Source organism: Carcharhinus amblyrhynchos, chromosome 3, assembly GCF_965287045.1.
Source record: "Carcharhinus amblyrhynchos chromosome 3, sCarAmb.v2.hapA, whole genome shotgun sequence".
In the NCBI taxonomy this organism is placed as follows: Eukaryota; Metazoa; Chordata; class Chondrichthyes; order Carcharhiniformes; family Carcharhinidae; genus Carcharhinus; species Carcharhinus amblyrhynchos.
The window spans coordinates 129592804-130746236 of record NC_137326.1 but is presented as its reverse complement, the minus strand read 5'-3'; the positions used below and the strand labels follow the sequence as shown (position 1 = coordinate 130746236).

The 1153433-nt window shown below is 44.8% G+C and overlaps 14 protein-coding genes and 6 pseudogenes across 17 annotated transcripts in view; 16 read left to right on the top strand and 4 right to left on the bottom strand.

Annotated features, from left to right (window-relative positions):
* The first annotated feature begins 12067 nt into the window (after window positions 1-12067).
* On the top strand, window positions 12068-26285 carry LOC145341555 (succinate receptor 1 pseudogene; annotated as a pseudogene). The gene is made up of 4 exons (XR_013886378.1): window positions 12068-12177; window positions 14167-14244; window positions 15887-16048; window positions 23819-26285. The product of XR_013886378.1 is annotated as a succinate receptor 1 pseudogene (transcript).
* Window positions 26286-74991: 48706 nt separating this feature from the next.
* Window positions 74992-83413, top strand: LOC145341132 (succinate receptor 1-like). The gene is made up of 2 exons (XM_080186006.1): window positions 74992-75074; window positions 79472-83413. Exons 1-2 carry the CDS (start codon window positions 75072-75074, stop codon window positions 80435-80437), a joined length of 969 nt encoding a protein of 322 aa, XP_080042132.1. The 5' UTR covers window positions 74992-75071; the 3' UTR covers window positions 80438-83413.
* A 54756-nt stretch (window positions 83414-138169) lies between these two features.
* On the top strand, window positions 138170-176431 carry LOC145341554 (cysteinyl leukotriene receptor 1-like). 2 transcript variants are annotated; one of them, XM_080186530.1, is made up of 3 exons: window positions 142729-142803; window positions 166129-166336; window positions 174991-176431. In XM_080186530.1, the coding sequence occupies exon 3, from the start codon at window positions 175001-175003 to the stop codon at window positions 176114-176116; it is 1116 nt and encodes a 371-aa protein (XP_080042656.1). In that variant the 5' UTR covers window positions 142729-142803; window positions 166129-166336; window positions 174991-175000; the 3' UTR covers window positions 176117-176431. The 2 variants fall into 2 exon arrangements, with proteins under 2 accessions (XP_080042657.1, XP_080042656.1); XM_080186531.1 differs by lacking the exons at window positions 142729-142803; window positions 166129-166336 and adding an exon at window positions 138170-138278.
* Window positions 176432-185078: 8647 nt separating this feature from the next.
* Window positions 185079-185197, top strand: LOC145341604 (5S ribosomal RNA; annotated as a pseudogene).
* A 15760-nt stretch (window positions 185198-200957) lies between these two features.
* Window positions 200958-248068, bottom strand: aadac (arylacetamide deacetylase). Its single transcript, XM_080186004.1, has 5 exons — window positions 247740-248068; window positions 217588-217810; window positions 208543-208612; window positions 204809-204980; window positions 200958-203840 (listed from the first exon to the last, which is right to left on the bottom strand). Exons 1-5 carry the CDS (start codon window positions 247875-247877, stop codon window positions 203232-203234), a joined length of 1212 nt encoding a protein of 403 aa, XP_080042130.1. The 5' UTR covers window positions 247878-248068; the 3' UTR covers window positions 200958-203231.
* A 220762-nt stretch (window positions 248069-468830) lies between these two features.
* igsf10 (immunoglobulin superfamily, member 10) lies at window positions 468831-504336 on the top strand. Its single transcript, XM_080186003.1, has 6 exons — window positions 468831-469119; window positions 469212-469341; window positions 470347-470737; window positions 478290-482609; window positions 483661-484564; window positions 500729-504336. The coding sequence occupies exons 1-6, from the start codon at window positions 468908-468910 to the stop codon at window positions 502635-502637; spliced, it is 7866 nt and encodes a 2621-aa protein (XP_080042129.1). The 5' UTR covers window positions 468831-468907; the 3' UTR covers window positions 502638-504336.
* An 18101-nt stretch (window positions 504337-522437) lies between these two features.
* On the bottom strand, window positions 522438-1087194 carry LOC145341129 (mediator of RNA polymerase II transcription subunit 12-like protein). Its single transcript, XM_080186002.1, is given in 45 exon segments — window positions 522438-523329; window positions 525193-525274; window positions 535028-535105; window positions 537526-537679; window positions 539372-539589; window positions 542750-542836; window positions 565097-565311; window positions 572084-572243; window positions 574557-574919; window positions 575886-576047; window positions 589366-589501; window positions 591329-591438; window positions 594498-594587; window positions 599428-599539; window positions 603141-603302; window positions 608235-608425; window positions 609785-609859; window positions 613151-613339; window positions 619667-619884; window positions 620767-620880; window positions 623367-623468; window positions 633752-633872; window positions 635789-635930; window positions 638565-638792; window positions 652765-652896; window positions 656397-656560; window positions 659796-659939; window positions 664340-664458; window positions 664581-664725; window positions 935855-936037; window positions 942611-942715; window positions 947698-947930; window positions 952791-952917; window positions 953684-953818; window positions 959055-959191; window positions 972372-972471; window positions 975362-975511; window positions 1005417-1005689; window positions 1012911-1013021; window positions 1029162-1029334; window positions 1042999-1043158; window positions 1044240-1044431; window positions 1063024-1063128; window positions 1087097-1087179; window positions 1087182-1087194. Coding segments are annotated over 45 exon segments (6546 nt in total). The 3' UTR covers window positions 522438-523276.
* LOC145341553 (small ribosomal subunit protein eS27 pseudogene) lies at window positions 670921-671288 on the bottom strand (annotated as a pseudogene).
* Window positions 691298-702386, top strand: LOC145341552 (P2Y purinoceptor 12-like). The gene is made up of 3 exons (XM_080186529.1): window positions 691298-691402; window positions 696709-696789; window positions 699494-702386. Exon 3 carries the CDS (start codon window positions 699496-699498, stop codon window positions 700513-700515), a length of 1020 nt encoding a protein of 339 aa, XP_080042655.1. The 5' UTR covers window positions 691298-691402; window positions 696709-696789; window positions 699494-699495; the 3' UTR covers window positions 700516-702386.
* Window positions 726927-747108, top strand: LOC145341550 (P2Y purinoceptor 13-like). Its single transcript, XM_080186527.1, has 2 exons — window positions 726927-726976; window positions 746050-747108. The coding sequence occupies exon 2, from the start codon at window positions 746059-746061 to the stop codon at window positions 747106-747108; it is 1050 nt and encodes a 349-aa protein (XP_080042653.1). The 5' UTR covers window positions 726927-726976; window positions 746050-746058.
* On the bottom strand, window positions 727883-728155 carry LOC145341551 (barrier-to-autointegration factor B pseudogene; annotated as a pseudogene).
* Window positions 783984-792132, top strand: LOC145341594 (P2Y purinoceptor 14-like; annotated as a pseudogene).
* Window positions 799522-807205, top strand: LOC145341549 (P2Y purinoceptor 14-like). The gene is made up of 2 exons (XM_080186526.1): window positions 799522-799545; window positions 805477-807205. Exon 2 carries the CDS (start codon window positions 805492-805494, stop codon window positions 806500-806502), a length of 1011 nt encoding a protein of 336 aa, XP_080042652.1. The 5' UTR covers window positions 799522-799545; window positions 805477-805491; the 3' UTR covers window positions 806503-807205.
* On the top strand, window positions 834760-836153 carry LOC145341548 (P2Y purinoceptor 14-like). The gene has a single exon (XM_080186525.1). The coding sequence runs from the start codon at window positions 834821-834823 to the stop codon at window positions 835850-835852; it is 1032 nt and encodes a 343-aa protein (XP_080042651.1). The 5' UTR covers window positions 834760-834820; the 3' UTR covers window positions 835853-836153.
* On the top strand, window positions 846150-850005 carry LOC145341128 (P2Y purinoceptor 14-like; annotated as a pseudogene). The gene is made up of 2 exons (XR_013886337.1): window positions 846150-846301; window positions 848900-850005. The product of XR_013886337.1 is annotated as a P2Y purinoceptor 14-like (transcript).
* On the top strand, window positions 850867-865083 carry LOC145341127 (P2Y purinoceptor 12-like). Its single transcript, XM_080186001.1, has 2 exons — window positions 850867-850965; window positions 860820-865083. The coding sequence occupies exons 1-2, from the start codon at window positions 850917-850919 to the stop codon at window positions 861860-861862; spliced, it is 1092 nt and encodes a 363-aa protein (XP_080042127.1). The 5' UTR covers window positions 850867-850916; the 3' UTR covers window positions 861863-865083.
* On the top strand, window positions 876550-877611 carry LOC145341547 (P2Y purinoceptor 14-like). Its single transcript, XM_080186524.1, has one exon. It carries the CDS (start codon window positions 876550-876552, stop codon window positions 877585-877587), a length of 1038 nt encoding a protein of 345 aa, XP_080042650.1. The 3' UTR covers window positions 877588-877611.
* On the top strand, window positions 898326-899778 carry LOC145341546 (P2Y purinoceptor 14-like). Its single transcript, XM_080186523.1, has one exon. It carries the CDS (start codon window positions 898326-898328, stop codon window positions 899454-899456), a length of 1131 nt encoding a protein of 376 aa, XP_080042649.1. The 3' UTR covers window positions 899457-899778.
* Window positions 920110-924372, top strand: LOC145341545 (G-protein coupled receptor 171-like). Its single transcript, XM_080186521.1, has 2 exons — window positions 920110-920199; window positions 923101-924372. The coding sequence occupies exon 2, from the start codon at window positions 923135-923137 to the stop codon at window positions 924128-924130; it is 996 nt and encodes a 331-aa protein (XP_080042647.1). The 5' UTR covers window positions 920110-920199; window positions 923101-923134; the 3' UTR covers window positions 924131-924372.
* Window positions 1087195-1142487: 55293 nt separating the features above from the next.
* clrn1 (clarin 1) overlaps window positions 1142488-1153433 on the top strand; it is a 28048-nt gene continuing 17102 nt past the window's right edge. The window contains exon 1 of the mRNA XM_080186520.1: window positions 1142488-1142740. Coding sequence (XP_080042646.1) covers window positions 1142488-1142740 — 253 coding nt within the window. The remainder of the gene's footprint in view (window positions 1142741-1153433) is intronic.

The window sequence follows — 1153433 nt, the reverse complement described above, 5'->3', positions numbered from 1 at the left end:
GTGACCTTAATGGGGTAAGAGTGGGACTTCTGCCCCTCAACATCAGCAAGTCATGCCCAAGACAGCTGCTGGCCCATCAGATTGGCCGGCAGCTCTCTTGCCCCAGCACCATCAGCAGAGACTTCTCAACTGCAGGAGCCTTCATGTTTTGAAAGGGAGAAGATTGCAGTTATTGGGAAGGAGCAGGGGTGTCAAATTGAATAGTTCTGTGAAACAGCCAAAATAATCACAATAGGCTAAATGTGTCCCTTCTGTACATTAAGACTCTAAGATTTTACAGTCCTTGGTTTGCTAACAATTACTCACGTGGAAAGATTCATCACTTACCAATGATGCTTTAGAAAGCCTCCGGTGATGGGCTATGTAGTCTGGGAAGGAAAGCTAATGTGACCACAATGTAACTTAAAGTTGGAGTACTTTTGCAATTTGAAGATCTCAGTTTGAAAATATTTTAGATGTAGAGTACATTTTAACTCAGTTACGTGCATGTTAATATGGCCTGAGAAACTGTCATGAAGCAAAATTTGAATAAACGATCACTTTGCTGTTTGGAGATGTGGCGTGTTATTTGTGACAGGGCGTATCTATTTTTGTTATTCTTTGTCCTTCATTTGGAGCTGTTGTATTTGGGGATCAGAAAAATCAATACATTCCTTCCAAAGTTGATGGGCCACATATTCGATGGAGAAGTCAACCTGATCCACCCTTGCTCGGGGCTACATAGCAGCACAGTGGTAGAACCGCTGCCTCACAGCACCAGGGATCCGGGTTCAATTCCCAGCTTGGTCACTGTCTGTGTGGAGTTTGCATATTCCCCCGGGTCTGTGTGGGTTTCCTCCAGGTACTCCAGTTTCCTCTCAGATGTGCAGGTTAGGTGAATTGGCCATGCTAAATTGTCCGCTACTGTCAGAGGTAAATGTATGGGGTTGTGGGGATGGGGTCTGGGTGGGGTCATTGTCGATGCAAGCTTGATGGGCTGAATGGCCTCCTTCTGCGCTGTAGGAATTCTATGAATTCCACATCATAAGAACATAAGAACTAGGAGTAGGAGTTGCCATCTGGCCCCTCGAGCTTGCTCCACCATTCAATAAGATCATGGCTGTTCTTTGCGTGGACTCATCCACTCACCTGCCGGCTCACCATAACCATTAATTCTTTTACCGTTCAAAAATGTATCTACCCTTGCCTTAAAAACATTCAATGAGGTTGCCTCAACTGCTTCACTGGGCAGGGAATTCCACAGATTCACAAGGCTTTATGTGAAGAAGTTCCTTCTCAACTCAGTCCTAAATCTGCTCCCCCTTATTTTGAAGTCATGCCCCCTAGTTCTAGTTTCACCCACCAAAGGAAATAACTTCCCTACTTCCATATTATCTATTCCCTTCATAGTCATGTATGTTTCTATAAGATCTCCCCTCATTCTTCTGAATGAGTTTGGTTCCAGTCTACTCAGTCTCTCCTCATAAGCCAACCCTCTCAACTCCAGAATCAACCTAGTGAAGCTCCTCTGCACTCTCGTCAGTGCCAGTTTATCCTTTTCAAGTAAGGGAACCAAAACTGTACACATTACTCCAGGTGTGGCCTCACCAGCACCTTATACATCTGCAACATAGCCTCACTGATTTTAAACTCCATCCCTCTAGCAATAAAGGACATAATCTCAGGCATGATTAGAGAATAGGAAAACACCAGCCAGGATTTTTATTGTGGGGGGTTTCCCGTCCTGCCATCCAAAGATTTGGTGAGGAACATATCTCCACCAACACTGTGGCACTGTGGGAGGAGGAAGTCACCATATAAATGCAAATTCTTTATTTCCTCTTGTTGTAGATCAGAACAAAAAGCTTGAGTGAGCCATATTCATTATTCTACAACAGATGTCAACATGGCAAAATTAAAATGAGTCAGTAATTAAGTGATGCATCAGATTAACTCATGCCTCCTGTTCAAAGATGGGCAGGTTAGGTGGATTGGCCAGGCTGAATTGCCCCCAGTGTCCCAAGATGTGTGTGTTCGGGACGATTAGCCAGATAAATACGTGGAGTTACGAGGATAGAACATGGGTATGTTCTGTGAGAGAGTGGCATGGTGGCACAGTGGCTAGCACTGCTACCTCACAGTGCCAGGGATCCAGGTTCAATTCCGACTCGGGTGACTGCGTGTGTGAAGTTTGCACGTTCTCCTAGTGTCTGCGTAGGTTTCTTCCAGGTGCCCTGATTTCCTTTCACCCTCCAAAGATGTACGGGTTAGATGGATTGGCTGTACTAAATTGACCCTTAGTGTCAGGGGATTAACAGGTAAATACACGGAGATAGGTGGATGGGATTGTAGTCGTTGCAGGCTCGATGGGATGAATGGCCTCCTTCTGCACTGTAGGGATTCTATGATTCTTCTATGACTCTCTGGGTGCAGATGGGACATTCCCCCCCCCCCCCCCATCCCCGGCCCCCAACCCCCACCCTGAAGGAGGTGCAGCCTCAGGGATTAGATTGAGCACCTTCCCCTAGTTATTGCAAATGCAGAAGCCACAGTGGATGTAAATTGGGATTGCAACCCATTCCCGAAGTCCTAATGCCCAGATTCCAGCAGGAGGTCCATTTTGAGCGTATCAGCATGAAAAAGGTCAGGGAGACATGGAGATGGGGGCAAGGTAGACAGTGGTGGATTGGAGTGTCGGGGGAGAGGCCAGGATTAGCTTGGTGGAGGGAGGTCTGATAGGAGTGGGGAGTGGAGGGGTGACGCCCCTAAGGGGGGTTCTGACAGAAGTGCCTCTACTTCTCCTCCAAGGCCTAAACCCAATTATTCTTGGCCATTCCCTATACCCAGAAACTCCTCCCGTCTGCTTTAAAAATTAAGGCTCTTAAATGGTCAACAATTGGCCACTTGGTGGCCTCCACTGGAGTAAGGATAGGCAGGCTACCCCAGGCCTCAGCCACCTCAGGAACCCAGTGGCAAGCCCACCCATAATATTTCACCTTGACCCTTTGTTTACAAATGTGCCAGCGAGGTCACTGCATTTCCATAGGACGGTGGGCAAATGGAAGAGATATTCAGAGAAGGCGATTGAATTGGGATCAGTTTGTATCTTTGAAAAGAGAACTAGCAGGCCAATTCCCCATGAAGAAATTGATAGCGATAGCAAGGACCCCACTTGTCTAAAATATTGAAGGTATTTCATGCACGTGGATGAGGTTTGGGATGGTTGCCATGGGCAACTGGAACAGTAGGGCAATTGCGAGTTTGGCATATTGGGTCAATGCACACACTCCTCCCAGCTGTGGGATCATCTTGTTCCAGTTAACTTAGAAACATACAAAATAGGCCCTTTGAGACTACTCCGCCATTCACCCTGACAATGGCTGATACTTGATCTCGACATCATGCTCCCATACTCTCCCCATATTCCTTGACACCTTTAAAATTCTAGAAATCTATCTATCATCTTCAAGTTTTTAGGTGTCCAAATCACCAACAACCTGCCCTGGTCCCCCCGGCGACACTATAGTTAAGAAAGCCTACCACTGCCTCTACTTTCTCAGAAGACGAAGTAAATTTGGTATATCAGCTACGACTCTCACCAACTTTTACAGAAGCACCATTAGAAAGCATCCTTTCTGGTTGTATCACAACTTGGGATGGCTCCTGCTCTTCCCAAGACTGCAAGGAATTACAAAAGGCTGTGAGTGTAGCCCAATCCCTCATGCAAACCAGCCTCCCATCCACTTACTCTGTCTACACTTCCCACTGCCTCGGTAAAGCAGCCAGCATAATTAAGTACCCCGTGCGCCTCAGACATTCTCTCTTCCACCTTCTTCCTTTTGGAAAAAGATTCAAAGGTCTGAGGCCACATACCAATCGACTAAAGAACAGCTTCTTCCCCGCTGCCGCCAGACTTTTGAATGGACTTACCTTGCATTAAGTTGCTCTTTCTCTACACCCTAGCTATGACTGTAACACTACATTCTGTACTCTCTCCTTTCTTTCTCTATGAACAATATGCTTTCTCTGTATAGCAAGCAAGAAATGAAACTTTTCACTGTATGTTAATACACGTGACAATAATAAATCAAATCAAATCTTAAGTGTATTCAGTGATTTGGCCAACACAGCCTTCTGAGGTTGGACATGTCAAAGGCTGCCTATCTTTGATAGCTGACCAATGTGGTTCTTGAAAATCCTGAGCAAGAATGGGCTCAATAGGGATACCAAAAAATGCAAGGCTCGCAAGGTCAGCAGAGGAACAGATAAACCAATGGTTGTATCTTTGGTCACTTTGCTGATCAATTGGCATGATTGGGGAAATAAGAATGGGGAGTCACCAAGGTAGGTTCCCAAAGGAGACGTAAGCCAAAGACACAACGCCAGTGACATCAGCTTTGGATGTGTTGGCCAGAGAACCAAGTTAGACCTGTTGGATCCAATAACACCAGGCACCAGGATTTTGCCTTTCTGGATCCCCAGACTGCACCACATTTGCGCATCAGGATCCAACACTATTAATCCCATCGTAGAAGGAATACTTTACTCCGGGAATATAAATGAACCTTGTTCTGGGAATCATAGTGTAGAAGGGGGCCATTTGGCCCATCAAATCTGCACACACTCTCTGACAGAACATACCCAGGCCCCATCCCCATTACACCACATATTTACTCCACTAATCCCCCCTAACCTACACTTCTTAGGACACTAGAGACAATTTAGCATGACCAATCCATTGAACCTCCACATCTTTGAATAGAAGGTCTGAGCTAATCTAACAAATAACTTAATTACTGACTCATTTCAATTTTGCCATGTTGACATCTGTTGCACAACAATGAATATGGCTCAGTCAAGCTTTTCATTCCGATCTACAATGAGAAGAGATAAAGAATTTGCATTCATATGGTGACTTTCTCAATGTCAAGACATCACAAAGATTTTTATATCCAACAAAGTACTTCTGAAGTGCAATTATTATTGTAATTTAGGACAATAGAGCAACCAAATATTTTAAAGCAATTATCGGGAGGAAGGGATGATGGCCATTTAGACAAACCCGAAGGATGGAGAGATAAATGAGTTTAGGGAGGGAAGATGACCACTGATGACAGAATCTAAGGTGGTGAATGGACAAGAGAGAAGAGTCAGATGTGGGCAGACTGAGGGTTGGGGTCAGGTTAAAATGTTGAGCAAGAAAGAAAGGGGCAAGTTGCAAATAGGGTTTGAACATGAGGATGGAGAGCAACCATCCTGAACCCATGTAAGACAACAAGGAGAGAGGTGATGAATGAGCAAGATTGTACATTGTGAGCTAAAACTTCCAAAGTTTGGAGAACAGGTCAGAAGTGAAATGGAATAACTACGTAGATGGAAAAAAATGGCTGCAACAATAATTTAATAACAATTATGGCAATAGTGGCTTTAAAATGGCTTTTCTGGCTGAGAGTTAAGCATGCTGGGATTTTTGGTCAATTTATAATTAAAACCAGATGCAGGTCATAAAGAGGATCTGGTCTGGGAGCTGTGATCTGGAAGTGCCTGTGTTGGCAAAAAAGAAGAAATTATTGACATTGGCCTAGACAGTGTGGTTTTGATTTATATGGCCATTATGTGTGGAGCACACAGTTTGAACTAAGCATAATGGTGTCGTCCACAAGTAATTTTATTGGATGTTAAAGCCATGTGATTGATTTCTGGTTATACAGTTGGCTGGATGGTAGAGAATCTTCCAAAAAGTAGAGGATTGTACATAAAAAGATATGTGCAGCCTTCATTTGCCAGCGAGCAATAACTTGGGAGAGACCAACCATCATAAGAAGACCTGTACCCTGAAGAATGCTTCTGAGTAGAAGAAGATAAATTCTACCTCGAGGATATTTCTTGACCAAGGTTTTCCTAAATTTGGTAGTACCTATTATCGGTTAAGCATTTAAAGTTGATGTTTAATTAAAATTGAAGTTTAGTTAAAGTGCAGTTTAAGAATTAAAGTTCAGTTTGAGTTAAAGTTCAGTAAAGAGTTAATGAGTTACAACTGTCTATGTTTGAGTTGGTAAGTATAAAATAAAGAAATTGTTGAAATACTGTCCTTGTTTCTCTCAGTAAACTGGAATGCTTAGAAAGTGTTTAAATTAAAAGCTGGGTAACAGCTATATTTGGAGGTGATAAAGGTATGGCTGAGAATTTCACTGGCAGATGGGCTGATGCAAAGGGGAAAGGTTCAGTGTTTGATGTGAGAAATGGGAGTATTTCATACAATTTTGATACAAGTAATATCACATGGAGAGTGACATTGGCCTCTCTCAACTCTTAAACATGCACATTTACAGATGCTTATCAGAAGAATCTCTGTGTCCTTACCCTGCTGCATCAGTCAAGTCACCCCTCACTCTTCTAAACTCCAGTGGAAACAAGCCCAGCTTGTCCAACCTTTCCCCGTAATACAACCCCACTCATTCACATCTCAATCTCATAAACATAGAAAATAAGAGCAGGAGGCGGCCATTCAGCCCTTTAAAAGCCTGCTCTGCCATCGATTATGATCATGGCTGATCATCCAATTTAATAGACTGATTTCTCCTTCTCACCAAAAACACATCGAAAAAGTTAAGTACATTCTTATATTGGAATTTTGCCATAATAATATCATACATTACCTGTGCTGCAGGACGCATCTAAACCCTATTTATTACAGAACATTAGGTTAGGGATTCTCACCATTTATTTAAACAGAAATGGATTCCTTTATTGCTTGAATGAGCTTGATTCAATAAATACTGATAGCCCTCTACTGAGAGATAGAGATGTCTATTTTTGATTCTTCAAGAACAAGAGATAAGGGGAACTTTAGTCCCCACAGCAGCCTGAAATCACAATGTATGAAGCAATGATGGAAGCCATTCAACCTATCTCCCGTGTTCCTTCTACTGAAACCTATGGTTCCCCCAGAACCACCACAACAACATTTAAGGGTGCATTTACCATGCAGGCTTCTTATCAGTATGAAGAGTTGTTGACTGTATTGTATACATCAGCTGGTAAGACCCAAACTGATCTTCCCCTGGAAGTCACAACGCACTTTGCCCCACAGTCAAGATCTGCCATTTGATTGTGGCTAAATCAACGATCCCACTGCAGCACCAGAACCAAATAAACTTGTACCAACGCTGCAGCAGTGGAATGCAAACAAAGCCTATCTCCAGTGATTTCCCCTTTGTTACTCCATGTGGAAATTCCCATCAACTATTAGTCACGCACTATGTACCAATCATGGTTCGGTTAGCACCACTATTTGATTTGTGTCACCAGAATGTGGGTTCACTTCCCAGCAGAGAGTTTGAGCACAGTGGTGAAAGCTGATACTCAGCTAAAGTTTAAAGTTTATATGTTAGTGTCACAAATAGGCTTATATTAACACTGCAATGAAGTTACCGTGAAATTTCCCCAGTCGCCACAATCTGGCGTCTGTTTGGATCAATGCACCTAACCAACACATCTTTCAAACTGTGGGAGGAAATTGGAGCGCCTGGAGGAAACCCACGCAGACCAGGGGAGAATGTGCAAACTCCACACAGACAGTGACCCAAGTCATGGGAATCGAACCCGGGTCCCTGGCACTGTGAGGCAGCAGTGCTAACCACTGTGCCACCGTGCCACCCAGGAGTGGAGCTAACTCTGCGATCGGATGACTGAGGACCTATCTGCTCTCATAGGTGGCCATAAAGGAGTCCACATCACTGCTTTTGAAGGGGGGACAAAAGAATCATCCCCTCGCCAATACTTCTGCCTTAACCAACATCATAAAACAAAATTATCTTGTTATTGCCATGTTGCTTTTTATGGGAGGCTACTGTGTTAAAAATAGCAGCCAGATTTCGAAAATGCAAAGGTGATACCATTCCAAAAGTACTTGATTGGTTGTCAAATGATTTGAGATGTTGGGTGGTTGTGAATGGTGCTATAAATGCAGGTCTTCTTTATATGACGAAACGCTTTGTGGTATTAATCCTGAGCTTAGCTATATTCAGCTTTTGCCTATGCTCCCTTGTCCCAGTATCAAAGCTCAACTGAAAACATCGCTTGGAATCAATTCTTCTGCTCAATTTAGTGTCTCCAGTACTTTGAGGCAGCCCATGTCCTTCACTTCCATTCAAGAATGAAGCTTCCGTGTATTTCCAGCCAAACCTTCCTTGTTTCAGTTCTTTGAACGTATGCAGGGAGACAGCTTAAGCTCAAAGTGGTTTTGAGGAAGAGTGTGATGGTGCAGAGTTGCAATAACTGAACGAGCAGAGACAATACCAAATGCAGTTGTGGGAATGGAGGGTCAGAACGACAAGAAGTGGAGCTGTTGAATATTGTCCAGAATAAAGATGAAGAAAAACGTAGAGGGTAATGAAAAAGGAACAGCGGCTTAATGTGCAGTTAGTAAACAGAGAATGGGACAAAAAAAGGAAAGAAAGAATAAAGAAAAGAAGGAAAGAGGGAAAGGAAGAAGGAAAGAAAGAAAAAAAAGAAAGAGAGGGAGAAAGAGAGAAAGAAAGAAAGAGAGAAGGAAAGAAACAAGAAGGAGAGTGACAGGGAGAGTGAGGGAGAAAGAACGGGAGAGGGAGTGTGTGTATGAAAGAGAAAAAGAGAGTGAAGGAGAAAGTAGGAGCGAGATAAAGGAGTGAGAAAAAAAGAGTTTAAGAGAGGTAAAGAGAAAGAAAGAGAGGAGAGAAAGCGAGAGTGAGAGAAAGTGAGAAAAAGGGAAAAAAGGGAAAAACACAGAAAGAGAAGGAAAGAGGGAGTGCGGCGAGAAAGAGGAAAAAGAAGTACAAGACTGAGGGAATAGGAGAGATGGGAGTCGGAGAGAAAGAGAGTGAGAACGAAAGAGAGAAATCTATTCTCAGAAGTTTGAATTTTGCATTTAAATCAAGCGTATTAAGAAAGTAAAATGACACGAATACTTACAGCGGGAATGAAATCAAATACCAGCTGAGATCAGTTCCTGCATCAGACCCAGTGGAACTGGCGGAAATATAGTTTCCTTCACATCTGACCTTCAAACTCCAGAATTCAGGAAATATTTGCAAATCTCAGATTAGGAGTCAATGTAAATAGCAACAGGCAATGTGGGAATCTCCCTGGACAGCATGGAATTTCCTCACCATTGCACACCTGGAATAACATGGAATATTTTCACTATTATACATTTGTACAATTCCAGGGAATGCTTAAAAAAATAAAGTCTCGACATTATATAGCACCTAGTGGCTGGCACAGTGGCTCAGAGGTTAGCATTGCTGTCTCACAGTACCGGGGACCCAGGTTCAATTCCGGCCTCGGGACACTGTCTGTGTGAAATTTGCACGTTCTCCCCATGTCTGCTGGGTTTCCTCTGGGGGCACCACTTTCCTCCTGCAGTCCAAAGATGTGCGGGTTAGGTTGATGGGCCGTGCTATATTGCCCCTTAGTGTCAGGGGGATTAGCAGAATAAATGTGTGGGGTTACAGGGATAGGGCCAGGGTGGAGTTGTTGTCAATGCTGGCTCGATGGGCCGAATAGCCTCCTTCAGCACTACAGGGTTCTATGATTGGCGTGCTGATGAATGCACAATGTTCACTTTCCTTCACAGTTCCTCGGATATTGAAGCAGTCTGTGTCAATATCCAACACGACCTGGGCACCATTCAGTCTGGGGCTGATATGTGATCACGAGCATTCAAGCCACACAAGATCCAGTCAGTTACCATCACCAACAAGGGAGAATTTGACCATCCACTCTTGACTTGCAATAGTATTCCTACACTGAATCCCCCTTTAATCAATATTCCGAGGGCTTACTACTGACCGAAAACTTAACTGGGTAGAATAGCCATGTAAAAACTGTAGCTACCAGAGCAGATCAGAAACTGGGAATTACGTGGTGAGTGACTCTACCCTGGCTCCACAAATCCTGTCCACCATCTACATGATGTGGGTATGCCGGCGTTGGACTGGCGTAAACACAGTAAAAAGTCTGACAACACCAGGTTTTAGTCCAACCTAAAACCTGGTGTTGTCAGACTTCTCACCATCTACAAGTCAGGAGTAATAGAATACTCTCCACTTTCCTGGATGGGTGCAGCTCCAGCAACACTCGAGAAGCTCAACACCATCCAGGATAAAGCAACCCCACTTGATTGGCACCCCATCCACCACCTTAAACATTCTCTCCCTCCATCACTGATGCACAGTGGATACAGGGTGCATCATGATCAAGCATACTGCACCAATTTACCAAAGCACCTTCAATAGCAAACCCAAGACCCCTAGCAGCTCAAAAGACAAGGATTGCAGACACACGAGAATACAATCACCCATATTCCCCTCCGAGCCACAAATAAGCCTGACTGGGAACTATATTGCCTTTCCTTCACTGTCACTGGTTCAAAATCTTGGAACTCCCTTCCTAAAAGCATTGTGGATGTACCTCCATAACACAGTTGGCAGCATTTCAAGAAGGTAACTCACCAACACCATCTCACTGCTGCATAGTGGCACAGTGGTTAGCACTGCTGCCTCAAAGCGCCAGGGATCTGGGTTCCATTTGGGCGACTGTCAGTGTGGAGTTCGCACATTCTCACTGTGTCTGCATGGGTTTCCTCAGGGGGGGGCTCCAATTTCCTTCCACAGTCCAAAAATTTGCAGGTTAGGTGGATTGGCCGCACTAAATTGCTCCTTCATGTCCCAAGATGTCAAGACTAGATGGATTGGCCATGGCAAATGTGTGGGGTTAGTGCAGGGGAAAGGGCCTTGGTAAGACACTCTGTCAGGGAATCGGTGGAGACCCAATGCGCCAAATGGCCTCCTTCTGCACTATAAGGATTCTACGTCATCTCCAGGCCAGTTAGGGATGGGCAATAAATGCTGGCCTGGCCAATGATGCCCACATTCCATGGAAACTGAATACATTGGGAGGTCTCAAAGTGTTGAGTTGCACAGGGCACCCATTTAATGTACCACCGCTCACCAACTTGATACTAATGGCCCAACACGTGAGATTCCTGGCTGTATTTTGCTATAGGTACACACAATCAACTGCGGACCTCTGCCAATCACAGGTAACAATCAAAACCAAGCTGGTGAAAAATGGGCTGTTTCTGAGCTGGGCACCAAATCCACATCAGTTTATTTACTAGTGTTACAAGTAGGCTTATATTAACACCGCAATAACGTTACTGTGAAAACCCCCTCATCACCACACTCCAGTGCCTGCTTGGGCACACAGAGAATTTAGCATGGCCGACCCACCTAACCAGCACATATTTCGGGCTATGAGAGGAAACCCATGCAGACATGGGGAGAATGTGCAAACTCCGCACAGGCTATCATCCAAGCTGGGAATTGAATCCAGTCCCTGATGCCGTGAGAGAGCACTGCTGACCACTGTGTTGCCCATCATGCCCATGTTCTGCCTACTGTGCCACCTACCACTCACTTTCCACGCCATCCACCTATTCCCCTTGACACTAAGGGGCAATTTAGCATCAACCTAACCCGCACACCTTTGGATCGTGGGAGGAAACTGGAGCACTCGGAGGAAACCCACACAGACACAGGGAGGATGTGAACAATCCACTCAAACAGTGACCTCAGCCGGGAATCGAACCTGGGTCCCTGAGGCTGCGAGGCAGCAGTGCTAACCACTGTGCCACCGTGCCGCTGGCTCAGCAGCTTCATGCTGACCAGGTAGCAATTTGAAAGTCCAGCCAGGGAGCACATTCAGATGTTGGAAACTCTCTGGTTGACATTACAGGTTCTGTGGTACTATTTTTGGGAAGAGTGGAGGAATTACTTGTACAGTGTGCCTGATGCAGGGAAAACGCTTTCCTTCTTCTGCTTGTTTGCATAAAAGTTGGCTATTGTTTCCTTGCTCTTTGATTCATAACAAAGGTTGCTGCGCTGCATTTATTTTATAAGAATTATTCGCGGAACTATAAACAATTCAGGAAACAAATGGACGGGAACTACACGGTGAGTGACACACCTTCATCAAAGGGAAAGTTTTGGTCCACAATACAATATGTTCCATATTGAACAGAGCAAGTGTGGTAACCAGCCAGTTTATGAATCAGTATCACACTGATCAGGAAATACCATTTCATTTTAAACCTGGACTGCTGCAGGTAGCATCACACAACAAAAGGGCTACAAATACCGACACATATCCTAAAGGGTAAGTGAGTGTCTCTCATTGTGAGAAAGTCATTAATTGTAATTTTGTCAACCGAAAGTATCAATAATTTTCATGCCCACATGCTTTAAGTGCTTATAGGGGACTGTGGCTTCTTTGTCAATGTGTTAAGCAGGTCGCATATGGGTGCTTTTGTGTTGTAAGTCTTCAGAGGATTGAAAAGGTGATGTTTGAAATATTTTGTTGTCATCTCTAATAAGGTGGTGCTGGGAATGGTATCTCATGGTGTGCAGAACAGTGGTTAGCACTGCTACCTTACAGCGCCAGGGACCTGGATTTGATTCCTGGCTCGGGTCACTGTCTGTGTGGAGTTGGCACGTTCTCCCTGTGTCTGTATGGGTTTCCTCTGGGCGCTCCAATTTCCTCCCACAGCCCTAAAGATGTGCTGGTTATGTGCATTGGCCATGCTAAATTCTCCCTCAGTGTACCCGAACAGGCGCCAGAGTGTGGAGACTAGGGGATTTTCACAGTAATTGCATTGCAATGTCCATGTAAGTCTACTTGGGACACTAATAAATAAACTTTAAACTTTAAGGTAGCAAAATGGTGCCCAATAAGGTTTTATTTCATCCAGGACATTATACAAATGTGGCACGGTAGCACAGTGGTTAGCTACTGCTGCTTCACAGCTCCAGGATCCTGGGTTCGATTCCCGGCTTGGGTCACTGGCTGTGTGGAGTTTGCACATTCTCCTTGTGTCTGTGTGTGTTTCCTCCCACAGTCCAAAGGTGTGTGGGTGAGGTTGATTGGCCATGCTAAGAAATTGCCCCTTAGTGAATCAGGGATGTGTAGATTTTTTAGAGTATAATATGTAGGGATACGGGGATTGGGACTGTGGTCGGTGCAGACTCGATGGGCTGAAGGGCCTCTTTCTGCACTGTATGGTTCTAAGTTGTTCTATACCCAGCTTCTAATTTTAGGGAGGGATTTTGACCCACTAACAGCGTAGGAACGGCAATAGATTTCCAAGTCAGGATGATGAATAGGTTGTTTCAAAGCTCAGCAAACTGACAAGAGTGTGGGGATATGAACGAGATTCTATTAGAGACAATTAAAACACTCACAGAAAATTACTACACACCTGTTATACTTGTCACCAAGTCATCGCGATCATGGTATACTTGCTGGGGAACGTGTTTCAGTGAGCCATGTCTAACCGTGTCCATACGAATAGTTTCCACATCGAGTTCTGATCAAACCTGTTTGCTGAATCACCTCTTTCTCTTTTAATTTCAATAATTACATGATTTATGTTCCAGCGAAATAAAAGTGCAGAGTATATTCTCCACACACCTTACGGATTCAGTGACTGTAACCTTAGGACATTGGCACAACTGCAAATTTAACAAAAAGCTATTAATAAAACCTGCGAACCTGACACCACACACAGACACGGATTCTCGCCCACCGCTAGTTACACTGATGTATTTCGTTATTGATTTCATCTGGCCTGCAATAGCATTGGCCGTGCTAAGTTCTCCCTCAGTGTACCCAAGCAGCCACTGGAGCGTGGCGACTAGGGGATTTTCACAGTAACTTCATTGCAGTGTTAATGTTAGCCAACATGTGGCTCATAAATAAACTTGAACCTTGCAAACTTGTACGGTGTTGCAGCACAGACAGGAAAAGATGGGTTTGCTCAACTAATTTCTTTGAGCGAATGATCTGAGAATCACAGAGGATCATAAGAGAATTTTACAGCGGAGAAGAAGGCCCTTCAGCCCATCATACTTGTGAAAGCTCTTAGACAGAACTGTCTAATTTCTCCAACTCTCCACCATTTCTCTAACCCATAGTACAGCATTTTCTTTTCCTTTTCATGTGTTTGAGTTTGGAAGTTATAGGTGAATATGCCTCCATTGACCTTTTGTGTTGCACATTCCGTATCATTGCACCTTGCTGCGTGACATTCTCTTTGTCCTCCTGTCACCTTTGTTTCCTTTGCGACTCACTTTAGCCCTTGGTTTGCAGGGTCTTCTGGCAGCGAAACCTCATTCTTCCTTTCAAGATTTTGAAGACTTCCTTCTAATCTTCTCCGCGGAGACTTGTGTAAGTAAAGCTTCTGGTCTTTCCGTTCCTATATCCCAGTGAAACAAATGTTGCATTTACTTTGCATCGCCTCTCTTCGTTCTTCCTAGAAAAATGAGTCACTTCACACGTCTCCGCGTTAAATTTCATTTGGCAAGCGTCAGCCAATTTCATCTGTCAGTTTGTATGTTGCTATCATTCTCATTGTTTACTACATAGTTTCGTAGCTTTGAAATGATTCCCCCTGGCCACGTTTAGATTTTTAACTGACATCAGATAGAGTGGTGGCCCGAGCTCCCTCCATACGGAACATAGCTCCACACGGCGGCACAGTGGTTAGCACTGCTGCCTCACAGTGCCAGGGACTTAGGTTCAATTCCTTGCTTGGGTAACTGTCTGTGTGGAGTCTGCATGTTCTCCCCGTATCTGCCTGGGTTTCCTCCGGGTGCTCCAGTTCCCTCCCACAGCCCAAAGATGTGTGGATTAGGTGGATTGGCCATGCTAAGTTGCCCCTTAGAATCTTAGAATACCTACCGTGCAGAAGGAGGCCATTCGGTCCATCAAGCCTGCACTGATAATAACCCCAACCAGACCCTTTCCTTGTAACTCCACACATTTACCCTGCTGGTTCCTCTGACACTAAGGGACAATTTAGTCTGACCAATCAATCTAACCTGCACATTTTTTGGACTGTGGGAGGAAACCAGAGCACCAGGAAGAAACCCACAACGACATCGGGAGAATGTGCAAATTCTATACAGGCAGCCAGTCAGGGGGACTAACGAGGGTACATGCATGGGGTTATGGGGATAGGGACTGGGTCAGTGCAGACTCGTTGAGTCTAATGGCCTCCTTCTGCACTGTATGATTCTACTTTGAATCTACTCTTAGAAATAACCTTTCATATCTGTGCTTTGCTTTCCGCCCCTTTGTCAACTTTAATTCTATGTCCTCACTGCCCATATTCAATTTTGTGTGGTACAGTCAGGCAACATACAAACACAGAATCCCTACAGTGCAGAAGGGGGCTATTTGGCCCATCAAGCCTGTCCTAACCCTCTCTCTCTGAACCACACTACTCTCACTCACTTCCCATTACTTTATCAAAGAACTTAATCAAGCCAAGCCAAATATTGCTTAACAAGTTCACACTGGATTTAACCCATTTACCAATATTTTTCCAAGCATCATTTCATTTTGTCTAAAACTAGTGCCTTAATAGATTTCCTCCACCATCCACAATGACGGACTTTTAATTACCAATTCATACATCTCCTTTTGTTCAAACAGAGATGTAACATTTACAAAATCATCCAATCCTTTGACACCACCCTGATAGCTTAGGGTATTTTGAAGATTGTGACCCAGTCCTCCGCAACTCCCACTTCCTTCAGCAATCCAGGAAGAAGTCTCACCACATCAGGTTAAAGTCCAACAACTTTATTTGGAATCATGAGCTTTCAGAGCACTGCTACTTCATCAGCTGAGTGCCTAAAGCTCGTGACTCCAAAAAAACCTGTTGGACTTTAACCTGGTGTTGTGAGACTTCTTACTGTGCCCACCCCCGGTCCAACACTGGCATTTCCACCGTATGTCCAGATCAAATGAATTTTCTAATCTGAGTAGCGACCTTTGAAGGACCTTCTTCTCATTCTTGTTGTAGAACGGGAGAGCGAAATCAGCCAGAGAGTGCTCGCTGCAAGAATTTCCAGCGGGAAAGTACAAAAGGTCCAGGAAATCTGATACAATCACTCCAACCAAAACACTGCAGCGCTGGGTTATTTTTCTCTTTCGCGTCTTTGTGAGATCAAGAGATTTTGATGAGGTAAGGATGTCAGATGGTTAACCGAGATGGTTAAATGCTTAGCCATGATCTGTGGGGGAGTGGGGGAATGTGCTCAATGTGCTGAATGGTCTCCTCCTGTTCCAATGTAAGTGAAGGTAAGCACTCTATATTGACCATTGTCAAGCTGGATTCTGACAACGTCTTTGATGGCTGATACAGCGTTCTGTGTTGGGCATGTGGCCAGAGCAATCGTGCAACGTAAGGACCTGGAGTGAGAATGGCTGATCATATTTCCTCTGAACCAGAAAATTGTTGGAGATGGAACTGAGGCATTGAAAGTGGCAGACACCATTTCGATCTGCAGGTGCTAATCCCTTGACAAGGGTTCCTTGGCAACTTGGCTTCTCGGCTGCATAAAATGTAGCTGATCCAGGTTAGAATCATAGGAGTCCTACAGTGCAGAAGGAGGCTATTTGGCCATTGAGTCTGTACCAACCACAATCCCACCCAGACCCTATCCCCATAACCCCACATACTTACCCTGCTAATCCCCCTGACACGAATGGTGAATTTACTATTGCCAATCCAACTAACTTGTACGTCTTCGGACTATGGGAGGTAACTGCAGCAGCCAGAGGAAACCCAGAGAATGTGCAAACTTCACACAGACAGTCACCCAAGGCTGGAGCTCTTTGCCACAGAAGGCTGTGGAGGCCAGGTCATTGAGTGTCTTTAAGACAGAAATAGATATGCTCTTGATTAATAAGGAGATCAGGGGATATGGAGAAAAGGCAGGAGAATGAGGATGAGAAAAATATCAGTCATAATTGAATGGCAGAGCAGAATCGATGGGCCAAGTGAACTGATTCTGTTCCTATTCCTTATAGTTTTATGACCTTATAATTGAACCCGGGTCCTGGTGCTGTGAGGCAGCATTGTTAACTGCTGTGCCACCAATGGGCTGACTACCATAGAAGCTGCCCAATTTTCATTAAGCCAATTGGAATGGAAACAGAGTGATTTTGCTAAGGCCAGCCAACAACACCCTGTTTCACACTCTGGAGAGTCAAGTTAAAAAACAGCCTTCAATCTTGTCAACATCAGTGTTGGAAGGTTGAGCCTTGACATGAATAGAATTTTCCTGGATTCTCAACAAAAAACAGTGCTTGATGCAAACGTCAGTTCATGATTTGCAAATTTGTCACTGGGTTACAGAATATAGGAAAGATGTGTGCTCCGAAGGAAAAGATTGGATCCTGGAATGAGAGGGTGGTCAGATAAGAGACAGAGTAAACCGGGATCTATATTCTCAGGACTGTCGACGAATGGGAGATGAGTTCAATAAATTGTGTAACATTCTTCCAGGGCTTGACAAGATGGGCACTAAGAAGTTACAGAGTCCAGAATGAGATTCAAGAATTTATTCTCAGAGAAAAGGGCTGGATATTTTAGCCTCCCATCACATATTTTCCACCAGTGGAGATGGCCCACATTAGCTGATGGGATCTTCCAGTCCTGACAACTTGTTCGGGTTTTGCGTGCTTTGCACCCCCACCTGCGGGGGAATGCACCGCAGGCCATTGGCAGGACTGGAAGATCTCACTGCTGAGGAGGGCTGGAAAATGTAATTTTAGTCCAATGTTTAGGACTGAGATATGGAGAATTTCCTTCACTCAGTGGACCTTTGGAATTCTCTTCCCCAGAGAAGTGGCTACTCCCTCACCATTCAAGTGTCTGTTCAAGTCAGAGTTCATTAGATATTTGGGAATTGAGGAAATTGAAGAGTAGGGCAGGAAGATAAAATTGAGTTGGAAATTCAGCCATGATCTTAAATGAAGAAAGAGCAAACTCAAAAGGCAGAATTCTCCCATATCCCCAGCAGTGGAATCAATGTCAGGTGATTTGACTTTAGATTTTATTTGATTTGATTTATTATTGTCACATATATGAGTATACAATGATAAGTACTGCTTCTTGCAAGCTATACAAAACATACCATTTATAGAGAAGGAAACGAGAAAGTGCAGAATGTAGTGTTACAGTTGTAGCTTGGGTGTACAGAAAGATCAACTTAATGCAAAGTAAGTCCATTCAAAAGTCTGACAGCAGCAGGGAAGAGGCTGTTCTTGAGTCAGTTGGTACATGACCTCAGATCTTTTTCCCAGTGGAAGAAGGTAGAAGAGAGAATGTCCAGGGTGCGTGGGGTCCTTTGCTGAGGCAGCGGGAAGTGTAGACAGGGTCAATGGCTGGAAGGTAAATTCAGCACTAGACCCAAAATTCAGTTTCACCCCGCTGTGAGATTACAGTGCAATCTTCCAGTGCTGATTGCCATGATCGATTAGGTTTGATTCCCAGCCTGGGTCACTGCCTGTGTGGAGTTTGCACATTCTCCTCGTGTCTGCATGGGTTTCCTCTGGGTGCTCCGGTTTCCTCCCACAGTCCAAAGATCTGCAGGTTAGGTTGCTTGGCCATGCTAAAATATCCCTTAGTGTCCTGAGACGCATAGATTAGAGGGATTAGCGGGTAAATGTGTGGGGATATGGGGGTAGGACCTGGGTGGGATTGTGATTGGTGCAGACTCGATGGGCCAAATGGCCTTCTGCACCATAACTATTAGAAATAAGAAGCAAGAGTAGGCCATTCTGCCCTTCTAGCCTGCTCTGCCATTAATTTTGATCATCAAATTCAACACCCTGATCTCCCCCCTTCCCCCCATATCCCTCAATCCCTTTAGCCCCAAGAGTTTTATCTAATTTCTTCTTGAAATCAGACAACATTTTGGCCTCAACTACATTCTCTGATTCTGTCACTTAATTGTCTACTATCTCAACATTCTCTAACCTTATTTGTCTGTCATGGAACACATTGATAATTTTTGGAAGTCCAGATATATTAGGTTTGCTGTGTTGCCATTGTCTGCTCTCTGTTACTTCTTCAGAACATGTCAATCAGCTCAGTCAGCGAGCTGTTCCCTTTTGAACAGCACTCTGAATAGTCATCGCTATATTTCTCGTTTCTAGATATTTTTCCATTTTCTCCATTTGCATTATTTGTCCTGACTTTAGTATTAAACTGACTGATATATAATCCCTGAACAAATTCTTAAATGTTGGGATTGCATTTGTTATCCATCAGTCTTCTGATGCTACACCTTTTGGCAATGAATTAGTAAATATATTTAGTAATTACTCTGCTACATCTTAGATTATTTTAAAATAGATGGATGCAATTATGCTGACCCCGCGGACTATATCCTCATTCACTTTATTTAGTTCCTATAGTACATCCTTTTAATTTTACTTTTAAATTCACTTATCTCATCTCATCATTCAATGTCGTGTCTACCTGCCATATCTCCCTGTTAAGTACCGAAGCTGAATAATTATTTTATATTTCTTCCATCTTTTTTTTGTTATCTGTGGCACAATCCTGTGCTTTTGTTGATGGTTCTATTCCCATCACAGCCTTCATGCTTTCATTAAAGCACCTGTAAAGTATTTTACTATTTTGATTTAGTTCCTATCTAATTTCCATAGCATAGTGTAGTAGTATTCTCACAGTACAGAATGAGGCCATTTGGTCCATTAAAGCTGCACAGACTCTCCGAATGAGCATCCCAGCCAACCCCATTCCCGTAACCCTACACATTTATCCCACTAATTCCCCGAATCTACACCTCTTTGGATACTAATTGGTAATTTAGCATGGCTGATCCACCTAATCCACATATCTTTGCACTGTGGGAGGAAACCAGAGTACCCAGATGAAACCCTTGCAGACACGGGTAGAATGTACAAACTCCGCACATTCACCCAAGACTGGGCTTGAACCCAGGTAGGTCCCTGTTGCTGTGAGGAATCAATGATAATCACTGTGCCACTGTGCCGCCCATAAAACGTAGACTCATACAATTCCCACTGTGCAGTTGGAGGCTGTTTGGCCTAACATGTTTGCACTGATTCTCTGACAGAGCATCTTACCCAGGCCCTAGCCCCTAAACCCAATATTAACCCAGTAATTACCCTACTTCTCACATCCTGGGGCACCCAGGGGAAACTTAACATGGCCTATCCACCTAACCTGCACTTCTTTGGACCATGGGAGGAAACTGGAGCACCTGGAAGAAACCCGCACAGACACAGGGAGAATGTGAAAACTCCAAACAGATAGTGACCCAAGGTGAAAATTGAACCCGGGTCCCTGGCATTGTGAAGCAGCAGTGCTAACCACTGTGCCGCTGTGCCATTCTTGCAGCATTTCTCTTTGCCTTTGATTTTGTTTTAGAGCCTTTCATGCCCTCAGGATGTCCCGGAGCGATCACAATCTCCAAACAAGAGCCTATGAGAAACCATGTGATATTGGGCAGGCAATCTTTTATTAGCGACGTTCATTGAGGAATAAATACTAGCTCATTTTATGTCTGGGGAGGCTTGCAAATGTAATCCGATTATGTGGAAGGGAAGTCCCTGGCAGGGATTTTGCAGATTAAGAGTTACTATTGTCTCCAACAAACTACCCTGCCAAGGCAGAGAGGATTATTTTGTGATCACCTGACTATCTGACTGCATCTCTGGGAGCAGAAATTGCGAGTTAATGCTTTTCGATGAATCTCCCGTTTTAAAACATTCCATTGTATTTGTTCCGAAACGGAATGCTGGAAAGAGCAGGAACGACATCAATGGCGCCTTTAATCAGCTGTTCTGTGAAATCCTTTAATCCTTTAATGGAGCTAATCTCTTGATCAGCTATTCAACCGCATTGAGAGAAAGTGTTTCCCTGCGTAGAACAAACAAGTAGATGGAGTGGCAGTGAGTAATTCCCGGAAGGGAAATGGCAGTGAGTGTTTCCCTCTTCCCTCTTTTTCTCAATTTTACCTCACTCTCATCCATCTCCCCTTTCCCCCCGCTTTTTCATCCATCACAATTTACCCTCTGGTTTCGGCTTCTCTGCCGTTTGACCATTCACACCCTCTATTCTCTCTACGGGCTGCCATTTGCACCTCTCAGCCTTTCCCCTTGCTTCTGTGGCTATGACTCATATTTCATTCCCTCATCCTGCAGTATAAATGTCTCCAATTTCTAAGCCTTTTAGCTTTGACAAAGGGTCATCTGGACTCGAAACATCAGCTCTCTTCTCTCCCTACTGCCAGACCTGCTGAGATTTTCCAGCATTTTCTCTTATAGAAGTAGATAAAATGATGTGAGAAGAAGTGGACAAAAATAGGGAATGAAACCATTTCTTTGGAAAGGCATTTCTATTCTCACTTTGCATCTCATCCCTTTCTTTAAAAAAATGGTAGAAAGGCAAATAATATAAAGAAAGGAAATAAATACCTTGATCAGGACTTTGGAAATTCAACAGAGATTCTAACCAAACAATCAGAGAAGGACAGAAAATGAGTCCTGAAATCCCTCACAAACCTTTCGTTTGTGTTATGAATGGATGGTTGTTGCATTATAACAGGGGTGGCACAGTGGCACATTGGTCCACACTGCAGCCTCACAGGGATCCGAGTTCAATTTCGGCCTTGGGTCACTGTCTGTGCAGAGTTTGCACATTCTCCTCATGTCTGAGTGGGTTTCCTCTGGGTGCTTTGGTTTCCTCCCAGATGTGTAAGTTAGGTTGATTGGCCATGCTACATTAACCCTAGTATCAGAAAGATTAGCACGGAATATATGAGGGGTTATGGGAATAGGGCCTGACTGGGATTGTGGTCGGTGCAGACTCGATGGGCCAAATGGCCCCCTTCTATGCTGTGGGGATTCTATGACTCTATGATAACAAACCCAGATATATAGGAACATATTTTGTATGAGGTTTGATATAACGACGAAAGACCACAAGTTTAGTGGAAGTAAACTTTGGACAAGTCAGGAGTGTGATGGCATACCCCACCCCCTCCCCCAACTTTCCTGGATGAGTGCAACTCCAACAACACTCAAGAAGCTTGACACCATCCAGGACAAAGCAGCCCCGCTTGATAGGCACCACATCTGCAAACATCAACTCACTCCACCACCATCGCTCAGTAGCAATGGTCATCTACAAGATGCACTGCAGCAATTCACCAAAGATCCTTAGACAGCTCTTTCTCATGACCACTTCCATCTAGAAGGACAAGGGCAGCAGATAAATGGGAACACCATCACCTGCAAGTTCCCCTCCAACCCACTCACCATCCTGATTTGGAAATCTATCACCATTCAGTCAAGGTCTCTGGGTCAAAATCCTGGAATTCCCTCCTTAATGGCATTGTGGGTCAACCCACAGAACAAGGACTGCAGTGCTTCAAGAAGGCAACTCACCACCAGCTTCCCAAGGGCAACTAGGTAAACCCTGCTGTTGTTTTATGGCCCTTACCGTTCCAGCTGTTAACCCCTCAAGTCAACAAGGCCTCAATCTTTAAAGGTTAATAGATGTCAAGTTGCTTTAGTTATATTCATCAATATTTCTACAGTGAAACTTTAATCTTCCCAGAACTAAACATTAGCTCTAAAATATTAACATGAAGATACTTGTCGCACTGGAGAATGTTATGAGTATAAGCGGTGTAATTTGTCTTGTTCAACGTGTTTTCCAAGGGTAGACAAAATAGGAAAATTTTAAAATAACGACTCTAGTCCCAAGGTGGAGATGCTGGTATTGGATTGGGGTGGGCACAGTCAGGAGTCTCACAACACCAGGCTAAAGTCCAACAGGTTTATTTGGAATCATGAGCTTTTGGAAAGCTGCCCCTTTATCAGATGGTTGGTGATGAAGGAGCAGAGCTCCAGAAGATTGTGATTCCAAATAAGCCTGGTGGACATTAACCTGGTGTTGTGAGAATTCCACCATCAACATAACAAACTCTTAAGGGAGCAAATCCTTCAAGTTTGTTTTAAGTTCTGTAAACGTGCAAGTTGTAAGTGTTTATCGGTACACCCACTTGCTACCTGTAATATAATGGTATTGTCACATCATAGCTATCTTAATGAGCCAGTAACCCCAAGCCTGACCTAATCATTCAGAAACAAGACTTTGGCCATGATTTTGCGCCCTAACCTTACATGGGCAGCGACAAAGGCACAAATCCCTTTGGGAGTCAAAGAAACGAGCTACAAGATGCACTGTAGGAACTCACCAAGGTTCCTAAGGCAGCACCTTTCAAACCTACATCCACTATCACCCTGAAGAACAAGGTTGGCAGATACCCGGAACAGTGCCACCTGGGAGGAGCCCCTTCAAATCACTCACCATCCTGACTTGGAAATATATCACCATTCCTTCGCTGTCGCTGGGTCCAAATCCTGGGGGCAAATTTTCCCTTTCGACCCCACCACAGGAATCGTAGCGGGCGAGGGGAGGACCATGGAAAGGTCTATTGACATCGGGCGGGATTTTCCGGTTTCAGGGCAAGCACAGTCGGAAAATCCCACCCCTGGAGTTCCCTCCCTAACAGCACTGTGGGTGCACCTAGACCTCAGGGACTGCAGCAGTTCAGGAGGACAGCTTTCTAGTAATTTTTCAAGGGCAAATAGGGACAGGCAATAGATACTGGCCTAGCCAGAGATGCCCAAATCCCATCAACGAACAATAAAAGAAAATTTAACTGCCTCCCAACTATCGTCTGAAATTGCCTAGCAAGCCAGTCAGATTTATTCAAGAAGATAGCTTTTCAAAGGCGATAAATTATAGACAATGTATTATAGTCTAGACAGTGCTACCCAGATCAGATAAATAAATGGAAAAATGTTGATAATTGTTTGTGTTAATAGTCCTAGGTTATGAATTTTGTTCTTACGTCTCAACTAACTTGGTTTTTATTTACAGGAAATGAATGAGTCTTGCTCGAAGGTCAATGAAATCTTGGACACCTATTACCTCACAACACTCTATTCCACTGAATTCATCTTAGGACTAATAGGTAACGCCATTGTGATAAGTGGCTACATATTCTGTCTGAAGGAATGGAAGTGCAGCAATATCTATCTCTTCAACCTTTCCATTTCGGATCTGGTCTTTATCTGTACGCTGCCAATGTTTGTGGCCTATTATGCCAATGGTAAAGAATGGATATTCGGCGAATTCCTCTGTAAGCTGAACCGATACATTCTCTACACGAACATGTACTTAAGCATGCTGTTCCTGGTCTGCATTAGCATTGATCGATATCTACTGGTGAGCAACCCAATGAGGATCCACATTTTTCAGAAGAAAAGGGTTGCCGTTGTCATCTGCATCGCCTTGTGGATCTTTGTTACTCTGGAAGTCGTGCCCATGTTAACGTTCATCGGTGCCACGGCTCACAATAACAACACCGTCATCAAGTGCGTCGATTACGCGAGCGCGGGAAACGCAGTCCACAACTTGATCTATAATGTGTGCCTCACCGTTGTCGGCTTTCTGCTGCCAATGGGCATCATGGGAGTCTTCTGCGTGAAAACCGCGCGCATGCTCAAGAAACTAAGTCAGGACCGAACTCGAAGTGTGACACTTGAGAAGCCCCTCACGCTGGTCATACTGGCAATTGTCATTTTCTCCACCTTTTTCACTCCTTACCACATCATGCGGAATGTCCGCATGGTATCCAGGCTGGAAAATATCAGCCTCTCGGATTGCACTGTCGAGGGTATAAAGGCCGCCTACACTATTTCAAGGCCCGTGGCTTTCCTCAGCATCATCACAAACTCTGTCTTCTACTTTCTCTCCGGAGATAAATTCAGGGAAATCATTACAAGCAGAATAAAGTCTCGCTGCTTGAGAAAGCCACGGTGCCCTGCAAAATAAGGCAGGGCTAATATCAACGGTACATCGTTTTGGGCAGGGGTAGGACTTTCCAGCTTTTAGTTTGGAGGGTGGAGTTCCCAAAGGCCAAAAAGCTTGAAGTTTCATTACACAGCCTCAGAGACTTGCTGGTGGCTAAGGATGCCTGTCTGACTTGATTCACCGGGAATACATTTCCAAACTCGTTACACCAGGTCTCAAGTTTGCTGGTCCCGTCGTCATGGGAACTGGCCCCAGCCACAAGGCAGTGAGCTCTGTCGTACGTCTAGTTTCTAGCCAGCGGCCCCAAATTGAGCTATGAGGAAAGAATGGGGAAACTAACGCCAGGAATTTCCTCGAACTTCATCCTCCTATCAGCGTGATAACTTTTTCGGTACAGAGGAAATCCTTTCTCAGAATTATGAAACCAATGTGCAGAGTGGGCAGGGCGAAACTGTAATCCATCTCCTGACTTCCTTCAAAAAACAATTCAAATTTGAACTGGATCCAATTCAGTTTCAGATGAGAAAGAATAGGCAAGATGCCAGTGTTTGCTAAATGCATCCAGCACCTGCTGATAACACAACTGAGAAAATAATATTTGTGGTTGATGTGAAGGATCCTCAGATTTATTTATAATGACATTAGACTTGTGTTATTTTGACATACATTGTGAATTCTTTTTCTCATTGTTCGATAAGGTATTGTCAAAGATAATTCTTTAACTTTACAGAGAAAATCAAACTGGCTTTGTTAGTTCATCGGGCAACATTTCAAGAGGTTCACACAGAACGTGTTTCCAATATCAAAGCCTTAGTTACTGATCGCTGCATCACTTGTGGCATGGTGGCACAGTGGTCAGCACTGCTGCCTCACAGTGCCAGGGACCCAGGCCCAATTCTTGGCTTGGGTCACTGTCTGTGTGGGTCTGTATGTCCTCCCCGTGTCTGCGTGGGTTTTCCTCCGGGTGCTCCAGTTTCCTCCCACAGTCTGAAAGAAGTGTTGGTTATTGCATTGGCCATACTAAATTCTCCCTCAGTGTCGCCAAACGGCACTGGAGTGTGGCCGCTAGGGGATTTTCACAGTAACTTCATTGTACTGTTAATGTAAGTCTACTTGTGACGACTAATAAATAAACTTCAAATATCAAGGAGAGATTGGGCAAACTGGGGTTGTTCTCCCTGGAAAGACTGAGAATGAGGGGAGACCTAATAGAGGCGTATAAAATTATGAGGGGTATGGATAGGGTGAACAGTGGGAAGCTTTTTCCCAGGTCGGAGGTGACAAACACGAGGGATCACAGGTTCAAGGTGAGAGGGGGCAAAATTTAACTCAGATATCAGAAGGACATATTTTACACAGAGGGTGGTGGGGGCCTGGAATGCACTGCCAAGCAGGGCGGTGGAGGCAGAGACACTGGGATTGTTTAAGACTTATCTGGATAGTCACATGAGCAGACTGGGTATGGAGAGATACAGGAGAATGGTCTTGTTGGACCAATGAGAGGAACAGGTTTGGAGGGCCGAAGGGCCTGTTTCCTGTGCTTTATTGTTCTTTGTTCTTTATTATTTAATTATCACTTTTATCAATTGTATGGATAGAAAATGTTTCTTCCCACTGAATTTATGTCTCGAGTTATATGTTGTTCTGTGTTTTGTCTGCAAATTTGCTTCTTGTTCTTGCCTATCTGGACCAATTGGTAGTTACAGGCTTTGCTGCCAGTCCTATCCACCCCCATGTAAATGGGGAGGCAACGGCCTAGTGGCATTATCGCTATACTATTAATCCCAAAACTCAGCTAATGTTCTGTGGGACCCGGGTTCAAATCCTGCCGTGGCAGATAGTAAAATTTGACTTCAATAAAACAAAAATCTGGAATTAAGAATTGCCTGGTGACCACAAAAGCATTGCTGATTATCGGAAAAACAAATCTAATTCACTAATTTCCTTGAGGGGAGGAAATCTGCCATCCTTAGCCCGTCTGGCCTACATGTGACTCCAGAGCCATAGTAATGTGGTTGACTCTCAACTGTCCTTGGGCAATAAATGCTGTAAAAAGTCTGACAACACCAGGAGGTGAATGGAGAGTCTCCATTCACCTGACGAAGGGGCTAACCCCGAAAGCTTGTGAGTATATTATCAAATAAATAGGTTGGACTAAAACCTGGTGTTGTCAGACTTTTTACTGTGTTTACGCCAGTCCAACGCCGGCATACCCACATAATAAATGCTGGCCAGCCATGTCCCACAAATGAATAAAGAAAAACACTTCCCTTTTGGTTAAGATCAAGTGTAGTATCAACATGCTGTACTTGGATGAAGTCATTAGGTTACATTTCAGCTTTATTTGAAGCAATTTTTTAAAGCGGCATCTCAGCCTTTTGACTAAGATGCAAATGAGATCAAGCCTTGGAGGAGGAGTTACACCTACTCCAATCAGCTTGGATCATGTAGATCAAACCCAAGACAGGAGGTGACAGCCCTGTCTTGTCAGCTTGGATTGGGAATGTCCCAACTTGTTGGGGCTCTGAATTGGATTTGATTTGATTGGATTGAATTGGAATAAAGCTTACAAAAAACATTTCCCCATCACCACCTGTAGGCAACGGATTGAAATGCCAAGGACTACTTAAGCCTGTTTCCTCCTCATTGCATAGACAGTTTCCAGCCTCAAGTGTTGAAATCTACTTTGGAGTTTGAAGTGTCTCATCGTGTGTGCACAGAGGGTAAACCCCAAAGGCTCAGGGGACAGTGTCGATACTCTCGGGGAAGGGTGTAACACACCTGAGCAAATCCAGTGGAGTGGTTTGCCTGGACTTTTCAGAGTGTAGTTAAGAGACAGCCTCATTGCTGTGAGTCTGGAGTCACAAGTAGGCCAGACTGGGGAAGAAAGACAGATACCTGTCCTTCCAAGGACATTAGTGAACAAATCGGATTTTCACGACAACCCAGGTTACTGATATGCCAACACATGGTTACCTATTCCAGACATTAACATTTTCTTCCAGAAAGGAAAATTGCAATGGATTTTAAGATCAACACAGAAGATTATTACGGTTATTTTGGGAGAAATTGGGTAGCCAGTGGTAATATGGATCCCTTAAAAGAGTATGTGCAATATAATGTGATGGAAAATAAGGAAATGGCAGGCCTGTTGAGCAAATGTGAGCGGTACAATGGCACAGTGGTTAGCCAGGACATACTATAGACACACTCGCTTCCACCTTCTTCCGCCTGATAAAAGATGCAAAAGTCTGAGGTCACGCAGCCGACTCAAGAACAGCTTCTTTCCTGCTGCCATCAGACTTTTGAATGGACCTACCTCACACTAAGTTGATCTTTCTCGACCCCCTAGCTATGATGTAACACTACATCCTGCCCTCTCTCCTTTCCTTCTCTATGAACAGTATGCTTTGCCTGCATAGCGTGCAAGGAACAGTACTTTTCACTGTATACTAAAACATGTGACAATAATAAATCAAATCAAAATCAAATCAATTCAAATCAAAGCACTGCTGCCTCACAGCTTCAGGAATCTGGGTTTGATTCCGGTCTTGGGTGATTGCCTATGGAATTTGTACACTCTCTCTGTGTCTGTGTGGGTTTCCTTCAGGTGTTCCGGTTTCCTCTAGTCCAAAGATGTGTGGACTGGTTGAATTGACTATACTAATTTGTCCCTTAGACCCTTAGTGTCTCAAGATGCGTAGGTTAAATCCCATGAGAAATGTGTTGAGTTATTGGGATAGGATGAGGAAGAGGGCCTGGGTAAGATACTCTGCCAGAGAGTCAGTACAGATTTAATGGGCCGAATAGCCTTTTCTGCATTGAAAGGATTCTATTATTCTATGAAATACTTTGTGTCAGTCTCCTCAGTTGGGGTAAAGGTTAATAAAACCCTATAGAACCCTACAGTGCAGAAAGAGGCCCTTCAGTCCATCGAGTCTACACAGAACACTATCCCACCCAGGCTCTATCCCCATATCCTACATATTATATACCCACTAATCCCTCTAACTTAATATGTCAAAATGCCTGACACTTTAGGACTACATAAAAACATAAGAAACTAGTAAGACCATTCAGCCCCTTGAACCTGACCAGCTATGGAATACTATCCTAGTTAATCATCTGCCTCAGCTCCTCTTTCTTGTTCATTCCCCATATTTTCTGAGAGATCGAAAATCTATCCATCCTAGCCAATATACTGAACAATGGAACACCAAAAACTCTCAGGGGAAGCGACTTTCAAGGATTCACCGCCATTTGAGTGAGGAAGTTGCTCCTTCCCTCAATCTGAAATGATCAGCTCCTAATCCTGAGGCTCTGTTGTTGATTTACCTCTCAGTGTTTACCCTGTCAAGCCCTTTCAGAATCTTCCTTGTTGCAAGAAGGTCCCCCCTCATTCTTCTAAGCCCCAGAGCACTTAGGCTCAATTTATTCAGCCTATCGTAAGACAATCCTCTGATTCCAGCCACCAATCCAGTGAACCTTCACTGTACTGTATCCAACACAATTTATCTCATCTAAAATCTCTGGATATCAAGATTTAAAAGCCTTCTGCTTTCATCAAAGTAGACTGCCGTTTTATGATTACTCTACTGTTACAATACACTTGGTTTGTATTTATGAGATGTACCTTGAAGCTAAAGTAAAATAAAACCAAGCTAGTTTTGCCAATTGGAAAAGGTCAGCTTTCCAATTGGCAGTAAGAAGAATACACTAAGCCTCTGGAGTTCTTGGTGAAGAAATGTGAGAGCTGCCGGGAAGGGACTGAAACCTTAAAGCAGTGTGAATAACTCCTGTATGCTAAAGACTTGAGGGATTGTACCAGAAGTGACCAGACCATGGACCATTGTGTTGTTGGTTGGTTATTGGAAAAGAACTCTGGAAAGCTATGGCATCTGAACCAATGGAGAGAGGGCTTATAGATGTGTTCCATGTCAGTGTTACTCATGCCTGCGGAACTAAGATGGAATAGAATTGGGTGCAAAAGGGACTCGAGGGCCAAATACAGTGAGTGGGAAAAGTGAGAGATCCCACGTATCCCCGGACACTAAGCTTGAAAGATTGTGAAATCACATGTGGTACCATACTTGTGCTAGGAGCATGCTTTACTGTTGTAGTGAAAATTTAAAGAGAGCTTTATCAATTCTACTCCTATTAAAAATATATTTTGTTCATTAATACATGTTTAATTTTACATTGATTTTGTGTTTGATAATTACTGTAAATGTTTTTAGAAATGAAACCTTGTCCATCAGTGTTGTGTGGGAATTCCTTTCTTTTCAGGTTATTGGTCTCTATGAGGGTCATAGCATTATCCTATTGAATATTCTTGCAATTACACTCTAATTGACACTTTGTTATCCACACACTTTACCTCGTTATCACTTTGCAGCCTTTTTGTATCCTCCTTACAGCTCACATTCCCAGCTTTGGATCATCAGCAACCTTGGATTCTACAATAACTCCAGAAGTCAGCTGTGAAGGAATTGTGCTTTTAATGCACAATATAAAAATGAACAATAACCACAACTCTGCGATATACACAACAGTCCCCAACCAGGACTGAAAGGTTTGTGGGCCCTCACAAGGTCTTGCTGTAGATAGGGCTTAATATATATGAGCCCCAGCTGGTTGGCTAGTTACCAATCCCCTGGGAGTTCGTATTCATCAAGCCCAACTGGGAGGTCAATTAGTGATTCCCCATGCAGATCATGGAGGTTATCGCAGATTCAGTATTCTTGGCTATTTTATCTAAGTCCTTAATATTTTTTGTCAATTGTTGAGGCTTATGGACTAACTCTTGTGGTGCTCCACTTTGGCCTCCCAATTTAAAAATGCTTCATTCACCCCTACTGTCTCCTTCCTGTCCGTGAACTAATCTATTCTGATATATTGTCCCAACATCATGAGCCCTTATCTTGTACATTACTTTTTTTGAGTGACACTTTATCAAATGTCTTTTGGAAATCCAGGTATACTACATCTACCGGCTTCCCTTTATCTACCTCTTCAGTTACATCCTTAAAAAGCTCGAACAAATTAGTCATACACAATTTCACTTTTGTGGGAGTGCAGAGGAGGTTTACTAGGCTGATACCGGAGTTGAGGGGGTTGAGCTATGAGGAGAGGCTGAATAAACTAGGCTTGTACTTGTTAGAGTTTAGAAGAATAAGGGGAGATCTCATTGAGACGTATAAGATGATGAATGGGATGGATAGGATAGAGGTGGAGAGACTCTTCCCGCTCAAAAAAGACAGTAGGACTAGGGGGCACAGCCTCAAGATAAAGGGGGGGCGGTTTAGAACGGAGTTGAGGAGGAACTTCTTCACTCAAAGGGTGGTGAATCTCTGGAATTCTCTGCCCGTTGAAGTGGTGGAGGCTGCCTCGCTAAATATTTTTAAGACGCGGGTTGATGGGTTTTTGATAAGAGAGGGGATTAAGGGTTATGGACAGAGGGCGGGAAAGTGGAACTGAGCCACAACAGATCAGCCATGATCTTATTGAACGGCGGGGCAGGCTCGAAGGGCTAGATGGCCTACTCCTGCTCCTATTTCTTATGTTCTTATGTTCTTATGTTATAACCAGGTTGACTTTGCCAGCTCATACAAAGGGCAGGATTTTCAATTCAACCCACCATGTGTTTCACAGTGATGGATGCTGACCGCCATTGGCCAGTGGTGGGATCTTCCAATCCCACCATTGTCAACAGGTTTCCCATGGAATGCTGTCCTTGCCACCGTGAGACCCACAACAAGGATACACCATTGGCTGGACCAGAAGATCCCACTGGCCTGAAAGGCCAGAAAGTTTTAGCTGGATTGGCCACATTAAATTGCCCCTCAATGTCAGGGTGATTAGTAGGGTAAATACTTGGCGTCATAGGGGTAGGGCCTGGGTGGGGTTGTTGTCGGTGCAGGCTCGATGGGCCAAATGGTCTCTTCCTGCACTGTCGGGGGGTTCAATGAAAATTGTAGCCACGACACCTCAACTGTCTTGCAACCTCCACACTGTCACATCCTGGGTCCCGAGGGATCTTGCTGGTTTTAAGCTGAAGGCCGTATTGTTGGTGTCAGCGATGGGCTCCCTTGGGAAGACTCTGAGTCACGAAGTTTGCGAGTAAAAATCGGACTTCACAGACTCGAACACAAAATCTAGGCCAGTGCGGCTCTATAGCTGCCTCTTGAATGGGCCGTTAAAATGGGGCCCCTGGCTTCTCAGGTGGGTGGAGCAGATCCCATGGTGACATCCTGACGACAGGTATGGAAGTTCTCCCTGATTAATCAGTTATTTATTGATCAGCCAATTTTACTAAAAAACACATGGGGGTGGGATTTTCTGCCTGCGCTCACTCAGAGGTCAAAAAATCCCACCCAAGGTCAATGGACCTTGGCACAATCCGTGTCCCACTCGCGATGATTCCCGTGATGGCGGGATGGGAAAATTCCACCTTAATCTTGAGAAGGTGACCAAAGAGGTGGATGGGGGCAAGGCAGTTTAGTAAGGCGTTCGATAAGGTTCACCATGGTAGGCTTCTGCAGAAAATGCAGATGTATGGGATTGTGGGTAATCTAGGAAGTTGGATCAGGAATTGGCTATCAGATAGGAGACAGAGGGTGGTGGTTGATGGTAAATATTCATCATGGAGTTCAGTTACGAGTGGTGTGCCTCAGGGATCTGTTTTGGGGCCACTGTTGTTTGTAATTTTTATTAATGATCTGGATGAGGGTATAGTTGGGTGGATTAGTAAATTTGCTGATGACACCAAAGTTGGAGGTGTGGTAGATTGTGAGGAAGGGTGTCATAGTCTGCAGCGAGACTTAGATAGGTTGCAGAGCTGGGCCGAGAGGTGGCAGATGGAGTTTAATGCGGAGAAGTGTGAGGTAATTCACTTTGGTAGGAGCAACAGATGTGTCGAGTATAGGGCTAACGGGAGGACTTTGAACAGTGTGGATGAACAGAGGGATCTAGGTGTATGTGTACATAGATCCCTGAAAGTTGGGAATCAAGTAGATAAGGTTGTTAAGAAGGCGTACGGTGTCTTGGCGTTTATTGGTAGGGGGATTGAATTTAGGAGTCGCAGCGTCATGTTGCAACTGTACACTACTCTAGTGCGGCCGCACTTGGAGTACTGTGTGCAGTTCTGGTCCCCGCATTACAAGAAGGATGTGGAGGCGTTGGAGAGGGTGCAGAGGAGGTTTACTAGGATGTTGCCTGGTATGGTGGGGAGGTCCTATGAGGAGAGACTGAGGGATCTAGGGTTGTTTTCGTTGGAAAGAAGGCGGCTAAGAGGGGATCTTATTGAAACATATAAGATGATTAGAGGTTTAGATAGGGTGGATAGTGATAGCCTTTTTCCTCGGATGGAGAAAGCTAGCACGAGGGGGCATGGCTTTAAATTAAGGGGGGGTAGCTACAGGACGGATGTCAGGGGTAGGTTCTTTACCCAGCAGGTGGTGAGGGATTGGAATGCCCTGCCTGCTGCAGTTGTAAATGCGTCTAGTTTGGGGGCGTTTAAGAGATCTCTGGATAGGTTTATGGACGAAAAGGGATTGGTATAGGCTAGTGGGTCATTGTTTTTGTAACTGGTCGGCGCAACATCGTGGGCCGAAGGGCCTGTTCTGCGCTGTAATGTTCTATGTTCTATGTTCTATGTTCTATGTCATATTGATATTGGTGGGATCTGCTGTGCGTTAAGTCTCTGAATTTATAAAATAGATCCTCATATTACACTAGACAACAACTCAAAAGCGCTTCATTGTCTATGGAGCCCTTGGGATGTCCTGAGGTTGTGAAAAGGTGCAATAAAAACACAATTCTTCAGGCACGATTCTCCAAAAGAATGAGTGTCACCCCCAGCGGTGCAACTCCAGCCGGGGGGGGGGGCGGGGGAGGCGCCTTGGGACAGGTGGGGGAGGGGGGATGGGGGGGAAGCAGGTCAGCACGATTCTGAGTGTATTCGTCCCCCACTTAGTCATTTTTTTTGGAGGGGGATGTGGTCTTTCTAGATTTTCAGAAGGCGTTTGACAAAGTACCTCACAAGAGGTTATTGCAGAAGGTCGAGGGACATGGAGTTGGGGGTAGGGTGTTAGCGTGGATAGAGGATTGGTTGTCAAATAGGAGGCAGAGAGTGGGGGTCAACGGGTGCTATTCGGATTGGTGGATGGTGACTAGTGGGGTGCCCCAGGGATCGGTGCTGGGGCCTCAGCTATTTACCATTTATATAGATGATCTGGAGGAGGGATGGATAGGATAGAGGTGGAGAGACTCTTCCCGCTCAAAAAAGACAGTAGGACTAGGGGGCACAGCCTCAAGATAAAAGGGGGGGCGGTTTAGAACGGAGTTGAGGAGGAACTTCTTCACTCAAAGGGTGGTGAATCTCTGGAATTCTCTGCCCGTTGAAGTGGTGGAGGCTGCCTCGCTAAATATTTTTAAGACGCGGGTTGATGGGTTTTTGATAAGAGAGGGGATTAAGGGTTATGGGGAGAGGGCGGGAAAATGGAAATGAGCAGCGACAGATCAGCCATGATCTTATTGAATGGCGGGGCAGGCTCGAAGGGCTAGATGGCCTACTCCTGCTCCTATTTCTTATGTTCTTATGTTCTTGCACCAGGAATGGGAAGGGAGGCGGCTAAAGTCCCCGGAAAGGCTTTATCCTCAAAGGTTGGGACGTCAATTTTAAAGGGCATCCTAATTATAGGCTAATCCTTAGCTCCTGCATTAAAGGTTGCACGCTGACCCCCCCCTCCACCGACACCCCCCCCCACCCTGCCAACCCCATCCCCCACCACCAACTGGCCCCTCGCGACATGTGCACACCCTACTATAACCAGTTTCTCCAAAAAAGATGTTGGAGCTTTCAAAGCGAGATGATGAGTACATGGGATTTAATGGGACTGAGGGTTATGGATAGGCCTGGTAGGTAGGGATATGATCGGCGCAACTTATGGGCCGAAGGGCCTGTTTGTGCTGTAGTGTTCTACATGCTATAGATTCGTTTATAGGCCACAGCCCCCTTTGGGCTCCACTTGTTTTAGCCTCCGCCCATTACACGGCACTGCCCAACCGTGTCCCTCATCACCCTGGGCTCCAATGACCTCTTATCAACGCCGCCCACCCACCCCCCCCACAACCCCTTCACCCCCACCCCCACCCCCACCTCCAGCATGTCCATCAGGCCTGATGTCCGTCTGTGGAGACCGGTAGTGATTCCCACTGGCTTCCCATTGCAGCAGCCCATCGATAAATACCGGGAGCCGGATGAATCCAGTTAAAACCCAGGAATGCAAATTTAAATGAAGATTTAAGTATGCTAATGAGGTTCACACCATCGCTTGACGGTTTCCTTAAAGGGAAGTCGTGTCTGACAAATTTACTGGAGTTCTATGAGGATGTGTCTAGGGCGGTGGATAGAGGAGAGCCGATGGATGTGGTCTTTCTGGATTTTCAGAAGGCGTTTGACAAGGTACCTCACAAGAGGTTATTGCAGAAGGTCAGGGGGCATGGAGTTGGGGGTAGGGTGTTAGCGTGGATAGAGGACTGGTTGTCAAATAGGAGGCAGAGAGTGGGGGTCAATGGGTGCTATTCGGATTGGCGGATGGTGACTAGTGGAGTGCCCCACGGGTCGGTGCTGGGGCCTCAGCTTTTTACCATTTATATAGATGATCTGGAGGAGGGAACCGAGTGCAGGGTGTCGAAATTTGCTGATAACACCAAAATTGGTGGAAAGGCAAATTGTGCGGAGGGTGGGGAGAGTCTACAGAAGGATCTAGATAGGCTGGGCGAATGGGCCAGGAAATGGCAAATGGAATTTAATGTTGGCAAGTGCGAGGTGGTCCACTTTGGTAGGAATAATGGTAGGAAGGATTATTACTTACGTGGAGAAAAACTGCATCAGGCAACGGTACAGAGGGACCTCGGGGTCCTTGTGCATGAGTCGCAAAAACCCAGCCTGCAGGTGCAGCAGGTGGTCAAGAAGGCGAATGGGATGCTGGCCTTCATCGCGAAGGGGATTGAATATAAAAGTAGGGAGGTCTTGCTGCGGCTGTATAGGGCATTGGTGAGGCTGCAGCTGGAGTACTGTGTGCAGTTTTGGGCACCGTACTTACGCAAGGATGTTTTGGCCTTGGAGGGAGTGCAGAGGAGGTTTACTAGGCTGATGCCAGAGTTGAGGGGGTTGAGCTATGAGGAGAGGCTGAATAAATTAGGCTGGTACTCGTTAGAGTTTAGAAGAATGAGGGGAGATCTCATTGAGATGTATAAGATGATGAATGGGATGGATAGGATAGAGGTGGAGAGACTCTTCCCGCTCAGAAAGGACAGTAGGACTAGGGGGCACAGCCTCAAGATAAAGGGGGGGCGGTTTAGAACTGAGTTGAGGAGGAACTTCTTCACTCAAAGGGTGGTGAATCTCTGGAATTCTCTGCCCATTGAAGTGGTGGAGGCTGCCTCGCTAAATATTTTTAAGACGCGGGTTGATGGGTTTTTGATAAGCGAGGGGATTAAGGGTTATGGGGAGAGGGCGGGAATGTGGAGCTAAGCCAAGACAGATCAGCCATGATCTTATTGAATGGCGGGGCAGGCTCGAAGGGCTAGTTGGCCTACTCCTGCTCCTATTTCTTATGTTCTTATGTGAACTCCAGAGGTGTGGGGGGAGGGTGTGGTGAAAAATCCCGAAAGGTGAGCTCCCCAGCGCAAATCGCGTTTGGCCCCTCTGGCACGATTCTCCAACAGTAACACAATTTGAGCTTAGTGGGTGAGGCTGGAGAATCACCCTCTTTATTTCATGATGTAGAGATGCCAGCGTTGGACTGGGGTGGGCACTGTAAGCAGTTTCACAACACTAGCATAAATTCCAATTTGTAAGCACGAGCTTTTGGAACGCTGCCCCTTTACCATTCACCTGATGAAGGAGCAGCACTCCGAAAGCTCGTGCTACCAAATAAACTTGTTGGATTTTAACCTGGTGTCGTGACACTACTTCCTGTGCCTCTTTATTTCCAAGATCTAGATGATATAATCAAGATGACCATTAGATGGCAGCCAAGCCAAACTTTTTGCACCATTGAAGCTTTTGAGGTTTATTGACTCATTTAGATCTTGAATTTGTTAATGATCATGGGTGAGAACAAAGAACAAAGAACAACCCAGCACGGGAAACAGGCCCTTCGGCCCAACGAGCCCACGCCGCCATTTCAACAAAGCATTTTCCTACACCTACCCTGCCCCGTGTATATGTGAACGGTACCCCCAATGTAGCCAGATTCAGGGGAGAATAGTGTAGGGTCAATTTGTTACACCAATCAGCCTAAGAGCACATCTTTGGGGTGTGGGAGGAAACCAGAGCACCCGGAGGAAACCCACGCAACCACAGGGAGAATCCTACAACTCCCACAGACACAGGCCCAAATCCATGTATCTGCACAGCAAACAGTGATAGTCACTGAGCTGTTGCGGTGCCCAACTGCTGGTCCAGGATTAAGCACACACAACAACACGAAGTACTAGGCCACTCTCGAAACCTCCAAGAGCAGCCCACGCACAACCCACCATGTGCATGCCCCTCGTTTGACAACAAGGTGGGCCGACACCTGTGGATTAAAAGAGACAAAAACATTAACATGTAATATTACATTTCCAGTGTCATCTCGAGGCTCTGACCCTTTTTAATACCATCTTCTATAACCCTCCATCCCTGTTTCACTCATGTGTCTATCTAAGTAAACCTTAAACAAGTCCAGTGTGCCTGCCTCCACCACCTTACTTGGTAGCGCATTCCATACCCCCACGACCCTCTGCGTGAAAAACCTTCCTCTAGTATCCAAATTATACTTCTCCCCCCTCACCGTTAGATCGTGACCTCTCGTAATAGTTGTCCCCAATCTAATGAGATTTAGGTACATCATTCCTCGTGGAACTATGCTCAGGCAGAATCTGGCAGGGGAGAGTCAACAATCAGGCAGGTTGATCTCTGATCCCTGTGATAGTTGTTTGCCCTGTCTGGGGTAGAGCGAAGGATCAGGGTAGCCAATGAGGCTCAATCGAGGCTTTACCTGACGCAATAGATAGGATGGAGCTTTAGATCACACGCGGGAGTAAGTGCAATGCCTCATCCTAACAGCTTGGATCCTGTTTGAACGAGCCCAAGGTGGGATGCAATGTCTTGTCAGCTTGGATCTGGCTTGTCCCTCATGTGGGGACCATAGAATCCCAACAGTGCAGAAGAAGGCCATTTAGCCCATCGAATCTGCATCCGTCACAATCCCATCCAAACCCTATCCACATAACCCCGTCTATTTACCCTGCTGATCTACTAACACTAATTTAGCAAGGCCAATCAAACTAACCCCCACATCTTTGGACTGTGAGAGAAGACTGGAGCACCCCAAGTAAAGATCAGCCATGATCTTACTGAATGGTGGAGAAAGCTCGAGGGGCCAAATGGCCATATTCCTGCTCCTAGTTCCTTAGGCAGCGAGCTGTGGAATTCATAGGGAGGGAATTCCAAAGCTTAGGACACAGTCAAATGAGAACATAAGAACATAAGAAATAGGAGCAGGAGTAGGCCATCTAGCCCCTCGAGCCTGCCCCGCCATTCAATAAGATCATGGCTGATCTGTCGTGGCTCAGTTCCACATTCCCGCCCTCTCCCCATAACCCTTAATCCCCTTGCCTATCAAAAACCCATCAACCCGCGTCTTAAAAATATTTAGTGAGGCAGCCTTCACCACTTCAACGGGCAGAGAATTCCAGAGATTCACCACCCTTTGAGTGAAGAAGTTCCTCCTCAACTCCGTTCTAAACCGCCTCCCCTTTATCTTGAGGCTGTGCCCCCTAGTCCTACTGTCTTTTTTGAGCGGGAAGAGTCTCTCCACCTCTATCCTATCCATCCCATTCATCATCTTATACGTCTCAATGAGATCTCCCCTCATTCTTCTAAACTCTAACAAGTACAAGCCTAGTTTATTCAGCCCCTCCTCATAGCTCAACTCCCTCAACTCCGGGAAGACACAACCACCTATGATTGAAATTGAGGAAGAGTATGGGACCAGAATTAGAGGAATACAGATGTCACGGAGGGGGTTGTAGGGGTCAAAGGTGATCACAGGGATAGGGAAGCCATGGGATTTTGAAGACAAGAGAAAGATTTTCCAAACCAGTTTCTCCAAAAAAGGTGCTGTAGCTTTCAAAGGAAGATGATGAGTACATGGGATTTAATGGGATTGAGGGTTATAGATAGGCCTGGTAGGTATGGATATGATCGGCGCAATTTATGGGCCAAAGGGCCTGTTTGTGCTGTAGTGTTCTATGTTCTATGTTCTATGTTCTAAGATTAATAAATCCTTGCTGGATTGGGAACATCAAGAGATTTGGAGCAAAGTTCAGAGGTGTGGGGGATGAAATTAAGTGAAGGGACACATTTAAATGGAATGGTCAAACATTGCTGAGAGGCTGAATGGCCTCCTCCCTGTTCCTTGTCCCGAGCCAATATGAAACCAGGCAAAGTCAACAGGCTCATTCTCAGCGGAGCTCTGACAGGGCACTGTGCAGCAATGTTCCAGCAATATGACACAAATCGTCACTCTCACAGAAACCTTACTCAGAGAAGCTGGTGAGGAAACGGGAGTTGCGGGAGGCGACAGACACTCTCTCTGGAGCCTGGGACAGAGTGCTGTGAATTTAGCGCCTTGATGCTTTCCTAACCCTGAGGACATGGCACTCGTGCTGGGTATAAATCAATTAGGATTCCAGCTCTGAATTGCAAACAAGTCTAGGTCCATGACAATGTGACTCTTAACCGCTCTCTGAAATGGCCTAGACATTCACATCAAATCAACTATTTAAAATCCAAAACAGAAAACAAACGTAAAACCAAACAGACCGCCGGGCATTAACTCAGGCTCCCGATACAAAAAAAACAACGGGTGGAATTTTCCCGCACCGCCTGCCCTTTTGCAATCTTTCTTAAAACTGCCCTCAACCACCAAAGCCGTATTGAGTTCACCTACAGTGTTTCAGGACACATCCACGGTCATTTTGCACTTGGCACGCTCGGTGTAGGTCACTGAGTCCCGGATGACATTTTCCAGGAACAACTTCAGGACCCCGCAGACCTCCGTGTAGATGAGGTCGGGGATGTGCTCGATGCCCCCGCGGTGAGCCAGTGGTGAATGGCCGGCTTGATGATGCCTTGAATCTTGTCATGGAGCACCTTGTTGTGCCGCTTGGTTCTGCCTGTGCCAACCAGTTTCTACCTTTGCTTTTACCTGGCATTATCTGCACTAAGAAACCAACAAATTCTGCCAAATTATACATCCCACCTGCAACGATTCCCATGGCAGGCGGGGCTGGAAGATTCAGGCCAACCTACTCAACCCTGTCAACCTTGGAAATTTCTCTTCTCTAACATCTGGAGAACTATTGGGAGAGCTTCCCCTCTCTAATGTGGTCAAGCAACAGCCTGATGTGGGTCTTACTCACCAAATAATATCTCATTGCCAATGTCCAAGATACTTCCCTTACCACTGTTGAGTGTCCTATCCCATGGACAGACTCACCAGAGCTGACAGCACAATGGTCTTCAATAGGGAGAGGGGACATGGCCCAGTGAGCTACCAATGTTGACTCCAAACCACATGAGGTTTCATGGCATTAAGTCGAAAGTGGGCAAGGGAACCACACTTGGCGCCTATGGTCACCCCTCAGCTGGTTGGTAAGCTGATGGAGAGGCTTCTGAGGGACAAGATTTACAAGCATTTGGAGAGGTTTGACATGATCAGAAATAGTCAGCATGGTTTTGTCAAGGGCAGGTCGTGCCTTACGAGCCTGGTTGAGTTCTTCGAAAATGTGACTGAACACATTGACGAAGGAAGTGCAGTGGACGTGGTGTACATGGACTTCAGTAAGGCGTTTGATAAGGTCCCCCATGCAAGACTTCTTGCGAAAGTGAGAGGGCATGGGATCCAAGGGCCTTTGGCCTCGTGGATCCAGAACTGGCTTGCCTACAGAAGGCAGAGAGTGGTTGTGATGGGTCTTTTTCGGCATGGAGGTCAGTCACCAGTGGAGTGCCCCAGGGATCTGTTCTAGGACCCTTGCTGTTTGTCATTTTCATAAATGACCTAGATGAGGAAGTGGAGGGATGGATAAGTAAGTTCGCTGATGACACGAAGGTCGGTGGTGTTGTGGATGGTCTGGAAGGATGTCAAAAGTTGCAGCAGGACATAAATAGGATGCAGGACTGGGCGGAGAAGTGGCAGATGGACTTCAACACAGATAAATGTGTAGTTATCCATTTTGGCAGAACCAATGGGATGAACAAGTACACTATCAAGGGCAGGAGTCTTAGTAGTGTTGAAGAGCAGAAGGATCTTGGGGTCCGGGTCCACAGGACTCTTAAATCTGCCTCGCAGGTGGAGGATGTGGTCATGAAGGCGTATGGTGTACTGGCCTTCATTAATCCAGGGATTGAGTTTAGGAATCGGGAGGTAATGCTGCAACTTTATAAGACCCTTGTCAGGCCTCATTTGGAGTACTGTGCGCAGTTCTGGTCGCCTCACTATAGGAAGGACGTAGAAGCTATTGAAAGGGTACAGAGGAGATTTACAAGGATGTTGCCTGGACTGGGAGGCATGCCTTATGAAGTTAGGTTGAGGGAGCTGGGACTCTTTTCCCTGGAGAGACGAAGGTTGAGAGGCGACCTGATAGAAGTTTATAAAATGTTGAGAGGAATGGATAGGGTGGATTCTCAGAGGCTATTTCCCCGGGTTGAAATGGTCGCTACGAGAGGACACAGATTGAAGGTGCGGGGAGGCAAGTACAGAAGTGATGTTAGGGGTAAGTTTTTCACTCAGAGGGTGGTGAGTGAATGGAATCGGCTGCCGTCAGTGGTGGTGGAGGCGAACTCGCTGGGGTCTTTTAAAAGACTTCTGGATGAGTATATGGAATTTAATGGGATTGGGGGTTATAGATAGGTCTATAGATTGGTAGGTGTTGATGCGATCGGTGCAACTCGTGGGCCGAAGGGCCTGTTTGTGCTGTAGTGTTCTATGTTCTATGTTCTATGTTCTAATGAATCCATACTCCTCCATGTTGAACCTCACTTGGAGAAAGCACTGAGAAGTGGGAAGGGCACAGGAGAGGCTAAGTAGGATTGTATTCATCGGAATTTAGAAGAGTGAGAGGGAATGCCATGAAAACTTATAAAATTCTAACAGGGTTAGATAGGATAGATTCAGAAGGAACGTTCCAATGGTGTGGGAGCCCAGAACTAGTCATAGTTTGAGAATAAGGGATAAACCATTTAGGAGTGGGGTGAGGAGAAATTTCTTCACTCAGAAGGTGGTGAATGTGTGGAATTCATTACCACGGAATGTAGTTGAGACCAAAACATTGTGTAGTTTGAGAAAGAAATTGGATATGGCTCTTGGGGCTAAAGGGATCAAGGGATATGGGAGGGAGAGGGGATCAGGATATTGAATTTGATGATCAGCCATGATCAAGATGATGATAGAGCAGGCTCGAAGGACTGAATGGCCTAGTCCTGCTTCCAGTTTCTACGTTTCTATGTTAGAATGTAGTGGGAGACTTCAACATCCATCAGCAAGCATGACACAATAGCCCCAGTAATGGCTGAACATGGCTGGTCCTGAAGGAGGTGTCTGTCAGACTGAGCCTGCAGCTGGTGATGAGTGATCAAACCAAAATTAGCATGAACTCGAGTCAATAGTAAAAACAGGAGCAAAGAATGACAAAACCATAGCAAGAGCTACAAAAAGAGAATATGGACTTGCAAGTGATATCAAAATCAACAAAAAGTAAATGATGTTGGGGGAATCGAGAAACCTGAAATCTGAAAATGATATTGCAAAAAAAGGAAATGTAGGCAAGTTGACCATTTCTTTCCACACACATTTACAGTAGAAGATAAGGTCATCAAGACATATATCCTGAGGAAACCAGATTAAATCAAGGTCAGATATCAGTCAATGTATCAGAGGACACATTCATTACTTCTATTTTTAACTATTAACTGAGACCAAAATGTTGTCTGGTTTCGAGAAGAAATTAGGTACAGCTCTTGAGGCTAAAGCGCTCAGGGAATATGGGAGGGAGAGGGGATCAGGATGTTGAATTTGATGATCAGCCGTGATCATAATGAATGGCAAAGCGGGCTCGAAGGGCCAAATGGCTGGCAACTGCTTCTGGAGGGCTAGCATGGTAGCACAGCGGTTAGCTGTCTCACAGCGTCAGGGATCCAGGTTCGATTTCCGGCTTGGATCACCCTCTGTGCGAAGTCTGCACATTCTCCCAGTGTCTGCATGGGTTTCCTTCGAGTGCTCTGCTTTCCTCCCACAGTCTGAAAAACGTGCTGGTTAGGTGCAATTGACCATACTAAATTCTCCCTTAGTGTACCTGAGCAGGTGCTGAAATGTGGCAACTAGAGGATTTTCGCGGTAACTTCATTGCAGTGTTAATGTAAGCCTACTTGTGACACTAATAACTTAACTAAACTAATTGTGCAGAGAGAAATTTCAGGCAAAGCATTCTTGTTAATGCAAGCCCACTGTGACAGTAATAAATAAACTTTAGTTTCTACATAATTGCTTTTATATTAATAATTGCCAAAGTGTTGTGTTGTGGTCCTGTGTAGAGAGATTGCCAGGTAGCGGAAGATGGAGCATTGAGGTGAAGGAAAAACAAAGATCAGAGATACACTGCAACTTGGGCACTTAGAAAGGCATGATGGGTAATATAGTCAAGACAAAGCCATACTCAACTTAAATATTGCAGAAGTGCCGACATCAGGGAAAAGATACAAGGCATACAAGGATTCTTCCAGGGATGAGAAACTTAATTTATGAGGATAGACTGGAGAAGTTGGGACTGTTCTCCTTGGAGAGAAGAAGGCGAAGAGGAGATTTGATGAAGACGTTCAAAATAGTGAGAAGTTAGGGAGGATCTGCTCCCGCTGGTAAAAGAATCAAGAACGAGATGGTGCAGGTTTAAAGTGATTTGGAAAGGACGAAATTGTGATGTGAGCAAAGTCTTTTTCAAACAGCGAGTGCATGGGGTCTGGAGTACTCTGCCTGGAAGTGTGGTGGAGACAGGTTCAATCAAGGCATTCAAGAGGGCGTTAAATGATTATTTGAACAGGAACAATGTTCAAGGGTACAGGGAAAAGGCAGGGGAATGGCACTAAGTCGTGATGCTCATTTGGAGAGCTGGTACAGGCACAAGGGGCTGAATGGCCTCCTTCTGTGCCATAGCACTTCCATGATTCACTTTGTTAAGGCTAATATTGAGATGAATCCACGTTACCACGGTTCCAATTGCAGGACAGTTTGCTCAGTGAAAATTTGGCCTTCCTGGGGAATTGCAGGGCTGATGAGGGGGCAGGAATTCCTTAGTGTCTCTTTGGGGTAACCCCCCCAACGCCACCCCCACCCCACCCCACCCATCAACACCCCACACACACACACACACACACACACACACACACACACACACACACACACACACACACACACACACACACACACACACCTCCTGGAAGCTTGGAGATTATGGGTCATTAACTTTGATTGCAGATACCTGAGACCCCAGCACTGCTCCTTCCAGTCCTCCATCACTCACTGCTTGCCCATTTGAAAATGCTGTCCCAGGCTCAATGAATGAATGGAAACTCAGTTTTGAGTATATTTAAATATATTATTCAGCCTCGCACCAGAAATGAGCGCAAGGCTGATCACGCCGGATATCTGGTGGTGGTAGGAAAGATGAAAAATCAGATGTGAACCTGATTTCTTGGCCCTCTCGCGATCTTACTGGCTTGCCACGCCCATCAGTTTGAGGAGCACCATGGTAAGATTGCCCCTAATGTGTTAAAGCATTTCACTTCAGTGTTGTGTATATGGTGTCAGTCTCTTTAAGACAGTGTCTGGCTTGAGGGATCAATGGGAATTACGAATGCGTGATCACACCAGAAAGCAAATGAGAGTCCTGTCCCAAGCATTTTACTTCTGGAACCATGGAGTAAGCAAGTACAAGTGGGCTTTGCCCCAGGACTTTCCACTGCATAAACCTCCTGTACCTAAGTCTCTCTATTCAATAAGAGGGGCAATTCTTTTACACAGAGGGTAGTGAGTGTCTGAATGAGCTGCCAGAGGTAGTAGTACAATTTTGTCTTTTGAGAAGCATTTAGATAGTTACATGGGTAAGATGGGTATAGAGGGATATGGGCCAAATGTGGGCAATTGGGACTAGCTTAGGGGGTTTAAAAAAAAGGCAGCATGGACAAGTTGAGCCAAGGGGCCTGTTTCCATGCTGTAAACCTCTATGACTCTATAAATACCTTTCATCCCTAACAAAGCTTGAAATATTTGGACAACGCTATAACAGCTGCAACATAACCCTCAGTTCACCTTTAATTCTTTTGCTGTGATGTGGAGATGCCAAAGTCAGACTGAGGTGAGCACAGACACACGACAACGCAGAATTGCCAAGCGGAAACTGATAGCCAAGTTCTGCATGCATGAGAACAGCCGCAACCAGGATCTAGGGTTCCTGGTACACTACATGTAACCCCCCCCCCACTCCCAACCATTTAGCCCCAACTTTCAAAATCTTAATAACTGTCTTGGCTTCAGACAATTCACCTCCCTTCAACCTGTGATTAACCCTCTCTCCACTCACACTATCTGTACCTGTAAAGACTTGATTACCTGTAAAGACTCACAGTCCAATGATTATCGTGCAATTGTGTCTTTGTCTGTATATGCCGTGTTTGTGACACCTACCTCTCCACTCACCTGATGAAGGAACAGCGCTCCGAAAGCTTGTGCTACCAAATAAACCTGTTGGAATTTAACCTGGTGTAGTGAGACTTCTTACGGAATTATTTTGTCGGTTACCTTGCCCTGGATTCTCTGATCTCACCCACAGCTCGGATTCTCCGCTCCCACTGCAATGAACGGAGATTGGGCTGGAACGCCAAATTCTCCATTCTCGCTGGCAGCGGGTGCGAGCAGCAGCAAAATCCCAGCATTTCTGCTTTTCGCTGTCAATTTAAAAAAAAAACAGGATTCAAACATTCCCCCTTCCCTGCTCTCTCTCCAAAAACTCTGTAAATAATAACAGTTCGAGCACATGTCCAATCCCCTATTGGAAGGTCCTCTATTTGTGTGGTCCTGGTGCTAATGACGCGGCATTAGTGCTAAGTTTCACACTTGCAACCAGTTATCTGCAAACAGTGAGTAACAGAATGGAGTGTTAGTAATGATTGTCAATAGGATGACTCTCTATCTTGTGTGCTGATGTCAATGATGAAGCCACAGCAACACTGACTCAGTGACACATGTGCAGTGTGGATGATAGTGTGAGCTTGGGTGACGCAGGTTTGGTCTAGTGCTGTATCTTGGTGCTGCAATATCAGTCCCAGTGGTTCACTGCTGCATAACATGAGTGCTCGTGTTAGACAGCTATCTAAAAAGGCCACCAAGAGAATTATTCCTCTGCACCACAGAGAATTATAGAACTACACAGCACAGGGAGAGGCCATTTGACCCAGCATGTTCATGCAAGCTGTATGAAAAAGCAACCCAATAAGTCCCACCCCATTGACTTTCCCCCAGAGCTTTACAGCTTCCTCCTCCTCAAGTATTTACCCATGTCTCTTCTGAAAGCTCTGACTGAATCTGCTTCTGCAATTCTTTTAGGTAACTTCTCAAAATTCATTCATGGGACATGGGCGTTGCTGGCTGGACCAGCATTTATTGCCCATCTCTAATTGTTCTTGAACTGGGTGACTTGTTGGGCCATTTCAGAGGGTATTTAGGAGTCAATCATATTGCCGTGGGTTTGGAGTCTCAAGTAGGCCAGACCGGGTAAAGGTGGCAGATTCCCTTCCATAAGGGACAATAGTGAATGGATATTTTTGTTGGAATAATCAAAGATAATTGTCGCGGTGTTCTCAAAACTAGCTTTTAATTCTAAAACTTCTATTAATTAGCAGATTCCGATTCCTCCTGCTGCTGTGAAGAGATTTGAACACACACCCTTGGGGAATTAGCCTGCATTGCTGAAGTAGCAGTGTGGTGACATTACCACCACAGCAAAGTATTATTAAAATGGAGAAAAACTGCAGAAAGTTGCAACAGGAAGGGACTTGGGGGGGTACTTGTGCACAAAACGCAGAAAGCCAGCGCACAGGTGCAGCAGGAAAGCGAATGGAATGGTGGCCTTTATTTCAAAGTGGTTGGAGTATAAGCAAAGGGAAGGCTTGCTGCAGCTGTACAAGGTACTGGTGAGACCGCATCTGCAGACTGTGAGCAGTTTTGGTCCCCTTATTAAAGGAAATATATTACTTCATTGGAAACAGTTGACAAAAGGTTCACTTGGATGATCCCCAGTGTGGAGGAATTGTCTTACTGGGAAAGCTTAAGCAGGTTGGGACTCTACTCATTAGAATTCAGAAGAATGAGAGGTGATCTCATTGAAACACGTGGGATTCTTAAGGGGTTTTGACATGGTAGAGGCTGAGAGGATGTTTCCCTTCATGGGAGAGTCTAGGAGCAGAGGGCAGAGTCTCAGAATAAAGGGGCCCCAATTTAACCCTGAGATGAGGAGGAATTGTTTTTCTCAAAGGGTTGTGAATCTTTGGAACTCATTGCCACAGAGGGCTTTGGGGCACAGACCTTGGCCGGAATTCTCCCATCCTGTCCGCCACTGGAATTTTAGCAGGCGGGTTGCAGAGAATGTGAATTACCATTGTCAGTTGGGCAGAAATTTCCAGCTTTTAGATCAATGCACGCGGAGAATTCTTCCTCTTTGCATATTTAAGGCGAAGATAGATAGATTTTTGATCAGTAAGGGAATCAAGGTTTAAGGGGAAAGGGCAGGAAAGTGGATGAGGCAGAACAGGTAAAATTATGTGTAATGTGTCTTGGTCCGGCTGTGCAATCTTCAAAATGTTGGGGCGGGAACTTTAGTGGAGATGAAAGAGCGATTTTAACTGCAATTGGATACAGTCAAGGTAGAAGGATTGAATAGGTGTAGATAGCATAAGGGGAACATCTAACAGCCTTTGCCAATCACTTTTGGATCCATTTTCAGAATATTTTTGGGGAATTACAGAGACTGCATTTAGATAAGGAGGACACTGCAAAATGGGTACAGACTTTGATATCAGATGTTACTGAGGGGAGATGGAAAGCTTTGTGTGCTTTTTGAACCAACTGATGTAACACATAATGAGGCAAGGGCTACAAGGCATATGACCCAAGCTTCGGAACAGGAATTACAGGATTTGGAAAAAGAGAAAAATAAAGCTGCAAAAGGTGGGGAAATGCTGCCAGTGAGAGCTTCTAATCCTGTCCCGTTTTGGGGACATGAAGATGGAGGGAGAGGTAATGGTGTTTACTCATGGGGAGCTCCACTATATGAGTCCAATAGTAGTTGTCAGTCTATGGGTGTAGTTAAGAAAGCCCACCAACACCTCTACTTTCTCAGAAGCCTAAGGAAATCTGGCATGTCAGCTCCGACTCTCAGCAACTTTTACAGATGCACCGTAGAAAGCATTCTTTCTGATTGTATCACAGCTTAGTATGGTTCCTGCTCTGTCCAAGACCGCAAGGAACTACAAAAGGTCATGAATGTAGCCCAATCCATCACGCAAACCAGTCTCCCATCCATTGAATCTGTCTACACTTCTTGCTGCCTCAGGAAAGCAGCCAGCATAATTAAGGACCCCACGTACCTTGGACATTCTCTCTTCCACCTTCTTCCTTCGGGAAAAAGATACAAAAGTCTGAGGTCATATACCAACTAACTCAAGTACAGCTTCTTCCCTGCTGCTGTCAGACTTTTGAATGGACCTACCTCGCGTTAAAGTGATCTTTCTCTTCACCCTGGCTATGACTTTAACACTATATTCTGCAGTCTCTCCTTTCCTTCTCTGTGAACAGTATGTTTTGTCTGTGCAGCACGCAAGAAACAATACTTTTCACTGTATGCTAATACATGTGACAATAATAAATCAAATCAAAGAAAAAAAAACTTTCTTTTGATCCAGTTAATTTTTGTATTTGGCAAATGGCTGATGGAGATGAAGCCACAACAGAAGTAGCTGTGGGGTCTTACACAGACAGAACTTGCACGATGGGTGAATTTTGGTTTAATCCCAAGACTATATCTGATGACCCCGATATGCAAAGGATTGTGTCAAACACAAGGCTGGGTTTGCGCAATACAAACACAATTGTGGAAGGATAGAGGGTGAAATCATGGCTGAAGATCGAGATCCAAAATCTCAAAGACCATATGCTTTCCCGAACCAGGCTGAAGGTGAGATTCCTAAGATGATAATCTGCTACAGAAGGGAGTGCTATGCCCAGTAGTTTCTATTAACAATTCTCTGATTTGGCCAGTATGATAACCAGTAGTCAAGAAGGCATACGACATGCTTGCCTTCATCGGCCAGTGCATGGAGTTGAACAATTGGCAAGTCATATTGCAGCTTTATAGAACCTTAGTTAGGCCGTACTTGGAATATAGTGTTCAAATCTGGTCACCACACTACCAGAAGGATATGGAGGTTTTGGAGACGGTACAGAAAAGATTTACCAGGATGTTGCCTGGTATGGAGAAGTTGGAGAAACTTGGTTTGGTCTCACTGGAATGATGGGGGTTGAGGGGCGACCTGACAAGATTATGAGGATCATGGACAGAGTGGATAGTCAGAAGCTTTTTCCAGGGTGGAAGAGTCAATTTCTAGGGAGCACAGGTTTAAGGTGCGTGGGACAAGGTTTGAAGGGGATGTTCGAGGCAGATTTTTTACACAGAGTGGTGGGTGCCAGCGGAAGTAGTAGAAGCGGATACAGTAGTGACTTTTAAGGGGCATCCTGACAAATACATGAATGGGATGGGAATAGAGGGATATGGTCCCTGGAAGAGTAAGGGGTTTTAGTTAAGTCGGGCAGCATGGTTGGTGCAGGGTTGGAAGACTGATGGGCCTGTCCCTGTGCTGTAATATTCTTTCTTCTTTGAAAGCCTGTTGGTTCTTGTTGTTTAACGATAGATTATTGAATGTTAAACAAGGTTACTCCATTAACAGCACCAGCTGTAGCCACTAGTCCAGCTACACTGTTAAAACAAATTCCACAGGCTAAATATTTTACTGTGTTGGATATAAGTAACGGGTTTTGTTCCAATCCATTAAATCAGTAGTGTCAGTCAGTATAAGTTTGCTTTCACTTTACCGGCCAACAATATTTTTGTTTATCTCAGGGATTTCATAATTCTCTATCTCTATTTCAGCATCGGTTGGCTACAGGATTAGAAGCATCTTCACAACCTGAATGTTTAGTTCAGTATGGTGATGATCTTTTGCTACAAACTGACACTAAATTGGAACATCTCCAGCTGTTGGATGAGTTGCTTACCCACCTTAATAACTTGGGTTGTAAAATTAACCCTAAGAAAGCTCACAAATCATGCAATCTTGTGTGGTTTATTTGGGTGCTGTTGTTACTCAAGGTAAACGGGAGACTGAACAAAAACAAACTGATTTTATCTTACAGTTGCCTCTTCCGAAGGATGTTGGTGCGCTTTGATCTTTCCTTGGTTTAGCGAGATGCTGCAGAGATCACATTGATGGGTTTGCAAGAAAAGCTGTTCCATCGTCAGGGCTACTGCGCAAAAATGTTCCGTGGCTGCGGACTGAGCAGCACACACAGGCAGTGTCTGGTTTAAAGCTTGCTCTGGCCTCAGCTCCAGCATTATTAATGCTGAGAAGTTATACGTATGAAGTAGTGGCATGATGGGAAAATTGGTCAAGTATTTGGTACAAAATAAGGAAAACTGACTCCGCATAACCTAAGACATGAATAAGACCAGAGAAGGTCAAGACCTGATAAGGCTGACTCCGCATAACATAGGGCTGTATGAGTGAGACAAGATAAGGGATGAAGGAGTCACCGACCTTCTTCTGTTCCATCAAAGGACAAGATAAAGGTATGACTGATGAGACAAAAAGTTCTAGGAGGTCTGCAGGTTGTACCATGGTTTATGACATTGCTTGTGACTCTATTACCGATCGAATTTCTCAGTAAGATCTGGTCATGCAAACTGATAATGTTTATGTATGAATACTGAATTGATTCTTTATGTAAGTGCAGATTGAGGAAGAATCAGCAAGTCGTAACGACGGCTCTCTGAACTCAAGTTTTTGCCAATACTGCATGCAGTCTTTCGGAAATAAAGACAAGTTATTTTGTTGGAACGAACTTTGTTGATTCTTTCTACCACAGTCAAGAAGCAGGAAAATTTCCACTTCAACAGTGCCACAACCTGATCTGCCATTTGCACTGGAAGTGGTGGCAACTGATCTAACTCTCTCAGCTGTCCTTTTACAGGAAAGACACAACAGACTGGGTGACACGGTGGGACAGTGGTTAGCACTTTTGCCTCACAGCTCCAGGGATCTGGGTTCAATTCCTGGCTCGGGTCACTGTCTGTGTGGAGTTTGCACGTTCTCCCTATGTCTGCGTGGGTTTCCTCCAACAGTCCAAAGATGTGCAGGTTAGGTTGATGGGTTATGCTAAATTGCCCCCTGGGATGTGTCTGGTAGAGACATTGCTAGGGTAAGTATGTAGGGTTTCAGGGGATAGGGCCTGGGTGGAATTGTGGTCAGTGAAAACTCGATGGGTTGAATGGCCTCCTTCTGCACTGTGCGGTTTCTATGGACTGGAACCTGTGGCTTACGCCTCTCAACTCCTCACTCCAGCAGAACAAGGGCTTACTATGTGTGTGAACACCATCTTTTATCGGTGTTTTGAGCAGTACAATTTTTCACCTGTAAAATTGGTTTTAACCCCTTCACAATTTTAACAGAACACACAACTTTACAACTTGTGTTAGGTGGCGAAGTCAAAGATGGTTCTGTTAGTCTATTTTATTTAGCACAGTGGACTCTTTAGCTCCAAGACAGGGATATCACGGTTAAACGTTCCAGAACGTCCACCTTTCTAACTGATAATCATCGTTATGGAGGCGAACCTCACGAATGCCAAGCAGTGGCAGCTCATGATCCCAAGGGAACATTTGTGCCAAAATAACAGGAGGGGATGACAGTTAGCCGTGCAGGAAGAGAACGAACAGCAATTACAACAAGTTTATGTTGATGGATCTTCAAGAGTAGAGGTTGGTGTCAGACAGACAGACTGAGGGATTTATGTAGAGGACCAGCAGGGGAATTTACTCGTGGAATTGCCTTTAAAATTGCCCAGTAACATGAGTGCTCAGATTGCGGAATTAGCAGCTATATAGTTAGCCATCCTGATATACTCCCATCGCCTGCGGACATTTACTCTGATAGCGGGTATGTTTGTAATCGCTTAACTGATCTTCTGCCACTATGGGAGGTTTGTGGTTTTGTGTCTGTGAGTGGAAAACCCTTACCTTCTGCAGGCTTTTTTTTAGAATTTATTCTCCAGAAGGCTGATGGTAGGATGTTTGGTATTGTTAAAGTTAAAGGCCACCATAAACCTTCACCAAGAGGTGATGTCAGGCCTGATGAATTGGCGAAGCAAAGGACTCACTCAGGAGATTTTTGGCAGCTTCCAATTGTGGATCAGGTTGAAGCGGTTACAATCAGGCAGGCTAATATTGAAGATTTAAAATTGGCTCAGAGTGGAGATACTAATTTAAAACAAATACAGCCAGGGAGATATCCAGCTCCCTGTGACAGACGGAAGGATAAATTACAACTGAAAGATGGGGTGATTCTGAAAGAGGGACAGTAATACCAATGCAGGGTAGGAATAAAATTATTTACCAATGTCATAATAGGCATGGTCACAGTGGAACGGATTAAGAGATTATATTGGTGGCCTTATCTCAGTGACGATGTGAGGCATTACATTGAAAACAGTTTGGTTTGTGCACAGAACAACCCCGATAGGTCTGCACAAAAGGGGATGTTGTGAAATACTCGGCCTGTAGAGGGACCTTGGACTAATCTTCAAATTGATTATATTGGTCCACACCACCATGCAAGGGGGGCTGGTTACACACACGCCCTGGTTGTCATTGACACCTATATAAAATGGGTTGAGGCATCTCCTGTGCGATCTAATACAGCTAAAGCCACTGCTCAAATTTTGGGACAGCAGGCCTTAACAAGACGGGGGTTGCCGCGGAGTATGGAATCACATTTTACTGGGAAAGTAATGCAAATTGTTATGAAAATGCTTGGAATTACTCAGAAATTCCACATAACACATCACCTCAGCCTAGTGGTAGAGTGGAACGAATGAACCGTACTTTAAAGAGTATGATTAAAGAAGATGATACATCAAAACAATTCTACCCCGGGACATAGTGTTGCCTATTGGTCTGATGATAATATGAAATACTGTCTGTAGTTCCACTGGGTGGACACCTCACATGCTAATGACTGGGTGTCCAATGAGAGGTGTTGACTATCTGTTGGGTTAGATGTCTCAGAATCGGTACTTACGGCTCTTAATCATGAAAAGATAGTGCAGCAACTGTTGGAGACTGTCCAGACTGCACATATAGCAGCAGCTGTCAAGATGGGATGGAAGGAACAACAGAGCAAGGCCTATTTTGATAGTAAGGTATATCCAGTTGAGTATGCTGCAGGGCAAAAGGTGATGCTTCATCTTTACAATCCTGGTACATTTTTCTCTCCTAGATGTTCAGATCCTTATGTCATAATTGGCAAAGCTATCCCATCTGTGTATAAAGTATTATTGGACACTGGGAAAATTGGTTGGTACCTTGTTAACCAGTTGAAATTCTATGAGGTACAAAAGTAATCATCAGTATCACAGGATGTTAGTAGCCTATGACATTGATGTGCCAGCTACTAATGACGATAATCAGGGGTCAGTGGTGGGTCAGTGCAAGGACTGGCACAGGGATGAACAGCAATGATTACTTAGACAGAATTCTTTTGATCAAATGCTGTTGAAGGTTGTGATAGGTACAAAGTGAGCTTCTAGGTAGACAGGATTTGATTTATTATTGTCATATATACTTACATACAGTGAAAAGTATTGTTTCTTGTGCCCTATACAGGCAAAACGTATCGTTCATAGAGAAGGAAACGAGAGAGTGCAAAATTAGTGTTACAGCCATAGCTAGGGTTTAGAGAAAGATCAACTTGATGCAAGGTAAGTCCACTCAAAAGTCTGACATCGGCAGGGAAGAAGATGTTCTTGTGTCTGTTGGTATGTGACCTCAGACTTTTGTATCTTTTTCCTGAAGGAAGAAGGTGGAAGAGAGAATATCTGGGGTGCGTGGGGTCCTTAATTATGCTGACTGCTTTGCCGAGGCAGCGGGAAGTGTTGACAGAGTCAATGGATGGGAGGATGGCTTGCGTGATGGATTGGGCTACATTCATGACTTTTTGTAGTTCCTTGTGGTCTTGGACAGAGCAGGAGCCATACCACACTGACACAGCCAGAAAGAATATTTTCTATGGTGCATCTGTAAAAGTTCAAATTAAGAAATGTGTGCCTCCAGATAAACCTAGTAAACTTCCTGTGCTTAAACAACTTCCCAAATGATGAAATGAATTTTAATTGTGTTCAAGGCCAATGTTTCTGAGGGCACTTGTTACCTGTTACACTATCTTGTAGATAGGACACAGTTCATCTTCACACTGTGTGTTCCTTATGTCATCCAGGTTTTCTCTAACTTTTCTTGGATGGATCCTCTCCAGTTTTGTCTTATCAATCATTTCCAACTGCTGCTTCCCACCAGAACTGGTTCCTTACCTTTTCATTATGGGACATTTTGTTATCCTCCAATAGGGATGATAAATGCTTTATAAATGCTCCTCGTGGTAAAACACATCATTTGAAGTAATTATCAATTTTCCAATGTAAAGGGTAGGGTTCTTTTCTATTTAAACTAAATTTGTTCCAACAGGAAGATAAACCCATTAGTTTCTAAATAAGAACAGGAGCTAATATAAACTGTACATAATCACAGGTATTACCTTGATCTGTTGCAGGGGAAATGACTTTTTCAGTGGAAATTGTTCTTCTGGTTTTGCTGGATGATGTGGAGTCATCACAATCTCACAACAGACATGGCAAAGGACAACTGGGAGATTTATGGTTTGCGCAGCACAGTGCGAAGATGGACATTTATGGGTGAATCCAGATGCAACGGTTATGTTTGGATGTCCATACATGTTTAAAAATGAGTTTGCTATACGATGGTATAATCAAAGCCATTGTGCCATGTTTCAGTTTATAAGAATTTAATTATGTCATGGTGTGTAACATCTTTTAGTGACAACTATGTGCTATTTACAGTGTTACATAGAACCTATATACCCCAAGATGAGATTGGTAAAATTGGAATTCCAGTACAAATTCCTGATGGGTATGAAGATGGTGTTTGCAAAGGGGTTCATTATGCAGCTATGGATCATCTTAAGTATCAAGTACGTTGGAGAGATGAACCTACCTTTTCAGTACCTTCTTTGGTACGTAGCGCACTTGAATTTAAATCTAAATTTTATTCAAATACATCATCTCCACCAATGTTATATTCTTGTCCTGTGAATATCCTTGGACCTTAAAATGGTTTAATAATGACAGATACAAACAGGATATTGTGTGACAATATTCATGATACCAGCTCTATTTGATTTCACTGAAATATGGGTGGCACAGTAGCTCAGTGGTTAGCACTGCTGCTTCACAGCTCCAGGGACCTGGGTTTGATTCCTGGCTTGCGTCGCTGTCTGTGTGGAGTTTGCACATTCTCCTTGTGTCTGCATGGGTTTCATCCAGGTGCTCCGGTTTCCTCCCACAGTCCAAAGATGTGCGGGTTAGCTTAGAGGGATTAGCAGGTAAATGTGTAGAGATATGGGGTATGGCCTAGCTGGGATTGTGGTCAGTGCAAACTTGTTGGGCCAGATGGCCTCTTTCTGCACTGTAGAGTTTCTGTGTTCTGTTTACCGGATTGGCTCCCTATGGGTTTGGGATTCACCCCCTCCCATCCCTGAGTGACCAGGAGGCAACGGTGCGGCATGTTGGGTCAGTTCCTTGTGTTCCATCCCTGGTGTTTGTGGGGGAGGGACACTTCTTTTTACCCTCGTAGTATTTTGTGCTCTTGGTTTCTACTGGGGAGGTGTTGGGAGGGATAAGTCTCCAGGTCTGGGTGCTTTATGTTCTTGTGTATGTTGTGAAAAGGGACGTGGGAGAGAGGAAAGCTGCTTCCTGGTTTTTCTGATAGATTTGGGGAGGTTATTTTCAGTGGGAGGGTCGAAGGTAGGTCAGACCAGGGAGGGAGAGAATGGTGTGGGGAGGAGAGAGAGAGGGAGAGAATGGTGCGGGGGGGAGAAAGGGAGGGAGAAGAAGGGAATGATTCAGAGAGGAGGGAGTGGTCCAGGGAGCACAAAAGGCCATTCTCTCCTGGACCATAAAGGGTGCCTTATGTTCCTGCGTATGTTGTGGAAAGGGGTGTGGGAGAGAGGAAAGCATCTTCCTGGTGTTTGTTATAGATTCGGGGAGGGGGCAGGGTTTCAATGGGAGTTTCGAGGGTGGGTCAGACTAGGGGCTGGAGTGAAGTGGGGGGGGTTGGTTTCAGTGGGAGGAAATGGAGTTTTAACTTTTAATACGCTGAAAGATCTTCAATCAAACAAACCTAACTTTTTGGTTAAAGCTGTTTTTTCACTCTGCTGGATTTTCCTTGTGGCCGGTGACCTGGAATTTGTCAAAGGACAGAAGGTGTCAGATTCAATAGCCTGTCCTTGGCAGGGGTGAGTTGTGAAGAGACTCTTGGAGCCAGTGTTCCTTAACTGGGTATATCAATAGGTCCAGGCAGTGGGCGATTGGGGGCGCCATCCATTTCGACTGTCTGCCCCTCTACTGCGGCTACGTTCATGGCCAGGTGTCCCTGGAGAGGGAGCATGCAGTGTCCACGGGCACAGTTGACGCCTTCCGTGCCCGCTGGGCACCGCAGGGGCTGGGGTGTATTATAGATTCCGACAATCACATTTTGATTTAATGTTTTAAGTTTCCTTCCAATTTTGGTTTTTGTTTGGGCCATCCCCCCTTCCTTTTTGGGAGGTTGCCCCTTTTAATTTGTCCTTAAATTAATTTGAGTTCATTTACTTGTTTGGTGCCTTAAAAGGGCAGCTTCTTAACTGGGTTTGGAATGTAAACAGTATGCACTTAGATGATGAGGCCTGAAGTGACCAATGATACTATGGTTGGACTTAATTGGACTAATTGAATGATGCCGTTGGGGTCCTGATCAATTCATTGGCTGATTACCAAGGGACTTTTGGAGTTTTAACTCTGCTAACAGCTTGTTCAGAAAGGTGGCGTGTGGAACCCAAGAACCAAGCTCAAGGAGAAACAACATCTGCAAGGAAGAAAGAAACGAAGAACTCATTCTACGTGACAACAAAATTCTGGCCAGGCGGAAATTAAGTTAAATAAAGTAACAGATAGCGAGTATTTGGTTTATGCATTGCAACTATTTACTGCTGCTTAAATAGCTGCAGAATAGAGGAAATTGTGTTTAAAGTTGACTGTGTGTCTTTATTTGCTGCAGAACTTTAAACGCACAGGTTTGGGCAACACTCCAAATGTGGTCTAACCAAAGACTTATACAGCTGCAATATGATTTTTCAATTCCTATACTCAACACCCTGACCGATGAAGGCCAGCATGCCATATTCCTTCTTGACCATCTTGCAGACCTGAGTTGCCACCTTCAAGGAACTGTGGATCTGCACGCCTAGATCCCTCTGTCTATTCTTTCTAAGGGTTCTTCTGTTTATTGTATAGGTTCAACTAACTTTAAGAACCTTTGTTAACACATATTCTGCAAACACATCAGATGAGGAAATGATCAGGTTTGACTGCAATAACCCAGAGGAAGATTAGTCACTGACACACGTGAACAGCCAACAAAGAAAATTATAGCACAAATACAGGCCCTTTGGCTTCTTGACTGAACTAAACCCTCCCCCCACCACCCTTTCTGGGGACTCTATCCCTCTATTCCCATCCTACTCATGTATTTGTCAAGACGTCCCTAAGAGTCACTATCTGCTTCCAATAACACCCTCGGGAGCAAGTTCCACACACCCACCACCCTCTGAGTTAAAAAAAAATCTTGCCTCGTACATCTCCTTTAAACCTTGTCCCTCCCTTGAGCCTGTTCCCCCCAGTAAATGACTCTTCCACCTTGGGGGAAAAAGCTTCTGACTATCCACTCTGTCCATGCCCCTCATAATCATGTAGACTTCTCTCAGCCGTTTGGGGAAGGAGTGAGAGTTTTATAGTTTCAGGCTCATAGTAGTTAAGAAATAGACACAGTGACAAGTCTGACAACACCAGGTTTCAGTCTGTTGTCAGACTTTTTACTGTGTTTGCCCCAGTCCAACGCCGGCATATCCACATCATGAGAAATAGACAAGCAGACCAATAGTACACAAGCACACTAATTACACACATTATATCAGTTATGATGGTGCAACACTAGTGATAGTCAATATTGATGGCTAGTAGCAATGGTCTAACATTAGTGATTGTGTCAAATCTAAATGTTTTTACAAACATTGCACACTCCACTGGATTTTATGCTATGGAGGGGGTGGGGGCATGCGTGGAGGCACCCCAAATTATGTTTGAGGGACAAGCCCACCGAACTTGGGCTATTTGAATTTTCTGAGTAATGGCCCATTAATTACCATGAGATGGAAGATCTGTCCAATTCCAGGAGGACGCCTGAAATGAGAACATCCCACCCCACTAGGCTGCTGGTAAATCAAAGGCCAATGGCTGTGCATATTGGCAGTGCCAAACATGGGCAGCACCCCCCACTGGCACTGCAGGTAGGCCAAGGAGGTGGATGTGGACATTCAGATCGGTCTGAGATCCTGCTGGAGTCAGGTTCCGAGGAGGTGAGAAGAGGGAAGGAATATTAGACAGGACATGTAGGGGTTTGGGATGAAGGGGAGGGAGTTGGACACTGGGAGAACCATGGGAGGGCACCCTCTGTTTGACATAGGGAGTAAGAAATCTCACAACACCAGATTAAAGTCCAACAGTTTTATTTGGTAGCACAAGCCACAAACTTTCGGAGCAGTGGGAGCTGTGTTCACAAACAGGGCACATAGACACAAACTCAATTTATGGGATGATGGTTGGAATGCGAGTCTTTACACATAGAAACTTGACAGCTGCGTCGATATGTATGGTGTTCTTGGTGGTCCTTTCCACTTGGAGCCAGCAGTTTGCATTGCCAATAGCAGCCATGATGTGGAGATGCCGGCGTTGGACTATAAATTGAGTTTGTGTCTACATGTGCTCTGTTTGTGAACACAAATCCCACTTACCTGATGAAGAGGCAGCGCTCTGAAAGCTTATGGCTTGTGCTACCAAATAAACCTGTTGGACTTTAACTTGGTGTTGTGAGACCTCTTACTGTGCCTACCCAAGTCCAACACCAGCATCTCCACATCATGACACAGGGACCCAGAAAGGAGGCATCCATGTTTTACTGGCAAGCAGTCCACAGATTTAATTGCTACACTTTGGGCTCAGGCCCCTCCTACCAGCAATCATATCGAATTTGGGGGATATGGCCCTTAATTGACATAGGATGGTGGGGGGGGGGGGTGACACTGTGATGGGGGAGGGGGAGACTGCCCCCAATTGTGTGTGTGGGGAGGGGTCAGAGCCCCCCATGATGGTGTGTGGGAGGGAGGGGAGAGAGCCCACAATGACTGTGTGTGTGTGTGTGTGTGTGTGTGTGTGTGTGTAGGGGGGGACGTGGGGAGGGAAGAGATCCCACAATAATGGTGTGTGGGGGGAGGGAAGAGAGCTCACATGATTGGGCAGGGGAAAGCGGAGAGAGGCCCCAATGGTTGTATGGGTTGGGGAGAGGGGAGAGAGTATCCAATGATTGGGCTGGGAGAGGGGAGAGAGCCCCCAGTGATTGAGTGCAGGGGGAGGAGGAGGGAGTCCTGATGAATGTTCAGGGGCAGGCTGGAGTGTGAGCCGAAATGAATTTGTGTGGTGCAGGGAGGTGCAGAGACCCCCTACTATTTCCATTTTGGGGTTGGGCGAGGTTGTGCATGTGGGAGGGGGGGGCTGGATGGGGGTGCGCAACAGAGTATTTGAACTTCAGCATTAATCAGGGTGCCCTTTCACGGTGTCACACTGATCTCTGTGGAACCAGCTTTGCAGCTCTCTCAAGCCCCACCCTCCAGAGTCAACCGCACCCACTCACTCCCTGTCTTCAGAGAGGCTTGAGATCTTGGCTGGACAGCTGGTTTTCAGTCAGAGCCTGACAACAAAACATGGGAAAATTCAGCCCTGTGTTTTTGTCAAGAGGAATATATTATTATAGAACATGGTGTCAGGGGGATTGGCAGGGTAATGGGGTTATGGGGATAGGGCCTGGGTGGGATTGTGGTGGGTGCAGGCTCAATGGGCTGAATGGCCTCCTTCTGCACTGTAGAGAATCTATGATCCTATGATTGGTATTGATATATAGATTCCATGATATACAATATATCATGGGGATACTAGAACTATGGGACACAGTTCAACAACTAAAGGCCTGTCCCCTTCTTCGATGCAGATTTTATTCTCCCTCGGGGGTCATTAGTCTGTGGAATTCTCGGTTGCATGGTGGTACAGTGGTGAGCACTGCTGCCTCACAGCGCCAGAGACCCAGGTTCGATCACTGGCTTGGGTCACTGTCTGTGTGGAGTCTGCATGTTCCCCCCATGTCTGCATGGGTTTCCAAATGGGTGCTCCAGTTTCCTCCCACAGTCCGAAAGACATGCCGGTTAGGTTTATTGGCCATGGTAAATTGCCCCTTAATGTCAGGGGGTAAATACATGGGACTAAAGGGATAGGGGCTAGGTGGGATTGTGGTCAGTGGAGATTCGATGGGCTGAATGGCTTCCTTCTACACTGTAAGGATTGTTAAAAAGAGACAATGGAGGTTGAGTCACTGAATTGATTCAAGGCGGAGTTAGGTGTTATTATGAACCTTAGATGCTATGGCTTTCTTCTGCTGTCAAACATATCCAAGGGTATACATCGTACACTGATGTTGTCAGGACTATCCGCTGAGTCCCGTGTATTCACCCTGCTAGTCCCCTTGACATTCAGGGGCAATTTACCATGGCCAATAAACCTAACCTGAGCGTCTTTCGGACTGTGGGGAGAAACGTGAGCACTTGGAGGAAACCCACGCAGACATCTCACCTTTTGGTGAAATGTGGCTCGAGCCCAGTTATGTTTGTTCGGGGTGAAGAAGGATTGAGATTCAAGAATCCTGCGAAGAGAAAAAATCTACAAGATCCCACACACTTTGAACAGGCAAAAAAATCTTTATTGTGCAAGGTCAGAAAGATAAAAGAATTTACAATACCTATCCCATTGATATGCTAATATTTAGGGAAAGTACGAGTTGAATGTGAATTAGCAGGCAACCTGTGATCGAGCGCACCGCATTGCACAATAAGTGACAGATGCAACCAAGACAGATTTCTCAACAACCCACCCAGACGTCAATAAACACGGTGATTCACGCAACCTTGTTCAATCTGCCTCTCTCATGATGGATTTCCTTCTTCACGTTCAAAGGTGAGTTTCTGTGGCTGCCCAGCTGTGTGTTCCACGCTGGCAGGGCGTGGTGTGTTGTTTGCTGGTGGCAGGATTCTCTGCTCCCACTGCTGTCAATGGGAATTCCCATTGATGTCACCCGTCCCCCAAGCCGGCAGGAAACCCATGGGTAGGGGTATGCTATTGGCAGGTCCCGACAATCCCTCTGGAGTGAACAGCCGCAGAATTCCAGCCCTTGTAATTCACTCCAAAGGTGGCTCCAGCTCAGATAGCATTGGTGAAGTCCTTCTTCATTGAGCTTCAATCTCGGCTGCTGAAGTTCTGTTCCCCTAGACTCCCCAGTAAGCACTCAAGCACCGACTCACAAGCACAATCTCAATTCCTCAGCTGTGCCAGGCAATAAGCTATTGAGCCGAAAGCGTATATTCAACTCCAGTGGCCCAGGGCACAGAAGTATCAAACTTCTGCTGCCTTCTTCGATCTTTGGGGCTTCCACTGAGCTTTCTTCATCTGCTAACTGCTGCCCATTTCCAGCTTAAAGCCTCTTTCAAAGTGCAGAAGGAGGCCATTCGGCCCATCGAGCCTGCACCGACCACAAACCTACCTAACTCCCATCTCCGTAACCCTACTCATTTACCCTGCTAATCCTTCTAACCTACACATCCTTGGACAATAAGGGGCAATTTAGCATGGCCAACCAACCTAATCCGCACATCTTTGGACTGTGGGAGGAAACCAGAGCACCCGGAGGAAACCCACGCAGGCACGGGGAGAATGTGCAAGCTCCACACAGACAGTGACCCAAGGCAGGTATTGAACCTAGGTCCCTGGCACTGTGAGGCCGTACTGCTAACCACAGTTCCACTAGGGCGTCCCTCTTTCTTTGCTCCACTCTTTTTAACTGAGGTGAGGTTTCTTCCAGTCTCTGTCCATTGACTTGGGGGATGTGTTAATGTCCCTTTCTCCTTTGCATTCTTTCTCTGTCCTCTCTCCCTGTCCTATACCTGGGGCATTTCAGTGGCGCTCACGTCCTGGTCTCTTGACTTGGGCTTTCGCTCCATTTTTCTTTATCCCCAGGCACGTTGGGACAATAGTCAGCCCAATGAACTTAAACCACAGAGTTACAGATGTGCAGTCTGCTTCCAGTCTGCACATGCACGGAAACTCTGAGGCTTATTGGGTTTATTTTTTACCTCCGTTGTGGTAAGTTGGGTTTCGGTAAGGATAGATTTTCGATAGACAGAGAATCAAGAGTTATGGGGGCCTGACAGGAAAGAGGAATTGAGACCATAACCAGATCAGACATGATTTTATTGAATGGCAGAGCAGGGATCTTTGGGCTAAATGGCCTATTCCCTCCTCTAAGTACTGAATTCCCACTGTCCAACCAAGACAGGCTGATTTAAGCAGAGTGGACCTGAATATGTCCCAAATAATTCTGGTAGCTCCAATTGGAGCAATTCTAAACTATTAATCGAAAAATTCAGCTAATGTTCTAGGGACCAGGGTTCAAATCTCGCCATGGCAAATGGTGGAATTTGAATTCAATAAAAATATTTGTAGTTAAGAATTTACTGATGACTATGAAACCATTGTCGATTGTCAGAAAAACCCATCTGTTTCATTAATGTCCTTTAGGCAAGGAAATCTGCCGTCCTTACCCGGTCTGGCCTACATGTGAATCTAGAGCCACATGACTCTCAACTGCCCTTTGAAATAGCCGAGCAACCCACTCAGTTCAAGGGCAACTAGGGATGGGCAATAAATGCTGGCCCATCCAACGATGCCAATATCCAACGAATGATTTTTTTTTAAATCTCATTAATCCTTCAATTTAGTTCCAAACAATGTGCAGGAAGGTGGCAGAGTGGTTAACATTGCTACCTCACAGTGCCAGAGACCCAGGTTCAATTCTAGCCTTGGGTGACTGTCTGTGTGGAATTTGCACATTCTCCCCGTGTCTGCATGGGTTTCCTCCGGGTGCTCCAGTTTCCTCCCACAGTCCAAAGATGTGCAGGTTAGGTGGATTGGCCATGCTAAATTGCCCCTTAGTGTCCCAGATATGTAGGTTTGATAGATTAGCCATGGTAAATGTGTGGGGTTATGGGAAATAGGGCTAGGGAGAGTGCCAAAGTAAGATGCTCTGTCAGCCAGTCAGTGCAGACTCAATGGGCCAAATGGTCTCCTTCTGCATCGTAAGGATTCCACAATTCTATAAAGATGTTGTACAGGAGGCTGTCTAGTTAATTTGAGGAATATATCAGGGGCTTTAACATTTTCATTGTCATACCAAGTTTAAAAATAGTCTGAGAATGTCTCAGCGGAATTGCAGTAAACGTGTGGGAACAACTGACTATTGAGACATGGTAAACCGAGCCAAACGCACAGTAAAATTAGGTTACAGGCAAGAAACACCTTCAAATCTTAGAGCTGGAAAACCACTTCCTTGTTTGGAGTTTGTAAATCTGACCATTTCATTTTTAACTTCTTGAAATTCAGGCTAGTTTCACACTGGCCTGATCACAAATCCAGGAAAGGTACACCTGCAGAAGTGGACACAGTTCAGACTTAGACATTTAAAATATATTGTGGAGTCCTTCAGAAGTAATGGTTTAGCCCGTCAGCCCAATCTTTCGTTGCTTGCACAAAATCGACGACCTGAAACCTAGGAAAAAGGAAGGTAACCCAGGCATTTAGCCTCAATACTGATGACTACCTGGTGTGTGGAACAAGGTTCATGTAAACCTGAAGTAAACCTCTGCCAAGTCGCACTTCCTGTCTTTCCTTCCCAGTTAACTTTTGTTCATCACCTGCTGATGTGTGGCTTCCTGAGTTGCACTCTCACCTCTCAGTCAGAAGGGTCATACGCTGGCGGCCAGCGCTCCAGTCAGACTGAGGGACTGCCGTACTGTCAGACATGCCATCTTTCGGACGAGACATTGAGCCGATGCCATGGCCATCTGCTGGAATTTTCAAGACCATTTGGTGATGAGCTACAAGGCCAGAGGGTTGATGGGGGGGGTGGGGGGGGGGGGGGGGGGGGGGGAGGGGTATGGGTGGGGGGGGGGGCATTAGGGAGGGTGACCTATACCTTCCTGCTGCCACGCCATGTGGCAGAAAAGTTGGTAGATTGGCTGCACATGAGGTGGCCAAGTGAGGGCCACTCCCCCCTCTCCGTGCTCACTTTGCCCATATCGGGAGGGCCCCGCATTGTATCCGGTGATGATCTGTTGAATCCTCCCAATGGGCTCTAGTCTGGAGGCCATCTTCCTAAGCACACCGGAGCCCATGCAAGCTTCTCTCCTCGTGGGTGCCAAAGATCCCATCAATGCTCCATGAAACCCGCCCCCAGCCCATTACCCCCACTCCCCTCGCCATCCCAATAGCTGGGGCCTGGCTGCGTAACCATCCAGCCCTGGCTTCCTCCAAACTAAGTGGCCTCTCTTTGAGGGTTTGAGGCTCTCTGCAGCTCAGCATTGATCATTGTGATGATAGTGTGCTATAGATATATGTTGTGTTAAAGGGTGTTTTAAAATTCAGGTTTTTTTTACAGGCAGTCAGTATGTCTGGTAGGAATGCAATTCAGATACTGGGAAAGCAGCATAATTATTCAATTTAGCCATGCAGCTTTTACTTAGAATAGAGCTAATGGATCTTTTTTATTGGTGAAGAATTCCTCTGGAATTTTTGATTCGGTTGATTGACAGGGTCATATGATAATGTGGTTAATAGGAGGAGCTAGGTTTGTAGCAGAGGACCACAGCTTTCAATTCAGGCTGGGGTTTGTTTAAGACAAAGCTCTGCAAGCTGCTCTGAAATTCAAAATCTCTCTAATGGCTTCAAGACTGCCGGCATCCCTTGTAACAAGTGTATTTTGTACATTTTGTATTAGACTATAATTCATCGGTGACATTATCCTCTTTGATTCCATGTTTTAATTTAAATATTGGATCACAGCATCTGGGTGTTCAACCATCTACAGCTTACAATTACACGCTAAAAAAAAGAGTGACACTCAGGCAGGAACTTGGGACAGAAATTTTTTGTCCCAATGTCACAGGTATCAAAGCAGGCAGGATTTTTCTTTTTAACTCATTCGTGGGACATGCATGTCGCTGGCTGGCCAGCATTTATTGCCCATCCCTGGTTGCCCTTGGAGGGCAGTTGAGAGTCAACAACATTGCTGTGGCTCTGGAGTCACATGTAGGCCAGACCAGATAAGGATGGCAGATTTCCCTCCCTGAAGAGCATTAGTGAAGCAGATGGCTTTTTTCCAAAAATTGACAGTGGTTTCATGGTCATCAGTAGATTCTTAATTTCAGATTTTTTTTATTGAATTACATTCTACAATTTCAGTGGTGTGACTTGAACCTGGGTCCCCTGAACATTAGCTGAGTTTCTGGATTAATAATCTAAAGTTTATACCACTAGGCCATTGCCTCTCCATAATGGGTAGATTTCCTCCGGGTGCTCCAGTTGCCTCCCACAGTCCAAAGATGTGCAAGTTAGGTGGATTGGCCATGCTAACTTGCCCCTTAGTGTCCAATGATGTGTGTGTTAGGTGGGTTGTCCATGGTAAATTGTTCCATGGTGTCCCAAGTTGTGTAGGTCAGGGCGATTAGTGGAATAAATTTGTGGGGTTACGGAGGAAGGTCCTGGGCGGGATGCTCTGTCAGAGACTTGGAGTAGACTTGATAACTGAATGGCCTCCTTCTGCACTGTAGGGATTCAATGACCTCATAAATTGAGAACATATTTAATTCAGACAAAATTATTCATCTTAAACTAAAAACTCATACAGACCATCTTTCCATGATCCTTTATTTGTCAAAAATTAGAATTTATTTATCCTCTTAAAATTTAGGCAACTTCTCCACTTTATGAGTTCTATTCAATGTACTCAATATTTTCAACCAATTAAATTTCAGAAACAGTGGTGTCTACAACTGGTGTGGAAGTTAAGTGTAACTAATCCCAAAACAATGTAATTTAAAAGGTCCATCATTTCGAGTCTGGCTGACCTTTCATCAGAGCAAGACAAAGGATCATCCAGACTTGAAATCTTGGCACTATTCTCTCTCCACAGATGCTGTCAGACATGCTGAGTTTTTCCAGCATCTTCTGTTTTTATTTCAGGTTCCAGCAGTATTTTGCTTTTAACTTAAAAGGGAGCAGAGAAGTCTGAATGAGATAAACATTTCTACAAAGATAAAGTCTACTTATTGACCACAGCTCAGCCTTCGACACTATTATTCCAGCGAGAGTCATCGCCAAACTCTGTGGCCTGGGCCTCGGCTCCTCCCTTTGTGATTGGCACCCAAACTTCCTAACCCATAGACCACAATCAGTAGGGATAGGAAACAACACCTACTCCACTATCATCCTCAACACCAGTGCCCCACAAGGCTGTGTTCTCAGCCCCCTATGATACTCCTCGTACACCTATGATGTGGCCAAATTCCATTCCAAGTTGATTTTCAAGTTTGCTGACAACACCATTGTAGTGGGTCGGATCTTGAATAATGAAGAGACAGAGGACAGGAATGAGATAGAGAATCTGGTGAACTGTGCAACGACATTAATCTCTCCCTCAATGTCAACAAAATGAAAGAGATTGTCATCGACTTCAGGAAGCGTAAAGGACAGCATGGTCCAATCTACATCAACAGGAACAAAGTAGAAAGGATTAAAAGCTTCAAGTTTTTAAGTATCCAGATCACCAAAAACCTGTTCTGGTCCTCCCATGCTGCCATTATTAAGAAAGCCAACCAACGCCTCAACTTTCTCAGGTGACTAAGGAAATTTGGCATGTCAGCTACGTCTCTCACCAACTTTTATAGATGCACCTTAGAAAGCATTCTTTCTGATTGTATCATAGCTTGATATGGCTCCTGCTCTGCTCAAAACTGCAAGAAACTACAAAAAAAATCATGAATGTAGTCCAATCCATCACGCAAACCAAGTTCCCATCCATTGACTCTGTCTACACTTTCCGCTGTCTCGGAAAAGCAGCCAGCATAAAGGACCCCTGGCACCCCGGACATTCTCTCTTCCACCTTCTTCCGTTGGGAAAAAGATACAGAAATCTGAGATCACCTACAAACCAAGTTAGGAACACTTTCTTCTCTGCTGCCATTAGACTTTTGAATGGACTTATCCTGCATTAAGCTGATCTTTCTCTGCACCTTAGCTATGACTGTAACACTACATTCTGCACTCATTCCCTTCTCTATGAACGATATGCCTGTATAGCGTGCAAGAAACAATACATTTCACTGTATGTTAATACATGTGAGAGTAATAAACCAAATTAAATCAATTCAAAGCCTTTAGCTCTTAATTATCACAGTGTTGTGATAAACAAGCTTGAAACTGCTAGACTTGCTTGTCATTTGTAATCCACGATCAACCTACTTTAAAAACAAAGCACAAAAAGGTACATTTGACTTGGAGCCAAATGAATTAATTTGGTCTAGAAATTTCTGTCAATTTAAAAACATTTCTTTACAAGATTTAAAGTTAATGGCTGGAATTTTGCAGTCCTGCCAGCCACGTGAATCGGAGTGGGCAATGGGCCGGACCACGGAAAGGTCTGTTGACCTCAGGCAGGATTTTCCACTTTCGGGATGAGCGATGGCTTAAATCTCGCCCACAATCTCCATTATACAAATACTCAATCAACCAATTAGGTGGAAACAGTGAAATCTCTGCCAATTGGATAAAGCAGAGGTGGAACAAAAGCTTTTGAATGCAATGATATTGCCACTTTTTTGTGTTATTCATTTGTGGGACATGGGCATCTCTCGCTGGCCACTATTTGTTGCCCATCTCTAGTTGCCCAATAAATGCTGGCCAGCCAGCGATGCTCATGTCCCACAAATAAATAATATATAAAGAATAAAATGAAATTAAGGATGAAGGAGAAAGCACATTGTCTCCTGCCAAGCTTTGAATCCTTTTTTTTCATAATTTGAGCCCAGGGTTACTCCAAGTTCAAATTGGTTATTTTTAAACTTGGCACACAGCCACAGGGACCCAGGTTCGATTCCTGATTCGGGTCACTGTCTGTGTAGAGCCTACACGTTCTCCCCGTGTCTGCGTGAGTTTCCTCTGGGCGCTCTGGTTTCCTCCCACAGACCAAAAGATGTGCTGGTTAGGTGCATTGGCCATGCTGAATTCTCAGTGTACCCAAACAGATTGGTGGAACACCAAGATTGGTGGAACGGCAAATTGTGCGGAGGGTGGGGAGAGTCTACAGAAGGATCTAGATAGGCTGGGCGAATGGGCCAGGAAATGGCAAATGGAATTTAATGTTGGCAAGTGTGAGGTGGTCCACTTTGGTAGGAATAATGGTAGGAAGGATTATTACTTATGTGGTGAAAAACTGCAGCAGGCGACGGTGCAGAGGGACCTCGGGGTCCTTGTGCATGAGTCGCAAAAACCCAGCTTGCAGGTGCAGCAGGTGGTCAGGAAGGCGAATGGGATGCTGGCCTTCATAGCGAGGGGGATTGAATATAAAAGTAGGGAGGTCTTGCTGCGGCTGTACAGAGCATTGGTGAGGCCGCAGCTGGAGTACTGTGTGCAGTTTTGGGTGCCGTACTTACGCAAGGATATTTTGGCCTTGGAGGGGGTGCAGAGGAGGTTTATTAGGCTGATGCCGGAGTTGAGGGGGTTGAGCTATGAGGAGAGACTGAATAAATTAGGCTTGTACTCATTAGAGTTTAGAAGAATGAGGGGAGATCTCATTGAGACATATAAGATGATGAATGGGATGGATAGGATAGAGGTGGAGAGAATCTTCCCGCTCAGAAAGGATAGTAGGACTAGGGGGCACAGCCTCAAGATAAAGGGGGGGCGGTTTAGAACGGAGTTGAGGAGGAACTTCTTCACTCAAAGGGTGGTGAATCTCTGGAATTCTCTGCCCGTTGAAGTGGTGGAGGCTACCTCGCTAAATATTTTTAAGATGCGGGTTGATGGGTTTTTGATAAGAGAGGGGATTAAGGGTTATGGGGAGAGGGCGGGAATGTGGAACTGAGCCACGACAGATCAGCCATGATCTTATTGAATGGCGGGGCAGGCTCGAAGGGCTAGTTGGCCTACTCCTGCTCCTATTTCTTATGTTCTTATGTTCTTAGATGCTAGAGTGTGGCAACTATGGGATTTTCACAGCAACTTCTTTGCAATGTTAATGTTAGTCTACTTGTAAACTTCATATACTTTGGTTTTACAGAAGTCTGAAACATATATCAACCAACTCAAGGACAGCTTCTTCTCTGCTGCCTTTCTACTGGACCTACCATATATTAAGCTAATCTTTCTCGACACCCTATCGATAACTGCAACACTATATTCTGCAAACTCCCCTTTCCATCTCACCTATGTAGTCTATGACTGATATATTTTGTCTGTGTTGCTCACAAGGAGCAATACTTTTCACCACATCCCGATGCGATTCATTTGTGTAGGACAAATTTGAATGCGGAATGCAGGGTCAATGGCAGGGTTCTGAGCAACGTGGAGGAACAGAGAGATCTTGGAGTTCATATCCACAGATCTCTGAAGGTTGCCACTCAAGTGGATAAAGCCACGAAGAAGCCCTATAGTGTGTTAGTATTTATTAACACGGGGTTTGAGTTTAAGAGTCGTGGGGTTATGCTGCAACTTGGTGAGACCACATTTGGAATACTGTGTGCAGTTCTGGTCACCTCGCTCTAAGAAGGAAATGGAAGCATTGGAGAGAGCACAAAGGAGATTTACCAGGATGCTGCCTGGTTTGGAGGGTAGGTCTTATGAGGAAAAGTTGAGAGAGCTGGAGCTTTTCTTTTTAGAATGGAGGAGAATGAGAGGCGACTTAATAGAGGTTTATAAGATGATGAGGGGGATAGATAGAGTGGACATGCAGAGATTATTTCCTCGGGTGGATGTAGCTGTTACTTGGGGGGCATAACTGTAAGGTTCATGGAGGGAGATATAGGAGGGTTGTCCGAGGTAGGTTCTTTACTCAGAGAGTGGTTGGGGTGTGGAATGGACTGCCTACTGTGATAGTGGAGTCGGCCACTTTAGGAACTTTCAAGTGGTTATTGGATAGGCACATGGAGCACACCAGAACGATAGGGAGCGGGATAGCTTGATCTTGGTTTCGGACATAGCTCGGCATGACATCGAGGGCCGAAGGGCCTGTACTGTTCTATGTTCTATATCCCATGCATGTGACAATTATAAATAAATAAATCGATCAATTTAAAATTTTCTATTTATTTTCTCAGAATTGCATTTAAAGGAATTTTCAAAATGTATATTCTATATCCTATGGGTGGGATCTTATGGCCTCACTCGAGTGAGACTGGAAATTCCCACCCGAAGTCAGTGGACAAGCCCTTCGCCCTGTTCAATTCCGTGATGGATGGGACAGTAGAATATCTTTTAAACTGTAACTGTGGCCAGCAATTAGACCCAAAATTAAGGATTGAGACATTTGCCTGGTTTCAAGTGACACTTAATTCAGTGCAAAGTTCCTGTTTGATTTCAAACTTAGTGTCTGAACTACTATTGCAAAATCACAAGTTGAAGGAAAAAGAATCAAGTCATTAAAGCCAGCATTACAACAAAGAAAATCCATGCAAATTCTTTATTAGATACACTCGCACATTCAACCATGGAAGCTTCCATATTCACACATCAGCTAAACTGACCCTAGTGCCAGGAGGATTATTAGGGTAAATGTGTGGAGCTACTGGAATAGTGCCTAGGTGGGATGTGGTCTGTTCAGACTCAACGGGCTGAATGGCCTCCTCTGCACTGTAGGGATTCAATGATCCTGTGGTCTCCACAGCATTTTGCTTTCGTTCAGTCTTAACAATTTAAAGTAAGTCTTCCAGCCACAATCTCCTTATCCAGCCGAGGGTAATCTCAGCGCCCTCCCAACTCCAGTGTCCGGTGCATCCTTAATTTTTATTATCCCAACACACCTTTAATTGTCTAGACTCTAAACTCTGGAATTCCTTGCCCCTCTCTCTTCTCTTTTTAGACAGTCCTTAAAACCTATACCTCTGATCTGATGTTTGCTCACCTGTCTTAACATTTCCTGTATGTGTTAAATTTTGTTCAGTAATAAACCATGGTGGTACAGTGGTTAGCACTGCTGCCTCACAGCTCCAGGGACCTGGGTTTGATCCCTGGCTTGGGTCACTGTCTGTGTGGCATTTGCATGTTTTGAGTGTAATGATATCATTTTGTTTTATTATTATTATTCATTCGTGGGATATGGGCGTCACAGCATTTATTGTCTGTCCCTAGTTGCCTAATAAACACTGGCCAGCCAGCGATGCCTCATGAATGAATAATATATAAAGAATAAAACAAAACTAAGGACAAGGGAGGGAGCATGTGGCCTCCTGCAAAGCTTTGAATCCATTATTTTTGATAATCTTTGTCCAAGATTAGTCCAAGTTCAAACTGGTTATTTTCAAATCTGGCACAGTAGTTGGCACAGCTCCAGGGACCTGGGTTCGATCCCTGGCTTGAGTCACTGTCTGTGTGGAGTTTGCACATGTGTCCTGCGTGAGTTTCCTCCGGGTGCTCCGGTTTCCTCTCACAGTCCAAAGAAGCCTGGGTTAGGTTGATTGGCCATGCCAAATGGCCCCTTAATGTCTCGGGATGCGTAGGTTAGAGGGATTAACAGGGTAAATATGTGGGGCGATGGAGATAGGGCCTGAGTGGGATTGTTATCAGCCCAGACTCAATGGGCCGAATGGCCTCCTTCTGCACTGTTGGGATCCTAATGCTCCTCTGAAACATCTTGGAGACATTTTTGTATGTTAAAGGCACCATTTGAATGGAACCTTCTATCGCTAGACTACACGTCATTGAAGTCTGGGTTTCCTTGGAGTTTGAAACATAATTGCATGTAGGTGTTGCCTGTCTTGTGAGGCCCAACTTTAACCTGTTTGCAGAGAAGAGAAATACATGGAATAAATCTTCCATTATTCTTTGAACTAGGCAGTAACTCTCTTCAACCTGTGTCTCCTCGCTGCTTAAACATGGAGGGTTACAATCCTTATTCCAAGTTCCTAATTAATATCATCAAGTAACATTGGATCTCGGGAAACTGAGTCACAAACATGTGGATCTAATTCAAAGCATCAAGCAGGAACAGACTTACAAAAGACTCGGAAAAAGAACCACCCATCTTTGGAATAAACTCTGAGAATCTGTGGAAAGGATTATGATGTTGAAATAATGAAAGAACTGAATGTTGTGGTTTCTTATTTTCCCTGGAGTGTTGATATGTTAGCAAATTACCAGACACCGCCAGAATCTGCGTTTCACAGAATAAACCAAAAGCCTATCAAAGACAGAGTACTTGTGATGCAGTGGGTAGTGTCATTGCCTCTGAACCAGAAGCTCACGCTTCACCTTGGTGGCACGGTGGCACAGTGGTCAGCACTGATGCTTCACAGCGCCAGCGGCCCGGGTTCAACTCCGGTTTCGGGTTACTCTCTGTGTGGAGTTTGCATGTTCTCCCCTTTCCCTTCAACCTCAGGCTGAAGGGATGGTCCTTTAAAACAGGGATGAGGAGGAATTTCTTCGACCAGACAGCAGTGAATCTGTGGAACTCTTTGCCGCAGAGGGCTGTGGAGGCCAGGTCATTGAGTGTCTTTAAGACAGAGATAGGTAGGTTCTTGATTAATAAGGGGATCAGGGGTTATGGGAAAAAGGGAGGAGAATGGGGTGAGAAAAATATCAGCCATGATTGAATGGCAGAGCAAACTTGATGGGCCAAGTGACCTAATTTTTCTCCTATGTATTACAGTCTGCGTGGTTTTCCTCTGGGTGCTCCAGTTTCCTCCCACAGTCCAAAATCTGTGGGTTAGGTTGATTGGCCATGCTAAATTAATCTTAGTGTCAGGGGAATTATCAGGGCAAGCATGGGGTTATGGGAATAGGGCCTGGTTGGGATTGTGGTTGGTGCAGACTCGATGGGCTGAATGATCTGTGGGGACTTTTAAAAAAAAATCCCACTCCAGAACATCATAGAATCATAGATTCTCTATGGTGCAGAAGGAGGCCATTTGGCCCATCAAATTTGCACCATATTTTACTCAGGCTTATCCCGTAACCCCATGTATTTATTCCTCTAATCCTCCTAACGTACATATTTTGGGGCACTAAGGAACATAAGAACATAAGAAATAGGATCAGGAGTAGGCCATCTAGCCCTTCGAGCCTGCCCCACCATTCAATAAGATCATGGCTGATCTGAAGTGGATCAGTTCCACTTACTTTCCATCTCCCCATAACCCTTAATTCCCCTGTCTATCAAAAACCTATCTACCTGTGACTTCAATATATTCAGCAAGGTAGCCTCCAGCACTTCAACGGGCAGAGAATTCCAGAGATTCACCACCCTTTGAGTGAAGACGTTCCTCCTCAACTCTGATCTATCTTGAGGCTGAGCCGTCTAGTCCTGCTATCCTTTCTAAGCGGGAAGAATCTCTCTACCTCTACCCTATCTATGCCCTTCATTATCTTATACATCTCTATAAGATCCCCCCTCAGCCTTCTAAACTCCAACAAGTACAGACCCAGTCTATTCAGTCTCTCTTCATAGGCCAACCCCCTCATCTCCAGTATCAGCCTGGTCAACCTTCTCTACACTCCCTCCAAGGCCAATATATCCTTCCGCAAGTGCGGCGACCAAAACTGCACACAGTACTCCAGCTGCAGCCTCACCAGCACTCTGTACAGTTGCAGCAAGACCTCCCTACTTTTATATTCTATCCCCCTCGCTATAAAGGCCAACATTCCATTCGCCTTCTTGATCACCTGCTGCACCTGCAGACTAGGTTTTTGCGATTCGTGCACAAGGACCCCCAGGTCCCTCTGCACCGTAGCATGCTGCAGCTTTTCGCCTTTTAAATAATAACCCCTCCTACTATTATTTCTACCAAAGTGGATAACCTCACATTGCTAGAACAAGTTAACATGGCCAATCCACCTAACCTGCATATCTTTGGAGTGTGAGAGGAAACCAGAACGCCTGGAGGAAACCCACGCAGACACTAGGAGAACGTGCAAACCCCCCACAGGCAGTCACCCAAGGTTGGGAATCGAAGCTGGGTTCCTGGCGCTGTGAGGCAGCAGTGTTAACCACTGTGCCACCATCCTGCCTTCAAGGAAAAAAGCACTGAAGGTCTTGCCCAGGACATCTTGGTGTGAAAACCCCAAGGCAAGATTCATCCCCTAGACCAAAGTGCCATTCCGCCCACGGTGCTTTTTAGAAGCAGCATGAGAACATGATAGCAAGGTGGAGTAGATGGGCTGAACGGCCTTCCCCAACCTGAAACTTTCACTGTGCTGCTATATATGTTCCACATATTTTAGTTCTCTTTTCTTTTAAGAGAAACATTCTAACCTTTCACTTCTTCCATTAGCTCCCAACCTCATATTGGAGGAGGGGCAACATAAAAGAGGGTGGGGACATTGATGGGTAAGAACCAGCACCAAATCAAAAGCCCTGACAGCAAGCGGGCGGAGGCTTGAAAATGCTTATGCAAAGTGGGTGTATCTGGGAAGCTCTGCATTGCACAGTAATCACAGAACTGTGTCAATCAAAGGAAGCATGTGTTAATCAGACAGACTTGCAAATATCCTGGTGGGCCACAAAGCTTCGAGTCACAGTTATGGTAAGTACATTCTTCTGTTTCCTCTTTTATGGGGTTCTGTGCTTTGTTGAGGCACCTGAGGAAAGGTAAATTTGAACTATTTTTCTGGGATTCAGGAGCAACAGACTGGACAACCCAGCGTCGCAGGTCCCAATTCCCATCTATTAATACCCACCAGTTGAATGGATCACCCCCATCAAGTGATTCAAGAACTATCTCCTTCTCAGCTGGAAAGGCTTAACATCTGTGCAGCAGCGTCACAAGCAGGCTTACATTAACAAAGTTACTGCGAAAATCCCCGAGTCGCCACACTCCGGCGCCTGTTCGGGTACATGGAGGGAGAATTTAGCATGCACCTAACCCGCACGTCTTTCGGACAGCGGGAAGAAACCGGAGCACCCGGAGGAAACCCACCTAGGCACACATGCAGACTCCACATGGGTAGTAACCCAAGCCAGGAATCAAATCCCCGTCCCTAGCACTATGAGGCAGCAGCACTAAGCACTGTGTCACGTTGCAACAGTTTGAAGCAGAATTAAGCAATTTTGCTGAAATAATTATTGGAGCACGTTTCATCGTCTAATTTTTCGTCCCAGGTACCTAGCATATTTTCCCCCTCATTTCCTCTGCTCCCAGATAAGTTATTTTTTAGAGAGGAATTGTTTGCAGAATATATCCATCCCCAGAACATGAGCATCATTCTAGATTCCCTGGCTGAACGCTTTTGCCATTTTTAATTTTTGAATTCGAAATCTTCCATGCCTAAATTTCATTTGCTGCCTGGGTGGCACTGCTGCCTCACAGCACCAGGGACCCGGGCCCAATTCCTGGCCTCAGGTCACTGCCTGGGAGGAGTTTGCATGCTCTTCCCGTGTCTGTGTGGGTCACCTCCAGGAGCTCCGGTTTCTTCCCACAGGGCTGGGTGGATTGCCCGTGCTAAATTACCCCTTAGTTTCGGGGAGATTAGCAGGGTAAATATGTGGGGTTCAGGAGATTGGGCCTGGGTGGGATTGTCGCCAGTGCAAACTCGATGGGCTGAATAGCTTCCTCCTGCACTGTAAGTATTCTATTATGAGTCCAGACCAATCTCGGTCTTGTTACAACAATCTCTGGCTTACAACTCACCTGATACTCAGAAGCAAAAGGTTCATCCTTCGTCAGAAATATATTTGATATTATTATAATACCGATGCAGAATAATGGTATTATATTATTGATCCAGAATTGTTACCTGCCCTATCTTGACCATCGTGCAGCTTCCATTAATTTAAACGGGAAGGCAAGATTCAGGAGAATGCACCGTCAAAAACTGAAACAGCACAGAAGGCTCTGAGGGAAGACAGGCTGATTTATTAGCCTGTTTTTGCGTCATTGCACTAAAACAAAGGTAAAATACTGCAGATGCCGGCAATCTGAATTAAAAACAGAGAGTGCTGGAAAAGACTCAGCAAGCCTGGGGGTCACCTGTGGAGAAAGAAACAGAGTTAGGGTTTCGATTCTGCGTGACTCTTAAGAGTTGCGACGAGAAAGTTATGCAGATCCTGAAACGTTAACTCTTCTCCGCCCACAGTTTAAAGATTTTTTTTTTAAAGTTTATTTGTTAGTGCCACAAGCAGGCTTACATTAACACCGCAATGAAGTTGCTGTGAAAAATCCCCTAGGCGCCTGTTCAGGTACACCAAGCAGGAATTTAATACGGCCAGTGCCATGCCTTCCAGACTGTGGGCAGATGTGGGGGAAACTCCGCACAGAAGCCTCTCCAAGCTGGGAATTGAACCTGGGTCCCTGGCGCTGTGAGGCAGAAGTGCTAACCACTGTGCCGCAGTTGCTGTCCAACTGCCAAGTTACCACAGCATCTTTTTTTTTTGTTTTTGTTGCATTGTTCCACGTTGAGTATTGCAGAGATTTCTAGCTTTCACAAGCTTTGCCATTTCTAAAGTCAAAAACTTAACTGGTTTTAAATAATTGTCCATGGAGATTTCAGTCCAGCAAACTCCATGAAGCGGAATGTTTCCATCATTTGCGAAACCGTGGGTGGAACTTTATCATCCCCGCCCGCCACGGGAATTGTAGTGGGCGGGTCCATTCAAAGATTCGTTGATCTCGGATGGAGATTCTCTGGTTTTGTGGTGAGCGGGTTGGACAATCCCACTCCATTTGTCTATATTGGTACTTTGAATAGATGGAGTACCAAATGCTGAGAGTTAACGTGGTCAACTAATCAGTGGAAATTCTATAACTCCAAAGGAAAATCTTTAGCGCAAATAAGTGGAGTTATAGAAATTGATTGTTTAGTTGTAAATGTCTTTAAGGTCACATGACTCATTAAGTGCCAAGAAAAGAGAAATAATTTGCCATTTTGTTCCACTCTTTCTATCTCAGGGTATCACAGAATAGAATCCCTACAGTGCAGAAGGAAGCCGTTCAGCCTATTAAGTCTGCACCGATAACAATCTCACCCTGGCCCTATTCCCGTGACCCCATATATTTATGTCACTAATCCCTCTAACCTTCACATACCGGGACACTAAAGGGCAATTTAGCAAGGCCAATGTACCTAACCCACGCATCTTTGGACTGTGGGAGGAAATTGGGGCACCCAGAGGAAATCCACACAGACAGCACCAGGGAGCCGGGTTCAATTCCAGCCCTGGGTGGCTGTCTATGTAGAGTTTGCACATTCTCCCCGTGTCTGCATGGGTTTCTTCCTAGTGTTCCAATTTCCTTCTACAATCCAAAGATATGCTGGTTAGGTGGATCGGCTATGCTGAATTGCTCCATAGTGTCCAAAGATGTTAGGAGGGTAAATATGTGGAGTTTATAAATTGGCCTTTATAAATCAAAGTATTCTGTATAAGAGTTGGAATGTTATGGTGAGGTTTACAAGATATTGATGAGGCCGAATTTGGAGTATTGTGTGCAGTTTTGGTCACCTAATTACAGGAAGGATATTAATAAGGTCGAAAGAGTGCAGAGAAGGTTTACGAGGATGTTGCCGGCACTTGAGAAACTGAGTTACAGAGAAAGGTTGAATAGGTTAGGCCTTTATTCCCTGGAGCGTAGAAGAATGAGGGGAGAATTGATAGAGGTGTATAAAATTATGATGGGTATAGATAGAGTGAATGCTGACAGGCTTTTTCCACTGAGGCTAGGGGAGAAGAAAAACTAGAGGACATGGGTTAAGGGTGAAGGGGGTAAAGTTTAAAGGGAATATTAGGGGAGGGAACTTCTTCACACAGAGAGTGGTGGGAGTGTGGAATGAGCTGCCAGATGAACTGGTAAATAAGGGGTTCTGATACATTAGCAACCCACCCAGGCACGCACCCATTGTCTCTCGAGAAACAGGGAAGCAAATGGCAAGGTGTGGAACTTGAACTGTAGGTCATGTTACGTACTGAGGATCAAAACTGAACCTGGAGACCATGTTGTCTGATATTTTAGCAACATTTGAATAAGTTTTAATTACTTTTGAATGTGACATTAAACAGAGGTTCCCTGTGGATGTAAAATATCTACATTGTTTCACAAGTTTATTTATTAGTGTCACAAGTAGATTTACATTAACACTGCAATGAAGTTACAGTGAAAATCCCCTGGTCGCTATGCTCCAGCGCCTGTTCGGGTACACTGAGGGAGAATTTAGCATGGCCAATGCATCTCACCAGCATGTCTTTCAGATAGTGGGAGGAAACAGGATCACCCGGAGGAAACCCACGCAGACATGGGGAGAATGTGCAAGTTCCACACTTTCAGTGAACAAGCCGGGAATCGAACCTGGGTCCCTGGCACTGTGAGGGTGCAGTGCTAACGCTATGCCACTGTTCCATCCAAACAATAGCAGAGGAGTTCTCCTTGTGTCCTTGCTAATACCTATTCCTCAGCCAACATAGTTAAAAATATTTTCTGACCATTATCATGCTGCAAATTAATAGGCCTTGCTACGTACAAATTGGCTGTCACCTTTTCCCACAGACATTCTCTCAGTGCGGGAGGAGTCTCAGACCAGATTACATGGATGCGATGGCACAGTGGTTAGCACATAGGTGCGATGCACAGTGGTTAGCACTGCTATCTCACAGTGCCACGGATCTGAGTGCAATTCCCGGCTTGGGTCACTGTCTGCGCATTCTCCCCACGTCTCTGCGGGTTTCCTCCCACAGTCCAAAGATGTGTGGGTTAGATGGATTATCCAACCTAAATTGCCCCTTAGCATCAGGGGGACTAGCTCGGGTAAATGCATGGTGTTATGGGGAAAGGGCCTGGTTGGGATTGTGGTTGGTGCAGACTCAATGGGCCAAATGGCCTTCTTCTGCACTATAGGATTCTATGATTCTATGCTAGCTACTCATTCAATCTATTTTAGTTGTGTGCATTTATGAATCTCTTTTAGCTAACTCTTACTTATTTCTACTTTGTAGGAACATACCGAGACTTGCATAGACATCAATTCTGATGTGGAGAAGTACTACCTCACAACAATGTACTCTATCGAGTTCACATTGGGACTTCTTGGGAACGTCACTGTGATAAGTGGTTACATCTTTTGCCTGAAGAAATGGAAGTGCAGTAACATCTATCTTTTCTTCCTCTCCATCACAGATCTCTTTTTCATTTGCACACTCCCAATGTTTGTGATCCAGTATGCCAATGGCAGTGAATGGTTCTACAGCGACCTGTGTTGTAAATTTAATCGGTATTTCCTCAACTGTAACCTTTACCTGAGCGTCCTCTATCTGACCTGTATCAGCGTCGATCGATATTTGCTGGTGAAGAACCCAACAAAGCTCCACTGGTTCCAAAAGAAGCGGACGGCTACCATCATCTGCTTCCTTTTGTGGATCTTTGTCACTGTGGAGCTGGTGCCCATGTTCACTTTCATCGGCCCCAAGAACATCACAGACAATGACGATCTCGCCAAAGTGTGCGTCGATTATGCCAGCTCTGGGAATCCCAGACACAGTCTGATTTATAGTATGTTCCTCACCGTTGTTGACTTTATCTTCCCTCTCTGCATCATGGGATTCTGCTCCATCAGAACAGCCCAGAGCTTAAGGCAGATAAGCGCCCAGCGCCAACGGAAAATGAACCTGGAAAAGCCTCACCGGCTGGTGATATTGGCCTTGGTCATTTTCTTGGTACTCTTTACTCCTTACCATATTATGCGCAACGTCCGCATTGCTTCCAGGATGGAGGGCTTAAGATCATCATGCACGATTCACAAGAACATTAAGGCTGGCTATGCTTTCACCAGGCCCATTGCCTACCTCAGCTCCTCCATTAACCCCATTTTCTACTTCATGCTGGGTGATCGATTCAGACAGACGCTCCTCAGCAAGCTGCCATTCATTGGCCCGAGGTTAATGTCGCAATCTTCATCCACCTAAACGGAAAGCCTTTCACTTGAGCAAAGAGACAACTGGTTCAGTGTGGTCTGCGGCCATTTTGTTTCCCTGCCATTTTCATTTTTTTGCTGCATGGCCGGTTTATAACTGAAAAGATTCTCAGTTTATGCCTCACATATTCTTCGAGTGTGCCGGACTCGCGTAGATCTCCTGCTTTCATTAAAGGCAGCTGTTTAGAAGCTTGAACCTGCTGCTGATCTCTACCACCATATTCCCACCCTTAATGCCAGCAACACCACTGGGTGCACTTGTCCATTTCAGAGCTCCAGAATTAGCCGTGTGGTCGGCCACTAACCCTGGACCAGTTGCTCCCTGGGGCTGTGTAGACCAAGCAAGGCACGGGTCCGAGCGTCAAGTCATTTGCGGTCTCCAGAGACACATCGGGACACATTGCAAGCAAAATCATCTTTCTGGATGGAATAAAAAGAGAAAACAATGGGGAAAGCTCAGTAGGTCTGGCAGCATCTGTGGAGAGAGAAACTGAGTTAATATTTGAGTTCCTATGACTCTCCAAAGTCATCTTCTGGATGGAATTGTTTGCCATGCTTTAGGGCTCATCCCAACACATGATAATATCTGAGGGGGAAAGGGGGAAATGTTGCATTGACTCAAAAAGCATGTTTTTCATTGCTCCATGCTATTATCCACTATGATATTTATTCCAATTTATGTGGAGATGCCGGTGTTGGACTGGGGTGGGCACAGTAAGAAGTCTCACAACACCAAGTTAAAGTCCTATAAGTTTATTGGGAATTGCGAGCTTTCATAAGAACATAAGAAATAGGAGCAGGAGTAGGCCATCTAGCCCTTCGAACCTGCTCGGAGCACTGCTCCTTTGTTAGGTGAGTGGAGGTTAGTTCACAAACACGGCATATATAGGCAATTGCAAGATAATTACAGAAGCTCGTGATTCCAAATACTTGTTGGACTTTAGCCTGGCATTGTAAGATTTCTTACTGTTCCAAATTAAGCAGTTTGGTGCAGCGACTGTAATTTTACTGCAAAAGGATTATTGACCATGTCAGGGTACACTAGACCAGATAGAATGAGAGAAAGAGCTTACATTTGCTCCTTATTTTCTACTGATCAGATCATCTGTCTTTTCTTGTCATTACTCACAACAAGAACTTCTATTTACTCCTTACAATGCAGGAGGAAGCCTTTGGGGCTATCGAGTCTGCACCGACCACAGCCTCACCCAGGCCCTATTCCCGGAACCCTACTTACTTACCCTGCTAATCCCCCTGACACTTGGGTCAATTTAGCACGGCTAATCAACGTAATCCACACATCTTTAGACTGTGGGAGGAAACCAGAGCCCCCAGAGGAAACCCACGCAGACTCAAGGGGAAACTCCACGCAGACTGCAACCCAGGCCTGGTATTGAACCCAGGCACCTGGCGCTGTGAAGCAACAGTGCTAACCACTGCGCCACCACTTGGTAAATTGTCAATAGGCAGTGACTAGTGATTGTAAGCATGAGGGGTGATGCGACTCGGTTTGACACAGGCGGCAAAGCTCAGAGTTTAAAGTTTCCATTAGTGAATAGCCAAGGAATAACACAGCAAGGGAGCAAACACCGTCCAGTCTTGGCATTTTCCAGGTTCCTCCATAATATCTTCGGCATACAAGGCACCCCTCCACTCTGAAAGGATGACAGTTTGACGCAAAGTCTAAAACTGATGGTTCTGAAGCCTGTTGCTTGGCTAGCCAACCTGAAATATCCCTGACTCAAAATAGAGGAATGAAAGAGTTGAATTCTGTTGACTGCACTGAGTTCCCTATCTCAGACCGCATACTCAGACTTTGTTCAGTGCAGCTGGATTTGAACACAAACATTTCACAATGTCTGGTTATCAATTGAGGAACAAAAGTCAGTTCCCATATCGCAAAGCCAGCAGCAGGGTGGGTTGGATACACCGGAGACAAAAAAGAGAAGTGCCAGGAAAATAATCACTGCACAATGTCAGATTTGGAACAGGAAGGAATGGCCGTGGGAAGTGAGGAATTGTACTGCTGCCCTGGAAGTGGAAAGGTGAGATTTTCCAACTGTGTTCGCTCCAAAGCCAGATATTCCCGCCGGAGATCAATGGAGCATTCCACAGTCCGCCCCTTGTCCGCTCCAATTCCCATGACGGGCAAGACGGAAAAATTTGCCCCAGTGAATTAGTAGGGCACAATGTAAATGATCTGTGATTTTTGAAAGGAAGGAAAAAAAAGGACAAAGACCACAGTGCAGAAGGAGGCCATTCAGCCCATCGAGCCTGCATCGATCACACTCCCACCCAGGCCCTACCTCCATAAGCCTACTTATTTACCCTACTAACCCCCGACATTGAGGGGCAATTTAGCACGGCCAATCCACCTAACCTGCACATCTTTGGAGTGTGGGAGGGAACCGGAGCACCCGGAGAAAACCCACGCAGACATGGGGAGAATGTGCAAACTCCGCACAGATAGTGACATAGGCCGGGAATCGAACCGGGGTCACGAGTGCGAACCCGTTGTGCCACCATGCCAACCATGCAGAATGGTTTAAAGAAAATTGAATTGGGCCAAGTAAGCAAGATAAAAGTCAGCAAAAGTTCATTATTGATTGACGAATATGATTTTAAAGCAAGTACTTGCTTGGTTAAACCAGAAAATATAATCTCGCCTTTCATCATAACCACAAGTATAAAATTAGGCAATAAATTATTTTGTTTACACTTGTCAATGTCTACATTTCACTCTTGTGATTTTGTCATGAGGGCAAGTCAGATGTAGTTACTTCAGCTTCATGTCTCAATAAGGATATCGCAACACTCACATCAACAACAGAACATCTTCTCACTTTTATTGCTTAGGTTTACATTATTATTATGTTATCATCGAGCTAACTTGATTGAAATAATCGTGCTAAATGCCATGTCACGTGAAAAAATTAGTGTGTTATACAAATATCAATATATCATGGTGAAGAACTTGTGTAAAAATTATTAAAAATTCTTTACTTCTCCATTGCTTCTGTGTGCATTTGATTGAAAACAGTGAGTGGGAATTATTCTATTCAGCCAGGGTTCTCCCAGAAAAGTTCTCAATGCCGAATTCAGATAAAAACTGGGGTAACTCTTGTTGGTTTTTTCAGTGGGAGTTTCAGAATGAATCTCCCACCCTCTTGTGCACTGCAGAGCTGCCCCCGCGAGATTCACACTGAAAATCTATCACCACTGCAGAGGTTGGCAGCATAGCGCCACTGCACATGCACCGAGAAGTCAGAGCGGAGATGGGTGCATGTACATTAACCCCGCACTGCCAGCCTCCCAATTGCTGGCCAGCCCCGTGACCCCCGCATCACTGCTTCCAGAGTCGCCCACCCCCCCGATCGCTGACCACCTGAATGGTTCCCGCAGACCAGCTCCCCCCGACCACCCACCACCACCCCCCCCCAGAGTCCCTCCTCCCCCTCCCCACCATCCCGAACAACCACTCTGCCCGTAGCTTCCCCAGTAGACACTCACCATCCCAATGGCCAGCCCCTTTGAGTACTTTCCCATCCTTTACCACTGATCCCGATGCAGAGTGGCAGCAGGAACCCCCGCCCTCACCAATCTCCCCCCACATAGGCCCCACACCAGGCCAATAGCCTCCACCCCCTCTGGCCCCACACCCTTGGCTCTGCCAGGTGAATGGTAGATAATGCCAACATGGCCCCTGGGCATTGCCACTTCACCCCTTGGACAGTGCCAGTGGGCCAGGCTGGCACTGCCGGGTTAACAATGCCCAGGGAGCACTCCCCATTACCCCTGACCTCCTGGGGTTGCCTCAGTGGCCTCCCTTCACTCCAGCAGGGTGGCACAGTGATTAGCTTTGCTGCCTCACAGATCCACATTAGTGGCGAGTTGTTGTAAAGCCCGCTGGAGTGAACCACTCCTGACGGGGGGAGGAGGAGAGGCTCACAGGCCTGGAAACTTCAGTCCCGGGCCCACTAATGAGATGGAAAATTGAATTTAAATATTTAAATCCGCCCCACGCACAGAGATGCGCAGAGGCCGAGGAACCCAGCGGGGAGCCTGTTAAACAGCCTCCGCTGATGTCTCCTGGGCTGGGAGAACCCCACCCTCCCCCCGGCCTCCTACATTTCTTTACTGAAACTCACAAACACCATAAAGAACTCTGGGCGGCATGGTGGCAGTGATTAGCACTGCTGCCTCACAGCGCCAGGGATCCGGGTTCAATTCCGGCCTTGGTTCACTGCCTGTGTGAAGTGCTCCAGTTTCCTCCCACACTCCAAAGATGTGTGGGTTCGGTTAACTGGCCGGGCTACATTGGCCCTAGTGTTAGGGGATTAACAGGGTAAATAAGTGGGCCTACGGGAATAGAGCCCGGGTGGGATTGCGGTCAGTGCAGACTTGATGGGCTGAATAGCCTCCTTCTGCACTGTAGGGGTTCTATGATTCTATGACCAATGCATAAGCGAACAGACAACACAGACATTCAAGCCCGCTCTGTTATTCAGTAAGATGATGGCTAATCTTTTGCCTCAACCCCAACTTCCCATATTCCCAATATGTCTTAATTTCCTCCGTATCCAAAAATCTGCTGTTCTTTGTCCAAAATGTCATCCACAGCTGAGCATCCAGAACTTTCTGTAGCAGAAAATCCCAAAGGTTTATTCAGCATTTCGTCAAGAAATTTCTCCCTACTTCAAATGGTCGTCCCATATTTGGAGGCTGTGACTCCAGTGTTTCCACTGGCGGGTGAAGCTAGAACTAGCAGGCATAGCCTCAAAACAAAAGGGAGCAGATTTAGGACTGAGTTGAGGGGGAACTTCGTCACACAAAGGGTTGTGAATCTGTGGAATTCCCTGCCTAGTAAAGCAGTTAAGGCTACCTCATTGAATGTTTTTAAGGCAAGGATTGACAAACTTTTGAACAGTAAAGGACTTAAGGGTTATGGTGAGTAGGCGGGTTTGCCAGAAGTCCAGTGTGATGGCTATGCAATATCTCCATGGAAACTCATAGCAACAATTTGTTTTTTGACCTCCTGTCCCAACAGACAGAAGGTCGCAGGCAGCAGCTTTGAGATGTTCCAATATACATGGTAGAGGAGTAACACTCCTTTCTTTCCCTTCCCTGATTCCTTCTACTCCCCATTCACGCTGAACCCCCTCTTCCAACCTCCGCTCCGAGAGCTAAATGCATTGGCCACCCTAAATTCTCCCTCAGTGTACCCAAACAGGTGGTGACGGGGGGATTTTCATAGTAACTTCACTGTGGTGTTAATGCAAGCCTACTTGTGACACTATTAAATAAACTTGAGCTTAAATCCCACGCACACCAATACACTTTATTTATTAGTTACAAGTAGGCTTACATTAAAACCCCCCAGTCAGCACATTCCAGCGCCTTTTCGGGCACTGAGGGAGAATTTAGCATGGTCAATGCACCTAACCAGCACATCTTTTAGACTGTGGGAGAAGACCGGAGCACCTAGAGGACACCCACACAGACAGAGGGAGAACGTGCAGACTCCACACAGACAGTGACCCAAGCCAGGAATCGAACCCAGGTCCCTGGCGCTGTGAGGCAGCAGTGCTAACCACTGGGCCACCCTGCCGCCCCAGTCCAACTCTTAAAGTCAGCACTCATACCTAACTTTTTAGCCTTTCCAAAGTCGCTGCTTCTCTGCTGCCAGGTTTCCTCAGTGAGGTTATGCAACACACATCACCGGAACTTATGGCTTGGCGTCCATTCAGTTGCTGTAATCCAGCTGTCACCTTGCACAACCGGTTGCTCAATACGTAAACCAGCTCAGGAAAGAAGGAACTAAACCAAGAAACAAGAACTCCTCGGTGCTGCCCCTGAGAGCTGTGGAGATCTGAATGGACAATCAAATCGTTGCCTAGACCCACTGCTCAGGCGTGAGGCCGGAGAAAGGGTATCGAATGGAAGGCCGGTCTTGATCTCAGCCAAAATTCATACACCATACTTTCCAGTACACGAGTTGCTTGTTAGAGCAGGAATACAAAGAACAAAGAAAATTACAGCACAGGAACAGGCCTTTTGGCCCTCCAAGCCTGCACCGACCATGCTGCCCGACTTAACTAAAACCCCCTACCCTTCCAGAGGCCATATCCCTCTATTCCCATCCTATCCATGTATTTGTCAAGACATCCCTTAAAAGTTACGATCACATCCACTTCCACTACCTCCCCCAGCAGTGAGTTCCAGGCACCCACTACTCTCTGTGTAAAAAATCTGCCTCACACATCTCCTTTAAACCTTGCCCCTCGCACCTTAAACCCATGTCCCCCTGATAATTGACTCTTCCACCCTGGGAACGTTGTGTTTCCCGACTTTACCATCTATTTCCCAGCTTTTATCCATCACTATTCAATTGCCTCTCCGACATTGCCAGCAATCTTCCCAGCCCCACCTTTCACTGCCATTCCTTTCCCTCTTTTTCCTTCTTACCCGTCGTCTTGTGAAGCTGAGGCATTGAACGTACCTCATCTCGGACGTGCCTGGTGAGGAACGGGATTATCCACAGAATCTGGTGCTGATTCTGGTTAGGATTGCAAGTACAGCTCAGGAATTTTTTAAAAAAATATTCATTTGTGGGACATGGGCATCGCTGGCTGGCTACTGGTTGCCCAGAGGGCAGTTGAGAGTCAACCATATTCCCATGGCCTGAATTCACATGTAGGCCAGACCAGGTAACGACAGCAGATTTAAGTAAAAGTTTACTCATTAGTCACAAGTAGGCTTACATTAACACTACAATGAAGTTACTGTGAAAATCCTCTAGTCAGCACATTCCGGCCCCTGTTTGCCTGAGGGAGAATTGAGCATGGCCAATACACCTAACCTGCACATCTTTGGACTGTGGGAGGAAACTGGAGGAAACCCACGCAGACTCAGGGAGAACGTGCAAACTCCTCATGGACAGTGACCCAAGCTGGGAATTGAACCCAGGTCCCTGGTGTGGTGAGGCAGCAGTGCTAACCACTGTGCCACCCATGCCACTTTCATTTCTTTCCCTAATAGTGATTAGTGAACCAGATGAATTTTTACAACAATTGACAATGGTCTCATAGTTATCAGTAGATTCTTAATTCCAGTTTTTTTTTATTGAATTCAAATTCCTCCATCTGCCATGGCTGGATTTGAACCCAGGTCTCCAGAACATTAACTGAGTTTCTGGATTAATAACCTAGCCGTAATGGGCCATCACCTCTCCTAATGTGTCAGAGTGAGTGCTCCTCCTTATTCAAACGTTACAAAAGTTACTACAGCGGACTCAATCCTTCCAGCTTTTCTTTCTGCCTTCTATTACTAAACCTTTGGAAGGACAATAAACTCTAACACATACCTCTGTCAGATTGGGCAGTAGCATCGAGGCAATGCCTTTGAAAGTTATAGTTCCAAGCGGACAGTGTTTTAATGCTATGTGGTTTAGCAGCAGTGGAAGGCGAGTATTTTTATCAGCCAGGTTTATGCTCTGTATAAAGCACTAAGATGTTGGAGTTTATCAGTCATTGGAACACGAAAGGTGGTGTAGTGGTATTGTCACTGAACTAGTAATCCAGCAGACCCAGGACAAGATCTGGGGACTGGGGTTCGAATCCCACCAAATCTGGAAGCCTAATGATGACCGTGGAAAGATTGGTGGGAAAACCCATCTGGTTCTCTAATGTCCTTTCGGGACATTAATCCTGAGCATTAATCCTGAAATTTCCTGGGTACAGGATCTCTTGCCCCACCCTGCATGCTGAATTTTCAGAGCCTTCCTACCGGTGGGATCTTCCAGCCCTGCCGAAGATTGGCCATCCCCAAAACCCCCGCTATGGGTTCTCTGGTGGCACAGCCTGTGAGCAACACAAATGGCCAATGGAAAACCAGCTACACCACCAGATAACCCATCACAGGTACAGGGAAAATCCTGGCCAAAGTTTTTCCATTAATATTTTGAAACCTTTGATCAAATCACCCCTTAAACTTTTAAATTTCAAGGAATATAACCTGGGAAGGTGGTGGCCTAATGGTACCATTGCCAGTCAATTAATCATGAAACTCAGCTAATGTTCTGGGGACTGGATTCGAATCCCACCACGGCCATGGTGGAATTTGAATTCAATGATAAAATCTGGAATTAAGAATGTACTAATGACCATGAAACCATTGCCAATTGCTGGAGAAATCCATCTGGTTCACTGATGTGCTTTAGGGAAGGAAATCTGCCGTCCTTACCTGGTCTGGCCTACATTGGATTCCAGAGCCACAGCAATGTGGTTGATGCTCCAGTGCCCTCTTATTCAAACTGACCTAGCAAGCCACTCAGTTCATGGGTAGCTAGGGATGGGCAATAAATGCTGCCTAGCCTGCGATGCCCATGTCCCATGAATGAGTAAAAATACACTCATCTCTTAATTTAAGTGGGGCACATAAGGAATATACATGGGTACAGCCCACCTTGCTTCTCTCTGGAAAGGAGAAGACAATCTATTCCCCGCTCTTTGCATGCAGTGTGTCAGTCGCCTCCCTAACACAGCAATGGATCGTGAATTGAGAGATATTCCCTGCTTCAGCCTGGAAGGATCAGAAAATGAGAAGGTTCATGGCCATGGCCAATAAGAACATAAGAACATAAGAAATAGGAGCAGGAGTAGGCCATCTAGTCCTTCGAGCCTGCCCCGCCATTCAATAAGATCATGGCTGATCTGTCGTGGCTCAGTTCCACTTTCCCGCCCTTTCCCCATAACCCTTAATCCCCTCGCTTATCAAAAACCTATCAACCCGCATCTTAAAAATATTTAGTGAGGCAGCCTCCACCACTTCAATGGGCAGAGAATTCCAGAGATTCATCACCCTTTGAGTGAAGGAGTTCCTCCTCAACTCCGTTCTAAACCGCCCCCTCTTTATCTTGCGGCTGTGCCCTCTAGTCCTACTGTCCTTTCTGAGCGGGAAGAGCTTCTCCACCTCTATCTTATCCATCCCATTCATCATCTTATATGTCTCAATGAAGGCCACCTTCAGAGCCTAATAATAATATTATTAGAGAGGTGGCAAAAGAAATTTTACATCTGCCCAGTTATATTGGTGATGGCAAACTATACTCTGAAAGTAGGGATGGTGTCTTAGCCTTTTCACAATTAGAGAGAGTAATCCCAATTGCAGTTGTCAAGAAGTTGTTTAATTATAAGACTAGTAAGGACTCGATAGTTCTGGCGTCACATGATTTAGACACACGACTTAACTAGTTGAGGAGTCTGGGGTCACCAGAGAAGTAGAGGATTTGGACCTGCGGAATATGATTTACCGATAAGCAGGAAACAAAGAGAGCCCAATTTTGGACTGGCGAAAATTTGAAGCCTGTAAACAGTCCAAGTTAAATTATCAAGGCATTAGCAATGCCATCCTCACCCTACTGTGAAGATGTGGCCAGCACTTATTGCTCATCCCTGACTGCCCTCCATTTCAGGGGGCTTTGAGTCAACCACATTGCTGGAGTCACATGTAGGCCGGACCAGGTAAAGACAGCAGATTTTCCTTCTCTAAAGGACATTAGTGAATCAGATGGGTCTTCACACCAATCATTCCATGGTCATCATTAGGCTTCCAGCTTTGGTGGGATTCGAACTCCCCAGTCCCCAGATCCTGTCCTGGATCTCTGGATTACTAGTTCAGTGACAATACCACTACACCACCACCTCCTTTTGTGTTCCAATGACTGATAAACTGCAAGGGATGGCAGGTTGCAGTGGGCACTTCCTGAGTCAAACACGGAGATTGCACCCACGGTTCCTCACTAGGTTGAAGTAAGAGAATTGCTCCCTCAAAATCCTGAATGGCTATGGGTTCCCGTCCTTTTGTTCGCAATACGAGGTTCAGAAGATTGGTGTCTATTTCGACTTTAAGATTACGTGAGGAGTGTAATGTGATGTGTTCTGAAATCTGCCTAGCAACAGGCCTTTGTAAAGTGGTCATTGCAGATTAAAGGGAGGTCCAGGTTATGCTGTTGAAAAGCAGAATGTTCATTCTTGGAAAGAATGGCAGCAGCATCTGTGCTTACAGTGTTTAGGCTGCTAGTCTCCAAATTGCTTGGAAGGTGTTTGAAATGTCAAGTTTCAAACGTTAATGTTTTGAACTGCCCAAAGACTTGCATGGCCAAATTCCCCTCCAATTCGATTTTCAAGTTTGCTGACAACACCACTGTAGTGGGTCGGATCTCAAACAATGATGAGACAAAGTACAGGATTGAGATAAAAAATTTGATGCGGCAGTAATAATCTCACCCTCAATGTCACAAAACAAAGGAGATTGTCATCGACTTCAGGAAATGTAAACATAAAGGGCCCGTTTACATCAACAGAGACAAAGTAGAAAGGGTTGAGAGTTTCAAGCTTATGGTGTCCAATCACCAACAACCTGTCTTGGTCCCCCCATAGCAATAGTATAGTTGAGAAAGCCCACCAACGCCTCTCAGAAGGCTAAGGAAATTTGGCATATCAGCTACGACTCTAACCAACTTTTACAGATGCACCATAGAAAGCATTCTTTCTGATTGTATCACAGTTTGGTATGGCTCCTGCTCTGCCCAAGACTGCAAGGAACTACAGAAGGCCATGAATGTAGCCCACTCCATCACTCAAACTAACTTCCCATCCGTTGACTCTTTCTACACTTCCTGTGGCTTCAGCAAAGCAGGCAGCATAACTAAGGACCCCAGGCACCCCGGACATTCTCTCTTCCACCTTCATTCGTTGGAAAAAAATACGAAAGTCTGAGGTTGAACCAACTCAAGAACAGCTTCTTCCCTGCTGCCATCATACTTTTGAATGGACCTAACTTGCATTAATTTGATTTTTCTCTACACCGTAGCTATGACTATAACACTACATCTGCACTCTCTTGTTTCCTTCTCTATGAACGTACGTTTTATCTGTACTGTGTGCAAGAAACAATACTTTTCACTGAATGTTATTATATGTGACAATAATAAATCAAATCAAATCAAAATACACTTCCTTCCAGATCAGGGTTTGGGGGTCTAAAGAATATTTACTCAACACGTCTACCTGGATACAAGGGCCATGTGATTCACGCTGCCAGGAAGATAGGTTTTGAGAGGGGTAAGATTCCTTTGGGTGTTATTGGAAGTTGGATTCTCAACTTTGCTGAAACATACCAAAAATCTCACAGTCTGAGATTTTGCCATCCTCCCCTCCCCCTTTGGTGTGTTTTCAGTGGCAGAACTGGCTCACCATTGGCTGCTGACAGGATTTTCTATTCATGATGAAGTCACGACATTTTGTATGTCTCAAACTCCCTGCCACCAGGTAACATGCCACAGGTGGGGGGAGGGGACATGGGGGAGAAATTGCCTTCCATGGGGCCGGAAGACCCTGCCCACAGGTTCTCAGTTTGCAAGGTTATGGCGAGAGAAGTCAATAAGAGGCAAGATTTTCTGTGGTTCATTTTGTTATTATTCAGGTCAGAAACTCCAAAATGTTTTATGAAGTGTGCCTAGATCATAACTTTTGCAATATGTATTTGACTAGGTTAAGCATGAGATGTTGTATCTCATGTATGATTCAAATGATTCACCAGGGAGCTTTTACCAAGCAAACTTTATTTCAGAGTACAATTAACATATAGCAATAACTTTTACCAATTACAAACATGAAAGAAAAACATGATATTTTATAAACCTTAACAACTATATGAAATGTTCCAACCAAACAATCTTCCTTATAAATATAAAAGCTGCCACTTGTTCATCACACAAAATATGAATGCTTACATGTTGTTGGAACTTAATCCTTTGGTTGGAGAATTGAAACCCTGGCTTGTAACTTCCAGCAGCCCTCCAGGTAGCGATAATGACACTGTTGGCTTTTAGTTTTTCCCAGCAAACCAGTGCAAGAGACAGAGATGCTTGCGTTATGAACTAGCAAACCACCATCAGCAGAATTTTCACTCCAGGAAGGTAAGAAGATCTGCTTCCAGCTAGCCAGCAGAATTTGCAATGCCTGGGGGAGATACACCGAAACACTACTTTTCAGTCTGATGTCCAAACATTTTCTAAACTAAAAAGCATCCCATCCACTAGCCCAAAACTGAAAGTAACACTTGAAAAAAAAAACATGCCCAAAAGGCATCTGACCATCATCATTCTTTCTCCAACAATTTAGGGTCATAAAAATCCCAAAAAGTGCCTGAGGCCCAGAGTAAAAATAAACAAAACCCCATTTAATCCGTTGAAGCAGGACTAAAAGGACTTAGAATCATAGAATACTTACAGTGCAGAAAGAGGCCATTTGGCCCACTGAGCCTGCACCAACAACAATCCCACCCAGGCCCTGCTCCATAACGGCATTTATTTACCTTGTTAACCCCTCTGACAATAAGGGGTAATTTAACATGGCCAATCTACCTAATCTGCACATTGTTGGAGTGTGGGAGGAGACTGGCACACCTGGAGGAAACCCGCTCAGACACGGGGAGAATGTGCAAATTCCACATACACAGTCATCCAAGGTCGGAATTGAACCTGGGCCCCTGGCACTGTGCAGCAGCAGTGCTAACCACTGTGACTTCAAGGAAAAAACAGCTTGGGGCCAGTTTATTACTGCAGAGAACATGATCAAAAATGCATTTCTTTAAAGTACAGGAGTCACATGGGGTAGGGATATATTGGGCAAGACTTCACAATTGGATTGATCAGACCAAATTCATGAAGGTTTAAAATAAAACTGGAATTTGAGTTAGCAGGGGAACTACCGAGAAAATCCTTTTCCAATTTTGGGATTAAAAATTCCCAGGCCGGCAAAGGAAAGGAATGGAAGTAGATTCTTGGGAATCGAGAATTACATTGGACTAGGTCCAAGAAAATCAAATGCCTATTTCAAAGACAGTGTAAAATATTCCTGAGATGTGGATTTATCGTAGCTGGATTTGGGAGTGGCATAGTGGCACAGTTGTTAGCACTGCTGCTGCCTCACAGCACCAGGGGCCCGGGTTCAATCCCCAGCTTGGGCCACTGTCTGCGTGGAGTTTGCATGTTCTCCCCATGTCTGCGTGGGTTTCCTCTGGGTGCTCCAGTTTCCTCCCACAGTCTGAAGGATGCACTGGTTAGGTGCACTGGCCCAGACAGGCACCGGAGTGTGGCGGCTAAGGGAATTTTATGGTAACGTCATTGCAATATTAATGTAAGCCTTACTTGTAACTAATAAATAAGCTTTAAACTTTATCAAATCAATAAGAAGCAAAAGAGGAACATTCTGTCCTATAATTTAAAGGAGAAGTTATCGATAATAGGTTTTTGGTCAGTGGTGTTTGTGGTCTTTTTGTGGCGGTAAAGATATGAAATCATGATGTGTCTTCCTTTCAGGTAAAATTTGGAAGCTCAGTTTTCTTGTTAGTGGTCACTGCGGGGATCATAATGCTTTCTGCCTCTCCTTTCCTTCCCTTTTTTGAGTAGCTTGTCCATCGCTGCATGACATCTGTTCACCTTTCCTACCAGGCCAAGGGGGATAGAAACATCTATTGCACGGAAAACATAATAAGAAGCTAAAAGTTTATTTATTATTGCCACAGTAGGCTTACATTAACACTGCAATGAAGTTGCTGTGAAAATCCCCTAGTTGCCACACTCCGGCGCCTGTTTTAGCACGGTCAATTCACTTAATCTGCACATCATAGAACGTAAAACATAGAACCCTACAGAACAGAAACAGGCCCTTCGGCCCATCGAGTCTGCACTGACCACAATCCCACCCAGGCCCTATTCCCATATAAGAACATAAGAACATAAGAAATAGGAGCAGGAGTAGGCCATCTAGCCCTTCGAGCCTGCCCCGCCATTCAATAAGATCATGGCTGATCTGTCGTGGCTCAGTTCCACTTTCCCGCCCTCTCCCCATAACCCTTAATCCCCTCGCTTATCAAAAACCCATCAACCCGCGTCTTAAAAATATTTGGCGAGATAGCCTCCACCACTTCAACGGGCAGAGAATTCCAGAGATTCACCACCCTTTGAGTGAAGAAGTTCTTCCTCAACTCCGTTCTAAACCGCCCCCCCCTTTATCTTGAGGCTGTGCCCCCTAGTCCTACTGTCCTTTCTGAGTGGGAAGAGTCTCTCCACCTCTATCCTATCCATCCCATTCATCATCTTATATGTCTCAATGAGATCTCCCCTCATTCTTCTAAACTCTAACGAGTACAAGCCCAGTTTATTCAGCCTCTCCTCATAGCTCAACCTCCTCAACTCCAGTATCAGCTTAGTAAACCTCCTCTGCACTCCCCCCAAGGCCAGAATATCCTTGCGTAAGTGCGGCGACCAAAACTGCACACAGTACTCCAGCTGCGGCCTCACCAATGCCCTATATAGCCGCAACAAGACCTCCCTACTTTTATATTCAATCCCCCTCGCTATGAAGGCCAGCATCCCATTCGCCTTCCTGACCACCTGCTGCACCTGCAAGCTGGGTTTTTGCGACTCATGCACAAGGACCCCGAGGTCCCTCTGCACCGTCGCCTGCTGCAGTTTTTCTCCACGTAAGTAATAATCCTTCCTACCATTATTCCTACCAAAGTGGACCACCTCGCACTTGCCAACATTAAATCCCATTTGCCAGTTCCTGGCCCATTCGCTCAGCCTATCTAGATCCTTCTGCAGACTCTCCACACCCTCCGCGCAATTTGCTGTTCCACCAAGCTTGGTGTCATCAGCAAATTTCGACACCATACACTCGGTTCCCTCCTCCAGATCATCTATATAAATGGTAAATAGCTGAGGCCCCAGCACCGACCCCTGGGGCACTCCACTAGTCACCAACCGCCAATCCGAATAGCACCCATTGACCCCCACTCTCTGCCTCCTATTTGACAACCAGTCCTCTATCCACGCTAACACCCTACCCCCAACTCCATGCCCCCTGACCTTCTGCAATAACCTCTTGAGAGGTACCTTGTCAAATGCCTTCTGAAAATCAAGAAAGACCACATCCACTGGCTCTCCTCTATCCACCGCCCTAGACACATCCTCATAGAACTCCAGTAAATTTGTCAGACACGACTTCCCCTTAACGAAACCGTGCTGCGTCTGCTCTATCAAGCAATTCCCCTCAAGATGCCTCGCTATTTCCTCCTTGATGACGGATTCTAACATTTTACCTACAACAGACGTTAAACTAACCGGCCTATAATTCCCCGCCTTTTGCCTGGCACCCTTCTTAAACAATGGCGTAACATTAGCCGCTTTCCAATCTTCCGGCACTTCCCCGGAATCCAGCGACGTCTGGAAAATAACCACCAAGGCATCCACTATCACCCCTGCCATTTCTTTCAGAACCCTCGGATGCATTCCATCCGGTCCTGGGAACTTGTCCACAATCAGCCCCTCCAGCCTGTCGAGCACTGCCTCTCTAGTAACAGTAATGTCATTGAGACCCTCCAGTCCTACCACCTTTCCATCTCTAACACCTGGCAAATTATTCACGTCCTCCTCCGTGAAGACCGAAACAAAAAAGTTATTCAAGACCTCAGCCATTTCCCCATCCCCTACCACTAAGTTCTCCTTCTCATTCTCTAAGGGTCCAACATTCACCCTAGCCAGCCTCTTCCTTTTTATATACTAATAAAAACTCTTGCTATCCTTTTTTATATTAAGCGCTAGCCCAGCTTCATAGTTTCTCCTACCCTTCTTTATCAATTTCTTTGTCAATCTTTGTTGACATTTAAACCTCTCCCAATCCTCTTCTCACCCACTACTCTTAGCTACTCTAAACGCCTCCGCTTTTAATTTAACACTTTCCTTCACCTCCTTCGTTATCCACGGCTTATTACCTCTCCTCCTATGGTCCTTTTTGACCGTCGGAATAAATTTCTGCTGAGCACCAAGAAAGATCTCCTTAAAGATCCTCCACTGCTCCTCAGCAGACCTACCTTCCAATGCGCTCCCCCAGTCCACATTCGCCAATTCTTCTCTCATCCTACCGTACTCCCCTCTGTTCAAACAAAGGACGCGTGTCCGGGAACCCACTTTGTCCTCCTCCATCTGCACCAGAAACTCCACCATACAATGATCACTCTCCCCAAGAGGATCCTTCACCACAAGGTCCCTAATTCTACCCGCCTCATTACATAACACCAGATCCAAGATAGCTCGCTCCCTCGTCGGCTCCAACACACCCTGTTCAAGGAAACTATCCCGGCAGCATTCCAAGAACTCCTCCTCGAGCCCACCTCATCCCTATACATTTACCCACTAATCCCTCTAACCTACACATCCCAGGACACTAAGGGGCAATTTTAGCATGGCCAATCAAACTTACCTGCACATCTTTGGACTGTGGGAGGAAACCAGAGCACCCGGAGGAAACCCACGCAGACACGAGGAGAACATGCAAACTCCACACAGACAGTGACCCAGGTCGGGAATCGAACCTGAATCCCTGGAGCTGTGCTAACCACTGTGCCGTAGATGATAATCAATTGAATTTTATAGCACATGGTGGTACCACAATGAGAGAAAATCAGTCGGGTCTCCAAATACTGTTCATCATTCAGTAACTATTTCTTGAAAGTGTGGTGAAGAGGAGGAAGCTCACACAGTTATATAAGGAATGCGTTGTAGTTACAACATCAGAAACAGGCCTCTTCAGCCGAACTAATCCATGCTAGCCTAGGGAACACATTGGAACCAATAGTTCTATCTTTAGTGTTCTAAGTGGCCAAACAGTGACACAATGGTTGGCATTGTTGCCTTACAGTTCCAGGGAACCAGGTTCAATTCCAGCTTTGGGTGACTATCGGTGTGGAGTTTGTGCTGGATTCCACTGGGTGATCCAGTTTTCTCCCACAGTCCAAAGATATGCAGGTTCAGTGGATTGACCAGGCTAAATTGTGACTTAGTCTCCCAATATCTGTAGGTTAGGTGGATTGACCAGGCTAAATTGTGACTTAGTCTCCCAATATCTGTAGGTTAGGTGGATTGACCAGGCTAAATTGTGACTTAGTCTCCCAATATCTGTAGGTTAGGTGGATTGACCAGGCTAAATTGCCCTTAAGGTTCAAAGATGTGCAGGTTAGATGGATTAGCAGGGTAAATATGTGGTGTTACGGGAATAGGGTGGGGGAGAGGACCTAGTGAAATACTTTGTCAGAGACAATTGGTACAGACCCGATGGGCTGAATGGCCTCCTTCTGGTAGGGTAGGTTCTTTACCCAGAGGGTGGTGAGGGATTAGAATGCCCTGCCTGCTGCAGTTGTAAATGTGCCTAGTTTGGGGGCGTTTAAGAGATCCGTGGATAGGTTTATGGGTGAAAAGGGATTGGTTTGGCTTAGAGGGTCATTGTTTTTTAACTGGTCGGCGCAACATCGTGGGCCGAAGGGCCTGTTCTGCGCTGTAATGTTCTATGTTCTATGTTCTATGTTCTGCACTGTAAGGATTCAATGATTTAGGAATGGCATTTATGGAACCATATGGCTGTGCATTGTTGAAAAACAAATCCCTTCAATTTCCTTTATTCTTCCTCTCTCACACAGTGCCTTTGAATAGTAGCAAATAACATTACCCCAAGGTTACTGCCAGTCATAAATGTTTAAATTTGCATTTACCTCATTGGAAATTTGTAGTTTGGTTGTTAATTTAAAGCAGGCTTTTGGATTTGTTGACAGTCAGTAGCAACTACGTGAATCTGGAATATATTTATGACAAAATCTGTGAAGTGATCAGTATTCCAGAGATTTTTGCACAATGGTAGGATTGACCACTGCTTCCCCTCTGACTCGAAACCTAGAATGATGTAGCTCAAAAGGAAGCCATTCAACCCATCATGTCTGTACCAGCTTTCTGAAAGTGCAACCCAATGAATCCAATTGGTACTTGATTGTCAATTTTATCATTGAGGTTAAGGCTATGAGTTGGAAGGAATTTTCCCCTTGTTTTCACAGGTCGGCATCACTAATTACGTCAGTATTTATTGCGCATGACTAATTGTCCACGATGAGGTGATGGTGAGCTGTCTTCCTGAACAGCTACACCCCGTGATGTAGGTTGCAAATGTTTCAGCCTTCTATTTTTCACTGATATGTTGGACTCTTCCTGCTGCCTCGGGAAAAGCAACCGGCGTAATTAAAGACCCCACGCACACTGGACACACTCTCTTCCATTGGGGAAAGAAATACAAAAGTCTGAGGACACGTACCAACTGAGTCAAGAACAGCTTCTTCCCTGCTGCTGTCAGACTTTTGAAGGACCTACCATATATTAAGCTGACCTTTCTCTACACCCTAGCTGTGACTGTAAACACTACATTCCTGCACCTTTCCTTTCCTTCTCTCCTATGTACTCACAGCGCCAGGGACCCAGGTTCAATTCCAGCCTTGGGTCACTGTCCATGTGGAGTCTGCACATTCTCCCCATGTCTGCATGGATTTCTCCCAGGTGCCCTGGTTTCCTCCCACAGTCCAAAGATATTCAAGTTAGGTGGATTGGCCATGTTAAATTGTCCCTTAGTTTCCCAATATCTGTAGGTTAGATGGATTGACCAGGCTAAATTTCCCTTCAGATCCAAAGATGTGCAAGTTAGATGGATTAGCAGGGTAATTATGTGGGGTTACGGGAATAGGGTGGGAGAGAGGGCATGGGTATGCTTTGTCTGTATAGTGTGCAAGAAACAATACTTTTCACTGTATACTAATGTAAGCACCAATAAAAATCAAATCACCCATCATTGAAGTTATTGATATTTGGAGAACCTTCCCCTGTTTGGGTTTAATTTGTCCACCACCACTGTTCATGGCTGGGCATGGCAGGACTGTAGGGCTTAGATCTGATCGGCTGGCAAGGTGCTCCACTGTTTGAAATGCAAGAGATATGATGTTATAGATTCACCAGGCTTACAGCTCATGTTTATGTGCTGTTCCTGGCAAGCCTTACTGCACTCTTCATTGAGGCAGGGTTGACCCTCCTGCTTGATGTTAATGAGCGAGTAGGGTACATGATGGGCCATGAGGTCACCAATTGTGGTCCTTTACAATTGTACTGTTGCTGGTAGCCCATGGCAATCTCATGGACACCCAGTTTTGAGTTGTTAGATCTGTTTAAAATCTATCCCATTTAGCAGGGTGACAGTGCCACACAACAAAGGGGTGGCACAGTGGCACAGTGGTTAGCACTGCTGCCTCACAGTGCCAGGGACCCGAGTTCAATTCCAGCCTTGGGTCACTGTCCATGTGGAGTTTGCACATTCTCTCCTTGTCTGTGTGGCTTTCCTCCAGGTGGTCTGGTTTCCTCCAGCAGCCCAAAGACATGCGGGTTAGGTTGATTGGCCATGCCAAATTGCCCTTGGTATCAGGCGGATTAGTAGACTAAATGTGTGGGTCTGCGGGAATAGGCCTGGGGTGAAATTGTGGCCAGTGTAGACTTGATGGGCTAAATGGCCTCTTTCTGTGCTATAGAGATTCTATAGTTCATTCTATGAACACAATGGAGGGTTCCCTCAATGCCAAGACAGGCATTTGTCTTCACAGGGACTGCATGGTCAATGCATCTACCAATATTGACATGGACAGTAGCATCTGTGAGAGATACATTGGTGAGGACAGGATTCTAGTAGGTTTTTCCATCTTATTGGTTCCCTCACCACCTGCCACAAACCTTGTCCAGCAGCTGTGCCCTTTAGGACTCAGCCAGCTCAGTCAGTGATGGTGCTACTGAACCGTTCTTGGTGATGGACAATGCAGACCCACACCTAGGGCACAGAGTACATTGTTGCCCTTTGCTACCCTCCATGCTTCCACCAATGCTGTTCAACACTGTTCAACATTGATTCATCACTTGAATGGGGAGGTGAGAGGGTGGGGGCAACAGGACGGCCAGAAGCCAGTTTCCAAAACCACATTTGGCCTGATGATGTTAGACCTTCTTGGGTTCAGAGTCAATGCTGAATACTCTCACCCTACCGTATACCATCGTGGCACCACCTCTGCTGGCTCTGTCCTGCTGGTGAGACAAGACATACCCAGGGGTGTGATTGTGGTGTCTGGGTCATAATCATACCCACAGAATCATTACCTTACAAATAATGTCAGGCTGTTGCTTGGCTTATCTGGAAGACAGCTCTCCCAATTTTGGCATTGGTCATGTTAGTTTGGGGGACTTTGCAAAGGGGGCTTGGTGCACTGGTGGGGAGGATAGGGCAATGCGGTAAACATTGACATTGTGATTTCTGGCACTTCAGTCAATGCTGGGTGGCCCTTTTAGACTTTGTAACAGTTTGGTACAACTGAATGGCTTGTTAGGCCAATTCACAGGCCATTTAAGGGCCAACTACATGATTCACATGTAGGCCAGGCCAGGTAAAGGTGGCAGATTCGCTTCCCTGAAGGGCAAGGATTTTTATGACAATCAACACCATTAGAAAGACTAGCTTTCAATGTTTTTTTTCATTCATTCATGGGATAGGGGTGTCCCTGCCTGGCCAGCATTTATTGCCCTAGTTGCCTTTGAGAAGGTGGTGGTGAGCTGCCTTCTTGAATCGCTGCAGTCCATATGCTGTGGGTTGACCCACAATGCCATTAGGGAGGGAATTCCAGGATTTTGACCCAGCGACTGCAAAGGAACAGAGATATATTTCCAAGACAGGATGGTGAGTGGCTTAGAGGGGAACTTGCAGGTGATGGTGTTCCCATGTCTCTTCTGACCTTGTCCTTCTAGATGGAAGTGGTTGTGGTTTTAGAAGGTGCTGTCTAAGGGTCTTTGGTGAATTGTTGCGGTGCATCTTAGCTGCTGTGATTGGATTTGAACCTGTGTCTTCAGAGCATCAACCTGGGAATCTGAATTACCAGTCCAATGATATTCGAACCATCCCACCATCACTCAACACTGTCCCCACAACTGAACACATAGAAAGAGAGACATTGTGGAAGTTAAATTTTTCAAATTGAAGTTTCACGCTTTCCCTGTACTGTAATGGAAAATATTTATTAGCTTACAGACCTTTGAATGGGGTCAGTGTCTGCTATTCCAGCAAGAACAGGCTAATCTTCATCTGCGAGAACCCCATAGCATTCTGTTTTTATGCTTTCACCAAAGGATAAGCAAGGCCCAAGCTTCCGTAACAAAACACAACGACGAGATATGGGGATATGCTATGCAAATGAAGGATTGGCAGAAAACAGTTTTTCATCAAATAAGAAAGGGCAAAAATCTAGGGTACAACTGGTGAACATGTAGCCAAATGAAGGATTTGGAAAACTGCTCGTTTCTGCTTTGTTGCAATTGACTACAATTGCCAAGTTGTTTGTTTGTAAGATCAGAAACCCTGGCAGAGGAGCTGCAAGTCTGTTTCTCCTCATACACAAGTAACTGAAGCCTGTAACATTGATTATGCATGGTGTCTCGCACTGTCTGGGCCCAAGTCAACTAATAGTGCCTAAAGTTGCTGGTATCCAGGATCTCCGACAACTTAGCCTGCTCCTGGGCCTGACACGGTGGCCATCAACAAGTCCAGGCCGCAAGCGGTTGAGGGTGTTGTTTGACTCAACTGTCTGCCTGTCTCCTGTGATCATCTCCAAGTGCCTAGATATCCTTGGAGAGGGAGCAGATGGTGTCTGCCGGTGTGCTTGAGGCCTTCCACCACTACTGGGCGCCAGAGAGGCTAAAGTGCGTCATCATCCCTGGCAGAAATATTTTAATGTAATAAGTTTTCTTTAGTGTTTTTGGATTTGTTATAGTAAAGTTTATAGTGCCCTTTTATAAAAGGGGGTTGTCCATTTATTTGCGTTAAACGGGTATTCCAAACAGAGAGACTTCTGACATTGGCTGTTTGTTACCAAGGAGGCAGAATTTTTAATTTGCATTTTGTAAATAAATTAAAATCCGATTTCGGAATAATTTGCCATGGCTCCCCTGTTCTCCCCAATAGCCATAGTATTTCCGCAAACTCCTTCTCAACATTAATGTTGGATCTGCTTCCACCACCCTTTAGCATTATATCCAGAGCACAACAACAGCAGTACAGTGGTTAGCATTGCTGCCTCACAGCACCAGGACCAAGGTTCAATTCCAGTTTTGGGTCACTGTCTGCGTGGAGCTTGCACATTCTCCCCGTGTCTGTGTGGGTTCTGTCTGGTTTCCCCCCACAGTCCAAAGATGTGCAGATTAGGTGGATTGGCCATGATAAATTGCCCCTTAGTATCCCAGCATGTGTAGCTAGGTGTAAATGGGTGGGATTACAGGGGTGGGCTGGACTTGAGAATGGTGCTCTGTCAGAGAGATGGTGCAGACTCGAAGAAATGAATGGCCTTTTTCTGCATTGCAGGGGTCTGATGATTCTAATACCTAAGAATCATAGAATCCTACAGTGAAGAAGGAGGCCATTTGGCCCATCAGGTCTGCACCGACCACAATTGCACCCAGGTCCTATCCCCATAACCCCTTGCATTTGTCCCAGCGAGTTCCCCTGACACTACGAAGCAATTTAGCATGGCCAATCCACCTAACCCTCACATCTTTGGAGGAAACCCGGAGGAAACCCACGCAGACATGGGGAGAATGTGCAAACTCCACACAATCAGTGACCCAAGCCAAGAGTCGAACCCGGGTCCCTGGCATTGTGAGGCAGCAGTGTTAACCACTGTGCCACCTTGCTGCCCATGTCCTTTCGTGTCACCTCTGGTTGTTTTGCCAATCACCTAAAGCTGTTTGGGTACTGACCCTTCTGCTGCCAAATGTAATTTCTCCTGACTCACTCCGACAGAAACTTTCATGATGTTCATCGCCTTCGTCAATCCTGCCACTGATCTTTCCAGCTGTTATGGGAGCAATGCCAGCTTCTCCGGTCTCTTCACATTAACCAAAAACCTTTCATCCAACTTCTGCACAGTCACCAAGGCCTTGACATCCTCCCTAAAGTGAGATGCCCAACAGAAGCCTAAACAATCTTTTCTAGACATTTTGACCATAACATTTTCGCTTTTATACTCTCTTTCAAGCCAAGGATTCTGGCTGTTTTTACAACGACCTGATCAACTTTTGCTGCCATCTTCAGGTCTTGGTAGCCTACGTCCTCGGGTCTCTGTGTTTTTTGAAATTGTGCTGATAAGTTTATTTTGCCTCTCCGTTTTCCTGTAAAAATGATTTGTTTCATTTTTTTATTGCATTAAACATTATCTGCCATGTTTCGACCCATTTCACAAGTCTCTCCAGGTGGGATTTTCAGCTGTGCTCGCCCGAAAACTGGTAAATCCCACCTGAGGTTGATGGATCTTTGCATAGCCCCCCTCCCCCGACCTGCTACAATTCCCGCGACGGACGGGACTGGAAAGCCCCTCCCTGTGTCCTCCTGTAATTTGTTACAATTTTCCTTAATCTTTACAACATTTTTGAGTATGGTGTCATTCCTATGTATCCAAATTCCAGATCATTAATGTAGGGCGGAAACAGCAGTGGTCCTGGGAAGTGTCACTGCACAACCTCCAACCTCAACCCTAGTCTAACATAACATAAGAAATAGGAGCAGGAGTAGGCCATCTAGCCCTTCGAGCCTGCCCCGCCATTCAATAAGATCATGGCTGATTTGAAGTGGATCAGTTCCACTTTCCCGCTCTCTCCCCATAACCCTTAATTCCCTTGTCTATCAGAAACCTATCTATCCGTGACTTAAATATATTTAGCGATGTAGCCTCCACCACTTCAACGGGCAGAGAATTCTAGAGATTCACCACCCTTTGAGTGAAGAAGTTCCTCCTCAACTCCGATCTAAACTGCACCCCCCTTATCTTGAGGCTGTGCCCTCTAGTTCTGCTATCCTTTCTAAGCGGGAAGAATCTCTCTACCTCTACCCTATCCATCCCCTTCATTATCTTATATGTCTCTATAAGATCCCCCCTCATCCTTCTAAACTCCAACGAGTACAGACCCAGTCTATTTAGTCTTTCCAACCCCCTCGTCTCCGGTATCAGCCTAGTGAACCTCCTCTGCACTCCCTCCAAGGCCAATATATCCTTCCTCAAGTGCGGCGACCAAAACTGCACACAGTTCTCCAGCTGCGGCCTCACCAGTACCCTGTACAGTTGCAGCAAGACCTCCTTGCTTTTATATTCTAACCCCCTCTCTATAAAGGCCAACATTCCATTCGCCTCCTTGATCACCTGCTGGACCTGCAGACTGGGTTTTTGCAACTCATGCACAAGGACCCCCAGGTCCCTCTGCACCATAGCATGCTGCAGCTTTTCGCCTTTTATATAATTATCCTAATAGTAATAATAACAGCATGAGAAACAACTGTTCATCACTCCTCCCGGCTTACTGTTCCTTAGCTAATTTTGTAGCCATGCTTTTAACCTCACAGATTTCAGTCTCGCTAACAGGTCTATTACGTGGTACTTTATCAAACAAATATTCTAAGCCAAGATTTACACCATTACCTGTATTACCCTCATCCATCCTTCCCTGTATTCAACAAAGAATTAGAAATACAAGCAGGTCTGTTTCTTGTTTATTCTTTTCTCGAATCCTTACAGCGCAGAAGGAGACCCGTCCGATGGTCAAGTCAACACCCACTTTCTGACAGAGCTTGTTACCCAAGCCCTATCCCCGTAACCCCTCAAATTTATCCCACACATCCTGGGACACTAAGAAGAAATTTAGCACGGCCAATTCACCTAACCCGCACGTCTTTGGATTGTGGGAGGAAACCGGAGCACCCAGAGGAAACCCACGCAGGCACGGAGAGAATGTACCAACTCCACACAGAGAGTGACCCAAAGCCGGAAAAGAACCCAAGTTCCTGGTGCTCCGCAGTCCTGATCACTGTGTCAACGTGCCATCCATGGGTTGTGGGTGTCACTGGCAAGGCCAGGCTTTATTGTCCATTATTAATTGCCCTTGAACTGAATGTCTTGTGAGGCCACTTCAGGGGTTACTTAACAGTCACCCACATTGGTGTGGTTCTGGAGCTACACGTAGGCCAGACCGGGTAAGGACAGCAGATTTCCTTCCCTAAAGGACATGAGTCAAGTAGATGGGTTTTTGCATCAATGATAGTTGCCATGACAACATGGTTTAAAATATCTGGGGGCTCCGTTGGTTGGATGCTCGGTTCATGATTTAGAGCATGGGTTCAATTCCCCTATTGGCTGAGGTTACTGAGGAAGACCCCATCTTCTCAAGCTTGCCCCTCACCGAGGTGCAGTGACCCTCAGGTTAGGTCATTCCAGTCAGCTCTCCCCCCCCATAAAAGAGGAGAAGGGCCTATGGTCACCTGGTACTGTGGTGATGTAACCTTTCATTCTCATGGTCACCATTGCTGAGACTAACTTTATATTCCAGATTTGTTGTTTGGGTTCTAGTTGTAGCAGTGGGATTTAAACCAGTATCCCCTGAATATCAGACTGGATCTCGGGATTTCTATTTGAGTGACACCATGTGGGTGGCACAGTGGTTAGCACTGCTGCCTCACAGTGCCAGGGATCTGGGTTCGATTCTCGGCTTGGGTCACTGCCTGTGCAGGATTTGCACATTCTCCCCGTGTCTGCGGGGGTTTCCTCCGGGTGCTCCGGTTTCCTCCCACAGTCCGAAATACGTGCTAGTTAGGTGCATTGGCCATGCTAAATTCTCCCCCGGCGTACCCGAACAGGCGCCAGAGTGTGGCAACTAGTAGATTTTCACAGTAACTTCAGTGCAGTGTTAATGTAAGCCTATTTGTGGCACTAATAAATAAACTTAACCTTTAAACCAAACATCTTAACCTTAACCTTTAAACATGAAAATTAGACCCCCCACCATCCCCCTCACCCCCCACTCCATGACAAGTCCCCCCAGGATCTCATAAATTCTATGAGATCAGCTTTCATTCTTCCAATTGGAAAAATGCCCAAACTGCTCATAAAATAATCTGTTTACACCAGGAATCAGTTTACTATTCTCTGAACTGCTTCTAAAATAATTATATCCTTTTTTTAAGAAACAAGACCAGAATTGCACATAGTGCCCCAGCTGTGTCCTCACGAGTTTCCTATTGAGGTCTTAATTACTCTGCAATTTTGTGAAAGAGTTATAATCTACACATCCCTGACGCTGAGGGAGAATTTAGCATGGCCAACGCAACTAACCGGCACATCTTTGGACTGTGGGAGGAACCCGGAGCATCCGGAGGAAACCCAGGCAGATATGGGAAGAATGTGCAGGTTCCACATAGACAGCGGCCCAAGCCAGGAATCGAACCCGGATCCCTGGCGCTGTGAGGCAACAGTATTGTGCCACTGTGCCACCCATTTCAAGCCTGGGTGACCTTTCATCGGAGCTGCCCTCCCTTCCAGACGTCCAGCCCAATCCTTTGGGGACGCGGGCTCAAATCCCACCATGGCAGCTTGTGGAATTTAAATTCAGTTAATAACAATCCGGAATATAAAACTAGCCTCAGTGATTGTGAAACGAAATGATCATTGATTGTGAGTGAAAACTCCTCTGGCTCATTATTGTCCCTCCGGGGAAGGAAATCTCCCATCCTTAGCCAAGCTGACTCTAGACCCACAACAATAGGGCTGACTCTTAACTGTCATCTGAAGTGGCCTAGCAAACCATGCAGATCAAACGCAATTAATGGAGGGCGACAAATGTTAGCCTTGCCAGTGGCACCCAAGGATTTTTTAAATTCATTTGTGGGACATGGGCATCGCTGACTGACCAGCATTTATTGCCCATCCCTAGTTGCCTTTGAGAAGCTGGTGGTGAGCTGCCTTCTTGAATCGCTGCTGTCCATGTTCTCTGGGTTGACCCACAATGCCGTTAGGGAGGGAATTCCAGGATTTTGACCCAGCCACTGCGAAGGAACGGCGATATATTTCCAAGTCAGCATGGTGAGTGGCTTGGAGGGGAATTTGCGGGCGATGGTTTTCCCATGTATCTGCTGCCCTTGTCCTTCTCGATGGAAATGGCCGTGGGTTTGGAAGGTGCTGTCTAAGGATCTTTGGTCAATTGCTGTAGTGCTTCTTGTAGATAGGACACACAATCGGTTTATACTTATAAAAATACAGTTGTCTTTAGGAGCAGACAGCTCAATAAGGGGAAGATTCCACAAACGTCCCCGCTCTGAATGATGTTTGATGGTACAAAGGCAAGGCTCGAACATTTGTAAGCACCTTCCGCCAGACTTGCTGAGTCGATTATTTTGAAGGTGGAGAGTGGCAGAGAAAGGCTGATGGCACAGGACGAGTCAAAGCGGGCTTCTGATGAAGCGTGAAGAGAAACTGAAGTTTATAAATGACAAGAGCAGAACCGTCAGCAGAACTGTCTGACTCCAAAACAGGATGATCTAATGTCTCGGCCCCTTACTCTTGTCCAGATGCTGGAACATGTCCGAGAATGGGGAGATAAATGTTCAATCCCGTTTTACAATGCGGCTAACTTAGAACGGAGTTGAGGAGGAACTTCTTCACTCAAAGGGTGGTGAATATCTGGAATTCTCTGCCCGTTGAAGTGGTGGAGGCTGCCTCGCTAAATATTTTTAAGAAGCGGGTTGATGGGTTTTTGATAAGAGAGGGGATTAAGGGTTATGGGGAGAGGGCGGGAATGTGGAACTGAGCCACGACAGATCAGCCATGATCTTATTGAATGGCGGGGCAGGCTCGAAGGGCCAGATGGCCTACTCCTGCTCCTATTTCTTATGTTCTTATGTTCTAACAGAACAAACATTGCAATGGTGGCTTTCAGAGACCACATAGCACATGATCAATGTGGGGAGCAAATTCCCGGATGGATCGGTATACCTGAAAAGCCTGGGAGAGTCAAAGAAATATTTGGAACAAGGGTGCCGAGAGATTACCTGTAGCTTTGATGAATGAGCTTCTTCATCCGCCATTGTCCTGTCTACATAGGTTTAATGCCAATGATTTCCACCAGAGGGCACAGAGGAGCTACTTGTGAGAAATGGAGAGTTGAGTGATAGAAAGAGCAGTATTATGTAGCCCTCTGCCAGTGGCTTTGCTGGCAGGAAGGCCTGGGCAATATGGCTTTCCTCCATTCCCCTCTGCCTGCCCCCTTTCCCAAATTTTATGGGTGAGCCAAGCAAGACCTGGACAGACCACCAACCCGCCCGACCCACCGACCACCATCCCTCTCTACCCTCCTCCCCAATCGATGCCATTCATTGAAACATTAAAGGCCATTTAAGAGCCACTTCCCACTCAGCCTCAATTCTGAAGTGGGTGGAAGAAGGTTAGGGGCAAGAGGGAAGCCCAACAGGTCACCCTGCTCAGGCCTGTGGGAGGAAACCGGAGCAAACACGCACAGAGAACGTGTGAACTCCACACAGACAGTGACCCAAGCTGGGAATCGAACCCGGGTCCCCAGAGCTATGAGGCAGCAGTGCTAACCACTGTGCCACTGTGCCGCCCTTAATTTGAGCCATGGCCTGGGCTGGAACACCCCAGCCCACATCTAAGACCTAAGGGAGTGCGCAACAAAGGTTCACCAGATTGATTAATGGAATGAAAGGACTTTGCTGTGAGCAGTGGTTTGAAGAGACTTGGCATGAACTCCCCAGAAGGTTAGAAAAGTGAGAGATGATCTCATTCAAAACATACACAATTTTCACAGAGTTTGGTCGGCTGGATGCTGGGAAGTGATTTCAACATTATAACATAAGAACTAGGAGCAGGAGTAGGCCATCTGGCCCCTCGAGCATGCTCCGTCATTCAATAAGATCATGGCTGATCTTTTCATGGGCTCAGCTCCACTCACCCGCCCGCTCACCCTAACCCTTAAGTCCTTTACTGTTCAAAAGTTTGTCAATCCTTGCCTTAAAAACATTCAATGAGGTAGCCTTAACTGCTTTACTAGGCAGGGAATTCCACAGATTCACAACCCTTTGTGTGACGAAGTTCCCCCTCAACTCAGTCCTAAATCTGCTCCCTTTTGTTTTGAGGCTATGCCTGCTAGTTCTAGCTTCACCCGCCAGTGGAAACACTGGAGTCACAGCCTCCAAATATGGGACGACCATTTGAAGTAGGGAGAAATTTCTTGATGAAATGCTGAATAAACTTTTGGGATTTTCTGCCGCAGAAAGTTCTGGATGCTCAGCTGTGGATGATATTTTGGACAAAGAACAGCAGATTTTTGGATACGGAGGAAATTAAGACATATTGGGAATATGGGAAGTTGGGGTTGAGGCAAAAGATTAGCCATCATCTTACTGAATAACAGAGCGGGCTTGAATGTCTGTGTTGTCTGTTCGTCATAGAATCATAGAACCCCTACAGTGCAGAAGGAGGCTATTCAGCCCATCAAGTCTGCACTGACCGCAATCCCACCCGGGCTCTATTCCCGTAGGCCCACTTATTTATCCTGTTAATCCCCTAACACTAGGGTCAATTTAGCCCGGCCAGTTAACCGAACCCACACATCTTTGGAGTGTGGGAGGAAACTGGAGCACTTCACACAGGAATTGAACCCGGATCCCTGGCGCTGTGAGGCAGCAGTGCTAATCATTGCCACCATGCCGCCCAGAGTTCTTTATGGTGTTTGTGAGTTTCAGTAAAGAAATGTAGGAGGCCGGGGGGGACAGTGGGGTTCTCCCAGCCCAGGAGACATCAGCGGAGGCTGTTTAACAGGCTCCCCGCTGGGTCCCTCGGCCTCTGCGCATCTCTGCGCGTGGGGCGGATTTAAATATTTAAATTCAATTTTCCATCTTATTAGTGGGCCCGGGACTGAAGTTTCCAGGCCTGTGAGCCTCTCCTCCTCCCCCCGTCAGGAGTGGTTCACTCCAGCGGGCTTTACAACAACTCGCCACTAATGTGGAGCTGTGAGGCAGCAAAGCTAATCACTGTGCCACCCTGCTGGAGTGAAGGGAGGCCACTGAGGCAACCCCAGGAGGTCAGGGGTAATGGGGAGTGCTCCCTAGGCATTGTTAACCTGGCAGTGCCAGCCTGGCCCACAGGCACTGTCCAAGAGGCGAAGTGGCAATGCCCAGGGGGCACGTTGGCATTATCTATCATTCACCTGGCAGAGCCAAGGGTGTGGGGCCGGAGGGGGTGGAGGCTATTGGCCTGGGGTGGGGCCTATGTGGGGGAGATTGGTGAGGGCGGGGGCTCCTGCTGCCACTCTGCATCGGGATCAGTGGTAAAGGATGGGAAAGTACTCAAAGGGGCTGGCCATTGGGATGGTGAGTGTCTACTGGGGAAGCTACGGGCAGAGTGGTTGTTCAGGTCATTGAGTGTCTTTAAGACAGAGATAGATAGGTTCTTAATTAATAAGGGGATCAGGGATTATAGGGAAAAAGTAGAAGAATGGGGATGAGAAAAATATCAGCCATGATTGAGTGGAGCAGCAGTTTCGATGGGCCGAGTGGCCTAATTCTTCTTCTATAGCCTATGGTCTTCTGGTCTAAGAGGCTTGATGGTCTAGAGATGGGGCAGTGGGCAAGGAACACAGTACCTGCAGGTCCAATGATCACTATAAAGGGAACTTGCCTCTAACCCTCCAACCTGTGATTTTTAAAAGTTCCTTTTTACTTCCCTACTGGAGACTTGCTGATTCCTGCCTCCCCCAGCAGTGGCCATGTGTCCTGGGGGCATTGCTAAGGCTTCAGAGTTCTAATTGAACCTGCAAAATGAGAAGCATCCTCACTATATTTCATTGGATGGAAGGTCTACAGGTAGTCAAGTAGGAGGCTGCTTGTGGTAGAATTGCTGACCTTGTTCCGCTGCTGACAAGTGTGGGCTCAGGGCCCACCTTACACCCTGACAACAGGATCCCAAAGTCCAGGATTCTAGAGTCCATGGTGAGATTCAAAGAACAAGGAAAGGTACAGCACAGATACTGGCCCTTCAGCCCTCCAAGCTCATGCCAACCATAATGCCTGAACTAAACTTAAAAAACCTCTGCCCTTCCTCGAAACAAATCCCTCTATTCCCTCCCTATTTTTGTCCCCATCCAGATGTCTCTTAAATGTTGCTAACATGCCTGCTTCCACCATTTCCTCTGGCAGCGCATTCCAGGCACCCTCCACTCTCTGCGTGGAAGATTTTCCCATACATTTCCCTTAAACTTCCCCCCTCCCTCACCTTGAACCTGCGCCCTTTTGTAATTGACACTTCCAGCCTGGGTAAAAGTCTCTGACTATCCATCCTGTCTACGCCTCTCATAACTTAACCTCTATCAGGTCTCCATTCTGCCTCCGTCTTTTCAATGAAAACAATCCTAGTTTATTCAACCTCTTGTCCCAGTCAACACCCTCGAGATCAGGCAACATCTGGGTGAACTTGCTTTGCACTCTCTATTCAGCCCAATATATCACATGAATTGTACATCAGAGACAGATACTGCAGTGCTTACAATGCCAAACAAAGTGGCAGGAGTCAGCACTCAAAATTCAGAACCCAGCTTAACAAAGAAAGAATTTTAGCTATGTACCTCTGTCCATCAATTCATAAAGTTCTTTACAGTCAATTAGGTATTTTGTAAATGTAATGACTGCTGCGATGTAAGAAACTCACCAGCCAATTAGTGCACAGCCTGGGAAACAGAGATAACTTTAAGTGATCTATATTGTTAAATATTAGAAATAAAATAGAATTTTAAGTGGGTTTAATTTAGTGTAGTTGTACAAGGAAGGACAAACTATAGTTAGATTCCTGCTAGACAAAGGTGTTTGCATCTGGGAACTTTTGTTTCAATTAAAACTCTTCTTCCGTTGTGCTTAGGGAGGTTTATGGTGTAAAAAGTAAATACAAATTTGGAGGAATATAAAGTCGTCGCTTAGTAACCAGGGGCTCCTCAAGGATAAGAAGGCCTTATGGATGTAGTTTTCACTGAATTCATTGGCAGTTGGTTTTAGAACATTAAAGAAGGAACATCTCTCTCAGTTTCACTAGAAGAAAAGCCATACCATGGAATAATGTGTAAGAAAACGAGTGCTGGAAACTTGAAGAACAGATGATTAAGGAAATTAAAGAAATGAAGAGAAGTTTCCAAGTTGTCTGAAATTGAAGGAACAAAGAGGAACTTGCCTTTAGAAACAGAATATTGTTTATGAAAGTTAAAGTCAGACCTGAGCAGATAAGAGCTGATGAGGTTGGCCATTTGGTTCAGAGGTGTTCTTTTTGAAAACTGTTTACACCTGTGAAGCTCAGAGGGAATAAAGAATTGCTACAGTCAAGGATTGTGGTCGGTGCAAACTCAGTGGGCCAAATGGCCTCCTTCTGCACTGTAAGGATTCTATGAAATGGTTTTATTCTGTTAAAACTGATTAGCATTCCTGTGACTCGGTCCCTTCATGCTTTCTAAAATAAAAGTTTCATCTTTTGAGCCAGTATTCCATTCCTGTCCACTTGTTTTCTTACACATTATTCCATGGTATGGCTTTTCTTCTAGTGAAACTGAGAGAGATGTTCCCTCTTTAATGTTCTAAAACCAACTGCCAATGAATTCGGTGAAAACTACATCCATAAGGCCTTCTTATAAGAACATAAGAACATAAGAAATAGGAGCAGGAGTAGGCCATCTGGCCCTTCGAGCCTGCCCCGCCATTCAATAAGATCATGGCTGATCTGTCGTGGCTCAGTTCCACTTTCCCGCCCTCTCCCCATAACCCTTAATCCCCTCTCTTATCAAAAACCCATCAACCCGCTTCTTAAAAATATTTAGCGAGGCAGCCTCCACCACTTCAACGGGCAGAGAATTCCAGAGATTCACCACCCTTTGAGTGAAGAAGTTCCTCCTCAACTCCGTTCTGAACCACCCCCCCTTTATCTTGAGGCTGTGCCCCCTAGTCCTACTGTCTTTTTTGAGCGGGAAGAGTCTTTCCACCTCTATCCTATCCATCCCATTCATCATCTTATACGTCTCAATGAGATCTCCCCTCATTCTTCTAAACTCTAACGAGTACAAGCCTAGTTTATTCAGCCTCTCCTCATAGCTCAACCCCCTCAACTCCGGTATCAGCCTAGTAAACCTCCTCTGCACTCCCTCCAGGGCCAAAATATCCTTGCGCAGGTGCGGCGCCCAAAACTGCACACAGTACTCCAGCTGCGGCCTCACCAATGCCCTATACAGCTGCAGCAAGACCTCCCTACTTTTATATTCAATCCCCCTCGCTATGAAGGCCAGCATCCCATTCGCCTTCCTGACCACCTGCTGCACTTGCAGGCTGGGTTTTTGCGACTCATGCACAAGGACCCTTGAAGTGCCCCTGATTACTAAGCAACGAATTTATATTCCTCCAAATTTTTATTTACTTTTTACACCACAAACCTCCCTAAGCACAACAGAAGAAGAGTTTTAATTGAAACAAAAGTTAATGTCAACTGGGATCATCATCACACAACACAGTCCCATCAGTAGCAAATAAAAGCAAATTACTGTGGATGCTGGAATCTGAAACCAAAAGAGAAAATGCTGGAAAATCTCAGCAGGTCTGGCAGCATCTGTAAGGAGAAAAAAGAGCCAATGTTCCGAGTCCAGATGACCTTTCGTAAGGAATTTGTCAAAGCATTTCACAGAGAACATTCCCTCTGGCATAATCTAGTTCACTCCTCCATTATACCCAACATCTTTCCCGTCACTCATGGCACCTTCCCTTGCAACCACAGAAGGTGTAACACCTTTCCCTTTGCCTCTTCTGTGCTAGGTTTGACAAAGGGTTATCTGGACTCAAAACGTCTTTCCTCTCCTTAGAGATGTTGCCAGACCCGCTGAGGTTTTCCAGCATTTTCTCTTTTTGTCCCATAAATAGCGGACCTTTTGATGATGGTTGAGAGATAAATATTGGCCAGGACACAAAGGAGAGCTCCACCTGCTCTTTTTTCAGGATGGCGCCATGGGATCTTATACACCTACCTGAGAGAGCAGACAGGGGTCTCAGTTTAATGCTTCAACCCAGTGGTGGCAGCTCATGCATTATAGTACCCTCACAGAATTGCCCCGAAATGTTACCAGGTGATTAAGTCTCTGGATTGGAGATCAGGTGATTGCCAGATCAGGTGAAGAACCTTGGACCCAAAATGAGTTTTTTGTTCTGTTAGAGGAGACAGAAAGAAAGATTCCATAACGTCAGTGCAACTGAAAAGAGGCAGAGCTCATTGTTACACTCATGTCAGCAACACTTATACAGAGCGTAACATCGCAAAATTTGCGGATGATACTAAAATAGGTGGCTAAGCAGGCAGGCAATGAAGAAGAGGTAAAGATTTTACAGACAGATATAGATAGGAGAATGGGCCAAAATTTGGCAGCTGGAGTTTAATGTGGATGAGTATGAGGTTATCCATTTTGGGCAGAAAAAAATAGAAAGGCAAATTATTATCTAATTGAAAGCAGATTTGAAATGGACCTGCGCAGAGGGATCTGGGTGTCTTTGTTCATGGATTGCAGGAAGTCGACACGCAGGTGCAGTACGTAATAAAAATGGCAAAGGGGATGTTGGCATTTATTGCAAAAGACCTGGAGCATAAACATAAGAGAACCATTGCTGCAAACGTATAGGATGTTGGTGAGACCACATCTGGAGTAATGTGTCCAGTTTTGGTCTCCCTATTTGAGGAAGGATTTGGAGGCAGTTCAGAGGAGATTCACCAGATTGATTCCAGGGATGTATAAGGAAAGATTAACCAGTTTGGGATTATATTCCCCGGAGTTTAGAAGGACGAGGGAGTAACTGATCGAGGTACATACAATACTAAAAGGGATTGATATAGTAAATGTAGACCAAATGTTTCCTATTATGGGACAATGTAGAACACGAGGGTATAGGCTGAGAGGCGGTAGATTTAAAACTGAGATGAGGGGGAATTACTTCTCGCAGAGGGTGGTGAATTTGTTGAGCTCACTGCCCCATAGCATGGTGGAGCCTGAATCATTGAATGGTTTCAAGAGGGAGAGAGACATATTTCCAGTGAAAAATGGGAATGAGGGATGTGGGGAATAGGTGGAGAGGTGGATTTGAGACAAGAGAGAGATCATACACGATCTGATTGAATGACGGAGCAGGCTCGAAGGGCTGAATTTGCATGTTTCTGCTCCTAATTCCTACGTTCCTCAAAGCTGCCCAACATTTAATTTCCTGCTTTTCAAACTCACCGTGAGAGCGATCACGTTCAAAGCGACCTTTCCAACAGCTCGTTACCTCAGTACGAGAAGAAGGCGCGTTACTGAGAGATTACATCACACCTTCCCCTCAATACTCCCCGCCCCCCCACCCCCACACACCCCAGCACCCCCACGGAATGCTGACTCCTCAGAATGAAAAGCAGTTCCTATTTTTCAGTCTGAGAGGTTTGATTTGCGGCACTTTGCCCGTTCTATTTTAAAGTGAGCTCAGTGTTTCACTTCTGCTCAAGGTCGCTGAGTAGCCTCGACGGAATCCCAAAGTGCTTCATCATTTCTCACATCGGAGAAAGGAGTCCCCGGAATTAACGGGGAAGTGCTCCGTGATGCTGAGGGAATGTACATAGCTGAGGCTCTAGCTTCTCTCCGACAGGAGCCCTGGTTCCCAGCCCACTTGAGCACTGCAATGGAGGGAGGGCCAGCGCTAAGCCCTTCACCTTGAAGATGGCTTCACTACTTCCCCATGCCAACACAAAACGGGTAGTGGTGCAATCAGTGCCAACCCTGGGGTCAGGAATAGGGAAACCAGGTGGGAGCCATGACGAAGGAGGGATGACTGGCGATTTTCTTTTTTCTCAACCAATTAATGGTTGAGTAATGAGTAAAAATGCTTTCCCTGCCTGTGGTTGCAATTTGCTTCAAGTTGAATGAAGCCCAATCCGTCACGCAACCAACCCTTGACTCTGCCTACACTTCCTGCTGCCTCAGAAAAGCAGCCAGCATAATTAAGGACCCCACACACCCAGGACATTCTCCCTTCCACCTTCTTCCATCAGGAAAAGGATACAAAAGATACTTAGCAAATGACTCAATACCAGCTTCTCCCCTGCTGCCTTTTGAATGCACTTGCATTGTTGATCTTTCTCTACACCCTAGCTGTGACTGTTACACTACATTCTGCACTCTCTCCTTTCCTTCTCTATGAACAGAATTCTTTGGCTATATAGTGCACAAGAAACAATACTTTTCGCTGTATACCAATATGTGTGACAAAAATAAAATCAAAATCAATGAATTGTCACAAGCCATCATGTTCCAAACCCATGACCACTTCCATCAAGAAGAACAAGGGGAGAAAATACATTGGAGCACCACCACATGCAAGTTCCCCTCCAAGCCACTCACCATCCTCTCCTGGAAATATGTCACCGTTCCTTCACAGTCGCTGGATCAAAATCCTGGAATTCCCTCCCTAATGGCATTATGGGTCAACTCACAGCATGCAGACTGCAATGGGTTCAAGAAGGCAGCTCACCACCACCTTCTCAAAGGCATCTAGGGATAGGCAATAAATGCTGGCCCAGCCAGTGAAGTCCCTGTCCCACAAATTAATTTTTAAAAAACTCATAATGTGGAGCATGTTCAGTTCTGGACACCAGACCTCAGGAGAGATACACTGACCTTGGAGAGGTTATAATGCAGGTTCATTAGAATGAGACTGAGGCGCAAACCAATAAATGAACATCAACTTGGCTTCTATTCTCTTAAGTTCAGAAGGTTGAAGAGTGATCTACTCCATGTCTGTGAGTGGATTCAATAGAGTAGATGTGGAGAAGCCATTTCCTCTTGTGGAAGATTCCAGAACAAGAAGGGAGAACCTTAATATCAGAGCTATGGCATTTTGGAGTGAAATAAGTGGCGGAATTGAATGCCCTCCTGTGAGATGGGTTTGGGGGGAAAGGGTAGAAATCCCATTGCCTTCCTGTCTCTGCCCTGATTAAGACTGGGGCAGGAAGACTACCCAACACAATGGAGGCCCTTGAGTGGGAAACTAATGCCCACTCAGCGTCTTATCAAGGAACCCAAGATCAAGAAGAGGAAAGTCCCAAAGAGCTACCTACCAGTAGCATTGGTTCAGAATCTACTCCAGAAGGGAGGCGGCTGTGTCTTCAGTACTGCAGCTGTGATACTGTTGGACTTCATAACCTTTTCTGTACTTGTGTTTGTAAACTAACTGTGTCTCTAGCTAAGCTGTTCCAGTACAACCACAACAGGGGCACCTAGCCACCAATGTGGAAAATTGTGCAGGTCTGCCCTGTGCATGAAAAGCAGGACAAAACCAATCTAGCCAATTCCCATCCCATTTAATTTATTTTGCCAGCCCATTTTAGCCATCTCTATCTTTATACCTTTTAATTGCCTTTATACGAGGCACTAGTTTCAGAACCAATTTTCTCACCCTCACACAGAGCATCAAATTCTAATCTGTAATGATTGGAGGAATGCATTGCTTTTCCTGTGCAGTTTCCTGTAAGTTGGTCAAACATAAAAATTGACAAAATGTCATGACTCAGAATGAATTGCAAGGTCAAAGGTCGTTTTAAATGATACAAAATTTGCGGGAATGCTACAAGCTGCATTTCACAGATAAGAGAGGCAAAGACACAAATGTGTTTCAACCCAAATGTGAGGCCCCTGGATGGATTGATTCATTTAAAAAATTAATTTATCGGCGTCGCTGGCTAGAACAGCCTTTCTTGCTCATCCCTGGTTTCCCCTTGAGAAGGTGATGGCGAACTGCCATCCTGAACTGCTGCAGTCCCTAAGGTGTAGGTATACCCACAGTGCTGTTAGGGAGGGAGTTTCAGCATTTTGACCCACCAACAGTGAAGGAACGGCTGATATATTTCCAAGTCAGGGCTGTGGGTGACTTGGAGGGGAACCTCCAAGTGGTGGTGTTCCCATGTGTCTGCTGCCCTTATTCCTCTAGATGGTACCAGTCATGGGTTTGGAAGGTGCTGCCTAAGGAACTTCCATGAATTGCTGCAGTGAATCCTGTGGATGCTGTTCTTGGCTAGTACTGTTCGGCAGTGTTGGAGGGATTTGTGGAAGGGGTAGCAATCAAACAGGCTGGGCGGCACGGTAGCACAGTGGTTAGCACTGCTGCTTCACAGCTCCAGGGACCTGGGTTCGATTCCCGGCTTGGGTCACTGTCTGTGTGGAGTTGGCACATTCTCCTCGTGTCTGCGTGGGTTTTCTCCAGGTGCTCCGGTTTCTTCTCACAGTCCAAAGATGTGCAGGTTAGGTTGATTGGCCGCGCTAAAATTGCCCCATATTGTCCTGAGATGCGTAGATTAGAGGGATTAGCAGGTAGATGTGGGTGTAGGGCTTGGGTGGGATTGTGGTCGATGCAGACTTGATGGGGTGAAGGGCCTCTTTCTGCACTGTACTGTCTCGAGACAGGACAGTAACTGAGGTTTTGCAAACCCAGGCAAGTCATGGGGGTTACAGATAGTGTGACATGAACCCAAGATCCCTGTTGAGGCTGTCCTCATGTGTGTGGAACTTGGCTATCAGTCTCTGCTCAGCGATTTTGCGCTGTTGTGTGTCCTTGGAGAACGCTTACCCGAAGATCAGAGGCCAAATGCAAGTAACATCTCACTTCCTGTTTTTTTTTGTTCTTTGTTCTTTGTCTGGAGACAATACACATCTCTTTAACCTACGCTTAATGCTATCTCCACTCACATTGTCTGCACCTTTAAGACTTGAATAGCAGGTTAGCTGTAAAGACTTGCATTGTAATCAGTATTCTGTAAACTGTGTGTGCCTTTTAACAGCGTTCCGAAAGCTTGTGGGTTTATTATCAAATAAACTTGTTGGACTTTAACCTGGTGTTGTGAGTCTTCTTACTGTGTTTACCCCAGTCCAACGCCGGCGCCTCCACATCATGACTACTCTTGTAGCCACAGATTTGTATGACTAATCCAGTTCAATTTCTGGTTAATGGTGCTAAGTGGCGCTTTAAGGGCATTCAAATGGTCAGTGGATAGGCATATGGATAACACTGGAATAGTTTAGGTTAGAGGGTCATTAGATTGGTTCCACTGGTCGGCGCAACATCGAGGGCCGAAGGGCCTGTACTGCGCTGTAATGTTCTATGTTCTAGTGGGACTACAGGAAGACTGGTCAAAATATAAAAGCAAAATACTATGGATGCTGGAATCAGAAACAAAAACAGAAAATGCTGGAAAATCTCAGCAGGTCTGACAGCATCTGTGGAGAGAGAATAGAGCTAAGTTTTGGATTACCCTTCGCCCGAGCTCATTGGATTGTTGGCCAATCTGATTGGACCATAGTCCTCTAAGGCATGACATCCCCCGCCATCTTGGGAGCATTATTTTCACCCTGAGCCAATGGAAATCCCCATCAACCATAAAATGGCCGCGGGACGCCCAGCGTTTTGGTGGGTGGGCTTCTTACTAACTTTCAGTTGGGATTTGGACGGCAGGGGTTGGGGGGCAAGACAGGCAACGTGATGGCCAATAAGATTCCACTAACTCATTCCACTGATCCCTGCTGAGAATTTCCAGCCTTTTTTTTTGCTTCTATTCCAAGCAGTGTTCTTCAGCTATAAAGCATGTTGGGTTAGTTTGAGATCATACAATAGTGCTATATATAGACAGGCTTCAGGCCCACAGTAATGTGATTGATTTTTAACTGTCCCCTCAATGTCAATTAGATTCGATTTGATTTATTATTGTCACATGTATTAGTATACAGTGAAATACATTGAACATAAGGGAACAGGTGTAATGAATTTAATCAGGCAATTAGGTGGGCCTGTTAGAATATGAGCTCCCTTATCAAGGGCCTAATTGGTGAGCCAGTCAGGGAGATCCTTCCTTTGTATTTAACCAAGATAGCCAGCCCCTCTGGGAATCCTAGTATAGACTGTGTACTGAAAACCCTCTTTATGCTATTGGCAGACTTGTAAATAAGGGATTTTGGTGAAGGGATTTTCAGGACTCATTATTACAGAAGGAAATGAGAGAGTGCAGAATGTAGTGTTACAGTCGTAGTTAGGGTGTAACTTAATGCAAGGCAAGTCCATTTGAAAATCTGACAGCAGCAGAGAAGAAGCTGCTCTTAAGTCGGTTGGCATGTGAGCTCAGACTTTTGTATCTTTTTCCTGATGGAAGAAGGTGGAAGAGAGAATGTCTGGGATACATAGGCTCGTTGATTATGCTGGCTGCCTCCTCAAGCCAGCTGGAAGTGTAGACGGAGTCAGTGGATGGGAGGCTGGTTTGCATGATGGGCTGGCTACATTTCGCAATCCTTTGTAGTCTCTTGCATCCTTGGTCAGAGAAGGAGACGTACCAAGCTGTAGTACATATGGAAAGGATGCTTTCTATGGTACATCTATGAAAATTGGTGAGAATTGTAGTGGACATGCCAAATTTCCTTGCTTGCTGAGAAAGTAGAGGTGTTTGTGGGCTTTCTTAACTATACCATTGGCTTGGAGGGACCAGAACAGACTGTTGGTGATCTGGACACCTAAAAACCTGAAGCTCTCAACCATTCCCACTCAATCCCCATTGATGTAGACAGGGGACCTGTCCTCTGCTATGCTTCCTGAAGTGTAGGCAATACATGTTGGCCCTGGCCAGAGTTGTCCACGTTTCATGAATGAATTTAAAAAAAAAACTTACATCTGATAGACAGGAGATTCTAATCTTTAGCATCTATGAGGCAGCATGTAAGAGGGGGGGGAAAAAAAGGGGCTCGGAAAAATACACAAATAGAGAAGAAAGAAACCTCAGAGATCTCTGCCTGCACCACCAATACAAACCACGACAATAGCGCATTTGCTCAACACAACATCCCTGCCCCTCCCCCTCCCTTCCTTCCTTTCCTCCATTATAGAGTGTGCTGGAGCTCAGAGAACAAAATTCTGGAATTCTTTGGACACTAACATGGTCACCGTGAATTACAAATGAGCAAATGTTACTGAAGCCAGAAGGGGGGTGAGGAAACAGGGAGCTGGATGATCATTACCCGGATATCAATCGTCAGGGAAGCACTGACATTTATTCAGGATGTGGTTACAGCGCACTTTGAAATCATAATATGACAGAGAGTCAGCATATGTTTGTGAAAGGGAACTGGTGCTTGAGAAATTTGTCGGAGATTGCACACAGTGGGGAGATAAAGTGGAACCAGTGAGTGTAATGTTTTGGATGCTCAAAGCACATTTACTAAGACGAGGATATAAAACCATGAGACGTAGGAGCAGAAATAGGCCACTCAGCCCATCAAGTCTGCTCCGCCATTCAATCGTAGCTGATTTTTCTTCTCATCCCCATTCTCCTGCCTTTTCTCCATAACCCCTGATCCCCTTATTAATCAAGAACCTGTCTATCTCTGTCTTAAAGACACTCAGTGACCTGAACTCCACAGCCTCCTGTGGCAAAGAGTTCCACTGAAGACACTGAGGAGTGTTACATCCAGGTTTGTTCATGACATAGGTGGGAGAGTGAGCTGTGAGGAGGACACAAAGAGGTTGCAAAGGGATACAAACAGAATAATTGGGTGGAGAAGAATGCAACAAATTAAATAGGACGTGGCAAAATGTAAAGATAACCCAGTTTTGAGGGACAAATGAAACAATTTCTGGGTGGCACAATGGTTAGCACTGCTGCCTCACAGCACCAGGGACCTGGATTCGATTCCCAGCTTGGGTCACCGTCTGCGTGGGATTTGCATATTCTCCCTGTGTCTGCGTGTCTTTCCTTCGGGTGCTCCAGTTTCCTCCCACACTCCAAAGATGTGCGGGCTAAGTGCATTGGCCATGCTGAATTGCCACTTAGTGTCCTGAGATAGGTTAGAGGGATTAGCGGGGTAATGATGTGCGGTTATAGGGATAGGACCTAGGTGGGATTGTGGTCGGTGCAGACTCGATGGGCTGAATGGTCTCCTTCTGCACTGTAGAGATTCTCTGATTCTAAAAATGTTTGTTACAATGTTGAGAGAATTGGGAAATGTTGGAATGCAGAGGAATTCCTTGTAAATAAATTACCAAAACCCAACATGCTAATGAGGATGGTGTGGTGTAGCTGGTAGTGTTTCTGACTCTGAAACAGAAGTTCTGGGTTCAAGTCCCAACCCCAGGACTTGATGGCTGAGAAAGGTGCATCAGAACACAAAATGAAACAGGTTGATTATCAACCTGAAAACCTCTCCAAGACACAGAGGCAGTAAGAGATTCCCGGCCAACCACACGATGAACATAAGCTTGAAGCTCTCCACCGACACTACCCACAATTCCAGGCTACAACACACATGGAAGAAGTGCACGTTGCCACAGCAACTTCCATTTCCTGAGTGAGCTGTAATGCAACCATCACCAACAATTTAGATGCAGGAAGCAGTTAGTAAAGCAAATGGTATAAACAGAGCAAATATTACAAGCTCTCCATGGGTCAGGCCACATCAACAGAGAGACAGACGCAGAGTCAATACACACTTCTACTTTCCTGTCTTCTCATTCCTCTTCTGCAGCATGTCACCTTTAATTAAACAGATCTGGTGGAGCAAAAATTGGCCTCTGGAATGATTGCCACCATTGTCCACCAGCTTGGGTTGGGAACCCGCGTTGGGGTGCTTGGCAACAAAACCTCTGCCAAGGTTTAAGGTCGAAAATCTTCCAATGGTATTTAAGCCTTTACTGTAAAGAGATTGGAATATAAGTAATGTAGTCTTACTGCAATTATATAAGGACTTGGAACAATGGAGGTTGAGGGGTGACATGACAGAGGTCTACAGGATAATGAGGGGCATGGAAAGAGTGGATAGTTAGAAGCTTTTTTCCCAGGTTGGGAGAGTCAATAATGAGAGGTGTAGGTTTAAAGTGCAAGGAGCAAGGTTTAAAGGAGATAGAACATAGAAAACTACAGCACAAACAGGCCCATCGGCCCACAATTTGCGCCAATCATATCCATACCTACCAGGCCTATCTATAACTCTCAATCCCATTAAATCCCACGTACTTGTCCAGAAGTCTCTTAAAAGACCCCAGCGAGTTTGCCTCTACCACCACTGACGGCAGCCGATTCCACTCACTCACCACCCCCTGAGTGAAAAACTTACCCCTGATATCTCCTCTGTACATGCTCCCCAGCACCTTAAACCTGTGTCCTCTCGTAGCGACCGTTTCAGCCCTGGGAAATAGCCTTCGAGAATCCACCCTATCTATACCTTTCAATATTTTATAAACCTCCATCAGGTCACCTCTCAATCTTTGTCTCTCCAGGGAGAAGAGACCTAGCTCCCTCAACCTATCTTCATAAGGCATGCCTCCCAATCCAGGCAACATCCTTGTAAATCTCCTCTGCACCCTCTCAATTGCTTCCACATCCTTCTTGTAGTGAGACGACCAGAACTGCGCACAGTTCTCCAAGTGGGGTCTGACAAGAGTCTTATAAAGTTGCAGCATTACCTCCCGGCTCCTAAGCTCAATCCCTCAATTAATGAAGGCCAGTACACCATACGCCTTCTTGACCGCATCCTCCACCTGCGAGAGACGTACGAGGCAAGTTCTTTACACCGAGAGTGGTTAGCGCCTGGAACTCGCTGAGGGAGAGGTAGTGGAATCAGATACAGTAGTGATTTTTAAGGGACATCTTTAAGGGGGCATCTTGACAAATACATGAATAGGATGGGAATAGAGGGAAATGGTCCCTGAAACCATAGGGGCTTTTAGTTCAGAGGGGCAGCATGGTCAGCACGGGCTTAGAACATAGAACATAGAACATTACAGCGCAGAACAGGCCCTTCGGCCCACGATGTTGCACCGACCAGTTAAAAAGCAATGACCCTCTAACCTAAACCAATCCCTTTCCATCCATAAACCTATCCACGGATCTCTTAAATGCCCCCAAACTAGGTGCATTTACAACTGCAGCAGGCAGGGCATTCCAATCCCTCACCACCCTCTGGGTAAAGAACCTACCCCTGACATCCGTCCTATAACTACCACCCCTTAATTTAAAGCTATGCCCCCTCGTGCTAGCTTTCTCCATCCGAGGAAAAAGGCTGTCACTGTCCACCCTATCTAAACCTCTAATCATCTTATATGTTTCAATAACGTCCCCTCTTAGCCGCCTTCTTTCTAACGAAAACAACCTCAAATCCCTCAGTCTCTCCTCAAAGGACCTCCCCTCCATACCAGGCAACATCCTGGTAAACCTCCTCTGCACCCTCTCCAAAGCCTCCACATCCTTCCTATAATGTGGGGACCAGAACTGCACACAATACTCCAAGTGCGGCCGCACCAGAGTTTTGTACAGTTGCAACATGACGCTGCGGCTCCTAAATTCAATCCCCCTACCAATAAACGCCAAGACACCGTATGCCTTCCTAACAACCCTATCTACTTGATTCCCAACTTTCAGGGATCTATGTACACATACACCTAGATCCCTCTGCTCCTCCACACTATTCAGAGTCCTACCGTTAGCCCTATACTCTACACATCTGTTATTCCTGCCAAAGTGAATTACCTCACACTTCTCCGCATTAAACTCCATCTGCCACCTCTCGGCCCAGCTCTGCAACTTGTCCAAGTCCCCCTGTAAACTAAGACACCCTTCCTCACTATCTACCACACCTCCGACTTTGGTGTCATCAGCAAATTTACTAATCCACCCAACTATACCCTCATCCAAATCATTTACAAAAATTACAAACAGCAGTGGCCCCAAAACAGATCCCTGAGGCACACCACTTGTAACTGAACTCCATGACGAATACTTACCATCAACCACCACCCTCTGTCTCCTATCCGCCAGCCAATTCCTGATCCAATTTCCTAAATCACCCTCAATCCCATACATCTGCATTTTCTGCAGAAGCCATTTGGCTTGGAAGGCCAAAAGGCCTGTTCCTGTGCTGTAATTTTCTTTGCTTTTTGATTTATTCTATAACGGCTGGAATACATTGGCTCTATTGTCTGTCCATAGATGTTGATTAACTCAATGAACTAGACTGATTCCTGGGGTGAGGAGAAGTCATTGAGTAGAAGTTGAGTGGAGATCTCATTGAAGGATGTGAAATTCTTCAAGTTCTTGTCAGCCAAAATGCTGGGAGGTTATTTCTTGTGGCTGGGGTGCCTGTAACATTGAGTCACGGTCTCAGGTTGCAGAATCAGTCATTTAGGTCTGAGATGACTGCAGTAGGTGACGGTGCAGAGGGACCTCGGGGTCCTTGTGCATGAGTCGCAAAAACCCAGCTTGCAGGTGCAGCAGGTGGTCAGGAAGGCTAATGGGATGCTGGCCTTCATAGCGAGGGGGATTGAATATAAAAGTAGGGCGGTCTTGCTGCGGCTGTATAGGGCATTGGTGAGGCCGCAGCTGGAGTACTGTGTGCAGTTTTGGGCGCCGTACTTACGCAAGGATATTTTGGCCTCGGAGGGAGTGCAGAGGAGGTTTACTAGGCTGATACCGGAGTTGAAGGGGTTGAGCTATGAGAAGAGGCTGAATAAACTAGGCTTGTACTCGTTAGAGTTTAGAAGAATGAGGGGAGATCTCATTGAGACGTATAAGATGATGAATGGGATGGATAGGATAGAGGTGGAGAGACTCTTCCCGCTCAGGAAGGACAGTAGGACTAGGGGGCACAGCCTCAAGATAAAGGGGGGGCGGTTTAGAACGGAGTTGAGGAGGAACTTCTTCACTCAAAGGGTGGTGAATCTCTGGAATTCTCTGCCCGTTGAAGTGGTGGAGGCTGCCTCGCTAAATATTTTTAAGACGCGGGTTGATGGGTTTTTGATAAGAGAGGGGATTAAGGGTTATGGCGAGAGGGTGGGAATGTGGAACTGAGACACGACAGATCAGCCATGATCTTAGTGAATGGCGGGGCAGGCTCGAAGGGCTAGATGACCTACTCCTGCTCCTATTTCTTATGTTCTTATGTTCTTATGAGGAGGAATTTCTTCACTTAGAGGGTTGTGAAATTCTCTTTCCCAGAGTGATGAAGCGGCCCAATCATTGATTGTGTTCAAGACAGAAGCTGGTAAAGCTTTAGATATTAGGAGGTGAGGGTATATGGGAATACTGTAAAAAGGTGGGGTTCAGTAGAAGATCATAATCTTGATGAATGGTGCAACAGGCTCCAAAGGCCAAATTTTCTCCTGCGGTTCTTATTTCTTAAGTTCTTATGAAACCTATGCAGCTGTATAAGGGGAGAAATCTGAATAGGTTAGTAAAGATTTTTAAATCATTGGACATTAAGACATTGACAGAACTACTAGCACTGAGTTAAATGACTTTAAAATAGACTAATAAGAAAGCAGTTTGCATACATATGAATTGCAGTATTTTATTTATTATTGTCACAAATAGGCTTACACTGCAATGAAGTTACTGTGATAATCCCCGAGCCACCACACTCTGATGCTTGCTCGGGTACACTGTGGGAGAATTTAACATGGCTAGTGCTAATGCCAATAACTAGCGCATCTTTCGGACTTTGGGAGGAAACCCACCCAGACATGGGGAGAATGTGCAAACTCCACACGGACAGTCACCCAAGCCAGGAATCGAACCTGAATCCCTGGCGCTGAGAGGCAGCAGTGCTAATCACCGTGCCGCCTCCAAATTATCATGTGGGAGCGTTGTACTTAATGTTGGAAACCACTTCTATACCATTCCTGTAGTATCATATCTTGTCCATTGTATCTTCTGGTTCTCCTTAGGACATTTACAAAACTAACAAGGTGTGAACACTGTCTACCTCCAGCTTTTCTGAGATGGTGACAGATCTTACCTCAGAACTATTATAGCCTTCATACACAGTGTTCAGGCTGTGGGATTTGGTGGGGAATTCCACAGTGATGGCTGAGCAATGATGACAGAATGATGATATATGCCCGAAACTGCCCGGCGGAATACAAACAGAAACTGCTGGAAATACTCTGCGGGTCAGGAGGCATCGGTGGGGAGAAACAAAATTAACAGCTGGGGTTTTACGACCTCGCTGGGGTGAGGCTCGTAAAATCCCGCCCAAGACCAACGCAGAATTCTGTTCTACGAGCCTCGCTTGCTCCGATCCCTGGGCAGGCGTGGTGATAAAATTTGGCAAACGTTTCAGGTCGATAACCATTGTGCTGTTTGATTTTGGAGGGCACTTGTTTTTAAAGCTATTGCTGCCCTTATCGTCCTCAGCAATCAGGTTAACAAGGGAGGAAATGTTATTAAACTAATCTGAGATGAGATTGGGCAGTGCATCCTGTAAATTGTAGCTCTTTTTCTGTTCTGTTTGCGTTCTGCGTCTTCTATCACTCTCTCATAATTGTAAATTACAATCTCTGTCTCACAAGTGCACCAAAATGTCTGACCTTTCCTAAATCTCACCCGAAGTAAAGTGGGGTAGTAATCAGTCAGCTTCAAGGTTCAATTTTTAATTAAACGCCAGCAAAAACCAAGGAAACTCTCTCATTTTCTTCTTCTTCTCCCCTCCTGTTGCTTACCCCTCTCTCGCTGCAGCTTCTCTCCTCAACCCCTTCCCTCCTTCTCTCCCTGTCAGCTGAATGTGTTTTCCCAAAGTTAGAGAATTAAGGATGAGATTTTATGGCCTCGCTCATTCTGAAACCACATAATCCCGCCTGAGATCAATGCACTCTTCCATGGTCCATCCCTAGCCCCTCTCCAAATCCCACGGCGGGAAAGGACGGTAAAATTCAGGTCTAAATCTGAAATGAGTATGTAATTAAAATGCTGCAATTTATTCTTCACACAGGGATTGACTTTCTAGAAATATTCAGCAGGTATTATTATTTCAATTCAGTTTTTAGAAATTTCTCCTTTTTTTTAACAATATGATTTTATGGGCAGTACGATGGTATTCTGCTGCCTCACATTTCCCGGGGCCTGGGTTCGATTCCAGCCTTGGGTGACAGTCTGTGTGGAGATTACACCTTCTCCTCAGTTTCTTCCAGGTGATATGGTTTCTTCCTACAGTCCAAAGATGTGCAGGTTAGGGGGATTGGCCCTGCTAAATTGCTCCTTAGTGTCCCATAATGTGTAGGTTAGATCGATTTTGCACGCTAAACACGTGGGGTTACAGGGATAAAGGCGGGGGTTCGGGTCTGGGTAAGAGCAGGTGGAGGCTCGAGGGGCTGAATGGCCTCTTCTGCATTGTAGAGGCTCCATGATGCTGTGCTGATTTGAAGAAAAGTTCCTTTGCAGCATGTTGAAGGTGCTGGCAGAGTAGGACTAAATGAAAAGTATTGATGTTTTCTGGGAAACAAAGTATGCTGCACTATCTCAGACTGCGCTCTCCCAATTCAACTCAGATCATCATGGGTCTGAATCAGCCCAGACTTAGGCCAGAATTTTCCAGCCCCAATGTGGTGGGACCCGCCAGCCGCTCAGCCAAAAACCCATTGACTTTCGGCGGGACTGGACAATCCTGGAGGTGGCCAGAGCTGGCAAAGTCTTGGGCCTTAGTGTCTGAGGAGAGGGTGATGCTTCAGTGAAAGTTTTCACAGAGGGATTGGCTAAAAGATATTCAAATAACTCTAGTTATTGTGAAATGTGTATTTTCTTGATCAAGAAGGTGAATGGGATTCTGGCCTTTATAGCGAGGGGGGATAGAATATAAAAGTACGGAGGTCTTGCTGCAACTGTACAGGTCACTAGTGAGGCCGCAGCTGGAGTACTGTGTGCAGTTTTGGTCGCCGCACTTGCGCAAGGATATTTTGGCCTTGGAGGGAGTGCAGAGGAGATTCACTAGGCTGATACCGGAGATGAGGGGTTAGACTATGAAGAGAGACTAAATTGACTGGGCCTGTACTCGTTGGAGTTTAGAAGGATGATGGTGGGATCTTATAGAGACATATAAGATAATGAAAGGGATGGATAGGGTAGAGGAAGAGAGATTCTTCCCGCTCAGAAAGGACAGCAGGACTAGAGGGCACAGCCTCAAGATAAGGGGGGTGCAGTTTAGGACGGAGTTGAGGAGGAACTTCTGCACTCAAAGGGTGGTGAATCTCTGGAATTCTCTGCCCGTTGAAGTGGTGGAGGCAACCTCGCTAAATATATTTAAGACACGGGTAGATAGGTTTTTGATAGACAAGGGAATTAAGGGTTATGGGAAGAAAGCGGAAAAGTGGAACTGAGCCACTTCAGATCAGCCATGATCTTATTGAATGGCGGGGCAGGCTCGAAGGGCTAGTTGGCCTACCCCTGCTCCTGTTTCCTATGTTCTTATGCTTATACTTGAACTTTAAGTTCAACAGCATTGAACCCTTCCACTATCTACATCTTGGGAGTCACCATTGACCAGAAACCAAACTGGACCAGTCATATAAATACAGTGGCTGCAATAGCAGGTCAGAGCTAGGGAATACTGCAATGAGTAACTCACTTCCTCACCTCCTCCCACCCCCCCCGCCCCAACATCAACCCCACCAACTCTCCAACCTCCACCCGCAAAGCCTGCCCACCAGAATGTGCTAGAATACTCTCCACTTTTGATTTGGTTTATTATTGCCACAAGCACAGGGATACAATGAAAAGTATTGGTTTTTGCATGCTATACAGACAAAGCATACCGTTCATAAAGTACTTAGGGGAAAAGGGTAAGATGCAGATGATGGTGTTGCAGGTACCGTGAAGAGAAAGATCGGCTTGCCTGGAGGAATGCTGTTTGGGCCACTCTCACAAAAGCTCATTACCACCCAGGACAAAGTGGCCTGCTCAACTGACAGCCCACCCTTCACCCTAAGGGTGGCATGGTGGCACAATGGTTTACACTGCTGCCTCACGGCACCAGCGACCCGGCATCAGGTCACTGTCCGCGTAGAGTTTGCTCATTCTCCCTGTGCCCGTGTGGCTTTCCTCCAGGTGCTCTGGTTTCCTTCCAAAGTTGTGCAGGTTAAAGCCATGATAAATTCTCCCTCAGTGTATCCAAATAGGCGGCAAGTGTGGCAACTTGGGCATTCTCACAGTAACTTCATTGTCGTATTAATGTGAGCCTACTTAATAAATAAACTTAACTTTATGTTGCATGGTGGCACAGTGTTTGGCACTGCTGCCTCACAATGCCTGTGACCTGGGTTCAATGCCAGCTTCAGAACACTGTCCGTGTGGATTGTGCACATTCTCCCCGTGTCTGAGTGGGTTTCATCCTGGCGCTCCAATTTTCCTCCCACAATCCAAAGATGCGCAGGTTAGGTTGATTGGCCATGTTAAATTTACTGGCAGTGTAAATTTGTGAGGTTACAAGAGTAGGGCCTGGGAGGGATTGTGGTCAGTGCAGACTTGATGGGCTGAATGGCCTCCTTCTGGGCTGTAGAGATTCTAAGGCTTACCCCCTTCACCAGTGGTGCTCTGTACCTGCAGTCTGTCTGGGTTTTAAAATGTAAGCAACACTAAGTCTCCTTCCTCGCTCGCCATACTCACGTGGTCTCGGCAATGAGGGAATGTCTGGGGGCATCACTCTGTTCAACAAAGACATTACACTGTAAGGACTGCACTTTGTGAACTAGTAACACATGGGGCCAGAACTGAAGGTGAGACTGAGTTTTAAATAGTCACAAGTGAAGCCACAGCTACTGTAAAAAGGTCATTGAAATGTTCCAAACCCTGCTGCAAAAAACACACACAGGCAAGGAAAATCTATCACGTGCTGAAGGCAGCAAGTAAAATACTGGGTGAGACAAAAAAGTCTGTAAAATGTCCACTTGTCAAAATGAAAGGAAATATGTGGCGAACAGGCAAAATTTCCACTTGCATTGGCAAAACTGCAAGATTGCAAACGATTTAATTAACAGTCTAGAGCCAAAATGAGTAGCAACATTTTAAACACGGCTACACGTTGCATTCTACCCTCAATCTCCATGAAAAACAGATAAATCAGACCACAGAAATTTTGAAAGCCTTGAAGGCCCTCTTTGAATCTTAAGTGCATGTAACTGATGAACGGTATATGCTCAATATTAGGGTTCAAGGTGAAAAAGAGGTTATTGATCACCAGCTTCCATCCACTGACTCTGTCTCTACTTCCCGCAGCCTTAGAACAGCAGTCAGCATAACTAAGGATCCCACACACCCCAGACATACTCTTTTGATTTCATTTGATTTGATTTATTCTTGTCATATGTCTAAGCATACAGTGAAAAGTATTGTTTCTTGCAGAAAAAAGTATACCATACATAGAAACAGGATGCAGAATGCAGTGTTACAGTCATAGCTTGGATGTAGAGAAAGGTCAACTTAACGCGAGGTAAGTCCATTCAAAAGCAGGGAAGAAGCTGTTCTTGAGTCGGTTGGTACGTGACATCAGACTTCTGTATCTTTTTCCCGATGGAAGAAAGTGGAGAAAAAATGTTCAGGGTGCGTGGGGTCCTTGATTATGCTGGCTGTTTTGCCAAGGCAGTGGGAAGTGTAGACAGAGTCAGTAGATGGGATGCTGGTTTGTGTGATAGACTGGGCGTTATTCATGACGCTTTGTGGTTTGTTTTGGTGTTTTGGGCAGAGCAGGAACTGTGATACGACTAGAAAGAATGCATCTGTAAAAGTTGGAGAGAGCTGTAACAGACATGCCAAATTTCCTTAGCCTTTGGAGAAAATACTGACTTTCTCAACTATAGTGTCAGCATGGAGGGAGCAGGAGGGATTGTTGGTGATCTGGACACCTAGAAACCTGAAGCTCTCGACCATTCCACTTTACCCCCATTGAAGTTATCAGAGGCATGTCCTCCACTACGCTTCCTGAAGTCGATGACAATCTCCTTTATTTTGTTGACGTTGGGGGAGAGATTATTGTCGTCGTACCAGTTCACTCGATTCTCTATCCTTTGCTCCTTTGCTCCGTCTCTTCCACTGAGAAAAAGATTTGAACCAAGGACCTCTTAAGTGGCAGTCAAATGCTCTACCAATGATCTATGTGCTGAAGTACTTGGAAAGCAGGGTCAAAGTCACCTCGCTGTAGCAGCAGATTCTGACCACAAGCCAATACAAACCATTTTTCTCAAATCACTTCTACTTGCTCCAAACCGTTGGCAAAGAATTTTTCTTTGTTTACAGGGATATTATCTGGGCACAAAATGCAAGTTAGGGAAACATATGTTTCTCATTGATATGATGTCATAAGAACATAAGAAATAGGAGCAGGAGTAGGCCATCTAGCCCTTCGAGCCTGTCCCGCCATTCAATAAGATCATGGCTGATCTGTCGCTGCTCAGTTCCACATTCCCGCCCTCTCCCCATAACCCTTAATCCCCTCTCTTATCAAAAACCCATCAACCCGCATCTTAAAAATATTTAGCGAGGCAGCCTCCACCACTTCAACGGGCAGAGAATTCCAGAGATTCACCACCCTTTGAGTGAAAAAGTTCCTCCTCAACTCCGTTCTAAACCACCCCCCCTTTATCTTGAGGCTGTGCCCCCTAGTCCTACTGTCTTTTTTGAGCGGGAAGAGTCTTTCCACCTCTATCCTATCCATCCCATTCATCATCTTATACGTCTCAATGAGATCTCCCCTCATTCTTCTAAACTCTAACGAGTACAAGCCTAGTTTATTCAGCCTCTCCTCATAGCTCAACCCCCTCAACTCCGGTATCAGCCTAGTAAACCTCCTCTGTACTCCCTCCAAGGCCAAAATATCTTTGCGCAGGTGCAGCGCCCAAAACTGCACAGTTACTCCAGCTGCGGCCTCACCAATGCTCTATACAGCTGCAGCAAGACCTCCCTACTTTTATATTCAATCCCCCTCGCTATGAAGGCCAGCATCCCATTCGCCTTCCTGACCACCTGCTGCACCTGCAAGCTGGGTTTTTGTGACTCATGCACAAGGACCCCGAGGTCCCTCTGCACCGTCGCCTGCTGCAGTTTTTCACCACGTAAGTAATAGTCCTTCCTACCATTATTCCTACCAAAGTGGACCACCTCACACTTGCCAACATTAAATTCCATTTGCCATTTCCTGGCCCATTCGCCCAGCCTATCTAGATCCTTCTGCAGACTCTCCACACCCTCCGCACAATTTGCCGTTCCCCCAATCTTGGTGTCATCAGCAAATTTCGACACCCTACACTCGGTTCCCTCCTCCAGATCATCTATATAAATGGTAAAAAGCTGAGGCCCCAGCACCGACCCCTGGGGCACTCCACTAGTCACCATCCGCCAATCCGAATAGCACCCGTTGACCCCCACTCTCTGCCTCCTATTTGACAACCAATCCTCTATCCACGCTAACACCCTACCCCCAACTCCATGTCCCTTGACCTTCTGCAATAACCTCTTGTGAGGTACTTTGTCAAACGCCTTCTGAAAATCCAGAAAGACCACATCCACCGGCTCTCCTCTATCCACCGCCCTAGACACATCCTCATAGAACTCCAGTAAATTTGTCAGACACGACTTCCCTTTAATGAAACCATGCTGCGTCTGCTCTATCAAGCAATTCCCTTCAAGATGCCTCGCAATTTCCTCCTTAATGACGGATTCTAACATTTTACCTACCACAGACGTTAAACTAACCGGCCCATAATTCCCCGCCTTTTGCCTGGCACCCTTCTTAAACAACGGCGTAACATTAGCCGTTTTCCAATCTTCTGGCACTTCGAGAGCAGATCTAAAGAAATTTGAAAATACTACAACAGAATGTGAAATCTTTCAGACGTAAGGCGGCACGGTGGCACAGTCCTTAGCACTGCTGCTTCACAGCTCCAGGAACCTGGGTTCGATTCCTGGCTTGGGTCACTGTCTGTGTGGAGTCTGCACATTCTCCCCGTGTCTGTGCGGGTTTCATCCAGATGCTCCAGTTTCCTCCCACAGTCCATAGATGTGAGGGTTAGGTTGATTGGCTATGCTAAATTGCGCCTTCGTGTCCCAGGATGTAGAGGGGTAGACAGGTTAAAGTGTTGGGTTGTGGGGATCGGTCCTGGGATAGGATCGTTGTGAGTGTAGGCATGATGGGTCAAATGGCCTCCTGCACTGTAGGGTCTCTATAAGACGTGGTCTTGACCTTACCGGCTACTCGCACCAGTGGGGGTGGAGTTAACTGGAAATTCCATTGACGACAGCAGGATTGAAATGTCCCCCACTGCTGGCCAATAATACGCCACCTCCCGCTGTGAGAAACACATCAGAGGGAGGCCAGAGAATCCCATCTACTCTCTGGAAGTCATCAACCCAACAGAGACATTAGCCTGACAGACAAGCACTTGCTCGAATCAAGTAAACGACCCATTTTCCATCATGCTGCAAGAAGTGGGTGGGTTACATGGCGGCACAGCGTTTAGCAAAACTACCTCCCCATGTCTGTGTGGGTTTCCTTCGGATGCTCCGGTTTCCTCCCACACTCCAAACTTGTGCAGGTTAAGTGGATTGGCCATGGTAAATTTCCCCTTAGTGCCCCAAGAAATGTAGGTTAAGGAGATTAGCAGAATAAATACATGGAGCGACAGGATAGCGAGGGGGAGATGTCCTGGGTAAGATACTCTATCAAAGAGTCAATGCAGGCTCAATGGGCCAAATGACCTCCTTCTATACTGTAAGGATTCTATGATTCTGTTCTAAGTAATAATGCAAGGATGGTCTGGTCACTGGGGTGGCTCAGGGTGGCATCTTGATCAAAAGAAATAGAATCATCTTCCCAAAGGAGATAAGGGGAGAGATGCTGAATTGTATGCCTGCAAGCCATTGAGGAATTAAATTGACTCTGAGAAAAGTAAGTGATGTGCTTTTCTGGTCAAACATGAGCTTAAAGACCACATTGGCCAATGCAGTGTTCTTAACAAGTAGCAAGCTAAACAAACTGGAGAACTGTTATGTTGAATATCATCCCAGACAGATCATGGATGTAACTGGGAGTGGACCAATTCACTATGGCAGGAACTAATTACCTTGTCATTTTGGACCACTGCGTGACAACTGGGAGATAGGTCAGCTAACTTCAACAATGACAGTCGAATGTTTGAAAGCACAATTTAATCATTTTAGCATTTGATGAGTGACAATGGCCCTCTATTCATGAGTGAAGAATCAGCCATTTCACAACGGATTGGGAAATTCAACACTATGCATCATCTCTGTGCTGTTCCCAGTCAAATGGAAAAACAGGTGGCAGTGAAAATTACTAAAGGAATCATCAGAAAATCAAGCAAACTCAGGACACAAGAACATTGAATACAGGAATTGGGACGTATGGTTAAAGTTATACAAGACAGTAGTAAGGCCACACTTGGAATACTGTGTACAGTTCTGGTCACCCTATTAAAGAAAGAATGTCATTAAACTAGAAAGGGTGCAGAAAAGATTTACTAGGATGCCACCAGGACTTGATGGTTTGAGTTATAAGGAGAGGTTGGATAGACTGGGACTTTCTTCCCTGGAGCATAGGAGGCTTAGGGGTGATCTTATATAGGTCTATAAAATAATGAGGGGCATAGATCAGCGAGATAGTCAATATCATTTCCCAAAGGTAGAAGAGTCAAAAACTAGAAGGCATGGGTTTAAGGTAGGAAGGGAGAGATGCAAAAGGGTCCGGAGGGGCGATATTTCCACACAGAAGGTGGTGAGTGTCGGGAACAAGTTGCCAGAGGCTGTAGTAGACGTAGGTACAATCTTGTCTTTTAAAAAGCATTTAGACAGTTACAAGGATAAGATGTGTATAGAGGGATTTGGGGCAAATGCGGGCAATTGAGATTAGCTCTGGGGTTTAAAAAAAAAAGCGGCATGGACAAGTTGGGACGAACGGCCTGTTTTCATAATGTAAGTCTCTATGACTCTGTGATACATGTCAGTCTGTGCAAAGTTTAATATTGTTTGTTATGGAAAGAGGGGAGTTTGTAATCATCGCTAAGTGTCCCACCTCGCTTGCCATAGTCATGTGAATTACATCAATAAAGAACGTCCTTGATTTGGTTTGATTTATTATTGTCACATGTATTGGGATACAATGAAAAATATTGTTTCTTGCGAGCTATACAAACAAAGCATACTGTTCATAGAGAAGGAAAGGAGAGGATGCAGAATATAGTGTTACATTCATAGCTAGGGGGTAGAGAGAAAGATCAACTTAGTGCGAGATAGGTCCATTCAAAAGTCTTTGGCAGCAGGGAAGAAAGTGTTCTTGACTTGATCTGTATGCGACCTCAGACTTTTGTATCTTTTTCCCAATGGAAGAAGGTGGAAGAGAGTATGTCCGAGATACGTGGGGCCCATAATTACGCTGGCTGCTTTTCCAAGGCAGCTGGAAGTATAGATAGAGTCAATGGATGGGAGGCTGGTTTGCGTGATAGTTCGGCTCTGTTCATGACTTTTTGTAGTTCCTTATGGTCTTAGATAGAGCAGGAGTCATACCAAGCTGTGATACAACCAGAAAGAATGCTTTCTATGATGTATCTGTAAAAGTTGGTGAGAGTTGTTGCTGGAGCGTAAGCCTCCTGCCCTCCATTCCAAATTTCCTTAGCCTTCTGAGAAAGTAGAGGCGTTGGTGGGTTTTCTTAACGATAGTGTCCGTACGGGCGGACCAGGGCAGGTTATTGGTGATCTGGACACTTAAAAACCTGAAGCTCTCGACCACTTCTACTTCATCCCTGTTGACGTAGACAGGGACATGTTCTCCTTTATGCTTCCTGAAGTCGATGACAATCTCCTTTGTTTGGTTGACATTGAGGGAGAGATTTTGTGTGAGGGCAGCAGTGTCACATTCAGTTCAGTAAAGGCACAACGCTGGAAAGTCTGTGGTCTTTGACCTCATAGCACAGTCTGTAGCATCTACCAGATGCACTGCAGCAATTTGTCGAGGCTAATTTGACAGCACTGGCCAAAGCCATAATTTTTAGGAAAGTAGGGGCAGTGGACAGAATAGAATGTCAGCATCTGCCAATTCTCTTCCAAGTTAAACACATGGCTTTACTTGGAAACACATTGCCATGTTCCTTCATTCCCGCTGGCTCAAAATCCCGGAACTCCCTCACTGCACTATAGCTTCACCCACATCACAGGGACTCTAGTGATTCAAGAAGACAGCTCACCACCAGCTTCTCAACAATTAGGCATCGTGTGATGTCCAAATAGAATCATAGAATCCCTACAGTACAGAAGGAGGCCATTCGGCCCATCAAGTCTGTACCGATCACAATCCCACCCTGGCACTATCGCCATAACCCGACGTATTTGCCCTGCTGATCACCTGACATCAGGGTCAATTTAGCACGGCTAATCAACCTAACCGCCACATTTTTCGGACTGAGCGTGGAAACCGGAGCACCCAGAGGAAACCCACGCAAACACAGAGAGAACATGCATACGTTCACCCGAGATCTGGACTGAACCCGGGTCCCTGGCGCTGTGAGGCAGCAGTGCTAACCACTGTGCCACCGTACATCCCATGAATGATTTCAGGAAGCTAGCTGGCAAATAGAGATGAATGAAATTTGGCTATTTCCTTCCAAAGTTATATTCCACGGGTCATTGTCCCGTTCTTTCGTCTATTTCCCACTGGGAGCAGTGGTATGTTACTGTCACTCTAATGTTACTGAGAAGCAGAAACTGCTTGCAATGGACTGGAAAGTGGCAGCATGACTGTAAACATGTCAAATCACAACAGAGACCACTTGTCAAAGCTGTTTTGTTATGTAAATAAATGAGAGTTTGGAGGGTAGGCAACGCTACTATTTCCTTTGGAGAATGAACTGCTCCACGACAATTATTCCAGCAAAACAAAATTCCATCTGGATCTATAATGCTGGATGATTTCCACGAGGAGGCGAACTTATTTCCTCTGGAAAATTTGAGGCACCCTGAAATTACACAATTATGAACTTAGTGAGTGTGTTTCACTGCTTAGACGAAAACAGTCATTTCTGAACTTTAGCAGACTCGAACATTAATTTGTATCCTCAGTGCAGAAGCGGAAATATTATTTCTACAAAACTGCTGTTCTGAAATGTAGAACTATCTCCTGATCTAGAAGATCTTGAACCTGCCTGCAATCTTTGGTAAGTACAATTTCGCTGCCAGTCGCTAGCTGTTTTACCTCGACTATTGAAACCACCATCTGGAACGCTTTAATAGTTCCTGTGTCATACCTCCACTTTTCTAACTACCACGAAAACGGTTTGATGTGTTGTGAAATAGTTTAAGATGTCTTTAGGGGGTGAGGAGCAGTTTGATGCACGAGAGACGAAGGTTGATGTTTCAGGAATGATGTTATGTTGCCCCAACACCCCCCCGGCAATCCACACTTTGGAGTAACCCAGAACTGGCTACACAATCCCAAAGCTGGAATGCGCATCTGTGAGTTCATTCACACTAACTGGACTTGACATCACCTCAGTGCAGCCAAGCCAGGATTAAAAAGGTTCTGATGGGGGGAAAAAAAAACTCAACAAAGCCAACTCTGACAAGGGCTCATGCAGATTCGAAACATTAGCTCTATTCTCTCATTACAGGTACTGTCAAACCCGCTGAGATCTGAGATCTGAGATCTCCCACGTCAGGGGAGGCAATGGAGTGGTGGTATTATCGCTGGGCTAGTAACGCAGAGACCCAGGGTAATGCTCTGGTATATTGTCATTGGACTAATAATGCAGAGACCCAGGAGCGATCTTACCGACCCTTCAGCCCTGCTATCGTGGGATTGGAGAATTTGGCAGCCAGCCAAATCTCCCTTCACTGCAGTGGGATGGGAATTCCTGCTGGCATGATTGGTGGTAAGATTCTGGCCCCAGGATATTGGTCCCAGGTTCGAGTCTCGTCATGGCAGATGGTTGAATTTGGATTCAACAAAAATCTGGAATTAAGGGTCTAAGGATGACCATGAAACCATTGCCGATTGTTGTAAAAACCCATCTGGTTCAGTAATGTCCTTTAGGGAAAGAAATCTGCTGTTCCTACCTGGTCTGGCCAACAGGTGATTCCAGGCCCACAGCAATGTGGTTGATTCTTAACTGACCTCTCAGACAATTAGGGATGGGCAATAAACGCTGGCCTAGCAAGCGATTCCCACCTCCCAGGAACTAATCAAAAAAACTCTGGCATTTTCTCTTTTTGTTTCAGATTCCTGAATCTCTGGTATTTTGCTTTTACAATAAAACCTGGAGATGGGTGGTACTGCTCTGAACTGAAATAATGGGATTGCGGTTGAGACCAGTACCAGTCATTTCTAAGTTTTGATGTTTTCTTTTTTCTGAGAGGGGCGTCTACAGAATATTGGATATTTACAAACTGAAAGGAGCTCCTTTTTCTCCAGGGGCGGCATGGTGGCACAGTGGTTAGCACTCACGGTGCCAGGCACCTGGGTTTGATTCCTGGCTCGGGTCACTGTCTATGTGGAGTCTGCACGTTCTCCCCGTGTCTGCGTGGGTTTCTTCCGGGTGCTCCGGTTTCCTCCCACAGTCCAAAGATGTGTGGGTTATGTGGATGGGCCATGCTAAGTTAATCCTAGCACCAGGGGGATTAGCAGGGTGAATATGAGGGGTTACGGGAATAGGGTCTGGGTGGGATTGTGGTTGGTGCAGACTTGGTGAGCTGAATGGCCTCCTTCTGAATTTTAGGGATCCTATGATTCTTTCCTTTGAAAGTTCTAAGTGTGCAGGCACTTTTTAACCTTTTTTTTGCTGGACTAAAAATATCACGGCCAGAATTCTCCCATCCTGTCCACCACTGGAATTCTAGTGGGTGCAGAGCATCTAAAGCTCCATTGAAATTGGACAGTCTGCTTCTGGATCTAACCTGCCTGAACTGCACCACTGGAATCAACATCTGAACTCTATTGAACTCTGTTCTTAGTGGGTTTCAACAAGTTCCAGATGTACCAGAAATGTTGGTTTCCAATCTCAATTTCAGTTATAGTCTCTTTGCAAACTGACCCTTCCAGGTTCTATTCTTCGTTTCCATTTTCAATTAGGGCCTGTCTCAAAAGTATGGAAGTTTTGAAACCGTGGATTCAGATGAGCACGGTTGGACAATCCTGCCCCACAAGTCCTATAAACAGGCTAAGGGGCCCTGAAGTGTGTGATTAGCCCCTGCCTGACTGAAGCGACGTGGACAACACTCCTCATTCCCATGTTTGTGCCTCATTGCGTGCGTGGCGAGCATCGATTAAAGTTCGCCTGCACTTCTGAAAGGGGATTCTGCCTGCTGCAGTACATTAACCTGACTGGGCAACACATGAGGCAAGTGGACGGAGGTCAGCCCAGGGAGAGGAAGGATTGCACAGGGGCCGTTTATGTAAGGTTGCAGGCGGGGTTTTGTGCCGAGCAACTGGATAGTCACTTCAGCGCTGCTGAAAGAGACAGACCATTGGGCACATGCGTAGGCCAGAATGCTCATCACTGGTGGAACATTAGGCGGGGAATGCGGGGGGGGGAGGGAGGGTGAAATTGTAGGGATGGGATTCTCTCTGGGTTCCTGCTCACCCCTACCCCGAGCTATTTTAGGCAGGCAAGACCTTGGACAGGAAGCCCGTCCTTGCGACGCGGGGATGATAGAGTGTGGAAATGAGGATCTGAGACTTGATCGTGAGAATACAATACTCACCGACAGTATAAAGGGAAGGTGGATGTACCAGCTTCCTCTGTCTCTTCTGCTTCCTCTCCCCGCCACCTCCTCTTTCTGCTTTTGTTTTCGTTGTGTCACCATCGCAGGCTGATAGCACGACCAACATAAGTTGGCAGGATATGGTTGAGTTATGGGCAGGAGAGGGCTTAATTTAACATAGCCCTGATTTCCGCACTCACTAGTCGCCCATAAAGGAAAAGGTGTTTTTGATCTGTGATTTCCCCTTTTATAAATGGGGATGTATTTTCCCCAAAACCTTCAGCTTTGGTGTGACCCAATCCTCTATTCATAACCAAAAGAGAAAATGCTTGAAAAGCTCCGCAGATCTGGTAGCGTCTGTAAGGAGAGAAAAGAGCTGACTTTTCGAGTCCAGATTACCCTTTGTCCATTAATAACCTCACTGATTATCACTGCTGCCTCACAGTGCCAGGGACCCGGGCTCAAATCCTGGCTTGGGTGACTGTGTGGACTCTGCAAGTTCTCCCTGTTTCTTCCGGGTGCTCTGGTTTCCTCCCACAGCCTGAAAGACGTGCTGGTTAGGTGCTTTGGACACACTAAACTCTCCCTCAGTGTACCCATACAGGCGCTGGAGTGTGGCAACTAGGAGATTTTCACCGTAACCTCATTGCAGCATTAATGTAAGCTGACTTTTGTCACTAATAAAGAAATTTAAACGTAAACAGCTCAAGCTGCAGTCATTTGATCAGGTCATTTTGGGTCGAGCTGTTCAGTTAATGGCACCCATTTGTTCAATCCCATTGGTCCGAAACTCCATCTCAAATCTCAATATAGGTAGATTTGCGCACCGCAACTGCACATCAGGACAACACAGAAGTCCCACCACATGGACATGCCAGCTGAAAACATGCCAAGTTTAAACCTCTGGTTCTGTTGTATAAAGCTGTCGGAGGAATGAAGCTCTGTGCGGAACTCCCTCGCTAACTCTGCTTCCTTACCCTAACGATAGATGACTATTTATGCTTATTTATTTGTGCACCTTTTCTGCTCTAGCTGCAGCAGGCTGGATTTTTATTTTGTGAAGATATTTAAAATATATGTAAGTGAAAGAATGATTTTTTTTGAATTAATTGTAAATTTAAAGCTTACATGCCGATGGTTTAAATGGATCGTAAGTATTGTTCACTTCACTTGCAAACTCTAAAACCTGCGCCGTCGCAATAAAAATTCCGGCACTTAAAACCTAAACTGAACCTGCATGAAGCAGTTGAGGCAAACAGCAAAGATGTATTCAAAGGGGCATCTAGATAACAATGGGAGGAAGAAATAGAAGGTTATACAGATAAGGTTTGATGAAATAGGATGGGCTGGGCCTGGTTTTTGTCGTAAATTTTAATGAGTGTGATAAAATCTATTTATTTTGGTTAAAGGCAACAATGCCACAATGTATAATGGTTGAAGTCAATAGTTCACAACCACACAGTCCGGGAACCCATCAGTTAACCGAAATGTACGCTAGAACATTTGTGACGCACTAACAAACATTATGAAAAGTGGCATTCATTGTCTAGATATAGAATAGATATGTACACGGACCCGGGATGCAGTTTGGCAATGAGCTGGTGGGAATGTTCACTTTGACCTCTATGATGAGCGCCTATAGTTACCTAGCAACCGGGAAGTGAGTTTAGACAAGATGGGAGTTAGCGTCCGGATTGAATGGACAAATGAGGTATCATTATGCTGGGCGGCAGATTGCAGTTGGCTGAAGGAGTTGACAGAGATTTATACTGATGCATATATACTAAACGTGATTGATTTAAGTTAATGTAAGGTGGGAACGATTGATAAGAAAATATATAATTGATCTGTTTTTGAAATGTACACGTGTAGGAAGGGAATAGAATGAGTCGAGCCTCGGAGACTGTGTCACACTTCAAGAAAAGTTTTTATTCCATGTGAATGAGGGAGAGATGGACTCCAGCCTGAAATCCCAGATTGCCTGTGAGTCCTCTCAGACCCTGATAGATTTGTATAGGTTATTGCACTTTTTTGTATATCAAAGGTTTACATTAGCATATTAATCCCTCAAATTGGATTCAAGATGGTTCTTCTAATCTCATTATGTAGACAGCATCGTTCAGTACAACTTCATTAGTCAGCTCTCTGGACAGTTTTGTTTACCTGATTAAAATGTCAAAGCAGTGTATTTGCCCAACCAATTTGCAATGATATGTTAATCATCCCCATCTCCTCCCGCCAGCCGCAACCCCCCCCCCCCCAATTAGGTGATGATGTTTTACAGAAGACATTAACCCTTTTCTTCCCTCTGGTGAGGCCTGGCTCTCTGGGCTTGCTCTATGTAGCCCTGCATTTATTACTGAAATTAAACAAAATATGGATGGACATATAAATTAAAATATAAAAGACAATATCCCTGATATTGCCCTACAACAATACATTAGATTCAGCGGTTTTGCTGCTTCATACCACAGCTATTTAACCCATCTTGGTGACGCTCTGAGCAGTGGCTTGCTTTTTTTATATCTTTAAAGTAAATGATTACATCTTTATACAGAGGTACCTGCCTTGTTAGTTTTGTATTGTCTGAGTTAAGACAGCACCAGCCACCTTGGTTTACCACACAACATACAGTTACAGTAAAATGTTCGATAAACATTAGTATCAAAGTTTTGTATTAATTATCTTAATTAAGATAATTAATACAATAATTAAGATAATTAAGGCAGCACAGGGCCACAGAGCCTCATAGCGCCATAGACCCAAGTTCAATTCCAGTCTTGGGTGACTGTCAGTGTGGAGTTGGTACGTTCTCCCTGTGTCTGTGTGGGTTTACCTCCAGGTGGGCTCCGGTTTCCTCCCACAGTCCAAAGATGTGCAGGTTAGGTGGATTGCTCAATGCTAAATTGTCTCTTAGTGTCAGGGTGATTAGCGGGGTAAATCTATGGGGTTACAGGGTTAGAGCCTGGGTGGGATTCTAGGCGGTGCAGACACAATGTGCCAAATTGCCTCAATTTGCACAGGGGATTACATAAGAACATAAGAACATAAGAAATAGGAGCAGGAGTAGGCCATCTAGCCCTTCGAGCCTGCCCCGCCATTCAATAAGATCATGGCTGATCTGAAGTGGATCAGTTCCACTCTCCCACTTTCTCCCCATAACCCTTAATTCCCTTGTTTATCAAAAACCTATCTACCCGTGACTTAAATATATTTAGCAAGGTAACCTCCGCCACTTCAACAGGCAGAGGATTCCAGAGATTCACCACCCTTTGAGTGAAGAAGTTCCTCCTCAACTCTGATCTAAACTGCCCGCCCTTATCTTGAGGCTGTGCCCTCTAGTCCTGCTATCCTTTCTAAGCGGGAAGAATCTCTCTGACTCTACCCTATCCATCCCCTTCATTATCTTATATGTCTCTATAAGATCGCCCCTCATCCTTCTAAACTCCAATGAGTGCAGACCCAGTCTATTCAGTCTCTCTTCATAGTCCAACCCTCTCATCTCCGATATCAGTCTAGTGAACCTCCTCTGCACTCCCTCCAAGGCCAATATATCCTTGCGCAAGTGCGGCGACCAAAACTGCACACAGTACTCCAGCTGCGGCCTCACCAGTGCCCTGTACAGTTGCAGCAAGACCTCCCTACTTTTATATTCTATCCCCCTCGCTATAAAGGCCAGCATCCCATTCGCCTTCTTGATCACCTGCTGCACCTGCAGACTGGGTTTTTGCGATTCACCCCCAGGTCCCTCTGCACCATAGCGTGCTGCAGCTTTTCGCCTTTTAAATAATAATCCCTCCTACTATTATTTCTACCAAAGTGGATAACCTCACACTTGCTAGCATTGTACTCCATCTGCCAGGTCCTCGCCCACTCGCTCAGCCTATCTAGATCTCTCTGCAGACTTTCCGCGCCCTCCACGCAATTTGCTTTTCCACTCATCTTTGTGTCATCAGCAAATTTCGTCACCCTACACACAGCCCCCTCCTCCAGATCATCTATATAAATGGTAAATAGTTGAGGCCCCAGCACCGATCCCTGCGGCACTCCACTAGTCACCAGCCGCCAACCAGAATAGCACCCGTTGACACCCATTGATGGATTCTGTGATTACCAGTCATGACCTGTTGAATTTTAATGGCAACTTAAAAGTAGAAATTATCTCAAGATTTCAAGTGACAGGGCTGTGATTGTTTCCTTTGTCAGCTTGTTCCTCTCTGGGCTTGTTTGTAGGCCGAAGTGTTGTGATGCATATCTCGGAATGAAATTCTCTTTGAACTTTGTGTGATAAGCTACCTCCTGTTTTCTCAGTGACTGATGCCATCAGGTAGATCATAGAATCCTACAGTGCAGAAGAAGACCATTCAGCCCATTGAGTCTGCACTGACTACAATTCCACCCAGGCCCTATTCCCATAACTCAATGCACTTACCCTAGCTAGTCCCCTGACACTAAGGGACAATTTAGCAAGGCCAATCCAACTCACCCCACATATCTTTTGGATTGTGGGAGGAAACCGGAGCACCCAGAGGAAACCCATGCAGACATGGGGAGAACGTGAAAACTCCACACAGACAGTGACCCAAGCTGGGAATTGAACCAGGGTGTTGTGAGGAAGCAGTGCTAACCACTGTGCCACCGCGCTGCTATCAATTCTCACCAGTCCATATTTTGTTGAACAAAGTCAGTCTATTTTTCTCACCCCTTCACTGCAATGATTCCCATTTCAAATCGTTGACCAAGGATCTAATATTGAGATAATAGTCAAAACCCATTTGGTGAAGACTGTACCCTATTGTTGTCAGGCTGTGGAAGACATAACAGGGACAATCATGATCTGGAAGACTCACTGTGATGATGTCTGAAGATCAGCCCTCAAATGGTTCAGGCAGCTGGTCCATTGCTTGAGGGCAAACCTGGTTACAGCATGGTTCTCACTGTAGGAGTCCTGTCCACATCATGTTGGGTGGTGAATTCTGAGCCACCTGTACACCAGGCAACCCTTGTTGTTGAGTTACCACACGCTTGCTGGGCACGGTGGCTCAAAGATGGTAAGGTGGAGGTATTGGATTTGCAGCCAGGATTGTAGGGAATCATCAACAGAATGGTCGGCATGTGGTCACACACCAACTACGCACTGAGCACATTACAATCCTTGCAGTTACGGTTACATCTCTCCATTGAGATGCCACATGCGCAAGGCCGCAGGCATGCATAGAAACATAGAAGCTAGAAGCAGGAGTAGGCCATTCAGCCCGTCGAGCCTGCTCCGCCATTCATTTTGATCATGGTTGATCATCAAATTCAATATCCTGATTTTCCCCCCCTTCCCTCCCATATCCCTTGATCCCTTTAGCCCCGAAAGCTATATCTAATTTTTTCTTGAAATCACATATTTTGGCCTCAACTACATTCTGTGGCAGTGAGTTCCACAGATTTTCCATCCTCTGGGTGAAGAAATTCCTCCTCACCTCAGTTCTAAAAGGTTTATCCCTTGTCCTCAAACTATGACCCCCTAGTTCTGGACTCCCCCACCATTGGGAACATTCTTTCTGAATCTACCCTGTCTAACCCTGTTAAATTTTATAAGTTTCTGTAAGTTTCCCCTCACTTTCCTAAACTCCAGTGAATACAATTCTAAGTGACTTAATCTCTCCTCCTATGACAGACCTGCCAACCCAGGAATCAACCTGGTAAACCTTTGCTGTACTCCGTCTATAACAAGGACATCCTTCCTCAAGTAAGGACACCATGGCTCCATAGAATACATGATGTGGGTATGCCGGCGTTGGACTGGCGTAAACACAGTAAAAAGTGTTGTCAGACTTTTTACTGTATTCCATAGAATACTCCAGGTGTGGCCTCACCAATGTCCGATATAATTGCAATAAAACATCCCAATCCCTATACTCAAATTGTCTCACGATGTAGGTCAACATGGTTCTCACTGTCTCACGATGCACCCGTACTTCCAGCTCAAAGCCACGTGCCTCATCTTCCTGCTCCCCTCTGCTCAGTGTGACCTCCCATTGCAACAGCAAATTGTGATAAGTTAGCTATGCCACTCGCTCCAGCCTGCGAAGATCTGCTGCGGCAGAAATTAAGGGTCACGGTCAAATTGACAACCACTGGTTGCAGAATTCTTATCTGCTTTGGGGGTTGCTGGTCTGGTTCAAGGAGGCAGCACATTACCACATCTGGAGTAAAGTGTAGCCACCACAGATACTGCTCTTTGCTGAGATGGTGGTTTTTAGAAGTGCTCTCTCAAGATGCGAGGTGGACATGTTCTCCAGCTGAGGGATTCCTCCTCCCTCCGTCTGTACAGTTTTGGTCACCTTTATTGGACGAAGGATGTAGTGGCAGTTCAGGGGGAAGTTCACTAGATTGATTCCAAAGGTTAAGGCTTTGTCTTATGAAGAGAGATTGAGCAGTTTAGGTCTGTGCACTCTGGAGTTTAGAAGAATGAGAGGAGATCTAAGTGAGGTGTATGAGATGATAAAAGCTATTGACAAATTAGACGTAGGGTTCCTCTTGTGGGGCAATTTTACCACAAATGGTCGCAGTTTTAGGATAAATTTAAAACAGAAATGAGGAGAAACTTCCTCTCTCAAAGGCAAATCTGTGGAAATCACTATCCTGGAGTGTGGCGGATGCTGGGGGTGTGGGGGAGTCACGGGTGGCACGGTGACACAGAGGTTAGCACTGCCGCCTCACAGCGCCACAACCTGGGATCGATTCCCGGCTTGGGTCACTGTCTGTGCGGAGTCTGCATGCTCTCCCCGTGCCTGCGTGAGTTTCCTCCGGGTGCTCCAGTTTCTTCCCACAGTCCAAAGATGTGCAGGTTAGCTTGATTGGCCATGCTAAAATTGCCCCTTAGGGTCAGCGGGACTAGCAGGGTAAACATACAGGGTTACAAGAATAGGGCCTGAATGGGATTGTGGTCGGTGCAGATTCGATGGGCCAAATGGCCTCCCCTCATTGTAGGGATTCTATGATTGTGTAGATAGATAAATTCTTGATCGGTGATGGGATCGGAGTTTATGAGGAAAAGGCGGGAGAATGGGGTTGAGAAACATGTCGGCCATGATGGAAGAGCGGAGCAGACTCGATGGGCCGAATGGCCTAATTCTGCTTAAACTAAACTATATCGATGGTCTTAATAAGCCACGCCCACCTACCAACCACATCCCCCGGCCTTTGGTTCTGCACTCTACCTCCCCACCAAAGGAAAGAATCTCTGTACTTCCTCTGACATGGGCTGGATGGATCTGTTGGGTTGGATTAGCTGGTCTTTGTCAGTTTTGAGCAAGTGTTCTTACTCTTGCAAACTGACAAACATGAGGGTTTTTCTCACCGACCTTGATTCAAGCACCAGGAGATAAGGATCAGTTACTGCAAAGAGTGAGACGTGATGTGCTGAGAGATTAGGATCAGTCCAATTGTTGAAAATGAAAATACTCAGAATTTGTTGATATGACCAAACAGGCAGGAAGCGGTGACAAAATGTATCCAAAAATGAGTGACTCGTTCGCCCTGCCACCTCATGTCTGCACAGAACTAAATTACTGCACCACGGCCAACAATTTAAAGTTGTTTTGGCCTGATTGTTGGGCTAGTTAGTGATCCGCATTGTGGTTCACTATACAAATATAGGGCGGCATCGTGGCACAGTGGTTCTCATTGCTGCCCTACAGTGCCAAGGACCTAGGTTTGACTCCCAGCTTGAGTCGCTGTCTATGTGGAGTCTGCTCGTACTCCCCATGTCTGCATGGGTTTCCTCTGGGTGCTCCGGTACCTTCTCACAGTGCAAAGATGTGCGGGTTAGGTGCATTGGCCATGCTGAATTGCTCCTAAGTGTCCTAGGACACACAGGTTAGAGGGATTAGTGGGGTAAATATAGAACGTAGAACATAAAGCACTACAGCACAAACAGGCTCTTCGGCCCACAAGTTGCGCCGATCATATCCATACCTACCAGGCCATAGAACTATCGGTAACTCCCACCCCATTAAATCCCATGTACTCATCCAGAAGTCTTTTAAAAGACCCCAGCGAGTTCGCCTCTACCACCACCGACGGCAGCCGATTCCACCCACTCACCACCCTCTGAGTGAAAAACTTACCCCTAACATCTCCTCTGTACTTGCTCCCCAGCACCTTAAACCTGTGTCCTCTCGTAGCGACCATTTCAGCCCTGGGAAATAGCTTCCAAGAATCCACCCTATCTATGCCTCTCAACATTTTATAAACCTCTATCCGATGACCTCTCAACCTTCATCTCTCCAGGGAGAAGAGACCTAGCTCCCTCAACCTATCTTCATAAGGTTACGGGGATAAGGCCTAGGTGGGATTACTGTCAGTGCAGACTTGATGGGCCAAATGGCCTCCTTCTGCACCATCGGGATTCTATGACTCTATGATTCTCAATCATCATTCACGTAGCTTCACATCAGTTTCATATCAAACCCTCTAGAAAAGATTGTAGCTTCCGTTACACGTTAAAAGTAGTTGTCAAAACTTTCAGACCTTCTTTAAACTCCTTAGATTTTTAATCAGTGAGGGAATCGAGGGTTATAGGGGTCAGGTGGGAAAGTGAATCTGAGAATTGTATCAGATCTTATGGTGTGGTAGAACAGACTTGATGGGCCAAATGGCCTACTTCTGTTCCTAATTCTTATGGAATATTTCTTGTGGATCATCCAGAGGGTGGTTTGATTCTACAGCAAACATCCTGCGGGGTAGGTTCGATCAGATTTTCCAAAAAGGGAACTGGATTTCAGCTTGGCCTGTCTCCTTCTCTGCCCAAGACCACAAGAAGCTACAAAGGGTTGTGAACGAAACCCAGTCCATCACTCAAACTAGCCTCCCACCCATTGACTCTGTCTACATTTCCTGTTGCCTAGGAAAAGCAGCCAGCATAATTAAGGACTTCACGCACCCCGGACATACTCTGTTCCATCTTCGTCCCTTGGGGGGAAAAAAGTACAAAAGTCTGAGGTGACGTACCAACCAACTCAAGAACAGCTTCTTCCCTGCTGCTATCAGGCTTTTGAATGGATTTACCTCGCATTAATCTAACCTTCTCTACACTCTAGTTCTGGCTGTAACATTACATTCTGCACTGTCTCCTTTCCTTCTCCATGAACGGTATGCTTTGTCTGTGTAGCACGCAAGAAACAATACTTTTCACTGCATATCAATGCATGTAACAATAATAAATCAAATCAAATGAAAAATGTGAAAAGAAAGGATATGTACGGGGAAAATGGGGGGGAGTGGGACGAGGTAGAATGCTCTTTCAGTGGGCTGGTGTGGACTTGATGGGCTGAATGGCCAGCTTCTGCACTGCAAAGGCTCTGTGATTCTGTGATGTTGGCTTGATAGCTAATCTCCAATCTGTTATTTTAATGAACGGAGGCGCAGAAATTGGGCCTCAATGCTTCCGTTTGCCAGGCTTCCTCCTCGAGAGGGCAAGCAAGAAGCATGTTTGCCAGCAGTCATATTGGGTAAAGATAGAACAGGGATCCCTTTCCCCATGCATGAAGCCTTTGGAAATACAGATAAGAGTTATGTTAGCGGCCCCCTTCTATGGGACTAATTTTCCCATTAGGAGTTAACCCTCAGTGAAACCAGCCTCTGAATTGATAGCCACAATAAAGTCAATAACTTAGCATCTTCCCCCAGTCCTGCACCAATCATAACTGTTCCTGATGCAATGATACTGTATTATTTTGATATATTTTACATTTAATGTAGGGTTGCTTTAAAAGGCAGTGTTGCGTTACAAGAGTCAAATTGTCTGGGAAAATGTGCAGCTCAGATGTTGAGAGCTGGATAATGACTGATATTAGCTAGGAATGTGTTACTTTGTCGCGTTAATAACCTTTTGCTTCCTTAGGTTCTCCTGGGATTTCAGATTAGATCTGCATAAGACCATAAGACATAGCAGCAGAATTAGGCCACTTGGCCCATCGAGTCTGCTCTGCCATTCAATCATGGCTGATATTTTTGTCATCTCCACTCTCCTGCCTGTTCCCCATAACCCCTGATCCCCTTATTAATCAATAACCTATCTATCTCTACCTTAAAGACACTCAATGACCTGGCCTCCGCAGCCTTCAGCGGCAAAGAGTTCCACAGATGCACCACTCTCTAGCTGAAGAATTTCCTCTCATCTCCGTTTCAGAGGATCATCCCTTTAGCCTGAGGTTGTGCCCTCTGGTTCTAGTTTTCCTTCAAGTCGAAACAACCTCTCCACGTCCACTTTATCCAGGCTTCGCAGTATCCTGTGAGTTTCAATAAGATCTCCCCTCATCCTTCTAAACTCCAATGAGTGCTGACCAAGAGTACTCAACTGTTCCTCATATGACAAGCTCTTCATTCCAGGGATCATTCTTGTGAACCTCCTCTGGACCCTTTCCAAAGCCAGCACATCCTTCCTTATATATGTGGCCCAAAACTGCTCACAATACTCCAATGGGGTCTGACCAGAGCCTTATACAGCCTCAGAAGTACATCCCTGCTCTTGTGTTCTAGCCCTCTTGACATGAATGCTAACATTGCATTTGTCTTCCTAGCTGCCGACTGAACCTGTCAGTTAACCTTAAAAGAACCTTGAATGAGAACTCCCAAGAGCCTTTGTGCTTCTGATTTCCTAACCGTTTCCCATTTAGAAAATAGTCTATGTCCCCATTCCTCCTTTCAAAGAGTGTAACCTCACACTTTTCCACATTGTATTCCATCTGCCAATTCTTTGCCCACTCTCCTATGCTGTCCCTTTACATAACTTTGTATCATCTGCAAACTTAGATACAGTGCCTTCAGTTCCTTCTTCCAAATTGTTAATGCATATTGTGAAAAGTTGTGGTCCCAGCACTGACCCCTGAGGCACACCACTAGCTGCTAGCTGCAGTCCTGAAAAAGACCCCTTTATCCCCACTTCTACCAGTCAACCAATCCTCTACCTACGCCAGGATCTTACCCTTAACAGCATGGGCTCTAACTTACTGAACAATCTCCTATGCGACACTTTGTCTGGAAATCTAAATAAATCATGACCACTGGTTCTCCTTTATCTAACTTCCTTGTTACCTCGTCAAAGAACTCCTAACAGACATGACCTCCCATTGATGAAGTTGTGCTGGCTTATTCCTATTTTATCATGCATTTCCAAGTACTGCACAACCTCATCTTTAATAACGGATTCTAAAATCTGGCCAATGATCAAAGTCATGTTAACCAGCCTATAATTTCGCATCTGCTGCCTCCTTCCCATCTTAAACATTAGCTACTTCCCAGTCACCTGGGACCCCCCTAGCCTCCTGTTCTTCCTGAAAGATCACCACCAATGTCTCCACAATTCCCTCAGCTATCTCTTTTAGAACGCTGGGGTGTAGTCCAACCAGTGCAGAGTAATGTGGTCAATGGCAGGAGCTAAGCCTGCAGGAAGAAATAGTTTCATTTTCATTTTATAATACAGAGGAATTGCTACCTGGAGTTGGTAGAAGAGAAAAGTATCCCTGGGTCTCTTCCATTCTGCAGAGGCTTTCTGACAGCACCAAGACTGTTAACCTATGTCAAAATAAGTATGTTTGTGTTTCACTAACTAATTAAATAGGGGTTTAAGTCTATAAGTGAAATATTGTTTGATTGGAATTAATAATGATAGGCTAGCAGTTAAGAATTGGATCTTGTCATGTTTAAGTATTGTTAAAGGTTAATTTAATTCATTTGTTATAGTAAAGCTGTTAAATAATTCTTTTTCACTGAAAGCTCCGTGGTTAGTCATAGAATCGAGTCTGGAACAAAATATCCTATCCGCGCATTAATACCAAAATAGAAAGATTGCTGGGGTGTAGCTCTGGCTTCATCGGGGCTCTGATCTGGTATCCCGTCACTGGTTCTCCACTTCCTCTCTCCCCTCAGTCCACATTGGCTTGCTGTATCCTCATGTCAAGTCGGAATCTATCACCAGAATTCTACTGGCTCGCCCGTCACGGAATCGGAACAAGCGATGTGCAGACAGTAGAAATGTCCACTAACTCTGAAGCTACGAGCAAGTTTAGTAGAATTGAGGTTCAATGTATTTTTCAGACGACACTACGAGACATCAGAGGCTGAATTCACAATAGGTTAAGGGACAAATTAGACCCTTTGATTCACTCATTTCCTTCCGTTCAGGATTATGTCTCAATGTTTCTTTCCAGGCACCCATTTTCTCTCACCTGGCACGCCCACACTGGACTCAAACCAAAACCAACATATCTTCCCTGAGATCCACAAGCTGATATCCCTTGGGAGTGCAGGCTTTGGAACCACTCCTCTGCCAGAGGCTGACGTTTATAACTGACTCCATCTGTTGTTCTGTTCATAGGGATGGTGAGAGAATCAGTGGTGACACATGTTGCCTTCTGCCTTCATCACTACCTCTGGCAGCTGGCAATTGTTTGGCATCAGTGAAGTGTCACCTGGTCGGTGCCAATAGAAGGGAAGGATATAACCCTCCATGCTACTTTTCTTTATTCATCTAGGGAATGCGGGCTAGCTCACCATTTGTTGCCCATCCCTAATTGCCCTAGAGAATTTGAGCCGCTCTTTCGACCCACTGCAATCCGTGAGGTGTATGTACACCCACAACGCTGCTAGGGATGACCTTCCAGGATTTTGATCCAGCCACAGTGAAGGAACGCCATATATTTCCAAGCCAGTATGGCAAGTGACTTGGAAGGGAAACTCAAAGTAGTGGTGTTCACATGTGTCTGCTGCCCTTGTCCTTATAGAGGGTAGCGGTTGTAGGTTTGGAGATGTGCTGTCCAAGGAGCCTTGGTGAGTTGCTGCAGTGCATCTTGTAGATGCCACACACTACTGCTTCCATCTGACAGTGGTGTAGGGAGTGAATGTTTGTGGAAGGGATAACAACCAAATTGGCTGCTTTGTCCTCTCTTCTCTGCAGGGGATATTCCACGCAGTCTATCTGGAACACATCCATCATTAAAATGAAGCAGAAAATCCTGGCCAATGTCCCAGTTACACACAGTTACCAACCTTCCATGTTTGCCCTGGAGTTTCCAGGAGTTAAAGATTCTGGGACATTAACTTCAGGCAAAACTCAGAACAAAAGAATCAATAGGGGAGTTTTGAAAAGCTGTTTGTCTTCATTTTCTTTGAACACTTGTTTATTAGAACATAGAACCCTACAGCGCAGAAACAGGCCCTTCAGCCCATCGAGTCTGCACCGACCACAATCCCACCCAGGCCCTATCCCCATATCCCTACACATTTACCCATTAATCCCTCTAACCTACACATCCCAGGACACTAAGGGGCAATTTTAGCATGGCCAATCAACCTGACCCACGCATCTTTGGACTGTGGGAGAAACCGGAGGAAACCCATGCAGACACGGGGAGAATGTGCAATCTCCACACAGACAGTGACCTGAGCCGGGAATCAAACCCAGGACCCTGGAGCTGTGAAGCAGCAGTGCTAACCACTGTGCCACCGTGCCGCCATTCTAACGTTTAGTTAGAAAAATGTTGGAAATGCACTGATAACAATCCTACCCAGGCCCTATCCCCATAACTTCACATATTTTCCCCGCTAATCCCGCTAATCTACACATTCCGGGATACTAAGGGGCAACTTAGCATGGCCAATCAAGATAGCGTACATCTTTGGACTGTGGGAGGAAACCAGAACACCCGGAGGAAACCCATGTAGTCGCTTCAAAGTTGCCCTGCAAGTCACACAGATTCCTGGCCTAGAAATATTTTGCTGTTCCGCCATTGTCAGTCGGTCAAAAGACAAGAATGGAAGAAATACGAGCAGGAGTAGAGTATGAGGCTCATTGTCTCTGCCCCACCATTCAATAATACAAGATAGCTGACCTTGGTCTTCAACTTCCTGGAGCTCTGTGGGAACACTTTCACCACACCTACTGCAATAGTTAATCCACTATCTCAAGGGGCAACAAGCGAAAAGCAATGAATGCCAACTTGCCATCCCCAGAATTAATCGAATTAAATCAGGGTATGGCATGTCCCTGAGCCATCTGGAAATAAACCTCTCATTATGTGACCTTAGATTGCTCTTGGAGATTCCCAAATGTAGCCTGGAGCACAGGCGCCCAACGTACCCCTGGACCTTCATTGCCTACATATCAGGGAAAAGCTTGCTCTTGCCACAGAGTTTCCTGCCCAAACAACTGGGATTATATTCCAATTTCCCAATACATGCTCTCAGCAGAAGAGGCCCTGCCCCAATAAAACTTTACATTTGATCCATCGATTATGAGCTCAGCCTATCAATTAATAGCCACTGCAAGACTAAATGAGACATTTGCTTTCCTACACACCATTCACAACATTGGGATAGCCCAACATGCTTTACAAAGTATTCTTGAAATGTTTTCACTGTTAGCATGGAAAACATGGCAGTCAATTTATGCACAGCAGGATCCCATAAACATCAGTAAGATCTTCTATCTTGAGACTGCTGAGAAGTCTTTAAAAAGTAAACGTTGACCAGATCACCATGGAGACACCCTTTGCTTTTTTTTCCAGAACGGTGCCATTGGAACATTTATGCATCTGTGAGAGCAAAGATGGCATTAGTTCAACACAAAAACAGAAAACGTCAGAAAATCTCAGCACGTCAGAGAGAATAGAGCCAATGTTTCGAGCCTGGTTGACCCTCTGTCAGAGTTAACGAAGTTTAGTTTAATAACCCTTTCAAACAATGCTACCTCCGACAGAGCAAATTGCTTCCATACTTCACCAGAGGCATCAGCAAGGTTCATGATCTCATTTTTTGGCAGTGAGACTTGATCTCACAATCTTCCGAGTCAGACGCAAGAGGGTTATTATTAAGCCACGCCTCAGTTCCTGGGCATGACTGTGCCATTTTGAAATCCCTGTTTGTAGCTAAGCTCGCAGCTTACTTTTTTATTCATTCATGGCACGTGGTTGTCCCTGGCTGACCAGCTTTTATTGCCCATCCTTTGTTGCCCTTGTCCAGAGGGTCGTTGAGAGTCAACCACATTGCTGTGGTCCTGGATTAACATGTAGACCGGACCAGGTAAGGATGATCGATTTCCTTCCCTAAAGGACATTCGTGAACCAGATGGGTTTTTCCAACAATGGATAATGGTTTCATGGTCATTAGTGAATCAGTAAATTCTTAATTCCAGAATGTTGCTGCATTTAAAAATTCTAACTAGCCACTGTATAAAACCATTTCCTCATGTCGCCTCCGCCAATTACCTTAAATCAGCATGTAAGGGGGTTGGAAAGTCCGGCCCACATCACAAATTGAATATTTTTGATTGCCCCAATTCCACCTTGAGACTCTGCTCCGGATACTTGTCACAGCATCCATGTTGAGCAACTGCTATAGCCCAAGAGTAGTTTCCTGCTGTTGTAGCATTCTTGTGTAACGTGGGCTTCAAGCTGGAATGGGGCAGCCCTCCTTCTTGAACATAAGAACATAAGAACATAAGAAATAGGAGCAGGAGTAGGCCATCTAGCCCTTTGAGCCTGCCCCGCCATTCAATAAGATCATGGCTGATCTGTCGCGGCTCAGTTCCACTTTCCCGCCCTCTCCCCATAACCCTTAATCCCCTCTCTTATCAAGAACCCATCAACCCGCTTCTTAAAAATATTTAGCGAGGTAGCCTCCACCACTTCAACGGGCAGAGAATTCCAGAGATTCACCACCCTTTGAGTGAAGAAGTTCCTCCTCAACTCCGTTCTAAACCGCCTCCCCCTTATCTTGAGGCTGTGCCCCCTAGTCCTACTGTCTTTTTTGAGCGGGAAGAGTCTTTCCACCTCTATCCTATCCATCCCATTCATCATCTTATACGTCTCAATGAGATCTCCCCTCATTCTTCTAAACTCTAACGAGTACAAGCCTAGTTTATTCAGCCTCTCCTCATAGCTCAATCCCCTCAACTCCGGTATCAGCCTAGTAAACCTCCTCTGCACTCCCTCCAGGGCCAAAATATCCTTGCGCAGGTGCGGCGCCCAAAACTGCACACAGTACTCCAGCTGCGGCCTCACCAATGCCCTATACAGCTGCAGCAAGACCTCCCTACTTTTATATTCAATCCCCCTCGCTATGAAGGCCAGCATCCCATTCGCCTTCCTGACCACCTGCTGCACCTGCAAGCTGGGTTTTTGCGACTCATGCACAAGGACCCCGAGGTCCCTCTGCACCGTCGCCTGCTGCAGTTTTTCGCCACGTAAGTAATAGTCCTTCCTACCATTCTTCCTACCAAAGTGGACCACCTCACACTTGCCAACATTAAATTCCATTTGCCATTTCCTGGCCCATTCGCCCAGCCTATCTAGATCCTTCTGCAGACTCTCCACACCCTCCGCACAATTTGCCTTTCCCCCAATCTTGGTGTCATCAGCAAATTTCGACACCCTGCACTCGGTTCCCTCCTCCAGATCATCTATATAAATGGTAAATAGCTGAGGCCCCAGCACCGACCCCTGGGGCACCCCACTAGTCACCAACCGCCAATCCGAATAGCACCCATTGACCCCCACTCTCTGCCTCCTATTTGACAACCAATCCTCTATCCACGCTAACACCCTACCCCCAACTCCATGTCCCCTGACCTTCTGCAATAACCTCTTGTGAGGTACCTTGTCAAACGCCTTCTGAAAATCCAGAAAGACCACATCCACCGGCTCTCCTCTATCCACTGCCCTAGACACACCCTCATAGAACTCCAGTAAATTTGAACCTTCATGTCTTTTCATTTCAGCAACATTGTCTTGGGATGTTCAGTCCACTGTGGGAACATCATGAGTCAGTGCCCTGGTCAGAAAGGAGAGCCAAATCCCATTGGGAAAAGGCAGTTGAGTCTGATTGATCACAGTACAATAAATATATTGCATTGTTTCAATAACTTTGGTTATACTGACGTATGTGTGAGGGTGTTGTACTTGGTGGTTTCACAATATCCTGTTCCGTGTCAAAATAAAAAATGAAGACAGTAATGAAACACTTTGAAATATCTTCATTGCTCTGAGAAGTGACACAGCAAAGTTAACAGTAACTCCTTAGGTTTCACCAGCCGGAAGTGGTGTGCCAGATCCTAACAGTGTACAGCCAAGCCACTTGTTTACACTGAAGCATCTCCAGAAGCCTTGTGGCGCACTGGGTAGCGTCCCTGCTCTGAGCCGGAGGTTTGAGTCCCGCTCTGGAACGCGATGGCCATGGAAGCCATGTTCGGAACGCGGCCAAACCAACTGTTTATCAAACTGCAAATCTACCCCACACACCCGTCTGTGGCAGGTGGACAGAGTGGGTGGATCTCCTGGTCAGTCAGAGGTTACAATGGCAAACTGCTGCACCAGTGGGGTTTGTTAACTTGCAGGTTGGCAAAGACACAGGACCCCAACACAGCCCGAGTCAAGAAAGCACAGAGCTCCCAGCCACCAGAGTACGATACATGTAGTAATATGACCATTTTCTTTAGATCTCTATCTCACCCATATTTTTCGAACCAGAATTCCTAAAAAAAAGAGACGGACGCATTCTTTGATTTGATTGTCACAATCAACTTACTAGGATGTTACCGGGACTTGATGATTGAGCTATGAGAGGTGGGATAGACTGGGACCTTTATCCCTGGAGCATAGGAGGCTGAGGGATGATCTTATAGAGATCTATAAAATAATGAGGGGTATAAATCAGTTAGGTAGTCAATATCTTTTCCCAAAGGTAGGGGAGTCCAAAACTAGAGAGTATAGTTTAAGGTGAGAGGGGAGAGACACAAAAGGGTGCAGAGTGATAATTTTTTCACACAGAAGGTGGTGAGCATCTGGAACAAGCTGCCAGAGCTAGTAGTAGAGATGGGTACAATTTTGTTTTTTGAGAAGCGTTTAGACAGTTACATTGGTAAGATGGGTATAGAGGGATATGGGCCAAATGTGGCCAATTGGGACTAGCTTAGTAGTTAAAAAAGGGCAGCATGGACAAGTTGGGCTGAAGGGCCTGTTTCCATGCTGAAAACCTTTACAATTCTTTGACTCCATGTCTTGGGATACAGTGAAAATTATTGTTTCTTGCACGCTGTACTGACAAAACATACCATTCATAGAGTACACATAAGGTAGAAAGAAGGAAGAGGGTGAAAAACATAACACTCATCATTAGAGAGCAGAGAAACATCAGCTTAATATATGGTATGTGCATTGAAAAGTCTGATGGCAGTAGGGAAGAAGCTGTTCTTGAGCCGGTTGGTACATGATCTCCAACTTTCGTATCATTTTCCCGACAGGAGAAGGTGGAAGAGAGAATGTCCTAGGTGTGTGGAGTCCTTCATTATGTTGGCTGCTTTGCTGAGGCAGCAGGAGGTATAGACGGAGTTAATGGATGGGGGGCTGATTTGTGTGATGGATTATGTTAACAACACTTTGTAGTTTCCTGCGGTCTTGGTCAGAGCAGGAGCCGTACCAAGCTGTGACACACCTGAAAAGAATGCTTTCTATGGTGCATCTGGAAAAGTTGGTGAGAGTCCCTGTGGACATGCCAAATTTCTTTAGTCTTCTGAGAAAGACGAGGCGTTTGTGGGCTTTCTTGACCATAGCCTCGGCGTGGAGGCACCGGGACAGGTTGTTGGTGATCTGGGCACCTAAAAACTTGAAGTTCTCAACCGTTTTTGTAAACAGTGTCCACACATCAAAATGCACTCTCAAGTGAACACGTGACCAAAGTAATAAACGTAGGGAATAAAAACTTCTTTACAAAGGCAGTCCAAGACGCATGTGTAGGAATCGCAGCAACAGAAGTGCAGATAGGACGGCCAAACACATTTCACATGAGTAAACTATCCTGTAGCAGGTGCCTTATCCCCTTTGTCCGAAGGACATCTGAGATGCCATCATCATCTCTGTCCAAGTTTGTAGCTATCTTACGAGCTTCAGTCAGGCAGAAGTTTACACTCGCTGAGCGAAAGTAATGTTGGCCTTTATAGCGAGAGGGATAGAATATAAAAGTAGGGAGGTCTTGCTGCAACTGTACAGGACACTGGTGAGGCCGCAATTGGAGTACTGTTTGCAGTTTTGGTCACCGCATTTGTGAAAGGATATATTGGCCATGGAGGGAGTGCAGAGAAGGTTCACTAGACTGATACCAGAGATGAGGGGGTTAGCCTATGAGGAGAGATTGAATAGACTGGGTCTGTACTCGTTAGAGTTTAGAAGGCTGAGGTGGGATCTTATAGAAACATACAAGATAATGAAGGGGCTAGATAGGGTAGAGGTAAGGAGATTCTTCCCGCTTAGAAAGGATAGCAGAACAAGAGGGCACAGCCTCAAAAAAAGGGGTGGGGGAGCAGTTTAGAACGGAGTTGAGGAGGAACTTCTTCACTCAAAGCGTGGTGAGTCTCTGGAATTCTCTGCCCATTGAAGTGGTGGAGGCTACCTTGCTGAATATATTTAAGTCACGGATAGATAGATTTCTCTTAGACAAGGGAATTAAGGGTTATGGGGAGAAAGTGGGAAAGTGGAACTGATCCACTTCAGATCAGCCATGATCTTGTTGAATGGCGGGGCAGGCTCGAAGGGCTAGATGGCCTACTCCTGCTCCTATTTCTTATGTTCTTATGTTCTTATGAATGGCCTTATCCAGCCTGGAATCAGTGCAGGAGATGTTCCCAGAACAGAAATCTCCTTTGGCCTCCGGTGGGATTTTATGATCTCACCCTAGCAAGGCTGAGAAATCCTGTCTACGATAATCATTGCGCTTAGTGGGGGGGAGGACCATGCAAAGGTCCATTGACCCCGGGTGGAATTTCCAGTCTTGGGAGAAGGGCAGACAGAAAATTCTGCCAATTGTTTACCTGACTGGCCAGCTTGCCGACATAATGGGCAAAATACCCGTGATGTGCGTGAAGGCGGGGACCGATGGTATCTTGGTCATGTTCGGTCAAGGTGAAATGTTCAGCACTCCTGGAAGGAGGAAGAGGCAGTGCAGGGAGCCTTGGCATCAGCAGATGTGTGAACCTCATCTCACAGTGAATCCAAGGCTAGATGGATACCAGGGTGCGTGACTTGTGCTCAGTGTTGTACCCCTTCTTCACTCATCAACAAGTGAGGCAGAGGTAAATGAGCTGTAGCCAATGAGGAAGCAATATGTTCTCCAGTGAAAGTGACATCTCGTCATGCTCATCAAGAGGTCAGCCTTGATGACTGAGGCCACCTTTCTGCTGGAGGTTGTCCTCAGAGAAAGACTTGATCAAACATCAAAGTCAACTTTCATCTGATTGCAAGCTAAAATCAGTCAGATCTCAGAGATGACTGAGTACCTATGGTCTGAAAACTAGAATGTGGGTGAATGCTCTGCTGATATGGGTGCTTTAACAATAGAGTAATTGGGGCAGTAATTTATCATCCATCCAAGAATCGGGTCCAATTTTAGGAACCAATTCAGGGTGAAGCGATGGCACCGTGCTAAAGTTACTGAGCTACTAATCCAATGACTCAGGGTAATGCTCTGGGACCTGGGTTCGATTCTCACCTTGGCAGATGGTGAAATATAAAAATTCAATAAAAATTGGGAATTAAAAGTCTAATGATGACCAACAGGAGGGTGATGGTCTCGTGGTATTATTGCTAGACTATTAATCCAGAAACTCAGCTAATGTTCTGGGGAACCGGGTTCAAATCCTGCCATAGCAGATGGTAGAATTTGAATTCAATGAAAATATTTGGAATCCACGAATGACCATGAAACCATTGATCGTTGGGAAAAAAAAATCTGTTCACAAATGTCGTGTAGGGAAGGAAATCTGCAGTCCTTACCTAGTCTGGCCTACATGTCAGTCCAAAGTCACAACAATGTGGTTAACTCTTAAATGCCCTCTGAAATGGTTCAAGGACAATTAGGCATGGACAATAATTGCTGGCCCTGCCAAAGATACCCCCACCCCATAAAAGAATAAGAAAGAAATCTGTTACACTGTGAGCACTGGAGACGTCACCTCACTTGCTGCTTGAAGTCATGATTTAGGACAGCCCAAGGATTTCTATAGGAATACGCTGCAGTGAGGTAACCTTTCGTTTTAGGTTTATCTGTATATTTCCTCATCGGCACACGCAGTTCACATCTTGAATTGGGACAACCTGAAAACAGACAGAGAGAGAAAGCTGCCATCAGTTAGATTGAAGCCTAGAGACAGCTTTGGGAGGGAGACAAAGAAATTTGCCAGAATCCGCAAACCAGTTACGAAAGGGTTATCAAAAATCAAGAGGGTTTTCTGATTTGGAGTGCTGGGCAAGAAAGCAATGAGACCCATGCTTGATCTGGGGTGTCCAGAATCATGAGATGCTGAAAGAGGGTTGATGTATCAACAAGCCAGGTGTTAGTTGAAGAACCCCAATAAATCTCTTAGCTCAGATAATATCAGGAGAACCATGGGAATTCAAAATGAATTCCTGAGAGCTGTGGCAGACTCAGGTTTTGTCCCAGAAGAAGTGGACAAACACTCAAGGCACTATAAAGTACAGGGGAACATTTGGGTGAAAACAATGTTAAAACAAGGAGTATGCTGCAGAGACTTTTGGACTTAAAGAATAAGTGTTTATTGTATGTACTATTAAGCTCAAAATACTTTGTTTAACACAGTAAAATATTTTGTAGAAATTGTGAAAATTTGTAGTATAATTCTTTCAGTTAATAACTGAGAGTTCATTATTTTTTAATATTCACTAATTTCCATTTACTAAGTTGATAAGTTTGTTTGCAATCAAGGAATCACATTGACATAGTTAATCACAACTTTCCACATACCTATATCTTTCCTTCTTATTGCAGTGTGGCTGGATTATATTACAGTGTATTAGCCCCAGTTCTCCTTTCCTGTCAACCTGTCCCAGAAAGCTATGACCTCCTCAACATGAAGACATATTCCCTAACATTGTCGAAAACTTTATCCTTTACAACTTTGTTCTGCTGCATTGAAATAGAATCATAGATTTCCTACAATGAAGCAGGAGGCTATTCTGCCCATTGTGTCTGCATTGACCCTTCGACAGAGCATTCTACCCAGGCTCGATCTCATAACCCCATATATTTACCTCACCAATCCACCTAATGGCACAATGGTTAGCACTGCTCCCTCACCACACCAGAGACCTGGATTCAATTCCAGGCTTGGGTGGAGTTTGCACGTTCTCCCTGTGTCTGTGTGGGCTTCCTCCGGATGCTCTGGTTTCCTCCCACAGTCTGAAAGCCGTGATTGACCTGAACAGGTGCCGAAATGTGGTAACTAGGGGAATTTCACAGTAACTTCATTGCAGTGATAATGTGAGTCTTACTTGTGACAAATAAAAAAACAACTTTAACCTGCACAATTTTGGAGTGTGGGAAGAAGCTGGAGCACCCGGAAGAAACCCTCGCAGACACGAGGAGAATGTGCAGACTCCATACAGACAGTCACTCGAGGCCGGAATTGAACCGGGTCCCTGACGCTGTGAGGCAACAGTGCTAATTATTGTGCCAGCCTTTAGACTTGGCAGAATGTACTAAGTATTTCTAATTTTTGGGATCTTAATTATACATGGAGTCGCAAATTTATTTCCAGTGCTACTAATGCACAGTTAACAAGTTCAACTAAAAGCCTTCTACTTCCTGTTAATACGAAGGAACTAAGTTGTTTAAAATAGATGTATTAACACTATGGAGGAGACAGGGGTTACATATGACTGTATTTAAAGAAAGACTTGCATTCATACAATAACTTTCCTGACCTCATGTTCAAAAGCACTTGTAGCTACAAGTCTGTCACACGAGGAGACATTAAATTGGTTCGGATTATATTCATTAGAATTTAGAAGAGTGAGAGGGTACCTCACATAGAGGGAGAGGAGAAACTTATAAAATTCTAACAGGGTTAGACAGAGTAGATTCAGGAAAAATGTTCCCAATGGTGGGGGAGTTCAGAACTAGGGGTCAAAGTTTGAGGATAAGGGGTAAACCTTTTGGGACTGAGCTAAGGAGCATTTTCTTCACTCAGAGGGTTGTGAGTGTGTGGAATGCACTACCACAGAATACCGCTGAGGCCAAAATGTTGTCTGATTTCTAGAAGAAGTTACACATAGCTCTTAGAACTAAAAGGACCAAAGGATCCACTACCGTTTGCCGATCACCACAACACTTCCACAGCAGATGCCATTTCCCTGGCCCTACACTCAACCCTGGAACACCTAGATAACAAGGACACCTATGTTAGACTCCTATTTATTGACTACAGTTCAGTCTTCAATACTATTGTTCCCACGAAACTCATCTCCAAACTCTGTGGCCTGAGGTTTGTCACTTCCCTCTGCGACTGGATCCTGAACTTCCTAACTCTCAGACCACAATCAATAAGGATGGGCAACAACACCTCCTCCACGATCATCCTCAACACCGGTGTCCCACAAAGTTATGTTCTCAGCCCCCTACTATACTCCTTATACTCCTATGACTGTGTGGCCAAATTCCCCTCCAATTTGATTTTCAAGTTTGCTGATGACACCACCATAGTGGGTCGGATCTCAAACAATGACAAGCAGAGTATAGAAATGAGATAGAGAATCTGGTGAACTGGTGTGGCAACGATAATCTCTCCCTCAATATCAACAAAATGAAGGAGATTGTCAGCAACTTCAGGAAGCGTAAAGGAGAGCATGCCCCTGTTTCCCTCAATGAGAATGATGTAGAAAGGGTCGAGAGTTTCAAGCTTTAGTTGTCCAGATCACCAACAACCTGTCCTGGTCCGCCCATGCCGACACTATAGTTAAGAAAGCCCACCAACACCTCTACTTTCTCAGAAGACTAAGGAAATATGGCATGTCAGCTACGACTCTTCACAGATGCACCCTAGAAGGCATTCTTTCTCGTTGTCTCACAGCTTGGTATGCCTCCTGCTTTGCTGAAGACTGCAAGAAACTACAAAAGGTCGTGAATGTAGCCCAATCCATCACGCAAACCAGCCTCCCATCCATTGACTGTCCACACTTCCTGCTGCCTCAGCAAAGTAGCCAGCATAATTAAGGACTCGCGCATTCCTGCCACCTCCTTCCTTCACGAAAAAGGTACAAAAGTCTGACATCATGTACCAACTAACTCAAGAGCAGCTTCTTTCCTGCTGCTGTCAGACTTTTGAATGGACTGACCTTGCATTAAGTTGATCTTTCTCTGCACCCTAGCTATGATTGTACCACTACATTCTACACCATCTCGTTTCCTTCTCTATGAATAGTATGTTTTGTCTGTATAGCGCGCAAGCAACAATACTTTTCACCCTGTGCTAATACAAGTGACAATAATAAGTCAAATCAAATCAAAATCAGGGAGGAAGCGGGGGTAGATCAGGATATTCAATTCGATGATCAGCCACGATCAAAATGAATGGCAGGGCAGGCTCGAAGAGCCAAATGGCCTCCTCCTGCTTTTAGTTTCTATGTTCCTATCGTTGGAATGAAAGATATTCAGCCACCAGTTTGTACACAGCAATGTCTCATTGTGTTAATGAGTTGACAAGCTGGTTTTTAGTGGATGTTGGTTAAGGATTATTGGTCAGCTAGAAGAACGCCCATGCTCTTTTTTGAGACAGAAGCTTGTATTTTTTTGCAGCAAACTGTTTATCTTATTATCTACAAGACACAGCACTCCCTTAGTATTGGCTGTTAGGGGGTGGGACGGAGCAGAATTCTGTGCTGAAATCTCGTGGAGTTAGGAATTCAACACAGTGAGTCATGTATAATATTTAAATCAAATGTGCCCCTCACTTCTCGTGCCAGGAATTCAATGCCTTTGTTTAAAAAAAAAGAGGAAAGGCAAAGGGAAATTAGAAAGCAGAACTTGAACGACGTACAGGAAAGCAGTGAGAATCATCACCATCTAACCTTCCTTATTTCAGTAAAAAAAGAATGAAAACAATTTTGAAAACATCGCGAAAAGAAAGACTGCACAGATGCAGCGATTGTGAAATCTACGCTGACTGTCCTCTTTGTCTGGAACCTCACCCCCTTTTTTATTTTGCTGATATCTTTTGGTCAAAATTAAGCTGCTTTTTTTTTTAATCGTGGCTTATGGGTTCTGAGGAAAAGCTTGCTTGATATCCAATGGAACAAAATAAAAATCTCAGTGACATATCTTTAATTTCTTTTGGAAGAGAAAATTATCTGTCTGGCTCACACTGGTTGTTCGGTTTATGCTTCTGGATGGAGGGGCAAGTTTTGCACACGTGTGTGTGTGTGTGTGTGTGGCTTTTTGTTAACAATCCATGCGTTTTTCTTGACTTCCCAGACCATATGGTACCCCTGATATGGTGTTGCCTGGAAACTGCGTGTTGTGGAAGCTGTGTGGGTGGAGACTGCACTGTTGACCACACTGATATTAGTCAGATAAATAGCAGTGCAACATGTTCTGACAGAGTTGTAATCGGGTTCAAGAAGGACAGATCATTAGCTAGCAGATGTCCAACATATTAATTCACCCGGAAACCACCTGAAATGTGAGTGCTAACTTCTATGTTGTTTTGGAAAGTACAATAATGTTTAATGGGACTGTTCTTGAACTATCATTTTAAGCCGAGATTGCTACTTAATTTGTTTGCCTGTCATTCAGGAGCTGATGTTTGATGCAGAATTTTAGAATAAATTAATCTTTCAGCATTGAAAGGGGGACATTTGACCTATTGTGCCTGTGCTAGCCCTTTGAAAGATCTGCCCAAGTAGTCCCATTTCTCCTACTCTTCCCCCATAATGCGGCTTGTGTTAACTGTTCAAATTTTGTAAGCTGCTGTTTAATTTGCTTCAGTCACCCTTTCAGGCAGCATATTCCAGCTCATTAGAAGTCACTGCGTAAAGAAAATTCTCCTCAGCTCTCGGTGGTTCTCTTGTCAATGATCTTAGATCCTGTCCTCCCAACAGTAGAAATAGTTTCTCACATTGAAACTCAGATGAACTGTCTAGCGTCACTGAAACTCAGTGTTTTGCACCATTCTAGAATGTGTCAGAATCCTGTATTTTGTCATGTTCTGACCTACCGGACAGTTATTAACATCACAATATGAGCAGCAAGAAATTTTAACCTGTATTATGTTGGATTTCATTTATTATTGTCACATGTATTAACATACAGTGAAAAGTATTATTTCTGGCACACTATATAGACAAAATATCCTGTACATAGGGGAGAAGGAAAGGAAAGGGTGCAGAGTACAATGTTACAGTTACAGTTAGCCTGTGGATCAGCTTAATATAAGATAGGCCCATTCAAAAGTCTGATGGCTGCAGGGAAGAAGCTGTTCTTGAGTGGGTTGGTGTGTGTCCTCAGGCTTTAGTATCTTTTTCCCAGTGTAAGGAGGTGGAAGAGAGAATGCCCAGGGTGCGTGGGGTCCTTGATTTATGCTGGCTGCTTTTCCCAAGACAGCAAAAGGCGTAGACAGAGTCAGTGGATGGTTTGAGTGATGAACTGGGCTTCGTTCGCAACCCTTTGTACTTTCTTGTATCGGAGCAGCAGCCATACCAAAATGTGATACATCCGGAAAGGCTTTCTATGGCGCATCTTTAAAAATTGGTGTGAGTCATAGCGGTCGTGCTGAATTTCTTTGGCTCCTAAGAAAGCAGAAGCATTGGTGGACTTACTTAACTATAGCATTGGCGTGGTGGGACCAGGGCAGGTTGTCCTGTGGAGCATTCTTGTCAGCTGTTGGAACCCAGTCATGTTCAATGGGCTAATTGTTTTGATAGATAAACAGAGCAAAGAATTCTTTACAGATGGCTTTGTCCACTGCTTAATATCAACCCGGTTCTGACATCAGCTCTTAGATCGCATTGTTGGAATTACCACCACTGCTTCCTATTGGTAAAACTAGTTAAAGACCATAAGCTGCAGTAGAAAGAGCTGGAGAAAGGAGAGGCGCAGGAGTAAGGATGGAAAGTCAGGAGATCCATGGTTAGTTGGCACCAATTTAGGCTTCTTAGGAACATGTTGGCTGAGGGAGGAAGAGAAGACAGAGAGAAACAGAAAGTTTCATACACCTGAGGTCCTGCTCAAGTATTAAAAAAGCAACTAGCACCTGCCAAACACATGACAAGGGCAACAGGCACATTGGAATAAGTTGGCATCAGAGATCTGAAGCACAAAGGGACTTGGGAGTCCTGCTTCAGGACTCTCAAGGTTAACATTGCAGGTTCAGTTGGCAGCTGGGGAAGCAAATTCCATGTTAGTGTTCATTTCTAGAGGGCTAGGATACAAGAGCATGGATTGTCTGACAAATTTATTGGAGTTCTATGAGGATGTGTCTAGGGCAGTGGATAGAGGAGAGCCGGTGGATGTGGTCTTTCTTGATTTTCAGAAGGCATTTGACAAGGTACCTCACAAGAGGTTATTGCAGAAGGTAAGGGGGCATGGAGTTGGGGGTAGGGTGTTAGCGTGGATAGAGGATTGGTTGTCAAATAGGAGGCAGAGAGTGGGGGTTAATGGGTGCTATTTGGATTGGCGGTTGGTGACTAGTGGAGTGCCCCAGGGGTCGGCGCTGGGGCCTAATTTACCATTTATATAGATGATCTGGAGGAGGGAAGCGAGTGTATGGTGTCGAAATTTGCTGATAACACCAAGATTGGTGGAACGGCAAATTGCGCGGAGGGTGTGGAGAGTCTGCAGAAGGATCTAGATAGGCTGGGCGAATGGGTCAGGAACTGGCAAATGGAATTTAATGTTGGCAAGTGTGAGGTGGTCCACTTTGGTAGGAATAATGGTAGGAAGGATTATTACTTACGTGGAGAAAAACTGCAGCAGGCGACGGTGCAGAGGGACCTCGGGGTCCTTGTGCATGAGTCGCAAAAACCCAGCTTGCAGGTGCAGCAGGTGGTCAGGAAGGCGAATGGGATGCTGGCCTTCATAGCGAGGGGGATTGAATATAAAAGTAGGGAGGTCTCGCTGCAGCTGTATAGGGCATTGGTGAGGCCGCAGCTGGAGTACTGTGTGCAGTTTTGGTCGCCGCACTTACGCAAGGATATTTTGGCCTTGGAGGGAGTGCAGAGGAGGTTTACTAGGCTGATACCGGAGTTGAGGGGGTTGAGCTATGAGGAGAGGCTGAATAAACTAGGCTTGTACTCGTTAGAGTTTAGAAGAATGAGGGGAGATCTCATTGAGACATATAAGATGATGAATGGGATGGATAGGATAGAGGTGGAGAGACTCGTCCCGCTCAGAAAGGACAGTAGGACTAGGGGGCACAGCCTCAAGATAAAGAGGGGGCAGTTTAGAACGGAGTTGAGGAGGAACTTCTTCACTCAAAGGGTGGTGAATCTCTGGAATTCTCTGCCCGTTGAAGTGATGGAGGCTGCCTCGCTAAATATATTTAAGACGCGGGTTGATGGGTTTTTGATAAGCGAGGGGATTAAGGGTTATGGGGAGAGGGCGGGAATGTGGAACTGAGCCACGACAGATCAGCCATGATCTTATTGAACGGCGGGGCAGGCTCGAAGGGCTAGATGGCCTATTCCTGCTCCTATTTCTTATGTTCTTATGTTCTTATGTACTGCTTAGACTGTATAAAAATCTGGTCAGATCCCATTTGGAATATTGTGAACAGTTTTGGGCCCCATACCTAAGGAAGGACGTGCTGACCTTGGAGGGGGTGCAGAGGAGATTCACGAGAATGATCTCAGGAATGAAGGGTTTGTCATGTGAGGAGCGGTTGAGGAGTCTGGGTCTGTATTCGATGGAGTTTAGCAGGATGAGGGGAGATCTAATTGAAGTTTACAGAATATTGAGAGGCTTAGAGTGGATGGGAGAGACAAGAACGCGAGGGCACAACCTCAGAGTGAAGGGCTGACGAATGCAGATGGAGTTTAATTTAGACAAATGCGATATGATGCATTTTGATAGATTGAACCAGGACAGGAGTTACTCAGTTGATGGTAGGGCATTGGGGAGAGTTACAGAAGAAAGAGATCTAGGGGTACATGTTCATAGCTCCTTGAAAGTGGAGTCAGAGGTGGACAGAGTGGTGAAGAAGGCATTCAGCATGCTTGGTTTCATCGGTCAGAATATTGATTACAGGAGTTGGAATGTCTTGTTGAAGTTGTACAAGACATTGGTAAGGCCACATTTGGAACACTGTGCAATTCCAGTCACCCTATTATAGAAAGGATATTACTAAGCTAGAAAGAGTGCAGAAAAGATTTACTAGGATGCTACTGGGACTTGATAGATTGAGTTATAAGGAGAGGCTGAATAGGCTGGGACCTTTTTGCTCTGGAGCGTAGGAGGCTGAGGGGTGATCTTACAGAGGTCTATAAAATGATGAGCAGTATAGACAAAATAGATAGTCAATACCTTTTCCCAAAAGTAGGGGAATCTAAAACTAGAGGGTATAGGTTTAAGGTGAGAAGGGAGAGATACAAAAGTGTCCAGAGGGGCAATGTTTTTAACAGAGGGTGGTGAGTGTCTGGAGCAAGCTGCCAGAGGTAGTAGTAGAAGCGGGTACAATTCTATCTTTTAAAAAGCATTTAGATAATTACATGGGTAAGATGCATATAGAGGGATATGGGACAAATGCGGGCAATTAGGATTAGCTTAGAGTTTTGAAAAAAAAGGGCAGCATGGACAAGTTGGGCCGAAGGGCCTGTTCCCGTGCTGTAAACCTCTATGACTCCTTTAAAACTGAGATAAGGAGGAATTTCTTCAGCCAGAGATTGCTGAATCTGTGGAATTCATTGCCACAGAGGACGTCGGAGGCCCGGTCATTGAGTGTCTTTAAGACAGGGATAGTTACATTCTTGATCAATAAGGGGTTATGGAGAGAAGGGAAGAGAATGGAGATGGGAACCGTATCAGCCATGATTGAATGGCAGAGCAGACCCAATAGGCTAAAAGGCCTAATTGTGCTCTTATGTCTTATAGTCTCATGGTGTAGCTTTTAGTGACTCATGAACAAGGCCACCCAGGTCCCTTTAAACATCAAAACTTCCCAACATCTCACTATTTCAGAAAGACTGTGCATCTCTGTCTTTTTCTATCAAAGTGGATAGCTTACATATTCCACCTGCCAAGTTTTTGCTTAAACGTTTAGTCTGTTCAAGTGCCCTTGTATCCTTATTAGAAATCAAACATTGGCACCTAATTTTGTGCATTCCATAAATTCTGGAAACATTACAGTTGGTTCCCACAAGTAAATTATTTATGTAGATCATGCGCCAGCACTGCTCCTTGTGGTACCCCTCTCGTAATGGCATACTTGGGATAAAGCGTGTTGTTACTACATAGTGAAGGAGGCTTCACGTTATCCCTTTTCTTGACCCTGTTTGATCCTGATATGGAATGCCTGAAATGTAAATAGTTCTGTTCGCCAGCACAAACCTTCCTTGCCGTGTTGTGTGCAGCTTTGTTCTTCAAATAAAATTAATTAAAATTAATTCATTGATATGCCTGAGAACACAAGTCTATCTTTCTTTAAAATATGAAACAAAATTAATAAGTTATGTTTGTATAGAATTTCATAGGCCATCCCAATCAGGCACCTTTAAAGTGCAGTCACTGTTGCAATGTATTGTTACATATTTGAAAGGGTTGCAAATTGCTTTAAGAACAAATCATGTGATTAGATGGTGATGTGATGGGAAGAGATAGGCATGAACCTCGGGTCAGCAATTTTAGCTGGGGTAAGGGCGATTATGAGGCTATCAGGAGTGAATTAGGAAGCATGGATTGGATTAGGGGATTACAGGGACTGGGAACGTCTGAAATGTGGAGTTTTTTCAAGGAGCAGCTACTGCGAGTCCTTGATAGGTATGTCCCTGTCAGGCATGGTGGATTTGGTAGATCTAGGGAACCGTGGTGCACTAAAAGAGTTGAGTCGATGGTTAAAAAGAAAAAGGAGGCTTATGTTAGGATGAGATTGGAGGGCTCAGATAGTGCACTAGAAAGCTTTAGATTGGCTAGGAGGGAGTTGAAGAGTGAGTTGAGAAGGGCTAAAAGAGGACATGAGAAGACTTTGGCTGATAGGATTAAGGAGAATCCTAAGGCGTTCTATAGGTATGTCAAGAACAGAAGGTTGGTCAGGGCAAGATTAGGGCCAGTTACAGACAGCAGGGGGAAGTTGTGTGTGGAACCGGAGGAGATTGGAGAAGTATTGAACCAATATTTCTCTTCGGTGTTCACGCAGGGGGACATGAATATAGCTGAGGAGGACATTGGGTTGCAGGGGTGTAAAATAGACAGTATTACGGTTGATAAAGAGGATGTGCTGGAAATTCTTGAGGGGCTGAAAATAGATAAGTCCCCTGGTCCGGATGGGATCTACCCTAGGATTCTCTGGGAGGCTAGAGAGGTGATTGCAGAGCCTCTGGCTCAGATCTTCAGGTCGTCATTGGTCTCTGGTGTAGTCCCGGAGGATTGGAGGATAGCGAATGTTGTCCCATTGTTTAAGAAGGGGAACAGAGACTTTGCCGGGAATTATAGACCGGTGAGTCTTACTTCTGTTGTGGGCAAGGTTTTAGAAAAAATTATTAGGGATAGGATTTATAGTTATTTGGAGTGTAATGAATTGATTAGAAATAGTCAACATGGTTTTGTAGCGGGTAGGTCGTGCCTTACTAACCTTATTGAGTTTTTTGAGAAGGTGACCAAAGAGGTGGATGGGGGTAAGGCAGTTGACGTGGTATACATGGATTTTAGTAAGGCGTTCGATAAGGTTCACCATGGTAGGCTTCTGCAGAAAATGCAGATGTATGGGATTGTGGGTAATCTAGGAAGTTGGATCAGGAATTGGCTATCAGATAGGAGACAGAGGGTGGTGGTGGATGGTAAATATTCATCATGGAGTACAGTTACGAGTGGTGTGCCTCAGGGATCTGTTTTGGGGCCACTGTTGTTTGTAATTTTTATTAATGATCTGGATGAGGGTATAGTTGGGTGGATTAGTAAATTTGCTGATGACACCAAAATTGGAGGTGTGGTAGATTGTGAGGAAGGGTGTCATAGTCTGCAGGGAGACTTAGATAGGTTGCAGAGCTGGGCCGAGAGGTGGCGGATGGAATTTAATGCGGAGAAGTGTGAGGTAATTCACTTTGGTAGGAGCAACAGATGTGTCGAGTATAGGGCTAACGGGAGGACTTTGAATAGTGTGGATGAACAGAGGGATCTAGGTGTGTGTGTACATAGATCCCTGAAAGTTGGGAATCAAGTAGATAAGGTTGTTAAGAAGGCGTACGGTGTCTTGGCGTTTATTGGTAGGGGGATTGAATTTAGGAGTCGCAGTGTAATGTTGCAACTGTACACTACTCTAGTGCGGCCGCACTTGGAGTACTGTGTGCAGTTCTGGTCCCCGCATTACAAGAAGGATGTGGAGGCGTTGGAGAGGGTGCAGAGGAGGTTTACTAGGATGGTGCCTGGTATGGTGGGGAGGTCCTATGAGGAGAGACTGAGGGATTTAGGGTTGTTTTCGTTGGAAAGAAGGCGGCTAAGAGGGGATCTTATTGAAACATATAAGATGATTAGAGGTTTAGATAGGGTGGATAGTGATAGCCTTTTTCCTCGGATGGAGAAAGCTAGCACGAGGGGGCATGGCTTTAAATTAAGGGGGGGTAGCTACAGGACGGATGTCAGGGGTAGGTTCTTTACCCAGCGGGTGGTGAAGGATTGGAATGCCCTGCCTGCTGCAGTTGTAAATGCGTCTAGTTTGGGGGCGTTTAAGAGATCTCTGGATAGGTTTATGGACGAAAAGGGATTGGTATAGGCTAGTGGGTCATTGTTTTTGTAACTGGTCGGCGCAACATCGTGGGCCGAAGGGCCTGTTCTGCGCTGTAATGTTCTATGTTCTATGTTCTATGTTCTATGATTAGGATGTTGCCACAGGCTGCTGTTATACTTTCAGTTTGTGATCTGCGCAGTGCAGAGAACAGTGTTTCAATAAATCTGCTCCTGTTATTTTGAATCTACGTGTGCTGACCATGTTCTTTTCTTTTTATTAAAACCCACAATTCCAATCAGAGTTGGGGCATTACATGTGGGAAATGTGATAACCGGATTGCACACAGCTAGGTCCCTCAAAAAGAAATGAAATAATGACAACATAATCTGATTTAGTGCAATTGTTTGTCAAACAAAATATGGCCAGGACATAGGTAGGAGGGAACTCCTGGCTTCTCCTGTTCAAAATAGTGCTGTGGGATCCTTTGTGCCCACCTGAGAAAGCAGAGGGGGCTCTTGGTTGAACACCTGTTCCAGAGAATGGCACATGGGCCAGCGCTGCACTCCCTCAGTGAAATGGCTGACCTGGATTAGGTGCTCATGCCTCCGGAGTTGATCCCAACACCATAAGCACAATTTCCACCCAAAAATCCTAAGTGCCCAACAGCAAGTCTTTCATGCCTATTATCTGAGCAAGCTAAGTTTTGATAGTTTTACGGCACTGTGTGCAACACAGACAAGGTCAGAGATTTACACCAGTGGGGGGGGTGGGGGGGAGGACCTTACCCACTGGAGAGGCTGACAATAGACTGCTCAGGTGGCCGTTTGAGTATGCGTCGATCTCCCACTATGTCAGGAAATCAGTTGACATATCCCTTCCCCTGATCACCAGCCTCCTGGTTGCTGGGCCCGACTCCTTCCCTCCCCCCCGCACCCCCCCACCCCAAACTTCGGACATCGCCAATCCCGACCACTGATGGTCAGCCCAGCCTCTGACCTCCAGCTCCACATCAACAAGCTTAGCGGGGTGGGAAAATCACGCCCCTTACTGATCTGACACCGAGACTGAACGTGGCTGACATGCACACACATACACACACGCGCACACACACACATATATATACATATATACATACATACACACACACATACACACACATACATACACACACATATACATACATATACATTCACACACACATACATACACACACATACACACACACATACATACATACACACACACATACACACACATACATACATACATACACACACACATACACACACATACATACATACACACACACATACACACACATACATACACACATACACACACATACACACACACATACATACATACACACACACATACATACACACATACACACACATATACATACACACACACACACACACACTGCTGCTGACTGACGATGTAACTCTTGATGTTTTTGACAGAGCGAAGAAGATGCTGACCACTGCAGTCCTCCACACAATTTCTCCAAGCGCCAACGAATCAAATCGAACACGCTGCCTGGATAATCACCAGTACAAATACATGGTCTACTCCATCGTGTATAGCTTTGTGTTTGTTGTCGGCTTCCTCTCCAATATATTGGCTCTGTTTGTGTTCCACCGCATCGCCAAGAGTGGGAACGCCAGCACCGTCTACCTCATGAACCTGGCTGTCGCCGACCTTCTCTTTGTCCTCAGCCTTCCCTTGCGGATCGTCTATTATCTGAGGGGGGGCGACTGGCCGTTCAGAGATTTCCTGTGCAGGGTCTCCACCTACACCTTCTACGTCAGCATGTACTGCAGCATTTTCTTCCTGACTTGTCTCAGCATATCGCGCTATTTGTCCATAGCACACTACATGAAGCATCAAAGGGTGTTCACTTTCCGACGGTGCATCATCGCGTGCATCGTCATCTGGCTGTTTGTGTGCGTGACTGCCGCCCCCTTCCTTTTGGCAGGGAGCCGATACTCTGAAGGTAAGATCAAATGCTTTGAGCCCATGTTGGCAGTTTCCTGGAGCCGCATCGCGAAGATGAACTACTTTGCATTGACTGTTGGGTTCCTCGCTCCCTTTGCGATCATTCTTGTCTGTTACTCGCTGATGATAAAGCACTTAATGCAAAGGGGCTGGCAGACACGGAGAGTCAAGAGGGATGTGGCCATGATTGTGCTGGTCCTGGGGGTGTTCCTCCTCTGCTTCCTACCTTATCACGTCCAGAGAACAGTACACTTGCATTTTCTGGTCCACCACCACACCGACTGCGACCTGGAATATATCCTCCGCAAGTCCGTCGTGGCCACCCTGTGTCTGGCAGTGGCCAACAGCTGTTTTGATCCCCTGCTTTACGTTTTTGTGGGTCAAGGGTTCCGGACGTTTGTCAAAATCTGGCTGAAGAAGAAGGAATCCAATGCCTCGTACAGCTCTACCAGCAGCAAGCTGTTCATCAGCGTGTCGTTCGTACAGCAGGGCCGGAAGCTGGAATCTGCATTCATGGAGCCCCTGAAGCCAGCCAAGACCTTGTTCCACACAGGAGACGAAGGCGAGCAGGATGGGACACGTGACGTGTGAAATGTGCTGCAAATCCAGCAAAGCTGCCCGCAGTGTCTTCTCAAATCCCCACCCATCAACCCTCCCATCACCCTCATTAGATTATAAGATTTTTATATAAGTTTATTTATTACTGTCACAAGTAAGCTCACCTTAACACTGCATTGAAGTTCCTGTGAAAGTCCACCAGTCGCCACACTCTGGCGCCTGTTCGGGTACACTGGGGGGGAGAATCTAGCATGGCTAATGCACCCTAACCAGCACATCTTTTGGACTGTGGGGGGAAGCTACAGCACCCAGAGACTACAGAGGCTACAGCACCCAGCACTACAGAGACTAAATAGACTGGGTCTGTACTCGTTGGAGTTTAGAAGGATGGGGGGCGGGGGGGATCTTATAGAGACGTATAAGATGATGAAAGGGATGGATAGGGTAGAGGTGGACAGATTCTTCCCGCTCAGAAAGGACAACAGGACTAGAGGGCACAGCCTCAAGATAAGGCGGGGTGGGGGGGTTGCAGTTTAGGACTGAGTTGAGGAGGAACTTCTTCACTCAAAGGGTGGTGAATCTCTGGAATTCTCTGCCCGTTGAAGTGGTGGAGGCTACCTCGCTAAATATATTTAAGACACGGGTAGATAGGTTTTTGGTAGGCAAGGGAATTACGGGTTATGGGGAGAAAGTGGGGAAGTGGAACTGAGCCACGACAGATCAGCCATGATCTTATTGAATGGCGGGGCAGGCGCGAAGGGCTAGATGGCCTACTCCTGCTCCTACTTCTTATGTTCTCATGTTCACCCGGAGGAAACCCACGCAGATACGGGGAGAACGTGTAAACTCCACACAGACAATGACCCAAGCTGGGAATCGAATCCAGGTCCCTGCACTGTGAGTTGCCAGTGTTAACCATTGTGCCACCGTGCAGCCCATTACGAGAGATTAGGAGAGGATTCTTCTCTTGGGCAGTTGGTTGACTAACCATTTTATTTACGTGCTTTGAATAGTAAATAGCAGAGTGGCAAGGTGTAGACAATTGGGAAAATGGGAATTTTCCCACCATTCATCATATTGTCAAGGGATCCACATTGCCTGCAATCCAAAAGTGTAGGGATGCAAGGGGGGAGATTAGAGGGTTGCCATCCCAATCAATTCTCCTTTTTTATTATTTGTTCACAGGATATGGCTAGGCCAGCATTTATTGCGCATTCCTAATTACCCTGCAGAAGATGCTGGTGAGCCACCTTCTTGAACCCCTGCAGTTGATGTGGTGTAGGTGCATCCATAGTGCTGTTAGGGAGGGAGTCCCAAGATGTTTGACCCAATGAAAGTGAAGGAATGGCAATATCCTTCCGAATCAGGATGGGGAATGACTTGGGGGGAACCTGTCAGTGGCAGTGGCCCCATTTGCCTCCTTCCCTTCTCCTTCCAGACAGGAGAGGTCACGGGTGTTATCAAAGGAATTGCTGCAGTGCAACCTCTAGAGGGGACACACTCCTGCATTGATCGTATAGCCACATTAGGAGAGGCCATGCAAGGGAGTGACTCTAAAAGGACAGAAGATAAAGAAATCTCCTTCATTAAATATGTTCAAAGATATATAAATCTGAAACAAAAACTGCCACATACGTACTTTTCTGTTATTTGTCTGGACATTTTTATGTTTCAGTTCTCCAAAGATATTTAATTATGTATCATTATTGACCTTTCACATACGAACATACATGTGAACATACAAGTTAGAAGCAGGGATAGGCCACTTGGCCTCTCGAGCCTGCTCTGCCGTTCAGTAAGATTGTAGCTGATCTGATTGTAACCTTACCCCCACATTCCTGCCTATCCCAATAACCTTTCACCCACCACCATCCACACCCCCCCCCATATTAATCATGAATCTATCTACCTCCGCCTTAACATATATTCAAAGATTCTGCTTCCACTGCCCTTTGAGGAAGACTCAGCACAGAAAAATGTTCTCCTCATCTCTATCTTCAATGAATGACCCCTTATTTTTTTAAACAGCGGTCTTCAGAAGATTCTGCGGGCCAATCTCACCATGTGCTTTGCCTTAAGCCCTACACAACCAAAGAAGGTCTTATGGCGCAGTTGGTAGTGACGCTGTCTCTGAGTCAGAAGTTCTGGGTTCAATTCCCACCCCGGGACTTGATGGCCAAGGAAGGTGCATTCATAGCGTGACCAAAGAGTTTGCATGTCGACCAAACATGCCAATGACTGGCAGTAAGAGTGAGAGAGACTCCTGATCGGTCATACTTGATGCGGAGCGGTGCCAATGGTGATGGACTAGTGACCTATTCCAGGAGTAACTAGCTGGGGAAACAGACAGAAGTCTACCTGAATGCACCGCGAGGAGTGGGAAGAGAATTGGATTTGGAATACACAACCAAAGTATTCTAGGTTGAAACTCTAGGCTGTGGTGATGCTTCTATTCACCACTAAGGAGATACATTTAGACCCTCAATGTCAGCATACATTTACTGGGCAGACTGGTCTGGTTCTGTGTCATATTATTTATGTAAATCTATGTGTTGGCATTGATAAGAAGTGTTACTAAGTACAAGATATTTGGGGGTTGGAGGGTGATGAATAATTTGCAGTTGAAGGATGAAGCAATCTCTAAATTATGTGAGCACTGCTGACGGCAGAGAGATTGTATGGAGGGATAAAGGAACCCAGATCCTCACATTAGATCTACCACAAGAGGGAGGAAGAAGCAATATGAAGGCATGTCTGTACATCACAGATCACCCCCATCTGCCGGACAGCAGTTGTGTGTGCCAATTAATTAATGCCTTATCATTGGCTTTATTTCTGAAATGCTTTACATATAACTGGAAGAAGTTTTATTTTTTGTGATTGTGTGTGTAACAATGATTTTAATAAATTGTTAATTTACAAAGCATAAAGCATTTTTTTCTAAATGTTCTTGTGATATTAAAGTGTTATTGAAACATACAGAAACACAAAAAATAGAAGCAGGAGTAGGCCATTCAGCCCTTCGAGCCTGCTCCACCATTCACCTTGATCATGGCTGATCATTAAACTGAGTATCCTGATTCCCCCGTTCCTCCCATATCCCTTGATCCCTTTAGCCCCCAGAGCCACATCTAATTTCTTCTTGAAACCAGACAATGTTTTGGCCTCAACTACATTCTCTGGTAGTGAATTCTACACATTCACCATCCTCAGTGAACAAATTTCTCCTCAACTTAGCTCTACAAGGTTTGCCCCTTACCTTCAGACTATGATTCCTAGTTCTGGACTCCCCCATCATTGGGAACATTCTTTCTGAAGCTACCCTGCCTAACCCTGTTAGAATTTTGTAAGTTTCTATGAGATCCCCTCTCACGCTTCTAAACTCTCGTGAATATAATCCTAACCGATTTAGTCTCTCCTCATATGAGAGATCTGCCATCCTAGGAATCAGCCTGGTAAATCTTCACTGTATTCCTTCGATAGCAAGGACATCCTTCCTCAAGCAAGGACACCAAAACTGCACACAATACTCTAGGTGTGAGTTCACCAACGCCCTAAACAATTCCAGTAAAACCTCCCGATCTCTATACTCAAATCCTCTCACTATAAAGGCCAACTTTTGCCTTCTTGCTGTACCTGCGCACTTACTTTCAGCAACTGATGCACGAGGACACCAAGGTCTCGCTGACTATCCCCCTCTCTCAATTTACAACCATTCAAGTAATAACCTGTCTTCCTATTATTGCTACTAAAGTGGATAACCTCATATTTATCCACATTATACTGCATCTGCCATGCAGATGGCCACATACTCGGCCTGTCCAAATCATGCTGAAGCATCTCTGCGTCCTCCTCACAGCTCATCCTCCCACCCAACTTTGTATCAACTGCAAATTTGGAGATAATACATTCAGCTCCTTCTTCCAAATCGTTAGTATATAATGTGAACAATTGGGTCCTATCCTAGAAAAGATTGATAATTATTGATAATTATGTTGTACGTTAAAAAAGACTTGCATTTATATAGTGCCTTTTTATGACCTCAAGGACAGATCCCTGTGGAACCCCACTAGTCATTGACTGGAAAATCAGAAAAAGACCCAGTTCTACACTTCTTTGCTTCCTATCTGCTAACCACTTTTCCACGCATCTCAAGATATTACCTGCAATCCCATGTGTTATGTATTCACTTTGTAAATGCAAAACCTTAAAAATTGTTGCTCTAATGTAATGCATTGGATATTTTTGTTTTATACACGATATTAAATTACAAAGGCATTTATCTTCCTTTGCCAGCTGTAGCATATTTGGCTTCTGTAGCAGAAGTTCATGATCTGTTCATTCTGAATCCTTTGAACATATAACAAAGGCTGACTCTTGATAGTGTAATACTGAGCAAGTTGCAGTCTTTTAAGATGGAAATAGAGAAACTAGAACCAGGAGTAGGTCATTCGGCCCTTCAAAGTCTGCTCCGCCATTCATTAGGATCATGACTGATCATCAAATCCAATATCCTGAGCCCCTTCCCCCTCTGTATCCCTTGAGCATTTTAGCCGGAGGGATGTTAGCTGTTAATCTGAGTTCTGCTTGCTAGCCAGTTCAGTGAGCCTAAAGATCCCTGGACAATATTGCAGAAAGATTATCCCGGTCAATATGTTTTCCCTCAACCGACAACTGGCTGTTATAAAATTGTTGTCTGCGGGATTTTGCTTTGCACATAATGTATTTCAGTGCATTACAGCAGTGCACACACAAAAAGAATTCAATTGGCTGTAAAGTGCCTTGGAATGTCCTTGAGGTCATAAAAGGCACTATATAAATGCAAGTTTTTTTTAACATACAACATACTTGTTAATCTTTTCTACATTAGCTTCAATTTCTGTACACTCTCGATAAATGCAGACATGGGAATTCTGCATTGGGAAAGGAAACAATGTGCTTACCAAAAGTGTGGCTCCCATACAGACAACACTCCTTGGCCGGTGGGGGGAGGGAGAGGGGGCGGGTGGTGTAAGCTATCATTAATGGAGCGACGCAGTGGGGCAGCAAAATATGTTTAAAGTTTATTTATTAGTGTCAGAAGAAGGCTTACATTAACATTGCAATGAAGTTACCATGAAAATACCCTGGTCGCCAGACTCTGGCTCCTGTTCAGGCAAACCACTATGCCACTGTGCTACTTTATGCACACAGCAAGCCCCCAAAAACAATTTGAGGAGATTTCTCGGAGGTTTTGTAGTGCAGTGGGTAGCGCCCCTGCCTCTGGGTTTGAGTCCAAACCCGGAACCTAATGACCAAGGAAGTTGTGTTCATAACATGGTCAAACATGCCAATGGCTGCTGGTAAGGATGGGAGAGACCCCTGGTCAGCTATACTTGCTGTCTAGTGGTGCCCCTTAAACTATAAGTCTCTGGCAACAGGCTAGCAGCCTGTTTTGGGAATTAGTAGTTATGGAAACAGATGCAAGTTTGCCACAGTGCACCATTGGGTGCGGAAAGAGAATTGGAATTGGAACTAGATTATGGGCAACACAGTGGTTAGCACTGCTGCCTCACAGCGCCAGGGACCCAGGTTCAATTCTGGTCTCAGGTCACTGTCTGTGTGGAGTTTGCATATTCTCCCCGTGTCTGTGTGGCTTTCCTCCGGGTTCTCCAGTTTCTTCCCAAAGGCCAAAGATGTGCGGGTTTCGGTGGATTGGCCATGCTAAATTGACCCTAGTGTCAGGGGTAAATATGTGGGGATAGGGCCTGGGTGGGATTGTGGCCGATGCCGACTCGATGGGCTGAATTGCCTCCTTCTGCACTGTAGGGATTCTATGACTCAGCAAGTCAGGCAGTCTCTGAAGAAAGTGACTGATTCAAGTTGATGTTCCCTCAGTGAAAGTTGAAAAATTGGTCCTGACACATCGAGACTGAAAAGGCTGACATTGGTAATGAGGGCCACTGGGTCTCAGATTTAATTAATGAAGGCCATCTCATGAAATTTCAGAGCATTGAGTTTCTCTTGACACAAAATGTCATGAGTGAATCTATCCTTCAGGGACTTTGAAAGTTCAATAATTGTTTAACAGAAGTAGAGGAAAGCAGGACAGAAGAAAGATCAGGAAAAATGAGAAAAAAGAGAGGAATTAAAATTAATTTCTTACTTCGGTCTTTTCCAGCTGGGGGGATGAAATCTTGGGAAGTTAAGGGATACTTTGATAATGGAATAGGGGAGGGGTGCCAGTGACCATGAGAGTGGGGGGTAGTTTTGGGGGGTGGGGATTAGCACTGGAGCAGATGGTCATAATGGGCAACCAAAGGCCAGGGTATGAATGTTCATGAAGAAAATCAATGAGACAAAGCAAAGAGAAGCCCCACAAGCATCTCCGAGAAATAAAGGACAAAAGGAATCCCTGAAAGGATTTTAATATGGTGTGATATATTATTGTCACATGTATTAACATACAGTGAAAAGTATTGTTTCTTGTGCACTATACAGACAAAGCATACAGTTCATAGAGAAGGAAAGGAGAGAGTGCAAAATATTGTGTGTTACAGTCATAGCTAGGGTGTAGAGAAAGATCAACTTAATACAAGGTAAGTTCATTCGAAAGTCTGATGGCAGCAGGGAAGAAGCTGTTCTTGAGTTAGTTGGTATGTGACCTCAGACTTTCTCCTGACGGAATAAGGTGGAAGAGAGAATGTGCATGGGGTCCTTAATTATGCTGGTTGCTTTGCCGAGGCAGCGGGAAGTGTAGACAGAGTCAATGGATGGGAGGCTGGTTTGCATGATGGACTGCACTTCGTTTATGACCCTTTGTAGTCTCTTGCTGTCTTGAATAGAGCAGGAGCCATACCAATGCAGATATAGGACAGTCAAAGTAAAGGACCTTCCTTTAAATATGGGACAATTGATCAATCTGCTTTTAGTTCACTATATGCCTGCCAGCAGGTCTGGCCTAACACAGATGTCTTGTTGATGTCTCCCAACCCTAGGATCCTGACCAAAATGATAGGTTGGGTCATGATACCACAATGGTGGCCTGATCCCGGGAGGATGCGATCAATACTCCAAGTGGAAAAATATGCGGAACAATAGGGAAAGAGCAGAGGGACTTTGGTAGATCTAATGCAGGAGGGGTGGGGGGGAGCTATACAATAAGAGGCAGGACCATCAAGAGTATAGACTCACAGAGGGATCTGGGTGTGCAAGTTCACAGATCCTTAAAGTTGGCAGCACAGGTGGAAAAGGCAATGAAGAAGGCATGTGGCATGCTGGTCTTTATTGGACGGGGCACTGAGTATAAAAATTGGCATATGATGTTGCAGTTACATAGAACGTTAGTTAGGCCACATTTGGAATACTGTGTCCAGTTCTGGTCGCCACACTACCAGAAGGACGTGGAGGCTTTGGAGAGAGTGCAGAAAAGGTTTACCAGGATGTTGCCTGGTATGGGCAGTATTAGCTATGAGGTGAGATTGAGTAAACTAGGGTTGAGTAAACGAGGGACGGAGGTTGAGGGGTGACTGATAGAAGTTTATAAAATTATGAAGGGCATAGATAGGATGAACAGTTGGAAGCTTTTTCCCAGGTCAGAAATGACCAACACAAGGGATCACAAGTTCAAGGTTCAATACAGGAACATATTTTACTAAGAGGGTAGTGGGGGTCTGGAATGCACTACCAAGCAAGATGGTTGAGGCAGACATGCTAGGATCATTTAAGACTTATTTAGATTGCCACATGCACAGACTGGGAATAGACGGATACAAACAGATGGTCTAGTTAGGAACATATAATCGGTGCAGGCTTGGAGAGCCGAAGGGCCTGTTCCTGTGCTGTATTGTTCTTTGTTCTTTGGATTAGGGCTAATGGAATATCTCTGCCTGTGAGCCAATACAAATACAATGGGTCAAAAGGCTCTATGATCCTTGGCTTCTAAGACACTGCAATATTTCTGTGGATGTCTTGCTCAACACTGGCAGTTTAATCAGAAAGGTCCTCATTGTGTCCATCATTAGGAGACTGGGAATTCAAATCAGGAGCCTCAAATCTTATTTATCTTCTGTCCATAGAGATTGGAAGATTTATACAGGCATTGTTGTTATACACAGGAGTATAATTTAACTGGTGCAAAAATTGTAACTGTTAGCATTAGAGCAATAAAACTTTAAGATGTTAAATATTATGAACAATTTTGATAGAGTAAATCAAGAGAAACATTAATGATGCAAGGAGACGTTGGTTTTCAATAACCTAGTAATAATATCACTAATAGCTTTGTGGAGTTGAAGGCTGAGTGGTATTATCACTATTTATCCAGAAACTCAGCTAATGTTCTAGAGGCCTAGGTTCGAATCCCACCATTGCAGCTGGTGGAATTTGAATTCAATAAAAAATATCTAGAATTAAGAATCTACTGATGACCACGAAACCATTGTCGATTGTCGGAAAAACCCATCTGGTTCACTAATGTTTTTCAGGGAAGGGAATCTGCTGGCCTTCCCCGGTCTGGCTTACATGTGACTCCAGAGTCATAGAAATGTAGTTGCCTCTTAACTACCCTTGGACAACCAGGGATGGATAATAAATGCTGGCCAGCCAGTAAAGCCCATAGTATCATGAACGAATAAAAAAAACACAATGGGCAGAATTTTCCAGTTGCACTCATTCTAAAATTGGAAAATCCCACCGGAGATCAACAAACCTTTGCATGTCTGCCACTGCCCATTACAATTCCCATAGCGGGCTGGGAAAACTCCCCAATGAGTAATTTTGATTTGGAATGCACTGCAAAAAAAGGAAGCAGATCAAGTAATTACTTTCACAAGTAATTGGATAGATTAACGGAAGAGAAAGAATTTACAGGAATAAAGAGCAGCAGGGCGGAATAAATGGGAAAACTTATTCCGAGCTATCGGAAGAGCCATCACAAGCATGATTGGCCAAGCAATGTTTTATATGAGTTGTTGATCGTACTTGCAGCTAGAATGCAACATTTTGACAACTTTGCAACTACGGCTATGCTCGTCTGAAAATATCCAATCTCATCTGATCTCGGAAGCTAAGCAGACTCAGACCTGGTTAGTATTTAGATGGGAGACCACCCTGAAAAACCAGGTGCAGTAGGAATATGGCAGCACAGTGGTTACCACTGCAGCGCCAGGGACCCGGGTTCAATTCTGGCCTCGGCTGACTGTCTGTGTGGAGCTTGTACATTCTCCTTGCAACTGGGTGGGTTTCCTTCACATACTCCGGTTTCCTCCCACAGTCCAAAAGATATGTGGGTTAGATTGATTGGCCATGCTAAACTGCCCCATAATGTCAGGGGGATTAGCAGGGTACATGCATGGAGAAAAGGGATAGAGCCTGGGTCGGATTGTGGTCAGTGCAGAATTGATGGGCCGAATGGCTTCCTTCTGCACTGCAAGGATTTGATTTTGAAGTTTTCACTGCATGGTGGTGATAGCTTATAAATATTTAACATGCCATATAAATGTTCCTTGGCCTCTACTTTGATAGAGGCATTAATCTGCTGTAAATATTTGTCAAGCTACTCCTTAAGTGTTGACCATGGAAATCACATTTCAACAGCAAGCTGCACGTTTCAGGAATTACAACACTGGCTCCCCACATTGCACGTTGAACAACTCATTCTTATGTCTATAAAATGCCCTGATCTCTAAATCTCATGTCTGTGCTGGTCACCCATTCACGATATAGTTGTATATCTTTGCCAGTATGAGTTATTCTACCAATGTCGTCCACTGTGACTGGCAACTCACCTACACATGAAAATAAAAATAGACTTCCTTGTTGGGCTCCTGCTGTAAGGGGGTAGTAATCTGGGCTTGGGCGTTACAATCATTTTCCCACCATCTGTAATAACATTATGCAGATAAGCAGACAAAAGCAATCCCCTCCCTGAATTTAGGCTGCAGCGACTGTAAGTCTTTGGCTTTAAAATAGTCATCAGTGGTCTGTTTTGATTGTGGAACTATGACCGTAGATGTATTCATATAATTGCCTGACCTCAAAAATCAAAGCCAGCGTTCCATCTGGACATAATTTCACTCCAGTAAATTTGGTGATGACTCCAACAAGAAGCTCCTCCTTAGCTTATGAGGAGAGATTGGGCCTGTACTCATTGAAGTTTAGAAGGCTGAGGGGGTGATCTTATAGAGACGTGTAAAATAATGACGGGGCTAGGTAGGGTAGAGGCAGAGAGATTCTTTCCACTTAGAAAGGAAAACAAGAACTAGAGGACACAGCCTCAAAATAAGGTGGGCGGGGGGGGGGGGTCAGTTTAGAACGGAGTTGAGGAGCAACTCCTTCTCTCAGAGGGTGGTGAATCTCTGGAATTCTCTGCCCATTGAAGCGGTGGAGGCTACCCCGTTGAATATAGGTAGATAGATTTCTGATCAATAAAGGAATTAAGGGCTATGGGGAGCAGGCGGGTAAGTGGGACTGAACCACTTTCAGATTAGCCATGATCTTATTGAATGGCAGGGCAGGCTTGAGGGGTCTACTCCTGCTCCTATTTCTTATGTTCTCATGTTTATTAAACGAGTATTATGTATAAGGATCTGACAGAAACACTTGCACATTCAACTCTCTCCTCCCTGGATCCAACCGAGGGTCTGCTCGATCCCAGAATGCACTCCCTTGCTCCCGATTGGCCAGGCTTCCTGCATGACCACTCCATAGAGGCCAGCCCGACCATGTGGCCCGCAGATGATCACCCTTCAAAGGGGCCAAGTTACCACACTCTCATTGGCACTGAGGGTGTGTGAGGCAAAGGCAATCAATCTTTGCTGACCTTTATCCGACACATGAGAGATCACAGCTCCTACTCCATGTGGTAGAGGCACCCCATGCTAGCTTAATTTTGCTGCACACATTGAAAGGTACAATCATTGTACCGTTTGTTAATTTACAATTACACAGCTGGAATGCTTTGTCACGCATCTCTATCCAATTTCATGGAAAACACTTCCTCAGGAGTTTGTTCAACAGATGGAATAAAGTTGCCGAATTTGGCTTGAAGTTACTGTAGCAATTCAGTAAGCCTGAAAAGATCTGAGCTCAGACATATTCTGAGGGTGAGGCACATTTTTGATCATACAAACATATAAAGCGAGATTTTACAGCCTCGCTCATCCTGAAATTGTGAAATCCCATCCTAAATCAATGGTCCTTTCCACGGTCCACCTCTCACCCGGTCCGATTCCCAAGGTGGGTGGGATGGTAAAATTCCGGCCATAAAATAGGAGCAGAAGTAGGCCATTCAGCCCCTTAAGCCTGTTCCATCATTAAATAGATTCAAGGCTGACCTGTTTGTGTTTCAGGTTGCTCATTCCCACCTATAGCTGATAATCTTTCATTCCCTTGCCTAACAAGTATCTATCTACCTCAGCCTTAAAAATGTTCAATAACCCCGCTTCTACCACCTTCTGAGGCAGAGTTCCAAAGTCGCATCGCCCTCTGAGAGAAAAAAATATCTCCTCATCTCTGTCTGAAAAGGATGAAGGGCAACCGCCTAATTTTGAAACAATGCCCCTGAATCCTAGACTCACCCACAAGAGGAAACATCGTTTCCACATCCAGTTTATCAGGATCTTATAGACTTCAATCAAGTCACTCCCCACTCTACCAAACTCCAGTGTAAACAGCCCCAATCTGCCTAGCCTTTCCTCATCAGATAACCCACACATTCCAGGTATCAATCCAGTAAATTGCCTGAATTTACCTGAATTGCATGCTTTTTCAAATACTGGAGTGTCTTACTCAGCCAGTCAGCTTGGGTTTAGAACTGAGAGACAAACCAGAGAGAGCAAGATTTTACCCGCAAGCAGCAGGCGTACCTAGCCGACATTCTTCAACTATAACCCTCACAGTGCACAATATCACTCGTTCAGCTCTGCGTCTGGTCAATGGCAACTCCCAGGATGTTGATGATTGAGTGATTCAGCGATGGTACTGCCATGGGATGTCACAGGGTCTTCGGATCAGTAGCCTGCTAATATTACCACTAAACCACTGTCTCACCCAATGCCTCTTGATCTTTACACTCATATTAGACAGCAGAGTTTCAGTTTGACACCTGACCAGGAAGTCAACAGTTGTGAAGTTAGTGTTCAAATTTCTAGGGTGAGACATGAACCCATATTTATGTTAAAGTTCATTTATTAGTGTCACAAGTAGACTTACATTAACACTGCAATGAAGTTACTGTGAAAGTCCCCCAGTCGCCACACTCTGGCGCCTGTTCAGGTACACTCTGGGAGAATTTAGCACGGCCAATGCACCCTAACTGCACGTCTTTCGGACTGTGGGAGTGAACCAGAGCCCCTGAAGGAAACCCACGCAGGCATGGGGAGTATGTGCAGACTCTGCACAGACAGTGACCCAAGCTGGGAATCAAACCCAGGTCCCTGGCGCTGTCAGGCAGCAGTGCTAACCACTGTGCCACCATGCATTTATGACTCAGAGGTGGAAGTGCTGCCAACTGCGCCATGGCGGACATTCTTAAGGTGGTGCCAATGTAAAGTTAAAGTTAAAAGAAAAATTGCTGCCTACACTTTTGCATACAAACCATTGTCTCAGCGTTTGATGCGGTCAGTTAGAATGAGGAGCTGGAGAAGGCGAGGGGAAGCAGCACTCAAGAAGGCGCTGTCCTTACTTTTGTATTCTTTCATGGCGTGTGAGAATCGCTGTAGGCCAGTGTTTATTGCCCTTCTCTAAATTCCCTTGCAAAGCTGCCTTCCTGAATTGCTGCAATCTATGTGGTGTAGGTACAGCACCTACAGTGCCGTTAGGGTGGGAGTTCCAGGGCTTTGAGGAGAACGTGCAGAGGATATAGCACATTATGTCTGGTTTAAGAAGGAAGACAAACCAAATGTTATGTGTTATTCTCAACACAGCGACATCACGCAGTGGCACATAGAAGGAAGCCATTAGACAGGAAACCAATGTGCACAAACCTGTTTATCACATGACAGTCTTTAAGTAGCAATGTACCCTATTGCCACCTCTTGAAAAACATAAACACCCAGTGGTTATCAGACCTTAACAGAGAATTCAACACTTGTTTCTAAACTTCAACACATTTACTATAGCTGTGAATTCTTAAACACTATTTGCTCCTGTACATGCTTCAGTGAAAGACAACTTGCTTTCATTTTTATTTTTGTGTATGTTCATCAACATTAAGGATAAGAAAGTCCATAGCCTGGTGGTAGTATCGCTAGACTATTAATCCAGAAACTCAGCTAATGTTTTGGGGACCCAAGTTCAAATCCGCCACAGCAGATGGTGGAATTTGAATTTAATAAAACAAAATATTTGGAATTAAGAATCTACTGATGACCATGAAATCATTGTTGATTATCAGAAAAACCCATCTGATTCATTAATGTTCTTTAGCGAAAGAAATCTGCCGTCCTTACCTGGTCTGGCCTACATGTGATCCAAAGCCACAGAATGTGGCTGACTCTCAACAGCCCTCGGGCAACTAGGGATGGGCAATAAATGCTCAATCATAGAATCAACACAGAAGGAGGCCATATAGCCCATCGGGTCTGCATCGACCACAATGCCCTATCACCATAACCCCTCATATTTATCCTGCTAAACTTTCTGACACTGGGAGACAATTTAGTGTGGCCAATCCACCTAAGCCACACATCTTTGGACTGCGGGAGGAAACCTGAGCACCAGGAGGAAACCCACGCAGGCATGGGGAAAAGATGCAGATTCTGCACAGACAGTGACCCAAGCAAGAATTTAACCCAGGTCCTTGGTACTGTAAGGCAGCTGTGCTAACTACTGTGCCACCGTGCCATCACTGCTGGTCAGCCAGGGGTGCTCTTGTCCCACAAATTAATAAAAATGAATAATAATAAAAAAATGATGTTAAATCTCACTACTGTAGTTCTTCACTGGCAGTGCCAAGCACAGTAAAAAGTCTGACAACACCAGGTTTTAGTCTAACCGATCAGTTGGACTAAAACCTGGTGTTGTCAGACTTTTTACTGTATTTATCCCAGTCCAACACCGGCACACCCACATCAGTGCCAAGCACCACCAGATGCAACAATAGAAGATCTTCAACTTTTCCCGTTCGAGACCCTTCAGCACCAATCTCAGACCAACACACACCACACTTCCTGGTGCTTTAACCAAGTGGCATAACCCCTTTGCGTGAGTGGTGTTTTGGTATTTGACTATGAAATGTATCGCATTTCCCCCCAACCCCCCGCCCACCACCTGAAACCACATGCACACTTTCAGCTCAGCAAAGCAGAGCAGGAGTCCTCGGTTTACTTTCCTCCCCACTTTAACCCCGGAATAACGAGGCCCATTGTATGATCTCTCTGAACAGAACAGTTCGGAGAGTCTCGGGCAAGACGATGTAACTTTCAAATCAGACCCAGGCCATTCAGGGGGGTAGTTTGGCCAAACTTTCAATGCTGGTAGAAAGCCTGGGACTCTCTTCCACAATAGTGATAGCACAATTTCTGAACTTAAACCAGTGTTGGGTCCATTCATTCATGTGAACAGACAAGGGAACAGCACTGAGTCGAGTTTAGAAAATGGTTTATTTTATTGATCAGACCTTAAAAGGATTAACATTCTAGAACATAGAACATTACAGGCCCTTCAGCCCTCAATGTTGTGCTGAGCTTTGTCCAAAACCAAGATCAAACCATCCCATTCCCTATCATTATAGAACATAAATGACAGAAACAAAAAGAAAAGAAAAAGGATACAGGCTTTTACTGCCAGTTCCTGTACTGAACTTGAACTCACTAAACTGGATCTTGAAAACACACACATTAAAATCTAAACGATATGTCAACCCTTATCTCTTTATTGGAAATGTTCTTCGTACTCTGTCTCCACCTTTGAACAACAATCCTTGCAGCTGCTGTTATGAAATATTTGTTTGCCTGAATTGTGTACCCTTCAGGAATGCAGTCAATTTCGAACTAACCTTTCGCCTGCCGATTCTACATGTAATCATCTGATGAAGGAGCAGCGCTCCAATAGCTCGTGATACCAAATAAACCTATTGGGCTTTAACCTGGTGTTGGGAAACCATAAAACCCATACAGTATAAGAACATAAGAAATAGGAGCAGGGGTAGGCCATCTAGCCCTTCGAGCCTGCCCTGCCATTCAATAAGATCATGGCTGATCTGTCGCTGCTCAGTTCCACTTTCCCGCTTTCTCTCCATAACCCTTAATCCCCTCTCTTATCAAAAACCCATCAACCCGCGTCTTAAAAATATTTAGCGAGGCAGCCTCCACCACTTCAACGGGCAGAGAATTCCAGAGATTCACCACCCTTTGAGTGAAGAAGTTCCTCCTCAACTCCGTTCTGAACCGCCCCCCTTTTATCTTGAGGCTGTGCCCCCTAGTCCTACTGTCTTTTTTGAGCCGGAAGAGTCTCTCCACCTCTATCCTATCCATCCCATTCATCATCTTATACGTCTAGAAGGAGGTCTTTTGGCCCATTGAGTCTGCACTGACCACAACACCACCCAGGCCCTATTCCTGTAACATCATATATTTACCCTGCTAATCCCCCTGACATTAGGAGTAATTAAGTCTGGCCAATCAACCTAACCCACACATCTGTGGGAGAAAACCAGAGCACTCAGAGGAAACATACACAGACACAGGAAGAATGTGCAAACTCCACGCAGACAGTGACCCAAGGCCAGAATTGAACCCCGTTCCCTGGTGCTCTGAGGGAGCAATGTAACTGCTGTGTCGCTATGCCAAACCAAGTAGTCAAGTTAGCAGTCAATTTTTCCAGTTTAGCACAGGCATAGGCAGAAATATTTTAAAATGAAGTCTTTCCATAGACAGAAGCAAACAGGGTTAAAGATACATAGGATCTCTCAACAAAGATCAAAAGGTGCATTGACCCGAACAGGTGCCGGACTGTGGTGACTAGGGGAGTTTCACAGTAACTTCATTACAGTGTCAATGTAAGCCTTACTAGTGACTAATAAATAAACTTTTTACTTTAGATGTTTGCTTGTCAGAGGTTTGAAAGAATATATCTCTAAAACTGGAGGGCATGCACTTAGGGAGATCAAAGGAGAGGTGAAAAGCAAGTTTATTACAGAGAGTGGTAGGTGTCTGGCACATGTTGCCAGGGGTGGCAGTGCAGGCAGATAGGGTAGGGACATTTAAGCGGCTTTTACATAAGCATATGAATATGCAAGAAATAGAGGGATATGTACCAAGGGCAGGCAGAAGGGATTAGTTTAATTTGGCCTCATGATCGGCACAACATCATGGGGCAAAGGGCCTGTTCCTGTTCTACGTTCTATGTTGTAATATGGAGCAAAGGTGCCACAATCTTATTGAAAAAGGGCAGTTTTCAGAGTGAATAATCTACTCCTGCACCTACACCCCCATCAGTTAATGCTGCTTGTTCAGAGCAATGGAAGCCTAGTAGCTACATCATGAGATTAGTAAGCAAGGTCCAGACAAATGAATCAAAGACATGGACACAGATAAGAAGAAACCCCGGAATAGACGGATCTGTAGCCATGGGGCATAGATTTAAGGTAAGAGGAAGGAGTTTAAAGGGGATTTGAGGAAAATCCTTTTCACCCAGAGGATGGTGAGAATCTAGAACTCACTGCCTGTATGAATCACTTGTAAAGGGGTCAGTTAGAATCATTGGATAATAAGGAGTACTAGTCCATCCGACCTGGCAACCCTTGACCTAGAAACAGTCCCAATAGCAAGGAACTTAAGACATGGAGGCCGACAAAAGAATTAAGGAAAGGACAGAGCTGGACTGAAGTGTCAAAGCAGGAGGCTGAGCCAGGGGGCTGGATTCCTGAACACTAGCGAAACAAGCTTAGGACTCATGCTGGTAAAAATAGAAAGTGCTGGAAAATCTCAGCATGTCTGACAGCATCTGTGGAGAGAGAACCAGAGTTAATGCTTCAAACCCGTATGACTTAAGAACAAAGAACAAAAACACAGCACGGGAAACAGGCCCTTCGGCCCAACGAGCCCATGCCGCCATTTTAACATTGTGAGTTCCCTCTTCCACCTGTGACCCTTGTCTACGCTTATGGCACTCCACATTCTTCAGACTAAGGAGCATCTGTGGTACTTTATTTTTATTGCATGTCTGCTACAGTCATTTCTTTCACCTTCCAGCGAATGAACTGCGAATTGGCTACATTGTGCAAAAGAAATGTAGATGTTGGTGGACCTGTGCTGCCACTTCTGGCAGGAGCTGGGAGCTGAGAAGGTTCCAGAAACAAGTGTGCCATTGTGTAGAAGATTGTACGAGCAGCACTCTGTTAGAAATCTGGAAGATGGCTATGATAAATAGGCCATGCAACTTTGAGCGATCGGCCAAAATTTTACTGCCATGCTTGCCCCGGGCAAGGCTCGCAGGACGGCATTCTCCATTGACCTCAGGCAGGATCTTACCAGCCTCAGGTGGGTGAGGTGGTAAAATTCCAGCAATAGTCTTTGTGCTATTTGGCATTCCATGTATATTGATCAGGGTTTGCCTATTAATTTGTCTAATTTACACAGGTTTTAAATAATTTTAAAGTTACAAAATGTCAAATCTTGTTCGGCAAATGTCTTCATCTCAGGGTAAACATAGAAGATAGGAGCAGGGCCATTTGGCCCTTTGATCCTGCTCTGCTATTCATCGCGATCATGGCTGATCATCCAACTCAATAGCCTAATCCTGCTTTCTCCCCATAACCTTTGATCCCATTCACCCCAAGTGTTATATCCTTTTGAATGCATTCAGTGTTTTGGCATCACTTACTTCCTGTGGTAATGAATTCCACAAGTTCACCACTCTTTGGGTGAAGAAATGTCTCCTCACCTCCGTCCTAAATGGTCTACCCTGAATCCTCAGACTGTGAGCCCTGGTTCTGGACACCCCCACTATTGGGAACATCCTCCCTGCATCTATCCTGTCTAGAAAAGTTAGAATTTTATAACTCTATAGGTGTTTATAAGGGTAGTTTATTAAATTAGGTTCATTTGATTTATCCCTCGCATGGACAGTGTAACATTTTGTTATTTAGTTTTGCCAATTAGATCATGTACTCTGCATACTCCCTCTCCTGGGCAATGCATCACATAAATCCAAGTTCAGGCCAGCAAGAGGGACTTGTTTCATCTCAATTAGCCCTGGCTTAACAGAATAGTCCATAAAGTCATATCCATGGTTACTCTGCTTCCATTCCCATTGTCTGTATAACCATTAGAATTGTCGAATATCTTTCCCAATGTGTGACATTAGTGCTCCAATGAGTACTTTTTTAAGACAAGGAGGAGCTGTACTGAGCATTGGATAGGCCGCAACTGGAGTACTGTGTGCAGTTCTAATCACCTCACTTAAGGAAAGATATGATTGCACTAGAGGGTTTACAGAGGAGATTCACCAGGGTGTTGCCTGGAATGGAGCATTTGAGCTACAAGGAGAGACTGGATAGGCTTGGATTGTTTTCTGTAGAGCAGAGAAGGCTAAGGGGTGGGGGACATGATTGAGATGATTATGAGGGTTATGGACAGGGGTGAATAGGCAGCAGATTTTCCCCTTTCCCAAGGGGTCAATTAGGAGAGGACATAGTTTCAGTGTATGGAGTCGGAGATTCAGAGGGGATTTGGGAAAAAAAACAGTCGTTCAGTAAATCAGAACTTTGGCAATTGCTTGGAGTAAATCCAACCATGTTAAAGATAAACACCGGAATTCCAACACTCTGCCTGCCATGCAATCAGAGGGGCAGACAACAGAAATATTTGTTGACCTTGGGTGGGAATTTCCAGTCTCTCTCGAGCGAGGATCCCACCCAAATTGTTCAGTTAGCCCACACAAGACATTTGGTAGAAATCTCGGCTATCTGTTCACTCTGCTCACTATCTGAAGTTGAATAGGAAAATCTTTAGCTTTCAGTGTCAGGTCTGTGCCCTCGGGTCCAGTCAGTGCGTTAGGCTAGCTGGTTACTTGGCAACAATGCAGTTGCCTAGTTCGGGCATTGAAGCTTCCACTGGCAATAAACATAGTTCCAATTATGAGGCATCGCGTCTCGCAATCAAAATGACCTCAAAGAGGCATTACTTCCAAACCTCGAAGAGGATAGTCACAAGTAACATAACTCATTTTGTAGTCCATGATCAAAACACAATGTTGAAAAATCCCTTTCGCAACCTTGGATTCCACTCAGGGCTTTGCTCATTTAATTTTTCTAGCCAAAACCCACTTGAGATCATTTTCAGTCAAGCCACAAACCACAACTTCTACAAATAGCGTAAATAAAGCAATTGCTTCATATTTCGTTTATGCACTCTGGATTAATGCCATTTTAATGTTGCCCTTGGGCTGAAAGGAAACTTGTATTCTCTTGCACTTGGGTCCTTTTGTGCTGTTGGTGCTTTTAATGCAAGTTTCCACGATCTTTTCAATAATATAAATCTTATGCCTATCAAAGCCCATTGCAGAACATCTCCAGGCTTGCCCTTTAAAGTACACCAAATCTCCTCCTTTAACTCCTTTCCTGCTATAATGGCCCAAGAGGCTGATCTCTTAGAGTATAAGCTCCCTGATTAGGCACGCAAACATGACCTCAATCAAAGAGTCTCACTTGTCTGCATATTCATAGCATCCCTACAGTGCAAAAGGAGGCCATTTGGCCCATCGAGCCTGCACTGGCAACAATCTCATCCAGGCCCTATCCCAGTAAACCCCACGTACCTGTTAATTCCCCTGGCACTAAGGAGCAGTTTAGCACGGACAATCAACCCAACCCACAGATCTTCGGAGTACGGGAAGAAACCGGAGCACCAGGAGGAAACCCATGCAGACATGGGGAGAATGTGCAAACTCCGCAGACAATGATCTGAGGTTGACATCGAATCCAGGTCCCTGGCACCTATGAGGCAGCAATGCTAACCGGTGTGCCACCGCACTGCCAATATATTGAGGCATGTCAGGTGTACTAGCACTCTGTATTCTGATTTATACCTAAAGCATTGTTCGGAGTGGAGATAAGTGTGTAAACAAAGGGAATCTGGTGAAGGGACACTGGCTTCTATTTCACCTACAATAGGTGCATCCTTACCCAGTAGCTTCAACTGTAAGTGCGGAATTAAGAAGACAGCACAGGAACAGGCCCTTCGGCCCAACAACCCTGCACTGACACATGACACCTTTCTAAACTAAAGACCTTTTGTTTCTACGTGGTCCATATCCCTCTATTCCCTGACTGTATCCGTCAGGATACCTGTTAAACATTGCTATTGCATCTGCTTCTACCACCTCCGCTGGCAGAGCATCCCAGGCACTTACCACCCTCTGTGTAAAAACTTACCTCTCACATCTCCTTTAAACTCCCCCCCCCTCCCTTTTTACCTTAAACCTGTGTCCCCTAGTAATTGACATTTCTACCCTGGGAAAAAGGACTATCCATTCTATCCATGCCCCTCATAATTTTGTCAACCTCTATTAGGTCACCCCTCAGCCTCTGACGTTCAAGTGAAAACAAGACATGTTTTTCCAATTGCTCCTCAAAGCCAGCATCCTCCAAACCGGGCAACATCCTGTTAAACCTTTTCTGTACCCTTTCTGGAGGTGAGCTGAAGAGAGCACCAAGTTGGCTGATTGTAGTCTCCCCATGAATGTTTTTTGATCCCTTTCTTCGTATTGTTTTGACACCTGCATTTCACTTTAATGTAGTGTCTTCCCCATCCAAATTGTAGGATGTGCCCAAACCTCACACCCGAACATAGAACATCGAACACTACAGCACAAACAGGCCCTTCGGCCCACAAGTTGCGCCGATCATATCCATCCTACCAGGCCTATCTATAACTCTCAATCCCATTAAGTCCCATATACTCATCCAGAAGTCTTTTAAAAGACCCCAGCGAGTTCGCCTCCACCACCACTGACGGCAGCCGATTCCACTCACTCACCACCTTCTGAGTGAAAAACTTACCCCTGACATCTCCTCTGTACTTGCTCCCCAGCACCTTAAACCTGTGTCCTCTCGTAGCGACCATTTCTGCCCTGGGAACTAGCCTCCGAGAATCCACCCTATCTATACCTCTCAACATTTTGTAAGTCTCTGTCAGGTCACCTCTCAATCTTCGTCTCTCCAGGGAGAAAAGACCGAGCTCCCTCAACCTATCCTCATAAGGCATGCCTCCCAATCCAAGCAACATCCTTGTAAACATAGAGCCAGGTTGAGTTTGTAAAGGGGGTGTCTTTCCCGCATGGGTGCACCAGGCTCTGTTGTCCAAGGCTAGAAGCAGACAGCAAGGCCAAAGATTTCCATCCTCATCCGTGGCTGAGATTTTCCAGTGCCGCTGACAGTAGTGGCGTTGTAGGAGGGAAATAAAATGAGTCGCGCCTTGGAGACCATGTCAAATAATACTCCAGGCCAACAATGTTCACCCCGCTCCCACTGTCCGCCTCCCCCCGCCCTCCCACTCAACCCCCTTCCACACCCCTCACTCCCAAATTCCAACCTCTTCTCCAGCCAATGTCAGGAGAATGGCAGTCAGTGGTCGGATTGCCGTTCTGTAGTGACTTACCTTCATTGGAATTCCAAAGCCCAACACATTCCTCGTTCAGGCCAGGTGAGGCAAGGGCAGAGAATCATCTCCAGGACTCAATTAACGAGTTGGCAATGGAGCCCCTTTCTACAGCATTAGCTACCATAGAGTTTAAAGGAGCCATTGAAAGGGGAAAGGTAAGTTTCAACTGTTAGTGTGGGGGTTTGGACATTGGCAGAGAGGTGGGGTGGGGAGGCAGGAGGGAGGCTCTTGAGTCAGGTTGGAGGGTCAGTCTGGGCATTCAGGTCGGGGGGGGGTGCGGTGCAGTTTGGAGGGTGACCACAGCTACAGAATCATAGAATTCCTACAATGCAGAAAGAGGCCATTCAGCCCATCAAGTCTGTGCAATCCCACCCAGGCACTATTCCCATAACCCCAAATAGTTACCCTACTGATCCCCTAACACTAGAATCAATTTAGCATAGTCAATTAACCTAACCGGCGCATCTTTGGACTGTGGGAGGAAAGCTGGAGCACCCGAGGACAGCCACACAGACGTGGAGAGGGTGGGCAAACTCCTCGCGGACAATGACCTGAGGGTGGAATTGAACCCGGGTCCCTGGCTCTGTGAGGCAGCCGTGCTAACCACCGTGCCACCATGCCGCCCTCTGGGGTTAGAAGTGTTTTTTTATTCTTCTAACTTTTTCAGAGCAACTGTGAGTCCAAAACTGGTAGAACTTACCCAAAGTTAGTGACTTAAATCGCTTTGTCAGATGGTTTGCAGCCCAGTGCAATTATCCAGGGGAAAGTTAGTCTTTACAGACAATTGCCAGGTACAGCCTTATATGGGAAATTCCAAAAGGAATTCCCCAGCGCATCATTGAAATACCCCCTCAATGCCACACTACTGCTAGGGGTAGGGATGGGGTTGGGAGGGAAATGTTGAACACGGTTTATGATAACAACTCCATTTAAAACAATGCTAGTCAATGAACTGAAGACGTATTAAGCGGTGGGCAGTGGTGGGGGGGTGGGGGGCAGAACCTTCAATATAAAGGGGTTTGGTTTCACTGGAGTTACACTCGATAGTTGGCCACCCAATTCTTCATCCCTGCGTTGCTGCTGGGGTCAGCGTCGGAAGATGCAAAGGCTCTTGGGTAAAATGGTAAGTGGGCAGATTAAAGTGTCAACTCAAAGTTGGCCGTACCCTCTCCAAAGCTGAACAGAAGACTTGGGACACGGTCAGTATCATACTGAGGGAACCCAGCTTTTTCCAAATCACCTTTCCTACATTACAGCAGGGACCACACCTTAATATACTTCCCTGGTTTGAAGCACTGGGAAAGGTCCTGAGGTCAAGAAAGGCCTTTCGTGAATGCAAGTATTTCTGTTTTCTCTTTCCAAGAGTCAGTATTAAAATTGATGTGATTGCATTGGAAGGGGTGCAGGGAAGGTTGACCAGGATGTTACCTGGGATGGGGCATTTTACGTTATGAGAAGAAGTTGGATAGGATTGGGTGGATGGAGCACGGAGAAAATGTTTTCTTTAGTGGGAGAGACTAGGGTCCAAGGGCACAGAGTAAAGGGACGACCCTTTAGAACCGAGATAAGGAGGAATTTCTTCAGCCAGAGGGTGATGAAACTATAGAACTCATTGCCACAGAAGGCTGGGAGGCCAAGTTATTGAGTGTATTTAAGACAGGTTTTTGATTGGTGAGGGGATCGAAGCTTACGGGGAAAAGGCGGGAGAATGGGGTTGAGGAGCATGTTAACCATGATCAAATAGCTGAGCAAACTTGATGAGCCAAATGTCTAATTTTGCCCCTATAGCTTATGGTCTTATGACCTTGTGAGTTGCTTTTGTTGGAACAGAGGAGGCTGTGGGGCGACCTGATCGAGGTGTACGAGATTATAAGGGACATGGACAGAGTGGAGAAGGAGCAGCTGTTCCCCTTAAAGGGTCAACCATAAGGGTACATAGGTGAGGGGGGCAAGAGGATTGGGGAAAAGTGAAAAGAAATGCTTTTATTCAGAGGGTGGTGATGATCTGGAATGCACTGCCTGGGAGAGTGATGGAGGTGGGATGCTTCACATCCTTTAAAAAGTATTTGGATGAGCACTTGGCACATTCAAGGCTTTGGACCAGGTGCGCGTAAATGGGATAGGGTAAGTTGGAAGTTTCTCATGTGTCAGTGCAGATTTGATGGGCTGAAGGGTCTCTTTTGCACTGTGTGATTCTGCGAATGTAAACGCTAATGATTTCCTCCCCATAGTTCAGGAGAGGTATGGCCAATGGTCGCTGCTCTGACCCAAATCAGTTGCACCAAGAGGAGAACAGGAATCAACCCTGGGTTCCCCTCGAGTTGCAGATCCATGTGCAACAACGTACAGTTCGGGGCTCGATCATGAACAGGACAGAGGGGGTTTATAGTGGACAATGCCTGTCCAGTCTTTGAAGGATTCAGGTAGTATGTTGTAACTATCAGAAATCACTCCAAACAATCTGCAACACTTACTTTATTGCAGTGAGCCTATCAGTAACAACAACGTGCATTTATGTAGTGCCTGGGAGTGTTTCAAAACAGTGAGGGTTAAGGAAACCTAGGTGTTGAGCTGAGGGCAGCACGCTGGCACACAGGTTAGCACTGCTGACCCATGTTCAATTCCCAACTTGGTTTACTGTGCGTGGAGTTTGCATGTTCGAACCTTATCTGCGTGGATTTCCTCCGGGTGCTCCAGTTTTCTCCCACAGTCTGAAAGATGTACTGGTTAGGTGCAATGGCCATGCTAAATTCTCCCTCAGTGTAGGTGCAGGAGTGTAGCAACTAGGGGATTTCACAGTAACTTAATTGCGGTGTTAATGTAAGCCTACTTGTCACCAGTAAATAAATTTCTAAATAGAATCCCGATAGTGCAGAATGAGGCCATTTGGCCCATCGAACCTGCACCAACACCCAGCTCCTGTCCTTGTAACTCCATGTATTTACCCTGCTAATCCCCCTGTCACTAAGGGAGAATTTAGCATGGTCAGTCAACCTAACCTGCACAGGATTGTGGGAGGAAACCCCACGCAGACACGGAGAGAATGTGCAAACTCCACACAGTCATTCAAGGCCAGAATTGAACCCGGGTCCCTGGTGCTGTGAGGCAGCAGTGCTAACCACTGTGCCACTGTACTGCCCAGGAAGAGAAGTTAGATGGAGTGCGAGAAACCTTGGTCAAAACAGCAGGATTTAACAAGGATCTTGAAGCAAGGGAGGGAAGTCAGGAGGCAAAAGGACTTTCAGAGCACAACATCACACTCAAGACAATTTGAAAAGAGAGGTTTTTTTTTACACAAAATTTTAATCTTTATGTAGGGTTACAAATTGAACAAGTGAACACATATTATGTGTTTATACACAGTCAGCACGTAAACAGAGAACAAGGTTAATACACAACATGGCACTTGATTATTATCCACTATGTTACAGGTACACCAAGAGCACAGTGACAGTGCTGGGACAGCTAGGATAAAAACAGAACGAGGCAATAATGGTTAGGGTAAGGATGAGAGGCGAGCACAAAGTTTGTGCTAATAGGAGCTATCCGACTGGGTTTAGGGATCAGTAATTCTGGTGCTAAGGGTAATAGTCAGAAATGAAACAATGAAGATAACATTTTAGAAATAACTTCACATTGCAGCTCCGCTGATATGTTAGTTGATCTGTTCAGTGTCTGGTCACTGCATCATTGAATGGGTACGTTGGCCATGGAGCAGATGCACTGGAATCAATCCAAGCTTTCAAGGGTTAAACAATGAGGACACACTGCATAGAAGAGGCTTCTACCCCTTTACAAGAAAAGGTCGAATTAATTAAGCTGATTACAGTATTTAACAGAGAAACCATTTCCTCTTGTTGGGGGGGGAGTCCAGAATAAGAGGGTCAAAAGCTTTAAATGAGAGCCAGTCTGCTCAGAGGGGGGGAATACCTGAAGCACTGCCTCACACAAGAGTACAACAATATAATTCCAAGTCAGGATGGTGAGTGACTTGGAAGGGAATCTCCAGATGGTGGTGTTCCCAGTTAGCTTCTGCCCTTGTCCTTCTAGGGTTTGGAAATGAAGAAGAGTGTGGCCTCCTTCAAAAGCAAGTCTTATGTCATATGAAATAGGAGGGGAAGGAGTAGCTCATTCGCCCCCTTGGATCTGCTCAGACACTCAATAAGATCATGGCCGATCTGTTTGTGTAGTGTTCCACATTCCCATCTACTCCCTTTGATTTCCTTGCCCAATAAGAATCTATCACCTCCACCTTAAAAATATTGAATTTTCAGGCAGGGCTTGGAGGGCTGAAGGGCCTGTTCCTATGCTGTAGTTTTCTTTGTTCTTTGTTGATCCAGCTTCCACCACCTTCGAAGGCAGAGAGTTCCAAAGTCCCACAACCCTCAAAGAGTAAAAAACTCTCCTCAACTCTGTTCCAAAAGGGTGACCCCTTAATTTTAAAACAGTGTCCCCTCGTTCTGGACTCACCCACAAGAGGAAACATCCTTTCCACAGCCACCTTGTCAAGACCGTTCAGGATCTTATAGATTTGAATCAAGACACCCCTCACTCTTCTAAACTCCAGTGGCAACCAGCACACTCTGCCTAATTTTTCCTCAAGTAACAACTCTTTTATTCCGGGTATCAATCTGGTAAATCTCCTCCAACCACCCCATTGCATTTACATTCTTTCTGAAATAAGGAGACAAAAACTGCACACAGTATCCAAGATGTGGTCTCACCAATGGCCTGTATAACTGAGGAAGAATTCTCACAACACCAGGTTAAAGTCCAACAGGTTTATTCGGTCGTAAACACCACTAGCTTTTGGAGCCCCGAGAGCTCATGGCGTTTACTACCAAATAAATCTTCTGGACTTTAACCTGGTGTTGTGAGACTTCTTACTGTGTTTACCCCAGTCCAACACCGACATCTCCACATCCTGTATAACTGAAGCATAACATTCTTACTTTGATGGTCAATTCCTCTCATAATAAAGGGCAGCATTCCATTAGCCTTCTTAATTTCACCCGGCAGGAAGGAGATACAAGGAGAGGAAATCCAACGCCAGTAGTTTGTCCAAAACTCAATCATCGGCAGAAAAACCTTTGGGGCGTGGATCAGCCTTAGAAGTCACCTATGTTACCCTACCGGAACCTCTCCAAATACCCCAGGTGATGGACGCGGCCATTTTCACCTCTTAAAGATGAATAACATTCAGCAAGCTTGTGGATGGAGGTCAGCAAGGTTTAATTGATAGAATAGGCTTGAGGGGCCAAATGGTTCTCTTCCTTCGGGGATTGGATCGGGCAAATGGTCACGAGAACAAGATCAAGTTCCCCATATATTGGTTCCAAGTAATGGCAACCAACCCCCTCCTTACTCAGTGATTGATTTTAAGTCTCCCATTTAAAATGATAAGCCCTGATCAAATGTGTTTGAATAAAGTTTACAGTTAAATACAATGATAACTGGGAGAGGTCAACATTAAAAAAATACTTCCAACAACTCACAGGTATGGAAGTACTGTGGGTACTTGAGCGGGATGTCTAGGGGAGGAGGGGGGAGTATTAAAAATCGATTTACAAGTTCTTTCTCAGCCAGTCAATATAATGGCTCACCATTTTCTGGCCAATTGCAAAATCAGTTGGCCACGTGATGAACATGAATGCACCGTGGAAGGAGTCCTCAAAATGCTCGTGCGTGACCAGGACGCCCGCCTTCTTCAGTCTCGTGGCGTACATGGCCCCGTCGTCCCGCAGGACGTCAAACTCGCAGGTCGCGATGTAGGCCCGGGGCAGGGCCTTGAGCTTCTCGTCCCCCACCAGGAGCGGGGCGGCCCTGGGATCGAAGACCCCGGGAATCCTCACGGAAGAGTCGGCGTTCCCGCCACCCGGGAGGGTGTACTTGTAGTCCTTCCTGAACCTCTCCGGCAGGTGGACGCTCCAGTTGACAAAGTTACTCAAGCCCCTCGATTCGAGGGTGGTGTGGCTGTTAGCCATCATGTCCTTCAGCAGCAACTTGTCGCAGCTGAAGTATTCACTCCAAAACCTGACCATTAGCGTCTTGGGCAGGATCGGCATGTTTTCATTTTGCTGGTACGAAGGGGTGTTAAAGTCAATGGTCTGAAGTGCCGGGTAGATTAACGCCTGAATCTTGATCTCAACTTCAACCTCCGGGTCTTCCTGGATCTGCAAATGTAAAACAGATTTAAATCAGAGTCCACTTGCCCACCAATCACCATGCCTTTCCCATGCAACATAAAAGTTGTTGTTCCCCCTGATATTGATATTCTTGTGATGGGCCTGATGAGTGCACAGTGAAAAGTTTTGACAAAATGTATTATTTTCAGTAATACTCATTTCAAATTTCACGGCACCAACTTGGTTATAGTCAAAGATACTCGAGTCACTGGTGTGTTAAGGGTAATATGGTGCATGTTAGCCCTTCTGTTCCCACATAACTGACCTCCCACCTCAGGCTATTTACTGCTATCAGGACCTTTCGGCTAAGTAAACAAGTCCTAATTACCCAAACCATGTCCCGGAGAGACAGCAGAGCAATGCAGGAGGAGCACAATCGAGAGGACCACTAGGTGAGCAGCAGCACCCCTTTGCTTCCAGACTCACTTAAATTCTAGAGAGTTTGAGTGGCACAGTGGTTAGCACTGCTGCCTCACAGTGCCAGGGACCCAGGTTCGATTCCCAGCTTGGATCACTATCTATGTGGAGTTTTGCATACTCTCCCCATGTCTGCGTGGGTTTCCTCCAGGTGCTCCCGGTTTCCTCCCACAGTCCAAAGATGTGCAGGTTAGGCGGATTGGCCACAGTCAATGCGTGGGATTAGGGGGATAGGGCGGAGCAAAGTGCCTGAGTGGGTTGCTCTTTCAGAGAGATGGTGCAGATCCGATGGGCCGAAAGGCCTCCTTTTGCACTGTGGGGATTCTATGGTTCTCTGACATGGCCTCGTTCTGTGCTGTGTGATTCTGTGCCAAGTAAAGAAGGGGCCCCAATTCTGCAAGAGCCCAGAGGGAAAAATATGTAAGTGGTCCCTTCAGGGTGAACGAACAGGCATTTCAAAAGCATCAATCGCTCCAGTAAGTCGGAAACGTGCAGGGCGAAGAACTGTCATGAGCTAACAGTGATACTTGCAACTGTACCTGCTGGGCTACTGCAGCAGCCAAGTTCCCGCCGGCACTATCTCCTGACACGGCAACTCTACCTGGATCCACGGAGTACTGAGCCAGCACACCCCGCTGTAAGAAGTACTTCACCACAGTGTAAACATCGAGGTACTGGTCAGGGAAATGGTACTCCGGCGCTAGGCGGTATCTGGAAAATTAAATGGGTGTAAGGACATGGCTGATGGACTCTGATAAATGATACATGCTGGCTCTCGAGGGAACTTCACTGTGATCTCACAACAACTTACCACCTATCTATATATAAAAAAACAATTTGGGCGTTATAGAATTTAACTGCCTCAGTCCTAAACTCTTGAATCTCTTTAACTCCCTCTGTTTCTTTTTCCCTCTGATAGGTTTGATAGTTATACAGGGCCTTAGCGAGGCCACACCTTGGGTACCGTGTGCAGTTTTGGTCTCCGAGTTGGTAACTACACAGGATTGGTTGTCCGACACATGACCCTGACAGCGTTTTACCAAACTTGGGTTCATGTCACACAATCCGTAACCCCCCTGACTTGCCTGAACTTGCAACATCTCACTTACTGTCCTGTCTGGAGACAATACTCATCTCTTTAACCTGTGCTTAATGCTATCTCCACACACATTGTCTGCACCTTTAAGACTTGAATAGCAGATTAGCTGTAAAGACTCGCATTCTAATCAGTATTCTGTAAACTGAGTGTGCCCCGTTTTGATTCAGAACTTTCCAGTCTCCTGATAAAGGAACAGTGTTTCCGAAAGCTTGCGGGTTTCTATCAAATAAACTTGTTGGACTTTAACCTGGTGTTGTGAGGCTTCTTACAGCATTTTACCAAAGGCAAGAATGGAAGCTGATCCCTCAGAGGAGGGGGGCAGCTGATTTACCTAATTAAAGGTCCAACTGGGCATCTTTATTAACAGGGCCAACTAAATGGAGACAGTCTTGCAGCAGCAACCCAGCAGAAAGGTCTCTTGGATCCCAAGATGATGGCCCTGGGGGCAGAACCCCAACCATTTCCAGAAAATTCATCCCAGAATATTAATGGTTGCATTGTCTTTATCTACCCACAGAGCGAATAGGAGTGAACCAATTAGCTTGTGGAATGCAAATGAAATTCATTGACATTACCATGCTGAATTTCCCCAACTGTCAACATCCTGGGGAGATTACTATTGACCAAAAACTAAACTGGATTAGTCACATAAATACCGTGGAAATCAGAGCAGGAATCCTGTGGTGAGTAACTCACCTCCTGACTCCCCAAAGTCTGTCCACTATCTACAAGGCACAAGTCAGAAGGAACACTTCCCACTTGCTCTAGGTGGCATGGTAGCATGGTGGTTAGCACTGTAGCCTCACAGCACCAGGGACCCGGGTTCAATTCCTGGTTTGGGTGACTTGTCTGTGTCTGTGTGGGTTTCCTCCGGGTGCTCCAGTTTCCTCCCACAGTCCAAAAGACGTGCTGGTTGGGTGCATTGGCCATGCTAAATCCTCCCATAGTGTAATCCCAACAGGCGCCGGAGGGGGTTTTCACAGTAACTTCATTGCAGTGTTCAGGTAAGCCTACTTGTGGCGCTAATAAATAAACTTTAAAACCAACAACACACAAGAAGCTCAATATCATCCAGGACAAAGCAGCCAGATTGATTGCTATCCCTTTCATAAATATTCACTCACTCCACCACTGATGAACAGTGGAAGCAGTGTGCGCCATCTACAAGATGCACTGCAGGAACTCACCCAAGTTCTTTAGACAGCATCTCCCTAATGAATAACCACTACCGTATAGAACAAGGCTAGCATATACCTGGAAACAGTGCCACCTGGAGGTTACCCTTCAAACGACACACCACCCTGACGTGGAAATAAATGCGATGTGGATATGCCGGCGTTGGACTGGGGTAAACACAGTAAAAAGTCTGACAACATGAGGTTTCAGTCAACCCAAAAGCTAGTGAATTTACCATCAAATAAATCGGTTGGACTGAAACCTGGTGTTGTTAGACTTTTTACTTGGAAATAAATGGCCATACTTTCACTGTTAATTCCTGGAGCTCCCTCCCTAACAGCACTGTGAGTGTACCTACATCACATGGACTGTAGTGGTTCAAGAAAGCAGCTCCCCACCACCCTCTCGAGGGCAATTAGGGATGTGTAATAAATGCTGGCCTAGCCAACGACACCCACATCCCAAAGATGAATAAATAATATGGTAAGGTCTCCGAACTAAAGTGATTACTCAAGGTCTTTAAGTTTATGGAGGGACTCAATAGAATAGATGCAGAGAAGATGTTTTCACAGGAGGAGCCCAAAGCACATAAATATAAAATGGTTACAAATAAATCCAGTGACAAAAAAATTCAGAAGAAACTTCTTTCCCCCCAAGCTGTAGTTGAGAAGTGAACAGCATTTGTCGATACCCTCAAGGTGACGCTCGATAATTTGGTAAGGCAGAAAGTAACAGAAGGACATGTTGATGAATTAAAACAGGAGGCAATTAAATACTGGAACAGACCAGTTGGGCTGAATGGCCTGATTCTGACAGTTCTGTAGATTCTATGTAAAAATTGCACTGTGTCAATGTGCAAAAGTCAAGGGAAATGTTGGTTCTTCATAGAATCAGAGTCCTTACAGTGAAAGAAAGCCATTCAGCCCATCGAGTCTGGGCCAACTCTCTGACAGAACATCTCACCCAGGCCCTATCTCCATAACCCCACATATTAACCCCAGTAATCCTCCTACACACCTTGAAACACTAAGGACCAAGTTAGCACAGTCAATCCACCTAACCTACACATCTTGAGACATTAAGGGGCAAGTTAGCATGGTCAATCCACCTAACCTGAACATCTTTGGACACTAAGGGGCAATTTGGCATGGCCAATCCGCCTAACCTGTACATCTTTAGATACTCAGGGGCAATTTAGCATGGCCCTTCCACCTAACCTGCAGATCTTTAGACACTTGGGCAATTTGGCATGGCCAATCCACCTAACCTGCAGATCTTTAGACATTCAGGGGCAATTTGGCATGGCCAATCCACCTAACCTGCACATCTTTAGACACTCAGGGGCAACTTAGCACGACCAATCGACCTAACCTGCACATCTTTGACCTGTGGGAGGAGACCCGGGGAGCACCCTGAGGAAACCCACGCAGACACAGGGAGAACGTGCAAACTCCACACAGTCACCCAAGGCCAGAATTGAACTTGTTTCCCTGGCGCTGTGAAGCAACAGCGCTAATCACTGTGCCACCATGCCACACATTTTTGGAAAGGATAGGGGAGAGATGGGTGGGTGGGGAGGATAGCAATGAGTGGCTCGATGGACCAAATGGCCTCTTCTGCATGGTAGGGATTCTTTGGTTGAGCAATCAGATTCCTTTTCTTTACTGCAGCTGCTATTTCCACTTTTGAAGAACTGGTCTTTGTGTTTAAATTGTTTTTTCAATTCCCTGATTCACGTGTGCTACATTGTTACGGACAGTCAGTCAGAAACGTCCAGAGCAATTACAATAAAATCAAATCATCCTTCGCAATCTTCATAAAGCTATCAAAATTGTGCTTTATTGTCTTTCGGTCCTATTTAAATTGCGCTTGGCAATCCCGGGAATCACTTAACAAGTGCGTTTTGAATACTTTGTGTGGTCATAGGGTCCAAAGGCATTTGACCGCCCGCTCCCCACCACTGTCCCATTACGAGAACAAAGTACAACAGGTTCTTACTCAACAGAAACAATGACTGCGTTCAGTTCGGTCGCACTCTTTCTCGACAGGAGATCGTACGGCTGCATTTCTGAAAAAGAGATGGAGAGGTTACATCAGCCACACTATCAAAACCATTTCAACTTCCCATGCCGACACCATAGTTAAGAAACCCCACCAATGCCTCTACTTTCTCAGAAGACTGAGGAAATTTGGCATGTCCGCCACAACCTCTCACCAACTTTTACGGATGCACCATAGAAAGCATTCCTTCTGGTTGTAACCTGGTGGGGCTGAGACCATAATGAGAAATAAATAACCAGACATCCTGTAATATCTTTCGCTGCCACTAACCAGCGCTGTTGCACTTCATCAGGACTGCAATAAACAGTTTGTGGAAGCAATGTGCAGACATCTGGCAACAGATAGCCATCGGTATGCAAGGAATTATTCACGGCAAAAAGCTACCAGATCAAATGAGATGGATGCTTCTCAATAAATGGAGTGGATTCAAGGGCAATTTGGCAAATCAAATACAAAATTAGCTTAGTAGCAGAGGGTGATGGTCCAAAGATGTTTTTTTGTGGCTGGCAGCTCATGTCCAGTAGTGTACCACAGGGATCACAACTGGATCGCTTGCTGTTTGGAGTGTACACTACTGATTGAGATGTGAATGTGGGCAGTATGATCATCGATTTTGCAGATGACACAAAAACTGGTGGTTTGGTAAATAGCGAGGAGGAAAGACTTAGATTATAGGATGGTATTGATGGGATGGTCAGATGGGCAGAACAGTGGCCAAACGGAATTTAACCCTGAAAAGTTTGAGGTGATGTATTTTGGAAGGCAAGGGAATATACAATCAGTGCTAGGAAGTACAGAGGTACTTCCTCTGGGGCTGCATGCCCAAAGATCCCTAAGGGCAACAGGACAGGTAGGTAAGGTGGTTAAGAAGGCCACGGGATACTTGCCTTTCGTAGCATAGGATATAAAAGCGGGGAGGTTATGAAGGAGCTGTATCAAACGCTTGTTAGACCACAGCTAGAATACCGTGCGCAATCCTGCTCGCCACAGCATATAGAAGGACGTGATTACACTATAGCGGGTGGAGAGGAAATTCACCAAGATGTTGCCTGGGCTGCAGCTTTTTAGCTATGAAGAGGGGCTGGACAGGCTGGGGTTGTTTCCCTTCGAGCAGAGAAGGCTGAGGGGGAATGGGAGGTGCACAAAATCATGACAAACATCGATAGAGTAGACAAGGAGGAAGTTTTCCCCTTGGCAGAGTGATGAATAACCAAGGGTCATAGATTTAAGATTAGAGGCAGGAGATTTAGGGGGGATTTAAGGAAAATTTTTTGCACCCAGAGGGTGGTGGGAATCTGGAACTCACTGCCTGAAAGAGAGGTAGAGGCGGGAACCCTCACAATATTTAAGTAGCATTTAGATGCGTACTTGAAACACCATATTACAAGGCTGTGGACCAAGTGCTGGAAAATGGAATTAGAATAGATAAATGCTCGATGGTTGGCGCAGACATGAAGGTCCCCTTTCTCTGCGGTAAAACTCTACGACTCTATGGCTCAATGGAAGTTATGTTTATTCAATGAAGAAGATATTATTCAACCTGTCATTTGCCCAGGAGGATGGCTGATCAGTTTGTGGCTGGACAGCTGTGAGAATAATGGGGCTGAAGCCTGAGAGCAGACGCGGGGCTCGAGAGGGTCACAGTCTGGATTTCAGGCTGACTGAGCCCAGCACGTGCGCTCCTGGGGATATCTGACTCCCAGGCAATGGGACTTCACAGACACAAGTTGTCCTAATGAAGATATCCCCATAATGCTGACAGGGAGGGAGTTTAGGATTTTGACCCAGTGACCATGAAGGAACAGCGAAACACGTCCAAGTCAAGTGGGAACTTAGAGGTGGAATCATAGAATCCCTCCAGTGCAGAAGGAGGCCATTCAGCCCATCGAGTCTGCACCGACCACCATCCCACCCAGGACCTATTCCCAGAGCGCCATGTATTTACTTGCTAGTCTCCGTGGCAATTTAGCATGTCCAATCAACCGCACATCTTTGGACTGTGGGAAGAAACTGGAGAGCCCGGACGAAACCCACGCAGATATGGGAAGAACATGCGAACACACAGTGACCTAAAGCCTATGCCTGGTTCAACAGTGGAATTGAACCCGGGTCCCTGGCGCTGTGAGGCAGCAGTGCTAACCACAATGCCACCACGCTATCACTAACGGTCACGGTGTTTCTAAGAGCTCGTTACCTTTGTTTGTGGTGTAGGTGCTACCGAGGAGTTGCTCGGACTTACAAGCAGTCAGCCATTCAGTCCTTCAAGCTTTCCCCGCCATTTAACATTATCATGGTTGATCTGCGATCATGACTCCACCTTCCTGTTTGCCCCATGCAGTTATGGTGTGTCAGTGCTGGCGTGACTGGGTTAAGGCTGTGGGTGTATCGATCGATACATCGCCTGCTTTGTCCTGGATGGTGTGAAGCTTCTAGGATACTACCGAACCCACCCAGGCAAGTGAGCTGTGTTCGAGCAGACCTGGCACAAACGTGCAATAAATGTCAAAACCAGCTGTTTTACAGGCATGTTTCTGTTCATCTCTAGAACTAGCTGTAAAGAGTCATTAAAGATGCAATAACTGTTCTGGGGTGTCCGCTGTAATGGCTTCAATGAGGCCGATGAGATTGGACTCTTCGAGTATGAGCTCCCTGATTGAGGTAATGACTGCCTCAGGTACCCTCACCTGTGTATAAATATGGGACTGTCAGGTCTACTGACACTCCGGATTCTGACTTTGTACCTGAAGCAGTCTCAGAATGGAATAGAGTTTGTAAATAACAGGAATCTGGTGAAGGGACGCCAGCCTCTAAGGAGTTATTTCATCCACTAAATTCTGAAGTATATAAAACCTCCTTTTACTTCTAAGGGAACAGGAGACAGGAAGGAACTGCAAAGTCCCTGAATATAATTAACTTCTTTGTCTGGTTAAACAATGGTGAGATGGCACAATGGCACAGCGGTTAGCACTGCTGCCTCACAGCACCAGGGACCCGGGTTCGATCCCCAGCTTGGGTCACTGTCTGTGTGCAGTCTGTACGTTCTCCCTTTTTATGGGTGGGTTTCCTCCGGGTGCTATAGTTTCCTACCACAGTCCAAAAGATGTGTTGGTTAAGTGTATTGGCCGTGCTAAATTCTCCCTCAATGTACCCGAACAGGCGCCGGAATGTGACAACTAAGGGATTTTCACAGTAACTTCACTGCTGTGTTAATGTAAGCCTACTTATAACTAATAAATAAACTTTACTCTAACATGATTTATCAAAATTAACTTAACAGGGACTTGATAAATTCCAAATAAGAGTAGCTATTTTGTGTGCACATCTCCAGAAAGAACGCAGAGGAACAAATTCACAACTTCTTGTCTGAGGAAGGAGGTATTAAAAGATTTACTATTGTTTTGTGAAAGAATCCAAGCAATCTACAAGTGCCATAACCGTAGACTTAGTGAGGAACAGGAAAGCTTCTCTCTCTCTCTCTCTCTCCCAAAAACCTGTTGAACCGATCCGAAAAGGCAAAGTGCTGATTATTCAAAGCAGCTGCTAATCTGAATCTCAAGTTTCAACTCCTTCAGTTTGGGGAAAAAAGGAATTCAAGTGACACGCCCACAACAATGCCTCACAGGGATCGATTTGAAATCTAGGGTGGGGTTTACCGCCTCGCTCATCCCGAAACCATAAAATCCCACCCAAGGTAAACGGATCTTCCCGCTGTCCGCCTCTCGCCCACTTCGATTCTCGTGATGGGCGGCACGGTAAAACTTCAGCCCTAATCTTCTTATCTTTTATCTCCTTTTTACCTTTGTATCTGCAGTTGAAAACTTTATCACCGATTTAAATAACACGCACACCCACACGCTGTCTTGGCTGACGGCCGCTTTAGGTGGAGAATTCCGTGTGCCCAGCCATCTGTACCAATAGCCATGGTGTTTAGATGAGTTTCTGGTTAATGGTGACTCCAGCATGAGGATAGTGGGGATTTGACAAAGGTTAATGTTGTTAATGTCTGTCTGAGTCCATATTGTGTGGAGAACACTTGGACCACATGTTGTCTGAAGGTTAAGTGATTCTTATCTGTATTGAAAGGTTGAGATTATTACTGGAGCTCTGATACTCTCTCGGCAGTGAAACACCCTTTAGAATGAGGGGCGGGAGGGGCACGATGACATAGTGGTCAGTGGTCAGCACTGCTGTCTCGCAGCGCCAGGGACCCGGGTTCGATTCCCAGCTTGGGTCACTGTCTGTGTAGAGTTTGCACATTCTCCCCATGTCTGTGTGGGGGTTTCCTCTGGGTGCTCCGGTTTCCTTCCACAATTCGAAAGGCGTGCTGGTTAGGTGCATCCCTCAGTGGCAATCAGGGGATTTGTCACAGCAACTTCATTGCAGTGTTAATGTGAGCCTACTCATGTCACTAATAAATAAATTTATTCAGCGGCTTGATCCCAAAATCATTTTGTTTAATTTCAGACAGTGAACAATTGAGAACAAAAATTGCTGGAAAATCTCCGCAGGTCTGATAGCGTCTGTGGAGCGAGAACGGAGCCAATGTTTCGAATCTGGATGATCCTACGTCAGAGCTGTGAGACCGGCTGAGATTTCCCAGCATTTTCTGTTTCAGATTCCAGCATCGTCAGTATTCTGCTGTTTCCTTATTGTAATAGGTCCTCAGAGGCAGAAGTTCCCTTCACCATTATCCCTTTATTTACAAGTCTGACAACAGCAACCAAAGTGCTTTCAGTTTAGAGCCTACACTCAGAGTGCCAGAGGAACTGACACACCTGGTTACGTACAAAGCAAGAGGCTCCCTGACTGGCCCTTCAATTTAGCCCTAAATCAGGGAGTTCATATTCTAAGAGGCCCACCTCTATTGGCTGATTAAAGTCATTACATTTATTAAACACCAACTCATCCATTTTAGCTTGTACATCATGCAGTAAAATTAGAGTTTTGTTTTCTTTCTCTCCATCAGTAAGCGTGCTTCCTCAAGCTCGCTTCTATTTTCTCAGAAGACCAAGGAAATTTGGCTTGTCCTCTACGACTCTCACCAACTTTTACAGATGCACCACAGAAAGCATTCTTTCTGGTGGTATCACAGCTTGGTATGGGCTCCTGCTCTGCCCAAGACCGCAAGGAAATACAAAGGGTTGTAAATGAAGTCCAGTCCATCACGCAAACCAGCCTCCCATCCATTGACTCTGTCTACACTTCCCGATGCCTCGGCAAAGCAGCCAGCATAATCAAGGACCCCACGCACCCCGGACATTCTCTCTTCCACCTTCTTTTGTCGGGAAAAAGATACAAAAATCTGAGGTCATGTACCAACCGCCTCAAGAACAGCTTCTTCCCTGCTGCCATCAGACTTCTGAATGGACCTACCTCGCATTAAGTTGATCTTTCTCTGCATCCAAGCTATGACTGCAACACTATATTTTGCAGTCTCTCTTGTCTTCTCTATGAGCAGTATTCTTTGTCTGTATAGCACTCAAGAAACTATACTTTTTACTATATATGTGACAATAATAAATCAAATCAAATCAAAAATCAAATCAGAATTCTCTTCAGCAACGCACTCAGTCATCGCGACCCGACCCTCGAAACTCGGTGTTCAATTCACCTTCTGTGTGGCAGTGTGGGGACGTTTAGCCATGTTGATGGTGTTATGAGAGGCTGACTTGTAAAAGTAATACACATTCCAATTGTCCCACACAACCTGCACAGAAAATGTTAGACATGATGGGGAGATGCTGGCGTTGGACTGGGGTGGGGCACGGTAAGAAGCCTCACACCCCCAAGTTAAAGTCCAACAGGTTTATTCAGAACCACGAGCTTTTGGAGCGCTGCTCCTTCATCAGGTCCACTCACCTGATGAAGGGGCAGCGCTCCAAAAGCTTGTGATTCCAAATAAAGCTGTTGGACTTTTTAACCTGGGGTTGTGAGACTCCTTAGAAATGTTAGAGACACGCCAAAAAAAATCTACCACTGAGGCAGCAAAGAATAAATTGCAGTGACAATGGGGCAAATGCTTTGGTCAATTACACAGGGTGCCTCACCCCCTGGATTTACCACGAGTGGAGACACACCTACCCACCACTGCACCAATAATGCCACACTCACACTGCCAGCTGCGAAAGTAACGCCACATTCACCCTGCCAGTTATGCAACACATAGGGTGCTGACCCCCATATTTTGTATGTTCCAACGGACATTATTCTTCCACACCATCCAAATCGGTACAAAGGTAAACTGTGTGTTGAGCCCCACAGCACAGAAAGGGTAAAGTAACATCCATTACAGAAGCAAGTAGATATTGTTGAGTGAAAAACACGCCCCCCCCCCATTATCAAATTATAAAACCACTGGGCACATGTCCAGCTTGCTGTGATCGTTAACCGTTTCATTTCAAAATGTGATCCATTACGCACTTCACTGTAATGCAACCTGAAAAAATGTATCCCAGCTAATGGAATCAAATGCTGACACTTAACTTGGTAATAGCCCATGCGAATGTGCAAAATCTTTCAGCCCATTATACCCCAGACATTAATTAACCTGTTTGAAATAACATTAAAAAGAAAGGCCTCCATTAAAATAGGGATGGAATTTCACAAACAATGCCTCGAGTGTTTTACATAGTAAGTAGTCTCACAACACCAGGTTAAAGTCTACTCACCTGATGAAGGGGCAACGCTCTGAAAGCTCGTGCTACCAAATGAGCCTGTTGGATTTTAATTTGTTGTTCTGAGGCTTCTTACTGTGCCCACCCCAATCCAACGCCAGCAACTCCATCTCAGTGTTTTACATGTTAGTTGGCAATCCTGACCCCCTAACACCAACACAGGCTGACTGGTCATTTACAGCACCCAGTACATGTGGGATCTTCCTGTGCAGGAACGGGCGCGAAAGCGTCCCCAAGTTGGAGAGAGCGCAGAGGAGATTTACCAGGATGCTGCCTGGTTTGGAGGGTAGGTCTTATGAGGAAAGTTTGAGGGAGCTGGGGCTCTTCTCTTTGGAGCGGAGGAGGGTGAGAGGCAACTTAGTAGAAGTTTATAAGATGATGAGGGAGATAGATAGAGTGGACGTTCAGAAACTATTTCCTCGGGTGGATGTAGCTGTTACTAGGGGGCATAACTATAAGTTTCATGATGGGAGATATAGGAGGGATGTCCAAGGTAGATTCTTTACTCAAGAGAGTGGTTGGGGTGTGGAATGGACTGCCTGCTGTGATAGTGGAGTCGGACACTTGAGGAACTTTCAAGCCGTTATTGGATAGGCACATGGAGCACACCAGAATGATAGGGAGTGGGATAACTTGATCTTGGGTTCGGACATAGCTCGGCACAGCATCGAGGGCTGAAGGGCCTGTACTGTGCTGTACTGTTCTATGTTAAGATCTTTCTTCCCTCTTTCAGACTGAGCCATCTCTTCACCGTCTGTTTACTTTGACCAAGTGGAGCTCGGAATGCAGGTGGGTTCTGAGCCTCTGCCTATGCTCGCAGAGCTTGCTGCTTTCTGTGAGAGTGGCACACCCACTCCTTCCAATGTTTCTCCCTCATTTCGTCACTCATCAGTTCCTCAGATGAGTTTGACGGAGAGCAGACAGTCAATGGTGGAGTGGCGGAAGTGGCCGGGTGAGGGGCGGGGGGGTCGGTTTGTGGCACTGGGGGAGGAGAAGTGGTGGGGGGTGCTGGGGCAACCTGCAGAATTTGATCTTCTCCCACAGTTATCGCTTAACAGTTTCACAGTTCAGTGGATAGCATATTCACATTTGGGTCACAAGGCCACAGGTTAGAGGCAGCATGGTGGCACAATGTTTAGCCTCAGGGACCCAGGTTTGATTCCTCACTTGGGTCACTGTCTGTGCGGAGCCTGCAAGTTCTCCCCATGACTGCGTGGGCTCCCTCTGGGTGCTCCGCTTTCCTTCCACAGTCTGAAAGGCATGCTGGTTAGGATGCGTTGACCATGCTAAATTCTCCCTCTGTACCCGATCAGGTGCCGGAGTGTGGCGACTAGTGTATTTTCACAGTAACTTCATTGCAGTGTTAATGCAAGCCTACTTGTGACTCATAAATAAAAACTAAAATAAAGATTGAAGTTCTACTCCACAGGATTTTTATTTATTCTTTCATGGGATGCGCATCCAGCAAACTCCCACAATCAGCAGTAAGATAAACAAAGTGATAATCATTAGATACTGTCAGGCTATTGATCCAGAAGGTCAGCTAATGTTCCGGGGACCCGGATTCGAATCCCACCAGGGCAGGTGGTGGAATTTTAATTTAAAAAACCTGGAATTAAAATTCTACTGGGATTGTAGGTGGTTTCTGAGCCTCTGATAATACTCACGGAATTTGCTGCTTACTGTGAGGGTGGCACACTCACCTTGGACTTCTACCAATACTTTCTCTCAGTTCTTCTCTCAGCACTTCCTCAGACGGGTTTGATGGAGATCAGGGGTTCAGTGGTGAAGGTGGGGGGGGAGGGAGGGGATCATTTATTGCCCAACGCTAATTGCCCTTGAACTGTGGGGCTTGATCGGTCATTTCAGAGGGTATTTAAGAGTCATCCACATTGCTGTGGCTCTGGAGTCACATGTAGACCAGACTGGGTAAGAACGACAGATTTCCTTCCCTGAAGGGCATCAGTGAACCAGATGGGTTTTCCCGAAAATCAACAATGGTTTCATGGTCATCCGCAGATTCTTAATTCCTGATAGATTTTATTCAAATTCCACTGTCTGCTGTGGCGGGATTCGAGCCTGGGTCCCCAGAACATTAGCTGAGTTTCTGGATTAATAGTTTGATGATTATCGCTTTATCTCACGGCTAATTGTGGGAGTTTGTTGCGTGCGAATTAGCTACCACGGTTCCCGCATCATTAGACTGAATACGCTTCAAAAGCTCTTGCAAGTGCTTTGGGACACGGTGGATGGGCACACAAATGCAAATCTTTCTGTCATTCTTCCAAAGGTAATTTTTACAACTTACTTGCACTTCCTAAACACCATCCGCCACCGTGCATATAAATCACAGCTCGCCTCAGTCCCGGCCGCTGGCTGCTCGGCTCGTAAACCCGAACCGGGACCTTGTTAAACGTGGTGTCCGTCACGTTGACATTTTCATCGGACGAAGGAGCCACGGACTCAGCCACAGTGAGGACCATCATCATTTCCATGTAATGCTTGAACCCAATGAGTTCAGTCAGTTCTGCCTAGATACGGACAAAGAGAAACAGTTATGCAGGTTACCCTGACATTCAGAACTGGTGCATTAGTTTCCTCCGGGATCTTCCTGCTCCTCCAATTTTGGGCCCCCGATTTCCCTGGTTCCATTACTGTCTGTGATGGCTTCAGTGCCAAGGCTTTAAACTCTGGAATTCTCTAAACCTCTCAAACCCTTCATATCTCTCTCTCCTCCTCTAAGTCTCACAGTATCAAAGAATCCCTACAGCGCAGAAGGAGACCATCCCACCCAGGCCCTATCCCCATTTCCCCTAGCTAGTCCCTCTCGCGTAAGAACCAACCACTTTGACCACGTTTTTAATCTTTGATTTGATTTACTATTGTCCCATCTTTTAAGCGGCGCAGTGACACACTTGTTGGCACTGCTGCCTCCCAGGTTCAGTTCCCGGCTTGGGTCACTGTCTTGCGGAGTTTGCACGGTCTCCCCATGTCTGCGTGGGTTTCCTCCGGATGCTCTAGTTTCCTCCCACAGTCCAAAAATGTGCGGGTTAGGTAGATTGGCCATGCTAAATCGCCCGGTAATGTCAGAGGGACTAGCTAAGATAAATGCATGGGCTTATGGGGATAGGGCCAGAATGGGATTGTGGTCGGTGTAGACTCAATGGGCCAAATGGTCTTCTTCTGCACCATTGGACTCAATGTATTGGTATACAATGAAAAGTATTGTTTCTTATGCACTATACAGACGCCTATTCTATTACTGAACCATAGAATCCTACAGTGCAGAAAGAGGCCCTTTGGCCCATCGAGTCTGCACCAAATACAATCCCACCCAGGCCCTACCCTCATATCCCTACATATGATACCCACTAATCCCTCTAATCTCCGCTACCCAGGACACTAAGGGACAATTTCTTAGCATGACCAATCAACCTAACCCGCACATCTTTGGACTGTGGGAGGAAACCGGAGCACCCAGAGGAAACCCATGCAGACACGAGGAGAATGTGCAAACTCCACACAGACAGTGACCCGAGCTGGGAATCGAACCCAGGGCCCTGGAGCTGTGAAGCAGCAGTGCTAACCACTGTGCTACCGTGCCACCCACTCCTTTTATCTCCATATGCATCTCGTGGTCAAATTGTGTTTGTCAGTACTCCTATAAAGAATCTTGGACCATTTTATTCTAATAATACAGGGTGTTGTTGACATGACCTTTGTTAAAACCACAGACAGCAACAGTATGGGTGGGATTTTATGTCCTTGCTCATCCCAAAATCATAAAATTCCGCCTGAGGTCAATGGATCTTCCCATTGTCCATCCCTCGCCCGCTCCGATTCCTGTGATGAGGGCGATAAAATTCTGGCCTATGATTTACTTTTCATCTGATTTCGATTTCCACTATGGTATCTCGTAGGCTTCTAATTTAATCATTTCCATTTTGCAAGCCAAGGCCCCATTTTATGCCCACTGCCCTACTTACCATAGAATTGCAAGTAACAATGCAATGAAGTTACTGTGAAAATCCTCCAGTCGGCACACTCCAGCGACTGTTCGGATACAACGGGGAAAAATTTAGCATGGCCAATGCACCTAATCAGCACGTCTTTCGGACTGTGGGGGGAGCACCCAGAGGAAACCCATGCAGACACGGGGAGAGAACATGCAGACTCCACACAGACAGCAACCCAAATCGGGAATCGAACCTGGGTCCCTGATGCTGTGAAGCAGCAGTGCTAACCACTGAGCTACCATGCTGCCCACAGAGAAAGGAATAAATGGATATATGATAAGACAAATTGAACCTCAAGTGGAACATAAACACAAGCATCGATGAGTTGAAAGGCCTATGCGTGTGTGCATGCGTGCGTGCATGTGTGTGTGTATGTGTGTGTGAGTATGTGCATGGGTGCATGCGTGTGTACGTGCGTGAGTGTGTTTGTGCGCGTGCGTGTGTGTGAGATAAAATGCCATACAATTTTACATTAATTAACGGGTGTTTTCCCTTTTTCTTTCTCTTCCAGTGTTAAATATAGTTATTATAAAATGACATTTAAAACTAAATTATGGGTAGAAATCTGATCCAGGCAGCTAAGTGCCAAAAGGTGCAATTTTCTTTGAAAAGTCACTACTATTCTTGGTCTATAAGCTGCCATTTCAACCCAAACTGTGTATGCAACTGAGGGGTTGCCCACCTTCCAATCCAGTTAATACAATGCCCTGTGGCACCCTGACCCAGCAGGCAGGAAAGTACATCTGTACCACTCAACAACTCCATGCCTTGACTGTCCCCAAGCCCCGTCACGCAGTCAGGCTCACTTGCCATCACAATGTAGTGTGTGTGCAATGCAGTGTATGCTTTACAATGTACCATACCTGTGGGAGCATAAAAACAATGCCAGAAAAGGTTCACTGTTATATCAATCCCAAATCAGATAACACATGAAGCCTGACACTAGAATCATAGGGCAGGATTTTCCCATCCCGTCCGCTGGGGGAATTGTAACAGGCGGGACACGGACCATGCAAAGGTCCATTGACTTTGAGTGGGATTTTCCGGACTCGGGGGTCGGGGGCGGGGAGACGCAGCCAGGACGTCCTGCCCATAGAATGCCTACATTGCAAAAGGAGGTCAATTGGCCCATCGAGCCTGTGCCAACAACAATACCACCCAGGCCCTATTCCCATAAAACCAAGTATATATCCTGCTCAATTCAATATCCTGATCCTCCCTTCCCACCCATATCTCTTGATCCTTTTAGCCCAAAGAGCTATATCTAATTTATTCTTGAAATCCTACAATGTTTAGTGCTCAACTACTCTCTGTGGTAGTGAATTCCACATATTCACCACTCTCTGGGTGAAGAAATTCCTCCTCACCTCAGTTCTAAATTCTCAAACTATGACCCCTGGTTCTGAACTCCCCCACCATTAGGAACATTCTTTTTGAATCTACCCTGTCTATGACTATAATTTAACTTATTAATTTGTTCAACTTGGCTAATTAGTTCACTTCACTGTGTCGTACATCAGTTCTCCTTGTGGCTTAGTAGATAACATCCGTCCTGTTAGTTTCACTCACCTCGCTCTGACCAATGTAGCACGAAGATGTACAAACAGGGAAAGTTCTAGATTCCCAATTTGCACTGGGTCAAGGGGACAACCTTCAATTGGCCTCAGCACCACTGGGGCATAACTCAGGCTAAAGGATGATCCTTTAAAACAGAGATGAGGAGGAACTTCTTCGCCAGAAAGTGGTGAATCTGGAACTCTTTGCCACAGAAGGTTGTGGAGGTCAGGTCATTGAGTGTCTTTAAGACAGAGACGGATAGGTTCTTGATTAATAAGGGGATCAGGGGCTGTGGGGAAAAGGCAGGAGAATAAGGATGAGAAAAATATCAGCCATGGTTGAACGGTCGAAAAACTCGATGGGCCGAGTGGCCTAATTCTGCTCCTATGTCTTATGGTCTTATGATTCAGGGGCATGGAAAACTTGAAAGCTTTCCTGGATCAGATAACATGAACAACCCAACTGGAAAGGATGCCCAAGTGGACTTCAGGTGGAGCTAGAGCTACTCCGTTTTCAATATCCTCCACAATTGAATAAATAAATTTATCCTCCAACAGTAATTTCTGGCTTCTTGGTCACAGGGTTCTTGCATGAAAAGTCAGCACTTGCCTAAGGTTTCTGAAGACCTTGTGCCACCCAAAACCTTTGGCAAAGGAAGGGTAACAACCCCTCTCAGAGTTTTGTATCTATTTCCCAATGGAAGAAGGTGGAAGAGAGAATGTCCGAGGGGCATTGATTATGCTGGCTGTTTTTGCAAGGCAATGGAAAGTAGAGACAGAGTCAATGGATGAGAGGTTGGTTTGTGTGATGAACTGGACTACGTTCGCAACTTTTTATAATTGCTTGCCGTCTTGGGCAGAGCAGAAGCCATACCAAACTTTGAAACACCCAGAAAGGATGCTTTCTATGGTGCATCTGTGTAAGGTGGTGAGAGTTGCAGCAGACATGCCGAGTTTCCTCGGTCTCCTGAGAGAGTAGAGACATTGGTGGAGCACCTAACCCAGACCCATCAACTGCCCTATCTTCAGAACCTGTGCATTTTCCATGACTAAACCCCCTAAGCTACAGATCTTGGGACACTGAGGCACAATTTAGCATGGCCATTCCATCTAACCTGCACATCTTTGGACTGCGGGAGGAAACTGGAGCACCCAGAGGAAACCCACACAGACATGGGGAGAATGTGCAGACACCGCACAGACAGTGACCCAAGCCGGAAATTGAACCCGGGTACCTGGCGCCGTAAGGCAACGGTGCTAACCATGGTGTCACCGTGCCAGCATATTAAATGGCCCTCAGCATAACAAAGACATGGTTCCAAATTCCAAACTCAAACTGAAAAAGTATTTAAGAAATCAACAAATCTTCCCCTTGCATTGAAATATATGGAAAAAAAAGGGGGATAACCAAGTTATAAAAAGAAAGCCAATGCAGATTGAACTTTGATATCATTTCTGCATGGCAGATTGCTTACTCCATTCAATACAGCTGTTCCTAGAGTTAACCAACGTGAGATTTAACCTCAGCAATGAGATACATGTTTATTTACACCAGCACGGTCACACTCAATTTAGAACACAACATGGGAACTGGAGCTCACTCAACTTCAGTTGCAAAAAGATGTAAATGCTGGCAAGATCTAATCTTGCAAATTACATATAAATAAAGACGAATGTTTCTTCATAAATAAGGTGGGAGCATCTTCTCCAGAAAAGGGAGGACTGAGAGATGGCCTGACAAGAGGTATTTAAAATGATGAAGGGGCTCAGTAGATTAGATGTAACACAAATGTCCCCCATTGTGTGGGCAGTCCAATACTAGGCACCAGAAAAATAACAGCCGTCAAGAAACCCAATAGGAATTCAGGAGAAATTAGATTAGAATGTCGACCTCATCACCATATGGAGTAGTTAAGATGAATACATTCAAGGAGAAGCTAAATAAACATGAGAACAGAGGAGAGGGGTATGCTGATCGAGTGGGAGTTTGTGTGGAAAATAAACACCACATAAATCAGTGCAGCAAGCTGTCTGATGCTTAAGATTTCTGTTTTTTTTAATCCATACGTGAGATCTGGACACCACTGGCAGCTATTTTGTCCGTCCCTAATTGCATGCGATTTACAAAGCCAGTGTGCAAAGTGAACAGGGCAAACCTTAATCCATCTCATTGCTTGATCCAAAAATCCAATTCAAATTAAAATGTAATCAAAATTTGTATCAAATCTGGCCCTCTCTGAGGAAGGAATGTAGGAACATTGGAATTCAGAGCAGGTTCAGCCCTTTGACTCTGCTCTGCCATTCAAACAGATCATGACTGATCTGTTCCTGGCCTCAATATCTACCTTCCCATATGTTCCCCATATCACTTTACCTGTTTTTTATTAGTTATATATCTCTCTCCTTCTTGAAACCGTTCAATGATTCAGGTTCCACCGCGCTATGGGGCAGCAAGTTCCACAAATTCACCATCCTCAGCAAGAAGTAGTTCCTCCTCATCTCACTGTTAGATCTACCGCCTCAGAACCTATATCTATGATCTCTTGTTCTAGATTGACCAAATGTTCCCCTTTATGGGGCAATGTTTACTCTATCAATCCCTTTTATATACCTCAATTAGATCCCCTCTCGTCCTTCTAAATTCCAGTGAAAACAAGCCCAAACTGTTTAATGTCTCCTCATGTGTCAACCCTTTCATCCCCGGAATCAATCTGGGCAGCAGAGTATAACAGTGGTTGGCACTGCTGCTTCACAGCACCAGGGAGCTGGGTTCGATTCCCAGCTCGGGTTACTGTCTGTGGGGAGTTTGCACATTCTCCTCGTGTCTGCGTGGGTTTCCTCCAGGTGCTCTGGTTTCCTCCCACAGTCCAAAGATGTGCAGGTTAGGTTGATTGGCCATGCTGAAATTGCCCCTTAGTGTACTAGGATGCTTAGGTTAGAGGGATTAGCAGGTAAAATATGTCGGGATATGGGGGTAGGTCCTGAGTGGGATTGTGTTCAGTGCAAATTTGATGGGCCGAAGGGCCTCTTTCTGCACTATGAGGTTCTATGATTCTATGAACCTCCTCTGAACTGCTTCCAATGCCACCACATCCTTCCTCAAATAAGGAGACCAAAACTGGACACAATGCTCCAGATGTGGTCTCACCAACACCTGACAAAGAATTATTCTCAGGTGGGGATCCAAATCCGAGCCTCAGTAGTGAGAAAATGTCCTAACCAGCTAGACTACTAGTGAGGGTGTTGATGAGCTGTGTCATCTTCTCGAAGCAATTTTGAAAGGGTTTGCGATGTCAGTTCAGTGGAAAATCAAGGGCCAACAACATTGCTATGGGTCTAGTGTCAATGTAGGCCAGACTGAGCAATGATAGGGCGGCACAGTGGTTAGCACTGCTGCCTCACAGTGCCAGGGATCTGAGTTCGATTTCCAGCTTGGGTCACTGTCTGTGTGAAGTTTGCATGTTCTCCCCATATCCACGTGGGTTTCCTCCTGGTGCTCTGGCTTCCAATCACAGTCTGAACAACGTTAGATACATTGACCCGAACAGGCACCGGAATGTGGCAACCAGGGCAATTTCACAGTAACTTCATTGCTAATGTAAGTCTACTTGTGATTAATAAACAAACTTTCCTTTACTTTGGGTGTGCTGGTTAGGTTCACTGGCCATGCTAAATTCTCCCTCAGTGTACCCGAACAGGCGCCAGAGTGCGGCAACTCGGAGATTTTCACAGTAACTTCATTACAGTATTAACGTAAGCCTACTTGTGACACTAACGAATGAAGAAAACTTTCAGGGCAACATGGTGGCACAGCGCTTAGCACTGCTGCCCCACAGTGCCAGGGACCTGGGTTCAATTTCAGCCTCGGGTGACTCTCTGTGTGGAGTCTGCACATTCTCCCCATGTCTGCATGGGTTTCCTCTGGGTGCTCCAGTTTCCTCTCACAGTCCAAAAGATGTACTGGTTAGGTGCATTGGTCATGCTAAATTCTCCCTCAGTGTATCTGAATAGGCATGATGTGGATGTGCCGGCGTTGGACTGGGGTAAACACAGTAATAAGTCTGACAACACCAGGTTTTAGTCCAACCGATTTATTTGATAGTAAACGCACAAGCTTTCGAGGTTTCCCTCTTCACCTGACTAAGAGGGAAACCTCGAAAGCTTGTGCGTTTACTATCAAATAAATCGGTTGGACTAAAACCTGGTGTTGTCAGACTTTTTACTATCTGAATAGGCGCCAGAGTGTGGTGACAGGGGGATTCCCACAATCACTTCATTGCAGTGTTAATGTAAACCTACTTGTGACACTAATAAATAAACTTTAAACTTTAATTTTATTTTCCATTGGGCATTAGTGAATCAGATGGATCTCTACAAGAATCCAGCAATTTCCTAATTGAAGTGTTTTTTTCAGATTTAACTAGTTTACCATATTTAAATTCTACAGCAGCCATGGTGGGATTTGAAACTTATGTCTTTGGATCATTAATTCAGGCCCCGAGATTACTAGCCCAGTTGTAAAAGCGACAAGGAAGAGGAATGAGAGGGGCCTTGCCCACCAGTTGAAGCCCAGTGTCACCACATTCGTTGGGGTAGGACCGCTGGCACTTTAGCAGCCAATGGTGGGCCTTCCCTAGGATTTTGGGACCTGAGGATGGAAATTTTTCCCCCTCCACCCTCCACCACCACACACACCGCTCCCCCCCCGCCCCCCCACCAACCCCAACCCTTGCCGGAGGTGCTAGCCTATCAGAAACCAACAACCCTCCACTGCCCATCAGTACCACCAGCTAACAATGAACCCATCAGAGGCTGAGAATTGTCAAGGGAGCCTGGACATAGATGGGTGAGGGGGTCATACAGTAGGAAAGGGGAGAATCACTGATGAGTGAACTCCAAAGATGTGCCGGTTTGGTTGACTGGCCTTGTCAAATTGACCCTTAGTGTCAGGGGGCTAGCAGGGTAAATTCATAGGGTTACGGGGATAGGACCTGGGTGGGATGTTGTTGGTGCAGGCTTGATGGGCTGAATGGCCTCCTTCTGCACTGTAGGGATTCTATTCTATGATTCAAGGAAAATGGAGGGGATCAGAAGGCATTGACTGGTTTCCAGAGGGAGACAGACATATTTCCAATAAAGAAAAAGGGAAGAGGGTTATGGGTAATAGGCGGGGAGTTGGATCTGAGACCAGGGAGAGATCAGCCATGATCTGATTGAGTGGCAGAGCAGGCTCAAAGGGCTGAATTTGCCTACTTCTGCTTTGAATTCCAATGTTCCTTTGTTCCAAAGGGCCAGGGAATGGCTTTGGACATTGACTCCACTTCCTGATCATAAGGCCTTTGGTTAGACACTGAGAACCTTTAAATGAGGCACACCATTACCACAACACCCACTCCCCACAGAACCCACTCCCCAGAAGCAAACAGGACTCTCGGGTATCCCGCGACAACGCCGACTCAAGGGCCTCAATTAGCAACGAGGTGGGAACGCCAGGAGGGGCTCGGAAGGGACTGAATAGGTTTCAAGAGCGAGACAGACATATTTCTATTCAAAACAAAAATGGAAGGGGGATATGGGGAAGAGGTGGATGTGAGACCAGGGAGAGATCAGCTATGATCTGATTGAACGACGGAGGAGGCTCGAAGGGCTAAATTTACCTCCTACTGCTCCAAATTCCTACGATCCTATGTTCCTATGTTTCTACAGGTCAGAGACAGGAAAGTGACAGGGTGCCCACTAATACCCCCCACCACACATGGCCCCCCCAAATCCCGGCCTAGTTAAATGCTCCTCCACTGCCTCACAACTCACTGCTGGGAAGGCATTAAATTCTTTCCAGAAAGTGCAAAACAAGCCTTGCAAAAAGCAGAGCGGAGCAATCCATCCCCAGTTTGACTTGTGCATCAACTCAGCAAACACTCAAACTGATCTCAGCCATGCTTCCTACTTTTGATTCCTGTCCAGCCATCACTGCTGGAAAGGATATGTGTCTGGACATTGATTAAGCGCCAGAGAGGCCTGCCAAAAGCTCACTTGTCAAGTCATGAATGCCCAGCACCTCCCCCCGCAGGGCCATATGTGACCTCCATAGCTGCTGAAATTGCAGAATATTGAACTAAATGTAATAAATAGCTTCAAAGGAGCTGGCAACTCAGGGAGGAGAACAATATGTGACCACAACTCCAATCTGAATCAAACCATTTTTGAAGGCCAACGTTTCAAAGCAACTGACAACATGAATCTCCTTTCCCTGGCACTGAGTTTCCAGTTTTGAGAGCTCACATTCCATCCTTCGAACTCTTTTTCTATCACAACTCCGAACCACGGAATTGTTACATTGCAGAATCCATTGAATCTCCACACAGTAGAAGGCGGCCATTCAGCCTAACAAGTCGGAACCCTCTCTCCAATATTTTAAAGCATAAGATCCCTACAGTACAGAAGGAGGATAAACAGCCCATCGCGTTTGTACCCACCACCATCTCACCCAGGCCCTACTCCTGTAACGCCACGCATTCACCCTGCTAGTCCCCCAACACTCGGCTCAATTTAGCCTGGCCAATCAACCTAACCTGCACATCTTTGGACTGTGGAGGAAACCGGAGCACCCGGAGGAAACCCACGCAGACCTGGGGAGAATGTGCAAACTCCTCACAGCCAGTGACCTGAGGCCAGGATTGAACCCAGGTCCCTGGTGCTGTGAGGCAGTAGTGCTAACCACTGTGCCACTGCGCTGCCCAGGCCCCTATCCCTGTAACTCCAAATGTTTACCCCACTAATTCCCCTAACCTAACCTATATATTTTGCAATTGAACGCCAATGGTGGAGGGATGGAAATTGAGATTCTCAAGAGGCCAGAATTAGGGGCACTAAGGGGCAATTTAGCATGGCCAATCTGCCTAACCTGAGCATCCTGAGGAAACGCACACAGAAGTGGAGAAAATGTGCAAACTCCACACTGTCACCCAAGGTTGGAACTGAACCCAGGTCCCTGGCGCTGTGAAGCAGGAGTGCTAACCATGGTACCACCATCTCAAGATGGGGTGCAGAAAATGGCCATTTGGTCCACTGCCACCGCACTGGCTTTCCAAACATGTATCACGGTTTAGTGCCGCTCGCCTTTGCCCAGTGCCCCGACACACTGGGTGATTGTCCGAATGGAAACAATGCCCTCCTGAACGGAACATGTCACCGCCACGTTTCCAGGCAGTGCATTCCAGACCCCAACCACTTGCTGAGTGAAAACCTTTCTCGCCTATCATGTTTGCTTCTTTTGCAAATCACTTTAAATCTGTGCCCTCTCATTTTCGTTCAAACCAAATCGCCCATGCACGCCATATGCAGATAAGTAGTTACACCGGCAATGCCACAGGTCATGAACTTACCCTGACATCAGCTGCATCTATAGTAATCACTCAAACCAGCTGTAGCTTAGAGGGGATACAGGGGTAAACAGGGGAATAAAAAAACACATGCAGTGATGGATTATAGACAGAAAGTGAGTTCTGATTGTGAAAAATTTATTTTGTGGTTTTTGGCGGGGGTGTCACAAGTAGACTTACATTAACACTGCAATGAAGCTACTGTGAAATCCCTTAGTTCCGGTACACTGAGGGAGAATTTAGCATGGCCAATGCACCTAACCAGGAAACTGGAGCACCCGGAAGAAACTCACGCAGATACGGGGAGAATGTGCAGACCCTGCACAGACAGTTACCCAAGCCAGGAATCAAACCTGTGCCCCTGGTGCTGTGAAGCAGCAGTGCTAACCCACTGTGCAACCGTGCCACCCTACAGGCATGGCACCCAGCAGAGAATGTTGATTACTGATGCTTTTTGGTGCATTTCTGCAGTATTTAGAACTGTACGGTGATTTTTGATTTGATTTATTATTGTCATGTATTCGCATACAGTGAAAAGTATTGCTTCTTGTGTGCTATACAGACAAAGCATACAGTTCATAAAGGAAAGGAGAGAGTGCAAAATGTAGTGTTACAGTCATAGCTAGGGTGTAGAGAAAGATCAACTTAGGTAGGTCCATTCAGAAGTCTGACAGCAGCAGGGAAGAAGCTGCTCTTGAGTCGGTTGGTACGCGTTCTCAGATTTGTCATTATTTCATTAGGAATGGCTTAATCAAAATAACACTAGCTAGTTTATGGCTCATGAATTTTGCACAGACAGTACTGCTCTGTGAGCAAGCCTATGTAATTACTGCTATCGTAGCTGAATGAGAAAAGATGAAAAAGAATGCCTAACTTAGCAACAACAGCTTATATTCACCTTCAAAGTAATAAAGCATCCAAAAAACACTTCACAGAAGCATTATAAATCATAGCAAGGAGATACTAGATCAGGTGGCTTGAAATTAGATTTTAAGGGGTGCCTTCAAGAAGGGTAAAGGGGTGCTAGAAATGGAGATGTGTAGGAAGGGGATTCCAAATCTGAAGGTTGATGCAACTGCACGCCAATGGTGGAGGGATGGAAATTGGGATTCTCAAGAGACCAGAATTAGACCAAAGGTGATTGGGTGACACAGTGCTTAGCACAGTGGCTATCTCACAGCACCAGGGTGCCAGGTTCAATTCTGATCTCGGGTCAGTGTCTGTGTGGAGGTTGCATATTCTTCCTATGTCTACATGGGTTTCCTCCGGGTGCTCAGGTTTCCTCCCACAATCCAACGATAGGCGGGCGGATTGGCCATGCTAAATTGCCACTTAGTGTCAGGGGGACTCACAGGGTAAAGAGGTGGGATTATAGGGACAGACCCTGGGTGGGGTCGGTGCAGGCTCGATGGGCTGAATGGTCTACTCCTACACTGTAGGGATTCTACGACTCTATGACCTCAGAGCACATGGGCTTGAGAGTGGAAGGACAGACATGGAGGGACATGGCCATGGGGGGATTTGAAAATGAGGATAAATCATGATGACGGGGTCTTAGCAAGGTGGATGTGGAGAGGATGATTCCTCTTGTGAGGGGGTTTAGAAGTAGGGGATCATTGTTTGAAAATAAGAGGCCCATCATTTAAAATGAAGTTGAGGTGAATTTCTTTTCTCTCAGACAGCTGTGTGTCTTTGGAACTCTTTTTGTGAGTTCCATGATGGAAGCAGAGTCTTTGAATAGTTTTAAAGCAGAGGTGGTTTGATTCTTGATAGGTAAGGAGGTGAAAGGTTATGGGGGTAATCGAGACGCAGGTTTGAGGTTACTGTCAGATCAGCCCAGGATCTTATTAAATGGCAGAGCAAAGCTGAATGGCCTCTTCCTTCCTGCTCCTTCATATGACCAGGAGTCAATGTGGGTCGGCAAGCATGGGGTGACGGGGGGTACGCATACGAAATGGGCAGCAGAGTTTTGGATGATCTCAGGTTTACGGAGGGTAGAATGTGGGATACCAGCCAGGAGTACATTGGAACAGTCAAGTGCAGATGTAACAAAAGCATAAATGAGGGTTTTGGCAGCAGATGAACTGAGAAAACAACACAGTCAGGAGGTGTTACTTACATCATAAAATTATTGAAAAGGCTTAAATAGATGAATACTGGTACAGTGAACAGTACACATATGGGCTGGAAATATTGTCATCTTCATTGTGTGCCATCTATTGTTCTCTATTAAACCTCCACTATCGTGCATTTGCAAATCTTCTCCGCTGGTTGATTTGCTTATTCAAACGCCAGACACTATCTCACGGAAGCATCTTGAAACAATCCCAACTGGCTACAAGTAGATAAGACTCACATTTGTCTCACATTCAGTACTTGTGCTGCCAGAATTCAGCTGAAACCACTGAAGAGCCACAGAGTCATAGAGATTGAAAGCATGGAAACAGGCCCTTCCACAAAACGTGTCCATGCCGCCCCTATTTTTTAACCACAAAACTAGTCACGGTTGCCCGTGTTTGGCCCATATCCCTCTATACCCATCTTACCCATGGAACTGTCTAAACACTTCTTAAAAGATAAAATTGTACCCGCCTCTACTACTACCTCTGGCAGTTCATTCCAGACAATCAACACCCTCTGTGTGAAAAAAATTGCCCCTCTGGACCTTCTTGTATCGCTCCCCTCTCATCTTAAACCTATGCCCTCTAGTTTTAGACTCCCCTACCTTTAGGAAAAGATATTGACTACCCAGCTGATCTACGCCCCTCATTATTTTACAAACCTCTCTAAGATTACTCCTAAGACTCCTACGCTCCCCAGAAAAAAGTCCCAGTCTGTCCAGCCTCTCCTTAGAACTCAAACAATCAAGTCCTGGTAGCATCCTAGTAAATCTTTTCTGCACTCTTTCTAGTTTAATAATATCCTTTCTATAATAGGGTGACCAGAACTGTACACAGTATTCCAAGTGAAGGTTGTGGATTTATGACCTACTCCATAATGGTCGACTCCAATTAATATGTAAGAATTCACTGGACGAAAACAATCTGCACCTGAGCCAGTCCCAAGCAAAGAGCCTTTGCATTAAGCTAATGGTAAATCTTCACTGGTTTAAGTAGCTGTAAAGATATTGCTGGGTAAAGGCATTCTGGGAAATTGACTCATCTTAACATCTGTATTGAAATCTTTCCAACCTTTTTTTGGCTGGCGTAGTATACTTGGTTTTTGTGTTTTAATAAATATTTTAATTTTTTGTGTTAAAGGTTCACTCGTAGACTCCTGTGAATTTGTTCAGTAACTATCCTCCATGGTTTCTAACAAAAGGTAGGATCTATCAACAGTAAAAAGTCTGACAACACTGGGTTTTAGTCCAACCTATTTATTTGATAATATACTCACAAGCTTTCGGGGTTAGCCCCTTCGTCAGGTGAATGGAGAGTTCTGGCCTCAGACAGAGCATGTAAAGCACAGACAGTTTAGAGATTACTGATTAGAATGTGAATCCTTACACCTAACCTGCTGTTCAAGACCTGAAGTGGCTGATAATGTGAGTGGAAGGAGCACTTATCATTATCAATATCAGCCACTTCAGGTCTTGAACAGCAGGTTAGGTGTAAGGATTCGCGTTCTAATCAGTAATCTCTAAACTGTCTGTGCTTTATATGCTCTGTCTGAGGCCAGAACTCTCCATTCACCTGACGAAGGGGCTAACCCCGAAAGCTTGTGAGTATATTATCAAATAAATAGGTTGGACTAAAACCCGGTGTTGTCAGACTTTTTACTGTGTTTACGCCAGTCCAACGCCGGCATACCCACATCAGGATCTATCAAGCCAGGTTTCATTCTAGGGTCTGATTCATCCAGTATTATCAGCTGGGATCATCACAAATGGAACATAAAAAAGTTTTGGTACAATTGTGTAGCTTGTTTAGGAGAATACCTATGGGGTACTGTGTGCAGTTTTGGTGTCCTTATTTAAGAAAGGATGTAACTGTGTTGGAAGCAGTTCAGAAAAAGCTCATTTGACTGATACCTGGGAGGGGCAGGTGTTATGAGTAAACACAGGTTAAGCACGTATGTGCTGCAGTTCAGAAGGAGAAGTGATCTTATTGAAACACACAAGATCCTGAAGGATTTTAAGCACGATGCAGTATAAACCATAACAGCCAGCTAAGTATAATGTTCCAAGTCAAACAACATCCTATAAGCATACACCCCTTCTCAGACTTGGCACAAAAAAATTAGTATGCTCACATAACACTGGATTTTGTAGCTTTTCAACACCTGCTATGATATATTGGATTACAACAGAGGCTTCCCAGCCCTGGAACTCTCAGCATGCCTCAAGCGAGAGAGAGAGAGACATAGACATTGTTTGTCTCCAGCTTCTAGTTAGCAATCCACAGACAGCGGGATTTCCAACATCAGGGAGAGAAACAAGAAACAATACATCCTGTCTCAAGTCCAAACAACCTCTCAGCCAAGATAATACTAAAACTTGGACTTTCCTGTACAAAAGAAGCTGTCCCTCAGGCATCCCCTGACCTGTCAATTGTTCACCATCAGCAATTCAAAAGGGTCATTGAAACCTCAGGACACAGAATTAGGCCAGATTAAAAATAAACATTGTTTCAATTATCCTGCTCCAGCAACAATAAAAGATACCGGTTACAGATAACATGGTGTCAAAACAAAAATGCCAAACCTGCTTGAAAAAAGCCCTGCAAAAAACATGATTAAAGTACATTTTTAAAGGCACAGTATTGTTAAAACATCTACAGGTTCCCCCTTATTCACATCACTTGTTACTTTCTTTAAAAATATCTAATAAATTAGGCAAACGTGATTTCACAGTAGTTAAGGAAATTGAAAAATATGGTTCGGGATTCACACCCGCGCGAATCTCTGGCCATTCACACTGGCGGGATTCTCTGGCCATTCACGTCGGTGGGATTCTCTGACTATTCACGCTGAGGGGAGTCTCTGGATCTGCTGCTACGAACGGAGATGTGGATGAACACCAAATTCTCCATGCTCATTTGCAGCGGCAATGGGGCGTGAACGGCTGTCGATGTGCCCTCAAATGCCCTCAGTGATGGACAATAAATGCTAGCCCAGCCAGCGATGCTCACATCCCATGTACAAATAAAAACAAACTGAATTAACAGAGGCCTCCCTCCACCTTTTGTTAACTTCTTCTCCTCCCTAAATGTCGCATACCCATCAATATTCAGGGCCCCAATCTATGAGATCCTGTAGCCATATCTCTGTGTTGGCTATCAAATCGTACTTAATTTCTATTTGTGCTCAATTCAACTGTTTTGTTTAGAATGCTACGTGTATTTAAATACAATTGGGGAATCAAATATTACATTAGCCTTTATTGCAGAAGGGTGAAGAGTATAGGTTAAGGAAGTTTGTTGCAATTATCTCAGACCTTGGTGAGACCTCACTTGGACTATAGTTTTGGTCTCCTTACCCAAGGAAGGATATGGGTGCTTTGGACAGAGTGAAACAAAGGCTTGTTGCACTAGTTGCCCTATGAGGAGGAACTGAATAGAATTGGCCTACATTCTCTGGAATTTAGAAAAATTCTAAATACATGTAAGATTCTTATTAAAAAGCTTTTCTGAAAGGCTTTTCCTGTGGTTAAGTCATTGTTTAGGAGCGGCGCACTGACACAGTGGTTAGCACTGCTGCCTCACTGCTCTGAGAACCTGGGTTCGACGCTGGGGTTACTGTCCGTGTGGTGTTTGTACATTCTCCCTCTGTCTGCGTGGGTTTCCTCCGGATGCTCTGGTTTCCTCCCACAGTCCAAAGATGTGCAGGTTAGGTTGATTGGCCATCGCTCCTTAGTGTCCTGGGGTGTGTAGGTTGGAGGGATAAATGTGTCAGGTGGTGGGGATGAGGCCTAAGTGGGATTGTTGTTGGCGCAGACCCGATGGGCTGAATGGCCTCCTTCTGCACTGTAAGGTTTCTATGATTTCACTTCTATAAACAAGGGATTGGCCATTCTAGATCTGAGGAGAGGTTGCTTCATCCAGACGCTCATGAATTTGTACGATTATTGATGTATATCAGTGTAGATTTTTGGACACGAGAGAATGAAAAGATAAGGCAGAAAATGAAGCTGAGGTAGAAGTTCGATGGGCTGTATGGCCCATTCCTATTTATCACATTCTTTATAGAGCAAACTAGCTCCTTTAAAATCTTAAAGTGCTCCAGTTCAGCATTAAAAGGCATCCCTGTAAAAAAACTGACTCATTAACTTTACAGTTTGATTTGGTCTCAGACAGTGTGTACTGATTTATGCTGACAATCGAACAATGCCAGAAGCCAACAGCTTAGCCCCGGCTTGTTATTTTGATCATATGACCACAGCAAGCTCCCCACTAACAGCAGTACGACAACGACCAAATCATCTACTTCAGTCAGGTTAGACAACGGGGGAAAGTGCCCTATTCATCTCTGACATAATCCTAGAATCATCTACCCAATACATCCCGGACATTCTCTCTTCCACCTTCTTCCGTCAGGAAAATGATACTAAAATCTGATATCAGGTAGCAACCAACTCAAGAACAGCTTCTTCCCTGCTGCTGTCAGACTTTTGAATGGACCTACCTCATATTAAGCTGATCTTTCTCTGCTAGCTATGACTGTAACACTACATTCTGCACTCTCCCCTTACTTTCTCCATGTAAAGTTTATTTATTTATTAGTCACAAGTTGGCTTACATTCACATTGCCATGAAGTTACTGTGAAAATCCCCTGGTCCCCACACTCTGGCACCTGTCTGGGGACACTGAGGGAGAATTCAGCATGGCCAACGCATCAAACCAGCACATCTTTCGGACTGTGAGAGAAAACTAGAGCACCAGGAAGAAACCCATGCAGACTCTGCACTGTCAGTGCAGAGCCAGGGGTCAAAACGGGATCTCTGGCACTTGAGACAGCAATGCTAACCACTGTGCTACTGTCCTTTCTCCCCTGCTGCCATCAGACATTTGAATGGACATACCTCATATTAAATTGATCTTTCTCAACACCCTAGCTATGACTGTAACACTACATTTTGAACCCTCTCCTTTCTTTCTCTATGTACTGTGTGCTTTGTCTGTATAGCATGGAAGGAAACAATAACTTTCACTGTATAATAACACATGTGACAATAATAAATCCAATCAAATCAAATCATTCACTAGACTTGAGATGGCCTTCAGCATATTTTATCTCAATCTTACAGGAACAACTAGATTACATGGACTAATTAAAAAATATAGTTGAGGAGCTGTGATAAAATAAATATCGGTCTGGGATCAGTATTTGTTAGAAAAATGTGCCATTGGCAAATTCTTTTTTTGGAAACGGACATGGTAGTGTAATGATTCCATATAATGAAGAGAACATGAGCTTGCATATCAGCCTTTTGGCTAAGATTTAGCCTCAGATCAAGGCCAACATGTGGTGCGATGCCATATCTTGTCAGCTTGGATCTTGTTTGTCTCTCTTGTGGGGACTGTGAATTAGATTCAATTTGAATTTGGTTTTCGGAGAAAGCGAGGAATGGATTTGGACCTGCCCGGTCCGTTCTGAGTGTTGGCCTTCTAACTTTAAGAACGGTGTAAAAATTGTAACCCTGAGTTCAGCTCCTGCTACTGTTTGAAACAGTGATCTCAAGTTTATGAAAATCAGATGCTGAGATCAGTAGAACACAGCAAGGCGTTACTGGAAGGATATAAAAATCCATTGGCTCACTACTATCCTCTAGAGAAGGCAACTTGCCGAGCTTACCCGGTCTGGGTCTTTGTATGACACCACGTCCATACCAACTTAGCTGACTTGGAGCTGCCTGAGCTGGGAATTTATTTATCGGGACAAGATCCCACCAGAGGGTAACTAGGAATGGGCAATAAATGTGACCTTGCCAGTTAAACTTCCCTGACTCCAGCCAGGGATAATAAAGCCAAAAGGCATTTGAATCACCACTGACTTTTACGTGCTGCAAAAAGCTGATGAAATTGGGACTAAATCGGGCAGCGTGGTGGCACGGTAGTTAGCACGGCTGCTTCACAGCACCACGGACTCAGGTTCAATTCCAGCCTCGAGCCACTGTCTGTGTGGAGTCTGCATGTTCTCCCCGTGTCTATGTGGGTTTCCTCGGGGTGCTCCGGTTTCCTCCCACAGCTCAAAGATGTGCGTGTTAGGTTAATTGGCCATGCTAAACTGACCATGGTGTCAGGGGGATTAGTGGGGTAAATGTGTGGGGTTACGGGAAAAGGGCCTGTGTAGGATTGTGGTTGGCACAGACTTGATGGGCCGAATGGCCTCCTTCTGCACTGTTGGGTTTCAATGATTCTAAGATAGATAAAACATACTTCCAATAATGCAAAGTTGATGCTGTTTTGATGAATATATGGTGACAACATGTGGCAAACACAGACTGCCATTTGCAAAGATAGACAAACAGGTCTCATTAGTTTCACTTTTTTAGCTTCAGTAGTATCTGCCACCTTTCAGGTACAATTGACGCTATGTTGGCGGGATGTAAACCAAACTTCCAGCAAAGAAGAAAAGCTTATCAAAGAGTTCTTCATAAGGCTAATGCTCAGATTACAATGTTTACATCTGCTTTCGGAGCGATGTGCTACTTTTAGCTGCGAGTATTGGATTAGAGTCTTATGAAATCCTTGTGTCTAATTCTAGCCCTGGGAAGCCTTGCCAGTCTATCCCATGACATTGCAGCCTGCTCCCCTCTTCTCTTGCTGTCGTAAGGCTGTATTGTAGAGGTCAGGTGGGAAATAAAACTGGCTGAGATTCAGCCTCAGAAATGCAGAGTACGTTGGCAATTTATGAATTTTCAATTATAAAACAATGCATAAAGAGCTCAATCATTGAGATGTTCTCCAGGGACTGGTTTGAACGCATTTTGAGTACATAATGCTGATCAAAAAGAAACATAAAGAACAGTGATAAGATAGCGCACTACTGGTTTATTTGAGTAACCCTTTCATTACTCTTACACCAGTATGGTGCTAGGAAGGAGTGTTGTGCTGTCGGAGGTGCATGCTGTCTCTCAGATGATACGTTAAACAGAAGGCGGAATTTTACCAGCACAACCGCCCAAGGTTCGTACAATCCCGCCTGAGGCCAACAGAGAATGCCATTCTCCGAGCCTTGCCCGCACCAGGGCGGGCACGCCGCTAAAATTTTCTGATTAAGTTGTTGTGAAACAATCCCACGCCATCATCACAAAAACATTAGGAGCAAAAATATTCCAGTGTCAGAAGTTAGAGTAAAGTTCATTTATTAGTCACAAGTAAGGCTTACATTAACACTGCAATGAAGTTACTGTGAAATTCCCTCAGTCCGTTGCCCGTTCAAGTACACTGAGGAAGAATTTAGCATGACCAATGCACCTAACCAGCACGTCTTTCAGAATGTGGCAGGGAACCAGAGCACCAAGAGGAAACTCATGCAGACACGGGGAGAACATACAAACTCCATACAGACTATGACCCAAAACAGGAATCAAACCCAGGTCCCCGGCCCTGTGAAATAGCAGTGCTAACCATTGTGCCACCATGCCACCCAGTTGAGTACAGCTTCAATAATTTGGAATTCACCTGCAAAGCAATCTCAATATCAGTTTTACTTCCAAAAGATATCCCTCATGGATATTCTTTATGTTTTGTTTTATTCATTGATTTATGGGATGTGGGTGTTGCTGGGATGAGAGCCCAGCACTTATTGCCCACCCCTAACTGCACTCTATTTCAGAGATCTTTTTGAAAATCCATCACACTGTTATGCATCTGGAGTCACATAGAGGCCAGACCTGCTAAGGATGGCAGATTTCCTCCCCTAAAGGATATTAGTGATCCGGATGGGTTTTTATGACAATCTACAATGGTTTTATGGTCATCAGCAGATTTTTAATTCCAGATTTTCACTGAAATCAAATATTACAATCTGCTGTGGTGGGATTCGAACCTGGGTCCCCAGAGTGTTACCCTGGGTCTCTGGGCTACCAGTCCTGAAACAATAGCACTCCAGCACTGCCTCTCCATATACTGGACACAATGGCGGAGGATTGTTTTATGTATTCTGTCTTGCCTTGCAAACAAATGCCGATTCGCTAATTCAGAGAAGATGAATGGGAATCTCTGCCAATGCCACGGCTCCAAGAACATTGGTACTACAGGAAGCAGATTTGAGGAATTTATCCCCCCAACATGGAGTGTCATCCATTTGAGCATGAATTTGTGTTTGTGAAGGTCAGTGTGAGTTCCACTGACCCAGTGAACACCCAAGTTCAGATTCCTGATGTATGCATCCGTAGGTTAACTCTGATTGGACACACCCTCAGATGTTTCACTGCAGGACCTCCTGTCTCCAGCTATTCTGTCCCCACATTCTCTCTCCAGGTCACCAAATATCAATTGGGAAATAAACAGTCCTCCTTATTTAACTGTGGGACCTGGATGTCACTGGCTTACCAGCATTTATTGCCCAGTTCCCAAGAGTCAACCACAAATGCTCACATGTAGGCCAGACCGGGCAAGGACAGCAGATGTGCCAAAAGGACATTTGTGAACCAGATAGGTTTTTCCCAACAATTGACAATGGCTTCTTGGTCATCAGTAGATTCTTTAAATACAGATTTTTTTTTAATTGAATTCAAATTCCACCAGCTGCTGTGGCAGGACTCGAACCCAGGTCCCCAGAACTTTAGCTGAGTTTCTGGATTAATAGTCAGGCGTAATACCACTAGACCATCGCCTCCCCTTGATTGGAAGACTCCTGATTCTGAATCACACAGCCCTTCAACCCTGTCTCTTAATACTGTTCGAATTAATAAGCAGCAAAATGCTCAAAGGAAATGAATCTTTTTGTTTTCATTCTTCAATGATTTTTCTCCCAGCTTGTTCACAGCGGTGTCCTGGAGATTAATCTTCAATGACTGAAATTCTGAAAGGCTGGCAATCCCAGCATTTCTTTCAGGAAAAAATGTTGCAGCAGGATCACATGAATCATATTTATCCCCCAGTGCTGATTTAACACGATGTTTTGAACATGAAAGTGGCAGAACTGGAGTATAATCTCACCAAGTTTGTGCTCAACTTGAGGAATAACCTCCATCAATGCTGGCTGCTCACGTCCCATGAAAGAGTAAGAAAAAGATTGGACTCCTTCCATCCTCCAACTCACCAGCCAGCCTATTTTGTCCTATGAGGAATGGTTGAGGAGTCTGAGTCCATACTCGATGGAGTTTCGAAGGATGAGGGGGAGATCTAATTGAAACTTACGAAATACTGAGAGGCCTAGATAGATTGGACGTGGAGAGGATGTTTCTACTAGTGGGAGAGGCTAAAACTCAAGGGTGCAACCTCAGAGTGAAGCAACGCTCCTTTAAAACTGAGATAAGGTGGAATTTCTTCAGCCAGAGGATGGTGAATCTGTGGATCTCATTGCTACAGAGAGCTATGGAGACCACATCATTAAGTGTCTTTAAGACAGAAATAGATAGGTTCTTGATCAATAAGGAGGTCAAAGGTTATGGGGAGAAGGCAGAAGAATGGGGATGAGAACCATGTCAGCCAGGATTGAATAGTGGAGCAGCTTTGATGGGCCGAATGGCCTAATTCTGCTCCTATATTTTATGATCTTATGGTTCCCATAAACTTAATTTTGTCCAAAACACTGTTCCAAAGGAAGTCATTTCTATAAAACTTTCGTTAGTCCACATTTAGAGTATAGTGTTTAATTCTGGTCACCACATTACAGGAAGGATGTGGAGGCTTTGGAGAGAATGAAGAAGATATTGATCAGGATGCTGCCTGGATTAGAGGAAGTGAGCTATAAGGAGAGGCTGGACAAAGTAGGGCTGTTTTCTCTGGAGCGGTGGATGCTGAGAGGAGACCTGATAGAAGTCTATAAAATTATGAGAGGCATAGATAGGGTTGACAGTCAGAATCTTTTTCCAGGGTTGAAATGTCTAATCCTAGGGGGGGCCATACACTTAAGGTGAGAAGGGAAAGTTCAAAGGAGATGCGAGGGGCAAGTTTTTTTACACAGAGAGAAGGAGATGTCTAGAAGGTGCTGCCAAGGGTGGTGGTGGAGGCAGATGCGGTAGGGGCATTTAAGGGGCTTTTAGATAAGCACATGAATACACAAGGAATAGAGGGATATGGATCAAGGGCAGGCAAACGGGATTAGTTTAATGTGGCATCATGTTCCGCACAACATCGTGGGACAAAAGGCCTGTTCCTGTGCTGTACAGTTCTACATTCTACGTAAGTGCAGTTCACTCATCATCACTTTGTTCACTGTCTTACTAGTTGGTCTCATTCTTTTTAGACAAGACCAGCAAATGCACATATTTATTTCTATAGTACCTTTGAGGTAGGAAAATGTCCCAAAGTAAGACACAGAGGCATTAATAAACAACATATAGCTCCAAGCTACAGAAAGGAATATTAAGTCAGGTGATCAAAAGCTTCGCAGAGTTCAGAGATTTTAAGTGAGTGCCTTAAAGGAGGAAAATAACATTGGAAACCACAGAGGTTTAGGAAGGGAATTCCAGTGCTTAGGGACCAGGTATCTTGAAGGCACAGCTATCAACAGTGAGGCAATTGAAACTAAGATGCTCAGAAGAAAATGACTAGAGGAGCGCAAATATCTCAGAGGCCTGTGAGCCTGGGGGAGGTTACAGAGCTAAAAGTAAAGTAAAATTTATTTATTAGTCACAAAGAGGCTTACATTAACTCAGGTGCCTGTTCGGGTACACTGAGGGAGAATTTAGCATGGGCAGTCCACCTAACCAGCACATCTTTCGGACTGTGAGAGGAAACCAGAGCACCCGGAGGAGACCCACGCAGACATGGGGAGAATGTGCAAACTTTACACTGACAGTGACCCAATCTAGGAGTTGAACCGGGGTCCTTGGTGCTGCGAGGCATGGGCAGCAATTTTGGATGATGTCAACCTTATGAAGAAGAGAATGTTAAGAACATTGAGTTAAGATGCCCCCTACACTCTCACTCTTCCCATTTCAGAAACCTCCAGCCCTTCTGCTCTCTGCAATCTCAGCGTTCCTCCAATTCAGATTTCCTGTGCATTCACAATATTTATTCCCAACAGTGACAGGCATGCCTCCCACTAGCGAGGCACTAAACTCCAAAATTTCCTTCATTCCACGCCTTTATACTCCCTAAACCCAACTCCCCGAATATCTTCTTATATTACTCAGTGTCATTTTTTTCTCATATGCTGTCGTGAGGCACCTTTTCACATTAAATTGGAGTCTGCACATTCTCCCTGTGTCTGCGTGGGTTTCCCGCGTGGTGCTCCGGTTTCCTCCTACAGTCTGAAGATGTGCAGGTCAGATGGATTGGCCATGCTAAATTGCCCAGTAGTGTTAGGGGGATTAGCGAGGTAAATACTTGGGGAACAGGTCTGGGTGGGTCTTCCTCTTCATATCGGGGGGGGGGGATTACATGGGGTTACAAGGATAGGGCTCGAGTGGGATTGTCGTTGGTGCAGACTCAATGGGCCGAATGGCCTCCTTCTGCATTGTAGGACTCAATGAATCTATAAAATTATTTTTTTCGTTCCTGGTTTCCTGTTTTGTTGCTTGTTTGTCTGGACATACAGGGCCACCTGAACTCAAAGGGGGTAATGTGAAACCTTTCAACAATAAAAGTGAAAGCAGTTCACTACTGATTACTTTGCCAATGTGAGAAATGTTGCCGTCACGCAGAAGCAGATAGGCTACGATGAGAATACGAGTGCGGAGCTCCACTCTCTCTTCAAGTGATGCACATCTTTGTCAGAGTGCAGAAATTCATTGGAATCCTTTCAAAGTAACTTTGGCAGCATTTTTATGTGGCTCTTGCTGACTGAGTCAGAAGGTCAGGGGTTCAAACCACACTCCAGGGACTGGAGTGCATAATCTGTGATGACACTGCCCATCCAACACCAGCACAGCTTAACCAGTCACTGTCCAGATTGCTGTTTGTCAGACCTTGCCTTTCACAAGTTGGTGGCTCTGTTTCTCTGCAGAATAAAAAGGAAAGGCCTTGCAATTCTACGAGAGCCTTTCACAATGCCTGGACCAAAACATTTTTGCAGGACTGAAATACTTTTGAATTGTGGTCTCTGTGACTTTTGTAAGAAAAGGATATAAACAGCACTACACAAGTTCAAGTCCTTGGGGTGACACAGTGGTTAACACTGCTGCCCTCACACTGCCAAAGACCTGGATTCAATTCCCAGATTCGGATCTCTGTCTGTGTGGCAGTTGCACTTTCTCCCTGTGTCTGGGTTTCCTCCGTGCATTCCGGTTTCCTACCACAGCCCAAAGATGTGCAGGTCAGGTAGATTGGCCATGTGTGGGGTTATGGGGATAGAGTGTTAGGGGGATTAGCCGGGTCAATACATGGGATTACTGGGATAGGGCCTGGGGTAGAAACATAGGAGGAGGCCATTTGGCCCTTTGAGCCTGCTCTGCCATTCATTACGATCGTGGTTGAAAAATCCTGCTCTTTCCTTTGATCCCACTCATCCCAAGTGCTACATCCAGCTGCCTCTTGAATACATTCAATATTTTGGCATCAACTACTTCCTGTGGTAATGAATTCCACAGGGTCACCACTCTTTGGCTGAAGAAATGTCTCCTCATCTCCGTCCTAAATGGTCTACCCTGAATCCTCAGACTGTGACCCCTGGTTCTGGACTCCCCCACCATCAGGAACATCCTCCCTGTACCGACCCTGTCCAGTCCTATTAGAATTTTATAAGTATCTATGAGATCCCCCGCCCCCTCATTCGTTTGAACTCCAGTGAAAACAATCCTAACCTAGTCATTCTCTCCCCATACATCAGTCCCACTATCCCCAGAATCAGCCTGGTAAACCTTCGTTGCATTCCCTCAAGAGCAAGAACATCCTCCCTCAGAAAAGATGTGATTGTTGCCAGTGCAGGCTCGACGGGCTGAATGGTCTTTTTCTGCACTATAGGGATTCTATGATTCTAGGGTGGGGGAGAGTGGGCCTAAGAACAGTGCTCCTTCAAGGGTTGGTGCTGATTTGATGGACTGAATGGCCTCTTTCTGCTCTGTAGGGATTCTAAGGATCTACAACAAAGATACCAGTTGACCTCACAGTGAGACCTGTATCCCTCATATCCCCAAAGGCTCAAGTGTGACACATCACCAGAATGCTTAACAACAAAGGGTTACATTTTTAACCTTTCATGAACATGGGATATATCAAGGTGCTTTGTGGTAAATGGACGGCCTTTTCCCGAGAAGTAGCTTTTAAAAATTATTTTAAGGGATATGGATGTCACCCACGCATTTTTTGCCCTCGAGAAGGTGGTGGTGAGCTGCCTTCTTTAACTGCTGCAGTCCCTGAGGTGTAAGTACAGCCACAATGCTGTTAGCAAGGGAGTTCCAGGATGTGGACCCAGCGACAGTGAAGGGACGGTGATATATTTGCAAGTCCAGATGGTGAGCGACTTGGAGGAGAACGTACAGGTGCTCCCATACGCCTGCTGCCCTTGTCCTTCTAGCTGGTAAAGGTTGCAGGTTTGGAAGGTGCTGCAGTACATCTTGAACATGTGCAGCAGTGATGGAGGGCTTCAAGGTTTAAGGTGATGGATGGAGTGTCCTGGGATTGTGTTGAGTTTCTTAAGTGTTGCTGGATCTGCGTTCATCCAGGCAAGTGGGGGGTATTCCATCACACTCCTGGCTTGTGCCTTGCAAATGGTGGACAGGATTTGGGAGTCAGGAGGTGAGCTACTCATCACAGGCTTTCCCAGCCTTTGACCTGCTTCTATATTCTCAGCATTTATTAGTCTAGTCTAATTCATAGAATCCCTACAGTGCAAAAGGAGGCCATTCAGTCCATCTAGTCTGCATCACAATCCTACCCAGGCCCTACTCCCGTAACTCCACGTATTTACCCTGACACTAGGGTCAATTTAGCATGGCTAATCAACCTTAACCACATATCTTTGCACTGTGGGAGGAAACCGGAACACCCGGAGGAAACCCACGCAGACACGGGGAAAATGTGCAAACTCCACACGGACAGTGACCCGAGGCTGGAATTGATCTCGGGTCCCTGGCGCTAAAAAATAGCAGTGCTAACCACTGTGCCACCCACAAGTACCACTGTGCCACCCACAACAGTGCCACCACTCTGCCCACCTCTGTGCCACCGTGACACCCAGTTTCTGGTCAACTGTAACCCCTATGATTTTGATATTACAACAGCACAGGAAACACAGCAGCCAATTTACACACATGTTCCCACAAACAACGATGTGATAATGACCACATCTGTTTATGTGTGATGTACCACAGTTTGGTATGGGTCCTGCTCTGACCAAGACCATCAGAAACTACAAAGGGTCATGAATGTTGCCCAGTCCATCACACAAACCAGCCTCCCATCCGCTGACACCGTCTACACTTCCCACTGCCTCAGAAAAGCAGCCAGCATAATCAAGGATCCCACGCACCCCGGACATTCTCTCTTCCACCTCCTTCTGTCAGAAAAAAGATACTAAAGTCTGAAGTCATGTACCAACTGATTCAAGAACAGCTTCTTCCCTGCTGCTGTCAGACTTTTGAAAGGACCTACCATAAATTAAACTGATCTTTCCCAACACCCTCTCCATGACTGTAACACTATGGACAGTATTTTTCCATCCCGCCCGCCATGGGAATTGTAGTGGATGGGACAGGACCTGAGGGGGGATTTTCCGGTTTGGGGGCGAGCGCAGCTGGAAAATCCTGCCAAATATTCTGCACTTCCTCCTTTTCTTTTCCCCTATGTACTCAATGCATGGTATGCTTTGTCTGTATAGCATGCAAGAAACGATACTTTTCATTGTATCCCAATACAGGTGACAATAAGTCAAGTCAAATTGCTTCAGACCTGGAGTCACATCAGATCGGGTAGGGCAACAGATTTCCTTCCCTAAAGGCATTAGTGAAACAGATTGGTTTTAACGACAATGGTTTCACGGTCATCATCATTAGATATTTAACTTTATTGAATTCAAATTTCACCATCTGCCATGGTGGGATTTGAACCCTGGTGCATTATCCTGGGTGACTCGACAACTAGTCACTGACAATGCCACTATGCCACTGCCTCCCTCCCAAGCTCTCTCCGCTCACCTGACGAAGGAGCAGCGCTCCGAAAGCTTGTGGCGTTTACTATCAAATAAACCTGTTGGACTTTAACCTGGTGTTGTGAGACTTCTTACTGTGTTTACCCCAGTCCAACACCGGCATCTCCACATCTTCCCTCCCAAGCCAGCAACCTCAGGAGCCAGAGAGTCGTATTGGGAAACGTTGAGGGGAGTGTTCCCATTCCGCCCGCTGCGGAAATCGGAGCGGACGAGGGTCGGACCACGGGAAGGTCCGTTGGTCTCGGGTGGGATTTTCCAGTTTCAGGGTGAGCGTGACCGGAAAATCCCGCCTGCAAACTCTGTGTTTCTCTCCACAGATGCCACCAGACCTGCTGAATATTTCCAGATGTGGGTATGCCGGCGTTGGACTGGTGTAAACACAGTAAAAAGTCTGACAACACCAGGTTTTAATCCAACCAATTTATTTGATAGTAAACGCACAAGCTTTCGGGGTTAGTCCCTTCGTCAGGTGAATGGAGAGTTCTGGCCTCAGACAGAGCATATAAAGCACAGACTGTTTAGAGATTACTGATTAGAATGCGAATCCTTACACCTAACCTGCTGTTCGAGACCTGAAGTGGTTGACAATGTGAGTGGAAGGAGCACTGATCACAGGTTAAAGAGATGTGTATTGTCTCCAGACAGTACAGTAAGTGAGGTTTTGCAAACCCAGGCAAGTCACGGGGGTTACAGATAGTGCAGGTTAGGTGTAAGGATTCGCATTCTAATCAGTAATCTCTAAACAGTCTGTGCTTTATATGCTCTGTCTGAGGCCAGAACTCTCCATTCACCTGACGAAGGGACTAACCCCGAAAGCTTGTGCGTTTACTATCAAATAAATCGATTGGATTAAAACCTGGTGCTGTCAGACTTTTTACTGAATATTTCCAGCCCAGTTTGTGTTTTTGCTCCCTCTTTAAAACTGAGACCTGCATTGTTGGATCAATTGCAAGCCAACCTGAATGTGAGAGCGAGTAAAAGCTACTGCCAAAATGATGGAAGAGGGAGGTGGGTGGTGTGAGATAGAGGATGTTTAGCACTGCATGCCTCCCAACTTTCCAGCCAAGCAAACTCACGTGCAGGTTTCTAATAGAACACAAATTTCACCATCTGCATGGTGGATTCAAACCCAGCTCTTCCCAGAGCAATACCCTGGGTCTCTGGATACTGCTACTCCAGTGACGATATCACTACACCTCAAAGAAATTTGGTCTCAAATAAGCAGGTCGGTGAAAGTCAATGAAGCAGATAATTTGCTGCAAACAAGTCTGGAGAAAGTGCAACCATCCTTAGGGGGCAATCTAACACTGACAGGTGTTAGGCACATCTGGAGAGCATTCCTTTGCCTGCTAATGAAACTGTACGCATTTGAAATTTAATAACCCATCCCTGAAGACTGGAGGGTAGATTTATCCAGTCACTTTCAGCAAAGCAGCCATATTCAGGGAAATTCTTAGAATTATCACAGAATACAGTGCAGAAGGAGGCCATTCAGCCCATCGAGTTTGCACCCACCACAGTCCCACCCTGGCCCTATTCCCCACGTATTTACCTTGCCAATCCCTCCGACACTAAGGAGCAATTTAGCAATCAACCTCACTCGCACACCTTTGGACTGTGAGAGGAAACCGGAGCACCCGGAGGAAACCCACGCAGACACGGGGAGAATGTGCAAACTCCACACAAACAGTGACCCGAGGCTGGAATCGAACCCGGGTCCCTGGCACTGTGAGGCAGCAGTGCTAACCACTGTGGCACCTAGAGGTACCATTCCCCCACCATTGGCAGGCAAACATATATATATATAAATAAATGATGATCTATTAAACTTATTTAAAATAAAAGCATCACACCAGCAAATATCCCCGGTATTTTACATGATTTAAAATATTAGATTGCAGTTTTAAGATTAAATTAAAGGGACATCACAGTTTAGGGAGCAGCACCAATTTATAAAGAGTTAACGTGGTATTCCACTGTAGGAATTCTGAAAAAGGCTAAAAGTCTTTCCAGTCTGGCATTCAGGAATATTGTCCACTCACTACCCCGTGCTGTGACAATATCTCTCTTAGTTGTCATCTCCAGCTAAGTGTTAATCCATCTGAACTGCCTTTTATCTCGGAGTTAACCTGGGTATCCTTGCAAAAACTGGAGAGGACCTCAGCAATGAGTGGGGCTGGAGATCACCGGCAGTGCTTTTTTTTTAAACAGAGGGGGGAAGGAAAAAAAGGCAAGCAGGAATATTGCATGTACATTGGGTTGATAATGAGGAGGTGGGGGGGGGGGGGGTTCTTGGCACCTACCAGGTGTTCCAAACTTCGAAAACAAGCATCCACCACCATCAACTTCCACCTCTCGTCCATAGCCTCCGGGAGTGGGATGTACACATAATACGCCAGCAGCACACTGACTATGGTGAGCGCAACCAGCTTGCTTCCCATCTCCGCCGGAGGGCTGGCTGCCTCTGCTCCTCGCCTTCCGCGCCGGGCGACTCGCCTTTTGGCTCTCGGTCCCAGATAAAAGCGAGAGGATGCAACTGGAGTCACAAACTCCTTCTGTCTGTGGGATTTCTGCCTGACCGAGGCGGCCCCGCAAGACGTGACAAAGTTTCAGGTCGATGTGTGTGCGTGTGTGTGTGTGTGGTGTATGTTTTTTTTGCCAAACTGATATTACAACACGTGTTAATATCAGCTGATTTGTTCAGCCCTCCCGGGCGATCAGTTTTATTATCATTTCATATCGCCTTTCTCAGCCTCTTCCCAGTAAGGCAGAGACAGGTGGGGGTCCCCAGCTTCTGAGCCCATCACAACAAACATACCACGCCTTCAGGCACCCGCTTTATCCAGCAAGGTGATCATTGTGCAAAGATCAAAATCCACTGACATAAACAAAGCATTTCATCTTCCAGCAATCCACAACATTCAAACTACTTCAACATTCATTTTTTCAAATGTTCTCTCTTAAAGTTTTCTTACTGACTTTTCCTTTCGGAATAACCCACCCCCAAACAAGTCTTTTTTCCCCTTCTCTCCCCGTCGCTTTTCTGAGAAAATAATTAGACTATTTAGCATTTTATCATTATCATCAGCACAGTGGTTTGCACTGCTGCTGCACAGTGCCAGGGACCCAGATTCCATTCCCAGCTCGGGTCACTGTCTGTGAGGAGTTTGCACACTCTCCCCGTGTCTGTGTGGGTTTCCTGCAAATGCTCTGGTTTCCTCCCACAGTCCAAAGGTCACGGATTATAGAATCCTACAGCACAGATGGAGGCCAATGCACCAACCACAGACCCAATCAGGCCCTATCCCCACAATCACATACATTTACCCTAGCTAGTCCTCCTGGCACTAAGGGGCAATTTATCATGGCCAATCCACCTAACCTGCACATCTTTGGACTGTGGGAGGAAACCAGAGCCACTGGAGGAAACCCATGCAGACATGGAGAGCATGTGCAAATTCCGCACAGACAGTGACCCAAGCCAGGAATTGAACTTGGATCCCTGGCGCTGTGAGCAGCAATGCTAACCACTGTGCCACTGTGCCGCGGGTCAGGTGCATTAGCCATGCTAAATTGCCCCTTAGTGTCCTGGGATGCATAGGTTAGAGAGATTGGGGGGTAAATATGTAGGATTATGGGGATAGGGCCTGGGTGGGATTGTTGTTGGTGCAAACTCGATGGGCCAAATGGCCTCCTTCTTACTGTATGGTTTCTATGATCCTCAGCATATTCAAACAGGTGCCTGAGTGTGGGATTTTCACAGTAACTTCATTGCAGTGTTGGTGCAAATCTACCTGTGACACCAATAAATAAAAAAATCTACATTTTAAATTTGTATTTTTTTAAAAACTTTTAGCCTTTTCTCCCATGTTTATTTTCTAATGTATGGAGCAATGGAATAAGTTAAGTAAAAATAAACTTCCTGGTTTAGTACTGGCTGGGGTCTGCCAAAACTAACAATAATGTGATTGTATACTTCAAAAATGTTTCCCATAATAAAGTGATAAATGCAATGTCAGTAAAAAATTGATGTTATCAAAGTCATAAATTACATTGAATGTAGACTGTGAATATTGCATGTGTCACAACTGGGAGGCCATGGGAGTCACTAGACTATTAATCAGGAAACTCAGCTAATGTTCTGGGAACCTGGGTTCGAATCCCATTAAATTCAATTTAAAAAAAATCTGGAATTAAGAATCCACTCATGACCATGAAACTATTGCCGATTGTCGGATAAACCCCATCTGGTTCACTAATGTCCTTTAGGGAAGAAAATCTGTCATCCTTATCTGTTCTGGTGTCCCTGTGACTCCAGAGCCACAGCAATGTGGTTGACTCAACTGCCCCCTGAACAAGGGCAGCTAGAGATGGGCAATAAATGCTGGCCAGCCAGCGATGCCCAATTCCCACAAATGAGAGAAAGAAGCTGGAACACCTTAGAGTGCAACTTGATCCATTAAAAAAACTTAACTACCTTTGCACCATTCGTAATGACTGTTTTGAAATGCCTGTAAAGTGTTAAACTAAAAGCGGAGGAATTTAGACTAGCTAAGAGTAGTGGGCGAGAAGAGGATTGGGAGAGGTTTAAATGTCAACAAAGATTGACAAAGAAGTTGATAAGGAAGGGTAGGAGAAACTATGAAGCTGGGCTAGCGCTTAATATAAAAAAGGATAGCAAGAGTTTTTATAAATATATAAAAAGGAAGAGGCTGGCTAGGGTGAATGTTGGTCCTTTAGAGGATGCGAAAGGGGACCTAGTGGTAGGGGATGGGGATATGGCTAAGGTATTGAATAATTTTTTTGTTTCTGTCTTCACGGAGGAGGACGTGAATAATTTGCCGGGTGTTGGCGATAGAAAGGTGGTAGGACTGGAGGGTCTTAATGACATTACTGTTACTAGAAAGGCGGTGCTCGACAGACTGGAGGGGCTGATTGTGGACAAGTCCCCAGGACCGGATGGAATGCATTCGAGGGTTCTGAAAGAAATGGCGGAGGTGATAGTGGATGCCTTGGTGGTTATTTTCCAAACGTCGCTGGATTCCGGGGAAGTGCCGGATGATTGGAAAACGGCTAATGTTACGCCGTTGTTTAAGAAGGGTGCCAGGCAAAAGGCGGGGAATTATAGGCCGGTTAGTTTAACATCTGTGGTAGGTAAAATGTTAGAATCTGTCATCAAGGAGGAAATTGCGAGGCATCTTGAAGGGAATTGCTTGATAGAGCAGACGCAGCACGGTTTCATTAAAGGGAAGTCGTGTCTGACAAATTTACTGGAGTTCTATGAGGATGTGTCTAGGGCAGTGGATAGAGGAGAGCCGGTGGATGTGGTCTTTCTAGATTTTCAGAAAGCATTTGACAAAGTGCCTCACAAGAGGTTATTGCAGAAGGTCGAGGGACATGGAGTTGGGGGTAAGGTGTTAGCGTGGATAGAAGATTGGTTGTCAAATAGGAGGCAGAGAGTGGGGGTCAACGGGTGCTATTCGGATTGGCGGATGGTGACTAGTGGAGTGCCCCAGGGGTCGGTGCTGGGGCCTCAGCTTTTTACCATTTATATAGATGATCTGGAGGAGGGAACCGAGTGTAGAGTGTCGAAATTTGCTGATGACACCAAGATTGGGGGAACGGCAAATTGTGCGGAGGGTGTGGAGAGTCTGCAGAAGGATCTAGATAGGCTGGGCGAATGGGCCAGGAAATGGCAAATGGAATTTAATGTTGGCAAGTGTGAGGTGGTCCACTTTGGTAGGAAAAATGGTAGGAAGGACTATTACTTACGAGGCGAAAAACTGCAGCAGGCGACGGTGCAGAGGGACCTCGGGGTCCTTGTGCATGAGTCGCAAAAACCCAGCTTGCAGGTGCAGCAGGTGGTCAGGAAGGCGAATGGGATGCTGGCCTTCATAGCGAAGGGGATTGAATATAAAAGTAGGGAGGTCTTGCTGCAGCTGTATAGGGCATTGGTGAGGCCGCAACTGGAGTACTGTGTGCATTTTTGGGCGCCGCACCTGCGCAAAGATATTTTGGCCTTGGAGGGAGTGCAGAGGAGGTTTACTAGGCTGATACCGGAGTTGAGGGGGTTGAGCTATGAGGAGAGGCTGAATAAACTGGGCTTGTACTCGTTAGAGTTTAGAAGAATGAGAGGAGATCTCATTGAGACGTATAAGATGATGAATGGGATGGATAGGATAGAGGTGGAAAGACTCTTCCCGCTCAAAAAAGACAATAGGACTAGGGGGCACAGCCTCAAGATAAAAGGGGGGCGGTTTAGAACAGAGTTGAGGAGGAACTTCTTCACTCAAAGGGTGGTGAATCTCTGGAATTCTCTGCCCGTTGAAGTGGTGGAGGCTGCCTCGCTAAATATTTTTAAGACACGGGTTGATGGGTTTTTGATAGGAGAGGGGATTAAGGGTTATGGGGAGAGGGCGGGAAAGTGGAACTGAGCAGCGACAGATCAGCCATGATCTTATTGAATGGCGGGGCAGGCTCGAAGGGCTGGATGGCCTACTCCTGCTCCTATTTCTTATGTTCTTATGTTCTTATGTTCTTCTGTGTTTCTTAAGTGGCTGAGTAACTTGGGCTTGTACTCTCTTGGAGTTCAAACAATGAGGGAGAGTGGGATCTGATTGAGGCATACAAAATACTGAAGAGGATTGATAAGGTGGACATTGAACAGATGTTCCCCTTCTGGGACCAGTCTAGAACAAGAGATCTTGGATGTAGCGTGAGAGGAGGTGGAATCAAAACTGAGATGAGGAGAAACTATATCACTCAGAGGGTTGTGAATCTGTGGAACTCACTGCCCCAGAGTGCAGTGGAGGCAGAATCAATCAACAGGTTCAAGAAAGAGATAGATATGTTTCTGTTGAAAAGCAGGATAAAGGACTAGGGGGGAGCAGGCAGAGAAGTAGAGTTCAGACCAGGATAAGATCAGTCATCATGGTGGAATGGACTCAAAGGGTTGAAATGTCTATTTCCGCTCCTAACTCCTATGTTCCTGTGTTCTTTGACTGCATTGAGCTACCTCAGAATGCAACATGCTGTATGCACAGAGCCTGAATATTATTGCGCTTTGTGCAAAGGCTATTTTGAAATGTTTGCAATGTCCTTTCTGATATTTTATGATGAAAGTATATATTTTCAAAAAAAGTGACATCCTATTGACTGCGACAAAGGCAACCCTTCCTTCTTCGTCCTTTTAGACCTGCCTGTAGCCACTGGCACGTTTGACCACACAAGAAGTGGACCCACAAAAGAAAGTTAAAATGTTCTCATCGTAACCTTCAAGTTCACAGCCAAGAATGCAACAGCTGAATCCTGGACTGACACAAACAACTTGCCTTTGACTTGTGAAATTTTAATTATGTTTGTTTATCATGTCACGTTACAACGTCATTTTAATTTTTAAAATGCACCAGTGGAATGATAGCGGGGAAGAACTGATATTTCAGGTTTTACAACATCAGGTACAGCCTGAATTCTGCTCAGTGCTTTGACAAAATGCCTATGCTTTTACTGGCAAATCTTTTTCCACGTCAGTCACGGGGTGAATTAAGTCACCTTCCCACTCCAAATGTGACCATGTTACAATGAAGTTTTGTTTGAAATTATTTGACGTGAATTAGAAGTAGTGTTGCCACCATGTGAGGGAGGGTGGAGAGACTGCCTGTCATTTTAATGAGGAGATGATGGCCTAGTGGTATTATCACTAGACTATTGATCCAGAGACTCAACTAATTTCTGGGGACCTCGGTTCGAATCCCACCACAGCAGGTGGTGAAATTTGAATTCAATTAAAGAAACTGGAATTAAGAATCTACTGACGACCATGAAACCATTGTTGATTGTTGGAAAAACCCATCTGGTTCACTAATGTCCTTTAGGGAAGGAAATCTACTAACCTTCCTTGGTCTGGCCTCCGTGTGACTCCAGAGCCACAGCAATGTGGTTGACTCCCAATTGCCCTCCAAGGGCAACCAGGGATGGGCAATAAATGCTGGCCAGCCAGTGACACCTATGTCCCATGAATGATCAAGAAAATTATATGACCTTAATTCTGCAATTGCATGATCCAACCAAACAGTTTAATGCAGAAAATATTTTCACCTCTGTTAATGAAAGCAGGTTTTTCATGATATTTGAAAGGGTGATTTGCTATTTTAACCTTGTGTCAGGGGTTAGCAGAGTATGTGGGGTGACAGGGATAGGGCCTGGGTGGGATTGTGTTCGGTGCAGACTCGATGGGTCAAATGGCCTCCTTCTGCACTGTAGGGGTTCGATGGGTGTAGATAGAGGATTGGTTGTCAAATAGGAGGCAGAGAGTGGGGGTCAATGGGTGCTATTCGGATTGGCGGTTGGTGACTAGTGGGGTGCCCCAGGGGTCGGTGCTGGGGCCTCAGCTATTTACCATTTATATAGATGATCTGGAGGAGGGAACCGAGTGCAGGGTGTCGAAATTTGCTGATGACACCAAGATTGGGGGAAAGGCAAATTGTGCGGAGGGTGTGGAGAGTCTGCAGAAGGATCTAGATAGGCTGGGCGAATGGGCCAGGAAATGGCAAATGGAATTTAATGTTGACAAGTGTGAGGTGGTCCACTTTGGTAGGAAGAATGGTAGGAAGGACTATTACTTACGTGGCGAAAAACTGCAGCAGGCGACGGTGCAGAGGGACCTCGGGGTCCTTGTGCATGAGTCGCAAAAACCCAGCTTGCAGGTGCAGCAGGTGGTCAGGAAGGCGAATGGGATGCTGGCCTTCATAGCGAGGGGGATTGAATATAAAAGTAGGGAGGTCTTGCTGCAGCTGTATAGGGCATTGGTGAGGCCGCAGCTGGAGTACTGTGTGCAGTTTTGGGCGCCGCACCTGCGCAAGGATATTTTGGCCCTGGAGGGAGTGCAGAGGAGGTTTACTAGGCTGATACCGGAGTTGAGGGGATTGAGCTATGAGGAGAGGCTGAATAAACTAGGCTTGTACTCGTTAGAGTTTAGAAGAATGAGGGGAGATCTCATTGAGACGTATAAGATGATGAATGGGATGGATAGGATAGAGGTGGAGAGACTCTTCCCGCTCAGAAAGGACAGTAGGACTAGGGGGCACAGCCTCAAGATAAAGGGGAGGCGGTTTAGAACGGAGTTGAGGAGGAACTTCTTCACTCAAAGGGTGGTGAATCTCTGGAATTCTCTGCCCGTTGAAGTGGTGGAGGCTGCCTCGCTAAATATTTTTAAGAAGCGGGTTGATGGGTTCTTGATAAGAGAGGGGATTAAGGGTTATGGGGAGAGGGCGGGAAAGTGGAACTGAGCCACAACAGATCAGCCATGATCTTATTGAATGGCGGGGCAGGCTCGAAGGGCTAGATGGCCTACTCCTGCTCCTATTTCTTATGTTCTTTAGAGGGATATGGGTCAAATGCGGACAATTAGGACTAGGTTAGTGGTTAAAAAAAGGGGTGGCAAGTTGGACCAAAGGGCCTGTTTCCATGCTGTAAACCTCCATGATTCTATAAGTGGCTGGAGGACAGGTAGAGTTGGTGGGGAAACCCTGCCATTTGAAATACCCTGGCTCTTGTCTTCGGCTGCCAAGACTGCAAGTTTCAGAATTCCCTCCCTATACCTCTCTGGCTCTTCAACATCCTCTCTTCAAAACCTGCATGTTGGTCACCCTTCCTGATAATTTCCTTTGAGTTTGGTGCCAATTTGTGTCTGGTAATAAGGCCACTGGAGACAGTTTACTCCATTAAAGGCGCTATCTAAATGCAAGTCGTTGGCAGCACAGTCACGCTCACTCAGCTGCCGATGAGCTCATGAATTCAAGCTGTTGACATAACTGAGAAAAGATCAAGATCCCCAATATTGATTCCTGGGGCCCCACGTTCAATATATCCCTCCTTATTCCATTTTGGAATACTTCTGAACCTTCCACAAGTTTCTTATCTGTTCCCAAATTGCTCAAATTGCAGAGAGATCCAAGGTCTTAATAAATAAACTTGTTCCAATGTCAGAGATCACAACAGACGCCGCTCCTGATCCCCTGACGGAGTGTCAGACAGCTTCCAACCAGAACCAGAAATAGCACAGGATTAATTACGAAAGTGAGCTGCCAGAGTGAATCTTACTCTACCATATCAGAAACACTTTGCTCATTTTACAAGACTTGTCTATTGCTGGAGGGCAAGCCAAACATGAAATGTTTATGAGTGCATCTTGGCTCTTACCCATCCCCGAGAGCATTTATTACTACAGGTACAGCCTTGCTGATCACAAACATTTTGCCAAAGCAAAATACTGCACATGTTGGAAATCTGAAATCAAAATGGAAAATTCCGCGAGTACTCAGCAGGTCAGGTAGCAACTGTGGAGAGAAAAACAGAGTTAACAACCTAGGTCATCCATTCCCCCCCATCCAGCTACTTGCTAGGTATCCCAGAAGAAGGCGATGGCCTAGTGGTATTATTGCTAGATTATTAAACCAGAGACTCAGCTAATGTTCTGGGGACCTGGGTTCGAATCCCACCATGGCAGATGGTGAAATTTGAATTCAATAAAAGCAATCTGGAATTAAGAATATAGTGATGACCATGAAAGCATTGTCAATTATCAAGAAAACCCATGTTGTTCACTGATGTCCTTTAGAAGGAGAAATTTCTTCGGCCAGAGAGTGGTGAATCTGTCGAACTCTTTGCCACAAAAGGCTGTGGAGGCCAGGTCATTGAGTGTCTTTAAGACAGAGATAGATAGGTCCTTGATTAATAAGGGAATCGGAGTTATAGGGGAAAAAGCAGGAGAAAGGGGATGAATAGGTCGTGAATGAAGCCCAGTCCATCACACAAACCAGCCTCCTATCCATTGACCCTGTCTACACTTCCCACTGCCTTAGCAAAGCAGCCAGCACAATTAAGGACCCCACGCAACCCGGACATTCTCTCTTCCACCTTCTTTCTTTGGGAATAAAATAGTCTAAGGTCACGTTCCAACCAACTCAAGAACAGCTTCTTCCCTGCTGTTGTCAGACTTTTGAATGGACCTACCTTGCACTAAGTTGATCTTTCACCACACCCTAGCCATGACCGTAATAGTACATTCTCCACTCTCTCGTTTCCTTCTCTACGAACGGTGTGTTCTGTCGGTATAGCGTGTAAGAAACAATACCTTTCACTGTATGTTAATATATGTGAAATAATAAATCAAATCAAAGAAAAATATGAGCCATGATTGAATGGTGGAGCAGACTCGATGGGCTGAGTGGCCTAATTCTGCTCCTATGTCTTATGGTCTAACTGCTGGGTACCTATGGTGCTGAACACTTAAGTACCCATTAACCCCTGGTTAACTCTCCAACCACCTGACTTCCCCTCCTCCGCTCTAACCATTCCACCGACCCTACCACAACCCCACCAGTGAGTGATTAATTGCCATTCTATGGAATATCTTGCCAAACATTTCAGGTTTGTGACCTTGACTTTTTTTGATCGCACACCTGAAAATCTCGCAAAGAATTTACGATTCGTTTTTATCGACTCCGAGTTGAATTCCAATTTTTGTTTTGATGTTGCACTTGAACATAAATTCTGACTAAATTTTAGAATTGTTTATTTGTGAGTTGTGGGCATTGCTGGCACAGGCCAACAGCAATTGCCCATCTCTAACTGTCCTTTCTCATAGAGTGATTAAGACTGGAAGACCGAACAGCCTACTCCTTCTCCTATTTAGTATGAGTAATCACATTGCTGTGACTTTGTAGTCACATGTAGGCCAGACCAGCAGATTTCCTTCCCTAAAGGAAGTTAGTGAAACAACTACGACGATCGACAAAGGTTTCAAGGCAATCAGTAGACCTTCTAATTCCAGATTTTTGTTGAACTCAAATTTCACATCTGCCTTGGTGGGATTTGAACCCGGATCCCTGGATCTTGTCCTGCTCTCTGGATTATGAGTCCAATGACAATACTGTTACCATGCTGTCATTGTGAAAAGGATGTGAAAAATGACTGGTTTGATCCACTATTGCCCATTTTCAAGACATAAGTATGAAAAAGTCACCAAAAATTCATTAAGGAAATCTGAAGAAATGCCTTTCCTTGGAAAGTAAAGAATGTGGAACCGACTGTTGCAACAAATGATTGAGTTTGATACTTGAAGATGAATTTTAGAGGAAGTTAGATAAGTACATGGGGGAAAGGAGAGTAGAAGAATGTACTGATAAGGTTAGATAGAATCCCGACAGTGCAGAAGGTGGCCATTCGGCCCATTGAACCTCCACAATCCTAACCCTAACCCTAATACAGACCCTATCTTCTTAGCCCCATGCATTTACCCTGCTAGTCCATTGACACTAAGGGGAGATTTAACATGGCTAAACAACCTAACCCCACATCTTTGAAGTGTAGGAAGAAACCGGAGCACCTGGAAGAAACCCAACACAGACACGATGAGAAAGTGGGTACATAAAGTAGAGTTGGAGCAGATGTGTGGAACATGAGTATCGGCATCGAGAACTGTCTGTGTGATAAATTTCATGTATAATTTTCATGCAAGATGAATAATGTGGCTATCAACATTGTAATATATCTGCCTCCCCCGCTGTCTCAGGCAATGCATTGCAGATTCGAACCACTTTCTATCTAAAAATGTTTTTTCTGCATGTTGCCATTTCTCGTTTTCCCATCACCTATCACGTCTGGTCCTCGATGCTTTTGTCAGGGTGGCTATATCTTCTAGAATAACACAGTATAGTTTTGTCAGCGACAATCCAATTTCAGTCTCATTACTGCTGAAGTCACCACTTCCTAACCATCTCATTATGATTTAGATTTAAGTGTACAGCCACATTTTCAAAATCTGCAAATGACTCAAAATTTGGAAATGTCATGGATTGTGAAGCTCATTGACAAGCTGATGGAATGGGAGCACACATTTAATGTGGAGAAACGTGATGTGATTCTGTTTAAAGAATGAGGGAAATAATATCAGGTAAAGGGTACAAGTCAAAAAGGAGCAGATAGACATGAGGGTATTAGTGCACAAAGACAAGCTGAGAAAGTGATTAATAAAGCATTCAGTATTCTGATGTTAAGTACAAAAGCAAGTAAGATATGGTCAATCTGTATGAGGGAGGTGTTGGCACAGAGGTATTGTTGCAGGACTGGACATCTTGAGATCAAGGGTAATACCCTGGGGACCCTGGATCATAATCCCACCACAGCCGATAATGGAATTTAATTCAATAAAAATATCTGGAATTAAAAGTCAACCTTGCAATGATTACCCTTTGGGGAAGGATATCTGCCATTGTTACCTGGTCTGGTCTACATGTAAAGTTAATTTATCAGTCACAAGTAAGGCTTACATTAACATTGTAATGAAGTTACTGTGAAATTCCTCTAGTTGCCGCTCTCCAGCGCCTGTACGGGTCAATGCACCTAATCAGAGCGTCTTTCAGAATGTGGGAGGAAACCGGAGCTCCCGGAGGAAACGCACACTGACACAGCGAGAACGTGCAAACTCCACACAGCCAGTCACCAAGCCGGGAATTGAACCCAGATTCCTGGTGCTGTGAAGCAGCAGTGCTAACCACTCCACAGCCATGTGGTTGACTCCGGAATGGCCTGCCAAGCCACTCAGTTATATACAACCACTACAAAGCAAACACAAAACAAAATCAGAGACACCATCCAGCAGTGACCTGACACCAAAAATGACAACGTCAAACCCCACCCCATGGGCCCCGCAAAGTCCTTCTGACTAAAATCGGTTAGTTGCACCAAAATTGGGAGAGCTGTTCTGCAGACTAGTTAAGGAACAGCCTGACGCAGTGCAGTTGAGAACTCTGATTAATTCGAAATACCACTGTGAAGATAATTAGCAGCTAATGTTTGATATGCGGTTTGAGAATAATACAAAATAAGTAACATCTTAATAATGTCTCTAAGAAATGAATTTGTAACATGCCAGTAAAATGGAAGATGTATTCGTGAAAGATCAGTCAGGCACAAATTTTGCAACAAAGTAAATTACCCAGGCCGGGTGATAATACCAAAAGATAAAAGTGTCTTTTGGTATTAGAGCTAGTTTAAACTGGGTTGGAGAAATGTTGAATCATAAGAAGCCATTTTTGGAAGAGACCTTCCATTAAGTGGACAGACAAATGACAGATCAATATTTGATAGTGTCAAAATATGATTAAAGAACAAAGAACAATACAGCAGAGGAATCAGGCCCTTTGGCCCTCCAAGCCTGTGCCACTCATTGGTCCAACTAGGCCATTTGTTTGTACCCCTCCATTCCCAGTCTGTTCATGTGACTATCCAGATAAGTCTTAAACGATCCCAGCGTGTCCGCCTCCACCATCCTGCTCGGCAGTGCATTCCAGGCCCCCACCACCCTCTGTGTAAAAAATGTCCCTCTGATATCTGAGTTAAACCTCGCCCCCTCCACCTTGAACCTGTGACCCCTTGTGATCGTCACCTCCGACCTGGGAAAAAGCTTCTGTTCACGCTATCTATGCCCTTCATAATTTTATACACCTCTATTAGGTCTCCCCTCATTCTCCATCTTTCCAGGGAGAACAATCCCAGTTTACCCAATCTCTCCTCATAGCTAAGACCCACCATACCAGGCAACATCCTGGTAAACCTTCTCTGCACTCTCTCCAAAGCCTCCACGTTCTTCTGGTAGTGTGGCAACCAGAACTGGACTCAGTACTCCAAATGTGGCCTAACCAACGTTTTATACAGCTGCAACATCACGTGCCAATTTTTATAGTCTATAAATTAATTGATGGACGTGCCATTGTTAGATTGACAGAATGGTGAATGAATGGAATTGCTTTTAATTAAGTGCTGGGCTGATTAATCTGATAACGAAAACTATAACCATTCTGCTCTTTTGCCTGAAATCTGAGATCTTTGTGAAAGCCTGTTTGCACATTAGTCGTGTTGCATTGGTCTCCCATTTTGACCAAAATGAGATTTGTCTTGTCCTAATATTGTTAAATTGTAATGTTTTTAATTCTAACATTTCAATGTTTTCATAAAAACTTGTTTAACTGAAGAATTTCATTGAACTGAATAAATTTGTTTTTGCCTTTGAGAAATGAAATGTTTAATAGAAAATAGAACCATAGAAAATTACAGCTCAGAAACAGGCCTGTTGGCCCTTCTTGTCTGTGCCGAACCATTTTTTGCCTAGTCCCACTGACCTGCACTTGGACCAAATCCCTCCACACCCCTCTCATCCATGAACCTGTCCAAGTTTTTCTTAAATGTTAAAAGTGACCCAGCATTTACCACTTCATCCAGCAGCTTATTCCACACTCCCACCACTCTCCGCGAGAAAAAGCCCCCCCAATATTCCCTTTAAACTTTTCTCCTTTCTCCCTTAACCCATGCCCTCTGGGTTTTTTTCTCCCCTAGCCTCAGTGGAAAAAGATTTACTCTTTAAGCTAATCAGGCCACCTACAAGAATTTCCCACAACATATAGTCATACTCAGAGTCACACCTTGTAGATAATGCCCAGGAACAGCCGTTATCATTGCCAGGAATGTCCTGGTAGGACAGATTGAGCAGAGAGGGTGGCATGGTGGCATCCAGTCAGAAAAACATCGATTTTGGATCCCGCAAAGTCAATAAATTTCAAAGTCTGTCACCAAGAGCGGTTTGGTAGATCCACCACAGACCAAGCTGACCAGGTCCTCATGGCCACAGCTGCTAGACTGGGACTGCGACAGGTAATGAGGGTTGCAGGGCATTAAGTGGCATGGGGGTATGACCAGGACCTTGTGAGCTCACCTTTTAAAAGATCCCCCATGCAGACTGGATCACATTTCCTCTGAGGGACCATGAACGTTGAGTCTTAAAAAACCTGACCCGGCAACATGAGAATTGCAAAGGGTTAGGAAATGCCAATCTCCGCAATGGGAATGGCCAGATTGGGAGTGCCGGATGTGGGTTTTTAACTCAAACCAGCCCACGTCCTTCAACTGCACTCCCAAAAATCAGAGAGCCACGGAATTAAATCTGGAAACCTGTAATCGGGATCTGTCTGACATATTTAAATATCTCACTCAGAGGGTGGTGGGTGAGTGGAATTGGCTGCCATCGATGGTGGTGGATGCGAACTCGTTGGGGTCTTTTAAGAGACTTCTGGACCAGTACATGGGATTTAATGGGATTGAGGGTTATAGGTAGGACTAGTAGGTACGGATATGATTAGCGCAACTTGTGGGCTGAAGGGCCTGTTTGTGCTGTAGTTTTCTATGTTCTATGTTCTATCTCCTCAGTCACCCAGCTGCCTGTATCAAATTCTGGGTACCACACTTCAGGAAAGGTGTGAGGATATTAGGGAGGGTGCAGAGAAGTTTCATAAGAATGGTATCAGAATGATTAACTTCAGTAATGTGAATCGTTGGGAGAAGTTCTCCTTGGAGCATAGACAATTAAGTAGAGACTTAATAGATGGGTAGAAATAATGAGGGGCCTTGACAAAGTCGACAGAGACAAAATGCTCCTCTTGGCAGAGACATGGAGAACCAGAGGGCACCGATGATGGGGAAATGATGGGGAAAGGAGGCAATGGTGACCAGCGATGATCCTTTTCCAGCAACTGATTAGGATGTGGATCACACTACCTGGAGTTCTGGTGGAAGCAGATTTAATCGTGACCCTCACAAGGGAATTGGATAGTTACCTGAAGAGAGGGCGGCATAGTGGCACAGCGGTTAGCACTGCTGCCTCACTGCACCAGGGACCCAGGTTTGATTCCTAGCCTGGGTGACTGTCTCTGCGGAGTCCGTACGTTCTCCCTCTTGTCTGCATGGGTTTCCTCCGGGTGCTCTGGTTTCCTCCCACAGCCCTAAGGATGTGCGGGTTAGATGGATTGGCCATGCCAAATTCTCCCTCATTGTAACCCAAACAGGTGCCGGAGTGTGGCGACTAGGGGATTTTCACAGTAACTTCATTTCGGTGTTAATGTAAGCCTACTTGTGGCTCTAATAAGTAAACTTATCAAACCTTCTGTGCAGTAACTTTTCCATGCTTGTATAATGTTATGATTCTGAAAGCTTGCTTCCTGACAATCATCCAAACACATTGCGGTTTAGCAGTACAAAGCACATCTCTATAATATTATCTGTACTCAATGAAAACCCGTCATGGATAAAATAAACAGTGAAGCTGCCTGGTTTCCATATGCAAGGTAATTAAATGATAAAAGATTGAGTGCTGGCTTTGATTTTAGGGCTTGTCACTCAATGGTTTTCATTACTGGTGAGCTCATTCCTTGACCTTTAATCTCCGAGATAGATTCACATTTGGTGCTGCAGAGTATAAACAAATGTTGCAACTGGCAGCGACTGTCCAGATTACAGTCTCTCTGCCCTGCAGAGGATCAGACACACCCTTTAATCTGCACATGACTGCCTGCATTATTCTATTCTATCTGAACCCTTCCCTCAGTATTTAGCACCACCACCACCAGAGCTAAAAGCCAAAGTTCAAGTCCAGTAACACCTCCGAGTGTGCTGGCTCTCATACATACAGTGTATTGAAAAGTGCAGTGTGTATTTTGTCCGCTTTCAGTTTCCATACGCACATGTGCGAGCAAAAGGGAGCTTGCTAGAAAGGACCATTAACAAATCCAAGTTTGAGATCTAAGTGTCTCTTGCGAAATCTGTTTCAAGAACTTTGCAGAGAGCGCAGTGAGAGCACCCATTTCCTTTCCTCAACACATACAATCATAGAATTCCTACAGTGAATAATGTGCTGACAGGGTGAGATAAAGAGTGTGGGCAGGGGCTAGTCTGAAGCAAGAACATTGGGCCAAAAGGTCTGTCCCTTTGATATAAGTTGCTTTAAATTCAGTGTAAACAGTTCAAAAACGAACGGCAGAGAGTAATCTCCTATAGTGTGAGTATTCTCTGAGAAAAAAAATCTCGCCTTTTGAGCTGATTTCCATTTTCACTTCCTGTTCCGACATTTTGAGATTGGCCTGTACCAAATCACTTTGGTCACCTTGGCCCTCAACGCTCAGGACAATTGAGAAGATGCATCACCTGCCCTTGTAGAAATCGCTAAGGAAAACTGTGAAGGTTTTTGGAAGAGTGAGAAATCCATTCTGCTCGATCTTGAGTACAAAAGTTGGGAAATCGTGTTGCAGCAATTCAAAATCACATTTGGAGGAGTGTGTGCGGTCCTACCCGACCAGAAGGACATAGAAACCTTGGAGAGAGTGCAAAGAAGGTTAACCAGAATGATGCCTGGTCTTGAGGGTATTGGCTATGAGGAGAGGTTGAATAAACTAGGATTGATCCCAGGACTGAAGGGTTTGTCATATGAGGAGCAGCTGAGGAATCTGGGCCTAAACCCGATGGAGGTTAGAAGGATGTGTGGGGATCTAATTGAAACTTACAGAATACTGAGAGGCCGAGATAGAATGGATATGGAGAGGATGCTTCCACTCATGGGAGAGACTAGAATTCGAGGGCACAACCTCAGAGTGAAGGGATGCTCCTTCAAAACTGAAATGAGGAGGAATTTCTTCAGCCAGAGGGAGGTAAATCTGTGGAACTCATTGCCACAGAGGACTGTGGAGACCAGGTCATTGAGTGTCTTTAAGACAGAGATAGATAGGTTTGTGATCAGTTAGGGCTTCAAGGGTACGGGGAGAAGGCAGGAGATTGGGGATGAGAATCATATCAGCCATAATTGAATGGTGGAGCAATACCGATGGGCCAATTGGCCTAATTTTACTCCTCTACCTTATGGTCTTAATCCATTCTGCTAAATCTTGAGTACAAGAGTTGGGAAATCATGTTGCAGCTATATAAAACCTTAGTTAGGTCGCATTTGCAGCATTGTGTGCAATTCTGCTCACCACACTATCAGAAGGACATGGAAGCTTTGGAGAGAGTACAAAGAAGGCTCACCAGGATGTCGCCTGGTCATGAAGAGAGGCTAAATAAACAAGGATTGTTTTCACTGGAAAGACAGAGGCTGAGGGGTGACCTGATGGAGGTCTACAAAATTATGAGAGTTGTAGACAAGGTGGATAGTCAGAGGCTTTTTCCCAGGGTGGAAGCGTCCATTACAAGGGGGCACAGATTCAAGGTGAGAGGGGTAAAGTTTAAAGGGAGTTGTGCAGGGGAAGATTTTCATGCAGAGAGTGGTGGGTGCCTGGAACGCGCTGCCAAAGGAGCTGGTGGAAGCAGGCACATTAGCAACATTTAAGTGGCATCTGGATGGGCTCATGAATGGGGGGCGGGAATAGAGAGATATGGTCCGAGTAAAGGCAGAAGGTTTTTTTTTCAGTTTAGTTAGGGCAGCATGATTAGCACGGACTTGGAGGGCAGAAGGGCCTGTTCCTGTGCTGTTCGTTTCTTTGTTCTTTGTTTTTTTGGATCCTTTAGTGCCCTATCCCAACAAAAACCTATCAGTTGCAGTATTGAAACGTTAGTTGGCTTAGTCTCAATAGCTTTTTAGGGGATAGATTTATTGCAGAGAAACAATAGCCTCCAGTGGGGGAGTCAAGAACAAACAAGCGGAATCTTAATATTTGAGTCAAGCCATCTGGGAGTAAAAGCAAGAATGCTCTCATTCATAAAAAGTGTGGTGGAAATCTGTAACTCTCTCCTTTAAAAGGCTATGAATGTCAGGGCAATTGGAGTTCACAAGGCTGAGATCACTTGACGTTTTGTTCGAATATCAAGGGATTTAAGAGGGAAGAATGGACTTGAGGCACAGTAATCGAACTGAATGCCAGAGCAAGGCTGGAGGGACAGAAAAGCCAATTCATATTGCTACGCTCCTCGGGCCAGGAGATAATACTTAAAACCTGTCTCATTCAATCACTGCATCCCAGTGGACCTGCTTGTGATTAAATATAGAATGGTAAAACCAAGAGGATAAACATTGTTAACTGCGGAAAGCAAAAGATTTCCGAAGCCTCACTTTTCCCAGTGTTATGAAAGCCAGGAATGCAGCTGGACATTACAGTGTAAAACAAATGGGTGGAACACTGTGGGGAGGATGCCAATGAGTTGCCGATGTGTGGTTCCAAGTGTTGAGGCTCCCCACTGAGAGATCAATTCCATAAAACATCCCCGAGGGGTAAAGCCAATGCTTGCTTTCTGAAAGGACATAAATTCGAAATGCCCATTTTGCTTAACTGTTTCATGTCATCGGAAATACTTAAAATGACATTCTAACAACCTCATAAAGGTTGCAACATTTTAAATGTATTCGTCGGTGCTTAGAACATCTTCCGGGGCTCTTGGAGAGACCAATACCATCTGGAAGGACAAGGAGCAGCAGATATCTGAGAACAACACCAACTGGGTGTTCCCATCCAAGCCACTCACCACCCTCATAGAATCATAGAATCTTGCAGAAGGAGGCCATTCAATCTGCACCAACCATAATCCCACCCAGGCTCTATCCCCAAAACCTCATGCATTTACCCGAGCTATTTTCCTTGACAATCAGGGGCAATTTAGCATGGCCAATCCACCTAACTTGCACACCTTTGGACTGTGGAGTTTAGAAGGCTGAGGGGGAGATCTTATAGAGACTTACAAGATAATGAAGGGGCTAGATAGGGTAGAAGTAGAGAGATTCTTTCCACTTAGAAAGGAAACCAGAACTAGAGGGCACAGCCTCAAAATAAAGGGGGGTGGGGGGGTGCAGTTTAGAATAGAGTTGAGGAGGAACTTCTTCCCTCAGGGGGTGGTGAATCTCTGGAATTCTGTGCCCATTGAACGGTGGAGGCTACCTTGTTGAATATGTTTAAGTCACGGTTAGATAGATTTCTGATCGATAAGGGAATTAAAAGTTATGGGGAGCAGGCGGGTAAGTGGAACTGATCCACTTCAGATCAGCCATGATTTTATTGAATGGCGGGACAGGCTCGAAGGGCTAGATGGCCTACTCCTGCTCCTATCTCTTACGTTCTTATGAAACCAGAGCACCCAAGGAACCCATGCAGACACGGGGAGAATGTGCAAACTCCACACAGACAGAGACCCGAGCCAGGAATTGAATCCAAATCCCTGGCGCTGTGAGGCAGCAGTGCTAGCCACTGTGCCACTTTGTCACCCTGACTTGGAAATTTTTGCCGTCTCTTCAGTGCTTCTGGGTCAAAGTCCTGTAACTCCCTCCCTAGGTAGTCCTCTCAGTGTGGACAAAGGTCATGGCTACGAGCTCGCTGCAAAAACCTGAGCACAGTGACATTTCAGCATATACTTCTGGAGATCCATCCTGTTCCATTAAGTATTATTTTCTTTGCCTTTTTTATAATCACTCAGAGTTGTTAATGCCATTGGCTAGGGCAGCATTTAATTGCCCTTGAAAAGGTGGTGATGAGCTGCCTCCTTGAAGCACTGTAGTCCATGCGGTCTGGGTACACCTGCAGTGCTGTTAGGGAGGGAGTTACAATAAGCCTTACTTGTGACACTCATAAATTAACTTTAACTTTAGAGAGCCATGGGCTGACCGGGGGCCGACATTCTCCTTTGGCCTCGGACAGGATCGTATGAACCTTGGACGGACATGCAGGTAAAATTCCACTCATGATCACTGACATGGTAAACTATGGCAGTGGAAGGTGATGATTCTCGAAATCTTCAGGTTCTGTTTGCTTTCAGAAATCTTCTTTCTTTTCTCAGCAATGTTACTGACCATCAACACTTATGGAAAATTATCTATTCATTGGGATCTTGCCAGCTCCTGCAAGCACCATGTGGTTTCGCCGCTGAAGTGACTCAACCAGGACTTGTGACGTTGATGTTTCTTCTATTGTCTCTGGAAATGTGAGATAAGGTTCACTCACCGCAATGGCGTTGCTGAGTTTTGTCATGGGACCTGGCAGAGTCCACAACAAGTTCACTTGTATCATTTCACTCGTTCATTCCTTCTCAGCCTCTCCTTTGGATAATTCATGGGTGCGCATGCTACAGAGGGAGTTTCTTCCTGAAAGATTATCCAGCACCAACTGGCTGTAAAGAAAGCAAACTGAAAATCCAATCCATTGACGCTTTTCTAACAACCCAAAGACTTACATTGGAATTCTACTGCCTTGTCCACCATGGAATCGGAGCAGTGAGGGGCAGACAGTGGAGTTTTCAGTCTTGCTCAGGTGAGGTTGTAAAATCCCGCCTTTAGAGCCATAGTGTCATAGAGATATACAGCAGAGAAACACCTCCTTCGGCCCAACTTGTCTATGCTAACCCAGTTTCCTCAACCAAACTAGTCCCCTTTAGAATCCTAGGCCAATATTTTACAGCCTTGCTCGGGCGAGGCTCGTAAAATCCCGCCTGAGGCCAACGGAGAATTCCGCTCTGCAAGCCGAGCCCATCCCAATTCTGGGGCTGCCGTGGCAGTAAGATTCCAACAATGGTGTCATAGAGGTTTGCAGCATGGAAACAGGCCATTCAGCCCAGCTTGTCCACATTGCCCAGTTTTTAGCCATTAAGCGACTCCCAATTGCCTGTTTGGCCCTTATCCCTCGATACCAATCTTATCTAAGTAACTGCCTAAATGCTTTTTAAGAACATAATAAGAACATAAGAAATAGGAACAGGAGTAGGCCATCTAGCCCTTCGAGCCTGCCCCGCCATTCAATAAGATCATGGCTGATCTGTCGTGGCTCAGTTCCACATTCCCGCCCTCTCCCCATAACCCTTAATCCCCTCGCTTATCAAAAACCCATCAACCCGCGTCTTAAAAATATTTAGCGAGGCAGCCTCCACCACTTCAACGGGCAGAGAATTCCAGAGATTCACCACCCTTTGAGTGAAGAAGTTCCTCCTCAACTCCGTTCTAAACTACCCCCCCTTTATCTTGAGGCTATGCCCCCTAGTCCTACTGTCTTTTTTGAGCGGGAAGAGTCTCTCCACCTCTATCCTATCCATCCCACTCATCATCTTATACGTCTCAATGAGATCTCCCCTCATTCTTCTAAATTCTAACGAGTACAAGCCCAGTTTATTCAGCCTCTCCTCATAGCTCAACCCCCTCAACTCCGGTATCAGCCTAGTAAACCAAATATGTAAAAAGGAAAAGGAAGAGTTGAGGAGGAACTTCTTCACTCAAAGGGTGGTGAATCTCTGGAATTCTCTGCCCGTTGAAGTGGTGGAGGCTGCCTCGCTAAATATTTTTAAGACGCGGGTTGATGGGTTTTTGATAAGAGAGGGGATTAAGGGTTATGGGGAGAGGGCGGGAAAGTGGAACTGAGCAGCAACAGATCAACCATGATCTTATTGAATGGCGGGGCAGGCTCGAAGGGCTAGATGGCCTACTCCTGCTCCTATTTCTTATGTTCTTATGTTCTTATCACTCGCCCCAAGAGGACCCTTCACCGCAAGGTCCCTAATTCTACCCATCTCATTACATAACACCAGATCCAAGATAGCTCGCTCCCTCATCGGCTCCAACACACACTGTTCAAGGAAACTATCCCGGCAGCATTCCAAGAACTCCTCCTCGAGCCCACCGCGTCCAACATTAAAAGATAAAATCTACCACATCCTCTGGCAGCCTATTCCATTCACGCATCATCCTCTGAGTGGAAAGATTGCCCTGAGGCCCCTTTTAAATTTTTCCCCTTAAACCGATGCCCTCTAGTATTGGACTCCCCTACCCTGGGGAAAAGACCTTGGCTATTCACCTTATCTATGCCCCTGATGATTTTATAGACCTCTATAAGATTGCCCCTCATGCTCCCACACTCCATGGGAAAAAGGTCTCAGCCTATCCAGCCTCTCCGTTTAATTCAAACATTCCAGTCCCGGTAAATCTTTTTTTTGCACCCTTTCCAGTTTAATAACAGCCTTGCTTGTGTGAGTTCAAATCTGATCACCGTTCGTTCTGGAAGTGAATTCAATTAAAAATAAAATCAATTTACTTTTATATATTGCACCTTTCAAACCTCTAGGACATTCCAAAGCACTTTATATTGATGTAGGTATCGTTTCAAGTGTACCCACTGTTGTAATGTAACGATTTTGCGCACAGCATGATCCCACCAACAATAATGGAATAATGTTCAAGTCAGCTGTTTTCGCGAGATAAGAGCAGAAAATGCTGGGAGCGCTCAGCGGGTCTGGCAGTGACCTTGGTGAGAGAAACAGAGTTAACGTTTTAGCTCTGTGAACTCTCAATCTGAATTATTTTTGTTACTCTTGACACAGACGCTGTCCAATTGATTAAGGACTTGCAGCATTCTTTATTTTTCATTGCAGATTTTCAGCATTTGCAGTGTTCGGTTTTTGTACCAAAGAGTCATAGAATCCCTACTGTGCAGAAAGAGGCCATTCGGCCCATCGAGTGTGCACTGACCACAATCCCACCCCCATAACGCCACATGTTTACAGTCCTAATCCTCCTAACATTAAGGGGTAATTTAGCACTGCCAATCAACCTAACCCGTGCATCTTTAGACAGTGGGAGGAAACCCCACGCAGATATGGGGAGAATGTGCAAACTCCACACAATCACCCAAGGCCGGAATTAAACCCACATTTCAGGCACTGTGAGGCAGCGGCGCTAGCCTGTCTTGGTGATATTGATTTAAAAAAGTGTCACTCAGATCATCAGCAAAACAAACTCTGTGCTTCTTTGATTCAACATGTTGTCATGGGATGTTTTACATAGAAGCAAAGGGAAAAGGAGCAGAAGTGGGTCACTTTTTTTCATGTCACAAGTAGGCTTGCATTAACGCTGCGATGAAGTTACTGTGAAAGTCCCCTAGTAGCCACACTCCGACACCTGTTCAGGTGCACTGAGGGACAATTTAGCATGGCCAATGCAGCTAACCAGCATGTCTTTCGGACTGAGGTGGGACATGGGAGCACCCGGAGGGAACCCAAGCAGACACGGGGAGAACGTGCAGACTCCGCACAGAAATTGACTCAAGCCGGGAATCGAATCCAGGTTCCTGGCGGTGTGAAGAATCAGTGCTAACCATTGTGTCACCAAGCCACCCTATTGCTTCTCTATTCAAGAACAACATGGCTGATACGATTGTTACCTTAATTCCATTTTCCTGCCTGCCATGTAGAATAAAACCCCTACAGTGCTGAAGAGGTCATTTAGCCCATTGAGTCTCTAACACTCGACTCTCGACAGGTCTTGGCCAACAGATCTCCAGCCCTTCCAGCACAGTGCTGTGGTGGCCAGATGAGGCACTGCAGCATTGTGTCTGACTGAGATTTAAGTGTCAGGACATGGAGGCCTGTGGAAGGAGATTAGGGAACTCATGGGGAGGTCATGACGGGGGGTGTCTTCGGGTGTCAGTGGGTAGAATGGAGCAGGAGGGGCATACGGAGGGGAATGTGGAACTTGAGGGGAGGTGCCCCTGGTTAGATGGGGGCTTCTGATGAATGCGTCCCCCCCAACTTCCCGCCTAAGATCTTCTAGATGGAAATGGTCGTGGATTTGGAAGGTGCTGCCTAAGGATCTTTGATGAATTGCTGCAGTGTATCTTGTAACACTGCTGCTACTGAGCAGTATCTCCCCACACTTTCATTGATCTAGAATCGAAACCTTTCTATTTCCCACCCTGGTCTATCTGCTCTCTTAATTGGGCAAGTGTGAGTTTCCCGTCTGAAGCCCTGCCCATCCCACCATAAAATCCCAACTAATTCGGGGTGACACGATCTCGGAGGGAATCCCATCAATGCAGTTAAATTCCCTCTCCAACACCAAAAATCTAATGGGGGGAATGCAGTACCCAGACCCAAGTCTAAAATCTAATTCACAATGTTTTCCTCATTTTCTCATAGGCTTGGTTATAGAATCAGGTTTTGGATGGTTAAGTTTCAGTTCAGGACTCACAGAAGGCCTTGGGTGGAATTTTCCAGTGGGGGGGGCAGGGCTGGAAAATGCGATGGGCCATTCATTAGTCCGTGGAGGGACGAGAAGATCTTGCCAGTCGGTGAGGCTGGAAAACTCTTGCTCTGTTTCTTATTTTTCTGAATACCTGCTGTGCTTGCTTTCTTGTGAACCACTTTGATATCTTGGCAGTTAATGATCTCAAATAATTTATGAACAACCTGTGCTTGCCATGCATATTGCTAGTTAATTATCCTTCCTGTAATTAGTTCTTATATTGTTGAATGCTTCCTCCCTTAATTGGTTCCGTTCCAATTTTTTTTTATTCATTCGTGGGACGTGGGACATGGCTGGCTGGCCAGCATTTATTGCCCATTCCTAGTTGCCCTTGAGAAGGTGGTGGTGAGCTGCCTTCTTGAATCACTGCTATCCAAGTTCTGTGGGTTGACCCATGATGCCATTAGGGAGGGAATTCCAGGATTTTGACCCAGCAACAGCGAAGGAACAGCCGATATTTTCTCAAGTCAGAATGGTGAGTGGCTTGGAGGGCTTGAAGATTTAAATATCAGTACATTTAAGTTTTCATTTAAATAGCATGGTGAGTGGTTTGGAGGGGGACTTGCAGGGTGTGGTGCTCCCGTGTATCTGCTGCCCTTGTCCTTCTCGATGGAAGTGGTCGTGGATTTGGAAGGTGCTGTCTAAGGATCTTTGGTGAGTTGCTGCAGTGCCTCTTATGGATGGTACACACTGCTGCTACTGAGCATTGGTGGCAGAGGGAGTGGATGTTGGTGGATGTGGTGCCAATTAAGCAGGGCTGCTTTGACCTGGATGGTGTCAAGCTTCTTGAGTGTTGTTGGAGCTACACCCATCCAGGTAAGTGGGAAAATATAATCATGCTTCTGACTTGTGCCTTGTAGAAGGTAGACAGGCTTTGGGCAAGTGAGGAGGTGAGTTATTCGACACAGTATTCCTAGTAACCTTTGAAATCCTTTCTTTTCCTCGATGACAAGATCTATCTGCACTCTTTGACATGATCCACCATGGTTTCAAAAGAGTGTTTGGTTGCTTATAGCTGGAATCTTGGCAAACTGTTGATTTGTTATCTCCCTACACTACTCATCGATTCTGGATCACTGCCTGAACAAGGCCAAAAAGCAAAGCTTCGGGCTATGGATCTCATGGTGGTATGTTCAGCATGGCATTTTGCCAAAATCTTTGTCTCTTGAAATACTCACAACTCTGTGACCCTGCTTGATGCAGGCCGGTTCACATGGCAACTTATTCAGTCCATTGTGTAGCATTCTCAGTTCCTTGTTTGTACAACTGTAAACTCAACGTTTCGACTTGTGGGCTCTTGCTTTAAAAACAGTTTTCTTCTGGAGTTTCAGGTGCAATTTCAGATGCAATGACTCGAGACTCCTCGCAAACGTCACTCTTGAGTGAAGCTAGGTAGTCAACATCTTTTCCCAAAGGTAGGGGAGTCTAAAACTAGAGGGCAGACGTTTAATGTGAGGGGGTAGAGATCAAAAGTGTCCAGAGGGACAATTTTTTCACACAGAGGGTGGTGAGTATCTGGAACGAGCAGCCAAAGGTGGTAGTAGAGGTGGGTACAAATTTAAAAGCATTTAGTCAGTTACATGGGTAAGATGGGTATAGAGGGACCTGGGCCAAATGTGGGCAATTGAGACTAGCTTTGGGGTTTTAAAAAAAGGGCAGCATGGACAAGTTGGGCCAAAAGGCCTGTTTCCATGCTGTAAACCTCTATGACCCTAAGATGACTGCAGCTTCACACCCACTTTTGAATTCTCATGCGGGAGACACCCGAGTGCATCAGCTTTGAACTACAATATTCGTCTTTAGACTGGGATTTTCAGTGTCGTAATCGTACTGAATGAACTAGAGCCCATCACTGCATCCTTCACACTGCCAGCCCCAGTATTGCAGATACCTATTATAATCAGAAACTGGTGTATTTTTTCTATGCATTCCTCAAACATCCAATCCCTCCACCACCGACAAGCAATGGCAGCTGTGTACCATCTCCAAGATGTACTGCAGGAACTCACTGAGGTTCCTCAGGCAACAACTGGTTTCTGGATAGAAATGTTTCAGAACCCATAGTGGTGAGGGAAGTAAAACTTGATAACTAATGTGAATGACACACCTTTGAATTTGTTGGGAGCAATTTGTTAGCATGTCATATAACCTGGGATAATTGTGATGCTATTGTGCTTTTAAGAAATGTACTTTAATCATGTTCTCTGCAGTTTTTTCAAGCAGGCTTGGCTTTTTCATTGTGGCACCGTGCTGTCTGCACCGATATCTTTTATTTTTGCTGAAGCAGGATAATTGAAGCAATTTTAGCTTTAATTTGGCCTAATGCGGTGTCCTGGAGTTTTCTGACCCTTTTTGAAGTGTTGGATGGAGCCTTATTGACAAGTCATGTAGTATGTTGGGACAATTTTTTTTTACAAGGGTTTTAGTTTCAGTTTGTTAGAAGCCATTTAGACTGAAGACTGAGAGCAATGTTTCTTGCCTCCCTCTCTGAAGTAAAAATTCTATGGTCGTTGGTTTGCTAACTGGAAGCTAGAGGCTCTATCTCTACCTCGAGGTGTACTGGGAGCTCTAGGACTAGGAAGTCAGAATTTCAACTCTCCATCCAAAGGACTAACTCTGCAAAGCTGCATACTTGGAAGAGCGTACTTGCTTTCTGTGCTAAGCCTAGAACGGGGGTATATATTTGTAAGGATGTTTGGTTGGAGCTGTATATTTAGCTGTTAGGGTTTATACAATTTCATGTTTTTTTCCTTGTTTGTAATTGAACAAAGATCAACGAACGTTACAGCACAGGATCAGGCCCTTCGGCCGTCCAAGTCTGCACTGACCATGCTGCCCAACTGAACTAAAACCCCCTACCCTTCCGGGGACCATATCCCTCTATTCCCATCCTATTCATTGCTTGTCCAGATGCCCCTTAAAAGTCACGACAGTATCTGCCTCCACTACCTCCCCCGGCTGAACTGAAAGATCCAGTCAGTGGGAAGGACTGGAAAATCCCACCCCCAACTTGATGCAAAGTGGCCCTCCTGTTTTTATTCCTTTTTGACTTTTCTGTGCAGTTTAGTTGCTTGCTGAGCCGTTTCAGTGGGCAGGTGAGAGCCAGCCACATTACTGTGGCTCTGGAGCCACATGTGGGCAAGACCAGGTAAGGAAGGCAGATTTCCTTCCCTAAAGGACATCAGTGAACTAGGTCGTTTCTTTATAAAAAAAACCAACAACACTTCCATGGCACCATTACAGCAACTAGTGTTTCAGTCCAGTTTTTTCTTTAACTAATCAAATTTATTAATTGAACTTATATTCCACCAACTGCCCTGGTGGGATTTGAATCCATGCCCCCTGGCATTAGACTGGTCCTTGGGATTATTAATGCAGTGGCATTGCCATCTTTGTCCTGACATATAACGGATTATAGCAATGAAATGGGGTTACATTTTTCTTTTATTCATTTTTTTAAATTCATTTCTGGGGCATGGGCATCACTGGCTATTTTGTCCATCCCTGGTTGCCTGAGGGCAGTTGGGTGTCAACCATTGCCATGGCTCTGGAGTCAAATTTTGGCCAGACCACCTAAGGACAGCAGATTTCCTTCCTAAAAGGACATTAGTGAACCAGATAGGTCTTTTCTGACAATGGTTTCATGGTCATCACCATTTCTTATTTCTAGATTTTATTTTATTGAATTCAAATTCCACCAGCTGCCTTGGCGGGATTCGAACATTAGCTGGGTTTCTGGATTAATAGTCTGGCGATAATACCATTATGCCATCGCCTCCTCATATATTGCAAAATCGCTTGTCAGCAAGGGTGGCAGGGTCCGTGATGATGAAAGTAAGTGAAGCCCCAGTGACCTCCTTCTGGACTGGTGAAAAATTTTGTTAATAGGTTGCATCTAGTCTCATTGTTTCTGAAAACCTGTGTCTGCGTTCAGCTGAATAGGCTGCCACAGGGTCTGAGTGTCCATCTGATTCAGCTATGAGCTCGATGGCTTTGGTGAGTTTGTTCTTGTTAGGCTGACTTAGCTTCTTTAAAGTTTTAAAGTTTATTTATTAGTGTCACAAGTTGGCTTATAGTAACACTGCAATAAAGTTACTGTGAAAATCCCCCAGTCGCCACACTCCCGAGCCTCTTTGGGTCACTGAGGGAGAATTTTGCATGACCAATGCACCTAACCAGCAGGTCTTTCAGACTGTGGGAGTTCTGATATTCTCTCAGCAATGAAACACCCTTTATAATGGGTGGCCTGGTGACACAGTGGTTAGCACTGCTGCCTCACAGCAACAGGGACCTGGCTTGTGGAGTTTGCATGTTCTCCCCATGTCTGCGTGGGTTTCCTCCAGGTGCTTTGCTTTCCTCCCACAGTCTAAAAGACGTACCAGTCAATGCATTGGCCATGCTAAATTTTCCCTCAGTGTACCTGAACAGGTGCTGGAGTGTGACTAGGGGATTTTCACAATAATTTCATTGCAGTATTAATGTAAGCCAACTTGTGGAATAAACTTTTTTAGTTGAAAAACAGTTTAGTTTATTAACGAAACTGTTCCAAAACAATTCACAGGAACATCAATCAAACAAAATGTGACACTGAGTCATATAAGACAACATTATAACTGAGTGCCAAATGATTGGTCAGAGGGGTAGGCTTTGAGAAGAGCTTTAAGAGGAGAGAGGGGTAGAGAGATTAAATGTTTCAGGGGAATTCCAGAGCTTAGGGCCTTTAGGCTGAAGGGACTGTGGGAATCTTGTCCTGTAGAGTTAGACATCTCAAACCTTACAAGATGGTTATATTTACAAATATTTAAAAACCATGACACTTGTTATCTCTGATGTGGAGATGCTGGCGTTGGACTGGGGTAAACACAGTAAGAAGTCTGACAACACCAGGTTTAAGTCCAACCAATTTATTTGATAGTAAACTCACAAGCTTTTGGGGTTTGCCCCTTCTGCAGGTGAATGGAGAGTTCTGGCCTCAGACAGAGCAGAGAACAGTACGCACAGTTTACGGATTACTCCGTAAATTAATCTGTAAACTGTGTGTGCTGTTATATGCCCTGTCTGAGGCCAGAACTCTCCATTCACCTGATGAAGGGGCAAACCCCGAAAGCTTGTGAGTTTACTATCAAATAAATTGGTTGGACTTTAACCTGGTGTTGTCAGACTTCTCACTGTTGTTCTCACCAGGGCAGAGAAGACTGAGGGGCAACCTAATCGAGGTGTACAGGATTATGAGAGATATGGACAGAGTGGGTAAGCAGCAGCTGTTCCCATTCTTTGAAGGGTCAATCACAATAGCACATAGGTTCAAGGTGAGGGGCAGGAGGTTTAGGGGACATGTGAGGCAAAACCTTTTTACCCAGAGAGTGGCGATGGTCTGGAAGGGTGGTAGAGGTGGGAATTGCCTCACAAAATGTACTTCATTCACACACCATAACATTCAAGGCTATGGCTAGTAAACGGGATTAGGTGTGACGTCAGGTTTTTCTCACATGCTGGTGCAGACTCAATGGGCTGAAGGGCCTCTTCTGCATTGTATGCTTCTATGATAAGAGGGGACAAAGAGGCTATCACTTATTTAGATTTTTCTAACTGTTCAATGTTTAAATGTACCACTTGTTTTGATACAAGCTTTCAAGATAGCAAGTTAGTATTATATATTCTCCAGGACTGGGGAAAAGCAATGCCTGGTGGTAACGTAAAGCACTTTGCAGGATCAAACAGGACTTGACAACGAACCACATAACAAACTATTGGGACAGATGCCAAAAGTTGGGTTAAAAGGGTCAGTTTCAAAAAGTGCCTTAAAACGAGAACAGAGAGACTGGAGGCTTCGGGAGGGAGTTCCAGAGCTTAGAATCTCGGCAGCTGAAGGCACAACGGAATACTGACAACCTGTGGCAATGCAGTTGTAAATCCTTACACTATGATTGTATCTACAACCCAAGACAATTGTTATCCCTCCCAGGAACTACTAAACATACGTGCTAAAGAGACAGCTTACTAGGCTGGAAATTTTGAGAGGATTGAATTCAAATTCCACCACGGCAGTTAGTGAATTTCATTTCATTTTGAAGTGTAATTAAATGAAAAGTTGCTATCAGGCCATGAAGCAATTGGCTTGATGTAACAATGTGCAACTGCCTCACTTAAGTTCTTGCCCTTCCTGGACTAGATATAACTTCATTTCTTCACTAATCTGATTCACTTTCACCTGACCTCTGAAGTGACACAACAAGACGTTCAGTTGTATCAAACCTGCATTGGTACAAGGCTCACGTTGGGGCTTTATCTGCTTAGGGCAACTGGGAGTCTGGGTGTGAGCCTACTAGAACCATAAGGCTCATACACAAGGGACCTGGAAGAAGGTGGCTTAGTGGTATTATTGCGAGACTATAAATCCAGAAACTCAGCTAATGTTCTGGGGACCATGGGTTTGAATGATGAAATTTGAATTCAATGAAAAAAGAATATTGGAATTAAGAATCTACTGATGACCATGAGACTATGAATAGGAATGGAATAGAGGGATATGGTTCCCAGAAGAGTAAGGGTTTTAGTTCAGTCAGGCAATATGGTTGGTGCAGGCTTGAAGGGCCTGTTCCTATGCTGTAGTTTTCTTCATTCTTTTTCAAATACAAGGCTACAAAAAAATCTAATAACATAAGACCTATATCAACATTTTGGCAACAACAATGGACTTGGAAATAGTTTTAAAGAATGTTTATGTAGCATTTTAACATTGTTATTCAAAACTTATGAGAAAAGAATGGCATGGGAAGTGAATATATATGGAAGGAATATGGGAAGAATTTTTAGAAAGTTGATATGAAACTCTTTCCCAACTTTCAGAAGCACACCGCTATTTCTTCCATTGGATGCTCAGTTGAGATGTGATAAGCAGTGGGCAGGTCCTCTGTCCATCCTTAGAAGGAAATCCTTCCTTGTCAGCCAATCTGATTGGACAACAATTCTGCAACTCAACCAGGCATAGCGTTACATTGACCAGCTGAGTCAGTGCTTTGCCTGGAACTAGGGCCTAGGACTTTGTTAAGGGTAAGTCCCAGTGGTACCAGGGGCAGGAAGGTAAGGAATGCTGCAGCAGGTTGTGGAGGGGACAATTATGGTGTCATTGGGTAACCCAGGTGGGGGAGGGAGGTCCAAACCTTCCAGGTCCCAGAGGAGAAGGTGCCCCAAATCTGAAAAGGGGTTGAAAGGCCCCCACCCTCTACTCCCTCGCCCAAGATGGAGAATTGTTTCTTTCTTAGTTTGCCACCCTGCTCCAACCTGTTCCTACCAAACTGAAAATTGAAGCTGGGTGGACTAAAGTCCTTAGGTAGCCATTAAATAGCCACTTATGAGCCTTAGTAGGGGAGAGGGCAGGTTTTCTACCCCAAGCCTGGATTAGGTCAGGATCCTGGAGTGAATCCAACCCTCTCCCCTCCGCACCTCAGACCCCACCTGGGGGCGGGGGGGGGAATAAATTTCTGCCTTTAGTGTTAAATGATTTACAGCATGATGTACCATTCTGCTGAGGCACCGTGTGTATGTCCCTTTAACGACAGCCCATCACACAAACCAGCCTCCCGTTCATTGGCACTTTCTGCTGCCTTGGAAAAGCAACCAGTATGATCAAAGACCCCATACACCCCGGACATTCTCTTTTCCACCTTCTTCCGTCGGAAAAATGGTACAAAACTCTGAGATCACGCACCAACTGACTCAAAACCCGCTTTTTCCCTGCTGCCAACAGGCTTTTGAATGGACCTACCTTGCACTAAGTTGAACTTTCTCTACACCCTAGCTATGACTGTAATACTACATTCTGCACTTTCTCCTTTCCTTCTCTATGAACAGTATGCTTTTCTGTATAGCGCACCAGAAACAGTACTTTTCACTGTATCCCAATACATGTGTCAATAATAAATCAAATCAAAAGTTTCAGATTTCAAAACCAATTAAAATCCAAATTCCTCTTGTATACTGCGTGAAATCATTATTCTTTCTCTTCCCTACAGATAGCCAAGTGCAGGAAATTTCTTTATTTTTCAAATTTATTCATCATTTCAAGTTGTTTTGTATCTATAACAAACATCTGGCACATGAAAGCTGCAGTGTAACATATTCAAAGCTTTTACATACACACTTCCTGTGATATATGCTTATACTAAATTGGACGACTTTTTAAAAATTCTTTATTCCATTCTTGAAGTTACAAAGCCAATGCTCAGGGTGGGCTGGATAAGCCCGAATCCATCTCCTTATTTGGTCCAAAAACCAAATTCAAATTAAATCCAATTCACGTTCCCCACAAGAGAGACAAACAAGATCCAAGCTGACAAGATAGATCATTGCACCCCATCTTGGGCCTGATCCGATGCTTGATCTTAGCCAAAAGGTTGGATGATGTGGAGGTGGCATGGTGGCACAGTGGTTAGCACCGCTGCTTCACAGCACCAGGGGGTCAGGTTCAAATCCAGCCTTGGGTGACCGTGTGGAATCTCCACATTCTCCCTGTGTCTACGTGGGTTTCCTCTGGGTGCTCCAGTTTCCTCTGACAGTCTAAACGATGTGCTGCTTAGGGTGCATTGGCCAGGCTAAATTCTCCCTTGGTGTATGCAAACGGGCACTGGGGTGTGGCAACTCGGGGAATCTCATAGTAACTTCATTGCAGGGTTAATGTAAGCCTACTTGTGACTTGTGCCATGATAAACTTTAACGGTTAAACTTTATAATGGCAACCCATAGCATAGATTGTACCTTCCTGTTGCTAAGGTGGCAGCTATGTTGACTTCGATCTGTCCCTTTCAGATCACAGGGCCGAACGTAAACTAGCCATGTATTAGTGTTGATTACCAGTGAGTTGCAGTTGGTGAGGAATGCCTGTGATTTTAGTTTCGAAACCAAGCACGTGGCCTATCCAAACTGCGCAAACAGCCTGGGAACAGAAAATCCATTCTGTGTTTACAAATCATCAACAGGCAACACAGGTATGTGCAGTCTTCCATTATTTACAACATCTGCTTTCTCTCTCTTTTTGCAGTTAAGTTCTTATCTGGGATTCCAATCTCAATTTAATCAACCATATGTGAAAAATGATCAAGGGCTGCCAAAGTAAATATTTTGCATTGAGCACTCCAGGATCAGTTTTTGTGCCAACTCATTCCACAAAGTGCAAACAATTTTAAAGTAGACTTGAAAATATGTGGGTAGATTTGGAAGGGACGGCGACTCAGAGGCAAAGGGACCCGGGCAGCATTCTTGCCAAGTTCTGTCTGCGAGGCCAACACTGGAAAGGGCAGCACGGTGGCACAGTTGTTAGCACTGCTGCCTCACAGCGCTAGGGATCCGGGTTCGATTCCCGACTTGGGTCACTATCTGTGTGGAGTCTGTACATTTTGTGCATGGGTTTCCTTCCACAGCCCAAAGTGATGTGCTGGTAAGGTGCATTGGCCGTGTTAAGTTCTCCCTCAGTGTACCCAAATAAGCGCTGGAGTGTGGCAACTAGGGGATTTTCATAGTAACTTCATTGCAGTGTTAATACAAGCCTCGTGACACTAATGAATAAACTTTAAACTCGCATTACAGGATCCGGGTGAGATTAATTCAACTGGGTGCACAGCGCATTGGCTTGTTAAAGCTGTCATGGCACAGGATGCTGGGTCACACCCTGATCTCAGTTTAGCTTTCGAGGACTATTAATCCAGAAACTCAACTAATGTTCTGGGGCCTGGGTTCAAATCCAGCCACGACAGATGGTGGAATTTGAACTCAGTAAAAAATATCTGGAATTTACAATCTGCTGGTGACCATGAAACCATTGTTGATTGTCGGAAAAACCCATCCAGTTCACTAATGTCTGTTCGAGAAGAAAATTTGCTGCGTAACACGGTGGCACAGTGGTTAGTACTGCTGCCTCACAGCACCAGGGACCCACGTTCAATCCCCAGCTTGAATCTGTACAGAGTCTGCACTTTATCCCCGAGCCTGTGTAGGTTTCCTCCTACAACCTGAAAGATGTGCTGATTAAGTGCATTAGCCATGCAAAATTCTCTCTCAGTGTATCCAAACAGGCGCAGAATGTAGTGACTAGGAGATTTTCACAGTAAAGTCATTGCAGTGTTAATGTAAGCCTACTTGTGACACTCATAAATAAATAAACACTAAAATTTGAAACTTTAATGTCCTTTAGGGAAGGAAATCTGCCGTCCTTACCTGGTCTGGCCTACAAGTGACTCCAGAGTCACATCAATGTGGTTGACTCTCAACTGCCTTCGGGCAACTAGGGATGGGCAATAAATGCTGGCCAGCCAGCGATGCCCATGTCCCGTGAATGAATAAACAAAACTTCAAGTCCTCATTGTAATAGAACCGCACAGCCCAGAATGAGGCCATTCAGCTCTGCACCAGCTCTTTGGAAGGGTAACCCAACTCAGTTCCATTACCTAAACATTTTTCCCATAATTCTGCAAATTAGTCCTCTTCAAGTTGAATCCAAAATACCTTTCAAGGTATTTCAAGGTATTTCATACAATGAGGGAAGAGGGTGACTGTGAAGGCAAAGAGGGAATTTTCCTGTCCCATCCACTATGAAAATCATAGTGACGGGGAGGGTGGGGGACCATGTAAAAGTCCATTGACCTCAAGGATGAAGTAGAAGAAGTAGAAATGGTCGAAAGCTTCAAGTTTTTAGGTGTCCAGATCACCAACAACCTATCCCGATCCCCATACGACACAATGGTTAAGAAAGTCCACCAACGTCAGTACTTTCTCAGAAGACTAAGGAAATTTGGCATGTTGGCTATGACTGTCACCAACTTTCACAGATGTGCCATTGAAAACATACTTTCTGGTTGTGCCACAACTTGGTATGGTTCCTGCTCTGCCCAAGACTGCAAGAAAGAAGTTTCACAACACCAGGTTAAAGTCCAATAGGTTTATTGGGTGGCACAAGCTTCCAGAGCACTGCCCCTTCATCAGAGTCGGGTTCACAAATATGGCATACATAGATACAGACTCAATTGCAAGATAATGGTTGGAATGTGAGTCTTAACAGGTAATCAAGTCTTTACAGGTACAGACAATGCGAGTGGAGAGAGGGTAAGCATACGTTAAAGGGATGTGAATTGTCTCAAACCGGGACAGTTAGCAAGATTTTGCAAGTCTAGGAAAATCATGGGGTTACAGGTGGTGTGACATGAACCCAAGGTCCCAGTTGAAGCTGTCTTCATGCGTGCGGAACTTGGTTATCGGTTTCTGCTCGGCGATTCTGCGTTGTCGTGAAGGCCGCCTTGGAGAACGCTTACCTGAAGATCAGAGGCGGAGTGCTCTGATTGCTGAAGTGTTCCCAGACAGGAAGTAAACACTCCTGCCTGGTGATTGTCAAGCGGTGTCCATTCATCCATTGTCGTAGCACCCGCATGGTCTCACCAATGTACCATGCCTCGGGACGTCTTTTCCTACAGTGTATCAGGTGGACCACGTTGCATACGATGATCAGTGACAGAGGGAACGTGAGAAATCTGGGGTTGTTGGTAAATGGAGAGTTCTCCTATGTCCTCCTCTTCCTCCTTCCCATTCCTGGGTGTCCTTTGTGCAAATTGTAGATCAGACACCACATCTCTAGATGAAAAACAAATCAAGAGAAGGCGATTCCTATCTTATGGAGCAAACTCTTCCCGTGTGTTTCTGATGATGATCATAGTTGTAAACAAGGGAAGCCATAGATTATGTTACAGTGGACAGCCCCACAGTGTCTCTTTAAAAACTTTAACATATGTTCAGTACTCCATTTAAAGAGTGGATCACATTGTGTGAGGTGAAACCATTGCCGGTACACAGAGTGGAAAACATAGCATGGATTTGGGATGCATAATCACAATGACGATAGGTGTGCAGTAAATTTGGGTATGATGTATCAGGAACTAGATCAAAAGGGTGTAACCATGGGCAGCACAGTGGTTAGCACTGCTGTCTCACAGCACCAGGGACCCAGGTTCAATTCCAGCCTTGGGTAACTGTCTGTGTGGAGTTTGCACATTCTCCCCGTGTCTGCGTGGGTTTCCTCCGGGTGCTCTGGTTTCCTCCCACAGTCCAAAGATATGGGGGTTAGGTGGATTGGCCATACTAAATTGCCCCTCAGTGTAAATGCATGGACGTCTTGAGAGGTGATGACCGTGTGGTATTATCGCTAGACAGCTAATCCAGAAACTCAGCGAATGTTCTGGGGACCCGGGTGTGAATCCCACCACGACAGATAGTGGAATTTAAATCCAATAAAAAACATCTAGGAATGAAGAATCTACTAATGACCATGAAACCATTGTCGATTGTCAGAAAAATCTATCTGTTCATTAATGTCTGTTAATCATTAATCTGTTCATTAAGGACTCTTAAATCGGCCTCACAGGTGGAGGATGTGGTCAAGAAGGCGTATGGTGTACTGGCCTTCATTAATCGAGGGATTGAGTTTAGGAGTCAGGAGGTAATGCTGCAACTTTATAAGTCCCTTGTCAGGCCCCACTTGGAGTACTGTGCGCAGTTCTGGTCGCCTCACTAGAGGAAGGACGTAGAAGCTATTGAAAGGGTACAGAGGAGATTTACAAGGATGTTGCCTGGATTGGGAGGCATGCCTTATGAAGATAGGTTGAGGGAGCTGGGACTCTTCTCCCTGGAGAGGCGTAGGTTGAGAGGCGACCTGATAGAGGTTTATAAAATGTTGAGAGGAATAGATACGGTGGATTCTCAGAGGGTATTTCCCCGGGTTGAAATGGTTGCTACGAAAGGACACAGATTTAAGGTGCAGGGAAGCAAGTACAGAGGTGATGTTAGGGGTAAGTTTTTCACTCAGAGGGTGGTGAGTGAATGGAATCGGCTGTCGTCAGTGGTGGTGGAAGCGAGCTCTCTGGGGTCCTTTAAAAGACTTCTGGATGAGTGTGTGGGATTTAATGGGATTGGGGGTTATAGATAGGTCTATGGATTGGTAGGTATTGATGTGATTGGCGCAATTTGTGGGCCGAAGGGCCTGATTGTGCTGTAGTGTTCTATGTTCTATGTTCTATGTTCTAATGTCCTTTAGGGAAGGAAATCAGCTGTTCTTACCTGGTCTGGCCTACATGTGACACCAGAGCCGCAGCAATGTGGTTGACTTTCGATTGCCCTCTGAAATGGCCAAGCAAGCCATTCAGTTTCAAGGGTAATTAGGAATGGACTATAAATGCTGGCCAGCCAGTGACACGCATGTCCAATGAATAAAAAATAATGGGGATAGGGCCCGAGTGGGATTGTGGTCGGTGCAGATTCGATGGGCTGAATGGCCTCCTTCTGTACTGTAGGATCCTACAATTCTAACAGACGGAGAGAACTGATTGTGATTCTGTCCGAGATAAAAGGTCACTCTGAAGAAACACGAGGGTTTAATCTGACGCCAGTAAATCGCTCCATGGAGATTATTAGACCTGATTAAAGCCAACACAAGCTGCACAGGTAGGAGGAGCAGAAAACCGTTGCCATCATAGAAATGGAATCTGATTACGGAAATGAAACTCTGTCATGTTCTTGGAAAAAACCTTCTGTTTCACCCCAGAGGCGCCTGTCAGAACTGTTGACAGAAAACTAATGAATATTCATAGTATCACAGAAGTAAATGTGAAAGATCAAAAGAAAGGACAATTAAGGGAGTACGTGGAAAGGTTGTAAGGCCCCACAGCTGCTCAAACAACTGTGAGAATTAAGAGAGAGTAACCTGCTCAATCCCAGAATGTGTATTTCCTCTTCCAGCAACATAACAAGTATATTAATAAAAAGATCGATATTACCAAGTGGGAGGGTTATGGAACTGGGGCATGGATTCATCAAGAATGCGTTGCATGTCTTAATCTTTGTTCAATTTCTGATAAATCTATCTCAGCTAGTCCATTTAAATTTGGCACGTCTACTGCGACTCTCATCAATTTTTACAGATGCACCATAGAAAGCATTATTTTTGGTTGTATCACAGCTTGGGATGGCCCCTGCTCCGACCAAGACGACAAGAGACTATAAAGGGTTGTGAATGAAGCCCTCTCCATCATGCAAACCAGCCTTTTATCCATTGACTCCATCTACACTTCCTGCTGCCTCAGAAAAGCAGCCAGCATAGTCAAGGAACCCACGCACCCCAGACAGACTCTCTTCCAACATCTTCCATGGGGAAAAAGACACAAAAGTCTGAGGTCACGAACCAACTCACTCAAAAACAGCTCCTTCCCTGCTGCCATCGGACTTTTGAATGGACCTACGTTATATTAAGTTGATCTTTCTCCACACCCTGGCAATGACTGTAACACGACATTCTGCACTCTCTCCTTTCCTTCTCCCCTATGTACTCCTTGAACAGTATGCTTTGTCTATATAGCGTGCAAGAAACAATGCTTTTCGCTGTGTCCCAATATATGTTTGAGACAACAATAAATCGAATCAAATCATATCAAATACAATAATGCAAAACTAAAATGTATCAATGACTGACCTCATGGAAAACTGAATTTGAATCGTGGCATTTACTAGTACATAAGAACATAAGAAATAGGAGCAGGAGTAGGCCAACTAGCCCTTCGAGCCTGCCCCGCCATTCAATAAGATCATGGCTGATCTGTCGTGGCTCAGTTCCACATTCCCGCCCTCTCCCCATAACCCTTAATCCCCTCTCTCATCAAAACCCATCAACCCACGTCTTAAAAATATTTAGCGAGGCAGCCTCCACCACTTCAACGGGCAGAGAATTCCAGAGATTCACCACCCTTTGAGTGAAGAAGTTCCTCTTCAACTCCGTTCTAAACCGCCCCCCCTTTATCTTGAGGCTATGCCCCCTAGTCCTACTATCCTTTCTGAGCAGGAAGAGCCTCTCCACCTCTATCCTATCCATCCCATTCATCATCTTATACGTCTCAATGAGATCTCCCCTCATTCTTCTAAACTTTAACGAGTACAAGCCTAGTTTATTCAGCCTCTCCTCATAGCTCAACCCCCTCAACTCCGGTATCAGCCTAGTAAACCTCCTCTGCACTAATTCTCCCATTAGATAACTCGCAAAAATTAGTTATCCTGACTGTAAAATCCCGCTGAAATTTGTATTTTCATGAGGAAGGCCTGAGGTTTGCCGTCTGAGGGTGTAGAGGCCTGAGCCACTAGATTTTACAATTTTATGTTTTGCATTTTACGTTTTCTTTGCTCTCAATTTCAAGGGAATCTGTATTGAGCCTGTTACTTAAATATATAAAAGTTACTTTGATAGTTGAAAAGTAAAGGTTTTAGACCGTGATTTAAAGTTAAGGGGGTTAGATTTTCTGGTGCGCTCACCCCATCCTGAAAATCTAGCCCGAGGTCAGTGGAGCTTTGCGTGGTCCCCCCACCACTACCCAACCACCACCCCCCCCCGACCCACCCACCACCCACTACAATTCACGTGGCAGAAAAGTTCCACCCAGAGTGATTGTGCTTTAAATCAAATAATTAATCAGTAGTGATAACTATTAACTGTAGAACAAAAATTTGATTTTGATTTGATTTTGATTTTGATTTGATTTATTGTTGTCACATGTATTAACACATAGTGAAAGTTATTGTTTCTTGCATGCTATCTAGACAAAGCATACCATTCATAGAGAAGGAAAGGAGAGAGTGCAGAATGTGGTGTTACAGTCATAGCTAGGGTGTAGAGAAAGACCAACTTAACGCAAGGTGAGTCCACTCAAAAGTCTGACGGCAGCAGGGAAGAAGCTGTTCTTGAGTCGGATGGTACATGAACTCAGACTTTTGTATCTGTTTCCTGATGGAAGAAGATGGAAGAGAGAAAGTCCAGGGTGCGTGGGGTCCTTATTTATGCTGGCTGCTTTGCGAGGCAATGGGAAGTATAGACAGGGTCAATGGATGGGAGGCTGGTTTGTGTGATGGACTGGGCTACACTCATGACCTTTTATAGTTCCTTACAGTCTTGGGCAGAACAGGAGCTATATCAACCTGTGATACAGCCAGAGGGAATGCTTTCTATGGTGCATCTGTAAAAGTTGGTGAGAGTCGTAGCTGCAAATGCTGGAAAATCTCAGCAGGTCTGATAGCATCTATGGGGCAAAAAGAGAGCAAATGTTTTGAGTCAAGATGACCCTTTGTCAGAACCCTTCTTCTGCCCTTCTGGAGCTCTGATGAAGGGTCATCTAGACTCAAAACTTTGGCTTTCTTTTCTCCCCACAGGCGCTGTCTGACCTGCTGAGATTTTCTGGCATTTTCTGTTTTTGTTTCAGACTCCTTCATCCGCAATATTTTGCTTTCATACTATTAATTGTAGACTTGTTTTTCCCAAGATTGGCTTTTTATCCACAACTGCTATTTCATCCTGAAACCATTGTTTCCCTTTGCTGATTGGACTTATGATGTATTGGCAATGGGTGGGATTCTCTGGCCGTACGTATCCCAAGGCCGGAAATTCCTATCCAAGCTCAGCAAGCCTTTCAATGGTCTGCCAAATTTTCTATCTCACCAGCCACGATTCCAGCAACAGGCAAGAGTGGGAAATTTTCAGCCAATGCCTTAATACATTTAGCGACTCTTGAACTGCAAGCCAGGAAAATGGATAACCATGTACAAGGGATAGTCAACTATGGTGTGTAATCAGGAGATGTAGTTTGATTCCAAAAGAGGAAATGCTGGAAAATCTCAATGGGTCTGGCCGACTCTGTAAGCAGAGAACAGAGCTGATGTTTCGAGTCCAGATGACCCCTTGTCAAAGCATTGGAACATCAGCTCTTTTCTCTCCGTACAGATGCTGCCAGACCTGCTGAGGTTTTCTAGCATTTTCTCTTTTGGTTTTAGATTCCAGCATCTGCAGTAATTTGCTTTTATTGTATGATGTAGTTTTATTGATGTACAACATATGTATTCTGAGTGATGGCGGCTGGGAGATACTCTTAAAGGATGCACAAACCACATGAATATTGCAAAGTGTTCAAATCTTGCTGTGTGCAAGTTCCCGGTAAGTGTTCGTCCTTCGTCATTCTCAGATACCTGACATTTTTGAGAAAAAATGATGACTATAGAATTGGCTCCTCAGGGGCAAGGAACACTCCCTGAGGAACTAGATGACGATGCCCATGCGGAGGCCGCAGAGTGCAGCAGAGACCTGGTGTAATGAGGCTCATCCTGTCTCTCGCGCTTTGGTGGAGCAGACCATCGGAAGGCTGAAGATGCAACTCTGGTGCCTGGATCAGCCTCTTGAAGCCTTGCAACATGGTCCACAGAGGGGGCCACGCATCCTGGTGTCTCCTGAGCCCTCCACAACCTGGTGCTTCACCGGCCTGAGGAGCTGCCTGATGAGGAGATGGAGGAGTGCCATATCTCCTGTGATGAAGAGGACATTGAGGTAGATGAGTAAGAGGAATGGCCATCAGGGAGTGGCAATGGCCAGAAGGGGTAGGAGAGGTTGGGTTGCCCTCATAGCCTTCTGCTTCATGAATGTTCGGTGTTAGGGCCAGTGATAACATCCACCCACTCTATAAAATCTCCCTCTTACCTTCACTGTTCTAAGTCTAACAATCCTAACTTCTCTAATCTTTCCATCTAACTGAAGTCCCTGTCCCCTGGTACCATTCGATTCAATCTCCTCTACAACACCTGCAACATATTGACGTGAAAATGAGATTGCTTTGCATCAGAGCAAACTTTGACACGGTAACTGTTCCAGAACCGGTGATTATTGGCTTCCTGAAACATTTGCTAAACTGGCCACACAGGGGCAGTAGATGACAAGAAATATCAACTCAAGGCCTACAGATTTAAAAAAAATTTGCAAAGTCGGAGTTCTCTTCATAGAACATTAATGGCAACAGACATCTAACACTATTACTCTGTTACACTGAACACTTTTTTTCTACTAGGCCAGAGCAAACTTATGAGGCTATAAACAAAAGAGTGGACAAAGAAGGTAGTGTTATTGTATTTATTGATACAACCTGCCTTAAAGTGTTACAATACCACAGGGATCGCACGTGCCTCTTCATGGCTTGAAAAAATGTCACAAAACTAACAAAAAGTATTTTTCAACCGCTGTGATGGCCCAATAAAGTGAAGCACGCTGAATGATGTGGATTCTAGGAGGGTAATGTTGTTCTGAATTTAGCCAAATAACCACAACAGCTTGGAGTCAGTCAGGAATTTCAACATGGAAAATTGTCCCAGGGCACTTTAACGAGAGCATTTTATAAATTTTGATAAAAGCAAATTACTGTGGATGCAAGAATCTGAAACCAAGAGAGAGAAGAGGTCGTCTGGACTCTTTTCTCTCCTTACAGATGCTGCCAGACCTGCCGAGATTTTCCAGCATTTTCTCTTATAACGCTTGGTTTTTTATGGTCTTAAATTTAAATAATCAACAATTTTGACTCTCAGCACGAAAGGAGGGCAGGTGATCAAACGTTTAGTCCAGGAGGTGGATTTTGAGGAGCGCCGTAAAGAAGGAAAGGGAGATGGGGAGACAGAGAGGTTTAGGGAGGGAGTTCCAGGGTTTAGGGTCTGGGAGCAGCTGGAGATGGTGATGGTGGAATGATTAACTGATGGTGGAGTGGTTAACGTCACAAATGCTCAGGAGGCCAGAGAGAGGAGGGGATATCCCAAAGGGCTAGGCGCTGGTTGGAGGTTACTGAAATAGGAAGGGATTTGAAAACAAAGATGGGGATTTTAAATCTGAGGTGTTACTTTATCAGGAACCAGAGAACATCAGCGAGTATGGGGGGGGTGGCGGATAAATGGAACTTGGTGAGTTAGGACACACAGGCAGCAGAGTTTTAAATGACCTCACGTGAGTGTAAGGTGGAGCATGTGAAGCCTGTCATGAGTGCCAGTTAAGTCTAATGATCATTTTTAATTAGCGTGTGCGGTCATCACCAAACCAAGCAGTAGCTTCCGCTATGGCTGAATGTGAATCCTCTGCTAAATTCTATCAGGGTGAATGTTCAATGATGTGAGTCTTTAATTGGGCAGCACAACAGCAACAGTCCAAGTTCTCTGCAAGGCCCCACTTGTGCCAATTTACTGCACAAGCTCTCACATTCTCTCTTCCACCATCTTCCATCAGGAACAGTAACAAAAGTCTGAAGCCACGTACCAACCAACAAAAGAACAGCTTCTTCCCTGCTGCCATCAGACTTTTGAATGGACCTACCTCGCACTAAGTTGATTTTTCTCTACACCTTAGCTGTGACTGTAACACTAAATTCTGCACTCTCTCTTTTCCTTCTCTATAAACAGTATGCTTTGTCTCTATAGTGGGCAAGAAACAATACTGTTCATCATATAGTCATACATAGGGCAGCTCAGTGGCACAGTGGTTAGCACTGCTGCCTCACAGCGCCAAGAACCTGGGTTCGATTCCCAGCTTGGATCATCGTCTGTGTGAAGACTGCACATTCCCCCATGTCTGCGCAAGTTTCCTCTGTGTGCTCCGTTTTCCTCCCACAGTCCTAAAGACGTGCAGGTTAGGTGCATTGGGCAAGCTAAATTCTCCCTCAGAGTACCCGAACAGTCACCGGAGTGTGGCAACTAGGGGATTTTCACAGTAACTTCATTGCAGCATTCAATTAAGCCTACTGGTGACAATAATAAATAAACTTTAAACTCAAATGTGACAAATGTGGCGTTGTTAGTGTACGCTTAAACTGGACCAGCTGACGGGCAACATGACAGCGCAGTGACTATCACTGTTTGCTGTGCAGATACATGGATTTGGGCCAGTGTCTGTGGGAGTTTGCACATTCTCCCCGGGCTTGCATGGGTTTTCTCCGGGTGCTCTGGTTTCCTCCCACACCCCAAAAACGTGCTCTTAGGCTGATTGATGTTAACAAATTGTCCCTGAATTAGTCGTCCCTCAATCTGGTTATGGTTCCTTTATTGTGGAATCCAATAGGCGTAGACAAAGGTCATAGGTAGAAGAGTTAAAATGCCGGCGTGGGCTTGTTGGGCCAAAGGGCCTGTTTCCCGTGCTGTGTTGTTCTTTGTTCTAATAGTAAATCAAATCATATCAAAGCAAAGGCCTTGGCCAATGTGGAAATGGTTGTGGAGTGTCCAAAGTCTGATGGAAGGGGCTGGGGATCTGTGATGAGGAAATGTTTATTGATGGTGGTGTGTTGGATCCAACAATGATGATGAAAGGCCCCAGATGAGAGTTTCAGTACCTGGAAAGCTGCAACAGAGCAGTGCAGTGCAGAAGTTTGAGGAATTTCAAACACAAATGATGTCCAGGGCAGACTGAGTGTCCACAATCCTTTGCACCAGTTTAACAAGTATCCCGCTGGAAATCTGAGCCCCTCCACACTCCCCAGCTCCAATTATTCACCATGGTAACTTCCTGCCAACAGGGGTCATTTCCAGGCCTGTAGGTACGGCTTTTAAAGTTTGCCTGGCATTTCATAGGTGAAAGGGAAGCAATGCATACCTTTTTCATAGAATCATAGAACCCTACAGTGCAGAAAGAGGCCCTTCGGCCCATCGAGTCTGCACCAAACACAATCCCACCCAGGCCCTACCCCCACATCCCCACTCTTTAAATAGGAAAGAAATGTTGAATTTGTTAAGAAACTTAACACAAAAGCGCTAGTACCTGTACAATGTATTTTAAGCACCAGATTAAAGCCCAACAGGTTTATTTGGAATCATGAGCTTTCGGAGTGCTGCTCCTGCACCATGTGGGTGTAGAGGTCGGTTCACAAACACGGTATGTATAGACAGAGACACAATTGCAAGGTAATTACAGATTGGAATGTGAAGAATGGTTGGAATGTGAGTCTTTACAGGTAATCAGGTCTTTACAGGTACAGCCAGTGCGAGTAGAGAGAGGTATAATCACAGGTTAAAAGAGTGTGAATTGTCTCAAGCTAGGACAGTTAATAAGATTTTGCAAGCCCAGGGCAAATGTTGGGGGTTATCATAGCCAAGTTCTGCATGCATGGGGATGGCCACAGCTGGGATCTTGAATTCCTGTCACTCTACATGTCACCCTCACCATTTGGCCATTACTCAAAACAGTAATGGGAAGAAATATTTCTCCTTTGGGGCCAACACAGGGAAGATCTTCCCAACAGGTGATATTCCAATCTGAAGATCTGTTTAGTAAGCCCTTGTTTTCAGCATTAAGTTATTGGGACAACACGGTGGCACAGTGGTTAGCACTGCTGCCTCACAGCGCCAGGGGACCCGGGTTCAATTCTGGCCTCGGGTGACTGGCTGTGTGGAATGTGCACATTCTCCCCGTGTCTGCGTGGGTTTCCCCTGGGTGCTCCAGTTTCCTCCCACGCTCCAAAGCTGTGTGGGTTAGGTGGATTGGCCTTGCTAAATTGACCGTTAGTGTCAGGGGGATTAGCAGGGTAAATATGTGGGGTTACAGGAATAGGGGCTGGGTGGGATGGTGGTCGATGCAGACTCAATGGGCCAAATGGCCTCCTTCTGCAATGTAGGGATTCTATATATTCAGCAGGCAATGCATTCGAGCCAATGAAATAGAAATGCAATGTTTTCTCACTTGAAACACCCAGCCTTATTAGCTGAGAAATGTTTGGTTTGTGGCGACATGTGGCCAGTAGTTTGCTGTAAAGCTCGCTATGGCTTCTTCTATCACTCATGCGTTCTGCATTTTAAACTGAATGATCGATCACTGGTGACAGCTCTGTCGTTGATTTATTACAGAAAAGACATAGAACTCAAATATTTTGGAAGAAAGAGTCTCCATTATGTTCGACTAAGCAGGTGGCACATTTCAGGATTATGCAGCCTATTACGGTCATTTGAATGAAAATATTCTAATATTCCAAACGCAATATATTTTTTAGCTTAAAGACCAGCTCTCTGCAGCTTCATTCAGACACCACACTGCTTTAGAAAGTCATTATACCATGCAGCAGGCAACGCATTATTTACTACTACAGAGGAGTCATGTTTAAGTGCTAATCTTCAAATGCAATTAGGATAAGTATATTTCTGCTTGGCTCATTGGTAGCACTCCAGCTTCTGGGTCGGAAGATTGTGAGTTTAAAACTTACTTCCATCACTTGAGCAAGAAAATCAAGACTGAGGACGGGGAGAATGGTGTCTTTTGGATGAGATCATAGAATCATAGAATCCCTACAGTGCAGAAGGAGGACATTCAGCCCATTGAGTCTGCACCGACCACAATCCCTATCCCCATAGCCTCATGTATTTAGTCCCCCTGACACTAAGGGACAATTTACCATGACCAATCAACCTAACCCGCACACGCCTTTGGACTGCGGGAAGAAACCGGACCATCTGGAGGGAACCCACGCAGACACGGGGAGAATGTGCAAACTCCGCACAGACAGTGACCCTAACCAGCAATCAAACCCAGGTCCCTGGTGCTATGAGGCAGCAGCACTAACCACTGTGCCACCGTGCTGAGGTATGAAGAGGCAATGGCCTCATGGTATTGCTGCTCAACTATTAATCGAGAAATGCAGTTAATGTTCTGGGGCCCCGTTTTTGAATCCCAACCGCAACCCCCCACCTTCCCCCAGCAGATGGTGGAATTTGAATTCAATTTAAAAAATCTGGAATTAAGAATCTCCTGATGACCATGAAACCATTGTCGATTGTCGGGAAAACCCATCTGATTCCTCTTTAGGGAAGGAAACATTCAGATATAGGCCATCCTTACTTGGCCTGGCCTACATGTGAATCCAGAGCCACAGCAAAACGGTTGACTCTCAACTGCCCTCTGAAATGGCCTAGCAAGCCATTCAGTTCAAGGGCAGCTAGGGATTTGCAATAAATGCTGGTCAGCCAGCAAAGCCCACGTGTCACAAACAAATAAAAAACAGTTAAAGGTGGTCTCAGGTAGTAATTTGGCCTTTTAATGTTCACATGCTATAAACTAATAAAAGAAGAAATTATATTGACGGACACTAACTCATTCTTAAGATGCAGCAGCATGGTAGCACCGTCACTAGAGTATGAATCCAGGTTCAAGTCTCATCATGACTGGTTAAATTCAATTAAAATTTGGCATAAAAAGTTTTATGATTACCATGAAGCCATTGTCTATTGCTGTAAGGTGGGTGCAGAGAGAGAACGCAGAGGGGGTTTACAAAAACATTTCCAGGTCCTAGAGGAGTGTAGCTATGAGGAGAGATTGGATAGTTTGGGTTTATTTTCCTTGGAACAAAGAAGGCAGAAGGATGACTTGATAGAGGTGTACAAAATTCTGAGGGGAAGAGATAGAGCAGACAGGATAAAAATGTTTCCCTTGGTGGAGATTTCTAGAAATAGGTGACGTATATTCAAGATAAGTTGCAGTCGGTGTAGAGGGGGCTTGAGGAAGGACATTTTTAGGCAGATGGGGGTGAGTGTCTAGAATCCACTGCCTGAGTTGGTGGTGGAGGCAGAGACCCTAAACTCTTTTTAAAAAGTTCCTGAATCCGCACCTTTAATGCTTTAAGCTACAGGGCTACGTGGCAGGCGCAGGAAGGTGGGAATAGAAAGGACACCTGGATGTTCATGGGCTGACATGGACAAGATGGACCGAATGGCCGCCTTCTGTGTGCTGTAACTTTTCCATGGTTCACTAATGCCTTTTAGGGAAGGAAATCTGCTACCCTTACCTGATCTGGTCTTCACGTGACTTCAGATCCTCAGCAATGTGGTTGTCTCTTGACTGTCCCTCTGAAATGTCCCAGCAAACCACTCAGTTCAAGGAACGATTAGAAATGGGCTACAAATGCTGTCCCAGCCAGCGATATCCACACCCCATGAATGAATAACCAAAAATGTATTTATGCTCATTAACATGTAAATACCAACTCTTGCTTTGGCCGGCTAACTATCCACGTAAATAGGTCTTGCTTGTATCACCGCTGCCATCAATATGGTATCAATTTCAGTCAAAGAACAAAGAACAGTACAGCACAGGAAGCAGGCCCTTCGGACCTCCAAGCCTGTGCCGCTCACTGGTCCAACGAGACCATTTGTTTGCAATTGAAAAAAATCTAAAAGGACTGCGAAGTAATTTGGGGTTCTGTTGGCCCATTCATTCCTTTGAACAGATGGTACACTGTACAGAGCACTGGTACAGAGGTTCTAAAATGATTTCTTTTATTGAACAGAAATTAAACTTAACATGACAAAAGCAGAAAAGGAAAGGCAAACTTGGGACTGGCTTTTACTGCCAGCTTCTGTACTGAGACTCGAACACCCTGCAACTGAACCTTGAAAACAAACTGCAAACTGAACACACAGTTCCACAACACATCAATCCTTATCTCGTTATTGGAAATGTTTCTCGCAGTCTGCCTCTGTCTGGAAAACAATCCTTGCAGCTGTAGCTGTGTACCCTTCAAGAATGCAGTCAATTTTTCGCTAACCCAGCATGCCTTCTGAGTTTTAAAACATACTCAATTTTTTAAGCTTAGCAGAATGAGTTACATAGGCAGAAATATCTTAAAATGAAGTCTTTGCATAAATAAAGTCTTTGCATAGATTGAAGCAAACAGCATGAAGCATACACAGGATCCTTCAGGTTCCAAGATACAAAGGATGCCTACGTATAAAACATGTTGTGCCTGGGGAATGGAAGTTTAAGATTGAAGATCTTACAGTTTTCTAAAATGCTGAAATGAATAAGTTTGATTCAAACAGTGTATCTAGCTTGAATTCTAAGCCTCAGACAAAATGAAGTAAGTGTACAATGAGGTCAATTACCTTGTACTTGCTTCATTCCAAGAGTGGCATCTAAGGTCTTGAAATTTCACGTTAACCTCCCAAAACATTGCCACTTCCCCAGTGTTCCCCCTTAAACTGAGGTGGAAATGAAAATCGACTGGGGTCGCATGACAGGCAGCTGATCTTTAACAGTTACGCAAGTCGAAAATCTGCCCCTGGGGTATCACATTACAAAGAACAAAGAACAAAGAACAACCCAGCACGGGAAACAGGCCCTTTGGCCCAATGAGCCCGCGCCGCCGCATCCTCCTACACCTAATCTGCCCTGCGTGTCTGCGAGTGGAACCCCTAACTTAGCCAGATTCAGGGGAGAATAGTGTCAATTTGGTAAACCAATCAGCCTAAGAGCACATCTTTGGGGTGTGGGAGGAAACCGGAGCGCCCGGAGGAAACCCACGCAACCACAGGGAGAATGCGCAAACTCCCACAGACACAGGCCCAAATCCATGTATCTGCACAGCTAGCAGCGCTAGTCACTGAGCTGTTGCGGCGCCCGTCTACCGGTCCAGGATCAAGCACACACACCGACACGAAGTACTAGGCCACTCCCAGAACCTCCAAGAGCAGCCCACGCACGTCCCACCGTGTGCATGCCCCTCGTTTGACACGAGGTGGACCTCCACCTGTGGAATTAAAAAGACAAAAACGTTAACATATAAATCTGCATTTCCGGTGTCTCCCGAGGCTCTGACCCTCTTTAATACCCCCTACTATAACCCTCCATCCTTGTTTCGCTCATGTGTCTGTCTAAGTAAACCTTAAACGAGTCCAACGTTCCTGCCTCCACCACCCTACTCGGTAGCGCGTTCCATACCCCCTCTGCGTGAAGAACCTTCCCTTCACATCCAAATTATACTTTTCCCCCCCTCACCCTTAGATCATGACCTCTCGTAATTGTACCCAGTCTAGGGAGCAGCCTCTCACTATTGACTCTATCTATTCCCTTCAGTATCTTATATACCTCTATCATGTCTCCCCTCAATCTCAATTGCATGTATCAGTCAGCAAACAAGAATAGCAACAATAACTTCACTTATCTAGAGCATTATGTGACAAAATTGGACACTTGAGGTATTTTAAAGGAGGGAGATGAAGAGGTGGACTCCAGACCAAAGGGTCCAGGCCTGGTTAGTAATAGCGGAGTGATAAAAATTTGAACATACAAGGGGCAAAAAAAGCATGTTCGACTGAGGACTTTGAATGGAATCTTAAGGCCATTCGAGCTGGTGGATTTCCTGGTCCTGCTACAGTGAACGGAGATTTGACTGAACACCAAATTCTTTGCCTTCACTTGCCGAGGCAGCGGGGCTGGAACAGCTGGTAAGATCGCACCCATTGCACCGTGGGAGAAGAATCTGAAATCGAGGGCAGCATTTTCCGGTCTCCCCACGGCATGTTCTCCAGTGGAGGAGGCAGCTCGCCGTCGGCCATCCGACAGGATCTTCCAGTCCCGCCAATGTCTACGGCCTTTTGCATGGCTTGTCTGTCCCACTACCTGGGATCCCACCATGGGGCGGAGGAATAGGGGGTTGGGGTGGAGACGGGGTGGGGCGGGTGGAATTGCCATTGGCAGGACTGGAAGATCCCACTGGCTGGAAAATCCCACCCCGAGGCAGTGCAAAGATTAAAACAGTGGCACATTCATCCAAGACACGGGAAAACAAATAAAACTCAAGATTTGAACCGAAAGGAAACAGTGCAAAAACCTAAAAAGAGATGTTGGTGTATATGATGAGCACTGAGTGGAATAACCTCCGCCAAACTGCAATCAACATCTATAATAGCCTCCTGGGTAGTATTCCAGAGGTCAATCTTATGGTCTAAATTTAAAAAACAGCTGATAAACTGATCAGGCAGCATTGTAGATTCTTTCCAGATCTGTATCATCCTGCCATCCAGTTCATGAATAATGGGAATATAATATGGTTGCGATTCTGTTGTAGAATTTATCAGAGGAAGTTTTATAGTTGCTAATGTTCTTTCATGGGGAACAGAATTACAACCCAACCTAGGGACACTGTCAGCAAAAGTGCACAAAGCATTACGGTTACTCCCAGCAATTTTCCTGCGAAGAGCTCCCTGGCAAATCAACAACAAGCAGTGGCCTTATTTGCTCCCTGCCACAATGTTCACATGAGTCCAACCAATTCTCAAGGTTTGGCCCTTTGCTCAACTTCAAACAACTGACAAACTTGACTTTTAATCATCTCGACATTGCGCAGTACCTCAGTGGAAATACATATCTTGCATTTGACAGATTCTCATAAAAACCAAATATCCACTCCAGCCCTAAAGTAAATTATTGAAGACACTCGTAACTGGAAACAATCACCAATGTTTGCAGGCCAATAACCCGTGCCTTTTTAATGTCAAATTCTGAGTCTCAGTTAGTAACCATTGAACTTCAAACTTACAATGACTGCGACTAACCATTCAAATTTCTTTTGGGCATTAGGCAATCTTCCATTTCATTGTATGTGGGGAATTCGGGAAAAAAACAAAGTCTTCAGGTGAAGGTAAAGGATATCTGGGTGACAGAATGCCAACTTCATTCATTCTTTTCAATTTAATGTCATGTTTTGTTTTATTCTCTCTTTTATTGCCCATTCCTAATTGCCCCTGAACTCACTGGCTTTGCCAGGCCATTTCAGATAGTTAGTTAAGAGTCAACTACATTGCTGTGGCTCTGGAATCACATGGAAAGCAAATCAGGTAAGGATGGCAGATGTGCCTCAGAGATCGATGTTGGGACCATAACATTTCATTAATGATATGAAGGAGGGAACTGAAGGTTCAGTTGCTAAGTTTGCAGATGATGCAAAGATACGTAGAAGGACAGGTAGTATTGAGGAAGCAGGAGGACTGCAGAGGACTTGGAAAGGTTAGGACAGTGGGCAAAGAAATGGCAGATGGAATACAATGTGGAAAAGTGTGAGGTTATGCACTTTGGAAGGGGGGATGGGGCATAGGCTATTTTCTAAATGGGGAAATGCTTAGAAAATCAAATGCACAAAGGGGCTTGGAAGTTCAAGATTCTCTTGAGGTTAACGTGCAGATTTAGTCGCCAGTTAGGAAGGCAAATGCAATGTTAGCATTTATGTCAAGAGGGCTAGAATACAAAAGCAGGGATATATTTCTGAGGCTCTGGTCAGACAACATTTGGAGCATTGCAAGCAGTTTTAGGCCCCGTATCTAAGGAAGGATGTGCTGGCCTTGGAAAAGGTCCAGGGGAGGTTTATAAGAATGATCCCTGGAATGAAGAGCTTGTCGTATGAGGAACGGTTGAGAACTCTGGGTCTGTACTCATTGGAGTTTAGAAGGATGAGGGGGGACCTTATTCAAACTTACAGGATACTGCAAGGCCTGGATAGAGTGGGCGTGGAGAGGATGTTTTCACTAGTAGGTAAAACTAGAATCAGAGGGCACAACCTCAGGCTAAAAGGACGATTCTTTACAACAGAGATGAGGAGGGATTTGCTTGCCAGAGAGTGGTGAATCTGTGGAACTCTTTGCCACAGAAGGCCAGGTCATTGAATGTCTTGAAGACAGAGATAGATAGGTTCTTGATTGATAAGGGGATCGGGGTTATGAGGAACTTGCAGGAGAATGGGGATGAGAAAAATATCAGCCAAGATTGAATGACGGAGCAGACTCAATGGGTCAAATGGCCTAATTGTGCTCCTATGTCTTATGGTCTTATTATTTCCTCCCCTAAAGGATATTAGTGAACCAGATAGGTTTTTACAACAGTTGATGATACTTGCTGTACTCACCATTGTTGAGACTGGTTTTATGTTCCAGATTTATTAATTGAATTGAAATTCCACCAGCTAATGTGGTGGGTCTTGAACCCCTGTCCCCAGAGCAGGGTATGGGTCTCTGAATTACTATTCCAGTGAAATTACAACAATTCGACTATCTGTTCAGCAATGTGCCCTCTACTCTTTAACTACTTTTGCACAGTTGTTATAATTAAATGGAAACACTGAAGGCAATTTGGGAAGTAACAGAGTTAGGGAGCTTAAAGGGACTCACTGCACTGCTCACCATAGCTGGGGGAGAAGCCAAGATTCTGCTGGGCGACATGGTGGTGCAATGGTTAGCATTGCTGCCGCACAGCACCAGGGGCCTGGGTTCAATTCCGACCTTGGGTCACAGTCTGTGTGCAGTTTGCGCATTCTCCCATGCCTGTGTAGGTTTTCCCCGGATGCTTCGGTTTCCTCCCACAGTCCAATGATACGCAGGTTGGGTTGATTGGCCATGCTAAATTGCCCCTTAGTGTCAGGAGGGCTAGCAGGGTAAGTATGTGGGGATAGGGCCTGGGTGGGATTGCTGTTGGTGCAGGCTGGATAGGCTCAGTCACCTCTTTCTGCACTGTAGGGATTCTGTGATTCTATTTTTGTGATTTTAGTATAACTACAGCGTGACCAGTTTCCATTAGAAGCCTGGATATTGGAAATTTGAAAAGCAATGGACATCTTTGCAGCCACAAATTTAAAACTCATCACACTTTTATTGAAACACTTATTAAGCAAATTATCTTCAAGTAAGACACAACTTAAAAAATCCAAGTTTGGTTTATATTCATAAATAGATTATAAATGCATGAGTACGTTTGGTACCTTCTATCGCAATACAATATCAACGCAGATTAATGAAATCTTAAGCACAGCGAAGCATATTAAGAACAAAATTTCCACAGACATTTGGTAGCAATTAACAGTTTCTATAATTCACATGTAAGATGTGCTGCTTGTCAAGTGATCTTGGCTACAATCAATAGGCCGTATTTCAGGCTGGCTTGAGCCATCGCAGGATCTCCACTGCCCTGCCAGTGACATGTGTATATACATTTGTAGCTGGAAACTAGCGATGGTATTCATTATGTTAGATCAGACTTCGAACATGCAGTGAGTCAGAACTCCAGCTTCTATCGCACGGCTCCAAGGATCTACCGGCAAGGAAGCCCAGTCAACCAGTTAAATTTTCAACTTGCCAGGAAGCTAATGTTCCGGAAGGATACTGGACAATTTTCGTATCGATTGCAAACAATGGGAGAGGGGATCATGCGATGTAGCAAAGTCAATGGGAATTAAGATTGTAAAAAGATTTTCAGGGCTACAGAGGAAAGGTGGGAGAGTAGCATAAGGTGACATGATGGGCCAAATGGCCTCCTTCTATGCAGTAACTATTATATTCCACATCGAAAACAGTAGAAATGGCTTTCATAATGAAATCAAAGGGAATATAAATCAGACAGTGACTGGACAGAAATGTAAGTATTCTTCTTTACTGAGTGGAAAAAGTAATCAGGAATATTTCTCCACAGATGGCCAAATTATTAAAAAAGGAAGATATGGGAGACAGTTACTTTCATAAGTTTTATTTTTGCCAAAACTCCACTCACTCCAGGCCTTAAATCTTTGGTCTATAACACACAACAAAACAGAACTAAATACTCATAAAAACGAGAGCAGTTGTAAATTTTATTTTGGCTTTGACTCTGCATTACTCTATAATACAGTTTCATCCAGATTGTGTATTATTATTATTGAGGCTGTTATTTTAAAAAAAATGAAATTATATTTTTTGTTTGAAGACGGAAGACTTAATGCGCTTCAAAGCCTCTCTGGGGACAGATGCAGCAAGCGCAAGAGTAACTTGTGGGGCTTAACATATTCTTTCCCCCGGCTGTGAGGTTTTAGAGTGTGCTCGTTGTGGAATGTCTTGTCTGGCTCGGAGTTCTTAAGAGCTGCTTTAGTATTTCATCGACTCGGAGGCCTAAATTTTCACAGAGTCTGAAAGGTTCCGCGTCTCAGCCAAAATGGCACCGGAACCCAGATTCAAAAGGCCCGTTCCCACTATTCTCACTGGGGGGGGGGGCAAGTTATATGTTGCACATGAAATGTCAATTACAACGGAACACAGCTTTGGGATAAAAAGGGGGAAAGTTTAAAAAAAGATGTGAGAGGCAAGACTTTTACACAGAGAGTGGTAAGTGCCTGGAATGCGCTGCCGGAGGAGGTAGTAGAAGCAGATACAATAGCAACATTTAAGAGGCATCTTGGCAGATACATGAGAAGGCAGTGAATAGAGGAAAATGGACCGCATAAAAACAAAAGGACTTTAGTTCAGAAAGACACCATATAATTGGCGCAGGCTTCATGGGCCTGTTCTTGTGCTGGACTGTTCTTTGCTCTCATTAGTGGTTCTCAGAAGTGGCAACACATGTAAAAATGCAGCTGCCTTCAGACAATGCAGTTTTCCTAACTGGGATTTCCAAATTAAGACTCGTAATGTTTCAACATTTGCAGAAAAGGTCTAAAGCTACCTGAGTTATTTAGAGAGTTAAGGTCCCCTTTTGAAGCGGTGATGTGCCCTTTGGACGAGGGCAAAAACCCCTCTGGATGATGTAAGTTCCCACTTTTGAAGAGGTAAGAGACCTTATCGGAGGTACCTTTTGGGATTGTGAAGAGTAGGCATGAATGTGTGTAAAAATTAAATAGGCTGTGTGGAACTGCCTATGTTTAATCCCAAAGCCCTTTGTTTGAAAAAAAGCCATCCAGCCTGCAGTTGAAAAATAAATAAGTGCTTGCTATTTCACTATTTGCTAATATCAGAATTAACACTACTTGATTGCTTCCACAACTTATCATTATCACAGTGTGGGTGGTGGTATATTCACAGTTTGAGTGACAGTTCCAAATGGTTATAAAAGGATCAGCTGTCTTTGACATAAGACTCTTAATATAAATGTATATTTTGCAATGGATTTAAGTTCTTAAAGGAAATATTTATTTTTATAAGGGATTAAGTTCTTAAAGAGATTTACAAATTATCAATGAAACTTTTTTTTAAATATAGCAAAGTCTGAAATAGACACCCAGGATTTCATTGTATTTCATCTCATCGAGATCCTGAGCTCTGCCTGTGGTGGACAATGGGTGAGTTGGCATGGAAGGTATAAGGACAAAGGTGGATAGGGGGCATGGATTTACATGAGTTGGCACCAAGTTGATAGAGGGGACATAAAAGATCATAAGAATGAGTGGGGACAGAGGTTGTTATGCAGGATATGGGGGCGATGAGGAGTATAAAGTGCAATGAGTTGGCATGGATGAGGGTGAGAGAGTGTGAGAGTTGAGGGATAAAGGACTATTTTCTGTTTTCTTGTTTTATTAACTGGGACAAAGTCTCAGAGCACCAGCCTTTTCGAAAGCTCACCACAGCACTCGGCAACCTTTGTGATTCGGGATCAGCGTGACAGAGTCTGTTAGCACCCAGAGATTCCAGCCACTCTCTCCTGTGTCAGATTTGAGCAGCAGGGAATTTTTCTGAATCCGTCCCACAGAATCACACAGAACTGATGGAGGCACAATAGAAAGCATTCTCTCTGGTTGTATCACAGCTTGGTATGGGGTAGGGTGTCAGCGTGGATAGAGGATTGGTTGTCAAATAGGAGGCAGAGAGTGGGGGTCAATGGGTGCTATTCGGATTGGCGGATGGTGACTAGTGGAGTGCCCCAGGGGTCGGTGCTGGGGCCTCAGCTTTTTACCATTTATATAGATGATCTGGAGGAGGGAACCAAGTGTAGGGTGTCGAAATTTGCTGATGACACCAAGATTGGGGGAACGGCAAATTGTGCGGAGGGTGTGGAGAGTCTGCAGAAGGATCTAGATAGGCTGGGCGAATGGGCCGGGAAATGGCAAATGGAATTTAATGTTGGCAAGTGTGAGGTGGTCCACTTTGGTAGGAAGAATGGTAGGAAGGACTATTACTTACGTGGCGAAAAACTGCAGCAGGCGACGGTGCAGAGGGACTTCGGGGTCCTTGTGCATGAGTCGCAAAAACCCAGCTTGCAGGTGCAGCAGGTGGTCAGGAAGGCGAATGGGATGCTGGCCTTCATAGCGAGGGGGATTGAATATAGAAGTAGGGAGGTCTTGCTGCAGCTGTACAGGGCATTGGTGAGGCCGCAGCTGGAGTACTGTGTGTAGTTTTGGGCGCTGCACCTGCGCAAAGATATTTTGGCCTTGGAGGGAGTGCAGAGGAGGTTTACTAGGCTGATACCGGAGTTGAGGGGGTTGAGCTATGAGGAGAGGCTGAATAAACTAGGCTTGTACTCGTTAGAGTTTAGAAGAATGAGGGGAGATCTCATTGAGACATATAAGGTGATGAATGGGATGGATAGGATAGAGGTGGAAAGACTCTTCCCGCTCAAAAAAGACAGTAGGACTAGGGGGCACAGCCTCAAGATAAAGGGGGGATGGTTTAGAACGGAGTTGAAGAGGAACTTCTTCACTCAAAGGGTGGTGAATCTCTGGAATTCTCTGCCCGTTGAAGTGGTGGAGGCTGCCTCGCTAAATATTTTTAAGACGCGGGTTGATGGGTTTTTGATAAGAGAGGGGATTAAGGGTTATGGGGAGAGGGCGGGAAAGTGGAACTGAGCAGCGACAGATCAGCCATGATCTTATTGAATGGCGGGGCAGGCTCGAAGGGCTAGATGGCCTACTCCTGCTCCTATTTCTTATGTTCTTATGTTCTTAAGACCACAAGAAACTACAAAGAGTCGTGATTGAAGTCCAGTCCCACAAACCAGTCTCCCATCCATTGACTCTGTCTACACTTCCCGCTGCTTCGGAAAAGCAGCCAGCATAACTAAGAACCCCATTCACCTTGGACAGACACTCTTCCACCTTCTTTCATCAGGAAAAAGGTACAAAAGTCTCAGATTACGTACCAACTGACTCAAAAACAGCTTCTTCCCTGTTGCATTGAGATTTTTGAATACTCCTCCCTCACATTAAATTGACGTTTCTCCATACCCTGGCTATGACTGCAACACTGCATTCTGCATTCTCTCCTTTCCTTCCCTATGTACTCTATGAATGGTATGCTTTGTTTGTATAGCACGCAAGAAACAATACTTTTCACTGTATACTAATACATGTGACAATAATAAATCAAATCAAATCAAACCAAAAAAATTCAACCCATCAAGTCTATGCAAGCTCTTGGAGAGAACAATTATTAAAAATGTATTTTTACATTGTTTCTGGGCATTGTTGGCTTGGCCAGAATTTATTATCCATCCCTAAATGCCCTCAGGAAAGCGGTGGACTGCCTTTTTTAACCATAGCTTCCCATCTGATGCATGTACACCCATAGTGCTGTTAGGGAGGGAGTTCCAGGATTTTGACCCAACAATAGTGAACAAATGGTGCTATATTTCTGAGTCAGGATGATGTGTGCTGATGTTCCTATGCATCTGCTGCCCTTGTTCTTCTTGGCAGTAGAAGTCACAATTTGGGAGGTGCTGTCTAAGGAGTGTTGGTGAGTTCCTGCAATAAATGTTACAGGTAGTACACACTACTTTCATCCTGCATCAATAGTGGAGGAAGTAACATTTTAAGATGTGCCATTCAATGCATTGTAAAAGTAAAATTTATTTATTAGTCACAAGTAAGGCTTACATTAACACTGCAATGAAGTTGCTGTGAAATCCCTCCAGTCGCCATAGTCTGAGCCGATTGGGTCAATGCAGCTAACTGGCACGTCTTTTAGACTGTGGGAGGAAACCGGAGAACTCAGAGGAAATTCACAGAGACACAGGGAGAACATGCAAACTCCACACAGACTGTGATCTGAGCTGGGAATTGAACCCAGCTCCCTGGCACTGTGAGCAGCAATGCAAACCACTGTGCTACCGTACTGCATCCTGGATGATTTCAAGTTTTTTATGTGTTGTTGTTCAACGTTCTCCTGCTTAGTCTTGCAAATTCTTTCCTTTGCAAGTATTTATCTAATTCCCATTCGAAATTTACTATTAAAGCTTCTCCCACCATCCTTTCAGGCAGTGCATTCCAGATCATAACAACTCAATGCCTAAAACATCTTCACCTTTCCCTATTCCAGTTTTTGTGCATTACTTTCCCTCTGTAATCACTGGTTCCTGCCTCTTCTGAAACAGTTTCTCCTCATGTATGTGAAAATAGAGCATAATTTTAAACACCACAATTAAACTTGTTCCCCATCTCTCACCTTAACCCTACTCGCTTTTGTGTATGTTTGGTGAATTGGCCATACTAAATTGCCCCTTAGTGTCGGAAGGTGTGTAGGTTAGGTGGATTAGCTATGGTAATTTTTTTTATTCATGGGACCTAGGCGTCGCTGGTTGCCCAGCATTTATTGCCCATCCCAATTTGCCCTTGGAGGGTAGTTGAGAGTCAACCATATCGCTGGAACTCTGGAGTCACATGTCAGTCTAACATGTAAGGATGGCAGAATTCCTTCCCTAAAGGACCTTAGTGAACCAGATGGGTTTTTCCAACAATGGTTTCATGGTCATCAGTTGATTCTTAATGTAAGATACTTTTTGTTGAATTCAGATTCCACGATCTGCCATGGCAGGATTCAAACCCGGGTCCCCAGAACATTTGCTGAGTTTCTGGATTAAGAACCCCCCGACAATACCACTAGCCTCTCCAAATTTGTGGGGTTACAAGCATGGGTGGGGTGCTCTTTCTAAGAGTCCGTGCAGACATGATGGGCCGAATGGTCTCCTTCTGCACTGTAGGAATGCTATGATTCTACCTACTTAGGTCACATAAAATGACCAACGCTTTATAGAAATGGAACACTGAATCTGTCATTTTAAATCATAACTTGATGCCTAAGAAAATTCCACATCGCCCCATTCTCCTCAGTTTGTCAAAACAAAGGCTTCAGTTTCTTTTCATAAGGGCCTTTACCAAATTAGAATGTATTTAACTGTTTAAGATGTGAGCAACAAGGAACCAATCAAACAAGTCGAAGAAAGTGCAAGTTTATTCACCAATAAACTCAAAAAAATTATTAAAAAATGATGTCAAGAAATCTTTCAGGCCCACATACATGTATTCATGCACACACACTCAGACGCAATGACACGCACACGCACTCACACACACATACACCAACACACACACACACACCAACACACACAAACTCAAACACTCACACACACACGCAAAGACACACTCACACTCACAGATACGCACTCACACACACATGCAAAAACACACACACTCACATACACACACACTTAAACACTTCCACACACACAGACACACAAAGACACACACATACTCACACCCACAGAACACACTCACACAAAAACACACACACGCACACACATGAACACACAAACTCACACACATGCACACACAAACTCAAACACCCACACAGACACACGCACAGACACAAAAACACACACAAACAAATGCACATGCACACAGACATATTTACACACACACATACAGACACACACATATACACACACACACACACACACACAAACACACTCAAATACAGGCAGACACATGTGTACACACATTCACATACACTCAGACACGCATACACACACACATTTACATGCACACACACACACACACACACACACACACGCTGGTTTCTTGGATACAGTCAGCAGTTGTAATTATTATGAAATCTCAGCTTGCTGGTAGATTTCTGGTAGAGTTGGCTTCTCAAACCGGGAAACAGTCAAGCAGCACTTATTCGAAAAGAGTAAGAGGGAGAGGGAGCAGCCATCAGCTTTCTTCTTCTGCTGAAAGCTTTCTTGACATGCATCTGTGTCACCTGCAAGCTCTGTCTAGAGGCTGGGCAGCCTTGTCTTGAAATGCGTCACCCATTCGCTGACATCTTGCTGCTGTTCACGCCAGCGGGATCTTATGATTCCTGCTGTGGGTTTCCCAGCAATAAGGGGTACGTTTAATTGGAAACTCCATTAACAAGATCCCACCACCAGTGGTTTGTTTATCCAGTCACTGCCTAACACACCGTAGAAAAATCCTGCCTGTCCCCCACAGCCTATTACCAAGGTGTATGTCTGTCTATAGTGGCCGTTGTTTCAATATGCATTTTTAATGTCTCTTCCTTAGAGAGTTACGATGTTTCTTTGGATGTCTGGATTACAGGAAATGTTTCTGTCTTCACACTCCTCTGAGGGCGACTTTTTTCAAAAGTAGTTTGCTCTGCCTCAATTCAAATTGTACAATTTTCATTCAATTGAAAGTTGAAAAATCACATTTATGAAAAATAACGGAGCATTGTCTCCTCACAGGAATATTTTCTTTGGGATCACCGGAGATCGTAAAACCAGATGGACTCCTTTACAGAATGTTTCTTCTCCCACATTCTGGCATTTAGTTAAAGGTCATAACACAGCACAGAAGGAAACCATTCAGTCCATTCAGTCTCTGCTGACCCTTTGTTAGATCAAACCAAAGCAAATCCTACTGACCATCCAATCGAGCCTCTGTGTAAAATCACAGAGTCGTCATGGGTTATAGCGGAATATAACGTCCGGGCACTTGGAATATTGTGTTCAGTCCTGGTTGCTGTACCACCAGAAGGATGTGGAGGCTTTGGAGAGGCTACAGAAAAGATTTATCAGAGATGTTGCCTGGTATTGAGGGCGTTAGCTACGAGGATAAGCTGGAGAAACTTGGTTTGTTCTCACCGGAATGACAGAAGTTGAGGGGCAACCTGGTAGAAGTCTACGGGTTATGAGGGGCATGACAGACTGGATAGTCAGAAGCTTTTTCTAGGGTCAATTACTAGGACGCATAGTTTAAGGTGCAAGGGGCAAGATTTAAAGGAGATGTACCAGGCAGATTTTTTACATAGAGGGTGGCGGGTGCCTGGAACTCGCTGCCGGGGGAGGTATTGGAAGCGGATACGATAGTGAGTTTTAAGGGACATCTGGACAAATACTTGAATAGGATGGGAATAGAGGGATATGGTCCCCGGAAGGGTAGGAGGTTTTAGTTCAGTTGAGCAGCGTGGTCGGTGCAGGCTTGGAGGGCTGAAGGGCCTGTTCCTGTGCTGTAATTTTCTTTGTTCTCTGGTGGTCAGAAGCCTCGCAAGATGGCAATCCGAGAAGTTTTATGGTCACCGCATCCCCCTGCCCCTCCTACCCCCAACATTGCCCACAGTCCCGGTAACGGGTCCTGCCCTATACTGATGGGGTTAGATGGTGAGAAGTGGAAGGGGCATTCAATCGATCATGGAACAATTGGGCCGAATGGCCAGCTTCCACGCTGGAATTCTGCGAGATACGCGCAAATCTCTTTTTTTTCCTAATTTGAAAGCTCGAAAGGATTATTTGGTGATGGATCTGAAGGGTGTCGGGAGGTCAAGTTGAGTGCACAAGTTCTGTGTTCCAGCCTTCAGTTCAGGGAGACAACACATTGAAGGCCAGCCAATCCGAGGCGAGGGCTCTTCAGAATTAATTCAGCTATTAAAAATGAACGTCCCTCTGGCAGCCTAATTTATTTCACGCTAAAAGCAGCTTGTCAGAGTTAATTTGGCACAAACTGTTTCTCTTGTCCAGTGATGCAGCGAAGTCACAGTCAATCTGTGACAGGGTCACGGGTTTAACATGACAATTGTGGCTGTGTAAGAGGCTTCTGCTGGTGGGGTGCTCAGAGGATAATAGCCATTTCCCACTCGATTGTAAAGCAATACCGAAGTCACAAGGTTAAGATGATAATTAGATGACTGAGTTAAATTCACCGAGTACCCCATTGTAATTTTCATTGAACTTACAGTACAGAAACAATCCCCTTGTGCTGCTGCTTATTCCCCACATGTTCCTCTCTCCCCACTGAAATAGTTTGCCACCATCTCCTTGGGGTCACTTGTCCATTATTCCGAATATAACCCATTTGCGAACGTATCACACAAACTGGCCTCCCATCCATTGACTCTGTCTACACTTCCCACTGCCTCGGAAAAGCAGCCAGCATAATCAAGGATCCCATGAGTCCTGGACATTCTCTCTTCCATCTTATTGTCCTGCCTTTGTTAAAGGGGTTTCCAATTAAACGCACCCCTTATCACTGGGAAACCCACGGCAGAGGTACATCATTGGCAAGGATCATCAGATCCCGCTGGCATGAACGGTAGCAAGATTTCCAGGCTGCCCAGCCACTAGTCAAAGCTTTCAGGTGATACAGGTGTGTGTCAAGAAAGCTTTCAGCAGAAGAAGAAAGCTGATGGCTGTTCCCTCTACCTCTTCCATCGGGAAAATGATACAAAAGTCTGAGATCACGTACCAACCAACTCAAGAACAGCTTCTTCCCTGCTGCCATTAGAGTTTTGAATGGACCTACCTCGCATTAAGCTGATCTTTCTCCATACCCTATCGGTAACTGCAACATGATATTCTGCATCCTATCCTTCCCTTCTCCTCTGTGTACTCTATGAACGGTATGTTTTGCCTGCACAGTGCGCAAGAAACAATACTTTTCACTGTATCCCAATACATAAATAGTTTCTTCTAGAACAGATTCTTCCCACTTAGAAAGGACAGCAGGACTAGAGGGCACAGCCTCAAGGTTGGGGGGGGGTGCAGTTTAGTTCGGAGTTGAGGAGGAACTTCTTCACTCAAAGGGTGGTGAATCTCTGGAATTCTCTGCCCATTGAAGTGGTGGAGGCTTCCTCATTGAATATGTTTAAGTCACGGGTAGATAGATTTCTGATAGACAAGGGAATTAAGGGTTATGGGGAGAGAGCGGGAAAGTGGAACTGATCCACTTCAGATCAGCCATGATCTTATTGAATGGCGGGGCAGGCTCAAAGGGCTAGATGGCCTACTCCTGCTCCCATTTCTTATGTTCTTATGTTCTCACTGTGTTTATTTCCCTGACTTCTTTATAAACTGCAGCAGGATCCTGCTTTCCGGTCTGAAGCTTGGATCCATTGGTGAGGTGAATGGAGAGGCCCGATGAAGAGGCACAATCCTGATAAAACCACATTTCCTTCGGCATCACAAACTGAAGACACGGTCCTTAAGATCTAGCTTCAGCTGGAAGTAAAAACTTATATATTCATCACAAGTAGGCTTACATTAACACTGCAATGAAGTTACTGTGAAAACCCCCTAGTCACCACACTCCAGTGCCTGTTCAGATACACTGAGGGAGAATTTAGTATGGCCAATGTACCTCACCAGCTCATCATTTGGATTGTGCGAGGAACCCAGAGGAAAAGTCGGAGGTGTGGTAGATTGTGAGGAAGGGTGTCATAGTTTGCAGGGTGACTTAGACAGGTTGCAGAGCTGGGCCGAGAGGTGGCGGATGGAGTTTAATGCGGAGAAGTGTGAGGTAATTCACTTTGGTAGGAATAACAGATGTGTCGAGTATAGGGCTAACGGGAGGACTCTGAGTAGTGTGGATGAACAGAGGGATCTAGGTGTATGTGTACATAGATCCCTGAAAGTTGGGAATCAAGTAGATCAGGTTGTTAAGAAGGCATACGGTGTCTTGGTGTTTATTGGTAGGGGGATTGAATTTAGGAGTCGCAGTGTCATGTTGCAACTGTACACAACTCTGGTGCGGCCGCACTTGGAGTACTGTGTGCAGTTCTGGTCCCCACATTATAGAAAGGATGTGGAGGCTTTGGAGAGGGTACAGAGGAGGTTTACCAGGATGTTGCCTGGTATGGAGGGGAGGTCCTATGAGGAGGGACTGAGGGATTTGGGGTCGTTTTCGCTAGAAAGAAGGCGGTTAAGAGGGGATCTTATTGAAACATATAAGATGATTAGAGGTTTAGATAGGGTGGATAGTGATAGCCTTTTTCCTCGGATGGAGAAAGCTAGCACGAGGGGGCATGGCTTTAAATTAAGGGGGGGTAGTTATAGGACGGATGTCAGGGGTAGGTTCTTTACCCAGAGGATGGTGAGGGATTGGAATGCCCTGCCTGCTGCAGTTGTAAATGCGCCTAGTTTGGGGGCGTTTAAGAGATCCGTGGATAGGTTTATGGATGAAAAGGGATTGGTTTAGGTTAGAGGGTCATTGTTTTTTAACTGGTCGGCGCAGCATCGTGGGCCGAAGGGCCTGTTCTGCGCTGTAGTGTTCTATGTTCTATGAAACCCATGCAGACACAGGGAGAATGTGCAAACTCCACATAGACAGTGATCCAAGTGGGAATCAAGCCCGGGTCCCTGGCACTGTGAGACAGCAATGCTAACCACTGTGTCACAGTGCCACCCTCAATGACAGTCTCTGAATTAAGGGCATCCGCAGACTTTTGCAGATGGGTTTAAGATGAAGATCTATTAGCATCTATTCTCGAAGACATTGAGAGAAATGGAAGGCTCACATTTTCATAGCACATGGAACTTTATAGGACCACAAAGTGTTTGACAGCCAATAACATACCCACCAAACCCCTGTCCTCCATCCCGCTTGCTATGATCCCCATGGCAGGCCGGATGGGAAACGTTCCCCCGTCGTTACTGCTGGTGGTATACGAAATGTGTCAACCAACTTGCAGATAGCAAGTTCCCACAAATAGCAATATAACAATGACCAAATTCTTTTTGATGTTTATTGAGCGATAAGTCATAGAATCTAAGGAGTTCTAGATCCCTACATTGCTGAAGGAGGCCATTCAGCCCATCAAGTCTGCACCAACTCTCTGACATATATTGACAAGGGAATTAAGGAAGTCTCCTCCACTCCCTTGAAATAGTACCTCATTTGAGATGAGGCGTTGGTTTAACACCTCATCCTAAAGGCTGTATCTCAGACAATACAGCACTGTACTCAGTACTGCACTGGATTGTCAATCTCGATTATCATGCTTAAGGCCTGCACTGGGACTTGAATTCATAACTTTAGGAGGATTTTCCAGCCCTTCCCACCAACAGGATTGTCCAGTCCTGCCAAAAGTAACCCCCCTGCAACAGGATCACTGGCATTGGGACGGGTGAGTCATGCAAAGCACCATAGACATCGGCAGGACTGGAAAATCCTGGCGGCAGCCAATGGTGAGCCACCTCCGCCCCCGGAAAATAAACCTTGGGGGAGTGGGGGGAGTTGAAAATCTCACCTAATGTGACTCAGGAGAGTGTGCAACCAACTGAATCACAGCTGACAGAGGAGGGCAATAAGTGTTAAGCCCTGCCAGTAACACCCACATCTTGAGAATAAATTTTATTGAAAACACACTGTGCCAGTTTCAAGCAGGAGGGTGAAGCCCATCAGATTGTAATGATCTCAATCAGGCCACTGATGTTGGCCTATTGGAATATGAACTGCCTGATTAAGGAGTCAATTGATGGGCTAATCAGGGAGTCTTTGCCTTGTATTTAACCAGGAGTATCAGTCCCTCTGGCATTTCTGGAGGTAGACAGCCGACTGATAGCATTCTGTGTATTGCTGTTGGAATTGTAAATAAAGGGATCTTGGTGAAGGGATTTCTGCCTCCAAAGACTTATTATACAGACATTACCCCCACCCAGAAAATATGGTGGGATAACTCAACAGCAATCAGTATGATCGAGAAAACCCTCACAACTTTGGGCTTGTCCAATATACACAGACAGGGAAGTATAGATCTACTTGTCTAACTAACTCCAGATTCAGGCAGTGGCTTTCAGCTGCAGTTTTGAACATCCAAAACCAAAATTCTAATTCAACTTTAGTGAGTTTTCCCAGCTGGATCAGCCTTGAAACTTTCAGAAAGCCCAGTTGTCGAAACTGATGTTAAAACGAAGTTCAGCAGAGAAGTGATGCCAGCACAAACACACATCCCAATGTCAGGTACGGCAATACAAGAAACATGGAAAATATAGTAACATTTATGAATTCAAGCTGCCATTGGCTTGGTCCAGATTCTGACTGTCAAAGACTGAGGAGATTCTCCAACAGCTCTCAATCTGATCTCCGGCAACATTTCTAGATTTTCATTTCTCCATATTCACATTTGATTTGCTTTTTCTTAAAAAATGAAACTGTCATTTTCTTTCGGCAATTGCGAGGGGCCTTAAAGGGAATATCATAGAACCCTGACAGTGCGGAAGGAGGCCATTTGGCCCATTGAACCTATATCAACAACAATCCCACCCAGGCCCTATCCCCATAACACCCATGTATTTACCCTGCCAATCCCCCTGACACTAAGGGGCAAATGAGCATGGCCAATCCACCTAACCTGCACATCTTTGGACTGTGGGAGGAAACCAGACCACACAGGGGAAATCCACAAAGACACAGCGAGAATGTGCAAACTCCACACAGACAGTGACCCAAAGTCGGAATTAAACCCATGTCCCTGGCGCTGTGAGGCAGCAGTGCTAACCACTGTGCCACCGTGATGCTTATAGCAACCCAGAGATTGTGGACAGCATTCTCTTACTTTAGCCTCTGGTCAAACCATGGGATCACTGATGGGTCGGGAACCTGTTGCAACCTCCAGCAGGTTTTGCAGAGCCTTGTTAACTTTACAAACTTACTGCAGAGTCCTTTTTAATATAGAATATAGAACATAGAACACTACAGCACGAACAGTCCCTTTGGCCCACAAGTTGCGCTGATCACATCCATAACTACCAAGCCATAGAACTATCTGTAGCTCCCAATCCCATTAAATCCCATATACTCATCCAGAAGTCTTTTAAAAGACCCCAGCGAGTTCGCCTCTACCACCACCGACGGCAGCCGATTCCACTCACTCACCACCCTCTAAGTGAAAAATTTACCCCTAACATCTCCTCTGTACTTGCTTCCCAGCACCTTAAACCTGTCTCCTCTTGTAGTGACCATTTCAGCCCTGGGGAATAGCCTCCAAGAATCCACCCTACCTATTCCTCTCAACATTTTATAAACCTCTATCAGGTCGCCTCTCAACCTTCATCTCTCCAGGGAGAAGAGACTTGGCTCCCTCAACCTATCTTCATAAGGCATGCCTCCCAATCCAGACAACATCCTTGTAAATCTCCTCTGCACCCTCTCTATAGCTTCCACATCCTTCTTGTAGTGAGGCAACCAGAACTGTGCACAGTACTCCAAGTGGGGTCTGACAAGTGTCTTATAAAATCATATATAGAATCATAGAGTCTATAGAGCAGAAGGGGGGCATTTGGCGCATAATACCTGCACCAACAACAATCCCATCCACGTCCTATCCCCATAACACCACATATTTACCCTTCTAATCTTTTGGACTTTAAAGGGCTATTCATCAAGGCCAGTCAGCCCAACCCACACATCTTTGGACTGTGGGAGGAAACCGGAACACCCAGAGAAAACCCACGCAGACATGGGGGGAATGTGCAAACTCCACACAGACAGTCCATAGAAGCCATAGAATTCTTACAGTACAGAAGGAGGTCATTTGGCCCATCGAATCTGCGCCGACCACAATCCCACCCAAGCCCTATTCCAGTAACCCTTATTTAGCCTGCTAATCTCCCTCACATTAGGCTCAATTTAGCATGGCCAATCAACCTACCCTGTGCATGTTTGCTCCGTGGGAGGAAACCACAGCACCCAGAGGAAGTCTACGCAGACATCCACGCAGATATGGGGAGAATGGGCAAACTCCACACAGACAGTGACCCAAGGCCAGAATTGCACCCGTGTCCCTGACATTGTGAGGCAGCAGTGCTTAACGACTGTGTCACTGTGGTGCTCCTGTCTGCATTTCTCAATTAAAGAACTATTGGATGTTGATGGAGCTCAGCGGATGGGCGAAAGTACGCACCTCTGTCACTTCTTACCTGGACAGATAGAATATGTGATTCGCAGCTTGCAACAGAAATGCTGCCTTCCTATTTGCAAACAATATGTTGCATTTACTAACCTCAAGCCAGCAGTGTAATATAAACAGAGCCTTTAGATTTCTTCTTAACCAATGTTATAAATGAATAACTTCTTTTTGAAAAGGAGAGCTCAGTGGGTGACGTTGTTACCCTTTGGTGAGATATTGTTGTGACTGTCGAGGTTGACAGTTGTTGCCCAGCTCTGATTGCTCTTGGGAAGGTGGTGGTGAGCCTCCTTCTTGAACCGCTGCAGTCCGTGTCGTGTAGGCACACCCCACAGTGCTGTTAGGGACAGAGTGCTAGGATTTTGACCCACCAACAGTGAAGGAACGGCGATATATTTCCAACTCAGGATATTGAGACTTGGAGGGGAAAACTCCAGGTAATGGTGTTCCAATACACATACTGCCCTGATCCTTCTAGATGGTAGCGATCATGGATTTGGAAGGTGCTGTCTAAGGAACCTTGGTATCAGTTGCTGCAGTTTATCTTGTATGTAATACATACTAGCACCACTGGGAGGGAGTGAATGTTTAACGTAAAAGGGCTGAAATCTCCTCCATCCCTACACATTTCTAACATTACAGTAATCTCCTCCATCACAACATATTTTCTATAGATGGATGGAGTGCCAATAAAGCAGATCTTTAGATCTCGATGGTGTCAAGTTTCTTGAGTGTTATTGCAGCTGAACTCATCCAGGCAACTGGAGAATATTCCATCACAATTCTGATTTGTGCCTTATAAATGGTTGACAGCTTTGGAAAGACAAGAACTTGCCACAGAATTCTTAGTCTCAGGCCTGCTCTTGCTGCCACGGTATTTATATGGGTGGTCCAGTATAGTGCTTGGTCAATGTTAACCTCCAGGATGTTGACAATGGGAATTCAGCGAGGATAATGCCATTGAATACCAAAGGAAGATGATTAGACTTTCTCTTACTGGAGATGATCATTGCCTGGTACTTGAGTCGTGCAAATGTTACTTGCCACTTGTCATCACAAGCCTGAATATTATCCCAGTGCTGGTGCAAATGAAAAAAGAACTTCTTTAGAAATTTGGGCATTGCAAATGTTTCTGAACATTGTGTAATTTTCAGCAAACATCCACTGTCCTGACTTTACAATAGAGAGAAAGTCATTGTTGAAGCAGCTAATGATGGTTGGGCTAAGGACTCTAACCCGAGGAAGAGTGATTTGCCTCCAACAACGGCATGGTGGCACAGCGGTTAGTGCTGCTGCCTCATAGCTCCAAGGACCTGTGTTCTATTCCCGGCTCGGTACACTGTCTGTGTGGAGTTTGCATGGGTTTCCTCCAGGTACTCCGGTTTCCTTCCACATTCCAAAGATGTATGGGTTAGGTTGATTGGACATGCTAAGTTGGCCCTTAGTGCCTCGGGATGTGAAAGGTTAGAGGGATCAGCAGGGTAACTTCACAGGGACACGGCCTGGGGAGGATTGTTGTCGGTGCAGACTCGATGGGCCAAATGGCCTCCTGCACTATAAGGTTTCTATGATTTAACTACAATCATCTTCCTCTGTGCAAGCTAGGTACAACTCAAAGTGAAGGGTTCTCCTCACTGATCCCCGTTGACTTCAATTCTGACCAAGCTCCACTGTCCCCAACCCTACTTCAGTACTAAGGGTACCTGACACATAGTCAAATTTGGGGAGGTGATGACCTAGTGGTATTAACACTGGACCATTAATCCAGATACTTGGCTAATGTTCTGGGGACCTGGATTCAAATCCTGCCAGGGTGGAATTTGAATTGAACAAAAAAAATCTGGAAGTAAAAATCTACTGATGACCATGAAACCATTGTTGATTGCTGGAAAACCCATCCAGTTCGCTAATGTCTTTTAGGGAAGGAAACCTGCCGCCCTTATCTGGTCTGGTCTACATGTGACTCCAAACCCATAGCAATGTGGTTGACTTTTAACTGACCCCTGAAATGGCCTGGTAAGCCATTCAGTTTCAAGGGCACCTAGAATAAATGGTCACCAGCCAGCAAGACCCATGTCTCATGAATGAATGAATAGAATTGGTATAAACCTATTGTAGATTCAGATTGCGTGTTGGGCATGGAAAATAAATACAGGTCTTGCCAGCGTTGCAATCCCGAGAATAAAAGAAGATAAAGAATGGAATAGAAAGGTAAAGATTGGCATTCTCTGTCAATAATGGATTCAAATGTGTGATGAAGTGACTTTTGGAAACAGCGCTCAGACAGTGCACTATGTTCTGACATTCAGCACTTGGTCACAATACACAGATTCATTTGGGAAAGTTTCAAATGATCCAAAATAATTGTTGCAGAGGGGCTGCTAATGAAAAACAATACCAGTTGTAGAACAAGTCTCCTCGGAAAATGATTCCACAGCCAAAGCAAACATGATGAAGTGAAGCTTACTTATAGTTATCCTTGCATTTACCTCCCTGCATTCTATGATTCTAAGACTTCTCAATTTTATTCAACAAAGGTTTCTTTTGCAATCTGCATATTCAGACAATCTATCAATAGGAAAAAAAATCTCTTAATTTAGAGAATGCACTCACCGACTGCACTTCATATAAAATGAAAGATGCTTAGAGAATGAGAGTTGTTGAGAACTTCAAGTTTTGAGTTGTCCAGATCACCAACAATCTTTCCTGGTCCCTCCACGCTGATGCTATATTTAAGGAAACCCACCAACCCACTTTCTCAGGAGGCTGAGAAAATTTGGCATGTCCAGTACGATTCTCTCCAATTTATACATATGCACCATAGGAAGCATTTCCGGATGTATCACAGCTTGGTACGGCTTCTGCTCCGACCAAGACAGCAGGAAACTACAAAGGTTCATGAACGAAGCCCAGTCCATCACGCAAACCATCCTCCCATCCATTAACTCCATCTACGTTTCCCTCTGCCTCGGAAAAGTAGACAGCATAATCAAAAACCCCATGCATCCCAGGCGTACCCTCTTCCACTTTCTTCTGTCGGGAAAAAAAATACAAAATCTGAGATCACGTGCCAGCCGACTCAAGAATAGTTTCTTCCCTGCTGCCATCAGACTTTTAAATGGACCTACCTTATATGAAGCTGATTCTTCTCTACACCCTAGCTATGACTGGAACATTATATTCTGCACCCACTTCTTTCCTTCTTCCCTCTGCGCTCTATGGATGGTATGCTTTGTCTGTATAGTGCGCAAGAAACAATATTTTTCATTGTATCCTAATACATGTGACAAATGTTAAATCAAATTAAATTAAATATGGAAAAACTAACACTATTTGTATTCCCCTTATTTCTCCATGATACACAGGAATCCATGCACTATGTGGTAATGTTACTTTAAGAGGTTCAAGTGCCACTGTAAAGACTTGAGCAGAAAGCCAAGTTCGATGCTCCAGTGCCCTGTCAAGAGACTGCTGCACTCTCAGGATGCTGTCTTCTGCCTCATCGAGACCTTAAACCAAGGCCTTCTCAGATGGATGTGGAATATTGCTCAACTCTATATGTCTCAACTAACATCACTGAAACAAATAGATTAGCTGATCCTTGTTGTTTGTGAGAGTTTAGACCATAAGAGTCAGGCCATTTAGTTCATCTAGTCTGCTCCTTTGTAAGACTGTAAGATGTAGGAGCAGAAGTAGGCCATTCAAGTCCATCATTCAATGAGACCACGACTGATCTGATGGGATAATCCTCGACTCCATTTTCCCATCTTATCCCCATAACGCTTGATCCCCTTACTGAGTAAAAATCTGTCTATCTCAGCTTTGAACACACTTAATGATCCAGCCTCTACAGCCCTCTGCAGTAAAGAATTCCACAGATTCACTACCCTCTGAGAGAAGAAATTCCTCCTCCATCTCTGCCTTAAATAGGTGACCCCCTACACCCAGCCACAAGGGGAAAACAACCTCTCAGCTTCAACCCCGTCAAGCCTCCTGAGAATCCTGTATGTCTAAATAAGGTCGCCTCACATTCGGCTAAAATCCAACGATTAAAGACCCAACCTACTCAATCTCTCCTCATCAGGAAATCCCTCTACACCCGGGATCAACCTAGTGAACCTTCTCTGGACTGTCTCCAACGCCAGTATATCTTTCCTTAGATAAGGGAACTAGAGCTGCTCACATATTGCAGTTTGATGTGTATAACTTGACTGTCAAGCTTCACTGTATTACAACACAAACACTTCCAAAGTACTTCACTGGCTGTAAGTGCAGAGGACAGTCCTGATGTCATGAAAGTTTCACTTTTTTGGGAAAATTGGCATTACACACGGGCCATTATATTTTTACTATTGCGCCTCTCTTTTCCACTTCCTGGTGTTTCTTTCTTGGCTATCCTGTCAGGCTACTGTTCAGTTTTAAATCCTCATCCTTGTTTCCAGATCCCTCCGTGGTCTTGTTCCTCTGTAGCCTCCAGCCCCACTCATTCAAGACCTCTGTGCTCTGGCCTCTTACACATCTTCCTTTCAATCGGTCCATCATTGGTGGCCATATCTTCAGTTACTGTTGCCCCGAGAATTGAAATTCCCTTCCAAAACTTCTCCGCCTCTGTCTCTTAGAATCATTGACTCCTTACAGTGCAGGAGGAGGCCATTTGACCCACTGTATCTGCATTGATGCTCTTACAGAGAGCATCTTACCCAGGCCCTATCTCTGCACATTTACCCTGCTAATCTCCCTAGCCTACACATCTTGGACCACTAAGGGAAAATTTAGCATGGCTAATCCACCTAACCTGCACATCTTTGCTCTGTGGGAATAAACTGGAGAACCTGTCAGGTTGAACAAGCCTTTGGTTACCTCTCAAAGCTTTTCCTGAATTCACCTCGTATCAAAAAAAGTCAAAACTTTCCTAAATCTTTCTGAAACGCAATTGACCACCTTAAATGTCCATCTAGATGCCAGTTGTTGTTTACTTTCTTCCTTTATGCTTTATTTTTGAATAAAATCTTCAGTGAGGCATAGCTAGTTTTATCCTTGGAGCAGCACCGTTCAAAAGCAACGGGGAGATTTGCCTAGCCACCTTAACCATTTGTCCAGACGGAAATTCTAGCCTCAAACTTATAGTCACAAAATTCCCAGCTCCCGGCTCGGGTCACTGTCTGCGCGGAATCTGCATGTTCTCGCCGTGTCTGCATGGGTTTCCCCCAGCTGTTCCGGTTTCCTCCCAGAGTCCGAAAGACATGCTGGTTGGGTGCGTTGGCCATGCTAAATTCTCCCTCTGTGTACCTGAACAGGCGCAGAGTGTGGCAACTCAGGGATTTTCACAGTTACTTCATTGCAGTGCTAATGTAAGTCTACTTGAGACGCTAATAAATAAAATAAAAAAAAATGGAAAATGAATAAAATCTGTCACACTTGGCATCTGGCTTTGGGATGTTCTTCAGAACTGAATGAAAGCAAAAACAAATGCTGTCCCAAGAAAGGGACAAAACAGCAAAGATTGATTTATTTTCGTGAATTAATCTTGTTGAATGGGAAGTAAAGGAAAACAGGATCACTTCCCAATCCAGAATAAGATGAGTCTCTGATCTGGAATGAATGAGTCTCCCGAGGATGTGTGACATATGGATGTGTAATCAGAGTGTAATTCATTCTCCATACGAGACCAACATTCAACAGCGGCAAAAACCATTGAGATGAAAACCATTCCTGTGCTATACTGGTGTAACTTACAAGTTACATTCCAACATGTTTTCAGGCGATGCTACAGTCATAAAGCCGTGAGTATTTTCATGGTGGCACACTCCCCGCTGCCTCAGCAAAACAGCCAGCATAATTAAGGACCCCACGCACCCCAGAACATTCTTTCTTCCACCTTCTTCCATCGGAAAAAAGATACAAAAGCCCGAGGTCACATACCAACGGACTCAAGAACAGCTTCTTCCCTGCTGCTGTCAGACTTCTGAATGGGCCTACCTCGCACTAAGTTGATCTTTCTCTACACTCTAGCTGTGACTGTAACACTACATTCTGCCCTCTCTCATTTCCTTCTCTATGAATGGTATGCTTTGTCTGCATAGCGCACAAGAAACAATACTTTTCGCTGTGTGTTGATACCTGTGACAATAATAAATCAAATCAAGATCAAATCAGTGGTTAACACGGCTGTTTCACAGCTCCAGGGACCTGGGTCGATTCCCGGCTTGGGTCACTGTCTGTGCGGAGTCTGCACATTTTCCTCATGTCTGCATGGGTTTCCTCCGGGTGCTCTGGTTTTCTCCCAAAAGATGTTCTGGTTAGGTGCATTGGCCGTGCTAAGTTCTCCTTCAGTGTGCCCAAACAGGCATCAGAGTGTGGATTTTCACAGCAACTTCATTGCAGTGTTAATGTAAGCCTACTGGTGATACCAATAAATTAAACTTAAACTAAACAGAAGGTATATGTTGGATTACCAATAAAATTAATGTTGTGACTTGAGGCTACCCGTACATCTTGATTCTATTTAGTGCTAGCAGACAATTGGTGGGATTTTCTGCACCCCCTCCCCCTCCCCCACGGCATGTTTACCAGCAGTGTAGGCACCTCACCAGTCTCACTAATGTCTATGGCATTTGTGGTCCTGTCACTTGGGAACACATCACCGGGCAGAGGGCCCGTCTTCAGCAGGACAAGAAGATCCTGCCAGCGGGAAGGGCTGGAAAATCCCACCCAATGTTCTCTCTTCATCTTTCCTTCACCTTTAACTAACATCATTTCATTTCAAATGTGTTTCTTTTTTCACAATATTCATCTCCCCGAATCACAGACTTGTAGAGATTTCCACGATTGCAACATGAGGAGAACTAGACTTGTACGAGAAAGGACAGACCAGAAATAATAATGGGGCTGGATTCTCTAACCTCACCCATGCTGGGATTCTCCGGTCCCTCTGCAGTGATTGGAGATTTAGCTCAGTGCCAAATTCTCTGGGGGCAATCTAACCAAAAAAATTCCAAGTGCCAAATGAGCTTAAAAATGAGAGAAAGTCACGCCCATTTATTGGGTGAGTTCCCAGACCCAACCATATGGCGCTTAGAAAGAAAAAGGGCAAAGTGTGCTTCTCGCCAACAGGGAGAGCAGACAGAGTCTATTCATGCTGGGAAGCCAACTGCAGACTGCTAGATGCACTATTGTGCATGCGCTCCGATCTACCAGTGCACTCTGTGAAGCCTGAAAGATCGTCCCCTCCATTCATGCAGGCAATGTCGGTGGGGCGTAGACGGCCAGAGAATTCCGGTCATGGTGCTTGGGAAAACTGTCAGTTTAGAGTAGATATATTGCATTTACATAATTGAAACTCTGATTCAGAAACTGCAGTAAAGAACTGACCCTGTAAAAGTATTTAAATTATACAAGCAACAACGGATTATGAAAAATTAATGTTGATAAGTTCCAGAACCACAGAATTATGGCTTTTCCATTCACCTATTATTCATTGTACATCACCCAGGGACATGCTAAGCTAGTCAAGAGAACTATATAAGTTCCAAAGAACTATATAAATTCCAGTTCATTCTTTCAAAAATAATTTTGCTTCTGTTTGAAATTCCATTGACCAAGAAAAATATATTGAGGCAGGCTTCAGAGAGAGACAAATCTTCAATCTGTGGGTCTACTGAACATGAGAATTTGAATCTTTAAACTATCAATCACTTCCAATATACAATAATGTGACATGAAGTTGCTGCCTGTGCCTGAAGGATCAGATGTGGGATTAATCTCGGGAATGTCATATAGACAGAATTACATCGGAATAACGGTGAGGCAAACTTAGCTCTCATCCTAACCCAGGGTAAGAGCAGCCTCATTGCCTTTCACACTGCTGTTTCTGCTCTGTGCCGAAGCTGATATAGCAATGGGCACAAACAGATGGCATGCCAGCCGTACTTGGGTAGTCTTGTGAATTAAATTGCAACACATCTGTGTAATGTTGCTGGTGTTTATGATTAATTTCCAGTGATGGAAAAGTTGAGCTTTTGCCCTCCACCATGCAGTGAAGTCTCCCTCTCAATACTTAGAATATTGTCTCGGAGCTGTCCATCTTCCTGAGTAGACTAAACCTGGCTGTACAATACTTCTGCGTTAGGAACTGTTGTGTGTGTGGTGTCTGATTCTTTAAGACAGTTCAGCAATTGAGGGGCACTTGACTCGAGGGACCAATGTTTAAAGTTTATTTATTAGTGTCACAAGTGGGCATACATTAACACAGCAATGAAGTTACTGTAAAAATTCCTCATCGCCAACACTCCAGCGCCTGTTCAGGGTACACTGAGGGAGAATTTAACATGGCTAATGCATCTAACCAGCATGTCTTTTGGAGCATGGGAGGAAACCGGAGCACATGGAGGAAACTCACACGGACACGGGGAGAATATGCAGACGCCACACAGACAGTGACCCAAGCGATGAATTGTACCCGGGTCCCTGTTGCTGTGAGGCAGTAGTGCTAACCACTGTGCCACCTGCCATACCATCCTACGGAAACCGAGAGTGACTGTTCACATCAGAAGATGGAGACCTCTCTCAGAAGAATCTTCTGGAAGTATGGAGTAAAGCATGTAGGACTGGGGCTCAGTCCCAGGGCAACCTTTGTGTTGCATATAACTCCTGTAGCTAAGTTTCTGTATTCAAAAAATGCTTTGCTTGTTCCGACTGGCAGAACTTTGGCACAGTGGTTAGCACTGCTGCTCCAGGGACACGTTGTAAATTCATTGCACTGTTGATGTAAGCCTACTTGTGACACTAAAAAATGAACTTTAAAACTTCAAACTTCTTAAAACAAACTCTGAAGCCTCTCTTAATAGTTCCAGACAGCAGCCACACAAAATATAACAGGAACAGGCGACTGATCTCTACGACTGGGGCAGCTTATGTGGGTGATTATAGGAACAGAAAGGATAAGCCTTTCACTTACGCCAACCTTCCATTACCTGCATGGATTCTATAATATGGTCATTATTTGTTACCGTTTGTCTTCCCCACAGCTTTCTCTCCTGCTTTGACCACAACGGTGATATGGGATGGTGAAGATTTTAGTCAAGGTACTCAGCAGCTTGTTTAACTTTCCCGGTGTTCCTGGCTGCCTTTAGAGAATTCATTTGTGACTAACATGGAATAAATACAATTCAATTGGCACGAGGGATCTTAACAAGCATGGAGGCATTAATGAGTATTCTTGGCTAAGAGAACAGTAGGATCCACAATGGATCCTTAGCGCTGATTAAATCTAGTAGCAAAAATAGCAATTCAGCCCTGCTACGATGAAATTCTCCTCTATTTCACTCTCCAATCTAAACGTGACCTGCTCATCACTCTTATCACCTCCAAAACTATGAGAGACTAAATAGACTGGGTCTGTACTCATTGGAGTTTAGAAGGATGAGGGGGGATCTTATAGAGACGTATAAGATAATGAAAGGGATGGATAGGGTAGAGGTAGAGAGATTCTTTCCGCTTAGAAAGGACAGCAGGACTAGAGGGCACAGCCTCAAGCTAAGGGGGGGGGAGCTGTTTAGAACGGAGTTGAGGAGGAACTTCTTCACTCAAAGGGTGGTGAATCTCTGGAATTCTCTGCCCGTTGAAGTGGTGGAGGCTACCTCGCTAGATATATTTAAGTCACGGGTAGATAGGTTTTTGACAGACAGGGGAATTAAGGGTTATGGGGAGAAAGCGGGAAAGTGGAACTGATCCACTTCAGATCAGCCATGATCTTATTGAATGGCGGGGCAGGCTCGAAGGGCTAGATGGCCTACTCCTGCTCCTATTTCTTATGTTCTTATGAAATCATACTGCCCCCTCCACTCCCTTCCCCAGTCTTCTCCCCTTCAGTATTCTCTCCAAACTGTCTATGAGTCCTCCCCTGACAGCCTTCCTTCCTAACTCTTGTGGACCCCCGCCCGCCTTCAGTTTCCTGACTTCCACCCACTTTTCATATGCATTCTCCAAGTTCTCACAGCGTGAAATAGTCCCCATGGTTCCTTTACTTGGAACTGGCAGAATCCACAGTGGTAGCAGCTGAGGTAATATAGAGGAAGCCAGCAGTAGATAAAGGATTGCTTTCAAAGTTTCAAGTGGACAAACATCAATTGCAATTACTTTAGCCAAGTAAAGACTTCATGGAAAACAGTGATCATGGTAAAGGAGAAAACAACTTTGCAAAGCATACTCTTTTCTCATTAGTATGTATTTACTCTTCGAGCTCCAGTCCAGTAATATAATATTGGCATTGAGCAAAAAGACAACTGGTGTCTTACATGACCAACAAGGTGACCAGTTAATGACTGAAGCTGGTAGCTTTCCAATAGACTTCACATTCCCCTTTGAGTTAAGGTTAAGAATTAAAGTAAGGGTGAATTGTCCAGTTCCACTCACCACAGGAATCGTCACAGGCAGAATGGAAATTTGACCATCAAAAGGTCCATTGTCCTCAGGCAGAGATTTCTAGCCTCAGGGTGGTTGGGACTGGAAGACAGATCTGTAGCCGGTAATCAGGAAAGCTAATAGAATCAAAAGCAGAAAGTGCTGGAAAACCTCAGCAGATCTGACAGCATCTTTGGAAAGAGAATGGAGCCAATGTTTCAAGTCTGGATGACCCTTCATCAGAGCTCTGGCAAAAGGTCATCCAGAATCGAAATGTTGATTCTATTCTCTTTCCACAGACGCTATCAGATCTGCTGAGATTTTCCAGCATTCTCTGTTTTTATTTCAGATTCTAGCATCCACAGTATTTTGCTTTTACGTTGATGGCATGTTGGTCCTTATGTCAAGGTGGCTGAAGTATAAGAGTCGGGAAGTCTTGCTGCAACTGTAAAGGGCATTGGTGAGACCACATCTGCGATACTGTGAGCTGTTTTGGTCCCCTCATTTAAGGGACGTATCTCCCAGCCTGCTATGTCGCTTTAGCCAGACAATGGGTCGGGAGACATCAGTGGAGGCCATTCAGCAGGCTTTCCGCTGGGCACTGTTGCCTCCATGTGTCTCCGGGGCCAGGTTTTGTGACAGCTTCAGCTCCATGCCGGAAATCGATATGGAGCTGACTTCAATATTTAAATCTGGATTTGCATGTCATTCGTGCTCCTGGGACTAAAGTTTCCGGGCCTGTGAGCGTCTCACCCTCCCACCAGTAGTGGTTGGCTCCAGCAGGATTTGCAACAGCTCCCCATGAATAAGGAACAAGTGACCCAAGCCCACCGGAGGGAACAAAGGCCATGGAAACCCTTATGAGGTCGGAAGTGGGGGGATGTGCCCCCGGGGACTGCCAGCCTGGCAGTGCCAGCCTGGCCTCCTGGCACTGCCCAAGGGCCAAACTGGTAATGCCCAAGAGGTATCTAGCACTGCCTACTGGGCATCAGGTAGTGCCAAGGGACTGGGACTATTGGGAGAGCCTAATCAATGGGGATGGGGGGTCCCGCAGCCACTCTGCACAGGGACTGATGGCAGGGCGAGGCAGCATGGCAATCAGGGCTGACCCCAAAAGATCAAAGTGTGGGGGGATTAGATGGGCAGTGATGTGGGGGTCATGGGGCTGGCCAGCAATCGGGAGGCCAGCAGTGCAGGGCCACTGCGCATGGGCCAATCTCAGCACTTTCAGATCTGCGCATGTGCAGTGGCCCACTCAGTGTCATGCTGCCAGCCTCTCTAGTGGAAATAAGCCCCTCTCACTGATTTTCAGAGTGAATCCCGTTCGGGCACTCTGCAGTGCTCAGCATCATTCTGGGAGATTCATTCTGAAATTCACACTAAAAAAACCAACGGGAGTTACTCCAGTTCTCACGTGATTGGGGACTTTGATTTTTTTTGGGAGGATAAGTTTGCAAACACTAAATTTGCAAACAGGTTCACCCTCAGACATTGCCAAGCATTCGTGATTAGGTGTTTCTGTCAAGCACTGAAAATAAAGCCACTCACCTGATGAAGGAGCAGTGCTCCAAAAGCTCGTGATTCCACATAAAGCTGTTGGACTTTAACCTGGTGTTGTGAGACTTCCAACTGTTTCTTCCTCATGTCATTGTCTAACATATTCAGTTTCACATTGGAAGTATTCTGCATAACAATGCAAATTTATTCACTTCCGTTAATGTAAGGCCATTGCCACAGTGCAAAGAATGACCTGGAAAATAAATTCCAGGTCAGTTGATCTGAACGGGATTCTTTGGTTGAATACATTGCCTGTAAAAGTTCCCAGCCACTGCTTAGTCTTGAAGTTCTCCAGTCAGCAATAACCTTCTAACCCCCATTAAAATCAGGAAGAAAACTTGATTATATACGCATATTAAAGAAAAATCTCTGGATGAAAGTACAAGCGTCAGATGAAATAACAACATCTGGAAAAAGCGGAATTGTAATTTTACTACTTGTATCAGTTAAAAGGATAGATTAATACTTAAGCTGCGGAGTTCAATGAACTGTGAAAAGATGAAAAGTTAAAGCAATTTGGTTTCAGACCTCCTGTTAACTTTTCACACATATTCCATTGTACATTTTTGCTCTGGGTGGTGAGGGGGGGCGGTGGGGGGGGAGGTGGTGGTGTGGCACTGTGGTTAACACTGCTGTCTCACAGCACCAGGGACCCAGTTTCCATTCCTAGCTTGGGTCACTGATTATGCAAAGTCTGCACATTCTCCCCGTGTCTGCGTGGGTTTCCTCCAAATGCTCCGGTTCCCTCCCACAGTCTTAAAAACATGCTGGTTAGGTGCACTGACCATGCTAAATTCTCCCTCAGTATACCCGAATAGGCGTCAGATGTGGCTACTAGTGGATTTTTTGCAGTAACTTCATTGCAGTGTCAATGTAAGCCTACTTGTGACACTAATGAATAAATAAGCAACTATCTTGGTTTCTTTGCCATTGGATCAAAGTTTCACTGTGTCAGGACACTTGTGGAAGCTGGTGTACAAAACTGTTTCTCCCACAAAAGGTATCATGCACAGACATCATTCTTCCAAGCACATCGCCCAAATCCTTCAGCAAACCTGTACATCATGACAGGAGGAGGGTCCTGATCTGGAATACTTGGCTAAACATTCCACATCACAACCAATGACCTGTGTGTCCTCAATTTGCAGATCCAGACTAATCAACCAACTTTGCAATCATGGAAGACAATCATCCTGGCTGGTGAGGCATAGCCAAGAACAGAAAAACAAACTGTTCCCTCTGGCAAATGGGTCAGTAATCAGATGTCACAGATTTAAAATAATTGCCAAAAGAGCTTAAGGCTTAATGAGGAGAATTCTGTCATGCGGAGAGTTGTTAAGATCTGAAATGTGTACCTGAAAGGGTTTGTTATATGGAGGACCATGGTGACCAATGTCCTTTTTGGGCATGGGACCTGAAGAGAGAGACAGGACCAATCAAAAGGAAATTGGACAAGAATTTGAAGAATACATATTTTCAGGATTACGAGGAAAAAGCTAGGGTGTAGGACAAAATTGGACAGCTTTCTCAGAGTATGATGAGTAGAATGGCCTCTCTTAGCCTTGCTGGGTTCAAAAGTCTTGATAAAATCCATTCACTCTGTCGATACTTGCCTAAATTGCTGCTTTCATGTCAATTATCCCTCATCATGGGCAGTGCTGTGCTCTTGTTTCTGTGCACTACTAATCAATTGAATCTGCTCAAACCCATTTCAGCTGGGCCTATTTTGATGGGTAAGTATAACAGTGTAAGACCTAGGAACAAGAGTTGGCAGTTCAATCCCTCGAGTCTGCTCCAACATTCAATCTCATCTTAAGTCCACTTTCCTGCCCATTCTCGATAACTCTTCAACACATTACTAATTAAAAATCTGTCTCTCTCCTTCTTAAATTTACTCAGTGTCTATTTTTTTTCTTTATTAGTCACAAGTAGGCTTACATCAACACTGTGAAAATCCCCTGGTCGCCACACTCTGGTGCCTGTTCCGGTAAATTGAGGGGGAATTTAGCACGGCCAATGCACCTAACCAGTACATCTTTCAGGCTGTGGGAGGAAACTGGAGCACTGGAGGAAACCCATGCAGACATGGGGAGAACGTGCAGCCTTCACACAGACAGTGACCCAAGCCGAGAATCGCTGTGAGGCAGCAGTGCTAACCACTGTGCCATCATGCCGTCCCAATGCCCTGGCATCCACTGCATTCTGGGGTAGTGAATTCCACACATTCAACATCCTTTGAGTGAAGTAGCTTCTCTTCATCTTTGTTTTAAATCTGCCACCCCTTATCCTAAAACTATGATCTCTTTGCTCTAATTTGCGCCACAAGAGAAGACATCCTCTCTATATCTACTTTGTCAATATCCTTTTCCATCTTATATACCTTGATCAGGTTTCCTCTCATTCACATAAACTCTCGAGAGTATCGGCTTAAGCTGCTCAATATCTCTTCATAAGACAAGGCCCTCATCTCTGAAATCAATCTCGTGAACCTCGTCTGAACCGCCTCTAATGCCACCATACCCTCCCGCAAACAAGAGGACCAAAACTGTACACGGTACTGAGGGCAAATTAAATTGCCCAGCACTATTGCCCCTGTCCACTGGCTATCAGCTGTCCTACACTTTCAACCAAGGTCAATATCTACCCCAATTCCAATCCAAATGCTGGATTTCATAGAATCCTACAGTGCAGAGGAGTCCATTCGGCCCATCAAGTCTGCACTGGCCAACTTCCCACCCAGGCCCCATCCCCACAACCCAATGCAGGCACCCTAGCAAGTCCCCCTATCATTAAGAGGCAACCTAGTACAGCCTAACCCACACATCTTTGGACTGTGGGAGGAAACCGGAGCGCCTGGAGGAAACCCACACAGACATGGGGAGAATGTGCAAACTTTACACATGTCACTTCTCATGTCATCCAAGTTGGTAATCGAACCCAGGTCACTGGCATTGTGAGGCAGCAGTGCTAACCACAGTTCCGCCTCTAGGATTTTCCAGGATCTCTCCCAGCAGTCACACCACACACCTTCACTCATGATAATCACAAGTGACAGGCCTTGGGCTCACAGGCGTCAACACAACAAATCTCAGGGAATAGAAGAACGGCTGAGAAGTTACTTTTTGTAGCACATTTCAAGACATTTCCGAGAAGTGACATGAAGAATCCTTTAAAACCAGGGATTAGGCTTTGAGCAAATATTGGGCAGGCAGAATTAATGACGCACTCTTAAGCAGCTGACATTTAGACATCCCACTGGGACCAGAACCAGCAATGAAATAATGATTACACAAACCACAGTCAACCATGAAAAGCACCCTGTTAAAAACCTGGTAAATTATTAATATTTAAGTCAGATAATTCATTCCCTCATTTCGGTTTTGTTTGCCTTTTTTGACATGAATCTGTTTGGTCACTCATCACTTATTCACTTGTCACATTTCATTCCCTATGTTTATAACGTCACGAAGCCAAGAGAATAATCAAAACCAATAGGAGCGGAAAGAACCACTGTTCAGAAAAATGAGAGAGGATGAATGGAATAAATTAAACTTAGAAATTGGATTGCCCCCAATCTTCGTGCCACATACTCGATTCAGGCTGGTAACAGATACACTCTCATTTATATTGTGCTTTCATCAGCACCAGATGTTCCCAAGTGCTTTATCCACCAAGATAATATTTTTGAAGTGTACTCACTGTTGTAATGCGGGAAACGCAGCAGCCAATTTTATCCATAACATGTTCCCATAAACAGCAATGTGATAATTACCACTTTCTCTTTTTTTTTGCGATCTTGGTTAAGGGATAAATATTATTGAGTCATGGAAGTTTACAACATGGAAACAAGCCCTTCAGCCCAACTTATCCACGCCGCAAATCTTTAATCACTAAGCTAGTCCCAATTGCCCATACCCCTCTATACCCATCATACCATGTAATTGTCCAAATGCTTTTTCAAAGACAGAATTGAACCCACCTCTACTACTACTTCTGGCAGCTCGTTCCAGACACTCACCACCCTCTGAGTGAAAAAATTGCTCCTCTGGATCCTTTGGTATCTTTCCCCTCTCACCTTAAACTTATGCTCTCTAGTCTTAGACTCCTCTATCTTTGGGAAAATATCTATCTTATCTATGTCCCTCATTATTCTATAGACCTCTATAAATTCACCGCTAAGCCCCCTACACCCAATCTATTCAACTTCTCTTTATAACTCAAACTATCAAGTCCCAATAGCATCTTTTCTGCACTCTTTCTGGTTTAATAATATCATTTCTGGGTGACCAGACTTGTACACATTTTTCCAAGTGTGACCTTACTAATGTCGTGTACAATTTCAACGAGACATCCCAAGTCATAGAGTCATAGAGTCATAGAAGTTTACAGTATGGAAATAGGCCCTTTAGCCCAACTTGTCCATGCCACCCTTTTTTTCAAACCCCTAAGCTAATCCCAATTGCCCGCATTTGGCCAAACCCTGTATTCAATGTTCTGACCAATTGGTCAGGACACCATGGCCAACTTCTCAGCTCTCCTTTGAAACAGTGTGAATAATTCAAAATATTGTTTCCATCTGAGAGTGTTGACAGAACTGGGTTTAATATCTCATCCAGAATACACTAACTGCCAAGAGTGCAGCACTGTTCAGTCTTGGTTTGTGAGCTTGAGTGGGACTTGAACCAGCAACCATCGTACTCGAAGGCAAGAAGGCAACTAACTGAACTATGCCTGACAAATGCTCTTTTTTGCTGGCAAGTTTCCGGTGCCAATCATGACCCCAGTGGATGTGGGGAGTGAAGTGGGGTGGGGGGATCCACTAACTCAGTCAGTGATCGAGGATTTAATGTGAATCTGCATATGGAGACAGTCAAGTGTTGGGAGTGGGCCAGGCTGTACTCAATGTGTACTAATATATGGATATTAGTCTGTCATGGAAACATAGAAACTAGAAACAGGAGTAGGCCACACGACGCTTCAAGCCTGCTCCACCATTCATTTTAATCATGGCTGATCATCAAATTCTATATCCTGATCCCTTTCCCCCCATGTCCCTTGATCCCTTTAGCCCCAAGAGCTGTATCTAATTTCTTCTTGAAATCACACAATGTTTTGGCTGCAACTATTTTCTGTGGTAGTGAATTCCACACTCTCTGGGTGAAGAGATTTCTCCTCACTGCAGTTCTCTTATCCTTAAGCTACAGCCTTTAGTTCTGGAACATTCTTCCTAAACCTACCCTGTCTACTCCTGTTGGAATTCTATAAGTTTCTATGAACTCTCTTCTCACCCTTCTAAGCTCTAGTGAATATAATCCTAACCAATTTAATCTCTTCTCTTATGACAGACCTGCCAGCCCAGGAACCAGCCTGGTAAACCTTCGCTGTGCTCCCTCTATAGCAGTGACAACATAACGAAAGCAATAGGGAAGCAGTAGCTTCCTGCTCTGTATTTTTTTTCTTACTAACCATCCTGATAGCCCCCAGATTTTTGAATTCGGAAAATTATAACTTGCAGGAGGAAGAATTGTCAGCACAGAATGGAAGGAGTAGGTGGGGAGAGGAGGGAAAGGGCAAAGGGAAAAGAGCATCGGCCAACACCTCAGGAGCCAAAGGATAGGGAGGAAGATCTATACATCTCCCTCACGCTGATAATGTGTTTCATTCTAAATCAGTTCCACAAAACCTCCATTCTTGTGATTTTTCTGCAGTTAACAATCCTCTGTGACAGCTAACTCCTGACATTGCAGTGCAGTAAGTGTGAGGAACGAGTGCTGAGGACTGCTTTGTACATTCTGCCATCCTCATTTTACTGCAGACTTATTAATCTGGCAGTTCAGTGGCGACAAATGGACTTTGCTGACTGGAAATCACTTGGGGAAATCCAGAGGTCATGAACGCTCCAGAAATGCAACTCAGCCAGCCAGTCCATCGTCTTTCTTTCGTAAGTCCAATATCTTTGTGCCTGATGGCCAACCAGGGTAGTAGAAGGTGACCTAAATGGACACTTCTTTTACACTTAAAAGAAGTTGAGGTGATGGGAGTTATTTTGAAGGTTCTTACTCACCTTTCATTGGGGGGTGCATGGTGGCACAGTGGTTAGCACTGCTGCCTCACAGCAGCAGAGACCCGGGTTCAATTCCCAACTTGGATTATCAACAGTGCAGAGTCTACACATTCGCCTCGTGTCTGCCTGGGTTTCCTCCGTGTGCTCCAGTTACCTCCCACAATCCAAAAGACAGAATCCCTACAGTGCAGGAAGAAGCCATTCACAGCTCATCGAGTCTGTACCAACCACAATCTCACCCAGGTCCTATTCCCGTAACCCTACTCATTTACCCTACTAACTCCGCTAAGGTCAATTTAGCATGGCCAATCCACTCAGCCCGCAAATCTTTGAACTGTGGGAGGAAACCATAGCACCCGATGGAAACCCACGCAGGCACGGGGAGGAACGTACAAACTCCACACAGACAGTGACCCCAGCCAGGGATTGAACCTGGGTCCCTAGCGCTGTGAGGCAGCAGTGCTAACTACTGTGCCACCGTGCTGCCTCTAAAATTATGTCAGATCTGTCATCTTGTTGCCCAATCATCTAACCTGACTTCATCTATTTCCAGACTGTCCACGTATCCCCACAGCTTACTTGGAGCAATCAGTTAAATGTTAACCGCAGGCCATTGCGAGATGTGCTGGTTAGGTACATTGGCCACGCTAAATTCTCCCTCTGTGTACTCAAACAGGTGCCTCAGTGTGTGGGCTCGGGGATTTTCACAGTAACTTCATTGCAGTGTTAATGTAAGTCTTACTTGTGACACTAATGAATAAACCTTAAAACTCTTTACAGCCGGATATTCCTTTCAGGATGGAAGAGCTTTAATTGCGCACCCCCCCCACCCCGCCCACCCCCCACCCCTAGTTGCAACAGAGTTGCTCTCTGTCTCTATTGGATGATGAGCTTCTCCTCTGTCAATTAATTGGCAGCTCCAAGTAAAGTCACACCGAGTGACTGATCCCACACAGTGCAGTTCCTGACCCACAATTCAACTTGAGGTGGGGTTCAGGTGGCCACAGGAAAAGTCCAGCTCTATAATATTGGAGAGATATCTGTAGAGCAGCTGAGCTTTGCACTTTGATGTAGCGCAGCTGCTGAGCTTAAGCCCGACCATCTGGGAAATTTGGAGACAGGAAGCAGAAGGAGATCCATGTATCCTCAACCTTTGACCCGCCAGTAATATCTCCACCTGTGCTTTCGCGGTAAGTCTGCCTGAAGTGTCTGGTGATCAGTTAATTCTTTCAACAGGTTCACACAATCTTTGGTAACCAATTAACAGACCAGGAAGTGCATAAAGGCTTTGAGGGAACTTTAAACCATCCATGAAATGGTGCAATTGAGAAACATTTTATGACTTAAAAAAATTAGCATGAATAAATAAATACTCCTTGATGTATTTGAGATTATGCTTAATTAACAGATGAAAAAATGTGTTTATCGACAAAAATAAGCATCACAATCAGCAGATCTGGCCCAGCTCCTGGGAGCAGCCTGGTTTTAAATTGATTTGATTTGATTTATTATTGCCACATGTATTAACATACAGTGGAAAGTATTGTTTCTTGTGCACGAGACAGATAAAGCATACCGTTCACAGAGGAGGAAAGGAGACAGTGCAAAATGTAGTGTCACAACCATAGCTAGGGTGTAGAGAAAGATCAACTTAGTGCGAGGTAGGTCCATTCAAATGTCTGACGGCAGCAGGGAAGAAGCTGTTCTTGAGTTGGTTGGTACATGATCTCAGACTTTTATACATTTTTCCTGAAGGAACAAGGAGGAAGAGAGTATGTCCAGGGTGTGTGGGGTCCTTAATAATGCTGCCTGCTTTTCTGAGGCAGCAGAAAGTGTAAACAGTGTCAGTGGATGGGAGGCTGTTTTGAGTGATAGACTGGGCTTTGTCCATGACGCTTTGTAGTTTCTTGCAGACTTGGGCAGAGCAGGAGTCATATCAAGGAATGCTTTCTATGGTAAAAGTTGGTGAGAATCATAGCGGGCATGCCAAATAGAACAGAATAGAATAGAATCCCGACAGTGCAGAAGGGGTCCATTCAGCTCAGTGACCCTGCACCGACAACAATCCCATTCAACCCTCTCCCCATAACCGTATTTACCCTGCTAATTCCCCTCACACTAAGGGGCAGTTTAGCATGGCTAAATCAACCTAACCTGAACACCATTGGACTGTGGAAGGAAACAGGAAGAAACCCATGCAGACATGGAGAGAACATACAAGTTCCACACAAACAGTGACCCAAGGCCAGAATGGAATCCAGGTCCCTGGCGCTGGGGATCTGCAATGCTAATCACTGTGCCACCGTGCCATTCCCACACTTGAAGCTGAAGTTGAAAGTTTTATCAGAACCATTTCCATTGGTTACATAGGTAGTTCATTTTTTTAGCACATTGATCCAAAACCTCCACCCAATGGTTTAAAGTCCAGGCCCACAGGAACAACAAGAATTAAAAGTGCACCAACAGGCTCTGGGAAACTTACTTGAAACCTCCACTGGCTGGAGTTTCTTGGAGTCTTCAGTGAAAGATTCCCTGAAGACCCTAGTATAATGCAACACCAGAAAACTCAGGGAGACTACGCATCACTTTCTTTTCTGAGCTAGCTGCTGTAAAACAGGTTGAGGGTCCAGTGAAACCATTACATTTTTAAAATGTACCTATTAGTGTTGTTGCACCTTAAAGAAATCCTTGTGGGCCATCTTATGAGAAAAGATTTAGGACCAGAACAAGTATGAAAACCAGCCGCCCACCCATTTACTCTGTCCACACTTCCCATTGACTTGGTAAAGCAGCCAGAATATTTAAGGACGCCACACATCCTGGACATTCTCTCTTCCACCTTACAAAAGTCTGAGGTCACGCAATAACTAACTCAAGAACAGCTTCTTCCCTGCTGTTGTCGGACTTTTGAATGGACCTACCTCACATTAAGTTGATCTTTCTCTGCACCCTAGCCCTAACTACAACACTACATTCTGCACTGTCACCTTTCCTTCTCTATGAACAGTATGTTTTGTCTGTATAGCGCTCAAGAAACAATATTTTTCACTGTGTGTTAATACACGTGACAATAATAAATCAAACCAAAATCAAATCAAGGAAGTGGGAGAGTTTCGGATCCATTTTCGTGATGAATCCAAGTTTAGCGTCTTATGCAAAAAGTGCATTAAAAAAATGCTGAAATCTGTTTCTCACCTGTAGGGGGAGTGGGCGGGGCTTAAATTGCCCGGAAGCAGGCTGAGATCAGCAGAGGCTGTGTGACAGCTTTATCTGAGCAGAGAGACCTGCGCACGTGGAATTCCACCCTTTGCTACTCTTAGCCAGCTTTCTGGCGATTTAAGATCGCCCCCCCCCCCCCCCCCACCTCCCTCCCTCCACCCCCACCCCCCCCTTAATCTTAAGCAACTCTTGAGGCCCTCAACCAGGTACAATTAGCAGAAACTCAAGGTAACTCACTCAAGGGGTGGCCAGTTTTGTGTGTGAGCCAGGCTTACAGCAGGATGTTTCATTCAACCAGTGCAGAAGATCACAGAAACATGTGCTGGAATTAACTTGCACTTGAAACTCCTCGATTTTTGGCACCGGTTCAGTCGATTATGCACTGAAGCAACCATCACAACTTCACAGAAATGCCTGTGAAGATCCTTCTTGGATGAATATATTTCTGATTCACATCCACTTTAAAGCACTTCCCTCTCAGCAGCTTATCCCCACCTTTACTGTATCCAGGACTAGAAAAGAAGGAAAGTTTGGGAGGACTGTCCAAAGGATACCCACCTTGTATAATTAAATGAAATGATTCTAGGCTTTGTTAAATGAGTTACCACAATATAGAGCCAAAAGAGAAAACGCTGGAAAATCTCTGCAGGTCTGGCAGCATCTGGAAAGAGATAAAAGAGCTGACGTTTCGAGTCCAGATGACCCTTTGTCAAAGCTAAAAGGCACAGAAAGTGGGAGATATTTATACGGCAGGGTGAGGGAATGGAAGATGAGTCATCGCCACAAAACCCAAGGGGAAAGACTGCTAATGGCAGTCCACAGAGAGAATGTGAATGGCCAAACGGCAGAGAAGCTAAAATCAGAGGGTAAACTGTAACAGATGAAGATATGGGAGAGAAGGGTGGGAGAGAGATAAAATGGAGGATAAGGGGGAAGGGGGAAGAAAAGGGGGAGAAATGGTATGGAAAGGGGAGATAAAATAGGAGGGTGGGGAGATAAAAAGCGTGGGTGGGGGAAGAAAAACAAAGAAAGACAATAAAGAAATAAAAGGTAGAGAACAGCTAAAAATAATAAAAAACTAAATGACACAAAAACAAAGGGTTGAGGTGGGGTAGAACAAATCATCTAAAGTTGTTGACCGGAAGGCTGTAAAGTGCTTAGCTGGAAGATGAGATGCTGTTTCTCCAGTCTGCGTCGAGTATCACTGGAACATTGCAGCAGGCCAAGGACAGACATGTGGACGTGTGTTAAAATGACAAGCAACACTATCAAGATATAGATTTGGTGGCGCTGGAATTTAGTGGCAACAAGGGATGGGAGGCAGGGAGTTTGTTGGCAAAACTGCTCTGGCAGCTGGTTTGACCCAAGGGTCACGCATCTTGTCAATGAATTGGATGCAAAGGACGCAGCTGTTCCCCATTAATGATGGCCAATCAAATGACTAGCAGCACAGTGGGAGTGATGGCCATTCCACGGAGCGCTGGGGGAGAGGAGGATAGAGTAATGGATGTGCTCTCTCTCTCTCAGGCATGGTGGCCTGACATGCTGTTGCTGTGGGGCAGCCATTGTTGCTGAGAGGAACTTCAAAAAGTGCCCAATTTGAAGGACCCTACTGGAGCACCCAGTGAGCCACTGGCAGCCTCCCCACAGGGCAGAAGCAACCCGCCCCCCCCAACCAATTTTGGTAAGATTGGGAAGAGGCTCTTAATTTGTCACTTGGATTTAGATTTTAGAAGTTAATCCAAGGGCCAATTCACACCAACGTTTGTATCTGCAAAGCACCTCAGAGGTGAAATGGTAGGTCACAAAAGAATCTTTGAAAGGGAGATTAGGTGTCCATCCAAGTTGGATAGATATTATATAGAATAACTAATAGATTGCAGAGATTAGGTTGATAGACAGATAGATAATTAAAAATAAAGTGGCTGAGAGCAAGGTCAATGTCATAAACAACTTGCACTTCAGGATGCAATTCAGAAATCACAACATTTGAGCAGCTTATGGTCAACTGTCTTCAACACATTATTGCTGAACTGCAGCGCCAAGTATCTGGTAATCTTTGATTAATAACTACTGATTCCTTTTCCATTGTAAACGCATTAATTAGGGGAATTCATTTTCACCGTGTTTTGTGTTCTGCAGAATACAGTTTCTTTGTAGAAAATAATTTGAGTGTTGGCATTTAGTTTTTGAAACTCAGGCCAGAGGTTTACACAATGCCACCAGGAGTAGATGGGTATGTTTATTTATTAGTGTTACCAGTAGCTTACATTAACACTGCACTGAAGTCATTTCCATCCATTGACTCTGTCTACACTTCCCGCTGCCTCGGCAAAGCAGCATAATTAAGGATCCCATGCACCCGGACATTCTCTCTTCCACCTTCTTCTGTCAGGAAAAAGATACAAAAGTCTGAGGTCACATACCGACCGACTCAGTAACAGCTTCTTCCCTGCTGCTGTCAGACTTCTGAATGGACTTACCTTGCATTAAGTCAATCTTTCTCTACTGTAACAATACATTCTGCACTCTATCATTTCCTTCTCTATGGATGATATGTTTTGTCTGTATAGCATGCAAGTAACAATACTTTTCACTGTATGATAATACGTGTGACAATAATAAATCAAATCAAATCAAATTACAGTGAAAATCCCCTATTTGCCATACTCTGGTGCCTGTTCAGGTACACTGAGGGAGAATTTAGTATGGCCAATGCACTTAACCAGCACATCTTTCTGACTGTGGGAAGAAATTGGAGCAACCGGAGGAAACCCACGCAGACTCAGAGAGAATGTGCAGACTGCACAGACTGTGACCCAAGTCAGGAATCGAACCCGGGCCCCTGGCATTGTGAAGCAGCAGTACTAACCACTGTGCCACCATACTGCCCCCATATCTTCCTTCACTGGGATTTTACCAGCACAGTGCAGGTTGCAGGTGACCCTTAAGGGCAGCACGGTGGCACAGTGGTTAGCAATGCTGCCTCACATTTCCAGGGTATGCTGGGGACAGCTCGCAAGAAGCTGCCAATATCCAGCGCCATCTTGGATATGGAATGCACTGTCTGAGAGTGTGGGGGAGGGAGAGTCCATTGTGGTTTTCAAAACAGAGTTAGAAAAGGATCTGAGGAAAAGGGAGAGGGCAGGATTACAGGGAAAGCATAGGAGTTGCCAGGGGAAATAGCTAAACTGAGAACTGGCAGCAAATGGCCTTGATGTATGCTGTAAGCATTCTATGACTCTGTGAGACCCTAGAGTGGAAGTATGTACCTCTTACTGCCTGCAGAGGCGAGACTGCTACCCACTGATCCATGGCTGACATCAAGCATCTACTGCTGAGTGACAACTCAGGATGAAAGACTAAAGCAGAACTGAGAGAATCAAGTACGTAGTTAATCATTCAAATGTCTGACATTTAGATTACTGCTGGGACAACGTGATTTGAAAAACAACCAGGACCATCAAGGACTCGGTTAGCCATACAGAATATCAAGTTGTTCATTTTTTGGGTATTATAATTTTTTGGATCGCAAGTTATTTTGATTTATATAACATTTCTTCTAAAACTGTTTGATGTTTGGTCTGCAATAGGCTGTGTCTGGAATGGATTTCAATTCTTTGTAATTAAGCTGCACTCCAAATGTAATCACGACTTTCTCCATCATTTACAGTGAAGGAGGCAATAGTTTCACAGTTGGGAGGAAGCACTATTGTGACAACAATAGTGTAGAATTTACTGCTAATTATTTTAGCCGATAAGTTTGAACGGCATTCCCCAATCCGCTGTTTTAACACCATCAATATCCCAGGTGAAGGAATATCTTCACAATTGTGATGGCTTCAGCTAGGCCAATGAGGTTGGCTTGCTAGAGTATGAATTACCTGATGAGTCCTAATTGATGGTTAAATCAGGGAGCCTCATGCTCCCTATTTAAAGCAGGTGTGTCAGGCTCCCAGCCTGCAATCAGCAGGGAGCAACTGCAGAACTGGTTGTGTACACCTGTATGGTGTAAATAAAGTAACTTGGTGATGGGACTTACATCTTCGTGGAGTTATTACAACAATCCTCTCACAGGTTTGGCAGTACTAGTCTATACAAAGAAAAAAGAACAATATAGCACAGGAACAGATCTTTCAGCCCTCCAAGCCTGCACCAATCACATTTAGCTAGCTAAACCAATTGCCTGTATTCCGCTATTCCCCATTTGTTCATATGCCTATCAAGATAAGTCTTAAATGTGGCTAATGTAACTTCCTCAACCATCTCACTTGGCAGTGCATTCCAGGTCCTCACCACACTCTGCGTAAAAAATTTCCCTGCACATCTCCGCTGAACCTTTTCTCCTTTATGTTGATCTTGCACCCCCTTGTAATTGTTATTTCTCCCCTGGTAAAAAGCTTCCAACTGTTCACCCTATCTATATCTCTCGTAAGTTTATAAACTTCTATCAGGTTGCCGCTCAGCCTCCATCTTTCCAGGGAGAACAATCCCTGTTTATTCAATCTCACCTCATAGCTAATACCCTCCATACCAGGCAACATCCTGGTAAACCTCTTCTGTACTCTTTCCAAAGCCTCCACATCCTCCTGGTAGTGTGGTGACCAGAATTGAACACAGTACTCCAAATGTGGCCTAATCAACATTTTATATAACTGTAACATAATTCACCAGCTTTTATGCTCGATGCTGTGTCCGATGAAAGCAAGTATGTCATATGCTTTCTTCACCACCTTTTCCACCTGTACTGCCATTTTTAATGACCTGTGGGCCTGTGCTCCCAGATCTCTCTGTGTGTCTATGCTCCTGTTGGTCTGCCATGTATTATATAGCTCCCACCTGAATTGGATCTACCATAATGTATCACCTCACATTCGTCTGGATTAAATTCCATCTGTCATTTCTCTGCAAAATTTTCCAATATCCTGCTATATTCTCTGACAATCTTCATCATTATCTGCAACTCCGCCAATCTTAGTATCATCTGCAATTTTGCTAATCAGACCAGCTACATTTCCTTCCAATTCATTTATATGTCAGGGAATCTTGAATTAGGAAGAGAGAATAGAGCTAACCTTTCGAGTCTGGATGACTTTTCTTCAAAGCCCTGAGTTCTGAGAAAGAGTCATCGAGACTTAAATCGCTGGTTCTACTCTCTCTCCACAGATGCTGTCAGACCTGCTGAGATTTTCCAGCATTTTCTGTTTTTGTTTCAGATTCCAGCATTTGTAGTAATTTGCTTTAATCTGGAGCTACGGGTCACTGTTTAAAAATAAGGTGTCGCTCATTTAAGACAGAGATGAGGAGATATTTTTTCTATCAGAGGGTGGTGAGTGTCTGGAATTCTGTTCCTCAAAAGTTGGAGGAAGCAGAAAGTTTGTAAGGCAGAGCTCGATAGATTCCTCTTTAATTCACCTGCCATACTTTCCATTATCAATTCCACATATACATTTTCCATTGGACTAACACTCGTTTTGCTAAGTCTTTTCTTATTTAAAAATCTATAGAACTCTTAATATCTGTCTTTATCTGACTAGCCACCTTTCTCTCATACTCTAGTTTTTCTCTCCTTATCAATCTTTTGATCATTCTTTGATGTTCTTTATACTCTTTCTAATCGCCAGAGTTGCCATCTGTTTTTGCGCAAAAATATGCTTTTTCCTGAAGTTTATTATTGTCTTTAACTTTATAATTTAATGACATGAACCCTCCCCTAGGAATTTTTCTCTCTCATTAGAATGTGTCTGTTCTGATATATTCCTTTAAATGTCTGCCACTGAACTTTTAATGATCCACTCCTTAAGCACATTCCCAGTTCACTTTAGCTAGTTCCACTTTTCATGATTCCTCATAGTTGCCCTTGCTTACTAATCTTGGGCGCTCTTCTCTCTCTCAAGCAGACTGTCCCTGGCACTGTGAGGCAGCAGTGCTATCCACGGTGCCACCATGCCATCCGAGAGGAGACAACAAACTGAATGTAAAATTCAATCATATTATGATCATTGCTACTAGGGGTGCCTTTACTATAACGTTACTTACTAATCCTATCTCATTGCACAAGGCAAAGTTTAGTATAATCTGCCCTCTGGTTCACCCCGGAATGCGCTGTTTTAAGAAACTAACTTGAAAACATTCTATGAACTGCCTATCTCTTTGCCCATCCGATTTTTCCATCTAAATGTACATTAAAATCACCCATGATTATTTGCATAACTTTCTGACAAGTTCCCACTATCTGTCCAAACATTATTGTTTCTCATCTCAACCCAATCTGATTCTACCTCCCATTAACTCTTGTAATTCCAACAGGCTAGGAGTTTACACTGCTGGATGGAAATTAGAATCATAGAATTCTACAGTGCAGAAGGAGGCCGTACAGCTTATTGAGTCTGCATCAACCACAATCCCACCCAGGCCATATCACTGTAAAACCATGAATTTACCCTAGCTAGTCTCCCTGACACTCAGGAGCAACTTAGCATGGCCAATCCACCTAACCTGAACATCTTTGGACTGTGGAAGGAAACCAGAGCACCCGAGGGAAACCCACACAGACATGGAGAGAATGTTCAGACTTTGCATAGACAGTGACCCAAGCTGGGAATCGAACCCGTGTCCCTGGAGCTGTGAGGCAACAGTGCTAACTGCTGTGCCACCATGCTGCCCCCCTTTGTATTTCAGATTTCCAGATTCCACTTAACTTTGTTTTTGACTAGGTATATATTTATAGAATCGTACAGTGCAGAAAAGGCCCTTCAGCCCATTGAACCTGTACCAGCACATAAGAAACGCCTGAATCATTTGTTCTTTGCATAAAGAATCAACCTTCTGCAAATTGATTGGGTGGAATTGATTTCAGAGAGTCTTGTAGGTTTGATAGCCTGAATGATTTTCTCTGGTTCTGTACTTTGGTACGTTCTAAAGGATAAAGCCAATTCAACCTCAATGCAGATAACAGTAGTAAAGTTCAAATTGTAATGTGAGGAAATAGCATCTCAGGAGAGTCCAAAGCATTTTACGGTCAGTGAAGTACTCCTGAAGTACAATGTGAGAAATCTAACATCAATTATGCACTCAGCAAGGTCCCACAGACAGAAATCTGGGATTGATCTGGGATTTGTCTTCAGGATCATGGTTGAGGCTTAACCATTTGTCAGAACACTATGTAAATACAAAGCAAGATACTGTGGATGTGGGAATCTGAAACAAAAACACAAAATGCTGGAAAATCTCAGCAGGTCTGACAGCCTCTGTGGACATGATGTGGAAATGCCAGCGTTGGGCTGAGGTGGGCTCAGTAAGAAGTCTGACAGCACCATCTGATGAAGGAGCAGAGAGCTGAAACCTCATGATTCCAAATAAACCTGTTGTACTTTAACGTGGTGTTGTGAACCTTCTTTCAGCACCTGTAGAAAGAGAATAGAGCCAATGTTTTCAGTCTGAATGATCTTCCATCAAAAGGGAAGAAGAGTAAGCGCTTGTGTATCAGGAATGGAGTTTCTTCCAATAACCTAGACCTGTAAGTTATGTTGGCATAAGCAGCTGGAGTACATGGGATATATATGGCATTGAAACAGGCTCATTTGGTCCATTTCTATGCCTCCAATGAGTTTAGCTCAACCAGAACGCTGTCTGGAATGAGCTGGTACGATTTATTTGCAGAGACTTTGAACTTGTGATAGGAATTTCCATTATAGGGTTAAGAACCAAGGTTCTAACATGTGACTGAAACTTATGCCTCTCTCTAAATCGGGTATACTATTTTTCATCTGGTAAGGATGTGAGTAACCACATCTGTTACTTCACTGAAGAGTTTTTATTTATCCCTGGATAGTTCAGCAGAGCTCTCCCAGTAAGTTTGATTATATCATGCCCATTAATTTGACTAGATGCTGAAAGCATCAGGTGCAGGGAATTCTAATAATGTGCTCTCCTCTCAATTCTCTCCTCAGAGGAAAGTACATGTCTATGTTTAGACATGAGGGAAGTGTTTCCTTAATATGAAGCCTGATTTTAATTCTCACTGCAACCCGCATTCCATACTAATTGCAGAGGTCAGCTAACCTCAGCCTCAGCCACAATGCAGAGGAGATGTGTTAGAATTGTACTGGTCAGAGAATTGAATTCCATGGAGAGACAAGAGAAGTTGAACTTGCCAAGGAGAGGTAATGGTGTCGTGGTATTTTCACTGGATTAGTAATTCAGGAATCCAGTATAATGCTCTGGACACCAGGGTTCGAATCCCACTGTGGCAGATGGTGAAATTTAATTTAATAAAAATCTGGAATTAACAGTTTAATGACGGTCATGGAACAATTATCAATTGTGATAAAAACCCTGGAGAAAAGCGAATTACAGCAGATGGTGGAATTTGAACCCAAAAAGAGAAAATGCTGGAAATCTCAGCAGGTCTGGCAGTATCTGTAAGGAGAGAAAAGAGCTGATGGTTTAAGTCCAGACGACCCTTTGTCAAAGGGTCATAAAAATCTTTCTGGTTTACAAAATAGAATGAGGACCTGGTTCAATTCCATCCTTTGGTGATTGTGTGTGTGAGTTTGCCTCCTCATGTATACATAGCTTTCCTCTGGGTGTTCTTGTTTCCTCTGACGGTCAAAAGATGTGCAAGTTGGGGGGATTGGCCATGCTAAATTGCCCCTTAATGTCCCAAGGTGTGTAGATTTGGGGAAGTTTTGGGTTAGGTATGTGGGGTTATGGAGAGGACCTGGTTAAGGTGCTCTCTTGTAGAGTCACTGCAGACTTGATGGGCTGAATGACCTCCTTCTACACTGTTGGGATTTTAAAATAATAAATGCCTTTGGTAAATATAATTTCAGATTGGGGTGAAAATTTTCTTTCCAGTTCTGAGAGCAAAGATTTTGTATTTTACTAAGTCAACTCAAAAGATCCAAGCTTCATAAACATGTGTTTCCAGGAAATATTGGATCATATTCCCTGTACATCCCCACATCCTCCAGAGCAGACAGATTTTCAACATTGTGAGCTCCAAATGCTGATGGCAATTTTTTGCAAACCAGTGAGGCTGCTGACAGATGCAAAACTTCTGTTAGATTCATGTTAGACGAAGTTGTTTATATGTGTGGAGGTTTGATTAATTCAAATTATGCCTCAATTGAGCTTAACGAGAGCTATGGCATGAAAAGTAAACATGTTGGGAGAAATGTATAGTTGTTGCTTAGCAACCAAAAACACCCTTAGGATATGAATGCTTTTTGAATATAATTTTACTGAATTCATTTGTTTACTCTCAGCTTTGCTAGAAGGAAAGCCATACAATGGAGTGATGCTTAGGAAACCACCAAGTGCAGGAGTCTTAAAGAACAGCTAATTAAGGAAACTAGAGAAATGAGGAGAAGTTTCAGGAATATTGAAATAAAAAGGATCAAAGAGAAAGTGCCTTTGGGAATAGGATACTGTTTATGAAAGTCAAAGTCAGACCTAGGAAGTGAAGATCCAATCAGTTTGGCTGCAAATAAGTTACATAACAGAAGCAATTGTAAGTTTGTTGTGCCTATTTCCAGTGTCTGAAATAATAATATTTTGTTGCACCTGAACACCTGAGTTTGTGTAAAAGCATTTCAAACATAGGAAACCTGAATAGAGGGGTCAAAAACATGGTGCTGGATTCATTGTTAAAAGTGGAGCAGACGTTTTGTTTGAAAGAATAGTTGTAAAACCTGGAGATAGATTCTTGATGAATGCAGTTGATGGAGAGCATTGTTTGAAAGAATATTTTAAAGCACGACTTTTTGGGAGTGGATTTTGAAAAATCCCATATGACAATCATCCGGGGGAATTGTGAGAGAAATCCACGGAAGATTGGCCATTTTGTTCAGAGTGGGGTGATTTTTTGAGAACAGTATACACTTATGAAGCTAAGGGATATTATTGTATCATAAGCACATTTTTCATAACCCTTTCCCTACAATCACCCACAGTGAGCCTGAATCCAACCCCAACACAACATGCCCTTTGAACTACAAATACCACACTCAACCCTTTCTCAATAACAATCTAACCCAACCTGACAATCCCTCTGAACCCCATTACTGCTTCTGACCATTCCCAATAATCTCCACAATCCTACCTGGTCCAACTGCCCAACCCAACCACCCTACCTCGACCAGATCTGACAACCCTGACTCACCCAGAATGTTACCTTTCTATTATCTTACCCACCCGCCTCCACCCATTCTGCCAACCTACCCATCTGCCAATCTATCCACTCTGCCAGCCTACCCATTTACCCATCTGCAGCCCTACACACCTGTCACACACACAAACCGTCTGCCTTCCAGCCTACTCACCTGCCACCCTCAACACACTGCACTATCCACCTGCTACTTGCCCACCTACCACCTCACCCACACTGCCACCCCGCCCATTCACTCATTCATCCACTGACCCATTCATGGGCATTCACCCTGCCATTAACATTTACACTGGGCAGTTGGTGCTGTTTAAAGGGGCCATGTCTTGTCTCCACTTGACACTACAATGTTGCGATGGAGTTCTCTGCTGGATGCTGCACTCTTGGTGAAGGTGGGCACAGAAGACCAGCAAGAAATGTGCAAGGTGTGGAGCTATTCGAGCGTAGCAGCTAACAAATAACGATTGCAACTTCAGCTTGTGTGTTATAAATTCACAACACCTAAATTTAGATAACTGACCCCAGCTCTCCAAAAATAGAAGAACGCCTCGACAGCAACACTATACTTCTTGTTGATGTTTATCTGTGACATCTTTCTTGAAGGAATCAAAGCTCTGGATCAATTTCATGTTATTGCAACAGACTAGTTGCATTCCCGGGTCAGTTCATAATACTTTGGGGAAGGATCTGTTCCTCTCTGTCTCTATTTTTGGTTCAAACTTCCCAATTTTCCATTCAAACTCCCCTGACTTTCAATCATAATTCCACTGATTCAATCTACATAATCCATGTCTAATTCTCCACTGCCCCATTCTGTCACGTTAATTCATTACCCACATTTTAAATCTTGAAATGACACTTGCTGATGCTGCTCTAACTGCATACATTTCACTGTCAGATCGCCAGGGGTTAGGGAGGTTCTCTACAGGTCCGCCAAATAAAATAGACACTTCAATGTCAGACTAACAAGGGCTGGCCACTGTTATAGTCAGCATCTTTTCCCGAAGATAGGGGAGTCTAAAATTAGATGGCATAGGTTTAAGTTGAGGGAGGAGTGATCCTAAAGGGTGCAGAGGGGCAATTCTTTCACACAGAGGGTGGTGAATGTCTGGAACAAGCTGCCAGATGCAGCAATAGAGTCAGGCACAATTTTTTCTTTTAAAAAGCTTTTAGACAGTTACTTGAGTAAGGTAGGTATAAAGGGATATGGGCCAAATGTGGGCAATTGAGACGAGCTTAGTGGTTAAAAACTGGGCAGCATGGAGAAATTGGACAAAAGGGCCTGTTTCTGTGCTGTAAACTTCTATGACTCTAAGTGGTCTTATGTTAACACTGCGATGAAGTTACTGTGAAAATCCCCTAGTCGCCACACTCTGGCGCCTGTTCGGGTACACTGAGGGAGAATTTACTATGGCTAATGTATCTAATTAGCACACCTTTCAGGACGTGGACAGAAACTGGAGCACATGGAGGAAACCCAAGCAGACACAGGGAGAACTTGCAGACTCCGCATAGATGGTGACCCAAACTGGAAATCGAATCCGGGTCCCTGACGTTGTGAAGCAGCAGTGCTAACAACTGTGCCACCATGACATCCTCATCCCATTGGAAGGGAAGACAAAGTGAGTGTATGGGCCCTCACTCTATCTAAAGAAAGGAGTTAGAGATCAGAACCGCCTTCTAGTAATGGACCAATAGAAACAATGGCATGGGAACCAGCTCCACCAGCAGAACTGCAAATCAAACATCTTTATTCCAGCTATGCAAGTAGCTGATCTGGTATTTATTGCTTGTTGGAAATACCAGGATAAGGAGATCAATAATGTAACTTCCTAAAGGAGCAGGAACTATTTAGAACCAATGTTGAAATTGGACTAAATTAATAAAATTATATAGAATATAGAGCGCAGGTATTGGCCAATTGTCCAAACAAGTCCACACTGACCTTTATGCTTCCAATATTCCTCAACTAGGACAATCAGCATAACACTCAATCCCCTTCTCCTTCCTGTACTTTTCTAGTCTTGTCTTTCATCCATCTTTGCTAATTGGAGGCACTATGAACAGTCTTTCTCTATTGATTTGTTTTCTCCGCTGCCTCACTGCCTGTCCCACAGAGAGGCCAGTCCATGATCTAATGTTATGCATCCAAACCATCTTGGGTTTCTGTTTTGCACATTTTCCTAGTGTTGTTTGCCTCACATTACCTCATTTCCCAAATACTTCCCATCTGATTGCATCATCTGTCCAAAATATGTGAGCTTCCTCAATATCACCGCCTCCAACAAGTTCCTCATCGCACCAACTTTCTCAGCATTTGTCTGCTCGGCCATCCATGAATCTATGACGCACGTATCCATCTGATTCCTTTAATTGGAAATGCACTTACTCGACCCTCGTCACTCTTCTTGATAGTCCAGCTTTCGCAACCATATATTGTCATAATGAGGGAATGAATGAATTGAGTCTTCCAAGGCCACGTAGAACTTCAACAAAAACAGCTTTATTCAACATGCATGAGGGAGAGCAGAACTCAAGGCTATAACTACAGCTTGCCTCTGAGCTACTCGACTGAGCACTGGTTCTTACAGATTCGTACACCCCTTTCTATACATTACAAAGCATTATATTTGCATCAGGTCATCATATTGTTACTTTGAATTAGTTACAGTTCTGTTTTTGATACTTTACACAGTTCTATTGTCTTGTGTGCTTTAGTTTTAACAATTTGCTGGACATCTCCTGTCTACCTGTTTACAATATCAAAGCGTTGTGTTTATCAAACTGATTTTGATGGGGTGTTAATTATCCCATCTCCTGGATACTTGATTAAGTTTCCAGGGGCACAATGGTTCTGCTGGACACTTTGGAGCCTTGAAAATTCGCAAATGGTTTTAGTAACCTTGGAGCAATAGTACCTGGGGTGTGACTGTTTTAATGTGGACTGAGATATAGTTATTTGTATTTTGTCCTGTCTGCCTGCAGTGAGTGTGGATACTACAGAGAGGCTGTTTAACCCTTTCCATACATTCCTCTCCTGCTGCAGTTCACATACTCCTGGGTTTTGCCCTACTATGGTCACCAACCACACAAGGGCTTTCAGAAGATGATTTTTTGTTGTAATCAAGGCACGATGGCTTTTCCATACTCTTTAAGTGAGTTGCCACTTGTTAAGTGTCACCTAAATTTCTTTGGTAGACTCTACATCTCAACCTTGCCCCTCGCCTGAGATGTGGTGATCCTCATGTTAAATCATCACCAGTCAGCTCTCCCCCTCAAAGACCTGCCTATGGACTATGACCACTTTACTTGAAGAGTGGAATCATTTGATTTATTTAACCAGGAGAAGTGATGGCCTAATGGTAATATTGCTAGACTATTAATGCAAAAACTCAGCTAATGTTCTGGGGACCCAGGTTCGAATCCTGCCATGGTAGAATTTGAATTCAATAAAAATTATCTGGACTTAAGAATTTATTGATGACCATGAAACTCTTGTTGATTGTTGGCAAAACCCATCTGGTTCACTCATGTCCTTTAGGGAAGGAAATCTGTTCTCCTTACCTGGTCTTTCCTACAAGTGAATCCAGAGTCACAGCAATGTGGTTGACTCTGAAACACTCCTCTGAAATGGTCTTGAAAGACATTCAGTTGTATCAATCATGGGCAATAAATGCTGACCAGTCAGCGACGCCCATGTCCCACAATTGAATAAAAAGAAATCTGGGTGAGTGAACGATATTGTAAATGGGACCCTTAGGGAGGCAGTGACTGGGAATTTTTCATTTAAAGATACCGGCTGAGACGCAAATTTCTTTGCAAATCCGTCCCTGTTCATTTCCTGTGTTTATTCGCCATTTCATGGTCTCTGACCTTAATTGCAGAGCTGGTTCTGACCTGGCATGACCTGGATTTATTCCCCTGCTGCCAATCCAGTTTTCAGGATCAGAGAGGGAATTCTGAGTTTAAGCACTTGCGTCCATACACACTTATCGCCATTTTATTGAAAATGTTTTGAGAATGCAATTAATGGGCTGTGGAAACATTTTATGTAACTCTGGGTAAGTTCCAAATGTGTCCAGTAGATCTGACAGAACGAGGAACACTGGTTAAAGCAGCTGATATTGTTTAAAAAAGAACTGCCCTGCAACTCCAATAACTTTTTGATAAGCATCTCTTAGGTGGCTGCCTTTTCTGTCTCTCACACTAGGTAAAACACTGGAACTGCACATGCTGACTTTGGCAACAAACACAGCCTAACTGGAAAGTAATCATTTATTCATCATCAAAATGGTAAATAACGAGCAAAAGACTTGCAACTGGGGGTGTGAATGAAGCCAATCCATCAAGCAAAACAACCACCCATCTATTGACTCTGTTTACACTTCCCATTGCTTTGGAAAAGCAGCCAGCGTAACCAAGGATGCCACGCAGCCCAGACATTCTCTCTTCCGTCAGGAAAAAGATACAGAAGTCTGAGGTCACGTACCAACTGACTCAAGAACAGGTTCTCCCCTGCTGCCAAGAGACTTTTGAATGGACCCACCTCACACTAAGTTGATCTTTCGCTACACCCTAGCTATGACACTACATTCTGCACCCTCTCCTGTACTCCTCCCCATGTACTCTATGAACGGTATGCTCTGTCTGTATAGCACACAAGAAACAATACTTTTCACTGTATCCCAATACATGTGACAATTATAAATCAAATTCAATCAATTAGAAATCACTTTTCATGACAATCACTCATCTCAAAGCCCTTTACAGCCAATGAAGTGTGTTCAAAGTCATAGAATCCCTACAGTGCAGAAAGAGTTCATTCAACCCATAGAGCTTGCACCTACTCTCCAATAGAACATCTCACCCAGGCCCACCTCCTGTCTCGTCCCCATAAGCCCATATATTTACCCCACTAATCTCCCCAACCAACACTGGGATCTTTTACTGAGGGGCAATTTTTGAATGGCCGATCCACCTAACCTGCACATCTTTAGACTGGGGGTGGTGGGGGGAAGAAACTGGAGCACCTGGAGGAAATCCACGTAGGCCATGTGGCCACCTATGTATGCACTTTGGGAATATAACAACTGATTTAGGCACAACAAGCTCCAATAGAATGAAATGGGGTTTTGACCAGATAATAGGAGGGGGGTGGGGATGGAGGAGTATGGGGTGCTGGCATGAGGGTTGATGCTAGGGCTATGGTTATGATGTTGATTTGGGATAAATATCAGCCAGGACACTGATGGTAACTCTCCAGTGCATTTTTTGAAAAAAATGGGATCTTTTAACATCCACATCTAAGAGCAGACGGGGTCTTGTTTCAACATCTGATCCAAACTACACCAAAACTGAGTGTGGCAGTCCCACAGCTCTGGGTTGGAGTGTGAGTCTAGATGCTCAATTCCTGGAGTGGGACTGAAACCAACAAATTTCAGACTCAGCAAGAGTTACTGACTGAGCCACAACGTGAGGAATAGCTATTCTTCCAAATGGCGATGTTATCACAAAGAAGGGCATTAGGTCTTCACACACATGTCAACCATCATTTCTTCCATCATGTTTTATGTCAGACAGAAAATTACAATGATTAACATGGAAATGACTTAAAAAGTCTAAATGGTAATAATTGGCAGTAGCTAAAATGAATAAATGTCATTTATGATTATAGCATTGACTCATCAAACAAAGTCGTGAGTTTGAATCCCATCAGGAAAATGTTCGGGAAATCTGCTGGATGGTTGCAGTGTACAGCAGGGCAAACAGTCAGTGGCTACTGTCCTGAGTGCAATGTGCTGCTCTCTTCCACACCCTCCCTCCATTTTCTGTGCTTTGCTTCAGATTGCCAGCATTGGTAAATTTCTTTAAGTTAACGTTTATTTGTTAGTGTCTCAAGTAGGCTGACATTAACACTGCAATGAAGATACTGTGAAAATATCCTGGTTGCCACACTCCAGTGCCTATTCGGGTACACTGAGGGAGAATTTAGCATGGCCAATACATTTAACTAGCATGTATTTTGGAGTGTGGGAGAGAGCCAGAGCACCCAGGGAAACCAGTACTAACCACTGTGCCACCGTGCCGCCTTTATTATTGAAGGCATTATTTGCCACAATGTTGAAATCATGGCTGTATCATTCTTACATTTTGTTCGCATTCGAAGCAATTAGATTGCTAAATTACCTGCTCACCTCTCTCAGTTCCCAAGCCCATATTGGAAACAAAATCCCAACCTGACTATCAGCTCTGCCTCAGGGGTGTCTATCCCTGTCTCTGTATCAGAAAGCTGAATGTGCAAGCTCTACTCCAATCCTAGCTGATATCCCAGTACAGAGGGAGGGATGCACTGCCCAAGGTGCCTTTTGTAATTGTCTTTCTGGGAAAGATAATTCATAGAATCATAGAATCCCTACAGTGCAGAAGGAGGCCATTTGGCCCATTGAGTCTGCACTGACCACAATCTCACCCAGGCCTTTTGCCGTAACCCCACATATTTACCCTGCTAATCCCCCTGACACCGGGATTAATTTAGCATGGTCAATCAACCTAAGCTGCACACCTTTGGATATTTGATTCTGATCTTAGAATTACACAGCAGAGGAGGCCATTCAGCCCATTGAGCCTAGCCCCAGCTCTTTGAAAGAACCATTTAGTTAGTCCGAGTTTTCTGTAACTCCCGTCACCCCACAAGTATTTACCCAACTCCTATCTGAAATTCATGTTCCCACCATCCTTTCAAGCAGTGCACTAAATTAGTGTGAAAAAAACCTCTTCATGTCTCCCCTTCGATTTCCTCAGCCAATTGGTTCTATGATTCTATGGTTCTAATTACCCAAAATGTTGCGCACCTATAACTAAATTATTGAACAATTTGACAGATGAACTTTCTCTGGTTAATTCAGTAACATCACTGAACTCTTGTTCTGGATAGTATCATATAGACACATCTGGAAGTATTTTAGTTCCTGCAACTTCCAAACGCAGGAGCATAGTTTCTGGCATTGTTGCAGCATTAGCAGCCATCATTAAACTTGCCGCGCCTAAAGTATTTGTAACAGTTACAATTTATTCAGCATGATTGGTCAATTGAGACCAAATATTTGGAAAACAATTCTATCCATCTGATTTCTCCCTGATGGGCTGCCAGAGCCCTGGAACCATTTGAAAGTGATCAGCATTAAACAGAATTCAGTGTTTTCCAATCCGCATGATGCTTTCATTGTGGAAACTCGCAGGTTTCCTGTGGGATGCCCAAGGAAAGGAAAACAAAATTATACTTCAAGAAAAGGATGTCCTGTCAATGAGAGCATCTATTGAAGGAAACATAGAAACATACAAGATGGGAGCAGGAGGAGACAATTTGGCCCTTCAAGCCTGCTCCACCATTCATTGTGATCATGGCGGATCAGCCAACTCAATACCTACTCCTGCTTTCTCCCCATAATCTTTGATCCCATTCACCCCAAGTGCCATATCCAGCCACCCTTGAATGCATTCAATGTTTTGGCATCAACTACTTTCTGTGGTAATGAATTCCATTAGCTCGCCACTTTTTGGGTGAAGAAATGTCTCCACACCTCCATCCCAAGTTGTCTACCCTGAATCCTCAGACTGTGACTCTTGATTCTGGACTTCCCCAAAATTGGGAACATCCGCGCTGTCTCGTCCTGTTAGAGTTTTATAAGTCTCTATGAGATCCCCCTTCATTCGTCTGAACTCCAGCGAAAACAGTCCTAACCTACTCAATCATACTTCAGTCTCGCCATCCTTGGAATCAGCCTGATAAACATTCACTGCACTCCCTCGAGAGCAAGAACATCCTTCATCATATGGATGATATTGGAATAGTCTAGGTTAGATAGACTTTAGATTGGTTTTCACAAGTTGGCGCAACATCAAGGGCTGGAGGGCCTGTACTGCTCTGTAATGTTCATCAGAAAAGGAGACCAAAACTGCACACAATACTCTCAGTGTGGCCTCACCAAGGCCCTGTACAGTTGCAACAACACATCCCTGTTCTTGTACTTGAAACCTCTCGCGATAAAGGGCAACATGTCATTAGCCTTCTTTACTGCTTGCTGCACCTACACGCTTACTTTCAGTGACTGGTGCACAAGGACACCCAGATCCCTCTGCACATTCCCATCTCCTAATTTACTTCCATTCAGATAGCAACCTGCATTCTTATATTTTGCTTCCAAAATGAATAACCTCACATTTAGCGAAGGTGAATGATCTGTCCAGAGAAATCTGCTATATAGTGGGGGTCAATGGGTGCTATTCGGATTGGTGGTTGGTGACTAGTGGGGTGCCCCAGGGGTCGGTGCTGGGGCCTCAGCTATTTACCATTTATATAGATGATCTGGAGGAGGGAACCGAGTGTAGGGTGTCGAAATTTGCTGATGACACCAAGATTGGGGGAAAGACAAATTGTGCGGAGGGTGTGGAGAGTCTGCAGAAGGATCTAGATAGGCTGGGCGAATGGGCCAGGAAATGGCAAATGGAATTTAATGTTGGCAAGTGTGAGGTGGTCCACTTTGGTAGGAAGAATGGTAGGAAGGACTATTACTTACGTGGCGAAAAACTGCAGCAGGTGACGGTGCAGAGGGACCTCGGGGTCCTTGTGCATGAGTCGCAAAAACCCAGCTTGCAGGTGCAGCAGGTGGTCAGGAAGGCGAATGGGATGCTGGCCTTCATAGCGAGGGGGATTGAATATAAAAGTAGGGAGGTCTTGCTGCAGCTGTATAGGGCATTGGTGAGGCCGCAGCTGGAGTACTGTGCGCAGTTTTGGGCGCCGCACCTGCGCAAGGATATTTTGGCCTTGGAGGGAGTGCAGAGGAGGTTTACTAGGCTGATACCGGAGTTGAGGGGGTTGAGCTATGAGGAGAGGCTGAATAAACTAGGCTTGTACTCGTTAGAGTTTAGAAGAATGAGGGGAGATCTCATTGAGATGTATAAGATGATGAATGGGATGGATAGGATAGAGGTGGAGAGACTCTTCCCGCTCAAAAAAGACAGTAGGACTAGGGGGCACAGCCTCAAGATAAAGGGGAGGTGGTTTAGAATGGAGTTGAGGAGGAACTTCTTCACTCAAAGGGTGGTGAATCTCTGGAATTCTCTGCCCGTTGAAGTGGTGGAGGCTGCCTCACTAAATATTTTTAAGAAGCTGGTTGATGGGTTCTTGATAAGAGAGGGGATTAAGGGTTATGGGGAGAGGGCGGGAAAGTGGAACTGAGCCACGACAGATCAGCCATGATCTTATTGAATGGCGGGGCAGGCTCGAAGGGCTAGATGGCCATCTCCTGCTCCTATTTCTTATGTTCTTATGTTCTTATATAGTTAATCAGAATACTAGGCTTCCCCAGTATGCCATGTTTCCATTTCAAGCAGATCCTGATCTTATTAAGTCCAAAATATACAGGTTGGGTGGATTGGCTGTGCCAAATTGTCCCTTAGTATTCAAAGGTGTGCAGGTTAGTGGGGCAAACATGTGGGTTACAGGGGTAGAGCCAGGATGGGATGCTCTGTCAGAGAATAATGCAGGCCCAACGGCCAATGGCCTCCTTCTGCACTATAATTTATTAGTGTAATCAGTGCTAATGCTATCAATATAAGATTGTTTTTCATTGCAGTTCAGCAATAAGCACCCATTTGTTGAATCAAAACAATTTAAAGGAAATTAGCCTGTTATTTGAAAAAGGAAGATGATGCAAGGGTATGGGGCTGGGGAGGAGGTGGAGGGGGGAGGTGGAAGGGAAGGCAACAAAGTGTATTGATCATCCGGAGAGCCAGTGCAGACACGATGGGCTGAATGGCCTTCTTCAGCACTGTAACAATTCTATAATTCTGTGTTCTTGTTGATTCTATGATCTAGGGCTCAGTGACAGCAGAGTTCACCTTTAGAGCAAAGTTAGATACACAATCCCCCTCTCCATTCAGAGCGGCAGCACGAGAGTGACAGACCAAATGGTCTCTTTCTTTACTCTGGGCCTCTACACTACTCTGCTCCAACATTGTCATCAGGACAGCACAGTACAGGTCCTTCGGCCCTCAATGTTGTGCTGAGCTTTGTCCAAACCCAAGATCAAGTTATCCCACTCCCTGTCATTCTGGTGTGCTCCCTGTGCCTATCCAATAACTGCTTGAAAGTTCCTTAAGTGTCCGATTCCACTATCACAGCAGGCAGTGCATTCCACACCCTAACCACTCTCTGAGTAAAGAATCTATCTCGGACATCCTTCCTATAACTCTCACCATGAACCTTATAGTTATGCCCCCTAGTAACAGCTACATCCACCCAAGGAAATAGTCTCTGAACATCCACTCTATCTATCCCCCTCATCATCTTATAAACTTCTAGTAAGTCACCTTTCATCCTCCTCCGCTCTAAAGAGAAAAGCCCCAGCTCCCTCAACCCTTCCTCATAAAACCTACCCTCCAAACCAGGCAGCATCCTGATAAATCTCCTCTGCAATCTCTCCAATGCTTCCACATCTTTCTTATAGTGAGGTGACCAGAACTGCACACAGTATTCCAACTGTGGTCTCACTAAGGTTCTGATTAGTTGCAGCATAACCCAACTCTTAAACTTAAACCTTGCTGTCTTTAAACTCCATCCCTCTAACAATAAAGGACAAAATTCCATTTGCCTTCTTAATTACCTGCTGCACCTGCATTGCAGTGTTAATGTAAGCCGACTTGTGACTAATAAATAAACTTTAAAAAATAAACATTAACTTTTTTCTCTGGGTGAAGGTATTTCTCCTCACCTCAGTCCTAAAAGGTTATGATGCATTGCAACAGCTCACTAGGACTGTATGGGCATGCCTTCTTGAACCATTGCAATCTGTGTACACACCCACAGTGCTGTTAAGAGGGAATTTCAGAACTTTGACCCACTAATGATGAAGGTCATTATATTCTGGTGCATCTGTTACCCTTTTACCTTCTAAGTGGTATAAGTCCTTTGTTTGAAGTTGGCACTCTTGTCGTTAATGTATCTTTACGCCCACACACTTCTTTTTCCCTTTTTGGGGAATAGTTGGACAAGAGATACGAAGATTTCTGAGCTCATTATTAATCCATTGAACTGTGTTGAATGCTCCTTCCTGACCAACAAGTCCTGATTTTCGACTTGATCTGAAGCTTCTGGTCCAGTGGTAGGGGTGCTACCATTGTGCCACAAGGAATCCTGAATGTGCAGTCAAAGAAGCCTTATTGAGTTGTTTTTTTTTAAATTCATTCATGGGACATGGACATCTTCGGCTGGCCATCATTTATTGCCCATCCCTGGTTGCCCTTGAAGGACAGTTGAAAGTCAACCACATTGCTGTGGCTCTAGTCACATGTAGTCCAGACCAGATAAGGATGGCAGATTTCTTCCCCTAAAGGACATTAGTGAAGCAGATGGGTTTCTCTGACAATCGACAATGGTTTCATGGTCATCAGTGAATTCTTAATTCCAGATATTTTTTAGTGAGTTCAAATTCCACCAGCTGTCATGGCGGGATTTGAACCCGGGTCTCAGAACATTAGCTGAGTTTTTGGATTAATAGCCCAGTGATAATACCATTAGGCCATCGCCTCTCCAGTTACAGTGCATCTTAAGGGGTAATTCTTTTAGAACTGAGATGAGGAGAAATTTCTTTACCCAGAGGGTGGTGAATGTACGGAATTCACTACCACAGAATATAGTTGAGGCCTAGACATTGTGTGATCTAAAGAAGAAATTAGATGTAGCTCTTGGAGCTAAAGAGACCAAGGGGAGGAGAATCAGGTATTGAATTTGATGATCAACAAATGGCAGAACAGGTTTGAAGGGCCGAATGGCCTATTCCTGCTTCTAGTTGCTATGTTTTTAAGTTTCTAAATAAAAACAACAGAATACAATAACTCAAAGTTGGAATAGAAACACAAATCCCAGGAGTACATAGCAGCTCTATGGAGAAGGGACAAATAAATGTTTGAATCTTTTACTTTTACTGATAAGCATTCTCCACCGCATCATCAAGCCCCTCCCACACCGTCCTGTACTACTCAATCATCTTCCAGATATGCAGAAGCTGTCAAAGCAACTGCCCGCTGCCACCATATTATGTTATAATATGAATGAAAGGAAGAGTTGCATTTACATCACCCCTTTAACAAGCTCAGTATATTCCAGAGGGTTTTACAGTGATGAAATACTTCTGACGTGCGGTCACTGTTGCAATGTAGGAAACACAGCAGCCAAGCTGTACACAGCAAGCTCCCACAAACAGATATGATGATGAACAGAAGATCTATTTCTAATGATATTGGTTGAAGGATAATTCTTGGCCAGGTCACCAGGGAAACTCTCCTGTTCTTCTTCAAAGTAGTGCCATGAAGTCTTTTAGGTCCACTTGGGCAGAGGGAACCACCGTTTAATGTCTAATCAGAAAAACAGGAGGCCTGGCAATGCTGCACCCCATCAGTGCTGAAGGACCAATCGAGTTATTAAATAAAACAGCAATATGGATATCTTGAACATTCAGATAATGACATTTCACCAGCCTAAGTAAATTCCACAATCTGACGTACATTACATTCTTTACTGTCCTGCATGTTCAATTTGCAGTCAAATTCCCCTCCAACTCGATTTTCAGGTTTGCTGACGACACCATCGTAGTGGGTCAGATCTCAAACAATGATAAGACAGAGTACAGCAGTGAGATAGAGAATCTGGTGAACTGGTGCGGCAACAATAATCCTTCCCTCAATGCCAACAAAGCAAAGGAGATTGTCATCGACTTCAGGAGGTGTAAAGGAGAACATGCCCCTGTCGACATTAATGAGGATGAAGTAGAAAGGGTCGAGAGCTTCAAGTTTTATGTGTCCAGATCACCAACAACCTGTTGTGTCCCCCCATACCAACACTATAGTCAAGAAAGCTCACCAATGCCTCTACTTTCTCAGAAAACTAAGGAAATTTGGCATGTCAGCTTTGACTGTCATCAACGTTTACAGATGCACCATGGAAAGCATTCTTTCTGGTTGTATCACAACTTGTTTTGGCTCCTGCTCTGCCCAAGACTGCAAGGAACAATAAAAGGTTGTGAATGTAGCCCAATCCATCATGCAAACCAGCCTCCCACCCATTGACTGTGTCTACACTCCCCGCTGCCTTGGCAAGGCAGCCAGCAAAATCAACGACCCCGGACATTCTCTCTTGCACCTACTTCCGTCAGGAAAAAGATACAGAAATCTGAGGTTACATACCAACCGACTCAAGAACAGCTTCTTCCCTGCTGCTGTCAGACTTTTGAATGGATTTACTTTACATTAAGTTGATCTTCCTCTACACTCTAGACTGTAACACTACATTCTGCACTCTCTCCTTTCCTTCTCTATGAATGGTAAGTTTTGTCTGTACAGCGGGCAAGAAACAATACTTTTTACTGTACATTAATACATGTGACAATAATAAATCAAATCAAATCAAAATGTTCTGGTCAGACTGGTTCTTAAATAATAACTTTGAAAAAAATAACTTGCATTCATATACAGCCTTACCACACTTGTAGAATATCCACAGCCAACAAGTTAGTCTTGAAATAATATTACTATTTTCTAATGTTAGGTGTGATTCTGAAAATGAGCAGCACTTGCTGGACAATCCTGAATGTGCTGAGAGCTACCATAGCAACCAATTTAAGATAATCAGTTGAGCTAGTAATCATAATCCCTACAATGCAGAATGAGGACATTTGGCCCATCAAGCCTGTACCGACTCTCCGACAGGGCATCTTACCCAGGATTACCCCCCCCCACCCCATCCCCATAACCCCATTTGCTCCGCTACTCCAAAGAACAAAGAACAGTACAGCACAGGAACAGGCCCTTCGGCCCTCCAAGCCTGTGCCTAAACAAAACCGTGTGCACTTACGGAGTTCATATCCTTCCATTCCCATTCTATTCATGTATTCACCCAGTTGCCTTTAAATGCCTCTATCATGGCTGCTTTCATCACCCCCCTGGGCAGCACATTCCAGACATTCAGCACCCTCTGTGTAAAAAATGTGCCTCACACATCTCCTCTAAACTTTTCCCCATGCACCTTAAATCTATGTCCCCGAACACTTGACTTTTCTATCCTAGGAAAGAGCGTCTGACTATCCGACTCCCTCTAACCTTCTGTGATGGAACATACCCTATTGGGAAGTGCAACACTACATTAGGCACCCTATCCTTTCCTTCTCCCCTATATACTCTATGAATGGTATGGTTTTATTTGTATAGCACGCAAGAAGCAATACTTCTGACTGCATCCCAATACATGTGACAATAATAACTCAATTCAATCAATTCAAAAGGATGGATATGCACAGTGTATCTACATGGATACCGGACAAGGAACTCACTAGAATAGCTCCCCATCACTTACTATAGCTATCCTCGCACATACACACAACCTGGGTAAAGCAGCAGAGAACCATTGACATGGACAGTAGCATCAGGATAGTGAAGGGAAAAGGATACAGCGGAAGAGCCAAGCCAGTAATACAAACACAAATGCGAACTTGCTGCAGGAAAATATGATCTAAAGACAGATGGAATTTCACATGTGGAATTTCCGAGACACGGATGGACTTATTCCTTTTTTTGGCCCCGTTTTAATCTCATCCTCCCTGCAGGTCATTTGTTCCATTCAACTCCAGTGCAATTTGTCACTGCCTGTCTCTCACTCTCCAAGCAGTTCTAGGCCTTGCTGATCGGCTGGTTCCACCATCCAGCAATTAAAAGACCGATAGTGTAAAAGCAGAATTCGTATAGCTCCTTTCCGAACCTCAAGAAACGCCAAAGTGGCTGACAGCCCAGTAAATATTTCTAAAGGATTGTAATGTAGAGAATGTGAAAGCCAATCTGTGGTCAACAGCCTCCCACGCACAGCAATAAGATAATAATCATATGATCTGCTCAGTGGAATTGCTTAAGTAACGAACGTTGGCCAGGTCATCAGGGAAAACTCCCCCGCATTTGACATAGTGCAATGGATTTTTTTTTTACATCCACTGGAGTATGGTAGGCAGGGCCATGCATTAATATCTAATTCAAATAACAACTCTCATTGTGCAATGATGCACCTTGAGTGTTAACCCAACTCCATTCCCTGGAGTGGGGCTCGAACCTGTGACCTCCGCCCAACCCAGATGAGAGAGCGCTGACTCCTTGGAGCTGCTTAAATCCCATCTCTTGGGCTTGGCCGCCACACGACTGCTCAGCTGGCCAACTACAGCAAGGGGCCCCGCAGCCGGGCCGGCGCTGGGAACTGGACCTCAGCCAGGATCCTATCAGCTTAGGCACAACTCCGAGAGAAAGCTCTCACTCCTGCTGCCGTGCTGTGACTTCCCACGTGTCACTCCAACCCTCTCAATCACGTCCGTGGGCCTGCTTTCAACATTACTCGCCATACATTGCTTCCGAATCTAAAATAAAACCCAGAGAAATATCTGTTGCATCGAAAAGACAATGTCGCATCTTTTGTTTTCTGAAAATTCATGTGGTTTTGATTTTGTTTTAAATAAGCCTTTGGCCCACAAACAGTGAAAAGAATGTAGTTCAGGAGCCAAAGATCAGTCCCAGGTTTCATCTAATTAGTTTTTCCTGAACTAACTGATTCTAAGCAGACAGCTTATTAATAATAATCATCTTGTTAATAGCAATAGAGCTTGACTTACGGAAAACAACCCAATCCAATTTCTTAAAGTGCATCTTCCAAATCACAAGCATTTTAAGCGCCCTTTTGTGCAATCTGACATGTAATCTAAATTTGTTTCTCATTTCTCGGCTGATTCTAAAAGAATTAGTAGGGTTGAAGTATTAGTCCCTTGGCAAGAGGCCAACCATTGGGACTTGAAGCATTCAAGCTCCCTCTACCGGCAACCACCTGCGCTTAGCAACTCTCTCAGTCGACGTTCCAAATACCCGAGTGGAATCAAGCACAGATTGCTCAACTTGTTCTTTGTTTCTGGGTTTGCCATCCCATAATTTTGGATCCTTTCACTCTGATGGACAGGAGAAAATGAACTCAGGATGGGAAAAGTATTTACCGACACGCATTGAGACAGTGAATGATTGCAGACGGGGTTCCTTGGAAAAGGGAGAAAAGACATGCAGGAATTTTCACGCCTCTGATAGGAAATTTTCGGAGTCACGTTTCAGTGTCAAGTCCTCTTAGGAAAGACTTGCGCCAACCAGCTGCAAAGATCATGAGACTCCAACAGTGCCAATCTCAGAGTGGGGGATGACATCTGGAAGCAGATTTTAGGGAGGGGAGAGAGAGAGGCCGGGGTTGAAGGGAGCATCAAACCTACCTGATGTTGTTTGTTTGAAGCCAAATGTCTGGCTCTCATTTACATCCCAATGTGCCTGCCTAAAATAAGCAAACCCCAGCAATCAGCCCACTCACTGGAAAAGCGAGTGCTGAAAGGGGAAGGTGGTTTTGTAAGAATCTCATGAATAGCATGGTCAAGGAGAGGTGATGGCCTAGTGATATTACCATTAGACTATTAATCCAGAAACTCCGCTAATGTTCTGGGGACCTGGGTTCAGTTCCCGCCATGGCAGATGTTGAAATTTGAATTCAATGAAAAGTATCTGGAATTAAGACTCTACTGATGGTCACACACATTGATTGTCAGAAAAACCCACCTGGTTCATTAATGTCCTTTAGGGAAGGAAATCTGCCGACCTTACCTGGTCTGGCCGACATGTAACTCCAGAGCCAACATGGTTAATTCTAAACCACCCTCAGGCTACTAGGGATGGGCAATAAATGCTGGTCAATAAGCATGAACGTATTTTAAAAAAGTGGCTGGTGGGACATACAGAGCATGAGAAGGACAAGGCTTTCCTCGCTGAGTCTGGATAAGCTCTCTTGCTCTCTCGACCCCACAAAGAAGAATATTAACACTGCGATGTTCAGAGCAACTTTTATGAAGTGGGATTGTTGTACCAAACTCCCCACTCATATCACAGTTACAAAAATTTTCAAAGTATTTACCGCACAGAAGTAGACTATTCAGCCCAGCTGGTCTGTGCCAAAGCTTATGAACCATCACTTCATTTTACCCTATCAATGTATCCTTCTATGCTTTTCTCTGCTTGAGTTTATCTCTTCTTTAAGGGCATAGGAATACATCAGTAGGAATGAGCCATCCAGCCCTTCAAGCCTGCTTTGCCATTCAAAATCTCATGGCTGAACTTTGATATCAACTCCACTTTGCAGCCCTATCACAATTGAATCTTGACACCTTTTGTTTCCAAAAGTTCAGTCTTGAATATTCTCATCGACTGAGGTTCCACAACCCTCTAAAGTTCATGAGACTTTGCGTGAAGGAACTGTGTTAAAAGGCATTGTGTCAAAGCCAGGGTTCAGGGTAAGCACATTTCTCTTAGAGTGAAGGGCAAGGCTGGTAGAAGTAGGGAACTCTGGATGACTCGGGATTTTGAGGCCCTGGTCAAGAAAAAGAAGGAGGCACATGACATACATAGGTAGCGGGAAGCATGTTGATCCCTTAAAGAATATCGAGGATGTAGGAGTAGAGTTAAGAGAGAAATCAGGAGGGCAAAAAGGGGACACGAGATTGTTTTGGCAGATAAGGCAAAGGAGAATCCAAAGGTCTTCTACAAATATATAAAGGGCTAAAGAGTAACTAGAGAGAGAGCAGGACCTCTTAAGGATCAGAAGGTTATCTATGTGCGGATCTACTAGAGGTGGGTGAGATCCTAAATTAATATTTCTCATCAGTATTTACTGTTGAGAAAAGCATTGATGTTAGGAAACTTGGGGAAATAAATAGCGATGTCCTGAGGAGTGGACATATAACAAAGAACGAGGTGCTGGAAGTCTTAACACGCATCAAGGTAGATAAATCCCTGGGACCTGATGAAGTGTATCCCAGGACATTTTGGGAGGCTAGGGAGGGAATTGTGAGCCCCCTAGCAGAAATATTTGAATCATCGATAATCACAGATGAGGTGCCTGAAGATTGGAGGGTGGGAAATGTGCATTTGTTTAAGAAGGGCTGCAGGGAAAAGCCTGTGAAGTACAGGCCGGTGAGTCTCACGTCTGTAGTTGTTAGAAGGTATTTTGAGAGACAAGATCTACAGGCATTTAGAGAAGCAAGGACTGATTAGGGCAGTCAGTCTTTGTGAGTGGAAAATCATGCCTCATAAATTTGACAGAGTTTTTTGAAGGGATAACAAAGTAGGTAGATGAGGGCAATGTAGTTGATCTTGTCTACATGGACTTTAGCAAGGCCTTTGACAAGGTACCACATGGTAGGTTGGTGCATAAGGTTAAACCTCACAGGATCCAGGGTGAAGTAGCCAAATGGATACAAAATTGGCTTGATGATAGAAGACATAGGGTGTTTGTAGAGGGTTATTTTTCAAACTGGTGTCCACTGTTATTTGTCATTTATATTAATGATTTGGATGAGAATTTAGTAGACATAGTTAGTAAGTTTGCAGATGACACCAAGATTGGTGGCATTGTGGACAGTAAAAAAGGTTATCTAGGATTACAATGGGATCTTGCTCAATTGGGCCAGTGGGCTGACAAATGACAAATGGAGTTTAATTCAGATAAATGTGAGGTGATGCATTTTGGTAGACCAAACCAGGGCAGGACTCAGTTAATGATAGGGCATTGGGGAGAATTATAGAGCAAAGAGATCTACAGGTGCAAGTTCATAGCCCCTTAAAAGTGGAGTCACAAGTGGACAGGGTGGTGAAGAAGGCATTCAGCATGCTTGGCTTCATTGATCAGAACATTGAATACAGGAGTTGGGCCGTATTGTTGAAGTTGTTCAAGATATTAGTAAGGCCGTACTTGGAATACTGTGTACAGTTTTTGTCACCCTATTATAGAAAGGATATTATTAAAGTAGAAAGAGTGCAGAAAAGATTTACTAGGATGCTACTGGGACTTGATGGTTTGAGTTATAAGGAGAGGGTGGATAGGTTGGGAATTTTTTCTCTGGAGCATAGGAGACTCAGGGTGATCTTATCGAGGTCTATAAAATAATGAGGGGCATAGGTCAGCTAGATAGTCAATATCTTTTCCCAAAGGTAGGGGAGTCTAAAACTAGAGGGCGCAGGTTTAAAGTGAGAGGGGAGAGGTACAAAAGTATCCAGAGCGGCAATTTTTTCACACAGAGGGTGGTGAGTGTCTGGACAAGCTGCCAGAGATAGTAGTAGAGGCGGGTACAATTTTGTCTTTTTTAGACAGTTACATGGGTAAGATGGGTATAGAGGGATATAGGCCAAACATGGGCAATTGGCACTAGCTTAGGAGTTAAAAAAGGGGCAGCGTAATCAAAGGATCTGTTTCCATGCTGTAAACATCTCTGACTCTATTTCCCATCTCAAACCCGAATAGCTGACCTTTTGTCCTGAGACTATAAGAACATAAGAAATAGGAGCAGGAGTAGGCCATCTAGCCCTTCGAGCCTGCCCCACCATTCAATAAGATCGTGGCTGATCTGTCATGGCTCAGTTCCACATTCCCGCCCTCTCCCCATAACCCTTAATCCCCTCTCTTATCAAAAACCCATCAACCCGCGTCTTAAAAATATTTAGCAAGGCAGCCTCCACCTCTTCAACGGGCAGAGAATTCCAGAGATTCACCACCCTTTGAGTGAAGAAGTTCCTCCTCAACTCCGTTCTAAACCACCCCCCCTTTATCTTGAGGCTGTGCCCCCTAGTCCTACTGTCCTTTCTGAGCGGCAAGAGTCTCTCCACCTCTATCCTATCCATCCCATTCATCATCTTACACGTCTCAATGAGATCTCCCCTCATTCTTCTAAACTCTAACAAGTACAAGCCTAGTTTATTCAGCCTCTCCTCATAGCTCAACCCCCTCAGCTCCGGCATCAGCCTAGTAAACCTCCTCTGCACTCCCTCCAAGGCCAAAATATCTTTGCGCAGGTGCGGCGCCCAAAACTGCACACAGTACTCCAGCTGCAGCCTCACCAATGCCCTATACAGCTGCAGCAAGACCTCCCTACTTTTATATTCAATCCCCCTCGCTATTGAAGGCCAGCATCCCATTCGCCTTCCTGACCACATGCTGCACCTGCAAGCTGGGTTTTTGCGACTCATGCACAAGGACCCCGAGGTCCCTCTGCACCGTCGCCTGCTGCAGTTTTTCGCCACGTAAGTAATAGTCCTTCCTACCATTATTTCTACCAAAGTGGACCACCTCACACTTGCCAACATTAAATTCCATTTGCCATTTCCTGGCCCATTCGCCCAGCCTATCTAGATCCTTCTGCAGACTCTCCACACCCTCCGCACAATTTGCCGTTCCACCAATCTTGGTGTCATCAGCAAATTTCGACACCCTACACTCGGTTCCCTCCTCCAGATCATCTATATAAATGGTAAAAAGCTGAGGCTCCAGCACCGACCCCTGGGGCACTCCACTAGTCACCATCCGCCAATCCGAATAGCACCCATTGACCCCCACTCTCTGCCTCCTATTTGACAACCAATCCTCTATCCATGCTAACACCCTACCCCCAACTCCATGTCCCTCGACCTTCTGCAATAACCTCTTGTGAGGTACTTTGTCAAACGCCTTCTGAAAATCCAGAAAGACCACATCCACCGGCTCTCCTCTATCCACCGCCCTAGACACATCCTCATAGAACTCCAGTAAATTTGTCAGACACGACTTCCCTTTAATGAAACCGTGCTGCGTCTGCTCTATCAAGCAATTCCCTTCAAGATGCCTCGCAATTTCCTCCTTAATGACGGATTCTAACATTTTACCTACCACAGACGTTAAACTAACCGGCCTATAATTCCCTGCCTTTTGCCTGGCACCCTTCTTAAACAACGGCGTAACATTAGCCGTTTTCCAATCCTCCGGCACTTCCCCGGAATCCAGAGACGTCTGGAAAATAGCCACCAAGGCATCCACTATCACCTCCGCCATTTCTTTCAGAACCCTCGGATGCATTCCATCCGGTCCTGGGGACTTGTCCACAATCAGTCCCTCCAGTCTGTCAAGCACCGCCTCTCTAGTAACAGTAATGTCATTAAGACCCTCCAGTCCTACCACCTTTCCATCGCTAACACCCGGCAAATTATTCACGTCCTCCTCCGTGAAGACAGAAACAAAAAAGTTATTCAATACCTTTGCCATATCCCCATCCCCTACCACTAGGTCCCCTTTCTCATCCTCTAAAGGACCAACATTCACCCTAGCCAGCCTCTTCCTTTTTATATATTTATAAAAACTCTTGCTATCCTTTTTTATATTAAGCGCTAGCCCAGCTTCATAGTTTCTCCTACCCTTCTTTATCAACTTCTTTGTCAATCTTTGTTGACATTTAAACCTCCCCCAATCCTCTTCTCGCCCACTACTCTTAGCTACTCTAAATTCCTCCGCTTTTAATTTAACACTTTCCTTCACCTCCTTCGTTATCCACGGCTTATTACCTCTCCTCATTCTGTCCTTTTTGACCATCGGAATAAATTTCCGCTGAGCACCAAGAAAGATCTCCTTAAAGATCCTCCACTGCTCCTCAGCAGACCCTCCCTCCAACGCGCTCCCCCAGTCAACATTCGCCAATTCTTCTCTCATCCTACCGTACTCCCCTCTATTCAAACAAAGTACGCGTGTCTGGGAACCGACTTTCTCCTCCTCCATCTGCACCAGAAACTCCACCATACAATGATCACTCTCCCCAAGAGGATCCTTCACCGCAAGGTCCCTAATTCTACCCGCCTCATTACATAGCACCAGATCCAAGATAGCTCTCTCCCTCGTCGGCTCCAACACGCACTGTTCCAGGAAACTATCCCGGCAGCATTCCAAGAACTCCTCCTCGAGCCCACCACGTCCAACATGGGTCGACCAATCAATATGCAGATTGAAATCCCCCATAACTACGGCCGTCCCATTCCTGCACGCCGCACTTATTTGCACGTTAACAGCCCGCCCCACCTCCAGATCATTATTCGGGGGCCTATAGATGACACCCACCAGCATCTTCCTCCTTTTGCTGTTCCTAATCTCCACCCACAACGATTCCACGTTCTGCTCCTTGGCTCCAATATCATCCCTTGCTACCACCTTGATGCTATCCTTAATCAGCAGAGCTACGCCCCCCCCTTTTCCCTCCTGCTTTACGTAATCTCTCAGTGTTGACTCTGTCAAGCCCCCTAAGCGTCTTGTATGTCTCATTCATCTAAACTCCAGAGAATATAGGCTCATCTTATTCAATCTCTCCTCAGAGGACAATCCTCTCATTTTAGTTCCTCTAAGGCATGTATACACTTACTTAGGTAAGGGGGCCTCATGCACAGAGTATACTAGGTGTGGTCTCACCCATGAAGGTCTTGGAATTGTCATACATTTAGTCAGAGACAGCACAAACTATTAAATATGGATCCTTTATTATCTCTCTATGGCAGACTCCCCTTTCTGGTACATATGTAGAAGGTAGCCTCAAGTAGACAAAGTGTATAAAGTAATTTTCAAAATGCCAGGTCACCGAATCCTTATCTCACGGCAGCAAGACTTTCTCACTCTGATTTCAGATCAGCCATGATCTTATTGAATGGTGGGGCAGGCTCGAAGGGCTAGTTGGCCTACTCCTGCTCCTATTTCTTATGTTCTTATATTCCAGCCTCTTTACAAGAAACTCCAACATAGAATTCAACTTTTTAATTAGTTGTCTCTCGTCTCAACTATTTCCTGTGCAAGGGAGTTCCACGTACTCACCACTCTCTGGATAAAAAGAAACTTCTCCTGAATTCCCTATTTAATTTATTGGTGACCATCTTAGATCTGTGGCCACTAGGTCTGCACTCAGCCTTAAGTTGACGCATCCTTTTTATGCATACATGATGAAGCACTTTCATAACGTTATAGAAAACCCTCAGTCTTCTATTTTATAGAGAAAAAAGCGTCAACTGCTTCAATCTTTCCTGATAGATATGACCTCTCGTTCTGGTACAGTATTATTCTCACAAAAATTTAATATTTTTATATTCTCCAGTGTCTCTATATCTTTTTTCATAGTCTGGAGACCAGCACTATGAACAGTATTCCAAATGTGAATAAACCAAGACTCTACAGGTCGAACATAGCCTCTCTGCTTTTCAATTCTATCTCTCTTAAGTTGAACCTCACTGCTTAGTTTGCCATCTTTATGACCTTATTAATCTACATTGCCATGTCTGGTGATGTGTGTACCTGACCACTTACTCGTCGATCCAACTGAGGCAATCATTGTCCAGGATGTTTGAGTGGATGGCTACTGCATACTTTGTCTATGCCAAAAGGTACTAGGTACTTACTTCTGTCAGTTACCACAAATTCATTCCATATTTTATTATACAAGGTCAGTCTATGTTAGTCCCTCCTTCATTGTAATGATTCTTAGCAGTGTAGGGGATGAGAAGGACCTTGGGGTCCGGGTCCATAGGACTCTTAAATCGGCCTCGCAGGCGGAGGATGTGGTCAAGAAGGCAGATGGTGTACTAGCCTTCATTAATCGAGGGATTGAGTTTAGGAGTTGGGAGATAATACTGCAGCTTTATAAGACCCTAGTCAGACCCCACTTGGAGTACTGCGTGCAGTTCTGGTCGCCTCATTACAAGAAAGATGTGGAAGCTGTTGAAAGGGTGCAGAGGAGATTTACAAGGATGTTGCTTGGATTGGGTGACATGCCTTATGAGGATAGGTTGAGGGAGCTCGGTCTTTTCTCCCTGGAGAGACAAAGGATGAAAGTGACCTGATAGAGGTTTATAAGACGTTAAGAGGTATAGATCGGGTGGATTCTCAGAGGCTATTTCCCAGGGCTGAAATGGTTGCTATGAGAGGACACAGGTTTAGGTGCTGAGGAGTAGGTACAGAGGAGATGTCAGGGGTAAGTTTTTCACTCAGAGGGTGGTGGGTGAGTGGAATCGGCTGCCGTCGGTGGTGGTGAAGGCAATCTTGTTGGGGTCTTTTAAGAGACTTCTGGATGAGTACATGGGATTTAATGGGATTGAGGGTTATAGATAGGCCTGGTAGGTAGGGACATGATCAGCGCAACTTGCGGGCTGAAGGGCCTGTTTGTGCTATAGTTTTCTATGTTCTATTCCCAATCTTTGATCAAGAATGTGACATTGAAGTATTCTCTCTTTTGATCCATACAGAATTGTATAAAAAGTCTATGGATCGCTTCAATCTTTTTATCTATTCAATATTTTGATGCTGAGTTGGATTCTTTATTGTCATGGGAATCAGTTGCTATAGGGGGTAGACAGGAAATTCAAGGTCACAATCAGATCAGCCATGATCTTATCAAATAACAAGCAGGTTCAAGGGGTTGAATAGCCTTTCCTGCTCTTAATTCATATGTTTGTTTGCAATGAGTTAAAGTGACATCTGGGTCCTATAGAAATTATAGGATGTTCTCAAACATTGACAAGGTCTTTGATGCATGCCTGAACTATTTTGTTACCATGCACTATCGATTTCTCCTTTAGTATTGCCCAGTATTGCATGGTGGCACAGTAGTTAGGACTGTTACCTCACAGTGCCAGAGATCTGGTTCAATTCCAACCTAGGGTGACTGACAGCGTGGAGGTTGCACGTTCTCCCGGTGACTGCGTGGGTTTTCTCCGAGTGCTCTGGTTTACTCCCACAGTCCAAAGCTGTGCAGGTTAAGTGAATTGGCCATGCCAAATTGTTCCTTAGTATCCCAAGATAGGTGGTTAGGGAGATAGGTGGGGTAAATATCTAGAGTTAAAGGGATAGGGTCTGGGTGCAATGCTCAAATGGAAGATCAGTAATGACCAGATGGGCCAAATGGCCTCTTCTGTACTGTAGGCATTTTATGAGAAAATACATTTTGTCGAAGCTTTTTATCTTGCACTCATCAGGAAAATCACAAGTGCATTTGTGTCCACTGAAAGCTATATATATTAATGCACAAGGCCCTGTTCTTTACAGATAGAAAGAACCTGTACACATATTACACCTGTTTCAACCAACAAAATAAGTCATAGCCATTTGCTGGTTCTTCAGACAGGGTAATGCCTTGATCAATCAGAGTCAAGTGGCCTGGTTTAAATTTCAAACAATGCTTGGCAGTTAACTGCGAGCCACCATTACCTAATGCATTTGCATGGCAATATCTCTACCAATAGAGCGCACATGCCAACCAATCAGCACTCTCTTCTTATGTAGTCAAAAATTGCTGTTTCCCCTGACATTAGTATTCTTGTGATTGTCCTGATGAGTGTAAGATGAAAAGCTTTGACACAATATATTTTGTCAGCAACACGGACCTTCTGTAACTATCAAATGACCACTTTTCCCTTGCAATGTACATTGGGATATTTGTTCTCCATTAAGTGCGGCAGAAATGCAAGGTGATAAATCAAACTATCTAACAGCATGGAAGTAGCCAATTATAAAAGAAGCCAGTGATAGCCTAGCCAAGGGAAGCTTAGTAACGGATGTGATAGAGTCACTCAACAAAGTGTGTTTTGAAAACCGCTTCCAATCTGCAATTCACCCAGCCTACAAAACCCTCAACAATTCTCATTGGCACTTCATATTCTTAGCAATTATATCAGCAGTAGGCACAGTTTTCCACTCTGGTCAAAGTCTGCATTGAAACTTTGCCTTTAGATTGGACCCAGGTTCATTTCCAGCCTCAGGTCACTGTCTGTGTGGAGATTGCACGTTCTCCTCGTGTCTGCATAGGTCTCTCTGGGTGCTTCGGTTTCCTCACATGCTCCAAAGGTGCGCCACGACAGATTGTCCCTTAGTGTCAGGGGACTAGCAGGGTAAGTACATAGGGCTATGGGGATAGAGCCTGGGTGGGGTTGCTGTTGGTGCAAGCTTACAACATAGAACACAGAACATTACAGCGCAGCACAGGCCCTTCAGCCCTCGATGTTGCACCGACCTGTGCAACCAATCTAAAACCCATCTAACCTACGCTATTCCAATATCATCCATATTTTTATCCAATGACCATTTAATTCCCTTAATGCTGGCGAGCCCACTACTGCTGCCACAGGCCATTCCACACCCTTACTACGGCTTGATCGGCCAAATGGCCCCCTTCGTTCCTGCTTGGGTCACTGTCTGTGTGGAGTTTGTGCGTTTTCCCCATGTCTGCGTGGGTTTCCTCCGGGTGCTCCGGTTTCCTCCCACAGTCTGAAAGATGTGCTGGTTAGATGCAGTGATCTGATCAGGCACCGGGGTGTGGCAACTAGCAGAAGTTCACAGTAACTTCATTGCAGCGTTCATGCAAGCCTTACTTGTGACTAATAAATTAACTTTAAGTTTTAACTTTAACACGGACGCTTTCTGAATGGAAGTTTCCCATCTGCAGAGTCACCAGTTCTATTGCCGGAATACTGTCAGGTCCCATCATCTTTGCAGCATCCATTCCAAACGCTAATGGCCTATTTAAATGGAGCAATCCCTATCCTGAAATCTCTGCAGAACTGAAGTGAACACTGTACTTGGGACCCATGTGCATGGGATGGTTTCCAGAGCAGCTTGCAACAGTAGGACAGGACGCTCCAATTACAAATCCCAGTTCGATATTCCTCCATATTACGCCAGCACAGGATTAATCTTCAACTGTTTTTTATTAAAGATACGCTATCTTCATGAAGAACAACTGCCAAATACTTTTATCCTTGGGAAAAGCAAAGGCCCTGGTATTAACTTGAAGACAGCGAGAGAGCGATGGGGATGATGTTTTGCTGTCGGGATATCCTGAAAGACATATTAAATGGCAAGATCTGATTAATATTCATTGGCCGTGGCTTTTCTAGGCTGCGACCAGCCAGACTGAGATTTTGGCTGCCTGGTGAGGGAGTGGGCTGAGGTTGCATCTGAAAAGGAGTGGAGGGAGGGAGGGAGGGAGGGAAAGGCAGCCTTGGAGGTGGAGTGAGGCTTGGAAACCAGAGAAGGGTATAAGGATGAAAAAGGGGGGAAAAGGGAGATCGAAAAGTCAGAAGTGGGAGCGAGGAAGGATGTGACAGGGGAGAAAAGGGTAGGGAAAAGGGGAAGGGTTGGGTCACTGGGAGATTTAGACTAGGGGAGGATTCCAATTGCAGGGGTGGTGGAAAGTAAAATCAGTCCAGCAGGTAAGTGGAAAGACATCTATATGCTGGATCCAGTTGACCCTTCAGCTGCTGGTCTTCCTGAGGTCTGGGAAGCCTGGACAGCCAGGAGAAATTAAATCTAAATCCCATCACATTCTTCAACTAATCAACCTACCCTATGGAGGAGGGTGGTTACCCATCCCTCCATGGGCAAAAGTGGTCAGGTTGGAGTGAGCTTAGGGTATTTCAAACATTTCGACATCTCGTCACATCCAAACACATACATTTTTCTGGAAGCTAAATTTCCCTTCAAAAGAGTCATACTTAACTTATCAATGTCATGTCTAACTATTATGGTGCAATTTGCAAATACAGCTGGTAAAATCTATTTATATGATTTAAGGCATTTTAGAAAAGAACAGGTTCGCAGAGAATGTTTGCCTGCCAGACCCTACCCATAATGGCAGTAATCTGAGGCAGCTGTAAACGAGTGCTTTCCGAATGAAAGTTTCATGTGTACAGAGCTTCCTTTGGTGGTCAAAAGTCTAAAAGTGCCTCAGAAAATAAATGGGGCCAACTGAGAAGCTAAGTATAAAAATGAACTGCTGCCATGATTGTGGGTGGTCATTATCTTTGCCCGTCATTACAATGGGGTCAGGTCTATGTGGATGGGTCCAACCTTAAACCTATGCCCTCTAGTTTTAGACTCCCCTACCTTTGGGAAAAAATATTGACTGTCAAGCTGATCTGTGCCCCTCGTTATTTTATAGACCTCTATAAGTTCACCCCTCAGCCTTCTACGCTCCAGGGAAAAATGTCCTAGTCTATCCAGCCTCTTCTTCACTTATTTTGCTTTTTTTAGATATTGTATTAACTTTACCAACAACTTGTATACTATTTACATCAGGTTGTACACTATTTTAAACCCTGGGATTGGAATAGACCTTAACCACTTGCTAGATACAAGCAATTGGGTACACTGAGGGAGAATTTAGCATGGCCAATGCGCCTAACCAGCACACCTTTCGGACTGTGGGAGAAAACCAGAGCACCCACAGGAAACCCACACAGACATGGGGAGAATGTGCAGACTCCACACAGACAGCGACCCAAGAATTGAACCTGGGTCCCTGAAGCTGTGAAGCAATAGTGTTAACCACTGTGCCACCCATACACTCAGTCTTAAAGTTGAACTCATTTTATCCTATCATTGATTACTCAGCACTTGTATCCTTTAAAAAATAATTCCCACCACCAACATTAGTTTCACCAAATAGGATTCTCACTACACTAAAGGGCTATGGAGTTGGATTTTTAAAGGACTAGGATGCTGCTGGGACTTGATGGTTTGAGTTATAAGGAGAAGCTGGATAGCTGGGGACTTTTCTCCCTGGAGCATGGGAGGCCTATAAAATAATGAAGGACACAGATCAGCTAGATAGTCAATATCTTTTCCTAAAAAATAGGGGAGACTTAAACTAGAGGGTATAGGTTTAAGATGAGAGGGGAGAGATACAAAAGTGTCCATAGGGGCAATCTTTTCACACAGGGTGGTGAGTGTCTGAAAGCTGCCCGAGGTAGTAGCAGAGGCGGGTACAATTTTGTCTTCTCAAAAGCATTTAGACAGTTCCATGGGTAAGATGGGTACAGAAGGTTATGGGCCAAATGTGGCGATTTGGGACTAGCTTAGGGGTTTAAAAAAAAGGGAGAGCATGGACAGCTTGGGCCAAAGGGCCTGTTTCCATGCTGTAAACCTCTATGACTCTATGATTCTAGACAATATTTAAAAGATTTTGGTAACGAGTCTGGTCAACAGATTGGAGCATATTTGAGAAAATGCAGAAGTAGAAGAAAGCTTTGTTTTACTGATGCACTGGGAATGATATAATATTAAACACAGCCCATTTGGTAACAATTAACTTACTGTCAACCAGCTTGGATGAATGTGAAATGCAATATAAACTGATTTTGAAGCACAACTTCTTATTACACTGCGGAAAGTAAAGTGCCTCCAATTTGGATTTGACTTCAGAGGTCCTCGTGGTTCTGGGGTTGAGAGAAAATGCTGGAAGCACGAGAAATATCAGAAGGGAGTGTGAGTTGATATCTTCCTTTACTTAGTAGATTCACTCCAATATCCTGTCCAATATTTATCTCTCAGCCCACACCGCACAAAAAAATAAATTAACTGGTAATTATCACATTGCTCCCTGTGAGACCTTTCTGTGTACAAATTGGTTGTCATGTTTCCTATATTAACAAAGACACTGCAGCTGGAATTTTACCAGCACACCTGCCTCAATTCCGGGTCCGGGCAAGGCTCAGAGAACGGCTTACTCCATCGGCCTTGGGTGGCCAAACCTTGGGCAGACATGCTGGTAAAATTCTGCCCTGTATTTCAAAAGTGCTTCATTGGTTGTAAAGGAATCCTGAGGTTGTGAAACACATCGTTGAAACTGATCTGATTTTTTTAAATTTGATTTATTATTGTCACATGCATTAGTGTACAGTGAAAAGCATTGTTTCTTGCACGCTATAGAGAGAAAGCATGCCGTTCATAGATAAAGAAATGGAAGAGTGCCGTTTGTATTATTACAGCCATAGCTAAGGTGTAGAGAAAGATCAATGTAGTGCAAGGTAGGTCCATTCAAATGTCTGACAGCAGCAGGGAAGAAACTGTTCTTGAGTTGGTTGGTACGTGACCTCAGACTTTTGTATCTTTTTCCCGATGGAAGAAGGTGGAAGAGAGAATGTCCGGGATGCTCCAGCTTCCCTCCCACAGTCCAAAAGACATACTGATTAGGTGCATTGGCCATGATAAATTCTCCCTCAATGTACTTGAACAGGAGCCGAAGTGTGGCGACTAGGGGATTTTCAAGTAGCTTCATTGCAGTGTTAATGGAAGCCTAGTTGTGACTAATAAATAAACTTTACTTTACTTTCTTAATCTGCAGAAATTTAACTATTTAACAAGATGCAGGGCTTTCAAAAGAGGAGCACAGATGGATTAGATTTGGATTATTGCATCGTGAGCCAGCACAGGCAAAATGACCACCGCCTGTCATGAATTCCGCACCTCAACCTGATTGCAATTTATCGCATGCAGTAACAAAAAGAATAAGTTAGGTTTTATGGAAACCAGTTCTTCAACACCTCCACTCTCAGCCGTATATAACACGTTGGAAAATAAATAAATCAAAGCCAAAGTCAAGATGTGGATTTGAATGCCTGATGTGAAAAATATAACTATATTTCATACTTGGAGCAAACCATAAGGTGTTCATTAACTCAGCCTTTGCAATGTAACAGGATTTTAATTTACACATCCCCACTCAGGATTTCAGCTCGTGCCGTTGTATTTATAAACGTCTTGAGTACCACTCGCACAATTCAATAAATCATAATCAAAAGCATTTCCTGCCAGTAACTTCGCTGCCAAGTTGTTCCCTAATTCCCTGCAGATGCGGAGTTTAAACAATCATAATTTTTTACTGTCTTGAGTTGGGAAGGTGCTTGTGCCATGCTAGCAAATACTCAATAAAATACGTAACACGTACAGTGAAAAACAAAACTCAACATGTAATTATATCTCATAGATGTTAAAAGTCCACCCACAATGAGAAGATTAATTCTCTAAAAGGATTCATAGCCTTTGGCCAAAAACATTAACAAAAAGCCTTGGCCTGCATTGTTCTGACAAGTGCAAAACTAAAAGAAGCACGTTAACTCTCCACCACTGCAATTCTCCGTCCAAAATCAATATTCCACATCTATGGCAGAACAAGTAGGCCAATTAATATTTACTTTGGAGTTTGATGGGCCTTCGTTCAATGGATCTAAGAGTTGTTGTTCAATCCTGGGACAAGGGCATCGCTGGCTGACCAGCTTTTATTGTACATCGCTAGTTGCCCTTAGTGGTTGAGAATTAACCACATTGCTGTGGTTCTGGAGTCATGTGCAGGCCAGACCAGGTAAAGATGGCAGATTTCCTTCCTTAAAAGCCATAGGGGTTTTCCCGACAATTGACGATGGTTTCATGGTCATCAGCAGATTCTTAATTCCAGATTTTTTTTATTGAATTCAAATGCCATCGGCCAGGTTGGGATTCGAACTCAAGTTCCTGGAATATTTGTTGAGCTTTTGAATTAATAGCCTAACAAAAATACCACAAATTCCACCATCTGCCGTGGCGGGATTTGAATCCGGGTCACCCGAACATTAGCTGAGTTTCTGGATTAATAGTCGGCAATAATACCATTAGGCCATTGCCTTCCCTAACCCATGCCACACCCATACCATTTGGCCAACACTTTTCACTGGATTCTTAGACAAAATCACACAATGGTTGCAGCTCAGAATGCCACATCCATCCCATGTAAGAGATGCTCAGCCAGTCCTACTCCCTTCTCTTTTCCTCGTGACCCAAAAATGGCCAACGCCGTCAAAATTACATACTCTCTTCCACCGTCTTCCGTCGGGAAAAGATACAGAAGTCTGAGCTCATTTACCAACTGACGCAAGAACAGTTTCTTCCCTGCTGCCGTCAGACTTTTGAATGGACCCACCTTATATTAAGCTGATCTTTCTCTACACTCTAGCTGTGATTGTAATACGACACTCTGCGCTCTCTCCTTTCTTCTCTATGAATGGTATACTTTGTTTAGAGCGCAAGAAACAATAGTTTTCACTGTATCCCAATACCATAATAAATCAAATCAAATCAAAATATCACTGCAGTTCCAGCCCATTCTTGGATAATCAATGTTATGTTAGGATCTGATGTGGAGTTGCTGGTGTTGGACTGGGGTGGGCACAGTAAGAAGTTTCACAACACCGGGTTAAAGTCCAACAGGTTTATTTCATAGCACGAGCTTTCAGAGCACTACCCCTTCATCAGGTGAGTGCTAACCATTGCCCCACCTGATGAAGGGGCAGCACTCCTAAAGGTCATGCTATGAAATAAACCTGGTGGACTTGAACTTGGTGTTGTGAGACCACTTACTATGTTTGGATCTTGCTGTGCACCTATGACTACCACAACAGTGACTACACTTAAAAACAATTCTTCACTGGCAATAAAGAATATTGAGAGGCCCTGAGATCATGAAAAGCACCATAAGAATGTCAGTTCTTCTTCCAATCGAATGCAACTCCATTAGGGAGACGGAGGATTCAGCTTGAAGCTTATTTTCGAAGGGGGAAGGAAGACTTTCTGTATTTGTTACCCAGGGAAAGGAGATTTTTGCTGAGCGCTCTTTTTATTGAGAGCAAAGGCGTTTCCAACATGTTTGATAGATTATTTTAAATTCAGAGTCCAATACTCCATCCAATTAATCACTACCAACCATGCATCACCATGTCGACATTTAATGTATGATCTACGGCTTAAAAAAATACTTGCAAGGTATAAGCAATATCATGGGGATTGTGGTGTTCATCCAATCATAAAGAAGTTGGCCATTCTGCCCATCTTGACTGTGCCAACTCTTTCCAAGAGCTACCAATTAATCCCACAGCCTTCTCTTTCCGAATAGTATGTAATTAATTATCTTTTGAAATGTATGACTGAATCTGATTCCATCATTGCTTCAAGTGACTCATATTAAAGAGCCAGCACATTCCTTCCATGTCTCCATTTTACCACTAACTAATTGGCTTCAACAGAGGGTCACCTCCTTGGCACTGTGCAGCAGCAGTGCTCACCACTGCGCCATGTTCGGATCGTCACGTAGAAGGAAAAAAACAGTACGTCAGGGGAATAAGAATGCTAGTCCAACTTCAATACCTCAGGGCGCTGGTCCATCTACAGTAAGAACCTTACATTCCCACCATCTTATTGATGACTGTGGGAGTCCAAAACTAGGAGACATAAACCTAAGGTCATCACTAATTAAATCAGTAAAAAAATTGAGAGAAACATCTTTATCCAGGCAGTGGCTAGAATGTGGAACCTCCTAATATTTGACATGGCTGAGTTGAGAAACATGGATGTCTTTCAGTGGGAATGAGCAAACACCGACTGGAGAGTTAGTACTTGCTCGGCACAGTGACACAGTGGGTAGCACAGCTGCCTCACAGTGCCAGGGACCCGGGTTCGGTTCCTGATTTGAGTCACTGTTTGTGTGGAGTTTGCACATTCTCCCCATGTCTGTGTGGGTTTCTTCTGGGTGCTCTGGGTCCTCCCAGAGTCTGGCATACATGCTAGTTAGGCGCATTGACCCGAACAAGCACCATAGTGTGGCGACTAGAGGAATTTCACAGTAACTTCATTGCAGTGTTAATGTAAGCCTTACTTGTGACTAATAAACATTTTACTTCAGACCTAGAATCAAGTGTGAGGATCAGGGGACAGCCACTCTAATTTCTCAGAAGACTCAGGAGATTTGGCATGTCAGCTACAACTCTCACCAACTTTTACAGATGCACCACAGAAAACATTCTTTCTGGTTGTATCACAGCTTGGTATGGCTCCTGCTCTGCCCAAGACCACAAGGAACTACAAAAGGTCGTGAATGTAACCTAATCCATCACGCAAACCAGCCTCCCATCCATTGACTCTGCCTACACTTCCCGATGCCTCAGCAAAGCAGCCAGCATAATTAAGGACCCCATGCACTCCGGACATTCTCTCTTCCATCTCTTCCTTTGAGAAAAAGGTACAAAAGTCTGCGGTCACCTACCAACCGACTCAAGCACAGCTTCTTCCCTGCTGCTATCAGACTTTTGAATGGACTCACCTTGCATTAAGTTGACCTTTCTCTACACCCTAGCTATGACTGCAATACTACAATCTGCACTCTCTCGTTTCATAGAACATAGAACATAGAACATTATAGCGCAGAACAGGCCCTTCGGCCCACGATGTTGCGCCGACCAGTTACAAAAACAATGACCCACTAGCCTATACCAATCCCTTTTCGTCCATAAACCTATCCAGAGATCTCTTAAACGCCCCCAAACTAGACGCATTTACAACTGCAGCAGGCAGGGCATTCCAATCCCTCACCACCCGCTGGGTAAAGAACCTACCCCTGACATCCGTCCTGTAGCTACCCCCCCTTAATTTAAAGCCATGCCCCCTCGTGCTAGCTTTCTCCATCCGAGGAAAAAGGCTATCACTATCCACCCTATCTAAACCTCTAATCATCTTATATGTTTCAATAAGATCCCCTCTTAGCCGCCTTCTTTCCAACGAAAACAACCCTAAATCCCTCAGTCTCTCCTCATAGGACCTCCCCACCATACCAGGCAACATCCTAGTAAACCTCCTCTGCACCCTCTCCAACGCCTCCACATCCTTCTTGTAATGCGGGGACCAGAACTGCACACAGTACTCCAAGTGCGGCCGCACTAGAGTAGTGTACAGTTGCAACATTACACTGCGACTCCTAAATTCAATCCCCCTACCAATAAACGCCAAGACACCGTACGCCTTCTTGACAACCTTATCTACTTGATTCCCAACTTTCAGGGATCTATGTACACACACACCTAGATCCCTCTGTTCATCTTTTTTTTTGTTTCATCTGTTTCCTTCTCTATGAACGGTATAGAGCCGGTGGATGTGGTCTTTCTGGATTTTCAGAAGGCGTTTGACAAGGTACCTCACAAGAGGTTATTGCAGAAGGTCAGGGGACATGGAGTTGGGGGTAGGGTGTTAGCGTGGATAGAGGATTGGTTGTCAAATAGGAGGCAGAGAGTGGGGGTCAATGGGTGCTATTCGGATTGGCGGTTGGTGACTAGTGGGGTGCCCCAGGGGTCGGTGCTGGGGCCTCAGCTATTTACCATTTATATAGATGATCTGGAGGAGGGAACCGAGTGCAGGGTGTCGAAATTTGCTGATGACACCAAGATTGGGGGAAAGGCAAATTGTGCGGAGGGTGTGGAGAGTCTGCAGAAGGATCTAGATAGGCTGGGTGAATGGGCCAGGAAATGGCAAATGGAATTTAATGTTGGCAAGTGTGAGGTGGTCCACTTTGGTAGGAAGAATGGTAGGAAGGACTATTACTTACGGGGCGAAAAACTGCAGCAGGCGACGGTGCAGAGGGACCTCGGGGTCCTTGTGCATGAGTCGCAAAAACCCAGCTTGCAGGTGCAGCAGGTGGTCAGGAAGGCGAATGGGATGCTGGCCTTCATAGCGAGGGGGATTGAATATAAAAGTAGGGAGGTCTTGCTGCAGCTGTATAGGGCATTGGTGAGGCCGCAGCTGGAGTACTGTGTGCAGTTTTGGGCGCCGCACCTGCGCAAGGATATTTTGGCCCTGGAGGGAGTGCAGAGGAGGTTTACTAGGCTGATACCGGAGTTGAGGGGATTGAGCTATGAGGAGAGGCTGAATAAACTAGGCTTGTACTCGTTAGAGTTTAGAAGAATGAGGGGAGATCTCATTGAGACGTATAAGATGATGAATGGGATGGATAGGATAGAGGTGGGGAGACTCTTCCCGCTCAAAAAAGACAGTAGGACTAGGGGGCACAGCCTCAAGATAAAGGGGAGGCGGTTTAGAACGGAGTTGAGGAGGAACTTCTTCACTCAAAGGGTGGTGAATCTCTGGAATTCTCTGCCCGTTGAAGTGGTGGAGGCTGCCTCGCTAAATATTTTTAAGAAGCGGGTTGATGGGTTCTTGATAAGAGAGGGGATTAAGGGTTATGGGGAGAGGGCGGGAAAGTGGAACTGAGCCACAACAGATCAGCCATGATCTTATTGAATGGCGGGGCAGGCTCGAAGGGCTAGATGGCCTACTCCTGCTCCTATTTCTTATGTTCTTATGTTCTTATATTGCACAAGAAACAATACTTTTCACTGTATACTAATACAGGTGACAATAATAAATCAAATCAAGTATGACTGGACTGAGGACAAACTTGTTTTCTCAGAAGGTTGCGAACCTCAGGAATTCTCTACACCAAAGTGCAGTGTGGGTTGCGAGGGAGGAAGGAGAGGAAGCGTTCAGTGTGGCAACTAGGGGATGTTCACAGTCATTTAATTGCGGTGTTAATGTAAGCTTACTCATGACACTTATAAATAAATTAAAATAAAAAGGGTGGTGCTCCTGACATAGTCCCACACGTTAACCCTTTCAACTGAATGCTGCCTCCACAATGCTTCCTGGGTCAGCTGGCCTGACTCCAGTTCACACTAACCCCCAGCAGTGAAGATCCTACCTAGGCAAGCTGTACCACGTGAGGGCAGCAGCCAAGCAAGGAATTTTCCCGAATCCCCCTGCTTACCTTCAGGATGCAAATCCAGGCCATGGTTTTACTAACTGCAGGAAAAGCCTTAAGGGGCCAAATGGCCTTTATTTCTTGTGTCCTTTATGCATCACGGCAACAGTTTGTTTTAATTCATTTGTTGGATATGGGTGTCGCTGGCTGGCCAGCGTTTATTGCCTATCCCTTGCTGCTTGAAAGCAATTGAGAGTCAACCACATTGTTGTGGGTCTGGAGTCCCATGTAGGCCAGACCAGCTAAGGATGGCAGATTCCTTTCCTAAAGGACATTAGTGAACAAGAAGGGTTTTTTCTGACAATTGACAATGGTTTCATGGTAATCAGTAGATTCTTAATTCCAGATATTTTTAATTGAATTCAAATTGCATCATTTGGAATTTGGGATTCCAAATTTGAATTTGGGATTTGAACCGAGGCTCCCAGAACTTCAGCTGAGCTTCCGGATTAACTGTCTAGCGACAATACCACAGGGCCATTGCCTTCCCGCGGCTGCAATGGAAAGGACGAGGCTGGATGTGCTATTACAATCTCTGTCAGGACATTGTGAACTTAAAGATGTTGGTTGAGGCAAAGGTACAATCCACGGAAATCCCGATCAGTCCTAGATAAAATACTCAGGAGTAAAAAGTCTTGGACTAATGGCATGCCACTTTGCACAGTGCATTATGTTACATTTCAATGTAATATCTGGAAAGTGGAAGATGAACAAAGTGATATATAACATCTGGGGAACAGTAAAGAATGGAAATGTGCACAGAATCTGTCAGAGGCTGTAACTTGTGAATTGACCCATTTCTTTGCAAGGAGTTATAACTTGGCATGTGGTGATATCTAAGACATCAGAGATTTCAGCTCCAGAGGCCTCGATATTCAGATGGTCTGAAACCGAATCCTGATAGCACATCATTCTCAAGTGCCTGGAAACATGGATCATTTCTTGGACCCAGGATTCCAAAACTTTTCCAACAGCAGAACCCTTTTAGCCTCCCGAGAGTACTGAAGCCATCCCTGAGAAACATCCTCATTATATTGAAGAATTAAACCACAAATTACATTTTTAATGGGAGCACCCATTCACCCTCACCCTCACCAACCCTCACCCACGTGGCACAGAAACACAGTGCTTAGCACTGCTGCTTCACAGCTCTAGGGACCTAGGTTCGATTTCTGGCGTGGGTCACTGTCTGTGTGGAGTTTGCACATTCTCCTCGTGTCTGCGTGGGTTTTCTTCCGGTGCTCCGGTTTCCTCCCACAGTCCAAAGATGTGCGGGTTAGGTTAATTAGCCATGCTAAAATTGCCCCTTAGAGTCCTGAGATGCGTAGGTTAGAGGGATTAGTGGGTAAAATATGTAGGGATATGGAGGTAGGGCCTGGGTGGGATAGTGGTCAGTGCAAACTTGAAGGGCCGAATGGCCTCTTTCTGTGCTGTAGGGATTCTACTCTATGATTCTATGGTTCACTCATCCACTTGCTCACTCCTGCTCTGCCCAAGACCGCAAGAAACCACAAAAGGGTTGTGAATGTAGCCCAGTCCATCACTCAAACCAACCTCCCATCCATTGTCCTTGTGCATGAGTCACAAAAACCCAGTCTGCAGGTGGAGCAGGTGGTCAGGAAGGCTAATGGGATGCTGGCCTTCATAGCGAGGGGGATTGAATATAAAAGTAGGGAGGTCTTGCTGCGGCTGTATAGGGCATTGGTGAGGCCGCAGCTGGAGTACTGTGTGTAGTTTTGGTCGCCGTACTTACGCAAGGATATTTTGACCTTGGACAGAATGCAGAGGAGGTTTGCTAGGCTGATACTGGAGTTGAGGGGGTTGAGCTATGAGGGGAGGCTGAATAAACTAGGCTCGTACTTGTTAGAGTTTAGAAGAATGAGGGGAGATCTCACTGAGACGTATAAGATGATGAATGGGATGGATAGGATAGAGGTGGAGAGGCTCTTCCCGCTCAGAAAGGACAGTAGGACTAGGGGGCACAGCCTCAAGATAAAGGGGGGGCGGTTTAGAACAGAGTTGAGGAGGAACTTTTTCACTCAAAGGGTGGTGAATCTCTGGAATTCTCTGCCCGTTGAAGTGGTGGAGGCTGCCTCGCTAAATATTTTTAAGATGTGGGTTGATGGGTTTTTGATAAGCGAGGGGATTAAGGGTTATGGGGAGAGGGCGGGAATGTGGAACTGAGACACGATGTGGGAATGCCGGCGTTGGACTGGCGTAAACACAGTAAAAAGTCTGACAACACCAGGTTTTAGTCCAACCAATTTATTGAATAAATCGGTTGGACTAAAACCTGGTGTTGTCAGACTTTGAACTGAGACATGACAGATCAGCCATGATCTTATTGAATGGCGGGGCAGGCTTGAAGGGCTAGATGGCCTACTCCTGCTCCTATTTCTTATGTTCTTATGTTCTTATTGACTGTCTACACTTCCCGCTGCCTTGGCAAAGCAGCCAGCATAATTAAGGACTCTATGCACCCCAGGCATTCTCTCTTCTACCTTCTTCCTTCGTGAAAAAGATACAAAAGTCTGAGGTCATGCACCAACCAACTCAAGAACAGCTTCTCCCCTGCTGCTATCAGACTTATGCAATGGACCTACCTCGCGCTAAATTGATCTTTCTCTACACCCTCGCTGTGACTGTAACACTACATTCTGCACTCTCTCCTTTCCTTCTCTGAGGATGGTATGCTTTGTCTGTATAGCATGCAAGAAAAGATACTTTTCACTGTATGCTAATACATGTCATAATAATAAATCAAATTTATTGCCCCCTAATAGACACTGCCCCTAACGAGCACTTCTACTAACAAGTCCTGCCCCCACTCTTTTATTCCACATTTATTAATTGTATTTAAATTCCACCAGCTGCTCTGGTGGGATTTGAACCCATGTCTCCAGAGCATTGGGCTGGGTTTCTAGATTACTAGGCCAGTGATATCGCTAGTACACCACTGCCTCTCCTAAGTTGGTAACACGGGCATGTATAAACAGATTCAAGAGATGATTCTGCAGAGAGAAAGAATTGAAAGGCTTGGTGAGGAAACAGATAAGTGGATTTGAGCTGTGGAGAAGGAACTTGACCGTAATTACAGTTACCCCTCCATCGTGGTGCCAGATAAATAGTTGTACAAAGGCACACTGAAACCTGGGGCCAGAATGTTACCACCATTCACACCGATGGGATTTTCCCATCCCGCTGCAATGAACAGAGGTTTGGCTGGGCGCCAAATTTTCTGACCTTACTGAAGTGGTAATGTGGTGTGAATGGCTGGTAAGACCACCACCTGGGAGTTTGCATGGTCGCTCACCAGCGTGGAATGGTCCAACCACGTCCCAGGGAACAGTGTGTGATCAACTACCTTGTTCCATTCCTGATCTCCAGCCGACTTGAAAGATGTCAGTTTTTCAAAATAGCAATAAAGGCTAACTGTAAAGTTAGGTGCATTTTACATTTTACAATAATCTCGCAACAATAATCTCTCCCTCAATATCAACAAAGCAAAGGAGAATGTCATTGACTTCAGGAAGCGTAAAGGAGAACATGCCCCTGTCTACATGAATGGGGACAAATTAGAAATGGTTGAGAGTTTCAAGTTTTTGAGTGTCCAGATCACCAACAACCTGTCCTGGTTCCTCCCCACGCCGATACTATAATTAAGAAAGCCCCACCAGCGCCTCTACTTTCTCAGAAGACTAAGGAAATTAGGTATGTCAGCTACGACTCCCACCAACTTTTACAGAGGCACTATAGAAAGCATTCTTTCTGGTTGTACCATAGCATGGTACAGCTCCTGCTCTGCCCAAGACTGCAAGGAACTACAAAAGATCGTGAATGTAGCCCAATTAATCATGCAAACCAGCCTCCCATCCATTAACTCTCTGTCTACACTTACCGCTGTCTCGGCAAAGCAGCCAGCATAATTAAGGACCCCACGCACCCTGGACATTCTCTCTTCCACCTTCTTCCTTCGGGAAAGAGATACAAAAGTCTGAAGTCACGTGCCAACTGACTCAAGAACCACTGCTTCCCTGCTGCTGTCAGACTTTTGAATGGACTTACCTTGCATTAAGCTGATCTTTCTCTACACCCTAGCTATGACTGTAACACTATATTCTGCACTCTCTCATTTCCTTCTCTATGAATGGCATGCTTTGTCTTTATAGTGTGCAAGAAACAATACTTTTCACTGTATGATAATAATAAATCAAATCAAATCAAAAATCATTTTGTGTAGCTGAATCTTAGTAAGCATATACGTCCCAGTAGTTAATTTGTCGAGAAATGTTAAGCTGACTTGCAGATACATATAATGGGATGGAAGTGGAGAATATTGGATTGTAGGATTAAGATGCAGTTATTCAGAGACTCATTCCAATTTAATCTCCATTAGTTAATTAAAGTGCACTTTGCCAATCTTTTAGCTGTAATTAATTAGCCTCTCAAACGCTTGCTTCGCTTTAATAATCTTTCCACAGACACTGGTCGCCCTCTCAGTTACTTTGCCAATTACGTCAATGGATCACTGGAATCTGATGTATCAATCTCCAAGCTAAAAGAAAAATTGTTTTAACTATTTAACTAGTGCGGGTTAGGTGGATTGGCCATGGCAAATTGCCCCTTAGCGTCAAGGGGACTAGCTAGGGTAAATACATGGGGTTATGGGGATAGAACCTGGGTGGGCTTGTGGTTGGTGCAGACTTGATAGGCTGAATGACCTCCTTCTGCATTGTCAACCAAGTAAAATTTAATACAAAATCATTTGAAATATCCACAATAGACTGAAAATCAAGAGCAAAGCAGAAATAAAATTCAAAATACAAAATTGCAAAAATTAGTGGCTGTGGGTCCACAAGTCTGAGATCTACCATGTGGTGCTAATCAAATGAGCTGCTTTGTTCTGGATGGCATGGAGCTTCTTGAGCGTTGTTGGAGCTGCACCCACACAAGCAAGCTGGGAGTATTCCATCACACTCCTGACTTTTGCCTTGTAGATGGTGAGCAGGCTTTAGAGAGTCAGGAGGCGGGATACTAAGCGCAGGACTCCCAGTCTCTGACCTGCTCTTGCCACCACAGTATGGCTGGTCCAGTGCAGTTTCTGGTCACCAGTAACCCCCAGAATAGCAGGGGGATTCAGTGATGGTAATGCCATTGGCTGTCCAGGGATGATGGTTAGATTCTGACTTGCTGGAGATGGTCACCCCCTGGCAGTTGTGTAGTGCGAATGTTATTTGTCATTTGTCAGCCCAAGATGTAATCACTCTTGTAATGTAGGAAATACAGCAGCTGGTCTGTGCTCAATTAACAGAGATAATGAGCAGATAATGTATTTTTCTGATGTCGATTGAAAGGTAAATCTTGTTCTGGGCACTATGGATAATAGTCCTTGCTCCTTTTCTGAAATAATGCCACAGGATCATTTATATCAACACAAGCAGACACGTGGGACCTCAATTCAACAACTTGTTGGCAACTCTGACAGTGCAGCACCCCAGCAGTGCAGTACTGAACTGGAACCTCAATCTCGATTTTTGTACTTAAGCACTGGAATGGGACTCAAACCCAGAACCTTTGATCTCAGGGGCAAGGGTGCAACAAGCTAAAATTTATTTATTAGTCACAAGTAGGCTTACCTTAACACTGCAATGAAGTTACTGTGAAAATCCCCCAGTCGCCACACTCTGGCATCTGTTCGGGTACACTGAGGGAGAATTTAGCGTGGCAAATGCACCTAACCAGCACATCTTTCAGACTGTGGCAGGAAACTGGAGCACCCGAAGGGAACCCACATCGACACCAGGGGGACATGCAGGCTGCGCACAGAGAATGATCCAAGCCAGGAATCGAACCTGGGTCTCTGGCGCTGTAAGTCAGCAGTGCTAACCACAGTACCACCGTGGGGGGGGCCACGGGTAACACTAACTAGGAAGCTGGAACTCTCGACTCCAAAATGCTGTCGGGGCTGAATGTTAATTAAATATCTCAAAACTCAGACTGACGGGTTTCGTTGAGCAAAGTGATAGAGGTAAGGCCAGACAGGGTTAAGATACTGGCCAGTCATGGTCAAATTGAACTACAGAGTAGGCTATTCCTGTTTCTATGTTCCTATAGCTGGTAATGAACCTTTTTGTGACATGTAGAATGCCATTTTGTTACCTCAGGGGTTAAACATAATTATATAATTGATAGAACAACACCACAGCATTTGCCAGAACTGTCACCACAACCGGAAAGAAAATATTCCTGTGAAACTTCCCTCTGAGTTGGAACAAACAATCACTTCATTTCTGGGATATTTTTCCTTTAATTTTTGCCACTGTTCCAACAGCAGGAAGGAAGAAATCATCTTTAACTATGCTCTAATAGCCACAAGTTTATTTTGCAGATGAATTGGCGCTGCTATAATACAGGGCCCTCAACATGCATTCACTTTCCCTTGTTAACTTCACACGCAACTTGCCAAAATCAGCATTTTATTGATTGGACACAGAACTGAGTAATACATTGCTTCTGAAACATTACAAAAAGTAGATAAGGTACAAATTCCTCCAATTAATTCCTTCTCATTGGGTTTGATGTATTGAGGAATGATTTGAATGCTAAACCATGGAGTTGGTGCCTGTGATCCATCAGGGACTAGGTTTTTATTCCTGGTGTCTGGTGGCTTATGAGGAGAGACTGAGTAGACTGGGAGTATATTCACTGGAATTTAGAAGGGAGGATCTTACAAAAACATACAAAAATTATGAAGGGATTTGATTTGATTTGATTTGATTTAATTTGATTTGATTTATTATTGTCACATGTGTTAACATATAGTGAAAAATATTGTTCCTTGTGTGCTACATAGACAAAGCATACCATTCTTAGAGAAGGAAAGGAGAGATTGCAGAATGTAGTGTTATAGTCTAGGGGGTAGAAAAAGATTAATTTAATGCAAGATAGGTCCATTCAAAAATCTGACAGCAGCAGGGAAAAAGCTGCTCTTGAATCGGTTGATAAGATAACAATAGATAAGATAGAAGTACGGAGGTTGTTTCCAGTGGTGGGTGAAACCAGAACTAGGAGGCATAGCCTCAAAATAAGGGGGAGCAGATTTAGAGTTGAGTTGAGGAGGAACTTCTTCACACATGGACATCTCACGAGGTTTAGCAGTCTGAACGAGAAGTGTGGCCAAGGTGAACGGTCCTACTCAATCTTGCCCACTGACAATGGACAGAAGCCTGAGGGACCAAGATAAAGGTACTAGAAAAGTCAACCCTTAACACCACAAGGTCCAAAAGATATACACAATACCCCTCTCTAATGATGCTACTGCCATTTCCTAGACTGAATTAAGGCCTAAGGCTTTGCAATGCTCAACTATTTGACAGCAGTTTTGGACTCTTTCTTTTTTACCCAAAGAGTTACTCCTGTGTACACAGGATACTCCATTTATCAGATAATAGACTTCAGACTCTCTGACACTTCCTCAGAGCAAGAGGGATGTTTTGCACAGTGTCTCATACAAGAGTTTGCACAGGGGATCTTTTAACTTGAGAAGCCTGTTGCATTGGCCAATGTGAGACCCTCCCACTCTAACAGCCTCCCTTAGTTGTAGCAACAGGACTCACAGGTTGAAAATCAACCCGTTTGGCCAACACATAAATGCACCTTCCTGGGCCATCAAGTCTTGGGGTGGGTCTCAAACCCAGAGCTTCTGGCTTAGAAGCAGGGATTCTTCCCATTGTGCCACAAGAACTCCAAACACAGATTTCAGTATAGCACAATGGAGGCAAAATCCCTGAAACATTTAAATAGGCCCATAAGTCCACAAGATACAGGAGCAGAATTATGCTATTTGGCCTTTCGAGTCCGTTCCACCATTCAATCATGACTGATAAGTTTCTCAACCCCATTCTCCCACTTTTTTCCCCTAACTTTTGATTCCCTTACCAATCAAGAACCTATTGATATGATTGACAAGTTTAGGATTGTTTTCGCCGGAGTTCAGACAAATGAGAGGAGATCTCATAGAGACTTATAAAATTCTAACAGCACTAGACAGGGTAGATACAGGGAGGATATTCCCGTTGGTGGGGGAGTCCAGAACCAGGGGGTCACAATCTGAGCATTCGGGTTAGACTAATTAGGATGGAGGTGAGGAGATATTTCTTCACCAAAAGAGTGGTGAGTCTGTGGAATTCATTACCATAGGAAGTAGTTGATGCCAAAACATTGAATGTATTCAAGAAGTGGTCAGAGATAGCACTTGGGGCGAATGGGATCTAAGGTTATGGGGAGAAAACAGGATTAGGCTATTGAGTTGAACATTTAGCCGTGATCGTGTTAAATAGTGGAGTTGGCTCGAAGGGCCAAATGGCCTTCTCCTGCTCCTATCTTCCATGCTTCTATGTTTCAATGCAGACACATCCCACTCAGCCCAAGAGAGATATTAAGGCTGGCCAACATGACCAGCAGAATACAAGGTTCCTTCCCCATTGTCTGTAGGCTTAACTAGATCCAGGGCCAAATGAACTGACTTGTCCTTCGTGTCTATCTTGCTCCCAGTCCAAACCCGGTGAGGTAATGCATTCCACATGCAAGCACTGTGCAGTCAGATGTACAGTGAACTCAAAAGCGCCATAGCAGAATGTATGTTCATAAACTACACTTAAATATACAATGATAGTTTAAAAATATGTAACTGAATGTACCCTTTATCATTTAATGGCTTAATAAAACATATCGCAATTTCACAAAATAATTGTGCAAATATGGACTAAATGCTTATGAGACTCATGAAATGCAAATGTTCTTTTTAAGTTCCCCTTATTAAAACATTCCTAAAATAAAAGTAATGAGGTGAGTTCATGGTATGCAGTTTAAGATATTAAGGCTTTTCTCCACTATTTTAACAACCCCTTCCCCAATAACTAACTCATCTGTTAATTTCTCACACTAAGCTCTCCTACAAAGCTTTTAAAGTTACTTATTGGTGTCACAAGTAGTAACTTCATCACATTGTAATGCAGTTACTGCAAAAATTCCCTAATCGCTGCACTCCGGTATCTGTTCGGGTACACTGAGGGAGAATTGAGCATGGCCAATGCACCTAACCTGAGCATTTTTCAGACTGTGGGAGGAAACCGGATCATCCGGAGGAAACTCACACAGGTACGGGGAAACACACATTGACCAAAGCCAGGAATTGAACCCAGGTCCCTGATGCTGTGAGGCAGCAATGCTAACCACTGTGCCACAGTGGGTCCCTTCTTCTCAGGTACTGTCCCCCTTCTGTTCAAACCTGCCACCACCAAATGCAAGCCTTTTTTTTATCTTGGTCTATCCATGCATTTGTTCCCCTGTATTTTTCTATGTCACTAACTGAGACAAGGGAGTCATGACTGAAGGTTGGTTATGTGGTTCCTTCAATTCAGGCTTACTGAGAGAGGCATAAACATGGTTAAATTATGAGGATACGTTTCATTATCCGGGCTTTCATTTCCTGTGTACTGATTTCGAATTAACCTGATCATTGGTTTCTAAAGAGCAAAAGAATTGAAAGGATAGAAAAGCTGTTCATCTTGTGGAAGAAATGAAGAAGAAAGGGATGTCATCTTAAAATTAGAGCATTTAGGTATGAAGACAAGGAGCATGTTTTCAGAGTAATGGTGGTAAAAATCTATAATTACCTCCCAGTGAATATAATGCATGTTGGGGGTTAATTAAAATTAGGATTGCTAGGCTGTTATTCAGTGAGAGTATCAAGAGATATGGAGCAAAGCCAGGCAAATGAAGTAGAGTTGCAGATCCACCTGACTGGTATAGCAGGCACGAGGGACCTACCCCAGCTCCCAATGTTACTACGCGCAATGTTTTCTGTTGTCTTTTCCTGCATTTCTCTGCCTCTCCGAACTCTGTGTGTTTTCACAGTAACTTCATTGCAGTGTTAATGTAAGCCTTGTGATACTAATAAATAGACGTTAAACGGTAAACTTTTAAGCGATTACCTCAGTGTGAGCACTTATACTGTTTGGATTGATAAGCATCAGCTTGGTATTGCAGCCTCTAATTTGATTTGATTTGATTTATTATTGTCACAGGTATACAGTGAAAAATGTGTCTTGCACGCTATACAGACAAAGCATGCCATACATAGAGAAGGAAAGGAGAGAGTGCAGAATGTAATGTTGCAGTCATAGTTGGGATTTGGAGAAAGATCAATTTCGTAAAAGGTAAGTCTTCAAAAGTCTGATGGCAGCAGGGAAGAAGCTATCCTTAACATAGAAACATAGAAGATAGGAGCAGGAAGAGGCCATTTGGCGCTTTGGGCCTGCTCTGCCATTCATCACAATCATGGCTGATCGTCCAACTCAAAAGCTCCTCCTACTTTCTCCCCATAACCTTTGATCCCATTCGCCCCAAGTGCTATATCAGGCTGCCTCTTGAATACATTCAATGTTTTGACATCGACTGCTTCCATAGGCTCACCACTCTTTGGGTGAAGAAATGTCTCCTCATCTCCATCCTAAATGGTCTATCCTGAATGGTAAGACTGTGATCCATGGTTCAGGACTCCCCCACCATCGGGAACATCCTCCCTGCATCTACCCTGTCTAGTCCTGTTAGAATTTTATAAGCCTCTATGAGATCCTCCCTCATTCATCTGAACTCCAGTGAAATGTTCCTAACCTAGTCAATCGCTCCTCATACATCAATCCCAGTTGACCAGGCTGTTTCCAGCTGATCCCTGGAATCAGCCTGGTCAATTGGTATGAGATGTCAGACTTTTATATTCTTTTTCCCAATGGAAGAATGTGGAAGAGAGTATATCATGCTATGTGGGGTCTTTGATTATGTTGGCTGCTTTTCCAAGGCAGTGGGAAGTGTAGACAGAGTCAATGGCTGGGAGGTTAGATTGCTTGATGGACTGGGCTATGTTCACAACCCTTTGTAGTTTCTTGTGGTTTTGGACAGAGCAGGAGCCATACCAAGCTGTGATATATCCAGGGAAATGATGCTTTCCATGGAACATCTGTAAAAATTGTTGAGAGCCATAGTGGACATGCCAACTTTCCTTTGCATCCTGAGGAAGTAGAGACATTGGTAGACTTCCTTAACTATAATGGAGTCAATGGATTAAAGACTTTCAAAATGCCAGGATACTGTGCTTGTACAAGTTGTACATTACCTCATTGTAGTCAGCCACATCAGTTGAAGTTTCAATGTGTTTTGATCTGGGGTTACTTGGTGTAAAGTCTGAGGTTAGAATAATGGAGATCTGCTTCATGAGCATGTTGTTTGGGGTATTAATCAGTTCCACACAGCTCTCCTTGAGCATTGGATAGGATTCAAAGAAAATGGAGACATAGCATTAAAATCATTGAAGTCTTTCCAAAACCAGCAAGCAGCACGCCGTACAATTTATATCCAAATATGGATGCAATTAAACAGGGTTTTCCTAACAAAAATGTAGTGTTAAGCAGTTCTAGCATGCTGTTTTTGCTGGCATTAAGAAAGCCATTCTATTTTGCGTTCAGACTCTTAATGAAAATACGTGAGGATAATTTGTGCATGAAAAACCGAGAAAATAAATTGGGATGGAAAAAATTACTAAAGTTATTGGGTGTCTGTTGATGCTGCTCAAGAAAGTTGACAGCATTTGATGATAGAAGTGTTAGTAGGCTGCTTACAGGTCCTTTACTGTAACACCTTTCACACTCTATAACCACGGACTCACTTAGAACTCTACTGTCTGTGTCCCAACTCATAACACATTCCGTTCACTCACTATCCCTGTGATTGACGTTCTTCATTGGCTCCTGACCTAGTAATGTCTCATTTTAATTTATTTATTAGTGTCGCATTACATTAACACTGCAATGAAGTTACTATGAAAAATCTGAGGAGGCCTCTTGTGCCTCCTCAGATTTCTTCATCCATTATTGATAGCCCTGGATTGAATTTCTGGAATACCCTCCCAAACCTCCCAGCCATCCTACCGCACTCTCATCATTTAAGACAATCTTTAAAACTTACTTTTTCGACCAAATTTTTGTGTTCATGTTCCTCATTGTCAAATTTCGTAATGTCCCATAGGATATTAAGCACTGTGAACAGTGCAATATAAATGCAAGTTGTTCTTGTTTTAGTAACTGAGATCTAGCTGGTTAATGACTTTGGGAGATATTCTGATGTTTCAGTTGAGTTAACTTATTCTGGCTTTGCTGTCTCTCCAATAGAAGCCTCAAAGTTGCCAACACCCACAACCAAGCAAGCTCACACACAGTGCAGCAGTGGCTCAATGGTTAGCACAGAGTGTTCTTTTCCTATCGGGCAACATTTCAGCAGTCAAGGGCATTCTGATCGTCGGGTAAGTGTTCTCCAAGCCGGCTTTCAAGACACACGACAATGCAGAATCGCCAAGCAGAAACTGATAGCCAAGTTCTGCACACAAGAGGACAGCTTCAACCGGGTTCATCTTGGGTTCATGTCACATGATCTGTAACCCCCATGACTTGCCTGGGTTTGCAAAATCTCACTAACTATCCTGGCTGGAGACAATTCATACCTCTTTAACCTGTGTTTAACCCTCTCTCTGCTCACATTGTCTGCACCTGTAAAGACTTGATTACCTGTTAAGATTCACATTCCAACCATTATCTTGTGATTGAGTTTGTGTTTATATACGCTCTGTTTGTGAAACAAACCCTTCACTCACCTGATGAAGGAGCAGTGCTCCGAAAGCTCGTGCCACCAAATAAACCTGTTGGACTTCAACCTGATGTTGTGAGACTACTTACTGTACCTCACAGTGCCAGAGACCTGGCCTCAATTCTGGACTCAGGTGACGGTCTGTGTGGAGTTTGCACCTTCTCCCTATGTTTGCATGGCTTACTTCCTGTGCTCCGGTTTCCACCCACAGTCCAAAGGTGTGCGAGTTAGGTGGATTGGCTATACTAAATTGCCCCTTGGGCCATAATTTCCCCATCCCAGCCACCACGGGATTGGTAATGTGTGGGACATGGACTGTGCAAACGTCCGTTGATCTCAGGCAGGATTTTCTGTTCTTTGGGTCTGTGGCCAGAAAATCCCACCCTTAGTGTCAGGGGGAATTAGCAGGGTAAATACATGGGGTTATCAGGACAGGATCTGTGTGGTTTTGTTTCTGGTGCAACTCCAAACTTGAGGCCTCACCCTGGGCCATTCCAACTTCCCCACAATTCCCAACATGTTCTAATTTACACTGAGTCAGCTGGTCAGCTGATCATTGCATCATCTGCCATTGTTTACGTGGTTTACTGGGTCAGCTGACCCTTGCAGCTTGTTATCATTGGTCACATTCTATCACTGGTTACATTCTCACACTGTTCTTTGTGCTTGTGACTGTCTTTTACCCTTAAGAATTCCAAGAACTTTAGCTTGATAGGCTTAATGGCCATATTCTGCACTGTAGCGATTCTATTATTCTAATCAATTGATTTGGATTCATTTGCCATCTTCTGTTAGCAAGGCCAGTGGTGGATTTGTCCCTGCCCTTATGTGAACCCTCAGAAACATTTCCTTCATTGCTTGGAGTTTGCCGAGATTGTGCAATTGAAGTAAGGAAGATGGCTTGTTGCCCCAATTGCCTGGCGTTTATGGGAAGTGACTGATTTGTTAGTGAAGCGCCATTCCAGGGTTTGTGCAGTGTGGAGGAAGGTTCTGGAGCTGAGGCTATGCTTCTCTCCTGAGGATATGAACCCTACAGGCTGATGCCCTGGCAATCATTTTGTCAATGTGCCATTCCAAGCCACATTGCTCATCCAAAATTATACCCAGGGAGTTCTGCTATTTGTTCCTTATGATTGGTTTTAATAGAATCTGAAACCTCATAATCCTGTTTATTCATCCAGAAGGAACTCTTCCAGCATAGTCAATAAATATACAACAAAACTTACTCCAACTTAGAAATAAAGAAAAGATTTAATAAAGAAACTTCATAACTCCAAACTTGAGGCCTCACCCTGGGCCATTCCAACTTCCCCACAATTCCCAACATGTTCTAATTTACACTGAGTCAGCTGGTCAGCTGATCATTGCATCATCTGCCATTGTTTACATGGTTTACTGGGTCAGCTGACCCTTGCAGCTTGTCATCATTGGTCACATTCTCTCACTGGTTACATTCTCACACTGTTCTTTGTGCTTGTGACTGTGTCTTTTACCCTTAAGAATTCCAAGAACTTCCATTTGTCTTCAATGAAAGCTGCCCTCAACATGATCCTTCTAGTTAAGGAGTGTGTTGTGCAGGTTGTGTGACACTAGGACTGCGTGATAAATATATCTTTTCTTGTCCTATCCATATATTTATGATGGTGGTATATGCTTTATGGGCTTCTTTGCTCTAATCATGATAAATATGAATAGTGTCATTGCTGGGTGTTGAGCGAGTGGCTTAAGTCGTGATGGCAGGAGTTAGAATTCAGAATGGTCAATCAATACTCATCCTTGTTGTGGTGTACCCTGCCTGCTCTTTTTCAAAGGTAACGACTCCTTGGAAAGATTGTGGTTATAGCTCTATGGGTCCACACATTTGGTGAGGAAAGCCCCCTTAGATTCCACTCTTTTCTATTTTGGGGCTGAAGAATTGTTAACTGGTTCCTGCACAGGCAGAGACAAGGCACATGTTCTAGAAAAATGCTAATAACATGTCAGCAGTACCACCGATATGGTTGAAAAGGGGGGAAGTGTGCATTGGCGTGTGTTCAAGTGAGGCATAAGCATCTCTGGCTGGTAAGCCTTCTTTATTTCTATGTGTCAGTACTGTGTACTCTTTTTGACCAAATAAGTAATAGAAGTACCTACTTTGAAACTTTACTCTTGGAATGTGCGAGGAATACACCATCCTATTAAAATAATCTTTCATCTACAACTTAGAGATTTTATCCTTAATTAGATAATTATATCTTGATGCTACTGTCTCCCTGATGGAAAAAATCCTGTTGTAACCAGAACCTAAGCAACGAATCAGCAGGTTTTATATCACTTTATGTTCTAGATCCTGTGTGAATATGCTGTGGTCTTGGATAAAAGATTTTGCCCTCAGTATGGATGTGGAGACTTGGGGAAATATATGGGAAAATTACAATATATTCCCAGTTTGTAATAGAACAAAAGTTTAAAATATTATATAGCCTTCATATTACACGAAGCTTAAGACACATGATTGACCCAATTATATCCTCACTGTGCCAAAAGTACAAAGCTGTCAGGGAAGACTATAGACATTGTGTTTGGTCTTGTGTCAAAATTAAATCCAACTAGTCTGGCATACTTAAAGAATTTGAGAAGACAGTTGATTTGGCCTTAGAAATTACTCCTTTGTTTGTAATTCTAGGGCTCCCAGATAGAAAGATAATTGATTCTAATGAGAAAAGGCTGCATAATATCCTAACATTTGTCCGCAGAGAAGAATAACCTCTGTTCTGCGAGTAGCAATAAATCTCCTCAGTTTAGAATTCGTGCAACATTATCATGGAGTGTATCCCAAAGAAATTTCTAACTTGTATACTCCAATCCAAATTGGATGCAATCCGGAAAGTCTGATGACCCTATCTCAAATATATGTATTCTGTAATGCCTGACTTGCTACTACAAGGTTTTCCGTAAGCTACATAGCTCTGCCTTTCGCATGAGGGGTTCACCATTTTGTCATGCTTTCATGGCTTTATCTTCTTTTCCCCCTTCTTTCACCTGTCCTTTCCCTTTTTAAAAGAACACTTAACAGTACATTCTGTACTGTCTCCTTTCCTTCTCTATGAACGGGATGTTTTGTCTGTATAGCAGGCAAGAAACAATACTTTTCACCGTATGCTAATACATGTGACAATAATAAATAAAAGCAAAATCAAATCAAAAATGTGTTTTGTATAATTGGAATCATCAGGTATAATGAACAACTGAGATAAATCAATCCCCATAATCCCACACATTTACCATTGCCAATCCATCTAACCGACACATCTTTGGGCTGTGGGAGAAAGCCGAAGCATGTGGAAGAAACCCATGCAGACACAGGGAGAATGTGCAAATTCCACACAGTCACCCAAGACCAGGATTGAACCCGGGTCCCTGGAGCTGTGAGGCAGCAGTGCTAACCACTGTGCCGGTGTGTCACTCCCATGTAACAACAATATAAGTATAAAACCAGACTATGTATACAAGTCTGAGATGTTGGGCTGAATCCTTTGGCCTCCCAGCCACGTGCTTCCCGCAGACAGGAGATGGCACATTGTTTGCTGGGAGCAGGTTTCTCTGGTCCTGCCACTGTCAATGGGAATTCCCATTCCCACTCAGGAGGGAAAGCCACAGGGGATTGGTCTGCCAGCGGGACTGGAGAATCCTGTCAGCGTGAACAGCTGGAGAATTCTGGCCATCGTATTGATGTACATGGTTAGCTGTTAATAAGCTTTCAGCTTAAAAGCAAATTACTGCGGATGCTGGAATCTGAAACTAAAAGAGAAAGTGCTGGAAAATCTCAGCAGGTGTGGCAACATCTGTAAGGTGAGAGAAGAGCTGACGTTTCAACACCCTGAAGTATAAGTATCTCCCACTTTCTATGCCTTTTAGCTTTGACAAACAGTGGTATCTGTTGAAAACATCAGTTCTTCTCTCTCCTTACAGATGCTGTCAGACCTCCTGAGATTTTCCAGCATTCTCTCTTTGTGGTATATGTTAGGTGGGCTAACGTAGAAAAGCACAAATTATTTGGCAGCAAGCAATCACATCTTCCTGCCTGCTGAAACAAAATTAGGTTTTTAAATTAACAATAAAAAATACAATTTTAAAGATCCAAATTCAATGTGCTGGTTTGATGCATTGGAAGTTCTTTTGTATCTGTGCCAACATTAGCTAACTTGTCAAGAAATGTTAAGAGGTCGCGTACCATAAGAAAGAAGTCAAATGGAATGTTGGATTCTGGATCGAGATGTTCTAAACCAAACATACATCCATTCCAATTTAATTTCAGTTGTTTATTAAAAGTGCATTTCAGGTTTGCCAGCCTTCCAGCTGTAATTAATCATGCTCGAAAACTTCTGCTCACCAAATGAGTTTTTCTTAGAAACCTTCTGCCCCCTCAATTGTTTTGCCGATTATGCCAATAAATTGGTTTAAATTGATGAATCAATCACAACATTTTTTAATAATGAGTTTCAAGAATTGCATGGCAAATGGCCCTGTAGTTGGATCTGAGGCTGTTGCTTTGCCCTGGTGCAGTGAATCCAGGAAACTCTGGTGGAGACAGTAAGGGGCCCATTCACTAGTGAACTCCCCAGTCCTCGCAGCCTGAGTATTCAACACACCTCAGGCAATCCAACAGACTCTGTTTCTAGGTACACAATAATCTTCCCATTTTTCTTTATTCATTCGTGGGGCATGGGTGGTCACTGGCTGGCCAGCATTTATCCCTAGTTGCCCTTGAGAAGCTGGTGGTGAGCTACCTTCTTGAATCGCTCCAGTCCATGTTCTGTGGGTTGACCCACAATGCCATTAAGGAGGGATTCCAGGATTTTGACCCAGCGATTGCGAAGGAATGGTGATATATTTCCATGTCAGGATGGTGAGTGGGTTGGAGGGGGTACTCGCAGGCGGTGATGTTCCCATGTATCTGCTGCCCTTGTCCTTCTAGGTGGAAGTGGTCATGGATTTGGAAGGTGCAGGCCAAGGAACCTTAGTGAATTGCTGCAGTACATCTTGTCGGTAGTACACACTGCTGCTACTGAGCGTCGGTTACTGAGGGAATGGATGTTTGTGGATGTGGTGCCAATCAAGCGGGCCGCTTTGTCCTAGATGGTGTTGAGCTTCTTGAGTGTTGTTGTTGGAGCTGCATTCATCCAAGCAAGTGGGGGAGTATTCTGTCACACTCCCGACTTGTGCCCTGTCGGTGGTGGACTGGCTTTGCGGAGGCGGGAGATGAGTTACTCACCACAGTATTCTGAGCCTCTGACTTATCTTGTATGCATCTGAAATCATGATGTGATCTATAATTACAGAGTTGCTCCCTTGTTAAAGATGATAGTATAACCTATTGCCTAAGAAATCCTGAGCGACCTCTCGGGATCTAAGTCACTAATGCATTGTCATGCAAGTCAAATGTTTGTGGGGTACCAGTTGTGACTCAGCTGGTACCACACTGGTCTCTCAGCCAGTAAGTGGTGAGTTCAAATCCCAAGCCAGAGTCCTGAGTGCAAAGTCTAAGCTTATACCCAATGCAGTACTTAGAGAGGCCTACATTGTTGGAGATTCAGTCATGTGAAACTGAGGACCTTGAACAGAGTTTTGTGGCCTGAATGCTGGGTAATTGAAGCAGGAATTGGTAAAATTGAGGCAGCAAATTTGAATGCCCCTGTTAAAAAGAGTGTTACAATCCCAGTTGATGTTTCCACTGGACAGTCAGAATGGAACCCTGACTCAATAGATTGTAACTTCTGCATTTTGTTTAGAGAAGTAGAAATATAGAGTCACAGGACTGCTGATTAACTCATATCAAAAGAATAAGACATTTATTAAACATGAAAAGATTGACTGTAATACAATAATCCTTCACTCCACCTATAGCTTCACAAATGCACACAGATTATAAGGATAACACTGGTTACAAAATGTATCTTATGCTAGTATGCTCTCAGTATGTACACAGTCCCTATAAACCAACAGATCAACTGTGGTCAGCCACACTACACTCTCAAAGCAAGGCAGATGTTATCCAATAGAATGTCACCACCTCTCCACTCCCCCACCCCCACAGGTGCGTCTCAATGTGAACAAACATGTGTCATTAGAATTCTGACTTCCACACAAGTGTTTTCAAACTCCATTCTCGAGGAATACATTTTGAAATCTTTTCCCATGCGGCACTTTCTCTCAGATGCCTTCACCAAGGATCCACTTCCAGGATTTAAGTCTCTCCTTTTGGTAAGCTTCTGCCTTGGATTGCCACATGCATTCAATCTTCCTCACAATCTCTCAGGTAACTCAGCCATGCCAAAAGAACACAATTGCTTGACAGGCTATATCAAGCTGTCACCAACTTTGGAATATTTTAGATATCTGGCTTCTCGTGAGCTGACTTCATCAAGTCCGCACCTGTCATCTGTGTCCTTAACTGGGAACCTCTCAGTAGCTGCAAAAGAAAAATCAGATGGAATCATAATTTTTTTTTTATTCATGGGACATGGGCACCACTGACTAGCCAGGGTTTATTGCCCATCCCTAATTACCCTTGGAGAGCAGTTGAACCTCTAGAGTCACATATAGGTCAGACTGGATGGCAGATTTCCTCCCCTAAAGGACATTAGTGAACCAGATGGGTTTTTCCAACAATTGACAATGGTTTCATGGTCATCAGTGGACATTTAATGCCAGATATTTTTTATTGAATTCAAATCCCACCATCTGCCATGGTGGGATTCGAACCCTTGTCCTCAGAACGTTAGCTGGGTTTCTGGATTAATAATCCAGCGATAATACCACTAGGCCATCACTTCCCCTGATGAAGTGTTCCAAAGGCTTTAGTGAAATAAAATAGATTTTCAATTAGAAATTTGAAACTTGACTCATTGTAGTCACCAAAAGGATGTTCAGAATATTTATCATGTCATCTGCTTAATTTGGAGACTGGGGGCGAATCTTTACTTGGAAGTAACAAAGCTGTCTGTGGTGGCTAGAATGTTTGTCAATCTATGGGGGTTTGGTATTCAGTACGGCAGATACCGTCATTGTGTTTAAGATGTTGGACAAAGGCCAACTGAACATCTGACAGCCAGTTAAATGGGCTATAGGCTAATCACACTGATCAACCCTCTCCCTGTTGGCTTGGCTGCTAGCAAACTTTGCAGCGATTTATACTCCTAACCACAAAATGATAATCAACTCACAGTTGTTTCCAAGCAAATATCAGCTGGCAAACACATTAGTTAAAGTCACTTCCGTACCGGTGCTTGTCCAGTTCAAAGTTTTGGTGTCTGTCAGCCTGTTCAAGCCTTCCTTCCCCTCCTTTTCTCAATGATTCTCAGAGATACTTTCAAACTTTTATAAGTCAATACATTTTGAGACTAGTGTCATCTCTCCATTGTTCTGATATGTAAAATATACGACAGACTGGTGAATACATGAGAATTAAGTCGTGCATTTGGTAGGAATAATGGTAGGAAGGACTATTACTTACGTGGCGAAAAACTGCAGCAGGCGACGGTGCAGAGGGACCTGGGGGTCCTTGTGCATGAGTCGCAAAAGCCCAGCCTGCAGGCCTTCATAGCGAGGGGGATTGAATATAAAAGTAGGGAGGTCTTGCTGCGGCTGTATAGGGCATTGGTAAGGCCGCAGCTGGAGTACTGTGTGCAGTTTTGGTCGCCGTACTTACGCAAGGATATTTTGGCCTTGGAGGGAGTGCAGAGGAGGTTTACTAGGCTGATACCGGAGTTGAGGGGGTTGAGCTATGAGGAGAGGCTGAATAAACTAGGCTTGTACTCGTTAGAGTTCAGAAGAATGAGGGGAGATCTCATTGAGACATATAAGATGATGAATGGGATGGATAGGATAGAGGTGGAGAGACTCTTCCCGCTCAGAAAGGACAGTAGGACTAGGGGGCACAGCCTCAAGATAAAGGGGGGGGCGGTTTAGAACGGAGTTGAGGAGGAACTTCTTCACTCAAAGCGTGGTGAATCTCTGGAATTCTCTGTCCTTTGAGGTGGTGGAGGCTGCCTCGCTAAATATTTTTAAGACGCGGGTTGATGGGTTTTTGATAAGAGAGGGGATTAAGGGTTATGGGGAGAGGGCGGGAATGTGGAACTGAGCCACGACAGATCAGCCATGATCTTATTGAATGGCGGGGCAGGCTCGAAGGGCTAGATGGCCTACTCCTGCTCCTATTTCTTATGTTCTTATGTTCAAAATGCTAGTATAGTGATTGGTCAAAAAACCTCATTTTGCGATTTACATTATTATAATTTCACCAGTAAACCTTTGGCGATGGTGAAAAGTAGGGGATTTCAGATTAATCAGACACTATATACCTCTCCCAATAACATGTTGTCAATTGTGTGTATTAGGGGCCAGGCCAGAAACTTCAAGGTACACTTTGAAGTTTGAGTAGACCACAACATGTGTTGATTTTGGGATTAGGGTGAGCATAAGTGCCAGAATTTTATTGGCATGCCCACCTCAATTCTGGGGCAGACAACACTCGCAGAACAGCACTCTCCATTGGCCTCGGATGGAATCTTACAAGCATCGGGCAGTTGAGATGGTAAAATTTCAGCGAAGGTGTATCACTCCAGGTGTGATTCTATTGATCCACAAGGAAACTTTTATTAAAGCAAACTTTATTTCGCAACACAGTTGAAATGTAACAGGTAAATAGAACCAACTTCTAATAAAAAAATCCTGCACAAGAAACCTGACACAAATACCTTTCTTAAAGACACAGTATCATCACAGGTAGGTAATTTGATATTGCTTCACTTACTCTCCCAACCAAAATTAAAGGAAACCCACACAGACAAGGGGACAACATGCAGACAGTGACCCAAGCGAGGAATTGAACCCAGGCCCCTTGGTGCTGTAAAGCAGCAGCACTAACAATGTGTCACCGTACCGTTTCTGCGTGGGAGACTACAGGCAAGCAAAAATATGACTGAATGAGTTCACGGCAAGCACCTGCACCCAGGCTGATGGAAGAATAAACTCAACTAGACACAATGGAAACCACCGATTCAAATCTTACTCAGCTTCTAATCCCATTTGCTGAATCACCTTGAGTGGCCTTTAACCCAGAGTGAGATGAAACTTTGAAGCAAAACTTGTCTAATTACTTTCACCAGTGGAGAGCTTTTCAAAATAATGAAATGCCTCTTCCAATAAACAGTAATTTCCTTTGGTTTCCAGATAATGAGAGGTTTCAGTGGCTTTTTCTTTGCTGCAGTGGAGATTTATTCTGGCAGCTCTCACTTTCAGCACACTTTGCACCATAAACTACCAATAATCTGTCATGTTAGATGCCATCGTATGTCCAGAATGCAAGCAGATGCTTTAGCTCTTTGTGATGATGCACTGACTTCATCAGGTGCACAAAGGCTATTTGTTAATAAGACGAAACTGTGTAGAGGCCAGCGGGTATTAGTCAGAATATCATACAAAACCTCCAGTGCCACGGGGCAGCACAGTGGATGCCTCACAATGTCAGCAACCTGGGTTCGATTCCTGGCTTTGATCGCTGTGTGTGTGTGTGTGTGTGTGTGTGGAGTTTGCATATTCTCCCTGCGTCTGCGTGGGCTTCCTCCCGCAGTCCAAAAATGTGCTGGTTAGGTGGACTGGCCATGCTAAATTGCCCCTTTGTTTCAGGGGGACTAGGTAGGGTAATTGTATAGGGCTATGGGAATAGGGCCTGGGTGGGATCGTGGTCGTTCAGACTCGTTGGACCTAATGGCCTCATTCTGCACTGTAGGATTCTAGTCATGTCTAGTCTAGTCATGGCACAAATCAATTCCAGCCTCCCAAACTATCTGGATCCATTACAGTTTGTCTACCGCCACAATGACTGTAAAACTACATCCTGCACTGCCTCGTTTCCTTCTCTCTGAATGTTAAATTTTGTCTGTATAGCACGGGAGAAACAATAGTTTTCACTGTATGTTAATACATGTGACAATAATCAAATCAAATCAAAATCAGGATTCTATGATTCTATGCCAAGCATGATTGGTTACACATTCATGGATTCATCTTGAATTCTCAGTGTAAACATGATCAAGGAAAAGGAAGACTTGCAATGCTGTTGTGTATTTAACTAGTTGCATCATTTCTTTCTGAGTTGATCAAATGATTTAATGATGATGTCATTACAGCAGTCCATAGGCAGCTGTTTAACTTCAATTCCTGTTCCAAGCAGAGGACATCTCTTTTAATAAACCTGCTGTGAGCAGCATAGCGGCACAGTGGTTAGCACTGCTGCCTCACAGCACCAGGGACCCGGGTTCGATTCCCGGTTTGGGTCACTGTCTGTGTGGAGTCTGCACGTTCTCCCTGTGTCTGTGTGGGTTTGTTCCGGGTTCTCCGGTTTCCTCCCACACTCGTAAAGATGTGCTGGTTAGGTGTATTGGTCATGCTAAATTCTCCCTCACTGTATCCGAACAGGCACCAGAGTGTGGTGACTGGGGGATTTTCACAGCAACTTCATTGCAGTGTTAATGTCAGCCTGCTTGTGTCACTAAGAAATGAAACTTAAAACTGTCAGTTACTTTGAATCTACAAGTGCAAACAAAATCAATTATTTTTTTCTGTTAAAATCCACAACCTCTAATATTGGGCAGCATGGTTGCACAGTGGTTAGCACTGCTGCTTCACAGCTCCAGGGACCTGGGTTTGATTCCCTCCTTGGGTCACTGTCTGTGTGGAGTTTGCACATTCTCCTCTTGTCTGCGTGGGTTTCCTCCGGGTGCTCCGGTTTCCTCCCACAGCCCAAAGATGTGCGGGTCAGGTTGATTGGCCATGCTAAAATTGCCCCTTAGTGTCCTGGGATGTGTAGGTTAGCGGGATTAGTGGGTAAATATGTAGGGATATGGGGCTAGGGCCCGGGTGGGATTGTGTTCGGTGCAGACTCGATGGGCCGAAGGGCCTGTTTCTGCACTGTAGGGTTCTATGTTCTATGATAGTTTGGACATTACATTTTATGTAGTGCCTCTCACAATCTAAGAACAGACACAAGCATTTTAACAACCAACTGATAGTTTTTGAATTATAATCACTGTTGTAGTCTAGGAATTGCAGCAGTTAACCTTAACGCAGCAAGCTCCCACATACAGAACATAGAACACTACAGCACAAGCAGGCCCTTCGGCCCACAAGTTGTGCCAATCATATCCATACCTACCAGGCCTATCTATAACTCTCAATCCCATTAAATCCCATGTACTCAGTCTGGTTCCTCTTGATCCCATGGACTCATCCAGAAGTCTCTTAAAAGACCCCAGCGAGTTCGCCTCTACCACCACCGACGGCAGCCGATTCCACTCACTCACCACCCTCCGAGTGAAAAACTTACCCCTGACATCTCCTCTGTACCTGCTATGTGAAGTGTGATAATAGACAGATAATCTGTTTCAATGATGGGGGTTGAGGGATAGATATTTGCCAGGGCACTGGGCAGTACTACTCTGCTTTTCTATTGCATGGGATATCAGCGGGGAATGGTTGCCTCGGAACACCACCATCTGCAAGTCTCCCTCCAAACCACACACCATCCTTACTTGGAAATATCTTGGCCATTCCTTCCCTGCCACTGGGTCAAAATCCTGGAATCCCTCCTTAACAAAGCTGTGGGTGCAGCAGTTTAAGAAAGCGACCACACCACCACTTTCTCAAGGACAATTAGGGATGGGGAGCAATTGCTGGCCTAGCCAGCAACGCGCACATGCCTTGAACGAGTAAAAAAGCAATTAAAAGAAGTAGCAGGAATAGCTCCAATTTTCAGCTGGAATAAAAGCTATAATGTTTCAAAGTGAACCAGAGGAAATCCATGTTAAACCTCAGAGTGCTAAGCTGAGATGCAATGATTTCACAGAGCTTCTCCGGTTACTGAGGCAAAAGTTAGAAGCATTCTTTTGGTAACTAGTAATCCACTGCACCTGTTGTTCTTTTGCCCGCACTACGCTACTGTTTAGTTAAGTGTCTCAATGGGTATGTTGCATTCTGTTGCTGTAAAAGCAGGAAACAGTGAATTTTATTGGGTTTGATCTTTGTTCTGCCTTTCCAATAAATCTGTCACAAGCAGCGAATAATCCGTTTCTATTATTTTAAAGAAAGAACTCACATTCAGATAGCACTTTCATGACCTGACAATGTCCCAACACCCTTCACAGGCAATTAAGTACTTTAGAAGTGTATCTACTATTCCAATGTTGGAAAATCTGGTCACTAAATTTGCATGCAAGTGAGTTTTAATGTTCATTTATTAGTGTCACAAGTAGGCTTACATTAACACTGCAATAAGTTACTATGAAAATCCCCACGTCCCATGAAGGAATAATTTTTAAAAATGTTAGCATGGAGTGTAGAATGAGAAAAAGCCATTTGGTGAGTTGAGTTTAACCCATGGGCCAGGAGAGTAATTTGGCATGTTTCTTTTCTTGGTAGCAACTAGACCACTATCACTGCTCCTCATTCCTTGTGATGTCTAAACCTTGAACTTACATGATCAAGGCACCTGTTGCAACCAAACAAGTATCTTATTGTTAAGCATGAATCAGAGTCCTCTGGCAAACAGAGAGAACCCATAAGATATAGAAGCAGAATTAGGCCATTCAACCCATTGATAACGCTCTGCAATCCTGCTGCAGTATTGGTGGGAAGTTATGTAGGATCCAATGGTACATGCTCAAGTATACAGTGTATTGGAACTCAACCTCTTAAAAGGTTCATTGCAAATGGCAGAATAATCAAATTACTCAGAAGGTGTTATCACTATTGCAAAGTTGTGCTTAGAGTTAAACGTTCAAGGACATCAAATGTTAAAAAGATGAAACATTTGTACCAGAAGGCCAAGCAGCAGGGTTACCAAGACAACAAGCTTTTACGCTTTTTGTTTTTTTTCATCCAGCCCATCAATTTGAATTAGGCGTTCAGATACTAAGAACCTATTCAATTTAAATTTGGTGGTTCCAGCAACCTAGCACCAATCATATTGTGGGGGATATTGATATGTCATCACGGGTATAAAAGGAAGGGGCAGTGCGACAGAGGGAGAGAGCAACTGCCATAACTCATATTAGCTCCAAGCCTCACCTTGATCGCGACTGTACCAAAGAAGACAGAATTCCAGACAGGCGAATCAACAGAGAGAGCCCAGAATATTCTGGAAGACATAAAACCTGGTTGTAATTTAGAGAAATTCTATTATTTTGTTAATAAGTGGGAATTGTATTTATCTGAGCAGTATTCCATTAGAATCGTATTTCTATTTGGTTTGTTAATAGTTTAGCTAACCTGTTCATTGTTGGTTAGATAAATAATATTGTTACTTGTGGATTTTAGAGAGGATGTCAGGGAGTTTGATTTAACCAGTAAAAGTTGCTGAAGAGCAGATCATATCACTTCACACTCATATTTACAGATGATAGGGTGAGGTACTCCTCTTTGAGTGATTGGGTATCAGTTCTCAGAGGGGAGGGATCAACCTTCACTTTATAATAAACTTCATATCATCCAAGATTTCTTACGAGCTTGTCACAGGAAACCCAGACGGGGTGAGGAATATTTTATTCAAGCTTATGTAGCGAGAGCATTACTGCAGGGAATTCTGAAGCAGACTCTGATGTTTACATGAAGTTTGCATATATTTATACTATGCTTTGCACGCATACATAGACACTGTTTAAATTTCGATCCAACAAATACATGTAGGTTTTACCAAAGCAGGCACATCTTGTATCCGTCACACTTAAACTTTTCCATATTGCAGAGATTTCAATTTATCTTGGTGTGCTTTCCCCAGCTATCTCTTGCTGTCTGACTCAAAAAAATTGTCATTGCTAAAATAGGTTCAGCTTGTTCAGTCCTTGAAAGTCGAGATTCTGCTGACTTTAAGGTGTGAACCTTTGTAACAGAGAGGAAGCTGATTTTCTGTACCTGAGGAATCTGTAAGCATTTTTCTATTATCCTCTTATTAATTATTCATTCTTAAACCTCACTACACAATCAGATTAAAACCTCAACTTTATCATTTTTATTCCCTCACCTCCCCAGCGGGTGGGATTTTCCAGCCATTCCTGACAGCAGAATCTTCCAAGCCCACCAATAATGGAGAGAGGGGCTCACATTGTCTGTACCTGTGAAGACTTGATTACGTGTAAAGGCTCGCATTCCAGCCATTATCTTGCAATCGAGTCCGTGTCTATATATCTCTGTTTGAGAACCCAACTCTCCACTCACCTGATGAAGGAGCAGTGCCCTGAAAGCTCATGATACCAAATAAACCTGTTGGACTTTAACCTGGTGTTGTGAGACTTCTTACTGTGCCCACCCCAGTCCAACCCTGGCACCTCCACATCTGCACAATATCAAACTAATCCTGGTGTAGGAAAGTTGATTTGACTGTCTGTCTGCAGAAGAGCTGCCACCTTTAAAAACCTAGAGAGGGCAAGTGCCAGCTTAAACTGTATCGTAAGAGAATTCTCCATCTATCTAATGAAGGGTACCAAACTCAGAAAGAGCTCACAAGCAGTGGAATTGAGAGAAGAACTCCAAACATTTTCCAAAGCCAAGTTGTATACTTTCTTGAGAGTGACTACATTTCTATTTTTTGGGGGGTAATGAATGGACCTTGTATTTATTTGAACAGCATTCCAGAAGTATCTTACTTTAATCCATATATTATTTGTTTAGTTAAAGTTTCTGATTGATTAAATAAAAAACTTGTCAATTGTTCATTTAAAGCGAGTGTCTGGTATTTCTGTTAATGAATCTCTAAACATTAATGAAGAACAGTTCCCATACCTTCCCAAATATTGTTAACAGATCACAAGGTAAGGTGTTCCTCTTTGAGGAATTCAGCATGGCTTCTCACAAGGGGATCAACCTCTGTGTCATAATGGAGCAGAATGTGGCCATTGAGCCCATTAAATCTGTCCTGCATTTCAGTGATATAGTGGTTGATCTGCAGCCTATCTCCCTTCACCTGCCTTGTCACCATATCCCTTAACCTTTAGAACATAGAACATAGAACATAGAACACTACAGCACAAACAGGCCCTTCGGCCCACGAGTTGCACCGATCACATCAACACCTATCTATAACCCCCAATCCCATAAAACCCCATATACTCATCCAGAAGTCTTTTAAAAGACCCCAGCGAGTTCGCCTCCACCACCACTGACGGCAGCCGATTCCACTCACTCACCACCCTCTGAGTGAAAAACTTACCCCTAACATCACTTCTGTACTTTCCTCCCCGCACCTTAAATCTGTGTCCTCTCGTAGCGACCATTTCAACCCGGGGAAATAGCCTCTGAGAATCCACCCTATCCATTCCTCTCAACATTTTATAAACCTCTATCAGGTCGCCTCTCAACCTTCGTCTCTCCAGGGAAAAGAGACCCAGCTCCCTCAACCTAACTTCATAAGGCATGCCTCCCAGTCCAGGCAACATCCTTGTAAATCTCCTCTGTACCATTTCAATAGCTTCTACGTCTTTCCTATAGTGAGGCGACCAGAACTGCGCACAGTACTCCAAATGAGGCCTGACAAGGGTCTTATAAAGTTGCAGCATTACCTCCCGACTCCTAAACTCAATCCCTCGATTAATGAAGGCCAATAATGGTTAATAATGATCAGTCAATCTTGGATTTAAAATCAGTAACTGATCTAATATCAAATGGCACTTAAGGCAAAGAGTTACAACTTTCTGCCTCGCTTTGTGAGTGTTTCCTAATTCCGCTCCGGAGAATTCAGGCTCTAATTTTTAAATAGCCAACCTTTCCTAGACCCCCAAGCTGCAGAAGTAGTTTCTATCGATCTCATCTGAAAACCCAATTGTTGTGAAGCTGATTTTGTGAAGTGTGGTCCCTTTAAAAATTCTGTGTTCAGTGCTTGGATGTTTAAAATGCAGATGCCTATGGGGTACACAGATTGCAACATTTGTAACTAGGACCAAGCATCAGAGTTGCCTTGGTGACAGGTTATGCAGGCTTTTGAATTTTGATAGCCTATGAGTTTAAAGAAGACAGTCAGCTATCAGCAACCTATCAAATTGGAATTTGCTGTTGTTGACAACATCAGGCCAATCCTGGTATAGGAAAATTGATTGGGTCATCAGAATTATAAAGAGGAACTCAACTGCCAGCCTGCAGTTCAACTGAAGGGCTGCCACCTCTCAACACCCAGAGAGGGAAGAGCAGCACCCTGCCAGCTAAAAAATATCTCTTAAAAGAACTCTCCATTTATCTAACAAAAGGGTACCAAATCAGAAAGAGCTTACAAACAGCAGAATAGCCAGAAGAACTACTAAGGTTTTTTCCCAAAGCCACAAAACCCATTTGTATATTTTTGAGAGTGACTAAATTATCTTTTTTTTTGGTAATGAATAGCGCTTGTATTTATTTGAACAGCATTCCAATAGAACCTTACTTTAATTGAAATGGTACTTGATTAGTTAAAGTTCCTGGTTGGTTAAATAAATAACTTGTTAATTTTTCACTTAAAGTGAGCGTCAGGAATTTCTGTTGATGAACCACTAAACGTTAATGAAGAACAGTTAACACCATTCCAAACACTTTTAACAGATTGCAAAGTGAGGTAGTCCTCTTTGGGGGGATTCAGCGTAGATTCCCAAAAGGGGACCAACATTTGCGCCATAACACCAATACCTCGATGACTTTATCAAATCAACTTTCTAAATTCCAGGGATAACACTCTCTTCATAATTTAATCCTGTGAGTCCAAGGGTCATCTTCAGAAATCTACACTATAATCTCACCAAGTCTAATATACCCTTTCTAAAGTGTTGTGGCTTGGTTTGCTGACAGTAATCCAAATGTATGCAATAGGATCAAAACTCCTAACTCTTTTTATCCGTGCAACTCCCTGCTCAGTGAAGTAGTTAAGGCGACCTCTAGACAGAGATAGATGGATTTTTGAACAGTAAAGGAATTAAGGGTTCTGGTGAGCAGATGGTTAAGTGGAGCTTAGTCCACAAAAAGATCAGCCATGATCTTATTGAATGGCGGAGCAGGTTCGAGGTGCAAGCTGGCCTACTCCTGCTCCTAGTTCTTACATTCATAGAATCATAGAATCCTGGAACCCTGCAGTGCAGAAAGAGGCCCTTCGGCCCACCGAGTCTGCACCGAACACAATCCCACCCAGGCCCTACCCCCATATCCCTACATATTATACCCACTAATCCCTCTAACCTACGCTCTTCCTTGCTGCTGTTAGACTTTTGAATGGACTTACCTTGCATTACGTTGATCTTTCCCTACACACTAGCTATGACTGTAATACTACATTCAGCACTCTCTCTTTTCCTTCTCTATGAACAGTATGCTTTGTCTGTATAGTGCACAAGAAACAATTTTCACTTTATACTATTACATGACATAGTAATAAATCAAATCAAATTGAATCAAAAAATACAGAGATAAAGAGAATTTTCTTCTCTCAGAAAGTTCTATGACTTTGGAACTGTCTGCCTCAGAAGGTGATGGGTGCAGGATGATTGAATATCTTTAAGGCGGAGATAGATTGATTCTTATTATGTGAGGGAATCAAATGTTACTGGGGGCGGATGGGAGTTGAAACACAAACAGATCAGCCATGATTTTATCGCAGACATAAGGGACTGAATGGCCTACTTCTGACCCAATTTTGTGTGCAGTTGAGGCCTCAACACAGATCGTTGTGGAATATTTTTACATCACTGGACTAGTAACCCAAAGGCCTGGGCTAATGTCCAGGAGAACACTGGTTCAAACCCCATCACGGTAACTGATTAAACTTAAATTCAGTCAATTAAATCAGGAAGATAAAGTTACTGGCAGAAGTGGTGACCTTGAATGTGTCATCATCAATTGTCGGAAAAACCCATCTGGTTCATTAACGTCCTTTAGGGAAGGAAATTTGCCACCCTTACCTGGTCTGGCCAACATGTGACTCTAGACTCACAGCAATGTGGTTGACTCTTAACTACCCAGGAAGCCATTCAGTTCAAGAACACAAAAGGCTAGTATACAGGTACTTCAAGTGATTAGGAAAGCTAATAGAATGTTATTGTTTATTGTGAGGAGAGTTGATTACAAAAGTAGGGAGGTTATGCTTCAGTTATACAGGGCATTGATGAAAACACGTGGAATATTGTGTACGGCACTGGTCTCCTTATTCGAGGAAAGAGGTAAATGTATTAAACGCAGCTCAGAGTGCGTTTACTAGACTAATACCAGGAATGGGTGAGTTGTCTTATGATGGGGCAGGCTTGAGGGGCCTAGTGATCTATTCCTGCTCCTAATTCAGATATTTGCATTGTTGCATGAATAGGCAACAGATTCGGCGATGCCCACATCCCATGAAAGAGAGCAGACCAATTGTCCCCACTCAGTGTTCAGCCAATATCCTCACCAGATCAATCATCTTCCTTCAATTCCATGAGTTACAGCTTCAGCCATCAGTCACTTTTCAAATGTTCACCAGACCTCCATATAAATAACATCAATAGACATCAGCATGTCAACTAAAAAAATGCAATCAGGTTTTTTGGGAATGAATTAACCCTTTTACAGGTGAGCAAAATGAAGTCTGTTCTAGGGTGGCATGGTGGCACTGCTGCCTCACAGCGTCAGGGACCCGGGTTCAATTCCTGGCTTGGGTCACTGTCTGTGTGGGATTTGCACGTTCTTCTTGTGTCTGCATGGGTTTTCTCAGGGTGCTACAGTTTCCTCCCACAGTCTGAAAGACATGTAAGTTAGGTGGACTGGCCATTCTAAATTGTACTTTAGTATTAGGGGAACTAGCGAGGGTAAAGGCATGGGGTTATGGGGATAGGGCCTAGATAAGATTGTGGTTGGCGCAGACTCAATGGGTTGAATAGCCTCCTTTTTTTTAATTCATTCGTGCAACATGGACATGCTGACTGGTCAATATTTATTGCCTATCCATAGATTTGCTTGAGGGGCTTGTTGGACCATTTCAGAGGGCAGTTGAGAGTCAACTACATTGCTGTGGCTCTGGAGGCACATGCAGGCCAGGCCGGGTAAGGACGGCAGATTTCCTTCCCTAAAGGACATTAATGAACCAGATGGGTTTTTCCGACAATCGTCAATGGTTTCATGGTCATCAGTAGATTTTTAATTCTGGACGCGAAACATCAGCTTTTTTTGTCATTTTTTTATTGAATTCAAATTTCACCATCTGCCATGGTGGGATTCGAACCCAGGTCCTCAGAACATTAGTTGAGTTTCTAGATTAACGGTCTGGCAATAATACCACTAGGCCATCACCTCTATTCTGCACTGTAGGATTCTCTGATTCTATCTAAATTAAAATAACAGAATCCTTAGATTATGATTGAAAAATGATCAAATATCAATTGCCACATCAAAATCTTAGGAAAACAATGCTTGCAAATTGTTGTAAAGTACTGGTGGTGACTGAGGAATAAAAGGTGTCAAATAGAAAAACAAAATCCCAGATGTGAACAATTTCATTTTTCTATGGTACTTTCGGTTGTGTGCTAAGCAAAAACATCTGGAGGAGCCAAGATCACCAACAGCTCTTGCATCGCAGAGACTAAAAAATAAACTTGATACTGTGGGTATGCTACTCGAAGGAAACACAAGAGAAATGGGGCTGGTTAGTTCGCTGAAAACCAAATGCGATGTGTGCGCCCAGTTGGCTAATGAGGTTTTATGGAAGTGGAGCAAATAACTTAATTGCAACAAGTGCTTAGATCTCTTGCATTGGTCTATCCCACTGAGACCAAATGTGGTCCGCTAGACTGATTATTTGAGCCCTGAGCTATTTGAGGTGGAAGAAATGAGACAGAGACATGTCTGGAGCTTTAGTGCGGCCTATTTTATCAAGAAATTTAAGTACAGGGTGCTAGAAGCTCACTAATTGCTTCCTACAAACAGGGCAACTGCAGGGAGCTAAAATAATCATCTGGAATGTGTCAGCCAAAAGGGTGGGGGAAACAAATTCAATATAACTTGCAATAGGAGCTTGGATAAATATGTTAAAAATTGCAGTTGCACATGGAACTAATTGGGTAACTCTTACAGAGAGGCGCAATTTCCGAATGGATCTGCCCCTGCAGTATAATTCTATGATAGCTTGATATTGATTTCTCATGTTACAATTATGATCTGAAAGATTTTCTTTATTCATTCGTGGGACGTAGGTGTTGCTGGCTGGCCAGCATTTATTGTCCAGCCCTAGTTACCCTTGGAAGGCAGTTAAGAGTCAACCACGTCGCTGCGGCTCTGGAATCACATGTAAGCCAGACCAGGTAAGGACGTCGGATTTCCTTCTCTCAAGGACGTTAGTGAACCAAATGGCTTTTTCTGACAATCGACAATGATTTCACAGTCATCAGGAGATTCTTCATTTCAGATTTTTTTTATTGAATTCAAATTCCACAACTCCCTTTGCGGGATTCGAACCCAGGTCCCCACATCATTCGCTGAGATGCTAGATGAATAATCTAGTGATAATACCACCAGGCTGTCGCCTTCCCTTCCGTGATGCACATGGAACTAATTGAATAGCTCTTACAATGAGGCACATTGGCCAACTGGTATATGTCTCTGCTGTATAATTCTATAAGAAGTTTCACAACACCAAGCGGGTTTATTTGGTATCACGAACTTTTGGAGCGCTGCTACTTTATCAGGTGACTCACCCTTTGTTGGACTTTAATGTGGTGTTGTGAGACTTCTTACTGTGCCCACCGTAGTCCAATGCCAGCATCTTCACATTATGTATAATTCTATAATAATTTGATTCTAATATTACAATTATGACCTGGAAGTGTTGAAACATTGAGTTCAATATGGACAGGCCACCGGTCTTCCTTGTGCTTACCATCTTCTTGCCAGCTTAATTTAGTCAGAAGAGCTCTCACGACTGAGTCCAAAGATTTGTGAGTTCAAGTCAGCTTCCCGACTTCATTGTGTAATCCAGGTTGACATCTCAATTCAACGCCAAGGGAATGCCTCACTGCCTTTCAAGCCAGGCATTAAACTGTTCACCTGGTCTGACGCTAAAAATGCTGTGGCGTCATTCAAAGAGGAACATGAATTTTCTCTGCGTCCCAGTCCAAGTTTAGCATTCCTAATGTAGATTAGCTTGTCGTTCATCTCATTTGCTGAATGTGGGATCTTGCTGGGCACGGATTGGCCACTCCCATTGCCTGCAAAACAACAGTGACTGCCTCGCCAAAGTGATTCGCCAGAGGTGAAGCACATTAAAGGTAATAAAAAAAACTGTGTGCACGCCAGTTCTTTCTTTGTAGGTGATCTAGTTAGTCTGGGCTTTATCCAATACCGCACATCATGAAATAAAAATGACACAGGCTCATTGTTCAATCCATCTGCCATTCAGCTCTGCTTCATTTGGCATCATCTGCAGAATTATCCAACCAGACATTAAATATCATCGACAGCCCTGGCAGAAGCCATGAAGGAATCTTCCCGCCAGAGCAAAGATCTTCCGCCTTTCGCTGGAGAGTTGAAACGTTGTTCCTTATGGGATTAACAGAATGGCAACAAATTTGGGTCAACTGTAGCTGCTGGAATCACCCAGTTTAGATTTTAATTTGGTTTCAGGGAATCATAGAATCCGTACAGCGCAGAAGGAGGCCATCCGGCCCATCAAATCTGTACCGACCCTCCGAGAGATCCCACCCAGGCCCTCCCCTCAGCCCTAACCCCATAACCCCACGCATTTAGCATAGCCAATCCACCTAAACTATATACATCTTTGGACACCAAGCGGCAATTTAGTCTGACCAATCCACCTAACATACACACCTTTGGACTGTGGGAGGAAACTGAAGCACCCGGAGGAAATCCACACAGACTTGGGGAGAACATGCAAGCTCTACACAAAGAGTCACCCGAGGCTGGAATCAAACACCAGGTACCTGGCACTGTGAGGCAGCAGAGCTAACCACTGTGGCACCATGCCATCAGGCAAAACAGGGAAGAAATGGGAGGCAGTATGTACTGTTGTGTTTTTTTACCTGAGACAATTGCAAGGGTTTAGTCCGGCACATAATTTTGAAACGGTTACATCCTGGAAAACAGCCAGGCACATCAGCAATGAATCAAAGGGGATTTTCCCCAACTAAGATGAGCTGAGATCTTTGTTGAGTCTGTCTTTAATATCCAGGAGTCTCCCAACAACATCACAGCCCGTCTTGCCTGTGATTACTTTCCGTGCCCTTGATTCAACAAGCAAAAAATAAATAAGCCCTGGAACAACTAAAGAAAATAAATTAAAAACAGCCAAACTTGCTTCATTTTACTAAAGAAGAAACTTGCAAACTGTTTGCTAAGGTTCTGAAGGTTTCTGCGAATTTGAAGCTTTCGAATAAGAGGAATTTGCGGGGAAACAAAGTACAAGCTGTGGTTGATCATTTATTCCATTTGTGAAGTGAATCCAGCTGCTCCTTGGCAATCTTCAATTCTCCTGAGTGTGTGCCTAAGGCCCTAGTGAAGAGTTCAAAGCCGTGAGTCGCAGGTTGGGTGATGGGGGAAGAGGAAAGGATGAGAAGACAAAAACAAGACTAACTTTCTTTTTCATTAATTCGTGGGACATGGGCGTCACTTATTGCCCATTCCTGGTCGCCCTTGAACTGAATGGCTTGCCAGGCCATTTCAGATGGCAGTTCAAGTCAACCACATGGTTGTGGCTCTGGAGTCACACATAGACCAGACCGAGTAAGGATGGCAGATTCCCTTCCCTATAGGACATTAGCGAACCAGATGGGATTTTCCAACAATCATAGAGTCATAGTGTCATAAAGGTTTACAGCATGAAAACAGGTCCTTCAGCCCAACCTGTCCACGCCACTCAGTTTTTACCACTAAGTAAGTCCAATTGCTTGTATTTGGCCCATATCCTTCTCTACCCATCTTACCCTGTAACTGTCCATCCAAATGGACAGTTTTATGAAAGACAAAATTGTACCAGCCTCTACTACCAACTCTGGCACCTTATTCCAGATACTCATACCCTGTGTGTGAAAAAGTTGCCCTTCTGGATCTTTTTGTATCTCCCCACTCTCACCTTCAACATATGCACCCTAGTTTAAGACTCCCCTACCTTTGGGAAAAGATGTTGACTACTTAGCTGATCTATACCCCTCATTATTTTATAGATCTCTACAAGTTCATCCCTAAGCCTCCTACGTTCCAGAGCGAAAAAAAAATCAGTCTATCCAGCCTCTCCTTATAACTCAAACCATCAAATCCCAGTAGAATCCTAGTAAATCTTTTCTGCACCCTTTCAAGTTTAGTAATATCATTTCTATAATAAGGTGATCAGATCTGTACACAGTATTCCAAGTGTAGCCCTACTAATGTCTTGTACAACTTCAACAAGACAATCCAACTCCTGTATTCAGTATTCTGACCAATGAAACCAACAAATCAGCAATGGTTTCATGGTCGTCAGTACATTCTTAGTTCCAGATATTTTTATTGAATTCAAATTTCACCATCTGCCATGGTGGGATTCGAACCTGGGTCCCCAGAACATTAGCTGAGTTTGTGGATTAATAGCCTAGCAATAATACCACTAGGCCGTCACCTCTCCTGATCCATTCTTAATATGGGGTGCCCAAATCTCATTAAAAAAGCTTACATGACTTTATCAATTAAGCACTTTATGTTTTGGAGTGTTGTCACTGTTGTGATGCAGTAAATGTAGAAGCTAATTTGCACACAGCAAGATCCCACAAACAGCAATTTGATAAATGACCAGATAATCTGTTTTTGTGATATTGACGGGGAGAAAAGTCTTGACCAGAACATCAGCAAGGACTCCCCTGCTCCATTTGATACAGCACTATGAGATTCTGTTTCCATCCATCTGAGATGACAGATGGGACGTCAACCAGAAGACAGCTCCTCCAACACCACAGCATTCCCTCAATACTGGACAGGAGCGTCAACCAAGATTATGGGTCCAATTTCCATAGAGTCAGGCAACTCCCAGCTCTTCAAAAATGGTGAAGAGAACTCGGATGCAGAAAATTCCATCCTGACAAATTTTTCCTGGGTCGGGAGAGGGAGAGGAAAGGCTGGGATGTGAAGGTGGGAGACCTGACCTCAGCAGGGCCACTTGAAATTAGTCCTGAATTAAAATAGACTTTATTTTGCCTGTTCCAATAACCTTAACCCACAGTGTGGGAGTCACAAATTGATGAAGGAGACACTCTTGAAATATGGATACAGTCTGTCAAAGTGTCATGATCAGAATCTATTTAAAACCCAACCCATTGAACTGTCTTGTACAGCACCCCGCCCCTCACCCCCCTCTCTGTCCCTCCACCCTCAGCCTCATCTGCCACTCAATTAGATCATGACTGTTCTATCTGTTGGCGCGTAGCCCCGTTAAGGGAACTGGTCAGTGATCTGAGATGTGGGCTGAGCTGCTTGGATCCGCTCAGAGTGGGCAGCCTACATTTGGAGTGTGATGTCACAAGACCTGAATAAAAAGTTGTGTTCCCTGACGCCCGTCCGTGGGTAATTATTGAGAGAAGCCTCAGGACTGCCAGATCACGACTGATCTGTATCTTAACTCCTTGGCCGGAATGTCACGACCATTCACGCCACTGCCGTGAACGGAGTTTTGGCTTGTCACCAAATTCACCGTCTTTGCTGCAGTGGGAGAGAGGCGTGAACGGATGGTCAGGTCGTGCCCTTTGTGTTCCCAACCCTCCTGACCAGAAGAAGTATTTCTTGTCTACTCTAATCTATCCATCAATGGTCTTAAACCTCTCAATTAGATTGCCCTTTATCTCTATACTCAAGAGAATGCAGGCCTAATTTTAGCCTTTATGCCCTGGTATCGTAGAAACATTGAAACATGGAATTGAGAAGCAGAAGTTGGCCATTGAGCCTGCGCCACTGTTCATTTTGATCATGGCTGATCATCAAATTCAATATCCTGATCCCCCCTTCCCGCCCAAATCTCTTGCTCCCTTTAGTCCCAATTTCTTCTTGAAATTAGACCATATTTCATTCTGGTGAATCTGCAATTCTTTCCAAAACCTAAACCTAAAAATTCGTCCTGTGGTGCTGACCTGGAACTGAATGTGGTGCTGAATGTAGTATTCCAAATGCAGTCTAACCAGTGCTCTGTTCAATTGAAGTGAAGCTTCCACCCACTTGTAACACCTTGAGATGAAGGCAATATCCCATCAGCCTCTCTAAATGCACAAATAAATCACTCGTGGTTATAATTCAAAACATCTCATATCTAATTCTACACAGTTACTCTTCTCCACCCTCAGGCTGTGGACATCCTTTATGGCTCACGTCTTTAGCGACTCGCTAGGCAATATCAGATGGCAGTTAGGAGTCAGCCATACTGGTCTGGGACCCAAGTTTCATACAGGCTAGGCCAGGTAAAGGAATCCAAAGCTGGATTTGATGTTCCTCTGCTGACGGGTTTGAAGGCTGGGGGCTGTTAAATCCAGCATCCCCACCCCCACTATGTTAATGTTTACGGTGGTGAAGTTGAGTGGGGAGTTTGGCAGTCCAATTTTCATAAAGTCTCGCCAGAGTTACAGGTAATTAATTTTTGAATAGGTGTACACATTGGTTACCTGTCAGCTCCAATGCCTCATCATTGAGTTGTCATTGAAGTTTACTGTTCAAGAAATCAAGGAGAGAAGAACCTTCCAGAATGCAGACATCCATTGTTCTATCTAGAGGTAGAATTTATACTTTCTTGGCAATCTGAGAAGAGGATCATGGTCTTAATTATCAGCTTGGAAAAGCTCCTGGGTGCTGTAATAAGTCTTCAGAGGCAGATGTCCCTTTATTTACAATTCCAATAGAAGTACATATAGTGCTAGCAGTCAGCAGTCTACTTTCAGGAGTGCCAGAGGAACTGACACTCCCTGTCAAATACAAATAAAAGACTCCCTGATGAGCCCATCAATTGATCCCTTAATCGGGGAGTTCATATTCCAAAAGGCCAACATTAATGGCCTGATTGCAGTTATAACAGGCGCTCTGTTTCTGCAGGACATGTTATTTAAACAGGACTTTTGTGGAGCTGGAGGGGAACTAGAACACGTACACTGGGACTATAAACACAATAGTACCCTTCAAGCTGCTAGTCTCAGGCTTTAAGCATAATCCTTGAGGTGTAGATGTGGTTAGAAACAAACTTCAACTCAATGACACTGCTAGTCAATGATGTTAATGTGGGAACACTCTTGTCACAGAACACTTGACCTTTGGTGAGTACAGTCTGAATTTAGTTGCATGTTATGAACTAGTGCAGTGGGTGCCACATGAGCTGCTTGGGCAGTGTAACATTACAAACATAGAGACTAGAAGTAGGAGTAAGCCATTTGGTTCTTCAAGCTTACGCCAACATTCATCTATTTTATGGCTGATAATCAAACTCAATATCCTGATCCTGCCTCCACTCCCCCCCCCCCCCACTTATCCCCTGATCCCCAAGAACCATGTCCAATTTCTTCTTGAAATCACACAATGTTTTGGTGTCAACTACTTCTTGTGGTAGTAAATTCCACACATTCACCACTCCCTGGGTGAAGACACTTCTCCTCACCTCAATCGCTAAAAGGTTAGGATAACATAGGTTCCAGTGCAGAGAGAGATGTCCGCAGAAGCACTCTTTTGAAGAGGGCGTACCATGTGTGCTGCATCAGAGATTGCTGATTGCACAACAGGCAACCCCAGGAAGTGAATGGATGCTGGGTGCAGTGCTTTGAGAATGGATTTTAATACAATATGGGAAAACAGTAATTATTCAGCTGCTCACCAAGGCTCCTTTCCAAACACAAGAGTTCTACTACCTAGAAGAACAAAGGTAGCAAGGTCATTGAGTGGAATTTTACCACCTCACCTGCCCCGGTATCAGAGCAGGTGAGGCTCACAGACTGGAATTCTCTGTTAGCCTTAGGCAGGATTTTAAGACCTTCGCCCAAATGGTCATAAAATACTGACCAGTGAGCAGGATTTTACATCCTTGCTTGTTCCGAGACTGTAAGATCCCGTCCAAGATCAACAGGCCTTCCCACTGTCCAACCCTCACCCGCTCCAATTTCCGTGGCAGGCAAGGCGGTAAAATCCCGGCCATGGGAACACCACCACTTCGGAGTTCCCCTCCAAGTCAAACACCATCCCAATTTGGAACCATAATCGCCGTTCCTTCACTGATACCAGATCCAAGATCTGGAACTTCCTGCCTGACAGCACTGTGGGCACATCGAAACCAGATGGACGACAACCGTTCAAGGATGGCAGCTCACCACCACCTTCTCAAGAGCAATTAGGGATGGGCAAAAAATGGCCAGCAAAGCCCATGAAAGAATAAAACATATTTTAAATGGAGACATAAGGCAGCTCCTCGCCTCATTTTCCATGACATAACTTCTTCTGTGTAACTCAGTTTTAATATCAGGCACATGTTCTACTTTTTTTAATGTGGACTTATCATTAATCTATCTTTCTGCTTGTGTTATGCAAGTTAATTGAAACGTTTCCAGAGGAACAGTGGGAATTCTTTGGCATGAGTCACAATAACACATGCTTTGCGATCTGTCTTTCTCTGGCTTTCATTCAAGAGCTATCCTGAATGTCAAGCTTCTTTATAAATATTTGGCTATTTAAGCCAGTAACAATGGGACTTAAATTAATGATCAGACTGGAGCTCCTTTCTCTTAATAGCTTTCAAAAAGGCTTACTATCAAAACTAAACAATAAGTAATTAATTTAGATTAATCATATTCCACTCATACTGACCACTGAAATGAAGGCAATACTTTTGTTGCTTTAGATTTCAACTGTGTTTTTATAATCCAGATTTCATTAAAAAATGTGCAGTGGAAAACGTGCATTGTAAATTCCCACTGAATGAGCACTTTGGGGCTTAGAGGCTCAATGCCGATTGCATCCATGTCTCAGGCATTATCCAGGCACCTAGGCCTCCAATATAGAATCATAGAATCCCTACAGTGCAGAATGAGACCATGCGTCCCATTGAGTCTGCACCGACCACATTCCCACCCAGGCCCTATCCACATAATCCCATGCGTTTATCCTAACTAGTTGCCCTGACACTAAGGGTCAACTTAGCATGGCCAATCCATCTAACCCTCATATCTTTGGACTGTGGGAGGAAACCAGAGCACCCAGAGGAAGCCCATGCAGATGCGGGGAGAATGTGCAAACTCCACACAGCCAATGACCCAAGCCGGGAATCGAACCTGGGTCCCTGGTGCTGTAAGGCAGCAGTGCTAACCACTGTGCTATCCATGGAGGGCAGACAGTGCGTGTTCATCGCAAGATCTACCAGGTATCATGATTGGCCATACTTGGGTTCCTATTCCTAAAACATTTGCTATTTAGCTTACTGGAGTCTGATCCAGTAAGACCAAGAGCCTTCCCAAACTGCTAGGGAACACATGTGTTAATATCTGTTATTTGTGGGGCTGTTTGTTACCTTGTGTCAATCATTTTTCCTTCTTCTGGTCAATGAATAAAAGACCCAAGTTGTTACCTTATCTCTCTCCATCACTTTGGTTGAGATAATCTTTTAGAGTGCTTCTGGCTGGGTGCCATTTGCTAACTCCTGCCAGACACTTGAATAGACATAAGGCACCAAAAGACTCCCTGAATGCAGCATTCTCCTTGACCACGATCTTGATTTTACCTCTGCCTCTGACTGCTAGGACCTGTTTATGTATTGCCATAGAGAAAGAAGGGGAAGGGCCTTCAGCCAGATTGCCTCATTTTGTAATCAAAGGAGAAAATGCTGGAAAATCTCAGCAGGTCTGGCAGCATCTGTAGGGAGAGAAAAGAGCTGATGTTACGAGTCCAGAAGACCCTTTGTCAAAGCTAAAAAGGCTTAGAAAGAGGGAGATACTTATACCGCAGGGTGAGGGAATGAAAGATGAGTCATAGCCTCAAAAGCAGGGGAAAAGGCTGCTAATGGCAGCCCATAGAGAGAATAGAAGGTGTGAATGGCCAAACGGCAGAGAAGCTGAAATCAGAGGGTGACAAGGGAATGGGATGGGGTTGTGGGGGGAGGGGGGGGTGGCGGTGGGGTGGGGAGTGAGGTTGGGAGGGGAGGCTTCATTCCAAAACACCCAAATCCAAAAAAGGGGCACATGTTCAAGGTAAGGGGGAGAAGGTTCAGCAGAGATATGCAGAGAAACTTTTACACAGTGGGTGGTGGGGGCTTGGAATGCACTGCCACGTGACGTGGTTGAGGCAGACACATTAGTGACGTTTAAGACTTATCTGGTTAGACACATGAACAAGCGGGGAATAGAGAGATCCAGGCGGTTGGTCTAGATAGGACAATGTGATCGGCACAGGCTTGTTGGGCTGAAGGGCCTGTTCCTGTGCTGTACTGTTCTTTGTTCTTTTGTTGTAAGTGCACTTGCCTGCCATATTAGTATCGGTAAAGGTGTAAATGTCGGCTGGATTCATTTCCAAACAAGTGTTAACAAAGTATATGCAAATAAAGTGCCTAGAGCAAGAGTAAAATTGGGTTGCCTTGAACTTACTTTGCAATGCTCAGAGAAAGAGGTCAACACGCACCCTGGAAGCAGCTCTTAAAGGGACCGTGATAGACCACCGCCAAAAAGATAAGTTTGTTTAAAATACTTAGCTGAGTGCTTGACCAATGTCAGTCAAGGTGGGAAATGGAAGTTTCTTTCCAAATCATCAAAAAGAAGGCAAAACACGATGGTGCATTAGTTCAGCTCAGCCGCTAGCAAGCTCACCTCTCTGGGGAGTTTGTCCACTACAGACACACATTCTAAGCTGAAACCTCAGTGCAATGCTGAAGGAATGCCAGGGACATTTTCAAACATTTGAGGGGTTAAGAACACTTTCCAACTCATTGGAACAAGAAATAAACCACAAGTCCAGAGGAGCTAACAACATGGATCAATTGTACAATTCCAGCAAGTGCCGAATGAAATTTGATGCTGGTGAGTACAATATGGTTGCAGAAACTGTAAGCGGGAGAGGCAGTGGCGCAGTGGGATCATCACTGCACCAGCAACACAGAAAGCAAGATCTAGGGAAACAAAAACAGCAACAGAAATTGCTGGAAAATCTCAACAGGTCTGACAGCATCTGTGGGGAGAGGGTAGGGCTAACATTTCAAGTCTGGCAGAGCCTTCATCAGCTCCAACAAAGGGTCATTGAGATTCCAGAATCGGCAGCACTTTGCTCGCAGCAAGATCTGGGGACATGGGTTCGAATGGCAGATAATGAAATTTGAATTCTTATTTACCTGCATGTGACTCCAGATCACAATGTGGTTGGCTCTCAAATACCCCCCTGAAATAGAGGCCAGTTAGGGAGTGGCAATAAATGTTGGCCCAGCCAACGACGCCCATATCCCATAAGTGAATTAAAAAAGATTATTGGAGAATGGTGTATTTTGCTACAGGGAGTAGTTGAGGCAAAGCCCATTGCATTGGAGTACAAAAATACCTGACACATGGGGGGAGTTTTCCCATGCTGCCCGCCACGGGAATCGTAGTGGGCAGGAGGGTGGACCATGCAAAGTGCTGTTGATATTGGGGACGATTTTCCAGTTTTGGGGCGGCACGGTGACACAGTGGTTAACACAGCACCAGGGACCCAGGTTTGATTCCCGGCTTGGGTCACTGTCTGTGCGGATTATGTACGTCCTCCACGTGTCTGCGTGGGTTTCCTCTGAGTGCTCCGGTTTCCTCCCAGAGTCCAAAGATGTGCGGATTAGGTAGATCGGCCATGCAAAATTGCCCCTTAGTATCAGGGGGATTAACAAGATAAATACTTAGGGTTACGGGGATAGAGCCTGGGGCGGGATTCTTGTAAGTGTAGGCTCGATGGGCCAAATGGCCTCTTTCTGCATTGTGGGAATTCTATAATTCTAAAATCCCACCCGATGGGTGACAAGGAGAGAAAACAGGCCAAGCTGGGATTTAGCTTGATTTACTCCAGCAAAGCAGTTCTACCTACAGTAAATGCACCACTTAAACAGAGACTGTCTGGAATGGTCCATTTCTACAGGGACCTGGGCATGACAAATGCCTGTAATTTTCAATGGTGCTGACAGGTCACTACAGCAATTCAGAAGCAAAATAAGTCTACAAAACCTATGCTCAGGGCTTATTGAAGACTGGGAATGTTACACTCAGTGTTCACTTCCTCTTTTTAAAATCAAACTTAAAATGAATGAATTGCTCCTTCATGCCCAAATTAATGAAGTGAGTGAAACCACAGGAGCTCCCAGCTTTGAATAACGTTAGTGAGTATTTGACAGCAGGTTGTTCTCATAGAAAGAATCATAGACACCCTACAGTGCTGAAGGAGGTCATTCGGCCCATTGAGTCTGGAGCGACAACAATCCCACCAAGGCCCTGTTCCCATAACCTCACATATTTGCCCCACTAATCCCTCTAATCTACGTATTCTGGGACACTCAGGAGCAATTTAGCATGGCCAATGCACCTAACCTGCACAACTTTGGACTGTGGGAGGAAACCGGAGTAAACCCACGCAGACACAGGGAGAACGTGCAAACTCCACACAGACAGACACCCAAGCCGGGAATCAAACCCAGGTTTCTGGAACTGTGAGGCAGCAGTGCTAACCACTGTGCCACTGCGTTCTCCCATTATTCATCTAAAAAATACAACTTAGATGCCCCCTCCCCTATTTCTCTCAATGGAACAAGCTGGCACTGACTGGACTCCATGGGATGTTTCATCAGATAAATAAAACTAATCTTCTTCAGTTTGTTCCAGATCAGAGCATAAAAGAGTTCCCTCTGCTGGTAGATATTGGAGTTTCATGAAGATACATTTTCCTAAATTGCCTCCATTCAGTTTTGCACGTCAAATAATTCTACTAAAACACGTTCTGAATCTGGCACATACTGAACAGAAATGGGGATGGATTTTTTACAAGGTTCACGAGGTTTTATTGCTGCAGTGCATGGACTTACTTGTGGACTCATGTAACTTCTTTGACAAGTGGTTAGTGGTTGGTAGGAATAATGGTAGGAAGGGCTATTACTTACGTGGCGAAAAACTGCAGCAGGCGACGGTGCAGAGGGACCTGGGGGTCCTTGTGCATGAGTCGCAAAAGCCCAGCTTGCAGGTGCAGCAGGTGGTCAGGAAGGCAAATGGGACGCTGGCCTTCATAGCGAGGGGGATTGAATATAAAAGTAGGGAGGTCATGCTGCGGCTGTATAGGGCATTGGTGAGGCCGCAGCTGGAGTACTATGTGCAGTTTTGGTCGCCGCACTTACGCAAGGATATTTTGGCCTTGGAGGGAGTGCAGAGGAGGTTCACTAGGCTGATACCGGAGTTGAGGGGGTTGAACTATGAGGAGAGGCTGAATAAACTAGGCTTGTACTCGTTAGAGTTTAGAAGAATGAGGGGAGATCTCATTGAGACATATAAGGTGATGAATGAGATGGATAGGATAGAGGTGGAGAGACTCTTCCCGCTCAGAAAGGACAGTAGGACTAGGGGGCACAGCCTCAAGATAAAGGGGGGGCGGTTTAGAACGGAGTTGAGGAGGAACTTCTTCACTCAAAGGGTGGTGAATCTCTGGAATTCTCTGCCCGTTGAAGTGGTGGAGGCTGCCTCACTAAATATTTTTAAGACGTGGGTTGATAGGTTTTTGATAAGCGTGGGGATTAAGAGTTATGGGGAGAGGGCGGGAATGTGGAACTGAGCCACGACAGACCAGCCATGATCTTATTGAATGGCGGGGCAGGCTCGAAGGGCTAGTTGGCCTACTCCTGCTCCTATTTCTTATGTTCTTATGTTCTTATGCACTCCTCTCAACTATTCTAACATACATTGGCAATATACACACTACGTTGGCACTCTGACAAGTCTCTGATAATATGGAGGAGCAGGAAAGTGGAATTGTTATACAATTCATCCTGCTTACCATCTACACACAGGACCTGTGGCACAGCGGGTAGCTTCTCTGCCTCTGAGCCAGAAGCTGCAGATTTGGGGAGGTGATGGGGTAGTTGGATTGTCACTGTGTTAGCAGCCCAGAGACCTAAGGTAATGTTCAGAGACCCAAGTTCAAATCCCACCATGGCAGACACTCACGAAGAGTCATCCTGACTCAAAATGTTGGCTCTACTCTTTCTCCAAAGACCTGCTGAGATTTTTCACCATTTCCTGTTTTTGTTTCAGATTCCAACATCCACAGAAATTTGCTTTTACCATTATAGAGTCAGTCTATTAGGGATTTCCTCTTCCTCTGGGAGTGATGCAGCGCTCACTACAGGTGGTGCCCCAACGGCAGGGGTAGATTCAGTTTAACTTTCAGAAATTGGACTTCCAACTTGTAAAGATGTGTAGGTCCATTCATTCCTTAGAATAGACGTAGGCAGCACTTGGTACAATTTTAAAAATTATTTCCTTTGTTGATAAAACTTAAAATTAATGCTACAGAAATGAAAAAGAAGAAAAGTTAACTTAGAAAAATTGGCTTCTTCACTGCTAGCCCCCTGCGCTAATCTTGAATATTCACTGAATTCAAAAACAAGACTGAACACTGAACTTAAACCACATATTGAAATGCATAATATATGTTAATCTGTGTTATTGAAATCGCTGGTACAAACTGTGTCTCTAACTTTTACAAACAATTTGCAGCTGGGTGGCTATGAAAGCTTCTGTTTGGGCTTATGAGAAAGCCTGTTTATCTTGCAGGATAGCTTTCAAAGAATGCAGTCAATTTTCCAAGCTAGCATTTCTAGCTGAGTTTAAAATATGACTAAGTTCGCTTTAAAGCTTAGCATAGCTAGTTACATAGGCAGAATATCTTAAAATGAAGTATTTTAACTGAAACAAACCATACAAAGGATCCCGTAAGGGGCAGCAGCACAGATCACTTCACCAGTTCTCATTGGAGAACACCTCTTGGTCCTTCCTCAGGCTGACTTGTTTCTATGCTGCTTTCAAACACAAGATCACTGGCAGGCATACTCAGAGTGGACTGCCCCCCCAGTTCCCTAGACAACTCCCTTCTCAAGTGATCCAGATCGCTAGATCACTAAGGAAATTTGGCATGTCAGCTACAACTCTCATCAACTTTTACAGATGTACCATAGAAAGCATTTTTTCTGGTTGCATCACAGCTTGGTATGGCTCCTGCTCTGCCCAAGACTGCAAGGAGCTACAAAAGGTTGTGAATGTAGCCCAATCCATCAGGCAAACCAGCCTCCCATCCATTAGCTCTGTCTACACTTCCCGCTGCCTCGGCAAAGCAGCCAGCCTAATTAAGGACCCCACAAACCCCGGACATTCTCCCTTCCACCTTCTTCCATCGGGAAAAAGGTGCAAAAGTCTGAGGTCATGTACCAACTGACTCAAGAACAGCTTTTTCCCTGCTGCTTTCAGACTTTTGAATGGGCTTACCTTGTATTAAGTTGATTTTTCTCTGCACCCTAGCTGTAACGGTAACACTATATTCTGCACTCTCTCGTTACCTTCTCTATGAACTTTGTCTGTACTTTTCACTGTACGTAATATATGTGACAATAATAAATCAAATCAAATCAAAAAGATTCTTGTACCCTGAAATTCAACTTCATACAACACTGGTCCTGTTCTGGCCACAACTTCTAGGACTCAACTCTGATCAGTCCCCAAATTATCAGTATGTATTTGATCATCCACTTCAGTATTCTCTCAGGCTTTTTTGAATCCTAAAGTTTCTTTTGTGGACTCTTGCTTTGCGTCCATCTTTCCCACCAAATTTCAGAACACCAGGTCCAACTGGTGCCTCCCCACCAGCAACTCGGCAGGAGTTACTCTGTTGGTCATGTGGGGTGTTGTTTGATGAGCAATAAGAAAATGTGTTTATGTGTTCTGACGGGATACAGATTGCTGCTTGTTTCATGGCTACTTAGAAGTTTGCACAGCCCTCTCTACCAGTCCACTTGAGGAGGGTGTTGTAGAGTGCGGTGTATATAGATGCTCAATGCCATTTGGTGACATGAAATGCTGGATCTGATCGCTGGTAAATGCTGTTCCTGGAGTCTCCTAAGGACATTGTGTGGGTTCCCTTCATTCATTTTGAATATTTCTACCCAATTCAATTGTGTGTCCTGAAGTCAATCTTGTCACATCAAGCTTGGCCCTTGGCCCTCCACTTTAACTCAAGGCAGTTGGGCAGACTGCCGTCTGTAACTTAGAGATACTCTTGTTGTTCCCACAATCCACATAGCCTCCCCGCTGTATACATTGCCGGCCTGTTGCAGAAATTTTTAATTTCAGGGGCTGGACTCCTCCCTGTAAGTATTTGATTTGATTTGATTTATTATTGTTACATATATTAACATACAGTAAAAAGTATTGTTTCTCGTGTGCTTTACAGACAAAGCATACCGTTCAGAGGGAAAGAAATGAGAGAGTGAAGAATGTAGTGATACAGTCATAGCTAGCATGTACAGAAAGATCAACTTAATGCGAGGTAGGTCCATTCAAAAGTCTGATGGCAGCAGGGAAGTTGCTGCTCTTGAGTCAGTTGGCACGTGATCTCGGACTTCTGTATCTTTTTCCCGATAGAATCAATAAGTTTGTGCTCCCACTGCTGTGCTGGAGACTTCTGCGTCAACCTCTACTTTGAGAACACGACCATTAACTATCAGTACGATGGTAATGGAAGCCATTTTGCACGTCTCAATACTATTCAATCTGTATCTCTCCAATCCTTTTTCTGAATTACTCTGTGCTATGCACTGGAACTGGAATGCTTTTTTCTCTCGTGCTGGGCGCGTTCTGTTTAGCCTTGCATATACTTCATATCTGCCCCTTTCTGCCGCAGATGAAACACCAGGCTTCTCTAAACTCACACATCTCCTGGAAGTGGCTTCCCCAACGCTGATAGCATTTCTCACAGTTCTTGGTAGATAGACTAAATCTCCTTTACCTCTGCGCCCTCTCTGGTTCTGTACATCTTTGTTCATTAAACTCTGCACCCGCATCCCTGGCACTGCTGCCATTAGCAGTTCTCCTCCAAACTTGGTGTACCTTGCCAGCTTGTACGCTTTGGATTCCACCGTGCCTCCTTCCACATGTTCCATTGCAAGGAGCATTTCTAACACCTTTTCCAGAGTTATTTCTTCTGATGCCAACGGTTCTTCTGTATGACAGTATTATTCACCTCACACACTAGCCAGTCCCTCAACATCTCATTAAGGGCAGCTCTAAATTGGCAATGTTCAGCCATTTACCTCAAATTTGCCACAAAAGCTGCTATGGTCTCCCTGAGGGCCCTTACATAGAACATAGAACATAGAACACTACAGCACAAACAGGCCCTTCGGCCCACGAGTTGCGCCGATCACTTCAACACCTACCAATCAATAGACCTACCTATAACCCCCAATCCCATTAAACCCCATATACTCATCCAGAAGTCTTTTAAAAGACCCCAGCGAGTTCGCCTCCACCACCACTGACGGCAGCCAATTCCATTCACTCACCACCCTCTGAGTGAAAAACTTACCCCTAACATCACTTCTGTACTTTCCTCCCCGCACCTTAAATCTGTGTCCTCTCGTAGCGACCATTTCAACCCGGGGAAATAGCCTCTGAGAATCCACCCTATCCATTCCTCTCAACATTTTATAAACTTCTATCAGGTCGCCTCTCAACCTTCGTCTCTCCAGGGAAAAGAGTCCCAGCTCCCTCAACCTAACTTCATAAGGCATGCCTCCCAGTCCAGGCAACATCCTTGTAAATCTCCTCTGTACCCTTTCAATAGCTTCTACATCCTTCCTATAGTGAGGCGACCAGAACTGCGCACAGTACTCCAAATGAGGCCTGACAAGGGTCTTATAAAGTTGCAGCATTACCTCCCGATTCCTAAACTCAATCCCTCGATTAATCCCATCTCCTACCTGGCTTTACTCCTGCTGGGTAAGTATTGGGGGAACAGTGTGAGCAGGACTAATTAGCGAGCTGATTACTGTCAAATTAAACTTGTATCTCTGCATCATCACCAAGGGCTCCAGATGATAATGTACTTTTATGATTTCCATGAGTCCAGAGCGTGAAGAAAAGCTAAACTCCTTATCAACTTACAGGTTTGGGCTCTGCAGGCTAACAGAATTACTCTGTGTTTCTCTTCCACTTCCCCTCCCCCCACCACCATTTAATTTGCTTTGAAGGAGTATTACAGGCGTTCTGCGTATTGAACCCAAATTCTCCAAATTAGTGCCGAAAGACTCAACTTTCGTATTGTGATAACTCACGGTCTGTTGAATGGATGTGCTTCCAATGACTTGGATAGAAGGTCTGCTCTCTGCCATTCTCTGTGGCAAATGGAAAGCTCTCCTTTAATCCTCATTGCCAAATGTCATATTGTGGGAAGAGGAGCCACCACCAAGTGGAATAACAAAAGAGATGTCTATGAATAAGGTATAATGATTCAAGGATAAAGATGCAACTGATTACTTCGACTCCAGTCTCCAGACAGAGCACGCGCCCGCGCTCAGCTCCAGGATTCACGTGCTTCAGCCCAATTGGCCAAATGGGTCAACCCTCACCTTTGAGGGGTGAGATCCTAAACCTCACCCCTCAAAAGGGCTCACTACTACACTTTCCTTTTAACTATCTGTACAAGATACATGAACAGAGAGTGGGAGTTTACCCAAGGAAGTCAGGCTGCGATGTCACCACCATCACAGAATCACCATTACCATCCTCAAATAGCCTCGGATTGTATAAAATCATTGAATTCCTGCAGTGCAGAAGGAGGCCATTCGGTCCATCGAATCTGCACCAACGCTCCAACAGAGCATCAAACCCTGATATTTCATGGGGTAGGGTCATCCCCTGCTCTATCCCAGTAAATACATACACCCATCCTGCTAATCCCCCTAACCTACACATCTTTGGACACTAAGGGGCAATTTAACAAGCTCAATTCAACCTAACCCTCACATCTCCAGACTGTGGGAGGAAATCAGAGCACCCAGAGGAAACTCACGCGGGTACAGGGAGAATATGCAAACTCCCAACAGGCAGTGACCCGAGGCCAGAATTGAACAGGGGTCTGTGAGGCAGCAGTGCCATCCACTGTGCCACCATACCGTCCACCATGCAATGAATGATATACTTGATATATATGAAATAACTAATCTAGATGTCTTTAATCTGTTTTTCAGATATGTAGGACAAATTTCTTTCTGGCTGCATCTCAGCTTGGTTCCTGTTCTGCCCAAGACTGCAATAAACTACAAAAGGTCGTGAATGTAGCCCAATCCATCATGCAAACCATCCTCCCATCCATTGACTCTGTCTACACTTCCCACTGCCACGGAAAAGCAACCAGCATAATTAAGGACTCCACGCAGCCCAGACATTCTCTCTTTCACCTTCTCCAATCGAGAAGAAGATACAAAAGACTGAGGTCATGTACCAACCGACTCAAGAACAGCTTCTTCCCTGCTGCCACCAAACTTTCAAACGGACCTACCTCACATTAAGCCAATCGTTCTCTTTACCCTAGCTATGACTATAACATTATATTCTGCACTCTTTCCTTTCCTCCTCTAGAACGATATGCTTTGTCTGTATAATGCGCAAGAAACAATACTTTTCACTGTATGTTAGTACGTGTGACAATAATAAATCAAATCAAATCAAAGTACTTTTATCATCAATTGTGTCATTTTTGTGGAATATTTTTCCACAAGTTGGGGAATCAATGCCTTGTTTTTTTACGATTTGTTCTCCCTTCTTCCAATAATCTGAGATCCACATGAGGTCGTCTCAATAAAAAAAAGGATTGGATGAAAACTTTGGCATACTGGAAAATAACCCTGCGTTTCTGACATGTGTTTGCAGTGAAGTTGCTTAGTTTGTGAGGATGACTCGCGCACAGCCAGTTCATGGAATTCATAAAAGAAATAAACCAAAAATAGAAAGATTATCTCGACATCACTGAAAAGCCGAGGGAGGGGAGGATTCATATCTTGGAGAAGAAAAGAAATGCATTCCCAAGGCAGAAGCAATTTCACTTTTGTGAAAGTGAATCCTTTTTGTTAAAAGACCAGCTATAACTGAAACCACAAATAGTGGTCAAAGCTTTATTACTAAACGAAAAAAAAGGTTTGAAGATTTCTTGTGTTACTGAAAGGACAAGGGAATTTTGTTGAAAGAAATTAGCTTACCGCATACTGATCTGAGAGATTTAAGCACAAAACCCAGGCTGAAACCACAGGACATTACAAAGGAGCTGTTTCAATGTCAAGGTGCCACCTTCCAGTTGGGATGTTATAGCTCTTTGGTGGGTGTGAAAGATCCCATGGCACTATTTAGATGAAGAGTAGGGCAATTCTCTCCCAGGTGGGGAGACGATGGCTGAGTGGTATTATCGCTCAACTATTAATCCAGAAACTCAGCTAATGTTCTGGGGGCCTAGGTTCAAATCCCACCACAGCAGATGGTGGAATTTGAATTCAATTTTAAAAATCTGGAATTAAGAATCCACTGGTGACCATGAAACCATTGACGATTGTTGGAAAAACCCCACTGATTTGTTCATATCCTTTAGGGAAGGAAATCTGCTGTTCTGAAATGGCCTGATCTACATGTGACTCCAGAGCTACAGCAATGTGGTTGACTCTCAACAGCCCTCTGAAAAAGCCTAGCAAATCATTCAGTTTCAAAGGCAACTAAGAATGGGCAATAAATGCTGGCCAGTCACCAATGCGCATGTCCCATGAATGTATAAAAAAAATTCTGATCAATATTTATCCCTCAGCTAAGTAGCGGGTTAAGTTTAAGTTTATTTGTTAGTGTCACAAGTAGGCTTACATTAACACTGCAATGAAGTTACTGTGGAAATCCCCTAGTTGCCACACTCCAGTGCCTGTTTGTGTACACTGAGGAAGAATTTAGCATGGTCAATGCACCTAGCCAGTGCAGGCACAGGGAGAATGGGCAAACTCCTTACACACAATGACCCAAGGTGGGAATCAAACCCGGGACCCTGGCACTGTGAGGTAGCCATGCTAATCACTGTGCCAACATGCCACATTGTGGTCATTGTTGCTTTCAACATTAAAACTGTGGCTACACTTTAAAAGTCCTTCATAGTTTGCATAGTTCTCGAGAAGTTCTAAACTCATGAAAGTAATTACATGAACGCAATGGTGTTTCATGAAAGGTAAATCTATCCTGTCAATAATATTGTGAGAGGAGGAAGATGCAATTTTTGAAATCATGGGCTGACTGGCCGAGGGCGGGAAAATGGGGAAGTAAAAATGCTGTGTAAACGCTTTTCAGGGGCAGGTGATTAACCACCAGTATGAGATCAGTTGTTTGCGGTCAAAGTAACAGTCGAGAGTTGGGTTACAAAAGAAACGATTATCGCTGACCGTATAAGAAAAAACTGGTGCCCGAGATAGGGTAGAACATAGAACATAGAACACTACAGCACAAACAGGCCCTTCGGCCCACAAGTTGCGCCAATCACATCATCACCTACCAACCTACAGACCTATCTATAACCCTCAATCTCATTAAATCCCATATACTCATCCAGAAGTCTTTTAAAAGACCCCAGCGAGTTCGCCTCCACCACCACTGACGGCAGCCGATTCCATTCACTCACCACCCTCTGAGTGAAAAACTTACCCCTAACATCACTTCTGAACCTCCCTCCCCGCACCTTAAATCTGTGTCCTCTTGTAGCGACCATTTCAAACCGGGGAAATAGCCTCTGAGAGTCCACCCTATCTATTCCTCTCAACATTTTGTAAACTTCTATCAGGTCGCCTCTCAACCTTCGTCTCTCCAGGGAAAAGAGTCCCAGCTCCCTCAACCTAACTTCATAAGGCATGCCTCCCAGTCCAGGCAACATCCTTGTAAATCTCCTCTGCACCCTTTCAATAGCTTCTACATCTTTCCTATAGTGAGGCGACCAGAACTGCGCACAATACTCCAAATGAGGCCTGACAAGGGTCTTATAAAGTTCCAGCATTACCTCCCGACTCCTAAACTCAATCCCTCGATTAATGAAGGCCAGTACACCATACGCCTTCTTGACCACCTCCTCCACCTGCGAGGCCGATTTAAGAGTCCTGTGGACCCGGACCCCAAGATCCTTCTGCTCCTCAACACTACTCAGACTTCTGCCCTTGATAGTGTACTCGTTCATCCCGTTGGTTCTGCCAAAATGGACGACTACACATTTATCCGCGTTGAAGTCCATCTGCCACTTCTCCGCCCAGTCCTGCATCCTATCTATGTCCTGCTGCAACTTTTGCCATCCTTCCAGATCATCCACAACACCACCGACCTTCGTGTCATCAGCGAACTTACTTACCCATCCCTCCACTTCCTCATCCAGGTCATTTATGAAAATGACAAACAACAAGGGTCCCAGAACAGATCCTTGAGGCACTCCGCTGGTGACTGACCTCCATTCAGAAAAAGCCCCATCCACAACCACTCTCTGCCTTCTGCAGGCAAGCCAGTTCTGGATCCACAAGGCCAAAGGCCCTTGGATCCCATGCCCTTTCACCTTCTCAAGAAGTCTTGCATGGGATCCCATACCCTCTCACCTTCTCAAGAAGTCTTGCATGGGGGAAGAGAATGTAGATAAGGGCAGAACTAGATGTGTAAACGCTTTTCAGGGGCAGGTGATTAACCACCAATATGAGATCAGTTGTTTGCGGTCAAAGTAACAGTCAAGGGTTGGGTTACAAAAGAAACGATTATCGCTGACCGTATAGCTAAATAAGTTTAAGATAAGAGGGCAGAACTAGTAAGATAAGGAAGCGCGGGAACCAATGAGAAAGAGAAGGGAAGCGCGGGAACCAATGAGAAAGAGAAGGAAAGGCGGGACGTATGATGAACTCGCGAATGCATATAAGGTATAATCATGTATTGTAAGGGTGTGTGTACCTACGGGACCACACCCGTTCTTGCAAGATCGAATAAAACTGACTTAGGGAAAACTCATGTGTGTCTTTGATTTCGAACGGGGTTAAGGGGATCTGAAGTGGAATCGTGTCTCCAGAGGTGTCTCCTTAAAGGGGGGGGTTGCCGCCGGTGGAAACCTAACGATGATAACTAAGCCGGTCGAGCGTCCACCCCTCCAGGACTGGGTCAGTTGCTCGGGTGTAATCCATACAAACTGACCGGCCTCAGACTGGGAGCCGTTCTTACTTCCTACAATATATCTCAGCGTAACAGTAAGGAGGAGTTCCCTGTTGCAATACACTGTGATGGCCAGTTCGCTCGGTGGCCCAACCAACATTTCACCCTCAACCACGATCACCAGTTGCGGATTAAGCAGTCAATCATCTCATTGCTGTTGGTGAAATCCAGCTGTACTTGAAATAGCTGCTGCACTTCCTTACATAGGTCATTTCAAACCAATTTGCTATCCATGAAACACCTTGAGATATTTATGTGTAATACGATAACATGCTTTATAACAGCCAGACGTTCATTTTACGATGTCTTCCGGACCTCAATTTGCCCATCCACGCTGATCAAGCTGATCTTTGTTCGGGAAGTGCGAAGGGCATGACAATTGGTCTAAAAAGTTAATTTGCATGACTGTTAGACAAGAGCGAGGTTGTTTCCAATAAGCAGATGTAATGGTGAAAGTTGACAGCTCATTTTCCATTGGGTCTTTAACCCTCTCAGCGCTGGAACATTCCGGAGATTTCACGTCTTCTTTGGCCAGCTCACTCTTTTTTACAGTTCAAGAATAACATGAACAATAAGTTGCGTCTATATAAAGTGCTTTCCCAATTTCAATCCTCTTCCCACACCTCATGGTTTCATTAGCTAGTCATTCCTGGAACAGGTCGCTGGACTTATAGCTTGAGACTTATAGCTTGAGGGATGCTACTCCACATCAAGCAGGACTGACCAGGAGTCTCACCCACACTGACTGCCACCCATTGGCGTGTTGGAAGGATTTGCAAAGTTGACATTCAACCAGTTTTGGCTGCATTTAAATCACCTTCCTTGGCCAGTAAGCCCTGGGGTGGAACTCAAACCCAGGGCTTCTGGTTCAGGGTGGGGATGCTACTCATTACACCACAAGAGTTGGGTGGCACGGTGGCACAGTGGTTAGCAACGCTGCTTCACAGCTCCAGGGACCTGGGTTCGATTCCCGGCTCGGGTCACTGTCTGTGTGGAGTTTGCACATTCTCCCCGTGTCTGTGTGGGTTTCCTCCGGGTGCTCTGGTTTCCTCCCACCTACCAAAGATGGGATTAGGTGGGTTGGCCATGCTAAATTGACCCTTAGTATCAGGGGGACTAGCTCGGGTACATGCATGCGGTTATGGGAATAGGGCCTGGGTAGTATTGTAGTTGGTCAGACTTGATGGGCCAATTGGCCTGCTTCTGCACAGTAGGATTCGATGATTCTATAATTCTATGAAGACTTCCACCTGATGTCTTGACTACAATAAGATATCCCAAGGCACTCCACAGGAGCGATATCCCACCAAATGTGACACCAAGCCGCAGTTATGGGATATTAGAACATGTGACCAAAAGATGAATCAAAGAGGTTTGGAGAGTGCCTGAGTGGAAGAGAGAGAGCAATGGAGAGAGAGAGAGGGATGGAATTCCAGAGCTTTGAGTCTTGATAGCTGAAGAATGGCCTCTAATCATGGTGAGATGAGAACTGGATGAGTGTTAGAGCCTAAAATTGGGGAAGTGTAGAGATCTTGGATGGTTGCGTGGCTGTAGGGCGTGACAGAAATAAAGGAAAAAGAGACCCTAAAAGCGTAGAAAAGTTACAGCATAGAAGGAGGCTATTCAACCCATCTTGCTCATGCCAGCCCAAGGGGGCCCAGGTGCCTTTTCTAATTGTATGTTCCTGCACCCGGTCTATAGCCCTGTAGCTTATAGCACTTAAGGTGAAGATCCAGGTACTTTTTAAAAGAGGTTAGTGTCTCTGCCTCCACCACCAACTCGGGCAGTGAATACCAGATACCACCCTCTATGTAAAAAAGTTCTTCCTCTACCCCTACTGCCACTTATCTTGAATCTCTATCCGCTGGTTCGAGAATTCTCCAAGAAGGGAAACAATTTTATCCCATCCATTTTATCTCTTCCCCTTATAATTCTGTACACCTCAATCAACTTACCCCTCAACTTTCCTTTTTCCAAGCAAAATAGCCCCAGTCTACCCAACCTCTCCTCATAGCTACACTTTTCTAGCCCTGGCAACATTCTTGTAAATCTCCTCTACCCTCCCTCCAGAGCAATTACGTCCTTCGCATAATATAGCGACCAGAACTGCACACAGTATTCCAGTTGTGGCATAACCAGTGTTTCATACATGGAGAGAGCTGCAAAGAAGTCTGAGAATTTTAAAATTTGCACATAGACAGTTTGGGAGCCAACATAGCTCAGTGAACACAAGAGTGAGCAGATGTTCTTACGTATGTTTGTTGGACCTCATATCTCAGTTCTTGCACTTCAAATATGCTTCAACTGAGTGGAAGTTGGACTGGGACATGCTAGAGTCATGAAATCATAGAATCCTACAGTGCAGAATGAGGCCATTCAGCCCATAGAGTCTGCATCAACAACAGTCCCACCCAGGCCCTATTCACGTAACCCTACATATTTACCCTGATAATCCCCTGATATTAAGGGACAAATTAGCATGGCCAATGCATCTAACCTGCACATCTTTGGACTGTGGAAGAAAACTGGAGCACTGGAGGAAACCCATACAGACACGGGGAGAATGTGCAAACTCTGCACAGACAGTGACCCGAGGCCAGAATTGAATCCAAATCCCTGGCGCTGTGAGGCAGCAGTGCTAACCACTGTGCCACCCTGAGTTACAGTCGGAGCTGTAGTTTATTAAACAAAATCTTTGATATATAATTTTGAATTATACCATTTCAACGTGCAGAATTCATATAAAATCTACATGTTTGTATTCTAATGGTAACTCTTGATTTTATGGTACAGGTGTCAATTGAAGAAAATATGCTTTCAAAATGTCAATCTTACAGTATATGATCCAGTAGTATTATCACTAGACTATTAATCCAGAAATTCAGCTAATATTCTGGGGACCTGGGTTCAAATCCTGCCATGGCAGATGGTGGAATTTGAATTCAATAATGAAAACCTGGAATTAAGAATCAACTAACGACCATGAAACCATTGTCATAGAATCATAGAATCCTTACAGTGCAGATGGAGGCCATTCAGATCATTGAGTCTGCACTGACAGCAAGCCAACCTATGCCCTATCCCTGTAACTCCACATATTGACTCCACTAATCCCTCTAACCTATGCGTCCCAGGACACTAAGGGGCAATTTAGTGTGTCCAATGAGCCTAACCAGCACATCTTTGAACTGTGGGAGGAAACCAGAGCATCTGGAGGAAACCCATGCTGATACGGGGAGAACGTGCAAACTCCACACAGTCATAAGAAATAAGAACATAAGAAATAGGAGCAGGAGTAGGCCATCCAGCCCTTCGAGCCTGCCCCGCCATTCAATAAGATCATGGCTGATCTGTCGCTGCTCAGTTCCACTTTCCCGCCCTCTCCCCATAACCCTTAATCCCCTCTCCTATCAAAAACCCATCAACCCATGTCTTAAAAATATTTAGCGAGGCAGCCTCCACCACTTCAACGGGCAGAGAATTCCAGAGATTCACCACCCTTTGAGTGAAGAAGTTCCTCCTCAACTCTGTTCTAAACCGCCCCCCTTTTATCTTGAGGCTGTGCCCCCTAGTCCTATTGTCTTTTTTGAGCGGGAAGAGTCTTTCCACCTCTATCCTATCCATCCCATTCATCATCTTATACGTCTCAATGAGATCTCCTCTCATTCTTCTAAACTCTAACGAGTACAAGCCCAGTTTATTCAGCCTCTCCTCATAGCTCAACCCCCTCAACTCCGGTATCAGCCTAGTAAACCTCCTCTGCACTCCCTCCAAGGCCAAAATATCTTTGCGCAGGTGCGGCGCCCAAAAATGCACACAGTACTCCAGTTGCGGCCTCACCAATGCCCTATACAGCTGCAGCAAGACCTCCCTACTTTTATATTCAATCCCCTTCGCTATGAAGGCCAGCATCCCATTCGCCTTCCTGACCACCTGCTGCACCTGCAAGCTGGGTTTTTGCGACTCATGCACAACAGTCAACTGTTGAAAAAACCCATCTGCTTCACTAATGTCCTTTAGGGAAGGAAATCTGCTGTCCTTACCTAGTCTGGCCTACATGTGACTCCAGGCCTGCAGCAAAGTGATTGATACAGAACTGCCCTCTGAAATGCCTAGCAAGCCATTCAGTTCAAGGGCAACTAGGGATGGGCAATAAATGCTGGCCCAGCCAATGATGCCCATGTCCCAAAAATGTTTAAATTAAGAGAACTTCTGATCTTTGTTATATTTAACAAAAAATCTTTTGATACTGATACACAATCGCATGATTCCCCTTTGCCCCCCCCAACACCCCCACCCCACCTCCCCAGCCTCCATCTGTATAATGCACCAATCCAGATTAAGGGCTAAAACCTTGTAGTGGGATTTGAATGCACGACTTCATGATTTCCAAGTAATTATGTGAACACTAATCCAAGCTGACGTTAGTATCTGGTATTACTGCATCAAAAATTTATACTCCCATTTTGTCATTTGGAATTTTTATCTTTGCCTATCAAATGAATGTATTCCAATACAAAAGCTATGGGGGGAGATTAGAGATGCTGAGATTGTTCTCCTTAGACCAGAGCATGTTCATCGAGCTGTTCAAAATTATGAGGGGCTTTGACAGAGCACATGGGGAGGGCTTGGTAAGAAAAGGACACAAATTTAAAATATTTAAGAGGAGCCATGTCACTAGGTGGGGGGAGGTGGGGGGGAGGGAGGTGGAGGGGGAGATGAGAGGGTGTGTGTGGTTTGTGGGAGTGTGGTAATGTCACTGAACTAGTAATCCAGAGACCCAGACAACTAGTCTGGGGGTGTTCGGGTTCAAATCCCACCACATAACTGGATGGAATTTAAACTCAGTCAAAAGTCTGAACAATCTTAAGACCCTTGTCAGACCCCACTTGGAATACTGTGCGCAGTTCTGGTCGCCTCACTATAGGAAGGACGTGGAAGCTATTGAGAGGGTGCAGAGGAGATTTACAAGGATGTTGCCTGGATTGGGAGGCATGCCTTATGGAGATAGGTTGAGGGAGCTGGGACTCTTCTCCCTGGAGAGACGAAGGTTGAGAGGCGACCTGATAGAGGTTTATAAAATGTTGAGAGGAATAGATAAGGTGGATTCTCAGAGGCTATTTCCCAGGGCTGAAATGGTCACTACGAGAGGACACAGATTTAAGGTGCAGGGAAGCAAGTACAGAGGAGATGTTAGGGGTAAGTTTTTCACTCAGAGGGTGGTGAGTGAGTGGAATCGGCTGCCATCGGTGGTGGTGGAGGTAAACTCGCTGGGGTCTTTTAAAAGACTTCTGGATGAGTAGATGGGATCTAATGGGATTGGGGGTTATAGATAGGTCTATGGCTTAGTCAGTATAGAAGTGATCGGCGCAACTAGTGGGCCGAAGGGCCTGTTTGTGCTGTAGTGTTCTATGTTCTATGCTCTAAGTTTAATCCTGGAATTGAAAGCTAGTCTCAGTAATGGTGACCATGGCAACTATCACTGATTCTTGTAAAACCCATCTGGTTCACTAATGTCCTTTAAAGGTGTGCAGGCTATGTTGATTGGCCATGCTAGATTGCCTCTTAGTGTCAGGGTGATTAGCAGGATAAATACATGGTGTTATGGGGATAGGGCCTGGGTGGGGTTGTTGTTGGTGCAGACCCAATAGGCCAAAATGTCTTCTTCTGCAGTGTAAGGATTCTGTTTAGGGAAGGAAATCTGCCATCCTTACCCAATCTGGCCTACTTGTGACACCAGACCCCAGCAATGTGGGGGTGATTCTGAAATGGCCTAGCAAACTATCCAAGGGCAATTAAGAATGGGCAACAAATGCTGACCTTGCCAGCAAAGCCTAGATCCCATGAAAGGATTTTTAAAAATGAAGAAATACATTTTACACCATGAGCTGTGATCCAGAATGCACAGACTGAAAGGGTGGTGGAGGCAGATACAGATAGTGGCTTTTGAAAATTATAAATGCTTGAAGAAGAGAAATATTCAAGACTAAGGACAAAGGAATGGAGGAATGGGTATAATTTAGCTGTTTAAAGAGTTGTCACAGACACACTGGGTAGAAATAATCAGGAGTTCAAACCTGAAAAATTCAGGGCTGCAGAAATACGTTGAAATTAGGAAGGCAAGGGCAACACTGGCCTTTAATGCAAGGGATGGAGTATAAAAATAGGGAAGTCTTGCTACAGCTGTGGCAAAAGAGCGGTGGAGGCTGGGTCATTGAGTATTTTCAAGGCTGAGTTAGACAAATGTATTATTGACAAGGGCATCAAGGGTTGTGGGGGTTTGGGAGCGGTGGGGAGCGACAGGAAAAGTGGATTTAAGGCCACAATCAGATTGACCATAATCTTAATGAATGACAGAGCAGCTTAGAAGAGCTGAATGGCCTACTCCTGCTCCTATTTCTTATGGTCATTTAGGCTAAAATCCTATCATGGGGCTGAGAAGCAGAAGCTATAGGTGAGCCAGACTAACAGTTGATTTATTTATTGGGTTCCAACATTTGAGCGAGGCGTTTGTTAGGCCTGTGTAATCCCCACACCATGATTTAAGAACATAATCTTTGATTTGATTCCATTGTTGTCACATGTAGTAGTATACAGTGAAAAGCATTGTTTCTTGCTTGCTAAACAAACAAAGAATCTCATTCATAGAGAAGGAAAGGAGGGAGTGCAGGATGTAGTATTACAGTCATAGCTAGGGTGTAGAGAAAGATCAACTTAGTGCCAGGTGGGTCCATTCAAAAGTCTGATGGCAGCAGGGAAGAAGCTGTTCTTGAGTTGGTTGATCAAGACTGACAGTCACTGCCACACAAAAACCGACCTGAACTGTGATACCTATTTAGGTACTAGTAAAGTGCCAGCATCTACTGAAATGTATTTCCCCTCAGGTCAACAGCTTTTGGCGAAGAAAATGTGGAAACAATATACAAATTGTGATGGAAATTTGTAAGATACATTTGTAAGATGAATGCATCATCTCGTTCTTGGAAATTCCTTTTCAAAGCGTGTTGTGTCCATATTCCTTGGAGCAGATTTTCTGGACAGACACCAAATTTTCCTCTGCTACCTGGGATTGGGAAATGCTGGCTTCATTTCTGCAGTTCTGCAGGGACGCTGTGTTGAAGGGGAGCTGGGTTATACATTGAGTGAGAAAAGTGTGGAGGAGGGAATTGTACAAGTTCAAATGGAGAGGAAGAGACAGAACACTCAGCCACTTATGCACTTGAGGAAGATGTTAATGACGCAAGATAAAAGCCACCTGGCAGAAGATTGGTGAGAAAGTTAATACAATTACTGCTTTGAATTCTGAACAAAATTATCTGAATTCAAAAACCCAAAGAAAGCAGTCACTAATAAACGTTATTTGAGATTTCCATGTCGACATTCCCTGTCTGGAGCAGAGGAACAGAGGGAAGCTTTGTTAATATGTTTCCAGTGCTATCAATGTGCTTTCTAAGAGCCAATATTTTTCATGGACATGTGTATTGTATTGCCTTTATTGTCTGGTGTACCACTATGGTGTGGACACTTTCTAATGTTCATAGTTCCCCGTGGCCACAAAAGCCACATGTGATGAAACGTAATTCCTGTGTCTCCATGTGCTACCATTCAGGATAATAGTCTTTCTGTTCGTTATTGCAGCTGCTTAATATTTTATATCATCTCCAGATTTTCTTCACTGGTTCCAGAGTCACAAACAAAAACTTTCTAAGTCACGGATAATTAGGAAGAGATAAATGACAAGCATGGCAAGAATCCAGATACCGTTGGATCTGTTCTTCCGACATTTTCTCAAACTACATATTCAAAGCAATTGAGTGAGCATGGAACTTTTGCATGGTCTCAGGCCAATGTGTAGAAGTCCTTTGTATTTTTTTGTTAATTCATTCATGGGATGTAGGCATCGATGGATGGCCAGCATTTATCGTCCATCTCTAGTTGCCCGAGGGCAGTTGAGAGCCAACCAATAGTGCCTGTTCTACTTCCTTCAAAGAATGCCCCAATTAGCCCCATTGCCCTGCTAGTTCTCCATAGTCGGGAACATGGCAAGCATAAGAGAGAAAATGCTGGAAAATTAACATGGCAAGCAGTTTAGCCAGTAACCCAAACAGAATAAAGGAGCTAACCTGCCATTCCCTGTCCCTGTGGTCCCCAGTGTGTTGTGTACAGATTTGATTCATTGTAGGTTTCCTTGTAATTTATTTTGGTTGTCCATGGGATGTGGGTCTCACTGGCTAAGCCAGCATTTACTGCCCATCCTGAGTTGCCCTTGAGAAAGTAGTGGTGAGCTGCCTTATTTTATCACTGTAATTGTAGGTACACCCAAGTGCTGTTAGGAAGGGAGTTTGACCCAGCCACACTGAAGGAACTGTGATATTTTTCCAAGTCAGGATGGTGTGTGACTTGGAGGGGAACTCGCAGGTGATGATGGTCCCATACATCTACTGTCCTTGTGCTTTGATGTGGTAGAGGTCACGGATTTGGAAGGTGCTGTCAAAGGAACCTTGCTGAGTTGCTGCAGTGCCTCTTGCAGCCACTGTGCAGCAGTGATGGAAGGATTGAATGTTTAAGGTGGTGGATGGGGTGCCAGTCAAGTAGGCTGCTTAGTCCTGGATGATGCCAAGCTTCTGCAATCTTGCGTGAGCTGCACTCATCCAGGCAAATGGAGAGCATTTCGTCACACTCCTGAGCTGGTGAGCATTTCAGCAGAGTCAGGAAACAAATTACTCTCTTGCAGAATTCCTAGCCTCTGTCCTGCTATTTGCATTGTTGGTCCAGTTAAGACCCTGATCAATGGTAACCCCAGGATATTGATAGCGGAGGATGCAGTGATAGTAACACCATTGAATATCAAGGGGACATCACGAGTTTCTCTCTTATTGGAGATGGTCATAACCTGACAATTATGGGGCAGGAATGGTATTTGTCACTTATCAGCCTAGGCCTGGTTATTGTCCTGGACTTGCTGTGTATGGACACAGACCACATTAGTATCTGCGGAGTTGCAACTGACATGAACATTGTGCAATCATTCCCATTTCTAACCTTATGACCAAGGGAAGGTAATTGATGAAACAGCTGAAGCAGGTTGAGTCTAGGGCAGTATCTACTGTGCTGCAGTTCCTGTCTAGCAGTCTTTTAGGTCCTGGTCAGCTTAGTCTGTGATGGTCCTACCGTCCTTTACTCAAAATACATTGTGTTCTTATCCAGCGCTATCTCCTCGTTGTGCTTCTTTGCCCATATTTGCCCTGATGCCATGAGACTTCATGTGACCCAGAGCTGATGTTCAGGACACCTAGGCCAACTTCCTCCTGATGGTATACCACCAAACTGCCACCCCTGATGTGTCTGACTTGACAGTGAGACAGAACATACCAGGAATGATGATGGTGGTGTCTGGGACATTATCAGTAAGATATGATTCAGTTTGATGATCAGGGTAGGACATTGTTTGACTGGTCTGTGAGATAGCTCTCTCAATTTTGGCACAAACCCCAAGGTGTTAGTAAGGAGGACTTTATAGGGTTGACAAAATTGGGTGTACCATTGTCAATTCCAGTGCCAAGATCAATATTGGGTGGTCCATTTGGTTTAATTCTTTTATTTACACTTGACACAAAAAATTAACTCGCTAGGACATTTCAGATGGCTGTTAAGAGTTAACCGCATTACTGTGTACCTGGATCACATGTTGATCAGATCAGGAAAGGACGGCCAATTCCTTCTCTAAAGAAAAGCCATTGCCGTGGGGAATTTTATAGAATTATAGAATCTACAGTGCAGAAGAAGGCCACTTGGCCCATCAAGCTTGCATTGACAACAATCCCATCCAGGTCTTATCCCTGCAATCCCAACTAATCACCCTCCTACTCCCTCTGACACCAAGGGGCAATTTATCAGGCCAATCAACCTAACCCGAACATCTTTGGACTATGGGAGGAAACCGCAGTATCTGGAGGAAACTCACGCAGACACAGAGAGAATGTGCAAACTCCACACAGATTGTAACCTGAAGCTGGAATTGGACACAGGTCTGTGGCACACTGAGGTAGCAGTGCTTGCCATTGTGCCACCATGCTGCCCCTCACCGAAGCCATGCCCTCAGAGCATTAGCCTAGGCTTCTGGATTACTAGTCCATGACATTACCAATATGCCATCGCCAAACTCCAGTTTGTTTTAATTAAACACCCTTTTCGAAGGAGTAAAGAAGTGAAAAGCTTCGAGCACTTGATGGTATTAAAGAAAATTATCAATGCAAAAGCATTTTCTCAAATTTTCCTTCTTAGCTGGTAGGTCCAATAAACTGTACTACAAAGAATTCAATTCAGACCACACTTACAGGAACAGCTCACATTGTGAACTGGCCATACTGCTCCCCAAACTGTATCAAATGTTGTTTAGGCTGGGCAAAGTGCAGAGCACTTCCTGAAATACAGTCAAAGTTAGAAGTGCAGGGCAATAGAACCAAAATTAGACCCTTCAACCCACAGAGCTGCTGAGCTATTTTGTTAGCTTTGGGAGCTCAATTTTACCTTGTATTTACAGCACAGAAACAGACCTTTCATTCCATTTGGCCCAGGCTGTGAACAAGCATTCACCCACCCATCTACCTCTAACTCCCATCAACGTAGCCTCCTTTTCCTTCCTCCCTCACGTGCTTATCTAACTCTCCCTCAAATACTCCTTGAGGTAGTCAGTCATACATTCTAACCACTCTCTGGGTAAAGAAGTTTCCCCTTCGTTCTCTTTCAAACTGTTTTATATTCACGGCCAGTAATTTTTGGAATCCATTGCAAGCATAAAGATCTTTTACACGTCCCCACAATCAAAGTCTTCAGTTATCTTAGAGACCTTTGTCTAGCTCCCTATCCATCTTCACTTCACTTGAAACATCAGTCCTTCCTGATATCTGTGTCCTCTCAGATCTCGTATCATCCCAGTAAGCTTTCTTTGCACATTCTCCAGTATCTTTATACTTACTTTAATAAAGTGGAAACCAGAACAGTTCACAGCTCTCCAAGTATGACCGAACCAAGTTTAATGTAACTTCTCTGATTTCCAGTTTTTTTAAAGTTTATTTATTAGTGACAAGTAAGGCTTACATTAACACTGCAATGAGGTTACTGTGAAATTCCCTTAGTCGCCACAGCCTGGCACAGTCTGGGTCAATCCACCTAACCAGCACGTCTTCTGGGCTGTGGGAGGAAACCAGAGCATCCGGAGGAAACTCACGCAGACACGGGCACAGCGTGCAAACTCCACACAGACAGTGACCCAAGCCAGGAATCAAACCCAGGTCCCTGGCACTGTGAGGCAGCAGTGCTAACCACTGCACTACCGTGCCACTACACCATGCTACTGTGCCACCCCCTTCTGGAAAAGAACCACAACGTTTATTTTTAATGGTCTCCTTAACCTACTTCTAGCGTGTACTCTTGGGTCTTCTGAGCAAAGTTTTCCGCAATGTGGTTATTTTTTAACTGCACTTTCAAGTGGATTTGGAAGCCCCTTAGTTCAAGACAATTAAGGATGGGTAACAAATGCCGGTGACATTCCTGAGAAAGAATTAAACAGGAACAAGATGGCACAGAAATCCATAAGGCAAAGCGAGATGAACATATGAGGAAGGTAACACAAGGTCATGTTGGTAGGTTGTCAGGTGAAGGAGGGTGAGATGGGGCTCATGTGAAGTATAAATGCGGTCACAGGCACGTCAGGCTGAATGGCCTGTTTCCGTGCCTTTGATCCTGTGTAATGTGCACAGCTGTTATTGTATTTAGTGTCAGGCTTTCCACTGGATTAATTCAGTCTCCATCCATTGTACGGCCTGACCCTACACTTAGCGTTAATATTTGTGTGTCAGCGACAGGTCTTGTCTGCCCAAGTGTAAAGTTGTGTCTGTGTTTGGGCAGGCATGTTTCCAGGTGGAATCCCATCCATGTAATTTTACACTCTCCCCCATCCCAGAACCCACCCTGGAGGAGAGGGTGAAACTCTGCCTCAGAAGACAGAGGCTTATGAGCAAACTATTTATATTTATCATCCTGTTTCCCTATCCTGCAGCAGAGTTGGAGACCTACACTTCTGTTACTGAGTTCCTTTTGTGTTATCTTCTTGACGCCTGTTTCAATATCACTCATCTCCTGTTCTGAGCTAAACCCATGTAATATGCTTAAGTTTAAAGCTTAGATATTACTGTGACAGACTGACGTCAACACTGCAATGAAGTTATTGTGAGAATCCCCTAGTCGCCACACTCCGCTGCCTGTTCGGGTACACAGAGGGAGAATTTAGCATGGCCAATGCACCTAAACAGCATGTCTTTTGGACTATGGGAGGAAACTGGAGCACCCAGAGGAAACCCACACAGACCGGGGAAAACGTGCAAACTGCGCACAGGCAGTAACCCAAGTCGGGAACTGAACCCAGGGTCCCCTGGTGCCGTGAGGCAGCAGTGCTAACCACTGTGGCACCATGTCGCCCGAGTTGTGAAAGATTGGACAAACTGAACATTTCTCTGAGCTGCTTAAAGTCCGAAAACAGGCACAACTGCGAGGTCTCGCTGAAACAACTCAAGACAACAGAAGTAAAACCCTTGAATAATGACACACGTTCCTCAGAAAACATTATTTAAAGGTCACCTTCCAACAGGATGTGGGGAATGAGGTATTCCAAAGATGCCGCTTTAACCAGATTCGAAACAAAACAGATGTGCGTTATTAACAGCATGCAAGCTCCCATTTTCTGAATGGTTTCGTTTGCTTTAACTTCAAGGTTACCCTTTAATTTTACTTCTGTTTGGTTCTCACACAGCAAGGTATTACAGCCACAGTTGGATAGAGTTTAAGAGAATAAATTGAACATGTTAACGTGCTGACAGAATTATTTTTAAAGGCTGTCCTTGTCAACATTCAACTAAATGCATATTAATGCATCTCTCTTTACAAAACATAGATGTTGGATTCTCTACAGCCATCTAGTGTAATGGTGGCACAATGGTTAGACTGCTGCCTCACATCGCTAGGGACCTGGGTTTGATTCCCAGTTTGGATCATCATCTGTGTGAAGTCTGCACATTCTCCCTGTGTTTGTGTGGGTTTCCTCCCATATTCTGAAAGACGTGTTGGTTGGATGCATTCACTTGAACAGGTGCCAGAGTATGGTGACTAGGGGAATTTCAGAGTAACTTCATTGCAGTGTTAATGTAAGCCTTACTTGTGACTAATAAATAATACTTATCCTATTTCTTTTGAAATCCATTATGCCTTTGGTATTTTCAATTTTTTTTTCCTCTCCTAATACCAATTTTGATTAGGCCCAAAGCAAATAACTTCCAGCTTTGTTTGCCCAGGAAGTGGTCAGATCATGGAACTTGCTGCCACTTGAGGTGACACATTGGCACAGTGGTTTGCACTGCTGCCTCTCAGCACTAGGGACCTGGGTTCAATTCCGGCTTCAGGTGACTGTGCGGAGTTTACACATTATCCCCATGTCTGTGTGGGTTTCCTCCAGGTGCTCCAGTTTCTTCTCACAGTCCAAAGATGTATGGGTTAGATTGATTAACAGGGTAAGTATGTGGGGTTATGGGAATAGAGCCTGGGTGGGACTGTGGTCGGTGCAGACCCGATGGGCCAAATGGCCTCCTTCTGCACTGTAGGGATTCTATGATTCTAGTACAAATAGGCACTGGGGAGACGTCAGGGTAGCGGTAACGTCACCAGACTAGTAATTGTATGGCTTAGGTTAATACTTTGGGGACGTGGGGTTCAAATCCCACCAGGACAGCTGCTGGAGTTGAAGTTTAATAAATAAAACCGAATAAAGATAAAACTCTCCTCAGTAATGGTGACGATGACAAATATAACCAATTGTTGCCAAAGCCTTACCTGAAGGAAATGTGCCATCCTTACTTGGTGTGGACTGGCCTACACGTGACTCCAAGCCCACTGCAATGTAGTTGTCTTCTCGCGGATTTGGAAGCCCCTTAATTCAAGACAATTAAGGATGGGTAATAAATGCCGGTGACACCCACATCCCGTGAAAGAATTAAGCCAAAACAAGATAGCGCAGAATGCCCATAAGGAGAAGCGAGATAAACGTAGGGGGAAGGTAATACAAGATCATGTTGATAGGGTATTAGGTGAAGGAGGGTGAAATGTGACTCATATGGAGTGTAAATGCTATCACAGGCATGTGGGGCTGAATGGCCTGTTTCCGTGCCTTCAATCCTGTGTAATGTGCACAGCTGCTATTGTGTTTAGTGTCCGGCGTTCCACTGGGTTAATTCAGGCTCCATTCACTGTAGGGCCCAACAGTCAAATCTCTGAAAAAGTCATTAAACTCAGAGCCAAGAAATTATATTTGACGCAGGTTTTATAAAATTTTCAGTTTAAAAATAACACAATGAATCATTGCACTGCAGCCCACCTAACCATTCAGCCGTAATAAAACCAAACAAGAGCCATTGCACAAATAATGGGACTTGCAAAATATTCTCAAGGAGGTTTGGCAATGAACTGACTTTAATTCCCAACTGAAGATTTGAAGACAAAAATATTCTATTTGGGCCAGTTTTTTTTTAATAGCATTGTGATAGGTTTAACAGCAATTGCATTTATCTGTTATCTTGCCTAATTTGTGGAAATTTCTCAGAATTCTTTAATGATAAACATTATTAACAGAGAATGATGGAAAATCTCAGGAGGTCTGGCAGCATCTGTGGAGTTGAAAACAGAGATAACGGAGTGGATTTTCCAGTCCCGCCTGCCGGGGCCATTCATCGCGGGCAGAACGGACAATTTGATGGACTGTTTAAAGGTTTGGGGAATTGGGATCGGAATTTCCAGTCTTGGGGTGGGCGTGACTGGAAAATCTCCCTCCCCACCTCAACGTGTTGAGTGGGCGTGACTCTTCCTCAGAGCTACAAAGAGGGTGAAATTTGAGAGCAGCATAGAAGCACAGTGATTAGTACATCTACCTCACAGCACCTGGGACCAGGGTTCAATTCCAGCCTTGGGTGATTGCCTGTATGGAGATTGCATGTTCTCCCCGTATCTGCGTGGGTTTCCTCCGGGTGCTCTGGTTTCTTCCCACAGTCCAAAGATGTGCGGGATGGGTTGATTGGCCATGCTAAATTGACCCTTAGTGTCAGAAGGATTAGCAGGGTGAATACAGGGGTTACGGGGAATTGGGCCTGGGTGGGATTGTTGTCAGTGCAGGCTCAATGGGCTGAATGACATCTTTCTGGACTGTAGGAATTGTATGATTCAATGTGATGGATTATACACTGTATACAATGGGGTGGAGTGGATGGAGCAGAGCGGAAGGAGAGTGATAGGTGGGAGCATGGAGAGATAGAAGAATTCTTCAAGCAGTCGACCACTTTTCACAGTGACCCTGTTGACAACTACTAGAGGCCATTCTAATGTCTTACAAGCAGCCATGGAATGAATGGCCAGTTCATTTGATTTTGACAGTATTGGTTGAGAGAGGAGTGTTAACCAGGACATGGGGAGAATGGCTCATTTACCTGTGCTCAGTGACTTCATCTATGTATCTGAGCTAGGGAGTTAACAGAAACTTAGCTGGGTGCTTCTTATACAAGAAAACTGTCAAACTATGAAAGGTACATTGGCTGTGATAGATTGGTAAATAACAATAAAAGATATGATGGTAGGCAGTCAGAATTTAAGGAATTTAAGGGAAGCACAATGTGCTACAGACCCAGGCAGAGCTTACCACTTGGTCGATGTTTCCTATTCTCTTTCTCTCTGACTCTCTGGAGAAACATCCAGGGTGGCACGATGGTTTGCACTGCTGCCTCACAGCGTCAGGCACCTGGGTTCAATCCCAGCCTTGGGTGACTGTCTGTGTGGAAGTTGCACATTATCCCCGTGTCTGCGTGGGTTTCCTCCAGGTGCTCCGGTTTCTTCCCACAGTTCAAAGATGTGTGGGTTAAGTTGATCGGACATGATAAATTGAACAGAGTATCAGGGGGATTAGCAGTGCTGGTTACAGGAATGGGGCCTGAATGGGACTGTGGTCGGTGCAGACTCAATGGGCTGAATGGCCTCCTTCGGCACTGTAGATTTTATGATTCTATCTCAACTTAAAGCTGACTCATCCAATACAAACATAGGGGTTGCTTCTTGGAAAACAACAACTTTTCCTCCTTTATCATCTTGATAATTGCAGGATAGAATGAGAATAGATTTGTTGACTAATTAGTGTGTAACACAGCCAAAAATGATGTAAGAAAACAAAAAACACACTCACATTATAAAGAGCTTTGGGAATGATGGGTGGGGTTTTCCAGCTCTGACTCCAGTAGACATTTTCATGGATGGGACAGGAAAATCCAGAGAGCCATTAATGTTTATTTATTAGTGTCACAAGTAGGCTTACATCAACACTGCAATGAAGTTACTGTGAAAATCCCCTACTTGCCACACCGTTCAGGTACATTGAGGGAGAATTTATCATGGCCAATGCACCTAAGCAGCATGTCTTTGGAGTGTGGGAGGAAACCAGAGCACCCAGAGGAAACCCACACAGACACGGGGAGAACATGCAAACTCCACCCAGGCAGTGACCCAAGCTGGGAATCGAACCCTGGTCCCTGGCACTGTGAGGCAGCAGTGCTAACCACTGTGCCACCATGCTGCCCTTTAAATGCCCCACCCACGATGATGCTGACGAGACAGGAAAATCATAACCCGCGAATGCAAAGTCAGCTATCCCTCCCAAACACGTTGCGTGGGATTTTCCGGCTGCAAGACTGGAAAATCCTGCCCGAGGTCAACCAATTTTTGCATTGTCCTGTCCTGCCTGCTATGATTCCCATTACGTGTAGAACAGGAAAATTCCATCCACTGTGTCCCTGGGGGAGGTGATGGCAAAGTGGTATTATCACTGAGATAATGATTTAATGACCTGGGGTTAACGCTCTGGAGACCCAGGTTCAAATCCCACCAAATAGATAGTGAAATGTTAATTCAATAAAAATCTGGAATTAAAAGTCTAATGATGACCATGAAATAATTGTTGATTGCTGTAAAAACCCATCTTAGATCACCAATGTTCTTTAGGAAGGAAATCTGCCATTATGTGACCACAAATCCACAGCAGTGTTGGCTGATTCTTAAATGCCCTGTGAAATGGCCCTGGCAAGCCATTCAGTTCAAGGGCAATTAGGGATGAGCAATAAATGCTGGTACAGCCAATGATACCTACATCCCATGAACAAATAAAAAACATATCATCAGTATGGATATCTGTCTCACAAAATAGCATTTTCTGAATGAAAGGACCAATGCTAATTGCTTTCGTCATCTCCTTAGGGAGCCTGTTCCATACGTTGACTCACTGAAATGCAAGCCAGAATTCTTCAACCTCGTCCACGGCTGGGATTATTCAGTCCTGCCGCAGTGAACGGAGTTGAGCTGAGCGCCAAATTCTCCATTCTCACTGACAGCGGTGGCAGGGTTCAGACAATGAGTTTGGAAAATCCCTTCCATTGTTTTCACAGATAAATTTTGAATTCCATCACCTCCTTCAAATGCAGTAATCCCTAGTTCCAAAAGTCATGATCTACATTTTCCAATCCTTTTACATCCCTCAAAGCAGCCATTGTGTCGCCTCTAAGCCTCCCCTCTGCTAATGAGAGCATCCTACTTTACATCAGCACTCCTCATCATCCAATCCATCCCCTCAGTTATTCTGGTTTCTGTCTTGGTTCGACTCTGAAGTGTCAGTCCAGATCGTAAACTGAAGTCTTGGCGTGGCTATCCAATTGATAACCCTCTGATCCAGGATCGTGTGAGCTGCCTACTGAGAAAAAGACATTTCACTCAATCTGAATCAGTCGGTTTACATTATTATCACCAATTTTGGTTTTGTAAGGGTAATTTGATTCAAGGTCAATAGCTCTGGAAAACACATTGGCCCAAGATGTTTTACAATTGCTACATGTCCAACTGTGTACACAGATATTTCAATTGTTCTAATCCTGACTGTGGATTCACTAAGTTCACTAAGAAACTACAAAAGGTCATGAATGAAGTCCAATCAATCATGCAAACCAGCCTCCCATCCATTGACACTGCCTACACTTCCCACTGCCTCGGTAAAGCAGCCAGCATAATTAAGGACGCCACGCATCCCAGACATCCTCTCTTCCACTTTCTTCCTTTGGGAGAAAGATACAAAGTCTGAGGTCATGTACCAACTATCTCAAGAACAGCTTCTTCCCTACTGCCATTAGACTTTTGAATGGACCTACCTTGCATTAAGTTGATCTTTTTCTACATCCTAGATTCTGCACTCTCTCGTTTCCTTCTCTATGAACGGTATGCTTTGTCTGTATAGTGCTCAAGAAACAAGATTTTTCACTGTATGCTAATACATAGAATCATAGAAACCCTACAGTGCAGAAAGAGGCCACTGGGCCCATCAAGTCTGCACTGACCACAATCCCACCCAGGCCCTACCCCCATATCCCTACCTATTTACCTGCTAATCCCTCTAACCTACACATCTCAGGACACGAAGGGGCAATTTTAGCATAGCCAGTCGACCTAACCTTTGGATTGTGGGAGGAAACTAGAGCACCCGGAGAAAACCCACACAGACACGAGGAGAATGTGCAAACTCCACACAGACAGTGACCCGAGCCTGGAGTCGAACCCAGGTCCCTGGAACTGTGAAGCAGCAGTGCTAACCATTGTGCTAACGTGCTGCCCAATGTGACAATAATAATGTGACAATGTGACAATAACAAATCAAATGAAAATAAGGGTGTCTTATGTGAAGCCACAGAATTCCTTTGATTTTAGCTTTTTGTTTCCTGATTTATTTGGTTTTAATTCTCTCTTTCCATTTCGCAAGATCCGTGTCAATAGCTTGAACATTTCTCTCCAAAGTTCATGACTTTTCTTTCCATCTCTTCCCTCTATCTCATCTCATTTCTCTCATTCACAGCTTACAGTTTCGACTCTCATATCCCTCTCCTCTTCCCAACTAGTGGGTCAGTCTCCAGGCTATTCTGCTGGATATTGATCTACCCAATGCAGTGCCCATTATAACTCACCCCCCTGAACTTGGCCTTGCTTTCTCCTCTTTGGCTTAGACCTCACATCCCCCCAACAATCACACAGCCCGTCTGCCTCCAGCCCACTGCAGTGTCAGCTCGTGAATCAGACGCCAGGAAGTGTGTAACGACATGGGAGGTTTAATCTCACCAGCTTCACCCAGAAACCCAGCCAGAATTGGTTTCAACAAATGTTGGCAGGTATGATCCTGGAATGTAATGCTTGGATTGGAAGCTGGCTTGGATCAGGTGCTGGCTTCAACACTAAACGCCATCGCAGATGTTTTCAGTTGACCTTAGTAAAGGTTATTTCATGATGTGTATGCAAGATGACAACTTCTGACTAACATCATAGAGTTTATGGGTATTTGGACAAAGAATGGGAACTAGCTTGTACTTTTAAAGTAACTTGATTAAATTAGGTGTTTGTATGTTCCATTCTTGCTGTTCTTTTAATTTGTTCACCTCCATTTCTGTTGTCCATTAGTTAATTTTGCTTTTTTTCTATTTTTCTTTCACTTGTTTCACAATAAGCCCGAACTTCCCAGCCTCCGGATCGTTGGAGACCAGACATGCGACCCAAGACGCATATCAGGATTCCAAGGAAGTCCTGGCATCCTGACTTCTTTAGGAATTTCCTGGGAAGTTTTAACTTCTGGTGAGCAGTTCTCCTGTTCCCTGGGATCCTCCACAAATGCCTCCGACCTCTTTAGTTAGAGTCAATAACTTGGGAGAGTTCCGATGTACTTAACTGGATAGTCACCGAGGAAATGTAAGATGACTAAAAATAGTCTAACTCCTTTTGTAACCACAGAACTGACTACCCAATCATCCCCCAACAGCAAAACTATCCACTCTAATGCTCCGTCTGTCCTCGTGACCCCTTGATCAATGCCCCAATCTCCTGAGTACCCCAGATATGACCTAAGTACTCCCACAAGTAGCCTCAAGAAAAAATTTGTTCCTCGAATCAACCACCTTCCCTCCCCAAGTGTATCATCTGTAAGGTACCCTTCCCCACTGGACCTCTATCCGCTGCATCTGAAGCCTTCACTCGTGCTCTTTGAACTCCTTGTTTGCGAGCTTTTCATGAAGCTTTGTTAGGGTCCAGCTTCCCTCTCTTCAGTCTTCCTTGGTCTTCCATTGTTCATCTTCTTCATCCATCTCCTTGTTTCACTGCCTGCACAACTCCCCCACCCCCTCCTTTCACAGTCCCCTTTCCACATTGCCACCCTCCTTGCCTTCGTCCCCCATCCACCTCACACTCCACACCCAGTTGAACTTTGGACCTCTGTTGCAGCGACGGCCTGAGATAGACACTGGTGAGACTTGGTTTGGTTTGATTTGATTTATTATTGTCACATGTATTCATATACAGTGAAAAGTATTGTTTCTTGCCGGCTATACAGATACAGCATACCATTCACAGAGAAGGAAATGAGAAAGTGCAGAATGTAGTGTTACAGTCAGAGCTAGCGTGTAGAGAAAGAGTAACTTAATGTGAGGTAAGTCCATTCAAAAGTCTGATGGCAGCAGGCAAGAAGCTACTCTTCAGTCAGTTGGCATGTGGCCTCAGACTTTTGTATCGATTGTCCGACGGAAAAAGATGAAAGAAAGAATGTCCAGGGCATGTAGAATCTTTGATTATACTGGCTGTTTTTCCAAGGCAGCAGGAAGTGTAGACAGAGTCAATGGGTGGGAGGCTGGTTTGAGTGATGGACTGGGCTTCATTCACGACCCTTTGTAGTTTCCTGTGGTCTTGGACAGAGGAGGGGCCATACCAAGCTATGATACAACCAGAAAAAAATGGTTTCAATGGTGCATCCGTAAAATATGGTGATAGTCATAGCAGACATGCTAATGTTCCTTAGTCTTCTGAGAAAGTAGAGGCGTTGATGGGCTTTCTTAACTATAGCGCGGCATTGAAGGACCAAACAGGTTGTTGGTGATCTGGACTGCAAAAACTTGAAGTTCTCAACTATTACTACTTCATTCCCATTGATGGAGACAGGAGCATACCCTCCACTACGCTTGAAGTCGATTATCATAAAAACCCATCTGGTTCAGTAATGTCCTTTAGGGAAGGAAATCTGCCGTCCTTACCTGGTCTGGCCTACATGTGACTCCAGAGACTCAGCAATGTGGTTGACTCTCAACTGCCCTCTGAAATGGCCGAGCAAGCCACTCAGTTCTAGGGCAACTAGGGATGGGTAATAAATGCTGGCCCATGCCCATGTCCCACAAATGAATAAAAAAGAAACCTTCACTTTGTTGACACTGAGGGAGAGATTATTGTCATTGCACCATTTCACTGGATTCTCTCTCTCTTTCCTGTACTCTGCCTCATCATTGTTTGAGATCCAACCCACTACGGTGGCATCATCAAAAACTTGAAAATTGAGTTGGAGGGGAATTTGGCCGCATGGTCACAGGTGTAAAAGGAGTATAGGGAGGGGTTGTCGACACAGGCAGAGGCTGAGGGACACTAGGGGAAGGAGATTCCTGTACTCCGCAAACCTAGGCACTGTACTGAACCAAGTTGGTGACACAGGAGGATCCAAGGGTCCGGCAGCACTGTGCTGTCTATGAAGGCCAGCTCAGTATGGAGAGAGAGACCAGGGATGGGTTTGCCCTGGCAGAGTGGTGTGCAGTGCATTAGGAGCAGTGCAGAATTCTGCCAGATCGGCTTTCTTGCATTCACCTCGAAATGTCTGGCAAACTGAGGACCACCTTGTACACGCCACTCTTTGGCAACTGGCTATGACGCTGATGTGAATTCCTGCTGGCATGATGCATGATTGAAAGGCCTGATGGGATGCTGGTGGGTGACTATTTTAATGAGCATTCATGAGATGCAAATGGCATTCACGCCACCTGCCAGCAGGCAGAGTGACCCATCATTAACCCATCATTGGCAGAATTGTAACGGGATTTCATATCAGCACGTTTACGTTTTGGCCTTTGCCAGATTCTTCATGCCCACACACACCATCGTCCCACCCCCACCACACCCCCCCCCCCCACCACCAACCCCTCTCCCCCCCCGACCCCCCGCAGACAAATGAGGAAGATTCCATCCAGTGACATGGCTAGAGCATAGCAAATTGGCCTTGTAATCAGTGCAAACTGGTTCTCCGATTAAGAGGACGAGCTTAAAGGGGGAAGTACTTCATTGCAAATTGAAGCATTGCAATGTTTGTGCCTCGCACTTAAGTTGTGTTCTGCCAGTACCTCATACTAAAACAGCAATGGTCTATTCACAGAAGGAAAGACACCCAAACCTAAAATCAGAAAATCTATACAAGCACACAATGTGCTGTGGAAGTTCTTCAAAAAATATATCTTAAAGGCGGCATGGTGGCACAGTGGTCAGCGCTGCTGCCTCACAGCGCCAGGCACCTGGGTTCAATTCCAGCCTGTCAAGTGTCTGTCTGTGTGGAGTTTGCACGTTCTCCCCATATCTGTGTGGGTTTCCTCCAGGTGCCCCAGTTTCCTCCCACAGTCCAAAGATATGCAGGTTGGTTGGTCGTGCAGAATTGGCCCTTCGTGTCAGGAGGATCAGCAGGGTAAATATGTGGGGTTACGGGGAAAAGGCCTGGATGGGATTGTTGTGGGGGCAGACTCATATGGCCAAATAGCCTCTTTCTGCACTGTAAGGATTCTATGAGAATATGAATGATTCTATAATATTATTTCTGTGAATAGTTCTGGACTACACTGATAGATTCTCAACTTGTTGCCCAGGGATAAAACTAGTATTTATGGACAATAAACATCCATTAGAGACAAAGTAGCTGATATATAATCATTGATTTATGACCGGATAACAAATCTATGCCATGTGATACTTATTTGCAACAATAGCATATGTCCTTATCGAGCCTTCCTGTATTGCGTAAAGTTCCTAGTGATTAAACACATATGAGGGTGTTGTTGTTTAGCAGTAGACTCAGCTACTGCAAAGAAGTTTACAAAAACATTGCCACTCATTAGTAACTATAATTACCTCATTAAGGCCCTCATCTAAAGATTCGAAAGCTTTGTTCTTAACATAATGGGCACCTGGAGCATTCATCTGATGCTGCTCTGAATAGAGTTCGGATGGTTCATACATATTAACGGATACTCAGGATTGATTTAATAAAGCACTCATCAGAAATCCACCAGTTACACGAATTATCAGTCAGCAATAAGCAATTCATAAAATACCATTAAAAAAAACTAATGAGCCTGTTCCAAATGTTTCCCAAAATCCTTTTAGCAGCTCAGAAATTTAGCAATGGTAATAAGGTCTTGTTAATTTAAACACCTTCCATGCATTCCAGTTTAATGAGAGAAACAAGGACAGTAATTCAACAATTTCTTTATTTAACACTACTGGTACCAACTCATGAACTCTTTACAGAACTTTAACTCGAACTTTAACTCTTTAATGAACTTTAACTCAAACTGAACATCAACTTTCAACTGAACTTTAACTCTTAAACTGCACTTTAACTGAACATCAACTTTAACTATTTAACTGAAAATAGATACCACCAAGTTTAGGAAAAACATTGGCCAAGAATTATCCTCAATGTAGGATCTATCTTCGCCTTCTCTGAAGCATCCTTCAGGGCACAGATCTTCCTGCAATGGTTAGTCTCTTCAAGCTGGCAAACAGAGACTGCACATGTCTTTTTTTTCACAATTCTCCACTTGCTTCCGAAAGATTTTCTGTCATCCAGCCAACTATGTAACCAGAAATTGATCACATGGCTCAGACATCTAATGAAATTACTTGTGAACAAGGCCATTACACTTAATTCAAACTGCACACTCCATACACATAACAGCCATATAAATCAAAGCAACACTGTCTGGGTTGATATAAACAACTTCCCTTATCTGGGCCAACACAGGAACCTTCAGATCACACCTCCCAGACCAGAGCCTTATCCAGAGCAACAAACAACCTGCAGGGTTTTAATCTATAAATTGACCAAAAAAAACCTCAGCATGCTTAACTCTCAGCCAGAAAACCCATTTTAAAGCCACTATTGCCATTATTGTTGTTAAATTATTGCTGTAGATGATCTCCCTCTGTCTACAGTTTGCAAACTAATTAAAAACACAACAGGAAAGTGATTAAACTTACCTATGCAAGTATATTCTGGGTAGAATTTTCCCATCTCTCCCACCATGGGAATCAGACAATGAGCTTCCAAGGGGGACATCCAACCTGACTTTCTGCCCATCTATTGCTGCTATATTCACAGCCAGGTGTCCCTGGAGAGGGAGCATGCAGTGTCCTCAGGCACCATCAAGATCTTCCATGTTCATTGGATGCCACAAGCACTGTAATGTCTTATTGACCCCTTTTAATCACCTTTTGGTTTACTGTTTCAAATGTCATTTCTACTTTATTTTTTGTTTCGGGTAGTCTCCCTTTAAGGGACTGCCCTCCTTGCTTTGTCCCTCAATTTGTTTAAGTTAGTTTAATTGATTTGCCAAACAGTTTGTCTGGCCATCTCCCACTCCTGTTTCTTATGTTAGCAAGCCAATGGATTGAACTTGTGAGAATTCTCAGATTCTGAAGGAGACTTATCAATGCAACAGGATGGAATTGTGCCGAGTATTTCCAGATTTAGTTTTGATGAGATAGAAGTGTTGGTTGGGGTGGGAATTCAAAGAAATATGCCAGGCCTTGTTATTTATAAACCCCACCGCCCCAACTCAGTCAACAATGGAAAGATCTTGGCAAAAGCAGAAAGTCACGGTTTAACATTAAAAATTAATTTATTTTTGTACTAAAACATCAAAGCGATGCAAAGGATAATTATGAAAACATCTTCTGAGGTAATCGTAGAATCCCTACAGGACAGAAGGAGGCCATTCAACCCATCGCGCCTGCACCAACAGCAATCCCAGCCAGGCCCTATCCCCATAACTCCATATCTTTACCCTTGGGCATTAAGGTGCAATTTAGCATGGTCAATCAACCTAACTTACACATCTTTGTACTACAGAAGGAAACCGGAGCACCTGGAGGAAACCCATGCAGACATGGGGAGAACATGCAAGCTCCACATAGATAGTGACCTGAGGCCAGGAATCGAACCCGGGTCCCTGGCGCTGTGACGCAGCAGTGCCAACCAGTGTGCCACGGTGCTGCCCATTACCACTGAACCTGCTTCCACTGTCCTTGCAGTGATTAGCCAAAATGACAGATCAATATCCTTATGCACTCTTGCCCTCAAACTGCGTCTGAAACATTGCTTTAACTCATTATTTCAAATAAACGCCCAGATAGACCACACATGTTTTGCATTTGTTAAGCGTTTTAAATGTAGAGTATTTTTCTTTGCAAGTCGCCCCCTTATTGAGATGACTATTGAAAGCTACGTTTACAATATGAAACTGTTCTCCAGCACTCTTTCCAGCAGACACTCATGTCAGCACAGTGGACATTAAAGAACCATTGAGCCTCGCTATTAGCTTTGCCTCTTGAAGCGATCATTTCCAGATGTTTTATACGACCTCTGTGGTGCTGTCATTGGCACTGATGCTGTAATGAGCCAACCACATAATAAATCGAGTGTCACTTTACATGTTGCACTCTGAGAATTCCTGGCCATTACAACGGGACCGTGGTGCAGTCAGAAGCACGCCGGTGGCATCGGATGGTTGTTTTCAATTCTTCGCTGCAAAAAGTGGTTTTAGCATCCAAGAATCCAATTCATGAGACATTGCTTAAAAATTTCTGCTCAATAAGAAGTATGTTGATCTTCATAAACTATAGCACAGGCTGTCAAAAGACTAAAACCAGAGTTTGCACCTCCAAAAAAACACCAGTCACAAATCGGAAATGTAGTGTAATCAAAGACAGGTCACCGTAACTTGACGGTCAGAGTTGAAAGGGGATGAAATTAATAATTTCCAACGCAGCAGTAAAAAGATTTAAAATGGGCTTTTACTCATTCAATCGCAGTAAATCAGGAACCCCGCTGTTAATGGATTTGCAAACGCAAGAGCCAACAGAATGCTATCACCTGGGGGTTAGCGTCTGGGATGAAGGACTGACAAACACAGCAACTCACTTCAAAATCAATGACGTGGCAGTAAAGGGTCAGTGTGTGCCTGAGAGCGGCAAAGAACAGTGATAAAGAAAGACTTGCATTTATATAGCACCTTTTATCGTTCACCGCCTTAGGATGTTTCAAAGTGCGACACTCACTCAGCACTGACCCGCTGACAGTGCAGAACTCCCTCAGTACTGACCCTCTGACAGTGCGGCACTCCCTCAGCACTGACCCTCTGACAGTGTGGCACTCCCTCAGCACTGACCCTCTGACAGTGTGGCACTCCCTCAGCACTGACCCTCTGACAGTGCAGCGCTCCCTCAGTAATGACCCTCTGACAGTGCGGCACTCCCTCAGCACTGACCCTCTGACAGTGCTGCACTCCCTCAGTAATGACCCTCTGACAGTGCGGCACTCCCTCAGCACTGACCCTCTGACAGTGCGGCACTCCCTCAGCACTGACCCTCTGACAGTGTGGCACTCCCTCAGTACTGACCCTCTGACAGTGCGGCACTCCCTCAGTAATGACCCTCTAACAGTGTGGCACTCCCTCAGTACTGACCCTCTGACAGTGTGGCACTCCCTCAGTACTGACCCTCTGACAGTGCAGCATTCCCTCAGTACTGACCCTCTGACAGTGCGGCACTCCCTCAGCACTGACCCTCTGACAGTGTGGCACTCCCTCAGTACTGACCCTCTGACAGTGCAGCACTCCCTCAGTAATGACCCTCTGACAGTGCAGCACTCCCTCAGCACTGACCCTCTGACAGTGTGGCACACCCTCAGAACTGACCCTCTGGCAGTGCAGCACTCCCTCAGTAATGACCCTTTGACAGTGCAGCACTCCCTCAATACTGACCTTCTGACAGTGCAGCACTCCCTCAGCACTGACCCTCTGATAGTGCAGCACTCCCTCAGCACTGACCCTCTGATAGTTCAGTACTCCCTCAGTACTGACCCTCTGACAGTGCAGCACTCCCTCAGTAATGACCCTCTGACAGTGCAGCACTCCCTCAGCACTGACCCTCTGACAGTGTGGCACACCCTCAGAACTGACCCTCTGGCAGTGCGGCACTCCCTCAGCACTGACCCTCTGACAGTGTGGCACTCCCTCAGTACTGACCCTCTGACAGTGCGGCACTCCCTCAGTAATGACCCTCTGACAGTGTGGCACTCCCTCAGTACTGACCCTCTGACAGTGTGGCACTCCCTCAGTACTGACCCTCTGACAGTGCAGCATTCCCTCAGTACTGACCCTCTGACAGTGCGGCACTCCCTCAGCACTGACCCTCTGACAGTGTGGCACTCCCTCAGTACTGACCCTCTGACAGTGCAGCACTCCCTCAGTAATGACCCTCTGACAGTGCAGCACTCCCTCAGCACTGACCCTCTGACAGTGTGGCACACCCTCAGAACTGACCCTCTGATAGTTCAGTACTCCCTCAGTACTGACCCTCTGACAGTGTGACACTCCCTCAGTATTGACCCTCTGACAGTGCGTCACTCACTCAGTACTGACCCTCTGACAGTGCAGTGCGTACTAACCATCTGACAGTGCGGTGCTCTCTCTGTACTGACCCTCTGACAGTGCGGCACTCCTTCAGCACTGACCCTCTGACAGTGCGGTGCTCAGTACTAACCATCTGACAGTGCAGCACTCCCTCAGCACTGACCCTCTGACAGTGCACACTCCCTCAGCACTGACCCTCTGACAGTGCAGCACTCCCTCAGCACTGACCCTCTGACAGTGCACACTCCCTCAGCACTGACCCTCTGACAGTGCAGCACTCCCTCAGCACTGACCCTCTGACAGTGCACACTCCCTCAGCACTGACCCTCTGACAGTGCAGCACTCCCTCAGCACTCACCCTCTGACAGTGCAGCACTCCCTCAGTACTGACTCACTGACAGTGCAGCACTCCCTCAGCACTGACCCTCTGATAATGCAGCACTCCATCAGCACTGACCCTCTGACAGTGCAGCACTCCCTCAGTACTGACCCACTGACAGTGCAGCACTCCCTCAGCACTGACCCTCTGATAATGCAGCACTCCCTCAGCACTGACCCTCTGACAGTGAGGCACTCCCTCAGTACTGTCCTGAAGCTCTGCCTATATTTCCGTATTCAATGGGGCTTGAAGCCACAATCTTGTAATTCAAGTTCTCATTGAGGCATTGTTAAGGTTTAGAATATGTGTGAATGTGTGTGAAAGGGTGTATAGTGTTTGTGTGTGTGTGTGTGTGTGGAGTACATATTAATAGCCGTACCAAAAACATGAATGAATGTTGAAGTAGTTAAATTCGGGGCACTTTCAACCGGGGAGGGGATGATTTCAGGCTAGAAATACCTCGTAGGAGGGTTGGGGAGGTGGGGGGGGGCGTTCAGATTTTCCTGGAATATTAAATCCTAAATGAGCTTTGGCCACATTTGAATAATCTCACAATTCCTGGAAATTCCCACAAAGTTATTGGGGGTGATGAGAGTTAGTGTTAACAGCCTCAGTTAAGCGGTCCAAGTCAGGAATAGACCTTACTTAAAGCAAAGCTTTGAGTTGGATGTGGGATTTGCTGCGAGATCTGTAATCACCCTCCCATCTCTATCTCACACACTGTTACCGGGGGAGGGACTTACTGCTCTCTGTGAGACCCGGCGCTGGAGCAGAATTGTCCAAAACTACATCCTCAAGCAAACCCCGACCCAGTGCTTCCCCTTGACACATGAAAGGGTTTTGAGACGAACAGGTGGATCCCTGTAAATCCTGCTTTGAACAAGTCAGTGCCGGGCTTCCCCCCTCAGTCACAGGATCCTGAACAATTGTAAGTGTACTTAACCATGGCACACTGTTACTGCTCCTTTCTGTGGCGTTTTATTCGTGAACGATGTTCCAATTACTGTGACTGTTATTTAAATCCGCTCAGAGAAATATTTTACAGGCTTCATAATTTATCCTTCAGCAATTGTCAAAAAGCTGGCAGTTAACACTGAGTTCATGTGTTCTGATCTGGATAGATTCCATATCGATTAACTGGATCACGGGGAAGGTGACAGTTAGGCTCTGGTGGGCTTTGGTCACTTTGTCTTTGCAGTTTGCGTCTCCCTAATGTGTGACCTTCACAACCCACATTTGATTCAGTGTTCGCACTCTGTAATAACCCACCCTGAGAAACTGCACCAGCTTCTGCGAAGCTGCACAGAGGTCCCACTTGGATGTAACGGTCTGCATGGAAACTCTGAGAATATTGCGCCCAAAACCCCACTCTTATCGGGCCAGACGCTGTCTTCACTGTAAAAGTTGTTTTTCGTGTAACGGGGTTTCTATTCTTTCGCACCTGAATGAACTATCTGTGCAGGAGGAAGGGAAGGGGGTCAAAAAAAACAAAGCTGTTGGGGCTATTCGCTGTGTTGAGGAGGGGAAGGGGTCGATTCAGGCATTAATTGGAAGTTCCCACGCACTTTTAATGAAACTATTAATTAGTCTTCAATTTGACACTGGGGAGAACTGCTCTGTTTCTCCGCTGTGGAAAGTGTTGTGTGAGCTGGCACTGTGAAGAATGTGCGTGTGAGACACGTGTATGAGAAGGAGAGGAACTTGTGTGTGTGTGTGCGCGCGCGCGCGCGTATGAGGCACTTATGTCTGTGTGTGTATGACACTTTTATGTACACGTGAGGCATTTGTATGTGAGACATTTGTGTGTGTGTGAGAATGAGAGAGATGAACTAATGTGTGTGAGGCACTTACGTCTGTGTGTGTGTAGTACTTTTGTGTAGATGTGAGGCACTTGTGTGTGTGTGTTATTTCTGTGTACGTGTGCGAGGCATTTGTGTTTGTGTGTTTGTATGTGAGACACTCGTGTGTGAGAAAGAAGAACTTGTGTGTCTGTGTGTGAGAGAGGCACATGTGTGTGTACATGTATATGTGAGATATTTGTGTGTATGTTTGTGTGTGTCAGAGAGAGAGGAACTTGTGCATGTGTTTGGCTAAGACACGTGTGTGTGAGTGCAATTGGAGACAAGCAGAAGACAAGAAGGATTGCCCTGCACTGAAACTTCATCAAGTTAATGTCAAGACAGCTTAACCCTGACTGTAAAAAACAGTGGAAGGAACAGTCTCGCATTAAAAAAACTTTTGTGGAATGTACAATGGGTTATAATCTCCCAAAGCAGAAACACAATGGATTACTTTACAATTCCATTGACCACAAACCCTCCCATGCACCATGTATTTTGCTTAAACTGTGCGGATGTGCACAGAAACATTATCATGCAGACATTATAATACAGCTTTATTGGCATATTATAATGCATAATTATACATATGCAGCAATGCAAACATTTGACTTGAAACTTTAACTCTGAATACTATTGCTAACAAATACTTTGTTTTTGGTTAAATCCCCCAGCAGACTCTCCCGGGTCTCTGGCCTGTTTACCAGGAATTCGCGGTATGAGAGTTCATTCTTGAAGGCTGACCTGCCAGACGAGGTGGTGAGAGAAGATGAAGGTAGTGAATCCAGGGTGCCAGCCCCGCTCCTCTGTGGGTTGGAGCCTGCTGGTCAGCTTGACCGTTTTGTCCTGCAGCTGGCAGCTGTGCCATGCCTGCCCCCAGCCCTGTGCCTGCTACGTGCCCACCGAGGTCCACTGCACCTTCCGATACCTCAGCACCGTCCCAGAGAACATCCAGGATCAAGTGGAGCGAATCAATCTGGGGTTAGTTTCATCACCTTGTCTTTTGTTTCTGTCTCACACTGGATTGATCTGCTTCTGATATTATATAAAAAGGGCCTGTCTTTTCCTTGCAGTTATAATAACCTGATGAAGTTAACAAGCGACAACTTCGCTGGACTGAAAAACCTTGAACTGTTGATGCTTCACAGCAATAAGATCCAAGAGATACCAGACAAAGCGTTTCAGGATCTGCAGTCTCTGCAGGTAACCAGCTGGAAGGATGGGTTTTCTTATTCCTGGAGTTGTGAGTACAGCTGGTAAAACTGGCATCCAGTGCCCATCCCGAGTTGCGCCGAGCGCTTATTGGTGGACTTTCTTGAACCTTGTAGTTACATAGGACGTTGAAGACAAGAAAAAACAATGGAGGTTTAAATCAGGATGCGTGGCATTGTGGTTAGCACTGCTCCCTCACAGCACCAGGGACCCGGGTTCAATTCCTGGCTTGGGTCACTGTCTGTCCAGAGTCTGCACGTTCTCCCTGTGCCTGCATGGGTTTCCTCCGGGTGCTCCAGTTTCCTTCCACATTCCAAAAATGTGCAGATTAGGTTGATTGGCCATGCTAACTTGGCCCATAGTGTCAGGCGGATTCGCTAGTGTAAATACATGGGGTGATGGGGATAAGGCCTGGGTGGGATTGTAGTTAGCACAGACTCAATGGGCCAAATGACCACCTTCTGCACTGTAGTGATTCTATGATATGTACATTAGGTGAATTGGTCATGCTAAAACTGCTCCTCGTTGTCCCAAAATGTGTAAATTAGGGAGATTAGTGGGGTAAATGCATGGGGTTACAATAATACGGCCTGAGTAGGATGCTTTGTCAAAGAATCAGTGCGGTTCCAGTCAATCACCAAGCCACTCATATTTTCTGCACTGTTGGGGTTCTGTGGTTCTATGGATAGGTCATTGTGCCAGTGCAGTCAGCATCTTCTCACTCCAGTCAATCGCCAAGCCACTTGTACCTTGTTCACATGATCTCAGTGTGTCGAGGCCTCCAGGCAATTGATTCCTCTGCTCCATTAGATGGTAAGTGTCCATGCAATGCAGTAATTACCTATAGCAGAAACTGACCACGTAATTATGAGCAGATTATCCACGGCTATAAAACTTGAATAGCTAGCTAAAGAGTTATGTATGTCAGTGTTGCTGAACTGTTCGTAGATCCTGTGGAATGGGCTAAAATAGTTTTTATCTGTTGACTTTTAAAAGGTTCTGAAGATGAGCTATAACAAGGTTAAAGCATTGAATCGTGAGACTTTTCATGGTCTACATAGCATAGTGCGCTTACACATGGACCACAACAACATTGAATTCATCAATCCTGAAGCATTCTATGGGCTCACTTCACTGAAACTGCTTCACTTAGAAGGAAACATGCTTCAGGAACTACACCGAGATACATTTATTACTTTCCGTCACAGCCAGATCTTCAAAATGTCTTCGATAAAGCACATTTATCTGTCAGATAATGCTCTAACATCCATTCCCAGTGACCTACTGTCTTCTATCCCAGAAATTGAAAGCATTTACCTTCATGGAAACCAATGGTTTTGTGATTGCAACTTAAGGTGGTTATCTGAACTCAATGAAAGACTACCAGGTCAGTGATTTATTTATCTATAGTAATATAAAAACAGTCATTTATCTGTCATGTTACCATTTCCAATGGTTCGCAGGTGATCACCACTGTATGGTTCATTCAGAGGTTATCTGTTCATAATACTCACAATGTAGGTGCCATGCTGGACACAGTGGGATGAAAAGTCACCTTGGCTAATAGTACAAAGCATGCGATGTTGCACTGAGTGCTTTGTCTAACCCAGAATATTCACATTCAAAACCACCTACTGCAATGTTCTGTTATAGGTGAATATCTATTTCAGTGTATTACCTTTCCTTGAAGTGGAGCTGTGTTTATTTGCACGGTCGTTTTAAGGCTACAAATTCTCAATTACCGTGAGTAACTACAGCATAAGGTTAATCAGAGTCCAGTTGCTTACGGAACTTGGAAGCGTTGAGAACTGGGAAAAGGATAGGATAGAACTTCAAAAGAAGGTGGACAAGTTGCTGGAATGGGCAGGTGGCTAGCAGATGAAATTCAGTGCAGAGAAACGTGAGGTGGTTTAGTTTGGTGGGAAGAACATGGAGAGGCAATGTAAAATAAAGAGTACAACTCTCAAGAGGGTGCAGGAGCAGCGAGAACTGGCTAAAAATATTGTATAGGTAATTGAGTTGGCAGGATAGGTTGGGAAGTGAGATTGCAGGGAACTGGGGGTGGAGTACTTGATTGGATTGAGGATTGGCTGACTGACAGAAAGCAGAGAGTTGGGATAAGTGGATCCTTCTCTGGCTGGCAAAATGTAACTGGCGGAGTACCGCGGGGTCAGTCCTCAACTGTTTACAATCTATATAAATGATCTGCAAGCAGCAACAGAGTGTAACATAGCAACATTTGCAGATGACACTAAGATAGATGGCAAAGCAGGCGGTGAAGGGTATGTAAAGATTCTGCAGATAGATATAGATAGGCAAGGAGAATGGGCCAAAATTTGGCAGATAGAATTTAATGTGGATACGTGTGAGGTTATCCATTTTGGCAGGAAAAATAGACAGGCTGTCTCAAATGGAAAATAGCCATTGCTCAAATGGAAAGCAGTTTCAAAATGCATCCAGACAGAAGGATCTGGGTGTCTTTGTTCATGAATCACAGAAAGTCAGAATGCAAGAGCAGCACATAATGAAAAAGGCAAATGGGATGTTGGCATTTATTGCAAAGTGCCTGGTGGATAAAAGTAGAGAAGTGTTTTTGCTGATGTATAAGTTGTTAGTGAGACCACATCTGGAGTATTGCGTACAGTTTTGGTCTCCTTATTTGAGGAAGGATGTGGTGGCATTGGAGGCAGTTCAGAGGAGGTTTACCAGATTGATTCCAGGAATGAAGGGGTTGAAGTATGAGTTGAGATTAAATGATTTGGGTTTATAAACGCTGGAGTTTACAAGGATGAAAGGGGACCGGATCGAGGTATAGAATATTTTAAAAGGGTTTGATGAAGTAAATGTAGACCAAATATTTCCTCTTACGGGGCAATCTAGAACAAGAGGCCACAGGTATAGGTTGAGAGGCGGTAGATTTAAAATTGAGATGAGAAGGAACTACTTCTCGCAGAGAGTGGTGAATCTGTGGAACTCACTGCCCCATAGCGCGGTGGAATCTGAATCAGTGAATGGTTTCAAGATGCAGATAGATAATGAAAAATGGGAACAAGGAATATGGGGAACAGGTAGTGAGGTGGATTTGAGACAAGGGAGAGATCAGCTATGATCTGACAGCAGGTTCAAACAGCAGAATTTGCCTGCTTCTACTCCTAATTTCTATGTTCCCATGTTAATCAAACATTCAATATCCTGGGCTTTGTTAAATAAGGCACAGAGCTGAAGAGCAAGGAGGTTATATTGAACTTTTATAAGACACTAGTTTGCCCTAAGCTGGAGTATTGTGTCCAGTTCTGGGCATCACACCTTAAGATGTAAAGGGTATTGGAGAGAGTGTGGAAAAGGTTCATGAGCATGACTCTTATGACAGACCTTCCATTCCTGGGATCATTATCAGGCTGTGGGAATTTATCAACTTTTAGCCCTATTAATTCATTAATTTTATTAATTAATATGGGAGTCTGTCAGAGATAACTATTACCTAAAATTGAAGCACATGAAACTGAAGACAAGTGATTAACCTGGTTAGGATATCTGTCAAGCAGAAGATGATAGGGAGTAGGGACTGGAATTATAATGGTACCATGTAATGTGTGGTGTGCCACAAGGATCGATGTTAGGACATCAACTATTCATCAGTGAACTAGCTATTCATTATGTATAATGATAAAATAGAAAGCCACAAATCCAAGTCTACCAATGAACAGAGATGAGTGCCAGCGTAGATGGAAACATAGAATGTCAAAGAGATATTGATCAATTAAATGAATAGCCAAAACTGTGGCAAGTAGATTTCAATGTAGGTAAATATGTTGCAGGGTCCATTCATTCCTCAGAATAGATGTAGACAGCACTGATACAAAGTTGGATTTCTTTTATTGAATAAAACTTAAAATTAACATTACAGAAAGCCTTTTACACAGAGCGTGGTGGGTGCCCGGAACTCGCTGCCGGGAAAGGCAGTGGAAACGGATACGGTAGTGACTTTTAAGGGGTAGCTTGACAAATACATGAATAGAATAAGAACAGAGGGATATGATCCCTGGAAAGGAAAGAGGTTTTAGTTCAGTTGGGCAGTTTGGAGGGTCGAATGGTTTGCTTCTGTGCTGTAATTTTCTTTATTTTTTGTTCTTTGTAAAGCGAAAAAAGGCTTACTTGAGAGAGAGAGAAAGAAGAGAGAGAGATCAACAAAAGCTAGCCCTGACATAGACTTGATCCAAACCTACACCGGACTGAACTGAACACATTTGGCTATAGAGCACATTACAACTGTTTGATTATGTGTGTTATGAAAGTATTAGATACAAACAGTGTCTAACTTCCGTAAACAATTTGCATCTGTGACCATGAAGGCTTTGTTTATGAAAAACTTTGTTTTGCTTATGAGAAAGCCTTGCTTGCACTGTAGTTTCAAAGAATGCAGTCAATTTTCCAAACTTAGCCCAGAATGCCTGTTGAGTTTTAAAATGAGGCCAAGTTAGCTTTAGCATAGTTAGTTATGTGGGCAGAAATATTTTCAAATGAAGTATTTTGCATAGACCGGACCGGATGGAATGCATCCGAGGGTCCTGAAAGAAATGGCGGAGGTGATAGTGGATGCCTTGGTGGTTATTTTCCAGACGTCGCTGGATTCCGGGGAAGTGCCGGAAGATTGGAAAACGGCTAATGTTACGCCGTTGTTCAAGAAGGGTGCCAGGCAAAAGGCGGGGAATTATAGGCCGGTTAGTTTAACGTCTGTTGTAGGTAAAATGTTAGAATCCATCATCAAGGAGGAAATAGCGAGGTATCTTGAGGGGAACTGCTTGATAGAGCAGACGCAGCACGGTTTCGTTAAAGGGAAGTCGTGTCTGACAAATTTACTGGAGTTCTATGAGGATGTGTCTAGGGCGGTGGATAGAGGAGAGCCAGTGGATGTGGTCTTTCTTGATTTTCAGAAGACGTTTGACAAGGTACGTCACAAGAGGTTATTGCAGAAGGTCAGGGGGCATGGAGTTGGGGGTAGGGTGTTAGCGTGGATAGAGGACTGGTTGTCAAATAGGAGGCAGAGAGTGGGGGTCAATGGGTGCTATTCAGATTGGCGGATGGTGACTAGTGGAGTGCCCCAGGGGTTGGTGCTGGGGCCTCAGCTATTTACCATTTATATAGATGATCTGGAGGAGGGAACCGAGTGTAGGGTGTCAAAATTTGCTGATGACACCAAAATTGGTGGAAAGGCAAATTGTGCGGAGGGTGGTGAGAGTCTACAGAAGGATCTAGATAGGCTGGGCGAATGGGCCAGGAAATGGCAAATGGAATTTAATGTTGGCAAGTGCGAGGTGGTCCACTTTGGTAGGAATAATGGTAGGAAGGATTATTACTTACGTGGAGAAAAACTGCAGCAGGCGACGGTGCAGAGGGACCTCGGGGTCCTTGTGCATGAGTCGCAAAAACCCAGCTTGCAGGTGCAGCAGGTGGTCAGGAAGGCGAATGGGATGCTGGCCTTCATCGCGAGGGGGATTGAATATAAAAGTAGGGAGGTCTTGCTGCGGCTGTATAGGACATTGGTGAGGCCGCAGCTGGAGTACTGTGTGCAGTTTTGGGCGCCGTACTTACGCAAGGATATTTTGGCCTTGGAGGGAGTGCAGAGGAGGTTTACTAGGCTGATGCCAGAGTTGAGGGGGTTGAGCTATGAGGAGAGGCTGAATAAATTAGGCTTGTGCTCGTTAGAGTTTAGAAGAATGAGGGGAGATCTCATTGAGACGTATAAGATGATGAATGGGATGGATAGGATAGAGGTGGAGAGACTCTTCCCGCTCAGAAAGGACAGTAGGACTAGGGGGCACAGCCTCAAGATAAAAGGGGGAGCGGTTTAGAACGGAGTTGAGGAGGAACTTCTTCACTCAAAGGGTGGTGAATCTCTGGAATTCTCTGCCCGTTGAAGTGGTGGAGGCTACCTCGCTAAATATTTTTAAGACGCGGGTTGATGGGTTTTTGATAAGAGAGGGGATTAAGGGTTATGGGGAGAGGGCGGGAATGTGGAACTGAGCCACGACAGATCAGCCATGATCTTATTGAATGGCGGGGCAGGCTTGAAGGGCTAGTTGGCCTACTCCTGCTCCTATTTCTTATGTTCTTATGTTCTTATGTAGACTGAAGGAAACTATACAAAAGATTTCACATATGTCACCCAGTTTGGATGTAAAACTGGCAGAATAGATACTTCCTAATTGTTAAAAAACTAGAAACAATGGAAGTCCAAAGAGACTTGGGGACCCACGTACCTTAAAAATACCATGAACACTTCCAGAAGATAAGGGCTAATGGAATGCTGGCTTTGATAGCCAGAGGAGTCAAACACAAGAGGGCAGAATTCATGCCTCAGGCAGACAAAGCCCTAGTGAGACCACAACAAGAACAGTAAGTGCTGGAAAATCTCAGCAGCTCTGACAGCATCTGTGGAGAAAGAACAGGGCCAACACTCAGAGTCAGGATGACTCTTCATCCGCAGTATTTTGCTTTTATCCTGGTTCGACCACACCTGAAATACTGTGAGCAATTCTGGGCACCACATCTTCGTACGGATCTTGGGGGCGATAGGGTGGCACAATGGTTAGCACTGCTGCCTCACAGCCCTAGGGACGCAGGATTGATTCCCAGCTTGGGTCATTGTCCGTGCGGAGTCTGCACATTCTCCCAGTGTCTGTGTGGGTTTCCTCCGGGTGCTCCAGTTTCCTCCCACAGTCCAAAGATGTGCAGGTTAGGTGGATCAGCCATGTTAAATTGCCCTTAGTGTCAGGGGGACTAGCTAGGATAAGTGAATGGCGTTATGGGTATAGGGTGGTGGTGGGATTTTGCTCAGTGCAGACTCGATTGGCCGAATGGCCTCCTTTTGCTCTATAGGATTCTATGATTCTACGAATGATATATTGGCCTTGGAACAGGTTTACCAGAATGATACCTGGACTTGCAGCATTGAGTTATTAAAAAAAGGTGGAATTTAAAGAGTTAATAGATGATCAGATCAAGGTTTCAGGATATCAAAGTTGAGCAAATGGGGTAGAATAGGATCAATTATTTCTACTGGTTGGGAACTTCAGGCTAAGGAACACATTTTACAATGAGGGCCAGACATTGCAGGAGTGAAATTAATAAACATTTTTTCCATCCAGTGTAGAAATTAGAATATAGTAAAAGAAACAGCAATGGATTCTCGACCAATTGCTAATTTTAAAACTGAACTGATGGCTTTTTGTTAGCCAAAGATAGTGAGAAATAGGAGGCATAAATGGGTATTTAGAGTTAGTTTATAGATCAGTTATGACCTCGTTAAATAATGGAACAGGCTCGAGGGGCTAACAAAGGAACTCTTATTACTATGTTCCTCTGGGAGGGAAACTGGCTTGGGCTCTAAGTTGGGACAGGGGAGCAGTAGGCAGTCATGATGGCAGAAAGACACCATAGTCTCACCCCTGCTCCCCATCCTTCCCCCTCCCCCCCCACCCCCCACCCCCCCACTCCCCCCCCCCCCCACTCCCAGGGATTGCAATGAAGATATAATCATAAGGATATATGGAAGATATGTGGACTGCTGCCTCACAGAGCCAGGGACCTGGGTTCGATTCCCGGCTTCAGTCACTGTCTGTGCGGAGTCTACAGGTTATAGATCACAGAATCCTACAGTGCAGGACGAGGCCATTTGACCCATCGAGACCACACCGACCACAATCCCACCCAGGCCCTACCCCTTAACACCATGCATTTAACCTAGCTAGTCCACCTGACACTCAGGGGCAATTTTAGCATGGCCAATCCACCTAACCCACACATTTTTGGACTGTAGGAGGAAATCAGAGCACCCGGAGGAAACCCATGCAGACATGGGGAGAATGTGCAAACTCCGCACAGACAGTGACCCAAGCCTGGTGCTGTGAGGCAGCAGTGCTAACCACTCTGTGTTTGTGTGGGTTCCCTCTGGGTGCTCTGGTTTCCTCCCACAGTCCAAAAGATGTGCTGTTTAGATGGATTGGCCATGTTAATATTTTCTCTCAGTGTACCTGAATAGGTGCAGGACTGTGGCGAGTGAGGGATTTTCACAGTAACTTCATTGCAGTGTGAACATATGCCTACTTCTAACACTAATAAACTCTACTTTAAGATAAGCCTCAGCATGTACCCAGATGTGACGCCCAGACATGACATGAACTTCCCGTAAACATATATAAAGTATGTTTAATATATTACACACAAATTATGTTGTATTAAATTTCAAGCATTAGGGTGTGAAAGTCAAGTGACTAGCTACCTTTATTAAGTGAAAAAATGTTCCTTAGCTGTTTTCCCAACTGTATTTTTAAATGTATCTTAACATTTGTCAAACAGGAAACATTTTTCACACAGAAATATTAAATAAATGTCTTGTTGAAAGGAACGTCCGAACTTATTCCAGTTGATAAATGTTCTGTCTTGTTCTTGAGCATATCACTTAAGTTTGGATTGCCCAAATTTGTCTTTGCATGTTTCTGCAAGATGTATCTACATTGCCAATTTCCCATTTAGAGCAAAGTAGCATCGCTCCAAGAGTTGCAATTTAACTTGGCAACGCAATACTACCCCCCATGTTGCTTTGAGTAAAAAGCTGCAGATGTGTATGCTTTTGAAGAGAGCTTCTAGTTAAACAACAGGTTAAGTAAGTGTCAACATGACAACTTGGCAGAAAGTGCAGTCAATTGGGCAAGAATTTGAAAAAAGAATCGGAAAGACAATTAACCTTGCTTTCTTATCATATATCACAAGCCAACACCCTCCCATTTAATTAAATTTTGGCTCTCAATAAAATGTATGAGGACATGATGCAGTTCACAGATAATTGATTTCTCTTTCTTGGCTCAATAGTGCTTATGAACTGAAGCCGCAAGTTGGAGTTTCCCAGATTAATGCCACTAGTGTTATTTTTGTTCCAGGAGCAATTAAATGCAAACGAGATCGGAATTACCCGAATGGACAGATTTGCCCCATGTGTGCCACTCCAAGTGACTCCAGGGGCAAGGATATTTTACAACTGCCCCCCTCTGTGTTTGCGTGCACACCTCCAAATATCCATTCCCCTCTAAAGCTCAGGAACAGCACCTTGCAGGAAGAGGGGGACTATGCCACCGTTAGTGCCAAGGACTTTGTGGCACCGTTGGGTCAAATGAGCTTGAACATGAGCGACCAATCTGGAAACGGCGGTGAGATCACCTGCAATGTCCACAGACCCCTGAGAACACCACGAGTGACCCTGGATCAAAGGGAAGGTTACGTGCTGTTGAACACTTCTCTGTCCACCTTCCTAGTCTGCTACGTTGACTACGAGCAGATCCAGCGGCTCTGGGGCATCTTGGCGTTGTACACCGACTCGCCTCTGAGACTGGAGAGGGACGCACTGTTGAGCAAGACGCCTCACATGAGCTATCATTACAAACAGCCAGCGGCCACGGCCCCACACCAGCTGAGCGACATCGAGATGCAGGTCAGGGCGGATCCCGCTTGGCTGATGCAGGAGGAGATCACCCTGCAGATGGACAGGACCCGGACCACCCTGAACGCTTTGCAAATCAAGTTGCAGGTGGACGTTCAGGTCAGATTGAAAGACCTGGAAGTTAAACCCGGCAAGAACAGCTGGGTGGTGATAAAGAGAGCAAACCGCGTGAGGACGGAACACTTTGTGATGGTGGGCGGCTCGGTGGGGCTGGAGTGCCTCGCCATTGGCGACCCCAAGCCCGTCATTGAATGGATACTTCCAGACGGCAGCAAAGTCCGAGCTCCGTACAGTAGCGAGGATAGCCGGATTTCAATCAGTGAGAGTGGCAACTTTCTTCTGAAGGTAGCTGACCTGTATGACACTGGTGTCTATCACTGTGTGGGAACCAATTACCAAGACGCAGACGTGCTGAGCTTCAGGGTCACCGTTCTGGATCCCAATGTTGCAGAGAGCTACATAAATGGGCCTCACATTTCGAAATCTGGTGGCCACCCAATACAGCTCCCGTGCCAAGCAACTGGAATCCCAAATGCATCCATCAGCTGGGTTCTTCCTGACCATAGAGTATTGCAGAAAACGGTGGGGAACAAGGAGATAACCCCAAATGGGACTTTAAAGATAAAATGGCTAACAGCCAGGGACAGTGGCTACTACAGGTGCCTGGCCGCAAACCGTTACGGGACTGACCTCCTGGCGTTGCAGTTAACGGTCACTGGCTCTTCTGAGAAAGAAAATGCGGAACGTAACGATGCAGCAGAGGAAGAGTTTGGGTCAGGGGAAAGCGAGGAAGACTCGCAGGAGTTGGAAGATTTGAAAGAGGAACACAGTCAGTTACCATTGCAGAGTATGTCGGAAGACGAGACGTACCATTCCACGAGCAGCAGCACACTGCCCACAGATCAGCCAACAGCAAGCACAGCAGTCTCAATAGCATCCAGGAGAAGAATGCATGGCCCAAAGATGAGGCGGTGGCCCAACCGGAGGAGACTGATGCAGCCCAGAAGGAGGGTAGACCCCCAGCACTGGGCAGAGTACCTGGAAAAGGTTAGGAAGAACGTCTCAACAAAAACTGCCACTCGTAAGATCACGATTAAACCACACGTGAAGGATCTGTCTGCTCAATCATCCGTTGAAGAGGGAGAAATGTCGGGGGATGACTTGGGAGATGCGGAAGAAGAAGAGTTGATTGTGGTGACCACCAAGCAGCCAGTGGCCGTCTCCAGCACTTGGTTGTCCTCTGCCACTGACAGGCCGACGGCACTGGTTCCTCAGTCAAAGACAATTCCCACGGAGCAACTTCACACCACAGAAGCTGATGTACAGGCTGCAGGGCCCCCCACTCTGAAAGCGGACGCAGAGCCCAATCTGTTCCCAAAATCAACACAGCCCATTTACAGAGTCATAGCCCAGAAGACAACTGCAACTCCCCATGATTCAACCGAGGCAAATGTTGTACTGCAGGTGGCACCTTCTGATACTATTGTGGATTATATTCCAATTCCGACACCCACTGCATTACCCACAGACACTCCAGTGGAAGGTACCTCATTAATAGGAGATACAGCAGAAATGGCTGAGCCTGTCACGGTCTCTCAGAGTGAGACTGTAAGGCTACATGGCTACCACACTCACATTACCACAGTTAAAGAAGATGGGAATGATATTCTACTTAAAACCACTGGGAAAATCTCATCCCCGCTGTCCTCGTCTCTGTCCACCATCCTCACTCAGCAGATTCACACTGTACAGGAAGCCACGACTGGTGTTCCATTTTCCAAACCACGGCGGTTTGGTTGGCGGAGAAAGATTCCCTCCAGGCGTCGCTTCAGTAGACCAAGCTTACGGAGACACAGGTACAAGGCTGTGAGACCTGGGCAGAGGAGACCAGCTTGGCTCAGAGAGAGATTAGCAGTGCCCACAGCAGCATATTCAGAAGCTGCCAGCCCACATCACACACCTTCTGTCACTGAGGTCCCATCAGCGCCTCCAGTTCCACTACCGGCACCAATTCCAAATGGAGCAAGTACCAAAGATGTGCAAAGCCAGCAATCTGGAGATCCGAGTGCCAGTGAAACTTCAACTGAACACTCCAGAATTCCTCATCAGCAGAGCACGCAAAGAGTAAGTGCCCCTGAGTCACAGTGGGTAACCAGGCCTGAGATAAGAGCTCAAACCCCTGACTCTAAAACCACTACTCAGCTCCCTGAGACTACTTCAATTGCCGGAATGACACATGCTGCCAAGACACTGCCAGAAAGACCATCTCAAGTTGACTTCCTCTCTACAACTACTGTAACTACTGCTGAGCCGACAACAAGGTCCTCCAAGATTATTCGTGGGAAAATCCCTTGGAACAGACTTTTTGGAATAAGTAACCAGAAGGATGTTCTTAGAAGGCTTCGTAAACCCATCCAGAGTTCCATGACCACAACTGCTGCTCCCAAAGTGTCCATCCTTTTGACAAGTCCTACCCCTCACAGTGTGACAACTACACAGGCTGCAACAGAGCTCCCATTCTCCACTCTGAAACTCAAGAGCTACACCATGAAGCCAACCACAAAGCTCCCTACCACTTCCATCCAAACCCCTTCAATCACAGACCCCCCGACAACAGTCACTACCACTGACTTCATAACAGAGACTATATCCAGCACTGCCCAGACAACTCGTGCACCTCGTAGAATGGGATTCCGCCGCAGGAGACCAGGCAAGATGAACAGGACAAGGAACCGGGCACTATCTTGGCAAACCCTGATTCGGAATCGCTTGGTTGCGTCAGCAACTGAAAGTATGAAGACTCAGATAACAAAAGCGAGGATCCCAGCACCTCCCAATGACATAACAGCTACCACTGCGCCTCTTCATCTTACTACTGCGACTTCCATCACCACCGATGATGCACAATCAAACAAGTACCCTTTAAGTGCAACTGGGGCGAATCCAGCTATGGTCACACGTCAGTATGTTTCTAAGATTCTACATCTACCTGGCAACAGCCTTACCAGCCAGCCAACTGCAAGCACACTAACAACAACCAATCCACAAATCCTAACCTCGGCTACTTCTACTCCCACAGCGAGGGGCATCGTAACTACAACGCTTCAACCATCCACCACCACAAAGGCAACTAGACTGTTCACCATCAGGAAGAAAGTTCCCCCTCCCAAAATGACAATGGTGCCCCCAGCTACCAAAGCAGCCAGTTCTACCCCAACCATCGCACCATCCACTGAATCAAGTGTGTTGTCTACAACTGTGGCTGCCACCTCCACCCAGTCATTGACCACCACCAAGTTTCCCTCCAGGAGTATGCCCAGATTCCGCATCACCTTGCACAAGTTTACCACATCTGCGCCTCCGAGGCACGTGCAAACGCTTCCCCCAACATCCAGGGTAGATCAGCCATTTCGGCAGAATGCCCACACCAGAGTCATAAGTACCTCACAAACAATTGGCGGGACCAAGTGGCAGACAGCGTCAAACCTCACAGAGGGACCAAGTAAACATAGAGCCGCTTCTCCCGATCTTGAAAACACCATAGAGAACAAAGATAGCAAGGATGACTTTTCCAACAAGTCTGAACTTTCGTCATCTAACGCCATTGCTATGGATCCTGCGGCTGGAAACCGTCCCTCCAAACCCAGGCTGATCGGTGGAAACACAGCCAGTTTCACTGTCCTGGCAGATTCTGATGCATTGATACCATGTGAGGCAACTGGAAATCCAACTCCCTTCATAAGCTGGACAAAAATCTCAACCGGTAAGTGTTACTGAATCATTAGGAACTTCCAGATTGAGGGATCACTAGATTGGTTTTCATTATTTGAGTAATCAAAGCACTCCTTCATTTACTCATTCATTCACTCATGCACTCATTCATTCACTCATTCATTCATTTATTCATTCATTTACTCATGCACTCCTTCATCCATGCATGCTTGCAGGCTTCAATCATATCTTAGGACAGTTATCCATCATGGTGCCACATGTGGGAAGCTGTTTAATTGAAGCAGACACACAAAGTAATATTGTGACTCCAGTCAGGCATCACCTGTACAAAGAACAAAGAACAACACAGCACAGGAAACAGGCCCTTTGGCCCTACAAGCCTATGCCGCCCATTTTAACACTCAGTGAGTGCCTCATTCCAATCCTTCTTCTACTTACGACTTTTGTCTACATCTCATGGACTCCACACTAAAGGGGTGCAAATTTAGAGAATTATATGTGTGCAAGATTAAGGGAGGTCAATTTAGGGACAATTTATTAATCCAATGTCTTGAGATCTCTTGCGAAAGATTCTCCCTTCCTGCTGCAGTGGACGGAGATTTAGCTGAGTGCCACATTCTCCATTCTCGCTGGCAGTGGCAGTGGGGTGTGAACAGCCAAAGAATTCCGGCCAATATCTATATGGTGCCATGATTCTGTAGCGTTTCATGATTCTACCGGGCTTTATGATTCTATACCTATTGGGTGCCATGGTTCTCAAAGGTGTTTGACTCGTTAATATTTTATAGCATTTAATTCACACAATGTTTAATTTTAACTTTAAAATTTAAAATCTTCACTTACCTACTCTCATTCTGAGAGTTGACATTTTAAGGAACACAAATAATTTCCAAAGAACCCACAATTTGAAATTATTGAAATATGATTTGTGAATAAGTTGAGTCTATGATATACAGTAATACCTTTTGTCAGTTAGGGATGGGGATTAAACGCTGGCTCAGCCCACATCTCATGAATGAATTTAAAAAATTCTGTATTAAATACTTATTTGTTTGATTATAAGTCTTTGTTTCTTGTTAAAGGTGCAACAGTCACAAATAAAGCCAAGCGTGGCAATAAATTTGAGGTGTTTCCAAATGGTACACTGTCCATTCAGAAAATCAAAGTTCAGGACCGTGGACAGTACCTCTGCACAGCAGAGAACCAGCACGGTTCAGATCAACTCCTCGTCACTCTGTCCGTGGTGGCTTACCCTTCCAAGATATCGGAGCCTCGGATGAAGGACATCACAGTCCATGCAGGGTACCCAGTGGAGATGAAGTGCCGCTCTCAGGGGAGACCAGCCCCAACCATCTCCTGGATTCTCTCCAACAGGACCATGGTGAGAAACAGCAGTCCCTTTAACGGGAGAGTCTCGGTGTTGGCTGATGGCACCCTCAGGATTAAAGCAGTGACCGTGTACGATCGAGGGAATTACAGGTGCGTGGCTAGCAATCCGGCTGGAATCGATACAGTCACGGTGAGGATGCAGGTGGTCGCTCAGCCCCCGGCTATCATGGAAGAAAGGCACCAAAGAGTCAAAGGAGAAGTAGGGCAGAACATCAAACTGCCCTGCACTGCCATAGGGACCCCTCCACCCACTGTCCGTTGGGTACTCTTTGATGGCACTGAAATCAAACCTTTGCAGTTCGTCAACACAAAACTATTTGTCTTCACCAATGGGACACTTTATGTCAAATCCTTAACTCCATCCGACAGCGGGAATTACGAATGCATAGCTACGAGTTCTACTGGATCGGAGAGGAGGGTTGTAAGTTTAATGGTGGAACGCAAACAGGAGATCCCCAAGATTGTTTCCATTTCTTCCAGCAACATCAAAGCGAACTATGGAGATAAACTACAGCTACACTGCTCAGCGACAGGAGATCCAAAACCCAGAATCATCTGGAGATTACCTTCCAAGTTAGTTGTGGATCAATGGCACCGGTAAGATGTCCCCTTTCCTTTCTTGGCTGGTTTCCTTTTCCAGGTAATAACTTTGCAGCAAATTTAACCAAACTCACCCAGGTAGGGAACACAAAGAGTCAGAAGCAGATTTTAACCCTCTGGCAATATTACTCTCCACTGAAATTAATGAATGGGAGTAAAAGCCAACATTTCTTCCAATCCTAGCAGTTTCCCAATGGTAAGTTAACTTTAAAAAGCCATCCATTTGTATTTTCCATTTACCATTTCCCATTTATGGGCAGTGCAGTGGCACAGTGCTGCCTCACAGCACCAGGGACACAGGTTCAATTCTTGGCTTGGGTCACTGTCTGTGCGGAGTTTGTACGTTTTCCCTGTGTCCGCATAGGTTTCCTCCAGGTGCTCCGGTTTCCTCCCACAGTTCAGAGATGTGTGGGTTAGATGGATTGGCCATGCTACATTGAACATAAGAACATAAGAAATAGGAGCAGGAGTAGGCCATCCAGCCCTTCGAGCCTGCCCCGCCATTCAATAAGATCATGGCTGATCTGTCGCTGCTCAGTTCCACTTTCCCGCCCTCTCCCCATAACCCTTAATCCCCTCTCCTATCAAAAACCCATCAACCCGCGTCTTAAAAATATTTAGCGAGGCAGCCTCCACCACTTCAACGGGCAGAGAATTCCAGAGATTCACCACCCTTTGAGTGAAGAAGTTCCTCCTCAACTCCGTTCTAAACCGCCCCCCTTTTATCTTGAGGCTGTGCCCCCTAGTCCTATTGTCTTTTTTGAGCGGGAAGAGTCTTTCCACCTCTATCCTATCCATCCCATTCATCATCTTATACGTCTCAATGAGATCTCCTCTCATTCTTCTAAACTCTAACGAGTACAAGCCCAGTTTATTCAGCCTCTCCTCATAGCTCAACCCCCTCAACTCCGGTATCAGCCTAGTAAACCTCCTCTGCACTCCCTCCAAGGCCAAAATATCTTTGCGCAGGTGCGGCGCCCAAAAATGCACACAGTACTCCAGTTGCGGCCTCACCAATGCCCTATACAGCTGCAGTAAGACCTCCCTACTTTTATATTCAATCCCTTTCGCTATGAAGGCCAGCATCCCATTCGCCTTCCTGACCACCTGCTGCACCTGCAAGCTGGGTTTTTATATTGCCAATATTGTTGAAGTTGTACCAGACATTGGTAAGGCCACATTTGGAACATTGTGTACAGTTCTGGCCACCCTGTTCTAGAAAGGGTATTATTAAACTAGGAAGAGTGCAGACAAGATTTACGAGGATGCTACCAGGACTTGATTGTTTGAATTATAAGGAGAGGCTAGACTGGGACTTCTTTCCTTGGAGCACAGGAGACTTATGGATGATCTTATAGATGTCTATAAAAATAACAAAGGGCATAGATCAGCTAGACATGAACATCTTTTCCCAAAGATAAGGGGGTCTAAAATTAGAGGGCAGAGGTTTAAGGTGAGAAATACAAAAGGGTCCAGAGGGGCAATTTTTTCACACAGAGGCTGGTGAGTGTCTGGAACAAGCTGCCAGATACAGTAGTAGAGGCGGGTACAATTTTGTCTTTGGCACATTGATTAGCACTGCTGTCCAATTGATCAAGATATGATCACTAGATCACCTTCTTCACTGTCCATTCTGCCACCAATCTTGGTGTTATTTACAAAGCTTGCCACTTCGCCCTCCACTTGAGGTTCAGAATGACTGGCTTTAAAAAAAAAGAAAGACTTGCATTTATATAGCACCTTTCAAAACCTCAGGGTGTGCCAAAGTGCTTCACAGCTAATGAAGTACTTGTGAAATGTAATGAATGTTGTAATGCAGGAATCAATTTCTAACAGTAATCAATCAATAATGTAGCAGTTAATCTGTTTTTATATTGGCTGGAATTCTCCAGCTGTCCACGCCAGTGGAATTCACTGGCCCCGTTGCAGTGAACAGAGATTTGGTTGAGTGTCAAATTTTCCATCCCCGTTTGCAGTGTCAGGGCATGAATGGCTGGAGAATTCCAGACAATGTTGATTGAGGGATAAATGTTGACTAGTATTTTAGGGAGAACTCCTTTTCCTTTTCAAAACATCCCCTGAGATCTTCTACATAGAGGATTTATGAGCTTCCGGTTTGTCATCTTACATGAAAGATGGCACCTTCAATAGTGCAGCATTCCCTCAGTACTGCATCGGACTGTCAGTCTTGCTATTGTGCTCGGGAGTGGGACTTGAACTCACAACTTTCTGATTCAGAGGTGAACGTGCCACAACTTGGATACAGTTCAATGGCATTCATGATGAAAGTAATGATAAGGAACTGTGCAAACGCAAGTCATTCAGAATCTTAAATTACCACGGGATAAAGAAAACTGGCATATTTTAAAAATAGTACTGCTGAAAGTTTAAACCATATGCTACATTATAATAAAGTCACCAATGCATGAACTGATCATTTGAACATTGCTAAAAAAAGACATTTTGTCAAAGCTTTTGATCTTTCACTCATCAGGACGATACCAATGACAGGGGGAACAAAAACTTTAAACTGTATGAGAAGGGAGTGTTGATTGGATGTCAAATTGAATTTTTAAATGCAGCAGCCAAATGAACTTCTTCTCCTTAATGTAATGATGTGGCGATGCTGGTGCTGGACTGGCGTAGGCGCAATAAGAATCTCGCGGCACCAGGTTAAAGTGCAACAAGTTTATTTGGAATCACGAGCTTTCAGAGCACTGCTCCTTTAACAGGTGACTCACTTGACACATGCCTGAAGCTGTCAGTTGACTCACCTGAGGAAGGAGCAGGGCTCCAAAAGCTCGTGATTCCAAATAAACCTGTTGGACTTTAGTTTGGTGTTGTGAGACTTTTTACTGTCCTTGACATAAAAGTTGAGAAATCTGCCAGGAGGTTCTCTACCAAAACAAGCCTACCTTCATTGGTCAGTACATGCATTGAGATTCTTACAGTTCCACATGCTATAAGATTGGTCTTATTGGCAAACTTATAAAAAGAATGTGAGCCACCTGCTCACCAGACAAGCTTGATGCTGAAATAGAGCATGTTAAAGACATCCTGCATGATAAAGGCTACTGTGATCAAATTGTTTTGGGCTGTGTATCATGAATGTGCCTAATGCTATCATTTTTGGCCCAGAGGACTGTCCAGTCTGCCTCAGATTACCCTTGAAGAACAAAGTACAGCGCAAGAACATCTAAGCCCATGCCGATCATGATGCCCTAACTAAACCAAAATAAAACCTTCTGCCATATCTCTCTATTCCCTCCTTATTCATGTGCCCATCTGGATGCCTCTGAAATGTTGCTAATGTACCCACTTCCACCACCTCTTTTGGCAGCGCATTCCAGGTACCCGCCACTTTCTGCATGAAAAACTTCTCCCCTCTCACCTTGAACCTGTGTCCCCTTGTAATTCACACTTCCACCCTGGGAAAAAGCCTTTGAATACCCACCCATTCTCTGCCTCTCATGATTTTGTAGACCTCTATTAGGTCACCCCTCAGCCTCCATCTTTTCAATGAAAACAATCCTAGTTTATTCAACCTCTCCTCATAATCAATGCCCTAGAGACCAGGCAACATCCTGGTGAACCTTCTTCGCATTCTCTCCAAAGCTTCCATGTCTTACTGGTAATGTGGCAACCAGAAGTGCACGCAATATTCCAAATGCGGCCTAACCAATGTTTTATAAAGCTGCACATTGATTTGTCAACTCTTGTACTGAATGCCCCAGCCAATGAAGGCAAGCATGCCATCTGCCTACTTAATCACCTTGGCCACCTGTGTTGCCACTTTTAGGGAAGTGTGGGCCTACACACAAGGTATCTCAAAGATTTCAGTAACAGGTAAAGCTAGCTCGTTCACACTGCTACTGTGTAGTAGCAATATGAGTGGGATTTGCCACTAACAAGAAGCTGTCATCAAGCCAAAAGGAGGTTGCTGCCTATTGCACCAATGAGTAATGTGGTTTTATGAATGTCATTACCAGTGTAAAGCTAGGTATGCAGGCCGTGCACCCCAAAGGCTGATGGAACCTAAAATAGGAAATCGTTTCCAGTGTCCAAAGTATGCAAAGTGTATGCAGTATCCAACCAGCCTGTGTTTGGAAAACGCAAAATACAGTGTCCAACATTAGATGCGATTCTGCAATTAATTGGCAATTGCTAAATATTCCTCAATGTGCTAAAAATTATGCCGGTGATCAATTTAAGGTTGTCAGCTAGGTTGGCAGTGTGGCAAATTTGCATGTACTGCAAGCTAAATATATTAATACACAGGGCCATGTTCTTTGCAGGCAGAAAGAACAGATACACACATTGCGCCTGTTTCAGCAAAACAAAACAAGCAATAGCCATTCGCTGGGCACAGGGCAATGCCTTGCCCAATCAGAGTCAGGTTGTCTGATTTAAATTTCAAACAATGCTTGGCAATTAACTGCCTGTCCTACCAACTGGTGCGTTCACCATGGCAACATCTCTACCAATCAGAGTCCACTAGCCAACCAGTCAGCGCATTCTTCTCATACAGTATAAAGTTGTACTGCCCCTTCCAATTGTCCTGGTGAGCGCAAGGAGAAAAAGATTCAACGAACTGTCTTTTTCCAGCAACACTGAAGTTCTATAACTACCAAACGTCTAGACGGACAATTGGTAAAACTTCATCCCTGCAAGAGTTTGCCACTCACAGATGTTTAAATACTTACAACTAAACATCATCAGAGCGCTCTCTGGAGCTGCAGAGTGATCCAACACAGGGTCAAAGGTCTCAGCTGTTCATTGTGGATGCTTTGCAAAGGGACGGAAAACGGAACTGTTATTGATGTGGGGATTTTCCAGAAATAGCTCCTGAAGACTTGTGGAACTGGAGACAAACCCAAAATTCAAATTAAATTTGAATTAAGTATAATTTGCTAAGAGTGGATTTATTTTAAACATACAGACAACAGCTTCCAAATCCAAAAGTTAGAGTTGGCAGTATAAGTAAGTGAACGCTTAAAATGTTCATACATCATTGCTCGTCTGCCAGTTTAATGCTAGTTTTTTTTTCTATAAGCAGGTTACAGTCATCAGTAAAATATCAGACAAAGCAGAGCATGCAAACATGTTGGGTGTCTGCCTGTTAATAAAGTTCAGAGGAATTCCTAGGTTCTGATGTAAATACACTGTCCACTTGGCAGTTTACGACAACTCCACTACAATCCTTTCAAAAGTATCAGTACTGAATATGATGGAAATGCCTACAGAAAAGTTAGTCAATTTGCATTGGTGGTGACAACACATTGGTGTTCCTAGGTGTCACACCAAGGTGTGGTCGCTTGCAAGTGGATCACTGGGAGTTCACGTATGGAGAGTTTGTGATTATCAGTAGGCCATTCACCCAGGTATAGAATCATAGAATCCATACAGTGCAGAAGGAAGCCATTTGGCCCATCAAGTCTGCAACGACTACAATCCCAGTCTATCCCCATAACCCCACTTAATTATCCCAGCTAGTCCCCCTGGCACTAAAGGGCAATTTAGCATGGCCAATCCACCTAATCTACTCATCTGTGGACTGTGAGAAGAAACTGGAGCATCTGGAGGAAACCCACGCAGCAGATGCAAACTCCACACAGACCCAAGGCGGAATTGAACCCAGGTCCCTGGTGTTGTGGGTCAGCAGTGCTAACCACTGTGCCACCCTGGATATTCTTCCAGAGAGAGACTAGGAAACATCGATCAAATGGCAAGCTCTGCCAGGATCTGTAACCACTGGATCAGAAATGACTGCCCACAAAAAGTGATGAATAGGATATCTATTTGCCGTTACACACTCCCAGCTTTAAGTTTATTTATTAATGTCACAAGTAGGCTTACGTTCTCAGTGCAATGAAGTTACTGTGAAAATCCCCTAGTTGTCACACTTCGGCATCTGTTTGAGTACACTGAGGGAGAATTATTGAATGGCGGGGCAGGCTCGAAGGGCTAGATGGCCTACTCCTGCTCCTATTTCTTATGTTCTTATGTTCTTAGAATTTAACATGGCCAATGCACCTAACCAGCACATCTTTGGACTGTGGGAGGAAATCAGAGCATCTGGAGGAAGCCCACGCAGACACGGGGAAAACACGCAAGCTCCACACAGACAGAGAGCGGCGGCCAGGTCCCTGGCACTGTGAGGCAGCAGTGCTAACCACAGTGCCACCGGGCTGCCCTTCAGTCTGCGTGTTTGAGAGAGGGAGGTGCAGCAGTGACTCCAAGGGCAGGAAGAGAAATGCTGTTAAAACTGTTCACACCTCCATGTTCCAGCTCCAATTTCACACAACTTCTCACAGCCTCTTTGCCAAAGGCCTCCCAGCGTTAATGATTCCTGCAATGAATGTCAAAATGAATTAAATCGATGAAGTCATAAAACGTTAACTGCAGCGTGTACATTGAGGTAATTAATCAGTGGCAGCAGCAAGGGTGACTTTACTGTGTGAGGGCCTGTTCAGGTCTTAGTAAAATATATGTGGCAGCCTAAATGAGTCTGTGTCTGACAGCCACGGGATGGAGAAAGTTACCACAATGACTCATTTCCAGCATTAGACATGCTGCAGTCTGTAAGCAGTAATGTATATATTCAGTTTGGCACATTGGACAGGCTGTACATCTCCCCAGAGCACAATATTCACCAGAGCCCAGATCTTAAAGACGTCTTAAAACAAAGCATAAGTGTGCCCCTCGTTGACTAACCTGGCTAGTAAAGGGAAAACAGCACTTTCCGAATTTGACACAGTGTGATATTGAAACACTGACTAGTCTCTTTCATTGGTTTGTGAATTCCACAGTGATCATCGGAAAGAGTGGGATTTTCCAGCCACACTCGCCTCAAGACTGGAAAATCCCATCCGAGGTCAACAGACCTTTGCATGGTCCATATCCCGCCTGCTATGATTCCCGTGGTGAGTGGGACGGGAAGATTCCACCCTAGGATGGCTGGTCTAATTATTTTCATTTGAGAGTCTACCTAAGCATCTGATGGCCCACCCATCTAAGTTAGTAGTTTCAGAACTATACTCTGTATTTGCACACATGGAAAGTGCAAGTTAATCCAAGTGAGTTTGGATACAGTATACTTTAGAGGAATTGACATGGAAAGGCAGTATAATCTAAATGTATAATATCTCCTGAGGTTTTCTCTTTTGATTTCAGAATCCAGTGTAGTTTGCTTTTATCTAAGATCCTATTTGGTCATTACACAAAAAGATACAAAAGTAAGCCGCGTGCAAGGACTAATCAGATTCATTCCATCTACACAACCACCGCATAGCTCCATTACATCCAGGAAAAGATTCCAAGTGCAACCAGAAAAGACATCCAAGAATGACAATCCCATAGATCAGATCACTGACAACAAGGTGGCATAGTAGTTCACACTGCCACCTCACAGTGCCAGAACCCAGGCTCGATTCCTGGCTTGGGTTGCTGTCTGTGTGGAGTCTGTATGTTCTCCCCATGTTTGCATGGGTCTCCTCTGGGTGCTCCAGTTTCCTCCCACAGTCCAAAGATGTGCAGGTTAGGTGGATTGGCCATGATAAATTCTCCCTCAATGTAGCTGAACAGGCGCCAGAGTGTGGCAACTAGGGGATTTTCACAGTAACTTCATTGCAGTGTTAATGTAAACCTACTTGTGACATAAATAAACTTAAAAACACTGTGAACATTTAAAGAAACCTCCAGACAAGTTACCAATACAATGTCTGGACCTATCAGAAGACCACTTCTTCACCTTAGTGACTGATAGATTCATCAGTTCTATACAATTTTGAAATGGAAACTAACCATGAACATTATTGTAAACAGTTATACTCCATTGGAAGGGGAAAAAGCATCTTAAAGAAGAAAAGGGATGTTGTACCATAAAAGCTTATAGTGCACAAGGAGGTCATTTGGCCCATCGAGTCTGCACCGACAACAATCCCACCTCGGCCTTATCTCCATAACCCCACATATTTACTTCCCAATCCCTCTCATTTATGCATCCCGGGACACTAAGGGGCAATTTAGCACGGCCAAAGCACCTAACTTGCAAATCTTTGGACTGTGGGAGGAAACCGAAGCACCCAGAGGAAACCCACACAGACATGGGGAGAACATGCAGACTCCGCACTGACAATGACCCAAATCGGGAACTGAACCTGGGTCTCTGTAACTATGAGGCAGCAGTGCTAACCACTGTGCCACCGTGCTGTCCAAAGGCTCTAAACAAGCAACTAATGAGATGGCTGGGTTAACTGCTTAGAAGGCAGATGTGCTCACCACTATAGCACCAATGTAATAGTTCTTTCAGGAATAGTAACATGACATCATTAGAAGGGAAATGTGACATGCTGTCCAGTCTTAGTTTCACTTTTTACTTACAGCAGAATACATCCACACAGAACTGCTGCTGATGTCTCCAAGCTTTCTATCCTTGAAAATAAAGCATATATGCTGATGTATTCTTGTTCTCATGTGCCTAGTCTTAATAATAAGAACCCACAATGGGTTTACCCAATCCATTATAAGTGATTTGTGTATTTATATTAATATAAAAATATAACAGGTGCCATATAAGTTGATAAGACAATTAAGAAAGCGAACGAGATAGCTGATGTTGCAAATTGAGACATTAGATACAAAAATAAGAAAATTAAGCTCATAAATTTCTGCAGTGTTGCAGACAATTCTGGGTACAACACCGTAGGAAGAATGCATCACCAGTAAAGGTGATAGAATCAGATCTTACAGGATCTTTCCAAAAACAATTGGTTATGTGCTTGAAGAAGATTAATTTACAGGGTTACGAGGTATGAGGACAAATTGTGCAACTCTTTCAAAGAGCCAATGTTTGCTGGTTGAGAAAAATGGGCTGGCATTTTACTGCCACCCCCACCACGGGAATCGGAGCGGGCAAGGGGCAGACAGTGAGAAAGCTCATTGACGTCGGGTTGGATTTTATGGTTTCGGGACGAGCGAGGCGAAAATCCTGCCCATGGTTTACTTTATGTTCCATAGGAGAGATTGAGTTGAGTATGTCTATATTTCCTAAAATGAAAGGTTTGAAACAGATAAAATCCTTAAGGGGCTTGACAAGGTAGATTCTGGGAAGTTGTTTCCCATGGCTGGGGAGGTCTAATCAAGGCCACCGTCTCTGAGTAAAGGTCGTTCTTTTAGGACTACGATGAGGAAAAATTCACAAATTCAAAGGTTGGGAATCTGAGGGATGTTCTACTCCTGGTAGCCGTAGATTCTCAGTCATTGATTCAACATAGGATTCCTATGGTGCAGAAGGAGGCCATTCAGCCTATCAATTCTGCACTGACCACAATCCCACCGAGCCACTATTCGCATAGCTCCACATATTTACCCTAATAATCCCCCTGACACTAAGGGGCAATTTAGCATGGCCAATCAACCTAACCTGCACATCTTTGGACTGTGGATGGGAGCTGGAGCTCCCGGAGGAAACCCACGCAGACAGAGGAAGAACGTGCAGATTCCACACAGACAGTGACCCAAGCTGGGAATCGAACCTGGGTTCCTGGCACTGGGAATCGAACCTGGGTTCCTGGCGCTGGGAATCGAACCTGGGTTCCTGGCGCTGGGAATCGAACCTGGGTTCCTGGCGCTGGGAATCGAACCTGGGTTCCTGGCACTGGGAATCGAACCTGGGTTCCTGGCGCTGGGAATCGAATCTGGGTCCCTGGTGCTGTGAGGCAGCAGTGCTAATCACTGTGCCACTGTGCTGCCCAAGGCAAAGATTGATAGATTTTTGAATCCTAAGAGAATTGAGGGACATGTAGATGCTGCGGAAAGGTGTAGCTGAAATAGAAGATCAGAAATAATCTTATTGAAGGAGGGAATTGGCTCGAGGAGCCCAATGGTATGGTGCTGCTCACAATTCTAACTTTCCTGTGTTCTTCTGAATGCCTAACTAAATATAACTAACTATGGTCAACAGAAGCTGGAGAACTGAATTACACTGATGATGTTGATGTAATTAGTAATGGGATGTTCACTTCATTGTTCCGTTAGAGTTTAGAAGAATGAGGGGAGATCTCATTGAGACGTATAAGATGATGAATGGGATGGATAGGATAGAGGTGGAGAGACTCTTCCCGCTCAAAAAAGACAGTAGGACTAGGGGGCACAGCCTCAAGATAAAGGGGAGGCGGTTTAGAACGGAGTTGAGGAGGAACTTCTTCACTCAAAGGGTGGTGAATCTCTGGAATTCTCTGCCCGTTGAAGTGGTGGAGGCCACCTCGCTAAATATTTTTAAGAAGCGGGTTGATGGGTTCTTGATAAGAGAGGGGATTAAGGGTTATGGGGAGAGGGCGGGAGTTTGCTGGAGCTGAGAGAGAGAGAGCTAAGATTTTACCTGTTAAAAACCTGTTTAAAATAAGTTTAAAGCACTTTACTCTTTGTAGAACTGTTTAAAGCATTTATTTATTGTATTTACTGCTTTAAGAATTCTGAGGGTGTGGTGAAAAGGCATTTGTGGACCAGCCTGCTTTAAATCAGCGCCAGGTTTAAAAGGAGGCCTGGTGTAGACAGCGGGCAGCGTCTGAGCGGGCAGCGGAGTGAGGGGGAAGCAGAGTGAGTTAATAGGGCTTAATATCAAAAAGGGCTGGAAGGAAAAAGGGCCAGGTGAGTTTGTTTGAAAAAAAAACAAGGAAAAAAAATTTTTCAAAACTACTACAGCAAGAAACAAGGAAAAAAATTTTTTCCCCATAAAAAATTACAGTGAATAATGGAGGGGCATGTGATGTGTGGTTTCTGTATGATGTGGGAACTGGCAGACCCCAGGGTCCTTCCCAGTGACCATGTCTGCAGTAAGTGCAGGTTGCTGGAGGAGCTCCAGCTCAAGGTGGATGAGCTGGCCTCTGAGCTACAGACACTGAGGCTCATCAGGGGGAGAGAGGGTGCCCCTAGACTGTCTAAATCTAAGGGTCAGGGACAAAAGGGGGCTGCTGGGAGGAGGAAGGGGGGTGAGGAGCGGAGGCCTCAGCCTCTTAATCTGCATAACAGGTTTGAGGTTCTTGCTTCCAGTCTGGAAGAGGACGAGGCAGGTGAGGTTGGTGAGCAAACTGCACACGGTACAGTGATGCAGCAGGACATAGGCAAAGAGAAGGGGAAAAGGAACGTAGTAGTGATTGGAGATAGTGGGGTGAAGAGTATTGACACTGTCCTTTGTCACAATGACAAAGTGCACAGAAGGGTGTGTTGTCTGCCTGGTGCTCGGGTCCGGGATGTCGCAGCTGGGCTGCAGAGGAACCTGGAGTGGGAGGGTGAGAACCCGGTCGTTGTAGTACATGTGGGTGCCGGCGACGTAGGCAAAGTGCGGACTGAGGATCTGGGGAGGGAGTATGAGAAGCTGGGAATGGAATTAAAAAGTAGAACCGACAAGGTGGTCGTCTCTGGGCTACTGCCTGAACTGAGTGCAGACGGGCGTAGGGTTGACAGGATAAAGGAAGTGAATGGGTGGCTCAGGGATTGGTGTGGGAGGAATGGGTTCGAATTTATGGGGCATTGGCACCAGTATTGGGATAGGTGGGACTTGTTCGGGCGGGATGGGGTTGGTCTGAATCGTGCTGGGACCAGAGTGTTGGCGAATCGAGTAAAGAGGACTGTAGACAGGGCTTTAAACTAATTAGGGGGGGGGAGGGTGCGAGGGTAGGTGACGCTACGAGGTCTAAAGTTAAGGATAGGGTACAGGTAAGGGAAGAGGCCAAGGATGTCCCAATTGGTGGCGTTACAGCAAATAGGGTCCAGGTGAAGGCTGGGATGAAAGCGCTTTATCTGAATGCACGAAGCATTCGGAATAAAGTGGATGAGCTGGTGGCGCAGATCGACACAAATGGATACGATCTGGTGGCCATTACAGAGACGTGGCTGCAAGGTGACAGGGACTGGGAGATGAATGTACAGGGCTATCAAGTGTTTAGGAAGGATAGGCAGGAGGAAAGAGGGGGTGGCGTAGCTCTGCTGATTAAGGATAGTATCAAGGTGGTAGCAAGGGATGATATCGGAGCCAAAGAGCAGAACGTGGAATCGTTGTGGGTGGAGATTAGGAACAGCAAAGGGAGGAAGACGCTGGTGGGTGTCGTCTATAGGCCCCCGAATAATGATCTGGAGGTGGGGCGGGCTGTTAACACGCAAATAAGTGCGGCGTGCAGGAATGGGACGGCAGTAGTTATGGGAGATTTCAATCTGCATATTGATTGGTCGACCCATGTTGGACGAGGTGGGCTCGAGGAGGAGTTCTTGGAATGCTGCCGGGATAATTTCCTTGAACAGTGTGTGTTGGAGCCGACGAGGGAGCGAGCTATCTTGGATCTGGTGCTATGTAATGAGGCGGGTAGAATTAGGGACCTTGCGGTGAAGGATCCTCTTGGAGAGAGTGATCATTGTATGGTGGAGTTTCTGGTGCAGATGGAGGAGGAGAAAGTGGGTTCCCGGACACGCGTCCTTTGTTTGAATAGAGGGGAGTATGGTAGGATGAGAGAAGAATTGGCGAATGTGGACTGGGGGAGTGCGTTGGAAGGTAGGTCTGCTGAGGAGCAGTGGAGGATCTTTAAGGAGATCTTTCTTGGTGCTCAGCAGAAATTTATTCCGATGGTTAAAAAGGACAGTAGGAAGAGAGGTAATAAGCCGTGGATAACGAAGGAGGTGAAGGAAAGTGTTAAATTAAAAGCGGAGGAATTTAGAGTAGCTAAGAGTAGTGGGCGAGAAGAGGATTGGGAAAGGTTTAAATGTCAACAAAGATTGACAAAGAAGTTGATAAAGGAGGGTAGGAGAAGCTATGAGGCTGGGCTAGCACTTAATATAAAAAAGGATAGCAAGAGTTTTTATAAATATATAAAAAGGAAGAGGCTGGCTAGGGTGAACGTTGGTCCTTTAGAGGATGAGAAAGGGGACCTAGTGGTAGGGGATGGGGATATGGCTAAGGTCTTGAATAACTTTTTTGTTTCTATCTTCACGGAGGAGGACGTGAATAATTTGCCGGGTGTTAGCGATGGAAAGGTGGTAGGAATGGAGGGTCTTAATGACATTACTGTTACTAGAGAGGTGGTGCTCGACAGACTGGAGGGGCTGATTGTGGACAAGTCCCCAGGACCGGATGGAATGCATCCGAGGGTTCTGAAAGAAATGGCGGAGGTGATAGTGGATGCCTTGGTGGTTATTTTCCAGACGTCGCTGGATTCCGGGGAAGTGCCGGAAGATTGGAAAACGGCTAATGTTACGCCGTTGTTTAAGAAGGGTGCCAGGCAAAAGGCGGGGAATTATAGGCCGGTTAGTTTAACGTCTGTGGTAGGTAAAATGTTAGAATCCGTCATTAAGGAGGAAATTGCGAGGCATCTTGAAGGGAATTGCTTGATAGGGCGGACGCAACACGGTTTCATTAAAGGGAAGTCGTGTCTGACAAATTTACTGGAGTTCTATGAGGATGTGTCTAGGGCAGTGGATAGAGGAGAGCCGGTGGATGTGGTCTTTCTGGATTTTCAGAAGGCGTTTGACAAGGTACCTCACAAGAGGTTATTGCAGAAGGTCAGGGGACATGGAGTTGGGGGTAGGGTGTTAGCGTGGATAGAGGATTGGTTGTCAAATAGGAGGCAGAGAGTGGGGGTCAATGGGTGCTATTCGGATTGGCGGTTGGTGACTAGTGGGGTGCCCCAGGGGTCGGTGCTGGGGCCTCAGCTATTTACCATTTATATAGATGATCTGGAGGAGGGAACCGAGTGCAGGGTGTCGAAATTTGCTGATGACACCAAGATTGGGGGAAAGGCAAATTGTGCGGAGGGTGTGGAGAGTCTGCAGAAGGATCTAGATAGGCTGGGCGAATGGGCCAGGAAATGGCAAATGGAATTTAATGTTGGCAAGTGTGAGGTGGTCCACTTTGGTAGGAAGAATGGTAGGAAGGACTATTACTTACGAGGCGAAAAACTGCAGCAGGCGACGGTGCAGAGGGACCTCGGGGTCCTTGTGCATGAGTCGCAAAAACCCAGCTTGCAGGTGCAGCAGGTGGTCAGGAAGGCGAATGGGATGCTGGCCTTCATAGCGAGGGGGATTGAATATAAAAGTAGGGAGGTCTTGCTGCAGCTGTATAGGGCATTGGTGAGGCCGCAGCTGGAGTACTGTGTGCAGTTTTGGGCGCCGCACCTGCGCAAGGATATTTTGGCCCTGGAGGGAGTGCAGAGGAGGTTTACTAGGCTGATACCGGAGTTGAGGGGATTGAGCTATGAGGAGAGGCTGAATAAACTAGGCTTGTACTCGTTAGAGTTTAGAAGAATGAGGGGAGATCTCATTGAGACGTATAAGATGATGAATGGGATGGATAGGATAGAGGTGGAGAGACTCTTCCCGCTCAAAAAAGACAGTAGGACTAGGGGGCACAGCCTCAAGATAAAGGGGAGGCGGTTTAGAACGGAGTTGAGGAGGAACTTCTTCACTCAAAGGGTGGTGAATCTCTGGAATTCTCTGCCCGTTGAAGTGGTGGAGGCTGCCTCGCTAAATATTTTTAAGAAGCGGGTTGATGGGTTCTTGATAAGAGAGGGGATTAAGGGTTATGGGGAGAGGGCGGGAAAGTGGAACTGAGCCACAACAGATCAGCCATGATCTTATTGAATGGCGGGGCAGGCTCGAAGGGCTAGATGGCCTACTCCTGCTCCTATTTCTTATGTTCTTATGTTCTTATGAAAGTGGAACTGAGCCACGACAGATCAGCCATGATCTTATTGAATGGCGGGGCAGGCTCGAAGGGCTAGATGGCCTACTCCTGCTCCTATTTCTTATGTTCTTATGTTCTTATTGTTGTGAGTCAACAAAAACCCCATCAGTTCTGATCTGTTTAAGACATGCATGGTTTTGGTAAGGATGATTAGTAAACGTTTGGAGTTAGTTGTAAACATCAGTGAGCACTTCATGCCCCTGTCTGAATTGTCCTGGTGCTGTGCAGAAACCCTCTCCCACCTTCCATTTAAAAAGAATTTTGCTTCATGAGCTTAATACTTTTAATATTTTGTGAGGAAAAACATCAACATTCTTTGCTATTTATCAAATCCAGTGTCTTAGACATGTAAATTCTGATGACTCATTTCCAGCAGAGATCTGTAACCTTCTGCAGCCCGACAGTACTTGGAGATCCTGGCCCCATACAGCAGTGCCTTTAGCTGCCTCAACCCCACGCTCTGAAATCCAGCCCATCTGCCTCCTTGCACCACGGACAGAGGCGGATTTACAGTTAGTGGGCCCCACCCCCCAACTTCACAACTTCACGCCCCCTCCCTGACCACTCTCCATGATGCAACCCAGCCCTCGCGTACTCTCCCTTCACCGCCCCCCACCCCTCACACTCCCCCATTCTCACTCCCCTCGGTTGTCAAGGCAACCTGCCTCACTCATGTCATGTCTTTGTGTGGCCACCATATGGCTCCCACACCTCGGGGAGCCGTTGCGTGCCTGTTGCCAGCCTGGGTCTGCTCTGCTGCTGCTCCTATATCTTATGAACTTACAAACCTCTTCTTTTTATTTCTCTTTCTCCTTACACTTCTTCTCTTTCCTCCTTTAAAATGCCCCTAAAACCTGCCTCTTTGACTGGGTTCTGATGTCGCCTGAAATGGCTTTGTGTTAAATCTAGCCCGATTACATTCCTTAAAGCTGAGTTTAAGTTTATTTATTAGTGTCATAAGTAGGCTTACATTAACACTGCAATGAAGTTACTGTGAAAATGTCCTGGTCACCGTACTCCGGCGCCTGTTCGGGTACACTGAGGGAGAATTTAGCATGGCCAATGTAACTAACCAGCACGTCATTCAGACTGTGGGAGGAAACCACAGCACCTAAGGAAACCCACACAGACATGGGGAGAATGTGCAAATTCCATGACCCAAGCCAGGAATCGAACCTGAGTCTCTGACTGCAAGGGAGCAGTGCTAACCACAGTGCCACCATGCCGACCATCTCCTGCCTTGAGATATTTTACTACCTGTAATTTAACGGTGGTATATAAATGCAAGTTATTGTCCAGTCTTTTTATTTTTAATGTTTAAATTTAGCATTTTTCTCCCCTATTTCCTTGCAGGCCTTGACTGGATTTTGTTCTTTCCTGATTCCTTTTGCGTTAGTGACCGGAAGGTTCTGTATTTTGTTTTCTTTCAGAATGGCGAGCCGCGTGCTGGTGTTACCCAACGGGACCTTGTCGATCGAGTCTATCACGGAGAGGGACGCCGGGAACTACCTGTGCATTGCCCGCAACGAGGTGGGGAACGACATGACGTCGTTGAAAATCGACGTGTCCATGAAGCCAGCTCTGATCGAGCACAAGCAGTCCGTTCACAAGCACGTCTCGTACGGAGCCGACCTGCAGGTGGACTGCAAGGCCTCCGGGTCCCCCAAGCCCGCCATCTCCTGGAGTTTGCCCGACGGGACCATGGTCAACAACGTTCTACAGGCCGATGACAGCGGCAGCAGGAGCCGGAGGTATGTCGTGTTTGGCAACGGGACTCTCTACTACAATAAGGTGGGAATGGCCGAACAAGGGGATTACACGTGTTACGCACAGAACACCCTGGGCAAGGATGAGATGAAGGTCCACGTGACCATAGTGACGGCGGCACCGCGCATCAAAGAGCCACACAAGAGACACCTGAAGGTGAAAAGCGGAGACCATGCAATGTTTCACTGCCAAGCCGTGGGAAAGCCTTTGCCAAAGATACTGTGGATGCTACCAACAAATGAAATCATATCTTTCTCCAAAGCTCGGTATAATCTACATTCCAATGGATCTCTGGTCATCAAAAATACGCGCCTCTCCGACACTGGGGAGTATATGTGTATCGCCCGGAATCCTGGCGGTGATGACACGGATCTCTTCCATTTGGACGTGGGCTCGAGGCCACCTATCATAAACGGCCTGCAGAAGAATAAGACAGTGATCAAGGACTTCGCGGTGAGGCACTCCAGAAAACTGATCGACTGCCGGGCCGAGGGGTCGCCCAGGCCTCAGATCATGTGGATCATGCCGGACAACATTCTGTTGAACGCCCCGTACTACGGGAGCAGGATCGTGGTCCACCCCAACGGCACTTTGGAAATCCGCCACGTCCGGTCTTCCGACAAAGCCGAGTTCGTCTGCGTGGCGCGCAACGATGGCGGGGAGGCCGTGCTGGTGGTCAGCCTGGAGGTGATCCGAAGGTCAAGGAGGCCGATGTTCAAGAACCCGTTCAACGTGAAGATCATCGCCCTCGCCGGGAAAACCACCACCCTGAACTGCTCCGCCGACGGCTACCCGGCGCCCGAGATTATATGGATCCTTCCCAATGGAACACGGCTCATGGGAGCGCACAAGGCCGGCCGCTACCAAATAAACAGCGACGGCACCTTTCTTATTCACAGCCCGACCACGGTGGATACAGGGAAATACCGATGCGCGGCTAAAAATAACATTGGATACATAGAGAAGCTAATTATTTTGGAGGTTGGCCAAAAACCCACCATAAGCTCTCAGCCACTTGGCTTAATACGGAGCATGTGTGGAGATGCTTTATATCTTCATTGCTCTGCCCATGGCAGTCCAACGCCAAAAATTGTGTGGACTGTACCGAGTGGCGATGTCCTTGATAGACCTCAAATAAACGCAAAGTATATCCTGTTTGAGAATGGGACTTTGAATGTGAGGGAGACCACCATACACGACAGGGGCAACTATGTTTGCAAAGCGTCCAACAATGCTGGTGACGCCTCCATCTTAATACCGGTGATTGTCATAGCGTACCCGCCTCGGATAACCAACGGACCCCCCAAATCCGTCTACGCGATGGCTGGCTCGTCCGTCCAACTCAACTGCATGGCGATCGGAATCCCCAGGCCGGAGATTGTGTGGGAGTTGCCTAATCACACGGTGCTTTCCACTCACAGCAAGGGGCGCCCCACTGGGAGTGAGCTCTTACACCCGCAGGGAACGCTGGTGATTCAAAGACTATCGGCAAAGGATTCAGGGACGTTCAAATGCACAGCCAAGAACAAGCTTGGCAGTGACTCCCGTGTATCGTATATTCAGGTCATATGAAGGAACTGCTCTTCATTGAATGAAGTATTGTATTTGTCTATTCTTATATTCATTTTTGAATATATATATATCTATATATTTTTACAGATGTTAATATTATACTTCTGCGTTGAAGATAAAATCTGTGGACTGATTTATTTCAGACAAGAAGAAAATATTTTATTTCTCTGATTTAAGAAATTCTCCGAGATTATGCCCATTTGTGAGGCGGGGGGTGTGAGTGGGATATGGGTATAGGGATGTTACCTAACTCTACCATCAGGAAGCTACAGGGAGAGTGTTAGACTGAAGATCTAAAGGTCCCTGGTTCAATCCCAGGTTTTGGCATGAGCCCACCTGCTGGCTTTCTTTAGGGGCGGCACGGTGGCACAGTGGTTAGCGCTCCTGCCTCACAGCGCCAGGAACTCGGGTTCGATTCCCGGCTTGGGTCACTGTCTGTGCGGAGTTTGCATATTCTCCTCATGCCTGTGTGGGATTTCTCCAGGTGCCCTGGTTCCCTCCCAAATGTGTGTAGGTTAGGTGGATCGGCCATGCTAAATTGCCCCTCAGTGTGAAGGGGACTAACTAGGGTAAATGCATGGGATTATGGAGATAGAGCCTGGGTGGGATTGTGGCCAGTGCAGACTTGATGGGTTGAATGGCCTCCTTCTGCACTGTAGGGATTCTATGAGGATAAGACTGCTTTCACAATCTGCCCTAATCTCCACTTGAAATCTAAATTAAGGCAGGATTTGTCACCCATCCCCACTTGTCTCTCGGATTGAATGGTTTGCTCAGCCATTTCCGAGGGCTGTGGGTACAGAATCAGGTAGACACCAAACCGAGGTAGAGAGAGCAGATTTCCCTCCCTTAAATAGCGGCACAGTGGTTAGCACTGCTGCCTCACAGCGCCAAGGACCCAGGTTCGATTCACAGCTGGGGTTACTGTCCGCCGGAGTTTGCACATTCTCCCCGTGTCTTCATGGATTTGCCTACAGTCAACATTACAGAGATTAGCTCAATTAACAAATTTAAATCCCACCAGCTGCAGAGGTGAGATTCGGAACCGGATCCCTCCAGCATTCCGGGCCAATGACGCTGCCACCAACTTCCACCTAAGTATGTTGGGTGAGGTGTAAAATTAGTGACGGATTTAATCCCACTGGATTCCCAACTGATGAGTTAAATGAAAATTAAACGAAAATTCACCCTCACACAGAGCCCACAGGGATGGGAACACCTCATACTACCAAATGTAACAACACTTTCTGAAGGTTGGGCAAGGTTGTTTATTCGTGTGTGAAAAATTTCATTAATTTCAGGAGATCAATTTCTCTGAAAAATACCAGCTTTCCAAGTTGTAGAAGAGAGCTGATTGCATTTATACTGGAATACTTCAAATCATAATTTATTCTTTGACATTTGACACAGCATTCTTGCCCTGCAGTGAAGCTTTGTCCCATCGGTTTGAAGGTTAGAGTAAAGTTCCATATCAAGGGAAGGTGCGAAAATATTAACATCCTCCTCACATCTGGCACAGGGCGAAAGAATTCTCACCATGGCACACTGTCGCATTGTTCAACTGCTTTTATTTCTTGTCTAGTTCATTTGCTTTCCCCCATCTTTAACAAACAACATTACAAATCAAAGCTTGCCAGAGATTGGGTGTAATATAATTGCTCTTCATTTACTACATTTGGAAAAAGAAAGATAATAAACGTATTTTGTAAGGAAAAGTGGTGCTGTGATTAAATGTCAGACACGTTCCGCGCTGGCTTTGAGCTTATGTTACAGATGACCACACTCTGAATTGTTTGGGTTCTCTACTAATATGCACAATCTCAAAATGTTTCCATTAACAGCAGCACAGTGGTTAGCACAGCTGCCTCACAGCGCCAGAGGCCCCCGTTCGATTCCTGGCTTGGGTCACTGTCTGTGCGGAGTCTGCATGTTCTCCCTGTATCTGCATGTGTTTCTTCTGGGTGCTGCAGCTTCCTCGCAGAGTGCAGGAGATGTGCTGGTTAGGTGCATTGGCCATGCTAAATTCTCCTTCAGTGTACCTGTACAGGCGCCGGAGTGTGGCGACTAGGGGATTTTCACAGTAACTTCATTGCAGTGTTAGTGTAAGCCTACTTGTGACACTAATAAATAAACTTTTTCCACTTTTTTGCCATCAAGCACAGATCAAACGATTTTGAAAACATTTCTTTTGTAGCTTCTAGCAATGGAAAGAGGCAGGTTTTAGATGTTGGGTTGGGGGTTGTTAGCATCTCAAGTCACACTCCAGTGCCATAAATTACAGCAAAATATAAAATATATTGTCATCATGCTGGTTTCAAAATGGCACTGTGAATCAAAACGGGGGTATGTTCATGTTTTGACATTGGAAAGAAAGAGTTATGGCGTGTGGATTAATTGAGTGTTGCTATGGCAGCATACTGTAGGATATTACAGCATAGAATAAGGGCGGCACAGTGGCACAATGGTTAGCACTGCTGCCTCACTGCACCAGGGAGCCGCATTCACTTCCAGCCTCAGGCGACTGTCTGTACAGAGTACACCCCGTGTCTACGTGGGTTTCCTTCGGGTGCTCCTATTCCCTCCCACAGTCCCAAAAGACATGCTGGTTAGGTTGATTGGCCACACTAAATTAACCCTCAATGTCAGGAGATTCGCAGGGTAAATGCGTGGGGTTATGGGGAGAGGGCCTGAATGACCTCCTTTTGCACTGTTGAGATTCTATGATTCTAAGGACATTCAGCCCTTATGTGCCTGTGCTAGCTCTTTGAAAAAGCAGTCATGCTTAGAACAAAGAACAAAGAACAGTACAGCACAGGAAACAGGCCCTTCAGCCCTCCCAAGCCTATGCCACTCATTGGTCCAACTAGACCATTCGTTTGTATCCCTCCATTCCCAGTCTGCTCATGTGACTATCCAGGTAAGCCTTAAACAATCCCAGTGTGTCCGCCTCCATAACCCTACTTGGCAGTGCATTCCAGGCCCCCACCACCCTCTGTGTAAAAAGAACTCAGACTCACACCCACTTTCTCTCCATAACAATGTGTTCCTCATCCTGGTGTTCCCATTCAACTCCTTTAAAATTATTCATGGAATCACCAGCCTAAGTTGAATTGGTCGAATAGCCTAGCTCGGTGCTGTATTCTGTGAAAGCTACCGCTGCCTTTCCAGGTAGTGTTCTGGATCTCAACAATTCTCTTGAGAGAAAAAATATCCTCATCTCCTCTCTAAATTATTGATCAATGGTTTTAAATCTAAAACATTTAGTTTGTGTCAGTGACCGATTTTCACTTGTTTTGATTTGATTTGATTCAATTTGATTTATTATTGTCACGTGTTAGGATACAGTGAAAAGTATTGTTTCTTGCGTGCTAAACTGCATACTGCTCACAGAGAAGGAAATGAGAGAGTGCAAATGTAGTGTTACAGTCATAGCTAGGGTGTAGAGAAAGATCGACTTAATGCAAGGTAGGTTCATTCAAAAGTCTGATGACAGCAGGGAAGAAGCTGTTCTTGAGTCGATTGGTACGTGACCTCAGACTTTTGTATCTTTTTCACGATGGAAGAAGGTGGAAGACAGAACATCCAGGGTGTGTGGGGTCCTTAATTATGCTGCCAAAGCAGTTGGAAGTGCAGACGGAGTCAATGGATGGGAGGCTGGTTTGCGTGATGTACTGGGCTTTGTTCATGACCTTTTGTAGTTTCTTGTGGTCTTGGGCAGAGCAGGACCCATACCAAGCTGTGATACGACCAGAAAGAATGCTTTCTAAGGTGCATCTGTAAAAGTTGCATGTAGTTGCAGTTACACAAGCACAGATTCTCATTGGCGACAGTGGGGAATATTAAAACATTTCAATATAGGAGCACGTGAATATAGAGTGATCAATTGCACAGATCATTTAATTAACAGCTTTGTCAGCAGTTTGCGGTCTATCACGGAAATCCTCTGACCCCTGTCATTGGTGGGATTCCTTTGGAGAGGGCCAATGAAACTGCCCAAAATATTTTAGATGTATGGAAATCAGGCAGAGTAAATCAGTCAGCTGATTCTAATTTTACTTCATCCAGGGCATTGAGCTTTGCATTCTGTATGAATGCTCAAAACTGGGTTTTTTTTTTAAATACACAATCTACTCACTTCTTTGTTCCAGTTTCTACCATTTTTTCTCGTTCACTGGAATCATTTTGCTTCTAATTTTAGATCATTGTGATAGACTGTATTGACACAAGAAGGCATATCCATATCTTATTAATGTACCACAATGGCACAGAGGTTAACACTGCTGCCTCACAGTGCCAGGGACCCAGGTTCAATCCCAGCCTTGGGTCACAGTATGGAGTTCGCGCATTGTCTGTGTAGGTTTCCTCCAGGTGCTCTGGTTTCCTCTCACACTCCAAAGATGTGCAGGTTAGGTGGATTGAGCATGTTAAATTTCCCCTTTGTGCCCAAAGATTTGTAGGTTAGATGGTCAACCGTGGTAAATGCATAGGGTGGGGATTTGGCCTTTTGGCTGGACGGCCTCCTTCTGCACTGTAGGGGTTCTATAAATGATAGAGGAATGTACAGGAGTGCAAAACAACACTGCAACCCATCAGAATAGTTCCACAGATGTAGCAGTAACATATCGAATCACAGATTGAAACAGTACAAAAGGAGGCCATTTGGTCCATCATGCCCACGCCAACTCTTTGAAAGAGCTATTGGATTAGTTCTTTTCCCCTAGCATTATATGTATTTCTCCTGCAAACATTTACCCAATTCCCTTCTGAAAGTTATTAAAATTGCTTCTACCACCCTTACACACATGGCCATCCAGATCAAGACAATTTGCTGTAGAAAAAAAGGGTGTCTTCACGTTACCTCTTGTTCTTCATGATTTTGAACATCTCTTTCAAAAAAAAAATCTCTTTCAGGTCTTCCCTTAGCTGTCTCCACTCTAAGAAGGACAATCCCAGCCTCTTTAGTCTCTCTACATAACAGAAGTGCCACATCACTGGTTGTATTTTAGTAAATCTTCTCTGCAACATTTCTAAGGCCTCAACATCTTTCTTAAAATGTAGTGCTAAGAAGCGGCACGGTGGCACAGTGACTAGCACTGCTGCTTTGTAGTGCCAGGGGCATGAGTTCGATTCCCGGCTTGGGTCACTATCTACTATAGAGCCCTACAATGCAGAAAGAGGCCCTTCGACCCATCGAGCCTGCACTGAACACAATCCCACCCAGGCCCTATCTCCATTTCAAGAACAAAGAACAACACAGCACGGGAAACAGGCCCTTCGGCCCAATGAGCCCGCGCCGCCGTCCCACTGTCTCAGTGACCTATTCATGATTTTAGTCTACGCCTAATGTGCGAGGATCAGGGAGGTCCAATATAGGGACAATTTAGTACCCAATCAATCAGCCTAAAAGCACATCTTTGGGATGTGGGAGGAAACCGGAGCACCCGGGGGAAACCCACGCAACCACGGGGAGAACGTGCAAACTCCCACAGACACAGGCCCAAATCCATGTGTCTGCACAGCAACAGAGATAGTCTCTGAGCTGTCATGTTGCCCTTGAGATGGTCCAGTTTAAGCACACTAACGACATGAAGCAATAGGCAACTCCCGAAGCAACGTCCAAGAGCAGCCCACTACAACCTGCCGCATGCATGCCCCTTGCTGGACTTAAATGCCTGTGGAGACAAAAAAATTCATTATTAAACAGGCAAAGACTGTAACATCCCTGAGGCAAAACGTATTCCCAAGCCTACAATGTTTAGTAAGGCCTACTACATCCCCCTATATGTAGCCCGCTCATGTGGCTGTCTAAGTGACTCTTAAACAACCCTAGCGTGCCTGCTTCCACCACCTTACTCGGCAGTGCATTCCACACCCCCACTACCCTTTGCGTGAAAAACTGCCCTCTAATATTTGTCTTATACCTAGCCCCCCTCACCCTAAGCCCGTGACCCCTTGTTCTATCCATTTCTAATAGCGGAAAAAGCTTACCACCATTTACTCTATCTATCCCCTTCATAATCTTATAAACCTCTATTAGATCCCCCCTCAGCCGACGTCTCTCAAGGGAAAACAGCCCAAGTTCGTTCAATCTTTCCTCGTAAGACAGCCCTTCCATACCAGGCAGCATCCTGGCAAATCTCCTCTGCACTCTCTCCAGGATCTCTACATCCTTCCGGTAGTACGGCGACCAGAACTGGACGCAGTACTCCAAGTGAGGCCTAACCAACGTTCTATACAACTGCAACATCAGACTCCTACTCTTATATTCTATACCTCTTCCTATGAAGGCCAACATACCATACGCTTTCCTCATCACATTCTGCACCTGCACCGACACCTTCAGGGACTTGTGCACTTGCACCCCCAGGTCTCTCTGCGTATCTATACTCCGGATAGTTCTACCTTTTATCGTATAACTCCCCTCCACATTATTCCGGCCAAAGTGCATCACCTCGCATTTCTCCGGATTAAATTCCATTTGCCATCTATCTGCCCAATCTACCAGCCTGTCTATGTCCTGTTGCATTGCCAGGCACTGCTCCTCAGTACCCGCCAATCCAACCATCTTAGTGTCATCAGCAAATTTGCTGATCACACCACCTACCCCCTCTTCCAAGTCATTAATATATACCACAAATAGAAGAGGTCCTAGTACCGAGCCCTGCGGCACACCACTGGTGACAGACCTCCAATTGGAAAAGGAGCCTTTCACTACTACCCGCTGTCTCCTCCTCCCAAGCCAGTTCTCCACCCATCTACATACCTGGCCTTGTATCCCATGAGCCTTCACCTTTTCTATCAGCCTACCATGAGGGACCTTGTCAAACGCCTTACTGAAATCCATATAGACGACATCAGCGGCTTGTCCTTCGCCAACCGTTTTTGTCGCCTCTCAAAAAATTCCACTAGATTCGTAAGGCACGACCTCCCTGTAACGAAGCCATGCTGCGTATCCCTGATCAGATTGCAGCGCTCCAGATGTTCATACATCCTATCCTTGAGGATCCTCTCCATTAGCTTGCCTATAACTGAAGTCAAGCTCACCAGCCTATAATTCCCTGGGTTATCCCTCTGACCCTTTTTAAACAACGGTACTACATTTGCAATCCGCCAATCCTCTGGGACCTCACCTGTGTCCAAAGAAGAGACAAAGATTTGCGTCAGAGGCCCAGCAATTTCATCCCTCACCTCCCTTAGCAGCCTGGGATAGATGCCTGGGATTTCCCTACATATTATACCCACTAATCCCTCTAACCTACACATCCCTGGACACTAAGGGGCAATTTCTTAGCATGGCCAATCTACCTAACCCGTACGTCTTTGGACTGTGGGAGGAAACCGGAGTACCCGGAGGAAACCCACACAGACACGAGAAGAATGTGCAAACTCCACACAGACAGTGACCCGAGCCAAGAATCGAACGCAGGACCCTGGAGCTGTGAAGCAGCAGTGCTACCCACTGTGCTACCATGCAGAGTCTGCGCATTCTCCTGTATCTTGGCATGTTTCCTCCGGGTGCTCTGGTTTCCTCCCACAGTCCAAAAGACATGCTGATTAGGTGTATTGGCCATGCTAAATTCTCCCTCAATGTCACCGAACAGGCACTGGAGTGTGGTGACTGGAGGATTTTCACAGTAGCTTCACTGCAGTGTTAATGTAAGTCTACTTGTGACACTAATAAATAAACTTTACAGAATTAAGCCCTGTCCTAGTGATAGATTTCTAGAGGTATAGTATGACGTCCACACTTTTGTATCCTATGTTCATAAACCCAAGGATCCCAGAAGTTTTTCGAACAGCCTTTTCATCTTGTCTGCAAAGATATGTTAAGGAGCATATTCATAAATGTGTGATTAAAGTATCATGTGAAAATTGTTCAACATTCTCCAATGATTGTGCCTGGTAGAATAACTATTTTACTCATGCTTACATACAAATTTAATGCTAAATTTTCCAAAGTCAACTGCTCGTTAAGTAACATTTATAGAGCCACATACAATTTGATCGTGCTTAGGGAGGTGTCTGCTATTTCCACTACACTGACGCCATTATGTCAAGAAACATGATTTCAGCGAAGACCAGAATGGCCTTGGGAATGGCCTGACATTTGACCTGCGTCAGGTCCTGTAATCAAAGGGGCGACAACTAAACCCCATACCTGACGGAAATCAGAAAAACTGCTGAATAAACATCTATGCAATTCGCCCCTTTCAAGCAGTAGATGTTTGCCTTAAGATCGCTACCGCATGCTTACGACCAACAGGACTGTACAATAACAGCTGGCTAAGCATCAGACTCATTTCACTCAAGGCTTTCGCTAAGCACCTTGATAGACTGGTTCCAGGAGACCAGTCAACTCGTCATGTCTATGTCAGCTCTCTGCAGCTCAGCTAATCCCAACGCCTTTCCCTTTTAACCCTACACTTGATTCCACTTCAAGTGCTCAGCCAATTCTCTTTAGAAAGCGGCGATTGAGTTGGCCTCCACCACCACCCTGTCAGGCAGCGATTCCAGATCCAAACCACATCGCATATTAAAAAAAATCTTCTCTTGTCGACACTGTTGGCTCTTTTGCCAAACATCTTAAATCGGTGTGCTCTCGTTTCTGCCAGTGGGAGATTCCAATGAGGAAATCTGAGAGCTGGATAAATTGCTAACTAACAATTCTACCACAACAATTGTTCAGTTACAGTTCATGCCTCTAGGCCAGAGGTGCCAAACTCAAATGACCCAAAGGATTAAATTTCTCCTCATGAAAATATTGGCGGGCCAGAGCAATATTGTTTTACAAAAGCAATATCCTTAAAGATCTATGACGTGAGACTCAGATATTCCAGTCATAAGAATTTGAGGCAGGGATGGCGATAGCCTCGTGGTATTGTTTAAAGTATTTTTTATGAGTGCCACAAGTAGGCTTACATTAATACTGCAATGAAGTTACTTGAAAATGCCCTCATCACCACATTCTGGCGCCTCTTCAGGTAAACTGAGGGAGAATTTAGCATGGCCAATATCCCTAACCAGCATGTCTTTTGGACAATGGGAGGAAACTAGAGCACCCGGAGGAGATCCACTCATGCAGACAAGGAGAGAACATGCAGACTCTGCACAATCAGTGACCCAAGTTGGAAATCGAACCCGGGTCCCTGGTGCTGTGGAGCAGCACTGCTAACCACTGGGCTACTGTGCTACCCCCATGTTGCTAGTTCATTAATCTGGACACTCAGCGAATGTTCTGGGGACCTGGGTTTGAATCCTGCCACAGCAGATGGTTGAATTTGAATTCAATTTTTTAAAAATCTGGAATTAAGTATCTTGTGATGAAAATAAACCATTGTTGATTGTCGGGAAAACCCATCTGGTTTATTAATGTCCTTTAGGGAAAGAAATCTGCCATCCTTATTTAATCTGGCCTACATGCCACTCAGAGCCACAGCAATGTGGTTGACTCTCAGCTGCCCTCCAAAGGCAAGTTGGAATGAGTAATAAAAGCTGGCTAGCCAGCGACACCAATGTCCATGAGTAAATTAAAAAACCTTAATTAGCTGAGTATGTGCAATACAATAGCAAATAAAATTATTGAACTATTCAATTATCAAAGAATAAGACTTGCTCCCACCTCCCAAATTATTATTTTCTTATTACTTCATGGAACACCGGCAAGTACAACATTTGGTACCCTTCCTTAAGTTGATATGTCTGCACCATAAACTTGGCTTAGTTTTCCCATCACTAACTAAATGAACAGTCACTTGAACAAATGTGGATTAGTAAAGGTAAAGCCACCACAAATTTGTTAAAGGCAAATTGTGTTTAATTAAACTGATTGAGTTTTTGGATGAGATAACAGGGGTATTTTTATTCATTCATGGGACAAGGGCATCACTGGCTGGCCAGCATTTATTGCCTATCCCTAGTTGCCCTGAGGCAATTCAGAGTCAACCACATTGCTGTGGCTCTGGAGTCACATGTAGGCCAGATAAGGACAGCAGGTTTCATAGAACATAGAACATAGAACACTACAGCACAGACAGGCCCTTCGGCCCACGAGTTGCGCCAATCACATCAACACCTACCAACCTACAGACCTATCTATAACCCTCAATCTCATTAAACCCCATATACTCATCCAGAAGTCTTTTAAAAGACCCCAGCGAGTTCGCCTCCACCACCACTGACGGCAGCCGATTCCATTCATTCACCACCCTCTGAGTGAAAAACTTACCCCTAACATCACTTCTGAACTTCCCTCCCTGCACCTTAAATCTGTGTCCTCTCGTAGCAACCATTTCAACCCGGGGAAATAGCCTCTGAGAGTCCACCCTATCTATTCCTCTCAACATTTTGTAAACTTCTATCAGGTCGCCTCTCAACCTTCGTCTCTCCAGGGAAAAGAGTCCCAGCTCCCTCAACCTAACTTCATAAGGCATGCCTCCCAGTCCAGGCAACATCCTTGTAAATCTCCTCTGTACCCTCTCAATAGCTTCTACATCTTTCCTATAGTGAGGCGACCAGAACTGCGCACAATACTCTAAATGAGGCCTGACAAGGGTCTTATAAAGTTGCAGCATTACCTCCCGACTCCTAAACTCAATCCCTCGATTAATGAAGGCCAGTACACCATACGCCTTCTTGACCACCTCCTCCACCTGCGAGGCCGATTTAAGAGTCCTGTGGACCCGGACCCCAAGATCCTTCTGCTCTTCAACACTACTCAGACTTCTGCCCTTGATAGTGTACTCGTTCATCCCGTTGGTTCTGCCAAAATGGACGACTACACATTTATCCGCGTTGAAGTCCATCTGCCACTTCTCCGCCCAGTCCTGCATCCTATCTATGTCCTGCTGCAACTTTTGCCATCCTTCCAGACCATCCACAACACCACCGACCTTAGTGTCATCAGCGAACTTACTTACCCATCCCTCCACTTCCTCATCCAGGTCATTTATGAAAATGACAAACAACAAGGGTCCCAGAACAGATCCTTGAGGCACTCCGCTGGTGACTGACCTCCATTCAGAAAAAGCCCCATCCACAATCACTCTCTGCCTTCTGCAGGCAAGCCAGTTCTGAATCCACAAGGCCAAAGGCCCTTGGATCCCATGCCCTCTCACCTTCTCAAGAAGTCTTGCATGGGGGACCTTATCAAACTAATGTCCTTCCCTGAAGGACATTAGTGAACCAGTTGGGTTTTTCGGACAATCAATAATAGTTTCATGGCCATCAGTAGATTCTTAATTCCAGATTTTTTTTATTGAATTCAAATTCCACCATCTGCCATGGCAGGATTCGAACCCAGGTCCCCCAGAACATTAACTGAGTTCCTGGATTAATAACCTAGCGATAATATCATTAGGCCATCGCCTCCCCAGTCGTGATGATAATGAGGCTGATGTTTACCTGGACTTCCCAAAAGGCATTAGATAATTTGTTACGTAATAGATTTCCTCAGCAAAGCTCATGGAATGAAAGGAAGATTTGCAGCATCGATATGAAGCTGGCTGAGTGACAACAAACGGATAGTAGTGGTAAACTGTTAGTGTTTGGACTGGAAGAGGGTATACTGTCGGGCTCCCCAGTGGTTTGGTAGACTTGGATATGCAGTTTAGGATCAGAAATTCACCAATTCAGAATGTGCTGGTACCAGAACCCACCATGGCTTTCAAAGGAGAGTTGGTTAAACCCCTTGAGAAAAAGAATGTGAAAGGTTATGGGGAAAGGGCAGAGGAATGGGGCTAGCTGAATTGTTCTTGTGATCAGGTCAACTAGCCTCCTCACTCACCAGGGAATTCCAGAGCCAAGGTGACTGAAGACATGGCCACCAACAATGCAACAAAGCGACTGCAGAATTTAAAAGAGGTCAGAGCTGGAAGATTGTATAATACTCAAAGAGTTTTCTGGCTCAAGATAATGAGAGGTATTGTGGGAAGTAAGACTATGGGCCTGGATTTTTAGGATGGTGAGGTTTCCCTTCCCACCATTCAGAGATTTAGCGGGATGGGGGGGTGCTGGGGGTGCCAGGAACATCAGCAGGGAGTGTCAAATCCTGCCCATGAACAGGGCCTAATGTGAGGATGAGAATTTCAAATTGGAGGTCTTTGTGGGCCAGTAACCAATATACATCAACAAGAAAAGCATATCATGTCCACTCACACACTACTGCATTACCCTACCTTTGTGCTTTTGTGTTAAACTTGGACTTAACCGAGCACGTACTCTGCAAGTCACTTCTCTCCTCAGACTTGCTCCCATCTCCCACATGAGTTTGCTTCTCTTTATTCTTTCATGGGATGGGAATGTCACTGGCAAGGCCAGCATTTATTGCCCAACCCTAATTGCCCTTAAATTGAATGTTGCACTTGGCCATTTCAGAGGGCAGTTAAGGGTCAACCACATTGCTGTGGGTGTGGAGTCACATGTGGGCCAGACTGGGTAAGGACGGTAGATTTCCTTCCCTAAAGTACATTATTGGGTTTTATTTAAATGATAGTTTCATGGTCACCATTACTGAGACTAGCTTTAAGTTCCAGATAAAACTTCACAGTTGGCCATTTGAACTGATGTTCCCAGATTAATATCGTGGGTCTTTGGGTTCTTAGCCCAACAACATTACAACTCATTGCACTGCTACTGTAAACCTGCTTGTGACACTAATAAATAAACTGTCTTCCCTGAACATTAGGGTGCAGAATTTGGAAGAACAATGGGTTAAGTAAAAAACTTCTTTTGTTTCGGGTGCAAGAAGCAAGATAGATATTCAATACAGAAAATGTAAAACCTAGGAGGCACTTGTCCCATCCTATCCCACCCGCCTTGGGAATAGTAGCGTGCGGGGGGACAGACCACACAAAGTTCCGTTGACCTTGGGTGGGATTCTCTGGTTTTGGGGCGAGCGAGGCTGGAGAATCCGACCCCTAATTTTTAAACATGGAACCAATAGAAAATGGAAGAAAGGCAGGGATAACAGAACAGGTAGGATTAATATTTAATGCATTTATCTTGAGTTAAATGGTATCTTTAGGGCTTACTTCAGGACGTTTAGTTTTACGGCAATAGCTATTCCGAATGTTGAAGTTGTTTTGTTACTAAAAAGTTATTGTCACAACATGTGAGCTGCAAACAAACAGTCCGAGCTTTTGGAAGGACAAGGGCTTTGAAACTGCATGGAAAAAACATTTGTTAATTGCACGACTGCCTGAGGGAATGCTGTTACAGGGACTGAGTAATCTTCCATTTCACTAAATAGGTTCAGAAATTAATTGGTTACAGACACAAATCATTACCTTGGCTCTCAAAGCGTTTGAAAAATTTTACAGCTCTGCACGAGATGACCAGTCTTTGCTAAGACTTGGCTAAGGTATTGGCTGTTGCAGGATCTATGCCCTGTAGGTTCGGGGTGCAGTCAGCCTTTCGACATTGCAAACGTTTTAAAGATCACCACAAGAGGGAAATTGTTTGAAGTCATTTTATACCGTATCAAGATGTTATACTATCTGAATGTGGAGTTTGCATGTTTTTCCCCGTTTCTGTGTGGGTTTCCTCCGGGTGCTCCAGTTTCCCCCCACAGTCCAAAGATGTGCAGGTTAGGTGGATTGGCCATGCTAAATTCTCCCTTAGTATCCAAAGCTACATGATTGAGTGTATTAGACATGGTAAATGCATTGAGTTACAGGGGTTCTGTGGGAAGGCCTGAATAAGATGCTCTTTGGGACAATCTTGTTTGGAGGGTTGGGCTTTTGTGAGTGACCTGTTTTTGGAGGTACTCAGCGTCGTAGAGGTTTATAGCATGGAAGCAAGCCCTTTGGCCCAACTTGTCTATGCCGCCCCTTTTTTTAACCACTAAGCGAGTCCCAATTGCCCGCATTTGGCCCATATCCCTCTATACCCATCTTACCCATTTAACTGTCTAAATGCTCCTTAAAAGACAAAATTGTACCTGCCTCTGGTACTACCTGTGGCAGCTTGTCCCAAACACTCACCATACAAACAAAGAACAAAGAACAACACAGCACGGGAAACAGGCCCTTCGGCCCAACGAACCCACGCTGCCATTTTAACATTATGAGTGCCCTCCTCTACCTATGACCTTTGTCTACACCTACTGGGGAAGATTGAGGGAAGACTAATTTAGGGATAATTTGTTACACCAATCAGCCTAAGAGCACGTTTTTGGGGTGTGGGAGGAAACCGGAGCACCCGGAGAAAACCCACGCAATCACGGGGAAAATGTGCAAACTCCCGCGGATACTGGCCCAAATCTATGTATCTGCACAGCAAACAGTGATAGTCACTATCCTCTGCGTGAAAAAGTTGCCCCTGTGGACACTTTTGTAACTCTCTCCTCTCACCTTACACTGATTCATAGAAGTAATTTGACCAGGGTTCTCCACTCAAAGTTTTGATGTTTACCATCAAAAGGTGGATTCACCTTACTTTAACATTTCCTCTAACAAGACACCCCAATTGTTTGAAGGACAAGAGCTAAGATTTAGAGGCGCCAGGTGGAGAAATTTAGATTCAACCTCACATTGAGCACAGGATTATGAGGCAAGATTACCCAGCACCCTGTCCTGTTGAGGCCAGTGGACCCATCAGCTTTGTGCTACAGCTCATCAATGTGAGTGATGACAGCAGACTGCACTGCTGACTGGCTGCATTCTCAATGGGGCATCCGGCTGTGTACGTGGGACAGACACCGGTCTGCCCCCTGTTACAGGCAAGCTGCACTCACCCTACAAGAGCTGAAACAACAGTGTCTGAAAGGCTTTGCTGAAAGATAGAGGAGAGCAATTGGCGCAACATGGCAGGAAGAGTATTCCCAGGTTTCCAAAAAACATCCTTTCTGTATCACAGCTTGGTATGGCTCCTGTTCTATCCAAGACTGCAAGGACCTGCAAAGGTTTGTGAATGTAGCCCAATCCATCACGCAAACCAGCCTCCTATCCACTGACTCCATCTACACTTCCTGCTGCATAGAAAAGCAGCCAGCATAATCAAGGACCCCATACCACCCTGGACATTCTCTCTTCCACCTTCTTCCTTCGGGAAAAAGATATAAAATTCTGAGGATACATACCAACCGACTCAAGAACAGCTTCTTCCCTGCAGCCATCAGACATTTGAATGGACCTACCTTGCACTTAGTTGATCTTTCTCGACACTGTAGCTATGACTGTAACACTACATTCTGCACTCTCTTCTTTCCTTCTATATAAATGGTATGTTTTGTCTGTATAGCGCGCAAGAAACAATACTTTTCATTATATAGAGGGCACAGCCTCAAGATAAGGGGAGGGGGCAGTTAAGATCAGAGTTGAGGAGGAACTTCTTCACTCAAAGAGGGGTGAATCTCTGGAATTCTCTGCCCATTGAAGTGGTGGAGGCTACCTTGCTAAATATATTTAAGTCACGGGTAGATAGATTTTTGATAGATAGGGGAATTAAGGGTTATGGGGAGAGTGCGGGAAAGTGGAACGGATCCACTTCAGACCAGCCATGATCTTATTGAATGGCGGGGCAGGCTCGAAGGGCTAGATGGCCTACTCCTGCTCCTATTTCTTATGTTCTTATGTACTAACACGTTACAATAATAAATCAAATCAAATCAAAGATTAATGGATGCATTGCTGGAGGCTGAAAAGAGGAGAGACAATGGGGATTTTACAGCTTCACTCGGGTGAGACAGTAAGATCTCGCCAGAGGCCAATGGAGATTTCCGTTGTGCAAGCTTCACCCGCACCAATTCCAGGGTAGGCGAGGTTGTATGTTTCCACATGGTGGGCCAGAAACCCTCAATACCCACTCAACCATCCTTCTAACAAGAGTTCTAGATCATACAGGTTTACAGCATGGAAACTGGTCTTTCCACCCAACTTGTCCATGCTGCCTTTTTTTCAAACCCCTAATCTGGTCCCAATTGCCCCCATTTGGCCCATATCCATATATACCCATCTTACCCAAGTAACTAATTGCTTTTTAAAAGACAAAATTGTACCTGCTTCTACTACAACCTCTGGCAGCTCATTCCAGACACTCACCACCCTCTGTGTGAAAAACATTGCCCCTCTGGACCCTTTTGTTCAAGTACACTGAGGGAGAATTTAGCATGGCCAATGCACCTAATCAGCACATCTTTCAGACTGTGGGAGGAAACCGGAACCCCCTGAGAAAACCATGTAGACACGGGGGAGAACATGCAAACTCCATAAAGTGACCCACACCGAGAATTGAACTTGGGTTCCTGCCGCTGTGAGGCAGCAGTGCTAACCACTGTGCCACCGTGTCACCCACCTGTATTATTCATGTAACATATGCTGATAGGTTTCCAACCTGCTGCCCAGGCAGGAAGCTGGTGTTGCAGACAAACCGTCAGTTATAGAAACAGCTTGATTTTCATTTCCTTTCCTTGGCTACAGCTGACTACATTCCCTAAACTGAGTCCCCTATTCCCCTCTGAGCATTAGTGCCCCATACTCTCAGTTCCAGTGCCTAGGGTAAACCAAATCTAATAAACCATACGGATGGAATTAATGCTATCACATCATAAACTAATGCCCTTTTTACTTTCAAGTTTACTACAGAAATAGAAGTATTTTCCTCCTGTTTCTGTATTCTTCAGCCTACAATTCTTATACAATGGATGATTTCTGAAAAACTGATGTGGAGATGCCAGTGTTGGACTGGGGATGGGCACAGTAAGAAGTCTCACAACACCACGTTAAGGTCCAACAGGTTTATTTGGAATCATGAGCTTTCGGAGCACTGCCCCTTCATCAGGTAAGTGGGCAGCACTCCAAAAGCCCATGATTCCAAATAAACCTATTGATCTTTAACCTGGTGTTGTGAGACTTCTTACTATCATTGTGGGCAGCACCCATTTTGTACCAGAGACATCCCAAAGTCAGGAAGGATAGAGAGGGCAAAAAATCCAATCAGTTTATTACATAGATGATGTCAGTTGAGAGTGTAATGTTGTGCGGGAAAGTAAAATACTGACTTGTGTTGCTATTGTACTGGTCATAACCTTCAGGTACCTCAGAATGCTTTACACCGATAGAATACTTTGGAAATGCAGCCAGTTATAATTCAGGATTATGAAGCAACCAATTTTCATACAGTGACCTCCCTCAGTAGTGAAGTAAAGACTATATCATATGTGTCCCTGGTGTTGGTTGAGAGATTCCAGCTTGTGTTGTTTGGTTCCAAAAACGTGGCACTCCCTTATTACTGCATTCTTAATGTCACTACAACCTACTCTCTCTTTGAAACCACACAAAAAGACATGCTGCAGTTTATATAGCAAATTTTTAATGAATTCACGGGATGTGAGCATTGCTGGCAAGACCAGCATTCAGTGCCCATTGTTAAACGTTCTTGAGAAGGTGGATTGTGAGCCGCCTTCTTGAACCGGTATAGGTGTACCCATGGTCCCACTGGGGAGGGAGTTCAAGGTTTTTGACGCAGTGACAGTGAAGGAATGGTGATATATTTCCAAGCCAGGATAGGTTATGGCTTGGAGGGGAACTTGCACGGGACGGTGTTCCCATGTGTCTGCTACCCTTGTTTTTCTACATTGTGGGTTTGGAAAGAGATGGTATTGAAGAACATAGCGATGTCAGTTATAGCTAATACAAAAATCATATAATCAAACAAAACATCCCATCATGCTAACTTTTTATCTTTCCAATGGGCTTGAATAATGTTTGAAACTACAATCAATACTAATTGAAAACATCTTTCAGTGCTTTGCATACAGTGATTTGTGAATGTGACATAAACCATACCTTTCATCTCCACTGCTCTTCAGTTTTAGTCAATATTCTAAAAGAGTCAAGAATCGTTCTCCTTTTCCAGTCTGGGATAAGTGTTGCCGATCCAAAATGTTAACAAATTTCTCTCAAAACGCTTCGGCATCTGCTCTGGATTTCCAGAATTTGCTATATAAACCACAGCATGTCTTTTTGTGTGGTTTCAGAGAGAGAGTACATTGTAGTGACATTAAGAATGCAGTAATAAGGGAGTGCCACGTTTTTGGAACCAAACAACACAAGCTGGAATCTCTCAACCAACACCAGGGACACATATGATCTAGTCTTTACTTCACTACTGAGGGAGGTCACTGTATGAAAATTGGTTGCTTCATCATCCTGAATTATAACTGGCTGCATTTCCAAAGTATTCTATCGGTGTAAAGCATTCTGAGGTACCTGAAGGTTATGACCTGTACAATAGCAACACAAGTCAGTATTTTACTTTCCCGCACAACATTACACTCTCAACTGACATCATCTATGTAATAAACTGATTGGATTTTTTGCCCTCTCTATCCTTCCTGATTTTGGGATGTCTCTGGTACAGAATGGGTGCTGCCCACAATGACAGTAAGAAGTCTCACAACACCAGGTTAAAGCCCAATAGGTTTATTTGAAATCATGGGCTTTTGGAGTGCTGCCCACTTACCTGATGAAGGGGCAGTGCTCCGAAAGCTCATGATTCCAAATAAACCTGTTGGACCTTAACCTGGTGTTGTGAGACTTCTTACTGTGCCCATCCCAGTCCAACACCAGCGTCTCCACATCACAGTTTTTCAGAAATCATCCAATGTATAAGAATTGTAGGCTGAAGAACACAGAAACAGGAGGAAAATACTCATCATTGATACCTTTCTGAACTCCAACTATTTCCTCATCATCTCACATTGGAATTGCTGTACGGGAATTCTAGTTCTCCTTCGACAATTTCAGTGTCATAGAACAAAACAGTATGGAAACAGGTCCTCCCGTCCAACGGGTCCATATCGACCATTGTGCCCTCCCAGCTAGTCCCAATGCCCACGTTTGGCCCATATCTCTCTAATCCTTTCCCATCCATGTAATCATCTAAATATTTTTTAAATGTTGCCATTGAACCTGCCTCAACCACTTTCTCCGGTAACTCTTTCCAAACACACACCACCCTCTGCTTGAAGAAGTCGCCACTTGGGTCCCTTTTAAATCATTTCTCTTCTCACCTTAAACCCATGCCCTCTAGTTTTCAATTTTCCTTCCCTGAGAAAAAAGACTACGTGTGTTCATGATTTTATACATCTCACGGTGACACAGTGGTTGGCGCTGCTGCCACACAGTGTCGGGGACTAAGGATTCAATTCTGGCCTGTCTGTGTGGCGTTTGCACATTCTCCCTGTGTCTGCGTGGTTTTCCTCTGGGTGCTCCGGTTTCCTCCCACAGTCCAAAGATGTGCAGGTTGGGTTGGTTGGTCATGCTAAATGTCAGGGGATTAGTAGGGTAAATATGTGGGGCTACGGGAATAGGGCCTGGCTGGGATTGTGGTCAGTGATGAGTTGAATGGCCTCCTTTGATTCTTCAAGTGAATAAGATTAGCACCCCCCCATTCTCCTATGTTCTAAGGAATAAATATGATGATACAACAATAACTGAGATGTTGATGAACCACAGCAATCAACCTCTGTTTGATTAATCTACAGTAGACCCAGATATCAGGCGATGAAAACACATAGTGATGGAGAGCTTGTTGTACCCTAAGCACGTACCTACCTCATCTCAAGCCTCACAAAGGGGCAGGGTGTTCCAGTCTCACCCACCCAGCGACCAGAAAGCCCCGCCTGAAGTCAAGGGACCTTTAAATGGTCTGTTAAATTGTCTGTCCCACCAGTAACGATTCCTACAGTGGGCGGGGTTGGAAAATTTACCCCAAAGTCTCCGCTGGCATTGGCACGGGCGAGAATAAATGAACAAACACGTCAACCACACAAGGCAAGAAGCCGTTTGCTCCGATGTTAATTGTTGGTTTATTAGATTTGGAGTTGCAACCATCGTCTCTATCCATCACCGTAGCTCGTCAGTCTGAACGTAACATATAAATACCAAACTCAACCACACACAACAGAGCTGCTCAGAGGTACCGTACAATAATATCATTATTATCATAGGGGAAAAATAGTTTTATTATTTAACAAACTTCTCTTCTTCTTCTTAAAAAGTGCTCATGTAAAATTACAAATCTAGGCAAAATTGACAGTTTAAATGAACAGCTTTGCCACATATATTTAAGAGATTCAAGCCATTGAAAAGCGCAAAGCATCTGTGGCCACACTTCCGTCGACAGACTTTCTTCACCCGAGTCAAATTCATTCATATAAACCATTATCTTGGTCCAGTGCATCATGAGGGAGACTTTGCGAACAAATAAATAAATCCCATTTATACTAGAACATTCCGTCGTTGTAGATCAGCTAAAAGCACCAAAATGACTTTTAGCAAAAAACAGAAACAAAAAAAGAAAAAAAATTCCAGCAGCTTTTTTTTTTACAGGACCTACAAGATCCAAGAAACACGTCTCATTGTAAAACTTCAATTTCTTTTGCTTTTTTAAATAAAATAATCTACTCTCACTTTACATTATGTATTCACATCGGCTACGTCACAGTGGGGTAGGGGGGCAGGGGAGAAGCATGTGTCAAAATAATGTTTTAAAAATAAACCCACATTAAAAATAATAACGAACCAAAAAGAATGTCGGGATGAACGGTTAACAAAATAAAACCCCACAGGGAGCTTGGTCAGGTACATTGGTCTTCATTGTTCTCCAGGGACAGTCTGGTCTGTGCTTCATTCCAAGTTTCAGTAATGGGGTGGATGGTTGTATGGGTTCGAAGGTTGTTGCGGCTGATTACCTGGAAGAGGTTCAAGGTTGTACAAGCATCACAATTGGTTAGGCACTGAAGAGGAAAGGCCAGGCACCGTTAGCAAATCAGCAATTTGTCAAATGGTAAAGAGTTTAGCACAACAGGACATAACATTTCTACTGGAGAAAGGCAGAGGGAGAGAACCCATGAGAGTGAATTACAAGGAGCGACACGGTGGCACAGTGATGAGCGTTGCTGCCACATGGATCCAAGGACCCAGGTTCGATTCCCGGCTTGGGACACCCTCTGTGTGGACTTTGCAAGTTCTCCCCGTGCCCGCGTGGGTTTTCCCTCCGAGTGCTCCAATTCCCTCCCACAGTCCAAAGATGTGCAGGTAGGTGGATTGGCCATGTTAAGTTGTACCTTAATGTCAGGGAAATTAGCTAGGGTAAATGCATGGGGTTATGGGGATAGAGCCCGGGTGGAATTGTGGTCAGTGCAGGCTCAATGGGCCGAATGGCCTCCTTCTATACTGTAGGGTTCTATAATTCTATGCATGCTGGTTAGCTGCATTGGCGGTGCTAAGTTCTCCCTCAGTGTACCGAACATGCACCGGAGTGTGGCGATTAGGCGATTTTCACAGTAACTTCATTGCAGTGTTAATGTAAGCCTACTTGTGACTAATAAATAAATTTTAAAAAAGATAATAACCTTATCAAAAGATTTAGACTGCAGCGTGGTCGGAGGTAAAGAAAGGGAAATCAAGGATTGTAGGTGGAGTTAATGATTATCATATCAGATCAGTCATGATCTCACTGAATAGCAGAGCAGACTCAATGGGCCAAATGGTTTCCTCTGCTCCTACATTTTATGGTCATGTTTACGTTTATTTATTAGAGCCATAATGAGGCTTACGTTCACACTGCAATGAAGTTACTGTGAAAATCCCCTAGTCGCCACACTCCGGCACCTGTTCAAGTACACTGAGGGAGAATTTAGCATGGCCAATGCACCTAACCCCACGTCTTTCAGACTGTGGGAGGAAACCGAAGTACCCGGAGGAAACCCACACAGGCACGGGAAGAATGTACAGACTCTGCACAGACCAGGGGACATAATCCAGATAACTGATAATAGAGCCAAGGGAGATGAAAAATTTATTTTATGCAGCAAGTTGTTATGATGTGGAGCAGTTTTAGAAGTCAATCAAACAGTAACTTTCAAAGTGGAATTGGATAAATACTTGAAGGGGAAACATTTATGGACTTGGAGTGTGTTAGCAAACACATCCTTAACTGGCAGTAAGTGATGCAGAGAACAGTGTCGGGGTGACCTGCAGAGGTGGTTGGTACACACAGGAGCGGTTGGCAATTAGTGTCCAGAAATCATTTAAAAAAAACCAATGGAATGCAACACAAGCTGGGAATCGAACCTCTGTGGTCTTATGGGAAAGGGAAGAAAGAGGGGGTGAGGAAAGGAAAACCGGTGATTGGCGGCCGGGGGCGTTGGGGGGGGGGAGGTGGGGTGGGGGGGAGTGCATGTGGCAGGTGTGAGAAAACTACTTGGGAAACTTGAGTTGACTGGCAAAGCTCTGTTGATTCAAGCTGAGTGCATTTCACATTTTGCCCAGGGTGTGACATACATTTAGAATCCAGTTTTCAATGTGCATGGCTGCTCCGCAGCTTTGCATCATGCCAGCAGTTATGAATTGTGTTGAAGGCTGAGGGGACTGCTTTGGTGCCGAATGAGTGTTGCATTTCATTGGGTTTCTGAGTGATTTCCAGTGACCTACTGGTCATCTCCAAAACTTCTTGTTGCATGTCTTTTTTTCCCTCTTTGTCACGAATACAGCTTGGTGTTTGATGGAATAATCATCCAGCATTTGAAATCTGATTTGAATTCGGTACCTACTAGAGAGCTGCTTTTGCAACTGTCGAACCAGCGCTGCTGTCTGTTGTTGCTGTTGTGTCTGCTGCATTCCCTGTCTGGAAAACTGGGATGAGGAAAAAGGAAACACATTACCAACACTGCATCCGTTCATTGCTCGATCCCTTAACTATTACAACTGTGGAGATCTGCCTGTGCACGGGTGAAGGTTAAGAGTTTATCTACCCGAGCGGGTCATTTTCATTGCGTCAAGGTGCTACACAAATGTCACTTCTATCTCCTAAGCATTGCTGGTAATTTTTCACCTTGTTATTCTTCACCTCCCCTCCCACAGGATCAAAGATACTTCCACGGCATTCATGTCGCGTCAGTCGGGCGGGAAATGGGCGCAAACACAAGTAGAATAGAGCAGTTACATTGAGTGGACACCTTAACTGCTCAAATATTACCTAGTACACAACTGAGATAATATTTTTGTTCTCTTTTTCCAAAGCATGAAGAATTCATGAAGAAAACAATAGAATTCAAAGAATACATCTAAATTATAAAGATCATGCAGAGGCAAGAGTGAAAACAAGGCAAATGTTAGGGTGTAGAGAAATGGGTTAACACAACAAGAATGAGTAACAGATTGGAATATTATTTTGCAGGAATTGAGAGAGAAAGCAAAGACTGGAGGAAAAAAAGGAGAGTATTCCAGTGGAGGTCCAAAGGTAGTTCATCGTTGGTAGCTCTTGAAACATGATAACATTCAAGGATATTGGACAAGTGCTGAGAAATGGGATTGGTGCGACTTTAGTGGTAGTTACTGTTGGTGCAGGCTCGATGGGCCAAAGGGCCTTTTCTGCACTGTCTGCCTCTACAACTCTTCAGCTCTGAGAGCACTGAAATGTTGGGCGGGATTTTCTGGCTGCACTCATCCCAAAACTGGAAAATCCCGCCTGAGGTCAGTGGACCTTTGCAATGATCCGCCACACTGCCCGCAATGATTCCCGTGGTGGGTGGGATGGGACAATTTCTACCCCCGCCCCCGACCCCACAACTCTATTTTACAGATGCTGCCAGACCTGCTGAGATTTTCCAATATTTTGTTTTATTGTCAATCTAGTCTTTATGCTTTAATTTGTGGAACAACGCACAATCTTGAATTCATATAGATCCCTTTGAAGATAGAAATTTACCCCCCTTCCCCACCAAGTAACAACATAGAAATGTAAAATTTTAAAACTCTGCAAGGAATTTTCTACCTGAGGGAGTGAATCCCCACAGTTACATGTGGCTCTTTCACAGCTGGAGGGTGTGATTGGCATTACAAGAACAAACATCTCCTCCATTATGTGGGAGAGGAGAATTGAGATCAGCAAGGGGGGGGTCGGCAAGGGGCCAGGAAAATTAGCACATCAGCAGCAGCACCCTCATTGTAGACTGGCTGTCTCTGCATATACGTGAAATAGTCAGCACAGACAAAGGAGATGGTTCACTGTATCTATCAACAGGACACAGCTGACTGTCCTCGCTAACAGTACCAAAACTGTAATAATGACATGATGAAGTTGTCCGAACAGACATTCCATCCACCACTAAAGATTATGACATTACTGATGGGACACGATTAAACAGGCATTGTCTCTGTCCTACCTCTTTGTCTCATAAGTAAATAATTTACCAGTGTGCGCGACTAGAAACAATTATCTTTAGTAGAAATTGTAAGAAATGCCCTATAAAAAAGGCTGACTCTACATAACTGAGCAGAGCAGACTGAAGAAGCCTTAGGAATTCTTCTGTTCTCTCCTTATCGATAAAAAGGCAATAAAGGATCCATCGCTCGCGAACACTCTGTCCGAATATCTTTTTAGCTCCGACAGTTAAAAAGGTACTCACGCTGTAACGTAGCAGCGCTAACTTTCAGCAATGCGTTTAATGGATAACTGACAAGCTATTGTAACAGATTCTCAGAGTACATGGGGAGGTTGAAAAGGAGCTGCTGTTTTCATGGGGCTAACGGTGAACTGACACAAATCATTCAGCAACTTGCAATGATTTGCACCTTATGTTGACATTACACATTAATAAGGGCGTGAACATGAAGCTTCAGCATTGATTTTGCCTGCAAATCCTGGCCCAACATTTTCTTAAAGAACTTTGGTCACCCTGTTATGGGCAAGACACTAATAAACTGGAAAGAGCGCAAAGATGTTTTACGAGGATGTTGCCAGTGGGCCTGAGTCATTGGGAGAAGTTGGTCAGGCTAGGGCTTTATTCCTTGGGATGTCAGAGAATGAGGGGTGACTTTATTGAGGTGTATAAAATCAAGAGGGGCACAGATAGGATGAACGCACATAGTTTATTTCCCAGGGAAGGGGAATTGAAAACCGGAGGGCATAGGTTTAAGGTGAGAGGGGAAAGATTTAAAAAACGACCTGAGGGGCAACTTCTTCACGCAGAAGGTGGTACGTGTACGGAATGAACTGCCAGAGAAAGTAGTTGAGACAGGTACAATAGCAACATTGAAAAAGCATTGAGATAAGTACATGGGAAAGGATTAGGGGGATATGGGCCAAACATGGACAATTGGGACTAGCTGGGAGGACACCATGGTCAGCATGGACCAGTTGGACCGAAGGGCAGCTCACTCACTAACACCAAACTCTCCCTATCTCCTTCAGTCAGTGTCAAAAGCAATACAAGCCACTGCAGATGAGAAGAGATGAGTATAAAATCTGAAGCTTATAGATAATTCAAGTTCATTATTATTGGTTCAGGAAAACTTCATTTCTCATTCTCTCAGTCTCATAGTTGCTGACTATTCGACCAATCGAGTCCCTTTTCCCTATCTAGGAGGAAGGGAAGAATCTATACAACACTTTCCATAAGCTTATGAAAGCGTCTTCAGTTTAATCCCAACCAGACCATTAAATGTGGGCAGATCTGTGCTGCAAATAAACTCAGATTTTCCAGTATGGAAAAATAAAAAAAGTGAACACTGAGAATCTGGGCACTCACAAGATGAGACAGAGCCAAGGAATCTTGCTGCAAAGGATTGAAACTGTACAAGGCTCCTTACACAAATTACTTATGATAGTAGTCTTAGATCCAAGAGGGCATTCAGCCCATTTTGAAAGCTATCCAATTAGTTCCATTGCTCTTCTCTTTCCCCATAGGCTTGTAAATATTAATCCTCTTTGTGCATTTTCCTATTCCCTTTCGAAATGACTTCCTTCACCCTTGTTCAGCAGTGCGGTTAAAAAATAAAATCTTCACCTAGTGTCACCAAATCCCTACAGTGCAGAAGGAGGCCATTGGGCCCATTGTAGCTGCACTGGCTTTCCAATAGCTTAATGTCATTCTCCCTGCCTTTCCCCATACCCCTGTATATTGTTCCTGTTGAAGTAATTATCTAATGTTCTTCAGTGTTATACCAATCAGCCATGCAATAAGCCTAGAAAAACCATGGGCGGCACGATAGCACAGTGGTTAGCACTGCTGCTTCACAGTGCCAGGGACACAGGTTCAATTCTTGGCTTGGGCCACTGTCAGTGTGGAATTTGCACGTTCTGCCCACGTCTGCTCTGTTTCCCTCCCACATTCTGAAAGATGTGCTGGTTAGGTGCATTGACCTGAACAGGTGCCGGAATGTGGGGCAACGCAGGGGAATTTCTCTGTAACTTCATTGCAGTGTTAATGTAAGCCTTACTTGTGACTAATAAATAAACTTTGAAAAACGTTTTCATTTAAACTGAGCTACACTATTCTGGAAAGGCCCAGAGTTCAATCCCTAATCTTCATTGAACTATTTAACCTCAGTGCGGATGGTGAAGTAACTCACTCCTTTTGAATACAGTTCTGCATGGACCAAAGAAAAACAAGCGCAACTATTCCTGATAGTTATCTTGAGCCTTCAGTGCCAACCGAGGCTGAGTGGTAGCATTATCCCCTCAGAGGCATGGGTTCGAGTCCAATTCCAGAGAATACATGGAAAGTATTTGAGATGGTCAAATATGGGGTTATTGTTAATCTCTTAGGCAGCATTCTAATGCACTGAGCCAGAACTTCATGCCAGGCCTGCAGAGACATGGTGCCATCCCAGACAAACATCGTCTAGGCTGACTTTTCTCTGCACCTCATCCATTGAGCGCCGCTGTTCAATAAGATCATGGCTGTTCCGACTGTAACCACAACCCCACCTTCCTGCCGATCCCCGATAATCTTTCATCCTCTTGTTCATCAAAAATCTATCCAGCTCTGCCTGAAAGATATTCAAAGATTCTACTTTCCCCGCCTTTTGAGGAAGACAGTTCCAGAGACTCTCAACCCTCAGAGAAAACATTTCTCCTCAGCTCCATCTTAAATGGGCAACCCCTTATTTCTAAACAGTGACCCCTAATTCTAGAATAATAGGCCAAGGTTTTCTAGTCCCCAACCCACATAACTCCACCCCCCCCCCCCCGCCCGCCTCCCCCCCCCCCCCCGCCCGCCTCCCCCCCCCCCCCCCCCCCCCCTCCCCCGCTGTCCCCCGCCATTGACTGCTGGGCTGGATCAGGATCTGCTGGTCCCACCAAAGTCAACAGGCTTTTGCACACGAGTTGGCTGCCCTGCAGTTAGGGAGTCTGCCATGAGGAGGGAGAGGTTTTGACTTGGGCACGACCTGAATATCCCACCAAAGGGAAGGGTCTGAAAATCCTGCTCATGGATTGTGATATGAGGGAACGTATGAGGGCTGTGAGTCATAGAGTCATAGAATCCTATATTGCAGAAGGAGGCCATTCGGCCCATTGAGTTTGCAACAACCACAATCCCACTCAGGCCCTGTTTCTGTAACCCCACATATTTACCCTGCTAATCCCCTAATGACCCTAGTTGCAATTTAGCATGGCCAATCCACCTAACCCGCACATCTTTGGACTGTGGCTGAAACCGGAGCACCCGGAGGAAATCCATGCAGACACAAGGAGATTGTGCAGACTCCACACAGACAGTGACCCGAGGCTGGAATCAAACCCGGATCCCTGGCACTGTGAGACAGCAGTGCTAACCACTGCGTCGCCCCAAATCAATAACTGATAGAGGAATAGCAGGTATGATGAACATGACACAGACTGGAGCTGACTGTTCTTTCTCTGCTTTTATTTCCTCGTATTACCTACTCCAGGGTAAACGTTGAGTCTTGTAAGCCACAAGTTTGTAAACTGGGATCTGTCAAATCCCAGATCCTGGACTTTTTGTTCATCTGGACACAGATATTCCAGGCACGTTGAGGTTTCAACACATTTTCTATCTCTGTTGAAATAATAACACATTTCCTATTGCCCTGGAACATATTTCCTGCAGCAATACTTTCTACTGGGGTTTCTGGCACTGCCCCAATAACAGAATAGTAAAAAGTCTCACAACATCGGGTTAAAGTTCAACAGGTTTATTTGGTAGCACGAGCTTTCGGGCAGCACTCTGAAAGCTTGTGCTACCAAATAAACCTGTTGAATTTTAGTCTGATGTGGTGGAATTTATTACTGCGCGCACCCAAGTCCAACGCTGGCATCTCCACACCAATAATAGTAGATCTTTGACAAGTCGCGGGCAGTGGGGTCTCCTTCAGAGTCCAATGTTTCAAAGGATATTGAAAAATGGGTTAATTATTTTCAGCAGGGACCCCGTGCGCAACATTTGACAACCTCTGCTCGCAACCACATTGCCAAATGACGACAGAACCAGTTTTGTGCCTCTGTTGTGGGACAGAGCTCAGCCACGCCTGTGGAAAGTGTAAAGCTCCGCTCAGCAGGGACCACAGCAATGGAAACAAGAGTTCTGCCCTGATGAAATCCTGAATTGCAGCTGTTGGACTGAGACCATTAACTGTAGTTTAAATGCAGCCGAGGATAGATGTAATGAGAGATTTTCAGATAGTTGAGCGATAGAATTAGATCTTAGGAGTGGCTGACCGAAGGTTTGAAGTTTAAAGTGGTGGGTTTTTAAGAAGAGTAAGAAGTCTCACAACACCAGTTTAAAGTCCAACAGGTTTATTTGGTAGCACGAACTTTCGGAGCGCTGCTCCTTCATCAGGTGAGTGGCCAACCCCCAAATAAACCTGTTGGACTTTAACCTGATGTTGTGAGAGTTCTTGCCGTGCCCACCCCAGTCCAACGCCGGCATCTCCACATCCTGGTTTTTAAGAGGAGCTTTAAAGGGGAAGTGGAGTGTGGGGAGATAGATGGTTTTGAGGGAGTTTCAGAGGGAAATAGTTTTGCATAAAAATGAAAACTGCATCTAAAAGAAATGGGGCGGGATTTTCCACATTCCCCACGATATGATTCACGGCAGAAGAGGCTTTGGCGGCAGGCGAGAGCTTCTGATCCTGCCATTGTCAACGGGCTTTCCCATTATTTGTATTCCTTGCCATTGGAGAACTCACAGTTGGGGTGGGGTGGGGTGGGGGGGTTCGGGGTCACCATCAGCGGAAGCATAAGATCCGCTGGAGAGAACGGGCTGGAAAATCTCGCCCATATTTTCCTTCCGAAACCTTCCATGCCACAAAATATGGATTAGACCTAAATTTGGAGAAATAATAACGCTCAAATCAAACTATTCTTTCCAATAACTCTTCACACAATGGTCGGCACGGTGACACAATGGTTAGCGCTGCTGCCTCACAGCACCGGGAACCTAGATTTGATTCTAGCTTAGGTCACTGCCTGTGTGGAGTTTGCACGTTCTCCCAGTGTCTGCACGGGTTTCCTCCAGGTGCTCCAGTTTCCTCCCACACTCCAAAGATGTGCGGGCTAGGTGCATTGGTCTTGCTAAGTTGCCCCTTAGCATCTTGGAACACTTGAGTTAGAGGATAGATATGCGTGGTTACGGGAATAGGGCCTGAGTGGGATTGTTGTTGGTGTAGACTGGATGGGCCAAATGGCCTTCTTCTGCACTGTAGGGTTGCTATGACAATGCGTTTTGACAGTTATTGTAGTAAACATGCCACTGAAACATTGGCTGGAACTCTATCAACATTGCCCGCCATGGAATAGGAGTTGGCAAGAGTCCGACAATGGAAATCTCTGTTGATTTCAGGTGGGGATTTCCGGTCTCACACGAATGAGGCCATTAAATCCTGTCCAGTAAGTAGAAAGTGGCCAAAGGGCATTATGCAGCAAGCATTTAAGCTTCACACCAAACTCGTGTTTAATTTGGAGATGGAGAACAGAATGGTTCATTTGTTTCGTATTTTCCTTGAGGATCATTCCTCCCCCTTTATCTATGAATGGCAAACACGCTCCATCCTCTGAAATCTCCTCAAATCTGCCTCACCGCAGTCAACTCTGACTTTAAGGCCCTTCCTAAAAATCCACCACTTTAATCAAACATTTGCTCAGCAGCTCCTGATATCTAATTCCACAGCTCAGCATGCGCTTGAACCTGAATGTGCCTTTATTAAGCGTAATGGCACGTTCTGCTTTAATAAGCCGTTGTATAAACGCATGTTGTTATGGTTGTATTGAGTTAGAGTCACAGTAGGCTGCCTCGTAAATAGAATAAAATCTTGCCATATGTCTGGTGCATGGTACTATGGAGCACAAGGATGTGAACTGATACCATAACCTCACGCTGCGAGGTACATGAACATACAGGAAAAGGAGCTGGCCACTCAGGTTCTGGAGCCCTCTCCACTGTTTGGATACATCACGGCTCATCTGTATCTCAACTTCTTTCATCTGGTTTAACCCAACATCTTTACATACCCTTACTAAACAAAAATCCACCAATCTCAATCTGGAAAATTTTATCTGATTCTCAGTATCCACAGACGTTTGGGACAGGGAACTCCAGATTCCTACCACTCTACTTTCTCAGGAAGCTGAGGAAATTCGGCATGTCCGCTACGACTCTCACCAATCTTGACAGACGCACCACAGAAAGCATTCTTTCCGGTTGTGTCACAGCTTGGTATGGCTCCTGCTCTGCCCAAGACAGCAGGCGACCACAAACGGTAGTGAATGTAGCCCAATCCATCACGCAAACCAGCCTCCCATCTATTGATCTATCTATACTTCCTGCTGCCTCAGCATAATCAAGGATCCCACACATCCTGGGCATACTCTCTTCTACCTTCTTCCATTGAGAAAAAGATACAAAAGTCTGAGATCACGTACCAACTGACTCAAGGGCAGCTTCTTCCCTGCTGCCATCAGACTCTTGAATGGACCTACCTTATATTAAGCTGATCTTTCTCTACACCCTAGCTATCACTGTATCACTTGTATTATGCACCTCTCCTTTGCTTCTCCTCTATGTATGGTATGTGTTGCCTCTGAATTACTTTAATATAAAAAAACTCAATCTGACTACCCCTAAATTTTCTAAACTCAAAAAAATGTAGCCTGCCTTTACTTATGCATCCTGGCCCTCAACGCACTCTAAAATTATTTTGCAAACGATACAATTGTGATGATTCATGTGCTGTGGGAAAAGTCTTTCTTTCTTTGTGTGAATTCCATTCATGACCAAAGTGAACTGAACAGTATTCTGAAAGAATGCTAATTGACTTCCTGATTATTACAGCAACAGAGTCCAAGAAATGCCCACGTGATCCGGGTTTTCCAAAGCAGCAAAGGGCAAATAGAAAGCTAATTGCAGTGGTGCTAGGTTTCAGTCTGTGTTCTTGATTGGCACTGAGAACTCATGTGAGAGGGGAAACAAGCAAGCTTCTCTCCCAGTGGAAGAGTTTTCTGTTTGACAGTTAGCAAACATATGCTTGTGGTGAAGCAGTAAAATGGACAGAGTCCACTCTCTCACCCCTGGGATCTGTAACAAAAAGGCTTGCAACATTTTCACATTAAGGCAGAGCTGGAAGGTGTCCCATGATTGGACGAAAGAAAGAGAGGGAAGAACAGCTACTTGAAGTGTCCACAACAGTTGGCACACTTGCCACTGTGGAAGTAAATTCCTTTTTAATTGATGTTTATCATAATGGCAAATGATAACAGCCATTTACCCAATGTAGGCAGCTGTCCAGGATAAGAGGAGATGGTATAAGTATAGCGTATTATACAGAGTGACTTGTTGGAGTTGTGGATATAACATTGCAGTACAGTTTATAACAACTCTTGGACAGAACATGCAGTACTTGAATGTACAAAGAACAAAGAGGATGAAGGACATTACAGCACAGGAACAGGCTCTTCAGCCCACCAAGCCTGTGCCGATCATGTTGTCCTATCTATACCAACCGCCTGTATCCCTCTACTCCCCCGCCTGTTCATGTGTCTACCCAGATAAGTTGTAAATGTTACTAACATGTCTGCCTCAACCACCTCACTTGGCAGTGCATTCCAGGTTCTGTGTAAAAAACTTTCCCCTCACGTCTCTACTGAACTTATACCTCCTTAACTTGAACTTGTGCCCCCTTGTAATTGTCGGTTCTGTCCTGGGAAAAAGCTTCCAGCTGTTGCCCCTATCTATGCCTGTCATAATTTTATAAACCTCTATCAGGTCACCCCCTTAGCCTTTGTCTTTTCAGGGAGAACAATCCCAGTTTATTCAATCTCTCCTCATAGCTAATACCCTTTATACCAGACAACATCCTGGTAAACCTTTTCTGTACTCTCTCCATAGGCTCCGCTTCTTTCTGGGAGTGTCCAGAATTGGACACAATATTCCAAATGTGGCGTACCCAATGTTTTATATAACTCTAGCATAATTTGACAACATAATTTGTCAAGTAATGGAGACAATTTTCATCATATCACCAAAGAACATCGTGGCAATTGATAAATCAAACGGGGTAGCACAGCAAGTACATTTCCATCCAAATCCTTCTTTCACCTGAGGACATGAGGAACTTATTTAAAGAAATATTTATGCATCCACTTACCAGTGCTTGCTGTGACTGTGCTGCTTGTATTCCTAGTGCTTGCTGACTCTGCTGTTGCTGTTGTTGCTGTTGCTGCATCTGGAACCAGAAAGGATAAAATATTGCTTTATTTTGGGTGCCACAGAGTTGAAGAATTTGATACCATGGGAGGCCATTTGGCCCATCTTGCTGCGCCTGGCTCTATCTACTTAGACCCACATACATTTCCGGTTCCTGCTCCTGCTCCGACCAAGACTGCAAGAAACTATAAAAGGTCGTGGACGTAACCCAATCCATCACGCAAACCAGCCTCCCATCCATTGACTCTGTCGACACTTCTCGCTGTCTTGGAGAAGCAGCCAGCAAAATCAAAGACCCCACGTGCCCCCTACATTCTCTCTTCCATCTTCTTCCGTCGGGAAAAGGATACAAAAGCCTGAGGTCATGTACCAACCGACTCAAGAACAGCTTCTTCCCTGCTGCTGTCAGACTTCAGTATGAACTTACCTTGCATTAAGTTGATCTTTCTGTACACCCTAACTGTGACTGTAACACCACATTCTGCACTCTCTCCTTTCCTTCTCTATGAACGGCATGCGTTGTCTGCACAGTGTGCAAGAAATAATACTTTTCACTGTATACTAACAGATGTGACAATAATAAATCAAATCAAATCAAATCCGCAATAACTATAGAGCTTTTCAAAGTTTCTTATTTTATTTTACGTATCTTTTCCACAACTGTATATGTATGGGACCATAAATAGATAAATACATAAATAGGTAAAATTACACTATTAAAAAAAATATATTTATTTGTTCATGGGATGTGAGCATCGCTGGTTAGGCCAGCATTTATTGCTAGTTACCCTTCAGAAAGTGGTGGTTAGTTGCTTTCTTGAACCGCTGCAGTCCATGTGGTGCAGGTACACCCACAGTGCTGTTAGGCAGGGAGTTCCAGGACTTTGACCCAGTGACAATATCCTTTAAAAAGTATCTGGATCAGCACTTGGCACATCATAAAAATTCAGGGCTATGGGTCAGGTGCTTGTAGATGGAATTAGGTAGGAGTTCAGGTGTTTCTAATGTGTCAGTGCGGGCTCGATGGGCCGAAGGAACTCTTCTACACAGTACGATTTTATGAAAGAACAGCAATATATTTCCAAATCAGGTGGGTGCATTCCATGGGTAAATTTGATTAAAATAGGCACATGATACTGCTTTGAACTGTAAAAAAATCACTTGCCAAATATGTTACTAATTACTCCTTGGAATGGTGTGAACCTGTGAAATTAGATCACTCACAGTACAATATATACTGTGACATTTGGAGATTTTTTTAAATCATTGAGAAGAGATTTTTTTACTCATTCATGGGATGTGGGCAATGCTGGTGGGGCCAGCATTTATTGTTCATCCCTAATTACCCTTGAACTGAGTGGCCTGGTAAGACCTTTCAGACAATATTTAAAAATCAACCAGATTGCCCTGACCCTGGAATCACATGTAGGCCAGGCCAGGTAAGGATGGAGATATACTTCCCTAAAGGACATTAGTGTCTACATATATATATATATTAGGGTTTATTTTTGATGGAGTTTAGAAAGATGTGGGGTGGGGGGGGCAATCTAATTGAAACATACAGAATACTGAGAGACCTAGATAGAATGGACATGGAGAGGATGTTTCCAATAGTGGGAGAGACTAGAGCTCGAGGGCACAACCTCAGAGTGAAGGGACGCTGTTTTAAAACTGAGATGAGAAGAAATTTCTTCAATCAGAGGGTGGTGAATCTGTGGAAGTCATTGCCACAGGCTGTGGAGATCAGATCATTGAGGACAGAGATGGATAGGTTCTTGATCAATAAGGGGATCAAGTGTTAAGCGGAGAAGTCAGGAGAATGGGGAGGAGGGTCATATGAGCCATAATTGAATGGTGTAGAAGACTCGATGGGCTGAATGGCCTAATTCTGCTCCTATATCTTATGGTCCTGGTGAACCAGATGGATTTTTACAATATTTGACCAATGGTTTCATGGTCATCATTAGGCTTATAATTCCAGATTATGTACTGAATTCAAATTTCACCATCTGCCTGGTGGGATTCAAGCCCAAATTCACAAAGCGTTATTCTGAGTGTCTGGATTATTAATCCAGTGACAATACCACCACCTCCCCAATCACTAAGAGTGGCACTCAAGTTAGCAAGGCAAGGTAAACAGTAGGCTTTATTTCTAGAGGGGTAGAATTGAAAAATAAGGAGGTTATATCCATCCTCTCACGTACTTTCGTAAGACCTCACTTATAAGAGTAGGACACATGGTTTGGGTTGCCAGATTATCAAAAGATGACAATATTTATTTATTATTTAGTTGAGAGGAATGTTCCAGGTTTTACGATGGATGAATGGTTTTGTTTCATCCGGACAGGTTTGCAATGCTAATGCAGCAAGACTTTCAACTCGCTCACACTAACTGAGCTGGCAACGCAGGGTCGAGCCTGGCGCAAGACCAATTCCCACCTGTAGGAGACGCTGCTGTCGAAGCTGTTGTTGCCGTTGCCTCATCTGCTCCTGTGAGAGTTGGACTGAGCCAAGGTTTGCGTGGGAGCCTGACGTCATGTGATCAAGTCCCGCTGCCATCAAAGTGCTCTGCTGCAAAGGTTGGTGGGTGAGCCTACACCAGAAAGTAACACAGGTCTGATGATTAATGCATGCATTGCAACCAACGATTGGAGTGCAAAACTACTGGGTACGTTCTACCACAGTCCGCAGGTCAATGCAAAGGGATGAACGAGGGCCACACTCATTCACCTCATTGGAGTTCTAGCTTCTATCTTTCTATGGGATGTACGGGGTGGAAATCAGGATACTGAATTTAATGATCAAAATGAATAGTGGAGCAGCCTTGAAAGGCTGAATAGCCTACTCCTGCTTCTGTTTTCTATGGTTCCATATCTGTGAATGCACAACAAGCTGATTTGGCTGCTACACGGTGTAATTTTAGCCTAACATTCAGGGTAGGAAACCCATGAGATTGAGTGGAATGCCAATTTTTTACCCTGTTTATTGACTTCAACAAAGGATACAATTGAGTTATAAGGAGAAGCCGTATAGGCTGGGACTCTTTTCCCTGGAGCGTAGATTTAGAGGTCTTATAGAGGTCTATAAAATAATGAGGGTCATTGATTAACTAGATAGTCAACATCCTTTCCCAATGGTAGGGGAGTCTAAAACTAGAGGGCATAGGTTTAAGGTGAGAGGGGAGAGATACAAAACAGTCCAGAGGGGCAATTTTTTCACTCAAAGGATGGTGAGCATCTGGAACGAGCTGCCAGAGGCAGAGTAGAGGGGGGTACAATTGTGTCTTTTAAACTGTGTTTACTCAGTTACATGGTTAGAATGGGTTATGGGCCAAATGTGGGCAATTGGGACTAGTTTAGTGGTTAAAAAAAGGGTGGCATGGCCAAGTTGGGCTGAAGGGCCTGTTTCCATGCTGTATGACTAAGAATAAAAGCAGGTGGAATGTAAAGCTATCGACCTCATCGGCTTTCTTAGCTTTCTACACACAGCCACCAGAGGAATGATTACCCTAATATTAGGTGTTACAGCGTTCACCAATCAGCATTGAGCAAGCCAATCAGCACCAATTTACCACAAAACTGAGCAAAATAGCAGAGTGTCCATCTGCATTGCCGTTTTTCAAAAGGTAACTAAGGATCTGTCAGTGTAGGCGACAATTTTCACCTTCCTTTAAATAGCCATTGTGTGTATCTATAAATTGCCATTTATATGAGTTGCAACTCACTAAAGTGGGGTGATTGGAGCGTGCTACTCTCTACTGAAGCTGCAATCCAATTGACAATTGAGTCCTACCTGTGACATCCCTGGTTTCAATCACAAAGGTTCCTCACATGAGAAGGAAGGGAGAGACGGGAAGGAATAGTGACAGTCAGCGTGAGCCATTGTCCCATGCCTCCTACTGAGAGATTTTGTTTTGTTTGGCCAAGGTGTTAAAGGTGACAAAACCGAGGCGGGCAGATGGAGTTAGGATACAGGTCAGCCAATGATCTGACTGAATGCTGGGTCAGGCTGAAGGGGCAGAATGGCCTCCTCTTATTCCCACATTCCTGTCAACAGTTTGTTTAAGGACAACATTAGCCAAGTCCTGAATGGCGAAGCCGAGATCAGATTCATCACCAATTGTACGAGGCAAATGGGGGAGGGCAGAGGGAAGAAAATCATGATATGAATCACAGGAATGCTGATTAACTTCAGGAATGTAACACGCTTCATTTCCATGGTGTTGTGGGAACGGTGGATTTGTTCCTGAAACAACAGCACTAACTGATCATTTCAGGCCACTTACCGTTGAGTGCCCTGGAGGTTCGGTGGGTAGGGGGAGGCTTGCTGGTGAATGTAGCCACTGGGCTGCTGCTGCATTTGCCTTATCCGGTCAACGAGAGCTGGGCTGGAGTGAGCAGCCTGGTATGGCCTGGCACTGTAGTTGGGCGACAGCATGCCATTTCCAGCCTGCTGTTGCAAAGGCATCTGAGTACTGTACGCTGTGTATCCATGCGGCAGAGCCTACACAAAGGACAAGAGCAGACATTCACTCCAACACAAGGCTTAGACAATTCAACTCAAAAGACGGCAAGAGCAGCTTTTAATGTGGCCAAATTGTAGTAACTCAGGGCAACTCAATGTAGCAAGTAACAAACTAAAGGATTTATTGATTGAGAAGAACTTTACACAATGAAATGTTTAATAGCACAGCTATACAGGTCTACTCCTAACAATGCCTTGACTCCAAGAGCAGCCTCTCAGGGGTGCATGCCCTCGCTCCCAATAGGCCCAGGTTTACACGCTCCATTTGTTCCACCCTGGTCATGTCGCCCCGTGAAGGATTGTCCATTCAAGGGGCCACAGAAACAAACTTGCTCTTCATTCCTCCAAGTTCCCCTCAAAGAGACTCACTGTCCTGACTTGGAAATATATCGCCTGTTCTTTCACAGTCGCTGGGTCAAAATCCTGGAATTCCCTCCCTAGCGGCATTGTGGGTCAACCCACAGCACGTGGACTGCAGTGATTCAAGAAAGTGGCTCCTACATGTGACTCCAGAGTCACAGCAATGTGGTTGGCTCTCAACTGCCCTCTGAAATGACCTAGCAAGCCACTCAGTTGTCACCACCACCTTCTCAAGGGCAACATGAGATGGGCAATAAATGCTGGGTAGCCAGCAATGCCCATGTCCCATGAATGAATGAATAAAAAAAGATTTCCCCGTCCCCTACGCTGAAACACTGTGGAGTTGCCTGAACCCTCACCCAAGGAGTCTTGCACATGTAAGAATCAAGGCAGTGAGCCATGGATACTATTCAGTTGAATGGATAGTGCACTGTGTGGGCTTTGGAAGCACAGTTGTTACTGGATTTATAATCCAGAGGCTTGGAACTGGTGACACAGTGGTTAGCACCGCTGCCTCACAGCGCCAGGGACCTGGGTTCGATTCCCGGCATGGGTCACTGTCTGCATGGAGTTTACACATCCTCCCCGTGTCTGCATGGGTTTCCTCCGGGTGCTCTGGTTTCCTCCCACATTCCAAAGGTGAGAGAGTTAGGTGGATTGGTTATGCTAAATTGTCCCTAAGTGTTAGGGGATAAAAGCATGAGGTTAAGGAGATAGGGCCTGGGTGGGATTGTGGTCGGTGCAGACCCAATGGGCCAAATGGCCTCTTTTTGCACTGCAGGATTCTATGATTCTATAAAGATCCAGAGGTGCATGTTCAAATCCCAGCATAGCAACTGGGGAAGTTGAATTCAATTAATTTCATAAACCTGGAATTTAAAAAAGCTAGTACCAGTAATGGTGACCATGAAACTCAGTAAAAAGTCTGACAACACCATGAAACTACCAGATAACCCAAATGATTTTGATGACGTCCTCACTGGTGTCCTTTAGGAAGGAAACATTCCATTATCTGGACTGGAAAATTTGTGACTCCAGACCCAGAGCGACTGTATCCTCTAAAATGGCCACGTGAGCCACTCAGTTGCACGGAGAATAGGCCAAAATGCTGGCCTGACGAACAACGCACACATCCCAGAAATGTATTTTAAAAAAGAAAGAACCACATCACCCAGGCTCACAACTTTTTTATTCTTTCGCAGGTGTCGCTGGCTGGCCAGCATTTATTGTCCATCCCTAATTGCCCTTGAGAAACTGGTAATGAAACTGAGTGGCTTGCTAGGCCATTTCAGAGGACAGTTGAGAGTCAACCACATTGCTGTGACTCTGGAGTCACATGTATGCCAGACCAGGTAAGGACAGCAGATTTCCTTCCCTAAAGGGCATGAGTGAACCAGATGGGTTTTTCCTACAATCAGCAATGGTTTCATGGTCATCAGTAGATTTTTAATTCCAGATTTCTTTTATTGAATTCAAGTTCCACTGTCTGCCATGGATTGGAACCCAGGTCTTCAGAACATTAGCTGAGTTTCTGGTTTAAAAGTCTAGCGATAATACCATTAAGCCATTATCTCCCCTTAATATGCACACTTCACAATGGTGTCTGACAGATAATTATCAGGACTGAGAGTTTTGGCTGATTTTTTTTCATGAATACCTCCTATTTTCTCCCTAGGGATCAAAAAGATGGAAAGAAATGAACGGGTTTTAACAAACGGGAAAGACTGGAATTTTGGCTCCTCCCATCCTGGAGGGGGGAAAGCAGGGAATGCAAGACAAAGACCAGACAGTCCAGTGGAGGCGGAGAGAGGAGGGAAAAGAGGGAAGGGCAAAAACAGACAGAGAGAAAACAGGAGGAAAAAACTGTTGTAATTCCTGACCAGTGTTATTTACGATCTTTATGCCTGGCAATGTTTGGAACAAGAAGCAGACCCTGTTGTCGACATTTGCGTGGGTCTCACAGATATGTGAGAACCAACATTCCATACCGTTTCCATTTCCTTTCATTGAAACTCTTGCTCAAAGCAGTGTAAAATAATATAGTGCTATTCCCATCAGAATAGGAATTTTGCAGATTCAGAACCAGAAATAGCTTTTAAATCGCACAAAGATTGTTTGATAAACTGCTGGTGCTCCTTAATAATCTGTGAAATAAAATTCAGCATCACTTCAGTTTAATGGCATGCAGAGATGGTTAGAGCAAAACCTATGGATTCATAGAACTCTGACAATGCAGTAGGGGGCCATTTAGCCCATTAAGCCTCACCAGCAACAATCCCACCCAGGCCCTATGCCCGTAAACCCGCATATTTACCCCGCTTATCCCCCTGACACTAAAGGGCAATTTAATCAATAGTTGACCCTCCTAACTTACACACCTTTGATCACTAAAGGGCGATTTAGCATGGCCAATCCACCTAACCCGCACATCTTTGGACTGTGAGAGGAAACTGGAGCAACTGGAGGAAACCCACGCAGACATGTTTAGAACGTGCAAACTCCACACAGACAGATGCCCAAAGCTGGAATTGAACCGGGGTCCCTGGCGCTGTGAGGTAGCAATGCGGACCACTGCACCATCATGCTGTCCTTGTCTCTTAGTGTCCCAAGATGTGTCGGCCAGAGTGATTAGTGGGTCAAGGGTGTGGAGCTACAGAAAGTTGGCACAGGCTCGATGGGCAGAACGGCCTCCTTCTGCATTGCATGGGTTTTCTTCAGAAAATGGGTGGTTTTGACGCTCCCTGGATAGTATGCTAATTCAGGTTCCTGGAGTGCCTACCTGTGCCTGCTGCATAGCAGGGTACTGAGGAAGCTGGGCAGGTCGAACCTGTTGGGCATAGAGACCACTCTGGTCAACCGGCTGGCCCTGTAAGGAACCAAATGAGAAGGTTAAAGGTTTGCGAACCGTGCAGCCACCCCACACTGAACAGGCTGGAGAACAACACTGAGCGGAAAATAAACACCCTAACTCAATTGCCCATTTTTTTCTGGATGGTGAGGTCGTGGGAATATTTTCTCCGGAAGAACGGTCATGCGTTGATAGAATTAAAACAAAGGAAAATATCACAACTGTTCCAAAGAAAAGGCAATTCTTTTGTCCCATTTATCTGGCAAGGTGCTTTGTAGCAAACCTCTGATGTTTGTAAATGTTTTGTGATTAACAGATGGCCTAAAAATCATGGACTTATATTCCTCAGGGCACAGCGGCGCTGTGTCTCCAGTTTGTATCCGGTGGCCGGACTTCAAAGTATTTTTGTTTGTTGTGTTTGTTGATAGGGAAAAACAGCTTCAATTAATAAAAGTAAAATCCCTCATCCTAGTTTGACCAATGGCTTTTCCATCACCCTGAGGAACAGCTGTCTACAAACTTTCTCTCCCCCCACTCCAGACGATGCTTACCCTCTTCTGCTGCCAACAAAATGAACACGCTTTCTGCAGAAGACAACATTTTAACTTGAAAGCTTAACAACCATTATAAAAGAAACAATATTTCATAGAAACCCTACAATGCAGAAAGAAGCCCTTCGGCCCATCGAGTCTGTACCGAACACAATCCCACCCAGGCCCTACCCCCATATCCCAACATATTACACCCACTAATCACCCTAACCTACGCATCCCTGGACACTAAGGGGCAATCAACCTGACCCGCACATCTTTGGACTGTGGGAGGAAACCTGAGTACCCGGAGAAAACCCACACAGACACGAGGAGAATGTGCAAACACCACACAGACAGTGACCCGAGCCAGGAATCGAACCCAGGACCGTAGAGCTGTGAAGCAGCAGTGCTAACCACCGTGCTACCGTGCCGCCCACAAATTTCCCTCTGTCTAAGGCAGTAGGGAACAGAATATTATTTCCCATAAGAAGTTTTTTAAGTTTGAATTTTATTTATTAGTGTCATAGGTAAGCTTACATTAACACTGCAATGAAGTTACCATTAAAATGCCCTAGTCATCACACTCTGGTGCCTGTTCAGGGACACTGAGGGAGAATTTAGCATGGCCTGCTGGTTAGGAGCATTGGCCATGCTAAATTTTCCCTCAGTGTACCTGAACAGGGTGCCAGAGTGTGGCAACTAGGGGATTTTCACAATAACTTCATTGCAATGTTAACGTAAGCTTACTTATGACTATAAGTAAATTTTGAAAACTTTTGATTAGCCATAATGGTATTGAAGATTAGCACAGGCTGAATGGGCTGTATTGTCTGCTCCCGCTCTTATCTCTTGTGTTCATGTGTTAACCATTCTCACAGCTGACGTTAATATTCGGTTGAAATGCATGCCCTCTCCTGTGTTTTTAAAAGAGAGCACTCCACTAAGTTTCACACTGTTGCAACTGAATGCAAGTCTTGGCCAACCACATGGAGTTGGCAACCATGTTTGGTTGTCACTATGTGTCTTCTGAGGCAGGTTTCTCCAATATGATGAACTAAATTCTTAAAAAGGACGGATTCTGAGGCACAAATAAAAATGTTTATTTCCACTCTTTACAGTGCAGCATCCTTTTCACCTCATCGGTGCTGGAGATCTATCTGCAAATACAGAGGAAACTGCCTGCTTCCATATGCCAGTAACATCAGTCTACGGCCATCTTAGCATCAAGGAACATCTGGAATTGAAGGCTTTAACGTAGTGCTTCCACCCATCTGGAGCCGTACAAGGCAGAGTGGTTTGGAGCAGACTAACTGGAAAGTTTTTAATGCAAAACAGGCACCAAAAGTCTGTCCCATTTAACAAGAACAGGAATTCAGTTCTTTACCCACTCATGTTCTGGTTTCCTGGTGTTGAGACATTAATGAACTTGCATCAGTCACAAAGCAAACAAACATGCAAGAGGTTACTCCCACCTCTTCTTTGCTTAGTTTGGGCTTCTCCCTTAAGAAGCTGACCCTTCCTTTGAGATTACATTTTGAAAGCAAGTGATGAAGGCAACTCAGTCGACCATATACCTCTGCCACTCTGTGTTAACTTGATGTTATTACAACTACAAATCTCTTCCTTGAGGCTTTTCTCTGCCTGGCTGATGCTCTGTAACTACAAATCTTGGAAAATAAATATTTTTATTAAAAGGTACCATCTCACTGAGGAAGCACCAGGCCAAACTACATCCAACAATCTGCTGCAAGAACTCTTGCTCACGTGGGTAGCACAATGGTTAGCATTGCTGCCTCACAGCACCAGAGGCCTAGGATCAATTCTGGCCTTAAGTGACTGTGGAGTTTGCACATTCTCCCCGTGTCTGTGTGGGTTCCTCCAGGTGCTCTGGTTTCTTTCCACAGTCCAAAGATGTGTAGGGTAGGTGGATTTACTGTGCAAAATTACTTCTTAGTAACCAAAGATGTATAGGTTAGGTAGATTAGACATGGTAAATATGCAGGGTTACAGGGTGGGGAGGGGCTGGTGCTTTTTTGGAGAGTCAGTGCAAACTCGATGGGCAGAATGGCCTCCTTCTGCTCTGTAGGAATTCTGTGGTAATTTTGACACTTGTGACAAATTCTTCCACAGCAACTGAGACAATCCACCACATTCTAAAACAATCAACAGCATCCTAACTAAAACAACCCACAACATTCTTTAAAAATAAGTCAATGCATCCCATTACCTGTATCCCATACCCCTTGATCCCTTAAGCCCCAAGAGCTATATCTAATTTCTTCTTGAAATCAGACAACGTTTTGACCTCAACTATATTCTGTGGCAGTGAATTCCACACATTTACCACCCTCTGGGTGAAGAAATTTTTCCTCACCTCAGTTCTAAAAGATTCACCTTCAAACTATGGCCCTTAGTTCAGGACTCCCGCACTATCGGGAACATTCTTTCTGAGATTCAGAAAGAATGTTCCCAATTTTATAAGTTTCTATGGGGGGGATCTCATAGAAACTTATAAAATCCTAACCTTGTTAGAATTTTATAAGTTTCTATGAGACCCTCTCTCACTCTTCTCAACTCCAGCGAATATAATCCTAACTGATTTAGTCTCTCCTTATCTGACAGTCCTGCCATCATAAGAACATAAGAAATAGGAGCAGGAGTAGGCCACCTAGCCCTTCGAGCCTGCCCTGCCATTCAATAAGGTCATGGCTGATCTGAAGTGGATCAGTTCCACTTTCCTGCCTGCTCCCCATAGCCCTTAATTCCCTTGTCTATCAGAAACCTATCTACCCATAACTTAAATATATTCAGCGAGGTAGCCTCCACCACTTCAACGGGCAGAGAATTCCATTCCAGGGACTAGCCTCAACCCTCAACAAATATCACTAAACACAGACAAACTGGTCACCGTGGCATTGTTGTTTCTGGGCTCTTGCTCTGCAGAAATTGGTTACCACACCTCTCACATTACCAAAATGTTTCATTGCTTATAAATTACTTGAGGACATCTTGAGGTCATGAAAGAAGCTACGTAAATAAATATCTTGTCTTCTCATGGAGTGGCACTGTCTCTACTGGCTTTTCATTCCTCCATTGAGACATGAATGAATATTATCATTATTTTCCATTGCACATATATTTTTTTCAGGGAGTTTGAGGAGATTCCATCACCCAATGCTGTGGTAGAGCTGGGAGCAACTGGCCAAGACTTGCATCTCTCATTATACAAACATTGGGTGGAATTTTATTCTTTTTTTTTACCAAGAGCCCGATTTTACCATTTTGATTCTAAGTGCCGAATCTGGGTGTAGTACAGATCTGACCTGCAGCCTGCCCATACGCTTTTTGCTGGCTCCAGTCCAATTCATTCTCTGGGTGGGGCTTAGTGTTGCCGGAAAGGATCAGAGCTCAGAACTGCGCACGCGCAGTTCGAAAAGAGTTTGAAAAAGCGTGCCCGGGTCCGGAAAGGGAAAAAAAGCAGAAAGTGGAGAGAGTGGCTCTCTGACACAGGTCATCTTCAGGGGGGCGGAGGTGCGAGACGGCTGATCGTTGTCTGGTGATGGCGGGGGAGGTCCGATTGCTCCCTGATGGAGTGGGGTGGGGGAACAGATGGATCTTTGGTGGGGGCGGCAGGGATGTCTGCTGCCACTCTGCGGACGATCCCTCCTCTCCACCGGAGGAACAAATCCCTCCTCCTGGAGTGGCCACACATCCATTCCAAGAGGAGGGAGGAGGGAGGAGGGAGGAGGGAGGGGTCGCCCGCAGAGTGGCAGTCCCCCCTGTCCCCACCAGAAATCCATCCCACCCCCCCCATCAGTGAACAATTGGGCCTCCCCCCCACCACCAGACAACAGTCAGTCCTCTCGCCCCCCCCCCCCACTCCACTGTAATACATCTGATCTGCCTCCTTCTCCTGACCCCCACAGAGATACATCTGACCTACCACCCCCCCCACCCCCCCACCACCCCGCCACCCCCCCACGCCGCCCCCCCCACCCCCCCACCACCCCCCCCACCCCGCCCCCCCCCCACGCCGCCCCCCCCCCGCCGCCGCCCACCCCGCCACCCCCCCGCCGCCGCCCCCCCCACCCCGCCCGCCCCCCGCCCCCCACGCCGCCCCACCCCCCACGCCGCCACAACACCCCCCCCCCCGCCCCCCCCCGCCCCCCCCCCCCCCCGCCACCCCCCCCCCACCCCGCCGCCCCACCCCGCCCCCCCCCCCCCCCGCCACCCCCCCCCCCCCCCCCTCCAACAAGGATGCTCTGACCCGCCTCCCTCCCCCTCTACCAGAGGATGATCTGGGTCAGACAGCCATTGCAGGCTCTGAAGCTGCTTCGGAGGTTCCCCTGCAAAATGAAAATCGGCTTTGGATTTTTACTTTACAGGTCACTTACAACGCGGATCCGGAATGGAACAGAAGGAGGTAAAGTAAAGTGGGATTGGGTGGGAGAGTTGGGCGCGCGGTTCATTAAGTCGATTTAAATGTTTACTAATGCATTTAAATCATCGGGCTGCCTGATTCAGATCCATGCCTGAATCGGGTGTTGGTAAAGTCGCGATTTGCTCAGATTCGGGTGCAGATCGGGTTAAAGGCCCGACGCCCGAATTTACCGCGATTTTGTGCCCAAAAACGGGCGCAAATTGTTGGTAAAATCGGGCCCTAAGTGTCAGCTCAGGTGAAAAGGATAGTGTGTACCCTGTTGGCTTCTCTCACTTTTTTGTTGACATTTATTTAATAAAAGTGCTGGAGGTGGGTCCCATGACAGCATGCTGGTAGGATGGGCTCTGAATGAACCTGCCCTGCCAGGAACCTTGACCTTCAAGATGCCAGGAACCCTTTAAAAAAGGCTCCCCAACCAAAACAAAAAGAGAAAAGGTTTCTCCACTTCACGGACACAGGCACCTCACCCCACCCCCGCCATGAACATGCCAACTCACGGAACCCCATTCCATGGACATGGAGACCCATCCCAACGGACTTGGGGAAACCCCTCCCCAGGACATGGGAAACCCTCTAAAACTCTGCCCAGAGACTTCTCCAACAGAAGCCTCCCCCAGCAGAAGCCCGCCCATCCAGGTACTACCCAGGCATGACCTTCTCCCCCTTGAAGGCTGCACTTACCTTTGTGCCCCTAGTAGGTTATTTGTGTCAGGTCCCTATTTATCAGGATCTGTTATAAAACCCGATGGGGAAGAAATCCTAATGTGGAGGCTGGGGGTAGAAAATGATATATTGGGAAAGCCCGCTGTTGGTATGTTAATGGGGTTCCTGACCTTTCCTGGCGGGGACCCCCACTGCACCATTAGCGTGTGGTGGGACGGGAAATCCTGCTCACGTAAAATTCATTTGGGATCCTGTTGGATCCTCCGCCCTCACAAGCTTTCCCGCCCTTCAAAATCAGGGAGGAGGAATCCCGGCACTTCTTAAAGTCAACTCCATTTGAACATTCCAATACAAAACCACCACTGCCACCATTAAGGAATTATTCCCCCAATTGCCTCTTACTGTCAGCAAGATTATCAGGATAAACACATGGTGTTATGGGGGTGGCGTGTGGATGGGATTGTTGTCAGTGCTCAATGGGTTGAATGGCCTCTTTCTGCTCCCATTTTCTATGTTTCTATGATATTTTGAGTGTTTGCAACACTTTGTTTTAATTTCAGATTTCCAGCATCCACAGCATTTTGCATTTTTTTATTAAAAAGTATTTTTGAAATTTCACTGGATGTTTTTTCAACAAGAGAAATCCCCCCCAATTTCCTTCCTTCCTCCCTCCCCAGAAGATAAAACCCCATACATACGGAGCGACACGGTGGTTAGCAGTGGTGCCTCACAGCATTAGGGACCCGAGTTCGATTCCCGGCTTGGGCTACTGTCTGTGCGGAGTCTGCACATTCTCCCTGTGTCTGCGTGTGTTTCCTCCAGGTGCTCTCGTTTCCTCCCACAGTCTGAAAGGTGCATTGGCCGTGCTGAATTCTCCCTCAGCCTACCCGAACAGGTGCTGGAGTGTGGCGACTGGGGGATTTTCACAGTAACTTCATTACAGTGTGAATGTAAGCCTACTTGTGACTGACAAAATAAACTTTAACTTCCATACTCTGATAGACTAGCGGTAATTTTGTGTTTCTGAACTCTCTGATTGTGGCAATGACCTTGACTCCAAACTTCAGATCATAGTTAAAAATGGACAATTTGGCAGTCTGATTTACATCTCTGCTGATTTTCTTTTCCCCCATTCATTGGGAGTCAGTAGGCTTCCAATGCTTTACACTACTGCACAAAGCTCGAGCCACATGACTGGTGGCAAGTTAAAATGGGACAATAGAATTGAGTTTGTGACTTACCAAATCAAGATGGGCTGGGCTTCACACAACACTCATACGTTGTCATCAGCTCAGTCCTGGACAACACAAATGTCCAGCTAATACTGTGAGAAAGGTCTGGCAAGAGACTTAGCAGCAACTGAGACTGGCACAGTTAGTCTTTCGACCTTCCGCAACGAAATGGTGAAAAATGTTTTGCCTGGCATGGAGCTTGCGTTTCGGTGAAATTAATCAGTTATGAACAGAAAACAAAGTGGTTACTTCCGGAGCTGCAGGGTAGACAGACAAGACATATCACAACTTACAGAAAACTTCAAACAAGAAGCTGCCACTACAGTAGGACTCAAACCACAAATGTCTCCTGTAACAGACCAGAGGTACTTCGGATTTGTAAGGGCTTATTTTTTTAAAAATCAGTATTTCTTTAAAAGAAAACCTTCTTGCTCAAAGCTTCAACCAAGCAGAAAGCAGCTTCCATGCAAGCAGCCAGAGTTTGTATGCATTGAATTAATTAGCATATTAAAAAATGCAATGCAGTTTATTAATCGACTTTGAGAAGTATGCAACCAGTACAGAAATTGCACATGCCCACGCAAAATTTCAGATTTAGACAATGTCCATTATAAAACTGTCAAGACTGGCAAAAGTGGTCAGGAGACTTCAAGAGGGGAAACAATCTTAAAATGTCATTAATCATCTTTTCAAAGATGAAGTTTAGTAATTTTCTTCCCTCCTTTCCTGAAGGCACTGCCTTATTGTGGGGTCCACAGGTCCAGGTCACCCTCTGATATCTTCCCTTAGTGATTACCTTCAGTCAGGTGGATCTTATTTTCCTGCGGTGGTGTAAAATTGGTGTTGGCAAGTTGTCAACTAGTTTCATATCTCTCCCAATTCTCATTTTCATTGCCACCAAGCTGCCAACCTACTATGACCCGTTTAGCTCTGTCACACAAAGTCAAAATTGACTCCAATGGGTGCTGGCGTGCGATTTAATTAAGAAAGGGTCAACAGGGTCAAGTTCAGTCCGAGAGACAGCTGACATTTTCACACATGTGCTTTCTCAGACGGATCACTGAAAAGCGGTCAAAAAATGAGACGATCGGCTCCTTCCCCCCACCCCCCCCACCCCGTTCTACGTTGAAGAGATCAGTCGGGTTAACCTAATCCCTTCAGTCCAAAATAAATTCTGTCAGCCAAATCAAACTCAGACTCCAGTTAAGCCACAAGGTGCCCAACGACTTGGAAACAAAAGGGCAAAGAATGCAGTCATGAGAGAAAATTAATTACAATCTCCTTCTTTGTTGTCATTTCTACGTCTGTTAAATAGCTTTGTATGTAAAAATTTTCCGTAATAATTTGTGAACATTATTTTCCAGTTGAACATAATAAATAAATCATTTTTTTCTGGCACAGAGTAGGATGCTAATATTAATATGAGCACACTTCAATCCACCACGGTATTTACCAACTCATGGGACTGGAAGACAGCAAGGTACGACAAGCATAATTTACTCCAAAGATAATAAGATTTTTACAAATTTTGCACATAGTCAAATCATATTGGGCACTGAGCTAAGCCAAGAGAGGCTGTGCAAACACATCTTTCATTTTCCCCAAATTCTTTCTTTCTTTTGAGCCAAACACGAAACAAAAAGGACAAAGATTTCTTTTTGAGTTTTGGCAGGAATTCCTCTGCTATTCTGATGCAGCTTCTGGTTTGAAGTCAACTAAAAAAAAATCTTTGCAACATTAAGAAAGGGATTAAGAGTAAAAAAGGTAGAGAGACAAAGCAGGAAAGGGAAAGGCAGTTGTTGGGTTACCATAATGCTGAAATTGTTATAGCCATCTTGCAGAGACACAGCAGGGTTACAGGTCTCCTAGAGAGAAAAGGAAAGGGGCAAGAAATGGCAGAGAGATCAACGGGAGAGATTAAAAAGAGACAGCTATTTGTTCATAGGGTTGGTTAACATCAAAAGCACAATCTGCAATCACATTATCAGAAAGAATACATCAATCGTAATACGCAGCAAGAAATGGGAGAAACAACTGAGTCATTGTATTTAATTCACATTCTGAAAGGTTATGATTTGTGAATTTCAGGATCAATGTTTCTTTTTAAGGAAATCTAATTCAGACCATCCACTGAAATCTGATTTGCAACTGAACTAACACTTAAAAGACAGTGGACACACCCGAGCATTCAGCCCGCTATAGGTTTGTGGAACCTCCTTCTTTCTCCAGTGTTGAATCTGAGCGGCCACTCATCGTGGCAGCTTGCCTAATGTTGCCATTATTTATTTTAGAAATTGGACATTGGATGCCAGCTGCTCATAGGCTGATCCAGGGCTGAACCTAACCCCCATTTTCAGTTTCATTGCCAGCAGGGACCACAGCTTACCATTGTGAGCAGAAAGCTTATCTGTCATTTGCTCTCGGAGGTCACCTATCCTGCTGAGGTGAGCCAACATAGTACTGACCACCTGGAATCCAGCTGTTTGGCTCAGAACCACAGTGGGACATGGTGACACAGTGGTTAGCCTCACAGCGCCAAGGACTCGGGTTCGATTCCGACCTCGGGCGTCTGTCAGTGTGGGGTTTGCACCTTCTCGCTGTGACTGTGGAGGTTTCCTCCGGGTGCCCCGATTTCCTCCACGGTCAAAAAGATGTGCGAGTTAGGTTGATTGGCCATGCTAAATTGCCCCTTTGCGTCAGGGCAAATATGTGGAGTTACGGGAATAGGGCCTGGGTGGAATTGTTGTCAGCGCAGGTTCGATGGGCTGAATGGCTTCTTTCCACACTGTAGGGGGTCAATGATTCTATGATTTGATGACAGGTGCCTGAGGTATTATCCAGGTCAAATTAAAGGGTTTTTTTAATACTTCTCAGCAACCACTTTTTCCCCCACAAATGTGTCAAAAAAAAAAGCCAATCTTACTAATAATTTTCCTCTGAAGTTGGTCATTCCACCTCCTCAGCCTGTTTCCACTAACTAGATCATGGCTAATCCTCACCTTAACTCCAGTTACTCGCCTTGGTTCCGTAAGCCATAAATAAGCTTTAAGCTTTTCTCAGCAAAAGAAAATATCAACTTACATTCTGAAATGTTCAATTAGCACCGCTGTCAGGATTGACAGTTTTAACAGAGAAACTTCCACATTTCCACTACACTTTGGGAAAGGAAGAGCTTCCTGACATCACCACTGAATGGTCTGAACAAAGAACGAAGAGCAGTACAGCAGAGGAACAGGCCCTTCGGGGAGGCACGGTAGCACAGTGGTTAGCACTGCTGCTTCACAGTTCCAGAGACCTGGGTTCGATTCCCGGCTTGGGTCACTGTCTGTGCAGAGTTTGCACATTTTCCTCGTGTCTGCATGGGATTCCTCTGAGTGCTCTGGTTTCCTCCCACAGTCCAAAGATGTCTGGGTTAGGTTGATTGGCCATGCTAAAATTGCCCTTGGTGTACTGAAATGTGTAGGTTAGAGGGATTAGTGGGTAAATGTGTAGGAGTATGAGGGTAAGGCCTGGGTGGGATTGTGGTTGGTACAGACTTGATGGGCCGAATGGCCTCTTTCTGTGCTGCAGGGTTTCTACGATTCCAATCCTGCACTGGTCATGTTGCCCTATCTAGATCAACCACCTGCATCCCTCTATTCCCCACTCTTAATGCATCTGTCCAGTTAAGTCTTAAATGTGGCTAACTTGTCTGCCTCAACCACCTCACTTGGCAATGCATCCCACACTGTGTGTGTAAAAAAACTTCCCCCGCACATCTCTATGATCTTGAACTCTATCACCTTGAACTTGGGCCACCTTGCAATTGTCATTCCTGCCTCTGATTTGAAGGTTAATGTACCTCCTCCAACAGAGGAAATGTTGACATATCCCTACCACATGCCCTGTTCGATTTAATTCATTGATGACATTTGCAACTCCATTGAGGAGAGCATCCCAAAAACAAAGACTTGTAGGAGAAGCCATCTTGTGCCACTCACCACTGCTGCTCCCATTTCTTGGCAGATTTTAACAAAGCATGGATCAGTGATTTCATTCATCCTTAAGGCATCAGGCAGGGTAAGGCTCCCAAGGACTTTTGGACCAAAGTGTAACACATCCAAAAGGCAACAAGAGGAATACAAGAGTATGTAGATCCAGTACTACAGATGGAGGACAGAAAGTCCCCAACGTTTGGTGAAGGCAAACCCCTAATATTTCGGTTTCCAGAAAAATCTGATGGGCGATTTGCAATTTTAAAGAGGTTTTTTTAATACATTTGGCAAAAGCTTAAACCATTCACAGAAGCTGCTGAATTGCAACTGAAGACATTTGCAGTGACAGCAACTCCAATAAGAAGAGCACCCAAAAATCAAAGGGCACGATCTTATTGGCCGTTCACGCCACACTCCTGCTGCAGCGAGGTCGGAGAAATTGGCTTCCAGAAAAATCTCCATTCACTGCGGCAGGATGGGAAAATCCTGCTGGCGGGAACAGCCATGACATCCCGGCCCTAGACTTGTGGTAGAAGGCAGTGTGTGCCAGGCACTGATTTGTTTGTTGAGTATACATAAATTGTTCAAGTAGCTCATCTGATGTGCCATAAGGTCACAGGTTCAATCATCTGACTTGACCTTTTACAGATAATGGGCCGGATTTTTATTTCTCAAGATGGTACTGGAACGAGGCAACTTCTTGCAAACTGTGCCCAGCATACCTTCTCATTCTATCTTTTACTCTTGTTCTCCTAATCAAAGTCATCACAAAACTGTAAAATTTTGCCCGGGGTCAACAAACCTTCCCACAGTCCGTCCCTTGCCTGCTCCAATTCCCGTGGCGGACAGGGTGGTAATATTTTGGCTTAAAGTTATTTTCACTCATGGTGCTGGAGCTGTTTTCAGATGAGATGTTAAGCCAAGACACTCTTACTTAAGCAGGAGAATGCAAAGACCTTTGGGCATTAGGTTAGGAGGAGCAGGGAGTGTTGCTAATATTCCAGCCAACACTCCATCCCTAAGCCAATATCACCCAAAATGCATTTTCTGTGTATGGTTAAGGCAGAGGTTGTGGACAGAAACAGAGTTAATGCTTCAGTCAATGATTCAGATGAAAGGGCACTGGCTTGAAACGTTAACTCGGTTTCTCTCTCCAAGATGCTCCGGATTTCCTGAGAATCATAGGAATCCTAGAATGCAGAAGGAGGCCATTCGGCCCATCAACCCACACTGACAACAATCCCACCCAAACCCTATTTCTCTAGGGGTCGTTAATGGTGTAATGGTATTGTCACTGGAATAGTAATTCAGAGACCCAGGGAAAAGTTCTGGAGACTCAGGTTCAATTCCCACCATGGAAAATGATGAAATTTGAATTCAATTAAAACATCTGGAATTAAAATCTAATGGCGGCCATGAAACCATTGTTGCTTTTCGTAAAAACCCATCTGGTTCACTAATGTTCTTTAAGGAAGGAAATCTGTGGTCCTTACCTGGTCTGGCCCACCTGTGACTCCTGAGCCACAGCAATGTGGGTGACTCTTAAATATCCTCTGGGATGGGCAATGAATGCTGGCCAGCCAGCAATGCCCACGCTCCATGATAAATTTTTTAAAAATGCCCGTAACCCCATCTTACTAATCCCCCTGACTACGGGTGAATTTAGCACGGCCAATCCACCTAAACCGCACATCTTTATACTGTGGGAGGAAACTGGAGCACACAGAGGAAACCCATGCAGACACGAGGAGAATGTGCAAACTGTACACAGACAGTGACCTGGGGCCAGAATTGAACCCGGGTCGCTGGTGCTGAGAGGCAGCAGTGCTAACCACTGTGTCACTGTGCTGCCCATGCAGCAGTTTCTGTTTCCATTACAGATTTCCAATATACACAGTTATTTTGCTTTCATTTGCTGTTTGTGCGACCTTACTGTGCGAAGAATGACTGTTCCATTTGCCTATTGTAAACGATTACATTTCAATAGGCATTTCATGGAATGCAAAACATTTAAGGGCATCCTTAAAGCACAATAACCAAGTATGTGAATGGATGTCCTTGTAAGTAATGCCATGAATCAACTGACACAGTGGTGAGAAAAAAAAGCACAACCACCTCAGTAAGAGGATAAAGGGCAAACCTTTTTTTAGGACTGAGGTGAGGAGAAATGCCTTCACCCAGAGAGTGGTGAATCTGTGTAATTCACTTCCACAGAAAGTAGCTTGAGGCCAAAACATGGTGTAATTTCAGGTAGAAATTAGATATAACTCTTGTGCTAAAGAGATCAAGTGGTATGGGGGGGAAGGTGGGATCAGAATATTGAATTTAATGATTAGCCATGATCAAAATAAATGGCAGTGGAGGCTCAAAGGGGCCAAATCGCCTACTCCTGTTTCTGTTTCCTATGTAACATAATGCAGAGGACATCAATGTCTACAACAACGGGGATGAGGTGGGAATTTTATTTATTTTGTTTCTAAGTTTATTTATTGTTTAAAGTTTATTTATTAGAGTCACAAGTAGGCTTACATTAACACTGCAATGAAGTTACTGTGACATTCCCCTAGTCGCCACACTCTGGCGCACATTCAGGTACACTGAGGGAGCATTTAGCATGACCAAAGCATCTGACTAGCACATCTTTCGGTCTATAGGAGGAAACAAGAATACTGCAGATACGGGGAACATTTGCAGACTCCACACAGTCACCCAAGCTGGGAATCTAACCCAGGTCCCTGGCCCTGATGGGTCAGGAGATTCAAGTTTCTAGGTGCCCAGATCACCAACCACCTGTCCTGGGCCTCCCATGCCGACGCTACAGTTAAGAAAGCCTATGAACTCAGGAGGCTAAGGAAATTTGGCATGTGCGCTGCAACTCTCACCAGTTTGTACAGATGCACCATAAAAAACATCCTTTCCAGATGTATCACAGCTTGGTATGGCTCCTGCTCTGACCAAGACCACAGGAAGCTAGTCCATCGTGCAAACCAACCTCCCATCCATTGACTCTGTTTGCACTTCCCGCTGCCTTAGAAAAACATTCAGTCATGCACCCCATGCATACCCTATTCCACTTTCTTCCGTCGGGAAAAAGATACAAAGGCCTGAGATGATGTCCCAACCGACTCAAGAACAGTTTCTTCCTGCTGCCGTCAGACCTTTGAACAGGCCTATATTTATACTAAGTTGATCCTTCTTAACACCAGAGCTAACACTGTAACACTGTACCCTCTCCTTTCCTTCTCCCCTATGTACTCTGTGAATAGCATGTTTTGCTTGTATAGTGTGTAAGAAACAATACTTTTCGCTGCATCCTAATACTTGTGACAATAATAAATCAAATCAAATCAGAAGATAACCGAAGTAATCAGCCAGTTGCCGCATTGTCACTGCATCTAAACATTGCTCTTCTGGGTGAGTACAGGCCTCTCAGCTGATCTTAACCACTGAGGATCCCCAGTGGTAAGACATGCCCAGTTCCACAAGGAAGAACCAGAATCACGGGCCAGCATTATGAGCCCCATTCTGCCCCCGAGGACGTGTTAACTTTTTGTTTTCTTTGTCTAGCAGTATTGAGCTGGAAAACATCTTTGAGATGACGCCAAGCACTTGGCCACTGGTGCTATCCCATCGGTTGCCTGTTCAATTATCTCTCCACACAACTGGACTGAATTGCAGTTGCCACGTTTATCCCAAAATAGCAGGGGTGACAAGTAGCTTTGCCGGCTGAGATCTACAGTAAATGTAACTTGATGGTGCAAGGGTGGGGCTCAAATAAATCTTATTCCAAACACATGATGGCTAATGTTCAACGTAGACAGAGACCTAGAAACTCATACAACTTTCTTTGTTAATTTCCGTAAAAGCACTTCCAAATTCAACTGTACAGCATCCCAACTATAAGCTTTGCAACATGGTTATGGTAATAGTTCAAGATGTTTATTTGTGTGTGTAATCCATCTGGTTGTGCTTTTACTTCAACACATATGCTAACATAACGTGGAACAGTCTTCGGAAGATTGTGCAGATGATGGCATTATTTAAGATGGACTTACGTGGAGGATGCATCAGTGTCTCCCCAACCCACCCCTCCCATCCAAGTGACGTATGTGTTTAGGCAAAAGTGTCCATCCCATACAGGTACCTCTCTTGCCTCAGTTATGGTTGCTGCATCTTGTCACCATCTTTTGCCCTCATCTGAAACTCAGTGCAGTTTCTTCTTTGTCTAGGCACCAGCAACTCATGTTTAAACAAAAAAAAAGGCCGATTAACTCCTGGTGTTGGCGTTCAACATTCGCCCCCAAGTGGAAAAGGAAAGACAGGCGGGGTGGCTGGGCCTTTAACCAATCCACGAAGGACGGAAGCTGCTATTCCTATTTTCTCATGATCAATCCAAACATGCTGCCCGCGATCGGTTTTAGCCACACTCACCTGCACTAGTCAGCTTGCAACAGAATTGATTAGTATGGGCTCAAATACCACACTGAGATGAAAAATGTGGAATCAGGTTGTGGTAACTTGTCGGGGCAGAACTGAGAAGAGAGGAAACTTCAACCCTGTGACTAGGTAACCTCAGCTGAAGCCTGGGCTTGGAAACTGTTTCAATTCCCAGTCATTGACTTATTTCACTTCATTTTTATTGCTTGCGTTCCACCAGTAGAGCACATATGGAGGGAATGGGGCCCTTGTTCTCTTCTAGCCTTACTTCCCACCATCAAGACCAATTGAGTTGGTTCCCCCCCCCCACCCACCCCCAGTTTGAACGCACTGTGATACTTTCAGCAGCTTGGTGAATTCGATCCAAAATACAATGCAACAAATTTAAGCATATGGTTTTACCTTCATACTGGAACCACTTGACTCTCGTTAATCAAAATAGCCTCCCTATTGGCTTTTATGCATTCTACTTGAATATAAGCCAAACTAAGCATCGGATTCATTACCAAGAGGACATCGTATGAACAATGGATTTCGTTCTTAGTTACTTGGGGTCATCACAGATCCATAAGCTAATTTCCAAATCAGGAGGGAAATAACTTAACATTTGCAGCAACAAGTTCCCATGGTCAAGCAGACGCAGCACGGCACAGTTGGCACTGCTGCCTCATAGTGCCAGGGACCTGGGTTTGATTCCCAGTTTGGGTCACTGTCTGTGCGGAGCCTGCATGTTCTCCCCGTGTCTGCATGGATTTCCTCCGGGTGCTCCGGTTACCTCCCACAGTCCAAAGATGTGCAGGTTAGATGGATTGGCCATGCTAAATTACCCTTAATGTCAGGGGGACTAGCTAGGGTAAATGCATGGGGGTTATGGGGATAGGGCCTGGGTGGGATTGTGGTCAGTGCCGACTCAATGGGCAGAATGTCCTCCATTTATATTGTACGGATTCTATGATTCTGTGACTACACAGTTGATAAAGCATAAAAATAAAGTTAAATTGTAAACCCAAATTTGAGATATTATAGGAAAGAATAAAATAACAAGAACTTATATTTGTATAGAATCTTCTATGAGAGTCCCTAGCTGCAAGGGTATAATAAAACAATTAGGGCAGCACAGTGGTTACCCCTAGTGCAGGTGAGTGAAGTGCAGAGGGATCGAAGTGCTCTAGTGCATGAATCACAAAACACTAGCAAGCAGGTCCTGGTATTTAAGAAGGCAAACAGCATCATGGCCTTTATTGCAAAGTGGTTGGAGATTAAAAATAGGGAGGTGTTATTGCATTTGCTCAGGACATTGGTGAGGCCTCACCTGGAGTACTGCATACAGTTTTGTTCCTCTTACATTAAAAGGATATAGTAACATAGGAGGCAGTCCAAAGGAGATTCATCAGGCTAATTCCTGGAGTGAGAGGATTGTCCTAACAAAGGAGACTCTTAAATCTGGGTCTGTATTCCTTGGAGTTCAGAAGAGTGAGGGGTGATCTTATTCAAACATGTAAGATCCAGAGGGGGCTTGACAGGAGAGATGGTGAGATCTTTTCACTGATGGGTGAGTCTCCAACAAGAGGACATAACTACAAGATAAAGGGCCAGTCATCTAAAACTGATGTGCATAGAAATGTATTCTCGCAGAGGGTGGTGAATCTCTGGAATTCTCTGCCCCAAAGGGTAGTGGGGGTTGGATCATTGGAAGTATCAAAAGTGGAAGTGGATAAATGTTTGATAGATTGGGATTAGAGGGCTATGGGGAAATGGCACAGAAAAGGAGTTGAGGCCAACGTAGATCAGTCATGACTGTATGGAATGGCAGGGCAGGCGTGAAGGGCGTGGTGGCCAACTCCTGTTTCTAATTCCTTGATTTCTAAAGATGTATACCAATTATTAAAGACTGCATTGACCCCCACATTGTGAATGGTTGCAACCAGTTTGGACAGAATCACAGGCTTGTCCTGTGGATTTAAATCCCAGCATTCTCAATGGAATTATCGACTACTCTTCCTCCATCCTACTGTCAGAGTTTAGCTTCCACTATCGCAGTGGAGATTTTGGAGCTGGTCCTTCACTTCTCAGCTGGTGAAGTTGACAACCCAAGAACGGTGAGGGTTTGGTGCTCTGGTGAAGGTTTACATTGAACATAAGAACATAAGAAATAGGAGCAGGAGTAGGCCATCTAGCCCTTCGAGCCTGCCCCGCCATTCAATAAGATCATGGCTGATCTGAAGTGGCTCAGTTCCACTTTCCTGCTTTTTCCCCATAACCCTTAATTCCCTTGTCTGTCAAAAACCTATCTACCCGCGCCTTAAATATATTTAGCGAGGTAGCCTCCACCACTTCAACGGGCAGAGAATTCCAGAGATTCACCACCCTTTGAGTGAAGAAGTTCCTCTTCAACTCTGTTCTAAACTTCCCCCCCCCTTATCTTGAGGCTGTGCCCTCTAGTCCTGCTGTCCTTTCTGAGCGGGAAGAATCTCTCTACCTCTACCCTATCCATCCCTTTCATTATCTTATACGTCTCTACAAGATCCCCCCTCATCCTTCTAAACTCCAACGAGTACAGGCCCAGTCTATTTAGTCTCTCGTCATAGTCTGATTGGGCAGAAGCTTCTTAAAAATAGAGTGATGCAACGGGTGGAAAAAGTGGCGAGGTAGCCGCCAGGCCCAAAAGCATTCCCCACTTCCCCTCCCCGCCCATATCACCCACTGGAAGAGGGTTTCACCAGAGGAAAGTACTGCGGCCTGATTCTCTCCCAGCTGAGCCAAGCACTCACCGGACCCTGTCTGGTGGGTTGTCCTCAGCAGATGCAACCTGTGGGAGACCAGTGATGATTCATGGCACAGTGATGTGAATGGGCAATCTAACAGGGATGTGACAACTATCTCACGGAAAGCCCTGATAGCCCGGAGGCAACATAGTCCGGAGTCAACATAGCCCAGAGATAGTATAGCCCAGAGATAGTATAGTCCAGAGATAAGATAATCCAGAGGCAACATAGTCCAGAGACAAGATAGTCCAGAGACAATACCACTGCCTCCCTCCAAATAGATGTTTTCCTTTCTCTATTCATCCATGGGATGAGGGCATCATTGACTGGGCTGGAATGTATTGCCCAACCCTAATTGCCTTTGAACTGAGCGGCTTGCTAGGCAGTCTCAAAGGGCAGTTGAGAGTCAACCACATTTGTTGTGGATCTGGAGTCATATGTAGGCCAGATCAGGTAAGGACAGCAGATTTCCTTTCCTAAAGTGACATTAGTGAACTAGATGGGTTTTTTATGATAATCGGTAATGGTTTCAGGGTTATCATTGGAGTTTTAATTCCAGATTGTCACGTCATTTTTTACTGACTCTTTAAGGATAGGGTAAATCAAGGTTCACTCACAGTAGTTTGTGGGATTACATTGCGCAGCTGGTGGAAGTGAAATCTGGTCCAAACTGGTTAATTTAAGATGATTTGGAAGCCAATATAGGTATTGCTCACTCTTAGGCTTAAATATGGGTGCTAAGAACATAACATAAGAACATAAGAAATAGGAGAAGGAGTAGGCCATCTAGCCCCTCAAGCCTGCCCCACCATTCAATAAGATCATGGCTGATCTGTCGTGGCTCAGTTCCACTTTCCCGCTTTCTCCCCATAACCCTTAATCCCCTTGCCAACCAAAAACCTATCTACCCGCGTCTTAAATATATTTAGCGAGGTAGCCTCCACCACTTCAACGGGCAGAGAATTCCAGAGATTCACCACCCTTTCAGTGAAGAAGTTCCTCCTCAACTCCGTTCTAAACTGCACCCCCCCCCCCTTTTCTTGAGGCTCTGCCCTCTAGTTCTGCTGTCCTTTCCGAGCGGGAAGAACCTCTCCACCTCTACCCTATCCATCCCCTTCATCATCTTATACGTCTCTACAAGATCCCCCCTCATCCTTCTAAACTCCAATGAGTACAAGCCCAGTCTATTCAGCCTCTCTTCATAGTTCAACCCCCTCAACTCCGGTAACAGCCTAGTGAACCTCCTCCGCACTCCCTCCAAGGCCAATATATCCTTCTGCAAGTGCGGCGGCCAAAACTGCACACAGTACTTCAGCTGCGGCCTCACCAGTGCCCTGTACAGTTGCAGCAAGACCTCCCTACTTTTATATTAAATCCCTCTCGCTATGAAGGCCAGCATCCCATTTGCCTTCCTGATCACCTGCTGCATCTATAGGCTGGATTTTTGCGACTCATGCACAAGGAGCCCCAGGTCCCTCTGCACTGTAGCATGTTGCAGCTTTTCGCCCTTTAAATAGTAGTCCTTCCTACTATTATTCCTGCCAAAGTGGATAACCTCACACTTGCCAACATTGTATTCCATCTGCCAGGTCCTCGCCCACTCGCTCAGCCTATCTAGATCCCTCTGCAGACTTTCTACACCCTCCACACAATTTGCTTTTCCACTTATCTTTGTGTCATCAGCAAATTTCGACACCCTATACTCAGCTCCCTCCTCCAGATCATCTATATAAATGGTAAATAGCTGAGGCCCCAGCACCGATCCCTGGGGCACTCCACTAGTCACCAACCGCCAATCCGAATAGCACCCGTTGACATCTACTCTCTGCCTCCTATTTGACAGCCAATCCTCTATCCACGCTAACACCTTACCCCCAACCTCAGACAGTTAGGGCATGGGGTGGCATGGTGGCACTGCTGTTTCATCTAGGGACCCACATTCAATTCTGGCCTTGTGTGACTATCTGTCATAGGGTCATAGAGATTTACAGCATGGAAACAGGCCCTTTGGCTCAATTTATCCATGTCGCCCTTTTTTTTTTAAAACCCCTGAGCTAATCCCAGTTGCCCATATTTGGCCCATATCCCTCTATACACATCTTACCCATGTAACTGTCTAAATGCTTTTTAAAAGACATTCTACTACTACCTCTGGCAGCTTGTTCCAGGCATTCATTACCCTCTGTGTGAAAAAATTGCCCCTCTGGACACTTTTATATCTGTCTCCTCTCATCTTAAACTATGTCCTCTAAATTTAGACTCCCCTACTTTTGGGAAAAGATATTGATTATCCATCTGAAATGTGCCCCTCATTATTTTATAGACCTCTATAAGATCACCCCTCAGCCTCCTATGCTCCAGAGAAAAAGATCCCAATCTATCCAGCCTCTCCTTATAATTCAAACCATCAAGTCCTGGGACCATCCTAGTAAATCTTTTCTGCACTTTTTCTAGTTTAATAATATTCTTTCTATATCTATGTTTGCACATTCTCTCCATGTCTATGTGGGTTTCCTCTGGGTGCTCTGGTTTCCTCCCACAGTCCAAAGGTGTGCAGGTTAGATGGATTGGCCATGTCCCTTAGTGTCCAAAGATATGTAGGTTGAGTGTAATGGACACGGTAAATGCATGGAGTTAGATGGATTGGCCATGCTAAAATTGCCCCTTAGTGCCCCAAGATATGTAAATTAGATGGATTAGCCAAGGGAAATGTGTGGATTATGGGAATAGAGCCAGGGAGAGGGCCTGGGTAAGATGCTGTGTCAGAGAGTCAGTGCAGACCCGATGGGCCGAATGGACTCTTCAGCACTATAAAGATTCAATGATTTCTATGACTTCATTAATGATAAATTAATTGATGATTTTATGCACTCCTCAGCATTTATACAGTGGGATATTAAAATCCAGCATTTTTACAACCATCTCACCATCATCTCCCCAACCCCGCCCAAGCTGTACTTCAAACAGGGTTAACAGGGAAACCAGTGTATAAAAGTGAACATACTGGGGCCCTAGCAGAAATAGTATTCAGCTAAATAGCTCAACAAACATTACAGCGGACATCAAATCATGATATAATGATTAAAATTTGTTCACCAATCACCTACGGTCTGCATTCTCGTGCTTTGGAAATGTTGCCCGGACATCTATCCCACGAAATAAACTCCAAAAGCAGCAGGGAGGCACCAAACCACAGTGTTCCTGGGACACGCGTGTCATTGGCTGGCCAGCATTTATTTCCCAACCCTAATTGCCTTGGAGGTTGGTTGAGAGTCAACCACATTGCTGTGATTCTGGAGTCATGTATTGGTCAGACCAGGTAAGAAGGACAGATTTCCTTCCCTAAAGGGCATTAGTGAACCAGATGGGTTTTTCCAACAATCGACAATGGTTTCATGGTCATCAGTAGTTTCTTAATTCCAGATATTTTTATTGAATTCAAATTCCATCATCTGCCGTGGTGGAATTTGAACCTGGATCCCCAGAACATTAGCCAAATTTTTGGATTAATAGTCTAGCAATAATACCACAAGGCCTGAACATAGGTCATGGAGAAAAGGCAGGTATATAGAGTAAGATCTTTTATCAGCCAGGGTCTGATTGAATGGTGGAACAGGCTCAAGGCTGAGGCTCTTCCAACAGAATTTCACAGGCTTCATTGTTAAAAACATGAGCATCTGTTTTGCAGAGTTTTCCAACACTAGTCAATAATGCTGATGTCTCTGTGCCCCTTGCTAGGAGCATTAGAGCATAGGAATAGTAGCAGGCCTCTCTGGCCTGTCCTGCCATTCAATTAGACCACTGCTGATCTCTATCCGAACTCCATTTACTCATCCTGATTCTGCAAGTTTACCAAACAAAAATCCAGCCACTTTGCACTTTTCAATTGCCCTCCACCACCTACAGGATTTCTGTGGGAAGAGACTTCCAGATGTTCAGTCAGGCAGCACGGTCGGTGCAGGCTTGGAGGGCCGAAGGGCCTGTTCCTGCGCTGTAAATTCCTTTGCTCTTTGTCCTCACGTTTTGTGTGGAGAAGTGAATCCAGGCTAAACTGATGATGGAGAGGGAGGATCTGGATTGCCCGTTTGTGCCTTTCGGATGTTTACACTTGGAGTCAGATTTGTTCAGTAACCACGTCACCGCCATGGGAACGTTAGTGAGAGATCAGAAGCTATCAGGGGTCTACGGTGGGACTCGGCTGAGCATATTACCTCGCGCGCGGCAGACACATACCTGCTGGAACGGCCGGGCCTGGACCTGCTGACGCAGGAGCCGCTGCTGTTGTTGCTGTTGCAAGAGCTTCATCTGCAGCAACTGTTGCTGGGGAGAGATGGTGGGCATGGAGGGAGGCTGCATCATGGAACCAGAGCGACGCTGCAGCATGTTCGTGAGAGCCTGCTTGGTGTTTGTTGGTGTGAACTGACCCGTCGGATCCAACCTGGGTCCTCCTGAAAGCAGAAAGGGGAAGAGTCACTCAGCCTTGTGTTTAAACTTTCAGATTTCCTCAGGACTCCTTCTGATACCCTTTTGTCAGGATCAATGGCAGAAGTAATTCTTTCTCCGAGGTTTCCAGAACCACTTGGTTTTAAGTTACCATTTGCAGGGAGACTAATACCAGTACTGGCAAATATAAAGGAGGCTACTTGAGGGGCTGAATGGCTCACCCTTGTTACTATATAAGAGAGACAGAGGCTGATTTAGCAGCTACATTAGCTGTGGTTGCAAAAGAGTTCATTTCACCGCCATCTCTGGCTTTAGCTTGGGCACCAAGCCCTGTTGGCTTGTGACTTGTGTTCTGCAGTTACTGGAGGAATCTGATTTATTATCAAATGTATTAGTATACAGTGAAAAGTATTATTTCTTGCGTGCTATACAGATAAAGCATACCAGCCAGAGAAGGAAATGAGAGAGAACAGAACGTAGAGAACAGGTTAGGTCCATTCAAAAGTCTGATGGCTTCAGGAAAGAAGCTGTCCTTGATTTGATTTGATTTATCATTGTCACATGTACTGGTATACAATGAAAAGTATTGTTTCTTGGGCGATATACAGACAAAGCATAACATTCAAAGAGAAGGAAACAAGAGACCGCAGAATGTAGTGTTACAGTCATAGCTAGGGTGGAGAGGAAGTTCAATTTAGTGCGAGGGATGTCCATTCAAAAGTCTGACGGCAGAAGGGAAGAAGCTGTTCTTGAGTCAGTTGGTACGTGACCTCAGACTTTTGTATTTTTTGTCCGACGGAAGAAGGTGGAAGAGAGAATGCCTGGGGTGTGTGGGAATCTTAATTATGCTAGCTGCTTTGCCAAGGCAGTGGGAAGTGTAGACAGTGTCAATGGGTGAGAGGCTGGTTTGAGTGACGGACTGGGCTTCATTCACGACCCTTTGTAGTATTTTGCGGTCTTGGGCAGAGCAGGAGCCATACCAAGCTGTGATACAACCAGAAAGAATGCTTTCTATGGTGCATTTGTAAAAGTTGGTGAGAGTTGTAGTGGACATGCCAAATTTTCTTAGCCACCTGAGAAAGTAGAGGCATTGGTGGGCTTTCTTAACTATAGCATCTTTGCAATCTGCTTCCGAATTGTAATGACTTTAACGAGGCCAGCGATATGGAAGCTCTTAGAATGCAAATTCCCAGATTAAGGCAGTGATGGCTTGTCCAATCTGAGGACCCTGCATGTACATATAGTGTAGAGTGTCAGAGTTACTGGTATTCCAGGTTTACCGTCTGTATGAGGGAGTACCTGTCTGAGTGTTGCCAACTACGAAAATACGGCAGCACAGTGGCACAGTGGTTAGCACTGCTGCCTCACAGTAAAAAGTCTGACAACACCAGGTTTAAGTCCAACCGATTTATCTGATAGTAAACTCACAAGCTTTTGAGGTTGAGCGCTTCTTCTTTCCCCGAAAGCTTGTGAGTTTACTATCAAATAAATCGGTCGGACTTAAACCTGCTGTTGTCAGGCGTTTTACTGTGTTTACCCCAGTCCAACGCCGGCATATCCACGTCATGACTACTATCGACGCCTCACAGTGCCAGGGATCCAGGTTCGATTCCCAGCTTGGCTCAGTGTCTGTGCAAAGTCTGCATGTTCTCTGTATGGGTTTCCTCCTGGTGCTTTGGTTTCCTCACATAATCCTGAAGACATTCTGGTTAGGTACATTGGCCATGCTAAATTGTCCCTCAGTGTACTTGAACAGGTGCCAGAGTGTGGCAACTTGGGGATTTTCACAGTAACTTCATTGCAGTGTTAATCTAAGCCTACTTGTGACACTAATAAAAAACATTTTAAACTAAATCTAAGTTTAGTGAAAGGATATTGGCCTCAGGAGTTAGAAATATAGAAGCTAGAATCAGGGGCAGGCCAATTTGGCCCTTTGAGCCTGCTTCGCCATTCATTATGATCACAGTTGATCATCAAATTTAATATCCTGATCCTCCCATATCCTTTGATGCCTTTAGCCCCAAAAGCTATAGCTAATTTCTTCTTGAAATCAGACAACATTTTGGTTTCAACTACATTCTGTGGTAGTGAATTCCACACATCCACCACCCTCTGGGTGAAGAAATTTCTCCTCATCTCAATCCTAAATGGTTTACCTCTTATCCTCAAACAATGACACCGAGTTCTGGACTCCCCCACCATGGGGGACAGTCTTTCTGAATCTACCCTGTTATTTCACTAACACAAACTAAGGAGATTCCTCAGCAGCACGGACTTCAAGGTCATGATTTCAAAATTCATCCTCAGGTGTTGGGCAACGCTGCCAAGCCTGGTGTTCATGTCTCAGCCCTAGTTGCTTTATATGCTTTATATAAAGCACTGTCTGTGCTTCATGTGCTCTGTCTGAGGCCAGAACTCTCCATTCACCTGACGAAGAGGGAATCCCCTCGAAAGCTAGTGAGTTTACTATCAAATAAATCGGTTGGACTAAAACCTGGTGTTGTCAGACTTTTTACTGTGTTTAACCCAGTCCAACGCCGGCATATTCACATCAGCCCTAGTTCCCCAGAGGTGGCAGTGCTGAGTTGCCTTCTTGAACTATTTCAGTACGCATCGTACCGTGATTTTATCCTTTCATGAAATAGAGTCACAGAGGTTTATAGCATGGAAACAGGCCCTTCGGCCCAACCTGTCCATGCCGCCCTTTTTGTTTAAAACCCCTAAGCTAATCCCAATTGCCCGCATTTGGTCCATATCCCTCTATACCCATCTTACCCATGTAACTCTCTAAATGCTTTTTAAAAGATAAAACTGTATCCGCCTCTACTACTACCTCTGGCAGCTTGTTCCAGACACTCACCACCCTGTGTGTGAAAAACTGCCCCTCTGGAGACTTTTGTATCTCTCCCCTCTCGCTTTAAACCTATGCCCTCTAGTTTTAGACTCAACTACCTTTGGGAAAAGATATTGACTGTCTAGCTGATCTGTGCCCCTCATTATTTTATAGACCTCTATAAAATAACCCTCAGTCTCCTACATTCCAGAGAAAAAAGTCCCAGTCTATTCAGCCTCTCCTCATAATTCAATCCATCAAGTCCCGGTAGCAACTTGCTCAGGCCACCTCACTGGACAGTAGGAAGTCAAACAGGTTGGTTTCAGGACTGGAATTACATAGCAGCCAAACTGGGTAAGGACGGCTGCTTTTTTTATCCATAAAGTACGTTACTGAACCAGTTGGGTTTTTACAGCAATCCAATACTATCTGTTGAAAACTCCATTTGTGCATATATAATTAATCCAATTAACAATCTAGCATACTTAATGATAATTTGACAGCTGTACTGAGCCAGCTTTTTATCTTCAGATTTAAAAATAAATAAGAATCTTAAAGTTTCAGTGTCAAAATATATTCTTCGCACATTATTAAATAGTATTACTCTGCCCTCTACCCTCAAATGTCCATTTTGTTAAGATTGGGTTCTTATCCATTTTGTTAAGATTGCATTAAATTGACTTCTAAACCCTCAGCTAGGACTGGATTCCAATTCCAGATCTAAGAGTTAAACTGGAATACGATCGGGTTATTATTACGACAGGCTGAAACAATCTTTATTATTTACTTTGTGTCAGATTGTGATGATGAACTATTTCATTTCCCACAAAGTACTGCTAGTTTTGAGGGTGGGGTCCCATCTTTACAACACGTTTGCCGTACAGCGCGCAACCTGTTGTGATTCACCAGAATAAAATCATCACCACTGATGTAAAGGGAATGTATATTTCATATTGTAGAACATCAGGGTGTGTAACGGTACTGGCAGAGAGAGAGAGAGAGACTGAGATCGAGGGGGACAGGGAGTGAGGGAGAAGGGGTGGAATTTTAGCTGCACGTCCGCCCAAATTTCATGCAATCCCACTCAAGGTCAAAGGAGAATGCTGTATTCCAAGCCTTGCCCGTCCCCAAAATTGGGGTGGGCATGCGGGTAAAATTCCGGCCAGAGAGTGAGAGAGACAGGAATTGAGAGAGAGACAGGGAGTGAGAGGGAAAGAGGCAGGGATTAAGAGAGAGAGAAACAGGGATTAAGAGAGAGATAGGAATTAAGAGAGAGACGTGGTTTAAGAGAGCGACAAGGATTGAGAGAGAGAGAGAGGGATTAAGAAAGAGAGAGAGAGACAGGATTAAGAGAGAGACAGGGTTTAAGAGAGACAAGGATTGAGATAGAGACAGGGATTAAAAAAGAGACAGGGATTGAGAGAGACACAGGGATTGAGAGACATATTGGAGTTCTATGAGGATGTGTCTAGGGCGGTGGATAGAGAAGAGCCGGTGGATGTGGTCTTTCTTGATTTTCAGAAGGCGTTCGACAAGGTGCCTCACAAGAGGTTATTGCAGAAGGTCAGGGGGCATGGTGTTGGGGGTAGGGTGTTAGCGTGGATAGAGGATTGGCTGTCAAATAGGAGGCAGAGAGTGGAGGTCAATGGGTGCTATTCGGATTGGCGGATGGTGACTAGTGGAGTGCCCCAGGGGTCGGTGCTGGGGCCTCAGCTATTCACCATTTATATAGATGATCTGGAGGAGGGAACCGAGTGTATGGTGTCGAAATTTGCTGATGACACCAAGATTGGTGGAATGGCAAATTGTGCGGAGGGTGTGGAGAGTCTGCAGAAGGATCTAGATAGGCTGGGCGAATGGGCCAGGAAATGGCAAATGGAATTTAATGTTGGCAAATGTGAGGTTGTCCACTTTGGTAGGAATAATGGTAGGAAGGACTATTACTTACGTGGCGAAAAACTGCAGCATGTGACGGTGCAGAGGGACCTCGGGGTCCTTGTGCATGAGTCACAAAAACCCAGCCTGCAGGTGCAACAGGTGGTCAGGAAGGCGAATGGGATGCTGGCCTTCATAGCGAGGGGGATTGAATATAAAAGTAGGGAGGTCTTGCTGCAGCTGTACGGGGCACTGGTGAGGCCGCAGCTGGAGTACTGTGTGCAGTTTTGGTCGCCGCACTTACGCAAGGATATTTTGGCCTTGGAGGGAGTGCAGAGGAGGTTTACTAGGCTGATTCCGGAGTTAAGGGGGTTGAACTATGAAGAGAGGCTGAATAAACTTGGTTTGTACTTGTTAGAGTATAGAAGAATGAGGGGAGATCTCATTGAGACATATAAGATGTTGAATGGGATGGATAGGATAGAGGTGGAGAGGCTCTTCCCGCTCAGAAAGGACAGTAGGACTAGAGGGCACAGCCTCAGGATAAAGGGGGGCAGTTTAGAACGGAGTTGAGGAGGAACTCCTTCACTAAAAGGGTGGTGAATCTCTGGAATTCTCTGCCCGTTGAAGAGGTGGAGGCTGCCTCGCTCAATATTTTTAAGACGCGGGTTGATAGGTTTTTGATAGGCAAGGGGATTAAGGGTTATGGGGAGAGGGCGGGAATGTGGAACTGAGCCATGATCTTATTGAATGGCGGGGCAGGCTCGAGGGGCTAGATGGCCTACTCCTGCTCCTATTTCTTATGTTCTTATGAGAGACAGCAAGTGAGAGAGAGGGAGAGACAGAGAGTGAGAGACAGGGGCATTAGTAAAGTAAATATGTGGGGTTACCGGGATAGGGGTTGATATAGGTGCAAGCTCGATGGGCTGAATGGCCTCCTTCTGCACTGTAGGGTTTCTATAATTTACACCACTCTTATTTCACACATCCACTGTATTTGCAAAAGCTGTTTAATTGTGTTTAAACATTTTGTTTAATTTATGACCAGTAACACATTCACATCTGAAACAGCCCACTCATCAGCAATGTTGTTGAAAGCGGCATCACAGGTAGGCAGGGTGGTGAAGAAGGTGTTGAGCACACAGGCCTTCATCAGTCAGGGCACTGAGTACAGGAGTTGGGACATTACGTTACAGTTTCATAAGTCGTTGGTGAGGTCGCAATTGGAGTATTGTGTACAGTTTTGGTCACCCTGTTATAGAAATTGATAAAGAGAGCAGAGAAAATATCTGAGGATGTTGCCGGGGCTACTGGGCCTGAGTTATAGGGAGTGGTTGGCCAGACTAGGGCTTTATTCCTTGGAATGTAGGAGATCGAGGGGTGACCTTATTGAGGCGTATAAAATCATGAGGGGCAGAGATGGGATGAATGCACATCGTCTATTTCCCAGAAGGGGAATTGAGGGCATAGGTTTAAGGTGAGGGGGGGATTTGAGGGGCAACTTCTTCCTGCAGAGGATGGAATGAGCTGCCAGAGAAAGTGGCTGAGGCAAGTACAATAGCAACAATTAAAAAGCATTGGGATAAGTACATGGATGGGAAAGGATGAGAGGGATATGGGCCAAACAAGAGCAATTGGTACTAGCGTGGAGGGCACCATGGTCGGTACGGACCAGATGGGCCGAAGGGTCTGTTTCCTGAGCTGTATTGCTCTACGACTCTAATGACAGCTCACATTTACAGAAATGCACTGCACATAGCAGACCATCCTAAGGTGCTTACCATCAGCATCATCAATAAAAACATTTCTGGCACTGAGGCACACAGTGCGCCATCTGGGATGGCCAAAAGCCTTGTCAAAGATGTAGGTTCTAAGGAGCGTCATAAATAAGAAGAGAAAGGTTTAGGGAAGGTAAAGTACTCGCAGCTGAAAGCACTATTGCCAATGGTCAAACATGTGACATTATGGAAGCGTAAGAAGCCAGAAATGGGGGAGCGCAGGGATACTGAAGGCTTGCTGGGATGGAGAAGGTGACTGAGATACATTGGAGTCCGTGCCTCTGCATTTACCTGGCGGAAGGGGCTGGTTTTGAAAGTAGAATCCTGTCTGCTGTGGCTGGCCCATGAGATTGTAGCCCCATGAAGGTGCTGCCTGGGGATGGTGCATCATCTGAGAAGACATTGGCGTGTAATTTGGAGGCACTCTGTAAGCACTGTTTTGTTGATAGTCCTGTAACAGAGTGTCCGAGTTAATGAGAATACTGACCACAAGATAAAAAGATATTGCTATGCATTGTATCACAAATGTTTTTTTTTATTTGTGGGACATGGGTGTTGCTGGCTGGCCAGCATTCATTGCCCATCCCTCGTTGTCTGAGGGGCCATTGAGAGTCAACCACATTGCTGTGACTCTGAAGTCACATGTAGGCCAGACCAGGTAAGGATAACAGATTTCCTTCCCTAAAGGACATCAGTGAATCAGATGGGTTTTTCGGACAATCAGCAATGGTTCCATGATCATCAGTAGACTCCTAATTCCAGATTTTTAAAAATAGAATTCAGATTTCACCATCTTCTGTGGTAGGATTCGAACCTGGGTCCACCAGAACATTAGCTGAGTTTCTGGATGAATAGTCTAGCAATAATACCACGTCACTTTAACAATACCCAGCAAATTCCTGTTCTGATTATCAACGAGGCTAAACACTAGAATTTGGAACTTGAACAGTTTACCAAGTGTCTATAACTCAGAGCATGTAAGTATGCACTGTGATCTAGAACCGTGAATGTAGCAAGTGTGGACTCCAGCCCACCCATCATGTAGAAGACTTAAAGTAAAAAAGAAATTGCTGGATAATGTCTGGTAGCATCTGTTACAGTCATACGGACTCAGAACATTAGCTTTGTCTCCCTCTCCACAGATGCTGCCAGACCTGCTGAGTTTTTCCAGCATTTAGCATTTTTATTTCAGACTTCCAGCATCTGCAGTATTTTGCTTGTATATACGTAGAAGACCGATGCCTAATGTATGCCCTTCACACCATATATATTGACTTGGATGAAGGAATAGAGGGCTGTTTGTAGATGGCACTAAGTTAAGAAGCACAGATAGCTAGGAGGATTAGGTAGATTAAGTAAATGGACGGCATGGTGGTCATCATCTGAGGTCATCTGGATTCAAAACGTCAGATCTTTTCTCCCCTTGGAGATGCTGCCAGATCTGCTGAGATTTTCCAGCATTTTCTCTTTTGGTTTCAGATTCCAGCATCCGCAGTCATTTGCTTTTGAAACAAATCTAAATGGTAAATGGAATGTTGGCCTTTGCCTTGGGGGGCGGTGGGGGGTGGGGGGAGGCTAGAGTACAAGAGGGAAGAAATTTGCACTGAGTCTTGGCCAGATCCCATCTGGAATTTTATGTATTTGGCCGCTGCACCTTAGAATGGATATACTTGTCTTGGAAAAGCTGCAGCAGATGTATGCTCTGAAAATACTGAGGTTTCAAGGTTCAAGTTATAAAAACAGGTTACGTAACCTTACCTTTCATTCCCCTGAATTTAGAAAACTGGAGGTGATTTTACTGAGGTAGTTACAGAGGGCAGACACAGAGAAACTTTTCCCCTCTGGTCGGGGAATTCAGTGCAGGAGAGGAGAGGATAATCTAAGAATTAAGAATTGGTCCATGCTGGAGTGAAATTAGAAGGCAGTTTTTCACACAGAAAATGAGTCGAAAATTGAAAAAAAAAATTGGTTCCTCCAAAAGTACTGCAGATGCTGGGTCAAATTAAATTTTCAAGAACTTGTGCGAAGGAACAGAGGAACAGTAGAAGGCCATTCAGCCACAGCGATGTTGGGTCAATGGCTAATTTGTGTTTCAACTTGCTTTCATTCTGTGAGAAGTCTCACAATAACTGGTTAAAGTCCAACAGGTTTATTTAGTAGCACAAGCTTTCGGAGTGTTGCCCCTTCATCAGGCGAGTTTTATAGCCTTCATCACTCACCTGATGAAGGAGCGGCACTCCGAAAGCTCGTGCTACCAATAAACCTGTTGGAATTTAAACTGGTGTCGTGAGACTACTTACTGTGTCTACCCCAGTCCAACGCTGGCAACTCTACACCGTGCCACATCATGAATTAAGAATTGGTCCATCCTGGAGTGAAATTACAAGGCAGTTTTTCACACAGAAAATGAGTCTAAAACTGGAAAAACAAAACTCGCTCCTCCAAATATTCTACATCAGGTTTATATGGTAGCTTGAACTTCCAGAGCCTTCACTCACCTGATGAAGGAGCAGCACTCCAAAAGCTCGTGCTACCAATAAACCTGTTGGAATTTAACCTGGTGTTGAGAGAATTCTTACTGTGCCCACCCCGGTCCAACGCCGGCATCTCCACATCATGCCTTGGTTCTGTAACCCTTGATTACCCTCACCTAACAAAACCCTACAAGGTAAAGGGGATGCTGAGCTTTATCTCAATAGTATCACCAAGTGCAGACCGGAAGGAATGAGTGTGGATTGTGCAAATGGTACAAAGCGATCCTTACCTCTGTTCTTGATGCTGAAGATTTGGGCTTCCTTTTCCTGCTCTTGGTTTTTTTCTCCTCCTCCTGTGTGCTTTTGTTCTGATCAGCAATTTCAATGGGCTTCTTCTCAGAATCCAGAGAGACGGGGGTGGGGGGCTCCTCTTCATCTTCTGGAGGGAGGGGCAAAGGCTCCAGGTAGTAGCTTCGTGGTTTTGGTTTGGGATGCGTGTGATACAAGAGGAGATGATGCTGATCTTCATACTTGATAACTTTCCGATCGACACGCACTGTACCGAACCAGGCCCAGGAAAGTGGAGCTGGATTCTTGTGACCCTCAAATAAATCCCATGGGTTGACTTTCTGTTTTGTAGATACCTGGAGACCCTAGAACACAGAACATGGTTTGCCATTTAGATTGCGACAGGAAGTAATCGCAGTTAAAAGATAATACTTCTGCACAGTCAAAACATGTTCTGAAAAATTAGGACATAGATTTGTGATCACAGTTACCATGTAGGGATCTATTCTACAGCCTCACTGAGTTCCACCTTGTGCCAACACAGAGACACTATCCCAGAGTTTCCCACCAATGATAAAGCCATTTATTTATCATACCTTAGCAGGTTTACACATTGAGCCATACAGGAAAATGAGAGGTTCAATCCAAGTCATTGATAAGTTAGCAGGTAAAAGTTTAACATTTATGTAGTTGTCGCAAGTAGTCTTACATTAACACTGAAATGAAGTTACTGTGAAAGTCCCTAGTTGCCACATTCTGGCGCCTGTTCGGGTTCACTCACTGAGGGAGAATTTAGCATGGCCATTGCACCTAATCAGCATGTCTTTCGGACTGTGGGAGGAAACCAGAGCACCCGGAGGAAACCCCGCAGATATGGGGAGACTCTGCACACACAATGACCCAAGCCAGGAATCGAACCCAGGTACCTGGTGCTGTGAGACAGCAGTGCTAACCACTGTGCCACCAGTAAAGGTAGGTGCTGGGGCTGGTGGACACCAAGCCAATAGTTCTTTATGCTTTCCCCAGGTTCCTGCTCTCTCTGTGCCTCTCCCATTGATAGTCCCTGCTGTGAGAGGCAAGGAGATCCCTTTCACTGATATCTGTAAGCAAATACCTGTTCCTTTGCAACTATATATTATTTTAATACAGCACTTCATTTTGTATGTAATATAGGAAATATTGTAATTTAGAGGGCCTGAAATTACTACTGTATTTGAAAAGGGAGCCTTCAATCAAAAAGGTCTGAGAACCACTGCTTTAGAAAATGCAAGACTATAGCAGCATGATGTTGGGCCACACTCATGACTTCACTCACATCGCACAATACCTGCCTGTTTTTTGTCTATGGAGTCAAATCCTGCAATCTTGTTGCCTTTTGTGTCAATCAAAGATCCCATCGGCTCACAAGTGATGACATCGCAGGTTTGCTTTGGTAAAGGCAGCAGCTGACGCACTTTGTCGATGCTCTCTGAATGTTTATCACCAAGTTCTTTCTGACAGAAAGAGAAAAATAAACAAGATCATAGTCGATGCCACTTTGTGCCGTACTCCCGGACATTCTCTCTTCCCCCTTCTTCTGTAGGGGAAAAGATACAAAAGTCTGAGATCACATACTGACAAACTCAAGAACAGCCTCTTCCCTGCTGTCATCAGACTTTTGGGTGGGCCTACCATATATTAAGCTGATCTTTCTTAGTCTGAGGAAGGGCATCCCTGTTACTGAGAGAGTCCAGTGAAGGTTCACCAGACTGATTCCTGGAATGGCAGGACTGACATATGAAGAGAGACTGGATCGTCTGGGCTTGTACTCACTGGAATTTAGAAGAATGAGGGGGGATCTCATAGAAACATATAAAATCCTGATGGGACTGGACAGGCAGGATGCAGGAAGAATGCTCCCATTGTTGGGGAAGTCCAAAACAAGTCTAAGAGTAAGGAGTTATCCATTCAGGAAAGAGATGAGGAAGAACATCTTCACTCAGAGTTATGAACCTGTGAAACTTTCTACCACAAATAACTGTTGGGGCCAGTTCATTCGATACACTCAAAAGGGAGCTAGACGTGGCCCTTGTGGCTAAAGGAATTAAGGGGTATGGAGAGAATAAAGAGCAGTACAGCATGGAAACAGGCCCTTCGGACCATCAATCCTACACCAGTCACATTGACCTATCTAGACCAACTGCCTGTATCCCTCTATTCCCTGCCTGTTCATGTGCCTATCCAAATAAGTCTTAAATGTCACTAACTTGTCTGCTTCAACCACTTTACTTGGCAGTGCATTCCAGGCCCCCACCACCCCCTGTGTAAAAAACTTATCCTGCATATCTCCACTGAATCTTCCCCCCCTTACCTTGAACTTGTACCCCCTTGTTAAGTTCTGCCCTGGGAAAAAACTTCCAGCTGTTCACCTTATCTATGCCCTTCATAATTTTATATGCTTCTACCATGTCACCCCTCAGCTTCCACCTTCCCAGGGAGAATAATCCCAGTTTATTCAATCTCCTCTCATACCAGTATCCTCATACCAGGCAACATCCTTGTAAATCTTTTTTGCACTCCCTCCAAAGCCTCCACGTCCTTCTGGTAGAGAGAAAGCAGGAGTGGGATTCTGAAAGTGCATTCGCAGCCATGACCATATTGAATGATGGTGCGGGTTCAAAGGGCAGAATGGCCTACTCCTGCACCTATTTTCTATCTTTCTACGTTTGCGGAGGCATTCTGACCAACTCCAATGACAAAGTTCACTCACCCATCTGGATGAGCACTATATGAATGCAAGTTCCTTTTTTTCTATGTAAATATTGGCTCAGCAATAGTCCTGGGTCATCTTTCATTTGACTGCATTCGACAGCCGGCCGTGACAGAGAGCAATCCTAATCACAGAATCATACAAACCCTACAGTGCAGAAAGAGGCCATTCGACCCATTGAGCCTGCACTGACTCTTAAAGCCGCCCCACAACCCTATCCCCGTAACCCCATGTATTCAGCCCGCTCATCCTCCTAACCTACACATCTTGGGACACAAAGTAATGTTAAAATAATATCGAATTACCCTCCAAAAGTGAATATCTGATCATTCTCTAATTGGAATGTACCTTGTCTTTCAAATGATCAATAACGCAAAACAGCCTCCCATCCATTGACTCTGTCTACACTTCCCGCTGCCTTGGAAAAGCAGCCAGCATAATCAAGGACTGTAACACTATATTCTGCACCTTCTTTCCTTCTCCCTTATGTACTCTATGAATAGCATGCTTTGTCTATACAGCATGCAAGAAACTATGCTTTTCCCTGTATTCCAATACATGTGACAATAATAAATAAATCAAATCAAAGTCATTGTAGGACCAACTGGAAAAGGTACGTCACATAACGTCATCTGAGACGGGTGTGCTTGGCCAGCAGCCCCTCAAACTGTTGTTATTCCCCATGGAGATTTCTTTAAAGAAAAAGTTTAAGATTTATCTTCTGTCCTTTTGGTTCAGATCAAGTGCAGGATCAAGCCTGAGATCTAGAACAAAGCGGCCCCGCTTGATTGGCACCACATCCACAAACATCCACTCCCTCGACCACCGACGCTCAGTAGCCACAGTGTTTACTATCCACAAGATTCTCTGCAGCAATTCACCAAAGATCCTTAGACAGCACCTTCCAAACCCACAACCACTTCCATCTCAGTGGACAAGGGCAGCAGATCCATGGGAACACCACCAACTGCAAGTTCCCCTCCAAGCCACTCAAAAACCTGACTTGGAAATATATCAACGTTCCTTCGCAGTCACTGGTTCAAAACCTTGGAATTTCCTCCCTAACGGCAGAGGTTCAAGAAGGCAGCTCCCCACTACTTTCTCAAGGACAACTTGGGATGGGCAATAAATGCTGGCCAGCCAGCAACGCCCATGGCCCAGGAATTAATTTAAAAAAAGGTGCAATGCCTGTTCTTGTCAACTTGGACCTTTTTTGTCTCTCTTGTGGGGGTCATGAATCAAGTTCAATCTGAATTTGAATTGGTTTTTGAAGCAAGCAAGGAGATGGATTATGGGCTTGCCTTGTCCACTCTGCGCACTCTTTGCAACTCAGAATGGAATAACATTTTTTAAAAAAGATCTTTAAGCTGCAGTTCAGATCATGTCCAGTTCAAAGTTATGCAATGAGTGACTATACAGAGTAAGAAATCTCACAACACCAGGTTAAAGTCCAACAGGTTTATTTGGAATCACAAGCTTTTGGAGCACTGCTCTTTCATCAGGTCAGTGGCACTCCAAAAGCGCGTGCTACCAAATAAACCTGTCGGACTTTAACCTGGTGTTGTGAGACTTCTTACTGTGTCCACCCCAGTCCAACTCTGGCATCTCCACATCATAGCTCTGAGAATGGAATAACATTTTTTTAAAACAGCTCAGATCATACTCAATTCAAAGTTATGGAATAAGAGATAATTCAGAGACATATATGTGATCTGCATCTTATGGCTCTCAGTTGGTGTTAAGCTGATGTCAGGATATTTAGTTTTGGCACCATAAGGAGGCCTCAGTGTAATGTATCTTTTGAACTAGGCTTAGCCCTTAAGACGTTAAACTTACAGAACAGCAGCACTGGGAAAATATAAATTAAAACTTCAAACATGATGCTGTCTTAAAGCAGTGAGCTGAAAACAGCGAAGGAAAGTTTAAACATTCTGCTAATTATGCACATCCTTTGCTGCCACAACAGCTCCACACATCTGAATTCAGCAGACAGCACAGTCATGTTAGGCTGAAGTTTCACTTTCGGGTAGGGACAGGTAGTCAGATGAAGGCTGGCATTGAGAGTAAGCTGGCTGGAAAACAAAGGGTGGCAGAGAGAGAAGGCTGGGGTGAAGAGGTTCGGTCTCTGAATATCAGTAACTGCAAAGCAATGAGATAATGCTGAAACCACAAGTGCAACAGTTTCCTTTTAATATTTAAAATTCATTCATTAGTCACAAGTAGACTCACGTTAACACTGCAATGAAGTTACTGTGAAAATCCCCCAGTCTTCACACTCCAGCGCCTGTTCAGATATACTGAGGGAGAATTTAGCATGGCCAGTGCACCTAACCAGCACATCTCTCAGACTAAGAGAGGAAACCGGATCACTCGGACAAAACCCGCGCAGACACTGGTAGGTCTCCATACAGACAATGACCCAAACTGGGAATCGAACCTGGGTCCCTGGTGCTATGAGGCTGCAGTGCTAACCACTGTGCCACGATGTTGCCCATACATATAGCAGCATAATGTGTTCACTGTCTGACTGATGCAGTGGTCGCAAAGTGAATGAAATAATTGAAATTTGATCATAATGAAGTAAAGTAAAAAGTAAGGTTTATTTATTAGTCACAAGTAAAGTTTACATTAACACTGCAATGAAGTCACTGTGAAATTCCCTTCATAATGGTTGCTCTGAGGTAATTTGTTACAGCTCACTCAGGAATCCAGGTTGTTTCAGCAATGTACACTTTCACAGGCGTGTTGTAACCTCGAGTGATGGACAGGGATGGTGGAAGCTCCAACATTCATTCCATCACATGGCTGACTAGAAATCTCTCCCCCTCTCAGGAATTACGGGATAGGGCCTGGTGGATGCTCTTACAGAGAGTCAGTGCAAACTTGATGGGCCAAATGGCCTCCCTCTGCCCTGTAGGGATTCTATGATTCCAATTCAAAAGTTGATAATAAACCTGTTTGGCTGCATTATGAATGCACCTTCCTTGGTCATCAAGTGCGGGAGTGGGGCTTGAACCAGGAGCTTCTGGCTTAGACCCACTCACCATGCCACAAGATCTCCCTACCTTCTTTGTGTGTTCAGCTCAAGGTCAAATAAAGCAGCTTATTGATTGGATGTGCAAGTTTTATCAATCTGCCTTTGGAAAGGCTAAAGCAGGACATGAGCAAAATACATGAATCCAGGTCAAAAGGGAGCACTGGCAAAGGAGCCAGCTTTTGCTCTTGTGCAAGTAAAGATGCTCAGGCTGTTTGCAAGAGTGGCTGACACCACGGAACGCTGCTAGTCAGTGTAATGACAATCATACAACGACAGCCCTTCATAAGAACATAAGAACATAAGAAACAGGAGCAGGAGTAGGCCATCTAGCCCTTCGAGCCTGCCCCGCCATTCAATAAGATCATGGCTGATCTGTCGTGGCTCAGTTCCACTTTCCCGCCCTCTCCCCATAACCCTTAATCCCCTCTCTTATCAAAAACCCATCAACCCGCGTCTTAAAAATATTTAGCAAGGCAGCCTCCACCACTTCAACGGGCAGAGAATTCCAGAGATTCACCACCCTTTGAGTGAAGAAGTTCCTCCTCAACTCCGTTCTAAACCACCCCCCCCCCCCCTTTATCTTGAGGCTGTGCCCCCTAGTCCTACTGTCTTTTTTGAGCGGGAAGAGTCTCTCCACCTCTATCCTATCCATCCCATTCATCATCTTATACGTCTCAATGAGATCTCCCCTCATTCTTCTAAACTCTAACGAGTACAAGCCTAGTTTATTCAGCCTCTCCTCATAGCTCAACCCCCTCAACTCCGGTATCAGCCTAGTAAACCTCCTCTGCACTCCCTCCAAGGCCAAAATATCAATAATACACCACATTCCCGGAATTATTTTATATGGGCAAAACATGACCTTGGAGATGGAATGGCTACAGCACAGGCCTCTCTGTTAATCTTCCTCCTGCCCACACTACTCTGGTCCCCTTCAATCCATGAGCACTTCTGAGCATTGAAATAGCCATGTTATTAAATTGGCATAAATTAAAGGATAGCTGTCGAAATGACTATATATTTTGCTATTACGTCTTTGGCACAGTGCACCTTGGCTGAGTATAATTGGTGACAGGATCGACACAGGATTTAAGTGCTTGCAAACCATTTGAACAAATAGGAATCAACACAAGAACATGCTTGAAATACTCAGCAGGTCAGGCAGCATCTGTGGAAAGAAGCAGGCATTAGTTCAGAGAAACATAGAAACTCGAAGCAGGAGTAGACCATTCGGCTCTTCAAGCCGGCTCCGCCATTCATTTTGGTCACGGCTGATTACTGAATTCAATATGCTGATCCCACCTTCGCCCCGCCCAACCCCACATCCCTTCATCCTTTTAGCCCCAAGAGCTATATCTAATTTCTTCTCGAAATCACACAATGTTTTGGCCTCAATTACACTCTGTGGTAGTGAATTCCACACATTCACCGCCCTCTGGGTGAAGAAATTTCTCCTCACCTCAATTCTAAAAGGTTTACTACTTATCTTCACACTATAACCCCTAGTTCTGGACTCCAGCACCACTAGGAACATTCATTACGATCAAAGCTCATATCGATCTGAAATGTTAACTCGGTTTCTCTCTACAGATGCTGCCTGACCTGCTGAGTACTGCCAAAGTGTACTGTTTTTGTTTCACATCTCGAGCATCCAGTGTTCTGCTTTTTTTTAATCAGTGAAGCTTTGATAAAACAGTTAACTTATGGCAATGCATTGGGAATGTGTGGGACAGAACAGGATTAATATTGTTGTGATGAAGTCTATATCTCAGCGCTTAACCAGCAACTCAAAAGGTAGCAAGTGGAGAGTGGCGAAGGCCGTGCAAAGCAAGTCCTTCCAGGTCAGATAGACCAGTTGCCAGGATCAGTGGGCCAGAGTTATAGGGAGAAGATGGTCAGGCTCGGACTGCATTCCTTGGATTTAGGAAAATGAGGGGTGACCTTCTTGAGGTGTATAAAACCATGAGGGGCATAGAACACACAGAGGCCCGAGTTTTACTGTCCCACCCGCCATGGGCGAGGGGCAGACTGTAGAAAGGTCTATTGATCTTGGGCGGGATTTTATGGTTTCGGGATGAGCCAGGCCAAAAAATCCCACCCATAGTGTTTTTTCCGGGTAAAAAGAATTGAAAACTAGATGGCATAGGTTTGAAGTGAAAGGGGAATGATTTAAAAGGGACCCTTGGGGCAACTTCTTCATGCAACAGATGGTGCATGTACGGAATGAGCTGCCGGAGAAAGTGGTTGAGGCGGGTTCTATAGCAACATTTAAAAAGCATTCGGATAAGTACATGGATGGGAAAGGACTGGAGGGGTATGGGCCAAACACGGACAACTGGGACTAGCTGGGCGGGCACTATGGCCGACACAGACATTGAGCTGTAGGGTCTGTTTCCGTGCTCTATTGCTCTCTGATTCTCTGATCAGGAACGCGGTTCCAATGAAGACATCAGCAGCAGCCAGGCTGCAAGTTCGCTGCACACACGCTCAGCTGGAGAAGGGAGTGTTGTGGCAAAGAAGAAATGCCACATGCACTGCAAAATGTCATATTTCCATTACTCAACTCTTAAACACGCGCAACTGAACAAAAGTTAAAAGTTCACAAAGCAAAACATTAGAAATGACTGGAGTGCAACACAGGGTCTTTGTAGCCAGACAGACATCTGGAAGAACCATATACAGACAATTGATGTTCATACGGCTACACTGAGATCAGGTACCTTGGGGCCAGTCCAAAAATGTGTTCAATAACAATCCAATGGTTTTCTAAATGTTCCTCACTTTCATTTGGCCAGTGCGGTACTCATGGTGCCAATTTTGTGGAATGTTCTGTGCTTACTGCGAACTATGCTGAAATAGCCAAATACATTACATTCAACATATTAACAGCTGTGCGAAATTGAAACCTCTGGCACTGAATCTCATCTGGTTTGGTTTTGAACTCTGGTTTTAGCAGTCAAAGGGCAAGGTTCTAGGGGAGGCTGAAATGGCGGTACGTTTTGCTGAGGGGTGGAACTTTGCTGGTGGAATTCATAACATCAATGGTCCTCTTCAACAGAATGTGTTGGGGAAAGCCTTTATTTTCTTTTGTGCCATCTCTCTTTTAAGACCAAAATGAACTGGGGTGCGCTGTGAAAGAGGGTATCGGTTTCCTGACTGTGACATCATTCGGTTCCAAAAGATGCCCGTGTGACCGGAGTTTGCCACGAGGATGAACACCAAGAAGCAAAGGGTAAACAGAAAGCCAACTGCATTGGGGTTGGTTCAGGCTGTGCTTTCTGTACAGCACTTCGGAACACACAGAATTTGTGTAAAGAGGAAACAAGCAAGGTTCTCCCTGAATGGACCGGTATTTGGTTTGACAGTTTTTGAACAGATCCTGGTGTTTGAAGCAGCGGTTTTGAGAATACAGCAGTGTGTTACACTATTGCAATGAGCAGGAAGTGGGTGGAAGACAGGAAGGGCAAGAAATTCCAGATTAAGCAAAAACCCATAACTGCTGTTTTGGTGTTTTTAGAGACCACCAATACATTCAAATGGATGGAGAAGGGATTTGGTTCACCAGGGCTGTTGTGATCTGCGAGAGAGAGGTTTCCATAAGACCATAAGATATAGGAACAGAATTAGGCCACTTGGCCCATCGAGTCTGCTCCATCACTCAATCATGGCTGATATGATTCTCATCCCCATTCTCTTGCCTTCACCTCATGATCCTTGACCCCCTTATTGATCAAAAACCTATCTATCCCTGTCTTAAAGACCCTCAACAACCTGGCCTCCACACCTCTCTGTGACAATGAACTTCGCAGATTCACCACCCTCTGGTTGAAGAAATTTCTCCTCATCTCAGTTTTAAAGGAGCATCCCTTCACTCTGAGGTTGTGCCCTCAAGTTCTAGTCTTTCCCACTTGTGGAAATATCTTCTCCATGTCCAATCCATCTAGGCCTCAGTATTCTGTAAATTTCAATTCGATCCCCCTTGTCCTTCTGAACTCCATCGAATGTAGACCCAGACTCCTCAACCATTCCTCATTTGACAAACCCGTGGACATGTTAATATAAAGAGTACCTGGGGACATCTGGTGGAATAAGAGTGTTGAGAAAAGCAGGAACAATGGGATGGGAAGTGTGATCTGACATCGTGGATGCTGATTTGGAAAGACTGAGATTGCACACAGTCCCACATTTGAACAGGGAGTAACGTGAGTGCTTGTAACTACATGAAGTGCATCCATGTTGGATCGACAAGATTTCCCTTTAATTTTTGAAATGTCTTTCACCTGTTTAATTAATATTTGAATTATGTTGAGTTTAGACAGTCTGTTACAGTAGAAGCTTTAAAAAGGGAAATCTTCTCCATTGGTTTGCTTTCCATTGGTTTTGTTGGGACTCCTGTCTTTTAAAAGTTATCGTTCGCTAAGGGGATTATAACAACAATAGTTAACAAGAGAGGACAAGACTCGGAATCCGAAAAGCCAATGGAAGATAGAAAATTCTTTATAATAGCATAATGCGCTAAGTATGTGTCAGTACCTCATAACCTCTGATCATAGATCTGTGTACACCAACTCAAAAACTTAAAAGCTTTCTCCCCAAATTAAAAGCAAGGGAATGTTGGGAGCGCATCAGCAAGTCATGTAGTGTCTGTGAAGGAGGAAACTTGGGGGTTAACCTTTCCATGACCTGGTGAAAGACCTTTGACCTGGAGAACAAATCCTGTGTTTCTCTCTTCACAGTAGCTATCTGCCATGTTCAATGTTTTTGCCATTTTGGGTTTTGATTTTTTTATTTCCAGTGTCTGCACAAGTCTGTATTCCTCCCCCTGCTCTAACTGGTCACTCAAAGCATGTATCAGAAATTCATAAGGGACAAAATTATTCATATATCCAGCCCGAAAGCTTTTGTACTGTTCCCATTGTGATATCTCGTTTTGCCTTCAGTAATTCAGGGGTTTTAAAGTTAAAATAAAGTTTATTTGTTAGTCACATATAAGCTAACATTACAACATTGCAATGAAGTTACTGTGAAAATCCCCTAGTCGTCACACTGAGGGGGAATTTAGCATGGCCAATGCACCTAACCAGCACGTCTTTCGGACTGTGGGAGGAAACCAGAGCACCCGGAGGAAACCCACGCAGACATGGGGAGAAGGTGCAGATTCCACACAGACAGTGACTCAAGCCGGGAATCGAACCCAGGTCCCTGGCGCTGTGAGGCAACAGTGCTATCCACTGTGCCGCCCATTTATTTTATTTCCAGTATGTGGGTCCATTCCATGTGTTGATCATTTGTGTGGAAAGAGTTGTTGCAGTGCTTCTAAATCTGATTTTAACTTATTTGAAACTAGGTCCCTCACCCTAGTCTTAATTTAGCTCACAGCAAGATGACGCAATTATCGATTCTGCATAGATTAATATCTTGTATTCAGTAGCACTTGCTCTCTTATCTAAGGTCATCTTAAAGTTATTTATTTTAAAGACCGACATATCGAGCACTCGCTAGCCACGCCTCAAACCTCAGACATAAGGGGGCAGGAACTTTCCAGCCCAAGGGGAGGTGGGGGTGGGGGAGGCAGCTTCCTGACACATTTCGGTTGCTGGGATCCGAAGTGGATCAGATTGCCATCGAATGAATGTTGGGCAGACAATTTAAATCATTTAAGTGGTGAATTTTCTGGTGGTGGAGTGGCCCCTTACCACATGAGGGGAGTGACAACTTCATATAGATTCTGCAAAGGGACGCAGATAGGTTTTATGTGAGTGGGGAAAAATTGGCTGATGGGAGGATAATGTAGGAAAATGTGACGTCGTCACTTTGGCCAGAAGAATCAAAGGGAAACTTTAGTAAGTACACAGGTCATACAGAATTTATTTACCACTGGGCCACCCCTGGTGTTAGCACTGCTGCCTCACAACATCAGGGACCCGGGTTTGACTCCAGCCTTGGGTGACTGTGTGGAGTTTGCACATTCTCCCTGCGTCAGCGTGGGTTTCCTCCCGTTATCCAAAGAGATGGGTTGGCCATGGTAAATGCGTGGGGTTAGGGGGTAGGATGGAGGGGAGGGCCTGGGTTGGATAATCTTTCAGAAAGTTGGTGCAGACTTGATGGGCTGAAAGGCCTCCTTCTGCATAGGAAGGTTAACTTACAGTGGGCAACTAATATTGGCATCAATATGCCCACAATCAGTGAATGAGACTGCACCATATTTCTTCAAGTATAAGATAACCTCACCTACTTTCCAGGATAAATAGACAAAGACCCACACATATGATGTACTTCAAATCACTACAACTTCCTGGAGACAGATACTTTGGCTTTAATGTACCATGCATGCCATCACCACAATGATGTGAGCCCGAGAGTGGGAGGTGTAACACCAGAAGAATGAAAATGTGAAAAAAGGGAAAGAGAGTTGAAAAGAATGGAACAAAGGACTGGGAATCTGCCGGAAAGAGGACAAATTTCATTGGGAGAATCTGGTAGCTGCAGCATGTGGGAAACCGCGATAATTCTGTTCCCCTGCCTAACTCAGGGTCTCTGAGGCTAATGGAGCTGAGCCACCCTGGGCCTGAATACGCCACAAGTCCGGGATTGAAGTGGTCTAGGGCTGCATTTATCTGCTCAGTTACTGAGCGAAACTGCATCCTGTCACATCCTGGCCACTATGTCAAGAACGTCGCACAAAACCTGCTGAATAGAGCTGTTGATTCCTTGTGGGTTCTGACTTCATTGAACTCACGAGACATCTAAGATTGTGGTTTTGTGGATGGGGTCAAATTACATCACGTTCTGATGTGCATGAGTACTGACCATACTAACCAAGCGACTTCCTCAAATGGGGTTATTAATAAGAACACACCCAGGTCATACTTGCGGAACTTTCCCTCTTCCTTGAAGTCAAAGCAGCGATTTGTGCATGTGGAAGAATATCTGTAAGGGACAAGTCGTGTACCATACAGTCCTTCTCAAGAACTGTGCGCTCTTTAAAACCAGCTGAGGTAAGGTGCCCTGATATTGGGCAGCACGGTGGCACAATCATTTGCACTGCTGCCTCACAGCGCCAAGGACCCAGGTTCAATTCCAGCCTTGGGTCACTGTCTGTCTGGAGTTTGTACATTCTCCCTGTGTGTGCATGGCTTTCCTCCGGGTGCTCCGGTTTCCTCCCACATTCCAAAGATGTGCAGGTTAGGCTGATTGGCCACGATAAATTGCCATAGAAAATTTACAGCTCAGGAACAGGCCTTTTGGCCCTTCTTGTCTGTGCCGAACCATTTTTTGCCTAGTCCCACTGACCTGCACTTGGACCATATCCCTCCACACCCCTCTCATCCAAGAACCCGTCCAAGTTTTTCTTAAATGTTAAAAGTGACCCCGCATTTACCACTTTATCCGGCAGCTCATTCCACACTCCCACTACTCTCTGCATGAAGAAGCCCCCCCTAATACTCCCTTTAAACTTTTCTCCTTTCACCCTTAACCCATGCCCTCTGGTTTTTTTCTCCCCTAGCCTCAGAGGAAAAAGCCTGCTTGCATTCACTCTATACCCATCAAAATCTTATACACCTCTATCAAATCTCCCCTCATTCTTCTACGCTCCAGGGAATAAAGTCCTAACCTATTCAATCTCTCTCTGTAACTCAGCTTCTCAAGTCCTGGCAACATCCTCGTGAACCTTCTCTGCACTCTTTCAATCTTATTTACATCCTTCCTGTAACTAAAAGTGAACACAATTGACCAAAACTGCCACTTGGTATCAGGAAAATTAGTAGGGGAAATATGTGAAGTAAAGGGGATAGGGCCTGGGTGGGATTGTGGTCAGTGCAGACTCAATGGGCCGAATGACCTCCTTCTGCACCGTAGGGATTCTATGATTCAATGATATTACTTCACCAACACAGGTCTGCACCAAACCAAGGTGGTATCTGTGCCAACAGCCAGTTGGCAGCAGAAAATACTAAAGCCTGGTTTCGTCACAGTCAGTTGAGAACTAAAAGAAAACCTTTCTCTGGAATGCAAATGAGAAATTGGCAAACCAACAAGGGACAAAATAAAAGAGCATGCAGCGTACAAATGTGCTGGTGTCGACTGTCTGGGACAAGGAAGTCTGAGATTGCTCGGTGGTCACGCGCATTCAGCCTCTGATCTTCAGGTAAGCGTTCTCCAAGGTGACCTTCACAACATCTGACAGCGCAGAGTCGCTGAGCAGAGACTGATAGCCAAGTTCTGCACACATGAGGATGGCCTCATCTGGGATCTTGGATTCATGTCATACTGTCCGTAACCCCCATGACTTGCCTGAACTTGCAACATCTCACTTACTGTCCTGTCTGGACACAATACACATTTCTTTAACTTATGCTTAATGCTATCTCCACTCACATTGTCTGCACCTTTAAGACTTGAATAGCAGATTAGCTGTGAAGACTCGCGTTCTAATCAGTATTCTGTAAACTGTGTGTGCCCTTCTCTGATCAGAACTTTCCACGCACCTGATGAAGGAACAATGTTTCCGAAAGCTTGTGGGTTTACTATCAAATTGTTGGACTTTAACCTGGTGTTGTGAGACTGCTTAGTGTGTCCACACCCATGGAGACATGGGGAGAATGTGCAGACTTGCACAGTGACCCAAGCTGGAAATTGAACTGGGTCCCTGGCACTGTGAGGCAGCAGTGCTAACCAATGTGCCATGGTGTCACTCCTTATCATTAAGGGAGGGGGTCAGGAAAGATGGGGATGGAGGGAGGATGCTGGCAACTATATTATAGAGGTATGCAAAACTGAATATCAAATAACACAGTAGAGTCACAAGATGATGGAAGTATTTGAAATAAGCCACCTTAAGACATTAAAATTGCTCCAGAAACCAGAAGTTCTAATGAGAGATCATTAAACGTCATTAACTCTGCTTCTCTCTGGATGGAGGCAGCCAGACCTGCAGAGTATTTTAGCATTTTTGGTTTGTATTTCAGATTTCCAGCATCTGCAGTATTTTGCTTTGGGATCAAGAACATCACGTTCGACTCACCTTTAGTTTCTTCACTAAGTTCATATAGGCCCGTTTGTTTTCTTCTGATCCTCCTTGGGAGGCACTGGATAGATCTGATGCCAGGGTCCCGTTGATTAAGACCCCCAGCATGTCTAGCACGGTGGTGAAGAGTTCACTGGGAAAACCAAAGAGAAAAGTCACTTAGACCATGCACAATTTTAACTGGACTGCACCCACATCAATAATTGTTAATTCTTCGCATTTAAAAAAACGCTACTATTCATCTTGAAGGAGTGATAATTAGGCTTTGGCTCCAATATAGATCTTATTAGCTACCAGCATTAAAATGGATCAAGGAAAAAAAATCAATAATATTCATTCAGATAATGGGGTAACACCTCTTAATTATTAGGAAATGTTGTGAATTAAATGAATGATATGCAAAGAGAGATTTCAGGATTTTGACTGGGGGCAATTTATAAACTTCCTTCCCTTTTGATTCATGGCTCTGCTTTTGCACATGTCTCTGGGCTACTCTTCAGTCAGTTCAAATTCAGAACGCTCGGCATTAATTCAGCTCCTTCTCTTCCCCTCCCGCAAACAGAAAGCGAGAGATGTAGGATACAGGGCCAACACAAAATGAGAAGTGCAATTCCAAGATCTCCAGTGTGGCCACAGATGGTTTTAACAGGGGCTCCTGTTTTAATTTGCATGCTGCTGGCCAGAAAAGTCGTAACAATAGATTACTATGCAAAGTTTTCCCTCATTACAGGTGGAAGGTCGTCTGAAATTGGTATGCAAAGAGGAGGAAAATGGGAAAACAGTAGACAACCCTGTCATGGAGCTTGATGTAGAGCACGTGCACAAAGACCCGGCACAGCGGGTGGGATTTCCTGCATCTCCCACCCCAAACAGCATCTTTCCCATCAGCGGAGGCAGTTCGCCATTGACCACTGGTGGAATTTTCCAGTCCCCCTGCTGTCAATGTTTTTTACCCATTGCTCGCAACCTCTGTCATCAGGGAACCCACAACGTGCATCGTCATTGGCAGGACTGGATAATCTCACTGGTGGGAAGAGATAGGAATTTTCAGCCAATATCTTACCAAGTGAATTGCACTTTTCATTTTGTGTTGGCCCTCTATCCTACATCGCTTGCTTTCTGTTTTGTGGGAAAGGAAGAGGTGTTTCTTCTGAAGGAACTCTTCAAATGCAGACAGCAGAAATATAACAAAACTTACACCAACTTATAAATCAAAGGAAAAGTTTAAGAAAGAAACTTCATTACTTCAAACGTGGAGCCCCGTCCTGGGCCAATCCAAGTTCCCCACAATTCCCAACAGGTTCTTATTTATAATGAGTCAGCTGACTATCACATCATTCTGTAATTGGTCCCATGGTTTACTGGGTCAGCTTGTTACCAGTGGTCACATTACATCCAATACAAAGTTGTCACTGGTTACATTCTAACAGAAGGAGCTGAATTAATGCCTAATATTCTAAAGTTGAACAGGCTGACAAATAGCCCAGAGATGGGCAGGGCCACAGATTAAAAGGAAAGGAAGTTTATAAATCGCCCCCAGTCAAAATCATGAAATCTCTCTTCGCATATCATTCATTTGATGACCAATAATGAAGTGAAGCAAGTAGAGTATAAGATGGTTTAAAAGAAGACTGGGGGAAAAGTAGTAGGAATAACAGAGACATCTTGAAAGAGGAAAATAACTGAGCCAAAGAAAATAAAAAGTGTCACTGGTCGGTCAGAACCTCTCGCTGACTAATTGAAGCATCACACACTGAAACCATTATGCCCTTTATTCAGGCTATTCGATAGTGAACACAGGAACATTGTCAAAACTTAGCAAAATCTTTAGATCTTAAAAACACTTGAATCATCTGTGTCATCAATCTTACTGCTGTTGGAAAAACATAAAAATTCTCATGTGTTTTATTAAATTGTTCAACATTTACCGTCTGACTCATTAGTAATAAAAAATAATTACTTGTTAGTCTGCACGTCAACAGTTCCTGAGGTAATTATCTGAAGAAGTAACACAGCCCAATCTGTAGTCCATTGGGTACTGCGCTGGACAGTGTCAAACATCCCGCCAACCTAGGAGGATAGATCCAAGCACAGTTATCCCGCAAGAACGAAACATATCATTTACAATCAACATGAACTCTTTCCCAAATGAAGTGACAGCTGTTCAGGCTGACAAAGACTTTGAGCTAGATTTTCCAGCCTCCCCCAGCATGTTTTGCAAGGACGGAGGTGGCTCACCATTGTCCGCTGGTGGGATCTTCAGCTCCCGCCCATGTCTATGGCTGTTTGCATGGTATGCCTGCCCCTCCCCCAGCAACCTGCCTTGGTTGTTGGGGGGGGGGGGGGTCACTTTCAATGGGACCAGAAGATTCCATCCCTTATTTTAATTTTTAAATGCAATGAGGGTTCTTTAAAAACTGCGAACGAACAGAGAGGGAGTTGTGGGGGTGGGGGTTGAGGAATTCTCATACCATTGAACAAAGTCAGGTTTGGGGAGGTATTGTCTCTTCTACTTGAATGTGTAGATGTCGGCGTTGGGCTGGGTTAAGCACAGTGAGAAGTCTCACAACATCAGATTAAAGTCCAACAGGTTTATTTGGTAGCACAAGCTTTCGGAGTGTCGCTTCTTCTTCAGGTGAGTGAAGTGCGAAGACAACTATTCACGTAGGAACATTGTCAAAACTTAGCAAAATCTTTAGATTTTAAAAACACTTGAATCATCTGTGGCAAATCAGATCCGAAAGCTTGTTCGACCAAACAAACCTGTTGGACTTTAACCTGGTGTTGTGGACTTCTTAGTCTTGTACTTTAACCAGACTCAAAGGCCGGAATTTTACTGGCATGCCCTCCCCTGAATCAGGGCGGGTGAAGCTTGCAGAACAGAATTCTCCATTGGCCTCAGGCGGGATGTTATGAGGCTCGCCCAAGCGAGGTCGTAAAATACGGCCAATATTACGAAGTGGACCATTTTGCCATCTTTGCCAACCATTGTGAGATACACTGTCGAGGTCTGGCAATGCCCAGGTCCAACACTGCCTGAATATTACACCAGAACCGCAAAATCAGAATAATTCCCCCTCCCCCCACTGCATCAGTTTTTTTTTCATTAAACCCCTTTTCAACAGAGCTGTGAAAGACATGAGGAAGTGAATGCCAATTGGCAAACTGTTTGCACACTGTCAACATTCTGCTAACTCCAGCAATGGAGAAGAAGAGAAGCAAACACTCTCTCTCATGAAGAAAACCCTTGCTCTTAAGTGGCACCAACTTCCAGAAATGCATTTGCCAATTTCTTCCTGAAGATTGTTGGGGGAAGAAAATCAAACGTAAACTTGTGGTGCCATGGGAGGCTAAGCTTTATAACGAAGTTTGCTTTTCATTACAGAAGTTCAGTCAGACCTTTGGGCTCTCTGCCCTGTTTATGTTGTGAGCCTGTTCCACAACACTGGAACGAGTGCTCTTCTAAAGTTGTGGGTTGGGTTTAATTTTTCAATCACAGACTATGTTTACTGAGGCCAAAATCCAGGAAACTGCACAGTTGACTCTGTCTTTATTGGCAATCGGAGAGACTGTCTCCAGGAATACTCACAAAGCTCAATTCTACCATAAGATGTCAGAGCAGAAGTAGGCCATTTGGTTACGACTAATCTGATATGATATGAATCCACCCTTGATTCTCCGACTGATTAAAAATTAGCCTTGAACACACTTTATGACCCAGCCTCTCCAGCTCTCTGCGGTGAAGAACTCTACAGATTCACTACCCTCTGAGTGAAGAAATGCCTTCTCATCTCTGTTTTAAATGGGTGACTGATTACTCTGAGATTATGCCCCTTGGTCCGAGATTCTCCCACAAGGGGAATTAGCCCCTCAGCATCTATCCAAGCAAGCTCCTTGAGAATCCTATAACATATCTATAACTGCAACGTACTGACAAAATTTGAGTCAAAACTCTGCGAAGCTTGTGCCCGATATCATGGTATCTTCTCGATGAAATTATCTCCCTCTTCAAACAAAAACACAAGCAAGAACATCACAGGAACAGGAATAGGCCATACTGCCATTCAATAAAATTAAGACTGACCTTCAGGCATAAGTCCACCCTCCCACACTACCCTCATATCCTTTGCGTCCAAAAATTTCTCAATCTCAGTCTTCCATATAATCAATGACTGAGCATGCACAGCCTCCTGGGGTGGAGAATTCCTGAGTGAAGACATTTCCCAACTGAATTCTGAATGATGGAATCTCGATCCTGTGACTCTCCAGCCAGGATGGAGTCTCTCAACATTAATCTCGTTCATCCCTTGTGCTTTTCAATGAGATCATCGATCACTCGTCTGAGCTACAGAGACGATTGGCCCATTCTGCTCAACCCCTTGACCCAGGAAACAATCTACTGCACCTTCATTGCACACCCCTGAAGGACATTAAAACTGTACATTGTACTCCAGGTGTGTTCTCACCAAAGCCAAATATTAAATTCCTTTCTCTTAAACTCCGACCCCCTTTGTTGTAAAGGCTAACAGACCATTTACCTTCTTAATGGCTTGCAGTCTGATAGATCTTCAGCACCATTGCCATATGTAATGACTTAAATGAGGCTCAAGCTGTGGGTCTCTTAGAAAATGAGCTCCCAGATTAAAGTAGCAGTGGGAGCCCTGCCCTAATGTAGAGTGTCAGGGTGACTGGCACTCTGGGTTTGTGCTCCATTTGAGGACGTACCTGTCTGAGTGTTGCTTATTGTGTGAGTAAATCTAAATTTGGTGAAGGGACACTGGCCTCGGAGGAGCTATTTCATCGTGTTTACTTAGCAGGGCTGCTGGAACGGTCAGGTACCATGCCCACTCCAGCTCGGTAACTCAAAGGCAGAGTGAAACTCAGGTCAATTTGTGTCTTGGACGTGGCAGATGCTCATTTGGAAGCTGACATTAGTGTCTCTCTCCAATCTCTCAAGGTGCCAGAAACATCGCCTTCCAGACTGGTAGAAGAGAGATGGGAGAATTCCACCAATGCCATGGGGTGTAGGGCCATGGTGAAGCGTTGCTGCCCCGTGCTCCCTCACTCTGAGGAAGAGCTTTCTGTAGCTGAAAGGAATAAGTGTGAAGGGAGCCAAGCCGCTGTCTCACCAGATTCAAACGCAGCTGGAGGGCTTCATGCATCATCTGTCGGGCTTTGATGTCATCCTGGTACCGCTCTTCCCGCCAGTTACTCAAAATCTGGGAACATTGTATGGAAGAGTGGATTTTACTCGCTGCCAGAAAAGTATTAACCTCAATTCATACCATCTTACCAATGACATTCGAGTTTTTGAAACCAATTTGCAAATATAATTCGCAGCAGATTGTTAATATCAGAGAACAATTGTCTTTTCCAGTTTTACAGCTGAGAAACTTCAAGACGCTATTCTGTAAATCCAGATCCAGACGGCATGGTGACACAGTGGTTAGCACTGCTGCCTCATAGCGCCAGGGACCTGGATTCAATTCCCGGCCTGTGTGTAGTTCTCCCCATGTCTGCGTGGGTTTCCTCCGGGTGCTCTGGTTTGCTCCCACAGTCCAAAGATGTGCAGGTTAGATTGATTGGCCGTGCTAAATTGACCCTTGTTTTGGGAGGGGGGTTGGGGGAAGGGGGCTGCAGGGTAAATACGTGGGGTTACGGGCTACAGCAGGATTGTTATTGGTGCAGACTCAATGGGCCGAATGGCCTCCTTCTGTACTGTACGTATTCTCTGATTCCGAATAAAGCAACAATGATAATACAAGGTCATATCTGTTGTGATATGTACAGAACTCGAGAGCATGGGCCACATGTTGGCATAGTGGTTCGTACTACTGCCTCAGAGCGCCAGGGACCTGGGTTCAATTCCGGCCTTGGGTCACTGTCTGTGTGGAGTTTGCACATTCTCCCCATGTCTGTGTGGGTTTCCTCCAAGTGTTCCGGTTTCTTCCCACAGTCTGAAGATGTGCAGATTGGCCACGTTAAATTGCCCCTTAGTGTCAAGGGGATTAGCAGTGTATGTGTGTGGGGTTATCGGGATAGGACCTGGGTTGGATTGTTGCCAGTGCAGGATTGATGGGCCAAATGGCCTCCTTCTGCACTGTGGTGATTCCATGATTCTATATCATAAGCTTCAGACTGTGTGAACTTTCCACTGTTAGGGTTCATTTTACAAATATCGTTTTCAGCTTTTTGGATCAGATCAAGTCTAAGATCAGGTGTAAATGCCTGCTCTCGTCAGCTTGGCTCTACTAGGCCTTGAAGCCAGATGTTGAGCCTGCACTCTCCGTGCAGAAGATCATCCGACAGGGCTCAAAATCCAGCAAAAAAACGGAAATCACAAATCTTGCCGGTGAGATCGCGATCTTCTATTTTTCCCGTCCCTTGCCAGTGATGCAATCCAGTTCACCTCCATAATGGGCATCAGCCTCAATTTTAACATATTTCCATAAATTTAAATATCATTATCCCAGTCGCCAAGATTATCCTCACTCACTGAAATTTCATACCTTGCGATTTGACATCATGCCGGTGAGGTTTACAACAGGTTTGCCCAAATGCAAACCTGTCGAGGGGATCCCTCCAAAGGTGCAGAGGTCAGTAAATCGCCCAGGCAAGAGTAACGTGGCCAGGTATTGTCCTTGTAGTGCCCCCTGGCCAACCTGTACCAGGGGGCAATGCCAGGGACAGGCCTGACGGGTAACCTCACGGGCAGGGACTATTATTTGTGTGGAGGGGGGTGGGCTGGGACAGCAGAAACAGTGTAGTGGAATTCTAGGGATGATCGGAGTAGGAGAAGGGGAATGACCATTGACCTCAGGTGGGATTTTATGGTTTTGGGTTGAGCGAGGTGGTAAAATCCTGCACGCTGTGCGCAAATTAGAAAGCTTACCATCATTTAACAAAGAATGTACAACACTAAAGCAGCTCATTCAACCTCACTGGGCAGTGCTGGTTAATCCACCGCATCAGCTTCCTCCCACCCTACAATATCTCAATCGGATCTTTCCACTGATCAAAGTTAATAAACTTTAAGCGACAGTAAGTGAGGGGAATAGTAAAAAAAGCTATGATTAAATTTCTGCTGCGTGGTTTCTGTTTTACACACTCTTCGACAATTTAATCAAATCTCAACTGTCTGATCCAAAAAACTGAATGCGTGTTTCAATTTCAAAGAAGCTGATTTGTTTATTTCACTTTTTTCAGAACACAGTGGATAATTGTGAAGGTCATTGCAAATATAGTTTACTGAGCAACGCTGCTAATCTTACAGGATCTGACTCTGATTATGCATCTGAACATATCTGAGCAATCACTTTTGCAATAACTTGAACCATCACGCAGGCAGTAGCATTAATGATTCCACCTCGAGCCAAAACGAATACGATCAAAGGTTAAAACAAAATTACTTTCTCCAGCCTGTTAAGTTTAAAGTTTATTTATTAGTGTCACAAGTAGGCTTACATTAACACTGCAGTGAAGTTACTGTGAAAATCCCCTGGTCATCACACTCAGGTGCCTGTTCGGGTACACTGAGGGAGAATTTAGCATGGCCAAATGGGCTTAACCAGCATGTCTTTCAGATTGTGGGATGAAACCGGAGCACCCGAAGGAAACCAATGCAGATACAGGGAGAATGAGCAGACTCTGCACAGGCACTGACCCAAACTGGCAATCAAATCCTGGTCCCTGGCGCTGTGAGGCAGCAGTGCTAACCACCGTGCCACCATGAGGTTGCACCCCCTGACATCTCTGCATTCCACCTATTCTGACCTTTTGACCATTCACAACTATATTTGCAATGACCTTTTGACCGCTCCACCACTGGTGGCCATATCTTCAGCATGGTGTCAAATTTAACATGACTTGACACCAAATTTGGTTTTATAATGCTCCTGTGGAGTGCTAAGGAGTTTTCCTACCTTAAATGTGCTCTACAAATTAAGCTGTTATTGCTGCTGATGTCACGCAACCTGCTATAGTTCTTGTTGGCACAAATAGATTATTCACTGATATGTTTGTAAGTATTAAAATCTTCCTCCTCTTAGTTACTCAAATAACGTAAAATTAAGGTCTGGCAATTACAGTCAAATAGCCACCTGTGACCTTTCCCCTTTCTGCAACACCTCTTAGGGCGATGTCACTTTTTGAAAGTTCTTACATGGGACATGACTATGGTTGGTAAGGTGCAAATTGCCCAATCCACTGTGGCCACAGACCACAGCAGAAAAGGGAGTCTTAGCTTAAAAGTTCTGTGAAAGAGTAAGAAACTACAGGGGCACGGCAGCACAGTGGTTGGCACATGCGCCAAGGACCCGGGTTCGATTCCCGACTTGAGTCACTGTCTGTGCAAGTCCTCGTGTCTGCAAGGGTTTCCTCCAATGCTCTGGTTTCCTCCCACACCCCAAAGATGTGCGGGTTAGGTGGATTGGCCATGTTAAATTGCCCCTTAGTGTCCCAAGATGTGCAGATTAGGGGGATTAGCCATGGTAAATGCATAGGGTTGGGGGAGCGTGACTGAGCTGGGTAAGATGCTCTGGCGGACAGTCAGTGCAGACCCAATGGGCTGAATGGCCTCCTTCTGCACTGTAGGTTTTCTATGATTCTAATGCATACTTTTTAATAAATGACTCCTCATCTGCTGCCAAAATCCCTTCATACCAAGTCCCACTGGCACATTGACCCTGTCTTCACTGACATACATTGTCTCCCACTCCTCCAGAAAAACAGTTCCTTTTTTTCTCTGTCTTTACATTCCCGCATGGCCTTCCCCTCCCAATCTCTTCAGCTTCTCCAAGCCGACAACAGGTTATTGCCTGAACACTTTATTCCCCAATGTCAAGGCTTACGTGCACTCTGTTTCATAGATAGAATTCCTTCTGTGCAGGAGGAAGCTATTCCGCCTGTTGGGTCTGCACCGACTCTCCCAAAGAGCATCTTCCCCTCCCCCAGTCCGCCCTGTAACCTTGGGCATTTACACGGCTAATTCAACTGACTTTTAGACACTAAGGGGAAATTTAGCATGGCCAATCCACCTAACAAACACAACTTTGGACTGAGGGAGGAAACTGGAACACCCGGAGGAAACCCATACAAGAATAACACGCGAACACTACACGTTCAGTGACCCAAGGCTGGAATTGAACCTGGATCCCTGGCGCTGTGAGGCAGCAATGCTAATCTCTTAGATTTCTAATCTCCAGCACCCACAGTATTTTGCTTTTACTCAGAACAAATTTTTTATGGGGCTTCTGACCTTTGGCGTAGAAAAACTATTCAACCTTTGCGGTTTAATTATTTTTTTAAAACTCTTTGGTTAAACTTTGAATTATTTTGGTGCATTAATCTGTTTATTTCACCCACCAGGGATAACAAGACCACCTACCAAACTAACAGGACAACTATCAGTCATTAAACTTGATAAAGACTAACTAAATGGATCACATTGCATCATGCTGTAGATTAGCAAAACTCCAGATTCAATGAAGTTTTGTCATAGTCACAGAGCTCTCCCTCTATGAGTAATCTGGTGGAATGCTTGTTGCATCAGCAATATTGCTAGTTTCGACCGCTTGAATTTCATGAGCCGCACAGTTCGATCATAGAATCCTTACAGTGCGGATGGAGGCCAGTTGGCCCATCAAGCCTGCGCTGATCACAATCCCCCCCCCCAAGACCCTATCCCCACAGTCCCATGTATTTACCCTGCTAATCCCCCTGACACAAGGGGCCACTTAGCTTGGCCAATCCACCAAATCCACACATCTATGGAGTGTGGGAGGAGACTGGAGCACCCGGAGGAAACCCACACGGACAGGGGAAGAGTGTGCCAACTCCACCCAGACAGTGACCCAAGGCTAGCATTGAACCCGGGTCCCCTGGCGCTGTGAGGGAGCTAACCACTGTGCCACCAATCCCTCATTAGCAAGTTCAAAATTCGATTCAATGAAGTCCCATGCTAGAATTCATGAACTATCCGACTTGCCTTGTCCTCAGGAGTGAGACTGGCCCCCGTGCCGCACCACGCATTTGCTGATTCTCTTTCTAAGAATTGATTACCTGGTTGATCTGATTTTGTAAGGAGGTCAGCAAGCCTTCTCTCTGCTCATCCTGCCCCTTTAGGCAGGTGAGAACCAAGGACAGGAATGGCTGTTGGCTCAATAGTGACATGCTGCGGACATGAAAAAGGGGACAGATAGACAGAGGTTAGTCAAGACACAAATATGATGGAAGAGAGATATACTGCTGAGGTCTTTTGCAGCTCTTGTAGCCTAACTTGTTGTGAATGTTTGAAGTTTGGCATTCTTGCCTTTGTTCTGAGCTCCGCAAGATGAAAAAAGCTTCAGCAACCTGTCCCTCTTCTCAGCAGGATTCAAGTTCTGTACTACCCACTGACTATAAGAGACAGATGCAAACAGGGCCTTATCACTGATTCAAACGCTGAAGTGACCATTCCAATTTATCACATAAGCACCCAAATAATTTATCATGTATGAATTATATATAATTGGGGTAGGTATAGATGTGATTGGCGCAACTTGTGGGCCGAAGGGCCTGTTTGTGCTGCAGTGTTCTATGTTCTGTGTAAACACCCACAGGAGGGACAGGAGGCACTGGGCTGATTTTTCCAGCCCCTCGGAGGTGGAGGTGCAAGAGGGTGCTCGATTATAATCACTGGAGTTTAGAAGAGTGGGTGGGGGGGGGGGGGATCTCCTAGAAACCTATAAAATTCGAACAGGGTTAGACAGGATAGATTCAGAAAGAGTGTTCCCGATAGTGAAGGATTCCAGAACTAGGGATCATAGTTTGAGGATAAGGGGTAAACCTTTTAGAATTGAGGTGACAAATTTCTTCACCCAGCGGCTGGAGAATGTGTGGAATTCACTATCACAGAATGTAGTTGAAGCCAACACCTTGCCTTATTTCGAGGAGAAATTAGATCTAGCTCTTAGGGCTAAAAGGATCAAGGGGTATGGGAGGAAAGGGGGGGATCAGGATATTGAATTTGATGATCAGATATGATCAAAATGAACGGTGGAGCAGGCTCAACGGGCCGAATGGCCTCCGCCTGCTTCTAGTTTCTATGTTTATATGAAAATACAATGAAGCCATGTTGGGTCGGTGTGGCTACAGCCCCAGCAGTGACTGCAACTCCCACAAGCCCACCACCCCGCCCCCCCACTGTGGCAGGAGTAATGTAGCAGAAGTGGCTTCACAACAGGACATATTACGGTGGCACAGTGGCATACTGGTTAGCACTGCGGCCTCACAGCGCCAGGAGCCTGGGTTCGATTCCCGGCACGGGTCACTGTCTGTGTGGAGTCTGCACATCCTCCCTGTGTCTGCATGGGTTTCCTCTGGGTGCTCCGGTTTCCTCCCACAGTCTGAAAGGTGTGCTGGTTAGGGTGCACTGGCCGTGCTAAATTCTCCCTCAGTGTGCCCGGACAGGCGCCGGAGTGTGGCAACAAGATTTTCACAGTAACTTCACTGCAGTGGCGACTTGTGACAGTGATAAATAAACTTAAATATGGGAGGCTGCTTGTTAATCTGCTGATTGTCAGTCACATTGCTTTGGTTGCTCCACATAGAAGGAATGCCATTTTAGCCTGTTCACGGAAACTGAGATCCCCACAAACACAGCTATTGCTGCAGTGCCAGCTGCTGCCCTCGTATTGAAGGCATCACCATGGTGTCGCTGCTGTAGTTGTTACTGGCCTTCGGCAGTACTTTGTACACATAGTATCACAGTATCCCTACAGTGCAGAAGAGGCCATTCAGCCCATCAAATCTGCACTGACTCTCTGACAGAATATTTTACCCAAGCCCACTCCCTCACCCTATCCCCTAACCTGCGTATCTTTGGACTGCGGGAGGAAACTGGAGAACCCGGAGGAAACCCACACAGACACAGGGAGAACTTCCACAGAGACAGCGACCCGAGACCGGAATGGAACTCGGGTCCCTGGCACTGTGAGGCGGCAGTGCTAACCAATGTGCCACCATGCTATCTTGCGAAGGAGGCTGGCGACCTATCCATGGGCCCTGTTGAACTTGAACCCACCTGGGAGATGACTTCCCAAACGGCATAATCAACCAACTGAAAATGTTTAGCCGAATGAATCTCGGGAACATGGAAACTCTGCTGGAATGCTGAGGAGCTGTTTTGGGGTGAAGGTTGGATGTTCTGAGATAGCAATGACTACAGCGTCTCGTGTACAGAACAGTCATTTAGCCTGAAATAATACAGCTTCAAATGACCATATTTGGTTGTCTAGCAATAGCTCACGGCTGTGGATTATGACATGAACAGCAGGAGGTATCTGGTGTTAATGCCAAAACTATGAGACATTTCCTTAGTGCGCTACCTTACATCACCAACACGTGGAACTCTGCAACATCCAAAATGTTCCTTCCAAAAATAATTTAATTTAAAAGATTTGTTTTCCTTAAACTCATTCCTGAAGTGAAGTCTCTTGGTGGCTTTGCATTCATTATACTCCTGCCCCATTCTGCTGCCCTGGATCTCACCGGGTTCTATGCCTCTGTTCCGACAGCGTACAGCTGCTGAGGACCCATTCTTCGCAACTCCCTCCCTAAATCCCTCAACACACTGTGACACCTGTCATCAAATCTGTTCTAAACAGCCTCAGCACCTTCAAATGAAACTGAGCAGATTCCTTTCCTATTCAGCTCTGTTCAGCTCCCCTGTGCTGCAAGCGAAATTTGCCAGACCACTCTCTCTCTCTCCCCCCCGCCCCCCCATTTGGAAAGTTACTGGGTCCAATTAAGTTTAAGTTTATTTATAGTGTCACAAATACGCTTCTGTTACCACAGCAGTGAAGTTACTGTGAAAATCCCCGAGTTGCCACACTCTGGTGCCTGTTCGGTTACACTGAGGGAGAATTCAGCATGGCCAATGCATCTAACCGGCATGTCTTTCAGACTGTGAGAGGAAACTGGAGCACCTGGAGGAAATCCACGCAGACACGGGGGAAGAACATGCAGATTCTGCACAGACAGTGACTCAAGCTGAGAATTGAACCTAGGTCCCTGGTGCTGTGAGGCAACAGTGCTAACCACTGTGCGCCACCGTGCTGCCAGAGGACGGGGATTTTCTTTGCGCTTTCAAATTATTTCACGGCCACACTGATCTGTGTGCATCATGGCAGATTGAGTTGCCACCAGCCTCTAATACTCTGGGGTAACGTACAGGAAAATTCCCATTGTTGTTCGATTGCAAGGCACACGTGTTGATGATGCAAAAGCAATAATTGCTGTGAGCAGCCTGAAGGTCCTCGCCTGCGATGACCTTGGTGATACTGCTCGAATAGCTGTAAAACTTTATGAAATCATTTCAGTGGCCAAAGAAGCTCAAGTCAATGTGAATTTCTAGCACCCAATCTAATAATGATACCCCAACTCAAACTAAAGGCTTTACTGGAAATAGTTATAAAATAACTATTTATTTTACAACTCTCCCATTCAAGGTCCACTGATAACGATCGGGGTATGAAACAGATGGCATTCATTTTTTTTTTAAAAGTGAAGTTTTATTATAAACACACCTGATGAAGGAGCGGCACTCTGAAAGCTCACACTACCAAATAAACCTGTTGGACTTTAACCTGGTGTTGTGAGACTACTTACTGTGCCTACCCCAGTCCAAAGCCAGCAACTCCACATTATTATAAACATTTTGCATTGCAGTTGGGATAATAATCTACCTACTGTCCTGGTACTTTTTGTTTCGTTCTTTGTTATAATTGCCTTACCTTTTCTGCTTTTGCCTGTCGCGTTCCTTTTTCGATGATGACCCCAAGTGTTGACCTTTCTCCAGTTCTTCACCAGCTGCCTTCAGCACTCGACCCTGAACGGATGTGGGCAGTTTTGCAATCAGCGGTGCCACAAGCCATACTCCTTTCCTCTCTGAACAGCTAAAGGAAAGCCACACAAGGACACACACAAGGACACACACACGCATGAAGAAACCTATCAAATGGCCATCGTAGCACTTTTCCAATTACTCCCTTACTCCCAATCAAACACCGCTCAAGCCAAACTCAATTAAAATCCTAGCCTTTGGCAAGCCCGTTGTCCTGATACAGAAGGGAAGTTTTACTGTGCACCAGGGATGTTTAAAAAAGGCAATCAAAGTTTGAGGTGGGGGGGGAGCGGAGAGAAGGGAAAAAACTGAAACTTAAAACAGAAACATTCTGGAAATACACTTCAGGCCTGTCAGCACCTGGAAAGAGAGAAGATAAGTTAGTGTTCAGATCAGAGTGAGAACTATGCAAGGTGGGATATCAATTCAAATGTTAATCTGCCTTTACATGCCAGGCATGGTGGCACAGTAATTAGCGCTGCTACCTCACAGTGCCAGGGTCCTGAGGTAGATTCCGGCCTTGGATCATTGTCTGTGTGGAGTTCACAAGTTGTCCCCGTGTCTGCGTGGTTTTCCTCTGGGTGCTCCAGTTTCCTCCCACAATCCAAAAGGCAGCTCGCTGGCTGGATTGGCTATGCTAAATTGTCCCTTAGGGGTGTTAGTGGGGTAAATACCTGGGGCTATGAGGATAGAGCCTGGGTGCATTGTTCTGTTGGAGAGTTGGTGCAGATTTGATGGGCTGAATGGCCTCTTTCTGCACTGCAGGGATTCTACGATCATAGATCATTGATCGTAATCACTTCAGATCAGCCGTGATCTTATTGAATGGCGGGGCAGGCTCGAAGGGCTAGATGTCCTACTCCTGCTCATATTTCTTATGTTCTTGTGATTCATGCTTTCTCGTTGCTGAGCAACTTGCTCTAAATATTTAACTTCCTCCTTGTTCGATGACACAACAGCTACTCATTTATGACAAATCTCTAAAACCATAAAAACTTTTATGCAAAGAGTAGCAATAGTTGGCCGCAGCGCCAAACTTGCAAATTAGCCTCGTGGTTTTGTGATTGGCAATGCTTAGCAAACTACACGGGGTTCACAATGCTTTACTGTGTAGTATGGAAAAGCATACTGAGTTCTATACCAGAGTACCCTCACTCTCATTACTAAATACGGTTGCATTTGCATTGCATCTGACCCAGCAGAAATGTCTCAAGGTAATAAAGATCTGAAGTTACATCAACAGGTTGACAAATCCCAAAATTCTTTACGTGGGTTCCTTTGTAAGTGGCCAACAAAGATGTTATAATATTCAGCCATTCTGTGGCAGCAGTGCCCCATGAACAGTATGAAGCCTTGGGCAAGGGGAGAATCCTGGTCAGGACAACTGGTGAAGTCTCAGCTCCTCTCAACACCCGCCAGGTTCTTGCTTTGTTTGAACACAGGCCAGGACCAGCAGGCCACCAGTCCCTTGCAACACTCCCTCACAGCCATAGCCTGCCGGGGAACAGCAGGAAGGGCCAGCTGCCTACAACATTCCATCTACATTTTTATCCACGGTCTTTCATAAGCTCATAGGATATAGGAGCAAAATTAGGCTATTTAGCCCATCAAGTCCGTCCTTTCATTCGATCATGCCTGATATGTTGCTCGTCCCCATTTTTTGCGTTCTCCCCATAATCCTTTAAACCATTCCCAATTAAAAATCTGTCTAACTCCTTAGAACATAGAACACTACAGCACAAACAGGCCCTCTGGCCCACAAGTTGCGCCGATCACATCAACACCTACCAATCTATAGACCTATCTATACCCCCCAATCCCATTAAATTCCATATACTCATCCAGAAGTCTTTTAAAAGACCCCAGCGAGTTCGCCTCCACCACCACTGACAGCAGCTGATTCCATTCACTCACCACCCTCTGAGTGAAAAACTTACCCCTAACATCACTTCTGTGCTTGCCTCCCCGCACCTTCAATCTGTGTCCTCTCGTAGCGACCATTTCAACCCGGGGAAATAGCCTCTGAGAATCCACCCTATCCATTCCACTCAACATTTTATAAACTTCTATCAGGTCGCCTCTCAACCGTCGTCTCTCCAGGGAAAAGAGTCCCAGCTCCCTCAACCTAACTTCTTAAATTTACTCACTGTCCCAGCATCCACTGCACTTTGGGCTAGCAAATTCCGCAGATTCACTATTGCACTGCCAGGCAACATCTTAAAGGTAGTGTTGGCTGTCATTACTGTGCAGGTTGTTGAATGAAACAGTAGCAGGAGAGGCTTTTAGTTCATCAAGGCTGGGGGTATAAAATTTGCTGTGCTGCATCTTGGCATTTTGTGTCAGGTTCCACGATGATTCGGTTGTTAAAGACACATTGTTAGAAGTCGGATAGTCACCCAGCCATACAAATCAGAAGATCAAGTGGATGGGCGGGGAAAGAGCAGCTGGACCACAAAGCCTGACCCACAGCACATTACCTACCTAACACAGGTAAAGCACCTAGCTCCACTGCAGAGGGAAAAAGAGGGAGGCCAATGTAGGAAAAAAATAATTTATCTGGAAATTCTTCCCTGGCCTCCTCACATGTTTAAAACCAGTCGAGGAAATGTCGAATCAGTTGATTGCAATCACAGCTGGCGTATCAATATAATTTGCCTCAGGAGCCCAGGGCAAGGTAAGGTGAAAGAAATTGATTGAACTTTTCTTCTTCATAGCTGTTCAGCAATCCCTGCTGGAAAATACACAAGTGGACATCGGCTGACGACAGTATCATCAAGTACAGAGCTTTACTTCGATTAGGGCACTGTGTCCAACACACTTTAGAAAGCATGTGAGGATCCTTGTCATACAAGTGCAGAAGGAAACCATTCAGCCCATCAACTCTACACCAGTCACACTCCCACCCGGTCCCGATTCCTGTAACCCCAATATTTACCCTGCTAATCCCCCCGATGCTAGAGTCAAGTTAGCACGGCCAGTCAATCTAATCTGCACATCTTTGGAGTGTGGGAGCATCCAGAGGAAATCCACACAGACATGGGGAGAATGTGCAAACTCCTGATAGACAGTGACCCAAGCCGGCAATCGAACCTAGGTCCCTGGGACTGTGAGGCAGTGCTGCTAACCACGTTGTCACTGTAGGTGAAAGTACAGAGGAGATTTACCAGAATGGTTCCAGGGATTGGGAGTTTTAGTTGAAAAGTTAGCTTTGAGGAAAGGAGACTCAAGCAGCCAAGGAGGCCAGGTAAGTCTGGGATCGGGAGTTTTGCTGTGAAGGGTAATTTGGGACAGTGCCTGCGATGGAATCAAGAGATTCTCAAAGAAGGTTTCTCCAAGCCCACTTCCCAACTGTGTCCAACGTCAGCCCATGCAGCTAAAAATACTGGGCTTCCCGCATTGCATAATCCTCTCCACACTGCAAGTAAAATACTGGAGGTGCTAGACAAAGCTTTTAGGTAGGCATTAATTGGCTCCCTAGGCGCAAGGATGAGCAGATTGCATGATGACTCCTCTCCTCTCTCCCCAACACACCCCCCCCCGCAACCCCCCCGACTCCCCCTCCCCACTCCCCCCCGCCCCCCCCCATAATACCCCAAAAGGGTGGAGTAGCACACTGAGAGAGCCATGACAACCCTGCAGTTACTGAATTTAGTGACGTTCCCAAACTATTTGCCTTGCCTCCTGAACACTCTCTCTCTAGTGACGCTCCGACCTACTCAAACTCTTACCCTGACAGACAACTTCAAATGGAGGGTTTAGCACTTGTTTACGAACCGGGGAGTGTTAGAGAATGAGCTACTGGAGCTGGTTAATACAGGAGCTGCAAGATACCAACTTTCTACTGCCCGTCAGTGTCTCAAGTAATTTTCTCAAGTAATTTCGTAACATTTTCCTCCAGTGGCTACTGTTGACAGGTCTATAACGCACTGTCATTTCCATCTTGTTTCATGTCTTCCCACCTTCCCCCCATATGCCCCCATCCCCACAGCACTAGGACCCCTGTCACATTCCCACATTCTGCACCATTGTTCTGCCATTTACACATTCCATTCTCTTAATAGATGCCATCAGCACCAATCCTAGCCTTTATCACCAACATTTACATTCCCTTTGTTACGTCTTCTTTGTCAATTATAACCACCCCTCTCACCCTCACAGTACAAATCTTGTTCTATTTACCTTGTCTTCAGCTCTGATGAAGGATTATCCAGACTCTCCACAGATGCTGTCAAACTTGCTAAGGTTTTCCAGCATTTTTAGTTTTTGTTTCAAATTTGTAGTATTTTGTCTTTATCATTATTATTATTGTTACATGGAGTTGCATCCCAGTATGCCATCATTTTCAAATAAAGAAACTCAGAACAAGCATCATGTTCCTGAAATGTATAATTTTTTTTAATATGCATTAATTCATTGGACATAGCTGGCCTGCATTTATTGCCCATCTTTAGGTGCCCTTGAACTAAATGGCTTGCTTGGCCATTTCAGGGGACAGTTGAGAGTCAACTACATTGCTGTGGCTCTGGAGTCACATGTAGGCCAGACCAGGTAAGGATGGCAGATTTCCTTCCCTAAAGGACATTAGTGAACCAGATGGGTTTTTCCGACAATCAATAATGGTTTCATGGTCATCAGTAGATTCTTAATCCCAGATATTTTGTTATTGAATTCAAATTCCACCATCTGCTGCGATGGGATTTGAACCTGGGTCCCCAGAACATTAGCTGGATTAATGGTATATTACCACTAGACCATCACCTCCCCTATCATCAGGCATCGATCATTCCATTCCCTGCTGTTTTCAGTATATGATGTGGAGATGCCGGTGTTGGACTGGGGTAAGCACAGTAAGAAGTCTCACAACACCAGGTTAAAGTCCAACAGGTTTATTTAGTAGCACAAGCTACCAAATAAACCTGTTGGACTTTAACCTAGTGTTGTGGGGCTTCTTACTGTTTTCAGTATAGGCAAAGCCTTGTTTTACCTGAGGAATGTCTTCTTGCCATTCTGTCTCGGATTGCTGTTTCCATTGTTGCAGTTATTGCTCGGGTTAAACAGTCCAATTCCAGCTGTCACAATGCTGCTATTGAGCTCAGCGGATTGCTGGAAGACCTCAATGGTGGCTTTGGCAATATTCTCCAACAACGAGTTCATCTCAGCAACTGATGCAGGGCCCTGACAAAAAGATCACCGATCACAAGCGCAACAACATTGGAACACAGGACAAGGACAATTACTGATCATCCTTAGGACAAGAACTGATCTCGTGTTTCAAAATGCAATGGATGGCTTTTAAGCTATCCTTTTAATATAGGCACATCCAAACGTGTTTCACTGTTTGAATACAAGTAGCTACTAATACTTTCTCCTTCTTCCATTGCAGAAAGAACTGGTGGCCGCCACATCAACATTTTACTATACAAAGAAGAGGAAGAAGGCCAATTAGGGATGGGCAATAAGTGCTGTGCTAGGCAGCAACACTCACATCCCAAGAACTAATAAATAAGGTCACTAATTTCAATAGCTCCTGTTAGTATTAAAACAATGAACACAATAATCTATAATATGTAAAAAGATTTACATACATTGCACATTTCTTGTCAACTTCCACGTTTTAGCTATTAGATTCTGCTGGGTCAGTGATTTGAATTATTTTTACAAGAGGGTTCCAACACTCCCTCCACCCAAAGTATTTCCTAACTTCCCTGCTGTGTGGATTGACTCTAGTTTTAAGATCGTTGCCAAAGCTTAGATAGCCAGGTAGCGAAGGATAGAATACTGCAACACAATTTTTAACTGAGTTGCCAGGTAGTGAAGGATAGAATACTGCTGCCTAATCTTGAATCACCTACAAGCTTTCACTTACAGAGACACACATTATATATTGTGAACATTCCACAAGAAAAACCCCTTTCAGCCTATTCATATAGCTACATAAGATATATATTATATATGTACACAAATGTTTATAAAATATAATGTAAAATATAAACACACGTAAATATATTTAGGTGAGACAGTCCAAAGATGTGTGGGTTAGGTTGATTGGCAATTCTAAATTGACCCTAGTGTCAGGAGATTAGCAGGATAAACGGGTGAAGTTACAGGAATAGGGCCTGGGTGGGATTATGGTCAGTGCAGACTCGATGGGTTGAATGGCCTTCTTCCGCACTGTAGGGATTCTATGATTCTACCCCAAGTCAATTCATAACCACCTGAATAAAATTAACACTCAACTGACACACCATTAATGGCGCTGTCCTGTTGTCCTCGGCAGCGACGCTCTGGCTCTGCCACAATGGGTTTCCCCACGGCAAGCCATCCAAATGTTGAATGGCTTTGGCAGGACCAGAAGATCCCGCTGGTGGGACAGGCCTTAAAACTCCAGCCCGAGATTCCGCCAGCAAAAAAAAAAGTTGCTCTCTATCTATCCTATTGGTTCCTTTCAAAATCTCACGAACCTCAATGAAATGTCAGGCTACCATTTGTCTCTTCAGAACCCAAGTGTCTGGCGGGCAAGGACTTTATACTCACAGGCTCCTTCATACATTGCTTGATCATCAGTTGCAGCTCCAGCCATGATTGTCTCAGAGTCCACTGGTCCAAATTCTAAACACAATCAAGGCGCAGGGCATGAAAAACAATTCGGTGGATTACCTCTCTGTTCCTTTACTTTATTCAATATCTTCAATCATGTTTCCCTCAAATATTGGGGGAAACGTACAGGAAGCACTCGTATTTTTTAATAAAAAGGACTCCATAATGTGATAAGTATATGGTTTGAGATAAGCAGGTGGTTTGGTATTGCATTCACGGCACAGTTACCCCAAATGTATTTCTCATCTGCACTGAGTTCATTGCTCTCAGGATAAGTGGAATCATCTTCAGCCTAAGTGCCTTTTCCGCAGTGCCTGCATCACAAACTGGCAGCTCTGCAATCATTGAAAATACTTTATCACAATTTTCTTTTTGAAATATCATTGCTTCTGTAAAACATTTGTCCCACCAGGTTAATAGGGTTAGCAGCTCTTGACCCAAAATTCACAGAGTGATGAGAACATAAGAACTAGGAGCAGGAATAGGCCATCTGGCCCCTCGAGCCTGCTCCGCTATCCAATGAGATCACGGCTGATCTTTTTGTGGACTCAGATCCACTTACCCACCTGCTCACCATAACCATTAATTCCTTTACTGTTCAAAAATTTAGCTATCCTTGCCTTAACAATATTCAATGAGGTAGCCTCAACTGCTTCACTGGGCAGGGAATTCCACAGATTCACAACCCTTTGGGTGAAGAAGTTCCTCCTCAACTCAGTCCTAAATCTGCTCTCCCTTATTTTGAGGTCATGACCCCTAGTTCTAGTTTCACCCACTAGTGGAAACAACCTTCCTGCTTCTATCTTATCTATTCCCTTCATAATCTTATATGTTTCTATAAGATCTCCCCTCATTATTACAAAGCTCCATTATATTGAGCAATTCTCTCCAGCAAACCATCTGCTCTGTCGTAGTGAACAAATACCTGAAGAACAGAAAATAACATAACCCAAAGTGATTGTTGACAAAGTAATTTTTCAATGACCCTTTTACAAGACCATTATATTGAAAATGTTTGATTCCGGACAAACTTAGAAGACTTTAACTTATATAACACCTTATGACAATCTCAAAAGACTAAGAAAACACTTCACAAATAGGAGCAGCAGTTGGCCATTGAGCCCATCAAGCTTAGTCTACCGTTCAATATGATCATCGGAATTAGGAGCAGCAGAAGGTAAATTCAGCCCTTTGAGCCTGCTCTGCCATTCAAGCAGATCATGGCTGATCCCTCCCTGGTCTCAAATCCACCTCCTCACCTGTTCCCCATATCCCCTTTCCTCTTTTATTAGAAATACATCTATCTCCTTGAACATAGAACATAGAACATAGAACATTACAGCGCGGAACAGGCCCTTCGGCCCACAATGTTGTGCCGACCAGTCTTATTTTTAAAAAAAAACAAAAAAAAACATTGACCCACTAATCTAAACCAATCCCTTTTCGTCCATAAACCTATCCACCAATCTCTTAAACGCCCACAAACTAGGCGCATTTACAACTGCAGCAGGCAGGGCATTCCAGTCCCTCACCACCCTCTGGGTAAAGAACCTGCCCCTGACATCCGTCCTATAACTACCCCCCCTTAATTTAAAGCCATGCCCCCTCGTGCTAGATTTCTCCATCCGAGGAAACAGGCTATCACCATCCACCCTATCTAAACCTCTAATCATCTTATATGTTTCTATAAGATCCCCTCTTAGCCGCCTTCTTTCCAGTGAAAACAACCCCAAATCCCTCAGTCTCTCCTCATAGGACCTCCCCTGCATACCAGGCAACATCCTGGTAAACCTCCTCTGCACCCTCTCCAAAGCCTCGACATCCTTCCTGTAATGTGGGGACCAGAACTGCACACAGTACTCCAAGTGCGGCCGCACCAGAGTTGTGTACAGTTGCAACATGATGCTGCGACTCCTAAATTCAATCCCCCTACCAATAAACGCCAAGACACCGTACGCCTTCTTAACAACCTTGTGAAACACAAGAACATAAGAACATAAGAACATAAGAAATAGGAGCAGGAGTAGGCCATCTAGCCCTTCGAGCCTGCCCCGCCATTCAATAAGATCATGGCTGATCTGTCGTGGCTCAGTTCCATATTCCCGCCCTCCCCCCATAACCCTTAATCCCCTCTCTTATCAAAAACCCATCAACTTGCGTCTTAAAAATATTTAGCGAGGCAGCCTCCACCACTTCAACGGGCAGAGAATTCCAGAGATTCACCACCCTTTGAGTGAAGAAGTTCCTCCTCAACTCCGTTCTAAGCCGCCCCCCCTTTATCTTGAGGCTGTGCCCCCTAGTCCTACTGTCTTTTTTGAGCGGGAAGAGTCTCTCCACCTCTATCCTATCCATCCCATTCATCATCTTATACGTCTCAATGAGATCTCCCCTCATTCTTCTAAACTCCAATGAGTACAAGCCTAGTTTATTCAGCCTCTCCTCATAGCTCAACCCCCTCAACTCCGGTATCAGCCTAGTAAACCTCCTCTGCACTCCCTCCAAGGCCAAAATATCTTTGCGCAGGTGCGGCGCCCAAAACTGCACACAGTACTCCAGCTGCGGCCTCACCAATGCACCATTCAACGATTCAGACTCCACTGCATTAAGGAGCAGCAAGTTCCTCAAATCCACCACCCTCTGTGAGAAGTAGCCCCTCCTCATCTCGGTATTAAATCTGCCACCTCACAACCTATACCTGTGACCTCTTGTTCTAGGTTGCCCTTTTCCCACCACCCTCCCCAACCACACTATCCCCTTATCTCTTTTGGTCACTGGTATTTAGAAATCTGTCAAACACAGAATGATTTTTTCCTCAAAATGTGCTCTCTTCACGTGCAGCAGCCATTCTGCAAAGCAACAAAGATTCCACGAGCAGCTAGTATGACGATTGAGGGAGAAATGTTAACCCAAACAGGAGAAGTCTCTACCCTTCGAATCACGTAACCAGATTTGGATGACAATGAAAGTCATATCCAAAAGGAGAACCTGATGATGCACCTCTCCCTCAGTGTAAAAAATGTCAATGTAGATTATGTGAACTCAGAGGTAAGAGAAATAACCATCTGAGCCAAGCTGTGCTTTATTTAAATCCTAAGTGTTTTCTTTGACAAAGTTATTACTATTGATTAATCTGTATATAGCACAGTCTGAAGATATTAATTTTATAGATTTCTCAAAGACACGGTTCCATTGCCTAATTTATATTTTATGTTATTTCAGTCAGATGAACAACCCTATTCAGAAAGAAAGTACGAAGACATTAGACCCAAGAGGTAAATCTTGTGCTATCTTCACTCCTCTTACCTGAAGGATGTGCTTGACATGCTGACGCTGCGGATTGTCTCCTTCCACACATTCTTTAAGGCCATGCGGGTAACAGATAAGCTGCAGGAGTTGCCTTGCCTGCTTGTTTGAGAGGACTGGGTCGAGTATTAGATCCTTGTCGGTACACAGTCTCTCCGGCTCCTTTAGGCAATGCTCCCCCACCCACTCCTGTCAAGAGTAAAATGGAAAGCAGAATGTTGTATCTAAACATAAACTGCATTGATTGGTAAGGAGAAAGAACATGAGGTAACGGCTACCTATTCTCCGTTATGTGGTAAAACAAGACAGCTTCTTTAAAACAATTACATATTTGTTCATTGTGGAGCTGTGGTTTCTTACTGGTCCCACATTGCACAGCCAGGTGTTTGCACAAATTACTCATGATGCATACATCAAGGTATATTTAGAGAGGTTTTTTTTTACAGAGAAAAACAGCAGAGGCATTCACAGAGCCACAATCAGATAAAATTAGAATCCTATAGTGCAGAAGGAAGCCATTCAGCCCACTGCGTCTGTACTGACCACAATCCCACCCTGGCCCTATCCCCACAACTCCATGCATTTACCCTAGCTAGTCCCCCTGACACTAAGGGAGAATTTTAGCATGGCCAATCCACCTAACCTTTGGACTGTGGGAAGAAACTGGATCATCTGAAAGAAACCTGAGGAGAACGTGCAAACTCCACACAAGTGATCCAAGCCGAGAATTGAACCCAAGTCTCTGCTGCTATGAGGCAGCAGTGCTAACCACTGTGCCACCATGCCACCCTGTGGAGGAGGGGAGATATAAGGAGATATTAGCACAGGTGACAGTAACTCAGTTAGACAGGCTGTTTTAAGCATTGTCTTAAAGGAGGATAAAGATAGAACACCAGAGTTTCAGAATTAAACACTGATGATATGATCACCAATGGTCCAGGAAGGATCTGGGGCTTCACAGAGGCCAGGAATAGAAGACTGCAGTGTTCCCAGGGGGTTGTAGAGTTGAGGAGATTTAGGGACAGTCAAAGCCAGGAAGGGGCCTGAACACCATAATCATAATCAAGGACCCCAGGCACCCTGGACATACTCTCCTCTACCTTCTTTTGTGGCATCATGAGTTTTTAAGAAGTGCTCATGTGACCTGAGGTTGTTGTGGGCACTCAAAGTTAAGAAGAAAAAGACAAATAGAAAGCTAATTGCATCGGTGTTGGATTTTAGTCTTGCTGCAGACAGTTCAGAACACAGCCTGCAGTTCAGAACTATTCCTAGTATTGAAGTAAGGCTCTGAGAATGTAGCAGAGACTGTGTTACTCTATGTCATACAGCTGGAAAGGGCAGGAAAGGCAGGAACAGCATGAGATTGTGGATAGGACAAGACAGACTTCTTGTTTCAGTAATGCTGGGGCCCACAAAACCATTTAAAGGGATTGGAGAAGGGAGTCTCTGGGATTCTGTGTCATCAGTACTGTCATGACCAAGTGAGAGGGGGTTCAGAGACATGCACATTGCTGGTGTTAATTGGATCTGGTGACTTCAGGTGGAATATGGCTGCTGGTGAACATGACTCGAGGATAAATACAATCCAGTAGAAAGTGAAAGATCCCACATAACAGAGGCAAAGTTGGAAAGACTTTCAAATTGCATATGGTACCACATTTGTGTGGGAAGTAATGTGAGCACTTGAAACTATGTATGTTAGTTGTGTAAACTACTTGTGATGAAATTTAGTTTTTTATTTAAAATATCCTTCTGCCCGTTAAATGTGTTGAATCATGTTTGTTTTAGTTGACTTGTTACAGTGAAAGTTTTAACGATTTGTCACGGACAGAATGTATGTGCTTTTTCACTGTCGTGATTAGTATCATTTGTATGGAAGAGAAGTGCCTTTACTTAAATTAAATAATCCAATAGCAAGCTTTTGTAAGTTTTAAAACAAAAGAGGCTATTTATTCTCACCCCTGAATTAAACCCAACATACTCATTCTCTCACACACACACAAAGATTAGATACAGATAAAGGTCATGCATGTTTCCAGATTTATAAATATCTCTGTCCGGTCTCTCGCGTGATAGGCCTGTAGGTTCTTGGATGAGTTTTAAGCTTTAAAGTTAAAGAGAGGATTTTGTAAAGCCAAAGGGTTTGCAGCTGATTGTAAGTTTTCTTGGATATAAAATTTCTCAGAGCTTGAACTTCACTGGAACAGGTTACAAACTCTGGCTGCCTAATGTCTCAAACCCTCTTTCCAAGTCTGGTTCATCTTATGTTTCTGATGGGTTTAGCTGACCTTTTAACTCAACAAAGAAAACTTTGCTGTTTCCATGTGGCTTTTCCCAATGTTGGTGTCATGAAAATTCCTTGCTTTCAAATGCTATCATTCTCTGTGGAGGTTGTAACATCTGGCATTATATTTCTTAGACTGGAATAGGCATAAAAGTACAAATGACCAAATTCCATGTCTTGGAAACTATGTTGTTAGCAATGATCCCAATTCAACATTATGGCAAACACAACAAGGGATCACTTTGGTTATTCTAATAAGGAGGTTTGCAAGGTTTTTTTTCAGTTGCCTGAAGTTCAGTGCAGTGAGGTCCATTGTAAACTTGCCCCAACCCCTCCCGATCACCCAACTCCTCCGCTCTCCCCATTACCCAGCCAACCGCTCCCTCTCCCCATCACCCAGCCAACCCCTCCCTCTCCCCATCAGCCAGTCAACCCCTCCCCATCACTCAGCCAACCCCTTCCCCCCATCACCCAGCCAATCCCTCCCTCTCCCCATCACCCAGCCAACACCTTCCCCCCATCACCCAGCCAATCCCTCCCCCTCTCCATCACCCAGCCAACCCCTCCCTCTCCCCATCACCCAGCCAACCCCTCCCCCATCATCCAGCCAACCCCTTCTGCTCCCCATCACCCAGCCAACCTGTCCCCCTCCCCATCACCCAGCCAACCTGTCCCCCTCCCCATCACCCAGCCAAACCCCCCTCATCGCTCAGCCAACCTCAACCCCATCACCCAAACAACCCCTCCCCCTGTTCAATCTCACAATCTACATCCTAACATTAGCGCTAAAACTACCAGAATGCTATAAAAATTCAACTGCCTTATTCAGCTGTCCTTTAGGAAAGGAAACTTGCTGTCGCTACTGCATCTGGTCCTTTTATGAATCTAGTTCCAAGGGCAATGTGTTGACTCATAACTATCCCTTGCAAGGGATCAGCAATTCATACCCAATTGCCAAGACTGCAATTTATCACCTCCATTTCAATAGAAATTTCCAAAGGACCAGGGAAGCACCAAATGGGAACACCCAAATTCCCCTCCAACTCCCACATCACACTGACTTGGAACTATATCAGCACTGCGGTTGGGTCAAAGTCCTGGAACTCCCTCCCTGACTGCATTGTGGGTGTACCGACACCACATGGACTGTAGGGGCTCAAGAAGGCAGCATGACCACCTTCACAAGGGCAATTAGTGATGGGTAATACATGCTGGTCTAGCTAGCGACAAACACACCTTGTCGATTCGCTTATATTATGTGGTGTCTTTGCATACTGTAGTGTCGATGGCGCTTCATAGGACCATCATAAAATAAAATATGACACTAAGGCACATAAGGTGGCATTAGTCAGATGACCAAAAAGCTGGGCAAAGGGATAGGTGGGAGACTGCGCAAGCCCACAAGGCCAGAATTAGAGCATTGCAGATATTTTTCAGAGGGCTGTGCGACCGGAGGAGGTTACAGAGATAGAGAACAGCAAGACCATAGAAGGATTTGAAAAGAAAGATGGGAACTTTAAAGGCAGGAGATTGCACGACTGGAAGCAAATGTGTTATTTTTTAATTAAATTATGGGCAAGGAAAAGGGGGAGGATGGGGATTGGGACTCAGTATGGGTTACAACATGAACAGCAGAGTTTTGGATGACCTCAAGTCAAGCCTGAATGAATAAAAATAAATTTATTAACAGAATTTTAAACACCCCGATGGCCATGGTGGTATTTGAGCTCAAGTCTACGGTTTATTAGTGCAAGTTTCTCGATTACTAAGCTGCGAACATAACTACCATTGTACCAGGCCTTCTCGAGGGCGAATCAAATCTCAACGCAGAAGAACGAAAACTGATTCTCTTTCTTCAATGAAGGAACTATTTATTTGAGCAAGGGCTTTTCACAAATGAATTCGAGAACGTTTCCAAAAAGATTAGGCTTTGGTAGGGAAAGATACCGGTACTCGGGAGTCTGTGGGAAGACAGGAATGTGAAAGTAAACAGATTCTGTCTCAAGGCTGTTATTAGACCAACCGACGTAACAGCTTTCCAAACCAAATCACAGCCCAGGTCCCGGCATGGGGTGCTCCAGAAGGAAAGTGACACGTCTCTCCGAGAATGACTGGGTTAGGCGGTGGGTGGGGTGGTGGGGGGATTGGATAAGGTTAACTTCTGAGTTCAGGCGCGGCACAAAGGAGAGCTTTTCAACCCTTTGAGTGCAGAGTTGCTGTAGGCTGAGGTGGGGAGCTGAACCCGGCAAAGAAACTAAGATTTGAGTGAGGCCAGAAAGAAATTTCACTGCTCACCAAATTAAAAGTTTATAAAGTTTTTTTAAAGTTTATTCATTAGTGTCACAAGTCAGCTCACATTAACACTGCAAAGAAGTTACTGTGAAAATCCCCGAAGCGCCACACTCCGGCGCCTGTTCGGGTACACTGAGGGAGAGTTTAGCACGGCCAATGCACTTAACCAGCACGTCTTTCAGACTGTGGAAGGAAACTGAAGCACCCAGAGGAAACCCACACAGACACGGGGAGAATGTGCAAACTCCACACAGACAGTGACCCAAGCCGGGAATCGAACCCGGATCCCCAGCTCTATTAAGTAGTAGTGCTAACCACTGTGCCACAGTGCCGCCCACGTAGCTAAACTATAGCTCCATCAAAGTATTAAAGCCTCAGCTACAAAAGTACTGGCTTTACACCACAGCCATTCTGAATCAGACTGTTTAATAATATGGACTCTCTTTTTGTGTAAAGAGAGTCATAGAATTTTACAGCACTAAAAGAGGCCTTTTGGCTCATCGCGTCTACCCTATCTATGTCCCTCATAATTTTGTACTCAATCAAGTCATCCCTTCAGCCTTCTCTGCTCTAAGTAAAACAACCCCAGCCTAACCAGTCTCTCTTCAATAGCTGAAATACTCCAGCCCGGACAATATCCAGGTGAATCTCCGCTGCACCCTCTCCAGTGCAATCACATCCTTTCTAATAGTGTGGTGACCAGAACTGCACACAGTACTCCATCAAGCACCTATCTATTCTAATCCCATTTTCCAGCACTTGGTCCACAGCCATGAACGCTATGGCATTTCAAGTGCTATCTAAATGCTTCTTAAATGCCTCGACCATCCTTTCAGGCAGTGGGTTCTGTGCTCCCACGGCCTTCTGGGTGAAAACCTTTTTCCTCAAATCTTCTCTAAATCTCCTATCTGTTAGCTTAAATCCTCTGGTTACTGACTCCCCCATCCCCTAAGGGGAAACATTTCTTCCTACTTACCCTACCTATGTCCTTCATAATTTTGTACACTTCAGTCAGGACACCGCTCAGCCTTCTCTGCTCAAAGGAAAACAATCCCAGTCTAACCAGCCTCTCCACAGTTGAAACACTCCAGCCCAGCAACATCCTGGTGAATCTTCTCTGCACCCTCTCCAGTGCAATCGCATCCTTCCTATCGTGGGGCCATCAGAACTATACAAAGCACTCTAGCTGTGGTCTAACAAACGATTTATATAGCTCCATCATAACCTCTCACTTCTTATATTCTGTGCCTTGGCTAAGAAAGAATCCCATATATCTCTTTAACCACCAGTCCTGCTGACTTCAGGGATCTATGGACACGCATCCCAAGGTTCCTCTGGTTCTCTGTACTTCCAAGTATTCTACCATTCATTGCATATTCCCCTGACTTGTTAGTCCTCCCAAAATGCATCACATCAAACTTTTCAGGGTTAAATTCCATTTGCCATTATTCTGCCCATCTAACCATCCCTATATTGTTCTGTAATCCAATTTACGACACCACCACGTCTCATGTCATCTGTGAACTTGCTGACCAAGTCCCATGAGTAACTTACAGCTTGTACAATTGGTCAATTTAGCATGGCCAATCCATCTAACCTGCATATCTTTGGACTGTGGGAGGAAACCAGAGCACCTGGAGGAAACCCAAGCAGGTACGGGAAGAATGTGCAAACTCCACACTGACAGCTACCCGAGGCCAGAATTGAACCTGAGTCCCTAGTGCTGTGCAACCCTAAAACCTCCTACAAAAAGTAATATTCATGGTTTGGCTATTGTTAGGTTTGAAACCAATAATTCAAGATGTTAATGTACCATTTTGTTCTTACATTCTGAAGACTCTGTCACCACAAGAGCTCTTCAAAAATTATTTTAACACTTTACTAACACTATAGTTTCCATCACTTGTACAAGAACTTACTTTCTCAAAGTCAATTCTTACCTGCTGACAGATGGTCCGAAGCACAAACCTGGCATATTCACTCAGGTTGGCAGTTTCTATGGAAACAGTGCGTCTGATTGACTTGGGGTTTTTGGTGGAACTCAGAACATCATCTTCAGTGATGTCATCGAGAATACTGATGGGAGCCAGCAGGCTGGTCACGGTGAAGTCATCAGTGTTGGAGGAATTAACATTATTGCTGCCCAATTCAGCATCACCTAGACATGAACAACAAATCAGTCATCTATATTCGCCCTCTAAAACCTTTCGACAGAGTGAGATCCCTTCTGTCTTAATCTCTCCCTAAAGGTACCAGCTGTGGCTGGGCTTCCTGTCCAATGACAGAAAGCTCACTGATGCCTCACTCAAACAGCCTCTCTTCACATGGGGAGAGCTTGACAGTGAGAACTGGCAGAATGTGAGGCGATGGCCTAGTGGTATTATCGCTAGACTCTAAATCCAGAAACTCAGCTCATGTTCTGGGGACTGAGCTTCGAATCCCACCACGGCAGATGGGGGAATTTGAATTCAATAAAAAAATCTGGAATTAAGAATCTACTGATGACCATGAAACCATTGTTGATTATCGGAAAAAACCCATTTACTTCACTCATGTCCTTTAGGGAGGAAAATCTGCTGTCCTTACCTGATCTGGCCTACATGTGACTCCAGAGCCACAGCAATATGGCTGACTCTCAACAGTCCACTAAGGTCAACTGGGAATGGGCAACAAATGCTGGCCAGCCAGTGACGCCCATATCCAATGAATGAATAAAAAAATTATCTGGGCTTAATTCTGCAATTGCATAATCCAACCAAACAGCAGGAGTCACGGGACAGTAATGTGGAGCACAGATCCAGCTTGAATCCTTATAGTACAGACGTTTTGAAACCACTTGTAACATATTAACTGCTGGCCTGACCAAGTAAAGCTGTAGACCAGATAAAGAATGTAGAACATCTGTTCTGTGTGTGAGGCAGGATCACAGTATTCAACAAGATGCTACATTAGCCAACTACTCTTATTTGGTGTGAATCCCTTTCAACCTCTACCTTTTAAGATACCCTAGGCTGATAATCGCAACCACGATATAACTTACCTAGCATCAGGATTGCCTTCAGAACTGCAAACACAGCCCCCACTTCTATGCTGTTGTGTGCCGCAGCTAAAAGGTGGTGGTCACAGGATGAGCGTATTCCAGGAGCAGATTTACCTGTTGTAAGAAATAGGGGCCTTTAGGAAATGGTATATATTAGAAATATGTAGAACTCTGATGAAATTGGCTGGCACCACGTTACTTTGCACTCTCTCTGAAAAATACATCAACAATGCCCAGGAGTCAGGGAGCAGACATGGTACAAATAAGAGCAAAGAACAAAGAAAATTACAGCACAGGAACAGGCCCTTCGGCCCTCCAAGCCTGCACCGACCATGCTGTCCGACTGAACTAAAACCTCCTACCCTTCCGAGACCATATCTCTTTATTCCTATCCTATTCATGTACTTATCAAGACGTCCCTTAGAAGTCACTACCATATCCGCTTCCACTACCTCCCCCGGCAGCGAGTTCCAGGCACCCACCACCTTCTGTGTAAAAAAACCTGCCTCGTGCATCTCCTTTAAACCTTGCCCCTCACACCTTAAACCTACGCCCCCTAGTAATTGACTCTTCCACCTTGGGAAAAAGCTTCTGATTATCCACTCTGTCCATGGCTCTCATAATCTTGTAGGCTTCTACCAGGTCACTTCTCAAACTCGAATAGCAGTATACAGAGTGCTTGCAGTCAGCTGTCAACCTCCATGGGCATCAGAGGAACTGACACTCCCAGTTAAGTACAAGGCAAAGATTCCCTGATTAGCCCATCAACTGGATCCTTAATCAGGAAGTTCCTACTCCAATGGGCCAACCTCAATGGTCTGATTGAAGTCATTACATAGAACATAGAACATAGAACACTACAGCGCAGAACAGGCCCTTCAGCCCACGATGTTGCACCGACCAGTTAAAAAACAATGACCCACTAATCTAAACCAATCCCTTTTCGTCCATAAACCTATCCACGGATCTCTTAAACGCCCCCAAACTAGGCGCATTTACAACTGCAGCAGGCAGGGCATTCCAATCCCTCACCACCCTCTGGGTAAAGAACCTACCCCTGACATCCGTCCTATAACTACCCCCCCTTAATTTAAAGCCATGCCCCCTCGTGCTAGCTTTCTCCATCCGAGGAAAAAGGCTATCACTATCCACCCTATCTAAACCTCTAATCATCTTATATGTTTCAATAAGATCCCCTCTTAGCCGCCTTCTTTCCAGCGAAAACAACCCCAAATCCCTCAGTCTCTCCTCATAGGACTTCCCCTCCATACCGGGCAACATCCTGGTAAACCTCCTCTGCACCCTCTCCAAAGCCTCCACATCCTTCCTGTAATGTGGGGACCAGAACTGCACACAGTACTCCAAGTGCGGCCGCACCAGAGTTGTGTACAGTTGCAACATGACGCTGTGACTCCTAAATTCAATCCCCCTACCAATAAACGCCAAGACACCGTATGCCTTCTTAACAACCTTATCTACTTGGTGCCCAACTTTCAGGGATCTATGTACACATACACCTAGATCCCTCTGCTCATCCACACTATTCAAAGTCCTCCCGTTAGCCTTATACTCAACACATCTGTTATTCCTACCAAAGTGAATTACCTCACACTTCTCCGCATTAAACTCCATCCGCCACCTCTCGGCCGAGCTCTGCAACCTGTCTAAGTCTCCCTGCAAACTATGACACCCTTCCTCACAATCTACCACACCTCTGACTTTGGTGTCATCAGCAAATTTACTAATCCACCCAACTATACCCTCATCCAGATCATTAATAAAAATTACAAACAGCAGTGGCCCCAAAACAGATCCCTGAGGCACACCACTCGTAACCGAACTCCATGACGAATATTTACCATCAACCACCACCCTCTGTCTCCTATCTGCTAGCCAATTCTTGATCCAATTTCCTAGACTACCCTCAATCCCATACATCTGCATTTTCTGCAGAAGCCTACCATGGTGAACCTTATCAAACGCCTTACTAAAATCCATATATACCACATCAACTGCCTTACCCCCATCCACCTCTTTGGTCACTTTCTCAAAAAACTCAATAAGGTTAGTAAGGCACAACCTCCCCGCTACAAAACCATGCTGACTACCTCCAATCAATTCATTACTCTCCAAATAACTATAAATCCTATCCCTAATAATTTTTTCTAAAACCTTGCCCACAACAGAAGTAAGACTCACCGGTCTATAATTCCCGGGGAAGTCTCTGTTCCCCTTCTTAAACAATGGGACAACATTCGCTATCCTCCATTACAGTTGTATTTGTATCTTACCCCACATGTGTATTACCCCACATTATATTCTTCTGCGTTGTCCCACAACCTCAATAACTCAGTTTACCTTGAAGTCCAGTTCTGTACAGTATTTAAAAAGTATCATTGTCAATACCGAACAATGAATGAAAAAGCTTATGTGCAAACTTCCCCTAAAGTGTTCATTCATGGACACAGAATTGCTGATGTTAGACTATCAGATTGTGAGGCTGATCAGTGGGTCAACCCTCTTAGTAATCTGGATAAAGACAGCTTGTTCCTCATACCAAAACTTAAAAAAGAGGAACAGGGCCATCAGCAGAAACTTACCATTAGTCTGGGGGAAAGGGCTGACTTGTGGTGTTCTGAATAAATGCAGCAGAAGTCGGCATGTCATCCTGGCCCCTGGCTCTGCATCTGGATCACCGCAGGCTGCAGGAAGCATAGACTCAAAGAGATTATAAATATCTCACAGGAAAAATAATCAGCTTTCAACACTAAAGGCTGTAGTTTTCCTCTGCCTTTCTCCCATGAACCTCCAAAGTTGGAAAATATTCCTTCATACACAAAATAAGCAGGCTTCAAAACTCCCTCTTCAATGTAGCTTGCGGTGGCAGTACATGAAAGGACATCAGTATTCATCAGCATCACTATCTCTAAAATGTTCACCAAAATGTCTCCATTAGCCAAGGGTGAATCATAGAATCCCTACAGTGCAGGCCATTCTGTCCATCAAGACTGTACCAACCACAATCCCACCCAGGCCCTATCCCTGTAACCCCATATATTTGTCCTGCTAATCCCCCTGACACTAAGGGGCAATTTAGCATGGCCAATCAACCTAACCCGCACATCTTTGGACTGTGGACATCTTTGAAAATCGGTGCACCCGGAGGAAACCCAGGCAAACATGGGGAGAAAATGCAAACTCCATATAGACAGTGACCCAAGCCAGGAATGTCCCTGGCACTGTGAGGTAGCAGTGCTCACCACTGTGTCACCGTGCCACCGTAATAAAGTATAATAAAGTATCATGACTCTTTGGTTCTGTTGCTAGCTCTTCTCTGAGTCTGAAAGTTATAGGTTATGCATTTCACACTCCAGTTGTCGAAGTGGAAATTTTCCTGCTTCTTGACTGTGGTAGAAAGACTCAACAAAGTTCATTCCAACAAAATAACTAGTCTTTATTTACAAAATACTGATGCAGTATTGGCAAAAACTTGAGTTCAGAGAGCCGTCGTTACGATTTGCTGATTCTTCCTCAAGTCCGCCCTTGCATAAAGAATCAATTTATTTATACATATTCATTATCAGTTTGCATAACCCGAGCTTGTTCAGGAAGTTGATCAAATCGTGGCATCATAAGTAATGTCATAAAAAATGATACAACCTGCTGATCTCCTAAAACTCTTTGTCTCATCATTCATACCTTTATCTTGTCCTTTTGATAGAACAGAAGAAGGCCGATGACTTTGTCATTTCTGACCTTATCTCGCCTCACTCATCCAGCCCTAAGTTATGTGGAGTCAGTCTTATCAGGTCTTACAGAGGGCAGGCATAACTTGACCTTCTCTGGTCTTATTCATGTCTTACGTTATGCGGAATCAGTCTTACAGGGGTCTGGCATTTTAGAATAGCTTAATTAGCTTTCCTTATTTTGTACCAAATACTTGACCAGTTTTCCCATCATGCCACTACTTCATTCGTACAACTTCACATTCCTTCCTTTTGTCATATCATGACAACTAGTCAAATAGGTGTATCCATGACCCGATTAAAAATGCACTCACACATGCAACCAAGCAATCCTATCCCCAGCAGCAATAGCATGAAGGCTTTAAAGATCCAATCAAATAATCCGTGACCCAACCATCCCAACCAATCTGGTGGGTCATAATCATGAAATTCACGACCAATCTTTTGAATTTGAGCAGCCTGTTTCTTCATATGGTCGGCCAGCTTGGTGATATTTTCAGAGGCGTCTGGGATATAAGTACAGCATTCCTGAGCTACAACGGCGCACGTTCCTCCCTGCGAGGCAACAGTGACAGACCACTGCTTTGATAGAGCTGGGTAGACAGATTTCTGATTGTTGTGGGTCAGGAGTCACAAGTACTCCAGACTAGGCAAAGATGGCAGATTTCTTTCAGGAGTCACAAGTACTCCAGACTAGGCAAAGATGGCAGATTTCTTTCCCTATAGGACACTGGAAATTGTAGTTAGATGGGGTGGCTGGAGATTTATTGGATATATTCAGGGAATTAAGTGATACGGGGAATGAACACAGAACTGGAACAGAAGCCCAACATCAGCCACGATCATGATGAATGCAGGTTCAACGGGCCTTATGGTCCACTTCTATTTCTTGTGTATCATTTGAATAAGTCATGAAACAAAATCTTGGTATGACACCTCCAATGCTTAAGTGGATGTCAAAAATCCCATTGAAGAGCTGGGAATTCTCCCAACACTAATAAATAAACTCCAATCACTTTACTGCTGCTAGTGAGATCTTCTTGTATACAAACCAGGTTTTGTTTTTCCAAATAACAAGGCATTTCAGAATGATTCATTGCACATTAATTCATGGAAACGCAACGTCGCTTAAGACGGAAACTTTTTTTTAAAGTTTATTTATTAATGTTTCCAGTTGATTGGCATCAACGCTGCAAGAGGTTACTGTGAAAATCCCCGATTCAGCACACTCCAGCGCTGGATCGGGTACACCGAGGGAGAATTTAGCATAGCCAATGCACCTAACCAGCACATCTTTCAGACTGTTGGGGGTGGGGTGGGGAGGTGGGGGGGAATCACGCAGAAGCAGGAAGAAAGTGCAGACTCCGCACAGACAGTGAGGCAACAGTGCTTACCACTGTGCCACCGGGCTGCCCTATAAGGCAATTAGATAAATCCAAGTCCTTATTTCAGAACTGCAACAGATGCTCAAGGGCAAGTCTGGACTAAGGTGTGACAAGAGTTCTAAGAAGCTGTCAAAACATATCCCAGTCTGCGATTTCCACAATCAGTCTCATCACCAAGCTTCTAACATTCCTATAGAACCTACAGCTTCCCTTCGGCAAGTTCCTGTTGACTACCAGGAAGTCCATCATGGATTGCCCATCGTTGATGACCAGTACTTTCCATCCTTTCTATCCTCTCCCAACACTGCCATTCATTTGGTGCCACTGTTTACTACTTACGTACACAAACACTAATTAGTGCAACTAAATTATCAGCTCAGCTTGCGCTACTACCCATATTATTGGCACCAATAAATCTCCAGCCACTCCATCTAACTACAGTATGCAATGTCCTGTAGGGAAGGAAATCTGCCATCCTTGCCTCGTCTGGCTTACTTGTGACTCCTGGCCCAAAGCAATGTAGTACACTCTTTACAGCCCTCTGAAATTATAGAATCATAGACTCCCTGCAGTGCAGAAGTAGACCACGTGGTCCATTGAGCCTGCACTAACTCTCTGTTAGAGCATCTTACCAAGGCCCTCCCCTGTCTGGATCCCCACAACCCCATGTGTTTACTCTGCTAATCCTCATAACCTGCACATCTTTGGAGACTAAGGGACAATTTAGCATAACCAATCCACCTGACCTGATAACCTTTGGATGGTGAGAGGAAACCAGAGCACCCGGAGAAAACCCAGACAAACACGGGAGAATGTGCAAATTTCATACAGTTACCCAAGGCCAGAATTGAACCTGAGTCCCTGGCACTGTGAGGCAGCAGTGCTAACCACTGTGCCACTGCACCAAAATGGTCCAGCAAGCCACTCAGTTCAAAGGCAGTTAGGGATGGGCAACAAATGCTGGCCCAGCCAGCAATGCCCACATCCCATGAATGAATATTTTTAAAAAAACTTTTAGTTCCCCCTGGCAACTAAAAGTATAAATTGCTGTTCCCTTTAGATTTGGCATTGTTGTGAATCTGTCCTGATGGGTGTAAAATGAAATGTTTTGACAGAATGTCTCATTTTTTCAGCAATATTCAAATATCTTTTGAACCATTCCAGACATTTCATCTTCACTATCTTAATCCAGAGCATCATTCCAGTACTCATGAAATACTGCTCCTTAATATTTGTTCTTCACTCGCATTGGAGGCCTCTTTTTCTTGATGTTGGATTTAATTTTCTATTTCTCAATATTTCTACAAAAAGGCTGAGGGGTGACTTGATAGAGGTATACAAAATTATGAGGGGAATAGAACATAGAACATAGAACATTACAGCGCAGAACAGGCCCTTCGGCCCACGATGTTGCGCCGACCAGCTTTTAAGAAAAAAACAACACTAACCCACTAATCTAAACCAATCCCATTTCGTCCATAAACCTATCCACAGATCTCTTAAACGCCCCCAAACTAGGCGCATTTACAACTGCAGCTGGCAGGGCATTCCAGTCCCTCACCACCCTCTGGGTAAAGAACCTACCCCTGACATCAGTCCTATAACTACCCCCCCTTAATTTAAAGCCATGCCCCCTCATGCTAGCTTTCTCCATCCTAGGAAAAAGGCTATCACTATCCACCCTGTCTAAACCTCTAATCATCTTATATGTTTCAATAAGGTCCCCTCTTAGCCGCCTTCTTTCCAGTGAAAACAACCCCAAATCTCTCAGTCTCTCCTCATAGGATCTCCCCTCCACACCAGGCAACATCCTGGTAAACCTCCTCTGCACCCTCTCCAAAGCCTCTACATCCTTCCTGTAATGTGGGGACCAGAACTGCACACAATACTCCAAGTGCAGCCGCACCAGAGTTGTGTACAGTTGCATCATGACGCTGCGACTCCTAAATTCAATCCCCCTACCAATAAACGCCAAGACACCGTATGCCTTCTTAACAACCTTATCTACTTGATTCCCAACTTTCAGGGATCTATGTACACATACACCTAGATCCCTCTGCTCCTCCACACTATTCAAAGTCCTCCCGTTAGCCCTATACTCAACACATCTGTTATTCCTACCGAAATGAATTACCTCACACTTCTCCACATTAAACTGTGTTTCCCTTGGTGGAGAATTCTCAAACTAGGGACATAGATTCAAGATACGTGGCGGAGGTTGTAGAGGGGATACGAGGAAGAATTTTTTTATGCAAAGGATGGTGGGTGTCTGAAATTCACTGCCCGAATTGGTGGAGGAGGGAGAGACCCAAATTCTTTTTAAAACGTACCCCGGGTCTTCTGCCTGCTGTAGTTAAAAATCAGTTGATGTGGTACATGTGAAAGGATGAACCTAGAGTCTCCTGATCTGTATGACAATAATCTATGTTTTATGGGGACGGAAATGGTATAGGGCTGTTCAAGGCAATTTTATTCATTCGTGGGGTGTGGGCGTCACTGGCTGCCCAGCACTTACTGCCCATCCCTGGTTGCCCTTGGTGGACAGTTCAGAGTCAGCCACATTGCTGTGGCCCTGGAGTCACATGTAGGCCAGACCAGATAAGGACGGCAGATTTCCTTCCCTAAAGGACACCAGTGAACCAGATGGGTTTTTCTGATAATTGGCAATGGTTTCAATGTCATCAATGGATTCTTAATTCCAGATTTTTTTATTGAATTCGGATCCCACCAACTGAAATCTGAGGCATGACTCGAACCCAGGTCCCCAAATCATGAGCTGAGTTTCTAGATTAAGAATCTAGCGATAACACCACTACACCATTGCCTTCCCTGTTACTTATTTAATGCAAACGAGGTAGGGAGGTAATAGGTGGATAAAAAAAAGTGAATTTATTAGTCACAAGTAGGATCACATTAACATTGCAATGAAGTTACTGTGAAAATCCCCTAGTCGCCACACACCCATGTCTGTTTGGGTCTGTTTGGGCAGAATTTAGCACTGCCAATGCACCTATCCAGCGTCTTTCAGATTGCAGGAGGAAACTGGCACATTAGGAGGAAACGCACGCAGATATGGGGAGAACATGCAAACTTCACACAGACAGTCAGCCAAGCCGAGGATCGAGCCCAGAACCCTGGTGCTGTGAGGCAGCAATGCTAAGTCCATGGCTTGAACTGTGCATAATTCAAGAGGTTCCTGACTTGTATACAGGGATATGTTTGGGATTCATTTCATATCAGTATTTTTGTGTAAGGCATTCTTCTATTTCTATAAGGTCCTGAGGAACCTCTTGCCTGTTTAGGCATCTAGCCCAAATGTTCGGACACGGTTTGGTTGGAAGACTCGTTTCCTTTGAGACATGGATTCGAATCAAGCCTAAACTAATGGGGCAGAAGTCTCCAGTCTCCATTGACAGTGGAATCCCACATGGAGTGGGTTTGGATGGATTTGACACTGCTCCCCTGGGAATCAGAACACAAGCTGCCCACTGATTTGCAACAGTCACTAAATTAGCAGCCCTGCCCGCAGCGTTTGGTGTGGTCAGTGGAAATGTGACACAGATGCTGTGCGGGGGAGGGGAGGCATTCCTCAGTTTTGGCTTCAGACACATGCAGATGGGAATTTCTCTTGTTGCCACGCAGACAACGTTACAAGCGTGCGTCGTGACCATTTGATCCGTTTGCCGTTCCAAACAAAGTCACTAAGACTGAGCAACAACTACAAAAAAAACAGATGTCAAGTCAAAAATTTGCTCAAAGCTGAGTATGAGGAAAAGTCTGAAAGCAGGAGGTGGAGGTGAAGATGAAATTGAAAAGTAAGGGGTTTAAGTCAGGTGAAGCATAACCACCAAAATGAAGCAAAAGAGCTGGGCTTGAGGCACGGGTGAAGACGGGTCATCCATAAGGGCTCAAATCAGAGGAATGGGAAGTTTGAGGTGGGTAAGGCGTAGTGTACTGACGAATGTGGTGAGAGATTTCTAGGCATCTAACAATGGATGGATTTAAACATAAGGACCAGAGTTTCAAATTTCAGGCACTGGGGGATTGGGAACCAATGTAGATGACGGGTGATGTTTGGGTGGCACAGTGGTAAACACTGCCGCTTCACAGCTCCAGGGACCTTGGTTCGATTCCCGGCTCAGGTCACTGTCTGTGTGGAGTTTGCACATTCTTCTTGTGTCTGCGTGGGTTTCCTCCCACAGTCCAAAGGTGTGCGGGTTAGGTTGATTGGCCACGCTAAAAAAAATTGCCCCTTAGTGGCCTGAGATGCGTAGGTTAGAGGGATCAGCGGGTAAAATATCTGGGGGTAGGGCCTGGGTGGGATTGTGGTCAGTGCAGACTTGATGGGCCAAAGGGCCTCTTTCTGCACTGTAGGGTTTGATGATTCTATGATTGATTCTATGATGAGTGACTTGGCAGACTTGGTAGTGGTGGTTATGGGTAGCAGCATACATGAGCTGAGGCTAAGGGTTTTTTATTCTTTTGTGGGACCTGGGCATCGCTGGCAGGGCCAACATTTGTTTTCTGTCCTTAGTTACCCTTGAACTGAGTGGATTAAGCGACTGCTGTGGGTCTGGAATCACAGACTGTGTAAGGACAGCAATATCATTCCTTAAAGGGCATTAGTGAACCAGATGGGCTTTTACAACAACCGATGGTAGCTTCATGGTCACCATTACAGAGACTAGCTTTATATTCCAGCTTTCTTAAATTTCAACAGCTGCCGTGGTGGGATTTGAACCTGTGACCTCTGAGCCTCAGGATTACTAGTACAGTGACATTACCACCATGTCATCACTGTCCTCAGTGGGGTGTGGGTATGTGGGAGGGCAGCCAGGAAAGCACTGGAATAATGGAGAAGCAGAATACTGAGGATGCAGGAAATCTGAAATAAAAGAGGAAGATTCTGGAGATATTTTGGAGGTTAGGCAGGTGGAGAGAGCGATTGATTCGACCGGCATGCCCGCCCCGAGAATGGCATTCCCAGTTGGCCTTGGGCGCGATCTTACAAGCCTCGAGAGGGCGAGCTGATAAAATTCCAGTCCGAATTTCGGATCCGTGACCTTTCATCGGGGATGAAATCGGTTTAGAGTGAGGGGTGGGTCAAGCACGAGAGGGAGGTGTTCATTTAAACGTCACAAACATAAAAGATCAGTTCTCACTCCAGTCAAGTCTGGAGTTAATAAAGGTATAGATCGCAGTGAGATGGAGGTGGAAGTGGTGGCAGATGACGTTATGTCTGTGGAAATTGTCAGTGATGATGATGATGTGGGGTCAGGGATGCCGCTCAGCACCGAACAGGACGCAGAGATTGCTGATTTGCCAAATAAAGGGACCGGGGAAACTTTTTTCTTTGGTGGAGACTGTGTGCAGTGTCTTGTTGAAGGAAAGACCTTCTAAAATGGGGCCAAATAGACTGGCATCACCAAAGCCATAAAGAGGTGGTTGCGATGAGGTTGAGTTAGATGTGATCGTGGAGATGAATGTAGATATGCAAGGGAGACCCAAAGAGAGAAAATACTGGGAAATCTCAGCAGGTCTGGAAACATCTGTGAGGAGAGAAACGAGCTGAAGTTTCGAGTCCAGGTGACCCCTTGTCAAAGTTTTGACAAAGGAGCTTTGACATAGGGTCGTCTGGACTCGAAACGTCAGCTCTTTTCCCTCCTTACAGATGCTGCCAGACCTGCTGAGATTTCCCAGCATTTTTTCTTTTGGTTTCAGATTCCAGCATCTGCAGGAATTTGCTTTTAGAACATAGAACATTACAGCGCAGTACAGGCCCTTTGACCCTCAATGTTGCACCAACCAGTGGAACCAATCTAATGACCCTCTAATCTAAACTATTCCAATGTTATCCATGTGCCTATCCACTGACCATTTGAACGCCCTTAAAGTTGGCGAGTCCACAACTGCTGCAGGCAGGGCATTCCACGCCCTTACTACCCTCTGAGTAAAGAACCTAACTCTGACATCCATCCTATAATTACCACCCCTTAATTTAAAGCTATGTCCCCTCGTGTTAGCCATCACCATCTGAGGTAAAAGGCTCTCACTGTCCACCCTATCCAATCCTTTGATCATCTTGTGTGCCTCAATCAGGTCACCTCGTAACCTTCTTCTCTCCAATGAAAATAACCTCAAGTCCCTCAGCCTTTTAAAGGGAAATCGTGTCTGACAAATTTACTGGAGTTCTATGAGGATGTGTCTAGGGCGGTGGATAGAGGAGAGCCGATGGATGTGGTCTTTCTTGATTTTCAGAAGGCGTTTGACAAGGTACCTCACAAGAGGTTATTGCAGAAGGTCAAGGGACATGGAGTTGGGGGTAGGGTGTTAGCGTGGATAGAGGATTGGTTGTCAAATAGGGGTCAATGGGTGCTATTCGGATTGGCGGATGGTGACTAGTGGAGTGCCCCAGGGGTCGGTGCTGGGGCCTCAGCTATTTACCATTTATATAGATGATCTGGAGGAGGGAACCGAGTGTAGGGTGTCTAAATTTGCTGATGACACCAAGATTGGTGGAACGGCAAATTGTGCGGAGGGTGTGGAGAGTCTGCAGAAGGATCTAGATAGGCTGGGCGAATGGGCCAGGAAATGGCAAATGGAATTTAATGTTGGCAAGTGCGAGGTAGTCCACTTTGGTAGGAATAATGGTAGGAAGGACTATTACTTAAGTGGCGAAAAACTGCAGCAGGCGACGATGCAGAGGGGCCTCGGGGTCCTTGTGCATGAGTCGCAAAAACCCAGCTTGCAGGTGCAGCAGGTGGTCAGGAAGGCAAATGGGATGCTGGCCTTCATAGCGAGGGGGATTGAATATAAAAGTAGGGAGGTCTTGCTGCGGCTGTATAGGACATTGGTGAGGCCGCAGCTGGAGTACTGTGTGCAGTTTTGGGCGCCGTACTTACGCAAGGATATTTTGGCCTTGGAGGGAGTGCAGAGGAGGTTTACTTGGCTGATGCCGGAGTTGAGGGGGTTGAGCTATGAGGAGGGGCTGAATAAATTAGGCTTGTACTCGTTAGAGTTTAGAAGAATGAGGGGAGATCTCATTGAGACGTATAAGATGATGAATGGGATGGATTGGATAGAGGTGGAGAGGCTCTTCCTGCTCAGAAAGGATAGTAGGACTAGGGGGCACAGCCTCAAGATAAAGGGGGCGCGGTTTAGAACGGAGTTGAGGAGGAACTTCTTCACTCAAAGGGTGGTGAATCTCTGGAATTCTCTGCCCGTTGAAGTGGTGGAGGCTGCCTCGCTAAATATTTTTAAGACGAGGGTTGATGGGTTTCTGATAAGAGAGGGGATTAAGGGTTATGGGGAGAGGGCGGGAATGTGGAACTGAGCCACGACAGATCAGCCATGATCTTATTGAATGGCGGGGCAAGCTCGAAGGGCTAGATGGCCTACTCCCGCTCCTATTTCTTATGTTCTTATTATGTTCTTTCCTCATAAGATCTTCCCACCATACCAGGCAATATCCTGGTAAACCTCTTCTGCACCCTTTCCAACGCCTTCACATCTTTCTTATAATGCAGCGACCAGAACTGTACGCAATACTCCAAGTGCAGCCGCACCAGAGTTTTGTACAGTTGTAACATATTTTATCCAGTAGCGAAGCAAGGGCAGGTTTGGGGAGGAGGGGAGAGTGGAAGGGACATGGTGAGGCCATTGTCCTTAGGTAACTCCACACATTCTGGCTTCAGCAGATATTTTACCCTGCTGTTAGCGCTGAAGAGAGGAAGCTGCATCCCTCACCTCTGTGAAACTTACAACGGAATATTTTCCCACTTGCCTCGTTTTGTGGAGCGTAAAACATCATGAAACTCAAGAGTGGGGTGAGGCATTCCAATCAGACCTCCTTACCTGCTGCTAGAAGTGAGGGAAGTGCCACGTGCTGAACCACATCCTCCAGTGAGAAACACTGACGTGCAATTAGAATGGCGATAAACGTAGCCAAAGAGTCGTGGAAAGAAAGATCACTCACCTACCAGGAGATAAAAAGAAAACAGCAACCAGTGACTTGCAAAAATGAACATGTGCATGGTTAATGATTGGGGAAAGATTTCAACAACATTCCTCTATGAGGAGAGGAGGGAAAAGAGGGAGAGAATAACTGCAAAGCTCCTTTAAGTTACATAGGCAAACGGGATTCCAAATGTATGGGGCTCATTTGTTAGGGCTCCTGAGATGCTCTGAGTCATCTGCCTACATTCACACTGATGTCTACCACAATGTGTTGATGTGCAGATGCCGGTGTTGGACGGGGGTGGGCACAGTAAGAAGTCTCACAACATCAAGTTAAAGTCCAGCAGATTTATTTGGAATCACAAGTTTTTGGAGTGCTGCTCCTTCACCAGTTGATTGTGAGACAAGTGTTGGAATAGCTCAGTGTCTAAACCTCCATTCTGGTTTGTTTCCTACTCCCTGACTTCTCTGCTTAGCGTTTCCTCAGCATCAACTCTAAGGGGTGCACGAACAATGTCAGACACCACGCCTTGTTCATGACTTCTTCTAATGTCCACTTCAGAATATTAATACACTTTCTGAAGGTACAAATTCACAGTTTACATTGTAAAAGAAACTTACGAGTAAATTCAGATGTTTTATTCTTTTACGTGATGTGACTGATGCTCGTAAGGTCAGCATTTGTTGGCCATCTTTAACTGCACTCGAGAATGAGGATGGCGCACCATGTCCTTGAACTGCTGCAGGTCCACCATAGTATTGTTTGGGAGGAGAGGTAGGTAGGGTCGTTCACACACGCCTTCTGCCCTTGTCCTTCTAGGTGCTGGAGGTTGCTGGTTTGGAAGCTACTTGTCAAGATGACACATACTGCTACCGATGGTGCACAGGTGGTGGACAGAGTGAATGTTTAAGGAGGTGGGTGAGGCGCTGATCAAAATTAATTTAGTCTATTAGTGTCATCACACCACAATTAAGTTACTATGAAAATCCCCTAGTCTCCACACTCTGGCACCTGTTCAGGTCCACTGAAGGAGAATTTAGCATAGCCAATGCACATCGGGGGGGGGGGCATGGTGACACAGTGATTAGCACTGCTGCCTCACAGCGCCAGAAACATGACTATTTGTATATAGAGTTTGCACATTCTCCCCGTGTCTGCATGGGTTTCCCCTGGTTGCTCTGGTTTCCTCCCACAATCCAAATATGAGCAGGTTAGGTTGATTGGCCGTGACAAATTGATCCTTAATGTCAGGGGGATTAGGAGGGTAAATACGTGGGGTTACCGGGGTGGGACACGACCTGGGTAGGATTGTTGTCGGTGCCGGCTCGGCAAGCCAAATGGCCTCCTCCTGCACACTAGATTCAATGATTCTCTAACAAGCGCGTCTTTCGGGCTGTGAGAGAAAGCCCTCAGACATAGGAACAACATGCAGACCCCACACAGACAGTGACTCAAGCCGGGAATCGAACTTGGCGCTATGAGGCAGCACTGCTAACCACTGTGCCGCCCAGAACTTGAAAATGCAGAACTGAATAATTGGGATGACTCAACCTCAGCAATCTTCCTGCGGGAGCAAGTGCCACAGGGTCATTTGCTAAGGTCCATTAATGTTCAGTGAAAAAGGTCAGTGAATGTAAATTGTATTGCTTCTCCTTAACATCATCAAATGGAAGTAAATATAGCCTTTATGAATTGTTGAGAGTTTATAAATCAAGCAGCACTCCTGCTAAAGTGTAAATTAATTCCAGATAATTAAACGTCACTCTTGTCTGTGAAGGAATCTCTGAAGTTAATGGCCTGCAAAAGGAGCAGAGGAGATGCACAGGTTCACTGATCTTATGTACCCTGTGTGAACTGAGCTGCCTCAATTAACTGGACCCCTTTCTGCTGGGAGCTCACCAGAGAACAGGGAGATTAAGACAACGTGAACTTACATCTACACTGCAGAGCAGATCATTGAATCCCCAGACATGGTTTGAGGAGCAGCAAAGAGCTTTAAGAACACCAAGCCATTCAGAACTTAGCACAGTGCAGCATGCTGTCAGCTCAGCACAGAGATTAGCTATATCATTGATTCTGCAAAACAGAAAACAACAAAGAGCCAGAGAAAAGATGTTAGAGTTACTCGGTGCAGAAATCCTGAATGAGACAGTCAGAAAATCATTTTCCCTTTTCAGCTATTCAAATAACGCCTTTTAAATTTTAAATGTTACGGAAGTGATCAATGTCTGTACCTCAGGAATATTTATGGCTGTGTCATAAATATACGAACATACAAAATGGAGGAGAGGGCTAACTACAGCAAAGGATTACACGATGAATGGTAGCACCCGGGAAAGATGAGACAGCCCTTGGAATACATATCCACAGGCCAGCAGGGCAGGGAGATAAGGTGGTTCGGAAGGCATCAGGGACGCTTGCCTTTATTAACTGAGGCACAGAATAAAGGAACAGGGAGGTCACACTGGAACTGAATAAAATGCTGGTTAGACCACAACTGGAGTGCTGTGTGCAGTTCTGGTCACCACATTCTCAGAAGGATGGAGTTGCGCTGGAGAGAGTGCGGGCGAGATTTACCAGGATGCTGTCTAGGCTGGAGAGCCTGAGATATGAGGAAATATTGGGTGGGCTGGGTCTGTTTTCCATGGAGCAGCCAAGGGTTGAGAGGGGACCTGATAGAGGTGTGTAGAATTATGAGGGACGTCGATGGGGTAGATAGGAAGGCACCTTTTCCATCAGTGGAATGGTCAATAACCAAGGGGCAGAGATTAAAGGTAAGAGGTAGAAGACTAGGAGGGGAGATAGTCTGGTCAGAGCATGGAACTCTTGGCTGATAGGGTGGTTCAGTCAGGAACTCTTGTAACATTGAAGAAGTATTTAGATATTCACCTGTGCTGCCATACCCTCAGGGCTCTAAACCAAGTGCTGGAAAATGGGATTAGCATAGTCAGGTCTTTGTTTGCCAGTGTGGACATGACAGACTGAATGAATGAATATATGACTCCATGAATTAGGAGCAGAATGGGCCAGTTGGCCCCTTGAGCCTGAACTGCCTCCGTTCAATAAAATCATGGCTGATCTGCTCATGTTGTGTTCCACATTACCCATCTACCCCAATAGCATTTGATTCTCTTGCCCAACAAGAGTCTATCTACCTCCACCTTAAAAATATTCATTGATCCTGCCTCCCTGCCTACGAGGCAGCAAGTTCTAAAGTCACACAACCCCCTGAGAGAGACAAAATCATCTCCTTCTTTCTGTCCTAAAAGGGTGACCCCTGGTTTTAAAGCATTCTCTCCTAATTCTGGACTCACCAGCTGGTGACAGTGGGAATGAGGGCTTTTTGGGTACAGAGCATCTCACCCCAACCCGCTTATATTCTCCCTTCGCACTGGAAAATAGTCCTTGAGCCTTGTGGCTGGACACATTCTACTGGATCTAACCAGCTTGAGGGACATCATACTTCAGCCATGTGGGGAAACTAGAGAAACTGAGATTGTCTTTCTAGGAGCAGTGAAGGTTATGGTGAAATTTGGCAGAAATATTCAAACTTAAAAATTATTTGATAAGAAAATTAGAAGAAAAGTTTCTACTTGCAAGAGAATCAGAGGACACGTAAACTTTAAGTCATTGGCAAAAGAAGCAGTGATGACATGAGAACATACATTTCTACACTACTGAGAGGGTAGTGGAAGCAGATTTATGAATAACATTCAGAAGAAAATTAGAGATGTACTTGAAAAGGAAAAATAATCCAGGGCTATTAGTGCTAGCCCAGGCATAATGGGTTGAATGGCCTCCTTCTCACTGGTGTGTCTCTATTAAGATGAGTAAGCACCATTAAACATGCTGCTGACTTAATCTGAAGTGTTAAGAAGACAATTGTTTACAGCAAGCTTCGCTGCCTAAAACCTTTCCCCAGTCCCAGATTAACTGCTGTGGAACATTTGTGCATCAAATTTTCGACAGATAAACAATTCCAACATTAAGCCATCTCCATGGAATGAGAAATAAAAATCTTGTCCTGTGAAATTTCCACTAACATGAACCAAGCGATCCCAGAAGTTTTAGAAGGCAGTTGCAAAACTGGCCCATCTTGTCCCTGACAGAGCAATCCAAAACTAAATCCACTGCTCTTACCAAAGCCTGCTAAACACTGTCACAATGGCAACTGGTTTGAGAGTTTTCAAATCTGCTGTGTGCAAAAGGTGAAGGGCCCAGATGACGATAGATTGCTCTCTCATTTTCTCCCCTTTGAGGGGGAGATTTTTACCTGAAGATCACTACACCTCAGGTGAGGGGCTCGTTTGAGAAGGTGAGATTGATGGCCTGATTCATTAAAGGAGATGCACAGTTCCAGATCCAGTTCCAACTATCTTACATAACTCAGTAGCTTTTTTACCTTATGTACCTCAATGTGATTATTTATCTTATGTATCTCAATGTGTCTATCAATCTTCTATATCTCAATGTGCCTTTCTATCTTCTGTATCTCAATGTGCCTTTCTATCTCCTGTATCTCAATGTGCCTTTCTATCTTATGTACCTTAATGTGCTTATCTATCTGTTCTGTTAGGTTGTCAACAGGAATCTTTATGTAGGATCCTCACAGCCAGCATTCCGTAAGAACAGAAAGGATGGACGCACTCCCTAACTGTGCCATTCCGCTCCCCTTTCATAAGATTCACCCGTCACCTTGGTGATCTCTACCTGTCAGTGTCCTGATGTCCCATGCATACATTCATGAGTGCATTGCACACAAAGCTGTAACGATTGGCTGCATTGTCGCTTAGGATCTTCCCCAGCATGGAGTAGTTGACATTATGAGCCGATGGGTTCTCGATGAAGTCCAACATGAAGTCTGGATCCCACAGTAAGTTGGAGTTGGAGGGCTGCACGTTGCTATAGATGGTCTGCTTAACCTTTGAACAGGCGCTACTGAGGATAAGAAAATACATCTCATTACATTAATGTTACACATATAGACAAGTCAATATTCCAATCAGTGATATAAGCTATTCCCACGTACTGCCTGAAAATTGTGACAAGCGTTTGGCAGGCTATCACACAACGGGAAAAGGAAAATAAAGAAAATGTTGAGGCAACTTTCTACCGCTATTCGGTCAACTTAATTCTATGAATGAATACAATTACTTGTCATGGAGGAGGAATGGGAGCACCAACGAATAAACTTATTTTGAAGCATTTGTGTAAGTAAAACTTAACTAAATTACTCTTTCCAATTGGACATGTGTGAGGCTTCACTGGAGCTAATTGCTTTGAATGGAACAAAAAAAAACAACTCTTTATCTGTGTGATTGCTTATTCAAATCTCTCAGTCTTCAGCGTCAAATAGCAAAGCAGGGTCCTCACTAAGAAGATATCTCACTCGGAGGGACACAGTGACACATTGTCTGGACCCAATATAACATTCTGGAGAGTAAGGTTCGAATCCCACCATGCCAGATGGTGAAATTTGAATTCACTGAAAACCTGGAATTAAAGTTTACTGATGACCATGAAACCAATATCGATTGTCAGAAAACCCATCTGGTTCATTAAGTGCTTTAGGGAAGAAAATCTGTTTTCCTTACCTGGTCTGGTTTACAAGCGAATCCATATAATCCCATCAAATCCTTACAATGCAGAAGGAGGCCATTTGGTCTATCGAGTCTGCGCTGACTCTCCAAAAGACCATCTTGCCCAGGCCTAAACTTCACACTGTCTCTGTGTTTAACATGGCTAATCCACCTAACGTATAAATCTTTGGACTGTGAGAGGAAGCCAGAGCACCTGGAGGAAAGCCACATAGAAACAGGGAGAACATACAAATACCACACAGTCACCTAAGGCCGGAATTGAACCCGGGTTCCTGGCGCTGTGAGGCAGCAGGGCTAACCACTGTGCCACCGTGCTGCCCTCAGCAATATGGTTGACTCTGAAATGGCCTAACAGGCTTCTCAGTTCAAGGGCAATTAGGGATGGGCAATAATGCTGGCCCAGTATCATTGCCCACATCCCATTAATGAATAAAAAGAAATGGTTACTGGCCAAAGCTGATACAGAGAACTTCAAAGTTTCTGGCTGCAGGCTTCACCCTTGTCTCGACTGGCTTAGAGAGATCAGGTTCTCAATAAACAGCACTTTCAACAACAAGATACTTGGAAAACCTTGCAGCTCCAAATGGGAACATTTCATGGTGTTGATGCTACATGAAACTGATGACTGTTTGAGATGCTGTACGGCACCAATCCTAACATATTTGAAACAGAGTTCCAACAATTCTCAAAGGTGAAAATTTTATCCTGGGTGATGGCGTAGAAACATTGATTTAGCTGCCGATTTTACACCCTGTTCACCGCCTTCTTCCATTCACTTAAATGGAATGTAACTCCATCTGGTGTGAAATAGACATTCAATTCAATATTGTCCACTTCAAACCTTGAGGGGCAAGGTTGAAAGGAAATGTATGCAACATGCGTTTTACACAGGGGTTACTGGGTGCCTGGAACTCGCTGCGGGGGAGGTAGTGGAAGCACATATGATAGTGACTTTTAAGGGGCGTCAGGTCAAATACAGGAATAGGAGGGAATAGAGATATACGGTCCCCGGAAAGGTAGTGGGTTTTAGTTCAGACAGGCAGCATGGTCGATGCAGGCTTGGAGGGCCGAAGGGCATATTCCTGTGCCGTAATTTTCTTTGTTCTTTAAACCATCGCCTAAAGTTAACATTATCCCCAAAGTGTGTGGCGGTTCTATGTTGATACTGTTTCTATACAGCATTCATCTTTAGTGACTGGAAATTATGCTTTGGTATCCAGTTGTGTATAGTACATGGAAAGCAAAGCCTAGACTTTCAGGTTATTCCCAGTTGGGTTCACTGAACCAGCCAAGACAACAGTCAAGCCTGCAGCTGGAAACTTCGAAGTTCTCTATATCAGCCAGTCATACTTTATTTTATTCATTCATGGAATGTGGGCAATAATGCTGGGCCAGCATTTATTGCCCATCCCAAAATGCCCTTGAACTGAGAGGCTCGGCCATTTCAGATTCAACCACATTGCTGGAGGGCAGCATGGTGGCACAGTGGTTAGCACTGCTGCCTCACAGCGCCAGGAACCTGGGTTCGATTCCAGCCTTGGGTGATTGTGTGGTGTGTGTGTGACATTTTCCTTGTTTCTGTGTAGCTTTCCTCCAGGTGCTCCGGTTTCCTCCCATAGCTCAAAGATGTGCTGGATTGGCCAGGCTAAATTGCCCCTTTGAAACTTGAATTTGTTTCTGATTAAGCTTATTTCAGGTGCTTTTTCTGAACAACGAGCTTGTGTAATCATGTTTCTTATAACTAGTAACCATGCCTATTTTTACCTAGATCAACAAGTCCCACAATTTCAGGATGGAATCATCGTATGATTTTGAACTGCTGGAGCCATTAATATTCTGCATCTCTCACATATCAAAGACTGTATCTTAGCTTTATATTTCTTCAGAAATTAGAGGTTGACCTTTTACTAATCTGCCCACTTAAATTATTATTCAACTGCAATGTATTAACATTTCATGCAAATACTTTGGAAGAATTTTGACAAGAGAGGCATTGTTTGTTTGATTTGCAAGATAGGCTGAAGGCAAACCAATTTACAATGTAGGTAGGGAAGGACATCATTTTCTGCTGTTCTCTGGCTGGTAGGACACATCAGAATCTTTTCTCCACTGGCCAGCTGACAGATCAATCTGCAAAGGTGTGCTTCAAGACTAACGTGCAAGGCAACAACCCCAGAGACCCCACTGGATTTCTTGCTATCTTATATTGTTGGCCTCTAGTTATGCTCTTCCCCCAAACAGGCAGCAATTTCTCTCTATCCATTAGGTCAAAACCTTTCATAGTTTTGAAGACTTCTATCAGGTCATCCCTTTTGCCAAAAGACTACGCCTAACCACATTTTTCTGATATGTATACACGCTCTTTTCTGGTATCATTCTTGTAAATCTTTCTGCACCTTCTCCTGCGCCTCTATATCCTTTTTATAAAATGGTTAGAGCTGCTTATTCTAAAAGTGTTCTAGTCAAGGCTCAGTACAGGTTTAGTATAACTTCCCGACTCTTCATTTCGATCCATCTTGAAATAAAACCTCGTGATGTGTTTGCTATTTTTAAAAAAAAGCAGCTTTGTTAAGCTCTGGTGCAACTTCTAAACTGATGTATTTCTACTTCAAGATTCCTTTGTTCCTCTACCCTGCCTAGTCTTTCAAGTAGTAAATAGTACCCTTCTTCCTACCAAAATGTACAACCATAAGACATAGGAGCAGTATTAGGCCAGTCGGCCATCAAGCCATTCAATTATGGCTGATATTTTTCTCATCTCCATTCTGCTGTCTTTAACCCCTGATCCCCTCATTGATCAAAAATCTATCTATCTATGTCTCAAAGACACCCAGTGACCTGGCCTCCACAGCCTTCTGCGGCAAAGAGTTCCACAGATTCACCACCCTCTGGCTGAAGAAGTTCCTCCTCATCTCTGTGTTAAAGGGTCTTCCCTTTGACCTGAGATTGTGCCTCACATTTATTCGTGTTAAATGCCATTTGCCAATTATTTGCCCAATCTGCAAGTTCATTAATGTCTACCTGCAACTTTTACACTCTACCTCGGCATTGACAATACCATCACCGCACGTGTCCGCCGCCACCACCTCCACCACCCCCTCCCCCCCCCCCCACCACAGCCCCCGCGCCCCCCACACTGCACTCCACCACCAAATTTGACAATGTTCAGAAATGCAGGATCTTTAGCCTGTGCTCACCGTCCAAAAGATAACCAGCGGATGTAGTATGTGGGAAAACCCAGATGTTATCATTGGACGTGAACCTGAGTTAAATACATTTTAATAAGTTTAAATATAATTGTTTAATATATATATATAATATACGACAAGGTGGATACAAAACTGGCTCGGTCAAAGAAGACAGAGGGTAGCAGTGGAAGGGCGTGCTTCTGAATGGAGGGTTGTGACAAGTGGCGTTCCACAGGGTTCAGTGCTGGGACCTTGGCTGTTTGTAATGTATATAAAAATGGTTTCGAGGAAAATGTAACTGGTTTGATTAGTAAGTTCGCGGACGACACAAAGGTTGGTGGATTTGTGGATAGCGATGAGGACCATCAGAGGATACAGCAGGATATAGATCAGTTGGAGATTTGGACAGAGAGATGACAGATGGAGTTTAATCCCGATAATATGAGGTAATGCATTTTGGAAGGTCTAATACAGATAGGAAACATACAGTAAATGGCAGAACCCTTAAGAGTATTGATAGGCAAAAGGATCTAGGTGTACAGGTAGACAGGCCACTGAAAGTGGCAATGCAGGTGGAGAAGGTAGTCAAGAAGGCTTATAGCACGCTTGCCTCATCAGCTGGGGTTTAAATATTGAGTTTAAAAATCGGCAAGTCACGTTGCAGCTTTATAGAACCTTAGTTAGGCCACACTTGGAATGTAGTGTTCAATTCTGGTTACCACACTACCAGAAGAATGTGGAGGCTTTAGAAAGATTTACCAGGATGTTGCCTGGTATGAAGGGCATTAGCTATGAGGAGAAGCTTGGTTTGTTCTCACTGGAATGATAGAGGTTGAGGGGCGGCCTGATAGAAGTCTGCAAGATTATGAGAGACATGGACAGAGTGGATAGTCAGAAGCTTTTTCCCAGGGTGGAGAATTCAATTACTAGGAGGCACAGGTTTAAGGTGCGAGGGACAAGGGTTAAAAGAGATATACGAGGCAGATTTTTTTACACAGAGAGTAGTGGGTGCCTGGAACTCATTGCCGGGGGAGGTAGTGGAAGCGGACACAGTAGCGACTTTTAAGGGGCGTCTTGACAAATACATGAATAGGATAGGAATAGAGGGATATGGTCCCCAGAAGGGTGGGGGGTTTTAGTTAAGTCAGGAGGCGTGGTCAGTGCAGGTTTGGAAGGCTGAAGGGCCTGTTCCTGTGCTGTAATTTTCTTTGTTCTTTGGAACAGTCTCTCCATGCTGTATACTGAGCCCTGACGTATATTCGAACTGCATTGACAAGACATCACATCGGCATCGTTTACAACAGGTTCACCTGTCATGGTAGTGGAGTAAAACCCCTGGGGAAGAGGAGCATGGCCAGGCAGTAGCCTGGCAATGCCCCTTGGCACAGGTTGGCACTGCCAGATTGTCACCATGCCCTTGCCAACCTGACAATGCCAGGGGCAGACCCTAGTGGGAGCCCCTCATGGGATGATTTATTTGTATGTGGTGGTGGCAGGAGTGGACATGGGAGCTGGGGATGCCGGTGTTGGCCATTTACCAGAGGTAGTGCCTAAGCCACAGGCCGAGGCTGCCATACAAAGACAGGCGGTTGGTTGCAGGCTGGGCCTCTCCTACTGGGGTTCTCAACAGAGGCCCCACCAAACAGGGGTTGCCTCCCCCCACGTCCCCTAACCCCCAACCCGCTTGAACCATTTGGTGATTGTCACCTCTCCAACACCCCCCCATGATGTTGCGGCTCTGCCTGACCGGCCTGGGTGTAGTCACACTGACTCATCTTTGAATGTGGCATCCATGCTGCTTTTTGTTGGGAACTGCTGCAGTCCAAGTGCTGACCGCACTCCCAAGTGGCACTGCTGGGATTGGAAATCTGCCGGACATTGGTGGGCAGGGGGTGGGTGGGGTTGGCTCGGAGATTCACAACACGAGCCACTTAACCGCCTACTGACCGTAAAGTCAACTCGTGTGTCTCAGAGGCAGGTTCACCGCCAACCTTTCAGCCACAGAGTGAGACCACAGCCACCTCGAAACATTTCAGCCCATGTTGGTCCAGAGGCAGACTTGAACACTTTCATCAGCACATTTTGTTTTAAGTATGCGATGTGTGAAGAGAGAGATACAATCAGAATGATACTGAGTCATCTGTATGACTGTAAGCAGTGACTCAATGAGCATCAAGGATATTTTGGCCTTGGAGGGAGTGCAGAGGAGGTTCACTAGGCTGATACCAGAGTTGAGGGGGTTGAGCTATGAGGAGAGGCTGAATAAACTAGGCTTGTACTCGTTAGAGTTTAGAAGAATGAGGGGAGATCTCATTGAGACGTATAAGATGATGAATGGGATGGATAGGATAGAGGTGGAGAGACTCTTCCCGCTCAGAAAGGATAGTAGGACTAGGGGGCACAGCCTCAAGATAAAGGGGGGGCGGTTTAGAACGGAGTTGAGGACGAACTTCTTCACTCAAGGGTGGTGAATCTTTGGAATTCTCTGCCCGTTGAAGTGGTGGAGGCTGCCTCGCTAAATATTTTTAAGACGTGGGTTGATGGGTTTTTGATAAGAGAGGGGATTAAGGGTTATGGGGAGAGGGCAGGAATGTGGAACTGAGCCACGACAGATCAGCCATGATCTTATTGAATGGCGGGGCAGGCTCGAAGGGCTAGATGGCCTACTCCTGCTCCTATTTATTATGTTCTTATCAGTTTGTACCCACTCTGTTTAAATCTTCACTTTTTAAATTAAATGAAAGTTGACCTGAAAAGTAAATTTTTAGTTCAGCTGTTCAATCCTCTCCAATAGGTGTTGCGAATTTTGAAATGCTCCTTAATTCAATATTGTAATTACAGCAGGTACAAGGCTAACCTTGACAAATCAAGTCAAAAGTATTGCTAATTTGACAAAAAAAGAGTGGTCCTGTGTCACATTCCATATAGTGATTAATTGCAATGGAATTACTGAAATGCTGGGTTCCTTCACATAATAATAAACTGTAACAGTAGACATCATGTATGTGACAGGAGATAATGTGCCAAAGTTAATATTTTCTTCTCAGTAAATACTGCAATTTAAATTCCCACAGGGAGGAAGCGAGACTCAGCTTCCTTTTTCTTTATCCCATTCTTTAAATAAACACTCTTTCTTTTCCAGATGTTTAATCCCATTAACATTCTGCAAGTGCTTTTTTTTTGGCCGTAAATGTGAGCATGAAGAGAGGCAATTTATTGGTGGACATTCCTTGAAGCGAAGGGAGTTTCGGGGGGACAAGCGGAGTATAAAAGGAGGTGCAAATCCCACACCGCCTTCATTCGAAACAGCACTGCTTGTCCCTTCATCCTGATCTTCCGCGCCTTACAGCGCTGTGGATGCCTACCCCACAGACCGCAGCGGCTCACCAAGTCAGATCACCATCACCTTCTCAAGCGCAATGAGGGGTAGTCTATAAATGCTGGACCCTGTCAGGATTAGTCACTCCACACGCGAAAGAAAGATATTTCGCCGCACACAATTGCCGGGGCAAAAAAAGGAGTGAGGAAGAAAGATTGGGGGAAATGAACGTTCTCTCTCCCTTCCAATGGCTGATGGGACCACATGACATCCACAGAGGTTGGGCATTGACCAAGATGGAGGGGTGGGGTGCCAAGATAAAACAAAACAGCAGAATAGTAACCGTTGCTATTTAGTTATTAAAGCACACACAAGTTTTAAACATATGAAAACCTGTGTTTTCAAATTTAAACCATTTTGTGAATGCGTTATCTTACACATGGGAATTTCACAGGGGAATTTCACAGCAATTTCATTGCAGTGTTAATGTAAGCCTTATTTGTGACTAGTAAATAAACTTAACTGGGCCTAACTAAGCTCTGTGTAAAAATGTGGCCATGATGTGAGGTGCAGTTTGCCAGTAATAATCAAACTGTCCCTCAGCCTGTTCAGCTCCAGATTACAGAAGCACCATGCTGATGTTCAGGAATGTTCCTGCAACTCCTCCCTCCCCCGCTTACTGGTCTTCCAATCGGGATTCCTGCCGGTTGATGTGTCCCTGTCACTTGAAAGTTCACTTCCTTTCCCTCCCAGAGAACTGTGAGCTGGGAAAAAAATTAATTAGGTGAGCGTATCTTGGAGCTTCAGAGCCTGTTTCAGGACTTCCCCGACAAAACCTTAGCTCTGTGCTCACCATTATGGCCTTGGAGCTCAGGACATCAGTAATGGGGAAGTTGCTAGAGTCTATTATCAAGGATTTCATAACTCAGCATTTGGAAGGCAGTGGTATAATCAGACAAAGTCAGCATGGATTTACAAAAGGGAAATCATTCTTGATGAATCTATTGGAATTTTTTGAGGAGGTAACTGGTAGAGTTGACTGAGGAGAACCAGTGGATGTAGTTTATTTAGACTTTCAGAAGGCTTTCAACATGGTCTCACATTACAGACTGCTATGTAAAGTTAAAGCACGTGGGATTGCAGGTAATGTCTTGAGATGGATAGAAAGCTGGTTAGCAGATAGGAAGTAAAGAGTTGGCATAAATGGTTTTTTTCCTGATTGGCAGTCAGTGACAAATGCAGTTCTGCAGGGATCTGTTCTAGGGCCCCCAATTGTTCACATTATATATTTAATAATTTGGAAGAGAGAACTGAATGTATTATCTCAAAATTTGCAGATGATACAAAATTGGGTGGGAGGGTGAGCTATGACAAGGATGAAGAGATGCTTCAGTGTGCTTTGGACAGGCTGCATGGCAGGTGCAGTATAATGTGGACCAAGGCCATGTTAAATTCTCCCTTAGTGTACCCAAACAGGTGCTGGAGTGTGGCGACCAGGGGATTTTCACAGTAAGTTCACTGCAGTGTTAACGTAAGCCTACTTGTTACACTAACGAATAAACTTTAAACAAAAAAAAGTGAGGTTACACTCTTTTGTACCAACAATCAGAAGACAGGATATTAGTTGAATGGGTGCATATTGGCAGAGGTGGATATTCAGCGAGACCTTGATGGCTTTATGCATCAGTCACTGTAAGTAAGTGTGCAGGTACAGCAGGAGTAAAGGAGGCAAATGGAATGTTGGCCTTCATAGCGAGGACTGAGTATAGGGATATGGATGTTTTGCTCCAATTGTATAGGGCATTGTTGAGGCCACAGCTGGATATTGTGTGCAGTTTTGGTGTCCTTATCTGAGAAAGGATAACTTTGTTACAGAGGGAGTACAACAAAGGTTTACTAGGCTGGCTGATTCCTGGAATGGCAGATCCATTATATGAGGAGAGACTAAATTGATTAGGATTATATTCACTGGAGTTTGGAACAGTAAGAGGGAATCTCATAGAAACTTATAAAATTCCAACAGGGTTAGACAGGGTAGATTCCCAAACACTGATCCCAGTAGTGCAGCAGTCTAAAACTAGGGGTCATAGTTTGAGGATAAAGGTTAAACCTTTTAGAACTGAGGTGAGGAAAAATTTCTTCTCCCAGAGAGTGGTGAATGTGTGGAATGTGTAACTAATGTCAAAACATTGTCTGATTCCAAGAAGAAATTAGGTATAGTTCTTGGGGCTAAAGGGATCAAGAGATATGGCAGGGGCAGCAGAGGGAGGGGGGGAATCAGGATATTGAATTTGATGATCAGTCATGATCAAGATGAATGATGGAGCAGGCTCGAAGGGACGAATGGCCTACTCCTGTTTCTCGTTTCTATGACTCCAAAATCTCATCCCCCGACTCTACCGGGGTCATGACCGATGGGCTAAGAACTCCTCCCTTACGGTGTTTCAGAAGATTCACAGTGAGAGATTAGAATATTTTATTATATCACAGTGGCTAAAATACTTTGATTTGTAAACCTGCCCACAACCAGTCAGAGTGTTAAGAGTCCCAACTCAACAAAGCTCAATAACTCAAAACCGTAAGAAAGGCTGTCCTCACAACGTGGAAGGTTGATATCTCAGTGAACTGTAAAGTGCAGACACAGACCACAGATTCGTATCAGCCTCCACCTGATGTTGATCTCACTTTATTTCTCAGAAGAAAGATAAATGCAAAAAACAAAAACCCACAAAACAGAAAAAGGCAGGAGGAGAAATGGGAAATATTGAAGGAGGGGAGAAGCATGAGGGGAGGAAACAAGAGAGGGGAAAAGTGTGAGGGGGGAAAGAACCAGGGGAAATAGTGAGGGGGAAAGAATGAGGAGGAAAAGTGAGGGTGAAAAGTGAGGGGAAAGCATGAGGGGGAAAGAGTGAAGGGAAAAGAGTGAGGGGGAAAGAGCGAGGGGGAAGCGAGCAAGGGGTAAAGCATGAGGGGCAAAGAGTGGGGGGCAAAGAGAGAGATGGAAGAGCGAGGGGGAAAGAGCGAGGGGGGAAAAGTGAAGGGGAAGAGATGTGCAGGTTAGGTTGATTGGCCATGCTAAATTGCCCCCTCGCGTCCGAGAGTTAGCAGGGTAAAACAGGGTTATGAGAATAGGACCTGGGTGGGATTGTGGTTGGTGCGGACTTGATGGGCCAAATGGTCTCCTTCAGTATTGTAGAGATTCTATAAAAGTACGAGGGTGAAACATCAGAGAGGGGAAAGCAAGGAAGGGATGTGAGCGAGGGGGTGCAAGAAAGAGGGTGAAGGAGGGAGACATGAGAAAGGGACCACAAGAGAGGGAGAAGTGAGAGAGGAAGAAGTGACTGAGGGAGAGGGAGGAAGTGGGGGAGGAACAGGGGATGGGGAAGGGGGAGAGGGAAGGATTGGGTGAGAGGAAGAGAGCGAGGGGTCATTAACAGACAGGTCACTCTGAGTCATTCTCCTAATCTTGTAATAACCAACTCCGGAATAACACAGGAAGATTATCTGGTTCCCTTCAGGCAACATCTGGAGTGCAAATATCTCGATGGCAATGACTTAAAACAAAAAACTTAAAAACAAACGAGATGAAGCTTGCTTTCAAAGCGCAGACCTAGAGATATGAGGAGGCCGCAGAATAAGAAATATGACTTGTGGAAACAAGAGAATCACAGAGCACTGGTTTGAACCCTTTTCAAAGTCACTCTGTTCATATATGTGCTGGCTAAAGTTTCCAATCCAAAACGTCAAATTAGTGTCCACAGGGGATCATTCATACACACACTGTGAAAATACATCTCACCACAACAGAAGAGTGTTGCAGTCGCAACAGGTTATTTCAAACGTTTTGGACACAAATCCTGGGATTTCTGGGTCCACTAGAAAAAGAAAGGTACAGAATCTGGAAGTTCTAATCCAAGCCATGTGGCAAGGCTCCAATTAGCACATTCACTGTGATGAATTATTGTTGATGTTTTACAAAGGCGTGCTGCAGACAAGGGCCCCTTTCAAAATTAATCACAAAGGATTATAATTAGCTGTTTGTTCGACAGAGTTTTTTTTAATGTATCTTTGCAACACATAGCAGGTGGGAGAAAGAATGCGAGGCTTGTATTAATATTGCATCTTTCACTATCTCAAAGGGTGTCTCACAGCTCTCTCTACAGTCAAGTTGTAAAGAAGTACCCATCTTGGTTAGATGTGACTCAAAGATGAACAATCAATAGAGGAACTCTGAAATTAAGCAGTCACTTGCTAAGACAGAATTTGAATATTACTAAAAAGAAATGCATAAACATTGGCCGTACCTCCCAGTGATTGACTGACTGAATCAAACAGCATGTTCCTTTGGTTGTTTGAATTCAGCAGAGTAGAGACCATACTCAGCCAGCCTGTGCTTGCAAAATCCAAAGCAAAACATCTGATGTTAAATGCAATTCTGTGATTGGGCAGCACTTGCTGAACAATGCTGAGTGCACCAATAGCTACACTAACAACCAACATACAATAAAAAGTCCAGCTTTTAACACGGTGTATTTACACTTGCTCATTCATCCACACACACCCATTCTCTGCAAACAAGGGATATGTTTAAGCCTTGCACCTTTACTGAATTACCCAAAAGTTTGGGAACCCAATAATTCTGGGCACAGGTGGTTAGGACTGCTGCCTTACCACTTCTGGAACGCGGGTTCGATTCCCAGCTTGGGTCACTGTCTGTGCGGAGTCTGCACGTTCTCCCCGTGTCTGCGTGGGTTTCCTCTGAGTGTTCATGTTTCCTCCCACAGTCTGAAAGACGTGCCGGTTAAGTGCATTGGCCGTGCTAAATTCAACCTCAGTGTACCTGAACAGATGCTGGAGAGTGGCGGCTAGGCGATTTTCACAGTAACTTCATTGCAATGTGAATGTAAACCTTCTTGTGACTAATAAATAAACTTTAACTTTTCTTGAATTTCAATAGAAGCACCTCAGTTGATTCAATGTCAACTTGTCAACCACTCAGCATTCTTTTCTACTGTGGTATAAACTGTTGTGAGCATTTGAAATTTGACATTCTCTTACTTGTCCCGAGAAGATAAATTACTTTGGTAACAGGCTCCCATTCTCAACAATACTGAAACTCGGTATATAACAAACAGTAGGTGAAAGTCTCACCCTGGGGGCTCAATTCCCCCCTCCCCAAACCTTTCACAGGGTGGCACGGTAGCACAGTGGTTAGCACCGCTGCTTCACAGCTCCAGGAACCTGGGTTCAATTCCCGGCTTGGGTCACTGTCTATGTGGAGTTTGCACATTCTCCTGTGTGTCAGTGTGAGTTTCCTCCGGGTGCTCTGGTTTCCTCCCACAGTCCAAAGATGTGCGGGTTAGGTTGATTGGCCACGTTAAATAAAATTGTCCCTTAGTGTCCTGAGATGCATAGGTTAGGGGAACCAGCGGGTAAATATGTAGGGATATGGGGATACGGCCTGGGTGGGATAGTGGTTGGCGCAGACTCAATGGGCCAAATGGCCTCTTTCTGCACTGTAGGGTTTCTATGATTCTATTCACTCTTTAAACAGCTCAGACATGACACGTGATTGGTGGAACGGCAAATTGCGCGGAGGGTGTGGAGAGTCTGCAGAAGGATCTAGATAGGCTGGGCGAATGGGCCAGGAAATGGCAGATGGAATTTAATGTTGGCAAGTGCGAGGTGGTCCACTTTGGTAGGAATAATGGTAGGAAGGACTATTACTTACGTGGCAAAAAACTGCAGCAGGCGACGGTGCAGAGGGACCTCGGGGTCCTTGTGCATGAGTCGCAAAAACCCAGCCTGCAGGTGCAGCAGGTGGTCAGGAAGGCGAATGGGATGCTGGCCTTCATAGCGAGGGGGATTGAATATAAAAGTAGGGAGGTCTTGCTGCAGCTGTATAGGGCATTGGTGAGGCCGCAGCTGGAGTACCGTGTGCAGTTTTGGTCGCCGTACTTACGCAAGGATATTTTGGCCTTGAAGGGAGTGCAGAGGAGGTTTACTAGGCTGATACCGGAGTTGAGGGGGTTGAGCTATGAGGAGAGGCTGAATAAACTAGGCTTGTACTCGTTAGAGTTTAGAAGAATGAGGGGAGATCTCATTGAGACATATAAGATGATGAATGGGATGGATAGGATAGAGGTGGAGAGACTCTTCCCGCTCAGAAAGGACAGTAGGACTAGGGGGCACAGCCTCAAGATAAAGGGGGGGCGGTTTAGAACGGAGTTGAGGACGAACTTCTTCACTCAAAGGGTGGTGAATCTCTGGAATTCTCTGCCCATTGAGGTGGTGGAGGCTGCCTCGCTAAATATTTTTAAGACGCCGGTTGATGGGTTTTTGATAAGCGAGGGGATTAAGGGTTATGGGGAGAGGGCGGGAATGTGGAACTGAGCCACGACAGAGCAGCCATGATCTTATTGAATGGCGGGGCAGACTCAAAGGGCTAGATGGCCTACTCCTGCTCCTATTTCTTATGTTCTTATGTGATTTCTTAAGTTCCGCTATCTTTAAATATGTCAACACACTGAGCGAAATGCATATGCTTTCAATGAAACTCACTTCTATTAAGATTCCATTGGGAAGGATTCCAGAACAGAAAATTATCTCAAGTAAAAACAATCATTATTTGGAAAATAAAATTAGGCTGCCAAGCACCTCTGTTTTGCTTCTTTTATTCAGTGAGTTGAAGTGGTGCTTCGTGCTGAATAAATATTAACTGAGGAAATGTCTTAACAGCAGAAGAGACCAGCCAGTTGCCCCACAGAGGAACTTGTTTCAGGTTCTGGAGCACAGGTACTCACCTGAAAAGATCACCAAACTTGCTTCTTAAGTGACTGCAAGATACATAAAGGTCATACAGGTAGGCCAGAATGCATCTTTCGGGAGAGGAGCATTCTGAAGGATTGACAACATGCTTTACTACCCCACATAGCCTGCAAGAGAGAGAATACAGAGAGGAGGTTGGAAGGGTCAGACAGCAGAACGAAAGAAACAGACTGTTCAGGTATCCTGACTTTACCGGGAAGCCAATAGTTGGGGAGTTGAGGGACAGCGTCAGTATTTCCAAGTGACTTGACCTCCATTTACTGATAGCAAAGGAGACATGCCCTTATCCATCCCCTTCCCAATGTTGACTAAATGTCAACCTCACTCTTGGGCCTTACCAGACTCAATGTTAGCCCAGCTTGTTGTGCATAACACCAATGGGATTGGATGCTCTGCTGAATTTATAGCCCACTCCATACTGCTCTTCAATGAAGACAGTAATTATGGGACGAGGTGCAAAATTGTAACTGCCCCACCTGGAATGCATGACTGGGGGGATAGATCCAAATTCTCCCCCTCCAGGCAGTGTAATGCTTGTCAACATGCCCTCAGGTTTAGGAGAACATTATGACGAGGCAGAATGACACGCAGGATGTTCCCAGCATTCCAATCGCAGGGATTGCCTGGTGTCGGCTCAATGTTTCCAGGTCGACCTCTGAAACCAGCTTCAACCAGTCTACGCAGAGGCCAGAGTGACGGCAGCTAAAACACCCAGTACTGCAGCACGTGGAGTCACTCCCCAACCACCAGGGCACACATTTTTAAAACATGCTGACTGTTGCCCAGGTAACCTCCATCGATAGTCAGATGCTCCTTCCTAGGGTAGAAAAGTCAAGCACTAGGAGGCATGGGTTTAAGGTGTGCGGGGAAAAGTTTTGAGGAGATGTGCGAGGCAATTTTTTTTTACACAGAGGGTGGAGAATATTTGGGACGTGCTGGCCGAGGGGGTGGTGGGAGCTGGTACAATAGTGGCATTTAAGAAGCGTCTAGACAAATACATAAATAGGATGGAAATGGAAGGATATGGACTCTGTAAACGCATAGTTTTAGTTTAAGCGGGCATCATGATCGGCGCAGGCTTGGAGGACCAAAGGGCTTGTTCCTGTGCTGTACTGTTCTTTGTTCTATGTATGGAACCTGGTCATCTATATGAATCGGCTCAAGGGGAAACAGTGAGTGACTCTGAAATGCATCACAATTGTTATAAAAGGTGTCAGAAATGGTGCAATTCATGCACACCATTCTGCTTCCCACTGTTATGTTTCAAACACTGACTTGTGTAATCAGAGCCACCATTCCTTTACAGTTCCCCATGCTCGGCTCTCAAAGAGGCCATTTTTACACTGAGCATTAATTGTGGGGTGTGATAGGCCAGCAAGTCACATCGCACCTTTCAACATAATGAGACACCCAACTGTTCATCACCGACAAGGGAAAATGGGAAAGAGACGGAACACTGGGTGGCAATTTCAGCCAGAGGGAGGTGAATCTGTGGAATTCATTGCCATAGAAGGCTGTGGACACCAGGTCATTGAGTGCATTTAAGGTGGAGATAGATAAGTTCTTGATTGGTAAAAGGACCAAAGTTTATAGGGAAAAGGTGGGAGAATGGGGTTGAGAAAATTATCAACGACGACTGAATGGCAGAGCAGACTTGATAGATCAAATGGCCTAATCCTGCTTCTGTATCTTATGGTCTTAATTGGTAGAAGGATTAAAGGATGTGACCGAAGGGGGTGGTCAATGAGATTACATTCTGAGGAGATTTTAGAAGAAGACACCAATGTTTCAGAGCAGAGGGGTTTAAGAGAGAAAATTCCAGAGCGCAGGGAGGCTGAAGCGATGGTGGCTGAGAATGAAGAAAGACACAGGAAATCCGAGAGTCAGAAGGGTGGAGTACATGAGCTGCAACGTAGGACAAGAGGAGTGGAGAGTGAGACAGTGAAGAGTAAGATTTTTGAAATTTGATATGTTGGGAGACGGTGAGTCAGCCGATAATCAGTGAGGGCAAATGAGCAGAGATTGGTAAACAAGACATGGCAGCAGTTCTGGATGAGTCAAGACTTTTAGTAAGATGGAATTCTGGAGGCCAGTCCAGAGAACGTCATATGAGAAGAATAGGGAATGCAGATTCCAACAATGACATAGAGGCAGTTTGAGTGAGGAACCAGACTCAGAATTACGGTACGGAGCTTCTGGCGAGGGCCAAAAAGACCGTGCCATCATTTTAACTGTAAAATAAGCTAAAATTTAGCTCTCCAAACAACTCCAGAGCCCAAAGTGATAGCAGGGAAGTTAGGTTGAGTGTCAAGAACATATCAGTTAAGAACTGAATGGGCCAGGGAGTGAGTTTTGGGTACACCAGTCAAGCCATTGATGACAGGCTGGCTTATTTGGTGCAGGTGGGCACAAAACCCATTGGGAGATGAGTGTCATGGAGGAGAGCATGAGAGTAAGATCGATTGGTGGACAGTGTCAAAGGTCACAGATAGTTCAGGCACCACGAGTGGAAGCAGATAGGACGTCAGTGGTCACATTGACCTGACTGACCATCCTGATGTGACTAGGGTAGAAGCAAACCATTCAAACAGGATGTGGATAATGAGTTGGCAGGGGGTTAGGAGGCAACATCACATTGGAAGGTTAAAACAGTAAGCTCATAGTGTAGCAAACAGTAAGAACAGAGACTATATAAATTCACAGTAACATTTACCAGCATCGGAGACTATATGAAGCAGAGTAGATGCAATCCTAATGGAAGGCTTTGCAAATGCCCCAGTGTCTGATGCACTAGTGTTCAAGTGTTAAATATACCGTAGATGCTCAGTAATGGTCTGATCAATTGTGCACAATCTCAGTTATAATGCATAAACCATGATCGTGCAAACAAATATTGGGGAGGCGATGGCCCAGTGGTATTGTCACAGGACTATTAATCCAGAAACTCAGCTAGGGATCCAGGTTCAAATCCCACCACACAAATTGAATTCAATAAAAAATATTGGTACTTAAGAATCTACTAATGACTGTGAAATTATTGTCGACAGTCAGAAAAACCAATTTCGTTCACCAATGTCCTTTAGGGAAGGAAGTCTGCCATCCTTACCTGGTTTGGCCTACATGTGACTCTAGAACTGCCCTTGGGCAACTAGGGATGGGCAATGTATGCTGGCCAGCCAGCGACAGTACATTATTATCAGGAACGCAATGAGGAGATGGCCTAGTGATATCATCGCTCGACTATTAATCCAGAAAGTCAACCAATTTTCTGGGGGGCCTGGGTTCAAATCCTGCCATGGCAGATGGTGGAATCTGAATCCAATAAAAAATATCTGGAATGAAGAATCTACTGGTGACCATTGCTGATTGTCAGAAAAACCCATCTGGTTTACTAATGTCCTTTAGAGGAGGAAATCTGCCGTCCTTACCTGGTCTGGCCTACATGTGACTCCAGAGCCACAGCAATGTGGTTGACTCTCAACTGCCCTCCAAGGGCAACTAGGGAGGGGTAGCCAGTGATGCCCATGTCCCACAATGGATAAAATAAAAACTTTACCTTGAGTCAGCTAAAGCTTAGAATGATCAAAGTTCAAGCGTCATCCCTCACCCTTCAAAGACTTGTGCCGTCTGGTCGGGGTTGAGCACGAGGCAGGAATGGTAGCGGCGAAGCACGGCCACGATGCAGAGGCACAATCCCGTGGTGTAGCTCCCAGCCAAGCTTGAGGATTTCAGCAGCAACTCCGCTTCCACCACACTTAATTCATTCAGCAACTTGAGAAGTTCAATAAGACACACAAGATCAAATCATTAGCACGCACAAACAATGGGTGAATAATCAATTGGCCCTCAAGCTGGTATACTCTGTCCAGTTTGATTTGATTTAATTTATTAGTCACACGCATGAGACACAGTGAAAAGTATTGTTTCTTGTGCGCTATACAGATACAGCATACCATTCATAGAGGAGAAGGAAAGTTTATTTGTTTGTGCCACAAATAGGCTTACATTAACACTGCAATGAAGTTACTGTGAAAATCTACTAGCCACCACACTCTGGCATTGAAACTGAGGGAGAATTTAGCAATGCATCCAACCAGCAGGTCTTTCACACTGTGGGAGGAAACCGGAGGAAACGTATGCCGACACGGGAGAACGTGAAAACTCCACACAAACAATGGCCCAAACCGGGAACCGAACCCAGGACCCTGGCGCTGTGAGGCAGCAGTGCTAACCACTGTGCCACCGTGAGGGTGCAGGATTTTTTTGTCATATTGTAGTCATTGTATGACTACACACAATGTATGACTACAATATAGTCATATTGTACAGAATTATTGTAGTCATAGCTATGGTGTAGAGAAAGATTAGTTTAATATAAGGTAAGTCCTTTCAAAAGTCTGATGGCAGCAGCAAAGAAGCTGTTCTTGAGTTGGGTGGTCTGTGATCTCAGATTTTTGTAACTTTCTCCCAATGGAAGAAGGTAGAAGAGAGAATGTCGGGGGTGTGTGGGTCCTTTATTACGCTGTCTGCTTTGCCGAGGCAGTGGAAATTGTAGCCAAAGTCAATGGGTGGGAGGTTGGTTTATGTGATGGACTGGGCTACATTCACAACCTTTTGTAATTTCTTGCAGTGTTGGGCAGAGCAGGAGCCAGACTGAGCTGTGATACATCCGGAAAGGATGCTTTCTATGGTACATCTGTAAAAATTGATGAGAGTCATAGCAGACATGCCAAATTTCCTTAGCCTCCTGAGAAAGCAGAGGCATTGCTGTCCTTTCTTAATTACATTTCTGAGCATCGCACTTCAGAAAACATACCTAAGCCCCGGGGATGGAGTTAGAGGCTGGGGATGGGGGACTTGAGTTGTTTGGAGAGGCGACGGAGGTTGGGATCGTTCTCCTCAAATCAGAGAGGGGAAAGGGGCGATTTGGCAAAGCAGCTCAAAATCAATAGGAGGGGTTTTAACAATGTAAATAAGGAGAAACTAGTTCCACCAGCCGAAGTGTCAGTAATCAGAGGACACTGAGTTAAGAAGATTGGTAAAATCATCAGGGAAGAGATGAGAATTTTTTTAATGCAACAAGTCATAATAAACAGTAATGCACACGGCCTTAAAGGGTGGTTATAGCAGTTTCAGCAGTAATTAAGCTGTACAAGTACATGAAAAGAAAATCAATTGCAAAGGAACTAACTGGATAGCTCTTTCTTGAGCTGGCATAGGCATGATGGGCTGAATGGCTGTTTTCTGTGCATATGATTCTATACACTGGATGTGAGAGAGCAGAAAATAACAATTTCTGATGACTTAATGAGTTTTCATTGTTGGCTGATGACCCAGTGTTATCTGTGCCACTAATTCACACATGCCAAAGGTTGGATGGACGGATCAACACAGATTTAAGCCTCGACAGCTGCGACAACCGGCCTAGTTTGGGCAGGGGAAAAAGTAAAACAGAACCATCCAGGGCTGTCACTCCCCGACAACTTGCTGTAAAGTCCAGCTGTACCAAAGTCTGACAGAGTCAGGATATTATTTGGCTGCTCTGCCCTGCGCTGTGCAACAGGCTGTTGACATTAAACATCCGAGATGTCCGTATTTTCAAAGACTACTTAATGCTGCCGATTTGCTGGGATCTGTGGAGCAAAGGTCACTTCCTTCAGGAAAGAAAAGGGGAGTGAGGAAAACGGAAGGAAAATAACGGAGAAGGATGCGACCTTGTGCCAAAACGGTGCGGTGAGCAAAAATGAAAGGAACCATTTTGACAAAAATGAGAACCCTATTGCTTCCCACATCTAGAATCATAGAAATCATAGAAACCCTACAGTGCAGGAGGAGGCCATTCGATCCATCAATTCTGCACCGACCACAAACCCACCCAGTCTTATTCCCATAACCCCATGTATTTGCCCTGCTAATCCCCCTGATACCAGGGTTAAGTTAACATGGCCAATCAACTTAACCTGCACATCTTGTGGACTGACATCTAGTCAGGGCTGTCCCCTCATCAACTTGCCTTATGAAATAAAATGACTTGAGCCTTCAAAGATGTGTGGAAACTAATTAGACCTGTTTTGGACATGAGCTTAAAATGAGTAAACCTTGAATCTCAATGTGTCCACTGGGCGTGTTCCAAAAACAAGCCAATAGTGGAGGACGTTCTACTCTTTGGACAATACACTGAGAAAAGTCTTTCTGGTGTATGAGAAAGTAAAATGGTGGCTACCCATTTACAACCCTTTTAGTTGGATTGATAAGACCAACCCAATAAGAAAAAAAACTTGCATTTACATGGCACCGTCCACGACCTCAGAATATCCCAAAGAATTTGACAGACAATCAGGTAAATTAGAAGTGTCGCCACTATTGTAATGAAAAAAAAGCGACCAATTTGCGTACAGCAAGCACCCACCATCAGTAATGTGATAATGACCAGAAAGGCTGCTTTCATTAAGGCTGATTGAGGGATAACCATCAGCCAGAATTCCACTGCCCTTCTTTGCAGAATCATGTAAGATCTTTTACATCTACTGTGAGTCCAGAAAGGGCTTCAATTCAATGTTATATCCAAAGGATGACAAATTTTGTTTCCATCGGGGCTGTGGCCAAGCAAAGTATCGAACAGGGTGAGTGACAGCTGGAACAGGGGGAACCTCCATTTTAGCACTGGTGCCTTTACTCTTTGGCAGAAGTCAGCAAAGATGTGCATGCCAAATTAGCACCACTTTTAAACAAAAACGTCTCTCACAGCTCTGCTCGCGAGAGCCTTTCCAAATCTCGGGCCCTCTGTGCTGAGATAAAAGGGAGGAAAATGGGAATCTACCGAACCAGTAATTACGTGAAGGCTATCAAGTGGCTGAGAGTGTGTTTGATCACAGACGCTCACAGGCTGGAGAGCTGGGTGACACGCCCGTAACCACCACAGTATAGTTCAAACGTCTTAACAACTTTGTCCCAAGCCTTTGGCCTGTTGTCGGGACACATCGCAGGCTTGTTACTGCAACCTTACCTGGATGGCAAAGTCAATAAGACCATTGATATTAAGGGCGCACTCCATCATATCGAAGATGAGCTGGATGTGGTGAGCCAAAGGCAGATGGTATGAAGTTCCTGAGGCAAAACTGGTGATTTGTTCCAGGACATTACTGGAAATCTGGAAAGGAGATTAAAAATTAATGTTCTTTTTTTCCACGCTCACCAAGTGTAAAATCTCATTTCCAGTATTTAGGGATGCGTATTAGCTCTAAATCCTTCCAGATTGTGCAGCAGGGATCTTGGCTGGCTCCAACCGTAGGATACACAGGAATTCTCTTACTGTAATCCAGCCATTGGGACACAACGTGAAAGGTTACTGGAGAACAGAACTGACTATAGACAGCAGCAGCACCAAACTGAAGTCTCTTGAAAGAGGTCAAACAGCCAAACCTTCACTGGAGCCAGCTGCTTTATTTCATTTTATGAGCCACGTGTCAAAAAAAACCCCTTGGTTACATCAGTATCAAGTAAAAATTTTTCATCTCTCATAATCTCATTTACATTGAGAGGCTTCTGCTGTGCGAACAGGGAGATTTTTTTCCTGTTCCCACACGTGTACATATCCACACACATGTCGATCCAGGTAGATGCATGTATTGATTATCTTTAAGACAGAGATAGATAGGCTCTTGATTATTAAGGGGATCAGAGGTAATGGGGAAAGGGCAGGAGAATGGGTATGAGAAAAATATCAGTCATGATTGAATGGTGGAGCAGACTCGATGGCCAAGTGGCCTAATCCTGCTCCTATGTCTTATGATCTGTCTTGTATCTGATTCCAAAGCCCTGATATGAAGTGACAGCTCAACCACAAGAATCAGAGTTATTTAAAGAGGCACCCACCCATTGCTTTCACAAGAGTACGCAGAGGAAGGCGGTTAACTCTTTATGTGCCCTTTATGTCAGAATTCAAGAGACCAGCACACTGGGATTCCAATTCTATTCCTCAAGACACAGCTTCATTCAGTCCAAAGGTGTTGTGGTTAGCACTGCTGCCTCACAGCGCCAGGGATCCAGGTTCAATTCTGACCTTTTGTAACTGTCTGTGCAAGTCTGCACATTCTCCTGTGTGAGTTTCCTCTGGGGTCTCCGGTGTCCTCCCACAGTCCAAAGATGTGCTGGTTAGTTGCACTGGCCATGCTAAATTTTCCTTCAGTGTACCCGAGTACCAGAGTGTGGCGACTCAGGGATTTTCATAGTAATTTCAGTGCAGTGTTAATGTAAGCCTATGTGTGACACTAAATAAATAAACTTTAACTTTAGGTTTGGTGGATTGGCCAGCGTAAATGTGCAGGGTTATGGGACGGTGGGGGGGGGTGGGGGGTGGACCTGGGTAAGATGCTCTTTTGGAGAGTTGATGCAGACTCAATGGGCCAAGTGGCTTCCTTTGGCACTGTAGGGGTTCAATGGTTTCCGTGAAGAGGCAGATCCACACAAACATGATTCCTACATCAGCAACGACCATCATCAGTATCGAGAGATTTTCTGTATAAAATCCATACAGTGCAGAAGGAGGCCATTCAGCCCATCGAGCCTGCATCGACTCTCTAACAGAGCACGTTACCCAAAACCTATCCCCGAATCCCACGTTTACCCTGCTAATCCCTTGAACCTACATATCTTGGGACACTAAGGGGCAATTTAGCACGGCCAATCCCCCTAACATGTTCATCTTGGGATTGCGGCAGGAAACCGGAGCACCCGGAGGAAACCCACGCAGCCATGGGAAGAATGTGCAAACTCCACACAGACAGTGGCCTGAGGCCAGAATTGAACCCAGATCCCTGGCACTGTGAGGCAGCAGTGCTAACCACTGTGCCACCTTGCCATGCCACCTCACCTGCAGAAACATGAATATGTGTGCAACTGTGGGCTGTGGAAGAGTTTTCCTGGTGTGACAGTATAAGGACCTGAACTGAAATGAGGGCTTGTACTTCATCTTCTTTTAAAGAAAAAACACTGTTTTGATTCCAAGATTGAAAAATGTGTTCACAAACACCAAATGAAATTACTTCAGCCGTCCATGTTTAATCTGGACTTCAAAATTGACGTGTGGGAGTGTAAACAACATTTCTAAGATTATACGCAATGGGTGCTAAATCCTTCAGAGTCACTTCTGCCCAGGAATTTGAACTGGTAAGGATCTAGGATCCCTAATCGAGTTATAAAGTGGCAGGGACTGTATTGCATGACATTTATTCAATCTAAAGTGGGATTTGATTTGATTTATTATTCTCACATGCATTGAAAATCAGTGAAAAGTATTATTTCTTGCACGCTATACAGACAAATCATATTGTTCATACAGTACATAGCGAATGAAAGGAGAGAGTGCAGAATGTAATGTTACAATTATAGCTAGGGTGTAAAGAAAGATCAACTTTTTACAGAGTAGATCCATTCAAAAGTCTGATGGCAGCAGAAAGAGACTATTCATGGTAGGTTGTTGCATAAGGTTAAATCTCACAGGTCCAGGGTGAGATATCTAAATGGATACAAAATTGGCTTCTTGACAGAAGCCACAGGATGGCTGTAGAGGGTTATTTTTCAAAACTGGAGGCCTGTGACCACTGGTGTATCTCAGGGATCAGTGCTAAGTCCACTGTTATTTATCATTTATATTAATGATCTGGATGAGAATATAGAAGGCATGGTTAGTAAGTTTGCAGATAACACCAAGACTGGTGGCATAGTGGACAGTGAAGAGAGTTATCTCCAATTGCAACAGGATCTTGATCAATTGGGCCAGTGGGCTGACAAATGGCAGATGGAGTTTAATTTAGACAAATGCAATGTGATGCATTTTGGTAGATTGAACCAGAGCTGTACTTACTCAGTTAATGGCAGAGCACTGGGGAGAATTACAGAACAAAGAGATTTAGGGATACGTGTTCATAGCTCACAGGTGGACAGAGTGGTGAAGAAGGCACTTGGCACGCTTGGTTTCATCAGTCAGAACATTGAATACAGGAGTCGGGATGTCGTGTTGAAGTTGAACAGGACATTGGTAAGGCCACACTTGGAATACTGTGTGCAATTCTAGTCACCCTATCATAGAAAAGATATTATTAAACTAGGGAGAGTGAAGAAAAGATTTACCAGGATGCTACCGGTACTTGATGGTTTGGGTTATAAGGAGGCTGGATAGACTGGGACTTTCTTCTCTGGAGCGTAGGAAGCTGAGGGGTGATCTCACAGAAGTCTATAAAATAATGAGGGGCACAGATCAGCTAAATAGTCAACATCTTTTCTCAAAAGTAGGGGAGTCAAAAATTAAAGGGCATAGGTTTAAGGTGAGAGGGGAGAGATACAAAAGGGTGCATACGGGCAATTTTTTCACACAGAGGGTGGTGAGTGTCTGGAACAAGCTGCCAGATGTAGTAGAGGGCGAGTACAATGTTGTCCTTTAAAAAGCATTTAGATAGTCACTTGGATAAGATGGGTATAGAGGCATATGGGCCAAATGCGGGAACTTGGGATTAGCTTAGGGTTTTTAAAAAAGGGTGGCATGGACAAGTTGGGTTGCAGGGCCTGTTTCCATGCTGTAAACCTCGAAAAACACTATTGGGATACAATGAAAAGTGTTGTTTCTTGTGTGATACACAGCCAAAACATACCGTTCATAGAGTACATAGAAGAGAAGGAAAGGATAGGGTGCAGAATATTGTGTTGTAGTTACCAGTACGGTGTGGAGAAAGATCAGCTTAATTTGTGACAGGACCATTCAAAAGTCTGATGGCAGCAGGGAAGAAGCAGTTCTTGCGAATAATGATTTATTCAGACGTGAAACTGTATTGTTCAATCCGGTTAAATTGGGCGAAACCCCAGGTTAATAATCACAGCAGTAAGAAAGTGAAGACTAACTTCACAGCTATTCGTCACGCATTGAAAACAGGTAAAGCGGTGGTCAGCACCACTCTGCGGCATTTATGTAAATAGATAGCAGCACTTAACCACATTGTAACAAGATGCAAAAAGCATATCCAATCTCTCTGAAATATCCCGCCTGCCAAGTGTGTGTACAAGCGATGTCACTGTAATCAAATTCAATGAAAATACCCAAATGGTTAGTGCCATTTGCCCATTGAGAAGGTCACAGAATTGTTATGTATGTTGGGGACTTGTCCCTTTAAGAGATCGGGTCAGGTGACCTGAGACTTAAGCTCCAGCCTGGGTAGAACTTGCGCAGCCAGTATTTGCCTGTTCGGGTACAATGAGGGAGAGTTTAGCACGGCCAACGCACCTAATTAGCACGTCTTTCGGACTGTGGGAGGAAACGGGAGCACCCGGAGGAAACCCACGCAGACACGAGGAAAACGTGTAGACTCCGCACAGACAGTGACCCAAACCAGGAATCGACCTGGGGTCCCCGGCGCTGTGAGGCAGCAGTGCTAACCCCTGAGCCACCCAAAATAATGGGGCGTGTGTAAACATAGCCAATAAAACCTGAGTTAATGGTAAACCTCCTGCCGTTAACAGTACAGTGTTGAAGCATGAGTGAGAACAGAACTCCGGTACCTGGGATGTCACCTGATGCTGGTCGAAATAGGACAATTGTTGAAGTTTGGCAAAAATAGTCTCTAGGGTTAGAGGGGTTTCCTGTTTGGTCCTTTTCGATTTTTGTCCTTCATCACCAGCTACACAAACAGAAGACAATGACAGACAAACAGGACATTAATTACGCATGTCCTTGAATACCATAAAATGTTACAGCGAGTATGAAAACAGCTGCCGCTAACATCAGTAACACGTGACTCACTGGTTTCTGCTGTACTTTTCTTGTTCAGTATTTTCAGGATGTCTTTGATAATCTTCTTCAACTGGTGTCGGGCTTCATCCCTCTGCTTCCCCACTCCATACAGAAGAATCATTCGCTGATTGCATTCGTGACTTGAAGTCTCGTCCTGCGATTAACGAGCATGGCACATTAATTAAATCCACACAATACGTCAGCAATAAACTTCCGCTGCTTAGCATATTTGCATGAAATCCCTTTGTGCACCAACTCCTTTACTTTCTCTGAAAACTAAGGAAATTTGGCATGTCAGCTATGACTCTCACCAACCTTTACAGATGCACCATAGAAAGCATTCTTTCTGGTTGTATCATAGCTTGGTGTGGCTCCTGCTCTGACCAAGACCGCAAGAAACTACAAAATGTTGTGAATGTAGCCCAGAGCACCATGCAAACTAGACTCCCATCATTTGATTCTGTCTATACTTCCCACTGCATCGGAAAAGCAGCCAGTATAACTAAGGACTCCAAGCACCCCGGACATTCTCTCTTCCACCTGAAGAAGATTCAAAAGTTTGAGGTCACGTGCCAACCAACGCAAGAACCTGCTGCCATCAGACTTTTGAATGGACCTACTTTGCATTAAGTTGATCTTTCTCTACACCCTAGCTATGACTGTAACACTACATTCCGCCCTCTTTTGTTTCCTTCTCTATGAATGGTATGCTTTGTCTGCATAGTGCGCAAGAAACAATACTTTTCACTGTATCCCAATACATATGACAATAATAAAGCAATTCAAATCAAATCAGTTATTAATCCAACTACTGCAAACAGGTTAAGCAGTAACAAGAGCAAATTAGACATCCCATAAATGTGAAAGACAATGAGCACAATCTTACTGGCTGTTCACACCACGCTCTTGTTACAGTGAAATTGGAGATTTTGGCGCCCAACCAAACCTCCGTTCACTGCAGCAGAATGGGAAAATCCCACGGGCTTGAACAGTGGAAGCATTCTGGCCAATTCGAGGAGGATGCTACCCAGATGTGACTGTTAACCAGACAGATTTACCTGACAGCAATAAGGTAGAATAATTGGGGTTGATTCACAGCCTCTCCCAATTTCCCACGCACTGTAACACCAAAAGCAACAAAGACAGGTATATCTCAATAGAGGCCCATCTTTCCTCTGATATATCGGAGGCCTGAGGCCTCCTCTCTGTGTTTCAAAACTGATGCCAACAATAGAACGATGCCTCAAAAGGAGACTATTCAGCCCATTTTATCAATGCCAGCCCGAGGATACCTAGGTTTCCTTTCTAATTCCACCTTCCTGCACCTGGCCCATAGCCCAGAAGCTTACAATACCTAAGGTGCAGATTCAGGTACTTCTTAAAAGAGTTTAGGGTCTTGGCTTCCACTATCAACTTGGCAGTGAATTCCAGACACCCACCAACCTCTGCATAAAGAAGTCCTTCCTCATGTCCCCTCTACACCTTCTGCCACTTATCCTGAACCTCTATCCCCTGGTTCTAGAATTCTCTGCCAAGGGAAACAATTTTATCCTGTCCACTCTATCTCCTTCCCTCGTAATTTTGTACACCTTAATCAAGTTATCCCTCAGCCTTCTTTGATCCAAGGAAAATTACCCCAACCTATCCAATCTCTCCTCAAGCTACACTGTTCTAACCCAGGGCAACATTCTTGTGTCCCTCTGAAGATTAGGGTGCAGTAAGAAATGTGTTGAGGGTGGAGTGCACACTGCACACGCTACCCTGGGTGTCAAGTACTTAATTTCTGCTGTGTTCTTCAGGACGTTGGAGAGCTGTGGCCGGATGAGCTCAGCAGGAAGGGAAAGAAACACCACAGAAACCTATATTATGTCTGTGTTCACAATTCCTAACTAGCAGGAAGGGCGCGCTGGTCTGGAAATAGGTCACATGCGTTATCTTCTCTCTCAGTGAGATCTTCTCTTCACATAAGACAGAAAGTAAATGATAAGCCTAAAGAAAAAGATCAGGAGTGTGGAATTAATTGGATTGTTCTACCAAAGAGCTGGAATAGGCACTGTAGGCCGACTAGCCTCTTCTGTGCCGTATCACTCTCTGATTCTATTACAAGAAGAATAAATCAAATCAAAGTTTCGACCTTTACAATGGGTTCTGGCTATTGTACTTAGATCATGTCCAGTGACCTTTCCCTTATGGTTTTATCTTGTTCAAAAATCAAAGAAACTATACAGTGCAGAAGGAAGCCATTCAGCCCATCGAACAACAATCCCAATTCAGCCCTATCACCATAATGAGGGCTTTGCTAGCAAGGCCAGCACTGATTTCCATTCATAACTGAACATTGCAAACGAATCTATGAGTGGCTTAAAAGCAAATTACTGCAGATGCTGGAATCTGAAATCAAAAGGGAAAATGCTGAAAAATCTCAGCAGGTCTGGCAGCATCTGGAAGAAAAGAGCTGATGTTTTGAGTCCAGATGACTCTTTATTAAAATAGTATACTACAATTGGCTTTACTGTTTTGGAGTTTCTAGGAGTTTGATGTAAAGCAGTGGTTCGCTGGTGTGAAGACGTTCCCCCCCCGCTCCCCCCCCCCCATAGTATGCCATGAAAAGGATTCAAACTTATTCAAAATTCTAGTAACTAAACTAAAATTAACCTCCTTCTTCAGCTCTGTGATCACCATCCCCAAGACCCAATAAATCTCAGGCATGCACCGTCTGGGAAAAAACTTCACTTTGTGTCTTTAGGCCCCTTCGTGCACTGTTGTAGTCCATGTTCGCTTGTATTGCGTTATGCAGTTTTAACTTTAGGAAAAAAGGGTAAAGCTTCTCTTCAACGAAGCCCACTTCACTTTGTGCAGTGGACAGAAACAGAATGAAGAGGTGCCTGCAAATGCTGCATTAACAGAAATATCCAGCTGTACCAGTGTAACCTTCCGACATTACCAGGAGAATAAGTTAGAGCAGAAAAGCCCCTCTTCTGAAATACTGCCACTCCAAATTATGAAGCTAGCATTTCCAGTTTATCTGCGATAGTGAATGAATGAAGCAGTGGCATGACGGGAAAAATGGTCAAGTAATTGGTATAAAGGAGAGCTGACCAAGCTATTCCAAATTGCCAGACCCCTGTAAAACTGACTCTGAATAACCTAAGACATGACGAACATCGGAGAAGGTCAAGTCAAGGCTGACTCCACATAACTTAGGGCTGGATGAGTGAGGCGAGATAAGGTCAGAAATGACGAAGTCATCGGGCCTTCTTCTGTTCTATCAAAAGGACAAGATAATGGTATTATTGATGAGACAAAGAGGTCTTGGAGGTCACCAGATCCTAATACAATTGACGATGTATTACTGTTTGTATTACTAATTGAACATGTACACTGATAAGAAAAAGGTATAACTATGGGACTGATTCTTGTAGCTGGCGCGGTCTTGGTATAGAATCGGCAGTTTGTAGGGACTGCTCTCTGTCTCCAAGACTCTGCCAAATACTACATGCAGTTTTGTGATAATAAAAGCTACTTGTTTTTGCAAAGCAAACTTTGTTTAAGTTTTACTATCACAGCTTGGAAAACAAGAAATTCACCACTACAACATATCCACCACTTGATTGGTGTTGAGCTGTAGCCCAGTCTTTTATGTATCTTTTATATATCACGGCACACCTCGACACTAAAAAAGACAAATTTGAGGCATGCCTTCTTTCTCTCTGTCTTCTTCCGTTACTGGGGATTTTATTTTAACTTCTCTCTGTCTTTTTTTTTAACCTCTGTCTCTTTCACTTCTCCCAGGATTTCTGTGTCCTATTCCGAGTTTTCGCTTTTTGTGCAGGTGCACGCGACCTTTGTCGTCAATTCCAAGTCCCCAGGAGTGTGGGCCGGACTGACATAAAGTGTCTAAACCGCACAAATGAGGGTTTTTTTTTTCCCAGACGGTGCATGCACGGGTGGCCTGAGATTCGTTGGGCCTTGGGGATGCTGACATGGCGCTGAAGGAGGAGGTGGATTTTAGTTTAGTAACTAGAATTTTGAATAATTTTGAATCTCTTTCATGGCACCCTTGGCTGGGGGTGGGGAGGGTCTTCATCATACACCAGTGAACCACTGCCTTACACCAAACCCCGAACTACTCCTAAACAATTAAACCACTCGTAGATAAGCCTGCAATATTCAGCTCTGGAAAGGCAAAGGGTGGCAAATCTTCCTGACCCGCCACTGTCAATGGGGTTTCCCATTGTACACGCCCTCCACTGATGGAGAATCTGCGGTCAGGGGGGTGGGTCACCATTGGTAGTGAGTTTTTTTTTAATTCTTTCGTGGGACATGGGCGTCGCTGGCTAGGCCAGCATTTATTGCCCATCTCCAGTCGCCCTTGAGAAGGTGGTGGTGAGCTGTCTTCTTGAACTGCTGCAGACCATATGCTGTGGGTTGACTCACAATGCCGTAAGGGAGGAAATTCCAGGATTATGACCTAGCGACTAAGAAGGAACGGCGATATATTTCCAAGCCAAGGATGGTGAGTGGCTTGGAGGGGGGGTTGCAGGTGATGGCTGTTCCCATGTATCTGCTGCCCTTGTCCTTCTAGATGGAAGTGGTTGTGGGTTTGGAAGGTGCTGTCTAAGGATCTTTGATGAATTGCTGAGTGCATCTTGCAGATCATACACACTGCTGCTACTGAGTGTCAGTAGTGGAGGGATTGAATGTTGTAGATGTGGTGCCAATCAAGCGGGGCTACTTTGTCCTGGATGGTGTCAAGCTTCTTCAGTGTTATTGGAGCTGCACCCATCCAGGCAAGTGGGGAGTATTCCATCACACTCCTGACTTGTGCCTTGTAGATAGTGGATAGGCTCGGGGGAGTCAGGAGGTGAATTACTTGCGGCAGTATTTCTAGCTTCTGACCGGCTCTGGTAGCCGCTACGTTTATGTGGTGAATCCAATTGAGTTTCTGTCTTTTTTGAGTTGCTGTCGGTGGGACCGGAAGATCCTGCCACCAGGATTAGCTGGAAAATCCCACCCAGCGTCTTCTGACAGGCGCTAAACTTGCCAGGGCACACAGGAGGGGGAGAAAAGAAAACAGTTTTCCGTCAATGATAACCTGCCTTCAGCAATGAATTTTTAACACAGAAACAGGCCCTTCAGCCCTCGCTGGTATTTACACTGCAAATGAGCAGCCTCCTCCCAGCACCCAGCATCCGACCCTCCTGTAACTTGTCCCTTCAGTGCAGCCTTGCTATTTGCCTCAACTACACCTTGTGTTAGGGGGTTCCACGTTCTCACCACTCTCTGGACATGGAAACTTCTCCTGAGCTCCTTATTGGATTGAAACATGGGTATCTTTCATATATATGTCCTTTCGTTCAGGACTCCCCCCTTATGTATAAACATCACCCCTATGTCTACCCTATCAAATCTCATATAAGTGCTTCTATTCAAAGGTATTCCCAACACTGAGATCCTTCGCACTGGTGTTACTTTTGTGAGACCCAGCACACGTTTCTATCAGACAGAAATAGCCTTTTTGGTTAATTGCAGAATTCAGGTGGTTTAAACAGATATACAGCAAATATAAACAAATAATGGACACCATTGTTGGGCATGGAATCTCAGTATTCATTCGCATGATGAATGCTTGAACATTTTTGTGCATTTCTTGTTCAGATGGTAAGACAAAAGGCAGAGTTTTTGTTAAATTAGTGAGTGTTCCTTTATTATTGAATGTTGGTAGATGTTTAAGTGAAGGTGGCAAAGTGGTTAGCACTGCTGCCTCACAGAAACAGGAACCTGGGTTCAATTCTCCGCTTGGCTGACTGACTGTCTGTGTGCAGCCTGCACATTCTCCCTGTTTCTGCATGGGTTTCCTCCGGGTGTTCCGGATTCCTCCCACAGTCTAAAGGTGAGCAGGTTAGTGGATTGGCCATGCTAAAAGATTGCCCCTTAGTGTCTCCTTGATATGTAAGAAGTCTCACAACAGCAGGTTAAAGTCCAATAGGCTTATTTGATATTTTGAGTCTCACCTGATGAAGGAGCTGCACTCTGAAAGCTCGTGATACCAAATAAATCTGTTAATTTGATGTGTAAATTAGGGGGGAATTGGCACGGGTTATGGGGATAGGGTCTAGATGGGATGCTCCGGCAGAGAGTCCGTGCAGACTTGATGGACCTACTGGCCTCCTTCTGCACTGTAGGATTCTATGATCCTATATGAAGAACTTGTACTTTTTTATGTTATATCATTTTATTTGACAATTCTAACAAATAACTCAATACTAACAAGAGGATCCAAAAAAAGTTTCTGGAAAGCAGGTGGGTGAGACTCGAGGACACGGGCACGCACTGTCCATTTCCGCAGCTCCATCCTGCCATCCACACCCCCAGGAAGCGGATCCGTGCCCCTCAGCCAGGCTCACGATGCCCAGCTAGGTGGCATCTCACCCACCCTCAAATGCCAACTGTCATCTTTAGTGCTGCTTTCTTCTGGAGGAACAGCCTTCTGTTAACCTACTTTTCCTCCAGTGGGCTGGCAAAGCACAGTGGAATACCGGACACATAGTACAACCTCCATGCGTGACTGAAAACTGTCTTGATTTTGTAACAACCAGGACATTTGATATCCATGATGTAGGAGTTGGGGCTCTGCACCAGCTGCTTCTTCTTATGCTTCCTCTTCCCCTCCTGGGGAGACGGATGCAACAAACCCTTTGCCAGAGGCATCTTTAGCGTTGCCTCTATTATGTAAGTTGATTTCTACTAACACTAGTGCAAACGTTTATTCAGAGGTTTACTAGGCTGATACCGGAGTTGAGGGGATTGAGCTATGAGGAGAGGCTGAATAAACTAGGCTTGTACTCGTTAGAGTTTAGAAGAATGAGGGGAGATCTCATTGAGACGTATAAGATGATGAATGGGATGGATAGGATAGAGGTGGAGAGACTCTTCCCGCTCAAAAAAGACAGTAGGACTAGGGGGCACAGACTCAAGATAAAGGGGAGGCGGTTTAGAACGGGGTTGAAGAGGAACTTCTTCACTCAAAGGGTGGTGAATCTCTGGAATTCTCTGCCCGTTGAAGTGGTGGAGGCTGCCTCGCTAAATATTTTTAAGAAGCGGGTTGATGGGTTCTTGATAAGAGAGGGGATTAAGGGTTATGGGGAGAGGGCGGGAAAGTGGAACTGAGCCACGACAGATCAGCCATGATCTTATTGAATGGCGGGGCAGGCTCGAAGGGCTAGATGGCCTACTCCTGCTCCTATTTCTTATGTTCTTATGTTCTTATGTCTTGGGCAGCACTCTTCAATCACGAAACTAATCCTTTCTACAAAAGAGCAGAAATGCCCTGCAAATGTTGAGCTTCCTTTTTAGAGCAAAACAATTGAAAAATGCGGATGAGGTCAAATTGGAAATAGCTAACCATTCCTCTTTCAGAATGAAGTCATGTCTAAGCCATCTCAAGCTCACTAAAATACATTTCAAAGCTTAAAACCTTGGCTTCTATGAAAACAAAGAGCCTATTTTCTTTGCTTTTTGACATGAATGGAAAAATCAATTCTGATCATAACAACTGTAACCAAAGAGTTATACGTAAATGCAATGAAAATAGTCATTAGAAATAGCAAAAACTGAAAAAATTATGATCAGTAACAGCTGAAGTTACTGATATTGAGAATTTGAATGGTTAAGTTTTTCTAACTCAGCAATGATTATGTTTCCAGGTTCATTTTAATCCAATAAAGAATTAAAATTAATTAAGCACCCCACGCACCCCAGATATTCTCTCTTCCATCTTCCAGCTTCTTCCGTTGGGAAAAATATACAAATGTCTTAGGACACCTACCAACCGATTCAACGGCAGCTTCTTCCCTGCTGCCATCAGACTTTTGAGTGGACCTACCTTGCATTAAGTTGATCTTGTTCCACACCTTAGCTATGACTGTGACACTACATTCTGCACTCTCTCCTTTCTTTCCCTATGAACGGTACGCTTTGTGTGTATCGCATGCAAAAAACAATACTTTTCACTGTATACTGATATATGTGACAATAATAAATCAAATAAAATTAAAATCAGGAATAGATTTCAATATTTAACTTGAATACCATGCTACAAATACCATCTTTTAGACTGCCTCTCTTAAGCTAGTTCTAACCACTTGCCTAATTTATGCAGGGAAGGATCATCTATAAAGGCTCAATTTTAGTTATTATTTATATATTTTAAGGGAACGCCTTTAATTGCTTGTGCTTAATTTAACAGTGATAGCAATGAATCAGAGGGATATCTCCAAATATCCCGGGGAACTGCAGCATTTAACATCAATCCGAACTGGTATGTCATTTACCCAAGGAGGCTATTCAGTTCAACATTCCTATCCTTGTTCTCTGAAAGACTGAGACATTAATCCTTTGCTTCCTTTCCCGGGCTCCTGAATTTACTGAAAAAAAAAGTCACGGTGATACATGACGACACAGTGGCACAATGGTTAACACTGCTGTCTCAAAGCACCAGGGACCCGGATTCGATACCCAGCTTGGGTCACTGTCTATGCAGAGTCTGCATATTCTCCCCGTGTCTGCACTGGTTTCCTACAGGGGTATTCCGGTTTCCTCCCAGTGTCTGAAAGACATGCTGGTTAGGTGCATTGGCCATTCTCTAAATTCTCTCTCGGTGTACCCGAACAGCACCGGAGTGTGGCGACTAGGGAATTTTCACAGTAACTTCATTGCAGTGTTAATGTAAGCCTACTTCTGACAGGAATAAATAAACATTAAAAATTTTTACATGTATTCTTTCCAGATATGCATTGGGTTGCCTTTTGAAGGTTAGTATTTGAATCTACTATTGTTTCAGGTTGTACATTCGTAAGAACATAAGAACTTGGAGCCATCTGGTCCCTCAAGCCTACTCTGCCACTCAGTGAGATCATAGCTGATCTTTTTGTGAACTCAGCTCCACCTACCCACCCACACGCCATAATCTTAGTTCCTTTACTGGTCAAAAATCTATCTATCTTTGTCTTAAAAACATTCAATGAGGTAGTCTCAACTGTTTCACTGGGCACGGAATTCCACAGATTGACAACCCTTTGGGTGAAGAAGTTCCTCCTCAACTGTCCTAAATCTGCTCCCTCCTACTTTGAGGCTATGCCTCCTGGTTCTAGTTTCACCAGCCAGTGCAAACAACCTCCTTGCTTCTATCTGATCTGTTCCCTTCATAATATTATATGTCTCTAGAAGATCCCCCCTCATTTCAGAAATGCCGAGTAAAGAAAAACTCACCTTCAGCCTGGTACATGAGTTTTAAAAAAAGTTTTAGGTAAAACAAGATACAACATAAGACCATAAGGATAAGCCACTCGGCCCATTGAGTCTGGTCTGCCATTCAATTATGGCTGACATTTTTCTCATCTCCATTCTTCTGCCTTTTCCCCATAAGCCCTTATTAATCAAGAACCTATCTATCTCTGTCTTAAAGACACTCAATGGCCTGGCCTCTACAGCCTTCTGCGGCAAAGAGTTCCACTGATTCACCACTCTCTGACGGAAGAAATTCATCCTCATTTCTGTTTTAAAGGATTGTCCCTTTACCTTGAGGTTGTGCCCTCTGGTTCTAGTTTTTCCTACTATTGGAAACATCTTCTCCACGACCACTCTATTCAGGCCTTGCAGTTTCCTGTAAGGTTCAATAAGATCCTCCCTCAATCTTTTTAAACTCCAACAAGTACAGACCCAGAGTCCTCAACCGTTCCTCACACTAAAAGCTCTTCATTCCAGAGATCATTCTTGTGAACCTTCTCCGGACCCTTTCCGAGGACAGCACATCCTCCCTTAGATACAGGGCCCAAACTGCTCACAATACTCCAAATGAGGTCTGACCAGAGTCTTATGCAGCCTCAGAAGTACATCCCTGCTCTTGTATTCTAGCCCTCTCGACATGAATGCTAACACTACATTTTCCTTCCTAACTGACGACTGAACCTGCACATTCACCGTAACAGAATCTTGAACAAGGACTCCCAAATCCCATGAGCGTTATAATCAAAGTGACACATATGGCCATGGTAAAGGAGATGATCTTAGGAATAGCAAAGACGGCATCCTGCAGGAATCCACTTCAAACTGATGTGAGCCAAGCAGTGGTCAAGTGCCCCTGAAAATGTATTTGCATCAAACTGAAATCTGACATAGTTTATCAATTTAAGAAATGCACGCTCGCATTCAACTGCAAGTCACTGCCTCGATTTTAATGAGATAGTGTGTGGTTGAGGTTTGACTGACCAGTTTAAACTGGTGAGTATCTGGACGTCTTTTAATAGCGAGTCTCTTTGTCAGAGCATAGAGTGAACAGGCCAAATGAACTCCTAACAGAATGAAACATTTAAATGGGAATTTGACGAGAGCGAGATTCCAGTGTTAGGTGTTGGGTGAGTAGTACTGAAAGAGCGCTTGATGAGATGAAATTCAACCCTTCCGTTTCCACTTTAAAATAGCACGTCCACTAACAGTAAATGAACTGCAAATTTGCTGAGTAGGCACGAACCACATATTAGCTGGGAATTTGCTGCCAGAATGGCAGGCAGTTTAATAGCATCTGTCTCCACCATTCTGGTTGTATAAATAATCAAACAATGTTTGGTAAGGCAAAGAGATATCTGGGGGTATTGTTGCTGGTGATTTGCACATCTCCAGAGTTTGTCCTGTGAAAACAGCAGATCACTCTCAGCATACCCAAAGGTTTCGCTGAGTCACTGCGTTTGCACATTGTTCACTATGATAACCCCCATGAGTGTCATGGGGAACCTCTCTTTGATTTCCCTGTGGAACTCGGTGTATACGAGTTCCCTTGGTAACAAGCAATGGCCTACCCAGGTGGAACCCTTTAGAGGACAGACACCGGAAAGGGTCTGCAGAACTATTGTCCCAGTTGGGACTTGTGTATGTACGGCACGGAGTAGTGGCTTTATTTGTGTTTAACAATAAACACAGTCAGGCTTCCTGAGTTATTACAATCATCGATTAAATTTGCTGTAGAAAGTTAAGGCTGCTCTTTGATGGTTAGACACATTTTAATGAGGAGATGTACATCCTTACAGCGCCAGTCAACTCCTCCAGGGTATTGTGCTCAACTGTATGGTGTTCAATCATGTGCGTCTGTTAACTGCTCCGCTGTGCGTCAAGCCTGAGACTGTGGTCATCATAAACTGGATCCTAGCTGAAAGCATTAGGCTGCAGACATTTTGAAGTATTTTGATAAAAGTTCATGAAGGCCTGCCCTCTTTGCATTGTCCCATGCCTGAAGTGGTGCTCCAAGTGCTGTACAAAATTGTATCTGTCAAATGGAATGACGTGTCTATTGCCCTTCGTGCACTATGACAGAGTTTCACAGCAAGTTCACACTTCATATTCATATAAGGAGGTGATGGCTTAGTGGTATTATCACTAAATTATTAATCCAGAAACTCAGCTCATGTTCTGGGCACCCAGGTTCAAATGCCGCCATGGTGAAATTCCAAATGGTGGACTTTGAATTCAATTTTAAAAATCTGGAATTAAGAACCCTAACGCTTAAAGCCTACACCCACCAATGTCAAGGCCATTCCTGCTCTTCTGATCCTGCATAACAATGAAAGAATTGGCATAATTCCTTGGTACTAACAGTCATAATGCCATTCCTAAATGCACAGAATCAGCTCCTGCACAAAAATGCACAAAGGCAATGGAAAATTGCAAATCAAACAGCATTTTACACATCAAAGGTTAAGATGACGGGCGTGATTTTCTGGCCCAGTTAGCTGTGGGTGCCAATCCAGTTTTGGCCACGAACCCTGATAAGAAGCCAAAAGTGGGATTTGCGTCAGTGGAAACTCAGGTTGCTAATTTCCCAAGCCCTTCCCGTTTCCGCGATCAAGTTTATGCAAATCAAGGGCAAGAACTTGATTTGAATGCAATTCAATCTCATTAATGAGATTGAAATCAGATGTTCCAGCCTCACTGAGTCTTGTCGCCTATCAGCATGATGTCACGTCAATGCCAATTACTGCTGGTCTTTAAAAATGAGACCCAGGCGCCAAGGATTCCGATGGGGGAGGGGAAAGAGGCGAGTCCTGCTCTCCCTTTATTGACAGGGTGCATAATGTGAAAGAAACCGCTGACTAGATGCGGAGGAGTGCCCTTCAAGGATGGGGGGAGGATGTTGGGCTGGAGATGAGGGGGCCAGGTCAGGATCTCCCCCTTAGACCTGTTCTCTTTCAGTTTTAAAACCACTTAACAGTGCACAGTACATCTGTGTCTGTCCTAAAATCTTCGCACAGGAAGGTGCTATTCTGCAGCTTCTCTCTTAGGAGAAGAATTTCATGCCCCGTGAAGTTTTAATAGGCTCTGTGGTTTCACTGAAGCAGTCCAGCTGCATTGATCCTGCTGCAGTTGTGTGTTTGTAGTAGATTGCACACTCCATTAACTTTTATGAGCACTATGATTATCCAGCTGGTGTCTGCATTCATCAATCCCATTGAGGTTGTTTGTTTGGGCAGCATTTCACACTCCATAAACTCTCAAGAGGTTCTGTGGTTGCACACCTGAGATCTGCTTAAATCTGTTTTTTTAATGGGTTTTCTTTAAGCAGGATGATGTCGGAACTCTGAGGCTTATCTGACAGGAAGTTCTTTTTTTACATCCAGGCGGTTTGCTGCACACAGAGAATAGACTGCTGTTGTGAAGTTGCAAATGTAAGGTTAAAAAAGGTGATTTTTGATAAATGGTCCTCGGACACTGCTCCGTATCTTGGACTTTGTCACTCATGGCTCTGACATTCTGCCCAGGCTCCCCACTTGTAGCGTTGGCCTGGGTGTCACGCAAAGCTGACACCATCTCTTGCGACTGACGGCTTTGGGTCTCCTCCCATTAGCCTTGCAGCTGGAGGAATGTCGTTGACAATCCTTCCTGGATTTCTCGACTCTGCCTTTGCATCTCCTGCAGCTCGGGAAGGAACATGTCCAGAGGCTCAGCATCTTGTTGGGAGACACTGTGTCCTGGAATCCAGCAGACCACTGACTACCCAATCCCTGGGACATTCTGTCTCTAGAGTCTTAGACTCATTGAGATTTAAGCATGGAAACAGGACTTACGGCCCAACTTGTCCATGCCATCCTTTTTTATTCAACCACCAAGTTAGTCACAATTCGATCAACAAAATGCATCACCTCTCATTTACCTAAATTAAACTGCATCCGCCATTCATCAGCCTACTGGCCCAACTGATCAAGGTCCCATTGCAATCCTAGATGACCTTCTTCGCTGTCCACTATGCCACCAACCTTGGTGTCATCTGCAAACCTACTAACCATGCCTCATAAATTCTCATCCAAATCATTGATACAAACGACAAATAAGAGTGGATCCAGTACCAATGCCCTAAAGCACTCCATTGGTCACAGTCCCCCAGTTTGAAAAACAACTCTCTACAACCACACTCTTTATTCTGTCACCAAACCAATGCCTGATGCACATTAGCAGCTTTGTGATGCTCATCTGATACTGACACTGAAGCCTATCTGCTAAGATCATCAATCTACGTGCGTGTCTCTGCGATGATGAACGGAGCGAGTGAGAGATGTGATGCCTCTCTGGGGTCTTCCTCGGAGATCCCTCTGAGGTGCTGTCGAGGTTGTGATGGGGAGGGGAGGGAGGGTTGTTCCTCTGGATTGTCCGGCTTCCTCGGGTGTTGGCCCTGTGTGACAATGGGCGTGTTTCAGTGAGTGGGAAGGGCAGGTGTCTGGGCAATAAACCACTCACTTGGGACAAGTCATCTGGGTGAAGATGCTGTGGATCCTCACTTCTCCAGCGTAGGCCAACCTCGCTGTAAGCACTGCCTCGCTCCTCGTCCTCGCCAGCAAGCTCCATTGCCCTTCCTTCATGTTGAGTAGGGAATCTTAACTCAGGCATCCCCCTGCCCGTCTTCTCCCTCTCCCTTTTATGATGAGCTATCTTCTCCCGGAGGGACACTGAAAGGACGTTGTGAGCCAGGTTGGGGGTTTACAACAAGTAACATAGGTGGGCACTGCATCGTGGCTGAAAAGGGTTATGATGAGGATTGCCAAGGGGCTTCGAGGAAGATGCTGGGAAGTTGGGTGTTGGGAGGCTGCCAGGTGGCAGTGAGTGGATTAAGGGTGACATTTGGGGTGACAGATGAGACTGATGCCAGAGGGTGACAGGTGGTCACTCACTCTTGCAGAGGTCATTCATTTTCTTGCAGCCTTGGACCCCCGTCCTCCTGGTCAGGCTGCTGGCCTGATTGCAACTGGCACCACTTCCCATTGGTGACGTTGCTTGGAGGTCTCTTGCCAACATGAGGGTAAATGATCGCCCGCCTTTCCTCCACCGCATCCAGATGCTTGGTTAGAACCTCCTCCGAGCATCGTGGAGCTGGTCTCCTCACAGCCATCGTCCTGGCTTGCCAGGGAGTGAGTTCTGATGAAGCGTCTGAAGGAAGCTTTCCCTTGATAGCACTACTCAGCTCAGCCCCGGGTCGGGTGAGTCAAGCACAGCAGATTTCACACGGGGGAGAACTTGGCTAAGTGTCTGAGGTTCACGATACAGATCACACCGTCAGTGCTGGCTTGATTCACACAGGCTTTCACGCCCAAAACGACTGTCATTTTTCAGGAGAATTCCACCCAGCAGGTCTGTCAGCTCTGTTGCCTTTGGGCCCACACGCGGAAACAGATGTTACAAGATGTGTGTCAGGAAATGCGATTAGATCTGGATTCTTTGGTACACTGAAGGTTCAATAGCTTATGCAATCTGTCTGGTGTCAGAAACTAAACACAAAGACTGTGCAGGAGAATGGGGAACGCCAGACTCTTGTTATGCTGCAAAAATCACCAAGTGCTATCTACACTGTTTGCAAGGTCAGGTTCTGGTAATCAACTTCTACGCATCTACAAATGGCCAGATCATCAGTACAACTTTGCCGTTGGGTATCGCGCAGGTTCGTGCAACACAGTAGTAGATACACTTTCTCTACAATTGCATACAGCAATAGCAAAGCGATGTGCAACAATGAAGACTATTTGCTCATGGTGATTTCACGTGTGACCACAAATCTTGTGACTTGAGAGGTGTTGAAAGTAGAATGCACTACAGAATGTAAGCTGGCAGCTCGAAACCAAGTGACCTTTTTTTTAAATTCTGGAACATGAACGTTGCCGCTGGCCAACAGTTATTGTCCCTCCCTGGAATTAAGAGTCAACCATAACTCCAATGTCTCGTGAGTCACATGTAGGCCAGGCCAGGTAAGGATGGCAGATTTCCTTCCCTAAAGGACATTAGTGAACCAGATGGGTTTTTCCGACAATTGACAATGGCTTCGTGGCCATCAGAAGATTTTTACTTCCAGATATTTTTTATTGAATTCAAATTCCACCATCTGCCGTGCCGGAATATGAACCCGGGTCCCCAGGACAGGATTAATAGTCTGGCGATAATGCCACTAGGCCAGTGTTGCCATTGCAAAATAGAGGAACTGATTACTTAATATAAATCACACAAAGAACTCGCATTGCTTGATGACAACTGTATTGTGTGTGGGACGCGAGTCGCTATCCCAAAAGCAAGACAGCAATGTGTATCGCATCTTCCTCATGAAGGATATCTACTTGTCATTTAGATGAAATAATTTTCTGAGGAAGGATGTTCTTGCTCTTGAGGGAGTGCCGCAAGGGTTTATTAGGCTGATTCTGGAGATGGTAGGATTCATGTATAAGGAGAGATTGATTAGGTTTGGATTGTTTTCACTGGAGTTCAGGCAAATGAGGTCGGGGGGAGCGGGGGGGGAGGTGGTGTTCTCGTAGAGATTTATAAAATTCTAACTGGTCTAGACGGCATAGATGCAGGGAGGATGTTCCCGGTGGTGGGTGAGTCCAGAATCAGGGGTCACAGTCTGAGGATTCAGAGTAGACCATTTAGGATGGAGGTGAGGAGACGTTTCTTCACCCAAAGAGTGGTGAGCCTGTGGAATCCATTACCACAGGAAGCAGTTGATGCCAAAACATTGACTGTATTCTAGAGGCGGCTGGATATAGCACTTGGAGCAAATGGGATTATAGAACACTACAGCACAGAAACAGGCCTTTTGGCCCTTCTTGGCTGTGGCGAACCATTTCTCTGCCTAGTCCCACTGGCCTGCACCTGGACCATATCCCTCCACACCCCTCTCATCCATGTACCTGTCCAAGTTTTTCTTAAACGTTAAAAGTGAGCCCACATTTACCACTTTATCCGGCAACTCATTCCACACTCCCACCACTCTCTGTGTGAAGAAGCCCCCCCTTAATATTCTCTTTAAACTTTCCCCCCTTCACCCTTAACCCATGCCCTCTAGTTTTTTTTTTCTCCTCTAGCCTCAGTAGAAAAAGCCTGCTTGCATTCACTATGTCTATACCCATCATAATTTTATACACCTCTGTCAAATCTCCCCTCGTTCTTCTACGCTCCAGGGAATAAAGTCCTAACCAATTCAGCCTTTCTCTGTAACTCAGTTTTTCAAGTCCCGGCAACATCCTCGTAAACCTTCTCCATACTCTTTCAACCTTATTAATATCCTTCCTGTAATTAGGTGAGCAAAACTGCACACGATACTCTAAATTTGGTCTCACCAATGTCTTATACAACCTCACCATAACATCCCAACTCTTATACTCAATACTTTGAGTTATAAAGGCCAATGTTCCAAAAGCACTCTTTACGACCCTATCTACCTGTGACACCACTTTTAGGGAATAATGTTTCTGTGTTCCCAGATTCCTCTGTTCTACTACACACTTCAGTTCCTACCATTTACCATGCATGTTCTACTTGGTTTGTCCTTCCAAAGTGCAATATCTCACACTTGTCTGCATTAAACTCCATCTGCCATTTCTCAGCCCATTTTTCTAGCTGGTCCAAATCCTTCCGCAAGCTTTGAAAACCTTCCTCACTGTGCACTATACCTCCAATCTTTGTATCATCAGCAAATTTGCCACATTATCATCCAGATCATTGATGTAGATGGCAAACAACAATGTTGCACTGATCCCCGTGGCACACCACTAGTCACAGGCCTCCATTCAGAGTAGGAATCCTCCACTACCACTTGCTGGCTTCTTCCATTGAGCCAATGTTTAATTCAATTTACTACCTCTCCATGTATACCTAGCGACTGAACCTTCCTAACTAACCTCCCACGTGGGACCATGTCAAAAGCCTTACTGAAGTCCATGTAGACAACATCCACTGCCTTTCCTTCATCCACTTTCCTGGTAACCTCCTCGAAAAACTCTAATAGATCGGTCAAACATGACCTACCACGCACAAAGCCATGTTGACTCTCCTTAATAAGTCCCTGTCTATCCAAGTATTTGTAGATCCTACCTCTTAGTACTCCTTCCAATAATTTACCTACTACTGACGTCAAGCTCACCGGTCTATAATTCCTGGGATCAAAGGTTATGGGGAAAAAACAGGATTAGGCTATTGAGTTGGAAGATCAGCCATGATCTTAATGAATGGCGGAGCAGGTTTGAAGGGCCAAATAGCCTCCTCTTGCTCCTATCTTCCATGTCTATGATCCTGTGGAGCAGTCTGGTGGTCAGCGATCGATCGTCATGTGGGAGGGTTCATTAGAAACTGAGTAGATTGTGCACTCTGTGAAAAATATGCTAAACTGTGGGCCGCACTGCCACAGCCAACAAAACCATGGCAACCACTCAAAGTAGATACATTTGGATAAATGCAAACAGCCCTTAGCCCATCAATGATTGATGTTTGTTGTTCATAATCTAAGCAGCAAATGGCTGGAAATCAACTCAACAAATTCCATCGCGACCACTTTGATTGTTGATATTCCAGGCAAGTTGTTTACGAAATGGGATTTGGCAGAAAAACGTCACGACAAGCAATGGACAGCAGTTCATGGAGTTCCTAACAAGTTACAGAGTTCACAATTACCAGAAATTGCGGGACAATCTGCTATTATATAGTGGATTCAAGTGATTCAACAAGGGTAATCAAAGATAGTCTGAGAGCAAGTGTGCCAGAGGGAGAAAAGTTTCAACAATCCACTAATAACCTTCTTTTCACATATCAATCCACCCCACAGGCTTTTAGGTGTCCAGATCACCAACAACCTGTCCTGGTCCCCCCATGCTGAAACTATAGTTCAGAAAGCCCACCAACGCCTCCACTTTCTCAGAAGACTAAGGAAATTTGGCATGTCCGCTATGCCTCTCACCAACTTTCAGATTCACCATATGAAGCATTCTTTCTGGTTTGGTATCACAGCTTGGTATGGCTCCTGCTCTGCCCAAGACCAGGAGAAACTACAAAGTGTCCTGAATGTAGCCCAATCCATCAAGCAAACCAGCCTCCCATCCATTGACTCTGTTTACACTTCCCACTGCTTCTGAAAAGCAGCCAGCATAATCAAGGACTTCACACACCCCGGACATACTGAATTCCACATTCTGCCATTGGGAAAAAGATACAAAGGTCTGAGTTCATATACCAACAGACTCAAGAACAGCTTCTTCCCCGCTGCCAACAGGCTTTTGAATGGACGTACTTCACACGAAGTTGATCTTTCTCTCCACCCTTGCTATACCTGTAACACTACGCTCTTCACTCTCTCCTTTCGTTCTCTGTGTTTGGTAAGCTTTGTCAGTATGGCTCTCAAGCAATAATACTTTTTACTGTGTGCTAATATATGTGACAATAATAAATCAAATTAAATCAAAATCAAATCAAATTACACTGACCCGAAGGATGCAGGCTGAACTTATGATTAGTCATAACATCCGCATGGCGCTGACCAATCTTAAGACATCACCACTATCAAACAAGCTGAAGAAATTGCAAAGCATCAAGTTAAAACAAGATGTGCTTTGACAAGCAAATACACGCAAGGAGACCATGTTTTGAAGTTGGACATTGTGTTCACACCAAATGGCCAAATTGTGACCACAAACTTGCATCAATTTTATCAGGAGCAAAAGCAGATCAAGCAGTTGCTTGGTACCAACCAAGTTTATTTATTTATTTATAGAGTTTATTTATTAGTGTCACAAGTAGCTCACATTAACATTGCAATGAAGTTACTGTGAAAATCCTCTAGTCACCACATTCCAGTGCCTGTTCGGGTACACTGAGGGAGAAATTAGCATGGCCAATGCACCTACCCAGCATGTCTTTCGGACCCCAGAGGAAACCCACGCAGACACAGGAAGGACATGCAAGCTCCACAATATAGTAATCCAAGCCAGGAATTGATCCTGGATCCTTGGCGCTGTGAAGCAGCAGTGCTAACTATGTGCCACCACGCCGCTAATAAGGTCAAGAAACAAAATTCAAAACTATAAATCTCACAAAAAATCTTTGCAAGATTGGTACAACGTGAACAGGTTCAAGGGTGCAATTTTGGTGATTGCAATGCATCAAACAGGCTCCATCATCTGGATGTATAGTGAGATTATTGACTTGTAATTGGCCCTAGCTGGAAATGTTTCCACATGATTCAGGAATCCTTCTGAAAATACATGTTAAAAAGGAACAGGAAGGATTTGGTTTTGCTGTACACAAGGGCAAGTCAATAAATATTGGCCTTGCCCATAACATTCACATCTCAAGAATAATTAGAGGGAAAAAACTCAAAATGGTAGCAAATACCATGTTGAAATGAGTTCAGTGTCAACATCATTATTGTATGCCTCTGCTCATGAGTGACATGATGTTAATATACAAATAGGGGGACTAAACATCCATCCACTTGTAAAAGGGGCCTGAATGGAAGGTTTGTGATAGAACAAAGGATTGAAGTAAGCAAACTGTTTGACTTGAGTATTGCAAGTGGGACAAATACAAAACTCAAAGCTAACAGTAAAAGATTTATTTTTTATCCCTTCCAGGAGAGTTGGTGGATGGAACAGGCTCCTGGAGGAAATAGTTACTTTGAGATCAAAAACATGAATCTTCTTATAAGGTGAAGAACTCTCTAAAAGGCACCGCTTTACTGTGGACACAAGATCAACGGAGTCGAATGTTATCATTGTAATGATGAGGACTCATCTTGTTACACAGCACAATGATGCATCTCGGTGAAATTTGCACGCTTGGTCCCAAGTAAACAAAGAAAAAACTCTTGGTAAGTTATTTTTCGGTGTTCCTTTTAAACGTTTAGGTTTGAGAAAGATACGTCGATATTTATGACAATGTGAAAAATAGCCTTCTAGCTCAAAGCCTGACCAACAGTGTCAGTGTCAATAATAGGTTATTGTGGCAGGAAACAACCTGTGGGTAAATATGTTTCAAAGCCTGTTTAATATGGAGCACAACTGAAAAAAACCTCAATTATTTTTGGATGTGGTTTAGCATCAGAATGATGAAATATTTGTGTTTTATCTACTCAATTCCTGGCTTGGGTTACTGTCTGCGGAATTTACACGTTCTCCATGCGTCTGCCTACTTCTGACATGAATAAAGAAATTTCAACTTTAATTCGCAAACCATGGCAAGACCCAAGGCTTTGTGAAGGAATACATGCGATCATCTTTTTTTGTGGATTTTAAAATGTGCTTTATTTTGTCTTAGTTAAGTAAAGTTTAAGGTTTATTTATCAATGTCACAAGTAGGCTTACATTAACACTGCAATGAAGTTACTGTGAAAATCCCCTCGTCGTCACACTCTGGCGCCTGTTCAGGTACACAGAGGGGGAATTTAGCACAGCCAATGCACCTAACCAGCACGTCCTTTGGACTGTGGGAGGAGACCGGAGCACCCGGAGGAAACACACGCAGACACGAAGAGAACGTGCAGACTCCACACAGACAGTGACCCGAGCCAGGAATTGAACCCAGGTCCTTGGCTCCATGAGGCAGCAGTGCTAACCACTGTGCCATCATGCTGCCCTCTCTCTATTCCATGTGGCAGAGCTTGTGGTGCACCCTTTTGATATAGGCTTCAGCTGCACAGTTTACAATGTTTCCAAAGAAGTCCCAAGGTCGAATCCATCAACGTGATTCAATAGTACACATTGATCCTTTTAAAAATATCAAGGTGCAAACACTGGTTAAATCTCACTGCAGAGAGCCAAACTAATTTCTTTTTGCACCACCCCCAAATGCAGTGGTTAGAACAGAATTGACACAATACTGTCTAATTTCACATTTTGAGATGCCATCTAATGTGATCAGTTAATTCCCATGCTGGAAGAGAATAGTGTTCTTCTACATCTATAAGCACTAAATTAACCTGCCACCTCTCCGCCACTGAGACAAAAAGCCATAGCACAGTACTGAAGGAGTGCCTCATTGTTGAAGACACTTTTATCAAATACAAAACATCTGAATAAGAAAGGCAGGTAAAGACTAGCTGGGCTGTATTAGCATGGGGTACTGTGTGTAGGCTACTACCACCATCTATATGGCCCCAGGATCCCGCCACCTCCCAACCATCCAATGGTTGAGTGTCATTGCAGCCGCTTTGGTGTGCTTTTCCGAAGCTCCGCCCATTATAATTGCAACCTGCGCACCATTTTGATTGCTTAGTTTTGTTTGCCTCTCCCTCGCTCTCTACCGATCAGGCCTCCACCCTGGTTACTCACCTTTCGCGACTGAGCTAACCTGTTGCTGGTGCTCTGAACGCACTTGCCCCCACTATCCTTGAGGGAACTGGCTAATTACCGGCTCTTTATTTGAACACTATCACATCACTGTGTCCTCAAAGTTTTTCTATAATGCAATCCTGCAAGTTTTTGACTGCACCGTGACCTGCGATGGCACATAGTGAGCCACTGTGAATCAGTCTTGATAAACTTCCAACTGCTGTTCATTCAGTGAACCACAAAGGAAATTATAGGCTTGCAATGTGTTAGTGTGTGTGCAAGTATGTATGTGCATGTGCATGCATGTGTGTGTATGTGCGTGCATGTTAGCATGTGCATGTATGTATGCATGCATGTGTGTACACGTGTGCATGTGTCTGTGTGTGCATTTATGTGCACGTATGTGTGTGCATGCATGTGCGTGTGTGTGCACATGTGTATGCATGTGCACACGTGTATGTCCAACTGATTTTAACACTCTCTGATGCTGTGGCTTGGTTGACGTCTGACCAAAATGCCACAGATCTTCGATGTAATATCATTTAAAGCTTTTCACCACCATGCTGTCCCTGTACGGAATCTAACTGCCAGACTGAGCACTTTGTCATTCAGAAGGAACCCGTTGTTGTGCACTCGATCCTGTGAGTTGTAATGATGTTAACCCACCAATTACTCACAAGGGATTGTGGGATCTTCCGCCCACCCGGTGGCCTGTGTTACAACGGTGGCAGTGTCCCGCCATTAGCCGATGGCGGGATCTTCTGATTCTTCCACTCTCTAGGGCTTTTTCTCAACTGTTGTTCATCCCCCCCCACCTGGGCACCCACCATTAGCTAGACCAGATGATCCCACTATTGGGAACATCTGGAAAATACTGCCCATCAAATCTAGGTAAATGTGAACAAAAAGATGGATAGAAAGCAGAGCTGTGTGTGCTGTGTTCTGCTCTAGGCCAAAGTGAAACTAAGGCTGGATCACATGGCACACTTCCCTTAAAGTGATGTCATGCTGCTTGAAGGCATTTAAGATGCACATTGTCACCTCATTCCCTATGATCCCAATATCCTACCATGTGCCACCCATGCAATATCTTGGAGGTGAAGGAAGGGGAGAATCAAAAATAAGCCAATTTAAGAGGAAAAAAACCTCTTGGGCACTCTACGTTTATCTAAATTGAAATACATTTTCAGTTCTTGCAGCTACATCTGCCTGCAATCTGTTTTTCCTCATCCGAGTCCTTACTCCCACATATATCTTCATAGCATCTTAAACTTCCAGACACTTGCACAATTCATTCAGATTATTGTGAAAGATGATAAGCAGCAACAGTCTGAACACTGATCCCTGCAAGATTCCAATTCTCACACAGAATCACTGACATTAACAGTCTCCTGTTTGTGACAATGCAGCCAGCTCCAATACCGCCTCATCTGCCAGTTCAAGGGGGTGAGAAAGGTACAATGGCACCTCTTGAAGAACAGCAGGTGGACAGTACTGATATCATGACTGACAGAACCACATTTTATTAGTCCCAGCTACCTACCCCATGTGTCACAAGACTGTCTCAGCCAGGACACAGACAGTCGGTTGGAAGGTTCCTCTTTTTTCTACCTCTAGACTGATCGAAGACAGATGGGCTTTAAAAGAAGTGCTGAGTGTGTAATTCCCCAGAACAGACAAATGGCAGAGTTATTTTAAGTTTTTTTAAAAAGGAGACATGTTTATTAACTCAATACCTGAAATTTGTGCGCAGCAGCATCCAGTCAGTCTCTGACAAACACACACATAAATACATGTGTGCACATACACACGTGCTCCCATGGACACACTCAACACAAATGTGCACACACGCATGAACACACACCACACACACACATTTTTACACACACACGTGCACACACTGACACACACGCATGGACACAGACATACATATGTGCACACGTACACTCCCACAGATACACACACATGCAAGCACACACACACACACACACATGTACACGGAAGTGATTACAACATTGCAGGCCCATGATTCCCTTTGTGGTTCATTGAATGAATAGCAGTTGGAGCTTTATGAAGTCTGATTTACAATGGCTCGTTGCGTGCAGTCAAAGGTTTCTCCGGCTTCACTCCAGTCATGGTGTTGACAAAAACCTGCCTGGTTTGGCTTCCCAAATAGGTGGATAAAGGCCAGCTCAGATCCTCTGTCTCCTGATGCATTTTTAGCAGAGTCTAATTCCTTTGACGGTCCAGAGCTCCTCTTCCTTCTTTCAGCTTTTCACTTCAGAATGTTATCAGCAGCCTGCTTTCTGTCATGGCCTGCATGGGTTTCCTCCGGGTGCTCTGATTTCCTCACTCAGTCCAAAGCTGTGAGGGTTTGGTGAATTGGCCATGATAAATTGACCCCGAGTGTCAGACGGATTATCAAGGTGAATACATGGGGTTACAGGGTGAGGGTCTGGGTGGGATTGTTGTCGGTGCAGGCTCAATGGGCCAAAGAACCTCCTCCTGCGCTGTGGGGATTCTCCAATTCTATAAATTCTATAATAAATGGTCTCTGATGCCTTTGTCCCTGATACATAACGGTATTCGGGCTTCAGCCATTTACACATCCTCATGATTGAATAGGATTCTTCCCAAACCCATTTTTTGGAATTTCACCCCAAAGTGAAAAATTCTGCATGAATGTCTGTAACTGTTTGGCTCATGGTTGGCACCAATCCACAGGAAAGATTTGTTGCATTCCAATGCCTCCTCATTGAAATGTCCCAATAGGTTGCTAGTGTCAAAAGGTCAAACATGTTTGCTATCTTCCAGCGCCATGTGTAGTTCCTTGTATATCGACAGAAGGGGAAAGGACCACCTAACCTCTCTACTCTGTTTCAAACACAGAGTGTCCATCCTCCATTTTGTTTTAATTATGTCGTTTTTCCACCAATCCATATTGTACAAGTATAACAATGCATCTGTCAGCCAGCCTAACCACACTTACATCGATCTTTGACACCGTGCCATCACTGCAGCCTTTATCCTCTTCCAGCCTAAATGATTCTCCCATTATTTTTGGGCCCTATTTTAATTCCTTCAAGTCCAAGGTCATGGACCTGAATGCATCTGAAAATGGTTCAACCATTCTTCATCGGATCTGCCTGGATCACGTCAAATGTTATTGGCTCACGCTCTCCTTTGGCAAAATTAGAATCACCTTGGAGAGCACAATAAACCCACTCAGCTTTGTTTCCTCATTACTATCCTTTTTAAATCCATAATTCCAGCCATTGCATCCTCATCGATCTCCAACAAGTGTGAATAGCTCTGCAAGGTCACAGCTGAGTTACTCTGCAGCATGGGTTACTTTGGGGTGGCACAGTGGTTAGCACTGCTGCCTCACAGCACCAGATTCCAGGGTTTGATTCCTGGCTTGGGTCACTGTCTGTGCGGAGTCTGCACAGTCTCACAGTGTCTGCTTGGGTTTCCTTGGGTGCTACATTTTCCTCCCTCACTCTGAAAGACACGCTGGTTAGGTACATTGGCCATGCTAAATTCTCCCTCAGCGTACCCTAACAGGAGCCAGAGTGTGATGACTAGGGGATTTTCACAGTGTTAATATAAGCCTACTTGTGCCTAACAAATAAACTTTAAAACTTTAAACTTTTAGCACAGCATCTGATAAAGGTGGAGGCCTGGGACGGAATTCTCCAGCTGTTCACACCTCACTGCTGCAAGCGAGGACAGAGAATTTGGTTCTCAGCCAAATCTTCGTTCTCTGTGGCGGGACAGGAGAATCTCAATGGCATGAATAGCCGGAGAAGCCCACCCATGGAGTGCTCTTTGTGAACTCTACTGGTGAGCTCCACAATCATTCTGATCAAACAGCAGCGCATGGTGGGTATCAAAAATGCCACGGCTTTGATTTCCCAAAATCCAGTCGGACGCTCGCCTTTCGGAAAGTTCAGAGACAGTGGAGTGTCTTAAAATGAAGTCACTGCCGTCACAGCTACAAAGGCAGGGGTTCATTCACTTGCACGTTGGCAATTCCTCTCCCCAAAGCACACACAAGTTGTTTATTTTTCAGTTGCCAGATTTTTTAATATTTCACAATTCTGTGCCGGGTTTGAGCTAATGACCTCAAGGATGGTATCATATTCACCAAGTCACTATATCCCAACAGGCTCTGGTGCTACTAACCAGTATGTTCCCTGTTGGTTATTCTTCAACGCAACTGAAGCTTGTGAATGTCAGTAAGATGCCGTGGCGCACTGTAGCTATGTCTGGCGCTGTCTCCATCTGAAGTCTAGACCTTCCCCTGGGCAACTTGGCTGATAATGTCTTCTTTAGCTGAAGGACGTCTACACTAAGAGGTGAGACCAGCTAACTTAGAATAGAGTGGCAGTGCGTTCATTTAACAGAAAGTCACAAATCTCAATGGTTTATAAACACTGCAAATAGGAGAAGCAGTGGCATAGTGGCATTGTCTCTGGACTAGTAATTCAGAGACCCAGGCTAATGCTCTGGGGACCCGGGTTCAAATCCCACCATGGCAGATGGTGAAAATTGAAAAATGAAAATCTGGACTTAAAAGTTTAATGATGAGCACAAAACGATTGTCATAAAAACCCATCTGGCTCACTAATGCCCTTGAGGGAAGGAAATCTGCTGACCTTACCTTGTCTGGCCTACATGTGAGTCCAGAGCCACATCAATGTGGTTGACTCTTAACTGCCCTCAGGGATGGACACTAAATGCTGGTCCAGTGAAGCCCACATCCCACGAACAAATTAAAAAAAAATTGGATTAACCTGATATTCTAATCAGCACAGGTTAAAGACTGTTTCAGCAATCACTTTGTTTATATTCATACAGTGATGATAGTACTAAAAGGCGGACAGCAGCACTCTAACATACAACAATGCCTTCAAAAGAGAGAAGTGAGAAATAGAGAGAAATACAGAACTTGAGAATTTAAAAGCAAATTTCAAAACCTTCTCCTCTGAGTTATGCAACCAAAGCAGGAAAGCAGAATTGAAACTTGCAAGGCAATAGGTCATTGCCTCCAAAGGATCAAGATAAAAACCACCTCCCAGATGGATGGGGAGGTCCTTCTCAGACACTTGCAGTTAAACAGACTCCTGCTTTGTTTTGGCGCACAAAGGTCAGGCTGCTCGAAACCCGGACACCCTCAACAGACAGAAGCACCAGACTAGGGCAAAGCAGGTAACAGATTCAAACCTTTACCTTCGGAAACGCGAGATAGAACTAGTAGGTGCACGTTCACTTAACTGGAAGGATTAGTCAAACGTGTAAATTAACAGCAACAAAAACAGAAAATGCTGGGAAATCACGCAGCTCTCTGAAAGCACCTGTAGAATGAGAGAGAGAGAGAGAGAGAGAGAGAACAGAGTCAATGGTTCAAGTCTGGATGACCCTTCATCAGAGTCAGAGTTGTCCAGACTCAAAACGTCGGCTCTATTCTCTCCCCACAGATGCTGTCAGACCTGCTGAGATTTTCCAGCATTCACTGTAATTTGCTTTTATCTGTGTGTAAGTGGATAGCATGCCTTACTGGATTAAACAGCACAGACAATGGTACGGGATGTTAAAATTAGCAATTGGTATGGTATCAATCAATAATTACCATTATTTTGTTTTGTTTTGACACACGGGTGCATACTTTTCCCTTTCTGCTTTTTAAACAGAGGTTATATTTTACCATTTCCACAAAGGCTTGAATATTCTGAGGTTTGGCAATAGGTTTGTAACTTTTTAAAAGGGTGGCCAATCTGGCCATCAAATCGGCCCCAAATCTCTAACAGAGCATCCGATCCTGGCCCTATCCCCATAATCCCCCTTCCCCACAAATCTTTTGAATGTGGGAGGAAACTGGAGCACCGGAGGATACAGGGAGAACATGCGAACTCCATACAGATATGACCCGAGGCCAGAATTAAACCAAGGCCTCTGATGCTGTGAGGCAGCAATGCTCACCACTGTACTGCCCTTTCTTAAAATAACTAGTTACTATACTGAGTTGGCTTAACTAATCATAGAACTATTGAAAACTTACAGCACAGAAGAAGGCCATTCGGCCCATCTTGTCCATGTCAGCTAACCCTATGAAGGGAATAGAATACATCTGGACTACTTCATTAGCTGAGGGCCAAGAGATACAGAGGGCTGGATTCTCAACCTCGCCCGCAGCTGGGATTCTCTGACTTTGCCTGCAGCTGGGATTCTCCGACCTCACCCACGGCTGGGATTCTCCGGCCCTGCTGCAGTGAATGGAGATTTGACTGAGCACCAAATTCTCCATTCTCATTGGCAATGGCAGTGGGGTGTAAACGGCCGGAGAATTCTGACCATGAGCACGTAAAGGCTCAAAGAGAACAGGTGGGACTCCATTCTGCACCCGAATTCAAATTTCCAATTGCCAATTTTAAAAAGTTCAAAACTCAATTGTGCAGTCTTCCAGGGCATTGTTCTCCATCTTGCTTATGATGTCAATAAGTAATACCCAGTTCACTGTTTTGTCTCAAATTGCTTTTGAGGAGAGACTGAGTAGATGGGACAATACTCATTGGAATTCAGAAGAATGAGGGGAGATCTTATAGAAACATATAAGATTATGAAGGGAATAGATTAGGTAGAAGCAGGGAAGTTGTTTCCTCTGGCAGGTGAAACCAGAACTTGTGGGCATGGCCTCAAAATAAGGGGGAGCAGATTTCAGACTGAGTTGAGGAAGATACTGCTTCACACAAAGGGTTGTGAACCTGTGGAATTCCCTGCCCAGTGAAGCAGTTGAGGCTACCTCATTGAATGTTTTTGAGGCAATGATAGATAAATCTTTGAACAGTAAAGGAATTAAGGGTTATGGTGAGCGGGCGGGTAAGTGGGGCTGAATCCACAAAAAGATCAGCCATGATCTCAACGAATGGTGGAGCAGGCTCGAGAGGCCAGATGGCGACTCCTGTTCCTGATTCTTATGTAAGTTCCAAAAATTCTCTTTTGGCCATATATGGTTGGGCTGGAATCTTTCCACCGTTCTCGCTGGCAGGATTTTCAGTTGCATTGAGGCAATCCCCCACCATGGGCTTCCCGGCAGCAGGGAGTTGCTAAATCAGAAGATACCACCGCCAGCCAATGGTGACCCACCTCCACTGCCACGAAACATTGAGGATAGTCCTGCCCTCTGCTGCTCTTATTTTGTCTGATCAATCCAATATTATCCTACATAATATTGTGGTTCAGAGAAAAGCATTCTTGCAAAACAATACCACTGCAGGCTTCTATCTTGCACTCAGTTTTCAGAGTTACTACATGTTCCCATTTCACTCTCACTCACAGTTTGCTTTCACAACAGTAAGCAGTACACACCATCGTTGCTGAACATAAAAGCTCTCTATGTGTATCCACTTCCCTTTAACTTTCTGAAGAACTCAAAAAGAAAACAGGTTTATGTTATAGAATCCATATCATGCAGAAGATGACATTTGGCCTATCGAGTCTGCCCCAACTCTCTGACAGAGTATCTTATCTGGGCCCTCTCTACCGCCCTATCTCTGTAACACCACCTATGTAACATGGCCAATCCCATCTAACCTACACATCTTGGGACACTAAAGGGCAATCTGGAATAGGCAGTCCACTTAACCCGAACATCTTTGGATAGCTGTATATCTGCACTTGATAGGACAACTCCCGGCGTTTGCACTTTATAAACCACCGAAACATTTAAGAAAAAGAAACACAGAACAGTTTTCCCTTAAAGTTTTGTAAAAACTGGACACCTAAGTAAACATTTCATTGCATTTTTTAAAAATCACGGACTTAAGTTTCCTTCTTCACTAATTGTGGGAGGGAAAGTAGGCAAGTGTGTACTGTGGCCTCCTGCCAACACCTACATCACAGTAAGAATTCTCACAACACAAAGACACAATTGCAGGACAATTCCAACCATCATCCTGCAATTGTATCCTTGTCTGTATATGCCAAGTTTGTAAAACCTACCTCTCCACTCACCTGATGAAGGAGCAGTTCTCCAAATGCTTGTGATTTCAAATGAGCCTGTAGGGCTCTAACCTGGTGTTATAAGACTTCTTACCATGCTCACTCCTGTCCAACGTCGGCATCTCCACATCACACCTACATCGGCAGAGCAGCAACCTGTCTCATTTCAGCAGGTGCTGTTGGTGGTGGCACCCTGACAACAGCAGTGGATGTTCCCTCCTTCCCGGTGAGGTGGCATCACAATAAGATGCAAACACCTATCTAGCCCTGGGCCGCAAGCGTGGTTCAGTGTGGTACAAAGATAGATTTAAATTTATCCAACATGTTTCACAATCACAGGATGTCCCAATTCACTGTGCAGCGAAAAACGTCAGTTCTATAGTCACTACTGTAGTGGAGGAAAATTGACAGCCCACTGGTGCACAGCAAGGCTCAACAAACCGCAATGTGAAACCCTTTTGGTAATAGTGTGAGAAACAGCATGGCAGGATGATGAAAAGCTGGCAAACACACATATAACCGCACAGGCTCATTGTGCACCAATTATTTCCGAAGATGGTAGGATAATCAACCTATTCGGAATCTGATCCGAGGGATAGATCCTGGGCTGTCCTATCACCCGATGAAGGAGCAGTGCTCCAAAAGCTCCTGATTCCAAATAAACCTGTTGGACTTTAAGCTGGTGTTGTGAGACTTCTTACCATAAAATTATGAGATGCTCTGCTGATGTAGGTTTTGGCTGGAGGGCATAGTGCACAGTCGCTTACTTTCCCTGCCACAGTTTGTGAAGAAGGAAACTTAAGCCTGTTATTTTGCAATAAATGCTGACTCAGGTGTCCAGTTTTTATGAAACTTTAAGGGAAAGTTGTTCTGTGTTTCTTTTTCTTAAATGTTTCAGTGGTTTATCAAGTACAAACATTGGGAATTGTCCAATCAAGCACTGACATATGGCTATCCAAAGACGTGTAGCTTAGGTGGATTGGTCATTCTAACTTACTCTTTAGTGTCCCAAAATGTCTAAGTTAGATGGGATTGAGCATAAGGTAAATAGTCAACATTTTTTTCCCAAAGTTAGGAGAGTCAAAAACTAGAGGGCACAGGTTTAAGATGGGAGGGGAGAGATACGAAAGGGTCCAGCGAGGCAATTTTTTTCACACAGAGGGTGGTGAGTGTCTGGAACAAACTGCCAGAGGCAATAGTAGAGGCAGATACAATTTTGTCTTTTAAAAACATTTAGACAGTTACATGGGTAAGATGGGTATAGAGGATACAGGCCAAATGTGGGCAATTGGGACTAGCTTAGTGGTTAAAAAAAGGATGCATGGACAAGTTGGGCCGAAGGGCCTGTTTCCGTGCTGTAAGCCTCTATGGCTCTATAACACTTCATTCCCTTACTAGTTAAAAATCTATCTACCTCAGCCGTGACATACAATATACTTAAGAACCCAGCCTCTACAACCCTCCTGGGAAAGAATTCCACTGGTTCGCTACTCTCTCATTCCTTTTCACCTCTATTTTAAATGGAGGACCCTGACACTATCTCTCGGCATCAACCTTGTCAAGACTGAAATATCTATCGAGGTTGTCTAGAGCTTTGACCACCCCCCACCCTGCAGCTTGTGACATTGCTATTTAATTGCCAAGTTGATGGATGTATTCAAGATCATGAGGGCTCTAGATAGAGTAGAAAGAGAGAAACTATTCCCATTGGCAGAAGACTGCCAAACCAAAAGACACAAATTAAAGAGATTGGAAGAGGAACCACAGGAAATGTGAGGATTTCTTTTTTTACAAAAGTGCATGTGCGTGATCTAGAACACACTCCTGGGGTCTGTGTGGAGTTTGCATGTTCTCCTCATGTCTGCGTAGGTTTCCTCCAGGTGCTCCAGTTTTCTCTCACACTCCAAAGATGTGCAGGTTAGGTGGAGTGGCCATGCCAAATTGCCCCCTTGGTGTCAGGGGGACTAGCTGGGGTAAACGCATGGGGTTATGGGGATAGAGCACAGGGATGAAGAGAAATGAGAGAGTAGTGAATCTGGGGGGATGGGGTGGGATTGTGGTCAGTACAGACTCGATGAGCCAAATGGCCTCCCTCTGCACTGTAGGGATTCTATGAGTCTGTAGGTGTGGTGAAGGTGGATTCACTTGTGTTTTTCAAATGGGAATTGAGTGAGAACATAAAAAGGGGAAAATTGCGGAGAATAGGCAGGGAGTCTAACAGCTGGATGCTGTTACAGTGAACTGGCACGAACCCAATAAGCCAAAGAGCCTCTTTCTGTGCTGTAAATCTTCTACGAATCCAATTTGCACTGGGATTCTCTCTGCTGAATTTTTAATATTGTGAGGAATGTCAAAAGTTCAATTGTTAAATTTCCTCCAATGCAGCGGAGTGGAAGTTGTGTATTGCCAGTCCTGATCTCTTGTCAGAATTGTTATTTCCTACATTAATTATAAATCTTTATGTTCTTACTGACAGTAGACTAACTTTTTATTTCCTTGTTACATGAAACGTACAGAAAACCTTTTGAAATCTGATGGAATGTTTCGGAGATCATAGCAGTGTGTGACTGTGGAAAATTCCACAGCAGATTAGACAGGTAACGAGTGGCGTGTTTGTGTATATTGAACTGTGCATAAACCTTCAAGTGGATTCTGATTCAGAAAAATAAATGAATTGTTTAGAAATGTGACAGAATAATGGCAGGTGTGGACGCAAGTAGAATGAGTGCCCCTTTAAGGTTCATGTTGAATGACAGAGATGGATCGGCAGTGGACAGGCTTGTCCGCAGGATTCGGAGCTACAGGAGTCATAATATGAATGAGACACAAGCAGCAAAGTTAAGAAGATGCACAATCTTAAGATTGTACATAACAAACTATCAAAGCAATGCAGCAGTTCGGAGCTGCCTAAATCTGAGAGTGCACTGAACTCTTGAATCATTTCAGAAACGCTAAAAGAATTAAGCTGCTTCAATCAGTTTGGTAATTGGAACACCAGAATCTCTACAGTGGAGAAAGAGGCCATTTGGCCCATCGAGTCTGCACTGACCACAATCCCACCCAGGCCCTATCCTAACAACTTGCTGCAACTGTCAAGGGTACTGGTGAGGCCGCAGCTGGAGTACTGCGTGCAGTTTTGGTCGCCGCACTTGCGGAAGGATATATTGGCCTTGGAGGGAGTGCAGGGAAGGTTCACTAGGCTGATACCAGAGATGAGGGGGTTGGCCTATGAAGAGAGACTGAATAGACTGTACTCGTTGGAGTTTAGAAGGCTGAGGGGGGATCTTATAGAGACATATAAGATAATGAAGGGGATAGATAGGGTAGAGGTAGAGAGATTCTTCCCGCTCAGAAAGGATAGCAGAACTAGAGGGCACAGCCTCAAGATAAGTGGGGGGGGGGGTGGTAGCAGTTTAGATCGGAGTTGAGGAGGAACTTCTTCACTCAAAGGGTGGTGAATCTCTGGAATTCTCTGCCCGTTGAAGTGGTGGAGCCTACCTCGCTGAATATATTTAAGTCACGGGTAGATAGGTTTCTGATAGACAAGGGAATTAAGGATTATGGGGAGAAAGCAGGAAAGTGGAACTGATCCACTTCAGATCAGCCATGATCTTATTGAATGGCAGGGCGGGCTCAAAGGGCTAGATGGCCTACTCCTGCTCCTATTTCTTATGTTCTTACAGCGACCCCTTACATTTACCCTGCTAATCCCCCTGACATGAAGGGGTAATTTAGCATGGCCAATCAACCTAACCTGCACGTCTTTGGACTGTGGGAGGAAACCGGAACACCCAGAGGAAACCCACACAATCACGGGGAGAAATTGAAACCCCCACACGTACAGTTACTCAAGGCTGGAATTGAACCTCATCAGGTGCAATCAGTGGGTACACTGCTGCCTCTCTGTGCCAGAGACCTGGGTTCGATTACCGGCTTGGGTCACTGTGCGGAATCTGCATTATCATCTCATGCCTGGGTGGATTTCCTCCGGGTGCTCTGGTTTCCTTCTGCAGGCCGAAAAATGTGCAGGTTAGGTGCACGGGCTGTGCTAAATTCTCCCTCAGTGTACCCGAACAGGCACCAGAGTGTGGTGACTATGGGATTTTCACAGTAACTTAATTGCACTGTTAACGTAAGCCTACTTGTGGCACTAAGGACGTAGAAGCTTTGGAGAGAGTGCAAAGAAGGTTGACCAAGATGTTGCCTGCTCTCGTGGATGTTGGCTATGAGGGAGAAGTTGAATTAGCCGGGATTGTTTTCATTGGAAGGATGGAGGTTGAGTGGGGGGGTACCTGATAGAGATCTACAAAATTACAACAGGCACTGACAAAATGGAGGTTTTTCCCAGGATGGAAGTGTCAATCTGGAGACACAGATTCAAGGTGAGATGTGCGGGGGGGGGTTTCTTTACACAGGGTGTGGTGGGTGCCTGGAACACGCTGAAACCAGAGGAGGTGGTAGAAGCAGGCACATGAGCAACATTTAAGAAACAGCTGGATGATACGTGGATAGGGAGGGAATTGAGGGATACGGACTGAGTAAGGGCAGAAGGTTTTTTTAGTTTGGTTAGGATGTTATGATTGGCACAGGCTTGGAGGGCCGAAAGGCCTAAGAATAAGGAAGAAAGAAAATTACAACACAGGAACAGGTCCTTTGGCTCTCCAAGCCTGCACCGACCATGCTGCCCATCTAAACAAAAACCCTCTACTCTTCTGGAGACCATATCCCTCTAGTCCTATCCTATCTGTCAAGACAACCCTTAAAAGTCACCATTGCATCTGCTTCCGCTACCTGCCCTGGCAGCGAGTTCCAGGCACCCACCACTCTTTGTAAAAAAACTTGCCTCAGACATCTCCTTTAGACTTTGCTCCTTGCACCTTCAACTTACGCCCTCTAGTAATTGAGTCTTCCACCCTGAGAAAAAGCTTCTGACTATCCACTCTGTCCAAGCCCCTCATAATCCTGTAGACTTCTATCGGGTCATCCCTCAACCTCCGTCATTCCTGTCAGAACAAACCAAGTTTCTCCACCCTCTCTTATGTACCTGTACACCCGGATCCCTCTGCCTGTTGCTGTGCTGTACTTTGTTCTTTGTTAACAGTCCAGCCCTTTTCTTTCACTCCTCCACCCACAATTCTTCTGACTGGAAGTTTGATCATCAGGCAGAAGCCAATGAAATTGAAAAATATTCTCTCAGTGAGCAAAACCTTGTCATTATTCAGACAGGATATGTTGGACATGAAATAACACAGGCTCAATCACTCTCACTGTGGTTTTTTTGTTTAAACCTTGCTGATTTAGGAATGGGTCTGAATGAGACAGAAAGCTTTTCCAACTACCCGAATGGCACAACGGGAGAGAAGTGTGCGCCGGACCGTGAAAGTAGCCAGATGGTTTTCTCATTGCTATATACCATCCTCTTCATTGCTGGTCTTCTGATGAGTAGCCTAGCCATTTGGGTGTTCTTTCAAATACCCAGCAAGTCAAACTTCATTGTGTACCTTAAGAACACAGTCATGGCTGACCTGCTGATGACACTGACATTTCCGTTCAAAATAATCATCGGGTCAAGATTCAGGACACATGGACTCCAGATCTTTGTGTGCCAAGTCAGTTCGGTTGTATTCTACTTGACGATGTACATCAGCATTATATTTCTGGGACTGATAAGCGCTGACCGCTACCAAAAGGCAACAAGGCCATTTGGCCACCCTAGCACATGTACGCCCAGAACCGCAAAGGTTCTCTCAGCAGCCACATGGCTGTGTATGTGTATCCTGGCCCTGCCCAACATGATCTTGTACAAGTGGAGCGGTATGCCCGAAAACACACGCAAGTGCTCCTCCTTCAAGACCGAGCTGGGCTTAAAGTGGCACGAAATGGTCAACTTTGTCTGCCAGATCATATTCTGGAGTAACTTGATCTTAATCGTGGTGTGCTATTCTCTGATCACCAGGGAGCTTTATAAATCCTACCAGAAAACCGGAGGCAGCTCCCGGCAAGCCAAGGTGGTCAATTTCAATGTCTTCCTGGTGCTGGCAGTCTTCTTCATTTGCTTTGTCCCTTTTCACTTTGCCAAGATCCCATACACACTGAGTCAGACACGGGGTGCCTACCAGTGCTCCACTCAGGTTGCCCTTTACTACATAAAGGAGAGTACACTGGCCTTGTCGGGGTTCAATGCGTGCCTGGATCCATTAATTTATTTCTTTCTATGTCAAGCATTTAAGAACATGCTCTTTGCAAAGCTGAACAACTGCACACGGCAACTGCCGAAAAAGCAGAATAATGTGAACTCAGCGAGCATAGATACCCCAGTCTAGGTTACAAATTGACAATACGCCCACCCAACAGCAAACATTCACTCTCTTAACATCACCCGGTGTGGATAACATTGTGTCAAACTTACAATGTTATAAAATTAGCTGTAAAATTCACACCCGACGTGGACGCCACATTATGTGGAACTCTACGGGGTTGGGACTTCTCATGATATTAAACACAATAGATAAATGTTCTTGCTCCACGCAGAAAAGTGCATTAATTACTGATGCAACAGCAAACTGTACAGGTGTAGCACCATTAATTCAGCAATATATCACATGGTTTCTTCATAGGGAAGTAATTAATTACACAGATCAGACTCTCGAGGCAAGAAAAGTATGAGTCATGATAATGAAGGTCATATCAAGGAGGTGAAAACAGGCAGTCTTAGTGATAGACAGGGTCTGGCTTTGAAACTCAGCTCAGGATCAAATAAAACACTGAGACCAAGAATCATTTTGCTTCACCCTGTATCAGCAATCAGAGCAATAGGGTTATAGAATTTTGGTCCCCTTGATGTTCAAATAAAGATGTTCAAATTTAATTTCAAGACAAGCAAGCTTCTATCTACATCATCAATCTGTACTTTAAATAACATTTCAGCAGAGCCACTGTCTTGCATGTAGTCCCACAATGTCCTTAGCACAGCAGGGGGAAAAAAAATCAGAGGTCCTATGAAATTCAGTCTCTCCACTGCTTATCTTTGCGTCATCAGTAAATTAGGAGATACGGTTTTCAACCTTGGAAACAGAAAGCAAGAAGAGGTGTCACAGGTAGCAGTCTAAATGTGGGTCTATTGGTTGAACTAAGACCTAAAGGTAGCATGAGAGAACAGGAGAAAATGATGCTAAGGTGCCAGTCAAAGCCATCTTGGTTGGGGCTTTGAATTTAAAGAAAAAGGGCCTGATTATAAAGTAAGGAAATATATATTAAGCTCACCAAAACTTATGCAGCCACTATGAATGGCATTAGTCATTATGAAATTGACTTTTCAATGCAATTTCACATCAATTTCTCTAATGCATAAAGACATCCCCAAGTGAAAAGGGAGCATCAGGTTCAATTCCCTCAGCATGCAGCTAAGAGATGGGGACAATGTTAACATAACCCTTCTGTTGGGTAACTGACTTTACTAAAGTAAGAAAGGATGGAATGTTTAACTAGCATTCCACCCAAATCTATGGATTCCTGCCCAAGGAGTTGGGTATGAAATTATGGTGACAATCAGCAAATCATCGGAAGTGTGTGATTGAATCTTATATGGAGCTCCCCTATCAATTAGGAATCTGTCCATTTTATCAGAATTGCATTGGGTTGGAAAGTGGGTTAACAGCGACTGTCGTCAGTGGTGGTGGAGGCGAACTCGCTGGGGTCTTTTAAAAGACTTCTGGATGAGTATATGGGATTTAATGGGATTGGGGGCTACAGATAGGTCTATGGATTGGTAGGTATTGATGTGATCGGTGCAACTCGTGGGCCGAAGGGCCTGTTTGTGCTGTGGTGTTCTATGTTCTAAATAGACAAGCTCCAAATTACCAAAAGAGTGCAGCTCCTTGCTTGCAGTGGATGGTGGCAAAGTGGTTAGCACTGCTGCCTCACAGCGCCAGGAACCCGGGTTCGACTGAATCACTGTCTGAGTGGACTCTGTACATTCTCCCCATGTCTGCGTGGGTTTTGTCCGGGTGCTCCGGTTTCCTCTCGGAGTCTGAAAGATGTGCTGGTTAGGTGCATTGGTCATGCTAAATTCTCCCTCAGTGTATCGTGCATTATCCGAACAGGTGCCGGAGTGTGGCAACTAGGGGAATTTCACAGTAATTTCATTGCAGTGTTAATGTGAGCATTACTTGTGACTAATAAATAAACTTTTAAAAAAATGAATGGTGAACTTTACATGGAGATGAACTTTACGCCTGGACACCTGAAATTTGACGTCAATATATGTATTGCTGCTTTACATTGGCCTAAGCATGAAGGGGAGTTGGCCAAGGCTTGAATGAGGTAAGACAATGCATACTTGTACCTAAAGTAACAGAGACAAAATGAAGAATCATTCTGTGATTACAGAAACTTTGAACTTAAACCAAAATTACCCTAAGTATGTTCCAAACCATTCAACAAGTTAGTAGAAAGAGGAAGCTAATATGCCCTGAAGCAAGCTTCCTTTTGCATCAAGCACTGATATTTGATGGTACAACTTTCCTGTCAATATGTCCTCAAAGGGAATCTGGACTGGGGCAGGGAGAGGCATTTTAATTTGAGGAGGGAGGGAGGGAGGGAGGGGGAAAAAAGGCAAATTAAAAATGATCTAAGTTGTGTTCTGACTCCAGTTCTCATGTCCATGGCTACGCATGTCTAAATTAAATTTGATCACTATGTCACCAGAGCCAATTAGCTACACTTCACGTGAATTTCCTTTTTCAAAGAGTTGATTAAGCTGAAAGTTTATTTGAAGGCTACCATCAGCTGAGCAGCAAAACTGGAAGAATGATGAGTTGGCAATCTTACTATCTTCTATTAAATGCACATTCAACAACGAAGTCAGTTTTGAAAATTAAGTGCACAACACATTTTCATTTTGCTTGTTTACGATGAGATACAAGGCATTTACATCTGAGATTACAAAAATATCCCACCCTTTACTCAGCCTTCTCTCAATTCTCACTCTGCACACTCGGTCAATACAGGGTAAGCCATTTCCTGATCTCTCAGATGCACCAATCAGAACAAAGAACAGTACAGCAGAGGAACAGGCCCTTCGGCCCTCCAATCCTGCACCAATCATGGTGTCTGCCTAAACTAAAACCATACATGCTTATGGAGTCCGTATCCTTCCATCCCCATCCTATTCCCTATGTATTCGTCTAGATGCATCTTAAATGCTGCTATCATACCTGCTCCCATCACCTCCCCAGGCAGCAGGTTCCAGACATTCAGAACCCTCTTGCCTCACACAGCTCCTCTCAACTTTTCCCCACACTCCTTAAACATATGTCCCCTGGCATCTGACTGTTTAAAAATAGTTTTAAAAAGCTGTTTAAAAAAGGTAGCAGACAAAAGGCGGGTAATTACAGGCCAGTTAGCTTAATGTCGGTAGTTGGGAAAATGCTAGAATCCATCATTAAAGGAGAAATAGCAGGACACCTAGAAAAGAACGGTTCAATCAAGCAGACGCAGCATGGAGTCATGAAGGGGAAGTCGTGTTTGACAAATTTACTGGATTTTTATGAAGATGTGACTAGTGCAGTAGACAGAGGGGAACCGGTGGATGTGGTGTTTTTAGATTTCCAGAAGGTGTTTGATAAGGTGCCTCACAAAAAGTTGCTGCAGAAGGTTAGGGTTGGTGGTAAAGTGTTAGCGTGGATTGAGGATTGGCTATCTAACAGGAAGCAGAGAGTTGGAGTTGGAATAAATGGGTGCTTTTCTGGTTGGAAGTTGGTGACTAGTGGAGTGCCGCAGAGATCGGTGCTGCGGCCTCAACTGTTTACCATATATGTAGACGAACTGGAGGAGGGGGCTGAGTGTAGGGTAACAAAGTTTGCTGATGACGTGAAGATGAGTGGAAAAGCGAATTGCGTGGGGGACACGGAAAGTCTGCAGAGAGATTTGGATAGACTGAGTGAGTGGGCGAGGAGCTGGCAGATGGAGTATAACGTTAGCAAATGTGAGGTTATCCACTTTGGAAGAAATAATAGTAGGATGGAATATTATTTAAATGGTGAAAAGTTGCAGCATGCTACTGTGCAGAGGGACCTGGGAGTCCTTGTGCACGAATCACAAAAACTCAGTCTGCAGGTGCAGCAAGTGATCAAGAAGGCAAATGGAATGTTGGCCTTTATAGCGAGGGGGGTAGAATATAAAAGCAGGGAGGTCTTGTTGCAACTGTACAAGGCAGTGGTGAGGCTGCAACTGGAGAACTGTGTGCAGTTTTGGTCCCCTTACTTGCGAAAGGATACATTGGCGTTGGAGGGAGTACAGGGAAGGTTCAACCAGGCTGATACCGGAGATGAGAGGGTTAGCTTATGAGGAGAGATTGAATAGACTGGGCCTGTACTCGTTGGAGTTTAGAAGGCTGTGGGGGGATCTTATAGAGACTTACAAGATAATGAAGGGGCTAGATAGGGTAGAGGTAGAGAGATTCTTTCCACTTAGAAAGGAGAGAATGTTGCCTGGATTGGGAGGCATGCCTTATGAAGATAGGTTGAGGGAGCTAGGGTTCTTCTCCCTGGAGAGACAAAGGTTGAGTGGTGACCTGATAGAGGTTTATAAAATGTTGAGAGAAATAGATAGGGTGGATTCTCGGAGGCTATTTCCCAGGGCTGAAATGGTCGCTACGAGAGGACACAGGTTTAAGGTGCTGAGAAGCAAGTACAGAGGAGATGTTGGGGGTAAGTTTTTCACTCAGAGGGTGGTGAGTGAGTGGAATCGGCTGCCGTCGGTGGTGGTAGAGGCGAACTCGCTGGGGTCTTTTAAAAGACTTCTGGATGAGCATATGGGATCTAACGGGATTGGGAGTTACAGATAGTTCTATGGCTTGGTAGCTATATTTGTGGGCCGAAGGGCCTGTTTGTGCTGTAGTGTTCTATGTTCTATGAAACCAGGACTAGACGGCACAGCCTCAAAATTAGGGGGTGGGGTGGGGGGTGCAGTTTAGAACAGAGTTGAGGAGGAACTTTTTCTCTCAGAGGGTGGTGAATCTCTGGAATTCTCTGCCCATTGAAGTGGTGGAAGCTACCTCGTTGAATATGTTTAAGTCACGGGTAATAGATTTCTGATCGATAAGGGAATTAAGGGTTATGGGGAGCAGGTGGGTAAGTGGAACTGATCCACTTCAGATCAGCCATGATCTTATTGAATGGCAGGGCAGGCTTGAAGGGCTACATGGCCTACCCCTGCTCCTATTTCTTATGTTCTCATGACTATCCAGTCTGCCCATGCCACTCATAATCTTGTAAAGCTCTATCAGGTCATCCCTCAACCTCCGTCATTCCAGTGAGAACAAATTATGATCATCCAACCTCTCCTCACAGCTAATACCCTCCAGGCCAGGCAACATCCTGATTAACCTCTTCTGTGCCCCTCAGGATTAACTGAGTCTGAAAATTATTGCCGAGAATTTGCCAACGTTTCAGCCATCCACACGATTGTCATCTGAGCCACCTCACTGAATTATAGAATGATTCGGCACAAAGGAGGTTTTTCAGCCCAATGTGTCTCTGCCACTTCTTTGAAAGAGCTATACAATTAATCCCATAGTTGTTCTTTCCTCAATACCAACTCTTGAGGAAAACTTTCCTCCAGTCTTGTGTACTGCCACTCTCTGCTTTCTGTCTCTTAGGCCATTTTTTGTTTGAGCTGCCATTGAGCCTTTAACCCCAGTATGATGGTAATTTTGCAGTTAACCACGTCTAGAGTCAAGATATTAGAAGTCCAACCTTCAAACAAATCATTCATAGGATTTCCCATCCTTAATTGACTTTGAACTGAGTGGCTTGCATGGCCACTTCAGAGGTAGACCACATTGCACATAGGCCAGATGAGGTAAGGATGGCAGATTTCCCATAGTCCAAAGATATGCAGGTTAGGTGGATTGGCAGTGCTAAATTGTCCCTCAGTGTCCAGATGTGTAAATTAAATGGATTAGCAATGGTAAAATGTGTGGGATTACACGGATAGGGAGGGGGAGAGGACATAGGCAAGATGCTCTGCCAGACAGTCGGTGCAGGCATGATGGGCTGAATGGCCTCTTCTGCACTGTAAGGATTCTATGATTTCCTTCCCTAAAGGAGATTTGTGAACCAGATGGGTTTTTACAAATCCATTGTCATCATTCGACTTTTAATTCCATGTTTATTTTTTATTGATTTCAAATGTCACAATCTGCCATGGTGGGATTTGATGTAGAGCATCCCTCCCAGGCCCTATCCTCACAGCCCCACATTATGTACCATGCTAATTCCTCTAAACTACACATCTTGGGACATTAAGGGGCAAGTTATAAGAAAATTGGAACATAAGAACTAGAAGCAGGAGTAGGCCATCTGGCCTCTCAAGCCTGCTCTTCCATTCAATAAGATCATGGCTAATCTTTTCATGGACTCAGCTCCACTTACCCACCCACTTACCATAACCCCGAATTCCTTTACTGTTCAAAAATCTATCTTTCTTTGCCTTAAAAACATTCACAAAAGTAGCCTCAACTGCTTCACTTGCATGAAGTTCCTCCTCAACTCAGTCCTAAATCTACTCTCCCCTTATGTTGAGGACAAGCCCCCTATTTCTAGTTTCACCCGCCAGTGGAAGCAACCTCCCTGCTTCTATCTTATGCATTTCCTTCATAATCTTGTATGTTTCTATCAGATCCCCGCCCCCTCATTCTTCTGTATTCCAATGGATGTAGTCCCAGTCTACACAGACACTCCTCATAAGCCAACCCTCTGAATTCCGGGGCCAATCATAACCAATCCACCAATCGTGGCCAATCAACCTAACCTGTACATCTCTGGAACAAGGGAGGAATCCCATGCAGACATGGGGAGAATGTGCAAACACCACACAGACAGTCACCCAAGACTGGAGGCAGCAGCGCTAACAATTGTACCATCACAGCTTGATTAACCCTCTCTCAAGCTGTCCTGCCATGATTTATGCACTTGAATATTCAGGTGTTTCTGCTCACGTACCCAATCATACCATTATTTCCTATTGCCTCACCACGTTCTTCCAACCAAAATGAAACACTTCACAATTGTTGGAAAACCAAAGTTAGTTTTAAGGGATTTATCTTTGCGTAGGTAAACATTAGAAATAAGGTATAGTGTTGGGTAGGTTCAATTTAATGTTTCTGTGCTTACAAGAAAGCCGAGATTAGTTTTCAGGCTGAGCAAACAACGCTTGTGTGTGTGTCTGTGTGTGTGTGTGTGTGTGGTGGTGGTGGGCGGGGGGGGGGTGGCGGTGGGGGCTGTTCATTTCCATATCCAGTTGAGACTCTGTGGGCCTGATTTTACTATTTGGAGTCGAAGGGCCGGATCCGGGCTTAATACAGACGAGCCCGGAATCCTCCTTGCAGCGTGCCCATACGCCTTTTGCCGGCTCCAGTCCAATCCGCGTTGTGGGCGGGGCTTAGCGCTGCCGGAACGATCGGAACTCTGAGCTGCGCATGTGCAGATTGAAAAAAAAATCTGAAGCAGAAAGCGGAGAGAGCGGCTCTCTGACCCAGGGCATCCTCTTGGGGTGGGGGGGGGGGGGGGAGGGGGGGAAGAGGCGGGTCAGAGCATCTTCTGGGGGGGAGGAAGAGGGCTGATCATTGTCTGGTGGTGGGGGGAGGCCGAATCGCTCACTGGTGGGGGGTGGGGGGCGGTTGGATCTCTGGTGGGTAAGGCAGGGGGGTCCGCTGCCACTCTGCTGGCGATCCCTCCTCCCAGAGTGGCCGCACGTCGACTCCCCACCGATCACCCGCAGAGTGGCAGCAGACCACCCCCCCCCCAACCCCCCCCACCACCCCCTCCCCTCCAACCAGAGATCCATTCCCCTCCCCCGAGGATGATCTGAGTCAGAGCAGCGAACAGCGTGGATCCGGAACGGACCAGAAGAAAGTAAAGTGGGATTTGGTGGGAGAGTTGGGCGCACGGTTCATTAGTATGCATTTAAATCGTCGGGCCGCCCGATTCGGGCGCGGAGCAGGTCGCGATTTGCTCGGATTCGGGTGCAGGTCGCATTAAAGGCCCGATGCCCGAATTTACCGCGATTTTGCACCTGCAAACAGGTGCAAATTGTTGGTAAAATCACGGCCGATGTGTTTTGGAGCTCGGGAATGCAGACTCCCGATAATTGCCTGGTAACCTGTGGGAGGGGCAGTCAGATGCCTTTGCCCTAAATGCTGCAGCAAAAATCTAGTCAGTTGAGTTGGAGACTGGAACAGAGATCGAGGGTGGCTCTCTCAGTTCTGCTTGAAGCTGGAACCTTGGGTGGGATTTTCCAGGAGCGCTTGTCCCAAAACCAGAAAATCATACCTGAAGTCATCAAACCCTTGCAAGGTCTGCCCCCCACCGCTCACCATGATTCTTATGGTGGGCGGGACAGGAAAATACCCCCCACCCCACTTTAAAATGCACTAATCTAGACTGGTAGAAGGCTCAGAGACCCAGAGAGCTGTAACAAGGAGATTTCAGAACATCTGAAACTCAGTGATCAGAGACTACTGGAAAACAAGAGTTCCATTTCAGAGAACGAAACAAAGATAAGAAGAGATTGATTGGTAAGAAATACTGGAAAAGGCTTTCTAAAGTAATTCTACCAGGTGAAACGTCGCATTGCTGTCTGTGAACATATTGTAACGTTGTGACTGGGATCTCGAAAAGCATCAGTGTAATCGTTAAGGCAGTGTGATCATCCTTAAGGTCACAAGGAGCTGGTCCAATGTCCTGGTGTGGACTCACTGCTTAAAGTGGAGCGGAAGCTCGAGTCAACTGGGCCCACTAGAAAAGATGAACCAAAATTTTGGATGCAGATCACCAAGTGAATGGTTGATGGGTTTTTGATAAGAGAGGGGATTAAGGGTTATGGGGAGAGGGCGGGAAAGTGGAACTGAGCCACGACAGATCAGCCATGATCTTATTGAATGGCGGGGCAGGCTCGAAGGGCTGGATGGCCTACTCCTGCTCCTATTTCTTATGTTCTTATGTTCTTATGTTCTATGAGAGAAGATTTTGCAGCCTATTTCTGGGAGTGGAATTCAGACCCTCCCATACGACAATCATCTGGGAAGTGAGGGAATTCTGAGGAGAAATTCGCAAATACTGACGATGGGTGCTGATGAGATGACTAACTTTGAATGTACTTAGTCTCCCGTAATAACCTTAAACTTGTGTGCAAGCGTTAAACTAAAGAAGGTGCAGATGATTGTATTATAATCCTTTTTCAAATGTGTTATAAATGTTTTTCTTTTGTGAAAAAATATTAATGAGCAGTCTCGTGATTCTTGTTTCCTCCACGGTTGATAAAACCAAAAATAAAAATAACTGTTGTGATATTTTGAGCTACCATTCCATTCTGGGATCCTCCTGTCCAGTAACTGACTGAGATTGTAACACACTTCTCTGTACTGAATTTCTCCTGCCACTTGTCCGCCCATTCTCCAACCTGCCGATGCCCTTCTAAAATTCAAAACTATCCTCCTCGTGGTTGGCAATACTTCTAGGGGTTGTACCCTACGCCAATTTTAGGAATTATGCCCTGTACAACTAAGTCCAGGGCAACGAGCAGAATCCCGGGAGCATTCCATTCTAAACCTCCTTCCAGTCCGGAAAACAACCATTCGCTATTTGGACGGAATTTTCCCAAAAAAGGCCAGAATTTTCCAGTCCCACTGCAGTGAACGGAGATTGGTCTGAACGCCAAATTCTCCATCCTCGCTTGCCACAGTGGGTGCAGCGTGAATAGCCACAGAATTCCGGCCTAAATGTCATTTTGGCCGAGAAATCCGGTGTGATCCACACCGGATCAGATCACAATCTTCCCGCACTTAAGTCATTCTTTGGGAGTAGGGCAAGTTTTGCACCAATTTTGAGAGGGGCGGGATCTAAACATGCTGGCAAGCCCAGCTTCACAGAGATAGGGTATCGCTTTTAAAGGGCGGCCCGATCTCAAAGTGAAACTGAAGATCCCCCTTCCTTCCTCACACGGACATCAGGACTCCGCTCCCCTCATTGAAGGTATGTTCTCCCACCCCTCCCCAACACAGATCGCCGGATCAGGGCCCTCCCAATGGGTTCCCCTTCATGTCCCCCATTTATGCCTTCCTGCCTTCCCCATGACCCTCCCTTCATGACTCTGCCTCAGGCCCACTCCTTGGCACTGCCTCCGACTGTGGTAGCGTTCCTCTAGCAGTGCCACCTGGCAGTGCCCACCTGGAAGTGATAGAGTGCTGCCAGATGGGCACTGCCCAGCCATAGTCCCACCACCAGGGGGGGGCTTTAATGGCCTCTGAGCCACCCGGTCGTGATTAGTGCCGGGTTACTGCTGCAGCCACGGGTCAGGGAATCCCGGGAACAGGAGAAATCCAGCCTAGGCATATTTTTAAAATTATTTAAATATTCTAATCTGGTCCCTGCCCTCCCCTCACCGGCAGGAACCAGATTACGTCCAAGTGCGGTGCCTCAGAAAATCACAGAGCAATTTCACACTGACACTAAACGTGCTGGACCACTCACCCCTGATTCTCTGACCTCGCTCCACCCCAACTGATCTGCTGGGCATGATACGGCCAGAAAATTACACCCTTTGTTTCTCGGCGCTTGGTAAATTTTCTATCCGAGTTGCTCGCTTCACTTTTACTCCACAAATTCCATCTTTGCTCTGTTGTGCGGCAGTTTACCAAGTAACAATTTTAAAACCCTCACCTATCCCCTTGTTGATCAAATCTCCTGTAGTCAATAAAAACATTGACAATCGCAAAGTACAGAAGAATCAAAGACCTGATGTTGAAAAGTAAGATTACTTCAATGCACAACGGTGGTGTGCATCTGTTGTACAAAGACCAGCCGGCAGACAGAGAGTGGGATATTTTAATAAATTGTTCACATTGTAGGTTCAGGATACCGTAAGTATGAATGAGATACACTTTGCTATTTCAGAACTGCCCTCATTGTTTGGAAATGGTCGAGGCACAGGAAATAATGTCTGAACAACCCGGGGCTAATTATAAGCAAGCTTCCTCCAATATCTGGTTACTTTAGAGTAAGACTGCAGCTATGAACACAGGTCACACCTAGAGCACAATCTATCCAGCACACAGCACCCGTAGGAGTGCACAACTGGGACCAAGGATTTGCGTTTATGCAGCACACTACGTCGCTCAGAATATCCCAAAGTGCTTCAGTTCCGATTTTGTGATATGTGGTCACTGCTTTATTGCAAGAAACGTGGCAGATATTCTCCACATACGCTCCACAGGCAGTAGTGAAATAGTGACAATCTGATGTAGGGTGTGGCTCGAATGAGATGTACCAGAGAGAAGCCACTGAACTCCTTCAAATATTGCCGGCAGGATTTTTTACATCTGCCCTCAACTTTGGTTTAACATCTCATCAGAAAGACTGAGCCGCCAACAATGCAGCACCCCATCAGTGTGCAGTGTGCAGCACTCCAGTTTTCGGAGCGCTACTCCTTTGTCTGGTAACTGTACATACCTGACGAAGGAGCAGCGCTTCGAAAGCTAGTGGCTTTTGCTACCAAATAAACCTGCTGGATTTCAACCTGGTGTTGTGAGACTTCTTACTGAGTTTACCCCAGTCCAACGCTGGCATTTCCACACCATGAGTATTCAGACAAGCAGAATAGTCACAGAAACTCTGAGCAACAGCATTATTTTCATAAGATCCTCCAAATATCGCATCACATCAGTGGCGATGCCGGACTATTTGTATTACAAAAGGGCCCACATTAAATTACCCTGCACATTAACCATTGGGGCCAGGGTCAGAGTCCAGCAATTCAATCTGATTTATTATTCCACTGCTAAGACATCACATGGTCCTTTACCTGATGGTCAACTTTTATATAAAATACATTATTATTAGTTCTTTGGAGCGCTTATTTGAAATGTATAATGTTCCTAAAATTGATGGAACTCAGTCAACAATTAGTGACCCTATGGCTTTCTTGCAGTGTTATATATTTACATAAATGTAACTGCTTGTGATTTTTAATATGAATCAAATATTTACTATTTAAATCAAGATCTTTGGATTCTAGCGACTTCTTTTATTCATTTGTGAGACATGGGTGTCACTGCCTTACCAGCATTTATTGCCTACCTATAGTTGCCCTTGGAGGGCGGTTGAGAGTCACATTGCTGTGGCTCTGGAGTCACTTGTAGCCCAGACCAGGCGAGGATGGCAATGTCCTTCCCCAAAGCACACTAGTGAACCAGATGGGTGTTTCTGACGATCGACAATGGTTTCATGGTCATCAGCAGATTCCTAATTCCAGATATTTTTTACTTAAGTCAAATCCCACCATCTGCCACAGTAGGATTCGAACCTGGGACCCCAGAACATTAGGTGAGTTTCTGGATTAACAGTCTAACGATAATATCACAAGGTGATCGCCTCTCCTTACTGATAGGATCCCATGGAGTTCCCAAGGTCATCATCTCAGCAACTGTTGATTTAGGCACCAACAATAGGACTATTAATAAACATTCCTGACATAAAGGTACTGTTTTCCTTTGTGTACTACCTTAGGGCATTGGGTCCCAAGCACAATGCCCTAAACATAGAACATAGAACATAGAACATTACAGCGCAGAACAGGCCCTTCGGCCCACGATGTTGCGCCGACCAGCTTTTAAAAAAAACAACACTAACCCACTAATCTAAACCAATCCCATAAACATATACAGACAAGTTAAAAAACCAGTGCTTCATGTGAATATATTGTGATCAATTATTAAGAATCATAGAAACCCTACAGTGCAGAACAAGGCCATTTGGCCCCTATTTCTGCACCGACTCTCCAACAGAGCATCCCAACCAGGCCCTACCCCTGTAACCCAATGTGTTTACCCCACTAATCTCCCTAACCTAGATATCTCGGTATCCTAGATATAAGAGACAATTTAACATCAACTGAAACTGCACATCTTTGCACTGTAGGAGGAAACTGGAACATCCGGGAGAAACCCACGCATACACGGGGAGAATGTGCAAACTCAACATGGGCAGTCACCCAAGACTGGAATTGAACCCGGGTCCCTGGTGCTGTGAGCCAGCAGTGCTAATCACTGTGCCTTGTCGCCTTAATATGTTATTGCTATTTACTGTAAATGTTATATTAACCAGGCAAAACCAGATGCACAACAAAACACATTATAAACCAATCAGCAAAACAAAGATGTGATTCCTATCTTTAATCAGCCAACCTCATTTACATTGATTAAGTTCACACCATTTGGCAAGTAAGTGTTCTTGTAGCTCCTGAACAATGCACCATGGCACACTCAGCTACAGTAAAAAGTCTGACAACTGGACTAAAACCTGGTGTTGTCAGACTTTTTACTGTGTTTACCCCAGTCCAACGCCGGCACATCCACATCACACTCAGCTACAGCAGAAGAATACCATGGCAGGACAAATGTCAGAGTCTGTGGAAACAGCAAAGGACCTTCAACAGAGGAGGCTATTCGGTCTGCACTGGCCTTTTCAAGGAGCGATTCAGAGAGCTTATGCTTTGGACGGTCCTTGGTCCTTTCCCCATTGCCCTGCAATTTTTTTTCTCCTTCAAGTATTTAACTAATTCTCTTCTTAAAGTCACAATTGGATCCTCTCCCCTACCCCTTTCCAGCCCAGGCTTTCCAGATCCCAAACGGGTGTTGCATGAAGGAAGAGAGAAAGAGTTTAACGTTGCCCCGTGCTCTTTTACTAATCATCTTAAATCGGTGCCCTCTGATTTTCAATACTAGCGCCATTGGAAGCAGTTTCTCTTCATTTATTATCTATAAATGCTCCATGATTTTAAACATTGCCATCTGGTCTAAGGAGAACAGCATTAGCTCCTCTTGACTATCCACATGACTTCAACCCCTCACCTCTGGAACCATTCGAATGAATCTCTTCTGCACCCAATTCAAAAAGTGTATATCCTCCCTAAAGTGTCACACCCAGAATTGGACATAATTCTCCACACAGGCTGAGTACCGCTTTATAAAAGTTCACTATGAGTCCACGCTCCCGATATAAAGCCCAGGTTTCTATATACTTTATTAACAGTTTCATTAAATTGTTCTATCATCTTTCACGATTTATACATAATCATCTCTGTTCTAATTTTTTTTATTCATTTGTGGGACATGGGCATCGCCAGCTGGACAGCCATTTATTGCCCATCCCTAGTTCCCTTGAATTGAGTGGCTTGCAAGGCCATTTATCAGGATAGCTAAGAGTCAACTGCATTGCTGTGGCTCTGGAGTCACATATAGGACAGACCAGGTAAGGATGGAAGATTTCCTTCCTTAAAGTACATTAGTGAACCAGATAGGTTTCTTCAACAACTAATGATGGTTGCATGTTCATCAGTCAACTCTTAATTCCAGATTTTTTTTTAATTTAATTCAAATTCCACCAGCTGCGTGACAGAATTCACCTCAAAACATTAGCTGAATTTCTGGATGAATAGTACAACCGTAATACCACCAGGCCATCCCCTCCTCAAGGCACTAGTGAATCAGATGGATTTTTACGACAATTGTTTCATTGTCATCTTTAATTCCAAATCTCTTTTTATTGAATTCAAGTTTCACCATTCACTCTGGTGGTGATTTGAAACTACGCCCTGGAGCATTACTCTGGGTCTCTGGAATATTAGTCCAGCGATAAAACCATTGCGTCACTGCCTCTTCCTCTCTCATTTTGTTTGTACTGCCCATACTCAAAGAACAAAAAAAGAGTAAAGAACAAAGAAAATTGCAGCACAGGAACAGGCCCTTCGACCCTCCGAGCCTGCACCGACCATGCTGCCTGTCTGAACTAAAATCCCCTACCCTTCCGGGGACTATAGCCCTCTATTCCCATCCTATTTGTGTATTTGTCAAGGCGCTCCTTAAAAGTCACTATCGTGTCTGCTTCCATTACCTCCCCCGGCAGCGGGTTCCAGGCACCCACCACCCTCGGTGTAAAAAACCTGCCTCGTACATCTCTTTTAAACCTTGCCCCTCACACCTTAAACCTATACCCCCGAGTAATTGACTCTTCCACCCTGGGAAAAAGCTTCTGATTATCCACTCTGTCCATGCCCCTCATAATCTTGTTGACTACTTTCTATCAGGTTGCCCCTCAACCTCCATCGTTCCAGTGAGAACAAAACAAGTTTCTCCAACCGCCTCTCACTTCAGTTGTGAAGGTGGACTGGAGAATTTATGACTTTTTTACATGGAAAAGAGGCGGCTGAGGGGAGATTAACACAGAATATTCATAATCATAAGGGGGCTGGATGAAGCAGATCGGTAGAAAACAGAACTAGAGGGCACAGCCTCAAAATAAGGGGGGAGGGGGGCAGTTTAGATCAGAGTTGAGGAGGAACTTCTTCACTCAAAGGGCGGTGAGTCTCTGGAATTCTCTGCCCGTTGAAGTGGTGGAGGCTGCCTCGCTGAATATATTTCAGTCATGGGTAGATAGGTTTCTGATAGACAGGGGATTAAGGGTTATGGGGAGAAAGCGTGAAAGTGGAACTGATCCACTTCAGATCAGCCACGATCTTGTTCATTGGCGGGGCAGGCTCGAAGGGCTAGATGGCCTACTCCTGCTCCTATTTCTTATGTTCTTATGTTCTTAAATTGCTCCCACTCAAGAACGAGAGAACACAGATTTATTTACTACAAGAAGCATTAGTGATGTGAGGAGAAATATTTCATGAGTGGCTGGTTAGGGTTTGAAACGCACCCCGAGTGTGACAGAGGCAGAAATTTTCCAAAGGGAAATTTCTGTAAAGAAAATATGTGTTGGGTTATGGGGAGAAAGTGGGAGAATGGCATGAAGAGAGTTGTCCATTCGGACAGCCAGTACGGAAACAATGGGCCAAATGGCCTCCTTTGTCACCGAAACAATCCTCATCTCACATTCTTCTGCATTGAAATTCACCTGCTGTGTGTCTGCCTATTCCCCTGCCCAAGTTTTGTGTCATCTATAAATCTCAAGGTTGTGTCCCGCACACCAAAGTGTACTGTGGCACAGTAGTTAGCATTGCTGCCTTACAGCGCCAGGGACCTGGGTTCGGTTTGGGGCTTGGGTCACTGTCTGGGCAGAGTCTGCACATTCTGCCCGTGTCTGCATCGGTTTCCTTCGGGTGGCTCCAGTTTCCTCCCACAGTCTGAAAGACGTGCTAGTCTGGTGCACTGGCCATGCCAAATTCTCCCTCAGTGTACCCGAACAGGTGCCGGAATGTGATGACATGGAGATTTTCACAGTAACTTCATTGCAGTGCTAATGCAAGCCTACTTGTGATATTAATAAAATAAACTTTAAATGAAATAAACTTTCAAGTTCTAAATGTACATCAAAATACAAGTGGTCCTAGCACCAAACCCATATAAAATTCATTTACATATCGACTGTACTGACCTCAGTCATCCTCTCTGTTCCATCATCAAAAAACTCAATAAAATTGGTCAAACTTGGTTTGTCATTAACAAGCCACAGTGGTATTAATCTACACTAGTCTATGTGTTGTTAAATTTTCTGCTGGATTATTGTTCCTGAAAGCTTCCCCAGCGTGAAACACAATGGCCTGTAATTACCACGTTCATCTCTTCACCAGCCGTTGAACCAGACTGTAACGTTTATAATGCTCCCTTAGCAGTAACTCTGCAGGATTGGAAGGTTAGGACCAAGATCTTCACAATTTCTCTCTACCCTCATTTCCTCCAACCACCTAGGATACATCCTATTTATCCACTTTTAAGTACTGCCCAACCTATTTTGTATGTCCTCTGTATCTATCTTTGTCCCATCCAGTATGTTATAGCCTCCTTGTTTGTCCTCTGACAATGTCCTCACCCTTGGTAAATATTGTCATGCCTTCTGTCTCCACTACTTGATCATGTTGGGCCCTAATCAATAGACCACCTGCCACCACTCCTCTAATAATGCCAGCAGAAGAGCTTTGGATTCCTGTTACGTCAGCTGCCGACATAATTTTGTACTCGTAGACATTCTTGTTTCCATTTTCACTTCCCTGTACTTTTTATAGTCATTCTGGTTCTCCATTGTACGAACAACTGGACATCTGGATTTTCTGTTTCATCCTATTCTTGGCATTCCAGGGAATTTCCGCTATGGTTGCCTTCCCTTTCCCACCTGTGGGAAAGTAACTAGTCGGTACCCAATCCACCTTCCCTTTTAAAGGGCGCCCATCACATTCCTGTCCGTCAGGTTTTACCCAGGCCAGAGATCTCCACAACTTGCTCCAATTAACTAGAAGGAGGGCAAAGTATGTTTATTCTAAGTTGATTTCCCCGATAATTAATCTAAACTTTAAGATACTGTAGGCAGGATTTTACAGCCTTGCTCACCCCGAAACCGTAAAATCCCATCCAAGGTTTTACCTATGATGAGGTAATTGATAATTTTGTGAAGAAAAAATATCGAAGGAAAGCTGTCTAAATTGCCATGCTAACAAGGGATGAAGCAAGGAAATCTTATTCTATCTGTCTTCCACACTCATAGAATCCCTACAGTGCAGAAGGAAGTCATCGAGCCCCTCGTGTCTGAACCGACCACAATCCCAGCCAGGCCCTAGCCCCCTAACTCCACTTATATACCCTGCTGGTACCCCTGACACAAAGGGCCAATTTACAATGGCTAATCCACCTAACCCGCACATCTCTTGTTTAAGCTCTGTTTTTCAAATTGGACCATTGCTGGCCTGATATACCAGCTGCAGCTGGTCACAGGCAGAAAGTTCTAATCCACCATCACTCACAAGACTGGCCTTCAGAAACTCTCCTCAGGACAAAGAATGGGATCCTGCCTGACAGAGCCACTGAGATTGGACTTGGACTCACTGGACAGTCCACACATGTGAATTTACTGCAACAACCTATTGGATTTTGTGATGCGAAGTAAGGAAGTTAACCTTTGAAACTGAATGAGACTGAAATATACAGACGGCAGCATGTGTGTCTTGTTGATTGGAGTATTTGCTCCTGCGTTGGAATGCCTCATTCTGTCCTGAACTGGCCTGTGCTGCAGCAATATCACAAGCTGATTTTTCCAACCCATTGGTCATCTGTAAGTTCCATGTTTCCGTCACTCCAGGCGCACAAATCAAAATATTCTGACAAGGGTTAAAGTTAACTTAGAAGTTTATTTATTTGTCACAAGTAGGCTTACATTAACACTGCAATGAAGCAAAATCCCCAAGTCGTCACACTCCGGTGCCTGTTCCGGTACACTGAGGGAGAATTTAGCACGGCCAATGCACCTAACCAGCACGTCTTTCAGATTGTGGGAGGAAACTGGAGCACCTGAAGGAAACCCACCATACAGACACGAGGAGAATGTGCACAGACAGTGACCCAAGCCAACAACTGAACCCAGGTGCCTGGCGCTGTGAGGCAGCAGTGCTCTCCAGTGCACCCTTTTAAGCATCAGAATAGACCAGTGGGGTTGAATGGCCTGTTTCCATGCTGTTCTTGCGGTGTAGCCAACTTTACTGGGAGGTCATGAGTGTGGGACTCCTCTCCCTGGCGCCAGTACCAGCCTCTGCTGAGCTGGCAGCAAATACTAGTCCTGCAATTCACACAGCATCATCAGAAAAACTGGTAATTCCCCCAGGACAAAATTGCATGCAATGTAGTTCTGAAAGAATAATCTCAGGTCAAAGAACAGTTTCTGCAATGCTAATTTAGTGTTCTCAGCCACTTGCTTGCGTGGCAGTATAAAAAGGAACATAACCCAGAGGATGAAGCCCAGCACATTCTACAGAACAAGAACTCCACTCTTCCTCATATCCATCAAGATAACAGGCACTGATACAAGATATGTTTTAGACTCCCACCACGCTCTGGGTGTAAAAGTTTCTGCTCGACTGTCCTCTTAGCCTTCTAATCTCTTATCTTAAACCTATGTCCCCTCCTATGCCCCCTCCCCTACTAATGGAAAAAATGTCTTCCTATACACCCTATCTATGCCCCTCATTATCTTCCTCTCTCAATCTCCGCTGCTCCAAGGAAAACAGCCCCAGCCTATCCAATCTTTCCTCATAGCTCTGACCCTCCAGCCCAGGCAGCATCCTGGTAAATCTCCCCTGCACTCTCTCCAATGCAATCACATCCTTCCGAGAATGTGGTGACCAGAACCACGCGCAGTATTCCAGCTGTGGCCTAACCAGCATTAATACGGATCCAGCTTAACCTCCCTGCTCTCGTATTCTATGTTTCGGCTAATAAATGCAAGTATCCCATTTGCCTTCCTCCCCATCTCATCTACCTGTCCTGCCACTTTCATAACCAGGCCCACTCCATTGCCCTAATCCAGAAACCCCATCTACTTACCCTGCTAAGTCCCGGGCCTACAATTTAGCATGGCCAATCCACCTAACCTGTTCATCTTTGGACACTGCGGGCCTCACTACGTGTGAGGGAAGTAGAGGCAGGTTGTCTCACATCCCTTAAAAAGTATCTGGATGAGCACTTGGCATATCATAACATTCAGGGCTATGGGCCAAGTGCTGGCACTTGGGAGTTCAGGTGTTTCCAACGTGTCGGTGTGGACTCGATGGGCTGAAAGGCCTCTTCGGTGCTGTGTGATTCTATAAATTTAGCAAGGCCAATCCACCTAACCTGCACAACTTTGGAGTGTGGGAGGAAACCGGAGCACCCAGAAGGAAACCACACAGACACGGGAAGAATGTACACATTCCACACAGAGTTACCCGAGGCCGGAACTGAACCCGGATCCTTAGTGCTGAGAGGCAGCAGTGCTAACCATTGTACCACCATGTCAGTGTTCTGGTATCACGATGTTTAAACTTCATACAAGCCATCCTTCTTCATGTAACCCAACTGACATAAAATTTATTTCCCTTTCTCCCTTGAGTACTTAGGCTAACTGCCTTTAAAGAGCACCTGTGTGATTTATCTGCTCTGTGGTAAAGACACAAAGTGTTAGAAATGTTCAGCTCAATATTCAGCTTTGTTCTGAGAAAGGATCATTATTTCAGTTTATCACTTCGTGGTAGGCATGGTGGCACAGCGGTTAGCACCGCAGGCTCACAGCACGAGGGACCTGGGTTCGATTCTCAGCTTGGGTCACTGCCTGTGTGGAGTTTGCACATTCTCTCATGTCTGTGTGGGTTCCTCTGGGTGCTCCAGTTTCCTCCCACGGTCTGAAAGACATGCTGGTTTAGGTGTATTGGCCATGCTCAATTCTCCCTCAGTGTACCCTAACAGGTGCCACAGTGTGGTGACTCGGGGATTTTCACAGTAACTTCATTGCAGTGTTAATATAAAGCTACTTGTGAGGAATAAACTGTAAACTTGGTACCATATTTATGTTCGTCCAAATAAGAGTAACTGTACTTGCATAAGAAACTCTCTGACTGTGAAAAGCAGTGGGAAGATCCTCAATGGAACTATAACTTGGATTTACATTGTGGCTTCTTCCATCATGTCATGCAGGCCCCCTATCCATTACCTATCCTCAAAATGTCCAGAACAGCCATTACCTCAGGGATTATCAGAGTTCACTGTTTCCCTGCATTGTAAAATCCTAATTCTCGTAAAATCCCAAATCACCTTCGACCCGATATTTTCACCCGCTCCACATTTCATCATGTACCTCACTCTCCTAAATTTGGCTTACATTATAGTATTCACCCCCAAAGTATCAGTTGTTATAGAATCTTCAGCCACTGTGCCATTCTACACTCTTTCCAAATATTCAAGTCAATTCACCCTTCTCTTTTGTGCACCCTTAAACACATAGCTCTTCATCCATTCATTCTTCAACCTCTAAACTTCCTACTCTCAGCCACTGCTATAAGGCACTATGGAACTTTAGTTGAATGAAGAAATCTATGGAAGAGTTAAAAGGCTGTGGCCATAGTGTTTCAAGTTTGCTACTTACTCGGTCATTGCTGGACTCAAAGAACAACAAAGAACAAAGAACAAAAACAGCCCGGGAAACAGGCCCTTCAGCCCAACGAGCCCGCGCTGCCATTTTAACATTACCAGTCCCCCCTCCACCTATGACCCTTATCTATGCTTATGGCATGACTCATGCTGGAACTGACTCATGCATGGATCAAGCCCTGCCATGAACCTAATGGGGTTTAGGAAGTCACTCAGCAGAAAATTAATTGCATTGAAGATATGATACTACAACCTAAATAGATTAATGTCCCCCACCGCCCCCCCCACCATAGCATTGGTTTGTAGCCCTCATCTCTATATTGTTCTAATTCGTACAAGGGAAATATAGAATGACCAATAGTGACCACAAGTACAACACAGATTATCTCTCCTCACACAAGAGGCACGATATTTCCAGCCTGCTGTGCTGATCGACCAGCAATTTGATGACAGGAGGAGGCAAGGCAGACTGGGAGTGGGAGGGGGAGAGGGGCCGGCACAGGGAACGATCAGCAGAGTTGGGGGGAGTGGGGGGAAGTTGCACAGAGGGGTTTGTGACAAATGCTGGAGATCTGTGTTGCCATGGCCTGGGGGGGGGGGGGGGGTGGTGTGGGCGGGTGGTGGTGGTGGTGGTGCACAGGGACGATGTGTTACGTTGCCACTGATGATGGGGGTGGGTGCAGTGTCCATGGTTGGGGGAGGCAGGTGATCTCTCAGTTCACTGGGAGATCAGGGCATCAGAAACTCTGCCGTCTTAACGCTCATTCGGCACTTGGTGGGGATTTTCCAATCCCGCCCACCACAGGATTCAGAGCAGGCGGGGAGGTGTGAATCGTGCAAAGGTCCATTGACCTCGAGTGGGATTTTCCAGCTTTGGGGCGAGGCAGCCACAAAATCTTACCCTTCGAATTTTTTGGGAAGGTCAGGCCCAGGAAGTTTGATGACTTGTCCTCTATAAGCAGAAAGTGACCACCTAGATGCCACGAAGAAGGAAGTGGCAGGACTAAGACAAGGCAGTGAGAGCTGTAAGAAAGAAAGATATTTTTAAACTCTTTCAAGAACACAAGATCAGCAAAGTGTGCGAGGGCTCGAAACTAGCGCTTGTGGCTCAACTTAATTAGGTTCCAGTGCTAACTTCAGGTCAAAGGATCACAACTTCTGCAACCATTTATCAGAGCTGCTTTGCAGTAAGGAATGAAAGCTGGAGAGTTAAGCACCAAAGTTCCAAGGTTAAAAAAGCCTCTTTTGCTTATGTGGTGATGAAGGTGGCAAATCAATCCAAAATCTGCTGTGCCTGGACTGTTATCCTGTTTTTGGTACCGTGGTTTGACAGAGTAACACCAAGAATTGGAAAGCACTCGGAATTACACAATCTTCACATTGGCAGACATCCCAAGGTACTTCACAGCTGCCGAGACACTTCTGCAGAACAGTCTCTGGTGACACACAAGAAAACAAGACAGCTAATTTTCACATGGCAAGGTCTCAGAAACGGAACAGGTTAAATAACCCATTTATAATGTAAGTTTACTTGTTCGTGTTACAAGTAGGCTTACATTAACACTGCAATGAAGTTACTGTGAAAATCCCCAGTCGCCACACTCTGGCGCCTGTTCGGGTCCAATGAGGGGGAGTTTAGCATGGCCAATGCACGTCTTTCAGACTGTGGGAGGAAACTGGAGCACCCAGAGGAAACTCACGCAAGCACGGAGAGAACATGCAGACTCTGCACAGACAGTGACCTAAGCCAGGAATCGAACGCGGGTCCCTGGCGCTGTGAAGCAGCAGCACTAGCCAGTGTGCCAACAATAGCATTATAGCATTGTTTGAGAGATAGATTTTAGCCAATATGCCACAAGAACTCATCTGTTCCTCTTCGAACAATGCCCGATGGGATATTTTACACCCACTCACACAGAAGGAGGCTCAGTTTAACATCTCTGAAAGACAGCATTGTCAACAGTGCAGCATCCTTCATTACTGCATTGCAGTGTCAATCTAGATTATGCTCTCAGGTCTCTAGAGTGGAGCCTGTACCCACAATCTGATTCAGGGTATAAACTTGCATCCTACCACTGCTGCAGCATTGTTAAAGTTCTAGCCTCAAGGCTCCAACACAATCTCCAAAAGTTTCCATCCTCACTCGCAGCTGGGAATTTCTGGTGCTGCCAAAAGTGAATGGAGCTTTGGCTAGAACATCAAGTTCTCCATTCTCACTGGCAGCAGGTCGGGTACGGACAATCGGAGAATCCCGGCCAATATTTCCTCACCTTTAGAAAAGTCTAGTGTTGAAATCTGCCACTTCATGGTAGTTATTCTTATGTTTGCCCATATATGAATAACTGTACTTGTAGAGAAATTGTTTCTGACTATGAAACAAGGTGGGACATGTGAAGAAATGCTTCTGTATAAAACTAGAACTTTATATTGTGCCTTTTGTGACTACTAGACTTGTCAAAGCGCTTTACAGTTACTGCTCGTAATGTAGAAAACGGAAGCTTGTTCTTTCATTTGCATCCTACCAATTCACTGACGGAATAGCTTTATGGGAAGTGTGTTGGGGTGGGGTGGCTGTGGGTGCAGGGTGGTGGTGGAGACACACACAAAACTTTCAAACGAAAACCACCTTTACCTTATGGGCGGGATTCTCAGGCCATTCACGCCAGCAGAATTCTCCAGTCCCACTGCAGCCAGCAAAGATTTGGATAAGTTTATTTATTAGAGTCACAAGTAGGCTTACGTTAACACTGCAACGAAGTTACCATGAAAATTGCCTAGTTGCCACACTCCAATGCCTATTCGGGTGTGCTGAGGGAGAATTAAGCATGGTCTTTCGGACTGTGGGAGGAAACAAGAGCACCCAGAGGAAACTTACACAGGCACGGGGAGAACCTGCAAACTCGACACGGTCACCCAAGCCGGGAATTGAACACAGGTCCCTGGTGCTGTGAGGCAGCAGTGCTAACCATTGTGCCATGCCTCCTAAGTAAAGCAAATTTAGAAAATTCATAAATACGCTCATCAAGAATTAACAATTTGCATTTATGTTGTGCCTTGAAGGTAGGAAAATGCTGAGCGGCGTTTCAGAGAAACGTTTTCAAACTAGAACAGACGATCAAAAGATTGGTCAAAGAGGTAGGTGCCAAAAAGGAGGAGACAATGGAAGAAATAGGGAGTGGTTTGGGGAGAGAATTCCAGAGCTTAGAACTTAGACATCAAAAAGCACAACTGGGGAATCAGTTAAAATAGGAGATGTGGAGACAATCAGAATTAGAGGAACAAATATGAGATATTGGAGATTTGGCAGACTGCAGTGTTACACAAGTAAGAAGGGGAGGGAAGCTGGGGTAATTTGGAAACAAGGAACATAAAGTTACAATCAAGGACTGCGCTGAATATAATAGAGTGCACTGGAGTGATGGGTAGCTCCCACCCCTCTCCGCCCCTCAACAACACTTCCACCTAGCTAGAGAAAGTAAGTTTGAATTCAAACACACAGGAGCATAGGAAACTTCATTGACAACACAAGACCAATTCACCCCAACAAGGTTGGGTCTTATCACAAATTGCAACTACCTTCCATCTCCCTGGCCCCTCAGAAAGCTTCCATATCGCAACCTCTCAAACTTTGTAATGTAGAGTTACGGAATGGTTAGAGTCCAGGAGGCCATTTTGCACAGAGTGCCCCGTGCTAGCCCTCTGTAAATGCAACGATGTTCCCTCTCTCCCTTCTTTTCCCTACAGCCCTGTCAACATTTCCTCCTCAGATCATGGTTCATTTTTGTTGTTAGAGTCTCAATCGGGTCTGCCTTTGCTACGCTCAAACCCAATTAATTAGTTCCAACAGCTCACCTTCTCTCAATCTTTCCAGATTAGTTTGAAATCAAATCTTCAATGACACGTTTCCTACAAATATGAAGTACATCCCTCCCTCAAAACAAAATTCACTTTGTCTCTCAGAAATCTGACTAATCTCTGCATCAGCTAAATTTGACAATTCTTCTCTGTGTCAATCATAGTAGCGTCTCTGTGTTCTCCACTAGTTTGAAGATGAAAAGCTGATTTAATACTAGGGGGTGGTGGGAGTGGATGCGGTCTGGACAGAAGAAATAGGGTGAAGCTGGCCCCATTGGCAGAAGAGTCAAGGATCAGAGGGCACCAACTCATCGGCGAAAGAAGCAATGGTGACATGGGGTACAACATTTTTATGCAGACTGGTTAGGATCTGAGATGTGCTGCTGGGCAGCGTAGCAGAGGCAGATTTGATTGAGGTTCTAACAACAGAAATAGACCATGATCAGAGGAGAAAATGTTTGCAGGGCTATCGGGAAAAGAACGGGGATTGGGACGAAGCATGTTGCGTGGGCAGCACGGTGGCACAGTGGTTAGCTCTGCTGCCTCACAGCCCAGAGATCTAGGTTCAATTCCTGGCTTGGGTCACAGTCTGAGTGGGGTTTGCACGTTCTCCCTGTGTCTGCATGGGTTTCCTCTGGGTGCTCCGGTTTCCTCCTGCAGTCCAAAGATGTGCGGATTAAATGCATTGGCCATGCTAACTTGCCCCTCAGTATCCCAGGATGTGAAGGTTAGAGGGATTAGCAGGTCAAATATGTGGGGTTATGGGGATAGGATCTAGGTGGGATTGTCGAGTGTGCAGACTCGATGGGCCAAATGGCCTCTTTCTGCACTGTAGGATTTCTATGATTCTATGATTTACAGAGGGCCAGCATGGGGCGAGTGGGGCAAAATGACCTCCTGTGCTATAACCATTCTATGTTACAAAATTTGGAAGGTTGTGATGTGGAAGCTCATTGGACGTATTTGAAGAGGTGGCATAGACAACTACAGCTATAATCAAAAAAAACACACAGGGCAGAATTTTCCAGCTGCACTCACCCCAAGGCTGGAAAATCCCACCCGGGGTAAACAGACCTTTGCGTAGTCCGTTGTCCTGCCTGTTACGATTCCTGTAGCCGGTAGAACAGGAAATTCACCCATAGTCACAAATGGGGGAGACAGTGGCATAGTGGACTAGCAATCCAGGGACCCAGAAAGCTGGTTCCATTTGCATTCAATTAATAAAAATCTGTATCAGTAATTATCAGTAATGGTAACAATTGTCGCAAAAACCCATCCATTTCTCTAACGTCCCTTGTTGGAAGAAGATCTGCCATCCTTACCTCGCCTGGTTTACACGCGACTCCACAGCAATGCGGCTGACTCTTAACTGCCCATCTGAAGTGGCCACTCAAGCCATTCAGTTCAGGGACAATTAGGGATGGGCCACAAATGCTGACCTTGCCAGAGTCACCCACACCCTATGACAGCAAGAAAGAAAACTATGGACGTTATGGTTATATAAGCTGAAGACAATTCCTCTGAGGAACGACAGTTTCCTACAAAACAACTTCCTCTGGCGTAGACAGCTCCATCCTTCCCTGATCTGGCTGTTGTTTCACAGCTAAGGGGGCAGACTGCAGATAGGGACCGTCGTTAAGTTGAAATTAAGCAGCTGTTGGAGAACGTCAATCAAAGATCAGCGTAACAGAGACGAGTTTGAACAAAGGGTGATCTTCTCACTTGGTAAAAGGGCAATGAGACCTTCAAACATTGAGCAGATGTGCTTATGTCAAGGTAATTATACGCCTAATAAGTAAGGTGACAAAATTAAGTGACACAAAGCTCTTTCAATTTGTTTCAGACTGTTAACACAGTAACCAACAGGAAGATCAAAACCACAACACCAAGCACAGTGGACAGCGAAATAAATTAGGCTCTGAGAAGTAACGACACTATTTAAGTGTTCAGGAAATAAGGAGCACTCTCAAACTGTTTGAAATGTAAGTAATTTTTATTTACATAAGAGTTTTGAGACTTGTCTTCAGAGTTACATGCCTGAGTTATGAGGAACGGATGGAGAAATGTAGACTTTTCAGTCTGGGAAAGGACATGTGCAAGATGATAGAGCGCACTAATGTAAGACTGTTAAGAGTATGGAAACGTAAACTGGACCATTACTATAAATTACCTGTGGGCAGCATGGTGTCGCAGTGGTTTGCACGGCTGCCTCACAGCGCTGTGGACCCAGGTTCGAATCCCGGCTTGGGTCGCTGCCTGTGTGGAGTTTGCATGTTCTCCCCACGTCTGTGTGGGTTTTCTCCGGGTGCTCTGGTTTCCTCCCACAGTCCAAAAGACGTGCTGGTTAGGTGCATTTGCCGTGCTAAATTCTCCCTCAGTGTACCCGCACAGACACTGGAATGTGGTAACTAAAGAATTTACACAGTAAATTCATTGCAGCGTTAATGCCAGTCTACTTGTGGGACTAATAAATAAACTTAAACTTAAAAGTTGAATATAGAGACATGGGTTCAAACTAGCAAAAGGTCTTATGAGCATCTAGAAATTTGTCTTCACCAAGTGTGGATGAAATGTGTGGAAAAATAACGTGTGGAACAGTGTCTCATGTTGGAGGCAAAAACCATGTCATAGCTTGCTCTTTCTGGTATACATATTTAATAACCTAGACTTGGATGTAAAGGAGAGGAGAATGGCACTAAGTCATAATGCTCATTTGGAGAGCCGTTGCAGGCACGACGGGCCAAATGGCCTCCTTTTGAGTCATAATAATTCTGTGGTTCCATGACAAGTTGAGAATTTCATTTATAAAAAAGGGACTTTTTTTTGGTGTTAGTCTGCAACACATTTATTTAAGCTAGATCAATACATGTTTTGGACAAGAACCTTAACTACAGGAAAGCATTGCACCATTCTTGTAAACAAGCAGCGCACTGTCTAGTTTGTTTGCTGTTGGCTCCACAGACATCTTTCAACCAATCTTTAAACAATTCATCGTCCTTTCTCAAAATAAGAAACTGGCCTAACACTACATATGCCTTATCAAAACCTTGCTCTTCCAGTTTTCTTCCAAGTGTTGTTCCAATACCAGCCAGGGAGGAAACTGACTCGTTCCCCACAGGTTCAGAAACAAAACTCCCGTGTTTGTGTGACGTTGAAATCATTGTACAGAGCTCTGAACCCACTCACCCTGTGCTGCCCTCAGCTTCTCCATCATCGTCGCCTTCCTGCTTTTGGAGGGGGGGGAAGGCGATGGGAGATCCTTGTCTTTACAAACAGAAGTACAATGTATAAAAACAAGAAGGTTATGCCACGCCTTCGTACAGCACTGGTTTGAGCTCAACTGCATTACTGTGCTCAGTTCTGAGAGACGTCAAAGCCTCGGACAGAGTGAAAAAGAGGTTTGCCAGAATGGTACCAGAGCTTAAAAAAAAGACTTTAGTTCCATGGAGAAATTGGAAGAGCTGGAGTTGTTCTTCTTAGACTACCAACGGTTAAGAAGACATTTAGTAGCAGAGTTGAAAATTGGTAATCAGATCATGTGATCTAAGGTGATTGGCAAAATACCAGTGGCATCATGAGGTAACATTTTCTGCGAGTTGTTATGATCGGGTAAATCTGCAGGATTACAGGTATGTGGGCCTCGGTTAAACGCTCTTTTGGAGAGTCGGTGTAGATTTGAGGGGCCTAATGACCTCTTTCTGCCCTGTAGGGATTCTATAGTGATAGGGTCTTTCTGGCTGGATGGATTAAGGGGAATTGATTCACATTTCACATCCGGAATTAGCGTGCAATTTTGTGTGGCACAACCTTGTGTCACAAATAAACTTCATAGACTCACAGAATCCCTACTGTGCAGAAGAGGCCATTTGGCCCATCAGGTCTGCACTGACTCTCTGAAAGTGCATCTTACCCTATCCCCATAAACCCACACATTTATCCTGCTAATCCCCTTAACCTGTACATCTTCGGTCAATAAGGGACAAGTTAACATGGCCAATCCACCTAACCCGCACACCTTTGGACTGTGGGAGGAAACTGGAGGAAACCCACACAGACACAGGGAGAATGTGCAAACTCCACACAGACAGTGACCTAAGGCTGGAATTGAGCCTGGGTTCCTGGAGCTGTGAGTCAGCAATGCTAACCACAGTGCCATCGTGCCGCCCCACATTGTGAGGTTTTTTTAAAGTAGACATTTATTGTTATTTGTCGAATGTCCGAATTTGACACGAAAACACGCGCACACGATGTGTTATAAAAATGAGAGTTTTTTTTAAATAGTGCGTTTGTTCTGATTTTTTTTTGGGATGTATCAATGGTTGTTGCATGGACAAAACCGAATCATGCCCAGGAGAACTGCAATGATGATCAGTCAAAACCAAACTGCTGACAAAAGGGAAAAGAAACTGGATTCAGGGCAACAAGAAAAAGCCCCTTGCTGGCACTATCCACAAACCAAAAAGAAATGTAAAAAAAAAATGCCCATGAAAAATGCATGGTATGTGGTATGTGGCAACAGCAAAAGATGATAAATGAATGCGGAAAGTACCGTCATATAGCACAAGATGAATTGTTTTGTTAACAGAGAAGGTTGATGAAGGGAAAGCGATGGATGTTATCCATATGGATTTTAAGAAAGTGTTGGAATAAGTTTCCACTTGGAAAGCTGGTTAATAAAGTTAAGGCTTATGGAATAGGAGTGTCCAGTTGGATAAAAATAACTGGCTGAGGACAGAAAACAATGAGTCGTGGTAAATGGTTATTTTTCAGGCTGGAGGATGGCAAACAGTGGCATTTGACAAAGATCAGTGCCAGGACCACTGCTGCTTTTTACTACACATAAATGACTTGGATCTTGGTATATGGGGTAAAATTTCAAAATTTGCTGAAGATATCAAATTTGAAGGAGTGTCAGAAAGATAGGATCATAAAGATCGCCTACAGCCAGATATACATCGACTCAAGGAGGGCAGACAACTGCCAGATGGAATTCAACACAGAAAAGTGTGAGGTGATGCATTGTGACAGAAGGGTGAAAAGGGACTAAATTGTGTGGTTCCAAAGAGTGCACAGGGACAGAGCGATCTGGGAATCCATTGATCTTTGAAGGTGGAAGGGCGTACTGAGAGAGAGGCTAGCCAAGTATATGGGATCTTGGGTTTCATAAATAGAAGTACAGAGTACAAAATGTGCAGACTCGATAGGCCAAATGGCTTTCTTCTGCACTGTAGGGATTCTACGGTAACTGGTGGGGTGTCAGAGTGATCCATGCCCAGGTTAGCCCAAACTCCCACCCAAAGTTTTGAAGTAAAGTTTAAAGTTTATTTATTAATGTTACAAGTAGGCTTACATTAACACAGCATGAACTTACTGTGGAAATTCCCTAGTCGGTATACTCTGGCACCTGTTCGGGTACACTGAGGGAGAGTTCACCTAATTAGCACATCTTTTGGATGTGGGAGGAAACCAGAGTACTCAGAGGAAACCCACGCAGACATGGGGAGAACATGCAGACTCCCCACAGACCCAAGCATGAATCAAACCTGGTTTCCTGGCGCTGTGAGGCAGCAGTGCTAACCACTGTGAGGCCACTGTGACACCCTTTTGTGTCCATCTGTGTGCATGATTTCACTGTCTCTCTTGATCTAACCTAATTATTTTTCTCTTTTTGTCTTCTCTGCTCCCTCTTCCCCTTTCAGTCACCTAACTATGCCACCCTTTCATTTATTTGCTCTTGAGGACGTTTCTTCATGTACCCGACCACAGTTTCTTTGTGCTCTGTTAGCAAATCAATAACTTGCCCCTTTCCATTTTCCTTCAAAAGCCCCTCCTCGTGAATAAGGCCTGTGGGCAGCACGGTAGCACAGCAGTTAGCACTGCTGCCTTTCAACGCCAGGGACCCGGGTTCAATTCCTGGCTTGGATCACTGTCTGTGTGGAGTTTGCATGTTCTCCCCATGTCTGCGTGGATTTCGTCCAGTTGCTCCGGTTTCCTTCCACAGTCTGAAAGATGTGCTGGTTAGGTGCCGGAGTGTGGCGAATAGAGGAATTTCACAGTAACTTCATTGTAGTATTAATGTAGGCCTACTTGTGACTAATCTGTGTAATGGTAACTGTGAGGATCAATACAAGTGGGGGAAGCCTGACATTCACACCATCTAACAACAATTAACCACAATGATTTTAAGTTTCATTGAATTCATATCCTCTCCATATTGTTGGATCTGAATTGTCTTCACGTAATAAAACATATCCCACAAAATTCACAATGATAGTGTCACAAAATGAACAATTTTTACAGATAGGAAAAAGCAGAAAATCAAAACTAAACCAAATTCATCATAGCTTGTTTTCTTTTAATAAGAGCATCCATTTGGTGAGATTTCTTGCCAACCTACTCTTTTTCTTCTTGTGTTTATTTGATTGAGTTTTATACAATTCCTGGGAAAAACGGCGAGTAGATAAATTTGCTGAAAATACAATTAAGTGTTTCGACAGCCAGTGTGTTGAGGGCTTTCCATTCTTGTTAAGAGGAAACGATACCATTTTCAATGGAACACCACAGTGCAAGAAACAATTTCAGAAGCAGGATGAAAAGACCAAACCTTTTCAATCTTCACATAATCAAGAATTGTTACGGCACAGGAGGTAATTCGGTCATCGTGTCCGCACCAACTCTCCAAATGGGCAAAAAGACTTAGAGTCATACAGATTTACAGCATGGAAACAGGCCCTTCGGCACAACTTGTCCATGCCACCATTTTTTTTGAAACCCCTAAGCTAATCCTAATTACCTGCATTTTGCCCATATCCCTCTTTACCCATTTTACCCAACTTACTGCCATTCCGCTGCCTTGGACGGCATGATGGCACAGTGGTTAGCACTGCTGCCTCACAGCTCCAGGGACCCAGGTTTGATTCCCGATTTGGCTCACTGTCTGTGCGGACTTTGCACGTTCTCCCCGTGTCTCTGTGGGTTTCCTCCGGGTGCTCTGATTCCCTCCCAAAGTTCAAAGATGTGCTGTTAGATGCATTGGCCGTGCCAAATTGCTCCTTAGTGTCAGGGGGACTAGCTGGCGTAAATGCATGTGGTTATGGGGATAGGGCTTGGGTGGGATTGTGGTTGGTGCAGATATGATGGGCCGAATGGTCTCCTTCTGCACTGTAGGATTCTATGATTCTTTTCCCCATTCCCCTGCACATTGTTTCTATTCCAAACATCATCTAAGGCCTTCTTGAATGCCTCGATTGAACGTGCCGCTACTCCAGGCAGTGCGTTCCATATTTGTTTAATAAATCACTTTAAATCTGTGCCTTGTTGTTCTCAATTCCTTCATGAACAGAAACAATTCCTCACTATCTACTCTGTCCAGCCCCCTCATGATTTTGAACACCTCTATTAAATCTCCTCTTAGCCTTCTTATCTCCAATGAGAACAGACCCAACCTCTCCAATCTATCCACATAGCTGAAGTCTCAAATCCCTGGAACCATTCTTGCAATCCTCTTCAGCACTCCCTCCAATGCGTTCACATCCTTCCAATAGTGTAGTGCTCTGAACTGTACACAATAGTCTAGTTGAGGTCCAACTAATGTCTTCTATAAGTTCAGCACAACCGCCTTGGTCTTGTACTCTATGCCCCTATTAATGAAACTCAGAATACTACATGCTTTATTAACTGTTCTCTTCACTTGTCCTTCCTTCTTCAATGATCAATGCACATATGCATCCAGATGTCTCTGCTCCTGCACTTCCTTTAAGAATTTTACACCTTATTTTACACTGCCTCTACAAGTCCTTCATATTAAAATGCATCACCTCACACAGCTTCACATAGATCCAGCATCTATCTGCCCACTCCAACAACTTGTCCATGTCCTTTAGAAAACTACACTTGTCCCCCTCCCAATTTACAGTAACTCCCAAGTTTCATACCATCAGCAAACTTCGAAATTGTCCTCTGACCATCAAAACATTAATATATGTCATGAAGAGTAAGGGTTCTAATACTGATCCCTGGCGAATGTCATTATAAACCTCCCTCTAGCCAAAAATTATCCATTGACCGTTACTCTCTTCTTCCTGTTATTCAGCCAGTTTTGTGTCCATGCAGCTACTGTCTCTTTGGGTTCACAGCATCCAAAAGGTGGAAAAATGTCCATTGATTAGTCCCAATCTAACTGAACATCGTGATTTGGAATGGGTTATTTTCTATATATGGTATTTCTCCCTTTTCATATGAACGTATTATTATTTATTATATTATTGAAAGGATATTATTAAACTAGAAAGACTGCAGAAAAGATTTATTCAGATACTACTGGGGTTTGATGGTTTGATTTATAAGGAGAGGCTGGCGAGACTGGGACTTTCTCTGCCTGGAGTGTAGGAGGCTTAAGGGTGGTCTTATAGAGGTTTATAAAACAATGAGGGGCATAGATCAGCCAGTCAATACTTTTTCCCAAAGGTAGGGGAGTCTAAAACTAGAGGGCATAAATTTAAGGTGAGAGGGGAGAGATACAAAAGCGTCCAGAAGATGGTGAGTGTCTGGAACAAGCTGCCATAGGTAATAGTAAAGGCGGGTACAATTTTGTCTTTTAAAAAGCATTTAGACAGTTGCATGGGTAAATGGGTATAGAGGGATATGGGCCAAATGCAGGCAATTGGGACTAGCTTAGTGGCTAAAAAAAGGGGCGGCATGGGCAGGTTGGGCTGAAGGGCCTGTTTCTATGCTATAAATCTCTATGACTCTATATAACCATGCAAATTAGGAACAGGAGTAGGCCACTCATCTCCTCAAGACTGTTCTGTATTATTCAATAAGATCAAGGCTGGTGTGATTTGAATTTTAAATTCAATTCCACATTCTTGCCAACCCTCAATTACTTTGCTTGTCAATAATCTGTCTACCTCTGCCTTATTGATATCCAAACTTCTGTCTCAGCCACCTTTTGAGGAAGTGAACTTGAAACTCCAACAATTCTTCATATGCTACTTCATAACAATCCTGCTCGACCTGACAGACTGATAGGTCCAGAGTCCAGGCTCTGAAACAGGTCAGCAAGGCGTGACAAAGGATGACGAAAGGTGATCCTCCTCTCAATTTTCTCCCTCCCTCCCACTGTCCTAGCAAACACCTCATCAACTCTGACAGTCCTTTTAATGTTACGGTCCATGGTGCTTGTACCCATGTTCATATCAGATATGCTCCAATAATACAGTTCCATATTATTCATTGATTACCAAAATATGTGACTTAAGTAATACATCCCGAACTTTACCTACTTGCCCTTAAATATATCAATGTTATTTCCTTTGACAACGCTATATTGTAACAAGTTCCACATTATCAGCAGTTTCTGCATAGTTTCAACTAAGTTTCCCATTGAATTTATAGAGAACTGGTGAACTGGGTTGTACTTATAATCAATTTAATTTCTCCCACCAGTGATACCGTCCGAACATCTAATTAATTACCTTTTTTTAAACTGAGGCTACACTCTGCGCTATTTTGCATTCAGTGATGTGATGCTGGGCAATTAATTTTGCATCATTCTTTTACAAGACTGGCAACAAAAGTAAAATGTTACCTATAAATGATAATGCGTAGTATTGTGGATAGAATTCACTCCCCTTTAATCTCAATGTGCCATTCAGCATTTAAGATTGACAGACATTCAGGACGGGATTTTCCAGCTGCGCTCCCCACCCCACCACCCCCCCCTCCCCCCCACCCTGCCCCACCCACCTCCAAACCAGAAAGTCCCGCCCGAGGTCAGTGGTTCCCGTGGCAGGCAGGACGGGAAAGTTTGCCCCTTAAAGTAAGAGTCAGCCTTTTCTGATTCTGGTTAAGAGTTTATCCAGTTGACTGAAATGCTGACTTAGTGGTAAAAGGTATGAGAGACTATTGAAAGAGGTCATATTTTCAATTCTTTTAAAACGATCCTATCATATATTAAGCTGATCCTCCTCTTCACTCTGCCTGTAGCTGCAACATTATATACTGCACCCTACCCTCTTCCCCTGAGCAGTATGTTTTGCCTGTATTGTGCGCAAGAAGAAATACTTTTCACTGTACCCCAGAACATGTGGCAGTAAATTCATCAGTTAATATGATATTCTTGTACAAAATCTCTAACCCCCTTCAAAACAAGTATATTGATATACAGATTGCCTATATTATACCATACATTGGTCTGTCAGTTGTTAACTGGCAGATGTCAGTGCCTATCCGTGAACAGTCATTACCACAGTCTCTTGCACACCCCTCACCCACCTCGCAACAAGTAAACACGGATGTCGGTTTTGGTGGTAAAATGCCCAATGGTCCATTCTATGCCAAATAAGGCAAATTAATGAAAAGAAAATTTTAGGAATTTTCCTTTAAAAATGCTGATTTGTCCCTTTTCGAAAGGTGATGGAAGCAAAGTGACACGAAAAGGAAGAATTGCTTATCATGTTGGCCCACTGTTTGATTGTATCCACTCAGTGGTGGAACTTTACAACTCTTAAAGCAGCCAAAGTAGAAGATCTAAAACATTATCACCCTGATTACTCTGTAGATATGAACAGTGCAGCCTTGCAGAAGCACTGTGTCTCATACTTCCTTCTTGTTGATTTAACTGGTAACCCCAAGGGCAGCTGAGTCTCAAACTTACTGTCAAAAATGGAGAAACAGAACAATGCAGTTTTCCTTCCTGTAAGGGAATTAGACACTATAAAAATGTTACTTAAACCTTAATAATCTGTGAGGCACAAAGAAGTGTATGTAATGGAGCAAAACAGCACTCAGGTGCCAATGGTTAGCACTGCTGCCTCACAGCGCCAGGGGCCTAGGTTCGATTCCCGCTTGGGTCACTGTCTGTGTGGAGTTTGCACATTCTCCCCGTGTCTGCATGGGTTTCCCCTGGGTGCTCCGGTTTCCTCCCACAGCCCAAAAGATGTGCGTGTTAGGTGCATTGTCACGCTAAGTTCTCCCTCAGTATACCCAAACAGGTGCTGTTTTCAACCAACCCCTATCATTGATGGCAGTATAACTTCCCTCCCTCCCCACTCTGAAGGCAACATGGGTCACCCACATCAGGACCCTCCTGATGGGTCCCCCCATTAAAACCCCTTCCGTGGTTCACCCTGCACACAGACGTCCCCCACCCTTTACCAGTCTTCCTGCCTAACCCCCCTTCTGCTGCCAACCACTCCCTGTGCTGGTGCCACCCTCACCCCCCCCACCACCATCACCCAGACTATATTACTGAGAGAGCTTTTAGCACAACCATGAAGATGTTTTTTCTGAAGATTTAAAGTCTATTTATTAGTGTCACAAGTAGGCTTACATTAACACTGCAATGAAGCTACTGTGAAAATCCCGTAGTCGCCATTCTCTGGCGACCGTTCGAGTATACTCCTGGAGAATTCAGCAGGGCCAATGCACCTAACCAGCACATCATTTGGACTGTGGGACGAAACCAGAGCACCCGGAGGAACCCACACAGGCAAGGGGAGAACGTGCAAACTCTACACAGATAGCGACCCAAGCCGGGAATCGAACCTGGGTCTTTGGCACTGTGAGGCAAAAGTGCTAGCCACTGTGCCACCTCGGAAAAGGGAGGTAGGAAGGTCAGGGGAGATCTTTTCTGATCATCCTTCGTCACATCTTGAGAATCTGCTTCAGATCTCAGAACGAAACAGCCCGCTTGATTGGCAGTCCAAACTCCACTCACTCTACCACAGGCTCACAGAGGCAGCCGTCCGCAAGATGCACTATGGCAGCTGACCATGGGTCCTTTGACAGCATCTAGAAGGATGAGGGCAACAGAAGCATGGGAAAAGCACACAGGTTCCTTCCCCAACCATGCACCATCCTGACTTGTAAATACATTGACTGTTCGTCCAATGTGGCTGGGTCAAAATCCTGGGACTCTTTTCTAAATAGCACCATGGATGTACCTACACCATGTGGACTCCAGTTCACCACCACCTTCTCAAGCGCAGTTAGGGTGAGCAACAAATGCTGGCCTCACCAGCGATGCTCACATCCCATGGCAGAATCAAAAAGGACTCGAGGCCTGGGAATAGTTAGTCAATCAGTCAGGTTGGAAAGGGACATGGTGAAATGTGAGGTGGCCTGTGAAAAGTGAAAAATAACATCCAATGTCCAATGAAATTGAGAGCAATGAAGAGGCGTTTTTCAACTAGATAAGCATGAAGCAGAAATGAAGAGGATGATATGATAATCGGGTGAGATAAAGAGAGGCGGGTGGATAGAACATCGACAGTGGCATTAAGCCAACTGGGACAAGTAGCCTGAGTATGTGTTGTAAATCTAAGTGGATACAAGTGTTTCGCAACTAGGCATGAGGTAAATACTTCATTTCCATATAAGGTAACTACTTCATTTCTTTCACGGAATGAGATCAAATTCTGTTGACACAATGGTTAGCACTGCTGCCTCACACACCAGGAACCCGGGTTCGATTCCCGGCTTGGGTCACTGTCTGTGTGGGGTTTGCACATTCTCCCCGTGTCTGCATGTGCTTCCTCCGGGTGCTCCGGTTTCTTCCCACAGTCCGAAAGACATGCAGGTTAGGTGCATTGACATAAGGACATAAGAACATAAGAAATAGGAGCAGGAGTAGGCCATCTAGCCCTTCGAGCCTGCCCCGCCATTCAATAAGATCATGGCTGATCTGTCGTGGCTCAGTTCCACTTTCCCGCCCTCTCCCCATAACCCTTAATCCCCTCTCTTATCAAGAACCCATCAACCCGCTTCTTAAAAATATTTAGCGAGGCAGCCTCCACCACTTCAACGGGCAGAAAATTCCAGAGATTCACCACCCTTTGAGTGAAGAAGTTCCTCCTCAACTCCGTTCTAAACCGCCTCCCCTTTATCTTGAGGCTGTGCCCCCTAGTCCTACTGTCTTTTTTGAGCGGGAAGAGTCTCTCCATCTCTATCCTATCCATCCCATTCATCATCTTATACATCTCAATGAGATCTCCCCTCATTCTTCTAAACGCTAACGAGTACAAGCCCAGTTTATTCAGCCTCGCCTCATAGCTCAACCCCCTCAACTCCAGTATCAGCCTAGTAAACCTCCTCTGCACTCCCTCCAAGGCCAAAATATCCTTGCGCAGGTGCGGCGCCCAAAACTGCACACAGCACTCCAGCTGCGGCCTCACCAATGCCCTATACAGCCGCAGCAAGACCTCCCTACTTTTATATTCAATCCCCCTCGCTATGAAGGCCAGCATCCCATTCGCCTTCCTGACCACCTGCTGCACCTGCAAGCTGGGTTTTTGCGACTCATGCACAAGGACCCCGAGGTCCCTCTGCACCGTCGCCTGCTGCAGTTTTTCGCCACGTAAGTAATAGTCCTTCCTACCATTCTTCCTACTTGACCATGCTAAATTCTCCCTCACTGTACCCGAAGAGGTGCCGGAGTGTGGTGACTAGGGGATTTTCATATTAATTTCACTGCAGTGTTAATGTGAGCGTTCTTGTGACACTAATAAATAAACTTAAACTTAAAGAAACTTAAATACTAAATACACTGGTGAATGCTCACTGCGACTTTCTGTATTAAGTAAAATATTTTAAAAAAAACAGATCTTTTATACAGAACCAAGGCATGATCTGCTAATTAATGAAATTGGATGTTTACAGCAACTATCCATGGATACAGGTGATCAAATACCACACAGAAAACGGCAGAGGCTAGGATCCCAGTAGGAGCAGGGGAATGTCATCCATGGTACGCAGCTGCTCAGGGTTCAAACTGTACTTTATGGATGTCAAATTCATATCCTGAAGTGTTTGCTCAATTGCCTCTAAAGAGGGGTCAGGGGAGAATTTCACTGTTTGTTTAATAAGCTGTGAAAAGGCACGACTCGAGCAAGTGCGGCACAGTCTCAGAAAAGAACATAAGAACGTAAGAAATAGGAGCAGGAGTAGGCCATCTAGCCCTTCGAGCCTGTCCCGCCATTCAGTAAGACCATGGCTGATCTGAAGTGGATCAGTTTCACTTTCCCGCTTTCTCCCCATAACCCTTAACTCCCTTGTCTGTCAGAAACAGTCAAAAGGATTAGTTCAGAATAGCAAATGCTTCCCGAATCAGACTCGGAACCACAATTGCAAAATGCTTTGACCAAAAATACTCACCACTTGAACATCCTGTTTCATTTTGATCGGACCCAAGTACAGAAGAATTCTGAGGAGCTTGACTCAGGTACGAAGAGCCCAAAGCTCTGTAGGACATTTGATTTTGCTTCCTCTGGCCAGAGTGCTTCCAACATAAATCAGGTACGAACAAATGCTTATTGGATAATTGGCAGCAGTATAAGGTTAAGTCCTTTGAAAAAGTCAAACTACAAAAGGGAAGCTTGAATTATCACAAAGCTCCCACTGTTCTTGTCATTTTTACTCAGTGCGTAAGGAAGTAACAAGGCACCAAGTGAGAATTTACACAGCAAGGGAATTAGCAATTTTTATTGTCGCTGACAAGACCAACATTTCTTCAGCCAGAGGGTGGTGAATCTATGGAACTCTTTGCCACAGAAGGCTGTTGGAGGCCCAGGTCATTGAGTGTCTTTAAGACAAAAATAGATAGGTTCTTGATTAATAAGGAGATCAGGGGTTATGGAGAAAAGGCAGAAGAATGGGGATGAGAAAAACAGTAAACATCAGCCATGATTGAATGGCAGAGCAGACGCGATGGGCCGAGCGGCCTAATTCTGCTCCTGTGGTCTTATGGTCTTGTTGCCCATCCCTAATTGCCCTTGCACTGTGTGACTGCCCTATTTCAGAGGGCAGTTTGGAGTCAACCACACATCTGTGGATCTGGAGTCACATATAGATGTGGCCAGACCAGACAAGGGCAGCAGATTTCCTTCCCTAAAGAATATCAGTGATCCAGATGGGATTTTATGACAATCAATGATAGTTTCAAAGTCGTCAATACTGAGATCAGCTTTCACGTCCCAGCTTAGTAATCAAATTTACATTTACTTCACCAGCTGCCATGGTGACTTTTGGAACATAGAGACCATAGAACCCTACAGTGCAGAAAGAGGCCCTTTGGCCCATCGAGTCTACACCAACCACAATCCCACCCAGGCTCTACCCCCATATTCCTACACATTTACCCGCTAATCCCTCTAACCTATGCATCTCAGGACACTAAGGGGCAATTTTAGCATGGCCAATCAACCTCACCCGCACATCTTTGGACTGTGAGAGGAGACTGGAGCAACCAGAGGAAACCCACGCAGACGCGAGGAGAATGTGCAAACTCCACATAGACAGTGATCCGAGCCGGGAATTGAACCCAGGATCCTGGAGCTGTGAAGCAGCAGTGCTAACCACTGTGCCAACGTGCCGCCCACCTCTGTCTCCAAAACACGGTGGCACTTTGGTTAGCACTGCTGCCTCACAGTGTCAGGGACAAGGGTTTAATTCCGGCCTTGGGTGACCGTCTGTGTGGAGTTTGCACGCTCTCCACGTGTCTGCAATGGGCTTCCTCTGGTTGCTCCAGTTTCCTCTCACAATTCAAAACTGTGCATATTAGGTGGATTGGCCAAGCTAAATTTCGACTTCAATAACCCCAGTTGTGTAAATTAGGGGGATTAACAGCGTAAATATGTGGGGTTACGGGGATTCGGTCTGGGGATCAGACGCTCTGTCGGACAGTCGGTGCAGACTCGAAGGGCCAAATGGCCTCTTTCAGTACTGTGAGGATTCTATGAGACCTCGGCCCACTGCGTTATCAGTCCAGTAATATCAACATCATGCCACCAGCTTCTGGTTTCTCACGCAAGAAGTTCTATTTTATTAAATGTGAGCCTGGGCATGACTTTTGACAGGAAAAATAATCCCGTGGAATATCACTGACAATTTCAGCTCTACCCTAGGCGTTCCACTCAATAAGTGGCCACATGGTAACAATCAGTTGAAGTTTTTGAGTTTACTTATTAGTGCCGCATTGTAAGGCCTTACATTAACACTGCAATGAAGCTACTGTGAAAATCCCCTATCAGGATCGTGGATTGCAGGTAAATCTTTCATCTCACCAGCTGAAGATAATAGCCAATTGCAAGAGCGCCACTGTCATTCCTGGTCAAGATCAGTTAACTTGTCACAAATAACAACAGCATTAACTTGCACTCACAAAAATCTTTCATGACATAGAAATGTAGAAACTAGAAGCAGGAGTAAGGCATTCGGCCCTCTGAGCCTATTCCACCATTCATTTTGATCATGGCTGATCACTGAATTCAATATCATGATCCCCCCTTCTCCCCATATCCTTTGATCCCCTTAGCCCCAAGAGATATATCTAATTTCATCTTGAAATCAGACAATATTTTGGCCTCAACTACTTTCTGTGGTAGCAAATTCCACACATTCACCATTCCCTGAGTGAAGAAATTTCTCCTCACCTCAGTCCTAAAAGGTTTACCCCTTATTTTCAGACTCTGACCTCCTAGTTCTGGACACCACTGGAAATATTCTTTCTGAATCTACGCTGTCCAACCCTGTTAGAGTTGTATGAGTTTCTATGAGATCCCCTCTCACTCTCCAGTGAATATAATCCTAACCAATTTAGCCGTATATGACAGACCTGCCTTCGCAGGAATCAGCCTGGTAAACCTTCACTGCATTCCCTCTACAGCAAGGACATCGTTCCTGAGATAAGGACACCAAAACTGCATAGAATACTCCCAATTGCCCAATTCAACTGCAGTAAAACATCCCATGATGCTTTTCAGGAGGTTTATCAAGCAAGGTTAATTCCAAGCCACACAGGGGTTGATTGGGACAGGTGACCAAACGTTAGGCTAATGAGTAAGGTTTTACCAAGCATCATAAAGGAACAGAGATGCTCTAGAAGGGAGTTTCAGAGCCAAGGGCACAAGCAATCGAAGGCATAGTCACCAATGGTGCAGCGATTAAAACTTGGGGTGGCGCAAGAGGCCAGAGATGGAGGATTCAGAGATCTCAGAGGGTTGTTGGGCTGGATGGATTATGGAGCAGATTGCATTGGAACGGAGCAGGGCATAACTGAGCACTCTAGACCAAATTGTCTCAGTGACAGTTTGACACTTAACCAATGGGCAACTGGGGTAGCTCACTCGTCATTATTGGGCCAAACTACATAAAAGCTTATCTAGATACTGAGAATTATTTTTATCGGTAACAATCAAGGTAAAGTATCAGGCCATCATTTGCTTTCGTTTGGAGTCTGTTAGCTAGACTGATCCTTGCCCATCAGAAGTTCAAGATAAAAATGCGCTTGGCACCCAAGTGAAAAGGTCAATCAACATTTCCTTAAGCATTAAGATTGAAAGGTTGAGAAATAATCAGTGGCAAGACTGAGAAGATGTTTTTAATTCAATTATGGGATTTGAGCGTCACTGGCCACGCTAGCATTTATTGCCCATCCCTAATTGCCCACATGTTGCCTTCTTGAACCACCACATGGTGTAGGAACACCCACAGTGCTGGTTGGGAGGGAGCTCCGGGAATCTGATCCCATGACAGTGAGGGAACGGCGATATGGTTCCAAGTCAGCATGGTGGGGGCTTGCGGGGGGCGGGGGGGGGAACCTGCAGGTAGTGGCATAGGTTGAATCCAATGTTAAATCAGGTACAGAAAGAGAAATAAAGGGAGGGAAAGAAAGATTGATGCGAGAGAAAAAGGAAGAGAAGGGAAAAGTTGAAGTCGTTTTAATTTTAAATTTGGAAGTTCTGCAGCAACGATTAAAAGCTGAAGCAATGAGATTTCGTACAGTTGCAAGTTCATTTTCACTGCACAAGACTAATTGCAGTGCAACTTCCGGACTTCTGAATTAACCGGGTACCTGCTTCTCAGCCTGCCTTGCTACTTACAAATAAGTAGCTCGATAGTCTTACCAACTATCATTTTATCTCAAAACAACAGTGTGGTTTCTTAGTTATTTCACAATCAAGTGGTTTGTAGGTTTATAAGCTGTTATAAGGTGTGATTCCTGGATCGTTGGGACCTCCTTGGGTGAAATCTTACCAAAAAACAGCAGAGTGCTGGTTCCGGCATGAAAACTGGAGTGATTCCTGCTGACAGCAGGATCTGATGTCTCTTTAGTAACAACTCTCACGGCCACAAGAACAAGCTGCTCCTGTGGCTGTTCCCTCTGATTCACCCACCCCCGCAATGGCTTAACTGCTACTAGCACTGGGGGGAGGTGGGGTGGGGTGGGGGGGGAGGTGTCCATATAAACACCTCCCCGGCACTTGTTCCACAACAACAGCAGAAAATGGCAGCCACCGTGCTCTGCAGAGGGGGCGCCCCTCACAAGGATGCTGGATGGAGCGGTGCAGAGGTGGGACACACTCCACCCCCGCTCCAGGAGACAGCCTTCTCGCAGAGTCACCGCCTCTGCCTGGGGTGCAGTGGTCAGTGCAAGGGCACTCCAGAAGAGGGCGGGGCAGCAGTGGTGGAGGAACACTTCTTCACTCAACCCAAGTGAACCACCCCCGGTCTTCCACTGGACTCGCTCGCACACCCCCAACACCACCAACCCCCCCGCCCCACCCCACCCTGCACCCCCGACCCCCTCTCTCACTCAGCCACCCCCACCTTTGCCAACACCAAGTATCAGGTACTCCCCAGCCCCCTCCCCACCCCACAAATCACCAGCTCCCCCAGTTGCTGCTGTGACACCTCACATTCCAGCTTCCACCCAAGCCCCACGCCTGCCACACCATCACCAGCTGGAACGACCGCACACCATTTAACGACAGAATCAATACTGAGGGGGGGGCCCCAGGTTCAGCAAGAGTCTCCCTCTTGAGCCAGACGAGGTACACGGCTGAATCATGAGGGCGGTAATTACCATACCCAGTGCATTCCCAGAGGGTCTCCCAGGTCACAAGAGGTCCAGAGCTGAGCTGCCTTCCGTGTCCCATTGAGATGTACCGTCGTACGCAAGCACCCTGACAATTGGTTTTAGTCTTCCAGGCAGCTTCTCCTCACACCGCTGCCTGAGTGTAGGTTCTAATCTCACTACAGTCACCTTCTCCTGAGAGTAAGGCCCTCCAGGCCGCATGAGGGGAGGTGCAGCCCATTCCTGATTACTCTGCTGTGCCCTGACTGCCCAGCCTCTCATGGGATCCCACCCACAGAATTCACAGCCACTCCCACTGCTGAGCCTCTTGCGTACAAGGTCTCCCACCCTCTGGCCAGCCCCCACTAAGGAAGGGCATTCCCTCAGCTGTGATTATGGACAGGAACCAAGGAAGGGGGGCACATAAAGTGTTGCCTGCAAATCAGCCTTCACCACCTTACTAAAGCAGAGGGGCTGTCCAACAAGAAGGGAAGGTGAGGCCTGCAAGAGACACCTGTGGATCCCTCGTCCCAATATGGCGACTGTCGGACCCCCCACGCACGGCCCCAAGTGGCATTCGTCTGTGTCCCCTGGGTCCTGCCCGCTGCTCCCTCGTCTCTGGCCTTCCGGAGGTGAAGATGCCAGGTTCACGATTATATAGGGCGGTTGTGAATGGTTCCAGCGTGATGTGACGCCAGCGCCCACAGAAATGTCCAGTGAGGGGGTAAGTCTCAGAGAGGGTGCTACTAATGGCAAGCTCATGTACTAAAATGCGCTTTCTGTGCTCCCATGGCTTGTTTCATGCCACTCCACTGAGGAGCTGGGAAGATCGGAACTCGAAAACCCACTGGCGTGAATTGTGCTTTCTGGGTATTGAGTAGACGCCGCCATTCCCGTGGACACAGAGCGCCGGCTCAAAACCGCCCCGCATATTTTCTGTATTTCTCTTCATTTGGTGACACCCAGGTGTCAGCTGAGGGTCAGTTACAGCACACTCGCCTCTGAATCGGCAGACTGTGGGTTCAATTCTCACGCGAGGTAGCACTGGGGCCCCCTGTAGTGTCAGAGCTAGTTTTTGGATAAGACATTAAATTGAGGTTCTGTCTATCCTCCTATGTGGATGTTAAAAGTTCCAGAGCAGCAGTTCAGAGAAGAGTAGTTTCCTGATCAAACATTATCCCCTCTACCCCACACGGAAACATATTCCCTGCTAATTTATCCCATTGCTGTTTGTGGAACCATGCTGAGTGCAAATTGGTCGCCACATTTTGAACATTACAATAGTGATGGTACTTCAAAAAGTACTTTGGAATGCACTGAGAATACCTGCAAGTTCCTTCTTCATAAATTTACCACAATTTAAATCCATCACAAAAATATCATACAACTGCAAGTTCCTTCTTCGTAAATTTACCGCAATTTAAATCCATCACAAAAATATCATATAACTGCATGTTCCTTCTTCATAAATTTACCGCAATTTAAATCCATCACAAAAATAATTTTGTAACAATAGCGCTGCCTTGCATTGCATAGACGGCACTGGCTTTTGTAATGGGCGACACGGTGGCACAGTGATTAGCACTGCTGTCTCACAGCGCCAGGGACCCGGGTTCGATTCCTGGCTTGGGTCACTGTCTGTGCGGAGTCTGAGTGTTCTCCCCCGTGTCTTTGTGGGGTTTCTCCAGGTCTTCCAGTTTCCTCCCACAGTCCACAGCTGGTTAGGTGCATTGGCCATGCTAAGTCCTCCCTCAGTGTAACCTGAACAGGCGCCAGAGTTTTTTTGATTTGATTCGATTTATTATTGTCACATCTATTGGTATACATTGAAAAGTATTGTTTCTTGCATGCTATACAGACAGAGCATTCTGTTCATACATAAGGAAACAAGAGAGCGTAGAATGTAAAAGAGTTAGAATTAAGTTTTAGAAGCATAGAACGAGAGCAAAAGTTAGAATTAGAAGGTATGCTGGGCGCAGCTTATGCAGTGTTAATGTAAGCCTACTTGTGACACTAATAAAGAAACTTAAAGCTTAAACAAGTAGGTCCATTGCTCACAAGTTTGCAGTGAGCCCCCATGTTGAAAGGTGCAAAATGAACTTGGAAAAGTTCATCAATTACTGATCTTGTTGCAGAAACAAAAGGCAATGATTGTACTTCTGATAAAACCAGCATGACAATTCATGTTTATTTGTTCTCCAGCAAACAAGAATGAACCCTGATCCTTACAATTCCTCCATCATGAACGTCACTTTTTCCAACCCGAACACATCGTCGCAAGGCAAGTGCGAACGGGATACCCGGGTTACCCAGGTGGTGTTCCCAGTGCTTTATACCGTCCTCTTCATTACTGGGGTCATCCTCAACCTCCTGGCCGTCAGAATTTTCCTGCAAATCCCCAGCAACAGCACCTTCACCGTCCTGCTGAAAAACATCGTCTTTGCTGACTTGCTCATGACCCTAACGTTTCCGTTCAAAATACTCAGCGCCAGTCAGCTGGCGCCCTGGCAGGTGAGGTGGTTCGTGTGCCGGTTTTCAGCGGTGATTTTCTACTTCACCATGTACATCAGCATTATACTCCTGGGGCTGATCAGCTTCGATCGCTTCCTCAAGATCACCAGGCCTTTCGGGAAGTCGTGCCTGCGACAGGCCAGGTTCAGCAAGTTCACGTCCGTGGCTGTTTGGGCTATCATGCTCCTGATATCCATTCCCAACATCATCCTGTCGAACAAAAAGGCCACACCAGACTCGGTGAAGAAGTGCATGGGGCTGAAGGGGCCGGCTGGGTTGAAGTGGCACGTCATTTTAAATTACATCTGCCAGCTGATCTTCTGGGTGGTGTGTGTCCTGATGGTCGTGCTTTATGTCATAATATCCAGGAAAGTCTATGAGTCCTATGTCAGGTCCAAAAGCAGGGGCAGCAAAACTCAGAAGAAGACCAAAGCCAAGGTGTTTGTCATCGTGCTGGTCTTCTTCATCTGCTTTGTGCCATATCATTTTGTGCGGGTACCTTACACCCTCAGCCAGGTGGGCAAAGTGAAGGAATGCTGGAAGCTGAACATGCTGTACTACATTAAGGAGGCAACACTCTGGCTGTGCGCTTCCAACACCTGCCTGGATCCACTCATTTACATCTTCTTGTGCAAGGCATTCAGACGGAAGTTAGGACGATCTGACAAAGGCAGTGCGGGCACGGCGATGTGTTCACGGAACACACAGAGCGTGACGAATGACAACGAGATCTCTGAGAGTGTCTTATAGAATGGGTTTAGTGCTCTTCACGTCAGTCCCATCGACGTAAAATTCGGTAACTAAGCATTCTTCCATTCTCAAGCACTTTGCATTCAAAGCATTTTAACTGTTCCATTTTCATGAAGTCTCAGAACGTGGGAATGGTGAGCTAACCATGATTATTATAAATGGGCATTTTTAGCGTCAATTTTAGAACATAGAACGTAGAACACTACAGCACAAACGGGCCCTTCGGCCCACGAGTTGCGCCGATCACATCAACACCTATCTATAACCCCCAATCCCATAAAACCCCATATACTCATCCAGAAGTCTTTTAAAAGACCCCAGCGAGTTCGCCTCCACCACCACTGACGGCAGCCGATTCCACTCACTCACCACCCTCTGAGTGAAAAACTTACCCCTAACATCACTTCTGTACTTTCCTCCCCGCACCTTAAATCTGTGTCCTCTCGTAGCGACCATTTCAACCCGGGGAAATAGCCTCTGAGAATCCACCCTATCCATTCCTCTCAACATTTTATAAACCTCTATCAGGTCACCTCTCAACCTTCGTCTCTCCAGGGAAAAGAGACCCAGCTCCCTCAACCTAACTTCATAAGGCATGCCTCCCAGTCCAGGCAACATCCTTGTAAATCTCCTCTGTACCCTTTCAATAGCTTCTACGTCTTTCCTATAGTGAGGCGACCAGAACTGCGCACAGTACTCCAAATGAGGCCTGATAAGGGTCTTATAAAGTTGCAGCATTACCTCCCGACTCCTAAACTCAATCCCTCGATTAATGAAGGCCAGTACACCATACGCCTTCTTGACCACCTCCTCCAACTGCGAGGCCGATTTAAGAGTCCTGTGGACCCGGACCCCAAGATCCTTCTGCTCTTCAACACTACTAAGACTCCTGCCCTTAATAGTGTACTCGTTCATCCCGTTGGTTCTGCCAAAATGGACGACTACGCATTTATCCGCGTTGAAGTCCATCTGCCACTTCTCCGCCCAGTCCTGCATCCTATTTATGTCCTGCTGCAACTTTTGACATCCTTCCAGACCATCCACAACACCACCGACCTTCGTGACCAAATATTTTTTAGCACTTCACAATGAGTGCCTTTAAAATGAATGACCTCGATTCAACATGTTTCAATTATCGAGTGCAACTCACGAGGTAATTATTGAATTGCAATCTCGCTGGCAACGCTGGAGTGCCTTTTGAAGTAAAAGTGCCATCAATAGAGAATGCAAGGGAAAGCTGCACTGATGGGCCAAATTGCCTTCCTCTGCACTGTAGGGATTCTATGATCGGGAATGGGGAAATGCTCAACAGATTTGGAACTGAGGAGGAGTGCCTGAATCAACTCCAGGCTTCAGAAATGAATTACTCTTCTGACAATGTGTGGAAAGGTATTTCTCACACAGTAGTCTGTGATAATTCAATGTATTCCGCAAACAAAACGCAAGCTCCCGTTGTTGATGTTAAACACACCAACAGCCGGGAAAAAAAAACCAAAGGGGAAAGAAAAATGAAACGAATACTTCCAGTAGCTGAAAGATAATCTTTGCCAGAATGGAAAATCTCTTCACTGTCTTAGGATTTCAACTAGCATGATTCATTTTCCCCAGTGATTTGTTTCCATTAAAGTAGAACTGGATATTCAGAGTGTGCACTGAAGTTATATTTCAGGCATGCATTCAAATATACAAAATCCATCACCCAGAATAAAATGACATAGATTTAAGGTAAATAGACAAATGCCAGGGGGAAGATAGAGAGGTTTTCTTTTTATTTAACACAATATTTTTGATCTGGATTGCACCATCTGAATGTTTGAAGCAGATTACAAGAACACTGGTTGGCACGGCTACCTCACAGCGCCAGGAACCTGGGTTCAATTCCGTCCTCGGGTGACGGTCTGTGCAGAGTTTGCACATTCTCCCCGTGTCTGCGTGGGTTTCCCTGGGTGCTCTGGTTTCCTCCCACGGTCCAAAGATGAATGGATTGGCCTTGTAAAATTGAGCCTTAGTGTCAGGAGGATTAGCAGGGTAAACGTATAGGATTAGGGGGATACAGCCTGTGTGGGATTGTTGTTGGTGCAGACTTGATGGGCCAAAAGGCCTCCTTCTGCACTGCAGGGATTCTACCATTAATTTTCGATTTGATAATATACTTGAATAGGAGAAAACTCCACTTTTTCTGTCAGTCCAGTGAAGCCACGATAGTCAATTGGAATCAATATGTTTCAATCTATGATCTCTAGGCAACAGTATTGTATTTGGAACTGAAAGATAGAATCCCGTTGTATTATACTGGTTGTTCATGATACTTTAATTTTAAAATCCAAACTCTGTATACACTGTGGAATCGGTGGGGAAACAGGAACGAATTGCAAGTGTACTCAGTACCTTTTCCTCTCTCAAAGGTCATTACCCTGCTTCACCCTTCCCACCACACCACAGTCTGAGAGTGTCATTCACCAACAATCCATCATCGTGGAGCATGGTAGACATCAATGCACATCCAGCTCAGCATGCCATTGCACAGGCTATTACTGGCAGCCATCACGCCCAATACAATTTCAGAAACTGCAGCATCGTACGGACATGATGTCTTATATCAAGGCATCATGTGTAGAGAACATCTGGAAAACCAATCAACCAAGTTTGTCAAACATTCCCCAGCATCTCTGCCAGACTTTGTAACAAATGAAAGATGGTCATTCCTGGCGCAACAGTGGATGCACAGCAGATATATATTCACACAATCCAACCGTAAGATTTACAATAGGCACAGAAATCCAACTACGGAATCGTGCAGTGCAGAAAAGGCCCTCCGGTTCATCCAGTCTGCACGGACAATCACTACCACTAACATCGCAGCCATCCCATTTTCCAACACAATTATCCCACATCCTTGAATATTATGATATTTTAAGTGCTCATCCAGGTACTTTTTCATGGTTGTAAGTTTTCTGGCCTCCACCCACCTTCTCAGGCAGGCAGGGCATTCCAGATTTCCACCACCCTCTGAGTGAAAAAGATCTTTTCTCCGATCCCCTCTGAATCTCCTGCCCCTCACCCTAAAACTGTGCCCCCTTGTGATTGATCCCTCAACCAAGGGGTGCAGCTGCTTCCTATTCACCCTGTACATACCCCTCATAACCTTACACACCTCAATCACGTCCCCCCCCTTCAGCCTTCTCTGTTCTAAAGGAAACAATCCAAGCCTATCCCAGTCTCTCCTTATAGCTCAAATGCTCCAACCCAGGCTTCACACACAGATTATCCCTTGGTCTCTAATGGGCCCAACTCTTTCCCTGTTAACCTCTTCCACTTAATGCATTTAACATTAGAATATCTACATAGGAACTATGTAGGAAATGTTCGAACTTAATCCACAAACAAACCCATCGGATTAATGGTAGCACCAAGATTTGTAAATGCTTTGATGTATTAATGTTCATGAATTGAATGTTAAGGGTTTGATAGATTTCATTCTAACGGTCACTGGCCAAAGATGTGCGGATTAGCTTGATTGGCCATGCTAAATTGCCCCTTAGTGTCAGGGAATTAGCAGGGTAAATATATGGGATTGCGGGAGGAGGACTTGGATGGCATTATGGTTGGTGCAGACTCGAAGGGCCAAATGGCCTCCTGCTGCACTATAGGGATTCTACGACTCTATGACATCATGTAAGTGCCTCATTAAGATTACGGCATCTTTGTGCATCTTTGTCCAAAACATTTGAACAGATTAGACTATTTCACTGCGTTAAACCTCACATTCAGAGCTCTACGGCAATGTGACATCCACTTTATGACCAACTTCTCCCACCCACAGAGTTAGCTAACTGTGGCCAACAATGTTGGCTTTGATTTGGCAGCTCGTTGCCAAGGGAACGTTTCACACTGAGCGACTTGCACCACAGGAATCACACTTACTTTTACAAAGCGCAGGATTAATTCTTTTTTTAAATGGCAGAAGGCTGAACTTGGGGGACTATTTTTCTCCTTTTAGTTTAAAAAATGTTGTAAGGAAAAGTATGGATTGTCTGCAGTTCACGCTTTACTGCAGAAGCGTCAAGGAATAACACATCAATTCCTTCGTAAAATTACCTCATTGAATTGGAGCCCTGCAAACCGTCATGAATCACATGATGTAGAAGTTGTGTCTGTTTCTATAATCTTCCTTTATAAGAGCCATAGCCCTTTTTTTTACATCCTTAAGCTCATCCCAATTCCCGCACTTGGCCCATATCCCTCTGTACCCATTTTACCCATGTAACTGTCTAAACGCTTTTTAAAAGACAAAATTGTGCCTGCCTCTACTACTACCTCTGGCAGCTCGTTCCAGACGCTCACCACCCTCTGTGTGAAAAAATTGCCCCTCTGTACACTTCTGTATCTCTCCCCTCTCACCTTAAACCTATGCCCTCCAGTTTTACACTCCCCTACCTTTGAGAAAAGAGAAGGTAACATGTACTTCAAACAATGACTAGCCATGATGTGGAGATGCTGGTGTTGTACTGGGGTGGGCGCAGTAAGAAGTCTCACAACACCAGGTTAAAGTCCAACAGGTTTATTTGGAATCACGAGCTTTCAGAGTGCTGCTCCTTCATCAGGTGAGTGGAGAGTTAGGTTTGACAAACACAGCATATATAGACAGAGACACAATTGCAAGATAATGGTTGGAACGTAAGTCTTTTCAGGTAATCAAGTCTTTACAGGTACAGAATGTACCAGTGTTGTGAGATTTCTTACAGTTCAAACAATTAGTATTCAGCCTTAATACCTGAGGCTCCCTATATGATCAAATATTTCAAATTGACAGAATATTCAGGACAACTGAGGCCTATTAAAAACAGGCTAAGTAACGAAAACATCTGCAATGATGTATGGTGGTTAAAGTGTCAGCAAATTCGCAGATTTTGTTAAGGAAAAGATTGAAGTTGACAAGATTAATTCTAGAGATCCAATCAATAATGCTCAGCAACTTCCAGCTCAGTCCAAAGATATTGCACAGTGCAGCAGTGCGTACCATCTACAAGATGCATTGCAGGAACTCACCAAGGTTTCCTCAGCAGCATCTTCCAAACGCACAACTGCTACCACCAATTTATACCATTTATGGGAAGGCAATGGCCTAGTGGTATTATCGTGAGACTATTCATCCAGAAACTCAGCTAATGTTCTGGGGACCGGGGTTGGAATCCCTTCATGGTAGATGGTGGAATTTGAATTCAATTAAAAATACCTGGAATTAAGAATCTGCCAATGACCATGAAACCATTGACGATTGTCGGAAAAACCCACCTGGTTCAGTCATGTCCTTTAGGGAAGGTAATCTGCTGCCTTTACCTGGTCTGGTCTACATGTGACTCCAGAGCCACAGCTGTGTGGTTGACTCTCAACTGTCGTCTAAGGGCAACTAGGGATGGGCAATAAATGCTGGCCAGCCAGCGACACCCATGTCCGACAAATGAATAAAAATGTCCGGGGCACCAGATACATGGGACCACCGCCACCTGGAAGTTCTCCTCCAAGTCACACAAACAACCTGACTTGGAAATGTATCACCGTTCCTTCATTGTCGCTGAGTCAAAATCCTGGAACTCCCTCCCTAACAGTGCCATGGGTGTACCTACACCACATAGACTGCAACGTTTCAAGAAGGCTGTTCACCATCACCTTCTCAAGGGCAATTAGTGATGGGCAATAAATGTGTGCCCAGCCAGCAACGCCCACATCCTGTGAATTAATAAAACATATTAAGAAATGTTTAGCCATGTGTACTAATCTTTGCTTTATGAGGCTCAATGTCCAAATTGCTTTATAATGCTCCTGTGAAGAGCTATGGAATGATTTATTTCATTAAAGTTCCATGAAAATGTAAGCTTTGGTTGTGTTCAGCTCAGCAGAAACAAGGGCACCTGACAAGGAATATACTGCTTATGATGTATACACTTGTAACATCTCGATGCCGTATCATCTCATATCTTCACTGTCAAAAGATAGATCATGTGCTTTTTACAATATCAGAGAATTTATCAAATCTTATTGGATGTAATTTAAAAACAAGTTGTGACTTTTATTTTAATTGTGAATATATTATCTTTTTCAATCTCTTCTGGTGATAACTCACATTGTTTGATTAATATTTTAATAAACTATAAGGGAAATCCTAATCAGTTTAATTTCTTTCCAAGTTTCAATTCCACACAGTTACTGGTCGAAAACAAAGTCTAAGGCCTTTGTTAAGAATCATTTCTCCCACCTGCATACAATCACTTTGTACGTCTTTTCTCACAAGGTACAAGTTAGTGGGATATTGCATCAACTCTGCGGTGGGGTGGCTCTTCATAACTATTCTAATTCCACAATGGTCATCCATGAAAACTATTCAGTCAGTAAAATAACTTTATATTCAAGGCTAACATTTCAGATCGTTCTGGGGGGCGGTGGAGCTGAGAATGGGTACACCAGAGTTGTAAAGCATATAGTTGACTCGCCAACTTTAAGGGCATTCAAATGGTCATTGGATAGGCATGTGGATAATATTGGAATAGTTTAGGTTAGAGGGTCATTACATTGGTTCCACTGGTCGGCACAACACCGAGGCCCGAAGGGCCTGTACTGCGCCGTAATGTTCTACGTTCCATAGCAAATTCGAAGAAGGGAACATTATTCCTCATTATTGTGGAATCATAGAATTCCTGCTGGACAGAAGAGGCCATTCAGCCCATCCAGTCTGCACCAACTGGCCAACAGAGCATCTTACCCAGGTCCAAAGTCCAGCCATATTCCCGTAACCCCACACATTTCCCACTGCTAATCCATCTAACCTACACAGGCAGCATCTTAATGAATGGTAGAGCAGCCTTGAAGGGCCGAATGGCCTACTCCTGTTCCTGGTCTCTATGTTTCTTTCTTTCACAGGTCACTCGAAGGGGCCTTACTGCCAATATGATGGCGAGTCAGCACTGTGATGCAGGCTAAAATGCAGCAATATTCCAGGTGGAAAGCTCCCACAAACACCAATACAAAAAATGCCAGATAATTAATTTGCATGATGTTAGCTGAAGGATATACGTTGACCAGGACACATACGAAACTCATCTTGGAAAAACATCATTGGGCCTTTTTAAATTTTTTCTTGAGACAGCACTTTGTTATAACATCATGTGAAAACAGTGCTCTACTCCCTCAGTTCAGACCAGATTCTGGCTCGATTCCACAAATCTCTGACTCAGGGCAGGAAGAGCAACCACAATACTGTCACAACTTGCATTTATATAGCAATATTAACATAGGGGCAAGTGACGGTGTTATCGCTAGACTATTAATCCAGAAACTCAGCTAAGGTTCTGGGGACACGGGTTCGAATCCTGCTACGGCAGATGTGGAATCTGAATCCAATAAAAGTAAAATCTGGAATTTAAGAATCTACTGGTGACCACAAAACCACTGTCGATTGTTGGAAAAACCCATCTGGTTCACCAATGTACTTTAGGGAAGGAAATCCACTGTCTTTACCTGGTCTGGCCTACACGTGACTCCAGAGCTCACAGCAATGTGGTTGACTCTTAACTGCTCTCCAATAACTAGGAATGGGCAATAAATGCTGGCCCAGCCAGCGACACCCATGTCCCACAGATGAATAAAAAAAGTAAAATTATTCACTAGAGCATTTCCAAACAGAATTTGAGACCCAGCAATAAAATGATTTTTGCAACATTCTTAAAGACATCTTAACAGGAGAGAGAGTCAGAAAGGTTCAGAAAGAAAATGCACAGTTTGGGACCCAGACAGCTGAAGGTAGGATGTGCAACAGTGGACTGAGTAAAAGGGAGGATGCAAAAGGAAGCGGAAAAAAACAGAAAAGGAAAGCGCAGATATCCCAAAGAGCTGCCATGTTACAGAGATGGGGTGGTTGGGTGGAGGGGATTGGGAGTGGGGTGGATGGAAACTGTGGAAGGATTTAAACACAAGGATGAGCAAATTAGAAAGCATCCTTTCCGGTTGTATTACAGCTTGGTATGGTTCCTGCTCTGTCCAAGACCGCAAGAAACTACGTAGAGTTGTGAACACGGTCCAGTCCATCATGCAAATCAGCCTCCCATCCGTTGACTCTGTCTACACTTCCCGCTACCTCGGCAAAGCACCCAGCATAATCAAGGACCTCACGTACCTCAGACATTCTTCCATTTTCTTTCATCGGGGAAATATACAAAAGAGATCACGAAACAACTGACTCAAGAACACTTTCTTCCCTGTTACCATCAGACTTTTCAATGCACCTACGCATATTAAACTAATCTTTCTCTACACTCTAGCTATGACTATAACAGAACATTCTGTACCCTCTCCATTCCTTCTCTGTGAATGATATGCTTTGTCTATATAGCGCTCAAGAAACAATACTTTTCATTGTATGCTAATAAATGTGACAATAATAGATCAAATTAAATATTAAGACTAAATCAGTGATAATTTTTTTCGGCAAAGTTTGCTCTCCCTGGGAGAGTTGGTGCATTAGTGCTCAGTTTCACTGCACTTTGTTATTGCTGCCTCACTAGCTCTAATTTTAAAAACTGGCTTTTCACACAGTAAGTTACTGCAGAAGCATGAGACATCAACATGCCTGTGCACCCCATTTCTTTCAGGCTAATCCAGCTGAACGGGACAGCCTGCTGGGGAACTTTGCAGTTCATGCAGTGAATTGAGGGCTGGGTTTGAAACAGCAGAGAAAAATGACCATCCCAAAATAAGGAGCTGGCGGTAGGAGAGTCACAGACAAGAAGCCCAAAGTAACCAGGCAGCCCAAAGATTCAATTTAGAGTAACGGGCACACTGGATGCATAAATTCAGAAGCCGCAAGAAGGTCAAGAGTTCATGTCCTACTCTAGTAACAGGAACATGTAATCCAAGCTGACACTTCACTACAGCATTCAACTTAATCATGCTTTTTGGGTTTACCCAATTGAGTCATAAGCTGCCTTCATAGTCTGCACGCTATTCCTTAGCTGAGTGAATCAGATGATGCGACTTTTAACCTAGCTGTGTACAATTCGGAATACGTGACAGAATCTAAGCCATCAAAAGATTTAGAATCTAGGGAGATACTTTCTTTTATTTTTATCCTTTTATTTTTCTTCACACGTAAGCTTACATTAACACTGCAACGACGTTACTGTGAACATCCCCTAGTTGCCACACTCCGGAGCTTGTTCAGGGAGACTGGGGGAGAATTTAGCACGGCCAATGCATCTAACTGGCACGTCTTTCGGACTGTGGGAGGAAACTGGAGCACCCAGACGAAACGCACGCAGACACGGGGAGAACATGCAGACTCTGCACAGACAGTGACCCAAGCCGGGAATCGAACCTGGCTCCTTGGCACTGTGAGGCAGCAGTGCTGGCCACTGTGCTACCGTGCCACCCAAGAATCTTAAAATGGTTATGGCTGCCTTTTGTCTTGGTTTGTGCCTTGGCGATTGACTCGGAGTAAATCATTGCCTGGTGTGGCTCAGGGCCCTCACCCTGGTAAGGCAGTCCCTGCAGCAATAGTGGAATAAGATGTCTTGCAATTCGCTGACCTTTTATTTCCTCTGGGTCCTCTCAGCCAGCTGAGTTTTGCATCTTGCTTTGCCTCTTCCAAATGCCCCTCAAAGACGGCACAGCAGTCAGCAACATTTTTGCTATGCATGTAGAACATGGCATTATTTTTCCCTTCCCCTCTTTTGGTCCCTCACTTCCAGACCACTTACAGCCCCTGCCAACATCATCTGAGGCCATTAGGAGGTCAAAAACTGTCTGACAGGTGGGGAGGCGATGGCTTAGGAATATTATCGTTAGACTATTAATCCAGAAACTCAGCTAATGTTCTGGGGACCGGATTCGAATCCCACCAAGGCAGATAGTGGAATTTGAATTTGAAAAAAATAATCTAGACATAAGAACCTACTGATGGCCATGAAAGCGTTGAAACTCTATTTCAGGGAGCAGTTGAGAATCAATCATATTCCTGTGGGTCAGGAGCCACACGTTGGCCAGACTGGGTAAGGATGGCAGATTTCCTTCCCTAAAGGACATTAGTGAACCAGGTGAGATTTTACAACAATCGACAATGGTTTCATGGTCATTGCAGATTTTTTAAATTGAATTAAAATTTCACCATCTGACATGATGGGATTCGAATCCCGGTACTCTGTGTCTCTGGATGACTAGACCAGTGACAATACCACAATGCCACCATCTCACCTAAGCAGGTTAAGCAGCAAATATAAAGGATGAATTGGTGCCTTTCTGGCTGTCACCCTCATGGATGTGGAACACAAACATTTATAAGACATTGGTTAGGCGACAATTAGCAGCAGAGTTGCATTTCTGAGCACCTCACTTTAGCAAAGATGGCAGAGCCATGGGCAAAATAATGAATGGTGGATTCACTAAGATGAAACCAGGCATGAGAGCTTTGAAAACTCAGAGCAATGTCAATTAGAGGTTAATAAACATATTCAAAATTAGAGAAAAGCTGTGAAGAAATATTTCCATTGCTGAATGACTTGGGGAATTAGCATTGGAAGTCTTCAGTGTGGTGACAAATCCACTGTATACTTAGCCCTGTTTGCTTCAGTCTAGACAAAAACTTCATTTTAAGACATTTCTGCCTATGCAACTAACTCTGCTAACTTGACCACATGTAGAATCAGAGGGCTAAAGGTTAGCTAAAAATTGACTGCATTCCTGAAGGGTACACAATTCAGGCAAACAACAGCATAACCGCAACCGCAAGAGTCTTTTTTCTAACTTGGAGACAGCCTGCGGAAAATGTTTCCAATAACGAGATAACGGTTGAATTATAGTTTGGATTTCAGTGTGTGTTTGTTCAGTTTGTTCTGGAGATCCAGTTCAGTCCAGTGCAGTACAGGGACTGGCTTGCTTAAAAGCCAATCCCCAAGTTCGCTTTTGTTTCTCTTTTTGCTTCTGTCATGTTAATATTTTAAGTTCTGTTCAATAAAAGAAAACCATTTTCGTAGAATCATAGAATCCTACAGAGCAGAAAGAGGCCCTTCGGCCCATCGAGTCTGCACTGACCACAATCCCACCCAGGCTCTACCCCCATATCCCTACATATTTTACCCGCTAATCCCTCTAACCTAAGCATCTCAGGACGCTAAGGGGCAATTTTAGCATGGCCAATCAACCGAACCCGCACATCTTTGGACTTAAAACTCATATCAGTGCCATCCAGTTGTTTATTCAAATGAATGAATGAGCCCACCAGGAGAGAAAACTGACTGTGTCCATCCATTCTCAGGGCGAAAGACATCCTCATAGGAAGGGAACTGGAATGAAAAACCTGGCACAAACAGAGCAGGAAAACCAACAGTGGGGTTAAATTCCGAGATTGGACTCCACGATTATTTCTGCACATCGCCCCAAAGATTTCATGTTGTGTCCTGATAAACTAAAGCATCGTGAGAGAGAAGAAATGCCACCTTTCGGCCTAACGGAGCTGTCGGACGGTGTTCATGTGCAATTAAACAGGCCCGGCAACCGTTCTTGGGAACCACCAGGTGGGAGAGTTGGAATAATTTCTTACATTTCTGCCTCCAGTCAGCACTTCAAGAAGCTTTGCTGCTGACTCACCAATCACCCATCGTGCAGCTAACTCAAAAAGACCAGGGCTGATCCCGACAGACTGGGAGGTACAACTGGAGTATCACGTGTGTCCGGGGAAAAATGATTCTAATAGATTTCAGCTCAAGCCAGCAGAGAAAAGTGGCGCCACCATTGACCAGAATATCCCAAGAACAACTGCCAGGCCTGTTCATTTGTACATTAATACAACTCTATTAGGCCAAAGGGTGGTATTTCTTCTCTCTCACGATGCTTTAGTTTATCAAGACACAACATGAAATCTTTGGGGCGATGTGCAGAAATAATCATGTTGTCCAATCCCGGAATTTAACCCCACTGTTGTTTCTTCTGCTGTATCTGTGCCAGGTTTTTCATTCTAGTTCCCCTTCTATGAGGATGGCATATTCTTCACTACTTTCTCCAGGACAACCGTGAATGAGCAATGGATATTGTCCATGCGAGTGGCCGCCAGGTCCTCAGAGTAGGTCACAAGAAACAAGGAAGAGCATCGAAGAACACGTTACAAAAGGAGAGAGGAGGAGACAGGAAGATTAATAAGGAGTTTGTCAGATCAGAAAAGGAGTTCATTCTGAATTCCTATATGAATAATTGAATCATTGTTGAACAGAACGTTCGCCATTTTTTAAACACTTCACTGTACATTCCCCCATATCTGCCTCAACAAATTTTCATAAACTTGAAGGGCAACAAGGTGGCACAGTGATTAGCACTGCTGCTTCAAAGCACCATGGACCCTGGTTCGATTCCAGCTTCGGGTGACTGTCTGTGTGGAGTTTGCACGTTCTCCCTGTGTCTGCGTGGGTTTCCTCCGGGCGGTCCAGTTTCCTCCCACAGTCCAAAGATGTGCAGGTTAGGTGCATTGGTCAAGCTAAAATTGTCCTTTAGTGTCAGGAGGATTAGCAAGGTAAATAAGCGGGGTTACAGGAATAGGGCCCGGCTGGGATAGTTGTTAATGTAAGTTCGATGGGTTGAATGGTCTCCCCGTTGTCCTATGATTCTGTGATTAGCCACGGTGAATGCGTGGGGGTATGGGGGTAGAGCCTGGGGATGCTCTGTCGGAGAATCGGTGCAGACTCTATGGGCTGAATGGTCTCCTCTTACACTGTAGGGATTCTGTTCTATGACGACAGGTCTATTCTATGAACAGGTCATCCCCCCAGCCTTTCTGAGGCAAATCCTCCAAGGCGCTTTGTCTTTCCTGACACGTACAAGGTTTCAGTTTCGGTTTCGTCTCTGCAAGTCTTTACTTGCACCTTCTGCAGTGTCACGATATCCTCTTTCTAAGTAGTGGACGTAGCTGCCAGTCATTATGTTGAGGCGTCTCAGTCTGGAAATAATTAACACAGAAGCTTGGCATATTCTAGTCAGCGATGGCGCCACTTTTCTCTGCTGGCTTTAACTGAAATCTATTAAAATCATTTTTCCCCGGACACACATGTACCTCCCAGTCTGTCGGGATCAGTCCTGGTCTTTTTGAATTAGCTGCACGATGGATGACTGGTGAGTCAGCAGCAAAACCTGGCAGCACAGAACACATTAGCCAACACAGCCAGCTAAAAGGGTCCAGTTACCGTTGGAGTCTTTCTTCACTAAAGACTACGGCTACTCTTTAAAAATAAGACTAGTGGTGACGTGGGTCTTGTTACACTCGAGTGAGCTTCCATTTAGAAATTTATCTCAAAGTCCAATCCACACAGTTTCTGGATATAAGGTTTTCAAGCCTCTTCTTTTAATTCTATTGTGGAATGTGGGTGTCACTGGCAAGGCCAGCATTTGTTGCCCATCCCCAGTAGCCCCTGACTCACTGGCATTGCTCAGCTATCTCACAGGGGCAGTTAAAAGATCTTATAGAGGTCTACAAAATAATGAGGGGGGGGTGGTAGATCAGCTAGATAGTCAACATCTTTTCCCGAAGATAGGGGTGTCTAAGACTAGAGGGCAACAGTTTAGGGTGAGAGGAGAGAGATACAAAAGGGTCCAGATGGGAACTTTTTTCATACAGAGGGTGGTAAGTATCTGGAACGAGCTGCCAGAGACAGTGGTAGAGGCGGGTAGAATTTTGTCTTTTGAAAAGCATTTAGACAGTTACATGAGTAAGATGGGGATAGAGGGATATGGACCAAATGCGGGCAACTGGGACTAGTTTGGGGTTAAAAAAAAGGCAGCATGGACAATTTGGGCCGAAGGGCCTGTTTCCATGCTGTAAACCTCTACGACATTGCTGTGGCTCTGGAGCCACATGTAGGCCAGACCAGGTAAGGACGGCAGATTTCCTTTCCCAAAGGACTTCAATAGACCAGATGAAACAAACTTCTTCCACCAACATCCATGAGGACAAACAAGACATTTATTGCTTCCAGACGTAAAACATTCAATTACCAGCACATGGCTGGCAATTATCTTCATTGCAAATCGAGGTAAGAAATTACAGCTACGCTCTGGTGAAGGATTTTATAGCTGGAAGATCAACTGTTTCATGTTTTCTTGATCGATGTTCTCTGACCCACTCAGGGTCCAAGTGTTTTGGGTTCTAGATTTCCAGCATCTGCAGGCTTTTGCTCATAATGACTTTTATATAGTGCCTTTAATGTGATAAAATAGCATAAGGAACATCAGAGTAACATTTTAAGATGTGGCACCGGGTTACAAAAGGAGAAATAAGATTATATGACCAAAGGCTTGGTCAAAAAGGTAGGTTTTAAAGTGTTGTTAAAGAGGGAGGTGAGGTAGAGGGGCAGCGAGATGGAGGGACGGTATTCCAGAAGCTATTTGCTGAGGCCATGGCACCAAAGGTGAAGTGATTAAAATCAAGGACAGTAAGAAGTCTCACAACACCAGGTTAAAATCCAACAGGTTTATTTGAAATCACAAGCTAAGTTCCAAGTTCCGTATGCATGAGGACGGCCTCAACCGGGATCTTGAGTTCATGTCACACTACATTTAACCCCCACCATTTGACCTAGGCTTGCAAAATCCTACTAACTGTCCTGGCTTGAGACAATTCACACCTCTTTAACATGTGATTATCCCTCTCTTCACGCACACTGTCTGTATCTGCAGACTCGCATTCCAATCTGTAATTATCTTGCAATTCTGTCTTGGTCCATATATGCCATGTATGTGACACCTACCTCTCCACTCACCTGATGAAGGAGTAGCGCTCCAAAAGCTCATGGTTCCAAATAAACCTGTTGGGCTTTAACCTGGTGTTGTGAGACTTCTTACTGTGCCCACCCCAGTCCAATGCCAGCATCTCCGCGTCATAAAATCAAAGATGTTCAAGAGGCCAGAATCAGATGGGTGTAGATACTTAAGAGGATTCTAAGAATGGAGGAGATTACAAACATGGGAAGGAGTTTGAAAATAAAGATGCGAATGTTAAGATCAAGACATTGCTTTATTGGCAGCCAGTGTATATCAGCGAGCACAGGGGTAATGGGCGCATTAGACTCAGTGCAAGTTAAGACACAGGCAGCAGGTTGTTGGATAACTTTAAGTTTAATGAGGATAGAATGTGTGGTTACTGGCTGGGACTGCATGGGAATTGTCAAATCGAGAAGTAACAAAGGTATGAGTGAGGTTTCAACAGTAGACAGGGCGAGGAAGCAGCGAAGTTAGGCCACATTGCAGAGTTGGAAATGTGCAGTCTCAGTTATGGTGCAGATAGTTGGCAAACCCTCTTGAGATCAAATGCAAAACAAATCTTCCATGTTTAGCTATTTCGTTCATTTTTTAGTGTCACGCTTTGGCTTACATTAATACTACAATGAAGCTACTGTGAAAATCCCCTGGAGATGGAGTCAGAGGTTTGGGAACAGAATTTAGAACAAGATTCGAACAGTCTCCCCAACATTCTTTTGGAGTAAATTTCTGCTCATCCAGCATTGATAACTTAACAACGATGGAGAAGTCGAGAGAGGTGTCAGAGAGTTAGAGTTGCGTGCAGTCAGCGTCCGTGTGAAAAATAAAGCTGCAATTTCAGACGATGTTGGGCAAGTTGATACAAAATAGGAGCAAGCCAAGAATAGATCCTTGAAGGACTCGTGTGGGAGCGGGGACTGGAAGCCTTTGAGTGATTCTCCAGCCGTGATTTGATGGTTATGAATGAAACCAGGTCAGTGTGGTCCCGCCAAGCTGGCTGACATTGCAGAGGTACAGTAAGTGGGTGGAGAGGCTAAATATGTGAAAGATTGCAGACAGTTCTAGAAAAACAATGAGGAAAAGTTTACCTCTATCACAGTCCTGTGAGGTGGCCTTTATGTCTTTGATAAGAGTTATTTGGGTATGGTGGCAGGAGAGGAAACACATTGGGAGGATGAGAAGCTCAGGCCAGTTCAGGCAGCAGTTTAGGTAATCTTCAGCCTTCTGACTTCATTCCTCCCTCACCCCCCACCAACATTAACTTGTAAAAATCAATATTGTGCATGGAGAATGAGTGAAACGTCTGTATTGATAATTAGATTTTCTACAAGAAAATGAAGAATATTACGATACTGATTGTCCCTTCTCATTGTTGTACACTTTTCATAGGATATGGCCCAGAGAATGTCCAAAGATGTGTGGGTTAGATGGATTGGCCATGTTAAATTGCCCCCTTAGTGTAAGGGAAATTAACAAGGTAAGTACATGGAGTTATGGGGATAGGGCCTGGGTGAGATTGTTGTTGGTGTAGGTTCAATGGGCTGAATGTCCTCCATCTACACTGTAGGAATTTTATTATTCTAAATGCAGGTTATAAATGTCACTTGGCTCACAGTTACTAGATAATTTTATGCAGAATTTACACTCAATAATCATTACAATAAGAGTGAGCTAGATTCAATTAAGTTCCTTGTAATATTCACCGTTCACAGCCTTGGAATAATCATGCAGATGTATTTGTAAAACTGAGACATAAACAGAATGAGGAACAAATGTAATTTTGGGAAGGGCTGCATTGTAAACACCTGGAAATCTATATGTTCATCAGCATATGTGGATGTATGTCATTATGGGACAACCCACAGAACATGGACTACAACGATTCAAGAAGGCAGCTCACCACCACCTTCTCAAGGGCATTAGGGATGGGAAATAAATGCATGACCCACAAATGAATAAAAAAAGTCAGTAGATCAAGACTTTCTTAGTCACTGCTGAAGTCTGTTTGTTACTCGTATAGTTTTATGACGAGTTCATTCACCTTTGTTACCATCTGTGTGGAGTCTGCACATTTTCCCCCTTTTTGTGTGTTTCTTCTGGGTTTCCAGTGTCCTCCCACAATCCAAAGATATGCAGGTTAGGTGGATTGGCAATGTTAAATTGTCCCTTAGAGTCCAAGATGTGTAGGTCAGGTAGATCAACCATGGTAAATGCATGGGGTTACAGGGATAGGGTGAGGGGAAGTGGGCCTGGATAAGATTCTTGTTCAGAGAGTTGATGCTGAACTAATGGGGCCAAATGGCCTCTTTCTTCACTGTATGGTTCTATGGATTCTATGTTACATGCCCCAAGTTCAGCCACTCTAAATGACCACCGCATTTAGCTAGTGGTTGTGCCAACCCTGAAGAAGTTACATCTTTGATTGCAATCATCAATTCCACTGTCTGCTGATTGTACTTGTGCACGATGTTCCATTGTGGCTCGGTTTTCTCATCCGAATAACTGATCTTCCTTTCCCAATGCCATAGAAAATGTCCACTCCAAATGAAATCTACGTGAAACTTCACCTCTGCAGGAACGAAAAGGCACAAGTATCCCCCCTTGCCACTTAAAGCAGTTACGCTAAAGAGAAAGGTACATTTACACAGCACCTTTCATGACTTCAAGACATCCCAAAGCAGAATATAGCCATTGTTGTTCTTTTGAATTGCAGCAGCCAATTTGTACACAGCAAGATCCAAAAAAAAGCACCGTGATAATGATCAAATATTTTGCTCTAGCGATGTTAATTGAGGAATAAGTAATGTCCAGGGTTCCAAAGAGAACTTTGTTTCTCTTCTTTGCATAATGCCTTGGGATCTTTTACATCTGTCTAAGTGGGCATCAGTTGAAGGCTTCATCTGAAAGATAGCATCTCTGACAATGCAGCCCTCTGCCATTGTTAGACTGGACACGTCAGCCTATATCTTGTATGCATGACCTTTCAACTCCAAGACAAGAATGCTAACCACTAAGCCACACCTTGACTTGAGCAACCTGATAGATTTTGGACAAGCAAATCTGCACTGAGCTGTGCATGAGCCAATTCAAATTTCCAACATGTTAACATTTTGTAGTCAGTCTAATCCCATGCATTGAGCCTCAGTTCTTGCTGACGCCAGATTTTTAGCACAAGGTTACCTAAACCCAAGCACGCCCTCAATCTCATGCCTTGTGCCAAACACAGCTGCTTTACAGGAGCTGACTTGGTGAAAACTTGTAAAGAAACCTGCATCGCTTTTAGGATACGAGAGGAAGTGAAACAGAGCTATTGAAAACAGCAATGTCTACACGTAACAAGGTAGCAGCAGTCAATGCCTAGATTTATGTCTAAACCAGAGCAATATGATAATACTTTTTATAACGGCAGTATTGCTTTCCATTTCATGAGTATTTCTGTTAGCTGCCTAATGTGAAGAGTAAGAAAAAGTTGCGAGTACAATTCTCTACAAGGGCCTTAATCCAATTATTCGTACAGGATTAGAACAAAATTGTAAACTTTGAAGATCTGAAATAAGGACAGAAAACACTCAGCAGGTCTGGCAACATCCATAAATAGGGCGAGAAAGGGTTAACATTTCAGGGCCTTGAGTATTCATAAGAACCCCTGACAAAACAGACATCGAGTGTCTTCAGCATTTTCTGGTGTTCTTCATATGTCATGTTTGCTTTAAGTGATTCACTAGCTTCCGACACCCCTGTCATCTTGGTGGAACAGGCCAAAATGCAGCGATGATCAACATCCTGTCTTTGCAGCCAAGAACAATCAAACCCTCACAGGTCCCGACACAACAGGGCATTTCACATTCAGCCGAGTAACTCAATTGTTTGGTGCATGCGACAGCTCCAAGCCCAGGGATCCAAACCCAGCAACACATATCGGAAAGACCATCGGCCAACATTTACACTGCTAGAAGCTTCTGCAGGCTGAAGGATGAAAAGATTTTGCACAGGACAGCAGTGACCGATTGTCTCAATGACGAAAAGGCAGCGTAGAAGAATACTATTATTTGAGTGGTCAATTGCACCCATCTTACCCAGGAATTAAAGAATGGTTATCTGGATTTGGTCTCAAGGAACTTTTGTGTTTCCAGACATCATGGATTATCCAAAAGTCTCCCAGAATTTATTTTCTTTATCCTTTCAAGGGATGTGGGTATCATTGGCAAGAACAGCATTTGTTGCCCATCCCTAATTACCATTGAACTGGGTGGCTTGCTAGACCATTTCAGAGGGCAGTTAAGAGTCTTAAGAGGACAGTTAAGAGTAACTACATTGGTGTGGATCTAGAGTCACAGATAGGTAGGCCAGGGAAGGATGACAGATTTCCTTCCCTAAAAAGCACTCGTGTCACCATTACTGAGATTAGCTATATATCCTAGAATTTATTAATTGAATTTAAACTCCACCAGCTGCTGTGGTGAGATGTAAACCCATGTCCCCAGAGCATTAGCCTCAGGCTCTGATTTAGTTTTTTTTTTCTTTCATTCATTCATGGGTCGTGAGTGTTGCTGGCCAGACCAGAACTTACTGCTCATCCCCAAATGCCCTTAAGGTGGTGGTTGTGAGCTGCTTTCTTGAACTGCTGCAGTCCATGTGATATAGATATAGCCACAGTGCTGTTGGGGAGTAAGTTCCAAGACTTTGAACCAGCAACAGTGAAGGAATGGTGACATTTTTCCAAATCAGGATGGTGAGTGGCTTGGAGGGAAGCCTCCAGGTGGTGGTGTTTCCAGGTATCTGCTGCCCCTGCCCTTCCAAATGGGAGTGGCCATGGGTTTGGAAGGTGCTGCCTAATGAGACTTGGTGAGTTCCTGCAGTGCATCATTGCTGCTGCTATGCATCAGTGATGGAGGGACTGAATGTTTGTGGTTGGGGTGTCAATCAAGTGGGCTGTTTTGCCTGGATGTTGTTGAGTTTTGAGGTCAGCGGTGGTCTGGGGGCTGCATGGGGCCCATCTGGGTTCTGAGTGTGGCCCCATGAGGCATTTAATTGACTGTTGTCCATACACATTCTGCTGACTGACATCCATGTAGTTTTTTCCTACCTGTATGACTGAATGATACGCACATAAAACAAGGGCAAGTGAGGTACATGCTGATTGCTCACAACATTGACCATGAGAGCCGTACATCCAAAGTGTAAATATTTATTTTGTGTGTACATTATGGCACTTCTATTAATAGATAGATGATTAAATATTCGCTTTAACTCGTTCTGAAATATTTGCGTCAATTCAGTCAACATGTCAGCAGTACATCATTAATTGCACATACAAGTCGAGTTGGCAAACCTGGCAACCCAGGAGAAAACCAAGGGGAGTTGGAAGCCCCAGATCTCACTTCCTTACTCATTCACCTTCCTCACAGAGCTGGTGCATCAGCTGAAGTGATGGCATAGCAACCTGGGGCAGTGCGCACAGGAGCACACAGAACATGCCATCAATCGCGAGGAAGTGAGATCCATTTTGGGGATGGGGTTTGACTGTGGACTGTGTACAGGAGCCACCCCTCGAATTATCTGGTTAAGGAGTGTCAAAGATTTCTTTAAAACTCAGCCCATCTTTTTAAATTCAGCCTGGTAATAAGGCAGAGAGAATCCAGGAGTCATCGATTCTAAATTACCTGTAAAATCCATTAACCTAGAACTGAAGGCTTATCAGCAGAGTATCAAATCTTATATCAACGGAAAAGAACACTAGTCAGTCTATAAGCAGCCATGATGAAGCATGAAACTAAAGCTAGTTGTAGGTGGCCCTTGCCATCTCCCTTGGTATCCATCCCAGGGCCTGTTTGTCCAAAGATGTCAACTGCATATGTTCTATTCAAGAAAACCATTGGTGAGTGATGACACTGGAGCTGATCTATCTTCTGTCTTACATTAAGTGAAACATCACAAGCCTATTTAACCGTAAGTTGTGTTATATAAAGTCTACCTGCATATAAAACGACACCATTTTAACATATTTAGCAAATTAAGTCACAACATGTTATACTTGCATTAGCAATCGGCCTCAATTTTTCACCTCACAAATAGATGTTTTACTGACTGGTACTTTATAACTGGGACCAAGTGATCAAACAGGCATTACAGGCTGTGTTGTGAAGATGTGTAGAAGCTTAAGACATGCCCACTTTTTCGCAAAAGATGTAGGTGACATTTGAAAATGGCTAATGGCCAGACCAGGGGTTCACTTTTATGCTCGGTGTCTAAGTCGGCCTCCGTTTTATGAAGGATTTTTCCAGGCTTGAAATGTCAAATTATACTCCGACATTGAAGGTACCTCCCAACTCAAAACACCCACAGTCTCATTGAGTGTTTCCTTATATGTGCTCAAGCGAAAATCCCAATGAATGCCCTTTGCCTGCATAGAATTAAACACATTGATATCCAATTAAAATTTAAAGTTTACTTATTGCCACAAGTAGACTTATATTAACATGACAATGAAATTACTGTGAAAATCCCACACTCCAGTACCTGTTCAGGGAGAATTTTGCATGGCCAATGTACATAACCCACACATCTTTCGGACTGTGGGAGAAAACCAGAGCACCCAGAGGAAACCCACGCAGACACAGGCAGAATATGCCAACTCCGCACAGCGATCCAAGCAGGGATTCGAACCCGGGTCCTTGGCGTTGTGAGGCAGCAGTGCTAACCACTTTGCCACCCATGCCTCAGCAGAAGGTCTGCCGCAAAACAAGGGATAAGGGCCACCCCTTGAGTCATCTGGTTCAGGAGGTTGAAGATTTTTTTAAAAGAATAAGGCCATGTTTTTAAATTCAGCTCAGTAAGGAAGGCAGAGAGAATCCAAGAGTCATTGATTCTAAATTACCCATGAAATCCATAAACCTGAGGAACTGAAGGCTCATCAACCAGAGTATCAAATCTTATACCAACTGGAAAGAACAATACTCAGTCTATAAGCAGCCATGATGAAGCATGAAACCAAAGCAAGTTGGAGGTGACCCTTGCCCTGGTGGATGCCATCTCCCTTGGCATCCATTCCAGATGTTCTCCCAAAGCTGACATGAAGTGAGTTTGGCTCAGCCGAGCAGTGACAGCAAAAAGATTAAACTTGCAATGCAGCACCTCAGGCTCAGAGTGTCCCAAGCTGCTTCACAGCCACACCGGTTCCTTTAAAGTATGGCCTGTGTTTTCTCCTCCTCTTAGGCAGTCCCTCAGGATCGAGGATGACTTGCTGCCTCCCTGGGTTCCGTGATGCTTGATAAGGTCGTATATCCCAATGATTGGCTAACCAAGTCAAACACTGTTCATACATTCAACCCGCCTACACTCAAAAAAAGCCCAAAAACACAATCTACTCTCAGATGTAATTCCACGATCGGGCAGCACTCGCTGAACAATCCCGAGTGTGCTAATCGTTAGACTAATAACCAACTCTAACAACCAATTTAAGGTGATCAGCTGAGCTTATATTGTGGCTCATTTACACTTGCAAGAAGCAAAGTACATTCATATGCACAACCTGTTCTCTGCAAATAAATTGAATTATTATAATCATTTGGGATTTGTATTCTGTGTTTGTCCTTATGAGAGCAAGATGAAAAGCTTCAGCAAAATGTCCCTCTTTACAGCAGTATTCATGATATGTGCGACTAAATGTCAGGAAGACCCAAAAAATTGGAATAATTTTCTGTTGACAATATTTACATCATTTAATTTCAAACTTTTGGATATGTGTGGATGGTGATTGGAGCAGAGATGGAGCGACTGTGAGAACAAGCTCTGAAAACAATCCTCTGAGTCTGGCTTTCCCGCTTGCCACCTCACCCCCTCTCTCACTTTCTGCCTCTAACCCCCACCTCACCAAACCTCCCATATGCCACGGGAGGAAAGCAGTGCGTGAGAGGGAAGCAGCAAGGGAGAGGGGCAGCAGGAGGCAGGGTTAAATGAGGGTGGGAGGCTGTGGGGATAGGAAGAGGAGAGAGATAGTGTGATGGGGGTTTGGTAACAATAACAGGTTCGAAAGGGAGGCAGCAACCTGGAGAGGTGGCAAACCATGTCAGCAGCATTAATAATCAAATCCATCGCTCTTTTATTTTATTTGTTCGCGGGGTGTGGGCATCACTGGCTGGGCCAGCATTTAAGAACAATTAAGAGTCAACACATTGTTGTGGCCCTGGAGGCACAAGTAGGCCAGGCCAGGTAAGGACACCAGATTACCTCCCTAACGGACATTAGTGAACCAGATGGGTTTTTTCAGAAAATCGACGACAGTTTCATGGTCACCAGTAGGTTTTTTCCCTATTGAATTCAAATTTTGCAAGCTGCTGTGGTGGGATTTGAACCTGGGTCCCCAGACCAAAATCCTGGAACGCTTCCAAACAGCACTGTGAGTGCACTTACAGCACATGACGGCAACGGTTCAAGAAGGCAGCTCACCATATCGTTCCAGCGGGCAATTAGGGACTGCCAAAAATTGTTGGCCTACTCGGCAAAGCTCACGTCCCGTGAGAGAAGAGAAAGATAGTTTGAACCTCTGAGGGTTATACCCATTATATTGGTGTCTGATTCCAGCTGTTCTTGAAGAATTCTGTAGAGCTCTGGCCAACACAGTGTAATGGGACACCCAAAACTGCAGAAGATTGTAGGATGGTCATATGGAAAGCTGAGATCATACGGACTAATGGGCCTTCCTCATCCAAAACCAACTTGTGACCCAAACAGCTTTAGTCACATCCTCCAAACAAGGGTAACATAAGATCCGTCTAGGATCACAGCCACAGTTAAATGACAAATCTTAACGATATTCATTTTTTTCCCCCAACTTGATGCAGTTTTGGAAAAAAACAGCAACAACAATTCAAAGATTTAGTTTCAAATCATTAAGAAATATGACGAGCCCGGTTATCAAGGTTCCTTATTTACTCAAAATGCACAGACCCACCTTTAAAATAGAAACAAATAAGCCTTCTCAGCAGCTCATGTTGCCTCCCAAGGTTGGCTAACAGACTGAGTTAAGAAATTGATGCATATATGATCTCTAGGAAGGCAGGACCTTGCAATAGTCATCACTGGCAGTTTCAAAACAAAACTGCCAAACAGAAAATCTGGATTGACATGTAAAAGTTACATGTAGAGTGTGGATTTAGTTCTGTTTAAACAGTGCCCTGATTAACCGCATCTTCCTCATTTTGCTTAGAAAACCTTTTAAAAATGTACGTTTATATTCAATTTGACTTGATTGCCTTATCTATATATTGTTCACTCTTCTGGCAGCACAGTGGCACAATGGTCAGCACAACTGCCTCACAGTGCTAGGGACTCAAGTTCAATTCTAGCCTCAGGGCACTCTCTGCGTGGAGTCTGCGCATTCTCCCCATTTCTCCACGGGTTTCCTCTGGGTGCTCCGGTTTCCTCCCACACACCAAAGATGTGCAGGTTAGGTGGATCGGCCATACTAAATTGCCCCTTAGTATCCCAAGATGTGCAGGTTAGATGGATAAGCCATGGAAAATGTGTGCAGATAGGGAGAGGGCCTGGGTAAGATACTCTGTCAGAGGGTCGGTGCAGACTCAATGGGCCAAATGACTACTTCTGCACTATAGGGATTCTATGATTCTAAATAAGTGACAAGAAACAAAGATTAGTTGTTAATGGATGTTTTGCAGACCAGAAGGAGTTTAAGTAGGCTTACACTAACATTGCAATGAAGTTACTGTGAAAATCTCCTAGTTGCCACACTCCGGCGCCTGTTCAGGTACACTGAGGGAGAATTTAGCATGGCCAATGCATCTAACCAGCGTGTCTTTCAGACTGTGGGAGGAAACCAGGGCACCCAGAGGAAGCCCACACAGACAAGGGGAGAATAGGCAAACTCCACACAGTCACCCAAACCAGGAATCAAACACGTGGAACTGGTGTTGTGAGGCAGCACTGTTAACCATTGTGCCACTGTGCCACGCTACAATTCCCCAGGGATCAATGTTGGGACCCTTGCTTTTCCTGACCCATATTAATGACCTAGTCTTTGGTGTATAGAACGCAATTCCAAAATTTGCGGATGATATGAAACTTTGTGAAGAATAGAGTAGAACATTAAAGCTTCACAGGCAAGTTGGTGGAATGGGCAGTGAAACGTGAAGTGATTCAGTTTGATAGGAAGAAGATGAATGACAATTTAAAAAAAGGTTTCAGTGCTATAAGGGGTGAGCACAGTAAGAAGCCTCACCAATACCAGGTTAAAGTCCAACAGTTTTATTTGGAATCATGAGCTTTCAGAGCGCTGTTCCTTCATCAGGTGAGTGGAGAGGTAGGTTTACAAACACGGCATGTATAGACAGAGACACAATTGCAAGATCATTACAGACTGGAATGTAAAGAATGGTTGGAATGCAATTTTTACAGGAGATCAAGTCTTTGCAGGAACAAACTGTGTGAGTGGAGAGAGGGATAATCACAGGTTAAAGAGGTGTAAATTGTCTCAAGCCAGGACAGATACTAGGATTTGCGAAAGCTCATAATTCCAAATAAACCTGTTGGACATTAACCTAGTGTTGTGAGACTTCCTACTGTGCCCACCCCAGTCCGACGCCGGCATCTCAACATAAGGGGTGAGGAGGAAGAAGCAGCTGTGTGTATATGTGCATAAATTATTGAAGAAGGAAGGACAGGTGGAGAGGGCAGGTAATAAAGCATATAATATCATAGGCTTTATTAAGAGGGGCACAGAGTATAAGAGCAAGGAGATTATGCTAAATTTGTATAAAACACTGGCTTGGCCTCACACTGGAGTATTGCGGTGTCACACTTTTGCAAAAATGTGAAGGCGGGGATGCAGGAAATATTCACAAGAGTGGTTCCAAGGGTGAGGAACAGTCATCTAACTTTATTGGATAAGTTGAGACTATTTTTCTTGGAGAAGAGAAGGCCAAGAGGAGATTTGATAGAGGTATCATAAGAAGTCTGAACTAGGTAGATAGGAAAACTGTTCCCACTGGTGGAAGGATCGAGAACCAGGGGGCACAGGTTTAAGTAACTGGCAAAAGAAGCAATGGGGGCATCAGGAGAAACCTCTTCATGCAACGAGCGGTCCTGATCTGGAATGCGCTGCCTGAAGTTTTGATGCGGGGAGATTCAAATAAGGCATTCAAGGGGGAAATGGATTACTATCTGCAAAGGAAAAATATGCAGGGTTGTTGGAGGAATGTGGAGGAGTGCCACTAGGTAAATTGCTCCTATGGAGAACCAGCATGAAACCACGGGCCGAATGGCTTCCTTCTGTGCTGTAACAATTCTGTAATAACGGTCACTCAACTGTGGCTGCAGGAGAGTCCAGGCAGTGAGTTCTGTATGTTCAATTCTATACAAATGTTATTACAAATGACCATTTTGGAAAGTCACACAAGATGATTGACTAGATTTTTGTGGTAACGGATGCAGTAACAAAATATAATACCTTCCTGCAATCTCCCATTGTCAACACCAGTGTAAGAACATAAGAACATAAGGAATAGGAGCAGGAGTCGGCCATCTAGCCCTTCGAGCCTGCCCCGCCATTCAATAAGATCATGGCTGATCTGAAGTGGATCAGTTCCACTTTCCCGCTTTCTCCCCATAACCCTTAATTCCCTTGTCTATCAAAAACCTATCTACCCATGACTGAAATATATTTAGCGAGGTAGCCTCCACCACTTCAACGGGCAGAGAATCCCAGAGATTCGCCACCTTTTGAGTGAAGAAGTTCCTCCTCCACTCCGATCTAAACTGCCCCCCCCACCCCCACTTATCTTGAGGCTGTGCCCTCTAGTCCTGCTATCCTTTCTAAGCAGGAAGAATCTCTCTACCTCTCTACCTAAACCAGAGTGGTTAGTTCCTTTATGGTTGAGGAAATGAGCTACTTGTTAAGTTCACTGTAATGCTGTACAACCCACTGGTGAGTACATAACATTCTACGGCAAAGAGCATTGACTGCAGCCTCTCATTCAATGATTCAGATTCTTCTGAGAAAATTAAAACGTGTAGGTTGTGTCCTTCCCAAAACAAAGTGACAGATCAAGAGGGCAAGTCAACCAATGGCCTTTTCACAGACTTTAAAAATTGGTCCGCTTTGGCCTTGGAGGGAGTGCAGAGGAGGTTTACTAGGCTGATACCGGAGTTGAGGGGGTTGAGCTATGAGGAGAGGCTGAATAAACTAGGCTTGTACTCGTTAGAGTTTAGAAGAATGAGGGGAGATCTCATTGAGACGTATAAGATGATGAATGGGATGGATAGGATAGAGGTGGAAAGACTCTTCCCGCTCAAAAAAGACAGTAGGACTAGGGGGCACAGCCTCAAGATAAAGGGGGGGCGGTTCAGAACGGAGTTGAGGAGGAACTTCTTCACTCAAAGGGTGGTGAATCTCTGGAATTCTCTGCCCGTTGAAGTGGTGGAGGCTGCCTCGCTAAATATTTTTAAGAAGCGGGTTGATGGGTTTTTGATAAGAGAAGGGATTAAGGGTTATGGGGAGAGGGCGGGAAAGTGGAACTGAGCCACGACAGATCAGCCATGATCTTATTGAATGGCGGGGCAGGCTCGAAGGGCCAGATGGCCTACTTCTGCTCCTATTTCTTATGTTCTTATGTTCTTAATACAGACACCTCGCGCCTCAGGCTAAATAAACGTGCACTGAACCTTGACAGATTGGTTGATGCCAAGGTGTAATCCCTTTCTCGCACCCCCTACCTGAGGTCGAAATCTCTTAGCTTTCTAACATTGGTTTCTGCTCCCCCCGCCATTAAAATTCTATCCAAGCCCACATCACTTGTCTCTTAGGCCTTTAACCTTCATAAACTTACAACTTATCCAACGTGCCATTGTTCCTGACTTGGCCAGAAGGCCCTCATTCCCTCCCTCCATAGATTTATCAGGAGCTACAGAGGGAGGGGATGAGTTTGCACATTCTTTGCACCTCCCATCCTCCAGCCCTTGCAAACATTGGCTCCTCTACAACACCCTGTATCCAATCAGATACTGAGTTCTGCTCACCCATCACCCTCTTCTTACTGAATTCCACTGCTCATCCTTATGTTTAACCCCTTTCACTGCCCATCTCTCTTGGGGGCGGCACAATGGTTGGCACTGCTGCTTCACTCGGCATCAATTCTGGCCTCGGGTGACTGTGTGGAATTTACACATTCTTTGCGCACCCACTGAATTTGCGGCAGGTTCCTTGCACCTAATTTCCAACAGCAGATTTAGAACAGTCACCAAGCCTTGCGTCCATCCTAACCTCAAACTCCCATGACATAGAACATAGAAGATAGAAACATAGAAGATAGGAGCAGGAGGTGGCCATTTAACCCTTCGAGCCTGTTCCGCCATCATTATGATCATGGCTGATCATCCAATTCAATAGCCTAATCCTGCTTTTTCCCCATAACGTTTGATTCCAGCTGCCCTTGAATACATTCAATATTTTGGCATCAACAACTTCCTATGGTAATGAATTCCACAGGCTCACCACTCTTTCGGTGAAGAAATGTCTCCTCATCTCCGTCCTAAATGGTCTACCCTGAATCCTCAGACTGTGACCTCTGGTTCTGGGCTCCTCCACCATTGGGAATATCCTCTCTGCATCTACCCCATCTAATCCTGTTAGAATTTTATAAGTTTCTATCAGAACCCTTCCTCATTCATCTGAATTTTAGCAAAAACAATCCTAACATGGTCAATCTGTCCTCATACATCAGTCCCGCCATCCCCAAAATCAGCCTGATAAACCTTTGGTGCACTCACTCGAGAGAAAGGACATCCTTCTTCACTTGTGCTTCAAAACTTGCCACTCTCTAGCCTAGCTCTTCCAGTACAGTTACAACACTGGCATCCACCTGACAATGTGGAAAATTGGTATGTCTTGCACACAGAAAACAGAACATATCCAACCGGGCTAATTACTCCCCCCACCCTTCACCTGATGGGCCCTCTGTAACACTACTCGTACCCAAGCCCACTAAAAAGATCCCCCCCCGCCCATAAATAAAACTCCAAGACCAACACCATTACGAAAGGCCTCCCACCAGCCCCCTGCCTGGCCCACCCTCGACCCTCCTTCCCACTGGGCCCCTGAATCAATAAAAAAGGCCAGGAAGCACTTCTCTCCTTTACCCCCACACGCTCCCCACAACATACACAAGGACATAAGTCATCCAGATCAGGAGACTTATTCAGTGCCAACCCCAAAAAGAGGCCAAGAGCCCATCACGAGCATAAAATATCACGAGGGTAAAAAGAAGTATCCTCTCCCAAACAAAACACGAGGAATGAAACACAAGGAACTGACCCAGGAACTAGAGGACTAAAAGGGATTCCCTCGCAGGCGTAAGTGGTCACAACAGAGATTCGAAAGCAGAACCAAAAAACCAAACACCCCCCACCCAAGCTAAATAAAAGACCCACTCCACCCTCTAACCCCAGAAACAAAGAAGGAGAAACATAGAACATAGAACACTACAGCACAAACAGACCCTTCAGCCCACAAGTTGCGCCGATCATATCCATACCTACCAGGCCTATCTATAACCCTCAATCCCATTAAATCCCATGTACTCATCCAGAAGTCTCTTAAAAGACCCCAACGAGTTCGCCTCTACCACCACCGACAGCAGCCGATTCCACTCACTCACCACCCTCTGAGTGAAAAACTTACCCCTGACATCCCCTCTGTGCCTGCTCCCCAGCACCTTAAACCTGTGATAATGCCAAGTTATTGCGATCCATTCTATTATCATCATCCTGCCATGAAACTCCAGTTTGCTTTCGCATTACCCATTTTCTAAACCTTATTCCAGCGACCATGCTTCTTTACCACCTGTCCTCTCATTGCTTTTTGTATGTGAGGAGAACTGTCGAAATGTATGATGCGTGCATAAGATCAACTGTCACGTAAACATCCAGCCCCAACTCTCCATTGCCTCACATGGTTTCAGGATGTAATTACAGCACAGAAAGCAGCCATTTGGTCCATTTGATTCTATGCTGGCTCTCTGTCAAGCAATCAAGTCAGCCCCATTCCCCCATTCTTACTCCACTAGCCACCAAGCTCATTTCCTTCAAATGCCCATCCAATTTCCTTTTGAAATCACCATCACCAATTTCCTCCGGTTAAAGATTTGGAAGACCAAAGTCGTTGGGTGGGATTTTCCAGCCCATGCTCGCCCCAATGCCGGAAAATCCTGCCCAAAGTCAACAGACCTTTGCACGGTCCATGTCCTGCCCGCTGCAATTCCCATGGTAGGCAGGATGAGAAAATTCCGCCCATTGTATTCTGTTCCTCTCACACATACAAGGTGGTCATGATGCAGAGATGCTGGCATTGGACTGGGGTAAACAAAGTCTTAAAGATGTGAGTGTGAGTGGAGGTAGCATTAGCATAGATTAAAGAGATGTGTATTGTCTCCAAACAGGACAGTAAGTGAGATTTTACAAGCCCAGGCAAGTCATGGGGGTTACAGATAGTGCAACATGAACCCAAGATCCCGGTTGAGGCCGTGCTCATGTGTGCAGAACTTGGCTATCAGTCTCTGCTCAGCGACTCTGCGCTGTCGTGTGTGGTGAAGGCCGCCTTGGAGAACGCTTACCCGAAGGTCAGAGACCGAATGCCGTGAGCGCTGGAGTGCTCGCCAACAGGAAGGGAACATTCTTGCCTGTTGACTTGCCATCTCTTTAACCTATGCTAATGCTAACTCCACTCACATTGTCTGCATCTTTAAGACTTGAATAGCAGGTTAACTGTAAAGACTTGCATTCTTATTAGTATTCTGTAAAGTGTGTGTGACTTTATATGCCCTTCCCTGATCAGAACGTTCCACACACCTGACGAAGGAACACCATTTCCGAAAGCTTGTGAGATTACTATCAAATAAACTGGTTGGATTCTAACCCGGCAATAAAGGCTTTAAAATGGCCCTTCTGGCTGAGAGTGAAGGTTTCTTCCGGGTGCTCCAGTTTCCTCCCACAATCTGAAAGACATGCTGGTTAGGTCATTGACCCAAACAGGTGCCGGACTGTGGCGACTAGTGGAATTTCACAGTAACTTCACTGCAGTGTCAATGTAAGCCTTACTTGTGACTAATAAGTAAATAAAGACTTCAGCAATTTGGCATGGCAAATCCACCTAATCCACACACATTGCTTTAAAACTTACCATCGCATCAAACCTTTAGTCACTTGTTTCAGATCGTGGGAGGAAACCGGGGCACCCGGAGGAAACCCACACAGATACTGGGAGAATGTGCAAACCCCACACAGACAGTGACCTAATCTGGGAATCGAATTGTGCTACGGAGCCGCCCTTACAGTCAGGGGGACCAGCTGGGGTAAATGCTTGGGGTTATAGCCTGGGTGGGATTGTGGTCGGAGCAGATTCGATGGGCCGAATGGCCTCCTTCTGCACTGTAGGATCCTACGATTGTATGATGGAGGTGCCAATTTCTGTCAGATCACTTGCCTGTAAAGCACCTCGTAAGATTTTACTATATGCAACGTGCTTTAGCCAATGATTGCCTCCTGTTAAAGAAATTGGCTAAGGTGTAAACCTGCTGCCGATTTGCAACTGTACATTTCCTGCCGGGAGAGACAAGTTAAAATAATCTAGACTCAAAACGTTGGCTCTGTTCTCTCTCCACAGATGCTGCCAGATTTTCCAGCATTTTCCGTTTTTGTTTCAGTTTCCAGCATCTGCAGTATTTTGCCTTCACCTGAGCAAAGGAATTATTGATGGAAAGGAGCATCCTTCGAAATAATGGCCACTACGAAATTTAACGTGCGCGCATTTCCCATTGAACGGATCGTCAAAGTATAGAGGACTTCCAATGTGCAATAAACTTCAGCACACAGGGGCACACGTACCGACATAAACCAAATCAGCAGAAGTGGAAATGTCACAACACACAGAAAACCCAACATACTTCCGCAACCAACAAATGTCACCAACTATTTCATAAACTTAGCTGGGTATTTTTCTGTGGTGCACATTCCTGTCAAGGCGGAAATTAGTCCAGTGGGAGCCAGGCCAGAATCAGCACTGGGCGCGTGCTGAACTAAACCTCACTTGCGTTCTCAGGCAGTTATGAGAGAACTCCCACTCAGTTCTGAGGAAGAACAAGAGATTTCTCCACAATCTCTTGGCCAATATTTCTCCCTCAAACAATATCAAACACATGATCTGGTCGGTAAGCCTAACTTCTGTTTGTGGGATCTTCCTGATCACAAGTTGCTGCATGACAACAGAGATCACACTGTTCAAGTACTGCATGGGTGGTAAAGTGCTTTGAAATGCCCTGAGATTATGAAAGATTCTAAACTAAAAAATGCAAGTCTTTCCTTTGGATTGATTTTTACAATTAAGTTCCGCTCTAAAAAGCTCAGCACCTAAGCAGTCCCAGTACAGTATTACAGGGGTGCTGCACTATCAACATTGCAGTCCTTCGGTGAGATTTTGTCACAAGTGGGTGAAAATGACTCCATGGTACATTCTCAAACAGTGTTCTCCCTGGTGTCCTGACTTACACATTCTCCCATGAATGGATTGAGCATGGATTTTGTCTCCTTGGCATAAATGCAGCCAGAGCAATGCGAGTCTTGTGTGGGTGTGCAGCGGTCTCTGCCTCTGCCCCTGAGGCACACCCTGGCAAAGGGTGAGCACCTGAATTGCCACAGTATGCAAGGTTATGGACCATGTGCTGGACCATGGGATCAGAATAAACAGGTGCTTAACGGCCAGCACAAACAATGTGGGCCGAAGGGCCTCCTTCTATGCTGCAAAACTCTAGAGTAGGAATGTTATGGCCGTTCACGCTGGCGGGATTTGTCCATCCGGCTGCAGTGAACGGAGATTTGGACGGGCACCAAATTCTCCAACCTCGCTGTAGCAGGAGTGTGGCATGAATGGCCAGTAAGATCCCACCCTATGGCTATAATGAAGTCTCCTGCATGCAGCAGAAGCAAGTGACATTGCACCATCGTGATGTCAGAGTAACTCAATAATGTGGACCACCCAAGTCCAGATGCCCCTCTCTCCAAGGAGCCAAATGCCAGACGGATTCTCCGACAGTGCTAATTAAAGGATCAGACGTCCACCTTACAATTAAGGTGATTTCTCCCAAAGAAAAACTTTTATGTTATGTCACTTGTTTGGAGGCATTCTGGAGTAGTGCAGTGGGTTCCTGGATTGGCCAGGGAGCGTGCCCAATCCTCACAGGAAGAGTAGAGCACTTGGGGATCTGAGCACACAGAAGTTTCTGGTGGTTACAGGGGGCAGTGAGTGTCGGGTTACAGCATGACAGGGGAATGGAGCAGGGATTGCAGAGAGAAAGCTCTGCTCAGTGGTCCCTCGACACAGACAGGGAGTTGGCCAGTAAACCAGCCATTGCATACAGCCCCTTGGTGCACACGCCCGTTAGCAGTTGGAAGTATGCCCCCATCTTACCACCCTCCCTCCCCTATGGAGGTCCTCTGCAGCAAAGTTCATCTGTGACCACCCTCTCCAATCAGCTGGCAAACAGGCCAGCCTTTCCCTCTGGCTTGGCTGCCACACACTCATGCCCAGTGACTCAGCACACTATGACCCCAACAATCTGCCAACTTTAAAGATGCATGCAGTGCAGTGCAGTGCCAGTATCTGAGCTGCTGGCAGTAAGTGTGGTCAGGTCATGTGACATTGGTCTCTTCATTTGTGCTGTGCTGTTGTGTTCTGTTCCTCCTCCTGTGACTCACTGGCAGCAGCTCTCATGTGTCTGAAAGCAGGAAACCAGAAGGTGGAAAGTTAACGTGTGGGCATTGGGGTCATTGGTCACACCGTCTGCAGCTAGCTCATCATTCCAGGTGGCAAGGTGAAGGTGCGATACGGGTCGAGAAAGGGCGTAAGGCAGAAACATGCCAGCATTCTCAATGCTTTCAGCGATCGTAGAATCACACAGTGCAGAAGGAGGCCATTTGACCCATCGAGTCTGCACCGACTCTCTGAAAGAGAATCTTACCCAGAACCACATCCCCCTGCCCCATTCTAGTAACCGTGCATTTACTGCAATAATCCCCCTAACCTACATATCTTTAGACACTAAAGGACAATTTCGCATGGCAATCCACTTAACCAACACATTTGTGGGCTTTGGAAGGAAACCAGAGCACCCGCAAGAAACCAACGCAAACACAGGGAGAACATGCAAACTCCAAACAGTCACCCAAGGCCAGAAATGAACCCAGGTCCTCGATACTGTGAGGCAGCAGTGCTATCTGCCCATGAATGCTGGTTGGCATTGTCATAGCCTGCTGTGCTGAGACATCAGCACAGGAGGTGCTGATCACATCAGCACCTCCTGATCACATCAGGAGGTGCAGGGTCTTCTGTCCTAGTCATCCCTGCTCTTTTTTTTAATTTGTGCTACCACCATGGAGGTATAATGAGGCAGCAAGAGACAGGCATGAGGCTGACATCACTGGTAGGGTTGTGATGGTGAAGGGAAGTATCTGAATGACAGGAGTGAGACCTGATTGATAGGGGTTGGTATTGGTAGTGATGGGGCATTGAGCAGTTGGAGAGGTTGGATCGGGTCATGCCATGTGAAAATGCAACCTCTCACCTTGACCACTCCCATGAGCTCATTAAACGTTGTGTGGCACAGCTGTCGGATCCTCAGGCCCAAATCCATGAGTTGATCTTGATGGCCTCCTGCTCCCACGCCTTTCTGAGGGTGGTCTTTAACCCACGCATCTCCCAATCTGTGGACCCATGATATTCCACTTCCTGGATTGGAATGCCCTGCCTGCTGCAGTTGTAAATGCGCCTAGTTTGGGGGCGTTTAAGAGATCCGTGGATAGGTTTATGGACGAGAAGGGATTGGTTTAGATTAGTGGGTCATTGTTTTTTAACTGGTCGGCGCAACATCGTGGGCCGAAGGGCCTGTTCTGCGCTGTAACGTTCTATGTTCTATGTTCTATGACCATCTCCACCATTAACGCCTCCAGTGCCACATCTAATGCCCTTACGTCCCAGGATTGCATTCTCCACATTCGAAAGTCCGGCAACATGATCAGTGTGGCTTTCTTTTCAAGAGGGACAGACCGCCTTTGAGAAGAGCAGACTGGCTGTACCAGGAACAGTCAGTACAACACTGCTGCAATCCCACAGCAAGAAAGACATGCAACCCTTAGACACAATTGTGGCAATGAGGTGACGACATCACATTTATTTGCTGGCAATCTGCAAAGGGGCTGGGAGCAGCAGATCGCAGGTCACAATACCCTCACCCAAAAAACTGGACAGACCAATTTCTGTCTCTATAGAGGATTATTTTTCTCATTTCTGTTTGTTGGATCTTGCTGTGCGCAGGTTGGCTGCTGATATTACAGCTTGAAGCAGTTTGGGATCTGAAGTCATAAAAGGTGTTAGGGAAAGGCAAGTATTTCTTTACTTCCTTGCTGCAACTGATGTGAAGTGCAATCACACTTCTAAGGATTTATTTATAGCCAATCTATCATGGTTACAAACTGCAGAGTCACTTCACCAGCGTGAGAATGGTAACAGCCTTTGTGATTTTCAATTTGATGTTCAGAGATCTCCTTGCACAGTAAGGTTACAAAAGCCTGAGGGAGAATGTGGGCACAGTGCTCACTGGGCCAGTAATTTTGACGGGTGGGCTTATAATGGGTTCAAATCCCACCACAGCAATTGAAGGAATTTAAACTAATGGAATGAATTTTTAAATTGAATAAAGTTAGTCTCAGTAATGGTGACCATGAAGCTGACCGTCGCAAAAAGCCATCTAGTTCCTCAATGAACTTTCTGGAAGGAAACATGCTATTCATACACCTTCTTGTTGATAGATGATTTCAGATCTACATGTCCTGTCTCTCCACGTCCCCAAGACAGCCATCCTGACACAGTGTCTTTCTGGAATCATAGAACAGAATCATAGAATCTCTGCAGTGCAGAAGGAGGCCATTTGGCCCATCTGGTCTGCACCCACTCTCTGACAAAGGATCTCACGCAGGCCCTTTCCCGTCAACTCACATATTTACCCCAATAATCCCTTCTAACCTTAACATCTTGGGCAACTAAGCATGGCCAATCCACCTTTGCAATGTTGGAGGAAACCGGAGCACACAGAGGAAACCCACGGAGACACGGGGAGAACGTTGTGAGGTACAAATGCTAACCGCTGTGCCACCTCTAGGTCAATATCCTGGAATTCCCTGACTACCATTTTCTCAAGGGCAATCAGGAGGAGAAACAAAAGTTAGCATTTGCCAGCGTCACCACATCCTGCGAACAAATGAATAAAAACCCAACAAAACAGCTGACTTATCTTCGTCAGCAATGGAGTTTGTAGAATCGCAAGCTAAACCTGGAAAGCCTCACCGCTGTGTGAAATATAGTGACAGCGATTCTCCCATTCCGCTGCGATGATTTTTTTAAGGCAGCAGGTCAGGAGATTGAAGCGGGGCTGGATTAGATTGATCCACGTTGTGCATCCGGCCTCAAGCGCATCTCCCAGCACTGGGATTCCGTCGCCAACAGCTCCTCACCAGAAATAGGCACAAAGGTGCATTACATTCGCAGGACATCATTTCAATCTATTCAAAATGTACTTAGCGGGCCCGGGACTGAAATCTCCGGGCTCGCCAATCTCTCTCTTCCCCGCACCAGGAGTATTTCACTCCAGCAGGGTTTACAGTAACTCCCCACTTTTGGGGAGCAGGATGTGGTGGCCCGACCTCACTGAGTGAAGTGGGGGGGGGAAGGAGCAATCAAGGCATTCCAGAGAGTCGGGTGGCAGAGAGGTGGGAGGTGTTCCTCGGGCATTGCCACCTTGGCACTGCCTCATGGGGGTGATCATTGGGGTTGTGAGGGGGAGGGAGGGAGGCCAGTGATTGGGCTGGCCATCGGAGCTGAGGGGGTGGGGGGGGGGGGGGGGGGGGGGTGGTGCGGTGGGGTGCGCTGGGTCAGGATGGCCAATGTTTGCTGAAGAGCAGGGCTGGCCTGGAATGTTCGGACGGCCAGTGATCGGGCATTGGGGCAGTTGGAAGGCCAGCGTTGACGGGTCATGCGGCTAGCCGACATGCGCGTTGCCCAGTCATCGGGAGGTCGGCAGATAGGCGTCACAGCGCGTATGCCAATCTCGGCGTTGACAGATCGGTGCATGAGCAGTGGCCCACTCAGTGCTATGCAGCCGGTCTCACCAGTGGGAATAGAACCCTCCCACTGATTTTTACAGTGATTCATGCTGGTGCACTCTGCAGTGGACAGAGTGCGGGGGGTTCTTCTCTGAACTCCCACTGAAAATACCCGCATGATTTACTCCACACGAATTCGACATATGGAATTTTTTTGGGAGCATCCCAGCCAGTATGAGGCATTCAATCACACTGTCATGTATAGCACTGGAGCCAATCTGTTATTGTATTTCACACTGCTGCCTGCAACTGAGTCCGTCAATCAATATCATCGCACAGTGTTGGTTAGACAGCAGAGTCCCTTTCTGCTCCCAGAAAATAAGTACCTTCCAGATGCTTCCATCTGGTCTCAATCTTCCACTAATTTGTCGTCCTTTGGTCCAGGAGATCTCCCATCTCCGCCAACCGCTCACTCTCCATCCTGCCCCCACATCTGTCCCCCCCGCAACCCCCTCCCCACCACCCCGCCTCCTCACCACAACAGTATCGATCACATCCTATTTTTGATTGTCTTCAGCTCATCTAGACTCGAAACATTAGCTCTGCTCTCTCTCTGCAAATGCTCGCAGGCCTTTCTGAGATTTTCCAGCCTTTTCTGTTTGAGTTTCCTCTTTCACCCTGACAGCCAGGCCCTCGGTGAGACGGCCACCCAAACTGTTGCAGTGATGGATAATACAACGGGGACCAACCGGGCATTGTTGCATGGGGCGTAGCTCCTAATATCTCAGGCGAGGCACAGTTATTGGCAACATGAACCTTCCAAATTGATTTTTAAATGACAAAGAGGAAATTAAGTCAATAAGGCTCTTCCAGGTTCATTATCTGAGACATTCTTCAACCAACAGATCATTTGTGGAACTAAACATTGTCCCTCACACCCCCTGAATTTAGAAATGTTATCCATAAGTCCTAGCTGTATACCAGCTTTGCTTCTACATGTTTGTTCACTCATACAGGCAGAGAGGATGTGGTCTTCTCTGTGGATTTCTCAACTGAAATTTCTACAGGCAGGTTCCATTTCCTCACTGCTTTGTGACAGAATCATTTCTCCCCAACGCGATAGATCAGTCTCGCAATTCAAACCTGACTCACCAGTTGGCAGTCTGAGGGTATTGCGTACAACGCTGGCTTTACGCTCTACTTAACGTTTTCTAAATTTGATGGTAAGACGTTGGTTGCTGCACTGCTTGCCATACCTTGAGGCGCCAAGGTCCGAAGCTCCAGTATTGTTTCCCTAAACCTCACCTGTCTTCAAAATGTTCCTTAAAAGCCTACCTCTTTGACCAAGCCTTTGGTCATCTTATGCGGCTTATGATGCTCCAATAAAGCATCCTGATCATGCTTAAGGTGCTATTGTTTAAAGTTAATTTATTTATTTATTAGGGTCACAAGTAGGCTTACGCTGCAATTAAGTTACTGTGAAAATCCCCCAGTCATCACACTGCGGCACCTGTTTGGGTACACTGAGGGAGGACTCAGCAAGGCCAACGCAACTAACAAGCACATCTTTCGTAATGTGGGAAGAAACCAGAGGACCCAGAGGGAACCCACGCAGACACGGGGAGAACTTGCCGACTCCAGTGACCCAAGCCAAGAATTGAACCCGGGTCCCTGACACTGTGAGGCAGTAGTACTAACCACAGTGTCACTGTGCCGCCCTATTGTGCTGCGTACAAATAAAACATGTTTGTGTTTTAGCTCAAGCAGTCGCATCATGTGAAGTTAATGTCGCCCATATATTTAATGTTGGCAAGTGCGAGGTGGTCCACTTTGGTAGGACTAATGGTAGGAAGGACTATTACTTACGTGGCGAAAAACTGCAGCAGGCGACGGTGCAGAGGGACCTGGGGGTCCTTGTGCATGAGTCGCAAAAACCCAGCCTGCAGGTGCAGCAGGTGGTCAGGAAGGCTAACGGGATGCTGGCCTTCATAGCGAGGGGGATTGAATATAAAAGTAGGGGGGTCTTGCTGCAGCTGTATAGGGCACTGGTGAGGCCGCAGCTGGAATACTGTGTGCAGTTTTGGTCGCCGCACTTACGCAAGGATATTTTGGCCTTGGAGGGAGTGCAGAGGAGGTTTACTAGGCTGACGCCAGAGTTGAGGGGGTTGAGCTATGAGGAGAGGCTGAATAAACTAGGCTTGTACTCGTTAGAGTTTAGAAGAATGAGGGGAGATCTCATTGAGACATATAAGATGATGAATGGGATGGATAGGATAGAGGTGGAGAGACTCTTCTCACTCAGAAAGGACAGTAGGACTAGGGGGCACAGCCTCAAGATAAAGGGGGGGCGGTTTAGAACGGAGTTGAGGAGGAACTTCTTCACTCAAAGGGTGGTGAATCTCTGGAATTCTCTGCCCGTTGAAGTGGTGGAGGCTGCCTCGCTAAATATTTTTAAGACGCAGGTTGACGGGTTTTTGATAAGCGAGGGGATTAAGGGTTATGGGGAGAGGGCGGGAAAGTGGAACTGAGACACGACAGATCAGCCATGATCTTATTGAATGGCGGGGCAGGCTCGAAGGGCTAGATGGCCTACTCCTGCTCCTATTTCTTATGTTATGTTCACATCAGCTCCCTTCTCAGAGTCACGTTACCTCACATTTATCCAAATAATCGCAATGCAGAACACTGTCCAGTCTACAGGAAGTGTTTGTCAACAATTGCCTCGAATGGAAGCTTTCTGAAATGGAAGTCAAAGTGGAAAAAGGACAACCTGAAACAACTTTGCAAACACGAGGAAATTGGAAAGGCATTGCAAATTATCCTTTGAATGTATACTGCAGTTGTGCAAACTTCATTCAGGATCAGCATAATTAGATTGCACTGAAAGTCCCTGCTGTTTACATTGCCCCAGGGTATTCTCAAAGTATTTAACAACCAATTAATTACTACTTAAGTGTAGTCTCTGTTGTAAATGTGACAGACAATTTGGGAATAAGCAGGTCTCTCAAATAGTCTTTGATTCAAAGAAAGGATTGTGACCACCAAACCCAGGCTGCCACCTAAGGGTTTGCCAGTGAGTATGTTTCACGTTGAATGTGTACAGCTCTGACATGAGGTGGACACACTACACATTGAAAATATCTTCTTTTTTCCCTATCATTTCCCTGTAACGTTTACTGGGGAGTTCTCACTATGTGTTCTAATACTGCACATTTCTAATACTGCACCTGCACGGGGCGGCACGGTGGCACAGTGGTGAGGACGGCATCGTAGCACAATGGTGAGGGTGGCACAGTGGCACTGTGGTTAGCACTGCTGCTTCACAGTGCCAGGGACCCAGGTTCTATCCCTGGTTTGGGCCACTGGCTGTGCGGAGTTTGCACATTCTCCCGTGTCCGCATGGGTTTCCTCCAGCTGCTCCGGTTTCCTCCCACGCTCTGAAAGACACGCTGGTTAGGTGCATTGATGTGGACATGCCGGCGTTGGACTGGGGTAAACACAGTAAAAACTCTGACAACACCAGGTTTTAGTCCAACCAATTTATTTGAGAGTAAACTCACTAGCTTTCGAGGGGTTTCCCTCTTCTTCAGGTGAATGGAGAGTTCTGGCCTCAGACAGAGCGTATAAAGCACAGACAGTTTACAGATTACTGATTAGAATGCGATTCTTCACACCTAACCTACTGTTCAAGTCCTAAAGTGGCCAACAATGTGTGTGGAAGGAGCACTGATCACAGGTTAAAGGTGTAAAGATTCGCATTCTAATCAGTAACCTGTAAACTGTCTGTGCTTTATATGCTCTGTCTGAGGCCAGAACTCTCCATTCACCTGAAGAAGAGGGAAACCCCTCGAAAGCTAGTGAGTTTACTATCAAATAAATCGGTTGGACTAAAACCTGGTGTTGTCAGACTTTTTACTGTAGGTGCATTGACCCATACAGGTGACGGACTATGGCGACTAGAAGAATTTCATAGTAACTTCATTGCAATGCCTTACTTGTGACTAATAAATAAACTTTTAAATTTTTACTTCAGTTTAAGCACAGGAGAAACAGGAGGTCATGCAGCACCTCAGGGCCTGCCCTACCATTCAGTACAACAATGGCCGATCTGACTGTGGCCTTAACTTCACAAGATTGTCACACAACCTTGATGCATGCGTACATCTTGAAGGGAAAGTTGTTTGTGCAACAAAGGCCTGTTTGATCCCTGCAGGGTGTCTTGGATTGTTGCACACCTTTGCAGCTCATCGTAAATACAATAGGCACCAATATGGAATTCAGGAGAGACGTCATTGTCTAGAACGAGGAACCTGCTACCATAATGGAGGTAATTAGCATGGAGGCATTTAAGGGAAAGCTAGGTCAGTACGTGAGGGAGAAATAAACACGCAAAATATGGTCCTGAGCTCTCCCTAAATTAAGAATGGCTCATGTAAAGTATAAACATGATCACAGAACATTTGGACCCAATAGCACATTCATGTGCTGGGATTTGTAAATTATTTGCCCGATTGCTGTGGGAAAGGCATCAGAACGTCCAAATGTCTACAAGTTGGAGTGGTACAATGAGTGGGCAACCAGTCAAGCAAGCAGAATGAAGGAGAAGAGGAGAGATAGCAGGGCAGGCGGGGGGAGTGATATGCAGTGGGGAGGCGAGGGGTGATAATATTGTTCTGATATAGTAAATGCAAAGACAGGTTGGTGGGGTAGAAAGTTGGGATAACAACATCTGAAAATTGTTCTGAAAGGTCGAGGAGAAAATGAAAGCACCTATCCCAAAATTCTACATTAGAGAGGTTTGATCTGATTCGATTTATTGTCACATATATCAGGATACAATGAAAAGTATTGTTTCTTGCACGTTAAACAGACAAAACATACCATTCATAGAGTACACAGGGGTGAGGGGAAGGACAGGATGCAGAATGTAGTGTTACAGTCATGGCTAGGGTGTACCGAAAGATCAACTCAATATAAGGTAAGCCCATTCAAAAGTCTGATGGCAACAGGAAAAAGTTGTTCTTGAGTCAGTTGGTATGTGACCTCAGGCTTTCAGTATCTTTACAAAATAGTTACAAAAACTAAAGTCCTGTTGATGATTTCTTTATTCTAGGGTCGGTTGATAAATCTGGTTATTTTGGATTGCGGTTTCCCCATAGGGATCTCGGAGGGATCCTAACACGTTAAATGTATAAGAACATAAGAACATAAGAAATAGGAGCAGGAGTAGGCCATCTAGCCCTTCGAGCCTGCCCCGCCATTCAATAAGATCATGGCTGATCTCTCACTGCTCAGTCCCACTTTCCCGCCCTCTCCCCATAACCCTTAATCCCCTCGCTTATCAAAAACCCATCAACCCGTGTCTTAAAAATATTTAGCGAGGCAGCCTCCACCACTTCAACGGGCAGAGAATTCCAGAGATTCACCACCCTTTGAGTGAAGAAGTTCCTCCTCAACTCCGTTCTAAACCGCCCCCCCCTTTATCTTGAGGCTGTGCCCCCTAGTCCTACTGTCCTTTCTGAGCGGGAAGAGTCTCTCCACCTCTATCCTATCCATCCCATTCATCATCTTATACGTCTCAATGAGATCTCCCCTCGTTCTTCTAAACTCTAACGAGTACAAGCCTAGTTTATTCAGCCTCTCCTCATAGCTCAACCCCCTCAACTCCGGTATCAGGGCAACTAGGAGATTTTCGGAGTAACTTCATTGCAGTGTTAAAGTAAGCCTACTTGTGACTAATAAACTTTAAAAGAAAATAGGAATATTTTATAACAATAATAGGAATATGGGAATAGAGGGATACAAACGAATGGTCTAGTTGGGCATATCAGCGGCGCAGGCTTGGAGGGCCGAAGGGCCTGTTCCTGTGCTGTATTGTTCTTTGTTCTTAAAACAGTCAGGTTAAGTAGGGTGGGGGACAAAAAAGCTGTTGGAAAACATTGTGCAGTGTTCCGACCAATGGGGGGGGCTCAAATATTCCCTGTAAACAACTGCCAAAGGCCCGTGCAGATCATGCACAAGTTGGCCTCTTCGAAACACTCCTAAAGTCACTGCGCCAAAAAAAGGTTGAAGGGTCAATACGCTTGTGTAAAACTCCCAGGCACTCCAAACAAGACAGGAGGAATCGCTGACAGGCACCATAACCTCGCAATGCAACCATCCTGAACTGAGGGTGGCACAGAATTAGGAGCAGACATGGCCTGGGAAGAAAAACCGAGTGCTGGAGTTCTGAACGACACGTCTGCGGTCACCCTTTTACCACAGATAACACCTCTCAAGATATGTTTCAAATTACTCAGAGAGTAGGGCAAAATATCTGATAGAAACGAGAGGGAATACTTCTTCCCGTGCGGAAGAGCATCAAGAGCGCTGGCCAATCTAAAAGAGTCAACAAGAAATCCGGTAGGACTTTCGGAAGAATTTCTTCCCAAATAGCGATGAGAAGGTGGAATTCGCTGCGACAGGGTGAACAGTATAGATGCCGATAGGGGGAGGCTGCACAAGTGTTTGAAGGGGAAAGGATCAGACGATTGCAATGGTAAATTTAGAATCACAGAATCATACAGTGCGGAGGAGGCCCTTCAGCCCATCAAGTCTGCTTGATGATTTAGATGAGAAAAGATGGGAGGAAGTTCAGATGGACCATAAATACAAACACAAACGGTCTGTTTCTGTGCCACATGTCCTCTGCAATGCCGTGTAAATGTGTCCCATCGTTTTTCCCTCCAAAAAAGAAGAAATGGACACAAGCACAGCTTCTCCCAACATCAGAAAGAAATCCCACAACACCAGGTTAAAGTCCAAACAGGTTTACTTGTAGCAAAAGCCACAAGCTTTCGGGGCAGCTGGAAAACTCCCAGCCACCTGACGAAGGGACAGGCTGTCCCGAAAGCTTGCGGCTTTTGCTACAAATAAACCTGTTTGGACTTTAAACTGGCGTTGTGGGATTTCTTTCTGTTTTACCCCAGTCCAAAGCCGGCATCTCCACATCATGTCTCCCAATATCGCCAGCTGCACAAACGTTTGGAGCACCGCAGTGACAAAGGTGGTCTTTCCGGTTTCGCGTTTTATTATTTTTATTGGAGGCTTCCTGTTGAACACGCTGGCCGCTTGGTTTACCTCAAGAACACTGTCACCGCTGACATTGTGATGGCCCTCACGCTACCCTTTAAAATCCTGGCCGAGGTGGGACTCTGGCCCTGGCAGCTGAAAACATTTGTCTGTCGTTACAGTACGGTGCTGTTCTACAGCAACATGCCCCTGAGCGTAATGTTCCTGGGCCTGATCTGTTTCAGTAAGAAGTCTCACAACACCAGGTTAAAGTCCAACCAGTCCATTTGATAGTAAACCCACAAGCTTTCGGGGTTTGCCCCTTTGAACCTGGTGTTGTCAGACTTCTGACTGCGTTTACCCCAGTCCAATGCCGGCATCTCCGCATCCTGATCAGTTTCGACAGGAATCTGAAGATAGTGCGGCCCAGGAAAATCTCATGGTGCAAAGGGTCACCTTTGCCAAGGTCGTCAGTGAGGGTTGCTGGGCCTTCATAATTGGCTTTGCTCTGCCGAGCATAATTTTGACAAATAAGACCCTCACAAAGGAAACTGCAGCGCATTGTTATCAGCTGAAAAGCCAGATGGGAGAGGATTGGCGCCATTTCATGGTTTTAACTCGCAGGATAACTTTCTGGATCATTTTTATCCTCCTCATCTTAAGAAAAATATATTGGCCTGGTCAAAAATTCCAAAAGGACTCCAGCAATGTGGGAAAGAAAGTGAATCACAACATATTCAGTCAGCATCATGTGTGTCTTTGTCATCTGCTTTGTGCCCTATCACATTATCAGACTTCCACATCAGAAGGATCGCAACGATCAGAGAAATTGCATTACATTCAATGCACTGTACCACCCAAAGGAAGTGTTACAGCTGCTTTGTGCATCTAACACTTTCCTTGACCCTATTATCTACATCCTGCTGTGCAACTCATTCACTAAGCTGCTGCTCAAAAAAAATGCGAGCTGGAAGAATCCTCTCAATGGAACTGACTCAAGGTGAGAAGCAAGAAGTTATCAACAATTAAAGCACCCCCACTCCAACAAACACAGTCCCCTAGTCGCCATGGATACAAACACTGAATCGGTCTCAAACCCGGGTCCCTGGCACTGCTGCCTCTCAGCGCCAGGGATCTGGATTCGATTCCCAGCTTGGGTCACTGTCTGTGTGGAGTCTGCACTGTGTTAGCGTGGGTTTCCTCCAGATACTCCGATTTCTTCCCACAAAGATGTGTGGGTTAGGTGGATTGGTCATGATAAATTGCCCTTTAGAATCATAGAACTCTACAGTGCAGAAAGAAGCCCTTCGACCCATCGAGTCTGCACCGAACACAATCCCACCCAGGCCCTACCCCCATATCCCTATATATTATACCCACTAATCCCTCTAACCTATGCATCCCTGGACACTAAGGGGCAATTTCTTAGCTTGGCCAATCAACCTAACCCGCACATCTTTGGACTGTGGGAGGAAAGCGGACTACCCGGAGGAAACCCACACAGACACGAGGAGAATGTGCAAACTCCACACAGTGACCCGAGCCAGGAATCGATCCCAGGACCCTGGAGCTGTGAAGCCGCAGTGCTAACCACTGTGCTACTGTGCTGTGTCAGGGGGTCTATCTAGGGTAAATACATAAGGTTATGGGGATAGGGCCTGGGTGGGACGGTGGTTGGTGCAGACTCAATGGGCCAAATGGCCTCCTTCAGCACTGTAGGGATTCTATGATTCCTAGCATTCGTATCTTCTACTAATGGTAAGTTCACTATTTATTTAAGGCAGGTAATCTAACAGTCACCACAAACCTGAACGGAAACATCTAAGCTTAGATGGAACAGTTTGCTTTCTGACAGGGAAGTATCATACTCTCAGGGACCACTTCTGTAGTGTTTTCCTAGAGAAACAAAAAAAACTCTTCAGACATCTTGGGCCCAATTCTCCCATCGCAACACCTAATTTTTGGATTGGGAGATGCGCCTGTTGGCCATTTCGTGAGATTTGCGGATTCGTTCCCGAACCCAGATCCCTGGCGTTGAGAGGCATGTGTGTATCTCCCACAGCCAGAGAGCAGGCGCAATCGAGACCACGCTGGAAACCGGCAGGAAGGCCGGGTGAGTGATTTTAATCTACTTTTCATGTAATTTAAATGTCATAATCTGGCCTGGCACAGAATTCTACAGGCCTGATAGCATCTCCCATCCTGCCAGGAATGTTCCACTCCAGAGGGTTTAGAGTAGCTCTCCATGTTCGAGGAACGAGCAGGAGATCCCGTTGGGAGTGATGGCGGGTGCAACCAGCAACACCTCCTGCACCCCCCCCCCCCCCCGGGTCGGGGTTGGCCCCTGGGCATGGGCACCCTGGCAGTGCCAGCCTGTGCTCCCATGCACTGCCCAAGGGGCAAAGTGCCCATGCTCAGAGGGCACCTTGGTATGGCCCACCGGGCATTGGGCAGTGCCAGGGAGGTGAGACCATTGTGGGCAGGGCCTAGAGACAATCAGCGTGGGTGCAGGTCCCGCTATCACTCCACACGGGGACTGGTCAGGGCTGGAGGGGGACCAGCAATCAAGCGGGCTTGGGGGAGGGGTCTGCCTCCCGGGGTGGGGGTGGGGAATCATCACTGTTGAGGTGCGGGGGGGGGGAGCCGGAGATCGCGGTGCTCCAGGATTGGCGGGGGGGGGGGAGGGGGAGGGGGGTGGTGGTCAGGGCTAGCTCAGGAATCGATGGGAGAGTCATGATGGGGCCATTGGTGGAGGCTGGGAGGGTAGTAGTGAGGGGGGGGTTCTTGGTCTGGTCAGCAAATGGGGGGCTGACAGATTGGGGCCACTGCACACGCGCAGGGGCCCAGAACTGTCAGATTCCGGCATGAATTGGCCCTGCCCCCCTCAGCTTTTAAAGATATTCACGATTGTGACTTCTGCAGTGCCCACAGTGTGAGAGATTCAAGTCTGAACGCCCAATGAAAGAAAACCATGGTGATTTACACCAGTTTTCCCACCCATTTAGCACTTAGAATTTTTTTCAGAGAATCTGGACCCTTGTATCTACCCAAGCAAGAGGAATAAGTTTCCAGTGATAGATTATACTTTACTTCCACAAATTGCCATTGATTGTTGTAAGATGGAATGCCCTGACCCAACCAGCTTGAGCTGCTTCATCAATGACCTTCCTTCCATCATAAGATCAGAAGTGGGGATGTTCACTAACGATTGCACAATGTTCAGCACCAATTGCAGCTCCTCATACACTGAAGAAGTCCATTTCCAAAAACAGCGAGACCTGGACAATATCCGGCTTGGACTGACAAGCGGCAGGTAGCATTTGCGCCACACTAGTGCCAAGCATCTCCAACAAGGGAGAATGTAGCCATCGCCCCTTGACATTCAATGGCATTATCATTGCTGAATACTTCGCTTGGGGGTTACCATTGACCAAAAACTGAAGTGGACTGGCCTTATGAATACTGTGGCTAAAGGAAAGGTCAATGGTTAGGACTCCTACAGTGAGTAACTCATTCTTGACTCCCCAAAGTCTGTTCACCATCTACAAGGCACACGTCAGGAGTATGGTGGAATGTTTTCCATTGCCTGGATAAGCGTAACTCCAACATTTAAGGAGCTTGACACCATCCAGGACATAGCAGCCCACTTGATTGCTACCGCTTCCACAAACATACAATCCTCCATCACTGATTAACAGTGGCAGCAGTCTGTACCATCTACAAGATGCACGGCAGGAACCCACCAAAGCTCCTCAGGTAGCACCTTCCAAACAAGCAAGTGCTATCATAAGGACAGCTGCAGCAAATATGTGGAAATACGTCGCCATTCCTTCACTATCACTGGATCAACCCCTCATGGAACTCTCTTCCTAACAGCACTGCAGACATGCCTACGCCACAGGGACTGCAGCAGTTCAAGGTGGCGGCTTACCACGACCTTCCCAAGGGCAATTAGGGAGTGGCAAATAAATGCTGCCCTAGTCAGTGGTACTCACATTTCATAAGTGAATTAAGAAAAAAGCATTCAGGCCAGAATGCTACTGGCCCGTCCACCACGGGAATCGGAGCAGGTGAAGGTCGGACCACAGAAAGGTCTGTTGACCTCGGGTGGGACATTCCGGTTTTGGGGTGAGCGCGGCCAGGAAATCCCACCCGATGAGTCAAATGGCCTCCATGTGTGCCTTGATCATTCTCTGATTCACTGTTAAACTGAAACTGGACATTCAAACAAAAAATGCCCACAAATAATTCCTTGACTTTCTGAAGAGGGGTGGGGAAGCTGTCCAATTGTTCCAGGCACATGGGTATCCCACAACCAACATCACTGATTAGCTGATCACTGTTCACATTGTTGATCGTGGGACTGTGCGTACAAATTGGAATCAGCATGTTTCCTGCAATCCAATAGTGAGTACAATCCAAAGTTCATTTGAAATATCCTGAACTTGAGAAAGACACTATCTAAATAGCAAACAAAATACTGCACAGATACTGGAAATCTGAAATAAAAACAGGAAATGCTGGATAAACTCAGCAGGTCTGGCAGCGTCTGTGGAGAGAAACAGAGAAGGTGTCTCAAGCCCGTATGACCCTTTTTACAGATTGTTCTGTTCTTCTTATAGTATTTCCCGCTCTGTACTCCTCACTGCTTCTGCTTCTCAGGGTAGAGAATGGGTAAAGAAAATCAGTACTTAAAATTTTCGCAAACAACCAATGGGTGACAACATTCGAGTAGAATGTGTGGCAAAATACTATACGCTCATCTCAGCTACGAATAATAAAATTTAGGAGAAAAACAAGTCAACAGATCTCCAAAAGTAAAGTACTTAATAAAATGCAGCATTCAGGCATCCAGATACACTGGCTATTGGGGGCATTGTCACAGCATCATTTGCCACACAGGAAGACTCCATTTGCTGCATCAACCCCATGCCAGCTTGCCATAGAGAAATCTACTCAGTCCCACTAACCCTGTTTGATTCTCATAACCCTGCAGGTAAATTTTCTGCCCATTCAATTTGCATTTGAAATCATTGATTATTTCCACTTCCATCACCCTCTTGGGCAGAGAGTTTCAGGTCATTATCACTCGCTGTGTTTAAAAAAAAAATTCTCCTCGCATTCCCCCTGCATCTCTTGTCCAAAACCTTAAATCTCTGCCCCCGAGTCCAAGTTCTGGCAGCAAATGGAAACAGTTTTTCTCTTGCTTGTCCTATCTAAACCTGGTTTGTAATCACTTACACTTCTATCAAACCTCCCCCTGTTGTTCCAATGAGAACAACTACAGCTTGTCCAAGCTAAATTTCGAACTAAAATCCCCATCCCTGCAATCACTCTGGCAAATATCTTCTGTACCATCTTGAAGATCCTTCTAAAACTACGATGCCCAGAACAGGATGGCACATAGAAGGATCAATAACAAGGCAAATGAAATTCAAATGAGGATGCTAAATATAAAGCTGATGATACTGAATAGTGGCAATATGGCAGGCACTGCTGCCTCTCAGCACCAGAGACCCAGTTTCGACTCCCAGCTTGAGTCATTGTCTACAAGTCTGCACGTTCTCCACTTGTCTGCATGGGTTTCCTCCAGGTGCTCTGGTTTCCTCCCACAGTCCAAAGGATGTGCTGGTTAGGTGCACTGAGCATGCTAAATTCTCCCTGAGTTTACCCGAACAGGTGCCTGAGTGTGACGACTAGGAGACTTTCACAATAACTTCATCGCAATGTTAATGTAAGCCTGCTTGTAAATAATAAGTAAACTTGATCTTAAGGCTTCAGTTGGCAGTGCTGCATGTAAGTTTTGACATTTGTCAATGAGATTATCGGGGTAATGGAAAAAGTACATCAAAGAACAACATTTTAAAATACAAACCAAAGGGGCTTCATTAAAATTGCAGCAGCAGTTTTCGGAGTAATAACGTTTTGCAAGAGTTTTGAGATGGTAAACAGTGATAGACGGTTACTTATGGCAAAAGGTAGGAACAAAAGAGTCAGAAGACAGAATTCTACACAGAAGAGTGAAAGGGGAAGTTGTCACTCAGGGTTATTTGAACATGTCTGGCTATTCACAGGCAGAAATCGTACCATTTAAAACTCTCAACACCTTCAATAGTGCAGATAAAATTTGGTGACGATGCACAAGTTGGAGTTCTAAGTGTCGAACTTTTCCTCAAGTCTGTGGGAAGCTTTCTGAACTGCTGAGTGTTTCCAGGGATTTAATTTTAATTTTAGGTATCCAGAACCTCAAATACTTTGGTTTCTGTTCATTAACATTTCACAGTTCTGTGCTTACCACAAGCCGAATCTCAATATCACTTTAAAAAAAATCTGCAAGTATTGCTGATGGTTCTCCTCAGTGGCAATGAAATGTATTTTTGAATGCGTCTTTATTGCATGAAAGTGACCCAGATTTTAACAAGAAGTCCTTGAACTCTCAAAGCATCTCAGCTTTAACATCCTGAAACCATCTATATTGCTTGAATAAATCAATAGTATCATCTTTTCATAGAATCCTAACAATGCAGAAGGTGGCCATTCGGCCCATTGAGCCTGCACTGACAACAATCTCACCCAGGCCCTATTCCTGCAACTCACGTATTCACCCTGCTAATCTCCCTGACATCAAAAGCCAATTTTAGCCTGACCAATCAACCTAACCCGCACATCTTCGGACTGCGGGAGGCAGCCGGAGCACCTGGAGGAAACCCAAGCAGAACATGCCAGTTCCACATCAACAATCACCCACGGTTGAAACTGAACCTAGATCCCTGGCGCTGTGAGGCAGCAATGCTAACCACTGTTCCACCATGCTGCCCGTACTGTGCCTTCGTGGTACCCATGAGGTCTCTTTGAACTCTTGATCTAATTTCTGATCCTACAGATACAAACGGTGAGGACTAATGCTACTACATTCGAGCCAATCTCTTCCTCGCCATCTTTCTTGAGGCTGTCCATTGTTAACCCATCAGCCATAGCTCAGCCAGTAGTGCTCTGACCTCAGACAGTCAGTTGTAGTCTGAGGTCAAATTCCCAGACAGCTGAATCATCCTCATGACTGCTGCAATGTCAGAGGTGCCGTCTTAAGGAATAGGCTATAGTTGCTGAACCAAGACCCTCCACCGACCCTCTTAGGCCTCAATGGTCCCAGGACTTATCCCCAATGCCTTGGTCAATACCCATCCTTCAGACAACATCATCGATAAGAACATTTCTGGTTATTATTACACTGCGAGTTTCCTGTGTAGAGACTGTCACAGTTCCTGCACTGTGGTTAGACTGCAACAGTATATCACATCGGAGGTTGTGAAAGATGCAGCCTGCTCCTTGACCTCTGTGTCTGAGATCAGCCACAAGGGAAGGTTGCACAAATAGAAATTAAGGCAACTGTCCTTTCAGTCCACATGGAAATGGACCCCCCAAAAATCTAATGAGCAGCTCGTTGGAAATTCCATACTCGCATCGACTCCATCCTTGGCACCTGTCCTTTAATCTTATCTGAAAAAGTTGCACAAATGGCTAATGACTCGGCGTCAAATAAAGGAAGCTACAACTTCCTGAAAAGTGTCACATCTGAGGAACAACAAACCAAATCAAGACATGAGTTCAATAGAGAGTTGTCATCTACCATCTGCCTACACTTTTCCAGTGACTCCACGAAGCAGCAAAGCTACGCCATGACTCTGAGTTCTGCATCTGCCTTTCTTCCTTTCATTTAAGCTTCAACTTCAGCAGCTTTGGAATCCCCCGGTGTTTGAACTGGACGTTGGGAAAACTGTCAAAGGGACCATCATCTGTAAAGGTTTACTGAAAACACCAAGATCTGCAGGTGATCCAGAGTAAGTTCTCGTTTTCATTTTGGTTTCTTTTCCCCCCATGTCTAAGTTGAGAAAGCAAGGGAGTTGATTTTGTATAATGATAAGAACAAGTCGAGGAGCAGGAGAAAGAAATTAGTGAATATAGTAAAACCAGTCAACATCTGAAATAATTAGTTATTTATAGATTGAGACTTAATGCTCTGAAGAGTAGAATTCTTCACCGGATTTCCATGACAGCATGGTTAGAAAACGTTTGAAGGATTCAATGGCAGTGATAAGGGAGTTCCACGTTCTGATACTCTATGCAGCAACAGCACTGAATAATGCCCTTGTGCAATTTGAAAAGCTAGTGGCAAAATTATACATTTGGAAGAAGTGGTGCACAATAAACTAACGCAAAAATGAGCTGGTAACCAAACTGCAGTTTCAGTCTAAGAGCGGAGTATAAGTATAAGTAGACAAGTGCAGCTGAACTCTTAACATGAAGAAAGGTGTGGGATTTTGACATTTGACTCTTATTTTGATATTTGATGTGTAGGATAGACAGGCACGTTTCAAAGGGCATTTTGAAAACCTTTCGCAAATACTGGCCTGCCGTGGTGCTCGGGCCCTCCTAGATACAGAGGTGAGAAACTGAGCTGCAAAACGCCAATGAAGTAAAGGTTCAACACGCAGGCTGCGTGAATTACTCCAGTCGCTGTTACCTACGGATTCCATCACTAGCCGGAGATCCCTGAACTCTCAGAGGAGAGGCAAGGGTTGGGAAGTGAGGGGAGAACCAGGGATACTGGGACAAGGTTATGACCTAAGATTCAAAGAATCACCGAATCCCTGCAATGCAGAAGGAACCTATTCGGTGCGTCGAGCCTGCACAGACAACACTCACACCTCAGGCCCATCCCTGTAACCTCAGGTTTTTGCCCTGCTAGCATTCCGCTACCACCCCCCCAACCACCACCCCCCCCCCCCCCAAACCCCCGACACTAAGGGGTAGTTAAGCAAGACCAATCCATCCTAACTCGCACATCTTTGGACAGTGGGAGGAAACAGGAGCACCCGAAGGAAACCGACGCAGACGCGGGGAAGAACGTGTGAACTCCACACAGTCACCCGAGGTCGGAATTGAACCTGGGTCCCTGGCGCTGTGAGGCAGCAGCGCTAACCGCTGTGGGATAAGATATTTTGCAAGATGTGCAGGGAGAAAATTGATGGAAGGAAACTAGGTTGGAATGCCTATAAAGGACTCGTCCCATTCCCCAGAGTCTGTCTGCTGAATTATCAGTTGCAGGCTTTCTTGAGCGAGCCTGGAGGCACTGAAAAAGAATTATCAAACACTTGCCTCTTCTCAACATCTCCAGTCGAGTTGCAATGTTACTTTTTTCATACTTTCGACATTTATTTATATTTTAAAAGTTTGCCTTGGGTACTTCTGCAGATGAAATATATCTGACATCTTCAGATTTTCAGAACAAAAAGAACAAAGAATATTACAGCACAAGGACAGACCCTTCAGCCCTCCAAGCTCGCACCGACCATACTGCCCGATTTAACTAAAACCCCCTACCCTTCTGGGAACCATATCCTTCCATTCCCATCCTATTCATGTATTTGTTAAGACACCTCTTAAAAGTCAATACCGTATTCGCTTCCACTATCTCCCCTGGCAGTGAGTTCCAGGCACCCACCACCTTCTGTGTAAAAAACCTGCCTCGTACATCTCCTTTCAACTTCGCCCAGCGCACCTTAAACCTATGGCCCTTATAATTCCCACCCTGGGAAAAAGCTTCTGGCTATCCATTCTGTCCACGCCTCTCATAATCTTGTAGACTTCTATCAGGTCATCCCTCAACTTCCATCGTTCCGGTGAGAACAAACCAAATTTCTCCAGCCTCTCTTCAGAGCTAATGTTCTCCATACCGGCCAACACCTCTGGTTTATATGCTTCAGTAGATTTTCAGGGAGGACATATGTTTGCTACAAGACCGGCACATGAGGATTAAACAAGCAGTTAACATGTAAAACAATTTTCACAATAATCTGAGCAAATGGGGTTTGCGAGTTAGTTCAGTGATGAGAAGGCAGTGCCCTCTGTAGGATTCTAGAAGATGGTGTGGAGATACCACCGTTGGACTGGGGTAAACACAGTAAGGAGTCTCACAACACCAGGTTAAAGTCCAACAGGTTTATTTGGTAGCACAAGTCACAAGCTTTCAGAGCGCTGCCCCTTCATCAGGCGAGTGGGAGTTCTGTTCACAAACAGAGCATACAAGGACACAAACTCACACAAAAGACACAAATTATATAAAGAAACAGACTTGATTACCTGTAAAGACATGCATTCCAACCACTATTTTGTAAATATTGTGTCTTTATATGCCCTGTTTTTGAACAGAACTCCCACTCACCTGATGAAGGGGCAACACTCCAAATGCTAATGGCTTGTGCTACCAAATAAACCTGTTGGACTTTAACCTGGTGTTGTGAATCTTCTTACCAGATTCTAGAAGCGCAGTACCAAATCTGAACTATGGCTAAGAACCAGGTGGGGGAAGCACAGTAATATCAGAGTGGAAACGCCAGGGTCAGAACGTGTTCGGCGAACGCAAGTATTCAAAACATTACTTTCAATTTGACTTAGGAAATGGAGATGGTGGCAAGGAAAAAACTTCCCTGTTACCCGAGGGATAACTGTAATGATCTCAGACCTCTCGGAGTAACAAGGTTTCCCTTGCCGTTCAAAGACAAAATCTTGTACTTATGTCATTGAATCATAGAATACCCACAGTGCAGGCTATTCAGCCCATTGAGTATTCACTGACTTGCCAACAGAGCATGTCACCCAGGCCTTCTTCCCGTAATCTCACTAATCTACACATCTCACTAATCTCACTTCTTCCCCTAATCTACACATCTTAAGTCAAGTAAGGGGCAATATAGCATGGCCATTCCGCCTAACCTGCACTCTTTGGAGTGTGGGAGAATACCCGGAGAGAATCCACACAGACACGGGGAGAATGTGCAGACAACACACAGACAGCGACCCAAGCCGGGAATGAACCCGGGTCCCTAGCGCTGTGAGGCAGCAGTGTTAACCACTGTGCACCAGCCACACACCTGAAACTTCTCAAAGGGCTTAACAGCCAATGGTTACACTGGAAGAGTATTGGTTATTATATCGGTTCGCATCTGTACACAGCAGGATCCCTAATAATGGTGCATTGCTTTGCAGGTGCCCAATCAAATAGACCCAGTATTTAACTTGCATTGATGTAGCAGTAACTCTGGCGCTTGCTGCTGCATCAATAGGTTTCTCCTTTTTCAAACAATAAATGTTTCCAATTGAAGTCCCTACAATTTAACACTAACATTCTGGCATCTCCGCAGTCCAAAGATGTGTGGGTTAGGTGGATTGGCCATGCTAAATCGCCACTTAGTGTCAAGAGGACTAGCTAGAGTAAATGCATGGGGTTTTGGGATAAGGCCTAGGTGGGATTGTGGTCAGTGCAGACTCAATGGGCCAAATAGCCTCCTTCTGCACTGTGGAATTCTATGATTCTATGAACATTATTCAACAGAGGTCTATGAGTCAGTGCTCTGGCTGCGGAGAACATCATTTTCTGAGGCAGTTACTTTATGAGAAGCACAAAAATCTTTGATGGGCTTTACTTTGCACCACCAATATCTTTGACGCATCCAACTGCCTTGCACATTTATCAACTGCTCAGAAAAATCAGGATTCACTCTCCGAAATGTACAAAGCTGAAAAGACTGAACAGCTCCCAACAGACTACAATATGAATTTGTAAATATCTACAACAACTTCACTTCAAAAGGAAGCAACTCCATTGCCTGTAAACCCTGAGGTCAAATGTGTTACTTAAAAGCTAGTCTTTATTTTTCTATAGAATTCCTACAGTGTAGGAGGAGGCCATTCAGCCCATTAGGCCCACACAACAATCTCACTGAGGACCTATCCCTGTAACCCCACGTATTATTCCTGTTAATCCCTCTGATACAACGGGGCAATTTATCATAGCCAATCCGCCTAACCTGCACATCTTTGGACTGTGGGAGGAAATTGGAGGAAACCCACACAGATACAGGGAGAATGAGCAAACTCCACACAGACAGTGAACCAAGGCCAGAACTGAACCCGGGTCCCTGGCGCTCTGAGGCAACGGCGCTAACCACTGTGTCACCGTGCCACCCTCCAGCACTAAAAGAGTCCAAAGGCACACATCTAGTAAAATGTCTTCTGTAGTAGGGCAAAGCCTGCAGCAGCAGAGTAATGTATGGAAAGGATTAAAAAGGCAGCACTGTAACATCCACACTCACTGCAGGCACACAGGACAAAATACAAATAACTACATCTCAGACTGCGCTAAAACAGTCACACCCCAGGTGAGATCGCTCCAAAGTTACAACAGCCATTTGGGAATTGGTGTCACTCATCAAGGCTCCAAAAGGTCTAGCAGAACCACGAGGTCTCTGAAAACTTAATCAAGTATCCAGGAGATGGATTTGCTGCAAAAGGTTAGGGTACACGGAGTTGGGGGTAAGGTGTTAGCGTGGATAGAGGATTGGTTGTCTAATAGGAAGCAGAGAGTTGGAATCAATGGGTGCTATTCTGGTTGGCAGTTGGTGACTAGTGGAGTGCCGCAGGGATCGGTGCTGGGGCCTCAACTGTTTACCATTTACCAAGATGATCTGGAGGAGGCGGCTGAGTGTAGGGTAACGAAATTTGCTGATGACACCAAGATGAGTGGAAAAACAAATTGCGTGGAGGGTGTGGAAAGTCTGCAGAGAGATCTAGATAGGCAGAGCGAGTGGGCGAGGACCTGGCAGATGGAGTATAATGTTCGCAAGTGTGAGGTTATCCACTTTCGTAGAAATAATAGTAGGAGGGATTATTATTAAAAAGGCAAAAAGCTACAGCGTGCTTCGGTGCAGAGGGATCTGGGGGTCCTTGTGCATGAATCGCAAAAACCCAGCCTGCAGGTGCAGCAGGTGATCAAGAAGGCGAATGGAATGTTGGCCTTTATAGCGAGGGGGATAGAATATAAAAGCAGGGAGGTCTTGCTGCAACTGTACAGGGTAATGGTGAGGCCGCAGCTGGAGTACTGTGTGCAGTTTTGGCCGCCGCACTTGAGAAAGGATATATTGGTCTTGGAGGGAGTGCAAAGAAGGTTCACTAGGTTGATGCCGAAGATGAGGGGGCTAGCCTATGAAGAGAGACTGAGTAGACTGGGTCTGTACTCACTGAAGTTTAGAAGGCTGAGGGGGGATCTTATAGAGACATATAAGATAATGAAGAGGATAGATAGGGTAGAGATACAGAGATTCTTCCCGCTTAGAAAGGATAGCAGGACTAGAGGGCACAGCCTCAAGATAAGGGGGGGGCAGTTTAGGAGTTGAGGAGGAACTTCTTCACTCAAAGGGTGGTGAATCTCTGGAATACTCTGCCCGTTGAAGTGGTAGAGGCTACCTCGCTGAATATATTTAATTCACGGGTAGATAGGTTTCTGATAGATAGGGGAATTAAGGGTTATGGGGAGAAAGCGTGAAAGTGGAACTGATCCACTTCAGATCAGCCATGATCCTATCGAATGGCAGGGCAGTCTCGAAGGGCTAGATGGCCTACTCCTGCTCCTATTTATTATGTTCTTACATAGATGGGACAATTAACACCCTATCGAAATCAGTTTGACAAACACAACGCTTTGATATTGTAAACAGGTGGACAGGAGATGCCCAGCAAACAATTAAATCGAAAGCACACAAGACAGCTGAACCATATAATGTAATCAAAACAGAACTGTAACCCATTCAAAGCAACAATATGACGACCTGATGTAAATGTAGTGCTTTGTAATGTAAAGAAAAGGGTATAAGAACCTGTAAGAACCAATGCTCAGCTCGGAAGCAAGCTGTAGTTATACACGAGTTTCGCTCTCCCTCACGCGCGTTGAATAAAACTGCTTTTGTTGGAAGTTTTACATGGTTTTGGAAGACTCAGTTTGTTTATTCCCTCCTACACCCTCCAAAACACTTTTACAAATTCCTCTTTTACCAGATGGAAAAAGGCACCACAAATTAATCTGGTGCTCCTTGTTATAAAGTAGCTGATTCAAGGCTCTGGAAGTACGATCCATCGAAAGAAAGAATAACCATGTTTCAAGGTGAAAAGATGATGCTCAATAGGTGACATGTGATTTAAGCAGGGCAGAGGTCATTGCACTCCATTATTCAACAATCGCAGCACGCAACTGACTGTTTGACACTCTGCAGGAAACAGGAGGCATACTTCTATCATAAATTATTCACAGACATCCACAGAATAATGGAATTGATGTGTTTCTGGAGTGAGGGATATGAAGAGAACGGGGGTTGAGATCAACATCAAATCTGGCTGCCTTCTTGATCCAAATGGGATTTTGATTCCTAACCTTCCTGTCTGACTAGATGTAATGAGGAGAATCCAAAATATTCCAATTTCCCTTCAAACATTCTTTCTAAAATATTTGACCTAAACAATAACCAATGTTCTTTTTTTCAGAATAAAATAACAGAAATGAACAGGAGCAACTGCACGGACGTCCGGAGCACCGCAGTGACAAAGGTGGTCTTTCCAGTTTTGTATTTGGTTATTTTTATTGGAGGCTTACTGTTGAACACACTGGCCTCCTGGATCTTCTGTCACATTCCAAATCAGTCCAGCTTCGTGATTTACCTCAAGAACATTGTCATCACCGACGTGGTGATGGTCTTCACGCTACCCTTCAAAATCCTGGCCGATGTGGGACTCGGACCCTGGCAGATGAAAACATTTGTCTGTCGTTACACTATGGTGCTGTTCTACAGCGACATGTACCTGAGCATAATGTTCCTGGGCCTGATCAGTTTCGACAGGTATCTGAAGATAGTGCGGCCCAGGAAAAACCTTGTGGTGCAAAGGGTCACCTTTGCCAAGGTCATCAGTGCGAGTTGCTGGGTCTTCATATTGGTCTTTGCTCTGCCAAGCATAATTTTGACAAACAAGACCCCCACAAAGGAAACTGCAGCACAGTGTCTTCTGCTGAAAAGCCAGATGGGGAAGAACTGGCACAATTTTATAATCATAAAATGCCAAGTTATTTTCTGGATCTCTTTTGTCCTCCTCATTGTGTCTTATTCAGCTATCTTAAAAAAAGTATATTGGTCTAATCAAAAATTTCAAAAGGACTCCAGCAATGTGAGAAAGAAAGTGAATCGCAACATATTCAGCATCATGGGTGTCTTTGTCATCTGCTTTGTGCCCTATCACATTATCAGACTTCTATATGATAAGAACCGTGATCAGAAAATTTGCACATCGTTCACGCTGCATTATGCAAAAGAGGTCTCACAGCTACTGTGTGCACTTAATGTTTGCCTTGATCCAATCATCTATTTCCTCCTTTGCAAATCATTCTCCAAGCTGCTGTTTAAAAAGATGCGACTAAACCAAGACCTCGACGTAGAAATGTTTCAAGCGGAACGAAGTGAAAGGAATGTACTTGACCAACCAACTCTAACAAACCAATCACCTCTTAATTCCTCCTAGCTCCCTCAATCATTAAGATTTGACTATAATTGCCATGTAAATCTCTTGACCGCTCCATATTGGAGAGACAGCAGGACAGGTTCCATTGAAACCCTACCCAGCCACTTGTGAATCGAGTACCTCGAGTGACACAAATCAACACGAAGTTTGAGAAACTTGCAATTTTGATTCTCACTCTTAGTCCCTGAGTTTGCACATCAATGACGGTGTGCACCATTAACAGACGGTTAATTTTCCAGCAAGATTCGATAACACGCGTTTGCCCATTAACCCTTTCTGCAGTACAACCGGAATGTAATCACCATCTACGGTGAAAAAACGTACTGCTCATGTGGGCCACCCTATGGTTGCCGACATCTTCTAAAGCTGGGGTAAGCTGAGAGAACATTCATTGACATCTAAAGATCCGATGGAAGCAGTGGATCACATAGCTGATTAATAATTCTCAAGCAGATTCTTCAATCCCTGACCTAAATTTAAACACGTAGGAACAGCTGGTTATTTCTAACATCTTCTGTTTACAACTCTTTCGCTGATATTAAGACATTATCGTTTTTTCACTTTGTTTTATTCAGTAATCACACTTTGCAGACCACTCCTTCCTAACCTTCTGTTTGTTACAAAACGGAGAGAGGGCTAAGCCAACCTGGACAGAAAACTGAACAGCCTCCCATGTCCACATGCCCAAATGATTTCCCTTTCTGTGATGTGCTTACTTATCTAATTTCTTGTAAAGGATTTTACATTGAATTAAATATTCTAACTCGCACTGGTTTGTTTGGATTCTGAGTGTCTTAGTAAGAGTTCTTGAATCGCACACTTGAAGCATTGTTGCTTTCCAAACTCTGCCAGATCCCCCGTGGGCAAGGCTGTGTCAAAAATGGTGGACTCGTTATTACCCAGGGCTGTTGCATTGAGATCCCATTCACTATCTGTGGGCAGCTGTAAGTGCAATGAATGGCGATTGATGTCCCTTGGCCACCAACTGAAGAATCCAGATCAATGGTAGTGATTGGCCCAAGAACAGGTCCTCTGTTCATTTTTCCATGCACTGCCAACTTGCACCTTCTTCTTTGGTTGCCTGCAGGAGTTTCCCATTTCCATTTTCAAGTTGTCTAACATCGCCATTCTCTTTCTCCCTCTTGATTCACATTCCTCTAATTTTCCTTCTACTCCTGAAATCAGCAAGTTCTTGAGTCTTAGAATAATGTCAATCCACCATTCTTACCTTAGCTTCTAGATACCCATTTTTCTGTCACCTTACCTCCTCCAACATCCTGAGGATTTCTCCATTGTTCCTGTCTATGCTCCAAATGAACAGCACCATCCTTCTCAGGCACTGGCAGCACAGTGGCATAGTGGTTAGCATTGCTGCCTCGCAGCGCCAGAGACCCGGGTTCGATTCCCAGCTTGGGTTCATTCTCTGTGCAAAGTTTGCACACTCTCCCTGTTTCTGTGTGGGTTTCCTTCAAGTGCTCTAGTTTCCTCCCACAGTCTGAAAGACGTGCTGGTTAGGTGCATTGGCCATGCTAAATTCTCCCTCAGTGTACCCGAACAGGGGCCAGTGTGTGGAAACTAGAAGATTTTCACAGTAGCTTCATTGCAGTGTTAATGCAAGCTTACTTGTGACACGAATAAATAAACTTAAATCTCTGCAACTTTCCAGTTTTTGCTCACAAGTCTGTGTTTCAGCCTTGTATGTAACAGAGCAATTAAGATCTCTACTCATTCTTATGCTATGCAATCCCTTGTGCGAGAATGCATTCTTTGCTATTGCTGTTCTACGTATTTATTTCTGACAGTAAACATCTTCCTTAAAATGTTTTTACCCCATTCTTAAAGTCACAAAGCCAAGGTTCAGTATGGACCGGCTGATCTAAATCCATCTTCCTGCTTTCTCCAAAAACCTAATTCAAATTGAATCCAGTTCACAGTCCCCACAAGGGAGACAAACAAGATCCAAGCTGACAAGATGGGGCTTGTCCTATTTTGGGCTTGACCTGATGATGCTTGACCTTAGCCAAGGGCCGAGAAGCGATTTTCTGACAACATGTTGCCCACATACTTCAGTTGTGAAACATGTTCCAGCTGTTGGTCGTTTATTTTGACCTCTGCTTTTCCACCATAGGGTGGGATTTTCCAGCCCAGCCCATCCCTGGGATCACCCAGTGCTGCATTAAGCCAATGGACATTTTGCTGGGCCACAGCAGACCCCAACATGATGGGGCCAGAAAATCCTGGCCATGATTCATTCCAATTTCCATAACTTCTGTCTTTTTTCTGCTGCGCTTGCCACTTGGACCTTATCATCTGCAACTCTCACTATCCTCCCTAACTCACCTCTTACTTTGACACCCTTCTGTACTTCATCTAGTGCGTCCTTTATCAAGAGCAAAGTTGCTGAAGAGTCATGAAAATAGTGGACGCCGAGTGAGTAAGGGTTTCAATTTTGTGATTGAAAGTAAAACATCAACACACTATACAGAAATAAACTCTCTGCAGCAAGTAGAAAAGCAAAGTGCAGAAGTGCAACTTCCCTGTTGCTTGATTGGGTAAACTGATGTTACACAAGGATTGTGCATGTCAAAACGATCACAGGATGAATCCTGAGACTGTGCTGAGCTCACTGATCTCAGGGAGGGTTTACTAATCCTGGGCCAGGAATGGGAACAATGCAAGAACAGTCAGCTGGGACACTTGTTCTGAATTGCAATAATGGGCCCCAGCTGCTAGACAGCAGGCAAACTGTAGAATGATGTCCTCTGTGACGAACAGTCCATCTCCTCCCTAGCTCCAAGGCTCACAAACAGCAAAAACAGGCAGCTTCAGGACTCCCTGGAATCTCAGCCTAGTGAGACTCAGGAGAAAGGTATTCAAACAGCATTAAAATGCTAAAACGCCCGAGAAACTTTACAAAAATGTTTTAACTTTTAAATGGTGATGCTAACATGTTGTTTCAATGCTGTACTTAGAGATTCGAATTAAAGGTAAATAAAAGTTAACTCGTGAGGGAGGCTGGCACCACATCTGTCAGTCATGGCATGTGGGTGTGGCAGAGACAGCATATATTGGCCATCCCTAATTCATAGAGTCATGGAAGTTTACAGCATGAAAACAGGCCCTTCGGCCCAACTTGTCCATGCCGCTCTTTTTCTTTTAAAATCATTAAACTAATCCCCGTTGCCCTCATTTGGCTCACATCCCTCTATACCCATCGTACCTATGTAATTGTCTTTTAAAATTGTACCACATCTACTCCTACCTCTGGCAGCTTGTTCCAGACACTCACCATCCCCTGAGAAAAAAATTGGCCCTCTGGACATTTTTGTATTTCTCCCCTCTCACCTTAAACCTATGCCCTCTAGTTTTAGACTCCCCTACCTTTGGGAAAAGATATTGGCTATCAAGCTGATCTGCGCACCTCATTATTTTATAGACCTCTATAAGATCATCCCTCAGCCTCCTACGTTCCAAAGAAAAAGGTCCCAGTCTAACCAACCTCTCCTTATAACTCAATCCATCAAGTCCCGGTAGCATCCTAGCAAATCTTTTCTGCGCTCTTTCTAGTTTAATAATATACTTTCTATAATAGGGTGACTAGAATAGCACACAGTATCCCAAGTGTGGCCTTACCAATGTCTTGTCCAACCTCAACAAGACATCCCAACTCCTGTAATCAATATTCTGACTGATGAAACCAAGCATGCTGAATGCCTTCTTCACCACTCTGTCCACCTCTGACTCCAATTTCAAGGAGCTATGAACATATAACCCTAGATCTCTTTATTCTGTAACTCTCCCCAACACCTTACCATTAACTGAGTAAGTCCTGACCTGGTTCAATCTACCAAAATGCATTACCTCGCATTTGTCTAAATTAAACTCCATCTGCCGTTCATCAGCCTACTGGCCCAATTGATCAAGATCCCATTGCAATTGGAGACAACTTTATTCACTGTCCATTATGCCACCAATCTTAGTGTCATCCACAAACTTACTAAACATGCCCCCTATAATTCGCATCCAGATCATTAATATAAATAACAAATAATAGTGGACCCAGCACTGATCCCTGAGACACACTGCTGGTCACAGGTCTCGAGTTTGAAAAACAACTCTCTGCAACCACCTCTGGCTTCTATCAAGATGCCCTTGGACTAATGGGGTTTGCTGGGCCATTTCAGAGAACATTCAAGAGTCAACCACATTGCTGTGAGTCTGGAATCACCTGTAGGTCAGACCAGGTCAAGACGACAGATTTCCTTTCCCAAGGGGGAAGTCCATCTAGCTTGTGCTACCAAATAAACCTGTTGGACTTTAACTTGGAGTTGTGAGACTTCTTACTGTGCAACACACCCACAGTGCTGTGAACAAGGGCATTAATCAACCAGATGGATTTTTACAACAATCATAGAATCCTACCGTGCAGAAGGAAGCTATTCAACCCATCAAGTCTGCACCCATCACAATCCCACCCAGGCCCTATCCCCTAACCCCATGCATATACTCCAGCTAGTCCCCCTAACACTAAGGGTCAATTTAGCATGGCCAATCCATCTAACCTGCACATCTTTGGATTGTGGGAGGAAACCCATGCAAACACAGGGAGAATGTGCAAACTCCACACAGACACTGATCCAAGCCAGGAATTTAACCTCGGTCCCTGGAGCTGTGAGGCAGCAGTGCTAACCACTGTGCTGCCATGCCACCCCCAATCGACAATGGCTTCAGGACCATTGTTAGACTTTTAATTCCAGGTGTTTTTATTGAACTCAGATTTCACTATCTACCATGACGAGATTCGAACCCAGTACCCAGGGAATTATTCTGGGTCTCTGGATTACTAATCCAGTGATAATACCGTGATGCCATCGCCTCCCCTTCTGCCTCTGCTCCTGAATCTTGGGGTTATTCGTTCTTTCTTGGGCCATGGGCATCAGTAGTGAGACCAATATTTTTTGCATATTTCTACTTGTCCTTGAAGTAGTGGGGGCAAGTCGCCTTCTTGAACTGTTGCAGTCCCGAGGTGTAGGTACACCCACAGAGAGGGTGTTAGAGAAGGCATTCCAGGGTTTAGATCCAGCTTCAGTGAAGGAATGGATAGATGTATCTCCAAGTTAGGATGGCTATTAACTTGGAGAGGAGCTTCCAGGTGGTGGTATTTCCAGGTATCTGTTGTCCTTGTCTTTCTAGATGGTAGTGGTCATCGGTTGGGTTTAGGAGTTGTTGCCTAAGGAACTTTTGTGAGTTCCTTCAGTCCATCTTGCAGATGGTACACACTGATGCCACTGTCAGTCGGTGGTGGAGGCAGCGACTGTTTGGGGTGGGGAAAGCAATCAAACTGGCTTCATGAGCGTTGTTGGAGCTGCACGCATCGAGGCAAGTGCAGAGTTTTCCATCACACTCCTTTCTTGTGCCTTGTAGATGGTGGGCAGACTTGAGGGAGGCGAGTTACACTTTTTGAAGAGCACTTAGAGAACAGTGTAAAATGAGGACACCGGCTCAGGCTTTTGGCTGAGATCAAGCATCGAATTAAGACTAAGATGAAGTACAGTACCTCGCTTGTCCCTCTCAGCTGGAGATTTCCCACATAGAGCAGGAGTAGCACACACAGTTTTAGACTCTCCTGCTGTGACTTAACTCTTTAAATTGAACCTTTAGAAAGATACCTAACATCAAATAATATGAATTATTTTAGGAGCTTTCTTCCCTGGTCCTTGGTACTACAGTATATAGTCTTTACAAACGGTAAACAACAAAATAGAAACTTTGCAAGCTATAAGTCATAATAGTAGTAAATACTTATCTGACCATACTCACACAATCAGCTGATTCCACTTACCCATTTCACTTTTGAATCCAGACATTTAAAACAAAAATTCCATCCTCAAATTTACAAAGCCCAGCTTTCTGAGCTGCAGCAGCGGTTAGAGACACTGTGGAATTTCCGTGAGGTAGAGAGTATCATGGTTAGCGTGTATAGAGAGGTGGTTACACCACAGACTAAGACTCCACAGTGTAGGGTGGCACGGTGGCACAGTGGTTAGCACTGCTGCTTCACGGCTCCAGGGACCTGGGTTCGATTCCCGGCTTGGGTCACTGTCTGTGTGGATCTTGCACATTCTCCTCGTCTCTGCGTGTGTTTCCTCCGGGTGCTCCGGTTTCCTCCCACAGTCCAAAGATGTGTGGGTTAGGTTAATTGGCCGCGCTAAAATTGTCCCTTAGTGTCCTGGGATGCTTGGGTTAGAGGGATTAGCGGGTAAGGATATGGGGGTATGGGAGTAGGGCCTGGGTGGGATTGTGGTTGGTGTAGACTCGATGGGCCGGATGGCCTCTTTCTGCACTGTAGGGTTTCTATGATTCTAGATAGGAAGGAAATAGGTGACAACCAGGCAGAGCAAGAGAACTAGGCAGGCAATACAGGAATCTCCTGTGGCTATTCTCCTTCAAAACAGGTTTACCACTTTGGATACTGCTGAAGGGAATGGGTTCTCAAAGGAAAGCAACAGCAGCCAAACCTGTTGCACCCTGGTTGGTTCTGCTGCACAAGAGAGGAGGAGAAAGTGTAGGATGTAATAGTTATAGGGGTTTCAATGGTAAGGGGAACAGATAGATATTTCTGTGGCCAGAAATGAGGCTCCAAGATGGGATGTTGCCTCCCTAGTACTAGGATCAAGTGTGTTTCAGAGCAGCCACATGATGTTCTGGACGATGGAAGGTGAACAGCCAGGGGTTGTAGTATCAATGACATAAGTGAAAAAAGGGGATGAGGCCGTAAAAACAGAACTACTGGAATTCTTCTGAGGATGTAACCAGTAGAGTTGTTGAGGGGAACTTTTTATGATTGTAGTATATTTGGACTTTCAGAGCACTTTTGACAAGGTGCCACATTAGAGATTTGTGTGTAAAATTGAAGTGCATGCGATTGGGGATATTGCATTGAGATGGACAGAAAACTGGTTGTCAGACAGGAAATAAAGAGTAGGAATAAATGAGTCTTTTTCCAAATAGCAAGCAGTTACTGGTGGGGTACTGCAGGGATCAGTGCTTGCACCCCAGCTATTCACAATGTATATCAATAATTTAGATGCAGGAACTAATTATAATATTTCCAAATCTGCAGATGGCACAAACTTGGGTGGAACGGTGAGCTGTGAGGAGGATGCAGAGATATTTCAGTGTGATTTGGACAAGCTGAGTGCATGGGAAAATGTATGGCGGATGCACTTTAATGCTGATAAAAGTGAGGTTATCCACTTTGGTAGCAAAAACGGAAAGGCAAATTACTATCTGAATGGCTACAGATTGAGAGGAGGGATTGTGCAGAGACCTGGGTGCCCTTAAACACCAGTCCCTGAAAGTAAACACGCAGGTGGAGCAGGCAGTGAACACGACAAATGGTATATTGACCTTCATAGTGAGAGGATTTGTGTGCAGGAGCAGGGATGTCTTGCTGCAATTACACAGGACCATGGTGAAGACACACCTAGAATATTGTGTGCAGTTTTGAGCTCCTTATCTGAGGAAGAATGTTCTTGCTATGGAGGGAGTATAGCAAAGGTTTACCAGACTAATTCCTGGGGTGACGGAACTGATATATGAGGAGAAATTGGGTTGGTTAGGATTATATTCGCTGGAGCTTAAAAAAAAATGAGCAGAGATCTCATAGAAACTTATAAAATTCCAGCAGAAAGGACATTCCCAGTGATGGGTGAGTCCAACACTACGTTCACAGTCTGGGCACTGAGATGAGGAGAAATTTCTTCACCCGGAAAGTAGCGAGCTTGTGGCATTTTCTACCACAGAAAGTACTTGAGACCAAAACATTGTATGTTTTCAAGGAGTTAGATATAGCTGTAGGGCCTTTAGGAATCAAAGGGTAAGAGAGAAATCAGGAACAGATTACTGAGTTGGATGAACAGCCATGATCATAGTGAATGACAGAGCAGACATGAGGGACCGAATGGCCTCCTCCTGTGTTTAATGTTGACATGTTTCTTTTAAGTTTCTACGTTAAGCAATCTGACCATTGCATTTTACTTTGTCAAGCTTATTTCCATAATTAGTTTCTGAGGCGAAGTCTTTGGCATTTTGTTTTGCCAAAAATGTAGGCTGTTTATGGCCTACAAAGCCCCAGTGACCAATTCATGGTTAAAAAGGAAGGCCTTTCTCCAGACATAGAGAAATATGAGTTATAAGTGGAGTAGGGAGGGTGTAAGTGCTGAGGCATAAATTAAACGCTCAAACATATGCTTGTTTTGAAAAACTATCAAAAATGCTCAGCGATGGGACAAGCCCCAAATTAGCCTCTCAAGAGAAGGTAAAACATTTTCAAATTTCTCCATAAACCTAGAGGTAAAGCTAAAACTCCAGTGTGTTAATATCACAGAAACTATACATAAAATAGAACATAGAACCCTACAGTGCAGAAAGAGGCCCTTCAGCCCATCGAGTCTGCACCGACCACAATCCCATCCAGGCCCTACCCCCATATCCTTACCCGCTAATCCCCCTAACCTAAGCATCCCAGGACACCAAGGGACAGTTTTAGCATGGCTAATCAACCTAACCCGCACACCTTTGGACTGTGGGAGGAAACCGGAGCACCCGGAGGAAACCCACGCAGACATGAGGAGAATGTGCAAACTCCACACAAACAGTGACCCGAGCCAGGAATCGAACTCAGGTTCCTGGAGCTGTGAAGCAGCAGTGCTAACCACTGTGCTACCGTGCCGCCCCTTATACAGTTCAACAAATAGTGATGCAAACTCAGTTATGAAGGCCAGGTACACCACACACTATCATGCATGCTACATTTCACTAGCACACAAAGTCAGTACAAATTATACGACTTGGTGCAATCTCTCAGTGGCATGGTTACAGGTCAAGAGAAAGGATGTAAAGGTGTACCAGGGCAGTCAGTATTGGTCACCTTGTATTTTATAATCTCCATCAAAGTTCAATGGGTTCAGTGCACAGATTAAAGATTTAATCATTCACTGGGAATATCATCAGTGTGAGGTCGAATATCCTTTACCCGTGCATCCTTTACCCATCCAAATTCTGAGCTTTTTTTAAACGATTATGCAATTAATTTGTACATTAATCGAACAATGTAACAGTATACTGCGGATATAATAAGTGTTAACAGAGTCCAAAAGATTTGGCACAGTGGTTAGCACGGCTGCCTCCCAGCACCAGGGACCCAGGTTCAACTCCTGGCTTGGGTCACTGTCTGTGTGGAGTTTGCACGTTCTCCCCATGTGTCTGTGTGGGTTTCATCCGGGTGCTCCGGTTTCCTCTCACAGTCCAAAGACGTGCAGGCCAGGTGCAATGACCCGAACAAGCGCTGGAGTGTGGCGACCAGGGGAATTTCACAGTAACGTCATTGTAGTGTTAATGTAAGCCTTATTTGTGACTAATAAATAAACTTTACTTTTTTACCTCGTATTTGTAGACCAAAGCTAGCCTAGACTTAGGCTGACCATGTATATGGTAAATCCAGAAACTAAAAGTATCTGAACACTGAAAAGCAACTGGCTTTTGGATTTTGGATAATGGATGTTTGAGGGCCATTTTAATTATTTAATTATTTTAATCATACACATACTTTCCTCTGATGTAAATTAATTAGAGTGAATTGTAACTGGATTGTGCATGAAAATGGAGTATTCCTTTCTGATAGTTAATACTCTCAACTCAAACTCAAACTATTCTTGGTTCACAGCAACCATAACACATCCCACAGGATGGGACTGTACACAAACATATTCCCTAATAATATTTCACCTGAAAACAGAATCTATTTTACCAGCTGAAAAGCTGAATTCTTGTTAATTCTTTGATATTTGTTCAACTGACCTTCAGTCGTCCTCAGGAGATTGTAACACAGAGTTGAATCACTACCGCAATGGAATGTCAGACTTGAGTGTAGAAATCAAGGCTGACACCCAATTACAATACCCTGCGCTGCTGTTTTCAGATTAGACATTTAACCAAGCGCTACCTGCTCTCGGCAGGTGGACATAAAAGCTCACATAACACTGCTTCGATTCCTGGACAATTGTACATAGACAAAGATCACAGAAATGAAATAGAGAATCTGGTGAACTGGTGCAGCAACAATAATCTCTTCCTCAATGTCGGCAAAACGAAGGAGATTGTCATCGACTTCAGGAAGCGTAAAGGAGAACATGCCCCTGTCTACATCAACGGGGATGAAGTAGAAAGAGTTGAGAGTTTCAAGTTTTTAGGCCTCCAGATCACCAACAACCTATCCTGGTCCTCCCATGCTGACACTATAGTTAAGAAATGCCTCTACTTTCTCAGAAGACTAAGAAAATTTGGCATGTCAGCTATGATTCTCACCAACTTTTACAGATGCACCATAGAAAGCATCCTTTCCAGTTGTATCACAGCTTGGTATGGCTCCTAGTCTGCCCAAGACTGCAAGGAACGACAAAGGGTCGTGAGTGTAGCCCAATCCATCACGCAAACCAGCCTCCCATCCATTGACTCTGTCTCCACTTCCCACTGCTTCGGAAAAACCTTCTTCCGTCGGAAAAAAGATGCAAAAGCCTGAGGTCACGTACCAACCAACTCAAGAACAGTTTCTTCCCTGCTGCTGTCAGACTTTTGAATGGACCTACCTCACATTAAATTGATCCTTCTCTACATGCTAGCTATGACTATATAATACTACATTCTACACTCTCTTATTTCCTTCTCTTTGAACGGTATGCTTTGTCTGCATAGCGTGCAAGAAACAATACTTTTCACTGTATGTTAATACATGTGACAATAATAAATCAAATCAAATCAAAATTTATCTCTCAGTTAATTGGCTCCTGCTCTGTCCAAGGTTGCAAAAAATTACAAAGGGTCAGGAATGAAGCCCAGTCCATCATGCAAACCAGCCTCTCATCCATTGACACCATCGACACTTCCTGTTGCCTCGGGAAAACGGCCAGCATCATTAAGGACCCCACGCATCCTGAACATTCTCTCTTCAACCTGCTTCCATTGGAAAAAAGAATTCTGAGATCACATACCAACTGACTCAAGAACAGCTTCTTCCCCGCTGCCATCAGACCTTTGAATGGACCTACTCACATTATGTTGACCTTTTTCTACACCCTAGCTATGACTGTGGCACATACATTCTGTACTCTCTCCTTTCCTTCTCTAAGAACAGTATGCTTTGTTTGTATAGTGCACAAGACTCAATGCTTTTTACACGCATAGTAATACATGTGACAATAATAAATCAAATATCAGATACCTAGTCACAGGCTGTTTCTTCTGGGAGCTTGCTATGTGCATTACCTGTGAGGCACAGTGGTTAGCACTGCTTCCTCACAGTGCCAGAACCCAGGTTCAATTCTGGCCTCAGGTGACTGTCTGTGTGGAGTTTGCACATTCTCAGTGTCTGCGTGGGTTTCCTCCGGTGCTCCAGTTTCCTCCCACACTCGAAAGATGTGCGGGTTAGCTGGATTGGCCATGCTAAATTGCCCCTTTGTGTCCCAAGGTGTGTAGATAGATGGATTAGTCATGGTAAATGCATAGGATTACTGGGATAGGGCGGGGGAGAGTGCTTGGGTAAGCTGCTCTGTCAGAAGTCGGTATAGACTCAATAAGCCAAATGGCCTCCTTCTGTACTTTAAGGATTCTAAGAATGCAACAGTGACTAAACTTCTAAAGTACTTAAGTGGCTGTGCACTTCAGATATCCAGTGTTTGAGAAAGGCACTATCTAGATATCTATTTTGGCAAAGAGCAGGGTTCCCCCATCGTCAATGTGCCACACAGAAATAAAAGTCTGGTCTATGCCCATTCTTCTACACCATGTTATAACGCCCACAAAGATCATTAACTTAAAAAGAATGGAATCCCGATGCAGCCAATGGAAAGAAAACCGATGGACAAGATTTCACTAGTTCAAACTTTTATTGTAATAATCTACAACAAATATATATTTGCTACCAAATATTAACAATATTAAAGAAGCTTTTTTCCAATTTACGGCAATCAACTTGGCAACTCAAAATATGCACATGATGTTCAGTCACCATATAATTAAATCAGCATAATTCTAACATTAATTAATAGGCAAACTGTATTTGAAATAAAAAGCCAACTTTCACTTCAAATAGCTAAGACAACAAGCCCACAGCAAACCGACACCTCACATAGACACTCCAGCACTCGCATTACTTCCCATGTAAGTGTGGCACCACAATTAGTCACAGTCTTCACAACTCACTCTCTGTTATGACTTTTCATAGAGTCCCTACCGTACAGGAGGCTATTCAGGCCATCGAGTCTGCACCGACTCTCCGAAAGAGCATCTCACTCAAACCCTAAACCCACACATTTACCCCGTTAATTCCCCTAACTTACAGATCTTTGGACAATGAAGGGGCAATTTAGCAAGGCCAGTCTACCTAATCTGCACATCTTTGGACTGTGAGAGGAAATCCACGCAGACACGGGGAGAACGTGAAAACTCCACACAGACAGCCACCCAAGGCTGGATTCGAACCCAGGTTCTTAGTGCTGTGACATGATGACAGGGCTGGTGTAACTGCTGAGCTGCCCAAATCCCAAAGGGAAACTTGGGCAAGGTATCACAACTATATGTAATTTGTATTTAATTATGAGAAGGTATCGTCACTGAAGTCAAGAGAAAACATTTCAAACCAATTTTTGAGATGTTAAATATTACATTTAAACAGTTATTTTAAAAAATAAACTTAAACAAGCAAGGTCACATTTACCCAGTTAACAGCAGTTCCCCAAACATTTCCCAAAAGATTTCTGCTAAGTTAAACTCAGAGCTAAGCACCCCTTTTAGACAACAGTCTTCACAGATTTTCTCTAAAAAAATTCCAGTTAGGTTACCACAAACATCCACTGATAGTTAATACTCGCAACTCAAGCTCAAACTATTCATGGGTCAGTGCAATCATAACACACCCCACAGGATGGCACTCTACACGAACACATCTGCCAATAACATACAACCTGGAAACAGAATCGACTTTGCCAGCTGAAAAGCTGAATTCCTATTAATCTTTTTGACATCTGAACGAATTTCTCCACTCAAGTCTGACGTTCCCCTGCAGTAGTGATTAGGCTCTGTATTACAATCTACTGAGGAGAAGTGAAGGTCAGCTGAACAAACATCAAAAAAGTTGACAGGAATGTAGCTTTCCAGCTGGTAAAGTGGGTCCCGTTTTCAGGTTGCAAGTTACCCTCAGTAGATTGTAATACAGAGTTTAATCACCGCTGCAGTGGAATGTCAGACTTGAGTGCAGAAATCAAAGCTGACACTCAATTGCCATACACTGCCTGAGTTGCCGTTTTCAGATTAGGTGTTCAATCGAGGACCCACCTGCACTCTCAGGTGGACATAACAAGCTCGCATAACACTGCTTTTCAAAGAAAAGCAACTTGTCCTGGACAATATTTGTCCCTCAATTAATATCAGATTATCTGGTCATAGGCTGCTGTTTGCTGTGCACATTACCTATGTTACATGGGTGGCACAGTGGTTAGCACAGCTGCCTCACAGCGCTTAGGGGCCCAGGTTCAATTCTCGGCTTGGGTCACTGCCTGAATGGGGGTTGCGCGTTCTCCTCGTGTCTGCGTGGGTTTCCTCCCACACTCCAACGATGCGCAGGTCAGCTGGATTGGCCATGCTACGTTGCCCCTCAGTGTCCCAAAAGATGCAGAAATTCACTCAAGTATCAAAATGATTAACAGGAATTCAGCTTTTCAGCTTGCAAAGCTGATTTCGTTTTCAGGTTGCATGTTATTAGTGAATATGTTTGTGTAGAGTGCCACCCTGTGGGGTGTGTTACGATTGCACTGACCCGTGAATAGTTTGAGTTTGTAACACAGAGGCTTCGACCTCTCTCACTCAATACTAGAAAACCAAAGCCTGCATTCAAAGCCTTGTAGACTCAAGACGTGCACGCTCTGAGGATGGTTGAAAGCCGGTTTCTTCACAGGTCTGTTACAGCACACATTCTCTCCAAGATCTCATGGCTGCAACTTCAATCTCTCGATAAATATGCTTTTCCCTTTTATCTTTAACTTTACTGGTTTTACATCTCTCTGCAAGTTCCCTTTCCCAGAATGTACAGATCTTTCACATTATTCCTATGGCCATTACTTTTGGGTAAATATAACCTTAATAATTCACTTTATTCGTGTAGGATCTTAACCAACTATCCATTTTTCTTTCGAAATACATTAGTTAACTTCAAGTCACTCCCCTTACCTTCTGAATATAAATTTATATTCAGGCTGGCCACAGCACCCAACTTAACCCTGCTCGCCTCCACTTCAAAATACTTGCTTGCACACCTAACCCCTTTTTGATGTTTTAACCTTGCAGTCTAACTACAGAAGAGCCACCGAAATAAAAGCAAAAGTAGATTATTTGCCCCCTTGAGCCTGATCGGCCATTCAAAAAGATAATTGTTGATCTATTTGCGCTGAGTTCCAAATTCCCACCTACCCTGTCTTCTTCAATCTAATAAAACTAGTTACGCCTACACACACAAGCCTGCTTCACGGTATACCATAGTGATTCTGAGACAATATTAAAAAATGTGATATTCCAACATACTTCCATCCACTGGGAGGAATGAACCATCTTAATTGTAGAAGACAGTTTAATTTCCTCAACACACTTCACATTACTCACTCTGCATATCAATACACACTAAATTATTGCCACATAAAATGCATGTGTTAACATGACAATACACACAAGGCTGGTGCATCAATAGAGTTCATTTCTGTCCACTTCCCAAGTTTTGATCTTTGAGCTTTAACATCTTGAAATGCATTGGTAATAAGGTTTTCATAGAATCACAGAAACCTTACAGTACAGAAGCATGCCATTCGGCCAGTCAAGCCTGCACTGACCCTGTGATCCTCCCAATCCCCCTGACACTAAGGGCAATTTATCATGGCCAATCCACCTAACCCTCAGGTCACTGGACTGTGGGAGGAAACCGAAGCACCCTGAAGAAACCCACAAAGACACGGGCAGAATGTGCAACTCCACACAGACCAGTGACCCCAGGCTGGAATTGATCCTGGCTCCCTGGCACTGTGAGGCTGCAGTGCTAAGCACTGTGCCGCAGGCTTACATTAACACTGAAATGAAGTTACTGTGAAAATCCCTCATCCAATCATGTGTATATGCTGTAAATTCATTGGCTGCCATGGTAAATTGCAGTTGAACAGCCTTGCGTTTCAGTTTTGAAACTTTTATAAAAATTTCCAAGGATTGTGGTCTGTGAAAGCAATTGTTTCAGAAGAACTGCGTGCAACATAAACTTCGAAGTACTGCAACTCTAACACCGGAACTAGTGTTTCCTTTTGGGGGTTTGAGTACCCTTTGCCATGTATGTTCAACCTCTGTGAAAAATATCCCACAGACTTTTCAATTCCTGTTTTACCTTTTTCTAATACCACAGCCCCACCACCCATAGGTGGGTGGCATCTCTGGACTAGGAATCCAGGGACCCAGGACAAGGTCTGGGGATCCGGGTTCAAATCCCTCCACGGCAAATAGTAAAACTTGAATTCAATTAGGATCGGGAATAAAAAGTCATTAAAATGTTCCAAAATCTACCAACCTTACCTGGTGAATCTGTGTATCTAATTGCCACAGAGGGCTTTGGGGGTCAAGTCATTTATGACTGAGATGGACAGGTCCTTGACTGGTAAGGGAATCAAAGGTTTCGGGGAAAAGGTGGGAGAATGGGGTTGAGAAACATATCAGCCACGATCGAGTGGCAGAGCAGACTCGATGGGCCGAACAGCCTAATTTTGCTCCTATATCTTAGGGTCTGTCCTCCATGTGACTCCAAATCCAGGGCAATGTGGCTGACTCTTAAATGTCCTCTGAAATGAAGGACAGGCAGGAGTGAGCAATAAATGCTGGCAATGTCCACATCCAGTGAGTGGATTTTTAAAAATGCTTCATCAATAGCCAATTCAAATTGCTTGGCATAATTAGGTGATGCTAAAGGTGGGGTAGTCATCAACATGGTTCTAAACTGTCTGACACTCTGGTGTTCATTGAAATTTCTTGTTCTTTTTTAATAGTTCAGTCAATGGAGCAACCACACTGTTAAAATTTCAATAAAACTCACTCACTCATGCCTAGAAATTTCAAAACTTCCCATTTTGTTGTAGGCATTGCTAATTTTATGATTGGCTTTACTTCCACATTGCGTAGGGTCATCTGAGCGTGTGCAAATGTGCGTGATCAAATATGACCTACATATGATCAAACGTAGGTTAAGTATGTAACTTGTTCTTCTTTTATTCATTCATGGGACATGGGCGTCGCTGGCTGGGGCAGCATTTACTGTCCAGCTCTAGTTGCTCTTGGGGGGCAGTTGAGAGTCAACCACGTTGCTGGAGTCACATGTTGGCCAGATCAGGTAAGGACAGCAGATTTCTTTCCCTAAAGGACATCAGTGAACCAGATGGGTTTTCACTGACAATCGCTTCATGGTCATCAGTAGAATCTTAATTTCAGATTCTTTTTCTACTGGATTCAAATTCCACCACCTGCCGTGGTGGGATTTGAACAGAGGTCCCCAGAACATTAGCTGAGTTTCTGGATTAACAGTCCAGTGATAATACCACTAGGCCATCGCCTCCCCCTTGTGCTTTTGCAAATTCATTCTTAGCCAAGCTCTTCACCAACTTAGACTTTTGCAGTCAATCAAGCGTTCTTTTACATGTTGTAACTGCTTCTCCCAAGTTGGACTGAAAATTAATGTTACGCCGTTGTTTAAGAAGGGTGCCAGGCAAAAGGCGGGGAATTATAGGCCGGTTAGTTTAACGTCTGTTGTAGGTAAAATGTTAGAATCCGTCATCAAGGAGGAAATAGCGAGGCATCTTGAGAGGAATTGCTTGATAGAGCAGACGCAGCACGGTTTCATTAAAGGGAAGTCGTGTCTGACAAATTTACTGGAGTTCTATGAGGATGTGTCTAGGGCGGTGGATAGAGGAGAGCCGGTGGATGTGGTCTTTCTGGATTTTCAGAAGGCGTTTGACAAGGTACCTCACAAGAGGTTATTGCAGAAGGTCAGGGGACATGGAGTTGGGGGTAGGGTGTGAGCGTGGATAGAGGATTGGTTGTCAAATAGGAGGCAGAGAGTGGGGGTCAATGGGTGCTATTCGGATTGGCGGATGGTGACTAGTGGAGTGCCCCAGGGGTCGGTGCTGGGGCCTCAGCTATTTACCATTTATACAGATGATCTGGAGGAGGGAACCGAATGTAGAGTGTCAAAATTTGCTGATGACACCAAGATTGGTGGAAAGGCAAATTGTGCGGAGGGTGTGGAGAGTCTACAGAAGGATCTAGATAGGCTGGGCGAATGAGCCAGGAAATGGCAAATGGAATTTAATGTTGGCAAGTGCGAGGTGGTCCACTTTGGTAGGAAGAATGGTAGGAAGGATTATTACTTACGTGGCGAAAAACTGCAGCAGGCGACGGTGCAGAGGGACCTTGGGGTCCTTGTGCATGAGTTGCAAAAACTCAGCTTGCAGGTGCAGCAGGTGGTCAGGAAGGCGAATGGGTTGCTGGCCTTCATAGCGAGGGGGATTGAATATAAAAGTAGGGAGGTCTTGCTGCAGCTGTATAGGGCATTGGTGAGGCCGCAGCTGGAGTACTGTGTGCAGTTTTGGGCGCCGTACTTACGCAAGGATATTTTGGCCTTGGAGGGAGTGCAGAGGAGGTTTACTAGGCTGATACCGGAGTTGAGGGGGTTGAGCTATGAGGAGAGGCTGAATAAACTAGGCTTGTACTCGTTAGAGTTTAGAAGAATGAGGGGAGATCTCATTGAGACGTATAAGATGATGAATGGGATGGATAGGATAGAGGTGGAGAGACTCTTCCCGCTCAGAAAGGATAATAGGACTAGGGGTCACAGCCTCAAGATAAAGGGGGGGGCAGTTTAGAACGGAGTTGAGGAGGAACTTCTTCACTCAAAGGGTGGTGAATCTCTGGAATTCTCTGCCCGTTGAAGTGGTGGAGGCTGCCTCGCTAAATATTTTTAAGACGCAGGTTGATGGGTTCTTGATAAGAGAGAGGATTAAGGGTTATGGGGAGAGGGCGGGAATGTGGAACTGAGCCACGACAGATCAGCCATGATCTTATTGAATGGCGGGGCAGGCTCGAAGGGCTGGATGGCCTACTCCTGCTCCTATTTCTTATGTTCTTATGTTCTTATTAGTATAAACAGCACAATTATTCAGTCCTGCAATAACTTTTTTGTCAGTCATTGAAAAGTTCCTGCTGCAGCAGTCATACCAAATTGGCATAACTGATGAAGCTCATCCGGCATTACAAAAAGCTGATACATCTGTCTAGCCCTTTCCGATAAGATTATTTGCCAACATTCTCTCAGAAAGTCAATTTTGGTGAAGAATTTTGATGGTTCCACTTCCTCAATGCAATCTTCCAAATGTGGATTAAGATACAAATCTGCTTTGACACTGTCTTCACTTTTTGATAACCCACACCCAGGCAGCGATCGTACCGGCTCATCCCACCAGTCAGTGTGACGAGCAATTAGATCAAGCAAGAGGTGAAAATCGGGCTGGTGGACTGGGAAATTGGGGTTCCTGCACAATGGCGCCCCAAGAGCTCAGCAACCGGCTTCCTGGCACAAATAGTATCTGCCCACTCCCCCTGTTGGCAAGAATCACACTTGGATTTTTTTTCTAAGTGCCGTACAATTGTGTCTGGGAGATCGCCTAATGAATGGGCGTGATTATCTCTCCTTTCCATGCTCATTTGGCACTTAGAATTTTATTTGGTAAGATCGCCCCCACAGTCCGTGTGTTCCATCTGATTTTGGTACCATCACAACAGGTGCACTCCAGTTGCTGCAACTGGACTCAATGATGTCATTCTGAAGAGCGAACTCAATTTCATTTTGCACTTGTGCTAATTTTACTGCATTTAATCTATTAAGATGTTGCCTTATTGAAACCAACCCCCACATCTACATCAGTACAGCCAAACTTATTTTCCCTAATGTATTCCCACAAATAGCTTCATGTGACTGTAATAGCCCTTTGAAATTACTTTGAAAGGTAACTCTATTATATTTAGATTCTTAAACACTTCCTTAGTGTTCACTTAATCAATTTCAGAATCTTCTACAGCGATTCTACCTCCTTTTCCTTATCCACCAATTTTAACACTTGCTTTTGGTTATCTTCCTTGTCAGAAAGTACTTTTCAGGCATATTTACATAACATATCCTCTGGTTCTTTCTTCTATCTGGAGAAATTCAACAAATCTGACAGTATTTATGGAGGGACAATAGAGCCAACACTTCAGTCTGGATGACCCTTCATCAGGGCTCTCACAGTCCAAAGATGTGAGGCGGATTGACCATACTAAATTGCCCCAGGTGCTTCAGAGGTGCGTAATCGATCGTGTTTGGGCAATGATCCACAAAAGGCGACATTAGAATGGGTGACCTAAAGAGTTGGGTTTGAAGAAGGAAGAGTACAAGCGCCACTGTGGCACAGTGTTTAGTATTACTGCCTCACAGCGCCAAGGACCTGGATTTAATTCCGACCTTGGGTGAACGTGTGGACTTTGCATGTTCTCTCCACGTCTGTGTGGGTTTCCTCCGAGTGCTCTGGTTTCCTCCCACAATCCAAAAATGCGCAGATTAGGTAGACTGGACATGCAAAATTGCCCCTTAGTGTCAAGGGGGTTGGCAGGGTAAATATGTGGCGTTGTGGGGATAGTGCCTGGGTGCGATTGTTGTTGGTGCAGACACAATGGCCCAAATGGCCTCCTTCTTCAGTGTAAGGATTCTATGATTCTACACTCAGGGCAAGAAATTCCACAGGAAAGGATCAAGGAAATATTGTCAATGCCAATATGAAAAGAATAAAAATGCCACAAGGGAACAGAACTTGAGTAGCGCAGAGACCTGGAAGGGTTGTGAGGTTGGAGGAAGGTACGGAGAAACGGTGAGGTAAGGTCATGGCGAGATTTGAAAAAGAAAGATATGAATTTTAAATTCAGGAGCTTACCGGGCCGGAGCCAATGCGGGTTAGGGGTTAAAATCTGATCCAAGTGAAGGTATGAGTAGCTGAATTTTGGATCAGCTCAAGTTTACAGAGGGTGCAAGGTGGAAGGTTCAGCAACCAGAGTGTTGGAATGGTTAACTCCAGAGGAAGTAAAGGCAAAACAAATGGTTTGACATTGTAAACAATAATATAACAAACCAAGCCACAGATGCTTCATTTTACACATGATTTGCTGACCAGTTAAATCTGATTGCCCAAGTCACTGCCCATACTATGAGTCACACCTGGCTCCATTTATAAAAAAATGCCCTTCACATTCCCAAAGGAAAGGGACAAATTAACATTTTAATTTTACCAGGCCGCTTTTCTGTACCTTGATCTCACTCCAAGTTTTCATTTTGCCATCTAGGCAATCTTCACGACAGCTGCACATAAATCCCTATTTACCTTAATGTACAGCTATCAGACACCATTTGAAACTTTGCACACACGAGGTTGCCTTGGCAGATAAGGCAGAAGGAGAATCCAAAGAGCTTCTGCAATTACATAAAGGGCAAAAGAGTAACTAGGGAGAGAATAGGGCCTCTAAAGGATCAACAAGGGCAGCATGGTGGCTCAGTGATTAGTGCTGCTGCCTCACAGCGCCAGGGACCTGAGTTCAATTCTGGTCTCAGGTCACTATCATTGTGGAGTTTGCATGTTCTCCTTGCATGGGATTCTTCCAGATGCTCTGGTTTCCTCCCACGTTACAAAGGCGTGCTGGTTAGGTGGATTGGCCATGCTAAATTGACACTCGTGTCAGGGGGATTGGCAGGGTTTTATGTGTGGGGTTACGGGAATAAGATCTGGGTAGGATTGTGGTTGGTGCAGACCTGAAGGGTTGAATGGCCTCCTGCACTGTAAAGATTCTATGATTACAAGGTCATCTATATATAAAACCACAAGAGATGGGTGAAATCCTAAATGAATATTTCTCATCACTATTTATTGTTGAGAAAGGCATGGATGTTAGGTAACTTGGGGAAATAAATAGTGATGTTTTAAGGAATGCACATATTACAGAGGAGGTGGTGCTGGAAGTCTTAAAGTGCATCAAGGTAGATACATCCTTGGGACCTGATAAGTGTATCCCAGGACGTGTAGGAGGCGAGGGAGGAAATTGCAGGTCCCCTAACAGAGACATTTGAATCATGGACAGCCACAGGTGAGGTGCCTAAAGATTGGAGTGTGCCAAATATTAAGCCTTTGTTTAAGAAGGGCTGCAGGGAAAAACCTGGGAACTACAGACCAGTAAGCCTAATGTCTGTAGTGAGTAAGTTGTTGGAAGGTGTTCTGAGAGACAGGATCGACAGGCATTTAGAGAGGTAAGGATTGATTAAGGACAGTCAGCGTGGCTTTGTGGGTGGAAAATCATGTCTCACAAATTTGACTGAGTTTTTTGAAGGAGTAACCCAAGAAGGTAGATAAGGGCAGTGCAGTTGATGTTGTCCACATGGACTTTAGCAAGGCCTTTGACAGGGTCCTGCACTGCAGGTTGTTGCATAAAGTTAAATCTCTCGGGATCCAGGGTGAGGTAGCCAATTGGATACAAAATTGGTGTGATAACAGGAGACAGAGGGTGGTTGTAAAGGGCTGTTTTTAAAACAGAAGGCCGGTAGCCAGCGGTGTGCCTCAGGGATCAGTGCTGGGTCCACATTATATTAATGATTTGGATGAGAACTTAGGAGGTTTGGTTAGTAAGTTTGCAGATGACACCAAGATTGGTTGCATAGTGGACAGTGAAGAAGGTTATCTAGGATTGCAACGTGATCTTGATCAATTGGGCCAGTGGATTGATAAATGGCAGATGGCATTTAATTTAGATGAATACGAGATTAAACCAGGCAGGACTTACTCAGTTAATGGTCGGGCATTGGGGAACATTATAGAACAAAGAGATTTAGGGATACAGGTTCCTAACTCCTTGAAAGTGGAGACACAAGTAGACAGGGTGGTGAAGGAGGCATTCGGCATGCTTGGTTTAATTGGTCAAAACACTGAATACAGGAGTTGGATCATCTTGTTGAAGTTGTACAAGACATTGGTAAGGCCACAATTGGAAAAATGGCCTCCTCCTCTGCTTTGTTTCTATAACTTCATCCCATTCACTTCCAAACACTGCTCAGTGATAACACATTCATCACTCTGTCAGAAGATTGGGCTTAACGTCCCATTCCTGGATGTGATCAGAGGATTTTGCCTGACACTCCTGGGGTCGTACTGAGGGAGTGCTGTGCTGTTGGAGATGTCCATCCAGATGTTAAGCCAAGGCCCTGTCTATCCTTCTCAGGTGTGTGTAAAATATTCTATGCCATAAAAGAGTTATCCTCAGTGCCCTGACCAATACTCTTCTAACCAAATCAACATCGCTACACAATGTATTTTATTAGTTCATGAGACATGGGCACCACTGACTGGCCAGCATTTATTGCCCGTCCCTAGTTGCCTTAGAGGGCAGTTGAGTGACAACCACATTGCTGTGGCTCTGGAGTCACACGTAGGCCAGACCAGGCAATGATGGCAGATTTCCTTCCCTAAAAGACATTAGTGAACTAGATGGTCTTTTCCAACAATCAACAATGGTTCACAGTCATCAACAGATTCTTAATTCCAGATTTTTTTTTTACTGAATTCAAACTCCACTTTCTGCTGTGGTGGGATTCGAACCTGGGTCCCCAGAACATTAGCTGAGTTTCTGGATTAATAATCTAATGATAATACCACTAGACCATGGTCTCCCCATATTATCTGGCCATTATGGCATTGTTCTTTGTGGAAGGTTGCTGTGCACAAGTTGGCTGCCGTGGTTTTTGTTAAGTTAATGCATTAGCATCACAGGTAGGCTTACATTAGCATTGCAATGAAGTTACTGTGAAAATCCCCTAATCGCCACACTCCAGCGCCTGTCCAGGTACACTGAGGGAGAATTTAGCACGGCCGATGTACCTAACCAACACATCTTTCAGATTGTGGGAGGAAACCAGAGCAACTAGAAAAAAACCATGCAGGCACTGGGAGAACATGCAGTCTCTCCACAGAGAGTGACCCGAGCCAGGAATTGAGCCCCGGCTGCTGGTGTTGTGAGGCAGCAGCACTGTGCCACCGGTCTGCCCCCTTCCAACTTTACATCAGTGACTGCACTTCAAAAATACATAACAGGCTTTGAGACGGCTGATGGTCGTAAAAGAGCCCACAGCAAACTATCTGTAATCCAGCATGTTCCGGGAACATGAGGTGCCACTTAATGAAACATTAAAGTTGCGTGAGAATAAGGCTGAAGGGGAACGAGTGTTAGCAGCAATTTCAGAGGGATGAGAGACTAACCCCAGAGTTCTGGTTACTACAGAGTGCTGGTTGGTGCCGGCTATAAATAGAAGTTTTTCTCACTCCAGTGGCGTTGATGGCAATGTTGGCTTTCCCTGCCTCATAGCCTGACATGAACAGAAAAGCAGTAAATCCAGGCCTGAAACTAGTTTTATTGCAAATTTTTTTTTAAGTAATTAAATGTACTGATTCATTGAATTTAAATTTAAGGCAAATTCAACCAGTGGCCATGATGGAATTTGAACCCATACCTAGCCCATATATCCCCTGCTCAGACAAAGGGGCATCCAGACTCAAAACGTTAGCTCTGGTCTCTCTCCACACATGCTGTCGGACCTACCGAGATTTCCCAGCGTGTTCCGTTTCTGTGTCCAGTGTGTTGCCTGGGCCAGTGGTATCTACACGACACCACAATCTTCCTGAAACAATTGAGTAAGCACCAAGACCTGACGACATAAAATGACATCCTTTACCTCACTAACAACAGGAAGCTGTGATCAGCCAACCCAAGAAGCAGAGTGGACCAATAGGAACAGATTGTGCTTTCAACAATCAGCTCAGCAAGGTGAACAGGGCTGCAGTGTCACAGGTTTGGTCGGTAAGTGCCACTTTTATGTAACATTTGATTATGTTTGCCGCTAATTACCACTAGTCAATATCTTCATCGCGTCATGCGCAAAGCTAAATCTGGATAGTTTGTCCAAGCATTTGGTTGGAAAGTATCGTGATTGATTTAAACATGCAAAGCGTCAGATTGGATGCAAATATGGTTGAAGATTTAACAGTAAGCTTGGGCTGTGCTCATTCTGCTCAGAATAGAAAGCTGTCGCTTGCAGGCTTGTTATCACAAAGCCACGCGATGGAAACTTAAAAGAGTTTTCTCACAATGAAAGACACAATGAAAGGGGCTGGTTTTCATTCGTTCAGTTCCTGCTGGCTCTGGTACAGAGGCTGCTGCTGTTCACAGCCACAAACTAAACGGCTCCATCCAAGAGGGAAAGTAAAGAACATCACCTATTTCCTCTTTTCAAGAGAACAAATTCAGCTGAAGTTCTCCCTGACTGAATACAACTTTGCTTTCTTCAGAAATCTGCTAGTCCTGTCCAGAGGGCAGCACAGTGGCACAGCAGTTAGTACCGCTGTCTCACAATGCCAGCGACCCGGGTTCGATTCCCAGTTTGGGTCACTGTGCAAAGTCTGTGCGTTCCCACCGCAATGAAGTTACTGTGAAAATCCCCTAGGCGCCACACTCCAGTGGCTGTTCGGCTACACTGAGGGAGAATTTAGCACGGCCGATACACCTAACCCGCACATCTTTCAGACTGTGGGAGGAAACCAGAGCAGCTGGAGGAAACCCACGCAGACAAGGGGAGAATGTGCAAACTCCACACAGACAGTGACTCAAACCGGGAATCAAACTTGGGTCCCTGGCTCTGTGAGGCAGCAGAATTAATCACTGTGAGGGTTCAAAAATGTCTGAAATGTGAATCTGCTGCCCATAGTTTGATTCTATTTGAATTATTCACTCCTTTAGCTAGTGCTAAGGAGCAATTAGTTATTAAGATTGGCAGCAAAGCAAGGCAAACTTTAGAAAATGAGTTAAAAGCCACTCCCCACCAGCCCCATTCTGGCTGCTGCCCAGATATAGATTTGGAAGTAAGGTAGATCACAGAATGAGGACAGGAATTCCCTACAGTTATGTCCAGCACACACTCCTTATATGGTTCTCTGCTCAGTGTGTGGAACTTGCCATAAGAACAGAAGGTATGTTCAACTTGTACAACTTCACCTGCATCCTCAGGACCACCAAGCAGTGACAAGGTTGGAGGCTTAACTTTTGATCCACCAACTACTTTTAAAAAATAATTTTTCTCTGTATGTTAAATGCTGCTTCCTGCTTAGAGAAGACTTGCTGTTTCTCGGCTATGCAAGCCTTCTGAAAGTTAGTACAAGAGAACAGTTATGTTTCCCACACTCTCAGCATCCTCGAGACAGGAGGAAACTGAGTCATAGAATCTTACAGCAGACGCCGGAGTCATTCAGCCCACTATGTCTATCCTGACCTGACAATCTAGCTATTTAGTCACAATCCCCGTGTTATTGCCTCATAGCCCGCAATCTTTCCTCTAACTATTTACCTAATTCTCGTTAGAAAATTTTTAGTGAATTTTATTCCACCACTCTTTCAATCACTTGCTTGGGGTGGTTTGGTAGTTTCAGTCAGCTCCCTAATAACTCTGGCAAATAGCAATTCTACACACGCAATTAGACAGTGGTATTGTGAAGTCAAGCTTGTAAAGATATCAAGAATGTTTGTAAAAATATAAAAGAACTTTTAAAAATGCCAGAGGGAAAGGAAACAGTGTGTAGTCCCTTTAAAAGCTTTGTTTGAGTTCTTTGCTAAAATGCAGAATACACACAGACTCCAGGTTACAATAACTGTTTCAAAAGGACCATGCATCAGGATTGACTTGGCAACAGGCGTTTGCGTTCTGCCAGCCTATCAGTTTAAAAAGGACCATCAACTATTAAGAGCCGATCAGATTTGAAACTGATAGTGTTGACAGCATCAAACCAATCCTGGTATAAGAAAATTGCGAGGTCATGGCAGGTACAGAAGGCCAAAGCAACAGCCATCTCCAGGGAACATCCTGCGAGAAAAAAATCTCCAGAGGCCAGGGCAGCCAGTCAAAAAGCCAGCATTTATCTCTAGAGCAGCTCTCCGTCCCTGTCAGTTTAAATATCTCTTTAGATAATTGTCCAGCTATCTAACAGCGGGATATCAAGTCACAAGGTCCTTACAGTCAGCAGACAACTACAGAAGAACTCCAAAAGCTTCCAAATTTCATCAAGGCTGGTTGTATCATTTCTCTAAGAGTGACTAAAATTCTGTTATTACTGTTTTGGTAATAAATGTTCCTCGTATTATTTGAACAGCATTTCAGTCGAACTGTACCTTAATTAATATATTAATTGTTTAGTTAAAGTTCCTAGTTATTTAAATAAAATACCTTGTTAATGATTAAAGCAAGTGTCAGGCCTTGATATTAATAAAGCTTTAAATGTTAATTAAGAAAGTTAACACCTTTTCAAATAACCGTAGCTGATTATGATGCGAGTTAAAGAGAATTAACCTCTGTGTCGTAATTGTCCAGTAGCCTAGTCAACCATCATGCCCTTACCCAATTTATATCCTCTACGATTTTCTTCCTCCCCAGCCCAAAGTCATGGGAAGCGACTGTTGTGTCCAATTACTCAATGTGTGCCAAATTACACAACACACAGCAATCCCTAACTCGCTGGCCTTCTGGTCTGTATAGCTTCAGGGCCAAACAGGTAGTCCACATCACAGAGTCATGGAAATATATAGCACAGAGTGAGATCATTCAGCCTGTGTCCATGCCAGCCAACCAGCAGCCATCCAACCTCGTAGGTATAGCAACTGGAAGCAGTAGTAGGCCATTCAGCCCTTCGAGTCTGCTCTACCATTCATTATGATCATGGCTGACCATCAAATTCAATATTCTGCCTTCCTCCCTCCCCCATACATCTTGATCCCTTTAGCCCCAAGAGCTGTATCAAATTCCTTCTTGAAATCACAGAATGTTTTGGCCTTAACTACTTTCTATGGTAGTGAATTCCACACATACACTACTCTCTGGGTGGTGAAATCTCTCCTCACCTCCGTCCTAAAAGATTTCCTCCTTTCCTCAAACTATGACTTCGACTTCTGGACTCCCCCCACCAACAGGAACATCTTTTCTATATTTATCCTGTCTAATCCTGTTAGAATTTTATATGTTTTTATGAGATCCTCTCTCACACTTCTCAATTCTGGTGAATATAATCCTAACTGACTTAGTCTCTCCTCATATGACTGACCTGACACCCCAGGGATCAGCCTGGTAAACCTTCGCTGCTCTCCCTCTACAGCAAGGACATCCTTCTTCAGATAAGGACAGCAAAACTAGATGCCACACACCTCAGCCTGCTTTCCAGCTCTTGATCTGTAGGCTTGTAGGTCGGGGCACTTCAAGCGTGGCTCCAAGTACTTAGAATCATAGAGCAACACAGCACCAAAACAGGCCCATTAGCCCAACCAATCTATCCAACCCTGGTGCCCTTCCAGCTAGTCCCAGTTGCTTGTGCTTGGCCCATATCCCTCTAATCCTTTTCCATCCATGTCCTCATCCAAATGCTTTTTAAATGTTGTTACTGCTTTTTAAATGAGGACGACAAGAAAACGGGCTGCTAAATTTGTTTTCTACTTAACAATAGAAAAGCATCATCATTTAAATATTTGCTCTCATTTATAACATTACAATTACAGATTTGTCAAATAAACTGGGCTAGTAATGGCTTAACTTAAGAAAATTATTTCACACAAAATTTAGGCTAAATTTGCTTCCCATCCCCAATGTTAAGGTGGTGCTAAGTCACCTTCTTGAACTGTCACAGTCTATGTGGTGTAGGGACACCCTCAGTGCTGTCAGGGATGGAGTTTTCAAGATTTAGACCCAGTGCCAGTGAAGGAAAGGCAATTTTCTTCCAAGTCAGGATAGGGCGTGTGGCTTGGGGGAGAACCTACAGATGATGGTGTCCCCCAAACATCTATTGCCTTCTAGGTCCTTCTAGGCAGTAGAGGGGGTGGGTTTGGAAGGAGCTACCTCAAAACTGAGACTTATTCCTGTTTTAACAAGCCGTCAGTATCTGTTACTCTTCTCTATCACTTTTGTTTTGGCCCTAGCGGCAAACAGGAACTCGATCTGAAGGGGAGGAAAAAAAAACGTACTGGGATTTATTTTGGAAAAAGCCAAAACTGACCAACAAACTTGTTCCATCGCCAAGCCTCCGATGCTTCCATGGCTACCTCTACAGGAAACTATGCAATTGAGAGTGGAACAAACTTCACCAGCATGGCAGACAATTTCCCCTCTTGCAACTACTTTTCAAAAGGTTTCACAATATTCACCATCACTGCCTATACATTAATTTGTATAACCGGATTCATTCTCAACAGTCTGGTATTTTGGGTATACTTCTGTCACATCCCCAGCAACAGTTCCATTGTGGTCTATTTAAAGAACCTGGTCATAGCTGATTTCCTCCTGGTCTTATCACTACCAATAAAAATCCTCAGAGACGGCAGCTCAAGCCCCATAATAGGCTTGAACAGAATTTACTGCCATTTTGTAGCGTGCATCTTCTACCTGAACATCTACTCCAGTATTTGCTTTCTAGGTTACATCGCAGCCATCAGATACCTGAAAATCGTCAGGCCGCTCCAAGTGCACGCATTTCAAAATCTGAAGACCGCCAAATGTCTCTCTCTGGGAACCTGGGGTGCCCTCCTCCTTCTTGGGACCTTTATCACGCTTCTGATGAACATAGATAAGGAGTCAGAGTCACAGGACTCTCAAGTCTGCGAACATGGCAGGGAGCAATGGATTGTGTCTGCGTTCTTCCACATTATTGGCGTGATCGTGTTTCTGTTTGTGTTAGTTGGGCTTTGTTACTTTTACTTTCAGATATCCAGACAACTTCACCGGTCTTCTTCTACACACTCACAGAAAAAGCAAGCCAAGGCAAAGAACAACATTCTCATCCTATTGGCCGTGTTCTTGGTTTGCTTCGTGCCTCACCACATCATAAGGCTTCCTTACGTTATAAGTCAGACACAGCTCATTTCAGAGTGCCACTGGAAAAAGGTTTTGTACTATGCTAAGGAATCTTCCCTCTTGCTGTCAACGCTTAACGCGTGCCTCGATCCGGTGATCTACTTCCTGTTTTGCAAGACATTTAGATCAAAATTGGGTCTGGAGAAAAAGGCAAAGGATTTAGCCCTCAATAATATTTCTGTCCCTGTTAATGTATCCCATATTATACTTGATTAATTCCTCCATTTCCACCATCACAGTGAGAAGGTATGTGTTTAATCCCCTGTTAAAGAATACAATTTCTTCCCACACACAAGGCTCATATAGGTCATTTCCTCAAAAGACCACGTACAAATTGACGAACCCCAAGACCATTTTTTTAAATTCATTCATGGGACGTGGGCGTTGCTGGCTGGGCCAGCACTTATTGCCCATCCTGAGTTGCCCAAGCTGACAGTCAACACATTGCTGTCGCTCTGGAGTCACATGTAGGCCAGACCAGGTAAGGACGGCAGATTTCCTTCCCTAAAGGACATTAGTGAACCAGATGGGTTTTTCCGACAATCGGCAATGGTTTCATGGTTATCAGTAGATTCTTAATTCCAGATAGTTTTTATAGAATTCAAATTCCACCGTCTGCCATGGCGATAATACCGCAAGGCCGTAGCCTCCCTCTAAATACCCAAACTTGAAACACAGAGGTAGAAGTACGCCATCTAGGCCTCAAGCCTTTTCTGCCAGTCAGTGTGATCATGGCTTATTTGTGGCCTATAGCCCGCGTCCCTTAGTATCTAGGGTTAACATTTCAGATTTAAATTTAGTAACTGATTTGAGCAACAATTGAGTAATGTTACAATTACACAACGGGCTGACAGAGACAATTAGCCAAACTGCCAACACAGGAATCAAAAAAATTTCAATACATTAATCTAGCTGTAAAAATAACCACAGCTCAAGGCCGTGTGGCTTATTTATTTTTTAAAAAAGCTGAGTAAGGAACAGTTTAAAGACTGATTCTAAATTCTCATGGCTTATGAGTCATGTTGAAAGACTCAGCGGTTTTACAGAGAATCTATTTGCAAATTGGTTATTGCTATTTTACAAAAAGCAAACATTTTAAAATGGCTTGAATATTCACGTTTTGACAAGACAGAGGATGGCACGGTGGCACAACGGTTATCACTGCTAGGGACCTGGGTTCAATTCCCACCTCGGGTCACTGGTTGTGTTGAGTCTGCATGTTTTCCCTGTGTCTGCGTGGATTTCCTTCGGGCGCTCTTTCTCCCACAGTCAGAAAGGCATGCCGGCTAGGTGTATTGACCTGAAAAGGTGTCAGAGTGTGGCCACCAGGCAATTTTCCTAGTAACTTCATTACAGTTTTAAAGAAAGCCTTACTTGTGACTAATAAATAAACTTTAATTTAACCGAGGCCACAGACAGACCACCCAGGAGCTAAGAGCCCACTGCTTGATTCCACAGGTGGCCCACTGAATGTGTCAGAACTACTGTGTCACTTCAAGTACTTAATTCTGTTTCTCTCCCTTGCACACATCCATTATTACGCAGCCAGTCACAGAACTTTGCCCACACAACAATAATCCATTTTTCTGGAAATCTATCGGTCATGTGAAGAACTTTCTTTGTGCCCTTTAGTTCCCTCTGAGGATCTCTAATTTTGAGTTGGAACAATTCTGTCAAACCCACAATCAACAAGCCTACTATTAAAACTTCATATTTTGAAAGCCCAACAACACAACTAAGGTATCTGAAATATTTGACTGCAATTTCTTTCTGTGGGGTAAGAACCTGTGCAATTTTGTGTCTTTCCATCGACTGTGGTAGGGAAACTTAAGATTCTTCACCAATTGGTTTGACAACTCAAAAAGCATGATGATCCACATTTGTAATTTAGGATTTCATTCACTTGCATGTCAGAGGCATCCTAAGTTTTCAAAGAAGTTGTGTTGGAAAAGTAGTGGGAAGTGATTCATTTTGTGGAGGAAGAACAAGGAGAGGCAAAATAAAGGATACATTTCTGAAGGGGACGCAGAAACCGGGACCTGCGTGTACATGTACATATTAATTAATATGAAGATTAGAGATCAAAAGCAAGTTATAATGAACTTGTAAAAAAAAAATCCAGGCTTGGCCTCAAGTGGCACATTGTGTCCAGGACTTTTTTATTTATTGGTGGGTCATGGGCATCGCTGGCTGGCCCATCCTTAGATGCATTTGAGAAGGTGGTGGTGAGCTGCCTTCTTGAATCGCTACAGACCAAGTGCTGTGGGTTGACCCACAATGCTGTTAGGGAGGGAATTCTAGTATTGTGACCCAGCGATTGCAAAGGAACGGTGATATATTTCCAAGTCAGGATGGTGAGTGGGTTGGAGGGGACCTTGCAGGTAGGTGGTGGTGGTCTGCCCATGCATCTGCCGTGCCACACTTTAGGAAGGATGTGAAGGCATTAGATAGGGGGCACCAAAGATTCACAAGAATGGTCCCGGGGTTGAGGACCTCGAATATGTGGCTAAATTGGAGAAGCTGGGGCTTTTCTCCTTAGAGAAGAAAAATAAGTGGAAATTTGTGGAAAAATAAGTGGGAATCTCTGTCAAGTATTTATCCAATTCCCTTTCAAAAGTTGCAATTGAAACTTTCCAATTCATGGAGGGTCTGTTTGGAGCTAAGGGGAAGAAATTGTTCCCACTGACAGAAAGATCAAGAATAGCAGGGAACGTATTTGAGATGATTGGCCAAACAAATAACAATGACAGGAAAATTACACAGTGGTTGATTAGGATCTGGATGTGGCGTAGTTTTCCCAATTGCTGATGTCGATTTGAATCTCGCATCAAGTCACTGGGGTCTCCAGAGATCCAATCATAGTGATATCATGAAGAAGGGTAAGCAGCCAATCACATTGAAGCATTCTCACTGACAGCAAAATAGCAAGTAAGTTCTACCGAATTCCTTCACATTCAATTTTTAAACAGTATACATTACAGACAGAGAAATAAATGATTGGGGCATACACATGTGATTAGGGTAAAAGCTAAAGGATCAAATAAACCTTCAAACAAAAATTTAAAATTGTTATTTCTTATTAAACTGCAGAAGTTTCATAATTGTATCCACCAGTGAGGCTGTTTAACAGTAATTGTGAACTTACATCGCATTCAACAAGGTGTACATTTTTCAAGGTGAGACTAAAACGTAAGAACGGAAGGTTTTGTCAGTTCAGTGATTTCTAATTGATTGTATTCTGGAGAGATGAGAGCAGTGCATCCGATGGAGAAGCACAGGATCACTGACAACAACTTCTGGATTTCTGCACCTCACCGTGCACACACAGGCACAAGGAGTGGCTTCAGTTTCAGAGGTAAAGGCAGCAAATGCTGACAACTCCCTGTTCATTTGCACCGCAAAGGCCAGGCCATCATCCTCCTCCTCCAGAAAGCGGGCAAACTTCTCCACCAGCATTCCATGACGCAGTAACGTATGAACAGTTTCTGTACCTTCATTTGCATGGTCCACCCTCTGTCTGCCACAATCCCCGTGGCAGGCAGGACGAGAGAAATCCACCCCCCGTTCCCCCGCCCCATAAAATCATAAAGTGCAGGAGGGTCATTGAGTCTGCACCAGCTCTCTGGAAAAGCATCACACCCAGGCCCATCACACCTATCCCATCCCCGTAACCCCGTGTACTAATCATGGACAATCCACCTAACTTGCACATCTTTGACACTAAGGGGCAATTTAGAATGGCCAACCCGTTTAACCCACACATCTTGGGAGGAAACCTGAGCACTCGGAGGAAACCCGGACAAACACAAAGAGAATGTGCAAACTCCACACAGCCAATCACCCAAGACCGGAATCGAACCCAGGTCCCTAGCGCTGTGAGATTAGCAGTGCTAACCACTGTGTCACTGGGTTGCCACTTGAATACCTGATTGGGTATTACTTAAAAAATCATGGAATTACAGGACAGGGCCATGTGGCCAATCATGCCTGTGCCAACTCATTGAAAGAGTTATCCAATCAGTCGCATTCCCCAGAACTCTGCAACCATTCTCCGTCAAGTATTTCAAAAGTCGCAACTGAGTCTTTCTCCTATCACATGTTACATGGGTAAGATGGGTATAGAGGGAAATGGAACAAATGTGGGCAGTTGGGATTAGTTTAGTGGTAAAAATTGTGCAGCATGCACAAGTTGGGCCAAAGAGCTTGCTTCCATGCTGTAAACCTCTATGGCTATGACTTCTTCAGGATGCATTTTGAATCAAAGTGACACATCATACAACAAAAATGGTCATTTCACCTTTGGCACTTCTACCAATGATAAGTCTTGTTCCTCTGGTCAGCAACCCTTCAGCTGCTGGGAAGAATTTCTCTTCATTGACTTCAGCCATAGAGGATACTGAACACCTCTGTCAACTGCTCCCTTAACCTTTTCTGTGCTAAAGACAAGAGATCCAGGCCGAGCTCACCGTGTATCCAGAAAACCCTGCCCAAAGTCAATGGAGATTTCCATAGTCTGCCCCTCGCCTACTCCGATTCCTGTAGTGGGCGGAACAGGAAAATTGCTCCCCCCACCCTCCAACCGCTCCACCAGTTCCTCTAGCATCTTGGTATGACACAAAAATTCTTATGTAATGGCACGGCATAGGAGAGGATGCCAGTAAATAAATGCGCTTGCATTTCCATTATCACATCATTCTATGGAAACTAACATGAGTCAGAATGTTACCGCCACAGGAATTGGAGTGGGCGAGGGGCAGGCAGTCTGTTGACTTCGAGCGGGATTACACGGTTTCAGGATGAGCAAAGCCGTAAAATCCTGCCCTCAGTAATCATTTGATTATGCCAGCTGCCCTTCATCACCCAAAAGCAACTTTGCTTTCGCCATAATTGACCGTCTCTTCCACCTCTGAGTATTCTCTCATCTTCGAATCACAGAATCTCTACAGTGCAGAAGGAGACTATTTGGCCCATCGGGTCTGCACCCACTACAATCCCACCCAGGCCCTATCCCTGTAACCTCACACATTTACCCTGCTAATCCCCCTGATATTAAGGGGCAACTTAGCATGGTTAATCAACCTAGCCCGCACATCTTTGGACTGTGGGAGGAAACCGGAGGAAACCCATGCAGACATGTGGAGAAGGCGCAAACTCCATAAAGACAGTGACCCAAGTCAAGGATCAAACCCGGATCCCTGGCGCTGTGAGGCAGCAGTGCTAACCACTGAGCCATCGTGCTTTATATCATTTTTATAAAAAGTGTTGATAAAAAGCTTTATTATTTTCCTTTTCTATATTTTTATTCCCACTTTGCTTTTCCTTTTGTTCTTCATTCACTCTGCTTTGCTGTATTTGCTTTTGTGTTATTGACCCAAATTTCAGTTGCCTTTCGCAATTCAGTTCAGACACATCATTCTCTGTGCATCCCCGTGTGGGATCATGCCCAGTGCCTTGCTTAATCGTGGCCTGTGCAATACTTTACTTTGAATATGTTCCTTTCACTTTCCTTTCTTCCAATCCGATTACAGAAAGCATAAAAGTCACTTCCTTATTTTCTGAACATTTGGTGCCACCCGAGTTCAGTCCTCCAAAAGGAGAAACTGAGGACTGCAGTTAACGGAAAAAAAAGGATAAAATCAGCTGAGTGAAAGTTCAGCGAAGGTCACTACAGTTCCTCACATTTGTCACACTGAAATTCATCCTTCCTGCAAAGGAGGGAACAATCGGGAATATGAATTCATCTCGTGCCTCGCCATTTTCCCGTGACATCACAAGAACCAATGCTTTGAGGGTAAACACAATCACGATATTGGACAAAAGATCCCATCACTTTCCGATGAAGAGAATGGTCAGTTTCTCGTGATATTGGATGGCGGAAGCATGTTGGCCAACACATTGCAAAGAACTCCTTGCTCTGCTTGGAAGAGTGTCAGAGAATCTGCTCTGTCCAGCACCAGAGGGACCAGGCTGCAGTCAAGTTCAATACATCACCAGAAAGATAGCGCTCTCAATAACGCAGCATGTCCTAAGCACTGCTGTGAAATGACAATCTAATTATGGCGCACAGGTTCATAGGAAGGCTGAATCCCAAGTCCCACCCATTGAGCCAAACCATTCTTAAAGTTTTTTTTTTCATTCATTCGTGGGACATAGGTGTTGCTGGCTGGTCATCCCTAGTTGCCCTTGATTTTGTAGCAACTGATACAACTGAGTGGCTTACTAGGCCTTTTCAAGGAGCAGTTGAGTCAACCACATTGCTGTGGCTCTGGAGTCACATGGAGGCCCGACCAAGTAGGGACGGCAGATTTCCTTCCCTAAAGGACATTAGTGAATCAGATGGGTTTTTCCGACAGTCGGCAGTGGTTTCATGACCATTAGTACATTCTTAATTCCAGATTTTTTAATTGAATTTATATTCCACCATCTGCCGTGACAGGATTCGAACCCGGGTCCCCAGAACATTAGCTGAGTTTCTGGATTAATAGTGGAGCAATAATACCACTACGCCATTGTCTCCAGGATCACAACTGAATACATTCCCAGTTAATGAGTCAGGAACCTATCTGCCATTGAAATGGGCTTTAACTGAGCCACTGTGTTAGCATCCTGCTTCTGGCTGATGAGAATATGGACAAGATGAAACACGAATCTGTCACAAAAATAATTTCTAGTGAAAGAGACACTGAGTGAAAGGGTCACAATGATCAAAATATATATTGATTCCTGTGGCTTCAACAAGCATGAAACTAGAAAGGAGACCTTAGGAAGGTTGCCCCTGACAGTATTGGAATCTAAGCTGCAGGGTCTACTGTTGCATTTGTTGCAGTGAGATATTCTCTCCCATCCTTGGGAAGGATGAGGTCAACCGCTCCTACTAAGTAGGAGTGAACAGACAGGCTAAGGAAGCGTGCAGCCAGAGTGAGTTCCCTCAAACCTTGAGACACCATCTCTGAAGAGAATCCCAAACCTCTGGAGGGTGAGAAAACGACAAAGCATTTTCAGGTGCCAAACTCCATGCCCGGCATAACGCGACTCAGACCAACACACATCACTCCTCTCCAAGCAGACGCCTTTGCACATCCCATTTGATAGCCAACACTCACACCTAGCCTTACCTTTGTCCTATCTCACTCCCGTGTCTCACAGACATCCCCCACAAACGCTGTCCTCTCTTCGCCACTCTGTCTACTTCTCATACTTGCAACCTTCTGGCTTCTTCCCTTACCAGAGAATAGAGGGCAGAGCTCCAGGGAGGAATCAAGAGGCACAGTGGTCCTCAGTCCAAGCCACAAATATCAAAGTAAATGGGAAACATTCACTCAAAGTGGGATTTTCTGGCTCTTTCTGCCTTCAGGATCTTCCGGTTTTGCCAAGGGGGAGGACCCGGTGGGGGAGATTCAACGGGAAATCCCATTGACGATGGCAGGATCGAATGGTCCCACTGCTGGCCAATGGCAGGGCAACTCCCACCGCCAAGAAACATGGCACAGACAGGGCCAGAAAATCCCACTCTCAGTCTAGTTCTGTAAAAGGTAAAACGTTTTCACTGAAGTTTCACAGTTTGAAAGTTAAATTGTGTGGAAGCTGAAGTGTTCAACAGAGCCGAGCAGAAACTGATAGCCAAGTTCCGCACACATGAGGACGGCCTCAACTGGGATCTTGGGTTCATGTTACACTATCTGTAACCTTGCCTGTGCTTGCAACATCTCACTAGTTTTCTTGTCTGGAGACAATACACATCTCTTTAAACTGTGCTTAACCCTCTCTCCACTCATATCATCTGTATCTGTAAAGACTTGATTACCTGTTAAGACTCGCATTCCAACCATTATCTTGTTATTGAGTTGGTGTCTATATCTGCCCTGTTAGTGAACCAAATCCTGCACTAACCTGATGAGGGGGGCAGCAATCTGAAAGCTTGTGCTACCAAATAAACCTGTTGGACTTTAAACTGGTGTTGTGAGACTACTTACTACGATGCCTACTCCAGTCCAATGCTGGCAAATCCACACCATGTTCAAATTAAAGTTTCATACTTTGTACCATCTGCCGCGACAGGATTCAAACCCGGGTCCCCCGAACGTTAGCTGAGTTTCTGGATTAATAGCCTAGCGATAATAACACTAGGCCATTGTCTCCTGGATCACAACTGATTACATTCCCAGGTAATGGGTGATGAACCTATTTGCCATTGAAATGGGCTTTATCTGAGTCACTGTGTTAGCATCCTGCTTCTGTTCTCCCTGGCTGATGAGAATATGGGCAGGCTAAAACATGAATCTGCTGCATGAATAACTTCCAGTGAAAGAGATCCTGATAAGGGTCACAACGATCAAAATGTATATTGATTCCTGTGGCTTCAACAAGTATGAAACTGGAAAGGAGACCTTAGGAAGGCTGCCCCTGACAGTCTTGGAAAATGTTTGTCAGCTTACAGGCCTTCGAAAGGAGTCAGTGTCTGCTATTCAGCATGAAAAAGCTAATCTTCATCTGCATAGGCCCCATAACATTCTGCTTTCCAGCCTTCACCAGAGGATGAGCAAGGTCAGATTTTTCCATAACAAATACCAAAGGCAAGATATGGGGATATGCTGTGCAAATGAAGGACTAGCAGAAGACAGTTTTTCAGCGAATGAGAAAAGCCAGGATTTGTTTGGCGAATAGGTATGCAAATGAAGGATTAGAAAAATGATTTGCTGTAATTGACTATAAATGCTAAGTTGTTGGACTGTAACTTCAGAAACACTTGCAGGACAATTGCAAGCTGGTTTCTCCTTGTGCACAAGTCATTGAAGGCCTCACATCAGATTATCCACGGTGTCTAGGTCTGTTTGTACTCAAGTCAACTCAGAGTGCCTAAGGTTGCTGGTACCCAGGATCTCTGACAGTTCTACTCAGCTCCAGTATATAATGTATGGGTCTTCCAACAAAAGAGTGTTTTTGGCTTTAAATCACGTTGTTAAACACCAATTCAATTTCCGCGATGCAGAAAAAGCAGCAGCTTTCCATTTTTAATCTATCATACCCTTTTACACCCTTATAAGCTTATTCACAAGCCTTTTCTTTTCCAGCAATCAGTGCTCCAGCCCCTTCAGCTTTATAATTACGTCCTCTCAGTCACATGTTGAGCCACAGCAATCAGGACCACCCTGCCACTGCAGCTCTCTTCCACCTTCTCAACTGCTAAGACGCACAATTCCCCATTGCCTGTCCTACCAGTTGAGGATTTTCTCGACCGGACACTGTCTAGCACGTCTCCCAACCTTGCTGCCATGGGTGGACGCTGTCAGATCAGCTACACCCAGCTCAGCTTTCCCCAGACTACAACAATTAGCGTTTGATAAACAAGATCCCCGCAAGTCAACAAAAGTTTCACATTCCTCGGTGACACATAAGGGTGCCAGATAAATTCCATCAGCCATGCAGCCTCCTGATGCAAAGGCAGGATCATCAAACAAGCTCCAGTTCCACAAGCAGTTAATCAAAAACCCCAACTGAAATGAACCTCAATGGATTGCACAATGTGTCCAGAGGCTTCTCCCCTTGCAGATCCTGTTTTCCCCCAACCGTCAAAGACCAGGGTTCCAGAAGAGGACAAAGAAAATGTTTCAAAGGTACTCTGAAACTTCCCTTGAAGTCCACCAGCATTGGCATTAATGACTGGGAGGAGCTTGCTACCAATCACTCCAAATGGTGATAACTTGTCCGCCAAGCGGTGTCATGTTTCATTTCCAAATACCTTAATGATGAGGCAGAAGGGAAAGAAAGGAAGGAAGGACGGAAATCCGGCACACTAAATTCCACTTCCTGATGTACCATGTTCCCAAAAATCTGCAGACCGAGAATCCGCCCGTTCAGTGCCGTCAAGATCCATGACAGGAGCTCGTAACCCAGGGAAGGCCTCATCGTCAAATCAAGGGACGACTGACAACAATCATCCTCAGTTCTGGTATCATCCTTGAGAACACGTGTCACACCTTCCCCATTGCCTCCTTATCAAATGAACACTTCCTGGCCGCGCTTGCCCCAAAACCGGAAAATCGCCCCCCCCCCCCCCCCCCCCCCCCACCCCCACAACCCACTACGATTCCCATGGCTGGCAGGATGGGAAACCCTCCCCCCACCCCTCCTAGAACTGCACTGACCACAATCCCACCCAGACCCCAACCCTATCTAGGATTCTATAATTCTCTGAAACTGCAAAGTTTAGGCTAGTGATGGTGACACTGATTGAAGCAGCAAGGCAAACTCTCCATACATCTAAATAAAGTGACATAGGGAATTTTTTAAATCAAAAGTTTAAACCCGAGGCGTAATATGTTATGCATAGAAATACATACAAACCACACAACACCACACCACACCACACAAGGAAGCTATACAATGTAGAGTTAAATCCTTAAATTGAATACCCTATTTCCTGTTGTACAACATTATTACCTTAAGTCACAATACTGATCTGAGCTTAACCTTTGACGTTTTGACTATTCATTTCGCTACTTACTGCTTCTGGTTGAAGGAAATGCAGAACAGCACGCATTCGCCAGGAATATCATGAGGTTTAAGAAAAAAAATTTAGTGCAAACAAGTTCAGCCCAGTATCTCTGCGCGAGCTCTTGCTCTGACAGACACAGAGTAAATACCAGATCAAGAACATCTAATCAGGTAGATGATTTTTCTTTTGTTTGTGGAATGTTATATACTGTGACTGTGAGTGCTATGTTGAGACTGGTTACTCTTTCAAAATTTGATCCCTGTTTCTCCAGGAAAGTTTTTCACCTCAATGTGTTTTTTTTTGCATTAGAAGATAATTAAGAGAATTTTAAATCAGACAGAGTGAACTAAATCTAAATAAGGAGTGAACTCAAAGAGTTGCACACAACCAATCAATCTAAGCACGTCAGTGATCACTGCACTCAGGCATTTAGACTTGTTACTGTTTGAACATTGTGAGAGAAGTCTCAGCGTAGATTAACTCTTTTAAACATGTATGGAATTATATTAGGTCTTTGCCATTAAAGAAATCCACCCCCTGAGGTGGAGAAATCTATGGTTAGTTAGTTCTACAGTAACAAGGCTTGGCAGGGTGGCCCTCGCATTAAGGACAGGAGGTCTGTATTCGGCACAATACTCATTCCAGAAACTTGAGTACATAATCTCGGGTCATTTTTTCACTCACGGGACGAAAGTACAGAAGTGAAAGTCACCAGAGAAATGCAAGTATTAACTTTTGTTTCAACAGAAGCATGTTCTGTAAAATAAATTTTAAGAAAGAAACTTTATGCCGTGGTTTTAAACTGAAGTTTGTTAAATAAATGCCACCAAACAGTACATCTTTCCATCTTTCTCTCTTAATTTCTCAGTAACAAATGTAGCATTCAGTACGAGAAACAATGACCAGTTCTGGGGAAATACATTTGCACAAAATTAGAAGAATCAGTTGTGCAACTCTCTTCCTGGGGAACCAGGTACTAGCCACATTGTAATTGCTGATGCAATCTCCAAAATTTGATGTTTCTTTAAACAAAATGACCAACAGATAGCAGGAAGGTTAGATTATGCATTCAGATTCTAAAAAGTGGAAAGTTTCTTTCCCACATATATTTTGTGACATTTACTATTCACAATTTGTAATGAATTAATGAATTTGTAATTAATAACTATGATTCATTTGCCAGAATCTAAAACATTAGATCCAGAGTATTTCACATTAATGTGTCGAATGAATTAATATTTGCAGGACATTGATAGGTGGCAGGGTGACTAACGCTGCTGCCTCTCAGCGCCGGGGACCCGGGTTCAATTCCTGGCTTTGATCACCGTCTTCATGGAATTTGCACGCTCTTCGTGTGCCTGCGTGGGTTTCCTCCAGGCGCTCCGGTTTCTTCCCACAGTCTGAAAGTGCTAGTTGGGTGCGTTGGCCATACTAAATTCTCCCTCAATGTACCAGAACAGGTGCCAGAGTGTGGCTACTAGGGGATTTTCACAGTAACTTCATTGCATTGTTAATGTAAGCCTTATTTGTGACACTAATAAATAAACTTAAACTGATCTTGTGCTTCCTACTTGCAATAGTGACCACAGTTAGCTCAGTCCAGCAACACCGATAGCACAAGTTTAATTTCCAAACAAGCCACAGTGTTTCATGAAGACCCCACCATAAGACCATAAGACACAGGAGCAGAATTAGGCCAGTCAGCCCATTGAGTCTGCTCCACCATTCAATTAGGGTTGATATCTTTCTCGTCCCCATTCTCCTGCCTTTTCCCCATAACCCCGATCCCCTTATTAATCAAGAACTTATGTATCTCTGTCTTAAAGAAACTCAATGACCTGACCTCTACAGCCTTCTGCGGCAAAGAGTTTCACAAATTCACCACTCTCTGGCTGAAGAAATTCCTCCTCATCTCTGTTTTAAAGAATTGTCCCTTTCAGCTTGAGGTTGTGCCCTCTGATTCTAGTTTTAGCCACTCACCTGCGGTGTGGTGATCCTTGGGTTAAATCACCAACAGTCAGCTCTTCCCTTTGATGGGAGTTTATGGTTATCTGGGACTTATGACCTTTTACATTTCAATAGTACTTCATTCAGTGTAAAAATCTTTGGGACCACGCAAATTTAAAATAGGTGCTATAAACAATGCAAGTTCACTCTTTCATAAAGAATAAACACCAAGTTCTGAATACTTTTACATCAGCATTGCAGAATTTGTTATTTCAAAGGTTTCTTGCTAAAAAGGGGCAGAGCTAACTTCCTTTCTCATCAAGTCCGTTGTCGTTATCTGCTGTTGCAATTCTAACATTTCAAAATAGATGCAAAACATACTGACAAACTTTATCACAGAATAATTATTCTTTAAAGTTTATTTAAAGTTTTCTTTATTAGTGTCACAAGTTGGTTTGCATTAACACTACAATGAAGTTACTGTGAAAGTCCCCTAGTCACCACGCTCTGGGGCCTGTTCGGGTACACTGAGGGTTGATTTAGCATGGCCAATGGACCTAACCACCATGTTCTTTGGACACAGCAGCCAGAGGAAACCTACGCAGGGAGAATGTGCAGACTCCGCACGGACAGTGATCCAAACTGGGAATCGAAACCAGGTCCCAGGCGCTGGGAGGTAGCAATGCTAACCACTGTGCCGCGTCAGTGGACATACTGAATACCTGACCCCAGCACTTCCTGCTTCTCCAGAATTGTCTCTTTTAACGAATCATCGTGTGAAATGGTTCTAGAAAAATAACGTATTCTTTTCTAACTTTCAGACGTATTGATGGCTGATCCGACACAACGTATCGAGATTGTTACAAACACAAATTCCCCCAGCAACGCCACTTGCCAGATTTCCTCTCATGGATTGGTTAGTTTTATCATTACTGCCTATTCATTAATTTGTGTCGTTGGAATCATTCTCAACAGCCTGGCTTTCTGGGTGTACTTCTGTCATGTTCCCAGCAGCAACAGCATCACCGTCTACTTAAAGAACTTGGTGGTAGCCGACTTAATGCTGGTTCTCTCACTGCCAATAAGAATCATCGGCGAGAACAAGATAGGCTCCACAATAATGAGAAAGATCTACTGCAATTTTACAACATGCGTCTTCTATTTGAACATGTATTCAAGCATTCTCTTCCTGGGATACATTGCGGCCACCAGATACCTGAAAATTGTCAAACCACTCAAAAGCTATGCATATCAGACTCTCAAGTCTGCAAGAATTGTCTCCGTCGGAACCTGGTGTGTTCTTCTCAGCCTTGGAACTTCATACATGTTGCTAACAGAAAAAAAGCAACCACAGAATAGAACAAAAGAAACATGCTTAGAACTTAGAAGTGGTTCAGGAGTTCAATGGCATATAACCCTCCACGTTGGTTGCACGTTTCTGTTTCTCTGTGTGTTGATAGCACTTTGCTTCTTTTACTTTCAAACTGCAAAACGTCTTGACAAATCCCCATCTCCAAACTCCCTCAGAAAGCAAGCCAAGGCAAAGAACAATATTCTAATCCTTCTTGCTGTCTTTGTGGTGTGTTTTGTTCCCTACCACATCGCGAGGCTTCCTTACATTTTAAGCCAGATTGATGTCATCGCTGGGTGCTTTTGGAAAAAGACTCTCTATCACTTTAAGGAATCTGCCATTGTGCTGTCCTCGCTTAATGCCTGTGTTGATCCAGTGATCTACTTTCTGTTTTGCAAGGCATTTCGCTCAAAGTTGGGCCTGGACAAAAGCTCCAATGACAAAGATGCACACAATGATCAGTCATTACATGCTAATGCTTCACAAACGATACTCGACGAACCAACAGTTGGCAATTCAATAGTGTGAAAGAATGTAACGTCAATCTCGCCAGATCAGCTTGACCCTGCCATTACTCACAATTATTCCAATTACTAAAAACGAAATAGAAAATTTCTGAAGAGAAATTTTTAAAAATTCAGACATGGGAAAAATGAAGACATTGGCCCTTCACGCCACGCTCCCACTGCAGCCAAAACAGAGAATTCGGAGACAAACCAAATCTCCATTAACTGATGCAGGATGGGAAAATCCCGCTGGCGTCATTGGAAAATTCAGGCCAGTGAATTTATCTAAGAACAGCTGCAAAAGTACTTCACAGCAATTGAAACGCTTTGAAAATATTGGCACATTTTTGTCATTTTGTCAAAACACGGTGACCAAATTGCACACAATGAGATTCCCCCAAACCAACAACGAGATGAATTATGTTAGTCAGCCTCTGGCGATGGCAGCTAAGTGACACATGTTGACCACGGAAGACTTTTAAGATCCCAATTTGAGCCACACCCCAGAAGCTCTGGCATCGTAATCACCAGAAACTACAGCATTCCCCAAGGCTCAAACTGACCATAATACTAAGTCTTTCAGCATGAATTTACTGCATCTAGACTTGCTCTCCACAGCTGATCATTTGGCCAAGAGTTTGTACAGAGTTAATTGACCACAGCTCTCATCAGGAAAGTGGAAACCGCCCTGACCTGCAGCTATTAAAAGCTTCAGGGTTTTTTTTTCTTTGGTTATCTGTCTACTGCTCAGAACTCTGCAGGAAGTGGAAAGCTTCAGTACATTCAGATTAAGAAACTAAGTGCTTTGCAGCAAGAGGACGAGTAACCAAATCAAACACTCTCAACCCTTTCGCAATCTTGGCATTGTCATCAACCTTGGCATTGAATAACTCGTTATGTACTTTGCAGGAGATTAGAATCTAAGTAACCATCCATGCACTAGATATCTGTGACTCACGCTCTCATTCTGGTGGCAGAATCATGAAAACACGGAGAGACAGAGAGTCAAAAATAGAGAGGCATCTCATAGGTAAGCAACACCCACATTTGCAATTAAACAGCTAAAAGTGTGAAATGCCTACACGCGGATAGTTTATAATTTTCATAATTTGCAGTAAAAAAATGTAAGCATAAAAAGGAACTCTAAAACAGTGCAATATTAATCATGGAATCCCAACAGGGCAGACGGAGCCCATTCAGCCCATCAAGTCTGCACCAACTCTCCCCCCCCAGGCCCCATCCCCATATATTTATCCCACTGACCCCCTAACCTACACATCTTTGGACTGTGGGAGGAAACACTCCTGGTTTTGATATAAACTAAAGAATTCTGAGAGGAAAATTAACGCTTCATTGTGTCCCACTGTTGACGGTTATGTAACATATAACATGGCCATGTTACACACACACACACACACACACACACACACACACACACACACACACACACACACACAATGTTCATAGAATCACAGATTCCCTACAGTGCAGAAGGAGGCCATTCGGCCCATCAAGTCTGCACCGGCCACAATCCTGTCCAGGCCCTATTCCCATAACTCCACATCTTTACCCTGATAATCGCTCTGACACTCAGGTCAATTTAGCATGGCCAATCAACCTAACCTGCACATCTTTGGACTGTGGGAGGAAACTTGCAGCCACACCCCAGAAGCCCTTCCACTTGGAGGAAACTCACGCAGACACCGGGAGAGCTTGTAGAATCTGCGCAGACAGTGACGCCAAGCCCGGAATTGGACCTGGGCCCCTGCTGATGTAAGGCAGCAGTGGTAACCACTGTGTCACTGTGCCACCCCATGTTGGTTCAATAATCGAAATGAGACATTTCCTTAATAGCCTAGAGAATGACAGAGACCATTTTAGATCAATGTGTTCACTTAGGTGCTCAGAAAATTGGAAGTGAGGGAGCGCAGCAAGGATCAGAAACATTTTTTGAAGACAGAATTTTTCTGATGGTGGAATTTACCTTCCCACCATCCCAGAAGATGGTGGCAAACACATCCCCGCCAATTCATAGGCCACCCCATAGCCTTTAACCAACCTGATTAGCTTGAGTCCCTGCATTGAAGGAGACAAGACGGAGACTGCAAACAGTGGCCAGAGCCTCAGTCCCAAGAGTTCAGGACGAGGTTGGCTTTCTCATCGCAGGTTGGCAGGTGGGGCTGCGACGTAAGGGCAAGGGGCTGGGAGTGTCGCCAGCGAGGCTGACAGAGAGGGTGGTCCCGAGGGAGCCAGTCCTTTTTGTAGGTGGCAGGAACGGGGCAAAGAAGCTGCCAATGGAGGCATCTATCTCTATTCCACCACCCCCCCGCCTCGGCTTCCCGCACAAGGCCTGAACTGGGTTACTTTACATGCTTCACCCCTGCCACTGAACTCAACTTGAAAACTGATGGTGAGAAGGAAATGCTCCTTAGCTGGTCAGTAACTGGATATTATTAAGGGCCTCCATTGAGGCAATGGCAGGTGGGCTGTAATAAGCCTCAGCATCCCAAAGCAAAATTGCAAGGAGGCCAGGTGGCTCAGAGCCCCCAGTGGGAAGACCATCCAATAAATTTTACAGTTCCCCCTCCCCCCCCACCGCCCACCCAACAAGAACCCAGGGCGGTGGGTGGGGGGGAGGGGATGTGAACTTCCACACTTGATTATATCGCATACCTGCAGTTTTATCAACTTGCTAATTGTCCTGTACAGTTAGTGGAAGTTGAACAATGGTGCGTGTGAACACTTACACTGACAAGAGAGTTTTACAGCTCAACAGAATTGATCCCCACCCTGGAGACCCCCAACCATTCAAAATAAGCAGATAGTCTTCGAATTAAAACAGGGAGGAGTTCTCATTTTAGGAAAAAAACCCTCCATAAAAGAGAGCATAACCAGCTACCTCGTAAGCAACATTAGCACATCTGAATGTGAAACAAGAACCAGAATGATCTTTCATTTTGCTCACTCGTGGTGAAGTGACCATTGGATTAAATGGAAGGAAATAAATCAAATGCAATTAAACACTTGAATAAAATTATGTAACATCATTCGAAAGGAAAGGGTTGTTATTTATACTGCCCTGTTGGCAAACAATGGTACGCATCCATTGTTATTTGCATTGCATCAATCCTTCGCCTAGGGATGATATGGGTTGCACAATGGTACAGTGGTTAACACTGCTGCCTGGCAGCACCAGGGACCCGGGGTTCGATACCCAGCTCGGTTCACTGCCTGTGCAGAGTCTGCACATTTTCCTGCACGGGTTTCCTCCGGGTGCTCTGGTTTCCTCCCACAGTCTGAAAGACGTGCTGGTTAGGAGCATTGACCAGAACAGGTGCCGGAATGTGGTGACTAAGGGAATTTCACAGTAACTTCATTATAGGGTTAATGTAAGCCTTACTTGCGACTGATAAATAAACTTTAAGGATACACGACAGGGTTGAAAATGCACGTAGCCAACATGCCTTTTGGACTGCGGGAAGAAACTGGAGTACCCGGAGGAAACCCATGCAGACACGGGGAGAACCTGCAAACTTCGCACAGGCAGTGACCCAAACCAGGAATTGAACCGGGGTCACTGGTGCCGTGAGGCAGCGGTGCTAACCTTTCACATTTACAAACTAATACAACCAATGTTTTGTGAAAAGCCTTTATGCATCACCTCATTTATGAAAGATACGTAGCATTACACTTTGTAGCATTACAGTCCCACACTCACCACTAGCTCTCCAGCCGAGGAGCATTTCATCCTGCCAGGTCAAAACTATCACTGTGGTTCAACAATTGCTCGACTCTCTGCTCAGGTTTCCAGGATTTCATTGTCATTAGCAAGGCACATTTAAGGTGGCTGACCAGTCGTCAAACCTTCAAAAGCCGAGTCTGCTCTATTCTCTTTCATTCCAAACTTTCACAAACATCCTGCTTGGTTGCGAACTTGACACAGTCCACCCCTGATTCCTCACAGAAGTAGCTGCTTTGTTTCAGCATCCCAGACAGCGGCTGTTATATTCCATAAGGTAATGAGTGAAAACTGCCACATTTTTCCAACTGATTTCTATTTTAGCCTCTCTCTCCCCAAAATGGGCAGGTCGCTTTGGCATTTCTGGTGTTTATCAGAAACTGACGCTGACATTGCGCCTCACCGAGACCTCGCGTCGACTTTCAAAATGCGCTGTCTTACCTTAGCGTAAAGGGGACATCGATGTTTTGACAACAGATACAAATATAGCCAACCCTGCTGGGGGAAATCCTGATATCGGCCGGGATTTTCCGGCTGTTCACGTCGGCAGGATCTACTGACCCATCGCTGACACGCCCACACTGTAGGTTTCCTGGCGCATGAGGTGTAGTCAAAGGGAGATCTGATTGACAGGAAATGGACCAGGAGATCTCGCCACCGGCGAACGGCACGACTCTTCCCACCGCAAGAAACACATGGTGGAGAGGCCAGAAAACCCTCCCCCAGGCCACACTGATTCCATTGGTTTAAGCAATCTAGGAGAATGAAGGAATCCAGGGAAGGGTGCTCCCGAGCATCCAGGAATAGGTCAACTATCGGGGCATAGATCAGCTAGATAGTAAATATCTTTTCCCAAAGGTAGGGGAGTCTAAAACTAGAGGGCATAGGTTTAAGGTGAGAGGGGAGAGATACAAAAGGATCCAGAGGAGTAATTTTTTCACACAAAGGGTGATGAGTGTCTGGGACAAGCTGCCAGAGGTAAATAAATAAAGTTTATTTATTAATCACAAGTGAGGCTTACATTAACACTGCAATCAAGTTACTGTGAAATTCCCCGAGTTGCCACAGTCCGGTACCTGTTCAGGTCAATGCACCTAACCAGCACGTCTTTCTGAATGTGGGAGGAAACCAAAGCACCCGGAGGAAACCCACGCAGGCACTGGAAGAACGTGCAAACTCAACGCAGACAGTGACCCAAGCCGGGAATCAAACCCGGGTCCTTGGTTCTGTAAAGCAGCAGTGCTAACCACTGTGCTACCATGCTGTCCCGTGCAGTGGTAGTAGAGGCAAGCATAATTTTGTCTTTTAAAAAGTGTTTAGACAGTTATACAAGTAAAATGGGCATCGAGGGATGTGGGCCAAACATGGGCAATTGGGACTAGCTTAATCGTTAAAAAAAAGAGTGGCACGGACAAGTTGGACCGAAGGGCCTGTTTCCATGCTGTAAACTTCTATGACTCTAATCCTAACAGGAGGGTCTGCTGAAGGATGCATAGAATGCAAAGAGGTTTCCCCTCCAGTCACTGGGAAAGATGAGACCAGCTTCTCCAATCAAGTAGGTGCGTATGAAAAAATCTGGGAGATGTCTGCAGAAGGAGCATAATCTTTTGAACCTAAAAGCAATGTTGTGAAAGGACCTTGGACAGGTACATGGATGAGAGGGGTGTGGAGTGATATGGTCCAGGTGCAGGTCAGTGGGACTAGGCAAAAAAATGGTTCGGCACAGACAAGAAGAGCCAAAAGGCCTGTTTCTGAGCTGTAATTTTCCATGGTTCTATGGACCTCAGGTAGGTGGTAAGGCACCAAAACACTTTGCAGCTGCCAAACCCCACACAATGCGCTCCCCAGCATTGTCCTATATAATACAACTCAGACCAACATAGTTTGCAGTTCCTCTCATTCCCCTCCATCCAGACACCTTCTCACTATCTCCCCAACCCTCACACAACCTCGTCTGTGTTCCATTGCACTCCCATGTCTCAGTCAAGCTCCACAAAATGGTGTCCATTCCTCTTCCCCACACAATCTATTTTCTACACTTGTAAACTTCTGCTTCCTCTCTAAACACAGGCAGCAAGAGTAACACGGTGGTTAGCATTCCTATCTCACACATCAGATACCCAGGTTCAATCCCGGCCACGGGTGACCGTTTGCGTGGAGATCGCACGTTCTCCCCATGTTTGCGTGGGTTTCCTCCAGCTACTCTAATTTCTTCCCATAGCCCAAAGATTGTGATAGAATCCTACAGAACCCTATAGTGTAGAAGGAGTCCATTCGGTCCATTGCATCTGCACCAACCAAAATCATACTCAGGCCCTATCCTCATAACCTCATGCACTTACCCTAGCTAGCCCCCCCTGACACTAAAGGGCAATTTAGCATGGCTAATCCCCAGCTTGGACATGTCATCAGTAGGTCAATCCACCTAACCCGCACATCTTTGGACTGAGAGGGGAAACCGGAACGCCCGAAGGAAACCCATGCTGACACAGCTAGATTCTGTAAATTCCACACAGACACTACGCTGGGAGTTGAACCTGGGTCCCTGCCGCTGTGAGGCAGCAGTGCTAACCACTGTGCTGCTCCCAATAGTTTAGGTGGCTTGGTCACAGAAAACTGCCCCTTTGTGTCCAGGGATGTGTAGGTTGGATGGATTAGCCATGGTAAATGTGCGGGGTTACGGGATAGGGCAGTGAGGAGGATCTGGATGGGAAGCCCTTTTGGAGTGTCAGTGCAGAGCCAAGGGGCTGAATAAATCATTCTGCACTGTCGGAATACTACGGTTGTAACATAAGAGAATGAGGAACAATTCCAGGGAGGGGCAGAGAACCACAGGGGCCCAGGGACTCCAGTCCCAGGCACAAATATCACCAGGAACAGTCCAGTTCTACTCAATTCCAGTGGCAATGTGGCTGGGCCCACTGCCAAATATAAGAACCGCAGATGCTGTCAGGCCTGCTGAGATCTTCCAACATTCTCTGTTTCTGTTGTAGACTAACCAACATTGGCCAGTTTGCTGTGTAAGTTTCATTCTGACAATCAAATGCTTGATGCTGAGCTGTGATATGGGGAAGTACATACAGACATGCACACACTATGCTCACATGCATGCGCGCGTGTGCGCACACACACACACACACACACACACACACACACACACACACACACACACACACACACACACACACACACACACACACACCTCCCCCCCCCACCCGCATACACACAAGGAAACCATAAAATGCATAGTTAGAGCTTCAAATCGAATGCCTTATTTGCTGTTGTACATCAGTATTACTTAAAGACAACATGCTGATTGGAGTCGAACATTGAATATTCATGCCACCACTTCCTAATTCTGGTGAAAGGAACACCTGGTCTGAAGAGCAGTGCTCGCATTCCATGAAAAGAAAAGAAACACCCTGTTTCCTGTTTAATATCACTATTTCTCAGAATCACGATGCTGGTCCAAGTTAAACTAATTGGCTCAAGACCTACCATTTCTGGTTAGAGGAAATGATGAACACATCAGTTGATCAACATCATAAGAACTAAAAAGAAATACACATGCACGTTCGGTCCAGTATCGCTGCAGGACATCTTGATCCTACAGGCACTGAGGAATACCTCAACAAACACTCTGGTCAGGCAGGTGATTTTTCTTGTGTGTTTGTGGGAGAGAGTGGGGGTCAATGGGTGCTATTCGGATTGGCGGATGGTGACTAGTGGAGTGCCCCAGGTGTCGGTGCTGGGGCCTCAGCTATTTACCATTTATATCGATGATCTGGAGGAGGGAACCAAGTGTATGGTGTCGAAATTTGCTGATAACACCAAGATTGGGGGAACGGCAAATTGCGCGGAGGGTGTGGAGAGTCTGCAGAAGGATCTAGATAGGCTGGGCGAATGGGCCAGGAAATGGCAAATGGAATTTAATGTTGGCAAGTGCGAGGTGGTCCACTTTGGTAAGAATAATGGTAGGAAGGATTATTACTTACGTGGAGAAAAACTGCAGCAGGCGACGGTGCAGAGGGACCTCGGGGTCCTTGTGCATGAGTCGCAAAAACCCAGCTTGCAGGTGCAGCAGGTGGTCAGGAAGGCTAATGGGATGCTGGCCTTCATAGCGAGGGGGATTGAATATAAAAGTAGAGAGGTCTTGCTGCGGCTGTGTAGGGCATTGGTGAGGCCGCAGCTGGAGTACTGTGTGCAGTTTTGGGCGCCGTACTTACGCAAGGATATTTTGGCCTTGGAGGGAGTGCAGAGGAGGTTTACTAGGCTGATGCCGGAGTTGAGGGGGTTGAGCTATGAGGAGAGGCTGAATAAACTAGGCTTGTACTCGTTAGAGTTTAGAAGAATGAGGGGAGATCTCATTGAGACGTATAAGATGATGAATGGGATGGATAGGATAGAGGTGGAGAGACTCTTCCCGCTCAGAAAGGATAGTAGGACGAGGGGGCACAGCCTCAAGATAAAGGGGGGGCGGTTTAGAACGGAGTTGAGGAGGAACTTCTTCACTCAAAGGGTGGTGAATCTCTGGAATTCTCTGCCCGTTGAAGTGGTGGAGGCTGCCTCGCTAAATATTTTTAAGACGCAGGTTGATGGGTTTTTGATAAGAGAGGGGATTGAGGGTTATGGGGAGAGGGCGGGAATGTGGAACTGAGCCACGACAGATCAGCCATGATCTTATTGAATGGCAGGGCAGGCTCGAAGGGCTTGATGGCCTACTCCTGCTCCTATTTCTTATGTTCTTATATATATGTGGTCATCAGATATTTTGAACAACTCTAAGTAAACTCCAAGAGTTGCACATAACCAATTAATCTAACCACGTCAGTTATCATTGCACTTGGTTTTATTGTCTCACATTTAGGTTTGACACTGTTTAAACATTGTGAGGGAAGTTTCAGCGTAGATTAACTCTTCTAAATGGGTGCAGAATCTTACCAGGTCTTTATCATTAAAGGAATCTTCCCTCCCAGGTGGAGGAATCTATGGTTAGTGAGTTCTACAGCAACAAGGAGTCCACCTTGGCACTGTGTTAGAGCCCTCGCGTTAGAGACGGGAGGTCTCTATATGGCACAAGTCCCACTCCAGAAAGTTAAGTACATAATCTCGGGTGATTTTGAACTCATGGGGGCAAAACAACAAGAGAAAGTCACCGGAAAATTGTTTTAACATAAGGAGGCTTTGGAAATTAAGTTTCAGGACCACAGTTTCAAAGCAAAACTTGATCAAATAACTGCACTAGAGTCTTAACATCTTCCTATCTTTCTCTGCTAAATGTTCAGTTATGAATCTAGTGTTCAGTACAAGAAGCAATGACCAGATCAGAAGGATAAGTTGTGTAACTCCCTGACCTAAGTTGTGAAACATCTGCTTGGGCTGTGTCATACACATCCTGAAAGCACTTTTCTCCGTGTACACTTTAACCCGACACATAACTTCAAAATAATTTTGTTTCATCACAGACAAACAATTACAAAATCAGCGGGTCATGGGGAGGAAGAAAGAATGTGCTGAAAAAACACGCCTGTTTTATCTTTGAGAATATAAGAAATAGGAGCAGGAGTAGGCCATCTAGCCCTTCGAGCCTGCCCCGCCATTCAATAAGATCATGGCTGATCTGAAATGGATCAGTTCCACTTTCCCGCTTTCTCCCCAAAACCCTTAATTCCCTTGCCTATCAGAAATCTATCTACCCGTGACTTAAATATATTCGACAAGGTAGCCTCCACCACTTCAATGGGCAGAGAATTCCAGAGACTCACCACCCTTTGAGTGAAGAAGTTCCTCCTCAACTCTGATCTAAACTGCACCCTCCAACCACCACCCCCCCCCCCCCTTTATTTTGAAGCTGTCCCTTGAAGTGTAATAGTATGAATTGTTTCTTAGGCCTAGAAGATAAAACAGGTTCAGTGCAAGGTGAATAACATGAAATGAAATGGGGTAAGAACGGCTAATGGTTGAAGTTCACATAATATGGGCATTCATGGCTTTGTTTAATATTTCCAACATTTGAAGATTTTTCTACACAAGAAGACCAGCAGATAGCACAAAATGAGACCAAGTCATCAACTGATGATCAAACCAACGTAGTTTCCCCTCATACATTTGTTACATTTACCGATTCAAAGCTGGTAATTAGATAGGTGAACAACTATGATATATTTCCAGAATCCAAAACACTGGATTCAGAGGATTCTCACTGATACATTGAAAGCACTACCTTCAGTGCCAAATATTTTGTTCTCACATTTCAGATGTCACAACAATGACTACGCTTCAAAACTACTTCATTAGCCAGGAATGGATATGGGAGAACTGAATTTATGATAGGTGCTACATAAATGCAAGTTCTGTCTTTCAAGAAGAACATACACAAAGTCTTCAAAGCGTAGTTACATCCTTTATTATGTGTGGCAGCATTTTTTTACGTCAAAAGATTCTGGTTAAATATAGGCAGTGGTAAATTCCGTCTCATGAGGACAGATTGTGGCAACTAGGGGATTTTCACAGTAACTTCATTGGAGTATTTATGTAAACTTATTTGTGACGCTAACAAAGAAATGTAAAACTTGTTTGCTTTCTCGCAAAGCACATCAACTCCATTGTCACGATCTGCTGTTGCATTTCTAACATATCATAATGCCTGTAAAATATATTTACAAACTTCCAACAAACAATAATCATTAAAATAAAATACTGGATCCCTGACACCAGCACTTCCTGCTTCTCATAGAATCATAGAACCCTACAGTGCAGAAAGAGGCCCTTCGGCCCATCGAGTCTGCACCGATCACAATCCCACCCAGGCCCTACTTCCATATCCCTACATATTTTACCCGCTAATCCAAGCATCTCAGGACACTAAGGGGCAATCTTAGCATGGCCAATCAACCTAACCCGCACATCTTTGGATGATGGGAGGGAACCGGAGCACCGGGAGGAAACCCATGCAGATGCGAGGGGAATGTGCAGACAGTTACCCGAGCTGGAAATCAAACCCAGGTCCTTGGAGCTGTGAAGCAGCAGTGCTAACCACTGTGCTACCGTGCCACCGCCAAGGATAGTCTCTCAAGGATAGTCTCTCAACAAGTCATTTTGTGAAATGTTTCGAGAAAAATAACATATTCTATTCTAACTTTCAGACGTATTGATGGCTGATCCGACACAACGTATCAAGACTGTTACAAGCACAAACTCCCCCGGCAACACCACTTGCCAGTTTTCGTCTGACGGCTTGGCAATTTTTACCATTGTTGCCTACTCGCTAATATTTCTCGTTGGAATCATTCTCAACAGCCTGGCTTTCTGGGTGTACTTCTGTCACGTTCCCAACAGCAACAGTGTCACCATCTACTTAAAGAGTCTGGTCGCAGCCGATTTAATGCTGGTCCTCTCACTGCCGATAAGAATTGGCGCAGAGAAGAAACTGGACTTCACAATAATGAGAAAAATCTACTGCAGTTACACAACATGCATCCTCTATTTGAACATGTATTCAAGCATTCTCTTCCTGGGATACATTGCGGCCACCAGATACCTGAAAATTGTCAAACCGTTCAAAATACATTCATTTCAAACTCTCAAAGCTGCAAAAATTGTCTCCGTCGGAACCTGGTGTGTTCTTCTCAGCCTTGGAACTTCATACATGTTGCTGACAGGGGAAAAGCCACCCCAGAATAAAACAAAAGAAACATGCTTAGGATTTAGAAGTGGTTCAGGAGTTCACTGGCATATAATCCTCCACGTTGGTTGCACATTTCTGTTTCTCTGTGTGTTGATAGCGCTTTGCTTCTTTTACTTTCAAGCTGCAAAACGTCTTGACAAATCCCCATCGGCAAGCTCCCTCAGAAAGCAAGCCAAGGCAAAGAACAACATTCTAATCCTCCTTGCTGTCTTTGTGGTGTGTTTTGTTCCCTACCACATCGCGAGGCTTCCTTACATTCTAACTCAGGTTAATATCATCACTGGGTGTTTCTGGCAAAAGTCTCTCTTCCACTTTAAAGAATTGGCGAATGTGCTGGCAACACTTAACGCCTGCTTAGATCCAGTGATCTACTTTCTGTTTTGCAAGACATTTCGGTCAAAGTTAGGCCTGGACAAAAACTCCATGGGCAATGACTCACACAACGATCAGTCCTTGCATGTCCCTTCACAAATTGTGCTGGATAACAGGAACACCAGTTAATTCAACAGTGCAAAATAATGTAACATCAATCTTGCAATTGCTCGCAATTATTCCAATTACTAAGAATAAACTAGAAAATTTCTGAAGAGATGGTTAAAGGTGATTAGAAGATGGGAAGAATTAAGGCATGGGGTTTACCTAACAGCTACTGCAAAGATACTTCACAGCGATTGAAATGTTTTTGAAATATTGTCACTTTTCTGTCTTCTTGTCGAAAACAGTGACCAAATTACACACAATGAGGTCCCACAAGTTGGCAATGAGATGAAGTCAGCTAGTCAGCCACTAGTGATGTCAACTGATGAATACATGTTGGCCAAGGAACATTTTAAGACCTCAATGTGAATTGGACCCTGGAACTTCTGGCATCATAAACAAAAGCAGCCGTGGCATTCAACAACCTTTTGCCAGAATCACATGCAACTATAGCATTCACCAAGTCATGTACCTTGTGCAGGATTGTTTTTCAAGACTACATGGGGTCTGTATCCGGCAGTCCTGTATTGTTCCTGCAGCACCATAATTGGTCCTATTAGCTAGAAAGTTTATTTTAATCCGGGCTAGTACTGTTCTGTTATTTTAGTGTTTTCCGCAGGGGAGTTTCAGAGTAGGGCTCAATTCGGCTGACTGACAGAAAAGTTAGGTGATTGGGTGAAGCTAGGCTTACACAGTAAGATCGAGCTTAGATGCTGCTTGGAGTTGTTGGAGAACAGTGTCTCTCTTTCTCTCTCCGGATTTAGAATCTAGAATCTGCCAGGAAATAAATTTATTTCTCAAATTCTGCTGTTTGGTGATGAATCTTTCTCTGGAGGTGGTTGTATGTGAGGTGTCTGTTTGGATTTCTGTCCAGAGGAATTGAAAGGCTAGCAATCTCATATCTATGTGAACATACCTGTTTTTAGTACTAACAGGTTCTGAAGAAGGGGTTTATATCTATGGGGCTATGGCTTAAATTGAAACTATAGAGAGAGCTGCTGTTAAGAATTATAACTTATCATGCTTACATATTTAAATTGGTAAAGTTTATGCCAATTCTTATTGCTGCATTATAAAATGCTCTTAAATGAAGTTTGTTTTGATAAAAACTTCCCAGTCGGTCAATTGAATCATACCTGGAGCAGAACACCTTCTGTTCATCAGGATGTCAAAATCAAGAGGAAAAGTTAGGATCTAGACTAACTTCATAACATATCTTGGAGTTTCCTGTCTGGTCCCCAACAATATCATTAACCAAGGTTCAAATTCACCATAATGATGGGTAACAATGGCATGCACTAAGGTTCAAATTTGCTGCAATCACCAACAACCACAGCACTCACCAAGGTTTGCAATTACTCCAGTCTTCCAGCATGCATTTATTGCATCTAAACCTGCTCTCCACAGTTGATCATTTGACTAAGCCCAATACTATATACAGTATTCCAGATGTGGTCGCACCAATGTCCTGTACCAAAGTAGCACAGCATCTCTATTTTTATATTCAATTCCTCTCGCAATAAATGATAATCATCTATTAGCTTCCTGAATTACTTGCTGTACCTGCATTCCAGTCTTTTGTAATTCATGAATTCAGACACCTGGATCCCTCTTCAGTTCAGTGGCCTCAACAGTGCTCTGTGTAACTGAAGCATAACCTCCCTACTCTAGGGCTAATCTCTATAGCACACCACTCGTTACATCTGGCCAAGCAGAAAATGACTCATTTATACTTACTCCAATTCCTGTTCAAATGCTCGGCATTCTCCTATCGGCGCCAATATGTTACTCTCTATGCCATGAACATTTATTCATCAGAGCAATGTAAAATTTTGCCCTTGATTACACTGGGCACTTGCTGTTTTGCCACCACACTATCGCCCTGTACATTCAGCGGGCGTAAGACATTGTTGTAGGTGAGCAATTACATTGAAAAGGGAATTAGTTTTGAGGGGGAGCAGGACTATCCTCATCCCAGAGCCCTGTGGCCATTTAAAGTAAATAAATAGACTTTAAATTAAAACAGGGAGGAGTGCTTATTTTAGAAAACAATCCTGCATAAAGATAGCACAACCAGCTCCTTCCCAAATAATGTTAGCAACTGTGAAAGTGAAATAAGAACTGAAATGCTTTTACATTTGCCCGAATGTTGTGAAGTGACCACTGGACCAGATAGAAACAAATCAAATTTGATTGGATTTGATTTGTTAATCAGTATTATTTAAAAGGAAAGGGCTATTATTCGTGTTGTATTAAAATCAGAACAAAAGAGGTACTTTAAATGAGCTACTTAATTAGATATATATTTAAGTGGGTTTAATTTAGTAGTTTTGTGTCCTCTAGATAGACTTACATTAAGTAACGGCGTTTGTATGTATGGGCGTTTGATTACAGTTCAATCAATATTTCAATTGTGCCAAGAGATTTTACGACAGGAGAAGTAAACAGGAGCCTGGAAAAGGTTTGTAATGTTGCTTAGCCACACCTTTAGGGCGAAGAGCTTTTTAGTTTTAACTGGGAGCTAGAATAGGAGTGGCTTTGCAGGAAAGAATGGAATATCTCTTGCCACGTTCCTGGAAAAAAAGCCATACAATGGAGCAAGAGGCAAAGAAGGCATATGCCAGAAATCTAGAAAACAGTTAGTTACAGAAACTAGAGAAGTGAAGAGAAAGTCTCAAATTAAAGAAACAGGGGAAGTTGCTTTTGAAGCAGGGTTACTGTCACTGAAGCTAAAGACAGAGCTGAAAGTGCAGACCCTGGTGAAGTTGACTCAGGGAAAGGCAGCAAACAGAAGCAACTGTAAGTTTGGTGTCCACATTTCCAGCATTTGGAAACAATAGTATTCAGTAAGGGACTAAGTACATGAGTTTTTGTGTCCCAGTTTGGATGCTGTGCCAATGCAAGGCAAAGAAAATACTGAAATGAAAGTTAGAAATCTAGTTTCCAATCTAGTTGGAAATCTTTCGTAATACACTGGAGAGAAAACAACATTTGGAAGGATATTGGGAAAACCTGGAGGTGGATCCTTGATGAAAACAGCTGAGGGAAAGCATTGTTTGAAAGACAATTTTAAAGCACGTTTTTTTTAAGAGTGAACTTTGAAAACACACAAGTGGCAATCAACCAGCAGGAATTTAAGGATAAATCCACAGGTTATTGATTGAGTGGTATTAGCCATTTGCTTTCAAAGTGGGATGTTACCTTTGAAGTATGCTTACATCTGTGAAGATAAGGGAGGGAATGAAGGAGTGCTGTATTAAAATCAAATACTTCATGTTGAATAAATATTTTTTATTGTTTTTACAAAATAATTGGCAGCCCTCTAACTCTATTTCTCCACATCCACATTTTATAAAAAAAGTAAGAGTTTGAGCCAGGTTCCATTCTGCGACCTTCCTGTGAAGTTATAACATCAACTGGGCTTGTAACAGATGGGTCTGACACATAACGGACTAATGGGGAATGGAATATAGTAATGGCCACAGGGTGATTTAGGAAGGCACATGATCGAGACCCTGGAGCGAGTGTGGTGTTTAGCAGAACTGTGCGAGGTCTAACCATGAGGATAATACCTGGCCCTTACAGTACATTGTAAATAGCTCCACTTGTTAATGAAGACTTACAATTAATCTACTGAAGACTATGAAGACATCTTTAAGGCAGACTATTTCGTAATCAACACCCTCCCAACAATATCTATTGCTCTACTGGTGAACAATGGTACGTTTCCTTTGTTATTTAATTATATTTATTTCATCAGCTTACGGATGATATATAATAGGGTTATAATCCGCATAAGGAACAATAACTTTTCATAATGTGACAAATTTCCCAAATGACTAACTGATATGAAGTTGCATATATAAAGTTTAAAATGTGGTGTTGGACAAATGTAAATATTGAAAAGAAATGCTGAAACCAAAAGAAGAAATCATATACCATTGTTTCTTCAAAAATCATTTGTACTTGGATTTTTAAATTGAAGAAACCAGGTTGCAGAAGCCAATTTTGCAGTACTGTGTCAAAAGCCTAGCAGCCAGAGTTCCAGCACAGCAAAACAAGCTTTTGAATTGGACCAATAAGTTTAAAGCAAGACACAGGATCAACTGATTTCAAATTTGAGTGTTGTTGACAGCCTCAAGCACTCAAACTGCAAGAATACTGAAAGACAACTCTAGGTATTTAAACTCAGTCAAGGGGAAATATCTGTTAGAGTATTCTTGCCACCTCTTCAGTCAGAAGGAGGTAGAGGTGAGTCACTCATACACAATCCTGCAGTTTAATGTATGTCTTCATAAAACTTAACATTTACAGTCAGAAAATAGACCAACTCAGAAGGTGTGTTAGACCTGAATAGCAACGACCTTCAGACTTTTGACAAGTGCTTGATTGTATATATATATATATATCCTTTTGAGAATTATTGGAATTTGTAAGCCTTTGATTCATTCATGAGTCTTTATTATTCAGACAGCATTTTATTGAGGAGTTTATTCAGTTTGTTAATTGTTTTAATAATGTAATGGGTGGCACAGTGACATAGCAGTTAGCACTGCTGCCTCACAATTCCAGGGACCTGGATTTGACTCCCGACTTGGGTCACTGTTTGTGTGGAGTTTGCACAGTCTCCCCATGTTTGCGTGGGTTTCCTCTGGGTGCTCTAATTTCCTCCCACAGTCCAAAGATGCGCAGATTAGGCTGATTGGACATGCTAAATTAACCCTCAGTGCCCCAGGATGTGATAGGTTAGAGGGATTAGCAGGATAATTCAGCAGGGATTGGCGCTGGATGGGATTGGTGTCGGTGCAGACTCGATGGGCCGAATGGCCTCCTCCTGTAGTGATTTTATGATTCTACAAAGGTTGTCATCAGTTTTAAAATAAAGACCTGTTAAATGTTCGTAATAGAGTGTGCCCGATTCTGCTCTAATTTTCCTATACTAATAACTTCTGACTCCCTCAAACATACTTACTTAAGATTACAGGCGAGGTATACCCCTTTGGGACAGTACCAAAATTGCACAGAGGAAACATCACCTCCACAGTGTAACATAACAGAAATAAACCAATGGGGTTGATTTAAGATTTTCAAAATAAATAGCAACAAACCAAATTCAATATAAGGTCCAAACATCAACTGACAAGTAACTAATATCTCAAACTGAAAAGGAAGGTATCGTTCATTTTATTGACTAGCAAAATCAAGATTTGTTTTATAAAATGTCTTTACAGAACACTTCACTTACGACAAATATGCACCATTATAGCAACAATTCCACTATCACTGCCAGCTCTCCCTGCCACACCAGGATAAAACTTCCAATGTCCTTCAACAATCGCTCTACTCCCTGTTCAAGTTTTCTGCATCCAATTATCACTAGCAAAGTACATAAAAATGAATCCCCATTCATTAAATATTCAACAGCCAAGTCTGTTCTAGTGCCTTTCTTTAAAACATAAACCAAATTCTCACAAGCATCCTGCTTGGTTGTTAATATGGAACAGTTCACTTTGGTTTCCCACAGAACTAACTGCTTTGTTTCAAAGAGCAGTTGTCTTTCACTGTGAGAAAAGCAGTTGAAACTGCAAGGCTGCTACAATGGGATTTGATTTTAGTTTCTCTTCCCAGGACAACCAGATCATGTTGACATTTCTCCAAATTGTGATATTAATTGGGAGTCTACTTTGATTCCATGAACAATATCAACATGTTCTTTTTTATCTTAAGTTAAAGGGGACATTTCAAAATGTCCCCTTGTATAGTTCAGCATCCATGACAAAAGACACATACATGCTGGGAAATCCTGGTTTCAGCAATCACACAAATCGAAAGAAGACCTGGGAAGGTGGCCCGAAGTATCTTGGAATCTTAGCTATAAGACCATAAGACAGAGGATCAGAATTAGGCCACTCGGCCCATCGAGTGTGCTCCGCCATTCAATCATGGCTGATATTTATCTTATTCCCATTCACCTGCCTTTTCCCCATAACCCTTGATCCCCTTATTAATCAAAAACCTACCTATCTCTGTCTTAAAAACACTCAATGACCTGGCCTCCACAGCGTTCTGCAGCAAAGAGTTCCACAGATTCACCACTCTCTGGCTGAAGAAATTCCTCTTCATCTCTGTTTAAAAGGATCGTCCCTTTAGCCTGAGGTGGTTCTAGTTTGTCCTACTAGTGGAAACATCCTCTCCATGTCCACTTTTTCCAGGCCTCGCAGTATCCTTAAGTTTCAATAAGATCCCCCCTCTTCCTTCTAAATTCTAATGAGTACAGACCCAGAGTCATCAACCATTCCTCATACGACAAGCTCTTCATTCTAAGGATCATCTTTGTGAAATTCCTCTGGACCTTCTCCAAGGCCAACATATCCTTCTTTAGATACGGGGCTCAAAGCTGCTCACAATTCTACAAATGGGGTCTGACCAAAGCCTTATACAGCCTCAGAAGCACATCCCTCTCTTTGTATTCTCACCGTCTCAACATGATTGCTAACATTGCATTTGCCTTCCTAACTGCCAGCTGAATCTGCAAGTTAACCGTAAGAGAATCTTGAATAAGGACTCCCAACTGTGAATTTGTGATTTCCTAAACATTTTCCCATTTAGAAAATAGTCTATGCCTCCATTCCTCCTTCCAAAGTGCATAACCTCAAATTTTTCCATGTTGTATTCCATCTGCCACTTCTTTGCTGGCTATCTAACCTGTCCAAGTCCTTCTGCAGCCCCCCTACTTCCTCAATACTACTGTCCCTCTACATATCTTTGTGTCATCGGCAAACTTAGCAACAGTGTCTTTAGTACTTTCTTCCAAATCGTTAATGTATATTGTGAAAAGTTGTGGACCCAGCACCAACCCCTGAGGCACGCCACTAGTCACCGGCTGCCATCTTGAAGAAGACCCCTTTATCCCCAGTCTCAGCCTTCTGCCAGTCAGCCAATCCTTTATCCATGCCAGGATCTTACTCTTAACACAATGGGCTCTTAACTTATTTAAGTCTCCTGTGCAGCACCTTGTCAAAGACCTTCTGAATATCTAAATAAATCATGTCCACTGGTTTTCCTTTATCTAACTCCTTTGTTACCTCCTCAAAGAACTCTAACAGATTTGTCAGGCATGACCGCCCCTCAGACCTATTTTATCACGCACTTCCAAGTACTCGGCAATCTCATCTTTAATAATGGAAAATCTTGCCAACGATCGAAGTCAGGCTAACCAACCTATAATTTCCCATCTGCCAACTCCCTCCCTTCTTAAACACCAGTGTTACTTTAGCTACTTTCCAGTCCTCCCTAGACCCTCCCTGTCTCAAGTGATTCCTGAACGATCACCACCAATGCCTCCACAATTTCCTCAGCTATCTCTTTGAGAACCCTGGGGTGTATTCCATCAGTCCAGATTATTTATCCACCTTCAGATCTTTCAGTTTCCCCAGAATCTTCTCCCTAGTGATGGCCTCTACACTCACCTTGCTTCCTGATTCTCCTGAAGCTCTGGCATCCCACTGGTGTCTTCCACTGTGAAGACTACGGAATGTAACTATTCAGTTCCTCTGCCATTTCTTTGTTTCCTATCATTACTTCACCAGCCTAATTTTTCAGTGATCCAATGTCTGTTTTTGCCTTTCTCTTGCCTTTTATATCTGATTGGAAATGCCAGTGTTGGATTGGAGTAGGCACAGTAAGAAGTCTCACAACATCAAGTTAAAGTCCAACAGGTTTATTTGGTAGCATCAACTTTCAGAGCGCTGCCCCTTCATCAGGTCCACAGGCGCTCTGTTACAAGCTGCTCGAAAAATCTCTTAGACATTCCGCTAATTTATTTTCTTGGGATCCACTATCTACCTGATTTTCCCTGAAGATCCTCCTATGATTTCCAAGGGGGTGCAATGAGGTATCCTCTCCTGTCCTTGAAAAGGATGAAGTCAACCTCTGAACAAGTCAGCATGTACAAAAGAGGCTGGAGACTACAGAGCAACTCCAGGGAGGGGCAGAGAACCAGGGACACAGGGAGTCCAGTCCCAGACATAAATATCACCAGGAAAAGGACACATTAATTTGGTCAGTTCTACTCAGTTCCAGTGGACACATTAATGTCTGTGCCCACTGCCAAACATAAGGGGTTTGGTTCTTTTAAATCACATTGTTCAAACTCAACACAACTCTTGCAACAACTTGGCTCGTGTGCAAACAAAACAGCATTTCATCCACTTTTAATCTATCAAAACAGTCTTGAAGTCCCCCAGCTACCACGTTATCCCTCAGCCTTTTCTTTCCCCCGAGCCAGGTGCTCCAACCTCTCACCCTTTCTTCCCAACCTAGCTTTGCTATCATCTTTCTGACACCTTTTTGTATCTTCACTAACATCTCCTTATCATTGTTATCAAAGGGAGACGAGAACGTCCAAGTACAGATTAACCAAAGTGACACAGATTTCTGTGTAAGTTCAAAATTGACAAGGATATGTTCAAAACCACGGTGACATGTCAAAAGTGTACACACACACACACACACACATGTGCAGACACACGCGCGTGCACACACACACACGTGCACACAGACACACACACACACACACGCTGTTCCACATTATACAAACACAGAAACTAGAGGCAAACTATTTGGCCCTTGGAGCCTGCCCCACCATTCATTATGGTCATGGCTGATCATCAAATTCAATATCCTGATCACCCCCTTTCTCTCATATCCCTTGATCTCTTTAGCCTCAAGAGCTATATCCAATTTTTTCTTGACATCAAACGTTTTGGCCTTAACTACTTTCTATGGTAGTGAATGCCACACATTCAACACTCTGTGAGTGAAGAAATTTCTTCACCCTCAGTTCTAAACAGTTTACCCCTTAGCCTCAAACTATGACCCCGAGTTCTGGACTCCCCCACCATTGGGAACATTCTTTCCCATTGAAAAGAATGGGAGGTCACAATACTAATCCAAATTGAGCATTTGGAAGGACGTTAATTGTTCGCTGCACAGTTCCCTAATTTTGGTGACAGGAAATGCTGAACTCACCAATATCGTGAAAGTAAAACGGGTACTTTGCGCATACAAGTTCAGTCCAGTACTGCTGCAAGAAACTCTTACTCTGACAGACACACAGTAAATACCACATCAAGAACATCCATTCAGGTAAGTAATTACTCTTGTCTTAATGGGATTTTATTTTCTGTGACCATCAGTGTCATGTTGAGGTGGGTTATTCCTTCAGAACCTGCTCCCTGTTTCTCCAGGACAGTTTTTCACCTCAGTGTGTTTCTCTGCATTCGAAGATAATTTCAGAACATTAAATCAGATACTCTCAACTCAATCTGAACAAGCAGTGAACTCAGAGTTCCATATATCCAGTCAATCTAACCATGTCAGTGATCACTGCACTCAGTTTTATTATCTCTCAGGCATTTAGGTTTGTTACTGTTTAAACATTGTGGGGGAAATTTCAGCATAGATTAACTCTCTTAAACCAGTGTGGACTCTAAATTGGATCTTCGCCATTAAAGAAATCTTCCCTTCAATGTGGTTAGTTAATTCTACTGCCACAAGGGGTGCATAGTGGATGTGCTCTCACATTACAGATGTAAAATCTATACAGCAAAAGCCCCACTCCAGAAATTTAAGTACACAATCTTGGGTGCTTTTGCACTCATGGAAAAAAATTAAAGAAGTGAAAGACACCACAGAAGTGTAAGTTATTGACTTGCATTGCACCAACAGCAAGTTTTTGAAAAGACGTGTCAAGTAAGAAGTATTATGTCATGCTTTTAAAAGGAAATTGTGTAAAATCACTGCCACCAAAACTAAAAGCATGCAACTTCCATCTTTCTCAACTTCAGTACAAGAAGCAATGGCCAGTTCTAGAGAAATAGACTCACACAAAATTAGAAGAATCACTTGCGTAACTCCACTCCTCGGTTTGGAAATGTTTGCCCTGCTGTGTCACATACATCCTGAAAGCAAACTTCTGCAAATACCTTACACTGCCACAGAGCTGCAAAATGCTCAAATTGATAGCAGACAAATACAACAGCAGATAACTGGGAGGAAAAGAGAACTGTCCTGAAAAAGAACTTCTGCTTTATCAGTGCCCTAAAATTCAGTAGCATTTAGGTGTGAATCTTTGGTTAGACCTAGAAGGTAAGCACATTCCGTTATAAGATAAAAGAGCTACCAAATGGGGGAAGAACAATAAATGGCTCAACTTCACATAATGTGGGCATTTACAGCTTAGTTTAAAATTTCCAACATTTTTTATACATTTGTTATTAATAAAATGACCACAAATAGCAGGAAATTCATTATTAATTTGTTCACAAGGTGTAAGTGCCGTTGGCTGGCACAACGCCTTTGTCCTTCCCTAACAGCCCTCAGTTTCAGAGGACAATTAAGGGTAATCCTCATTGCTGTGAATCTGGAGTGACATGGGGGTCAGACCAGCTAAGGACGTCAGATTTCCTTCTAAATGACATGACCGAACTGCATGTGTTTTTGTGACAATCGACGATAGGCATCATTAACATAAGAACATAAGAAATAGGAGCAGAAGTAGGCCATCTGGCCCTTCAAGCCTGCCCCGCCATTCAATAAGATCATGGCTGATCTGTCGTGGCTCAGTTCCACATTCCCGCCCTCTCCCCATAACCCTTAATCCCCTCTCTCATCAAAAACCCATCAACCCACGTCTTAAAAATATTTAGCGAGGTAGCCTCCACCACTTCAATGGGCAGAGAATTCCAGAGATTCACCACCCTTTGAGTGAAGAAGTTCTTCCTCAACTCCGTTCTAAACCGCTCCCCCTTTATCTTGAGGCTGTGACCCCTAGTCCTACTGTCCTTTCTGAGCAGGAAGAGTCTCTCCACCTCTATCCTATCCATCCCATTCATCATCTTATACGTCTCAATGAGATCTCCCCTCATTCTTCTAAACTCTAACGAGTACAAACCTAGTTTATTCAGCCTCTCCTCATAGCTCAACCCCCTCAACTCCGGCATCAGCCTAGTAAACCTCCTCTGCACTCCCTCCAAGGCCAAAATATCCTTGCGTAAGTACGGCGCCCAAAACTGCACACAGTACTCCAGCTGCGGCCTCACCAATGCCCTATACAGTCGCAGCAAGACCTCCCTACTTTTATATTCAATCCCCCTCGCTATGAAGGCCAGCATCCCATTCGCCTTCCTGACCACCTGCTGCACCTGCAAGCTGGGTTTTTACGACTCATGCACAAGGACCCCGAGGTCCCTCTGCACCGTCGCCTGCTGCAGTTTTTCTCCACGTAAGTAATAATCCTTCCTACCATTATTCCTACCAAAGTGGACCACCTCGCACTTGCCAACATTAAATTCCATTTGCTAGTTCCTGGCCCATTCGCCCAGCCTATCTAGATCCTTCTGTAGACTCTCCACACCTTCCGCGCAATTTGCCTTTCCACCAATCTTGGTGTCATCAGCAAATTTCGACACCATACACTTGGTTCCCTCCTCCAGATCATCTATATAAATGGTAAATAGCTGAGGCCCCAGCACCGACCCCTGAGGCACTCCACTAGTCACCAACCGCCAATCTGAATAGCACCCGTTGACCCCCACTCTCTGCCTCCTATTTGACAACCAGTCCTCTATCCACGCTAACACCCTACCCCCAACTCCATGTCCCCTGACCTTCTGCAATAACCTCTTGTGAGGTACCTTGTCAAACGCCTTCTGAAAATCAAGAAAGACCACATCCACCGGCTCTCCTCTATCCACCGCCCTAGACACATCCTCATAGAACTCCAGTAAATTCGTCAGACACGGCTTCCCCTTAACGAAACCGTGCTGCGTCTGCTCTATCAAGCAATTCCCCTCAAGATGCCTCGCTATTTCCTCCTTGATGACGGATTCTAACATTTTACCTACAACAGACGTTAAACTAACCGGCCTATAATTCCCCGCCTTTTGCCTGGCACCCTTCTTAAACAACGGCGTAACATTAGCTGCTTTCCAATCTTCCAGCACTTCCCCGGAATCCAGCGACGTCTGGAAAATAACCACCAAGGCATCCACTATCACCTCCGCCATTTCTTTCAGAACCCTCGGATGCATTCCATCCGGTCCTGGGGACTTGTCCACAATCAGCCCCCTCCAGTCTGTCGAGCACCACCTCTCTAGTAACAGTAATGTCATCGAGACCCTCCAGTCCTACCACCTTTCCATCTCTAACACCCGGCAAATTATTCACGTCCTCCTCCGTGAAGACCGAAACAAAAAAGTTATTCAAGACCTCAGCCATTTCCCCATCCCCTACCACTAAGTCCCCCTTCTCATCCTCTAAGGGTCCAACGTTCACCCCAGCCAGCCTCTTCCTTTTTATATACTTATAAAAACTCTTGCTATCCTTTTTTATATTAAGCGGTAGCCCAGCTTCATAGTTTCTCCTACCCTTCTTTATCAACTTCTTTGTCAATCTTTGTTGACATTTAAACCTCTCCCAATCCTCTTCTCGCCCACTACTCTTAGCTACTCTAAACGCCTCCGCTTTTAATTTAACACTTTCCTTCACCTCCTTCGTTATTAGACTCGTGACTGCAGATTATTGACGACCTGCCAAGACTGGGATTTGAACCCAGGTCCCCAAATCTTGGCCCGGATCTATTGATTGCCCTGCCACAATGCCACTATGCCGCTGCCTCCCCAAAATCTAAGTCACCAGTTGATAATCCAAATCAATTGAGTTTCCCTCATACATTTTGTGACATTTACTGATTCAAAATTAGTAAGTATCAATAATCAACAACGATTCATTTCCCAGAATCCAAAACACAAGATCCATTCTCACTAAAATGTTCAAAGCACTATCATACGTAGAAATTTGCTCTGATATTTCCTACATCACAACAGTGACTACACTTCATTTGCTTCATTTGCTGTAAAGTGCTTTGGGATCACACAAATTTATGATAGGTGCTCCAGAAATGCAAGTTCCTCCTTTCAAACATATGTCTCCAAATGGTAGTTACACATTTTATCACAACATTGTAGAATTTGTTATATCAATGGTTTCTGGTTAAACATGGGCAGTGTTAAATGTTGTCCCATGAGGAAATTATTTGCTTTTTCACAAAGCACAGCAAGTTCTGCTCTTGTTCAAGTTTATTGAATAGTGTGACAAGTCGGCTTATTCTTATTTGTTCATGGGATGTACACATCTCTGGCAAGACCAGCTTTTATCACCTGTCCAGAAAGTTTAAAAGTTTACTTCTTAGTGTCACAAGTAGGCTTACATCAACACTGCAATGAAGCAGTGAAAAGTCCCTCATCGCCACACTCTGACACAATTCAGATACACTGACGGAGAATTTACATAGAACATAGAACACTACAGCACAAACAGGCCCTTCGGCCCACAAGTTGCGCCAATCACATCTATACCTACCAAGCCATAGAACAAGCTGTAACTTCCAATGCCATGAGATCCCACATACTTATTTAGCATGGAAAATGCACCCAACCGGCATGCCTTTCGGACTTTGGGAGAAACTGGAGCAGCCAGAGAAATTCCACGCAGACATGGGGAGAACGTGCAGACTCTGCACAGACAGTGACCCAAGCCGGGAATCGAACCCGGACTCCTGGCACTGTGAGGCAGCAGTGCTAACCACTGTGCCACTGGACTGCCCCAAATGTCTAGATAGGCAGGGCGAATGGGCCAGGAACTGGCAAATGGAATTTAATGTTGGCAAATGTGAAGTTGTCCACTTTGGTAGGAATAATGGTAGGAAGGACTATTACTTACATGGCGAAAAACTGCAGCAGGCGACGGTGCAGAGGGACCTCGGGGTCCTTGTGCACGAGTCGCAAAAACCCAGCCTGCAGGTGCAGCAGGTGGTCAGGAAGGCGAATGGGATGCTGGCCTTCATAGCGAGGGGGATTGAATATAAAAGTAGGGAGGTCTTGATGCAGCTGTATAGGGCATTGGTGAGGCCGCAGCTGGAGTACTGTGTGCAGTTTTCGTCGCCGCATTTACGCAAGGATATTTTGGCCTTGGAGGGAGTGCAGAGGAGGTTTACTAGGCTGATGCCGGAGTTGAGGGGGTTGAACTATGAGAAGAAGCTGAATAAACTAGGCTTGTACTTGTTAGAGTTTAGAAGAATGAGGGGAGATCTCATTGAGATGTATAAGATGATGAATGGGATGGATAGGATAGAGGTGGAGAGGCTCTTCCCGCTCAGAAAGGACAGTAGGACTAGAGGGCACAGCCTCAAGACAAAGAGGGGGCAGTTTAGAACGGAGTTGAGGAGGAACTTCTTCACTCAAAGGGTGGTGAATCTCTGGAATTCTCTGCCTGTTGAAGTGGTGGAGGCTGCCTCGCTCAATATTTTTAAGATGCGGGTTGATGGGTTTTTGATAAGCAAGGGAATTAAGGGTTATGGGGAGAGGGCGGGAATGTGGAACTGAGCCACGACAGATCAGCCATGATCTTATTGAATGGCGGGGCAGGCTCGAGGGGCTAGATGGCCTACTCCTGCTCCTATTTCTTATGTTCTTATTTCTAATGTTCCATAATGTATATAAAATACATCCAACAGACAATACTTATTCAGTGAAAATACTGAATAGACGACCCAAGCAATTTGTACTTAACAAGAATTGTCTTTCAACAAATCATTCTGTGAAATGTTTTGAGAAAAATAACATATTCTATTCTAACTTTCAGACGTATTGATGGCTGATCCGACACAACATATCGAGATTGTTACAAACACAAACTCCCCCGGCAACACCACTTGCCAGTTTTCATCTGATGGCTTGGCAATTTTTACCATTGTTGCCTACTCGCTAATATTTCTCTTCGGAATCATTCTCAACAGCCTGGCTTTCTGGGTGTACTTCTGTCACGTTCCCAACAGCAACAGCATCACCATCTATTTAAAGAACCTGGTCGTAGCTGATTTAATGCTGGTCCTCTCACTGCCGATAAGAATTGGAGCAGAGAAGAAACTGGACTTCACAATAATGAGAAAAATCTACTGCAGTTACACAACATGCATCTTCTATTTGAACATGTATTCAAGCATTCTCTTCCTGGGATACATTGCGGCCACCAGATACCTGAAAATTGTCAAACCGTTCAAAATACATTCATTTCAAACTCTCAAAGCTGCAAAAATTGTCACCGTCGGAACCTGGTGTGTTCTTCTCAGCCTTGGAACTTCATACGTCGTTCTGACGGGAAAAAAGCCACCCCAGAATAAAACAAAAGAAACATGCTTAGGATTTAGAACTGGTTCAGGAGTTCACTGGCATATAATCCTCCACGCTGGTGGTACATTTCTGTTTCTCTGTGTGTTGATAGCGCTTTGCTTCTTTTACTTTCAAGCTGCAAAACGTCTTGACAAATCCCCATCGGCAAGCTCCCTCAGAAAGCAAGCCAAGGCAAAGAACAACATTCTAATCCTCCTTGCTGTCTTTGTGGTGTGTTTTGTTCCCTACCACATCGCGAGGCTTCCTTACATTTTAACTCAGGTTAATATCATCACTGGGTGTTTCTGGCAAAAGTCACTCTTCCACTTTAAAGAATTGGCGAATGTGCTGGCAACACTTAACGCCTGCTTAGATCCAGTGATCTACTTTCTGTTTTGCAAGACATTTCGGTCAAAGTTAGGCCTGGACAAAAACTCCATGGGCAATGACTCACACAATGATCAGTCCTTACATACTAACCCTTCACAAATTGTGCTGGATGACAGGAACACCAGTTAATTCAACAGTGCAAAATAATGTAACATCAATCTTGCAATTGCTCGCAATTATTCCAATTACTAAGAAAAACTAGAAAATTTCTGAAGAGATGGTTAAAGATGATTAGACGATGGGAAGAATTAAGGCATGGGGTTTACCTAACAGCTACAGCAAAGATACTTCACAGCAATTGAAATGTTTTTGAAATATTGTCACTTTTCTTTCTTCTTGTCAAAAACAGTGACCAAATTACACACAATGAGGTCCCACAAGTTGGCAATGAGATGAAGTCAGCTAGTCAGCCACAAGTGATGTCAACTGATGAATACATGTTGGCCAAGGAATATTTTAAGACCCCAATGTGAACTGGATCCTGGAACTTCTGGCATCATAAACAAAAGCAGGCACTGCATTCACCAAACTCTTTGCCATAATCACACGCAACTATAGCATTCACCAAGGTTCAAATTTACCACAATCATAGTAGCATCATACTGTGCCTTTAAGAAACGTATTTGAGTCATGTATCTTGTGCAGGATTGTATTTCAAAGCACTGTTGTAACACGAGTGCCATGGAGTCTGTATCCGGCAGCCCTGTATTGTTCCTGCAGCACCACAATTGGTCCTAATTGCTAGAAAGTTTCTTTTAATCTGGGCTAATACTGTTCTGTTATTTTAGTGTTTTCCGCTGTGTGGGGTGGGTGGGTGGGGGAGGTGTTACTGTGTAGGGCTCAATTAGGTTGATTTCACAGAAAATTGGGTGAAGCTAGGCTTACACAGTAAGATCGTGCTTAGATACTGCTTGGAGTTGTTGGAAAACAGTGCCTCTCTTTCTCTCTCCAGATTTAGAATCTAGAATCTGCCAGGAAATAAATTTATTTCTCAAATTCTGCTTTTTGGTGATGAATCTTTCTCTGGAGGTAGTTGTATGTGAGGTGTTTGTCTAGATTTCTGTCCAGAGGAATTAAAAGGCTAGAAATCACACATCCAGGTGAACATATTTTTGGTATCAACAGGTTCTGAAGAAGGGATTTATATCTATGGGGCTGTGGCTTAAATTGAAACTATAGAGAGAGCTGCTGTTAAGGATTGTAACTAATCATGCTTACATATTTAAATTGGTAAAGTTTACGCCAATTCTTATTGCTGCATTATAAAATGCTCTTAAATGAAGTTTGTTTTGATACAAACTTCCCAGTCGGTCAATTGAATCATACCTGGAGCAGAACACCTTCTGTTCATCAGGGTATCAAAATCAAGAGGAAAAGTTAGGATCTAGGCTAACTTCATAACATATCTTGGAGTTTCCTGTCTGGTCCCCAACAATATCATTAACCAAGGTTCAAATTCACCATAATAATGGGTAACAATGGCATGCACTAAGGTTCAAATTTGCTGCAATCACCAACAACCACATCACTCACCAAGGTTTGCAATTACTCCAGTCTTCCAGCACGCATTTATTGCATCTAAACCTTACTGAAACATATAAGATGATTAGAGGTTTAGATAGGGTGGACAGTGATAGCCTTTTTCCTCGGATGGAGAAAGCTAGCACGAGGGGGCATAGCTTTAAATTAAGGGGTGGTAGTTATAGGACGGATGTCAGAGGTAGGTTCTTTACCCAGAGGGTGGTGAGGGATTGGAATGCCCTGCCTGCTGCAGTTGTAAATGCGCCTAGTTTGGGGGCGTTTAAGAGATCCGTGGATAGGTTTATGGATGGTAAGGGTTTGGTTTAGGTTAGAGGGTCATTATTTTTTAACTGGTCGGCACAACATCGTGGGCCGAAGGGCCTGTTCTGCACTGTAATGTTCTATGTTCTATGTTCTATGCTCTCCACAGTTGATCATTTGACTAAGCCCAATACTATATACAGTATTCCAGATGTGGTCGCACCAATGTCCTGTACCAAAGTAGCACAGCATCTCTATTTTTATATTCAATTCCTCTCGCAATAAATGATAATCTTCTATTAGCTTCCTGAATTACTTGCTGTACCTGCATTCCAGTCTTTTGTAATTCATGAATTCAGACACCTGGATCCCTCTTCAGTTCAGTGGCCTCAACAGTGCTCTGTGTAACTGAAGCATAACCTCCCTACTCTAGGGCTAATCTCTGTAGCACACCACTCGTTACATCTGGCCAAGCAGAAAATGACTCATTTATGCCAACTCCAATTCCTGTTCGAATGCTCGGCATTCTCCTATCGGCGCCAATATGTTACTCTCTATGCCATGAACATTTATTCATCAGAGCAATGTAAAATTTTGCCCTTGATTACACTGGGCACTTGCTGTTTTGCCACCACACTATCGCCCTGTACATTCAGCGGGCGTAAGACATTGTTGTAGGTGAGCAATTGCATTGAAAAGGGAATTAGTTTTGAGGGGGAGCAGGACTATCCTCATCCCAGAGCCCTGTGGCCATTTAAAGTAAACAAATAGGCTTTAAATTAAAACAGGGAGGAGTGCTTACTTTGGAAAACAATCCTGCATAAAGATAGCACAACCAGCTCCTTCCCAAATAATATGTCAGCAACTCTGAATGTCAAGTAAGGGTTTGCTCGAATGTTGTGAAGTGACCATTGGACCAGATAGAAAGAAACAAATCAAATTTGATTGGATTTGATTTGTTAATCAGCCTTATTTAAAAGGAAATTCATGTTGTATTAATATCAGAACAAAAGAGGTACTTTAAATGAGCAATTTAATTAGATATATATTTAAGCGGGTTTAATTTAGTAGTTTTGTGTCCTCTAGATAGACTTACATTAAATAACAGCGTTTGCATGTATGGGCGTTTGATTACAGTTCAATTGGTATTTCGATTGTGCCGAGAGATTTTATACAGGAAAAGTAAACAGTAGCCTGAAAGAGGATTGCGACATTGCTTAGCAATGCCTTTAGGGTGAAGACATTTTGAGTTTAGTTTTAAAGCCAGAGTAGGAGGGGCTTTGCAGGAAGAGAGGGAATATCTCTCGCCACGTCGCTAGAAGAAAAGCCATACAATGGAGCAAGGGGCTAGAGAAGTAAAGAGAAGTTGCCAGAAAGTCTCAAGTTAAAGGAACAGAGGAAGTTGCTATTGGAGCAGGGTTACTGTCACTGAAGCTAAAGATAGAGCTGAAAGTGCAGACCTTGGTGAAGTTGACTCAGGGAAAGGCAGCAAACAGAAGTAAAGAAAATACTGAAGTGAGAGTTGGAAATCTAGTTTCCAATCTAGTTGGAAATCTTTCCTAATACACTGGAGAGAAAACAACATTTGGAAGGATATTGGGAAAACCTGAAGGTGGATCCTTGATGAAAACAGCTGAGGAAAAGCATTGTTTGAAAGTCAATTTTGAAGAATGTCTTTTTAAGACTGAACTTCGAAAACACTCAAGTGGCAAGCAACTAGCGGGAATTCGAGGAGAAAGCCACAGCTTATTGATTGAGTGGTATTAGCCATTTGCTTTCAAAGTGGGATGTTACCTTTGAAATGAGTGTACATTTGTGAAGATAAGGGAGAGAATGAAGGAGTATTAAAATCAATTATTTCATGTTGAATAAATGCTTTTTTCTTGTTCTTAAAAATAATTGGCAGTCCTGTGATTCTGTTTCTCCACATCCACATTTTGTGTTAAATTTCAGAAGGGTGTTCAGAGTTAATATGCATCTTACCAAGATTCCATGAGTAAACAAGGGGCGACGTAGTATATGTTACTCGTCCAAAAGTAGAGGCAAAATAAAAACATGGAAGGTTTTTTTATTTGTGGAAGTTAAGGTGTTTTAGCAAAATGAATTCTGCGATGAAAGGGGGGAAAGGTATTTAAGGAAGGTTACTAAACCGAGTGGTTTATCTGTGGGAGAAGAGCAGAAGACCAGTTCATGGAACCGTGAACTGCTGTGAAAATTTTGCATTTGAGTCAACCACCCAGAATGAAGCCGGAAGAGTCTCTGTTTTCAGAAAACGGTTTGTTTTTGAACGTCCTTTTGGAATTCCACATCTCAGAACAGAAGCGTTGGAGAAGTTGTGCAGTTTAGCTTCATTAAAGTGACAACGATTCATTGACAGTATCACTGGATTTTTATGATAAGAAAATCTATAAGGGGATTGCCCAAGAAGTTAGTTTACTTGCGCATATTTAACCAAGCGGGTTTTTTGTTTGTGTTTTAATTGTGTAACTTTGTGCTTAATTTTTTTTTTCTTTTTAATAAACCTTCTAATTTCTAAAGGTGTTACCGGGGCTCTTTGCTCAGGAGAGCTTTCCCCTCGTTTTCACAATAAGAAAAGATGCATAAGCTCAGTGGGACAGGTCTCACTCTGGAGTCTAGCTTGCTGCGCAGTAGCATCCACTGTGATTACAACATTATTAAAAATTTCAGGTTTTAAAAAGAAAACAGTCAAATGCACAGAACTCTGTTGGACATGCAAATATTTAATACATCGTGTTAAGATAAAATAACTATCCACTTTCCACCAAAATGTAGATGGGCTAGTGATCAAACATTCCTAACTCTCTTGCAATTTTGCCATAGTCACCAACCTTGGCAAGGAATAACTGATTTGTTTGGATTGTAGAAGAGTAGTATGTAATTGACCATCCATGCGCCAGCTAACCGTGCCCCAGTCTCTTATGCTGGTGGTGGAATCTGGTGCTGTAGTGGTAGCATCACTGGACAAGTAATCCAATGGCACGGGCTAATGTTCTGGAGCAAGAGTTCAAATCCAACCACAGTAGCCTGTGGAGTTTAAATTCAAATCATCTGGAATTCAAAAGCTAGCCTCAGTAATGGTGACCATGTCCCGTTGAGAAAGGAATCTGTCATGCTTTCCCGGTTCGGTGTACATGCGACTCCACACCCACAGTAATACGGCTGACTCTCCATTGCTCTCTGAAATTGTGTGGTAAGCCATTCAGTCCAAGGGTAGCAACTGCTAGCCTCGCCAGTGATGCCCACATCGCACAAAAGAATAAAGAAATAAAACATAACTACGTATCTGAAAAGTAACAAGGCATTTTGGAGCTGGTCATCTACTGTAACCTCAATTAAACAAATAATAACAAATACAAATAAATACCTACGCACAGAAGCATTTACAATTTATAATTTGTAGTGAAAAAAAGGTGGAATTTTGGAACATGGTACAATCAATTATGTTGATTTTGATGTAAATTCACTGAAGCATTCTGACCAGGATAATTCAAGCTTCAATGTGTCTACTGTTAAAGCCTGGATCACGTACAACATTTCTGTGTTATAAACATAAGAATTAGAAGCAGTAGGCCACTCGACCCTTCAAGACTGTTCTGCCATTCAATAAGATCATGGCAATTCTGATTTTAACATTCCAACTTATCCCCCAAAAACATATTGCACCGTTGGTAATGATGAACGAATCTATCTCTGCCTCAGCATTATTCAAAGATTCTGCCTCCCACCACCTTTTGAGGAAGAGGGTTCCAAAGACTCTCTCAACCCCCTCAGAGGAATTATATCTCATTATTTCTGCTTTAATTGGCAGCCTCTTTCCTTTTAAACAGTCACCCAGAGTTCTAGATTCTCTGACAACAAGGAACACATTCTTTCCACATCCACCCTGTCAGGTCTCCTCAGGACCTTGTATGTTTCAATTAAGTTGCCTCTTAATGTTCAAAACTCCAGTGTGGAAACAAGCCTAGCCCATCCAGGGATTCCTCATTAGATAACCCGCCCATTCTAGGTAGTATCCAGGAAACTTCCTTTGAACTGCTTCCAATGCAAGTACATCCTTTCTTAAATAAGGAGACCAATGTTGTAAACTGTACTCAAGGTGTGATCGCAGCAATGGCTCGTACAAGTGTAGCATCGTGGTAATTTACCAAAATTCATTGGACTCTGGGGCAGTCCCCGCAGACTGGAAAACCGCAAATGTGATGCCACTGTTTTAAAAAGGAGGTAGACAAGAGTCAGGTAACTATAGGCCAGTTAGCTTAACTTCTATAGTAGGGAAAATGCTTGAATCTATCTTCGAGGAAGAAATAACGAGACATCTGGATATAAATTGTTCCATTGGTAAGATGCAGCATGTGTTCATGAAGGAAAGATCATGTTTAACTAATTTGGTGGAATTCGTTGAGAACATTACATGTTCAGTGGACAACGGGGAACCTGTGGATGCGGATTTCCAGAAGGCATTTGACAAGGTGCCGCAGCAAAAGCTGCTACATAAGATAGAGGTGCAAGGTGTTACAGGTAATGTATTAGCATGGATAGAGGATTGGTTAACCAACAGAAAGCAAAGAGCGGGGGTAAATGAGTGTTTTTCTGGTTGGCGATCAGTGATTAGTGGTGTGCCTCACGGATCAGTGTTGGAACTGCAATTGTTTACGGTTCACATAGATGATTTGGAGTTGGGGACCAAGTGTAGTGTGTCAAAATTCACAGATGAAACTAAGATGAGTGGCAAGGCAAAACAGGCAGGGGATGCTGGAAGTCTGCAAAGAGATATAGGTGGTCGAAGTGAGTCGGCGACAGTCTGGCAGATGAACTACAATGTTGGTAAATATGAGGTCATCCATTTTGGTAGGAATAGTACCAAAGTGGGCTATTATTTAAATGGTAAAAAATTGCAGCACGCTGTTGTGTAGAGGGACCTGGGTGTCCTTGTGCAAGAATCACAAGGACTTGGTTTGCAGGTGCAGCAAGTAATTAAGGCGGCAAATGGAATTTTGTCCTTTATTTTTAGAGCAATGGAGTTTGAAAACAGCGAGGTTATGTTGCAGCTGAATAAGGTGCTGGTGAGGCTACACCTAGAATACTGTGTACAGTTTTGGTCTCCGTACTTGAGAAGGGATATACTGGCACTGGGGGGGGATGCAGAGGAGATTCACTAGGTTGATTCCAGAGTTGAGACGGTTGGCTTATGAGGAGACACTGAGTAGACTGGAGATATATTCATTGGAATTCAGAAGAATGAGGGGAGATCTTATAGAAACATAGATAGAAGCAGGGAAGTTGTTTTTACTGGTAGGTGAAACTAGAACTTGCGGACATGACCTCAAAATAAGGGGAAGCAGATTTAGGACTGAATTGCGGAAGAACTTCTTCACACAAAGGGTTGTGAATCTGTGCCACTGTGCCCCCCACCTACACCATGAGTGTTTATTTTTCACTATAACCTTTTATGAGGAACCTTATCAGCTGTCTTCTGAAAATCCAAGTACAGTACATTCATTGGTTCCCCTTTATCGACAATACATGTTACTTCTTCAAAAAACAGCAGTATATTACTTGTTCCTTTGCACAAAACCATGTTAACTCTGTCTGGTTATCTTGAATTTATCTAATTCCTCTGATAATTGCTTCTTACATTGCCCCCAAGACAGATGCAAACAGGCCATTAGTTTCCTGCTTTCTGTCTCCCTCACATTTTGAATAAACATTAGATATTATCCAATCTAATGGAAACTTGCTTCCCAATGCGAGTAAATTTTGGAAAATTAAAACCAGCACAGCAATTATCTCATTAGCCACTGTGACTAGCAACTAGCCACGAGTGTTAGAGAAATATAGCAACAGGCAGTCATAGCAGTGGCCTTTAACAGAGGCTAAATCCTCACGCGTCACCTTATAAAATCACAGACTGTGGGGCTCGCAAATGTTTGGCAATAATGGAAAAATCTCATGCCTCATTATCTCTGAAAAGATGCCAATGGCCCTGTGGATTGCCAAAACCAAACTAGGGAATGATACAAAGGATATCTACATTTCAAATGTTCGATCTGGCCATTGGGTCCACTAATCTGCTAGGAATAAGAAATCTGTGACCTTCCTTTCACATTCTCAATGGTCAGAACATTAACAATCTTAGGAATCCAGATAAAGGAATATACACCTGTTGTCAAAACTAAAGTGGAGAGATGAGAGTGATGTTACATGAACTTCTGTTCACCCCTCCTCCCCCCAACCAAATGGAAGAACTGGTAGTTATACTGCCTAGTTGTACTGCACATCAATCTGCCAGGTTCCAGTAATCAAACAGTATCTCAGAAAAGGGTCCCTGTCCAGTTTTGAATGCCTGGGTCCCACCTACACTGTTTCTCCTGGAACTTCTGAACTTGTATACCATTGCCTGCAAGGTTCATTCATCTCTGTGTTTCAAAGTTTATTTATTAGTCACAGGTAAGGTTTTACATTAACACTGCAATGAAGTTACTGTGAAATTCCCCTAGTCGCCACATTCCGGTGCCTGTTCAGGTCAATGCACCCTAACCAGCAAGCCTTTCAGACTACAGATGGAAACCGGAGCACCTTGAGGAAACCCATGCAGACACAGGGAGAATGTGCAGAGTCCACACAGACAAGTGGCCCAAGCCAGGAATTGAACCCAGGCCCCTGGCGCTGTGAGACAGCAGTGCTAACCACTATGCCACCTGGTCCCTATCTGATTGTGGAAGTCACCTATACTGGGGAAGTGAATTATCCAACATGAGTTCAGCCTCCTGAACTCTGTGAAGGAATTCACCATTGGACGTTTGATGCTGGGCTCTTGTGAAACAATAATTCTTTGCCCTCAAACCTTTTTTCCATCATTCCTCCATCCCTGTATGAATGCACAAAGAGGTGCATAGTGACTCTCCCTCCTGCATTTTGTGAAACAACCAAACCTTTTGAATTTACCCCACACGAAAAGCCAGGGAAATATGACACCGTTTATAAAAGAGAAAATCAAAATGGCTTTCTATTCAGAATCATAGAATCCTACAGTGCAGAAGGAGGCCATTCGGTCCATCGAGTACCATCGTGCACCAGCCACAATCCCACCCAGGTCCAATCCCCATATCCTTATGCATTTACCCTAGCTAGTCCCAAACGGATGGTGAGAGGAGAAATGGGGGCTGTTTACATTAACCCCTCCTCCTGTCGGTAACACTTCAATAATTTTAATGAGAGACTTTGTTAATCTTTGGAGAATCGTCTTAGGTCAAAATGTTCTATTAAGTGATCAGAAAATTGGGTGAGGAGGGAAGGCCAAATACAGCAATGGGAGGAAAATGATTGTAGGCTTGGCGGAGTTTCCTTCCCACACGAGGCCTGAACAGGAATATTTTTTGAGCTTCCATGCGGCCCCTGAACTTGTCCTGCGGCAGTTTGAAATAAGTAGATAGTCTTCAAATTAAAACAGGGAGGAGTTTTCATTCTAGAAAATGATCTGGCATCAGGAGAGCACATTGACTTCCTCCACAAACAACATGTCAGCAATTTTGAATGTGAAACGAGAATTGAAATGCTCCAACTTGTGGTCAAGCATTGTGAAGAAGCATTGGATCAGATCGGAGGAAACAAATCTAGTGCGGTCAAATCTTTCAATCTCTTAGAATACGATAATTCAACATTGTTCAAAAGGAACGCGTTGTTATTTGTAAGGGTCTGGATTAAAATTTAGACTGAGTGAAGTATCACACACACAGTGATGCAAGCACATGGCCCAGACGCGGCAGGAAGTCAGTGTGGTGTGCAGCAGAGGCAGCAGAGTGGTGCAGTGGTTAGCACCTACAGTGTGGAGTCTGCATGTTCTCCCCGTGTCTGCGTGTGTTTCCGCCAGCTGCTCCGGTTTCCTCCCACAATCAGAAAGACGTGCTGGTTAGGTGCATTGGCCATGCTAAATTCTCCCTCAGTGTACCCGAACAGGCGCTGGATTGTGGCCATTCGGGGATTTTCACAGTAACTTCAATGCACTGTTAATGTAAGCTTACTTGTGATTCATAAATAAACTTTAACTATAGATGTGAAAAGCCAAATGCATGCAGATAGCTCCTAGCCTATAGCTTTGTTGTTTCTGTGTAAATAATTTTACCTGTTAAAGACCTACAGTTAACTCATGAAGACTACAAAAACTTCTTTAAGACTTATTGTTCTGCAGTCAACAGTCTTCCAACATGGTGGCAGATGGGGGTCAAAAAATTCAACATCACTAAAATGCTGAAACACTCCAAGACAATGGAGATGAAAAAGAAGTCAACAAAAAACAACCCGAGAGAAGTTCCCAACAGAAGTTGAACGTGCAGAGAAAATTCGCCAGATGATGTGCCAGAGAAAAGGCTTGGATGCTAAAGGCAGAGATTTTGACTGCAACAGAAGACTCCATTGAATAGCTCATGGAATTCCAGCTTCAGAGCCCAGAGGCCATATAGGCTGAAAGGGTGACCTAAATCTTTTAAATTTCCAGGCTACATTCAGCCCTGAGAACCCTTCCCCAGTTCCATGTCAAAGGTGCCATTGAAGGAAAGCCAGTCGCTGAAGGTCAATTCCCCAGTTGGACCCCCAGCTTGTGGTCCCTGAATTTTGTAACAGAAGAAAAAAATAAATAATTGTCAAAAGCTCTTGGGAACATTGCAACTGTTCAGCTCAGAAAATGGCAGGCATAACTATGAATTTGAATGCCTCGTTATTCCTCATAGCAAACCTCAGAAGAAAAGAACTCTTACACAGCCAATCTCATGGATCACAGTTCAACACTTCCAACTCAATTTGGACTAAAACAAGACCTAGACCAGTCACCAAATTGGAGTCACTGGAAGAAACTGGAACACCACCTGTGACAAATAAATAAACTTTGACTTTAAAAGACTTTTAAGATGTAGCACAGTTTCTGGCTTAAATAAAAAACCAGAAAAAGCACAGGGGGACACAGTCCTTTACTCTAAAGTCCAACTGCAGATGCTATCATTTCCCAGATAAACCAACAAGAGCCTGGCTCCAAGTACAGAAGTTAGTTACGAAGCTCTTGACATAACTGGTCCGGCTGAATATGTGTACAGGATCATTCTGAGAGAGACAATGCTGAATTAGTGTACCTTTATACTACATTAAAGTTAAAGTTTAACTATATTTATTAGTCACAAGTAATAAATATAGTTACATTAACGCTGCGATGACTTACTGTGAAAATCTCCTCGTCACCACACTCTGGCGCCTGTTGGAGGCACTAAGGGAGAATTTAGCATGGGCAATGCACCTAACAAGCATGTCTTTCGAATGTGGGGGCAAACCGGAGCAGCTGGAGGAAACCCACACAGACACAGGGAGAACTTGCAACTCCACACATACAGTGACCCAAAGCAGGAATTGAACCTGGGTCCCTGGCACTGTGACGCAGCAATGTTAAGTGCTGTCAGGCAGCAGTGTTAACCACTGTGCCACCGTGCTGCCCTGCACATACCCATAGACACACATGCCTGCATAGGCACTCACGCGCACACATACAGATACACACGCCCACAGTCCCACATACTAAGAAATCATAAAATGCATAGTTGGATCTTTAAATTAGCTGCGTTTTTAGCTGAAGGTCACGAGGCTGGCCTGAGCTGCTTCATATCATAACTTATTAATTCTGGTTCAGGAAAATGCTGAACACCACCAATTAACCACAATCATGAGGAGAAAACAGACATTTAACGCACACAAGTTCAGTCCAGTATCGCTGCAAAAAGCTTTTGCTCTGACAGACACAGAGAAAATACCACATCAAGAACATCCATTCAAGTAGGTAATTTTTCTTTTGTGTTTGTGGGATTTTATACACTGTGACCATCAATGTCTTGTTGAGACGGATTTTTTGTTCAGAACTTAGAGTCATTGAGTCACAGAGGTTTACAGCACAGAAATAGGCTCTTCAGCCTAACTTGTCCATGCCACCCCTTTTTAGTCCCAATTGCCCGCATATCGCTCTATACTCATCTTAGCCATGTAACTGTCTAAACATTCTTTAAAAGACAAAATTGTACTCGCCTCTACTACAACCTCTGCCAGCTAGATTCATAGCTAAAAAATTACGAGAGAAAGAAAGAAGTTGAAAGGTTTCTATTTTGGTGGCAGTAATTTCACACAATTCCCTTTAAAAATGTGGCAAAAACAAAGCTTCTTTCTTAAAGCATCTTTTCCAAGTTCTGTAGAAGAGTGATTGAGGTCTGAAATGTTAACTCTCTCTCCACAGAAGCTGCCAGACCTGCTGGGTTTGCTGCTTCTATTTTCCAAAACCAACTTCTGTTCAAACAGACGTCAGAATTTGCATTGAGCTTTTGCCTTTCGCTTCTAACCCATGAGTAAAAATCAATCACCCAACTTTCCAGGCACTCACTGTCTTCTGTGTGAAAAAATTGTCCCTCTGGACCCTTTTGTATCTCTCCCCCCTCACCTTAAAACTTGATTCCTGCATCTCCAGAAAATATTTCACATTCAGGCTTTTCTTTGCTTTTGAGGACAGTTTGAGAACATTAAATCAGATGTGTTAATCTAAACCAAAACCAGAAGCGAACTCAAAGATGTGCACGTAGCTAATCAATCTAACCACATCAGTGATCAGTACACTCGGTTTTATTGTCTCTCAGGCATTTAGGTTTGTTACTCTTTAAACATTGCGAGGGAAGTCTCAGGGTAGATTAACTCTCTTAAACAAGTATGGAATTGTGTTAGATCTTTGCCATTAAAGGCATCTATGGAAAAATCTATGATTAGTTAGTTCTGCAGCAACAAGAAGTCCACCTTGGTATAGTGGTAGTGCCCTCGCATTAGAGGCAGGAGATCTCTATATGGACAAGTCCCACTCCAGAAAGTTAAGTACATAATGTCGGGTGTTTTTTTTAACTCATGGGTTGGAAATGAAAGGCAAAAGCTCAATACAAATTCTGACTTTTGTTTGAACAGAAGTCGGTTTTGGAAAATAGAAACAGAAAATGTTGCGTAAATCCAGCAGGTCTGGCAGTTTCTGCGGAGAAAGAGTTAACATTTCGGATCTCAATCACTCTTCCACAGAACTTTGAAAAGATATTTTAAGAAAGAAGCTTTGTTTCCTCCACAGTTTTAAAGGGAATTGTGCGAAGTCACTGCCACCGAAACAGAAACCTTTCAACTTCCATCTTTCCCTCTTAACTTTTTAGTTATGAATCTAGCATTCAGCATGAGAAGCAATGACCAGACCTGCAGAAATACACTCACACAGGACTGGAAGAATCTGTTGCATAACTCCCTTTCTCAGTTTGGACGTCGGTCTGGCTGTGTCACACACATCCTGAAAATAATCTTCTATGAATACCTTATACGGTCACATTGCTGCAAAATGCTTACATTAATCACAGACAAATATAACAGTAGACAACAGGGAGGAAAAGAGAATGCGCTGGGGAAAAAAAACTCCTGTTTTATCAGTGCCTTAAAATTCAATAGTATTTAGTTTCTGTTAGAAGCTAGACTAATCTAAAAGGGGGAAGAATAGATGACGCCCAAAGATAGTCATTTGTTTGAAACATGCAATATTTGAAGGCTTTTTTGAAACATAAAGATCAGCAAGTAACAGGAATTTCTTTTTATTCATTCAAGGGATGTGGGTATCGCTGGCTGGACCAGCATTTATTGCCATCCCTAACTGAGCTCCATTTCAGAGGGCAGTTCAGAGGGTAAACCACAGTTTCGTGGATCTGGATTACATGTAGCACAGGAAAGGCGGGCAGGCTTTCTTCGAAAGGATATGAGTGAACCAGATGGGTTTGTACAGCAATCAACAATGTTCAGAATTAGACTTACAATTGGATTAAGATTTCAGCATCTGTCGAGGTGGGATTTGATCCCCATATCTTGCCCAATGACAATACCCACTCTATCACTGCACATCATAAGCTGATAGTCCAAGTCAATGGAGATTCCCTCATTTAATTTGTGATATTTATTGATGCAAAATTAATAATAATTAATTATTATTTCCCAGAATCTAAAACATTCTCATTAATATGCTGAAAGCAACCTTTTGGAATCTGGAAGTCCCCTCGCTATCAAGTTCTTCCTCAGCCTTTAATTTCCCAGAGCGAAGTGCTCCAGCATCTTCACCCTTTCCTGATAATTATATCCTCTTAGTTTTGCTACCATCTTTCTGAAGCTTTTCTGTACCTTTTTTGATCATTGTTATCACAAGGAGGCCAGAACTCCAAACACACACACACACACACACACACACACACACACACACACACACACACACACACACACACACACACACACACACACATGCGCACGTGCTTAAAATCTCACGCCTACAGAATTCAGAGAAAATTTACATCGGTGCAATAAGAGTTTCAATAAATTGATAACTATTAATAATAATTAATAATTAAAAATAAGACCGGATCTGGCCAAGGGAGACTGGGAAAAACCCAAGAGGCATTCAGCCTCTGACCTTTGGGTAAACGCTCTCCAAGGCGGCCTTCACGACACACGACAGCGCAGAGTCGCTGAGCAGAGACTGATAGCCAAGTTCCACACACATGAGGACGGTCTCAACAGGGATCTTGGGTTCATGTTGCACTATCTGTAACCCCCATGACTTGCCTGAACTTGTAAAATCTCACTTACTGTCCTGTCTGGAGACAATACACCTCTCTTTAGCCTGTGCCTGATGCTCTTTCCACTCACATTGTCTGCACCTTTAAGGCTTGAATAGCAGGTTAGCTGTAAAGACTCGCATTCTAATCAGTATTCTGTAAGCTGTGTGTGCCTTTTATACGCTCTGTTTGAGACCAGAACTCTCCACTCACCTGACGAAGGGGCAAATACCGAAAGCTTGTGAGTTTACTTTCAAATAAACTGGTTGGACTTTAACCTGGCGTTGTGAGACTTCTAACTGTGTTTACCCCAGTCCACCGCCGGCATCTCCGCATCAAGGTAGGCTGGGAACAGCTACTAATGGGAAAATCTACAGAAGAGCAGTGGAGGGAACATTCAAAAAGGAAAAATGGGGACGCTGCAAGCCCAGCATGTTCCCTCTAGTTTGATAGATAGGAATAACAAGCCCAGAGAACCATGAGGGACCAGAGATAATCAGGACACAATGAGAAGGAAAAGAGAGGCTTTTAAGAAGTACAAGGAGAGCAGATCAGTGGAGGCATTAGTGAGGTATGGGAAGTGCAGAATAAAACTTAAGAAAGCTATTAGGAATGCAGAGAGGATATGAGAAAGCTCTGACTAGTAAGACTGGGAAAATCCCAAGATATTCTACAAGTATATCAATGGGAAGAGGATAGCCAGCAGGGCCTGTTGGCGACGAAGGGGAACAAAGTGTGGGTGGAGCCAGAGGACATTGGTAGAGTGTTGAATAAATATTTCACATCCATCTCCAACCAAGAGAATGAGGATGATGCTATGGAATTCAGGGACAGAGACTTGTGCAAATTGACATGAGGGAGCAGCCTTAAAGGTGGATAAGTCTCCAGGTCCAAATGAATTGTGTCCTCAGCTGCTGTGGGAGGCAAAAGAGGAGGTTGCAGGGGCTGACACAACTTTTCAACTCCTCTCTGGCCATGGGGTATGTGCCAGATGACTGGAGAACAGCTGATGTGGTTCTGCTATCTAAGGAAGGTTGTAGTGATAAACTAGGGAACTGCAAACCAGTGTGTCTCATGTCAGTGGTAGGGAAACTATGAGAGAAACTTCTGAAGGAGAGCATCTATCGCCACTTGGAGAAGCAAAGCTTGATCAGGGATAGTCAGCATGGCTTCATCAGAGAGAGGTCATGCCTAACAAATTTGATTGAATCTTTTGACAAGGACACTAGGTGTGTAGATGAGGGTGGTGCAGTTGATCTTGTTTATACGGATTTCAGCAAAGCCTCTGACAAAGTCCCACATGGGAGGCTTGTAAAGAAGGTAAATTCACACGGGATACAGGGTAATTTGATAAAGTGGATTCAAAATTGGCTCAGTTGTAGGAGACAGAGGGTGATAACAGAAAACTACTTTAGTGACTGGAAGTCAGTGTCCAGTGATGTATCACAGGGATCTGCGTTGGGCCCCCTATGGAATTTAACCCTGAAAAGTGAGAGGTGATACAATTTGGAAGGAGTAGAATTCCCTGCCCAATGAAGCAGTTGAGGCTACCTCATTGAACGTTTTTTAAGGCAAGAATAGATAAACTTTTGAACAGTAAAGGAATTAAGGGTTATTGTGAGCAGGCGGGTAAGTAGAGCTGAGTCCATGAAAAGATCAGCCATGATCTTATTGAATGGTGCAGCAGGCTCGAGGGGCCAGATGGCCCACTCCTGCTACTAATTCTTATGTTCTTGCATTCTTATCTTAGACAAGAGAGTACTCAATGAATGGTAGGATACTGGGAAGTTCTGAGGAACAAAGCAACCTTGGCGTGTTTGTCCACAGATCACTGAAAGTGGAAGGACATGTTAGTAGGGTGGTGAAAAAGGTGTATGTGAGACGAGTCCTTATCAATCGAGGCATAAATTATAAAAGCAGGGAAGTCACGTTGGAGTGGCATAGAACTTTGGTGAGGCCACAGCTAGAGTACTGTATGCAGTTCTGGTCACCACGTTATTGGAAGAATGTGATTGCGCTAGGGCGGGTGCAGGGGAGATTCACCAGAATGTTGCCGGCGTGGAACAATTAAGTCATGAAGAGAGGTTGCATAAGCTGGGCTTGTTTTCATTGAAGCAGAGGAGACTGAGAGGCAACCTAATAGAGGTGGACGAGATTATGAGAGGCATGGACAGAGTGGATGAGGAACAACTGTTCCCCTTAGTTGAAGGGTCAGTCATGAGGGGACATAGGTTCAAAGCGAGGGGAGGAGGTTAAGGGGGAGTGTGAGTATAAAGGTTTTCACCCAGAAGGTGGTGACAGTCTGGAATGTGCTGCCTGAGAGAGTGGTAGAGGCAAGTTGCCTCACATCCTTTTAAGAAGTACCTGGATGAGCACCTGACACGTCATAACTTTCAGGGCTATGGATTGAGGGCTGATAGATGGGATTTGCTGGGAGTTTAGGTGTTTCTAATGTGTCGGTCAAAGAGTCATAGAGGTTTACAGCATGGAAGCAGGCTCTTCAGTCCAACTAGCCCACGCCGCCCTTTTTTTTAAGCTGATCCCAATTGCCTGCGTTTGGCCCATATTCCTCTGTACCCATCTTATCCATGTAATTATCTAAATGTTTTTCAAAAGACAACATTGTACCTGTCTACTACCTTTGGCAACTTGTTCCAGACACTCACCACTCTCTGTGTGAAAAAATTGCCTCTCTGGACACTTTTGTGTCTCTCCCCTCTCATCTTAAACCTACGTCCTCTAGTTTTAGACTCCCCTACTTTTGGCAAAAGATATTGACTATCTAGCTGATCTGTGCCTCTCATTATTTTATAGACCTCTAAAAGATCACCCCTCAGTCTCCTACATACCAGAGAAAAAAGTCCCAGTTTATCCAGCCTCTCCCCATATCCCAAACCATCAAGTCCTAGTAGCATCCTAGTAAATCTCTTCTACACTCCTTCTAGTTTAATAATATCCTTTCTATAATAGTGACCAGAACTGTACACAGTATTCCAAGTGTGGCCTTACCAATGTCTTGTACAACTTCAACAATTCCTGTATTCAATGCTCTGACTGATGAATGCCTTCTTTACCACTCTGTCCACCTGTGACTCCACTTTCAAGGAGTTATGAACAAGTACCCCTATTCTCTTGGTTCTGTAACTCTCCCCAGTGCCCTAGCATTAACTGATTAAGCCCTGTCCTGATTCAATCTACCAAAATGCATCATCTTGCATTTGTCTAAATTAAACTCCATCTGCCATTCATCAGTCCACAGGCCTCCAGTTTGAAAAACAACCCTCTACAGCCACCCTCTGTCATCTGTCAAGAAGCCAATTTTGTATCCATTTAGATACCTCACCCTGGATCCCATGAGATTTAACCTTATGCAACAACCTACCATGCGGTACCTTGTCTCAAAGACCTTGCTAATGTCCATGTAGACAACATTAACTGCACTGCCCTCATCTACTTTCTTGGTTACCCCTTCAAAAAATGAATTTGGTATGGACTCGATGGGCTGAAGGGCCTCTCCTTCACTGTGCGATTCTATGTTTGTATGAATAATTGCCATGAAACTAACATCAATTATCTTGAAAACTCATCGGGTTCTCCAATCGCCTTTCGGGGAAAGAAATCTGCCATCCTTACGTGGAATCCCAGACCACAGCAATCTGACTGATCCTTAACTTCCCCTTTGAAGTAGCCCAATAAATCTAGTTAGTTCAAGGGAAATTCTGGATGGGAAACCAGACTGGTGTCGCCAGCAATGCGCATGTTTCAAGCAAGAACAAAAATACCCTATTTCCTTTTGCACATCACAACTATTGAAAATGACAATGCTGGTTGGAATTACCACACTGCTTCCGACTTCTGGTTTAGGAATATGCTGAACACCACAAACTGACCAATATCATGAGGCTAAATAAGGCATTTACTACATACAAGTTCAGTATTGCTGCAAGAAATTCTTGATCTGTCAGTCACAGGCTAAATACCACATCATGAACATCCATTCAGGTAGGTAATTTTTCTTTTGTCTTTGTGGAATTTTATGCACTGTGACCATCCGTGTCACGTTGAGAATGGTTATTCTTTCTGAACTTGATCCCTGCCTCTCCAAGGAACCCTTTTCACCTCAATGTGTTTCTTTTGCATTAGAAGATCACTTGAGAATGTTAAATCAGACAGATTGAACTAAATCGAACTCAAAGAGTTGCACATAATCAATTAATCTAACCACATCAGTGATCACTGCACTTGGTTTTATTATCTCTCAGGCATTTGGGTTTGTTCCTGTTTAAACATTGTGAGGGGAGTCTCAGCGTTGATTAACTCTCTTAAACATGTATGGAATCATATTAGGCCCTTGCCATTAAAGAAATCTTCCCTCTGAAGTGGAGAGATCTATGGCCAGCTAGATCTACAGCAACAAAATTCTACAGCAACAAAGAGTCCACCTTGGCAGCGTGGTAGAGCCCTCGCATTAGAGACAGGAGGTCTCTATATGGCACAATCCAGAAAGTTAAGTGCATAATCTAGGGTGATCTTTTTACTCGAAGGGCAAAATTTCAGAACTGAAAGTCACCAGAGAAATGCAAATTCCATACTTGTTCCAACAAAAGTATGTTTTGCAAAATAAATTTTAAGGAAGAAAGTTTATGCCATGATTTTAAAGCAAATTTTGTTAAATAACTATCACTGAAATCAAAACCTTACACTTTACCATCTTTTTCTCTTAAATTTTCAATTATGAATCCAGCACTCAGCAGAAGAACCAATAACCATACTGGAGAAAAACACTCACAAAGATAGGAGGATCGGTTGTGTAAATCCCTTCCTCGGTTAGACAATGATTGTCTGCCTGTGTCACACACATACTGACAGCAAACTTCTATGAAAATCTTAATCTGCCACATATCTCCACAGCAATTTGCTTAATCACTGACAAATTACAGTAACAGATAACAAGGACAGGAAGAGAACATGCTAGAAAAACACTTGAAAAGTCAGTGCATTTCAGGGTGACACGGTGGCATAGCGGATAGCACAGCTGCCTCAGAGCACCAAGGCCCTGGGTTCAATTCCCAGCTTGGGTCACTGTCTGTTTGGAGTCTGCATGTTCTCCCCGTGTCTGCACGGGTTTCCTCCGGGTGCTCAAGTTTCCTCCCACATTCACAAAGACGTGCTGGTTAGGTGCATTGGCCATGCTAAATTCTCCCTCAGGGTACCCAAACAGGTGCCAGAGCGTGGCTAGGGTATTTTCACGCTAACCTCATAGCAGTGTTAATGTAAGCCTACTTGTGACCAATAAATATATAAAGATAAACAAATCCTTGGTTAGACCCAGAAGATAAGCAGTCTCTGTTCTAAGGTAAATAAATCTAAATGGGGGAGGGACAGATTATGAACAATATTCACATATTATTGAAATTTAGACTTTATATTTAGACTTTTCAGCAAGCTTTTGTTTAAAATAGAGGACCAGTAGATAGCAGGAAATGAGCCCAAGTCATGAGCTGACAACCAAACTCAATGGAGTTTCCCTCATATATTTTGTGATGTTTACTGATCCATCAGTTAAGAAATAAGAATCAATAATTATGATTCATTTACGAGACTCCAGAAGACTAGATCCAAAGCATTCTCATTAGGGTGTTCAAAGCACTAATATTTGTGGAAGATTGTACTTCATATATTACAATAGTGAAGGTGCTTCATTAGCCACAAGTGGGTTTAGGACAACCTGAATTGATGACAGGTTCTATATGAATGCAAGGGGCAGCCCGGTAGCACAGTGGTTCGCACTGGTGCTTCACAGTACCAGGGCCCTGAGTTCGATTCCTGGCTTGGGTCACTGTCTGTGTGGAGTTTGCACGTTCTCCCCATGTCTGCGTGGGTTTCCTCCAGGTGCTCAGGTTTCCTCCCACATTCTGAAAGACGTGCTGGTTAGGTGCACTGACTCAGACAGGCGCCAGACTGTGGCGACTAGGGGAATTTCACAGTAACTTCATTGCAGTGTTAATATAAGCCTTCCTTGTGACTAATAAATAAACTTTTAAGTTGCTTCTTTCAAGAAGAACATGCACAAAGTCTTGAAGCTGTAGTTATATATTTTATCACAGCATTGCAGAATATATTATATCAGTGGTTTCCTGTTTAAGATAGGCAGTGTTAAATGCACTTCCTTGAGAAAAAATGTTTGCGTCCTCACAGTGCACATCAAGTCCCTCAACATGATCTATTGTTGCATTTCAAACGTTCTATAACAGATGGAAAATATATTAACAAACAACTATCAAACAATGATTATTTGATTCAATGCTGAATCCCTGGTCCCACAACCTTTTCATTTCAAGGATGACCCCTTTTTGCAAATTGTAGTGTGACATTTTTCTGGAAAAAAAATAGCATGTTTTTCTTTAAATTTCAGATGCATTGATGGCTAATTCTACAGAACGCATCGAGGTTGTTACAAGCACAAACTCTTCCGACAACGCCACTTGCCAATTTTCTTCTAACGGCTTTGCAATTTTTACCACTATTGCCTATTCATTAATTTGTGTCGTTGGAATCATTCTCAACAGCCTGGCTTTCTGGGTGTACTTTTTTCACGTTCCCAACAGCAACAGCATCATCATCTATTTAAAGAACTTGGTGGTAGCCGACTTAATGCTCATCCTCTCACTGCCGATAAGAATAGCTAGCGGGAACAATTTGGGCTTCACAATAATGAGAAAAATCTACTGCAGTTACACAACATGCATCCTCTATTTGAACATGTATTCAAGCATTCTCTTCCTGGGATACATTGCGGCCAACAGATACCTGAAAATTGTCAAACTACTCAAAACACATCCATTACAAACGCTCAGATCTGCAATAATTGTCTCCGTCGGAACCTGGTGTGTCCTTCTCAGCCTTGGAACTTCACACATGGTTCTGACAGGGAAAGAACCATCCCAGAATAAAACAAAAGAAACATGCTTAGAATTCAGAACTGGTTCAGGAGTTCACTGGCATATAATCCTCCACGCTGGTTGCACATTTCTGTTTCTCTGTGTGTTGATAGCGCTTTGCTTCTTTTACTTTCAAACTGCAAAACGTCTTGACAAATCCCCATCGGCAAGCTCCCTCAGAAAGCAAGCCAAGGCAAAGAACAACATTCTAATCCTCCTTGCTGTCTTTGTGGTGTGTTTTGTTCCCTACCACATCGCGAGGCTTCCTTACATTTTAAGCCAGATCGGTGTCATCACTGGGTGTTTTTGGAAGAGGTCTCTCTTCCACTTTAAGGAATTTACCGTTGTGCTGGCAACACTCAACGCCTGCTTAGATCCAGTAATCTACTTTCTGTTCTGCAAGGCATTCCGGGCAAAGTTAGGTCTGGAGAGAACTTCTATGGACAACGCGCCACGCAACGATCTGTCCTTGCATAGTAACCCTTCACGAGCCGTACCCGACCAGCCGACAATCGCCACTTCAGTGGTGCCAAAGAATGTAACAACAATTATGAACCTTGAGCCTACACCTGTTCTCAAAGAAGGAAACATGGCACACCCTATGAGCTGCTAAAAAAAATGGGAGAATGGGAAGGATTGTGGCTTCGAATTTGTGTAACATCCACTGAATAATTATTTCCAAGTGATTGAAGCCTTTTTGAAGTATTGTCGCTTTTTTGTCTTCTTATCAGAATGTCTCAACAAACTGCAATGAGGTGAATCAAATTCATCCGCTGAGTTCAATGCTTCACATGACTTTGATGTAAACTGACTGAAGCATTCTGATCATGTTCCATTGTGTCCACTGTTCATACCAGTACATCATATAACATGAACGTGTTGGGGAAATATGGCAACGTACAGCCACATTGTTGGCCCATTAATTTTAATGAGAAATGTTGGCAATACCCAGAGAATGAGAGAGACTGCACAAACGTGTGATATGTCATTGGTTCAGTGACCAGAAAACTGGGAGTGGGTGAGGGGCAAGTACAGCAAATATACCGAAAATTATTTTGATTACATTGGGTACTTGCAATTTTGTCACATCTCTATCATCCTCTACATTCAGCGGAAGTTTAACATTTTTTCTTATTCATTGATGGAATGTGGGTGTCACAGGCTGGGCCAGTATTTATTGCCCATCCCCAATTGCCTCTGAACTACTTGCGAGGGCATTTCACAAAACAGTTAAGAGTCAACCACACTGGAGTCACATGTGGGCCAGACCCGGAAAGAGCAGCAGAATTCCTTCACTAAAGGGCATTAGGGAACCAGATGGGTTTTTATGGCAATCAAATCTAACTCATTCTAACTTCAGATTTTATACTGAATTCGCATGTGCATGTCTGCGCATGTGGATGTGTCCCTAAACATACATTACAAGGAGGGTAAACGGGATGATCTGGAGTCACATGTCGGCCAGACCAGGTAAGGATGGCAGATTTCCTTCCCTAAAGGACATTAGGGAACCAGATGGGTTTTCGTGACTATCAAATAGAACATAGAACACAGTACAGCACAGGCCCTTCGGCCCTCGTTGTGCCAAGCTTTGTCCGATATTAAGATCAAGCTATCCCACTCCCTATCATTTTGGTGCGCTCCATGTGCCTATCCAATAACCGTTTGAAATTTCCTAAAGTGCCTGACTCCACTATCACAGCAGGCAGTGCATTCCACACCCCAACCACTCTCTGAGTAAAGACGTCCCTGCTATATCATGAGCCTTATAGTTATGCCCCCTAGTAACAGCTACATCCACCCTAGGAAATAGTCTCTGCACGTCCACTCTATCTATCCCCCTCATCATCTTATAAACTTGTAAAATCTAACTCATTATAATTCCAGATCTTTTACTGAATGCGTGTGCGCATGTGTGCATGCGAGTGCGTGCACGTGTGCATGTGCGTACACTGAAAGGGGAGTTAGTTTTGAGGACGTACGGGATTATCCTTACCCAGGGGCCCTTCAGCCATTTAAAAAGAGCCTTCAGATGAAAACAGGAAGGAGTTTGCATTTTATGAAAAAAACCCTGCCTATAAAGAGCACAACTACCTACTTCCCGAATAACATCAGCAAATTTAAAGTGAAACAAGCACTGAAATGCTCTAAAATTTGTTCTATTATTGTAAAGTGGCCATTGGGCATGTGAAAAGAAATAAATTAAATGTCTTTCAATTTTTTTGAATAAGACTCTTTTGCATCATTTAAAAAGGTTGTTACTTCCACCACCTATTGGTGAACAATGGTACACTTCTTTGTTATTTGCATTATATCTGTCTTACTCCTTCACCTCGGGTTGATATACAATAGGATTACAATCCTCACAGCGACTGCTTACGTTTTAAAAACTTCCCCAAACTACCAATAAACCAATGGTCAGGATTCCACATTTTAAGACTTTTGCTGTAACAAACTAAACTCAACATGGATCAGAAATTGATTTAGAAGTATCAATTACATGAAACAAAACAGAATGGTACATTCCACAGTCACTAACACATCCGAAATAAAAGCAAAATACTGCAGGGGCTGGAATCCGAAACAAAAACAGAAAATGCTGGAAAATCTCAGCAGGTCTGACAGCATCTGTGGAGAGCGAACAGAGTCAACGCTTCACATCTGGATTAGCCTTCGTCACAACTGGAATACGTTTTCAGGCTTTAAGCAACATCTTATTTCTCATTGATACGTACCGTTACATGATCAATCCCACTCTCCAGCAGAGATTTACTTCTCCCCATCACACCAGGGCCAAACTTCCACTGTCTTTCTACAATCGCTTCACTCCCTATTCAAGCATTCCAGCTCCAGTTATCACCAGCAAGGCATATCGGCACGACTTCCTATTCCTTAAATTTCCAAAAGTCAATCTATTCTTTTCCCAATCTTTTGAACAGCAGAAATGGAATTCTCACCAGCATCCTGCTTGTTTGTTAATACAAAACAGTTCACGTTGCCTGCCCATCGTAGCTTTGGAGCATGGGACTTAGGAGCAGGAGTAAGCCATTCAGTTCCTTGTGCCTGCTCTGTCATTGAGTAGGATCATGGGTTGATCTGATTTCAACCTCAACTCCTGTCTGCCCTCCCGTAAGACATGACTCCCTGGTCTATCAAAAATCTGAATTCCACATACTAATGACCCTCTGCGAGGAAATGTCTATCTTAAAAAGGAGACCTCTTATCTTTAAACAGCATCCCCCTTGTTCTAGTCTATCCCACAAGAGGAAACATCCTCCCAGCATCCATCCTCTTAAGCCCCCTCAGGATCTTTTGTTTTAGTAAGATCACCTCTCATTCTTCCAAGCTCCAATGGATAAAGGCCCATCCTGTCTTTGTGAAGTAAGTCATGATGTGGATATGCCGGCGTTGACCTGATGAAGGGGCTAACTCGAAAGCTAGTGAATTTACTATCAAATAAATCGGCTGGACTGAAACCTGGTGTTGTCAGACTTTTTACTTTGTGAGGTAAGTACAGGAATGAGTCAAATGAATCATCTCTGAACTGCTTCGAATGCAATTATGTCATTTTTCAAACAGGGAGACCAAAACTGTACACAGAGTTCCAGATGTGGTCCCACCATGGCCCTGTACAGCTGCAGTAAAATAGAAACATAGAACAGTACGGCATAGTACAGGCCCTACAGCCCTCAATGTTGTACCGAGCTATGTCCAAACCCAAGATCAAGCTATCCTATTCCTTATCATTCTGGTGTGTTCCATGTACATATCCAATAACCGCTTGAAAGTTCCTAAAGTGTCCGACTCCACTATCACAGCAGGCAGTGCATTCTACAACCCAACCACTCTCTGAGTGAAGATGTATTTAATTTTATATTCCATTCCCCTTGCAATAAATATCAACATTTCATTTGCCTTTCTAATTACCCACTGCATCAGCATTCTAATTTTGTGTGATTCATTTATCAGGATGCCAATTCCCTCTGTAACAAAAGTCTGCATTCCCTTTCCGTTTAAATAATATACCGCCCTTCAATGCTTTCTGCCAAATTAAACAAATTCACACATTTCGCAGTTCTGGTTCATCTTCCAAATCTTTGCCTATTCAATTAACATTTTTATATCCCTTCAAAGGTTTCTTACCTCCTTTTGACAATTTACTTTCCTACCTTTCTAAAGTTTATTTGTTAGCTTCACAAGTAGACTTACATAAACACTGCAATGAAGTTACTGCGAAAATCCCCTAGTTGCCACTCTCCAGCACCTGTTCAGGTACATAGAGGGAGAATTTACCATGACCAATGCACCTAACCAGCGTGTCTTTCAGACTGTGGGAAGGAACTGGAGCACCCCGAGGAAACCCATGCAGATACAGGGAGATCGTGCAGACTCTGCATAGACAGTGACCCAAGGCTGGAATTGAACCCAAGTCCCTGGCACTGTAAGGCAGCCATGCTAACCACTGTGTCACCATGCCACCTCGTGTCATCAGCAAATTTGGCTATCATATATTCAGTCCCTTTATCTAAGTTATCAATATAGACTGTAGACAGTTGAGGGCCCAGCATTGATCCCTGTGACACACTACTGGTCACAGCATGCCAACCTGAAAATGACTCATTTATCCCTACTCTCTGCTTTCCATTAACTAACCAGTCCTTCTATCCATGCTAATATGCCAAGCCCACACCAGGAGTTCTTATTTTGTGTAGTAATCTTTGATGAGGCACCTTACCAAATGCTTTTTGGAAATTTATTTAGTTACTTCCTCAAATTGAAAAACCCATATTGAATCATTGTACCTCTATGATTTAAGTAACGTACTACAACCTCCTTAATGGTGGATTCTAGAAATTCCTTTAGCACAGCTGTTAGGCTAACTTAGCCTTTGGTTTCCTCCTTTCTGGAATAAAATTGTTACACTTGCTATTTTCCAAACCACTTGATGGCACAGGGCTGGCGTGGTGGCACAGTGGTTAGCGCTGCTACCTCACAGCGCCAGAGACCTGGGTTCAATTCCCTGTTTGGATCATACCCCGTGCGGAGTCTGCATGGTCTCCCTGTGTTTGTGTGGGTTAAGTGCATTGGTCATGCTAAATTCTCCCTCAGTGTACCCAAACAGGTGCCCAAGTGTGGTGACTAGGAGAGTCTCATAGTAATTTCATTGCAGCGTTATTGTGAGGCTACTTTGTGTCAATAATAAATAAACTTAAACTTCCCTTCCAGAATCTGAGAAATTTTGGAAGATATCTCTACTGTCTCTGCAACCCTAAGGTGCAGGCCATCAAGTCCTCAGCACTTGTCAGACTTTAGACAAATAGTTTTCCCACTATCTTTTCTGTGACGATTGAGATTGTTTTAAGTTCCTCTCTCTCTTTCACCTCTTGATTTTCAAGTGTTTTTGGGAAGTTTTCCAAGTTTTCCACAGTGAAGACTGACACAAAACACCTGTTCAATAGTTCTGTCAATTGCTTCTTTTTTATTACTAATTTCCCAGTCTCACTTTTTAGAGGGCTAACACTGGTTTTATTTATTCCTTTTTAAATTCTTGGAGAACTCTGATGACCTGTTTTCATATTTCTAGTTAGCTTTCTCTCATGCTCCCATTTCTGCCTCTATTAAAATTTTTAGTTATTCTTTGCTGATTCTTAATCTGACTGATCTTTGGATGAATCACTAATCGTTGCAAAATTGTACATTGTTTCTTTCCGTTTGATACCATCTTTAATTTCCTTATTTAGCTCCAGATGATGCATTCTTCTCAAGAAGTCTTTCTTCCTCAATTGAATAAATCTTTGCTTAGAGTGACACAGTCATTGGCACTGCTGCCTCACAGAGCCAGACAACTGAGTTTGATTCCCAGTTTGAGTCATTGTCTGCGCGAAGTCTGCACATTGCACCTGTGTCTGCGTGGGTTTCCTCCGAGTGCTCCATTTTCCTCCCACAGTCCAAAGATGTGCAGGTTAGGTGGATTGGCCATGCTAAATTGCCCCTTAGTGTCAGGGGGACTGGCTGGGGTAAATGCATGGGGATAAGGCCTGTGTGGGATTGTGGTTGGTACAGACTTGATGGGCTGAATGGCCTCCTTCTACACTGTGGGGTTCTATGATTCTACAACTAAGTATCTCTTTAAATTTCAGCCACTACATCTCCATTGTCCTACCTTATGACTTAGGTTCACTTTAGACACTCAGCCTTCATACACTTATTTCTATTTTATTCTTTGTATTTATTTCATTTATTAGTGTCACAAGTACATTTAACACTGCAGTGAAATTACTGGGAAAATCCCCGAGTCATTACTCTCCGGCACCTGTACACAGAGGGAGAATTTAGTACCTAACCGGCACATCTTTCAGAGTGCGGAAGGAAACCGACGCACCCAAAAGAAACCCATGCAGACATGGGGAGAACATGCAGGTTCCACCCAGACAGTGACGGGGAGTTGAACCCAGATCCCTGGTGCTGTAAGGCAGCAGTGCTAACCACTGTGGCACCATGCCGCCCCACGGTTTAAAACGCAAAACACAAGTCTTGGGCCCACACATTTCACCATCAAACTGAATGGGAGATTGTATCATGTTACATTCACAGTTGACATGAGGCTCTTTCACTGTGAGGATATTGATTAATCTTCTTTCATTGCACATTAACAGGTCTACCTTACTCATTGATGCTGGAATGTACTACTCTGAGAAATTGTCCCAAACATACTTCAATGAACTCATTTCCGAGTCTATCTTTACCTACCTGATTTGCCCAATCTATTCCTATCGATGAAAGTCATCCATGATTATGCTCGTAGTACCTTTCTCATATGCCCCATTTATATTTTCCTGGATACTCTGTCCTGAAGTGTAGCTGGTATTGTTTCTGCATCTTAAACAACAACTGTCCCTTTTCCTGAGATGCAGTGAAAAGCTGTCACCTGCCACTCCACTTCAATAAGTTTGACTCCCTACGGCAACCAGATCATTTGGGTACATCTCCAAACTGAAGTACTTATCAGGAAATTCCCCCCTTTTCAGAACAGTCTGTTTTATCTTAAACTAAAGGCATTTCAAGTCAGTTTATTTAATTTATTAGTCACAAGTAAGGCTTACACTGCAACGCAGTTTACTGTGAAATTTCCCTCGCTGCCACAGTCTGGTAGTTCAATGCACCTAACCAGCACATCTTTAAGAGTGTAAGAGGAAACCAAAGTACCCAGAGGAAACCCACGCAGAGGCGGAGAGAACATGCAAACTCCACACAAACAGTGACCCAAGCCGGGAATCGAACGCTGGTCCCTGGTGCTGTGAAGCAGCAGTGTTAACCACAGTGCTTGTGAAGATAACCACTAACCTTGCGAAGATAAGCATCCACGATAATGTGTCTAGTTCCTGTCATTTGCAGAGGAACACTCCCACTGACAGTTTTGCCTTCATTGCAATCTCAAACCTCCAGGCATGCTCCTAGTGAATGGAGAAGCAACTCCCAGAGGCTGATTGACCTACTTCTGCTTCTATGTCTGCAAAATACAGTGAACAGCTAGTAAGGGAAATATAACCTTACTGAATGAGGTTAGATGGATGGAACAGCACATCAATAGCAGGTATGCTGCCCGAGTAAAACTTCAAAATCACAGCTCTAAGTCAGCGACATGTTAAAGCTGGCTATCGCTGTTCGCAAAAATACCCTGCCTGATGCAGTCTTTGTTATCCTCCAAATAAAATTCATAAATGTTAGATTAAAATGCAAATTTCACTATTCTATATATAAATGTGCATGCAAATACACTTTTGTAACACTATCTTTTAATCTAATTGCTTCACATACTGTGGAAACTTAAAAAGGAGTGGCATACCTTTGAAATGATGTGGGTATGCCGGCGTTGGACTGGCGTAAACACAGTAAGAAGTCTGACAACACCAGGTTTTAGTCCAACCGATTTATTTGATAATAGACTCACAAGTTTTCGGGGTTAGCCCTTTCGTCAGGTGAATGGAGAGTTCTGGCCTCAGTCAGAGCATTTAAAGCACAGACAGTTTAGAGATTACTGATTAGAATGCGAATCCTTACACCTAACCTGCTGTTCAAGACCTGAAGTGGCTGACAATGTGAGTGGAAGGAGCACTGATCACAGGTTACAGAGATGTGTATTGTCTCCAGACAGTACAGTAAGTGAGGTTTTGCAAACCCAGGCAAGTCATGGGGGTTACAGATAGTGCGACATGAACCCAAGATCCCTGTTGAGACCGTCCTCATGTGTGCGGAACTTGGCTATCAGTCTCTGTTCAGCGACTCTGCGCTGTCGTGTGTCGTGAAGGCCGCCTTGGAGAATGCTTACCCGAAGGTCAGAGGCTGAATGCCTGTGACCACTGAAGTGTTCACCAACAGGAAGGGAACAGTCTTGCCTGGTGATTGTCGAGCGATGTTCATTCATCCGTTGTCGTAGCGTCTGCATGGTCTCCCCAATGTACCATGCTTCGGGACATCCTTTCTTGCAACGTATCAGGTAGACAATGTTGGCCGAGTTGCAAGAGTATTTACCGTGTACCTGGTGGATGGTATTCTCACGTGTGATGATGGTATCCATGTCGATGATCCGGCATGTCTTGCAGAGGTTGCTGTGGTAGGGTTGTGTGGTATTGTGGTCACTGTTCTCCTGAAGGCTGGGTAGTTTGCTGCGAACAATGGTCTGTTTGAGGTTGTGTGGTTGTCTGAAAGCAAGAAGTGGGGGTGTGGGGATAGCCCTGGCGAGATGTTCGTCTTCATCAATGACATGTTGAAGACTCCGGAGAAGATGTCGTAGCTTCTCCGCTCCGGGGAAGTACTGGGCGATGAAGGGTACTCTGTCCACTGTGTCCCGTGTTTGCCTTCTGAGGAGATCGGTGCGGTTTTTCGCTGTGGCGCATCGGAACTGTCGATCTATGAGTCGAGCACCATATCCTGTTCTTATGAGGGCGTCTTTCAGGGTCTGGAGGTGTCTGTCACGATCCTCCTCAACTGAGCAAATCCTGTGTATACGGAGGGCTTGTCCATAGGGAATGGCTTCTTTAACATGTTTAGGGTGGAAACTGGAGAAGTGGAGCATTGTGAGATTGTCTGTGGGCTTGCGGTACAGTGAGGTGCTGAGGTGACCGTCCTTAATGGAGATGCGTGTGTCCAAGAATGCAACTGATTCTGGGGAATAGTCCATGGTGAGTTTGATGGTGGGGTGGAATTTGTTGATATCATCATATAGTTGTTTCAGTGATTGTTCACCATGAGGCCATAGGAAGAAAATGTCATCGATGTATCTAGTGTATAGCATTGGTTGAAGATTCTGTGCAGTGAAGAAGTCTTGTTCAAACCTGTGCATGAAGATGTTGGCATATTGAGGTGCAAATTTGGTCCCCATGGCTGTTCCGTGTGTCTGGATGAAAAACTGGTTGTTGAAGGTGAAGACATTGTGGTCCAGGATAAAGCGGATGAGTTGTAAAATTGCATCTGGAAACTGGCAGTTGTCAGCATTGAGTACTGAGGCAGTCGCAGCAATGCCATCGTTGTGGGGGATGTCCTTCCTGTTGGCGAACACTTCAGTGGTCACGGGCATTCAGCCTCTGACCTTCGGGTAAGCATTCTCCAAGGCGGCCTTCACGACACACGACAGCACAGAGTCGCTGAACAGAGACTGATAGCCAAGTTCCGCACATATGAGGACGGTCTCAACAGGGATCTTGGGTTCATGTCGCACTATCTGTAACCCCCGTGACTTGCCTGGGTTTGCAAAACCTCACTTACTGTACTGTCTGGAGACAATACACATCTCTGTAACCTGTGATCAGTGCTCCTTCCACTCACATTGTCGGCCACTTCAGGTCTTGAACAGCAGGTTAGGTGTAAGGATTCGCATTCTAATCAGTAATCTCTGAACTGTTTGTGCTTTATATGCTCTGACTGAGGCCAGAACTTTCCATTCACCTGACGAAGGGGCTAACCCCAAAAGCTTGTGAGTCTATTATCAAATAAATCGGTTGGACTAAAACCTGGTGTTGTCAGACTTTTTACCATACCTTTGAAAGTCAGCCCTGGCAACTTAATGCTCGTAAGGATGTGCATTTTTCTGGAGGCTTGAAGGCATTTAAATAGAAGTTTTCAAAAGCTAAGCAATTTTTTTTATTTGTTCATGGGATTCACCTATCGTTGGCTAGGTCAGCATTTATTGCCCATCCATAATTGCCCTTGAGACAATGGTGGTGAGCTGCTTTCTTTACCCACTCCAGTCCCTGAGCTGTAGGTATATCCACATTGCTGTAAAAGAGTGTGCTCCTGGTTTTTGAACCATGATGATCTATAGGGTGCTGTTAATGATTCCATGCTTCTCTAGGCTTCTAGCAATTAGATAATTGGTAATTAATGCAGTAAATCGCAATCAGCAATGAAGATTGACAGCAGAGAATAACATCGTTATGAACGCTGATCTTCACAAGACAATAATGATTCGAAGGGCAGTGAAGGAATGGTGAAAAATTTCCAAGTCAGCATGGCATGTGACCAGAAGGAGAACTTCCAGATAATGGCATTCCCAGCCATCCGCTGCCCTTGTCCTTCTAGATGGTAAAGGACCAAGGTTTAGACAGTGCTGTCAAAGAAGCCTTGGTAAGGTACTGCAGTCCACCTTGTACTACTGGCACTATGCATTGGTGGTGGAGGGAATGAATATTTGTGGATGGGGTGTCAATGAAGTGGGCTGCTTTATCCCGGATGGTGTCAAGCTCCTTGAGTGTTGTTGGAACCGCACTCACCTAGGCAAGTTAAGAATACACTTTTGCACCCCTGACCTGTGCCTTCAGGATGGCGGACAAGATCTGAGAAGTTCAGAGATGAGTTGCCCTCCGTAGAATTCCCAGCCTCTGATCTGCTGTTATGGTAAAGTAAGTAAAGTCTCTTTATTCGTCACAAGTAGGCTTATATGCACACTGCAAAGAAGTTACTGTGAAAATCCCCTACTCGCCACAGTCAGGCATCTGTTCAGGTACACTGAGGGAGAATTTATCCTGACCAATTCACCTAATCTGCTCATCTTTGGACTGGGGAGTGGCCCAGTTCAGTTCCTGTTCAATGGTAACACCCAGAATATTGATAGCAGGAGATTCAGCAATGATAATGCAATCCAATGCCAAGAGGAAATGGCTAGCATATCTCTTGCTGTCATTGGCAATTGACGCCATCCAGGATGAAGCAGCCCACTTCATTGACACTCCATCCACAAGCATTCACTCTTTCCACTACTGATGCACAGTGGCAGCAGTGTGTACCATCTGCACGAGGTACTGCCTAATTATGCAGCACGAATATTACTTGGCACATATCAGCTGATTATCTCCTGCGATATAGTCTCATGGGTTCTTTGAGGAATTTTGCAAGCCATTAGCAGAAGATAACTTTGTGAGTCTCAATTGCCTGTTACCCAGAAACATTAGACAAATTGGCTACATGATGCGATATAACAACAACAACTTGGCTTATCTGCACGACGAATAATGTGAATAATTCAAATCAGGTAGCAAATTTGCAGGAACAAGTGAATCTTAATTTTAAGTGGGTGCATTACAGGAAATAAATTAAAAATGAGCTGAGATGCAGCACAACCAGTTATCTGCTGTATTTAACCACATCATTGTGGTGTGCATAATCTCTCATATTCATGATGTTTCTGGGGTCCTGAGGAAATGATACACAAGACAACCTCCCAGTGTGTTTTCTTTGCAACTTAAATTCACAGTAATATTTACAAAATAGAACTTATAAATAATAATCATGTTTCTGCATTTACAAATTCAATCTTTCAAATTTTTTTTCTATTCCGTCTGTTGTCATAGAAACAGAAAATAAGTGTAGGAGGGGGCCATTCGCCCCTTCGAGCCTGCACCACCATTCAGTATGACCAAGGCTGACCATGCACTTTCAGTATCTCACTCCCACTTCCTCTCCATTCCCCTTGATCCCTTTAGCCACAAGGGCCACACCCTCTGCAACGTGCGCTGTGAGGCAGCAGCACTAATGCAAGGAGCAACACTTTTCACTGTATCCCAATACATGTCCCAATAATAAATCAAATCAAATCAAATAAAATGGTTCATTCTGGAAGAAGTTACTGTTTCAAGCTGGTTGGCATTTTCCTGCTTAAGAACATAAGAACATAAGAACATAAGAAATAGGAGCAGGAGTAGGCCATCTAGCCCTTCGAGCCTGCCCCGCCATTCAATAAGATCATGGCTGATCTGTCGTGGCTCAGTTCCACTTTCCCGCCCTCTCCCCATAACCCTTAATCCCTTCTCTTATCAAAAACCCATCAACCCGCTTCTTAAAAATATTTAGCGAGGCAGCCTCCACCACTTCAACGGGCAGAGAATTCCAGAGATTCACCACCCTTTGAGTGAAGAAGTTCCTCCTCAACTCCGTTCTAAACCGCCTACCCTTTATCTTGAGGCTGTGCCCCCTAGTCCTACTGTCTTTTTTGAGCGGGAAGAGTCTCTCCACCTCTATCCTATCCATCCCATTCATCATCTTATACGTCTCAATGAGATCTCCCCTCATTCTTCTAAACTCTAACGAGTACAAGCCTAGTTTATTCAGCCTCTCCTCATAGCTCAATCCCCTCAACTCCGGTATCAGCCTAGTAAACCTCCTCTGCACTCCCTCCAGGGCCAAAATATCCTTGCGCAGGTGCGGCGCCCAAAACTGCACACAGTACTCCAGCTGCGGCCTCACCAATGCCCTATACAGCTGCAGCAAGACCTCCCTACTTTTATATTCAATCCCCCTCGCTATGAAGGCCAGCATCCCATTCGCCTTCCTGACCACCTGCTGCACCTGCAAGCTGGGTTTTTGCGATTCATGCACAAGGACCCCGAGGTCCCTCTGCACCGTCGCCTGCTGCAGTTTTTCGCCACGTAAGTAATAGTCCTTCCTACCATTCTTCCTACCAAAGTGGACCACCTCACACTTGCCAACATTAAATTCCATTTGCCATTTCCTGGCCCATTCGCCCAGCCTATCTAGATCCTTCTGCAGACTCTCCACACCCTCCGCACAATTTGCCTTTCCCCCAATCTTGGTGTCATCAGCAAATTTCGACACCCTGCACTCGGTTCCCTCCTCCAGATCATCTATATAAATGGTAAATAGCTGAGGCCCCAGCACCGACCCCTGGGGCACCCCACTAGTCACCATCCGCCAATCCGAATAGCACCCATTGACCCCCACTCTCTGCCTCCTATTTGACAACCAATCCTCTATCCACGCTAACACCCTACCCCCAACTCCATGTCCCCTGACCTTCTGCAATAACCTCTTGTGAGGTACCTTGTCAAACGCCTTCTGAAAATCCAGAAAGACCACATCCACCGGCTCTCCTCTATCCACTGCCCTAGACACATCCTCATAGAACTCCAGTAAATTTGTCAGACACGACTTCCCTTTAATGAAACCGTGTTGCGTCCGCCCTATCAAGCAATTCCCTTCAAGATGCCTCGCAATTTCCTCCTTAATGACGGATTCTAACATTTTACCTACCACAGACGTTAAACTAACCGGCCTATAATTCCCCGCCTTTTGCCTGGCACCCTTCTTAAACAACGGCGTAACATTAGCCGTTTTCCAATCTTCCGGCACTTCCCCGGAATCCAGCGACGTCTGGAAAATAACCACCAAGGCATCCACTATCACCTCCGCCATTTCTTTCAGAACCCTCGGATGCATTCCATCCGGAAACTTTTCATGCATTTCTGAGTGGCCACCTCGCATTGGTGGAATTCTGTCCACAGCTTCCACACTGCAACAAATGATCTCACAGCACTTCCTGCTTGGAATTTTTACATTTGCTAATGAAAAACGTTGTCCAGAAATTGGAAGAACAAAAAAATTAATTGCCCAGATACGGAAATCAGATAGTAATTCGCCCCTACTTACCTTTACATATGTAATCTCAGTCTTGTCACTTGTGATAGGAGGGATCAGTGTGAGAAGCAATCATAGCAGAGTTTAGAATCCCAATAGGGAAACAGTAGATAATATCGCCTCTTATTCTTCCTGCTTTGCATAGAACCTTTGCCAAAATTGTAATTAAAAGCAGCCAAATTAAATGCACTGATCAAGATACATTTAAAACAAGGAAAGAGGTCTGTGCTTGGTTTAAGAGCCAGAAGATATATGCTTTCCAAATGGACATGAGAAGACATCTTGCAACCAAAGCACAGGGACAGGGGAAGGCCATTCACCCTGCTGAGCCTATTCTGCTATTCAATTATATCCTGGCTGATCCATTCATTGGGGTTCATTAACCTGTAATATCCTTGACTAAGAAGGAAAGAATCAGTTACGCACTACTGGCAAAAACATTAATGAGCACGGGAAGGTTACACCTGAGCATGAAGAGAGGTTGAACCAACAGATGAAGAAGCCCCATGTTGTTTGCCTCGACAAATTCTGACCACACTCCGAGGGAAAAAAAATGTCAAATACGACAGGCTGAAACTGAAAGGAAATGTGCAGAAAGCATGACAACCACATTGTGCAGCATATCACCACAAATTTAGAGACATGAAACTATCGGGGTTCCTCTTGGGTGGTCCAGGTAACTGTTCTGGAACAGTGATGGCCTGCTCCCCAGAGTTCCTCATGGGAGTATGGCAAAGAGGAGTCATGAACCACATGGTGAACAGGTAGCCCTCGTTGTTCATTCCAATGATTGTATTTTGAGGAGGAATGAGTCTGATGCAGGCCTGTACCTTGACCAGGTGGACTTCCAAGGCAGCAAAGTCACAGGCTGTTCCAAGTTACTCCGAGGCACCCTGAGTGAACTGCCTTATATACACTTGCAATGATTCCTTAGAAGAAATAGCTCAGTTGGGAGAGCATTAGACTGAAGATCTAAACTTCCCTGGTTCCATTCCAGGTTTCAGCATGAGCCCCTTTGCCATCCGCTCATTAGTACTGTATTTTTAACCACTGGTGATGTATCTTTCATATTTGTACTTTGAATGTTTGTAATTCTTTCGTAATAACTTACTTGTAATAAACAAAAGAAACCCCCAGGTGGGGACAGCTATGCTTGATTACCAATTTAAAGCATGTCTTTAATTGCAGCACAAATTCAACACGAACACTCATCCTGAGCCACATATCAAACCCTTGTCACCAAGCAGCCAGCCTCAGGTTCATCGTAGTGGCTCAAATACAACAGGAATAGCTGACAGGGCATGATGGAATGCCAAGATAGTCAGTATTCACCAACATGATGTTCTGCGCATGGTTACACAGACACTGCACATTCTTGAAATGTCGATCCCTGCAGCTCCAGTACATCTCACACTAACATGTAGCGCCCTCAGAGTCCCAAATATGCAGTCGGTAGCTCCCTGTATGATCCAAAATCCCAACACCCTGCTCTTTCCATTTCCCTCTGCTTTGAGAGAAAATGAAGAAGTCCCTTTCCCGAGTGTCCAGGGCCTCTGTCACCTCCCTAAGGCAGTAATGCACAGTGATCTTGGGCATGTGGCAATGTTGCCGGCTGCAGCCATGTAGAATCGTGAAGTTTGGAAATTAAGGATCTCAGTGACCTCGACGGCTCCTGGTAGTGCTGCCCTTGCCCAGCACTGTGGCTGCAAATCAAGTGAGGAGGTAGCATAGCTCAACTATCAACTCCCATCACTGGGCGGCGCAGTGGCACTATTGTTAGCACTGCTGCCTCACAGCTCCAGGGACCCGGGTTCAGTTCCAGCCTCGGGTCTGTGTGGAGTTTGCATGTTATCCCCGTGTCTGCGTGGGTTTCCTCCGCGTGCTCCGGTTTCTTCCCACAGTCCAAAGATATGTAAGTTAGGTGCACTGGCCATGCTAAATTGCCCCTTAGTATCCCGGGAAATGTACATTAGAGGGATTAATAGGGTAAATATGTGGGGTTACGGAGGTACGCCTCATATGGAGGTTGTTGGCAGTGCAGACTTGATGGGCCAATTGGCCTCCTTCTGTACGGTAGGATGTACTATGGTATTCATTGCTCATGTCTGAAGTGGTGGTAAGAGCAGTGCTCCTTGAATACCCCAAGCTTTCTATTAAGAGTCCTCCACCTCCTCCTCAGTATACCACTTCCCTTCTCTGCTCCATCTCCCTGAGGTGCTGCAGCCCAAGAGGGATGGGATAACTCTAGCCTCAATGAGTGAAGGGATGCTCTATGCCCAGAGGACTTCGAAATCCAATCACCTCCGGGGGCAAAGCCCGGTGTGACTCCTTCCCAACTCCAAAAGACATTTCAGAACTCCTCCAATACAACACTGAACTTACACTAACTCTGCAACAGCTGAAGTAAAAGGCACTGAGACATATTTAAATGAGCACTTGAAATGCCATTGCGTACAAGGCTCAGCACCAGAAGGAATGTATGATGCAAGGGCATCCTTAAAACAAGCTTTAAAGCATACCACCTCAAGCTTAATGAACAAGTTTAAATTGCTACGGTATTTAAATTAACATTCCAATACTTTTGTCAGAAGAAATTAACTATAACATACATGCATACAGATCTGCTTAGGTAGGCAGATGTCACATTTAACATTTAAAGCACATTGCAATTTTTAACCAATCCACATGACTGTTGCACACTTGTCAAAGTCCAGCATCAGCAACCTGTATCTCCAGAACACAACCACAAGATGATTTTGCAATCACATACATTGCTGAGTCTACAAGACAGCAAACGCAGACTTTATGGGGGGGATTTTACTGGTGTGTCTGTCAGTTTTGCACAATCCCACCGGAGGCCAACGGAGAATGCCGTTCTCCGAGCCGAGCCCTTCCTCGGAATTGAGGCCAGCCGACAGATCAGCCATGATCTTATAGAATGGCGGGGCAGGCTCGAAGGGCCAGATGGCCTACTCCTGCTCCTATTTCTTATGTTCTTATGTTCTTATGCTGGTAAAATTCCAGCCTATGTCTGCTGTTCATTCTCTCGCTGTCCCTTTTAGTACAAATGAAACACAGATTTGCCATGGTATTGCTCAAGGTAAATAAAGTTTGAAGTTTATTTATTGGCGTCACAAGTAGGCTTACAGTAACACTGCAAAGAAATGACTGTGAAAATCTCCTCGCCGCCACACTCCGCTGCCTCTATCTATCCAAAACGTCTTTCGGACTGTGGAAGCAAACCGGAGCACCCAGAGGAAACACAAGCAGACACGGAGAGAACTTTCAAACTCCACACAGACAGTGACCGAAGCCAGGAATCAAACCTGGGTCCCTGACGTTGTGAGGCAGCAGTGCTAACCACTGTGCCAGACTCACTGGCTGGTATTTTATGACCTTACTCGGGCAAGGCTCGTAAAATGCCGCCCGAGGCCAACAGAGAATTCCGTTCTGCGAGCCACGCCTGCCTCAATTCCAGGGCCGGTGTGACAGTAAATTTCCTGCAACTAGCTCAGTCAAGACATTCAGAGAAATCACCCATTGTTTATAAATTGCTTTCAGAGCTTCTTTGTTCTGGTGAGACCACATCAATAAGTCAAACCTCCCCAGTTACACCTCAACTTGAAAGCCTTGCCTGAGATGACTTGAGACAAATAGTCTCCTCCAGGTAGATCCTGGGGCTGCTGTGAGGGATGGATACACCATCTCAACAGCACAAAGGATGGTCTTTGTTTTGTCATTATCCCTGTTTACTGAGCTTTGCAAATTATTAAAGTATTCAATATTTTTGATATTTAAGAAAAACTAATTTACCAAACTGAAAGTTATGCTGCTGAAGCATATGAATTTGAAAACGGAAAATATAATTTGCAACAGGAATGCAGTGGCAAAGTGGTATTGTCATTGCAACAGTAATCCAGAGATCCAGGGTAATGCTGTCGAGACCTGGGTTCAAATCCCACCACAGCAGATGGTGGAAATTGAATTGAATAAAAATCTAAAATTCAAAATCTAATGATGACATGAAACCAGCCTCACTTCCACTGACTCTGTCTACACTTCCTGCTGCCAACATAAGTAAGGACCCCAAGCACCCTGGACATTTTCTCTTCCACCTTCTTCCATCAGGAAAAAGATACAAAAGTCTGAGTCACGTACCAACCGACTCAAGAACAGCTTCTTCACTGCTGATGTCCGTCTCTTGAATGGACCTACCTTGCATTAAGTTGATCTTTCTCTACAGACTAGCTATGACTATAATACTACATTCTGCACTCTCTCGTTTCCTTCTCTATGAACGGTATGTTTTGGCTGTATAGCACACAAGAAACAACACTTTTCACTGTATGTTAATAAACGTGACAATAATAAATCAAATCAAATCAAACCAAAATCCATTCTTGTAAAAACCCATCTGGTTGACCAATTTCCTTTAGCGAAGGAAATCTGCCATCCTTACACGATCTGACCTGCATGTGAGTCCAGATCCACAGCAATCTTAAATGCCTCCTCAAGGGCAATTAGGGATGGGCAATAAATGCTGTCCCCAACCACCGATGCCTACATCCCTTAAAAGAATTTTAAAAACACTATGTACCTGTGTGCAACAAGCTTAGAAGGATAACATTCAAGGTTAAGGGGCAGGTGCAGGAGAATGGGATTAGCACAGGCCTTCAGTCATAGTTACTGTTGGTGCAGACCTGATGGGCTGGAGGGTTGCCTCTGCGGTGCATGCCTCTATGACTCTATGACATGCTGGTGGATGAGATGAAGTTGAGTGGAAGGACGCTGGTATGAAGCTTTGACTCTGGCATAAAACAGACATATCTTACATCAAAAATGGTCTCCTGATGTAGGCACTAATTTTTTTGTTTTAAACGCACTGCACAAAATCAAGGTAGTGAAGGAACCATCAATGAGTCATGATGTTTTATCAATGTTTGAGTTCCCAGCAGCTGGAAAGTGTGATCTTGAAAGGTGACAGATTGATATAGATCAAACTATACTGAAATCTTCAAAAGGGCTGAATGAAAAGATTGTTTTCGGATACATTCAAAAGCTGAAGGCGAAACCCTGTTTTGAATCAGGTTAACCGAGATGTTCAAGTGAGATGGGGCAGCGAATTGGAAAAATCTACCTCTCTTATGCACATCTATTGCATGCATAGAAACAAGATAAGATAGAGTACAATAATTTTAATTTTGGCTGCTCAACCTCTACTTCACAAAATTCAATACAAAAATTATATTTAACTCATTGCCACACAATGGCACGGAGGCGCGGTGGATAGCACTGCAGCCTCACAGTGCCAGGGACCTGGGTTCGATTCCAGCCTCGGTCTGTGTGGAGTTTGCGTGGGTTTGCTCTCACACAGTCCAAAGATGTGCAGGTTAGGTTGATTGGCCTTGCTAAATTGCCCCTTAGTGTCCGGGGGGCTAGCAGGAGAAATACATGGGGCTACGGTGATCGGACCTAGATGGGATTGTTGTCTGTGCAGCCTCAATGGGCCAAATAGCCTCTTTCTGCACTATGAGGATTCCATGATTCTGCAAACAATTTGCACTTATGTCGCATCATTAACATAACAAAATATCCCAAAGGGCTTTACAGGAGCAATTGCAAACTAAATCAGAAACCGAGCCATGTGAGGAGATAGTAAGACAGATAATCAAAAGCTTGGTCAATCCGGTAGTTTTTAAATTAGCAGCTTACTGGAGGAGAGAGAAAATGAATGGTTGATGACAGCACTGCCATCATTTAGGAACTAGGCAACTGAAGGCATGGCCAATAGTGGTCGGGTGATGGGAAATTGGTCAGGATTGTAAAAGCGCAGATATCTTGAGAGAGTTGAAACGTTGAAAGAGTTTATGGAGAACTAAGGAATTTGAAAGTAAGCACACAATTTATAAATCTGAATCAGAGACAGGTCAGGTGCCAACGTAGGTCAGCAAAGCACAGGATCAGTGGGATGAATGTGACTTGGTGCGGGTTGGCGTCGATTGGGATGTCTGATGGGTGGAAGGTGGGAGGATATGATGTGGATGTGCCGGCATTGGACTGGGGTAAACACAGTAAAAAGTCTGACAACACCAGGTTTTAGTCCAACCGATTTATTTGATAGTAAACTCACAAGCTTTCGAGGGGACTCCCTCTTCGTCAGGGCCAGAACTCTCCATTCACCTGACGAAGAGGGAGTCCCCTCGAAAGCTTGTGAGTTTACTATCAAATAAATCGGTTGGACTAAAACCTGGTGTTGTCAGACTTTTTACCAGGTGGGAGGATAGCCAGAATGATGATTGGAACAGTCCAGTTTAGGAGGTAACAGAGACCAAAGGTTTCTACGGTGGGTGGCACGGTGGCACAGCTGCTCACACAGCTACCTCACAGTACAAAGGATCTGGGTTCAATTCTCGGCTTGGGTCACTGTCTGTGTGGAGTCTGCACATTTTCTCTGTGTCTGCTGCGGTTTTCTCCCACAGCCTGAAAGATGTGCTGGTTAGGTACACTGGCTATGCTGAGTTCTCCCTCAATGTACCCAAACAGGCACTACAGTGTGGTGACTAGAGGATTTTCACAGGAACTTCATTGCAGTGTTAATGTAAGCCTACTTGTGACACTCATATATGACTCTTGAACCATCCCTGTGCGGAGGTAACTGCCCTCAACCAAAGAGGGTTAAAAAAAAGTTATGGCGCTCCTCATAGCCCTATTTGGGCTTTAACTTTGAACATTATTGGACGTGGTTATAATGTTGTTTGTAGATCAAATAACTTTCTGATTAAAATATTCATTCCCTAGCCTCACAGAGAAAGACAGACAACACTTTTGAGATACTGCAGGGCTGCTGGCACCAACCAAACTACTGAGTTCTACTTTAGAAGAAATGCTAAGGGAATTAGAAGGAAAGAAAGGGAAGTTGCAGCACTGGGAAGACGTGAATTCTTAAATCATGCTCACTATTTTTGTAAAAGGGGGACAGTTCAGCATGTTGCAATAACTGTCAGGACGCCGCACATAAACTCTGGCATCACTCACATTACACACAACGTCGGTGAAATAGGGTCTGAGGCACTGAAAGCTGCATTTCGGGAGGGACTACAGCTTTTCTAATGATCAGAAAAAGGAGCCAAGCTTGCACGAGGTGCTCTGGATGCTGAGTGCAATATCAAACATGCAGAGCAGCAGCGGTCGAGCTCTACCAAGGCCCCAGTTTCGCCTACGTCAATCAGCTAATTTTCTAAAAACCACACATCCCACAGAAAGCCATATTCTGAATGAGGAGGAAAACATGAGCAAAGAGATAGGTTTCCGCACGACATTGCTGTCGGCAGCACAGTCCCCAGACGGCCAGCCGCTCCTTCACATGTAGACAGGGCTCCAGATCTAACACAACTTACTCAGAAAATACAACTATCCATTTCATGAATCAGGTATGGAATTCCCTTTTCTTTATGTCACTACCTTGTAGGCACCAACCGACGCGACACTCGGCATTCAAGGAAGCAAAGCATTCGGGTGTGAAAACCAAACATCTTTAAACTTTGTTGTAAAAACATCATATGCGGCGTTAGAACAAAGCCCTGGAGTAAATTTTAAGCTTTGGATGACGTTTTGGTGGTTATTTTCTTTTGTGTGTGAGACTCAAGAGCTCTGTGAACTATTTGTGGAGTGCTTTAAGCGTTGATGTTTATTTGTTTCTCCAGCCGCTGGGTTTATTTTGTCGGTACAGTTTTTTTAATAAAGTTTACAGTTCTGAGGGAAGGACAGGAAGGGACGGGGTGGTTTAACTATCCTGACGATGGTGCGTGTGTCTGTGTGCATGTTTGGGATGACTGTCAGCAGAGACCAGGCAGGGCCAGAGTCATTAATCTGAGTTGACTACATCAAGGTTATATTGTTCCTGTATTGGATTATCAGTGTTTATGAAATAATATTCTGTGAAGAATTTCATTTTGTTTTTTTGTGGTCCCAATCCATCCACAAGGCTTACAAACGAGACCCAAACAAAGCCAACTGTGGTTCTCAATATGTGGGATTCCAGGATTTTAAGCTTTATTTACCCTATGAAAACTTTTAACGCAACTTCACCACCAAACGTAACAGCGCAGCAACCGGTACACAAAAAACAGAAAATGCTGGAGAAATTCAGACAGCATCTGTGGAGAGAGTCTAGGGCCAACATGTTGAGCCTGGATGACCTTCCATCAGGGCTGATACCAGCAATAGGTGTCGCTGGCCTAACATGAATTAATTCACTTTCTCCAGTGTCATTAGACCGGCCAACTTGCAGAATTACTATTTTGACTTATTATTGTCACATACAGTGAAAAGTATTGTTTTTGCGCGTTATACAGACAAAGCATACCGTTCATAGAGAAGGAAAGGAGAGAGTGCAGAACGTAGTGTTACAGGAATAGCTAAGGTGTCGTAGTTAGGAGAGTTTAAAAGAGTGAGAGTAACAATTCAGAAGCATAGAACGTGGGTAAAAGATAGAATTAGCAGCTTGCAAGAAACCGCCTCGCTCGGTGTCATCTTGAGCAAAATTGTGTGCTCCAGCTGAACGATTTGCTGCTCTGGCGTTCTGCAGTGTTGCGGCCAGCACCTTTATGTGGTTTAATTTGTTTCACTTCCTCCTCCACTGTAAGTCTCAGGAGGGCTTGTGACATCAACATTTCTTTCTGTTTCACTGACTTCCGTTTGGCAGAAGCCAATGTTTAAAAGGCTCCGAGTGTGTGCGTGTTTTCAAAACGGAGAGACAAGTGGTTCTGGAAATGGGGTTGGGGGTGGGGGGGGGCGCAGAATCACTCGGCTCTCCTGAGTAATTAAGCAAGATGCCTCGGGCAGAAAGATTGTCTCCCTCACTCGTCCCTTGAGCATTGCAAGCAATATGAACAGGGGAGTTGGTTTGGAGAGGGGGCGGGGGGGGGGAGGGCGGAGTGGACAGGAACTCCTTCACACCCCTAAAATCGACTTTGACAAAGTCAAGGTTTCCTTTGCAGCCCCGGGGAGGTCCTTGAGAATAGGGTTTTGCAGATGACATTGTACTGAATACACACACACACACACACAGTTCAAACTTTAGAAAGCAAACAACTCATACTTCTGGTAAACTGAAACAAGGCAACTGCTGAACGATACGTGTGAGTAATAAGGGAAATTCAGACAGGGACTACAACATAACTGGGAATGTACAGCGTGGGCTGGCGTGTAAAAGTGACACATTTGACGAAAGAGCAGGCAAGGTTAGCGGGGTCGCTGAGCCTAACTTCCAAAAAAACCTCATCATTACCGTTCCACCACACCACAGGTGACCCATTTATTAACTCATCTAGTATTTCCTACAAGCTACTTCCTACTGAGGAGAGCAGAGATAGGAGGCTGATACTTCCTTTCTCAAATTCAGATGAGCAGTGGAGGGTTCTGTTGCCGACGTTAAGCTGCCTTTTTCGAAAAAGTGGGAGGGGGGGGGGACACAGCGATACGAGTGGCTACCCTCCCTCGGAGGCGGGCGGTAACTCCAGAGTCAGCGAGAAGCGACTTTGATTCAGACAAACAAGTTGTTTCGTGAGCCCCGGCTGAAGATTTCAACAGTTGCGGGCGCGTTGTTTTACCAGCACAGTAAGTCTCCCTGTCGTTGCTAATTTGCTGAAGGTCTCTGAATTTATTATATTCGGGTACGGGCAAAATGCTGTGTTGAGATGTTGGAATCTGAAACAGAAACAGAAAATGCTGGAAAATCTCAGCAGCTCTGACAGCATCTTAAAGGGTGACCCTGACTGACTGATTTTGTTGTCTTATTAGGGGTTTTCTCACCCTTGTCTATATGAAGCCACCCAACTGTCTCCTGGACAGATTGTACACAACACCCCCACCACACACGGTGGCAGTGGTTAGCATTGCTGCCTTACCACGCCAGGAACCCAGGTTCCATTCCCGGCTAGGGTGACTGTCCATGTGGAGTTTGCACATCCCCCCACACCCCCCTCCCTCCACCTCCCCCTCCCCCTACCTCCCCCCTCCCTCAATGTCTACCTGTGTTTCCTCCAGGTCTTCTAGTTTCCTCCCTGTGCAAGTCAGATGGATTGGCCATGCTAAATTGTCCCTTTGAAAACCAGGGGATTAGCGGGGTGAATAGACAAAGTTATGGGGATAGGATGGGAGTGCTGGTGGTGTAGGCGTGATGGGCCAAATGACTTCCTTCCACGCTGCAGGGATTCTAATTCTCAGTTTAATCTAAAATTAGAAACGCCTAAATAATTGATTGTCTATGATTTACAACTATTCCAGAAATTCATTTTCTATCTCAATTGCTGCTCCCTCTCTCGTTTCAGATCTTGGGCTTCACATTTTGTTTCTTGCTTGACAATGAGTTCGAAACCATCTAACAGCTCCAACACGCCATGTGAGATCAATAACAATATGGAAGCGTTCACTTATTTTTATTACTTAATCTTCCTGACTGGCATTATTGGAAGCTGTGTCGCACTTTGGGCATTTATTAGCCAGAGGAAAGCCAGGAAATGCCTCAACATCTACCTGATGAACCTACTGACTGCCGATTTTCTGCTGAGTCTGGCTCTGCCCTTCAAAATTGTTGTAGACTTGGGAATTGCTCCGTGGGATTTGCAGGTGTTCCACTGCCAAGTTACAGCTTGCCTCATCTACATTAACATGTATTCGTCCATTATCTTCCTGGGCTTTGTCAGCATTGATCGATATATCCAACTCTCGGGAAACTTGAGATTCCAGCGGATCCAGGAACCAGGTTTCGCAAAAATGATGTCCGTGGTGATCTGGGCAATGGTCCTGCTGTTGATGGTACCAAACATGGCAATCCCCACCAGGGACATAACAGCCAAGGCTTTCCTGAAATGCGCGGAGATAAAGAGTACCCTGGGACTGAACTGGCATGTCCTCACCAATTTTATTTGCATTGCAATCTTCATGAACGTTTCAGTGATGATCATCACCTCCAATGCCCTTGTGGTGAAAAAACTGTACAGGAACAAGGGGCAAGAAATGCAGAAAGATGTGCAACAAACTCTGAGACACGTTTCTATCCTGACCGGTGTCTACATCATCTGCTTCGTCCCATATCACATTGTCCGCACTCCGTACACACTAAGCCAATATAAGCCAGCCAGAGACTGCACCGTACAGCGGACCCTGTTCTATGCAAAGGAATCCACCTTCCTCTTGGCGATCCTCAATCTTTGTTTGGACCCGATTTTGTATTTCTTCCTCTGCAAATCGTTCCGGTCGAAGATCACCGAGACCTTTGGGTCAATAAAGGGGGCCAAAGGCAAGGAAAGTGAGGATGAGGAGGCAAGGACCGAGACCAATTTAACATTGTGCAACTAACCTGGACATGTTCCTGCCTCGTTCGCAGGCCTTTCCTGCAGACTTAGACAAAGCAGAAATCTTAAAACCACATGCACCAATTTTAAAAGGTGCTTTTGAAACTTTTATTGAGATAACAAATCTTCTCGACAAATAAGCTGCCAGAGACTTGCAGAAAGAGGCTTTTCTGAGTAAACTGATATAAAAAAACTCATTCAATGGGAGAAAAATATACAAAAAGGCTGTACCTGTACTTGCGATAAGAGATATATATAGCTTTTGTCACCTTTCAAGTATATAATTGTTGTTCCATATTATTCATGTATTAAGTGCTATTTGGAATTATATTTTCTATATATTATTTAATTAAACTTAAGTTTAATTAAGAATTGATTGGAGAAATAATTCTAACTCTGGTCAGGACATTCGCTTGAGGAATAAATATCTCCCATCTTGTCCCCTTATTTCCTTTTTTATAAAAGTTATAAAATTATTTATTTGTTATAAATGTAATTTAATAATAAGTATGATTTGCAAATATCCATTGTATGTTGTATGGTTGGGGGAATAGTTGGATTATTTATTGGGCAGAAAGGGACATAGATGGAGGTAACAAGTAAAACAAGTCACCTTGCTAAAGAGAAATGGGTGGGGGGGAGGGGGAAGGAAGGTGAGGATTTACTCAACATTAGCACTCTCTCCCCAGAAGCAGACTAGAGTGAATTGTTTAAATATGTTGTGGGCAGCCTGCCATCCAGGGGCCACATGTGATCCATCTGGGTTCCGATTGTGGCCCATGCACAGATTTGCCACATTCTGCTGATTTCCATCTGCGTAGTTTTATTTCTACTGGTCTGGCTGAAGTGATTTGCATGTAAAACATGGGCAAGTGAAGTGAGGTGTGTGCGGATTGCTCACAACAGAGTGTGAGAGCCATGCACTCCCTCTGTGTCCAAAGTTTAAATGTTTCTTTCATTTTTACCATTTGAAGTTGATGATCGTTCTATTAATATATAAATTATTAAGCATTTTCTGTAACTTATTAAATATTTGGCACATATTAAATGTATTTAATCTTATTCATGGGTGTTTAGTGAACTTCTTCACTCAGGGTAGTGATTCTACAGAATTCTCTACCATAGAAAGCTGTGGAGGCCAAATCATTGAATATCTTTAACAAGGAATCAGATAGGTTTCTAGACACTAAAAGTGTCAACTTGGAATGGGGAGAGTACAGGAGTTGGTGTTGCGATAGAGGGTCAGTCATGATCATGTTGAAGGGTGGAGCAGGCATGAAGGGCCAAATGGCTTACTCTTGCTCTTATTTTCTCTGTTCCTATGTAACTCATAATTCATCTCATTTATTTCTCCATTACTCTTAGGAATTCATTGTGCATAATTTGACTGTTCAATTTGCCTATAAAACAGTGACCACACTTCAAAAACTAAATCATAGGATTGCAAAGCCTTTTAGGGACATCTTCAGGGCAGGAAAGGGGGTGTGTTGCGGAAAAAAAGAGATGTGCCATTGAAGTATCTCATCTTACACTCGTCAGGTCAGAATTGCAAGAATTCCAAATCTCAAGGGATCAACAATTTATCTTACTTGAGAGGAGGCTGCTGATTGCCACTTGCCAACCAATCAGCACTCTCCTGTCATGTGGTATAAACGGCTGTTCCTTTTGAGATTTGGTATTCTTGCAATCCTCACCTGATGAGTGTAAGATGGAAAACTTCAACAGTGTGCCTTGTTTTTTTCAGAAAGCTCTGCATTAATGTAAGCTCTTCTTCAAGTATAAAACTCATGAAGAATGAGGGGAGATCTCATTGAGATGTATAAGATGATGAATGGGATGGATAGGATAGAGGTGGAAAGACTCTTCCCGCTCAGAAAGGACAGTAGGACTAGGGGGCACAGCCTCAAGATAAAGGGGGCGCGGTTTAGAACGGAGTTGAGGAGGAACTTCTTCACTCAAAGGGTGGTGAATCTCTGGAATTCTCTGCCCATTGAAGTGGTGGAGGCTACCTCGCTAAATATTTTTAAGACGCGGGTTGATGGGTTTTTGATGAGAGGGGATTAAGGGTTATGGGGAGAGGGCGGGAATGTGGAACTGAGCCAAGACAGATCAGCCATGATCTTATTGAATGGCGGGGCAGGCTCGAAGGGCTAGATGGCGTACTCCTGCTCCTATTTCTTATGTTCTTATGTATGCCGCTGCCTGTTTCGAATTGTCAATCAGTGAAATGCTGGGGTGGATCTTACGACAAATCTTCTTACTACATGCTTTAGAGATTATACTGAGGCTGCCAAAGGATAAACAAATGAATCAACACAAGGTTAAGTCCAACACGAGCTTTCAGAGCGCTGCTCCTTCATCACCGCTTCGAAAGTTCATGTTCCAAATAAACCTTGTGGACTTCAACCTGATGTTGTGAGACTTCTTACTGTGCCTACCCCAGTCCAACACCAGCACTTCCACAAAATGAATCAACGGCAGAGGCAATTTCACTGAAGAAAATAAAGACTGCATTTTCTGCCTGTAGTTTTTAATGTGTTTAAAAAATAGCTTTAGGCTTTGTTTGTGCATTGTCGGAGGATCCATGTTATGGTTGAACAAAGCTTTGATTTCGTTCACCGTGTTTCTTCCCTTACCTTTTATAGCCTGGAGGGCTATGTTAATATTTGGTAGTGAGTGAGAATGTGGTTTGCCAAATCTCTCATTTTAACTCAAATTAATTGTTTTCTTCTTCTGTCCTTTTAACTAGGCCATAAATTTTAAGAAAACTTCACACATTAAAAAAAATATATTTCTGGTTGTAGATATCTGCAGTTAATTCCTTCAATACCTTCAGTCAGTCCAAAGGGAGAACATAAACAGTAAAGGAGTTTCCTCACCATCATTTGTATCATTAACTCTTTTGATGTTTAATCACTCTTCTCTCCACCCTATCCAAGACCTTTTATCTATCTCCCTCCCCCCTGCATGATGTTTTCCCTCCAGTTCAAAAAGTGTTAAATCCCTAACACTCTCCCATTCCAGCCTTTTGAGTTAGGACCTCAAATAGTGTGCGAGAAATAGTCACCCAGCAACACTTGCCCCCAGAATTGGTCATTTAGGGATCAGAGAACAGGTTCAGCAGCCCGGTGAGAGCTTTAGGAGGCCCACCAGCCTGGTAAGAGCCTGTAGGAGATTCATGTGCCCGGTGAGAGCTTGTAGGAGGCCCACCAGCCCACTGAGAGCCTGTAGGAGGCCGATCAGCTCAGAAAGACCAGCACTCTGTAGTTATGATCAGAGGAGCAAAGAGGGCGTCTCTATTCTGAGGCACCATCTCTGCACATTTTAAAAGCTTAAAATTTTAAAACGGTCTCAGCAGCCAGGGAACCATTGCAAAGGGGTTTTAAGAGAATGACTTGCCAATGCCACTGTGACCAGGCAGGGTGGGGAGCGCCTCAAAGCTTGCTTGGAGCGCTCACCCCCAGCTGGCAGCCAAGAGGCTATCCCCCAGGTAACTGGCTTGGTCCCCAACAGCTCCAGGGCGTTCATTCGAACCAGAAAAATTCCAATCGATCTTTGACAATAGACCTTAACAGTCCATTGGCCTGACATAGCTTGCAGGAAGTGGTGAGCAGAGGCAGGGGGAGGTAGCAGTGATGACCTCTCTCAAACACCATCCCTCAAAAATGGTTCAATGTCAGGAGGGCAACGATAGGCCAGCATGCCAGACTCAGGCATGGATTTCCACATCCATCAATCTGTATTCAACCCTATATGAGGGCGAGCATCCTGCCCCTTGCCACTGAGCTAAAACGTTTAACTCTTTTTCACCCCGTAGGTGCCTCCTGAGCTGCTATTAATATAGCTCATATGCTTTTTGCTACATTACTTTGATAAGATGTGAAACTAACAATTGCATTTATTGTGATGTATCTCTTTTTTTATGAAAGTGGTTTGGTTTGAGTAGGATGATTCAGACGTCATCTGATACCAGGAAGTCCTACCACAGTAATGCAATTAATCATTCCAGTTAGGTACAGAAATCAACAATTTGTGCATAGTCAGTAATTTATAAACTAGAAAGAGCTCCTAAATGTTCTTTCTTATTTGTTCATGGGATGTGGACAAGGAACCAGCATCTGTTGCTCGTCCAATATTGCCCTTGAGAAGGCAGTGGTGGTGGGCCACCTTCTTGAACCGCCGCAGTCCATGTGGTGCAGGTACACCCACAGCACTGTTATGGAGGGAGCTCCAGGATTTTGTCCCAGTGGCAGTAAAGGAACAGCGATATATTTCCAAGTCAGGATGGTGTGTAGCTTAGAGGGAAGCATGCAAGTGGCAATGTTCCCATGTGTCAATTTCTGTTGTATGTGGGCTTGGTTACAGTTTGAAGAGTGTGGTCACTGGAAGCTTGGCAAGTTGCGGTAGTGTATCTTGCATATGGTACATCCTGCAATCTATTTTAAAGATAGCAGTTGCCACTCTGCACTACTATCTTTAAAGTTGTGCTAAAGCTTCATAAAACCAACATTTTCTTGATCATGCAATGCTTAATTAAACGAACCCTAGTATTAACAGAACAGAAAATTGGCAATGAAATGTGCAATTTACATACAGCTCTTAACATTCAACCCAATTTAATTAGTAACTTAGTTTCTCTACTTAATCTAGAATAAAACATACATGCTAAATTTCTCCTTGCCAAAATATTTTTAATTTTTTCCTAATTCCACGTAAGCTCTCAATTTGTTTCATAATCATAAGAGTCACAGAGGTTTACAGCATGGAAACAGTCTCTTTGGCCCAACTTGTCCATGCCACCCAGTTTTTTCCTTTCAGCTAGTCCCAATTGTCCACATTTGGCCCATATCCCTCTATACCCATAATACCCATGTAACTACATAAATGCTTTTTAAAAAACATACTTGTACCCACTTCTATTACTACATCTGGCAACTCATTCAAGACACTCACCACTCTGAAAAAATTGCCCCTCTGGACCCTTTTGGATCTCTCCCCTCTTACCATAAACCTATGCCCTCTCATTTTAGACTCCCCTGCTTTTGGGAAAAGAAATGCAACAGGTTGTATCTTTAACTACGATGGACAGCCATTAGCAGTCTCTTCCCCTGGTTTCTGTGGCTATGTCTCATCTTTCATTCCCTCACCCTGCGCTATAAATATTTCTCACTTTCTAGTTTTTTTAGCTTTGACAAAGAGTCATCTGGACTTGAAACGTCAGCTCTTTTCTCTCCTTACAGATGCCGCCAGACCTGCTGGGGCTCTCCAGCATTTCTCTTTTGTATTTTTAACTTAATGTACACAGTGCTGACGTAGCAGCTTTGAACGACTTAAACAGGAATTTGCTTCACACACGGCAGAACTAATTCTATGTTGAGACATGAACAGCCTCATGGAGCATTGAGAGGATGTGGGTTTGAGTTTTGAATTCTTCCAACTGATGGGCTGAGATCGCATCTGATGCAAACCCCATGGGGAATCGGAGAGGTAACTCAACCCAGTTAGCTCCTTGATGCTACTTCTTAAATAGCTCCAAAATTTCCTGTCCACGCTGTACAGCAGATGCACCGTTATGAATCTCCTTTAAGATGCAAAAATGGAAAATGCTGGAAAATCTCAGCCAGCCTGGCAGCACTGGGGGGAGAGAACGTTTCGAGTCAGGATGGCCCTTCGTCAGGGAGGTAAAATGTTGGCTCTATTCTCTCTCCACAGATGCTGAGATTTTCCAGCGTTTTCTGTTTTTCAGATTCCAGCATCTGCAGTGTTTTGCTTTAATCTCCTTTAAATAGCTCAGTGTAGACCAGTGGTGGGCAACCTGCGGCCAGGGAGCAACATGCGGCCCATGTGGGTTCTGAGTGTGGCCCGTGATACATTTTGCTAACCCTTGCCCACATGCAGTGTTGCCACATACCACAGATTTTCAGCGCTCTCAGTCAAAGCATAAATATTTCTTTTGTTTTTACCTTTTGACGTTGATAATACTTCCATTAATGCATAAACGATTAAGCATTTTCTCTAACTCATTATGAAATATTCATAAGAACATAAGAAATAGGAGCAGGAGTAGGCCATCTAGCCCTTCGAGCCTGCCCCGCCATTCAATAAGATCATGGCTGATCTGTCGTGGCTCAGTTCCACCTTCCCGCCCTCTCCCCATAACCCTTAATCCCCTCTCTTATCAAAAACCCATCAACCCGCGTCTTAAAAATATTTAGCGAGGTAGCCTCCACCACTTCAACGGGCAGAGAATTCCAGAGATTCACCACCCTTTGAGTGAAGAAGTTCCTCCTCAACTCCGTTCTAAACCGCCCCCCCTTTATCTTGAGGCTGTGCCCCCTAGTCCTACTGTCTTTTTTGAGCGGGAAGAGTCTCTCCACCTCTATCCTATCCATCCCATTCATCATCTTATACGTCTCAATGAGATCTCCCCTCATTCTTCTAAACTCCAATGAGTACAAGCCTAGTTTATTCAGCCTCTCCTCATAGCTCAACCCCCTCAACTCTGGTATCAGCCTAGTAAACGTCCTCTGCACTCCCTCCAAGGCCAAAATATCTTTGCGCAGGTGCGGCGCCCAAAACTGCACACAGTACTCCAGCTGCGGCCTCACCAATGCCATATACAGCTGCAGCAAGACCTCCCTACTTTTATATTCAATCCCCCTCGCTATGAAGGCCAGCATCCCATTCGCCTTCCTGACCACCTGCTGCACCTGCAAGCTGGGTTTTTGCGACTCATGCACAAGGACCCCGAGGTCCCTCTGCACCATCGCCTGCTGCAGTTTTTCGCCACGTAAGTAATAGTCCTTCCTACCATTATTCCTACCAAAGTGGACCATGTATTCGGCATGTATTAACTGCATTTAATTGTATTCATGGGGTCATGGTTAGTGAACAAGCCCGATTTCAATCTTGCAGCCCACTGAAATGAAGGAGGGCCACTCACGCAGCCCCTAGGTGGTTTATCATTGGTGTAGCCTCATGCCTCCCCATACCAAACGTTAAAACGTAAGCAATGATACATTGGTTCTGTTGCAGTGCGATCAATGGTAACATGCTGTAAGGATCAGCTGACTCAGTAAACTATATAACCTATAACAAAATTATGTGGTGGTCAGCTGACTCAGTATAAAGAAGCAGCTGTTGGGGTCTCAAAGTTTGGAATGGCCTAGGCTGAGGTCTGAAGCGTTGGAGTAATGAAGTTTCTTTATTAAACCTTTCTCTTTGATTTATAAGTTGGAGTAAGTCTTGTGTTATTTTACTGCCTACGACTGAAGACTTCTTCCTGGTAACTCTGTATCATAAGAGACTGACTTCCCATTGCCAGATGCAATGCATGTGACATTCTGACACAGCTCGTTTTGTTCAAGAACTTCCTGTGTATTAAATGCATTAGGTAAGCAGGGAATAATCACAGATTATTTGCAGAAAGGCCACTGAAAGCTGCAGGAAATGGTTTCTGCTACTTGTCAATGACGTCTCTTCCAGTAAGTGGTGCAATTCTTCCATATTGAAAATCACCCAACTCCACACCACAACACACCACCTCACATTGCACCTCATGTGAAATTCCTCTTTCGTTACAACTGTCACAGATCAGTGCAAATATCACCTGAAAACACCCAAGCACTGATGGACTGGAAAAAGAAGCACTGTGGTCAATCCTATTTGAACCACATCACTGAGGCTGCTTGCGCATCATGATGTATGTATTTCCTACCCCACCGGAAAGCCACCAATGATCTTCTGGGAGAGGCAATGAAGGCAGATAAAGATCATGATGCGTTTAGTACAAAACAATGTCAATACTTCAACACTGCTGATCTGTAACCATGTGGGTAATGTAACAAGTCCTGCAATCTTTTGTTTTTAAAGTCAAGTTGTGTACAAGGCACTGACAGATAGAAGATTGCTAATTGATCATCTGACATATTTATACAGATACATTACAGCACAAAACTCATTTTCAAAAGAGTTTGCAAATCTCTCTGGGATCTTTGACCTGTAATGGAACTTCAGCTCATTTAAATTCTGTTTTTTCAACTCAAAAACTGGATCCCAAAAAAGCAGCGCAATTACAAACCAAAACTACTGAACTCAATTGTGTGCCCTTCCCTCTGACTGAAATGGATTTGATGCTTATACAGACTAGAGTTCAGGGATTCAAACGTGCACATTTGTTTAGGGTAGCTAAAAGCAAAATACTGAGGATGCTGGGAATCTGAACTAAAAACAGAAACGCTGGATAAAAGCAGCAGGTCTGGCACCATCTGTGGACAGAAACAGAATTAACACTTCGAATCCAAATAATCCTTGCACAGTTCAGAGAAGATTCCAACCAAATCATTATTCACCTGGCAGTGAACGAGAACACTGATTAATTTCAGAATCTGTTAAGTTCACTGAAAAGTGGGTCTATTAAATCGTCACTGGGGACCCAAAAAGGATCTGTTGTTTTTGCTTCAAAATTTCAACTTCATAGCGACTGTAAATCTATGCTACCTGGCACAGGAGAGTCAATGATCAGGCAGCTGATGAGGTTCAACCAAGGTGTCACCTGATGCAATAATTCAAAGTCATCTCAGCCTTTGGGCAGCACCATAGCACAGGGATTAGCACTGCTGCCTCACAGCACCAGGGACCGGGTTTGATTCCCATTTGGGTCACTGTCTGTGCGGAGTCTGCACATTCTCCCTATGTCTGCGTGGGTTTCCTCCGGGTGTTCCGGTTTCCTCCCACAGTCAGAAAGGCTGTTTAGGTGCATTGGCCATGCTAAATTCTCCCTCTGTGTGCCCGAACAGGCACCAGAGTGTGGCAACTAGGGGATTTTCACTGTAACTTCATTGCAGTGTTAATGTAAGCCTACTTGTGATTGATAAATAAATAAGCTTTAAAAACTTTAAGATCAAGCATCAGATCAAGCCCAGGTTGGGATGAAATGCTTCATCTTGTCAGCTTTGATCTTGTTTGCCCATCTTGTGGGGACCATGAATTGGGTTCAATTTGAATTTAAGGTTTTTTTGGATGGAAAAGTTTTTTTAAATCTATGTTACAACTGATCACTTTTCAGTCACTATAATGGTCAACTATTTTGTCTGTTGGTTTCTTCCTTGACCCACACTGAGTGCATACAATCTTCCAGCTGCCAAAATGAAGGAAGTCAATTGACAACCAATGATGCATTCCAGAAAGTTGCTAATAGTTTTACATTATAACCAAAATCTCACCTACATTTGCCTCGACATTAGGCAGGTTAAGACCCACTGCTGTCTGCAGGAAACACAAAGCCCCACTTGTGGAAAAGGCTCATGACACTACATTCCCAAAGAGAATATCCAGCTTAAAAATCAAGGACCAAAAACGTTACAGGGAAGCTTTCACTTGATCTCTGGGAAGAGGAATGGTAGATAGAGGGAGAAATAACCTCTGCTTGTCGCAGAGTCTGAGGCTAAAAATCAGAGCCAGTCATCTCAGGAGCAAAGTTGGAAAAGATGCCTAAACAGGAAGGGTGACAGTACTTTGAAACATTCCGCCATGAACAGCAATGAATGCTAGGTTAATTGCTTGTTTAAATTCTGAAATTGATCTGTAAAGTAAATGTATTAAAAGATATGGGACAAATGTGCTGAAATAGGGCAATGGTGGGGGATAGGGGGGCAACAAGGCCATATAGGGTTAGGTCACAGGTCAGCCATGATATTACTGAATGAAGAACAAAGTTTGAGGGTTAAAATGTCCTAATCCCTTTCCCCACTCACCTGCACCTCTTAGCAGTACACAAGAATGACATAGGCAATACCTGGAATCAATCACAAATACATCCAAACATGACGTACAAGAGGGTTGTGTGTTCACTTGGGCAACATGTTCCTCCAAAAAAGCTTGGTCGATGGAAATAAGCACACGGATGACTATTAAGTGATTCTTTATCAGCCAGCCCAGCAGTCATATCCACATGCACCAACAATGAGGCATCTATCTCGACAAAAGGGATTGCACTCCAGACACCTGCTGATCAATTGCAAGCAATTACAAATGCATCATCATGTAGGAACATGGGAACATAGGAACATGGAAATATGGTAACTAGGAGCAGAAATAGGCAAATTCAGCCCTTCGAGCCAGCTCCGCCATTCAGTCAGAACATGGCTGATCTCTCGCTGGTCTTAAATCCACCTCCCCACCTGTCCTCCAAATCCCTATAACCCTTCTTTTATTAGAAATATATCTTACCTCCTTTTCAAAACCATTCAGAACCCATCACACTATGGGGCAGCGAATTCCACCAATTCACCACCCACTGCAAGAAGTAGTTTCTCCTCATTTCAGTGTTAAATCTACCACCTCCCAACCTAGACCTGTGACCTAGATTGTTCTAGGTTGCCCCATAAGAGGAAACATTTGGTCCACATTTACTTTTAAAATGTTCTATACCTCGATTCGATCCCCTCTCATCCTTCTAAACTCCAGTGAGTATAAGTCCACGGCATAGACGATTCTGTAGACAATTTGCAAGTATCTAGCTGACCAATCACAAGTATGAATGCTAAAATGCACTTTCCCTCATCTCCTGACAAAGCGAATGTGCAGGTTGGTACAGAAAATTAAATTAGAAGTGGTACCCAGCAATCATGATCCTTTACTCTGTATATAACCCACACATTTGAACACAGCGGGCGAGATTCTCCAGCCTCTCAGTCATGTGCTTCTGGGCAGCAGGAGACGGTGTGCCATTCACTGGTGGCAGGATTCTATGGTCTCGCCGCTGTCAATGGGATTTCCCATTGAGACCACCCCACACCGCCGGCAAACCCACGGGCGAGAGTGCACTGCTGGCCGGACCAGAGAATCCCGCTGGCGCAAACAGCCGGAAAATCCCACCCAACATTTCCTTCGAGTATAAAACATCTCTCAGATGCATGTTGCTTTCAGGGCTTTCTCAAACTCCCTGTCATGATTTCAGCAGAAGAGTTGTAGATATTCCAGTAAAAGCAGGATAAACATCACTTCCCCTGTTTTTGTCACGTGTCCAGGGCACTTTCAGCTAAACTTAAGAAGAGTCATACAGACTCAAAACGTTAACACTGTTTCTCTCTCCACAGATGCTGCCAGATCTGTTGAGCTTTTCCAGCACTTTGTTTTACATTTCAGCTTTCCAGCAACCACAGTTTTTAATCGATCTGAACTATATTCACCGCCAGTGATTATTGCACAATTTTGTCAGCAACGTTTCAAAGGGACATGATTGCCCTTTCAAGGAGCACTTGGACCAAGGCTGAATTTCTCAAAGAAAAACCTTACTCGGAAAACAGAGTTTTGAGGCACACCATGGGACAGTAAAACTTTATTTACAGTTATTGTAGTACCTTCTGTACGAACTTAGGAATGTTGGTATGGAGCCATGCTTCTTAGCGTAAACATACACTTGACACGAATCATTCATTATGCCTGAACACATAAACCCCACTGGGATAAGGGTTATCCTTTTGTGAGCCACACAAAAGATGTGATGAAAGTTCACTTCTTCCACCAGCTACCAGAGCAATAATTCTTCTTTTAAGCATAACTAAAATGTTACATCCTGAGCTTGCACAAAAATCAGTAACGGCAGACATTTGAATTCTCAAAGCAATACAGTGAGATAGACTGAGACAAAAGCTGCTCATTCTTTATCTGCCCTTATACACGTTACTTTGACTGCTGCTCCCAACTTTCAACAGTTGCTCCTTACCTGAGGGATGGGAAAATGGGTGGCATACTGAAGATGTCGAGGGTGCTCGTAAGTGCAGGGGAAGATCAACTCTTTCTCCCTCTCTTTCCTGATTGGCTTTTCGTCTTTTGTGGCACTTGGTTCTAAGGAAGGATTTGCATTGTGCTCACAGGTCAAAGAATCCCCGGGCATTGGAGAGAAAATCTGTAAATCCAACAGTTGAACAAGGGCATTAGGGCCACTGAAAATCTAGAATATCTGCAACCAACAAAAGAGGATGCATTTTGACATTTCCTGTAATTGTTTCATGGGATTTGGGTGTCACTGGCAAAGCCAGCATTTATTGCCCCTCCCTAATTGCCCTTGAACTAAGCGGCTTGTTCGGCCATTCCAGAGGGCAAAGTTAATCACATTGCTGTGGCTCTGGAGACACACGTAGGCCAGACCAGGTGAGGACAGCAGATTTCCTTCTGAAGGACATTAATGGATGAGATGGGTTTCACTATTACTGAGATTAACTTTACATTCCAGATTTATTGAATTTCAATTCCGCCAACTCTGGAGTAAGATTTGAACCTATGTCCCCAGAGCATTGTCTGGGCCTACGGATTATGATTCCAATGACAGTACCGCACTGCCGCCATCCTCCTATGTCTTACTTTACAGACAGTGGACAGGAATAATTACACTCCATGCGTATTGCCTAGACTATTTGAATATTAAGTATTAGCTGAGCAAAATGACCATGCACGCTTGAGAAAGCAACATATAGTCATCCCAAAATACTGCTGAGGAAATGAGTTAATTGATTCTTGATCATCCAGAAGACAAAGTTCTTAGTCCCAGCTCTTCAAGCTTTTATTATTAATTATTTCTGGGGGGAAGATTTTGACATCACAAGCAAAGTTAACATTTATTGGCCATCCTACTTGCCCTAGGAAAAGGCTGTCTCCACATGGCAATTTTTCTGTCACTTAGTTGATCACTCAGCTCAACTCAGAGTGGATCAACGTGAATGTGAGACTGGAGTCATATATAGGGCAAACCAGACAGTCATGGAAGGTTTCATTCCCTCTGGGGCACGCATTGGATTTGGGGTTTTTGAGGATAATCCAATGGCATGTTGTCACTTGCATTAATGCCAGCCTTTACTTCAAGATTAGAAACTGCACACACAATATTCTCTGAGGTTAACCCTTACAAAGGGAAGGAGGGGGAATATAATTTTTAAACAGATAAGCATTGCCTTGAAAATCTTACATGATAGAAGCATTTAGTACTTCAAACTGCATCATCATAGACAATCTATCATCTATGTGTTTTACATTTCTGGTTGATAAAACTCTATCAATGGTGGATTTAAAATTAATAATTGGCATGTAGCACCAACCACCATTTGTAACAATGTCCCATAATCTTAGACTCACCAATCAATGGAACTATCTACCTAATCACACTCTATACCCAATCAGTTCCCCTAATATATTTCAAAAGAAAACTTTGATCAATTCATTCTTAAAAGTCTAAACCTTTGGAAATACAGCCCCAGTTCCCATAACATCATCTTTAAGAGTGCAGATATCATCCTGGCAAAGCTATGCTGCACTCCCTCCAAGGCCAGTATATCCATTCCAAAGGTGCGGTGCCCAGTATTGAGCACAGTACTCCAGGTATGGTCAAACCATGTCTGCTTGGGTTTCCTCTGGGTGCTCCGGTTTTGTCCCCACTACAAAGATGTGCGGATTAGGTTGATTGGCCATGCTAAATTGACCCTTAGTATCGGGGGGGACTAGCTAGGGTAAATGCATGGGGTTATGGATATCGGGCCTGGGCGGGATTGTGGTCAGTGCAGACTCTACGGGCCGAGTTACCCCCTCCTGCACTGTAGGATTCTATATAGCCGAAGGGTACCTTCCATTCACTTTTATTTGAGTCCTCTAATTATAATAAAGTGCATCACTTCAGGAGCCCATTTGATTATTTCCCAATCCTGTCTGTGACATTTCAACAAGCAATGTACATGTGGACGAAATTGAGGTTATAATGAGTGTTTGGATGTGTCAAAATATTGGAACACTCATACAATTCTTGGAACTAGTCAAGATCATATCAGCCCACTTTACATTTTATTATTGGAAACAACATAAAGGCGCTAGAGAAAACTTTTGGAAATACATGGAAACATTCCAAAATACTGCAGCTGAGTACAATGGACGTTTTGTCAAAACCAGTTAAGTATGCATTGTAACCGTTATTTATTGACATCAGACTTGACACTTCCTGGAAACCAACTTCACCAATTCAAATTTCCTCCAAAAGGTCTGCGATTGGATAACAGTTCAAACATATATGAAAACAGGTTCCTCCTCAAAATAATGAGTGGATAATAAAAGGCCAGCAAAACCGATAACTGTAAACAGCTCCATCCCTGACCAAAAGTAAGTCTAGACTGATTAATGTTCAACAAACCTTTCAAAACTTGTCAAAGAAGGTGGTTGCAAAACATACCAGTTGCCTGCGATAAGCAGAACCCAGTCTAAGTCTTTCTGTGTTCAGTTACTGATGTGTCAGTAGGGCTACCACTTCCGGCGCAGTGAGGGTGGCACAGTGGTTAGCACTGCTGCCTCACAACTCCAGGGACCCAGGTTCAATTCCCAGCTCTGGTCACTGTCTGTGTGGAGTATGAAATTTCTCCCATTTCTGCATGGGTTTCCTCCCACACTCCAAAGATGTGCAGGTTAGGTTGAGTGGCCATGCTAAATTAACTCTTAGTATCAGGTGAATTAGCAGGGTCAATGTGTGGAGTTATGGGCATAGGGCCTGGGTGGGATTGTTGTTGGTGCAGACTCGATGTGAAATTAGGAAGTTAAAATTTAGGTTTATATATTAGAGTCACAAGTAGGCTTACATTAACTCTGCAACGAAGTTACTGTGAAAATCCCCTAGTCGCCATGCTCCAGCGCCTGTTCGGGTATACTGAGGGAGAATTTAGCATGGCCAACGCACCTAACCAACACATGTTTCAGACTGTGGGAAGGAACCAGAGCACCTGGAGGGAACACATGCAGACACAGGGAGAACATGCAAACTCCACACAGTGACCCAAACCAGGACATAAACCCACATCCCTGGTGCTGTGAGACAGCAGTGCTAACCACTGTGTCACCGTGCTATCCTACAGTTGCCTTGAGCTCTTCTAGAAGCTTCATAATGTCAGCAAGTCATTGAGAGATTAAGCTTTGAAAGACATGGGGGCGAATTTTACTGTCCCGCCTGCCAATGAAAATTGGAACAGGCGAAGGGCAGACCATGGAAAGGTCCATGGATCTTGGGTGGGATTTTCTGGTTTCAGGGTGAGCGAGGCCAGAAATTCCCACCCATGTTGTGCAGCTGCCGTACGGATGTGATACATACTAAACCTGCTGGAGAAAGTTAGGGTTTCTCCTGGCCTACTCCTGCTCCTAGCTCTTATGTTCTTATGTCCAAGTTTAAGTATGTTATTAGCAGCTTGATGAGTCTTAATTAGCATTAAACAACTACTTCTGCACTGAAAATTAACTTTTGAAGGTGGACTCTCATTCATTGACAATTTAGCAGCATGGTGACACAGCGGTTAGTCAGCACTGCTGCCTCACTGCGCCAAGGACCCGGGTTTGATTCCTGGCTTGGGTCACTGTCTATGCAGAGTCTGCACGTTCTCCCCGTGCCTGCGTGGGTTTCCTCTGGGTGCTCTGGTTTCTTCCCACCATCTGAAATACTTGCTAAATTCCCCCTCAGTATACCCAAACAGACACCGGAGTATGGCAATTCAGGGATTTTCACAGTAACTTCATTGCAGTGTGAATGTAAGCCTACTCGTGACCAATTAATTGTTTTGTAGTTCTTTTGGAAATGTATTCTTTCCATTCTGTCCCAATTTTATTTTTCTTCCCCTTTTCTGTTTCACATCCTGTACCTGATTTGACTTCGAACCCAGTATGTAGTGCTGGTTCAGACTGAGGATTCTTCAATCTGATTGGTTGAGGGGATACTGACCGAAAACCTACCATCTCACCTGCCCTGGAATTGGGGCGGGCAAAGTTCCCAGAACGAAAATCTCTGTTGGCCTCGGGCAGGAATTTACAATCTCGCCCAACTAAGGCCTTAAAATCCCGCCCACAGAGTCAGTTGTGCAATTCAGTCAGGTTCCAGATCCCTGCGGGGAACACTGAGCCAAAATGGATTGTGAACCACAGCGAGTTCAAGTGAAAAATCCCATAGCGAGCCTTTGGGTACTTAACCCAATGAGTTCCAGTCTATTGCTATTGAATGGATTATAGAATTATAGAACTATAGAATTCCTACAGTGCAGAAGGAGGCCATTCAGCCCATCGAGCCTGCGCCAACAATGTTCCTACCCAGGCCCTATCCCTGTGACTCCATATATTTATCCTGCTAATCCCCATGACACTAATGGACAGTTTATCATGGGCAATCCACCTAACTTGCACGTTTTTCGACTGCAGGAGGAAACCGGAGCATGCAGAGGAAACCCACACAGACATGGGGAGAATGTGCAAACTCCGCACAGACAGTGACCCGAGACGGAATTGAACCTGGGGTCCCTGGTGCTATGAGCGCTAACCAGTGTGCCACCCAAGACTACATACTTAGTTCAAAGTCAAATCAGGTACAAGATGTGAAATAGAAAAGGGGAAGTTACTGTGAAAATCCCCGAATCGTCACATTGCGGCGCCTGTTCGGGTACACTGAGGGAGAATTCAGCATGGCCAATGCACCTAACCAGCACGTCTTTCGGACCATGGGAAGAAACCGGAGCACCAGGAGCAAACCAGGTAGCCGCTCAATTAAGCTACACTTTAGCATCAATACAAGGAACTTTCTTCATTGTCTTCTGCAATCAGACATGACAAAGTTCAATAGTTCGCACTTAAACATTCTGATCAATATTGTTCTGCTTTCAGTTGGATTGGTCTCATTTTAAATAAATTTACAGTCACAAGTTCAACTGAAGTGCTTTTTCTTTTGTAAAATTGGAAATAATGCACTTGACTAGAAATTCCAATTGTGCAATGATTTAGGAAACTCATTTCTAAACACAGAGAGAAAATTTACAGCTAAATTCCTTGCAGAACATAATCAGTAGTTGGAAATGTACCATATTCTTTTGAGAGGGGAGGGTAAAATCTCTGATTGCTTAATGTTTTAGCTCTTTTTGTAAACTCAGTGGTTAAGTTATTCTCATCACACATTAAAGAAGCACTCATGATTCTGGTTAACATTATTCTTTCATTTCCTCACTAAATCAGCTAAACTGAGGACAAGAAATGGATCCTCTACTCTGTGGCAGCAGGCCAAGTATGAACTTTTTTGTTTTTCTTCTTTGCACCGTGGTTGAATCTGTGGTTAGCACTCGCAGCAGCTGGGACTCAGGTTCAATTCCGGCCTTGGATCATTATCTGTGTGGAGTTCACACTTTCTCCCCCTGTCTACATGCGTTTCCTCCAGGTGCCCTGGTTTCTTCCCACAGTCCAAAGATGTGCAGGTTAGGTCAATTGGCCATGCTAAATTGCCCCTTACTGTCAGTGGGATTAACAAGTTAAATACATGGGGTTAGGGCCAGGTTTGATGGGCCAAATGGCCTCTTTCTGCACTCTAGAGGTTAGAACATAGAACATAGAACATAGAACACTACAGCACAAACAGGCCCTTCGGCCCACAAGTTGCGCCGATCACATCACCTACCAACCTACAGACCTATCTATAACCCTCAATCTCATTAAACCCCATATACTCATCCAGAAGTCTTTTAAAAGACCCCAGCGAGTTCGCCTCCACCACCACTGACGGCAGCCGATTCCATTCACTCACCACCCTCTGAGTGAAAAACTTACCCCTAACATCACTTCTGAACCTCCCTCCCCGCACCTTAAATCTGTGTCCTCTCGTAGCGACCATTTCAACCCGGGGAAATAGCCTCTGAGAGTCCACCCTATCTATTCCTCTCAGGTCGCCTCTCAACCTTCGTCTCTCCAGGGAAAAGAGTCCCAGCTCCCTCAACCTAACTTCATAAGGCATGCCTCCCAGTCCAGGCAACATCCTTGTAAATCTCCTCTGCACCCTTTCAATAGCTTCTACATCTTTCCTATAGTGAGGCGACCAGAACTGCGCACAATACTCCAAATGAGGCCTGACAAGGGTCTTATAAAGTTCCAGCATTACCTCCCGGCTCCTAAACTCAATCCCTCGATTAATGAAGGCCAGTACACCATACGCCTTCTTGACCACCTCCTCCACCTGCGAGGCCGATTTAAGAGTCCTGTGGACCCGGACCCCAAGATCCTTCTGCTCCTCAGACTTCTGCCCTTGATAGTGTACTCGTTCATCCCGTTGGTTCTGCCAAAATGGACGACTACACATTTATCCGCGTTGAAGTCCATCTGCCACTTCTCCGCCCAGTCCTGCATCCTATCTATGTCCTGCTGCAACTTTTGCCATCCTTCCAGATCATCCACAACACCACCGACCTTTGTGTCATCAGCGAACTTACTTACCCATCCCTCCACTTCCTCATCCAGGTCATTTATGAAAATGACAAACAACAAGGGTTCTATGACTATATGAACTAGAGTTCTCCCCTGTAAATTCAGATATCCAGAACACATCCCAGGCGCTTCAGAGAGTGTGATAATTCTTCATCTCACAACCTCGCTCTTCGAAACGATGACGGTGGTGGAAAGAAGACAAAGCGTTTCAGAACAAGGGTTTTCAACCTACCGCAAATTCGGGTCCAAAGTCTGCTTTAAAGTCACTCTTGTCCACTTCATCAAATAAATTTGCCGGTCCTGAATCCATATCCATGTGCTCTCCAAGTCCCTGATCCTAAAATTAGAAAATTACTTTTGGTCAAAGCACTCAGACAAAAGATCCATTTAGAAAAACAATTTGCATGGACAGCATTAATTTTAGTTCCTGTTGCCTGAGAAAGGTCTTTGCATTATAAACATAGCACACAGAGGGTGATTATTATCTAATACACTCCCCGTTTTCACTCCCCTTTCACACTCGGGATCCTGATTTTCTTTCCTCTCTCCGATGCAGCTCGGTTTTCACAAGTTCACAAATACCTAGCAGAACCCAGGAGAAAAAGTCGGTTTACTGACAGTAGTGCCCATACAATGGGTGGAATTTGACACCAAGGCATAAACCTCACACTCAACACCTGCCCATCTCCACCTGGGTGGGGCAGGGGAGAGTTTAAAATGTCTAATTGAGGTCCTTAACTGGCCAAATAATAGTCTCCCTCCCACCACCAATACCTCACAATTATCAGAGGGTGCCCCAGCCATGTGGCAAAATCTATCAAGCGAAACATGACGTCTTGGCGCCAGCTTTGGAGGAGTGGAGGTGATCTCCCCTTTTCTGACACCCTGACCAACAGGGACTCCCAGTCTAGATAGTCACCCCCAACCTGTGTCCCTTCACCCAAGCCTGCCAACCAGGCCTCAGTGGAACCCCCAAGGGCCTCACAGGGCATCCAGAAACCCGGCTCCTCTTCACTCTGCAGTCAGAGCAGAGACCACCGCACCCGGTGCCATTGCTGGGACCAGAGACATACCAGCCATTTGAATGGCCAGTGGTTCCTGGAGACAAGACCTCCTTCCAGATGGTGGCGCAAGTCTCACTCTGAGTCAACTGAGGGTGCTGACGGCTATAAAAACACTGAATGGCAAGCCTGCCAAGCAGTCCAACCCTGACGTAAAACCCAGGACGCAGGAGCAGCACCTCCACATAAAGTTCCCTCCAATGTTTTGCAGACATCTTAAAATTATTACAATCTGTCGAAGAATTATTTATATCATTTTTTCAGAACAAAGGAAAATATATTATTTTTAAAAGAATGCTTATACTTGAAAAAAAACGAATTAGATTTCCTCCTCCCCCCTCATGCCCCTACCCCCAACCCTACCCAAATTGGTGATATTTTACCCAAATCCTGGTGGGAGACCATTCTTCATTCTTATGAAGACTATTTCATTCTTCAGGTCAAAATTTCTGTAGCATCAAGACGAGAAATAGTATTCTGCAAGTGACTCAATAATATCTCCCAGAGAACGTATTTTATTTGATTGCTATCATGATGAATTTTTAGGACTGAGTTGAGGAAGAACTTCTTCACACACAGGGTTGTGAATCTGTGGAATTCCCTGCCCAGTGAAGCAGTTGAGGCTACCTCATTGAATGTTTTCAAGGCAAGGATAGGTAGATTTTTGAACAGTAAAGGAATTATGGGTTATGGTGAGGGGGCAGGTAAGTGGAGCTGAGTCCACGAAAAGATCAGCCATGATCTTATTGAATGGCGGAGCAGGTTCGAGGGGTCAGATGGCCTACTCCTTGTTCTTATGTTCTTGCGAAAGGTTCACCATAATATAATAAAACACACAGCACTGCCAGCCAGAATGAAACTAGTGAAGGAAAACACACACCAATTCTTTTATAGAAAAGCCGTTTTGAAAATTCTGCAATGCATTTTGCAGATTGCATGGCCAACAAATTTTAAAAATTTAAAACGATAGGCAGCTTGTAAAAAACCAAGCCCTACCCTGGGAGAAGGATCACCTGAACATCACCATTCAATCACTATTGATGCTGTAATTAAACACTCTATATTTTCAATGTTCCATAAGAGAATTATCAAGAGCACATTCTAATCTGTCTACAGAAGTTCCATTTTCAATAAAGGCCCTTACTGATCGTAAGTTAGCGGTTTGCAGAGGCTGGGAGTAGCACACTTGACTCAGTTGAATTCAATAGGAAAACTCCTACCCCTCCATTAGTGTGAAATTTGTTAATGCTGGTTCGTCAATGAGATTAAGTGCAATATAATGGGCAGGCTACTGGAAGAGTGACTGGGCGTTTATTTAGGGCTTTTCATTGCCTCAGCACTTTCACAAAGTGCTTTACAGCTAATCAATTACATCTGAATTGTCGTCACATGTAGTCACAGTGTCGGCCGTAGCAGCACTCAGTCCCCAGTCACTGGCTTCAGCACATAAACTAAGCTGACTGTCCAGCATTGAGAGAGAAACACACCATCTTTCGGGTGAGATTAAGGACTGTGTACTCGCTTAGCGGGATGAAAAAAACCTCACGGCACCTTTAGAAGAGGAGAAAGGGCAACTTCCCTGGTATCCTCGTCCCTCTTCACCCTTAAGCCAACATCACTAATGTCATGTCACATTGTTACTTGTGGGACCAGTTCATTTTATTGCTGAACTGTCTGTCTAGTGGTTAATTTCACATATAAACAGACTAGGGTCAACTTGAGATGTGAACCTTATAAAATTTATCTGTGGATTTTTTTTTCACATTCAACTTGTGCCATCAATAACTTTGCCAGCAAATGCAAAAAGACGGACTGCTTCTGTAATTTCTATTCAAACCTACTGCATAAAAAATGCAACTGATAATGGAAGCCTAGCCAAATCTAGCAAATTGACAGATTCAGTCATTTATTTCAGCAACCTGCCCTCACGGTTTGTTGATGCCATGAAAAGGAGTCAATTCAATTAGGGAAGGTGTTTGGAAAACCAGTTGATAAAGTGCAGGCAACTTTCCTGGTTCTGCTGTCCAAACAATTAAACAATGCCCTCTCCCACCATACTGCACTGATCCAGTAAAAAGAATCACAGGATTGTTACGGCACAGGAGGAGGCCATTTGGCCCACCATGTCTGCATCTAACTCAGCCTTGAATATATTCATTGGCCCAGCCTCCACTGCTCTGTCTGGAAGAGAATTCCAAAGACTAACAACTCCCCAAGAGATGAAGTTCCTCCTCATCTCGAACTTACCTAGGACTCTCTAGTTCTAGATTTCTCTGGATTCATCCTCCCAGCATCTTCCCTGTCAATGCCTCTCAGAAGATTCACACAATGCTGTACAAACAGATCATTGCTTGATAAAATTTACTTATTTTCAAATAGGGCAATTTATCATTTACCCTTTACAGTGCAAGCTGGTGGTCGTGGTGGACCTTCTTATGACACTAGTTCTTATAATAATGATGCTACCACAATGATGTCTGGTGGTGAATTCCAGGACTTTAGCCCAGCTACAATGAAGGAATAGTTGTTCAAGGGTACCAAAAAAGTAAAAGCCTTCTTCCCTGAACCAAGGGGTGGCACAGTGGTTAGCGCTGTCGTCTACAGTGCCAGGACCCGGGTTAAATTCCAGCTTCGGGTGATGTCTGTGTGGCAGAGGGAACACCACCAATATACGGTGTATTACTTAGAAAAGAAAGAGATACTGATGAAGTACCAAAGGCGAAGAAGCATGTGCTCCTGTCTCTTACATCATAACAACCCAAAGGCTGGGACTCTCTGGCCTTAGCTTGGTGGGCCCCACCACAGTGGGTACAGTGAGCCAACAACTTCAGCAGGACCGGACAAAATCCATCAGCAAGGGGGTGCTGGTAAATCCCACCCAAAGTCACGTCAAGGTTCCCTGTTCTCAGCGCATCCCAACATGGAGACATCCCATAAATGTGTGCCAAACAAAAGAAGAACTTCTTCACTCAAAGGGTGGTGAATCTCTGCCCGTTGAGGTGGTGGAGGCTACCTCGCTAAATATTTTTAAGACGCGGGTTGATGGGTTTTTGATAAGAGAGGGGATTAAGGGTTATGGGGAGAGGGCGGGAATGTGGAACTGAGCCACGACAGATCAGCCATGATCTTATTGAATGGCGGGGCAGGCTCAAAGGGCCAGATGGCCTACTCCTGCTCCTATTTCTTATGTTCTTATGTTCTTATGTAGATATAAATCAACAGGACACTTATGCTACTCTCATCAAACTCTCACTGACTGCTAAATCATGCCATTATTAAATTGAGCCTACAATCTCCACTGAATTGCAGACGCACCTCCAGGGGAAATACGTGGGGTTACAGGGTTAGGAGCTGGGTGGGATTGTTGTTGGTGCAGACTCGATGGACCAAATGGCCTCCTTCTGCACTATAAGGATTCTATGATTCCAGTCATTCCAATCCAGTAAATACAGGAGTTGGGGCATCTCGTTGAAGTTGTACAAGACATTGGTACGGCCACATTTCAAATACTGTGTACAGTTCTGGTCACCCTTTTATAGAAAGGATATTATTAAACTAGAAAGAGTGCAGAAAAGATTTACTAGGGTGCTACCAGGACTTGATGGTTTGAGTTATAAGGAGAGGTTGGATAGATTGGGACTTTTTTCTCTAGACCGTAGGAAGCTGAGGGGTGATCTTATTGAGGCCTACAAAATAATGAGGGGCAAAATCAGCTAGATAGTCAATATCTTTTCCCAAAAGGTAGGGAGTCTAAAACTAGAGGACATAGGTTTAAGGTGAGAAGGGAGAGATACAAAAGTATCCAAAGGAGCAATTTTTTCACATAAGAGGGTGGTAAGTGTCTGTAACAAGCTACCAGGGATCGTAGTAGAGGCAAGTACAATTTTGTCTTTTAAAAAGCATTTAGACAGTTACATGGGTACAATGGGTATAGAGGGATATGGGCCAAAAGCGGGCAATTGGGATTAGCTTAGGGGTTTAAAAAAAAGAGCAGCATGGACAAGTTGGGCTGAAGGGTCTGTTTCCGTGCTGTAAACCTCTGTGACTCTAAGACAGTCATTCATTGGCTCGGTCCTAGTTGAAGTACACAGACCTCATCACAAGGAGTTGACTAATTGGAAATCACTGGATGATAAGGCAGTTAACATGAGAAAAGGCATCAGGAGCACAGCCACATACAAATAGATTTTTTAAATGGGCATTTTCATGTCATTATGACTTCCAGCCAGTCCACCAACTACAAGGAGTTAGACCTTACCTCCAGCTTTGTACCATGAAGGCTGTCATCATGCTCCTTTGAGTAGTGCTCCTCGGAATTATCCACAGTCGGCGATCGAGGCCTTGCTGCTGTGGTGACGGAGGTGAGGTCCCCACGGGATATGAGCGTGCACATGTACGCATCGTGCGAGAATACGTCGTGGCGGATGAACTCACAAAACAGCAGCACAAGATTCACAAACTCTGCTTTCTCATTCTCGTTGTTAAGATCAGCTAGTGCATATAGACACAAACACAAAGGATGCGTACTCAAACTCTCCATGCAACAGCAGGTATGTCAATGAAACATCATTAAAAAAATTCAACCATGTAACCCGAGTACAACAAACACGAACCACACAAACTCTTCCAACTTTGGCATTTTCCAATCCTTGTAGTTTTGGAACGCCACTCGTACCCAACAGTTTAATAAAAGCAAAATTCCGTGGATGCTGGGAAACTGAAACAAGAACGCAAAATGATGGAAATATTCAGTACATCAGGCAGCATCTGTGGAGTGGGGAACAGGGTTATTGGCTGGGGTTTTATGGCCTCGCTCGTCCCGAAACAGTAAAATCCTGCCCAACATCAATGGACCTTTCCATGGTCTGCCCCCTGCCGGCTCCTATGCCCAAGGCAGTCAGCATGGTAAAATTCCAGCTATTGTTTCAAAGAGCAAAGAAAATTACAGCACTTTAACAGGCCCTTCGGCCCTCCAAGCCTGCACCAACTATGTTGCCCATTTGAACTCAAACATTTTTCAACTTTCGTACGGCATGGTACAAATGTTATATCACGTTTTGGAGGTAAGGGGTGGCGCAGTAGCACAGTGGTTAGCACTGCTACTTCACAGCGTCAGGGACCCAGGTTCGATTCTCAGCTTGGGGCACTGTCTGTGTGGATTTTGCAAGCTCGCCCTGTGTCTGCGTGAATTTCTTCCAGGTGCTCCGATTTTCTCCCACATTCTGAAAGAAGTGCTGGTTAGATGCATTGACCCAAACAGGCTGTGGTGACTAGGGGAATTTCACAGTAACTTCATTGCAGTGTTAATATAAGGCTTACTTGTGACTCATAAATAAACTTTAACCCCCCTACCCTTCCGGGGACCATATTCCTCTACCCCCATCCTACTCATGTATTTGTCAAGACAGCCCTTAAAAGTCATTAGAATTTCTGCCTCCACCACCTCCCCTGGCAGTGAGTTTCTGGCACCCACCACCCTCTGTGTAAAAGATATATAAGAGAGGCACAAGCACACTCTCAGTAAGCTGGCCGCACGTGAAGTGGGAGACAGCCCGAGTGAGGTAGCCAGTGTGGGACTGAAACTTGATAATTTGGAGCAGTGTGATAATTAAAGAGATAAGTGGTAAATCTACTTTGCCTGGGTTTTTTTCAGTTATAAGTTTAGCGATCTAGTTAGTTGGTGAAAAGGAGTTGCCTGTCCCCACCCCAATCGCTGAGTGGCAGTTTGAGTTCAATGACTTTTCATCAGAGGAGGAAATTTGAAAATGAATAGGATTTTAAGCAGGTACAGTGCCAGAGAAAAAGATGGGCATGGAAGAAATGAATAAAGGGAGGTTCCAAAATAGGATGGAAAACAGGAGGGTTTAAGTAACAAAAGCAAATTGGTTGGTGACGGGATCCAATCTTCGCAGATCACTGGTCTTCACGTGGTTTTTCACGGTCAAGAAACAGCAGATGAACCTCAAAGAGGAGTAAACGGTAACAGCAAAACTAGGACCAGTCATCTGGTCAGGAAACAAGGAAACAGTGACCATAATCGAAAATATTGAGGCTAAAAAGCTGTAAAGAGCATCATCAAAAGACAAATTGCTGTGCCTTAAGCTTGCACTGAGCTTCAATGGAAGAGTTCGGGAGATCAAGGACAGGGGAGGTCAGAGTAGGAGTGGGAAGTTGAACTCAGCATTTTACCTTTCCCAAACAGGGAAGAACAGCAGTAGAAACATGCGCGATACAGTGGTTAACACTGCTGCCTCCCAGCGCCAGGGACCCGGATATGATCCCAGCCTTGGGTCACTGTCTGTGTGAAGTTTGCAAGTTCTACCAGTGTCCACGCAAGTTTTCTCTGGGCGCTCCAGTTTCTTGCCGCAGCTCAAAGATGCGCAAGTTGGGTGGACTGACCATGGCAAATACGCGGGATTGGAGGAATATGGTGGGGGGAGGGATGGGTCTAGATACAACCCCCTTTCAGTGTCAATGCAGACACAATGAGCCGAATGACGACCTCCTGCACTGCAGGGATTCTATGGATATAGAAATGAATAATCAAATAAATAACAGAATTAGAGTTGATGCAACTCAAAGTCCACTGTTCAGCAAAGGTTGTCAGAGAGTCAGAGAATAAGACACAGCAACTGGAAGAAACCATGTTGGCACCAATTAACACTGGGGCAGAGTTCCAAATGCAGCAACCCTGGAACAAGCATCTCTGCCAGGTGAAACTGCATGAGGTACAGAAAGTAATTGTAAACCCTAGCAAACCATGTAGCAATGTGGAGAGAAACAAAATTAACATTTCACACTGGATAATTAGTTTCCAGTAATTTCACATCCTCAATATTTTGCTTCCATTATGAAAAAAAGCAGATTTCCCAAAGGATGTGTGTGTGCACCTCTCGTCCTCCTGAATTTTATTAATACTATCATAGGGTGTAGGTGTCACTGGCTGAGCCAGCATTGATTGCCCTGAGTGACTTGCTAGGTCATTTAAGAATCAACCCCATTGCTGTGTAGGTAAGGTGGATTAGCCATGGTAAGTGTGTGGGGTTACAGACGGGCCTTCTGTACTGTAGGAATTCTATGGTTCTGGACTTGCATGAAGGCCAGACTTGGTAAGGACAGCAAATTTCCTTTCCTAAAGTACATTAATGACCAGATCAGTTTTTATGACACTTGACAATGGTTTCATGGCCATTATTAGACTTTTAATTCCAAATTTTTATTGAATTCAAATTTCACCATCTGCCATGATGAGATTTGGGCCTGGGTCCCCATAGCATTCACCTGTCTCCTAAATTACTAGTCCACTGACAATCCCACTATACCACTGCATTCCCGTGTTCGATCAAGGAATGCAGAGGATGGTGAGTGTCTGGAACAAGCTGCCAGAGGTAGTAGTAGAGGCGGGTCCAATTTTGTCTTTTAAAAAACATTTAGACTGTTACATGGTTGTGTGGATGAACAGAGGGATCTAGGTGTATGTGTACATAGATCCCTGAAAGTTGGGAATCAAGTAGATAAGGTTGTTAAGAAGGCGTACGGTGTCTTGGCGTTTATTGGTAGGGGGATTGAATTTAGGAGTCGCAGCGTCATGTTGCAACTGTACACTACTCTGGTGCGGCCGCACTTGGAGTACTGTGTGCAGTTCTGGTCCCCACATTACAGGAAGGATGTGGAGGCTTTGGAGAGGTTGCAGAGGAGGTTTACTAGGATGTTGCCTGGTATGGAGGGGAGGTCCTATGAGGAGAGACTGAGGGATTTAGGGTTGTTTTCGTTGGAAAGAAGGCGGCTAAGAGGGGATCTTATTGAAACATATATGATGATTAGAGGTTTAGATAGGGTGGACAGTGATAGCCTTTTTCCTCGGATGGAGAAAGCTAGCACGATGGGGCATGGCTTTAAATTAAGGGGGGGTAGCTACAGGACGGATGTCAGGGGTAGGTTCTTTACCCAGCGGGTGGTGAGGGATTGGAATGCCCTGCCTGCTGCAGTTGTAAATGCGCCTAGTTTGGGGGCATTTAACAGATCTGTGGATAGGTTTATGGACGAAAAGGGATTGGTATAGGCTAGTGGGTCATTGTTTTTGTAACTGGTCGGCGCAACATCGTGGGCCGAAGGGCCTGTTCTGCGCTGTAATGTTCTATGTTCTATGTTCTATGGTTAAGATGGATATAGAGGGATATGAGCCAAATGCGGGCAATTGGGATTAGCTTAGGGGTTTAAAAAAAGATGACGGCATGGGCAAACCGGGCTGAAGGGCCTGTTTCCATGCGTAAACCTCTACGATTCTAAACAAAGCATGGAACACTGTTTAAATTAAATTATGCGTACAACAGCTGGTGTAGATCTTGTGCTCAAAACCCAATTAGAAAATGGGAATGAACAGCTTCAGAATGAGGACAAACCTCGGTGATTTGAAGTTATTGATGCCCCAGAGCCTAATTCACAAGAAGCTTTTACTTGAGTAATATTATTTTTCCAGCATGATTGCACGGAGTATAAAAGCATACAAAATGGCTACAAAATGGTTAAAAACGAAGATCACAGTCATGATCCTTCCCCATGTTAAATTCCCGGTCCCAGTGAGACTGGTCAAGTAGGGCTTGTCCAGAGAAGACTGGAGCCCTGAATTTCCTTTGGGCTTTTTCAATCTTGGACTATGGCTTTTGGAGAAACCATGAATAAGTAGAGTAAATTGGGGGTTATAGATAGGTCTATGGCTTAGTAGGTATAGAAGTGATTGGCGCAACTAGTGGGCCGAAGGCCCTGTTTGTGCTGTAGTGTTCTATGTTCTAAATTAGTTTCTTTTCCTTTATTCAAATTCTCCAGGGCTTCTGTCAATCACCAACCCGAGAGCATGGTGGCACAGTGGTTAGCTTCACAGCGCCAGGGACATGGGTTCGATTCCCGGCCTGGGTCATTGCCTGTGCGGAGTTTGCACGTTCTCCTTGTGCCTGTGTGAGTTTCCTCTGGATGCTCTGGTTTCCTCCGACAGTTCAAAAATGTGCAGGGTTGGCCTTGTTGAATTGCCCCTTAGTGTCCCAGGATGCCTCGTTTAGAGGGATTAGCAAGGTGAATATGAGGGGTCACAGGGGTAGGGCATGGGTGGGATTGTGGTCGGTGCAGACACGATGGGCCAAATGGCCTCCTTCTGTACTGTAGGGATTCCACGATTCTATGAAATTCCAGCCCTTTACCCACATGGAGGAAGAATCAATCCAGGGCAGTCCACTTCTCCCAGCACTCTGTTGTAGAACAACTTTGGTTGTGTGGTGGACACAAATTCTCCCTTTCTCTAAGCTGCAGACTGTGTAGAGATAAATGAGAATGAGAGAGGTAATAGTCAATACATACTTAATACGGGAGCTTGAGTATCCAGGAACCTAAGGAGGATGTTCTGAAATACAGGAAGACTCGAGCCGGTGAGTGACACAGAGGAAATCGATTCCTTTTCATCCAAGACTTCTGACTCTCCACATCGCTACAAAGAAAACACATTAGCATCTGAATAGACAGGATTTGTATACTGCATTTTGTAAAACTGAAACTAACTAAGTAGTAGTTTTGCCTAGCAACTACCTAAGTTGATATAAAACATGCTCTGCAATTATTATTTTACGTGCTGCATTTTCATTTCATACAAGGTGCAGAAAATCCGTACGGATAGTTGGTGTGAAAAATAAAAAAGATTTCTGGTGATTCTGTTAACGTTTGAGATCAAATCCAAAGAATCCCTATACCGCAGAAGGAGGCCATTCAGCCCATTGAGTCTGCACCGATCATAATCCCACCCAGGTTCTGTAACCCCACATATTTACATAACCCCAGCTAATCCCCCCTGACAGCAGGGGCAGTTTAGCATGGCCAATTAACCAAACCTGCACATCTTTGGACCGTGAGAGGAAACCGGAGCACCCAGGGGAAATCCACGCGGTCTCTTGGAGAACGCACAACTCCGCACAGACAGCGACCCAAGGCCGGTATCGAACCCGGGTCCCTGGTGCTGTGAGGCAGCAGTGCTAACCACTGTGTCAAGGTGCCACCAAAAATACCTAGTGTTGGATATTAAACACTCGTACCCCTCACATTCAAAGGACAAATATTTAGTGGGAGACTGGTTCTCAACAAACATATATATATTCCCTTGAGGTTTAAGGAGGCTTGAAATGTTGTCAAATAGAGTAGCAACAGTGGTGCAGAGAGGATATCTAACTTTCTTCTCTCCAAGTTTCAGACTTGTTACTAACCTCAGCCTCAATTTCAGCCTGCCTCTTCTCCAGGAGTTTTGCTACTGCCATAGCTCTGTGTTTCCCACACCGCTTGCAACTCACTGCCCACTCACACAGTAATGTCACGACTGCCTCGTCATTAGGTGCAATTTGCTGTAGGCAGGGGAAAGAAATGAAAAGAATGAGACATGTCGGTTGCTTGCAACTCCAATGACACAAGTAGCTCGTGGTATGGGTGGGTTAGAAGAAGACTGGGTCAGGGGCGGGGAGTGGGGGTTTGTGCAGGGGGAGTTGGAAAGAGAAAGGATGACAAATTGTCAACAATTGCTCTTCAGAAATGCTTACACTGGTCAATTCACAGAATTGATATGGTAAAGGAGGCCATTTGCCCCATTACATCTACAACGATTCTCCAATGAGCATTTTACCCAAACCCCCCACACCATCGCAGCCACTGTTAGAAAATATATTTTTTGACTATAAACACCATTCCACATTGTGTGGTATAGAATGACATCCTACTAATTTATTCTTGTTATTACGCCATGATAAGTCATTGTGACTTTACCTCCGAGTTCCTGTGTAGGTGTTTTTCTCTCCTAAAACAGCAAAAGTCATAATTAAAGAGTCCATGACCCACAAAATTTAATTTTAAAAGTGTGGAGTCTCATTCTTTCAGAATTTGTGTGGGAGTTTTAAAGAAAATGAAATGAATCTATTGTACTTTTGCTATTGGATTTTCTAATCCTGCAACCAATCATTCTTCCACTCTCCTTACGGCAGGTTCTATATATGATTTAATTCTAAATTATACTCCCCGGTTTACACCAATTCTACGCACAGCAGAATTTTTATGAGCCCATGAAGCCAGTAGACCTAAAAAACAGGAGAGAAGTCCCATTGGGAAGCGGGGTTAAGGCAGGGGCTGGTTATCTAATGAACATAATTAAGAGCACTCTGGCGACATCACCTGGATTTTTTTTTACTAGTCTCAGGGGTCCTTGTTGAGTCCATGGGCTGTTTGAGGAACAGAGACAGCCTCCCAGCAACAGGCCAGATAGCCATCAGGAATGGAAACTCCATTCAATTGGGGAACGCCTCAACTCTTGATAGTGCTGTCACCATGGAGGGCTTTCACACGTCCTTTCCGACAACTCGAATCATTTCAGTCCCCGATATCCCAGTTTTCAGCCAGCTACCCAGAATGGAGGCTCCCTTGCACCATCTTAAACACTTCAGCAACGTTCAGCTCTGACTATGGAGCTGTCAGGCTTTTAGTGCTGGATGGTTTCCTATCAGCCCTCAGACTCAAGTGCCCATCCACCATCTTTAATTGGACCAGGCTCCTGGTGGCAGCCATTTTGTTGGCCACTCCCTCCAAAATCTCCCTCAGGAATCCCACCCACCAGCATTTCCAGGTTCCCAAACCAAAATTCATCCCGAGTGGAAATGGCACACTGGAACAAAAATCTTGCCCTGAATGTCACATGGAAGTTCCTTCAATTGCAACAGTTAAAGAGCTGTTGTTTTCCCTGATGACAGGCATCAGATATCCCCTGTATAGGACAGAGTCCGAGCCGGTGTCCTCTGAAAGAGCTGTGAAAACTCTGTGGCATCACACTGAACATCACAATGTATACCAACATTGATATTTCGAAATTAACTCTTCCTTTGGGATACCTCTAAAGAAATAATCTTAGAACTTAATTGTTTATTCAATAATTGTACCTACAATATAAGATCACCACCCTAGAATTATTTTTCAAATAGCTTTTGGGGATTTTTTAAATTATATGTTCCACCTAAAGCGGGACTGGCACTATATTACCCAAGTGTCCGAAAGTGCTTTCTAATCCAAATGTTAGCAGGGTCATCATTGTTGTAATGTAAAGAACTGTAGAAGCCAATTTGCATACAGCAAACCCCCAAGGCTATGGGGCAAGAGCGGGGGACAGGAGCTAATGGGCCAGCATGGGTACAATGGGCCAAACGGCCCCGTTCTATGTTATTTGACCGTGATCTTCCCAGTCCGCCATATTTCTGTGCCATGCCTTTACGTGAGCTGAGTTCACTCGAACGTGCTCACCTTTAAGTCAGAAAGTTGCCAGTTCAAATCTGGCCATTATTTTGTGCAATGGTTTACACGGTCCCCGTTCACTCACTTCCACTGAAGGCGGGGTTCCGGCTGCTGCAAACAGAATGCGTTGGGATGACTGGTGACATTTTTTCAAACGTTTGCACTCTTACGCCAGCCTATGAAATACCGCTCCTGTCATCCCAAAATTTGAATAATAGGTTAAGCATGTGCTTTCACGCAATGACAATGTGAGTGGCATTTTCTACCCTTGCAGATGCTGCTGTCATTCATAGAGTCATAGAGGTTTACAGCATGGAAACAAGCCTTTCTGCCCAACTTGTCCACATCACCCTTTTTTTTGAAACACGTAAGCTAATCCCAATTGCCTGCATTTGCCCCATATCCCTCTATACCCATCTTACCCATGTGACTATCTAAATGCTTTTTAAAAGACAAAATTGTACCCACCTCTACTATTACCTCCGGCAGCTTGTTCCAGACACTCACCACCCTCTGTGTGAAAAAATTGCCCCTCCGGACACTTTTGGATCTCTCCCCTCTCACCTTAAACCTATGTCCTCTAATTTTAGACTCCCCTATCTTTGGGAAAAGATATTGACTATCTAGCTGATCTGTGCCCCTCGTTATTTTACAGCCCTCTATAAGGTCAGCCCTCAGCCTCCTACGCTCCAGAGAAAAATGTCCCAATCTATCCAGCCTCTCCTTATAACTCAATCCATCAAGTCCCAGTAGTATCCTAGTAAATTTTTTCTGCACTCTTTCTAGTTTAATAATATCCTTTCTGTAATAGGGTGACCAGAATTGCACACAGTATGCTAAATGTATAACTTCAACAAGACATTCCAACTCCTGTATTCAATGTTCTGACCGATGAAACCAAACATGCCGAATGCCTTCTTCACCACTCTGTCCACCTGTCACTCCACTTTCAAGGAGCTATTTTCTGTAACTCTCCCCAGCACCCTACCATTAACTAAGTAAGTCCTGTCCTGGTTCAATCTACCAAAATGCATCACCTCGCATTTATCTAAATTAAACTCTATCTGCCATTCATCAGTCCACTGGCCCGACTGATCAAGATCCCGTTGCAATTGGAGATAACTGTCTTCACTGTCTACTGTGCCACCAATCTTAGTGTGATCTGAAAACTTACTAACCGTGCTTCCTGTATTCTCATCCAAATCATTAATGTAAATGATAAATAACAGTGGACCCAGCACTGATCCCTGAGGCACACCGCTGGTCACAGGCCTCCAGTTTGAAAAATAACTCTCTACAACCACCCTCTGGCTTCTGTCAAGAAGCCAATTTTGTATCCATTTGGATACTTCACCCTGAAAACTGTGAGATTTAACCTTATACAACAACCTACCATGCGGTACCTTGTCAAAGTCCACGTAGACAACATCAACCGCATTGCCCTCATCTACTTTCTTGGTTACTCCTTCAAAAAACTCAATCAAATTTGTGAGACATGATTTTCTACTCACAAAGCCATGCTGACTGTCCTTAATCAGTCCTTGCGTCTCTAAATGCTTATAGATCCTGTCTCTCAAAATATCTCCCAACAATTTACCCACCACAGATGTGAGGCTCACTGGCCTGTAATTCCCAGTCTTTTCCCTGCAGCCCTTTTTAAACAAAGACACAACATTTGCCACTCTCCAATCTTCAGGCACCTCACCCAAGGGGCCCGCAATTTCCTCCCTAGCCTCCCACAACGTCCTGGGACACACTTCATCAGGTCCTGGGGATTTATCTATCTTGATGCGCTTTAAGACTTCCAGCACCTCGTTCTCTGTAATCTTTACACTCCTCAAGACATCACTATTTATTTCCCCAAGTTCCCTAACATCCATGTTTTTCTCAACAGTAAATACCAATGAGAAATATTCATTTAGGAACTCACGTTCCCAAAAAGTCATTCTGCCTGCCACACAATCGAGCGATGGCGTGTTATTGATTTAAATGTGATGCTGCGCACATAAACCATAAGTCTCAATGATTGGCTGATCAAATCAAATGGCACGTTTCTACAGTCATTTGCAATACACAGGGTACAGACTGTACTCAACCAGTCAGGCTCACCAAACCCAAAACATCTACTGTTAGATGTGATTTTGCAATTGGGCAGCATTTGCTGAAGAACCTGGAGTGTGCTGATTGCTACACTAACAACCAACTTAAGATAACCTGTCGAGCTCACAATGTGACTCATCTGCACTGGTTGGAAAGCTGAAATAAACAGGGACCTGTCCAACATACATTCATAAACAGGGACCTGTATTCTGCAAACAAAAGGAATATTGTTCAAGGCTTGCATCATTTTGAATTACCCAGGGGGCCCATATGCTTTCTCCATGACAACGTCTCAACCAGAGTTGACTTGCCAACCAATCAGCACTCCTTTTCTCTTGTAATATAAATTGCTGTGATTATTTGAAATTTGGCATCCTTGCATTTGTCCTGATGAGTGCAAAATGAAAAACTTCAGTAACATGTCTCTCTTCTCAGCAAATTCAGGTTCTGTATTATCTGTACAATTGTTTATACTATCTTTTAGAATGTCATCACGCTTCTTTATCCCTGTACTCAAAAATAATCAAAAGATCCTTTTATGGTTTTTTTTCTATCATTACTCGTGCTTTCAGGGAATGAGATATTTAAATCATTTGAGCTCCCATTTATCCACACATTTCACATCTTTCCAATGAGTGGATTTTCCCATTTCTTTGCTTTCCTCCAAAACATCTGTTACGTCAGCTTTTTCTATGTCAAACTGCATTAATTACATTGAATCAGCAATGTCCTTAAACGCCACACATGTTTTTACATAAAATAAGCCCTTGGCACAATTGCTACGTAATGGATACAAGGGACATTTTTCTCAGGAGCGTAGGAGGTTGAGGGCTGATCTTATAGAGGTCTATAAAATAATGAGGAGCATAGATGAGCTAGATAGTCAATATCTTTTCCCCAAAGGTAGGGGAGTCTAAAACTAGAGGGCATAGGTTTAAGGTGAGATGGGAGCAATACAAAAGAGTCCAGGGGGGCAATTTTCTCACAGAGGGTGGCGAGTGTCTGGAACAAGCTGCCAGAGTTAAAGCGGGTACAATTCTGTCTTTTAAAAAGCATTATACAGTTACATGGGTAAGATGGGTAGAGGGGGATATAGGTAAATGCGGGCAATTGGGACTAACAAAAGGACGGCATGGACAAGTTAGGCCAAAGGGCCTGTTTCCATGCTGTAAACCTCTATGATTCTATGTGTATCACACCACTACCACTCACCTCTTGACTGTCCTTGCCCTGGCTTGACCCAAAGATCTTGTGGTATAGGCTATCTAGGGAGTTGCTGGAATCAGATCTGTCAAAGCAGTGACGGTCCAGTACTTCCAACGTGTGCAAGACTTTGCTGATTGTGAAACCTTTTGCAATGGCAATCGGAAAGGAAAAACATACATTAGATCGTATCTTATCAGGAAATGTTTACAATGACACAGCGTACACTTCTTGCAAAAAAAAATCCATGTGCATATTACTAGATGGCTCGTACAACAGATACTACTTTCTTCACTATTTTGCTTTGACCATTTTACCTGACCCAACCCAAGAAGACCAGAGTCATCTTTATTGAAGGAAACAATGATTGTAAACCGTGCAGAGAATAAAAGCTGGAAATGCAACGGAAAGGATTTTCTTCCCACTAATCCACCCTAGACCTTTAACCCCATTGATGGGATCATCAGCATCAAACAGACAGACGCCCCCTCAACTTGTACACAGTTCCTTGGATATCTGCCTCTTGGGTTGACGTTGAGTGGGTGGGTGGCCTGGTTAAACAAACCAAAGCCTGAATTTCCCCCCGAAGAGAAATCCTTGTTGCAATTGACTTCAGAAAACCAGTAATCTCTACATGAGTGGTGGTGGTCGGTGAGGTTATGACGGGGGGAAATGCACGGGTGATGGGTGGCTACACAATTAGGAAGCTATGCAAGGCAGGATGGGGGGTGCTCTTCAAGGGAAGGGGTCATGCAGGGTGGAGGTGGAGGGGGCGGGGGAGGTAAGGGGGTTGGGGGTACATGCCAAGGGTCTACTAGGGAAAACACTGGACAGGTCCTGTTGCCCTGGTGCCAGCAGCCCATTTTGGTACAGGGGTAGCAATGCCGCTGATGACTGGGGTGGGGTTTGGCTTAGCATGGGAGTAGGTCTCCCGGTTCAAAGTTCAGATCAAAGTTCAAAGATGTGCGGGTTAAGTTGATTGGCCATGCTAAATTGCCCGAGTATGAGGGGATTAGCCAGGGTAAATGTGTGGAGTTACGGGAATAGAGCCTGTCTGGGATTGGTGCAGATTCAATGGGCTGAATGGCCTTCTTCTGCACTGTTGGGATTCTATGATGCCCGATCAGGGCATACTCCACAATGACATCTGAAGCTGGCTTCATCGACTTATTTAGCCTCTCCCTTCCCACCCTACCAGTGCTGGAAGATTGCAATCCCAAGCTTGCCCAAAACACCAGCATGGAGGACTGCCATTTTCACACAGTTATGACACCTAGAAACTCTTTGGAAAAATCACTCCCAAACTGTTAACTCTTTTCTCTCACCACAGATGCTGCCAGACCAGCTGAGTTTTCCAACATTTTCTATTTTTGTTTCAGATTCCAGCATTTGAAGTATTTTACTTTTATTTCAATGCTTACATGAAAATAGGCATGTTGTGGAGTTGCCAGCGTTGGGCTGGGATAAGCATGGTACAAAGTCTCACAACACCAGGTTAAAGTCCAACAGGTTTATTTGGTAGCACGTGCCGTCGGAGCATTGCATCTGACGAAGGGGCAAAGCTCTGAAAGCTTGTGCTACCAAATAAACCTGTTGGACTTTAACCTGGTGTCGTGAGACTACTTACTGTATATAAAAGTACAGAAGTCTTACTACAACTGTATAGAACATTGGTGAGGTTGAACCCCTGGAGTGCTGTGTACCATTCTGATCTCTTAAGAAGGGACTTACGGTTTATTTGTTATTTTCACAAGTAGGCTCACATTAATACTGTAATGAAGTTACTGTGAAAATCCCCAAGTTGCCACACCCCAGCGCCTGTTCGGGTACACTGAGGAATAATTTAGCATGGTCAATACACCTAACCAGTACATCTTTCAGGCTGTGGGAGGAAACCAGAGCACCCAGAGGGAACCAACACGGACACGGGGAGAACATGCAAACTCCGCACAGACACTGACCCAAACCGGGAATCGAACCCAGGTCCCGGGTGCTGTGAGACAGCAGTGCTAACCACTGTGCCACCTGCAGGACATAACTGCATTGGAAGCTGTTCAGAGAAGATTCACTCGTTTGATTCCCAGGATGACGGGGTTGTCTTCTGAGGAAAGGCTGCGCACTTTGGGCTTTAAGATTCTGAGGGGGATTGACAGGGTAGGCATTTCCTCTCATGGATGAATCTAGAACTAAGGGGCAGAGTTTAAATATAAGGAGCTTCCCTTTTAATACGGAAGAGGAATTTCTTCACTTAGGTCATCAATCTTTGTAATTCTCTTCCACAGAGAGCAGTGGAGGCTGGGGCATTGCATACGTTCAAAGCTGAGTTAGATTTTAGATTGATGAAGAATTTAAGGATAATGAGGAGCAGGCAGGAAAGTGGGGAAAGGCCACAGTCAGATCATGAGTCTATTGAATGGTGGAGCGGGCTCGAGGGACCAAAACGGCGGCAGAGTGGTCAGCATTGCTGCCTCACAGCGCCAGGGACTTGGGTTCAATTCCCGGCTTGGGTCACTGTCTGTGCGGAATTTGCACATTCTCCCCGTGTCTGCATGGGTTTCCTTCAGGTACTCTGGTTTCCTCCCACAGTCCGAAAGATGTGCTGGTTAGGTGCATTGGCCATGCTAAATTCTCCCTCAATGTACCTGAACAGGCGCTGGATTGTGGCGACTAGGAGGTTTTCACAGTAACTTCATTGCAGTGCTAATGTAAGCCCAACTGTGACTAATAAACTTAAAAAAAACTTTTAAACTCTAAGCCCTACTCTGCTTCTATTCCTTATGATTTTTACACGCTTGGGAAACAAATTTTACAAATTTCACTGGGCGCAGTGAAATGTTAACTATCCCTTCTCCCTCTCTCCCCTCCCTTTCCCTCCCTCTCCGTGCCTCTTCCTCACTCTCTTCCAACCTCTCTCCCCTCCCCTCTTTCTCCTTCCCTCTCTGCCTCTTATCCTTTCCTCTCTCCCTCCCCACCTCCCTCTTCCCCTCTCTCACCCTTTCCTCTGCCCCCTCAATCTCCCCCTCCCTCCCTGCCTCTCCCCCCCCGCCCCACCCCCCCCCCCCCCCCCCGCTCCACGAAGGCTGCACATCCTGCTCAGCATCCCTGCGTTTTCCATTAAAAATCCTGATTTGCGGCGCTCGCGGTATTTTGCTTCTGTAGTGTAGCAATACTGTTCACTTCAGAGATGGAGAGCATTTGCAAGCAATTGCATACGCCCTTACAAATCTGAGGTTACGTAGCTCATTTGCCCCCTTGGTTCCTGACTCATGCGCCTGATGTCAGTCGGTGGTTTAGCTTTTCCAACGCATGACAATATCACATCCTGTCAAGCCTCTACACTGCGTGTCAAACACCTCCATTCTGACACACACACCTATTCATTTCAATAGATTTGAGGGTTCTGTGCATTCTTTTAAGTTTCTTACTGGTTTCGTTGATTGCAACAATGCACAAAAAAAATGATTTAAATGGCAAGGGCCTAAGCCAGTGACTGGAAATAATCGCTGAGCCTTACGGGGGGGGGGGGGTCAACGGGTTGAATTAACACATCAGCAGAGATGTTTTTAACTTCAAGGTCTTACAGTGGGACTGTCAATTCTTTGTATTAATTCAGTCTGCTGACAGGGCCAGTTTGAGCAGTTGCACCAAACTGCTACTTCAATTCATTGCAGATTTCCAGCAGCCGCAATGCTTTGCTTTTACCTGCCATTTTAATTCTGTCGCCTGCGCTTGACGTTTGAAACAGTACAAAAAAAAAAGGCGACACAAACAAAGAGGACAGGAAAAGCGTCTTTCTTTTTGAAAAGCAAAAAAATAACCCGAAGCCGAGAAGGCTAAAGGGGAGAATTTAACACAGGAGTCTGGCAAGAAACTACGAAAGGTCACGAACGAAGAGTCATGAATTCTTGCTGGGATCTTGTTTTTAAATGACTGCTTTCAATACTCGTTTTAACTGCGGCGCTGTGGAACGTGGTGGCTGGACATCAGATGTGCATTTTTTTGAGTTGCCAAGTTGATGGCTGTAAAGTGGGGAAAAAAAGCTTCTTTAAAATGGTTAATATTTGGTAACAAATACATCACGCAAACCAGATCTGTCTACACTTTCCGTTGCCTCGGCAAAGCAGCCAGCAAAATTAAAGACCCCACGCACCCCGGACATTCTCTCTTCCATCTTCAGTCTGAGGACACGTACCAGCCAACTCCAGAACAGCTTCTTCCCTGCTGCCATTAGACTTTTGAATAGGCCTACCTTATTTTTTTTTATTCATACATGGAACATGAGCTTCACTGGCTGGGCCAGCATTTACTACCCATCTCTAGTTGACAGAAGGCAGTTGAGAGTTAACCGCACTGCTGCGGCTCTGGAGTCACATGTAGGCCAGGCCAGGTAAGGATGGCAGATTTCCTTCCCAAAAGGACATTAGTGCACCAGGTGGGTTTTTCCGACAATCGACAATAGTTTCACGGTCATCAGTAGATTCTTAACTCCAGATTTTTAAAAACTGAACTCAAATTCCACCATCTGCCATGGCAGGATTTGAACCCGGGTCCCCAGAACATTAGCTGAGTTTCTGGATTAATAGTCTAGTGATACTACCACTAGGCCACTGCTTCCCCCCAGTATACTATATTAAGTTGATCTTTCTCTACATCCTGGCTATGACTGGAACACTACCTTCTGCATTCTCTTGTTTCTTTCTCTATGAACGGTATGCTTTGTCTGTGTGGCATGCAACAACCAATACTTCTCACTGTATGCTAATACATGTGACAATATTAAATCAAATCAAAATCATTGTGAAAGGACTCAATAACAGTAAATGTGGAGAAACTGATGCCACATACAGGAAAATCAATAAGCAGTGGACACAGATTTAAAGCAATTGATAAGTTTAAAAAGAAATAGAGCGGGTTCTGATCTGAAAGGAACTTAGAAAAGGGAATTAAATAAATACTAGGAAAAAGAGACAATTGCAGAACTACGTAGAAAGAACAAAGGAGTGGGGCTATTTTGTTGTTCGTTCAAGGAGCTGGCCACGTCAGAACAAAGAAAATTACAGCACAGAAACAGGCCTTCAGCCCTCCAAGCCTGCACCGACCTGACTGAACTAAAACCCCCCTACACTTCCGGGGACCACATCCCTCTATTCCCATCTCATTCATGTACTTGTCAAGACGCCCCTTAAAAGTCACTATCGTATCCACTTCCACTACCTCCCCCAGCAATGAGTCCCAGGCACCCGCCACTCTCTGTGTAAACAAATCTGCCTCGTACATCTCTTTTAAAACTTGCCCCTCGCACCTTAAACCTATGCCCCCTGGTAATTGACTCTTCCACCCTGGGAAAATGCTTCCCAATGGAAGGCCCAATGGATTATAATGTCTGAAGAAACCAAGCTGTACTTTTGCTGAACATGGTCCATGATTTTTTAACACACTTTTGGGAAGCAAATTCTACAAGTGTCAAATGTTCCACTACTTTCTTATTACGATTATTACCTCTTACCTTTCTTGAGGTCCAGGAACATGGTAAGCAAGATGTACCAGACAATTGCTACTTTAGAAAAAGGTCTGGTGAACCCTACAACATGGTTAATAGCAGTTTTACGTTTATAAAATACTAGCAGGATAGTCGGAAAGTTGGGCATTAGTTTGGTGGGGGTCCTGGGTCTGGCAGCAGAAAAGAGAGTTGTAGGTTTTCGTTCTGGATATCACAGTCCAAAGAGTTGGGGCAGCACTGTAAAGAGTTAACCCAGGATTTGGGGTGTATCTGGATAGTTGCCTCCTGGGTGTGTTAAGTATCAGACTACAGCAACATTGTGGTAACTGGGTCTGTCAGCAGTTAAGGCAGTGTTGGGCAAACAGTGGTTGGGGGAGGGGGAGGTGGCATGCAGCACCTTCTAGCTTCTGAGTGCATCCCTTGAAACACTTTGTTGACCGTTGCCCACGTGCAGGGTTGCCACGTTTCACTGATTCCCATCCAGTTTTTTTTTCCTACCGGTGAGACTGAAGTGATGTAAAGGAAGGCAAGTGAAGTGAGATGGGCGCTGATAGCTCACAACATTGACTGTGAGAGCCGTGAGCTCCCCCCGTGTCCAAAGTGTCAATATCTCTTTTGGTCTCGCCATTTGACGTTGATGACAGTTCTATTAATATATGAATGATTAAGCATTTTCTGTAACTCGCTGTGAAGTATTTGGAAGGTATTAAATGGAATTCATTACCACAGGAAGTAGTTGGTGCCAAAACATTTGAGGCAGCTGGATGTAGCACATAGAGGGTGAATGGAATCAAAGATTATGGGGAGAAAGCAGGATTAGGATACTGAGTTGGACAATCAGCCATGATCGTGAAGAAAGGCAGAGCTGGCTCAAATGGCCATCTCCTGCTGCTACCTTCTACGTTTCTATCTATTCTATCTTAATCATGGGGTCATGGTTAGTGAACAAGCTTGAGTTCAATCTTGCAGCTTATTAAGATGAAGTAAGACCATTCCTGCAGCCCACGCACTAGCCGAGGTTGCCCATCACTGAGTTAGGGAGTTAAAACTGGGGTCGTGCAAGATAAGAAGCACTGCCAGGGCCGTGCACCTTGTGAGGAGGGCCCTGGGGTCAGGTGGCACTGCTCAGGATCCAAGAGTCTGGCACAGCAGAATAGGAGAATCCTAGGTTCTTGCAATACTGGAAGGCGAGGGAATCCACAAAACAGACGATACCAAGAGATGCCAGGCAGGGAACTACTGGCCTCCAAAGCCTTTTTGTCTTCAATAAACTGAACCTCCCTTTGCAATCCACTGTCAGGCTTCAGAAATACTGCAAGTCTCATCACTGTCAGCTGACAGCAGAAAGCAAGGTTAAAGTCAGAGGGTAGACTACGTGCAGGCAAAGTGGCGAAATTTGTTTAAAAAAACAGGGAGGAACATCTTATTGAATGTCAAAGTAAAATAAATTATTACTGGGGCTGCACGGTGGTTAGCACTGCTGCCTCACAGCGCCAGGGACCCTGGTTCAATTCCAGCCTTGGATCACTGTCTGTGTGGAGTTTGCACATTCTTCCCATAGATCCTTAGTGTCAGGGGATTAGCAGAGTAAATGTGTGCGGTTACGGGGATACGGCCTGCATGGAATTGTGGTCGGTGCAGGCTCGTTGGGCCAAATGGCCTCCTTCTGCACTGTAGGGATTCTATGATTCTCCACTGGTTCATTGATAAATGCAATACTTAGAGACCGAAAGTTGCAAATATGTTGGCTTGTCGGTTCTGATATAGCAGTTGGCAACCAACAAAGTATTCAGATTGCAAGAGAGGATGAAAGGAACAAGTGAAGGAGGACTCCCACTTTTAACCACTACTCAGGGATATTTCCAAGAAGGTAAAATGTGCATCTAGACAGGACTTGGCTGTACTCTTACTTGATTCACAGCTAGAATGTGGTCATCACTGGCAAGGCCATTACTTATTGATCCCGCACAGTTTCCCTGAGAAGGCCTTCTTCACGAACGCAGCTGTCCATCAGGCGAAGGAGATTTAATTTAATACTTCAGGTTGGGATTCAATCATGTGGGAATGTGACAGGCATCATGTATGATCCAGACTGAGTAAGGACCGCAGACTTCCTTTCCTAAAAGATACCAGTGAAGTTTCAAATGACGATCCAACAGCTTTCATAGAATCCCTGCAGTGCGGAAGGAGGCCATTCAGCCCATTGAGGCTGCACCGATCATGATCCCAACCAGCCCCTATCCCCTTAGCCCCACGTATTTATCCTGCTAGTCCTCTAGACACCCCTGCTAGTCCTCTAGACACTAAGGGGTAATTTAGCATGGCCTATCAATTTAACCCACATACTTTTTGGACTGTGGGAGGAAACCAGAGCACCCGGAGGAAACCCACGCAGACATGGGGAGAATGTGCAAATTCCACATAGACAGTGGCCCAAGCCGGGAATCGAACCTGGGTCCCCGGAGCTGTGGGGCAGCAGCGCTAACCACGGCGCCACCCACTTTGTGGTTGCTTACTTCTTCGGAAATCGTTCCCAGCCTCCTAATTCCAAGATCTTGGATCTTTTTGAACCAAATTTAAAATTTTCCAACCGCCACGCTGGGGTTTGAACTCCACCATCGCCCTGACACTCGCAATTCGATCTCAAGCTTTGCATCTTCACACTTGAATGCAGTGACCTGGGGACATACATTGTTGAAGGCGGAGAGCATGACCAGCAGAGGGCAATAATTGCATTATCGGACACATTCCCTTCCACCAGGCAGCAGTGTCAGGGCAGGAGGGAGCTCAGAGACTGTGTCACAGTAACAAGCTCAGATGTGTGGAAGACCCCGCCAGCAATACAGAATAAAAGAAGTGGGTGATCCTGTCAGAACGGGCTAAGGAAAGGTCCCACCCAATAGCGCAACCTGGTGTTTCTCTTTTTCAACTGATACCAACTGCTGCTCTCAAACACACTGGGAGGTTTCTATTCTATCCACACAACAACAATCACTGTGGGCAGTTTTATTTTTAAACAGCCGATTTCTTTTTTAAAATGTCCTGTTAACCTCATCAGGAGATGGGCGGACAGCGCAGAGCGGACCAGAGAGCTCTTTTTTTTTTTGCGAACTCATTTTTTTTTTGTTGTGGGGAAACAAATCATCCTCAATTCCGAGAGACCACCTAAGAAGGGGAGGTTGTTTGTGGCTGTGTCCACATTCCCCGCACTATCAGGTGCAGCAACTGTTCAGAGCCAGTTCCTCTGATTATCACTGCTGCATCAAAGCGTCAGGGACCGGGGTTCGATTCCCAGCTTGGGTCGCTGTCCGTGCGGAGTCTGTGCGTTCTCCCCGTGTCTGCGTGGGTTTCCTCCAGGTGCCCCGGTTTCCTCCCCACAGTCCAAAAGACACGCTGGTTAGGTGCATTAGTCACGCTTAAATTCTCGCTCTGTGTACCCGAACAAGCGTCGGAGTGCGGCAACGAGGGTATTTTCACTGTGGCTTCATTGCAGTGTTAATGTAACCATAGTTGTCACACTAGGAGCTGCGCTCACTCTTTCAATAAAGCTATTCACAAACCATCAATTTGCTCTGGAGGTTTCACATTTGGTCTCACCGTCATGCTATAAAGTGTTCTCTGATGTTTGAGAGGCACAAGCAGTGTAACAAAGTCTCCCTCAAGATAGAGTGCAGGCAATCTGCTGAAGTCAATCTGCTGAACTCTCCACTTCTGGAGAGTCTGCAGAAGGATCTAGATAGGCTGGGCGAATGGGCCAGGAAATGGCAAATGGAATTTAATGTTGGCAAGTGTGAGGTGGTCCACTTTGGTAGGAAGAATGGTAGGAAGGACTATTACTTACGAGGCGAAAAACTGCAGCAGGCGATGGTGCAGAGGAACCTCGGGGTCCTTGTGCATGAGTCGCAAAAACCCAGCTTGCAGGTGCAACAGGTGGTCAGGAAGGCGAATGGGATGCTGGCCTTCATAGTGAAGGGGATTGAATATAAAAGTAGGGAGGTCTTGCTGCAGCTGTATAGGGCATTGGTGAGGCCGCAACTGGAGTACTGTGTGCATTTTTGGGCGCCGCACCTGCGCAAAGATATTTTGGCCTTGGAGGGAGTGCAGAGGAGGTTTACTAGGCTGATACCGGAGTTGAGGGGGTTGAGCTATGAGGAGAGGCTGAATAAACTGGGCTTGTACTCGTTAGAGTTTAGAAGAATGAGAGGAGATCTCATTGAGACGTATAAGATGATGAATGGGATGGATAGGATAGAGGTGGAAAGACTCTTCCCGCTCAAAAAAGACAATAGGACTAGGGGGCACAGCCTCAAGATAAAAGGGGGGCGGTTTAGAACGGAGTTGAGGAGGAACTTCTTCACTCAAAGGGTGGTGAATCTCTGGAATTCTCTGCCCGTTGAAGTGGTGGAGGCTGCCTCGCTAAATATTTTTAAGACGCGGGTTGATGGGTTTTTGATAGGAGAGGGGATTAAGGGTTATGGGGAGAGGGCGGGAAAGTGGAACTGAGCAGCGACAGATCAGCCATGATCTTATTGAATGGCGGGGCAGGCTCGAAGGGCTGGATGGCCTACTCCTGCTCCTATTTCTTATGTTCTTATGTTCTTATGTTCTTAAGTCCTAACACAGTGCATCTGTAGAAATGGCAGTTACAGCATTTACAAACAGACTAGGGAAGATAAATAAACACTGACGACAGTAATTCAGAAATAGGTTTTTTAAAGTCCAACAGCAAATGGATTTGAGAGCTTTATGTGCTTTTATATTTCATAGAATCCTATGGAGGCAGAAGGAGGCCATTCGGCCCATCGAGACCGCACCGACCACAATCCCACCCATAACCTCACGTAAGCACCCTGCTAATCTCCCTGATGCTAAGGTGCAATTTAGCATGGCCAATCAACCTAACCTGCACATCTTTGGACTGTGGGGGGAACAGGGAGTACCAGGAGGAAACCCACGCAGACACGGGGAGAACGTGCAAACTCAGCAAGGACAGCGACCCAAGCCGGGAATCGAACCCGGGTCCCCCGCGCTGTGAGGCAGCAGCGCTAACCACTGTGCCACCACACGTTCCAACGCCAGATCATTGCAAAAAGCGAACCACTTTGAACCAATGAAAACTGGTTGAAATGAAAACTGAAGTTTGGCCATCGTCAGACGCTATTATAAAGCTGAGAAAAATGTTTCAACGGCAGAGTCAGATTGTGAATCTAGTATTGACTCAAATCATGTCCAGTGGGGCTCTTTTGGCTTCCTGGATAATATTTTAAATAGATTGGCAATTAAATGTTTAGACAATGCAGACAACAGACCAAGCGTCATCTAAAGAGTTTAGCAGCTACTGCTAGGTAGAAGCAGAGCTGTTTCCAGGGTTGCAAAAATTCATTATTTACCCCAGCAGTGTCAATAGGGATTCGTTGGCTCAAACTCAACTCCTCATCATTCACTGAGAAATATGTAATCAGAGATAGCCTGAACTCACTCTGAGTGACTGTCAGAGTCTGATTGCCTCTCCACTCCCATTAGTTTACCGAAAGTTTTTTGATCCGGTGTCACCTGACCTTCCCATTCAGGCCAGGCGTACAGCACAGTCCCACAGCCATCGGTTGCACTTAGCGGGGTGGAAGGTGAAGGAGACTCTGCTGTCTTGCCGCATTGGCTGTCGTACACCAAGTAAGTTAAAAGTTCAGGCACGTTTAAAAGGTGTTTAAAGATGGAGGAATTACAAGAGATTGAGAGAATTTGAGGGAGTCCCATGAGAGGTGGGAATGGGGCGGAGGGGGGATTCTGTGGGATTGTAAAATACCCATCAGGGGTGTTGGGGGTGTCCTATCAGATGAGGGGAATCATGTGGGGGGAGGTAGTTGGGGAGTGGAGGAAGTCCCCTGGAGTTCAGAGGCGCGACGTAAATCCCATGGGATGGGTTAGCGTAGACGTGTACAATAATTGCCCAGAAGTTAGAAGTCGTTTCAGTTCCTCTGGCTTTTTCTGTATAGCTATTGATGTGACACATCTGGAACCACATAAAGTTAATGATTTAAAGCACATTTTCAGATGGTTCCCAGTGTGGGGTGACTGCTGGGAGGAGATTTGCACTCCCCAGGCAATTACCATGCAACCCTCATCTGGAAATTCCTGAAGTGGATTGCACCACCCAGGAGCTCGGAGGTTACAGCCCATTCTTTACGCTCCCTCTCCTCCCTTTTACGGGGTTGGAGTAGGGGTGAGTGACAGCGCATTTCTCAGTCATTTATTCTTTCAGTAAATCACACGTCCTTTCATCCACTAATTTATAGGTGGTCTGTCCTTAAAGTCACACCAGCCTGCTCTAAGTCACTCTGATTGGCGTCAGATCCCATCAGGCAGATCTAATGCAGCAGAGACCATTGAGGAAGATTCACTCAGTCTTTTCTCGGCTGATGGTCCGCGATAATCTAGGAGGCTTATCCCTGGCATTGCTGACAGCTGCTCCAAACCTCCAGAAATCGGTCAGGAGGTTAACAGCCCCACCAGAACACAACCAAGGCAATGGCGGATTCAAAGGCAACAAAAAGAGAAAATGCCAGAAAATCTCAGCAGGTCTGGCAGCATCTGCAAGGAGAGAAGAGAGCTGACGTTTCGAGTCCAGACCCTCTGCCAAAGCTTTGTCAAAGGGCTTTCACAAAGGGTCATCTGGACTCGAAACGTCAGCTCTTTTCTCTCCTTACGGATGCTGCCAGACCTGCTGAGATTTCCCAGCGTTTTCTCTTTCGGTTTCAGATTCCAGCATCCGCAGCAATTTGCTTTTATTCAATGGCAACACTTGTACAGTGTTCCAATTTACATTACAAGGTTGGAAGGACCTTTTCAGATACTGTTACTTGGAAATGAGGAAATTTGCAGTGGAAGGATTGTGGGGTTGAGAGCATGTGGCAGAGAAGTGGGATGAACATGAAGGATACAATAGCTCAAGTTTTATGTTACTGGACTAGTAATCCAGAAGCCTGGTCTAATGACCTTGAGGCATGAGTTCAACTCCCACCACAGTAGGTGGGGAATTTAAATTCAGTTATTTAGATAAATCTGAGGGATAAAATAATTATCAATAGCAGTGACCAAGAAACACCAGATTATCATAAAAATTGTTCACTATTGTTCTTTAAGGAAAGAAATCTGTCTTCTTTACCCAGCCTGACCTACATGTGACTCCAGAACCACAATACTGTGGTTGACTCTTACCTGCCCCCCTGAAATGGCCTGGCAAGCCCTTAGCTATATAGGGTTGGTTAATAAATGTTGGCTTTGCACATCCCATGAATAAAGGGCAAACAGAATTTGGTAAGTTTTTCAAAAGATCCAACAGATGCACGACCACTCCTGTGTTGTATAAAAATCAAAGCTTCAAAATTTTTTTATTTATTAGTCACAACTAAGGCTTACATTAACACTGCAACAAAGTTACTGTGCAACTCCTCCAGTCACCACAGTCCAGCGCCTGTTTGGGTCAATGCACCTTACAAGCACATCCATCAGAACGTGACAGAAAACTGGATTACGCGGAGGAAACCCACGCAGACACGGGGAGAATGAGCAAACTCCACACAGACAGTGACCCAAGCAGGGAATCGAAACCAGGTCCCTGGCACTGTAAAGTTGCAGCGCTAACCACTGTGTCACCATGCCGCCCCCAAGTTAATGTGGGTGACCATGGCATCAGAGGAGGGAAAATTCCATCCATTTCTGGCCTACCACTCATCTTAGATCCAAGAAAAGAGGAGAATGAGGAATAAATGGACTCAGCATCTTCAATTCTCTAGGCTGCTATTCTTGCACAGAGTAGATCAGTTTACCTGCAGTAGATTCCTGACATTTGTCAAAAGACCACCGTACTTCCACTGCACGTCCTCGCTGCTTGATCTGCTGCTCCACTTCATAAATTTTGGCTCGAACCTAAAGCATTAAAACAAAGTGGTTCAGCAAGACCGTGATGTCTGGTAAAATCAGATGCACCTGTGCACGCATCTCTCTCTCTCTCCCTGTGCATGTCTCTTTCTTTCTGTGCTTCTCTCTTTCTCTCTCGATTTATGCATCTCTTTTGGTCCCTCTCTCTGCATCTCTCTATCCCTCTGTGTGTCTCTCTTTCTTTCTTGGTATGCACAACTCTTTCACTTTCTGGCTCTTTCTGCGCACCTGCAATATATTAAGACCAAAAGAGAAAATGCTGGAAAATCTCAGCAGATCAAAAGATCATCTGGGCTCGAAACATCAGCTCTTTCCTCTCCTTACAGATGCTGCCAGACCTGCTGAGATTTTCCAGCGTTTTCTCTTTCGGTTTCAGATTCCGGCATCCGTAGTAATTTGTTTTTATGCAATATGTTAAAAACTTTGAACAGTTAGAAGTCCTGCAATCTGACACGTACTTCCTGTAACACTTTCATGTTACACCTGGTCTTATTACACATAGCACTATCATTCCTAAAGTTATGTACAATTTTAAGTTGAATTATGTATTTGCACGCTCAGCCTGGTATAAATGGTTTCAGTTTCATGAATGTTTAGTTGATGAACCTTGGTGCCTGGGTGACTCAGTAGATTTGCAGACAAAGGGTTTCAGGACTTCTGAGTTTTACATTTTTAATCAGGTCAAAAAACCCCCGACGTGAAGGAAATTGGTTCAAAGGGGTTCGAAATTCAGTGACTCTGGGAAAAATACAGAGGGGAAGAGCTTTACTATTGCCGAGCGACCGTAATCCAGTGACACAAGCACAGGAGTTGAGTGTGTCCCAGGGAGAGAAGACAGAGATTTGAAGTTCTCGGAGAAGAAAAACGGCAAGGCTCATTGGACAGTTTTGAATAATCAGTCTTGGGATTCAGTCAGGTGATCAATTTAGTGGAGATGCTTGCGGAAGGCTGAATTTAGGAAACTCATTGGTTTGTTCTGCTGTTGAAGAAACAGTGAGTGTAGAATGTGGTTCCTGGGTGTCTTGTGGAGGGATAGGAGTTGGGTGAGTGAATGCTCAGGAATTCACCAGAATTTGCAACTGTGCCAATCCCATGCGAGAAGCCTGAGTGCCAAGCTAGAGGCAACTCTTCACTGGTTCACGTGTCTGTAAAGATATTGTGGAGGTAAAATAGTGGGAATTTGAACTGTCTTCTTGTGTTCATACTGAGATTGTTCCAATCTTTTTGTCTGGTGTAACATAGTTCACTTTTCTTATGTAACAAATATTTTATTCTTTGTGATGAAATTTCATCAGCAGATTCCTGCAGATTTGTTCAGTAACTTTACGCCATGATTTCTTAAAAAGCCAGGATATGTCAAACCAGGTTCACTCATAACACGAGCTTTTAATGTCGCTATTTAGCTTAAATTCAAAGATAAGTTCCTAAGATGGGCGGCATCCAATTTAGTGTTTGTGACGTCCGGAGTTATGCCCCCAAGGTGAGAGGAACTACAATGCCAAACATCTATGAACCAATGCTCTGATTCATTGCAGACAGGTGCCTCCTATTAACAGCTCTCCCTGCTGTCTTCCTCTGTGATAACTGAGCTGACCAGTTCTACCTGCTGTTCTCCAGCCCAACCCTTATGCTGCCTAGAGCAACACTAGCTCAGAAATCCACAAACCTCATTTCAACTATTTTAATGAACGAACAAAAACACAGAGTGTGCGCCAATGGAATTTTGAAGATACAAGTGGATGAGGATGGAGATGGCGTGGTGGTGGTGGTGGTGGTCAAAGATTGTCCAAAGAGCTTCCCTCACAGTAACCCAAGAAATGGACTCTTCACTGTTCAGATCAAGTGTCTATACCTTGCCCCCTAACCCTCAAGAAACCACCATTTTTTTCGCTCTGGCATCCCATCTCTCTTGCTCCAGCAACTCCCCCCCGAAACTTTCTCACTGCTCCCACATCACAGTTTTGCCACCTTCCAAACATTGTTACCCACCTTCACCAGCCCTCGTATACACCACAACCATGTCCCTTGCGGCTCCTGGTTGAAATTGGCCTCCCAGTTCATCTCAGGCTCTCCCTGAGGAATCACAGCTCCGCCGCCCACATTCCCCAGCCCCCCTAAGAAAACCCAAGACCACCTCTCCATTACTACCAACACATCGATCACCATCAGAACTACAAATGCTCGCAATCCCTATAACACATCTTGTGCCCAACCATTATCTGAAACATCATCGCTACATTCTCTCTCTGTTTCCCGGGTTTTAAAAATGTAAGAGATAAAATTAAGGTTAAATATTTTATACTTAAAGACTGACGCTAGCATTCATATGATAGAATCAACTGTGCAGAAGGAAGCCATTTGGCCCATCTAGCCTGCACAGACAACAATCCCACCCAGGCCCTATCCCCGTAACCCCACACATTTACCCTCCTAATCCCCCTGACACTAAGGGCCAATTTACCATAAACAATCAACCTAACTCGCACATTTTTGGCCTGCGGGAGGAAATCGATTCAGACACAGGGAAAACATGCAAACTCCATATAGACAGTCACCTGAGGCCAGAATTGATTCTGGCTCCCTGGCACTGTGACAGTGCTAACCACTGTGCCACCATGCCACCTTCAACCTTAAAATACCTCCAGAACTCTAATAATGGTCAATTTCCTGTGACGTGACACATGGGGAAACGAAGCCAAGTGTAGTCAGACACAATGACATGCACAGTGATGGAGTGGCAAACACATAACCTTGCACAAAATTCTACATTGCTTTCCTTTTTATGCAACTATTTTCTGTTGAAAATCATGAATTGTATTGGGAACAATAACTGAGATAGTAATTTGCTGTTCGGTACAGTACCCCAGACCAAGTATACCTGTTGATTGAAGGCCGAATTACCCCCTGGCATAGGTAAACAGGACGGGGCCACTTGGAGCAGGTCAAGAGGTGAGCCAGGGTTACTGCTTTTGCTATCATTCATGGAATAATTCCACACCAAGGCACTAGGGCAACATAAGGTTATTGTCTGCAGGAAGAACAAAAACAGGCTTTAAACTGGACTCGCACATAAATGTCAACAAGCTTCGAAATGTATCACGTGAATTTAAAAAAAACACAGTTAACAGCCAATTTCCTGAAATGAGCAAGGTAATATTGTGCAACTGAGGATCATCACATACTGCCAACTCATTCTGTAAGAAGTCTCGCAACACCAGGTTAAAGTCCAGCAGGTTTATTTTGAATCACGAGTTTTCGGAGCACACTCATTTGATGAAGGAGCAGTGCTCCGAAAGCTCGTGAATCTAAATAAACCTGTTGGACGTTAACCTGATGCTGTGAGACTTTTTACTGTGCCCATTCCAATCCAATGTCAGCACCTCCACGTCAAAACTCATTCAGTAATATCTCATTTCCTCAGCACCCTACCACATTCTATTCCCATCACCATGAGCTGCACAAAGATTTTGCTTTTGATGGATTCATGAAGAAAGGGGGTCATGGGGCGAAGTGGGTAAAGTCGCCCAACTCCGAGCCAGAAGCTCTGGGTTCAAGACCCACTAAAGTGTTTGTTGGTCACAGAAGGTGCGTTCATAACCAGCCTGCAAATCCTTCCAGCATGCCTGTCTATTATCTGACACGGAAGAACATACGGGGCTATGCAGAATGGCACTTGGTAAATTGCTCCTTCGGAGAGCCAGCAAAGACATGATAGGCCAAATGGCCTCCATCTGCGCTGTGATTGTGTGGGACCCTAGAATGGGAAAGTCTCAAAATCCAATCAGAGAGAAATTCTCTTCTTCAGGCATCAGAAACCAGTGGCATCTAGGGCTTGCTAGTGTTGCTTCCCAGATTGTGGGTATCTAGAATATGGAGCAGGTGGGGAGGGGGGGTACCATCTCAGGATAAGAGACCTGATCATTTCGGACTGAGGCGAGGATAAATCATTTCATTCTCGGATTATAGGTCTTTGGAATTCTCTATCCTAACAGTTGTGGATGCTCTATCTTTGAATACAGTTAAAGATGAGGGTGGGATTCTCTGGCTACGCTCGCCTCAAAACCAGAGAATCCCGCCGAGGTCAATGGACCTTTGCATGGTCTGCCCCCACCTCCCCCCCCACCACCCCGGTACAATTCCCGTGATGGGTGGGACGGGACAGTTGCTGCCGAGGTGTTTGCTATTTGGCCTCTCAGGGAATGGGAGGAGGGCAGGGTAAGTGGAGTTGAGGTAGACATTCTGCCATGATAATAGCAAAGCAGACTCGAGGGGAAGTACTGTCTACTCCTGCTCTTATTTATTCTTATAAAGGAGCTGAAGCCCTTTCGCCCACTTTAGGGAAGACTTTCCATTTTCATCAAAAAATAAATAAATGCAATGAAGTGGAAGGAGGTTTACAGAAGAATTAGTGCAACAATCCACTGTCAGAAAGATTGAACTTTATTTACATAGTCATTTAAAACACTGACATCTTCTTGTACAGTCCTGTTCTTGAGACACCACAGAGACCAATCCTGAATGTGCACCACTGCAGCGGATATCAATGAGACAGTGTTACTGATTTGTTATTGGTTTATGTAAAATGTTCACTGATCATCCAACCATCAATGGGGACGAAGTAGAAAGGGTCAACAGCTTCAAGTTTTTAGGTGTCCAGATCGCCAACAACCTGTCCTGGCTCCCCCATGCTGACACTATAACATATGACACTAATGCCTCTACTTTTTCAGAAGACTATGGAGATTTGGCATGTCAGCTACGACTCTCATCAGCTTTCTCAGACGCACCACAGAAAGAATTCTTTCTGGTTGTATCACAGCTTGGTATGGCTCCTGCTCTGCCTAAGACCGCAAAAAACTGCAAAAGGTTGTGAATGTAGCCCAATCCGTCACACAAACCAGCCTCCCATCCACTGATTCTGTCTACACTTCCTGCTGCCACAGCAAAGCAGCCAGCATAATTAAGAATACCACGCACCCCGGACATTCTCTCTTCCACCTTCTTCCATCGGGGAGAAGATACAAAAGTCTGAGGTCATGTACCAACCGACTCACGAACAGCTTCTTCCCTGCTGCTGTCAGACTTTTGAATGGACTTACCTTAGATTAAGTTGATCTTTCTCTACATCCTAGCTATGACTGTGACTCTACATTTTACACTCTCTCACTTTCTTCTTTATGAATGGTATGTTTCGTCTGTATAGCGTGCAAGAATCAATACTTTTCACAATACATGTGACAATAATAAATCAAATCAAATTATTGCAAAGACAGGAAACTTGGTACAAACTCATATTCTACACCATCCAATTTCTCATTTTGTGCCTCTTTTGTTTTCAGCACTTGCACTTCTGTCAACCAACCGTGTCCTGTTTCCCATCCAAATATTTAATAATCAATATTTTCCTTTTGTTTATTTATAATTATTTATCATTGTGCCCCCCTCCCAACTCACCACCCTTCCCCATCACTTTTCCCTTGTACTGTTCCCTCTCATAAGCTTGCTACCTGGTAGGTCTTTCAGCAACATTATCACCTGACAGAAAAATGTTAACCTCTTTTCCATAATCCACAGTCGCTGAGGAACATTAGAACAGAAGCAGTCCATTCAGCCCTTTAAGCCTGTTTGTCCAATCAATAAGATCCTGCTTCCCCTGTGACCCAAATCCACTTGCCTCATATCCATTAAAACCTCTGAGTATTAAAAATCATCTCAGAACTAAAACTGACAATTGATATTCCCTCGGTTGTAGTTTGAGTTTCAAAGTTCAGCCATCCTTTGTACGTAGAGATGTATCTGACCTTCACTCCTGAATCGGGCGACACAGTGGTACAGTGAGGCACTGCTGCCTCACAGCGCCAGGGTCCCATGTTCGATTCCCGGCTTGGGTCACTGTCTGTGTGGAGTTTGCACATTCTCCCCGTGTCTGCATGGGATTCCTCCAGGTGTTCCAGCTTCCTCCCACAGTCCAAAGATGTGCAGGTTAGGTGGACTGGCCATGCTACTTTGCCCCTTAGTGTCAGGGGGACCAGCTGGAATAAATGCATGGAGTTGTGGGGATAGGGCCTGGGTGGGATTGTGGTCGGTGCAAACCTAATGGGCCGAATGGCCTCCTTCTGCACTGTAGAATTCTGTGATTCTATCTTGCTTTTTCATACTTAGCCTCCTCCTCTTAAACTCCCCAAAAATAGTTTCTCTCTGCCTGTTACCCTTAATACTTAAAAATTTTGTTCACCCTTTAACGTTCTAAGTTCAAGGGCCTCCTTACCATAGTGTTTCCTGATGTTTGATTGTTTTACAAATTCTAAATTTCAAACATCTGGAGAATTTTATGTTGTCTTTTCAAGATCCAATCTGGTTTATTGGCTGGAGTTCAGTTTAAAGTTTATTTATTAGTGTCACAAGTGAGCTTACATTAATACTGCAATGAATTTACTGTGAAAATCCCCTAGCCACCATACTCCGGAGTTTGTTCAGATACTCCGAGGGAGAATTTAGCATGGTCAATGCTCCTACTCAGCACGTCTTTCGGACTGTGGGAGGAAACCAGAGCACCCGGAAGAAACCCATGCAGACACGGGGGGAGCATGCAGACTCCACACAGACAGTGATCCGAGCCAGGAATCAAACCCAGGCCTCTGGCGCTGTGAGGTACCACCGTGGTTGTACAGCGCAGAACTGGGTTATTCAGCCCACTGTGCCTGCTCGGCCCCCTTTAATGCTCTGCAGCGAGAGTCACACACTGCAGTATTAATGTAAGCTCTTTTATGACACTAATAAATAAACTTTAAACTGAACTCCAGCCAATAAACCAGATTGGATCTCGAAAAGACAACATAAAATTCTCCAGATGTTTGAAACTTAGAATTTGTAAAACAATCAAATATCAAGAAACACTATGGTAAGGAGGCCCTTGAACTTAGAACATTAAGGGATGAACAAAATTTTTAAGTATTAAGGGTAACAAGTAGAGAGAAACTATTTTTGGGGAGTTTAAGAGGAGGAGGCTAAAGTATGAAAAAGCAAGATAGAATCATACGCACACACACTGAAAGCCTGAAATCCAAAACAGAAAATTCTAGTCTCAGCAGCTCTGACAGCTTCTGTGCAGAGAGTAGCAGAGTTAAACATTTCAGGTCAGTGACCTTTAACATAACCTTGTATGCTCTGACAAAAGGTCCAGAAACGTCGACTCTGTTTCACTCTCTGCAAATGCTGCCTAACCTGCTGAGTATTGTGTCGTCAGAGATACGAATGGAACAACGATTACAAAAACAAGCAATATTAGCTGCAACAGCAATTGTGACTGAGAGTAATACATACTGGGACTTTGGTCAAGTTATAATTAAACACAGATGGAGGTTAGAAGGCTGCACTAAGTCATGACTTTCCTGTAAACTGTGACCTGACACTCCCTGGGTTTACCCAATATGGATAGTTATGCTCGACTTCTTAGCACCAAGAGTTCCCACCATTTCCATAAATGGTTGCAGCAATGTGACCCTACGTGCAGTTTGGGATGAGCATTATGGGGGTGTTTACGAGTAACTTCATTGGCCGCAAATGAACATTGTGATCAGTTTCCAGTAATAGCATTGGCTGGGTGCCTGAGAAATTTGTGGACGATTGGGTAAGTTTGGGAATAAAGGAGGGTGTTTTGGTGTTTGTTTCCTGCGACGACCCGAGACCAACCGTCACAATTGTGCCCTGAAGAACACCTTCAAAGAAGAAAACGACGAGGAAGAATCTACATTGGGAACGGACCTGGCCAGCGCTAAAAATGATGTGGAGATGCCGGCGTTGGACTGGCGTAAACACAGTAAGAAGTCTGACAACACCAGGTTTAAGTCCAACCAATTTATTTGATAGTAAACTCACAAGCTTTCGGGGTTTGCCCTTCGTCAGGTGAATGGAGAGTTCCGGCCTCAGACAGAGCATATAACAGCACACACAGTTTACAGATTACTGATTAGAATGCGAGTCTTTACAACAAACCTGCTATTCAAGTCTTAAAGATGCCAACAACGTGAGTGGAAAGAGCATTATGCACAGGTTAAAGAGATGTTGTATTGTCTCCAGATAGTACAGTAAGTTGCGACAAAAGCTGGGGGATCTTTGTACAAGGGATTTCAGGATGCCTTTGATCCGAACCTTCAGAGCACCCTCCGTGCTCTCATTCCACGTATTCCCCGCGTTGGAGATCTCTACTGCCTCTCAAAGGTACACAAGGCAAACACACTCGGCCGTCCCATCGTATCAGGCAATGGGACCCTGTGCAAGAACCTCTCCGGCTACGTCAAGGGCATCCTGAAACCCACTGTACAAAGAACCCCCAGCTTTTGTTGCGACTTACTGTACTGTCGGGAGACAATATACATCTCTTTAACCTGTGCATAATGCTCTTTCCACTCGCACTGTCGGCATCTTTAAGACTTGAATAGCAGCTTTGTTGTGAAGACTCGCATTCTAATCAGTAATCTGTAAACTGTGCTGTTATATGCTCTGTCCGAGGCCAGAACTCTCCATTCACCTGACGAAGGGACAAAACCCAAAAGCTTGTGAGTTTACTATCAAATAAATTGGTTGGACTTAAACCTGGTGTTGTCAGACTTCTTACAGTGCTAAAAACCTAGGGTATATTCATTTTCAGTTAAAGAGTTAGTGTTAAGAGTTGAAGTGAAAAAGGTTAGTGTCGCAACTGTTGTACATTTCAGTTTGGTACCTAAAGTGTTGAAGAAACTAAAACTTAAGTAAATTTGTGTCACCTCCAGTCCTTTGGTTTGTTATACTAAACTAAGTACCTGGAAAGAGATTTAAGTTTATAGTCGGATAACAATTTCCTGAATTTTCTGTTTATTGTATTATGTTGGGCGGCATGGTGGCAGAGTGGTTCACATTCACTGCTGCCTCACAGCGCCAGGGACGCAGGTTCAATTCCCAGCTTGAGTCACTATGTGTACAGAGTCTGCACGTTCTCCCCATGTCAGCGCGGGTTTCCTCCTGGTGCTCCAGTTTCCTTCCACAGTCTGAAAGACATGCTGGTTCGGTGGATTGACTCGAACAGGTGCTGTTGTGTGGCGACTAGGGGAATTTCACAGTAACTCCATTGCAGTGTTAATGTAAGTCTTAATTGTGACTAATAAATAAGCTTTACTTTATATTAGTGTTCTGCATCTATAACATTATGTACACTACAGAACCACATTTAATGGAGTCGACAGGCTCCATTTCTCAAGTCACATTTTAGGTGAGACCACACTGTAAGAACACAAGGAAAGCAGGAGTAGACCATTCGGCCTATCAAGGCTGCTTCCCCATTCAACATGATCATGACTTATCCTCGACCCGAATTTATCTTCCTGCCTACTTCCTATTATCCCTCAATTCCAAGGAACTAAAGCCTGTCTTTCTCAGAGTTAACTATATTCAGCAATGCAGCATCTACAACCTCTAGGGTAGAGAATGCAAAAGGTTCACAATCTTCTGAGTGAAGATGTTTTTCTCATCTCCACCCTAAGTGATTGGCCCCTTATCTTGAGCCTTTACCTGCTGTAGACTCTCTGGACTCTTAAATCAAGCAACCTCTTGGCACCTGGTCAAGACAGGATGGACTGCCTGGCCTTCTTCAATGCTTCCATACCCAAGGTAACATGGAAATGTATCCTTGTGTTAAGCACGAACTGCCAAAGAATGAAGCCGTCAGTACCAGGTGATAGAACCCATTCTTCTCAAACAAAGAGCTAATGAACTCTGTGTCTGTAACAGCATTGTGACTGTAACATAAGGGTCCAGCACAAATAGTGTTAATGTGGGACTGAGTACAGTGCCTCACACACATTAATGTAAGCGTGCACGTGACCTGTACCTTGGATTCAATCTCGTGTTGGACAGTGCTATGTGCACAAGCAAACACGGAAACAGCTCCTAGCTTGAATCTTCCATTATACATATGTACATATTTATTAAATACATGCAGTTAACCAACCTAAGACAACAAGGACTTCACTAAGACCTATTGAATGATATCTGATGCCCTTCAACAGTGACCTGCTATAATATTATTATTCATGCTACTCTATTATAAAGCAGAGAGCATGACTTCAGGAATACCCCACATATTAACTCTCCAGCCCAAGAATCTCTGACCACACAAAAATTCTCAACATGTATCTATAGATTTTGGGCAGCACAGTGGCTAGCACTGTGGCCTTGCAGCACCAGGGACCCGGGTTCGATTCCAGTCTTGGGTAACGGTATGTATGGAGTTTGCACATTCTCCCCGAGTCTGTGTGGGTTTCCTCCACATGCCCCGGTTTCCTCCCACACTCCAAAGATGTGTAGGTTAGGCGGATTGGACATGCTAAGTTAGTGTCCCAAGACGTACAGGTTAGATAGATTAGTCATGGTAAATGTGTGTGGTTCCAGGGATAAAGCGAGGGAGAGGGCCTGGGTGAGATACTCTGTCAGAGAGTTGGTGCAGACTCAATGGGCTCATTCTGAACTGTAGGAGTTCCATGAAATGGCTGAAGTGGCACTAGATAAATTGCTCCTTCGGAGGGCCAGTGCAGAAATGATGGGTCGAACGGCCTCCTTCTGCGCTGTAACCACTCTGCAATTCTGTGAAGGAACGGGTCACACTTTAAAACTGGCAAATTCAGCAGGCAAGTGACTTATTTCCCTGTAAACCAATGTTTGTTCCTCTCACTTGTATTATGTGACAGTTTCTCAAGACCAAGGTATTGAAAATGGTGCTCACACAATCCCAAATGACAGCCACACAAGCAGGTCAAGAAAATAACGGAGATGGAAAAAAAACTTAAATCTACTCATGTGGCCTGAAAAATATCCCAGGGACTGAAGATTCTCAAACACTGGCAGCCATCCCATTTAAATAGGCCAATCTGTCCCTGTAACACAGGTACACGATACACTGTAGTTGGACCACAGCAACTTCAATGAATGGACTTTCTGCTTAAAAAAAAGCAACTGGAAATGGATTGCCTCCATCGCCACCAAACAAATATATAATATGTTTCTGTAACATTTACCACGGAGGGAGTACAGCAGAGATTTACCTGGCTGATTCCTGGGATGGGATGGTGATATGAGGAGAAACTAAATGGGTTAGGATTATATTCACTGGAGCTTAGAAGAGCGAGATGGAACCTCATGGAAACTTATAAAATTCTAACAGGGTTAAACAGGGTAGAGTCAGAAAGAATCCAAAGTCCAAAGATGTGCAGGTTAGGTGGATTGGCCATGCTAAATTGCGTCTTGGTGTCAGGGTGACTAACTAGGGTAAATGCATGGGATTAAGGGGTTATGGGGATAGAGCTTGGGTGGGATTGTGGTCGGTGCAGACCCAATGGTCCAAATGGCCTCCTTCTGCACTGTAGAATTCTATGATTCTATGAACATTCCCAATGGTGGGGGAGGCCAGAACCAGGGGTCATAGTTTGAGGTTAAGGGGTAAACCTTTTAGAACTGAAATTTCTTCACTCAGAGGGAAATTTGCGACCACAGAATGTAGTTGAAGCCAAAAATGTTGTCTGATTTCAACAAGAAATTAGATATAGATCTTGGGGCTAAAGAGATTAAGGGATATGGGAGGAAGGGGGTAGGGATCAGGATATTGAATTTGAAGATCAGCCATGATCAGGATGAATGGCGGAGCAGGCTTGATGGGCCATGTGGCCTACTCCTGCTTCTAGTTTCATTGTTTCTATAACCTCAGCACTTCCTCTAACACTTCACAATTAACAAAATAATTTTAATCTGTAGTCACTGTGATAAAGTAGTGAGTGTGGCAGCCAATTTGCACACAGGAAGATCTCACAAACAGCAGATAAATATCAACCAGATAGTCAGCTTTCCATGAACAATGTTGGCAGAGAGATAAAAACTGGCTAAGACACCAGAGGAAGTTTCGCTACTCTCCTTCAGAGCAGTGACATGCTACACCTGAGAATGCAGATGTAATCTCACCTTAAAGTGGCAGCAGGCAACTTGCAGCCTGGGTTCGCCTCTGGGCCCTGAGTGTGGCCCCCCAAGACATTTTGCTGACCGCTGCCCACGCGCAGGGTTGCCAGATTCCACCTAATTTCCATCCATGTGGCATTTTTCTTGCCGGTGTGACTGAAGTGGATCACACATAAAGCAAGGGCAATTGAAGTGAGGTGCGTGCTGATTACTCTCAATATTGACTGTGAGAACTGTGCGCTCCCTCTGCGTTCAATCTAGCATAAATATTTCTTTTGGTTTTACCGTTTGAAGTTGATGACAGTTCAATTAATATATGAATGATTGAACATTTTCCGTAACTTGTTATGAAATATTCAATGCGTACTAAATGTATTTAATCTTATTCATGAGGTCATGGTTAGTGAAGAAGCCCGATTTCAAATTTGCGGCCCACTGAGATGAAGGACGGCCGCTCGTGCAGCCCACCCACTGGCCTAGATTGACAATCACTGACGTAAAGCCTCAGAGAGGCAGCATCTCCAACTGAGGCTGAGGAATTAAGTTTATACTTTGCTTCAGTCTTCACAAAGGAAGACATAAATAATGTACCAGAAGTTCAGAGGGAAACATGTTTTATTGAGGCGCTGAAGGAAATCAGTGTTTGTAGAGAAATGGTTTTGGGGAAATTGATGGGATTGAAGATGAATAAATCTCCACATGCTGATAATCTTCATCCCAGAGTAGTTGAGGAATTGGCCCTGGAAATAGTAGATCCATTGCTGGTTATTTTCCCAAATTCTTTGGATTCTGGAATACTACCTACAGATTGGAGGGTAGCTAATGTAAGCCCACTATTCAAAAAGGGAGGTAGAGAGAAAACAGGGAACTATGGACCAGTGAGCCTAACGTTAATATTGGGGAAGTTTACTTGTTGCAAAGCTGCAAGATCCAGCATCACACAAGCATACTTACTTTTTGTGCTAAACAGAAACCGGGGTGTATACTGGTAAGAATATTGTGTTGGAACAGTGTTCATAGCTTTTAAGGTTTGTGCAGCACCATGGTTGGTTCTTTTCATGTTTGCACTCGGTAAAAGTTATTGCAAATTTTATACGGGTTGATTGTAAATAAATTTTGTTTGATAAAAGCTCCTTAGTGGGTCATTTGAATTGTATCTGGAATGAAACATCTTGTGCCAAAATTCAAGGTGCAAAATCTATGATATAGGCTGACTCCATGAAGCAAATTGTAGTTTCTGACCGGGATTACAACATATCTATACTACTTAACACCATCAAGCAACTCCAACAGGTTTGTCAGACATGGAAAGGAATTTTACTGGCACGCCCGCCCTGATTCCAGGGACGGGTGAGACTCGGAGAACAGCATTCTCCATTGGCCTCGGGCGGGATCGTACGAACCTCGGGTGGACGTGCCAGTAAAATTCCGCCCATGGTTTCCCTTTCATAGGTCCAGAAGACAGAAACAGAAAACAAACACTTCTGTAACTTTATGCTTTTTGGCCTTAGCTGCAAGCTCTGTGGCAGCAACCATCCTAATCTGACACTTCAGAGCAGCGCTGAGGGAGTGCTGCATTGTCAAAGGTGCCATCTTTCATAAGAACATAAGAAATAGGAGCAGGAGTAGGCCAACTAGCCCTTCGAGCCTGCCCCGCCATTCAATAAGATCATGGCTGATCTGTCGTGGCTCAGTTCCACATTCCCGCCCTCTCCCCATAACCCTTAATCCCCTCGCTTATCAAAAACCCATCAACCCGCGTCTTAAAAATATTTAGCGAGGCAGCCTCCACCACTTCAACGGGCTTTCAGATGAGACATTGAATAAACCCCCCCATCTGCCCACTCGAGTGGTTATCAAAGATTCCAATGCACTATTCATAAATAGGGGATTTTCACAGTAACTTCACTGCAGCGTTAACGTAAGCCCACTTGTGACCAATAAATAAAAACTTTTTTTAAAAAGCAAAAGCAGGGATGTTCGCCTGGGCGGCCTGGCCAATATTTATCCCGACGTTTCCCAGTGCTTCATTTGAGGAGAAGCATTTTGGCACATATTGTGGCTGTATAAGGCACTATGGTAGAGGATCAGAGGGTAAGATAGGGTGGACAGTGAGAGCCTTTTTCCTCGGGTGGTGATGGCTAACACAAGGGGACACAGCTTTAAATTAAGGGGTGGTAATTATAGGATGGATGTCAGAGGTAGGTTCTTCACTCAGAGGGTAGTAAGGGCATGGAATGCCCTGCCCGCAGCAGTTGTGGACTCGCCAACTTTAAGGGCGTTCAAATGGTCATTGGATAGGCATATGGATAACACTGGAATAGTTTAGGTTAGAGGGTCAATAGATTGGTTCCACTGGTTGGCACAACATTGAGGGCCGAAGGGCCTGTACTGCGCTGTAATGTTCTACGTTCTATGAGAATATGATCTCTTCCTTCCCTTCAATTGCTGGAGAAAGCATCATGAGTAAGACAAGGTTGATTAATGACCCTTTGACCGAAGATAGAGAACGGGCACGGAAGTGATTTGTTTTTGTTCAAAACCAGAGAGTCTTTATTAAAAACCAGCCAATTAAATCCACCGTCTAAAAGTGGTCTCCGCAGGAGGTACCAGAAAACAAAATCCGGTGACGTTTGTTGCAGCAGTTTTTAAAGTAATGGAGTCTCACTTGCAAATCACACAAAATCAATCCTGCCATTTTTAGCATCTGTCTGCGACTCTCAAATTCAGCCGCACGAAAGAAAGAAAGAAGTCGCCATCTGCTTCGACGATTGGATCACGACAACATCTCAGTGTTCGTGCCCAGGCAGACATACCTCCAACAGTAAAACAACAATTGCAGAAAACAGCACTGACACCACAACAAGTGGTTACGGCACAGGAATAGAAAATGACGAAGCAAAAAAAAAAGACACACGCAGGCCAACACTTTTTTTATATATATATATATATATATATACACCCAAAACGCCTTCTAGCAGGTGCTTCCAATTACTCGTCTACATCAGTTGCCTTCCGCACAATTTCTAACTGAAAACTCAACCCAAGCACTGACAAAAGATATTTCTTGAAACGCTGCCCGGTTGGGCTGGAAGCATTTCAACTCCCAATGCTCAGAAGAACAAACACAAAAGGGACTCCCTGCAATATCTGCCCAATAAATCGCCAAACACCATTCCCAGCACAATGTAATATCCACGCCCAAGTACTGTAAGTCCAAAAGCGGTGGCGTTTTTGCAGCCTGCGCAAACTTCGGCAGAATTACAAGTAACCCGTTCTACTGTAGCGGCGGGTGGAAGGAGATGCATTCCTGCCCAAGTTTAAACTCAAGCGTGAAGAGAGGACCTCTGCGGCGCCTTGCACTAACTCGGGGCAACTCAAGCTGCTCAGGGCCGAGGAACCACCCTTAATCTTTCTCTCCGTTAACGTAGTGCATTACTGCTGCAACGTAGGAAAACGCAGCAGCAAATTTGCGCGCTGCGAGGCTCCCACTCTTAGTGATACTGGCAGAGGGCTAAATATTGGCCAAAGACGCTGGGAGGACATGGGGAGAATGCCCCTCCACGCGCACCCCCCCCCCCCCCCTCCCCCCAGCTGCTCGTCAAACTACCACCAAGGGCATTTTGTTTTCCGTCCATAGAAAACACAGCCGAGGAGGGACATTAGGCTCGGAAATTTCTCGCCCCGCCTGCCACGGGAATCGTAGCGGGCGGGGGAGAGGGGCCACGGACCGTGCAGAGGTCCATTGACCTCGAGTGGGATTTTCTGGTCTTGGGGCGAGCGACACCTGGAAAATCCTGTCCTGGGCCTGTCATTTCATTCTTCCTTCCAGGAACAAAGAAGGGAAGGAAAGATTTGAACCCCCCTCCGCCAGGCAGAAACCAGGCGGGGAGCCAATTAAAACGGCCGCAGCGACTCCCCAACAATCCCATTGCCTTCCCGCAGGTTGGGATTTCATCCTGGCCTTTTGAGGCGGGAGACACACTCGCTAGCACGGCGGTACTTTGCCTGAAGCCCACTTCAACCTTAACCCGGTGTCTGCAAAGGGAAGTCATTTCTTGTCTAGACGGACCAGGCAGCGAGGAACCAGGGCCAGAGGTGACGCGGGAGGATGTGCGTTTTATGTTGTGGTTGTTTTTCTATAGTCTGGTGGCAGCAGGTGTTCTGACCCAGCTCTCCCCTCACTTCCCTTCAACCAAAAGAAAGTCCTTCTGACCACCCTCCCCACCTCCCCCAACTGCTCAATTCCTTCAGGTGCCTGTCAGCTGTCTGAAATCGTGATCCCCTGGGGACCTGCCACTAGACTCCCCACTCACCTGACAAAGGGGCAAAGCCACAAAAGCTAGTGGCGTTTGCTACCAAATAAACCCGTTGGGCTTTAAGCTGGTGTTGTGAGATTTCTTACTGAGTTAACATGTCCACAGGCTTCATGCTGCAACACCCTTCCCCTCTCTCTGCATTACCAGGAAATAAAAATCATTCATTTACAGTCCCACCGCGGTGTTGAACTATCTCTCGGCTGAAACTCTGATTTATTTTGCTGCCAGAGGACTAAGCCAACTGCTAATGACTCTGCGTAAAGTTTGTTTGGATTTGTGTTCTCATGCTGTGACTAGGGGTTGCTCTGGATGATTTGAGAGTGTGTTGGCTATGCTGTAATCATCCTTTTTTTCTTCATTCATGATGATGACAGCTTTACCGGCCAGGCCAGCGTTTATTGCCTCTCCTTAACTGCCCTAGAGAAAGTTCTCAGGGAAGCACGTGTCTGCGTGGGTTTCCTCCGGGTGCTCCAGTTTCCTCCCACAGTCCAAAAAGATGTGCGGGTTAGATGGACTGGCCGTGGTAAATGTGTGGGGTTACTGGAATAGGGTGTGGGAGTAGGCAGGGAGTCAGTGCAGACTCGATGGCCTCTTCTGCACTGTAGAAATTCTAAGGTGGCGAGTGAGCTGGCTTCTTGAACCGCTGCTGTTCACGTGGTGCAGGTACACCCACAGCGTTGTCAGTTCCCCGGTTTTGACCCAGCAACAGCGAAGGAGTGGCAAGACCTTCCTCAAGAAACAAGTGTCACAAGAAAAAGCAAAACGCATTGAAAACCTGGGATATTTCAACCTTGTGGACTTGATTACAATGCTCTACCATGTAAAATCAACCCAAACCCTGAGCGATTTTAGAGATTTGAAAGTGTGACGGTATTTAGTTTTGTGAAATTGGCTTGATGGGCTGAATGGTCTCCTCCTGCACTGTAGGGAATTCCATGATTCTTATGTCGACCAAAAAGAAAAATCAATGTAATACCCTCAACGGAAATGTATTTATGTGCAACGAATAGACTCCCGGGAGATCCAATTAGACGGAATGATCCCCTAAAAATAGAGAAACACCAACAGGTTCGATACTATCACTGGAAAGAGCAAATTTCCTTCAATTCCGATCTCTCTCTCTCCCCCCAACAATAGGCCTTAATGGGAACAAAACAATATCCCCTAACCCCACCACAACACTGGTGATGCCACATGCTCCATGAAACTCCACTCCCCACCACCCTCCCCCCACCTCCCCGCCCCCCAACACACACACACACACACACACACACACACACCCACACACACTACACACAAAGTCATAGAAACATAGAATCCTACAGCTCAGAAGGAGGCCATTCGGCCCATCGATTCTGCACCGACTACAATCCCATCCAGGCCCTAAACCATAACACCGCATATTTACCCAGCTAATTCCCCTGAGACTCCGGGGCAATTTAGCATGGCCAATGCACTCAACCCAGACATCTTTGGTCTGTGAGAGGAAACCAGAGCACCTGGAGGAAACCCATATAGACGCGGGGGCAATGTGTGAACTCCAGATGTTGATCCAAGGCTGGAATTGAACCCAGGTCCCTAGCACTGTGAGACAGCAATGCTAACCACTGTTCTTCCAGATTCCAGCATCTGAAGTATCTTGCTTACTTTTATGAAAATATCCATGTTGTTTTGGATCAGAAGACGATGTAGGTCACTGAGTACAGGCATATCCTAACAAAGTGAATCATTTCGAGTGTACGAAAATAAGATTCCACGCCAAATAAATTTCCACATTAATAGAACTTAATCTGTTTCTGTGGCAAAAAAAAATGCAACTCCAGCAAGGTGATGTAATTCTCCAGTAAAGCCTTCAGTTTTCAATTTGTATCCTCCGCACCATCAACACACAGTCCAACTCTTCCTGTCTAGTCTCCTCTTTCATCTGTCCCAGCTCTGAGGGTTGACGGCGCTATGAACAATTTTTCATTGCTGATTTCCATCTTCTGCTGTCCTTCCTAATAGAGAAGCCAGTCCACATTCCAACACTATCCATCCACGTCATCTTGTGCACATGCTTTCCAGGTGTCTTGCCCTGCATTATTCCAAACACTCACTAGAGACGTAGAATTGTCACAGTGCGGAGGGAGGCTATTTGGCCCATCTTGTCTGCACCATCTCAACGAATAAGTGACTTATTTGTTGCCATTCTCGCACCCTCTCTTGTAACCCTTCACATTCTTTCTTTTTAGAACATAGAACATAGAAAGCTACAGCACAAACAGGCCCTTCGGCCCACAAGTTGCGCTGATCATATCCCTACCTACTAGGCCTATCTATAACCCTCAATCCCATTAAATCCCATGTACTCATCCAGAAGTCTCTTAAAAGACCCCAACGAGTTTGCCTCCACCACCACCAACGGCAGCCGATTCCACTCACCCACTGCCCTCTGAGTGAAAAACTTACTCCTGACATCTCCTCTGTACCTACTCCCCAGCACCTGAAACCTGTGTCCTCTCGTAGCAACCATTTCAGCCCTGGGAACTAGCCTCCAAGAATCCACCCGATCTATACCTCTCAATATCTTATGAACCTCAATCAGGTCACCTCTCATCCTTCGTCTCTTCAGGGAGAAAAGACCTAGCTCCCTTAACCTATCCTCATAAGGCATGCCAACCAATCCAGGCAACGTCCTTGTAAATCTCCTCTGCACCCTTTCAAGGGCTTCCACATCTTTCTTGTAATGAGGCGACCAGAACTGCACACAGTACTCCAAGTGGGGTCTGACGAGGGTCTTATAAAGCTGCAGTATTATCTCCCGACTCCTAAATGATGGTTTGATTCCTTGTTCAAACATTTTAATTGAACCTGCCTCCACCACCTATCCCTGACCAATGCTGTGTCACCGGCTCCAACCCTGCTCTAACAGTATAAAATCAATTCCTCTCTAACTCTGAAGAGTGATAGGGACTCAAATTTGACTCTGTTTCTGTCTTCATAGATACTGATGGTGTGGAGTTGCCACCATTGGACTCGGGTAGGCACATCAGGAGAGAATCTCTCACCTGATAAGGAAGCAACGCTCCGAACGCTCATGCTACCAAATAAACCTGTTGGACTTTAACCTGGTATTGTGAGACTTCTTACTGTCCACAAAAACTGCCAGACCCATCGGGGCGATTTTTACCGTTCCAACCACCACGGGAATCGGAGCGGGGTGGACCATGGAAAGTTCCGTTGACCTTGGCGGGATTTTCCGGTTTCAGGGCGAGCGAGACCGGAAAATCCCATTCATTAACGTTATCCAGAATTTTCTATTTTGTTTCCATCACGAGCATAAATGGATGAGCCACGTGAAAAATGAAAGCAGAACGGAGAGAGAAATGGGAGAGAGAAAGAGAGATGGCATTGTTCATATAAACCTAGAAAATCATATCCAAATTCAATCGAAGCCAAGAAACAGGATACAATATAAATGATTGGAAAGCAAAGAAAAATAAATGTTGGGAAGGATTTTTTTTAATTTCAACATTTAACACTCTTGATGGTCTACGGAAGCCTCAGGGAAGACAGGAGCAAAAGAATCATTCAAAAGGCATCCTTCTGTTATTGCAAAGGATCTGGAACAATGAGAGAAGCTTTAAAAGGTCCAACTGTTCTTTATGAGGGAGATTCACCTTTTCATGTCCCGTCCCCCTGGTGGCTATCCATGGTATAGCACGACACAGCCTGCTCAACTATGGAACCCAGCCTGAGACTAAAGAGGCAAAAGGGAGTTAACTTGCCTGCCTGTTCCAACAGCTCCACTGCCAGAGCGCCAACACATGAAAGGAAAATGGAGCTGAGGAATACTCGTTGGTTGGTTGGTTTAGCTCAATTGGTTGGACAGCTGGTTAGTGATGCAGAGTGACGTCAACAGCGTGGGTTCAATTCCCACAGCAGCAGAGGTTCTTCATGAAATCCCACCTTCCCAGCCTTGCCTCTCACCTCAGGTGTGATGATCATCACCTCAAAAGGGACAGCAGCCTCTGGTCATTTGGGACTATGGCTACTTTACTTTTGAAGCAGCATGGTGGCACAGGGGTTAGCATTGCTGCCTCACAGTGCCAGGGACCTGGGTTCGATTCCCAGCTTGGTTCACTGTCTGGAGTTTGCAAGTTCTTCCAGTGTTCACGTGGGTTTCCGCCGGGTGCTCCAGTTTCCTCCCACAGTCTGAAAGACGCGCTAGTAAGGGCGTATTGGCCATGCTAAATTACCTCTCAGTGTCCCCAAACAGGCACTGGAGTGTGGCGATTAGGGGATTTTCACAGTAACTTGATTGTAAGCCTACTTGTGACACTAATAAATTCAGGCAGGAAGAATGGACAAAAGCAAAATACAGCGTCTAATGGATATCTGAAATAAAACAGAAAATGCAAGAACTCTGAAGATGAGTGATACGGACTCAATATGATAACTCTAGTTTCTCTCTCCACCGATGGTGTCAGAGTAGCTGAGCTTATCCCGCAGTTTTTATACGAAGAATGGAATAACTGAGCAAGGTACCAGGCAGGATTCAGCACCCTGTGAAATGGCACACTTAGAAACATCAGCAGCAACTTCCACTCATCACAGAATCACAACAGTGCAGAAGAGGCCACTCAGCCCATCAGGTCTGCACCAACTCTGACCCCAGGCTCTCTTCCCTGCCCCATTCCCGCGACTCCGCTCATTTATCATGGCAAACCCATTTAACCTAGACATCTTGGGAGTCTAAGGGGCAATTTAGCGTGGCCAATCCACCTAACCTTCACATCTTTCGACTGTGGGAAGAAAACAGAGCACCCGAAGGAAACCCATGCAGACATGAGAAGAACATGCAGACTCCACACAGACAGTGACCCAAGCCAGGAATTGAACCCAGGTCTCTGGCGCCATGAGGCAGAAGTGCTACCCACTGTGCCACCGTGCTGTCCTTTATGCAGTGCAGACCATCACAGTTTTCTTCGCAGAAGAAAAATGGAGAAAATTAGCAGTGGAAGCCAGAGGGAATTTTCAAGGCACTTTCATAAGAACATAAGAACATAAGAAATAGGAGCAGGAGTAGGCCATCTAGCCCTTCGAGCCTGCCCCGCCATTCAATAAGATCATGGCCGATCTGTCGTGGCTCAGTTCCACTTTCCCGCCCTCTCCCCATAACCCTTAATCCCTTCTCTTATCAAAAACCCATCAACCCGCTTCTTAAAAATATTTAGCGAGGCAGCCTCCACCACTTCAACGGGCAGAGAATTCCAGAGATTCACCACCCTTTGAGTGAAGAAGTTCCTCCTCAACTCCGTTCTAAACCGCCTCCCCTTTATCTTGAGGCTGTGCCCCCTAGTCCTACTGTCAAATGGGTATTTTTTAATTTGGCACAAGTATGGTGGTTTGAGAGGATAGAATGTGTTGCTTGTTCCTAATTACCCTTGAACTGAGTGGCTTGCAAAAACATTTCAGAGGACAGTTCAACGTCAATCACATTTCTGTTCACCTGGAGTCACATGTAGGCCAGACTGGGTAAGGACGGCAGATTTCCTTCCGTAAAAGACATTAGTGAACCAGATGGATGTATTATTGTCCTATGTACTGAGATACAGTGAAAAGAATTGTTTCTTGTGCACTGTACAGACAAAGCATACCGTTCATTGCGGAGAAGTGTGAGGTAATTCACTTTGGTAGGAGCAACAGATGTGTCGAGTATAGGGCTAACGGGAGGACTTTGAATAGTGTGGATGAACAGAGGGATCTAGGTGTGTGTGTACATAGATCCCTGAAAGTTGGGAATCAAGTAGATAAGGTTGTCAAGAAGGCGTACGGTGTCTTGGCGTTTATTGGTAGGGGGATTGAATTTAGGAGTCGCAGTGTAATGTTGCAACTGTACACTACTCTAGTGCGGCCGCACTTGGAGTACTGTGTGCAGTTCTGGTCCCCGCATTACAAGAAGGATGTGGAGGCGTTGGAGAGGGTGCAGAGGAGGTTTACTAGGATGTTGCCTGGTATGGTGGGGAGGTCCTATGAGGAGAGACTGAGGGATCTAGGGTTGTTTTCGTTGGAAAGAAGGCGGCTAAGAGGGGATCTTATTGAAACATATAAGATGATTAGAGGTTTAGATAGGGTGGATAGTGATAGCCTTTTTCCTCGGATGGAGAAAGCTAGCACGAGGGGGCATGGCTTTAAATTAAGGGGGGGTAGCTACAGGACGGATGTCAGGGGTAGGTTCTTTACCCAGCGGGTGGTGAGGGATTGGAATGCCCTGCCTGCTGCAGTTGTAAATGCGTCTAGTTTGGGGGCGTTTAAGAGATCTCTGGATAGGTTTATGGACGAAAAGGGATTGGTATAGGCTAGTGGGTCATTGTTTTTGTAACTGGTCGGCGCAACATCGTGGGCCGAAGGGCCTGTTCTGCGCTGTAATGTTCTATGTTCTATGTTCTATGTACATAGGGGGGAAGAAAAGCAGAGGGTGCAGAATGTAGCCAGGGTGCAGAGAAAGATCAGCATGGTATAAGGTAAAGTCAAAAGTCTGATAGCAGCAGGGAACAAGGTTGGTTGTCTTTTTTTTCCTTTTTGGTTCAGGAAAATTGAAAATTAAGCGAGTGCAAATCATTTCAGCACCAGTAAGCCTTCCTCCTCCCATCACTATTTTCGTTACAGTGCCAAACTCCTCCCAAAAGTTCTTGCCTCACTAAGAAGGGGGGGGGGGTCGGAATTAAAAACAATCTTAAAACATTTATTGACTCAGCATAATCTTCCTTCTTTCTGCACCTTCATTGCACTGGAAAGTTTAAAGTAAATTTAATAGTGCCGTAAGTAGGCTTACATTAACACTGCAGTGAAGTTACTGTGAAAATCCCCTAGTCAACACAGTCCAGCGCCTTTTCAGGAACACTGAGGGAGAACTTAGGACGGGGGCAATGCAGACAACCAGCATGTCTTTCTGACGGTGGGGGGACACCCACGCAGACATGGGGAGAACGTACAGGCTCCGCACAGATAGCGACCCAAGCCAGGAATCAAACCCGGGTCCCTGGCACTGTGAGGAGCAGCGCTAACCACTGTGCCGTCCCAGTTTAGATACAGCTCACTATCTTGTGCTCTAATTCAATCTTGCCTCCTGGAGAGTGGTCCTGGGTTTGAGACTCACTCCAGGGGATCTGAGCACACACTCCAGGCTGGCGCTTTGGCACAGTGTTTCACAGCATGCTGCACTTCTGCTAACCACAACAGGCCTCTTGGCACTAGTATGAAGGATGGGTAATTCCCTCAGTATCCTGATCAACATCACAGGGAAACAGTGGTAATGTCATTGAACCAGCAATCTGGAGCCTCCTTCTGTGCTGCAACCTTTCTACGGTGCCTTTGCAGAAAGTTACAATTCCCACATTGAGCAGGCAAGCAAGTTATTTTCTTTCTGAAGGAAAGCAACTGGTTGTTTCTTGCCTCCACTGCTCCATTCCCTGCCGCACACTGCATCCAACAACTTCATTTCTAGTCTGAGCAGGAGATGTGGACAAGCAGCCAAGCTTACTGGCCCTTCATCAAAGTTCTGTTACACGGAGGAAGCAGCCGGCCTCAAGCTAATGCTTCACCAACCCGGGGCTGGTGAGACTGACTCTTCGCCGTGACGGACTCCAGATGTTAACTCATGTCAGCTCCAGTCACTAATTTCCAGTTAGATTGGGGGAGACAGTGGCAGAGTAGTCACGTCAGTGGACAATGTGGTTGACTCTTAACTGACCCCCAAGGGCAACTAGGGACGGGCAATAAATACTGGCCAGCCAGCAACGCCCAAGTTCCATGAATGAATACAAATGACTGGTCATCCAGAGGTGCAGATCACTGCTCTGGGGACATGGGTTCAAACCCCACCACGGCTGTTGGTAGATTGGTTAATTTCAATTAACAAATCTGGAATTGAAAGCTAGTCATATAATGGTGACCACAAAACTATTATTGATTGTTGTCCCTGATGCCCTTTAAGGGGGAAAATCCGCTGTACTTTCCCGGTCTGGCCTACATGTGACTCCAGACCCACAGCAATGTGGTTGGTTCTTAACTACCCTCTGAAATTGCTGAGCAAGCCACTGAGTTCAGAGGGTGGCCCGGTGACACATTGGTTAGCACTGCTGCCTCACAGCGCCAGGGACACAGGTTTGATTCCTGGCTTGGGTCACTGTCAGTGCTGAGTCTGCAAGTTCTCCCCGTGTCTGCATGAGATTTCCTCCGGGTGCTCTGGTTTCCTCCCACAATCTGAAAGATGTGCCAGTTAGGTGAATCGGCCATGATAAATTCTCCCTCAGTGTAGGTACCGGAGTGTGGCAACTAGGAGATTTTCAAGTAGCTTCACTGCAGTGTTAATGTGAGCTTACTTGTGACAATTGAATAAACCTTAAACTTCTAAATACCAACAACTCGACGAGCGGTCAGCAATCACTTGACCATGCGCCATCTCAATGTCCTGTTCAATCCAGAGCTCAGCTACAAATCCCACATCCAAATCTATCGCAACAAATGCTGGCCTTACATAAGAACATAAGAAATAGGAGCAGGAGTAGGCCATCTAGCCCTTCGAGCCTGCCCTGCCATTCAATAAGATCATGGCTGATCTGTCGTGGCTCAGTTCCACATTCCCACCCTCTCCCCATAACCCTTAATCCCCTCGCTTATCAAAAACCCATCAACCCGCATCTTAAAAATATTTAGCGAGGCTGACATCCCCATGAAAGTATTTAAAAAATTCACACTTTAAAAAAAAACTTTACTACACAATTCACACAAACTACACAGTTTTAAGCAAAACGCAGCAGCAATGCCATGTTGAACTGGCAGGTGTAGACACCAAGCCGAGCTCCTGCCATATCAAGCCATCCCAATCATAGCAGCTAAATATTTGCTTAAACAAGAGGGTTCACATCTGACATTGAGGGGTGACTGTCAAGCACTTTAAGACAGTCCCAGGATAAAAACAAAGTTGGAAGGTGCGTATGTATTTAATTAGTGAATGGGGCCACAGCTCCACACTTCTGAAATTCCTCTCATATCTCAAATCACAAGTGCTTTCTTGAAAGAAAGGGAGAATGCTGGAAAATTCATGACAGGTCAAGAGGCAAGAACTGAGAAACACAGAAACTAGAAGCAGGAGCAGGCCATTCAGCCTTTCCTGCCTGTTCCACCATTCATTTTGATCCTGGCTGATCATCAAATCCAATATCCTGATCCCGACTTCCTGCCATATCCTTTGATACCTTTAGCCCCAAGAGCTATATCAAACTTCCTCTTGAAATCACACAATGTTTTGGCTTCATCTACATGATAAGGCAGTGAATTCCACACATTCACCACCCTCTGGGTAAAGAAATTTCTCCTTATCTCAGTTCTAAAAGGTTAACCCCTTATCATCAAACTACGACTCCCAGTTCTGGACTCCCCCATCAATGGCAACATTCTTTCTGAATTTACCCTGTCTAACCCTGTTAAAATTTTATAAGTTTCTGTGAGATCCCTCTCACTCTTCTAAACTCCAGTGAATATAATCCTAACCAACTTAAGTCTTTCTTCATATGACAGACCTGCCATACCTTCACTGCACTCCCTCAATAGTAAGGACATCCTTCCTCAGATAAGGACACCAAAACTGCACACAATACTCCAGGTGTGACCTCACCAACACCCTATACAACTGCAGCAAAACATTCCTATTCTTATACTTAAACCCTCTCACTTTGAAGGCCAACATACCATTTGCCTTAGTTATTTCCTGCATACTTACTTTCAGCGACTCATAGAATCATAGAAACCCTACAGAAAGAGGCCATTCAGCCCATCAAGTCTGCACTGACCACCATCCCACCCAGGCCCTATTCCCATATCCCTATGTATTTTACCTGCTAATCCCTCTAACCTATGCATCTCAGGACACTAAGGGGCAATCAACTTAATCCGCACATTTTTGGACTGTGGGAGAAAACCGGAGCACCTGGACTGATGCACAAGGACACCAAGGTCTCACTGAGTATCCACCTCTCTCAAAATTATACGCATTCAAGTAATATTCCTATTATTGCTACCAACATGGATAACCTGACATGTATCCACATTATACTGCATCTGCTCACCTATCCAAATCACATTAAAGCATCTCTGCATCTTCCTCAGATCTCACCCCCCACCCAACTTTGTATTATCTGCAAATTTGGAGGTAATGCATTCAGTTCCCTCTTCCAAATCATTAACAAAAAACATGAACAGTTGAGATCCTCACACAGATCCCTGCGGAACCCCACTAGTCACTGACTGCCAATCAGAAAAAGATCCATTTATGCTAACTCTTTGCTTCCTATCTGCTAACCAGCTTTCTGTCCATCTCCAGACATTACCTGCAATCCCATGCATTTAACTTTGCGTAGTAATCTGTAATATGAGATCTTGTTAAAAGCCTTCTGAAGTCTAAATAAACCACATCCACTGGCATTCCTTGGTCAACTCTACGAGTTACATCCTCAAATAATTCCAATTGATACTATAAGCATGATTTCCCTTTGGAAATCCATGCTGACTTTGTCTGTTTATACCACTGCCTTCCAAATGCAGAGCTATAAAATCCTTGACGATGGACTCTAGCAAGTTCCTCAGTACTGATGTTAGGCTCATCGGTCTATAGCCCTTTCAGCCTGTTCCACCATTTAATTAGATCATGTCTGATCTAAGGCTTAACCCCATAGGCCTGCCAGTGGTCCATATCCCTTAATACCTGTGCTTGACAAACATTTATCTATCTCAGATTTAAAATCAGCAACTGATCTAGCATCAACAGATTAATAACCTAGATATGCAGGATAATGCCCTGGAGACATGGGTTCAAATCCTACCATCTCAGCTAGTGGAATTTAAATTCATTTGAAAAAAAACCTGGGATATAAAGCTAACCTTAGCAATGGTGATCATGAAACTATTATCAACTGTTGTAAAAACCCATCTGGTTCACTAATATCCTTCAGGGTAAAAATTCTGCCATCCTTTCCCTGTCTGGCCCACATGTGACTCCAGGGCCTCAGCAATGTGGTTGACTCTTAGCTGTCCTCTAAAGTGGTTGAGCAAGCCACTCAGTTCAAGGGCAATTAACAATGAGCAACGAATGCTGGCCCACATCCCATGGAAGGATTTCTTAACAATATAAATGCGATAGCAATTTATGCATAGCAAGATCCCACAGCAACAATGCAATAAGGGCTAGATAATTTTATTTTCCCCTAATTGCAGTTGATTGAGGGATAAATATAGCCCAGGATAAAACTCCCTAGGTCTTCTTCAAACTAATGCTGTTGGATCTTTCACGCCACCTGAGGCGAGATTCAGGGCCTCATTTTAACATCTCTTCCGAAAGACACTTGCAACCCAGAGTCGAGATTTTATGCTCAGTCTCTGATGGTTGGGGGGGGAAGAGGCACTCCCACCCAGAACCTTCTGGTGGCCACTATACTCACTGACCCATGTCCACCTCGCAAGGATATTTTGGCCCTGGAGGGAGTGCAGAGGAGGTTTACTAGGCTGATACCGGAGTTGAGGGGATTGAGCTATGAGGAGAGGCTGAATAAACTAGGCTTGTACTCGTTAGAGTTTAGAAGAATGAGGGGAGATCTCATTGAGACGTATAAGATGATGAATGGGATGGATAGGATAGAGGTGGAGAGACTCTTCCCGCTCAAAAAAGACAGTAGGACTAGGGGGCACAGCCTCAAGATAAAGGGGAGGCGGTTTAGAACGGAGTTGAGGAGGAACTTCTTCACTCAAAGGGTGGTGAATCTCTGGAATTCTCTGCCCGTTGAAGTGGTGGAGGCTGCCTCGCTAAATATTTTTAAGAAGCGGGTTGATGGGTTCTTGATAAGAGAGGGGATTAAGGGTTATGGGGAGAGGGCGGGAAAGTGGAACTGAGCCACAACAGATCAGCCATGATCTTATTGAATGGCGGGGCAGGCTCGAAGGGCTAGATGGCCTACTCCTGCTCCTATTTCTTATGTTCTTATGTTCTTATGAAATCAGGATGATAAAGAAGCAAGCATTTGAAACACAGCTGGTCCCTCATACCCAAAAGATGAACTTGGACTTTCTCATCGGCCTCTGGCTGTCCTTGCTGCATTTTTTATCCACGTTTCCAACTCCCAACATTCCTGCTTCTTAATAACATGCTACACGTGCTACTTGTGCATGACTTTTTCAGGAGTATCTATTCAGCAGCAAGTGTTGTTTTCTTTAATCCCACTCAATATGTTGGAGGTTTTTCTTTCTTGGGTTGTCCTGTACACTTGTTTTCTTAACACATCCACATTGTCAAATTCCCATCCTCAATCCTACCCAGCTTAATAGAGGCTTTCGAGTTCTTCACCTGGGGGCCTCACTGCAGGTACAAACAACACATTCATAAGAACATAAGAAATAGGAGCAGGAATAGCCTGCCCCGCCATTCAGTAAGATCATGGCTGATCCGAAAATGGTTCAGTTCCACTTACCCGCCTGCTCCCCATAACTCTTAATTCCCTGGTCTATCAGAAAACTATCTACCCGTGACTTAAACATATTCAACGAGGTAGCCTCCACCACTTCAATGGGCACAGAATTCCAGAGATTCACTACCCTTTTGACAGAAGAAGTTCCTCCTCAACTCTGTTCTAAACTGAAACCCCCATCCCCACTTATTTTGAGGCTGTGTCCCCTCGTTCTTGTTTCCTTTCCAAATGGAAAGAATCTCTCTGCCTCTACCCTATCTAGCCCTTTCATTATCTTATATGTCTCTATAAGATCACCCCTCAGCCTTCTAAGCTCCAATGAGTACAGGCCCAATCTACTCAATCTTTCCTCATAAGCTAACCACACACAACCCCCCCAGTCTCCGGTATCAGCCTGGTGAACCTTCTCTGTACTCCCTCCAAGGCCAATATATCCTTTTGCGAATAAGGGGACCAAAATCATCTGCACTTTGTCACAACCTCTGAAAGCACGAGGAGCAAACCAATTTGCTGATGAATCAATAAATAATCGGAGGAAAAAAAACGATATAGGGTGAGATTTTCTGCCCTCTCAGTGGTGTTCTTGGCAGTGGGAGGTAGTGCACTGTTTGCTGATAACAGGATCCTCTGGTCTCGCCGCTGTCAACGGGAATTCCAACTGAAGCCAGCCCAGACTGCTGGGAAACCCATGGCATTGAGTGCACTGCCACCGGGACTGGAGAATCTAGCCAGCGTGAACGGCCAGAGAATTCCAGCCAGAGAAATCTAGTGACTTTGAAGATTACTCCACTAAACTCAGATAGCCCTATTTGTCAACACAATTATCATAATCCCTGTGGTATTATAAATAAATCTGACAAGCTCTAAAATGTGGCAGTGGATTGTTGTATCGGCTCATCATTTCCTTTCATTGCAGTTAGGATAATGACGCTGATGTCGGATCATTAGTTCTTTGTGACGATACTGTGCCTCTAAGAAATGTATTTTACTCATGTTTCATTGTAGGCTTTTCAAGCACTTCCTTTGCAAAATTTTATTGGTGCCGTAATGCCTGCAGCCGGTATCCTCTAATTGTTACTGAAGCAATATAATGGACATGTTATTTATATTTATTCTGGCCTAATGCAGTATCCTGGAACAGTCCTTTTGGAATTGTTGGGAGGAGCATGAGTGTCAGGTCAGATGCTGCCTGGGGTCAGTTTTTTCTCCCCACCCACAGAAAAGTCCAAGGTTTTAGTTTCATTTTTCTCGGATGCTGTTCGAATGTGAGACAGGAAGCAGCATCTTGTTTTTCCCTCCTATTGGAGTTGAAAATTCTCTTGCCTGGGAGTTGCTAGCTAGAAACGAGCGGAGGAAAGCAATCAGTTTCTATCTGTCTCTCTCTCTCTCTCCAGAGGTGTGCTGAAAGTTCCAGGACTGGAAAGCCTCAGAATTTTAATCCAACAAATTCTAGAACACAAAGCTCAGTCCACCACACAAACCAGCCTCCCATCCATTAACTTCACCTACACTTTTGCTGCCCCTCAGAAAAGCAGCCAGCATAATCAAGGACCCCACACACCCCGGACACTCTCTCTTCCACCTTCTTCTGTCAGGAAAAAGATACAAAAGTCTGAGGTCACCTACCAACTGACTCAAGAACAGCTGCTGCCATCAGACTTTTGAATGGACCTACTTTGTCTGAAGTTGATTTTTCTCTACATCCTAGCTGTGACTGTAAAACTACACTCTGCACTTTCTCGTTTCCTCTCTATGGTATGCTTTGTCTGTATAGCATAGGAAACAATACTTTTCACTGTATGCTAATACCTGTGACAATAATAAATCAAATCAAATCAAAATCAAAGATCCAATGCAGATGTTACAAAGCTGAAGTGGTAAAAGTTATGTTAAATCTTGTTATATTTTAATTATATTCTTGAATAAACCTTGTCTGATAAAAGCTCCTTAGTGGGTCACTTGAATCATACCTGGAGTGAAACATCTTATGCCCACTCCGTGCCAAATTCAAATGTAAAAACTTAGGGTCCAGACTAACTTCATAAAACACCCAACTTGGAGTTTCTGGCCTGGGTCATAATATCTTTTAAAAAATTCACACAAAATTGAAGTTTTAAGCTTATTTAGACTTGAAGCAAGTACTTCAAAGTAATGGAAAGTGAGTTACAAAATCATAGTTCACCACCCCGTGCCTGTGTTACAGTCCGGTTTCACACATCAGGCATTTTAACACCCCCTTTCAGCTTTGATTATTAATTTCAATGCTCAGTCACGGGCAGCCTGTGGACTTGTCCCTTTAAGAAGCCAGTTGAGATTGGGTCAGTTTTTTCAGAGCGAGGAAAGGAAGAAGGAGGGAAGGCAAATTCAAGAGTGAGAGAAAGCGAGAGCAAGACGCACATATACATGAGAAAGGAAAAATCCCGTCTGAAAACTGAACCAACTGCAGACAGGGGTACTGGCAACCCACATACCACCCACTGTCCTCTAGAATCATTTTTACACAAATTCTATGGATTCATAAGGCTTTAGTTATGCTATTACTTGGCATCCTGCATACTCCAAGGTCTAGTCTGACCACAGACTGGACATGTGAGCAGAGAGTCTCACTCCTCTTGTGTTTAGTATGAACACTGAAGTCCTCATCAGGCGGAGGGGTCTTCCAAATTTCCGCAGTAAGTTCAAAGAACGGCAAAACTCCCAGAGAATTCCGCTCGGAGTATTTCAGGGCTTTGAAATACAATGCTATTATTGCATCATTGTAAATTTCAGCAAGTGAGTATATTTGGGGTTCACTGGACCCCGCTTTGTACAACTAACAAGTGGGATTTTAATAAAGCACTTGGCAAGCAACCAGAATCTGGGAGTTCAATTTCCATTACGACAGGCAATAAAACCAAATTCAATAAACCTGATAATTAATAGGCTAGCATCAGGAAAATGATCAAGACTGTCGCGCCAACCAAATGATTAATTAATAGCCTTCAGGGAAAGGATAACCTGTCAGTTCTGTACATGACTACAATATCTCAGTATGCTGTTAGCGCAATGTCCCCTGAAGTAGTCTAGGGAACCATTCAGTGCAAAAGAAATTGTCACACACTAAAAGGACAGAAAAGGTTCAAGGAGAAGGCTTACCACTTGTCATGGCAATAACTATAACCTTGCCAGTGTCATCCACACCCAGACATCAAATTTTACAAAAGAAAAATTACAGTGTGACTGTTCTCAGCTGAAATCAAAACAAGATTACCCAGCAGAATTGGCACAGAACTAACTCCTGGCTGGCAGAATTGGATATCTATCGACTTGAGGTGTGTGGACATCTCAAAATAAGGGGGAGCAGACTGAGGACTGAGTTGAGGAGGAACTTCTTCACCCAAAGGGTTGCAAATCTGTGGAATATCCTGCCCAGTGAAGCAGTTGAGGTGACCTTGCTGAATGTTTTTAAGGCCAAAACAGATTTTTAAACAGTAAAGGAATTAAGGGTCATGGTGAGCAGGCGAGTAAGCGGAGCCAAGTCCACGAAAAGATCAACCATGATCTTACTGAATGGCAGAGCAGGCTCGGGGGGGGGGGGCCAAATGGCCTACTCCTGCTCTTAGTTCTTATGTTATCTGCAAACTAACATTACAGCAATTGAACTCCCTCCCTAACAGCACTGAACGTATCTTCCCCACACATTCTGCAGTGGTTCAAAATGGCTCACCGACACCTTCTCAAAAGGCAACTAGGGATGGCCGATAAACACCTTGCAATTGACACCCGTACGCTCTGAGAAACAAAACACCTTGGCCAGAATTCTCCAGTCCCGGCGCCACCGCTGCCAGCGAGAGGGGACAACTTGCTTTGAAGTTGTAGTTAAGCTTTAGCTGCCAATCCCAGCCCTGACCTATGGCTGGGGTTCTCCAGTCCCCCATTTATTGCAGCAGGACTGGAGAACCCCAGCCATAGGTCAGGGCTGGGATTGGCGGCTAAAGCTTAACCACAACTTCAACGCAATTTCCCCTTTCCATCCACCCGTTGTCCTAAACGGATGCAATTAGTTTTTCCAAAAGCAATCTGCGGAAAATCAAAAAAAAAAAATTCACGACAGTCACGACACAGTTTCGCCAAACGGTTTTGAGGAGTCGCTCACCTGCAACATGCAGCTCAGGCCGTAAACTAAAGGACGATGCTGCGGGCACGAATGGAAATCCGAGAAGGCCGACTGCACCGGACTCATCACTACAGCAGGAGCAGCGGGGCTGGGAGCAGCCAGAGGAGCGGTATTTGGTCCAATGATCATGTGAGGCGAATGTGCAGGAACCAGGTTGGATGCGCTTTCACTGAGAAGAACAGAGAGCCTCCTGGCACAGAAATACGCAAGGCGACGAGACAGATAGGCTGACTGAACAAACTCTTCCGAATACTGAAAGAAAGAAAGGATCGATCATTGGGATGGGGGTGGATCATGTTTGTAATAACCTACGAGATTAGAACAATTTTTCTGCCTGCTATGCCTCAAACAAAAAGAATACAGCACAGGAGTAGGTCCTTCAGCCCTCCAAGCCCACGCCGATCGTGTTGCCTGCCTGAACTGAAACCCTATCCACTTTGGTAGTGCGGTGACCAGAATTGTATACAATACTCCAAATGAAGCCTGACTAAGGTTCTGAACAGCCGCAGCATGAAGGGTCATCTGGACTCAAAACATTCGCTCTATTCTCTCTCCACAGATGCCGCCAGACCTGCTGAGATTTTCCAGCAGTTTCTGTTTTTGTTTCAGATTCCAGCACCCGCAGTATTTCGCATTAATGCCTTGAGTTGAGATCCTGTCTAATCTAAATAAAACACGTACCTAGAATCACAGAACCACAAAAAAAGAGGTCAGTCGGCCCATCCATCCTGCACTGGCAGCAATCCCACCCAGACCTGCTCCCCGTAACCCCACACTAGGGGATTTTAACAGTAACTTCATTGCAGCGTTACTGTAAACCTACTTGCGACAATAAATAAGCTTAAACTTACTGTACCCTGCCAATCACCCTGACCCTAAGGGGCAACTGAGCACAGCCAATCCACCTAACCCACCAGGAATCAAGTGAGATAGTTGTAATGGCAAAGAACGAAGGAAAAAAGAGGCTCATCCCTAGTTTGTACTCAAATATACCTATCCACAAGTAATGGTTATGTTACCAGAGTAGAAATACGGAGAGGCTTGCAATAATAATTCAGAGAACATAGGAACTAGGAGCAGGAGTAGGCCATCTGGCCCCTCGAGCCTGCTCCACCATTCAGTAAGACATTGGCTGATCTTACCGTGGACTCAACTCCGCTTACCCGCCCGTTCACCATAACCCTTAATTCCTTTACTGTTCAAAAATCCATCTATCCTTGCCGTAAAAACATTCAATGAGGTAGCCTCAACTGCTTCACCCGGCAGGGAATTCCACAGATTCACAACTCTTTGTGAGAAGAAGTTCCTCCTCAACTAAGTCCTAAACCTGCTCCCCCTTAGCTGGTCTGAAGCCCGTCATGGCGGTTTGGGAATCGAAACGGTTTAAAACTCAAACGTGGAAATAAAATTCTGGGATCAGTAAATGGGATGCCAAAGTTGTCAACAGTCAGAAAAACACATACAAGCCATTCATACTTTTTGGGGACCGGACATGCCGTTCTTACCCACACTGGCCTGTGTGTGGTTCCTGTTTCACATCAGCATGATTGACACTTAACTGCCTTCTGAAGCAGTCCAGAAAGATACTCAGTTACATCAGTTCCACTGCTCAAGAAGGCAACCCACCATCACCACCTCCTCAAGGCAATCATGGATGGGAAATGTTGGTTGAATGATGCGTACATCTCAAAAAATGATTATTTTCTTAAAGTACACAGCAGATTATAATCTGTCAAAGTTAAAACCCCATAGCAAGGACCTGGTTTGATACTGGGTCTAGACAATAGGTTAATTACTTACCGGCCCATCTCTGGAGTAACTTTCTAACAGTCACAGTTCTTAAGTCTTTTCGTAGTTTCATTTCATATAGAAGGATAATGAGAACCAAATTAGCAGCAACAAGCAATGACACAAGTAGTCACCTGTTCCCACACTGTATTTTATACAGGGATTGAGACAAGTGTCCATGAGTTCTGATAGCTGTGAAGATTGGTAGCTTGCTAGAAATACATCACCTGATTGCTATTCAAAGCCATGAACTAATTGCAGCCTATTCCAAAACACCAAAAGGTCATATCCACCTAAGAAGTTGAGTTTGCCTGCTATAATTATATCATGTGGAGGTTCGCGGAGGAGCAGGTGATAATGCTTGGAAAAGTTAAAAAAAAATCTCCTGTGGTTTTGCTTAGGCTGAGATCTGGAGTGCAATTATAGACGATAGCTGTGATGTTTAACATGGTCCACTGGTGGCACGGTGGTTAGCACTGCTGCCTCCCAGCACCAGGGACTCGGGTTCAATTCCGGCCTCAGGTCATCGTCTGGGCGGAGTTTGAGCATTCTCCCCATGTTTACGTGGGTTTCCTCTGGGTGCTCTAGTCCAGAGATGTGCGGGTTAGGTTGACTGGCCGTGCTAAATTGACCTTAATGTCAGGGGGATTAGCCGGGTAAATGTGTGAGGTTATGGGAATAGGGGCTGCATGGGATTGTGATTGGTGCAGACTCGATGGGCTGAACGGCCTCCTTCTGTACTGTAGGATCCTATGAAGAGTAGGGGTTTGAAGAATGGAGTTCAGGACATGCATATAAATTTTAAACTTAGAACTGCCAACTTTGCAAAAAAATGGTAGAGAACGACTCAATAATAGCATTGGGGATGGGTGAAGTTTGAAATCACCATCACTGACGCCATAGAATATTAAATCAAAAGGCTGTACATGATTGAAAATGTGTGAATCCAATTGGAAATTGGAATTTGGCTTTAAGTAGCAATTTTTTTTAAATAACTCGTGTCTAAACTAACCACTTACAGAGGATCTCACAGCCTTCCTATTGCAAAACCTACACTCACCGTGCTTTGTTGCATTAGATTGTGAAAGAGGTCAACTGTACCTTTCCTTTTTGGTGTTTCAGTCCATCAGACTGACAAAGAACCTTGGGCCATAATGTACGTAAATTCTCGCAATGCTAAATTCTCACGCAGTGCACACGAACAGACGCAAGAAATTTTCACTAGGGGATTTTCACAATAATTGCAGTATTAATGTAAGCCTACTTGTGACGAATGACTAAACTTTTATTTAAGCTTTACCTTCAAGCTAACCTACGCTAATAGTGCTCAGTATTATTTATTCGCAAAATATGATGTAGTTAGTTGTCGAAAAGAGACACAGCCGCTTGCCCTGCTTCCAGATGCTCTGTGGAAGGCACCGCACCATTTGCAACAATCTGTCGTGGTTCATGGAAATTTAACAGCCCAGTACTGGTCTAACTAACAACATGCACTGTTCATTAGCTGTTTACAATGCTCTCCAGCCCGTTCCTGTTTAAACATTGTGGAGGCTGAAATCCACACATGCAAAACGCTAATAATAATAAGGCTGCATCGACTTTATTACACAGAATTCGAGTCTGGCTCCTGTGAAGTGCCTTGGGACATTGCCTGTGCTATATAAATATAACGTGGTTATTGCTGCTCGAGATTGAAAACTTAATTGAAATTTCTTCTTTTTGCACTTTTTCCTTTTGTCTCTTTTTATTGAACTCTTAATCCAATCATTCTTTCCCTCTCTGTTTATCTATCTGAACCAATTTGACATTGAGTTCAGCATTCCAACTCGCACCATCTGGTTCAGACCCAGCACTGCACGTTAACAATTCTACAATCTGATGGTTGGTTAAGATACAGTCACTCGTCCTGTTTGCATAGATCCCAGACATCTGCAAAAGGCTTTGATGGCAGAGGCAAAACTTCCAATCAGAGTCACACAAAGGTGACTCTGGGCAAGTCTGGTGATGATGTTCCTTCTGTAATGTGCTCAATAATGTTAGAAACCTTGTCTTTAGTACCACGTCAAAGAACAAATAAAAGTACAGCACAGGAACTGGCCCTTCAGCCCTCCAAGCCTGTGCCAATCATAATGCCTCAACTAAACTACAAAAAAAACCTTCTGCCCTTACTCAGTCCATATCTCTCTATTCCCTTTCAATTCATGTATCTATCCAGATGCTTCTTAAATGTTGCTCATGTGCCTGCTTCCACCACCTCCTCTGGTTCCAATGTGTTCCAGGCACACACACACTGCGCAAAAAACCTCCCCTGCATTTCTCCCTTAAAATTTCCCCCTCTTACCTTGAACTTATGGGCGGCACAGTGACATAGTGGTTAGCACTGCTGCCTCACAGTGCCATGGACCTGGGTTCGATGCCCGGCTTGGGTCATTGTCTGTGCGCAGTTTGCATGTTCTCCCCTCACAGTCAACATCTTTGAGACCAGGCAACATCCTGGTGAACCTTCTTTGCATTCTCTCCAAAGCTTCCACGTCCTTCAGGTAGTGTGGAAACCAGAGCTGCACACAATACTCCAAAACCAAGGTTTTATGTGGCTGCAACATGATTTCCCAACTCTTGTACTCAATGCCCTGACCAATGAAGGCAAGCATGCCACATGCCTTCTTAATTATCTTGGCCATCTGTGTTGCCACTTTGAGGGAACTGTGGACCTACACACCCAGATCCCTCTGGATGTTAATGCTCCTTGGGGTTCTGCCATTTACAGCTACTGAAAGCAAGATGGAAGCACAAAGGATTGTTCAATACTCAGAACAATTTAACTGGTTCTAGTTCAATTCCACTCTAGCTAGTGGTAGTTGTCTACTGCCTCGCAATTTCACATAATTTTGTTCCTGTTTGCTATTTGTCTATCAACTAGTTCACTAGATGTCCAACTCTAAGTTGTAGTAGTTCAAAGCATGCCATTTCAGCCAATCAGGTGCAGAAGTACAGGCTCTACGAATGCAGATTGACATAAGTATCAGTATCTACATTTTTAAATCATGACAATGGGCGCAGAGGAGGTTCACAGGAATGATCCCAGGAATGAAGGTTTGTCCTATGAGGAGCAGTTGAGGAGTCTGGGACTATACTCGATGGAGTTTAGAAGGATGAAGGGGAGATTTACTGTGTGCAGTTTTGGTCGCCGCATTTGCGAAAGGGTATATTGGCCTTGGAGGGAGTACAGAGAAGGTTCACCAGGCTGATACCGGAGATGAGGGGGTTAGCTTATGAGGAGAGATTGAATAGACTGGGTCTGTACTCGTTAGAGTTTAGAAGGATGAGGGGGGATCTTATAGAGACTTACAAGATAATGAAGAGGCTAGATAGGGTAGAGGTAGAGAGATTCTTCCCACTTAGAAAGGATAGCAGAACTAGAAGGCACAGCCTCAATATAAGGGGGGCGCAGTTTAGATCAGAGTTGAGAGGAACTTCTTCACTCAAAGGGTGGTGAATCTCTGGAATTGTCTGCCCATTGAAGTGGTGGAGGCTACCTCGCTGAATATATTTAAGTCATGGGTAGATAGATTTCTGATAGACAAGGGAATTAAGGGCTATGGGGAGAAAGCGGGAAAGTGGAACTGATCCACTTCAGATCAGCCATGATCTTATTGAATGGTGGGGCAGGCTCGAAGGGCTAGATGGCCTACTCCTGCTCCTATTTCTTATGTTCTTATTATGTTCTCATCTAATTGAAACTTACGGAATACTGTCAGGCCTAGATAGAGTGGATATGGAGAGGATGTTTCCATTGGTGGGAGAGACTAGAACTCAAGGGCACAACCTCAGAGTGAAGGGACGCTCCTTTAAAACTGAGATGAGGAGGAATTTCTTCAGCCAGAGGGTGGTGAATATGTGGAACTCATTGCCGTAGAGGGCTTTGGAGGCCAGGTCATTGAGTGTCTTTAAGACAAAGGTAGATAAGTTCTTGATGAATAAGGGGATTAAGGGTTATGGGGAGAATGGGAATGAGAATCATATCAGCTATGATTGAATGGCAGAGCAGACTCGATGGGCCAAATGGCCTAATCCTGCTCCAAATCTTATGGTCTTATGACTATATAGATACTCATCAAATAATTTTAAGTAACATACCTAGAACAAGAAAAGTAATAAATCTTTAACTCTGAATTTAAGATTCTATTTTTTCCTACTCGTTTCAGCGATGCTTGTCAGTGCTGAGAATTTGATAGAGTTCCATTGCCATTGTTAACACACCGATCAACACAGCATTGGATTTTTCAGCAGTTTTGCTCTTTTCCTACTTGATCCATCAAGCCTTGGTTCACAGGAAGACTATGAATTTTTCATTTCCCAGATCGGTCTACCCTGCCATCCCTCAGCAAGGCCTCAGGACAATTGTTGACAGATGAAGGACAGAATGGCAATGAGCTCCCTGTCTGGAACCAAATTGAACTTCCAAATTCAGTGGACACAGAACTAATACCACCGGGTATAGAGGAGCCTTTCAGTGTCACAAACTGAACTGGATCCTAATGCAGCCATAAAGTGCTTGTGCTCAGCCACAACTGTACATTATGACTAAGCAAACTCAAAGGGAAGCTCGTTAGAAATTTTCAGCAACATTTTAACATGGGATGGGAGCAAATGTGTACAATTCTGGTCACTCTATTATAGAAAGGATATTATTAAAGTAGAAAGAGTGCAGAAAAGATTTACTAGGATGCTACTGGGACTTGGTTTGAGTTATAAGGAGAAGTTTGATAGACTGGAACTTTTTTCTCTGGAGTGCAGGAGCCTTGGGGTGAACTTATAGAGGTCTATAAAATCGTGAGGGGCACAGATCAGCTAGATAGTCAATATCTTTTCCCAAAGATAGGGGAATCTAAAACTAGAGGGCATAGGTTTACGGTGAAAGGGGAGAGGATCCAGAGGGGCAATTTTTTCACACAGAGGGTGGTGAGTGTCTGGAATAAGCTGCCAGAGATAGTAGTAGAGGCGGGTACAATTGTGTCTTTTAAAAAGTGTTTAGATGGTTACATGGGTAAGAATGGTATAGAGAGATATGGGCCAAATATGGGTAACTGGGACTGGCTTTGGGGTTTTAAAACAAAAAGGCGGCATGGACAAGTTGGGCCGAAGGACCCGTTTCCATGCTGTAAACTCTACGACTCTAAATGCTTCAATAACAACTCGCGGTTTGGCAACATTTAAGGTCACCCCATTTTCTGAATTGAGTTGACCTTCTTTTGGACAACACTGAAAGGTTGGTCCACTTCAATGCAAGTAATGTAGCTGTTTATTAAATGCAGGCAAGGCTACAGTCATATCAACTGTTGCAGAAAGCCCTCTGAAAAATTCTCAAGAAGTTATCCTTTCACTGTAAAGGCATAACTATGAATTTGTGTCATTTTAAATCTCAAGTTAACAAAACCTGAGAACATTTTATCACCAAATATTGTTTAGTTTTGATGCAATGTTCATCAAACAACAAAAATTGCTCTGGAATTTTTTTTGTTACAAATGCTGTAGAGGTAGGTCACTAATTTGGAGCCAAGAATCCCTAACTCCAAACTAGTTCAGCCTTAAAGTCTTCCTTTATTCTACTTTCTTTAATTCCAGCTACATACATAAAAAAAACTGTCTAAAAATGAGGAAAGGGTAAATACTCATGTTGCTTACCTGGAGCATGAGTGGCAACAGCAACTTAAGTAGTTCGTCATCTGTTGGTCTGACCTTTTCTAGGACATCAAGGATCCAGGTCAAATACTCATGTCGCTCCAACATCCCATCCTGCAACATGACATGTGTGCAAGTTAAAATTAGTTTTTTTTTTGCTCCTCGTGCTAAGCAAGTCGATGTATTGTGTTTTACAGTGATGCCAAGCAACATCAATCCCAACATTCTCCCCCCCAAGTAGCAAGAACTTGCAACGCATATACTTGCAGCATATCTCACAAGACTTGTAGAAGTGCACAAGAAGTATGGCAGGGTTTAGTCAGAGCCATTTGTGACGTGCTAATCTTCAAGACGAAAAGAAGTTTGGGCAGCATGGTGGTTAGCACTGCTGCCTCAGAGTGCCAGAGACTGAAGGTGAGTTCCCGGCTTGGGTCATTGTCTGTGCGCAGTCTCCCCATATCTGCATGGGTTTCCTCCGGGTGCTTCAGTTTCCTCCCACACTCCAAAGATGTGCCGGTTAGGTGGACTGACCATGCTAAATTGCCTTTTGGTGCCAGGGAGACTAGCTAGGGTAAATGCATGGGGTTATGGTGATAGGGCCATGGGTGGGATTGTGGTCAATGCAGGCTCGATGGGCTGAACGGCCTCCTTCTGCACTGTAGGGATTCTAAGATTCTCTAAAATATGAATATACATTATGGAAATGCAAATGTACCAATATCTATGGCTGCCTAAAAACAAATCCTCCCAACGACACAGTTAATAAATGGTCCTGCTTAAGATGGAGGGAAAAAATGATGCAATTCAAGCTACTGAATTTAATTGACTGCTTTGGCGTAACAACATGAAAGCTAATGGATCATTCAACGTCAACACAGATTTATCAATACAACTTCACACAGCATTCAGTTACACAGTCATCTCGAGAAGGGCAACTCTTGAGCTGGCTATATTGGCGACAAGAAAGAATTGTCAAAGCAAATGTAATTTCCAATAGGCTTCAAACATCAGTCTGGAAATGAAGGGGAGTGAATCTGCCTTCCAAACTGAAAGTCAATACAGCATTAGTCCACCCACTCTGATCTATGCATGCCAGGCTTGGACTGTGTACCAGCATTATGTCACGACATTCATCATTTTCACTTGAGGGTCTACCGAAGCTTCTGAAAATCAGATGATGGGACAAAATGGGGAGGCGATGGCCATGGGGAGGGGAATGTTCTGGGACCTGGGTTCGAAACCCGCCACGGCAGATGGTGATATTTGAATTCAATGAAAAACAATCTGAAATTAGGAATCTACTGATGACCCAGAAACCATTGTCGATTGTCAGAAAAACCCACCTGGTTCACTAACGCCTTTTAGGGAAGGAAATCTGCCATCCTTACTTGATCTGTTCTACATGTAGCTCCATAGCCACAGCAATGCGCTTGGCCCTCAACTGCCCTCGGGCAACCAGAGATGGACAATAAATGTTGGCTAGCCAGTGACGCCCATGTCCCACAAATGAACTTTTAAAAATTACCAGACACTGAGGTGCTCGGCCTAGCTGGCATGCTAAGCATCCAGGCCTATTTGCAGCAGAACCTTCCAGGGTGTTGGTCAACCCCAGCAGTCACCGATGTGCCCACTGGAACCTTACCAAACATCCCAGATGATGAACTGGTCATCTTCACTTCAAAGGACAAATAAGGAAAGCTCCAAACAAAAAAACAAGTGAAATTTTTAGCAATTGCAATCTACGCTGGAGGTGGAAAAGGAGAGTGGAAGCACTTAAGTGATATCAAACTTGACATTGTAATTTAGATTCTAAACTGGGTCATTACGGACATAATTAGGCAATTGTATGACTTTTCCTCCAAAATAAAGACACAACATTAGGAAATAAAGTGTGATTCAGGCACAGCATGGATCCACATGTTGAAAATATTACACTGCTGGTAAATTGCCTGTGGGATTTCCCCCACAAAAGGAACCAGGGCAAAGACCAAAGAGAGAGGCGAGTTGAAAAGTAGAATGACGATAAAGGCAACACACATTTAAATAGTACATTTCAAACAGAAAACTGCCCGAGATAGGATATGAAAAATCAGTCACCAAAATGTTTTCCAAATATTGAAAGAACTTCAAGTGGATGTTAGTCTCAGGATAAAGGACATTCACACATGTTGGTGTTAAAGATTCAACTTTTGGGAGATACAGAGGAGCAAACACACCCCCAAATTACTAGGCTGAGGTCTGACCTGTGGAAGGCCACTGTTGACAGAGTTGAACATGGAATTCTCTTTTGAGAAGTAGACAAAAATGTTGACATAACAACATTATAGAAGATAGCACGATAATAAATAATAGATACATATGAAAAGTCATCTATATTGCACACTAATTTTCTTGTGTCACGAACTTCAGAATTATTATATATTAGCACTGCTGACTCTCAGAACCAGGGGCCTATGTTCTATTCTGGCCTCGGGTCACTGTCTGTGTGGACTTTGCACGTTCTCCCCGTGTCTGCGTGGGTTTCCTCCGGGTGCTCCAGTTTCTTCCCACAGTCCAAAGATGTGCAGGTTAGGTGGACTGGCCATGCTAAGTTGCTCCTTCATGTCCATAGCTGTGCAGGTGAAGTGGACTGGACGTGATAAAGTCCCCTTAGTGTCCAAAGGTGCGTAGGTCAGGGGGTTTAGCCATAGTAAATGCGAGGGGTTACAGGGATAGGGCAGGAGGGTAGATCGGAGTAAGATGTTCTTTCAGAGAGTCAGTGCAGACTCAATGGGCCGAATGGCCTCCTTCTGCACTGTAGGGATTCTATGGATTCTACTGTTATACCTTTCAATCTTCCAGAAACCAGGTGGGACACCCAACTCTACTTGTCTTTCACATGTCTTCCATCTCATAGTGCTGTTCATCCACCCACTGCCATTCACAGCTGGTTGTTTATGACACTCGTAAATGACAGTTCTGACTGTCCTTCACAGCTCATTATTGTTACCAGCCACCAGCAGCCCCTTCCACAACCGGCTTCAGTTACTATGGGCCTCTGAGGACAACGGACAAATGTGGGAGCTGAGCGTTGGGGTAGTGAGTGGGAGCAGTGAGATTCTTGGGGTTGGACAGAAAGAGGGAAGGAGAAATGACAGAGAAACACAGTGGTTTCAGACAGCAGGGATAGAGTTGTCAATCAAGCCAACGAATGCTTTTTTTCCTCCCATGCTCCCGCCCCCAGCACAGGTTTGAAAGTAGGATGCAGGTAAAGAGACGGCAAGGGTTGGGAATGACACAGAGGAGGAAGGGTAGTAGAGGAACATAGCAATGATGGCAAGTATAGTAACCATGTTGACAGAATATTCAGAGAATATTCCTATAGTTAAGCATTTACATTTTTAAGGGGAATTCTGGATTCAGCTCAATCGGCAGTCAGGACTGAGGACTCAGTCCAGTGATTGGTGGTGTGGTATCTTCTCTCTACCTCCAAGCAGCTTGAAGCATAAGACAATGTCAGTAAGGTCATGGAGTCAAAGACAGCTGCAGGAAGGAAGTGCACATCTGTGCAGAAGGGGAGGGTACTTGGACTGACAAAAGAGTGATTACGGGAACAAAAAAGCAGAAAAACCTGAATGTGACGTATGAAAATTTTACACAAAGTCCGGAATTCTCCGACGTCCACGCCAGTGGGATTCTCTCGTCCCACTGCAGAGTGCGAAGATTTGGCTGACTGCCAAATTCTCTGTCCTTACTGGCAGTGGGGTGTGAACGGACAGAGAATTGCGGCCTTAATCTTTCTGGTATTAATTATTCTCGCTGTGTGTGGGGGTCAGGGGTAACACTTGGGATGATACTGGAACAGGTTACTGTGGCAGAACTTAACGCGTGCAGCAATTACACGCACCTTTAGAATATTTATCTGAACAGAGATGGATATAAATGCAGCACGTTGTACAAAACAAAACCATCAAAAAGGCCCGGGAAGGAGTTGGTAACTATCTCTTGGAACTTATTTATACTCTCCGCAATGTAATCTGCTGTAGTCCAGCACACGGGGGAGAGGATAGTCTGTTACTTTCCTAATTTTCACTTCATTGCATCAATACCTTACAGATCAACCTCACAAGCTGAATTAGGTCATGTTTTACACTGGCATGGTCATCAGCTCAAACAGCAATGCGTGCCCACATGTGGCTCATAGCCACGGGCTCCAGAGGGACAAAGGCAATATGTTTCTTGCCTCGAAAACAAGAAGTCATGTTCTACTTTTCCAGGGGTTGTGGTTGGGATTTGGAGGGGTGGTGATGAGGAAAAAAGGTGATGAAACTACAATCACGTGCACAGAATTTAAAAAGTATGGAAATTGAAACCTCGGCAATGCAATATTCATACAAACTCACTAACATGACCATCCAAAGGGGATTAACTCTCTCTCAGGGTTGGAAAAGAAATTGCCTCTTCTTTATCTTATTTATTTTTTCATGTCCATGAAAGAACATCCCATTCTTTCACAGGACGTGGGTGCCATTGGTACGTCCAACATTTCTTGCCCATCCCTAATTGCCCTTTGAACTGGGTGGTTTGTTCAGTCATTTCAAAGCTGTCCAGAATCAATCACATTCCTCCAGACCAGGTAAGGACAGCAGACTTCCTTCGTTCAGGGACATTAATGAACCAGGTGGACTTTTACGGCATTCGCACTTACTGAGGCTAGTTTTCATTTCCAGATTTTATTAATTGAGTTTAAATTCGGCCATTGCTGTGGTGGGATTTGAACCCATGTCCCCAGAGTGCATTAGCCTGGGCCACTGGATTACCAAGTATGTTAGCATTCTACTGCCATTTCCCCCAACCCCCACTTCTACACTACCCCCCCAATTTTATGAAAACATTTAACACATTTGCTACCAATATTGCAAGGCATAATCACCATCCAAAGAAATTGAGAAACAATCATTTCCAAGAAATGCTTTCAAATGTTTGTGTTTTAAAAGGCACGTGATGAGGATGGGAAATAGTGTAAAAGTCCCAACTTGAACAAATTTAATTGGGGCACGGCAATCCAACAGGCAGGATCACTGGGAGATCCTAATGTTTTCTGGTTAAACACAGAGTCATAATTCAGCAAATCACCCCTCCCCCATCCCTCTGAGTCAACAAAACACTGTTTAAACAAACATGTTCCATTAAAGGTGAAACCAATGAATGAGAGAGAGCAAGAGAGAGAGAGAGACGCACAAACAAAAAGTTAGTTAATAATAATTCTTTGTTAACGGTTTGGTTTCAAAAAGAGGAACTGAAGCCAAGGCTCCTTCTTCAAGTCTCATTTGCTCAACAGCTGTGAGTTTCCAACTGATTTGCACTGACATCGCTCTTCATATTGTACAACAGCTTCTACATGAAGTGGCTCTGTAACACAGTGGGGCTCCCGCTGCTACTTAATCCATCCCATTCAGAGAGTTTTGACAAATTCCTCAGCGTTAAAAACAAAAGAAGAAACAATCATATGAAGAAAGTCACAACCGTAACTTTCAGTTTTGACCACAGGGCGAGAGCATCCAGATCACCAACAACCTGCCCTGGTCCCCCCCATGCTGACGCTATAGTTATGAAAACCCACAAACACCTCTAGTTTCTCAGGAGGCTAAGGGAATTCTGCATGTCCAACATGACTCTCACCAATTTTTTATAGGTGCACCATAGAAAGTATTCTTTCTGTTTGGATCACACCTTGGGATGGCTCCTGCTCTGTCCAAAGGCTGCAAGAAACTACAACAGGTTGTGGACATAGCACAGTCCATCACGCAAACCAGCCTCCCATCCACTGACTCTGTCTACACTTCCCACTGCATCAGAAAAGCAGCCAGCATAATGAAGGACCCCACATACCACGGACATTCTCTCTTCCAGCTTCTTCCGTCGGATAAGAACATAAGAACATAAGAAATAGGAGCAGGAGTAGGCCATCTAGCCCTTCGAGCCTGCCCCGCCATTCAATAAGATCATGGCTGATCTGTTGTGGCTCAGTTCCACTTTCCCGCCCTCTCCCCATAACCCTTAATCCCCTCTCTTATCAAGAACCCATCAACCCGCTTCTTAAAAATATTTAGCGAGGCAGCCTCCACCACTTCAACGGGCAGAGAATTCCAGAGATTCACCACCCTTTGAGTGAAGAAGTTCCTCCTCAACTCCGTTCTAAACCGCCTCCCCTTTATCTTGAGGCTGTGCCCCCTAGTCCTACTGTCTTTTTTGAGCGGGAAGAGTCTCTCCACCTCTATCCTATCCATCCCATTCATCATCTTATACGTCTCAATGAGATCTCCCCTCATTCTTCTAAACTCTAACGAGTACAAGCCTAGTTTATTCAGCCTCTCCTCATAGCTCAATCCCCTCAACTCCAGTATCAGCCTAGTAAACCTCCTCTGCACTCCCTCCAGGGCCAAAATATCCTTGCGCAGGTGCGGCGCCCAAAACTGCACACAGTACTCCAGCTGCGGCCTCACCAATGCCCTATACAGCTGCAGCAAGACCTCCCTACTTTTATATTCAATCCCCCTCGCTATGAAGGCCAGCATCCCATTCGCCTTCCTGACCACCTGCTGCACCTGCAAGCTGGGTTTTTGAACGATACAAAAGTCTAAAACCACGTACCACCTGACTCAAGAACAGCTTCTTCCCTGTTACCATCAAACTTTTGAAGCTGACCGTTCTCCACACCCTGTGACTATAAACCATACTCTGCACCCTCCCCTTTCCTTCTCCCCATGTGTACTCTATGAATAGTATGCTTTGTCTGTATAGCGTGCAAAAAAAAATACTTTTCACTGTATCCCAATACACATGATAATAATAAATCAAACCAAAAGGTGCTCTTTGCTAGCAGAAGGAGGGGAAATAATGTGAGAATGTGTATTGCCATTCACTACAGTATTGACAAGCACTTTTCAAACAGGGAAAAGAAACAGCAACTATTAAATGCTACAAGCATCACTTGTGCTACCAGAGGTTTGGAATGCATCCCTGAACTAGATCGGTACTCTTCCCTGACATTTATGTCCCGCATTTAAAACTGCAGTGTTAAAGTCAAGAGAGCAGGATAAAAGGGCTATAATTTTCTTTATATTCTTTCTGGGAAATATGAACATCATTAAGAAAACCAGCATTTATTGCAGATTCAAGTTGCTCTTGAGGAGATATGGTTTTTTTTCCTGAACTTCCATAGTCCACATGGTGAATGTGCTCCAGCAGTGACAGTATGTTGTGACAGGGGAGGGGTGTGGTGTGGCAAGGGAGGGAATTTGAAAGAGATGGAGCTCCCATGGTTCCGTTCCTCTTGCCCGTCTAGAGGTCACGCATTTGGGACACTGCCAAATGAATGTCCAGACAGAGCCTCTACAGTCGTCTGCACACATTGTATTGCAGATGCAAGGCTCCTGTCCTCTGCCTAGAGCTGACCTGGGGCTGCAAAACCCAAGAGAGTTTCATCTGCTAGAATCAAGGGATAATCAAAAAAGGAAATACATGATGAAGAATTAGAATGGCCACATGATATCTCGTCTGCACAAAACCATTTGTAAATTTCTCTCAGTACCTTTCTTGATCCAACATTGTGTTATTGCCAACACTAGGAAGTTCCGCAAGTGAATAGACTGTGGTGGCTGAACAGTACGATATGGTACAGAAAATAAATTAATGGCTTACCATGTTGTAAAACTTAAATGAAGTTGATGTTAACTCTAGCTTCAAAAGGATTAAGCAAATTTCTAATGGGCCAATCTAATCCATGTAAAAAAAAATGCCAAGTAAATGAAGGATCGGTTCTTAAAACATTCCAATATGGGGCAAAATCTCCTGGCTTGTGACATCTAAATTCCAGCGAGTACAGACCCAGAGTCCTCAACCACTCCTCAACCATATGACAAGCTCTTCATTCCAGGGCTTATTCACCAGCATGAGTGGTTTCCGTCACATTGTCTGGAAACAGGATACACGGCAGCATCTCACCAAGACTCCTTCAACAGCACCTCCCATCATCTCATCACCTCTACCACACAGAAGGACGAGGATAGCGGGTGCACAGAAACATCACTACCTCCAAAAATCCCCTCCAAATCACACACCATACTGACCTGGAATGAAATCACTATTCGTTCACATGATCAAAATCCTAGAACTCTCTATTTAAAAGTACTGTAGGGACTGCAGCAGTTCAATGGAAGGCAGCTCACCGCTACCACCTCAAGGGCGATCAGGGATGGGTAATAAATGTTGGTCTTGAGCGAGAGCGTGCAGTATCGGAGGGCCCTGTTGAGGCTTCCTGCGCCTGCTGGGCACTGCAGAGATCGGGGTGCACTGTCGATCCCTTTAATCACATTTTAGTTTGATGCTTTAAGTTTCATTTCTACCTTGGCGTTTGTTTCGAGGGCTTCCCTTCTTTTGAGGACCGCCCATTTTGATTTGTCCCTCAGTTATTCTATTTTGGTTTAATTATTTTGCCAGAAAGGCTAACAGGATGTTTATTTGGTTTCGTTTAATTGTTTTACCAACAAGATTGACAGTGACACCCGTGTCCCACGAATGGCTGAATTAAACAACGGGCTCAGTTATGAAGCGCGCAGTGTGTTCTGTTAACCTGCACGGAGGGCAGGCAGAAAAGGAGATCTCTCTTCCCAGGAACACCGTCACTCCAGCAGGCAGAAGTCACAATCAAACACGAGTCCTCTAGGCAGAGCACAGCTTGAAAAATTACATTCACTTCTGGTCAGTGCGACATTCAAACGTTGGGGACGCTGCTGAGGAAAACCGCAAGAGCGATCCCGAGCAACAAGTGAAAAGGGACAGGAGAATCTTGGGCATTTCGCCCTGAGTGTGAAAGGCCACAAGAGTGATCTGATACATCGTACGCAGTAATTGTTGTACAGAAAAGGGAATTGAAGAAAATTACTTTAACTCAAATTGTCAGGGTTAGCACAATGGGACACAGGTTCCAGTTTGTAAAAGACAATGATGGAGAGTATCTATGGATGCTCTCTTTCAACAAGTGTGATCAGTACATGGAATAAAGAGCGGTGGTGAAAACTGCGTGAATCATTTCAGGAATAAATAGTGGCTGCAACATGGGGCTGGACGGATCAACCAGGATAAGCTGATGACCATCCTCTTTGCTAGTTGTCTTGTGACTGTAATGGAGCATGATGGTTTCTCATTGCACTCAGGCCACTCTTAGGAACCCAAGTATTTCTCTTGAGGAAGTCAAAGACAAAGACACTTGCAATTGATATTGGATTCTCAAAGTGCTTTAGAGTCAACTGGACACTCACTGAAGTATAGTCAAGAAGCTCATCACCATCCAGGACAAATTAGACAGCTTGATTAATTGGCATCAGTTCCACAAACATTCACTTCCTCTACCTGAGTCACATAGTGGCAACTGTGTGCACCATCTACAAGATGCACTGCAGGAACTCACCAAGGCTCCTGAGGCAGCACCTTCCAAACATCTTTTCAACTGAGATTGCTCTTCTTAATCTAGAAGGGCAAGGGCAGCAGATGCACAGGAACACTGCCATCTGGAGGTTCCCCTCCACGGCACTCACCATCCTGACTTGGAAATATATCGCCTTTCCCTCACTGTCGCTGGGTCAAAATCCTGGAACTCCCACTCTAACCAAACTGTGGGTTTACCCACACCTACGGTTCAAGAAGTCAGCTCACCACCACCTTCTCAAGGGCAATTAGGGATGGGGACAATAAATGCTAGCCTAGTCTGCAAAGCCCATGTGCCTTGAAGGGATTAAGAATTAATTAGGTAAATAAATCACATGCAATTTGCATCAAACTATTTGTCTGTATACAAAATTGTGAACAATTACCTTACACTCCTTCAGGAATAATGCAGAGAGGAGCTACATGATAAAAGGTAGACCGATTAGGAGTATAGAAATACAGAGGGACCTGGGAGTGCAGGTTCACAAGTCTATGAAGGTTGCGACACAAGAGAAGGTTGTGAGGAAAGCTTATGGAATGCTAGCCTTTACAGGAAGGGGTATAGAGTATAGGAGCTGCCGTCTAATGCTTCAGTTGTACAGAACGTTGGTTAGACCGCATTTGGAGTACTGCGTCCGGTTCTGGTCACCTTACTACCGGAAGCACGTGGAGACTCTGGAGAGGGTGCAGAGGAGGTTTACCAGGATGTTGCCTGGCATGGAAGGACTGAGTTATGAGGAAAGGTTGGAGAAACTGGGACTTTTCTCCTTGGAAAGACGGAGATTAAGGGGAGACATGATAGAAGTATATAAGATACTGAAGGGAATAGATAGAGTCAATAGTGATAAGCTGCTCCCTAGATTGGGTACAATTACGAGAGGTCATGATCTAAGGGTGAGGGGGGAGAAGTATAATTTGGATATGAGAGGAAGGTTCTTCACGCAGAGGGTTGTGGGGGTATGGAACGCGCTACCGAGTAGGGTGGTGGAGGCAGGCACGTTGGACTTGTTTAAGGTTTACTTAGATAGACACATGAGCGAAACAAGGATGGAGGGTTATAGTAGGGGGTATTAAATAGGGTCAGACCCTCGGGAGACACCAGAAATGCAGACTTACATGTTAACATTTTTGTCTTTTTATTCCGCAGGTGGCGGTCCACCTTGTTGTCAAACGAGGGGCATGCACACGGTGGGTCGTGCGTGGGCTGCTCTTGGAGGTTCCAGGAGTGGCCTAGTACTTCGTGTCAGTGTGTGTGCTTGATCCTGGACCAGTAGACGGGTGCCGCAACAGCTCAGTGACTATCACTGCTGGCTGTGCAGATACATGGATTTGGGCCTGTGTCTGTGGGAGTTTGCGCATTCTCCCTGTGGTTGCATGGGTTTCCTCCGGGCGCTTCGGTTTCCTCCCACACCCCAAAGATGTGCTCTTAGGCTGATTGGTTTACCAAATTGACTATTCTCCCCTGAATCTGGCTAAGTTAGGGGGTCCACTCGCAGACACGCAGGGCAGGGTAGGTGTAGGAGGATGCAGCGGCGTGGGCTCGTTGGGCCGAAGGGCCTGTTTCCCGTGCTGGGTTGTTCTTTGTTCTTTGTTTGACTCTGGTTCCTTTGAAATGTGACCCCAAGGAAACAATTGCCGTCAATTTAGAACACTTGCTTGTTTTTTTTTTCCTCTTCCAAAGCAAACTACAATTGGCTACATTTCATTTTGCCTTTAAAACTCCAGATTTTGCAGACTTTTCTGACATGCGGTATCATGGCCACCGTAGGCAGTACACCACCTGTAAAGGAGTACTGCAATCCAAAATCCCCTCCCTCCTTCCAAATATTTATCCAGTTCCCTCCTGAGATTGCTAGCTCTCTCGACTTCCATTCCTGGAAAATCTAATCACCAAATTCCACATAACAGAAGCAGGATGAAATGAGTCATGGGCTGACGTGCCAAACAGACAGAACATCCATCACACAGACCAGCCTCCCACCCATTGACTCTGTCTACACTTCCCACTGCCTCGGAAAAGCAGCCAGTGTAATCAAGGATCCCACACCCCCCAGATATTCTTTCTTCCACCTTCTTTTGGCCAGGAAAAAGATACAAAAGTCTACCAACTGACTCAAAATCTGCTTCTTCCCTGCTGCCATCAGACTTTTGAATGGACCTACCTCACTTTAAGCTGATCTTTCTCTATACCCCAGCTATGACTGTAACATTACAATCTGCACTCTCTCATTTGCTTCGCTATGAATGGTATGCTTTGTTGTATAGAGCACCAAGAAACAATACTTTTCACTGTATACTAATATGAGTGACAATTATAAATCAAATCACTTCAGTCACTTTGTTGCCCATTACGTGATACACATGACATCCAGTTCAACTGGAGTTGCCGGTACGAAGTATGGGGCAAAATGTATAACAGGCGTCTGATGCTTTACTGGCTGTTTTCCATTCTTGCCCTTGTCCAATTCTTACCAAAACCTCTCTAACCGAGTGTCTGTAATTGCCCTTTCCTGGTAGAGAATTTACAACAACTGTGTTCCTCCACGGTCTACTGAATATTGCTGACCTCCTTCCCATCTCTCCTCAATCCAGTGTGAAACACTGGCACAGCAGACTGCGTTGCCATGGTGTGGTCACAGATGGTGACTGTTCCCAACATAAAAGTCACTAAAGATAAATAAAATCATATTTGCAATTAAAATCGTCTCAGGTTTATGCACAACACAAGATTCCCTCACAAAGAAACATAAAATTAATCCACAATCTAACTCCACTACTCCCTCTCAAAAAGGCAGTAGCTTGTTTGAAGTTTATTTATTAGTGTCACAAGTGGTCTTATGCACTGCATCACGCGGCAGTGAAGTTCCTGTGAAAATACCCCGGTCTCCATACTCCAATGCCCGTTTGGATACACTGAGGGAGAATTTAGCATGGCCAACGCAACTTGATGGTTAAAGATCATGCACGATGTCAAGCTGCTATAGAAATGTTGAGCAGAATCTTTTCCCATTGAACTTCGCAGTGTGCACGCATCTGTCTGTGAGAAGATCCTCTGGTGGAGTGGTAGCATCCCCATCCCTGGGCCTGATATTTCGGGTTCAAGGCTCCACCCCTACCCCTCATTCATCAGGCATGGAATGAACATGCATGACCCAGTTCAACTGGCTTAAAATCATCACGGGAATAGTCCCACCACTTCCCCACTGACCCCCAAAGGAAAGCATGTGAAGATGCATTAAATTAAAACCTTAGAAGGATGTGAAGGCTTTGGAGAGGGTGCACGGTACGGGCGGCACGGTAGCACAGCGGTTAGCACTGCTGCTTCCCAGCTCCAGGGACCCGGGTTCGATTCCCGGCTCGGGTCACTGTCTGTGTGGAGTTTGCACATTCTCCTCGTGCCTGCATGGGTTTCCTCCAGGTGCCTCCCACAGTCCAAAGATGTGTGGGTTAGGTCGACTGGCCATGCTAAAATTGTCCCTTAGTGTCCTAGGATGCTTAGGTTAGAGGGATTAGCGGGTAAAATATGTAGGGATATGGGGGTAGGGCCTGGGTGGGATTGTGGTCAGTGCAGACTCGATGGGCCGAAGGGCCTCTTTCTGCACTGTATGATTCTATGATTCTATAAGAGGTTTATGAGGATGCATTCTGGATTGGAACATAAGAACATAAGAAATAGGAGCAGGAGTAGGCCATCTAGCCCTTCGAGCCTGCCCCACCATTCAATAAGATCATGGCTGATCTGTCGTGGCTCAGTTCCACCTTCCCGCCCTCTCCCCATAACCCTTAATCCCCTCTCCTATCAAAAACCCATCAACCCGCGTCTTAAAAATATTTAGCGAGGCAGCCTCCACCACTTCAGCGGGCAGAGAATTCCAGAGATTCACCACCCTTTGAGTAAAGAAGTTCCTCCTCAACTCCGTTCTAAACCGCCCCCCCCCCCCTTTATCTTGAGGCTGTGCCCCCTAGTCCTACTGTCTTTTTTAAGCGGGAAGAGTCTCTCCACCTCTATCCTATCCATCCCATTCATCATCTTATACGTCTCAATGAGATCTCCCCTCATTCTTCTAAACTCTAACGAGTACAAGCCTAGTTTATTCAGCCTCTCCTCATAGCTCAACCCCCTCAACTCCGGTATCAGCCTAGTAAACCTCCTCTGCACTCCCTCCAAGGCCAAAATATCTTTGCGCAGGTGCGGCGCCCAAAACTGCACAAGAGGGTATAAGTTATAAGGATAGGCCGGACAAACTAGAGTTGCTGTCTCTGGACTGGTGGGGGCTGAGGGGAGACCTGATAGAAGTCTAAAAAATTATGAGAGGCAGAATCTTCCCCCCAGACTTGAAATATCTAATTCTAGCGGGGGGGCATGCATTTAAGGTCAGAGGGGGAAAGTTCAAAGGAGATGTGAGGGGCAAGTTTTTTTTTTTACACAGAGTGTGCTAGGTGTCTGGAATGCGTTGCCAGGTGTGGTGGTGCAGGCAGATATGTTAGGGACCTTTAAGAGGCTTTTAGATAAGTACATGAACATGCAAAGAATAGAGGGATGTAGAGTAAGGGCAGACAGAAGGGATTAGTTCAATTTGGCATCATGTTCGGCACAACATTGTGGGCTGAAGGGCCTGTTCCTATTACCTCCCTTGCTTACCAAGAATTTATCCACCACTGCCGTAAAAATATTCCAAGACAACGAGGTGCCATTTTGAGCCTGCACTCTCCATCTGTGGCAATGGCGACACACGCTCAAATCCTACAGAGCAGGATTCGTACCAGCAAGTTTCTGAGTTCCAATATCACTGGCCCCTCACTGGCAGAGTGGCGAGAAACATGCCACAGGGCAGCAGCAAGCTCATTTTAATAGATTAGCACGTTCTGAGCGAGCGTTTTCTCCGGGACGTCCCCCGTCACCGGATATACAGTGGTCGCCATCACAGTGGCACCGTTTACAAGAGGGTCACCTAGACGTGAGGGGAAGGACCGACAATTTGGGGGAGTGGGCGACAGCGTGCGGGGGATGGTTAGAGAAGTACCGACTCTGTTCCAGGGTGCGGAAGGTGGCCCCTCAGACCCCCCTTGGTGGGGTGGAGAGAATCAGCCTGTTTTCTTGATGGAAATGATACGCTCCCATTTTTTGCTAAGATTCCCGCCTCAATTTCCACCACCTTTTCAGGCAGAGAGTTCCAAAGACTCTCAGCTGTCTGAAAGAAGAAATTTGCATTATCACTGTTTTAAACAGCCGATCCTTTATCTTTATGATGTGGTGATGCTGTTGTTGGACTGGGGTAAGAAGTCTTACAACACCAGTTTAAAGTCCAATAGGTTTCTTTGGTAGTATGAGCTTTTGGAACACTGCATCAGGTGAGTGCAGGACTTGGTTCACAAACAGGGCATATACGGACACAAGCGCGATTACAAGATAATGGTTGGAATGTAAATCTTAACAGGTAATCAAGTCTTTACAGGTGCAGACAATGCGAGTGGAGAGAGGGTTAAGCACAGGTTAAAGAGGTGTGAATTGTCTCAAACCAGGACAGTTAATGAGAATTTGCAAGCCCAGGCAAGTCGTGGGGGGTTACAGGTAGTGTGATATGGACATCGACACTGATGTCATCATTTCACGTGAGAACATCACCCACCAGGTACACAGTACGTACTCTTGCAACTCGGCCAACATTGCCTGATACACCGCAGGAAAGGATGTCCCGACGCCTAAATCACTGACACCGCTAAACAATCACCAGGCAGGAGTGTTCACTTCCTGTCGGGGAACACTTCAGCAGTCACAGGCATTCAGCCTCTGATCTTCGGGTAAGCGTTTTGCAAGACGGCCTCCACAACACACGACAATGCAGAATCGCCGAGCAGAAACTGATAGTCAAGTTCCGCACGTGAGGACGGCCTCAACTGGGATCTTGGGCTCATGTCACACTATCTGTAACCCCCCCTGACTTGCCTGGGTTTGCAAAATCTCACTAACTGTCCTGGCTGGAGACAATTCACACCTCTTTAACCTGTGCTTAACCCTCTCTCCACTCGCATTGTCTGAACCTGTAAAGACTTAATTACCTGTTAAGAACCGCACTCCAAACATTATCTTGTAATGTCTATATGTGCTCTGTTTGTGAAACAAATCCTGCACTCAGCTGATGAAGGAGCTTCTCAGAAAGCTTGTGCCACCAAAAAAAAACATGTTGGACTTTAGCCTGGTGTCATGAGACTCCTTACTGAGCCTTTATTTTTAAATAGTGATCCTCTAATTCTTAACTCTCCCACAAGAAGCAACATCCTCTCCACATCCACTCTGTCAAGACCCCTCACGATCTTGTACGTTTCAATCAAGTCAGTCTTCTAAAACTCCAGCAGATAAAGCCTAACCTGTCCAAACTTTCCCTATAAGGTAACCTGCCCATTCCAAATATTAGCGTGGTAAATCTTCTATAATCTGGTCATCAAACACTGCATAACCACAGCCCAGCCCTTCATTGCAGGAGGAGACTGGAATGTTCTAGCTCTTTCCGTAGGGTTTGCAACTTCCAGGCTTGTCCTGGAGTTTCCAGGCATTTAAGATTAATCTCCAGGACACTGCTGCGAGTATCCAAGGAGAAAAATCATAAGAGGCCTGAAAGGAAAATGAAAAGATTTGTTCATTTCCTTTGAATACTTTTATTAGTCATAAAAGAATACCGGAGATGGGAGGATAAATTGCTATTTGACTGAATAAGTGCAAATGGAGACCAGTAGTCATGGGGTGAAGCCTCCAGGAACACGCCCAGAGGTGGAAATGCTCGTTACCTGGAACATGTAAAACGCCAGCTTCTCATTGTACTCCCATTGTTTTATTGCTTGTTCCACCTCCGGAGGCACTGTTGTTGTAGACGGAGGACCTTGACCAGAAGGCCCATGGTAATATTCAGCAATTTTAACCAGCTGTTCGCGAAGATACCTTGTCAAAATCTGAGTCCATTCTGTAAGGGGAAGAGGGAGAAGCAAAATTAATCAAGGTCAAGACTTCAGAAGGAAGATTCCAACTCAAAGTGAAGTCGCTGATGGCCTGCATCCTACAAGGCTTATGGGACGTCCAAGACAAGGCATCAGAGGCTCTGAACAGCCTCTCTAAACACCTTTGAATATTTATTTATTTAGTTATTGGTGTCACAAGTAGGCTTACCTTAACACTGCAATGAAGTTACTGTGAAAATCCCCTATCGCCACACTCCAATGCCTGCTGGGGTACACTGTGGGAGAATTTAGCATGGCCAATGCACCTAGCCAGCATGTCTTTCAGACTGTGGGAGGAAACCGGAGCACCCAGAGGAAACCCACAAAGACATGGGGAGAACATGCAGACTCCACGCAAACAGTGACCCAAGCCAGGAATTGAACCCTGATCCCTGGCACTGCGCCACTGAGGTCAACACTGCTGCCTCACAGCACCAGGGACTCTGGTTCAATTCCAGCCTCAGGTCTGTGTGGAGTTTGCACATTCTCCCCATGTCTGGACTGTGGGAGGAAACCGTGTGCTCCGGTTTCCTTCCACAGTACAAAGATGTGCAGGTCTGGTTGGTTGGCTATGCTAACCTGTCCCTTCATGTCAGGAGGATTAGAAGGGTAAATATGTGGGATTATGGGGATGGGGCTTGGGTGGGATGGTTTTTGTGCAGGTTTGATCAACCAAATGGCTTCCTTCTGCTCCGTAGGGATTCTATAACCACTGTGCCACCATGCTGCCCTCTGAAAGTTGCTGCCAACGTAATAAACTTTGTTTGAAAGGAATAAACCATCCAAATGCAAACCAGACAATCCCACGCAGGTTGTGAATAAGCCTATAGATGCCGTGACAATAATAACATTAACTCTTATCCAGAAAACACATAGCGATGACAGACACCAAATATTAGCAAAAGACAAGCTGCACTGACCCACACTCTTCTGAGCCCGAACGGGTTTGGAACATAAGGGATATTTCAAGTAACAGCAACCAGTCAGGAATCCACAAGCAGAATGAAATACAGCAGCATTATTGCCCATTAACATCTACATCAGTATCAATGGTGCTTTGCCTACTCAACGGCAGTCGACAAACTCACAAAGCGGAGCTCTGTGCCTCCAAAGATTATGCGTGTTGCCTTGTTTGATCTACACCACAACTACAGAGGCAGCTAAATAGCACCAGCAGAGTAGAAAACTCTTACATCAATCATGAAATTATCAGCTCACACTTAACGTTGGGCAGGTGGGCACCAAACATTCAAAAAGAGTAATAAATTCTGTACATGAAATGATTCCCTTAACCAGCCAAACAAAAAAAAACATTCATCTCATTCCCATTTTTGGGCTGTTCTCTTGTTGACTGACTTCATCGTAGCCACACTCCAAATGTGCAAAGATGCTGGTGATTTTGAGATCAGCATTTCATTAATCTAAGTATAATACTGTGTTCAAACCTAGTGCAGCTTTCAATGCAAAACTCAATTAATGCATCCAGTGCCTATCTTTTGATGTGCATTCATTGAAATGGGTGAGATAATTAATTGCATTTCATTTAAAGATCAAAAATGGGTGGAAATTGTAAATTTTCGTGTTGTGTTCTTAGGGAAAAAGATGGACAGTCTATTTGCAAAAGGAGCACTGGTTTAGGAAGTTCTGAAAGGTCCCACAGAAAGTAGTTGAGGCCGAAACATTTTGTGATTTCAAGAAGAAATTAGATATGGCTCTTGAAGGTAAAGGGATCAAGGGATATGGGGGGAGGGGGGAGGAGGTGTGTGGAATGGGATGGGATCAGGACACTGAATTTGGTGATTAGCCATGATCAACATGAACGGCAGAACAGACTTGAAGGGCCAAATGGCCTACTCCTGCTTCTATTTTCTATCTCTCTATGTCTGATCTGTATTATTGTCTCCATAGTGCAGTGAACTCACATCTTTATTGGTGAATCCCAAAATACATTTTCAATAAAGTGGACCATCTATTCAAGAGTGTCCATTCTGACAAGTATTTTTCCGAGTGCTTAATTTCAAGTGTTGATGTGCTGCAGAGATTGCAGTGTGCAATGGACATTTATACTCTTAGCATTTGCAGAATTTACATCTGCTGAAAACAAATAGAAAAATCAGAAATCTCACCAAGGTCAGGCTGCATCATTTTTATAAGCGGCTTTCCATTTCGCAGCACATTAAAGCGAAAAAATAAAGAATACTTGCATTGATAGAGCCCCCTTGAATGGACTCAGCACATCCCAACATCCTTTACAACCAAGGAAGTCCAGTGTTGCAATGCCAAAAACCCAACAGCCAATGTACACATCACAGTCAAATAACAATGTAGTAACAACCAGATAATCTGTTATTTATGTTGGTTGAGAGTTGAATATTGTCCCGGACACCCTGCTCATTTTTTCTGTAGTGCCAAGGAATCTTTATTTCACCTGAGCGTGGCTGTGGCTTTGGTTTAAAACAAAGGTGCCTATGATCCTTAAGGTGCAATGCGCCTGATGTGCTTCACTGGAGTGTCAGCCTAATCATTGTGGTCAAGCTCTGGACAGAGACAGATCTGAACCGACAAACTCCCAACTCAGAGACACAAGTGTTACAAACTGAGCTACAATTGAACCCAAGTGTCGCCTGATCTTTGCTGGGGGAACCACCACATGGGCTTTCCAGCTGCCTGGCCGAGCAGAAAATAAACCAGGATATTTTAAGGTTAATTCCTACATCAGACATTTCAGCTCACATTTTTTGCTTCTAAGAACAAAATAGCTACAACAAATGTGCTGGAGTGTAATCCATACCACTTAAACCACCCACATTTTGCATTGGATAATAAAGTGAACCAGTTGTCAATTGCAAAGTTGGCGCTTACAAAGGTTAAACATAACTAGGCTCAAATGCCAAGAAAAAGCACTATTTTAGTTACGTCAAATGTGTATCGCAGAAAAAAGGCACATGTTGCCAAACTTGCTAACTATTTGCCAACCAATTAAAAGTCTCTTCTCATGAAGTATAAATTTGGTATTCTGGGGGGAGTTTCCTGATGAGTGCAACACAAAAAGCTTTGACAACATGGGAGGGGTTTTCCGCGCTCACCACGGTGTGTTTCATTACGGTTATTGTGGGTGGGAACCTGATTAGGTCACCGTAAAGGGGCGGCAAAAATCGCAGTCGCAATCTCGTCACAAGATCCATGACGTCCATGAGTCACCAAAAACTGAGCCCCCGCAGTCATTCCCGCGGACAGCAAGTGAGGACTCAAGATTGCCCCCTGTAAATGATTCCAAGAGTAAGGCAGATTGTCCAATGACCAAGAAAAGCATTTTATTATGTGTCACAAGTAGGTTTATATTAACGCTGCGATGAAACTACCGTGAAAACCCCCTAGTCACCACACTCCCAGGCCAGTTCAGGTCAATGCACCTGACCAGAACGTCTTTAGGATCGTGGGATGAAACCGGAGGAAACCCACATAGATGTGAGGAGAACATGCAGATTCTGCACAGATAGTGAGCCAAACCCGGAATCGAACCCAGGTCCCTGGCGCTGTGAGGCAGCAGGGCTCAGCGTTGTGCCGCCTTTTAACATGCTGAAGTGATCCTCGTCAAGGCACAGGGATGTTTTAATATCAATCAAGTTAGCATTAGTGAACTCGAAAATGCATATACTATCTGGATGTAGTTGTTGAAATGATAAATATTTTGAATTAATCTAACAAACCTGGTTCTGTAAGCGTCCAAACGTTATAGAGATATTCAAAATGAAACAGAGTGAAAGGCTGACTGAGTACTGGAGAGGTGAGTTTCGGTGCATAGGATTAGCTTTCTCTCCTCCAGCCCTTTGAAGTTAAGTAAGAGCATTTGATGTCACAACTGGGTAGTGTTTGTTACCTTGGACAGATGTTTATATATTAAAATTTCTGGTTAGCGTTCCAAATTGATTTGAACATTTTTCAACGCCGACAACTCAGGTGCATTTTGTAGTTGTGGCTTTCGTTTTCCACACAGGCTGCATTTAATTACACAGCGATTACCAACTCCCTCTGTGGCATTAATAAAATCAACCAATCAGTAAGGGCCAACTCAGAACAAAGACCTATATATAGGATGCCCCGAGGGTAATACAAGTGATTTTACAAAATGTTTCTGACCAGAAATTGCAGGGGGGTGGGGGGGGGGGGCACTCTCAACGGATCAAAAAAAAATGGTCAATTATCCCCACCACTGTTCTGACTCAAAACTGTGCATGCTCAACAACATTAATTTAATTTTGCTTATGTTCACGCATGAAAGGTTTGCCAGTCACTGCCAAGATTAAATACATTATTCATGGCATAATAGTTAACGACAGTAACCTTTACATAAATAGCGCATCATTTGATTCATGGAGAACACAAGTGTTTTCAGGAATCAAGGCCATTAGACACAACAGGAGTGTCCCTTTGGGTCAGTTCCACGTATGCCAATTATCTGCCCATAGTCCTTAACCCACTCCCACTCCAGAAGCTCATCTACATTGGTCTCTCACATCGGTATTGCTGGCTGCTTCAATTCTTTTTACCACTGAATGATTTATGTTCTCCCAGAAAGACAGGTCGAAGCAAAGCCAATGGTGACTTGCGGGGCACTGGACAAATATCTCAAATTAAAACATCTCTGCCGGGCTATGGGGAAGGAGCAGAGGAGTGGTAACTAATTGGGCACTCCCGGTTACGGGCAGGATGGACCGATGATTCTCTTCACGTCGTATGATTCGATACCATAAAGTTGTAGAATTTCGATTTGGTGGTTCTTTTGGTGTGGAGTTTGCACATTCTCCCCGTGTCTGCACGGATTTCTTCCTGATGCTCCAGTTTCCTCCCACAGTCAGAAAAGTCGTGCTGGGTAGATGCAATGGCCATGCTAAGTTGTCCCTCAGCATACCCAAACAGACGCTGGTGTGTTACAACGATGGGATTTTCACAGTAACTTCATTGCAGTGTTAATGTAAGCCTACTTGTGACACTAAGTAAATAATTTTTTGCGTGGATTCCTTACTTTGTGAAGTTTAGATTCAAGTTTCTTGCAAAGCACACACCAACTTGTCAACTGTGTCATGCCTATTCACATTTTGTGTCCAGTTTTTAACTATGCCACGCGTCCAAGGCCAACGTTTCTGGATCTTCTTTGATTGGGTGGATGAAAGTAGTTCCGCTGACAATAAAGTACACATAGACGAGTTGGGTCCAAGTTTATGCTCACGCAAGGCTCCTCCATCAAACCCAATCTCCACATCTTTCTAAAACCAAAGCAGATTGTGCTGGATAAACTTTCAGGTCACTGATCTTTCATTTTTCTACTTCTTTCTCCTGCATGTTCTTCTAAATGCCTCTATGTTATTCTCCTCCATCCCTCCTTGTGAAAGCGAGTTCCACATTAAAATAATAGAATCACAGATCCCCTACAGCACAGAATGAGGCCATTCAGCATCTTGAGTCTGCACTGACCACAATTCCACCCGGGCCCTATTCCCACAACCCCACATATTTATCCTGCTAATCCCCTAACACTAGAGTCCATTTATCATGGCCACTGAATCTCACTGAACGGTGAAGTCAGCTCCAAGGGCCAAAAGACCCATTTCTTGTGTTACTCAGTTCTCACGTTCACAGCAGTGATGCTGATTGAAGAACAGATGGAAGAACTTTCACGACAGACAGAAGCATTCAGTAAGTGGAGCGGTGCAGACTGATTTACAATATCAAAAGCCTTACAAAAGTACTTACTGCATAAGCACAGGGGGTTAAGTTAAACATTGATGTGGCAGGTGTCTGATAAAACAAAGTGCCTGACACAACATGGTGAGTGACCATGCCAGAAATTAATGTGCAAAAGTAAGATGCGTTCCTGATTAGATCATATCTGAAATCTAAGATCCTGAGGGGAGTGGACAGAGTGGATGCTGGAAGAATGTTTCTCCTTGTGGAAAAGATTAGCACTCAGAAACACAGTTTAAGGATAAGGGGTCTCCCATTGGAGGTTGAGAGAGAATCTTTTTTTTTACTTTTATTTATCTGTTTCACGAGTAGGCTTACATTAACACTACAGTGAAGTTTACTGTGAAAATCCCCTAGTCACCACACTGCAGCGCCTGTGCACTGAGGGAGAATTGAGTATGGCTAATGCCACTGACCATCGCGTCTTTCGGACTGTGGGAGGAAGCCAGAGTACCCAAGGAAACCCACGCAGACACAGGGAGAACGTGCAGACTCCGCACAGACAAGTGACCCGGGCTGGGAATCGAACCTGGTTCCCTGGCACTGTGGAGCGGCAGTGCTAGCCACCGTGCTGCTCACATTGCATGTCACTTGAAGGAGGTTTCAACACCACTGCACGAAACAGAGAAGTCTCAGAGTTTTTATTTTAACAGAAAAGTGATTTTAATCACGGGGAACTCCACGCAACGCATCTGTTCTCAATCTAACTCAACTACTTCTTTCTTCCATATTAAGAAGGCATAGAATGGAGATCGAGAAAGAAAAACACACAAAAACAGTATGTTACTACTCGCGTGAAACAAATAGATTGCAAGGGACCTCCCCTCACTTGGATCACTCCACTACATCTGTTCTTGTGGTTGGTTACAAGTATGAAAGATATTTATGAGTTTTCACAAAAGATGCCTGCAGAAGAGGCACGTGAGACAAAGCGGGAGGGGGAAGGGGTGAAGAGAAAGGGGGAGGGGGAAACTTATCATAGGTCGCAATAGGAATAAAAAGCCCAATACATTAAGGTACAAAAGTTGGAAAGAAAGGAGGACTTGCATTTTTATAGCACCATTCATAAAACATTACAAAGCAGCTGAAGTGGAATGTAATTATTGTTATAAATGTAGAGGCAGCCAATAGCATACAGCAAGCTCCCACATGATAATGACCATACGATTTTTTTTAATACACTGTTGGTCAATATTGGCTCCGGCTCAAGGAGTGGAATTCTTTCATTTCGAGACTAAGTGCCGTGACAGGTGCAGGAATATTGGTGTGGTTCCCGGTGCGGCGACCAGCGGGAAAACACACCAATCTTCTGGCACCCTCCCAGGTGTTTCACGCTGTATTCTGTGGCAGGACAGGCCTGCACGGCGCATACTCTGCCTTCCTATCCCGCAGCCATATTGAAAAGATACCCAACATCATTGACTCACGACTGAAGAAAGAAGATGGACCTCCTGAAAATGAAAATAGATCGCTGGGATCAATCTGAAGCCAGAAGATGGACCTTCTGAAAGCAAAGATGGATCTTCAGGAACATTCCAAGGCTGGAGGACCCCTCTAAGACACCTAATCTGGAAGTTCCACCTGCGGATTCACCCCTGGCCCACTGCTGTGGGGTTCGAGGGTGCAGGACTGCAGGTGGCCTCCATCCCGAGACAGCTCCAGATATTGTTCACTTGAGTCCCAGTATATGCAAGCCGCATTGTTCTGAATGTGTTTCCCACCAGCGTGTTTTCCCACTAATAGGGATGGAGATGAGGTTTGCGCTGGCCCCTGGCGGATTTTCCAACCAGCCCATGGCGGGCACCAGTGGAAGTTCCCGCTGTGAATTTCTGGACCTCCCGCGATATTCCCCTATCATGTCTGCTATTAATCACACCAGTGGAGGCTTGGCAGAATTCGTGGAATCTCTACAGTGTTAAAGGCGGCTATTCGACTAATTGAGTTTGCACCGAATCCCTCAATATAGCCAGGTCCTCCTCCCACTCTATCCCTGTAACCCCACGCATCCACCATGGCTAACTGTTCCAAACCTACACATCCCAGAACGCTAAGGAGCAATTCAGCATGGTCAATCCATCTAACCTGCATATCTTCGGGCTGTGGGAGGAAACCCACACAGACACAGGAAGAATGTGCAAACTCCATACAAGGTTTTAGGGAAAAAGCAGAAAACTGGAGTTGAGATGGATGACGAGTAGCCATGATTTTAAATGAATGGCAGAACAGGCTGAAGGGGTTCAATAGTTGGGAATATTTCTTATGTTTAACAACACTAGGATGAATTCCTCTGGTTTTTTTTAATGTCTACCTGAGAGAGCAGATGGCTCTTAATAAAGAACTCATAGAGGAACATAGGAACATAGAAATTAGGAGCCGAAGTAGGCAAATTCAGCTCATTGAATGGTGGCGGAACAGGCTCAATCAGGTCATGCTGCTCTCTCCCTGGTCTCAAATCCATTTCCCCACCTGTTCCCCATATCCCCTTTCCCTTTTCTATTGAAAAAATGTCCATCTCCTTCTCAAAACTGTTCAACAACTCAATCAACCATGGGGCTATGGGGCATCAAGTTCCACAAATTCACTACCCTCCGCAAGAAGTAGTTCTTCCTCATCTCAGTTTTAATATGAAAGTAAACAACTTCCAAACAACTTTGATGAGTCATGATGTATCATTTCGATCATAGTGCAAGATTTGGCCAATACGCCTGCATCACCTCTGAAAAAGCATTCCAATTAGTCCCACTCCTCTAGTCTTATCAAACTTCACCAGTATTACAAATAATAGCATCCTACAACCACAAGCTGTTATCTGTCAAACAGGATCCGAAAAGCCACTATCAGATATACTGGCTTTCTGAAACTCTATTTTGACTCCTGACGTGCCGACTCTTCTTTGGTTTAGTGCAAAGGCGAGGTCATGACCATGCCCTTCTACACCGGCCAAAACTAAAGTGAATGTTGGATAACATACGCAAACAAGCTCTCCTTAAAACCTTCAGAAAGACAGGAACACAAGTGTCTATAGAAAAGGAACATTGTAGCCAAGGCAAAGCCTGTGAACACCTTTCACAGAAACTTCAGTTATTTCAGCTGACTGAATCCCAGTCACATTTGTTCAACACGCTTTGCCTTCTTCATCCAAGATCCAAGTCGTGAGAATGCTCCTTCTGTCTAATCATGGATGCTAAGTTATCACAATACGTAGCATGACAGTAATGTTGTACAGTAAGAAGTCTCACAACACCACGTTAAAGTCCAATATGTTCGTTTGGAATCACAAGCTTCCAGAGCACCGATCCTTCATCAGGTGAAGGAGCAGCGCTTTGAAAGCTTGTGATTCCAAATAAACCTTTTAACTTGATGTTGTGAGACTTCTTACTGTGCCTATCCCAGCCTGATGCCGGCATCTCCCCATCACAGTAATCATGTACTACTGGAGATCAGCACATATGCAAAGCTAGACTGTGGAGGAGAGAAGGGTTGCTTTTATGAAGAAGTTCATCTCAGAGGCAATAACTCACCTATCAAGTCCTACTCTATATAATAAATCATGCCAGAACAGAAACCATGCATTAAAGAAGCTTAGTATCAGGAACGGTAACAGCAAGCTCAGGACTTCAACCCTCCCCATATCCAAATGGAGTCCAAATGAGATACAGCAATCAAAATGGGGTTGTGAAGTAAAATGTCCTGAAAGTACAGATCAACAAATCATTAAAAAGGAGCAGTGAAGGTTAACGAAGCCATAGAAAATGCAAACAAGGGACAAGTTCATTTCTAGATGGCTGGAATTGAAAAGCAGAAACAGTGCGTTCAACTTTTGTATGGCCTTGGTTCAACTGCACTTGTGGTTTGCTGGGATAGTTGTAGAGAAGATGTTTCCATTTCTGGAAGAGTTCAAAGTGGGAGGTCAGAGAAAAAGATGTTGTAACTCATGACAGATAGGTCAACCCTGATGACTATTTACCAGGCCTAAAAATCACGTTTTTGCTTCTACTCAGTTGACAACCCTTCTCCCCGCAGCTTTGCAGCCACATTAGACTCTTCAGTCACGAGTGATCAGCCTCAATTTTTCACATCACAAATGAATGTTTGACTCACCAATACCTTGTAACTGGGTACAAAGGATCAAGCAGGCCCTGCAGACTGTCTTGTGAAGATACGCAGGAGCTCAAGACACACCCAATCACTGCCTCAGACACCAAGGACATTTCAAAATGGCAGCCATGGATACCAGCGATTGACTTGTGCACTTGCCATACAGCCAACCCACATTTATGGAGGGGCTTTTCAAGGCTTCAAAGGTTGACCTACACCCCGATATAATTAATATCCACAGCAGTCACGAACATACCCAACTAGCAATCCATCTTTACCGAGAGTGTGCTCTCAATGTAAAAGTTGCTATCACAAATATTTTGTGTCTGTCTTCACAGCGCAAGACAAAAAAACTAAACATGCCAGAAACAGAGAGCAACCAAGGGGCTAAAAAGAATGAGGAACTTAAGGTAATTAATATCAGCAGAGAAAAACTATTGGAGAAACTTAAGGGAGTTGAATCCGATAAATCCCAGAGCCTACACGTGGGATTCTAAAAGAGGCAGCTGCGGAGGCATTAAATCAGAAGTGAGTGGCAATCATCCTCAGATTGTTATTCCTTGGAAGGTTCAACCCTTTACTCTAGAAAGGGTCATATTGCCTCAGAGGTGCAGAATAAGCCTCTACACACCTGGTTGTATCCATTGGTTTGTGCTTAATATTTTTGAATATTTTGTAACTAAGAAAAGTCAAATATAAAACTTCTGGAGCCTACACTGTATCTATTCAAAAATATTAAGCACAAATATTTTTGAATATGGTACAGGCTCCAGAAATTTTATATTTGACTTTTCTCAGTTACAAAAAATACAAACTGTGTGAAATATATCTTGCTTGTCCAAATAGATGGAATAGGGAAAATAGTAATGTCAAAAATCCTGAGTTCTTTCAATGTTATCTCGCTGTAACTCTAGCAGTAGGCACGGAAATCAAACTGGGCACATACACATTGGGTCTCAGACAACTTTTGAGTTATTCAAGAATTGCTTAACAGATAAGGTGTAGCAATTAAGAATAAACAGAGTGTTGGCAGGCAGCGCTCCACTGGTGGAATGTCCACAACCCTCCAGGATAGATTCACAACCCTTTGAGTGAAATAATTTCTCCTCATCTCAGTCCTAAACTGACAACAATCCCACTCAGGTCGTGAATGTGGCCCAATCCACCACGCAAACCAGCCTCCCATCCACTGACTCTGTCTACACTTCCCGCTGCCTCGACAAAGCAGCCAGCATAATTAAGGACCCCACGCACCCCGGACATTCTCTCTTCCACCTTCTTCCGTTGGGAAAAAGATACAAAAATCTGAGGTCACGCACCAACCAATACAAGAACAGCTTCCTCCCTGCTGCTGTCAGACTTTTGAATGGACTTACCTCGCATTAAGTTGATCTTTCTCTACACCCTAGCTATGGCTGTAACACTACATTCTGTACTCTGTCCTTTCCTTCTCTATGAATTGTATGCTTTGTCTGTATAGCTTGCAACAAACAATATTTTTCACTGTATGTTAATACACGTGACAATAATAAATCAAAGCAAATTAAATGATTGACCCCTTGTCCTGAGACTGTGACTTCTTGTTTAAACGTTTCCCCGACAGAGAAAACAATTAGTCAGCACGCACAATGTGACAGCCAGCAAATGGAGGGGTCTTCCACCGCATCCAGACTAAGCTCCCAATGGTAAAAAGCCCGCAACTACACCTATGCTTCCACCATTAGTGCCCAGTCTGGCAATCCCCACATTTTAAGATTTACATTATTTGTTGTTCAATGTATCCGTGACCTTGCCCATCCCCCATATCTATAATGTCCTGCAACCGTAAAACCTGGATCTCTGTACTCCATAAGAAGTCTCACGACACCAGGTTAAAGTCCAACATGTTTATTTGGTAGTAAACGGCACTAGCTTTCGGAACGCTGTTCCTTCGTCAGATGAGTGGAGAGTTCCACTTACCTCCACTCACCTGACGAAGGAACAGCGTTCCAAAAGCGAGTGGCGTTTACTACCAAATAAACCTGTTGGACTTTAGCCTGGTGTAGTGAGACTTCTTACTGTGGTTACCCCAGTCCAACGCCGGCATCTCCACATCATCTCTGTACTCCTCCAGACCTGCTTCTTATTCACCTCCTGCTCCAACACTGACAGCCAAGCCTTCAGTCAATGAGGCCCCACGGTCTGGAAATCACTCCCTAAAACCCTCCGCTGCTTCAGCTCTCTCCCCTCCTTTAAGATTCAACTTAAAACCTACATCTTTGACCAAGTATTTAGTCACCTGTCTCTTTACGTATTTCGGTGATTTGTTTGATAACCTTGGGGCATTTTCAGAAATCATAATTAAAGCTGTTGTGGTCTGGCGATTTGTGTCTTGCCCTGTCTTTCACAGATTAATTGGGCAGCACGGAGGCACAGCTGCCTCACCGCGCCAGGGACCCGGGTTCAAATCTGGCCTCGGGTCACCTTCTGCATGGAGTTTGCCCGTTCTCCCCACATTGCCTGGGTTTCCTCCAGGTGTCTCCCGCAGTCCAATGATGTGTGGGTTAGATTTATCGGCCACACTAAATTGCCCCTTAGTGTCAGAGGGACTGGCAGGGTTACGAGGATAGGACCTAGGTGGGATTGTTGTCAGTGCAGGCTCAATAGGCCGACTGGCCTCCTTCTGCACTGTAAGTATTCTGTGATTCTACGATCTGGAATGCACTGCCTGAAAGGATGCTGGAAGCAGATTTAGAAATAATCTTTCACAGAATCATTATGGCGCAGAAGGAGGCCTTTCAGTCCGTTGTGTCTGCACCATCTCTCCAAATGAGCGTTGCGACTTAGTGCCATCCCCCCACCTTTTCCCCATGCCCCTGCACATTGTTTCAAGCTGGGTAAACATCCAGTGCCCTCTGGGGTGCCTCAACTGAACCTGCCTCCACCACACCCCAGGCAGTGCATTCCAGACCCCAAAAACGCGTGGTGTGAAAAAGATTCTTTTCACTTTCAGAAGTAATATACTTCACAAGGAAAAGCTGTGGTGACAGAGAAGAGGAACGGGATGCAACGCAGAGCATTTTCACAGGGTTAGCACAAGCAATATAATAGAGTCCCTACAGTGCAGAAGGAGACCATTCGGCTCATCGAGTTCACACTGACAACAATCCCACTCACACCCTATTCCCATAACCCTGTGTAATCCCCCTGACACTAAGGGGCAATCCCATCCAGACCTGTTCCCCATAACCCCAAGTATTCACCCTACTAATCCCCCTAACCTACACATCTTGGGACACTAAGGGGCAATCCCACCCAAGGAGTTTAACAAAAAAATGTTGGACAAGATTCTGAACGGCAAACACCATTTATTATAGACTCCCTACAGTGCCTGCACCGACAGCAACCCACCCAACCCCTATCCCTGTAATCCATGCATTTACCCCACTAAACCCCCTAACCTCTACATCTTGGAACACTAAGGGGCACTTTAGCATGGCCAATCCGCCTAACCGGCACACCTTTGGACTGTGGGAGGAAACCGGAGGAAACCCACGCAGACACGGGGAGAACGTGCATCCTCCGCACAGACACTGACCCAAAGGCCGGAATTGAAGCCGGGCCCCCGGCGCTCTGGGGGCAGCAGTGCCAACCAATGTGCCACTCGCCTCCCTCACTGAAATTATCATTGGCACCGGAGCATATCACGGGGAAAGGCCGAATCATAACATTCCCTTTCAGAGGCAAGCAATCGGCGACCACCCAACGACGGGGGGGGGGATAATAACCGGTCCTTCCACATTATTACCGAGGTTAGGATCTGTGGCCTGCCGCTTCTTAATCTTGGCTTCAGAAATAGCAGCATAATAAGCGCAAGTCATCTTTATCAGCCACGCTCCCCGCAACACCGGCACGGAATATTTAGCCAGATAAGCAAAGGCCTCTTCCTTCTTGCTGAGGATGGGAACCTACACAGAAGAAAAACAAAATATGTATATTTATTTGTCTGTAGAGCGGCTGGTTAAGACTGACAGACCGGGCCTGCTGAGAGAGGGCAGAAGTTGAGTACCCCTCCCACCCACCCACCCACCCACCACCGCTCTTCAAGCGAGGCCCTGCAGGAGTTTGAAGTAGGTCCAGTGAAGGTAAAGTAGGAGTCCAAAATAAAGCAGCCTGTTAATGATCATCGTGGATGTTCACAATTAGATCTTTTTCTTTACTTACTACTGGAGAGAGAGTTGCACCCACGGAATCACCACCTTCAAAGTGCTGGGGCTGGGGGGGGGGGGGGGGGTGCGCGAGCTAAGTGTGAGAAATTGGGGGGAGGGAGGGGGCGCAAGAGAGAGGGTAAGCGAGGAACAAGTCGGAGGAGTTGTGTGTGTGTGTGTGGGGGGGGCGTTGGTGAGCAAGAGAGTGCAGCACCCCAAGCAGAAGGGCCCCGAGGGTCCCTGTGTGAGGGAGGGGGCAGGCTGATCGAGAAGTCGGGGAGGGGCCCTGAGCAAAAAAAGGGGGGTTCCTAAGTGAAAGGGGATGTAAGGGGGAGGGGGTAGTGGTCAAATGAAAGGAGGGGCCCTATTGAGGGAGGAGGCAAGGGGAGATGGGTGGGGCAGATCAGGGAGGAGGTGAAGAGGTCCCCAGACAAGAGAGGAGGCAACTGGCGGCCGAATGAGAGGGGGCGAAGCAGAGAGGGGAAGGGAAATATAATACATATTAAGCAGAGTTCTCATTCAAAAAGAAAGTAACTCAAAAAGAAAATAAATTGAGTGTCTTCAAAACAGAGATAAATAGGTTCTTGATTGCTAAGAGGATCAGGGGTTATGGGAAAAGGCAGGAGAATGGGGGCAAGGAAAATATCAGTCATGATTGAATAGCAGAGCAGACTTGATGGGCTGAGTGGCCTAATTCTGCCCCAATGTCTTACAGCCCTTTGGTCTAACTTTCTAAACTTTTACTCACATCCATTGTTGGTCTGAATATCCTTCACTGCATGCGCACACACAAACGCACACGTTGTACATGCAAAAATCAAGTAATATTTTGGTATCTTACCTTTTTGGCTAAAACCGTCAAAGGTTTATTTCCTGCAAGATCCGTGAACCAGATGTGAATGGCACTCTGGGAGCGGGCAGTCACAAGCCAGTAATTATCTTTGGCATTCACCTGAGGTTTCTTCTTCCCTGTGTCTTGAAAAGTGTTGAGTTTGAGTTTCTCTGCCAAGATGCTGCTAAAATAGGCCCCTATCTGTTAAGGTGAAAGCCAAGAAGAATATTTATGTCATCACTTTGGACAGCTTCTCATTTAAAACATTTTCCACAACTGGACTGAACATCCCTTCAACAGGAGGGGAGGTGGGTAGGGATGATGTCCAAACCACAGTGACTCATGCATTGTCAAACACACAGACATAGCCCAGTCCATCACCCAAACAGCCACCCACCCAGCGTCTCCATCTACACCTCCCACTGCCTCGGCAAAGCAGCCAGCTTAATTGAGGACCTCACATACCTCTGACATTTTCCCTTCCACTTTCTTCCGTCAAGAAAAAGATACAAAAATCTGAGGCCACGTATCAACCGACTCAAGAACAGTTTCTTCCCTGCTGTCATCAGGCTTTTGAATGGACTTACCTTGCATTAAGTTGATCTTTCTCTATACCTTAGCTAGTAGCTGTAAACACTACATTCTGCACTCTCTCATTTCCTTCTCCTCTATGTACGGTATGTTTTGTCTGTATAGCACACGAGAAACAATGGTCAGAATTCTCCCGTCGTGCCCGCCACGGGAATTGTAGTAGGCAGGGACAGACCCATGCAATGGTCCATTGACCTCGGAGCAGGATTCTCCAGTTCTGAGGCAAGTGTGGCCAGAGAACCCCACCCAATATTTTTCACTGTATCCCAATACACGTGACAATAATAAATCAAATCAAACTATTTGTATCCAAAACAGAAAATGCTGGAAAACCTCTGCAGGTCTGGCAACATTTGTAAAGGGAAAAAATAGCTGACGGTCAGAGTCCAGATGACCCTGTGTCAAAGTTTTGTCATCTGAACTCACATCATCAGCTCTTTTCTCTTCTTATTTGCTGAGATTTTCCAGCATTTTCTCTTTTGGTTTCAGATTCCAGTATCCGGACTGATTTGCTTCAATCTACTTGTGTAATCAGTAAGGGTATTAATGACAAAAAGTAGAAAGATATAGTTCTACATTTCGCTCCCAGTGAGCATATCTCCCTCAAACATCTGATTAAGTGGCCACTTTCCCTAGTCATGGTTATAGGATCTTGCGATGCACAAGCTGCCGTAGCCTACTTAATAGTCATTGCACTACAAAATAGCTAATCGTGTGTGAGGTGCCTGCAAGACGGTTATGAGAGACAATATTATAAATGCAAGGCCTTCACTGCAATACCAAAAAAAGGATCCAGTCTTAGAAATTCAAGAACATGGACTTGGTGGGGTGTGTGTGTGGTGGTGGTGGTGGAATGAAAAGGCACTGGCCACCTATATTAAATCCCGTTCATTACAGTGCTTCTCTTTTTGCAAGGAGTGGAGTAAGATTCTCAAGTCTGTTTCTCTGACATGAGAGATTGCGGACTAGATTGGCATCCATTGACAACCTTTCAAAAGGAGCTTTGGTGAGGAGGGAGCGTTGCCCATTCAGCTGACCAGGAATCTGACCCCGGTTAATTTATCCAGCTTTAGCCTCATCGGAATATTTTAGTTGGGCTGCTTGTGGGAGACAAAAACAGGATTCGGACACAAGGAGCAGAATTTTTCCATCCCGCCTGCCATGGGAATCGCAGCGGGCAGGATAGGACCACACAAAGTTCCACTGACCACGGGTAGGATTTTCCAGTCTTGGGGTAAGGGCTGCCAGAAAATCCCACCCAAGGAGTTTGAAAACAGAAGTTGAACAGGATTCCGAATGGCAAACACCATTTATTATAAAATCCCTACAGTGCAGAAGAAAGCCATTTGGCCCATCGAGCCTGCGCCAACAGCCATCCATCCAACCCCTATCCCTGTAACCGCACACATTTACCCCACTAATCCCCCTAACCTACACACTTTGGGATACTAAGGGGCAATTTAGCATGGCCAACCCAGCTAACCCACAAATCTTTGGTCTGTGGCAGGAAACTAGAGCACCGAGAGGAAAGCTACGCAGATGTGGGGAAAAAGTGCAAGCTCCACACAGATACTGACCTACATCCTATCAACCATGGCCCAATTGTTAATACTTTTAATGCCAAGTCAGAAGGTTGTAGGTTCAAGCCCAACTGCAGGTCTTGAGTGCAAAAAAATCACATCTGGCACTTTAGTGCAGTACTGAAGGTGTGCTGCGCAGTCAAAGATGCCATTATACCTAGGCCTCTCAGGTGATATAAAAGATCCCGCAGCATTATTTTGCTGAGGAGCAGGGGAGTTACCCTTGGTGCCATGATTAATATTTATCCTTCAATCAGCAGCACAAGAAATAGCTCATCCACCTGGTGACATATTGCTGTGGCAGTGTGCAGAACATTTCCAATCCAAAGTTATGCAGGTTAGGTTGATTGGCCATGCTAAGAAATTGCCCTTTAGTGTCCAGGGATGTGTAGGTTACAGGGGTTAGTGGGTATAATATGTAGGGATATGGGGGTAGGGCCAGGGTGGGATTGTGTTTGGTGCAGACTCGATGGGCCGAAGGGCCTCTTTCTGCATTGTAGAGTTCTATGATTCTATGTAGGATTCTAATTAGACAGCAAAGCAATTCAAAATGTGAGCACCTCATACGCTTATTTTGATAAAGTGGGGAGGGGGGGGGAGCAATGAAGCCTGCATTTGTATAGCCCCTACACATGTCATTAGGGTATTCAATGAACTCTACAATCACCAAATTATTTGAACTTCGGAATGATGTGACTACAATGTAACAGAGGCGATGGCCAAGTGGTATTATTGCTAGACCATTAATCCAGAATCTCTGCTAATGTTCTGGGAACCTAGGTTCGAATCCTACTACAGAAGTTGGTGGAATTTGAATTCAATTTAAAAAAAAATCTACTGATGATCATGAAGTCATTGCCGATTGTGGGAAAAACCCATCCGGTTCACTACTGTCCTTTAGGAATGGAAACCTGTCATCCTTATTTTCAAACCTCACCACAGTAGCTGGTAGAATTTAAATTCAAATAATAAATTCTAGAATATATAGCTAGCCTCAGTAATGGCAACCATTAATGCCTTTTAGGGAAGGAAATCTGTTGTCCTTCCTTGATCTGGTCTACATGCGAGTCCAGAGACACAGCAATGTGGTTGACTCTCAACTGTCCTCTGAAAGATTGAGCAAGCCACTCAATTCAAGGACAATTAGCAATGGGCAATAAATGCTGGCCAGCCAGAGACACCTCCTCCCACAAATGAAAAAAAAAATGAATACAGCACATTTTTGAAGTTTATTTATTAGTCACAAATAAGGTTTACATTAACACCGCAATGAAGTTAGTGAAATTCCCCTAGCCATCACGTCCCGGCGCCTCTACGGATCAATGCACATAACCAGCAAGTCTTACAGACTGTGGGAGGAAACCGGAGCACCCAGAGGAAACCCACGCAGACACGGGGAGAACGTGCAAACTCCACACAGACAGTGATCCAGCCAGGAACCGATACATAAACAAGCAGTCAGGAGAGAAACAGCTGGATAATTTGTTTCTGGAATGACAGACCCAGGACAGCACCCATCCAAAGCACTTAAATCCATCTGAGCAAACAGGCAGGCTCCCAGTTTAACGTCTCATCCTCAATGGGGCTTCAACCTCCAGCCCCACTCCAGAGGGGACAGTGCCTCCAACTAGCACAAATCCACTGCTGAATAGTCAGTCACCAGCTGAAAGTTGTCAGTTCGCAAATTAGTGTGTCAAAACAAAATGCCACAAATATAGGTCAATGCACTTCCAAAGTAATTCACTATAGAAAGCGCCAACATTTTGACATGAAATCAGTTTTATAAATGAAGGCATTATTAAAACCAAAAAGGGAACAATTTTCTGATAAAAAGCACCAATTTCATTGTGATAGGGCCTGGGAGTGAATCGCTAAAACAAACCTTGGCAGCAGGCAAAGGCTCAACATGTTGACAGACCAGTTAAGGATAGATGTCAAACCTTGCAAGAGACTTTCCTAAACAGGTGGTAGAAGTACAAAATGCTGGAAGTAATGTACCAGATGACTAGGTGCAATGATTTAGGGTGTTGAGGGGAGGGAGAGATGGTCTTTTTCTGGAAAGAAGAACAAAAGCTGGTTAAAAATGATGCGGAGATGCCGGCGGTGGACTGGGGTAGGCACAATAAGAAAATCCCACAACACCAAGTTAAAGTCCAACAGGTTTATTTGGTATCACAAGCTTTTGGAGTGCTGCTTCTTCATCAGGTGAATGGAGAGGTGAGTTCACAAACACGGCATATATAGAGAGAGACAATTACAAGATAATGGTTGGAATGCGAGTCTTTACAGGTAATTAAGTCTTTACAGTTACAGACAATGCAAATAGAGAGAGGGATAATCACAGATTAAAAAGGTGTGAAATGTCTCGAGCCAAGTTAAAAAATGAACAACTCCATCTGAGCACCAGAGGTTCCTCTTGACAGACATACAATGCCATGTTTTCGGCATCAGATGATGTCCCACCTCCACCCGCCCCAAGTTTCCCCATGAGGATTGGGTCACACCTTTTTCTCAGCCTGGAGGGAGCACTGGTTTAAACACTTCTCCCAATTTTGATAGTCACACATAACTGAAATCATTGTTTTTTGCACTTTTTTCAAGAAATAAATCTCTGACTCTTGAGAGTCGACCTTGTTGACAATACCAAAATAGTCTGCAGCATGTTTAAAGGATGACCAATTAACGTGACTGCCAGAGCCTTAAGGATCATTGGGACGGTTGCTCTTAACACTGTTTCAAGTTGGCACCTCAGCCTAAAGGTGGATTAAAGTGGAATGGCAATTTAAGACCCCCATCTTGGCCCTCCCCTCAGAGGTTCCTTAGCAGCTAAAGTGTCTGAGAAAGTACATCCCCTGGGTGTCACAGTGATGTTTCTGTGACAAAATATGGGCATGAAATAACAAATCAATGTCAAAAAAATGAAGGAGAGTGTCATCAACTTCAGGAAGCGTAGTGGGGAACATGGCCCTGTCTACATCAATGGGGGCGAAGTAGAAATGGTTCAGAGTTTCAAATTTTTAGGTGTCCAGATCACCAACAACCTAAGCTGGTTCCCCCCATGCCAACATTATAGTTAAGAAAGCCCACCAACGCCTCTACTTTCTCAGAAGACGAAGGAAATTTGGCATGTCAGCTACAGCTCTCACCAGCTTTTACAGATGCACCATAGAAAACACTCTTTCTAGTTGTATCGCAGCTTGATACGACTCCTGCTTTGCCCAAGTCCATAAGAAACTACAACCGGTCGTGAATGAATCCCAGGCCATCACGCAAACCAGCCTCCCATCCACTGACTCTGTCTACACTTCCCACTGCCTTGGAAAAGCAGCCAGCATAATCAAGGACCCCGTGCACCCCAGACATTTCCTTTTCCGCCTTCTTCCGTCAGGAAAAAGATACAAAAGTCAGAGGTCACGTACCAACTGCCTCAAGAACAGCTTTTTCCCTGCTGCCATCAGACTTTTGAATGGACCTAATTCGTACTTGCTATGACTGTAACACTACATTTTGCACTCTCTCCTTTCCTTCTCTATGAACGATATGCTTTTTCTGTCTGGAGCAAGAAACAATATTTTTCACTGTGTATTAATACATGTGACAATAATAAATCAAAATCAAATTTAAGACTTTGTGAATCGACCCAACAAAAGATTGGCCTCACATCTGCTAAGTGAACAGGAATGTCCGTCAAACATTTTCCCTAAAGATGCAAAATAAAACCTTTCAGAAGGTTTGAGAAGAACAGAATTTCCAGTCTGCGTGCTGCCGTTTGCTGAGTGATGATATTGCTCATTCATCTAGTAACTCTGACTTCCTGCAAGTCAATTAGATCTATTTATATTAATAACTTTGCATTTTCTGCAGATATTACAAACTTAAGAAATAGAAGCAGGAGACCATGTAGCTCATCGATATTGCACAATCAGGCCTGATCTTTGGTCTCAACTCCTCCATGTAATCTCTTGATTAGCACTACTGCCAAGGAGCCGGGTTCAATTCCAATCTTGGGTGACTCTCTGTGTGGAGTGGGGAGTCTGCACGTTCTCCCCATGTCTGCATGGGTCTCCTCCGGGTGCTCTGGTTTCTTCACAGTCCTGGTTAGGTACAGTGGCTCTACTAAATTCTCCCTCAGTGCACCCGAGCAGGTGCCAGGGTGTGGTAACTTGGGGATTTTCACAGCAACTTCATTGCAGTGTTAATGTAAGCCTACCTACGACACTAATCAATAAACTTTGAACTTTAAAAACTTTAACTCATCCCATTTCTCTGACCCTTGCACCACATCAAGAGAAACAGAAAGGGAATGTTGGATTTCACTGGGATTCCTCTGCGCACTAACCTGGACAGCTACCTGCTCTACTTTCAGCACAATACCCAATGCACATGAATGAGTTAACATGGTAACATAAACATAAGAACTGAGAGCAGAAATAGGCCATTCGGCCCCTCGAGCCTGTTCCACCATTCAATATGATCATGGCTGATCTCATCTCAGCCTCAACTCCACTTTCCTGCCTGTTTCAACCCCACTACCAATTAAAAATCTGTCTACCTCCTCTTTAAATTTACTCAATGTCCCAACATCCACCACACTCTGGGGTGGAGAGTTCCACTGATTCACCAGCCTTTGAGAGAAGTAGTCTCTCCTCATCTTTGTTTTATATCTGCCATCCCCTTATCCTAAAACTATGGTCTCTCATTCTGGATTGCCTCACAAAAGGAAGCATCAACTCTACATCTACTTTGTCAATACCTTTTATCATCTTACACCTGGAGTATTGTGTGCAGTTTTGGTGTTGTTATCTGAGGAAGAATGTCCTTGCTATAGTGGGAGTGCAATGAAGGTTTACCAGGCTGATTCCTGGGGTGGCAGGTCTGTCATATGAGGAGAGACTAAGTCGGTTCAAATTATATTCGCTAGAGTTTTGAAGAGTGAGGGAAGGATCTCATAGAAACTTATAAAATTCTAACAGGGTTAGTTAGGCATGGTAGATTCACAAAGAAAGTTCTCGATGGTGAGAGAGTCCAGAACTAGGGGCCATAGTTTGTGGATAAAGGACAAACCTTTTTAGAACTGAGGGGAGGTGAAATTTCTTCACCCAGGGGGTGGTGAATGTGTAGAATTCACTGCCATAGAAAGTAGTTGAGGCCAAAACTTTATCTGATTTCGAGAAGAAATTAGATATATAGCTCTAGCAGAGAAAGGGATCAAGGGAATAGGGAGGGATCAGGATATTGAATTCAATGATCAGCCATGATCAAAATGAATAGCGGAGCAGACTCGAAGGGCTGAATGGCCTTCTCCTGCTTGTAGTTTCTATATAACTCAATTAGATCTCCTGTCAATGTTTTAAACTGGAAAGAGTTTTGGCCTAAACTGCTCATCTCTGGAATCAATCGAGTGGACCTCCTCTGAACTGCCTCTAATGCAACTACACCTCCCTTCAAGTAAGGGGACCTAAGCTGTCCTCACTACAGCAGAGGTGCAGTGTCACCAATGCCTTGTATAGTTGGAGCAACATTTCCCTGCTTTTTTTTCCCTTTTGCAATAAATGCCAAATGTTGGTATGAAGAAAAATACACTTTGGAGGGTGAACCACCAACAGTGTCGCAATGTTCTGTCCCCTCCTCCGTCACCAACACACACACACACACACACACACACACACACACACACACACACAGACTCAATGCATCATGCAACATTTACTAAATATTAAAAACTATTTTCAAAGTAGTAAATCATTTCAAACAAAACACATGCAAAACGCTAATGGTTTGAGCGCGCACTTTACAACCAATTCCCTTAAAGATGCACTTCGTTGATAGACTTGGTGAGGTGCAGCCAGCTATATCACAGCTGAACGTGTACAGAATAAGTAGCAAGCACTGTACCAAGCGATAGCGCTTGTCTTGCTGCTGTCCTGCACAGCTGCTTGACAAACAACAGAAAATCTTAGCCCTTGGTAACAAATGCAAAGCTTTTACTTCTGCTCGCAAACTGCAGCAGGAATTTTAATTGCAGGAAGTCTCTTTCAAGAATAAACTGGAGGTGTTTAAACAAGAATTCAATTAAAGTCATGATGGCCATTTGAAAGCACAAGGTGCAATTCGGCCGAGTTCCTCTTCACAGTAATTGCAGCTTCAGCAGAGGTGCAGAAGGTTGCAGGTTTTTTTACGTTCCCACCACAGGACAGACACCACACTCGGTGGCAGAATGAGCTTCATCTGAACAGAAAGAAGGCTCGTGTCCAAGTCCCTTCACCCCTCACTGGGTTAACAATTGCTTTCTCACCTATATGTTGTGAACTGCACACCACAAAACAGGAAACACAGCAGTGACACAATTAAACTAACGTCAAGCCAAGATACAGGCATTATAGGAGCATAGGAGCAGGAGTAGGCCATCTGACCCATTGTGCCTCGTCATGTTTTCTCCACCATTCGTTTTATTGAATTGTTCGATCATAGAATCCTACAGTGCAGAAGGAGGCCATTCGGCCCACCAAGTCTGCACCAATCACAATCCCACCCAGGCCCTACTCCCCATAAACCCACATATTTACCCTGCTAATCCCCCTGACACAAGAGTCAATTTAGAATGGCCAATCAACCTAGCCCCTTTGGACTGTGGGAGGAAACCAGAGCACCCAGATGAAACCCACGCAGACACAGGGAGAATGTGCAATCTCCACACAGACAGTGACCCAAGCCGGGAATCGAACCCGCCGTGAGGCAGCAGTGCTAACCACTGTGCCGCCGAGATCATGGTTGATCATCAAAACCTCAATGCGATTGTTCCCTCTACCCCAATATCTCTTGGTGTCATTAATATGCATAACTCTATTACCCTCTGTTTTAAACATGCTCAGTGATGGAATTTCCATAGTGCTCTGGGGTAGAGAATTTCGGAGTGAAGAAATTCTTCCTCATTTCAGTCTTTAAAGGGCCTGCTTTTCATTGTGACATGGTGTCCCCGGGCTCTAGATTCACCAGTTAGAGCAAACATCCTTCCCACATCCATCCTGTTGTAAGAATTTTGTAAGTTTCAATGAGGTCACCTCTCACCTTTTGAAACTCTAAAGAATACACGCCAAGTTTCCTCAACCTCTCAATTATAATCACACAGAAACAAAAGATAGTGACGCAATATTCAACTGGCAAAAATACTTCATTTGGGCTGTCATGAAGCTATGAAGTCCAAGTTCTGACACGGCTCCTTCAGAATCTTTTAACCGAGTCTTTAATAAACATAATATCAACATTGTAGTTTCCTAGAGCTCTTAACATTGTCACAACAAACACCCCATCGTTGCAATCCATATGCACATGTGGCTTTCTATGAAGAGAAGGCACGACATGGAACAGCATGGTAGCACAATGAGTAGCACTGTTGCTTCACAGTGCCAGGGACCCAGGTTCAACTCCCAGCTTGGGTCACCCTGTTCGGAGTTTGCACATTCTCCTTGTGCCTGCGTGGGTTTCCTCCGGGTGCTCCGGTTTCCTCCCACAATCTAAAGATGTGCTGGTTAGGTGGATTGGCCACGCTAAATTTCCCACCTCAGTGTACCCGAACAGGCACCAGAGTGTGGCAACTAAGCGATTTTCACAGCAACTTCATTGCAGTGATAATGTAAGCCCACTTGTGATTAATAAATAAACTTTATTTTGAGTAGGATATCTTTTTTGCAGAATGCGCCACTTCTTATTTCCATGACATTACCATCTCCGAATCCCCCACTATCAACAACCTGAGGGTTACTATTGACCAGAAACTGAAATGAACTAGTCAGATAAGTTTTTTGGCTACCAGAGCAGGTCAGAGGCTAGGAATACTGTGACGAGTAACTCACCTCCTGACTCCCCAAAGCCTGTCCACCATCTACAAGGCACAAGTCAGGAGTGTGATGGAATGCTCTTCACTTGTACCAACAACACTCGAAAACTTGACACCATCAAGGACAAAGCAGTCCACTTGATTGCCACCCCTTCCACAAACATTCAATCCCTCCACCACCAACGCACAGTGGCAGCAGTGTGTACCATCTACAAGACGCACTACAGGATCTCATCAAGGTTCCTTAGACAGCACCTTCCAAACCCACAATCACTACCATCTAGGGAGGTCAAGAACAGCAAGTACCTGAGGATACCACCAGCTGCAAGTTCCCCTCCAAACCCCTCACCATCCTGACTTGAAACAATCGCCAAATCAAAATCCTGAAACTTCCTCCCCAGCAGCACTGCGGGTGTACCTCCAGCTCAGGGTCATCAGCGGTTCAAGAAGGCTGCTCACCCCCACCTCTCAAGGACAACTGGGGATGGGCAATAAATGCTGGCCTGGCCACAATGCCCACATCCCATAAAATGAATTAAATAACTCAAGATGGAATATCATTCAGGAAAAAGTGAAGTTGTGCACTTACGTAGGAAGAATCAAGGAGTTGAATATTATTTAAATGGAGAAAGACTGCAGAAAGATGCCACTCGGAGGGATTGGAGGGTCCTCAAGCATAAATCACAAAAAGCTAGCATGCAAGTTCAGCAGGTAACAAGGAAGGCAAATGGAATATTGGCTTTTATTTCAAAGGGGATGGAGTGTAAAAATAGGGATGTCCTGCTAAAACTATACAAGGCACTAATGGTCCACACCTGGAATACTGCAGTCAGGTTTGTTCCACTTATGTAAGGAAAGAAATGCTGTTATTGGAGGCAGTCCACAGAAGGTTCACTAGTTTGATCCCAGATATGGAGGGGTTATTTTATGAGGAGAGGTTGAGTTGTTTGGGTCTGTACTCAATGCAATTTAGAAGCATCTGAGGTGACCTTATGGAGACATATCAGATTCTCAGGGAGTTTGACAAGGTGGATGCTGAGCGTTTATTTCCCCTTGTGGGACAGTCTTGGACCAGCTGGCACAATCTCAGAGTAAGGGGACACCCACTTAAAACAGGTGAGGAGGAAATTCTTCTCTCAGATAGGAGTGAATCTGTGGAATTCTTTACTGCAGAGGGCTGTGGAGGCTGGATCATTAAGTATGTTCAAAGCTGAGATAGACAGATATTTAATCAGTAAGGGAATTGATGGTTATGGGAATAAGACGGGAAAGTGGAGTTGAGGATCATCATACCAGATCAGCCATGATCTATTTGAACAACGGAGCAGAACCGATGGGTCGAATGGCCTATTTCTGCTCCTACATATTTTGGTTTTATGCCTGTAAGTTTCTGAATGCAGTTGTAGTAAACTTACCGCCAGAGTACTACTGGGGACAGAAGTACGTAATTTTGACCCAGTGAATCCCTATTTTACGTCATTCAAACTTGAACATTCAAGGTATAAAAGGGCCGGAATGCCCTCGTAGCATCAGAATTTCAGATTTAGCTTTATGTTTCACACTGGGCTAATGTACCACATGATCCCGTCACCCTCTTTTTGGAGCAACCCGTCTTGCTTGCTCCTTCCCTTCCTGACCCTCCTGCCCACCAACCCTACCACTCCACAAGCTTCGCTCTCCACCACCCCCCCCACCACAACCCTTTGGCTGCTTCCTTCTGTAGCCCTCCCACTCGCCATCCCCATTCACAGCTCTTCTCACTGCCTTGCTCTGCCAAGCCTTCACTCACAAAAAATGGAGTAGGTAGGGTCAGTAAACTCGAAGATCAGTGAGCAACAATGAGCAGGAGGTTTATAAAATGCATATTTCTACAACATTTTTACAGCCTACTTCATTTTAAAAGTTACTTCATTTACAAATATAGGAATGTAGGAATATACAATATTTCAACTTAGGGCATAAAGTTTTATTTTTTTTTCCCCCGACAGGTAGCACAGTGATTAGCACTGCTGCCTCACAGCACCAGGGACCCGGGTTCAATTCCAGCTATTAATGACTGTGTGGAGTTGGCACATTCTCCTCGTATCTGTGTGGATTTTCTCCGGGTGGTCCGGTTTCCTCCCACAGTCCAAAGATGTGCAGGTTAGTTCAATAGGCCGTGCTAAATAGCGTCAGGGGGATTGGCAGGCTAAGTATGCGAGGTCACGGGGAGAACGCCAAAGATGAGGGGAGTGATTCTCACGCGGGGTGCCAAGGCTTCTGTCAGTCTCTGGCTGCCGGCGCCATCAGCTCCACACCAGAAATCGGCACGGAGGACCTGGGTAAGATGCTCTGTCAGAGAGTCAGTGCAGAATTGATGGGCCAAGTGGCCTCCTTCTGCACTGCAGAGATTCTATGAAAGGTCCTGTACAATCAAAATATTCTTTTACATTTACTTACAGTAATTCCATTTAAAGTTGTACTTTTCAAGAACACAATTACAACAGTAAATGAGAATTCCAGAACTTCCCTAACTACAGTGCATTTCCTGATCGAAATAAAAGAGAAACAACAGCCCAGAGTGGAGAAACAAGATCTGGAGGATGTCAAATGGAGGCAATTAATCCAGACTGGGGAAAAACAAAACGCGACAAGTTATTTCCCACGATGTTCCAGAAGCCTGCCTCGCAATCCGTAACAAAAAAAAACACAAAAGCAGCAGACGCTGGAATCTGACGAGAGAACTCACAACCATTCACATTCCCAGCAGCTTAGTTCGAGCAGGCAGGAGAAAACTCTCCCACTGGCAGGATGGTTGGTAGTCACGATGTGGAGATGCCGGCATTGGACTGGGGTAAATAAACACAGTAAGAAGTCTCACAACACCAGGTTAAAGTCCAACAGGTTTATTTGGTAATAAAACCCACAAGATTTCGGAACACTGTTCCTTCGTCAGGTGAGTGGAGTGTTCTGCTCACAAACAGGGCATATAAAGGCACGCAAAGTTTACACAATACTGGTTAGAATGCGAGTCTTTACAGGTTAGGTTACTTGAAAGCAGATTAGCTGTAAAGACTCGCATTCTAATCAGCGTTCTGTAAATTGTGTGAGCCTTTATATGCCCTGCTTGCGAGCAGAACACTTCACTCACCTGACGAAGGAACAGCGTTCCGAAAGCTTGTGGGTTTTACTACCAAATAAACCTGTTGGACTTTAACCTGGTGTTGTGAGACTTCCTACTAGGATAGTTGGTATCCAGAGGAGAAACGACTCAAAGTAATTGGCCAAATAGCCAGGGAAGAGATGAAGGGAGCCAAAAGAGAAAATGCTGGAAAATCTCAGTAGGTCTGGCAACATCTGTAAGGAGAGAAAAGAGCCGACATTCCGAGTCCAGCTGACCCTTTGTCAAAGCTGCTCCGGTGCACTGGGGGAGAATTTAGCACGGCCAATACACCTAAACAGCACGTCTTTCAGACTGTGGGAGGAAACCGGAGCACCCGGGCGAAACCCACGCAGACACTGTGGGGGTGGGGAAAAGAGCGTGTAGACTCCACACAGATGGTGACCCAAGTCAGGAATCGAACTCGGGTCCCTGGCGCTGTGAGGCAGCAGTTTTAACCACGTGCCACCGAGCCACCTCACCCCCCCCCCCCCCCCAAAGAAACAGATGGCATGGTAACAGGAACGCGATGGGGAGTGGAACTAATTGGACAACTCATTAAAAGGGCTGGCATGGGCACGATGGGCTGAACGGTCTTACTCTGTGCTCTCCAAGTCCATGGCTGAAAATTTGCAGACCCCCACCAAATCGGGCATTTCAATAAAAAGGCCAGATCTAACTCTGACCACCTTAGAGTCACAAACTACAAACCTCTAGCTCAACAAGCTGTGAAGCAACTTTATTTAAAATGACTGTACCATGCCTCGTTTGTACAGTTGGAAGTTAGGAATTCCAGATTAAAGCAGCTCCTGCAGAAATTGAACTACTGAGAATTGGATCGTTACAGTAAAAAGATATATAATAACTTTTGGGTGGAGGAAAGAGTGGATGCTAAGGTGGTAAGATTGCTGAAAATCAAAACATGCCTGGAAACAAAAGAAAATGGTGAGCGGCACGGTGGCACAGTGGTTAGCACTGCAGCCTCACAGCGCCAAGGACCCGGGTTCAATTCCGGCCTGGGGTCACTGTCTGCGTGGAGTTGTACATTCTCCCCATGCACTGGGTTTCCTCCAGGTGCTCGGGTTTCCCCCCCAAAGTCCAAAGATGTACGGGCTAGGTTGATTGGCCATGCTGAATTGACCCTGATGTCAAGGTTTAGCCAGGTAAATACGGGAATAAGGTCTGGGTGGGATTGCGGTCGATGCAGACTCAACAGGCCGAATGGCCTCCTTCTGCACTGTAAGGATTCTACGGAATGCTGCAAACACTCGGTAGATCAGTCACCCTTGTGGGGAGAACAGAACAAGCTAATCATTGGCCGGAATTTTCCAGTAAGCACAATGCAAATTACGAGAGTTTAAGGGTTTTGGATTAGATCAATCAAGAAAAGTGAACCAGCATAGGAGGCATCAGCATGTAGCTGTGGCCGACTGCCCCTCAGCACAAAAGGCACGTGAAATTATTCCAAAACTAAAAGAATAATGGTTTGTCAGTGCATTTGCCAAATCTCTACGAGCTAAATAATACCCAGGAAGATCATGCAGCCTTATTAGGGAGTGGTGACATGGTGCTAATGTCACTAATAATCCAGAGGCCTAGGTTAATGCTCTGGGGACACAGGTTCGAATCCCACCATGGCAGCCGGTGGCACTCAAGTTCAGTTGTTAATAAATGTGAAATTTTAAGGTATTCTTAAAAATGGTGGCTGTGAAAATATCACTGACCAACACAAACACAGCGATCTCGTCCACGAATATCCTTCAGTTAAAAGTTAAAAAGTTTACTTATTAGTCACAAGTAGGCTTACATTAACACAGCAATGGAGTTACTGTGAAAATCCCCTAGTCGCCACACTCTGTTCGGGTACACTGAGGGAGAATTTAGCGTGGGCAATACACCTAACCAGCATGTCTTTGAACTGTGGGAGGAAACCGGAGCACCCGGAGGGAACCCACGCAGACACGAGGAGAATGTGCAAACTCCCCACAGGCAGTGACTCAAGCCAGGAATCAAACCCAGCTCCCTGGTGCTGTGAGGCAGCAGTGCTAACTAGTGTGCCACCATGCTGCCTTAGAGTAAAATATCTGCCATCATTACCTGATTGGGCCTATGCGTGACCCCAGGCCGCCACAATAATGTGGCTAACTGCCCTCTGAAAACGGCCTAGCTTGTCACTCAGCTCAAGGGCAATTAAGCATAGGTAGCAAATGCTGGCCTTGCCAGCAACCCTCTCACGCCGTGAAACAACTTTGTTAAAGAACCAACCTTAGTTCAGGATACCCAGAGTTCCCCTCAACACAACTACCAGCATTTTTGAAAAGAACTCCAAAGGTTTTTTCGTGCCTCCACTCCCAGGATAACGCAGAATAGTTTATGCAGTTGTGAAACAGGGGGCTTTAATTTTCTAACAGTTCACTTGTGTTCGGGCACAGATACAAAGGAGCTGATATCCTGCAACCCAAGGCAAGAATTTTCCAAATGCATCATCCACCACGGCAAAGCTGTTCTTCAAAACTTCAGGCTGTACCGCAGATGCTTAGGTACAATCATGATCTGTTTCCCTGGAAAAGGGACTTTGATGTTCGGAAAAGGTCAATACATTTTTATTATAAAATAGGACAAATGCTAATCTGTAACATTCTCCACTAAATGAGCATAGAGTGTTGGAATTAGCCATCGGATCGGAATGGGAGTAATGATGTAGAGATGCCAATGTTGGACTGGGGTAAACAAAGTAAAAAGTCTCACAACACCAGGTTAAAGTCCAACAGGTTTCTAAGCCAGTTAAGGACCAACATAATGCTACCTGTAGCACTAACCTTAATATCTCTCTTGTGTGGATATGAAACAAGTAACAAAAAAAAGGTAAAAAGAAAAAAAAGAAAATCGCCATAGTCCCAGATGGCCAGAGAGTGGTAGTGATTGGGACCTCGGGGTCCTTGTGCATGAGTTGCAAAAACCCAGCTTGCAGGTGCAGCAGGTGGTCAGGAAGGCGAATGGGATGCTGGCCTTCATAGCGAGGGGGATTGAATATAAAAGTAGGGAGGTCTTGCTGCAGCTGTATAGGGCATTGGTGAGGCCGCAGCTGGAGTACTGTGTGCAGTTTTGGGCGCCGCACCTGCGCAAGGATATTTTGGCCCTGGAGGGAGTGCAGAGGAGGTTTACTAGGCTGATACCGGAGTTGAGGGGATTGAGCTATGAGGAGAGGCTGAATAAACTAGGCTTGTACTCGTTAGAGTTTAGAAGAATGAGGGGAGATCTCATTGAGACGTATAAGATGATGAATGGGATGGATAGGATAGAGGTGGAGAGACTCTTCCCGCTCAAAAAAGACAGTAGGACTAGGGGGCACAGCCTCAAGATAAAGGGGAGGCGGTTTAGAACGGAGTTGAGGAGGAACTTCTTCACTCAAAGGGTGGTGAATCTCTGGAATTCTCTGCCCGTTGAAGTGGTGGAGGCTGCCTCGCTAAATATTTTTAAGAAGCGGGTTGATGGGTTCTTGATAAGAGAGGGGATTAAGGGTTATGGGGAGAGGGCGGGAAAGTGGAACTGAGCCACAACAGATCAGCCATGATCTTATTGAATGGCGGGGCAGGCTCGAAGGGCTAGATGGCCTACTCCTGCTCCTATTTCTTATGTTCTTATGTTCTTATGATTTAACCTGAGAATTACCACAACTCAGGCAAAGGGCAAGGTTGAGAAAGCGGGGCCTTCATGAATAACCACAGCCGGTACAGGAATTGAACCCATGCTGTTGGCATCTCTCCACATCACAAACAAGTCAATTGAGCTAACTGGGTAAAAAAAAACACTCTTAGCAAATATGAGAAGGCAGCCCAAGTGGACAGATTTCACTTCACCACTTCATCCCATCAAAATCTTTACAAGGACCATGAAAAAGAACATTCAGTACATTAGTGGCACAGTGGTCCGCACTGCTGCCTCAGCACCCGGGACCTGGGATCGATTCCTAGCCTGGATGCCTGTCTGTGCAGACTCTGCACATTCTCCCCATGTCTGCGTGGGTTTTCTCCCACAGTCCAAAAGACATGCTGGATTTAGCCATGCTAAATTCTCCCTCAGCGTACCCAAACAGGCGCCAAAGTGTGGCAACTCGGGGATTTTCACAGTAAATTTATTGCACTGTTAATGTAAGCCTATTTGTGACACAAATAAACTTTAAACTTAAACTAAATTAGCACTTTTGTAACAACTTTACAGGCTAAAACACTGGTGACAAGAATACAAGAGTCATGCCCAAGTACAAATGTCGAAAGCTGCTTTGAAGAACCTAGCCAGTTAAAGGTATCCTAGTAGATTTAGAAAAGCTTGAATCAAGAACTGGTGCGGGGTTTCAAAGACGAAGCCAAGAGGGAGAAAAGGCTGTTGGCTTCAGGCAAAGAAGCATCAAGTAATAAAACTCAACGGCTATGGTACAGCAACCAGACTTTACTGTTCTAGCATAAAAGTTTTAAATTTTAATTCCATCCCTCTCACCCAACCAGCAAATGTGTACTAACATCCAATAGTGGCTTGAGACCAAAACATTTGTTTTAGCTTTTTTAATTATTCTCTCATGTTTCTTTGGTGTGCACGGTGTTTAAGACATACATTATTCATAAGAAAATTCACCCAAGGCAGCAACAACCCATTAAATGCCTTTGACATAGTGTTCTGCACATTTATATCTTTAATACTGCCTCCCAACAGGTTGTTAGCAACCTAGTAAAGCACAACTACCAAACACAGGCTTAAAGGCTCCCCTTAATGCCCTTGCAGGTTTATTCAGTTAGTACACATCACATGCCAAGGCTCCCTCCATAATCAAATAAAACTTCTTTCTGGCTGGATGCCCATTGGATAGCCAAAATAAAATTTGTCCCCAGTTAAAAAGACAAAAAGTGCTATCTCTTGCCGACCGTTCGCCCCACGCTCCCACTGAAGCAAGGTCGGAGAATTTGGCGCCCGGCCAAATCTCCGCTCACTGCAGCGGGATGGGAAAATCCCACCGGCTTGAGAACGATCGTAACATTCCAGCCACAGGGTTGAACATTATGGGTGAAGTTTTCTGGCCGTGCTCACCCCAAGACTGGAAAATCCTGCCCGAGGTCAACGGACCTCTGCCTGGTTCGTGTCCCGCCCGTTACGATTCCCTTGGCAGGTGGGATGGAAGAGTTCTGCCCTACGAACGCGAGAAATAAAACACTAAGGGCGGCACGGTAGCACTGTGGTTAGCACTGCTGCTTCACAGCTGCAGGGACCTGCGTTCAAATCCCGGCTCAGGTCACTGTCTGTGTGGAGTTTTCACATTCTCCCTGTGTCTGCATGAGTTTCCTCCGTGTGCTCCGGTTTCCTCCCACAAGTCAAAGATGTGCAGGCTAGGTCAATTGGCCATTCTAAATTGCTCCTTCGTGTCCCGGAACGCACAGATTAGAGGGATTAGTGGATAAATATATGGGGATAGGGCCTGGGTGGAATTGTGGCTGCTGTAGACTCGATGGGCCGAATGGCCTCTTTCTGCACTGTAGGATTCTATGACTAAGGAAGAAAACATCCATTTGGACCATTAAGCCCAATCCTTCCGATATCACTGTATAGGTTTCCCAGCTGCTAAATCCATTTGTGTTGACTAGGAAAATCCCTTACCTTAGCGGGATTGATAACAATGTTCCTTGCGGAGCCATGTTCATCTCCAGAGAAAGCAGGTTGATTATTAAAACCCTGCTTTACATTCACCGCAGTCAACTCATCCTGTAACACAAGAGAGAATTGATCAGTTCAACCAACTTGAGTTTGGCACAACAATAATTACACAAAAGGAGCCTTTCCATCTGTAGCCTGGCCAAGGTACACCTGACTAAAAACACCGCAGCCACATTTACGCATAAACATATCTATTTCTTTAGCAGTGGCCCACGGTCCAAGTGGCCCTCAGGGGGAGGGGGGGAAAAGCATCCGAATTACTCAATTTCTGCTTACTTAGAACCCTTCTCTTTTGCTTACTCATTATACAGTCAGATTTCATACAATGATAGAATCCCAAACTGCAGGAGGTGGCCATTGGGCCCATCAAGTCTGCACCAGCAACAATCCCCACGTACTTACCCTGCAAATCCCCTTGACACTGAGGGACGATTTAGCATGGCATATGCTTTGTCTGTGCAGTGCACATGAAACAATATTTTTCATTGCAGACCAATACTTGTAACAACAATAAATCAGATCAAACCAAACTTGCGAATATCCTGTGCGAAACAACAATATACAAATGCTCATCTTCCTAATCTCGTTTCTTTTATTGGATGCAGGTTCTGTCTGAGGACATTGCAAAGTGTTTTGTAGTTAGTGAATCACGGCAGCTGTCTCGTGGGCAGATGTGGTAAACATTATACATGCAGCAAGGTTAGCAAACAACAGTGAGGTGGTTAACCAGTTAATCTACCTTGGTGGCACTTAAGGAAAGGAAAGGTGGTGGAACAGGACATTGGAACTTTTCTGTTCTTCCTCAAAGTGCACTGGAAGCTTTCAGGTTGCACAAATATATAACCTATCATTATCTCAGGCCATCCTATATGAGCCACTTTCTGAAGTGAAGTCACTCTTACAACATCAGGAAATGTAGCAGCCAATGTTCTCACAGCAAAACCAGAGGCACAACAATGTGATAGTGGTCAGAGAGGTTGTCTGTAATCATAAAACGCCTCTACTTCCTCAGAAGACTAAGGAAATTCAGCATGATCACTATAACTTTCACCAACTTTTACAGATGCACCACAGAGAGTATTCTTTCCGTTGTATTACAGCTTGGTGTGGCTCCTGCGCTGTTCTGAAACATAGATGGGCAGATGGAGTTCAGTTGTGGGTGGTACAGTGGCACCAGTAGTTAGCACTGATGCCTCACAGTGCCAGGGACATGGGTTCAATTCCAGCCTCGGGTCACTGTCTGTGTGGAACATAAGAAACATAAGAACATAAGAAATAGGAGCAGGAGTAGGCCATCCAGCCCTTCGAGCCTGCCCTGCCATTCAATAAGATCATGGCTGATCTGTCGCTGCTCAGTTCCACTTTCCCGCCCTCTCCCTGTTCTCCCTGTGTCTGTGCGGGTTTCCTCTGGGTGTTCTGGTTTCGTCCCACAGTCCACAGATGTGCAGGTTAGGTGGATTGCCCATGTTAAATTTCTCCTTAGAGCCAGTAGGACTAGCAGGGTAGGTTGTAGGGATAGGATTGTTGTCGGTGCAGACTCGATGGCCGCATCCATTGACCCTGTCTCACACTTCCTGCTGCCTCAGAAAAGCAGCCAGCATAATCAAGGACCCCACGACCCAGACATACTTTCTTCCATCTTCTTCTGTCAAAGATACAAAAGTCTAAGGTCACGTACCAGCCGACTCAAGAATGGTCCTTCCCTGCTGCTGTCAGGCTTTCAAATGGACCTAATGGATCTTTCTCTGCATCCCAGCTTTGACTGTAACACTACATTCTGCACTCTCTTCTTTCCTTCTCTATGAACAGTATGCTTTGTCTGTATAGCGTGCAAGAAACAACACTTTTCACTGTATGTTCATACATGTGACAATAACAAATCAAATCAAAACGAATGGCCTCCTTCTGCACTGTAGGGATTCTATGATTTGAGTCAAAGAATAACTGTGATCTAATGAAACAGCAGAATAGGGACTCAAGGGACTGAAGCGCATTCACCTGCTGAGGTGAATGTTTTAAGTCCTGTGCGTTCTAAGTCCTATATTGAGGACTTAGAACCCATAACATTCCGATTCAAAAACAAAGCTGCTATCAACCAAATCAAGTTGTGTTACATTTTAAAATCTTACCACTTCACGATGTTTAATAATAAAAGGAGCTGGTGACCCCCGTGGCAACACAAGGCCAGAACGCCTATGGCATTCCACTGCACTCCACCGAATTCTTCTTTTTAAAAGAAGCAATTGGAACAAGTTTGTTCAAACAAGGCCTGACAAGACCACAAGGAACTACAAAAGGTTGTGAACGTAGCCCAATCCATCACGGAAACCCGCCTCCCATCCACCGACTTTATCTACGCCTCCCACTGCCTCGGCAAAGCAGCCAGCATAATTAAGGACTCCACGCACCCTGGACATTCTCTCTTCTGCCTTTTCCCTTTGGGAAAAAGATACAAAAGTCTGAGGTCACGTACCAGTCAACTCCAGTCTACTTAGTCCTTCCTCATAAACCAACCCTCTCAACTCTAGAATCAACCTACTGAATCTCCACTGCACACTTCCAGTGCCAGAATATCCTTTTTCGAGTAAGACGACCAAAACTGCACACAGTACTCCAGGAATGGCATCACCAGCACCTCACACAACTGCAACATAATCTTCCTGCTTTTAAACTCCATCCCTGAAGCAATGAAGGAGAGAATTCCATTTATCTTCTTAAGTAACGGCTGCACCTGCAAACCAACTTTTTGTGACACGAGGACACCCAGGTCCCTCTGCACAGCAGCATGCTGCAATTTTTTACTCTCTAAATAAGAGTCCATTTTGTTGTCATTCCTACCAAGATGGATGACCTCACCTTATTGTTCTTCTGAAGGCCAGATCAGATAAGGACAGCAGATTTCCTTCCTTAAAAGACATTAGTGAAACAGACAGGTTTTTAAACAACAATTTCATGGTCTTCATTAGGCTTTTAATTTTAGAATTTTATCAAATTCAAACGTCCCTATCTGCAAAGCATTACCCGGAGTCTTTGGATTATTAGTCCAGCGACAATGCCACTCGGCCACCATCTCCCAAATGGAATATTTCCACTGACAGGAGGGTTGATAACAAGAGGACACAGATTTAAGGTAATTGCCAAAATAAGGACGATAATAACACAGAAGATATTTGATATTCTCTGTCCAGAAAAGAATAAGGGAAGCAGATTCAATACCAACTTCAAAAGACAACTGGATTCACACCTATAAAGAGGATTTTGACTTGCTTTATTAGTATACAGGGAAAAGTATTGTCTGTATAGCATGCAAGAAACAAAGCACACTGTTCATAGAGAAGAAAATGAGAGAGTACAGAACGTAGTGTTACAGTCATAGCTGGGGTGTAGAAAAAGATCAACTTAACGCGAGCAGGTCCTTCAAAAGTTTGATGGCAGCAGGGAAGAAACTGTTCCAGAGTTGGCTGGTACATGGCCTCAGACTTTTGTATGTTTTTCTTGGTGGAAGAAGGCGGAGCCAAACCAGTCTGGGAGAGTGGGGTCCTGAATTATGCTGGCTTTTTTTCCAAGGCAGTGGTAAGTGTGGACAGAGTCAATGGATGGGAGGCTGGTTTGCGTGATGTATTGGGCTAAGTTCATGACCCTTTGTAGTTTCTTGCAGCCTTGTGTAGAGCGGGAGCCATATCAAGCTGTGATGTAACCAGAAAGAATGCTTTCTATCTGCATCTGTAGGAGTTGGTGAGAGTCATAGCTGACATGCCAAAAAAAAAACATATCTGGTTATGAGGATGGGGCAGAGAAGTGGAACGAATTGCATTATGGGCTGAATGGCCTCCTTCAGCACTATATGCCTCTGAACACAGAACAGACTAGATCATTTAATAGGGAAATCAGATAAGTATTTGGTAAGGTAGAAAAGGTCATTTAAAAAAAAGAGGGCTCTAGTCGAAGAGCTAGCATTGGTACAAAGGGCATCCCATCACCTCTCCACCAAGATATCTGTGATTTGATGAAAGGACCATTTACATACATGCAAATCAGAATCTTCACCACTGTATAAATATGATGGAATGCTTTCCTGCTACTGAGTGAAAGTGGACTCATCAGAGCTCTTTGATGTGATTAGTTTTATAAAAACCTGACAAATGAATCTATAAAGTATATTAATTTCCAGCCCAGGTGACATAGCTGGACATTAGTCCAAATACACGTGGTTAGGTTGGTTGGTCGGTCATACTAAATTGCCTCAGTGTCAGAGGGCTTGTGTGTGGTTATGGGGATAGGGCCTGGGTGGGATTGTGGTCGCTGCAGGCTCGATGAGCCGAGTGGCCTCCTTCTGCACTGTAGGGATCCTGTGATTGAGAGATTCTGTGGCACTGCTCCAAGGCCTTCAACCATCTCCCAGGCACTGTTTCTCCATCAATCAAGAACATCAAAGCTGCTCGTCTCACTGTTGTTTGTAGGATTTTTACTTTATCCAACCAGCTAGCTGCCTGTTTGCGAATATAACAAACTACACTCCACTTCAAAAAGTAATTCACACAAACAAACGGAACTTAACAAACTGAAAGGGTTTTTTTTGAAGCAAAGATTTAGTGGACTCAGAGTTTTACGTCATGTTCGATTCAGTCTTTCTCACAAGACTATTAGGAGCCGCAGATCATGTCACCCCTTTCTTCAATGGCCTCTAGGCACCTTCAGTTAAAACTCCTCACCCTCCTACATGGTCTTGCCCTTCCTTCCCATCCCTGTAATTCCTTAATTCTCCCAAACTCTGGCCTCGTGCGTTCCCCACTCCCTTCACTGCACCATGAGCAACTGACTGCCGTCCAGGCCCTACACTCTAGAATTCCCTTCCTGAACATCGCTGGCTGTCTCTCCCCTCTCCATCACAGCGCCCATTTAAAAATCTACCTCTTCGACCCGGCTTTTGGTCACCCCTCCCGAAATTTCCTTCACATCAGTTCCGGTGCAATTCTCAATCTCCTGTGAAGCGCCTTCAGGCTTTTCTAGCGTTTAAGGTGCTACATAAATGCAAGTCGTGGTAGTGGCTTTAAAAGTGGCAGCAATCATTTGCAAAGGGATTCGGTGTTTGACACTTCTACACTGTACCTTAGCAGCCACATGGGGACAAATGACACATGTCAGCTCAGTGCCCAAGTGATGAAGTCCATGTACTGGAAGATAAAGACAATCTCACCAATCAGGATCAGTAGTAATGAAATTATTCTCCCAGACTGGTTTGGCTCACATCAATAATGATTACTATTAGTACAGACTGTTGTGAATATATACTGTTGTGGCACACTGGCCTCAGATCATTTCATTGCTGCAACTCTGCATTAACATAACCTCTGAAGTCCAATATCTGTGACTTAAGTTTTTATATCCATCGGGAAAAAAAAAACCAATAGATCTCTAAACTGCGGACGAGGGAATGAAATGGTGAGAATTAAATGCTAAAAATAAATGACTGCCTCCTGGTTTGTAAACCACTCAAAAACACAACAAGTACACAAGCCTTCCCTTCCAAAATGGATTCAATATCCTGTGCACCAACCAGGTGGTCTAAAATGGAGGCTGTGTGCACGTAAATAAGAACATAAGAAATAGGAGGAGGAGTAGGCCGTCTAACCCTTCGAGCCTGCCCCGCCATTCAATAAGATCATGGCTGATCTGAAGTGGATCAGTTCCACTGACCCACCTGCTCCCCATAACCCTTAATTCCCTTGTCTATCAGAAATCTATCAACCCGTGATTTAAACATATTCAACGAGGTAGCCTCCACCACTACAATGGGCAGAGAATTCCAGAGATTCACCATCCTCTGAGAGAAGAAGTTCCTCTTCAACCCTGTTCTAAACTGCGCCACCCCCCCCCCCCAACTTATTTTGAGGCTGTGCCCTCTAGTTCTGGTTTCCTTTCTAAGTGGAAAGAATCTCTCTACCTCTACCCTATCTAGCCCCTTCATTATCTTGTAAGACTCTATAAGGTCCCCCCTCAGCCTTCTAAACTCCAACGAGTACAGGCCCAGTCTGTTCAATCTCTCCTCATAAGCTAACCCCCTCATCTCCAGAATCAGCCTGATGAACCTTCTCTGTACTCCCTCCAAGGCCAATATATCCTTTCGCAAATAAGGGGGCCAAAACTACACACAGTACTCCAGCTGCGGCTTCACCAGCACCCTGTACAGGTGCAACAAGACCTCCCTGCTTTTATATTCTATCCCCCTCGTGATAAAGGCCAACATTCCATTTGCCTTCTTGATCACCTGCTGCACCTGCAGGCTGGGTTTTTGCGATTCATGCACAAGGACCCCCAGGTCCCTCTGCACAGAAGCATGCTGCAACTTTTCATCATTTAAATAATATTCCATCCTACTATTATTTCTTCCAAAGTGGATAACCTCACATTTGCTAACATTATACTCCATCTGCCAGGTCCTCGCCCACTCACTCAGCCTATCCAAATCTCTGCAGACTTTCCACGTCCCTCCACGCAATTCGCTTTTCCACTCATCTTCGTGTCCTTACACTCATCTTTGTGTCATCTACATGCGTTGTGTTATTCTGATTTGTGGTGGCACAGTGGTTAGCATTGCTGCCTCACAGCTCCAGGGTCTCAAGTTTGATTCCCGCCTTGGGTGACTGTCTGTGTGGAGTTTGCACGTTCTCCCCATGTCTGCGTGGGTTTCCTCTGGGTGCTCCAGTTTCCTCCCACAGTCCAAAGATGCGTGGGTTATGTTGATTGGCTTGCTAAATTGCCCCTTAGTGTCAGGGGGATTAACACAGTAAATACATGGGGTTACGGGATAGGGCCTGGATGAGATTGCTGTCAGTGTAGGCTAGATGGGCCAAATGGCCTCCTTCTGCACTGTAGGGATTCTATGATTGAACTCAGCGAGGCCCATGAGATTGGCCTCTTGGAGTATGAGCTCCCTGATTGAGGTAATTACTTGTTAGGTACATGAAAGAACTCCCTGATTGAGGTAATCATTGTCCGCCCAGAGACTCTCACCTGTGTAGATAATGAGGAGTGTCAGGTCGACTGTAACTCCAGATTCTGACTTTGTACCTGGAACACTGCTAGGAGTGGAGATAAGTTTGTAAAGAAAGGGAATCTGGTGAAGGAATGCTAGCCTCTGAGGAGTTATTTCAGTTATCTTCTACCAAAAAAGCAAGGAAGCTCCTCTGCTTTTCCTTAAATAGTGAGCGGAATCTTTTAGAGAGAGGGAAAAGAGGGGAAAGAATTGTTACATCACAGGAACAGGCCCTTCGGTCTTCCAAGCCTGCAGCGACCATGCTGTCCATCTAAATTGTAACCTCCTACCCTTCCGGGAGCCATATCCCTCTATTCCCCATCCTATTCATGTATTTGTCAAGATGCTCCTTAAAAGTCACTATCATATCTGCTTCCACAACCTCCCTCAGCACTGTATTCCAGGCACCCAACACCCTGTGTAAATAAACATGCTTCCTACATCTCCTATAAACTTCCCCCTAGTAATTGCCTCAAATTGAGTGGACCACTGAGCTTTACAGCACAGAAAGTGTCTATTCAGTCTATCATGTCAGCACCAGCCATCATGCACCCATCAATTCTAATCCCATTTTCCAGCAGTTAGTCCATAGAGAGTGGTGCAGAGAGAGAGAGAGAGAAAAAGAAAGAAAGGGAGAGAGAAAAAGAAAGAAAGGGAGAGAGAAAAAGAAAGAAAGGGAGAGAGAAAAAGAAAGAAAGGGAGAGAGAAAAAGAAAGAAAGGGAGAGAGAAAAAGAAAGAAAGGGAGAGAGAAAAAGAAAGAAAGGGAGAGAAAGAAAGAGAAAAAAAGAGAAAGAAAGAAAAAAAAGGAGAAAGAAAAAAAAGAGAAAGAAAGAAAGAAAAAGAAACAAAGAGAGACAGAAAGAGGCACAGAGAGAGCACGAGAGAGACACAGGCAGAGCATAAACCCATAACCTTTTGACTCAGAAGCGAGAGTGCCAACCACTGAGCTATGGCTGACACCAATAATCCTGTAATGACCCCAAAATCAGAGCAGCTGCCACAATGCTGGCTTAACATTCAGCACAGCTCACAGATAAAGCTTCACACTTCACACAAGAGCCAACCCATTCACCTCCTTCAGCCAGATGTATTTTGTGGCTTTTCAAGTGGGACAACTGCCTGACAACGCAGATGTAATCTTAAATCACTGACACCTTTTAACCCAGGCAAACAAGTAGCACAAACAACACAGACCATGAAGAGAAATAAATCTCCAGAACATCTGTGTTCATAAGATATAGGAGCAGAATTAGGCCATTCGGCCCAATCGAGTCTGCTCCGCCATTCGATCATGGCTGCCACACTCATGCCCCTTTTCCTGCCTTCTTTCTATAACCCTTCAACCCATTACCAATTAAAAATCTGTCTAACTCCTCCTTAAATTTACTCACTGTCCCAGAGGGGGAGAGAGAGAGAGAGAGAGAAAGAGAGAAAGAGAGAAAGAGAGAGAGAAATGGGAAAGAGTGTGTTGTCAGCATTGCTCTGCATCATGAGCTAGCCATCCAGACAACTGAGCTAACCAACCCCCTTGTTGTATAGCATGATTCTTTATAGACAACAGGACTATTGATTCACGTATCTCAGCAGGGATAGTTCTCTCACCTCAAAGTCAAAAGGTTGTGGCTTTAAGTCCCACTCAGAATGAGCGAGGCTGATACTCCAGTGCAGCACTGAGGGAGGGCTGCAGTTTTGGAGGTGCTGTCTTATCAGATGAAACATTAAGGTTGTCAATCGTAATAAACAGTGGAGCTGCCTCGAAGGGCTGAATGGCCTATGCCTGCCACTGCATTCCTATTTATTACATGGACAGCTCAAATGGCAAACCTACACTGATTTACATTATTAGCCAAGCAACCTGCTGACATTACTGCCTTATAATTGCTCTCAACCATTCATCCTTTCCTGTAGAAAGTTTGATACTTTTACTCTGATTAATTACTGGTCGGTGGAATTTCAGGGCAAGCACCACGGAAGAAGGAAGATAGCCCAGCATTGAAATTTACCTTCATGTGTGTAGTGCGAGTGAGATGTTCATGTCACCATAGACATATGACTGTTTGTATCCAGAATTGCTCCAAAACCCACATCTGTCAAGCGTGTAAACATGACATGCAAGCATGCACTTTGCTTCAGAGGAAAGGACTAGCTGTCAGGCTTATACCAATAAGAGGTGGAGCACTGTCACACTGTATCAGCACCGTGATTCCAGGGCCTCTCCTGGTTTGAGGCGTTACCACAGACTGAAGTTATTTACAACCAGCACGATGATAATCTGCCACTGCAGCAGCGCTGGCTTGCACACTGCTCCGACTGGGGTAACCTCAGCACAAATACCCTCAACTGGAACAAATGAGCTGTGTTAACACCAGTCGAATGCGACTCATTCGTGGATATTTGGTAGGGAGGGGAAAAGGGAGGAAATGGATTTAGTCTGTCAAAGTTGCAAGGTCGAGACGCAATAGAGTGAGTGATAATCAGACAGATTTTCTGGAATACAATAAAACTTCCAGCATCTTCTGTCAAGTGAAATAAAACTAATACGTTGCGGCATAATCTGGCATCACATCATCTAAACTCAGCACATTGATTTGATTTATCACTGTCACATGTATTGGGATACAGTGAAAAGGATTGTTTCTTGCATGCTATACAGACCATTCGTAGGAGGAGAGGGTGCAGAATATAGCGTTGTTATAGTCACAGTTAGGGTATAGAGAAAGATCAGCTTAATATAACGCCGGATTAAAGTCCAACAGGTTTATTTGGAATCATGAGCTTTCGGAGCACTGCTCTTTCATCAGGTGATGAAGGGGCAGTGCTCCAAAAGCTCGTGGTTCCAAATAAACCTGTTGGACTTTAACCTGGTGTTATGAGGCTACTTACTGTGCACACCCCGGTCCAATGCCGACATCTCCACATCATTGCTTAATACAAGGTGTGGAATTTCTGTCAAAGCTCAGCTCCATGCCCACTGATCAGCCCCACGTTTATCATTAATCCTCAGCGGAGACATCCAATAAAGAATTCTAAACACCTCCTCGTACATTATGCAAGGCAATCAATTCAGAAAGACTTATTTCCAAAACCAGAATTCAAGAGCGGCAGAGGCGTTTGCATCTCCCCACTCCACCTCAGTCTTACCCCCGAACCCCAAAGAACAAAGAAAATTACAGCACAGGAACAGGCCCTTCAGCCCTCTAAACCTGTATCGACCATGCTGCCCGACTGAACTAGAACCCCCTACCCTTTCGGGGACCATACCCCTCTATTCCCATCCTATTCATGTGCTTGTCACTAATGGCACTACTGTATCCGCTTCCATTATCTCCCCCGGCAACGAGTTCTGGGTACCCACTATTCTCTGTGTAAAAAAATCTGCTTCATACATCTCCTTTAAACCTTGCCCCTCGCACTTTAAACCTGTTCCCCCTAGTAATTGACTCTTGCACCCTGGGAAAAAGCTTCTGACTATCCCCTCTGTCCATGCCTCTCATAATCTTGTAGACTTCTATCAGGTCACCCCTCAACCTCCATCGTTCCAGTGAGAACAAACCAAGTTTCTCCAACCTCTCCTCATAGCTGATGCCCTCCATACCAGGCAACATCCCGGTAAATCTTTTTTGTACCCTCTCCAAAGCCTCCATATCCTTCTGGTAGTGTGGCGACCAGAATTGAACACTATATTCTAAGTGCAGCATAAGGTTCTAAAAAGCTGCAAAATGACTTGCCAATTTTTAAACACAATGCCCCAGCCAGTGAAAGCAAGCATGCCGTATGCCTTCTTGACTACCTTCTCCACTTACATTGCCACTTTCAGTGACCTGTAAACCCAGGTCACTTTGCTTATCAATGCTCTTAAGAGTTCTGCCATTTACTGTATATTTCCTATCTAAATTTGACCTTGCAAAATGCATTACCTCACATTGGTCCAGATTAAACTCCATCTGCCATCTCTCCGCCCAAGTCTCCAACTGATCTATATCCTGCTGTATCCTCATCGCTATTCGCAAATCCACCAATCTTTGTGTCATTCGCAAACTTACTAATCAATCCAGTTACATTTTCCTCCAATTCATTGATATATGTTACAAACAGCAAAGGTCCCAACACTGACCCCTGAGGAACGCCACTTATCACAACACTCCATTCAGAAACGCACACTTCCGCTGCTACCCTCTGCCTTCTTTGACCGAGCCAGTTTTGTATCTACTTTGCCAGCTCATCTCTGATCCCCTGCAACTTCACCTTCTGCACCATCTGCCACGCGTGACCTTGTCAAAAGTCTTACTGAAGTCCATGAAGTCCACTGCCCTACCCTCAATCATCTTCGTCACTTCCTCGAAAAACTTGATCAAGTTCATGAGAGACGACCTCCCTTTCACAAAACCAAGTTGCCTCTCACTAATAATTTCACTTACTTCCAAGAGGGAATAAACCCTGTCTCGAAGAATCCTCTCCAATAATTTCCCTACCATTGATATAAAGCTCACCAGCCTGTAATTACCTGGATTATTCTTGCTACCTTTCTTAAACGAAGTGTGGCCTAAGAAAAGTGTCTTCTCAGGTCATTTCTTTTCACACTGCTCTCCACAAATACATTGAAGTGCTTTGTGAATGGCTGCCATAAGGAACAGGAGTAGGCATTCAGCCCTTCAAACCTGTTCCGCCATTTAATGAGATCATGGCTGACCCAGCACTCACCAAGTCCGCTTTTCCTCCTTATCTCCGTAAACCTTAATTCCCCGACTGAATTAAACCCATCGATCTCAGCTTTGAAAGCGTTCAGGGTCTCAGCCTCCACAGCTTCCTACGGTAAAGAGTTCCAAAGATTCACCACTCCGAGAGAAGACATTCTTCCTCAAATGATCCACATGCTTTTTTTTTTGACAAGACGACCTTGTACTTCTGCAATAAAAGAGACTGGTCCTGTTCTTTTACACAATTTTGCCAGCCACCCTTGTCAGTCCTGCTGCAAAGTTCCTGGCCAAAACTAAATCACCAACTTGGAAAACTTTGTCCCTTTTACCTCGAGTCATGGTTTTCTTGATGGGAGGTTTACCTAACCTCTGTTCATCCTGCCAAATCCGGGAATACCAAATCCAAAACGGGTCAGTAAGTGGCGTCCCATGAGTAATTCAGCTGGCGTTAATCCCCGTGGTCACATTTCTTGGCAACACGAAACATAAAGGCAAATGTCTATGAACTTGCTTTTTCCGTGATGATTTGAATGTTCGTACAGCTCCTTCTGCTAACCCACTGGAAGACGAGTGGCAAGGGAATGAACCAACATGGTGAATGTCGTTTGACTAAATGAATTTCCAAAACTCCTCTGCTGTGAATGCTGCACCGTTCTCTGACACTAAGACCGCTGGGATTCCACTGATGGAAACAATCTGCCTCAACTTGTCGATGGCGGCCATAGACCTTGCCAATTGGACATCGTCATTTGGAATGTGCGCCCAACAGGATGAGGAAGATATGCCCCATGAATGGTCTTGTGAAGTTTATGCGTAGTCTTGACCAAGGCCTACCCAGCCAATCCCATTGATGCATATTCACCAATGGCAATGACAACCCAGACACTGGTTGACCATTCTTTTGATTTCTTTATCGATGCCTAGCCACAAAACATAACTTCAGGCCAGTGCTTTCATCCTTTGTCCTGGGTGTGTGCCATGCAATTCTTGTAATAAAAGCCATCACCCCTGGGGTGGAACTGTAATATGAGCCGCCCCGCCCCCCCACAATAACATGCCGCCCTGACATTATCTCCAGCCGTGCTGCTGGTAAGGTGCAAGATACTCTGACTTATCGCCACCCTTGCATCACCTTCCTCTTAACTTTCCATAGAATCGGGTTCCTTTGGGTCCATGTTCTCATATGAATAACTGAGACTGGCAAAAGGTCAGATGCAGCACCGACACTATTTCTCGTGGTACCGGTGGTGAAGGCACCGTCTGCAGCAGAGGTAAGCGGATGAGTACATCCGCGTCCAATACTTTCGTTTCTGGCCTATGAAGGAAAGAGTAGCTGTATGCACCTCGCAGAGTCCATCTCTGCACCCTCACAATGGTATTTGGTGGCACTGGTTTGTCCTCTTTGAATAAACCCAACAAAGGGTGAGATCTGATACTATGGATAAAACGTCTACCTTATATATATTAATGAAACATTTTCACTGCATAAGTCATGGCCAGACTTTCTTTGTTTATCTGAGAAACCTTTTCACAGCATCTGATAAAAGTTCTTGACACAAACGGAACTGACATTTTGTGGGACAAGTCTGCTCCCATATAGTGATGCATCACAGGTAACGATCAATGATTTGGTTGGATCTAAGCACACACAGTGCTGATGACTGGAAGGCTTGTTTCACTTTTGCAAATTCCTCCTTTTTGTGCTTCCCACTATTTCTTTTACAGATTTATCATTCTTTCTGGCTGTATCACAGCTTGGTAAGGCTCCTGCTCTGCCCAAGACTGCAAAAAGCTACAAACGGTCGTGAATGTAGCCCAATACATCACGCAAACCAGCCTCCCGTCCATTGACACTGTCTACACTTCCCACTGCCTCGGAAAAGCAGCCAGCATAATTAAGGACCCCACACATTCTCTCTTCTACCTTCTTCCCACAGGAGAAAGCTACAAAAGCCTGAAGTCACGGACCAACTGATTCAAGAACCGCTTCTTCCCTGCTGCCGTCAGACTTTTGAATGGACCTACCTCGCATTAAGTTGATCTTTCTCTACACCACAGCAATGACTGTAACACTACATTTCACTGTATGCTAATACACGTGACAATGGTAAATCAAATCCCATCACTGATGTTTCTTCAAAAGCTGGTGGTGGGCTAAAATTGTAGACACATTTTGTAAGAATCTGCTATAATAACTCGCCATTCGTAGGAACGATTTTAACTCCAATACATTTTTAGGTTGTGGTACTTGCTTAATTGTTTCAACTTTATCCTCCAAAGGATGTCAGCCTTTAGCAGCGACCCTGAAACCCAGGTATGTAACTTCATTCACCTGGAAAGTGCGTCTATCTCAGTTCAAACAGACGCACCCTTCTTTAAATCTTCATATAACTTCCTCTTAAGCTCGCCTTGTGCTACTCAGCTGATTCTCCTGTAATTACGACATTGTCCAGATTTACCACTCTGTAAGGAATTCCCTGGAATCAACTTTCCATCATATGCTGGAAAATGGCACAGGCCAGTGAGACTCCAGGAGGTTAAACGTGTGTACTTGGATAACCCTTTCTGGGTGTTGACGGTAACTAACTGGGAATCTTCATCCAACTCCAGCTGCTGTGACTGGGATGTAACTCAGAGGAAGTAAGGCCCCCTGCTAATTTGGTGTGGAGGCCTTCAATTCTACAAAGGGGGTATGTATCTATCTAAGCTCTTCGATTTACACTAAGTTTATAAACCCCACAGTTTCTTACAATGTGATCTGGTTTGTGAACAGGGACTTTGGGTGTAGGCCATTCAGGGATGTGTACAAGTTGTATGACACCCAAGTCTTCCAGTCTCCCAAGCCCCACTTCTACCTTATGAAGCACATAAGACACTGGGTGAGCCGAAAGGAATTTTGGCATTGCCTCAGGATTCAAACAGATCTTGGCTTTAGCTCATTATTCATCCCAGTTCCTTTTGGTCTGCATCGAGTCAATTTGCACAGTAAAAATCTTAAAAACCTCCGTCCTGAATGCGTGCTATCCCCAACCAGTCTCATTTTACTGCTTCCAGCAGTCTCCAACTCAGGAGGCCAGGGGAGGTGACGGCCTAGTGGTATTGTCACTAAATTATTAATCCAAAAACTCAGCTAATGTTCTGGGGACATGGGTTCGAATCCTGCCACAGCAGATGGTGGAATTTGAATTCAATTTAAAAAAATCTGGACTTAAGAATCTACTGATGATCATGAAACCATTGTCGATTGTTGGAAAACCCATCTGGTTCTTTAGGGAAGGAAATATGCTGTCCTTACCCAGTCTGGCCTCCAAGTAACTCCAGAGCTACAGCAATGTGGTTGACTCTCAACTGCCCTCCAAGGGCAACTAGGGATGGGTAATAAATGCTGGCCAGCCAGCAACGCCCACGGCCCACGAATAAATTTTAAAAAAGTCTGTGACTCTCAATCATTAGAACAGGTAGTCAAGTTGTTTGGTTTCTGTACAAAACTGTAACAGTAGCCCACCCTACTGCCTTCAGATTCTCCTGTATAGGTCGACAAAATAGCTCTTGAATCACTCGATCAAGGGTCGCAGGCTTTAAGGTATCAGAATGCCTGCTCCCCTATGACCGTGGCCAAGGATCTTGTGCCGATTTCCCTTTTAAGAGATCTTTCGTTGACTATTAAAGTTATTTCTATAGGATACACCTCATTGAGCAGGAGCTGATTTAAAGGTCTATGACGCAGGTCTCTTGTTGGGTTCCTCATCCAGATTTTTTAAACCGAGTTAAACTAACCTTTATCGTTTGTGCGTTCTGTTCTGACTGCTTCATTCTGCACCACGCTTATAAATGAATTTCCTTTTAAAGGTGGCCTCTCTGGTACACTGTACAGTTGCAGCAATACCTCTTTACTCTTATACTCCAGCCCCCTTGAACTAACAGTCTCCTGCTGGAATGCTCATTACCCTCCCTCCAGCTGACAAAGGGATGCTCTGGACCAATGTGACCTTTATTCCCACGGCTCCTGATACCATCTGAATTCCACAATGCATCACAGTTTTGCAGCGCATTGCAACTCTGCCGGCTGCCGAACAACACTCCTTCCATCATTACAATCAGTTCGTTAGTATTTGATGGTTATGAAAGACAACGTTTTAAATGAAGATTGAAATGAATCTGCCAACTTGATGGAGGCATAGATAATTATAATTAGCAATGCCTGCCTATCTTTGCTCAGAGGCTTGTTCGGCAGACAGGCTCAGATAATAATCACCACAAAGTCAGACCCTCATTCATTGGAAAAATGAACATCAAAATGCAAATTTTAATCATAAGCTGTACAACCTGAACCTATTCATGGAAGTTGGTTTAGCGAGTGTGCAGGTATCATGTGTGCATTTAACCAAGCTAAACAATGTAAAAAGATGCAATCAGCATCAGTTTCTCTTTTCTTTTAGTTTATTTATTAGGGTCACAAGTAGGCTTACATTAACACCACAATGAAGTTACTGTGAGAATCCCTGAGTCGCCACACTCTGGCGCCTGTTTGGAAACACTGAGGGGTTGATTCAGCGTGGCCAACACACCTAACCAGCACGTCTTTCGAACTGTGGTAGGAAACAGAAGCACCTGGAGGAAACCCACGCAGACGTGGGGAGAACATGCAGACTCTGGACAGACAGCGACCCAAGCCGAGAATCAAATCTGAGGCCCTGGCGCTGTGAGGCAATAGTGCTGACCACTGTTCCACCGGCTTTGGTGTAACTTCACAGCCATTTGATAGGGTACATCTCAAGTATCTGGTCGATTTTCCTAATCAAGGACGAAACAGCTCAAAAGGTTATAAAAGGCAGATGGATCAGTGGGCAAATACACCAGAACATGCCAGACATATCCCATGGCTGATCCTTAAGTTTCTTTATCGAGCGAGTTGATGAGGACACAATGGAAGACCCACAGACCATCTCAAGATGCCTCACCTTGGAAACGAGAGAATGACAGGTCAATCAGGGTTCTTGTTCCACAACACAAGCAAACGTGCACATGCACACATACCCACTTTGTTTTGTTCATTCATGGGATTGGGCATCTTCTGACTGGCCCAGCATTTTTTGCCCATTCCTAATTGACCTTGAACTGAGTGGCCTGCTGGGCAATTTCAGAGAGCAACTCAGAGTCAACCACACACAACAAAACCAGAACATTCTGGAAGATCTCGGAAGATCTGACAGCGTCTGTGGAGAGAGAATAGAGCCAACATTGAGTCAGCCCAACTCTGACAAAGGGTCATCTTGACTTGAAACACTGGCTCTGTTCTCTCACCATAGATGCTGTCAGATCTTCTGGCATTTTCTGTTTTTGTTTCAGATTCCAGCATCCACAGTAACTTACTTTTATAAAAAAGAGTCAACCACATTGTTGTGGCTCTGGGGTCACACATAGGCCAGACCAGGTAAGGACAGCAGATTTCCTTCCCTAAAAGGACATTAGTGAACCAGATTGATTTTTACGACAATTGACAATGGTTTCAGAAAGTCAAATTTCACCATCTGCCGCAGTGGGATTCGAACTTGGATCCTTGGGTTTCCGGATTACTAGTAAAAATGCCACTGTGCCAGTGCCCCACCCCTATAACTCCTGGATCCATACACCATCAAGACCAGTTGGACAGAGGTACCAGCAGGCTGCCAGAACCTCTGCTAAATTAAATGGCAGGAACAGGAAAAACACTAGAGCAGCACCTTTCAAATTCAATTGTCGAATCCAAATATACAGCAAACTTGCAGTCATTAACTGCTGTTTATATTTAATTTACAGCTGAATATTCCAGCTACAAAAAAAAGCCATTACTTCAAATATAATTTAGACTGACTGCACCAACACACTTCAAAGTTCTAAAGCAATTAGGCAATAAAGTACCATATCACAATGCACACAAGTGGAAACCTATACAGCACAGATAATTATTAAATGTAAAATATTTATGTTGTAGGATTACACTGCAATTTAACTCACATTTCCTTTAATATGTAACAGAAACGCTCTTCCCTCCCATCTTTTGCACGTACAAATTGTAATATATATCATAGTTATTGTATGGTATAGGGTTGCAGGGTGACGCATAGGGCAGGACGGTGGCACAGTGGTTAGCACTGCGGTTAGCACTGCTGCCTCACAGCACCAGGGACCCAGGTTCAATTCTGGCCTCAGGTCACAGTCTGTGCGAAGTGTGCACTTTCTCCCCGTACCTGTGCAGGTTTCCTCCCACCGTCCAAAGATAAGTGGGTTAGGTGGATTGGCCTTGTTAAATTGACCCCCAAGTGTCAGGGGAATGGCAGGGTAAATGTGTGGAGTTACGGGAACAGGGCCAGGGTGCAAATGTATGCGGTACAGACTTGATAGGCCGACTGGCCTCCTTCTGTTGTGTGGGAATTCTATGTTCTATAGATGTCTCTGAGTGGTATTATTGCTAGACTATCAATCCATAAACTCAGCTAACATTCTGGGCACTGGTTTCGAATCCTGCCACAGCAGGTGATGAAATTTAAATTCAATTTAAAAAATCTGGGATTAAGAATCTACTGATGATCATGTCAATTGCCAGATAAAGCCATTTGGTTCTCTGATGTCCTTTAGGGAAAGAAATCTGCCATCCTTATATGACCTGGCCTACATTATGACTCCAAAGCCACAGCAACGTGGTTGACTCTCAACTGCCCTCCCAGAGTAACTAGGGATGGGCAATAAATGCTAGCCAGCCAGCATGTCCCATGAATGAATAAAAAAGGTTGGCAACATAATGGCAGGCTTTGTGATGCTGTGAAGCTGGCATCGTAATCAAAACATCAGTCTTGGGAGGAGTAGACCAGTCGGGTCTTCGAGCTTGCTTCGCCACTCAATAAGATCATGGCTGATGAGTTGTGGTCCCAACTCCACTTTCTTGCCTTTCCCGCACCCCCACCATAATCCTTCACTCCCTCGTCTAACAAAAATCTATCAACTCCACCCTGAACAATGACCTAGCCCCTGTTGCCTCCTTGATTTGATCTATTATTGTCACATGTATTAACATACAGCGAAAAGCATTCTTTCTTGCGCACTATACAGACAAAACATACCGCTCATAGAGAAGGAAATGAGAGAGTGTAGAATATAGTATTACAGTCACAGCTAGGGTGTAGAGAAAGATCAACTTAATGCCAAGTAAGTCCATTCAAAAGTCTGAAGGCAGCAGGGAAGAAGCTGTTCTTGAGTCACAACTTCAGACTTTTGTATCTTTTTCCTGAAGGAAGAAGGTGGAAAAGAGAACATCCAGGCAGCGTGGGGTCCATAATTATGCTGGCTGCTTTGCCAAGGCAGCGGGAAGTGTAAACAGAGTCATGGATGGGAGGTTGGTTTGCGTGATAGATTGGGCTACATTCACAACTGTTTGTAGTCCCTTGCGGTCTTGGGTAGAGCAGGAGCCATACCAAGCTGTGATACAACCAGAAAGAATGCTTTCTATGGTGCATCTGTAAATTTTGGAGAGATTCGTAGCTAACATGCCAAATTTCCTTAGTCTTCTGAGAAAGTAGAGGCGTTGGTGGGCTTTCTTAACTATAGTGTCAGCATGGAAGGGCCAGGACAGGTTGTTGGTGATCCGGACACCTAAAAATTTGAAGCTCTCAACTCTTTCTACTTCATCCCCGTAGACAGGGGCATGATCTCCTTTATGCTTTCTGAAGTCGATGACAATCTCCTTCATTTTGTGGCTATTGAGGGAGAGATTATTGTTACCGCATCAGTTCACCAGATTCTCTGTGTCATTCCTGTACTCTGACCACCTCCCCCCCACCCCGCCCCAGAGGGGAATTTGGCCACACAGTCATAGATGCATAAGGAGTACGGTAGGGAGCTGGGAACACAGCGTTGTGGGGCACCGGTGTTGAGGATGATCATGGACTCGGTGTTGTTGCCTGTCCTCACTGATTATGGTCTGCGAGTTAGGAAGTTTGGGATCCAGTTGCAGAGGGAGGTGCCATGGGAATAATAGGGTTGAAGGCTGAGCTGTAGTCAATAAATAAGAGTCTGACATAGGTATCCTTGTTATCTAGGCATTCCAGGGTTGAATACAGGGCCAGGGAAATGGCACCTGTTGCGGTGGTAGGCAAACTGTAGTGGATCCAGGAGGCTGGAAGTGATTCATGCCATGACTAACCTTTCAAAGCCCTTCATAAATGATGGATGACAGAGCCATGGCCAATAGTTATTAAGGCACGCTGTTTGGTTTTTCTTAGATATTGGAATGATGGTCAGCTTCTTGAAGCAGATAGAGACCTCAGATTGTTATAAAAAGAGGTTGAAGTTGTCTGTGAACGCCCAGCCAGCTGATCCACACAGGATCTGTGTGCACATCTGGGCACCCCATCTGGGCCAGTCGCTTTCGTGGGTTGACCTTCGAAAAGGCTGCTCTGACATCTGCAGTGGTGACCCCAGATACAGGTTCATCCAGGACTTCCAGGATGAAGGACATGCTCTCGCTGATCTCTTGCTCAAAATGGACTTAGAATGCATTGAGCTCATCAGGGAGGGGTGCATTGGCGCTGGCAATGTTACATGCCTTCATCTTGTAAGCTGTTATGTCTTACAGACCTTGCCAGAGTTAGTGTGGCTAGCCTGGGACTCCAGTTTGGTCTGGTACTGTCTTTTAGCATCTTTGATGGGTCTCCTTAGGTCATGTCTGGCTTTCTTGTATAGGTCAGGGTCACCTGACTTGAATGCTTCAGACATGGATTTCAGCAAGCAGTGGAAATCCCTGTTCATCCATGGTTTCCAGTTGGGGAACACACAGATTTGCTTCTTTGGCACAGTCTTCTACACATTTATTGATGAAGTCATTTACTGCAGTGAATTCTGGAGTGACTTCTCTTCTGGGGAAGAGAATTCCTCAAATGGCCCTCAGAAAAACAAAATTTTCCTCATCTCGGACTTAAAAGAGAGACAACTTATTCTTAAACTGTACCCCCACTTCCCCTCAATTCTAGTCTCTCCCAGAGAAAAGACCCTCCAGGTATCCACCCTGTCAAGGCCCTTCAGGGTCATATGTTTCAATCACCTCTCATTCTTCTAAACTCCAATGGATAAAGGCCCAACCTGTCTTCATGAGGCAAGTCCTTCATCCCAGGAACAAGTCAAATAAATCTTCCCTGAACTGCATCTAGTGCAATTATATCCTTTTTCAAACAGGGAGACCAAGGTCATACACAGTATTCCAGATGTGGTCTCACTTAGGTCCTGTACAGCTGCAGAAAAAAGGTCATGAACAAAGCCCAGCCCATCATTCAAACCAATCTCCCATCCATTGAGAGTCTACACTTCTCACTGCCTTGAAAAAGCAGCCATCATAATCAAGGATCCCACGCTGCCCCAGACAAGCTTTCTTCCATTTTCCTCCGTCAGGAAAAAGATACAAAAGTCTGAGGTCCTGTCCCAACCAACTCAAGAACAGCTTTTTCCCTGCTGCCATCAGACTTCTAAATGGACCTACCCTGCGTCAAATTGATCTTTCTCAACACCCTAGCTAAGACTGTAACACTACATTCTGCACCCTCTCCTTTACTTCGCTAGGCATGGTATGCTTTGTCTGTATAGCACTCAAGACATAATACTTTTCACTGTATGCTAATACACGTAACAACAATAAATCAGCCTGCATACTAACACTGTGCGGTTCACCTGCCAGGATCCCTGTGTACATCAGCATTCTGCACACTCTCCATTTAATTAACATACAGCTTTTATAAGCTTCCCAAAGTGCTTCATTTTTTCCCACATTATACTCTTTCTGCCTTTTTTTTGTCAGTTCCATTAACCTATCAACATCCTATTTCTGGGCATCATTGACAAATTTATCTGCCATTCATTCAGTCCCTTCATCCGAGTCACAGATACAGATGGGAAATTTTTTTTTATTCGTTTGTGGGACATGGGCGTCACTGGTTGGCCAACATTTATTGCCCATCCCTAGTTGCCTGAGGGCAGTTGAGAGTCAACCACATTGCTGTAGGTCTGGGGTCACATGTAGACCAGACCAGGTAAAGACAGCAGATTTCCTTCCCTGGAGGACATCAGTGAACCAGATGGGTTTTTCCCCCACAATCGACAATGGTTTCATGGTCATTAGCAGATTCTTAATGCCAAATACTTCTTATTGAATTCAAATTTCACCATCTGTTGTGGCGGGATTCGAACCCTGGTCCCCGGAACATTTGCTAAGTTTCTGGAATAGTGGTCTGGCAATAATATCATGAGGCCCTCGCTCTCTCCCCTCTCCCACCACCACCACCCCCACCCCCACCCCTCCAATAGGGCCCCAGCAGCAATAGTGGCACTCCACAAGTTACAGCTTGCCTACCTGAAAAAGACCCATTCATTCCTACTCTCTGTGTTCTGGTTAGCTGACCAATCCTCTATCCCTGCAGATATGTTATTCCCCATATCATGTGCTCTTACTTTGTATAATAAGTTTTGATGTGACAACTTACCAAATGCCCTGAAAGTCAGGAGAGATATCTCAGCTAGTGTATTAACGTGCAGGAGTCAGAAAATGTATTTTCATTGCACCTACCAGCACTTTTGCAAAGTGACAAGAACTCATTTCCCAAGCAAAATAAATGGAAATAACCCAATCAGATTTTATGCCTCTGAAAGCTGAAGAAATGACAGTGCCAGAGAAGATGCTGCTGTCAGAGTGCTTCTCTCCTAAGCATCAGTCTGCGAATAATGAGGCAGGCCCAGGATTGAAAAAAGGCCAAGAACAACTGTGTACCAGAACTTAACAGTGACATACATTTCCAATGCAGCGATCGTCATGACATTCAGACTTGAGCGAGAAAACTGATAGAGACAGGTGATGAGGTTGGAGGGGGGAAAGAAGGGTATGGGGGGGGGGGGGGGGGGGCTGTGAGGGTAGGCACCAGGGTGGTCAGCAATTGGGAGTAGATGAAGGTGAAGGGGAAAAATTCAGAGTGATGCTCTGCGTCGGGTCAGGGTATAGGGATCGTGACGTGGTGGGCAAATGTGGCAGAGAGAGGTAGGTAAATCGGGGAAGTTGGGGTTGAGGGAGATGCGGGGGCATCCCTGTGGGGGGAGGGTGGGTACATCCATGGGGGGGGGTGGGGTGGGTACATCCATTGGGGGGGGGGTGGGGTGGGTACATCCAGGGTGGGGGGGGGTGGGGTGGGTACATCCATGGGGGGGGGGGGTGGGGTGGGTACATCCATGGGGGGGGGGGGTGGGGTGGTACATCCATGGGGGGTGGGGTACATCCATGGGGGGGGGGGGGGGGTGGGTACATCCATGGGGGGGGGGGGGTGGGGTGGGTACATCATTGGGGGGGTGGGGTGGGGGTGGGTACATCCATGGGGGGGGGGGGTGGGTGGGTACATCCATGGGGGGGGGGGGGGGGGGGTGGGTGGGTACATCCATGGGGGGGGGGGGGTGGGGTGGGTACATCCATGGGGGGGGGGACATCATGGGGGGGGGGGGGGGTACATCCATGGGGGGGGGGGGGTACATCCATGGGGGGGGGGGGGTACATCCATGGGGGGGGGGGGTACATCCATGGGGGGGGGGTACATCCATGGGGGGGGGGGTACATCCATGGGGGGGGGGGGGTACATCCATGGGGGGGGGGGTACATCCATGGGGGGGGGGGGTACATCCATGGGGGGGGGGGGGTACATCCATGGGGGGGGGGGTACATCATGGGGGGGGGGGTACATCCATGGGGGGGGGGGTACATCCATGGGGGGGGGGGTGGGGTGGGTACATCCATGGGGGGGGGGTGGGGTGGGTACATCCATGGGGGGGGGGTGGGGGTGGGTACATCCATGGGGGGGGGGGTACATCCATGGGGGGGGGGGGTACATCCATGGGGGGAGGGGGGTACATCCATGGGGGGGGGGTACATCCATGGGGGGGGGGGTACATCCATGGGGGGGGGGGGTACATCATGGGGGGGGGGTACATCCATGGGGGGGGGGGGTACATCCATGGGGGGGGGGGGTACATCCATGGGGGAGGGGGGACCTGGGGGTTACATCCATGGTGGGGGGGTACATCCATGGGTGGGGGGTACATCCATGGGGGGGGGGGTACTCCATGGGGGGGGGGGGTACATCCATGGGGGGGGGTGAAATGTGTCTCTATGGTGTGGTTTCTCTGGGGGTGGGGGGATGATGTCTCTATGGGGCGGGGGTGGTGTCTCTAGGTGTGGGTGTGTGTGTGCGCCATGGGCAGCCTCCCTCTCCCCCGGGTTACCTCCTTCTGTTTGGGGTCTTGCGGGTAGACGTCCGGGGGGCCGAGCCGGGGCCGCTTGAGCGGCCGCTCTTCGTAGCTGAGGAGCCGAACGCCGCCATCCCCTCCCTGAGCCTCCGCCTCAGAAAGCAGCAGAGTTTGCAGCCGGCTTCCCACAATCCTTTAGCTGATCCCTCTCAGCTTTTAAAGACAGAATGAGAAAAATAAAAATTAAATTAAAAATCCAAAATCACCCTGCTGCACACATAAAACCAGAGACAACAGTGCCCAACTTCACGTGCAAAGATAATGTCAGATAAATCACACAGCCCTCACCAAGTTACTACTGTATCAGGTGCACTCAAATTCTGTTGAAATACAGATTACATTCACAAATATTGTATTTATATCTGATTTAAATGTGGTTTGTATGGATTTCTCTGAAATTAAATCTCTTGACTTGTCCCCCTGATGTTGTGAGATGCTACATTCTATCTGTCAGAATCCACTCAGTATCTCTTTGAGATTGTCACCAATTGGACATTTTTTATTCCTTTCCCCACTCTAGCATCTCAGGATATATTGTCTCAGTTGATTGATACAAAAAGTATTCATTGCAAAGGGCCAGTAAGAGAGATGGCAAATAACATTCGACTAACAACTCTCTCAATTGGGTTTTGCCCCCTTCTTTCCAATGAGGTAACATTTTTTTAAATTTATTATTTTGTTATTAAAATCAGATGTTTTGCATCTTGGTGTCGCGGGAATGAAACATGTTGCAAGATTTGTGGGTTTTTTTTAATTATTATTTAAATTTATTAGCATAGGTTCCACTCAAAACTTGTGCCCAGGGAACAGCAGCAGCAGCAGCAGCAATATATAAAATAATCCTTTGCCCTCCCTCCCTATCCTTGTCTGGATTGTTCAATGCTGCCCTTACCTTTCCAGAGGTTTATTCCTGCTTCAAACGCCAGAAGCTGGTCACAGCTGAGCATGATCCAGCTCGGTAACAGTCCATTTAGCTCAACCAGTACCACATCCAACCCCACTTTCCTGGTAATGACACAGATAATGTCTTTCCAGGATCCCTTCCTGTTCCTCCACCACCACTACCTCCTCCTCCGTTATTAGATATATATTTTTCTCTCTGTGCCGGGCTGCAGCGCACTGGCTGTCCTCTCAACTGACGCAGCCCCGGCACCAAACAGCTTGTTCGGCAAGCCCCCATTTAAAGGGGAAGGGAAGCAGAGAGAGAGAGAGAGAAAAAACCCAGCTGGTCGGCCGATAAATATTTTTGATCCTCTCCCAAGTTGAGTCATAAAGGGGCTTTGTTTAAAAAAGAGATGCAGTTGTGTCTTGAGCAAGCATATTTCCAGTTTCTATAAGTCAGTGTATTTCAGTTGTGCTTGTTTTTAATTTGATTTATTATTGTCGCATGCTTAACATACAGTGAAAAGTATTGTTTCTTGCGAGGCAGAGCATACCGTTCATAGAGAAGGAAACGTCTGGTCAGCATTTGTGCCTCTGAGGTTATGCAGGATTTGTGGGTTCAGATCCCATAAAACTTTATTTATTAGTCAGAAGTTTTGGTTTGATTTGGTCTTTTAAAATTTGATTTCTTATTGTCACGTGTGTTATAGTGTACAGAGAAAAGTATTATTTTTGCACGCTCTCCAACAAAGCATGCTGTTCATAGAGAAGGAAAGGAGAGAGTGCAGAATGTAGTGTCACCGTCAAAGCTAGGGTGTAGAGAAAGATCAACTTAATGTGAGGTAGGTCCATTCAAAAGTCTGATGACAGCAGGGAGGAAACTGTTCTTGAGTCAGTGGTACGTGACCTCAGACTTTTGTATCTTAATGAAGTTACTGTGAAAATCCCCTGGTCGCCACACTCCAGCGCCTGTTCGGGTTTCACTGAGGGAGAATTTAGCATGGCCGGTGCACCTAGCCAGCGCGTCTTTCGGACTGTAGGAGGAAACCGGACCACATCAGCGCAGACATGGGGAGAATGTGTAGGCTCCACACAGACAGTGATCCAAGCTGGGAATCAAATTCGGGGCCCTGGCACTGTGAGGCAACAGTGCTAACCGCCGTGCCACCCATTACAGAGAATACAAAATGCTGGAAAATCTCAGCAGGTCTGACAGCATCTGTGGAGAAGAGAGAATAGAGAATAGACCCTTGGTCAGTGTCTTTCGGGATGAGATGTTCAGCTGAGCCCCCACCTCCCCACCCCCTCACCACTGCCCCATTTCCCCCCCCCCCCCCCGCCCCCTTCCTGACTGCACCCTCTCAGGTGGATGCCGAAGATATCCCTTTTGAAGGAAATTTTGGAATTGTCCCCAGGTACGCTGGTCAATAATAATTCTTGAACCAATATCACTGAGACACGCACACAAACAGATTGTCTCGTCCCCCGACACGTAGCTGTCTGCGGGAGCTTGCTGTGCACAAATTGGCAGCCACATTTCCTACATTGCAACAGTAACTCCATTCCAAAGACTACTTTCATTGGCCATGCAGTGTCCCAGAATACCCTCAGATGAGAGACAGTATTCAAATCTATGGGTGGAATTTTGCAGCCCCGTCCACTGTGGGAACCATCGTGAGCAGGAAAGTAAATTTGTTCGACCAGCGAAAAGATCGTTGACATTGGGCGGGAATTTCCACTCCCACAGCAGACACGATTGGAAAATCCTGCCGCTTTGTTTCTGGTCTAGCCATGTCACAGCGCCTCCTGGAGGTGCTAGTCAGGGCAGGCGGCCACAATTGCTGGGGCAACCGTACATGACAGGACAGGATACAGATGCTTATCAGCACAACGGCCACTCAGAAGGGACTTGCAGTTGCCTCACCCTGATACTGCATCCGTTAGCAGAGCTGTCAACCAATCACAGGCAACAGTGAGGCATGAGTTAGAGCCTTAGGCATATAGAACTCAGGGATGTAGGGACAAGCATGGGCCACTGTGCTCCTCAAACAGTTTCTACCTTTCAACTGGATTATGTCTGTGATTTTTAAAACCATTTCATAGAACCATAGAAACCCTAGTGTGCAGAAAGAGGCCATTCAGCCAATCGAGCCTGTATCAATAACAATCCTACCCAGACCCTATCCCCATAACGCCACACATTTACACTGTTAATTTCCCTGATACTAAGGGCCAAACCACCGATCCTGGAGTATGGAGGAAACCGAAGCACCTGGAGGAAACCCATGCAGACACGGGGAGAATGTACAAACTCCACACAGGCTGTGACCCAAGCCAGGAATTGAACCAGGTCCCTGGCGCTGTGAGAAAGCAGTGCTAACCACTGTGCCACCATGCCACCCCCTGAAATTAACTGAAGTTAGTTAATGGCCCATTTTTATAAATGGCGCCTGTCAAGTTTGGCTTTGCTTACAAAAAGAAAGGACTTGTTTCATATAGCACCTTTCACAACCACCGGACATATCAAAGTGCTTCATGACTAATGAAATATTTTAAGAAATGTGGTCACTATTGTAATGCAGGGAATTGTAATGTGGTTATCAATTTGCACACAGCAAACTCCCATAATAGGATAATAACTAGGTGATCCTTTTTCTAACGGCGATTGAGGGATAAATGTTGTCCTGGATAATGGGAATAACTCTCTTCCTCTCCTTTGACACTGTGCTATGTGATATGTTATAGCAGGCAGAAGAGCCCAAGGTTTTATAGCTCTTCCAAAAGACAAAACCTCCAACAATTCAATATTGCATTGGATTGTCAGCATTGATTTTTTTAATATATTCTTTCAAGAGATGTGGCAACACTAGCTAGGTCAGCATTTATTGCTCATCCCTAATTGCCCTTCAGGGGTGGCATGATAGCACAGTAGTTAGCCTTACTGCCTCACAGCACCAGGGACTCGGGTTCAATTCAGGCCTCGAGTTCATTGTCTGTACGGAGTTTGCACATTTTCCCCATGTCTGCATGTTTCCTCCCGGAGCTCCGGTTTCCTCCCACACTCCAAAGATGTGTGAATTAGGTTGATTGGCCATGATAAATTGACCCTAGTGTTAGGAGATTATTGGCAGGATAAATATATGGTGTTGTGGGAATAAGATCTGGATAGGATTGTTGTTGGTGCAGACTCAATGTTCCGAATGGTCTCCTTTTGCACTGTAGGGATTCTATGATTCAGAAAATGGTGGTGAGCTGCCTTCTTGAACTGTTGCATTCCATTTTGTGCTAAAATCAAATTTTGCACTCAAATTGTGAATCTTTGGAATTGCTTACAGCAGTGGAGGATACTCAGTCATTAAATGCATTTACAAAGAGCAAAGATCAAAGAAAACTACAGCACAGGAACAGGCCCTTCGGCCCTCCAAGCCTGCACCAACCATGCTGCCCAACTTAACTAAAATCCCCTAACCTTCCGGGGGCAGTATCTCTCTATTCCTATCCTATTCATGTACTTGTCAAGACGCCCCTTAAAAGTCACTACCGTATCCGCTTCCACTACTATTCCCAGCAACATGCTTCAGGCACCCACTACACTCTGTGTAAAAAATCTGCCTCGTATATCTCCTTTAAACCTTGCCCCTCGCACCTTAAACCTGTGCCCCCTAATAATTGACCCTTCCATCCTGGGAAAAAGCTTCTGACTATCCATTGTGTCCATGCCTCTCATAATCTTGTAGACTTCTATCAGGTTACCCCTCAACCTCCATCGGCTCCAGTGAGAACAAACCAAGTTTCTCCAACTTCTCCTCATAGCTAGTGCCCTCCATACCAGGCAACATCCTGGTAAATCTTTTCTGTACCCTCTCCAAAGCCTCCATATCCTTCTGGTAGTCTGGCAACCAGAATTGACCACTGTATGCAGTGGTCAGTGTGCAGCCCAACTAAGGTTCTATAAAGCTGCAACATGACTTGCCAATTTTTAAATTCAATGCCCTGGCTGATGAAGGCAAGCATGCCGTACGCCTTCTTGGCTACCTTCTCCACTTGCATTGCCACTTTCTGTGTACCTGTACACCCAAATCCCTTTGTCTATCAACACTCTTAAGGGTTCTGCCATTTGCTGTATATTTCCTATCTGTATTAGACCTTCCAAAATGCATTACATCACATTTGTCCAGATTAAACTCCATCTGCCATCTCTCCGCCCAAGTATCCAACTGATCCATATCCTGCTGTATCCTCTGATGGTCCTCATCACTGTCTGCAAATCCACCAACCTTTGTGTCGTCCGCAAACTTACTAATCAATCCAGTTACATTTTCCTATATTGCTGTTACTCGGGGGCATAACTATAAGGTTCATGGTGGGAGGTATAGGAGGGATGTCCGAGGTAGGTTCTTTAGTCAGAGAATGGTTGGGGTGTGGAATGCACTGCCTGCTGTGATAGTGGAGTTGGACACTTTAGGAACTTTCAAGCAGTTATTGGATAGGCACGTGGAGCACACCAGAATGATACGGAGTGGGATAACTTGATCTTAAGTTTGGACATTGCTCGGCACAACATTGAGGGCCGAAGGGCCTGTACTGTGCTGTACTGTTCTATTGTTTTTGATAAGAGAGGGGATTAAGGGTTATGGGGAGAGGGCGGGAAAGTGGAACTGAGCCACGACAGATCAGCCATGATCTTATTGAATGGCGGGGCAGGCTCGAAGGGCTAGATGGCCTACTCCTGCTCCTATTTCTTATGTTCTATATTACAAACAGCAAAGGTCCCAGCACTGATCCCTGAGGAACATCACTTGTCACAGCCCTCCATTCAGAAACGCACTCTTCCACTGTTACCCCTGTCTTCTTTGGCCAGGCCAGTTTTATATCCTCCTTGCTAGCTCACCTCTGATCCCATGCAACTTCACTTTCTGCACAAATCTGCCATGAGGGGCCTTGTCAAAGGCCTTACTAAAGTCCATGTGGACAACATCCACTGCCCTCGGGTCCATCGAATTTTGGACACTGAGGGAAATAAGGGATAAGGGGATAGTACAGAAAGATGGAGTTGGGATAGAAGATCAGCCATGACTGGATGAGCAAACTCGGAGGGTCAAATAATCTATTCCAGCTCCTGTTTCTTATGTCCGGCTGTTTGGTGCAATAATGCCTGGAAACCTTAAAAAAACCTCCCTCCTTTGGTTTGTCTCACACAATAACTTCCACAGGTGACCTGAGCCCTTCTATTAATTCAGAATTATGTAATATTCTTTATTTGCAGAGGGATGTAAGTAGCATGTTTGAAAATAAACTGTATGATTCCGTAAACCACCACATGAACAAAATGCACCATGATCAACTTGTAAATATTTACCTTGTTTGAATTAAATATTTGTTGTGTTAATCAGTTTGTCAATGCTTTGGCTTTTTTTAATGATAATACAAACCAGTGCTGGTTACAATTTCATAACTGTCTTGTTTTCTTTGTGATTGATTACAAATACATTGCTCAGTGTTTATCTTTGAAAGTTTTAATAACTTCAGTAGGGCAAACGAGAACAAGAAAAGGACGTGTAATGCATGAGTGAAACTATTTTCTGTTCGAGCTGGAATGCATCTAGATACTTCCCCAGTGACCAATTCAGTTCACGCCACCTTTTCCCTAATCAGAAACGTGTTTTAAAAGTGCCCACAGTATGCAACTGGAAGAATTATGATAACTTACTTAATGTGTGGAGTTGGGAGGAAGAAGGGGGGAGGAATGAGTATCCCTTTGTACCTGTGGGGAAAGTTAAGAATCCATGAGTTTGACTCCTGATCCACAACCAGTCACCTAATAGTCCTAATAGTCTATAGAGTGTTCCTATCTCATAACTCTGCAAGCCAATACGTTATAGAATGGAACTGGCTAACACAAAACAGTGGAAAATGTACCAGTGTTGTACATACACAGAAACATACATAGAGGATAGAAACAGGAGTAGGCCATTCAGCCCTTCAAGCCCATTGCGCCATTCATTTTGATCATGGCGGATCATCAAATTCACTATCCTCTCCCGGCCTTCCCCCTATTTCCCTTGATCCCTTTAGCCCCAAGAGCTAGATCTAATTTCTTCTTGAAATCACACAACATTTTGGCCCCAACTACTTTCTGAAGCAGTGACTTCCACACATTTACCATTCTCCTCACCGCAGTCTGAAAAGGTTTACCCGTTATCCTCAAATTCTGACTCCACCACCTCCCCCCTCCCTCCACGCCCCCCCCCCCCCCCCCCCCCAACCCAGTTCTGGACTCCCCCACCATTGGGAACATTCTTTCTGAATCTATCCTGTCTAGTCCTGTTAGAATTTTATAAGTTTCTCTGAGATCCCCTTTCATTCTTCTAAACTCCAGCGAATATAATCCTAACAGACACAGCAACTTGGTTTGAAGCATTGGATTTCCTCACGTGTCAGAGCATTCAACACATAGCCTGTTGACATCCAGGCTTGTCACTTAGGCATGAAGAATGATCAAACCAATTTTCAAAAGTTGGCCAGAGCCTGTAGAACTGTGCCAACATTCAGGTAAATGCTTCTGGAACTGAACCACCAAACAATTCTGTTCCTGTAGAACAAAACCACCAATCAAGTCAGTGGAGGCAAGAGAACAGAAAAGAAAATATTCAAAAATAACATTTCAGAAATGCAATCATTGATTACAGTGGAGAACTGCAGCAATGAACTGTTAACCTAATGGACTCATAATGTGATACAGAATATAGGACTATATAATGCATTGCTTCTATGATTTTTGATTTAGACAATAAAGGCTAAAAATGGAACTCAATATTTATTTTGCACTGCCCTTGAGCTGAATAAAAGGTTAACGTATGGAATAATTTATCTTCTTTATACAGGTAGCTCTTGTCCTTTGTAATCTCGGTTGACAATAGGTTCTGTTCTGTTGCTTGGTAATACAGCATCTCTTCAGCTGTGGCCGATTGGTAGAAAAATATTCGGAAATGTTATTCACATTTAACTTCTCTTCAGATAATCATGTTTTGTTCTTGATCCATGAGTTATAATAACTTTCACCAGTTGAAGGTGAGAAACATGGATTCGTGAGTTCAGCCGAAACGAGGAGATAAAGAGCTATTGCAAACAACCATCGCAATTTTATAGCACTCTACACATTAAGAAAAAATCTCTTAGTTGTCCTCAGTGGCAAGAAAAGATTTTGAAGGAGAATGGAATAAACAAGACTGAAATCAAGATTAAAGGTATTGCTTTTGAGGGAAGATTTGAACGCAAAGTAGGAGGTCACAAGGCAAACAGAAGAAAATTCCAGAGAGCAGGGGCATAATATCCAAACAATTTCTCTCTGATGGTGGAGCAAAAGAAACAGCAAAACCGTAACAGCCTAGGGGAGAGTACAAACCAGAAACTGAATGTGAGAGGTAAGGTTGAGCAAGACATTGGAGGAATTGGAATATTGGGACAAGGGTGTTAAAGCTAGTTTAATGGGCACATGAAGCGCAGCAGGGTGGACTGGGGGTTACGGGGTGGGGTAGTAGGCATTGCAGAGGGACATTTGTGGAGTGGCTTTTGGAATTTAGTGTGACAGAACATGACTAGAGAGTGCCAGCTGAAATCAATCCTTCGTGTTTAAGCCCAGGGGGTGGGAGAATGTTAACTTTGAAAACAGTGCAAAATACACAATATTGGCTTGAACCATTAAACACCCTTCTCCATTTTAGTTTCTAGAGAAGCGTTGAATAGAGCAAACATTGGCAGGGTATTTTAACTAGCTTAGCACAGCCCAGATTCGTTCTATCCTCACTTCAAAGGGAGAGATTGTCACAATGTCTGTTGACATGTTTACCGTTTTGCCACACATATAATGTGGAAAGGAAACTGTACCCTATGTTCACATAAACGATGGCACAATGGTTAGTGCTGCTGCTTCATGGTGCCAGGGATGTGGGTTCAGTTCTGGTATTGGATCACTGTTTGTGCAGAATCCACGTTCTCCCCCTGTCTACGTAGGTTTCCCCTGGGTGCTGTGGTTCCCTCCCAGTGTCTGAAAGGCGTGCTGGTTAGGGTGCATTGCCCATGAAAAAATTCACCCTCAGTGTACCCAAACAGGTTCCAGAATGTGGTGACTAGCGGATTTTCACAGTAACTTCATTGCAGTGTTAATATAAGCCTACGTATGACACTAATAAATAAACTTTAAATCAGTAATAGTCACCTTCCTGCACTTTCTAGATGGTAGACTGGAGTTGCAGAGTGAGGGGGATGAGTTATCCATTGCAGAATTCCCAATGTTCTGTCCAATGGTAACCTCTGGGATGTTGAGGATGGAAGAAATCAGCGATAATATTGCCATTGAATATCAAGGGGAGATGGTTTGATTTTCTTTTGATGGTGATGGTCATCACCTGACACTTGTGTGGCACAAATGGGAAGAAATATGCTAATTATCTGACTGGTGGGAGTAGGGGTCTTCTGTTTTGCTCCCATTGCATCTGGCTATGTGACCAAAGCAATTTTGTCTTCCTTGTAACCATCCCAGCTTCCTCAGGGAAGAATGACTTGACTTAGAATTGACCCATTCATATTCAGCTGTAGAGTAGGGTTGAGAATAAAATTGTGAATTGTTACATAATTTTACTATTGTCGGGCGAGAGCCTAATTCTTTGGCCCAGGATTTCCCTAGGTTTTCTCTGTTCTCAATTATTGGCACAGTGGGTGGCACTGCTGCCCTACACTGCTAGGGACCCAGGTTCAATTCCGATCTCGGTTGACTGTCTGTGTGGAGTTTGCACATTCTCCTCATGTCTGCGTGGGTTTCCTCCAGGTGCCCTGGTCTTCTCCCGCACTCCAAAGATGCAGAGGTTAGATGGATTGGCCATGGTAAATTGCCCCTTACTGTCCAAAGATGTGTAGGTTAGGGAGATTAGCCATGGTAAATGCACAGGGTTATGGGTGGAGCAGTGGTCCTGGGTGGGATGGTCTTTCAGAGAATCAGAGCAGACTCGATGGGTCGAATGGTCTCTTTCTGCAGTTTAGAGATTCTATGGTTCAACTGTTCTAAATAACAGGATCACTTGTGCCCACAAAATGAAAGGGCTTCGGGCCACTTCAGAGACATTTCTCTGGGGGACATTGATTGTCAATGATATCGGGCGGCACGGTGGCACAGTGGTTAGCACTACTGCCCCACAGTGCCAGGGAGCTGGGTTCAATTCCTGGCTTGGGTGACTGTCTGTGTGGAGTCTGCAAATTCTTCCCGTGTCTGCGTGGGTTTCCACCGGATGCTCCGGTTTCCTCCCACAGTCCAAGAGATGTGCAGGTTAGGTGTATTGGCCATGCTAAATTTCCCCTTTGTGTCATGGGGATAGCTAGGGTAAATGCATGGGGTTATGGGGATAGGGCCTGGGTGGGATTGTGGTCGGTGCAAACCCAATGGGATGAATGGCCTCCTTCTGCACTCTAGGATTCAATATTTTTAAAGTTTATTTATTAGTCATAAGTAGTCTTATATTAACACTGCAATGAAGTTACTGTGAAAATCTCATCATCGCCACATTCCAGCACTTGTTCCGGTACACTGAGGGAAAATTTAGCATGGCCAATAAACCTAACCGACACGTCTTTGGAATGTAGGAGGAAACTGCAGCCTCAAAGGAAACCCACGCAGACATGGTATCATGCCTTCTTGAACCACTTCAGTCCTTGTGGTGTGTGGCGTCTTTTCAAACACAATTTTGTGAAAAAATATCCCATTGTCATTTAATTATGACACAACCTGTGGAAGCTGACATTGCCAGCCACGTTCTGAGAAAATCAAGGCTTTGTAGTCATCCTCTTTGAATTCCAGAACTGGCATTGTTCAGAATAACTGTTCTTGGTAATAATAGGATGTGTTGCAAAAGCGTATAAAAACTTGAATTTATCTAACACCTTATCACATCACTCAAAAACACAGCTAAATGCTTCACGGGCAATTCTGAAGTGCGATGATTACAGCCATCTAAGCAGTCAGGGCTGCCATTTTACAACACAAGAGGTTCTCATCTCAAAGCCATGAGCTGAATGATTGCTTTTAATGGTATCTGTTGACCGGGGCAGAAGAGGAACGTTCTGCTCTTCAGAGAGTGAGGTGGAATCTTTAATATTCACTGATACCAGCAAAGTACATGCAGAGAGCTTTTATTTCTTTTATGTGTAGAATCATGGTTGCAATTACTTTTTAAATGGGGAGACATTTATGAATGGAGAAAACCATTCCTTAGAGTATAATCAGAGATAGGATCTGTCAAGGGTTGTTGATTAGATTGCACCGAGCTCACATTTTAATATCGCCCAGAATATAGGAGGAATGGAAGACTCGGGGAGACATGCAGTTTCATACTTTTGTAGGTAGCAATGTATCATGGAAACATAGGAACTAGAAGCAGGAGTAGGCCATTCAGCCCATCAAGCCTGCTCCGTCATTCATTTTGACCATGGCTGATCATCAAATTCAATATCCTGATCCCCCTTTCCTACCATATCCCTTGATCCCTTCAGCCCCAAGAGCTATATCTTATTTCTTCTTGAAATCACACGTCATAAAAGTTGCAGCAGGACATAAATAGGATGCAGGACTGGGCGGAGAAATGGCAGATGGACTTCAACGCGGATAAATGCGTAGTCGTCCATTTTGGCAGAACCAATGGGATGAACGAGTACACTATCAAGGGCAGGAGTCTTAGTAGTGTTAAAGAGCAGAAGGATCTTGGGGTCCGGGTCCACAGGACTCTTAAATCGGCCTCGCAGGTGGAAGAGGTGGTCAAGAAGGCGTATGGTGTACTGGCCTTCATTAATCGAGGGATTGAGTTTAGGAGTCGGGAGGTAATGCTGCAACTTTATAAGACCCTTGTCAGGCCTCATTTGGAGTACTGTGCGCAGTTCTGGTCGCCTCACTATAGGAAAGACGTAGAAGCTATTGAAAGGGTACAGAGGAGATTTACAAGGTTGTTGCCTGGACTGGGAGGCATGCCTTATGGAGTTAGGTTGAGGGAGCTGGGTCTCTTTTCCCTGGAGAGACGAAGGTTGAGAGGCGACCTGATAGAGGTTTATAAAATGTTGAGAGGAATGGATAGGGTGGATTCTCAGAGGCTATTTCCCCGGGTTGAAATGGTCGCTACGAGAGGACACAGATTTAAGGTGCGGGGAGGAAAGTACAGAAGTGATGTTAGGGGTAAGTTTTTCACTCAGAGGGTGGTGAGTGAGTGGAATCGGCTGCCGTCAGTGGTGGTGGAGGCAAACTCGCTGGGGTCTTTTAAAAGACTTCTGGATGAGTATATGGGGTTTTATGGGATTGGGGGTTATAGATAGGTGTTGATGTGATCGGCACAACTCGTGGGCCGAAGGGCCTGTTTGTGCTGTAGTGTTCTATGTTCTATGTCATTTTGGCCTCAACAATTTTCTGTGGCAGTGAATTCCACACATTCTCCACCCTCTGGGTGAAAAAAGTTCTCCTCACCTCAGCTCTAAAAGGTTTGCCCCTTGTCCTCAAACTATGACCCCTTGTCTGGACTCCCCCATCATTGGAAACATTTTTTTTTAATCTACCCTGTCTAACCCTGTTAGAATTGTGTAAATTTCTATGAGATCCCCTCTCACTCTTCTGAACTCTAATGAATATAATCCTAACAGTCTCTCCTTATATGACAGACCTGCCATCCCAAGAATCAGCCTGGTAAACCTCTGTTGTACTCCCACTATAGCAACAATATACATCTTCAGATAAGGAGTTGAGTAGAAAACAGTGCAAAAAGTTGCAATTTTAAAAGATATATATTATTTTACAGTTTGTGGGCATTGCTAGGCCAACGTTTATTATTCATTCCTAATTGCCCTTGAGAAGGTGATGGCAAACCTTCTTCTTGAACCGAATCATAGAAACCCTACAGCACAGAAAGAGGCCACTCAGCCCATTGAGTCTGCACCAACCACAATCCTACCGAGGCCCTAACCTCATACTCCAATATATTTTACCCACTAACCTCTCTAATCTATGCATCTCAGGGCACTAAGGGGCAATTTTAGCATGGCCAATCAACCTAACCCACACATCTTTGGATTGTGGGGGGAAACCGGAGCACCCGGAGAAAACCCACGCAGACACGAGGAGAATGTGCAAACTCCACACAGACAGTGACCCAAACCAGGAATCGAACCCCGTCTCTGGAGCTGTGAAGCAGCAGTGCTAACCATTGTGCTAGCGTGCCGCCCCACTGCCATCCCGCTGCTTCTATGTGGTGTAGGTACACCCAAAGGGCAGAAGATCCTAGGTTTTAATCCAACGACAGTGAAGGAATGGCGATATATCTCCAAGATGTGGAGATGCCGGCGTTGGACTGGGGTAAACACAGTCAGAAATCTCACAACACCAGGTTAAAGTCCAACAAGTTTAATTGATTGTAAACCCACAAGCTTTCAGAACACTGTTCCTTCGTCAGATGAGTGGAAAGTTCTGATCAGATATGCGATATGATCAGCGAAGGGCATATCTGATCAGAACCTTCCACTCATCTGATGAAGGAAAGCTTGCGGGTTTACTATCAAATAAACTTGTTGGACTTTAACCTGGTGTTGTGAGACTTCTTAAGATATGTTTCCAAGACAGGATTGTGGTTTGGAGGGGAACTTGCAGGTGATGATCTTCCCATGCAGCCACTGCATTTGTCCTTCTAAGTGGTAGAGGTCACAGTTTTGGAAGGCATTGTTGAAGGAGCCTTGGCGCGTTGCTGTGATGCATCTTGAAGATGGTACACACTGCTGCCACTGTCTGTGAGTGGCGGGAGGAGTGAATGTGGAAGGTGGCATCCTGTCTTGCTTTGGTTTTGATCTCAGTGTGATACAGAGAGGGGGAAACAGAAATGGAAATTGAGGAGAAATAACAGAAAGTGTCTGGAGGAACAATAACCACAGAGATACTGAAAAATGAAAAGACGCGCTGGTTAGTTTCATTAACCCAAACAGGTGCTGAAGTGTGGCGACAAGGGGAATTTCATTGCAGTGTTAATGTAAGCCTTACTTGTGACTAATAAATAAACTTAAAAACAACTTTACTGAGAAAATGACAAAAAAGATCAGGGTTTTGCTTATTTATTAGTGTCACAACTAGGTTTACGTTAACACTGCAATGAAGTTACTGTGAAAATCCCCTAGTAGCCACACTCCGGTGCCTGCTCGGGTACACCGGGGGAGAATTTAGCATGGCCAATGTACCTAACGAGCGCGTCTTTCAGACTGTCGGAGGAAACCAGAGCATCCAGAGGAAACCCATGCAGACACGGGAAGAGCATGCAGACTCCACACATACAATGACCCAAGCTGGGAATTGAACCCTGGGTCCCTAGCACTGTGAAGTAGCAATGCTAACCACTGTGCCACCATTAAACGAGCGAACAAAGGAATTTCATAGAACGTAGAACATAGAAAAACTACAGTACAAACAGGCCCTTCGGCCCACAAGTTGCACCGAACATATCTCTACCTACTAGGCTTACCTATAACCCTCAATCTTACTAAGTCCCACGTACTCATCCAAAAGTCTCTTAAAAGATCTGATCGAATCTGCCTCCACCACCACCGCCGGCAGCCGATCCCACCATCCTCTGAGTGAAAAACTTACCCCGACATCTCCTCTGTACCTATTCCCCAGCACCTTAAACCTGTGTCCCCTTGTGGCGGCCATTTCAACCCTGGAAAAAAGCCTCTGAGAATCCACCCAATCAATACCTCTCAACATCTTATACACTAAGATCTTTTTAGGCATTTTGTGTTACTATTGAAAAGACCGAACTTTGAGGGTTTTTTTGTTCTGGTTGCTTACCCGGGTACTTGGTGCTGTGAGACAGCAGGGCTAACCATTCTGCCACTGTGGGTATGAGAGAGTGCTTACTACCGCATTATGAGTTTCTGCTCCCCTCAAATTAACCAAAGGATATGTCAGGAGTGAAGTTAATGAGGGAACATTTTTACATACAGAGGCTGGGAGAACATCGGAATTCAGTTCTGCAAATGATGATTGATATCAGATCAATTGTTAATTTTAAAACTGAGTTGGCTAGATTTTAGTCCACCTGGAGTAGAGAAATGGGGCAATGGTGTTGATACAAAGTCACAGATCTGCAACAAATACATTGAAGGATTGAATAGGCCGCAAAGGACTAAATAGTCTATTCCTTTTCCTTTGTCCTTTTTTTTTTGCATTTTACTTTAAGTGGAAAAGAAACCTCGATTATTTTCAGACACATTGCTGGCTGGGGAGATTGGATTGACAATTTTCAAACAGGCAGCCAGAAATCAAATAGCTCCAGTTTTGTTTTTCAACCCCAACACCATCTCATCAACATTCAAAGGTTTGTAAAATTAAAATGTAAGAATAACTCTCCCCAATTAATTCTCCCCTCGTTCACACAAAGACCTCTATGAAACTGGTACAGGATCTCCTCCCAGCAAATGTCACCAACAACAAAGAGCGAACCCACTCTTGAGGGGAATGAGAAAGCTTTGGGCAGCACGGAGGCACAATGGTTAGCACTGGTGCCTCACAGAGCCAAGGATTCAGGTTCAATTCCAGCCTGTGTGGAGTCTGCATGTTCTCCCCATGTCTGCATGGGTTTCCTCCAGGTGCTCCGGTTTTCTCTCACACTCCAAAGATAGGTTGATTGGCCATGCTAAATTGATCTTTAGTGTCAGAGGGATTAGCAGGATGAAAATGTAGGGTTACGGTCATAGGCCCTAGGTGGGATTGTTGTCGGTGCAGATCCGATGGGCTGAATGACCTCTTTCTACACTGTAGGAATTCTATGATTCTTATTTCCCGAAAGTAACCTCAGCACAGCAACTTGTCCTCATAATAAAATGAGGCAAAATCAGATTTGATTATCACAAAGCATAATGTCCTTTAGGGAAGGAAATCTGCCGTCCTTCCCTCATCTGGTCCACATGTGACTCCAGATCCACAGCAAGGTGGTTGACTCTCAACTGCCCTTTGAACAAGGGCAACTAGGGATGGGCAATAAATGTTGACCAACCAGCGACACCCACGTCCCATAAATGAATATTTAAAAAAAGAGTGAATTTTCAAAATCTTTATTAAGATTCCCATGGCTTCTTACATTGTCATGAGGACTAGTCCATCATCTTTTTAAAAAAGTGTAATCATGGAAAAATTGTAGCCTTTAAGAGGTTGTTGGATCCTTTCGAGCAATTGCTTTCTTCCTCATTAAAGGGTGATTAACCCCGCAGTGTTAGCTTTGACACTGCTTCTCTTATAAGTCTTTTGGCAGAAGAGCTTCAAGGACTGGTCCAGATTCCATTACGTTATTTCCTATTGACAGAACCTCACTGCTGACATTAGCATGCCAACTCCCCGCAGGAAAGCAGACACCTGAAGTGGCTGGTCTATATGACAAATACTAAGATACTCCCACAGAGGAGGAAGCTTTGTTTGTGACATCCTCTTAACACCTCGACGGGTTGCGGGGTTAAGCTCGTGGGGGGGGGGGGGGGGGGGGGGTGTACATTATATTAAAAGCTCTCTCCCCTTTGCCTTCTTACTCTTTTCATATTTTCAATTAGCGATTAGAGAACGGTCTTTGTATCTTAGGCCCTGCAAGCCTAACCTATTCACAATTTTGCGGCCAATGCGAATTATTTCATTGTTCACACAGGCATGTTAGTGAAACTCTCCTTTATTCACTCACTGTTGTCTAGCCAGTGTAATCTCTGTACTTTACCACCAACAATATGATAAATACCATTAATACTAACATATAAGAGGGGTGGTTATATAATGGAATTCCATAATACTGTGTTTATGGACAGGGCTTTATTCCCAGTATAAAATTTGCATTCCGCCCACACACACATAAAAGTGTTCCTGTGTGCATTTCTGAAAAACAATAAATACTTATATTGTTTCAAGAAGTGGTTCTGCAATATTGCCTAAGCCGAGTAAGAAAACAGCATCATTTGCATTTGAGGCAAATTCTACAGTGGCCAGAGCACTAAAGAAATAAGTGCGTACACAAATATTTTGCATTTTGACATTGCAATTAGTCTCTTTATTTGTACACAAGCGTGTTGCATGCTTTCCTCCTCAATCCAGTTGCCTTCTATTTTACTGAGGTGCTGATTTATTTAAAATAGCTGGATTGATTTTATTTATTCGTGTCACAAGTAGGCTTATATTAACTCTGCAATGAAGTTACTGTGAAAATCCCCCAGTCGCCACACTCCAGCATCTGTTTGAATACACTGGGGAAGAAGTTAGCACGGCCAACGCACCTAACCAGCATGTCTCTTGGACTGTGGGAGGAAACCAGAGCACCCAGAGGAAACCCACACAGACACAGGGAGACCATGCAGACTCTGCACAGACAGTGACCCAAGCTGCGAATCAAACCCGGGTCTCTGGCACCACGAGGCAGCAGTGTTAACCATTGTGCCACCGTGTGTCCATTAAAAGAGTGAGCAAAGGAATTTAAAGTTAAAGTTTATTTATTAGTCAGAAGACTTACATTAAAACTGCAATGAAGTTACTGTGAAATTCCCTTAGTTGCCACACTCTGGCGCTTGTTCGGGTCAATGCGCCTAACCAGCACGTCTTTCAAAATGTGGGAGGAAACCGGAGCACCCGGAGGAAGCCCACACAGACATGGGAAGAACATGCAAATATGGAGAATTCTTTTAGGCATTTTCGGGTTAATATTGACAAGGCCCAATTTTGAGAGTTTTTTTGTTCTGGTTGTTTACCTTCTCTAACAAATTGGGAATGTCCGTGCAGAGCGATGATTGACCACTGTTTAACTTCCACATGTGGTCTGGCTTAATCAGTCCTCCTAATGCCTCTCCTCCAACAGAAATGTTTATATTTGACATCAAAGGAATCAAAGGCTCCGCCATGTGGATCACTCCTGTTTCTACTATTTGTGTCAAACTTCGTACAGTTTCTGCATTATAGCTCTCCGAGGCAATGACAACAACTTGCATTTCTGTAGCACCTTTATTGTCATGGAACATCCTCGGGCCCTTCCCGGGCTACATAGATATTGCACATCTTACCAAAAGCTTGGGCTAGGATCCATAGAATCCCAACAGTACAGAGGGAGGCCACTCAGCCCATCAAATCTGTACTGACCAGGCACTATTCCCGTAAACCTACACATTTACCCTGTCATTAGGGTCTATTTAACCTGGCCAATCAACCTAACCCGCACATCTTTGGAGTGTGGGAGGAAACCGGATCACCCAGAGGAAACCCACGCAGACACAGGGGGAATGTGCAAACTCCACACATACAGCCAACTGAGGCTGCGAATTGAACTCGTGTCCCTGGTGCTGTGAGGCAATAGTGCTCACCACTGTGTCATCGTGCCAGCGGTAAGTTTTAAGGAGCATCTTAGAGGAGGAGAGAGAAGTTAAGAGATGAAGATATTTAGAATTCCAGAACCACGCAGCTGAACCTATGATCAATTGGAGCGGAAGAAAAATGTCAGGGATGTGGAAGAGTGCGTAACTGAAGAAAAATAGAGATTCCAGAGGGTTGGAGAGTTGGAAGGGTTTGCAGAGATTTTTTTGTGGTCAGGCAAAGAGAGGACATGTCCCTTCGTGCTTTGCCACTTTGCTTTCGGCTTGCGTCCAACCCTTTTTGCCCCCTGTGATGTCTTGGCCTTACCTTGTGGCTTGTTGCCCAGAGATAGAGAGGGGTGGATCTGCAAAACAAGGATGAGAATTTTGAAATCAAGGCATTTTCAGACTGGGAGTCAATGTAGGACAGTGAGCATAGTGGGGATGGGTGACCAGGACTGGTGCAAGTTAGGATACAGGCAAAAGAGATTTGGATGGGCTCAGGTTTCCAGAGGATAGAAGGTGGAAGCACTTAATCCTACAAAAAGCCTGTAGATGTAGCGAAAGACAACACAATGTCTCAGCCCTGGGTTTCGGTTTAATACAATATCAATTACATCAAGAATTTTGAAACCAAGAGAAGTGCCCAATCATCTTGACCGCTACTATGAGAATGAAGAATCAAGAATGTCTTCATCCTCCCTCCTTAATCATCAAACATAGTGGGCGAAATTCTCCAACCTCCCTGGCACATGTTTCCCATTGGTGGGAGGTGGTGTGTTGTTTGCTAGTGGTGGGATTCTCCAGTCTCGCTGCTGTCAGTGGGAATTCCCATTGATGTCAATCCACACCAACAGGAAACCCAAGGACAGGTGCACTGCCAGTGGGGCTGGAGAATCCCACCAGCGTGAACAGCTGGAGAATTCTGGCTGTCATTCAGCAACCCGCCTGATATCGGTCCTCAGTCTGGAACAAGTTGACTGAACAATTCTCATTCTTGTTTTTCCAGTGCGGTCATGGGTTCAGTCCTCCCTATCTCTGTGAGCCCCTTCAGTTCACCAAACCACTGAAATCTCCAATTCTGTCTTCTAACACACCCCCGATCTTTGTCAGTCCACCATTGGTCCTACCTTCAGCTGTCTAGGTCCTAAGCTACAACCTCGCAACCTCTCTCCTTCCCTCCTCCAATTCAAGATGCTCCTTAAAATCCAGTTCTGACCAAGCTGTCGGTAAGATGTGTAATATCTGTATGACTCAGAGCTAAATTCAATCTCTGAATGTACAAAACCATCCTGCAAAGGAACAAATTTCTGTCAGCTGTGAAATGTAAGTGGATATTGCCATGCCAAATTTTCCAACAAATTAATTATGTCCTATTGGGCCTGCTCATAAATAGGAAATGGATGGATAAGATAAATGCACACAAATAAAATCCATGAGACTTTCCTCGTTGCCATAGCTATTATCTGTTCTCATGTTTTGGTGACCTCTGTGTGATATTAGACCATAAGACCATGAGATGTAGGAGCAGAATTAGGCCATTCGAGCCTGCTTCACCATTCAATCATGACAGATAAGATTTTCAATTCCACTCTCCTGCCTTTTCCCCGTAACCTTTCATCCCCTCACCAATCAAGACCCTATCCATCTCTGTCTTAAAGACACTCAATGACCTGGCCTCCACAGCCTTCTGTGGCAATGAATTCCACAGATTCACCTCCCTCTGAAGAAATTCCTCCTCATTTTGTTTCCAAAGGTAATTGGTAATGTTTATAATATTTATTGTCAATGTCTGGTCTGTGTGGCTTTGAACTACACTAAAGAATACAATTAAGCATCAAAGCCTCGTAGTGACCCAATGAGTCATAATTAGTATTAAATTCTATTCTAGACTAACTTTCATTCCTACTGCTAACTTCTTACTTTTCAACTTCTCTTGAATCCCTACAGTGTAGAAGGAAGCCATTCGGTCCATCAGGTTTGCACTGACCACAATCCTATCCAAGCCCTATTCCTGTAACCCTTCATGTTTATCCTGCTAATCCCTCTGATACTAAGGGATAATTTAGCATGGCCAATCCACCTAACCCACATGTCTTTGGAATGTGGGAGGAAACTGGAGCACCCGGAGGAAACCCATGCAGACATGGGGAGAATGTTTCAAACGCCACACAGACGGTGAGCTGAGGCCGGAATTGAATCCAGGACCCTGGCGCTGTGAGGCAGCAGTGCTAACTAACCACTGTGCCACAATGCCGCCCAGGCATGGGACATAGGAGCAGGAGTAGGCCATTCAGCCCATCGAGTCTGCTCCATTGTTCAGTATGATCATGGCTATTAGACTCTTCAATACCTTTTACCCACACTCCCCCCTTAACTCTTTACATTATTGTTAATTAGAAATCTATCAAGCTCTACCATAAGCATTCTCAATGACTGAGCTTCCACAGTGCTCCAAGGTAGAGAATTCCAAAGATCCACAACCCTCTGTGTTAGAGAAATTTCTCCTCATCTCAGTCTTAAATTATATCCCCCTTATTTTGAAATTGTGGCCCCTCGTTCTAGACTCCCCAGCCGATGGAATCATCTTACCTGCTCCTATCCTATGTATTCCTTTAAGTATTGTGTAGGTTTCAATGAGACCACCTCTCATTCTTCAAAACTCTAGAGGAGACAGGCCCACTGTGCCCAATGTGTCTTCACGGGACAGTCCCACCATCCCCAGAACAAGTCTGGTGAAACGTCAGTACACTCCCTTTGTGGCAATGGTATCCTTTCTGATGTAAGAGGACCAAAACTGTGCACAGTAGGTGGGGTGTGGTATAACCAAGCTCACATACAATTGAATTAAGACTTCACGACTCCTGTCCACAAATTCTCTTGCGATAAAGGCGAACATTCATAGAACATTACAGCGCAGTACAGGCCCTTCGGCCCTCGATGTTGCGCCGACCAGTGGAACCAATCTAATGACCCTCTAACCTAAACTATAGAATGTAGAACATTAGCTTTCCTAGTAACGTCTGTTTAACAGGTGGTTGACCCTTTCATTGATCCTCTTAATGACCTTGAAAACACTTTGAGATTGCTGATAGGCCTCATGCTTCAAGAAACTTCCTCTCCAGCAAAAGCTGCAAAAACATTCATGACGCAACTTTGCCAGGGAATGGCGCCTGAAGGCACTTGATTGAAGTCTGAGAGAAATGAATGTCGAGTCGCGGAAAGAAAGTTTCACCAAAGCTTAGTAACAGAAGCAGGTTTCAATGACGATCTGATAGGGAAAAGGTATAGAAGCAGGAACGATTAGGAGGGGAATTTCAGACTGCGGAACCCATGGTGGACGAAGGCATGGAGCAGAGAGGAGTCGCTGTACAAGTTTCAAAGGAACAGAGCTTTCTGAAAGGTCAACTTGAAACACTGGACAGGATTTCCCCGCCACCCCCCCCTCCCTCCCCACCCTGTTCCACCACTGTGCATTCATCAATTGGTCAGTAATTGGTGGATTCTTCCGGTTCTATCATTCTACGTGGTTTTGCATGCTCCGCGCACTCTGCTACCTGGGAACATGCCACAGGAAGCTAGGGAGGGGGGAGGGGATCATCATCATGGGATTGGGCAATCCCACTGGTAGGAAGGGCCGAGAAACTGAAGCAATTAGCTCTGTCTGTCTCTCCACAGCTGCTGCTTGATCTTCTGAGTATCTCCAACAGTTTTTGTTACCATAGAACAGATGCACCAGAGGTAGCATTCTTTCTGGTTGTATCACAGTTTGGTCTGGGCTCCTGCCCTGCCCAAGACAAAAGGTCGTGAATGTAGCCCAATCCATCAGGCAAACCAGCCTCCCATCCATTGACCCTGTCTACACTTCCCCCTACCTCAGCAAAGCAGCCAGCATAATTAAGGACCCCACGCACCATGGACATTCTCTCTTTCACCTTCTTCCGTCGGCAAAAAGATACAAAAGCCTGACATCATATACCAGCTGACTCAAGCACAGCTTCTTCCCTGCTGCTGTCAGATTTTTGAATGGACTTACCTTGCATTAAGCTGATCTTTCTCTACACCCTTGCTTTAACAGTAACACTATGTTCTGCATTCTCTCGTTTCCTTCTCTATAAATGGTATGCTTTCTCTGTATAGCGCGCAAGAAACAATACTTTTCACTGTATGTTAATACACGTGACAATAATAAATCAAATCAAATAGAATTATAGAATCCCAACAGTACAGAAGGAGGCCATTCAGTTCACCGAGCCTACACTGACTCTCCAACTAAGTATTTTACAGATCCAATCCCTATAACCTCACATACTTATCCCACTAATTCTCTTAGCCCGCACATCTTGGAACATTAGGCATGGCCAATCCACCTATCCTGCATATCTTTGGAAGAAACCAAAACACCCAGAGGAAACACACGCAGACATGGAGAGAATGTGCAAACTCCACACAGGCAGTCACCCCAAGGTTGCAATTGAACCCGAGGGTACAGAAATATAAAGAGAACGAGAGTTTCCCCTTCTTGGTTATGTTCCTTGAAGTTGCCTCAATCAAAGGCTCGTTTTCCATTGTCAGTGTGTCTGGGGTGCCTGGTTGGACTGGCAGACATTGCATCAAAACCTTCCTTTTGACTTTCACACGACTCCCTTGGAAAGAATCACACCTTGCCACGTATTCCACATCATAATGCCGCTACAGTAGTGATCCGTTAAACACTTCTTTCTCTTGGCAACAAAATAGTGGAATAGGTGTTGCTTCTGCTAAAAAGAAAAAGTCATAGCTGATTAAAGATCATTTCTTAAATCTATTTGACAGCTGCGCATATTTTTAATATTTTCAAATCCTGCAAAATACACCTCTTTATGAAACGTGCATAAACTGCTTTGTGATCTCACCTCATTTCAATTTCAACCCATTTTTATTTATCTTCTTTCAAATACATTTTTAATTTGTTCTGATGTTTTATTTTGTCTCACTTCAGTTCATTTTATGATTATTCCCTTTCACGCTGCTTATTTTTCCCTGTAACAAAGTTATTATCTGCAAAACCTTTAGAGCCATGCAGCAGAGGCTATTTAGCCCATTATGACTGAAATAACTCCTCAGAGGCCGGTGTCTCTTCATCAGCTTCCCTTTTAACTACAAACTCAATTCCATTCCTAAGACTGCCTCAGATACAAACTCAAAATCCAGAGCATCAGTTGACCTGACTCTCCCATATTTATGGGCAGGTGAGGCTCCCTGACAGGTATTCAGGGAGCTCATACTCCAAGAAGCCCACCTCACGGGCCTTGTTGAGGTCATTACAATGACAATGAGAGGGCAATTGCATTAGTCTACTCCATCTTGTCATGGTTGAGTTGGTACAATTCTTGCCTCTCTGAGTCAGAAAGTTTTTTAAAGTTTATTTATTAATATCACAAGTGGGCTCACATTAAGGCCGCAATGAAGTTACTGTGAAAATCCCCCAGCACTACACTCAGGTGCCTGTTTGGCCAATGCAACTAACCAGCACATCTTTCAGACTGTGGGAGGAAACTGGACCACCAGGAGGAAACGCACGCAGACACAGAGAGAACGTGCAAACTCTGCACTTCAAGGCTGTGCTCCTACGACTTCCTGACACTTCAGTGCAGCACTGAAGGTGTGCTGCTCTGTCAATTGTGCTGCCATTTGATTGTGTTGTTAAAACAAGGCATGATTGCCCTCCCAGATGGATGGAAAATACCTGATGTACTGTTTTGAAGATGAATGGGTAATATCCCAAGTACCTTTGTCAATAGTTGTCCCTCAACGAACCTGACACAAACAGATTATCGGGTCAATAGCACGTTGCTCTTTGAGGGAGCTTGCTGTACCTATATTACAACTTTCAAAAGTACTGCATTGGCTGCGAAGCATTTTGGGATGTTCTGAGGTTATGGGAGTGACAATATAAATGTAAGTCTTCCTTTCAAAAGTTTCCTTTTCAAGTATCAGCCATGATCTGATTGAATGGCGGAGCAGTCTCAAAGGACTAAATTGCCTACTTCTGCTCCTCGTTCCTGTGTTCCTATGTACGTATCCCAATTTGTTGTGAAAATGACAGTTGTATCTGCTTCCGCCAGCCTTTGAGGTAACACATCTAAGATCCTAACAACTTGATGCATGAAAATAAATTTCCATCATCTCTCCTCTGTCCAATTATCTGAATACAATTGTAGGAGCATGAAGAAGCTTTCAGAGTAGGAGAAATGAGCAAGTAAAGGGACTGGTGGAGAGGTCCAAAAGAGAATTGTTGCGTACAGAGCTGACTCATAACTTTCTCTATCAGAAAAAAACCTTTTTCACACAACAAGTGGTTCAGGGCTGGACTGCACTGCCTGGAAGTATGGCTGAGACAGATTCGATCAAGGCATGGAAGATGGTGTTAGATGGTTACTTGAATAGAAACAATGTGCGGGGATATAGGGAAAAGGCAAAGGAATGGCAGTAAATTATAATGCTTATTTGGAGAGTGCAGGCACCATGGGTCAAATGAACTCTTTCTGCACCATCACAATTCTGCATTATAAAGAACAATACAGCACAGGAACAGGCCCTTCGGCCCTCCAAGCCCGTACTGATCATGATGCCTGCCTAAGCTAAAACCATATGTACTTAACGGAGTCCGTACCCTTCCATACCCATCCTATTCACGTGTTCGTCTAGATGACTCTTAAGTGCCACTATTGTACCTGCTCCCACCACCTCCCCGGGCAGTGCATTCCAGACATTCAGCACCCTCATGTAAAAAACTTGCCTCACACATCTCTTCTAAACTTTTCCCCATGCACCTTAAACCTATGTCCCCCAGTACTTGACTTTTCTACCCTAGGAAAGACTAGGATCTGACTACCCACTCTGTCCATGGCACTCATTAGCTTTTAAACCTCTAACAGGTCACATCTCAACCTCCGTCGTTGCAGTGAGAACAAACCAAGTTTATCCAACCTCTCCTCATAGGTAATACCTTCCAGACCAGGCAACATCCTGGTAAATCTCTTCTGTACCCTCTCTAAAGCATCCAAATGCTTCTGGTAGTGTGGCGAACATCCTTCTGGTAGTGTGGCAATGATTGGGAAACTATGAGCCAGCCTTATCACCTCAATATGAGGCTGGTAATTCCAGAATTGTTGGCTAATGGACCATTCTGTGGGTCAATGGGTGTGCATAGCACCAGAATTGAGTTCTAACTGAACCAAAGTCAAGATCCAAGATCCTTGCAGTCATCCAGGAAGCAGAAAGTTTCATCCAACCAACCAGACATGGAAATGCAAGTCCCAAAGGTGAAAGGCCGCAGCTTTAACCCCGGCACCACCCAAATCTTTTAATTAGAAAAAAAGGAGAATTTGAAGAAAATAAATCTGCATTTAAAATTTAAGATGCAGCAGATGCTACATGTATAAGTGTGAACGTTCTCTGGCAGCACCCAAGCAAGAGAAATCTCACAGCAGGTACCTCCTGGCTGTTCCAGAAACAAAATCTGCTGGAAAACACTTCAGTAAGGTGACATCATCCTTTAAATGCAAATGTGGCTGAAGTAAAATTAACATCCACCCGAGAAGACCAATTCTGACTTCACGGACGGGATTTTCCAGCCACGCTCCCCCTGAAACCGGAAAATCCCACTCGAGGTCAACACACCTTTCCGTGGACCGCCACTCACCCCTACAGTGACCAGAACAGGGAACTTCACTCTCCTATGTTTCCAATTTTCCCGTTGCTCACCATTTTGGTTACCGGGTCAACTCACGCTCTGGACAAAACACACAAAACTCTCATTTTATCAAACAACATGGTTTCACGGTCATCAGTAGATTCTTAATTCCATGTTTTCCTTACTGATTTTTTTTAACCAGCCAGCGGGCAAGAGTAGGGTGTGTACAGAACAGAGGGTAAGGCTGTAAACGGGTTCTCCAGCAGAGGACTCAGGTGTGGGCTTGACTGGGCGGGTGTACTGGAGAATGCTGGTGAACGTGCACAACAAGGCTGCATGGTGCATTGGAAAGCCGGCCATTTAACTTGTTGCCGCTGGCCAGGAATATGAAGGGGTCTGACTCCAACAAGGCACGGGCATCATGGGGAAGCTTGGAGTCCATCCTCCCCGGTGTAGAAGTGATGGCCACAGCAGCACCTTGCAGGTGTAGCCGTGAAAGCAGTGCCTGATGGCTGATGAAGTTGTTTCCACTGCAGCACAATGTAGAAGTCACCCCCAACGCCTGCGCTGTACAGGGGGGCTCAGATGGACATCATGAGGCCCATATCAAGCTGCCATCATAGCTATAAATCTCACTGCTCAGAGGAGCTATCAGACTCCCTCAGGAGCCCATCAACCTGCAGCAGCAGATGACTGGGGTCACTGAGCTGTTGACATGGGGAGTGTGGTGGGAGGTTGGAGTGGGGGGGAGGTGGGGAGGAGGGGAGTTGGGGGGGTTGGGGAGTTGCCAGGATGGTGGTGGCGGTGAGCTCTGTGGAGCACAACCCTACCGTTTCCCTGTTTAAGAACATAAGAACATAAGAAATAGGAGCAGGAGTAGGCCATCTAGCCCTTCGAGCCTGCCCCGCCATTCAATAAGATTATGGCTGATCTGTCATGTCTTCTCGGGATGACAGAGTTCATGTTCCCACTGCTACCGTTTCACCTCGCTGTTTCCCAAGACAGCCCGGGTTGCTGTCACCCCGTGTCAAGCTGCTGAGATGAAAGTTGAACCCCGGAAGACCCGGAGTTGCTCAGGGTCTTCCTGCAAGGCCATCTGCAGTCTCCAGCACTGAAAGTCAAGCTGTTTTCCACTAGCCATGCTGCAGCCATGGGATCGTGCTGTGTAAGAGCATTAGGAAAGGAAAAGGCATCTGTAACATGGGCACTGAGGGAATGCTCACTAGCTCAGTTTCATAATTACGCGATGAAAATTGACGCACGGCACATTCAAAAAACGACAAGCGGACAACTCCGATCTTTGGACCGCTGCATTTGAGACAATGTGCTGAAGCACTGGTAACTTTGAAAGGGAATTGTTTAAATATTAGCACATTTGCAGGGCTATGGGGAAAGAGCAGGGAGGAGGGACTAATTGGATGCATTGCTGGATAAAATTTTTATCGAAATGTCTCTTGTTGGAGGTTTCTCTTGCAGCATTTTTGGCCAATGTGAAAGGGCGGAGCAGATAGATGTGACAGTGGGGAATTATCAAACAGTAGTGATGATAGAATGAAGTCTGAAAGGAACTGGGGTTTTGGTAGTCACTCACAGACAATCATCTGGAGTGAAGAGATCCTCATACCACCCCGCTACTTCCCTCTTTTCAAACTCCCAAAGTCTCCTTCAGATGTTTGGTGATAAGGGCTGCATCCTCACGGTCGTGAGATTGTGGAGGATGCAGCAGACCCCAACGAACTTAAACATCCACGCCGGGGAGGACTAGGGGGCGCCACCCAAGTGTCCCAGGTAGTGGACTGACGCATTGTTTGAGGCTGCCAGCGTTATATTCCACAGTCTTTGTCCTGACATCACAGTTATCAAGTTTACAGCACTTTCCGTTTTTACTAGTCAAGTTCTAGGAGACATAGGTTTAAGGTGCATGGGGAAAAGTTTAGAGGAGATGTGCGAGGCACGTTTTTTACATGGAGGGTGGTGAATGTCTGGAACGCGCTGCCCAGGGAGGTGATGGGAGCAGATGTGATAGTGACATTTAAGAAGCAACTAGACAAATACATGAACAGGATGGGGATGGAAGGATACGGACTCTGTAAGTGCAAATGGTTTTAATTTGGGCAGGCATCGTGATTGGCGCAGGCTTAGAGGGCCAAAGGACCTGTTCCTGTGCTGTACTTTTCTTTGTTCCTCGTTATCTTGGATTTCCAACGTCAGCCGTATTGATGCTTTTTATGAAATGGTGTTAGCTGGACAACTGTGATCCAAATTGGCAGAACATAGGTCAGCCTGAGAGACTGTTTGATGCCATACTTTGCCCAGTGTTAAAGCCTGTGATGTATGCGCCTGCACAAGCGCCTGTATGGCGTCATGGTGCCCTGCATGGGCCACACACAAAGTGGTCACCTGCCATTGTCAGAACAGCAACTTCTCCAGCAGCATCTCCTCAGGTATCCCAACCCTACGCTAGCATTCATAGTCATGGGTGTCCATGCATTGGTCCATGGCCATGCTTGACAAGACACTGCAGTGGTTTGTCATTGCCTTCTGCAGCTTCTGGCTGACCAGGAGACGCTACCACTACCATTTGTTTTAGAAGGTTTAAAATCAACCTACTTGGTCTCATTATGGTGATAACTTCCTCCATCAAATCCAGGAAGTGGGATTCAAACGCGAAGCTTCTGGCTCTGAGGCAGAGATGCTAACAATGCGCCACGAGAACTCCTCGCTACTCAAACCGATTTCTTTAACCCCAGTGGCGAGTGTTACGGTTTGATCTTCCAATAGAGGAGGCTATTGTTGTGTCAGCCTTTTAGTGTAAGCCTATACAGGACAGGGGTTCATTTTGAGTATTTACCTTCGTTCAGCCAATGTGAACACTCGAATATTCCAGTTTGGGCAATCCTTTTACAGTAACTCGATCAATATTGATTGAGAATTGGGAGTTTGTTGGGTGCAGTTTTGCTCGCAGCACCTCAGTCCAGTCTACCATCAGACAAGAGTTAACAGAAACTCTTGAAGCCTCCTTACACTCTGGCTTAACCTGGTGTTGTGAGACAGGGCATGATTGTCAGGCTGTTAGGCCTCAGGTGACAGCGAAGTAACTCTTAAACCTTTGCACAACATGTTTAGAAAATTCTACACTGCAGAAGGAGCCTATTCGGCCCATTGAGTCTACACCAACAACAATCCCACCTAGGTCCTATCCCTGTCACCCCAGATATTTATCCAGCAAATCCCTCTAACCCATGCATACTGGGACACTAAGGGGCAACTTGTCATGGCCAATGCACCCAACCCGCACATCTTTGGACTGTAGGAGGAAACCGGAGCACCTGGAGGAAACCCACGCAGACATGGGGGGAATGTGCAAGCTCCACACAGACAGTGACCCAAGCCGGGAATTGAACCCAGGTCCCTGGAGTTGTGAGGCAGCAGGGCTAACCACTGTGCCACTGTGCTGCCCCCTGGCAGTTAGCAGTAGGAATTGATTTGTTTTTAACTATAAAACCTCCTGATGTTGTGAAAGATGCAGTGTAAATGCAAGTCATTCTTTCTTTAAAGAAGGGCAGGGCAAATTTCTCATTCATCATAGCTTCAGCAGGAGAGGTTCTACCCCTCTGCCCTTACTCTTTCTCATTTTTAGCTCCTTCTCAAAATTTCCCGATCATTTGGCATATTGATTAAGTTGCTGCTGTTTCCATATTAATGTTCTGAAGGTGCTAATACATTCATTTTAAGTGTGATGTGTCGAGACAGTACAGCAATTCCATAAAAACGGCATGTTTCTCAATCAAAAATAAAGGTATCTCAAAACAAGCAACATTGAACCATGATTATTGTAACATAAATAGGGTAATGACGAGTCATGGTTAATATTACGAAAATATAGTTGCATCGTTAACGGGTCTGGACGCTGTCACCATGCTACATCCCGGCTTTGAAAAATACTACACCTCCTGAAAAAAAGGTGAAAGCACAGCTGCCAGAATTTTACCGGCACGCCCACCCTGGAATCGGGGCGGGTGAGGCTCACAAAATGGCATTCTCTGTTGGCCTGGGGCGGGATCTTACGAGCCTCAGGCTGTTGAGGTGGTGAAGTTCCAGCAAGTGTCTCAAAAGCGGCAACCTTGGGCTCCAGGCCCTGCTGGAATTTGGCAGCCTGGGCCGTGGGAGGTGAGGGCCAAACCGGATCAGGTGGGGTCAAGGGTCACTCTGTGCGCAGGAATGGACCAGTGCATAAGCAGGAAGTGGGGGAGAGGGGAGGGGTAACTAGTCCAGCGCCACACCACAACCATAGCAAATTGTCCAGGAAAAGCATCGTATTTCTATTTTATTCAATTAGAAGTGATACACGGCACATTCTAATGTCTGTTTTTTTAGACAACTCTGGTTTCTGGAAGGCTACATTTGAGACACTGCACTGAAGTGACTTTGAAAGGGAATTGTTAAATACCAGTACAAATTTTGCAGGTCCATGGGGAAAGGGCAGAAAAGTGAGACAACTTGGATAGTTCTTCCAAAGTGCTAGCGTTGGCACAAAATGGGCCAAATGGCCTCCTCTGGTCTTATGTTTCTCACATCCATTCAAAATAATATCATATCTCCTTTAAGTAAATGGCAAAACCTAGACGTTCATTGTCTTGCTGCGAAGCATGTGGCATCTAATTAGGTAGTACGGCATCAGCTAAAGTTTTGCCTTTAGGATGTTTAAGGAATGAGTGAATTATTTATTTTCCCCGCTGATCAAGAGGCTTCTCTCTGCCGCAAATTTCAAAGAAGATGATCAGACTGGAGTGATTCGAATATAATTGAAAATGTCTCGATGTAAGAAAACAGCAAGTGCAATATAATATTTCCTCGCTACCAAATGAAGAAAGAACGATTCCGAGACGGCCAACAATGCTGAGAAAATTGCAGGAAGATCTTCTCCGCGATATCCTTGAATGCAATCACTGGCAGTCACCAGGGAGACTCGAAGAATCCCCAAGAACTCAATTACGTACGGCAGCCATTGAGGGGAATAACAAGGTCACTGAGTTGTAACAGAGAGGAAGATTTCGGAAAAATCTTCGCCCCCACTGTACGTTTTGTGAATTTGCAACACAGTTGCTGAAATGGCCAGCATTCGTTTCAGCATCAGCTGTCTTTCGGAGCAAAAAGTCCCTCTTCTGCTGAGTCCATTCCAGTGAAACAAGTGAATCGAATCAGGGCGGTTAAATGTTCCATTTAAACTGGAAATTAAATGTCAGCGGATGCACCGGCTAAGCGAAATTCATCAATAAAACTCAGGCCTTCTCCCTCTATAAATTCCATTGAATTGCATTCAATTTGGGTCAACTTGACCGATTCTGAAAGCAATCTTTTCATGGTTCATTGTGCAAAATGAGTCAAGCACAAAGTGCAGCCGAGATAGAAGGTATATTACCTATTCTCAGTTCTCACGTCGATACTGTTTTCAACTGGTCAGCAGTTGATTCACTAACAATGACTTTTTCTCTTCCCTGCCTCTCCCCCTGCATGCCACCTCTCTAAGGGTGGCACGGTGGCACAGTGGTTAACACTGCTGCCTTACACTGCCAGGGACCACAGGTTCAATTCCAGCCTCAGGCTACTGTTTGTGTGGAGTTTGCATGTTCTCCCTGTGTCTGCATGGATTTCCTGCTCCAGGTGCTCCAGTTTCCTCCCACAGTCCAAAGATGCACGGGTTAGGTGCATTGACCCGAACAGGTGCTGGAGTGTGGCGACTAGGGCAATTTCACAGTAACTTCATTGCAGTGTTAATGTAAGCCTTACTTGTGATTAATAAATATAATTTCAACTTCCTCTATAATAACATAATTGAGACTGAGGTCTCATAACATAAAGGGTTATAGCCAAAAATAAAATGTCTGCACTCCATGATGCCAACGTTGCCGTTCTGATTTGTAATGCCCATGAGTTTTGCCTCTTGGAGTATGAGCTCCTTGATTGAGGTAATGATTGCCTTGTCCAATCAGGGAATCTCACCTCTATATATGTTGAGGAGTGAGTTCTGACACTCCAGATTCTGACTTTGTACCTGAAACACTCTTAGGAATGGAGATAAGTTTGTAACTAAAGCGAAATCTGGTGAAGGAACACCAGCCTCTGCGGAGTTATTTCAATGTTCTATTCCAGAAACTTCAACACATGATCTAGATTAGCACTTTAGTGCAGTACTGAGGGAGTACCTCATGGTCAGAGGTGCCTTCTTTCAAACAAATTGTTAAATTGGAAACCTAGCCATTCTTGCAGGTGGAAGCAAGAGAAACCATGGCACTATTTCAAAGGAGAGTTCTCTCCTGTTTTTGGGACAACATTTATCTCTCAACACACCTTGCTAAACCAAATTTACTACTCATCACCATAGTTCCTGCTGTGCTGGAAAATAGTTATCAACATGTGAAAAAACTTCAAAAGTACTTCTGTGAGTGAAAAGCTTATTGCTGACTTTTATTTATTTATAGATTTGGTTTGATTTATTATTGTCACATGTGTTAGTATAGAGTGAAAAACATTAGTTCTTGCGCACTATGCAGAGAAAGCATACCGTATATGAAGCGGCATAGTGGCACAGTGGTTAGCACTGCTGCCTCACAGCACCAGGGGCCTGTGTTCAATTCCCAGCTAGGGTCACTGTTTGTGTGGAGTTTGCACATTCTCCCCATGTTTGCATGGGTTTCCTCCGGGTGCGCCGGTTTCCTCCCACAGTCTGAAAGATTAGGTACATTGACCTGAACAGGCACCGGAGTGTGGTGACTATGGGCATTTCACAGTAGCTTCATTGCAGAGTTAATGTTAGCCTTACCTGGAACTAATAAATAAACTTTACATAGAGAAGGAAAGGAGAAAATGCAGAATATGGTGTTATATTCATAGCTAGGGTATAGAGAAAGATCAACTTACTGTGATGTACTCCATTCAAAAGTCTGATGGCAGCAGGGAAGAAGCTGTTCTTGAGTCGGTTGGTATGTGTCCTCAGACTTTTATATCTTTTTCTCGATGGAAGAATGTGGAAAAGAGTATGTCTGGGGTCCTTGATTATGCTGGCTGTTTTTCCGAGGCGACGGGAAGTGTAGACAGTGTCAATGGGTGGGAGGCTGGTTTGAGTGGTGGACTGGGACTCGTTCATAACCCTTTGGAGTTTCTTGGATAGAGCAGGAGTCACACAAAGCTGTGATGCAACCAGAAAGAATGGTGCATCTGTAAAAGTTGTTGAACTATTGCCCTTGAACTGAGTGGCTTGCCAGGTCAATTCAGAGGGCACTTAAGAGTCAACTACAATACTGTGGGCCGAGAGTCACATGTGGGCCAAAGCATAAGGATGCCTTTCTTTAATGGGCATTCATGAACCAGGTGGGACTTTACAACAATCAACAATCCACTATTAGACTTTTAACTCTGATTTTGATTTAATTTAGATTTCACCATCTGTCATGGTGAGATTCGAACCCAGGTTTATCAGAGCATTATCCTGAGTCCGTGTATCACCAGTCCAGGGACAATACCACTACGCCACCGCCTCCCCATGGTCTTGAAAGCTGCTGTATAATTGCAAATCCTATCTTTTGTTTCAATAACACTATCGCAATGCCAATTATCCTGCTTGTTTCAGAAAACAAAAATGCAACGAGAGCAAATGGAAAAATTATTCTGCCCAAGAAAAGCTGTTTACGACTTTATTTATCTTACTCCGAGCTTTCAGTCTCCATTGTAATTTTGGATCCCATGAAACCAGGAACTCTAATCAAAATTCTACGTGAATGAAAATATTGTCAGATAAATGGAAAGTTATCAGATACCCTTGGGCATTTGGGCAGCTTCACAATAAAAACAATTGCCAGTGCTTTTTAACTGCTCAGCAGGTAACAAGTCTATTTGCTGGGCTCTGCAAATTTTGATTTGATTTGATTAATTATTGTCACATCTATTTGTATACAATGAAAAGTATTGTTTCTTGCGCACTATACAGAACAAGCATACCATTCATAGAGGAGGAAAGGAGAGGGTGCAGAATGTAATCATAGAATCCTACAGTGCAGAAGGAGACCATTTGACCCATCAAGTCTGCACCAACCATAATCCCACCTATGTCCTAACCCCACATATTTACCATGCTAATCTCCCTGACACTAAGGCACATCTTAGCATGGCCAATACACACCTAACCAGCATATCTTTGGTCTCTGGGAGGAAACCGGAGCACCCCGGAGGAAACCCACGCAGACAACATTCAAACTCCACCCAGTCACCCAAGCTGGGAATCGAACCTAGTCCCTGGTGCTGTGAGGCAGCTATGCTAACCACAGCGCCATCGTGCTGCCTTAGCGTTACAGTCATAGCTAGGGTGTAGAGAAAGATCAACTTTGTGAGAGGTAGGTCCATCCAAGAGTCTGATGGCAGCAGGAAGGAAGCTGTTCTTGAGTTAGTTGGTACATGTTCTCATACTTTTGTATCTTTTTCCCAACGGGAGAAGGTGTAAGAGAGAATGTCCAGGTTGCGTGGGGTTCGTAATTATGCTGGCTGAGGCAACGGGAAGTGTAGATTCAGGAAGATAGATTCTCTATGGGTTTTTGATAAGAGAGGGGATTAAGGGTTATGGGGAGAGGGCGGGAATGTGGAACTGAGCCACGACAGATCAGCCATGATCTTATTGAATGGCGGGGCAGGCTCGAAGGGCTAGTTGGCCTACTCCTGCTCCTATTTCTTATGTTCTTATGTTCTTAGGAAGCCCTCTGGTCTTTCTGGGCTAATAAAGCTTTGTTTCCAGAACCAATATAGCCCACTCAAAGACCACATCTGGTGGCCCCATGACTCTAGTCGTACCTGGCCTGCTCAGATGTGTTAGTCTTGGGGAGGGAAGTCAGAGGCTCATGCAGCAGGGAAGGATACTATGATGCCCAGCTTGTACTGTCTCTTCCTGGGAGGTATCTAACTCGTCCCCCTGTTCTTCCCCCATAGAAGTGTAACATCTTTCCTTTTGATCAGCCATATTTGGAAAGGGCTTAGGGCCAAGCAGCTATCTTCAAACAATCCTGGAAGGATGAATGAGGGAGAGTGATTGGAAAGCGCACATTAAAAAAATTTCTGACAACTTGCCTATTAAAGTTAAAGTTGATTTGTTAAAGTTAATTTATCAGTGACAAGTAGGCTTAGGTTAACACTGCAATGAAGTTACTGTGAAAATCCTCTGGTTGCCACACTCCGGCACCTGTTCAGGTACACTGAGGAAGAACTTAGCATATCCAATGCACCTGACAAGCACATCTTTCAGGCTGTGGGTGGAAACTGGAACACCTGAAGGAAACCCATGCAGACACGGGGAGAATGTGCAGATTCTGTACAGGCAGTGACCCAAGCCAGGAATTGAACCCAGGTCCCTGGCACTGTGAGGCGGCAATGTTAACCATTGCTTAGGAAACAGATAGAGACTTTCATGGCTTCGTTATAGTGCAGGTCATCGAAATAAAACTGTTTCATTTTGATGAATGACCCTAACTGATCTCCTGGTGCCTTGATGGTTACTTGAAAAGGGGGTTCCTAGACCCCCCCACTACCCTCCCAACTCCTCTGCCTCCAAACACCACCCCCACCCCCCACTCCTCCTCAGGCACAAGAGTTTCATAATCTGGGCTGTTGCCTGGGTGACCAGACACCCAGGGTTTTACCAAGACAAGACCCAGTTACGACTGTAACACTACATTCTGCACCCTCGCCTTTCCTTCTCTATGAACAGTATGCTTTGTATATTATGCAAGAAGCTTTTCATTGTATACAAATAGATGCAACAATAATAAATCAAATCAAAATCAAATCAAGACCCAGTTTTTCACTGAATGTCCCTAAAACATCCTAAAAAGTGTTTAGTCGTCCTGGTTTTCACACTTCATCTTTTTGTCAATTATAAACTAGGTCGGAGGGGGAAGGGAGAAAAATCTGTGTGAAGTTGTGTCCTGTTTTTCCTGTAAATACATTGCATCTTGTTGCATTGCACTGCACAGCATGTAGCAGACCCGAATCCTCGCCCCTTGACACTTTTTTGGCATTGACGTCTCCATAGCTGATGACTAAACGATCTACAGAATGGGGTTGCCAACTCTGGCTGGGCACATTCTGAGAGATGTCATCACATGACCTCTCACATTCGACTGCCACTTGCCCAAATTCCTGCTGTTAATCAACCAACATGTCAATCATCTTGGAGCTCCGCCTTCCCATGACTTCTCCGTGTGCTCCACTATTGACCTTTGGAGATCTGGTCAGCCTGCTCTTGACGTCTATGGGGAAGGTAATGCCTTGGTTAATTGGCTCTGTCCTGAGGCAAAGAGGTGAAGGGTGGGTATATTTCTCACAGCACCAAATGATGGTGCCCAGTTGCCCTTGGTTGGATGGTTGGCAGTGATTGGGACAGTAACGGTGGGCAGATTTGTTAAAATTACAGCTTATACTGATTAGATCTTAGCACACAGCTTTGCTAATTGTAAGAAGCACTGGACTGTATCTGGCATCATTGAATCTGGGGAGACGACGAGTTTGAAAGGACTGAATAAATAGTAGCAGCAATTGATTTTTTAAATTCAATCTAGGGCAGCTGAAACTTTGAGCAAAAAGAAATATCTAATTTGGACTTTTGAACAGTCTGTATTCCCAATGGGACATTTGTAGGTAATTCAGGACACTTGAAATACCTGAAAAATGCAACCAATGCACAGAGTCCTCACTTAGTTGAATAAATGTATGGCAGCAGTAATATCTTCTGTAAAAATCCGTATCTATCAAAGATTCAGAGTATATTGTTTTGACAAAATAAAGTGCATGAGTATTGAAACAAAAGAAAGGTTAACAGAAGTTATGTTTTTAGGGCAACACATAACCAAACAATGTTATTTAATTCACCCTCTGTGGTTATTTTCAGCTTAATAATATAATACCAGAGGCAACTTAAAAATCATAGAATCATACAGTGCAGAAGGAGGCCATTCGGCCCATCGAGTCTGCACTGATCACAATCCCATCCAGACCCACTCTCCATGCATTTATCCCAGCAAGTCCCCCTGACATTAAAGGGCAATTGAGCATGGCCAATACACCTAACCCACACATCTTTGGACTGTGGGAGAAAACCAGAGCATCCAGAGGAAACCTACACAGACACGGGATGAATGTGTGAACTCCACACAGACAGTGACTCAAGCTGGGAATTGAACCTGGGCCCCTGGTGCTGTGAAGCAGTAGTGCTAACCACTGTACCACTGTGCCACCCCTAATAATCCCCAGTGTAGTTGTGAATGGAAAGGTTTGTGTAATGCTTTGTTTCAGTTTCAAACAGAAATGAGTGTCCAGCCAAATCATTAATTGATTGTGATGCTTGATTTGCATTCTGGGACAGTCTGGTTGGATAATTTTGCAGGATTGCTGCTATTAATCCACATGTCCCAGTTTCTATAGCAGGCAGCCCTGCCATCTTAGATGTAAACGCAGGGGACAAGAAATCATCAAGACCTTAGTTACCTGGCTCACTCCATTAAAGACTAAAGTGCTTGAAACTTAGATTGTAAACTTTGAATGGTGGCACAGTGGTGAACACTGCTGTCCCACAGCGCCAGGAACCTGGGTTCAATTCCGGCCTCGGGTGACTGTGTCGAATTTGTATGTTCTCCCTGTGTCTGCACGGGTTTCCCCCAGGTGCTCCAGTTTCCTTTCACAGTCCAAAGATGTTGAGGTTAGGTGGATTGGTCATGTTAAATAGCATCTTAGTGTCCTAAGATGAGTAGGTTAGTTTGATTAGCCATGGAAAATGTATGAGGTGTAGGGGATAGGGCCTGGGTGGGATGCTTTCTCAGAGAGTCGGTGCAAACTCGATTGACTGAATGGTCTCTTCTATGCTGTAGTGATTCTAATTGCTATCTTACATAAGTAGAAACTTCCTCCAGTTAAATATTGGAAAGACCAAAGCCATTGTCTTTAGTTCCCTGCTTTCAACTCTGTGCCCTAACCATTGACTACATCCCACTCCCCAGCCATTATCTGAGGTTGAACCAGACTGCTGGCACCCTATTTGGCCTTGAGCTGAGCTTCCATACCCTCTCCATCACCAAAACTGCATTTTTCCACCTCTGTAGAATCACCTGTTTCAGCCCCTGTGTCAAATCAACATTCATGTCTTCATTACCGCTGGCCTCCACTATTGCCTGGCCAGCATCCCATCAAGCACCATCTGTACATCTGAATTTATCTAAAGCTCTGCTGCACGTACCCTAAGTCACAGGAAGGCAAATTAATCTTGGCATTTATTGCAAAGGGTCTAGAGTATAAAAGTAGAGAAGTGTAGTTCCTATTGTATAAGGCATTGGTGAGACCATACTTGTAGTGTTGTATCCAGCTTTGGTCATCATCTTTGAGGAAGGATGTGGTGGCACTGGAGGCAGTTCAGAAAAGGTTCACTAGATTGATTCCAGGTTTGAAGGGGCTAATGTATGAGGAGTAGTTGAGTAGCGTGGGCTTGTATTTGCTGGAGTACAGAAGAATGAAGGGAGATTTGATTGAGGTATATAAAATACTCAACAGGATTGATGAAGTAATGTTAACCAAATCTTCTCCCTTCCAGGACAGTCCACAACAAGAGATCATAGCTGTAGAGTAAGATGGGGGAGGATCGAGACAGAGATAAGGAGAAGTTGCTTCTCGCAGAGGATTGTGAATCTATGGAACTCACTGCCTCAGAGAGCAGTGGACGCAGAATCAATCAATGGATTCAAGAAAGGGAACGATAAATATTTGATCAAAAGCAGGATAAAGAGCAATGGTGAAAATGCAGGGGAGTGGGGTTAGGATGAGATGAAGATCAGCCATGATCAGATAGAATGGCGGAGCGGGCTCACAGAGCTGGATTGCCCACTCTCGCCCCTAGTTCCGATGTTCCTATGTCACATTCACCCATCACCCCTCTTTCCACTGACCCACATTAGCTCCCTGACCAGAAATGTCAAATCCCTCCATGCCTTGCCTTTGTAACCTCCTCCAGTCCCGTCACTTTCTGAGCTTGCTGCATTCCTCCAATTCTAGCCTTTTATGTATCATTAATTTTCCTCACTCAACCATTGGTGGCCCTCGTTTCGGCTGCCTTTTTTATTCCTTCATGGGATGCGGGTATCGCTGGCAAAGCCAGCATTTGTGGTCCATCCCTAACTGAAGTGAGAGTCTCACTGGGTCATTTCACAGGGCAGTTAAAAATCAACCAACTGTGCATCTGGTGTCACATAGAACATAGAACAGTACAGCACAAACAGGCCCTTCAGCCCACAAGTTGCGCCGATCATATCTCTACCTACCTGGCCTATCTATAACCTTCAATCCCATTAAATCTCATGTTAGCCAGACTGGATAAGGATGGCAGATTTCCTTCCCTAAAAGAAATTAGTGAACCCAACGTATTTTTACCATCATCAATTATAGTTGTCATGGTCACCAGCACTAAGACAAGTTTTATGTTCCCACTTTGTTAATTGAATTAAAATTCAACCAACTGCCGCAGTGGGATTCGAATGTACATCTCCAGAACACTAGCCTGGGCCTTTGGATGACTAGTACCACAGCGCTACCACTACGCTACCTTTCACATAATCCCCAAGTATCCAGAATTCCTTTCTTAAACATCTCTCCCTCTCCAAATCTTTGATCAGGCTTCTGATCACCTGGCTTCAGTGAGACACGCAGTTAGGGGGATAGGCAACAAATACTGGCCTCGCTAGAGACACCCACACACCACGAAGGAATTAAAAAAGGCAGCCAAAGAAAGAGCCACATGCTGTGGTTTGAGAAACATTAACGATGTGTAAAAGAGCAGAACTGGAGGAGCACAGCAAGCTCCCTATGGCAGCGCGGTTACAAAAAGGTTGCGTTGTGATAAACACTACTGCCTCACAGTGCCAGGGACCCAGGTACAATTCTTGAGAATGTCTGTGTGGAATCTGCACGTTCTCCCCGTGTCTGCGTGGGTTTCCTCCAGGTGCTCCAGTTTCCTCCCAACTTCACACCACACATATGTGGGGTTACGGGAATAAGGCCTGGGTGGGATCGTGGTCGGTGCAGACTTGATGGGCCGAAGGGCCTCCTTCTGCACTGTAGGGATTCTATGATGCTATGAGTCTGAAAGTTGCACTGTTTAGGTGCGTTGGCCATGTTAAATTCTCCCTCAGTGTACCCGAACAGGCACTGGAGTGTGGTGACTAGGGGATTTTCCCAGTAACTTCACTGCAGTGTTAATGTAAGCCTATTTGTGACATTCATGTATAAACTTAAAATTTTAAACAGAAAGTCATGGGGTGGGAGGAGATTACAAAGGCAAGGCCATAAAGAAATTGAAGTTTCTGGTCTACGTGACTTAGAATGAAACATTGCTCAATAATGGCCTTGAGGTTGGAGGTGGCACAGTGGTTAGCACTGCTGCCTCACAGCACCAGGGACCCAGGTTTGATTCTCGTCTTGGGTCACTGTCTGTGTGGAGTTCACATATTCTCCCCATGTCTGTGTAGATTTCCTCTGGGTGCTCTGGTGTCCTCCCACAGTCTGAAAGAGATGCTGATTAGATGCATTGACTTGAACGGGTACCGGAGTGTGGTGACGAGGGGAATTTCATTGCAGTGTTAATGTAAGCCTTACCTGTGACTAACAAATAAGTAACATTTATAAAGGAATGCCTGGATGTATTTTATGAGCTTATAGGTGCTATGCAAATGCAAATTTTCTTGTTGCTGCGGAACTACGGATAGCAAACATTTCTGTTTTTAAATCAAATAGATTTTTTGATCAGGACCATGTTACATTTCCAGTGATGTTTATCTTCACAGTACACACACGCACACACACACACACACGCACACACACACAGTACACACACACACAGTACACAGACACACACACACGCAGGCACACACACACACAGTACACACACACACACGCACACACACACGCAGACACACACACACACACGCAGGCACACAGTACACAGACACACAGTACACACACACACACACACACACAGAGTACACACACACAGTACACACACACACGCACACACACAGTACACACACACACACACACACACACACACACACGCACACAGTACACACACACACACACACACACACACACGCACACACACACGCACACACACACACACGCAGGCACACACACACACACAGTACACACACACACACACACAGTACACAGACACAGTACACACACACACACACAGAGTACACAGACACACAGTACACACACACACACACACAGAGTACACACACACACACACACACACACACAGAGTACACAGACACACAGTACACACACACACACACACACACACACACACACACACACACACACACACACACACACACACACACACACACAGAGTACACACACACACAGTACACAGACACACACACACACAAATACATTCCCAAGGAAAACAGATGAAGATTCTGGCCACCCAGGCAGACAGGGAGGGCGGGCAGGAGGGAAGATACTGACAAGGGTGGGGTGTTCCATGTGCAGATGGCAGCAGAGAGTACGGGTTCCTCTGGCACAACTTCACACATCTGCTTGTCAGGTCAGCTGGAACTAACTAATTGCATCCCCGGGGAGCGATCTGAGCTAACTGAACCAAGAAAACCAACCATTTTAATGGTCCAAATACTGAGATCCTAATAACCTCATTCCTGCTCGTAAACGCCTTGGCAATACTTGACCCAAATAGCACAGGATGTTGCTGCAGGTTCATTTTTCTTTCTGTGTGCTTTCCTCTCTACCTTTCCCCTCTTGCCCATTATTTCCTGCCCAAGTGCACACCAAAAACAAATCAATCTAACCTGTGTTTTTTTTTAAAAATCGTCTTCCTTACGCCATCTGTTATCATTCACTGCCACAGGACCCAGGGGACAAAGTGAGAATACACAACCTTCGTGTGTCTGATCTCTCTCTCCCTTCGCTAAAGAGCCCACATAATGAGGGAATGGATGATACTGGGGTGGGGAGGGGGGTGCAATTTGGTGGGGGGGGGACGATGGGGGTAGGTGGAAAAGGTACTTCTCGCATGCTTGTTCTGGCAATCTAGTCCTCGTCCTGGATGCTTCAGACTTTTCAATTACAAGATTCAGGGTGAGAGGGGGAAAGTTTAAGGGGGGTGTGCGGGGAAGAGTGGGGGGTGCCTGGAACGCGTTGAAACCAGAGGGGGTGGTGGAAGTAGGCACATTAGCAACATTTAAGAGGCACCTGGATGGGTACATGGATAAGGAGGGAGTAGAGGGATATTTCCGAGTAAGTGCAGAAGATTTGTTTTAATTTAGTTAGGGCGTCATGATTTGCCCAAGTTTGGAGGGCCGAAGGGCCTGTTCCTGTGCTGTACTTTGTTCTTTGTTCTAATATTTCTGGAGAAGGGTTGCCAGCTGTGATTAAATGTATTCCTGGAGGATTCACCACATGACTTGCCCCCGAGCTCCAGCCATTAGTTGGCCAACACATGCGTCCTTGCAACACATCGCATTCCTCCACCAATTGGAAAGCAGCGAGACTCATTACCCAGACAGATGATGCTCGACTGTCAGTCCATTCCCATGCCCCCCACCTCCCCTCCCCACTTCAACTCCCCCAACTTCCAATGTCACCGTTTATGGTAAAGGAAAATGTTCAAAGAGCATTATTTTTTTAAAAAAAACTTTTTTTTGAAGTCCCGGTGATTTTTCTCTGGGTTCGCACACAGCAGTGTCCTGGGAATTGAACTTCCCTTCCTGCAGACTCCAGGCCAATCTTGGAGGGTTGGCAACACTATGCTGGAGCACTGGGATGGAATTCCAGGATTGAGGAGAATGTTAAATTGCGCTCAATCTCTGAGAGGGCAATCCATGCACAGATCGATAAAATATCTCCAGCATCCAGAGAAACAACTGGGCTGCTCTGATTCACTACACATTTCAGATTTTCTAAACAGATAATTGAAATTAAAAATGATTCTTAAATGTTTTCCACAATTTTCTGGGAGGTTCTGGTTCATTCAGGGTCACAGCACCACGAGCTGTCTTCAGGCGTCTTTCCTAATTAACGATCACACTTTATATAGAGCAGAAGGAGACCATTCACCCCATCGAGTCTGCATCGGCTCTCTGACAGAGTATCATAGCCAGCTCTCTCCCCCACTCCATCCCTGTAATCCAACTTTTACCATGGCTAATCCCCTAACCTAAACATCTTTGGACACGGGGGGGGCGCAATTTAGCACGTCCAATCCAGCTAATTCGCACGTCTTTTGGACTGTGGGAGGGAACCAGAGCACCCGGAGGAAACCCAAGCAGCCACGGGGAGAATGTGCAGACCACACAGACAGTCACCCAAGGCCAGAATTGAACCTGGGTCCCTGGGGCTGTGAGGCAGCAGTGCTAACCACTGTGCTGCCTTAAGAGCAGGAGTAAGCCTATTTTACCCTTCAAGTTTCACCATTCAATAAGATGACAACTGATACGTGTAGCATAAGGTGTCAATTCTAACAACGTGATATGCTAATGAGACACAATGTGCACCATATTAGGAAATGACATAATATCTCATGAACAAGCTCTCTCTTTTAGACCTCTTGGCAAGGAAGCCATGGTATGTTAATTCTTAATAGGCCACATTTGCTGTCAAAGCCACAGCCAGTGCTGGTAATGCACAGTCAAAGAAGAACAAAGAACAGTACAGCACAGGAACAGGCCTTTTGGCCCCTCCAAGCCTGCGCCGATCACGTTTCCCCATCTAAACCAACTGCTTCTATCCTTCTATTCCCTATTTGTTCATAGGTCTATCAAGAGAAACCTTAAATGTGGCTAACGTATCTGCCTCAACCACCTCACTTGGCAGTGCATTCCAGGCCTCCTGCACCGCCTGTTTGAAAAAAACTCCCCCGCACATCTCCACTGAATCTCTCCCCCCTTATCCTGAAATTGTGCCCCCTTGTCGTGGATTCCCTTACATCACAGCAAGCCGTAGTATCAGCAGTGGCCAGCACCAAATATGGCGCCGCTCAAATAATCACAGCTGTGTTTTCTGCTCTCTTTCGACAAGTCAAAGCCATCCCTTTTTCTAAAGATGTTGCAATTCTCAGCTCAGAACTTGCATCAATTACCTTTGTGAATAATTATTTCACCAATATTTTAACAACAAAGGCACATATCGCAAACCGTAATTTCTTTATTTTAAACCCGGTGTCAATATTAAATATGACGCAAATGTGTACAATGTGCCACAGTTTGTGTAGACAACATAAAATGCTGTTTTTATTGTCTTTTAACGGCAACCTAGGGAGTCTGAATTCAGGGAACTATTGGACATATACAGACACAAATCTAAAAATACCTAACTGTCATTTGCATAACCGCAGTCCATGCAAGCTGCAAATGAATGTGATGCTATTTCCCAAACTCATCTCTTAAAAGTCATTCAGTGCGATATTGTACGCGCTTTAGGGACAGATTTCTGTTCAACTCTAACAAAGATTCTACATCTGAGACTTTGTCTTCACTTTACAATTATCAATCGACCAATTTATGTGTTTTCAATATTTTGGCTTTACTTTAGATTACTTTGTATTTGCAATTTTTCATATTTGAGTCAGCAGTAAAGGGGTTTGTAATAAGTCCTCAGAGGTAGAAGTCCCTTCACCAAAATCCCTTTATTTACAAGTCTGACAACAGCGTACACAATGCTTTCAATTAGCAGTCTACACCAGAAGTCCCAGAGAAACTGACACACCTGATTAAGGGAAACTGACACTCCCTTATTGGCCCTTCAATTTGGCCCTTAATCAGGGAGTTCATATTCTAACAGGCCCACCTTAATTGCCTGATTGAAGTCGTTACAAGGGCAGAAGGTAAAATGGCTACCTTTGTTTCTGTGGTTTTAGTATTGCAGTATGTAGGGTGGACCAGTGACACAGTGGTGAGCACTGCTGCCTCACAGCACCAGGGACGCGGATTCAATTCCCAGCTTGGGTTGCTGTCTTTGTGAAGCCTGCGCTTCACAATCCAACAATTCACCTCCCTCGTGCCACTGAAAGATGTCAAATCCAGCCCCACCTCCCCTCTTGTGGGGGAATCGAGGACGAGGAGGGTCTACTTTAAATTAAGGGATCTCGCTTTCAAGGCGGCGATGAGGAGAAATTTCTTCTCCCAGAGTTAGTGTGAAATTCTCTTCCTTTGCGAGCAGCGAAGGCTGGGTCAACCAAGGCCAAATCAGACAGAATTTTGTCCGACAAGGGAGTCAACGATTATGGGGGGGGGCATGGCAGCAAAATGGAGCGAAGGGCACAATCCAATCTGCAATAGTGTTCTCCCCATGTCTAGCTGGGTTTCCTCCGGGTGCTCCGGTTCCCTCCCACCGTCCGAAAGATGTGCTGGTTAGGTGTATTGGTCGTGCTAAATTCTCCCTCAGTGTACTCGAACAGGCGCCAGAGTGTGGTGACTAGAGGACTTTCACAGTAACTTCATTGCAGTGTTAATGTAAGCCTACTTGTTAGACCAACAAAAAAATACATAAAAGCTCTTCACACATGGTCAGAGATATACTGACAGGCTGGATGCAATGGAATGACTTCACTGCCATTCTGTGCACGCATGACTAGGATGCACAGGTAGACTGGCCATCTTGCGTTGGCAGGAGTTGCCATGCTCTTTATGAAGTTGGCATTGATTTCACCTCAGCAGATTAAATATTAATGAAATATTTAAGGCAAATATTTAGCATGAGCACAATAAGACCACTATTGTAGATCGGATTGTGCCCTTAGCTCTATTTTCCTGCCAGTCCCCCCATAATCCTGACTCCCTTGTTGGGCAAAATTCTCTCTGACTCGGCCTTGGTTGACCCCAAACCTCCGCTGCTCACAGAGGAAGAGAATTTCACACTAACTCCGAGAGAAAAAAATTCCTCCCCATCACCGCCTTGAAAGCGAGATCCCTCAATTTTAAGCGGAGCCTCCTCATCCTCGATTCCCCCACAAGAGCAGACGCGGGGCTGGATTTGACATCTTCCAGTGGCACGAGGGAGGTGAATTGTTGGGTTGTCAATTCTGGCTGGACATATTCGAGGAGGCGTTGGTGGAGGAGACGTCACAGAAGCCAGTGGCCTGTTCCGAGTGGGCTCAAAGGGAACACGAGAGAGGAAAACAAGCCAATTATAAGTAGGCAAATGGGACAAGTTTGCAGTCCGGGTGAGTAATGATTAAAGTTTGGAGCAGAAAAAAGCTTCAGTCACGCTTAAGGGATTTGATGCAATATCTGATGCCATGGTTTCAAACAGGGATATTAAAAGCTGCTAAAACCGAGGAGAAAATAATTTATTTTCTCTCTGCACATTTGTGTGTTTAATGAGATGAAGCGATCCAAAACCCCCACTCGCATCATCGCACTCACTGCTCATGCCCGATCCCTCAATTAAATTAAAACCTCCTTGAAGCTAAAATCGCAGCCAGTCAAAGTCTTGCTGGCTCTCATGCAGCTGTGTTTTTTAATTGGTGATTTGGGCCGGAGTTCTCCGGCCATTCATGCCGACGGAATTCTCCGGTCTCGCTGGCAGCACACCCTCGCCCATGGTTTTCGTGGGGTGATGTTACTGAATGTTGCTCCTCGCAAACAACACGCCAACTCCCACTGACGGAAAATGGACAGCTGGAAGGCCAGAGAATATTGTCCTTGGTTTTTTTGATTGGGAGGCACTGCAACGGTATGATGACATAGCGTGGCAATGTCTCTTTTTTTTATTTATTTGTGAGACATGGACATGGCTGGCTGGCAAGCATTTATTGCCCATCACCAGTTGCCCTTGTTCAGAGAGCAGTTAAGAGTCAACCGCATTGCTGCGGCTCTAGAGTCACATGTAGGCCAGACCAGGTAAGAATGGCAGATTTCCTTCCCTGAAGAACATTAGTGAACCAGATGGGATTTCTGACAATCGACAAGGTTTCATAGAACATAGAACATTACAGCGCAGTACAGGCCCTTCGGCCCTCGATGTTGAGCCAACCAGTGGAACCAATCTAATGACCCTCTAACCTAAACTATTCCAATATTATCCAGATGTCTATCCAATGACCATTTGAATGCCCTTAAAGTTGGCGAGTCCACTACTGCTGTAGGCAGGGTATTCCACGCCCTCTAGTACTACCCTCCGAGTAAAGAACCTACCTCTGACATCCATCCTATATTTATCACCCTCAATTTAAAGTTATGTCCCCTCATGTTAGCAATCACCATCTGAGGAAAAAGACTCTCACTGTCCACCCTATCTAATCCTCTGATCATCTTGTATGCCTCAATTAAGTTACCTCTTAACCTTCTTCTCTCTTATGAAAACAACCTCAAGTCCCTCAGCCTTTCCTCGTAAGATCTTCCCACCATACCAGGCAATATCCTGGTAAACCTCCTCTGCACCCTTTCCAATGCTTCCACATCTTTCCTATAATGCGGCGACCAGAACTGTACGCAATACTCCAATACGGCCGCACTGGAGTTTTGTACAGCTGCAACATGATCTCATGGCTCCGAAACTCAATCCCTCTACTAATAAAAGCTAACACACCGTACGCCTTCTTAACAACCCTATCAACCTGAGTGCCAACTTTCAGGGACCATGGTCATCAATAGATTCTTAATTCCAGATTTTTTTTATTGAATTCAAATTCTGCCATCTACCATGAAGAGATTTGAACCCATGTCCTCAAGACATTAGCTGAGTTTCTGAATTAATAGTCTCGCGATAATACCAATTCCTCCATCACCTCCTGCTCCTTCTGATTGATATAGCTTCACATCTATGCCAACTGAAATACCCACTAAATTAGGATTTTTTTCTAAGAGTACATATCAGATACCAACCTTAAAGTGAAAATATATTGATGGACTGCACAATTCCCCTTCAATTATGCAGAGCCTATTCCAAACACAACATTTAATTACTTCCTTTATAAAAAACATGACAACAATGGAATAGGAGCAGAAGTAGATCATTGCTGATCTTAGGCTTCAACTTCCCTTCTTCACCTGCTCTCCATAATTTGTAATTACCAGAAACACCAAAAATCCTTCTATCCTGGGCTTAAATAGATTCAGTGATGGTGTATCCACATCAGAACAGTGAGAGTCATGCAGAAAGGAAACAGAGAGAGAGTACAGGGCCAACATGTTCCTATAAAGGCCAAAGGTGGGACCAACAAGACAGAGAACCGTAGGTGCCAAGAGATAGACAGGATTGGATCATGAGAAAAGAGAGGCTTAAGGCAGATCCTGGGGGCCCAAAACAGTGGAAGTGCTAGAGGAGTATGGAAACCGCAGGGGAGTACTTAAAAAAAAGAACGAAGAGAGCACATGAAAAAACATTGGCGGGCAAAATAAAAGAAAGTCCTAAGGTGTTTTATAAATACAGTGAGAGCAAGAAGGTAACCAGGGAAAGAGTAGGGCCTATTAGGGATGTGTGGAGCCAGAAGACATAGGTGAGGTTTTAAACGAGTGCTCACAATGGAGAAATCAAATAACAGTATCAGAATCACGGAGGAGTTTGTGATATAACTGAACAAATTAGCATTGAGAGGGAGAGGTTATTAGCAGTTTTAATGGGCTGGAAAATGGATAAATCTCCAGGTCCCGATGAATTGCGTCCTAGGCTGTTGTGGAAGGCAAGCGGCTCTGACAATAATTTTCAAATCCTCTCTGCTAATAGGAGAGATGCCAGAGAACAGGAGGACAGCTAATGCGGTGCCATTATTCAAAAAGGTAGGTAGAGAAAAAAATAAATAATCAGCCCATGAGCCTAACTTCGGTGGTAGTGATACTATTGGAAAAAAAATCTGAGGGACAGAATTGATCTCCTCTTGGAGAGACATGAATTAATCAAGAATAGTTAACGTGGCTTTGTCAGGGGGAGATTGTGTCTAAAAAATATGATTGAATTTTTTGAGGAGGTGTGTAGATGAGGGCTGTGCAGTTGATGTAGTCTACATGGACTTCAGTGAGCTTTTAACAAGGTGCTGCAACAGAGAATGGTCCAAAATGTAAGAGCCCACGCGATCCAGGGCAATTGCAGTGTACATTAATGATCTAGATGTGAAAGTAGGAGGTATGATCATTAAATTTGATTCTTGGCTTTATTGGCTGAGGCATAGAATATGAGAATACAGGCGTTATGATGGAGCTGTATAAAATGTTCGTTAGACCACAGTTCAGGTGTTGTGTGCAGTTCTGGTCACCACATTATGGGAAGAATGATTTACACTAGAGAGGGTGCAGAGGAGATTCACCAGGATGTTGCCAGGGCTGGAGCAGTTCAGCTATGAAGAGACATTGGCTAAGCTGGGATTGTTTTCCTTGGAGCAGAGGGAGACATGATTGAGGTGTACAAAATGATTAGAGACATAGGTCGGGTAGACAGGAGAAAGCTTTAGTAGAGGGGTCAATAAACAGGGTGAAGAGATTTGAGGTAAGGGGCAGGAGATTTAGAGGGGATTTAAGGAAAAACATTTTCATTCAGAGGTGATGGGAATCTGGAACTCACAAGGGTGGTAGAGGCAGAAACCCTCACAATATTTAAGAAACATTTAAATGAACATACATGGCTTTGGACCAAGTGTTGGAAAATGGAACTAGGATAGGTGCTTGATGAGCACCATAGACATGATGGGCCGAAAGTCCTCTTTTTGTGCTGTAAAGCTCTATGGCTGGGATTCTCCCGGCTCCCAGCTACGTGTTTCCCACTGGCGGGAGGTGGCACATTGTTTGCTAGCAGCAGGATTCTCTAGTCCCACCACTAACAATGGGAATTCCCACTTCCCACTTGATGTCACTTGTGGGAAACCCACCGGTGATTGGAGGGTGCGGGCGGGTGTGTTGAGCTGCCGTCGGGACCGGAGAATCCCGTCGGTGTGAATGGCTGGTAAATTCCAGCCTCTGACTCTACGCCTCTGGGGTGGAGAGTTCCAAAGATACACAGCTCTTTGAATTAAGTAAGCTCACCTCAGCGCTGTGTCACATTTCCTCACCACACAGGTAATAAACAGTGGCGCGTATGCAGCAGGATATTTCACAAATAACGTTGCTTTATCTGACTTTCAAGTAACATTCATTATTAGCACTGGCATTTCCAGCAGCAGTATGAGTGACAGACAGGAACACTGCAGCATCAGAGCAAGCATTAAAGTGTGCAATCAGACATAGTCTGCATGGCACAGGTTTGAGAGGCTTACTTATTTCCAAGGCTGTGGCTGTTTATCATTTGACTGTAAAGCTTCATTCATCAGACGTGGCAGCTCACACTTCACTGAGAGGCGAGTGGACACTCCATTAATTACTGGCCTGTGGGAGTGATACTTAGCCATGCAAGATCGATGATTTTATGCTTCTTTTTTTTCTGAGCTGTGCCCATGTCTCGCTCCTTCTCAATCATTTAATTTCAGGCAAACACCAGCAGTTCAAGAGACCATGCGAGCGGTGCACAGAAACACTTTATCAGTTCACACCCCCCCCCCCCCCCCCACTCTGGGATTTAGGTTTGCTTCTGGTTTAGGTCAATGGAGTGAAAGTCTCATCTCTCTCTGCTGGAGCAGGGTAAGATCCCTATTTGAAATGAAGATTGGTACACAGCACACGGAGGCCTGAATTTTACCCTCACACCCCCGGGAGGTTCGGAGAACGGCATTTTCCATTAACCTTGGGCGGAATCGTACAAGTCTCAAAAAGGGCGGAAGTGCCAGTAAAATTCCGCCTTTCGTGTTAGGTTTGATGTACTTGTTCAGGGAGCCACAGAATGAATGGTTGGACAATCAAGAAAACACAGTTTGCTTCTTCATTGTGGCTCAACTTCGCTTATTAACTCTCGTGTTCCTCCTGATCCTAAGGGTGGCACAGTGGTTAGCACTGCTGCCTCACAGTGCCAGAGAACCGGGTTCAACTCTGACCTTGGGTGACTGTCCATGTGCCTTCTCCCCGTGTCTGCGTGGATTTCCTCCGAGTGATCTGGTTCCCTCCCACAGTCCAAAAGACATGCTGGTTAGGTGGAATCGACCATGCTAAATTTCCCCTTAATGTCCCATGTTACATTACCAACCTAATGTAGGTCAGTGGGGTAGGGTTATGGGGATAGGGCCAGAATGCCATGTTTTTTGGAAAGTCAGTGCGGACTTGATGGGCCAAATGGCCTCTTTCTACCTTGTGAGATTTTATGATTGCGACATGAGAAATGGGAGAGCTGAAGATTTTACCACAAAACTGACCCAGTGGGTTAAATTTATATACTTTTTTTAAAACTTCTATGAATTGCATGGGGTCAGCTTGGTGATCTTCCAATCTATCCGGTCAAGAGTATTTAGGCACCTTCTCATAGTGAACATTACCACCTCCCCATGCATGCAAAGGTTCCAGCATCCTACGGTCACTATTAGCCATGGTATATGCGCGGGGTTACAGGGTTAGGGCAGTGGGGGGAAGGGAGTGAGGTGGGCCTGGGTGAGAAGTACTTTTGGAGAGTTGGTACAGACTCGATGGGCCAAGTGGCCTCCTTCTGCAAAAACTGAATTGGATCAGCCATGTAAATGGCTTGGCTACCAGACCAGATCACATGCTGAGAATTCTTCTGTCAGTGGCTCACCCGATATGCCAAAATTGCTCAACCATCAGTAATGTGCAATTAGGAGGGCAATGGGGCAATCTCCACTTGCCTGAAATGAGTGCAGATCAGTCAAACTGCACAATGATATTCAAGACAAGGCTGGATCGATACCCCATCCACCAGATTAGAATCCAAAGAATCCTTACAGTGCAGAAGGAGGCCATTTGGCTCATTGAGCCTCACTGACTCTCCGACAGAGCTTCTCACCTAGGCACACAACCACGTCCCCTCACTGTCCTATCTGTGCAGCATTTACCATGGCTAATCCACCTAACCCACACATCTTTGGAGTGTGGGAGGAAACCAGAGCACGCGGACACAGGAAGAAGGTGCAAACTCCACAAACTCACTTAAGCCAGGAATTGAACTCAGGTCCCTGGCAGCATGGTGACACAGTGGCTAGTACTGCTGTCTTGCAACACCAGGGAGCTGGGTTCGATTCCTGGCTTGGGTCACTGTCAATTTGGAGTCTGCACATTCTCTTTGTTTCGACATGGGTTTCCTCCGGGTGCTCCAGTTTCCTCCTATTTGAAAGACATGCTCGTTAGATGGATTGGCCATGCTAAATTCTCCTTTAGTGTACCTCAACAGGCGCTGGAGTGTGGTAACTAGGAAATTCTCATAGTAATATTGCAATGTTAATGTAAGCCTACTTGTGACTCTAGGAAATAAACTAAAGTAAAAAAAAATCAGGCAGCAGTGCAATCCATTGTGCCACCAGGCTGCCCACTCTCTCTGCCACCTGTGCACCATGGTTGTGGGTACCATCTACAGATTCTCAACCAACATGCCAAATCCATGACCTCCCCCACTATTTCATTAAGACTCAGGAGAGATTGCTTTCCATTGCTTTGGTTCTGAAGTGGACTAAGCCGAGTGTCTGATTGGACCTCCTGTCTCATCATTGAATCCAGCAAGAGGAGGCGGCCATTTGGTTTATGCAGGCTCCTTCAAAGGTCCATAGCCACACAGTCTCATTCCTTTCCCTGGAAGAGCTGCCGATTTGCAGCTTTACAAGTACATCATCAAATTCCCTTTGCAATGTTACTATTAAATCTGCTTCCACGGTCTTTCCAAGCAGTGCATGGCAGAACACCGCAAGTGGCTGGAAAACACTGGGAACTCTGCTTTCGGGTCACAATGCAATTCCTCTCAACCCCCAAATATTTTTAAACTGCTTCAGTCCCACTGATAGCGTTTCAGTTTTCCTTCTTTAGAAGCTTATTTGAAACTGATTCACTCTCAATCTGCTCTGAATATGTGCATCTCTGGGCAACTGTTAAGCGTTGTGTGAAATTGACTTGAAATCCACTGGCTGGAGATCATATTTCCAAGTGTGGAGTTCAACCCAGGTTCAATTCTGGCCTGGATAACTGTTTGTGTGGAATCTGCATGTTTTCCCCATGTCTGCGTGGGTTTCCTCCGGGTGGTCCGATTTCCTCCCACACTCCAAAGATGTGCTGCTTAGGCAGATTGGCCATGTTAAATTGCCCCTTAATGTCCCAAGGTGTTTAAGTTCAATGAATTAGCCATGGGGAATGTGTGGACTTACGGGACTAGGGTGGTGGAGAGGGCCTGGGTGAGATACTCTGTCAGAGAGTCAGTGCAGACTCGATGGGCTGAAAAGCCTCTCTTCTGCACTACAGGGATTCTATGACAGTATTTGAAATGAATGGTGTTATTTCGGCATTTGACAAGGTCCCGCATGTGAGACTGATCAAGAAGGTAAGACTCCATGGGATTCGGGGCCATTTGGCAAATTGGATCCAAAATTGACTTAGAGGTAGGAGCAGAGGGTGATGGTTGAATGTCGTTTTTGTAACTGGCAGCCTGTGTCCAGTGGTGTACCACAGGGATCAGTACTGGGTCCTTGTTTCTGGTAGTGTACATTAATGATTCACATGTGAATATGGCAGTATGATCAGTAAGTTTGCAGATGACATGAAAATTGGTGGTGTGGAAAAACAATGAGGAGGATAGCCTTAGATTATGGGATGAAATGGATGGGATTGGTCAGATGGACAGAACAGTGGCAAATGAAATATCACCCTGAGGAGTGTGAGATGATGCATTTTGGAAGGACTAACAAGGCAAGGGAATAAACCATGAACAGCAGGATGCCTGTAAGTACAGAGAACCAGAGGGACCTTAGGTTGCGAATCCAAAGATCCCTGAAAGCAGCAGGACAGATAAGGTGATAAGGAACGCATATGGGATATTTACCTTTACTAGGTGAATATAAGAGTAAAGAGATTATGATGGAGCTGTAGAAATGCTCATTAGACCACAGCTGGAGTACTGTGAGCAGTTCTGGTCGCCACACTACAGAAAGGATGTGAGTGCCCTAGACAAGGTGCAGAGGAGATTTACCAAGCTATTGACTGGGCTAGAATGTTTCAGCTATGAAGAGACGCTGTTTAGGCTGGGGTTGTTTTCCTCAGAGCAGAGAAGGCTGAGGTGTACTAAATTATGAGGGGCGTAGATAGAAAGAAGCATTTCCACTTAGTAGAGGGGTCAATAACAAGTGGGCATTGATTTAAGTTAAGGGGCAGGAGATTTAGAGGGAATTTAAGGAAAACTTTTTCACCCGGGGTGGTGGGAATCTGGAACTCACTGCCTGAAAGAGTGGTAGAGGCAGGAACCCTCACAACATTTAAGAAGCATTTAGATGAACATTGAAACACTATCGCATACAAGTCTATGAACAAAGTGCTGGAAAATGGGATTGGAATAGTTAAGTGCTTGATGCCTGGCACAGACGTTATGGGCCGAAGGACTTCTTTCTAAAGTTTTTAAGTTTATTTATTAGTGTCACAAATAGGCTTATATTAACACTGCAATGAAGTTACTGTGAAAATCTCATAGTCACCACATTCCGGTACCTGTTTGGTCAGACGAGGGAGAATTTAGCCCGGTCAATGCAGCTAACCCGTACAGCTTTCAGATTGTGGGAGGAAACAGGAGCACCCAAAGGAAATCCACGCAGACACAGAGAGAACGTGCAAACTCCACACAGCAAGTGATCCAAGCTGGGAATTGAACCCAGGTCTCTGGTGACGTGAGGCAGCAATGCTAACCACTGTGCCACCCCTGATATGCTATAAAATCTAATTTATGTTGGAGTGGGGTGGGGGGGTTGGTGTGGAGGAGGGGTGATGTTTCTGAGACACACTAACAGGACATTGTAAATCAAACCTGTCTCCAGTGCCTTTCATAGATGTGAATATCTTGTGTGTGTGTGTGTGTGAATGGGGACAGCTCCTTCCTCTGGGTCACTGGTCCAATCAGGTGGAGGACAGGGCTGGGACTGGGAGGAGGCGAGAGGAAATAAAGCGACCTTATCACATTACACAGAGAGCGAGAGAGAGAGAGGTTTCAGAAAGTAAGAGAGAAAGGTAACAGAAGACCTTCCTGTTGGAACCCAGAGACGGGCGGTGGGGACAAGGATCTGGCCAGCAACTCGGTTTGGGAACTTCAGTTAACTGCTGGAGAGTTACTGTCATGTTTGGCTGGAGTTTTGTTTTTAAAGCTTTCATCCTTCACTCTCCTCTCCAAAAGAAAGAAACATTTGTAACCGCTCTCAGAATGAGATGCTCATGTTGCTGTTAGGAGAGAGACTGGGTGTTAAAATATTTAACTGTGCGGTGCAGTAACTCCCCCTCCCCTTTTGTGTGTGGCAGCCGGAGAGATTCCAGAGGCAACTGGTGTTTCCCCCCCCCGCAAGATGCCGAATGGACAGAGGAGGGTGACTTTCTGCGGAGCCGGCTTGTTGAGTTTGCTGTCTGCCCTGGCCGCGGCGGTGGCACTGGGCACTCCGTCCTGGGTACAGGGGGCACTGCTTTGCAAGACCGGAGCCCAACTCGTCAACGCGTCTGGCACAGAGCTGGAAAAATTCATCGGCCAGATAAAATACGGCATCTTCCACGGCCAGCGACTCCGGGAATGTGGTCTGGGAGGAAGGAGCTTTCAGATTACATGTGGGTACACTATCGTTTTATTTTAAGATTAACAGTCCTCAGAATCCATGTAAAATTTAGTGTAAATTCAGTGTAAAATTTTTGTAGCAATTCATCTACCCGTTTTTATGACATTAAAGTTTTAACGTTTGTTTATTGGTTACAAATTGGCTTATATTAACATTGCAATGAAGTTACTGTGAAATTCCACTACTCGCCACACTCCGGCGCCTGTTGGGGTCAATGCACCTCTTTCAGAATGTGGGAGGAAACCGGAGCACCCGGAGGAAGCCCACACAGACATGGGGAGAATGTGCAAACTCCGCACAGACAGTGACCCAAGCCAGGAATCAAACAAAGGACCCTGGTGCTAAGAGGCAGCAGTGCTAACCACTGTGCCACCATGCTGCCACTGTAGCAGAGAGAGTTGTGGCACGCAATGGCCAAAATACCAAGAAAAATTGCATGTTACCTTTTCCCATTTTGTCAGTATAGTGTGCACTGCCCTGTGGAGGAATCATGGGAGCATTAAAAAGTTACAGCACAGGAGGCCATTTGGCCCATCTTGTCCATGCCAACCTGAGGATTCTCAGGTGCCTTTTCTAATCCCACCTTCTTGCACCCATCCTGGGTGGCGCGGGTGAATGGGTTTCGATTCCCAGCTTGTGTCACTGTCTGTGTGGAACTTGCACGTTCTCCCTGTGTGTGTGTGTGGGTTTCCTTCAGGTGCTCCGGTTTTTTTCCCACGGTCCAAAAGACGCGCTGGTTAGGTGCATTGACCATGCTAAATTTTCCCTCAGCGTACCCGAACAGGCGCCGGAGTGTGGGGATTTTGACAGTAGTTTCATTGCAGTGTTAATGTAAGCCTACTTGTGACACTAACAAATAAACTGTAATAGTTTTTGCCAAGTGAGATGGAGGCGCAGAAGGAAAAGTCTAGTCACTCCTTGAGATTTCTTCCAAATTCAATGCACAATTTTGTAAGACCAGGGAGTCCAAAATGAAAGATTAAAGATAACTGAAGACATCTCAGTACAGCATGTAGGGGTGAGAATCACAGTTTTAACCATCAGGCCTTGTTTATGGACAACCTACCCAATGGCCAGTTGTTACCAGCCTCTGGAAAATTGGACAGCAGGTGATTGTCTGCTGATATCCGGGTATCAGTGGGGAAGGGGTTTCTGGGTTGTCTGGGTGGGGATATTGTGGAGTGTCATGGGGTCCACACAGGTGGCCGAGACACATAAGTTCTCCTAGGGGCCCCACGCTGTCCTATTGTTGTTGGTTACACAGCAGGAAGTATCAAATCTATCTGCACGGTCTCATCAGCTTTCTAAACTGTCTCACGTTGGTTTTCATCTCATGAGGAAATTGCGATGGTTACAATCACCATCTGGACCTGATTAGACATGATTTAAGGCCTTTGGATGGGTGACTTAGATAGCAGCCCAGAAATGCCTGTTAACATTGGAAGTGGTAGGACCAGGGGTGGCACAATGGCACAGTGGTTAACACAGTCACCTCACAATGCCAGGGACCCGCGTTTAATTCCCGCCTTGGGTAACTGTGTGGAGCTTGCATGTTTTCCCTGTGTCTGCGTGGGTTTCCTTTGGGTGCTCTGGTTTCTTCTCACAGTCCAAAGGTGTGCAGTTTAGGTGGATTGACCATGCTGAATTGCCATTTAGGGGGATTAGTGGGGTAAATATGTGGTGTTATGGGGATAGGCCTGGGTGGAATGCTGTGTCAGAGAGTTGGTGTAGACTCGATGGGCTGAAAGGCCTCCTTCTGCACTGTAAGAATTCTATGATTCCATGACTTTCCAGCAGGCAGTTAGCCCGGGCGAATTTTAACTAGCCACCCACTGGGTTTCTGCTGTTAAGGGTTACATCATTCACCCATCTCCCTGTCCCTAGTATTTGCCTGAATTCCATCAACACCACTTCATCCCACAGGTATGGCATTTTTGTTTCTCTAACCAATCATATCCATGTGACCTTTCCAAGTCAAATCACTGCTGAATTTTGTCGTGTGCACTTGTTCTCCTCAACCCCAAACCATTCCCCAGTCAATCCACCCCACTCCCCACTCCAACTGGCCCTAGTGACTCTGCATAAACTCATTAGCCCAGTCAGCGAGAATGGACTTTCACCTCCAAAATCTGATTTGTATGTAAAAATCTGTTGAATGTAAATTCCCATTTGGTCACCTTGTACTTTTCACTGTTGCGTAGATTTGAATTGGGTTAGAAAGACATTTGTTCTCAGAAAAGCGTTTTTCCTTTGCCACATTGTCTGCAATAAGTTAGCAATTCTGCTGTCAGCAAGGTCAAGGCATGGCTTTCCTTTGGATGAAAATATCCTTTTAAAAAATGCTTCATTGACATGTGTCCGAGTGCATCCGTTAAATTGGAGGAAAGGTTACAATAGAGTGTCATTACACAGTTCTGAATTCAGTACAGCGAGGTTACCAAATTGACTGTAGGATTGCATTGGAAATGCCAAGCAGATGTTCACAGGTCATCAAAATTCATATTACTCAGGAAAGCTATTCCCTTTGGAGCAATTTAATGCTCATTGCAATAAAGGCCATTAGGTTTGGAGGTGATGCAGAATTGGGCAGCTCACAGTCAAATCCTTCGGGCTTGTTTTTCACTGAAGGGATAGCTCCCCCTGAAATTTATGAATTGGTTAATTAAAGTCTCACAGGGAATCAGGGGTCACGCAGTTCATATTGTCCTCACCTCCCCCCACCCCGCCGATTTGATCAGGGCATTGTGAGCCAGTGGAACTGGGTGTTGTTGGCATTATTCTGAAAGATAATCAAATCAGCGGTCACTTTGTTTTGTAAACCTGGTAGTTAGCTGTGAGAACAAACTTATATTTACGTAGCCATATATCCCCAGGGTCATTTTGAATGGCAATCAATGCAGGTAACCATGGTGCCTGCATTGTTCACAGCAATGCCACTTAAGCAGTAACAAAATGGATATAAAAGTATACCTGTTTTTAATGGGAGGACTATTGGCCAGGATAACTCTTCAATCTTCTTCAAACAACAGCATTGGATCTTAAACATCCAAGGCAGCATTTTTGGTGTGATAAAAGTAAAAATAGAGTTTATTAGTCACAAGTAAGGCTTACATTAACACAGCAATGAAGTTGCTGTGAAAATCCCCTGGTCACTACACTCTGGCACCTGTTCGGGTACGCTGTGGGAGAATTTAGCACGGCCAACACACCTAATCAGCGCATCTTTCGGACTGCGGGAGGAAACCGGAGCACCTGGATGAAGTGGGGAGAATGTGCAGACTCCACACAGACAGACAGCCGAGGCCAGAATTGAACCCGGGTCCCTGTCATTGTGAGGCAGCAGTGCTGACCACTATGCCACCATGCCACCCCTATTTTTAATTTTAATTCAATTTATGTCAACATTGGATGTACCATTTGAAGATGGGAGCCAGGACTTGGTTATTTAATTAATGAATTAAAATGTTATTCCTTCACATCTAGTTTTGAACCATGCCTTGTTCATATGAATCAAAAAGGATGTTTTGATAAAACAGTATGTCGTCCATTTGTGTGAGCTTTTTTAAATTTCTTTTTTTTAATTCGGATGTGGGCATCTCTGACTGGGCCAACATTCATTCCCCATCCCTGAGGGCATTTAAGATTAAACCACATTGCTCTGGAGTCACATGTAGGCCAGACCAGGTAAGGATGGCAGATTTCCTTCCCTAAAGGACATTAGTGAACCAGATGGGTTTTTACAACCATCGGCGATGGTTTCATTAGACTTTTAATTCCAGATTTTTATTGAATTCAAATTTCACCATTGTGGGATCCAAACCAGGACATTACCCTGGGCCTCTGGATTACTAATACAGCAACAACACTACTGCATCACTGCCTCCCCACTTATAGAGTTTTGGCTGAGGGAATGTTACTTGTCGCAAAGACAATTGTTCCAGTCCAGGGACAGGGGTACACCTGAATATCTTTATTTTCTCACCACCTAACTGTAAGGAGAGGTGTTATGATTTTTGAAATAGGCTGTGGCCTCAATTTTTAGCGTAACAGCAAATTCACTTGAGAGTTAAATCAGAGGTATTGTTTACTCACACATCCAAATCTGGAGGGTGGTCACAACCTCATCCACGCACAAGCACACGATAAGAAAATAGGTAAGAGGTATTTTTGCAATGCTGATTAACTTAAAAGAAAAAGAACCAGAGATATGCATATCATTTCACATGATTGCCAAAGTCCAGAAAGTCGGAGTGTAGTGAGGGTTCCTTCATGAAGGAGTTACCGTTCAGACAGGTTGTTATGTATTTAAAAGGATTGCAGGTTGCTTTAAAAGCTGGTCACATGATTTGATGGTGATGTCATTAAGGTGGTGCCACTGGCTGCTGTTATACTTTCCATTTGTAATCGCTAGGCTATTAATCCAGAAACTCAGCTGGTGTTCTGGGGACCCAGGTTCGAATCCCATTCTGGCAGATGGTGTAATTTGAATTCAGTAAAAAATATCTGGAATTAATAATCTACTGATGACCATGAAACCATTGTCAGTTGTCGGAAAAATCCATCTGGTTCACTAATGTCCTTTAGGGAAGGAAATCTGCCATCCTTACCTGGTCTGGCCTACATGTGATTCCAGAGCCACGGCAATGTGGTTGACTTTCAATTGCCCTCTGACATGACCTAGCAAGCCACTCAGTTTCAAGGGCAACTAGGGGTGGGCAATAAGTGCTGAGCAGCCAGCAATGGCCATGTCCCTTGAATGAATTTTTAAAAATGTAGTGCAGAGATCATTTCTTCCAATAAAACCTTTTGTGTTCTAGTTTGAATCAATGTTTGCAAACCATGTCCTTCTACTTTTGTTAAAGCCCACAACCTCTAACATAGGAAATTACACGGTTTAACTAGTTGAGTTGCAGAATTCCTTTAGAGTTGATAGTCAAGATGAGGTTGGTATATGGAGACTTGGTCTGTTCGTCAGGCTATGGCAGGAACCTTCCATAGAAACAGGTTTTGAGGAGGCTTAGATTTGATGTAGGCTGCTGATCAGCCTGGAGTCCTGCTGTAGTGTTGGCAGGCTGGAGGTTAAACAGCAGACTGATTTATAAATCTAGGAATGTGATATTAAAACTTTCCAAAGGCAAGGGTTTGCGATGTTGCCCATTAATGATTCAGTTGCAGACTAACAAGCAGTTCCTATGCCTCTGGCATAGTCCACCTTAGGAGACAGATTGATGGCCATTGGTGCCTGTGCAGGCATAATGAGTTACAACGGCTCTCCCTTTGTTATAGGACCAGTTTGGCGAGGCAGATCCTTTGTGGCCTCGCAATGAGAGGTGTGAATTTCCACAACGGTGAGGGTTGAGCTTTCATCCTGTTAAAGCTGTTGGAAATTTCCTGATACTGTCACCAATTTATGAATCTTGTGACCTGTAGCAGCCATCTTTTGGTTCAGCAAAGTCCACTTTTTTAAATAAGGAAAAAATGGTAAGTTTGATTTAAGCAGATTATGATCATTTTCCATGTGTTGAGGACATGATATCATGACGATCACAATCTCCATTATTGTCTAACCTACTGACATTCTCCATTTGTGTATTATGCATGCAGTTAGTTAGTCACCTGTGAAGTTACAAACCTACTTATATTTTGGTTGAAAATAGTTATTTCAGAAAATGATGTTTGGAAAATAAAACTTCCTTAAAGCAGATGAGCAAAAATTATATTTAGTCAGCAGACTACTTTGGCCTGCCTTATTTTCAGTATCCTATTTTTTAAAATTCATTTGTGGGACATGGGCATCACTGGGGCTGGCCAGCATTTATTGCCAATCCCTAGTTGCCTGAGAGCAGTTGAGAGTCGACCATATTGCTGTGGATCTAGAGTCACATGTAGGCCAGACCAGGTAAGGACAGCAGATTTCCTTCCCTAAAGGAGTGAACCAGATGGGTTTTTCTGACAATGTTTCATGGTCATCAGTACATTCTTAATTTCAGATTTCTTTTATTGAATTCAAATTTCACCATCTTGGGATTGGAACCCAGGTCCATAAGATGTAGGAGTAGAATTAGCCTTTTGGCCCATCAAGTCTGCTCTGCCATCCAATCATGGCTGATATGATACTCATCCCCATTCTCCTGCCTAAACCCTAAACCCTTGATCCCCTTATTGATCAAGAACCTATCTATCTCTGTCTTAAATTCAGAAGAATGAGGGGAGACCTTATAGAAACATATATGATTATGAAGGGAATAGATAAGATAGAAGCAGGGAAGTTGTTTCCACTGGCAGGTGACCCTAGAACTAGGGGGCATAACCTCAAAATAAGGGGAAGCAGGATTGGGACTGAGTTGAGGAGGAACTTCTTCACACACACAGGGTTGTGAATCTGTGGAATTCCCTGCCCAGTGAAGCAGTTGAGGCTACCTCGTTGAATGTTTTTAAGGCAATGATAAGCAAATTTTTGAATAGTAAAGGAATTAAGGGTTATGGTGAGAGGGCAGGTAAGTGGAGCTGAGTCTACAAAAAGATCAGCCATGATCTTATTGAATGGCGGAGTGGGCTGGAGGTGTCAGATGCCTACTCCTGCTCTTAGTTCTTATGTTCTTAAAGATACTCAATGATCTGGCCTCCACAGCCCTCTGTAGCAATGAACCCTCTGGCTGAAGAAGGTTCTAACTCATTTCAGTGTTAAAGGAGCATCCCTTCACTCTGAGGTTGTGCCCCATCCCCAAAACATTAGCTGAATTTTTGGATTAGTAGTCTGGCGGCAATACCACTCGGCCATTGCCCCCCAACTCCCATTTTGTGTTCATTGGCACATTTAAATTCAGGCCAATTGTTCATTTATTTGCATAATGACATTTGATCAGACTGGCGCAGTTTGTGAAGAAGACTCAGACAAGTTCATTAAAAAAATTTAGGAAGCGTAGCTTTATTCGTGACAAGCAGATTGTCTGACACACTGTACAAACAGATGAAGTTGGCGTAATCCAATGATGATCGCTGTTCTAACAGTACTGTTACAAATGAGCTGTCACAAGGGCTATTTAAAAGCAAACTAATGAGAAATCAACATTATGTTGGGTAAGAGAACCAAAACTGCTCTAATGAGACTTCATGCAATAGAAAAATGGCCCTTCACAAGTTTGCAAAAAATATTTTCAATCTTTGACTGAATCTCATTCAGTGAAACCACTGTGAATAATAATTTTAATCACTGTTACAGAACTTGGGGGTGATTCTCCCATCCTGCTGTGCTAATAAATCCGCGCAGCAGGTCAGGAGATTTCATCAGGATTGGATTAGCGCGATCCGCGCCAATCGTGTCCCCCGCCCCCACTCAGAGTGGTTCACTCCAAAGGGGTCTAGAGTAGTTCTTCACTTACAGGGAACTAGCAACTCCCCAGAGGGCTGGGCAGCAGGGCAGGTTGCCCCCTGGGCATTGGCACCTTGGCAGTGCCAGCCTGGGACATCCTGGCACTGCCCAAGGGACAAAGTGCAAATGCCCAGGGGGCACCTTGGCTCTGCCCATCGGACATGGAGCAGTGCCAAGGAGGTGGGCCATGTGGTGGGGTGGGGGGGTGTGTGCAGGATACTATGGGGTGCAGCTTGGTGAGGTGATTGGTGGGGGTGGAGGTGTCCCACTGCCACTCTGCAGACAAGGTCAGTGAGGGAAGGGGGAAGGCCAGCGATCGGGGTGGGATTGAGGGTGGGGTTGGGAATGCAGCAGGGGGGATGGGTTGGCGGGGTCAGGGAGGGGAATTAGGATGGCCTCTCCAGCAGAAATTGGCCCAGCCCACTGATTTCCAGTGTGATTTACGCTAGTGCACAGAGTGTGGGAGACTCATTTTGAAAGCCCCCCTGAAAAAAACCAGTGTAACTTCAGTTTTTACGCAAATCCAACACTTAGAAATTTTTGGGGAGAATTGCCCCCCTTTAGGTTCGAACTGTCACAAGTAATGAAGGAAATTTTGTGAGGTAATTTTAACTTTGGTGATGGTGTGAAATGTTAATTTTGGACTGGTTAAATATCCTGTCTGTATTCTGTCCTATTAACATTGAAAAAAAATTGTGAGTTCTATGTAAGACCATAAGACATAGGAGCAGAATTAGGCCATTCAGCCCATCGAGTCTGGTCTACCATTCGATCATGGCTGATATGGTTTTCATTCCCATTCTCCTGCCTTCTCCCCATAACCCTTGATCCTCTTATTGATCAAGAACCTATCTATCTCTGTCTTAAAGACACTCAATGACTTGGCCTCCACAGCTCTCTGTGGCAATGAGATCCACAGATCCACCACCCTCTGCTGAAGAAATCCCTCCTCATCTCAGTTTTAAAGGATTGCCCCTTTATTTTGAGGCTGTGCGCTCAGATCCTAGTCTCACCCACTAATAGCATATAATCACCCATTATATACTAAATGCATCAAATAGGCGACAATTTCCATGTCACCCAACTTACACTGTGATTCAATGTTAAAATTATCACCAATGTAGAACCATAAGACGATTACAACACAGAAGGAGGCCATTTGGCCCATCATATCCCTGCTGGCTCTTTGATCCAGTTCCTCTGCCCAACCCTTTCCCCATTGTCCTGCAAATTTTTTATTTCTTTTCAGGTAATTACCCTCCCCAAAATCTCCTCAAGAGATAACTGAACTTTTTCATGAGCACGTAGTCGCAAAGGAAGTAGATGATTTCTTCGGAAATCCAAAGCAGGGTTAATCCTATTCCTCTCTCTGCAGACCTGCTGAGTTTTTCTGTTTCTAGTTTATATTAGATGGTATTAGAATTGGTGTCATCATCAATTCCTCCACCGTCTGCCCACGGAAGAACCGGCTTGTTTCCTTCCTGCGTAACGTAGCCAAGGTCTCCCCACCGTCCTCCCCTGTCCTCCTCCCCAGGAAAAGCAAAGAATGAATAATGTAGAATGTGGTATGTGATGTGGCATTGTGGCAATGGCAGCGTATCCGGTGATCCCTGTGACCAGCTTTTAAATGTGAGCTCAGGAACACAATACCCAAAATTAATTCCGCCCCCCCCAACCCCACAAACACCTGAGCGATGCTATTTTTGAAAAAAAAATGCAAATGGTCTAATTGGCTAGGAGCTCTGTGCCCAATGAGAACCCTTGATGAAGAGTGCACGCATCTCCTGAGATATGAAAGAAAGCAGTCTCGTGCAGCAAGGTAGGACCAGCTCTCACGCTGGTTCTGGTAGGCCCAAAAGATTTGTTAAATAAAACCATTGCCAATAAAATTATTTGGGCACCCGTGGTGAACCTGACAGCCGTGCACAATAAAAGCGCTTGAACTTGTCCAAGAAACCTGAAGAACTTTCAGCTCTAGAAGAAACAAAGAACACAGAACAGTACAGCACGGAACAGGCCCTTTGGCCCTCCAAGCCTGCGCCACTCGTGCGCCCAACTAGACCATTCGTTTGTATCCCTCCATTCCCAGTCTGTCCATGTGGCTATCTGGATAAGTCGTAAACGATCCCAGCGTGTCTGCCTCACCCACCTTGCTTGGCAGTGCATTCCAGGCCCTCACCACCCTCTGTGTAAAATATGTTCCCCTAACATCTGCGTTGAACCTTGCCCCCCTCACCTTGAACTTGTGACCCCTTCTGGTGACCTCTGGTCCATGTCAGCCCTTTAACAGCTCCCCAAGGAGCTATGGAATTGGTGTTGGATGCCTTCCCCATTCCTTCCCCTTAATTCCCCCACCCCGACTACCCCATTGAGAATCCAAAACTGTCCAGAGGGGTCAGGATGCTGACAAATCTCTATGGAGACTGCAATTTTCAATGCCCCACCCACACAGGACCTCAACCCTGCTGGCAATTAATTTGTTGTATTCATTTGTGGGATGTGGGTGTCGCTGTCTGGCCAACATTTATTGCCCATTCCTAGTTGCCCAAGGGCAGTTGTAACTCAACCACATTGCTGTGGCTCTGGAGTCGCATGTAGGCCAGGCCGGGTAAAGATGGCAGATTTCCTTCCCTAAAGGACATTAATTCATTAAAGGACATTAGTGTTACCTACAATTGGTTTCTGGGTCATTAGTAGATTCTTAATTCCAGATATTTTTTATTGAATTCAAATACCACCATCTGCCGTGGCAGGATTCGAACCGGCTGCCCAGAACACTTGCTGAGCTTCTGAATTAATAGTCTAGCAATAATACTATCGCCTCTCCATCCAGCCCCCCCATCTCTGTCAGCTGCCTGAGGGAAACAATGAAGGGAGGGGCAGCATGGGGGCACAGTGGTTAGAACCGCTGCCTCACAGCGCCAGGGTCCTGGGCTCGACTCCCAGCTTGGGTTGCTGGCTGCGTGGAGCTTGCACGTTCTCCCCGTGTCTGTGGGGGTTTCCTCCGGGTGATCCAGTTTCCTCCCACAGATGTGCAGGTTAGGTAGATTGGCCATGAGAAATCGCCCATTAATGTCAGGGGGATTAACAGGGTAAATAAATGGGGTTACAGGGATAGGGCCTGGGTGCGATCATTGTAGGTGCAGGCTCGATGGGCCAAATGGCCTCCTTCTGCACTGTCGGGATTCTCTGATTCTCTGGGGAGAGGCAAAATATTTGGGATTCCTCCAACAATTCCTGCACACTTTGGGATGGGAGATTACAGAACAGAATTACCTTCCGATTAAGCCTCCAATTAGGAGGCTCCTCCACA

What these genes read in the sequence shown, in the direction of transcription:
- LOC145341554 (XM_080186531.1), top strand. Translation starts at nt 175,001, where the DNA reads ATGCTGACCACTGCAGTCCTCCACACAATTTCTCCAAGCGCCAACGAA.
- aadac (XM_080186004.1), bottom strand. Translation starts at nt 247,877, where the DNA reads ATGGGAAGCAAGCTGGTTGCGCTCACCATAGTCAGTGTGCTGCTGGCG. An exon ending in ATGGTGTTTAGGAAGTGCAA is followed by an intron (nt 208,613 to 217,587) that starts GTAAGTTGTAAA and finishes TCTCTTTTTCAG; the next exon opens with AAATGCAGCCGTACGATCTC. An exon ending in GCAGTCATTGTTTCTGTTGA is followed by an intron (nt 204,981 to 208,542) that starts GTAAGAACCTGT and finishes TTAATTTTCCAG; the next exon opens with ATACCGCCTAGCGCCGGAGT.
- igsf10 (XM_080186003.1), top strand. Translation starts at nt 468,908, where the DNA reads ATGAAGGTAGTGAATCCAGGGTGCCAGCCCCGCTCCTCTGTGGGTTGG. An exon ending in AGGATCTGCAGTCTCTGCAG is followed by an intron (nt 469,342 to 470,346) that starts GTAACCAGCTGG and finishes GACTTTTAAAAG; the next exon opens with GTTCTGAAGATGAGCTATAA. An exon ending in CTGGACAAAAATCTCAACCG is followed by an intron (nt 482,610 to 483,660) that starts GTAAGTGTTACT and finishes TTCTTGTTAAAG; the next exon opens with GTGCAACAGTCACAAATAAA.
- LOC145341552 (XM_080186529.1), top strand. Translation starts at nt 699,496, where the DNA reads ATGGGTCTGAATGAGACAGAAAGCTTTTCCAACTACCCGAATGGCACA.
- LOC145341550 (XM_080186527.1), top strand. Translation starts at nt 746,059, where the DNA reads ATGAACCCTGATCCTTACAATTCCTCCATCATGAACGTCACTTTTTCC.
- LOC145341549 (XM_080186526.1), top strand. Translation starts at nt 805,492, where the DNA reads ATGAACAGGAGCAACTGCACGGACGTCCGGAGCACCGCAGTGACAAAG.
- LOC145341548 (XM_080186525.1), top strand. Translation starts at nt 834,821, where the DNA reads ATGGCTACCTCTACAGGAAACTATGCAATTGAGAGTGGAACAAACTTC.
- LOC145341127 (XM_080186001.1), top strand. Translation starts at nt 850,917, where the DNA reads ATGAAAACACGGAGAGACAGAGAGTCAAAAATAGAGAGGCATCTCATA. An exon ending in AATAGAGAGGCATCTCATAG is followed by an intron (nt 850,966 to 860,819) that starts GTAAGCAACACC and finishes TCTAACTTTCAG; the next exon opens with ACGTATTGATGGCTGATCCG.
- LOC145341547 (XM_080186524.1), top strand. Translation starts at nt 876,550, where the DNA reads ATGGCTGATCCGACACAACATATCGAGATTGTTACAAACACAAACTCC.
- LOC145341546 (XM_080186523.1), top strand. Translation starts at nt 898,326, where the DNA reads ATGGCTAATTCTACAGAACGCATCGAGGTTGTTACAAGCACAAACTCT.
- LOC145341545 (XM_080186521.1), top strand. Translation starts at nt 923,135, where the DNA reads ATGAGTTCGAAACCATCTAACAGCTCCAACACGCCATGTGAGATCAAT.